Source organism: Candoia aspera, chromosome 2, assembly GCF_035149785.1.
Source record: "Candoia aspera isolate rCanAsp1 chromosome 2, rCanAsp1.hap2, whole genome shotgun sequence".
Lineage (NCBI taxonomy): Eukaryota > Metazoa > Chordata > Lepidosauria > Squamata > Boidae > Candoia > Candoia aspera.
This window is the reverse complement of record NC_086154.1, coordinates 60,399,885-61,361,656: the sequence shown is the minus strand read 5'-3', so window position 1 is coordinate 61,361,656 and position 961,772 is coordinate 60,399,885. Positions and strand designations below refer to the sequence as shown.

The following is a 961,772-nucleotide window of genomic DNA, read 5'->3' as shown; positions in this document are numbered from 1 at the left end:
ATACACTGAGCCACAAGTTAGCCAGCTTCAAGTTTCTACAAGAATCCAGCCTGTATATTTCATTTATGGTTCAGTATATCTTTTTTTTCCTTGGTGTTTTTTTTTTCTTTTTGGTGCTTTTGAGTCAGTCTTGACTCCTGGCAACTGCCTGGACAAGTTCTTGCTGTTTTGATGGCAAGATTTTGGAAGTGGTTTGCCATGGCCTCCTTCCCAGGGCTGAGAGAGAGTGACTGGCCCAAGGTCACTCATCTGGCTTCATGCCTAGAGTAGGACTAGAACTCATGGTCTCCTGGTTTCTGTTTTAACCAGTGCACCAAACTGGCTCTCTTCAGTATATCATACCTAGCCAGAAAGTGGGTTACCTGAGTAAACCATAGCTAAGTTAAACATGGATAGATGTTTTGTGTGGACACAGCCTAAGGGAGTGTTTGTTCTTATTATTGCCTTAAAATTCATCAATAGCAGTTAAGATGTTTTAAAGCATTCCTCAGAGTCAGATTATGGAAGTGAGCTGTAAGGCACAAAGTGCTACTTTTGCATTTGTCCACTATTCCCTCAAGATCATCCCTAATCATCTTGCAAAGGTAGCAGGGAGTAATCACAATTCACAAGATACTTGTAAGGATTGCTGACATAATGTAAGTGGTGTTGAAATTTGCTCTGTTAACATGGTGTCGTATATATTCCGAAGGATTATTTGAATCAGTAACTAAAGTATAAAGGCTGTTCTTTTTTGCCAAATTTTGCATTTCTGTGGAAAAAAAATCTTGGGGGACTACAGTCACAATTCAGAATTTGAATTTATGAGGCATTTCATTCCAGCCCCAGCAAATCTGGCTATCACAGTCTTGTTTCACAAGAGTGTTCCTCAACCTTGGCAACTTAAAGATGTGTGGACTTTAACTCCCAGAATTCCCCAGCCAGCAATTCTGGGAGTTGAAGTCCACACATCTTAAAGTTGCCATGGTTAAGAAACACTGGTCTAAAAACTCCCTTTGCCAGGCTTCGCCAACCTGGAACACTGCAGAAATGTTGAGGTAGAAACACTTGGAATGGTTTTGTTCTTGCTAGCTAGGCACCTTGGACTTCCTTTAGTTCTACAGTGCCAGTAGTTCTAGGGGCAGCAGGTTGGGGAAGGCTCTGCCTTTTAATTTAATTGTATCTTGCTCTGCCCAAAGAAGCACAGCATGGCTGTTTATGCCCAGCCTGTTTCTGCCTAAAAGTATATTCAGTGGGTACTTGTATATTTATCAGTCAAAATTCAGAACCCAAATTAGCAAAATATGTGTAGTCAGAAGGCACAAAATGACCCATCAAGCATCACCCGTCAAGTTGAGAAGAGGGTAAATGGATAGGCAGGGCCATAATTAATGCAGCCATTTCATTCTGAGCAAGAACTTTGCTCTTTTTCAAATAGCAAAGCCATACTTTGGGAAGAAACAGGCTACAACCCTTTGTTGCTTGACTGGGAAAGTTGCTAGTGGTGTTGAAAACTTCTAAACCAAGTATTGCTGCTCCCCACTGGGAAAGTTGCAGAGAATGTTAGAGCAGAGAGGTCCATTAGATGCCACAAAAATGGCTGCAAGGGGCCTGACCCAGCCTGTGCCTCTCCCTGATTCTAAAGCCCATCCAGAGAAGGGAGAACAAAGGACTCTCCCCTCCTCCTTTCCCTGAGAGCAAGCTCTAGGAGAGGCCTCCTCAAAAGCCTGACTCTTTCCACTTAATCAAAGGATCAGCTCCCAGTGGGAGGGGTGGCAGGGAATGAATGCATTTGAGTAAGGCTGCAAATCTCTTGAGATAAAGGCATTGCCACAGCCTGCTCACAATGGAGCTCTCAAAGGGGGTGGCTAGACTGGGAAGGAGCAGGGAGCTTGGTCCCACACAAAGGGACTGGGAAGCTTCCAAATCCCAGTCAATAAATCCTCCCAAGAGGTGGCAAAGATCTCTACATATCTTAGATTTAGAAAAGGCATAAAAAGTGATTTCCCATGTCTATTGTTTGACTGTAAACATTGCCCGTTCTTGTCTCTGATAAGGCCAGTATAAGCGTTATTCAGGGCCTTTGGGAGACAGGCTGAATTGTCCCCAAGGCTGACACAGAGAAGGTCCCATCAAAAGCATGGCTCAGTGTTTGAAAGGATCAGGCAGTTAGATAATTCTCTATCTCTTTTGGGGGGTATAATTTTTATTAAAAGTTGTAAGAACAATAATTACAACAAACTAAACTAGAACAGAGAAGGTGAAAAATAAATAAACAAACAAACAAACAGAAAAAGTTAAAAGTGCAATAAGAAAAGAAAAGAGAAAAAAAGAGAAAAAAAGAGCAAGATATAAAGAAAAATATAAAGACATAAAGAAGTGGTTCCCGATATTCTTCACAGCAGTTATAAGTACAATTATATTTTAACCTCTCTCTCTAAAGTTTCATCATGACTCTCTTCTTTCCATAATCTATCCTGTTTAATCATCAAAACTATAAATCACAAGTTCGTTTTTTTTTTTTTATGCAAAAAGTCCATAAGGGTTTCCAGGCAGCAATAAATGTAGATATTGTCAGGCAGTTAGATACTTCCTATTCAAGGCAGTTCAACTAATGTTGAAATATGATCCCAATACTTATTTTAGTAACTTGAATTTTTCCACATATTTTTGTTGACTGGACCATTGTCTTCCATAAACAAAACACAATGTGAAAAAAATTGACCTAGGATACAGAATTAAGAAAATATGAGTAGGGGGAAGAAAAAGAACATGCTTCCTTCTCAAGGGTCTTTAAAAGGTCCTGGACAGATTCCCTCAGCATAGAGCTCCACCCACCTTAAACTGGGCAGCCCAAGACATTTTAGTAGCTGTGGAGGAAAATCTGCTTACATACATTGTTGAGGGGAAAAAAACTGGCAACAGGTTGATCTGAAGTGGAAAAGAGAAGAGAAGATGTGATAGCTGTCTTCAAGTATTTGAAGGATTGTCATGTAGAAGATGAGGCAGAGTTGTTCAGTTTTGTTCCAGAAGATAGGAGGGAAAAAAAGGGTTTAAATTACTAAGAAGTAGAATTCAGTTGGACATCAGGAGAAATTTCCCAACAATAACATCTGCTCAACAATGGAACAGAATGTATTGGGACTTGGGGACTCTCCTTTGTCAGAAGTGTTTAAACAGACACTGGGTGGCCACCTATCAGTGATGCTTTAGTAGTAAATTCCTGCTCAGGGCAGGGGGTTGGGCTAGATGTTCTTCCAGGTCACTTCCAGCCCTTAGATTCTTTGATTCCAAATTGTGGCATCCAAACCAGACATCTCAGATGGCGCTCTTGGTACCAAAATAGAGGTGGAATTAATTTTATTTTTGCAACTAACATACAGATTTTTGAAAAAAAAATGCACACCACCAGCATAGGGCTGATCATTTTCAGAAGTTCAGCAGATAGAACAGAGAGTTTAATCCTTTCCTTACTCACTGTGCTCCTGATGAAAACCCTTTAGCTCCATCTAACACTTCGTTGATACATCGTGCCATTGAACTCAGTTGGGGTTGCAATGGAAATCAGTCAGGGATTCCTCCCAATACAAATAATTCCCTAAAGGAAGGAAAATCTCCACTCCACAATTCACATCTCAGTAATTAGCAATTCCACCCCTTCCCACACTTGAGTCTGCAAATGAAAGCAAATACATATTTGCCATGTTTTAGAGTGCTACAAGTCAAAGCCCTGATTCAATCTAGGGAATTAATTTGCATGGCTAGTCCCATGGCTGAATTTTGCTTGATTTTCATAAAAGACAATATTGTGACAACTTCACTAATGTCAGGAGTAGAGGCTGTACATTTGCACCGTCGGTTGAAGATGTGGCTGCTATTCATTTAAAAAAGTTTGGGCAGATGCACATTCCTCTTCAAGAGGTGAAGAAAGACAGTATAACCCCCAAAGAATGAAAGTAAAAGCCTTCAACAAAAGGGTCACGGAGTGGAAAGTGTGTCTGTGTGTGTGTGTGTGTTATAGCTTAGCTTTGCTGACCACATGAACATTCTGTTCTCAGGCAGCTGTTCAACGCACCCAGCCTCCAAAACTTCCAGACTGAAACACCAATGCCCCAATGGTATATGTGTGCTCATTGTGGCATACAGAAACAGCTCACACAACCAGCTAACAGTCTATAAATACACAATCTGAAGAAAAGACTGCATTTGTTTAATGGAAACATTGTGGAATAAATACTGGCTTAATGACAGTACAATATCCTTTCATGAGAAATTTAACTTTGGGGAAAGTGCTGTCTGTGAGCTATGTGCATGAAAAGAGTCCTTGACATTAAGCTCCATCCCTGGAGACTACAAGGACATTTTGGCCTCAGTATGGTAGTAGTTGGTCACTATCATCTCCAGTCAACTCTAAGATTTACTGATGGTTTTCAGCCCAGATATTAACCATGTCTGACCCTGCTTAGCTTTTTCAAAGATCAGCCAAGGTCAACTAGGTACTGCCGCCTGCAGAGCTACAGTATGTGCAAAAAGAAGAAAGCAATGTCCATTGTCCAACAACTGCTCTGATCATGTAGACAGGTTCCATGGATGCCCACAATCCCAAGGGACCCAAAGGCAGTTTCAACATAGTGGGTGCATGTATATAGATGCACACACACATACTTCAGAAGGTTTGGCATACCTTACAGAGCAAAGCTGCAGGAACACCCCTGTCTTCAATCCCCCAAAGCCCCACAGGAATTCACAAGATAACTTTTCTGAAATTTAGATTAATTAGGTCCTTGGCCAGTTTTAACACTTTCCCACAGCAGCTTTGCAAGGGAAATATAATGCTAAATGACAGTGTCCCTCCAATGCAGGGACATGATAGAAACTACAGCCCATGTTTTGTTATACTACCAGTTCTACAGAGACTCTAGTTTATAGTTGGTTTCCCCACTCCTTTCTAAATTCCCAGGGCATTCTAATTTATTTTACTTACATTTCTTATTATTTGTTTATTTATTTTTCAAATTTCTATCACCGCCCATCTCCCCCAAAAAGGGACTCTGGGCGGTTTACAATAAAATCAGAATTAAAACATATAAATTACAATATAATAAACCAATAAATAAAGATAAAATAAAGATAAAATCCAAGCAGTGAAGTCTTATTCGTTGGGGAGAGGACAAGAAAGACAATACTAGGTCCTTAAATGTTGCTACATTTTGTTATACTGTCTGAAAATTTCACCCTACTATGAACTGCAATTGGTAATAGTTATGTTTTGTTTTACTATCTTTTTTCCTTTTGATCTATGACCATAATAAGATTTATCTGTCCAAATGAACTCAAATGCACTCTAGGGAAAATGCTAGCCAACACTAGAAAGAGGTTACTTTGTGGCTGTGAGAATCCAGCCTGCCTCTGACTCAGAAATCGAAACTCCTTCTGAGTCAGAGGAGGAAACAGAAACTTACTGGGTTGAAACCAGGAAAGCGAAACCTGGGGATGAGTCAGCAGCGTAGGAAGAGTCAAAGGCGCTGATTGGCCAAGACTCGGGGGAGAATTTGAATCTGCCAATCAGCACACTCCAATGATGGGCAGAAAAGCGCATGAAGGAGAAGGCAGCCCACTTGGCTGCAGAAGGGTCCAGGCACACGAAGGATCAGCATAAAAGGCAGACGCACAAAGAGCAAGCTGCTGGAGACAACCGATTCTACAAGCCTGCAGCTTCTGCAGAAGAGTCCTTACCAGCGTCAGAGACAGTGTCTATTACCGAAGAGGAATCAGCGCCAGCGTTCTCCATGGAAGAGGAGTTAAGTCCTGCTTCTGCTGCTATCCAGGATCTTCTCCTTGCCGAACCCAGCAACCTCAGTCTCACATCCAGCTTCAGATCTTCACGTTCACCTTGTGCGCATTCCAGGCATGTTCCTCGCCCTGTTTCGAGATTTCAGCCATGTTCAGAGTCTCCAGTCCTGCCTTGTTGTGCCTCCAGCTCGCAATCTCACCCTGACCCTTCGGTGCAGCCTTGCAATGTTTCTAGACCACCACTTAACTCCAGGTCTCCTGTGCAGCTACAGTGTGCCTTCAACCTCCAGTCTCGCAGGGAATCTTCGGTCCAGTCCAGCCACGCTTTGGGTGCTCGACCTTGTTCCGGAGTTTCACACCTATCTAATTGTGAACCCGAATTGTTGCCTAGTCCAGGGCTTCCAGCCAAGTCCAGCCTTGCTCTGAGTCCACAGCCTTGCTCCGAGTTCCTAGTCCAGAGTATCCAGTCTAGTCCAGGGCTTCCAGCCAAGTCCAGCCTTGTTCCAAGTCTTCAGCCTTGCTCTGAGTTCCTAGTCCAGGGCTTCCAGCTGAGTCCAGCCTTGTTCCAAGTGCTCAGCCTTGCTTCAAGTCTTCAGTTCCCAGTATCCAGTCCAGCCCAAGTCATCAAATCCAGTCCAGCCTTAGATCCCAGAAGTGTCCAGTGTTCCAGTGCCAGCCTAATTCGAGTGGTGTTCTAGTTCAAGATCTTTCATCTTCGGCTTCAGTAGCGTCCCACACTTCAGCTTTTCCCAGCTTTCCAGTCTCCGTGAGAAAGCCCTGCTCTGCTGCCTTGCTGCCGTCTCCTCCTGCAATCTTACCGGTTTCCTTGTTGCTGCCCAGTTGGGCTTAATTGAAATCAATTCTTCTTGATTCTAAGGACTTATTAATTGTAAATAGTTATTTAATAAAGAGTATTTTTGATACTTAATCTGCCTGGCTGCCTCTAAGTCTGAACAGGACAGTAGCACACCTGAACTCTCCAGTAAATAAAAAATAAATTTTAAATTAAATTAAAAGCTGCAATGTCCAGCCATCCACCCATGCATTTACCAGTCTTTGATAGTCATTTGGTCAACAATAAGTAAAATAAAAAAGAATGGAATAATACAATGAAAATATAAATAAAGCACTGTTAAAACTGGATAATAACACAACATCCACTCAGCAAATCATTTTAAACAACAAAAACCTGCCTGAATAAAAGCAAAGGTGTGCTTGCCAATAGAAGATTAACAAAGAGTGGACATCTTTTGGTAGGCAGTTCCAAAGTCAAGGAGGGACCCCCTTCTTAGCAAATGTGCTTCTGTTGATCTGTCTCAGGGTCTGTCTCAAATATGTTAAGTTTGGTCAGACTCATAAGGTAAAATACAGTCTTTTTGATGGCTGCTCCCATGTAATATTATCTTTATATGTCACAACCAGCACTTTGGCTTGTTATTGGAAACTGATAATCAGTGGAATTGCTTTAACATGAGAGACCCATGTTATCTATTAACGGCTGATTTAATCATCTGATTGCAATGATATGAATGAGAAGTCTCAAAATATTTTTCAAAGGAAGCTTCACAAACAGCTTATTACAAGAGTCTAAGCATGATAAACTGTTGGAACTCTGCAGAAATTGTACAGCATGCTGGATAAGCATGCTCTGTGCCACCCTCCAGAGCTAGGGTTGAACTCAGGAACATGGCTAAACTTGAAACCAGAGCCTTCAGGGTGAGTGTAACCAATCCTGTCCAACAAAGATTGATTCTGTACATCTAGCTCTGCCTTTTGGATGACCAGCAGCAACTCTTTTCTCAAGATTAAGCTTCAGATTCTTTACCTGATAGAATCTTAGAGAATAGAGAGAGAGCCATTTAAGGCATCAAGTCCAACCCCCTGATTACCACAGCCTCTGCTTGTTTAGATACAGTGATGGGGAGTCCATCATTTCTGTGGAGTAGTTGGTTCCACAGTCAAGCTGCTCTTATTGTAGGAAGTTTCAATCACAATCTGCCTTCCTGTAACTCAAATCCATTATTTTGCATCCCTAATCCTGCCCTCTGGAACAGTGAAGCACACCATCTTTTACAGAAGTACTTACATAGTATGTAAGTACTATTAGCAAACCAGGTAATATACATCCTTCATGTGCATATGGAACTTGGCATCTGCCTCTGTAAAATGTCATTTTACATCCTATTTCTCAGTCCTATGAAGAAAAAAAGAAACAAGAACCAATGGCAAATCCAGCTAACCACAAGTACACACGATTCCAGCAGGAGCCCCAGTACCCTAACCCAAGGGCTGAGAGCACAGCCATGCTTTTAAGTATTTCCAGAATGCCAGTATGGTGGGAGCAATATCATCTTGAATTTTCTTTTTGACTTCTAGGATATTAGCTCTCCCATCTAACTTTATATCATCTGCTAATGTATTAAGTATTCCTTTCCTCTTCATCCAAGCCAATAATAAAAGTATTAAAAAGTCCAGGCTCCAGAGTAAACTTTGTGGCATCCCCATAACAGTTCACTCTAGTTGAGAAACCATAGATGAGTCCTCTCTGAGTATGATTTTTGAGTCACTGTATACCCAGTCCACACTTTGCTACTGAATGTCATGGGATTCATTGTCAAATGCTTCACCGAAATCAAGATACATTCCACAGCATTCCACAATATATTAAGGAAGTTACTCAATCAAAGATGAGAGAATGTTAATCTGGCATGATTTGTTCTGGACACATCCATGCTGAGTTGTGATCATTCTGAGATGGTTTCAGATCAATCTCATTATGATCTGTTGTGGAATCTTTCCAAGTACTGATGTCAGACTGACTGATCTGAAGTTCCCCCGAGCCTCCTTTTCTCTCCCTTGGAAGGCAGGAACAATACTTATTCTCCTCAGGTTGTCTGGAATGTTACCCGTTTTCCAGGATGTCTCACAAATAATACATAAAGGTTCAGTTAGGTCACCTGCAAGTTCCTTTAGAATACAATAACTCTAGGATCCACAATTGTCTGATGGAACACATATTCTATTCTTGGAGGAGACTGAGCCAAAATAAGAGTTGAATAGCTCTGGTCACCCCCCCCCCCCCCGCCCTTTGTTACTTGTTAGAATTTTGCCATCTTCACTGAGCAGCTGCTGAGGTGATTCTGTTCTCTTCCTTTTATTCAGAAGCCCTTGGCATTGTTCACCAACCTCAATTTATTCTGAGCTTTAGCTTTCCTGACATCCTCCCTATAGTTCTAGCCCACCCTTTTTTGTTTCAGGTCTTTACTAAGCTTTTTGTATAGCTATATTGTCTTCTTCTGGGGTCTGCCATTTTTTACCCTGAACTGGATTGTTTGCTCAGGTGCTCCTTTTGGAGGAACTCCTATCCACCTTGAGGTCCTATTTCCATTAGCTTTTCCTGCCCTGAAATTCTACTTAGCATTACTCCATGTTTATTACTATCTTTGAAAAAGCAAAGAAATGTTTTTGACTGCACTGATCTGTAGCTTCCCTTAAAAACTTCAGCATTACATGGTCACTTTCTTCCAGTGTTCTTCACTTCAGGGGCTTTTCCCTTTAGTGAGTTAGAATACTGATTATCCATCCTTGAGATGGCACAAAATGCTGCCATAAAATTTGCTGTCCCCATTGCCTATCCTATCCTGCCTCTGTTCTGTTCTGAATCACTGCGAGATGGGGTTGTCCTAATTGGTGAGTGTGCACCTCAGCCCAGGCAAGGTGATCATTCTTCCCCCCCAGGCTTTACTGCTCCCCTCCTTCAGAATGTCACTTGACAGCAGAGAAGACACCCACCAATCCGAGCACTGCATCAGCCTGACTTCAGGACTTTGCCATTCTTCTCTAGGTTGGTTTATCTGTGCCTCCTCCATTTGAGCATCTCTCAAGTTTAAAATAAGGTGAAATATTATTTCACATTATTTTAATGTGTCTGAGACTGAGAGTAATTTTGGAACAACCTGGGGAAGGCAGTAAGGAGAGGGCTGTCAAAGTTTTAACAGAATCTATGGAATGGGAAGAGGAAGCAGTGGGTACAGAAGTGGACAAGGTGCACAGAACCAACACAGAATATGTAAAGATAAAAAATGTTTCAAGAGATATACTTGTGCACCCTGTCAGGAAGATGACCAGAGATACAACAATACTTTAACACCAAGTTAATTTTTTCCAAAGAAACAAATATCAGAAGATTCCCTAAGAGGAAAGAATACAAAATAGACTTGTTTGATCAGGGGTAAAATAATAAGTACTTTCATAAAAGATTGAAAACCCTTTATGGACTTTTTGCTGAAAACAGTTAAAAATGAACTGGGTGATTTTTGCTTTCGTTAATTAAAAAGGGTTGAGTATGGGGAGAAGGGAAATATGTATGAAATTTTAAAGGGGGAGGAGAAGAAAAAAAGTGTGTAACTGCTATAAAGAAGATTGGAAGTCACTTCTTTTTTCCTAACATCTTTTTCTCTTTTTCTCTTTTCTTTCTTTTTCTTTCTTTTGTCTTAACTTTGTTTTATATTTTTTTCATGTTTCTTTTATTCATGTAATTTTTTTTTTCAATAAAAATTATCCTGAATGAATGAATGAATGAATGAAAATGACGTGAAATAAAGAAACACATGGGAAGACTCCAGGGCACATTTAATCCCAGAGAGAAGGAAGGCAGACCCTGCCATAACTCTGCAACCCCCTAGATGTTGTTGAGTGCGTGAACTGAAATTGATTAGCTGCTGAGGACCCACCTCCTCCTTCTAATAGAAAGTCCAGGGAAGTGCTTGAAACTGATAAATACAGGGAAAGTTGCAAATAGTACACAAATGTTTGACCCCTCTTCTCCAAAGAAAAAGTGAAGGTCTGCTTGCCTCCTCTCTACCTTGTTGGAAGCCTGGAGAGAAGGTGGTGTCAAAAACAAAATGGGTGAGTTGTGGTGAATCATAAGGAGAGCCAGTTTGGCGGTTAAGGCATCAGGCTAGAAACCGAGAGACCATAAATTCTACTCCTGCCTTAGGTATGAAGCCAGCTGGGTGACCTTAGGCAGTCACTCTCTCTCAGCCCTAGGAAGGAGGCAATGGCAAACTACTTCCGAAAAGCCTTGCTAAGAAAACTGCAGGGACTTGTCCAGGCAGTTGCCAGAAGTCAAAAACTGACTTGAAGCATAATATACAGTGAGTCATAAACTCAGGATGTAAAGTATTAGTAGACAGGGCAAAGGGTTCAATAGAGGGTCACAGTGATCACAATGGGAGAGGCCATACCACATTTCCCAACACTCCCCAAACATTCCTTTGATCACACCTACTACTCCTTATCTGACTCAGTCTCCAAAGAAATGGGTGGTGAAGAGCAACAGATTTTACACACCTTGGATGGTGCTGGAGTAAGAGAGAAAATATTACTTATATAACAGTACAGTTAATGACTGTGCTTCAGTCCAAGTGAGGAGAGGCCTACCTGTAAATCTTCCTTACTTATTAGTATCAAGTTAAGGATACATGAGAGTTTTGTGTTTCTTTCACCCTCTGAAGGAGAAAGTTGTTAGCAAGACAAAGTCAGGAATTTCCTGGAAAGCCCATGCTTGGCACAGTCTGTTTCCTAACAGATATCAGGATAAGGTTCCCCATCACTACCACTTCATGCTTCTTTGAAAGATGTGTAATTTGTTTTTTAAAGATATCATTCACCTCTTATTCTTGGTCAGGTATTTGATAGTAGGCTCCAAAAACAGTGTTACTTTTATTTATTCCCCTATTTATTTTAATTCAGATATTTTCTACATATTGCCAAGTTCATTTACTTAAAATTCTGAGCAAACGTGGATACTTTTGACATATACTGCAACATTTTCTCCCCTTTTCCTCCCATCCAATCTATTACTACACCAGACACTCATTTCACTTCAGTGAAAAGGAGACATAGCACTGAACTCCAAAATTCCAGACAGTCTTTCTCAGCAGTTTCACTTATGTGTTAAAGCACATGAGTGACAAAATGCCACCCTGAGAGAAGTACATGGCAACCACTGTTATCCTGAACTTTGTACCTTAGCATCGCCTTCTGAAATCAAGAGAGATTAAAGCCACTGTAAAACAGCACATCAGATCTCATCTCAGCCAGGAGGGGACTGTAGTTGACGGTATTGAAATCCACTGAGATGGTTAGAACAACCAATGACCATATACTCCTTTTGCTCAGTTTTCAGCTTAGATCAGTCATAACAGACAGCAAAGCATTCCTGGCCCAATAACTAGGGCTGAGAACAGATTGAAATGGATCCTGATAATCAAATTCATCACAATGGATTATTAAGTAGTCTAAATTTTCTTCTCATGGATTTTTCTTTGAAAAATCTGTTTGGATGCACCTCTGCAGAGACAATAATGGAGAAGAATGATTTCTTCACCTCTATTATTGCCATAGTGAAAGAGATCGAGACAATCTTGAGGCAAATGCAGTTGCTAGTGTCAAGATGGTCATGTTCATATAGTTTTCTTAGAAACAATATAAAACTGGTTGGTCATTTTTTTCCAGGACATTGTAGGAGGAGAGCCATGTTAGTCTGTAGTAGCCAAAAATCAGAAGTCAAATTTTTGGCTATCACAGCCCGACAACTTTTCAAACTAACAAACTTGATTAAAAGGCATCTGATAAAGTGAGCTGTAGCTCACAAAAACATGTGCCTTTTAATTAAATTTGGTAGCCTGAAGAGGTGCTACCAGACTTTCTGATTTTTCTCTAGGATTTTATTCTGACTCCCCAATCTAACCTACTGGGATTTTCTGGGGATTTCCCATCCAAGCCCTAGCCAGATCTGGCCCTGCTTAGCTTTTAAAAAAAATCAGCCAAGATTTATTTATTTATTTATTTTATTTATTCAATTTGTATACCCACCCATCTCAAACCAGTTACTCTGGGCAGCGAACAATCATAAAAAGAGTTAAAAGAGTTAAAACAGAATACAGAAAAGAAATTAAATACAAATAGCATCCAAGAGATATTATAATCCGTTGGTGTCAGTATAGCCAGGAAACAAACAGGGCCCTTCACACACTTGGGAAAGATAATAACCTTTCAAATGGGCGTATTATAGAATCACTCTGATATTTCCACCAATGCCACTTTGGGTGTCATTCTGGTCATTTAATTGCTGTAAGTTCCCTTGAAAAACCAGGAAGCTAATTTGGCTCAATCCAGCAGGAGAAGTTACTCACAAGGGACCCTGCCATGGACTGGTAAGAAGGGAGAGCTGGGAGAAGGGAGTGGATGCCTTGGGGAAAGAGTTTGAAGTGAGAAGGAATACCAAGGGTAAGGAAGGAAATGAGGGAGGAACAATGCTGGCGGAGAGGAAGGAGGCCTGTGAAGGAGGGAGCCCAGAAGGACAAGGAAAGGCATCTTGGTCATCGTTGGCAGCACCACTGCATTTGAAGGTGCTTTTAAGCGAACCCCTTTTGCTGGAGGCATTAGTACAGTTTATTGTCAATGCTGCTGTCAAGTCCACTCAGAGACCCCAATTTCTCATCTATCAATACCATCCATGTCACTTGAGCTGAGTGCAACAGGACTTCCAGCTTGAGCTTTCCAACCCCAAACTCCAAGCCTCCATCCAGTATGAAATAAAGTGCCTGTAAAATATTGTAGTCAAGGAGTAAGCTCAGCTAGCTAGAATATTTCTCCTCAACATCTAGTTTCCATGCCTCCAGACACACATCCAGCCCAGGACCTTTCAAAGTTGGCATCAAGTATTGCAAGCTTTCGCATACATCAGACCCCAACAGTTTTTATAATCCGCTTCCCAATGTGCTGTTGTCTAGCTGCAGGAAGCTTGGTGACTTTTCCACTTCAGATGTGCTGCTTCTTGTTGGGCGTGACCCATGTGTCAGCCCTGTGTGGCTGAGATCTGTAATAAAAGCCATCCTTCACTTTTCCTGTTAAAAGTGAAAAAAGGCACATCCTGTCATAGAGATAACACAGAGTCCCATCTGACTTCTCGACAGGGCAGGAAACCCATCGGCCGCCCAAGCTGAAGGAAACCCCTGATGAAATATAGGAAGCTGGTCTCATAACAGGAAATCTGAGAACACTTGCTGACATTCCAGAACAAGGAGTGCTCGGATGCCTGCCTAACTGCTAGAGTTGCTCTCTGGCCTGGGCCCATGGAGAAGTTCCTAATCATCCACACAAAATTCCCAATTGCCTCCCACTGGAAACATAGGCCACCTCTAAAGTTGCAGTGCATTTTTTAAAAAATCCTGATTACGATTTTGGGCTGTGGAGACACCCAAGATGAATGAAATAGTTTAAATTGCACACCCAGCCCAGCCCAGCCCAGCCCAGCCCAGCCCAGCCCAGCCTTCCCTAGCACTGCATCAGTTGTGTTGGGACTAGAATTCCTGGAATTGGCCACAATGGCTGGGGATTCTGGGAGATCTGCTTCCAATACATTTGGAGGGCTGTATACACAACACGGGGTTGATGACTGGTAATGTGACTCAGTGTAAGGGAGCACTCTGCCACCAAAAGCACATTTGCTATGCTTCTTGTGGCCCCACTCCTTTTAGCAAAACATGTGCATATGTGTGGTATTTGTTTGTTTTTGCTGCCCACTCCAGAAGACTCCACTCCAGTAGCAATGACTGAGAAATTAATCCTTCTGAATTCCATTGTAAATGGCACACCCTTTGGACTAATGGATAAATATGGAGCTTGTAGTTCCCAGATTTTTGTAGAGCAGCTCTTGGCAAAGAAAAATATTCCGAAGTGTGTATTTTAGGGTAAGATATGCTTACATAGGCATATTTTATAAGAAAATATTTAAATAAGATTTTGGGGTCTGCTTTTTAAGTGTAGATTAATGCAAAAAAACAGGATGGAATTGATGTACAAACTTGGACTAACAACAATGAGAAATAGACTGGTTCATGTATATCTATTTGTACTGTTCAGTTTGAATTGGAGACCTCCCTTAGCACATCCAAGTTCTAGTTCTACCCAGCTCATAAAACTGGTTTTGGGCTATACTACATCAGATAATAGATAAAGACTGACATGATTTAATACATTTCCTTGGAAAAAGTTACCCCCAAAAAATGCACATAGAAAAATTTGATTGAACTCACACATTGCATTAAGCTCTGGTTTGTTTAAATACTTCCAAATAGCTTATTGAATAAGCCATGATAACGAAATTAATGTATTGTGCTAAACCGTAAGTTAACTGTAAGTTTCAAATTACAATGACTGACTTCATGTGCTGGCCAGGGAATTCTGGGAGTTGAAGTCCACACGTTTTAAAGTTGCCAAGCTTGAGAAACACTGCCTTAAACCAAAACTGAGCAAACTATCTTAAGGTTTGGTGCGATGTGTGAACCTCTGTGCCAGACTGCTTTAAATCTAGCCTTCCTCCTAACATTACAGAAGAGTCCAGATGTTTAGCTGCCCACTTGATAGGCTTGGTTCTTCTACTCAGACATTTTGGATCCAGCAGCTTCATAAATCAAAAGTATCTGAAGATATATTAATAAATCTAAAGCACAAGCTGGAAATGTGGAAGTCTATATCCAGTAGTCATAAGATGTCACATTCAGCAAAGTCCTTCCAAGTTTGGAATTATTTTTTTCTCACAGCACCCCACCCTGCTGCCTGCTGCTGCTCAGAGCAAGAAGCGGCGTGAAACAGCGAGGATCACAGAAGGTCTGATTACAAGAAGGGCACGTCAGGCCCGGACAACTCTACCGATGGGGAGCAACTGAGATTTGTCCAGTCACAAAAGCTCTTTTTAATAGGAACAAGGCTGTCAAAGTGCAGGCTGAGTTAGATTCTTGCAAAAGAATTGTTAACCAATTGCTGAAAAACAGCCGTGCCATTGGGATTGAACCTGATGCTTTAAAGCAGAGGCTCCGAGTCTTCTTGAAGCAGCACTGGAGTATTATTCAGTGCTGGCCTGAATGCCCTGGTTGCTCTGGCTTGAGGATTTCTTTTCCAGTAACTGAATCAGTTACTGAAACCAGATGAATGTTCCACTTTTCACATGGAAAGGGGTTCAAGTTGATCGTTGTTGTTTATTCGTTTAGTCGCTTCCGACTCTTCGTGACTTCATAGACCAGCCCACGCCAGAGCTTCCTGTCGGTCGTCAACACCCCCAGCTCCCCCAGGGACGAGTCCGTCACCTCTAGAAAATCATCCATCCACCTTGCCCTTGGACGGCCCCTCTTCCTTTTGCCCTCCACTCTCCCTAGCATCAGCACCTTCTCCAGGGTGTCCTGTCTTCTCATTTTGTGGCCAAAGTATTTCAGTTTTGCCTTTAATATCATTCCCTCAAGTGAGCAGTCTGGCTTTATTTTCTGGAGGATGGACTGGTTTGATCTTCTGGCAGTCCAAGGCACTCTCAGAATTTTCCTCCAACACCACAGTTCAAAAGCATCTATCTTCCTTCTCTCAGCCTTCCTTATGATCCAGCTCTCGCAGCCATATGTTACTACGGGGAATACCATTGCTTTAACTATGCGGGCCTTTGTTGTCAGTGTGATGTCTCTGTTCTTAACTATTTTATCGAGATTGGTCATTGCTCTTCTCCCAAGGATTAAGCGCCTTCTGATTTCCTGACTGCAGTCAGCATCTGCAGTAATCTTCGCACCTAGAAATACAGAGTCTTTCACTGCTTCTACATTTTCTCCCTCTATTTGCCAGTTATCAATCAAGCTGGTTGCCATAATCTTGGTTTTTTTGAGGTTTAGCTGCAAGCCAGCTTTTGCATTTTCTTCTTTCACCTTCATCATAAGGCTCCTCAGTTCCTCTTCACTTTCAGCCATCAAAGTGGTATCATCTGCATATCTGAGATTGTTAATGTTTCTTCCAGCGATTTTAACTCCAGCCTTGGATTCCTCAAGCCCAGCATGTCGCATGATGTGTTCTGCATACAAGTTGAATAGGTAGGGTGAGAGTATACAGCCCTGCCGTACTCCTTTCCCAATCTTAAACCAGTCCATTGTTCCGTGGTCTGTTCTTACTGTTGCTACTTGGTCGTTATACAGATTCTTCAGGAGGCATACAAGATGACTTGGTATACCCATACCGCTAAGAACTTGCCACAATTTGTTATGGTCCACACAGTCAAAGGCTTTAGAATAGTCAATCAAACAGAAATAGATGTTTTTCTGAAACTCCCTGGCTTTTTCCATTATCCAGTGGATATTGGCAATTTGGTCCCTAGTTCCTCTGCCTTTTCTAAACCCAGCTTGTACATCTGGCAATTCTCGCTCCATGAATTGCTGAAGTCTACCTTGCAGGATCTTGAGCATTACCTTACTGGCATGTGAAATGAGTGCCACTGTTCGATAGTTTGAACATTCTTTAGTGTTTCCCTTTTTTGGTATGGGGATATAAGTTGATTTTTCCAATCTGATGGCCATTCTTGTGTTTTCCAAATTGGCTGGCATATAGCATGCATTACCTTGACAGCATCATCTTGCAAGATTTTGAACAGTTCAGCTGGGATGCCGTCATCTCCTGCTGCCTTGTTATTAGCAATGCTTCTTAAGGCCCATGCAACCTCACTCTTCAGGATGTCTGGCTCTAGCTCACTGACCACACCGTCAAAGCTATCCCCGATATTGTTATCCTTCCTATACAGCTCTTCTGTATATTCTTGCCACCTTTTCTTGATCTCTTCTTCTTCTGTTAGGTCCTTGCCATCTTTGTTTTTCATCATACCCATTTTGGCCTGGAATTTACCTCCGATGTTTCTAATTTTCTGGAAGAGGTCTCTTGTCCTTCCTATTCTATTGTCTTCTTCCACTTCCGCGCTTTGCTTGTTTAAAAATAATTCCTTATCTCTTCTGGCTAACCTCTGGAATTTTGCATTTAATTGGGCATTTCTCCCCCTATCACTGTTGCCTTTTTCTTTCCTTCTTTCTTGGGCTACTTCAAGGGTCTCAGCAGGCATCCATTTTGCCTTCTTAGTTTTCTCTTTCTTTGGGATGTATTTTGTTGCCGCCTCCTGAACAATGTTGCGAACTTCTGTCCATAGTTCTTCCGGGACCCTATCTGCTAAGTCCAGTCCCTTAAATCGATTCTTCACCTCCACTGCATATTCCAGGTGTCATTTGACTGCCCACCTTAGCATTCCAGTCTCCCGTGATGAAAATAACATCTCTTTTAGGTGTGTTATCCAGTAGGTGCTGCAGATCCTCACAGAACTGCTCGACTTCAGCTTCTTCAGCATCTGTGGTTGGGGTGTATATTTGGATCACTGTGATGTTAGATGGCTTGCCCTGAATTCGAATTGAGATCATTCTGTCATTTTTTGGATTGTATCCAAGCACTGCTTTAGCCACTTTACTATTAATTATGAAGGCTACTCCATTTCTTCTGTGGTCCTCTTGTCCACAGTCGTAGATCTGGTGGTCATTTGATGTGAAGTGGCCCATTCCAGTCCATTTCAGTTCACTGACACCCAAAATGTCTATCTTTAATCTTGACATCTCACCAATAACCACATCCAATTTGCCCTGGCTCATAGATCCTACATTCCAGGTTCCAATGGTGTGTTGATCCTTAGAACATCGGATTCGCCGTTCACCACCAGCACCGTCGGCCGCTAGCCATCCTTTCAGCTTTGAGCTAGCTGCGTCATCATGTCTGGGGCTAGTTGAATTCCTCCTCTGTTCCTCCCCAGTAGCATTTTGACCATCTTCCGACCTGGGGGTCTCATCTTCCAATGGTATACCGACATATCTCTGGTTGTACTGATCCATTTAGTTTTCACGACAAGAATACTGGGGTGGTTGCCATTACCTTCCCCAGGGATCGCATTTAGTCTGACCTCTCTGTCATGACCTTCCCGTCTTGGGTGGCCCTTCATGGTTTAGCTCATGGCATCACTGAGGTGCTCAAGCTCCAGCACCACGACAAGGTAACGATCCTTTGCTGAAGTCAAGTTGATAGGACTTTGAAATAATGAGCAATTTTGGCTACCAGGTGAATAACAATAACAACACTGTTGAGAGCTAAATGCAGATTCAGAACATGGAGAGAATCAAGGGTAGTCAATCCAAAAGTTGAAATGGGCCCCTTAAATCAGGGGGCAGAAGATGGATCAGGGAGCTAACAGATCAGAAGAGGAGAAGATCAGGATCCCATTATTCCCCCCCACCCACCCCGCCTGCCATCTCCTTACTGGTTGCGTCAGCCTTGGGGCAGCCATGCTGGCTATCTGTTGAGTGAAGCCTGCAAAATCAGTATGGCCAATGGTAAATGTAGAATTGCTATACACCGTAATGGCAACGTTTCCTTTCAGAACCGTTTTCAATTATTAAAAGCTGTCATGAGCACATAAGAGCCACCTTGCTGGATAAGGCCGACCATCCAGCATTCTGCAGGGGCCATCTGGTAATTTGGAGTAAAAAAAGATGGCAATAGCGCCTACCACATTCATGCTGTTGATCCCTGATCTGTTTTCAAAGCCATCAATTCCTGCCTCTAGAAGTGGAGATTCTATGTATTCGTCATTATGGCCACGGTGTTAGCCATAATGGATGTGAATGACGAGGATTCTAGTCCAAAACATCTAGAAGGCAGCAGATTGGGGGAAGTTCAAAATACTGTAGTAAAATAATAATTCAACTCAGGTTCTGAGAGGCCATCTGGGGAGTTCAAAGTAGAGTAATGGGTGGTAGGGTGTGGGTGGATATCAATATACCTGAATGAATTCCAACTTAGTAGAAGCAGAAAAATAGATAGTTCAGTGACACTGAGCAGCACAATCAGGAGTCACAGAATGCGGAAAACCTGCTGGGAATTAAAAGCAGGACATAGAAGGAAGTGCACAGCAGAGTAGAACCCTAAACAGAAGCATTCTAGTCTCCCCTGTGACTCTACTAGTTTCTGCTTGTCTGTACATTCGACTAGACAGTATGGCATGCTCTGGATCCCAACCATCTAATCATGCCACCTGGCAGGAAGTAGGCCTTCTCTGTTACAGCACCTGTCCTCTGGAATAGTAGAACAGCATTCCCCCAAAGATTCATATGGCTTCTACCCTGACCATGTTTTAAAAGTCTCTGAAAACCTGGCTTCCGCCAGGCCTTGAGTTAAAGTAGACGGCAAGTCTCTTATAAGATTTGGGGTGGGGGGGAGGATGTAGTTTGAATGTTTCCTCTTCTGGACATACATCATTCCTTTATGTTTTATTGGTTATGGCTGTTCTTAATGTGGTACAGTATGTTGCCCAGAATCTTTACAGAGTTAGGCAGCCTTTTAAATCTCACAAATAAAATAAATGTTGCTGCAGGCTCTTCTATGGTTACCAGATCTGGGCTGCAATAATCCAGATGACCATGAGATGGCAAGAATGGGCCAGGTATGATGTTCCCTTTGCTACTACCTATACTTTGCTACCTAGATTTTTGCAGCCCCTATCTGGTATACCTACTGAAGCCTTTCCTGAAGAATTGAAAACTGCTGTTAACTTCACTCCCCCATCTGAAATAATAGACATCACCATCGTCATCATCATACCAGATGATCCCAATTCCTAGCCTAAGCTGAAGCATGGAGATAGTTGCAATGGATTAAATTATGTGTTGATTATAAGGCACTATCAATCTTCCCACAAAAGGAGTGCCTCTTTCTCTTCCAACCTCCTTTTCCCTCCAGCTAGTTTATTTCTGCTCTTCTCATGATTTAAGATAATTTCCAATGCTTTAAAGAAATCCCATTTTCCTTACCTAAAAAGATCTCAGTTTAAAAATTCATGAAGCTCTGTTTTCTGCTTTTACCTGGCAATGGGAGGGAAGGAAGAAGAATGAGGAATGGGGACATGGGCCAAGCAGTTGTTCAGTCACTGCAATGCTTGATAAGTCCTTGATTTCTCCCTTGCCTTCAAGGAGCTGGAGCAGCTATCATTTTTATCAATCTGATGAGAGAGAGAGAAGAAATTAACAGTGGTCACATCTGCCAACAAAGGAACCACCCATCTATACCTCTCTCTTATGAGAGCAAGGAGTTTCAGAAAATTTCAGGGATTCCGCTCAGCTCCCTGTTTCAAGTTATTCATGGGTCACTGTTCATCCCAGATGACAACCCTGTAAATGCTTATAGCAGTGTTTTTCAGCCTTGGCAACTTTAAGACGTGTGGACTTCAACTCCCAGAATTCCCCACCCAGCTCAGCCAAAGGTTGAGAAACACTGGCTTATAGAAACATTTCTTGAGCATAAAAGAGGCCTGAGCTGAAGGACACAACCTTGCTTTTGCTAGGTAGCAGGGAATTCCTTTCCATTCCCTTCTGCTTCTAATTCACCCCTAGAAATGTAAACAAGCCAACAGATGAAGTGAGTCAAGGGACAGTTCTCCCAAAAATATTTGCAGCGTAAAATTTGATTCGATAAGTAGATCTATCTCCACATACTCGTGCACATGCTCCTCTCCTCCCCCCTTGTTAAGTCTATGTAGAGAATTAGAGTCTATGCAGAGAAACACAGTCTGCTTGCTGTTCTTGGGAATATCTGGACAGTACTTACTATTAACTTTGCCTTTTGGGTGATTTCAGTTTAGAGGTGAGAAGACATCTCAGGACCATGATAACAGGATTTCCTCCATTTGTCCAAGTGCTGATAATTGTGTCAGAACAATTGAGCCAACATTTATGCCTTTGTTTCTTCCTGCCCTCAGACACAGTGATTTTTCAGATCACAAGGAGACTCAACGGAAATGGAAGACTTCCAGATGTTAGGGCTTTGTTTCCTGAACATGGTTATCTCCTGGACCATAGACTCCCAAGTGTATCACCACAGGAATAATGATTCCTTGGTGCAATTAAATAGAAAATGGCAATGGAGGAAAGTGCAAAAGAAGAAAAGCAGAGAACTACTGAGAGAAGAGTATTTGGAATGGGGAGAGGGAATCCTAGTGAGAAAGATTTCCAGTTGCATTTGCTTGTGTCATATTAGAAAAATTATGATATAATTACTAATGTAATTACTAATGTACTGTATAGTATTGAATTGTACATGCATATTTGCATCCAGCCCTATGCCCTGTCTGTGAATTAGTCTCATGAGCAACTTCAACATGTTGTTTAAGAAGGATATTGAAAAATACTTTTTCAAATTAAACTAGAAGTAATAAACTAACAATTGTATTAAATAATAATTGGCTATTTAAACTTGGGAATTGCGGTGCTGGTTAAAGCCCCAATCATCACCAAACAGATGGAGTTGATAGAAGTTGTAGTTCAATACATCTCAGGGACATCAGAGTGGAGAACGTTATGTTACCCAGAAAGTTTTTCTAAGAATTATTTATTTATTTATTTATTTATTTATTTAATTTTATTTATTTTCTATCCTGCCTTTATTATTTTTATAAATAACTCAAGACGGGGAACATACCAAATACTCCTTCCTCCTCCTATTTTCCCCAAAGCAACAACCCTGTGAGGTGAGTTGGGCTGAGAGAGAGGGATCTGGCCCAAGGTCACCCAGCCGGCTCTCATGCCTAAGGCAGGACTAGAACTCAGTCTGTTTATTAATTGTAATATGAAAGAAATGTACAGTTGATGAGCTTTTATTTTGTTTTCCCTATATAATTGCTGGCTAAGAAACTGCAGTGGGCATTTCCCCCCCAAACTGTGGAAGTCCCCTGCCCCTTAACTTTTAGAATTGTTACACATTACAACAGACATGTAGGTTCCATGTTAATTTCTACATGGCAGTGCTTTCAGAATGGGTTCTTAGAGAATGTGCAAGAGGGCAGGGAAGAGTCAAAGAACATAATGTTGGAAGGGAGCATTAAGGCCTTGAAGTCCAATCTCCTGCTGTGTGCAGGAATCCAGATTAAAGCATTCATGACAGATGACTGCCCACCCTCTGTTTCAATATATCCAGTAATCGGTAATTAGTTCAACTGTCAAACTTTTCTTACTGTTAAGGAAGTATTCCCAAGAGTCAATCCGTAACTTAAATTCATGATTCCATGTCCCATCCTTACCCCATATTGATCTTCTCTTCTTAAGGCTAAATGTTTCCAGATTCTTCAATCTTCCTTCGTAAGAACTTTCTGGTGTCCTGATCATTTTCATTCTCCATACCTGTTCCTGTTTGTCTTGCTCATTCTTCAAGAGTGGTGCCCAGAACTGAACACAGACTCACAGTGGAGACTAACACAAAATAAAGTGAAATGATTATTTCTTGTGATTGAGAGACCGTTCTTCTGTTGAAGCAGCCTAAAATTGCCTTTGCTGTCTTTCTAGGCATATTAGAAAGAGAACAGTTGACTCATGTTCTCTTTATAATCAATTACTATGCCAAAATCAATTCTATTTTCAAAATCGATGAGCATTTCCTCTCTCTCCTCATCCAAGTCGTCAGTGAAAATGTTGATGAGTACAGGGTCCCAGGCTGAGCTTTGTGGCATCCATGGGATGCTTCCCTCTAGTAGTCAGATGAGAGACCATCGATAAACTCCCTTTGAGAATTATTTTTAAGCCAATGTATATCCATGTAACTGTCATGTCATCCAGCCCCCACTTACTGGTAAGTAGCTTGCTAATCAGAATATTATGTGGTTCTTCAGATACTTTGCTGAAATCAAGATAGACAGTATGTACAGCAAAACCACAATTCACTATCTAAGTTATTAAAAAATGAAATAAGATAGGGTGGCAAGACATATTTCTGACCAATATATGTGGATATCTGGCATTTACTGCATTGTTTTCAAGGTGCTTCCACATCAATCTCTTTATGATCTTTTCTAGGATATTTCCAAGTATTATTGTTAGTACTCTAGATCTTCCCCCACCCATATCCCATGCTTTTGAAGAAAAGGATGTTTGCCTTCCTCTAGACACCTGGCCCTTCATCCATTCTCTAGAAAGTTTGTTTGTTTGTTTATTTGTTTACATTTCAAGTTTGGTCACTGCCCATCTCATTCAAAGAGTGACTTTGACAAAGTTGTGCCTTCAATACTTAAATATGCTATATTTGCCCAGCTTATACTCATAAAAGGAACTCTGCCTTCTCATGTTAGTTCTAGAAGTATAATACTCATTAAACCTTTCTGGAAGCTCTAAATGAAACAGATGAAAAAACAGTATTTCCTTTTCAGTTTAATTTCATGGAAAATAGAAATTAATGTAAGAGAAGCTCCTTACTCATTCTGAATGGTACAAACCTATACTGAATACAAGAAGGGGTAGTTTCTAAAAAATGGAAATGTGAGACATTGTTTTCACATTTTACATTAAGTCCTGTTAATCCTCTATTGGCTGGATTCATACACCATGCTAAGTCATAAATCATGATTTATAAAACCACAATGGTTGGGTTCTCACAACATCCTAAACAACACTAAACTGTTAACATTAAATAAACCACACTTTGGCTTCATGAAGCATGAACCCAGCCAGAAAATTTTGACATTTCCTCTTAAAACTTGCAGTAATGAATTTCCTAGTTTAATTATATTTTAGGGATGTATACTTTGATAGGAGAAAAGTAAAGTATTATCTGGTGCTGGTGCTCAGAGTGCCAGAATAAGAGGAACAAGGAATAACATGAAGGAGAGCTTGTGGACATATGAGAGTCGCCTACCTCTGCCTCATAATTCGAACACTGATGTATCTTTTATCTTACATACATAAATGCTAAGGGGACCAGAAGGAAAGCTGGTCCCACAGTCATAGAGCCCTAAGGAGACTGGGCTTCAGATAGAAAGGGGAGAAGGAGAGAAAGTGGAGAAGGAACTGCCCCATGGGGAAACAGCAGGAAAAGAGAGGGAGAGGGCAGAAAAGGATGCAGAATTAGTTTCTAAGCCTTTTGACCATCCTAAATACCAGAGAATCTGAAGGGCAGAGTAGATATATATGGGAATGGAATGATAATCAGGAAAGAAATGGCCAGTGAGTCACTCCTCCAGAGGGTCCAAGACAAAATAGAAGAAACAGCTGTGCAAACTTAGCCTGGTGCCAAGTCTGTGGGTAATATGGGCAGCATATGCCAGAATAAGACAGAGCCAAGGAGGAGAGAAATTGCTGAGCCAGTATAACAACATCTGCAGGAGGAGCAATCAAATGTTAAAATGGAGGATACATTCCTTGAGTTACAGAAAACTTCAGGGTGGATGGAGAAATTATTACTTTAAAAGATAAAGATAGGGCAAATCAAGTATGTTTCAGATAAATCAGTGATTTAAAAATAGCAATGGAAGAGGTTCTTGAAGATAGTTTGGGGTAGGAATGAGCTTCAGTTCTTTGTAACTGGCAGAAAGCACACATATAGTGATTCCTTCCCTTCTCATCAGAAGCTGCAACTGCAGGCATCTTTCCACATTTGAGAACAATGATTGTGAATATAGTATAAAGTTTGATACCTCCCATAGTTATGAACAGAGCAGGCAAGAAAAGGCTCTAATGCAGGCAGAAGGGGGCAGACCTTAAAACCCCGTTCTAAGTGAACTGATGATGCAGGTCCTCTAGACTCCTTCCTTCTTCCACTTTTCAAATAATGAAAAATAGATTCCAGCACGTCATTAGGAAATGATGACTTTATCTTCACATCCTCACAGAGGACAGAACAAGACAGGATACAGAATTGTCAAGAAAACACCCTTCTCCTAGATAAATCCTTCCTTTCCCTCTCCATCCTCTCTGAGAAATGCAACAGGCAATTAGCAGATAATGCAGCCTGCAAAAAGTTTTCTACCTCAAACAATTTCAGTAATGGGTTACAGAAAAATTCTGATGTGGCCTGAAAATCATTTATTTGTTTTTCTCATCATAGGAAATTTTATAATCTCTGTACTGAAGATAAAATACTTTCTTTAAAAAATTGAAACCAGATCTGTGCATATGTGCATTTATTCATGTCATATTCTATGTTAAAAGGAGGCATCCAAATCATTTTATTGTTTCATTTTTAAAGTTCTAAAAGTAAAAGTGGAAGTCTGATTTTATATTAAGGTTAATGTGCAAAGCCAAATTTTAAATGCAATTGCATTGACACCACACAGTTATTGTTTTCCTAGTCTTGTTTAATTTGCAGATGAGTTCCTGCAAGGTATGAAGCTCTGCTCTTTAAAGTATGCAGTGCAAAGCGGAGTTGTTAAAAGAAAACAAATCATATTATAGCATTTTAAACAGATAGGAATGAATGTAAATTGGGAATGTGCAGAGAAGATTCAAAAGCTGTTGAGATGGAAATATCCTCATATTAATATGCTGTTGCTTGAAAGAGCTGAAACGGTCTGCTCTTCTCTTCAGTTGTGCTAAGTAGATACTTATGTCTTTTCTGACCTTGTCCCAACTCTAGAGTGCTCTCCATATTGAATATACGTTACTATTGTTCATCCTATTGTGTAGTATGCATGGAATCACCATCCCTGAGGCTGACAGATGATCTTTAATGCCTTCTTTTCTAGCTGTAAACCTTGTCTAGTAGCAGCAGCAGCAGCAGCAAATTCCATATTAGAAATTACATTGTGGTGATAAGAATAGTGTAATGTTGTTACGCATCTGGTCTTATGCATCTACGGACAGTTGCCAGTGGCCCTATTGAGGATGACTCATTCCTTGCTGAGGAGGGGTGAGCCACAGAATCTCCTTCAAGGGCTGTTGTGAGGATTATTCTCACTATCTGGCAGATTAAATTGCTCAAATCCACGTGGAGTTGGATTCTGATTGGGCAAGTTTTTTTTAGGGAAAGTGGTTGGGCTACAACTCCAGAGCGTCCTGGAGGAAACAGATGAGCTGGACCCATTTTAGTTGGATTTCAGACCAGGGCACAGCATAGAAGCATCACTGATTGCTCTTATTGATGACCTCTGGGAGAACCAGAATAGGGATGGTGTGTCATGCATCAGTTTGGGGTCTGGTACCATCAGTGCTGATGATACCCAATTGTACACCTTAGCTCTGGGCTCCCCAAGTATTCCTGTTGATGCCTTGTTCCAATGTATGGAGGCTCTAAGGGCCTGGATGAGGTGGAATAGACTCAGGCTCAATCCTAGCAAGACTGAGTGACTGTGGGTTTCCTCCCTTCCTGGAAATCTTCCATCTTTAGTTCTGGATGGGGAAGCCCTTCCCCATTTGGGATTGCTGCACACTCTGGAAGTTTTCTTGGACTCACAGCTCCTTCTCAAAGAACAGGCCAAGAAAACCTTTGCACAGATTTTGTGCAACAGTTGTGCCCATTCCTGGACTGGGTGCAGTTCAAGGTGCTGGTTATCACCTATAAAGCTCTTCATGGCATAAGGTCTGGTTCTTTGAGGGACTGCCTGTCTCCAGTTGTTTCTGCCCATGAGTGGATGTGCTCTAAGTCTTTTCAGTTAAACAGTGTCATCTGCTGGGACCCAGGAAGTGTGTCTTTTCTGTCTCATTGCCCACTCTCCGGAACAGCATCTCCCCAGACAGCTGCATGGCTCACACCCTGATGATGTTCCAAAGGTCTTTGAAAACCTGGCCTGGTTCCCCAGACCTTAGGTTAGGGTGGGTGTCAAGTCTCTTACAGGATTTCATATTTTTGAGGAATTGCATTTTCCAGATGCAAGTCGTTCTCTCTCTCTCTCTTTCTCTCTCTCTTTCTTTCAATGTTGTACATTGCCCAGACATTTATATAGTTGGGTGGCCCTCTAAATCCAATGCATATATACATATATAATCTTGGCACCAACACTGTATATTCAAGGCACAAGTTTAACACATTGGTATTTGCTGGACCATTTTCACATTCTAGCGTATTTTTTTGTGGACTAAATGTTTTTTGGAGGAATGTTTTTATATCGTTGCACACTGTTCTGGAATGAAACCACTGTTGTAGTTGAAGAAACATTATAAAGTCGATAAGTATATCATCTTCAAAATTATGCTGATATATAACTGAGGACAGAGACTAGAATCTATCATCTTTATGGATGGTATACATGGAATCTTGGATCATGTGAAATTCCCATGTTGGGACTTTTGCAAAACCTTCCACTGCAACCTCTTTTCCTCCTTTATGTAATGGTTGCCTAAAACACTATCAGACTCATGAGCAGGAATTCAAAGATATCTGATTTATTAAAGAACAGCATGCAGGATCACAAAGAAAGCTGAGAATCATAAAAGCGCGCCAAATGCAAACTAAAAACCCTTGGTGCAAATGAAATCCCTCCCCCCGTAGAATCCTCCCAGGCTCACAATCCCAGGTGCTCCTAACGGCTTCTGATGGTCTGCGGGAAAAGGCCTTGAACAGAGCACATAACCCAAACACATTCCATTGTAATGAACACAGATACAGAGCTTGGTACAAGGTTTCACAGCAGCTCCCTCTCAAACAGAAACGTGCGTCAGCGCCATGGCATGTGAAACGTTATGATGTATACTATACATTGAAACAGTGAACATGACACTTTAATTTATAAGAAGTTATCAGCTTTCTCCTGGGATTACAAGACAAACCCTTCAGGAATTTCCATAATTCAACATCAGTACTGTCTTGGACACAGCAGAGACGAGAGTTATGACTTAAATTCTGCAGTAAAAAGATATCCCATTAGTTCATGAACACATTGTACTCATGTGGTATAAACTTGGGAAGAGAATTTAATTCCAAACTAAATCAACATTCTCCCACCTGGTATCCTTCAGATGTGGAGATACAAAACTACACAGGTCCCATTAAGCAAATCTCATCAGGCCAGGGAAAAGCCTTTTCAAGTCAACTCTTGGCTTTCACAAGGGAAAGAACCTTGTGTTTGGAAACAGCCATTGTGTCATGGACGACATCATGGCTTTTCAAGAGACAGGCCACGTCATGATAGCTAACGCAGTCCTTCTTTGGCCCGAAATGAAGTAGCAGGAATTGCTGGGAAAGGAAGGAAATGAGCTTATACAAGATTGTGGGCGGGGGGGGGGGATGAGGAGCAGACAATTCAAAGCAGATGAGGAGAGGGAGCCCTGCAAGGGGAATCCCCACATGACTTCAACTCTTTACAGTTCAGTGCAGATGGAATAACCAGAAAGGGGGAAATAATATATTGCAAACAGTTTGGAGATCAGTTACAAACAGAGCCTCATCTAGTCTGATTCAGTCCTGCTTGCAGGTTTCCATTCCAAATTTGTAAAATCCTACTGCTCCTTTCCTCCTTTCTCTCTCTCTCTTTTTAAAAAAGGTCCTGCTGGCTTCCTGAGATACTCAAATAGAACAGGAGAAACAACAAGTAGTAACAACCCATCAAGGAATTTTTGTAATGGGTCAGCCCAACCAAAAGCACTTAGCATGTAAGCTAGTTATGGAGATAGGCTGACCTTCCCAAATAGCAATGTATTTGAATAATGATTTTGATACTTTGTTCAAATCTTTGATTTCACAAACAGCCATCCACTGAGGTTCCACCTATGATTAGTCCTGTTAAGCCTTTCCTAGCCTGGTACTTTGCAGGTGTATTGGTCACCTGTTGGCCACCAGCCAGAAGAAATATAAGCTACCGTACATAGTTATGGTAGCTGAGAATGGGAATAATTGTATGTTATTTTGTATGTTATCTTTTATGGTGCAATGAGGAATATGGATCTGACCAAAGTAGTTTGTCAAGAAAATGGAGTAAAGAATTGCAAGTTTCATTTATATGGTAAAAAACCAGAGCAAGTAGATGTTGCATTATTATCATTATCATTATATCATTATCATGGCTTGGGACTGGGCTACTTACAGGACCGTCTCTCTGTTTCTGCCTGTCCCACCTGGTCTGGCATGAGATGCATGCTTCAGATGCCATCGGCTAAGGAGTGATGGCTGGGGTGGCCCAGGAAGAGGGCCTTTTCCGCAGTGGCACCCGCCCTGTGGAACATTATTCCACCTGAAATTAGGCTAACTCCAACCTTGTTGGCCTTTGGCAAGGCCCTAAAAACTTGGTTTTGTGCCCAGGCCTGGGGCCCCAGATATGTGATAAAGCCCATCTCTTGGCTTTATTGATGCTTATTTTATGATGCTCAGCTGCTATGTGTTTTTCTTTTGTATTATGTGTTTTATTTGCTTTACCTATTTTATTGTAAGCCACCCAGAGTCACATATGTGAGATGGGTGATTATATAAACTGACTGAATCGATCGATCAATCAATCAATAAGTCAATCAATCAGTAAAAGATGGCAAGTGCGACAGGCCACTTGGAATGAAGCAAGCGGTCTAACCCTAACCCTAAGTGAAGTGCCAGGTCTTCACAACTCTTCTAAAGAATAGCAGAATAGGGGCCATCCAGATCTTGGATGTACTTAGTTTACTAAAGATAGAAAAATAGGTGGGGAAATTTTAAGAACTAGAATGGTAGTAGGTAGTTTGCAATCTGTTGCAAAGGATAAATGTTACTGAAAGAAGCCAAAAAATGACTGCATGTAAGAGTGCACTTCTGCCCATTTTGTCATATGAAATTGAGAATTAGCTATGTCAAAAGAAATACAAAAGTGAAGGAAGGAGCTACTTGAGAAGTTCATGCTGTAAATCAGAGCAGATAGGTTCAGGACGAAATGGATGCTTAATGAATGTGGACTGAACACAAAAGTATGTGATTGGTGTGAAAGAGTACTTTAAGAATGAATGAGAACTGAATAATAAAACAAAGGTATGAAAAAGTTGAAAAAAAAGTTGAGACAAAGGAGGAAGACCAAGCATGTCGTAGTTTGATAGAGTTGATGTGAGACCCCAGAAGGAGAGAGCTGATAAGTTTAAGGGCAAATCTACTCTCTCTGTTCGCCCAACCCCAATGGACCACCCACCACTTACTGAATGCAGAAGGGGTTGACCTGATCCCCCACCCACTTCCAGCCCATCACAAACAGTCCTATCCCTGGTTTAAAATGCTACTTCAAGACTGTTTTCTGTCCTGAACCATCTGAAGCCCTTCCTAGCAGATGGTCTGCGACACTTTCTTCAATCTAACGGCAGGCCCAGCTCAGACTGCCAACCACACTTGGCATACCCCATTCCCTCCAGCGGCTGTTCACTGCCTAGGCAACCCTTCCATCCTGAACTGCTGGGATCCTAGGTTCTCTGATGGTCAACAGTTGCCATTTTTAAAATTATCTTGCAGTTAAATCAATAATGGCCATTAAGTTAATGAATGTCCCTGTCCTGTCCCCCCACCTCCAAACTCATCACACCATTCAACTCTTAGATCTCCTGGTGGGCATCCTTTTGGTTTCTGCCCAAGCTAGGTGAAACATCCTTCCTTTGGTTTTCCACCCCTGCCCACATTTCTGCAAAGCTCCCTGTTCCTCCCCTTCCCCACACCAATTTTTATGTTGCAAAGTAAACCCACTTCGATGAAGCTACAGAGTTAGGATAAATGCTGTTTTGTTTCTCTGAAGTTGAACCATCAGTTCTTCCTTGCTACAACATTTCTATGCACCTGCATTGGAATGAGGGATGGAAGGAAGAACCTGTTCCTTTCCTTTAATCCTTATAGCCTCAAAACAATAAAGATATAATAAAAGGGGGGGGGGGCTTGCATTAGTGTCAGAGAACCTGGGAAGGCAGTGTGAAGGCACAGGGAGACCTGCCCACACAGACACCAGACAATGAGGCTTGCCTTCCCTGCACTGATGGGGAGAGGAATGACCAGTCAAGGTCTGTGGTGGCCATAGTCCAGATAGAGCACCAACCTGCCCCCATTACCAACCCACTGCTGTCCAGACTGGAATTTCTTAAGTTGGCTTCAGGAACATCCAGAAGAACAAAGCACCATGTATGACGTGGTGTATGGCTGTTGAGGAAACAAGGGTGATTGGCAAGAATAGAAAGAGATGGAAAACTAGAGTGAACAGTGTGGGTGTACATTAGTTTCCACAATGTTTCTTTTTCTTTTTCTTATTCCAGGCTTTTAATTTATTTGGCTTACTACTTATTTCTTCTCTGAGCTCTGCATAATGCTGCTTGCACCCAAAGGAAATAAGTATGGTAAGTGACATGTATGTATGTATGTATGTATGTATGTGTATGTGCGTTTTAGCCTAGCCTAGCATGTAGCATGAATCCATTTGTTCTGTAGTAAAAGGCAGCATAAACAAAGGAATCTTCAATAAACAACAGGACACACGGCTTTCTGAATCCCACCTCGGCAGACAATCCCTGAGAGAATGAATGGGTTTTCAAATCATGCCAAGGCAGAACTTGCTTAACTGTGGCTTTTTCAGTAAGGCACAATTGGCTGGGTTGGCATAACACATTAAGCCATAAAAACCAGATTTTACAAAACACAGTAGCTAGGTTCAAACAACACACTAAACCAAGCCAAAGAAACTGTTTTATGGCATAGTGCAATGTTTGAACTCAGGCACGGTGTATTTGGATTACATAAAGAACCCACACAGAGAAAATACTGGGATTAAGGACCTTACTCAGCTTTCAGTCACTTCACAGGTTTCAATAAACGAAAGTGGGCGGCAGTCTTAGACACTCCTGGCTCTAGGTGCTGCCATCCCCCACCCAAGGCACTGGCTACCCTAAGAATTGGAAGCCAGGAAAGCATCAGCATCAGGAGGAGAAGGTACGGAGGGCAAGTGATGTCATGCTTGTCATGGCATCATCCTGCAAATGACATGCATTGCATAACTTGGGTCATTATGACTGGTGCAACTTACCTAATTTGTGTCATTTGCATAACAATATCATGAAATGTGTGACATCTTCATGGTTTGGATGACCTACCTAGGCAGAACTGCTTCCAATCTTCATTAGAAAACAGTTAAATGCTTCCCTTGGGACACTGTTTCCATGGGAGCATATCTGCTCGCCAAGCAGCTTCAGTAGTGGCTGGGATCACACAGCACATTATGCACATTGGTTCTTTGAGTGAATGCCATGTGTGAACACAGCTACTGTAGTTTGTAAACTATTATTGATAGCTTAGCATGCAGTGAGAAACAAGGCATTATGGCTTGCTCAACAAACCCTGGTTAAAAGAAAGGGTTCAGGGATATGTGTGAACCCAGGTGCTGACTGCACTATGCCTTCATGCGGAGAGCATTCAGAGACACGTTTTACTTCCCCGGAAATCTGTACAACATACCGACTCTCCTTCTGGCCGTCTGTTGTGATGGATTTTACTGGTAGAGACAGTGATTTGTTGAGTCTTGCTGATCAGAAGTTGGTTTAATATCCTTGGCAGTGGCTTTGCCCATGCATTTGACCTCCCCGCATTATTACTCTAATAGCTCCTGTTTCATTCAGAAGTACATTTCTACTGTCATACATACCATAAAAGCTTTCATTCAGCTTATGCTACTCAAGAGAATGCTTGTGAACAGGAATGGGCACCACACTTGACTTTACAGTAATTACTCAGAAAAGCCACTCCTCAATTCTCTGCAAACAAATATAATTCAACAGGGAGCAGTTCTCTGAACCACCCCTAATGAAAGCTGGGAAGGAGGGCAGCATAAACCAGCTCTCCCCAGATACCTTGAGACTATGATTCCTACAAATCCCAGCCAGCATATTGAGGGAAGGAGGAGAACTGTAGTCTCATAGGGGTGTTTGCAAAGGAACCAATCCTCCGAGGCTCCGAAAGGAGCCTGGAAAGAATTTGAAGAGCAATCAGCGGTAACTAGTGTGATCGTGCAGGAACTATCTACGTTCTGGCAAATTATTCGAGCTGTGACCGAGGCTGAGTGGGGGTGAGAAAATGAGGTCCTGCACCCAAGTATCCTTGTAACCAGACATTTTGGACGGGCTCCAGGCAGGAGGATTAGCGCACAGAGAGACTGACTTAAAAGGCAAGAGGAAAGGAAGAAGTGTGCAGAAAGTGCCTGAATAATGAGTGCAGGGCTGGGAAGGGAGCAGGGTGTGTGAGTGTGTGTGTGTTTAGGAAGGAGGAGGAAGCTTGCCACATCCCAGGGCCTTCTGGGTGTAGCAGCAGCAGCCTGGTAGGGCGTGCAGGGAGGAACTGGAGGGTGCAACTTGGCATAATGCAGAGAGAGAAAAACAGAAGCTCACTCTCAGGAAGACCTGCTGGACAATAAAATGCCGGAGTCAAAGGAACCAAAACCACCCACAGGAAAAAGAGGGCGGAGGGGGGTGAGGGAGAGAAGGAGCCTTCCTGACTGAGGGCTGTTCACAGCTGTTGTAATGCTTTATAATACTGTAACGGCTTTGCAAGGCAAAGGAATCTTCAGCCACAGAATAAGAGGGAGGAACTGGAGAGTGAGCAAGAGGCTGGGCCCTCGCAAGTCACAATGCACCCCCCCGCCCTTCATTCAGTGTCCGGGACAGCCAAAGAGAAGGGAAACAGGCCCTGCTGCTGTGGGCTGGGGTAGGAGGAGGTGATTCAGCCTCAGTTTACCCCAGCAAACATCATGCTGGGCCATTCCCCCCTCTGGGTGTAGACGTTCTTTCCTCTGTGGTTCACCATGCTTCACCCCCCCCCACGCCTCCCCCCCCCCACCAGTGAGGCTAGAAGCAATAAGGGCCTTATCTCTGAAGAGCAGGCCCACGCTTGGCCTTGGTTAATCTGGCAGCTGCTTTGGGAAAGGATGCCCGGCAAGAGCGGGTTTTGGCTTTTTTTATTCTGGGCTTGGAATGCAAAGTGATTCTTATGTGCTCTATACAGCTTGCTTATCTTTTCTTGGAGTTTTATATTCCAGTGAGGACCTCATTTTCTACCTGGAAAAATGCAATGCTTTTTCCATTGAGGAAATGTATTCTCTTGATGACTATGTGGCCCATGATTGTTTGAGAACCACAGTAATAATATGATGAACATCATCTGCTGCTCCTAACGGTATAAAAATAAAACCTCAGAGATAGAAAAACAAGACGAAGAGGCAATGTACCCATAACATGCCTCTTGTTTTGATTTTCTATCTTACAGCACCTCTCTACTACATAAAACTGGAAAAAGCCTAATACCACCTACTTTTCATTTTTGTGGGGGACCATGTTGTTTTACATGTACCAGTTATCAACCTTGTGGAGATTTTGTTTCTTTTTGCTGAGGATGTAGCTTATAAGAGCTCCCTTAGTTTTTGTCTTGAAAGAATATCCATCTATCCAATTTATATTTGTGTGAACTTGGCTGATCCTCAAAAAACTAAGCAGAATCGGACCCAGTTATCTCTTGGATGGGGGACCACCAGGAAATCCTCAGGCTGTAAGCTAGGCTGGGAAGTGGAAAAATACTCTGGAAGAAGGCAGTAGTAAACTACTTCCATACTGCTGCCAAAAAAACCTAGATGGGCTTCTCCATTCAGTCACCAGGAACTGATTCAAGAAAGTTATTCCTTTTTTTATTTATACTCCTCTTTCCTTCACAGAACCCACGATGGCCCATCCAGGGGCTCACAGAGACTGGCCAGACCAGATAGTTTTAGTTTCATTCTGTGGCTGCCTACTGTTACTTCTATTATTATCACATTTATACTCCATCTTAGTTCTGAGAGGTGTATGGGGGGCCTTCTCTTCTTTTATCCCCACATCCCATCGGGTAGGTTGGTCTGGGGGCTCAGCACTGGCCCGGCTTCACCTGTGAGCTCCCGGGAAGGGTTGGGACTTGGTTGCCTTGCCACCCCCTCACACTGAATCTAGGGAGTTGAGTATACTAAGCGCTTTGTTACTTGAAATGCTTGTAGTTCTTCCTTTGGAAGCATATCAACACAGTGTGCAGCTTCTGTTTGGGGAATCTCAGATGGCCTGGAGAAGGGAAAACAAGGGCTGGGAGTGAATGGGCCAATTCTGCTTCAGGAACTTCAGTGAGTAGCGCCTGGTCCCTTTCCACTGGTCTTTGGGGGACTACTCTGAAGCCTAAAACCATCTGTACCATCTTTTCAGCAGTATCTTCCAAAGGATAGCTGATACTATTGAAGTCAGACTGACACTACTCTTCTCTTCCAGTGCTGACAACAGAGCCCTACGTTTCATACGGCAGCCTTTCTGTTTCTGACCTACTGTCCCTCACTGCTCAGACTTGTTTGCAGATGGGCCTGTGATCAAGGATGTTTTTCGGATCTGGTGCTGATACAACTCCAGGGGCAGCCTGAGATCATCTCCTCCCCCCAGGCTGAAAACGGTTTCTTTCTTTCTCTGCACCAGCAGCATCCCCCAATGGCCTATCAGCCGCTTCCTGCGATCTCCCTGCACAGCATGTGGTATCTGCTGTTTGGAAGTGAATCACCTTTTGTCACTCAGAGAGGCTGCAATTGCATAATCACCAAAGCCTCTTTAATGCTTCAGGCAGGAATTGCCAAATTAGTTCAGTCTCTCAAGGCCAGGAGAGATGGATTTGGAAATGTATTTGGTGACTCCTAGAAAGCCTTGCCTTTTCACCTCTCCAAGCCTTTTCAGCATTTGATGTCCCTGGAGAAAAAGATTTCAGAAATTTAAAGCCAAAGGGCCTTTGCTGAATTATTGGACTAGAAGGAGCATTTGGGAAGGGATGCTGAGCCCAGCCCCTAGATTTTCTTTCATATCTGAGGCAACTCAGTTTGGTTGATAGCAATAGCAGCATAATTACATCCTTTTCCCTCCATTTTTGGGAAGATCCTATCAGCTCTTTTAGCAGGAATGGAATTGTACTGGCACCTGGCGTGGCTGCCCTGTGTTCACCCAATGGGGTCATCGGCATCTGGTAAAAATCACACTAACAAAAAATGATAAAACATGCATTATGGCATCATGACACAAATCCTGACCTTTGTGCTTGCATCCTGATGTCAGATACAAGTACTTGAGTCACGTGATGTGTGCTGTGATGTAGCGCTGCATGTTGTATCACTTCCTCCCACCCTCAGAAACCTATGAACGGGGGTGGAAAAAAAACAGATTGAATCCTATCAAGCCAGAGTTGCTGTTTAGGCGGATGACTTCAGGTACCAAGGAGGTCCCATCTATAGTTCTTGATGGGGTTACACATCCCTTGAAGGAGCAGGTGCAAATCTAGGGGTTCTCCTGGTTTACAGCTCCTGCTACAACAGCTGGCACAGACCTTGGCCAGGAGAGCCTTCAAACAGTTTGGGCTGCTTTGCTGGTTGTGGCCTTTCCTGGACCAGGAAGTTCTGATACAGTGTCCCATGCCCTTGTCTTCTCCTGATTTGACTACTGTAATTTGCTTTACATGGAGTTGCCCTTAAGATGACCTGGAAACTACAGTTGACAGAAGACAGCTTCCTGCCTGAATGGTGGAGGCAGTTCAGCAGAGTAGGACCTATATTGTGGGAAATACACAGGTCACTGGTAGGATTCTTGGCCTTCTATGTGAAGCTTTTAATGGCTTGGGTCCTTGTTATATTCCAGCCCATCTGACCTGGGTAGAATCTGCCCTGACCAGGAGGTCACAGGGCAGGCCCCCAAAGAATGGCCTTCTCATTTGCAGCCCCCTCACTCTGGAAGAACTTGGCTCCTGAGGTTAGGATGGCCCCTGCCGTTAGCATTTAGGAAACGGTGCAGGGTGTTTGGAGAAGAGGTAAGCAGCAGTCTTAGGGGTGCCTGTTATTCTCAAGCAGTGTTGGTTATGTTTTTGTGTAATTTTAACTGTCAGGTTTGCGCATTCATAAGCCACCTAAAATCCACAGAGTGGGCTGCATACAAGTATTCGTATAAACAAGCAAACAAACTGCTGGGTTATGAGCCTTGGTGGTAACAAGTATGTCAAGTGCATCAGTGAGATGGGCCTCTTGAAGCACTCACAAATATGATGGAGCAGTCAGAGCACATTGATTGTCTGGAGCTTCTCTGTAAATGTTCCCTATAAGTCTGACAATGTGCAGTTCCCATCACGTGTGCTCTCTTGGTACATGTGCACAGACAGAAAACTTTTACTCACATAGTTATCCAGAAATACTGAAAAGATCCTCAGCTTTGCTCACCGATAGGATTTCTTTACAGAAGAGTAAATTCTATTTTATAGTCTCTTCATCAATGAATCTTACGTATGTTGTTATAAGGGCATCCTTAGGACTATCTAGTGCCTCGGTGAGGTTCCTCACTGTATCTACAATCTCCTGGGACAGAGTGCCAACAGGCAATGGGATATTTAAGAGTTAGTTAGAACTTGACTCCCCAGGCATAGCAGTGGCCATATTGATCCCTGCTGGAAGAACAAAGTAGGGGGGAGGTTTTAGATTGTGCAACTCTGTATGTAACTTGTTAAGCAGTCAAACAAGTTTTTGATGGAATCTGGCTATATTTGCCTGGCCTTGCTTTTTACTGCTTAATTCACCACGTTTTAATTTTTTAAAAAAATCAGGTCTTCTTAGATCATTTATGACTTGTTTCTTAATGGCGCTTCAATTTGTTGCATTTCATACACTCTGCAGAAAAAGGTCTGTGATAAATGATGGTTGCTTACATAAACTTACATAAACACTTGTGATGCCAAGAAATGAGTAACTTACATTTCCTTGTCTTTTCTGCACTTTGACTTGCATCTCCTGTGGCATGTTCAGCTTTGTTTTTCACACCTACAGGGCATTTTTCCCCATCCCCCAAGTCCTGCTGTGCTGCCTCTTGGTGTTCTTTGCTCATCCCTCCCAGGAACACCCCCTTGGAGTGTGGAAGGGGGTGTTCCTGGGAGGGATGAGCAAAGAACACCAAAAGTATATATTCCCTGTAGAGTCACCCAAGGCATGAAGATCATCCCAGCTGCCCAGCTAAAACAAGCAGGCACCTACAGTATACTGGACAGCAGAGATATAGGAAGAGATTGGTGTCTCCTTATTTATTCAATCTATATGCTGAATCTGCACTGAGGGAGGCTGAATCGGAAGAAAATGAGTGTAGTTTTAAAATTGGAGGAAGAAACATCAATAACGTGCATTATGCTGATGACACCACTCTGCTAGCTGAAAATGCAAATGATCTGCAAGCTCTAGTAATGAAAGTCAAGGAGCATAGTGGAAAAGTGGGATTAAGATATAATATAAAGAAGTGAAAATGAATGACAACGACAACCACCTTAAGAATTGAAAATGAAGATATTGGTGGATAGCTTCTACCTTTTAGGATTGACTATCAACAATAAAGGCACCAATAGTCCAGAAATACACCACAGACCAGCTCTTGGTACAGAAGCTATGAAGGCCCTGGAAAATACATACCTATACATACAAATATCAAGAATCATGCAGGGAGTAGTTTTCCTTGTGACACTCTATGGAAGTGAACGTTGGACTCTCAAGAAGTAGGAGTATGGACACATTTGAACTTTGGTGTTACAAAAGATTCTTGAGAATACCATGGTTGGCCAAGAAAACAAACGAATGAATCATAAAACCAATCAATTCAGAGTTCTCACTCGAGGCACAAATTGCCAGGCTCAAATTATATTTTGGACACATTATGCAAACAGCCAGATCCCTTGAGAAGTCCATAATGCTGGGGAAGGTAAAAGAAAAAAGAAGAAAAGAACAACTAGCAGCAAGGTAGATGGGTGGACCATTGGGAGACCTGAAGGGCCAGGGTGGGGACAGACCATCCAGAAGAAGATCTATCTATGTGGTTGCTAAAAGTCCGTGGCACATAATCAACCAATCATGCAGGGTACTTTCCTATTTTAGTCATCAGTACAGTTCTTGTGATGTTTGTAAAGTACATACTGTATGCTTTGCAGACTCCAACATAGAACAGAATTCTACTGTTGTGAGTGAAAACATATTTTTTTTAAAAAAGAGCTGAAACTCTGAAACACTGCAAAACACAAAATAGTGCTTCTGACAGAGAGCTACAATATTTTAAATGTTTTTAAAACATGATGATGTCATTGACACATCCTTTTTTGTCCATTGTAGTTGGAATGACTGAGAATGAGTTGGAATGAACGGGAATAGTTGGAAATAGTTCCAAATAGTTGGAATGAATGGGAATGGGATAGAGAAATCAGATTGATCTGTTAATACCCCACCCCCCACCCCCGTTCTTTACAGCATGCAATCATTTTCATCAAAGTCAGAAGGAAAATAAAAAAGGATGATTCCTTTGCGTGGGTGCTATAGGCACAGAGCAGAACAATGTGCTTTGCTTTGAGTCGGCTTCCCTTCAGCTGCTCTTAAAATACTGAAGTTGGCAAAATACTGTAAGTTGCTTTTGGTGCTCTCTCTTCGTGCAGCTCTACTGAGGTCTCTCCCTTCCAGCCTTGTGCATGAAAATCTCTTCCCACACATTTTAAATTCCCTCCCTTGCGGTAGCCTCATACTCCTCCCTTCCCTTCCCTTCCATCATAATTCCTGTCCCTTTGCCAAGTGAGCTGTCAGATGGTCAGAGCTTTGTATAGCAGTCCTCCAGCCCTTATTCCTCCTCTGAAGGGCAAATGCAGTGTGTTAAAAATATACTCAAATAATGTTCTGCAATTATTCTCTTGCTTTGCACTCTATAGACTTTTGCATCAAACTGGTAAGCTTGCAGCTGAAGGGCTGGCAAAAAGGCATTCTGTCATGACCCCACTGATTGCCTTGCAAACCCCATCTTGAGAAAAGCTGTGTTAAGGCATAATTTGTTTAACCATGGTTAATTGAGTGAACTTCAGTTGGTTGAATTTATAGAACATCTAAGTCTAAACCAAACAAGCCATATTAGTGCAATGTGTGGAACTGGCCACTGAATTAAATTGATCTCCAAGGTCATCTGGACATTGCCATCTCAGGAAACCCACAACAGCATCTATGAAAGGTGGCCACACAGCCACTGCTTAAACAACCAAGAATGTAGAATAGTTTGCATGACTGTCAAATACCGCATCACAACTAGTTTCTAAATATCTTAAATAGTTAGCATTTAAACCAAAATTGGATTCACCTTTTAGATTATTTTTAATAAATCAGTTGCATAAATGCTGCAAGTCAATAAAGAGATGCTGTTCAGTTTAGTCATAATGTGCTGAAGGTAGTCCAGAAGGTCAACGTGGTGGTTAAGGTGTTGGACTAGGAGTGGGGAGTCTTTTCTTATGCACTGAAGGCAGCTGGGTGCCCTTGAGCGGTGTCATTCCTCTCAGCCCTAATCAGCATCAGGCTGGCTGTAAAACAAAATCCCTGGTCACATCCTACTTTAATAGTTTTGCTATATGAATAGGCAGGCTCAGTACAAAACAAGCAGACCCTGCAACCAAATGGGACAAACACTAAGAACAGCAACAAACTGTTGAAGGATGTCCACGTAAACTGGAATTGGCACAAATACTATATTTTCAAAAAACAAATCCCTTCTGCTCGATAAACAGTCCAGGAACTCTTCAGCTTGGACATAACAGTTTATACACACACAGAAACACAGACATGAGGAGCACTTATTACTGTTGCTGTAATTTACTGGATTCGGTATGGCAACAGAAGCTTCTATCAACTCAGAAGGCCTGTTTATATGATAAAAGTGCTCCCCTGTTCTCAACTTTGTTTTGATCATGACTGTGTTCCGCTTCCAAGAAGTGAGATTCTCTAGTCCGGTGTTTCTCAACCTTGGCAACTTTAAGAGGTGTGGACTTCAACTCCCAGAATTCTGGGAGTTTGAGAAACACTGTCCCAGGCAGCAGCCAGAAACTGATGGCTTTGGGTCTTTTTTCACAATCCCAAAGAAACCTTTCAGCAGAGGGTGAAATATCACAGGACGGAGCAAAGTTGGAACAAATCACTCATTGTCTAAGCTCGATGGGCCAAACCGCACTCCTTCTCGTAATCATGAAATGAATCTGAAAAACTCTGTGAAATATGGAGGAAGGGCATGTTCAAAAGAGGCTAAAGTCTGCCATCGTGTGGACATGGAAAGAATCCTATCTTTTAGCACCACACAGACCCTTCTTCCCCAAAGAAACTGGGCAATTTGCACAATCTTCCCTCAGTGGATTTGCAAATGTAAATATACTGTAAAACAGAATGATGCCGCCTTGCAAGATGATACCGTGCATGAAAGTTACTTCCCTTTAAGGGAAGTTCATGGGGTATAAATGCACACATAATTATTTGTTATTTTTATTTTTGCAATAAAACAGAGAAGTGCATTTACCACACATGAGGAAGCAGCTCATAGGACCCAATTCATGTGTCTGCAGAATATTCCCATATTCCATGGGAGAGTGTCATTTGACAGTGGCTTACATCCACATTTTTTCTCAATTTGTAACCACCTAGTTGGATGAAACATTCTGGGAAAGTATGAATATACAATTTGCATACTATCTGGTATACCTTAAATTAGGCTAATAAAGATATGTTAATTTCTCCCCTTTCATGACCAGCACCCTTGCATTCACTCTATAAAAGATTGCCTTTTTTAATTTTTATTTTGAGCTCTCTTCCCTGTAGCTAATGTCTTACTTTTTTCATTTATTTTATCCTATCAGAACCAGAATGAATGATACCCAATCAGTGTATTGTGGTTTGCTATCGTTACTCAGTCAGATGCACATAAATAGATTCAATGCCACCCTCAGAACCTGAGCAGTTGAAGAGGCAGAACTGAGTGTGAAATTGCAATTATGGCAGGACTGTGAATAGTCACTGGGGATCTGCTTTGGCCATGTGAAAGTAACTGGAGTTCTCAAGGGTTATGGCAACCTTTGCTTTACATTTAAGAAAGCTGCTTGATCATAATCTCTAACTACATAGTTTTTCTAGCCTTTCAGAGTGATCTCTCTCTCTATACATATATATAGATATATACATCTAACATCACAGTGATCCAAACATACACCCCAACCACAGATGCTGAAGAAGCTGAAGTAGAGCAGTTCTATGAGGATCTGCAGCACCGACTGGACAACACGCCTAAAAGAGATGTTATTTTCATCACGGGAGACTGGAATGCTAAGGTGGGCAGTCAAATGACACCTGGAATTACAGGTAAGCATGGCCTGGGAGAACAAAACGAAGCAGGACATAGGCTGATAGAGTTTTGCCAAGACAACTTACTCTGCATAACAAACACTCTCTCCCAACAACCTAAGAGACAGCTTTATACATGGACTTCACCAGATGGACAACACCGAAATCAGATTGACTACATCCTTTGCAGCCAAAGGTGGCGGACATCTATACAGTCGGTAAAAACAAGACCTGGAGCTGACTGTAGTTCTGATCACGAACTTCTTCTTGCACAGTTTAGGATCAGACTAAAGAGATTAGGGAAGACCCACAGATCAGCTAGATATGAGCTCACTAATATTCCTAAGGAATATGCAGTGGAGGTGAAGAATGGATTTAAGGGACTGGACTTAGTAGATAGGTTCCTGGAAGAACTATGGACAGAAGTTCGTAACATTGTTCAGGAGGCGGCAACAAAATACATCCCAAAGAAAGAGAAAACCAAGAGGGCAAAATGGCTGTCTGCTGAGACCCTCGAAGTAGCCCAAGAAAGAAGGAAAGCAAAAGGCAACAGTGATAGGGGGAGATATGCCCAATTAAATGCAAAATTCCAGAGGTTAGCCAGAAGAGATAAGGAATTATTTTTAAACAAGCAATGCGCGGAAGTGGAAGAAGACAATAGAATAGGAAGGACAAGAGACCTCTTCCAGAAAATTAGAAGCATCGGAGGTAAATTCCAGGCCAAAATGGGTATGATGAAAAACAAAGATGGCAAGGATCTAACAGAAGAAGAAGAGATCAAGAAAAGGTGGCAAGAATATACAGAGGACCTGTATAGGAAGGATAACAATATCGGGGATAGCTTTGACGGTGTGGTCAGTGAGCTAGAGCCAGACATCCTGAAGAGTGAGGTTGAATGGGCTTAAGAAGCATTGCTAATAAGAAGGCAGCAGGAGACCACGGCATCCCAGCTGAACTGTTCAAAATCTTGCAAGATGATGCTGTCAAGGTAATGCATGCTATATACCAGCAAATTTGGAAAACACAAGAATGGCCATCAGACTGGAAAAAATCAACTTATATCCCCATACCAAAAAAGGGAAACACTAAAGAATGTTCAAACTATCGAACAGTGGCACTCATTTCACATGCCAGTAAGGTAAAGATCCTGCAAGGTAGACTTCAGCAATTCATGGAGCGAGAATTGCCAGATGTACAAGTTGGGTTTAGAAAAGGCAGAGGAACTAGGGACCAAATTGCCAATATCCACTGGATAATGGAAAAAGCCAGGGAGTTTCAGAAAAACATCTATTTCTGTTTGATTGACTATTCTAAAGCCTTTGACTGTGTGGACCATAACAAATTGTGGCAAGTTCTTAGTGGTATGGGGATACCAAGTCATCTTGTATGCCTCCTGAAGAATCTGTATCACGACCACGTAGCAACAGTAAGAACAGATCACGGAACAACGGACTGGTTTAAGATTGGGAAAGGAGTACGGCAGGGCTGTGTACTCTCACCCTACCTATTCAACTTGTACGCAGAACACATCATGCAACATGCTGGGCTTGAGGAATCCAAGCATGGATTCCTCAACCCCAAGGCTGGAGTTAAAATCTCTGGAAGAAACATTAACAATCTCAGATATGCAGATGATACCACTTTGATGGCTGAAAGCGAAGAGGAACTGAGGAGCCTTATGATGAAGGTGAAAGAAGAAAGTGCAAAAGCTGACTTGCAGCTAAACCTCAAAAAAACCAAGATTATGACAACCAGCTTGATTGATAACTGGCAAATAGAGGGAGAAAATGTGGTGTTGGAGGAAAATTCTGAGAGTGCCTTGGACTGCCAGAAGATCAAACCAGTCCGTACTCCAGGAAATAAAGCCAGACTGCCCACTTGAGGGAATGATATTAAGGGCAAAACTGAAATACTCTGGCCACATAATGAGAAGACAGGACACCCTGGAGAAGATGCTGATGCTAGGGAGAGTGGAGGGCAAAAGGAAGAGGGGCCGACCAAGGGCAAGGTGGATGGATGATATTGTAGAGGTGACGGACCCGTCCCTGGGGGAGCTGGGGATGTTGATGACCGACAGGAAGCTCTGGCATGGGCTGGTCCATGAAGTCACGAAGAGTCGGAAGCGACTAAATGAATAAACAACAACAAAGTAGATATACAAACAGAGTATATACAGTGTGTATGTGTGTATGTGTATATACACACACACACACGCTATGAAGCCTTTAGGAGCATGGCAGTATAAAAATATAGTAAATAAGTTGAAAATATTTAGATGTAGATACACATGGATAGCTAGATAAAAATATTGTGTATATAGAGACGTGTGCATGCATTCACATGCACATACTATATATACTGTATATACAAATGTGTCCTCCTATACAAAGGGAAAGGGAAATTAAGTGGATTTGTTACACGTGCCAGAGAAAGAGTTTGGCAGAACTCTGGCTGAAAGGTCCAAGCGTTGGCAATGAGCCAAAGTTGGAACGTGTGGTGTGGCTTTCAGCCAGGCCTGTGCTGAACAGATTTTGCTGTTCATCAGGTGACTGAGAATGTATGAACGTGAAAAATAAAATGGACTTGTGTTGATTCAGAGAAGGCATGTGATGAAGTGAATAGGCTTGAATTACAGAATGTTTTGTGCTAAGACGGAGGTTGATTGCTGAATGTGGTAAGAATGTGGTAAATATACAACATGAAGAAAAATATGACTGAGAATATATGGAATGCTTAGCAAATGCTTCAACACTGAGCAGAGAGTAAGTCAAGGATGTGTGATTTCCTTCTTTATTGAATGTGTTAATGGATAAATGTATATAAGGAATGCTTGAAGAGACATTAGAGGTGTTGGGAGCATGAATATATGTGAAGTTTTGTACGCACATGATGCTGTGTTCTTGGTGAGAACCAGAATGATTTGCAGTGAATATTAGATTGTATGATGCAATGGGGAGAACTATCAGAAAATTAGTGTTTCAAAGACCAAGTCTATGTTGTTTGATAGGAAAAAGTTGTGTTTTCATATTTGCATAAGTGGAAAAAACCTAGAACAAGGAGATGAATTATACAGTATTCCTTGACAGATGGGAAAATTAACGTGCAAATGCTGATAGGAAGTACTGGATAGGTGGTGGTCTCTTAGGAGGAACATTTGTTGGAAGAAGCAAATATGGCTGTGTATAACAGCATACTTAACCCCATTTATTATACGGAAGCATGAGTTGGGTATGTTAGGAAAAACATAAAAATCAGTTAAACACAAAAGAGACAGGAATCCAAAAGCCCGTGTGATAAAACAGGAAGAAGAAACAGGATCAAGAATGAAAATGGTGCTGGATAAATAAGGACTGATTACCACCAGTATTAAAGTATACTGAGCCAGTTTGGTCATACAGAGAGAATGAATGAATCACAAAACAAATATATTAAGAGCAAATGTATTAAGAGGAAGGGGAAGACTGAGGAAGTCCTGTTTGGATGGAGTTGATGAGGTCCTCAGAAGGACAGAGGTGAAAAGTTTAAAGAACAAAAAGCAATGTATGACTTCGTGTATGGATTTGGTGGAAGCAAGGATGGTTTGCAAGGAGTGAAAGTTAAGGAGAGGTGTAGTGAATTGGACTTAGCTTCTAGTTTCCTAGTCTTCCTCACTGCTGTTCCTGGAACCTCTTCCCTTTTCTTTTTAACCTTCTTTTGTGATGCCCAGAACTGGAGATAAGACTCAAGGTGGGGTCTGACCAAAGCAGCATAATGTTGACGTATGTGTGTGCAATCCTGAGCCATTAACTGATACTGGTAGCTCCAAGAGAAGGAACTGCTACCTTATGGTTCATTTATCAGAGAGACAGACAACAGCATTTCATTTTCATTATAACATCAGAGGGGACATACATAGTGAATGGTAATGTCACCAGAGTCAAGGTCAAAACAAACACACAAACAAATGCTGGGTTCATGCCTTAACACCACCACCCCAACTCCCCAAATGCTGAACATTTAGGTTCAACTAATCTAGGGTGTTCTGGAGAGCTGCAATAGAGGATTTGTGAACTACATGTAGCCGTCTAGATTATATCAATACTATTTATATTTATAAGTACATTCAACAACTATTTGCTCAATGGGATTTCTTCTTGTACTGCTCTAATATCTGCCTTCCAGAGTAGATTTATGGGAAGCATCAGAGGAACCGAGAAGGAAGTAGCCACTGCGCTGACAGTAACCACTGGATGCCATTCTGGAAAAGATATATTGTTCCATAAAAACATATGCTTGCCTTTATATTTCTAAGACAAGCAATTACCCATTCCAACAGAACTAGGTGGATATTTTCTTTGGAAGTCCATAGGAAGAACCATAATATTTATCATTGCAGCTTTTCATAATGGTGGGTCTTTGGTAGCAGTACAAAGACTCCACTCTCAATGAAATCCATGAATATTCACTCACGAGTGGGATAACCTTAATCAGACTTTTATTCATCCCATGACTTCTTGCAATGTATTTCAGTAGGAGGTTCCTCATGAAAAAAAACATGCAAGCTTTTAACAGCAAGAAAGCATAGCAGCTCTCCATTATTGGGTTTGTTTAGGACTGAGGATGAACATTAAGTATTTTATGTATTTTCCCCATAAGTCCAGTGCTGAGGACATAGACTCCCTAATCCAAGGAAGATTTGTTCAAGGACCTAGCATGATTTCAGAGAGGTGTTTGTCCTTGTTCCTCAAGGAAAACCCTCTTTCCCCCAACCTCCATGTTTTAGGTACTTGTCTAGTTGAGCATTCATGATCCATTCTCCTTAGTTCTAATCTCTCAAGCTCTCTACCCTTTCCCTTCTTCTAAAATATCACCAATCTTCTGCCTGTACTGCCTTCCTGTGTAGCCTGGGTGGGAGGCTTAAACGCCTGCTCCACTGCCCTCAGTGGAGCATGGAAAGACTTAAGTTTAGTTGATGGCCTGCTGATGAGCCCCTCATATAGTTTTTTGGTAACTGAAGTCTACTTTAAGTTTATAGGTCACTTTTTATTGCAGAAGGACATTTGTCCTAGTCACCTGGATTCCTGATTTACACAGGAAGCTTCAGCATAGATGTTTAAACCTTGCTTATCAAGGAAATATTTCTAAACACAAAAGAGAGCCATTTAGGTGTAGCGGTTAAGGGACTGGACTAGAAACCAGGAGATCAGGAGTTCTAGTCTCACCTTAGGTTCAAAGCCAGCTGGGTGATCTTGGGCCAGTCACTCTCAGGCCTAAGGAGGAGGCAATGGCAAATCACTTCTGAAATTTTGCCAAGAAAACTGCAGGGACTACTCCAGGCAGTTGCCAGGAGTCAACAATGACTCAAAGGCACAAAAAAAACAACAACCGCCCCACAACAGAGACTTGAACTTCAGCTCTCACTTCCTAATCCTTTATTGTCACCATTATAACATTAGTTCAATGTCTCTGAAGCTGTTGTTTTAACACAGACCCAACAACTCAAGGAAAACGGATGGTCAAAGTCTGCCAAGATTAGCAGGGTAATTAAAGGTGGCAGTGGTGGCATTACTGGTAGAGCTGTCCAAGGAAATTTAGATCTCAAATGGCCAACCAGTAATGAAAAAGCCCATTCCTGTGGCCAATGGAACACAAGGGACTAGAATACTAATACTGATAATGCAAATGGGATCTAACTAGAACTCAAAGAAGCAGCTACTGACAGACAGTCCTGATGAAATGATGTCTATCAGGTCACAAAGAGTCAGAAGTAACTAAATCTCTAAATAAACAGGGATTCTTGGATTTACAAATAATTTTATTGAAATTTAACAAAATTCAACAAATGCACTTCAAGGCAGAGGAGAAAGATATTATACACGTTTGCCTCCAGGATTCCTTTCTGTATGCTACAAGAACAGAAAGGGTAGTGCTAGTGGGTTCAGTTCTACACAACCACACACTTGCACAGAAGAATCATTAAAACGAAATAGAGCTTTTTGCTTATTCCAACCATAATGATATATATCAATATCAATATTTTTGTCTATATACCAACATCATCTGCTTTCACAGTATCAGCATCTCATATAAAGTAGTCTCCACAAGCCCTCCCCCTCATCACAGCTACCATGTGCAAGAGGGGCAGGGCTGCTAGAAAGCAAGATGAGTGGGGTGGTAGAATCCCAGCAGCATAACTGCACAGCTGGAGACACAGTGGGCAGGCAAGCCAGCCTTTGAGAGATGAAGAGATGGCAGCTGCCAGTATTCTCCTGGGAGTCTATTGCAGCTTAGGAAATGTCAAGCTTGGCAGAAATGAAACCTCCATTGAGTAGAGGCTCCATTTAGATGCCAGTCAGAAAGAGACTGGGAGCAAGCTGCTGCACAAGTCACAAGGAAATGAAATCCAATATAACACAGTATTTTTCTGATCACAGGACATTTGCTTGCTCAGAAACAAAATAACCACTGGAAGAACACAAACCAGGTATTTTAGAAAACGTAGATATGAGAAAGACTGTTACCAACAAGCCTTTCACTATCTCCCATGAATAAAATCCCATGTATTGAGGAGTAGAATATTTCATTCTGAAGATGCAGTATGACCCCAACGCTGAGCAAACTGCTTCTTCTGACCTAGTTTTGAGGTAAGCTTCTTGATAGGCAGCTTTCCCCTCAATTACTCAAGAAGTAGCATAGTTCAGCTCCTTGATGACAAGCTATGATTCATTATGGACCATCATGCCGAGATGGAGTATTGTTGGCCAAGCAAGTTTGCAAACTCATCTTGATCCGCAGGATGCTCTTGTTTCATTGCAATGAAATTTCCTTCCCTAATAAAGATCAGAAATGTCAGATTCTGATTATCACACTGTTGAAAGTGAATCAAAATACAGATTTCGCTATGCAAAGGAGGAAAGAACAAGACTCCTTCTTGGCTGATTATGCACTTTCTATTCACAGGTAACCGTGCAATTGTAAATTCATAACCTGAGGGCTGCCTGGCAAAGCAGCAGCAACTGAGGAAACAAATGGGAACAGCTACGCTCCAAGTATCGCTCCTAATATATAACACAGCCTTGCAGCTAAGAGGGGCAAAGATAAGAGAGTGAATAGGTAGACCTCTGTCAGCACTGCTGTACACATTCCGTGACTCTTCCACTTAGGCTTTTAGTGCTTAAAAATGGTTTCCTTGCATGGACAGAGATGAAAGGAGGTACGACATTAACTAATTAATATTGCTGATGCGACTGTGTACTAGTTGATTATACTGAACATTGAGGTAGCAATGCCTGGAGTGCTCAGAAAGGCAATGACATGCTCTGGAAAAGAAAATATGATGTGCAACGAACCCACCCACACTCCAGTTTTAAAGCTTGATACAAATTCTGATGGGTGGGTAAAGAAGGCAGGCAGGCAGGCAAGGATCTTTTGGCTGTACATTGCATATGAAAGCCTCTTCATAAGAGTGCCTTTAAGAGGGTTTGCCTGATCATCTCTCAGCAGCAGGTAGCTCTACCTCGTGAAAGCAAGAAGTCTAGGAGGAAGAGGTCGGCATACTACTTCAGTGCTTGCTCAGCTACCAGCAGCACAGCAAAATGCATCACATTCATACATCAGGGAGAAGGGTAAGGCCCTTCAAAAGAGAAAAGATATAACCTTCCTTTGAAGTGTGCTGCATTCTCCCCCATCAGACACTACTTGGTCCAACCCAAGGAGTCTGCCAAAGGAAGATCACAGGATTTTGTTGTTATTTTCTGGCAGAGGGAGATGAGGAGAAAAATACACAGCCACATTAGATGGCAAACATCTTGACCAATGTATTTTAGTAGTGACAATATAACCTAAGAAAGAGATGGAAACCTTTGGCTCTCCAGCAGTCCCAGAGAACATGCTGATAGTGGAGGATGCTTGAAACTGCAATTCAGCAACATATGCAGGACCACAGGTGGAGGCTCTCCATGTCTAATGTGGGGAGCCAGTAGGTGAGCAAGTAGTTCTACCACAAGAATGGAGGGAGAAGTCGGTTTTTCACTCGCTAGAGGAGGTCCTGGACTAGAAATCTCATCATGTCCAGTTAGCAAAATCACTGGCCCTGCAATCACTGTGGTCTAGCATTTATTGGAGGGTTCTAGGTTGGGGAAGGATGTTGTAGATTTACAATGCCCTCTTGAAAGATAAATGCTTCCTAAGATGTAATCTGGTTGGTGCTCTTTAACAGAAAAGCTTCATATCCAGATGCTACTTCAGACCTTTAGTCCATCCTGCAAAGTTGAAAAAGACAAAGCCTGCTAAGAAAGTAGTGCAACTCCCATGACCAGGGAGATAAAACAAAGGGAGGAAAGCCTACTTGTCGGTCTGTTTCCCATGACCACTTCAAGACTGATTCTGTTCTGAACACTCTATTAAGTGCAACATTACTCTCCCTGCCTCCACAAAGATATAGTACAGCATTAGTTTTTCAGCCTATGCTTATAAGGTAAGTGGGTGGGTGGATAAGGAAGCATAAGAAGTTTTCTGCTCACCTTTACTCATCTTGAAGAAATAAATTGAAATTTCACTGTCAACTTTTGTACAAGCTGACTGGGGTATTCACGAAGAACATCCGTTCCAAAAAAAGTGCAAGTTGGCTCTCTGGTGTCAAGACACTTGACATCTGCTGCCACCTAAGCATCAATTAGCAGCGAATAAAAACGGTTTTAGTTGACTCAGTGAAAGAAATTGTGAGCAGGCTTTTAATCAAGGTCTCATCTGACACAGGTCCCACTAATATACATCCTTAGACAATATTATGCCTGACAGTCAGAGGTATACCCAGTGCTGCATTTGCTGTCACCGCCTCCAAGCAGAGAAACATCAAAGCCTGCTGTCTGTCTGTGCTCCCGATTCATCCTCTGCAGGGATGTGTGGCTGCCTAGCATGGTTTACATGAGGTATAGTAAAATCAGGCAAATAAGATGTACTGACAGCACACAGTAACTTTCTCATGGCTCAGACCTCACAGATGATAACAGGGAAATCCACATGAATCCGAGGGTGCTCCAGTTTCACTGTGCCCTGGAACAAAAACAATATAATGGGAATGAAATGTCACCAAAACACTTTCAAGAAGCAGGTTACAATGATCTTCCCACCTAAGACGGGTAAATACAGATTGTGCTGAAAAAGTGTCTTGCTTATAATCTGAAAACCATAGGAAAGCAAGCAGGCTAACACATGCCATATTGTTGGACTGAAGATGACTTAAAAGTAGTCATTTATCTGCAGAAAGAGACTGAGGAACAGTACCAGAAAGTAACAAGACTTGAGATTTGCATCCAACAGCTTACTTCTACCATTAGAGGGAACAAACTGGTTGCAATCAAATTAGCACACAGAGAAATAGGAGGTTTAACCCTCCCCAATGTAACTTGCACTAAGTGAAGTTCACCCCTGGGCTATGTGACTAAAGAATATGGTTGCAGAGTAAACAAAAGGTATTGAGGATTAGGGAAGTGATTGATTATGTGCCATCAAGTCATTTTCAACTCCTGGTGACCACATAGAGGGAAGAGAGTAGGATTGAAAAAAAGTGTTATTAACAAGAGGATTAATCATTCTTATCAGGGCTTTGAGTAAAGTTAGTCCCCAATCCTCTGCAGCTGCATTTATTTTTTAAAAAACTGCATATGTTCCAATCTCTATAGTCCATGTCATTCTGTAATTCAGACCCAAAACAGATGCCCATGTTTTAAAAGAAAAGGTAAACCCACTTGAAAAAAGGAAGGCTAGTGAATAACTGAATGAATGTGAATGAACACAGCTAAATGAAAGTGCATTGGAACCTGTGTGCCAGATTCTCCAACATATTGACTAGCAGACATAGTATCTTCCAGCGCTGCCTCAGAAAATAGGCTGCATTTGAGAAGCTTGGTTCAGCACAGGGACCAAAACTATATTTATAGGATAAAACAGGTGAGTTTTATCCTATAAATATAAAGAGCCGAAGTACACCAAAAAAAAAAAAAAAAAATCATGCCATCACTATTTAAATGCTATTTTTAAACCATAAATGTTAAGTCTTTGAAGTCCAAAATATCAAAGTGCTATTCAAAGAACAAAACAGTTTTTCAAGATGCTTGGTTTGTATAGATAGTATCAAAAGGAAAGCATTCATAGTTTCTGGAGGAGAATGACTACTCTGATAGGCATTCAATGGCTCGATCGGACAATGGTTGCAGAGATGGCATTTCCAATTAAGTACGCATACTTCTGGGCATGCTAGCTAGAGACCAGGGGAAAAAAATAAATCTCTTGTATGTGCCACGGAGCAGCATAAAAAGAAGAGCTTGTCTTGGTGTCTTTGGTCATAGCAAAACCAAATCAAGTTACAAAAAAGAGACTATATTATCAAGGATTATGTAAAGGCACACTAGTATAATCATTACTTACTTAGTTACAGAACACCATTTATGTTATCTACTTTTAGCCTTTGGTATTTCATTTGGATTGTTTAAAATCCAGTCTGGAATACTAGACAACCCATGACCCGTTGGCTCATCCTTTCACTGGCGGGTGGGGGAGACTTACCCGAGCAACTTGCAGCCTTCCCTGCAAGATTCCCCTTGACTTTCTCCCTGCCAGCTACCCAGGCAGGAAGTTGCAAGTCCAAACCCGCCACTGTGCTGCTGTGATCAGCTGTGGTTATGTGATCCCCAGTGACTTTCTCCCTGAAAGCTTCCCAGGCTTCCCCATTGACTTGTGGGAAGCTGTCAGGGAATGTTAATGAGGATCACATGACTGTGGCAGCACGGCAGAGGCGCTGAAATGGCAACAACTTCCCCAAATTTCATTCCCATGGGAGTAATGGGTTCTGGCATTCTGTAAGTTGGCCCATCTGAGGTACCTTTGTTGAAAAAATTTTGCCCTATGATGCAGTATTTTGACCAACTGAAGGTTACAAAGTATCAAACCGACATGAAAGTTTTAGTAATATATAGATTTTAAACATCTGCTTAAGCTTAAGATAGTGTGATTTACCTTCAGAAATGAGGCATTTTTTCCTTCAAAGGAAACTGAGGGATCCACCCAAATTTATCAATGATATAAAAGTTACAATATTCATTCTGAATAAATATTTTAGATGTCAGATATATCAAAAATTCCTGATGAGGAAGCAGGCTGAAATAGACTCCAAGCGTTCCAACTGCAGCAATTTCAAAATTTTTGCTGCAGAATCAAACACTGTTTTCTCAGATTGAGGAAATCAATCTTAAAGGCTCTATTTTCTTACAATTAATCCAACAGTATCACCAATACAAAAACAGTTTACAGTCCAAAAAGTCTAGAAGCATAAACTAGTCTAGTTCTCGCTAATCTGGTGCAAGACTGGACCAGAGTCTGGGAGATGCAATTTGAAAAGTCTGGATCAAACTGTCATGTTTAGTGTTCTTGAATATTCGTTTGAATCTAAAACATAATAATAAACATTACCTGAGGTATCAGGTTCTTGTGAATTCTTTTGAGCTTGGCACGCTTCCTTCCATTCTTGGTGATTATTGTCTCCTCATAAAACTCATGGGCAAGGTCACCATCCTCATCATAATACATAGAGCTGCAAGGAAACAAGAACATTCAGAAGGAAGTATCAACCAAGAAGGACAACATGAAGCAGTGTACAGATCTTGCTGACTGTCATTAGCAGCCAGAGATCTGCTGCTGCCATCCATTTGTTCTGTCTCCATCTCTTCCACAAAGGGAGTTTGAGTTATTTAGAAAATCATTTGTATATTGGTTATGGAGCAGGATTCTTAAAAAAAAAAAAACTCTTGATTTTCTAAGCAGGACTGAAACTGTCATGAGCACTGATGGTGAGCAGGAGGGGGCCTCTATCCAGGGGGGAAAACGCATGCGTAGTAGTGAGGAGTTGAGCAGCCATTCAAAGAGACACAGAACAGACCCGCCTTGACTTTTGGGGTTTATCTGTCTGGGTTTTCTCACGCTTCTTCAGTTTGTTAGGATTTTCTGTCTTACGTAGCAGTAATAAGCACTAGAGACCTATTCTGTTAGGACAGAAACATACTTTTGAAATAAAAACTTTATATAGTGAGATTGATTTCAAATCACTAAAAGTGAAGTCTCAAATGGATTCTTCTGCAGGTAGGAAAAGCAACAAGAATAGCTGTATACCACTTTCATAATGACTTCTAATCATTTTTTAGTTCAATGAAACTTATGCAGATAATGAATTACCATTTTATATGACAGTCATTAACAGTTTACAAACAGGTCATATGGAAGAGGAGGCTTTTCCTGAGGCTCAGTTGATCACAGTTAAAATCCATGAGTATATATTTACAGAAATGTGAAATATCTCAAAGGTATCTAAATTACACACTTTCATGTTTGTTAAAAAAAACATAAAGAGAAAAAATAGTAAAACTGTTGAAGTTACAAGATGCCACAAGAAAAGTGTCATGCATTAATGTATCACGAATATCCTATACAATGGGATTATTGAATACAAATGGCTTCCTTATATTTCAGAGATGGGTTTGGATCATTTTTGACATACACACAAGTTACTTTTTCCAACAACTGATTGCTTCAAACTGTATTTTACTATATCTAAACAGTCTAATGTATTGCCAAATCTAATTACAGACATCCTTCACTAACAACCTTGAGTTCTGCAGTGAAACAATGTTCAGATAACTGAAGATTTTTGCATTTCTGGTTTTTTTCCCATACTTGCAACTATATATGAAAATCCACTTGTACTTTGCCTTAATAATTACTGGAAACAGAATAAAAGAGAATTGGAGGAAGAAATGGAAGGATAAGTCGGGAACAGACAAGCATATACAAATGAGAAGTAAAATGCTACAGTTAGTCTACCAGCAATGACATTTCATCTAGCAACTCTTAGTCAGCCACTCAGCAACAACACTGCCAGTCATTACTCAAGGAGTTGTGCATTTTGATGAGTTTAACTAATTTAATCAACAGGGTGCTCTGACATTTTCCAACACATAAACAAGCATTGTAGGATTATAGAATTGGAAAGGACCAGCAAATCCAACAGTCAACTCAATGCACAAATCCAAATTAAGCATCCCTGGTAGATGGCTGTCCAGTAAACACAATCAAGGAAAGGAAGTTACCAAATCTCTGGGTAAAATTCACTGTTAAAGCCAATTTAGCACCAGGAAGTTATTTGTAAAATTCAGCTCATGAACTTGCTTTTCTGTCATTTAAATCGCTTATTCTGCTCTTTGGGATGATGAAGCACAGGTCTTTCAATGCTAAATATTTCTGGATCTTCTCTCTCTGTTCATAAGATCTAATGCGTTGTCCTCTGATCATCTTCATTACCCTTTTGTGCACTTGATCCCAATTTCTCTGAATCTTTCTTGGAAGAAATCCTCCTATCCTGATAATTTCTGTGTTTGCTAACAGTTACAACTGATGTTGCTCTTGACAACCTAGCTAACCCTGGACTACAAAAGCTGCTGAATTATGAATGAATGTGTTCTTCAAGGATTTTACAGAATGGGTTGCAAAATACTTCAGATGCTGAATCAATGTCAGAATAAAAAGCTGTATCACAAGCAATCTGGGAGAAAACTATAAATTGAGACTTCTCACTCTCATCCAATAGAGCACAACTGACAATAGATTATCAAAGTTCTCAAGGAGATACACAGCAAACTATCATTATCTTGCAACAATATTCAAAATTTAAGTGCCCCTACGCACCCCTTTCTGCTCCACTGAACCTTCATGGGGGTGTTTTTTTACTATCCATATGTAGTGCATTATATACTTTACAGAAAATAAGCACCAAGACAGCAAGGCAAATTCTTCAGTTGTGTGTTTCCTGGCCCCAGAACAGTTCTGCCTTCAATATCACAGCAAAGTGAATTATTTATTTCTCCTGAGGCATTTCTAACAATGAGAGAGGCAGAGCACAGCTGCCACCAACACCTCTGGCTATGCTACCATTTAATTCTCGAGTAAGCAAAAATCTAGAAAGGGTCTAATGCTGGGAAAGATGGAAGGACAGAGAAGAAGAGGAAGACCAGCAGCAAGGTGGATGGACTCAGTTACAGTGGCGATGAGTGAGCCATTGGAAGATCTGAAAGACCAGGTTAGGGACAGATTGTCATGGAGAAAATCCGTCTATGTGGTGGCTAGGAGTCGAAAATGACTTGATGGCACACTATCATCATCATCGGCGACGGAGTGGTCCGCGAATGGGTGGCTCACGCCGTGCAAGATTTCCCAAAGTAGTATCTCAGAAGTAGCTCTGTCCAAAACCGAAGGCTTCCATGGTGTCTTTGGGGTCACCCCAAAGCCGGCGGCTGACGGAGGGAGAAGGCTGGAGATCGGGCAGCTTCAATCTCTTCTTCCCACCGCGAGGGGCCGGACGAGGAAAGGCATTTGGCGGGAAGCACCCGCCGCCCTGCTTGCGTTGGGTCCAAAGTTCAGGGTGAGCCGAGCCGAGCCGAGCCCAGCCAAGCCCGCCGACCGCACAGCCCGCTCCGTCCTCCCGTTACTGCCGAGGTCAACCCAGCTTCCCTCTTACCTGCGGCGGGTGAAGACGAAGGGGGTGGCCGAGCAGAGTCCCCGCGCTCGGGCCAGCGCCTGATCGCCGCTCGGCCTCTCGGAGCCCGCTGGCCCACCCGAGCCAAAGAGCCAGAGGCCTCGAGCTTTGGAGCCGCTGGCGCCCATGGCTCAGAGCGGCAGCATGACGGCGAAAGGAGGGACGAGCCACCCGACGCTCCCGGGAGGCCAGCAACGGGGCCTACCTCCCGCCGGAAATTCGCCTCTCCCACAATGTAACTTCCGGCACCGCCAATTCCGAAAGTCCACTCTCGAGGGGGAGGTGCCTTGCTACGAGAGGTTATCACATACTGTAATCGCAACTTCCGGTTTCCTCTGGAACTGAAAACATTGTCCTTAAGCGGGCTACGAATGGGAGGAAAGTACTGTAGAGAGTGAGTCGGATTAAAGGCTGCAGCCTTTTCCAGTGACAACGTCCCGCTATCCCCCGCCCGCCCCCAGGCGAATTACCTCTTGAAAGGCCGGATGCTGACTGTGAGGATTTGTGATAGTGGTGATCAGAATGCTGTACAGTATTTGTTCCTTAGCGGATACCGTATATTATTGCTATAGACAGCCTTGTCAGAGGACTGTATTTTCTAATGCTGTCCCAACCTATTAAAAAACAAGCAATGTATAGTTCAAAACACTTTTGAAAGTCATCCATGGTATCACGTGGCCTCTCGTATGCTTTTAATTTATGTTAGCTTGAATGGTATCTTATTTCATGCACTTTGGGTAAGATGAGACATCCCATGTTGGTCATGGCAGCCATTTGAGCCAAGCTAATAGGAATAGGAGAGATGGTTTATCAGGAATCCGTAATATATGTGCCCGATTATTTTTAATGTACACACTTCCTCTTTTCTAAGGAGCTCCAGACGGCATGGGCACCCCTTATTTTGTTGCCCTTGTATCCTAGTGAGATAGGTTGAGATGAGTTTGATCCATAATTGAATCATGAATATTACAATTGATTTAAACCTGGGTTGCCCCAGTCTACTAATTGTTACACCATCTAAGCAGTGCTACCTAGAGGGTAATTTTAGTAATTATTGATAATTTACTTGGTAACGTGGTGCATGTAATCTCACCAATATCTAACCAGGAAACACTGCATCTATCCATATACTACTAAAAGTCTCATGCCTGTTTGATCCTTTGTAAAATTTAACTGGGTGAAACAGTGCATTGTAGAGCAACAATTTTTGAACAAAGTTACCTCAAATGGGCTAACTTACAGACTGCACCCAAAATCCAAGATCCATGACTCCCATGGAATGGAAATTTACCAAATTTTATAAAACATTTTATGACATAATACAAAATGTCATAAAACATTTCCTCTGGTCAAATCCTGATGTTTGACTGTGTTATACAGTTCAACATTGGCTACTTTCAAGGCAGATACATCTTGGAATATCTCCCTGAATTTTTATGAATTTTTCCAATGAAGGCAGTTACATTAGCTCTGCCATTGAGGAATCTGGTAAGGAAATATCTCTGAAATGATGACCCAATGAGTCATGGGGTTGTCTAGTATTATGTAGTAAAGGTAAAGGTAAAGGTTTCCCTTGACGTAAAGTCCAGTCGTGTCCGACTCTAGGGGGCGGTGCTCATCTCCGTTTCAAAGCCTTGGAGCCGGCCTTGTCATAGACCACTTCCGGGTCATGTGGCCAGCATGACTCACGGAACGCCGTTACCTTCCCGCCGAAGCGGTACCAATTAATCTACTCACATTTGCATGTAGCACAGGCCAAAGAAACCCCGTTTGTCCAAACTTTCAAGAAGAATACATGGAATAAAAAGGAATTTTGTACACTGGAGCTGAACTAAAAAGTCCAAACTGCATTGAAATAAATTAAGAACTTCAGGCCATGTTTATTTGGTCTAAGCAGGATTAGTTTACATAAAATGATGGTGGGCATACAAGTAAGTTTGGTTTTATTCTTTGCTAAAGTGTGGCACCTAATGAATAATGATCAACTTACAGACTGATTCTTTCACATGGAAGACAGATGCTGGTCTCAGATCCCAACTGCTCTTCCTGTACCCATGATGCCATGGGGGTTCCAGACATCTTGGAAAGCTGAGCTGATTAACTCCACAAGATAAGCATCTCAGCTCCTTTTCCATAGTAAATATGGCAGTAAGGGTTTTCAATGGAAAGAACTACTGGTGGCTATGTAGAAGTGACCTATGTTGCATCAGTTCTGGTCTACATCAAGTTTTAATCCATTAAACAACACCTGAAAGTTACAAGGTTCAGAAAAAAGACCAACATTTTGACATCCTTGTCAATGATTTTCTTATGTACAATAATTAGATTTAAAGTGGATAAAATAATTTATGGTTTTGAACAATATAAGACCAAATTTGAAACAGAATTATGTACTAATGAAGAACATGTTATTGCTAAAATGTATAAACTTTTGTTGAAATATGAGACAGAAGAAGTGAAAGAACGTATGATAAAATGGGCTAAAAACTTTGGTTATAATATACAAATGGAACAATGGGAAAATATGTGGCTGAAAGGATTGAAATTTACATTATGTTCTAATTTTAAAGAGATTTTTTATGTAATGATATATTTGTCACCAGAGTAATTGTCTAGAATGTATGAAGGTGCTTCAGATCTTTGTTGGAAATGTGAACAACCTGAATGAACATTTTATCATGTTTGGTGGACATGTAAAAAAGCCCCCCCCAAAAAAGGATACAAATACATACATTAATTCAGAAGATTTTAAAGATTAAAGTACAACTATAGCCAGAGACTTTTCTTTTGGGACTGATGGACAGGCAACTAGAAAAAAGTCACGGAACTTCGTTTCTATATATTGGTAGTCCTTGCTTAATGACCATTCATTTAAATGATGGTCCGGAGATATGGGACTAAAAAGTTACTTACAACCCGTTCTCAAAGTTATGACCGTTGCACCACCCCCAGAGTCACATGATCCTGATTTGGGTGCTTGGCAACCAGCTCACATTTACGACCGGTCGCAGCGTCCTGAGGTTACGTGATCGCGATTTGCGACCTTCCAGTTGGCTTCTGACAAACCAAATCAATAGGGAACCATTGATTTGCTTAACAATGGCTGCAATTCACTTAACAACCACATGATCCACTTCACGACCCTGGTAATTCACTTAACGACTAAGGTAAAAATGGTAGTAGAATTGGGTCTGGTTACATGATGCCTTGCTTAATGACTGCATCTCATAGTGATCAAAATTCTGGTCCCAATTCTGGTCATTAAGCAAAGACTACCTGTACAATAACTGCAGCAAGACTATTATATGCTCAAAAATGGAAAAGTTCAATGCTACCCACAATGGAGGAATGGTTGGTGAAGATGATGGAGCTTGCAGAGAAGGCTAAACTAATTTCCCTGATTAGAGAAGATAGTATCTATATTTATGGCAGACTGGAAACCCATTATAGACTTTTTGCAAGAAATGGAAAAAACCGCACTTATGACTTGTGGTTTTGGTGATTAGAAAACAAAATGGATAATAAAAAAGGTGAGCTTTTTTTTTTTGTAAGAGTTAACTTGGTAATTGTACTTATAGTTGCTACAAAGGAAATCAGAAGCTTCTATTTCTTTTTATTCTGCCTTTCTGCCTTTTTGCTTCTTTCTTCTTTGTTTCTTTTACTCTTTATTAGTTTGTGTTAATTTTGTTTTTTGTAAATCTTTTAATAAAATTTATATAAAAAAGAAAAGACCAACATTTTAAGATCCACTGTGTAAGAGGGAGCTGGTATATCAATGCAGTAAGGCAGGACAGCATAACTATGATAGAGTAGCTGCCAAGTTTTATCCTAGCTGGAAAGAGGTAAAAGACAGGATTCATGTTGTCTCTCAGTAGTCCACAAAAGGTTCCAGCAATAATACTTCAGCCAGTATCCAAACCAAGTTTTCTAAATGGCTTATTCCAAGAGAAACAAACCTTGGTTTATACTATACAGTAAGTTATTGACAAATTCAGGTTTGCTTGCTGCACCTACTAAAATGTTTGGCTGAACATACTACTTGAATCCAGCCAACTTTTAATCAAATATAATCAAATTTCAATCAAACAATTACGGGATCAAGGATGGCAGGGGGTCAGGATTAAAATGCACACTATGAATAGGGTTTGTAGGAAGTAACAGATGTGACACAACATGCAGATGCCATTTCTGGGCATAGTTCTTCAAGCAAGAAACTAACTTTAAAACAGGCTATACACCAAATATTTCTCATCCCTGAATCATTTATTGATTGGTGTACAAGCAGTATCATTCATAACCTAACCAATCCCCCCAAATGTTTTATCCATTCTGTTTTCAAAACAATTAATGAACAATCCTAGTTAATCCATTCAGTTTTCAACATAGGAAACAATTATAAATAGGACTCTCCAGAAGTGACAGAGGCCTAGTTTTTTTTTTAAATATATTTTTCAGTGCTCTGGCAAATATACTTGACTATTAAATCCCAAAGAGACTTATTTTAGCAGTACCCATGATTTCCATAGCACACAAGTTTTCAGCTAATACCCAAAGAATTTCCTGCTAGGATCTGCCCAAAACAAAGATATTCCACAGCCATACATCAAGATCTCAGTCATGCATCTGCTCATATAAAGATGAGGACTCAGAGCTATGATTATCTACAGCAGAAGAGAAGCCTGTGTTCTGTGCTTTGTTAGGCAACTAGCTTCAATGCTTTTCGTAAGGGGAGCAAAATAAAGGAGGTATCTTGGCAGGAGTTTTTTACATTTTGTTTTTACAACCCATTACCAATGTTTCTGTCAACTGCTTTTCTGTAGTTCTACCTGAGAGAAGACAAACTTCATACTCCATTTCTCTGCATGATCCCAGTCTTAGCAATGGCTTTAGCTGAGAGGCAGCAGATTTGACTTAATCATTTTGACCATGAAGTTCATACCAAAGACTGGGTAAGACAGGGTTGAGTGGATTACACCAATCCCTCAAAAAGAATCTCACAGTTAGCAACCTTATAGAAAAATACAAAAAAATTATTTTGAAGGAAAGTGCCATGGATGCCTCTTCCTGGAATACTTCTGAATTCAAAGCCCCACTAGTTGTTTTTATTTATGTTAACCTCAAATCCTCTCTAGTTCCAATCCCAGAGAAACATAACTCGGCAAGTCTTGTACTATAAAAGTGGCACTAGCTTTTTGGCATTTCAGTGATAGTGCTATAGTAGAGCTCCTAAAATTCTCATCTTCAGACACACCCTGCAAACACCTTTTCATTTTCTTACCTGATCCCAATGTGCTATGCATGCAACATTTATTATCCACTCACTCCATGGGAGCACACACATGCATTGATCAAAGGCTCACAAAGAGATCCATACATCCCTGCTGTCCCTTCCCCACCGTCCCTTCCCCACCACCTCCAGAGATACATTCATCCCACAGACAGTCGAAGGATCACTTCCATTGCAGTCCACTTCGCTTCACTGCTTTTGGCAACTGCTTGTTGCTGGAGTGCTGGGTGTGGGATACAGCATTTTATCAACCTGGGGTGCGAGCAGCCAGAGCCTCTTGCATTTTTTGGCGACAATGGGCATATTTCTGCAGGATCTGCCGAGTATGTTCCTCTTCTTCACGCTGCAGGATACGCAGAAAGTTCTGCAATTCAGGCATGCTAAAGGCATCCCACTGCAAAGGGTGAAGAAATGGAAACAATTGTGACAATGTGTTTGTATCATAGTGATGAGCTTATGACCAAACAATAGAGATCTGTTTGATCACTTTTTGCCATTATTTATTCTAGAATCTAAAATAAAGCACTAGGCTTAATCCAAACAAAAGACCCTGGCATAGGAAAAGCAGGGGACTGTAACTTTATATATAACACAAAGGAAATCCATTTATTTTAGTGGCCCATGTTTAAAAGAAACACATAAAAATAGTACAAGGAGATGATATGAATCAAAGCAGAGGGCAAAATGTTAAAAGCCTTCCCTGTTCCTTGTGTGTGTCCAGATGTGGATCTCCTTATTCTATAGCTTAAAAAAAGCAGCTTTGAGCTATGGCTTTAAATGTCTAGTTTGCCCTTCTTTCCTAGTGCAGAAAGAAGAAATACTTAGTAAATGTAAATGCTTATGAACATCTCAGCAGGTGGCAGCACTTCAACAACTTTGTCTGGACTTGGAAACTAAATAGGATTGGGCCTGGATAGTATGTGGATAAGATTCCTTCAGGGAATATCAGGGCTGCCTGTAACAGGCTTCCTGGAAGAAAGCAAAAGCAAATCACTTCCACGCTGTTGCCATGAAAACTGTATGCCTGCACCCCTGAATTCAGCAGGAAATCAGCCTGACTCAAAGGAAACAGAATCGAAATACCTATTAGACAATGAATACCACCATATGATTCTACTATTGACCCTGGCTGGATTCCCTGGGCCATTTACAACTTGTCATCAAATACTTAATACAGATCTTTAAAAAAACCTGGTTAGGCTCTAAAATTACTTCATTGCGTGTTCAGAACTTAACCTACTGAAATAGGTCTAATAAATGAATATTAACGGTCAGAAACAGCAACAAAAGCACAGCTACTAAAGTAGTAAATTGTACCCAGCCAATTTAGTTCCTAATTATAAAGTACAGTAGTAATGTGGGGTTTTGTAGAACATTTTGAAACAGACATTTTTCTGGTTCCTAAAATTAGTCATATACAAACATTTTCAAATCTGACACGCCTAACTCCAGGCTCAAAATAGCTGTCTTAACCTTACTGGAAGTGTCCCAACCCATTTCAAGCTATGAAGATTTCTGGGAAAGGCAGAGCAGTTTTTTTGAGTCCAGAACATGGCATCTCAAATTCAAAATGTGGCCTTTTCTCATATCACTACTAAAAAATAACTCAGATTAATCAATTTATCTTTGAGTTCAAATTTTTCCAAAAGCAAGCAGCATTATGTAAATGTTGTATTCAAGCCAACGTAAAGATTTTCTTGAAAGTTTTCATTAGCATACTTGTAAACATTAAGATATATGAGCTCTGTGGCACAAAATTCCTTTAATCTTAATAAAATAAATAAAGTAACTGGTAACAGTATTACAATGTTCATACATACATGATTCCTAGCAGTAGTTACCTAAAGTAGGTTATTGCAACTGTTATACAATCCAGCTTATTCATTCTGTATTCACGATTATTTTTTGCCTGCTATACTTTCAAAAGTGGACAACTTGCAGAAAACATTACACTGCAACACTATATACATTGCACATGTATATAGTGCCCATTCCTGGACCAGGAGGCTCTACTCACCATCACTCATGCCCTTGTGACCTCCCGTCTGGATTACTGCAATGGCTCTACATGGGGCTGCCCTTGAAGAGCATTCGGAAGCTTCAGCTGGTACAGAATGCAGCTGCACGGGTAGTAAGTGGAGTCGGGTATTCGACACACGTAACACTGCTGCTACGGGAGCTGCACTGGTTGCTGGTGTGCTTCTGGGTGCACTTTTGTTGCTGGTTTTCACCTTTAAAGCCCTTCATGGCTTGGGACCGGGTTACCTAAGGGACCGCCTTCTCCCAGTTGTTTCTACCCGTCCAATTCGATCTGGTAGATTGGGCATGCTACGGATCCCGTCGGCCAAAGAATGTCAGTTGACGGGGACTAGAAGGCGTGGCTTTTCAGCCGTAGCGCCTGCCCTCTGGAATATTCTCCCCTCTGAGATCAGGATGTCCCCAACCCTGTTGGCCTTTCGTAAGGCCGTGAAGACCTGGTTATGTGCCCGGGCCTGGGCCCCCCGAGTGTGGTAATGGTCCCGTTTCTTGGTTGTATTGACATCTTACATTGTTTACTTGGCAGCCACGTATATTTATTTTTTATTGTAATTGTTTTAATTGTAATTGTTTTATTGTTTTATGGTTTTTATTGTTGTGAGCCACCCAGAGTCACTGGTTGAGATGGGCGGCTATAGAAATTGAATGAATAAATAAATAAATAAAAATGGTACTTGTTAAAAAACCATGCAACTGGAACTAGGAGATCAAGGCCCAGTGCCATTCTCTATCTGTTGAGGTCAAGGCAAAAGTTGCTAGAGAGGAAATAGCTATCGGGTTCATCCTACTGCCAGGTAACTCATTACTTAGTCACACGAGCTCAACAGGCACATCAGTATCCAAACTCACATTGACTTCACCAGTCTCATTTTCCTTCAGAACAAAGCTGAGTGTCTTTTCGCTAGGACCAGCAAGCAGTCGGAGACGCAGGGGTTGCTCCTCATCAGAAAGCTTACGGATATATACTGACACACAAAAATAAGAAATTGAATTATATGAATTATTCAATCTACCAGGTAGCACAGATTTAACTAAAATAGACAAATCAATCCATTCTCTTCTGGGAGGATGCTTTTAATACACCAGTTCCCTAGTTATGCATTTTCTAGTAGAGAATTCTGCAGAAGCAGAAGATTAAAGATTTCACTATTTTTCCTCCCAGCTGACTTTCAGTCCTGACATACAATTAGCAATAATAAGAACACTCTTAAAGAAACACTGTGTTTCTCTTCTGCATAGCAGATGTTTCACAAATGAAACTAGGACAATTCTTTGCTCATTTTATCTTGAAGACAACCTTGCCATCCTATCGTCAAAACATCCCAGCACTCTCAACCTGGCTGCCTGCTCAAAGAAAATAGCCTTAACGGCCTTGGGGAAGTCCAATAAGGAGGCTACTACCTTTACCTTGGTGGGGGGAAGCGTTCCAGAAAGTGGGGGCTGTAACAGAGAAGGATTACTTTTGGTTCCCTGGGCCCTTGGCTTCTTATGCATCCCCCCACCCCCTGCATGTGTATATAGGCCAGGCAAATAGTATTCTGAAATGGTTCCTAAGATGTATCAAAGGTGCAATAAGATACATGCTGGTTTTTCAAGGAATTCAAAAGGAAAGATCAAATACCTTGGTCATCTTTTTCTGTTCTCTCAAAGAGGGCAAACTTGCGGGGATTGTCAACAACCATGAATTTCTTGAGCAGGGCTTCAATGACTTCACTAGCCCGTGTACGAGAAATTATATGCAGGTGCTTGATTGTATCCTTGGGTAAGTAGAATGAAGTTCGGCGCTTTACAGCCTGGCTGCGCACAGAACTCTTCCTAGTGTCCTGGATTGAGGGTGCCTTCTTATTGGCAGGTACTGACACAGGCCGGATCAGCTTTAATTGTACCTTAATGAAGCCCGTATAGGAACCATCTTTATTCTGCAGGAGTAGAAGAACAGCAAGTTGGGCAGAGAAGCCAACAAAAATTACCTCTAAAAGAGCCATTGGTGCAGCATTGGAAAAGGAAGGATTTGGATGGAGTTTTCTTTTTGTTTGCTGAAACAGCTAGGAATTGTATCTGTGGAATGATTGCTATTTTAATATTTTAAATGACCGAGTTAGGGAATGAGGGAAGACACAGGCCTCTGATGCTCAGGTGCAGAGATATATTTGGGGCCTTGAGTTATAATTGTTCCGAAACTTACCAAGCTCATGAAGAGGTTACTGTTGATCTGGCTGTTATATTCTTTTATCTTTTGCTCAATCTCAGCTTGGGACAGAATGGGTTTCTCCCAGTCAACCTGTTCATCCTGCAGAAGAATCAATAAACTTAAATTAGTCTACACCTTAAGTCTCAGAAAAGATAAAACGCAAAAAAAATAAAATAAAATAAAATAAAATGCAAAGGAGGGAAAAAAAAGCTTTCTCGATAGGCCTTTCTCATCCCCTTTATTTTAGTAATATAATGCAACTGTTTTACTTGAGAATCACCATGGGACCCCAGAAATTTTCTTGCCTGTGTATCAATGGGGAGCATCCTTTTTCCCACAGGTAAAGACTCCACGCTCACAGCAAAAAACCTACTTCAACATTTCTTCTTGTTTCTTATATAACAGAGGCCTCTCCTCCAAGCAGAGGTTCCAATACTTTTCACAGTTGCTTTTGCCACCACCCATGCACAAAGAAGCTTTTTTCTCTACAGAGACGAAGACAGGTGTGCTTTCCCTCACACTGAGCTTGTGTATTTGGCAGCAGCAAGCCACTGCTTCCAACTACTATAGCAACCTGCACAAAGTCAAAAATCTTGTGTATGACCTTTGGAAGGGAGGGGGTATGGCTGCCAAAGCAAAGCTGAAATAGATAGAACCTTTCTATATATACATCCATATGTACTTCCTAGTGAGCATGCTATATGTCCTTTATCAATGCCTTCATTTAAAAAAGTCATGTAACTGCTTTTAATACTTAGTCTTATACAACCTTATTTCAGGCCTCCTTCCCACAGCTTCCCCTGTCTCATTTAACCAGGACAACCATTATACATGAAATCTAAAGGGGAATTTGCACCATTGATAAACATAGGTCTGGATCTCTAAGAAGCTGCTGTTGAACCTTGAAACTGTTCTCTCACACTCTCTGGATTCAAAATGTAGTTTAGATACTTGCTAATAATGCCATTTAGAGTCGAAATAGCATGTGAACCAAAGGCCCTGCCCTGTTAAAAACCCTTCTGGCAAACTCCCAGCTGCTCCTGGAATCCTAGAAATTTAAATGACAGTTTAGTAGTATGCATTCCCCTTTGGATAATATACCAATTAAGTACAATAATATAAATAGTGAGAGGTAGTATAATAAAATATATTGAGAACCAGTCCTTACCTAAAATGTAAGTCAGCCTCCCCCACCCTGCAAAAAAACCTGTAAACATCAGGTGAAGTCATTATTCTACATTTAACTCCACCCAATTCCTTTACCCACTCTGGGCATGAATGAGTTCACTGTGCCAAGCTGTAATTCTTGAACTAGCTCCACATTCCCAGCATCAGCTGTCAACAGCAGAGGACGAAATCCTTTGGTATCGTCATTGGGCGTAACAAGAGAAACTGAAATAATCACACACCACACCTTTGTTTGATGTTACACCAAACCCAATGACATGACAGTGAATTAGCCTTGTGATTAATATACAGTAGGCTGCTAATCAGAGTTCTGTTACCACAAGAAAACTAGAAAAGATACTTAAATTACTCTTGCAAATTACCGCATCTTGCTACCACTTGAATTTCCAGAAGCTACAAAACTGGCATTTAGTATAAGACAACCATGATGAGCAAAGGAGGCTTATTTCTACAGAATTTGTTGGGACTATATCAATGCAACAAATCATTTATGTTTTAATTACTATTTTACCACTATTTTTTCTTATTCCTCTAACACCTTAAAAGGGATGGGGAAAGGCATGCACTTTTAGGAGCATTACCTATAAACATTAAGTCTTGTTCTATGTTACTGATATGCATAGCAAGATATTGGGAAAACAATGTCTCTGAACACACACATTCACATCTTATTGTTATAAAAGAAGGTGTTTTGTTTTGTTTTGTTTTTAAAACAAGATACTTAATCTATAAGATTTTTCACAATGTTGCAACAATGGAGCGGGGAGCTATCACAAGGCATCAGAGGAGAGCAAAGTTCCAGATAGGGTGGCATGCAACATTCATTAAAGCTAACCAATTTGTGAAATAATTGCAGGATTTCTATTCAGAGAGAGGGAGAGAGGGAGGGAGGGAGGGAGGGAGAGGGGAGTCTCCCCCTTTACCCAAGTACAGATGGCCCTCATTTAACAACCACTCATTCAGTGACTGTTCAAACTTATGACAGTGCTGAACAAGTGGTAGTTATGACTGTCCTCATACTTACATTGGTTGCAGTGTCCCTGCGGTCACTTGATCACCATTTGCAACCTTCTTTGCCGGCTTCCGACAAGCAAAGTCAATGGGGAAGCTGGCAAGAGGTCGCAAATAGCAACCATGTGGAGTCCTTACTTAATGACCCACGGTGATCTGCTTAAGGATAGCAACTGGGAGTGCCAGAATTTCCATTGCTAAGTGGCACAGTCATGTGATGTTGCACTTTACGACTGTGTCACTTAGCGATGGAAATTCCAGTCCCAATTGCCATTGTTAAGTGAGGACTACTTGTACACAGAAACATAAACATATTCTTATGCAGAGGAACCATCTGCAAAAGGACCACCAGATCCAATCAGTCTGCCCATCCTTCAAGGACATCTAGAGAAAGCCCACTTAAGGCCCTGCATTGGCAGAAAATGGTAAGCGCATGGGTCAGAAAGTAGCTTTTCTTTATAGAAGTCCCTACTTATGGAACAGCTGCACTCAAGATGATGAAGACCTTTTTTTAGACAGGCTTTTGTTCTCTAAGTTGATGGGGACTGTCATGTAGTTAATTGTTGGGGATTTAATTGTATTTATGGAGATAATGCAATGTCTCATATATTGTTACTGACTATAGTTTTGGGATACAAGGATGGGTAGATGGATGGATAAATAAATCTGTGTCAATAATTGCGAGGTGCAGCTATTTGAGAAGCCCTTGTTATCACTATGATGTTTCTAACTAATATCTGGATACCTCTCTTTACCTTGTTTTGCTAATAACCGAACAATAGTTAATTCTAATGTTATAAGAAGAACATTACTCAGAAAAACAAAATTCAGTAGACCCGTTTTTAAACTTCTTTTTAAATTAAAGATTTAAGAACTAAGGAATCTCTACTCCATAAATTTAGTTGTAACAAGAATGCTTTGGGTTCCATACTAAAGTACAACTTCCCACCTAGAGAATTGTACACATAAAATGACAACTTCTACATGTGTAACAAAAACCCTACAGTTTCTCTTCCCCAGCTTTTCAGTTATTTGCTTCTGATTGCATCAGCCTCCTTTCCTGCTGACATTCTCTAGTGGAAGAAGGGAGACTATGGGGAATTCCAGATGAGATCATTAAAAACCAATCAGAAATCTCTAAGGATTACTGAAAATGGTTTCTTATCTCACCACAATAGTAAGCACATGAGTAAATGATTTATGTGATTGGCTCCCATTTCCTCAGGCAGAAAGAAGCCTTCAGAGACAAGACATACATGCATTTATGCTTAAATTGTATGTTACATGTATGCAGGAACTGTACAACAAAAAAACTTTAAGTAAGGATTTCTGTCTAATTAAATCAGTAGATACAGAAATTCAAATGCAAGGTTTGCATGTGGTAATCCTGAATTAAAATCCCTGTAGGTGGCTTTAGGCAAATCAGCATTACTCATCTAAGTTCACTGCACAGCTGTTGAGAGATAAAATTACGCAAAGCTCCTTGGAGGGAAGGTGGGATACAAAATTTTGCAAATAATGTAAACAAACTGAATTGCAGACAGAGCAGCCAAATAATTATAATTTCTTAGCGAGACACGTATCTCATGCATTTATTACCAAAACACTGACAATTTTAAAAATAAACTTTTATGCCATTTTTTTCCAATTGAAATTAGAGAGTTTTACAATGAATGATACATAATAAAAACAGTATTAATATAAATGAGCACAAACATCAGTAACACCAGTGGGGGAAAGCAGCGTAAAATAAGGTATTCCAGCCTCCTGAGAGGTCCATCTATTTAGAATTTCCAAATTGTTTAAAGGATAATCACCAATCCATCTATTGCCAATTCCCCTATGTTTTTGAAGTAAGGAAAGGAAGTGCCAAAACTATAATCTAAGAAGCTATTTGGGAGAGGCTCTATTAGTCTGGTCATTACTAAGGTAATCACAAAAAAACAGCCATACTAAATGGAATGAAAAGCATATAAAAAAACCCTATTTATCAAGATTGGTTATGCCTAAAAATAACTTTTGGCACCACAGATTACAGGATAATATTCTGCCATGCAAAGAGTTAAAACAGAAGCACCACTTCTGCAGAGAAGCCACCTGCATTTGGCACTCTCTTAGCTGGCATCTAAGAGCAACCGTTTTATCAACCTATCTGAACAGTTTTCATCCCAGGTGTCTATGTTTTTTTTTTTAATGTAAATCATTAAATCAAAAGCATGCAAGTATTTTAGAGGGTGAACATGGAGGATAGTCTTCATATGCTGCCCTGGAGTATTTTCTAGATAATAAGCAAGTTAATTAAAAAAAAAATTAAAAAGCACTTCCAAATCAAGATTTTCTTTTTATTATAGTAAATTTTATTAAGTTTCAAGAGAAGAATAAAAACTACAGAAAAACAAAAAACTGAAAAGAAAAAAAAAAAACGAAAAAGTGAAGAAACACAAGAGAAAAAATTTTCAAAATTACAAAAAGATGTGGCTTCTGACTTTTAACAGCAAGGATACACCAAAATTTTCCATAATCAATCTCTTACTCTATATTAAACCAAAACACTACATTATTTCTATAAATCATTCCACTCTAACACATAATAAAAATCACTAAGTACAGTTACTCCTCCCCCTTATATTAAAATAAAGAAAAAAAATCATATAAACCTCCTAAACATCTTTCTCCCCTCCAAAAGATAACACCTATTTAATTATTCCCTTCCTACCACTATTCTATACATTTCTGTCTAGTATAAGAATCAAATTAAAAAGCACATAAGTTGTCTATTATACTTAATAATACAATTTTAATAATCCCAATCTTAATAAACCCAAAAAACAAAGACAATTCAAAACAGTAAATCCAAATCTCTAAGAGCAAATATCATCAATCAAATCCTTAAAGCAAACCAGATGGACATTCAACCCTTATCCCACTTCAAAATAAACCAGAGCAGTTACATATCCTCACAATGTACACAGAGCTTTTCTCTTGAAAGAATCAAACAGCCCAACTGCCCCGCTCAAAGATTCCAGGTTCTTTTCATGGCATTCCACCAGAAAGTCAATTTTACTTATGGCTTGCAGATCACTCTCCCTCTTAGATTTCTCCAACTCCACTATCCAGTCTTCATCCAGCATCTCGATAAAAATCCCAAGCTCAGTCTTAAAATCCAGGCAAAAATGGGTATGATCAAAAACAAAGATGGCAACGACCTAACAGAAGAAGAAGAGATCAAGAAAAGGTGGCAAGAATATACAGAAGACCTGTATAGGAAGGATAACAATATCGGGGATAGCTTTGACGGTGTGGTCAGTGAGCTAGAGCCAGACATCCTGAAGAGTGAGGTCGAGTGGGCCTTAAGAAGCATTGCTAATAACAAGGCAGCAGGACACGACGGCATCCCAGCTGAACTGTTCAAAATCTTGCAAGATGATGCTGTCAAGGTAATGCGTGCTATATGCCAGCAAATTTGGAAAACACAAGAATGGCCATCAGACTGGAAAAAATCAACTTATATCCCCATACCAAAAAAGGGAAACACGAAAGAATGTTCAAACTATCGAACAGTGGCACTCATTTCACATGCCAGTAAGGTAATGCTCAAGATCCTGCAAGGTAGACTTCAGCAGTTCATGGAGCGAGAATTGCCAGATGTACAAGCTGGGTTTAGAAAAGGCAGAGGAACTAGAGACCAAATTGCCAATATCCGCTGGATAATGGAAAAAGCCAGGGAGTTTCAGAAAAACATCTATTTCTGTTTGATTGACTATTCTAAAGCCTTTGACTGTGTGGACCATAACAAATTGTGGCAAGTTCTTAGTGGTATGGGGATACCAAGTCATCTTGTATGCCTCCTGAGGAATCTGTATAACGACCAAGTAGCAACAGTAAGAACAGACCACGGAACAACGGACTGGTTTAAGATTGGGAAAGGAGTACAGCAGGGCTGTATACTCTCACCCTACCTATTCAACTTGTATGCAGAACACATCATGCGACATGCTGGCCTTGAGGAATCCAAGGCTGGAGTTAAAATCTCTGGAAGAAACATTAACAATCTCAGATATGCAGATGATACCACTTTGATGGCTGAAAGTGAAGAGGAACTGAGGAGCCTTATGATGAAGGTGAAAGAAGAAAGTGCAAAAGCTGGTTTGCAGCTAAACCTCAAAAAAACCAAGATTATGGCAACCAGCTTGATTGATAACTGGCAAATAGAGGGAGAAAAAGTAGAAGCAGTGAAAGACTTTGTATTCCTAGGTGCAAAGATTACTGCAGATGCTGACTGCAGTCAGGAAATCAGAAGACGCTTAATCCTTGGGAGAAGAGCAATGACAAATCTCGATAAAATAGTTAAGAGCAGAGACATCACACTGACAACAAAGGCCCGCATAGTTAAAGCAATGGTATTCCCTGTAGTAACATATGGCTGCGAGAGCTGGACCATAAGGAAGGCTGAGAGAAGATAGATGCTTTTGAACTGTGGTGTTGGAGGAAAATTCTGAGAGTGCCTTGGACTGCAAGAAGATCCAACCAGTCCATCCTCCAGGAAATAAAGCCAGACTGCTCACATGAGGGAATGATATTAAAGGCAAAACTGAAATACTTTGGCCATGTAATGAGAATACAGGACACCCTGGAGAAGATGCTGATGCTAGGGAGAGTGGAGGGCAAAAGGAAGAGGGGCCGACCAAGGGCAAGGTGGATGGATGATATTCTAGAGGTGACGGACTCATCCCTGGGGGAGCTGGGGGTGTTGACGACCGACAGGAAGCTCTGGCGTGGGCTGGTCCATGAAGTCACGAAGAGTCGGAAGCGACTAAACGAATAAACAACAAACAGTCTTAAAAAAACCCTTTCTATCGCTCTTAAATTCTTCAATTTCATCCACCACATCTCCAACCTGATGGCACATTTTAGATCTCATATTTTACACAACGTCCTGAATATCTTGCATAAAAGCTTGATAGAAGTCAGAAGAAATCTGTTTAAGGTCTTGGTGGAAGTCAAAGAATCTGTTTGAAATCCTCCATGTCTCACGCAGTAGACTATGGTGCCCCCTAGGAGCTTAGCCAGCAAAAGTCGAAGATCTGAAAGATTTCCGAAGTGTGTTTACATAAAGTAAAAGTGAGATAGCAGACAGTTCTTAAGCGAAACTGAAAACAGAAAGCTGAAGGTTCAAATCAGCCAATTCAATGTGTAGGAAAATGCTAATATCTTCAAATTTAATTCAAAAATAGTAACAGGAAGACAATTGTTTACTCTCAAACCTCCTTTATATTTGGAAGGAAAACGAAACCCAAAACTTAAAAAAAAATTAAAAAGTAATCCCCAAAATAACATTAAGCACCAAGAGAACCAGCTTCTCCCTGCTGGTTCTTTTCTACCTCTCTTGGGGTACATATGCTTAAAAAAATACAAATTGGTGATTTAAAAATGGGGTGGCCGGTCTTAGTGTCCCTTTAAGGCTACAGCGTGGCTTGGAAAATGATGAAATCCCTACTTCCCAGCTGGCTGTTACCAGTCAAATGCGAAATGCTGTTTGCGATCTTCTGGTTGCAAGCAGCCGTCCAGAGGACAGATGGGATGATTCCAGGTATTCTCCTTGATCCGGAGAATGTTTCTGAGCTTCAGGAAAACCTGCCTGAGCCCAAAAAAAGTTACTGCGCTGTCAGCTCTGTCCACTGAACCTGGGCACAGCCGTTCAATCCACTATTCCCACCGATCAACTGGAGCGCCAAATTTTGCAAGCTTCAGCCATTCTTACCTTTCCTGAAGGTAAAGGGGAAGCCAAACATGGGATTCCCAACTAAAGCACTAGCTCTTGCTAGTGAGAGGGAATGGCCTCTGAAATGTGCTTCAGATTGCATACAAATGGTAGACTGGAAGCTCCCCATCAATATATAAAATGTTCACTATATATTTAACCTATTTCATTTTGGCCCATGCCTTTAATGTGGAGTTCCGCTGCTACTAAAGCCTAGATAAAGTGTACAAGGGGCAGAGTAATATTCCAAAACAGTTATACCTCTCCTTTGTTTAAGGAAAATAATAAAGCGACACCTTTCAAGGATGACTCATAGTTTTCTACTGTCTTCCAAAGAACTGTGCAGGTGTGTGTACAGTGAATCTTACTGTTTTAATTTTCCACCTCAACACACTACCCATATAGCATTAATCATTTGCAAGAATTACACAACCTTCTTGCATTTCTTCACCCACCAAAATAACTTCTATTTAATAACTAAACTTTTTCTGTTAACCTATCTCTTTCTCTTACACATATAGTGATATTGTTTCAAATCAGAATCTGGAAAAATTCTATTTTAGTTCTCTTATGACTAAAGTAGATGTAACAAAAGGCATAAGAAAATAAAAACCCATTAAATAGAACTATCTTAAGACTTTTACAATGTCGTTACTCAGTGCCTGAGAGAATTCTGGCATTTGCCCCAGCCACTTTCCAGAAACTACAAGTTTCCTTGCAATTTGTTTTGTTAGCTCTTTTCTTTTTGCCTATTAATTAAACCAGTCTCAGGAATAGCAAATTGTGAATAATTAGTTTATTAATAAATATATAATTCACTATCCTGCAGAGGGTTATATGAAATATGAGAAATCCAGTAAAGCCTAACTACAACTGACTTGCAGGAAGCTGGGTGTATCAGGGCAAGGAGCATTTCCTAGGCACAATGATCTGATCTAATGAGCAAAATGGGAAGTTGTTGCGTCCTGTGGAAAAGAGCAAGAGGAAATCCATAAGGGTGGGACAATGAAGTGAATGATGGTCTGGATAGGATAGAGGATCCCACCCATCCACAAGAACAGCATGTCAGGGACATGGATATCCTGTTTACATGATACAGAACTGCCTCTAGGACCCAAGATGGAGAACTCTCTTAAGCATGCTGTTTTTTATGAAAACACTCACTGCCCATGTTAATATGACATAAATCAACTGCACCTACTTTGTTATTGTATTTAAGTAAATTTTGCCTAGCATATACAACCCTTGTATCTAGCTTGTTCAAACAGAGAGGTCAATGGCAAATCATACTTCTAGATTAGTACTAACGTTCACTATTCTCAAATATCACTGAATTTTTTATTGGAGCTACTAGATCAGCAGTTGTCAACCTTTTCTAACTGAAGTTCTACTAATCACCATCCAAGAATCTGAATGTTTTGTGAGAGAAACAAAAATGCCACTTTTTAAAGAAAAAAACATTTATGTTTTTACAGGTATTCTGTTACAAGATCATTATTATTTATTGTGTCCCACCTAAACTATTTCTGAGTCTCAACCGTGGCATGTGTACCACTGATGGACAACTACTAACCATACTACTGTTTCCAGTTCAAGAGAATTTGCCAGTTTTGGAACTGTTACGATGTGACCAATTCATTTTCAATTCCCTATTTCAAATCAAAGTGTTGCTGCTCAATTTCCTCAAGTAGGTTTTCCTGATGCTTCCGCAAGGTTTCTGTAGGTAATACATTATTATTATTATTATTATTATTATTATTATTTTGCAGTTCTTTTTAATTATCCTCTGGATCAGTAAAATAGTTATAATCTTAATATTCTGTTTTAAAAGTTTTAGATAATTTTCTATTGTTATCCAATCTAAGAATAATGAATTTAATATTAAACAAGAGCAGTCTACACTGTAACTGCTATATTATATAACTATAATATCATAGTTATTTTATCTCCACTCCCTATTTCTGAAAGTAGGAATTGTTATGTGAATCAAAAGTCTATTATGCAAGAATAAACTATAAAATAGATCTTAACATTTAAAATCACATCCATCTCCTCTTCCAAAAAACAAAGAATTCTTTGTAAAGTCCAGTCTAATATTTGTAACTGAAACTGTGTTTCCATGTTTTTAAAAACATTTTTAATGCAATATTTTTGAATATATCCTTCATAATTGTTAGAACTTAGTAATTATCAATTTCTAAAATACCGTAACAAGATCCGCCCTACCTGTAGGTTCGTATGCTAAATCAAAATCTGGACTTCTCCATACCAGCATGATTACATTCATATATACATACATACACTATTCCCTTTCAGGTAAGCAACATTATGAACAGAAAAGGAATAAGAAATGCTAAGCTAAAGGCATTATGGCCTAAAAAGAAAGAGAGCCAGTTTGGTCTAGTGGTTAAGGTGTGGGCTAGAAACCAGGAGTCTGTGCATTCTAGTCCCACCTTAGGCACAAAAGCTGGCTGGGTGACCTTGGGCCAGTCACTCTCTCTCAGCCCAACTTGGTGCAATGTAGACTAGCCTCCTCGTGGTGCACCCCGGGCAACGTGACTTGTCACGGCTAAATAGTCTACATATCTGGCTGCTGGACCTCACAAGGATTTCCCAGGAAGAAAAAAAGCAGCACGAACACCGAACTGCTATGCCATACAATTAATAATAGTAATAATAATAATTAAAATTAGTTTTCACCAACATTATTTGGAAAGCTTCTCCATACTTTTCTATGCATACAAACAATCTTGGCTTCAACCACATCCATACCCCACTTCAACCACTGCCTTTTGTTCTTTAAACTTCTCCCCTCTTTCTTTTTGAGGATAGAAAAAAATTCCACCAAACCACAATTGGATTGGCCTTCTCTCTCCTCCCAACCTATTTACACTTCCTTCATATATTTGTTTTGTACAGTAATCCTGTCCTGGTTTGTTATTGCTATATGACCAACCTATGTAAATATATGTTTTTGTACTTGTCACTCACATTTGTATTAAATCCATTCATTCAACACCCATATATTCTTGACCCTTTCTCTTCTGGTTTTACTATATATAGTACCAATATATTTTAAGTACCTCATTCATACTGCAGTTGACTTATGTTTTTCCCGACATATCCAATTCTTACTTCCATGTAACAAAATGGGAAGCATACTGTTAAAGACTACTATTTTTGTGTCTTTCAATAAACATTCTCAGCCAACAACACAGCATACACAAGAACCTATACATTCATGTCCCCAACCAACAAACCTCTAAGGTCATAACAACTATTCCTGATATAGTAGATGTATCCACAGATACATTAATCAACTATGGAGACATCATAAAACCTTGTCTTACTCCCTCAATAATGAACCACTTGCTAAGCATCCCATTTATTCTCATGCATGCTTTATTTTTATCATCACATTCAGCAATCAAACTTCCTCTTCATATTTACACAAGACTTGTTGAGATGGGCAGTTCCATAATTCAAGCCTATTCATTTTGTGACATACTTTCTCTAAATAAGCAACATAAAATAATTTTTAAAAAAAATTAAAAATCTCACATTTTTACATTAACCAGTGACTTGCTGAAGAGTCATAATCTGGTCTGCACATCCCCTCCCCCCAAAAATGTCATAAGGCATTTCCCAACTTTTGCTTATCTGTACATGTAGCCCTGCAATTTTTCAACGTTCTCATAACATTTATGAGTCTATCATTTTTCCTGGACATTAATGTCTGTAACATTAGTTTCAAATCTACTCTTCAACATGTCACTATCATTACTATACAAATCTCTAAAATACACATTCCCTCATTTCAGTTTCAAATATTTTATCATTTGTATTTTTAATTCCATCCACTCTACCAGAGGGTCCTTATTTGGGCTCTTTCACCCACTTCCAAAACAATATTTTATTTCTGTCAAAGCCTCTGTGTTTTCTCTCCCTTTTAATTTTAATTGGTCCCTGCTGTGTCTGGCTACATTTTTTGCAAATTTTCTCTTCTAAACTTTCAGTAACTTTTCATCACCTAATTTTTTTTTGCAACAATTGTTCTCTTATATGCATTTTTCCTTATCTGCATCCTCTTCCACCAATCATCCCTTTTTATACTTCCTATTAGAATAACACCAGACACTTGTTTTGTGCTCTGTAACAGAATTCTTTCCAGTTAGTTCCAAGAAGCTTCTGCATCCACTTTCCATTCATTCTGTTAGGAGCTTATCAATTCTTTAATAGTTTTCCACACAGTTTTCTACTTTTACTTCACAGTATTTTTTTTTCCTCCATGCTAATTTTCCCCAGGATCCACAATATCCTTCAGTAATTGTCCCAATCTATCATCACAAGCAATCAGATCAATCACTTTTAGATTTACATTCATTCCTTTCACATGTGTGTATGTATACACACACAGAGACATCCTTTAACATGTACATAACTGCCCAGAGTCATTGTTGAGATGGGCAGTGGAAAAATGCGATAGATAGATAAATAAATAAATAGACAGACAGACAGACAGACAGACAGAAAAGGTATTTATAACAAGCACCATTCTCTTTAGTTCTTGGGCTTTCAAATATCCAGTACCTTTTTCTGTACTTCCCATCCCATTCTCATCCATCCATTCATATGACCAAGCTAAATATATTTTACCTTTTAGAATGGTAATCAATTTCCCACAAATTAATTCCTGATTTTCATTACCATCACTCAGTGGAACATAACATGCCACTATCACCAACATACAGATTTCTTCTTTTATACATGCTCATGACCTAGACGATACCAGTTCAAACTTTCTGACATAAATTTTAGTCCTTTCTTTCATAATTATACCTACATCTTAACTTCCCCAATATGGATTCATCAGACCAATCAGATCACACCCTCCTCCTTTCTCTTTGTTTCTCAAATATGCAACCTAGTTATTCTTTCATAGATTAATTCATATTCTCTATTTACTTTTTGTACATTCCAAGTTACAATGTTTGTTACTTGATTAGCGATAAGTATTGATCTCTGCCACCCATCGTGGCCCTTGTCAATCAAGGATTTCACATAATGCTTTTTTAGTAAGACAGAGAAGGTACAGACTAGTGGCCAGCCACAGTTGTATTCATGTCATATGCAGAATTCCCCAAGTGACAATAAGGATATTAACAGTCATTTTGGCCTTTATTCCACTAGCACAACCAAAGCCTAGCTTTACAGACTCCTAATATTCTTTGCAAGCTAGAATCTGTAATATACAGCATACTAACATATGCTCAGGATTCCACTATGCTTGTTTTATACAAAAGCCAACCACCTGCCTTTGTAATATCCACAGGAAGATCATAATAGATCCAACAGTGTCCTCTATATTAATGAATGAATTACATACATGGTCCCTGAGGCACAGTGATTCAAAAAGCAAAATTTTAATTATTTATTAAACCAATATGCATGCTACCTACTCATTGAATCTAAATGGCTTATAATATTAAAAACATAAAATTTAATAAATAAAATCAAACAACAAAAATGTATGTTCCTGTGTTACTATCAGTTATTGAAGACCCCTTTCAAAGGCCCAGGTATTCATTTGCTTCCAAAATACCAAAAGGATGGGGGCCATCCTGATTTCAAGAGGCAGAGTGTTCAGAATTAAGGGAACTGCAACTGAGAAGGCCAGCTTGATCTCACAAATGCTCTCTCTCTCAGCTTTGGGTAATAGATTGTACTTGGAGCAAATAATCCTGAAGATAACAAGTGCCCAAGTCATATAGGCCTATATATGTAATCACCACCACCTTGAATTGGGCTCAAAAGCCTATCATCAACCAGTAAAGCTCCTGCAGAATAGGTGTCATTTAATTAAACATGCTTAATTAGTCCCTGTAGGAAGCAGGTAGCTGAATTTTGTACCAACTGTAGCTTCTAGATTATTTTCAATGACAGCCCTATGTAGAATGAATTGCAGTAGTCTAGCTATAGGATGACAAAGGCATAATGTTTTCAGTGCCTCTTAGTCCAGGAAAGGTCACAACTGGTGGATCAACTACAGCTGACTGAAGGTTCTCCTGACTGTGGCCTTTGCCTGCCAGTCTAGTTGGAGCTGCGAGTCCAAAACTTCAGGTTGTATAACTATTGCTTTACATGTAGTCTCATTCCATCAAGAGTAATATACAGAACATCTATGGATCCAGAAGGCCTCTGTACTAACTTCAACTTGGTCTTGCTGGAATTCAGTCTGTTCCACCCCATCCATTCCCCCATAGCCTCCAAGCATTAAATGCAACACTACATCTCCTGCTTGGCTCGGGGCAGAGAGGTAAGGCTAGGTATAATGTGTATATTGATGACAACATTTACTAATGCATGACCTCCCTCACTGGCTTCATGTAGAGGTTTAAAAGGATGGGGAGAGGGCTGAACTTTGAAATGCTCCACAATGGAATATGCAAGCAGTGACTTATGGTATCAAATCCTGTCGAGAAATTTAATATGACTAGAAAGAGTGTACTACACCTGTGCAGGTCCTGCTGCAGGCCATCCTCAAGAGTGTCTAATATAGTTTCAGCCTTAAGCCTGTGCCTGAGTCCCAATGGGAAAAGGATTCAGGCAACTGGTTTCTTTCAGGGCCCTCTGTAGTTGTACTTCTAACCAACCCTGCTTAAAAAAGGAAAGTTGGACACTGGTCAATAATTGCCTACGGCAGTCTGGTCATGTAATGGCTTTTTTGAGTGGAGGCATACCACTGCCTCCTCTAAGGCTGCCAACATCTCTCCTTCTCTTAAGGATGTGTTCATCACCTCTTTTGCCCATGCTGTTATCTTTTCCCAAGCTGCAGCCAAGAGAGGTATGAATCTAATTTACAGGTGGCTGAACTCATTCTATGTAGGACTGTCTACTCTACTAGGTATTACTGGCTTGAAAGAATTCCCAGTGATATTACAAGACTTTACTTGTGTCATCTCAGGAGATCCCAGCCATCCATTATTCAATTTAGAATGAATGTGAATTATTTTTTCCACAAAATACTGTAGCAACTCAAGCTCCCTCCACTGCAAGAACCAGATGAATTTGGAGTGAAGTAGGAGGGACCTGCTATCAGTAACAGCAATGGAATAGCAATTCCACATCCTTTTCCCTGTAAGGGAATCCCCAGCTGTTCTTGCCACTGGTAATGACATGGTAATTTCAAATTTCTCTGCATGAAAAGAACAAACCCATCTCTACCCAGCAAAGGGGGAGGAAACCTCTCCCTTTTCATCTCCACTGCACCAAAAAGCAATGTAAAGCATTTGTTTTACTTTGGAAATCAAAGTGTTCTGTGTTTAGGATTATAGAAACACTTTGGCAACTATTGAGTTTCATACAGGTGAAAGATCATTGTCAATATCTGCTATTTTCTTGCTCTTTTTACTCTAAATCATATAATCTCTGCCTTCTTGTAATTCATTCTTTCCCTCCAAGAAAAAACTCAAACCTTAGGAAAATGCTAATCATCTTGTCAATATTGTATAACAGGCAATACTGTAACACCGTTCTTGATAACTAAAATATAGCTTCCATCTCACAAAGATGAGCACCTTCTGCTTTCTTAAAGTTCCTTTCACGTTTTGAAAGACCAACACAGAATCAAACATTCCAGACATCTGGTAATTCAAGAGTTGAAACTGCTGATAGAATTATGAAGACCTTCACGCTGGGATAAACAGCCTTACGATCTCCAGATGCTTTGGACTACAACTCCCACAATTTGTGCCAAAAGCCATGTTTACTAGAGCTGATTAGATTGAAATTACTCAGCTTTATATAGTTTATAATAATCTCTATAATATGAACAAAGAACATATTCTTGCTCATCCCACACCAAATTGTGTATCACGCACATCCTACCACTTACTTTTATTTTACATGAAACCATTAACTATGGCCTTCAGTCAAATATAGCTTCCAACAGCACCTTATTATAAACAATAAACCCACCCATTCTCCAATATAATTGCTTCTCTTTCCAACTGTGAAGTTATTTATCTCCACATTAAATACCTGGATCACTTCTGGTAATTTTCAGAGTTAAGCAGAATTGTTCCTTCTTTTATGATCCAGGGTGGACTTTTACCGTATCTTCTCCCCTTTCATTAAAAACATATTTCTGTTACCCAGAAATCAACACTGAAACTATTTGCAAAATATCCATTGGACTCTATTTAGGAATACATGCTAAATGAAATAATACAGTAGGTCAAGGCCTATAGTTTATAACATTAGGAAACTGCCTTCTCACAGGAGATGGAAGAGACATCCAGAATTTAACATTTAACAGATACTAACGAAGCAGGTTAGGGCCAACTTCATCCAATTTTGTAGCAACTTCCACATCACAAATGAACAGGTACATTTTGGAGTGTCCCCCCCAAATATAATGAAAGCAGACTTGCCATAAATCATCAATTGTTAGCAAAGGAAATAATTGGGACTAAAAACAATTTTGGCCATTGGTTTTGTTGTTTTTGGTTTTTAATGTGTATATAGGCTTTTATTGGAGGGACGCGGTGGCGCTGCGGGTTAAACCGCTGAGCTGTCGATCGGAAGGTCGGCGGTTCGAAACCGCGCGGCGGGGTGAGCTCCCGTTGCTCGTCCCAGCTTCTGCACACCAAGCAGTTCGAAAACATGCAAATGTGAGTAGATTAATTGGTACCGCTTCGGCGGGAAGGTAACGGCGTTCCGTGAGTCATACTGGCCACATGACCCGGAAGTGTCTATGACAACGCCGGCTCCAAGGCTTTGAAACGGAGATGAGCACCGCCCCCTAGAGTCGGACACGACTGGACTTTACGTCAAGGGAAACCTTTACCTTTACCTAGGCTTTTATTCTTGATTGTTAGCTACCCAGAGTTTGGTTTAAGATGGACGGCTATACACGTTTCAAATAAATTAATTTCACTGGCTCTGGGATGCTAGGAGGAATATATATTATTTACACATCCATTATTTACTTAAAATTATTTGTATGCCGCCTCTTCTTGCAGCTCTAGGCAGCCTACAATAAATACTATAAAGAGACAATAAAAGATCCGTAAAATATATAGAAAAATAATAGGCAATTAAAGCCATTATAATAAAACTATTAATAAAAACTTGCTACCAATGGTCAAATACCTCCCTCTTTCCCGAAGATAACTTTCCATTTTGTGGAAAAATATCCAAGTTGGGACACATCTGGCCTTGGAGGCAAGCTGTTCCAGACGGAGAAGACTGCTACAGAAAATGTCATTCTCTGTACCCCAACTCCTTTGATTTCTTTCAGGATGGATACCCACAGTTCACTATTTGATCTCAGCAAAAAGTTTAATACTATATTATCTCCATACCCTGAAAAACACAGATGGGGCACTAATAAAAACCCCATTCATTCCTGCCCTTTGTCAGTCTATAGTTTTCAGACTCATTACAGAAACTTCTGATTTACTACCTCTATCCAGTACAGGTCAGACAAGATAGGCATGTTCTTTCTGGAAAGGAACAAGTCATACTGGAAGAGATTTACAAAATTAAACTTCATATAAGACATTAGATCATGTGAAAAACTTCACACTGGTTACAGATTCTTTACTGGTGGATTCAGAGTTGCTAATCCCACTTCTCAGGACTGACTTGCTACTAGATCTGGGAACTAAGAGATATTACATATTATATTCCCAACTTTTTCCCTCTTTACCTTCTTTTTGTCTAATGCAGGCAGACTGTATCACAACTCTGCTCTATCATATTTCCTTAATTATGATTATTGTCTCTCTTATCTTCCAATTAAATGTCTCTCAAAGGTGCACATTAACTCTATATCCATACTTAGTTTTATAATGAACAGTTAATTTTGCTGCCTGTTATTGCCAGTGCAAATAAATGAAAGGATCTGCTGAAAGCTAAGGCAGAATTAAATGGCTTTTTGCCTTCAGAAATAAATAGCATTATCTTCCCTTATATGGAAGGCTCCAGTTACTGTCATGCAAAAAGCTCAGACTAGTTTGATTCACATATTCTAAACCACAAGTCTGACTGGGCTAATACATCACACACTAAGTCATGCACAAGATGATCTTATCATGGGTTAGTGCAAGGTTAAAGACAAGCCATTGTCTTACAACATTCCTTAAATTCAGATGATCACACCTGCTTTCAATGGGTGTTTAGGTAAACTAGATATTTTGTTTTGTGGCCCAACAGTAAGGTGAAGGAAAATTATTTGGAAGCTATTATTCTGCAATATTCTCCTATCCGAGTCCAAAAAAATTATTCTCTATATTGTGATGCCCCCCTTAGCCTCAGTTAATGTCCATAAAGTGTAGCAAGACTATGTATTGTTTTATATTACATGTTTATGTGAACATACTGTATCCTATAAAAACATGCCCTAAAACTTCTAAATTCAACAAATTGCAATACTTCACAATCTGAAAGTATCTCCTACAAGCTTAAGCACAATAGCATACAGGACAGAGCTATGCAAACAGCAACTATAGACTACATATGGCAGTGTCAATAACCTCCATACCACTTTTATCTCTGAATATATGAAAGCCTATAGATCTTGTGAATTGCTTCTTATAAACTAGAAATAATCTAAAGGAATAATCTCTAGAATCTTCATTTGGTGGCATCACATAACCAAAGGTACCTTCATTCCAATCCTCCTCAACAAACTTAACCCATTAACAAAACATTTTACAACGAAGTGGTTGAGTTTTCAAACCATATGCCAACTAGTTTAACCTGCATAAACTGAACAAATGATCATTATGCCAGTACATTATAGCATCTACTCCTTAAATGAGTACTGTATTCACTTGCTATTGAATGAAGTTTATTAAAGCTGCATTATGATCAGATCTCCAAGACACTGACTCTTTTAAGGTATAATTCCTTATCTGTCATTACTTTGAGTTTCCTTTTTCCTATTTCTAATGACTTCTACTGATATCATGTGAAAGAGCAGAGTAATTGTATTAGGAGCACACAGAAGAAAAGCAAAAACATACAAACCAAACTAACATACAAACTAAGAAGCCTTCCTTAGTTTACTGCTGTGCATGTAACTTACAGGATGGGAAGCAAATATCATTATTTCTATTCTTATCAAAGAATAGAAAGTGATAATAGGTTCATCAACAGAAACTAGACAGCAGCAAATAAATATAAACATGCACTCTGTGGCTGTTATATATGCATATTATGACATGGTTTGTGAAACAAACCACAACTGATTGGATTCAAGCAACAAGCCATAAAATAAAATACCCCTAAAGAACCGTGGCTGGGTTCAGATACTGGTTATACAGAACAATTGTGGACTAATATACTGTACAGCAAAGAAGACTGAAGCTATATTGTGGGTTAACTAGAATAAGTGAACACAGGGGAGTGGGGGGGGGGGTATCAGGGTCGGTAAAGTTCATTTAACAAAACATACTACCACCCCTATTACACGTAAAGAATATAAACGAGCCAGTAAGGACGCGGTGGCGCTGCGGGTTAAACCGCTGAGCTGTCGATCGGAAGGTCGGCGGTTCGAAACCGCGCGGCGGGGTGAGCTCCCGTTGCTCGTCCCAGCTCCTGCACACCAAGCAGTTCGAAAACATGCAAATGTGAGTAGATTAATTGGTACCGCTTCGGCGGGAAGGTAACGGCGTTCCGTGAGTCATACTGGCCACATGACCCGGAAGTGTCCTATGGACAACGCCGGCTCCAAGGCTTAGAAACGGAGATGAGCACCGCCCCCTAGAGTCGGACACGACTGGACTTTACGTCAAGGGAAACCTTTACCTTTACCTTTAAGAAATGCAATAGATACCAGCCCTGCAAACGAAAACGAGACTCCCGTGTTGCTCGTTCTCTTCACAGTAAAATACAGACTGCAACGGATAGCAGCGCGACAAGTACTCTAACCACCACCCTTTTCGGAGGTTTCTGGGCGGGAGAAGAGCCGCGTTTGGGAACAGGGAGGGAAGGCTGTGTGCGCCCTTTACCTTTTCCTTGTGGGGCTTGCGGATAAACGAGGTTCGGGCCGTGAAGTACTGCTCCAGCTCCGAGTCGGAGTCTTCCTGGCTGCAGTAGCCGCTGCTCGTAGTGCTGCTCCAGGTCATCTCGAAGGATGGAGTGGCCGCCGCGTCGCTTTCCCTCATGCCCTACTTCGCCAGAGGAGGAGGAGCGGCAGCAGCGGGGGACGACCCGACAGGGAGCTTCCTCTCGCACTGCCGTTCCTCAGAGGATCCGACCCGATCTCACTCCCGGGCTCCTCTGTCCCACGCCCGCGGAGCTTCGGATCCACTCGCAAAACTCCCCCGCGCGACGAGCAATCAACGCTGATCCCGAGAACTCAAGCCGCGGGAATTCTCCCCACAGCCGCTCCTCCTCTTAGTACTGGGAAATTAGCGGCGCCCCTTCGAATCGACACCGCTAAGGAGACCGACCCTTCGGCTTCCGCTTCTACCCTCGCTGGCCGCCGGACAACCGAGCGCCCCAACTCTCCCTCTGCCAGGCGCGCGGCGAAAGCAGCAACAACCCCGGCTTTGGAGGAGGAGCCGACGGCGAACGAAGCACCGCCTCTTTTTGCATGCCCTCCGGCAGCCGTTGGAATTGAAACAGACAGAGGCCGCGCGCGCCTGCTGATTGGGTGACGGTGGGAGCCCTTCCGCCTCTTCCCGGCCCAGGAGCCCCGCCCGCTTCCTCCTCGTGGGGAGGTTACGGTGATTTCATCGTCCAAGTAGCCGCGCGCGAGGTGGCGTCACGCTTGCTGGCTTTGTCTTCAGCGCGCCTTTCCAGCCCTCCCGGAATAGCGGTCTTTTTCTTCCCTCCCCCTCCTCCGATGGTCGGCGGCTCTATTGAGGAATATAACGCTAAACTTATTTTCTTTAACCGAATTGATTTTCCTTTCTGATCGCTAGGAACAAGAATCAGGGCAACTTTTTTTTGTCTACCACTGTAGGATTCAGAAGGAAACTAGAAAAGAATCCCATTTCTAACGTAGCCATTTCTGCAGTCTGTAGAACGTTATGATACAGAATCTTTGGCTGATTTTCTGTGAGGAAGGTGAACTGGCACTATCGCTACAGCACATACATATGTAATAATTATGAATGGTATTGTAGCCCTACATCTCTTCCATCTTTTCCACTACGCAGTGGAAACTCAAGATTTTATTATTAGATTTTTATCCCGCCTTTTTCATATATAACTCGAGGTGGCAACCATACCTAATACTGCCTCCTATTTTCTCCCCCCCAACAACAACCCTGTGAGGTGGGTTGGGCTGAGAGAGTGACTGGCCCAAGTCACCCAGCTGGTTTTCATGCCTACAGGAGGCCTGGAACTTACAGCCTCTGGGTTTCTAGGTCAGCATCTCAACCACTGTGACAATATCAATCAAACCTTTATTGGCACTGTGACAATAAATAAGAGCCAATACCAGAAGGGCTGGTTGGACTACATACCACAGAACTGAGTAGTCTCAGGCTTAAGGCAAGAGAGAAGAGGGATCATCATCTCAGATTGCAGGCATTGATAGCACATCTGAATGCTCCTTACGTAAGAACTGTATAGTAGGAGCAAAATAGTACAAAAGGGACAAAAATCTAACCAACCTCTTGCCTGCTATGACAGAAAATTTTAAAACACTTCCAAACCTGCATTCTGAAATGGCAGTGTTCCCCAAGCAATTAAATCTAAGTAAAGCAGTGCTGCTTCCCTTGTTTAAAAGGGAAAGAGATAGCAAGCCAGCTGGGCTTTTAAGATATCTAGTAGCTTAAATTATATGACTATGCATAACAGACAGAAACAGAAGAGCATTGGATATATATTTCCGTTAACGGGCTCTAGATGATCTATTCTCTTGGAATAGCATATGAGTGATGTTGCTAAGTGATATGGTTCTACAGCTCCAATACATGACAAGGTTAATTGCGGTGAACCTTCCCAGCTGGTCTGATGGGGTCTTGCCTGTCTAGGTGCTTGCTCTTTTGTGAGTCCATGTCCCCAAGGTCATTTTGGGAGCATCAAGCTCCAGCTGTAGGGAGTGGCACTGCCATCACAGGATGAAACTGGATCTTCCAAAACCATACTGACACATTTATGATCCCTTCTGCCAAGCCTCAGATTGTACTGAAAACAGAAGAATAATATTGTGTATGTTGTGGGTAAAATAAACCTTTCCCCTCAGTTTTAGGAAAATTCTCTCAACCAGATAGAGGAACATTAGATTATTTATAGTAATGTGCCATGTAAATAATACCCCCCCCTTTTTTGTTGGAGTGTTATTACTAAGCTTGATACTGGGAATGTTTGCAAGTGCTTATAAACCAGGGGCAATCTGTGATGTTGCAAAACCCTGTGATGTTGCAAAACAGGACCAATGGTGAGGAGATGCTGGAGTCTATGCTCTAGTTATACATACTAGGGAGCACTTAGTGCAATATAGAGTCACTTTATTAAGTTGACCACTGACCCATTCAGTCTAGTGTTGACTCTTGGTTATTTTAGAAGCAACTCGCTTGCTACATGAAATCCTTTATCTAGATAATATTAAGGATTGGTTCTTGGATCTTTTGCCTTATTTTGGAATGTTCTTTGCCTTTCCAATATATCCATGCAAAAACCCCCTCATTGCATTACTATTCAAAACTGTTTCTTACCACATTGGTGTCTTTTTCTACTGTCTGCTCATTGCCTTCATTCTGTTCATTTTTATATCTGGGACCCCTGCAGTCGAGTCGGATTAGAGCACGGCATCGGTAATGACAGATGAACTTGCAATCTAAGGAAAATAAAAAGAGAAGGAAGACTGAAGAAGACAAAATAAGGTAGAAAAGAAATTTCACGTGTTTAGTCTGTGAAAATGAAATTAATTACTTGGGAGTTACTATCTGCTAGATCTGCAGTGTGTGAAAAAGGGTAGGTCAGTGTCTGTTACAGGAAGTTGGGAATATGTTCAAAGGACTTTGATATTTATCTAGTATTTCTTTTCATCTAACTTCGGGAAAAGACTGACTTCATATGATCTCTGAGGTATCTTATCCATTGACTTGCATCCATTTATTTTTAGAATAAATGTATGGATTCATTTCTTTATTTTATAATAAAATAAGCAATCAAGGCAGTTCATGTAACTTCAAAGTTATACTTGAATCATTTACTCATATTTTCACCCTGGAATTTTAATTAACATTTTCTTTTAACAATCTTTAGAATGTTCCCCTCAACTTTGATATTTTTGTGCCACGCAGGCCTAATCCTATTCACTGGTTTCAGATCGGCAGCTATATAAACTGAATTAATTAATCAATCAATCAATCTCCAGGGCACAGCCACTGACAATTATTGGCAGAAAGACAGCAGGCCAAAAAAGACTGAGATCTTCCATGCTTCAAATGAAAAGGCTCTGTATCCCAGTTCATTACCTTTCTTTGGCAGCTGCTCTGCTGCTTGTAAAGATAAAAGTCTTATTTTTTAAGAAGGAGACTGCTTATTGGGTTATAACTGCTGCATGGGAGATATCTTCATTTCAAAGGAATGTGTAATGCCAGTCACATGGTGCTAGGGCACAGTGCCATCCTCACCAGAGAAAATGACTTCCTTAGTCTGTGCTTGTATCTTGGACTGGCCAGAACAGAACTATAGTCAAGCATCAAAATGTGCTTGTTTAATTTCCCCCAATTTTCTTGTGCCCTCTGTAATATATGTATTGATGGTTTGCCATATCCTTTATAAGCTGACTGGTTCAGACTTGTTTACAGTTAACCTTGGGGTGGGGAGACAAGTGATATAATGTGCATCATGACAGAAAATCCATGATCAGACATTGGGATGCAAGCATATAAGGGCAGAATTTGCATCATGATGTCATTTTGATATAATCTCAGTTTTCTGCCTATGAACTTGTGAGATGTCTTCTGTTATGTGGAAATGTCAACACATTACTTTCAGAAAAGATACATTTGACAATACCTGTGAAAACAAACTCACACATAGGTGTTTTAGGAAGTCAGTCAATGAAACATGTTCACAAACATGTGAAAATCTATGTGCTTAAAAATTGATGTTTCTGACTTATTCTATTTCTAGTCTTTGGGCTCTTTAAAGATCATCTGTCCTAAACATGTTAGTATAACAGGCAGTAACGTAATATGAAGTTTTGCAGTATCTGCGGTTTAAATATGATTTGATTAATTAATATCCTATGTGCAAATTGGAATATGATTACAAGATTACTTGAGAGCCTTCCCAGATGTGAATTTCATGCAGGGACAGCATAGCTATTACGAGACAAATGAGCATAATCCAGATGGCATCTCTGTAGTAAAAACTGTTCTGACAATAGAATTGCTCTTTCCAGGACTCAGGTTGCTATGGAATTACAATTCTTCCTCAGAATACATTCATTAGAATTAAAAGCAGCGCCAAAGACAGTTCTACTCATATGCAATACAGTTCTCTCCACCAAATCAAATACCATTTTATCTTTGTTTTATAAATAATGCAGTATTTATCATTTTATCATGTTAATAAACTAAGCACAATTTGATGGCACATAAGCAAGCAAGTACTTTGCTACTGAATTCAACTGGGAAATCCATTTTGGCAAATCTAAAAACATTGTAGGTAGGAAGGTAGTTAACTTTATTATGGTTACGGATCAGCACTAAATACATTATATAAATTCTGCCGTGGGATATTTTGCATAGTTAATCAAAAGTTCCTTAACATTATTTTCCAAGTTACTACATTTTGTTTCTTCTTTTTCCATGAAGCATAACCAATTAACTGACCTTGAGTACATGCTTTGAAAGCATTCCGTACAAACACTATATTTGCAGGCATATTTATATTTTTAAAAAATCTCATTTTTTAAAAAGGTCATTGTGTTTCACCCTGATCATCTTGTCTCGTCTCTTCCTGTTTTTTCACTTTGAGTTTCAGAGCTGCCCAGTCATGAGGAACTTAGGCTCATGACTGGCCAATGATAGGCTATTTTTAAGACCTTTACTTAATTTTGTTTATTTATTTAAATAATTTATATGACCAGCCATGTCACAAAAGTGCCTCTGGACAGCATAGAGAGATTAAAACAAAAATCACAAATGAAAATCATAGTGCCCAAAGTTAAAATAATAAATCCCAATCACAAAAAGAAAACGCATCAACAACAGCAGACCTCTCCTAACTTCGTGGCCCAAAGGCCTGGGGAAACAGACAGATCTTCAGAGCCTTTTGTTCCATACAGCAGGTGCTGCCACCAAGAAGGCACAACTCTGGCGTCCAGCAAGATGACACTGTTTGAGGGAAGGGGCATGGAACATGCCCTCTCTATTAGATCTGGTAGGGTGAGCAGAAATAATGGGGGAGAAGTCCCACAAATAGTCTGGCCCTATGCCATGTAGGGCTTTATAGGTGACAACCAGCACCTTGAATCACACTTGGAAGCCTACTGGGTACCAGTACAGCATGCAGAGCAGTGGTGTTATATGAGCATAACAAGAAATTCCAAAAATTGCTGTACTGCTCCACTCTGCACCTAAATGCTCTTCAAAGGCAGCCCAAAATACAGCACATTACAGTAATCCAAACAGGAGGTGATTAAGGCATGAGTCACTATGAGCAAGCAAGGCCTTCTAGTCCAGGAATGGGTGCAGTTGGTGTACAAGATGAACCTATGCAAAGGCCTCCCTAACCATGGCTTCCACCTGCTCTTTGAGCAGGAGCTGTGAATCCAGAAGGACTCCCAAAATGCATACCAATTCTGGCTGGGAAGGGCACCCCATGCAGAATTGAAGATGGAAAACCTCCAGAACAAGGGGGCCTTAAAAACCACAGCTACTCAGTTTTCCTGTTCTTGAGTTGAAGCCTGTTGCCCCCGGTCCAGATCCTTACAGCCATTGTGTCATATTCACCGTTCCGATGTTTCTGCATCGTAACGGTTCGCTTGCCATGGTGCTGATACGTGTTCTAGCTGGGAGGGTGCTGCTGCGACCCTTGTACTGAAAACGTGTTGATCTGTGCCAGAAGGAATGTGTTTAGACTATCTCTGAAATGTCAAGGTCTCTTTGCCCGTTGAGCAGCAGAGTTCGTTAGGAGCACCTGGGAATGTGGGGTGAACTGCATGTGAGGGAGGGGTTGGGCTGCTGTTTGTAAGATGCTATTTAGTTTGAGTTTAGGCGCGCTTTTCTCATTCTCAGCTTTTTACCTGTTTGCACCCTTTTCTAAATAAACTCAGAACCTGAATTGTTTCTTTGAGTCTGAGTGTTATTGGAATTAAGGCAACTATCACACATTGCTACAGCCCAAGGTACAACTGGGTACCATCAGCACACTGATGATACCATACCCTATGCCACTGATAACCTCACCCAGTGGTTTCATGTAGATGTTAAATAGGAGCCAGGAGAGGCTAGAGTCCTGAGGCACCGCTCAAAGCAGGGGGCTCATGCTTGACCTCTCCCTAACCCAGCACCAGTTGGAACTGGTCCTGGAGAAAGGAGGAGAATCACCGTAATACAGTGCCTTCTACTTTCAATCTCCAAAACTGGCTCAGAAAGATGCCATGATCCACAATTTTCCATATGGATTGGAAAAAAATAATTGGAAAAAATGTGAAATTCTGCTATTTCTACAGAATGAATGTTTGCAGAATCCAGTGGTTTCTCACTACCAAGACATCCAAGCTCTTGGTCTGTCCCCTGGCTGTGTCACACTTACTGTAGCAGCCTGTTGGCTGGGTTACCAAGACTTTATTCCATCCTTTGATTCATGTCCAGAGTACTCCTGTTCTGGACCTTCCTTACTTTTTAAAATCACAATTGTTAAATTGGGACTTTGAGAAAGATAACCTAACAAACTGATGGTGTTGACCCACTGTTCCCTGCATATGGGTACACTGATTATTTGAAAGCCCTGCTGGTGGCTCTTGTACTGGTGGTGCCTGTGCACAGAGCCGCAACTAGGGTCTGTGTCACCTAGGCAAACATGGATTCCGCGCCCATTTTGGCGCCCCACCAGCGTGGCACCCGGGGCACATGCCCTGGTTGCCCCCCCCCCATTTGCGGCCCTGCCTGTGCATTTGTCCCTTGGTCATGCCGGGATCATCTGAGAATAGAATAGCCACGTTTACACTTAGAAGCTCTATTTCTCTCCAATAGATTCCTGCCAGGATTACACTTGGAATTTGATTACAGTAAAGTTGAAAAAAGCCTTAAATTGCTTCTTTTACATTGGCCCGTGAACTTGCTGTAAAATAAACAAATTCTTATTTGTCACTTTGAATGTGTATAGGTTAATAGTATTGTATGTCATTAATGTTTTAGAGGCTCCTTATTTTATTTATGTTACAATTGATTGTAACACATTATTGTATCAATTGCTGTTTTAATTTATCCCTGTATAACTAAGTGCATAATTAATAAAACTACTACTACTGCTAAAATAGCATTGTTTCCAGTTATATCCATCTGCTAGTATATTAAGTTCTTGTGTACAAAGGCTACCCTTAAAAAAAAAAAACTTGGGCTACTAGGCCCGGCAGTGTTACTGTATAGCAAGGTCAGCTAGGTGCTGCCACCTGCTGTGGTATTTCATATATCTAGATTATATTACTATTGAAGCCAGAAGCTTCTACTTTGCCTTTAATTGAAGTATCCAATATTACAAAATCAGTGGGCTCAGGTTTTAAAAAGTGTATGATTCTGATGATTTAAAAATTAGGTTAATCCAACAAAAATAATTTTAGGTCTAGTAGGATGTTCAGATGGTTTGGTCCTTATATTTATATCCTATCTGTCCTTCAGGAGTGACCATTTTGGAAAAAAGAGACTTTAATATCACCATTAAGCAAGAAACTGCTGAACTCACATACATCAAAAGGTTTCAGGATACCTCAAAAGGTCTTGGCAAATGCAATGGGTTTTAACACATTACAATTATTAACTGATAAGGTGCTTGTAATCTGCCTCAGAGAACCAGTTTGGTGTAGTGGTTAAGGCATCAGGCTAGAAACCGGGAGTTCTAGTCCCATCTTCGGCATAAAGCCAGCTGGGTGACCTTGGGCCAGTCACTCTCTCTCAGCCCTGGGAAGGAGGCAAGGGCAAATCAATTCTGAATCTTACCATGAAGACTACAGGGTCCTGTCCAGGCAATTGCCAGGAGTCAACACTGACTCGAAGGCATGAAAAGAAAAAAGAAAAAAAAAACCATCTTGCATGTAACTTGAATCTGCATACTGTACCTGATTTTCCCTCCCTTCCCCCCCACGTCATCCCAGTTTAAATCCTATATCAAGCCACTCATGCATCTGATGAAATGAACTGCAGCTTACGAAAGCTTATGCCTTTTAATACATTTTGTTAGTCGGACATGGTGCTGACTCCTGACTCCTGAAGAAACTGAAAGGAGCTAAGTATTTGGGTACACGTGGAACGAGAACCAGCCAGAGAAAATGCTGGGAGCAAGCGACAAGACGGGGAAAATAATAAAACTCTAAAACTAAGCATAGAGTAACAGTAGTAAAAGTAACAGGGTAAGGAGACAATAAGAGATAGATAATAGAACAGTATTGATAATGTAACAGGTAAAGTTCCCAGTATTCAGGTAGAAAAAGATGCCATTTAGCATAAAGAATAAAGAGGAAGGGTCAGAAACTAAAGCCTGATGACAAATAAAATAATAATAATGGAGAAAAGAAAATGAGAAAATAAGATATAGAAGTATAAAAATAGTGTGTTGTATTGTAACAAAAGATACAGATAAGAAATATGAAATATAGAAACTAAGCTTCTATGAGGTACGTTGTATTATGAAATACAGAGATACATACAAATTGCAGAAATGTAACTAATCATTAGTATCTTTGTGTAAACTTCCAAGTTTATTTTGTACTCATTTTGTAATAAAACAACCGATAATGTTGTGGTGATTAATCACGGCTGAATTAGAAGAATTTTTGTTTCTAAATTCTTCTAGTATTCTAGCTTAAAGGTAGTTGGATCAGCATTGTGCAGATTTCTTATTTAAATAATTCCTCAAAAAGGATGCGGCAGATACATTGTGAACCTTGTGTCTTTTCCAAATGTTTTTTTAACCCAAGAGAATACAACAACTGTAACTGTTAGCCAAGTTTAGCTGATTTTTCACATCACCTGCACTCTTTCACTGGGCCATGGCCAGCCACCATGAACTCATCTTTGGACTGACTCTCATTGGCTCTTTATGCAATAAACTTTTTTAGTAAAGCCAAAACTCAGGCTCTGAACAATAGCAGGTTTCATCACAAAAATCATAAAACCAAAGACTAATATGATTTTTTTTCCTTAACTGCGTGTTTTGCAAAAGACAAATACTTGTTTATTTGCAGGAAATCTTCTCACCAATACAGATTCTTATTGTAAGGCTGTCAATGTTTTTGGTTTTATATTATTATTCTGGGAAGGGGATCACAATTAAGCTTAGTTTTTTGATCTGTAGGATGGTGAAGAATCTAATAAAAAGAAATATGTAAATTCTAAAATCAGAAGATAGACATTATGGGGATGACCCAAGTTTGAAATCAAATTAGAAGCTCTGTTATTAGCTGGACAGAGATGGGCCAGAGAACAGGAAGCATATTGATGAATCTCAGGATTCAACAAGATTGTGACAAATGTGAAGACTGGTGCAACAAGAACAATTTCTTTGAAAGTTTCTACAGAATTGGGCTGACAGGATGATTTTCCAAGGAATTATTTGAAGCTCCTCAGCAGAATGAAGATCCAAATGTCTTTGGCAACTCTATTTTCATGGATAATGAAGCCCATTTCTAAACTATTAACTGCAAAAGATCTCTCAAATTTGCCAGTGCTCTGTTTCTTGCAAGGAAACACATTATGAAGACAAAATTATCAAGCCCATGGAAGGACAAGTCTTACAGAAAAAAGAATAAATTTAGCTCCTGCATAATAACATCTCAGTAGTCCAGTGATGCCTCAGCTGGTCTGCTGTAAGTTGTACTTTAACAAAATATGGAATGCTATGGGTTTTACACCCCTGCATTAATTTTTATTAATATTCTGAGAAAGTCGACAAAAATATGATTAGAGTGATCTGGTAGATCTAGCTGATTTGAAATGAATATATTACTATATTATTTAATTATATTAAAACTGAAATGGGTAAAACTTTCCATTCTGCAGAATGTAACAGCTGACAACTATTGATCATTGATACTTATTGGATAGTGGTAATTCACTAACACTGGAGAAGATGCTGATGCTAGGGACAGTGGAAGGCAAAAGGAAGAGGGGTCAACCAAGGACAAAATGGATGGATGATATTTTAGAGGTGACAGACTCGTCCCTAGGGGAGCTGGGGGTGTTGACGACCGACAGGAAGCTCGGGCGTGGGCTGGTCCATGAAGTCACGAAGAGTCGGAAGCAACTGAATGAATAAACAACAGCAATTTACTAACAACTGAAGGTTGGATTCAACATTTCTTGGAAATATTTACATGTCTCCAGCATTTCTGCTAGTGTGGCATAGAGCAATAGCCTGTCCATAATTTTTGGAGTATCTGTTAGTGCAGCTCAGTGCTTTTATGTTAAATGAATAGTCCCTCGAAATGGAAACATTTTGTGGAATGGTAAGAGAAGTGCAAGAGATTATTATTCTGACCCTTCTTTAAAAATAAGGTCATCTTCTGAATTTTGGACTAGTGTACAAAATGAGAACAAATAATTAAGAAGGCTATGAGCATAATGAATCCATCTGCAACATCCTACTTGTGCAAGTCATAGTTTCTGCAGTTGCTGTTATACAGAGCAAGGATAAATAAAAAATGTGAAATGAAAAATTAAGGAATTTTCAGGAATTATGCAAAAGTAAGCGAGCTCATCATTCCTATAAAAAACTTTCTAATTAGATTTTTTATCTATTCCCAATGAAACAATTTTGATTTATAAAGTTGTAACATCGTATCATTGTTTGTTTTATTTAATATACAGAGTAAATTTTAATTATAAAAAGAAGTGGCATATATATATTCCTTGCCCAGTCCTAATCCAAAGTAAATTAGTGGGCTTTAGAACTCCAAGTATGGAGGAAATATTAATACCACATCAGTCAAGACTTTCCATGCATCTGATGGAGCGAGCTGCAGCTCATGAAAGCTTATACCTTAAAATAAGCTTTCATACAATACATACTTACCTTCATCAAAAAGTGTAATGGGTACAAAGCTGGATAGCTACAAGAGACAATTAAACAAATTCATGAAGGATAAGACTATCAAAGGCTATCAGTCATGATGCCTGTATAATTATGTTAGTATCAGAGATAGTTTGACTCTGAATGTTAGTTGCTGAAAAACAGGAATGGTGTGAGAGGGTGATACTGTGATTGTAGCCTAGTTCCAGCATCTGGTTGGTCACTGTAGGAATAAAATATTGAATTCAATTAACTTGGGCCTGATTCGGCACGCTATCTTTTGAAACACTCTGATATCCCCTAGTGACTTATTAACATCTGCTGATTTTCATGCATAAGAAAATGCTCTTAGGTTAATATCTCCTTTACTTAGTTAGATGTATGAAAAACTTACATCACTTCCAAATGGATAGCTATATTGGTCTCTTGCAGCAAACACGACAAAGAGTCTGGTGGTACTGTATGTTCTCTGCCAGTGACACTACGTGACTTAATAACATCGTCCACCACATCAGAGGAACATACACACTTTTTTCAATGTGGTATATCTCATAATCTGTCAGCAATGCCCAGTACATTTTACACTGGACAACTGCCTAATAACTACACAAAAGAGGAAATGGGATAAAAATCTTGTATCAGAAATGGCTATATCAATGTAGAAGTGGGGAAACATACCGAGTCATCAGGGCACTTTATTCATGGTGTAAACATTGTGTTTGATTCCGCAGAAAAATATTAGCCAGGAGATTGGTGCACCAGAGATGGAAAGTGATTTCCCATATGACTTGGGAAGGAAGTCAGGAAAAAAACAACAAAATCAGGGCAAAGTTCAGAGTATACAAAGCAAGCATCCTGGAAAACGATAGGCTCAGAATAAAATTTCTGCTACTGAGTACAGATATATTTTAAACAAGATGGGATTACCTTTTACTTGGCTACTAGAACATGGAGGTCAATAAAGATAAATCAGCATCAGCCAATACTTACACATGTTGCAAATACAATTTAGAAGTGTGCATAAACCAGATTATACAGTTACATCAGAGTTAACCTTTTTTTTTTTTTTGGATTAGTGTCATGTTTGGAGGGTAAGTTATAGGCACTGGGACTATCAAGGACAGGGTTTGTCAATTCACAAAATGGCTGTTATGGGGGCATGGCCAGTTACAAAACAAAACAAAAGAACAAAACCTAGAGAATGCGAAGGAAGAGGTCATAGGCACATTGGGGACCTAGAGAGTATGTCCATATCCACACTTCCCTTGTACCAGATGTTTCTCAGACAATATGCTATTTTATTCTTAAGAGAGGTTTTATGTATTAACAATTCTGTTAGCTGAACTTTAAATAGCTCTGATGTAGACTTTTGGAAAGATCTGATTTTACACCAAGTCACATATTTATTTATTTTTATTTATTTATAAATTTATTCACCGCCCATCTCTCCCCTACATATTCAATGAAGTACAGAACTACAACAGAATTTAAACTTATTTCATCCCTTTGTAACAAGACATAGATCATAACTTCCTTCTATCCTGTGCCTGTCAAAAGAAAAAAAAATAGGAAAACAGCTATAAGCTGCCTTGCCACCCAAGCCCAATCTGTATGACTCAATGATAATGTAAAGGCATTTTTCCTGATATATGCCTGATTCTGATACAGAATTGAACACCAATGTACAGCACAGTCATATCCCATTTCAGCTTGGATAGAAACTAACTTAATTGGACTTAGCTATATCCTACTTCAGTTAATAGAATAAGCTAGTCATGATTCAACTGTCTAGATTGCACACCTTCTTGTTTCAAGATACTGTAATCTGAGACAAAATATGATACAGAAATAATGTAGGATTTTTTTTTTATCCATTCAATTGTGTCTGATTCTCAGAGTCTGCCAGGCCAAGTCCCTGCAGTTCTCTTGGCAAGGTTTTTCAGAAGTGGTTTGCTATTGCCTCCTTCCTAGGGCTGAGAGAGAGTGTCTGGCCCAAGGTCACCCAGCTGGCTTTGTACCTAAGACAAGACTAGAACTCACGGTCTCCCAATTTCTACGCTGGTGCCTTACCTACTACACCAAACTGGGTCTCCAATTTGTTCTTAATTAGCAGGAAACTAGTGATACCAACCATTTTCAAAGTCTGTATTGTTATAGTGACCACAGGTTGGTTGGTTTGTTTAAAAAAGATGAATCCTGCTTTTTCAGAACAAAGGGTTTCTAGCCCAGCAATGCATTTTTGCATTGGCCAACCAGATACCTATAAGGCCATAAGCAACACAGGAGTTCAAAAGTACTTTCCAGTTCATGTTCTAACAGTCAGCACACCTTTTCAAAGCACCAGTTGCCTCCTAGCATAAGAGGACTTAATGTTTAAATATGAACATTATATATTTAAATCATGTTTGCTACAACATAATTGATCTCATATGAGAATCCCGAATGTGTGAGTATACTGCATGTATTCTGTCTCTAAGCAGCACAGTCAAGTGATGTCATGCTTTATGACCGCGTTGCTTAGCAATGGAAACTCTGGTCCCAATTACAGTCGTTAACTGAGGACTCCTTGTACCTTTTAGTTGGTGGGATGTAGATATATTTAGTTGGTGGGATGTAGATATATTGATTTGCAAGGTAGTCTGTAGATTAGACCGCCTAGCTTGAATGGAATACTATAATTTGAGCAGGGGTAAAACTGGGTTTGATTGCTCTTGTGGAATATGAAATGTGAAATGTGTCCAAGCTGACCAGTATGATCATTACCATTAGCAGGGAATGCAGCATATGGCTACTAATCTAGTCTGCTCCTCTGTGTTACTAAAAAGCATTACATAAAAGCTTCATTGACCAAAGAGATGATAGGTGGCTGAGGTCAAAATTTATGGGTCACCTGGTGGCAACCATAGCATATGGAAGATTACAATTCCACATGCAGGAGGAATAAATGATAAAGAGCATTAATTAATTAATTAATTAATTAAAGGAGGGGAAGAAAAATAGGTATGTTTTGAATTTGTTAAACTAAGAGAAAGGGAAATGCTGTAATAATAGATTTGAATGAAGGTGGTCTTATCTTGTGGAGTGGGGAAGATGAATGATTATGTAGATTTAATTATGAATGAAAGGGAGAAAATGTATGTCAGAAAATATGAATTGGTGTGGTCTAGATTGTTGTAAGAACACATAAAAGCAGGAATTCATAATCTGATGATAGTTGCCTGTCCCACTCCAGTGAATGGTGACAAGGGAAGAATCAGAGATGAATTTTTGATGGACCTTGGGGGAAAAACAGACATGGAAGAAAAGGAAAGAAGTGAAAGAAACTAGAGTAAAAGTCGAACGCCTGCAGGAAGAGAAACTATGAGAAACTATGAATGCCTGTGTAAAGAAGTATTAAAAGAGTAATTAAAAGGATTAATGCAATATGGATACAAAGGAGAAAATGTGGAAGCTGTTTGGACCAGAGTGAAAATAATCATATTAAAGAGGAGCACTGAAGTGAGTGGAATTATGCTGATGGGAAATACAAAAAGGATGCTTGGTGAAAGAGGTTGTAGATGAGAAAAAACGTATATAATAGAATGGTTGCAGCAAAAAATGATGGGAGTTATTGTATAATGTGTATACAGAGAAAAAGATAGTTGCAAATAATGTATTTGAAGAATGCAGGGAACAGTTAAGCTCAAATGATCCAAGGAACTTGCAGAATGATTCTGATGGAAAGGAAAACATTTTGGAAGAGGATGAAAAGAACTAAAGAAGGCATCTCTAGCAGAATGAATGGAATCAAGAAGAAAAGCAATGAAATGGTTTGGGATGAACTGAAGTGAGGGAAGGAGTGTTTTAAAGATTTGTATACGAATGGAAGTGATAGAATTTAGTTTAAACCAGTGCCATCATTATTATTATGCAAGGGATAAATGCTAAAATGCTAAAAAACGGTAAAGCTGCACATATAGAAGATGTAACTGTAGGGATGTTAAATGTGGGTATGATTACATATGGAATGGCTGTGCAGTCTGTGTAATGTATGTGTGAAGACTGCACGTATGCCTGATATTTAAGCTGGGCAGGGGTTGTACAGACCAGATTTTTGCTCTTCAGCAGGTGACTGAGAAATTTATGACAGTGAGAAAGTTTAGGTATAGAAGGGATGCTCATAAAGTTTACAGATTATACCAAACTGGGGGATGGTATTGCTAACATCTCAGAAGACAGGTTCAAGGTTCAAAAGGATCTTGATGGGCTTGAACGCTGGACCCTATCCAACAAAATGCATTTCAGTGGGAAGGAATACAGGGTTCTTCACTCAGGTAGGAGAAAATAGATGCACAGGTACAAGATAGGTGGTACCTGGCTCAACAGCTTGTGAGAAAGATCTAGGATCCTGGTAGACCACAGATTAAGCATGAGCCAGCAGCATGCTGCAGCTGCCAAAAGAGCAAGTCTTAGGCTGCATCAATAGAGACAGAGTGTCAAGATCCTGGGAAATGATAGTTCTGTTTTATGCTGCCTGGTCAGACTGCACCTGAAATACTCTGTCCAATTCTGGTTCCTACAATTTAGGAAGGATGCTGAGGAACTTAAAAGAGTGCAGAGAAAAGTGATAAAGATGGTGGGGGCTTGGATGTTAAATCTTAGGAAGAACAGTTAAAAGAGCTAACTATATTTAGCCTAAAGAAGGAAAGGTGAAGGGGAGACATAATAGCAGCCATCCAATACTTGAAGGGATGTCACAGAGAAGAGGGTATGGATTTATTCTCCACAGCACCCAAGAGTAGGGCAAGAACCTTTGGGTGGAAGCTTTAGAGAGAGAGATTCAAACTCAAAATAAGGAGGAATTTCCTGGCCATGAGGACTATTAAGCAGGGGAACAGCCTGCCTCCTGGAGTCATGGGTACTCCATCATTGGAGATTTTCAAGCAAAGTTTGGACAGGCATTTGTCTGGGATGGCCTGAGGATTCCTGCTCTGGCCAGGGGCTGGATAAAGTATCTCCAAGATCCCTTCCAAACCTGTGATGCTGAGTTCCTCCTTTGCAACCCTGCAGATGGAAACACCTGAGCCTGCAATTGAGTTCACACATGCATGTTCATCACTAAAGTACATGCTACGCCAAAGTGACAAGATAATAGTCACTATAGACCAGTCACATTACATCCCCAAAACCAGTATTTTTTTAATATAACTAGTCCTTTAAATTATTTTATATTTGAGAAACGTGGATCTGATCAAATTATAGATATAAAACTGTTTGGGAAGCAAGTGATTGTGTAATTCTGGAAACTTTATATGTATTAGAAAAATACAGAGCTTACCACTGGACTTTTAAAACTTTTGTTTTGCTTTGGGCTATGCTGTGACCTATCTGCATTCTATTAATGTAAAATTTGGAGAATGAATCCCAAGAAAGAGTCATTCTTCTCACTGGAGCGTAATGAGAGGCTGTATCACCACTTTAATGTGTTCATGTGTTGGAGGAAAATTCTGAGAGTGCCTTGGACTGCAAGAAGATCCAACCAGTCCATCCTCCAGGAAATCAAGCCAGACTGCTCACTTGAGGGAATGGTATTAAAGGCAAAACTGAAATACTTTGGCCACACAATGAGAAGACAGGACACCCTGGAGAAGATGCTGATGCTAGGGAGAGTGGAGGGCAAAAGGAAGAGGGGCCGACCAAGGGCAAGGTGGATGGATGATATTCTAGAGGTGACGGACTCGTCCCTGGGGGAGCTGGGGGTGTTGACGACCGACAGGAAGCTCTGGGGGTGTTGACGACCGACAGGAAGCTCTGGCGTGGGCTGGTCCATGAAGTCACAAAGAGTCAGAAGCGACTGAACGAATAAACAACAACGAGCTATTACACTGTAACAGGTACCTGATTTCTCACTCAGTTGTTTTTATTGCCAATAAACTGAACTTTACTTGATAGTACAAAACAGCCCCAGTTCTGTTTAAGTTTGCAGAAATCAGTTTTCACGTTACAGACTGATTCAATTTTAAAAATCTAGTAAAAATATATTGCCACAAACTCTCAGACTTAGATACAGATTCCTATTTTATTAATTCACAGTCACTTCTAAACAGTCATTTGTAGTTGTGTTATAATGTCATATTTTTCACTCACATGCTTTGTACATAGCAAAAAAGACATTTTTATTCTTTCCAATGCAAGAAAACATTGGAAAGAAATTATCTAAGGAAACTCAGGACTATTTCTGTCCGTCCATCAACAAGATTATTCTCCAAACCCCAAACAAAACGACCAAATTTTGTATGAGAAACCTACAAAAGAAGGATTGAGTATGGAAATGGGCCAGATCTGGCCAGGAGTTGTGGCAAAACATTTCCCAGAAAGGAAACCGCTATGGGAGAAACAGCTGGGCAGCGGCTTGGAATGCTACTGACTGCTCTATTCTAAGCCCTCCTCTGGCTCTCTGGTCATGTGACTTCCAGCAGAGGGTATCCTGCCCATCCGTGCTTCCCAGTGCACAAATACACAAAAACACAAGGGGAGAGCAAAAACACCTCCACAGAGGCTGTATGCATGATGCCCCCCCATTAGACACAGACACACAAAGCGACACATCTGCACACCTTCTAATTAGTGGGGGGCGGGACTCTCACACACAGCACACAGGCAGCTTCTGTGGCCACTGTTGGTGAAGAGATTGAAAAGAAAAAGGTCTAATTGTATCACATGCCCATGTTCAATAGTCGCTCTGGGCACTGGTTCTTTTAGGAAATGCAAGTTTTCCCAAAACACACAGCTTTCAAGCAAACCTTGAACCAATGCAAGATACCACTTTCAGGGGGTCGGTCATCTTGTTTTTCTTGCACAGCTCTTATACTTTCAGTGCAAGAGGTTTCTTTCTTTTTTAACAGGGTAACCAGTTTTCCCCCTGCTGAATCTGCGCCTGCCTTACTCAGTTGTTACAAGAACTCAGCCGGAAATAAGGTAACAATCTGACGCGGTCTGCATGCAGTAGGAGCAACGGTACTAATATACCCCAAGCTGTTACGCCGCCAGTGGTGCCCTAACTGGCCACCTTATGCATCCTCCACTGGGCATTACCCGCCCTTCCGTTTCTCCCCGAAGCTTCTGCAAGCAGGCGCTTGGGAAAGGCCGCTCGCTCCGCCAGTAGTTACGCGCCGGTACTCACAGACGCAGCGGAGACGCTTTTTGTAGACGCCCCAGATGAACTCCCCGCACAGATCGCACCAGGTGGGTTGACTCTGAGTGCAGGATCTGAAGAGATGTCCCTCGCCGAGTTCCTCGGTCAACTTGGGGTCGGTCTGGCCGCCCAGAAGGCGGATCTGGCGAACGCGGGTCAAGATCTCGGGCACTTTTCCGGGAGAGATCCTCAAGGCGTTGGCGCGCTCTAAGCGGACGGGGCGGGCGGTCGTGCCTCGAGGGCCGCGAGTCAGGTCCAGCTGCTCCTCCAGTCCCAGGTTCTTGAGTTCAATCATCTCTTGGTCCGTGGAACGGTTCATGGCTATCTCCTGAGCTGAGGGCGGAAGAGAAGAAAGCGCTTGGGAACCCGCCTCGAGTCCCCATCAGGGCCCGAATCGCGTTCCCAACCTCACCCTCAGAGCTCGTTGGAATTCTTGGCTTTCGTGCAGGCTTCAGCTCTCCGCTTCCTCCCCCAGTTTTGAAGCAGTCCGAAAAATCACAGGGGATCTTTGTCAGAGCCCAGTCAGTGGAGCCTTTTCCCCGTCTCCCACCTCATTCTTCCCAACGGCCTTCTTCTGCGGATAGTCTTGGGAGGAAGGCGGCGACGGTTACGTTAGCTCGGGCTATGCCTTTAAAAGTGCTGCTCAAAAACTTTTTTGCGCACAAGCAAGCGGAGGGAAAGCCTCAGCTCGCCTCCTGTTTCATTCATGTCCCTCTTCCCCACCAGTGGGGTGGAGTGGAGGGAGGCGCGGGCGGTGCCTCGCTTAGGAAGCCTTGTGGCTGACGCTCCCCCTCCTCACTTCCCGCCTTAAGGCACCGCCGGAACAAAAAATGACTGCCCCGCATAGGAACCGGCCCCACGCAGGTTCGAGGAGAGCGGCAGTCCCAGCAGCGGGGCAACTCCCCCTTGACGAGGCAGGAGGGTGGGCTGGATGCGCGAAGGGAAGGAAGAAGAATGTAGAACACCGTGGCAACTTTTAGCGGAGGGGCGGGTGGCTTTGAAATTGAAAAAAAGTCTTCGAGAGAAAAAAAAAAACCGGTGCCGCTGGATCGCAGTTAGTCCATGAGCTGCATCCTCTTGAAAGCTAGTTGAAAGCTGCAGTTCCCCGCGCATCCCGCCCTGCCTGCCCTTTCTCTGCTGCTCACTAAGCTGGGCTTTGGCTCGCCCTCTGCAGTTCTGCTGTTGGGTGGAAGTTGGGAACCACAGCGGTGCTTCCAAGGGGTGGGGCCCGATGACAGCTCTGGGTAGAGGGAGCCAGCAGCAGGGCCCTGAGAGAAATAGGGATGGCAAAGTGCCCACCCACTGTCACAAGGCAGATTCTGTGAAAAACTCTGTTGATTTAGACTTAAGCCTAGACAGGAGCCACCTTTCTCCTAGGACTGGCACTCTAGGCTCCCAGTTGCTGGCTAGGCAGCCGCCATCCTTACTTTGTGTAGAACACCCAAGATCATCGGAGTAGATGAAATATTGCTCCATGTGTGCACTCCACTTCTTCCAGGTGCAAAGGCTCTTTGAACCAGCCTTCCCTAAACCGGGGTCTTCCAAATACTTGGGACTACAACTTTCATAATTGTCAGCTAGCCCAGTAATTGACTGCATAGCTGGAAACTCTGGAAGTTGTAGTTCCAGCATCTCTGGGGAGGTCCTGTGGATAGCAGCCTCTTGGGCAAAGTGATGAATCTCAGTGGATTACCTGCAATGTACATTTTAAGAGATGTCACCATCCAGAATCACAGTGGTTTGGCTGCTTGCTTTTTACTGAGGTAAGAGACCACAAGAAATCAACAATTTTACTCCTAGCCCCCAGCACTTCCTGTATATAAACAAAGGTTTGTCTTTGCTTAAAATAATTGCTCAAAAGTGTTTTCCTTTTGTGCAACCATAATTCTCCAGTCTTTTATGAAAGAGTCTCTGCTGTGTATACAGATAAGGTTTCCTTTTAACTTCCTTCCCATTCTCCATTAATGGTAAACTCTTCTTTGAATCTTAATGACTTCATAAAAACATCCATATAGTTTTCCTGGTAACAATGGTTTGCCATTGTCTTCTTCAGAGATGTTTTCTCAATTTTTCAGTCTAGGCCACAATCCTGAGATTTCCTGACCAGGTCTGATCCCACTGACTTTTTTGAGACCAGCCCGTTATAATAGCAGAAAACAAGATTAACAAGGACACAAGAGGTTTTGTTTCTGTTTTAGAATCAGATAAATTAATTCAACTTAAGGTAAAGGTTTCCCTTGACGTGAAGTCCAGTCATGTCCGACTCTAGGGGGCGGTGCTCATCTCCATTTCAAAGCTGAAGAGCCAGCATTTGTCCGTAGACACTCCCGTGGTCATGTGGCCGGCATGACTACACGGAACGCCGTTACCTGCCCGCCGAAGCGGTACCTATTAATCTACTCACATTTGCATGTTTTTGAACTGCTAGGTTGGTAAGAGCTGGGACTAGCAACGGGAACTCACCCCATCACGCGGATTCGAACCGCTGACCTTCCGATCGGCAAGCTCAGCAGCTCAGCAGTTTAACCCGCAGCGCCACCGCTTACCATTCAACTTACCATGCCATAAAATGGATTCTGTACTGTACTGTCTATTTTTAGGAAGCTCTTTCATTATTACAGTAAAAGCATGTTCCTGAACCCATATTTGCCATGATAAAAGTTAAGGAGGCAAAAAGGAATATTCAATCTTCTAAGTTCTCCAAAGCCACCCTTGTAAAAGACTCCTGATTTCAGAGTCCTTCAGTGGGAAAAGAAATATAATAACTTTTTGGACCACGTTTGCAGGGATGAATTAAAGCTCAAGAATCTTCTTTCTTTCCCATTCTCCTGTCAAACTCCACCAATTGCATTTGCTTTTTGAGGGAAAACACAGACCATCCCTTTTTTCTATATGAAAGCTATTGCCCTTTGTGTACTGAAGATGGAAGCCTTGTCATCCTTTCCCCTTCGTATGATGAGGTATTGGTATAACTGGAAAAATTGAGACAGAATTGAGATACTTGTATGACTGGAAAAATTGAGACAGAAGTAGTAATTTTAAGCCCCCTTCCCAAATTGGATCAGAATAATAAAAATGGGCACACAGAAGAAGCAAGGCCATGGTCATGATGAATGCCTACCGTGAGAAGCTGCAAGCAAATCCTCAGTATTGTATGTGAGGAGCCTTAAGCTCTTCTCCAGACTTCTTGCTTCTCATCAACACAAAAGACTGGAATGACTACAGAAGTGAGTCTTCCCATTTTAATCCCAAGCCTGGGAAAAAAGAATGGATCTGTCATTCTGTTTTAAGTATATAGTTTCGATTGGTTGCCTGGTGTAAATTATAGTACAGTTTGGCCTGTGTGACTTCTTGATAGATGAAATCACTCATGCTGATCTTACTCTACTAATTACAGCTCTTGACAGCATTCATGGCAAAAGTCTTGCTGAAGATCTTGGCTAAATCCTTAAGATTGTTGGTGGTGGTTACCACAGATTCATGTTACTGAGCTTACTCTTTTTCTAAAATTATCTCCAAATCAAAAGGAGAAAAAAGAATGAAGCTGGACTGAGTGTTGCAGGCCCTTCCGCTTGCTCCAGGGCACTGCATTTTGAACTCTTACAAGAAAAAGAATCCATCTGAACAAATCCAAAAATATTCTTGAAAAAGACTAGAAATTGTCCTATTTTTGCTGTTTCCTGGGAATAAGCATGTTAAATTTAGAGAGATTTCAGAATGTATTAATACTGCTGGCATTTATCTTTTTCCAGCCCGGAAACTTACATCTGCAGCTGTTTATAATCCCAGGATGCAGAGAGGATTCCTATGTCCTCCCTCCCAATCCTGCATCTTTCCCTATATCTAGCATTACAGCTTTTTAAATAGCTCAGCAGATACACTTATTATGATACTCCTTGTTTTTACTTTTAGAGCAGCCATAAGACGTATTTTAACTAGTCATTTATTTATTAACTTTACAGTAGTCTTAGTTTTAATTACTTTTAAACTTTTTCTCCCGAATTTTAATTTTCATTAGCTGCCTTGACTTCTCAATTTAGTAGGAAGGCAGGACATAAATAATGTAACACCAATATCGAATGTCTAGGAATGAAAATAGTTTGAACCTATGCACAACTGCAGTAAGCAACTTTTATTAATGAAAAAACAAATATGAATCTCTTATTCTCTGTCAGAGATGAGGTTGCCTCATCTTATGTTCTAAGTACAGCACTGCATCATGTGTCATGTGCTTACTATGAGAAGCAATTGCACTCTGAAAAACTTCTGCCACTGCAGTATTTTATACATGGGAGGAGCTTTGCAGGAATAAGTAATAAGGAAGGCTCTGTTGTGAAAGTTGCAGCATTTTAAAGTTCATTCTAAAGCCAGCTGGATTAACCATTTTTTCAACATAAATTTAGCTGCTGGAATATTTTCCCTCTGTGGGGCGTAGTTCATCTATTTTCTACCATTGCCAATTAGTTAAAAACCTATTAACGAGACAATACGTCTGATGTTTTGTTCCCAGCTTTCCTGGAATAAGGCATGTTATCAGAATATGTTATGGAAAAGTAAAAGGGAAATAATAAAGGAAAATATTTGTAACATGGGTTATCATGTGTATGACTTAAAGGATATTTCCTGAGAGAAAACAATAATTGTTACTCACATAGATTATATCATTTGAAGACCCTGAGTTGATTTATTATCAAACAATATATTGTTATCTCCGCTTTGTAATGTATAAAGCTGAGCATACAGAGTCACCCTGGAATAAGTCAAATTGCTTATTTAAACAATGCAGTAATTGTCTTTAATCAGAGTAGGAGGGATTGAGGAAGAAATAGCAGGGCTGTTTCAAGGGAATCCCTGCCCTCTTTCCTCAAAATCACTGAAATTTTAGATTTTTTTAAAAGGCATTTAAATCTTGGACTATATAATAGAGGCAGAGAGTGCATTGAAAATACACGGCATATACAGAGAAAATATAATTACAAAATACAAATTTAAGAGGATTTTGCATATTAAGATATAAAGTTGCCTTTCTCAAAATTACAACTTTGATTAGAAGAGAAAAGGTAGAGGATTGTGATTTTCAGAAAGAAACTAGAATTTGTTGGCTAAGATCTTGGAAATATTAAGAATAAATATTAAACATTCTCCATTTAGAATTGTATTCCATCTCCTAGGATTTCTTGCCTGAGGTTGTTAATTATACAGTACTACTAAAAATTCCTATATAGCAGATTATTAGTTATTCTTTTATTAACAAAGTGAGTACTAAATAAGAGCTTTCTCACTACGATGGAAAATGTCGTGTTATACTGTCAACTGTGAAACCATACAGCTCAGCAAACTGAAATTCTTAATTTACCACATCCTTTCCCCTTCTCTTCCCTCATGCTCAGTTGTTCTGACATGGGAAAAGATATAAACCAAATACTTGTGTAATTCTGAAACTCTGGTGCAGTTGATAAAGCTGCCTCTTCTCATCTCCACAACACAAGCATGTAAACTATTTTGATAGAGCATATGATTTGCAAATACCAAGGCCTGTTCAGAGAATATTATTTGTACTTAAGCTCTATTGATATAACTGGAATCAGTTAAGGCTAAACTATCTATTACCCACCAATGCACATAACTAATCCTTACAAATATTAATTTGAAGTTGCACAGGAGGAAATGCTGCATGAGTGGATGGTGATTTGAGAAGGGCAAGGATTAAGCATTCCTGCCCATCTTCTGGTTCTAATCCCCTCCAGCAATATATTTTTTTCTTTAAAAACACCTATTAGGCTACAATATGTCTGCTTATAACTCATACACAATGCATGCAAATCCAGTTAGTTTCAAGAAGACTAGGAATTTCCTAGATTGATTTCTAAAATATTAGGTCCTTAATATGTATTACTGGTATGTATGACCAGTAATTTCACAACTACATTTAAATGCTTCAGGCCAGATGTGTGTATCAATGTAATTTTACAGTGCTGAAAGTAGATTGAATCTGAAAAACTTCTCAGTATTTTGAAATACTTTTCCTAATGAAAAAATAGTACAACAAAATCTGATTTTGACAGCATCCAACAGTGCAGAAATAGATATGCAAACAGCTTAGAAGAGGAGACCTGTATCTTCTACGTTAGCAATATCACTGGACCAAAAAGGCCCTTTTATAATTAAGACATAGGCTTTGTTCTCAAAATGGTTGCAGACTATCTCTGTCCTTAAGAAGAAGGAAGAAGTCTTGCAAGTCAGTTTCAGTACCTATGATGTTATGCACTGCTGCAGAAATACTAGTTAAGTATATATGCTATGGGAATGGTACACAGTATAAGCAAAATGCAAAATAGGCCTCAGAAGCTGAAGAATCTTGGCTGACAAAGAACAATCTCCATTTATAGTAGAACGTATCTTCCGATTTCCTGGGAAATTCAGAAATCGACATTCATGTCTTTGGAAGCAGATTCTCAATCACCAGCGCTTGAGCATTCCAGAACACACTCATCTAAAGTCTAGGAGACATTAATGGCAGTGATATCCATAAGGGAGATAAATGACCCTAGAAATGGCTCACTACTAAGACTTGATCTCCTAGAATTAGAGAATCGTGTTCTTCTTTTCTAAGATGTATTTGGCTGAGATTTGTTAAATATTTTTTTAAAATCTTTCGGTGTATTTTATTAATTATTAACCTGGTGGCCTTTTTTACCCTGACATTCTGAATGTAGTATATTTGTCAAATGAGATATTTTTTTCTGACCATCAGAATTACTTAATGGATGTTGCCTGCATGTGTACATCTTCCTGTATTTTCTTCACCGTATCAGCAATCAAGTTGCAAGCTTGCTTGTGCTTTTGCCAGTGATGCACTTGACACTCTCTAAAATGGAGTAAAAGATGAAAAAAATATGATGATGACAATGACGATAACAACAACATTCAGAATTACATATATATATGTGTGTGTGTGTGTTTTCCTTGAGTTACTACTATCAATATCTGCATGACGGTCCAAGCACGTACTTCCTTTTTTCATAAAGTCCATTTCGTAAACAAGCCCATTTCATCCCGTGTACCTCCATCCCATCTGCCCAGCAGCTAGCCCGCCTTTTCATTGTACACGTGTACAAAATTCACGGATGCCCCGCCCGCTTGGTGACGGACAGAGGAACACAATTCACGTCCAGGTTTTGGCGGGAATTTATGAAATTACTGGGTACTAATCAAGCATTGTCAACTGCGTCGCATCCGGAGACTGACGGAAATACGGAGGCGGTCAATTCTACCCTTGAACAATATCTGCGTGCTTTTGTCAATTATCAGCAAGATGATTGGGTCGACCTCCTCCCATTCGCAGAAGTTGCCTACAACAATGCCGTTCATCAAAGCACTGGCCAGGTGCCATTCCATACCGTTTTTGGCCGTGACTTTGTCCCGATCCCAGAACTGCCTCAGCCAGCCTCCCCCCCGTCTTCACCTGCTGATTGGGCTACACGTCTGGCAGCTGCCTGGCCAACAATACAACAGGCGCTTGCTGATGCTAAAGCCACTTACAAACAACATGCAGATTCCAAACGATCCAACTCGCCACCTTTCCAAGTGGGTGATAAGGTGTATCCACCAAATTCATCAAGTCTACACAACCTTCAAAAAAACTGGCACCTAAGTTTATTGGTCCTTTTCCTATTGTTGCTCAAATTAACCCTGTTACTTTTGAATTAGATTTGCCTGCAAATCTTAAACGCTTACACCCTGTCTTTCATTGCAGCCTGCTTAAGTCTTTCCACGAATCAGCCCGTTGGCATCCACAGCCTCCAACCCCTGCACCTATTATGATTGATGGTCAACAACACTTTGAAGTCTGAGAAATCCTGGATTCCCGACGATGTCGTTCTGTCCTACAATACCTAGTTCGCTGGAAACATTTCCCTCATCCTGAGTGGGTTGCCGCCCATGATGTTCACTCCCCTATTCTAGTTACCCATTTCCACGCTGCTTATCCTGCTAAGCCTGCTCCGTGAGGTCATTTCCTTTACTGAAGGGGGGCGATATGTCATGTTCATCGTTCCAATGAGTTGCGTACATCGTAACGTTTCGCATGTCATGTCTCTGATCCGTGTCTATCACCTGCAGGGTGGGGAATTTCAGCTCTGCCAGGCTGTTATCTTTCTGTTGCACTGGAGGAATGTGTGTTTGGGTTATGACATGTATTCAAGGTTACTTTCCCAGGCAGATGTGTGACGCTTCCCAGGCCTGGGAGGGGGTGGTTGCGATGGTGGGGTGGGGGGGGGGCGGGATCGGCTTGGAGGCGAGGGTTTTTAGTTTGTATTTGGCGCGCTTTTGCTCATTCTCAGCTTTCTTCGTATTTGCATACTATCCTTTCAATAAATCAGTTTTATTCACTAAACTCTGGTGAGACTGACTTCGTTGGGATAAGGCAATCATTACATAAAGGTGATTTCATAAACAGTACAGTTGGGATTTGGATGTTAAGCCTATATAGGTAATACATATGTATATGTGTATACACAAACACACACACACACATCCCTATATATATATTATCCTCATATGATAAAATATAGTTATGCCTTTGTTATAAGAAGTAAATGGTTCAAATACAGAATATCACAGTCATGGATGTCAGTGATTGCAGTCTTCTGTCCCTCATGTATAATATCTTACACAGATAATATGGCTTACCTTACATTGGAAAAGATGATGGATATTAAATATTATGAAGTACTTTGGGCTCTTGAAAATAAGCATTAAAAATGACCAAACTTTACTGAAAAATAGGGCTGTGCATGCATTTGAAAGAGGCACTTTGCAAAGAATGCTAGAGGAAGGTTGCTTTGCTTGCACCAAGTACCGAAGTAGTATTGAAGATGCATCCCCTGGAAGGCTTATGTGGCCACTTCAAAAGCAACCCCCAGTCGTTTGTACTTATGTGCACAGACAACCCCTTCCACTGGAACTGCCACTTAAGTAAAGCTGTTGTGCACACCCACACACATGCAGACAACCACAAACAGCTTTTGAAGCAGCTGTGTGAGCCTTTCCAAACGCTTTAATACTTTGAGGATGGATGCTTCATTCAAATGCTTTGTATAATCTTATTCTGAATTGGAGACAACTGCAAGGAAAATAGATTCCAACTGCAATTAATGAGAAATAATTTGCTAAATCAGAACTATATTTGGCATCTAACTTTTTGAGAAATTAACTAAGCATTGTCAAGACAAATCTTACTGTTGCAAGGTAATACCCAGAAGACCATCTACTGACCCAGATAAGTGATGAAGGAGCAGATTGCAATACTGCTAGTTGATACAATTCCTTTTAAAGTGGACATGAATGGCATATATAGAAATCAAAGAATACACTTGAATATACACAATCACTTCTGTGGGACATGAGGCATAATTCAAGCCCCTTAGATGTCATTGTTTTGTTAATTAATGTCCTGTTGCAGAGCTCTTGGATGATAACCAAAGATAGAAAATAAATTGGGTCATGTTGGTAAATGAATCTCAATCATACTTCCTATAAGAGGCAGGATTAAAATGTGTGGTTTTTTCTACTGGAAGCTTAATACAGGTAGTCCTCACTTAACAACCACAATAGGGACTGGAAACTGGTTGTTAAGTGAGTCACCACACGGCTAGACTCGATTTTATGACCATTTTTACAACAACCATTAAGTGAATCACCATGATCATTAAGCGAATCCAGCTTCCCCAATGGACTTCCCCCCCCCCCCCCGGAAACTGGCAAAAAAGGTTGCAAATTTCAATCACGTGACCACAGGACACTGCAACTGGTTGTAAATGCGAGCTGGCTGCCAAGTGCCCGAATTGCAATTGCACGACTGTGGAGATGATGTGACATTTTGCGACAGTTGTAAGTGTGAGTGCAGGTTGTAAAGCACTTTTTCTGAGGTTGTTATAACTTCAGACCATCGTTAAATGAACGATCATTAAGCGAGGACTACCTGTAGTAACATGACTCTGTCTTACAGCAACCAGAAAGAATAACCCAGTTCTGGATAATCCCCACCATTAAGAGCGTCTATATTATACTGAAGAGAAAATGTTCTAAATATCCTAATTATTAGTGATAACATTAATTATGAACTATATTATGGAGAAAATGTAATTATGACTTCCTACACAAACAAAGCCAATGTAATAAAATATGGTTTTATTTTAAAGTGGGAAATAAGAATTATTTTAGATGTAATTTCTTAAAATGTTTATTTATTTAATTTTTATCCCGCCTTTACTATTTTTTATAAATAACTCAAGGTGGTGAACATAGCTTCCTCCTCCTAGTTTCCCCACAACAACCACACTGTGAGGTGAGTTAGGCTGAGAGAGAGTGACTGGCCCAAGGTTACCTAGCTGGCTTTCATGCCTAAGGTGGGACTAGAACTCACAGCCTCCTGGTTTCTAGCCCAGCACCTTAACCACTAGACCAAACTATACTGATACATACAGTATATGCATGTTTATTTAGAGAGCTCAAGCTAATGAGAAGCTTGTACAAGGTAAAGCTTATAGCAAATGAATCATGAAAGTAAGACTCTCTTAAATGAAAGCTAGCATTACAATCTTGCAGTGTTTAGAATATTTTTAATATTAGTATTATTTTTGTTTTCTAGATATCTCTGTTACCATAAGATTAGTGAAGGATTTAGGATAACATGAAAAACTACTGGTACAAACTTACCGTTTGCAATACCATTCATTCCTACAACGGGAGCAGCGTTTAGTGGCCTCAGAGCCACACATTCCACACTTGGGTTTATCTGGAATTAGGGCTTCCATTATATCCAGGTTATACGTCTTTGCCCATCTGATTTAAGAAAGAAAGCAGCCTTCAGAAACCAAAGATAGTTGCAACAATTGCTCAGTGGTATCTGCTATAGGAACACAACTCTCATGTTAATTTCAGATTTAGCAAAACATTATCAAATGTGAGGGAATTGATACCAATGAAATTGAGTTCAGTACTCTTTGAGGACAAAGATTTTGGAACATACTCCATTTTGACTTTTAAAAACAGCCATGAACCATTCATATTACTATAAAACAAAAATGTCACTAAAAAGGAAGAATTCTTTCAAAGAATTCTTTACATTTAGAATACTGAGCTAGGGTCAGTATGTTTACGGTACTCCTAGAAAAATAATAATTAGACATGGCTTCTGTCAGGATTTTGGAATGTTCACCCCTAAAGACCAAAGACTGGGCAAAACAAAATGAGCCATGCCCTGTTCAGGACAAGCAAATTTGTGACACAGAAGCAAATTCCTTTCTTGGAGAACTTTGTCATAAACCATTATGCCTAAATAATATTCCAAACATTCCATGTACCTGCCTGTTCTTGCCTGTATTTACCTGAATAATGTACAGGCTAAAATCCTGCTTGAATTCTCAAAAAGCCTGAGTTCAGGATTTGTAGCAAATTATAAGTTCCAATCGAAGCAAATATTTGTAGCTCAGGGTTGAACTGTGGAGTCCTTGGTCCTCTGCGCCTTGTTTTCTTGCAGATGTTTTACTGCCAGACTAGGCAACATCTTCAGTGCAAAGAGGGAGTGGGCCTTGCTCTCAGTTTATATACCATGGTTTGTCCAGCTTGTGTTGGTGGAGGTGTTGTTCTCTCCTTGGGAGTTCTTTGATTGGGCTGTTGTTTGTTGCTTGGTTGATTGCCTGAGTTAATAGTTCCTTGATTAGGGTGTATTGTGCTGCTTGATGGTTCATCTGGTGTTAATCCTAGTGTTAATCTTTGCATATCTGGGTGTTGACTGCTGGCAAGGGAGTGTACTGGTCTTTTGGCTTTTCTATTGTCTCTTTTGAATGGTATGTAAATGTTGTTTACCTCTGTGTGTCTGTTGATGGCTCCTTTGTCTGAGTGCCAGGCTTCCAGGAATTCTCTGGCGTTTTTGGATTTGGCTTGGTTTAGGATGCTCACAGTTTTCCAGTTGAAACTATGGTTGAGTCTGTCCATGTGTTGTGAGATTGAGGAGATCTCATCGTATCTTCTGACTGCTAGTTGGTGTTCGTGGATGTGCTCTGCTAGTCTTCTGCCTGTCTGTCCTGCATAGTGGCTGTTACAGTCTTTGCATTGTATGTTGTAAATAACTCGTTTTTTCTTCTTGGGCTATTGGGTCTTTTGGGTTGCTTAATATGTTTTGAAGAGTTTTAGTTGGTTTATGTGCTACGGTGATGCCATATGGTTGTAACAGTCTGTTGGTGGTTTCTGAGATGTTTCTGATGTATGGCAGTGTTATCCTTTTCATAGTTTCCATTGGTTGGGTCGTAGTGGGTTGGGTGGTGAGGCACTTTTTGATAAAGTTGAGCGGGTATCCATTTTGTTGGAAGATGCTGTGCAGATGTTCTTTTTCTTTTTTCTGGTGTTCTGGGTTGCTGCAGTGTGTAAGTGCTCGTCTGAATAATGTTCTTACACAGCTTCTCTTGTGGGAGGTTGGATTGTTACTTTGGTAGTGGAGCACTTGGCTGGTGTGGGTAGCTTTCCTGTAGACTTGCGTTTCTAACTTACCATCATTTCCTCTACTGATGAGGATGTCCAGGAATGGTAGTGAGTTGTTGTTTTCTTCCTCTCTTGTGAATTTTATTCCCTTAAAGATGTTATTGATGGTTTTGTGGGTTTCTTCCAGTTGTTTCTTTTGTACTATGACAAAAGTGTCATCTACATACTGGATCCATACTTTGGGTTGTATGTTTGGGAATGCTGTCCTTTCCAGACACTGCATTACGATCTCTGCTATAAGTCCTGAAATAGGTGATCCCATGGGTGTTCCTTTGATCTGTTGGTATATATCTCTTATAGCAGAGATTATAAATTCAACAGATTCCAAGAAAAATTTGATAAAAGCTTCTTTCTGCATGACATGATTCCTTTATAAATTATTCATAGTATGTGGACTAAGATTTTCTAATTTTACTATAGGATATTAAATTTAAACAACTGACTCCTAAAGATTGAATTAGGAAAATGGAATTTTCATTTTTCAAACTGTGAACGTTCAGGTTAGTTCTATGTACTATATCTTGACAACTGTAATGATTACAGCCTTTGATAGAGGAAGAAGCTGAATGTGAACGAGTCTTACCTGTAAGCCTGGCTTTTCAACTCCCCTTCTGAAGGGCTAAACATATTGTTTACCTGGTGCTTGGCAATTGCTTGCCATTTTCCAGAGTTTTTTCTGACAACTTGATCCCAGATTTCAGGAACCTGTTAGGACAATAAAAGAACAGAAGGCTTCTTTCTTTCAAACAAGGTACCAAAAGTATCTTGAAATTCTGGTGTTCATTAGAGCATTAAGACAAGAGGTAATAAACATTAAAAGAAAAAAATCCTCAGCTGTATGTATGTGGTCAAAAAACCCCTAGTGCCACTATAGAAACTTCCAGGGGAGGTACGGCGAACTGAAGACAGCTTTGTGGAAGCGGAGCCAATGACTCTGGCAAAGGCCAAGGAATTGGTGAGGAGGCCGGTTCCTTGGAACCTCTCTGGATAAGGAGAGGATGGGAGATCACAGACATGTGCTCTGGACAGCTGGTCCTCACGAGGAGACTGCAGGACAGCAGTTTTCTGTGGGTTTGAGTGCCAGGAGACAACAGAATTAGCCATCTTGTTTGTGGCAGAGACTTTTAAAGGACACTGAGATCACAAATCTCACTTTCTAATCACTTTTGGAAATTGCTCATTAACTATGTTTAAGCTATTAGAGACCTTGGAATGACAAGTTTGAAAATGCTACATGAGTCTGCTTTCAATCCTGAACAAAAGAAAATTTTAATCACAAGCTTAAGAATTTAAAGAATCTGAAATAAATATCAAAAAGCTAAATAAGGTTTCACCTTAGAAAGTTATAAACGGACTAAAGGTCCAGATAAAATTGGAATACTGAAACAATAAGATTTTGGAATTAATTATAAAGAACGAACAGCTTCTCATGGGAAGAAAATTCTGTTTTGGTTTTTACAAGACATAACAAAGATAAGCAATTTCATGATTTCAAAAACTGGACACTAGAAGGGACTAAAGGTTTTAGATAGAGGAAAGATTTACAAGCCTGTAAAATGTTGCAAAGCATTATAATAATAAAAATACTGAAGGAGACTTTTGAAGAATGGAATCAGAAAATACTAGCCACAATATCAACAATGTCAGTAATGATGTCTGCTTCTATGGATAGATTACAGGTAGTCCTCGACTTACGATGGCAATTGGGACCAGATTTTCCATCGCTAAGTGATGCAGTTGTAAAGGGCATAACCGGCATTAGTACGGTTGCCATTGTTAACTGAATCCCACAGTCGTCAGGCAAGACGACTTCCTGCTGGCTTCCCACAACCAAATAAGTGGGGAGGCTGGCAGGAAGTTGCAAGTCCCAGGCAGCTAGCAAGAAGGTTGTCAGGCAGGTAAGTGGCTGCTGCTGGGTGGGGGAGGGTGTGAGGGGGTGCGCGAGGGTGTGAGGGGGGTGCAGCAAGGGTCAGGGAGGGTGCACAGGGTGCATGAGGGAGGCACGGGGAGGATCAAGGAAGGTGAATGAGGGTGTGTTGGGGTGTACAAGGGAGGGTGCAAGGGAGGTATAGCAAGGCTTGGGGAGGGTGTGTGAGGGAGGCATGGTGAGGGTCAGGGAGGGTCTATAAGAGGTGCAGCAAGGCTCTGGGAGGGTGCGCAAGGGTTCGGGGAGGATGTGTGGAGGTGTGCGAGTGGCAGGGAGGTGCAGCGAGGCTTGGAGAGGGTGTGCAGGGGTGTGCGAGTGGCTCACGTGGCACTAGTGTAAAGAGGCTGGGGGAGGGTGCGCAGGCGGGGGAGAATTATCTCAGCAACTTGCAACCCTCCCTGCTGACTTCCCCATTGACTTTCTGGGGAAGGCAGCAGGGAAGGTTGCAAATGGTGATCACAGGGCGCTGCAACTGGTCATAAGTGCGAGATGTTTGCAAAGTGCCCAGATTGCAATCATGTGACCGCAGGGGTGCTGGGACAGCTGGAACTCCAAGGACCAGTCGTAACCACCGTTCAGTGCCATCGTAACTTTGAACAGTTGCTGAACGAATGGTTGTAAGATGAGGACTACCTGTATATCCAAAAGATGTTATTGAAGAAATGACAGATATAGAACAAATTTTATCTGACAAGATAGAGATGGTATCGAAAGTGGATTTACAACTGACAAGCCAAGAGAATGATTTAGAAAAGGATGTTTCACTATATCTACAAAAGAAACTGGCTGAGGTTTTAAAATCTCTTTCTTTATTATATTCTTACTTTTCTTTTTTTTTTCTTGCACATTTTATTCCTTTCTAGTCCCTTTTCTTTAAGTTTAGTTTGTATCAGATTTTACTACTATAATAAAAATTCATATACACACACGCACACACACACACAGTATATAAACTAATGCCATTATAAATCTGTAAGATGTCATAAAATCCCTTGTTATTTCTGAAAGGGTGATATCTCAAATTTTGAACAGCTTTATATAATAGAAGAATACAAAACTGATCTTACTATTTAAGATATCAGAATCTTTCTTTTCTTAGATGATCAAATATTTAATAGCCGAACAGCTTTTCTTTCTCTATTTTAAAAAAAACACACCTGTTTAATTATTATGAATCCTTGTTTCCCCATCAAAAATATGTATTAGCTTTATGTCAGAAAATTTGCCTGCATGTTATTTACAAAATGTAATACCATACTAGAGATTTTACCCTGGGGAAACTTTACCCTGAAGGAAAAAAAAAAGCAGGGACAAAACTAGGTTGAATGGGGATTTCATTTTTATAGAGAATTATCACTCCTTTCTTCTGCTAGCCTGTCTCAGATCTTTCTTCATCTCTCAACACTGGAGCGAAGTGTAATCTGGTCTAAGTCCATTTTAAATACTCGGTGCAAAATGTGTAGAAAGAGAGGAGATGCTGAAAGCATGGTGCTTTGTGATGGCTGTGATCGAGGCTATCACATCTATTGTATAAGACCAAAGCTTAAGGTAATTTGAAGTATTTTCTTAAAAAGATTAAAAATTATTTCTGATCTTATGTAGCAAGAACATTTCAGTAATGCATTTTGGCTCTGTGTTAGGCTGTTCGATGAATGTGACCTCTTCTCCACTTTAGCTTGCCATATTTGGTTCTAGAAAGTCATCCCCCAGTTTGGATGCAGAGTGATTAGGGAAGGAATAAGATTTCCTCTCCTTGTCTGAATGTTCATTTTTAGGTAAATGCAGAAGCATGTACCCAACTAGTTAGTAAGTAAGTACAATCTGTAAGTTCCACATATATGATTTGGCCTTTGGGGGATGTTGTACAACAGTCACCACACCTGGGGAAGGTGTTGATATGGGATACTGTTTGACTTCTGTTATTTATTTTTTGTATTTTTTGTCATAAATAAGACACTGGGTGCAACATTTGACTCCTCTTTCCCACAACTGAGCTGAGGTAGTTGATGAACAAAATTATAATACTTTTCTAGGTGTAGTGCTGAGGTCTCCTGGGGGGGAAAAATCAGAATGTGGACTGATGATTGATTCGAGGGCACTTCGTGTGCAACTGATTATCACCTGTATTTCCCAGAACATTGTATTATTATGTTCACAAATGGATTCATGTATAGAGTTCTGTAATCTTTCTGTATATTAATAGTGAGCTGATTTTCGGACGGCTGAGCCTTATATATAGACAAATAAGAACACATACATACATACATACATACATACATACATACATACATACATTTATTTCCCGCCTTTATTATTTTTATAAATAACTCAAGGCGGCGAGCGGCAAACACACCTGATACTTCTTCCTCCTCCTATTTTCCCCACAACAACAACCCTGTGGAGGTGAATTGGGCTGAGAGAGAGTGACTGGCCCAAGGTCACCCAGCCAGCTTTCATGCCTAAGGCGGGCCTAGAACTCACAGCCTCCTGGTTTCTAGCCCAGCACCTTAACCACTAGACCAAACATTAGCCACAGAATGCTAAATATGTATTACCTGGGAGAGGGAGGAATACAAAAACTAAAGAGAGGGAAATATTGAAATAGGCTGGCTGGCATACTGAATATAGGCATTTCACAATGCAGTATTTTGTTGAAATCCAACTTGTAATTATATTAACTAAATATAAACTTTCTGTAGCTCATTAGTTCTCTGAAAAAGGAGCAGCCAGTTGTGAGCTCTCCGATATGAGAGAAAATTCCAGGAAAGTGCAGCTGTTACCAAGTTCAATTTCCAGAGGAAAAGCTGCTGCTTCAAAAGGGCTAATGCCCTTACTGAATAAACAGCAGTACAGTAATGGAGAGTGAAGGTCTGTTCTGTAGGGAAGAGGAAAAAAAATGGAAAAAAGTATTTTCATAATGGTTTGGTATGATGCTATGGGTGAGTTTATGGCTGGCTGGGAAGCTTGTCTTGCTAGGTTATGCTCAGTGCAACTGTTGCTTTTTCCTGCAAATTCCATTGGAATGCTGACTCTCAGTAACAGGTACTAACAAAAAATAAGAGAATAAAAGATTTATACTGCCCAGTGTTTAGAAATTAAGACACATGCTACATTCAAACATTTTGAGGAGTATTAGTCCCACACTGAATTGCTTCCATGTGGCCAGAGTCTTCAACAGCTGTGACAGTTTCTGAATCTTTTCTAAGGCTTTCTCCCAGATCAGTTCTTACATGTTTGCCTACCTAGAATAATATTGCTACCTGAAGACTATAAATATACTTATTTAAAGTGGCTCTGCACTAAAGGAATATAATTCTGTTAGGAGTAAGTACACAACTGTCTTTGAAGTCTGAATGCTCTCAAATTAATTCAGAAGAAGCTTCAACTCAAAATCATTGAACTGTAGGCTGCTCTAACTTTCTCCTTCTTTTGCTCCTTGTGTTAATGCACTAAATCAATTTCCCTACTCCAAGTCAACTTTAGCATGATGCAAAGCAAAATTCCACATGCAAGGTAATGGTTAATGTGGCAGACTAAGAGCAGGGGGACCCAAGTTTTTGTCCATTCGCAGCCAGAGAAGCTCACTGGGAAACTTCTGGCCAATCTCTCGATCTACCTCACAAGGCTGTTATTGTGGGAGAAAATAGGAGGAGGGAGTGCTATGAATGCTGTCTATAATTAGAATCCTAGCCTGGCTTGGGAATAATATTATAAATGAAGAATATTTGCTTCATTAAGACTTAAACAGTAGGAAATTAACCAGAGAAAGTTTCACCATATACTTCCAATAAAACAGAAGATAAATAAAACAGAAGATAAGAGAGCCAGTTTGGTCTAGTGGTTAAGGCACCAAGCTAGAAACCAGGAGACTGTGAGTTCTTGTCCTGCCTTAGGCATTAAAGCCAGCTGGTTGACTTTGGGCCAGTCACTCTCTCTCAGCCCAACTCACCTCACAGAGTTGTTGTTGTGGAGAAAATAGGAGGAGGAAGGAATATTAGGTATGTTCCTCGCCTTAAGTTATTTATAAAAAATAATAAAGGCGGATAAAAAAACCTAAAAAAAAACCTATATACATTTTATATCATGAAACTGGGAAAACCATGAGGACTAGAGCCTTCTCTGATTTTTCAGATTTAATTGTCGTGGCTGTAATGTTAGTGAAAATCACATTAGTGATACGGTCCTATAATAATGGTGGTGATACAACATTCTGAAAAAAAATCCATTTCATCTTCTAATGATGAGAGAATGAAATATACATTTGCAAGTACATTTTTAAAATGATTAATACATCTAGAATCTATACAGAGTTTCCCATTACTACCCCAAATAGATAATACAGCATTTCAGCGGGTCATCTGTTCAAAATACATATGGGAAAGAATATTCAGAATATAGAGATATATAGATGGTATTTTCTGGGACTGTGGAAAATAAGAATAGGACAAAAGTTGTAGTGATGCACATACCTGCTCCAGTATGAGGTCCTTCTTGGGTGGAGCAGGATCTGTTATAGCAAGATGGCCCAGGAATTTCTGCATCTCCAAAAGATTGGGAAATTGGTCAACAAGAACGTCGGTCAGGAATGCACGAAGCTAAACAGAGGTGAGGACAAACTAAAATATAAAGCAGTATTAAATAACACACACACATTTTATATTTCAAAATTGATTGTTCAAATATTATGGGAACTTTAGCGATCTCTCCTGTGCCTGACCCATTTTTTTTCTCCCTACCCCCCCTCCCGACAGAGCAGAGAGATTGGAAAGGGAGGAATTACAAGAGAGTAAGCAGGTACACAGTGGGGAATACGCCGGCTGTTTGCGTGGCACGCTGGGGGCTGCTGACACCACCACATTCCTTTCAATGTGTATTCCCCACTGTGTGCTTGTTCATACTCTTGTAATCCTTCCTCTTCAATGAATGTAAATGCAAACATTAATTCCCTTCTTGCTAATCATCCCAGTGCTCAAACTAATACGAAAAACATGTAAAATAATAATGTTTAAAGTATCAAATTAAAAATATAAAATACAAATTCATCAGTTAGGAAGAAATCACTGCCCCTACTATACTAACCTACTTCAAAAGCATATCTGGTTAAGCACCAGAAGCCTCTCTGAATAAAAAATGTATTTAACTGCAAGCAAATTGATAATTTGCTAGTCTGACGGTAGTTCAGTACAAGCACCCACTAGTTGGGATGGGTTTAATTAAATTAATATCTATCTATCTATCTATCTATCTATCTATCAAATTTGTCACCGTGCATCTCCTCAGACCAGAGGGACTCTGGGCGGTTTACAACACAGAATAAATATACAATAAAAACTAAATTTTTTTTTATAAATAACCCAACATACCTAATACTCCTTCCTCCTCCTATTTTCCCCCCAACACCAACCCTGTGAGGTGAGTTGGGCTGGGAGAGAGTGACTGGCCCAAGGTCACCCAGCTGGCTTTCAGGCCTCAGGCGGGACGAGAACTCACGGCCTCCTGGTTTCCAGCCCAGCACCTTAACCACTAGACCAGACTGGTTATCATCTGATGAAATATTAAACATTACCATTCCTGTTCCCTGCTATACTATTTTACTAGAATAGAATATTAGGTCTAAAAATGAAAAGGAAAACATGCAGTACACATAAATGGTCTGCCCATTTTGCAATCCTGTACCTTGAGGAGCTGGCTTTTATTAAAGTTATTGAATTCGTACTTGCGCTGGCATTCTGGGCTAAGAAGCAGGTTATAAAAAGCAAGCCACACTTGCCCATCCAATTTAGTCATCTTCATACGGTCTTCATGGGCAACTTCATACCATGAACCATTCTCAAATTTCTTTAATTTTCCTAGGGAAAAATATAACATAAGAAAGAAATATATTCTTTCTTTGAGAATAAAAAAATTCTCAAATTTTTACTATTAAAAATTGTTTAACTTTGATACATATACAGGTAGTCCTCAGTTAATGACTGCCCTGTTTAGCAAATGTTCAAGCTTATGATGGTGCTGAAAAAGCAGTTTTATGAATGGTCTTTGAACTTACGATGGTCGCAGCATCCCTGCAGTCAAGTGATCCAATTTACGCACTTTGCAACCAGCATGCACTTATGAAAGTTGCAGCGTCCCTGCATTAATGTGATAGCGATTCAGGCACTTTGCAACAGTGCGCATTTACAAGAGTTACAGTGTCCTGCAGTCATGCGATTGCCATTTGCAACCTCCACAGCTGGCTTCCCACAAGCAAAGTCAATGAAAAAGTTGGCAATAAGCCGTAAGTTGCAGTCACATAATGTTGTGCTTAATGACCATGGGTGATTTGCTTAACAACTGCAGAGGAACTGATGTAAGTCTGGCTTGGTCACGTGATATTTCACTTAATGAACATATTGCTTAGCAACAGGGTTGCTGGTCCCATTTGTGGTTGTTAAGTGAGGACTATCTGTAATTATTTATATCATTTCTTGAAAGGTGAAGAAGGTACTATGTATAGAACAGAACAGAACAGAACAGAAGAATCCTTTCAGGAGGATGCATTACCAATACTTTAGGGTCTGTATTTTTTCCTTTTTCCAGCTTATTTTCTATCCCTTTATGAAGTCCTTGAAAGGCTGAATGATTAAAGGTTATATAACTGTTAAGAAAGTCAAACTTTCCTTACTGGGGCTCTTTTTTGCAGAACCAGTGGCCCAATATTATTTTTTAAAAACTGTGTGAATCTCTCACAAAGTAACAACCTCTTTCATCATACCTTTTGCTCCATTGTATTTGGAATCATATTTTCAAATTACAATTTTGAATAACTGAATTACCAATTACCATTTTGATTTTGCTAATTGATTCCATTAAAAATTCAGTTTAGGAGAGAGTGAATGTGAAACTATTCTGCAGGTTAAACCAGCATGTTTTAGCTGGTGATATTTTTCAGTTGCATAAAATAATAAAAACTGCATTAGTCAAATTGAAAATGTTGGAAATATATTTCAGCACAAGGCCCATGGGCAATAGGATGGAGAGTTACAGTCTGTTTAATAGATGGGGTTTTCTCCAGTAACTTTGTTTAGCCTAGTGTCGTCCAAATGTGCTCGGCCTACAACTCTTAGAATTCCCAATATGCAAGTCCAAACATATCCGGAGGATATAAATTGTAAAATTCTCCACTGAAATGAAATAACGTTTTCAGATATAACAATACAAATGATCTCTTGCTGAACCTTTAAAAAACGTAAACCCTCATTAAGTTGTTCTTGGCAATTGTATCAAAATAGTTTGCTGTTGTTTTTTTCTCGGATGTTTTTTCAAATCTGGCCAACGGCCCTGAAATTCAAGGTAGTCCTCCATCCACATACAGTATTAAGTAGGGCTGATCCCATTTACCTTCTGAGGTCAGCCACGATTGGGTAGATGCTGTTGTCATCTGCTGAGACTTGTTGAACCTTAGAGTTCATTTAAAATCAATGCCTCTCACAAATTTAAAATCAATGCCTCTCACAAATGCTCTTGATATCTATCTTGGACAAATACCCTTCTCAAACCCATGGGGTTCAGTTTGCTTGTAACATCAGACTAATGTATCAACTTGTAATTATATTATAGGAAAACGCATCAGTAGGCACCACAGCTGGTTGAATGGACTGTCATATTTGTTCCTCATTCTTCTGTTTATCTTTCCATGTAGGCATTCCAGAGGCAACCCCCCCCCCATCACAGGTATAAAGAAAAAGATAGCTAAAGATAAATACAAATAAACAAAGACAGAAACTATTGATATAGAGTTATCTGATAAAAAGAAACCTGTCATGTGCATGTACGAAGACCCATACACAAGCAGAATGCTAATTAGATTTACTGAAATGAACATGAAATGAAATGAAGCACAAGTTGCATCAACTGTAGTTCACAGTGTAATGAAAACAGTAGATGTTTGGCACAGCCTTCCAGAAATGATGGGAAATGATAGGGCAACACATTCTTTGAAAGAAGCCTTTCAGAATATGTTAGTTACCTCAGAAGCCTGTCTTTTTGAATAATTAAAGTAGCCATGTCTTTTTTCAGACTCATGCAGCTCCCAGCTGTTTGCATGTGTGTGCTATACATACACTTGCATACAGTGATAGCCAGGAACAGCTTCCAAAGGAGACAACTAAGCCTGTAAAAAGATGTGGCTGCGTTAATGTTTTGTATGTCCTCTCACATGTTCCAAAATATCTGCTTTGAAGGAGTTACAGAGCCTTAAAAATAACCCACAAAGGTATTTATTAGGCATACTGAGATATTATATGTGCTGACAGAAACAAGAATGACAAATGACATAAAAAACGTCTTGGGGTTTGAAAGAATTTCCTAATCTATCTCAACATCCCAAACTATATCCACAAACAACCAAGAATTTAATCAGTAGGAGCCTTGAAAATCTTCAGTCAATGGAAAAAGAGGTATCAACCAGAAAATGTCAAGATTTTTGAATCCATTCTTTCCTACTAAACAAAGAACATGGAAATGTTCACTACTTTACTTTGGTACAGAGAGAATTTTTAACACATAATACAGACCTCCTTCATGATAGGTCCATGGACAATGCTCTATCAGCTGCACCAAAAGGCATGGAAAATTGTGCGTATTCAGCATCCTTGTCACAGCACTTACTGGCAAACTGACAAAATATATGACAGAGAAAAAGGATATCGTGAAAATGTCTATTTCATGCAATATAGCAGTTAACATTCTTCCTCAAGTTTAATAATATCTTCATTAATATGCGATAATGTGATAAAACTATAAAGCCTAGTTACACTCATGTTTTACAACTTTTCAACAATTGAGAGAATGCACATGACAAAACATAAAGCTATGTTTTCATACTAAATGAAACAGGAATAGTATTTTCAACACTACAAGAACTGAATATCCCTAGTGTATACAAGGATTAATATCCCTAGTTTTCACTAACAACCTATATAGAAGCAGGATATCAGGCGAAGCAAAAAATGTCAGTTGCCTTTATAGATCTGAGTGCAGCATATGACACTGTGGAGACACTGATCGTTATATAAATTAATACACGTAATCCCATGTCAAAAAACTATTTGACTTATTGGTAATATGCTTGCTGGAAGAACTTTTTTTGTGGCAATGGGAGAGGATAGTAGTGTCCCTAAAATACTAAATAATGGCTTACCACAAGGCTCGGTTCTTGCACCCCTTTTGTTTAACCTATACATAGCTGACATACCCTATACAATGTCTAGGAAGTTTGGCTATGTGGATGGCTGGGCTATAGCCACCCAACATAAATCTTTTAGACAACTGAAGATGTTCTTACTACTGACTTAGAAATACTGGATAAATATTTCCATAAGTGGAGGTTACAGCCTAACCCAACCAAGACAGAAGCAACATGTTTCCATCTCTGTAATAGATCAGCAGGGAGAGAGCTTAATGTAAGATTTAAGGGAAATCGACTTAATCACAACATGCACCCCAAGTACCTCGGTGTTACTTTAGATAGGACGCTTTCCTATAAAGAGCATCTGATAAAGACGGCCACCGAACTGAAGCAGAAATTGCATCTTACATAAATTATGTGGAACTAGTTGGGGTTCGGCAGCAGACACACTGCGAGTGTCTGCACTCAGCTTGGTATACTCAGCAGCAGAGTATTGTGCCCCAGTGTGGCTTAACAGTCTGCACACAGGTAGGATTGATGCACAGCTGCATGAGTCAATGTGCATCGTCAGTGGGACAATACGATCTACTCCCACATACTGGCTGCCTATTCTGAGTCATATACCACCCCCAGATGTACGACGGAAAAATGCCATCCTTCAAGAATACAGAAAGATTATTGATAACCCCCAGATGACAATATTGAGTGACGTAACCTGCCTGCAACAAAATAGGCTGACTGAGTGCCAGAACAGAGCCTATAACGGAGATTTCACCAATTTCCTGGCTGTGACAAATGAAGCAAAAAATTATATTTGCAATCTAGACATATGTTTATAATTTTATATTCTATATTTTATATCTTGTACTTTATCTCCTGTGTTTTTATTCTATTGAACTGCAATGAGAATGTGCCATACAATAAATAAATAAGTATCCCATGTCAACTGACCCCTAAAAGGTCACCTTTACTTTGATAAGAATACCATCAAAACTTTTAAAGATGTTTTGTACCAATGTAAAGATATACCCATTCAGCCCTTGTCATATTAAACACTAAAAAACAAGTAAGAAATTATGCTCCCAGTTTTGGAAATGTTAAGGCACCTGTTCTCAAATGTTTATTTTTAGGAGCTACTTCAAAACTGTAGGATAATTTGGTGGATCATAGCATCTTTTTGTTCTACAAATTAAAGTATATACAGTATGTACATCATAATTCTGTAACACTTTTGGTCAATACCAGTACCACTGCCAAAACCAGAGTGTCAGGCTCCCCGATCAAATGTTCATAGAACATCTTATCAGACTCGCATCCATCTTCCAGCAACCCGTGTCAACTTGCGAGTCGACCAGGAGGGAGGGGAAGCACGGTTGGAGTGGGAATCATCTTGTTTGGGCTAGCTGCTTCTTGCACCAAGGTCATCTAAGAAGAACTGTTACAGCCAGATGCTGGCACGAGAAGGAGGGGGCACATACCTAAGGGGGCAGTGGGGGGGAATTTGAAGTTACTGTGGTTTTAAAATGTAGAAACACGTGGGAAATTCCATTTGCAACTTTTTCTCTGTACTGAACGCTACGCTTCATTAAATAGATTTATAAGCAAAAGCTTATGAGTCGTAATTGAGTAAATGCTCGAGTGTTCCAGTCATCACACAGAGCACTATTATAAAAAGTAAAGGTAAAGGTTTCCCCTGCACAGTTGTGTCTGACTCTAGGGGGCGGTGCTCATCTCCATTTCTCAGCTGAAGAGCCAGCGTTGTCTGAAGATGCTTCCGTGGTCATGTGGCCGGCATCACAGGCACGGAATGCTGTTACCATCCCACCGAAGTGGTATCTATTTATCTACTTGCATTTGCATGCTTTCAAATTGCTAGGCTGGCAAGAGCTGGGGCGAGTGCAGAAGCTCACTCCATCACAAGGGGCTAGGGTCTCGAACTGCCAAACTTGCAACCTTCCAATCCGCAAGCCTGGCGTCTTAACAACTGAGCCATCGCACCCCTTTATTACTATTTTAAAAGGAAACCGCTTATACAACATCTTCTGACAAAATGGATACCCACACAACTTTATCAAAAAGTGCCTGACCACTCAATCCACTACAGCACAACCAACACAAGCTATGAAAAAGATAACACTACCATACATCAACATCATCTCAGAAACAACCAACAGGCTATTACAACCACATAGCATTACCAAAGTACACAAACCAACTAAAGCCCTCCAAAACATCTTAAGTAAACCAAAAGACTGAGTAGCCCAGGAAGGAAAAAACAGGAGCCATCTACAACATACAGTGTAAGAACTGTAACAGCCACTATGTAGGACAGACAGGCAGAAGACTAGTAGAGCGCATCCATGAACATCAGCTAGCATCAGAAGACACAATGAAAACTCCTTAATCTCATAACACGTGGACAGACTCAACCACAATTTCAGCTGGGACACTGTGAGCATCCTGGACCAAGCCAAATCCAAAAAACACTAGGGAATTCCTGGAAGCTTGTTATTCAGACAAATCAGCCATCAGTAGACACACAGAAATAAGCCATATTTACAGCTCATTCAAAAGAGACAACAAAAACCTAAGAAGGAAACAAAAAGACCAGAACACATCTCCTCCAGCAGCAAACACCCAGGTAAGCAGGGATTAAAACCAGGCAAACAAGCAGAAAACCATACCCTAATCAAGGAACTACCAAGGACAAAACCACACACCCCACCAACACTGGCAGGGCAAGCTCTGTATATAAACAGGGAGCAAACCCCACACTCACCAGCACTGATGATGTTACCTAGCTGGGAAATGAAACATCTGCAAGCAAACAACCAAGCTCAGAGAGCACCAAGGACTCCGCAGTTCAACCCTGAGCTACATGTATTCTCTTCAACTGAAAAGGTTATCTTTCCCAAGTGCCTTATTTCTTCTATGGAAAGTTCACATACCTTTCTATCATATCAGTAATGAAACGGAACACTGAAAGAGCTCTCAGTGAGATCTCAAACTCCATCACTTCAGCCTGCTTCTTTAATTCCTGAAAAGAGTAAAAGTCATATAATACAATATACTAATAGGAAAATCTGAGGTTCCTAAAATTTTAAGAGATGGCTAGAAATTTGGAGGGCAGCCATGGCAGTGGCTCCTAATTCTAAAATGCTTTTCCTAGAAAGACTCATCTAGTGCCAATATTGTTAATATATATCAGTTTTGCTCCCAAAATCTAAGTATCCAAGAGGTTGCATGGTGGTAGGGTGATTGTTCTTTTCATGATTGTTAAAGAACCACATGGTCTGATCTTGTTTGAGTTTAGATGGCTCCAAGCATGTTCCTAGTTGTGAAAAGATGTGTTGCTAAGAGTTTAAGATCCATGCAGTCTGGAGTATGATAACCCTCAAGTGTGTTGCTAAAGTGAATAAGCATGTGTTGCTAAATGCCCTAAGTCCATGATAACTTTATAAGAATTTAAAGTGCTGGATAAGTTGTACAAAGGAATAAGTATTATTGCTGTTGATTGGCTATTTATGGCAAACAAACATACAATACTTACAACTGAGAAAAATGAGGAAGCAAGTGAAAGAAATGGAACAGTGACACTGTGCAAGGTCTTGTATGTGGGGTGTGACCCAAACATAAAGAACTTGGGATTCTCCATCTTTGGATTGAGGATGAGCCAGAAAATGCCAAAGAGCAAGAATATAATTGTGTATAAAGCTAAGAAACTGTGCAAACAGTTTGTGGATACATGAGGAAATAGGACCCTAGCAAATTTGAGGCAGGCCAACTTAAATTGGTGGGAGATAAGGCACAAGCAGATAATTATGCTGTCCAATTGATGGAAGAGAGAGCACAGTGTTACTCTCTCTTGTTAAGAGTGCTAACAGATTGTGAAATTTCTGTGCATCCACAGATCACCACAGAATAAAGAAGCTTGATTTAAACTTTCTTTCTCGGCTAGCCAACATTTTTAGATTGCAATTGTGTTCAATTATTATGATATCTTGAATCTTCCCTTTACCTAGAGTGGCTGCCTAGAAGCAAGAGATAATGTCCTTGCAACTCACCTGCATTGATGAAGGATTGGGAAGATCCTCGGGTTGAAGCTTTTGTTCAAATGGTATCTTCCCATTGGCACTTTGAGCTGCTAACAGGGTCAGTTTCTTATGGGTGTAATCTATTAAATCCAGAATGGTGTCCTCTGCTGATTCACAGATTTCCTATACAAAGAAGACAAGCTATATTTTGTGGAAACATCTTCCAAAATGAAGGCAAATGAGAGGATCACTTAAATTGTTTTAATTTCATCTCAGTTGATAAATTAGTCTACTCACTGGTATCCAGAAAAATGCTTCTCAGTTGAACAATCTTTATAAATTATAATTTTGTACCTTATGCTTGGGATAAGATGGGAAATTCCTTCCCCATCTAAAATAGCTTCCTACCTGACCAGGGATGTGAAATTTTGTATTCCCAAAGGCAAGCAAAATACTTTATCTGGTTTTATATTGCTAAGGAATGAACTGTGGATTTAGCCAAAAGCAGGGAAAAATGGAATTATATTGATACAAAGTTTAACAGCAATTATTTGAGAAAAATTTGTAGGGGTACAGAAAACAGCAAGAAGCTTGGCCAGAGATGAATCAAAAGTTTGGGGATGAATCTTGGTCCTTTCTTCTAGATTACCAAAAAGCAAAACATTTTTGTTTCATCTTTGCTTGCTCTCTTTATATGGTACAAATACAATAAACATTCACTCAATTTGTCAATTACATGATTTGAAATGTTAATGTAATTATGAAGTGAAGAGTTGAGATCAGCTGGTGAATTCTTAAAGGGAAGATCTGACTCTTTCTGGAAGTGGTGATCTTACTGTTTCTGCATAATTGGAATAGCACTAAGGGCTTTTTCTCACTGATGAGTTGAATGTTCTCCCTCCATTCCTGAGTGGATGTGAAATGAAAATTGCTGTCCCCATTGCCAATCCGTCCTTTCTCTAATGCTCTGTTTCCAAGTCACTGCAGTCATCCCCTGAAGGTAACAGATGATGCATTTTATACATGCTGAGGTTGCCTTTGCTATGTCAGAACCATGTGGAAAATATTATTTTAATACCAGTATAGTTTAAGGCACCTTAAGCCTGTCTCAGCCATGGGCTAGAGATGGAATTAAGGCAATAGCAGAAAAAATAAATGTCTAGGGTATGTTTATGTCATGGTTAGGTGCAAATGAGGAAAGGCGCTAAGTTTGGAATATGGTTTCCAAACAAATAAAGGTCAGGCAAGCAAGTACCAGAGAAGAATTAGCTTGCACATCAGATCAGTTCAGATCAAGATGATTCCAAAGGAGGCAAGTGTACATTTATTGTTTTCCTTGGGGTTTGGGGAGCACCAAGTTAAGGGAAAAAAAAGGCAGTGTTAGTAAAAAAATGAACAAGTTGCTCAGCTTTAATTGGTTCTCCTTTTTATTAGGTTTGTTTACAGTCGGTTTGGGTCTCCAGAATGAAGTGGTATAAAGTATAAATTTGTCCAGGCAATTGCATGTCTGAAACTAGCTTGTACAGGAATCCTTAGTCTATGAATTGTTTAGTAGAGGTTCTATATATTGTTTAATAATCTGAATATTAATATTAATAAAACACTAAATCTCAAAATACAAATAGTCATTTTAAAGTCATTCTAGATGAAAATAAAGTACTAGCAGATCAACTTATTACTAAAACTCTGTTTAAAATAAGGTGGAATGTAAGCTATATACGTATTATAAGTTCTTTTAGGCTTTCAAATTTTGTTTAGTTATAACTTCTAACTAAGGGAATAGAAGAAAATATATTTATTTATTACAATTTTATTGTAAACAGCCCAGAGTTGCTCTTTGAGTAAGATGGGCGGTGATGAAATTCGAAATACAAACAAATAAATAAATAAATTTATACCAGCATCTGTCTCTTAGATTGAAGTTCTAGTTCTTATTAAGAATTTAATCAGATAATTATGTTTCTTCTGGAATGCTCAAAATTATGAACTTTAATTTTTATTTCAAAATATTTGCCTTGCACAGTGAAAGTATTGCCTACCTTGTGAAAAAATACTGTCTCCAAGAGATTAATAATTGAAGCTTCATGGCGCAGCTGAATCAGAGAGAATGTAATAAAGCAGAAATTAATACAAATACTATCATTCTCAGAAAAGAAGGTAATGTGGAATCAGAAATTAAAAATAGCATATTTTTGTGCCCTCTTGATGATAAATGCTACCAGGAAGCATAGAGGTAAAAACAGTGAGAGAATTAGACCATCTCACAAATTACAGCTGAACATGATATAATAGAATTTCCACTTCCTCTCCTCTGTCACGGTGGGAGGAGGAATTCAGAACTGTTCCCTTGTTCTGAGCTTGTTGTGCTATCCAAACAGACTGCACTTAATGTTTTCTGCTTTGTCTAAAACAAACCAACCTGTATTATATATTGAAAGCCAAAGTGTAAACTAATTTTCTATTATCTGAAGAGAAGCTCTCCTTCCATTTCTCATAGCTCTTGTATGGACAACACTGTTATCTTTTACAGAAAATTACTGAAAATAATCTGCAACATAATGAAGAATTGCTGCTGTTTGTAAGATTTATATCCTTTTTGGTTTGAGGAGCCGAACATGAGTTACACAGTACTCCTTCCTATTTTTCACAGTAAAAATCGCATGGGATAGGTTGGACTGAGAAAGAAAGAGACAGGCCCGAAGTCACATGAACTTCCACAGCTAAGACTGGGTTTCCCTATTCTTAATCCAATACTTTAACCCCCATACCTCACTTCGTTGTTGATTCGTTTAGTCGCTTCCGACTCTTCGTGACTTCATGGACCAGCCCACGCCAGAGCTTCCTGTCGGTCGTCAACACCCTCAGCTCCCCCAGGGATGAGTCCGTCACCTCTAGAATATCATCCATCCACCTTGCCCTTGGTCGGCCCCTCTTCCTTTTGCCCTCCACTCTCCCTAGCATCAGCATCTTCTCCGGGGTGTCCTGTCTTCTCATTATGTGGCCAAAGTATTTCAGTTTTGCCTTTAATACCATTCCCTCAAGTGAGCAGTCTGGCTTTATTTCCTGGAGGATGGGCTGGTTTGATCTTCTGGCAGTCCAAGGCACTCTCAGAATTTTCCTCCAACACCACAGTTCAAAAGCATTGATCTTCCTTCTCTCAGTCTTCCTTATGGTCCAGCTCTCACAGCCATATGTTACTACAGGGAACACCACTGCTTTAACTATGCGGACCTTTGTTGTCAGTGCGATGTCTCTGCTCTTAACTATTTTATCGAGATTGGTCATTGCTCTTCTTCCAAGGATTAAACGTCTTCTGATTTCCTGACTGCAGTCAGCATCTGCAGTAATCTTTGCACCTAGGAATACAAAGTCTTTCACTGCTTCTATGTTTTCTCCCTCTATTTGCCAGTTATCAATCAAGCTGGTTGCCATAATCTTGGTTTTTTTGAGGTTTAGCTGCAAGCCAGCTTTCGCACTTTCTTCTTTCACCTTCATCATAAGGCTCTTCAGTTCCTCTTCACTTTCAGCCATCAAAGTGGTATCATCTGCATATCTGAGATTGTTAATGTTTCTTCCAGAGATTTTAACCCCAGCCTTGGATTCCTCAAGCCGAGCATGTTGCATGATGTGTTCTGCATACAAGTTGAATAGGTAGGGTGAGAGTATACAGCCCTGCCGTACTCCTTTCCCAACCTTAAACCAGTCCGTTGTTCCGTGGTCTGTTCTTACTGTTGCTACTTGGTCATTATACAGATTCTTCAGGAGGCATACAAGATGACTTGGTATCCCCATACCGCTAAGAACTTGCCACAATTTGTTATGGTCCACACAGTCAAAGGCTTTAGAATAGTCAATCAAACAGAAATAGATGTTTTTCTGAAACTCCCTGGCTTTTTCCATTATCCAGCGGATATTGGCAATTTGGTCCCTAGTTCCTCTGCCTTTTCTAAACCCAGCTTGTACATCTGGCAATTCTCACTCCATGAACTGAAGTCTACCTTGCAGGATATTGAGCATTACCTTACTGGCATGTGAAATGAGTGCCACTGTTCGATAGTTTGAACATTCTTTCGTGTTTCCCTTTTTTGGTATGGGGATATAAGTTGATTTTTTCCAGTCTGATGGCCATTCTTGTGTTTTCCAAATTTGCTGGCATATAGCATGCATTACCTTGACAGCATCATCTTGCAAGATTTTGAACAGTTCAGCTGGGATGCCGTCATCTCCTGCTGCCTTGTTATTAGCAATGCTTCTTAAGGCCCATTCAACCTCACTCTTCAGGATGTCTGGCTCTAGCTCACTGACCACACCGTCAAAGCTATCCCCGATACTGTTATCCTTCCTATACAGGTCTTCCGTATATTCTTCCCACCTTTTCTTGATCTCTTCTTCTTCTGTTAGGTCCCTGCCATCTTTGTTTTTGATCATACCCATTTTGGCCTGGAATTTACCTCCAATATTTCTAATTTTCTGGAAGAGGTCTCTTGTCCTTCCTATTCTATTGTCTTCTTCCACTTCCGCGCATTGCTTGTTTAAAAATAATTCCTTATCTCTTCTGGCTAACCTCTGGAATTTTGCGTTTAATTGGGCATATCTCCCCCTATCACTGTTGCCTTTTGCTTTCCTTCTTTCTTGGGCTACTTCTAGTGTCTCAGCAGACAGCCATTTTGCCTTCTTGGTTTTCTCTTTCTTTGGGATGTATTTTGTTGCCGCCTCTTGAACAATGTTGCGAACGTCTGTCCAGAGTTCTTCCAGGACCCTGTCTACTAAGTCCAGTCCCTTAAATCTATTCTTCACCTCCACTGCATATTCCTTAGGAATATTAGTGAGCTCATATCTAGCTGATCTGCGGGTCTTCCCTAATCTCTTGAGTCTGATCCTAAATTGTGCAAGAAGAAGTTCGTGATCTGAACTACAGTCAGCTCCAGGTCTTGTTTTTACCGACTGTACAGATGTCTGCCACCTTTGGCTGCAAAGGATGTAGTCAATCTGATTTCGGTGTTGTCCATCTGGTGAAGTCCATGTATAAAGCCGTCTCTTAGGTTGTTGGAATACCTCACTAGCTCTTAGAAAAACTAAGATATACAACAGATAAATATCTGAAGCATCCTTTGGTAAATAAATGTTACAGAAAGCTTTGAAATGTTCTAATAGCAAGTGTTATATGAGGGGTGAGTCAAAGCATCTTTCATACATACCACTAAATACAGAGGAAAGGTACTTTTTGGTCTGAAATCCTCCAGTTTGCACAGTATAGGGAAGATCTTTTGCTTCCAGATGGCCACAGTGATTAATTCTTCAATGAGAGTTGGGATCTATACAGAATGGATAGTTTAAATATACAGTCTGCAAGGTTGAAATCATAAATAACAGGAAACATGTCAGACTTGGGAAAGTTCTGTCTGATGGCTAGATTCATAGAGATAAATAAATTGCAAGCAGAAGGCTTTCTCATTTTACTTCCATTTCTATACCCAGGAAGACAAGAAATGTTATTTGCAACAATAATGGGAACATATTTTGCTATGTAAGGAATACATATCCATATTTCTCTTACACTCTGATCCTACGCATGCGGGTTAAACCGCTGAGCTGTCGATCGGAAGGTCGGCGGTTCGAAACCGCGCGGCGGGGTGAGCTCCCGTTGCTCGTCCCAGCTCCTGCTCACCTAGCAGTTCGAAAACATGCAAATGTGAGTAGATCAATAGGTACCGCTTCGGCGGGAAGGTAACAGCGTTCCGAGTCGTCATGCTGGCCACATGACCCGGAAGTGTCTATGACAACGCCGGCTCCAAGGCTTAGAAACGGAGATGAGCACCGCCCCCTAGAGTCGGATTCGACTGGACTTTACGTCAAGGGAAACCTTTACCTTTACCTAACAGTTTATCTGGAAAATAATTGTATAAAGCTATGCATTTCTAAATATAAATATTGCCAAGTACATAAACAATAAAGGGGAGATATTTTGAGCTGTCTCATGAAAGTGCCTAATCAAATTCGTATTTGTTCAAATTAACGTAGCCTTTGTCATAATCTAATGATTTTCTTGCAACTCAATATCTCAATTTATCTATCTATCTATCTATCAAATTTTATCACTGCCCATCTCCCCCCTGAGGAGGGACTCTGGGCGGTTTACAAAAAAACAAAATTTAAAATTCAGTACAATTATAAAATAATAAATATAAATATAAACAAACAATAAATATATAAAATGTGGTAAAATCCAGATGGCTGAAGATTCTGTATCAGTCCATGAGTATAAGGGCTGTTCTAAGGCACTAGCCATCCCTAGGAATAACTATTCCCCTTCCTGCTCCAGGCAAGCTGGCAAAACCAGGTTTTTAATTTTTTACAGAAGCCCAGGAGCGATGGGGCCAATCTCACCTCTGGGGGAAGAATGTTCCAGAGGGCGGGAGCTACTGCAGAGAAGGCCCGCTTCCTGGACCCCACCAGGTGGAATTCTTTTACAGATGGGGTCCATAACATGCCCTCTCTGCATGACTGGGTGGGACAGGTTGATGTGATGGGGACGAGACGGTCCCTCAGGTAACCTGGCCCCATGCCATGTGGGGCTTTAAAGGTGATAACCAACACCTTGAATTGGACCAGGAAGCAAACTGGAACCCAGTGCAGCTTGCATAGCAAAGGTGTTACATGTGCAGACCTTGGGGCACCTAAAATTATTATACCAATTCATTATACCTTGGCATTATTCACCAGAAGCTCAGTAAGGAGCTGCTCATGGCCAGCAGAAGCATTCAGTATGGCTTGCATGTTCAGCTTTTCAATGAACTCATGTTGCCGTACCCACCTAGGAAGTAGGGTAAAAGCAGTTAGCATTCAATTTCTATCTCTGACTGGTATGCCAATATTTCCCTACAACCACTATTGCAACCACAGTTGTACATAATTCAAGCCAATATCATCCTGGCTGGATGGTTTTTCCCTGCCAATTTAAAAAAAAAATCATCTATATTTTGAGATCTCAAAGACAATTCCTTGTCTTGCTAAGAGTCAGAGATCATATTTCCTTAGTGGAGAACTAACAGAGATAGCTCTTCACTCTCTTTGGAGGGTATTTTTCTGCTAATAAGCATACAATCATTGTTTCAGAGTCATTCAGTGATTTCTCTCTGCCAATGGAATGGGCACTAGTAATGGAATTGATCTATTTGCCCTCTGCTCTGTAAGACCTTTTGCTCTAAACCTCTTTCTGAAGCTGATGTGGAAAACGACGACTGTGCAGGAGAAGACTAGGAAAGAAAAATCTCACAGCAAGTAAAGGTCTGCTCATGTTAAAATGCCTTTCGGTCTCTTTCCTTATTTTGCCTAAGCATAGTCGGCGGCGGCGGTTCCGCGGGGATTAAGGAAAGGTGGTTCGGGGCCCCGGCCGGCATTTACTCCTGAGATAAAGCCGAAACCTGCCGCCGCGTGTTTCCCTCTGCGGCCCCTATGTCTCCCCTTCATCCACACACACCCCCCGCCCACCCCCCGTACCCATGGCTCCCAATATCTCGCAGCTGGAAACTCCTGAGAGACTCCACCAAGGCTTCGGCTTCGCCCGGCAACAAAACCGTGGGGAAAGGGTCCTCCATAACGCTTGCCGAGAGGCTCAAGGCCTGACGCCGTTGCCGTGACGACCGCGTGCTCCTGTCCTCCCTCTAGCGACAGCTCTCAGCACTGCGGCTTCCCGATGAGGGCTCGATGTAAGGGATTAAGAGCGCGTCCGCCTGCAGTTTCACAGGCTAGGTTCGCTCAACATGCTAACCCATGAACTCATAACACAGAGACATTGGGGAGGGGGAGGGGGAGGGGACTTGCGAATCAATCAATACACACACTAGCTGGTTTCTACAATACTCTGGTTTCCCGCTAGTCAAGCTAATGATCTCATGGACACATCTATGTCTAACCTTGCCTTCTTCAGGAATGTCTTTCGACTTCCCTGCCTCGCCTAGACCAGTGTTTCTCAAACTTGCCAACTTTAAGATGTGTGGACTTCAAATCCCAGAACTCCCCAGCTAGAGCCTAGGAAAGCCTAGTGGTCTCCATCCAAGCACTAACCAAGCCCAAATGTATTTAGGGTGGGGGGTTTTTAAGCTAAGTAAGGTGGATTACCTACACTTAACTGATGTTGTATAACAAAAGTAAACTACAGACTACTCTACCACATTCTAACCCAGCACATGAGGTCAATCTGACCAGAGTACTGACAGCTCCCTGGGTACAAACAAGGAGGAGCACTAATCTTGCTTTAGGTACCTCAGCAAGTAGAATGCTGGTCTGGGTTTAAGGAGAGACTATCCAAATCCCTCCATGAAATGTGTTTGATCTTTTGGAGCTATTTACTTGGTACCTAACTTGCCTTACAGGATTGTTGTGAACAACAACAATGCAGCAAGAGACAGGTCCTTAAAGGAAGATGAAAGTGTAAACATGAATATAGATGTAATCAGGACTAAATAGAAAGGTGTCAGGTTTCATCTAAACTAGGAGTTATACATCTTTAATGCCTGATGTACATAGTTGGTTGTCATTACTAGAATGCTAAAATACCCTTTTTATCCTCAAAGGCAGTTTTCAAAAATCAGAACACTCCCCTGGAAAGAAAAGGTTCTGTCTTCTTGAAATGATAACATACCAAGTCTTCCTTTAGGTGTTCAGATCCATTTACAGTACCACAAAAACATAAACCATCACATTGAGCTTTATCAAGCTGACATATCAGTAAAGCAGGGAAAAAAAGGTCAATTTGAGATACAATTTAGATCTAAAGCTCTTTTCCCTCTCCAAAATAAAAATGACAGATTCAGAGAATATGCTTTTAAAACAATAATTTCCATCAGCCAAGATGCAGTCAGGCAGAAAATCAATCTATGTGGCCACTAAGAGTTGAAACCAACTTGATGGCACATACTGTAATCAACCAATTAAGAACAATTTAACAGAATGTGGCAGTATTAGAACACCCCCTCCCAAAAAAAGACAGGTAAGTAGAGGTGGTAAAGTGTTTCTGGGAGGTGGGATAAACATCCCCAGTGTGGTTTCAAATTAATACAGGTAGTCCTTGCTTACTGAGTACTCCTTCAGTGACTGCTCAAAGTTACAACAGTGCTGAAAAAGGAAACCAAGTCCCTGCAGTCACATGACTGCAATTCCAGCACTTGGCAACCAGCGTGCATTTACAATGGTCGCAGTGTCCTGTGGTCACATGATCACCCTTTGAGACCTTCACAGCCAGCTTCCAACAAGTCAAGTCAATGGGGGAGCCTGAAGTTGTGGTCATGTGACATTGTGCTTCACGACTGAGGGTGATTTGCTTAACAACCACAGCTGGAACTGCTGTCATAAGCCAGCACGGTCACGTGATGTTTCACTTTACGACTGCATCACTTAGTGATGGAGTTGCTGGTCTTAATTGCAGTCGAGAAGTGAGGACTACCTGTAGGTTTTTGGCAGTGTTCATGTCTACCACAGCAGCCATTTTGTGAGAACACCCACATTTTATCAAAATTCCACACATATACATCAACTTCTTTTCAGATGGAAAAGCTTTGATCCATTTATAAGAGGAAGATATCAAGTAATGAATTAGAGATTCTACACAGTAAGAATCTTTTATTTTTATTATGTTTAGTTTCCCTTTCAATTGCTGTATTTGCATTACATTTCCATGGAAAAATGATTCTGATTTACATGAGCTTTATGAAATACAAGAGGCCCATTATTCTTTCTCACAACCAATAATCTATGGAAAGTATACAAGGTAAATAGGCTCAGCCCAATTATATTAAGTATAACTATGTTGCAGCTTTATTCCCACAATTTTACTGCAGTATTTTATCCAAGAAAAAGAATGTGCTTGCTTTTTATTAGTGTGATTATCCATGATTTATTACAGCAGATATTACAATCTGCAACTTTTTGTCAAAACTCTTAAAGGATTTCAAGTGCGTATGAAACATCCTGATCCCTTTTGTTAAAAAAGAAGGTATATTATGATAGAGAAGGATGTATTTATTAGTTATGGGGAAAAATAAGAATGAGATAGCAATAAGCAGAATAGATTTTTCTGTCTGCTGAGGAGTTACTATGCTGGAAGCTTCAGCTGAGGTGCAGCAGATTAAGGGGAGGATTTACTGTACAGCATTCCCTGCTAGACATTTTTCCACTCCAATTCTTCCCAAACTATTTTTCAACCCATGGGTTATCCATTACTCAACAACATAGCTTTCCAAAGCTTCTTTATACACTGGTGTATCTGTTAACCCCCTGTAGAAGAGGCCTTGTTCTGCATCTCTGCGAGGGATGCAGAGGGTCAATCCATTTACCACACTTTTTCAGGGACTACCACAGTTCAAGCCATGCTGCTTTTCAAGAGCCAGAAGAGTCCTGGGGCCACCACAATGTCTCATGCAGCCTGATTAAAAGTTATCAGGGCATAATAACCATCCCATTTCTCAAAGAGTCTCATTTCCAACAAACAATTATATTGGGATCATTCTCTAATCTTTCATCCAATTCCCGATAGCTCATTCCTAAGGAGAAATCACAAAATAATGATGAAAGAGCATTAATATAATTCTATCTTCAGTGCTTAGGCAAAATAAGGAAAGAGGCAGCCAGTTTCTCAACAAAGCTGAAAGAAGTGAGGAAACTAGACCAAGCTGAGCCATCTATCCTCATTTGGCTGTGCCATGCAACTCCATTTCTTTTAAACAGACTGCCTCCATTTTAATTAACCATTTACTTTATATATTTCTATACCAGAAATTATTTATTTATATTCTACCTTTCTGCCCATATGGCACTCATTTACCATTATGGCCCTGAAGGGACCTTATCCCTGCATGTTATTCCCCACAATCCTTATCCACATGATACAAAGTTCAAATGTATGGAGCTTGTTACCAGAGAATACCAGCTGTTGCATCTGTTTGTTTGCTATCATCTTGGTTCAGAATGTTTTAATTTTGTCTGAAAAACCAATATTCTAATAAATTAGGACAAAATGCAAATAAGTTTCTTCTGGAGTCCTGTACTGTAGTGGACAATGGGACCTCTGGAAACTCTTAATGCTCAATCTTTCTCTGGTTTCTAACCTGATCATACAGCATTTCTTGATTGATTATGGAGAACCAAGGATCTTTAAACTTCATCTAAAGCCTGTATTTTCTTTCTCCCAGAAAAAGATGGCGGGGGGGGGGCAGAGAGCATATAGTTGTGGATAAAGGTTATGTTCTTGATGTTAAGCTTCTCTCTGTGGGCATCTATTTTCTATGTTGTGTTTATATAACATTTCACTAGGTGTAAAAAGTCCCTTACAAGATCTGCACACAAAGATAATCTTAGAACATGTTCAGAAAGTTTAACCACAGAGCTCCTGGCTTAAAGTGTTAACAAGGGAAACTCCCAACTTATATTTGAAAGCCCCATGTTCTAAGTTAGGACACTACCTATAGCTGTTAGTTATGACAAAGATGCATAGGTGCTGTTGATAATATACGTATAAGTACACAAATAATTCTATTGCCATCCCTTTTCCTAGAATGTTATAATTTAATAATGGCTGATATAATTATTGTTGCAGTAATCTCCCGGCAAAAACAACTGATTTATATTTCCCAAGTAATCTAAAAATTGTGCTGGCTTTAGAATTGTTTAGTATTATGTTACTCCTATTTACTTTTAAAAATATTATTTTGTGTCTACAGGTAGTTCTCACTTAACGGCCGGTCACTTAATGACCGTTCAAAGTTACGACAGCCTTGGAAAGGATGCTTTACAGCCCACAAAGCACTTCTGGCCATCATGAAACGTCATCCAATCCCCCCGTGGTCCCATGACTGCATTTCAGATACTCGGCAACCAGCTCACATTTACAACCAGTTGCCAAGCGCCCTCTGATAATGTGATCGCCATTTGCGATATTCTCTGCCAGCTTCCGCAGAAAGTCAATGGAGAAGCCGGCAGGGAAGGCTGAAAGCGGAGGGGAGGGGAAACCCTTCAGCAGGCTGAAGGAATGGAGCTCAAATCCTGAAGATTTCTGCTTCGTTCTAGCAGCGCCACGAAGGATTTCCCCTCTGTGCCTGGAGGGGAGGGGAAACCCTTTGGCAGGCAGCTTTTGCTCTGTCCACTTAATGACCCGGGAGATCCCTTAACAATTGCAACCGGGAGAACTGGGATTGCGGTCGTTGAGCGAAGTAGTCATACAGGCATCTCACCTAACAACCAATTTGTTCAACAACTGAGATTCTGGTCCCAATTGTGGTCGTTAATCAAGGAATACCTGTACTTTGTAATCTATTAATAAGTTACTGTATAGGTTGTGAGTAGATGAATACAGGGAACATGATTCCTTACCTGTTTTACAACAAATCTCATCATAGCTATGGCAGCCAGTGTACAGTCGAGCTGGATGACTTCTTTCATCCCGAGCTATTTTTACAGGGTATTTCTGGAGTCGCCGAATAAGGCCCTTCATCAAACCAAACTGGATGAGCTTTCTAAACAAGAGAAGAATATGCTCAGAGAAAGGATGCAAAAACATTTAAGACAGCGTTTGGTGCTTCTTTTCCTGCTGTCCACCTAGATGGCTGCTAAAAGCAGTTTTGAGATCAGTAGGAATGGTATGATGTATGTTGCTGGTACAGAAACCTGTTTTGTAAAAGTAGTTCTCACTCCCTTGGATTGTCTTTGTCTGTAGCACAGACTGTTGTCATCAGTCCTTGTTCACACATGAATGGAAAACTTTAGATATGTATTGTCAAAATGGACCTGAGAATACAAGAATCTTTTCCATATAAGCCCTATGTTTAATGAGTAGAAATAATTACTCTATATTGGAGAGGAAATTGCTCAAGGGACCGTTTCAAATCAACCAACAGGCGCACATTTATCGAATTTCTATCTGCCCCAATTGGCAGACTCTGTGTGGCCACAGGAGACGGGCCCTGACACAAACAGATCCTGATAATTACTTTGGATGACTAGAACTAGCTTCTCTTTCCAGACATCCTCGACTGCTCTGTGCTGCATATTGCCGACTCATTGGTCTTCTGAAGGTGGGGGAAGCTTTCCTACCTTTCATCCACTCTCTGGAGTTGGAGGGTATAACGGCAGATGAGGTCTCGAACAGTCGTCCCAGGGCTCAGCCCACAATACAGCTGAAACACATCTCTCAAACTGGCTCGCTTGTGTCCTACAGAAAATAGTGATGGAATAAGATCAAGGAAATCGCACGGCTCAAGCTGTTTGATGATGATGATGCTTCCCATCAAAACAAGCAGCTAAACATTATGTAAGAACAGCATTCAAAACTACAATGTGGATTGCATTCAGCATAAATAAGGACTAGAAGTCACATTCCAAGCCATCAGGCTGGATGCAAATTAATCAGTACTACCAAATAGAGTTTACTGAACTGCTACCGTCAGTGTCAATGCCAGCAATTAAATTGTTATGAGATTTTTATTTTGGACTGGAAGTCAGCCAAGAGCAAATGAATTCATTTTATGTGCAATGTATTACTCACAGGGCAACCTCTGTCATGAAGTGATTGTTTTAGGGACATGCATGTTATAATAGCTTAGTAAATAGCTTCTTATATTAATAACCCTTGACTTTATGCAATCTCTCCCAAGCTAATTTAACAGGAAGAACACCAAAATGCTTGACAGAGATGAGGACAAGGACTAATTTTATACTAGTTCCTCTGGATTAGGCTGTAGTCAAATACACACTTTCCTGAAGGGAAGTCCAACTCAACTCCAAAGGACATCGTTTTGAACAGATACCAGCAGGACTGCCCTTTCAGTCATCCAGGCTTCCATACCTGGTTTTGTGACATATGAGAGACATTCATCTTGCAGGCATTTATCATCCACCAGATCCTGAACTTTAGGAGTGGTGCAATATACATTTGAGTACTGCAGGGAAAAAAGGAGATTTCAATCAACAGTGGCAGAATTGCAGCATGTTAGCTACTGCTGGAATTCATGCTAATGACTAATCAAAAGCATTCCAACAGTGGCATATGATCAGCATTAGAATTACATGAAATAATGGGATCAAGAACCAGTAAAGGATAGTGGCATCTCTTGTTCTTGAAGTTAGTGGTAGATTTAAAAAAAAATTATACCTGACTTCCACAAATTATTTTTCTTTGGGAAATTTTACCAATGACTCCTGCTAAAAACTTCCCTGAACACAAGCCAACAATAAGGCCTTCCTTACATCGTCTAGATTTATCCTTAGGGGGAAAAATGAAAGAGGGTTTAAAATAAGAACTGCTTGGCAATGCTGTCAAATTTAACACAGGATTTCACAAAAGGACACAAATCAACAATTCAATTTTGAAATGGTTCACAGGGAGTCCTTTCTTAATTAACATACTCTTGCTTTTAGGCTTCAGAAGTTTGACACTGAGATCACAGAGCTTCTGCCATATATGCAGTCTAAAAACTGGAACTACAAAATACACAGCTTTTTTGTGATGAAGGGGCAGAACAATCTGAGCTATTATTTGGGAGTTCTCTGCTATCATCATCTCCAACAGAACTTCAGCCTTGTCGAGCTCTTGCCAGCAGGACAAAAGAGGGGGAGGTGTGTTCTCCCCCTATCCCCACTCCAGTTAAAAAGCAACAGGATCCCCTCCACCTGAAAGTCATTAACTGATACCGAATGACAGTTGGGAAGGTTTGGGACTTTGAAATAAGGCATCCTCTTGCCCTTTTCTGACACTCGAGGGGCCTTGATGTAGGTGGAGGATGAGCAGCAAAGTCAGACTTCTCTTTCAAGATCAGAGTTATCTCCGTTCCCTGGGGGAGGTGGGGTAGAACAGTAAGTTCCTACAGCTTCTGAGACACCTTCCTTTGGACCACAGGATAGTAGCCTAACACTAGCATTTTTGGCAATGAAATAGCATACATATTCTTTCCATTTAAAGTTAAGTGCTGGTAACCATGCTTCACATTTTTCTAAGGTTTATATGTACTGATTTCAGATATCAGGAACTGCTCATTTCATTAATATCTATCAGGTTTTTAAGTCTCAAAAAGCATTGCTAAAATGTCCTGTATTACAATTAGGGTTCCCCTTTTTGTTTAAAACAGGGCTAGATAATCTCAATCTTTCTGTTTGGAGGTTTCACTAAAATCTAACTGGAACAGATGCAGAAGAAGACAGAGATCAGCACCCTTTCCTGTGATAAGGTTACGTTCATGTGCGTATGCATATCCTCTTATTTCTCACCAGATTATTATGAGCTGAAGATAGGAAGTGATTCTGTTGGAAAAACAATTGCTATATGAGCGTGTGGGTTCTATTCCTTAACTATATGTTGTTTGATAGTTAACCTGCATTTGCAAAGCACCATTTGATCCTGTACAATCATGTGATAATGAAAATATAAGAACTAGACATTTTGTCATTTCAGTTCATCATACCGAACTATATATACATTCTACTCACCTGGAGTATTGAAACTAGAGTGACCACACCATAGTACCTAAAAATAAAATAAATACCATTAGAAAGTAACAAACATAGTAAACTACATGCATGTTATAAGAAAAAGAAAGATCCAGGAGATAGTAATAAAGTGTAGCATTACCAGTATCAGAGATGACTGGATATGCCATATTTATTCAAAGATAACCTTTAAGTTAATATGACCCTCCCCCACTCCCAATGAATTGACAGAAACACATAAAAATACTGCGCAATGACTAGGTTCCCCAACTTGTTAACCTAGAATTGTCAAATCCATTGAGATGGATTGTTGTGGGACAGAAATTGGATCAACCAATTACATAAACTATTCCAGCTGAAACCAGATTCTACCCTGATCCCAATTAATAAATACATGCAATATGTGTATCAGCGTATGGGTATATATATTTATACACTTTCTAGCAGCTATTCTTCAAAAGAGGGGCTGGATTGGGAGAGACCAGGCAGGTATTAATCAAACTGTGTGTGTGTACCTTCAAGTCAGTGTTGACTCCTGGTGACTGCCTGGACAAGTCTCTGCAGTTTTCTTGAAAAGATTTCTGAAGTGGTTTGCCATTGCATCCTTCCTAGGGCTGAGAGTGAGTGACTGGCCGAGTCACCCAGCTGGCTTTGTGCCTTAGGTGGGACTAGAACTCATGGTCTCCCAGTTTCTAGCCTGGTGCCTTAACCACTACACCAACTGGCTCTCTATTAATCAAACTAATAAGCTCTAACTGAAAATTAACTGCCTATAAAATAAGATACCTTATTAACAAAATTAAATGATTCCCATTTGTACAATTATTCTAATTTATGCACAAACCTCTCACACAGAAATATACAAGTATATGCACAGATGTACTCATGTACAAATATACTTCCCTACCTCATTCTAGCAGAAAAAAGAAAAAGAAATGAGGTAAGATGCTGGAAAGAGAACAGAAAGAAGGGGGGACAAACAAGGGAAAGAGGTGGATTGCACAGGGGGAAAAAAATAAATAAAAGAGAGACAAGTCCTGTTTATACCTTACAAAAAAGGTAAAATTCGCCAGGTAAACAGCTGCAGCTGCTCAAAGTATCTTCATCCATGATTTGTAATGCAGGTTTGTAGCCATTTCTGCCTCTTGCTTAACTAATGAATGTCAGGTGACACTTCCTCTGCCCCAGTTTACAGTAGAGGGAGAAAAGCTATCAGTTAAATACAGTATCCTATAGTAATTTTGTTAGGAGGATTATCCAAGAAAGAAGCTTAATGTATGAATTTTTTCAGCGATGGTCAAAACAGTATCAGATGGACACACAAGAAGAATTCTGCAGCCCTCAAAAAATAATCAGAACCTAACGTAAAGAAGGATGCCAAAAAGAGTGTTTGATGGGAATATGCTGGGAGGTATGCTTTATCTACATTCAGAAAAGAGTGGATTTCTCTGGGGAATTGCTGGGAGAAAGGGAATTGCAATCCTTTCATCTTCAACCATCAAGACCACCATTGCCAAGCTGCGAATACACATTATGTTATATGTTATGTTACATTAGTCATGTCACGATACTGTAACGTAAAGCAGAGCCTCAGATAATGAGTGTTAAAACAAGTCTGACCCATTTCAAGGCAGGAGATATTTATTTTTGCCATAATTTATTGTACTTTTAAAATGCACTAAAAAGTGAGAGACTAGAAAAAACCTAAAAGAAATGGATCTTTTGTAAGTACTAAATGTATTTTCTCTCTATTTTCCTGAAATCGATCCCAGTAGCTTTTTCTTTTTCGCACCAGCACTTACAAGAGGTTTTGGACAGCAATTCGAACCAAATTGAGTTCCACATCTGCTTCAGCAGATATTTTCTGAACATGCCGAAACCCATCAATATATGGCAGGATCTAACGTGAGAGAGGATGTGTAAGATGAATGTAAGACTAAATAAAGATGCATACACTCAAATATAAACAATTTTTTCCCCACAAGCTAAACCAGGAAGACAAAGTAAGATAAGAAGATGTCTATATAAAAGACCAGAACAGCATTTGAATTCAGCTGAAGAGAGACTTAAGCCCTATCCAGACATTCACTTGCATGTGAACTACAGTTAAGTGGATGGCAGAGACAAGTAAGGCCTGCTGCCAACACTTCACTGATTGCTTAATTTGGTGGTGGGGGGGAGGGACTGCAGGCAAAGTCCTGCCACCATTGATGACCTTATTATGAAATACAAGGGTGGGACTCTATTTCAAGCTAAATTTCGGCACCAACCTGCTGAGTAGTGAGGTCCCACTGAGAATTTAGAAAGTCATCCTTATCTTGGGTGAAGACAGGGACATCATATTCCTGTACAATGGGGGGATCTGGACGTTGTTCAATCACTTTCAGGTGAATGGTGTTTGATTCATCTATAAAAAGAGGCAATGTTTAACTAATTGCAAGATTATACTATCACAACAGGTCTTTTGGGATTGAAATACACTGCACAACAATAATAGACCCTACTTTATAGGGCATAATTGGACTGGGTTGGCTATGGGAGCGCTCACATTACAACCACGTTCTTGATTAAGTTTTAATCCTGAGTGTTCAGCAATCTTCAAAACCAGAGGGTAATCAGATAACCCCAATGAATGATTGTCGAAGCCAAAAGGATATTACAGATAGTCCTTGACCTGGGACCGGAATTTCCATTTTAAGTTGTTGCAGTCGTAAGCTGAGTCACCAAGTGACCGGGCCTGATTTTACAACCATTTTTACAGTGGTCATTAAGCAAATCCAGCTTCCCCAATGGGTGTTTTTTTGCTGGAAAACAGCAAAAGAGCCACAAAATGTGATCATGTGACTGCGGAGTGGTAGTGGTGTGATGTTTGAAAGTGCTTTACAGACCATAAAGCACCCATTCCAAGGCCACTGTAACTTTGGACCGTTGTTAAATGAATGGTCATTAATTGAGCACTACCTGTACAGCCTATTCACCTTACTGTCTTATGATATGTTGCACTTAGTGCTAGAGAGAATATTCAAATTATGCAAAAATACCAGGACAATCAGTGTCTTTTCCTTACTCATGCCAATTTGTAAGAGCCAGAGTACAGGAAAAGAAAGGCTTTAATACTTTACTGAAGTACTGAAGCTTTTCTTTAATAAATAAAAAATATTTATTCTTAATAAATATTTCTAAAGAATAGCAAGAACTTGCTTTAAAGGACCAACATCCAACTTTTCTTGGTACTTTGCGGACTCTTGATCTAAACCAGTGTTTCTAAACCTTGGCCACTTGAAGACGTGTGGACTTCAACACCCAGAATTACCCAGCCAGCACGCTGGGTGGTTATGGCTGGAGATTTTGGAGCCAAACTGGAAGGCGTTAGGCCGGAGAAGGCTGTTTTGAGAACTGATGTCTCCCTTCCCTTCCCACCCAACAAGTCAACAGAAACTACAGTATATGCTCAAGAACATCAGAACAGGATTTCACTTCCTACTTCTTCCTGCTGTTGAGCAAAATCATATTCTTATACTACTTTACCTTTTTATATTGAGAGCTACAGGCAGCAACAAATAATAAATGTTCTTCTGTTCTAAATGTGCTGCATGGTCTCATCTCCCCAAGAATCATAAGCCTGCATTTTAATATGCTCCTTTCCAAAATATACTTTGCAATAATATGCTTGGTGAAAATACCAATAGGCAGAGTGCATTTGCCAGTAGCATTCAGTTCTTCAAGGAGGATGGTCATGATGGGTATCAATTTTTGCTTGCTCTCATCATTGGAAATGAAGCTACTTTCAAGCTAGGAAAGAGCAAAATTGATGATCAGTCACCATCAAACTGTCACCTCAGATATGCTATTACTAGCAGCAGTCACATGGGCTGGCTGTATGCCCCACTAAAAGAAAATACAACTTTTTCATTCCAATAAACACACCTGAACAAATTTTTCACAGCAATAATAAAATTGAACACAAAATAGAATTAAACTCTTAGGGCATCATGTGGAACATTGTTACAGGTATAGAGGGGGATGAATGAATAGGAATAAGAGATTCTGGTTTGTAGAGGAATGATTCTGAAATATGATAAAAAGCTGTTTCACTTTTACAGCACACAGGAAAAACAAACCCAGGAAAGTAGCATAAATGTTTAAAGAATATTTTTGGAATAGTACAACTTTGCTGCAGGAAATTCAGCAGCTGTGGGCTATTTCTTTCCAACCAGATGCAGAAAAGGAAACGCAGCTACACTTTACAACTCTTAATATATAATATATAATCTCCCCCCAAAACTTCCAGAGTGTGTTGGCAAAGGACTGGAAGCGAAATGCCTGTTGACAGCTGTGAATGCGGCAGCTAAAAGGTACCTATGACAGTCCATACTTGTCACACAAAAACCTTTCCAAGTTCATCAGATGCCACTCACAGACTTAAAGTCCTAAAAAAAATATATCAAGTTGGCCACTGACTAAGCATTAAAGACAAAAATGAAAGAGTGAAGACTAGGGTGCTTCCATGTTGCCTGCCTGCCTGGAACACCATATCCCATAGGTCAGATGGGCCCTGACCCTGCTGGTGTTTCGTAAAGCACTGGAGACCTGGATATGCCCCAGGGCCTGGGGCTGGGAGATTAGATTCTGTTGATGATTTTGTCTGGGTTTTCCATTGGTGACCACTGTAGGTTTTTTTTTATTGTATTGTATTTTATTTATCTAATTTGTCCCCACCCATCTCCTCCCGTTGGGGGACTCTGGGCGGTTTACAACGATTGATTAAAAACAATAACCATAAAGTAACATTTTTACCCATGTTAGTATTGTTTCTTGTTGTTTTTAATGTGCTATGAGCTGCCCAGAGTTGCATTTGTGAAATTTTTATATTTGTAAAATATAAATACAATAAAAATCTGTACATACTTCTGAGAGCTGAAACGAGGGATAGCATATTTAGGCTATTTCTAACCTCCAGAGTAGTAAGGTAACCTGCCAATTTCTTCACAATAGGTTCCAGTGCACAGGTCTTAGCTCTAGCATCACAAACGAAGCCAAGGTTGAAGTGCAAGGCATTCCGGGTGTATTTCTTATGTTCAATGCACACTGGGCAACCAATTAGTTTTTTTTCCATAGCTGTGCTGGTTTTTGTGGGGTGGGGAGGGGAGAGGAGAGAGAGAACATTTAATACATAACTTATTTGGCATTTACTAGCACCCAAAATACTGAGCAGTTGTATTTCTTTATCAAGCAAGAGTTTTCTTTCATTACTCCTGCATAATACTCACACTGTGATAAGCTTATTCTGGAGTTCAGGTTTGGTGATGATATATACCTGCACTGTATCAAACAGCTCTCGGGAAATAAAATCCTCTGGTACCTGCAGGAACAAGACAACTGCAAATAATTAATAGGCAAACAAATCAATAAATAATGATCTTAACTTTCAGGGAAGCCTATTTTCAAGCTACGGCAACATGTTTTTCAAACAAGGATGGAAAAACACTTTATCTACCACTGCAAAAATAAAATACACAATCAGAAATAAATATATACAAACAGCTGCAAAATCAGAAGCTCTGATACACTTGATGAATGACATCGCCCTAAGGGAGGGCCCATGTGAATGGCCGGCACTCTGTTTTCCATGCAGAAGGTCTCAGCTTCAACTCCAGTCAAGAATAGGAAGTAGCACCTCTTGCCTAAAATCCTGGACAACTGCTGCCAATCACAGCAGAAAATAACAAACCAGAAAGATATCTTTTGCACAACTGACCTGATATGTTATTTTAGGTCCCAGTGTTGGATGGAATTCACTGAAAAATATACATTCAATTCTGCTGCTGATTTCCATTGTGGAAACTGAAAAAGATCAAATACACAGAAATGAATGGAAAGGCTACATTTGGGGAAGAATTTTAAATGTTGAAGTATCACCTCTATTTTCTTTAATCCAATTTCAAGGCCATCTGACTCCCTGATAACTCTGAGTGGCTTACAAACAGAAAAGGAAAAAAGAAATTGTGGCCAACTGGAAGGACAAAACACTGAGCTGTAACCAAACATAAGTAAAGGGGACTCCAAAACCACCCTACCCCAAAGCCTGGGAGAACCACCTGGTTTTAAATAATTTGCTAAATATCATAAGGGTAGGAGTTGCATGAATCTCTGGGGGGACTGAACCAGGTATAGCGTGTGACCTCTGTTATGCGTCATGCCCAAGATGACTTGGGACAGGTCCATGGTTATCACTGTGGCCATAAACTCCTAAGCTGCCCCAGACTCAACATCACCAGGTGGTAAATTGAAGTCCTCAAGAACCAATAGCCTCAGGGCTTCAACCACCAGCCTAATAATGGAATACAGCAGCTCAGGCAGGGAAGAAGCTGTACAGCATAGAAGGTGGTACAACAGCAACTATCACATCTGTTGCCTGGAGGCCAGCTTCAATCAGAGAGTTTCACACCTGGTTATCTGCAGAGCTTCTAAAAGCCCATAATGACTTGCAGATGACAACTGCAACCCCATCTCTCATCCTCTGGAGTCATGGTTGATGCCAAACCTGAAACACAGGCAGGCACATTTCTTCATCCAGCCAAGTTTTGATAACAACCCAGATCAGCTGCCTCATCCACAATCAAATCATGGATGAGGACAGATTTATCACAGGTAGTCCTTGTTTAACAAGCACTCATTCAGTGATTGTTTGAAGTTATGATGGCTCTGAATGAGTGGTACTTATGATGGGTCCTCAAAGTTCTGACCATGCCAGCAGCCCTGCAGTCATGTGATCGCGATCTGGGAGCTTGGCAACCAGGTTGCCCTTACGATGGTTGCAGCATCCTGTAGTCAAGTGATCATCATTTGCAACTTTCCATGCCGGCTTCCCACAAGCAAAGTCAATGGGGCAGCCAGCAGGATAGGTTCTAAGTCGCTCATACTCTCCCCCACCCAGCAGCAGCCAGCCCCAGCCCTGTTGCACTCACACCACACCTTGCAGGCCACCCACGCACCCTCCCCTGCCCCACAGCACCACTTACCTGCCTGCCTGCTTGCATGCTGCCTGGGAGTTGCTTAACATACAGTAATCCTCGCTTAACAACAGCAACAGGGAGTGCCAGCATTGCCATTGCTAAGTGATGTGGTCACGTGACATTGTGCTTTATGACCACATTGCTTAGTGATGGACATTCCAGTCCCAATTACTGTTGTTAAATGAGGACTATGTGTACAGACTGACCTGGTATTCAACAGCAGCAGCTGAATAGGCATTAGCATTTATTTCTGGTAATATTACCTCCTGCACTGAAGTTGAATGTTTAACCTAAGTATTAAGCTTACATTCTTCATAATTTTAGCTTATTAGTGGAAGAGTAGCACAATTATCCATGCTGCTGTGATCACACCGACTGACTCCACTTGCCAGTGTGTGCAGCTAACAAACCAGGATGTGATTTGTCTGTGATTTATGTACAATCTTGTATGAACCAGGGATGATTTGTTCTTTGCAGGACAAAAAACACAGCTGTATTATTCTTGTTCATACAAGACTAAACAAATCACAGATCAAACTGTCAAGATCTAAGAGTCACCCACTGGCAGAAAGAGCCAGAGGGAGCAATCAGGGCAGCATTTTGTAAAATGCAACTCATTCAGTGCTCAGAAACTGTTTTGAACAACACAGAAGGCAGCCCCCAGCATTCTCACTCTTTGGTTCCCATCAACAGCAGAGGAATACTACACACAGCACCCACGAAAGCAACAGGTACCTGTCTGCCCACTCTATCCATCAGGCTTTGTACTTTTCAATCTTCTAAGTTGGCTGGAAACAATCAGGTCCCCTATCTTTCACTAGAAGTTCTCAGTCAACCTTCCCATTTAACCTTGCCATTTATGTGTGCACAATTCTGCAAACTGCAGTACTTCAAGATGAATCTACCTAGCACAGTCCTAGCACAGAAATTCTGGGAGTTGAAATCCACATATCTTAAAGTTGCCAAGTTTGAAAAACACTACTTTAATTCATTAATTACAAGCAAGAACAGTTTTTTAAAAAAATCTAAGCAATTCCAACTATTCTTTGCAGAGAGCATTTTTCTTTTTAAGAGCTGACTGAGAAGGCCTGGTGGAAGAAATCTTAACCTCTACAGATCTAAGAGTATTCTTGCCTGTAATCAATAATCAAACTGCCTACGAAGTCACAGGCTATTATTGCTCAGGGAAGGCCTGATTGATGCCCAGTCCCCTGAACTGAGAGAAAGCTATCTAGAATCGGCTCCTGGAATCCTCGCCAGATATTGCGCCAGTGGCGGGAAGCATCGGGAAGCCTTCACACGGTCTCCTCCTCTCAGCGGGCCACAGCCCAGCGCCCAGGCTCTACACCTACCTCCTACAAGAGCACGGCCGAAGTACGCATGTGCAAACCCAACTCCAACAGGGCGAGCGAAAGAGCTTGGGAAAAACAGCAATCTCAGGGCGCGTGCGTCTTGGTGGGCCCGGAGAAAACCTTCCTGCAGCTTTCCGCGCACAAACGTGCTCACCCATCCACGCACCCCCTCTCCCCGCCGGTAACAATACTGTACTGACGCTAAGACAAGACTGGAAGGTACGAACCTGCCCTGCTTGTCACGTGTCACAAAGTTGGTTGGGTTCGAGAGGGTTTCCCGGGTGATGGGCAGCGCGGCTCAGCCTCTCAGACGCAGGGACTGGCCGCCAGGGTAGGAGGAACACACGACGAACTGAATGGACTTGCCCAATCAAAAGGCGTCAGATACTTCCTTGGCTTCCAACGGAGTTGGTGCTCCTTTGCAATGCTGCAGTTCTCCGCGGAGGTGAGTTCCCGGGTATCTCCTTCAACGCGGTTGGATGGAGCCGGAAGAGGGATGCTTTTCTAAAAGCCTCGTGAGCTTCTGGGTGGTGGGCGGATTAGAACAGAGCTGCCGGAGTGGGTGGGGATCTGCTTGGGGATTCCAGGGCTTGGAATGCTTTTGTGAAGCAGGCAGCCCGGGAACTCACGCTTATGATCCTGGCAAAAAGAAACCTAGATATATTCCTCGATTAGTGGAGGCATCTTCCCCAGTTGAGGACCTTCCACATAAGTTGTACTACAAATCTCATCGCCTATGCCAGTTGGAATCGAAGATATGGGGTGGGCAAAGCTGGGATGGGGACGGCGGTTTTATCCGAGGAGAATGTGTCTCCTGGTGCTGTCAAATCAGGTTCCGTGGAAGAACTCCACATTCTCTACCTCTCCCCGTAATGATTCTCGAAACTGTGCATCATCGCTTTGGACGGAGCCCTAAGGTGTCTCTCTCTTTAGATAGCTTGGCTCCTCCTCCTGTTTCCTTCCTTGTATTTCGCGGCCACCTCCACTTTCAATTGTGCCCGTAAGATACACGGTGCCAAGTCGAAGCGCCCGCTGCCCTAGTCTTTCTTCTCTTTCAAAACGCTCAGAGGGAGAAACTGCCTTGCTACTGAAATAAAGGAGAGGAGGGCCATGACGTCTGTCCCTTTCCCTTAATACTGTATTACAGAGAACAGCCTAGGCTAAAAGGAAGTTGTGTTATTTGTGGTCCAGCATCTTATGGAACCCGGCCAATAGGCGATCACATTAAACGATAAGTTTTATTTGTTTAGGCATACCATGTGATATGAAAGCCTATTGTGTAGGGTTAACCTGCTTTGATGGATCAGACCCTTAGGTCAGCCAAACATTCCTTGGTTCTAGTCTCATTCCTTTTTTAATCCCATGGCTTTATTCAACTAAGATTGTATCTCTACAGTTTCCGCCATGGGAATGTGTAAGAAACACATGCATGTATGATCATATGTTTAAGGTGCCTGCCAATTCCTTCAGGAGAGAATATTTCATGGATGGATTTTGCAGTGTCAGAAGAGATGTTCACCTCATGATGATGCTCACTTGGTAGCCTTGGGCAAATTACCATCACTCAACAACAGCAAATATGAAACGAGGAAAGAATTGTACATCTTGTTTATATTGATACAATAATGACCAATAAAAAGCGGGTGAACAGATTGGCCATACAGCTTGCAGCCTGTATAGTGCATAAAAGTAAAATAAAAAATCATTGGCGTTTCCCATTGGTGCTTGTGACTGAACAATTGTTCAAGAGCATTGTCTCAAAATTTTGTTTTTCGGAGTTTCAAATATTTGCCATCTACTTCTGTGCTGCTCAGAGGCCTGCAGGTGGGCAGCATGATAGATGTGAATATGAGCCTTGCTGTGTGCTTTAATCTGACACATCTTCAAACATATTCATAGCATATGACTGAGATGCATTTCCATGGACACTTGTAGTAAAGTACAGCTTGAATGTAATTCTGCAGGCTCTTCTTCCAGAAATCATAATTTCCTAGTGTTCTAAAGTGAGAACAAAACAAAACAGTAATGTTTTAAAATGTATTATGCTTCTATAGGGAAGGCTTTGGTAGTGTGCTAGTGGTGAAATGTAAGTTATTGTGCTGGAAGTACAGGATGACTTTCTCTGACTTACCGGTCATAGAAAAGGGTGCTGCGCAACATTCCTTTTTAAAAGGCACTGATAACTCTAAAAATGAAGATCTGCAGTGCCTGCATGACTGCTGTGAGTTCAGCTTGAAGAGGTGGATACCTTGGTCTCCACACATGAAACAGAAGTTATTAATTGTTGTGTTCACATGACGCCCCCAACGAACCAGAGTAGCCATCTATATTGTAGCTTACCATGATGTGTTGACATTGGGTTAAATTAAACCATGGTTAAACTAATCACAAGGAAGCATGTTGGGCCTTACCTATGCCTGTGTATCAAACATGGCTATGTGTTTCCCTTCTTCTGCTTGTCTGCACTAGTTTGTGGTTTGGTATCAATCTCTGTCAGGGAAGTTTCCCATACTTCTGAATGTCAGCTGAAGTAGACAGCAGAAGAAAATGATTGCAGCAGCTTTGTTGTTGTTGCATATTGCAATACTGATACCATTTCCCCCTGAATCTAGACCAGTGTTTCTCAGCCTTTAAGATGTGTGGACTTCAATTCCCAGAATTCTCCAGCCAGTATGCTCCTAATGATTTCATGCACACATCCATGCCTTCCTCAAGGATGTCTTTTGACTTCCCTGCCTAGCCTGGGTCAGTGTTTCTCAAACTTGTCAATTGTAAGATGACTTCAATTCCCAAAATTCTGCAGCCAACCATGCTGGCTGGGGAATTCTGGGAGCCGAAGTCCACACATCTTAAAGTTGGCAAGGCTGAGAAACAGTGGTCTTGACCGTGGAGCTCGATCAGCATTAGCAGTGTATTTAGGCCTCCTTCAGCCATTCAGGTTTAGATCTGAGTGCTCTGCATTTAGTCAGTTTGATTCCTATAGGGAAGAGACCCCTCTTTTAATCTGAAGCCCACCGTATATCAAAAGTTCAGGAAACCTTGCCCCAACAGCAAAAAACTCCACCCCATCATGTAAAGTTAGGTATGCTTAATGGACATAATATAAGGAAAAGTGGGGAGAGGGAATGACATTACAGTAAGTAATTGGAACGGTAACACTTTATGGTATGACATTACATTAAAGGTACCAGAGTTGCAGTTGTACTGATGAAAGGGAAGCAAAAGAACTCTGTGTCTAAAAGTCAGTTTCCTTTCTGGCAGAATCCCAAGCCTTGATGGGAAATCTTTGTTGGAGATGGAGACTCTGCTTTGACAGCCTAGGTTTTTTGGTTACACTTGAGGAGTAAAACCTATTCTTGGGTTTTCTGCTGTTTCATGGATGCTTTCATTTCGCTTCTCCTTTTCTTACTATTATCTGCCCCCATCCCTCTCTACAGAATAATTGACAGAAGCATGAGAAGCCTGGCCCAGGATTTTTTTGTTCAAGGACAGTAGTGCTTGAGCTTTCCCTCGCTTTGAAGTTCTGGGGCATTTGAAAGGTGTCGCGCCCAACAGCAGAAGACCGATAATCAGCGGACAGTGGAAGGCCAGCATCTTATCATTCATCCTGGAGAAGACATGGCTCTGACAGTTGAAACAGAGTCTCAGATTTACCTCTCCCTCAGAACTGTCTTTGGTGCAGCCGCGCACCTTGTCTCTCTTGGATTCACTGTTGTCATGGCAGTGCTCACCAGACCTGGATCAAGTAAGGAAGGGGCAATGGGAGGACCGTGCAGGGATGTTTCCCCAGTAGCAGCTTGAAACAGGGACAGGGATGCCCAAGATATACTGTACAGTACACTTATCTCAAATTTTGTCCTGCATGTGGCTAAATTACCTTAGCCGCTTGTAGCCATTGAGATTATCCTTAGCCTTATCCAAGGCTGATTTAGTGGGTTTGGCCTTAGTTGTCTATAGGGCCAAGCTCTTAAGCTCTGTTTAACATTCCTGTTCTTAATAAAAAAAAAAGGTTGAGGTTAGAGTTGCATAGAAAGTCTCAGTCTAACAACAGAGACTTGTTCTATAGTGAAATGTATGTCGTATTATTGTTACATATTAAAAGAAAAAGCTAAGTCTCCTATGAGTTGAGATCTAATCCTGGTGACTTTATTGACATACAATTTACCATTATCTTCTCCTAGGATGTTTTCTGAGTCCCCAGTCCAGCCTACCCCCTGGTAGTCTCCCATCCGTATAGTAGTTTACCTTCTAAGCCAGGCCAAGCCGAGGCAGGACTGCCACTGCCTGCTATATCCTGACCTTAGCTAACAGGTCAAGGCTGAGCATGGGGGGTGGGGGTGGGAGGGAGGGAGAGGGCAGGTTCAAAGTCACCCAATAGTCTCTGTGGTTGAGTTGGGACTCGGACTTGGATCTTGCCAATTCCAGTCACCCATTTTGACCAACACTGCACTCTGGATCTTCCAACCTCAACCTACTGTGTATGTGTAATTAAGTAAAACAGTTAGTGGAGTGGAGAGGTTAAGGTTTTGTGCTTGGACTAGTTAGGCTCAAGGTTCAAGTCCCACTCAGTTATGAAGCTCTCTTGATAAATCTGGGCCAATCACTCCTTCAACCCCGCCTACCTTACAGGGTCACTGCTGTGGAGACAGTATTGGGAAAAACCCCATATATGCTCCATTGAGTTCTCAGAGAAAAATATTTTTTTAGATTTTTTATCGCTCCTTTACTTTTATAAATAGGGTGGGAAACATACCTAATACTCCTTCCTCCTCCTATTTTCCAGCAACCACAACCTTGTGAGGTGAGTTGGGCTGAGAGACAGAGACTGGCCCAAAGTCACCCAGCCAGCTTTCATGCCTAAGGCGGGACTAGAACTCACCGTCTCCTGGTTTCTAGCCTGGTGCCTTAACCACTAGACCAAACTGGCTCTCTACATAAGAACATTTGTGTGTGTGCCTTTGAGTCATTGTTGACTCCTGGTGACTGCCTGGACAGGTCTGTGTAGTTTGGTTGGCAAGATTTTTAGAAGTGGCTTTGCCTTCTTCCCAGGGCTGAGAGAGAGTGACTGGTAAAATGGTCACCCAGCTAGCTCCATGCCTAGGACTAGAATTCACGGTCTCCTGGTTTCTAGCCATAAGGATGTTTAATATATAATAATTATCTGTGACTATGACTAGACTGCATCTTTAGTATATTGCCTGGGCTGAGTTTGTCAGTATCTTTAGCATTAAAAATAGTTTACCATTTGTTTTTGTTTTATGGACTGCAGACTGTGAGCTACATCCCAGTAAGCTCATCCTTTCACTGCAGTGTCTCTTCCAATCCAGTTATAGTTCTTGATCCTCTGTGAGGAAAAGGTAACCCGTTTCTCTCAGTGAAAGTAATGCAACAGTGAAATAAGAGTCTTAGATGCAAACAAAAACTTAACATGGGTTAAGATCCATTTTCAGTGGTGACCAAAGGACATTGACAATATGCATCTTTTTGAAGGCTCACAGGAAACAAAAGTATGAATCAATATAATAATGTTTATATTACCAGTATCACATCCAATTCTGAGAATGTATACTGTGTCACCTTACTATGAATATTATGTAGTATAAGGGTTCATGAATTAGGACTTCAAAAGTTTACACTGTAATACATCTGGTTTTTGTTTTTTGTTTTAATTCCCCAAGCCAATCCTGCTACTCTTCTGGAATTTAAACAATTGGTTTTCAGTTTCACTAGGTTGTCACTTTTCAAAAATGTTTTATTTCTTCCTCAATCTCATGTAAGGAAGAATTGCAGAATTATTAGATTCAAATTTGAAAGAACCTCAGAAAACACTTATTTCCCCCAAAACTAGCAGGCTTCCAGTACTGGCATATTTAGCATTGTTCTGCTTGTAGTTTTCTCAGAGTCAACTTATTGATGCTATATGTCACAATCTGTGGGCATGCCAGTTCTTCTGCCTTGGGGACACAGCTTAGCTTCTTAGCTGCACAAACCTTTCTAGTAATACAAGGATGCAGGGGCAATAAATGTTTGTTGACCCCGTTTTGCTTAATTTGGGAGAGTTTAAGAATGTGAACGAAAGCCTTGTGCTTCTGTTTCTACCCTTAAAAGCATCCAAAACTGGATGAAAATTATCCCTAATTAGCTACCAGATTTTGGTGGCATTAGCTTTGGTGGCTCTAGGGGCTCCAAATGCAGTACCAGTATATTGCATGGGGCTCCTGAGAGGTACAGCCATAATATAAGCCTTGGGTCTGATTATGTCACACTAGGGCATTAAGACTTAAATGAATGTATTGAATGTAAGGAGCATACATTACCTTGTCAGCCACTGATTAGCCAGCAGAGATTGATTTTGCTCTTATTCCTTTCCAGGTGTGTTCTCCTGGCATCCTTTCTTAATGTCTCTTGCGGTAAGCCAGACAAATATATTATTTGACATCATTTCCCAAGTAACTATGACCTTAACTTTTATGACAAGTTGTTCAATTTGCTGGCTCTTCAGGCAGAAAGACAGAGTGCTTTGTTATACATAATAGAGGGCAGGAGCTGACTCTTTCCTATGGAAGTTGGGAAAAATAACACAGCACTTCTGCTTTCCTGTTTCAAGAAAGAGTTAATTATCTCCGATTTCTCTCTAAATCTGTATTTTCTCTTTTGCAGAATTTCATTTAAAAATTATGTATCTTCTTGAGAAGGACCCCCCCGTGGGCAATTTTTTTTTAATCTGTTCAATCTTGTCTGATTCTCGGAGACTGCCTGAACAAGTCCCTGTTTTCTTGGCAAGGTTTTTCAGAAGTGGTTTGCCATTGCCTCCTTCCTAGGACTGAGAGAAAGTGACTGGCCCAAGGTCACCCAGCTGGCTTTGGGCCTAAGGTGGGACTAGAACTCAGGGTCTCCCTGTTTCTAGCTTAGTGCCTTAACCACTACACCAAACTGGCTCTTGTTGACAAATTAGTATCTCACTTAATGTCTGATAGTTTACCAAATTTTCACATTAAATACTGTATTGCTAAATATTTTTGCAGCTAACCTTAACTTGGGAAATCCTTGTGCTATGTCTTTCTCTATCTTCCCTTCCCCCAGTTTTCCTTTCTGATGACAGAGGCCCTGCTGACCTTCTCTCCAGAGAGCTCCTTCCTCCGGTCCTTCTCCCGCAAGGCCAAGGTCCGCTTCCACTGGGCTTTACAGCTGCTTGCTCTCATCTGTGCGTTGCTGGGTTTGGCCATTATCAGCTATAACAAGTACCTCAATGGGAAAGAGCACTTTGTCACGTGGCACGGCCAGACTGGCTTGCTGACAGTGGTATATGCTAGCATGCAGTGCACGGGGGGCCTTGCCCTGCTCTATCCCAAGCTGATGAAGAACTGGACACTGAGCAAACTGAAGCTATACCATGCCACCTCAGGGCTGATTGGGTATCTACTTGGTTGTGCCAGTTTGATGCTAGGCATGTGTTCCTTGTGGTTTACTACAACTGTGACTGGAATCTCCTGGTATCTGATTGTACTGTGCCCTATTCTCACTAGTTTGGTTATCATGAACCAAGTGAGCAACGCCTACCTCTACCGTAAAAGAATCCAGCCTTGAAAACCATCTTAAAACAAGACATCCGTGTGGGATCCCTGAAGCATTTCTGTATTATCCGGAAGGAATCCATGTCTATGTACAAGAGTACTGGAGCTCAAGAATCTTTTTCTACCTGCCTCTAACTCTGTATGGATTTTTTTTTATTGCTGTCATTCTTCAGTTTTCCATAGCATAGGTGCCTATGCTGTCAAACCAAGTTTCCTGCAGTCCCATGTGGCATCCTGTGTGAATACTGCTGGAAGTATAACAAGTATTAGTGTTGTGTAAGAGCCCAACTGCAATCTGCTGGTGCTCTCCCTGCCCCGAAATCAGTGGACATATTCTGATTTAGATTATTCTTGATCTGGCCACCTACATATACAATTGTAAATCTAACTTGCTCTAACTTCCTTTTCAGATTCTTATTCAGTTCTAAGGCATGGGCATATTTAACATTCCTCTTTGAAGGAATGGCTTTTATCCAACGTAATAGCTTTTTGTTTGCAGTAACAGTCAATTCTCCCTATGTTTTTAAAGTCACATGTTATGTGAAGGTACAGTATCCCCAGCTATATTAGCTAAATCATATATGCTGATCAAGGCCTAATAATATATTTTACATTTTTAAAAAAAAGTAGAGTTGCTTTCTGCAGAAGGAAATTCTGAAGAAAACAACTTCAGAAAATGAATACTTCTTTTACCTGTTGTTTTCTGTCCTGCTCCCAAGGGCTTTTATAGCCGGCAGGATTTCAAATGCATGTTAGCATGTAACACAGAGGTAAGTCCTCAGCATAAAACACGTCACTTAAAACCAGCGTCCCTCCATTTTTCAGATACATTAAGATTACTGTAACTATATTCCCAACCAAAATTCTGATTTTCTGCTCTACAGCTGAAGGCTGCAAAGCTATAAAAATGCACTTTAATTTAAAGCAGCAAACAGGGACATACATTCCCTGCCAGAATTTAAGTTATAGTTCAGCCATTTCTGCAAGCTATAGGTTATTAGGCCTGATTTAATGGCACAATGGGAATGTTACCAGAGCGTAATGGTGAGTCGCTTATTTTGCTAAGCCTTTAATGAGTTTTCAAAAGACGTGTCCCCCAAAAGCACATGGTCTCCTTTTAGGAGCAAGTAACCCATGACAACCCAGATAACCACCTCCTAGTGCCACTAAAGTGGTTATAGACAAAAGGCAGAATTGGGATGGAATGGTCTAAGGTGGGGAGCTTTGGGCACAAACTGTTTTTAGACAGAGATGAGAAACTACAGGGTGAAGAACACAATTTTACCCTTATTGTTGTATCTAAAAAAAATGTTGAGGCCACTCAAGAGTCTGAATGACCGTCATAAGGCACATCTGACTCTCTCCCCTTCCATGACCAGATAGTCAAGAGGGAGTACCAAATCTCTCTTCTCTGCGTGGTGGCTCCTTCATACCACCTTAGAAATATCCTTTTGTATTTCTTCTCTACCCTCCCCTCAACTTTCTCTTCTGTGCTTCCTGCCTCACTATGTGCTACTAGTGAGGCTGAAAGCTGACTCTTACACATTTGTACTCAGAAGCAAATTCACTTGGTTTGTATATGCCTGTGAGCATCTAGTAAGGCTTATCCCACCTGCAGAGAAGAGGCATTGCAAAAACTTGAGGGGACATGCATCTAAAGAGATGTGCAGAGGGCTGGGATACAGCTAGATCTGTTTCTTTCAATCTCTCTCAACACTTTTTTTATGGTGCAGCTTCAGGAACAGTACTGTGTGAGATGAGGGTTTCCCTTTTGAATCTGTTCCTTGACAGTATGCACTGAATTCAGAAGTGATTGTCAGGCCACAGGTTTGGCAGCTATGAAGTTTCAGAGCACACTGGCTGGGTGAAAACTAAGTTTACAATGGGATTTGTTTGGTTTTTGACTTAGGGTTATGGTGTGCATACATTGTACACCATTATGGTGTATAAACCATGGTTCAGGGTTGACTATTTTTATCAGCCACGCCACAATAGTTTATTCAACAAGTCATGGTTAAAAGGAACCAAAGTTTAGCACAATGGCCGAACCCATCCCACAGCACTGAGCATAATGGCTGACATAGTGTGCTGCTTTAGGTCACTGATAATTCAATGATCATGTAATAATGAAGAATTTATTCCTTTTTAAGCCACAAAAGGCAAGAACCAAGTAACTCCCCTCTTGAGTTTCCACAGTACTTAACTCCTGATCTTCATTCTCATATTAAATAGTCTCCTGTTCCCTAAAATGGGGTCTTCTTATGGCAAATTGGTGATGATAGCTTAGAGTGATGGGAATTGCCAAAACTCAATGGAAACTTGGAGAAAGTCTGTCACAGGTGACTGTAAGCCTCATCTTTTAGACCTGTAAAGAAAAAAAGAGGCCTGTTATCCTCTGTTCAATAAATCAAGCAGAGTATCCATACTTGGTTTTTGACCTAAACTCTTCAATATCTGAGTAGTAAAGAACCACAGTTCTAATAGTGAGATCTTGCAATTACAGACAGAAATGCACAGTCCTGATTGGCAAAGAAATCCTCTCATTTCTTCAGACTTAAGAGTTGTTTTAAATTGCAAAGTTCTTTCACAAAAATGAGATATATCATGCAAGCAGAGCTTGAGAACAGGTTTGTATGTGATTAAGTTCATGAACATAATTGGCATTTTCATTCAACTTTAATTCTTACATGAAAATGTAACTTCACAAATGTTTCCTTCACAAGCATGCTACGGTTCTTAAAGAGCTTAGAAAAAGACAAGATTATGCTTTCTCCCTTGCTTTTCCAAGGTGGGGACCAACCCTAATTGCTTATTTTTTATCTTAGCTATCAGAAGAGGCAACAACTGACCCCCATACAGTAATGTGTTTTGTTTTGATTGCAACATGTTAAAACATTTTCAGTAACCATGGACCCTGAGGCTCTTGCTTATGTTACTTCTAGGAGCTCCTTAAGTAAATATGTCTTTATATTCTACTACTGAGAAGGGGTAACACCTGCTTTCCAAGGAGGAAGAAAAGTGGGCAAAGCAAAACTTATTTAATGGGAAATAGATTGTGTCACAGATGAACCGTTAGTACTGACATATTTAAAGTTATTCATGAGCAACTCATGTTGAAATCAGTGAAACAATGATAATTATTGTTAGTTCTATAGTTTTCAAAGACAGAAGGCCACAAGTAGCTTTAGTTACACTGCAGGCTTTGATTGCGTTCCACCCCTCCCCCCAATTAAATTAAATCCTGTTCTCTGAATATTACAAAGACAGGAACAAAGACTGATGATCTTGGAAGATCTTACCACGTAGCATTGTGCAGAGAGAGTGAGGGATACACTTTTCAAGCAGCACATAAATGTCTGTAGTTTCCAGTGGTACACAGTTTAGATATCTGTTGCTGCTCCTTTTGTTCCAACATATATTTTGACATACAGTGTTATAGTTAAAACGCACACACACACACACGGCTTAAAAAGGTTATATTTACACTGAGGGCATAGGGAAGATTAACCCCACCCTAGATAACTTATATGAACAATTTATAATTGGTTCTAAATAATTCCTTTTTGCCCAGCTTTTACGCATTAAACTGGTCAAGTAATGGTTGCTGCTTTGTTAAGAACTACCACAAGTAATATTTGTTATCTAAAACGAAATACGGTGGCACTAAACTGTGTAGCAGATGAATCCACCACTGAATCTTGGGGGGGGGGAAGAGTCTTGTACTTAATGGGTGCTGAAATAAAGATCGTTTTAAAATGTAGCAGCTGTGACATACTGCCATCGTGCTTGTTTTTGCTTGCTTCAGAGAGATTTTGCGTTGTTCATATAGCAATGTCATACCCACTGCTGGAATGATAGTTTCAGATTTTGTTAAAGCATAACAGCCTCTCAGATATTTTCATTAACGATATTTCCTTTAATTAAGAATTCTGCCTTCAATGTATTTTAGAGGAACATAGCCCATTATGGCTGCAATATTTTAAGAATAACTTTAGTCTTTTCAAGTCATCAAGCAATAGTTTAATACAGTAGTCAGATTAGCTATGACTAGAATTAGAAGCAGATGATACCACTTTGATGGCTGAAAGCGAAGAGGAACTGAGGAGCCTTATGATGAAGGTGAAAGAAGAAAGTGCAAAAGCTGGCTTGCAGCTAAACCTCAAAAAAACCAAGATTATGGCAACCAGCTTGATTGATAACTGGCAAATAAAGGGAGAAAATGTAGAAGCAGTGAAAAACTTTGTATTTCTAGGTGCGAAGATTACTGCAGATGCTGACTGCAGTCAGGAAATCAGAAGACGCTTAATCCTTGGGAGAAGAGCAATGACAAATCTCGATATAATAGTTAAGAGCAGAGACATCACACTGACAACAAAGGTCCGCATAGTCAAAGCAATGGTGTTCCCTGTAGTAATGTATGGCTGCGAGAGCTGGACCATAAGGAAGGCTGAGAGAAGGAAGATCGATGCTTTTGAACTGTGGTGTTGGAGGAAAATTCTGAGAGTGCCTTGGACTGCAAGAAGATCAAACCAGTCCATCCTCCAGGAAATAAAGCCAGACTGCTCACTTGAGGGAATGATATTAAAGGCAAAACTGAAATACTTTGGCCACGTAATGAGAAGACAGGACACCCTGGAGAAGATGCTGATGCTAGGGAGAGTGGAGGGCAAAAGGAAGAGGGGCCGACCAAGGGCAAGGTGGATGGATGATATTCTAGAGGTGACGGACTCGTCCCTGGGGGAGCTGGGGGTGTTGACGACCGACAGGAAGCTCTGGCGTGGGCTGGTCCATGAAGTCACGAAGAGTCGGAAGCGACTGAACGAATAAACAAAAAAAGAATTAGAATCTGTTTATCACAGCCTGTATATGAATTCACACATATCATCTCCTGATGTCATCTGAATTATAAGCAGAAGCAGAGATGCTAGCTATCAAGAATTTTCTATTTGACTTCAATATATATATATATATATACTGACTTCTTCAACCAGCAAAACTCTTTTACACCATGGCTGAATATTTTAAAAGCACAAAACTCACATTCCTAAGCAGAGCTTATGTTTGTTATCTGTATGCACTGCTGCTGTTGCTTGCTGATATTTTTGGAGTACTGTCTTCTCCTGCCTTGATTTCACATGTTTTGCTTTCATTAGCAATTTAAATAACTTGATAAACTAGAAGTTGCTGAGGTAAAATGGGATAGCGCAATGGGAATTAAAATAATGATGGTAATAGGTTATCAGACTAAGGTGAGAATAACAAAATACAGACGTTTAAGGAACACAAACCCCACAATCAAGGAAGTTCCCAACTAATTCCCAAAATGCAGCCAACGATGCATGTGACATAGCCCAGTTCTGTAGAGGTGATGTCAGCCTGAACTAAACTGGCAAGTAACAACATTGGCAAGATGGCGAAATATTAATGAGTGACATTTTTCCTTCCCCATTCTTCCATATGGAGAAATATGTGCAGACTTGTCAGAGAAGTATGATTGATAAAGGGCTGGGACTGCAATTCAAGACCAAGAAAGAACTGGTGACTAGCTTTCTTAATGAGCCCACACTTCAAAACCACCTTAAACTATCAAAGAAGCTGATAAAGCCTCTCAGAATTCCTATCTATTGTAAGCAACTTATCACACTAAAGGAAAATTAAGAGTGGGGTGCCAAAGGGTTTTTTTCCTTTCATAAGCCTGATATTTTAAACATTTATCAATTACTTGGATGAAAAATGGGAGGAAGGCTATTTCAAAACTGTAGATGACATAAATTAGAGCATTAAGACTTAAGATAGGAAAAACATTCAGAACATCAGATAGACTGGGAAGCTTAGGTGAAAGTAAATAAAATTAGACAATTTATTTGGACAAATATAAGCATAGATATATGAGAGATCAGGGTAGTGGTAATACATGTGAAAAGGACCATGATTCAACACAATTTAGCAATACAATGCAGAGTTTTTATTTCACACTAATCGGCCTTCATCTAGAATACTGTTTCCAGTTCAGAATGCAATGCTTTGGGCATGTAAATCAACTGAAATGGGGTTACAAGACATCAGAGATGTTCAGTGATATGGGAAAAAACCCTACCTAAATGAATGCTCACACACAAGGCAAATATTTTTTCTTTGATGCTCCAAAAATCCAACTGGATCTAACAGATCTATGAAGTCATAATTCCTTTCTGTTTTGTGTTGGTCAGACCTCATCTAGAATAGCGTTTCCAGTTTTGGGCATAACATTTTAAGGACATTCACAAACTAGAGCATGTCCAGAGGAGAGTAACCAGGATGATAAGAGGCTTGGAAGAAAACATGTATGTGGTATGGTTTGGGAAAGCTGGGCATGTTCAGCCTGGAGAAGGCAAGACTATGGAGAGACATGATACTGTCTTTAAGTATTTGAACAGCTGTCATGAAGAAGACAGGGCAGAATTGTTCAGAGTTGTTCCAGAAGACAGAACAATGGCCTTAAATTATGATGAAGTAGATTTCAAGTTGGACATCAGGAAAATTTCCCTAACTGTAGGAGCTGTTCACCATTGGAATAGACTTCCTTGAGAGGTGGCAGTCACTCTTCTGGAGGTGTCTAAACAGAGGCTGGATGCTATCTGTCAAGGATGCTGTAGCGGTAGGTTCCTGCACAGTGTAGGGGGTTAAACTAGGTAACTTCTAAAATCCCTTCCAACCCTTATGTTCTATGAATGTGTAAAGTTACAAAGGAATAGGTTTCAGCTGGGCATGAATTACAAACATGCATAGCAAAGTGATGAGCAACGTGATAGGGAAATCAGTTCCTGATGAATATTAGGCTCGCTTTTGCTGAAGGTTGGCTTTAATATCACATCTATGGAGATTACAAAAAAGTTGGATTGTTTTAAAAGGATATTAGATAAAATTCACAGAAAGTAAGGCAATCAATGGTGAATAGCTGAAATGATACGTTAGGGATATGCAATACTTTGGGATTCAATTTGATAGCAATATAGATCATCCTCAGTTAACGACCCCTAGTTCAGTGACTGTTTGAACTTGCAACGGTGCTGAACCAGTGATACAACCAGTCCTCAAAGTTCCAGCCATCATAGAATTCCCATGATTACATGATCATGTTCTGAGTGCTCAGCAACCGGCCTGGATTTCCAATGATTGCAGTGTCCTGCGGTCATGTGATCGTGATTTGCAACCTTCCCTGCTGGCTTCCCACAAGCAAAGTCAATGGGGAAGACAGCAGGAAGTTGTGGACTTGTGAGGTCCTCACTTAATGACCCACATGGTCCTTGCTTAACAACAGTAACCAGAAACTGCTGGAACTACCATCACTAAGTGGCGCAGTCACGTGATGATGTACTTTATAACCACATTGCTTAGCGTCAAGAAATTTCAGTCCCAATTACCATCGTTAAGTGAGGACTACATGTAGATAGTTCAGAACATTCATAGACTGATCATTTTACAGATCATGAACAGCACTTGCCTATTTTTCATTAAAACAGCTGCATCTGCTTCCATAATCACACAGTTGCTTTGGGAAGGTTTCCTTAGCTGCATGCCTGGAAAGAAACAGTTGCTTTAATGAGTCATAGACTGATGCTACATTCATGCTCCTACACATTCCAAGGTATATCTTCTGAAGTGAATCTGAAGCACTGCATAGCTGTAATATATCCTAACTCAAGGATTCAAAGTAGCATCCTCTTTATGCCATTTGCTAGGGAATAACAGTGGGATTTACAGAAAAATTGTCTACAGACTTTTGATTTAACTGAAAAGAGCCCCTCTTGCATTCCTATGATGCACAGACATTCTAGAATACTTCACTTAATCAAGAGGCTGGACAATGTAGCTTAGAAGCCTCGTCCTATTCCAATTTTATTAATACAATCACTGTCTTGTACTGGTAATTCTCATGTCCTTTATTAACAATAGATAGCACTGCAAGTCTAAGTGACAGAAATGATCAGAGTCCCCCGATGGGAGGAGATGGGCGGGGATAAATTAGATAGATAGATAGATAGATAGATAGATAGATAGATAGATAGATAGATAGATAGATAGATACCTGGAAGTCTCTCTTATAGGCAATATTCTCCAGTGTCTTCAGGGTGACCAAGTCATGCTCCCTCAAATGTGATATGGCTGAAAGTTGATGGTAAGCAATTATTGAAAGCATAGAAATTCTATTGCTGTTATTATAATGATGAGCTAATAGTAAAGCTCACTGCTAGTCAAATAAGCCCTTGAAAACTTCATTAAAGAAGAGATTAGGCTAACAAAGAAATGAACTGTAAATGGACACAGGCAGGTTAATGATACCTCCTAGTGCAAAAATCTTACTTCCTTTTATAGCAGCATAACAACTAAGTGACAAAATTGATATCTACTCAATTTACTAGATTTTCCCCTCAGTGGTTGTTACTACCAAAATGCCTTTCAAATCAGTAAGAGTACTTCTAATTTATTTTATTTATTTTCTATCCTTTTATTATTTTTACAAATACGTCAAGGCAGCTAACATACCTAATACTCCTTCCTCCTCCTATTTACCCCACAACAACCACCCTGTGAGGTGAGTTGGGCTGAGAGTGACTGGCCCAAGGTCACCCAGCCGGCTTTCATGCCTAAGGCGGGACTAGAACTCACAGACTCCTGGTTTCCAGCCTGTTGCCTTAACCACTGCACCAAACTGGGCTTCTACTTCTAGTTCATAGGAGTCAATATATCACCTGTAATCAAACACCTTTCTTTAAAGGACTTTAAAGAACTTTCTTTACATCCAGAACTACAGGATTGTAACTATCAGGAATGTGTAAACCATCCAAAAAGCGATTCAGACTTTTAAACTGATTCAGAAGATTAATTCATTTGGGACTTAGAACATGCAGAAAAGGCTGACAAATCACCAAATCAGATCTGAATCTTTTCAAATCAAAAGTCCAATATGAATAAATGGTTTGAAAACAGTAATTCAAACTGACTTGTCGAACTGCCTGTGAACTGAATTTCTTAATTTGGTTTTCAGACAGCCAACCCTAGCTTCTCACATAGTTTTGGCTTTTCTAATATATGAGAATTATCTTAAAAACTGTTTAGCTTTAATTCAGTACTGCTGACAGTATCTTCTCAGGGTTTCAGGATGAGGTTTTTCTAGGTCTATTTCCTTCCATATTTTTCAGCTGGAAATATCACATCCTGAACCTACAGAAATTCCAGAAGACTGCACTCCCCATACTCTAACCAAAGACCCTACCAGTACACAATACAACATGAACCAACACAAAAAAGCAAAACATTTGTCTGTTGGCAAAGTTTGAACACCTACTGAATATAGGAGGAATGCACCTTAACAGGATTAAACATTTTGCTAGCCTACTGGTGAATCCGTATCTTTGAGAACTGCCTACCCAACAAGAAGTTGGCAAATTTCTCCCTCATTATAAAATTAAGGGAGAATTAAGCTTAAAACAAGGCATCATCAAGCCAACATGGCACTGTGGCAATTACCCTGTCTTAATTAGCATCACTTTCAATACAGCTATTACAGGGAATGCATTGTACTAGATGAATTTCTTCCACAGAAATCATTCCATGCAGCTATTTTTTAAATTCAGTGGAAGGAAAACAAGGAAGTATTCCAAATTTGTAAGAATATAATTCTTCCTTTTCTCTATTTTATATTTTTAGGACAAGTACACAATGATGGCAACTTACCAGTGGGGTTTTCTTGTTGGTGCACATATGAAATTCATATTGGATGAAGAAGCATTAAGTTTAAGACCTAAGAAGTATGTATTCAATTCTGGAAAATTTAAAATAAGATTAGATAAGCCACCAATTAGAAGACAGCTGCAGTTAGAAGCACTGAACTTTGTCTAAGATATCATGGTTCAGTTTTTCACTCAAGCTTCCAGGTTCAAAATGGACAGTGATTATTATGCAGGGTTTCTGGAGAAGTGAAATGGGATGACGAAGTGAAATGGGACGTACGTCGTCTTGATCTCAGTTGGGCAATGGGATGACAAAGTGAAATGGGACGTACGTCATTTTGATCTGAGTTGGGCAATGGGATGACGAAGTGAAATGGGACGTACGTCATTTTGATCTGAGTTGGGCAATGGGATGACGAAGTGAAATGGGACGTACGTCATCTTGATCTGAGTTGGGCAATTCTGCAAAAGAAGCAAGACTCTAATATTCAGGCGTTTGTACATAAAGACTTCACAAACCACATTTGTTACTGCATTTTAACATCCCCCATTCTAACAACACTGACTGCAGTTAAAACGCTTTGTGAGTTCAATTCTAAATAGGCACTAACATAATCAAAAGATGGGAGGTTTAGAAAGCCAATCAAGAGGCACTCTTCGAAGTAACTGTTTATTGATACTAAAATCTGTGTTTTACTTCCTGGTTGACAAAAAAAAATCACGGTCCTTTAAAAAATTATCTTAACATTTTCACACATTCTCTTTCCATTCTTTTAAGTGCTACCTAACCCAGTTCTTCACCTTTAGGCGCTGGCTGTCAAGGCAAGAAATCTCAGAACTTGCTGCCCCACATAAAAAAACCCTCAGCCCAAAGGCAAGGAGGCTAATGATCTCACCAAACAGAAAAAGCAGGCATCAGAGGAATTGTCAGAGTCTCCTGCAAAACACACTTACAAAATAAAACGGGAGCAGTTATGTACCTGACTATGGCAAAAAATTCACCCCAGTAACATCTGAATGCACTGGTTCCCCACTGAAGACAAAAGCTGCTTTACTATTTGAGTAATTGTAAATGGAACTGAAGAAAAACCAAATCAAATTAATTTCCTTTCAGAGTCCTATGGAAAGTCTGAGACAATGTTCTCCTGTCCATGTGTTAACTGACAACCTAGAAGCGAGCTGCAGCCTGTATCCTTTCACCGTAAAAACTCAGTAATGGCATTACTATTATCAAAAGGCTTTAACTGCTGCCTCTACAAGAGGGAATCCAACAGTTTTATTTGGCAGGGCTTAAAATGATGAAACCCATGGATATGGGAAAGAAAAGTAACAAAGGGTTTTTTTAAAAGTACTTGCTCATTTAATCAATAACTAATTCTGAAAGGAAAAAAAAGCAGCCAAATAATTATTGACAACAATCACTGCCACCAAGTAAAACTGAAATCAGAGGAGTGCTGTATACTTGAAGTGGTTGTTCTGTGATATTTTGATGGGGTTTATGTGATAATTTAGCATTCAGAGCTCAAATAGGAGCAGATTCATCAGAATGGAGAATACAAGACTCCATTCAGGTTAACCAAAATCACCATTAAAGGAACTAGACACAAGCATTGTGTTAATAGCCACAATGGCAGCTATAGGCAGGGCAAATTTTGCAGGGCTTTTTAAGGAGATGCTCCTTATTGAGACGAAGACCTCCTTCCTCCCCTGCCAGTTCTGAGAAGTTCTCAATTTCAAAACCTTTTTGAAGAGATGAAACAAATTCCCAGGTCACTTTGACAATTAACAGTTTCCACCAAAAGAGTCCTAAGACTTGGTAAAACCCCAGGAGGCTCACAAATGCCGGAGGAAGGAGGTAGCCAGGAGGCATAGTGTTTTGTTCCTGCAAAACAGGGACCAGGATGAGGGAGGGCAGGTGAAGGGTTATTAGCAGCTCTGATATGCAGGGACAGGTAGAAGATGCAAATGCTTCATGGTCACAACTGAGAAGGGGCATCTTCAAAGGTAATGAGGCTGGATTCCTGGCTGGACGATTTCCCAACAGCGACAGAGTCCCGGCTCTTTTCAGGTAGCAATGGAGTATCGGCCTTAATATTTTCTTCATCTTCATCCTCCATGCTTGGCCAGGCTGACTGATCTTCCACACGCTTCAACCGTTCATTCAATGCTTTTAGAGCCAGCTGTCTACAGAACGAAAAAATGATACCAAGTTTGAACAGTCTACCATGTATTCCATGGAACAGGAATTTTCTAGTATTAAATCACCAGAAGAGACTAGAACCACTTTAAGGCTCTGGGGATCTAAATAGCTGCAAAACACCCTGAAAACAATTCTTCTTCCTGCACATCTCATCCATCTAGTGCAGACTATGAGTGTTTTTATCACATGCACTATAGATTCCTACACATTAATATCTACAATAGTATCTGTTTAACATATTATCTACTAATATCTTTAACACTTCATTTGTCCATTCACTGACAACTTTTAGTCAGGCCTCTAGTATTTATCATCATTCTTAACAAAATGTAAATAATAGGTTCTTTCTCTTTTATTATTTATAGAGTATTAACATTTAACACAGCCTTATTCAAGTTGGCACTGTCCAGATGTCTGAGATTGGACCTCTCTGTGAGAGCATAACCCCAGGTAAAGCTTTTTAATGCATCTATGTTACAAGAATGGAGTTACTAGTTTCAGATTGCAGTTCATGCATAGTGCTGCTTCAATGTGTTTAAAGAAAATGCTTATTAAATTACTAGGAAATATATGGTCCAATAACTCAAGAGAAAGAGTGTAGCAGTATAGCTCTTACTTTATTGATCTACTAAAGCAATCTAATTTATGGGGTGCACGTTTCATTATATACTATATAAATTTTCAATCTTTTTTTCTAGTTTATTTCTCAAATTTATATAGCTGTCCATCTCACAAAAAGCGACTCTGTGACTCTAGTCATATACTTTTGATGGAAGACGACTTGTTCTGGACATAAGGGTTCTACAGCTTTTGCCAGGTAAGCAACCACTCCCTGCTGACATTTTCCAAGGAAAAGACCAAGCAAGAGAAAGTTTGCACTGGTGGCCCTGGCATGCAATTTTAGGAAGCTGTATCTTGAGTTTCTCTCTTGAGGAAAGGCCAGAGAGTATGAAAAGCTTATAGTGATGTAGCAGCTTTTACCTTTTTTTGTTCTAAAACAGAAAAGGCAAGTAGGAGCAAGGTTCACCAGTTCAGCCCTGCATTTCTAATGTCCTTTGAGTATCTTTTCTGTGCGAGAGCTGGACCATAAGGAAGGCTGAGCGAAGGAAGATCGATGCTTTTGAACTGTGGTGTTGGAGGAAAACTCTGAGAGTGCCTTGGACTGCAAGGAGATCCAACCAGTCCATCCTCCAGGAAATAAAGCCAGACTGCCCACTTGAGGGAATGATATTAAAGGCAAAACTGAAATACTTTGGCCACATAATGAGAAGACAGGACCCCCTGGAGAAGATGCTGATGCTAGGGAGAGTGGAAGGCAAAAGGAAGAGGGGCCGACCAAGGGCAAGGTGGATGGATGATATTCTAGAGGTGACGGACTCGTCCCTGGGGGAGCTGGGGGTGTTGACGACCGACAGGAAGCTCTGGCGTGGGCTGGTCCATGAAGTCACGGAGAGTCGGAAGCGACTGAACGAATAAACAACATCTTTTCTGTGCAGTTGCCCAAACTCTGCTTTCTTTCAACAGTGAAGTTAGTTCAGAATATGGCAGGGACAACAGTGAACCAGTCTTAGATGTTGTTACTGACTGTGAGTCTACACGTGCTTTGCTAACTGCAATCTCTCGCAAGCAATCCAAAATAAAGTTTTTATAGAAAATACAGTGTTAAATATCTACAAATGTAATTTGATTGGGCTGGAGATCTACTTGTCTCTACCCCACAGTACTCTGAGGTTTCAACTGAAGAACATTCTTGACCAGCACATTTGTGCTAAGTGATCCCATTATCATCTCACAAAGTACATAAAATAATTCAAATGATAAATAAATGCTATATTTTGAATTATTTTGGTAATTGTCATTATCATAGTGATTCCCTTAATCACTAAAAATGAGTGACTAATTTGCTGGTCTCCCATTTGCAAATATTTGTTTGTGATTCATGAGTGCAGAATGTTTAGAAAACATTGTTTTATAAAATCACAATGGGCTAGAGAGGGAGAAAACAGGAAAAAAAACATTAGTTCACTGTGCAATGAGTACATCTGCTTTTAATTTAAATTTCTCTTTGAAAAATGAAGAATAGTTCTTTTTCCTTTCTGGCACAGAATCAAGCACTCAGCCCCTTTAACTGCTTATTCTGGATTTGCACTCAGACTACCCAGAAACCATAGTAGGAGCAGAAAGTATCTGTAGTACAGGCATAGGAGAATGTGAGCTGAAATCTATAAACTAGATCAAATAGTTATGCAAGACAGCTCAAGAGCTCCTGCACAGGCAACTCACTGAAGCACCCCCACAAATGACGGTTTTATAACTTTTTAAAACCAATATGATGATGATGATAATAGTTTAGTCCTATAAATAAAAACTTTTTAACACTGAGCATCACTCTATACAATTATATTCTTCAGCCAAGGTATGTAATATTTAATACTGTCAATACAATGAAACTATTAACTACCCCTCAGACTGATTCTATCCTCTATTTTCCTCCACTGTGTTCATATGAACTTCATAACAGAGTCGTTATCAGATTCTATAAGCAGACAATCAGAAGTCTTTGATGTAGGATTCACCAAATTTGAAAATAATTTAAAGTAAGGCTTTCTTTAATACAATTGACCTGCTGAGGTAGAAAACAGTATTAACAGTTACTTAAATTCCTGAATGAATCCTGAATTCATTCTGGATTTTAGACTCAAACTAATCAGAACTAATACAAAGTAAGGCATAGGTTTTTAAATGCTTAGATGTATACCAGAAGTCTAAAGTTTGTATTGTCAATTTCCAAATCTACAATTCTCTTTACAGACTACAAATTGTAAAATAATGTCTTTTTGTCTCTTTTTAGAAACTTTATTAGGTGAATGCCATGCCTAGACAAAAAAGCCTGCATTTGATATTTGGACTGTTCCAAGTTTAAACTCTAAACATTGCATATAGGACAAGTTTGGGTGTATCCACTTACCTGGGTGAAATCCCCAGTGAATTCAATGGGTCATTTTTTAAATGTTTAGACAATTTTTATGGAAAAAGCAAACCGTTTACAGGCAACTTCTTGATTTCATATGCATAATCACATGTGGTTTTCTTGGTAGCTGTCCTAACAGTCAGAAACCACACTGAGACGAGGAGTAGGTCTCTAGTGTTTATTACTGCTACATAAAACAGAATCCCAACAAACTGAAGCAGCGTGGGAAAACCCAGACAGATAAACCCCAAAAGTTAAGGCGGGTCTGATCTGTGTCTCTGAATGACTGCTCAACTCCTCAGTACTACGCATGCGTTTTCCCCCCTGGATAGGGGCCCCCTCCTGCTCACCATCAGTACTCATGACATCAGCATTACAGAAGTAGCTTACAATTGCCTTCTTCTGAAATGGTTTTATATTTTCAACCCTAGTCCAGAAATTCCCTGGTCTTCTATTCAAGTACTAAAATGAACATCTGGATAGCTAAAGTTTTTTTTTTTTTTAATGCAGACTCTGTGCATGAATTTCCTGGTAGCTTTTCTTCATCTGACTTTCCTAAATTAATGCATTTTCAGTATTGTTTCAAAGTTATTTCAATTGTGGAGGGAACTCACCAAGGAGCTTTGGCTTACCGTAGTCCCACAATCGATTCTTACACTTTTTTATATGGGTTAATCTGAAGCAATATGAAGATATTCTACCAGAAAAGCATTTGCAAGTTTAAACAGTACAATCAGTATTGTTAGTAAACTACAGCATTTTTAACTATAACATTGTAAAGAGTAACAATAGACTTACTGTACAGTATTCAATTCTGCTGACTACTGTGAGGTTACTTTTATATAAATATGTAAATCCATAAATATCTGGGTCAAGTAAATGGATATGCAAAGTCTGAAAAAAGAATGATTTAAATCTATGTTTAAAAACAAAGTTCCTTAACGCTCACTTTTCCTAATGTTGGAAATACTGACAATAGAAAGGCTAAAGAAGTAGGCTGGGGGCCTCATGAAAAGGATTGTGCTGGATTCAAAGTTCTCGTGACTCTCAACTATAGCTCCTTGTTCTGGTTTAAATATTTTCTCTCCCCTTTGCCGCAAAGAAAAGGAATTTTTAAAAGATGCATAGAAACAGGAGAGGTGTCTTTTTTCGCTCTTCTGCCCTGCATGCATCAGCTTGGAAGGGCATTGGAATCTTTGATGGAATACTCTGAGGACAGAGCTCTCAGTAGTAGCCAGAGAAACAAGAAAGCCCATCAATAAATCAAAGGTGTATTTTTTTCTCAAATACTTAAGAAGGCCCATAAGTATAAAACATCAATTTGAAAAGGACTATTTTCAACAGTTTTATCTTGGAAAAGAACTCCCAGTTCACTCAGTTCCTCCTTTGTTTTCTTTTACAACATAGATCAACCTAGGTATATCTCAAGGAAAATTACCTCCTTCGTTCAGCATCCTGAGGATCTGTTCCAGGCAAGCTGATGGTAATAGAAGAAGGGGCTCCAACATCATAACGCTTCACTGTTTTCCGACAGACTTTCACTTTCACCAAGATGCTGTGCACAAGGTTAGCCAGCAAACCAACCACAGGTTGTAGGATCTCAGGGAAGAATGTGGCAAATGCAAAGTGGTCTGACATATCACCACGCCCTCGGCTATGCCTCTGGTAAAAACGAAGATATATCCAACTGGAAAGGACCCCAAAACCATAAGAAGCCAAAATGTTGCTTTCAATAAGAGTGGTCAGTCTCAAAACTGAAAGGATGAGAAGCAAGAGCATCGGAACAACCTTCATTCGCACCTGAGGTATCTTCAAAACAGTACTGTCACCCATGGTTTGCTTGAGGGCCACTAAGACACCACCAAGGAAACCCAACATGCCATAAATGCGAACAGAAAATAAGTAAGACAGACTGAATGTTGCCATGTAAGTAAGAAGATAGGCAAAGGCCCCCAGAACCCCAACTGAAATATTCACCACTGCAAAGAAGATCAGAAGTTCCAGGGCACCCCACAGTGGCTCCAGCAACCTTCCTGCCACCACTATAGTGGCCAGGCTTACACCTACATCCCAAATATGCTTTTCCACCAGACTGTGGGTTGCCAGCGTCCATAACCAAAAGTTGGGTGGAAAGAGATATCCGGGTGTAACACCAAGTCCAAACACTGTGTCCACACCAAAAGAGAGAAGGTAGAGCAATATGACAATGGCACATATAGACTTCACTACTACACTGGTGCTGGCTAGCACAGCCAGGAAATGCTGTCGTGCTACTGGGAGGTATCTGTTCATGTTTCCACCTAAAATCACTGTCCCACAAGTCAGAGAACTTGATCCAGGAATCTGGGTTAGGGTGAGGATTCGGTGGCCAAGCAGCCTTTCCCTTTTCTTAGCGCAAACGTACTCTCAGTTCCATCTTCTTCTTCCACACAGCACCCTAACGGGGTTGGGAGTCTGGTTCGAAATGGGCAGCATCCGCTCCCCGGCGCCCCGCTTTCCCTCGCTTCTGGGCCACGGAGTCCCCCTCCGTAGCACCTCTACGGCCTTGTTCCACCGAAAGAGATTGGCACAGCCAAAGCGGTTGCTCGGGGAGAGGCTCGAGTTTTAGCGCCTAACAGACGACGAAGGCTGGACGGGGCCTTTTTGTAGGACAGGCGCTCGCAGCCCCATTCAGCCCGATGACAGGGGCAGAAGGCTGCCAAGGAAGGCCTCGCTTCGGCCTCTGTTCGCCGGAAGCAGAAATCTCCCCCACCTCCCAAGGCCCTCTGACGAAGCCGCCGCCCGGCAGCCCCGCCCCACGGGGGCAAGCCCGCTGTGCTCCTGCCGCCGCCTTTTCCTCCAGGCCGGGAGCCCGCTTCTGAGGGCCCGCACTCCAACGCAAACAAACGGCACGACTGCGCACGCGTGACTGGTCTGTGAGCTGTCCGGTGCACGACGGGAAATGGAAGCTCAGCTCTTGCGTAGAGCGAGAATGATCCCAGCATGCACTGGGACACAAACTCTCGCGCTAGGGTAGGGGGTGCAGAACGCGGAACAAGGGGCACATGGGAAGTGGATTTTTTTCCCTGGTTTTTCAGCAGGGTGGAAAGAGGGAGAGGTCAACCTATCAGGAAGAGCTCAGTAATGCAATCTTGTAAAAGAAGTCCTATTGAACTCCGAAAAGACTTGATCTCTATGAGAGGTTCTTGGGGAGAGTTTATGGTGGAATTAGGCAGCGCTGCGCTGGATGGGGCAGATTTGGGGAGTTCAAGCGCTCTATTTTGGAAAGCGTATGTCGGTGTTTCCCAACTTTGGCCATTTCCAGGAGTGTGGACTTCAACTCCCAGAAATCCACAACCAGCATGGCCATTGATGAGAATTCTGGGAATTGAAGTTCACACAGCTAGAAGTCAAGGTAGGGAAACCCTGGCACATATAAAGACACATAAAGAGCAATTTCAGCCAAGGGTTTTTCTGTTAAAATGATTGTTACCCATCAGTGTAGCTGGACATATCCTCTTCTTAGAATACCTGTAACTCTTAAGCTGAAGCCCTGTATGTGTTTACTTGGAAGTAAGCCTGACTAATTCAGAGGGAGTGCCACGCACAGTTGTGCTCGGTGCGTCAGGCTGAGAGAGAACGACTGGCCCAAAGTCACCAAGCAGTGAAGCAACTTTCTTGCCTAATGGAAGAAACAGTGTCCCAGTTTCTAGCCCAGCACCTCAGCCAACCAGTTTTCTCCATATTTAGAAATAACCTGACAGGATGCATGCCCTGGCTGCAGAGAGGAAGATCTGGCACAGTTTATCCCATTAGCGTAAGTGAACTCATTTTGGCTGGTGACAAAAAATGCATGAGAAATGCTTTTGCTCTCTCCCATGTTTAAACAGGCATGATTTGTATCATGTGTATTTAAGAGTCCCACATTCTTGGGGACAGAGCCAGGACAAGACATACATGGAGGCATGATGGCGACTGTTTCAGGGAGTGGCTGCAGCTGTGGGTGATTCCCAAGTAGGTTATGTTTAGAATCAACTCTCTGTTTCTCACCTGCACCCAGTATTTGTATTGTAAACTAACTGGAGAGGAACTGGATGTCAAGGACATCCTCCTTGATGTGATATAATGAAATTCTGTGATAAGAAATGTTGCAAACATTCTGGAAGTTGCTACAGCTTATACTTCAATTATCCCTGATAAATGATCACCCCTGCTGGTTGGCATAATGGCTATTGAAAAGTTGGGTGAGCACTGCAGAATGAAATATAGAGCTCTACATTTCTTAAATATGCTTACATTCTGTATCTTTAGGATGGAGATAGCATAATTATGGCCTTAACTTATCAAGTTGCTTATTAGAAAGATTCTGGCTTTGTGCTCATCAAAGAGGTGAAAAATTCCATTTCTGGATAGTTGTCAGAGAAAGTGTGAACATCCGAAAAATGAAGCCTGTTATTTATTTTCTCATAAACACAGAGCATTCCCTTTCTTACCCTCTAACCATTGCATTAATGTCCCCCAATAACTCTTTTTTCTACCTGAGATAGCAGCTTACAGTTGTCCTTAAGTGTTTCAGTGTTCACATAATGTTTTCTCTCTCCTGCTACATTTTTCCCTGTATGAACTGGCACACTTCGTTTTTTTTTTATAAGAATTTTATTAAGTTTCAAGCAAAGATAAAAGCTACAGAAAAACAAAAAACTACAAAGAAAAAAGAGAAAAAACTAAAAAAGGGTGGAAACACAAGAGAAAAAATTTTCAAAGTTACAAAAAGAGGTGACTTTCAACATTTAACAGCAAGGATATACAAACATTTCCATAGTCAATCCCTTACTCTATATTAAACCAAAATCACATTATTTCTATAAATAATTCCACTGGCACATTGAAAAAATCACTAAATACAGTTACTCCCTCCCCTTATATTAAAAGAAAAAAAAAGAAAAATTTATACAAACCTCTGAATCAACTTCCCCCCAAGACATTTATTTAATTATTTCCTTCCTACTACTATTCTATACATTTCTCTCTACTATGATAAAAAGCAAACTAAAAAAACATATAAATTGTCTGCCATTATACTTGATAATACACCATTTTAATAATCATATTAAACCCCAAACCATCCAAATAGACATTTATTATTTTTTATTATACCTTAATAATCTTAATCCAAAGCGTTAAAGATAAATGAAATCAGCCAAACCTTAAAAGCAATCCAGATAAATATCAATGTGGAAATTTTTTCAGGCTCAGGCAGGTTTTCCTGAAGCCCGGGAGTGTTTTCCAGAAAAAGGAAAACACCAGGAATCACCCCATCCTGGTGCTCGCAGCATTCGTGTTCGACTGGTAAGAGCTAGTTATGAGGCTGGGATGTCACCATTTTCCAAGCTGCGCTGTAGCCTTAAAGGGACACTAAGACCAGCCACCCCATTTCTAAATCACCCAATTTATATTTAAGTATGCATACTCTAAGAGAGGCTTTCTACAGCAAGGAGAAGCAGGCTCTCTTGGTGCTTATTGTTATTTTGAGGATTAATTTTTTTAAAAAAAAAATATTTTTAAGTTTTGGACTTTGTTTTCCATCCAAATATTAAGGAGGACTGAGAGTAAACAATTTTCTCCCTGTTATTATTTTTGTACTAAATTTGAAGATATTAGCATTTTCCTACACATTGAATTGGCTATTTTGAACCTTCAACTTTCTGCTTCTACTTTCCCTGGGGAACTGTCTGCATATCTGTAAGGAATGCCTAAGGCTAAATAAAAGACTCAGACTCTAAATCAAGTTTAGGCTCTGGCTTTTATTTAGAATAGAATGCACACCAGTAAAAAGCTGAGAGTGAGGGAAGCGTGCCAAAAGTTGAATTAAATAGTCTCGCGCCAAACAGCGCTCCACCCCCACACTCCCCGGGTGTGCCCCACGAGTTCCATGGAGTGACAGGTCATCCAGACTTGACAGGTGAGAGGTCGTCCAGCCCCATTCGCCCCGGGCATCGCTCCATTTATCTTCCTGCGATGTAATGGTACATTACCGGGCGATTAGCCTTCAATATTCCTCGAAAGCCCAGCCGCGCCCTTCCGAACCTTGCCCTGATTATTTCTTTGACAATGATGTCAATGGTCGATTACCGGGCGGTGAGACCTTGTTGTTCAATAGATATCCCAAACCCATTACCTTCTTTGTCCGGTTTATCGCCCGCACCTCTCCAGTCATTGACACGCATCTGTGCTTTGTCATGCGAGCCGTTACGATGTCGCAAACATCGCAACGGTGATCATGACAATATCTCACTTTCACTTATGTAAACATATTCCAGAATTTTTTCATATCTTCAACTTTCACTGGTAAAGCTCCTAGGGGGCGCCATAATCTACTGGTGTGAGACATGGAGGATTTTAAACAGATTTTCTCTGACTTCCACTAAGATTTTGAACAGATTTTGTCTGATTCTTTCCAAGTTTTTATGCAAGACATTCAAGACATTGTGGAAAATATGAGGTCTAAAATGTGTCATCTGGCTGGGGATGTCATGGATGAAACTGAGGAATTTAACAGCAACAGAAATGTCTCTTCTAAGAGTGAGATCGGGATTTCTGTTGAAATGCTGAAGATTGGATATTCGAGTTGGAGAAATTTAAGGGAGAAATCGAGTTGCAAGCCAAAAGTGAAATTGATCTTCTGGTGGAATGCCATGGAAAAGAAGGGGTTATTATGTATGGGAGGTTTCCTGAAGAGAAGTCGGAGTTTCTGAGGGGGGGCAGTTGGGCTGTTCGATTTTTTTAAGAAAAAAGCTCTGTGCACATTGTGGGGATGTGTAAATGCTGTGGTTTATTTTGAAGTGGGATAAGGGTTTAAGAATATTTATCTGGATTGCTTTTAGGGTTTGGCTGATTTCATTTATCTTTAACGATTTGGACAGTGAGATATGCAGACAGTTCGGCACAGCTATTCAGTCTGCCATGTCCCCACCGGAAGTTGGTGTCCTGTTCAGACTAAGCACCAGAGAGGTTCTCAAATAATATTCTTTATTAAATAACTATTTACAATAAGTAAGTCCTTGATATGCGAGACTGGGTTAAGCAAGCCCAAGTGGGCTGACTGGATCTGACTGGAACACGAAGGCTGGAGGCAACAGTTCTCGAAATGGAACAGTACTGGAACGACACTGACGCTGAATCACTGGATCTGGGATCAGGACTATGAACAACAGACAGGGGTGAACTGAAGACTTGGAGCAGGACTCAAACTCAGAGCAAGGTTAGACTCGGCTGGGGGTTCTAGACTAGGCTGGGTACTCTGAACTGAAGACTTGAAGACAAGGCCTGAAACTGGAGCAAGGCTGGACTCTGCTGGAATTCCCAAACTAGACTGGATTCTCTGGACTGAAGACTTGGAGCTAGGCTTGGAACTTGGAACTAGGCTGGACTCGGCTGGAAGTCCTGGACCAGGCTGGATTCTCTGGACTGGAGACTTGGAGCAAGGCTTGGAATCTGGAACTAGGCTGGACGTGGCTGGAAGCCCCAGACTAAGCTGGCAACCAGATCCTGAACACAATAGGTGTGAAATTCCTGAATGCAATGGAGCATGAGAAGCACGGGTGCGCAGGACTGAAGGCAAATGGCGCTGGAATGTCAAGGCTTGTTCATGCTGCTGTGGAGATCGCAGAGTTTCATGGCTGGAAGCAAGGCAAAGGCTGCTGGGCACGGCTGACGCTGTTTCCTAGCTGGCAGCAGATGCAGGATTCAATTCATCTTTGGAGTGGAGCTGGAACGCTGGTTCCTCTTCAGCCACAAACGCTGACTCCGATACCGGTAAGGACTCTTCTTCTGAAGCTGCAGGCTTAGAGGATCAGTTGTCTCCGGCAGCTCGCTGTCCGTGCAGCTGCCTTTTATCCTGATCTTTGGCGCGCCTGGAGTCTCCTGCAGCCGATCGGGTTGCCTTCTCCTTCACACACTTTTCAGCCCGTCTCTGGCACGCACTGATTGGTGTATTCAAATCCTCCTCCAGATCTCGCCCAATCAGTGTTGTAAGTTCTTCCCGCTCTGCTGAGTCGTGCTGGAGTTTCGTTTCTCCGATTCCAGCCTGGTAAGTTTCCAATTCCTCCTCTGACTCAGAACTAGTTTCACTTTCTGAGTCAGAGGCAAGCTTGGTTCTGACACTAGGCACACTTTGTTCTTTGATTGTTGGTGCAGTCAGGTTGGAACCTGCCAAGCTCCCACTGGCCTTTTAAAGTTGTTGTGGACAAGTCCCTCCGCTCCAGTCACAGTTCAGATGCATGGCCATTGACCTGGGCTGCAGAAGGGGCTAGATACCTGGCTTCCAGAGGAGACTCTTCCCATGTAATGTTTGAACAGTGCTTTCTGTAAGGCTTATCAAGGCTTAACAGGATCCGTATAATATGGGTTTAATGCTCTTTTGCAAGAGCGTTAGTCCTGTGCTGCACAGAAAGTGTATTTAAACTGGGAAAGAGAGCCAGGCTCCTTCAGTTGCATATTAGCTAATTCTGTTGCCACTGAGTGCATTATAGGTTTTTCATTGCTTCTGCTGACGAGAGTTTTTGCATGGCCATGTATTCTTATTTCTATTATGAAGAGCACTACAGCTATAGATCTGAGTGGGTAATACTATGAGGATGAGTCTCTGCAATTTCTATAGCCATTTGTGCAATGCTGCATGGTTATTTATATCCCCTTTGGTGGGTAGGCTGGGTGGGTGCCATTTTGCCCAGCCTGTTCTGGCATTGGCAATGGCATTGGCAATGATAATGACTGATGTTATTACATGTGGGTCAAACACAGTTGCATGAATCAGAGTCTGTTCTCTTGTGTGTGCTCTAGATGGCTGTCCATCAGCATCACCATTCTCTTGCAGCCCCAGTCAGGGACAATGCTTATCTGTTATTCATCACTCCCTTGCACTTTATCTGTACATACCCCCTCCCCTCACCACCTTTTACCTCTCAGCCAGGCTATTTCTGAATGTGGATTTTTGCAGTCTTTCAGAAGAGAACTACATCCATGTTTTGAAATAGCCTAAAAGGCAGGTGAAGAAGAGGGGCTGTGGGAGATTGGAGATTGGGAGATCTCCTTCTTGCTTCATCCCACAGCCCTCTTATTACCTGTCAGGCTATTTCTGAACCCAGATTTAGAGGACATTCAGAAGAGAGTTTTTTTATTGAGAAATAGCCTGACAGGCAGCAGATGCTGAGGAGGGTTTTAAGAGCATTGGGAAAGCTCCCTCCAGCTTAAAGCTGCTCCCACTTCAGCATATGCCACCTGTTGGTCAGGCAGTCTGAAAGGTGGCTAAGCCCACCGTTCTCAGCACCCATTCAAGCTTGCCCCACCCATGTTTGGGTAAGTGATTGGTACAGTAGTTGTTTTCCTGTCAGTTCACTATTGACTGGAGGGAAAGCAAAGCCAGGGGGCTCCATCATTAACTTGGTCTGCAATGAATAAGCAAAGAGAGCACCATTCACTGTCTTTGTTACTATAGCAGAATAGGAATCAACAATGAGGGCAGCAAATTTTCTGCTGGCAAATAGTATTTAGCTCAGCTGTAGCTGCTATAGTAAAAGTGAGTAATGACATGGTTGTTCAGGTTTTGGAAACACAATATAAGCAAAAATCAGCAGTTTTATAGTTCTGTAAAAATAGTGTTTTCCACCTATCTGCAAGCAGCAGAAAAAGTAAACCAGCACAGCGTTTGCTTCCTTGTTGCAAGTTCCAATTTATGTATTTGTTTATTTATCATTTTGATTTATAAGGCTGCCCCAACTCAAAGCCTACTCTGGCCAGTACAGTATCTAAAAAACAACAAAGAACAAGAAAGAACATCATGTATATGAGGAAAGACATATCACACACACAGAAAGATAAAAATAAAACTCACCATTAGGCACACTACAACCTATCCCAGGGCTTAGGGAAAAAGCCAGGTTTTTAAAGAACATCTAAAGGCTTGCAAGGCCAGAGTGGTTTGAACCTCTATAGCAGGGTTTCTCACCCAGGGTTCTGTGGAACCCTAGGGTTCAGTGAGAGGTTACTTGGGGTTCCCTGGGAGATCACAATTTATGTAAAAAATTATTTTGGGCAACTTCAGATTAAAGAGGTAAGCTACATTCTTTATCTTTAGTTTAAGAATACTGTTAATGCATATATACAGGCCTACACATGAAACAAAGATACTGACTTTGTAATCCTTAGCCTATATTTGAGCCTGAATGTGCAGGGGTTCCCTGAGGCCTGAAAAATATTTCAAGGGTTCCTCCAGGGTCAAAAGATTGAGAAAGGCTGCTCTAGAGGGACACTGTTCTGTATTTTATATTCTGATATGGCCTAATGACTAATCAATAAAGTATGATAATTATAGTATTAACTGATAGGCATGGGGGAGAGTAGCAGAGAAAAAGGCATCTCTTACACCCTTTTACGTAGCATGCAATCTCCCCTGACCCATATCATTGGTCAGCTGCTGCTGCTCAGGCTGACCAGAACTTGGAGCCTCTGATATCTTTTAACTGAAGAGTGCTCTTTTAGGGTATCCCTGTGGCCCTTAACAAAGGAAGTCTTTAGATCCCTGTTAGCTCCAGAGCTATGTGGTACAGAACCATCTGTTGTTCCAACTATCTCCGCATCAGAATACAATCCTGATTTAAAGTGGTATGTCATAGGTATAAGCAGTGGAGATCACAGGGGAAATGAGATTCTTTTAGCAAGTGGAATCAAAAAATAAAATTGCACTTCAGCACTAGCCATATACCATACATTTTGCTCTTAGCTTGGGCCTGACATTTTCTTAGGAATGGTTTGTTTGCAGGAGTGTTGTTTTTTTTCCCCACATTAGTGTTGCATAGGTTACTTAAGGAAGCTGAATTTTTGTATGAGCAGAGCAGGTAGTTGAATTTTTGAAGCCTAGCATCACTAACCGTTTGGGCTATTGGTTGTATTTGGCATTTTGATCAGGCCCAGTCCATGGCAATGTACTGAAGCTGGCTGGGGAATTCTGGGAGTTGAAGTCCACACATCGGAAAGTTGCCAAGGTTGAGAGACACTGCACTGCACTGAAGTAACAAATGTCTGCGTGCAAGCCACTGTAACCTCCACTCAGCCTGCTCTCATCATTTCTGGCTATCTTTGTCCTTTCCAGGCAGATGGGCTCCCTTCCAAAAAAAAAAAAAGCACTAGACTGTAGCCACTATTCTGTTCATTTTCTAAGAATGCTAATGGGACTCAATTGTGAGCCATGGTCATTCTGGGAAGTAAACACGAGGCTGATCCTTTGCCGACTTTCATTTTCCTATTTGAAAAAGACAAGCTTTTTTAAAGTCTGGGGAGCAGGCACACTGGGGGTACAATGACAGAGACTGTAAAACTAAGCACTACATTTTAGTTGCTAACTGCATCACAGTTTGTACTTGAAAAAAATGGCAGCCATACGTAGTAGCATAGCTTTTGCCACCTTTGTTATTAACAGATGAATAATCCCTTTTTTTCAAAAAAAAAAAGTGAACAGTAGACAACCTGTGAACCTGTGACCTAAGGGTACTTCCTTAACAGATTCCTCAGTGCCTTCAACAATGGCAGAGCTTCTAATGTACTGGGAAAGTTCTTTAAAATCCAGGGAGAGATGTATCTGCCTTGAAAGTAGCCAGTGCTGATCTGTATAGCATAGTCAAACATCAGGAGCTGACCACAGGAAATGTTTTATGACATTTTGTATTACATCATAAAATGTTTTTTAAAATTTCCCAAATTTCTATTCCACAGGAGTCATGGGTCCCAGATTTTGGATGCAAACTATAAGTTAGCCCATTTGAGGTATCTTGGTTCGAAGATTGTGGGCCTATGACACACTGTTTCGCCCAGTTGATGTCATGAGTAAGGATGGCGAGCAGGGGGCTCCCATCCAGACTGTTAAGCGCATGCGTAGCACTGAGGAATTGGGCAGCCATTCAAAGAGACACAGATCGGGCCCGCCTTAACCTTTGGGGTTTATATGTCTGGGTTTTTCCCACGCTTCTTCAGTTTGTTAGGATTCCTGTTATGTACAAGCAATGAAACATTAGAGACCAGTTCCTTGTCTCAGCGTGGTTCCTGGCTGTTAGGACAGTTGAAGCTTACAAAGTCTCAGACAGATATGAGAGTTTTAGTAGTATGTAGATAGATGGTCTTGCTGGAGTAACATGCGGTCACTGGAGTATTATTTACGCCATTATAGAACAGTTCTAAGGTGGAAGGCAGAACTGAAAAAAGATGTGTACGTATATGGTATATTCTTATGTTTATGCATTACTTTGCTTGCATTACTAGATCAGCTTTGAATGATCGACTTTCTCATTTTTTCCTATGATAATGTTTATCTCTCCTAGATCAGTTATGTATATTCATGATGTATTATTTTGTTGTGTAAATGGAAAAGTTGTTGTTAATGATCTAACAGAGGAGACTTCCTGCACAGTTTACCTTGAGCTCTGCTTGCACAGGAACATGACGATTTTACACTTGACAGATCCTCCAACAGGCCTAGACGAGGTGATGGTGTTATCTTTTTTGAGCCCCAAAGTTTTCAGTCTCTCCTTTATAGGAATTACTCTACCCTTATCCAAGGCCCAATGACCACCAAGCTTGCCTAGTGCCGAAGTCAGAGCATCTTATGTTGGGGCTTCTGCACAGCAGGGATTCTAAGTTGGTTGGAGTCTACAGTAATAGAGGTTTCTAGGAAATCCAGAAAGGTGGTAACACAGTTGAATCAAAAAAGCCCCGGCAAGCAGGGAGGGAGAGAGGTGGTAGGTATCTGTGAAGGGGTGTATCAGGTGCACTAGGTGGCCTTGGTGTCTTGTGTTTCCCACCCATCATTTGTTTCAGTTCATTACAATCTGTCAGCAAGAGAATCAGTGTAGACTTCAGAATTCTCATTTCTTCTTTTCTTATACTTAGTTTCAGGTATCTTATCTGTGTAAGGACAAAGGTGCTTCCAGCACTGCAGAGTCTGTGTTCTCTGTCAATTTTTAACAGACCCAACACCATAAAGGATGAAAGTACTTGTGTTTCCCATTTCTGTCTCTGTGTGACAACCAGACCAGGAAGTTGCGAAATGGATAATAACTGCCATCTCCATCATGCTGTCTCTGCCTTTTCAGGACATCGGTATGTTAGAAATAACAAACAAATTTGTTTAGACATATATATTAGTTAAACATTTTCACATGCATATCTGCAAAGCTGATGACAGCTTAATTCAAAGACTATAAAGTAGCCTTTCTTTTGGGATATGTCAAAATAATTAACTTCAGAGGATCTTTTTTTCTGAAAGTGTTTAATTATATGGTGTATTTACATTCTGAACCCATATCTTTCTGTATTCACCAACTGATATAATCAGCCATGCTTGGCAAATATGTATAAATGGAAATGTACATTAAAATTTTTTGCTTATAAACAAAAGGTACAGACTTGCAAATATTAACCTCTAGCATATGGCATAGTATCTGGAAAAGATAATTAGTGGGGTTTTGTTGTTATTTTGGAGAGGAATATCAAAAGAAAACAATTTGAAGTTGCTTAAAGGCAACTATTTCAGTGTTTTAAATTGTAGACTGATGGAGAATGGTTAGAAGACCATTACACAATTCTATTACCAATTTCTGTTTCTGCCTACATTGTTAGTAAGGAAAGAAAGTTGTAATTGCAAAGCTGGCTGATGGGAATAAGAAAAAAAGAGCTTTATAACTCTTTTTCAAATATGGAACTGAGGACCATGAATTAAGCCCCATTTCAGAAATCTGACTGCAATCTAGAATAGATTGCAAAACCATTGATTCTTAATTTTCTTTTTTCATTCAGTGAAATTATGACTTAAGAAACCAGGAACAGTAAATATCAAATTATTGTAAGAGAATTTTATCTGTCCATCTGTTTTTACAGATTTAATAATTTAATTTAGTAATCAAGGAAAAGAACCACTGCATTTGAAGTGAAAATATGAACATTATTTAATAACTGATCCTCTGTAATAAACAATTTGAAAATATTTTACAAGGAATCACACACACAATATTTTACAAAGATTTTAGTCTTTTTTTTTAAAATTTTCCAACTCTTCTGTACAAAAAAAAATTAAAGTAACAAAAAATGAATTATTGGAAGAAAGCTTTTTAAGTGAAGAATGATAGGAATAGGATTCAAGCAGCTATAAGAAGAGCAACTTGATGTTTTATTTTATTTCTTAACTTAAAATATAATATATATATTTATAGATATGTATATTTTTTCATTTTTTTCTCAGATGAGCAGCACCCAACTAGACTACAGATTTACATACACTCCTGGTAACACAGCCAGCCATCTGATCAAAGCACAGTTCCCATAGACATAACCAAACACACACTGAAAAAGCTACAAGCAAAATGACCTTTAACCTTGTCATTATCAGTGAATCACCTCCTTGTCCCTTGACTCTGGAGTCAAGTTTCCAAGATCTTGTCAGGATCATGGGTCTCCCCTTCCCTCTCTTCCCTCAGTACCCTACCACAAATTTTGTCCAAACTGATTTTAAAAGGAATTCCTCACGTTAGGTGGTTTGAAAAATGGCCACATCTCACCTTGTATGAAGAAATCAGCACATGGGGCCAAAGGAATTTATTTTCACAGTCCTTTACTTTTGCTAGAAAAAGTGTTTCTAACTGGGACTGACAAGGTCAGAATAATTTACTGGCTTTTACTGTCTTCAATCTTCCCTGTAGTAGCCAGGTCCCTTGCTCTCTAGAGTCTCTTTGCAAATTCATTTTCCCCAAAGCATTTTTCCTACTGCTCTGAGCTTATCAAGAGTCAAATTCATAACTTTTTGCATGGTCTAGTATTTACATGAGATTTTCTTTGCTGATGCCACCATGTCAACTGAATATTCCTTTTAATACCTCCCATATCATCACCTACTACTTTATTTTCAGAACTACATTTTTTTGCCTTCAGAGCTTTGGAAAATATTACCATTCTGTTTCTGGCATGGGTTTGTCTTCTACAACCTGTGAAACTTCTAATTTCCTCAGGAGATAGAAGAGAAGCAAAATGGTCATGCTCTTGGCTTCCCACCTCCCAACATATCTTCCCCTGTCAATACCAACTCCATCCATCATCAGTGGGAAAAAAAAAAGACTGGAGGAAGACTTAATGACAATATACAAGTGATTCTGACTGGGACATAGCACCAACCATTCAGACTCTAAGATAAGCTGCAGATAACACAAATTATGCAAATGGTTATTCCAGTTCCTGTTTACAGTCTAACAAGTATTTGGAAAGAGCTGGTTGTTGCCTAGCTCAGTCTCATATTTACATATACATCTGAAGAGCTCATTTTTAGAAGGCAAATTTTGCTACAATAGCAGGGAAAGAGCAAAGTATTTATTTCTGTCCAGACCTGCACATATTGCAATATGATTAACTCATGCACAAACATCAATCTTGCCCACCCCAAACCCCTCTCAAAAAATGGAATCATCTACTTGGATTGAAAACTGGGCCATAGTTTCACCTTCCAAATGCTGGTTTTTTTAACTCTGGAAAACTGGCCCTCAGAACTTTGCTTCCTTTTTGTACTAACTGTGAAAAATGTGAGAAAAGACTACCATTGAACGTATACGTAAATAACAGAAGAACCTTTCCTAACCAGTGTTCCCTTTGCTGTGGTTTTTGCATATATCACAAATGAAGTAATTGGAGGCAGGGCAGCATTTCTCTGACATGGTACTGAGTGATTCCCTGACTGATAAATGAAGAGGCTGAATCATATTTGATATGTAGTGATCAAGGCAATTTTTACAATATGCTTAGTCATGCCGGCCACATGACCACGGAAGTGTCTATGGACAAACGCCGGCTCTTCAGCTTTGAAACGGAGATGAGCACCGCCCCCTGGAGTCGGACACGACTGGACTTAATGTCAAGGGAAACCTTTACCTTTACCTATGTTACAGTATGTCCTCTACTGTGGGACTGTTTTTATGTTTTACTTCCAGTATTCTCTGCTCAGCACCTCCCTTCCCCTGAACCTGAGTCTAGAATCAACTAATGGTAAGGGAGTTATTTGGCTAGATATGCACCCAGAAATAAATAATAATAATAATAATAATAAACTGCTGAAACTTTTACCAAGGTGAAGGTGAATGCATTCCAGCTTAAGCTGAGCAAATGCCATAATTATTAGAAAGGATAGTATTGTTCCATAGGTGATTCCCTGCATTTATTTATTTATTTATTTTTCAGATGTGTTGTGAGGGACTCTTTTATCAGCATTGCTCAGTTTCCTCTCCAAGAGTTTTGCTCTCCTAGAGAGACTCTCGTTCTGAAAGCTGAGTGTCATTGTCTCACATGTGCACATTTCATCCATCCTGTGCACAGCAGTCATTGGCTAGAACCAGTGATGCTACTAAACCATCTTTCCCCTACTGCCTCCAGACTTCTTGACATTTCAGACTTAGAACATCTATTATTATTATTATTATTATTTTAAAGAGATGTATGAGTGGAGCTTTAAAAAATTGTTTTAAAGCAGGCAGATCTAAATTAGGATGAAAAAGAAGGAAGCCTGAGGACTGAATCAGTGCTTTCATCAGTGGCATAAATGTCCTCTTAAAACAAAGGTGTCTGGAAACCGACTAACCTGAAGGAAGGAAACACCATAGGAATTACAATATATACTTGCACCATTATAGATGTGAATCACTTAAGGAGGTTCTTTTTATCTGTCCTTGGCTATGACATAAACACATCTGTATGTATATATATGTAAACAGCAGAGTGTGCTTTATTGTAACTGCAATGTAAGATTTCATTGGGTATGTTGAAACAAAAAATAGCATCTCTGAGGGCACCAGCCAAAAGTCAAGGACCAAAAATCACCAGTTCAACCCCAGCAGACTTAACTTTTACCTTGAATAATTTGGTTATAGCAAAAACGAAGAGTCTTGTGGCCGACCAAGAAGTGTGTCATGGCCATCAGTACTTGTAATGTGGTAAGGTATTCAGAAGCAGGGAAAGGTCATGTTACCCGATCAGCTTCTTGTATGAGTGAGAAGCACTTCAGGGCCAATGCCATTTCCATGTATGCGCTCTGTGCTCCAAATTTTTCCATCTCTGAATATCTGTTACTGATGAATATATACTGGCTCCAGAGCACTAGCCAAACAGTAACAGACAACGTGGCATAAGGAAGACAAAGGTTTTACTCAGACTAATGTGGAATGAATCTGGGGTATTTCAGCCAAGCACACTACAGACAGTTGCCCACATCACAAAACAATCACACAATTTGGCACAATTTTTGTAGTCTCTGCTCAGAAGAGACAGGGAGATTCTGAGAGTGTATCTACAACCAGTACAACTGATTACCACTGGTAGTATACACAAGGAATAATGGTGCTATCTCTACTGTACATCAGAATTAGAGCTATGTATTTATAATCTCCCAGTTTACTTCTGTAGAAATCTATACAAAGCCAATGAAGCAGGACTACTATCCTTAGCACCAGTGCAATTGTTGTGTATATAAGCTGGCTGGAAAAAAGATGTAGGCTTGGGAGGAGAGGTCTTTTTACTTGCTTATTTGACACAAGGAGGATTCATTTAGGGGGGAGTTATATGTAGACAAAGGAGCTGGAATGAAGTTAGTTTTGAGAGATTAAGAGATTATTTCCTGGTCTCCAGAACAAAGTTTACTGAAAAGCAAGCAAGTGCACCACTGGTTCTACTTCCAGATTCGTCAAGTATTTTTTTCCTATAATAGTTCCAAGTACCACGAATTTGCACTGTGCAGCCATAATTATTACAGCACTAATATGCTTTCCATTGCTGCCTTCTTTAGATTATATCATGAGGACCACAGAAATCTATCTTCTGAGAACATCAGTAAATAATTTTGTCCAAGGATACACCTGCACTGTTGGCTTAGGAATGGTTTGCATTCAACAATTGTACACCATCCCAAGCTGCACTATGTTAGCAGTTAAACAACTGGTGGGACCCTTATAAGTGGCAGAGGCTGCATTAACATGTAAGTTGTAAGATCAGGAGGCTTTTCTCCAAAGTTCTGGTTTAATACTAAACCCGGAAACTAAGATCACAGAAAGTTCTAATTCAAACATACAGTATTCTGAAGTTGTTAATCCAACTGGATTGTCTTCCTTGTCTAGAAACCTTCAGATTCAAGTAATGACATTTTGCTTGCTTTCCAGATTTTCTTGTAACAAAGCAAATGAATTCGTAACACTTGAATAATTCATAACAAGTAGCATGTCAGAGTTTGGATTAAAAAGGGTTTTGATTAAAGAACTGAGCATATGAAATTGAAATGAGTGCATCATCGTGCACATTTTAGCAGGCTTCTATAACTGCAAATCATGCTTGTGCTACAGGGAAAAACCATGCAGTTCTTGGTGTTGCAACTAACTGCTTCTCACTGATGAAGTTGCGTCATACTGTTCTGCAGTTCCTCACATTGCCCAGAAGGTTCTGGGTCTCCTGTCACATTAAGCAGGAATTAAACAAAACAAAACAAGGATTCTTCTCACTTTGCTGGCTATTTCATGTGTAGAGGCAGTGCACTAGGGGATATTTGGCTGAAGGGAAGGCTATTCTGGAACTGTTGTGCCTGTTAACTAGTGCACATAATGTGTGGCAAGGTATATTTATTACCATATGTGCACTAGTTAACAGGCACAAAGTCTGGTAACCTGCTCAAGACAAGTCCTAAAAACAGGCATTTTTTAAGGACACCAGTTGACGAATTCTAGTATTACTTCCTTTTAAATCTTCAATAGATTATATGGTTGCAGCCACTTAAAATAATAATTCCAGACATGAAACGCATGCTTGCAGAGTCAGCAGAGGTGTTCTGTGGGCTTGAGCTGAGCGGCAGATGTTTTAACTGCCATCACTGTGAAGCACAGCATTTTCATATCCCCCAGCTCAAGTACGTAGACACTGAATTATCTCTCTGCAAAATATCTGCTTCTACGGGCCCAGTTGTGTCGCATTCATCACCACTGTATTTCCATACTGGGAGGAAGGAGGGCACTAAAAGGTGCAGTTAGGTTTCTGCACAAAGTCCAGGAAGAAAACCTTTGGCTATCAGCTTCATATGGGTTGGTTTGGTTTGGTTTGGCACAGAGTGCTGCTGCCACTATGATGGAAAATATTCTTTAGAGTTTAGAAGAAAAGGAACTGAAGTTCATCTTTGTCTTAGTCATCTCCATAATTGGCTTATCTTGAAGACTGGATACTGCAGAACTACCAACTGAAGACTTCATCTTGATTTGGGAAGGAGAACAGCTCCTAAAATAACTCATATGGTTTTCTCAATTGGTTCAAATAAGGAATGGGGGAAGCAGGAAAATAATCAAAGGGGACTGCTGGGTTTAAACCATAGTTGTTACCTGCGAGAATAATTCTATCTTGTTATTCATTTTATTAAAGATTGTCTTAGCTACTCTGTCCTCCAACCATACATGGATTACTGGAATGGTATACAAAAGGATCTTCACACACTTCTTTCTGCCCTGCTTGGTCTTCAAGTCCTCTTTACAGAATTAGTGGTTAAATAAATAATACTGACCTTAAAATTCAAGTGACATCCTTTGTGTTTGTGTGTGTGTTTCTTTCTTGCTGACAATAAATACTATAATCTCTCAGGCTAAATGCTTGGAAATCAGATGTTGAAAGATCTAGATTAAAGTGTTTAGGATAAAATAATAATTCATCATTGATTGGAAATGGGATCCACCTAATGAAAGGCAGAGATAACAATGGCCTTGGAAAGCACATAGTGAACTGGGTGGAATGGAGATGTGGGGGTGATATCCTAGGATTACTTTGAGTTTGACAAGCCATTGGAATTGGCTGGAAGGTTTGCTAGATTACACAATCAATTTGGCAACACTATTCTGTTTTTTTCTGTTCTAGTGATCTGTGTTGTTTCTGCAGTTTTCATTATTGGTATGGGAAAGTACATTATTTCAGATACAATAGCATTGTCAGTATTGTTGAATAAATGCTTTTAAGACTATAATAAAAATCCTTCAGATGAAAACTAACAAAGGTCTCCCAGAATTCCACAGATTCAATGGCAAAATAAAATTATGGGGCCACTGTTCATTGTATTTGGCCAACAGCTCAATGAGTGGAAAGGGGAACAATGAATAAAAGCTCAAGAATGTTCCCTGTGTGGAGAAGATCACGGTGGTCCATGCTTCCCCTAGTCATCTCAAAGCTCTCTTTAGCACAACCTGCTATGCAGAGACACTGGAAAGGCAAGGAGAGAATAGAGGAAAAGGAAAAACAATGGGAACAGCTTCTGGACTTCTGAGTGAAGAAAGCAACAATCCTCATGAGTGAATGCCAAGGTGCAGCCAGAATTGATGGGACTAGGCAGCAGTCGTCCTCTAGCAAGTCTGGAGGGGATGATGATGTGCATAAAATTAAAAGGATGAGTTAAGCTAAATGGGCGTTTCAAAGGCAAAATGCCAAGGGCAGCGGATGGTGACTTGCAGTCAAATAGAGAAGGAGTAACTGCAAGCATAACAAGATATTCAGGGAAGGTCTAAAGGAGGCCCCTCTGCCACAATCTGAGGTGTCTTCCTATAGAAACAAAAGAGAGAGAGAGAAGTTTCTTTAAGAACACTTACTTTTGCTGAAACTCATTACATATATTTGTTTCCTTGCTGAAACTCACTACATGTATTTTAAAATTTTGTAAAGTTAAACAAAATGATCATGCCAATAAATTCTTGCATTATCCAAGGCCTTGACTCCTCTATTCCTTGCGCTATTAGTACAGCATTGAAATGTCTGGGAATCTGGACTAATCTTAGTTTCACAGATTCATTAGAGGGGAAAGAAGAAATTGTTCTATTGTTTTCAGGATAAAGACTGAAGCAAAATGAAATTAAAAGGACATCCAGACCAATGTCTTGTTCAAACAGATGTTAAAATTCATACCATTAGAATATCTGTTTAGGAATTACTTTTCAGTGGTTCTTTCAGATGGCCTTTTCACATATCCATACAGTACTCTAACTCATCAAAATTGCATAGGGTGCTGACATTACCATACCTCTTGTAATCCACCTTTGTTTTCTCATCTAGTCAATATTTTTCTTTAGAAAAAGAAACAATTAACAAGGAGAAGAAAAAGAATAGCTGTATTAGTGGTTCTAGAATCCAATAACCTTGGTTCTGTCATTTAAAAGTGAAGATTTTCTAGAGAGAGACGGCAAAATATAAATGTATTTATAACTCCTGTCAAGAAGATCGGGAGCACCATCTTTATAAACTTTCTTTTTCTTTTTTCTTTTTTCTTTTTCTTTTTCTTTTTCTTTTTTTTTCTTTTTTCACTATTCACTATTTTTCTTTATTATTTTTATTTTTTGGTGGTTTTTATTCTGTTAAAAATTTCTTCAATAACAATTACTTTTTTAAAAAAGTGAATATTGTCCTAAAAAGTGGAAGAAAAATTTCTGCCTGTTATTTTTCAATTTCCTAGGATATTATCCCCCTAGAGTAAGGTCATTTCAGATTTATCTTTCCATACATATAGCCTTAGTTATCCTTCCTTTTACTTACAGTTGTATTGTAATCAAAACAGATGTGGGGACCTTTCCGGTAACGTGGCTTCTCTACTAGCTCACACTGATTGCGATCTCCTGGAGGAGCTTTACATCATCAAACAAATGAAGCAGAAGACAAAGAACATTAGGCAGATTAAAATGATTCGAATTAGAAGATTGCAAAATGCAATACAAATGCTAACCAATTAAATTATCTCCCACTAGTTACAGTAAGTGACGGTGCTCATTCAGTGTATTTCATGGTAACTTGAAAGTGGGGGCTGCAATGAAATGCAGTTCTCCTGATCCAGAAGCCAGCCAGCCATACCCTTTCCCCATACCGCATTCTTCCAACCTAATTTTCATGTTACACCTTCAAATATCAGACAGTCCTGTGTCTGTGCCTGGCTTTTGTCCTTCCTCACATCTCTTTTGTTTTTGTTTTTCTCTCCCTAAAATCTGTAATTGTATCAATGTAAAGGGTAGCTGGTTCCTATGGGAGAAAAAAACGTGCAAGTCCTACTTTTGTGAAAATTCTGTGGCCACTATATTTAAATGGGCTCCTACAGAAATACAATATTTCTAAACAAGGAGTAAATGGCTTGTACCCTAGATGGTCTCCTGTGTGACTCCCCAGCAGCTTGCCGCTTAGAGTAACATGATTAAAGTGGCACAGAAAGAATGGTAACGGATTAAAATGTGTTGGCCAGCTGATTGTTGGGTTGCCTTATCGCACAGGAACAGGACAGCCCTGGGATGTAGCTCTCTTCAGCAACTCACTGAACTTTGGAAAGGAAAGAAAAGAGGATGGACCAGGAAGCATCATCCCCTTCTTCTGAACAATACTGTTCCAAGGTGCTGTCCTTCAGTTGAGGTGATGTCTTTCAGTCATTACTAGATTTGTTTCTCCCCAGAAAGCTGCTTGAGAGGGAAGGAGGGAAACTGCCTCCCTTGCAGGAATCCTGATGCTGGAGATGCCTGTGGGGAGGAGGATGAGGGGAATACATGTGTGCGCACCAGGGTTTCTCAACCTGGGCCACTTTAAGATGTGTGGACTGCAGCTTCCAGAATTCCCCAGAATTGCTGGCTGGGGAATTCTAGGAGTTGAAGTTCACACCTCTTAAAGTGGCCCAGGTTGAGAAACCTTGGTGTGTACATATGTGTTTACATGAGAGTGTAGCTCCTGGCTTTTGATGCAGTTCTCTGGTTCTAAATGGTTAATCTTGCCTGGTCTAAACCATATTTCTAAACTATATACTCTGTGGTGTTAGAATTCTGCATGTGAGTCCTCCATGACATTGAGGTTCTGCAGGTTCCTTCTGCCCCCACCCGGCTCTCCCGAGCAGTTAATCATCAACTAGTCACGACAGCTATGGATTATTTCCACTATCTGATGTTACGTGTCTCTGAGTATCCAGTGGCTGGGGAAGATGAGTTGAGAATACTATTGTGCTTAGGGCCTGTGGTGAACTTCCCATAGACCTATTGCAGGTCTAGATTGTTGGACCAGATATAAAGTAGCTTGTCTTAAACTTCTACAAATTTCCCTTTCACATTTATCTTGTAGAATGACAGAAAAAACTATACACATAGTCTACATTATTGCAATGGATTTGAGGTCAGATTAATGTACATTTAAATTATTTGTGATAATCTGAACATCAAACTACTTGTGGGAAATGTATCTCAAGTAGTATTTATAAAAAATATAACAGAAAAAAAATCAGTCAATAATAGTCATACCAACTATTACATTGTAACTGATTTGCAACACAGCTGATTAGCAATACCTTTTATCTCTGCTTGGAGAAGTTTTGTGGATTCACACTGATTGCATATTGGCTTTTCTGCTACAACAAACAGAAGATTGGAGCCAGCAAGCCTTTGTGCATGGAACAGCCTGGAGAAAAGGGGAGAGAGGAAGATGAAATGCTGCTATCTTGCAGTTTTCCTAATTTATAGAGTTGCACTCTGCGAATTTTTGGAAAGAAGTGCTTTGGTCGTAGGACTTTTTCTTAGCAAACAGAAGTAGCTATGCATGCACACAAATGCAGAAACAGCCAGAAGCCGCTTCGGAAACAGCCGTCGTAGCTGTCCCATGCATTGCAAAGTACTAATTCTGAAGGATTTGCACAGCCACACTAATTTGCTTCTATCCCATATTGTTGCTACTCTGTTCCAACCAGCACAGGTATAGTTATTTCTGACTTATACACCTGCCCAAGTATACATCTGTAAGTATGCACACCTGCCCAGACTTCATCCCATACTGAAAAATGTATATGGATGTTGCATTCCGCTTCTAAAGATATACAACTAATGGGGATTAATGATTTTGAACTGCTTTTATTGCGTACTTGGAAAGAAACATGAGAAATAATTCATACATTTGCAATATATATGTACTCAGGATTATATCCACTTTTTATGTCTCTGGGAATTATCTACAATAAAGATTTGAAGCTGAAGTATCATTGCATTTATAGTGTGAGGCAGACATACAGACAAGGACATGTATGTGCATGTGCAGAGATAGATAATATGGGGGGGATCAGGATGGAGGAGGTCATTAACCATTTTCTCCCCTACTGTAGTTAGTCCCAACAAACATTATCTTCCCCCACCCCAGCTATAATTTGCATTCAAAATTAACGGAAGCATAAAAAGCAGCTTTAAGATTATAGTGCCAGTTTTATTGCTATATACACTCCCCAGGGCATTCTAGGAAATGCAAGGAAAACTCAAGTTTTTATGCAAGACATTCAGGACATCGTGAAAAATATGAGGTCTAAAATGTGTCATCTGGCTGGGGATGTCATGGATGAAACTGAGGAATGTAACAGCGACAGAAATGTCTCTTCTAAGAGTGAGATCGGGACTTCTGTTGAAATGCTGGATGAAGATCGGATAGTCAAGTTGGAGAAATTTAAGGGAGAAATCGAGTTGCAAGCCACAAGTGAAATTGATCTTCTGGTGGAACACCATGGAAAAGAAGGGATTGTTATATATGGCAGGTCTTCTGAAGAGAAATCAGAGTTTCTGAGGGGGACGGTTGGGCTGTTTGATTTTTTTAAGAAAAAAGCTCTGTGTGCATTGTGGGGATGTGTAAATGCTGTGGTTTATTTTGAAGTGGGATAAGGGTATAAGAATATTTATCTGGATTGCTTTTAGGGTTTGGCTGATTTCATTTATCTTTAACGATTTGGATTAAGATTATTAAGGTATAATAAAAAATAATAAATGTCTATTTGGATGATTTTGGGTTTAATATGATTAAGATTATTAAAATTGTTGTATCATCAAGTATAATGGCAGACAATTTGTATGTTTTTTAGTTTGATCTTTATCATAGTAGAGAGAAACGTATAGAATAGTAGTAGGAAGGAAATAATTAAATAAATGTTATCTTTGGAGGGGGAGTTGATTAGGAGGTTTATATACATTTTTCTTTTTCTTTCTTCTTTTAATATAAGGGGAGGGAGTAACTGTATTTAGTGATTTTTACAATGTGCCAATGGAATGATTTATAGAAATAATGTGATTTTGGTAAGGGATTGACTATGGAAATTTTTGTATATCCTTATTGTTAAAAGTTGGAAGTCACCTCTTTTTATAACTTTGAAAAAATTTTCTCTTGTGTTTTCACCCTTTTTTAGTTTTTTCTCTTTTTTTTCTTTGTAGTTTTTTTTGTTTTTCTGTAGCTTTTATCTTTGCTTGAAACTTAATAAAATTCTTATTAAAAACAACAACAACAGGGAGTCTTTCTACTAACCTAGAGCAATTTCCACAGTCAATGATGGTGTTATAAGTATAGTTAACAGAGCTAAAATAGTATTGGGTTTGCTTCATGATGCAGCTGGTCTCCTTGGATTCCATGCTGTCTGCTGAGACATCCTCTGTTAGGACACACAACACACATAATGGGTTGTAAACTGAAGCATGAAACTTTTTTTGTAATCCTCCCTACCTCATCTAAAAAGCAATTCATCTGTCTGGACTGAACTGGCCTTTTCTAAAGCTGTGCTTGAGCCAAATCCTATTGATAATGGCGCAAGAATGTATGGCAAAAAATAATGATTTAACATCTGTATTTCTTTTTTGCCTTACTGTTGATGTTTCTTCTCATCTGTACAAACATGTATTCTTTATTGAAGAAGTAAAAACATTTCTCTGATCAGTCCAGAGAGACTTTTTTCTATCATCCTTGTTATTGCTTTTCATTCTGCTTTCCTCCACTAATCTATATTGAAGCTTGATGTGTTCCCCTGCCCAACTAATTCACCTTCTAAAATTGACTTGCATCTGCTATTTTTTCCATTGCAGAAGCTCAATTCAGCAACTTCCTTATTGATGGGTCCACTTCTTCCTTTTGGCATGATAGGTGAGATTTATTGGAGTATGCTTTAGTGAAGATTTGTGTGTGCAGATTTTATACCCTAAAGCCTCAGAATAACTAGGACATAATCTGCTTCTCAAGAATAAAGACACAAAGATGGCAGATGTTCTTCAGAGACCTGAACTATTCAGTTGTAGTAATACTGCAAACAACTTCAGTAGTATATTCAATCTCATGGTAATGGAGGAGCAGCTGATAGTCAAATAACATTTAGTTTTATTTTCACTTCCTATATTAATCCAAGTACAGTTAATTTATAGTGCTTCCTCCTGCCATCTCATCTTTTGGGAGCTGAAAGAAATAAACAAATAGGGATTGTTACCTGTTTGAAACCAGCTGTTATAGGCTAATCCATACAAGAACTGCTGAAATAGAGACCTTGTGGAAAGAAATAGCAGAGCTATTAGGTGTCTGTAAAAGAAAACTACTGCACATCACAACTCAAAACAGGTTCCTTGAGTTAAAAAAACTAAATAGATACATTTTGCTTTTGACATCTCCAAGTCAAAAACAAAACAACAAAACAAAACAAAAACAAAAATGAATTTGTAAACTTCTAGGGAAGTTTAAAAAACAATGAAATAGCAATTTCAAATAATTCCACTAATATTTCTGTAACAGATTCTGAGATCTATCCCAGACTGATTCCCTTTTTTGTTACATCTAAGCTTCTGCAACTTATCAACTGCAAAAACAAAACAAAACAGACTCACCATGCAGCTGCTGAGGTCCACCAAGCCAGGTTCAAGAAATCTGCCATGGTTGGCTAAATATAAAGGAACAAAGGAAACATGCTTTTAAACGGAACTGGCAAGCTTTAAACTACTGGCAAGTGAATATAGTACTTGGGAAACCCAAGCTGAGTGTACTGCTGTTTCTCATGTGTTAATGGTCTAAATATAAATCCCGCTGCCTACCGCAAGTTTGAATTCCCTTGAGTGATCAAAATGGCCAATCCTAGTAGATGGGTGCTCATTTCAAGGAGACAACTACAGAACCCAACTGGTATCCATGGGGTACCATCAGAGCTGCCCTTTCCTAACTACTATCAGTGTTTCATCATTTACACATTCACATTTGTGGATTCTGCCCCTCAAATGATGCTAGATGGTTTGGTGTATCTCTTCTGCAGCGTATCTCTTTGCCACCTGTCCTATTTAGATTCTTGCAGGGTTGTCAAATGCTTAACTAGCAAGCCTGTAGATAATAGTGCTATTTCAGCTATCAACAATGTTACTACCTGTTTTAATGGTGGCCAGTCTTGAAGGGCACCACTGATTATCAGGATGACACTTGAGGTAATACCACACTGTCTGTGTCCAGAAGGGCACTGTTGTGAAGCAGCATAAATCTCTCTTTAAAACAATAATTATATAGAAGAATAGAGGAGCAGTAGCAACAAGATCACTTGTGAACGGTCTCATACAATCAAAATCAATAGCAAAATTTACTATTGCCAAAAGAAAGCTGGTCCTTCTGCCTAAAAAATGTGGGCCAGGCAGTTTGGTTTGATCTACTAAGCTAATAAGTCTATCGAAAAAGATAGGTTAGTCTGGCAGCATTTGTTTGTGACAACTGTCCTTCTTTTAACACAGAGGGGAGGTGATAAGGTTAGTCTGGCAGCATTTGTTTGTGACAACTGTCCTTCTTTTAACACAGAGGGGAGGTAGCCTGCATTGCCAGTTGATTTTGGTTTTCTGGAAAGGCTTTGTCATTCACAGGGATTTTAGAGGTCTCCCTCTCTCAACTTATAATATCCTCCTCTGTCAAATGGAGTGGCTTCCAATTTCTATTTTGGGGGTTCTTTGCCTTCTTTACACCTTATTCTTCCCCTTTCATTGGCTACTTTGTAACTTTAATTACTTGCTATTCAGTGATGTGAAACATATTTACACCTGTAAACACAATGCTTCAACCAGGTAAGATCTCATAACTTGGGAATTATGACTCACCACATAGACCCCACGTGGTGCACTTCCTGTGTTGCTTGGAGCTTCTGGCGCACAGACAGATTGAAAGTCATATGATTCTTTCTGTGTGAAGAATGAATTGTTGTAGAGAGCAGACATCAAGTGGGCATCCACTTCACTGAAGAACTTTCCGACCTGAATATGAAACAGAAGAACATTCATCAATAGTATCTACATCATGTTGTTGTTATTTGTAAGAATGCTATCAGACATCAATTTTCATATGTAAATATGAGAAAGCAATAAGCAGTGAATGAACTGCACTAAATAAACAGGCAACTGTATTAGAATATTGAAAACTGTAAGTTTGGTAATCAGATAAATATCACTGTGAAATGAAGCAAGTATGCTTAATTTTTTTAAAGAAAAAGAAAAACTCACCTGCAACTTGTAGTCTTCTTGGTTGGAGATCACCAGAAATCCACCATCATCAATAAGCACACAAAGCAGATCCTGCAACATGGGAAGAGGGAGTGGGCAGCTGCAATGACATGGAGTGTTGCTGCTACAGGTAGTCCTCGAGTTACGACCATTCGTTCAGCGTTCAAAGTTACAATGGCGCTGAATGAAGGGACTTACGACTGGTTCTCAAACTTCTGGCCATTGCGGTGCCCTTGTGGTCACGTGAACAAAATTTGAGCTCTTGGCAACCAGCTCACACTTACAAATGGTTGCAGCATCCTGCAGTCACATGATTGCCATTTGTGACCTTCCCTGCAGGCTTCCCACAAGCAAAGTCAATGGGGAAGTCAGCAGTGAAGGTCACAAGTTGATCGGGTAAGTCTCCCCCAGTCTTTCTTCACTTGCATGCATCATGCCCTCCTTCCCCCCTTTGTGCACACGCACCCTGCGCCCTCTATACATTTTCAGGTCCATAAACTCAAGGTTTCTTCTTCCAACCCTTTTAAATCAAGGGGTACATGGCACAGCACTTGGTGGCCTTGAAGCTGAGCAATCATTTCTGAATGGTTACATCATTGCCATCTCTGGCCTGGGAATCACCAGTTCCTGTCCTACTGGAATCCGTATATAGACCATCTCAGTGCACCAGCAAGTCTATTCATGGAAGTAATTTTTTAAAGATATATATTAAAAATCTATGTGATAGAGACAGAAAGTGCAAATCAATCCCTTATTATGTTATTTTCCTAAGGTTTCAATAAAATGTGGTTCCAAATAATTATTGTTAGCACCTGTTGCCAACCACTGACACTTGGGAACATATGTTTGCTTGCTTCAGTTTACTTTTCTGTGTATTGTGATTTAATCAGAAGAATGCTAGTGTGATTCAGAAGTGTGCAACTTGTTCTGACTTCCTTGGTGCCATACATTAGTGAAGTAAGGGGATAAATAGTGTGATCAAAATACGACAATCCGTGCAGCTGAAACCTAACCCTAGTGATGGTGCAGAAAGATTTTCAAATCTAACTATTTCAAATGCCAAGCAATTCACTTTGAGTTTGAAACAGTTACTTTAAGCTGAAAACAGGCTGGATTGATCATCAAAAATTGTTCTGTTTTGGGTTCAAACCATTCAATTTAAAGATTGAAACACTTCCAGAATGATCGAAGCAGCCCATTTCAAATGCGGAACAGCTGTTTTCAACTCAAAACAATGTTTTGAGGTTAAGATGGAACATTTCAAGTTTGAAATGTTTTGCACATCCCTACCGGTCATATATACACACCTGCACTACTATCTCTCACATACCTTTAAACCTACATTTAAAATAAATTGTTCCCAAACCACATTTAAAATCCATTTGATTTCCTCTTCTAATCCATCAAAAAAATTAATGGTTCCCCAATATAACTTTAAAGTTGAAGGATTCCCCCCACTCCTTTCCTATAATCCACCTTTAAAATAAATGGTTCTCTCCTCCCTCCTTTCATTTATTTTTATTGGTTAGCTGGCTGGCTGGCTGGCTGAATGATGGCTGAGTTCTTCTACGGTGAAAGCAAGAGTGTTTGTTGTACAAGGCACAAGTTCAGGAAGAAGTATGTTTGAGAGCAGGAAGAAAGAAGGTTATACGTCTCAGAGGCTGCCAAAGGAATAAGTTACAATGGGGAACATTTTTAAAAGGCAGGCTAATGGTGGGGGCATGAAGTCTGGAAGCTCTGCAAAGCATAGCCGGGCATAAGATTTGCACACTCTATTCTAGTTGATGATTGGTTTTAAATTGGTGAATCAACTGGTGCTTATTGAGGCAGGGGTGGGTAAATGTGGGCAGACAGCACTGCCATTACCCTCTAGGTCAGTGTTTCTCCACCTTGGCAACTAAGATGTATGGACCTCAACTCCCAGAATTCCCCAGCCAGCATGGCTGGCTGGGGAATTCTGGGAGTTGAAGTCCACACATCTTAAAGTTGCTAAGGTTGAGAAACACTGCTCTAGGTTTTGCAGACATCCGTCACTGCCTGCCCTTCTCCAGAAGAGTATTCTCTTGATATCAGATGGGCTCTGATCCTCTTAGTTTTCCATAAAGCCATCAAGGCCTGATTGTTCTCAGTAGGACTTTGGGGTCTGAGTGGTTGCTGTTGTCTCTCTGGGTGTGTATGTGCGTGTGATTGTGGATATGGGTTCCCAGTGTTCCTTGGCACTGGGACATTTTCTTGCTATACTGTAAAGCTTCTGTTTTCAATTATTACTATTTTGGAGGAATAGAAGCCTTTCAGAGCCAGACATGATTGCAGCACCACAGAAGCCTAGCGAACAAACAAACAAACAAACAAACAAACAAGCAAGCTTATTACAAGGTTACAGATGGCCTTTTTACTGAGCAAAGGCAACATCCTTCCTGCAACAGGAGAAATAACTCACTGAATGCACAATCCAAATCACAAACTCTTACACTGCCAATTTGAAAAAAAAAAAGAATCTCGGGTACAACTTGCGATGTTTGGATGTTGGCATTAGTTGCTCTAGGCAGCAGGTAGATTAGTAGCTTACTTCTTGGGGGGGCGGGTGGAGGCATTGTCCTTCATATCATAATGTACTGTTACTTTTGCAGTCCTACTCAGTATTTCCAAAAAACCAACTTTAAATGGCTTACTTTCTGAACTTTAAAAATCAAGTGGATTTTTAAATAGTCTCCTGGGTCAGAAGGATCCATCCGGTTGTGTTGCACCTATTTACCTTGTCATTAGTATCACAGTCCATCTCACAGCTTGTGGAGAGGTCACACTGCAAACAAACAAAAGAAGGCAATGAAATCAAGGGCATTCTAGACAAATCTTAGAATTGGTTTATTTAAATCCAGATTGTCTACAAATCTTTCAGAATCAGTGTCTAACAGTTCTACAGGCTGATAAGAACTGTAAGAAAGGAAAGAGTTCCAAGAGAATTTCAGTGGTTATTCATATTCTATAACAGCAATGATGTACTAAGATAGCTAGATAGCTAGGTAGATAGATATAAGGCATATTTCAACACTATTCAGAAACGTAAACTTTTTCAGGTTGCGTTTGCCACTTTTAAGCTGTGATTTGCTACATAAAACACACCTTACAAGTGTTGAAAGATCTTTACTGGTTCTAGTTAATGTGTGCCAAAATCCAGTTTTTGTCTGACTTTAAATGAAGACATTTGAAAGACTTCTTTGTTCCATATGAATCTGGGAAAAGAGATAATAGTATGAAGTAGGATAACACGTTCTGCCTTCCAAGAATAATAAGATGGAAGAGAGAAATTGACAAGTCCAAGATAACTCTCATGCTGCAGTGATTCAAGAACTCTGAGGGCTTAGCATGGAATTCTCAGTACCTTCAACATTCTGTGATAGAATGCATTGTACTTTCTATAGGTAAAGGTAAAGGTTTCCCTTGACGTAAAGTCCAGTCGTGTCCGACTCTAGGGGGCGGTGCTCATCTCCGTTTCAAAGCCTTGGAGCCGGCGTTGTCCATAGGACCCGTCCGTGGTCATGTGGCCGGCATGACTGCACGGAACGCTGTTACCTTCCCGCCGAAGCGGTACCAATTAATCTACTCACATTTGCATGTGAGTGCAAATTCAACATTCTGTGATAGAATGCATTGTACTTTCTACAGAAGTGGAATATTCAGATCTGAAGTAGGCAAAGGTGCCCCAAGTCTGGCATGGGCATTCTCTGTGTACCCACTGACAGCTGCTTAAAGGAGCCATGCTTCTCCTGGGCTCATACGATAGTCACGTAGGCTCAGGAAAATATGAGCTGTAGTCAAGGGAGCATTAAGGAGTTGAGGACCAGAAAAAGACACAGCTCCTTTAAGGAGCTGCCAACAGGTTGCTCATGCCAGACCTGAAACTTTGGATCTTAATACACTACACCTCTAAAGGTGTGAAAAACATTCCATCACATAATGTTCTGATCCTCAAATTCACTGTTTCAATTTTGGAACAGGATGTATGTCAGAATGAATGAATTGTTGTCATCTAGGTTGCTGTGAGTGCCTATGAAAATAGGAATCCATTGATTGGTGATACTTGCATGTGACTAAATTTGAGAAATAAATAAATAAATAAATAAATAAATAAATAAATAAATAAATAAATAAATGCATGCATGCATGCATGCATGCATGCATGCATGCATGCATGCATGCTCCAGTGAAAGCTGATAATGGAAGAACCAGGGATAAATTTGGGGGAAAAGTGCAAAATTCTGATCAAATGCAAACTGCAGGAAAAGGTTAGTCTTTTAGGTGACATGAATGGCTGAGTATAAACAAGACAAAAGAGTACAGAAAAAGTGATCGTGCCATTTGGAGACTCACAAATGAATGAGAATACTGACACTTTGGTGAGTATCTGTTTAGAAAAAGGTCTGTTTCAGATATGTGGTTTATGTGTAAGACCATTCATACATACACATGGCAAACAAATATAAATCTAAAAGCATGATTTGACATTGGCTTGCTTATGGAGTGCCTGTACAACTTGTTTAACTTGTGTGAAGTCAGCATCTGTGCTTTCATGAATGCTATTATTGTTCCCTTATAGAAAGAGATAGATAACAAGACCAAATGCAAAAACTAAGATTCTGAGAAGGCGTTCAGTGGGATTCCAGTTGAAAGGATATGGCAAGTGACAAGGCAAAATTTGGGAAGCATACTGTAGTTTTATGTGTAGCAGAATGTGCATGGACCAATTTGTACTCTTCAGCAGGTCACTGAGAAATGCATGAATGTGAGCAGGAAAGTAAATTGTATTTCTATTGATTTAGAGGAAGCATGTGAGAAAGTGAATATTCTGAATTATGGAATATTATTGTAGTGGGGAGCACCTGACCTTTAAGGAAGCAGCCAACCTTATGTGCAAGAGGTAGTCACCTGACCCGAGGCCAATAAAGGAAAAGAAGAGGGCTCTCTTAGGAAGAGTTTGGGGTCTTGTGGAGAGAGTTGGCTGGAGTCCTGGATGAGGGGATGACTTCAGGCAAGATTGAAAACTGAGTGGTTTAGTTCTAGTTAGAATTGCATCAGGCGTATCTTTTTAAACTGTGTGTTGTATGGGGAACCTTATCTTCTTTTTGGCATCTTTAATAATGTTGATTTTTGTTTAAACCATGGTGTTGACCGTTTGCCTACTAGCACCTGCTTCAGCTTGGCTGAGCTATTAACTCCCCAAAGTTTTTGGTTGGTTTCCCTTTCTGTAGTTAGCCAGACCCGGGGTGGAGTGAGGATTTTCCCTTCAACTGTTCTTCTGTTTTGTGATGCTTTGTGTTTTTGTATTGTTCTTTCTTTTAAAATGTTTTTAACAATTGTAAACCATCCAGAGTTTCTGGGAGTTGAGTGGCATATAAATTTAATAAATTATTCATTTTTAATCATGGTTTCTCAGGGGGCTGGTGTGTACTTCTTCAGGATCAGAGACAAAGAACAAATAGCAAAAGATATGAACAAATGGAGGATGAAAGGGCTGCATGTCTCCAGAGTGACAACAAAAGCCACAGAATGAGGGCACAAGAAGAGACGCAGGAGGAAAGGGAAGATCAACTTAGGAATATGTGGCAAACAGTAATTATTGTGAGAGTTCCTCAACACGACAATACCTGCCTTTGATGACAAGACCTCAACAGAGAAAGAGCAAGGGAAAATGCATGACTCGCATGGCACAGTATTTCTGCGGATGTTGGTGCAATGGCCAAAGTCTGCCCTCACTGTCGTGCCTGCCTGTTCCCTGGAGAAACTCCCAATTTCTGCTCATGAAGGGAAAGGTTAGGATAGGCAATTTGCAACCTCTACCTAACGAACTCCTCAATTTATACAATAATGATGAAACTATTGCAAATGAGTTCAGGAAGAACATCAGACAATACTCCAAATGATGTCCTTTGGTGCCAAAGTAGTCCTTCCAACAAGGAGCAGATGGAATCCTTCTGTGATTATTCAAGGGCATATCCATCATTACAATGGACATTTAATGCCTAGACCCCAACCAGCAAGCCAAATTCCTTCAGATTTACTTCATGGATCCTCAAGACAGTGTGGAATTGAGAATGGGTATACTCCACAATAACAGAATTCAACCTGAGATTGTTGAATTATTGGAGAAACTACTATGACAATGAAACCCGTACACGGCATCCCTTCAGCTTGCAAAATAACAAATTCAAGACATGCCAGAAGTGTTTATTGTCATTGATCCTGACCAGAGACCAGAATTTGAACATGAGAGAAGATTTAATGCACAAATTGCCAACGAAGTCACCGTCATTATACCAAACAACACCAAACCTGAAGCAAGATCATGCCACATTATGTTGAAAGAATGAGGAGTTGGTTTGCAAATAATTTTAGAGTCCTATCGCTCCTATGACAGCTTTCAATACTTATTTTTCTTTTCACTTGGAGACAATGGCTGGCATCATCAGCTCCAAACGATGAACAACAAGAGACTAATGACAATATGTTACTTTGTGTATCAAATAATGGACCATGAGAATGAGTTTGATAACCTTCTCAGAGGAGGAAGTCTATTCCAACAATACTTGGTTGACATGGCTGCTAAGATTGAAAGCAAGAGGCTGAGTTACATCCAAATTAATGAAGCAATTTTGAGATCAACAACATACAGCGACCTGACTGATGCAGTTAATTATGATGATTTTAGAAACATTGGAAGGCCCAGCATTTTCTCTTCAACATTTGTTGGTGGGCTGAGATATATGACGGAATGATGTCAAGACACCATGATGTAAATACAGAAGTATAGCAATGCTTCATTTTTCATTATGATGACATGCAATCCAAACTGGCCAGAAATCTGACAGCATCTTTTTTTGAATCAGCAGTCAGATGACTTGGCTGGATGTAATCACAAGAGGATTCAATTGCTAGTGTATTTAATTGCAAGAGTATTTAATCACAAGAGTATTTATTCACAACTTAATCCAGATTCAATTGCAGGGGTATTCAGCTTGAAGAGAAAGTTGTTCATGAAGCACCTCATTGGAACACATGGTCTCTTTGGTAGGTGTATTGCTTATATGCTAAGTGTGGAATACCAAAAGCAGGGTCTGCCTCGTTTGCAGTTCCTGATACAGTCATGCTTTGCTCTCACTATACATAAAGTGCAAGGACAAACCATGGAGAATGTGCTGATTTGTCTGGAGAAACCAGTATTCCAGCACGGTCAGCTATACGTTGCTTTAAGCTGGGGAAAATAGAGCAAGTAAATGAATTTGATTGAATATTTATAAAGATGGGAAAATGGATAGAGAAATTTATTATTATTGGCTTACAATTTCTTACTCCCTTTCTACACTATAAATAACATTGCTTACCCTAAAAGGGAAGAACATGGATATATTTATTTATTTATCGAATTTTTATCACCGCCCATCTCCCCCAACAGACTTATTGAATTAGTCTCATCTTAGGAACATAAGAAACGTAGTTAATATTCATATATTCATATATATGAATATTAAGTATGTTTCGTATGATCCTAAGCTGAGACTAATTCAATAAAATACTTTTTTCATGTTTCCTAATCCCCTAAAGTGAATGATTAAAAAAGAGTTGGTTGTCAGCTTAATTATTTTGGAAGTGTAGGATGGGTGAATGACAGTTATATAATTTAGGATCATCCCACTAGTGTGCTGTTTGGTTTAATATCCATTAGTCTGTTAATGCAGTTTTACAAAATTCATTAAGTTTTAAATGAGTGAATACACTTTTGTTTTATATACCAAAAACTTGTAAATTTATCACACTATGAAGAATTATGGATTTATCAACATGGGGGCTGGAAAAAACAAACTATTTTTCACTGTTGGAATGACACAGTAATCCCACATTTACTATCTTGAATAATTAATGCATATTTGCTTTCTTTTTATGAATTGATTCTCTAGCAATATAATGAAAAGATTGATTAATATTGTACACAGTAAGTGTTTAATGATGTGTTTAAAATTAAGCTGAATGATTTTTTGTATGTATTATTAATTATTTACTTATTAGCAAGATTTATAAGGCCACCCAACTCAAACAGTATGGCCGTGGGTAGCATTCAGCATAAAAATCAAACAATAAATAACCCCTCTCAAACCATATGACATTAAAACATATACAATATACAAATATAAAATACAAAATATAAAAGAGCAACCAAGCAACGTAACTTATTAGGTTGTAACATGTAACATAATATGTTTTTGTTGTTTCCTTTTTTTCCTTTTATTGCCTAATATATTTTTATTTTCTTTCCTTTTTTTGCTTTTCCTTTTATTGTATATTAAAGCAATATTTATTTATTTATTTGTTTATTTTAAAAACAGAAAATTCCATAGCTTCAATCACATTCTTTTCAAATATCAAGATCCTAGTATCACTCCTAGGAACACACACACATATGTTTTCATTACTTACTCGTCGTGTTTTCTGCTGATCCGTTTGATTGCTAGCAAGGACTTTAAATTTTTGTGTCCAGGCCTCCAAGTCAAGTTTTACTCCAACCACTGGGGGGAACAGAATTTGTTTTGTTTTTTTATTTGAAGATAGAAACTTTGATTTGAGGAATATGAATGCAAGGACATTTGTGGGAGGATAATTTGCTGTTCCTTTCTCCTGCAGCTTCTTGAGTTCCCCTGAAATGTCTCTTTGGAAGATCAAGACAACTTCTTAAATACATGAGGAATGGGGGTGGTCACTGGGAAACAGGGAAAATCCCCCAGATCAGCTGCAGGGACCGCAGGCAAGAATCCAACCTAATTTCTCCCATAAAACACAAGTTCTGATTTCTCTATCTACACAATTTTTATATTTTTCTCAGATATAACCCACATGTATATAGTATTTGTGCCCACTCAAAAGCAACAAATGAGCAACCTAGTGACAATGTGACTTTCAAAACATTGATATTATTGAGTTTTAAAATCAGTTTGTACATTTAAATAATCATATGCCTTAGATCAAGAATCCATTTATTGAGCCACATGGACTTTGTCTCTAGGCTATCTTGAAAATCTCTTCTGTTATTCTTACATAGGATAATTCTGTAAGAACATGAAGAGTTACACTCTAATGATTATAGCCCAATGGGGTTTGTTCACATAACTTTCCAACATAATTGCACTGATGCTCACAGGCCCACAACTAGGGTCTGTGTCACCTGGGGCAAACATGGATTCCATGCCCATTTTGGTGCCCTCCCAGCATGGCGCCTGGGGCACGTGCCCTGCTTGCCCCCTCCAGTTGTGGCCTTGGTCGCTCAAGTCTCAGAGGAGGTGGAATGTACGTCTAGAGAAATATGGAATGGTTACAGAGTCCAGGAAGCCTATGATGAACTAAGGCAGATTAAGAGATCAGGACAGAAGAACTCTGGGACAAAATTATAGACAAACACTGCAACACTCTTACCTGCTGGCTTCAGATGCCTTTCTCCTAAGTTGAGTTCTACAGCTGTGCTAACCAGGATCCCAACTGCACTGCTGTCCAGGTCTGATCCTCTGTAGTTGGCTATTTAGAGAGAAGAGGAAAAAGGATATGACATTTTCTGGTGGATAACACTGACAGCAGGACTGCTACAGGAAACTCTCTGGGCTAGATGAAACAATCTGATAATGCTCTATTTTTATGGTTTCATGAAAAGCTGTCTTCCTGCCAATGGTTACTTCCCAATTCACCTTGACAACAAAATGAAAGGCTGCCTCTTCCATCCTGCTATCTAGTAATTAAGGTCTTAAGCTATGCCCATTGCTCCTGGGCAACCAATGTGAATGGTAATCCTGTCTGTCTGTCTATCTATCTAACATCTAACTTGCCCAATTCTAACAGACTCTGGCAACAAATAACATGACAAAAATTAAATATGCACCATAAAATATAAACAGACCAGACCAAAGTAATTTATTTCCTATGATATCCTATGACTGAGTGCCCCATCCCTACGCAGCATAGATTTGCATATCAGAGGTCCCTAATAAAGTATAGGAAGAGTGTCCCTATAGGGAAGTGTTTCTTAACCTTAGCAACTTTCGGATATGTGGACTTCAAGGCGCAGAATTCCCAAGCCAGCATGCAAGCCAGCTATGACCAAGAGTTTGTTGCTATCTCTTGGAGCTTCATACTTGTAAAGACTATACAACTGAAAATATAGCAAAACTGCCCAGAGATGCTACTTACGATCTCGGTAAGGTGGCTTGAAGATGTAGCCTTTATTATCTAGGCTCCTCCGATAAAAGCTGGCATTGAAGGGCTCCCGGTCTTCTTCCCAATCTTCTGCAGCTCTTTCATAGAAATCACACCCATAGAATGTTACCAATTTCATTTTTCACGGACGTAGGTCCCCAAATCAAGTATATTCATAAAAGTTAGCATGTAATCTAGATTTTTTAAAGAGGCAGTCTGCTCTTGAGACTGCAAAAATCCAGATGTTCATCAAACACGTTTCCTATAAATTTTTCAATATGTAATCAAACAGATGTTTAATCCATGAGATTATAAAATGGCAATAGAGACAGGTCTTAATGTCATTTGATGAAGATTACAGTATTGCCTTTTAAAAATTAGAACTGAGTTATATTATTTGTTTCAGAAGATTGCAGAAATCCACTAGAGTAAATCCTACCAACTTTTTTTTACTTGGGCCATAAAATAATATTCATTTTGCATAGAGCTGAGTGCTTGACAAATCTATTATTTTTGTTTTTCCAAGAATATGAAATATCAGGATATTTATGTAGTTCCTAGAAGGCTGCACTTGGTTTGGGGAGTGTCAAGTAATATTACTGTCTGCCACTTAGGCATTCAAGGCAATGTCTAAAATCACAAAGAATAGATTAAAAAAACGTGGTTAAACCTAACAATTGTTTTGCACGTGAAGAGCGTCTTTCCTTTGAACCCATGCAAAATTTAGCTATATTAAATAACTGAATTTAACTATTGCAAATCAGTAAGAATACTCCTCTGAAGATGGTAGTTAGCCATGCAAATTGTTTTCCCCTGCAGGATATGAGTTGCAGTAATCCCATCATTTAGGACAGTTCTTCAATATCATATCACATTCAGATGTCCTTGAGGTTTTTTTTAAGACACCCACTCTCAACATTCTTGTAGAAACAAAAAAGGCTTGTTCACATCTTTAAAAGACATACAGAGGAAATAAAAATGCCTGGCCTCATTAGATACCAAAGATCAGAGTTAGGAAACTTTTTTCACTGCTGTCTTTCTTCAGTGGTAATCAGCCTGGGGCTGCTGCTGGTGAATGGGGCCACCGATTTTCTCTCCCCTTTGGCCTACTCAGAAGAATCTGGGAAGAGGCTTTGGCTATCAGGCAGTCACAAGATAGACCGTACATGTAATTCTATTATGATTTCCAAGGGACCAGCTTGGATTGCACAGACCAAAGAAAAGAAAGTTGATTAATCTATTTATCTGTATACAGATGCTTATGGATCACAGTGCCATAATGACAACAACAACTTACTTGTTAGGGAAAACACGGGTGATGCCACCATCTGTGGCAACAAATACAGCTAGGAGGCTATATCTGCAGTAAGACAGAAATAAAAGAAGTTAGAATTTAGGGATAAGGTAGCTCCAAATGTCCCTCCTTCCTGACATATCATTGTAATAAGATTACATGTTAGTAAATTAGTCTGTCTTTTCTCTTTCTTTCTTTCTCTGCAAGAGATCACCAGATATCGCTCTAGAAACTTTAACATATGAGCAGTCATTATAATGATCGTATATTTAGTGGGTTTCCAATGTGCAGAGTCTTGGCTCATACACAGCACAAAACCTTCCCAACAGTCATTCAACTGTACCTATTCCTATTCCTATGTATAGATGGTTAATTTATACTGTTACTGAACAGGAAGTAAAAAGTTACCATGGCTACATCAAAACTGAAAAAACAAAAACCACCCTGAATCTGAGAAATATTGTAAATATTGTAAAATGGTAATCTCCTATCAAGTTTTCGGCTGCACATTGCATTGCTGAGTGTCAAAAGCAGCAAGACTGCAGGGGGCTCGAGGGTTTGCACCAAAGGCAGCAATCCATGAATTACCTACTCCTTGATGAAGAAAACCTTCATACCAACACCTTCCTGAACACTCAAGCCCAACATTAGGGCTGTGCAAATAGGCACAATACAATGACCTGGAGATCCAGATGAAAATGAATGGAGAAAAGTCTGTGCCAAAAGAAGAAGTGCTTTGCACTGTACAAGAGGGTATATGAAATACCACTCTTAAAGCAGCTGAACCTTTTCCCCAGGTTCTGCACATGCTTCATAAGGTGCTTCCAGCTGCTTCCATACTCTTCACAATATAGCTGAGCTTGCACACATATGTGGAGACAGTCAGAAGCAGCTTATACAGCAGCGGTGTAAGCCTGGATAAAGGTGCAGCTGCTTTAAGAATTAAGAGAGACATGTTCCATATGTGCTTTTGCAACATGTGAACCACCTCTTTCAAAGGATTTGCACAGCCTCACCCACCATTAATTTTCAACATGGTCTCCAGGCCATTTAATTTAGCCTATATTAACAAGGCTGCCACGGAAAGACCACCTTACAAAAAGGTGCAATTAATTTGCTCCCAACTGAATAATGTTCTCACAGGGAGAGCCAAAATATCACTAGCATGTTTCAGATGTTTTATTTACGTGCTTAAATCTTGATTCTTCCATACTGTTTCCACCAGCTGTTGCGTGATTCCAGTGTCGAGGATAAGGTTGTGAAGAAGGAAGTTGTCACCTTAAGAGAAAACAACAGATGTTCAAAAACCGGAAGTTTGCTTATATGAAGAGCCACGAGAATCATTCTGCTCACCACTTTATTTGCAAAGAGACAGATGAAGGCAATACCAAATTTCTGCATTCATTATTCACTAACCTGGAGTTAGGATGCCCTGGTGTAGATATTTAGCAGTATTTCATCACTTTATTTTTTTTAAGTTATAGATATTTTTCTCAATGTTTTCAGAAACCCTTCTCAGTACTGGAAGTCAGTCAGCTCAGGTCTGTGGCTTTTCTTGCTGTTTCAGTTTGGAGGTGGTAAGTAATGTGTTTCTGTACCGTATGCACCCAGAGACAGATTCATAGGGTGCTTTCGTTGTTTGGGGCACACAAAGTGTAACGAAGAAACAAACATGCTAGAATGACACTTCTATACTTGACAGAGATGGAAGGGGATTGACTGAACTACTTCCCATGGAAGCATACTTTTAACATCTGAAGGCTACCTGATCAAAGCCCGTCCCTAAAGGAATGGAATCCCATGGCTCCCGTGTCTCATTTGCACAGCTGAACTACGGGCTGGCTACATGCTGCAGGGGATGTTTTAATGAGGTACGTCTTGTAGTCATAAGATCAGAGAGCTCTAGCCTCTTACGAAATGTGACCTGATTCAAGCCAGGTCAAGCCTGAAGTAGTCCACATGCCTGTGGTCAAACGTGAGATTGGCAAGCAATGTTACCAAATGGCTGCACACTTCTCTGAAGGTAAGTCCCATTGATCCCATTTGGGCTAGCTAACTAGACATGACATTTGGGCTGCATTTTAAATCTTAACTGTGGTGGCTAATCATTTATATCAGCCTTTCAGAACTGGTCCTAGTGGTTGGGAATTCTGGGAGCTGTAGTCCAGTACACCTCAGGGCTGCTACACTGGGAAAGGCTGATTTATAGCCTTGTCTTATGAAATCCATCTAATCTTAAGGTAACAATTCCCAGATACAAAATAGACACACCATCTTAACACTTTATTCAGACATAAACATACAACTTCGTTTCAATAACCTAGTTTTGGCAAACCTTCCCCATGCGTGTCTTTGCAAGTAGATCAATCCATTACTGCTTACTAATGGATTTCCCTGGGTTCTCTCACTCACAGAACGCCGAGCCTTCCTTGAGATGAGGCTTGGTGTCCACCACAGGCCTTTGGGGTACTTACATTGTTTGGAGTCAGGCGTCACCTTTTCCATGAGGGCAATAAAGTTTTCCAGGAATTCAGTGTTGTTATCCGACAGGTTGAGGTCTTTGCAATATTCTCTGGGTTACGAGGAAAAGATTTGTCGATTGGAAGGATGAAAAAGTTACGGTTAGTTTCTTTTCTCTCAGAATTGGCCTAATCATGTGCTCAGCACGGGTAAAGCAGCTACTCAGATTTATTGTTGGGTATGGTTAAGACAAGGGAGGTGGGAAATATGTGGAGTTATTTAATGAGTCATATCCTCACCCCCACTACCTCTGCTCAGAAACATGGTTCAGGGTTATGTCAAGTATAATGAATTATCAATACTTAAGGCTACTTGGCCTTTATTTTTACAGATGTCTTAAATCTGTGTATGGGTAGGGAAAGAAATATGTGTAAGAATCTGAAATACTGTATTTCAAATCTAGTATCTGTATAATATATACTAGTGTGTCTTTGAGGATGGGGGAGAGTGTATGAATGGGTTTCATGCTATGGCTCACAGTCTGCATAGAAAAGCTGTTATTCAGCCTTTTCAGACTGGTGTTACAGCACCTCTCAAGAGTAACCAGAAGGCTATAAAATAATACAAAGTCAATTTATGAAAGAGCAGTAGGGAGCCTTTGGGAATTTATTGGCCACATAAAAATCTGTGGCATACACTCTTTTCTGTTATTCACTGATATCATAAAACACCATCTGAATGGCTTCTTAATACCACCTAAACCACAGCACAGAGTACTGGGTGGAACTATGCATCACTGCCTTTTCAGATTTCTGCAATAATTGTGTACTATATTCCTCCAAGAACTTAGTGGCTTATTTTAATTCCTTCAGGGTCTGCAGCTTAATTAAACTCTTGATCTGCTTTTGTGAATTTCTTTACAGACATCAGTCTTTACTGTGATTTTCAATAAGGTCCTTATATAGAAGTGTGACCATGCTAGTTATAAAATTTAGCTTTGATTGTAGCTTTCACAATGATGTTGGGGGCGGGGGGGAAGCAACACTTTAAAAAGGTGGATCCATTAGATAAGCAATGGGATCCCTCAGTGAGATGTTAAGGATGCAGATTTGGTATTACTGACCTTAAGGTAGCCAGTCTCTCTAGAGCAGCAATAGGGAGCTTGTGGGTATCCAGATGTTGTTGAACTAGAATTCCCAGAACATGAACCAGGATGGTCAGTTGTAAAGAATGCCAGCAATGGAGGTTCATCAATATCTGGACCTCAGAGAGCTTCATGCTGCCCACCACTTCTCTAGAGGGAGCAGCAGACCTTCTAGCTGTGAATATTATTTTGTTTTATTCTGGTAATGTTATTTGATGGCAGGGAACAGGTAAAATTCTTTACTGGAACTACCTCTTGCCTACTTCAGTTAAATTGTTTTTGAAGATTGTATGTACAGTAGCCCCAAATAAACCATATTGAAAGGCATGAAGATAAGCCATAGCCACCTCCAGGTAAAAGAGGTATATGCAGTGCCAGTTACTGATATACTGCGTCAGTTTATGCAGCCCTAAATCTTACTAAAACCATTCAAGTTATCTTTCTAGGATCACTTTCAGCATCTTTTTTCAAGGTTCTTTTCTTGCAAGTTTCTGATATAGGACTTTACTGTTTATTTGCAATTCAGAAAGAACTGCCTGCTTATTTATTTATTTATTTTCGATCCCACCTTTATTATTTTTATAAATAACTCAAGGCAGTGAACACACCAAATACTCCTTCCTCCTCCTATTTTCCCCACAACAACCACCCTGTGAGGTGAGTTGGGCTGAGAGAGAGTGACTGGCCCAGGGTCACCCAGCTGGCTTCATGCCTAAGGCGGGACTAGAACTCACAGCCTCCCAGTTTCTGGCCCATTGCCTTAACCACTACACCAAACTGGCTCTCAGTGCTTCAGCAATGGCACTATTTATCACTTTTCATATCTACACACAATTGTTTTCTAATTCTAACCCTAAAGGTTAGTCTAAGATGACATAACAGATATTGATAAATCTTCTAAAAATAAGGTAATATCAGTTTTTAAAACCCTCTGAAGATCCTTCTAGTGTTAAGTGGGTAACAGGTGAAACTATAAGTTAACTTGGCAAATCCTATTTTTCCAAATATGGATTGACTATATCATGGTAATACAAAACAATATTGCTAATGAAGATGTGTTGATTCCATATTCCATATTGCTTCCAGATGTGTTGTAAATTTCCATAATTTTCAGTCAGTAGAGGATTCCAATTTTGGAATGGTTGGCCAAGGAGAACTGACAGCAAGGAAACAGAAATGTTAGTACTTCCTTTGCCCCCTAATTCAGTCCACAACCATTCTCTTCTCTTCACTGTATATATTTATGACTAGAAAAAAATTAGTGGAAGTTGGAGTAAGACTTGTTAAATCGGTAGAGTGAAGATGGATTAATTTAGCATCTTTTCCCCCACTTAACTGATTATTGCAGCATTATGAAATGTATTCAGGATGGGAAATTTCTTTCTTTCTTAATACTGTATGTAGTCTACCCAAAAGGTTGCTTGAGTTAAGCAGGTATAACTTAAATGGAACACACTATATTCTAATACGATGGTTGACTTCATAAATGGCAACAACTGCAGTCCAAATCACATGCAGGTGTTTGTATGTGACTGTTTACATACATACTGTACATGCAGCACCTATCTGTCTGTCTATTTGTCAAGGGATGCTACCCAATTCAACTGTAGTCAGGAACATTGGTGAATGAAGTAGGACAAGATCCCAGGAAAAACAGCAAGTCAAGCATTTGGTGACTGGAGCCTGAGATACTATCTTGAGAGGTGCTGAACTTGGAGGCACAACTGCACTGTTTCTTGCTTTCCCCATTGGTCTTGGTATGGGATTTTGTAAATGAGGGATAAAGATACTTACCTCTCTCTTAATGGAAAGAGGAGAGATGTAGATTCAATAATTTGTGAAAAGAGTAGAAGATTCTCTTATCTATAATGCTTTGTTTTGATACAGAATTTGTTTTCCCTCAAAAGATGCTAGAGCAAAGTTTGCAAACTCTAGCAAATTCATGTCTGTTTTATCACCTAGTGCTCAACTTACCATATGCTCTCATCAGATATGATCTCTTCGTTTACTCTGATCATAGTCCAACCCAATAATTAAAATTAGTGTCACTACTCTTTTGTTTCTGTTTTTTGGGGGGTGGGGTGAGGGAACACACTGATAAATCAGCCATCTTCAATTGATTTTATATTAACTATGCAAAATGTTTCTTCCCTAAAACTCCACTCTTTGAGAAAGTGGGGGACAGGATAGGAAAGAGTGGAAAAGGGACAAATGAGAGAAAACACTAAAGTTCTGTTTTATTTGTGGAACAAAACAAGATTCCACAATGCACAGAGATTTTTGGGACAGTCACAGTGAACTGCTCTTCGCCATAGCAATAGAAAACAGGATGGCCAGCCATGCGTTACTCCAGGATTATGCACTGAAATACTTCTACAGACACACATACAAACTATAGACATATCTGTACCCTTCATTTAGACAGATAGGTGCTGGTGTTTGCTTGCAGAAGGATATGCACATTCAATACTGAGCTTCATATATTAAAAATGTATTTTTAATGAAGTTCTTTAATGGGTTGACTTGTGTGCAAGATTGTACCTTGCCATGTGTCTACGCCTCTGCATACTGTATATAGATAATTGTGAATTGTAAAGATATATAACAGAAATACGCTTGTTCCTATCCCTGTTTGCCACTACCTTTGGAAGCTTTCATTCAGCTGCAGCTACAAAGTTTGCATGATCTAGCTTTCAACTGCCAGTAACCAAGGTCTGGGATGGGGAATGGAAGATAAAGAATGTATTTGTATTTGGTCCTGTTTTTTTATAGCTTCCAGAATTAAATATAAAGGGATCAATCATTTAGAGCAGGAGAAAGGGTATTGGTGCCCTCCAGATGTTTCAGATAACACCTCCTCTTACCCTTTGTCATTGGGCATCCTGGCTGCAGATTCTGGAGTTGTAATCCAAAGGATTTGGAGGCAACCAACCAGGTTGCCTGCCTGTAATTTAGAGACTGACTTTTCTGGGTTCATGGCAATGTCACACTGGACATCCCAGCAGGTGGCCAGTTGTAAAAGATGATAGGTTCCTGCATATTTTAACAGCTGTGTAGCTGAGGGGATACCAGTGGGTGTAATTTGCTTAAGGCATCTGTCACAGTGTATTCAAAGCAAAGTCCTGCCCATGTATAAGTGGAGTACATTCTATAAGTAAAACTACTTTGCTATGTTGCACAGGCATCTTTGGCACAAAATCAGTAAGTCTCTTAAAACTTCAGTTCAAATATAGAGAGTTAATGAGTTTGAACCAAGTAACAGGTCCAGTATGCATCTCACTTGTTAGATCCAACAAAATGAATGTGTATGAAAACAGAAGCAATTAAAATATATTCTGTAGAGCAGTTGGGTAAGATTTGACATTCACCAGTGTCTAACAACTTTTTCACAGAAGTAAGATACAAGTTTATTTTGCATTAGTAACCTTTTGAATTTCCATCACTGTATGTTAATACAACATAAAATCCTGGCTGTCCAGTTTATTTTGCTTCTTGAAGAGTTCTCTCTATACACAATATTCCATCCACCTATATATCTACACAAACATGTACAGATATATGTGCTTGCACACCCACAAGTAGATTATTAGTGATATATGGTTTCTGAAAATTACCATGGACTATTGGCCATATTAGTAATGATGAGTTATCATATAGTCTCCACAGCATGTTGCAAAGTGTTATTGGGGCTGAAAGGCTAATAAACAGTGTAGCTGGAATTAAAGAAATGTCACCAGTAATCACTATGAATGAATGCTTGATAGAACAGAAGCCTGCTTGTTCTGATATAATGATAAATCTGCATTACTTAACCTCTGGTAGCTTCCAGATGAGTTACATGACACCTCTTAGAATTTGACTATATGGCTGTCAGTCATCTTGGCTGGGACTTGGGGGAGTTGTAGTCTAACAAATATAAAAGGAATCAGGCTGGGAAAGGTTGCAATTGATAGACCTAATTAGATATTGGATTGCAAAGAATGTTTTCAAGAGAATAAGAAGTCTTTCCCTCTTTATTTTATGACTATACCCTATATCTATATATCTGTACAAAAAAGTACACTTTCTAAAAAAAATCTTAAATCTAAAAATAACTGAAAATTTGAAATTGATATCCATGATTTATAAGATGCCCCATGGAAATCATGTATTTTTATGGTGGACAGTGTTTACTGCAGAAAAACATAGCCATTAGTAATGATAATAGGGCTACCAGGACTGGGGTGCAAAAATCCAGATAACCACTAAATGATGACAGCAAAGAGACATAGAAGACTGTAGATGCAGAAGCCCTCTGGATTGTTGCACCCCAGATTTGGTAGCCCTCAATGATAATGACTACTAATTTTACAGCTCCCCTCATGTACTCTCCACCTCAAATGTAAAGCACTGAATGAAACAAATGTCAGTGAACCCCATTTTCAGAAGCGTCTAAACTAGAATCCACAGAACTTAAGAAAAAAAAATGTACTTCCTCATGGGCATTCAGCAACCTGCAAAGTAAACTTTGCAACTCTCTGACTGAAGAACCAAAACTGAGGAAGGAACTTTGTTTTTTGCAAAGCACTGGGACCCTCTTTGGAAATCAGTTTTTCTTTTGGTTATTTGTTCCCTCTTATCCTGAATGGAATGTTTAACAGAGATGAAGAACCCATGTCCCTCTGGATGTTGTTGAATGACAGTTCTAAGCAGCCCTGCCCAATATGACCAATAGTAAAAGATGTTGTCTGTGTTGGTTCAGCATTATCTGGAGGGACAGTTTCCTCATGCCAATGTTAAAAAAAAATCCTTGTATGAGACTCACACATTTTAAGACTGCAATCCTATCAATACTTACCTGGAAATAAAGTCCACGGAGTTCAGTAAGGATTACAGTACTCTAAGTATTTATGTATAGGATTGCTCTGTAGGATTAACAAATCTCATAGCTGTTTAAAGAAATATTAGAACTTCACCTATCCACTGTATTCTGCCTTATATAAAGCTGACTTTGTGAAAGGCTATTAAAACTGCATTTCCTCCATCATCTTCTCGTATATTAAGGGTAGAGGGTCAACTCAGGCCCAGAAGAGGCTTGGATTAGTGCATCTTTAAACATTCTGGGTAGAAGGGGTGATTTCAGGCAGTATGACATGCTCATGTGAGACTCTTTCTGGCTTTCCCTCTTCTAAAGAACTATTAAAGATGTAAGAGCCTTCATTTGTATTTGAATCCCCATGGTTGGAGAAACCAAATGTGTTTCACCATTGCAAATGACCATCTCAAACAGTGATCATTGTAATTTCATCTGGATGCCAAATATATCATCAGCTTATGAGACGTGGGCTGATATTGTGTTGCCCATAAATCTAACAAGATTTATTTATTTATGGAATATGGAATTCTACTTCTCCCCCCACACCCCTGCAATCCCCAAATCTCAGATAGCATATATGGTTCTCTCCCTCTCCAGTTTTATCTCCAAACTGTTCTGTGAATTTGAGCCTCCCTTAGCCTAGTGTAAATTCTGCCTACTACACTGGACTGGATAACAAATGTTCTACTCCACAGATTTGAAATAATTAAAGTGGAAAGAGTTGAAAAAATTAAATTTGATAGAGTAAGGCTTACAAAGTGCAGCGTTTTGTGATTTTTATGTACAGTATTACAATATAATAGTAATATGTGTGTAGAGGGCAGAGGAAATGGCCTTGAAGGACAGGAGGAAGAGCTGCTACCAAGGCAACAGTCAGATAAGAGGGGCTTGAGCCCAGACAAAGAAAATAACATGAGAAAACGTCTCAGACAAGCCCTTCCCTAGTTCACACAAAGATAAAGTGAGGAAGAGTTCACATTCAGACTTGCAAGATTCTGCTCCTAGAGCTATTGCAATAAAAGTAGTTGTGACCTATAAGATCTCTTAGTCTGGTCTAATTTAGAGAAGCTTTGGGGGACTTTTGCTTCCATGATGTCATGATCTCAATAGGATTGAAACATGGCTGTCTATTGTTTTGTGAGGATTTTCAGAAACTATACCTATATATGTATGTTACATATGTATCTCATATGCAGCCATACATATATATTTATTCTTCTTATGTAGGTGAGTGAACAGAAGGTGGGACAGCTATGCTGCCGGCCGCCAATGGGAGCACAACGTGGTGTAGGTGGCGGCAATCATAGTCCCCCAGACTGGCACACAGGCAGACGACAGACACACAAAAAAGGAAGAAATGATCAAGACGTTGGCACAATGAGGAGGTAAATATATCAGTTCCAAAGGGGTCAGGAGTGATGGAGTAGAATATCTGAAGGTGTGGCAGGGACAGAAAAGGGGTTGGGGAAGGGGAGCTGAACCACTCCCGGGATCAGTGGTTGAATGGACACCTCAGCAAGCTCACACACAAAGCTACCTTGGAGCAATGAATACATGTCCCTCGGACTCAAAGCTGTTTGGCAGCAGGTATTCAAAATCTGCAACAGAAAGGTAACATTATGCGGCGGGGAGTTGCAATGGGGGAAGAAGGCAGCTTTAGTTTCAGAAGGGGACAGAGGCAGAGCGAGAGAAGGTGGGGCTGGTGGAGGGAGAAAGAGAAAAGAGACAGGAATAAACAGAAGAGGCAAAACCACCGGCTCATTTTAACAAGAGAGAAAGGAGAGAATACGCTTTGGGAGCTCGAGTCATATCAGAAGAAAGTCATAGCCAATAGGTTGCCGACATTGGGTGGATTTTGTGAGTTAATAATATACAATTAAAATTCCGCAATCTGTAATTAAATGTATTTGGTAGATTGTATATATATATTAAAAATATATTGCTTTGGGACTATATATAATTACACCTACACACACATATATCCTCATACTTATATATATATATATATATACACACATATATGTATGTTTAGTAGGTCATGTAGGTATCTCTCTCTTATTATGAAATTACAAAGAAAAGAAATCACATGCTCTGCTCATACAAAAAGAGAGTTACTAAAACAATATTTTCTAAGAAAAAATATTTTTCAGGCATCAACATGGCCAAACCAGGGTCCTTTATGAAGACAGTCCAACCAAAGACTTACCCACAGGTAGAGGTAAAACGCAATGCATTGTAGAGGGTGCAGCAGCTGTCTCTTCTGGCAGACAGGGGTCTCAGAGCATTGCAACAGCCATCCCTCCTTGGCCAGAATGTAAAACAGCCTTCCAAATGTCATAGGAGTAACTGTTATGTAATCAGAGCAACTGTGGAGCATTGCACATGGTCAATGCTCGGACCTGTCTACAATCTTCTGAGATATATTGTACATTTTTATTTATCGGTAAATGTTTATTTATTAAAATGAGGAGCAGGTATTCTTACTTCTTTTTCTAAGGTGTTATATTAGAAGCAGAGAAGCCCAGGTTGAAGTCCACCCTCAGGCATGGAAGCTCACTATGTGACTTTGGGCACCTCACAGGGTTTTCCTCAGGAAAAACAGGAAGAGGGAGACCTATATGAGCTACCTTGAGCTCCTCAAGAAAGGTGAGATATAAATTGAGTGATGAGTGAATGACTGAATCAATCAATCAATCAATCAATCACTAGAGGATTCTATTAAAGCATAACACTGGGAGAGCAAAATAGGATAAAAGATAGATTTAACACACCCAGCACAAGCATGTGCAAGTGGTACTCACTAGTAGTGGTGCAGATGTAAAATGAACATGATCCACAGTTTTCCAGAAAAGCAAATAATGCCTATACTGTAATCTGTTATTACAAATGTCTTTCATTCTGTTATTTGATTTTTCTATTGAGCTGGTTTCAATAAATCTTTGGAATGCTGCAGAGCATCTCCTTAAAGAAATATTTGCAAATATATTAGTAACATTTGCCAAATGTTATCATGTTCTGAAAGTATGATTCTGCTTCCTTAAACTTAATTCTAACTATCCAAGAAAGTAAGAATTCTTGTGGCATGAAACAGAGATAGAAGAATCCCAATGTCCTGAATTCCTGTTGTCATAGGGAAAAGGGAAAAAAGGGCATAAAAGACAGGCTGTACTAATGTTATTTTACTGGAATTCTGTGTTTTATAATACAATCCTACATATGTCTACCCAGAAAAATCTCAGGTAAGTGGGATTATACGGCTAATTTAGATGTGCTTCGGCAGCCCTTCCAAAACATGTTTTAAAATAAAAATAAAATAGAATATATGGTTTTATCATTGCTTCTGCCCAGATGATCTTGCTAAAAGGGGTGAGTCCCCCAACAAATTTGTTTTTATGGGAAACAACTAGTTTCTTTCAACAAGAACTGACATGCCCTCTATACATTATGAGGCATCTTTCCAATGGCATTGCCATTTTGCATTGAATTATGTTTAATCTTCATCTGTTCCATTCCTGACTTCTAGGAATAATTTATGGAAGCCTGTGCCACAAACGATTTGGTGAGAAAAGAGAACTGAGTGCAATCATCACAACCCTGATACTGTGCTTCAAATCCTTAAATTACACTTTCATGTAATTCTTAGCAAGCATGGTAAGCAAAATGGAATCCTGTGGGATCTCCTTGGCCAATTTTCACAGAAAATGATTGCCAGGACCATTTCTGAAGCCAGCTTGTGAGATAGGAAAAGAAGCAATGCATGGCAATTTATTTCACTTTTAATCTAGGAAAGTGATTCAGAACTATACCACTGTTACTGCTGTCAGTGGCTATTGCTGGAGAATCAACAGTGTCAGCGCTCCCTGATCCTCTCTTGCTTCTATCCGGGACTCAGACTGAAATAAATCCAGAAAATCTGATCCAATCAAAATAGCCAACCAGATTTGCTACTTGGTCAGATTTACTGATAACTGCAACCTTGACACTTATCTATAATTCTGCAGTATCATACAAGAAAGGTTCTTTCAAAGAATAATCTTAGAGCAATAGCTCTCTTGAAATCTTGACACAATGAAAATTTAATAATTTCAACCCAGGCATGATTTAGTTGACCGTTCTCTGGATAGCTCTTTATATAACCCAAATTTAAGAAGGAATCAAATAGGCATGTGTTGGGTTTCAATAATATTTCAAATAATAACATTTAAAAGTTCATAACTGGAATTTATCTGGTAAAATATGAAGAGAGATCTCTAAATGCTTGCCTTACATGCTGCAATCTTGAAGGAAAGCTTGTTAGAATGTATCCAGGCAATAGACACTGGATGGAGAAGGAAAATTTCACAGCTGCCATCAGTCTGTGATATACAGTAGTATAGGTTTCACATGGGCCTTAAGTTACATTTTGTCAAATTCTTGGTGAGTTTTGTTTCACTTCTCTTCTGATAATTGTCCTGATCAGGATACAAGAAAGCTGCCAGGAGTCAAGGGAGGTGTCTTGGCTTGTAGCCACATACAAAGGGCATCTAGGAGCAATTGCATCAACACCAAAACTCCCTAAGGCATAATCAGGACTGCCATTGGAGATGTCCTGATCCATCCCTAAGCTCTCCAAGAACAGGTGGACCCCATTAGCTATTGGGGATGGACCATCTTTACTGGTTTTCATGCTTAAAATGATTTTGGTACTGTAAACCCAACCAATAATAGTTACAAGTTATCCATGATAAAGAAGACAATAATGAGCTATCTCCTAATCTGGTATAGAATATAGAGCCAATGTGTGGTTATGTCTTCTTGGGTTTAACCTACTCAGTGCCAGACCTACTGGCATGGCACATAGTACTGTAGGTCTTAAGTAGATCATGGGATGAAGGCTGAAAGAAAGAAAAACCTGTGATTTCTTAGCACTATGTCTTAAAGAGTTAGATATTCCTAGGTCACTTCTATATGACAAATTCTGCACTAGTATGGAAGAAGTTCTGGATTCATGTCTGTGTTCCCACAGCTTCAGCAGTACTGGAGTATTAGTTGATTTATCTTTGGCTCGCTCAAGTATTAGTTGATTTATCTTTGGCTCGCTGTGAGGTGCAGTTGAAAAGCAATAGTTTCATTTTCCTGTTGGAGGGGACCATGGCTGTACCCTTCTTTCTGGCTCCTGTGCTTCAGGATCCTATGTGGGAAACACCATCCTGAGGGCTTTGCAGCTCCTCTTCTTTAGCCCAGAGCAGGGATGAAACTGAGAAGAGTTTTGTCATGTACCTTCTTTTTATCAAGAGTATAGCCTACCTGCCAAGCAACAGGCTATTGGGCTTTCTTTGATTTGAGCAGGGAGTGAGGAGATTGTTGTTGCTGCAAGACCTGAGAAGCTCAGGGCAAGGCAGGGATTTTCACTCGTTGTTTTCAGTGTTTCCAACCAGCAGAAGAAAAGACATCATTCCCAATCTACTTCTAACAGGTTGGAAAGTGAAAACAGTGGTGTTATGGAAGTGTCCCTAAAACCCTTACTCTCCTGGTTTATTTATTTTTAAAAAAATATTCATGGCACTCTTTAAAAGTAGTGCAAAATAAGTATCTAACAAGTATTTAGCAAAGAAACATGATTATTTTGGATCACGTTTCTCTTTTCAGTGACTCTACATTGCTCCAAAACTCAGTATTCCACTACAAACTATTTAAATGAAATAGGATTCACTGTCTCCTTTACTGAAAGTTACAGGATGCATATCAGTCCCATCTATTCACTAATCATATGGTGGGTGATACTTTATTCTGGATTATTTTGGTACTAAACAACAACAACAACAACAACAATGGAGTGAAGATCAAAACTAAGGAATTTGTCCATCTCTTCAATTCCTAACAGATCCCACCACTATCTTCCCCTCTACCCAGTCCAGTCTGCAAACATCAACCTCTGCTAGGCACATTGGAGCTCTAATCACAATCCCCCCAGTGCAGCAGTACCTAGCAATAATTAACACTCAAGACTTGGCAGCAAGACCACAAACATATATAATTGACAGCACACAAGAATTTATTCTAAATTAATGGCTTAGCTAAAAAATGAAAACAAAAAAACAAATTTTCTAGGGTTATAAAATTATGCCAAGCAATGAGTAAAAAAAAGTAGCAGGGACTGGTCATAACCACAAAGGAAGAGCAAGAACTTGCTCTGATCAGAATGGAAACAACTGTGTTATTTCCAACATGAAATATAGACCACTTCACTAAAAAAAGAAAATACTGTATATTTGCAGTCATTTGTAATTTAAAAATTTTCTGCTTACAACAATCATCGGTAAGTTTGCATAAGTCACTAAGCACAAGACTCAAATGAATAAGCACACACATGCTGCCATCTTACTTTCTGTTGCACACAGCTCTTTAACTACAATTTGGGGGTTGGGTCTTGTGGGTCTAAAAATGGCTACCAGCTCTGACTTGAGGAGAGTAATGAATATGACTTTGACAGAGGCAAGCAAGATCTGTTACTGAAATGACAAAGGAAAAAAATGTATCTTAAGTCCACAACAAGCAGAAAATATGTGGAAGAAGCTCAGACAGACACCTTCCTAATTCACATTAATATAAGAAGGGGAGGAAGTACAGCACAATCAAACTTGCAAAATTCTGTTGTCATAGCCACTATCAATAAAAGTAGTATGAGCCTCCTGTGGAATTGATTCCTGGTCTGGTCTATCTGGTGGGGCTGATAACAATCTGGCAAATCTCATTGTGCTGTACCCCCTCCCCTTATACTCATGCAAATTAGGGAGGTGTCTGCCTGAGCCTCTTCCACATATTTTCTGCTTGTTATGGACTGAAGATGTCAGGAGTATTGATGGTGAGCAGGAGGGGGCCCATATCCAGGGGGGAAAACGCATGCGTAGTTTAGAGGCTTTGAACTTCCTTCAAAGAAACTCAGAGCAGACCCACCTTGAGTTTTGGGTTTATCTGTGTGGGTTTCTCACACTCTTTCAGTTCAGCAGGATTTTCTATCTACTAGAGCATTCAATAAACACTAGAGACCAACTCACTGTCTCAGGGTGGTACTTTGCTCTAAGTTAGGACAGAAGATATATTTTTCCCCTGGTAATGGTAATGGATCTCACCTATCTCCATTAAGGTCATCTTCCTTATTCTCAACAGGTCTTTCTTCACCAGACTGAATGATAGCCAGTTAACTGTCTGTACTGCATGAAAACTACTGAATGGTTTTGTACCATTTTCATTCAGGGGCAGGAAAAGAACACAGGCTGAGGCTTCTGGTGGAATCGCTGCTCTCTTCAGAGTCAAACATGGAATTACAGCCAATTCCCTGGAGACCCTGCCACAATTCAGAATGATCCTGTGCTGATGTTACCTGAGCATGGCTACTTACATCCTTCATACTTATATACCACTACATAGAGCCAGTAGTGGAATGTGTGATCCAGTTTTTTTTAACTGGGATAAAAATCATGTTAACTCTGTAATAAAATCTGACTTTTCTCTTTTTTAAATTAATATTTATATCAGGGCTAAAAGATAAAGCCTCCACAGTTTTTGTGGTGATGCCTATAGAGACATTGCATAGATGAATTTCTCAGTTTTTGCTGAGGTCCTTTTGCCAGTAGGGGCTTTGAAGAAGTGAATAAAACTTTCTGATCCACTGCTCTGAAGACTGGAGAAGAAGGAAGCCTTAACAACTCAGCAACATTTTCTCCTGTGATGCAGATAAAGACAGGTTACCTTAAATATATTCATAGGCTTTTTACATAATTCTGGGTGAGGAATTGTACCCAAATATAACTGTATATTTTCACATCTAACTCCTAGAGGATAGTGTAGTATTTTAAGTCTCCATTCAGCTTCTAAACCTCTCTTGGTCTGGCATGGTGAAAGAAAGAAAGAAAGAAAGAAAGAAAGAAAGAAAGAAAGAAAGAAAGAAAGAAAGAAAGAAAGAAAGAAAGAAAGAAAGAAAGAAAGAAAGAAAGAGGTGGGGAGGGATAGCTGTTGCAGGCTTTCTTCTGAAGGATATCCACTCACTTTTCATATTGGTTCAATCAAACTCACCAGACTTGTATTTTTCTATTAGCTGCAGACTGTGCTTCAAAATGCATCAATATAAACAGATGGACTGTGAGACCCATAAGGCCCCTCTCCTTCCCCTCAATGTCTCCCACAATGCATTGCAAGACGTATGTGGCCCTTTGTGAGGGCAGCACAGCCATAGGTTGGACTGTTGTTTTCGAACAGGACTATAAGGCAGGGTCTGGAAACAAGCCAATGAAAGGAGGAAGAGGAAAGGATACAAAACACTAAGTAATTATTTCATCAGCATTGCCAATACAGGGTCAGGAGCAGGCAGCTCAGTGCTGATAGAACAGGGCTGAGGCCTCGTCTGCTTAAGATCCAGTCACTGATAATGACTCAGTGTTGCAGTGTATCAACTGTGCATTTTGACTGGGGTCTCTTCCTTTCTCAGTGCCTGCATACCCTCCAAATCTTTTCCTATCTATCTGTACCATCCCCTCTGCCAAGGGCTTAAGCTGGCCTTCCCAAACTGAGAACCATCCAGCTTTGTTGGGGACTACAACTCCCAGAATTCCCAGCCAGTGTGGCTGAACTTTTATGGATGTAGACTTGGGGAAGCCTTGCTTAATCTCATGAAATTCTGCAAAGCTCTAAGCACAGATCCTAGGGAATTTCGCTCACAAATTCAGAGATACAGTATGCCTGTGTCAGGGAGGCTTGAGTGAAATGAGGGCCGTATATTTATTGCAAGGCACTTCAGCTTTACTGTATGTCTTTTTGTGTGGAACAGATCACAGTCTAATAAGAAGCCTCCCTCTGGGGCCTTCTTGCATTTTGTGTTAATTAAATGCCATTTCAAGCCATACACTGTCAGTTTTATATGGGTACTGACCCTGGAGATCTTGAATTATGGAACTAACCAAGAGTGTACAGTATTTGATTCCTTTTGCTTCTTTGTATTGACAGGATAAATGTTCCATTGCTTGTTTTCATATGAAGTAGATTGTTAAACACTGCTATGCTCCCCACCTCATGTTTTTGCTTTTGCTACTGAATGGGCTTTAAAATCTCACTCCTGTTTCTCCTCATGTCACAGCTGGTGCTACAGCTACAAATTCCTGAACGTAGTCTTTTAATAACACAGGCTCTTAATATATAAAGTATATTATTTAAAGTACTTGTTAGATAAAGTATAATCACATGCTTGTTTTCCTTAAATACATGTATATACAGTACTGTATGCACCCTCTATTCTGTATTTAAACTGAGGTGCTGTTGTAATATTTGATATGCAAGAAAAAGAGGAGGCAAGTGAAATCTATAAAGATCAACCCTATCGTGTTATTTCAGCTTTGTATAGAGGACGGAAAGTTTTAGCCTTGCTCCTCCCGTTAATTGAGTTTTGAAACCATTGGATCAAGTTATAAATGAGTGGGAGAAGTGAGCAGACTGAATGCTCACTACATGATCCTTGGGCTGTGCCCCATCTCTGACTGGAAAGTTTGAGACAGTGAGCGGCCAGAAAACCCTTGTGAAGACTTCTGCTAATAGTGAGGAGACCCACTGTGGGGATTATGGCACTTTGGCTTCAACAACTCTGGCCCGTGAGTAACATGGATTGTCTTGAGGTGTTCTGCTTCTCCTCCTCTCCCATTGGAGGAGCCTAAATGTTTTCTTGAGAAAGTGATATTGGTTTCTGTTTCCAAACATTTCTGAGCCTGGAGGTCTCTGCACAGCCCTGTCCCATTCAGGTTGAGTTGTCTTGAAGAGGAAGGTAAGCACAGGAACGAGGACAGGGAAAGAAAATTTGTAGGAAAGGTGTGAGGCAGGGGAGGAAAAAAGCAGAAAGGGTGGAAGAGGTATTTTTGCAGGGAGGAAGAAGAGCAGGATATTAAACTAGCTACGAAAACCTTAATTGAATTCAAACATAACAGTTCCATATGAAATTGGCTCATCTTTAACGATACTGGAGTGAGTCTCTGAGCAATGTACAGGGTAGGAATAGGGAGATCAGTAGTGGTGAAGCTCTTATGAACATAACAAGACATGTTGCTTCCAAATAAGGAGTGAAAGAGTATCAGGAGAAGGGGGGATGGGGAGAGGAGACGGGGAGAGTTTGGTGGTGGTTCGCAAGGTTAGGCGTGGCAAACGGGCAAGGAAATGGGCAAGCAGGCCGGGTGGTGGTGGTAAGGGGGAGTGGTGAAGGTTTGGAGTGAGGGGTGGGAGATACTGGACACAGGTGAGGAGAAGGGGGTGGTGGAAGGGTAGTGGTCTAAGACTGAAAATACTTGCCCTTCAATTTGCTTGGTACTGTGTGAATCCATCAGAGAGAGAAAGCAAGAAAAAACAAACAAAAAACAGAAAACAAAAAAGGGGGTTGGGTGGAAAGGGGGAAGGGGGTACAAACAATATTTTATTCAATTGCTGTTTGAATAAAAATATTGTGTATCATAATCATACCAAAAGGAAACCTCTTGCAAAAAACGACATGAAAAAGAAATAAGCCAAATAATAATAATAAGAGTAATAAAAGTACCAATCAAAAGGCCACAGTAATAAAATAATAAGAATGTATAGATATAACTTGATCTATAGATATATATTATATAACCAACATAAAAATGGAATTCAGTAGCAAACAGTTTGCAACAGTCTTGATTTAGAAATGTTCTTACTGAGTTAGCAGACCATGCAAAATTCAAGATTAACAAAAGACACACACAGAGATCAAGACGGGAGGAGAGGAAATGAAGGGAGAGAAATTCAGGGTAGTGGACCAAGCCTGAGCTCATCTGACCAATGGGCAAGATAGGGCCATCCTCAGTGAGAGGCTAAGATGGGACAGGAGCTTGGAATTAGCCCTATGTGGCAGGAAAGCTTTCTTTTTTTAAAGAAATCCACGTTTTCTTTTGCAAAGGAAGCAAGAAATCAGTCTTTACCATGCCTGACATTATAGTGCATAGGGGAAATCATATAGTTTATGAAACATGACTAATTTTAAAAAAGAAAAACCTGCCAAAAAGACACATGTAACTTTCTGATGAGAGAACGTAGTCCCAATGGTGACAGCAATGGTAGAAGAGAAATATCTGAGCATTAAATTGAAGATAAAATTTAGGAGAAAGCTTGCAGCTTTATAGCAGATAGCACATACTCAATATGCAAAAGATACCAGGTACAATCCCCAGGCAGGCTTGTAAACAGCTCCTGCCTGAAATTTGGCAGAGCTTTTGCCAGTCACTATAATGATAATATTAAGTTAGATAGACCTTAAATACAGTATCTACTGTTAGAAGCAGGGTGATTGAGGATCAAATCCAGGCTGTGTTATTTCAGGCTGGATTATGCTACTTGGTTGGTTTTGAGTTGGAAAAGGAACCTGGGAAGTATAAATCCTGCCATCCTGGTCTGGTGAGAGTAATCAGAGAGCTCTTCCTCTAGTTTCATGACTGAATTTGAACCACTTATTTGTTGGTTTCAGAAACTGAAGTCCAGGGTCTACTATGGTGCCACTTAGGGTGCCAGTTCAAAAGCAAGTACCCAAGAGGTGTACCCAAATATTTTGTATAGCAACCTATGGCCTCATCTGAGAGAGAGCGCGTAAAGTCAGAGATGGCTACCAGAGCAGGATCCTTAAGGAGCACAGAGAGACTCTGTTCTAGGAGTTAAGGACAGATGCTGGTTCACAGAGGATGCTCTGTGGAAAATGTCATCTCTTGGCCTGAGACATACCTGAAGCCTCATCTGATTCTTATTGGCATTTGCTGCTTTAATCCTTTCAAGAACTTGTATCACTGCTCAGACATGTACAAGAGAGTTACCTATTTGAAAACACTTCCCATATCAAAAACATATCTGTACGAAGTGTCCATGCTAGGGGAAAGGCTTTGCTATAATTCTTCTGTTTTATAACGTAACTTTTCCTCTGCTGGAATGTATGGGATGGCATTTTTTTTCAAAGCAAGTATTCGTGAAGACTGCACCATATGCTCCTACAAAACACTGAAATTAGCTGAGACCCCAGTCTTTAACTTTAAAGCTTAAAACTGGATGATCTTTATTTAATTCTTTTTTTCCAGAGAGGAGCGATCCCTTAAATAGCAGGAGAAAGATGACTCACATTATTTCTTCCTAGTGTCAAAACAGCTTTTTCTAAAGAAATTCTAACTGAAAGGATTTCCTATATTCCCAGGTAAATTGGAATAGGGCTGCAGCTGTATTTTCTTTATGTAGTGAGGTTAAAATGAATTTAACTAAAAGTCAGCAAGTTGGGGGCAAGGTCTGGGCTAGAGATAGGCACAATCACCCATCCTTCCACTACTTCTAGAAATACTTGGGGTGGGCCTGATTAATATTGTACCATGTCCAGAACACTTGGAATGATTTGTTCTGGGGCTGGAACAGCCCAGTTAGGGGTAAGACCACTCTGTAATTGATGGTTCTGTGCAGTCTTGGTCAGGAAAACTTACGTATTTTGGAAACTATTTGCATAAGTGAAGCTTCAAGATGTCATACTTCAGCATACATTCTGATGACTAAAATTACTTTAAAGATGAGAAACTTCCCTGAATGAGAACATTTTTAGTAGCTATAAGTAACATAGAATGGGCACAAAAGGTGAGAGGAAGGAGAGAGAGATGAGAAAGTAGAGGATTACAGAGACAGAGGGACAGACACAGATAGAAAAAGGCAGAATCACTCAGAGCAGGATGCTAAAAACTCCCTTGGAAGCTCCTCACACCCTTTGATGAGAGAGCAGAGCCCAGGATCACACACAAGGGGAAGCAAACACACAAGTACACAGATTAACCATAAATTAGTGAGGAAACAAGCAAACAAATTCAAACTTTAAATAAAAATAAGAATGGCTTAAAACAAATATAAAACAAAAGAGAAAGAAACATGCAAAATTTCCCAGTTTTCAAGTTAACCAGCTGCTATAGAGTTATAATCTACCACATAAAAAGCATATAAAGCAACAACTTAACCTCATCTCCCCTGGATGTTTTTAAGAGTTCAATGCAAAATTTCTGGTAAATCTTTTTATCCCTGGGAAGCCTGCATTATTCTTTCATGAATAAAATGAAACTTCCTTTTCTTCTATGGATAGGGTATTTTTTTAATTTGATAAACTTTTAAAATGTTAATAATTAGGCATTTTGTTTTCTCTTGTAAATCATCCTTAGGCTAGCTGGTGGGTTTAGGGTCAAAGGGCATGTGAAAGGACAGGAGGAAAAGAAAAACATGTACTTACACTTCACCTGGAGAATCTGGTCACTTAGATTAGCTTGGATGTATGACCTGCTGTAATTCGGCAAAACCAGACCTAGGCTGGAAAAGGAAAAGGGGGAAAACACAGTGTTACCAAAGTAGCTGTTGAAAACAGTCTGAGTAGATGACAGTAACTGAAGATTTAAGGCAGCAAATTGACTTGGGAGATCATAGGAGTTGAAGACTAACACATCTGGAATGCAGTGGATTGGAGAAGCTTGCCTTAAGACTTGAGTGAAAGTAATAGAGGGGATGTAGCAAATTGTCCAAGGAATCTGCCACTTTAATGAACTGATGTTGTAAAAGAGTGAATCTCAGAATGGCCTTTGTTTGTCAGGAATGAAATACAGCTAAGAATAAAACCAGCATCTTAAAAGAACACTTGTTGGAAAAAAGATGGAGCACAATTAGAAACAAAGATTTGAGGAAGTGAGCACAGAAGCTAAAGCTCTCAGTACCTTCCCTAGGAGGGTCCATTTGCCCAATGTATCTTGAAACACAAATTCATGGTAGACATAAGGTATTTCTTATTCTATGCATGGTTCTCAGATAGCTTGATTAGAAAGAACTGGGTATTTATTGAGCTACCAGGTGACAAATTGGTTTTCCTAGAAAATCTCAGAGGAATATGTGTATTTGCAATAAACAACAATACACTAGATGGCAGCCTCACTTAGCAGTTTCAGGTTTCAGACTTCAAACATGGAATAGTCTTGATATTATTAAAATAGGTAACTCCCCCATATATATTACAGGGGGAAGAAATAAGAGTATGCATTGGAAAAGGACTGTGCGTTAAAAAAAATCAATGGATCCTTCTTCCCAGTTATAGTTCTACCCCTGAAGACTTAAGTGTATGGATAATAATATAAATGAATAGTCCCACAAAGAACATCTGGCATTGTATATTTCAGCACCAGCCATTCATAGCATCAACCAGCTATTGCTGTGCTGCCATAGCATTAATGAAGATAGGCTTCTTATTTCCACAGTGATAGCCGGGTGACGCTATCATCTCTAGAGCAGAAGTGCCAAAAAATGTCAAGGGGTCAGCTGAACTCTCCTCCTAAGCACTACTCAATAACCACCACTGACTACATTGTTGAGGTTTTTTCCTATTAGATTAAGCTGCTATTGTGCCTAGTCATTTTTGGCCGGGTGAAAAAGGTTGCAAGTGATTGTCTCCTCTCACGTGCTTCATGCAAATCACCTGGGGGGGGGGGAGGAAACCTGCCCGGACTTGTTCTCACTTCTTTCTTTTCTCTCTGCCGGCAATGTAGGCAAGCAAGGCTTGCTCCAAAGGGAGCTAAGTCCTTTAAATGTTTTGCTTTTGTTTTTGCTTTCTGTAAATAAATTATTTTTATAGAAATGCTTGGTGTGTGACTTTTTTGACCTCTCCTGGGCTAAAGGCTTTCCCAGCATCTGCCAACATGCATTTGTTACACTGGTGCTGAATGGCTGTTGCACTGGAGTTGCTCATAGCGTGCTATGTTCTACCTAGGCATCAAAGGAATGGTCTGAAAAATACTCCAAGAGCTTTACCACTGAATCCCAATCCCGTTCTTCAGTGAAAAATATAGAATTTGGGAACAACTTTTCAGAATAGTTTAAAAGATCATGTTACTATGTTATAATCACTTTGGCTGATATTTGTTACCAACCTCAGTAAAGCTGCCTTCAAGTTAGATTGACTCCTTGTGGCTTACATGGACACATCTGTGCAGTTTTCTTAACAACAATGTAAGTGCAGTTGGCCATTGTTTTTTTCCTGGGATTTTTTTTAAACTTCCCAATTTAGCTTAAGCACTGGTCTTCTAAGGTGGTCTCCCACCCAAGTACTAACCAGGACCTGCCCTGCTTAGTTTTCTAAACTAACCAAGGCTGGCCAGATGCCGCCACCTGCTAAAAGGTCACCTGCTTAAATCAAGGCATTATAGCCAATCACTGAACCTTTAGCACATTAGATAGAATTCTGAAGAACAGAATTCTTCCAGTTAAATATACATTTCTGGTGCCCTTTCTCATCCAGTAGAGAATTGCATTATCTTCTAAAGAAGTCTCTTAGGAGTATTATTCCTTAGCATTCTTTTGATCACCATTTATGGAGGAGGTGTAATTAAACAGAAGAAGACATTATTCTGGGCTTCTCCTGCCTACTTCCTTACCTGTAGTTTGTGCTTTTGATAGGTGCCCAAGTGTAGGTTCTATGAACTTTATCAATGTATCTCTGTAGAGTCAAAATGGAATGAATGACTAAATGTTCATTACATTTATGAAAAACATTAATTAGTCGATTTCAAAGATTTTTGGCCACATTTCATTCTTCATAAAATAAATGGTAAATAAACCAATATACACCACAATTAACATTAAAGAATTGGTGATGCTAGGAGCATATATTCCAGATAAACTAATCAGTCCCATCTACTAGCCTAGTTCTTGCATTCTAATATATTGTAAATTTCCATGAAGTCTTTTGAGATGCTCCTACTTGCAATGCATTTAATTGTTAAGGCCGCCGAAATCCAAACAGACTCTGGGCAGCTTACAATACGTCTAATACATAAGTTAAAAAATTACATGACTATCTGGACTAAAACAGCACTCCCAACATTCATAAAAGACTTGACAGGGTCTCCACAGATACCCTAACCCAGGAACAGAGCGGGTCTAAAGAGACTTGTGGAACCCTTGGAATGTGGAAACTATGTGTATCTCCGCAGGGACACTGTTTCACAGGGCAGAGGCTGCAACAGAGAAAGCATGCCTCCTTGGTTCCAAAGATGACAACGTTTAATTGAAGGGACCTGGAGCACACCCATTCTGCCTGAACACACTGGATGGCAGAAACAACTGGAGACAGGCGGTCCCTCAAATAACCAGACTGTATACCATGAAGGGCTTTATAGATGATGACTAGCACTTTAAATTGTACTTGGAAGTCAACTGGTAACTAATGCAGCTTGTGTAGCAGTGGTGAGACATGGGCATAACATGCACAGAGCATAACATGGGTCCATTACTGCCTGTGCTGCTGCATTTTGACCCAGCTGTAGCTTCCTCCAAGGGCAGTCCCATGTAGATAACTATACAGGATAAAGGGGTCCAGTGACAGCCTCTTGAAAAGGGACTACCCCCTCCCTCAAAGAGGCCAATAGCATTGCACGGACCCACTGCTTTAACAACCCAAGAGGGGCCTGTGTCTAACAGACAGGTGGCCAAACTTACAGTACAGAGGATCCTGTCCACTTCATCAGGAGTCACAGAATCAAACTCAGTCCAGATAACATCAAAAGACTGTGCCCCGGGAAACTCACTTGGATCTACCCAGCCAGAGTCCAATTCTGAGTGAATCCAAGCAACTTTATCCTTCAAATAGCATGAATACTCCTCCTCATGGCCCTGTAAATAGTCCTGTAGCCTGTCCCTCACAAGCAAGGGATGTCACCCTAAACAGGACTTCAGGGTGGCTATCATAGGGTGCAATATAAGCAGAGAAATAACAATATTTTGCTTCCCTATTGCCATGATGTAAGCCTGAATATGGGCTCTTATTAGTGTGCAGTTAGATTCACTTTTTTCCTCCAGTGGTGCTCCAGGCATTGTTCCTGATGCTTTATCTCCTGGAGCTCCTCAGAAAACTAGAGTGCACCCTGGGATCAGTGCACAAAGACAGGCCACATAGGAGCGATCTGGTCCAAAGCCTCAGTCACCCACCTGTTCCAGGCTGCAACCAAGACCTCAGTTGAACTGCCCATCAGATCCTCAGGGAAAACCCCAAACTCCCTCTGGAACCCAGCAAGGTCCATCGGTCTATCTCCCTGTTGCAGTGGGTGGCACCAGTGAGTTGAAGGAGAGCCAGAGAGTTATTTGTCCATGACAATGGATTGATGGTAATATCCTTCAACACCAGATCACATCAGAACTGCCCTGAGGCAAAAATCAGATCTAATGTGCAACCCCACCCCCACTCCCAGGTATGAATTGTGCCCTCTATTACTTGGGACAGTTTCATGGTTGCCATGGAAGCCACGAACTTCTGAGCTACCCCAGACTCAATGACCCCAGGAGGCAGGTTAAAGTCCTTGAAAACCAGTTGCCTTGGGACTCCACTGCCAATTCAGCAACGGAATCCAGCAGCTCAAGCAGGGATGATGCTGCACAGCAAGGAGGAAGGTACAGCAGCAACAATCCCAACTGTTCCTACAGGCCCAAATTCAACCAGAGGGTCTCACATCCAGTTATCTGCAGAGCAGAGGCTCTAAGAGCCTTCAATGACTCATGGATAACAATACCTAAACCACCCCCCTCCCCCAGGGTCTTGGCTGATGTATAACTTAAAACCCAAGGGAGTATATTTCCAAGAGTGGAGAACCCCCTCTGGGCCCATCCAGGTCTTGGTGATGCATGCCAGGTTGGCATCCTCCTCCACAGTCATGTCATGGATGAGGGCACCCTTATTATATACCAACCTGGTATTCAGCAGCAACAGCCAGAACTCAGGACCATAAAAAATCAGGTCCAGAGGGTAAATACTGAGGGCAACATGTCAGGATCACTCTCAAACAGCACCCCTGGTATCCCCGAGTGTGGCCCACCTTCAGATTTCCACTATATCTGCTTTTGCCTGTGACAGTTCCAATAAGCCACTTGCCCCCTCTTCTCTCCCCATCCCCCCATCTGTTGTTCTGCTGTTCCCAGCACTGCATTGTGGTAGTCTAGACTTTTGCGTTTTGAACAAGGTTTTGCTTCTGTGCCATTTTTACCACCACTCAATATACTCAACGAAGAGCTCACAGTAAATTTTTGAACACCAGAGTTCCAACCAGCTGTCCAATTGGTTAGCGACTCTGAAAGGAGCAGATGAAGCTCTAGTAAACAGAAGAGGGTAATCAAAAGCAATCATGCCAACCATCTGAACCATCTCCCTGTCCCCCTGGCCACATGCAGCACCCTAACTCTATCCATGTGGCTTCAGAGCATCCCAAGATGATGCTCCTTTCTAGCCCTGCTATATAGCTCAGAGTCAGAAGACAAATACAAAGATCCCAATTTGAATCACTATATCTTCAGGTAAAAGAATCTGCCATACTATGAGAAAGGCCTCTATTCATGATCTTATAAAATCATTCATAAGAAGGACAGAAAAAAAATACTGGGCCAAATGAAATAATGACATAACTCCGTAGAAGGCATTTTCATATACTTTCATGAAATGTTTTTCATATCCTAGCTACCACCACCTGTTCCAATAACGGGTCACTCTTTTTAAAATCTGGCAACTCAGACTCAAAGTCCAACATATTTACCTCATCAAGGGATTTTATCAGAGTCCTAATATATTGTTGATCTTTATTTCCATCTATCATGCTTCGGCGAATCTAAAGAGTGAGAGAACAGAAAAGGATATGAAATGGGGTTGGGGGAGCATATCAGTGGTAGCATATGAGAACTGGACTTACAGTTACCCTTTTTAACTCTTCCATTCAAATCTCAAGAAATCCTGTTAACAGGATAGGATTTGTACTCATGCATGATTCATATTATGGTATAAATGCACATATATGCAATTTACTGTACAGATGTCTAAGAAATTAATTATGCAGGTATACATGAAGAAATTATGCCAAGTTGCCATCACCATTACTGCAAAAATCCTGCTTTGACAGCATAGCACCAAGTTTGCCAAAGAAGAAAGTCTGATGCCCAAGATCAGATCATTTGTCAAAGTAAGCATGGTAGAAGCTTACTTTTCTGCAGTGAGAAAAGACTGCTACGATGCCACTAGAATCTTTTCTGTTTGTTTTTTTTAAAAATCATTTTATCATAGTTTATTGTTGCTTTTGGAGCATTTATATTTTTACTTTTGGATTTTTGGGCTGTTGTAGGCTACTTTGTTGGCTCCTTAGCAGAAAGACTATATAAACATGAATAAAAATTAAATATATATATATAATTATTGCATGCACTTATTTGCTTCAGATAAAGTAGGGTAGATTATCACTTACCCTTTCTTTGTTCTCATCCTCTAGTTCAGCATCAAGGAAATCCAGGGTTACAGGTTCTTGAAAATTGATGATCTGAAAGAACAACCCAAAAGCGGTGTGTGTGTGTGAATTAGATGAGAATCCAAAACTATTGTCCTGGTTGCAGTAAGCATATCAAAACAATCCTTGTTCTATGCCTTGTCAGATTATTATTATTATTATTTTATTTTGTCTTTGAGTCAGTGTTGACTCCTGGCAACTGCCTGGACAAGTCCCTGCAGTTTTCTTGGCAAGGTTTTTTGGAAGTGGGTTGCCATTGCATTCTTCTTCCTAGGGCTGAAAGGGAGTTACTGGCCCAAGGTCACCCAGCTGGCTTCGTGCCTAAGGTGGGACTAGAGTATAGGTAATATAAAAGCTGTTATAGATTATGATGTTCAGTAATTAGAGATGCTGGCAGTTCCAAACTGAAACATTTTGTACAAAATGAAAATATATTCTGTTGGAGCAAACAGAATCCTTACATATACAGACACACACAAGGATCTTAGTGTTAGATGTAAGGGGAGCTGTAACTGGAAGGAATGCTTTAATTGTAAAATTAACTATTTTGCTGTAAAGTACTTAGAACCCCTTCAGACATAAGGCAAGCTGTACCTACTTTAATACAATATATCAACAATATAACCTAACCTAAATCTCTCCTTGTCTATGTTGGATCATATATTCCTAATAGTCTGACTATCGTCTGTTGATTTGCCAGGGTAGAAATGATGTGAATGGATGACTAAATGCATGGTGTCTTGTGAGGACCAGGTCAGAAGCACCCAGCTTAAGATCAGTCTGTTTCATTATAGTAACAATGCACAGATGTTAATGGCTCTCCCCAGCCAAAGATATGAGGCTCTCAGCCCATCATGCCACACTGGCACACAAAAAAGGCACAAAAATTGAACCTTGCTTCTACTATAAATAGGGCTTCTAGCTCACGCTTGACAGTTGCCAGATTTCTTCTTTACCACATTTCTAGGTTTTACAGTCAACACACTTATCAAGAGCTACATCAATGAATCACTGTGAGACTTCTAGAAGCCTGGCATGCATGTTCTTTACCAAGTGGTTCACTGAATAACTGGTGATACGTTAACAAGAAACTTTGTCTCAAGACCTCTGTGGCAGGGAGCAACACTCCAAGTACTTGACACCTCTCTGTATATCTTGATCAATCTGGAATGCAACAGAAAGCTACAGACTCTGAATCTGAAACTGTTTCTCGGCCTACCACAACATACTGTATGGCAGGGATGGGGAGGAGGGTCAATGATTGTTTCATGAGAATCCGCTTAGAAAGAGGTCTGTGTCAGCCCCAGCAGATGGACCCAACCAGGAAACCAAATCCATAGGAAGGCTAAAACTACTTTTAATGAGATTGGCTACAATAACACAATCTTGCAAGTCTGCTGTATCAACTCCTTGTTAAACTCCAGCGAATTAGGGAGACATCTGCCTGAGCCACTTCTGAACGTTATTTCACCGTTCTGGACTTTAGAAAGGTGCTTCAGCCCCGCTTGCCTAGGTAATGGTCCCTGCATATTTCCATCAAGGTCATCTTCCTTACTCTCTACAGCCTGTCTGTTTTGAACGTGTGGTATAGGTGTAAGTCTGCTGATTAATACGCATACCTAAAGAATCTAAAACTGTGATTGATTTGAGTGTTGGTAATGAAAGCTTGAGGGAAATAGTGAAGGATGCAAGAGCAATACAGTTCTTGATGTAGACCTCATCATTTTTTAGTTGTGTCCAAAGCGAATCTTGTGGGGAAGAGCCATGAAAGAAAAGGAAAGAAGTAAAAACTAGAAGTAGAATTATCACAGGAAGATTTGTATGGCAATGATAATATGTCAGAGTGGAACTGAAGTGAATGCTAATAGTGTCCAAGAAAACATGATGAAAAGGAAATCATAAATGTGGGAATATTGAAAGATGGCAAGATTGCAAGTGTAAGTGGCATTAATTGAAAAATGCTAAAATATAGATGTGGTTTCCTTACAGAGTGGCTGCACAATTCATTTAATGTGCATATGAAGTCTGCATCTGTGCTTGCAAGAATACCATTATTGTTCCTTTATAGAAAGGGAAAGGTAAAAAGACAGAAAGAAAAAAAACCCAACAGTTTCTGGGAAGGCGTTCAGTGGAATTCCAACTGAAAGGATATGACAGGTGACAAGACAAAATTTGGGAAGCACAGTAAGGCTCTAGGGTGTGTGCAGAACCAATTTTACTCTTCAGCAGGTCACTAAGAAATGCATGGATCTGAGCAAGAAATTATATTGTACTTTTATTGATTTATAGAGAGTATATGATAAAGTGAATAAATTGATGTATGGAATGTTACAGTATATACAAGCTGGGAGTTGAAAGTTGTTTGTTGAATATGCCAGAAGTAATGTGGTGGAAGTAAAACACACAAGAATCATCAGAGAGCAGAGAGTAAGAGAAGGATATACTGTGTAATTTCTCTTTGGGTAATGTATTTATGGACAAATGTATAAGGAATGCTTGCACTGATATTGGAAGTGTGTTGGCTGGAGATGTGAATGCATGTGAACATTTGTATAAAGATGATGTTGTATTGTTGGTTGAATACTTCAATTATTTACCGGGAACATTAGACAGATTGTACGATGTCACACGAAACATGGATCTGAAAATAATTGTGTAGTTATGTTACTGGGGAAAATGGAGTGAATGATTGTAAGTTATACACACATCATGAAAACCTAGAGCAAGTAGATGAATTTACATACTATGGTAGAATATTTAATGACAGGAAAATGGAGAAATGTTAAGACATGAGAATGCTGCTGGACAGTATATGCTTTTGCCCAGTTCATTATATGAAAATGAGAACTGGTATGTCCAGAGAAGCATACAAGTAAGTTGAATGTAATGGGAAGGGCTTATTAAGAAGTATGTACAGTAAAATAAGAAGAAATAAGGTCAAGAATGGATTGGTGTTATGTTCTGAGGCTAAAGAACAGCGTTTCTCAACCTTGGCAACTTTAAAATAGCTGTGCTGGCTGGGGAATTCTGGGAGTTGAAGTCCACCTATCTTAAAGTTGCCACGGTTGAGAAATGCTGCTAAAGAAGTAGGCTAAATGGACGGTCAACCTGGGGAGCTGGCAGACATTCAAGCATCTGAAGTAGCTCCCAGAGACAATAAAAAAGCAGGTTGGGCTAACCCAGATTGTGAAGTGCCTGAGCATGATAGGGTGTCAAGTCCAAGAACAGGCTGGCAGCTATGAGGGGCACAGCAGATGCAGACAACTCCTCTCCTCAAGAGGACAGGACAGCAGCTCTCCTAATTAAGGCATGCCAGCAACTGGGACTTGTTCTTTGTTGGAAACAACCCCCTTGCTTCAGACCTATGTTCTGTAGCATCCTGCTCCAAGTTCCTCAAGCTTCTGGTCAGGCATCTGAATCCCTGGGCCAACTGTTGGACTGGTTTGCAAAACTCTCTGGCTCTCTGAGAAGTTTAAGGAGCAAAAGAAAATGTATGAAGTGGTGCACAGGCATGATAGAAACAAGGATGGTTTGCAAGGTTAAAAGGATATGGAAAATATATGGTGAGTGGTGTTGGTATATGCTAGATTTAGTCAGATTTCTTTCTTTTTCTCTTGTCTGCTGTCTTCAATTTATTTTGCTTTCTACTTATCCTGAAAGGGAATAACATGCTGAATATGTACACATGCTCATGTCTTGTAAGCTGGAAAGCAGAAGCAGATAATCTTAAAATAAAAAGAAAACTTCTGAGTTTTTCAGAAAGAATATACAGTATATGGCTAAGGAAAGCTTGGCTAGAATCTTCTTAATTTTATACATAGCTAACTGGTTTGTTGTAATCCAAGATATTAAGACAGCACTTTATAGGATGTGTTATACCAAGATGTCAAAGAAAAGACTGCTTTTATCAGAACATGGCTTGAAAGTTCCAAACCAAGTTTTGGTGTATCAAACATTCTTCAGAAATAATTTTAGTCTGATTTCTAAGTAGGAAAAAAATACAAAAACGAAACAGGGCATTTATGGTGTGAAATCAGGATAGAATTCTACCACATCACCAGGATAAAATTTTACCAGTCACTTTTCAATCTTTACTCCATCAAATGTAAGTCTTGATGCCATTTGGATCAATTAATTAATTGATGAAATTAATGAAGAAAACAAGAGCTTGTCACTGTTATTCAGAAGCCTTCAAAACCAGTTAAATCTACAACTGTCCAGAAAGATATATTCTATTCATATGCCAAATAATGTCTCCTATCTAGAGTTGAAAGAGAACAAGGCTACTTCTTAAACAGAGGCACTTCTATGAAAGTTGGATGGATTCAGGACAGACACAAAAAATACAGGGAATTATGGATGTTCCTTGGGTAATTTTACAGTGCTGAGTAATTTAAACTGTTATTGATCAGAGTTGCAGTGAAGTAACTAAATAAATTGTTGTGGTTTCTGTCCATCTCTGCCACATTGTCTGCCTATTAATAAGGCTGATGAACTGAGCTGGAAATTTCTGCCAGTGAAATGTATCTCATTCTGATCAATGCCATTTTTCAATTCTATAATTTCTGGCTGCCCTTTTAATGACAGATTTATCTGACTAGTATCTGAGCTAGAAGCCTGTTCTCTTTGCTCCATCCTGATGAATGCAGAACTTCTCCTGAGATAAATTAGCCTAGGGTTTTCATCCACTCCTTTTCTTTTGGTTAATATCCTCGGCAAGTAATACTTCATAAAGGAATCCAGCTATTTCTTTCCTATGTCTGCCAAGAAAGAAAGAGAAATACATGTATCATATTGTCAAAATGTGCCTATTAGTGCTTTGTGACTTTCAGGAACATCATTTTCTCTTCTACATTAAACACGTGAGCACATTTGCCCACAGCAAATGAGTCCCACCACTGAAGCCCCAAACAATTATTCAAATCCCAAATGTCTGAGTTTCACGCTGCCCAGCGTCCTCATGTCATCATCAATGCCACTATGTTAGAACAACCATTTCTATAAAGACAAAGGGAATGACTAATTGAAGTTTCAGTTATGATCAACTGGCTATTGTCATTTATACACAATGTGCATATTGTCAGGTACCATGGAACTTGAACTGGAGACCCTGCAATCAGAGATGGCTCCTATGCTTCCTAAGCCAGTGAAACACTATAATTCTGCTATGGGAACAGCTGAGCCAGTTATTCTGCTGTTCCTTCCTAATGTATCGGATCTGCTATATTTTCTCAATTTGTTGCTGAGGGATTTGACCAGGTCCTCCCTGTCTGTTCACTTGCAACGTGTGAGGTAGTCACCTCTTCAAGGAGCACCATGTTTAGCATATGCTGTGGTGGCTGAGTCGTATCTGACACTCATGAGCAAGTGTGTTCATGGGACAACTAGCTGATGGAGACACTACTCTTATCATGCAGTCTTATGCATATCGCCACATTTAACCCAGCTACAGTAAGTTAAATTGAGCTCAGTCCCTGGGAAGTCTCTCTAAGATTATAGCCTCAAAATTTTTCTTTCTGAAAAAGGGATGAATTACATATTTTGATGTTAATATCATTAGCTAAATCTTTAGCTGAAAGCTTAATTTAAACATTGAACATCTTTTATCAGTTATAATTTTCATAGGCATTACAATGCATTTTGCACTTAATAGTTAAATCTTTTTTCAGCCAATGACACCATACTTGGGCTTTGTGCAGAGGGTTCCATGCCAAAAGCTGATTGGGCAAAGATCCCAAGGAGGGCAGGGCTAAATCAAAAGAGTGATGAGGGCCAAGGCAAACATTTTAAATACAACCCTCTCCCTCTACCCGCCCCCCTCCCAAAAGTAGCTAAGCAATAAACCAAGAAAGCCCACAAACTTTAAAGTGCTGAAAATGTTAAGCCTTGTAAAAGGCTTAAAAGTGTGAAAGCAAGAGTTAGTCACCATTTTTTTTCTTTTTGCAGCAAACTGTGCTGCCAGATTTGGTGACAATGATGTGTGACTTCAAGGCTGCATGAAAACCACCCTGAGGGTTGCAAATGCACCCTGTGAGTGATTGTTGCCATCTTTGTTTAGAGACAGGATTTGCACATCTGTTCTACTGCTGTGGACATGGGGAAAGATAAATTTGGTGGAAGAAAAGCTTGCGCACCTGACTAGATTAGAGAAAAAAGTGCTGCAGGAAGGCTGAAACCTAAGGGTCTAGGGATGTAAAGGAATGGACATCAAGGGGGCAGAGAACCAAAGAGATAGATTGGAAGGGCTGAGTGGAGAGTTCACAAAGTCTCAGAGAAGGGAAAGACTATTATGTTTAATTCATTAAAAAGCATGGGGCCAGAGAATTTATGAGTACTACATTTCAAATAACCATAATAAACAATTATGCCAAGCTTTGACTATTAGTCAATAATAAGTATATACAATTATACATTCTACAGAACAGGAGTACTGATACTTTCACTTGTCAAGTTCACTTTCCGGTTAGATGGTGGCATATGGTGATCAATCTGTGACTCAGTGGTGGCTAATATGTGAATGGTGCACTTGTTTGTGACAGCTGTTTGCATACGCTTTCAGTCTAATGGCAAATTGCCACCATTAACATTTCCACCCAACTCATTAATTCCTATCCAGGCAGCATGAGATAGCCACCTTTAGACAGACATATTCAGTAGCCAATAATAGCAAGAACATCTTTCCAGGAAAAATAAAAGAGGGCAGGCTTATTGCAGTAAGTCTGAAAAGAAATGGAAGTGTACATCATGATAAAAAATGGCGACAGAGCAAAAATTGCCTTTCTAACACTGTCTATTTTGTGGTGGTTGCTAACATGATCAAATAAAAGATTACATTTTTTGGTGATGATTTGAATGCACATCCATATGCACAAAATTGTCCTTACCGGAGGTCGCAGGTTTGGATGGAGCAATACATATCCATTCAGGTCAATAGCGAACACATAGCCATTAGCCCCCAACTGGATGGAAAGACAAAAAAGAAAGGAAAATCCTCCTGAAGAGAAACAGATTACATCTCAAAAGGAGAGAACAGAGTTGCATCAAAGCTCCTCTGCCACAATACTTGGTGCTACCTCCTGCTTCTCTAATACCCAACCCAAGCAGAGAATAAAGGTCCATCACCTTTTCTGAATTAAAGGAGAGGATTTCAGTTCTCCTCAGCGACCATCACCAAAAAGATGAAAGGTGGTTTGGAGCTGGAGTAGGAAAAGTTAGGGAGGACAGTCCTCAGAAAACTAACATCCCTCTTCCTACCTTGCTTGCTCTTTTAAATGACTGAGCCTGAGGAAAATAACATCTTCCCTACTCACATTGTATCGTGGTGTCAGCTTCTTGATATCATTTACAGCAACATCAATCCCCACAACACCCAGGATGAGCTGGTTCTGGAAATACATAAATAACAAAGACAGTTTCATTCATTTGAAATGGTGCAAGTCAGGAGCAATACACTAGTGATGCAGAGTGTATTGATTTCCACTGTTCTTTCTAAGGCAGTCCTCACCACTCTTTGAGACAGTGTTTCTCCACCTCGGCAACTTTAAGATGTGTGGACTTCAACTCCCAGAATTCTCCAGCCAGCCATGAAATTCCAGGAGTTTTAATCCAACACATCTGGAGGTCACTGAGATGGAAAAGACTGGTAGTCTAAAGAAGATAGGGTATGTCATGTCTACTCCCTTCACAGAATGTATTGGTATAGTTGGTATATATGTATACTTCTACATTAAATTGCTTAAAAACTGGAGGTGGAAAATACATAGTTATACATGAGAAATAAAGTTGATTTTTGCTCTAGTATGTAGGGTGAGATGTGTCAATTTCCTGAAGGGGGCTGGATGCAAGGTGAGCTGTGAGCTGTCAAGGGATAGGTTTCCAAAACCCCCTTCTTATAGGAAGGGAAAATGTAAAACAACACAAATGGAGTGTCTGTCAGTTTTAATGCTGAATAGAGAGTTGGAGGACCCCGCAGCAACATGAAACCTAGGATATCTCAGCCATGAATGTGCTTTGTCAAACTGGTGCTTGCAGGAGCCTCATGACCCGACTTGGCTTGGCAGCCCAGCTCAGAATAAGGGCATGGCTCCCTTTAGAGAAATCCAAGTATGATGGGCCACTCCAAGTTTACACCAATGTTCCAATACACATCTGTATTGTATGTTCTTCTCAATTGCATGAACATTATGTCATAGCATTTTACTGTCTGCATAAGCATTTCTAAGTATATTAATTTAAACATGTCACCTGAATCTATGTCATAATTTTTCTGTATATCAGTTATTATTGGCATCCCAGAATTCTCTGGGAGTCAGATTTTTCTTCTAATATTCCAGCAGTTCTAAAAGACTGTACATATACTTAAACAATATCCAATGAAAGGAAACGGGTGGAGCAGAATATTAGTGCTTGTAGCAACACTCCCTGCCCCCACGTCTCTATGAAGGGCACACGTACTGTACTTTTGGTCAGCGTCAAATACATACCAAAACAAGGAAATCCATTGCCTTGTGTGTTACGGTCAAACTGAACAAATTGTGTAGTTTGGCCCTTGGCAGCAGCGCTGTGGGTTACACCCCTTCCATTCCATTCAGGATAACATAGGGTGGTGGTTGCAGATAGGCCCACACAACTACTGTTGCTCTGTAGTGTGCTGAACTCTCTCTTGGACTGTGTACATAAGCTGACTTACTTTTCTAACACTAGCAGTGAAGAGGCTGTTCTCCAAGTAACTGATTTAGGAGTTGTCAGCTGTTGATTGGGACCTTTCCTTTGTTACTATGTATGCTGATTATATCAAATTCTTGAGGATTGAATACAATATTAGACTAAAATCTCCATTGTGTGTATGATGTGAAAAAGGAGATAGATTCTTTTTAAAATTATTTTTTATTGAAGTAATTTTTTACAGTATAAAAACAATACAAATTTAAAGAAAAGGGAAAGTAAAAGTAAAAAGAGACAGAAAAAGAAAAAAGAGACAGAAAAGAAAGAAAAGAAAGAGAAATGAAACAAAATGAAAAGAAAAGAAAAGAAAAGAAAAGAAAAAAGGTATAGAGAAGTGGCTTCTAATCTTCTTTACAGCAGTTATAAATGCACTTATAGTTCTTCCTCTCTCTTTAAGGTTACCTTGTGGAAAAAGGAGATAGATCTTGACTTTTAAGAATACCAGATGCCTGAAGAAGCTGGGGAAAATTGTTGCACCCCCTACCTATATGAACAGTGATGGAAATACGTAATTGAACCTACCAATATCAATATCCATCAGTAATATTCCTCCAGACACTTGCATGGCAGAGCCAGAGCAAACTGCAGGCTGGAAGTTAATTCCTTACCTGCTCTGTTCAACCACTAAGTGATACAAGTAGCCAGGCTTGGCATGGTTTAAAGAACAACTTATAAATCAAGTTCAGAAGGGAGATCTGATTTTCAGCACTGTGCTTCAAGAGGACTGTACATCTTGTACCAAGGTTTTCTGAGCTATGGCATAAAACAAGCTAATCTTGGGAGCCATTCAATAGTATTGGGGAAACCAGGGCCTTTCCAATGACTGATGACTACATATAGCCAGCCTTTATTGGGTTCTTTTAAAGAGAAGTACATTTTTTCTTAAAAAGACACCTGCAAGAAGCCATGATATCAACGACTAAATGGAGCAGCATGGGATGATCATTGCAATGGAGCTGCCATGCTGCTTTATGAGGCTATAACCAGGCTCCCTGGAGAATAAATGGCTTGGTCTTTGGCCTTGCCACTTACCTAGTTGGGAAACAGATCATTGCCTGCTTAAAAGCAAGCTGACACAGAATGCCATGGCAGGTCTATTGCTGCCAATAAATCTAAACAAGTATGGATGTAGGAGCATAAGGCAGATGAGACAGATTGTTGCAGACACACTGTGAATCTAACCACTGGGGAAAAAAAGAAATGTGTGATCTACTTAGTATTTGTTTGTCTTGCCATATAGGGTGAGAAAATATATGAAGATATAGCCACTACATTTGTTGCTGCAGTTGTTATTAATAAAATTAGCAATAATATTATTTATTTCAGGACATTGATGGGAACTGAGATGGGACTACACTGACCTCCTATTCAAATGATAAGGAATTCCATGTCCTCCACAGTTTTTATTTAATTTATTTATTTCCCGCCTTTATTATTTTTTATAAATAACTCAAAGCAGGCAACATACCTACTATTCCTTCTTCCTCCTATTTTTCCCCCAACAACAACCCTGTGAGGTGAGTTGGGCTGAGAGAGAGCGACTGGCTCAAAGTCACCCAGCCGGCTTTCATGCCTAAGGTGGGACTAGAACTCTCGGTCTCCTGGTTTCTAGCCTGGTGCCTTCACCACTAGACCAGCATCTCAAATGATATACACTGGGGCAGAAGAGGTCAAAACGCGGCCTTCTAAAAATTATTGACACCAACTTCCATTTGTCCTACCCTGGATATCCAATGATAAGAGATGACAGGAGTTGCAGTCTGATAACCTAGACAGCCACATGTTGATCATCCCTGCCCTTACATATCTCATAATTAATTTGGGTCCAGATGTATTTTTAATACATCATTAAGTACCCTGTGTAATATTGGCACAGCTTTCTGAAGAGAGCCTGCACTGGATGCCACAGCAGAGGAGATCCAATACAATAGACATGAATCATCACTCGTGAATAATATCCTAAAAATGTATAACCACAATTCTTTATTTCAATAATTCACTGTAAGTCTGATGTACTTAAGGCATCTCTCCTATTTCAATGATAAATAATGATGGCTTTCCTCTCAATAAACAAAATGTATCTCATGCCAAGCATATTCTAAGGAGCATCTCAAACAGTTCAATTTCAATTCAGTACGAATTCAATAAATATGATTAAACTCTCCTATTTAAATAAACACTTCAGCTTATGTTAGTGGTCAAATAAACATAACTCTGTTCAGTACGTTGCTTGTATTCTAACACTATGTTTATCAAATGTATGGAATCGTTGAGATATTTGTCAGAATAGGTTTTGGTGTGAAAGAATAATTTAGTTTACCGGCGATGTAAGCTGAAGTTACGTATGAATGAAATAGGAGAGTTTTGTCTTACTGGGTTGTAGTAATACTCCTTCACATGTTTGCTGTTGCGGACATTTTTAACATCACTTATAAGCTCACATACTTTTACATTCCCTCCTCATACTTGCCCCAAAACTATGGTTATAAATGTTTAGGACAACTTCTTGATGTATTATTTTTGCCTGTTGTATTTTACTTGTTTGCTTCCTGTCTGGGGCACCAGTTCATGCATTGCATATAGGGGAGTGCCCTCCATTACTTGCTGAAATGTGATATAGCTTTAAAATGATATTATAGGATATCCCTGATTTTAGATATGTTTAGAAAACAAACACTATTGTATACAGTTTTGTTATACAGAGAACATTTGAGAACCTAACTGCATTCTTTATAGTGTGAAAAAACAATGAGCATAGGAAAAGATCATGGCTGGTTAGTTGGTTGCTAGCTTACTGTAGGTGGAGTCCCAGGAAAACTGGCAGTGTCTCTAGCTCAGTCTTCCCCAGTATGGTGCCCTGCATGTGTACTGAACTATGATCCCCATAATTCTCAGTTATATTTGGTGGGCACCTCATTGGGAAAGGCTGTTGTATCTATTTAGCAACTTATCCTTTGTCCGTCCATCCGCCCATCCATCTCCCAAAATAAATCAGGAAGATCTGATAACAATTTAGAACCAATTTTAGGAAAAGATCCCTTTCTGTTGAGGATGCTATCTGACTGAAAATCAAGGAATAAATCAAGGAATACTGTGGATTCTCTGCTGAGCAGTTGTACAAAGCAAAAAGTGGGGCAACCACAACCAGCCAATATGATTTATGGTGTCAGCTTCCTGCAACGTGAGAACACACCTTCCATTCACTGCTCCCGTGAGACTGACCATCTTCAGTGAGGTTAAATACGGGCAGAGTGCCTGTTACCACCAAACCCAGGCCCTAAAAAAGTAAAAAAACAAAAAAGTATAATTAAAATAAGGCATTATCTCTAAGACACTAACTGACCAATTCAGAATTATAATAGCATCTCTAATTCATAATATTGAAGAGTGGAGCAGTTAGACTTCGATCCTGAAGAAAAAGGTGGAGAAGAAACCATCCTGAGATTGATAGATTTGGGAATTTGAAGGGATATGGGACACTAAATACTTTTATCTAATTTGAACCATGTTACAATGTATGAACCACAACAGCAAAAGAAAACAAAAAGGCTGGTTGCAAGATTTCATAAAGCTGTTTTTCTTACCAAAGCATCCTGATAGACATTGGTCCACTGAACCTGCTTTGCTTTGTTCCCTGCCAAGACCATGGGCCTTCCTAGGACATTGAGGTATTCCTGCAGGAAACAGAAGGAGACTAAAACAAGAACACATAACATGCATTCATCCAGAAACATGAAATACAGCAATCGGAACACTGGTCTCTGTGTGGAAATAATATGGGCTTTTCTACTGAAAATAAAAGCTGGGGAATGATATGGAATATAGAATGCTAACATCAGCAAAACATTAACAACTGCAATACAAATAGTGCTATATATAGATGAGGTTGGACCTTATTAATTCATCTTTTTACTGCTGAGAGGCTGAAAGGAAATACGTCTTTGGTATCACATGTGCTAGGATTACCCCAAAATCTTGGACCAAAATATCCAGAATTACCTCAGACATAATAACCTAACTGATATAGTGAATTCTCTATTTGTACTATTATCCATTTTTTACCAAATAATGAGCCACGGTTTGCCCAAAACATTTTTTTTCCAGTTCTAGGCCATTCTTTGGGAAGAGCTTTGTGCAGAATCTTCATGCTCTCCTGGCATAATTACTCCCGCTTTGAGAGGCAAACACAGCAGTAACGTTAAGAAAGTAGAAAGAACACAGACGCTTCATACAGGGCTCCAGAACTGTCACCCTGCTTTGCACTTAGCATGTTTTTGCATCAAATTGGTAGGCCTGTTTGGAAACATTTGTATGGAAGGAATTCTTGAGCAACTGTTAATTCATTGTCTCACAACCATAATTTTGGGAAATGATGACTTACATATATATCGCTTGGATTTTTTATTCTTTATTTTTTATTTCTATTTATAGTATTTTTACTGTATTTTATTTTTTGTATTATTCTGATGATTTTAATCACTTGTTGTAAACCGCCCAGAGGCCTCTGACGGGAGGGGATGGGCGGGGATAAATGAAATAAATAAATAAATAAAAGTAATAATAGAGGCATGCAGCAATACATACTACCATCAACAGCCTTTTTGGAAAAACTTTAAGAGGGAGAGTTATATCATGGAGAAAAGATTGTTCTCGTTACCTTTTTTAAAAAAGTGTTTTTAGTCTAGAGGTCCAGCTGCCTTAGGTCCATGATACCATTTCTGCTATTTTAATAAGCTGAGCAGATAAACTATATCTTGGTGGAATGGTGCCTTAATGTTTTTGCACCCAACCCTGATTGCAAAAGCTCAGATAATTCAAGCACCAAACAAAATACATGACGGACAAGGGGACGGAACACTGGTTGGATGCATTTTTATACCTGACTGGTCAATGTACTCTCTAGCTGACCAATGATTTTGAAGTCAGCCATGATGACGACTATGGGTTGGTGTGAATTTGTTTTGGATAATTTTTTTTTTGGTGGCTTTGAGTCAGTTTTTGACTCCTGACAACTGCCTGGACTAGTCCCTGCAGTTTTCTTGGCAAGGTTTTTCAGAGGTGGTTTGCCATTGCCTTCTTCCCAGGGCTGAGAGAGAGAGAATGACTGGCCCAAGGTCAACCAGCTGGCTTTGTGTCTAAGGTGGGGCTAGAACTCACAGTCTCCTGGTTTCTAGCCCATTGCCTTAACCACTACACCAAACTGGCTCTCTTTTGGAGATGGGGAGTGATAATGGTGGTGATATGGAAAAGACCTAAGTGAATTCTCTGACGTTAATACATATTTTCTAGACATGTTCTTTCTTTCCTTCTTCCTTTCTTTTTTTTACTTTCCCCTTTATTTGAAAGGAGGAAGATCTTGATATAGCAAAAATAATACTAATTGTGTCCCTGTGTAGAGTACAAAGAAACCAACAGAGAAAAACATCACTAATACTAGAAAAAGGAGGCTGCATGAGGCCAAACACTGACTTAATATGTCTGTGTTGCAAAATCTGTTTTATACATAGCCAAGTATATTGTTCACTGCTGTTTATTGGACCTATTTTTCTCTAATCAGGGCTAGACATGGATGGTAAGTGGCAATCTTTTCAGCATCAGAAGGGATTTTATGGAGGACAATTCATGAAAAGGTAATCCAATAGAAGAAAGGTCAGGTTAGTGACTTCTGGGAATGGTATGGTGAACAGAAGATGTCTCCATAAAAACGGAGCTGATGACCGCAGCAAAGACCAAGGAACTGGTGAGTAGACAGGTTCCTTGGAACCTCTCAAGATAAGGAGAGGATGGGAGATCACCCACATGTGTTCCAGATGGCTCTTCCTCATGAGGAGACTGCAAGACAGCAGTTTTCCATGAGTTGAGCACTGGGAGACAAAGGGATTAGCCATCTTGCTTGCAACTAAATTCACAAATCCCACTTTCTAATCACTTTTGGAAATTGCCTATTAACCATCTTAAAGCTATTAGAAACCTTCAGAAAATCAAGTTTGAAAAGTCATTGGGACTTCCAGTGGGCACATGGCAGACTAAGTAGCTATGCCTGCGGGCTCCACGAGCAGAACTGACAACGCAGCAATTTTGGGGGGGGCTCAGGCAGGTTTTTCTGAAGCCCAGGAGTGTTCTCTGGGTAAAGGAAAACACCAGGAATCACCTCATCTGCCCTCCAGATGGCTGCTTGCAGCCAGAAGATCGCAAACAGCGTTTGCGTTCGACTGGTAAGAGCTAGCTGGGAGGCAGGGATGTCACCATTTTCCAAGCCATGCTGCAGCCTTAAAGGGACACTAAGACCAGACACCCCATTTCTAAATCACCCAATGTATGTATAGATTTTTAGTATGCGTACTCTAAGAGGGGCTTTCTACAGCAAGGAGAAGCGGGCTCTCTTGGTGCTTATCATTATTTTGAGGATTACTTTTTTAAAAATTGTTTTTTTAAGTTTTGGAATTCGTTTTCCTTCCAAATAGAAAGGAGGACTGAGAGTAAATAATTGTCTTCCTGTTATTATTTTGGTATTAAATTTGAAGATATTAGCATTTTCCTACACATTGAATCAGTTGATTTAAACATTCAGCTTTCTGTTTCTACTTTCCCTTGGGAACTGTCTGTTTATCTCACTTTCACTTCATGTAAACATACTTCCGAATGTTTTCCTTATCTTCAATTTTCGCTGGTTAAGCTCCTGGGGGTGCCATAATCTACTGCGTGAGACATGGAGGATTTTAAACAGATTTTTTATGACTTCCATCAAGATTTTAAACAGATCTTTTCTGACTCCTATCAAGTTTTTATACAAGACATTCAGGACATTGTGGAAAATATGAGTTCTAAAATGTGTCATCTGGTTGGGGATGTAGTGGATGAAACTGAGAAATTCAACAGTGATAGAAATGTTTCTTCTAAGAATGAGCTTGGGATTTCTGTTGAGATGCTGGATGAAGATTGGATAGTGGAGTTGGAGAAATTCAACAGAGAGAGGGATTTGCAAGCAATAAGTAAAATTGACTTTTTGGTGAAATGTCATTAAAAAGAAGGGGTCATTATGTGTGGGAGGTTTTCTGAAGAGAAGATGGAATTTTTGAGGGGGGCACTTGGGCTGTTTGATTTTTTTGAAGAGAAAAGCTCTGTGCACATTGTGGGGATATGTAACTGCTTTGGTTTATTTTGAAGTGGGATAAGAGTTAAAGAATGTTTATCTGGATCACTTTTAGGGTTTGACTGATATTTCTTTTTAAGGATATGGATTAAGATTATTAGGGTATAAAAATGTTTATTTGGATGGTTTTAAGAATTTGATTTAAGGTCATTGTTTCAAATTGCTTTTCTTTTTTGGGTTTATTAAGATTATTAAAACTGTTGCATTATTTAGTATAATGGCAGACAATTTATGTGGTTTTTAGTTTGACTTTTATTATAGTAGACAGAAATGTATAGAATAGTAGTAGGAAGGGAATAATTAAATAAGTGTTATTTTTTGAGGACGCGGTGGCGCTGCGGGTTAAACCGCTGAGCTGTCGATCGGAAGGTCGGCGGTTCGAAACCGCGCGGCGGGGTGAGCTCCCGTTGCTTGTCCCAGCTTCTGCACACCAAGCAGTTCGAAAACATGCAAATGTGAGTAGATTAATTGGTACCGCTTCGGCGGGAAGGTAACGGCGTTCCGTGAGTCATGCTGGCCACATGACCCGGAAGTGTCTATGACAACGCCGGCTCCAAGGCTTTGAAACGGAGATGAGCACCGCCCCCTAGAGTCGGACACGACTGGACTTTACGTCAAGGGAAACCTTTACCTTTACCTATTTTTTGAGGGGGGAGTTGTTTAGGAGGTTTATATGATTTTTTTTCTTTATTTTAATATAAGGGGAGGGAGTAACTGTACTTAGTGATTTTTATAATGTGCTAATGGGGAATGATTTATCGAAATAATGTGATTTTGGTTTAATATAGAGTAAGAGATTGATTATGGAAAATTTTTGTATATCCTTGCTGTTAACAGTTGTAAGTCACATATTTCTGTAATGCTGTAAAAAATTTTTTTGTTTTCACACCTTTTTTGTTTTTCTTCTCTTTTTTTGGAGTTTTTTTTTTGTTTTTTGAAGCTTTTATCTTTCTCTTCAAATTCAATACAATTTATAATAAAAAAAAGTTTGAAAAGTCATTGGGTGAGTTTATCTTCAACTCTGAACAAAATAAAAAAAATTATAAGCTTAAGAAATTAAAGAATTTGAAATAAACAGCAAAAAGCTAAGTAAGATTTTTATCTAAGAAGGTTATAAATAGATTAAGGATCCAGATGAATTTGGAATATTGACTTTTAGCAAAAGATTTTGGAATTAACTATAAAAAATAAATAGTTTCTTGTGGGAAACAGACTTATTTTGGCTATTGTGGCTATTGTAAGCCATAACAAAGATAAGTTACTTTATGATCTTAGAAACTTGACACTAGAGGGGACTAAAGTTTCTAAGTAGAAGGGAAAAAACAAAACAAAACACAAGCCTATTCTTGATATCAGTTAATAATGGGACTTACAAAATGAAACAAAACATTGTACCTTTGGAAACATTAAAGGGGATCTTCGAAGAATGGAGCCAGAAATTAGTAACTACAATATCAACAGGGTCAGTCATGATCTCTGCCTCTGTGGACAGACTATGGCCAAAAGATGTTAATGAGGGAATGACAAATGTGGAGCAAATTTTGTCTGACAAGACAGAGAAATTACCGAAAGTGGAACTACAAATGATAGGCCAAGAGAATGATTTGGACAGGATGCTTTACAGTATATACAACTGGCTGGAGTTTTAAAAGTTAAAAGGGAAATGCAAATGATAAACCAAGAGACTGACCTGGAAAATGTTTTCTTATTGGATTTACAAAAGAGGATTGTTAAAACAGAAGAAATCTGTGCAATGGGATGGAGAAGAATTGAAGAAAAATCAAATCCTACGACAATATTTGATTGAATTAAAGATTAAGATGGTTGGAAGTAAAAGGAAGGAATATAAAGTTGGTTTATTTGAACAAGGTTAATATAAGACAATTTTTGCAAAGTTCTGACAATGCTTTATGGATTTTTTGCTGACACCAGGATTGAAAAGTTGATGTTTTATGGATTTGCTTATACATAAGGGATGAGATATGGGATGAAGAGATATCTGTTTATAACCTTATAGGGGGTAAGAGTTACTAAATTTGTTTATACTTGTTGTGATGAAGGTTGGAAGTAACTTCTTTATATATTTCTTTTCTTTTTATTATATTCTTTCTTTTCTTTCTTCTTTCCTTCTTTTTCTATTTACCTGTACTTTTTATTCTTTTTTTCTCTTCTCTTCTCTTTCTCTAAGTTCAGTTTGTATTAGTTTTTATTATTGTAATCAAAATTCTTAATAAAAATTATATTTAAAAAAAAGAAGAAGAAAGGACAGGTTAGTAAAAGGCTTAGGACACAGGTCCACAGGAAAGAGCTTTGCACAAAAGGCACACACTCTCATACACCAGTTTAGGTCAGCTTTCAAAGAAGGACTTTGTTTTGGTCATTTTTTTATTCTGAGCTTGGAGATGCTAAAAGGATTTTATTGGACCACCTGTACTGTCTGAACTGGGCCCTCTGCCCACCTGCAATACCTCTAGAGGAACTGCTGTTGTACATATTGAAACAAAAAAACAGTCTTGTTAAAAATGACTGTCCATTCTACACATTTATTGTATTTTCCCCAACCCAATCTAGCTACCGTGTGCCCAAATTTACAAGTTTCTTATAGACAGACCACATCTGATATAAACTACCCCAGGTCAATCCAATCCAATCCAATCTATAATTGTAACACAGCTGGAAAAGAGTCAAATTCCTTTTCTGCATAGCAGATAATTCATTGAAGTAAGCTGCCTCAAATAAGACTGTGGCATCTTGATGCTTTTCTAGAAAACCAGCCAAGGAGATGACTCACCCCTCCTGCATTTCTACACAATGAAATTCTCTCCTGGCTATTGAAGGGAGATAAAAATAAAAACTTCTAGTTTCTAGAGCTTAATGTGTCTGATTGTTGTTGTTTATTTGTTTAGTCGGTTCCGACTCTTTGTGATTTCATGGACCAGCCCACGCCAGAGCTTCCTGTCAGTCGTCAACACCCCCAGCTCCCCCAGGGATGAGTCCATCACCTCTAGAATATCATCCATCCACCTTGCCCTTGGTCGGCCCCTCTTCCCTTTGCCTTCCACTCTCCCTAGCATCAGCATCTTCTCCAGGGTGTCCTGTCTTCTCATTATGTGGCCAAAGTATTTCAGTTTTGCCTTTAATATCATTCCCTCAAGTGAGCACTCTGGCTTTATTTCCTGCAGTATGGACTGGTTTGATCTTCTTGCAGTCCAAGGCACACTCAGAATTTTCCTCCAGCACCACAGTTCAAAAGCATCTATCTTCCTTCTCTCAGCCTTCCTTATGGTCCAGCTCTCGCAGCCATATGTTACTACGGGGAACACCATTGCTTTAACTATGCGGACCTTTGTTGTCAGTGTGATGTCTCTGCTCTTAACTATTTTATCGAGATTGGTCATTGCTCTTCTCCCAAGGATTAAGCGTCTTCTGATTTCCTGACTGCAGTCAGCATCCGCAGTAATCTTCGCACCTAGAAATACAAAGTCTTTCACTGCTTCTACATTTTCTCCCTCTATTTGCCAGTTATCAATCAAGCTGGTTGCCATAATCTTGGTTTTTTTGAGGTTTAGCTGCAAGCCAGCTTTTGCACTTCCTTCTTTCATCTACATCATAAGGCTCCTCACTTCCTCTTCACTTTCAGCATCAAAGTGGTATCATCTGCATATCTGAGATTGTTAATGTTTCTTCCAGCGATTTTAACTCCAGCCTTGGATTCCTCAAGCCCAGCATGTCGCATGATGTGTTCTGTGTACAAATTGAATAGGTAGGGTGAGAGTATACAGCCCTGCCGTACTCCTTTCCCAATCTTAAACCAGTCCCTTGTTCCGTGGTCTGTTCTTACTGTTGCTACTTGGTCGTTATACAGATTCTTCAGGAGGCATACAAGATGACTTGGTATCCCCATACCACTAAGAACTTGCCACAATTTGTTATGGTCCACACAGTCAAAGGCTTTAGAATAGTCAATAAAACAGAAATAGATGTTTTTCTGAAACTCCCTGGCTTTTTCCATTATCCAGCGGATATTGGCAATTTGATCCCTAGTTCCTCTGCCTTTTCTAAACCCAGCTTGTACATCTGGCAATTCTCGCTCCATGAATTGTTGAAGTCTACCTTGCAGGATCTTGAGCATTACCTTACTGGCATGTGAAATAAGTGCCACTGTTCGATAGTTTGAACATTCTTTAGTGTTTCCCTTTTTTGGTATGGGGATATAAGTTGATTTTTTCCAGTCTGATGGCCATTCTTGTATTTTCCAAATTTGCTGGCATATAGCATGCATTACCTTGACAGCATCATCTTGCAAGATTTTGAACAGTTCAGCTGGGATGCCGTCGTCTCCTGCTGCCTTGTTATTAGCAATGCTTCTTAAGGCCCATTCAACCTCACTCTTCAGGATGTCTGGCTCTAGCTCACTGACCACACCGTCAAAGCTATCCCCAATATTGTTATCCTTCCTATACAGGTCCTCTGTATATTCTTGCCACCTTTTCTTGATCTCTTCTTCTTCTTCTGTTAGGTCCTTGCCATCTTTGTTTTTGATCATACCCATTTTTGCCTGGAATTTACCTCCGATGTTTCTAATTTTCCGGAAGAGGTCTCTTGTCCTTCCTATTCTATTGTCTTCTTCCACTTCTGCGCATTGCTTGTTTAAAAATAATTCCTTATCTCTTCTGGCTAACCTCTGGAATTTTGCATTTAATTGGGCATATCTTCCCCTATCACTGTTGCCTTTTGCTTTCCTTCTTTCTTGGGCTACTTTGAGGATCTCAGCAGACAGCCATTTTGCCTTCTTGGTTTTCTCTTTCTTTGGGATGTATTTTGTTGCTGCCTCCTGAACAATGTTGCAAACTTCTGTCCATAGTTCTTCCGGGACCCTATCTACTAAGTTCAGTCCCTTAAATCTATTCTTCACCTCCACTGCATATTCCTTAGGAATATTAGTGAGCTCATATCTAGCTGATCTGTGGGTCTTCCCTAATCTCTTTAGTCTGATCCTAAATTGTGCAAGAAGAAGTTCGTGATCTGAACTACAGTCAGCTCCAGGTCTTGTTTTTACCGATTGTACAGATGTCCGCCACCTTTGGCTGCAAAGGATGTAGTCAATCTGATTTCGGTGTTGTCCATCTGGTGAAGTCCATGTATAAAGCCATCTCTTAGGTTGATGGAAGACAGTGTTTGTTATGCAGAGTGAGTTGTCTTGACAAAATTCTATCAGCCTATGTCCTGCTTCGTTTTGTTCTCCCACGCCATGCTTATCTGTAATTTCAGGTGTCATTTGACTGCCCACCTTAGCATTCCAGTCTCCTGTGATGAAAATAACATCTCTTTTAGGCATGTTGTCCAGTAGGTGCTGCAAATCATCATAGAACTGCTCTACTTCAGCTTCTTCAGCATCTGTGATTGGGGCGTATATTTGGATCACTGTGATGTTAGATGGCTTGCCCTGAATTCGAATTGAGATCATTCTATCGTTTTTTGGATTGTATCCAAGCACTGCTTTAGCCACTTTACTATTAATTATGAAGGCTACTCCATTTCTTCTGTGGTCCTCTTGTCCACAGTCGTAGATCTGGTGGTCACTTGATGTGAAGTGGCCCATTCCAGTCCATTTCAGTTCACTGATGCCCAAAATGTCTATCTTTAATCTTGACATCTCACCAATAACCACATCCAATTTGCCCTGGCTCATAGATCTTACATTCCAGGTTCCAATGGTGTGTTGATCCTTAGAACATTGGATTCGCCGTTCACCACCAGCACTGTCGGCCACTAGCCGTCCTTTCGGCTTTGAGCTAGCTGCGTCATCACATCTGGGGCTAGTTGAACTCATTCTCTGTTCCTCCCCAGTAGCATTTTGACCATCTTCCGACCTGGAGGTCTCATCTTCCGATGCTATACCGACATATCTCTGGTTGTACTGATCCATTTAGTTTTCATGGCAAGAATACTGGGGTGGGTTGCCATTACCTTCCTCAGGGATCGCATTTAGTCTGACCTCTCTGTCATGACCTTCCCGTCTTAGGTGGCCCTTCATGGTTTAGCTCATGGCATCATTGAGGTGCTCAAGCTTCAGCACCATGACAAGGTAACGATCCTTTGCTGAAGAATGTGTCTGATTAGTAGGAGTCTAAAAGAACCTACAACGTTGGTGGTAGAGGTGGGATTGCCACAATTCATGGGGTATTTATGCGCAACAAAAGAATTGGCTCTGGAAAACTCAAGTATTTGTTTTTTTCAGCAGTTCTTCCTGCAAACTACCAGACAAATGCACAGAAATGTGAACACTGAAAAGTAGGGATGAGAAAGGGACATTAGCAATTTATTTTATTTCCTTTTTTTGTGGAGAGTACCATATGTGAGCAGGTATTTGTTACTTCACAGTGGGTGATTGCAGAACCATGATAGGATGACATTCTTTGATCTCTCCTATTGGTTAGCTGGAGGGTGAGCATAAATTGGCTCACGATGTTCTTCTCTGCATTTTGAAGTTGAAAAAGGTGAAGTAAGTTACAGATCAGATTCTAATTCTTTTATGATGAATTGGGGATGGAAACACTGGTCTCACAAAGATGTCTTGAGTTGGCAGTGTAAAAACAGAATTATTGAAAGACGGTGTAGAGAGAAGAGATGAAGAAAATGGAAACCTTGCTCATATATTCAATAAACACAGTATTTAATGGGGGCATCTCTGACTCTGAATATTAAATTTAATTTTATCATTTCCACACAGGACTTAAGGATTTCTGCACAAGCAATTTCTACCACTAGGGGGACCTGAATCTGGTCTAATACACAATAATAGTAATGAAACATACAAACAAAAGTGGGAGTAGAAAGAACTAATGTATGCTTCTGGAAAATAAAAGATGATATAACCCTCAAGTCATGGATCCCTCTTGTGGTACCATGGAAAACCAAAATCCCAGAAAGAATCAGAGATCAGCTTTGTCACGTGCACAGGCTTGCACAGCAGCATTTCATCATGTGCCTCATAGAAAACACGAAACAGTGAATATTTCTAACATAACTGCGGCCCTCTTGGCTATGTTAGACTGAGCTTAGACTAGATAACAAGATGTACAGTTTCAGATGGGCAATTAAAACAACTTTCTTTGTCTCCATCTATTTGAACTGCTGAAAATAACCACACTCGTTGCAAAAATGCCACCACGGTAAGTGTATCTGTGCAGGAATCATGTGGGACTTGTACATGCATGAATTTCATTGTGTATTCACATGCTGGGAAGTACCTGGGACTTCTCAATATATGTACACATAAAGAAATAGACATCTGTGCATCTCTTACCTAACGATAATCTGTATGCAGGCCGCAGCTTAATTCTACAGTAACAGCAGAAATCATAATTTCCCTTCATACTCTGCATTTCCAATGCGACCCCAATGTAAGCAAGGGAGGAAGAGTAATGATGAGGCTCCTTCAGCTTCATTTCCTAACTTCTTCAGCTTATAGAGAAAGGCTGAATCTATTATGTATATTAGGGCTGAAAACCAGAAAGCTACCAGAAGGGAAGGAAAAAGAGGCAGGAAGTTGAACCTTCTACCAACATGCCCTGGATTCTGCCTTTTTGTGGATTCTGCAGGAGCAAGGAGTGAGCAATGGGGGTGGGGTGAGGAAATGGGGGGGGGGGAATGGCATCAGCAATTCCATATGCTGAAAGCCACACTGCCTGCCTGCCTGTCTTTTGTAAGCGCAATACTGAAAGCGGCAGCACGTTCCAGTCAGTCGTCACTGTCAGCATGAAGGAAACACACACTTTCCCCAAATCAATTAACCCTCCCTGCAGGTTGCCATGGAGAAGTGTGGCAGGCAAGAGTTTCAGCCCTGAAGCATCAGAAGAATGTATGTATTATTTCCGGATGATGTAGTACAAGGGAGGGAGAAAGAGACGGAAAGGCAAAATGGGGTGGAGGTGATGATGAGGGACAGGCAGAGAGAGAGAGAGAGAAGAAAGAAAAACAGGGATAGAAACAGAATTACCGAAAGACACTCCGGAGAAGAGTGGCAATAAATAGAAATCTGCGCTACAAATTCAGTGAAGGTCATATACTTGTAGTCTTAATTCATTATTATGGCAGGAAGGTTATCTTCCCACCCTCCCATTGCTGTGCACTCAATCATGGGAAGCATTTATCTGCTGCTGTTCTTCAAGGACCGGTCACCATACTTTGGACTCCATATGGTCATCACCATGGCTGGCCTCTTGGCAGAAGTCCTTCTAAAGTCATAGAGAAGTCTTTCTGCCTAAGCATGGGCAGAATGTGCAAATGTCTCAATTTTGATTCCATTTTCCGGGACCAAGCCAATAGGCAGGGATACACTCCACATTTCAGTTATTTCTTAAATTTATTTATTTCTAAGCTTATTCCAAGAGATATGGAATTCAGGGTGGTATTATGATATATATGGTTATACTCCCATTTTAGAAAGCTTATAATGTAAGTTAAGCTGAAATGGGAAAGTGCCCCAAGATTTCCCAGTAAGTTTGATAACTTCAATGGGCAGCTCACATCCAAGTTATCATTATTTCCTTTGAATGATGCTGTACTGGTAACACTTCTAAGTGATTCCTGAATTTCCAGTTGAAAGTGGAAACAAATGCATATATTTCATGGCTCTGGAGACCACAAATAAAGTGTGTGTGTGTGTGTGTGTGTGTGTGTGTGTGTGTGAGTGAGAGAGAGAGAGAGAGAGAGAGAGAGAGAGAGAGAGAGAGAGAGAGAGAGAGAGAGAGAGATGAAGACCCTGGAGCAAGAATCACTTATTCCTGCTTACTCTTTTTTATTTGCAGGCTACCTTCAGGCTTTGTTGTTGTTGTTCAGTCGTTAAGTCATGTCCAACTCTTTGTGACCCCATGGACCATACCACGCCAGGCCTTCCTGTCCATCACTGTCTCCCGTAGTTTACTCAAATTCATGTTCATTGCATCGGTGATACTTTCTAACCATCTCATCCTCTGCCATCCCCTTCTACTTTTGCCTTCAGTCTTTCCCAGCATCAGGGTCTTTTCCAGTGAGTCCTCTCTTCACATTAGGTGGCCAGAGTATTTGAACTTCAGCTTCAGTACCTGTCCTTCCAATGAACAGTCAGGGTTGATTTCCTGTAGAACCTCCTTGCAGTCCAAATCAGTCAGTCCTAAAGGAAATCAACCCTGACTGTTCATTGGAAGGACAAATACTGAAGCTGAAGCTCAAATACTTTGGCCACCTAATGTGAAGAGAGATCCAACTGGAATGGTAGCGAACACTTGGTGGAGAGGCTAGTTCAGATTATGATTAGCCGAACCCAGAGTGGCAGCCATTTTGTGAATGTACCCACCAAATGCTCTCATAATTCCAAATGTTTCCCCTCTCCCCCAAATTGCCTACTGCTGAATTATTTCACAGTATAAATGTGCAGCTGCTGTAGCAGAGGTAAGTAGGAATGAAGTCCTGTCTCCCTTTCGTATCCTACAAATGCCACTTGTGAATTATAGTTATTTTCAATGAATGAAAAATTGGAAAATCTATCTATTCTGTATCATTTACATCAGTTATTTATGAGGGGAGGACAAACGTGCTTCCTTCCTTTCTTGGCTGCTTTAAAACAGCAAGAAGGGAAATGGGGTTGAATGATTGATTCAACCCTATTGATTGTTTGATTTATATCCCATCTTTCTGCCAGGAGCAAAAGGTGGAGTGCTTAGCATTCAAATGATTCCCCTCTCTCTCCATTTGATTTTCCTGAACTTTCATGAGAAAGATCCTCCCCATGCTTGGAAAAATTTGGAAAAAAAAAATGGTTTTCAAGGTGAGATGTGGGGATCTTGCCATCACATCACTAGCCTGAACAACACAAGTGAACACAAGCTAAGCTGCTGGAAATTCACCAACTCTCTCACACTTTTGCTTTTAAATTGGCAACTAATTAGGTTCTGGGGTTATGCTGAGCGTTTGAAAGGAGCACTTGCGAAGTGCATTGGTGTGAGTGAAGTGCCTCTCCTTGAAGCTCTGGTGCAGCCTCATCACAGCTGCTTTGAGGGATTTCTCAGTCTGTCTGTGCATGAACAGCCCATCAAGTTATATTAAAAACCAAATCCTGTGGACAAAATTATTTAAGGGTTATAGAAACAAATGTTCAAGGATTCTCAAGTAAAACTGTCTCTTTCTTGTCCATATAAACACCTAATTGTGTAACGTGCCTGTGAGGTTTATGGCTGTGGTTTCATTTTTGCACTGTTGATTATTCCAGACAGACAAATATGTAGCTTTTAAAAACATATTTAATAGCAAGCACAACTGAGGCCCATAACTTAACATCTGGCACTGCTGCACGGCAGCCTCACTTTAGTACCCTAATTTCTGCACAGTAGCAAATGCTCAAATACTTTAAATCTGGGATATAAATGGCTCTATTACTTTGCTGATCTGCTTCTCTCTGAGACTTCAGGCAGATGAAATCTGACATTTGTGATGACAGGCAGTTTAATCATAGACTCCCATAATTGGACTCAAAACTTAAGGCAGCTGAGAGTCCAGTTAAGTGTGATTATTTGATAGGCATGCTTGTTGTCTCTTTCGTGCTTCAGTAAAATGAACACAAAGCCTCTTTGCTGATGCAAGGCTCTTTGGAGAGACAGATTAGATGTTGTCAGTGTTTATCCCTGCCATGGTATATATTTGAGCAAATTCTTCTGAATATGTGTTATGGTGGTAGAAATTAAACAACTAATATTTGTGCAATAAAATGGTTACAAGCAGAATTTTCCAAAATGGTGAAAAACTACTTCTCTTGTTCTTTTTAAAATTAACAAAATACGTTTTTGTGGATATACTTGTGGATACACCTTAAATGGATATTATCTTTTTTATCTATCACTATTTGTCTCCAAAACAGATTAATTTTTGCAGGTGTGCTGAGAAATGTTATTTCCACGGTGGAAAGGAAAAGTGGCAGTCTTGTGTATAGTTGCCTGAAATAAAGCTTCCTAAATACAGTAAATGAGGAAGGTACAAATAAGTGAGCTATAGAAGAATTCTATCAGGATGAAACTGTCTTGAGCAATACAGAACTTCTGACCGTAAACATCACTTGTCCTTCATAATGACATATCCTGGGGTGGCTACCGGGATCTCTAATTTCATAAAACCCTCTGCAAGCAATTAGTTTAGAACACTAATAAGAGAGAGGTGACGAGAGAACAGCTTCAGAAAGATAGAAGGTTCAACTCTAGTCTCACCCATCACTGGTTTCAGTTCTGCTCATGGCTGGCATAGGTCTCAGGTAGAGAATTAAGCAAGTGGGTGGTCACCTTAAAGAGCAGATACCAGCAGAGAACAACAAAGTTTGAGAGGACAGAGTTGTCCATTGTACTCAGCTTGTTCTATAGCTCCTAAGCTAGTCTGCCACTCTCAAATATTGTGGAGAAAGCTGGCTGCCACCAGTTCTGAAACAAGGTTCAGCTTGTCCATCCTGGAAGTGACATCATATTGCCTTTATTGATGGAATGTCTTGGGACACGTGTGCTGTATTCACAGGATATCATCGCATTTCACATTTAGGAAAAGGCATACAAGTGCTAATGTTTCAACTAGCGGTATTCACTGGCTTTATTTTTTTCAACCATTTCATTCATTTTGTTAATTATTGAAGATACTAATGCCACACTTTATCTCAAGTAGTACTTTATATGTGTTTATTTTAAGAAAAAGGAGAACAGCTGGATGGAGGAAGGGGAACATTCAAAAGTGAAATAAGAACTCGATGTTGCATGTTTAACTCTGATCCATTTTGAAGAATCACGGATTCCTCTCCTCTACATTTTATCAGGAAAGGCTTCATACTGTATGCTTGGCACTTAAATATGCTGTTAAATGAAAGAGGGCAACATGCCAGAAAGGACAATAGGGAATCAGCCAATCAATCTGTTGCTAGTTCCACTGGAGCCTCAGAAGGAAGAAGGGAGGATGTGCATGTTGGTCCAATGCCTTGTCTATCACTAGTCCCTAGCTGGTGCTCCCACTGAGGGGCAGCAGATGTTCTGTGCAGAATGAAGTGTTCATTAGAACAAGCTCCATCCTGCAGCTCACCTTACTTTTTTTCCTCCTAAGGGTGTTCTGCTCTTTAAACAGAACAGTGCACAACCAGGAAAGACTTGAGGGTAGTGACAGTTTAAGGTGTGTGCTGCTCTTAGCAATTTGCAGATTAACTGAAAGAAATACATATTTATCTGTTGACTTAGAAAGGACTGGGAAGTCTGCACAGGTCTGTGGCTGAAATCAATGCAGACTATGAACAGTCCTTTTGTGTATGCATATTTATATCAATCCAGCATGAGAGGTGGCTTCATAAAGGAAAGCATATGTTTGTGTTTATTAAAATATTTTAAATTGAAAAAAGTCACTTATAAAATAATAGATGAACACCCATATAAATATTATGTTAAATATTCACTATTGGGGGTCTTCACTAAAGATTATAGATATGTACTTGCACTAATGCCAAGACATTTAAGCAATCATGGTGTTGCTTACAATTGACATCCTGCAGCCACCTAAAGCAGAATCCATATCAGTACTGACAGACATCATCCAAACATATGTATTATTGCACTATATCTGTCAAGATAAAAATAGAACAATTATTTCCTTAATTTATATGGTATGCTCTCATGTGCCGTCTACAGAGAATCAGGAACCTGATACTTACCTATTGCAAAAGTGAGGAAGTTTACTTGCCCTGCTTATCATTTGACAAATGCAATATCAAATAATGACTTGCATATATGAAGCAGCCATCAAAGCCAAATGGCAAAGAAAACAGTATTATCTTCTAGCACCACTTTTCAGTATTTCTTTTCAGCCAAGACATCAACATATTCAGCTGCTGGGTCATCTGACAACAAGTCTTTAGATGACAAGTTATCACATGATACATTTATCTATCTATCTATCTATCTATCTATCTATCTATCTATCTATCTATCTATCTATCTATCTTTCTATCTATCTATCTATCTATCTATCTATCTATCTATCTATCTATCTATCTATCTATCTATCTATCTATCAAATTTATACTACCGCCCATCTCCTCCCAAAGAGGGACTCTGAGATACATACGCACTAGATTAAACAAAGACTCACTTAACTGCTGGGTCTAAAGGGAAGAATGTTCAAGAGACAGATGAAAAGTCAGGCTACAAACTCACAAAAAATAGGACAAGTTTTGTTATATTTTTTCTGCCCCCTCCAACCTTCTCATGATTTAAATAAGTATGGATAACTAACATATCCACACATCTGCTAGGTTATATTCTTCAATAAACAGTAAGTAGAGCCGAACATCTGGCATGTCATACTAAAAGTGTAAAACAAAAACCAAGAGGATTTAGACTGAAGTTCATATTCGGGCACGGAAACACTCTGGATGACCGTCTCTGCCCAACTTACTTCACAGGACTGTTATTGGAATATGACTGAAAGATGTACTGTGTGTGCAACCTTGAGGAGGAAAGGCAGGATATAAATCAAATAATTAATAAATAAATATTGCTAGGGTATATAGATGGCTGTAGAAGCAGTGAAAGACTTTGTATTTCTAGTTGCGAAGATTACTGCAGATGCTGACTGCAGTCGGAAAATCAGAAGACGCTTAATCCTTGGGAGAAGAGCAACGACAAATCTCGATAAAATAGTTAAGAGCAGAGACATCACACTGACAACAAAGGTCCGCATAGTTAAAGCAATGGTGTTCCCCGTAGTAACATATGGCTGCGAGAGCTGGACCATAAGGAAGGCTGAGAGAAGGAAGATAGATGCTCTGGAACTGTGGTGTTGGAGGAAAATTCTGAGAGTGCCTTGGACTGCAAGAAGATCCAACCAGTCCATCCTCCAGGAAATAAAGCCAGACTGCTCACTGGAGGGAATGATATTAAAGGCAAAACTGAAATACTTTGGCCACATAATGAGAAGACAGGACACCCTGGAGAAGATGCTGATGCTAGGGAGAGTGGAGGGCAAAAGGAAGAGGGGCCGACCAAGGGCAAGCTGGATGGATGATATTCTAGAGGTGACGGACTCGTCCCTGGGGGAGCTGGGGGTGTTGACGACCGACAGGAAGCTCTGGCGTGGGCTGGTCCATGAAGTCACGAAGAGTCGGAAGCGACTAAAGGAATAAACAACATATAGATGGCATTGGTCCTGAGCCAACAGGGGATGGCAGAACTATCATGGCTGAGCAGTATGTATGACTTATGTCTCCCAATTCTGACAAAACAAGGATATGCTCCATTTTCATTTCTCCATGGGCCTTGTGAAGCCAAGGGAGATGAAACTTCTTTCTCCAAAACAACTAAGTTTGGGAGTGGAGAGAAAGCTTGGCTCAAGAGAAAATATGCCCCTTAGCAGGCTGTCCCAAAGACACAAAATATACCTCTAAACCCCTTTCTCACTGATTCAGAAATGGAAGAGATTAGCCTCCCCTTGATGTGATAGTGGAGGGGGTGCAGGGTTGGACCACTTGATTTTGCATTTCTTTAGCATATTGTCTCTGAGCCTCCCTCTTCTTCTAGGAAGGCACTCAATCTTCTATATTCAAAAGTACTATGGAAGGGGGAGTTGCCTTCCTTTAATAGAGCTATCAAGAAGCAATTCATCAGGAAGTAAAGGAATAGGGCAAAAAGAAAATGAAAAATAAGCAAAAGATGCATTGTCCTTTTCTCTCCCCCCTGAAGTTCTTGATTAATCTCCACTAGTATTTTCAGTACCCCAGTTCCCAGGCTTGTCAGATTCTAGTGCCAGACCTAAAAAACAAGAAACTCAGGTTTAAGGGATTCCCCTTATATTCTGTGAAACAAAGGAAAAGAGATATAATCTGGAATATATTTTAAAGTCAAAAGCTGATTTCATTCCCAGTTTCTAGCCCTCTTGGGATTGGAAACAGAGGAAAAGATTTGTTCATTGATAAAACTCATTCTAGCCCAGGAGGATAAGACTCAAGCACCATTCTCTGAACACCACATGTAACTTATGCCCAGCCTCCCAATCTGCCAGATACTATATTTTAGATTACACATCCCATCATTTTCTGATATTAAGGTTGGGTTGAAAGATGTAGTCCAAAATCAATGGATGGCACTAGCTTTGTGGAATCTGGTGTAGGGCACACACTACTGATCCAATGAGGCAATAGGCTTTGGATAGGTATTTATGATATGACTTTACTAATAATAATTTAAAAAACTAGATTTTTCTTTCTAGTATTTGAATATTAGACAACATTTGTTCAAATTGTCATAGCATCTGATGAAATACTCATAAATTATAGGAAGGAGACAGACTACCAGCCGAAAATCAAAATGTTGATTCTGCAGAAAAAACATGCAAAACATTTTAGGATTGCTTCAGGCATCCATTTTATTTAATCTTTGTCTTAAATATGCAAAGAAAGAAGAGAGAAAGAAATGGCAAGAGGGTGGGAAGCCATTCTTTGAAGGACCCAGTCAAAATGTCAGTAAGATTGCCAGAATTCTTGTATGGAGGTAGGAGTGTATTCAGATTAGAGCTGTAGAAAAAGAGCAATCATCTCTTTGAAAAAAAAGTGAGGACTAAGCTACATGTTATAGGCTTGCACCTTATCATTTTTTTTTTTTGATGCTGACGAGCAACAAATGTGAGTGGAGTTTGCAGCATGACAGGATTGTGTAACGTGTTCACCACCAGAGCATTAGAGCAGGATTCCCCAAGAGCTCATTTTGCTTGGAGAGTTTAGGAGAAATACCGTCTTTTGGCATTTCCTTACTGTTTGGCCCAACCTTGAGTCAGAAGTTAGCAGTGCCAGGATAAAATTTGCTGTCTCTTGCCAAACTTTATCCTGCTCTATTGTCTCTGTTTCAAGCCACTGCAGTGACCTGACTTACTTGAAACTAATAGGTGATAAACAGATTTGACACACTTGGAGGCCACTGTGGTATGGTCCTGGAATGAAAACACTATTTTAATGCCAGTGTGTCTAAGCCTGTCTCACTCATGGTACGTCATATGCGAATGATCCCCTACAGACTACCAATCAGCCAGAAAAGATAGGTGAAGTTTATTAAAATTAGTAACTAAAGCCTCAAAACCATGAAATGATTATAATGGGAGATTTCAATTACCCAAACATCTTTGGAAGACCAACTGCCAAACACAAGAGGTCAGATAAATTCTTGACTGATATTGACAATCATTTTCTCTTTCAGGTGGGGACTAGGGAATTTGCTCCTATAGATTTGGTCCTCACTAAGAGGTAGGAGTTGATTTAAGGTATTAAAGTGGTGGGAATTTGAATGCTAGTGTTAGAGTTCTTGATTTTAACCCTCCCCCCCCCTAAAATGGTAAGAAACAGTCAAGAAACAGTCAAGTACAAATCATGAATTTTAGAAAGGCAGATTATAATCAATGAAGAGAAATAGTGCAGAAGATGCCATGACAAGAAAACCTTAAAGGCAAAGGTGTTGTAGCCAACTGGGACTTCTTAAAAAAAAATTAAGGATGACCCAGCCTCAAGCAATACATTGAGGAAGAAAGCCAGGAGATGTCTGAAGGATCCAATGTGGTTTAATAGGCAGCTTGTGAAGGGGCTGAGGCTAAAGAAGGATATGTATTAAAATGGAAGGAATGGCTAATAGCCAAGGAAATTTACAAAGCCTCCACTCACGAATACAGGCATGAAGTCAGGGAGGCAAAGGTACAAAGCAAGCTAATTCTAGCATGAGAGGCGAAACTATCCAGAAGAATCTCCTCAAATATATCATGAGCAAGAGGGAGACAAAAGAGGCAGTGGGCTTACTGCTTAGTCTAAATGGAGAAATCTTCACAGGCGCCCAAGAGAAAATACAGAATTCAACTCCTGTATTGCCTCTGTCTTTATACAGAAGGGAAATAATAATTTGAGTGGCACAGACAGGGAACAAATGTAACAGGCTGCAGATCAGTAAGAATGTAGTAAAGGATCTTCTAGCTTGGCCCCAAGGCCCTGATGAAATATGCCCTGGAATACAGAAGGAGCTGATTGAATAGCTGTCAGGAACTCTGTCAATGATCTTAAGGAGTCCTGGGGATGTGACAGAGGACTGAAGAGCAAGTGTAGTCCTTCTCTTTGAGGAACAGGTGGGAGATCCCAGTAAATATTGACCAGTAAGCCTAATATCTGAAAAGATATTAGAGCAAATAATAAAGCAGGGCATTTATAAGCGCCTCATGATTGTTAAGAGTCAGCATGGGTTTGTCAAAAAGAGGTCATGTCAGAGCTTGTCTCCTTGTCTATAAAATAGAGGTTGTGGGTTCACCATCTCTGGAGATTTTAAAGAAGAGACTGGATAGCCACCTCTAAAGGATGGTTTAATTCAGGGGTAGGCAACCTTTTTCTGTAAAGGGCCAGATCCTGCTTTTTACAGAAGGGCTGTATGGCATGGCTGGCAGGTCTGCAGGCCAAGGAGGGTGGCAACCATTGGATGGCACCAGCCCTCCAGTGAGGAGGTCACCCTGCCTCTACCCCTTGGCCCCTTCCCTCAGCCCAGGAGCTTGGCTGAAGCTTGGACCTGGCAATCTGCCATCTGCCTGCCCATCTATTCTTAGCTAATGGGCCGTACAAAAACAGGCGGTGGGCCAGATTGTGGGATTAGTGTGCTGACCCCTGATGTAATTGATTTTCCTGCATATTACTGAGGGTTGGATTAGATGATCCTTGTGATCCCTTCCAACTCCACAATTCTTTGATTTGATGACAAGATGAAGGCAATGTCATGGGGACCCAGCAGAGAAAAGATATTGGCAGGCAGGCTTGTACCATAGTTTGATGCAAAGTGGGAAAAAGCCTTAAGATACCTAGAACACAGCGGGAGGAATAATGTATTTAAACTAAGAATGGGGGCAGGGGGGAAGCTTTATAATCCCTCCACCTTTTCTGCCAGTGAAGGAACAAAGCATGAGGAGACTAGAGCATCAAGAGAAGGAGAAAGAATTAAGCAGTCCCTCTCCTCATCTCATTATCCCTTTGCTTTAATTGGCACCTCTCTCTTCCCGGTCCATGGGGAAATGACAAGACTCTCAAGGTGACATTAGGGATTTTTGTGAGATAAAGGGCTATAATACTGGGACATGTCCACCAGATGGCATGCTTACACCGTTGTATATTGTCTTCTCAGCACACAGTGAAGAATGAATTGGCAACCCAGAGGGGAAGCTCCTGTCAAAATCTGGACTCGCGTCACCAGAAATAAATATTCAGTAATGAGCTATTAACCTTTATGGTTCCCTAAGGGGGAGTGGACATGCTAAATACTTTGCTGTAAAACTGTATAGGATCCTGCTGAGCTACACAGAAATACATTTTGCCAGGATGCTTCTAATCAGCAGAGATTCCAACAAGAAATGCCAATCTCGACCTGGAAAAGTAGTGGTTAGAATTGGACAATATCAATTTTTGAGAAATGGGTCAGGAGGAATATGGTAAGCCTTGCTCAGTATGGATGCCTGGCTGCTTCTGATGAGCTGACGATTTCCATTCAGTCTATGGCTTAGAGTTCTGGAAGATGGCGAGTCTGGTCCACCACCAGGGGAAGAGCCAAGTCCTTTGAGAGGACATTTATTGTCCAGGAGGTGTAGAGAGCCATGGAGAAGGCCTTAAGGAAATATGCAGAAGCCACTATGAAAACAAAAGGGGCAGAAGCACACCTTGAGCCCTGGGAAAGGACAGTATTAGGAAGAGACTCAGGATGGCTCCTCCCTGACTCCCTAGGGTATAAGAGGGAGGGGAGGAAAAACACAATCAGACTTGCAAGATTCTGTTAATATAGCTTATCTCAATAAAGTATAGTTTAGTCCTGTATCCTGATCTGGAAAATTTTGAAGGGAGGACAGAATGACAGAGTTCAGTTCTTGTCCCCACCATCCTCCTTTCCTTTGCAATAATGTTAGCTTCCTGACAACCTCTTGTTTATACTCTAGCACCTCAGGAGCCCCAGATTTTGGAAAGCACCCTAATGACAACCAATTTAATCCCCTCACACCGTACAGCAGCACCATCTGTACAGCAGCTGCTTGCCTATCATCCCTGAATCGCACGCTCCTTTTCACTCTGTGCTAAGAGGAACAATCTAGTGTCACACTTTATACCACACAAACTAAGATCAGTTTGAAGTGTTTGCTTTGAGGGAAAATTATCAAGCATGATGCTGCTTGTTCACAACTGTGTCAGGGAGATGTGCTTTCTGTGGAGAGATGTGCTTTTTGTGGCATTAAACTGCTTCTGATCTGCCCACAATGCTATGACTTTATTTTGCATTTGCTAATAACAGGACTTCAATATCAGATAGGCCAGAGTCTTGGAAGTTTCTGCAGAAAACAGAATGGGCCCTCTTAAGGTTAGACTTCCCCCTTCAAGGGCAGACCCTTGGAGGGAGAAGATCTCAGCTATCCTCTAGTTTCTGGGATTCCCTTGAAGAGATCAGAGGATTGCAGTTTTCATTTCTTCACAATACTGCTGTTTTGTTCAACCTATATCCCATCTTCTATAACAGGAGATTAGTTTTTAATCTTCACCACAATTAACACAGGTAAGACAGAGCAACTGTGGTTAAAACCACCCTGTGAGTTTTTGAACTAACCAGGGATGTGTAGCTCTCAATCTAACCGCGACAAGCCAGCAGTCAACTATGCTTTGGCGGCTGACCATGGATGCACACCTCTGTGTGAACTGTGGGGTAGGTGTTGGGAGGATGGAGAGTACCCCAAGAAACTCTCTTCTTTAAGCTTTGGGATTTGCTGATAAGGAGCTGGGAATAAGATAGTTTAACTTCTCATAGGACAAACTGTTCACAAGAGAAGTGGGGAGTTCATATGTAGTTGGCATCAGTCTTAAAACTTCCAGGAGAATCCATCAAGATCAGAGAGAATTCTGGGGAGAAGAAGCTGAGCAGTAAAGTAGCTAAAATGGACTACACACCTTTAGTAGCTGTTGAAGTTAGGCTACATACTGTTGTTTTCTATCCAGAGTAAGGTTGGCTAGTAAATCTAAAAATGGACTGAGCAGTTGACACTGATTAGGATTTATGAGGCACTGGATGAGACTGGGAGAAGGCTCTCTGAAGTGTTTCCAGCAACTCTGGAAAGAAGAGTGTTGAAGAGAACACATGGCCAGAAGACCCCAAGGTTTGACTGGGGTTGAAAGTGACAGAAAATAACAAGATTTATTTGTTATTCTCTGGCAAGCAAACCTGTCATAGGTCTGCTTGCCAGAGAAATAACCAGCCATCACCTGTCATCTCTTCCACCTGAGAGTGGATGGTAAATGCCAATTAATTAACTAAGCCCTTTCCTTAGACCTAGAGGGGCAAACAGAAGCAGTGCTAGGAATTAGGAACTGGAGGGCAGGGAGCATATATGTTAGGAACCAACATATTTTAGGCTCATGTTATATAGTGTTAAGATTTATTTAGTTAGAATGCTTTTGAGAACAAATGCAAGTCTACAGAAAAAAAATAATGCATTATGTCAGGCTACAGGTTGGGAGGTGGGAAATGGCTCGCTCAAGAATGCAAACAAATAGCAATTTTGAAATGGTAAAAAGTGAAATTACTTATGTATTCTCAAACGTCCTGGCTTATATCCCAACTGCTTATTTCTGTCTTTGTTTTGAGAAAAGAGAAAAAGAGAAAAACTGGAAACTGTGTGGCCCTGATTCTATCAGATCTTGAACCTCTATCTGTGCAATCCCAGGTCACTAACCCTCTAACCACTGAACTGAATTGATTCTTCAAGTTTCATATTATTATAACATTGCAGAATTGTGTGTTGTAAATCAGCCAGGCAGGCATGCTCTCTTTGGGTTCCACTCCATTTCATTCCACCAACAATCAGCCAGCATTCATGCCTTGATCTCCGGTAGGATGATTTTATTTTATTTATTTATTATTTTAGTGCTTCTACAAACCTTAGAGTTTTTCTAAGATTGCTAATAACCTCCCTCTTGTGTATGGGTGGCACCATATGGATGCACACTGGGAGACTGAGTTTGCTATTACCACACAGCATGATTATATTCCAAGTCGTGGTTTGTGCAAAGCAATTCTGACTTGGTATCATTGTCTTCACTTCATTCCTCCAATACATCAGACTCTCATTTTATGCCACGAGGGACAGGAAGGAAGCCCCCTCTTTTTAGGATAGATGATCTTGGCTTACATTAATTCTTCTACCTATCCCTTCTGCTGACTTTTATTGAAATGATGCACGCATCAGTTGGCATATCTAACAGCTGGAAAAAAAGCAGATAGTGGCTATCACAGGGGCAAAAATGCTCATTAGTTTTTAAGTGCTAAAAGAAATAAATTTTCAAAGTGCTACTGAAGCTAAATAGCTGGGTTATCCATCTAGATACCATCAAGTTTGTGTATTTTCTTCCTGGGTTTTGAAAATCAGGAGGCTCGGTGAGGCAACTATTCCAAAAATGGGCTCTTGGAAGAAGTTCAGACAAAAACTATGGATTGTGTATGTATTGGAAGAATTGCCCAGGTAAGTTCTTCCACAGCATCTATACATGCACACAGACATACAAACTTAACTTTTTCTTTCTTCATGTTCCCCCCTTCTTATTTCTGCCACTCTCTGCCTCATTCTTCTCTACTCTCCCCATTTTCTCCTTGGTTTTGGACTGAAGATTTAGGCATCATTTGAATGGAAAGCTATTAGCTCTGCCTCGTCACCCCATTTCCAGGGCACTAATAACTCATCCCATGCGCCTTCTCTCACATGCTGCCTGTCGGCTTTAATAGCTTGATAGATCGGGTGGTTTGGCTTGTTCCTCTGCATGCCGATTCAGGCACAAAGTTTTAATAATTAGCCACATAAATATAAGTCCCTGTAACAAGCACACAAGCATTTCCTTCATGAGCAAGTCTCTGCTGGAGCAGCAGATTTGGATATTAATGGAGCTTTGTATGAATATGATCAAAATAGGAGGAACATGAGGCTGTTACAAAGGGGGAACTAATATACTTCTGTGAGCCAAGAAAATGGCAGGGCAGGAGTATTGAGTAAATAATTAAGACAGCTTGCAAAGTTACATGCACATTACATGAATCCATTGCAATAGAGCGGATTTCTACCATACAGTATTATGAAATACAAGAAGTATAGAAGATATTCCTCTTAAAGAAGTGGCCATGGCTTCATTAAGCTATGGTGCTTTGCATGCAGAACAAGGCAGGCTCAGTCCCTGGCATCACCAGGTAAAAAGCTCTGGTAGCAGGACTGGAGACTTTTGCTGGAACTTCAAATACTGCTGCCAGAAGACAGGGATGGTTTAGACAGACTGAAACTGCCTAAGGATACAGTATCTTCTTATTCACTCAAAGTCAGTTTGTGTTGCTATGGGGCCGCTGATCCTTTCCTGTGCTATGGCTTGTCAGGGATATGCTCAGCATTCACATTTCACTATATGATGGTTGCCAGATTCAGGAGTGAACTTAAATAAAACCCTGAACATTTTTGAAATGGACAGGAGGATGGAGACATTAGGACTACTGCTGTGACAACATTATCAGCTTTTTCTCAAAAGCTAAGTTTTAAACAGTACTGTATATAACTTTCTCTAAGCAGCTCTACAATTAGGTTTTGCATCAATACCATTTCTCTCAAGAACCAAGAAAAATGTGGACGTTTCTTACTTAACAACTATGCAGGTTTACAGTAAGTTACTTCCCATTGAAATGAGTTACTCTGGACCAAGACATACACACAAACATGTACCTGAATTGATTTGTAGTAACCTCTATCTATGAATGAGAGCTAGTTTGGTATAGCAATTAAAGGCCCTGTAGAAGCCAGGAGACAGTGAGTGCTGGCTGGCTGGCTGGCTGGCTTTGGGCCAGTTACCCTCTCTCAGGTCTACACTGGGAAATTGAAAAACTTCTGTCTATCATCCTACACTGAACCAGCGTGGTAGAGTCCCGTCCATAACTTACAGGCCTTCATTTTGGGGTAGATTTAGACTGATAACAAACAAATCCACCTCGCATTTCTCTAATGAGTGAGGTGGCTTACAAATTGATCTCTCTTTCACATTCCCAGACATATGGGACTGAACTCAAAATCTGTACTCAACAGAGTTCTACTGAAGTTGAAGAAAAAGGGTGGGTGGCAATTTCTCCTAATTTCCACTGCAGGCCTCAGTGCTGCCTCCCATGCAGTTGTGAGAAAAAAAGAAATCCCAAATTCTAGCTCTACAGAATGGCCTCCTAATCCCCTTCACAAATGAAACTGAACTGAACAGAACCTTCTGGACTGAACTCACCCTCTGTCTTTTCTTACCTGAGTGTTGATTCGGATAGCGCCAATGGAAGGAATTTCAAAATAATAGCCTTAAAAAAAAACATACACACAAACACAATGTTAGAAAACATTTTGGCATGATACTTTTGAATTGATTTTCAGGACAAGGCCCTCTGTTTAATCCAAGCATTTTTGGCACGCCTGGTGCAGGCTATGATGCAGCAACGAATTAAGTGAGCTCACTAAATCTTGATGGCATCATTCCCGAACAGTTTCCTATCTGAGGTTCAGAAAGTCTATTGAGGTAAGCCCAATTTATGTCATGTTTGAGGAGGGCCTTGAGCCACATTAATTTGGCTGGACTCAACTCAGCTGACCTGCTCTGGCACCATCACCTACTTTTTTAACTTTATAAAGGTGGTGGGTAAAATCTTCTTCTCCTCTTCCTCCTCACCACTGGCTGCCCACAGTCACTGGTTTGCTTCTGTCAGGCACCTGACCGGGTGGCTAAATTCACTGGATATGATCTACCACCCAGGCAGATGCATAATCCAGGCTACACAGAGCAAGCAGACAAGGTGGACCCATCAAAATAGAGGCAACACCATTCCCAGCAATCAACTAATTAACATCTCCAAGTTAACCTCCAATGTCCAACCGACTCCCCAAGCTCAGATCTTTCACAGACTGCATAGCAGCCACCCCTCCTGCTGAGGAAGATTTGCTGGGACATGGGTGAAACATCTGCAACCCTCCCCCTGATCAATACTTTAGTATTGATCTCCCAAAGCCTGTAAAACTTGAATACGAATTTACACAGTGTTCATGGTAGATGTACACACATGGGGGGTTCATAGAAAGACACATATGAAAAAAGGTATGGAAACTGAATTCCCATATCATTCAAGAAAAGATTCACTTCCAAGACAGCTAAAGCAGCTGGAGGCACAGAGTCCATTTTTAAACATTTCTATTTCTGTTTCAGTTATGTGAATAAACATACAGTGATCAACCACATCCTTCTCGTATCTGGAACAAATCATTCTTCGATGCTTTAAATTCTCTGTCTCTCTTTTCATCTATCTGTAAACACAAGAAAAACTGATCCCTGCTCTTAGAATTTTAAATCTGAATTCCAGCAGTGCAGAAACTACAAAGGGAGACATTGCAGGAAGAGAGCTGTATGGTGGCAAAAACCAGGAATCTTGCAGCCCCTTTTCTGACTAACAGATATTGTTGGAAGATGTAAGCTTTTGTGAGCTTCAGCTTTCTTCATAAGATGCATAGAGTGACCAGACTAACGTAGGATTTAAATTGGGATAAGGTGGGGCGGGGAGAGATGGGAAGACAGGTTGTTTATATAGATGCAAGTATAACATGAGACAAATTACAAATGCCTTATCAACTAACAATTTTATTACAACACATAACAACACATACAACAATTACAACAAATAACAGTCAACAGCTAGAGAGCTTCCTTCTTCTCACTATGAATTCTTAGGTTTTTTTTTTAAATGACCAGGCAAAAACATTGAAATTGTACTGAGAACATGGAGTGAGACTATTAGCAATTGATTTAATTTCTTTTTTTTGGGGGGGGGGTGTTGAAGAGGAGGCGAGGGACCTTGTGCTACTCCAGGAGAGATAGTGGTCTGGGCACCAGGACATTTAGAGCTGATCTTGGGGATGAGGAAGCTATTAACGGACAGGAAAGCTGTTAAGGGGGAAGGAAGGGGTGAGCAATTTAAGAGGGATTTGGAAAAGAGATTACAGAGTTTAGGGACGGAGGGAAGCATAAGAAAGAAACTCAAACAAATCCTGCCTTGCTTTTGGGATAAAGAGAAACTTGCACAAGCTTTGAAGATTCTGTTAATATACTCTATAGCAGTGTTTCTCAACCTCAGCAGCTTTAAGGTATGTGGACTTCCTTCATGGCTGGCTGGGGAATTCTGGGAGTTGAAGTCCACACGTCTTAAAGTTGCTGAGGTCGAGAAACACTGCTCTACAGTTTCTTCTTTGTTCTTTAGCTATCTTTTCATGCTTTTCTATATTTTTATATTGTATTGTAACTATATATATATATATATATATATATATATATATATAGAAATTGAATAAAGTTCTTAATAATAATAATTAAAAAGTAATAAAGTAGCATTCCTGGAGTCCCTGCAATGTCTGTTTCTTGACCTGGCCTAGCTCAAAGACCTGATGGGTGCTGACTGAATGAAGGTTTAGGCAGGCTCTGAGTGGTCATTTGGAGGGAGAGCATTGATTGACTCTCTGTCTTTTCACTTTGAGATCAGCAGAAGTGAAGGGCATCAGCAGGTCTGCTTCAACCAGTTTTGGAGGGACTTGGGAATGGAAATGGTGTTGTGTGGAAATGCCCTCCCTTCTTTTTAAAGTAAGTTTGGTTACTGAGGAAAAAACAACCATTCTATCTATGATTTCCTTTTTTGTACCCCAAAGTGCCTTTCCAGGAAGGCTGTTAACGATGTAGCTGGGAACAGCAACAGCAATAATTATAGTATGGGGTAGTGTAAGGTGTTGAATACAATAATGGAGACCCAGTTCAAAGTCTACCCTCAGCCATGGGGGTTTACTGGGTGACTTTGGGTCAGCCATTCTCTCACCCCACTCTACCTCATAGGATTCTGGTTGTGGGGAAGAATTGGAGAAGGAACACTATAGATGCTACCTTGAGTTCCTAAAGCAAAGGTGGGATATATGTCTGACAAACAATTCCAGTCTATGCACATCCATGAGCCAGTTTGGTTTAGTGGTTAAGGCATCAGGCTAGAAACCAGGAGACTGCGAGTTCTAGTTCTACCTTAGACACAAAGCCAGCTGGGTGACCTTGGGCCAGTCACTCTCTCTCAGCCCTAGGAAGGGCAAAACACTTCCAAAATCTTGCCAAGAAAACTGTAGGGACTAGTCCAAGCAATCACCAGGAGTCAAGACTGATTTGAAGGGACCAGAAAAAAAAGCACATCTGGTGGCCTCAAAGCCATGCCTGCTTCTCTCGCCACCAGTCCATCCATCATGCCCATTTGCTCTGATCTCTTCCCAGTCCAACTCTTGGCATCTGTGAACCTCACTGCCTACAGTACTTTCGATCTCTCTGTAGCATCTGCCTCTTCAGTTACCATGTCTGTTTAGCAGTCCCCCTATGAACATTACAGTTACGTGTGACATTTTATCTGTTTCTCTCTGACTATCTTCATTTACAGCAAATTCATCAGCAATAAATGACTTGGTGTGCTGTTATGTTTCTTCAATTTTGTAAACAGGGAAGCCAAGATATTTACAGTCACCAAGAGCTAAATGTCGAAGGGCTGATCTATAAAGATGCAATAATTTATTTCCCACCATTTTGATTCAGGTGGCAGATTTAATTAGCAATTCTGGGGGAAAAAGCAGACCTCTTCAAGAAACCAAGTGGACTTCGTTGCTACATCCTTGAGATCTACTGTGGACTGAAAGCTGCTTAAGCTGCATGGTTTTAGCCTTTACTGTACTGCTGGGGCTATACAGAGACTACTTTAAGGGTGGGAGTGGCAGTTGTCCAGACTTAGAAGTGGTTACATGATAATGTCATAGAATATTAAAGCTGAATTGCGTCCAAAAATTCTCCAAATTGCTGTATGACTGAATATTAATGTGGTGCAAATCATGTATTCAGCACTGAATAATCTTGTAATCAAGGTAACACGGAGAAATAAAAGAATGGGGGACAAACTACAAACTGATACACCTATCTCAGATGACTTTGGGTTGACAAAGCAAGACAATGTTATGTAGGAAATAAACATGGTTGTAGTGGTGCATCCCATTCTACTTTGATAATATCTGAAAGCTGAAATTGTGTGAAACAGGTTGACCAGGAGAGGACTAACCATGCCAACCTCAACTGCTGGATAGAATGAGGAATTAAGGTATGGGTTGGGGTGTGCAATCTGAGATTCCAACAGCAAATTTGGCACCCAATTACTGATTTTGGGTGATACTTTTTTTCTTTTCAAAATTAAGGGTGGCAACAATGCAGAAGGTCTCTGAGTGGCAAACTGTTTCCATTCCCACTCATAAACCCCAAGCAATGAAAAATATCCCAAATTGCTCTGAAAATCTGCAGCATAATTTTTTCCTAAAACAGGAAGCAGGGTGGGAAGGGAATACAAAACAACAACAGGAAGAACCCAACAGTCCCACATTAAAAGTTTGGACCTGGCTTTGCTGGTGATGTGGTGTTCTTGAAGGTCAGAAGCCAGAGTTGGAATCCTCTATGCCTCAAACAGTTCTCACACCATGCCAATATCTATTCTCTATCCTACATGACTGCAATTTCTAAATGTTTCTGGAATGACCTGAATCCAGCCATGGGACTGTATGCAACTTCAGAGAAATGTCCTGATGAGAAAGCCATATCAAGTTACTCTCTCTCTAGACTTTTCTACATTTGACAGCTTGCTTACCGGTAGTGGCAATTAGCTGCTATATTTGGCCTCCTCCTTCCTGCAAGATGGCTGAAGATAAGTAATGGTTTGCCAGTTTGTAGCCAGCAAGAGAAATAAAAACATGTATCTTAATAGCAAGGAAGAGCATAAGGGGCAGTTCACAGGCTGATGGGGATTCAAAAGATGGTTTGAAAACAGTTACCCCCAAACTCATCTGTTATCAGTGAAAAGACATGGCTCCTTGCCATTAGAAAGAAATTATGAAACACTCTACCCTAATGGCTTAAGAGATAAACTGGTTCCAAATGAGAAATAGTTCAGTCTGAAATCCATGTACAACTGTCCTTTTCATTTTGATAATCCTGCCAAAGATGACTCCCTGTCACCTGTGCTTACTTTCGGTTTGAGGTGACCACCAAGGAGCCCAGTGCTTAGGGGGATTGGCTGTAAGGTAAGCTGCTGTTTCTCCTGAGGTCCTGGCACTCTTTTCACAAACCAGCTCTAGTCACAAAGGTTTTTATCAGTTACAACAGTCCATCCTTGTTTAATCTGCATGCACCCCTTTTGTTACAGGTTTTCTCTCCTGTAACTGAAAGCAGGAAGTATTATGACAGCTTTCTCCAACCCAATGCTCCAGATGTGCTGGCTATGTATTATAATAATGGGACATGTTGTTGTTTATTCGTTTAGTCGCTTCCGACTCTTCGTGACTTCATGGACCAGCCCACGCCAGAGCTTCCTGTCGGTCGTCAACACCCCCAGCTCCCCCAGGGACGAGTCCGTCACCTCTAGAATGTCATCCATCCACCTTGCCCTTGGTCGGCCCCTCTTCCTTTTGCCCTCCACTCTCCCTAGCATTAGCATCTTCTCCAGGGTGTCCTGCCTTCTCATTATGTGGCCAAAGTATTTCAGTTTTGCCTTTAATATCATTCCCTCAAGTGAGCAGTCTGGCTTTATTTCCTGGAGGATGGACTGGTTGGATCTTCTTGCAGTCCAAGGCACTCTCAGAATTTTCCTCCAACACCACAGTTCAAAAGCATCGATCTTCCTTCTCTCAGCCTTCCTTATGGTCCAGCTCTCGCAGCCATATGTTACTACAGGGAACATATACAGTATTTTACAGAAAACTTTTCTTTCTCAAGGCTCTTGTCCCTTGCTCTTGTCCGCTCAGTCATCTTGCACCTCATGCAGCTTCTGCCTTGCAACAATGTAGCCATGAGCTTTTCCTTCATGGCATTTGGAAATGAGATGGCTCTTTGTATTCTTCTTGAGAAAGTTATGGTGGTAGCCAGCTATCAGTAACAATAGGACATTCCTCTTGTTCTAATTACCTACATCTTCTCTCTCCTTCAAAAGTTCCTGCTGTTTTCAGTGGAGCCTTTCCTAAGTATGATGTCACTGTTGCTATCCAAATATCTTTGATGTCAAAAACCAAGACCTGGGGGATCAGCAGCAGGAGATTACAAAACTCTCAGAAAACAAAGGCTCTCCTCCTGCTTCACATGTCCTTCAGAACAAAGACTGCAAGGAGAACAAAGCTGCATGCAGAACCTTCAGTCAGAAATGGGCAGGTTTTAAAGAGAATATGGAAAGAGGCAAAAGGATGCTGAAGGGTTCACATATCTACAAGTCATTAAAATAAGGAAGCCAAGAAACAAAAAAACCTTTGGGGCTTAAAGAATTGTCAAAATCTTTCTCTTTTCTAAAATTAAGCTCTCAGGGGGAAGCCAGATGTTACAGTACATGAGGTTCTTATTAATATTCTTTTTGAGAGACAGTGAATGAGCACCAGGTATTTACATGAATAAACAGTATGTAAATATCAGGAATTCCGGAGGCCAGAAGGAGGTGGGGGGGGGGGAAGTTGAAGGTAAAAGTGTTGGTAGGATAAAGGTTAGGGAACTGTATTCCCAAATCCTCTGCCTCAAATATGTGATTTGTAGGTTCCTGTTCAATAAACATCTTCACATCAGTTGCACACATCTGATCTGCTGGCATCTAATTTAACTTGTCCATAGTACTCCACAGTGCTTTAATTTCCAAAATGATTTATAAAATGCAGTATGTTTCCATTTGTGTCTTATAAGATATCACATTGCCTAATCTAAAGGTCCACTCAACAAATGCCTGTTGGGGCAAATAAGTGTGTTTAGTGTAGCCACAATAGCTGGGGATTTTGAGCGTTACTTTCCCAACTCATTGGGAGGTCATTGGGTTGAAGAAGCCTGGTTTGGTATTAATTAGTGATAAGGATGCTTCAAACTTGCTCAAAGAGATGTATCTTGGTTGGGTAACCTTGTTTGGTTTATTGAGACTTCAGTGGCACCTTGGAGCACAGCAGCAAATTGATTGTGGAACAAACTTTCACTCTCCCCTTCCTCTGCTTTTCCTTCAAATGACCTGGAGTTGTAGTGACATCAGTTTCTAGGTTAACTCTGGTAAACTTTATTCTGTACAAATTTATTAATTCATTGAAGCAGGTGAGGCAGGAGATAGCTGTTTTTCTTCAAGCTTGATTTTTAAAAAGTTGAAAGCAGATCTTGGCAATTGATTCCGATACTGCATTACTTGATGATGTGGAAAAAAAAGTGAAAAGGATTGGCCAGAAAATGGCAGCAGCTAATATAAATTGAGCAAAGCTCTGAGAAGTTTCTTTTCACCACCCTTCTCTACTTGGATGCAGTGGCAATCAAAACACTTGCACGCATACAATGATGCATGATGATGGCTGCTAGGAGGAAGCAGTACTTAAGCCTAAAAGGGAGAGTAACATTTGAATTACAATGAGAATTAGTTGCTACATGTACTGCTGATCTGAGATGGAAAAGGACAAGAAAGCGAAGTGGATAAAAGAGAGAAGTGGACATTTGGCCATTCTGTCTAGAGGTATTTCCACAGGGCAGAACAATGGGAAGATGGATTACTGCCAGCCCAAAGGTGCACAGACTTCCACCACCTGCTGAAAGATACAGACGGTGTGAACAGGAAGCCAGCCCTGGGGAACAAAAGGGCACATAAGGCAATTTCAGATAAATGGGAGACAGTGAGAAGGCTTCTGCTATGGAGGAAGGTGAGCGAGATTAAAGATTGTCTGAATGTGACAAGCTGGCAGGGAGCTGGGTGGGGCGGGGTGGGGTGGGGAGCAGCTTCAGAGACCTTATAAAGGGATCTGTGGCCACATTAGTCTCAGACAGCAAGAGAGAAAATAGGCCAAGTGATATTGTCAACCGATCCTCTAACAGGATACAGGTTTTTGTATTACCCAGCCTTCCATTTGTGGAACTCACACCCCTGACATTTTTTTACACAAACTGAGAGTTCTATTACCTCTACCTACCTACCTACCTACCTACCTACCTACCTACCTACCTACCTATATCTATCTCCTGGTAATGACATCTTCCACTTATGGCTCTCCTGGATTTTCCCTGTATTCCTTCTATTTTTTTCCCTTTCCTCATAACAAACAAGCCAGAGCTGACCCCCGCCCCCCACAAACCAATTAAGGAGCAAAAGATGGAACTGCTGAACCTTGTCCTTTGAATGGCAGCACCTTTGTCTGGAAGCACCTTTCATCTACCTCCTCTCCCACCTCCCCCCCCCCACCACAAAGAAAAGTATATGCACTTCCCAATTACTAGCATGCTTGCTTATTTATTTATTTGTCATATTTTTCCACCACCCAACTAGTACTTCGACGACTCTGGGTGGTTTACAGACAATTAAAAATAGAAGAATAAAATGTCATTAAAACAATATAATATAAATATAAATATATATATAAAAATATAAAATGTAATAGAGAATAAATAACATAAAATTCAAGATGGGAAATAGTGATGTTATCGTTGGCCCCATGAGGGACCCAACCACCCCCATGTGGTGGCTGTCCCCCCTCCCACTCCAGGCAAGGTGGCATAACCAGGATTTAACCCCCTTCTAGAAGGCTGGGAGAGTGGGGGCCTACCTTACCTCTGAAGGTAGCTTATTCCAAAGTGTGGGGGCCATGGGACCCTGCCAATTGGCAATCCCTCGTAGACAGGGTCCATAACATGCCCTCTCTGCCTGACCAGGTGGGATGGGTCGATATAATGGGGGTGAGGTGGTCCCTCAGGTAACCTGGACAGATGCCATGTAGGGCTTTAAAGGTGATAACCAACACCTTGAATTGGATCTGGAAGCAAACCAGCACCCAATGTAGCTCACGCAGCAATGGTGTTAGATGTGCCCTTCTTGGGGCTCTGAGAACTGCTCATGCGGCTGCATTCTGGACCAGCTGAAGCTTCCAGTTACTCTTCAAGGGTAGCCCCATGCAGAGCGCATTGCAGTGGTATATACAGGAGATGATCAGGGCCTGAGTGACTGACCGGAGGGACTCCCAATCCAGGAAGGGGCGTAACTGGTGCACAACATGGAGCTGTGCAAAGTCTCCCCTGGCCACGGCTGCCACCTGTTCTTTGAACAGGAGTTGTGAGTCCAGGAGAACCCCCAGGTTCTGCACCAGAACTGTCTGGGGCAGTGCAACCCCATCCAGAGCCAAAGATGGCAAATTCCCAGATACCCGGGAGCCCCCAACCCACAGCCACTCCATCTTACCAGGGTTCAGCCGAAGCCTGTTGTTCCCCATCCAGACCCCCACAGCCTCCAGGCACAGAGAAAGGGTGGTCACAGCTTCACTTAAGTCATCTGGGATTGAGATGTATAATTGGGTATCATCAGCATACTGATGATACCTCATCCCATGGCAACGGACGATCTCACCCAGCGGTTTCATGTAGATGTTAAAAAGGAGAGGAGAGAGAACCGAACCCTGTGGCACCCCACAAAGGAGGGGTTGCGGGTTGGATCTCTTGCTCCCTATCAACACCAATTGGGACCAGCCCTGGAGGAAGGAGGTGAACCAGTGCAAAATCATGCCACCCACCCCCAACTCCCTGAGCCGACCCAAAAGGATGGTTGATGGTATCGAAGGCCACGAGAGGACAAGAAGAGCAAGGATGGATGCATTGCCTCCATCCTGCTCCTACCAGGGATCATCCAAAAGTGCGACGAAAGCTGTTTCCATCACATATCCGGGCCTGAATCCCAGCTGAAAAGGGTCCAGCTAATCCATTTCATCCAGGACCCTCTGGAGCTGCAGTGTCACCACTTTCTCAACTACCTTCCCTAAAAAGGGGAGGTGGGAGACTGGATGAAAATTGTCCAAAATGGTGGGATCCAGTGACGACTTCTTGAGGAGGGGGTGCACCAGTGCCTCTTTAGAGGCAGCTGGAAACACTCCCTCCCCCAAGGATGAGTTCACCATTGCCTGGACCCGCCCACACGTCATCTCCTGAGCTGCCTTCATCAGCCAGGAGGGACAAGGATCTAACTGACAAGTGGTGGCATTTACAGACTGGAGAACTCTGTCCACTTCCTTGGGCCCGATAGGATCAAACCGCTCCCAGGTAACCAGGTAAGTACATTCCCCAGGCATCTCCCCAGACCCTGCTGCATGCTTGGTGTCCAACTTGGAACAAATCTGAGCAATTTTATCCTCCTGATGTCTCGAAAACTCCTCAGCACGGCCCTGAAACCCACCTTCCCCAAAAGGGATCGGGTGATCTTGAACAGGGCCTACCTTGCCACAAGGTAGGCCTTAATACGTAGGTGAAGAACTATTTTCCATGGACACAGAAACCAGAAATAATGGTCCTAGTTTAATAAAACATAGAAATAATACCTGAGGAACCCCGGCCTCCTCAGCACGGCCAGAAACCCACCTTCCCCAAAAGGGATCGGGTGATCTTGAACAGGGCCTACCTTGCCACAAGGTAGGCCTTAATACGTAGGTGAAGAACTATTTTCCATGGACACAGAAACCAGAAATAATGGTCCTAGTTTAATAAAACATAGAAATAATACCTAGATTTCATCTAAATATTAGGAATATTAAAAAAAATTCTAATCTGTACCTATGGAGGTTGTGAATTGCATGGAGGTTTTGAAGAAAAGGCTGGAGAGGCACTTCTCATGGAAAGTTTAATTGATCTTCCTATATAGTGCAGAGGGTTGGGCTATATGATCATTATGGCCCCTTTCAACTCAACAATGTTATGATTCTCCTAGGTAAATTCATCTGGTAAAAAGATAAGCAGCAGCGCATTAATCATTTGATCTTTCATGTCAGATGAGGAAGCTACCTCGAGCCCCACACGGCATGCCCCTTCTGCCAATCTAGAGCTAATTCATACCAGCTTTTCCCTCCAGATGCTGCCCAGATATATTGGGAATTCAGCTCCCATCACCAACAGCCCATCACCAAAACAAAGAATGCTATCTGTGACCCTAGTGAAAAGGGGCAAGTTGCCCACTCCAATCTCTGGAAAGCAAGCTAACCTTTGGTCAGCAGAGGATATGTCCCACTCCCCCACTTTATATAGTACAGTAAGAGGAGGCAATTTTGCCTTTGAGCACTTCACCCTACCTTTGTTAGCACAAGCCATCCACTGCAGGGGAGTGACATCATAGTTATGCTGTCCAACAGAAAAGGTGAATACCCGTACCTGGAACAAACCAACAAACCAACAAAGAGCATTTATGTCTACCAAAGGGAGAGGAACATGGAACATTCAACACTGAGTGTATCATTCCTTTACTCTATCACATACTTCAATGGCTTCATTGTAGACACTTGGAAAAGAAATCTATCAAAATGCCCATTCAAATACTAGCAGAAACTCTTACTACTTGAATAGCAGTTATCTCAGACCTGTTTGTATGACCACTAGCCAGCTTCTTTCCTAAGTATATATAAAGACCTGCCATGCATCCAAAAGTTATCCTTGGAGCATTTCCTAAAAATGTGGATAAGCCTGATATTAAGAGATGCTGAGAGTGCTGCTGGAGGTCAACAAGGAATAAACCTAATTGAGCATGAACTAGAGCCCCTGTTAAGGCCCAACCCATGGCAGTAAGAGTGGTAAAAGATCAAGACTTCTCCAACCTTATTATGTGTGCAGAGAGCTGCCCTGTGGCCCTGTGCTGACTGACCCAGTCCCTTCTCAGGAGACTCATTTACAGAGTGACTGTGAAGAATACTTTAGGCAGCTGTTGGATAATGTCACTCAGATCTGCTCTAAGCTGGATTCTGGCTTTAAAGCAGGTCCTAGGGAGTTCACCAAAGCTCATCCTTGTGATGTTATATGGGTTCTTGGGGCCATGAGCTCAGCCACTTGTGTGTTAGGTCCAGGCCTCTCCTGGTTAGAAAGGCTTCCCAGGAAGGAATGTGTGGGTGGTCTCTGGTAGTAGTGAATGCATCCTTAAGGCAGGGGATGGTCCTGCTGATGCTTAAGGAGGCAGTGGTTTGTCCCTTCCTAAAGAAACCAAAACTAGAAGTCCACCTGGTCTCTAATCAGGCTGTTGTGAAGATTGTTGTGCTGCAGCTTCAGAGAAGACTGGAGAAAATGTATTATCTGGATCCCTTTCAGTAGTGTTTCAGGCCCAGACATGGGACCAAAACAGCACTGACTGAGTTTGTGAATAGTGCATTCATCCTTGCTCTTCTTGACCTTTTACCAGCTTTCAATATCATCAATCATGATATCCTTCTGGACCAGCTCTGGGTGGTCTAGGGAAAACAGTTTTGTATGGGTTCTCCTCTTTCCTCCAGGATCAGTTTCCGTAAGTGACAGGGGAGAGGTTGAGCTCATGCCCACTGTGCTGTGAGATGCTTCAGGGCTTGGTACTCTCCCCACTCCTATTTAATTTACATAAAATCACTGGATGAGGTCATTCAGTGGCACAGAGTACCATGCTAATTATACTCAGTAGTACATCTCTGCTCTAGGCTGACCAGGTGTTGCTTGGAAATTGTGTCTCAGTGTTTGGAGGCAGCTAGGGTCTGGATGGGGAAGAACCAGCTTCAGTTCTACCCTAGCAAGATGGAGTGGCTTTGTGTTTTAGGACTTCCTGGATCCAGTGATTTTCCACCTTTAGTTCAGATGGGGTTGCTCTACTAGGACAGACCCAGTGCACAATTTGGAGGTCCTCCTGAACTCATGGTGTTTGTCCAAGGCGTAGGTGGCAGCTGTGGCCAGGAGTGTTTTTGAATAACTTTGGGTTGTGTGCCAGTTGTGCCCCTTTCTGGATCAGGGGCACTGTGCACAGTCACTCATGCTTTGGTCATCTCCCATGGATTACTGCAATGCACTCTACATGGGGTTGCCCTTGAAGAACATCTGGAAACTGCAGTCCAGAATGTAACAGCATGAGTGAATATGGGCATGCCTTTGTATACCCATGTTACACCATTGCTCTGTGTGCTGCACTGGTTCCCAAAAGGCTTCCAGGTGCAATTCAAGATGCTGGTTGTCACTTATATAACTTTCATGGCATGGGGCTGGGATATTTGAGGGATCACCTTTCTCCAGTTGCCTCTACCCATCCCCTCAGGTCTGGCATGAGGGACATGCTCTGGGTCCCATCCCTTAAAGAGTGTCATCTAATGGGACCCAGGAAGTAGGCCTTTTCTTTCACTGTGCCTGCTCCTTAGAATACCATCCCACCCAAGATTAGACTGGCCCCACCCCTGCTAGTTTTTCAGAAAGCCCTTAAGTCCTGGCTGTCTCCCAGGCATAGGGGTCAGAAGTTAGTCAAACCTGTAGAGTTATTATTAATTTACTGTTGATGAGTTACCCTCAAATCACTTTTTTTTTGCTCTTTTGCACTGGTCTCTCTCTCTCTCTCTCTCTTGCTTTATAGTGAGGTTTTTAACTGTTTATTCAATTATTTATTTATTTTTCAAATTTTTATCACTGCCCATCTCCCCCAAAAGGGGGACTCTGGGCGGTTCGCCTCCTACAGTTGCCTTGGTGAGATGGGCAGCCATATAAATTGAAATAAATAAAGAAATAATTTTGGACATGTGTCTCTAGCCAGGTATGCTGAGGAAGTCAACAAATGCCAGAATTTTCAACAGACTACTATACATTTCATATTGCTTTGCCAAACCTCTTATGAGATAATAGTACTTGACAGTAGTATAGTTTGAGGAACCCTGATTCAGTGTATAACCCCTCTGCTCAGGAGCTTATTTTTTGCCAATTTGTACACATGCCATTTAATTTGTAAAATAGAAATGTTGCATCCATATGTGTGTATCCCACTTTTTTTAAAATGCCCAAGATGACTCATAACACCTGTCACAATTTTGAGCTGTTGATGTACTGAACCAAAGGTCAGTTCCCACAACTGGGGTAGTTGTAGGAAAAAAGGCCTGAAAATGCAGGAGCATATTGATTTGTTTCTGCTGCTCACTAATTGATCTTTCTGGCAGTTTTGTGGCAAAACTAAACCATATGCATGATGGCAATTGGCCATGCATTTTCAAGCAGCTGTTATATACCCATATGGATTGATCCAATGAAGTGAGTACTATTTTATTCACTTTGGATCATATTTATGAAGAAACCAAATGATTCTAGGCATTGTTGCTCTGTGCTGTTATTTAACAGCACTGATGCTCAGTTTCACATCAAAGAAAGAATTAATTTGCTTGGTTGTCTTAATCAGGGCTCGCATGCTTCCACGTTTCCTAAGAGGAAATGCCTGGTTGTCAAGAAAAGTAAATTTGATACATTATGGAAGGAGCACCCCACTTTATTTAAGGGGGAAAAAAATCATAAGCCCCATAATAATACATGAAGTACTCTTGAAAAACTGTGCATAAATAGGAACCTAAGAGGAATTACAAGAGAGGAGGAGAGAAGGAAAGGAAATTCTGCTCTCTAGCTTCTCTGCTCTTATTTCCAATTTCTTCCTCCTTCCCTTGGAAGGGATGAGACAGAGGAGATAGTTCTGCAGCTACGTTGGATGTGCCAACATCTTTCTTTGGCAGTATCACTCATGACTTCATCATCCCTAGACTAGGCTACTACAAGGTGCTTCAGACAGGGCTGCCTTTCAAGATTACTCAGAAACTGCAATGGGTACAAAATGCAGCAGCCTGCATGCTGATGAGTGATGCCAACTGCATCCACCCAGTGCCTGTACTGTGGCCACAGTAGGTTTTGGGGTATGGTTCAAAGGGCTGGTTTTCACCTATGAAGTTCTACGTGGCTTGGCTCCTGGGTATCTTCAGGCCTGCCGTCACCAATCGGAACCAGCTCATTCCAGGTGGGGGTGGCCAGTGTACCCAAATCAGTGAGGTGGGAGGGGCAAAGTCTGTTTTTCTGTGGTGACCCCCATCTTTTGGAACAGCTTTCCTCTGACAGATTCAGTTGGCACCTCCCCTGGCGTTGTTTCAAGAGGCTGTTATGGAACTTTCCCATAGAGCCTTAGAGTACGCTGCAGTGATTAGACAGAGATCGGCATCCACAATTGCTCTTATTCTTTTTACCTTTGTTTTTATTCTTGTATTGTTATGATTATTATACTTTTATTGTTGTTTACTTGGGGAGTATTTTATTAGGATGTTATGTTGATGTATATTTGCCATCAGCTGTATATAAGTATAGCACACAGATAAACTTCTTTTTCTCTCTTCATCCAATCATTACATGTCTCCTATAGAATTTTCTCCTATAGAAATTGCAAAGGTAAAGGCAAGTCTCTTGTACTTCCTCCCTCTTCTTCGCCTGATGGGAATTATGGATAGAATATTGTCTGGAGGGAATCTCTGTAATTCAGACTTTCAAAATGTGAGGCCTTTCTAATCACATTAGATTACAACTTCTATGATCTTCACCTTGCAGAATTTGAGTTCTATAAATTGAACCCTTTCCCTGGAGCCATCTCACACTCCCAATCAATTAAGCAAGCTGAATTGGCTTCTGCTTCTGAACCTATTGAAATATTAGAGTCTTCATTCTCTTGCCCTCTCTAAAATGTTTCAGGGGATGTCAAATTAATCCTCACTTTCACCTTTCCTATCAATAGGTCCTCACTGTCAATTTCCATCTTCAGTTGTATACACGCACTGAAATTAAATTCAGGTATTAAAAAAGGATGGGTTTTTAAGGTATTGTGGCAATTGTCCTACTTCTGATGCCCACTAGGTGTTAGTTACATTGACAAGACATATATAAGCTGGAAAGTACTCTTCCTTGCTTTATCGTGGCACAGAAGTGGCTGGAGACTGCTGGTATTTGTAGTCAACAACATCTGGAGGGTTATAGGTTTCCCACTAATCATGCTGAGTAAGAGTATCCTCTGCCAAAAATGCAAAAGAAACATAACCATCTCCTTTATTTCTTTGTATGAAGAGGGAGAAAGGATGTGAATGTGAGGAATAAAAAAGTTATGCTACTTTGAACCTAAGCCATTTGACTTGAACTTCCACTAGCAGGCTGACATTTCCACATACAGTTGGTTTTGATGGAACATCTCCAAAATCCAGTAGTATTAACACAAGGTACTCGTTTTCTTGTAGCAACAGCCTATACAAACTTTCAAAGGAAGTTCTGTCCACCTTTCCTTCTGGCACTTCAAGGTCAGTGCAAGCAATAAACCCAGTGCCAGCATGTTAGACGCCCCATTAAAGGGGCAGTGGCTCAGTGCAGGAGCAGACAGGGCAATAAACCCAGTGCCAGCATGTTAGACGCCCCATTAAAGGGGCAGTGGCTCAGTGCAGGAGCAGACAGGCAGGAAGATCAACTGTCTAAATAGCTGGCATCAAATGAGGCGGATAAAACCTGAGTTAGCCGCTGCTGCCTGTCCCCATGACTGAATTGAAGCAAGTCAGACAGCTGGGTCTTCAATTATCTGGTCGTGTTTCTTGATTCAAGTATTATATCCTACATTCAAAAATCTGGTTATGTTGGCGTTATCACTGACTCATGCAGAAATCCTGAGAAAGATTATCACCATGTATGCAGTTGAACAAGAGCGATGCATTATGACTTTATCTGTCTTCTCTCCTCACAAAAGTCAAGCTTCCACATGAGGCATTCAGAAGAAGGGTATTTAGCTTAGCCACTGCATAGCCATTTTTTTTAACATAGACTCATCAGAGTCAAAGGATGAACATTCAGAACAAGACAAACTATTCCACAGAACAAGGAGAGGAAGGTGTTCATAAGTTGTTGTTGGATGATTATTATTATTATTACTTTGTGTATCCCTTCATTTGGCTGGGTATTTCCTGGTAGACAGCTGAAAATCTGTGAATTTCACCTAATTCATTTTTCTGGCTCCCAGACAGAACTGAATTTACTAGCTTAATCATATTTGTTGAATCTGAAATGTAACTAAGTGCAATTGTCATGGTAGAAGAGTAAAACAAATCCTGACTCATTATGTCTCTAATGGAGACTTCCCCAATCAGCTCTGCTGAAGCACAGGTGAAATCAAGAACTTCTTTTCTAAAAAAAATTCAGGAGACCAGATGGTTAGGAACTTTGGGGGCTCTATACTCATTTAGAGGCTATGCAGAAGAGATTGTTTTCCTTTTTACTGATTGAAAGCTAATAAATGTCCCAACACGAGGTCTTTTTCTGTCTAATAAGCTGACTCAGCATTTTCTTGTAAACATATAAATAGCATTTTTATACGTTTAGTGAAGAAAGAATGCCATTTGTATGTCTGTGTGTACTTTATGTTGTATTCTATTACTCACTGTTTAGATTCTTGATATTCAAAAGCTCATATGCCTGATACATAAAGCTGCAGCTGGCAACAATTTGAGGGGCCAACATACAATTTCTGGCCCCTGAGAGTGGTTAAGTAGTATTGCAGTGGCATCACCAGAGAGGATAAGACTGGAACTGCACCATGGTTTGGATGTGGATTGTGGAAGGGGAAAGGAACTGATGCTGACATTTTGATACTATTGGAAGACCTTCACTGATGGTTCCTTATATTTTTACAGTGCACGTAGAATGTTCCTTTGGGACCCCTTTGGGAAGTGTGGTCCCATCTGGATAGGAGAGACAATACAGCCTTGTCACAAGGGCAAGTTCAGATGCAGGCTGAACACTCACCGTCTTGTTGGGTCCGTTATACTTCTCAAAAACATCTTGCACTCGATCTTCTCCTCCATCAGTAAACATCATGATCATCTTATTGCAATTGGCTCTTGTGATGTTGGACTATAAATAAGAAATGCACATTTCAGCAAATATAGGACACAGAGCCAAGTATATTGTTTTTTTCTGGGAAAGATACAACCTAATATAAGTACTGTATCTTTAGTGACATTTGATTAAAATAAATGATTGGTGTCAAACATCAGTATTGTGACTGTATTATACAGAAAAATGACTTGTTTGACATGAGCAGAGAAGTATTATAGTGGAAGGAAGGAAAGTGTGGTTGGATATAGATCTATAGATGTTTAATTCTATGGGGATGGACAAAACATTTTTGTTCACTACCTCATTTTCATGAGTATAAATTTGTTTGGTTGATTTATGCAAGGGGACGAAAAGAATGTACATGAACATTAGTATATTTTTTATATGCCATTTTCTTACTATACCCATGTTTGATTTCCCTTTTCCTGGTATTTAACCTGTACCATATAGCTTCTTCAAGCAATTTTATTGTAACCTAATGTGGTTTTGTGCGTGCTTCTTCCTAATAAACGGTTTTGTATATTTTCTTAAATATGTACATTTTTGTATATATTTTTTTGAGTTACAAATCTTATAGATTTTTAAAAACCACAGATTTCAGTGCAGAATCTGAACTATGTAAGACTGTATAAATTCTAGACCCCATGAATATTACCTATCTGAGACTTAGGACTACAGTAATACTTTTCCTACCTGAAGGAAGTAAAGAACACACATGCATACAAGTTCCTGACTATAGAAAGACATGCACGCATCAGTACATGGTACATTAGTACATATGTTTTTCCTATACAGAAATTCAATTCAATTCAATGTAGGTATATTCTTCAGACCTCTGGATAAGCCAGTGAAAGGAAGCGTGTGGCTGCAATCTTAGGGGAAGCAGTGAAAGGATGTGTATTTGCTTATATGTGTACATATGTGTTCCTAGGAGGATACTTTCTTATAGAGGACAACAGCAGGATACTTGTATATGCGCATGAGCAGAAGACAGTAGGTGTCAAGGCTACCATTTCTGCTGCTTTCCCCTCCCGGTTTCTGTCATATAAGACACTGGCTGTGAGGCATCTGTTTTCTTTAGCTGTTCTCCAGAGGTGAAGGTGGTACAGATGAACAGGGAGCGGGAGTTGCTGTCGGGACAGAAATTATGCTGTGGCTATTACCGCTCAGCATTTAATAGAGCTATTCATCTTTATTTCGTCCAACGTCACTATAACCCTTCTGATCCAGCCTTCTCAGATGGGTCCTGCTAACTTTATAATGAAATGGAAGAGGCAGCTGTTTCCAATGAAATTTAAGTACCAGCTGCTGGAGTTTTCCATTTATCTAGGGGGAAGCATGCAGTACTGAAACTTTATCCCTGCTCTCAGCCCCACACATGGTCAGGAAAAAGACTGCCGAAGCTCCCAGCTCTGTTGGTTGTGTTGCCTCTTCAGAATCAAATGTTTCAGGGAAAGATTGCAGTGAAGGCATCTCCAGAGATGGTATGCTGTTGGATGGGTGAATATCCTTCAGTTCTAGCATATCAGAAGACAGAGCTAACGTGCGGAAGTTGGATTCAGACCTGAATTTTTAAAATTCATTGGCAGGAATGGCAAGCAGAAAAAAAGCTCTGCCTATGATGTATTTAGTGTTACATGCAGACCTGGATTTCTGATTTTTTTCCCCCTTTCCTTAGAAGCCAGAATCTGAAGCTGTGATTTCTATCTTGTTTCCTATCTTGTGACAAGGCTGAGAGCCTTGCTTGCACATAAGTTGATACAATTCAGAGGTCTTTCAGGCTAATTAGCTACTTTTGCTGGTGGCAGGATTGAAATAGCAGTATTCAAGCAGTGCCTGCTAGCATTGTTGCTTGTGAATGGTGTGTGTCTAGTAGCCCTATTGCTTGGCCTGTGCATGAATGCAGCTTATAGTCAGAGAAACCTCTCTCAATCAAGAAGCAGATTTAGTGACTTCGTGTCAGTCCCTGTTCTGAAAAGGTTCCTGAGAGGCAGGCATTCTGGAACTTGCAACTATAAGGGGAGATCATTGTGGGTTTAAATGACAGTTAACATGGTCCTTCACAGTCCTTTAATATTTGTATCAGAAAGACTTCTGTGCTGGGCTGGTGTTTATCTGTATGCCAAGGCAACAGTAGAACAGAATATAGCAAAGGAAGACAATGTTCAGGGAACGTTGTGCTAGGCTGGGTTCTCAAGGTAATGGAAGCTGTAGTAAATCTCAAGCAGAGCTGCAGCTGGCAGCCTAGAACGGTGTTTCTAGCCTTGGCAACTTTAAGTTGTATGGACTTCAACTCCCAGAATTCCCCAGCCAGCTTTGCAGGATGGTGAATTCTGGGAGTTGAAGTCCACACATCTTAAAGTTGCCAAGGCTGAGAAACACTGGACTAGAAGGTTGCATCTACCTAGGGAGACAAAACAAAGGAAGGAAATTGTGGCTGTCATCAAACATTTGACTGCGTGAGAGAATGGGCCACACTGAGTGATGTAATTTGCTGTAGTTATAAAAGCTGAAGGAAAAAGCCATGGCAAACTTACTGTTAGATTAAAAAATGACAAGCAAATGTGATAAGAGGCATGTGTAAGCCAAAATTTAGTGCTCTGTGGAGACTTCTAGAAGTTTCCAGACAGAATGGACACTCAGACTTGAAATTACGGGTATACACGATGGATTTCTTTTTTTCCTTGTGGCATATGCTAATATCTCAGAGTATTACTTCGTTTCTGTTCTCTTGGTCCAAAGCCGCATACGTGATTTCTTTCCTCATTTTATCATGGCAACAACCCAAGGCCACCAGTGGTTTTTTCGGTTGAGTGAGGGCTGGAGCTCAATTTTCTCAGATAATTGCCCAATATATATTTACTTAGTGCCTCATCAATGAAAATTGGACCAGCAGAGAAGCTTTTTAGGATACTCTCCTCTACTTTTAACACAGTAAGGATATTAAGAGAGTCTGAGACACAAACATGACATTCCAGGAAGCCGCCTGTTGCTTAGACTTGTCAGGGTCAAGCTAAAATTACCAATATATAAATAGATTTCCAATGTTTTTCCCTTTGACAGCAGCTGCTGGGGATAGAATGGAAGGCTCCTGTACTCAATGACTTTGGTCTTTCAGCAAACAGAACATTAGAAACTCACCCATGTCTTCATATCTAATTTGGCCCTCACTTCTACAGCTCCATATTCCTTTGCATCCATCTTATTTGAAATCTAGATTGATAACTCTTAGCTTTCCACCCTCCCAAGTTTAAACTCTGGCCTTACATTTTGCAGTTGCTCAAAGGCATATTCAAAGCCAGCCTTATAATCAGTGGTCCCTTGAGCCTCCATTCCTTCTACGTCCTCTTTGAAGACCTTCTTGTTGCGGATATTAGCTTGGACTAAATGTTTGAAGCAAGATACAGGTTGTGCCTTTTGGTTAAACTGAAAGACAGAAAATTGTAATCCATTAGACTAGATAAGGAGACCATGCAACAGCTGTGAGCTTGATCAGCTACCACCAATTGTGTTTAGTGAATAACATAGCCATAAATGTTTTGAGTAATACCAAGCCATGATAACACACCCAAGTCAGCTGAGACAATCAATTGGGGAGTCAAGGCCAGAAGAAAATTACTACTACTTTCAGAGATCCACTGTCCTTTAAAATATGATTACCTCCTAGTTCAAGATATTGGAACTTTCCAATTGATAAAGTTTCTGCAGCTGTGCTGATCAAGACAGCAGTCCAAGATCTATCACTACTTTTTGCATGATTAGGCATATAAATACTAAGATTTAAACTGATTGTAACCTAGGAATAATGAGAATTGTTCTTTTTTAAGGGGAAGCAACACAGTGACCTCAAACAGATAGTTCTCATTATCACTGCAACCTGCAATTCACAGGATTCTCTAGGAGAAAGCATGCCAATTAAAGTGCATAACAAGTGCACAGCAGATATGTCCACTGGGGAAGATATTTTATGGTCCTCCCACCCTCTTGTGAAAGGAAGACTTGCAGTTTATAACTCCAAACACACAAGACAAGGGAAGGCCCTCTTTGGAAAAAGGATATGTTGAAGACATGCAGAAAGGGGTGAATGAAATAAACAAGCTTTCCCCTTCTGCTGAGGGTTAGAACCCTTTTACTGATAGGATCAGATTCTGTACTCAGGTTTCTGTGGGAATAGATTGTGACATTAATAAAATGACGAGACTTCCCCTTCCCCTACCATGTGTGACTGAGAACTGAATGAATCTGTGGACGGCATAACTGGGATTACCCAAACACCTCCAGGCTTTTTTTCTGCAGGACATTTCAGTGCCTTATTACAAGGTCACAGGCCCAGTGAAGTGGGTGCCCTATGCTAAGCTGTTGCTGGGAGAGGGCAGGCTTCTCTCGCGAAGAGTTTGGCCAGGCAGGTGAAGCGAGAAAACACTCATTTTTGCTTATGTCTTAGTTTGTTGGAAATACAGAACATAAATTTAGAAGGCAGTGATCCAGCAAGAGTAACGAGGCTAGACTCGTTAATTAGCCCAGCCATGTTTCTTGCCAGTCAGCAGGCACATGATAGGGTTACAGAGAATGATGGAGCTCTTCATTTCTTTCATGACGTGCCTTAATTTCAACTTATAAAAAGAGCCAATTTACAGGCCTTTATTGAGGGGGGGAGTAGTACAGGCTTAATTTGAGTTAAATTAAATATTAATACAGGAAGTTAGTCCTAAAATGCATAGTATGGAACTGAAAAGGTCTTAGCAGGCAATTCTTCAGGCTTTCTCCCTGTCTCTTGCTCCCAATATCAGGTTTTGGGGTAAAAACAGCACACTTGCCAACTGTTCTTGATGTGGCTGGGATTGTCACCATTGTAGATTCATCCCGTCTGAAAATCTTACTTGGAAAATTCTAGTTTTTCAGAGGGGATGCAGCTGAGCAGCACAGAGACACCAATATTAAGGAGACCTTCAGTAGATACCCATTAATAACCAAGAACACTTCTGGAATGACGCCTCCTTCTAGCACTGCCAGTGAAAAGACACTGCCCTCGTGCAAGTTTACCAGCTGTAAAAAAACAAAGAAGTAGTAATAAACCAGTAACTCATGGCAGATGGAAGAACTGGCATGCCAACTAATTACAGTTTAGGGCTGCCTCTTGGACTTTCTTATTGGCTCAACAGAAATTTAGGTCTGGATGGACTAATTTTAAAATCATGGCACCATGACAATCTTGAATGGCACCATGACAATCTAGTGCCTTCCAGTTATGTGGGGGTGTCTTAATTGTGCTTTTCAAGTTTTAAAACTTGATTTAAAGCAATCCACCAGGCCCAGCAGATATAAATAAAAAGTTTTCATTGATATTTTAGGTTTTTGTTTTGGTTTGGGCACATGAAAGATTGCTCCCACAGTGCCAAGGACACTGATTGTCAGCTTCACTTCCAGTGACATACACACACACACACACACACGTAGGATCTGTCCTTTTAAGGCTTGAGAGGCAATAAAAATGCTGAGGGGTGGAACAATAAATAAAACATTAATGTCTGTGCTATGCATAGGAAGTGTACTGTACAAACCATGCCCCTATTCCCTTTCTGATATGCTACAGACATGAGACTAAAGAACTATTCTTAGAAAGTGGGATTTTCATCACTGAAGATGAATACTTCCTCAGCTGTGCTGGGACCAGTTTAGCTTAAGGACAGGAAGTACTAGTCAACCAGCAAGGGCAAAAAGCACCAAGCTATGTCTTTCCTTATGCTGTTCTACAAGCAGCATCTGCTTTCTCCACCTCCAAGTCACTTACCCCCCTCCCCGCACTGAGGGCTTTTCTTGCAAATATAAGGCCTGCCTGCCTGCCTGCCTTCCAAAGCTGGTATAAGAGGGACCAGCAGCCTTCAGGCTAGTGAGAACTATTATGACAACACATTCTAGCTGTGACCTTGAAAAAAACAGCCAAATGTTCATTAACTTGGGAAGGAGGGAGGAAAAAGCCTAGAATTTAAAGTCTGGAGCAAATATACATACATGCACACGTAGATAGGCTGTGACTGTTGTATAACACAGTAGGCTACTGTGTTACTGACAAGCCAATTCTAGAATAAGGGATTGAGAGTTGGAGAGCCTACAGGTCTGCCAGCCCTCATCCTTATTCAAACAGGTAAGGACGGATAAGACTGCCCAACCTCCCTCAAACAAAACGGAGCACTTGGAGGAGAGGCAAGTTTGCTCTCACTTGAGCTGAATAATAGTAGTAGTAGTAGTAATAATAATAATAATAATGCCTTTCACTTTGAATGACTGAAGCCTCTTCCTCTCCTATAATGCTCCACGTGCTTGTCGGAGAGCTCCGTCTCACTCATATAGATATTTAAGGAACGTTAAAATCCAAGAAGATTTAGGTTGTTGCTTACTTTCTCCAAGCCATAACAGACATGAGAGAACATCTCGCCTTTTCCAGAAGTTTTGCACTTGCCAGGGAACTAGAAGAGTGGGGAGTAACAGGCAACAAGGACCCTCTATCTTAGATAAGGGGCAGGGATGTGATAGGTAGGAAGAGGCTGTTGATGCTGAATAAGTTGCACCAATCCTCAGCTGTTGCTTTCCACTGATCCATCCAGCTGAAGGCGGCAGGTTGGGAAGACAGCTCTAAATGGATTTCAGCTTTGCTGATGTCTATAATTCCATTCTGGATCTTCTGCATCCATAAAGCACAATAAGTTCCTGCCTGTAAACTAGCCTTAATTCAACCCAGGTCCAGGAAGGAGCCCAGCCTCTCTCACGAGCACCTGCCTCTTGGTCGAAGCTTTCCTCTTCCGCATCCTTGTCATACTTGCTGACTACCCTCCCCACAACTCTCTCCACAAAGAACCACCTTGTGCAAACAGAACTGCTTGTCAAAGCTGGCACAGTGGAAATGGCAGTGGAGGATGCAGTTTATTTCTTGCAGGTGCATTTTGTCGTTTGTAATCGATCAAAAGGAAAGAAAAGTCAGGAGTGGGAAAAGGAAAGGTGACAGAAATGGTAAATTGGGCTGCAGGAGCTGCATGAGGCAGAGGCCAGGGCCTCTGATGGGCGTCTCCCTCTTTTTTTCCATTATACAGGGAAACAAATCCAGCAAATAAAGAGCATGCTTGTTTTCACAGGGCTGATGTGGCATTTTGGTTTGAGATGCTTTCAGAACTCCTTTCCTAGAGAAGCTATCCTTTAAGGCCTAGAGGCTGCTAAGTGCAAGAACAGGCATTAAATGCGCCATATCAAATCCAGGATAACAGCTTTGATCATTAAGTTCTGTTCCTGCTAGAGAAAGACCTATCTTGCTCCTGAGTGGTTGGTTCTTTCACCTTCACTTGCCTGTCCCCAGCACTATCATTCCTACCACTGATACAGTCTGATTTATATAAGCCCTGAGCAAATGCCACATAGATTGACTTCAGTATGAATTGTGAATGATCATCTTCTCCAAAATCGTGCTATTTTCTAAAAGGAATGAGAATTAATTGATGAAAGCAATTATTTATAGTGGTAATCGATTCTCAAGGATTTACAGCATTTGTGTTGTAGTTGTTATTCCAATGTAAATCATTATATATTATTGTATATTTATCACTATTACACTATTTGATGCTCTTTCAGTCAAATGTTCTGGATGAGGACGAGGAATGACTGGATTGTAGGAAAAATTTGGAACTGTACTGCAAAATCTGGAGAAGTGCAGAACCTAAGCAAAAAACAACAACACAAAACACAAAACACAAAACCCAACATTCCAATTTGTCTAATGGTCTGGATAGTGAAAGTTGTCAGTCTACTTAAACTCAGATAAATGAAGCTTTCCAACATTCCTAGAGAGCAAAGATTTCCCACAAGCTTGCTTTCTTCACTATATTTAGGTATGTATGAATTGCGGTGGTGCTGTGGGTTAAACCGCTGAGCTGCTGGGCTTGCCGATTGGAAGGTTGGCAGTTCGAATCCGCATGACGGGGTGAGCTCCCATTGCTAGTCCCAGCTCCTGCCAACCTAGCAGTTCGAAAACATGCAAATGTGAGTAGATTAATAGGTACCGCTTCGGCGGGCAGGTAACGGCGTTCCGTGTAGTCATGCCGGCCACATGACCACGGAAGTGTCTACAGACAAACGCCGGCTATTCGGCTTTGAGATGGAGATGAGCACCGCCCCCTAGAGTCGGACACAACTGGACTTAATGTCAAGGGAAACCTTTACCTTTACTATGAATTGCTACAATACACCTGATAGTTCCTTATGGTTAATGTATAAACCTGCAGACTGTGGACATGCTCACTTGTCCTATGTGCACCCTCCCTGTTTTCTCTTGCATGGTTGGCAGCATATCTCACAAATCTGAATGTAGCCATTGACTCAAAAACGGTCACACTACATGGTCACACTACAATAAAAGGGAAGGAAGACATTACAGTGCATTGATATTACCATGTAAAGACGCTTAACAGATCTGTACACAGAGCTCTCCTCTCAGTTACACCCTTAGTTAGTGACCAAATGACCCACTATCACTCAGAAGAGAGGAGTGCTGATGTGAATTCCCTATGCTAAATATCTACACAACAATTATAATGCACTGGTTACCAATAAGTTGTAGTACAATTTAGTGCTAATCAATCTGCTTCTTTCCTAAATGTGAGCATGTATATTTTTGTAAGAAAGGATAGATATTTGTATGTATGTGTATATGCCTATATCTACAATATAATTAAGAGAATCTATACATAATAGAGAAATTCTTCAATTGTTGCTATGGATAATACTACAATGAAGAAAATATTAGATTCTGCATCCTGCTTTCTTACTTTGTGTGCACAGCACAAATCTCCATATACTTTCTTGGTCTGCTTTCCATTTTTTAAAAAATCTGGACTGAGGAAGAAAGGTATTACTGAAGATATAGAAGCAAATATAGCCAAGTTATTGGTTTATAACAAATCCAGTGTTTTAGATGCTATGGGCCATTACAGATCCCACAATGCATATTAGCTTTTATGCTGATGCCAATCTAGCTGATGCCAAGTTTTTTTTTAGATTTTTTATCCTGCCTTTATTATTTTTATAAATAACTGAACATACCAAATACTCCTTCCTCCCATTTTCCCCACAACAAGAACTCTGTGAGGTGAGTTGGGCTGAGAGAGAGTGACCGGCCCAAAGTCCCCCAGCCGGCTTTCATTCCTAAGGTGGGACTAGAACTCTCAGTCAAGCTGCCTCTGTCTTTGCCCCTTGATTTCCTACCACAGGCTGGCTACTCACAGAAGCAACATTAACGTAGTCATCATCTGAGAGTGTGTCCAACATGTCATAGACTGAGGTCTTCATCAGCTTCAGTGTCAGGCCACTGACGCTGCCACTCCTGTAACAGAAGAGAAGGAAGAGCTCATTTTGCATCTCTTTCATGAAGGGTTTCATGACTCAGCAACATATTTTCTATGCTGTGACCTCATGAGGTTGTCCTCATCTTGACCCTAACACATATCTGAGGCAGTTTAAAGTTGTTCTTAGCTGTTCTCCTTTCAAAATGCTATAGTGCTTTCCACCTTCAGCAGGCAACAAACTGTAGGAGCCTAGCCATGAGTACCATCTGATGTAAGTCAATGCGCATCCTGCCAATGGCACTGTCAGGTCATCATACGTTGGGATCAGCCCCCCAGCACCATGGTCCACTTCAGACTGGTGTGGGCACGCTCTCCCCTCAGGTTTCAGACTCTTGGTTTCACCTCTGTCCTGGCTTGTTTCTTTCAAATAAAAGCCATTCTTTTGCTTCAGTAAGCTCCCAGCAACAACAGGTGATAAGTTGTCATTCATTGCAAGCTTGACTGGAATCCACCTCAGATTTAAGCCTTTTTTAAAAAAAAAATTCACCTGTAGGCCATAGTTTAAAAACTAGTTGATTAGGCAGCAAATACCACTAAATGTATTTGGAACTTCTGAGTAAATAAGTGTAGGATCAAAGAATTAAATGCGAATGATTCTTCCACCTCTGACCTGCCCAGGGCACCTCTGTCCTAGCCTTGAGAATTAATCCTTTGGCTGGAAGAGGTGTAAAGTAAAAGGGGAGATTCCTGGGATCAGCAAATCAATATGGATAGACTTGTGGCTTTAAAAGCTTTCCAGTCTTATTGCTGTCTATTCAGAAATACATTATGCCAAATTAAATAGGATTGATTTTCCAGCAAAATGGGTTTTAGCATATGCACTGATTGCATCTAATCCCCCTCTTTTACACATATCTGTGCCTCCAAAAAGCTGAAGCAGTATGTCCCAGCTCCTCATTTCAGCCAAGCTGCTGTATAAGACTGCAGCCCGCTGCCCACTAAATTCCCAAAAGGAATTTAGGGCCGACTTTGGGAAGGTATGAAAGAGCCATTAAGGAGGGACTTGGACAAGGGATTATGTAGTCCAGAGATTGCAGCAATAATGAAGAAGAAATTTAAAATAACCCTGTCTTGTTTTTGTTTAGTATAAGATGGGGCAGACAGAAACCTGGACAGGCCCACATTCCTCCCAAAGCACTTTGAACCCACCTGGGCACTAGAAACAGGATACAGATTGGTAAGGGAAACAGCAAGTTTTAGGCTGGTCTAGTTTACTGTTGACTGAAAGCAGCAAGAAAAGCCCTCTAAACTATATACCCTTGATGAAAGAATGGCCCAGTTCTGTCTGTCCACCAGGTGCAGAGCTTCAGCAGGGGTGTACGTTGGGTGGTGAGGGAGGAAGGGGTCACCTGCTTTGTCAGCCAGATCAGCCAAATCAACCCTGGTGACTAAGTGATGAGAGCTGTTGCAGTCAGATCACCTCTCATCCAAAGCACTATGCATGTAGCAAGCCCCTTCCATCATTATCTTATGCTGTGGAGTTGACCCCTTCTCCCAGGCCTCCAAATTCATTTCAAGAATTTTAGCATCTCTGCTACAGTCCAAACAATGAGATATGGTCTAAAAATATGACAACAAATGGCAAATTGTAGGGAAAAACACTCACACGTCCACAATGATCACCATGTCCTTTGGAGATGAGGCCCCCTGAATGTACCTGCATTAAGCAAACAGATAGATAAAACGAGAATTTGCATTCAGTAGCCTTTGTGTTCTGACAGAACAGCAGAAGGTATCACTATAGGGCCTGCTTCACTATTTGGCAGGCTGAGGAAGCTCCCTCGAGGGGGAGGTTTTGGGGTGCTATTACAAAGAAGTCAACCATTAATAATTTCTTTATTAAGAGAATGGGAGCATTTGAGTGCTCTTTTCAAGACTCCAAAGTGTCTTGGGCTGAGCTGGTTCTGCTAAAGAGATAGACAAAGAAAAATATGGCTGTTGGCATAATAAATAGGTATCAGTGCATACAAGCTGCATCTATATTTATGTTCAGTAAGGCTGAAATGTGACTAGACAGTCTTTTAGTTGAGAAATCAGAGGAGCTTAACAGAGCAAATGAAAAAAAGAAGCTTGTATACATTTGCTAGTTTATTTTATTTATTTATTTATTTAATTTGTATCCCACCTTTTATTATTTTTATAAATCACTCAAGGCAGCGAACATACCTAATACTCCTTCCTCCTATTTTCCCTACAACAACAACCCTGTGAGGTGAGTTGGGCTGAGAGAGAGACCGGCCCAAGGTCACCCAGCCGGCTTTCATGCCTAAGGCAGGACTAGAACTCACAGCCTCCTTGTTTCTAGCCCGTTGCCTTAACCACTAGACCAAACTGGCTCTCCATAAATAAAATAAAATAATAAAATAAAATAAAATAAAATAAAATAAAATAAAATAAAATAAAATAAAATAAAATAAAATAAAATAATACTTTGATCTACTACCATTTGTACACCTTCTGGGCTCATTTCTAGCAATTTCTGTGTGATCAAGAAATTTATAAAACAATTTTTAAGAAGGAATACAGACTAATTTTAAATCACTTTGGATTCACTTTTACTTTAATTTTCAAAGTAAAAAGGAAAATCCCCCCTGAGTTGAGCTCAACTCCTAGTGACTATCCAGATGCATTTGTGTTATTTGGGGGGCAGCAGTGGTTTCCTATTGCTATTTTGTTTTTTGATGCACCAGTCTAATCTACAATCCGGAGATTTCCTGATAGTTGCCTATCCAAGTGCAAACCAGGACTAATTCTGCTTACCTTTCCAAGATCAGCCAAGCAAGGCCTGCCAGCTGTTGTGGACATTTTAAAAGACTGGCAATGCAACTGCAAAGGTTGCAAGCATGTGCCCTCTTTAAACATAAGTCTGTTAAACTGTGGCTGTTTCATTGCCTTTAAATGAAAAAGTATTACACTGAGCACTTAAAGTCATTTCCTACTACTGCAGATGAGCCCAAGTATAAGAACAGCTAATTGATCGCCAAAATATACCTTTCTTGGCATGCAATCAAGTATTCTGTAGATTCCAATTCCCCCCAAATGAAATGTTCTTTTATGAAATAAGCCTCAATGTGTGTGCTTTTTGGGGGTGTAAACACACACACACACACACAAAAATGAGATTCCCTAAGAAACTTACTTAATTTTGTTGCTGTATATTACCTTCTGAACAATTTGTAAATTCTCCCTTTACTAAGCAACCTTTAAAATTATTTTTGATTAAAATAGTTTAGTCATGCCATATGAAAACTTAATTTCAATGTATTTTCTATTTGTGACTAAAGAATTAGGTATTTTTTTTGTTAATAGTAATCAACCAATCAAATTGGAAGATACATTTTCTTTATTATCCATGAAGTCAATATATTGGCTATTTTTTGCTCTAAAGATTTATAAACAGAAAAACCTACACCTATAAAACAGCACTGTGAAATCAAAGTTATACATAAAGTATTCATTTGTTTATAAACTTAAAGGCTTTGTATGCCATCATAAAATATTTTAACACTGTGAAATGTCAGAACAGGATGGGCTTTTGAACAATATGCAGTATTACTGTAAAAGAGGGAAATGCAGATCGTTATAGTATGTTAGAATTCTTGTATAGATTTCCATTGTTTTTTTCTTAATACAATAAGTGTATTTTAATGAGTGGGATTCTGATTTGTGACTGAGAAATACAAACATATATGCAATCTTTTACGCTATAAAACTCTTCAGTATGTTTACCCTGTCCAAGCTTTATACTGATTTCTATACTATGGTAAGCTTTTTGACATTTATTCTGCAGTATAGTTCTTGCTGGGTTTGGTGGTTTTAGCACATACAATACTAAACCAGTGGTGTGGCTTCTGTACCACCCTACACCATAATAAGTAGCTTTGCTCAGCCTGCTAAACAGTAAACAAAAGAAATTATTTTCTGAACTAGGCTTATATCCCTTCAGGCTGCAAATGAGGGCATCAGATATCTGGAGGTATCTTCCCATGAAAATAACAATCCTAGCATAGAGAAGCTGGCATGTGAAAGGTGAAAGGTCCCCTGTGCAAGCACCAAGTCATGTCTGACCCTTTGGGGGGAAGCCGCTTTCGCGACGCTTTTTTGGCAGACTAGAATGGGGTGGTTTGCCATTGCCTTCCCCAGTCGTCACCTTCCCCAGCAAGCTGGGTACTCATTTTACCGACCTCGGAAGGATGGAAGGCTGAGTCGACCTGAGCCAGTTACCTGAGAATCCAGCTTCCGCTGGGATTGAACTCGGGTCGTGGGGAGAGTTTCGGTTGCAATACTGCTGCCTACCACTCTGCACCACATGAGGCTCTTAGGGAGAAGGTCTGCTGGATATTTTTCCCAGGTTATGCTAGTTTTGTTTACATCTTAGCAGCAGCAAATGCTTGGAGAAAGTAGAGGGAAATGATGGTGGTATTATGGGATACTTTCTGCTTCATATATTGCAAACCATGGTTTGCTGAGCAAGCCACAGTTACTGGATTCATACAGGATAAGTCTTAAACTATGGCTTAAATGCACAACAGTTTGGTTGACGCATTGAGGTAAGTTAGAATCAAACTAGTTCCCCTGTAATCCCATATAAAATGCCTTCAGATGTGGAACCATCTTCAATTTAATCTGAGATACTAGAAAGGCACTTTTGCATACATACATACCTAACATGCTATTCCCTTTTTGAGGCGAGCAATATTATGCAAAGTGCAGAAGAAGAGTGTGAAATAGTAGGACAAAAAAAAGGGCAAAAGATAAGGAAAGCACATTCTTACACACAGCCGTTTTTTTGCTTCTTTTAACAAATAGTCATTCCTCAAAATAGGTTATTGCACATTTTGAAATTTCTCTATTTTCCCATTTTTTCATAAACATTCCACCAAGGTATAGAGATTCATTTATGTTTTAGTTTTTTTTACCATCTTTGTGTAACTTACAGTGGTTCCTCCTATTTTGCCTTTCAAAAAGACCTACCTGGTCTTTGATTCATTAATTTTCACATTCCAACATTTGCTGCAAATAGTTTGGATTCTCAGCCAGCAACATGGTATCATCTGCATAAAAAAGTGCACACACATTCCCATCCCCAACCAAATTACTTCTAATATTGCTACTGGCATTCCTTATACATTTACCCATAAATGCATTTACCAGAAGGAAATTAAACATGCTGGCCTTATGTCATGCTTAGTGTTGAACCATCTCCTAAGCATTCCATTTATTCTCACACATGCTTCATTTCCATTATATACCAAAGTTATTGTAGTCAGCAACCAATCTTTAACACAAAACTTTCCTTAATTCAAGCCTATTGGCTTTGTCATACGCTTTCTCTAAATCCAAACATTCATTAATTTCTCAGTGACTTGCTGCACAGCAAAAATCTGGGCTGCACATCCCCTGCCCAGCAAAAAACCACATGGCTTTGCAAATTTTTCCCACTTTCACTACATGTAGCCTTTTGAGCTGAAGTTGGCCAAGCACTTCTCCAGGCACACTTAATAAACTAATTCCCCTGTCGTTTTTATATAGAGTCAATTCTGGTTATTCATGGGAATTATGTTCTATAAAGTTGTTGCAAACACTGAATTAGCAAATACTGAAACCTCAGCTGGGAACATGTGCATCAGGCAACTCAAATTTTTCACCAGTCTGCATGTTCGTGAATGACTGCGAAAGTGCCACATTGATTTTGTGGTTATAAATAAATTTTAGTGAGTAGATGAATTCACAAATATGTGAATCAACTGTATACTCTTGTTTTAATTGTCAGAAACAGATGCTGTTCTCACACATATGGTAAGCAATGCACAGGCAATGTATAAACAAACCACATCCATATTTTAACATTTCTCCAGGTCTACCATGGACATCTGCAGCAATACTATTTTCCAATAATTTCAGAGCATTTATGACTTATTTTTCATCAGTTTTTTCCTTGGACACTAAGATTTCTAACATTCATTTCAATTCTTTGATGTATCACTATGATTCCCACCCAAATCTCTAGAATACTCCTTCCAGCATCCATTCCTTTCAGCTCTATCTCAAATTATTTCATAACTTTTATTTTTAGTTCCATTCATTCTGCTGAAGGGCTCTTGCTTAGGCCTTTTCAGCTATTACCAAAACAATTTTTTATTTCCATCAAAATTGCTTTGTATTTTCTCTGCCTTTGCTAATATTAACCATTCCTTGCTCTCTTTGGTTACATTATTTGCAACTTAAAAAAAAATCTACAGACTTTATACAGTGTCTTTCATCCTCGTTTTTGCAGCAGTCATTCTCTTGCATGCATTTTTTCTCCTCCACAGCCCCTTCTACTTCATCAAGCATTCTTTTTCATGCTCCCCATTAGCATAAGTTCACACTCTTCTGTGAGATTTCTGCAACATAATTCTTTTTGCTCTGTCCAGGCAGCTTCCACAGCCTCTTTCCGTACAATCATTTCCCATTCATTCCGGCAAAAGATAAATATAACTTCTAATACTTTTTCATACAGGATTAATTCTTCTGCTTCCTATAATTGTTCTATTTTCATTCTATTTTCTTTCATTTCTTTTGTTTCATCCCTGCCCATTTCCTGCAAGATCCACCCATGCCCAAATAATAGTTGGTTCTTCACTCTCATTAATTAATATGGCTCAGGTCTTCAAAATAACCAATCAAATAAATCATGCCTTTTGATTCATTCTTTTTCCATATAATATATGTGTGAATAGATTTATAAAAAGACCACATACTCAGAAAAAGTACACTTTATCTAAGCAGATGCTCACCAACCAACTTTTTCATTCATTCTGGGATCTTTAGAATCAATCACTTCCTCTGCTGTCTTGCCTTGTCCCCTCCCACCCAATCATGTCATCTAAAATAATCTCTTTGTCTCCCCTACCCCCGGGCCACATTCTTTCAGAATGTTGCACAATTTTCCCCAAAAGACATCTCTGGTTCCTCCATTATTACCATTCACTGGTGTATAACATGCAACTAACACCAACCTATGGAATCCTACTTTTAGACATATCTGCAACCAGTAGCATCTGTTTTGTCAGAGCAATGAAAGCAGCACTGCAGTGTCACACCATAAGCATTGCCCCTTTGATACCCATGGAAAAGGGGCAGGGCTTGTGTTGCAACCTCACAATGCTGCTTGTATCAGTCTGCCCCCTTTGTACCCTGCAGGTGCTGCTACCCACAACATCCTAGAAGACACTAAAATTTTCTGATGCATATTTCAGCCCTTTCATTCATAACAAAGGACTAAAAATACGATAAATAAAATCTCCTTTTACTTTCGTTCATGTTTTCATTTGCTCCATTCCAATCTATTACACTCTCTTCCTTTCTCTTAGCTTCACAGCCTTACAATGTAATTGTTTCTCTTTCACTTAATTCATTTGTTAATTCATGCGGTTTACCGTGAATTACTCCTTACATTCCTTTTTTAAAATCAATTTTTATTAAATGGTTTTACATAACTAAAAGACAAATACAGAAATACAGTATATAAAGAAAAGAAAGAAAAAAGAAAGAAAAAAGAGAAAATACAGTTAAAGAAAAAAAGAGAAAAATATAGAGAAGCGATTTCCACCCTCCTTTACAGCAGTTACAAGCAAACTCATTATCCCCCTTCCCTCCTTTACATTACAATAATCCCCTCAATGCCTTATTCAATCATTTTTCAATCATCAAATCCAGAAATCACCATTCACTTTTTTCCATTTTCAGCAAAAAGTCCATAAAAGGTTTCCAGTCTTTTATGAAAGTACTTATTTGGTCTTGTCCCTGACCAAACAGGTCAGTTTTGCCATCTCTGCCAATTCTGCCATCTTCACAATCCATCCTCTACTGTGGGTATTCCAGTATTTCTCCATCTTTGTGCATATAATAATCTGGCTGCAGTTACCATAATAAAATCAATCTTCCAGGAGTCTTTTCTAACTTACTGTCCTAACAGCCAGGAACCACGCTGAGACAAGGAATAGGTCTCTAGTGTTTTATTACTGCTACATAACAGAAAATCCTAACAAACTGAAGAAGCGTGGGAAAAACCCAGACATATAAACCCCAAAGGCTAAGGCGGGCCCGATCTGTGTCTCTTTGAATGGCTACCTAATTCCTCAGTACTACGCATGCGCTTTACAGCCTGGATGGGAGCCCCCTGCTCGCCATCCTTACTCATGACACTTACTATCCATAAGTCCCAATAAAAAGTGTTGTGGTTTCATCTCAATATTAACCTTCAAAATTCTCTGCTCTTACATTCCAATCTTCAAAATCCTGTAGTTGTTACCAGGTGGGCCCATATACGGCACTGACCACCATAACTCTGGTCAAGTGAGACTTTCACATAACTCTTTTTAGTAAGTTAGAGAAGGTGCAGGTCAGGTTAAATTATTTAATTATGCCTGTGCCACATGCAATATTCCCTGCTAACAGCAAGGATGGTATTGGGCACATTTTGGGCAGTATTCCAGAAGCATACCCAAAGTCCTAGGATCTTTAAGCTGGGGACTACCTTGCAAGCCAACATATTGTGGCCTGCATCTCACCAACTAGAAGGCGTGTGCCCTGTTCTGACACATATGCAAGATGTGTGTCTCCCTTGTAGGGGAAACTTCCCCATGGCCCAGTTGATGAATGGAGACCATGCAATCTGCTTGAGTCAAGTATATTAAACTACCCAGGGAACAGTCCACAAGGTTCTGTCCACTGAAGGAGGGTATAAACAACCATTATATGGTTGTACAATAAATGCTGATTATTAATCATCTTAATATTTTAATAGCAAGTGTTAGATTTATGCTTACAGTGTAAAATATACAATTAGCAAAATGGATATCTTCAAAAGCCAGCTTTTGTGGTTAGTTACATCTCATTTCCCCACCTAAAAATACTAATGTTGCAATAACATGTGAGCTACCAGCTGCAAATTTCTGTAAATGTCCAGGCGAGCTAAGCTAACAGAGAGGCTAACCTGAGTTTAGGGGCCTTGGTAGGTTACAGGTTTTGGTTCAGTTGTTGGCATTGAGTTTACTCCTTCAGCCTCCATAAGCAGACATACAGTACATCATATGTGAGCAAATTATCCAGACAAGGAACAATGCCATGCTAGTATCTTCTGCATGATTATGATGAAGGGATACATGATCCTCTTCTTTCTTGTGAAATAAGAGCAGCTGACAGAACCCACTTTCAGAGACAAGAAAGGAAGATTAGAAGGAAGAGGAAGAGGAAGAACTGTTCTTCATCATCATTTGATGCCAGAGACCGTGAAGAAACTGTGCTAACTTGCAGTGGTTCCAGAGATACAAATTTGCCAAATAGCATAAAGCATGGATTGTTGCACCTCTTGTTTAAGAACTCTCATACAAGAGAATACAATTTTTAATGAGTGTGTGTGTGTGTGTACACATACACATACACAGAGAGGCACATGCACACATTCAGGAATGCAGAATGCATACTGCATCTTCCAACTATTAACTCATTATCAAGATCAAACAAGCCATGCAGGGTAAGCCAATTAGCAATGCTAGATGGCCTCAAGGATGGGGAATGCATTGCAAGCTCATGGTGATCTGCTGCTGTGCTTCCTATCAGCTTAATAAGCCCTAAATGCTAAATTCTATCATAATTTTTAGTAGTAATGATTGTACTGACACACATGTATATATTAAGATACCTCAACCCCCAAACCCATCTCATATTAGTGGTTTCAAAGGCCAAACCTGATTATTTTTTTAAAAATGGTAAGAAGACAACCACTTCTCTCTTTGTAAACAATAATGAACACTTTTTAAAATTCCTCTCATTTTAAAAGAATACATATTAAACCCCATTAAATATTATGTTTTTCTCTGTAAAGCTCACTAAATAACCTTGGCCCTCTCTCTCTCTCTCTCTCTCAGCTGATTTACAGAGTTAAATCAGAATAAATGAAGGGTGGGGAGCCATGGATATACCCCTGTTTTATTTGAGAGACATGATATAGTGGGCCAAACTACTATTCATGCTGTCCAATTTTTAAAAACCATAATGGATTGGCTCTTCATGTAATCAAAAAGAAGTTCTAGTTTGGGTGATGGCAGGAACATCTTCAGCATTAATGTGCTGAAGCACCTCTACATCTGCAAGCAGTATACTATAAAAAAGTCTGTGGGCTCCAGCATCCTGTTTCTCATAAGCCAACTTCACTCATAACACTAAGCCATAATGTGGTTGATTCTTTTGGGCTCAGCGCACAGGCCCGCAACTAGGGTCTCTGTCACCCGGGGCAAACATGGATTCTGTGCCCATTTTGGCACCCCCCAGCATGGCGCCCGGGGCACATGCCCCGCTTGCCCCCCCCCAGTTGCGGCTCTGTTAGCATGATATGCGATACCATCCGTTACAGCTTAATGTTAAGTCTGAACCATACTGGCATGGTTTGTTCAGAAAAATGTGTTGTTAGTGCTATGTGTAAATGCAGCTATTGTCTTGTTGGCAGATTGCTAGGAAAGCCTTTGGCCCAGGAAAGATCAGAAAAGTCACACACCAGGCATTTCTATAAAAATAATTTTATTTACAGAAAGCAAACATATTTACAGGCTCTCAGTGAGAGCTGCTTAACTCTCTACATGCCTACACAGAAGGGAAACTGAAACTAAAACAAGTCCAGGCAAGTTCTTCCCTTAGGCAATGCAACCATTAACATGTGAAAAGGGGACAATTAAATTCAACCTCTTCACCTGGCCAAAATGATTAGTTACCATAGTAACCTTAATCTGTAGTAGAAAACATATTAACAGGTCTCCATGAAATTCACAAACAGGAAATCAAGATGAGGGATTTTTCCTGTTGTGGCTCACCATCAATTGTTAGTCAAAGTGACATGTTTTCTCATCAGAAAGCAGCTTGCAGCCATCCTGACTGAAGCCCTTGACACAGGAGTCCAGCAGAAGCCATGATGATATCAGAATGTTTGTATCATGATGTTATGATTCATATCACTTGGCCCCATTTGCCCCCAACTCTCTGAATACCCTGATTCTCCCATGAAACTGTTAAACCCCCTTTAAAACTGTCTAAGCTAGAGTTATTACCTTAGTATGCAGACTATGTTTCATAGATATTTGCACAGCATGACTACCTATGATTATCAACCATAGTTTACTCCAGCCTTTCCCAACCTTTTGACCCTGGAGGAACTCTTGAAATATTTTCAGGCCTTGGGGACCCCTGCACATTCAGGCTCAGATATAGGCCAGAAGTTAAAAAATTATGTGTAGGCCTGTATATATGCATTAACAGTGTCCTTAAACTGAAAAATAAAGAATGAAACTTACTACTTTAATGTGAAGCTGCCTGAATTCGAAATAATTTTTTAAATAAATTGTGATCTCTCAGGGAATTCCTAGTGACCTCTTGTGGAACCCTGGGGTTCTACAGAACCCTGGTTGAGAAACCCTCATTTACTCAATTAACCCAATTTTCTTGGTGTGCATGATATACCGAACCTTCAACCCCAAATAGGTTTGTGTAACACTCTAGGCTAAAATGTAATTGGCTAGTTTGTGGTCACAGGTTGTGCAAACATAGTCATGATTTGACTAGGAACAATGCTTTCCTTTGGAGTTAGAATTTTTTTCACACAATATTTAAAAATGCACATTGTCCTGTTTCCATTTCAGTGTCTTTTTGAGACTGTTCTTGATCCTTTTGATGGTCCAGGATAATTTAACTTCTGCAAACCGGACCTCTTTGCTGCTCCGCTATAATGCCAGATCATCTATGAACAAGTTAGAAAGCTGCACACCCAGTTCAGGGCTATCGGGAAATTCACTATTTACATCCTTCAGTGAAAAACCTGTCCATTTGTTCCTGCAGAACTTCTTTTTCTAAATAATCTCTGATTCCTAGAAATGCTAGTCCTCTTATCCTAAGACTGCTTGTATTAAGAAAGTGAAGAGAGTGGATGGTATTGGGAAAATTAATAGGTCTCCTGCTAAAGAAAATTCATAACCGTAATGATCCATTAGTGCCAGTATCCACAAGCTGTTATGATGTAGCCTGACTTTGTCTCTGAAAAACAGCTCTACTGAGCCCCATTTAAAGGGGCTCCAATCTGAACGTGTTCATGTGTGTGCGCATGCGCACACACAACGTGCAGTCTCCCTGCCTTCCCGTAGTTTTTCTTTCTGCTCCGTTCTGTACCATCTTCCCAAATTAAACCCCTCCTCTGGGCAATAAGGGGAGAGTGCATCTGCATGCAGTAGAGTGGGGTGACCATCAGGAACATTGGCTCTAGGGCACACATTTTTCCTTTTGATGTTTGCAAGAAACTGACAACTCAAGAATGGATTTTTGAGCTCTTTCACACTCTCTGGTTCACTCAGCTCATCCCTCTTTTTACAGCTTCCTCATTTTTATGTGACAGGAGACACCCTCTGGAAAGTTGCTCATGGACCGAGAAGCAGACTGCTTGCCTGCCAAGCTGAGTTATTCCCCACTAGAGTGCAAAAATGCACTGAGAAGCATTAAAAAAAAAAAAGTTGCTTCTGCAGAAACAACACACCTAGAAACCTTCTATCACCTCTCTCACTCTCTCATCTATCTACAGTATCTATCTATCTATCTATCTATCTATCTATCTATCTATCTATCTATCTATCTATCATCTATCTATCTATCTCAGTATGTATACAATCTCAAAATGTGTAATATCCCCCATAAACCATTTTTTTCCCAGACCTTTCCCCCCACAGCTTGGTATAATGCACTACAGCTTCTATCATCCCCCAGTTGATGCGATGCTTATTTCTGAAAAATAAATAAATAAATAAATACCCCCCCCACCACCTGGCCAAATCATAGAAGTTGGATTTCCTTGATTGCATAATTTGGAATGTCAGTGAAGTATTTCAAGAAAACTCATAGGCCAGAAGAACCCAGCCAGTATTCCCTCTGCACGTAAGAACTGTATTATTTGCTCCTAAGGCATGACTTTGGACTACCCTGTATGAAGTATGTATCAGAAATAGAAGAGCTATGATTCTTCAAACAGATACACGGAATCATAAAAGCTGACCCAAATCAGTCTGATGTCTTCATATTACTGCTTCGTCGATCATTGTCAATTGAGCCAGAGGGTGCCAAAGGATGGTCACCTTTGAACAATTGAGAAAATTAAACCTACTTTTGCATAGGTGGTGTATCAGTACAAAAACCTTTGAAGGCAACAGAGATCATGAACAACTTCAGGGAGCCATCTGTCTACCTGTGTTTATGTGTTGGACACAAGAAAGGGAAATCATTTGCGGAGAAAGAAGGGCTCTACCCTCCCAAAGCTACCTGCAGGTTATGTACTGTTTGGGAGCTATGCTTAGTTTATGTTTAGATAGATGACTAAGTGTGGGCAAGAAGAAAATTGTGACACAGAAAGTGCCACTTAGCTCTCCTAAAAATTCATCACGATGTTAAAACTGTAAATAAAGCTAATGTTTCCTCCTATGTCTACACAGAGTCTGATCCTTCCGTCAAAGAAGCCAGAGGGAGATTTGATGGCACAAGCTGGCTCAAACAGGATCAGTCCCAGCATGAATTAATTAGTGCTTAATTACTATCAATTATTCAGCATTACTGGGAATTGCTTGTAAATGGACAGCTTTTGATTGCTAATCCCAATTACTAATGTTATCTAATTGGAAGTGATTATATTTTCTTTGGGGGTGATTCTGAGCTTTATGTCTCATGTGCAGCAAGGAAACATGCTGCCTTCTTCTCATGCATTGTGGTATATGCTTTGCAGTGGGAAGGAGATGGCGCCACTGCATTTTCTCTGCCTTGCCTTTTCTTCTAGGACAGTGTTTCTCAACCTTGGCAGCTTTAAGAGGTGGGGACTTCAACTCCCAGAATTGCTGGCTGGGGAAGTTGAAGTCCCCACTTCTCAAAGTTGCCAAGGTTGAGAAACACTGTCCTAGGACCAGAATGTAGTCTCACAGGCCTCTTGGAAGTTCAAGCCCATTGGACTTGAAGGGCCCTTCACTGTAAACCATCCTGAGTCTTTGGAAGTAGGGGATATAAACACCTCTATAAATTAAATGAACAAACAAATGGCAGCAACCTCAGAACTGAACAAGCTTTGAAGATTTTAGGTATCTCCAAACTGAAGCACAGCTCTAGTGCATGTTACCTGGAATATCCGCAACGTGGAGGAGCAGTAACCTACCCCATCTCAGTTATCACACAAAGTAAAGTACAAGCCAAGCCATCCATGCAAATGTCCATTGACTGGGTTCACACATTACGTTAAGCTATGTTTTGTTTTAGCTATAGTTTGCTAAACATGTCAGAAACAAGCTAAAGTTAGTACTGCAGAAGAGTCATGAAATCCTGCTTGTTAAGCAAATTTCTGGTTTGTTTGCCTTCAGTTTTAGCTGTGCTTGTCACACAGTTCTGTAGTTTGGTTAAAGGTTTGAGTGAGCCACAAACTTACCAGGGATAGGTCAGAAATGAACTTCAATGGCTTACCGCTAGGGCTAGTTCAGGACTCCCAGGTCCTAGTCCAACATTTTAACTATTACCCTGCACTGGGATGTTATGTAGCAGATGGCAGCAAATAGTTGTTTTTATCTCTTTGCTCCCACCTAGTGGTGATCTGGACATCTGCACCTCAGATATGGTGCCTTAATATTATGGTTTATACTTTCAGACTTGCAAGACTGATGTTGGCCTTGTTGGGTAACCCAGACAGGAATCACAACCAGATGAGCTAATTCTACTTTATTGTAAAGTTACATTGACAGAATCTTGCAAGTCTGAAAGTACAATCCTCCCCCTGTTTCCTTTACAGCCCAAGAAACTAGGAAGGTTCTCTTCTGAACCTCTTGTTCCACCCTTATTCAGTTGCGGTCTACGCTGTCTCTTATCTGACCATTACCTTGGCAGCATCTCTTTGCCTGGTCTCCCAAGGTCTTTCCCACATATCATTACATCTACCCATACATTACCTCATGGGTGGGCACCACGTGGGCTTCAGCCTAATGAAGAGAGGGGAGAGCAAGCACTATCAGAAAGAAGGTAGCTGATTGGCTCCTCACAGAAAAAAGCTTTCCTGCTTTCTGCATTGCATATGGGGATGGAGATCCAATAAGGAATCATGATGACTCCTCCCCATACAAAGACCAGATGACACTATAGCTGAAGACTTGCTAAATCATGAAATTTTAATCTTCCTGTTTTTTAATCAATTAGGAAACAAGCATTACATTTCAGTGAATACCATTGCCCCAGGGGGTTGGTTTCCTTTCTGGTGCTTAACCATCCGGGCTCTAACTAGAGGAAAGTTCCAGCTTGCCCACCTGTTCGCCTGCTGTAGCGCTGAGCTGGCTGGGTTAGGCAAGGCAGTCCAAATGCGGCAATCCTTATATGCCAGCATCAGTGGTGTTGAAGAGGATGGTAGCATGCCACTACGGCAAGCAGAGGCATAAGTGAGAGGCACATATTTATTTTATTTTACTCCCTAAGTAAAATAAATCCAGGACAGAAGGGAGGAGTGCAGCAATCAGTTACTGGCTGGCAACTGAGAACCCAATTGGCTCTCAGTTCTTTGTGCTTAGCTGTTGATCATAAACAGCTTGTGCTGATTTTTTGGCAGCTTTCTGCAAAAAAAAAAAAAGCTTTATCTTCTTAGCATCCCAATTTCCAAAAAGATCTAAAATGGTTAGAACAGCCTGGAGCAATACTGAGTGGGCTGTAAATTGAAGTCAAAAGGATCTGGTGGTGGAAAAGCTGGTTGTCTGAAAGTCCCCTTTACTTGCTCCATATATTTTAACTGGGAGCCATTGTAATGGTCATCTGAACCCTCAGTAAGAGGAACCAGCTCTTCTCTGATGCCTGGGGAAGATAAAAACAGATTAAAAAAACCAATTTCATCAGAAGCAGCAAACTTTATTATGTTTCCTTGTGTGGGTACTATGCATCAGGGAAAAGGAAGCTACTTCTAAATTATTTATTGCAGAGAAAGCTGTGTTAAACCAAACCAAACCAAACCTCACGAAACTGATCTGACTGAATTCAGCTTGTTCACATTAGCTCAGCCCTTAAATCAGTTTAATCTACCTGAATTGGCCCCAGTTCAGTTCAAACAATCATCTTGCATTATTCCCTTCTCATGATTTTTGCTAAATAGCTTTTCCTTCTGGTCATCTCAACCATGGTAATGTGAGAGCCTTTATAAAGCCCCCAGAACCACTGCTGCTTCAAACACCCAACTAGTAATCCTCACTAGAATGCATTCAAATTGCTGATTGCCAGTCTGAGTTGGTCTTAACCACCTTAGAGGTAAGCTCCTTCCCTGAAAATATTAAATTGACAGAAAGAAAAGACAGGTCCTGATGAAGGATAAACAAACCAGATCTCATCCTATGCCCAGAGGGAAGAATGAGGCTCAAGCATATGAGGGAAGAGAGAGATTGGTTCAGTGTACTATGCAACATATTATAGAGAAATGCTCGTTTGCAAGAAAGTGAAAGCAGTGGAAACTGTTGGAAGGTGATGCGGTCTTTTTTAGACCCCTTCCTCCTCCCCTAAGCCTCCACTTTGAACAAAATGCCCCATTCGGGAGACAACTGGTCCATACAATAGTGGAGCTAGTCTTCAATGGCATGTTATTTCTAGTCTCAGGTGTGCAAAAAAAAAAGCACAAATACTATCCATTCTTTGTTCTTTTCTTGAAAAAAAGGTTATTGGAGTGAAGGAGAGAAAGAGGGAGAGAAGGAGAGAAAGAGGGAGACAGTGGCGGTGAGGGGAATTTTCTAATAAAGGAAGAGTGAAGGCTATTGGTTTATTCCACAATGGGAATGGAATGGGCAGTGGCATTCCAGGTGCCATCCCAGGATTCAGCTGTATGCTATAACAGTTGCTTCCTTCAGGAAAGAGAAGATGCTCCCTTGCTGGCCACCAGTTCCCTCATTTAGCAAACCCTCTGCAAAAAGCCTAATATTACTTTTCTCTCTACCCCATCCCTTACAATCCACAAGTGAGGAAAGTTAATAACGATTATGCAGCAATTGTCAACAATTAACTGGAATGGTGCGGTCATTAATTTTTTGCCAAAGAAAATCCAATCACCCTGAGGGCACACTGCCACCCACCATTCAGTCCTATTTGTCAAGAGGTGACACAGCACAGTTGAAGGTCTAATTGTCCATCTGGCCAGCTAATATTTGAGGAGGAAAACCCCCCACAAGTGAATGGTCAGGAAACCCATCAACACTGCGGATTAGTTTTCTGTGTTGGTGTCTCTTATTGTTTCAAACATATGACTCATGCCTCTCCTGTGCCTAGACCTAGATAAAATGTTTACATGTTAGTCAAACTATCCATACATTCTCTCAGTCTTACTCATACAGCACTCATATATCCTATTTGCACACTCAAGGAGATATGGTTGATCTTTTTATGATGGTATTTCCTCTAATGCAGATAAAAAGGTAGAAATATTTAGATACGATTAATTTTTAGTTAGGGCTGATAATAACATTTCCTCAGTACACAATTTCTAGGTCTATGTTGTTGATCCCCTTCTTTAAATCAGGGTGTTCTTGAGCTGGAAAATGAGATCAGGGAGGTACACAAACAGGATGTGTGAAGTTCAACCAACTTTACATAGATGCAATAAAGTCTGTTTCAGTCACAATAAAGAGGTTATTTTTTTTAATGCTCTAAATAAATGTGCTGGTGAAGTAGACTCACTCCAGGTCAGTACAGTAGTGAGACAAGTCTGTATACCCTTCCCTTAATTATTTAATATATATGCTGAATATATATTGAGGGAGGCTGAATTGGAAGAAAATTAGCATGAGATTTTTAAATGGTTTTAAAAATAGATGAAGAAACATCAATAATCTGCACTATACTGATGACATTATTCTGATATCAAATGATCTGGAAGCTCTAGAAATGAAAGTCAAGGAGCATGGTGAAAAATGGGACTAAGATTAAATATAAAGAAGACCGAACTAATAACAACAGGTCCAGCAATCAGCCTTCATATTGCTAATTAAGTTACTGAAGTGGTGGAGATCTTTTGCCTTTTAGGATCAACTATCAACAGTAACCAGCAGTCAAAAATATGTCACAGACTAGCCCTTGGTAGAGTAGCAATGAAGGCCTTGGAAAAGACATTCAGATGCGGTGGTATGTCCATACCTACAAAGTTCAGAATCATGTAAGCAATGGTTTTCCCTATAATACTGTTTGGAAGTAAAAGCTGGACTCTGAAGAAGTAGGATAGAAAGAGTACTGATGTTTTTGAACTTTGGTGTTGGAGAAGACTCCTGAGAATATTAAAGATAGCTGAGAAAACAAACAAATGGATCATCGAACAAATAAGCCCAGAATTCTCCCTCAAGGCATAAATGACCAGTCACAAATTTCCTAGTTCAGACACATTATGCAAAGACCAATCTCTCTGGAGAAGGCTCTAATGCTAGGAAAGGTAAAAGGAAAGAGAAAAGGACAACCAGCAGCATGGTGGATGGACTCAATTACAGAGGCAATAGGTACTCTGTTGCCAGGACCAGGTTGGGGACAGATCATCCTAGAGAAAATCGATCTGTGCGGTCATTAAGAATCAACACCAACTTGATAACACATAATCATCAAATAAACACACTTTAAAATAATTGCTTATCAAACTGGCCAGGGAAGAGGTGACCCTGGATTTATTCCTAAGCAGAGCCTAGCATGCTTCTCATTATCAACTGGTAGAGAGCATAAAATCCTGGGAACCTGCTCTTGACTTAGATTGTATATGTTGGCCTTCCAGAGGAATTTATTGACTCCTTTCTCTAATCAAAGAAGTCAGTTTGTCCATCTCAGCAAGTTCTGTCAGTTTCACCAACCATTCCTCCATGGGTAGGTGGGTAATGTTGAAACTTTCCATCTTATTTCTTGCCACTTCCTTATGTAGAATCTCTAAGGGAGACTTCTGCCCATTATGGATTGTTGTGGCCAATCTAGATTTGCAATGCTAGGATAAATGCATTGCCTATCTGTAACTGTCTCTGAAAGGGTCAATTTATAAATTGGATTAAACAGAATTTGTTTCTTTTGTGATACTTTGGACATCTGACCCTGGGTAGCTGAAGGTGTTATGAGTTTAGATGCTTAAAGATGTTATATAGTTTACTAACTTAATTCAAAATGATGACTTGACTGGAAGCCTCTTTGTTCATATTTAGGTAATTTCAGGTTGGGATTTTTGGAAGGTAGACTGGATATGAACCCATTAAGGACTATTCTGGGATTAAAATGGAAAGAGGCCAAGTTGTTGGGAAAATCTCCCTCTGTCCAGCCATTCAAAAAACATCTCACTGCTGGTATAGAGGAGACTCTTCTTGGTCAGCCCTTGTGACTGGTCAGCCCTTGTGATTGGTCAGCCCTTGGTGGCTGATGGACTCTGATGGGTTTCAGAGAGAGCTGTGTGCTGTTCCTGCTGGTCTGCTGCATGGCCCATCTGGGGCCCTGGTGGCCACTTGGAATAAGAGGGCTGCCGAGGCCTTGGATTGGATCACGCCTACATGACCACTCCCCTCTTATGGATCCCATTTCCCATGGTTTACGGAGGAACTGAGGGAAATGAAACAGAGAAGAGACGTCACTGGTGCTCGATGAGGGACAAACTTGACCGAACATGTGTTACAGCTGCTCTTATGGCCTACCTCATGGCAATAAGGGGGTGAAGTGACAATACTTCTCTGACCTTATTGCATCTGCAGATAGCTGTCATGTGGCCTTGTTTCAGGTGACGTGTGCCCTCTTGGGTAGAGAGGGTTCAGAGACCCCCTTACAGGGCTGTGCTGAAGAATTTGTACAGCATCTGTCAAAGTCACTCAAATTTGTTCTCAGTTCGATGCTGGCTTTTTTGCAAGTCCTAGGGAGATGCCTGGGGCAAAGTCTTGCCCTGTTATCTGGGAACCGTTGAGCCTGCTGGGCCTGAGGAAGTAGACAGGGTTCTTATCACTGTGAGCTCGGCCACCTGCTCTCTAGATCCATGCCTCTCCTGGCTAACTAAAACTGCTAGGGAGGTATCATGTGGGTGGGCTCTAGCAGTGGTGAATTATTCCCTGAGTGAGGGGATTGTTCCTCTGCCCCTTAAGGAGGCACTGGTCTGCCCCTTCCTTAAGAAACATTGCTGGATCCCACCATACTGGACAATTTTTGTGCAGTATCTATCCTCCCCTTTATGGGGAAGGTAATTGAGAAGGTGGTCAGGCAGCAGCTTCAGAGGACTCTGGATGAAGCAAATTATCTGGACCCCTTTCAGTTGGGATTCAGGCCTGGATATGGGATGGAAATGGCATTGGTCGCACTTTCGGACGATCACTGGTGGGAGGCGGTGGAGGTTGTGCATCCATCCTCACACTGCTTGATCTCTCAGTGGCCTTCAATACCATCGACCATGGTATTCTTCTGGATCAGCTCCGGGGATTGGGGATGGGCAGCACTGTATTGTGCTGGTTCTCCTCCTTTCTCTGGGGTCATTTCCAATCGGTGGTGATTGAAGAGAAGAGATCCCACCCTTGGTCCCTACACTGTGGGGTTCCACAGGGTTCAGTGCTCTCCCCTCTCCTACTTAACATCTACATGAAGCTGTTGGATGAGATCGTCCATCACCATGGGGTGATTATACCTTTCTGCCCCTGGTGACTTAAGCAATGCCACTGATATCCTGTCCCGGTGCCTGGAGGCTGTGGGTGCCTACATGGGGGACAACAGGCTTCAGCTGAACCCTGTCAAGACTGAATGGCTCTGGGTTTTAGGGCCCTCCGGCTCAGGGATCATGCCATCTTTGATACTGGATGGGGTTGCACTGCCCCAAATAGACCCAGTGCACAACTTGGGGGTCCTCCTAGACTCATGACTCTTACTTGAAGAGCAGGTAGCAATCAGGGCTAGGAGGGCTTTTGCACAGCTTTGCGTTATGTTTCAGTTGCACCCATTCCTGGACTGAGAGGCTCTGCTCACAGTCACTCATGCCCTGCTCACCTCCCAAATGGACTACTGTAATTGTCTCTACATGGGGCTGCCCTTGAAGAGCATCCAGAAGCTTCAGCTGGTGCAAAATGCAGCAGTGTGGGCAGTTATGTGTGCCCCTAGAATGGCACATGTTACAGCTCTGCTCTGCAAGTTGCTTTGGTTGCCAGTTTGCTTCATGGTCTAATTCAAGGTGCTGGTTTTGATGTTAAAGCCCTTCATGGCATGGGGCCAGGTTATTTGAGGGACCGCCTCCACCCAATTACATCTGCCCATTCTGCCAGGTCCGGCAGAAGAGGAGTGCTGTGGGTCCCATCTGCAAAAAGGTTTCATCTGGTGGGACCCAGGAGGCGGGGCTTTTTTGCCATGGCACCCGCCCTGTGGAACACTGTTCCCCCCTGAGGTGAGATTGGCCCCATCCTTGACATCCGTCTGAAAGTCCCTTAAAACACGTCTATGTCAGAAGGCCTGCCTGGGCATCTCAAGACAATGGTGAGTTGATGAGATGGCTGCATTGTTTTTTTAACATCAATTATTGCTGGTGTTTTTTTAGTTGTAGTTTTTAACATTTGGATTTTTAAATTGTTTTTATTGTAAGCTGCCTAGAGTCACTTTATTGTAAGATGGGCAGTTATATAAATGTGTGTGTGTGAGAGAGAGAGAGAGAGAGAGAGAGAGAGAGAGAGAGAGTCGTCTACTTTTCTTTCTTTTTGCTACCTAGCCAGGACTTCCTGCTCAAGATGCCTTTCCCCTTTCTATTTTTGCAGGCTACTAATGCTTGTTTGAACAAGAAACGTAGCCTCTCGGGTGAGAGAAAAAGCAGATAGTACAAAGAACACCAATCACCTCTTGTGGGAAAAGACAAACAGACTTTTTTAGGCACGGGCAAAATCAAGTGTTGAAAAGAAGGCTGTTTACCTTCCATCTACAAGGCAAAGGCACTATAATTTCCTTTCTATGTCTGTGTACGTACTATGTCTGTAGGAAGTCAGTCCTCTTCCCTCAATTTACAAAAGCTCCAAAATAGAGAGAGGAAAATTAAATCCAAAGACTCTGCACTTGCCCAGGCATAATTAGTATTGCCAAACCAGCGCCTTTACCTGGGCTAATCCTAACTGTTTCAATCACACTTAACTTGCTGTGTGGCTAAATTGATGATTGCAGCTTTCACTGAAATGCAATCTGTCACCACGCGCTGTATTTATCTCTTCGTCCTCCTAGCTCTGGTCTCAGAGAAGCATTTGTTTTTCTGTTTTTCTCTCTCTGCCACCCCCTAAAGTGAAAGCCCAACCCAAGCTGCCTGCAAAATAAAACAAAATTTACAATTGCAACTTCGGTGAGAAGGGCGGAGGAATCCTGCCTCCTTTATCTGTATCTAAGGTTATAATCTATCTATCTCTCCTGCCTTGGCTCCCTCTTTTCTCCAGAGACACAATGGGAGGGAGGGGAAGAAGCTGAAGCAGATGAGAGCTGCAGCTTGGATGCCCCTGCCTGTGTTATTGTATCCATTTTCCAATGGCAACGATGTGTGAAATGAAAATTGGACAGAGCTGGCTGCTCACAGACCTGGAATTTCATACAGACTAGTGGAGGGAAGGAAGGAGCAGAGAGACAGAGAAGATATCAAGGAGAGGGGAGAGTCTGCTGGATGGCTGCACGCACCCGTGGCCTGAGTAAGTCCCACTTCAGTTTAATAGACCCTTGGAGTGGAAGTGCTGGGCTCATTTACATTTCATTACTCCAAATGCTCTGCTAGCTCTAGATATTTGAGAGAATTTACAGAAGCAGAAAAGTTGAACAGAAACCCAGAAGTGTTTTGGAGTCCCTCCCTCCTCTGATTCCTTTTGCTACATTCCAGCAGCCCGTCTGCCATTTTATAAGCATCTCAGTATAGGAAATGCTGCTCTTCGTGCCACAGATTCTCTCTCATGGGTGATATATTCCCTGCCATCTTTCCTTCTTGACTGTCACAAAGACTCTTCTTCTTGAAAAGAGTGGGGTAGAACATAGGGTGTGTGTGTGTGTGTGTGACATTGCAACAATGCTTCTGTTGTTCTTCCCACTTTTTCTCTTCTCTGTTACCAAACCCCCAAAAGAAATGAGCTGGAAAACATACTCTGATCAGAATCTCTTGGCTGCTCCTGCTATTGATCTGCAAAAGTATTACTAAATATTCTTTTACTAGTCTGTAAAATATGCTAAGTCAGAAATATTAATTTAAGAAATCAGACAACTTGGGACATATAGCAACTTTAAAGCTGGTTTATCATCATGGAGTGTTTAGGCATACTGAAACTTAATCCTGAGTCTGGACAAAATATGGAGGTGTTCCTGCCTGGTTTGCTCACCTGGTTGTAAAGGAGAAGTGAAGCTGGATTTACTAGCATAGTACTTGATGACATTGTGGCATATTAGATTAGGATTTCTGACTAAATCTAACATCCAAAGATGACCAAGGACTCCTGATGATATCACATGGTTTCTTTACAACTGTGCTTGGGGGTACTGAATGAAAGAAACAAGTGAAACACTCAAGAGATCAACTTGAATCAAAATTGTAGTGTATGTCTGGTATTCAGAAACACAAACAATGAGATAGTGGAGATACTATCTACTCTTTTTTTGAAACAGAGCAAAGACAGAATAACAGGAGAGGTTGTCCCTGAGAGATCTTGTACAATTATTTTCTTTGGAACTTTGGTATTCATGGGAAGATGTCAAAAGAGGGCAGGTGTGATGCAAAGTCAAAGAACATACAAAAGAGCTGGAGCTTGTACTGCAACACTGCATCCTCCACCTTGCCTTTTTTTTAACCTCCCTCCCATGGATATAATTCGTTAACATATTGCTTTAAGAATCCATTCACACAATCATTTGTTTGCCCAGTGAATACATGCATGTGTATTGTTCATTTGATGTAGAGGATCCAGACCTACAAGCAGCCTTTTATTATGAGGTGAATATTGCATCTTTCTAGTAAGCAAACTGCAGTATATTGTTAAGGGAAAAGCACAACCCAAGTCCCTCAGTCTAATACTTTTAATTCTAATGTAACAGTTAATGCAGTTAAAGAAAGTTGCCAGAAAGATGAACTGCATGTTTCTTCAAAAGTATAGGGAAGCTACAGCATTTTAAAAAATTCTGAACTAAGCATAGGGACTCAATATAATTCAGGATCTTAATTTGTGTGGGGGAGAGGTAGTTTTATCTTCCCCATGCCTACAATTTAAATTCACCCAGAAGTGATTCATTCAAAGAAACATTTGAGTCATCTCTGGCAGTGGAACTTTCAAGCAACCCTCCTCCTGATCTAGATCAGGACTATTATGGGGGATAATATATTAAACCACCACAATCCGCTCGGCTACTGGGACCTCTACTGGTTTGGGTCACCTACAGTCATTGCTAATATCTGTTTGATGTAATATAATTCCTCCACTTCTGCAATACATGTGCTCCATTTAGTGACCTTTCCCCTTTCTGTTCTTTGCTGTTTTAAGTGTATCTCCAGTATATCAGCAAGGGTGTACTGATCTGCTGATTGGAGAGGGAAAAATAGAATAGCAAATCACACAGACAGTCTATAGGCCCTGAATATGGATAATCTTAATATCAAACTATACTATATTACTACCATTAGGGGATAGCAGCTGATTGATCATCTCAATAAAACTTGAAACTGCATATTGTTCGACTTAGATGTTTGGAAAAAAAACCCATAATATTATTGCTAAATCTAGGCATGTCTCAACTCCATCTGTGCGATGCCAGAGAAAGATATTTCCTGAAGACTGAGATAAGGGACTCTTATTTTCTCCAAGGAAGATTAGGGTATAACAGTAATAAATAAGTTCAATTAAAATCTGAGTAGGCCCACTGCTCTCAACTCTGATGCGAAGGTGTTTTGTTCTCTGAAGTATTTGATGTAGTGACCGCCCACTTCACTATGCTCTCAGACTTACCAAGGCCTTCTTCGGACATCATACAGGTCAATCTTATTGGGGGCTCTCCATGGGGAAGCTGCAATGAGAAGAATCAGTGAAAACTATAATGATTTTTGAAGTACCAAACATGTTGATATGAGGGAACTCAAGCAATGAAAGGGAGAGAGCAAAGCTGACATATAAAGATTTCTCTGCCAGGAGTGCTATTAAGCAACAAGAACACAGACCACTGAAAAAAATGAAACTGGGAGAAGCAGCTGTAACTGTTTTATTCAAATACCCATTATTGTCACAACGCACTGGCCCTGAAAGGAATGGGTCTAAGGTCCACATTAATCTGAAGGTTTTTTATTCAAGTTTTGTTTTTTGGAACACTTCAAACACTGTCCTTTGTTCTGAAACATATTGTGAATTAGAAAGCAGTTAACCATGTTTCAGTCAAACAAACCTCTTGGCTTCTCCCTCCTTTGAAAATACACATTTTGCTATTTTGATAAATGATTATCAAAATGATTTTATATATATAGGTAGTGGGGGACATAAGTCTGCATAAAACTTGGCTTCTCAGTTTAACCAGCAGCTGGACCTTGCCCCAGAGTTCTTTGAAGATTCACATGAATGATATGTTTATTGCCATTTATACTTTTTTATTTCTCTCAGAAGTTCAAAGTAGCAGAGAAAGTATGACTTTATCACAGCCAGTGGGTCTGGGGAGGGCAGCCAGCAGCCTCAGGGCTTCATACAGGCTTGTACTCCAATTTTTTATGGCCTGCAAAATACTTGGGGCTGTGCTACTGAAAATCAGTAGCATGAATGATGCAAATGGATAGTGTGATTTCTCACCATTCTGGGGTGGATACTGTAGTGTAATTCTTACAGAAGGATTAGCATGGTTTTTCACATTCCTCTTCAAAACTCAGATCAGAGTCATTGGGAGTCAGCTAGCATTCAAATTTAATAAGAAATAAATAAAAATGAACCTTGATCTTCTCTCCAAATCAAGGCAGGCAAACTTAGGAAACAAGAACCACTGGGATTTCTGCAAAGAACTTTATTTCTAGTTCAGCAAAATCCAGGCTCTTACAAGCCCGTTACAGCACTTCTCCAGATCATCCTACACCTCAAAATTAAGGTAGGTTGCTTTGGGCCTCTTTCTCATGCTCCCCACTCCCCTGGGCTGAAGTGATTCTTCGGCAGTGGTCCCATTTCCTTTCCCTTCTTCCCAGGGCCTGCTAAACATTCCATTCCTCAAATCCAATCTATCCCCTACAGACATCACCTCTTTGTCCAGCATGGCCCTTGGCCCTGGCCAAGAATGTTAAGTGCTTCCAAAAGGGTCATGGGCAATGTTCCTGACTGGCAGATTTAAAGCAGTAACGTGAGCAGCAGTGGCAGGAGGGTTCAAATGTGCTTAGGAGATGTCTGGGTTCAGGAGAGACTGCATTTTAATTTGCATAACATCCCTAATGTAGTCCAGGCCACTGCAGAAATTAAAATAGCAGTTGGTCAATGTATAAAAGTCGCAGATATTTTGTGAAAAGGCAGGCAAATAAAAGGACTTAGAGCTGTTAGGCAAGCATCTGTGGAGGGCCTTGCTAATTTCCTAAAAGTTGTCCATGGATGTTAGAAGTTACCTCTTAGAATCATTCAAATGTTTGGTGGATGGCAGAGCAGAAGAGGACCAGTCAGCCTCTTTCTCCAGCATCACAACCATGTGTAAAGAGTAAGGAAGATGACCTTGATGGAAATAAGCAAAAATTGCTACCTAGGCAAAAGGGATTAAAACATATTTTAATGAAATAACATTAGGAAGTGGCTCAGGCAGATACCTCCCTAATTCACTGGAATATAAGGAGGAGGAGATACAGTACAATCATACTTGCAAGATTCTGGTATTGTAGCCAATCTCAATAAAAGTACTTCTAGCCTTTCTGTGAAGTTGATTTCATGGTCTGGTTTACTTAGGGGGGCTGACATCAAGCCATCCCTTGATATCCAGAATAGAAAGGAAGGGCAGGGAAAGAAGCTCTACTCCATCCTGTTAGGAGGAACAGTAACAATGGTCCTTCCCTAACAATGGCATAGGATGACTGGGAAAGTCGTGCATTTTACTTCTTCTAGTGTGAAAGCCAGGACTGAGCTGCTACTCCCACTGTAACAACTCTATGTTAAAATCCCAACTATTTAAACGCAATGCCACTGTTCAAATTACATTTTCACTCTGTCACTTGCGAATGGTACAAACCTGGATAGAAGCGGGTTACACCTGTAGCACTGCCAAAGACTTGCCACAGCAGAGATGGGTCTTCTTTTCGATTTTCCACAAATACGTCCTCCAAGGCTTCTGTCCAATTCAGTTCATTGAGGATGACAGTGGCTGCAAAAGAGGGAACAAGTTTAGTGTGCTTAAGGTCTAGAGATCCCTTTGACGGATGTGATTGCTCTCTGCCAAGGAGACAATGTGAGTTGCCTTTGTGAAAGGATATATACCCTCCATTAGCAGGATATATGCACTCCATTAGGAGAGCTGTGAAGAGTGACATCAGCTGAAGAATTGTCCCTGGCAATGCCCAACATCTTTTGTGGAGCTGATTATCATCAGTTTATCACAAGAATGAGCTGCATGCAGACTATCTCTCTTCAGTGTGACCATTCCTTGACCTCTTGTTTATATTGTTTATTTGCAGACCATCTTTCTATCAGAGATGCTTGAAGTGCCTAGTAGTGAGAAGGAACTGAAACCATCTAAAAATCAAATAGGAGCATACCCAAAAAGAGGCCCCTTAAAACATCAGTAAATTAAAATACAGTTTAAAATTCAGAGCAGCAGAGAAAACAAATCAGCTCTATAAGCCAAACACCTGTTTAAAGGTAAATGTTTTTGTCTGCTGGCAGAAGGCCAGCTATGAAGGACACTATCAGTGCTATTACCAAGGTAATGATTTCATGAAAATACCATGCATAAATGGATTTATATAATCAAACATCAACTGAAGTATTTATTTAGAGCAGTGATAATCAATTGACTATGTCTGAGACGTAGTCCAAAGAGACATAGGTGGTATGAATGATTTAACTCATCAGATTCAATAACTACATTGAAAAACATTCTACACAGAGCCATATGAGATGCGCTTAGATTAGAGTAAGATGAAACTGAGAGCTTTTGTTTGTTTGTTGTTTTTAAAGGAAATAACCATAAAATATGGATCCATTTGAATAGTGTGCACAGTAAAGATTTATTTATTTATTTTATTTTATTTTTATCTCGCCTTTATTATTTTTATAAATAACCCAAGGCGGCGAACATACCTATTACTCCTTCCTCCTCCTATTTTCCCCACAACAATCACCCTGTGAGGTGAGTTGAGCTGAGAGAGAGGGACTGGCCCAAGGTCACCCAGCCAGCTTTCATGCCTAAGGCGGGACTAGAACTCACAGACTCCTGGTTTCTAGCCCAGCACCTTAACCACTAGACCAAACTGGCTATTAAAGACATATATTTATGTCTTTGAGTCAATCTTGACTCCTGGCGACTGCCTAGACAAGTCCCTGCAGTTATCTTGGCAAGGTTTTTGGGAAGTGGTTTCCCTTGCCTCCTCCCTAGGGCTGAGAGAGAGTGACTGGCCCAAGGTCACCCAGCTGGCTTTGTGTCTAAGGGGGAACTAGACCTCATGGTCTCCCGTTTTTAGCCTGGTGCCTTGATCACTACACTAAACTCTCTCTCTCTCTCTCTCTCTCTCTCTCTCTCTCCCCTTCCCTCTCTCCATACTCTCTCTCTCTCTCTCTCCTTGCTTTTTTTTTTTTAAAAGATGCTAAGAAAAGCCCTGCTGGACAAAGATTTATTTGACCTAACTATGCCAGCATCCTGTTTCGAACCATGCCCGGCAACCCTTAAGGACAAAAGCTCTCTTCTATTACTGTTCCTCGATAATTGATATTCATAATAACGCTCTTCAGTTAACAAGAATTCTTCAATTATCCAGTCCTCTATCTTGTATATAAGATTATTATTATTCATTTATTTTCTATCCCACCTTTATTATTTTTATAAATACCTCAAGGCGGCTAACATACCTAATACTCCTTCCTCCTCCTATTTTCCCCGCAACAGCAACCCTGTGAGGTGAGTTGGTCTGAGAGAGAGAGGGACTGGCCCAAGGTCACCCAGCCAGCTTTCATGCCTAAGGCAGGACTAGAACTCACAACCTCCTGGTTTCTAGTCCAGCACCTTAAGCACCAGACTAAATTAGTCCTCTGGCATAGTATAATTTGTGATGAGTCTCATATAATGTAACATGACATAAGCATAACATAACATAACAACATAACTCTATCTTGGATTTTATATTTATATTTTTATTTAAGAATATTGTTTTTATTGTATTTTAATCTTTATTTATTCCTGTTCTATTGTGAACCACCCAGAGTCGTCTTTGAGTGAGATGGGCAGTGACAAAATTTGAAATATAAATAAATAAATAAGAGAGACAGAGACAGAGACAGAGACAAAAGAGAGACTTCCTACATAGTATCTATAAACTATCATGAATTTGAATTCAGCCCTACCACCAGAAGTCACAATTAATTTTTAGGGCTGTGTGATGTCCAGCTCAGACCCAGAAGAGAATGGGGAATGCTGGCTGGTAACTCAACCCACATCATCTCCATGCATATTGGTAGAGTCCAATCTGAGAAGGTAATGGCATTGTAGTGTGGAAGTCAAGTGTGTGCCTCCTCCCTCATGGTGCTCTCACTACCAACATTTGGTAGTGTAGGTTTTAGGCTTAGTGAAATGGTTTGCAACACTTTTAAAACATCAACAGGGTACCTAAGGCAGGGGATTTTTTTGTTTGCATTTTGAGGATTTAAAGCATTTTTCAAAATATGATCTTACCACTTTTTAGTCCTGGTGATCCCACCTACTGCATCCCTCAGCATGCTATACTCACGGTTCAGAGATAAGGAAGCTAGTGTTATTAGTCATGCTGATGGGGGTTGTTGGAAGCTGGAATCCAAAACAACTGAAGAAGTCTACTTTACCCACCTTCACTCCATAGTGATAAGATAGCATGTCTTGCTCTCATCATGTCAAACTGTTCCTAGTTCCCCAGCCCCTGCCCAGCACTCCCCATTATAGGCAGACATTTTTGATTGAGTGACAATTTTATGCCCATCTTAAAGCCTTCCCAAGAATAGGAATCAATGTATCATGACAGGCATTTGTCCCCTTGGTTCCCCATAGCAGATGGGAAATATACTGTCTTCAGCCAGGCTTATCCCCCATAAGCCAGTTCAGAAGAGATACTGAATGAGAGAAATAAAGGGACCCTACTGGGGTTATTCCCATTCTGCATTCATGTTGGCTCTTGTGTCTAATGCAAAAGCAATTAAGACGCTGACAAACAGAGGCTTTAAATTATTCAGCTATTAAGGGAAGTGATAAGCTCAAAGCAGCCTGACTGTATGATTAATCAGCTGGGGCTGGGGTTTAAGCAATGTGTGGAAGAAGAGGCATTTGGTACTTGTCACTGCCAGCCTGTTCCTTTTCTCTTTTCAAGGAATCCTCCACTCCCACGAAGATGCCAAGAACAGTACTCAGGGGAGAGAAATTCCTCGAAAGCTGCAGCCTGAGCAGGGTTGGCAGCAGGACTGGGGAGAGAGATGGATTTTGAGCACAGGCTGGCAAGATGAGCAAGAGACATCTGCCCCACAGATCATCATTGTTCTACTCAACCTCTCAAACGCATTTTACGTGTTACTCTTCCCTGACAGAGGATATCAGAGCAAAAAACAATCAAGAAATATTTTGTAAGAGAACAGCAGGTGAATTTTCATGGGTTCAAGGTATTACAAAATATGCTAGCAAACCCTGGAGTCATGCCCACGAGGATGGATATAGGAGAGTACAGTACTCCACACATTTGTCAGCTCACATGAACATCCCTTCACCTCTCATCTGTCTCCTGTTGCAACTCCTCTGGGAAATGCTCAAGTGTATTATGTATGAATTCTGGGCCAATTTCCTACACATTGTCTTGAATATATCAATTGTCCCCTTTGACTTCCCCAGCAGCTATACTGATTATTATACAAATATATTCCCAACACTATAAAGACACCACGCTTCCACATTCACCCATGAGATCACGTTTCCTCTAGCAGATAGAAAAGACCAGACCTTCTTCCTTCACAGTTTGGAATGTGGTCCAGAAGAAATTTCTCATTCACAACCATGTCAGAATGCTAAAATAAAATTGGAGACTCTCCTTTCATTAAGTAATATCATAGAGTTTATATCCAGTTTTCAAGTTATCCCAAGTTCTCCAATTCAGAATGGTTGCGAATGTTAATGTTTACATTATATTGAGCCTTGTAAGATGTTATGGAGACGTTGTCCCCAACTATCTGGGGCTGATGGGCTCATCTGGAATTCCGAAAACATGCAGGCTGGGCTCTTTTGTAAGCTGCCTGCTGAAGGAACATCACGAGCATTCTTCTCTTCACAGCAGAGAATCCTCAGGAAAGATCCAAAAGCAATGGGAGGTTCTATGTATTCTCATACCTTCTGGAGCCCACTGTTCCTTTGGCTCTGGGTTGTGACAATTCTGACAAATATCAAGGACCTTTGAGGATTAGGCATTTCTGCTGGCTAGATTCCAAGCGGTACTGCTCACAGATAATTATTTAGGGTTGGCTTCTTGCTCGTTCCAATTCTTTTTGGAATGAAATAAAAAGAAAGCTGGTAAAAGCACTTTCAGCTCAATGTTTGGAATACGTGTCTCTCGATGTTCCAGTTTAATGGGTTGTGGAAGCTCTACTCTAATGCAGCACAATACCGATCATAAACCTGTTTATATATTGCTAGACACAAACCAGAGGGTACATTCTGGTTTTGAATCAATATGACTTTTTAATATGATTTTTTTTCTACTAAGTTAGCAGTTATTACAGCTAAATGGCCCCACAGGTGCTGGAATCCAAGATGGAACTCAAGCAAATGTAAAGGAGGTCAAAAGTCAGAGGACCGGTCTGAAACTAGAGCAAAGGGAACCCTGTGGGACAAGCAAGCAGCTCTGATCAGAGGGTAATATAGTATCTGAAGCAACCAGGAAATTGATACAGAAACTGCAGTTTATCAGAGTATGGGGCCCCCTTCCTCAGGTTGGTGCCAACTAGAACTGTTGGAGTCCAGAATTACCAATCAGAATGCCAAACCAGCTGACAGTTTAGAGAATATCTGATTGGGAATGGCTGTTTTGGGGAATTTCATATTCTAGTAATGGTAGAGTGAGAAAAATCCAACTGTTCTGTTGACCTTACATCTTGATTAAAAGCTGCAAATATCTCTGACACAGCTGGAAAACAAGAAGCTATAGCCCCACAAATATCTATAAGTAAAATCCATATATATATGAATTTTTAAATAACTTGTTCTGCTGAAATAGGGGTAGACGTGCAACTGAATTGATCATGCTGGACTACTGTAGCAAAACACCGATTATTTGACACCTTTTTTTAGAGCATATGAGACAAAATCTCATGGGAACTTGTTCTGTTCAAGTTTCTTTTAAATGATCTAGAGTTGCAACAGAACTCATCCAAATGTTTAGTGCTTTTTTTGCCTGGAGGATACAGGGTACCCCAAGCAGCAATTGAAGTCTAAAAGCTTTAGCAAGGCTCCAGAATCTCTGCAATGAGCCTTATTGCTTCTATTGCTGCATTTTCAAATATTAGAGTCCATTTGTGCCTCATTTTCTTTAATAACTGTAATGTTCTGCCTGGTAGGCAGGATTTGATGATAAACCTGTTAGTATTAGGTTATCAGTCACAGCACTGTCATGGACCTTTTACAACTCTTACAGATAAATAAAGGGAGCCCTTAACATTTAAACAAGACCATCGGAACAGTTCTTCCATCTTGGGAGAATGATTATTATTTCATTGAATTTTGTTCAGGCAGACAAAACACAAATACATTTCCTTTCCTCTCCCTTCCTTTTTCACATACCCAGGACCTATGGGGTGAGGAGAAAATAGTTTTACCTCTTCAAGCAACTGATGTTCTTTAGTACCTAATTTTTAAAGGATTCATAACTTGCATAATCTTCATATGGTTAATATGATGTGCAAATGGGAACACATGGTTTATTTGTGGCTTCTTAATGGTGTGGCCTGCTTAAGTTGTTAAAGAGTCCAGAGGCTACAGCAGCTAAAGAGGAGGAGGAGGAGGAGGAGGAGGAGGAACAGCAGCTAAGCAGAAACATGCATACTTTACATATCTTCAAGACTGACTCTGTTTCTGATTTGCTGAACAGAACAGATCATGATTAAAACAAACAAGCCTTAGTGCAATAATGCAAAAAAGACAAAGAAAAAAGAGGCCCATGCAGCTCTGCAGTTAGTTGGCTTTCAGAGCCTTCTCATCTTTTCGTGTTTCTCAACCCCTTCCTGTCCCTCTAAGACTTTTCTTCTTAATGTTCTCAGTATCTCATTTTAAGAATTTTTAGTCTCCTGATCATCCTTATTGCCATTCTGTTTCAGTTTCTCTGAATCCTTCTTAAAATGTGTTGCAAATGTGATATGCATTCCATCCACCAAGCCATCAAAATAATTAATAAAAATGTTGGAGTTGTACTGACTTCACCATTTGTAGGGGAAGCTGTATGTGGCATGGGTACTACTAAGGGTGATAACATAGTCTACACTTCATCTTGCTAAAAAGCATTATTGGAAAGACCTGACTGACCAAAACACTGATGGGTGATCAAAGTCATGGTCCCACCTGGTGACAACCATGGCATATGGAAGACCATGACTGTCATGTTCACCGTTCCAATGTTACCGTTACATCGTAACATTTCGCATGTCATTTGGCTAATGCGTGTTTCATCTGGGAGGGGAGGAGGATTCCATCTCGTGGGATTGTTGTATGTTAGCAGCTGGATTGGAATGTGTTTGGGTTATCTTGTGTGTTCAAGGTTCCTTTCCCAGGACATCAGCAGAAACGGTTACCAGCACCTGGGGGGGGGGGGGGAGTTTGCAATGGCAGGGTGAGGGGAGGGATTACATTTGAGCCGAGGGTTTTTAGTTTGTATTTGGCGCGCTTTTGCTCATTCTCAGCTTTCTCTGTATTTGCATACTATTCTTTAATAAATCAGATATCATTAAGTTCCTGCTTGTGAGTCTGAGTCTATTAGAGTAGGCAATCCTTACATAAAGCTGAGAATCTCAAAAAATTTTCCGTTAGCCCCTTTCCAGATTTATCTTGTGAGGGAGAAGTGCTAGCAATGAGCAAACCAAATCCCCAAACTGCGGAAAGCGAGGAATCGAGCGAGGGGGAACCCGACTCCATGGTGATAAGAACAGAGAGGGTCCCTACTCGGGAGCTCTCAGAAATTTGGGGGGTGTCGAGCTCCAGCCTGGGAGAAGAGGAAGTTGGAGGTAAAAGAGCCCCTGAATCGACCGGCGAGTCGCCAGGCGAACTGGTCACCTGGGATGAAACACAGGGACCCCTACCAGGGACGTCCAAAACGTCTTGGAAGCAGCGATACCCGATGTCCCCAACCGTGGTGAGGCAGGAGGGAAAGGAGGATTCCCAAACCCCTGACCATATAAGACTGGTGGAGGCCAAATTGGAGTCACTAGAATTTATGTTTCAGAAAATGTCAATGGACTGGGGTCCCTGGGAGAGGAGGAGAGAGGAGTCTAGTAATAGGCATTCGTCTCCTTCTTTGCCCCCACCTTCTTTGGAGGAAAGGAGTAGGACCCGGCGCAGAGAGGAGGCAAGGGCGCCGAGGGTGAGAATTTCAAGGTCCCCTCCTCAAGAGCAGAGATCCCTGGGAGCTAAAAGAAAGTCCGACCGCCCAGCTGTGGTGAAAGGACTGCCCGGAGTGGGGGTTAAGGACTTTATCGTTAAATTTGATGGAGATCCAACTAAGCTATCGTTCTTCCTTACCAATGCAAGGAGTTATATGGATGAATGGGAACCATATTTTCATTCAGAAAGAGCCAAGATTAATGCCATTGCCACTAAGCTCAAGGGGCGGGCTGCCAATTGGTATGTGCAGTTATGTCAATTGGATGCCTCTGAGCTGGAGGAGTTCGAAGAATTCCTGTGGGCGTTGAAGCTACACTTTGAAGACCCGTTAGCTAAAGAAAGGGCAAAACGGGCACTGAGGGAGCTTAGCCAGGGGCCACGATCGGTAGCAGACTATGCTCTGAAATTTAAGGCTCTGGCTGGGAAGGTTGAGGATTGGTCCCAATCTACCTTAACAGAACTTTCTAAGGACGGTCTGAACATGGAGGTCCTGAGGTGGTCGCTCAGTAGGGACGACCCAGATACCCTGTATGAATGGATACAGTTGGCAGGGAAGGCTGAGCATGCCCATGAAACCTTCACTCACAGGAAGGTGATGAGATATTCCGGGCTCAGCAAGGGTTCCTGCCCTGCTGCACCTACTGGAAAGTCTGGTCAACGTGCCTGGGAGGAGGAGAGGGAGTGCCGCTATGCGAAAGGGTAGTGCCTCCGATGTGGAAAGGAAGGTCACCGAGTGGTGGCGTGCCTGAAGGGCAAGACCGATGATTGTTCAGGGAAGCCGACGGGGAAATCTCCCTCCCTACCCAGGAAAATGAAGGCAGCCATGGCTGAAACTGTAGTGGAGGAGGTTCCTTACTTCAGGGGCGAGGGGGAGCCCGATCTACACCAGCCGGCAGGAAACGCCAGCCACCTGCTCTAAGGAGCGCCTGTGGGCAGGTGGTGGAGGATGGGCGCGAACATGTTTCGGTGAGTGCCAACTATCCCACACTGAATGTGAAAGTGAAGTTAGGCTCCCACACAAGAACCGTTGAAGTTTGGGCATTGATCGATTCGGGGTGTTCGCGTTGCTTGATGCACCCTGACGTGGTGGCTGCTTTGGAGTTACCCAGCTTTCCACTGCAACGACCAATGATTTTCACCCAGCTGGATGGTTCTACGGCGGGGGGGAAACTGGTCACCCATTACACGGGCATGGTGGCGTTGCAAATGGGTAGCCACTGTGAGGGGCTGCCATTTGTGGTGGCACCTGTGGGGCATCCCTTAGTCATTCTGGGAATTCCTTGGTTGGTCCAACAAAACCCCTATATAAATTGGGTACACAGGACTTTGACTTTTGGGGACGGTTTCTATCAAGCCCCTGGGGAGGACAACGCTCCGGAGGCTGCAGTGGGGAGGGCGGCGGCAGCAACCCCGCATTTCACTGTCACACCACTGGAGGGCTTGCCGGAGCAATACCAAGGCTTTGCGGATGTGTTTGGTGAGAAAGAAGCAGACCAACTCCCACCCCATCGAAAAACTGACTGTGCGATAGAGTTGGTCCCCGACGCTCAACTGCCCAAACCAAAAATTTATGCCATGACTCAAAAGGAACTGGCGGCATTGAGGGAGTTTGTGGACAAAAACTTGGCCAGGGGTTTTATTGAACCAGCAAATTTGCCAGTGGGCGCCCCCATCTTGTTTCGAGCGAAGAAGGATGGGACATTGAGACTTCGTACAGATTACCGCGGATTAAATGCAGTCTCGATATTAAACAAATATCCTCTGCCGTTAATAAAAGACATGTTAGCACATCTGGCTAAGGGGAAAATCTTCTCTAAGCTGGATTTGCGGGAAGCCTATTTCTGCATCCGCATACGGGAGGGGGATGAATGGAAGACTGCTTTCAATTGTCCACTGGGTTCTTTTCAGTATAAAGTTTTGCCTTTTGGGTTGGCGGGGGCACCAGGGGTGTTCATGCAATTGATCAATGAAGTGTTACATGAACATTTGTTCAAGGGTGTACTGGTCTATTTGGATGATGTTTTGATTTATACTGAAACGGAAGAGGAACATGAGCGCTTGGTGAAACAGGTGCTTAGCAAACTGAGAAAGGCTGAGCTCTATGCTAAGCTTTCTAAGTGTGAATTTCATCAGACTCAGCTTGACTACCTGGGGTACAGGATCTCTGACAAGGGCATTGAGATGGATCCTGCGAAGATTCAAGCTATTTTGGGGTGGGAGTGCCCGTGCACCCGCAGGCAGCTCCAAAGTTTTCTTGGGTTTTCCAACTATTACTGCCAATTCATCCAGGGGTTCACCGAAATTGCGTTGCCTCTCACTGACTTGTTATGTACGAAGGGGTTGGGAGACACACGCAAGGTAAAGAACCTTGCTTAATTGGACACCTGACTGCCAGTTGGCTTTCGACAAACTCAAAAGCCTGTTCACTGCTGAACCCATTCTTCAACACCCTGATCCCACTAAACCCTTTGTGGTTCAAGTGGATGCTTCCGATTTCTCAATTGGAGTGCTCTTGCTGCAAGCAGATGCTGACAACCGCCTGAAGCCCTGTGCGTATCTGTCCCGGAAATTTTCCGAGACGGAAAGGCAGTGGCATGTTTGGGAGAAAGAAGCTTTTGCAGTCAAGGCTGCTTTGGAGGCATGGCGCCACCTATTAGAGGGGGCTAAACGTCCTTTTGAGGTTTGGACTGACCATAAAAATTTGGAAGCGCTCAGCACGCCCCGTAAGCTCAGTCCTAAGCAGATCCGCTAGGCTCAATTTTTCAGTTGCTTTGACTTTAAGTTGAAATTCATTCCGGGCAAGAAAAACTTCCTGGCTGATGTGCTTTCCCGCCTGCCCCAGGATTTGGTCAAGGCACCTGATGTTGTGGGTACACTGCGGACAGAACCCCAATTGGGTTTGCAAGCTGTCACACACAGTCAAACATCTGCGTAGCTGCCCTCAGCTTCAGTTTCACCGGCTGGGGGAAGGACGCCAATTCCTTTGCAATTGCAACAACAGTTTCTCCTAGAGGTGAAATCTGATACTTGGTTGCAAGCGAATAGAGACAATGTTACATTTGACAGAGGCTTAGCTTGGAAGCAAAACTGCCTCTATGTCCCTGACAGTCTGCGAAGGGAAATTTTGATTAGGTCTCATGATGATAAAGTGGCTGGTCATTTTGGGTTTGTCAAAACCTTGCATCTGGTACGCTGCCAATTTTGGTGGCCCACATTGACACGTGATGTAAAAAGTTATGTTGCCTGTCCTGTCTGTGCCATGTCAAAACGTAAGGGGGGTAAGCCGCACGGGGTGCTGCAGCCGGTGGCCAGCCCCTCCCATCCTTGGGAGGAGGTTTCTATGGACTTCATTGTGGATTTGCCTCCTAGTCAGAGAAAGACTGTGATTTGGGTGGTAAAAGACTACTTTTCCAAGCAAGCCCATTTCATTCCATGTGCTTCTATTCTGCCTGCTCAGCAATTGGCCTGCCTTTTTCTAATCCACATCTACTGGATTCACGGTAGCCCCTCCCGCTTGGTCACGGACCGTGGGACACAGTTCACTTCCCAATTTTGGAAGGCATTTTTGAAGCTGGTGGGCACCAAGCAGGCATTGTCCACTGCGTCGCATCCAGAGACTGACGGATCTACGGAGGTTCTTAATACCACCCTGGAACAATTTTTGAGGGCATTTGTCAACTATCAGCAGGATAATTGGGTTGATCTGCTACCTTTTGCTGAGGTGGCTTATAACAACGCCATCCATCAGAGCACAGGGCACACCCCTTTCCATATTGTTTTTGGACAGGATTTTGTTCCCATTCCTGAGTTGCCTCAACCCCCCACGCAGCCCTGCTCTGCTTCTGATTGGGCTGCTCAACTGGCAGATTCGTGGCCAGTGATTCAGCAGGCGTTGGCTGATGCCCAATCTGCCTATAAACTGCATGCTGATAAGCGACGAGCCCTTCAACCTGCTTTTAAAGTTGGTGATAAGGTCTGCCTTTCCACCAAGTTCATTAAGTCCCCTCAGCCCTTGAAGAAGTTGGCTCCTAAGTTTGTTGGTCCTTTTCCCATTGTGGGAGTTGTGAACCCGGTCACGTTTAAACTGGATTTGCCACACAATCTGAAACGTTTACATCCTGTTTTTCATTGCAGTTTGCTCAAGCCTGTCAACCACTCCGATCATTGGCATCCGCAACCCCCTTACAATGACTTGGAATGGGTCAGAAGTAACTGGCAAAGATGATTACATAATAAATAAAGAAATAAAGAAAAATAGATGTGCTGTCATTTCGGAAACTAAGAGGAAGGGGAAGGATGTAATAGATCTGAATGAAAGTGTCCTGATTTTGTGGTATAGAGTTGAGGAATATGTGCAAAGAAGCAAAGGGGTAGACTTAATTATGAATGAAGAGCCCAAAATGTATATCCTTAAGTATGGTATCATCTATACTTGGGGATGCATATTTATTTACTGCAACATGACCAGCATGTCAAGTATTGACTCCAGGCGGCTTGCAATAAATGAAACATAATAAAAATTAATAGTAGAAAAGGTACACCTATGGGAAAAGATAACTATTATTAATCTGTATCCATAAAATTTCCAGTTGCAATAGTACCATCATTTGACTTTCTAGCATCATAAAAATCAACTGCAAAATTATTCCCTCCATGAAACCTCTTTAAAAAACGAATGTTTTGACAACCTAAAATCATCAAGCCATCCTAACCTCAGGGGGCAAGCTTTTCTAAAGGTGGGGAGCCTCTAAATCTTCAACCCCCCTTGTCCTATTTCCCCAACATTTAGGATTCAAAACAGACCTATTCTACTAGATCTTATCGGATGGGTAGATTCTACCCAGAGTACGCATATGAAAACAGGAATTCATAGATAAAGTATATTTGCCTCCTATGCTCCAGTGAATGGTGATAATGAAAGAACAAGGGATGAGAAAAAATGTGGAACATTCTGAATGAATGCGATTTAGCACTGAGCAATGCGTAAGCAAGCATGTGTGATACCCTTTGATTGCTTAATGTACTTCTGGATAAATATATATGGAATGCTTTTAATGTTGTTGGAGGTATGTTGTTGGGGATGTGAATATACACATAGATGATGCCACATTGTTGGCAGGGAACCCAAATGATTTACAACAAATGTTAGACTGCATGATGCCACAAATAGTAATGATCTCATCACTGATCTATCAAAGACTATGGTAGATGTGTGAGATGGAGAAAACGGAGTGAATAATTAAAAGTGATACAAATGGCAAAAAACTACAGCCAATAGATGCATTTGGGAGAATGTTTACTAGAGATGGAAAAACATGGAGAAATTTTAAGATATTGTGTGTAAGTGCTGGCAGAAAGGTGGTATTGTCTGTTATGAAGAATGAATGTTTGTTGAAAGTAATGAAAATTGCTGTTTAGAGGAGACTGCTTCTGCTCACTTTGTTACATGGAAGTGAGAGCTGAGTCTTATGCGAAACACAGAAGAAAGCTGGATGCAGTGAGAATGGGATACTTAGTAACTGTGTATGGTAATACAAGAAGAGGCAGGGTCAGGAAAGAATGGGGGCTGAAATAATTTGGCTTGAATACAAAGAGGAGAGATGTGGCCAAATAAAGCACACAAGAGAATTAGTGAAGATCAGACTGCAGGGAACTTAAACTTGGAGAATACACAGCAATGGCAAAAAAATCAGTATACTTACGTAATAAACATTTAGCTAAATTTAAGCAAAAATGGTTCCCATATATACAACACATCGTGGAGCATGGTAAATATAACCACTTACAGTCTGGCTTTTAAGAGGGCCTGAAATGCTTACAAATATTGCTTACCAATGTGTAAAAAGGGGGGAGTCAGAAATCAATAGGTTTTTTTTTCTATTATTATCATTTCCTTTTTTCTTGTTAGGTATTTTCTTTTTAGGTATTTTAATTTGCTTCGTCTGTCTTGCTTCATCTATTTAATTTGCTTTGTCTATCTTCTATTTCCTTTTTATCAACATGCACACACACAAACACAAAATAACAATACAAAGGAGATTTTAATATTAAGTGATTAGCTTGAGACTGCCATTATTATCATGTAACTAATACTTTGATGAAGTTTGCAGTGGTTGTTTTTTAATGTTATACTCAACTTTGGATGAACAGTCAAATAATGTTATGCTTGTAATATTGGCATCCCAAATTGTAATTAATACTGATAAAATTTTTATTTTTCTCTTTCTCTTTTCAATACTTTAAGCTTTCTAAATAATAGAATGTTAATAGTTTATAATTATATTATACAAATATGATTGCATTGAAATCTGCATTGAAATAATACAATCTATCAAGATTTGTAACATTATAATAAAAGGAAAAAAGATCAAACCGCAAAACAAATATATGCAGGAAGAATGAATGTGTTGAACAGAAGGGGAAGACTGAGAAAGTTGTGGTTGGACAGAACTGAAGAAAGAAGTAAGTAACCCAAAAGAAAGAAGTAAAGTATGTATTATATTAAGTGGCGTATGGATGTGGTAGAATGAAAGGTATGGAGTGAACTGATTCACTGACTACCATCAAATCGTTTTTGACTCCTAGCGACCACATAAATAGACAGATTTTCTCCATGGAGGGAATGGTGTTGGCTTAAAGTAGTTTTAGCCAGGATTTGTTTCCTTTCCTTTTTCTTATATCATAAACATCTTTGACAACTAGTTCTTACTCTTTTCTGCACTTTACCCCAAAATGGAACAGCATGATGAGTAGGTAGGTATGTTAAAAATACATTGAAAAAGAGAGAGTATCCAATCAATCTGAACCCATTTCATTTGGAAATAAATAAATGAACAAACAGCTTCAGCAATAAATGTCTGCCTGAATAACAATATATTTGTCTGCAGACAGAAGGATAACAGATGGAGATATAGCCTAATGTTTTCTGACAGGAAGTTTTAAAGCCTGAAAGCAGTCACCAGGAAATTCAACTTTTGCATTCCTCCTCTAATGGCAGATCTTTAAAATGAACCTTTCTTGAATATCTTAAAAAGCCAGGGACACTCATAAAAGACAATGTGTCTTTCAAATAGCCTGATTACAAAGCACAGGTCTTTATCAGGCCTATGAATTGTATCAAGAATGAGTTACAGAGTTTATGGAATTGTTTTAACAAGTGGCTCAGAAGTTTGGAATAATCAGCCTTGAATGATAGCCCAGCTGAAATCACTAACCTCTTTTCAAAGACAGCCTCACATTGACCATATTAAAGCAGCTCATGCAGGACATATCTAAGCATATGTCACTATGGCTAGATCTGACATCTCTAGAAACTTGTGTAGCTGGTACTGAATATCTTGATGACTCCCTTGCACTTGGATCAAGAATCAGATTTGTGTGTCAGCAATATATCACAGGACATTTAATCTCATTTCATGTATACATTTTCATGTACATGTTAATGAGGACAAAATGGAAACCAGAAACGCCCAGGCCATGGTACTGAGCAGGAGACTCCCAGCAATACTTTCAAAAATTTTCCCCCATTCACTATCAACTTGAAATGGTGTAGTCTTGGCACACACTTAAGGAGTGAGTGTCAAAAACAGGGGGTATTCCTTACAATGATATGATGCCACTTGCAAGCTGTGGATAATGCACATCCCTTGGCTGAAAAGAGCCAATTCCTCAAAACCCTGAAGAATGAAGTTTTCAGTCCTGGTAAGAGCGTGTGTCATGAGTACTGCTAGACATGGTTGGGCAGGGGGTGCACATTTAGCTGCTCTACACATACTGCAGCTTGCAGAGTGGAGAAAAGGGAGGCAACTGCAGGGTAACAGGCCCTCTTCCTTCCCCAGAAGGTCTGAGGAGCAACCCAGTTGTCCAGGGCAAGATGCCCCATTGGGCAGTGATCGTACTGCTGGTTTTTGGAAGTTGAATCCAGTAAACACAAATTGGAGGAAAACTTGTGGGACTAGTGTAGGTTAGTGGATTTGGTCGCACAGTCAGTTGTCATGAGACAAGTGTGTCTATATCCTATCCCAGCCAGGTTTTTAAATCTAATCTTAGAATTGCTGGGTTTTGCTAGGGTTTTCTGTTGTCTAAAGTTAAATCCTGATCCTTCCACAGATATATTTTTCAGTTCCTTTGGAAGTCTCTGTACATTATTAAAGAGGTGTTCCCTAGTGTGAGTATCTAGACCAGTGTTTCTCAACTTTAGCAACTTTAAGGTGTGTGGACTTCAACTCCCAGAACTGCCTAGCCAGCCCTGGGGGAATTCTGGGAGTTGAAGTTCACACACCTTAAAGTTGCTAAGGTTGAGAATCACTGATCCAGACCTTCCTGCCTTTTCTGTAATATCAAAATAATATTAATAGTGACATAGAGATGTGTCAGTAAGCAGGAATTAAATTCAGTTCCCTGCATGTCATGACATAGTGTGAAACCACATTGTTTTGGTATTTGCCATGAAGCAAAATGTTATGAAATGAGCCATCTTGCCTTACACAGCGTAAGATAGAGTAAGGCAAGAAATCGTACTAAGTATATTTGATAACTCTGCCAAGTGTATGTATTTCACACAAAAACAGATTGTGAGATAGCAGCACAATAAAGTACATATGTCAGCCAAAAGACAGTATCTGTTCCCCAATTTCTGCATGAGTAGTGAAAAAGACAACCCTGGGCTAGACTTGAAAAAGAAGAGAACAGAATATGCAAAGTCACATCAACATCTCTCTAAGATTCATTTATACCTCAGAATAAAAATATGAGGGCTGTTCGATAAAAACAGCAAACAGCAAAAAACACAAAAGCAGCCAACACTACCTCAATCACATTTCTAAAGCTATAGGAAAAGTGATATATGAGATGTGCAATGTAGAATGTGAAATGCTCTTGAGGCCGCCTATCAGCTGCCTCATTCATCACATGTGTATTCACAATGATAATTCTATTAAAGCCCCTTCATAGAAAGGCTTCTTCTTTCATGCAGACAGAACTACAGTATCTCCTTAGTGGGAAGGACTGGGGAAACTGTGTGGGAGAGGTGAACTTCTAAACTGTATCAGAGTTTCTTCTGAAACAGCAAATGATCCCTGAATCAGGAATGTTCTGGTGTTCTGCAGCTGAAAACCTGAGCTATCATACAGAATATTTTGTGTACCAGTCGCATCTGTTCCTGGGTTGGGAGACCCGGGTCATGGACACTCACACCTCAGTTACACTTGGAGTACTGCAATGAACACCACATGAGACTATCTTTGAATATGATTCAGAAATTATGGTTGGTCAAAAAAGCAGTGACACAAATAGTTATGAGTGTACCTCAGTATGCACTTGTAAAACTGCTACAATGTGAGCTCCACTGGTTGCCAGTGGGCTTATGGGTGCAATTCAAGGAGCTGATGGTCACTTCTAAAGCTCATCATGGCACAGGACCTGAATATTTGCTGGACCATCTGTCTCCAATTATCTCTGCTTGTCCAATAAGATCTGACAGGGTTGGCATGCTCCAGATCCCATCAATTTAAACAGTGTCATCTTCTGTGATCCAGGAGGCATGCCTTCTTTGTTGTAGCACCTGCCCTATGGAATAACTTTCCCCCAAATTTGGATGGTCTTGATATTGCCAGCCTTTAGAGAAAAGCCTTGAAGACCTGGTTCTTCCAGGCCAGAAAGTTATGTGATACTATTTTAAATGTGAGTTGCCTCTGATGCAATGTATTTTAATTATTTCTGTTGTATTTTTTAAATGTTTTTGAATCCTCTTATTAGCCACCCAGAGTTGCATGATTTGTGGGCAGCTATACAGACTGAAATAATAAATAAAATAAAATAAATAAATCTTCCTATAGTTTTCAGTTTTCCACTTTCTTTAAAATAAAGAATCAAGTTTCAATTCTTTGGGTGTATGAAAGAATATTTGAAACTGCACAGATGGTGCTGTTGGAAGCTTAGAAATCACAGTGAAGAATAATTTGGCAAAAAATTGCTGATGGATGAGACTCCCTGATCATTAAATGCTGTTTGAGAATATGTGTGTTCAGTCTGCAGGAAAAGTAAGAAAGCAGATTTTGTAATCGGATTATGTTGGTATCTGGGTTATATGAAGAATACAAACTGTAAGAGCAGCCAGCAAAATTAGATAAATTATACTAAATCTGAAACAATCTGGACTCAAGCTCTCAGGGCTACATCAGCCAGAATCCACGATTCTGTGATCGAAATGACTTCAGGCATCCTACTGAAATGACACATAAATAATATGTAAATATCCCCTCATCCTCTGACAGGAGAACATTGGTGTAGTTTGTTTGTGGGCCACAGTTTATATATTCAGATGAATGGATTATTATGTATGGCTGTAACTCAAAAAAGTAAAAAACAGTGAGATCAGGAGCAAATGAACATAGAAGGGGTAGACTTCTATCTGTTTGAAAGGCCAATAACAAGAGATTGTGGTGTTGTAGCTCAACACATAATAGAAAGTACCATGTTAACCTGATGTGGATAGTGATAATTATCTTCTTGACAGGCCATTCACAAAAGGGTTGTTAGGTTTAACACAGACATTCCTGCATCGGGAGCTGTTTTTCAAAGGTAGTACATTATATATATGTTGAAACTGAATACAGTTTTCATTTAAATTTAAAAAAAACCCTTGGTTTAACCTACAGGAAATAGATTTGAACTTACTCATGAATGATAGGTCATGTGAAATAGGCTACAGAATTTTATTCAAATTTCAGAACAGAATTTTCCTTTCTAAAAAGCTGTAAGAAGCATGTTTTATGTACCTCTGTATGTTTTTTTCTGGATAAGGAACAGGCACATGCTGCTGACAAGCTTTCATGGTCTTACAAGGGCTGTTTCAGTCACAGATATAAAGACTGCTCTAAACTGTGTCCAGAATAGCCTCTTTTTTCCCACATGGAAAGTGCTTGCGGAAGCCTCTAACTTCAGCCGTCTCCTTCGTGTAATCACAAAACTTCAGACCACTAGGCCTGCAATAGAACAAATTGTGTGGTCTACCTGCTGAGGTGCTTTTTGTATGAAGACAGTTGCCATGGTGAACAAGTGGAAGCAGCCTCCCCTTGGTGGCAGGTACATATTCTCTACCCTTGAGAATTACTGCATACTTCATTTGGCCCACAGTGAACCAAGTTTGATGCTTCGACCAATGTATTTCAATGTTATTTGATAAAGAATATCAAATAATATCAAATATTTCTTCTTGCACTGAAAATGGAGTTTAGTATGGAATTCCTGCGAGATGCCCAAATCTTCCTAATAACAGGACCATGTTGTATTTGGCTCACTTGCGACCAAGCTGCAGGAGGCCTTTTATGGAACCAGTCAGACACTGGGGACAATGTCATGGGGGGGGGGGGGTTGCTATCCAAATACATTGGGCCTATGGGGGGAAAGGAGACAACTAGCATAGCTACAAGGTTCCTCCCATAAGGCCACTAGAATCTGCACAAAGTCAGTGTTAAAGTACCAAGTTTGTTGTCCATTCAAATCAGATGTAAGAAGAGAAGCTTTTGGAGAAATTAAGAAATTAATATTTTGTTTTCTTTTGTTCAGCCTTAGGTACAATTATTATAATGTGAGTTCTAGTCCCGCCTTCGGCATGAAAGCCGGCTGGGTGACTTTGGGCACTCTCTCTTGGCCCACAACATCAGGCTCAGGTGACAAGCCAGTCAGTCAATTCCTGTTGCAACCAATGGATCAACATTCAGTTGATCCAAAAAGAGGACCCTGCACCTGTGGGAAAACGCTAGGAAGAAAAAAAAATAGAGAGAGAGAGATTTTCAGGACATGTAACATTTTCCTCAGCCTGAGCAATGCAAAATATGTTAGATTGATTTGATATTGATTGCCAATAAGAAAGTCATAAAAGAGATAAGAAAAGGCATCTGTAATGGTATGTGGGAATGACCTTGGGAGACAGGAGGAACAGCCACAGTGGTCATTCACTAGTCATTGGTCTGATAAATTAAATCTGAGTCTGAAGGAGGGGCAGGGCTAGAGAAATCATCTCAGAAGGGACCCTCCCCAGTTGTTGGGAGAGTAAAAGTTAGGCAAGGGAGAGGTACTTTCAGACTTGCAAGATTCTGCTACTGTAACATTACAATTTATTTATCTATTTAAAACATTTATATAGTTGCCCATCTTGTACCAAACTCTGGGCGGGCCACAACCAAGCGATAAAACCACATATATGTATAATAAAAATATTAAAACCAGATATTAAAACCAAAAATATTAATACCAAAAATACTATAACCAAAAAAACCTGGCACCATAATTAAACTTTGCTCACCTATCCTAGCACTTGGGGGAAGAGCCAAGTCCTGAGTGCTTTTCAGAAGGTTAAAAGGGCAGGGGGCTGTCGAATTCCAAGGGGAAGGGTGTTCTATAGGGCAGGGGCTGCCCCAGAAAAGGCACGCTTCTTTTTTATACCTTTATGCTTTTATACCTATACCTTTTCATGCAGGATTCATACTTTCTCTTCTTGTGGTCATTCTAGCTTCACTGTGGTTGCTTTCACTTCTTTCCTTTTCTTTCATGTCCATTTCTCATTCTTGACACTAACAGAAAAAATCTGACCTGGATTCAGAACCTCTCATTGCTCTTATATCCTTCACTAACTTTCTCAATCATACTTTTAGTTTTAGTTTCATTCCTTTGTCATGTGTATATACAGTATGAATAGACTTATACTTAAAACGTGTATTCGAACCAGGGATTACTGTGAGCAGATACTCAAAAATAGTGGCCATTCTCATTCATTTTTGGGTCTCTGAACTGCCCAATCACTTTTTCTGCATTCTCTCATCTCATTCCCACCCATCCATTCAGGTTGCCTAGCAGGATAATTTTCTCCCCTGGATTGCATTTATTCAGAATGTTGCACAATTTTTCACAAAACTCATCTCCGGTTCTTGCATTATCCCCACTCAGTGGAGCATAATACGCAGCTACCTACTGTACGAATTCTTAGTTTTGTACACATTCATAGCAATTGTGGCTGTATGCATGTAATCCATTCAGTGTTAACTTTGAACTGGCTTTTGTAAGGACAAACCACAATATTAGACTTCGAACAGAATTACGTTTTCAAAACTCTCACTGCAGTGTTATGAAGCCCATTTCAAAATCTTCCTAATATTATCCCTTGATTCCCCATTATGGATGGTAAACAGCAGCAGTGGATTTTGCAAGAAACACAAGCACAAGTTGTAATGGGACTGAAACAAGCAAACTGTTCCTCTTGATTTACAAAGCTGGAATTTCCGTGCTACCTTCCCAGTACTCCACCCTCATCTAAGAATTTCAGCAGTGAAGCAGTGGAGGGGCACTATCACTAGCTGGTATGCTAATTAAAACATTTATATAACACTCTCCATAGTCACCCGTCACTACACACACTAATTGCATTTTAATATATTTTTTAATTTACCATGCTAGTTTTAATTAAATCTGTAATCATTTGCCAAAGAGGGGCGGGAAGAAGGTGTGGCCTGGATTCTTGCTCTTCTTGGCTGGGTGAGAGGATTGCTTTGAGCTTTCTCAGTTAGGCTGATAGTGGATTCCTCTATAAAGGAAGAAGCCCAAAAAGGATGAAAGAGGGAACATAAATTGGGGACTTCTGCAAAAGGGTAAAAACCTGGTTTTGCCATCATGGCTGGAGCAGGATGGGGAACAGCCATTCGTGGGGATGGCTAGCACCCTAGGACGATCTGTTATACTCACAGACTGAACACAAATTCTAGCCATCTGGATTTTATTATATTTTATTATGTTTGATATTTTTATTGTCTATTATTGTATTTATATTGATATTGAATTTTAAATTTTATTTCTGTAAACCACACAGAGTCCCTCCTTTGGGGAGAAGATGGCGGTAATAAAATTTGACAAACAAACAAACAAACAAATAAATAAATAAAGGCACAAAAAGAGAAGTGATAAAGAGGAACCTGTCCATGAGGGAGGAGGTCTGAATGGGGAAAAACCTGTGAGAAACCAAGGTTTAGTCAAAACTTTAGAGAATCATCTTATCAAGCAGAATGATTTATTATCTTAGTATTTTAATATGTTTTCATTAAAATCAGACATGAGGCAACAGATGATACAGAGATCAGAAACCTCTCTGAACATGACAATCCATATGAAACTCTTTTTACTTTTAAGTATGACTTTCCATCACTGGGAGGTTTCAAAGACTGCATGGCTCCCCGTACCATACTCCTCCCCGTACCATACTCCTTATCCACTAGATTCTAGCTAATATGAATGAAATCCTTATCATAGCATTAGCAGTTTGCATGACTGCATTGCCAGGGGGAGATATAATGCATGATAGTTTACGTAACACTTATTCATTAAACGCTTTCTCTCTTTAAATCTTTATTTTTGAATTTATATCCCACCTTTTCAACTCCCCTTCATGGAGCTCAAGGCACCTAACAGTAAAAATGAAGGTAACAACAGATTCATGACTAAAAGAGCTTCAGGGATTAAAAGCATGGGTAAATACAGAATTAAAATATAACTTAAAACACATGCATACTGAGTATCTATCAGTATACTGCATGCATCTCCCAGGGGGTGTGATGCAAGCCACAGTATACTGGCTTGCAAGTTAACCTCTAGAGACCCTGGCTTGCATAGAAAAGCATGAGCATGCTTGAAGTAAAATTGGCTTTGACTGTGCTTGTGACCTACTGTCCAAAATGTGCCGAAACTATCTGGGATTGACCTTACTATTAATGGAGAGTGCTGGATATGGCAGTGGCTTGTAACTAAGCATAAATCTTCTCTGTGTTACTAAAAAGTCAAGTCAAGTATATTTATTACAGGTTACAGACCCAGACAACACAAAAACATAGTATTATACACTTGATAAAAAAGATCTGTGATTATTCTTAGCCTACTTTACTATTAGCAAAGCATTAATTCTATAGGTTACATTACAAACCCACCACAACAAAAGTTATTTTAGGATCTCTATCCACCAAAAAAAGCTTTACGTAGCATTTTTCTGCCCATCAAATAATATTGCTAAAAAGTGTTATGGAAAAGTCTCAGCTGACCAAAGCCTTGAGGCAGAGGTCAGTAGTTATGACGGTATCTGATTATGACAATGGTATATGGAAGATTATGATTTGAAAGCAAGAGGAGTAAAATCACATGAAACAAAGAAAAACAGATGCAACGTATCTGAATGAAGGTTGTCTGATTTTGTGGAATGGAGCTGATGAATACCTGCAGGGAAGTGAAAGTTCAGGCTCAATTATGAAAGAAAGGCTACAATGTATGTCAGAAAATATTAATTACTGTCATTTAGTTTGTTGTGTGTGTGTTTGAAATTAGGAATTCATAGGTTGGTTATTGTTGTATTTTACACTCCAGTGAAGGGTGATGATGGAAGAAACAGGCATAAGGTTTTGGAAAAAAATAGCAACTGAATGAATGTGATTGGAGGGGGGAAATATGTTGAATGAGTGGGAACAAGATGAGAGTGAGCCCATTAAAAGTGACTGGGCAATTTGTGGACCCATAAATGAATGAAAATGGTGACTATTTGCTGAGCATCTGCTTTAAAAAGTCCATTTCAAGTATGTGCTTATCTCTCATCTTCCTTTTCTGCATTGCAAGATAATGATTGCTGCAAAAAATGATGAAAGTTATTGTATAATCTGCAGGCAGATTAAAAAGATGATTGGAAAGAATGTAGTCAAACAGAAGAAGGAATGGTTAAGACTGAAAGAGGCAAAGAAAATGCAGGCTGGTTTTGTTGTAAATAAAAAAAGTGTTTTAGTAGTGAGTGAAGAGGGCTAAACAAAAAGACCCGAGCAGAGAGATTGGAATGAAATATAAAAGTGATCAAATATTTTGGGATGAAATTGAAGTAAGGGAATTTTTGAGAGAAAATGGAATCAAGGATTGCAAGTTACACATACTTAACCAAAAACTAGAGTAATTAGATGAATTAATGTACCTTTGTATAAAGTTTACTAAAAATGGGAAAATGGAGTGAGAAATGTTAAGCTATACAAATGTTGGTAGAAAGACACTGGGTGACATGTAATCTGTATATAAGGATTGTTTATAAGAGCATGCCTATTTTGTTTTATATGAAAAGGAGGATTGGGTAAGTCAGGAGAGACATATAAGTAAGCTGAATGCAGCAGGAGTGGGTTGCAATAAAGCAGGAAGAGTTGGGGTCAAGAATGAGTTGATGCCAAGGATTGTGTAAAAAAGAGTGACTATCATGAAAGAAGTATGTTGAAGTGGCTTGGACATACAGAGAAAATAAATGTGGATCAAAACAACCCTATGAAGAGCAGATGAGTCAAGAAGAGGAAAACTGAGAAAATTGTGGTTGGATGCAGTTAATGAAATCCTGAAAGGGAGAAGTGAGAAGTTTAAAGAACAAAACTATCCTGAGAAGTAATGCATAGACCTGGTTGAAGCAAGGATGGTTTGCAAGGACAAAGAAGGTTTGGAAAAATACAGTGAATGATTTTGGTGTAAATTTTACCAATGTATGTATGTATGTATGTATGTATGTATGTATTTATTAAACAAATTTATATGGCTACCCAACTCACACACAGTGACTCTGGGCAGGTTACAAAATTAAGTTTTCTTTTCCTTTTCTTATCTCACAAATAGCATGATAAAATGTCTTAACATTTAAATAACTTATTTATTAAAGTTCAACTTTTAGTTGCAGTCTAACACAGCCAATTTTCAATGAGTATGTATTATGGAAATGATATGAAAAAGTATTTTGTTTTTCTTACTGATCATGAGCCAACTTGAGATAGAAACTACTACAGGACAAAGAGTGTTTCTCTAGTGATATTCTATAAGCAGTCCAAGGGGACACTTAGTGGATACAGAATAGTAAGATATGTGGACAAGATGTGGTAGAAAGAAAGATCCTTCCCAACTTTACTGTATATATGTGAAAACCAAGCCCCTCCCCCCCAGCAAACCCAATTGTGTCAAAAGTAGGAGCAGTGAATAGAATATTTTGTTCCTAATCAACTAGTTCTAATATTACATACTGCAAAGGCATGATACCTTACAGCATAAAGAAGGTATTGTGTGAATGAAAAATCTTAAGGTAATGGGACTTTAATCCTTTTTTATGGAGGATGTTTTCAAAGTCTGTCATCAGTGATGTGGCTGAACACAAGAGACAGCAAAGTAGAAGAACTAAAGCTTCTGCTGAATTCAGCCACTAGATTAAATGGCACTCCTCTCACTAATTTTTGAGAAAGAATAGCCCAAATTTGCAAAGAAGTTGAAAAAGAGCAAGTAAAACTAGGGGACTGTCCTTGGTGCTGAAAAGAGGCCAGCCCAGCCCATCCTTCTAGGAAAACCCTTCATTCTGGAAAAAGATGAATTTTAATGAGGAAGGGCTCCATTTATTACACAGAATTTCTCTGCAAACAAATGCTGACTACAGTCCATAGGAACTTAATGTTGTCAGGCTAGTGACCCATTTCTCAAGCAGCTTTCAGGTTGTCTGTGGAAGGCAACAGGTTACCTCAATGTGAGTGAGAGAAGAGCAGAATATGTCTACGGGAAACCAAATTGGAAGGAGCATTTGTTGTGCTTTTTACAAGGGACAATTTTTATGAGGAGTGGTTTAGAGGTTGCTACAGACCTTTGCAGAGGACTCCCCACTTGCTAATGCACCAAAGTTAAGGCTCCCTGCTTTGCTGTGATATTCTGCAAATTTGGGCAATAGATGTCATGCACAACAGCCAGCATGAACTGTGGATCCAGTTATCTTAACCATGGGAAAATTTCCCTTCACCACCTCCAAGAAAAAGAAAGGTAAAAAGTTTGGCTCCATTTACCCTCAGTGACAGTGTCAGGGCACTAAACTCGCATGATGCTGTAAGGTCACCGCATTTAGTACAAACCACTTGGGAAACAAGAATCCCAGGGAGAGGCAAACGGAGAACAAAAAGCAGTAATGGAAAGAGCTCTAAATTGCTGCAGGCTGAAGCTAATAGGCTGCTATTCAGCCGGTTGGAAAGGAAAATTTGCTTCCCCTAGGAAATTCAACACTGCCCTAAATACATGCCAGTGACCATTCTGAAATACAATAATTTATATATGCAGTTCTCAATAATGGGTGTTAATCAAATTCTGTACTTTTCAATTTCACCCAAAACAAGAAAAGAAAAAAGGCTGTTCCCTATAAGCCATACTGTTCAAAATGTCTTGCCTTCAAAATGTATAAATTTCACATTATTATTCAGGCATGATAGCACCAGAATAATTAAGGTTGCATCAAGAATATAATAGGGGCTAAAACATTTAATATCTCCAAAAGTACACGATCAATCTTAATGAAACTTTCTAGGGGGTTAGTTCCAAGGACTTTTCAATTTTCTAAACAGTTATGGTTTACAGTGCTTGAATGTTAAGGGGTAAGAGCTGGGTTTTGAAAGACAAGCAGTGTGGTCCCACTCCCTTTGAAATGTATTTCTGGCAAAATACTTACAGAAAATTCATACCAGAGATTTTGTAGCTTCAGTAGTTTAACTTAGACAATGCTTTTGGAAATATAAGCATTTATTTTCCCTGTTGAAAACAATGGAGCAAGTTCTCCAATGTTTCGGGTGAATCATTTCTTTGGAATGGAAAATAATGATATACTATCAAAAGAATGATATACTATACACTTCAAATCTGCACTAAGCCAAGATCTTATTTAATTGGGTTTGCCTTAGCATGCTAGATGAATGCAGCCATTATGGTTTGTCAAACATGGCTTATGGCAGACACAACCAATTGTGACTTATTCAGTTTGCAAAACATTGCTTAGCGCAATGTGCAAACTTAGCCACAGGAATGTACATTTTTGCTTGTAAGCAAGTACCTACAGTAGCTTGGTGGAGATCCTTTTAAAAATTATTTTCAATTTTTCATGTACAGTATAATATTGTTACTAGGTCCTGAGTCAGTTCGTACTTGAAAGACAGACTTTGGTGCCCTCCAAGTATGTGAGATTACAATTCTCCATGCCTGTGCTAGCCAATGCTAAATGGATAGAGATGCTCCAAGCACTCCCTCCTACAATCCAATAAAGCTAGCTATTCTAGAACCTGCAGGGCTTAAGCTTGCATCTCCATCCTCTTCTTTCTTGGTTTAGCCTGATAAATAAACAAAGCTTGGTGCAATGGTAAAGATCTTTCTGGAGACCCTCACTCTGTTCTGACCTGGATTCCCTAGACCACACTTTGCATTTTGTTGGAAACAAGTCCATTGAGCTTCTGAGCTGGCCAGGCCTTCAGAATAGGATGCCTTATTATGTGGATGGGCACGTGCAGAGTCCTTTTCATTACAATTCCATGGCTAGGTATGGATTGAGTGGTGCACTTGCCTGGAATAGAAGTGTAGCATTTTTTGTGGGGGGAAGGTAGCAATGAGAAATACTTAGCTCTGGCTACTGGGAGCATATTTCCATGAACCAAGAGATCTACCATTCATTTTCTGTGCTTGCAATCAGTGGCTGAATCACGACCTTAGTGCTTTTTTCAGCTCCATCTAGAGTTCAGTGTTTTCCTCAAAATGCCAAGCATTTTAAAACCTCATTTTTTCAGAGCTAGATTGAAACCTCTCTTCTTTAAACGGTTTAGTGATTTTATTGCTTATAGTATTCCTTTGATTGGAGGCATTTTGGCCCTAATGTATTAGTTCTATGTTATTATGCTACTATTTTTCAATTGTGGATTTTGTATTTCATATATCATTCTGGTACTGTTAGGTGATTTGAAAATATTAAGGTTGATTTTCATAATCTAGACAATATATCAGTACTTTTCACAATGTGAATAGGTTTCACACCTATATAAGGAATGGTATACTAACAATAACATTTAACCTTCATACTGGGGTAAATGATGTAAATTCTGTGTAAAGCAGAAACTGCTGATTGAGAACAATTAAGAACATTTTTTGATAGAAAGATGGCTGCCTCTACCTTTTATTCCTATCTCATACTATGTGCAACTGAGACTCCCCCCCCCCCCCTGATTTATTACATAGTACAATTTTAAGGCTAGCAGTTCTCAAGTACAACAATCCAGATTGCCACTTTATGGAAGCAAAAGCTTAATGCTTTCTGTGCCTCTCTGATGTTATCTGGTGAACCTCTGGATTTTTGTCTTCACATCTGGCATTCCTAATCTTAGTAAGACCTAAAAGTTAGGTTTCATTTGGACTTACTCCCGGGTAAAGTAGTGATATAAAACTGTAGCATTAGTTGCTATGTGCTGACTTAGTTGTAGAAGCTAAGATCTATTTCCTGTAGAGCTGATTTGCCCTTGCATGCACATTTATTGGTCAGTGGCAACTGAGCATATGAACTGCCTTGATTTATGTACTGGTTCTTGATAAAATACTCCACAGTGCCTGTTCTGTGATAACTCTTTCACTTTTCTAAGTTGATTATGAAATAAAGAACATCCATGTGTACACTTACTGTGCCTATCTCTCTTATATGCATACATAAACATAAATATGAATAAATAAATACCTTTGCAACAGATGGATGCAAAGGTAATTATTTATTCATATTTATTTATTGACTATATCTTTAGACCACCATCTCTACAAGATCACAAAATATGCGTAAAGTAGCCTTTCATGGATGATGATTTTTCCCATTACTTCTCATCAAGTCACTGCACCATGTTGTAATGCCCTCCTAAAATTACAAAATACTTTGCTATGATTGCTAACTTTTATTTTTACTTTAACTCATTGTCTTTTGAAAAATACTTGATCGTATAATTTGGTTGCCTTGGAATACAGATAATAATAATTGCTTATGCTTTTTACAAGCACTGTAGCTTTTCATTTTTGAAAAAAAAAAATAGCAAATTACTCACATTTTCCTCTTCCTCTTAAATGCACTTGTCAGATATATCAGGAGTGAGAGATAAACTCCGACAAAATATTTGTCATTCTTCTACTCATTGGCAAATCCTTACCTGCTGCTTAAAACTCTTGCCAGAACCAAGCCGCACCATGAGCCCTGTCTAAATGCTTAACTGCAGTCGACTGAGTTCCACGGAATCAGTAGGGCCCACTTTCTGGGCATAAACTGAGAGTCACAGATCACATTGGTAAACCCTGCTTATGAATTCCAAACCATAATAAAATGAAATGAGATCTAGGAATAGGCAACATCAACGTTTATTCAATGAAGATAGGATATATTCCTAGATGTCCTTGGCAGAGTCACTTATACCTGTATGGGTAAACTAGCAGGGATAATGATTTGTGGGATTTCATACATATTCATAACATTTTCCTCATGTCCTGAAAAGAGTATCCTTCCTGAGTTAAAGGTCTGGTTGGCATACATTTGCACCCATGCCTGTCAGTAGAGAGACCCCCAAAGTTTTTCTGTGCATGTGGAGGCTAACTTCCCACCTAGTGTAGCCATTGGCAGCTATCCTCTATCACGGTCCTCAGAGCTACTCTGACTTGATAGCTATGCTAAGGGATTCAGAGGGTCTTCAAACTCTTCTTGTCCTAACAAACTCCTGTGTTTCTATCTTGCTTTTATTTATGTATTTTAGTTACACGGTCAACAATTGTCCTCTCTTCTGGGGGTGGCTTACAAAGCAGAATAAAAGCTGTATCAAGAAACAATACAATAATTAGCATATAAGAAAAACTCTAAAACTGGAGAGCCAGTTTGGTGTAGTGGTTAAGGCAACGGGCTAGAAACCAGGAGACTGAGAGTTCTAGTCCCACCTTAGGCACGAAAGCCGGCTGGGTGACCTTGAGCCAGTTGCTCTCTCTCAGCCGAACTCACCTCACAGGATTGTTGTTGTGGGGAAAAGAGGAGGAGGAAGGAGTATCAGGTATGTTTACCACCTTGATTTATTTATAAAAATAATAAAGCTGGGATAGAAAATAATACAATGTAGCTTTATGAATGAATGTTTTGCTACAGCATCCCAGTCTCCCATCCTGATGGTTCTTGGTTTTGCTTATGAAACAAAGCATGGAAACTTGTTTCTGCAATCCTTGCCTCCCGCATAGGAAAAAAAAAATGCTGCAGGCATGGCTTGTTGTGCTTTTAGGCAAGAAAATCCACAAAGCACACCCATAGCAAGTGACCTCCTCAGAGGCTTAGCTGTTCAGGTAATTATTTAAAAAACTGTGAACTTCCTCACTTCAAAACACATTCTCTTGTTTGATTTCTTTTTTAAATGAAGTACATGCACCCTCCCATTACAAGATTATTTTCTCTTCCCCCAAAAGGCATCCTTTGACATTACCCAGATATGCCCTAAAACTGTTGTAAGCTGTGATATTCTCCATTTGTCTTATCACAGGCAAGTTTCCTGTTTGTACACAGAGCACGCCTTGAAATTATGACAGTGAGTAAATAAAAGTGAGTTCTGGGTTATTATTCAGGAATAGGAGGGGAAAAGCACAAAATGGAATCTAATTCTTCTCTGACTTCCTCAATTATATTTTCTAACTTAATTTTCCTGTTCATTTCCTAAGTTTATATTCCAGGATTCCCCAGTGCATTGGCTGTGTGCTTCTCAGAACCAGCATTATTGTGATCAGTTTCTTATGAAGCACAGTGTATTTTTATGCATGGGAAACTGCTATTATTACAAATATATTGGTGGGACCTTGAGATCCAGAGTAGGAAAACAGGGCACCAACAATTAATTCTTGCGGATGCTGTGATTCCTCTGGTAATTCCTTACTGTGAGAAGGACTGAGAGAGTCAGGTGCAGCACTAGTAACAGTAACATTTCTTCTTTAGAGCAATGGCTCTCAGTCTTTTCTATTCTGCATCCCATCCACCAGTCCATGAAAGAATCTGGATCTCACTAGAAACCCAAAAGCATGAAAACAAAGAGATGAATAAAGGTTCACATGCTGATGGGCAGCTTTTAAGGATAAACCGGCAATGTTGGGAAAATAATAATGGATAAGGCAGAAGTTCAACCAGTGTTGCTTCTTTCCTTCCAAGTTCTCAAGCTCACTCCCCAGTTGAGGAAAACTGTTGAATTTTTACCTGGCAGGCAATGGCTAAGGCCAACTAGGAAAAGAGTGTTCCATGTCAGTGCTCAAGGCTATCTTGCAGGAAGGGAGAATGCATCTAGGTTACTGGTCTTCGTTATGCTTTCCTGGCTGAGCTGAGATCAGGGACAATGCCAAGGTTGACTTCCACACAGATTTCAAAGAGACCAGGGTGTGATAGTCTGCCAAGTAGCACCTCTCACCACTTTTAGTGGTAGCTGCTACTGCCGAAGGGTAGTGGGAACAGTCAGACCTGGGCCCCACACCATCATTGGGGCTTACTACAGCCCAAATGGACAGCGGCATTATGGGTTCTGAGAGACAGCAAACAGGGCTGGGCTGGGCTGGGCTGGGCATGGCACGGCCAGGGTGAGCATAGTCAGGCAGGAGAGCCAGCTCTGCCATTCCTTCTCAGAATTAAGCTTTAAGGAGGTACTCTTCATTCCTCCTTAATCACTTTTGCATGCACTGGTGGTACATTTACCACTGGTTAAGAACTTTTGGTTTACAGAACTATAGATATACATTTGTAGAACATATATGACCAATGATATTTGCAGGTTCCACTGAAAGTGCAATGGGGCCAACAGAGACCATCAGTACTAGCACTTGTAAACACCTAAAGCAAAAGGGGTGTATGCCTGTGAGTGGACTCTTTACCATGATTGTTTTCTTTGTGCACAACTGTCCCTGACCCCTTTGGGGGTCCAGACTTTTTCCCACTCAAATAATCTCAGCTATAAGAACTACACGAGAACTACACAGAGAATACAATAACCTTCTGGCATCCTGAAGTCTGGCAGACTTGGCTTTGTAACACCTGGAAAGGCAAATGAGTAGAATGGCAGGGTGTGAAGTACATGGAGTCCACTTGCAGACCAACTGCATCCCTCGCTGGACTCAGTTCATTAGCAATAGCAATCCAAATATTTTTGTAGCTATCAAGCTCTCTAATTTATGAAAAGAGGGGGGGAATTGTGGGTGGGTGGGTACAACTGCACAAGTGTTTATGAAATGTAAGTTCCTCTTTCAGCTCAGGCCTACTAAGTATTTCAGTTGGCAGGTTATGGAAATTGACATGCATTTATGCTTCTCTCACACGTGCCTACTTCTATTGAGCAAAAGACAACCCAACCAATTCATTTCTTTCTTCTCTTAACCATGACTAAAGAATACTTTCATCAAGATGAACATTTGCACATACATTGATGAGGTAACTTGCACTCTCACAGGTAACTCAGCAGAAGAGTAATAGGATACCAGTTACAATAGAATATGATGACCAACTGTGAGATTTTTTTAATCTATAAGTGCATGTTTTGCCAGGAAACACCCCAGGATAACAGGATGCATAAAGATAATTTGGTGAATATGTGGCATGATAAAGCACATGATACAAATTATCAAGAGAACAAACCTAGAATTAATTCAGCCTGGCCTAATGTTAGTAGCATCACAAGGTAGGCAAGGACCTGAGGAATGATCTCAGAGCTATGCCAAACCTTATATAAGTAACAACGCTTGTTGGGATCATTTGTAGCTGATACTGATACAATAACATGCATCAGTAGCAAACATGTTCATTAGCAAACCTGTTAAATTATGCTCTGAATCAGAGCTAGCCACAATTGGGAGTACCTAAAAATACTAATAATGATGAAGAAGCAATACAGGGGACACAGGATGCATCAGGGCAAACATCTCACCGGTCACTGAACTCTGCAAAAACTAATGAAACATCTACTGCTATAGTCTATGTCAAGACTGCCTTAGAAAAATAGCATCATTAGTACAGATTAGGCCAAAATGCACCGTGAATATAGAAGATGGCCCCAAACTCTTAGTCCAACAGGTTGCTAGGAAATTCTGGAATAGATAGTTCTAATATTTCTGGAAGTCATTAGGTTGGAGAACATTGCTTATCTCTAAATGAATTCCTTCATCTTATGACGGTCTTTCTTGTATTATGTCTTTTGATATACTGAAATGTTGCCTTGAGCCCCTTAAACAATCCAGTTCTGTTTGCTTCCAAGACCTTAGATCTCCTTCCTAAACGTTTTTGTCCAAATCCTGCAAGATGTTTTTAAACATCTAATAAAGCTATAAGCAGATTGACTTTTGAGATCCACATCAACTGTTGGAATTATCCAAACTGGTCTCCACTGTGATAGATATCCAATATGTCTAATATGTCTCTCAACAATTGCTAAAGTCTAGATATAATGTGGCCCCAAATAACTGTTGTAAATCTGCTTTATGATTTTTAAATGTTTATTATATCCTACAATTCTGGGCACTTTTCTGTTCACAGGGCACTCCCAACAGCTAATACCAATACAGTCAATTAAAAAAGGAAAAAAGAATAAGGGTGTGCAAAATGTTCTGAATTTGAAACTTGTCAAGTTCAAAATAGATTGCTCTGACCTTTTTGAAAGTGTCCCAGGGCTGTTCTGGTCATTCTGGAAATGTTTCAAATTTAAAACATCTCTGTCTCAAGCTTGAAACAGGTTTTTCTGAGCTCAGACTGGAGCCATTTTGAGTACAGAACAGTTGTGGAATAGTCAGGATAGTTGTTTTGAATCTAGAACAGAGCATTTTCTGCTTAAAACATTTTGAACATTTTACATATTTCTAAACAACAGCAATAGTAACTTTCTTTCTCCAAGCGTCTGGTTGAAAATAGTCATCAGGATAGAAAGAAGGAAACCCCAAACCAACCTATTTTCCAAAAACGTGCTTTCAAATTCTCTCCAGTGGCACCCTTTGTGTCACATATTTTCCAGATGTTCTCTAATTTCCAAAATATTTTGGTTAGCTTATGGGTATTATCTATTTGTATTGGATACTCCAAAATATTTTGGAGTATCTGATGTGTGAGTTGATATAACTGGAAAAAGGTACATAAAATAATTGTCAAAATATGGTGACAAATTTTCATTTAAAAGTATTTCAAAATAATTGTTTCCAATCAGTGACATACCTTCTTCAAAAGGCACCCACAACCCTCACTATCCACACCATATTGTGATGATGGCCACAGTGGTGACTGGGGGCATAAACCACAAATCCCCAAGTCACTGAGATTAGCAAGTGAATCTCCTGGTCTGAATTTTCTGTTTATGTGGCTTTGGCAAGGCATCAACACTTGTTATGCATTAGGAAATAGAGACTGAAAATCGTGAGTATTTCAGCTTGCTTCCTACCCTGAGCTCTCTCTCCCCCACCCCAAATCTTCATTAGCAGCTTGGTCTGAACAAAGATGGTAATAAAACTAATCACCACTTTTAATCCACTGGTGCCAACGCAATGAAATCATTCCATGGATACAGTTTTCCTTTTATGCCTGTAACAAGCCTCTGCAGGTGTATCTTAGGAAGTGCCATTAAAAAGGATAATATTAGGTGGTATTGAGTCAACCATTCTGACAATTCAGCAGATGGATTCCAAGAAGCATGTGTGTGTATGTATACTATATGTGTGCATATGCATGAATACTGCCTGCTTGCATTACTTGTTTCAGGAGGTCAGCAAATGTCAGGGAATTAGTCTAAAAGGGGTAGCATCATTTTTAAGTGAAAAACACCAAAAACAGCCTTTCCTCAACCTGCTGCTTTCCAAATGTGACTGAAAACATCCTCCATAATTTCAAGTTAGCATGCTGTTTGATTTGCCATCCCCAGACACTTAACATGCCAACAGGGAATTATGGGAGTTCTAATCCAGGACCTGAGGATGAGCATCCCTGTATTAGGTGACAGTTCAAGGTCTCATACATATTATGAGTCTAGGCCACTTATTGAACTAGCTAGGCAAGGTTAGTGCCTCGTCTCTTCCAATTGCCCTTATGCTGGGCAGAATTAGCCTCTCTACACAATGATATTAACTTGAGTTTAAAAGAAAATCTGCCTTTCTAAGCTTACAGTCTGGCTGAAAGGCAGTAAAAGTTAAGCTTCTGTGTCACTTTTGATTACATTCCTAAGTGATTTAATAGAGAATTTTAAAAACCTTATTAAGGTCTTAAAGCTTGCAGGTGCCAGAGATTTAACAATCTTGATCCTCCAAGTTGCCACTAAAGGGAGGCCAAGAGTTATATTTCTAGCACGTGGTATATTCTCCCCCTCTCTGTAGTTGGAAATAGCAAGAAAGGAAGGCACAGTGGGCATTAGTATATAGAAAACCTTTTGTGTCCCACATGGTGGGAAGCCTATATTAGCCTGCTAATACTTTGTGCACAATGATCTCCTGCTGTTGCTTGCTCCACTTACCTGTGCTATGGCTGAATGTGAAGATGGGCAGCACAGACCCATAATCAGCAAACTGTGCTGATGGAGAAGCCGAGGGCCGTGGGAAGGGGCCACAGACCCTTGACTGTAGGATGCTCCACATAGGTAAACAGCAGCACAGAGGGGCCGCTTACCCAACAGTAGGATAAGAAGGACACCACTCCTCTACAGGCTGCAGGACTGCTTGCATTCCTCACTAATACCACTGGCTTCTTGATCCATATCTGGAATTGGGAAACAATTTTCCCTTAACCTTTTGTTTACAGGAATAAATAAATGGGTATATTGTGGGGGAGAGAAAAAAGGGTTTGCGCTGCTTTCATGGCCATGTCCTTTTCCAACTGCATTGTGCAGAATGAACATTAGGAAATGTAAGCAATGCAATGGACAAACTCTGCCCATTTCAGGACACGTTAGGAAGCACCTTTTTCTCTGCTGATATGAAGACAAAAAAAGCCTTCATGAGCTCCCAGTTACTATCCAGTGCAGGAAAGCTAAGTCTCAAGAATAATTGTTCCATCCTACCTTCCTACAGCAAAAGAGAAATAATACCTTTGTGGGTGACAACAAATTTATTTTCTCAGAAAAGATCCTCAGCTTGGCTATGGCTATTCCGGAGCTGATGAGAAGGAATAAGGTCTCTACCCACCGATAAGCCGTGCAGGGGCTGGATACGAATTGGGCTGCAAGCAGGCAGCCATGGCAAGAGCTTTGGAAGCATGCAGAGGTTAATCCCACAAGATTGCAGATCTGTTGGAAGTGTTTACACCATGAAGTTTTCCTGGGGCAAAGAGCCCTTCAGGATTAGCAAGGTTGGATGAAAGTTTTTTTTCACTTCTGTTGCTGGTGCAGGGATTTGAGATCAGATCTCTTTTTCATATTTATCCATTGGCAGATGAGCCTGGGACATGAATGCATCCACAATTTCCCCGAGTTGCTAGAAACCAGGGAGGGAGAATCGCATCATTTCAATGAGGCATATGCCGCTATTCTTCCTCCCTATGTATTATTACTGCGTACATTAAAAATGCCTCTGGACTGGAATTGCGTGCACAGGAAGTTGCAATTCCTGTTGGTAGAATTTGTCATGATTTTCCCCTTTCCTTTGTTGATTCATCTGATTCAGGAACTGTGGTTTATCCGTTCTGCTGTGGTAAGCCAATTACTTCACAATTACCCTACACAAATACACTCATGTGTAATAGCAGTGGACAGAAATACAATACAAGCAATGCACAAACCAATAGTGCGCCAAATAGAAATTAGATAGCCTGTAGTGCAAATTATGCATATAGCCAACTATTCTGTGACTGAGCATTTACAAACTTCCTGTCTTTCATTTCATGAAAAGAAGCAAAATTCAGAGGGAGTGAGACACAAGGGCAAAGTTGCCTGAGACACAGAGTAACAAAATGATGGGGACATGCATTGCAACCGCCCATCAGATTCAGTTCTCTGACTCACAGGAGAAGCATTTTCAATATGGTACTCAAGAAAATGGTTGTGCCCCTCTTAATTAGCATGGCAATTCCACTTTCAAACAGCCAGAAGTCATCATTCGGAAAGCTGCCCAGGTGAAAGCCATTCTTTGCTACGTGCAATGAGAAGGTTCAGCACAGCAGTGGCACTTTCCAGGCAGATCAGTCCCAACTCTCAAAGAGGATCAGGCAGCAGATCTGGCCAAAGGGCACACAGTTGCAGCCCATCACAAAGAGATGTAGGTGACAGTACCATTAAAAAAAAAATCAGCAGGTGGTTTTGGTGCAGGGCAGCTAACAATCTAACACAGATCCCACTCTGGGTTACTGAATTTTGAGAAGTGGATCTTCAGTGAACCTTTAATATTTCCCATTTAACCTGTGGTCATGTTTGTAGTGTGGTAATGTCTGATGCTCCAGAAATTGTTGAACTACAACTCTAGATTCCTTAACCAATGGCTGTGCTTCTTAAAGTAGGTTGTTGCCTATCTTGGCACTAAATGTTTCTCTCTTGGAAATGCAGAGTCCTGAAAGACTCTCCAGAGACTATGAGGCTTTGGGTAGGAGGGTGAAGGAGCTGGAAGTGCAGGTAGATTTTTCATCAGTGCTTCCAGTTGAGGGTCATGGCACAAGAAGGGACAACAGAATCCTGGAAGTCAGCAGCTGGATATGCAGTTGGGGTCACTGAGAATGAGTAAGATTCAACAGCAATGTCCTATGATACCTTCATGAAAACTCCTGGAAGGACACAGAATATATATCACAAAAACCAGGAAGGAAGTGTTTGGCAAGAGGGTGTTAAACTAAAACAGAAGTAAGAGGGTGGCACAGACCTAGAACTGAATATGTAGTCAAGACTAGGGCCAAGAAGGCAGAACACAAAGGTGAAACAGGAGGCCAAATTGGGAATTGAGAAATTTAGAGGAAACTATTGTGGAGGCTGTAAGTGGTACCATTCAATATTTCGAATGTTTCTACCCTAATACAGAGCCAGGGAAACAAACAGGGAAAATGAGGGATCCTAACTCAGGAAGACAAATAAGATGGGTAGGTATTATTGAAACTTGGTGGGATGATACTCATTAGTGGCACACAGCACTGGAAGGCTACAACTTATTTAGAAGGAACAGAACTAACATGTAAAGCAAATGTATGTTTATATAGGAGTTCAGGAATCAGAGTACAGAAATCCTGTTGAAAGTATATTAGTAAGAAAAAAAGGAGAGAGAAACAAAAGTGATACCATCAGAGTTTATTACAGGCCACCCAGGCAGAAAAAAGATAAAGATGAGGCCTTTCTGTATCAGATGACCAGTCTCTCAAAGAGGTATGCAATAGTGATAATGGGGGACTTCAATTATCCTGACAGCTGCTGGAAACCTCTGCCAAAAATCAAAGGTCCAACAAATTCTTGTCCTCTTTTGCTGACAAATACATTTGTCAGAAGGTGGGAGAAAGAACAAGAGAGTCTTTCTCCTGAACCTAATCCCCACCAACAAGGAGGAATTGGTTGAAACAGCTGGCATCCTGGGAGAAAGTAATTAGGTTATCCTTGAATTCATGATACCCAGAGGAAAAAGAATGAAGAGTCAGACCTGGGTACTAGATTTCAGAAGAGTGGCTTTTGATGAACTGTGAGGAGAGGTCTGATCTAATGGCTTAAAACGGAGAACAGTGTCCAGAAAGGATGGGAAGTCCTACAAAATGTTATACTGAAAGCACAATCACAAACAATTCCCATGAGAAGGAAAAAACAGGAGAAATCTAAAGAGGCCAGCATACAGCATATACATGCAGAACTTTCTTAAACGCTGAAGAGAAAAAGGGATATGTACAGGAAATGGAACAGGGAAACCTAATCAAAGAATAGTATACAGTTGTCTCCTTAAATGTAGAACTCTGCTGGAAAGGGCAAAACTCAGAAGACTTGTGAGAGATACCAACAATAACAACAAAAGGGGGTTCCTGAGGTGCATGAAAAATATAAGGAAAGCCAAAGAATGTGAGGTCTACTTGAGGAAAAAAGTAGTGAATTGGTCATGATGCTGGTGAAAAGGCAGAACTTTTTAACTTCCCACAAATAACCCAGTCATATGCCATGTAGGGCTTTATAGCTGATAATTAGCACCTTGAACTTTACCTGGAAGCTTATTGGGAGCCAGTGCAGCTTGCATAGTAGAGGTGTCATGTGGGAATAGCAAGAGATGCCCATAACTTTCCATGCTGCAGCATTCAGGACCAACTGAAACTTCTGGATGGTTTTCAAAGGCAGTCCCACATAGAGTACATTGCCATAATCCAATCAATCCACCAATGATGAAGGTGTGAGTCCAGGAATGGGAGCAATTGGCACACAAGATGAAGTCGTGCAAAGGCCTCCCTGGCCACAGCTGCCATCTGCTCTTCCAGCAGGACCTGTGAATCTCTGAGGAACCCCAGATTGCTCACTGAATCTGAGCAGGGCAGTGCAACCCCACTCAGAGTCAAGAATGAAATCTCTCCAGCTTGAGGACCTGTGGGTCTTGGTAGGATTGAATTGAAGCCTGTTCTTTCCCATCCAGATCACTCACAGCTTCCAGATACTGTAAAGGTTCTGGATATACTTGTCAAGCACAAGTTTACCAGCCATCAGCGTGATGCAGCTGCAAAAAATAGCAAATGCTATCCTGGGATGCTTTGATAGAAGCATAGAATCCAGATCATAGGAAGTAATTGTCCCACTCTGTTCTGCCTGGTCATATCCCACTTGAAATGCTGTGTCCAAGTCTGGGCAACTGTGAGCATCAGCATATGGGGACAAAGATGGTTATTACTTTCCCTACATATTTAACCACTGGTGCTATAGAAATTTCATTCCACTTTTTCCATCTAGATTTTTAACCTGAGGGCGACTCCACTTCTATGTCTTTAGTTCATAAACATTAGGCAAAACTCCAAATAGTTTTTATAATTCACAGGGTTCTTGAGATATTCATCTACAGTTTTTCCATAGTACTTGAGACCACAGTACAGTTCAGCTTTCCTCAATTTTTAGACACACTTGACTCTGTTTCTGTCACCAGACAGGAAACACGACCAGATAAGCTAATTCTACTTTATTGTAAGGCTATGTTAACAGAATCTTGCAAGTCTGAAAGTACAATTCTCCCGCCATCTCCTTTACAGCCCAGGAAACTAGAGAGGGTCCCTTCTGAGCTTCTTGCCCTTCCCACTATCCAGCTGCAGGCTATGCCGTCTCTTATCTGACAATTCCCCAGGCAGCATCTCTTTGCCCCATCTCCCAAGGTCTTTCCCATATACCATTACAGTTTCTCACAATCCCAGACTACCTGATGTGTTAGAATTGTCCTCTAGCACATTAGAAAAACACCAGCTTAGGAGAGGCTAATATAATACCTTCCTGTGAGGAAGCAACAGCCACTTTCTCGTAGACCAAATTATATACTCAGGTAATGGAGTACCCACATGCAGCTAACTGTCATCAGAAAGTTGATGGAGTTTTTAAATGTTAATAAAAGAACTCCAAGCAGCTAACAGCAGTCTTGCAGAGTAGAAGTGTGGACCAAAAAAGAGAACTTGCACATCAAGCTTAATTCTGTTCAGAAATGAGTTCAGTCTTCACACAGCAGTTAGAAGAAGAAAAGTAGAGGTAGATTACTTTATTCAGCAGATCTGGATACAGGTAGGTTCATAGTAGAAAGGCACTTCATCACTGGTTCTTTGTAGACACTTTTTATGTGGAATAGAAAGTTTGTGTGCAAGCAAGATGTTAGAAGACAAGGCCTGCATTATGCAGTCCTCCTGCCTGCATGTCTGCCGATGAGGTAAAGATGGAGACTGTTAAATCTCCCAGACTCAAGGAGGAGGAGGAAGAGGAAATCAGGTGACCCATGTGACTTCCCACAAGCACAATAGAGACACACCTACCAGATAAGCCCTCTTATTATGCTTGTGAGACAATGCTGAGTTGACCCCTGATAATTCCAACAAAGGTAGCAAAGAATTGGCCAAGAATCAGTCCCAGAAAACGCAAGCACAGAACAAGTAGATATTTTGGTTTGTTTCTTAGTAATCTTTCCATAAGGATCCATAAATGCAAGGGGAAATTAATCCAATTCTCTTCTTTATGTCATAGAAGAAATTTAAAAAATGAACACATATGACACTTTTTCTGGTCTTAATATGAAGAGTTCTATGATAAGGGAGAACTTACAGCCTTTGTAGATGTCTGTAGGTATCTGTACAGCAGCATACGAGTAGTTAACTTTGGTTTTAAAGTTGTCGTCTTCTGTGAATTCCAGCTTCAAGGAATTGGATTTCTCTCTTTCAATCTCTTCCCCCTCTGGGTCATCCTAGGGAAAGAAAAGAAGCCATATCATAGGAGCTCAAGTCAGGAAAACAGTGATGGTGCCCAGAAGATGGTGTAGCAGAAAGTAGGTTTTTGCCTTTGGGCAGACCCCAAGAAAGAGGAACCACTATGTTCTTACTTTCAAAATGGACTCAGTGGGCTTTGGCAGTTCCAAACAGGAGGCCAGCTTGGGGCACCTCCACAATCTGAGATACAACTACAAACGATGCTGCTATCCATGCTTGCACTGTGCCAACCTAACAATTGTATGTACAGTATATGCGTGTGTGTGTTCATACACACACTCACATACACTGATAATAGAATTTAACCCTTGGGTTAACATTTTTGGGTTATAGTCTTATAAACAGGTGTGTGTCATATCCAAAGTTTGAGTTTTTCCTAACAAAATATCACTGGTTCATCAGAAAGTTGATGGAGTTGTTAAATAAAAAGATAGATCTTTTTATGATCTATTAAATTCATTAAGAGATCATTTTCTAGATTAGGCAGAAATTAGTATAATTTTTTAATCCCAATCTATAATTTATAATTTGAGTCATGCTGGTTATAATTGTGATATTGTATAATAATCCAGTTTTAATATTGATTGACTTCAGTACTGATTTAAACCTTCACGTTTATATAAGACATTTTAAATTGCAGTTTTATATGATCGTGACTTTAAAATTTTGTACCAAATTTTATGATCCTTGTAGAATTTTTTTTAAATGCATCTTTCTGTTCAGAATGAAAGCCTCTTCCTCCCATTTTATTGTTTTCTTGAAACAATCCTGCAAAATGGGCTCCAAATATTATTTCAGCCTGAGATTCAGGCTGGCAAGTAATGCACCTTGCAGACTTTTCTTTTGAAATGGAGGCATCCACCTCAAAGCTCCCATTTTTAACAGTTACAATGCACCACTAGTGACAGCATCTCCTATCCAATGATCTACCCATTCCAGTGTGTGTGTGTGTGTGTGTGTGTTGCTAGGAAACTCAGATGTTTATACCCCTCAGCACTCCTGAATAAACTCCATGGCAACAGCTACCTGGGAATGGCATACCGTAGCTGCTAAGACGCTCTGTCAGGCGGAGGTGGCTTATGAAGAAAACTGAGAAGATGTCTGGATTCCTAACTCCTTCCCTGGCTGTTTTCCTTGCCTTTCAGTTTTCAGTAGCGTGACAGGTATTAAATCAGACAAGCCAGCCCCGCCCCCTGAAAATCAATTAGCAGCAAAAGGCAACTATCAAAGAACAAATTAAAACACAGTGGAGCTTACTGCTCTGTCAATAAGCAATGCAAACAATATTTAATTATGGCACAGAAATGGGGAGAGAGAGAGATGGCAGCCTTCTCTGCTGATGAGGCTGGAAGGGGCCTCTGTGCTTTCTCCCTCCCTTCCTGAGAGAGATCTCTGAAAGAAGCCTTGGTTTACTCTTTAAACGGAGATTTAGCCTTTTTTTGGGAGAAACCCAAAAAATGTTTGCTTGTTTGTTTTCCCTTGGAGTTTCAGAACTGAGAAACCTTCATCCTGTTGGTTGAAGAGCAGTGCCTGGAACAGATTTTTCTAAGGAATCCACCTGCATGGACCAAATCCTGCAGGTCAAAAAAGAAGTGGTGTGTGGGGAGTTGCTAACATTTAAAAACAGACATAACAGGGCCAAACCTTCCTTCCTTGCTAGCATTTTATTAACAAGAAATGCACAGTGAAACAGCTAAAACTAAGAGGTAACAAACAGCACAATGAAATGAATTAAACCAACCCACCTTTATTTTTGTTTAAGAAAATTGTTTAAAAATTATTAAAATGATTAGAGCATTATGTGCCTGGGCCTAGGGTCCCAAGTGTGTCAAGGGCTCCATTTCCTGGTTATGTTAATATCCATGGATTATAATTTTCTTGGCTGCTGCAAATATTTAATTTTCTTTTGTATTGTGTTTGTGATTTGGTTGTATTTGATTTTATGATTGTTTGCCACGCAGAGTCATTTGTTTGAAATGGGCGGCCATATAAATGGAATAAATAAATAAATAGCCACTACATAGCAGTGTAGATAGATAACTGGAAAAAGACACTAAGTAGTCACTAACTACACCTATACATGAGTGAGGCAATTAGAATAAATATGAGAACTATCCTTTCAGATACTGTGCTCGCTACCCATTTTTCAGCTGAAATACCCATTCCTGAAATGGCTTTCTTGTTCTAGAAGGTTTTGAAATTAGATGTGGGATTTTTTTTCATGTTGGACCACATGTTGGCTTTTTTAGAAAAGAAATTCCATGCATAAGATGGTAAATACTTAAATGCAAGGCAAGGAGAAGCTTCCAACACCTTATCCCAATTATCATCAGAAGGAAGGCAATGATTTAGCTGAAGTTGTTGGAATCAAGAGAGAGAACATAGGAGAAAATGAGGCAAAGAGGGGGAAAATACACCAGCCTTCTGCAACTTGGTGACCACCAGATCAGTTGGAATTCAAAATCCCCACAGGATATATTAGCCATGTCAGCCAGAAATTATGACAGTTGAAATCAGGAGTTCACCACAGCTACCTCTTCTTTGATAACTTTGTCTCACTTTCTACCTCTGATATGTACATTTAAACAACTGGAGAACCACACTAGCTTCTTCTGTCATCCTCCTTTTTTTAAAACATCATTGGATTTTTTTAAAATAATCTTTTAGCATCTCCTTTTTTATAACTCTCACCCAGATGAAGCAACTTTTCTGAATAATTTCTTCTGCTCTGAGATCCTGCTTATTCTTGCTTGAGTTTATTAAAATCTTATTTGAAGTTCATACACTCAGTTATGGTTTCCCTTAAAATCAGGAATTTCAGCATGGCATGGTCACTTTCTCCCCATATTCCTGTTGTTTCCACTTCAACTAAGGGTTTCCTATTGGTTAGTAACAAATCAAGCATGCCTGATCCTCTTGTGCCTTTCTACCTTTCTGAAAAAGAAATGTCCTCTAAAAAGATCTGCAAGATCATCCTAGCCTGTTATGGAGATACAACTCGAGCACCTAGAAGAGGAAAGGTGCTGTGGAAATTGAACAGACTGATGAGTAACAAATTACCTGGCCGATTTAATGTTATCTCCATTGATGCACTTATTTATACATACATACACACACACATACAGGCACACACACTCATTCCACTTCTCTACTCTAATGAGTAGTCAATGCAGCTAGGCATGGAATCGTTACGTCAAAGGTACTGAAGCAAGATTTAGCCCAATGAACAATGGCTAAGCAGCTTTCAAACAAGAATCTTTTCTTGACAGACAACATGTCAGAGCTCCTTTTCTGTTCTGTGTCAGAATGAAGGGATGACTAAAACAGAGAGGCTGGGCTAGGACTGGGGTAGGCAACATAATGCCCTTAGCACCTGCCAGATCCTTTGCCCTCCTGACTTTAATTGGTTATAAAACAAAGTCTCATCTGGTTTGTTTTTAAAAGCTTTCGCTTTTCTTCCAACTGCTGAATCTTCCTAAAGCTAGGTATACCAACAGAGTATTAAAATATAAGTTCTCCAACTATATTTTATATCTGATGACTCTTTTCTAATTGCAGCTGCAACAACTGGATGCAACTGGAACAAATGAAGCAGGTCTGTGATTGTGTTTTTGTGAGAAGATAAGAAATGCTTTGTTTGATGTCCTTCTGGGAAGATACCACTGAGATATACATGAGAGAAAGAGATATGACCAAAAAGCTGAAGGACCTGCAAAATACAAAAAGACAAGTACCATAATACTTGCTCCATTTTGTTAATGGTAGTCTTCCAATGCAAGACAGAAGAGACAAACTAAATTGATTTGTATGGTATTGTTGTGAAGCTATCATGCAGAGTAAGATGCAGAGTTGAATGAGCCACTAAGGGCACTTCCACACAGTCGTCATCTTCATTCCCAAATTCAGAAGCATTTTTCCCCACTTTCTGAGTGACTTCACTGTGATTGTCCTTGCAATGCTTAGTAGTTTCCATGAACCAACCAATCTGTTATCCTTCAGTCTTTGAACTGGCAGAAAAGTATGCCAGCATAAATGGTGCTGCTGAAACCTGTTCTTCCTCTGTAATTAATGGCGCTGTTTTTAAAACTTTAATGTGGAACAAGTTAAGCAAAATGATTTCCCCAGCTTTGTTTCCCATCCTACCAAATGTCACCTGCCAGAAGGGAAGGTGCACTTGTGCGGTTGTCGGTGGGGCTATTTTTGACTGGAATGCCCTAGTTATTTGCACTGACAGGAATGTGACTATGTAACTGAATGTGTCACTGAATATCTGTACTTATTCTGTGGTTTGCTGAAAGTAAATGGTGGTGCTTGGAGAAACTGACCAATCATCTAGTCCTGAACTCAATGCTGGAAGCATCTGGAGATAGCCCATGGAGTACACAAAATGGTGTAAGAGTAGACAGAATGGCATACTCCCCTAAAATAGTAAAAATAGTTAAAAGTATGGTGACATGAAACTCCTTGTCAGCAGAAGCAGCTGAAAACCTGTACTACACTCACTGGGATAGAACGAGCAACCAGAACCTGGCTTTCTTTTCCAAGTTAAATTGACAACACAGAATCGAGCACCAGTCCTTTTTAAAAAAGCATGTTTAGACATATGTGTATAACATATATAATAAGGAGCCTGTGGATCTCCTTAACCCCATTCACACACATATGAATAAAGAGATACCAGTGCAAAGATAGTAATAGCAGAATTCTGAATGTCTAATGGAAAACAAAAATGAAAAATGAAAAAATACTGTATATTAGGATACTTGTAACAAACAACTAATAAAAACAGGAGATTTTGATGCCTGCAGAGGAATGATCATATAAACTCAGCTTAGGGAGAAAAAAAAAGAAATAGTTCATCTAGATCTGAATCAAAAAGAGGGTTATTAACTACCCTTCTTGGATCAAGTGATCACTTGCCAGATCTTCTCTTGATAATATTATTGTAGACAATATTTAGGCAAGAGTTTAGAAGAATCACAGCATTGTGGATTTGGAAGGGACCATAGGAGTCATCCAGAGCAGTGTTTCTCAACCTTGGCAACTTTAAGATGATGATCTAGAGTATAGCAAAGAGGGCTTTTGTCTCAGATATGGACGATGTATGTATTTATTTAGTAGACTTTACCAACAGCTGTTGAAGTTCCTCAGAAAATGAATAAGAGAATGGAGACATTGCTTTTGCAGAGAAATTGCATTTGTATTGTCAAGTGCCATTTAGCAAAAGGACATTTTGAGAGTAAAATGCATAACCGTAGCTGCTAAGCTAAATAAAACAAAATTAAATTAGTAGGAAGGAAAGAGTACAGATTCTTCTTCAAGCATCACATCTAGTAAAATATTTATAATAGTGATATCTTTTACCGAACCGTAAATGGAGTTTCAAAATTTAATTATCCCTTTCGACTCAATATAAGATTGTAAATTCTGTGCAGTATTAAGACTGATGTACAAGAAATAAAAAACTGTACTACAGAAGTTTCAATGTTTATTTTAAAAATATTAAAAGTATGTATTTAAATATACAAGCTATATACAGTACTGTATGTTAAATATATGTTCCTTTAAAATGAAATGAATATTTATTATGGTCAGCGACCAGTATATTTCTTCTAAACAATGCTACTGAACAATTATCCTGGAATGTAGAATACTTCCCTCTCTATATCTGCTTGCAATTTGTAATGAATCCAACTATTTTCATGTATGTAATGTCTTAAATATTTTATATTTAAAATTCCAAATCCATATTACTCTGGGTGGCTTTCACTTAAAAAGCAAGAAACAATAAAAATGAAGATATAGATCATATGCATCCAAAGGACAAAGGCTATGTAATAAATAAAACATCCTAAATACATTGCAAAACAGATAAATACACTACAAGCATTCTTTATCAGGAACAGTAATAAATATCACCTCTGGCACTCCATTGTAAATCATATGGACTCACTCTTGTATGATGATGGAGTCTCTCTGATCCATGATGATGCTACAAAATGAGTCCAAAACAATATTGCCTCTGATCTGAACATATGGTTAAAGACCCAGCCCAAAGCATTTTGTCAGGGCTTTTAACTTGTTATGCTAGTGTAACATCATGTGATAATAGTAGCCATGTACTGATCCAGTTATTGATAACTTCTTAGGATCAAATGTGCTATATGTAATTATATGTAATTTTCTTATGTAATTTGTTTTGTTTGGGGGATTTTTATTATTTGTATATTTGGTTGTTTTTAATGCTAGCTACTCAGAATCACTTGGAATGTGGGCAGCCATCTAAATTGAACAAACAAATGAATAAAATCAAATGTCAGAATTTCCAGGTAAGGCTTGGAATTATCCTAAATTTTGCAAGGCTATTACCTGTCACTGGAAATAAAACAAAACTAGATGAACCAATGGTTAATTTATGATAAGATCGTGATTTATATCCTATCTCATCCAAAACATAAACCACCATTAAACTAATTGGCTGGCTGGCTGGCTGGCTGGCTGACTGATTATGTGCCATTAACTTAGTGTTGATTCTTAGTGACCACATAGACAAATCTTCTCCAGGATGATCTGCCCTCAACCTGGTCCTTCAGTTCTTCCAACAGTGCTGTAGTGAAGTCCACCCACCTTGCTTGTTCTATCCTTTCCTTTCCTTCAACCATTATAGATTTCTCAAGAGTTAGGTTTTTATATAATGTGTCCAAAATACAATAATATGAGTGTGGTCATTTATGTCTCAAGTGACAATTCTGAACTGATTTGTTCTATGATCCTTATGTTTATTCTGTTGGTTATCCATGGTAGTTCCAGGAATATTTTCCATCACCAACGTTCAAAAGCATCAGTGCTCTTTCCATCCTGTTTCTTCAAAGACCAACTTTTGCTTCCCTGGAGTGCCACAGTGAAAATCATTTCCTACACCAGGCCTGCACAACATACAGCCCACCCAGCAGCCTCATGAGACCTGCCAGTGTTTTTGTAAAGTCAATAAATTCACCACCTCAGCTGCCACCCCAAAAAATGCACTGCTGAGCACCTCAGCAACTCCATGCCTCACTGCCACCTCCAGCTCCAGTGCTGCTGCCCTTCCACTAGCCACCAAATGGCTCATCAGCACACTGGATATTCCTTTGCACCCCGTGATGATTTTTTAATTTATCAATGTGACTCTTTCCCCTCTACAAGTTGTGTAGGTCTGGCCTACACAGTTCTGATCTTTGTAGGTACAGACACATCATGGCATCTTAATATCTTTTCCAAGACTTCGTTGTTATTTATCAAGTGCTAGTCTCTTGACTGTTGATTCCTTTACTGTTGATATACAATCCAAAAAGGCAGAGACTATCCAGACCTTCAGTGTCTTCATTTTAAATTCTAAGGCTGGTTGGTGTACCTGATGTCATTCGTTTGGTCTTTATAATTAATCTTAGTCCCCTATTTACACTGTGCTCCTTGTCTTCCATTACTAGAGTTTGCAGATCATTTGCATTTTCAGCTATCAGAATAACCATCAAATTACAACTCCCCAATTTAAAATGTTTCTGTGTACTTATGTTAAATAGTAAGCATGCATGCAAAAGTGTCAGTGAAGTATATCATCTCCTTTCAAAAGAAGCTTTAAAATCTGCAATAGATGCCATAAAATATTACCAATATAAAGATTCAGATTTTACTGGAAAGTACTGTGAATTTCATAATAATAATAATAATAATAATAATAATAATAATAATAATAATAATAATAATAAGTTAAATTTATATGCTGCCTGATTCCCAGCGACTCTGGGCTTGAAATCCCCTTTTTGATAATCTATACCAGCCTTTCTCAACCTTTTGACCCTGGAGGAACCCTTGAAACATTTTTCAGGCCTCGGGGAGCCCCTGCACATTCAGCTCAAATATAGGCCAGAAGTTACAAAATTATTTGTTTCATGGGTAGGCCTGTATACATGAATTGACAGTGTTCTTAAACTAAAAATGAAAATGAAACTTACCTCTTTAACATGAAGTTGCCTGAATTTGAATTTTTTTTTAAAATAATTTGTGATCTCCCAGGGAACCCCTACTGACCTCTCGTGGAACCCTGGTTGAGAAACCCTGATCTATACAATGTTATATTCTAAAATACCAATTTCCATCATGGAAGCTTGAGGATATCATTGCCTGGAACCTGCTACAGTTTTACCAAAATTGGGACATCCCATCCTAACCTGGTTTGAGTCAACAGAATGAAACAAAGAGTAGCTGCTACCTACCACTTTTGTGACCTGCTCTGGACTACTACCAATCTCCATGGTTGGGAATGGAAAGCGGAAGAGCCAGATGGACTGAGGAAGGACTGGATAGTGATGGAGGCCTGGAGGCCTTTGTGTAAGGAACTGGAGTGGACAACTATTAAGTATACAGAAGGTAGAGCTGGCAGAGAGAGTGGTAGAAAGTAGTGGAGTGTGGAAAGAAGAAGGTGGAGGTGGAAGAGAAGGAAGAAAGAATAAGGATGGGAAATCAAATGAAAGAAAACATTAAAAGCAAGAAGGACAGAGTGGCAGTATACAGAAGAGAAACTGTGAGAGTATCTGAGGAGAGAGTTATACAGCTGAAGAAGATTCAAATGGACACTTTTTCTACTAGACTGAAGACGGCTGAAGGCAATGGTGGAGAAAGCATAAATTGGACAAGTAGAATAAGCGAATCTATGGAAAGCAGTGATTTCCTCCATCCCTGCCATTGCTGGGTGAAAGAAGAAAGTGCAAAAGCTGGTTTGCAGCTAAACCTCAAAAAAACCAAGATTATGGCAACCAGCTTGATTGATAACTGGCAAATAGAGGGAGAAAATGTAGAAGCAGTGAAAGACTTTGTATTCCTAGGTGCAAAGATTACTGCAGATGCTGACTGCAGTCAGGAAATCAGAAGGCGCTTAATCCTTGGGAGAAGAGCAATGACAAATCTCGATAAAATAGTTAAGAGCAGAGACATCACACTGACAACAAAGGCCCGCATAGTTAAAGCAATGGTGTTCCCTGTAGTAACATATGGCTGCGAGAGCTGGACCATAAGGAAGGCTGAGCGAAGGAAGATCGATGCTTTTGAACTGTGGTGTTGGAGGAAAATTCTGAGAGTGCCTTGGACTGCAAGAAGATCCAACCAGTCCATCCTCCAGGAAATAAAGCCAGACTGCTCACTTGAGGGAATGATATTAAAGGCAAAACTGAAGTACTTTGGCCACATAATGAGAAGACAGGACACCCTGGAGAAGATGCTGATGCTAGGGAGAGTGGAGGGCAAAAGGAAGAGGGGCCGACCAAGGGCAAGGTGGATGGATGATATTCTAGAGGTGACAGACTCGTCCCTGGGGGAGCTGGGGGTGTTGACGACCGACAGGAAGCTCTGGCGTGGGCTGGTCCATGAAGTCACGAAGAGTCGGAAGCGACTAAACGAATAAACAACAAAACTGCCATTGCTGAGCAAGGAAGGGATGGAGCTGAAGAAGGAAAGAAGGCTGACACTGTCAATAATAGAGACAATTTGGACTCTAGCAATGCTATCTGGGAGCTACTGTTGCCATCCCTGCCAGCAATTTACTATACAACAGCTGCTGTGGGAGGTGGAGTGGGGTGTGTGAGAACCCAGGTAGGCTGAATGGTGGAACCCACTCCTGAATGCTGGCTCTGTTCACTGAGGAATGGGTGAGATAGTACCTGCAGGCTGTCCAGATGATTATGTGGATAAATCACTCTTACCTAGTGTGTTTTGGATACCAGGTCCAAGTGAGGTAAATTGGGCAATGTCTTGTTTTGCAATTTGGGATTCTTCTGACCCTGTGGAACCCAAGAAAATGGACAGGGTTCTCTATAATACGAGTTCTGCTAGTCTAGGTTTGATCTATCTCCCTCATGGATCCTTTGGTGGCTAATGCTTCTTCAAGGTAGGGTTGTTAGGCTACTGCCTTTGAAAAGAGTGGTAGTTTACCTTCTCCTGATGAAGCACAGCTGGCTCCAACTCTATTAGAATGTCCCTGAAGACTCTTATTCCAACAGGACTTCAGTCCATTATGTGATTATTTATTGTACTGATTAATTTATGTCATGTTCTAGGTGTTACTTCTTTTCTGTTTTTGCTTATTGTGCACCACATAAAGTCTTACTAATTGGGGCAGTATAGAAAACCTACTAAACAAATAAACAAGCAACCAAACACATCCACTTAAGCCAAATTTCTTCTTGAGAATTACAATTTAAGAACATTTTTGGGGAAGAAATATGTTGTGAATTCTAATTATTCATAAACATCATGTTGTACAAACTCAAAAACTGACTGATCAACTAGTGCAATTACTGCATCCTCTTGGATTTCTGCTTTTGGGTTTTATAAATAAAATGCTTCTTATTCCATATGCGCAAAAAAGCTGAAAACAGTTCTGTTTGAAACACAAGCAGAGATTAATGAGGTGGATTAGAATTGAACTGATAACAGCATGGCTTGGAGATGAGAGATGATGATGTAGAGATGCAGGCATAGCTCACTTTCACCCAGTTTTTTCCTTCCAGTGGCTAACATGCACATAAAAGCCTTGGTAAATGCAAACTCCAGGATCTGGACGATGATCATGAGTGCAAGCCTGTTTGGATCCAGAGCTAATGCACTCCCTTTTTGAAAGCTACCTATTTATAGCAGACAATATTTGCTTTAGTAAAAAGGTTGTCACTTACACCAGAGGGAGCGAGAGCATTATGCGTCTAAAGTCAGCCCCTGCCCTCCTTGCAATGCCATGCCTGCCCTTGACAGGTGCCAATTATGGCACTGCACCACTCTAGAAATGCAGAGGAGCAAACCTCCCACTCTGCAGTTCATTGCAGATGACAAAGTCAAACAATGTGATTGGAGCAATGTTGAGGAGGAAAATAAGATGTAGCAATTTAATCCTGCAGGTGTGTAGCCTTGTGCATTCTTTCTGCATCTCAGACAACAGAGAAATGGGAGGTCTCTTTATAACCCATGACAATTCTGAAAGAAGCCCAGCCAGTCATGACTACAAAAAGGCAATATGAGCCTCTATTCTCAGTTAGGTGAACTTCCCTGGTATAGTTTCACTCTCCCCAAAGATCACTCAGCTTCTGGAAATCAGACTATTGATGCAATCCAAAATGGTTTTGGGAAAGAGTGAAGCTGCAGATCTTCTGGTTCACCCCAAGCCCAGCTGGAAAACACAGAGCCAGAAGACAAAGTGTGGGTGCCTGTGGGCATCTGGAGCTGTGTGCTGGTTGGCTATCCATTGGATTAAACTCTTGTTTCACTCTGCCTCTTGGCTTCAGGGATTTTCCACCTCTCTTTGCCAACACCTACCTGCCCTCCATAGTCGCTCCATATATAAAGTTTTGCTTTATATAGCAGCTGCTGTCTTTTGTTTTGTCTTTTGTTTTAATTTTCTCTTGAAGCCAAAAACAGATATCGTGTGAGAAGAATAAGGGTGGAAGTGGAGAACTGAAAAGCTGTCATTGGTGGCATCTTCTCCCCATTGGCTAGTTGAAAGGACACTTTTGCTTACCTTGGCAGAAGAATTTCCAGAAATCCTTTTCAACAAATAAAATTGAACTCATCCCCTGTTTTGATGCAAATGAAAGAAATAGATAGTCTACAATTCTTTAAGTATTTGGGGTAAGATAAAAGTGATTATGATGAGTTTAATTCCAAGGCTGATTTTCATTTTGAGAGGACTTCCCACCATTTTTTTTTAATGGACATTGAACAGATCACTTCGGCAAGGACATCTTATGAGATTTTCATTGTGTAAATTACAATTACTGTACCTACTGAGAAAATATAATACGGAACTTCAGAATTCAACTCCACTTTAGGTATACCTTGAGAGTTATTACTGGACCCTACTGAAATCTGTCAAGTGCTGAGATCCCTGGTTGTGCAGGAATCAATTCAATACTTGCACTTAAATCTGCAAGATATACTGTACATGGAAAATATTGGGTCATAGATATATTTTGGCCCATTTACCATGAAAAGCCTACGTGATAGGACAACCACAGTTTAAAAATAACATTTAAATCCTAGAACATTATGGCTTTGGATCAACTCTGTTCCAAGCAACTTTTGCAAAATTAAACCAATAGCTTTATGCTGGTCTATGACCATAATAAAGATTTGATAGCATTAGCTTGATTTATTTCAGGATGCTTTTTGACAGTTTGTTTGGCATCAGTAACTCAGTATATTTGCTACTTCAGTATATTTACTCCTAGTATTATTGCTACTTTCGAAATTCTGTAGTTAGGGGTTTTGGAGGAATTAACTAAACCAGTAACGCTTTGTACTGGAAATTGATGAAACTGATGTCAATTATTTATTCAGTCGCAGGAATAACAAGTTTGAATGGTCTGCCTTGATAAACCAATGGAGGGTTGCTTTAAACAACGTGCTACAGTATTAGTTCCTATGGTTTTTAATCTGAGGTTACTATAACAACAAGTGTTTTGGGCAGAACAGACACTTAAGAGTTGCTTATAATTGCTTTGCTGTTGGAGATGCAGTTCAGGAGGTAGAAAATTAAATCATATGGTTTGGTCTTGTTCTATTATCACATTTTGGGCTGACAGCGATTGGGTAGTGAATGTGTATGTGGTTCAATTGCTACATGTCAAAGATAAATATATTAGTCGTCCGCATAGTTAAAGCAATGGTATATCCAGTAGTAACATATGGCTGCAAGAGTTGGACCATAAGGAAGGCTGAGCGAAGGAAGGTAGATGCTTTGGAACTGTGGTGTTGGAGGAAAATTCTGAGAGTGCCTTGGACTGCAAGAAGATCCAACCAGTCCATCCTCCAGGAAATAAAGCCAGACTGCTCACTTGAGGGAATGATATTAAAGGCAAAACTGAAATACTTTGGCCACATAATGAGAAGACAGGACACCCTGGAGAAGATGCTGATGCTAGGGAGAGTGGAGGGCAAAAGGAAGAGGGGCCGACCAAGGGCAAGGTGGATGGATGATATTCTAGAGGTGACAGACTCGTCCCTGGGGGAGCTGGGGGTGTTGACAACCGACAGGAAGCTCTGGCGTGGGCTGGTCCATGAAGTCACGAAGAGTCGGAAGTGATTGAACGAATAAACAACATGTATCTTTGTGTATTTTTTGTTTTTTCCTTTTCTGGTTGTTATTTTAAAAAGCAACAATTTTTAAAAAAAAGATATAAAAACTGGATTTTTTGGACATGGGTGTTGGCTAAAAAATCATACACTACTTGAAGGAAAAAAATTTATTTAATCTGAAGCAATGGGTTGTTTATCTGGCTACTTGTCAACATTTTTTTTTCTTTAAGGGTGCAAGGAAGAAGACTTTTAAGCATTATAGTCAAAGTTTTTGGGGATTGTTTTATGTATTGTTATTATTTATTTATTAAATTTGTCCCCATCCATCTCCTCCCACTGGAGGGACTCTGGGTAATTGTTCAGAGTTCACCAGGCTCCTGTATTTTCTTTTTTAAAAACAGCATAATCACTTTCAAAATTGCATTATTCCATTAATTTTGTTGTGTGCACTATACCGTATTTTTCTTTTGTTAATTAGTTTAGTTCTATAACATTTATTTTTAAAATGGGACAACAGAGAGCCAGCAGTGAAAATACTTGTGTATTGACGTGAAACTGCAGAAAAGGTTATGCAGGGCAAGGGTGAGTGGCTGTGTGGAAGTGGCCATAAGTGCCAGCTATTTTCAGCATTATAATTAAGAATCTACAAACCTTTGACTCTCCAGTCATAAAATCAGTCTTGCCAATTGGGAAGACTAATTGGAAGGAACTGAGAAAAGGGTGTATTTTTAGCTTGCACATATGTTCTCCAGTATCAGAACATTACTCCCAGGCCTTGGTGATACTCCTTTCTCTGGAACATGCCCCTCTCATGGGAATTGAAGCACACCATTGAAATAGATAAGGTGTCTTACTGCAGATACAAGAAACCTTAGTAGGATGATTAGCAGCTTCTAATCGGCTAAGAATCTGGTGATTGAGATTATCTATCTATCTATCTATCTATCTATCTATCTATCTATCTATCTATCTATCTATCTATCTATCTGTCTGTCTGTCTGTCTATCTATCTATCTATCATCTATCATCTATCACCTATCTTATCTGTCATCTATCTCTATTTTCTATCTCTCTAACTCTTGAAGGTTTAAATCTTGAACTTCTTTCTCCCACCTTTTTGTAATAAACTGCTTGTAGTCTGTTTCTGATTATCTGGCCTATATTTTCAAAAATGGTTCTGCTAACCCCAGGCTCTTTGTCCCTACCTTGCCAGTTTCATCCCTCACATACAAACATGGAGGTATATCTAAATTCCGAAGTTGCTGTTCTTGGGTACCTTCACACTTGGCTTCTTACCACTCCAAAATCTACTTGGCACTCATGTGATCCTTCACTGTCATCTGGATTCAGCAACTGAGTGAACTTATTTCTGCCTCAGATGTGAAGCTTCCAAAATAGCAAAATGGGGACTTTTCAATTAGAAACAGAGAGGTCCCACAGAGCTTGGAAGCAGACAACTTTTCCACTGGAAGGCACTCTGGCCTCATCCATGCTCCTGGCTCCAAGCCAGGTTCTTTCCCCCTCTGATAGAGGATCAGCCACTATATTTTGAAAAACTTTTAAATGCATCTGTGGGATCATTCCTTGGTGGCTTTGTAGTTTCCCCTTGTTGTAACTGCTTAGATTGTTTGGAAACCACCAGAGAAATGAACACAAGATAAACTGACAACAAGGATAGGAGGTAGAGTGCTGACTGAATGCCATTCTTTGCACCCGTCTCATGGTCAACTGGAATGGCAGTTTTGGTGTTCTAAGTGTGTTTAAAGTTGGTTTTAGTCAAGATAGGCTTGTGCAGCTTTTGAAGGACTAGAAGTAGAAATGGTGATAGTATGGGGTGTGTGTGCCCTTAATGCTATTACATTTATCAGTTTCTTATGATCAGACTGCCATTTTCTCCATCAATACTGGCTCTTATTGAAACAGTCGTGTTTTTCTCCTTCATTTCATGGAATAATCTAAACAGAAGAGCCCATTTAAACTATCAAAGCTAACCCCTGCTCAGTACAAAGTGATCATTGCTTTTCCATGATTGCTGAATATTTGTACACTGCCCAGAGTCGCCTTGTGTGTGATGGGTGGCTATATAAATGTGAGCAATAAATAAATAAATTTCCTGTTTCTCATATTTTTATATTGTGCGTCAATGAAACTAAAGCCAGAAATATAGAGAACAGAATCTACACATGCAACATTTGAGATATGCTTGGGAATTGATCTCAGTTGCTGGAATAACCACATTTGATCTATGAATATGAAGAACTCTTGAAGAAAATAACATTGCTCTTATTTATAGGAAATGGTTTTTTTTTCAGGATTTTTAAAAAAAATACAGTCTATCACATTAGAAATAGGAAGCAAATCTTTTGAGAAGGCAAAAAAAAAAAAAAAGAATTCTTCCCACTGTACCTGACACTGCTAGCTTCATCTGAACAAAAGAAGCCAATCAACCAATCTTAACGTCTCTTAAACATATTAAATATTAAAATGTATGTGAATATGAATAAATGTTCTCCTGCACTCAGATTATTCCTTTGAATGAATGCCTCTTTTGGCTTCTTGCTTTCAACAGGAAGGAAATTCTTTGCAACACCATTCTTCAATCGGGTGGTGTGCTACTGCTGACTGTAATGTTGACTAATCTGCTTGGTCATTTTGAAAAACAACGGGCCTCTTTGGGTTAATGGGCTGAACAGCACAAGATCTCAAAGCAAGATCTCAACAGCACAAGATCTCAAAGCAGATGTTGCAGTAGGCAGTTTGTGAGGCGCTATCAGATCATTGATTCACAAAAGTAACAAACCCAGGATGTCAGCAATTCAATATTCTCTAGGTCAGCGATTCTCAGCTACTGTTTTGTGGCCAGTGGCCAGTTCACAGAAAAAAACTTGGCTTGGCACAGTCCTATTTGCTTCAACAACATGGCCTCTTCAAGCTTCTCCACTGGCACTCTTTCACCTAGTATGAAGACCAGAGATGGACATAGAAATTATCATAAATGGAGGAAGGTACCCTGCATTTCACCTGTCTGAAATGTAGTGGATTTTCCATTTTCTCAGTCTCTTTGTTTCACCAGCTCTTTGCACTATTAAGTTGCTTCAATGCTATATACAGTACAGTAGATGATATTTATTTATGTACATATGCAGTTTACCTACTACCTCAATCCAAAAAGGACTCTAGGCAGTTCACAGGTATTAATAATACATACAACATCAACGATATATTTATATATGTATAATTGTACATGCATAATGCACAAAAATACATAATTTATCTAAACTGGATAATAAACTAACCAAGGGACCAAAGGCTTCACAAGTATTCCTTTAAGGCTCCTGGAAACGCTGATTTTTTACCAGCCTGAGGAAGGCCATGAGGGTGGGAATCATCCTCAAGTGGGGGGGTATACTGTTCCATAGGAGGGGAACTCCTACAAAGAATTTCCATCATCACGGCCCCTCCCTCTTCAACTCTTGGGGTACAAGGAGAACTTCATTCTCTGGGGTTCTCTAACCACCCAAACTGGGCAGGCAGAATCTACCTGGGAAAGAAAATCTCTTCTTTTCATACCCAGGCCCTGAACCGTCTCAGAAACTAGTAACCAGTGCAGCTCCCAAAGTGATGATGTCATGTGACAGTATCATGACTGGCCAATAAATATATGGGCCACTGAAACCTGGTGTTTTTCAAAGGCAGCCCCATGTAGAGAAAATTATTGTAATCTAACTGAGAAATGACAAGGGCATGAGTGAGGTTCCTCAAGGCACCCTGTTCTCAATCAGGATGCATCTGTGACTCCGGCTGGACCTGGGCACAGGTCCCTCTAGCTACAGATTCCAGGTACTCTTTGAGCAGGAGCTATGAATCCAGGAGAACCCCTAGACTGTGAGCCTGCTGTCCCTGGGGAAGCACAGCCCCATTGAGAGTCAAGGTTAGTGCAGTCAGCTCCTAATTTAAGAGCTTCTCTGTCAGTTTGGAATATGATTGATAGATTATCCCATCTGATTGTGTAAGAATGCTGCTAAGGAAGAAAGAGCAACTGAAAGCAATAGCAATTTCAATAAATGTCTTGTTTAAGCTGAAAAACTATCAAAGAAGCGTGTTAACCCCACCCCTGACCCCCATTATGAAAAGAAAATGTGATTGGTTTTGGTCCAATCTTGGAAGAGAAAATGGTTAGTTTTTTGGAGTTGACCCAAGTTATACTAACATCCACAAACCCTCTTATTTTATTTTTGTTTTAAAGACCTTTGGGTGAGAAGAGCCTTGTGCATATTGAGTTACACAGACTTCAGTCAATAAACATGATCAAGTGTTGCTTGCTCCATTACAGGTCAATGGGGCCACGAAATCATCATTAGGGGGCCGGTACTTTCATTAATCATATGTATATTTTGGGTCTCCTGGCTCCTTTGAAGGCTGCTTGCCTATTTCATTTCAGATGAGCAGCCTTTCATACCTCTCGGAATCACCTTCCGATCATTTCTGTTCCCAGTGGAGGAAAGAAGAGCAAATAGAAACTATGTCTTACATTACAGTCTGCACAGGAAAAGGGCAGATGATAGTTCCTCCAATATTACAAGTAGAGAACAATTTTATCCACAGCAAGGGAGAGTAATAGATTAGATATGCAATGTTTATTTTTTAATTCCAGCAGATGTACTCAGTGTAAATGCATCATATACAAGGGTTTTAATAGAGCAACTCAAGTGGTTTGCAAAGATTCAGAGCCCAATTATGTTTCCAGGAGCTTCTACTAGTATACAACACAGGAAATGGCTGCAGTTCCCCTGAAGGGGCAACTCAAATCTAACAATGTCATAACACAGAACTGAATCCTCATCTTTGCTGTATTACTGAACTTTATGTTTAGAGAACAAATTGAGATTTTTATGAGCAAAGGACTCCCCCTAGGTTAACTAATTTGCCTTGTCAATACCAGAGGTTACACTATTGTACTATGTCATTTCCAACCTGAATTGCTCCATTTTAATAAGATGCCATATAAATCAAGGAGAGGATAGAAAAAATCAGAGAGAACCAACTAGTATCTGAGGGAAGTACAAACATCATGCCCATGAAGACAAAGAAATGCTTACAAGCTTTCAACTTTCCAATGATTTTATAAAATAGAATCCGTAAAAGAGAACATTATGTACTTCATAATGGATCTGGAAGGATATTATATTATTGGACCATTTATATGATTTTCCTTCTTGGAAAAAACACACTGTCTTATGATAGACGGATGTTTTGAATTTCAGTGTCACAGCGACATAATTATTTATTCAATAACTTGATTAAAAAGGACTGCTTTTCTGCGATTTAATTTATTTCTGTCCTTTCCGTACTGTAGATTGTACCTCTGTTGAGAGCAGTTATAGGCAGTATAAAATACACCAATTTTTACTTTAAAGGCTTCAAAATCTGAGAATACAAGTGGACATAGAAGTAGTTCTTATTCATATTCTAGAACAAAAATGTTCCTCTTTTCAATGCTTCTTTGCTAGATTTTCATTTATGAACTGTAATTTGTTAAATAACATAGGGCAAGTTGTGTGCCAATTTAAAATAATAACAGAGTTCACAGATTAGCCTTAGAGCAGTTGAGGCAAACATTATATTGCACTGTAGGATTGTCTTTTACCTGTCTGTTAATTTATTTAATCCTGCTTCTCTTTTGCAAGAAACTGTTCAAGCTTTCTTTCTTTATTACAACAAGATATAAAATTCAGGAGCTTTATTTGATAGCACTAATATAAATGCGATCAATCTTTCTGACAAGGGAGCAATAAACAGAAAGCATGAGAAAGAATCTCTCTACGATGATGCATGGTGTGTGTGTGTGTGTGTGTGTGTAGTTAGTGCTGGGAAGAGAAATTCTCTTGCATTTTTTTCTACCAGTTTTCATTCAGCTAGATGAAAAAGAATTGGCTTAGAATGGTTTTTCTCAGAAGAGAATTTCAAAGAAACTCCCAGGGGTAGACTATGGTACTATTACATTTACCTAATTATAAGTTGGAGAAGGGTTGTGTAGTATGTTGATGTGTAATCACCTCTCCAGTGGGCTGTACCCTCCCTGGTTACCCCAGCTTCAATTAAATGCCAGAGGAAGGTTTCCTAAGCAAATTTCTCCCACTGGGTCTTTGAGGTTACTGTCAATGCGAAGGATGAGTCCTGCCCACACATTTGATGGAGACTGTTGAAGGGCTATTTGTGGCTGTCAATATATGTAGCACCCCATAGCTTGAATTTTGCTTTGTGAATGTGAATTGAGAAAAAGGTTGTGGTAAACTGTAGAAGACACAGGCTTTGATTCTGTGCTACAGCTAGATAAACAGGCATTCCCTAATCTGGTGTTCTTGATGTTGCTTGGAAATTATGGATGAGTTCCAATACCTTTGGAAAGCTCCAGGTGAGTAGGGCTGGAATAAGGCAAACCTCTCCAATCTAAGAGTCACTTGCTGCCCTACTGCTTATGTCACATCTCCATTTTCCTTTTTTTAAAAAAAAAACATACTTTCTTAAAAACTCACCAACCTATCATGCCCGTTCTATACCTAAATATGTTCTTATCATCACTGTTCTCTATTTTTTTTCAATAGTATCATTTTTATTTGGTACAGTATTTCAAAAGTGCCAGAGCTACTAACCATAACAATTTTTTACTGTCCTGTTTCTGTTCAAAAGCTTAATTTTATGTCTTCAGCTAATTTCATTTCTATGCACATATATATTGGAATTTCTTTGTTTTTGCCCAGACAAGCCATTAAGGTTACCATGATAATTGAGTACTTCCTTAAGTATCGGCAGGGTGAAGAGGTCGAATTTAATTGTCCTCAGTTTGGGTGTTAATAGCAGCATTGTCTGGGAGAGGGCAGCTTGCTTGTTAGTTGTTTAGTTTCGCTTCTGCAGCCGAGTAAGCAGCCCAGTCTCTCCAAGCGTGTGTGAATGCACAAGCCTGTAAATATGTTTTTGTGCTTTCTGTAAATAAATTTATTTTTATAGAAATGCCTGGTGTGTGATTTGTCTGATCTCTCTGGGCCAAATGCTTCCTAGCACTCTGACAGGTTATGGGCCCAGGGAAACCCCAGAGAAAGCAGAGAGATCAGCTCCACACCTCATGCACAATTTAAAGGCAGGTAGCAAAGACCTGTGAAGATTTTCCTTGGAGCCGCCTGGAGATTTTCCAGCCACTGCCAGTCTACAGGACAAAGAAGCCAGCTGAGGTGACTTGCAAAAGAAGGAAGAAGCCATGGCTGCCTCCCAGCCCTCAGCGATGCCTCTGGAGCACCTATCAGAGACCAACTACTTGAATTGGGCCCTGAAGATGGAAATGTATCTTCGCAGAGAGAATCTTTGGCTGCCAATTGGTGAGCAAACCCCCCAAAATCCCAGTGCTGAATGGCTGAGACAGGATGAACGGGCTAGAGCCACCATTATCCTGGGAGTTGAGGATAATCATCTAGTCCACATGCGAGGTATACAGTCTGCCAAGCAACTTTGGGACACTTTGAGAGACTTGTATGTAAAGGCAACAGCAGGGAGTAAAGTTACCCTGACAAAAAAGCTGTACAAAGCCTACCTTGCAGAAAGAGATAGCCTTCCTGAGCACCTGCATTATATTCAGCAGCTATTTGTTGAGTTGCAGGAGAGAGGAATGGAATTTACACCTCTCACAAAATCCTATATCCTCCTGTCCTCACTGAATGAAACGTGGGACACACTGATTTGTACCCTGGAGGCTATGCCTGAAGCAGACCTCACCCCATCGTATGTTACACAGCGCTTACTCGCTGAATGGGAGAAGAGAGAGGAAAGATCCCCCCCATCTCTTCTGGAAAGCTGCAGTACCAGAAAACAAGGGAAAAGAAGGGAACGGAAGCTGAGGATACAGCGCTAGCCAGCCAGCGATGCTTCAGTTGTGGTTCAGCTGGACATTTGCAAAAAGACTGTGCCTTGAGACCCAAGAGTAGAAAGACAGAGAAGAAGAACACAAGGGCAACACAGAAGAAGGCTCTTCAGACAAGCCAAATTGCACAGGTTGCTGAGAAGGGTAATTCTGATGTATGGGTGTTAGATTCTGGGGCCAATTGTCATTTATGTAATTGTAAAAGCTCTTTTGTGTCACTCTAAAACAAACAGATGAAGTGTGTCTTTGGCTGATGGGTCTGTGACCAAAATTATGGGACAAGGTGACTTGTATTTATCCTCCTTGGGAGAAACTGTGAAAGGTGTGTTGTATGTGCCAAATTTACAATCAAACCTTTTATCTGTGGCACAATTGGCTGCAACAGGGTATATCATAACATTTAAGAAAAATGGTTGTGAGATACGTAAAAATGGGAAATTGTGTGCTACTGGTATGTTAAAAGACTCTTTGTACGTTGTACAATATGCAAGGAAGCCAAGCTGCAAAGCTGCAGTTGGCAACATGCCATATCATGACCAATGTGTACACCTGATGCACAGGAGATTTGGTCATGCCAATTTCAAGTATATAGCACAAATGCCACAGCTGTGTGCTGACCTAAAGATAAAACCCTGTGATAAATACTTAGACTGTGTAGTTTGCAAAGAGTGCAAAACACTAAACGCTCCTGTGTGTAAGCACAGTGACAGAATTACAACTAGACCTTTGGAAATTGTACACTCTGACAGTATTGGTCCTTTTGCTCCAAGTCTTGGACAAGCAAGGTATGCAATGACCATCATTGATGATTTCTCAAGATACACATTTATCTACATCTTAAAACATGAAGATGAGGCATTTGAGAAATTTAAAAGTTTTGTGACATGGGCAAATGGAAAATTCCCAAGGCCTGTTTCTGCACTCCAATGTGATAGAGGAGGAGAGTACCTTTCTCACAAATTTAAATGCTTCCTAGTGGAAAAGGGGATAGAACAAATTCTTTCTAACCCTTACACCCCTCAGCAAAATGGTGCTGCTGAAAGAAAGGGCAGAACTTTGCACAATGGAATGTTATGCATGCTTAAAGATTTGAATTTATCGTTGAAATATTGGGCAGAGGTGATGTCCACTGCCTGTTATGTGCAAAACAGACTGTATAACTCTGTGATTCAGGACACTCCATTCCATTTGTTTTATGGTGTGAAACCAAAGCTAAACCATCTTAGAGGGTTTGGTAGCACTGCATGGGTTCATATACCAAAACAGCAGAGAAGGAAAGGAGGCCCCACAACAAAGAAAGCCATCTTTGTTGGCTATGAACAAAGCCAAAGGAGCTACAGGTTCATAGTGGGAGAGAAATTAATAATTAGCAAAAGCGCTTCTTTTGCTGAACAAAATTGGGAGAGATTAAATTCTAGCTCTCCAGTTGATTTAACTACAAGAGAACAGCAAGGACTTGCTGATAGTGATCTTTTGCCTAGTGAGGACATTAAACCAGAAAAGCAAATTGAAGATCTGTTTGTTGAGACAGATGGTTCTCAAAGTGATAGGAGTCAAAATTTAAGCCCTGTATTACCTCGCAGATCTCAGAGAAGTAATAAAGGTGTTCCTCCATCATGTTTTCAGGCTGAAACAGTAAAGGCTTTTCACATATTCACAGAACCTGAGTCCTTAGAGCAAGTGAATGCTTTACCACCTGAGATTGCACAAAATTGGCATTCAGCCATGCAACAGGAGTTAGCATCCTTGAAAGAAAATAAAACATGGAAACTGGTAAATCTACCTCCCAATGAATGCTGTCTAGGTTGTAGGTGGGTTTTCAAACTGAAAAGGGATGCTGATGGCAAAATCCAAAAATATAAAGCAAGGCTGGGTGCAAAAGGCTTCACTCAAAGGAAAGATTTAGACTTTGACAAGACTTTTGCACCAGTTACTAAAGGTGAATCAATTAGATTACTGCTAAAAATTGCTGTACTCAAAGGAATGTTGGTTCATCACTATGACATTCAAACTGCATTTCTCTATGGTGATTTAAACCACAAATTATACATGCAGCAACCCCCTGGCTATGAAAAAGGGGAGAATCTGGTCTGTGAACTGCAGAAGTCAATCTATGGGTTAAAACAGGCTGCTAGATCCTGGAACCAAAAATTAGATGAAAAACTGCAGAATTTTGGTTTTGAAAAGGAAAAGCAGATCCATGTGTATATGTGAAGAAAGACAAACAAGGCTGTATGTATCTGTGCATTTATGTTGATGATTTGCTGCTGTTCACATCAGAAAAACAAAGGCTTGATTTTGAAGCCTGCATGAAAAGCCATTTCATATTAAAAAGCCTTGGAATTGTGACAAATTACCTAGGTTTGGAAATACACAGGGAGAAGGATGGTAGCTTTCTGTTAAGCCAAAGTAGTAAAATTCAAAAGCTCCTGGAGGATTTTAACATGCAAGACTGTAAACCAGTCTCTACTCCTATGATAGCAGATTTTCAGAAAGATATAGGAGAAACTCAATTAACTGAGGCAGAGAAATATAGATCTGCAATTGGAAGTTTATTGTACATGGCAAATCACTCTCACTCAGATATCTCAAATTCTGTGGCCATTTTAAGTAAACAGGTAGAGAAGCCTACATCTACTGGAAAAGCAGCATTGAAGAGGTTAATCAGGTATTTGCAAGGAACAAAGAATTATTGCCTGAAGCTAAATGCCTGTGGAACAGAGAAATTGCAGGCTTTTGCTGATTCTGACTGGGGAGCAGATGTCAGTGACAGGAAATCCACTTCTGGGATTTTAATTCAATTTGCTGGGTCAAGCTTAGGCTGGCATTCTAGAAAGCAAATATTTGTTGCTCTTTCCACTACAGAAGCAGACTTTTATTCTTTAGCACAAACCTGTAATGAGGTTGTATGGTTTAAACAGTTGTTAAAAGACATAGGCATGGAAGTGAACCAGCCTATAACTGGTTATGAGGATAATCAAGCTTGCATTGCAATGGCAAAATCTGAAGCCTGCAAGAATAGAACAAAACATATTGATATTAGATATCAATATACCAAAGACATGATAGCCAAAGGGGAAATAATGTTAAAATATTGTGAATCAAAAGATATAATGGCTGATATTTTAACCAAACCTCTTGCTCTACCAAGACATACAGAGTTGACAAAGAAAATTGGTTTGTATCTTGCTCCTTAGCAAAGGGGAGTGTTGGAATTTCTTTGATTTGCCCAGACAAGCCATTAAGGTTACCATGATAATTGAGTACTTCCTTAAGTATTGGCAGGGTGAAAAGGTCAAATTTAATTGTCCTCAGTTTGGGTGTTAATATCTGCATTGCCTGGGAGAGGGCAGCTTGCTTGTTAGTTGTTTAGTTTCGCTTTTGCAGTGGAGTAAGCAGCCCAGTCTCTCCAAGTGTGTGTGAATGCACAAGCCTTTAAATATGTTTTTGTGCTTTCTGTAAATAAATTTATTTTTATAGAAATGCCTGGTGATTTTTCTGATCTCTCTGGGTCAAATGCTTCCTAGCACTCTCACAATATATACATACATATACATATACATATACATATACATATACATATAGATGTATATAGGGAAATATTGCAGCTAAAATGAAGTTTTGACAAGCTTGACATTCAGCTGGAATAACTGTAATCTGTGAAAGAGGAAGCATCCATTCAAATTCCCTTCTTATCTAGATTGCTCCTCCTTTCTGAGACTCACATACAGTACCTGCAAGCTGAAATGACACAGTTCAAGGAAAGGTAGCCCACATCAATTCTCATCCTGCCTACAGCAGGTCTTATTAGTTTTAATGAGGCATTTAGTGCAGCTGGTGGGTAAAGCAAGATGACACACTGCAGGCTCAAACTGACTCTATAATAGGGACCACACATCTCAGTCCCAGCACATCTTCTCTCCATCTCTCCCACACTACTTTGGAAAATGCCTTAATTACTCAGGGTGATAATAGTACAGAAATATGACATATAATCATTGTTATAGCATACACTTTGAACAGCAAACAGGAAAAGGAAGACTAGTAAGTCAAACTATCTGGTTTGTTACTTCTTCCTAGAATCAAGGGACCGTTTTGGCCATTGAATTTGGTCAGTACAGGTATCTGAATTAAAGAATCTGTTTTAGATGGCTGCCCAGTGTCTCTTGAATACATCCAGGGAAAGGTGCTGGACACTCCCCTCTGCTACCAAACTGTTTCTAGTTCTACTTGTTGTTTCCACTGTCAAACTACTTTTACAATTAGGCAAGATTGCAGAAGTGGTCTGCCATTGCCTTCTTCCTAGGGATGAGAGAAAGTGACTGGCCCAAGGTCACCCAGCTGGCTTTGTAACTAAGGCAAGACTAGAACTCTCGGTCTCCCAGTTTCTAGCCTGGTGCCTTAACCACTACACCAGACTGGCTGTCTTCCTGTGACTAGTTTTATTATTTTGTCTCCCATACTGTGGGTTGATAGAGAACAGAGGTCTGCCTTCCCATCAATATCTAGGGTTTATAAAATGATACTTCCTGGTGAAGTTTTACCTTCTCATACTGAAAATACATCACATTTCATGCAATTGAATGGGTTCATTCCCTTTTCTTCCTCTTCCTTTTTTGTGTCTTCTGTTATCAAACTCTAAACTCTAAACTCTGTGGGGTATAAATTGGCCTTTGCATGAGCTTATGTTATAGTGTAATATAAACAATGCTCACAGATGCTTGCTGGTGGCACATCTTACACCTATTTTGTGGGTCCTGCACTGCCTTCCTATAGTCTTATGGGTGCAATTTCAAGTGCTGGTTTTAACCTATAAAGATCTTTATGCCTGGATGCTAGATTATCTTCAGGACTACATCTTTCTACTGGAATTGGCCTGACCTCTTTGATATTGTCAGCCTTACCAGGTGGACCAGATAAGAAACACGACCAGATGAGCTAATTCTACTTTTTTGTAAGGCTACATTAACAGAATCCTGCAAGTCTGAAAGTACAATTGTCCCCCCCCCCCCCAACTCCTTTACAGCCCAAGAAACTAGGAAGGATCCCTTCTGAGCCTCTTGCCCTTCCCACTATCCAGCTGTGGGCTATGCTGTCTCTTATCTGACCATTCCCTAGGCAGCATCTCTGGGCCCAGTCTCCCAAGGTCATTCCCACATACCATTACAGATATTCTGGGAGAAGGCTATGGAATGTGTCTCTGAAGTGGGAGATGATGTGGTGGATTTCAGTAATGCTGCTGGTTCTCAGGGAGGAGGAAGCACATTCCAAGGAGGAGGGCAAGATAAAAGGAGACACAGTCCGGGATTGGAATGTGGGAAAACTAAGAGGTTCAGAATAGCCCTGCCCTAGAGCCTTCTCAGGTTATTTCCCCCTAGGTTAGGTAGAGTAGTTTTAGTCTGGCAAGATTCTGTCTATTTGGTATAAGCAAATAAAGAACTGAAGTTTGGCTGAACTGATTCTCTGAAATTCTTGGGCTGGGCCTGACAGAGAAGCAGCTGGTTGTCCTCCATTTTGGGGAGGTTGGAGGGCTGAGGTCCAGAGGTATGGTCTTTCTGTCATCATGCTGGCCCTCTAGAATTGCCTCTTTCAAGAAGTGCTCTTGGCCCTAATCTAGTCACCTTCCGGAAGTTCTGAAATGGAGCTTTTCCTAAGGGCCTTTGGGAGCTGATGCCAGATGCTATCTGGGATGCATGCTACTGCATTTTTGACTGTAGTTTTTTGTATTTTGTTTCTTTTTTTTCATGTTGTGAGCTGCTAAGAATCTGCATACGATTGTGGTGGGATATAAATGTGATAAATAAATAAGCACTAAATATATAAGTATCCTAAATGCCAGAATCTAATGCTATGAAATAACAATTTTTGCTCCCTGAATGGAAGCTGTTTTTATTGCTAGAGTAATTTAGTATTTATTAATGTTTAATTTTATCAAGCTCCTCAGAAACATTTGGAATGGGGCTCCCTATACACAGTGAATATACTCAGAATGTGACTTAGAAGAATGGTAAGTAATGATAACATTTTATCTTTCTGAACCTAAGTATCCATTATTCTTAACAAAAACAATTTTTTAAAAAAATTGCTGCAGGAACACTGTTTCTTAAAACCAGGAGGTTTAAAGTAAAATATCAATACTCATCAGAACTACTAACCAGATTCTATCTAGCCTAATTAGGCTGCTGGCATTCAGTTAGCTGTTAGCAGTGCCATTTAAGAGTTGTATTTCTCTGATGCTATTGCCAACTACCTGGCCTCTGTCATATATAGATTTTCTTCTAAGTGATGAGAAGGCTCTCCACTAATGAATTAAACCAGATCTTAAAAGGACTCTAATCTACCTTGATGGTACCTTTGATTTTGACATCAGAACAGGTTTTACAGAAATAACTGGTATCTATCACAACTGTTTTGCCTACTATTTATTTGGGGAAATGTTACTTACCCTCCCCCCCTGCTCACAGTACCCCCAACCCCAATTGGCACCGGGAGAAATTTGGCCAAGTATCTTTTGTGATTTAGAACTCTAAGCCCAGAAATACCAAACACCGGACAACCTATTAGGAGCAGGAAAGTTTTCTTCTCAGGTGAGATTTTAAAAAATGGAGAGGATTGGCCCCATTTTACTTTTGCCTTTCGTTTCTGTAGGAGTACAACTAGCTAAATGCTAAATTAAGAGAAAATATCAATCAATGAAATCTGGGTGGGAGAGTAGGGAATTACATACAGTCTAGGGGCTAGTGAATGCAAGATGTGGATTGGAATTTTGTTTTATTTTATGGAATGTGAGTTGAGCTGCAGTGATTTGTTTTTTGCTTGTGTGTGAGCAACATGTGTTAGGTAACGGCTGACTGAATTCAGCCTCCTCGGTTCTTTCTTTTCTCCTTTTGTTCCTTGCATAATAAAGACTTCAGTTCTTAGTTAATCAATGACTTTCATTCTGGCAAGGTATCTAGACTTAAAACATGCCTCCCATCCAGTTAAGGTACTGATGAAAAGGCAGGAGGATGGTGACTTGCTTCCTCCTGAATAAATCAGTGCAGTGAGGGATTTCTCTGAAGTAAAATGCTTGGTAGCAGCAATACCAAATAGACTCTCCCTGGTACAGTTGATTGCAGGTGGGAGGCTTAAGACCATTCTTCATGGGAGCCAGAGGGCCAAATCCACTGTATCCCATGTCATGCTCTGTCCCCTACTCAATGAGATTGGATTCCTCTTTGTCCCCTGCTTACGTCTCCTTCTCTGTCCTTCTAGGCCCAAATATGTTTTCCCTGATGCTACATAGCCTGTCCTTGATTCATACAGCTTCCCATTATTAGCACTCGGATCAGCAAATGGAGTACCCAGCCAGAGAGGAGTTTAGCATTAAATGTTCTCATACAAAACAGGATGCTGTCATGCTCTTAGCGAGGTGTTTTGGAAACAGGCTAACAGCATGACTGTATCCTTTTTTGCTGCTATTTGGGGAATTAGCTGGAATTGGGGAAATAATTCATGGGGGCGGGGCCCTTAGGTTCTCTTGAACAGACAAGACAACAAATAACCAAGAAAACAATGGGTATCTTAAATTGCAAGATGGACACAGTTTGGTTCCCTTGAAGTATGCAGCCTTGAACACTCTTTTACAGAAGCAGCTCTGTTTTAAAAATTCAAAAAATAACTAAGACCTCCTTCTAGGATTAAGAAATATGCCACCCAATTAAAGCTGCAACCCATATTGACCTCAATGCACTTTGCTTCAGAATAGCACACGGCAGAGAATCGTAACACGTTGTAGAAGAGTCTTGTCCTTTATTGCCATTCAGGTTATAAATAAGAATCAGTCTCTCTTGCTTGTTTGCTTCTTTAAAAAAAGGAAAAAAAAAAACCCAGAAACAAAGAAAGTTGCCAAAGGTACTGTTGAGAGATCTTTCTAGACCATTTATTTTTAAATTACCAGCCAGAGGAGAGAAGAAAGGGGGATTGCAGACCAATTGCTTATCAGATGAAATCCAAATGTCACATTAGTTGAGAAAGTTAGGAGATTAAATTTTCCAATGCCCTTCATCTGCTGCTGACATTTTGGGAGCTTTGTTCCCCCTCCCTCTTGTTCCAGCTTTCTTTTCTTTAACAACTTAAAACACAAACATGTGCACATGCAACCCAGGCAAACCATGTAAAGGGAGATGATTCCACAGACTGAGCTGCCACATCATTTCTTAGGGAAAAAAAATTCTTTTTCAGTGTTAGCTTTGCATGCAGAATCAGTCAGTTGTAGGCTTCATATTAACGAGAGTGTTTGCTTTTTTAAAGCCATTATTCTAAGCAGGTCAACTGTTATTATAATTTAATGAGTGCTTACTAGCTTATGGCCTGCAGTTATTTCCTTTCAACATGTTTCCATCCATCTGCTGAAGACCCACAGCACAGCTGAACACAGCATCTACAAAGCCCATCTCCATCCTGTGCCTTGTTGGAATTTGTAAAAAAATCAGGTTGATTTCAAATAGTAACAGTCCAGGAAGAAAAACAATATTTGACCCTGCTTTTGCTTTTCTGTTTCAGATGAAAGCTTTACTCTCAGTCAAAAAGGACGAGAGATAATTTGCAAAGGAACCCTAGCATTCTTCTGCCCCTTTGGGATTCTAAGCACTGCCTTGCTTAAGACCAACCAAAAACCTTCATCCACAATCCATCTTTCTGCCAAATTGGAGTAACCAACAGAACAACCCGATAAAAGGGCAAGATCACTTTGCCCTATTTTCTGCCAATTCAGTACAGTAAACTAAAAATGATTGTTAACTCCCTTCATGACAAAATCTGACACCCTCGATTTTGCGAGAGCAGATTTTTATGGTAATTTCCTTACTTTGCTTGGCTCCAGATGCCTCAATGCATTGCGCTTGAAATCCAGTTTTAGTCTTTCACAGTGAGCAGGAACTTGCTGACAAAGCTAAAACAAAAAACCCAACACCCTCTAAAATAATTGGACCCTAATGTCCAGTGATACTTTAAGTGCACTGTGAAAAACAGACCATTCTCTTGCATTTGCTAAAGCCAAGGCTAGAGATCCACATGGGTCAGTCTTAATTTTCCACTCCCCCCACCTTTCCTCTTGCCTTGGTTTGAATAGAGAAAGGGGAGAAGAGAAAATAGATCTCACTAGTCCCAGATTGGCACAGGAGGGGGCTCCAGTGACTGAAAAGTCTTTTTACCAGTGGATAGAACGGTGTCAGGGTGAAGCAATCCAGAAGCAATAGTCTCGATGTCACACCTGAGCATGGGTTAAGTAGTACTAGAGAAGTAGAGTTTAGACACGTGTATAGATTAATGCTTGAAGTTTGGAGCACTGAAGAACAAAGGAGGGGGGAGGAGGAATGCATTCCATTCTCTGCCATTAGAAAATGTTTAGAGAAAGACTGTATCTCAAAGTCGCGCCTGATACTGTTTGGAACAAAGAGATGCCTGAAAATGAAAGGAAATTTCACTAGACAGTTAATTGCAGAAAAAAGGAGGGGGAAGTAGCAGAGTGACTGGAATGTTTTTAAGGAAAGCTTTGAAATTCATTCAGGGCAATGAAAGAGCTTGGAATCACATCCTAATAATAACTTTTCATATATCCTTTATGGCGTGAATTGAGAGTTAATGCTATTAGGATTGTAAGGACCAGGAACCTCACAAACGGTGCCTCAGTCCCACCACTGCCCCATTTAAGGTTATGCCTGTGGAGCTTTATAAATTACAGTGGCACCTTTAGTAGAAAGACACGTTTGTCCTATCCAGCCCTCTCCTCTTCAGATACGTATTTTAAGAAACCGGATTGCACTACTGAGCACTCAAAAATACGAGATGACTGAAAACAGAAGAGTAAAATTATAGATTATGAGGATTTGTCCTGTTTCTATTTTCTTCAACTTTGTTGCCTTCTCTTCATTGTCTGTTCAATAAGATGTGGTGGTTTTCTGCTCACGTTTTCATAGTGCCACTGAACTTGCATCTTTTTATAAGACAGCAAAAATGCATTCCTGTTAAGTACAGAATTTAAATGAACATAGCATTCCTGTGCTCGCATATTATATACCACTGCTTCTGAGCTTTTGGACTGGAGCACACCCCTGGCATAAACCACACAAACTACCTTCTCTGGATGACTATCCCGTAATTAGCTAATGGTGTGTCAATTTATGGAGATGACAAGGAAGCACTTGGCAGATGATGGTTGCTTTCATTCAGGATCTTGTCAAATTCAGCACTGATCAAGGAGCACTGCCCCACGCCACACATACACCTGGCATTGCAGTGAGAGGCAGATGAACACTTCTGCTTGCTCTCTCCACATCACAAATTATTACTAGCTCTGGGAGCAGTACACTCCTCCTAAGGAAAATCTGCTTAGAACTTCCTACCGATCATTCTGCTCCATCTCTCCTCCATGTTAGAGAACTGTGTGCCATTCAAAGCCACTTGGAGGATGCAGCAAGAAAAAGGAAAGCATTATGGATATGCTGTGATGGAAGCCACCTGTAGGGAATATTTATTTATCTATTGTGCCCTCAAGTCAGTGTTGACTCTCAGTGCCTCCATGGACAAGTCCCTGCAGTTTTCTTGGCAACATTTTCAGCATGGTTTCCACTGTCTTTTTCCTAAGCTGAGTGAGAGTGTCTGGCCAAAACCCCCAACTGGCTTTGTGCCTAAGGCAGGACTAGAACTCAGGTTTCCCTGCTCCTTGTCCAGTGTCTTAACTGCTAGACCAAACTGAACATACCATTCCATTATTAAAACAGGGTTGTATTGCTATTCAGTTCAAAAGGGTGCTGATATTCCTTTTTTAGTACTGTGTCCAACTCTGAGCACCACATTTTAATTTTCTTTTAAATGGACTGGGTTCAAAGAAAGGCAACAAAGGTGACCAGGAACAGGAAACAAAGCTTTACAAGGAGGCAGGGAGATAACTGGTTAAGTTTAACCTGGAGAAAGAAGAACCCAGTGAGATGTGATTAAACTCCTGAAATACTTGAAGGACTGCTACACGGAAGACAACCAACACTTGTTCTCTCTCATGCCAGTGCAACACAGGGAATAATGGACTTCTTCCTGGGTTAAATATTAAGAAAAACCTCCTAACAGTAAGAGCAGTTTAGAATCAGTAGAATCAGTTGCCTAGGAAAGTGGTGGGCTCCCCTTCGCTAGAAGTGTTGGAACGGCATTTGTTGGGGATGCTTTAATGTAATTAATGGGGATTCTGCACTGAGCAAGGGGCATGGACTTGATGCCCTACATGGCCCTTCCAAAGGCTGATCTCTATGACCAGCACACCCCAGCACTGACCATTTCACCAAGTCAGGAATGCATGACTCTCTCCCTATCCTATCCTATCCTATCCTATCCTATCCTATCCTATCCTATCCTATCCTATCCTATCTATCCTATCCTATCCTATCCTATCCTATCCTATCCTATCCTATCCTATCCTATCCTATCCTATCCTATCCTTATCCATCTTCTATATAAATATATTTAAAAACTAAGGGGACATCATACATCCTTGTCTTTACTTCCTGCTTAGTGTTCAACTATTACCTAAGCATTCCATTTATTCTCACACATGCTTTACTTCTACCCCATATCATTCTTACCACATTCACAGTAAACAACTTTCAATTCCACATTGATGCAAAATATTCCATAAATCAAGCACATTCATTTTATCATACACTTTCTCTAAATCAAGAATTGTACAATAAACTTTCTCATATATACATGTTTCTTAATGACCTTCTGTAGAGCAAAAAACTGTTGTTCTGAAAAGCAAAAACAAACAAAAACTCTGCTTGGCATAAAGCCACACTGGACTTCCCAAATTTTTCTCATTGTCATCTCTTGCATTCTTTCCAGGCACACAATCCCCCGACCCAGCTTTTGCCTTCACACTTGCTATCTTTACTTTTGTGTGGGAATAATAACGGTACTTTTCCAATCATCAGATGCAGACTTCACTCACAAATGTCAAACAAGTCACACAGTCACACCATGCAGAAACTACATCCATATTTTAGCATTTCTCAAGTTACACCATCTATGCCTGCAGTCTTAGCACTTTGCAATATTCTCACAGCATTTATGACTTACTTTTCATCATTTTTTTCTTGAATGCTAACATTTTTAGCATTAGTTACAAAATCCACTTTTCAAGATATCACTATCATTACCATACAAAGCTCTAAGATACTTCTTCCAGCATCGACTCACTTCAGTTTCACCCCAAATCCTTTCATAACTTTTATTTTAATTCCAGTGACTCCTTTGGATACTCCTTGCTTAGGCCTTTTCACCTACATCAGAACCATTTTTATTTCCATCAAAATCACTCTGCCTCTTTTAATCTTAATGGTCTGTTGCTCTCTTTGATACATTCTGTGCATCTATCCTTTTCTCTCTATGTAGTTTATACAGTTTCTTTCTCTCACCCTCATCTTTTGCAGCTATCATTCCCTTAGCTGCATTTTTTTCATTCCACAGCCTCCATCAGTTCCTTTGTTTTCATACTTCCCATTAACAGAATTCTATACTTCTGTGGCACATCTGTAACATAATTCTTTTCACTCAGTGAAAAATTTTCCACAGCCTCCTTCCTTATGTCTACTTTCCATCTGGGAGTTGAATTTATCTTCTATTGTTTTTCATACAGGACTCACACTTGTTCTTGCTGCAGTCATTCTACTTTCATTCTACTTACTTTCTTTTACTTTTATTTTTTTCTATATCCATTTCCCACCAATACCCAATCTTAGCCGCAGTAAAAAATTATCTTTTCCACATCCAGAATCTCCTATCACTCCTACATCCTTTACTAATTCTCTCAATCTTTCATCACAATTGGATTAAAAGTTTTTAGATCCTTTGCTATGAGTATGTTTACACTTAAACCATATATTTGAAATAAGCAGACCATTTTCCAAGGAAAATACTCAATGAAGTGTCAACATCTGATTAATTCCTGGATCTACAAATGGCTCAATCACTTTTTTTACCCTCTCTCTCAGTTTCACCCATCCATTTATATCCCTTAACAGAATAATTTTTCTCTTGGATCATATTCATTCAGATTATGGCACAATTTTCCTGAGAAGTCATTTCTATTTCTTTTATTATCACCTTTCTCTGAAGTATAACCTGCAGCTATCAACAGCTTATGAACTCCGATTTTCATAGACACCTTTAAGAACCTAGATGATACAAATTCATACTTTCTGAAATACATTTTGCCCTTTCATTCATAATTAAATCTACCCTTTCTCTTCTATGCATGTATTAATCAACTCACTATACACAACAGGACCATTTTCATTCAGATCTATTGCATGCTTCCCCTTTCTTTTAATTGCACATAGAAAAAACATGCTTATTTTTTTCCTTCATTTGATTGGTTAATTCATGCTCTTTACCATTTATTCCTCTTATATTTCAAGTGTCACGCTCACTGATCAAATGTTCCCCAGAACACCTTATCGGAAGCACATCCATCTTCTGAAGACCCGTGTCAGCCTGCGAGTCGCCAGGCGGGAGGGGGAAATGGACTGCAGTGTGAATTGTATTGTTTGGATTAGAGGATCATTGCCACAAGGTCATCAAAAGAGAAACCGTTCTGGCCATCTGTTGGCACGGAAGGAGGAGGGGTGCATTCCTAGGTGAGCAATGGGGAGGAAGATGGGAAACTGACAATTTTAAGCTGTAGAATGCGCGGGAACCGCCATTTGCAACTTTTATCTTGTACTGGGTACTTCACTCATTAAACAGATTTATAAGTAGCCCTTATGAGTTGTGACTGAATGAAGCTTGAGTAGCCAGTCACTGACATAAAGTTGCGAATCTTCCAATGACGACTCTACCTGGAGACAGTTGTACTCAGTTGAGAGCCGAAGGACATGTCCAACATGCCAACCCGTAACCCAACAGAGCCTTCGCCATTGGCGGACATGGAGGAGACCATCCAATATGCACAAGACTCAGAAGCGGCGAGGCAATCCGACGAGAGTCTGGACGGCGAGACCACTGAAGGGTCGGGTGGCCTGAAAGGCTATCTAGCCGAACTACAAACCAAGCTCATCACCCTGGACGTAACTCAAGATTCCAAAAGCACCGGCCACTGGCTGCCAGTCTCGGAGAGGGGGGATTCCAGTGAATCGGACAAGGCACCACGCAGAGATCTGGGCCAAGGAACCACCCGGGGTGGAGGGGTGGAACAACGGCCTCCTGTACCCATCAATGCTCAAGTTCAGGTGCAGCAGTCCAGCTCACAGGGGACTGAGAGCAAGAAGGGAGAAACCCGACAAAAAGTTTGGGGTCTAGAGGCTCGGATGGATGCTATGGAAGAGGTAATGGAGCACATATCTGATGCCTTGGACTACCTAGTGAACCAACAAGATGATGTCTCCCTGATGTACTTGCGGAGATCTTTGCCTGACTGAGGAGGAGGGCCCCAACAGGTGGCAGCACCCCGGCTGGTAACCCCACCACCGTGCCCAGAAGGAGCAGGAGACAATCCGTCTCCTGGAAAGACCCGGCAGCAGTAAGAGCAAGCCAAGCCCCGGCCAGGGGAGCACCTAGGGAACTCCAAGTCAAGTTCAATGGGGACCCCCAGCAACTATTGTTTTTCTTGACAAACATGTCCACACACATGCACGAGCTTGGGGACGCTTTCCTGAATGACTGTGTGAAGATAAGCATAGTGGGGGCCAAACTGAAGGGGAGCACAGCCGACTGGTATGTGCAACTCCACGATGCCCTGGCACCAGAGTTAGTTAACTTCCGAGATTTCATGAGGGCATTAAGAGACAGGTTTGAGGACCCCCTTGACAAACTATGGGCAAAGACAGCTTTGCAACAGCTGTGGCAATGAGACAAAATGGTTGCTGAGTATGTCATGGAGTTCAAAGAACTCCGGCTGCACTGGACATCAGAATGCCAAAACACTTTAAATAGCTTAAAAGCCCTGTTCACTGCTGAACCTATCCTCAGACACCCTGATCCAGACAGAGCCTTTCTAATCCAGGCTGATGCAAGCGACCAAGCCATGGGGGATGTCCTGCTCCAAAAAGATGACAATCAACTTCCCCACTTGTGTGCCTATTTATCCCGTAAATTCACAGATGCAGAGCAGCGCTGGCATGTCTGGGAAAAGGAAGCATTTGAAGTAAAAACAGCCTTACTCACATGGCAGCATCTCCTCAAAGGTGCCAAGCACCCATTCAAGGTCTGGATGGATCATAAGAACCTCCAAGCCTTGCACACACCCAGAAAATTGAATGGCAAGGAGTTACGATGGGCTCAGTTCTTCAGCCATTTCAATTTTACCCTGAATTTCTTCCTCGGAAGAAAAAAATTTCTAGCTGATGCTCTTTCTTGTCTACCACAGCATGACAGCCAACAGGCTGAAGTAATTGACATGGTATTCTCCCCCAAGCAGCTAGGAATGGCTTGCGTAACACGCAAACAAGCAGCGGCTGCAAAAGTGAAAATGCAATCTCATTCCTCCTCATGCCATGGATGTCCTGACTAAGCAAGAACCACACCGAGACGAGGAGGAAGTGTCTAGTGCTTTATTAATGCTATAGTAGACAGAAAATCCTACCAAACTGAAGAAGTGTGGGAAAACCCAGACAGAAAACCCCCCAAAAGTCAAGGCGGGTCTGTTCTGTGTCTCTTTGAATGACAGCCCAAACTCTCTAAACTACGCGTGCGTTTTTGCCCCTGGATAGTGGCCCCCTCCTGCTCACCATCAGTACTCATAACAATGGGTCTCACCAGGGGCCCCCACAGATATTGATCTCTGGTGCCCATTATGGCTTTAGTTAATCAAAGATTTCACTTTTTAAAAATTAAGATAGAAAAGTTGTAGACTAAATAATCAGCCTTAGTCATATCCATGCAACATGTAGCATTCCCTGCTAAAAGAATTGAACAGTTCTGACATATTTTGGTTGGTATGCTACAAGGACAACCAAAGCTTCATGCATGCTCATTCTATTCTAGGATTTGTAATATAGAGAGTATTTTGGAAGTCAACATGCTATTGCCCATGTCACCCCAACGTGGAGATATATACAGTGTAATGACACACAGGGATGTGTGAACAGACAAAACAGTCTGAATCATTTAAAAGAAGTGGATATTCTGGTGCCTGTCTGTGATGTTTAGGACTTTTCTCTCCCCCTCCCTCACTCCATCCTCTATGACCCATGCAGCTATGGTTAGAGAAATCCACCTCTATGTAATAAAGCCAATATGGTGTCATAATGACTACAGATGCTTTTAAATGTACCATGACAATAGTGGTAAGCTGGTTGGATGTTTGTTCATTTCTCCCCACTCCCCAGAAAGCTATGTTCTTTCTCTCTCTCCCCCCCACCAGCAAACTATGGTTTTCTATCGTATTAACACTTGTGGGGATTAGCAGTTTTTTAAAATTCCTTTTTCAGAAGAGTGGGAAAGGAAGGATTTTTGTTTCTCCATGACCCCCAGCAGCTCAGAGGATAGGATACTGATCAAATGACATTTCCTTAGCTTTCCTCTTGGTCAGTTGGAGGGAGCACTGATGGACTCATATTGATCTCATGTTCCCTGCACTGTGGCTGATAGCAGTGAAGTCAGTTGCAGGTCAGTTTCAGAGTACTTAGGAGGGTTTAGGGAATAAAAATGGTGGTGGTATAAAAATGCCCATTGTTTCTTTTTTCTAGTTGGAGGGCTCTAGTATACTACAAATCAGTAGATACTATGCAGCATCTTTTCCTCCTTAGCATATTTTCTCTAGTGATGACATTTTAGTTGAACATAAAATAGAGCAATGTGGTACCTTCTTACTCCTCAAAAAGAAACAAAGTGGTTGCTGCATTTTGGAAAACTGCATGATGAAGTTTCCTGTATGACTGAAAGCAGTCTGAACCACAACTTCACCAGCTCCCCCAAAGCAAAACAGGGGGCATATTGGCATGATTAAAGAAGCCATTCCCAAGTGTCAAGCAGCGCATGACCAAGGAAGCAAGATTCACATTTCTTTAAGCAGGTTTGATGCAGGAAATACAGGGTCAAGTTACAGAGTCTTGGAAAATGAATAAGCACACCTCTCGCCCTCATTTATGGGCGAATTCATTAAGACAGGGTCTCAGTCAGTTCCTCGATCGCCTTTTTCCCAGGACATGAAACCAAAGAACTAACTGCCCTTTTCCTAGTTAAGCCTAGGATTGCAAAATCCATCTGCTTTTCATTAGTGATGTCTTTGAACCCTTCACTTATCCTTTCTTCATTCCTTCCTTTGCTCCTTCCTTTGTTCTTTCCTTGATGCATACACACTTGAGGATTTGCTGACTGAGGCAGGCTGCTTCAAGTTACTCTCTGGCAATGAGGGCCCTTCACGGATCTTCCTTTTTCCTTCTAAAATATGCTTTGATCTTCATTAATAGGCCTGGAGTTGTTTATGTCCCTTCTGTAGCATACTAGACTGACTGTAACTCACTTACCAACACAGGAACTACTTATATTCTGACTGGGGTGTCTGCACGTGATATGTCATTAGCAGCATAACCAAATGTTATGATTTATTGGGAAAGTGTATGTGTGTATACATACGTACACATAAGCATATGTATGTGCACAGACGCACACACACACACACACATGTGATGTCCAGACACATCAGCCAAGATACATAAATACTTCAAATGTATATGTGTGTATTTCTCACTGGTCTCGTATAAATACCAGATATAATAATTACCCTGACAACATCAGTTCGTAACTCTGGGGAGACTATCTGGGTGTCATGGAGTTGATCACATTTATGAACTCCATCTGCAAATAGGCACTGGCAGCTCCAGTGGCTCCTACTCCCTGGAGTCCTCAGCAGTGCAGTTCATAAACTCCTGAAGACTGCATGAAAGACCATCCATTTGCATTGCTTAGCACACCCATGGCCTCCAATGCATCAATCACAGTCCATGTGCTTTGCATTTCAAACTCCTTTATAAGAAATGAAATGGAGGGGAAGAGCCATATAGTAACACCCATTTGCTCAATTTCCTAACAATTTCTCTTTTTCCAGGTAAGCATGCGTAAGCCTGCAGCAGCTTTCTGGCTGTAACAAAATGGGCGATTACTGTATATAATTGTTTAAGGATGCAGTATGGAGGCTGATTCTGGATAAAGAGGCTTCTAAATCCTTTTCCCCAGTACTTTCTTGCTGAATATAAGCCCCCAGACAATGTCTTTTATTCCTTGGGAGAACATAGCCCTATCTTATTCATATCCTCCTATCGTTCTTGCAGGGTCAACAGAAAAGAAATGAAAAAGATAAAGCCCTTTTCTTCCTCTACCAGTTTTCCATTTCAGATTTCAACCTCAGTAGTTGCAACATGTACAAGACAAAAACAACACACAAATTGTATAATGACATGCAACATAAAAATGCTGACATCTTGGGGAAGAAACTCCAGATTTACAAGGTTTTTATTTGAATGAAAAGATCAGTCTGGCTTTAGTTAGACCTTTCCTTCCCAAGGTGCATTTTTTCCTCCCAGGAAGACAGAAACAACTAGGAAAAATAGAAAGAAGATCTTTCTGATTTCAGAAGAATTTCAAAAGCCCCTAGTTGTTACTTTCAAGTTTAGCAACTGGTGGGTAAGGGTCAAAGCTTCCAGGTTTTGCCTGTTTAATTCCTTGTAACAGCTAAGCATTTGTACCAACAGAAGAGGCTACCCCAAATGGCATAAAAATGAATTAATCACACACTCGTTTATGGTTCATTAGAAAGCAGAACTGGGATGCTCTGTGGCTTAAAAGGATCAGACTCTTAAGAATGATAAATGCAAAGGTGACTTCTATTCATACTACAGAATGCATTAGAATTGCATCTGTCCAACCACAAAAGGTTCAGCTGAGAAAAAAGTGCTAGCTTGCTACTTTTTAAGGTCCTGGGAAGTTAATTACTTCTCACTGATTAGATACAGAAAATGAAGGAGACTGTTTATGATGTCCAGGAAATCAATGTAGTTTAAGTATCATCAATGGAAGAGGGCAGATTAATTTTGTCCCAGGGGATTTTTGCCTTTTTCATGATTTAAACACCATCTTACAACCCTAAAATAATAATAAGGATTTTGGGGAAAAGAACTCTAATTTTCTCCCCTTCTTTCAGCGGAATCCAGAAGAGAATGTCACTTAATTTGAACACTTCTTTGTGAATAAACACTGAACTTCTCTCTATTGGATGAATGATTTTTAAAACAAATATAAAATATGTGAGTTCTCATGTACAAATAATCAAACTCCTTATCACTTTTTAAAAATTAATCTTTTTAAGAAGTTGATAATCAGAATGGCAATGGAGTGAAAAACCAGTCCAGTGAATAGGAATCTCATTTCTATTTCTCTCCATATTTATATCTCATACTAGCTTCTGGAATAAAATCAGCTTTACTGAATAAACATTGTCTCTCTGAACTAACTTCATTTGATGGCAATCATGCTCTATTTAAATTGTAAAATGGATGCAAACAAAAATGGAAGAGCTGGGTCGTTTATATTTAGTTCCGGTGAACACCATTCAGTATCTTTCTAATTGTATCATCAGTGTCATCCTCATCTTCATCTTTTCTTTACTTGCTGGATTATGTTGGAATAAGATTAGTTGCCATCATAAATAAATAAAAAATAAATTAAAAATGTACTGGAATCTCTTCTAGCTGAAACTGATTTGCTCTTTCCCTTTATTTTGTGGTGGATTTCGGCATTGCAGCTGATTCCCAGGAAGGAAAAATCACATTCCATCACAATTTAGAGTTTATTATTCATGGATAGTCAGAGGTCTGATTAATTTTAAAGGTTTAGGGAGTTCATCCTTTTGCATTCATAAGAGTCACTGTCCTCTGCTGCAAGTGAGGCCAAGGGCCTGCCAATGCAGTCTCCTTGAGGAAAGTCCACAGTGATTTCTGGATTATGCAATAAAGACCTTCTGCTCTGCCAAACTCATTCTGTGCTGCGGTTCTTGTGTTTCTCCCACTGCAACCCAGGGTGGCTTAGAGCAGGTTAGGAAACATGGCTGTTTACTATTTGGTCTCCATCAATATTATCCTTCCAGCTATAATTTAGAGGAGGGGCACATAAGCTTCCCAAATGAGTGTTGCTTTAAGGGAAAATAGTTGGAAATGAACTCTCTCAGCCAAGCTCATAGAAGACTAGCAGGGAAATCTGTTTTTTTTCCTCCCTGTGCCATTGCTCAGCAGGAAATATACCAGTCCCTACTTAGCACTGATAGAGGAGTTGATGGGAGAGAATTAATTTGTAAATAGAAATACTAATAGAAGTTCAAATGCAGACTGATGCTAGCTATAGAGAGTACAGTAGCTACTGTTATAGAGGAAATAAGCCTACATTATATCAATAATCCTGTCTGACCTTAGAAATCTATTTATTATTAAACCAATCAACTGCAAGCAGTGTTTCTCTAGGAACAGCAATGGAACAGACATGCCAAAGATAGAGATTTATTGCCATGTGCTCTAAACTACTCACTTGCACATCTTTGTGCAAAAACATAGATGGAGGATGAGAGGGACAGAGGAAGCAAATTAGAGTAACAGGCGTAGTAGCAGGAGTAGTAATTCTGTTCTGGCATGCTACAGCTTCTGCATCCAAAGGCAAAGTCATTGGCTGAGGAATTCAAGCAAGGCTGAACACAAATGAGAAAAAAAATACTTCCATAATGATAAAGAAAGTAGATGAGAACAGAAAAAAAGGATTAGATTGTTTTCAGAGGAAGGAGGTGTCTGACTTAGAACACATTGTTAGATTCCCATGCACAGCTGAGTTTTCAATAAGAGGAATGGTAAAAATTGGGAGGAAGAGGCTTTGGTGGTTAAATTTTAAGAACTGAATAGAGGAATTCAGATAAAAGATTGCCTTGTCTCTTCCCCACCCTTTCACACGCGTATCCTCATGTTTAGTCCCCACCTCCCTATATTTCCCTCTGTGTGTTTGTGTGTGTGTGTGTGTCAAAGAAACCTAGTAATTAACTTCTTTAGGCATCACCTGTGAATCAGTTTTTGAGACAACATCCAACACCAGTATGAAACTTACTCTGTTTGACCCATAATAGTAGCTTTAATATTAACTTTCTATATTGCTGCAAATATCAATTCCCTACAACTGTTGACTCTGGTACATATGAATCTATTTTACAGCCTTCTAGCCTATTGTGTTCCTAAGAAAATTGGCTGACCATTCAAATTCCAGTCTGTGTTTGGGTTGGTGTTCAAAACTGTTCTTTGTCTATAATTACCAAATGGGACAACTAGAATGTTGGTCACTTTTCTCTTGCTATAATGTTCCTCTGGTTATAGGATAATGTCAGATTTTTGCTACTTTATTTCCTTTAAACTTTCCTTCACTGTCTAGGACTCCACATTTTCAGTTGGCTATCATTCATGAAAACACGAATGAAACAAGTCTTGGAAGGAATCCATTCTACATGAAGAATTGGCACCAACTCTATCCTGATAGACATGTAACTTGGTGAACAGTGTTACTTCTATAGTCCAGTCATGCAAACTATGTAGGAATCCCGTTTGTTGTTGTTTATTCGTTTAGTCGCTTCCGACTCTTCGTGACTTCATGGACCAGCCCACGCCAGAGCTTCCTGTCGGTCGTCAACACCCCCAGCTCCCTCAGGGACGATTCTGTCACCTCTAGAATATCAAGGAATCCCGTTAGTCTTCCACTAATATTATGAAACTTCAGGGATAGCAGCTTTCTCAAATGAAGCTATCAGTGATTTGCACCTTCTCACCAAGCTGGCAAAGGACAACCTCTGTTCCTGCTCTTGCATACAAGTTCTTTTTCTCTACCCAGAAAGATCTGAACTATTCCAAAAACACTCTACAGCCAATAAAATGCAGACAGTTCTGGAGTGAGTTAAGCCAGGAGTGGATGCTTGGGAGTAATTCTGAGCAGCCTTCTCTCCAAGTGTTCATATTGCATATAGTAACTAGCAAAGGCCTATTTCCTTGGGGAACAGAAGCTCTCTAGTTTATACTTAACGTTCTGATTGCCAGAATTACAGGATGGCTGTGCCGGGAGGAGGGTAGAGAATTAGATTCTGTCTCTAATTAGATGTTTGCTCTTCATTTGAATTTCAGATGCTAGCTTTAATTTTAGAAACTTACCCAGGAAGCAAAATGACTTTCTCTAGCAAGGTGCACCTGGCTCCTTCAGTCTTTATCTGATAGCTTGTCAATGTCGTGAAGTAAGCATGGAGTGGGGCCAGCCCATTGTCTCCGTCCTCCAGAACCAAACTTTTTAGAGCCACCTCTCAATTTTTAGGGCAGTCTTCCAACTGAGTACCCTCTAGATACATGGAATTCAGTTTCCAGGATTCCCCAGTTAGCTTGGCTATTGCTGAAAATTCTTGGTTGAAGTTTGCAAATCTAAAAAGTGCCCAGACTGGGAATGCTGTTTTAGAATCTCCATGCAAATAAAGGATATCCATCCAAACTATCAAGAACCCCTGCCAACCTAGCAGTTCGAAAACATGCAAATGTGAGTAGATAAATAGGTACCGCTTTGGCGGGCAGGTAACAGCGTTCCGTTTAGTCATGCCGGCCACATGACCACGGAAGTGTCTACGGACAAACGCCGGCTTTGAAACGGAGATGAGCGCTGCCCCCTAGAGTCGGATATGACTGGACTTAATGTCAAGGGAAACCTTTACCTTTACCTTTATAGTGGTTAAGGCGTCAGGCTAGAAACCAGGAGACTGTGAGTTCTATTCTTGTCCCAGGCACAAAACCATCTGGGTGACCTTGAGCTGGTCACTCTCTCTCAGCCCTAGGAAGAAGGCAATGGCAAACCACTTCCACAAATCTTGCCAAGAAAATTGCACAGACTCAAAGGCACAAAAACAAAAATAAAAAACCCCACCAGAATCCAAAAACTGCTTGTAATATATCGCTGAGGCTTCACTGTATCCCAATAAATGTAATCTGGCATATGCTTTGTGAAAAGATCTAATTAATCAACCATGTCTGACCTGCATAAAGATCCATCTCTTCTTGATATATCAGTTTTGGGTAGCTTAATCAGACAAGAGAGGGTAGATGAGAGAATCATATGACAAACACTTGCAGGAGACCAAATATATTGCTGAGGTATCTCTTTGGCACTCAAGGAGATAGAAAACATATCTACCTAGCTTATAATAATGAATGGACAGGACTATACAAGCTTCTAAAATTATATTTAATTACAAGGAAAGAGGGGTGGGGTTTTTTTGCTAACTGCTTCATCTGACAGTTTTATATACATGACTTCATATTAATTTTTTAATTTTGGAGATTCATAGTATGACTCTATGCTTTTATTCTCAGAAACAAGTCCCTTTAGGTACCACCAGATTTACCCCCGGATGCACATGCACAAGACTGTAACTTCAGTTGAATTCAGTATTTGCTGTAAGTAACAATGACAGTGTATCTTTCCAAGCAAATAATAATGATAGATGGTTTTGCTTCAGCACTTAAAACTTGTTTTCTCACTCTGCACTGCTTGTTCTTGTAAGGTTTTACTGTGATATTCCATGCTTAAATCTGTCTTACTTCAGCATTCCTTATCCTGGAAAATAAATTTCTTAAGTTACGATTTTTGATTACATGGGAAGATTTCAGCACTTCTGAGCTGAACACCGGTAAAAAAAAAGAGAGAGAGAGAGATTAAAAAACAACAAGAATAACCCTCAACTAATCAAGCAAGGAAGCAATGAGAATTTAAACCATGAAATAAAACCGTGAATCCATTTCAAAATGTAACGAACTTACAAATATATATTCTTGTTCTCTTCTCCAACACACCTACCCCAAATCACCAAGACCGATCAGCAATTTTTTCTCCTACTTCCGTTCCTTGAAGTTTCTCCTTGTTGAAATGCAGTTAAATGTTTACAATTTCCTTTCCATTAGCAATAGATGAAGAAATGCTGCAGGTTTGCAGCTCCATAACATACTTTTTACCACCTTAAGCGTAATTTTACTTTGCAGCCCATTAAATGGATGTAAGCTTTGAACAACTGTAGCAAGAAAACCCTACAGAAACTAATGTGGAATCCATTTATGGTGTAAAACAAAAGTAGTGGTAACTGGTAGATACTTACATATTCTGTATCAGCCTTGGAGTCATAGTATTCAATATCTTCCTCCTGTAGATTAAAAGAAAAAGGTGTGATAAATAGAGTGCAGGGTCCTGGAAGATTTTTCACTATGATTATCCAATGGGATTCCTAAATATTACTTGGACCCATAGGACCATGGGTCCCTGGGGAAAAATCAGAGAGATTTGGAGACTCTTTTGAGGCTGGCTGATAGTGGGCTGAGTTTGTGCTTGGATTTTACTGATATGCTGAAGGAACCAGGTTGTAAAGCACTTTTTCCAAGGCCATGTATGTGTGACAGGAGATTCCCCAGAGGCAGCTGCAACTCCACCACTTTTCCTTCTGGCCTTTGCTGTAAGCCATAGTCTGTTGAATAGCTCATCATGCTAAGCCAGGGATGCCCCGTGTTTCTTTCGGCCAGTATCATGTATACATTTAATTTGAAAACGTATCAGTAGAAACAGCAGAGGTTTTGAGAGCACACTTGCCATGAAACTTGCCCATTCACAAAATAGCTTCCTGGGCAGTATGATCAATTCCAACAGAAAAATGTTTGGTGGTGGTGCATCGAGAGAGGTGGGCACTCTAGGGCTGAAGGGCACTATTCTGTAGGCCAGAAAGGCCATTCTGTGTTTATAAAATGACCGAATGGGCATTTTGTTTTAACCTACTACTTTTAAATGAAAATCTACCTTTTAAGTGTAAACTATCTCAAGATTTCTTTTAAACGAAAGCAACATAGAAAATGTTTAAACACATAAATGATTTACAAACCATAATGGCTGGATACACAAAACATGCTATGATAGAAATAAACCTCATTATGGCGGTTTGTGCTCATGTGAACTCAGGATGTTTCTTGGCTCAACGAAACCCATAGAACAGAGGCAAATTACTAAATAACTGGCATACAGAATAACTGGCATACCACAGCTAAATTCAAAGACATACCATTGTTAACCCATGTGTATGATCTACATAGTTAAAGTAAAAAAAAAATGCATGCATTGTTTCAAATAAAAAGAACCCGTTTTGTCTTTACTCCTGAAAGGCTAGCTTTCACGCATCATTTGCCCTTTTTATACTACAGCAAGAATGAGAGCAGATTGCGATGGGACTAGTTTAAAATCAAAATCAATAGCCTCTTTTCTGAGCCTGAACAATAGTGATAAAAATGCTATTAATAATCCTTTGCCCTCTTTGGCGAGCTGTCCTATGAAGGGATGACTCTCTACTTCCACTTCATGCCGTCTCTGTGGGGTTTTTTTCATCATTCTGCTCCATTATGTTTCCACATCAGTCATATACCTTTTTGAAAGATATCCTCTTCAGAATTCATATTGAAATATATATTTTAACAGGTATTCAATATACATTTAAATGATTGTATTTCAAAGTGTATTTCAATGTATACTCTCATAACATTTAAACTGAGAGAGAACTGTGCCAACACTCAAAGATTTGCAAAAGTCTGTGGCTCACTAAGTTTATTTTATTTATTGTATTTGTATACAGGTAGTCCTCACTTAACAACCACAATAGGGACTGGAAAACTGGTTATTAAGCGGTGTGGTCATTAAGTGAGTCACCACATGACCGGACCCAATTCTATGACTATTTTTATGACAGCCTTTAAGTGAATCACTGTGGTCGTTAAGCGAATCCAGCTTCCCAAATGGAAGTTTTCTTGCTGGAAACCAGCAAAAAAGATTGCAAATCACAATCACGTGACTGCAGGATGCTGCAACTGGTCATAAATGTGAGCCAGCTGTTAAGTGCCTGAATTGCAATCATGTGACTGTGGGAGTGGTGTGATGTTTTGCGATGGTTGTAATTCTGAGTGCAGGTTGTAAAGCACATTTTCCGAGGCCATTGTAACTTTGGACCGTTGTTAAACGAGCAGTCGTTAAGCAAGGACTACCTGTGGTTTATAAGCAGATGCAACCAAATACACTAAAATTACAAAGATAAAAATAATAACAATAAACCAATAACCAATAAACCAATATGGGCATCTTGAAGGCCTTTTGAAAAAGTTCTGTTTTGGTGGCCTTCTGGTGAATGCCAACTGGTGGCCTCTGAGGAGAAGCAGTTCCACAAGGTGGGGGCAGGCAAGGAAAAACACTACTGTGATTCTCCACCCCCCTACCCTCACATTTATTGGGAAAAGTTCCTCACTGGGTACGAGAGAGATGAATGGGTTGGCCCAGTCTACCACATATATTAAAATCAGTATTTTGAATTGTACCTAAAAGCCTGTTGGAAACTGATGCAGTGCCTACCATACTGGATGTAGTTGTTTTCACCCACCAGTGCAATTTCCAAATAGTGTTGCAGTGGTCTAGTCTAGCTGTGATGAGGGCACATCACCATCATCAGGGTCTCCTGATCCAGCCAGGGCCACAAGTGGCAAAGCAGCTGAAGCTGGGCAAAATGACCCTTGGCCACGGCCTTCACCTGCAAATCTAGCAGGAGTTGTAACTCCAGGAGGACTCCCAAATCTTTCACTAGCTCACTACAAATATGCTGAATTCAAGCACTATATTTCCAAAGGTCACATGGGTAGCATATAATATTCCTCCTCCCAACTTTGATTCTCTGAATCCATGAGAAGCGTGAAAGATATTATCAGTCCCTAAAGAGGAATGTATACTGACACTGGAGATCTTAGACATCACCCCTCCTCCTACCCAGAACCTCTAAACAGGCAATGAAAAATTAGGGACTGAATTCATAATTGCAAAGAAGAACTGCATGCCATTAAATATGCAGTATTTAGAAACTATTTACATAGAACGCTCTGTTCCAATTTCTCTTCTATGCTAGGATACCCAGCAGCTGATAAAATTCATAAAGGGACCAGCAATTCAGAGAGCAGTAATGCTGTCAAAATATAATGCTCTATTCTATCAAAAGGGGTAATTAAAGGGCACTCAGAGCCTGGATTCTGCAGGCAAGAATGGAGTGAGACTGAAGCGGCAGTAGCAGTGTGCTCTCCTTTGCAGCACACTCAGCACCACCGTGGCTCCATTCACCGGCACAAGGGCGTCCTTCAGTGGCCCTGAAAGTCTCACTGTCCTATTAGAAAAGTGATATTCTTCTGCATCTGGTCATGTTGCAAGATTTGCAACACGCTTTAAAATTGTATTTTAAAAATGCCAAGAACCACGTTCTTCAGCCTATTTAAATCCTTGGGGAGTATGGGCCACACACATACGGTGTGAATGTCGGCTGCAGAGAAATGAGTTAGAGTTAATAGAAACAATCAGTCTGATACATTTTTCTTCTCCTGGAAACAAACGCAGGAAAGGCAATGGGCTGCTAAGAACATCTCCTCCAAGCCATTTCTTCCCAGCACTGTCTTTATGCTGCAAAGGGGTGGGTTCCTTGGAAACTTTAAGGGTTACACTGACAAAGAACTGAGAAGGATTGCTCTTTTCTACTTAAAGAATTACACGAGTTGGGATTACACTTCGGAGGGAATGCATCTCATTCCACAGAAAGCAACACAATCTGGAAAAAGCATGCACATTCAGCTATGTGTCCCCTTATAGATCATGGCCATGTTCATGGAGCCATCTTCAGTTCTACTGTGATAGGAAACAATCTCTTTCCAAAAGTACAGCACAGACAAGATGCTTCCTATGTGGAGACTGCTTTCTATCCTTTTCCTGGTTTTATACCCATGACATCACTGTTCTTGTCTCTAACAGTTTGCCCTGCATGGCTGCAGATTCTGCTTGCTTTTACACTGCACTTGCTTAGTTCTTACAGTGAAGCTATCAATGCACGATGCACAAGGGATTTTGTTTATCAGCCGGCTTGTTGCAGGGCCTAAAGATGATTAGGATTGAGAGAGAGTGACTGGCCCAAGGTCACAAAGCTGACTTCCATGCCCAAGGGAGGACTAAAACCATCTCCCTGCTCCTTGTCCAACACTTTAACTACTATACTATGTATACTATATAAGAGAGTATACTACTACACTCTCTTACCTAGACATCATTGTAAGGCCTACAATTTGGCTGACTGTGAGACAACTCAATTCACAGCTGTGAAGACAGCTTGAACAAGCCAAAAGGAGTTAGGGACATATTTCTGGATGCTCTATTCCAGGTGGATTAATCTGGCAGCAGATGGGGTGTTGCAAGGCATGCCCCCCCGCCCCGCATGTCAATTTTAATCAGAGAGAAAAACAGAGAGTTCCTTATAAGCATGTATTGGTGGTAAATATGTAAAAAAGGCTTGTTTAGGTATTCTCAATAATTTTAGTGACATTTGCAAGGGTACCTTAGCAAATCCCATGCAGAGTAGCAACAACTGGTGGAAATACTTGTAATAATAATAATAATAATAATAATAATAATACAGTAATAGCAACAATAATACTAATGGCAATTATTTGTATATAAATAATTTGTATACAATTCATATATCCTACTTTAAATAATACAGATAATAGACTTCGTTTGCACTGTTGCAGAAATCAGTGTAAGAGTCCTATAACATAGGTCAATATTAGCACCACATAAAAGACTCATAATGGAGTCAGGCTCCTCAAGAAGTAGCCTCATGTCATCCATCTCTTGAAACAAGATTTTAGATGATAAATCTGAGTTCTCCATTATATCAGAATTCATCAAAATACTACAGTTCATTTGACCAGAGTTTTCTTTAGACAAGAGTTCATAAAGCAAAAGCTCCCTGCCTCCTACCTTGCATGTGCTGACACACAATCAGAAATCCCAATTGTGTACATCTCATGGTATGGAAGTCAACTCAATAGACTTCCCCTATGCAAGTTTCCATTCTTAATACCTCAGTATCAAAGGACAAGAGCTGTGCAACATTGTTAGCAGTGCAACCTTGCTGCCATTTCTGTAGAAAGAATCCCCAACATGCAAATGATACAATAAAATGGTTAACAAGCAACCAAATGAGAATTTCATAATCTGGATGCAGTGTTCTGCTACACTGTTTCAGCCAGCACTTGGAAGAGATATAATTTTACACTGAAAGGGGCACCTTCTGCATATATCTTCAGTTCATTAAGCACTAATGAGGCCAATTTGATCATAGGTTAGCTTGGCCTCTACAGCCAGCAGAGTCCTTTCAGTGGTAGCCCCAGATCTAGGGAACTCATACAATAGCTTGGTTTACTTAACTGAGAGAAAGATAAGCGAAGACTCTCACATCGACCGGCAAAAATATATTAGAAGTAATGGCATCTTTTAAGTGACTCTTCTGTTCATGTCCTGTTCATGCTCTATGTTTCTGCTTCTTGTTTGCGGTTTTTTTAAATGTTTATTTCCATTGCCTTTTAATATTTTTAAATGATTAATAATTAACTACTTTAGATCTATTTATTATTCTAGTAGGTTGTATCTCCTTTAAATATTGACCCAAAATCCTGACTGGCTTCTATTACCAACCAGAACTTTAATTTCTATGTATTCTTACATCCATACACTGCTGTATACTCTCCACTAGAACACCATGCATTACAGAATTACCAACTTTATCATGCTGAAGAATTTCTATAAACAGCTGAGAGAGACTAATTGCTCTTTGGCACTATCACAAGGACAAAAACCTGTTTAGCTAACTAATTTCCTCTTTCTTCTCCAGAATGCTAAAGGTAGCAAAAATGTTTTGATTTAAAGAGACCTCTACAATTAGCAGCAAGATGTTTGTTATCTGGATACAAAAAGCTAGGTATTAGCTGATCTTTAACATTAAGTAGGAAATCTAACTTTCATAAAAGAGTTCATAATGTTTTCAGACTGTTATATTTTATGTGTCTCTCTCTCTTTCATGACAGTTCCTGAATGTATACACTTAGTACTTCATTACATTTTGGAAAGCAGATTATTAGCATCAAGATCAAACTGACCCCCCCAACCCCCCATACAACTAAGCTGTGAGGGATTGATTTTATGTAGATGAGGCTAAATTAATGGTTCCAGATGAGATGTAGGTGAAAAGAATGGCTGGTAGTCTTACGGAACTGAAAAACAAAAATATTTATATCTTCTAATATAAAGACTATCATGTTTCTCTTTACTATTGCAAGAATAGGCAAGAAGCTCACCCCAGGCAGGAAGCAGAACGGAAAGGCAGCTGAGCTGTGTATTTTCAGATCTTGAAGAAGGCTTCAGCCCAGCTGCTTTATCTCCAAATGTAGCTGTTGTCTGATATGTGCAACATCTACTGGTCTCAAATGTTCATTTGAAATACGAGACTGTGGGAACTTCCATATCGTCATTATTTTGGCTATTTTTTTAAAAAGAAGACTATACCGCCTAGAGTCCCCCTTTTTGGGGGGAGATGGGAGGTAATAGAAATTTGAATAATAAATAAATAAATATTTATTTATTTCCATTTCAATTACACTGCAACTGAGCCAGAAATAAATTGCTCAGCTTTCAAACACAACCAGTGAGGGAAGCTCATAGAGATCCAGAAGTGGCACAGTAACCTTGTGTGGAGGTGCCCTGCCTTTAAGCTGTAAACCTCATGGCCATAATACCGGGCCTCATTTTGGACTTTTTGCTTGTTCCCTCTCTCCCAATTTTTTTGTATCAGTGAAAAGCTTGCACAGACATTTTGGCCACTCCTGATGAAGATGTTCAGTTACCAGACTGATGGTTCTTCAGCCACAGCTCTGTCCTCTTAAAAGGGAGTAGGGGGACTTTTGGGGGGATCAGTTCTCAAGGCCACCCTGGACAATATTGTTTTTATTACTTAATATTCAGCTAAAAATTGTCATCCTTGATATGCTGCTTCTACTGATCAGTATTAATACTCATACATATATTCTCTAATTCTCCACATCGGTGTAAGAATATGCCTTGTTTCTTCTTACATGAAAGATAGAAAAATGATTAGGATATATACTGAAAATAGCTAGGATATCCATTTGAAGGATAAACCTTCTAAAGAGGAAGCAGGTATAGGTGGTCCCTTGCAAAATTCTGATCTGTACTCTAAAATATTAACATTACAGTCTAATGAATGGCTGAACACAAGATAGATCTAGTTTATAGGTGGGCCACTGTCCAATTTCTTTTTGTATATTTAAAAATATTCAAGTCTATTGTTTCAGGGTGGGCCACCCAGCTGACTTTGTGCCCAAGGCACGACTAGAACTCACCGTCTCCCAATTTCTAAGCTGGTGGTTTAACCACTACACCAAACTGGCTCTCTAAAACTAAACTAAGCTAAGAAGCTGAGGCACACCACTTTCAAATGGGTACTTACATGCGCTATTTAACCCCATTTTGTACCACACTTTGGAATTATTATTTCTATAATGAAAAGCAGGTGATACATTTTATAAACAGATAAACTGTGAGACATTTAGCATAAAGGAAGTATGAAGCCGTGGTGGGGTTTTTTTTGGTAAAATATATGTTATATGATTAAATTCATGCATCTTTCCAATGTTCTAGATCGTATGTTCTTGCTCTTCGACATAATTTCATGTAAGATTTAAATGTGCTGTTTTCACATTTCTTCTTCAAAAGCAGCATAAAATCCCTGGTTTGTGATGGCAGCATGCCAAGGACCCCTCACAGTTCAAGCTCTTCCTCTCCTCAAGTGGACTTCAATATTTCCTGGTTGTATGGTACCTGATAAATCTGTTTTGGCTGCTTCTGTGTCGTTGTGTTGTACTAATCTCTCTGTGACAGAAAGTTGTGCAATGTAGTCTTGCTGTGAGATCAGAGGTGAAGGAGCCAGGAAGAAAATATATATATATATATATATCAAAATCAAACACCTGCATTGGGTAGAAATGTAAGGAGATTTCACGTCCGAAGTGAAATTCTTCCTCCAGCTTTTCTATCAATGCAAGAGGTATAGCCTGACTCCCATATAATCACACGTTCACCCTACGGAAACAAATCTCTAGCAGGAAAAAGCAAGAAATGTTTTCTGAAACAGAAACAGATTGGGTTTTTCTAGAGTACCTCATGTATGAAACCATCAGAAATCTTACTGCATCTCTTTTACTGCCAGTCACAAGTTTTGTGGCATTGTCTATTTCAGTGCAGTGAAATATTTCATTTGGGGTATGGCTCTAGGCCATCCAGAGTACAACAATTATCACATCTTTATATATTTCTTTTCTTTTCTTTTCTTTTTCTTTCTTTCTTTCTTTTTTCTTTCTCTTTCTTTTTTCTTTCTTCTCTGCACTTTTTCTTTTCATTCTTCTATTTTTCAGTTTGTATTAGTTTTTACTGTTGTAATTATAATCTTTAATAAAATTACTATATAAAAAAGACACAAGTTACACAATCAATTCTACCCATTTGCATGTGTTATTATGCTTACTTCAAAATATCAAAATGTCTGAGGAATAACGTGAGATTTTGTTGCAATCAATACACAAACAAACAACAGTATGAAAAACCCAGGAAACTCTGGTGTTTTCCCGCTTTGTGAGGATTTATCCCCCTGCAAATAGCATCTCTACCACTTTCCTGACTGCCCTCTGAACCCAACAGTATTCTGTTTAGCATTCTGTTAAATAAGATAGATAGAGTCTATCTTAATAAATAAGATAGATTCACCACTGCAAGGCCTTAATCTATCCCATGTTTAGGGCACAGACAATATGTAGATCATATCAAGCTTCTTGTTCTCTCAAATAATCTCTTTGCAAATCCCTGTTCAGCATGAGCAATACTGAAAGAAAACACTCTAGGTCTCAAAATTTGGCAGCTGCCGGTTGGGCAAGCTAGTGGATGGAAGGGAACAACATCAGAAAGGGTTAATCTGTGAGCCATGACAATATTTTTGATATATGAAGAAAATCTCTGGCATTGCACTCAGTTCTATATAGCTCTCCTCTTCCATCTGATGACCTACTAAGATAGGGGGTTCTATCCAGATTAGGACTTGCAAGGGAAGTTATGAAGGCTTTGCTGCCAGCAGCAACTACTTTTATGGAATGAAATACCATCATAGTAGTAAATATCTAGACCTTTTGCTCCAGCCAAAATGATTTCACCATTAGCTCCTACACAAAAAGAGTGTGGAATGTCCAACCTGTGTTATCTCTGGATTTAATACACAAGATTTCTCCAAGGAAAAGTAGGAAGGAAGAGAAGGCCTTCCATTGGGGAGGAAAGTTTTTATAAGAAAATATACAGATTTCTCACCTACTCCTGGGTGAGAAATTCAGGAAGATAATGTGGAAAAAAAAAGTGGTTAGGAATACCTACATGAGATACCGGAAAAGGGGTAGAAGGAAAAGTTATGGTATGTGGGAATGACCTTGGGAGAAAGGAGGAAGAGCCGCAGATGAAACAACCTTCATTCCAAAGGTATCAGCCAACAGAAGGAAAAAGGGTGTGGAAAGCATCTCGGAAGGGACCCTCCCTAGTTTTCTGGACAGTAAACATAAAGGAGGGGAGAAGGGCTTTCATACTTGCAAGATTCTGTTACTGTAACCTTATAATAAAGATAGTGTTAGTACTCATGGCTTGCGCTTCTTGTCTGGACTACCTCGAAGGGCTAACAGCATCTAGAAGGATACACTGGGTGGATGGCATCTGAGATCTAGGAGAATTGAAGGGATCAGGGGATATCTGGTTGAGCTGATTATTTATTTATGTATTTATTCATCCATCATATTTATACAGCTTCCCATCTCACAGTCAAGTGACTCTGGGTGGCGTACAACAAAGATATTATATATATCTTTGTATATATATGTATATACATGTAGACACACACACACACACCTTTCAATAAAATAGTGCTTATTTCTGCAGGGATCTCTCTAGCCACCTTTCATTATGTTGTCCTTTTACCTTTGAGATCATGTCAATGTAAGCTGAAGCTCAGAAGCTCAGAAATGAGAGAACATTTTCCACCTATTTCAAATGGAGCAGGTGGGAACTTTAAGGAGCTTGCAGTATATTATTAATTTACCCATGAGGGACTTGCCTGTCATGTTCTGATGGAACAAAATAACAACTGACAACTTTACTGCTAAGTGGGATGCCTGCTTCTGATAACATGTGTTGTGGGACCACACCCTGAGCTGTGAAGGATGCCAGTGAGGCACAAGGGAGTCCTTGCAAGAAGAAGCACCTCTTGCAAGTGGTCATTGGACTTCCCTTTCCCCAACACTCCTTACCTAATGCATACAGAGAAACCTATCCAAGTGCCATGGACATTGTCTTGGCAGACATGGAACCCTATTATAGTATTCCAGCTGCTGGAATGAGCCTGGGGTGAACTCCTCTGTAACATTAGTCATTTCTTTGAAGCTATGTTTCTGAATTGCCTTTTGCCTTGCAGTTACATATAAAAAAAAATAAACTTCAATTTTTAAAACAAGTGATGAACTTTTAAAGCACTGTGCACAACAAAATGAAGAGGAGAAAACATTTCAAGAACAGCGTGCAGGTAACACAATCACTCAGTACCCAAGTGGAAGCAAAAGCAGGCTAACTAAACCTGACTGAAGGAGGAGGGGCCAATTTAAACCCCCTCAGACAGAGTATTCTGTAGTCAAAATGCCAGCATAGAGAAGGCTCTCACCATGTTCCACGCACCTTATCCCTCGTGGTGGTTGGATACACAGGGAATTTGCTGAAGCAGATCTTAATCTCAGTGGAGGATAAATGACCTGCTGACAGTGTCCCTGCTCTTTTTCCTTTGCTAAAATCTAGCAAGTGACTCACTGTGCCTGCAGTGCTGATTCCTAATTCCCCCCTTCCCCACTTCTCAGCTTTCATTGATATTGGCAGTGGAGGGCCTGGAACTAGCAGGCGCTTGTGGGCATGCCTGCCTGATTTCTGATTCCTCTTGCTTCCTTAGCTAAGAGATGTTGCCTTCATTCTCATGAATTCTAAGTAGGAGGGAGAGCATCCAGGAGGAGGAGGATTCCAGGGTTCCAGTTCTGGCCCTGACTAATTTCCCTAAAATCACAAATACTTCTTTTGGAAAATGACAGCCCTTAGACATGCCCAAAGCCAGAGAGAACCTGGAGGGAAGGTAGGTTCTATCATTTATTTTGCCAATGCTTTGTCTCTGTCTCTACATCAGATACAACCTTCAGTCCTCCATAATGTTGCCTTCTAGACATATTGATTTACAAGTCTCATCAATTAGCTCCTGTTACCAGGACCAATAGTCCAGGATAATGAAAAGGAGCAATTTAAAAAAAAAGTGGGAAATTTAGAGGGGACTGTGGAACACCATGGGATTATGTTTTGCAATTATATTCATTTCCCCAGTTTATTATCTCTCCCTTTCTCCTTCCACTCCCTCCCTCCCTCTCTTTCCTTCCTTCCTTTATTTGATTTACATCCCACCTTATACATAACACTCCCTTCTCCTGTTTTCCATACAATATCCCTGTGAGGCAGGTTAGGCTGAGAGAAAGTATCTAGTCCAAAGTCACCCTGTGAGCTTCCATGGCTAAGAGTAGACTAGAACCTCCTGCTTTTAGTCCCACCCTGTCATGTTCACTGTTTCAATGTGCACTGTACATCATAACGTTTCACATGCCATGGTGCTGACGCGCGTTTCTGTTTGGGAGGGAGCTGCTGTGAAACCTTGTGCCAAGCTCTGTATCTATGTTCATTTCAATGGAATGTGTTTGGGTTATGTGTTCTGTTCAAGGACTTTTCCCACGGACCAGCAGAACCCGTTAGGAGCACCTGGGATTGTGAGCTTGGGAAGATTCTACGGGGGGAGGGATCTCGTTTGTACCGAGGGTTTTTAGTTTGCAATTGGTGCGCTTTTATCATTCTCAGCTTTCTTTGTGATCCTGCATACTATTCTTTAATAAATCAGCTATCTTTGTGATCCTGTTCATGAGTCTGATGGTGTTTTAGAATAGGCAACCATTACATACCCCTGCCCCAATACACAATGCTGGCTCTTTGGTGATCGCATTGCTTTGGGGATTGTTGTAGCCCATTTTAGGTCAAGATGGATGCTCACGATCCTGCCTACCCAGCTGAACACAACATTATCTGTCATGTGAAGAAACTCCTGTCCCTGCACCCACCACCAGGGTGTGGGGAGCCTTCTCTTTTGTTGTGATGCAGTAGGCATCCCAAGAGAGCTGGAAGATGAGAAAAGGAAGTGCTGGCTTCTGGCATCATGCCATATGATGGGTCTGGCTTTTCCAGCAGCCAGAGAGAGGCTCCAATTTGCCTGATAATGAAAAGCTAAAAGAGGGGAGGGAGGATGAACTGGTGCTGCATCTCCCAATTTCTGCAATTTAACAAGCCTAATTATTAAAGGAAGGGTACTTATAATTATCTGTAATTTGGTGTGAAATACTTCAGGGTTAGAACGAAAATGAAAATAAAGATAAACCCATATACATTTCCTCCCCTTCCTTGGTCCACTGTTGGCCATCTCACAATTCCACATCCAGCTCTGTCCCCTTTTCCAGAGGTGCCATTTCCCCAGGTTTTGGCAATCTGCATTAATAATTTAAGGCACCTCAGGGGACCTGTAACACAAACGACTTAATTTCATGTTTAATGATCTTTAATCAGAAGCGAGCGTGACTAACAACAGTCATCCAGAAGGTGGCTGGTTACTCATTTTATCTTCCACCATTCCTCCCAAACCCCTAAATTTGACTTTCACATGTGATGGCCCAGTTCTTAGCAAAGCACAAAACAAAGCCACTAGCAATCCAGCTATGAAAGAAAAAGATGGAAGGGATGAGCAGTGCCAAGCGGGCTGAAAATATCCAACAGGCTGGGTAAAAATCCAGCTCTTGCTTCTTCTAATGCGTTTTCAGGTCACAGAATTACTTTGCAAGGCAGGCCTATGCCATCTGAATTTCTATGAAGTTGCCTCATATTGCCAGACTGTTGATTTACCCTGCCTGAGACCTGGAGAGCGGCTGTCAGAGATTTGAACGCAGATGTTATGTGCTCTTCGAAAGTTCCCTACATTTCCTTTTATATTAGCATTCAAAATAGCAAAATAGGAAACTCAATAAGAACAAGGCTGCCAGTATGGTTGCTAGTATGCTTCTGTGTGATTCAAGGAGCTTTATCACCTATCAAGTCCTACATGGCATGGAGCCCAGTTATCTGAGGGATGGCCTGTCTCCTGTGGTGTCTGCCTAGGCAGTAAGAGCTGACTGAGTGGGTGTGCTCTGGGTCCCCTTAATCAAACAGTGCCATCTTTCAGGACCAGGAAATGTGCCTTCTGTATTGTAGCACCTGGAATGAGGTCCCGCCTGAGACCTGGATGGCTCCCACCTTATTGGTATTCTGGAAAACCTTAAAGACTTGGCTGTTCTCCCAGGCTTTGGGGTAGGGTGGATGGAACTCCCTTGTCAGATATGTTTGTAATATATTATAAAGGTTCCAATGTAGTTCTCCAGATTTGCCATTTTGCTTATTTGCTTTACTTACTTATTTATTCTTCAGCAAAGCATCGTTACCTTGTCGTGGTGCTGGAGCTTGAGCACCTCAATGATGCCATGAGCTAAACTGTGAAGGGGCACCCAAGACGGAAAGGTCATGACAGAGAGATCAGACTAAATGCGATCCCTGGGGAAGGTAATGGCAACCCACCCCAGTATTCTTGCCGTGAAAACTAAATGGATCAGTACAACCAGAGATATGTCGGTATACCATCGGAAGATGAGACCTCCAAGTCAGAAGATGGTCAAAATGCTACTGAGGAGGAACAGAGGATGAGCTCAACTAGCCTCAGATGTGATGACGCAGCTAGCTCAAAGCCGAAAGGATGGCTAGCGACCGACGGTGCTGGTGGTGAACGGCGAATCTGATGTTCTAAGGATCAACACACCATCGGAACCTGGAATGTAAGATCTATGAGCCAGGGCAAATTGGATGTGGTTATTGGTGAGATGTCAAGATTAAAGATAGACATTTTGGGCATCAGTGAACTGAAATGGACTGGAATGGGCCACTTCACAACAGATAACCACCAGATCTACGACTGTGGACAAGAGGACCACAGAAGAAATGGAGTAGCCTTCATAATTAATAGTAAAGTGGCTAAAGCAGTGCTTGGATACAATCCAAAAACCGATAGAATGATATCAATTCGAATTCAGGGCAAGCCATCTAACATCACAGTGATCCAAATATACGCCCCAACCACAGATGCTGAAGAAGCTGAAGTAGAGCAGTTCTATGAGGATCTGCAGCACCTACTGGACAACACACCTAAAAGATATGTTATTTTCATCACAGGAGACTGGAATGCTAAGGTGGGCAGTCAAATGACACCTGGAAGTACAGGTAAGCATGGCCTGGGAGAACAAAATGAAGCAGGACATAGGCTGATAGAATTTTGCCAAGACAACTCACTCTGCATAACAAACACTCTCTTCCAACAACCTAAGAGACGGCTTTATACGTGGACTTCACCAGATGGACAATACCAAAATCAGATTTACTACATCCTTTGCAGCCAAAGGTGGCGGACATCTATACAGTCGGTAAAAACAAGACCCGGAGCTGACTGTAGTTCTGATCACGAACTTCTTATTGCACAATTTAGGATCAGACTAAAGAGATTAGGGAAGACCCAGAGATCAGCTAGATATGAGCTCACTAATATTCCTAAGGAATATGCAGTGGAGGTGAAGAATAGATTTAAGGGACTGGACTTAGTAGATAGGGTCCCGGAAGAACTCTGGACAGAAGTGCGCAACATTGTTCAGGAGGCGGCAACAAAACACATCCCAAAGAAAGAGAAAACCAAGAAGGCAAAATGGCTGTCTGCTGAGACCCTCGAAGTAGCCCAAGAAAGAAGGAAAGCAAAAGGCAACAGTGATAGGGGGAGATATGCCCAATTAAATGCAAAATTCCAGAGGTTAGCCAGAAGAGATAAGGAATTATTTGTAAACAAGCAATGAGCGGAAGTGGAAGAAGACAATAGAATAGGAAGGACAAGAGACCTCTTCCAGAAAATTAGAAACATTGGAGGTAAATTCCAGGCCAAAATGGGTATGATCAAAAACAAAGATGGCAAGGACCTAACAGAAGAAGAAGAGATCAAGAAAAGGTGGCAAGAATATACGGAAGACCTGTATAGGAAGGATAACAATATCGGGGATAGCTTTGACGGTGTGGTCAGTGAGCTAGAGCCAGACATTCTGAAGAGTGAGGTTGAGTGGGCCTTAAGAAGCATTGCTAATAACAAGGCAGCAGGAGACGACGGCATCCCAGCTGAACTGTTCAAAATCTTGCAAGATGATGCTGTCAAGGTAATGCATGCTATATGCCAGCAAATTTGGAAAACACAAGAATGGCCATCAGATTGGAAAAAATCAACTTATATCCCCATACCAAAACAGGGAAACACTAAAGAATGTTCAAACTATCAAATAGTGGCACTCATTTCACATGCCAGTAAGGTAATGCTCAAGATCCTGCAAGGTAGACTTCAACAATTCATGGAGCGAGAATTGCCAGATGTACAAGCTGGGTTTAGAAAAGGCAGAGGAACTAGGGACTAAATTGCCAATATCTGCTGGATAATGGAAAAAGCCAGGGAGTTTCAGAAAAACATCCATTTCTGTTTTATTGACTATTCTAAAGCCTTTGACTGTGTGGACCATAACAAATTGTGGCAAGTTCTTAGTGGTATGGGGATACCAAGTCATCTTGTCTGCCTCCTGAGGAATCTGTATAACGACCAAGTAGCAACAGTAAGAACAGACCACAGAACAACGGACTGGTTTAAGATTGGGAAAGGAGTATGGCAGGGCTGTATACTCTCACCCTACCTATTCAACTTGTATGCAGAACACATCATGCGACATGCTGGGCTTGAGGAATCCAAGGCTGGAGTTAAAATCGCTGGAGGAAACATTAACAATCTCAGATATGCAGATGATACCACTTTGATGGCTGAAAGCGAAGAGGAACTGAGGAGCCTTATGATGAAAGTGAAAGAAGAAAGTGCAAAAGCTGCCTTGCAGTTAAACCTCAAAAAAACCAAGATTATGGCAACCAGCTTGATTGATAACTGGCAAATAGAGGGAGAAAATGTAGAAGCGGTGAAAGACTTTGTATTTCTAGGTGCGAAGATTACTGCAGATGCTGACTGCAGTCAGGAAATCAGAAGACGCTTAATCCTTGGGAGAAGAGCAATGACCAATCTCGATAAAATAGTTAAGAGCAGAGACATCACACTGACAACAAAGGCCCGCATAGTTAAACAATGGTGTTCCCCGTAGTAACGTATGGCTGCGAGAGCTGGACCATAAGGAAGGCTGAGAGAAGGAAGATCGATGCTTTGGAACTGTGGTGTTGGAGGAAAATTCTGAGAGTGCCTTGGACTGCAAGAAGATCAAACCAGTCCATCCTCCAGGAAATAAAGCCAGACTGCTCACTTGAGGGAATGATATTAAAGGCAAAACTGAAATACTTTGGCCACATAATGAGAAGACAGGACACCCTGGAGAAGATGCTGTTGCTAGGGAGAGTGGAGGGCAAAAGGAAGAGGGGCCGACCAAGGGCAAGCTGGATGGATGATATTCTAGAGGTGACGGACTCGTCCCTGGGGGAGCTGGGGGTGTTGACGACCGACAGGAAGCTCTGGCGTGGGCTGGTCCATGAAGTCACGAAGAGTCGGAAACGACTAAATGAATAAACAACAACAACTTATTTATTGCGTGGTATTTGTGTTGTTTTTATATCGTGAGTCACCCAGAGTTGGCCTGGAGTTGGGTGGCCTGGAAGTTGAAGTAACTAAATAAATAAGCCAGGCCATAGTATATATCTAGTGGGCTGCATTCAGCTTGGTGGATCACAAGCTGTATATGTGGAACTATTGTGCTACTTTAAGTTAGCCATACAAGATGGTCCAAGCTCAAAAGAATGTCAATCCATTCAGTACATGAATCAGGCATGCTTAGGTAAGTAATTTTGCATCTGGACTTATAGTATATTTTTAAAAGGTGCAGGGGGATTGAGTCAGGGAATATGGACAATAGGTCTTAAACAGTCTGCACTACTGGCACACTTCACTTAGAAAAGGGTTGACTGACTGAAACTTTGCTGTTCAGCAGCCAGTAAGCCAAGAGAAATTGAGAAAAAATAAACTTCCTGCTGGTCTTATTTCAAGACATGCTTCTCCTAAATAGCTGCTTGAAAGTAGTTTGACAGTGGATCAAGCTGAACAAGCTGAAGCTTAATTAAACAAGTTAGAAGCATTTTGGATAGAGTGATTTGCTTATCTGGATTAACAAATTCAACTGTTGTTGGATGGAGCTGCACTCTTCCAAACAGTCAAGTTCATACCTGGTCTTTGGAAGTTGATTATTTTTTATATCAGTTCTGTACCTCCTGGGCTCGTTGTCAGCAGAATTCTTTGCTCAACTCAAATATCCTGAATGGCTTGGTCCAAAGAATGGTCCCTTTATGAACTTGCCCATGTCAGAAGGTTCATAGCCTCATTTGCAGGTTCACCATTAAAAGACGAGAGATTGTTAGGCAGTAACAACAGTTCTCTGATTTGGTCTTGCCCCGTGGAATTCATTTCCAAGAGGTATACATCTGGCTTAAGCTGCTAGGTAAAGGTAAAGGTTTCCCTTGACATTAAGTCCAGTCGTGTCCGACTCTAGGGGGCGGTGCTCATCTCCATTTCAAAGCCAAAGAGCCGGCATTTGTCCGTAGACAGTTCCGTGGTCATGTGGCCGGCATGACTAAACAGAACGCCGTTACCTTCCCGCCGAAGCGGTACTTATTAATCTACTCACATTTGCATGTTTTCGAACTGCTAGGTTGGCAGGAGCTGGGACTAGCAACAGGAGCTCACCCCGTCAGGTGGATTTGAACCGCCGACCTTCCGATCAGCAAGCTCAGCAGCTCAGCGGTTTAACCCGCAGCGCCACCGTGTCCCCACAGGCTTAAGCTGCTAATCGTGTGTATTTTAAGTGGATTTTTAAAGTACTATCGATTAAAATAATGTTGGCTTTTACTACAAATGCTATTTTTGTATTTGTTGCAGATTTGGCTTGTTTTACATTTCTTTAAAACCAAGAAGTGTTTTCATGAATTCATTATATTAATATTAAAATTTTGTTTTATATCATAGAATACTTCTCCATCAAATTTCCCCAGTTGTGTCTGCTCTCAGATTCCATTTTCCTTTTCCATAAAGTCTGTTGGATTATGTACGAACAGGGATAGAGTGGGTGGTTCAACAAATCATGGTTAAAACAAACCATGGCTTACCATAATGCATGAAACCAGCTAAGCAGTCAGATCCACAAGAGAGGTATATAGTGCAATACATTCCACTGGGCGAATACAAACCCCAAACAAGTTCTTCAGATTCTACCTTAAAATATGTCAATCACAAACTTTTCACTTGTATACTGAAGACAGAAGGCCATCCTCTGACAATGTGTGGCCATGATCAGTTTCAGCATATGGCTTTCTGTAGAAAGCACAAGATTAAATTTAAACTACTCTCAACTTTTCTCTACTACTGTTTTACTGAAAACAGTTATTATAATGCATTGAACTGAAGATACAAACACAAAGAAAACAAAGGACAAGCAGGCTACTATTGATTCCACTGCAGACTCTTCCCGCTTCCTACGCCTCTTCCCATGCAGCAGGACAAAGAAATTGTTGTGTTCCTCCATCACAGCCTGCCGATCTGTAATGGCATCTACTTGAGTAGTGCTTCTTGCCTGGGGGCACAGGAATGAGTCTCAGGATGACAGGAAGCCAATGCAGTCATCTTTAACCTGTTTCTATCTGCAACCATGGATGACAAAAGCAAGGACGGTCACCATCCTGTCTTGCTTCAGCTGGATGCTGAATGCAGTACAATTGCTTTTTGCCAGTTCAAGGAGTAAAGCAAAGAGAACCTGGACAGAATGAAGTTTGACCAATAAGCTCCAAGTCCTAAACTGTGAGGGTGGCTTGACATTCAGGCAAGATTTATGGAACCAACAAAACCATGTCGAATTTCAGGACTTCATTTATTTTTGGTAATAATTTTTCTTAAAGATTATGTTATACAGATAATACTAATAGAATCTACATAGTAAAAAAAATTAAATTAAAAGTGCAGAAAAAGAAGAAAAACGAAAAGAAAAGAAAGAAGAAATGTCCCTTCATCCCCAGCAGCTATAATCAACATTAACAGCCTATCACCATCTCTTAAAATAAAACCAACCACCTCTTCATCCCATATCCCACCTCATTCTCTATACACCAATCTTTAAAACCTCATCATTCCATCTTAATCAGCAAAAGTCCATTAAGGGTTATCAAAAATAACAACATAACAATTACAAACTGTATCTAATAAACCCAGTTTGAATCCCCCCTGTCTCCTCTCTTCAGGTAAACAAAACCTTTAAACATCATCATCTGGTCCTAGCCAACATAAATCCATTAAACATTACCAAAGATAGCAACCTATTTATTTTAGCCCTGATCAAATAAACCGAGTTTATATTCTTTCCTCTTTCTCCTAACAATCTTTAGCCCCCTCAAACAATGTCCTAACATCTGCCCTCTTTTCATACTCTCTTTGTCTCTTCTCCCAGAATCGTTACCTTTAACAAGCCCCTTTTGTAATTCCAGTATAAAAAAGTTATCCACATCACTGTTCATATTCTCACTGTCTCTTCTCACGAAATCATTGACAACTTCAACGTCCCTTTTGTAAATCCAATGTAAAGAGGTTATCCACATCACTCTTCTGATTTAATATTTGTTATGTCTGTTTTAATTGTTAAATTTAATTGTTAAATCATCAACCGGTTTCATTTGTAAATCCAATATTTCATCTTTTCATATATTCACTATTTCATCTTTTTCCATCTCTTTCTTATAGGCTGTCATTTTAAAATCTACATTCAAATTGATTTCAGTTTTATTCAGTGGAACTTGAAAGACTTCCCGTGAGGAAATGGCAAACTGACACCCCATGGACAGTATGACATTATGGCTGAAAATGGCAGCTGGATGCTAGATCTGGACTGCTGAAATCTCTCTGGAGAAAGGAGAGATCTTGAGATCGCCCATACATACTCTGGACAGCTGTTTTTTGGTGCGTAGATGGCAGAAATGAATGTTTTTGCACTGGTTTGCAAACAGCTGGGAGTTGCGGGATTCCACTGAGCACACAGCCATCAGTGTATCCTTTATGGACTCAAAGTTTGACCAAACCTCACTTCTTAATCACTTTGGATTTTACATTTTTTCCCTACTGCTTTTTAAAGATTGAGAAACCTTCAGAACCACAAGTTTGATCATATTCACTGGGTGAGTTTTTCTTCAATTCTTTAAGAAAGAAGTTTTAATTACAAGTTTAAGGTTTTGCAAAAAAAAATTTTTTTTGGAATATACAGCAAAAGAATGATTACAGTGCTGATTTCAGAAAGTTTTAAACAGATTAAGAGTCCAGATGGACTTGAATTAGAATTTTGAAATTAACTGTAAGAATCCGTCCCATGGGAAACTTTCTATGTTTATATATGGAACTGATTAAGATGACTTTGAAGGTGGTCACTAGAGGGCACCAGAAGGAAATAAATACTTAAATTTCTCTTAAAGTGGGTTAAGAGAAATCTATGACAATTGGCCTCAGAAAATTATTTTAAAGTTATCTGCTATTATAGAAAAACTAGATGGTGTTACTGAAGTGGACTTTCAGGACTTCATGTGGGAATGGGAATGGCTCCATAGACTCTACAGGCTATTGATGATATTGAGTGACCCACTTCATCCTTGCCATGAATGGAACAGCATGAAAGAGAGGGACATGGTAAGGTTTTCTCACTCTTTTTCAGGGCTCAGGATATTAAGAATGAAAGACAAGAAAGAAAGACTAGAAAAATAGGTGTCTTGAGTTGCAAGAGATAGCACAATAAAAAGATCAACTTAGTATTAAATTGCTGTGAAATTTCATGTTGGAGAGAATTAGGAAAGAAACTGAAAATAAAATCGCCAACCCTAGTATGTTTATACAGATCTATATATGAATATAGATTGCATTTGTATGATCACACTTGGAATGCTGACCACCATATCAAAAGCTGAAGAGAGTACAAAAGGCAAACAAATTGAACAAGGAGTTAGAGAAAAGAGAAGAGGTTACGGTCTTTGATGCTTTTAGCGTAGAGCAGTGTTTCTCAGTCTTAGCAACTCTAAGATGTGTGGGCTTCAACTCACAGAATTCACCAGCCAGCATTTATTTATTTATTTATCAAATTTCTCTGCCGCCCATCTTGCACATGACGACTCTGGGTGGCTGGGGGATTCTGGGAGTTGAAGTCCACACATCTTGGAGATGCCAAGGTTGAGAAATGCTGGCTTAGAGGAAAGCAGGGAGGACTTGTAGTGATATATAATCATATGCATGATGTAGAGAAATAAATTAGTTTACTCTCTCTCTCTCCCTCCCCCCTCCCGATATTTTTCTCTTAATACAATGGAGATCCAGGACAAAGGAAGGCCATCTTCACACTGCACATATTTAAACTATGGACTTTAACCTGGCCAAGTCCTGGGTGTCAGTGAGAGGCAATGACTGCACGCTTGTGCTTGCAGCAAAGTAATGAGCCGTGAGAAAAGCAAGCAGCAGTGGCCAGAGAGTTGTCCTGTGCTAAATACCACCACCATCCATTTGCAGCTGTTTATCAGAAGACTTGGCAGACAGTGACACTCCCTGCCAGTTATCTCCCCAGCAGCAGCGGCTTGTTCTTTGACACATCCTCTGTCTCTCTCTTTTTCCTGTCTCTCGATGCATCCAGACACAGAGACCAGGAAGAGGAGCCGAGATGAACAGAAGGGACTAAGGGAAGGCAGAAAGGGCCTCCTGCCTTTCAAAGCTGCGGCAAGCAACCACTGCTCATCATCTACTTTTGGCTCAATACTCAGTTTATAAAGAAATCGCTCATGCTTTCCTTGAAAAGAGCAAGGAAGGAAACAAAAGAAGGCCCCTCTCCTGTTGCACACGTCCTGAAATAATCACAGTTTACGGACACAGCAGGAGATGGAGACCCAGGAATGCCTGCAATTCTCGCTGTGTGAAGCTGTCAAGAGCCCCACCTACCCCTAGGCCAGAAAGGTGCCCCAGCAGACTGCCTTCCAAAAGCAATTTTTCTTTTTATATCATAATCATCCCACTGCCATATTAAGCCTTAATGTACTGTACCTCTGAGAAACAAAGAAAAATCAGTGGCATTAACATTCCTAGGTGGGGGGAAAATGGTTAAAACTTAAAATATTAAATCTAAACACCTTACGGACACAACATTTTGACATGATGAACTGAAAGGCTGTATTTTGTATTTGCTTTTGGAGACAGGGCACTTCAACTGGACTGACAAGTTGAAAATAATTTTTTTAAAAATGACAGTTGCAAAGAAAAATAGCTTTTTCTCATCTTGTTTTAAAAATACTTTAAAAAAAATTTTTTTTTTGAAGACTCAGTGTATACATAAGATCCTGAAAAATAATTTGATAGCAAACTTTCTTTTCTTACAACTCAGTCCTACTTTCTTACAACAAAGCCCTACTTTGTTTGTTGGTCTGCTGTCTGTCTGTATACATTGTATTTATAAGGCTGCCCAATTAAAAAACAACTCTAGGTGGCATAAAATATTAAAAACAGATAAAAACAATTAACAAAAATACCTCCACATAGGCAGGTGAACTCTAAAGGCCGTTGCCTTCCAAGTTAGTCCTGAGCCTGGGAGAAAAATTAGGTTTTAAGGGCTTTTTTAAAAAAATCAGACAAAGTGGGGGGTGGCATATGATCACAGGGGAAATGTTTCAGTGGCCAGGACAGCAACAGAGAAGGCCCACTTCCTGGCTACCATCAGATAACACCGTTTTAACAATGGGATCTGGAGCATGCCAAGTTTATCAGATTGAACAGGGTGTGCAGACATTATGGGACAGGGTTTCTCAACCAGGGTTCCATGGAACCCTTGGGTACCGCAAGAGGTCACTAGGGGTTCCCTGGGAGATCACAATTTATTTAAAAAAATATTTCAAATTTGGGCAACTTCACATTAAGAGGCAACTTTCTTTATTTTTAGTTTAAGAACATGGTTAATGCATATACAGACCTATACATGAAACAAATACAATAATTTTGTAACTTCTGGACTGTATTTGAGCCTGAATGTGCAGGGGTTTCCCGAGGCCTGAAAAATGTTTCAAGGGTTCCTCCAGGGTCAAAAGGTTGAGAAAGGTTGTTATGGGAGATAAATGGTCCTTCAAATAGCTAAGCCTGATGCAATGAAGGGCTTTAAAAGTTATAACCAGCACCTTCAGTTGTACCCAAAACCCTACTGGTAACCTGTCCACCCCCAAAGCAGAGGGGTTACATGCGCATACCCAGGCATGCCCATGCAGCCTCAGCCACTGCAGCTCCTGAGTGCTCTTCAGGGGCAGCCTCACGTATAGTGTGTTGCAATAGTCTGCCTGCAAGTTGACCAAAGTGTGAGTGACTGTCCAAAGCTTATCTAATCCTATCTACAGTCTAAAAATGACTGTAAAATGATCAATCCATTGTCTTAACTCTTCTCCTAGTGACACACACACACAGTATTATTCCATTTGTATTTTATTAAATATATGAGGGTCAAAGAATGTTAAATGTTCTCACCATTTCCTCCAGACACCAGCTGCAGCAGAATCCTCTGGCACATTCCAGCAGTTGGGTCCAAACAGCAAAAAAGCTGTTCACTACTGCATCATGCAGTCGAGGCCAATGTGAAATAGATCAAGAAGACACAGAAACATGATTCCTCTGCCACTGAGGCAAAAGCACTTCCTCCCTTGCCAGGAAGTCTGATATATCAGGGGAAGTGCTCAGGATGGAAGGTAAAGTCTGTTCAAAGCTGACCACCCATCAGCCAAAGAGGTTTAGGCCTAGAGCATTCCAGCAATCCAGGAATGACAGGAGAGATCAGGAGGAAGAAAGGACTAGGGAGACTGAGAATAGAAAAGAAGCTACTGGGGAGAGAGGGAAATCAACTTACAGTATATATTTGACCCAAAGGAGAGAGCTTATGGCCAAACTTTTCAAGTGAATGAATGAGACAAATCTCAGTCAGACTGATGGGATTTCAGAAATGTATCATGGATACTGTCACAAAATGGCTGCCATGGGATTGGTAATTCAGAAAATGGTAGTACAGTATTTGGATAGTACAGGACTAATCATGTGCCCAGAAAAGTATAGCAACAAGCAACCTGTCTAGAATCTTAAGAAGAAATTAACCAAAGAAACAGCTTGGCCTAACAAAATGGCTTCAGATATACTTAATGTTTAGTAAAATGCTTCAAAACACAAGTTACAAGTAGCTTATTAAGAGTCTGAAAATGCAAACTCAGAGACTAGTTACTGGAAAAGAGGAAGTTGACCCCTAACTGTTACTCAAGCCTTGCTGACTAAACAGAATAAAGGCTAAGATGCAGGGTTGCTATAAGGGTGGGTTTTGTTGCCAAGGGAGGCTTACTGTCTGTTACATGTAAGCAAGATCACTATATATGTTTTTGCCTTGCCCACAATCAGTGGGCAGAGCCTTGTATTCTGTCCTCTGCACAGCTCAATAAACCTGACTCAAACAGATTGCATGGTCTCCAGTCATCAACTGGGTCGGGGGATTTTCCCCTTCAAATCTAAATCAATGCAAAAAAGGGATCTGAGCCTCAGAACACATAAACCAACTGGAACAGTCAGTTCATAGATGGGTAAGATTCAGGGGATGGTTCTGTAAATAGGCATCTGCAAGCTCTCCATTAGCAGGGGAAGGAACCATCTTCTTCCTGATACACAAAAAAGCCATTTCAGATAATCTGAAAAAGTCTCTGCCCCAATGTATTGAGGGATAAATTCGTTCTATGTTGGAAACAGTCTCCCTCTCACATACAACAGCCATATAAAACACACACACACACATCACTTTCCCATTGTTGCCTTCATCAGGTTCCCTTGTTCTCATTCACTGCCGATTCTAGATTTGGTTGCCCAGATTCCTCCTCCTGACTTGATGGGAAGATGGATTGCTATGAAGATGAGGATTGAAGCCTGATTTGTACCTTTATACCTATGCAAAATGGCAGATTCATTTAATGGTTTTTAGGTAGGGAGGTAAAAATGTTTCTAAAAAATAAAAGAAGGGACATTATACCCCAAAGTTTGGGAATCCTTGGTCCAGTTTATGGCGCCAACTGAGCCAATGAAGCTAGAGAAATTATTTTCCGAAATGGACCTAGTAGGCTACAATCCTATCCCCTCCCTCCATAACTTGGAAGAGTTAACTCCATTTCAAGTGCTGTTTTTATCTATCTATCTATCTATCTATCTATCTATCTATCTATCTATCTATCTATCTATCTATCTATCTATCTATCTATCTATCTAATTTATCCCCGCCCATCTCTTCCTGTCGGAGGACTCTGGGTGGTTTACAACAATCGATTAAAACCATCACAATAATACAAAAAGTAAAATACAGTAAAAATAATATAAATATAAATAAAAAATAAAGAATAAAAAATCCAAGTGGTCAAGCATCTAAAACAGTCCAAGTGTGGGAGGAGTGGTCTATAACAACCATCCCCATGTAGCTCTATTCCCCTCTCCACCCCAAGCAAGGAGGCAGAACCAGGTCTTCAGACTCCGCCGAAAGGCCAGGAGCGATGGGGCCAATCTCACCTCTGGGGGCAGCATGTTCCACAGGGCGGGAGCTACTGCGGAGAAGGCCTGCTTCCTGGACCCTGCCAGATGAAATTCTTTTACAGACGGGATCTGTAGCATGCCCCCTCTGCATGATCGGGTGGGACGGGTTGATGTAATGGAGAAGAGGCGGTCCCTCAGGTAACCTGGCCCCATGCCATGTAGGGCTTTAAAGGTGATAACCAACACCTTGAATTGGACCCGGAAGCAAACTGGTACCCAATGCAGCTCGCGCAGCAGTGGTGTTACATGTGCCCTTCTGGGGGCACCAAAAACAGCTCACGCAGCTGCATTCTGGACCAGCTGAAGCTTCTGGATACTTTTCAAGGGCAGCCCCATGTAGAGCGCATTGCAATAGTCTATCTGAGAGATAACAAGGGCACGAGTGACTGTTCGAAGGGCCTCCTTGTCCAGGAAGGGGCGTAACTGGTGCACAGCACATAGCTGCACAAAGGCTCTCCTGGCCACGGCTGCCACCTGCTCCAGGAGGACCCCCAAGTTACGCACCGGGTCTGTCTGGGGCAGTGCAACCCCATCCAGAACCAAAGATGTTAATGTCCCAGATACAGAAGAACCATTAACCCACAGCCACTCGGTCTTACCAGGGTTCAGTTGAAGCCTGTTGTTCCCCATCCAGGCCCCCACAGCCACCAGACACTCGGAGAGGGTGGTCACGGCATCACTTATGTCACCTGGGATGGAGATATACAATTGAGTATCATCAGCATACTGATGATACCTCATCCCATGGTGACGGATGATCTCACCCAGCGGTTTCATGCAGATGTTAAAAAGGAGAGGGGAGAGTACTGATCCCTGTGGCACCCCACAAAGAAGGGGCCGTGGGGCCGATCTCTCCTCCCCTATCAACACCGACTGGGATTTGCCCTGGAGGAAGGAGGTGAACCAGCGTAAGACTACTCCGCCCACCCCCAACTCCCTGAACCACCCCAAAAGGATACCATGGTCGGTATCGAAGGCCGCTGAGAGATCAAGGAGAGCGAGGATGGATGCACTGCCTCCATCCCGCTCCCACTCATCCATAAGTGCGACCAATGCCGTTTCCGTCCCATAACAGGGCCTGAAACCTGACTGAAAGGGGTCTAGATAATCTGTTTCCTCCAGGACCCTCTGGAGCTGCAAAGCCACCACTTTCTCAACCATCTTCCCCAGAAAGGGGAGGTGGGAGACTGGACGAAAATTGTCCAGGACAGTAGGGTCCAGCGATGGCTTCTTGAGGAGGGGGTGTACCAACGCCTCTTCAAAGGCCACCAGAAACACCCCCTCTCCCAAGGATGTATTAACCATCGCATGGACCCAACCACATGTGACCTCTCAGCCTGCTTTTACTAGCCAGGAGGGACATGGGTCTAGATGGCATGTGGTGGCATTTACTGTCCGTAGGATCCTGTCCACTTCCTCAGGTCCAACAGGATCAAACTGCTCCCAGATAACTGGGTAAGCCTGTTCCCCTGGTATCTCTCCAGACCACGCCTCATGCCTGGAGTCCAACTTGGAGTGGATCCGAGCGATTTTGTCCTGCAGATGCTCAGCAGATTCCTCTGCACGGCCCTGTAGGTGGGTCACTGAACCCACCTTCCCCAAAAGGGATCGAGTGATCTTAAACAGGGCCATCAGGCGGCATTCTGCAGATGCAGTAAGAGTGGAGAAGTATTGACGTTTCGCCGCTTTTATCACCACAAGGTAGGCCTTAATGGCGGCTTTTACCTGTGTTCGGTCGAATTCAGTCTTTGTCTTCCTCCAGCGGTGCTCTAGGTGTCTCTTAGCCCTCTTTTTAATTGATTATGTGTCATCTAGTCATTTACAACTCCTAGCAACCACATAGATAGATTTTCTCCATGATGATCTCTCCCTAACCTGGTCTTTTAGATCTACCAACAGCGCATTTATAGCCACTGTAACAGAGTCTATATACCTTCCCAGCATTAGAGCCTTCTCCAGAGGGCTAGGTCTTCACATGTGTCCAAAGTAGGATAGTTTGAGCCCGGTCATTTGTGCAAGTGAGAACTCTGGGTTGATTTCTTTGATGATCCATTGGTTTGTTTTCTTGGCTGGCCATGGTATTCTCAGGAGTCTTCTCCAACACCAAAGTTCAGAAGCATCAATACACTTCCTATCCTGCTTCTTCAAAGTGTCACAGGGAATAGCATGGTTTGCATGATTCTGATCATTGTTGGTATAGAGACATCATGGCATTTGAATATCTTTTCCAAGGCCTTCATGGCTGCTCTACCGAGTGCTAGTCTGCGGCATATTTTTTGACTGCTTGTTCCTTTACTGCTGATGGTTGATCCTGAAAGGCAGAAGCTGTCTACCACTCTGATATCTTCACTGCCAGTTCTAAGTCTGGTTGTTCTACCTGTTGTCATCAGTTTGATCTTCTTTATATTTAATTGTAGTCCCATTTTTTTCACAGTACTCCTTGACATTTATTACTAGAGCTTGCACATCCTTTGCATTTTCAGCTATCAGGGTACTGTCCTCAGCATAGCGCAGGTTATTGACATTTCTTCCTCCAATTTTAAACCTATGTTCATCTTCTTCCAATTCAGCTTCCCTTAATATATACTCAGCATAAAGGTTGAAGAAAAAAGGGAAGAGTATACAGCCTTGTCGCACTCCTTTGCCAACCTGGAGCCAGTCTGTTTCATACATTCTGTCCATACTATGGCTTCCTGACCTGGATATAAGTTTCTCATGAAGACAATGAGATGCCTTCAGATCATTCTTGACTCCTAGTAACTATCTGGACAAGTCCCTGAAGTTTGTTTGTGACTGCTTTTTTCCTAGGGTTCAGAGAGAGTGACTGGCCCAAAGTTATTTAGCTGGCTTTGTGCCTAAGGTGGGACTAGAACTCACAGACTTTCAATTTCTAGCCTGGTGCCTTAACTGCTACATCAAACTGGCTCTCACTCCTGACTTTAATGAGTTAAAAATAAAAGAGGGGAGAGGAAAAGTTTTAAGATTCATATATCCTTCAAAAAGTTAGGGAGCACAGTGAAAAAAATGGGACTAAAATTAAATGTAAAGAAGACCAAACTAATGACAACAGGCCACCAGCCTTAGAACTGACAATGAAGATATCAAAGTGGTAGACAGCTTCTACCTTTTAGGATCAACCATTAACAGTAAAGGAACAAGCAGACAAGAAATATACTGCAGATTAACACTTGGTAGGACAGTACTTTTTTGAACAATTATGGTAGGAAAACTATTCCAGAATTGTAGCTCATTTTACAATGTAGCTCATTTTAAAACTTTATGCAACCTTACAGTAATAAACAAGAGTACTGCAGTACACTCTAAATAATACCAGCTGACAGGAGTTAAAGTCAAATGCCTCAAATCTATCTCCTATACTTGAATGGATGCTAAAAACATAATGTGTTAATGCTCTGTGATATTTTGTAACATTAGGTGCTGTTTCTGACCAAAAATTATTCATTGGCAGGTATATTCTAAAGCTGGAGTGCTACAGACACTTTCCTACAAGAAAAAAGCCAAATAACAAATTGTGAATTACTCTCAGTAAATATGAACAGGGATGTATAAGGGGGTAGTTTGGTTCCTGCGTGATACAGAAGGTCAGCCAAAAATACAGTATAAGCCATTGACCACAGACTAAGAAAAAGGAAAAAAATCACACTGAATGGTGTAAAAGTTATTTTCTTAAAAAAACAAACTCAAAAAGTCTAATTCTTAACATCTTTTAAAAGTTCCATCAGTACTGGGATAATTAATTTCGGGAGTTTACGTATATAATAGTGGCTTATAACATATTAAATATATCCAATAGCTTTTCATCTTCAGTTCTCTGTATGTTACCTAACCTATACCTGAAATGTTTATCTATATGTGTGTTTTTATTCTGATTTGTCATTTATTGCAAGAGCTACAGTGCTCTCTCATATAGCCTAGATGCCTAAACCCTTTAACACCACAAAGCCTCAACCTGGGAGAGAGCATCTGGCCACATCCCTCTAAACTAAAACTTCTGGCTAGGAATATTTACTTATTTATTATTACATTTATATAGCCGTCCCTCTCACATATGTGAGGTGGCACACATTGGGTGGCACACACAATTAAAATAACAAAAACCAAAACAATCAAAACAATCAAAAACAAAACCCCTAAAACACAATTAAAACAATTAAAAACTATAAATAAAACAAAAAACACAGGAGAGTACTTTCTAAATCTTACATGTAATACCACCATTTTGCGGGCTCCATCCTTCCCCAGGCCGGATGACAAAACCAGGTTTTCAGGGGCTCCTGGGAGGTCAGTAGGGTAGGGGCCAATCTCACCTATTCTATCCGAAAAGTTCCACACCTGCCACATGAAGGGATATACCCTCTTTGAAAGTATGATTTATTAGTATGATTAACTATAAATATTGGGTTATACAAGCCAGGCTAAATCTATTTGATGCTTTAAAAATTACATCTGTACATACTGTATGTGCATTTAAATACATCTAAAGGGAGCAAGGAAGAGATTGACATTTGACTAGATAACTGAAGAAGCCAGAAATGTTTTGCTTTTAAATGTTCATAATTATATTTTATTAGTATGATTAAGTATAAATATTGGGTTACATAAACCATGATAAATCTCTTTGATGCTTTAAAAATCACAACTGTACATACTGTATGCATTCATATACATCTAAAGAGAGCAAGGAAGAGATTGATGCTTGACTAGATAACGATGACATGAACAAAATCTCTCCATTATTATTTATTTGCTATCTCTATTTTCCCCTCTTGATCTCTCTTTAATCCAACTTTCTCTTAGTCTCAGTTGCATGCTCAGCTCCTCATAAGCAAAGCAATCCAATTAATGTCCATCTGTTGACATGTGTGTGCATGCTATTTCCCCTCTGAGGAGAAAGGCGAGAGGGCTGTGGTTAAGTACACAATAAAGCCGCCGTCTGATAATTAGAGCCACTCTCACATGGGCTGCCTGAGATGCTTGAACAGTAGAAGCTGCAGCCACCCCTGCAGGGCCCACTGACTGCAGCCAACCACCCCGACTGCTTAGCCAAGATTTCCAGGAAGCAGCAGCTGCCACCACCAGCAGAATTAATGGAAGCAGTTAGACACTGTGACCCTTCCTGGTTCCAGGCTACAGATGGCGAGAAATAATAGGCCGGAGATTTCACTTCTTTACAGAGGAAACAGGGAGTAGCGAGTTTTTAAGAAGACCACCTCCAAAAGGGACTTGGGGGCAGATATAAAAGAAAGGATGCATTGCCTGATGCTATCTAATAAATTTACTGGCTCCCTGAAATAGGCATAACTGAGTCCTAAGGCAAATCGCTCCCTCCCTCCCTCATTCAGATTTATGATCAGGGTAGGAAAAGTCACAACATGAGATAGGATTCAGTTTAATGAAAGCAAAGGAAAGGCTATGGCTTTGGAGGCATTATTCAAAATGTGGGCCTTATACAGCTCTAGGGGGTCCACTAATAGATGACATCAAATACATAACACATGCATTTTTGTTACTTATTAATGCACTCATTCACTTCCTTTGCCATCATAGAGGTTTAGTGGATAGTTGGGCTTATTGGCAAAAGAAAGAGGACAAGCTGCTTTCAGATCAGTCTGGAATCATGCTCAAGTAATATCTTCACATGGAGATCAAAAGCTGCCTTACTACAACAAGCTGAAATGGTATCATCCCAGAAGATCAGGTCGTTCATGGATAGGGCATGATTATCTGCACCAGAAAGCCTTTCCATATACCTGAGAATGGAGGATTCCAACTCATGTAGAAGCCTTCTTGTTTACACAAAGGGTCTCCCCTACAATCAAACTATATGCATGGATGATCAACTATTTACTAACATCCATCATAGTATAACTTAGAGGGGGAATATGGTGTTTGATCTAAACTTGAAGATATCACCTGAACTTGGCTGAGATTAAATTTAGATGTGATGCAGGTTATGAGTTTTTGTCTGCTAACCAGTAATTAATATGCTGTGATTTACAGAAGCATAGAATCATAGACTTGGAAGGGGCTGTTTACCTCTGTGAGTCAAGGGGGTCTGCAGGGGTAGGGCAAATGATCAAGATATCATGATATAAAACCCATGACTTACAGTTTGTGCTTGCATCAAATAACAGCAGGATTTGTGTCACTCTGTGCATATCATCACACTGATGTAATCTTGGTTTGCTGCAAATGCCCACACACCAAGTTCAATCTCCTTCTCCATGCTGGAACTCAAATTAAAGCATCTCTGAAAGGAGCCCACCATCTCTCTGGGCAATGTGTTCTACTATCAAACTGCTCTTAGTGTTAGGACTTTCCCCCCCGCTAACAATTCATTGGAATCTGACTAATTATTACTTGAGAGCCAGTTTGGTGTAGTGGTTAAAAACATGAGGATTGAAACTGGGAGACTGTGAGTTCTAGTTCTACCTTAGGCATGAAGCCAGATGGGTGACCTTGGGCCAGTTCCTCTCAGCTCTAGGAAGGAGGCAATGGCAAACCACTTCCAAAAATCTTGCCAAGAAAACTGCAGGGACTTCCCCAGGCAGTCATCAGGATTTAAGACTGACTAAAGACAAAAAAAAAAAAAAGTGATTACTTAAATCTTTTACTCTTGAGTTCTGCACTCTAGGATAATAGAAAACAGGCGCTGCTCTTTTCCTTTGAAGAATGACAGTAGATTCCTCCTCCCCCCTCCCCTCCTCCTCTCTTTCTTCACAGGCCTTGGTTTCTAGTCCCTTGATCATATTCACTGATCTCCTTTCTCTGAACCTGTTCCAACTTCTCTTAATTCTTCCTAAAGCCAAGAATGGGACACAACACTTGAGGGTAAAGTATTACTTCCCTGATTTGGAGATTATACTTCTGTTAATTCAGCCTAAAATTATAGTTGCCTTTGCAGCCACACCCCACTTCTGATTCATATTCAGTTTGTAATCAACTCTTATTCCATGATTTTTTCCCCCATAAATACCACTGCCAAGCTCGATATCCTCCATCCAGTACCTGTGTATTTTTCTGTTTCCTAAATGAAAAAATTGTCTCTGTTAAATTTCACTCTGTTACTTTCGGTCCATTTCTCTAAACTGTCAAGACGATTTTGAATTTTATTTCTGTCCTAAGCGTTAGCTATCCCATCCAGTTTTGTGTCATCTGCCTCCACTTCTTTATCCAGGTCATTAAGAAAAATATTGTTTCAGGTTTCAGTGGCCAAGGCAGCTGTATGCTGAGGGAGTACTGGGCTGTTTTTGAAATCAAAGTTACTAAACAGACCCTAAGGGTTCATGAGCCAGTGGGTTCATGCACATTTGCTGAAGAATTTCAAAGCCTTTTGATAAAGTGATGGTGGTGGTGGGAAGCAACAACAACATTAACCACAGCCCAGAACCATGAGATTGGCTGCAGATGGAGCAGGGTGGTAAGGCAGCTTCTTTCCTATTTATTTCCAGTGTCTTTGATATATGTATGCATAAAGAGGCTCTTAAGCCACTGCAATACTTTTTCTTCTACTTTTCAATTTCTGCCCTGTGCTGACCTTCACAACAGATGCTAAAGCACTAATAGGCAATTAATTAAAAAGAAATGAGAGTGCTTTCTGCAAACTGCCGTGCCACCCGTCTCTTTCTGTTGTTCAGGTGAGGCTCATATTCCAGTCATTTCAGTTTCGTGGAAGAGATGTTTTGACTGAGCTTGGCAGAAGCTGTTAAGACTCTTTAAGCCAGTCTTCCCCAGACTGAAGTGTTGGCTTGGCATGCCTTGTGAATGCATTCACGGCAGTCATTTTGCTCTGAAGGGCAGCGAAGACCCACTGTCATACAGAATGATGCAAAACAGTGGGGCAACCACAGCTCCGATGTCACAGGGTGGTTTGTTCCCCACTTAGTTCGGAAGTCAATATAAAATTAAAATGTGATAAGATGTGATAACAGATCTTTTCTGTTGCAAAGGTCTTCTGTGTGGGTTAAAGGATGCAAAATGTTAAGACCCCAAGAACCGTTCATAGAAATTGCAGAATTGGAAGGGACTGCAGAATTCATCTGGTCCAAGCCGTGTTTGGTGCAGGATCTGTCAAAACATTCTAGACAGATGGATATTGAGCCTCTGTTTTAAAACCTCTAATGAAGGGAAATGTAGCACTACACGGGGCAACATATTCCACTTAGCATCAGGAAATTCGCCATCTTGGATTTTATATTTTATATTTATATTTTTTATGAAGAATTTTGCTTTTATTGTATTTTCATCTGTAGTTATTTTAATTGTACATGGCCCAGAGTTGCTCTTAATGAGATGGGCAGTGACGAAATATGAAATAAATAAATAAATATATATATATATATATATATATATAAATAAATTTCCCCACTACCTAACTGAATCTACTTCCCTGTAGTTTCAACCCACTAGTCGTGGTTCTTTCCTCTGGCCTTTCTCTGAACTTTCCAGTTAGTCAATATCTGGACTGCAGTGGCTAGAACGGGACACAGTATTTCAAGTGGGTCCTGAGCAAGCGGGGGAATTTCTTCCCATGGACTCTGTGCCTCTTAGTGCATCCCCAGACAGCATTTCTCTTTTTAGCAGTTGGCTCATGTTCAACTTGTGGTCTACTAGAATACCAGACCTTTTCACATATACTACTGTCAAGCCAATGTTTCCCCTTCTATACCGGTGCTTTTCACTTTTTCTCCCCAGATGCAAGAATTGACATTCCTCCCTGTTCATTTTGGCTCACTGTTCAAGCCCATTTAGATATCTCTTTTAAAGTGCTCTCTGAGTGTCACCATTCAGCCAGTTATGAATCCATCCTAGAACTGAATCATCTAGCTCATATTTTACCACTCTATTAATGAGGATATCATGAGATACTGTTTTGCTGAAATTAAGGTTAAACCTCTGAGCTGCTGAGCTTGCCAATCGGAAGGTTGGCGGTTTGAATCCGTGTGATGGGGTGAGCTCCCGTTGCTAGTCCCAGCTCCTGCCAACCTAGCAGTTCAAAAACATGCCAATGTGAGTAGATTAATAGATATTGCTTCGGCGGGCAGGTAATGGCATTTCATTTAGTCACACCAGCCACATGACCACGGAGGAAGTGTCTACGGACAAACGCCGGCTCTTCGGCTTTGAAACGGAGATGAGCACCGCCCCCTAGAGTCAGACACGACTGGACTTAATGTCAAGGGAAACTACTATGTGGCATTTCCCCAACCTATTAAGCTAGTAACACAGTCGAAAAAGAAGATAAGCTAAATAAGTTATTACTTGTCTGTGACAAACCCATGCTGGCTTGAGTTGATTGTTGTAAACTTATCTGAGCATTCCCATGTATCCTATTTAAAAACCTGCTTGAGGACGTTGGTCTGTATAGATAAAAAGCTGACAGGTCTGTAATTTCCTGGTCTTCCTTCTTCCCTTTCTTGAAGATAGGGACACCATTTGCTCTCCTCCAGTCTTCTGGGACCTTGCCAATTCTTCAGGAGTTCTCAGTGATTACAGTTCATAATGTCTTGAAGAGGAAGCACAGAATCATTGTTCTGCATATATGTTTGTCCCAGACCTTCATGGCAAAGCTTTATAGGGATGACAGTTTATATGTATTTGAACACCACTGTCTCTTTGCTGACTGAGATTCAGAGTTTTTATCTGATCTTCTGAGAGATGAGTCAAACTCAATAATCTTCTGCTTTGAGTCAATATTTATTATTATTTATTTATTATTCAAATTTAATTACTGCCCATCTTCCCCAAGAGAGGGACTCTAGATAACTTCTGTGGAGCCCTCCCTAAACCCTGCAAGGGTCATCCAGCTAAGGAAGCAAGTGATATTGATGATTCTACTAATTCGTTCAGTGTTGTATTGACTTCGGTCTGCCTCAGAATTTCCAGTGGATTCCATTCACTGAAGTGACACGGCTCTTAGCCTTTTTGAAGATTTAATTAGCTTGCAAAGATAGCTTTAATTTTCTTTTCTTTTTATCCTGTTTAGAAGGAAAGTATAATGCTGGTGGCTACAGCTAAACTCAAGACTCAAATAGCTAATCCCCCTCATGCTCTCTGCACTTTTATTACAATTTGGAAGTTGTGCAGCTTAATTTTGCTTGAACCAGGACATGGGAAGCTGTGGCTGTGGCAGTGCCAATGGGTGGGCAGGGAATGAGCACCTCCCAGACATCTTATGCCTCGACTGCCTAGCTCTCAGCCCTATTAGATAATCCTAGGCAAGGATGAGGTTATACGAAGGGCCAGCATTCTACCCCATCATGCTACCTAAGCAAAAACTGAGCTTTATACCAGCATTTCATACATCCAGTCAGAAAGCACCTCAAAGAAGTTCTGATGTCATGAAAGTCCAGGGAGTCTCTTCAGAAAGGTCCAATGAAACGAATGGTTTTTTGCGCGGGGGGGGGGAGTACGAATTATTCTCTTCTAGTAAGTGTGACATTTATGAGGATGAAAGGGAATGATCTGGGGGCTTCATATGCTGGTTTATTGTTCAAGGTATGTGTACTTATTTATATAACTAAGCTACCTGGACCAAATGACTTTACAGGTCAAAGTGAGAAAGTCCTTTACATGCAGTGTTAAAATATTTCCCACCAGCAAAATCTGGCAGATCATGATGTCTTTTCAGCCTAGCCTGGTACAAACTGTACCCATGGTTGGAATAAAGGCTCTGGAAAATCCTGTGTTTGCTTGGCTTGGTGTCATTTCACTGGACCCTTTTCAGTCTGGGTTCAGGTCAGGGTACAGTACTGAGATTGCATTGGTTGTGCTTGCAGATGACCTTTGGAGGGTTTGGGATGAGCATTGTGCAACTGTCCTGGCTCTCCTGGACCTCTCAGTGGCTTTTGATACCATCAACCATGGTATCTTTCTGGGCTGGCTCTGGGGTTGGGAGTGGGAGGCACTGTTTTGCAGTGGTTCTCTCTGTGTGGCTTATTCCATTCGGTGTTGGAGGACAGAGGGAGGATGGGTGAAAGGTTGAACCTGGGGGTTGAACCTGGGGGTGCCTCAGGACTTGGGTCTCTTGCCTCTCTTCCTTAACATTTACATGAGGTCATTCAATGGCATGGGATGCGGTATCATCAGTACAGTATAATCAGTCTTTGCACAGATTTATTTTATGCACCAATTGTGCTCATTCCTGAACCAGGAGGCCCTGCTCACAATCATTCATGCCTTGGTCACTTCCCATCTGGACTACTGCAATGCACTCTATATAGGGCTGCCCTTGAAAACCACCCGGAAGGTACAACTGGTCTGGAATGCAACAGTAGACACAGTATTGGGTGCCCCTAGGTTTGCCCATGTTAACACCCCTGTTGCGTGAGCTGAACCAGCTCCCAGTTTCCTTCTGGATGCAATTCAAGGTGCTGGTTATCACCTGTAGAGTTCTACATGGCATGGGGCCAGGTTATTTGCAGAACCGCCTCTCCCTCAGAGAGGGAGATCTGCCTTTCCCACCAGACTGGATAGAGTAGGCATGCTCCAGGTCCCTGAAATGCTGCCATCTAGTGGGACCTTGGAAGAGTGCCTTTCCATAGCTGCCCCTACCTTGTGGAATACCCTCCCCCACCCCAGTGATCTGGCAGGCCCCCACCCTTTTAGCCTTCCAGAGGCCATCAAGACCTGGCTCTTTACCCAGGCACTGGGGTAGACTGATCGTTGATTATGGATGGCTGTTGGGGCATCCTAGGAGATAATTGCATGTGTATGTGTGTGTGTGTCTGTGCGCGTGCCAGTTTTTGACTCCTGGCGACTGCCTGGAGATGTCCCTGCAGTTTTCCTGACAAGGTTTTTCAGAAGTGGTTTGCCATGGCCTCCTCCCTAGGGCTGAGAGAGAGTATGTCTGGCCCAGAGCCACCCAGCTGGCTTTGTGCCCAAGGTAGGACTAGAACTCATGGCCTCCTGGTTTGTGGCCTGGTGCCTTAACCACTACACCACACTGGCTCTCAGGAGATGATTGAGGTTCCAGTATCTTTAGTTTGGTTTTTATGCTTTTGTTCTTACAGTTTGTAGTTTTATTATTTTTGTGAGCCACCCATAGTTGTGCTCTTAGATGGGTGGCCATGCAAATCTTTTATATAAAATAAATAAATAAAAAAATGCAGCTAGATGGAAAAAGGTACTGAGAATGATTAAGGTCTGAGGCTGAATAATGGAAGTGTGGTCCACAAAGAATGTATGGTAGATTGGGAAAATTACAAACATAGGCAAGGGAGGCTCAGTTTTAACCCAATGTAAGTTATTCTCATAAAGAACTTATACAAGAAAATAGACAAGATGTGGCTGCTGTGGCAGACGTTTTTTTGTTCACCTCTAAACAAATAATTGCTTAGCCTGGCCCTGAGAAATGAGAGACAGCAAAGGAATTTCCTTGTACCCTTGTAGCTATCTGCAAAGTGCTATCCAGAATTCAGTGTAGTATAGACACTGATCTTGCAGCGCAAAGTATATGCATCATTCGATTCAAGGTGAATTTTTAAGTATCACGAGCAGAACAGCTTTAACACCAATCGTCTGTGTGCATTTGTGCATGTGCACTGCTTGTTAATGAAACAAAGGATATACATTAGTAGGAACAATTTCTGTGGTCCACTGCTGCAGAGGCAATATATTTTCATACGTGTCATTCACTGGATTCTACTTCACTAACGAGTTAAATAAAGAACAGTTTGGTCTGCTGTGGCACAGATATAAAACCTGCACACCACAAACCTAAGATGCTGCCAGTGTAATGAGTTAAGCACTAAATGGTCTACAAACACCACTTCTGAAAGAGGTACCACAAGCTACCTATGTTCATTGTTATGACCCTAGCTTGAAGTTGACAATGGTTGATGTCTGTAAAAACAGAGATCTTGCCAATCTCCTTACTCTTCTTCTACAACCATATGGGTTTGTAGCATGTTCCCCTGTGTTTTCACATTTCGTTGAATTGCAGAAAGAAAATGGGAGTGGAATTACTGAATTGAAGAAACTGTCAGACACTCAATAGGTTATGTCAGATTATATCATGGCTCAACTCTCTCAGTAATTTTATTGCTTTTGAATACAATCAGCAGTGGACTGAATTCTGCAATAAGTAGGGAGGCATGTGGTATTGTAAACCAGATAGACATTTACTTTGTGTTTTCTCTGACACTTTTTTAGCAAAGCGTTTCTAGAACTTAAAGCAGTATCAGATTACTTGCAGAAGTCAGATTGTCATGTGGCTCAGGCTTGTTTCCTTATTATCTCTTTGATAAACTGCAAAACCTGATACCACCAGAGGACTCCAAACAGAGGGTGCATGATAATCTCCCAGAGATATTCTAATGTGGCATGGAGCAGGGGATTGGACTAGATGACCTCTGAGATCCCTTCTAACTCCAAGATCTTATTATTCTATGAGGACAATTCCAACAACATTATGAGAATGTAAAGATTATTGCAGAAGAAAATTCCACTGAAATGCACCTAAAGAGAAAAGAATTTGCTGTATCACTCCCAAATTTCAAAGTTATCAACTCAACCCAGCAGAAAGTACACTGCAAAAACACACAATGACTTGAAAGGTTTCCTTCTCATATATGTTTGTAGTATCAGTGATACTTTACAGTACAGTACAGGATAATTTACAGACAAGTCCCAAGTTTTATATATGGTCAGCACATTCACCCTACAGTGGCATTACTTTCTTGTTTCAGAGAAATTCAGACCATCCGCAAGATATTACAACAGTGGTATGGATGAATCTGATGTATAACTGAGGCTATTTCCAGAAGGTCTAGGGAGGTATGAATGTACTGCCACAATTAACTAAGTGCTTAATCTACTGGAAGAACTGAAAATGTCTTTCAATGAACTCTATTGTGTTTTCTTGCCCCTGCCATACTTCTATCAAAAGCAGGCTCTTATTGGGCATTTTTTAACATATGGGCATGCTAATGTTGATATTCATGTTGCATGGACTGCAAGATGGAGGCACTTTGGTTCAGGCCATGCTAGGCAGCTTCTGCCTTTGCAGTGTGTCAGGATATTGTGTAGGGCTATGTTCTATGTAGCTTGTTTACTGCAAGAACAGTTTTGATCTACCACATAAAAGCAGCAGATGGACCAGAGGGCAAGTGGACCAGTCTAATCAGGCAGCTGGACCTGTCAAGCTAATCACTGATGAATAGCTGCTGTAAAAAACAGTGTTCTCCAGAGTATCATCAATAGTGATATGGATGGATTTGAAGCAGAACTGAGGCTATTTCCAAAGTTCGCGAGAGGTATTAACATGTTTTCACAGTGAACCAAGTGCTTGATCTACTGGAAGAATGGAAAATATTCTTCGGTGAACTATTGATTGTGTGCCACTGCCATCGCCAGACCTCCATCATATGCATGATATGGACATTTTCATGTCTGGGTCAAATTAAGATGGGTGAGGAACCCTTTTGGGCAGGTCACTCTCTCTCAGCCCAACTCACCTCACAGGGAAAATAGGAGGAGGAAGGAGTATTAGATGTGTTTGCTGCCTTGAGTTTTTTGTGAAAATAATAAAGTGGGATTAAAAATCTAAAAAAAAAAAGTAACACTGCTGTACTGGCAATACAAAAGACGCTTTCCAAAGCCCCTGACTTTGAAGCAGTGGTTAGCTGTTTTGCAAAAGTACATGATAGATTTAAACTCTATAGATATTTACATGTGTTTTTGGCTCCATTTTCTCCATTGCCGCTCACTGACTTCCTGTGTGATCAAATTGATCAACCAATTTATCCAGTCAGACCTTGGATAAACAAGAGGATCCTCTGGCTTTCATATTTGGCCAGAGGTTGTCTTGTCTCAGTTTGCTCTGCTTTCACTCACTGACATGTAGTGTATTGCTTGACTTGCCTGTACTACTACTAGCTCAGAAGTAAGCAAGTATATTTTTGAAAGAACTCTGTGCCTTCTGTGGTTTTGTTCTCCCTAATTTGTTCTTAACTTTTGGTTTAAAACAAATTTATTTGGGAACTGTTTCCCTGCTGTAAATTGGAATTTGGTTGGTAAAAGCTGACTTGCAGTATAATGAGCAGACTATTCGGTCACCTAACTTCACTGGAATAAACTTCAAATGAAATTCAGTCAGCTTTACTTCAGAGAACATCAGCTGAGGATAAGCGCTTGTCTGCCTTGAAATTCACAATGCCCCTTCTACACCTCCTTCTTGCAAAAATGTTGGGGAGCATTGGGAACCCAGCTAGATAGATTAGTCAGCTTGCAAAGGAAAGATCCCTTCCCTTTTGATATCTTTATAGTAGATTTACAATATGTAGGGGGGGGGTTGGAATGAATTGTTATAAATGGAAGCTTGTGTTTTGTTTCATAACATAGCTTGTAGTTACTATGGATTAAACATTATTTTGTTAACTTAGTATCTGTCTTAAGTAGTTTATTGTTAGGCCTAAGAGAGAATGATGAGAGGATTATACTGTTTTCTGATTGTAATAAGGTACTGCATTTGAACAGATGTTTTGATGCACACATTGCAAAATTGAGATTCATTATTTATCAGATTTAACTCAGCTTTATTTTGAACAACTCAAGGCTGCATGCACAATGCTCCTTTCTCCAATTTTTCCAACAACAACAACGACAACAACTCTATGAGATAGGTTGGGCTGAGGGAGAATGAACCAGAGTCAACCAAAGTTATCCAGCCAGCTTCTGTACTTAAGGGAGGTCTAGAATTCATAGTCTCCTGCTTTCTAGTCCAACACCTTAACCACTACACCAAAATGACTATTAATAGATAGTCCTGGAATGGTGCTGTTGTAATTTATGATTCGTTATGAGTTTATAAATGGGATAGTGAACAGGATTTGACCCAATGGCTGGATTCATCCTCTACTCATCTCATATGAACCGAACGGCATTTTGGGGACAAGGCCAAAACTCAGCTCCCCCAGTGAAGTCATCTGGCTCCAGAGAAGGCACCATTTCAAAGCATCAGGAGCACTTGGAAGTGGTCTTCCCTGTCACACCTATACTTTGCAGATGCTCCAGCTGTGATGCCTGCAAGAACAGCTCTTGTTAACCTTTGCCATTCCACAATTTTAGGAAGTACAGGGCAGGTGAAAAAGGGTTCTACTTGCTGGCATTCCATATGGAGGAGGACTTGCTAGAATTACATGGGCTTCACTTGTGGCCACAGAACCAATGGGCAACTTGGTGGGCCTAATCAGTTGTCTGGACCAGAGATTCCCCCCCCTCCTCCTCAGCAATGGCCTCATGCTTCTAACATGCTTTACCCTGTAAATGTGACATAGAAATCAAGTGATAATGGTCAAATATTGCTTGGTAGGCTAACTTGTATGTCCAAACCTATTGCCTGTAGTGGCTTCCTTTTCTGGAAACATATATTCATATTATTGAAAGATGTTTCCTTTTTCTAAATAGGAACTTGCAAATTTCTTGTAGAATTTCATATTAAGTGAAGCTCGGGAACTATTTAAAGATGCCTTGCCACTGGGTTTCCTCAGGATTCTTCCAATGTTTATATAAAAGAAGTCAAGCAAACTGGTAATGAACTGAATTATAGAAGTCACTCAAGTTTTATTTACAAACCTATTTTTTTAGTATGCATGAAAATATTTGAACATATGCCTGAAAAATATTTAAAAAGCAACATACTGCAGAAATTGTAATTCATTTCAAACTTAAACTTGCTGCCTGAAGCTTCATAAACAATCAGCTATTTTATTTACCTACTTCTGCTTCCTTGGGAACATTCAGTACTTCTACTCCAAGGCCAAAAAGGCTCAGCTCTTATAATCTTACCCCTGTTGAAAGCCAATGAGCCAACTGAGAGGTGTTGCTTTATTCAGGGGACTATACTAATTTTCTGGTTTAATCAGAGATTAGTAGAAAAAATGCACTGCAAAGCAAAAGACTGCAGTACAATATCCACTTGCAAAATAAGTGTAAGAATTCATTATGAGGCCAACATAGATCTACTGGCACAAAACTAGTTTAACCTCCAGTCTCCTGCAAAGGGAAGCCATTATTTAACACTCATTCCCCATAAAGTTTAGTGAAAGGATACATTAAGACTTGCTAAAACATTTCTTTAATATTAATTTCTCCAAATGCTTTGGGTTATAACTTTCTTTTGTCCCAGCTAATACGACTCTCGATCAGAATGATGATGGTTGTTTTTGTACAAAGGTAAGTGAAGGGGCCCAGATTAGAGAAAGTGTTTCAAAAAAACCATCTCAGGTTCTAAGGAGTGGCTAAATAAAACTTGATATATAATGCAAAATGAGTAAGTTGTCTAAATTTCAGAATCTCTGGGATAGTGCATTTTCTTTTTAAGAAAACCCTGGAGGCATTTATATCTGAAATCTGGCAGATTTCCACCAGAACATCTCCAGTGCTTCCAAGTCTATGTTTTGGTTTTGTGTGTTCTGAGCTTTAGCAAATATTGATTTTTATGTATTTACAACAACCGAGCTAAAGCTACATGAGACTGTCCGAATAAGCCTAACAGCCAATATGTATCTATTCAACTGTAAACCTTATGGAATTCACAGTGGGTCCTAATTCCAGGTTCCTGTAAGTAGGTCCTAGATAGCAGCCTTGCTCCACTGAAATCAATGGAGAAAAAAAAGTAAGCAATCTTGCCGTTTTCACTGGGTACTCAGTGCAGGACACTGTAAAAGAAACTGAATCCCATTCAGAAGAATGAGCAAGTCTTGTCCCACAAGATGTCATGCTCCCCGTAATAGAGCGTTGCAGTCATCACACAAGAAACTGAATGGCTTACCACATTTGAAGGCAAAAGCCACTAACCTCAGAAACGCACATTCATTAATTGCACCATTACTATTTTCATTGGTTTCCTTGACTTTCTTGACATGGCTTGGCACCAAGGTACTTACAAGACTGCCTTCTCTACCTGGAAGCTGCTTGCCCAACTAGCTCAGTGCCACACTCGTCAACATATTTTAATGGTCTCCCAGTTAGGTGAAGGGGGCCAGGGCTCACAGGCAATGTTTTTGGTTGTGGCCCCCATATTATGGAAGAGTCTGTCTTGGAGGATTAGGCTAGCACCCTCACTGTTGGCCTTTGAGAAGCTATTAAAGATTGGGCTGTTCCGGAAGCCCTTGTTCACTGTTACTCGAATTGATAATGAAAAAGGTAAATATGATGTGTTTGCCTAATTGTTATGCTTCCCTGGGGACTAAGTAAAGTGCAGGGTACAATTTAGCTTGTGGTAGCACATTTTCCTCTGCACAATGCTTTGTAAAATTATGTATTGCATAGTGAAATACTGCGTGGGCAAACAGTGCAGCTATTATTTGTACAGCTGTAACTCTCCTATTGCCTCCAGCAATAAAAGCTTTACAAATAAAAAAGCAGAAGAGGGTGGGGGAAAGAGAAAGGAAGGCCCCAAAGCATTGGTTAAAGTGACATGTAGCATTTCTGTGAAAAAGTAACTGATTCATCTCAGCAAAGGGTGAAAGCAGTAACCAGAAGGCCTTTGGGAAACGAGGGCTGCTCCATAGTCTTTGCTCAAATGCCAAGAGATGCTTCTGTCCTCTCTCACACACAATATCTTAGTTATCTTTGTGCTGATGGTCTTCAATATTCAGATCTGAGTGGTATGAGTACAGTTTAATTTAGTTTAATCAGTTTAATTTACAGCCATTCTGTGGGGGAAAAAAAGGGCACCTGCTATCTAGAGTTTCCAAAGGAGGAAAATGGAAGCATAGGCATATGAAAGTCTCAGCTGTATATCAGTATCATGTTTAGCCAGTGTTCTGTTACTCAGTACCCAACCATGTACCAACAACCATCAGGCTGTTCAGGAATTCTAGGAGTTGTAGTTCAAGGCAACTGGAGGACATCAGGTTGGGAAAAGCTATCTTAGGTGCAGTATTATTAAAGAAACCAATGACTGGCATCCAGGCACATATCTGCTAGAGAAATAGTTTTAAATCCTTCCATGGATCATTTTTGGTAGTTGCTTATTTTATAGTTGTCTCACAGTTACACATAACTTCAGGAAACCTATGCTCACTTTCAAATGTCCACACTTCACATGGGTGAAATGTTTCAAGTAACTGTTCCCATTTCTTGTAGCCTACAAAGATTATACACGCCCTGCTGTTTCTGTAGTTATTAGTACTGTAAGACCAAAGCATAGGAGAATTTTCAGAAATCTTTGGAAAGAGCTTCTTGTCATGTTAGTAGCTTTGCATTACATAGGCCCGCTCTTCAAAAACATGGAAACAGTATCTATTGAATGCCTTTTGGTGCACAATATTCCCAATCAGCTAAAGGTTCCCCTTTTTAGTTCACAAAATTCTGTTTTCCAAAATTAGCTGATTATTGGATTCATTCCTCCTCCCCCTTGTGTTTAGTTGTATACAACTTTATTTTCTAACAATTAAATTACTTTGGATCATTATCTCTTTGTGGGTTTTATCAGATGATGCAGGTTTGTTGCTGAGCTCTGTGAACTACGATGCTTTTTCTTCAAATATGTATCTTGAGAGTGTTAATTTATTGTCATCAGCATTTGCTTGCTATAAAGGTATCAATTCCATTTAATGCTCTGTTTCATGTATTACAGTTCACAAGATCCATTTCACAGATTTGTTTTGCAAATTTATAAAGTTCTTAATGGTTATATTGGTATGTACCTTTGTTTTGACTTAAAATGGCTTTCTCATGCTAGTCTGTGCTTTCAATCACCAATGGTTATTTTCCTTAGACATTATGTTAACCACTGCAAGCAAACTCAGTTTTTCCTTTGACTGCTGTGCAAAAGTATGTGAGATCCAGGGTTTATTTTATATTCTTTCTTTTGGAAGATCAGCTGATGATTTGCTCAACAGGCAAAAAGGAGTATTCCACCGTTGGGAAGCTGTAAGGATCAGAGCATGGTTTTGATTACCTTGACTCCCCCCACCCCCAAATCATCACGGTGGATCTCTGGTTGAACTCTAAGAATTAAATTATATTCTAAGGTATGCACTTGCACCAGGCATCCAATACCATGTAATATATATTTGTCCCTGGTGGAAGATGATAGATTTTAATATCTATATATCTGTTGCCTGACTGTCATGAGGCTTTACACTAATGGAGAACTGAGGTTTGAATCAGGCCTTCTCTTCCCTTTCTACTCTGTTTAACAAGAAATGCAAAATACATTACTACACAGAGGTGGAAAAAACTGGCAGAATCTCCTGTGTCATCTCTTTTTTAAGAAAGCAATTTTCTTTTTCTGCCTCTCTGACAGAGCTAGAAAAATATTTAAGTGACCTATCAGTAGCCTTTTTCTTCCATTACATTTTAATTGATCTGACAATCTTTTGTTTTGAGTTTCTCTCTCTTCCTCCTATCAGCTTAAGATTTCCTGAAGTGAAATCTGGACAATTATCTGCATTATAGGAAGCATCTTGCCAGTGCTGCCTACTAATAAAGCACAGAGCTTCCTCTGCAGCCAGTCCTAATTTGAGTGGGTTCACCGCATTACAGAACGAAGCTGGCAATCTCCACTGTACAACACGAAGGGCCAACCATCTGCAGGCAGCAGCAACTAGAACTGGTTATACCAAGATTTCTCAAACGGAGGGTTGCAACTAGCTGGTGGTCACAAGCAACTCAGGGGTGAGGGCAGCACTTTTTCTTCTTCAAGTGATTGGGCTTACGCCAGCAGAGAAGAATGCTGACAAAACTTGCTTCTTGCTTTGTATGGGCAAGCCGGCAGCAAAGTGAGCATCAAGTTCTGGAGCATCCATGGTTTCATCTTGGCTGTTAACTTAGCTTTAGTAATGGGAGGTGTTTGCACAGATTCATTTTCATTTTAGGGGGCTGCCGTAGTGTGGAGTTTGAGAAACCCTGGGGTATGTCCGTTCTGAAAATTTATCATCGCAAGCCAATACGTTTCTAAGAAGTGAAATATCCATTTTAAGAAGGTGCACGAAAGGAAGGCAAAGAATGTAGCTTCTGTTTATTTGGTACTGCGTAGGTATTGCAAAGTAAATAAAATAAAGCGACGAGAAGAACGTGTGTAACATGGGCCTTTTGAAGGGAGTCTTGTTCTACAAAACACTTGGCCTAAAACTAACCCCAAGGAGCTCCTTTGCCTGCGGGCCAAGCAAAACCTTAGGTAGCTCACACCGGAGTCAGCTACACTCGCTTTATGCCCTTCTCCTTTCAGAAACTTACAAGTTAGGCAAAATGCCAAACAACAAGAACTTGAAGTACTCCTTGAAAGATGAAGGAGAGAGGAAATCTCAAGAATTTGTGCTTTGATATGCTTCTTGAGGGGCTGGCAGAGCTCAGGAAGGGGGCAGTTCAAAGAAAAAGGCTGGGCTTCACTTGAAAGGCATGAGGACTGGACTGAGGTTTGATGGACTGGATTAGGCTTGCAGGCCAGATCTTTCCCATCCCTGGAATAAATTAATCTTGGAACTCCTAAATATATAGGATAATCTAAAGCTTGAAACACCCACAGATGTGCACATACCCATATACACACAAACACACACACAAGAAAAATTACCCTTTTCAGAAACAGTCCAAATCTGAGGAGACAAAATTGTTGGACAGACATACGGTTGGATAAATGTGTGCTGAATCTAAACACTTCTAACCTCAAAAACTTGCTGGGTTTTTGTTTTTCAATTCCCATTGGATTCATTGTGTTGGAGATTAGTCAGGGTGATCTTCAGCATAACTTAGTTTGTGCCAACACGGTGAACATTTTCCTAACCTATCTGGAGTCTGAATTCAACTCTTCCCTGCTTCTCCTCATTTTTCGGCTTAACTTGTGGCACATACAGCACATGTGTTCTGGCGGGGCAGCAGATTTCTTTACTAGTGGATCTCAGAGGAAGTAGCAGGTAAGATGTTTAACTGAATGTGAGCTGGCAGAAAAGACTTGTGCTTGATCCCAATCCCCTCTGCTTGGCACATTTGTAGTTCTGATTGCATGCTCAGAAAATATATATAAAATGAATATATTATAAGAAAAAACTTCCAGAAGTATGCATGAATATGCCTATGAACATGTATACTTGCTGCACTGAGTTTGCAAATAGCTGAACTGAATGGAATCTGCACGCAGTCAAATTAGAACATTGACATTTTTTTAAAAAAATACAGAATTGTCTATCCTTGTGCCTTTCCAATCTTATTACCATGCCAGGGACATAAAAAACATCTTCTGTCTCAAAAGGAGGGAAAACCCCCTTGTCCCTGATGAATTTCATTTTTTTTTTAAAAAAGTGGAAAGTTCTGTGCATTTTCTCCTGAATGATTTTCTTGTTTTACTTCTACTCAGAATGACTCTACAGCAAGGTTGGTGCTTTAACACAGGAATTTGCTGCATGCCCTTATGGCGTAATGAAAGCTGACATTATATCAAACACAATAAAGGGTCTCAGCTGATGAAGATCATTGCTGAACACACAAACCTATTAAATGGAAGGAAAAAAAATATATCAATTCTACACACTTGCCAGCCAAAAGAAAATGTGATTTGTTATCTAAAAGGGAGTTATAAACACAGCTTTAGTGCACTTTCTGTGCTGTAATGAAAACTGGGTTTGAAATGGAACGATGATTGCAAATTAGAGCATTTGGTTTTATTTTTTAGGTTTTATTTTTTAGGTAAACCTTCCACAAGGGCAAGTGGAAGGTTAAAGAGACAATCTCTCTGTTCTCTGCTGATAAGTGGGCTCTGTAATTAAGGGAGAATAAAAAATGAAATGGGGTGCTGAGCTGCCTTTGCCCTTCTTAACATGCTCGGAACACAAAGACAGACTTCAGTAATACAGTGCTGGAAATAAAATGATAGATATAATTTGTACATATAAGTTAGTATATATGTTCTCTGTGCTTTATATAGTTTACATGTTTTCTATACAGTTTAGACATTATTCTTATAACTATACCATTAAAATTATCGACCCTTATAATTATAAGTTCACATGGAAGCTAAACACTGAACAGAAGAATTGGTACAAAAGAAAAGCATTATCTGAAAATATCTGTTGAATCTGATCTGTATAATATTCCCTATGGCTGAACTAAAACAGCATCATAAAGTTACGTACTCTAGAGTCAAGGGAGTAAATCTTGAAGATTTTCATACATTAGAGGGCTGAAGTTTCTACCTTTCATTCCTGGAAAATTGGGGACATAAGGGACAAGACCAAAGCTTGTTAAGTTCAAACTACATTCTGATATAGAACAGACTGTGAAAAGAGATACTGCTTATTGTTCTTGTGGACAGTGCCAGTGATAATATTTTAAAGCAAGAGAATTCGGTTGAAGGCCATATGTACCCTCAGACTGGCTTTCCATCTAAACCCAGCAGTGCATCCATATGTGAAATATTAAGAATAGTGTTACTGACTGCAACCCACATGGAACAGGTAGATTCCACCTGGAGTAAATGGTCAATAAGACATATCAGAACTAAGCTAGTTTTATAAGTCAAAACCCACATTTTGAATTGGGTCCAGAAGCCTACTGGCAATCCATGCAGCTCTTCAGAATCAGTGTTATTCTGCAGAACTAGCTAGCACCAGTCAGCAAGTGAGCAGCCATATTCTGTGCAGCTGTAACTTCTGGGTCAGCCTCGTGGAGAATGAATTATAGCAGTCTAAGTAAGAAATGACAAAGGCATGAATCACTGTGTTCAGCATCTCCTGATCTAGGTATGGGTGCAATTCACTGAAGCTGGCAAAATGCCAAAGGCTCTCCTGGCCACAGCTTTCACTTGCTGCTCCATGAGCCATGAGTCCGGGAGAACTTCCTGATTGCACACTGGCTCTTTCTGGGGAACTATAATCTCATCTAGAGCAATACATGTAAATTCCATGGAACCAGAGGGTTTCTGTACAACAGTAACTTCACCCTGCTGGGATTCACCTGGAGTTTGTTTACCCCATCTAGTTCCTTACAACCTCCAAGCACTGGATCATGAGTTCTACCACATCTCCTGTTCAGCCTGGGGTCAAGATGTAAATCTGGATATCATCAGCATATTTATGATAGAGGACCATAAACTGACAGATGACCTCTCCCACCAGTTTCATGTCAATGTTAAATAAGATGGGAGGGAAGGCCAACCCCTGGGGCATCCCATATTGGAGTGCCCAAGGATTTGTCCTCTCCTTCCCCAATATCATTGAGTGGAATAACTCACCAAGGACTGGGATATCTCTGCAGGCCCTAGCAGACTCTGGTGTACCAGGAACGTCATCAAATCCTCCATCACATACTCTCCCCATTGAGCTTCTCAATCTCCCATGATGAGATGAAACCACTGATGACCTGCTCTTACGCTCAGGACCCATCTCTGAGTACATAAACATCTCCTATGCACCATCAACAATGATCAGGAATTCCTGCAATTTTATTTAGCATTCCCATTATATTATTTTATAATCCTGGGAATAGACTGGCTTCAGGGTCACACTCCATTCACTGGGACTGGGAGGACTTAACCTGTGATTCCCTAGCATGGAAAGCCTCAAGCCCCTCCCCACTACTTACCATCCCACATCGGGAACTTCCTCCCATTTTGCCTGCTACATATGCAGACTACGCTGATGTGTTTGGAAAGAGAGAAGCACAGATTCTGTTCCCTCCATCTATTTTGTTTCTATACTGTCAGCCTTGTTCCTGGAGCTCAGATTTCTGCAAAACACTATTATCTAATGAAGTAAATAGAACTGCCCTGCTTAAAAGATTTTCGATGAGAATTTACAGAAAGGATTAATCTACCCATCATTCTACACTACTAATGGTGCTATCTTTTTTGTTAAAAAAGAAGGATGGGTCCTTGGATATAGCCCATCTGTCATCAGTCCTATCCTGTAAGACTCTTACTTCTTGAAGAGGGACTCCTTTTCTAAGTCTCATCACCAGCCGGACCCATCGTAGGCTCAGATAGATGACCTTGTCTTTCCCCTGCCTAACAGGGAGAAGAGCATAACAATGACCTTCAATGTTTCCTCCTTCCTTGAGGGAAGACCTTTTGCAGCTCTGCCACAACAGCCGGCCAGTTGGACATTTTGGATTATTTAAAAAAAAACATATTCAGCATTGTGCTCAGGCTAATACTTTGCTTTAGTCATGTACAGTCATGTAAGATTTTCCAGCAGCCTCTTCTCCTGTCCTGGTAAAATTCCTGTTTAGCTAACTAGTTAATTTGGCTAACTGCTGTTCTTGTTTTCCACCAGGATCTGGAACACACATCTTGGTGCACCTCTGCACTGCCACCTCCTCATCTCTGTGGGAGGACAGGAAGAATTGGGTGGAATTTATTTTGAACTCCTAGCACACGAGGGGCAATCGGGAACCCTCGAGTCACTGGAAGAGCTACCTAGAAATGGAGTGATCCTTGGAACCATCAGGGGCTGTATGTGTCCCTCGCCTCCTCTGGGAGTGCCATTTGCAATTCCCTCCCACTGACATAGCTCAGGACTTCTGGTGCTGCCAGATGCAGAACTTCTTTGTATGCATGTTTATTCTCTGCAATCGATTTACTTATCTCACCTTTTATGTCTGCTTCAGGAATGTGGAGCTGAAAGATTTTTTGCTGTTTGGTTGGGCTTAATGACCAAACATGTACAAGATTAAAATGTAAACATATTTGAAATATAAACTTGATGTTTCCTTCTACATAGAGGCACCTTGTGTTTTGAGGGCCAAACAAACAAGCTGATTTGTTCAGATGGTCACCCTAGATTTGCAATAATGCAAGTCACTGAAATTTGGCTGATATAAAACCTGCAAATCCTGCAAATATGTAACTCTGCTATGGTGACCTTTTTAAAATGTAGAATATGGGTTTTCTACAAACGAATGGAGAAAATTATCCCTGTTATACCAAAGGCATTAGAATTATGCATGCTTTAAAAATGATTTGGGAGAAGAGCTTCAGACCTCATGTGAATGCAGTGCCTCTCTGCTATTTAATGAAGAGGACTGACTTTTTGAGGCTTCTTTGTGAGCCTGAAAAAAAGAGGGTGACATTGGAGCCTAAATAAATCTTTGGTCTACTTTAATGAATAGCAGAGAGGTGCTATGCTTGTTTGATGTCCGAAGCACTTCTTCTGAATCATTTTTGAAAAGTGCACAGCCGTAAAAGACACACATACTACACAATACTGCAGGAGGTGGAAAACAGTGCAAATAATGAACAATTTCCAATGCATTAATGCATAGAGCATTCTAACCAGTAGTACCAGCTCTGCATTTTTCATGAACACCAGACAATGAGTACCCTCAATGTCTCTTCGAGAAATGTGTATGTTGCTCTGTCTTGCATGATTCCATTACCTTCCCACCCTAAATTTCCTCTAAAGGAAGAGTCATGTTAGTGAAAACTACTCATCAGGATATCAGGTAAGTAAGCTAGGTTTCAAGAGCATGTTACTTTGCTCTACATAAAGCATTCACTCAATATTTTTTTCATGGATATGATATTGGACAAGGAAGAGTAAAAGGAGAAGACAACTGGAAAGATGGAGCCAGAAAATAAAGAAGAAGAACAAAACCAAGGGAGAAAAACAGTAATAAATATTTTATGAAGCAGAAAATGGCTTATAAAGAAGTCAACTTTTAAAGGCAATTGATATAATCCTGCCAAGCGCACATAAACAAGGAAATAACTCTCTCTGCAACCACTAAGCATTTCTTTAAAAGGGACAGATAGCTTCAGCAAAACCAGCCTCAGATGCCCAAGCAGATTAACAAAAAGTACGACTGATAATGATAGGCTGCCCACTTTTGGCATGCCAAAACAGAAAGCCAAAAGCATTCACAAAAAGTATATGAGAAAATTTATCTATTTTTTCCTCTTCCTATGTTTCATGCTGGGCAACAAAAGACAGAGAGTACTGGCCGGTATGGGCAAAGAGGCAGACCATGTAGCTGATGCCTTTTTATTAAGGCGATAACTGCAACTGTTTTCTAATACTAACCCTCTGGGCGGCTTAAAGAAACACTTCTGTCTTAGGGCCTTTTCCCACAACTGAGTTTAAGTGCTAACCATCTATCCCACATCAGACAAAAACAATACTGGCATGTAATTCGCTGTCCCCACCACCAAAGCCTATCATGCCTCAGTTGTCTTGGTTTCCAGACACTGCAAGTCCTAGACTTGCTTCCCTTCAGGGTATGAATGAAAAAGCCTGTACATTCCTTAAGGCTGTTCTTGGATGGTGTCAGGATAGGCAGGAAAATTCTACCTTAGCACTAGTGCAGCTAAGGACAACTGAAATCTGTCTCCCTCCTGAGCTGGGGACTGGATAAAGGCCGTGTCAAAAGGGCCAAAAAGTGATGCCAGGGCATGGCTAAATCCAAGTAAAGAATGCCTTAGGATCAAGGAGCGGAGATATTCTTGATTAAGATTTGCCACATAAAGCAACGACACACCCTCTACAGCTCTTCAGAAATAAATCTGAATAAATCTGACTCTTTTTTTTTTTACTATATGAGGTTTAAGACCCTTTAGCATTTAACTTGGTGTTTTTAAGCTATTTGTTTAGCTCTTCAAAATGTAAATGATAAAAAATTATTTCACAGCTTTTATTTAATGTTACATGTATGTGTCGGTGTTTTGTGTGTATGCGTCTGAACGACGTAGCCCTGAAAGCCTATCAGGGCCTCCAGTCACAGGTTTTAAGGGTTTTCTTAAGCCATCCAAATAGGGTTTAATTTTTTTTCCCCCAAAGAAAGAACTGGAGTTCTTCAATTAAAAAGTCAGCATATAGCCTTCAGCAGGGAAGACATATGTTTATCTCAGAGTATAATGAATTTCCTTACTTTAACAGAGGAGGGACCAGCTCACTTTGAAGTAAATGAAGTAAACCTTTGATTTTTCATTTGAATTTGGTTTCAGAGTTGCCCTCTGTTGATAAAGAGTGCACATTGATTTTAATAAAAAAGACCTGACAACAATAGAGTCTAGTAAAGAAAGACTGCAGAATCATCTTTCTTTGAGTTTTCTAAGATACATCTGTAGAAAATGGTTTAGCCATAGGACCTCCTCAAGGAACGTGTTGAGTCTTAATGGTAGAGTCTATATTCTATATTTTGCATAGAAAAAGTCCCCAAGTTTAATACTTGCCATTCCCAGGAAATGATGGGAATAATCTGTTTGAAATACTGGAGAACTACTACTTACCTGTGTAGACCAGGGATAGGCAACCTTTTTCAGCACTCTCATACCAGGAAGGGACTTACTGTATTTACTTATCAAATGCTTGCAGTGGAGGGTCTCACCAGAGTTATGAGTCATGTTCATGCATTCTAGTTTTTATTTAGAAGTAGTACAGTGAACGGATAGAATTGCAACTTCAGTGATATCTTTAAAAATATTAATGGATTTTTGAACGGAAGCTAAATGGACAAATAGTCGGCATTGGTATACAAAGCAACTTCTTATGTTCCATGCCCACACAAATTCAATTAGGGCTACCACACACACATATACAGAAACACATACAGCGGCAGACAAGGGTTCAGTTGAATTACTAGAGGAATCCCAGACCGAAAGACTCTGGCCCCACCAGTCAGTTCAGAAAAGAAATGAAGACTATTCCGTCACGGGTCTTTTAGCTTCAGTGAGGTCCATTTCAACCCATCTCATTTCCCACATCTCACTGGTCCCACTCCCCACCACCACCACCACCAAAGTTCAAGTCCTACCTACAAACATACTAGCTTCAGCTGCTCTGTTACAGTCTTGCTAGCCTGGTGTAGAACAATTTACTTCCTATACCCCTTCAATAAAAAGTGCATGCAGGCAGTCCTGATTTAGCGACTGACTTGTTTAGCGATGGTCCAGTTACAATGATGATGAAAAATTACATTGTGACCAGTCCTTGCATTTATGACCTTCGCAGCTCTGTAAAGCAAAGAAAAACTGAAGTAAGATCATAAGCACGGTTGCAGTTTCACTTAGCGACCAAGCTGCCAGTCCCGGTTGTGGTTGCTAAACAAGGACTACCAGTACAGTAACTGAATGTCTCTCATGTGGAAACCAGGCACTTGGGGAACAGAGAAGTCCAGAAAAACATATAAGGGGGCACAAGTATGAATCTCTACATGCTGGTACATACATGTGGAGAAAAACTGTATCCAAGGAGATGGCTTCAGGGAACAGAATACATCAGAAGGGACAATGATGTGTAATATACAGGTAGGTATTTGCCTCACATGGCCATTCTAATAAGTCCAGTTGTAATAAAGAACAAATAAACTTATTACCAGTTTACCCTTAATCTGCAGGTGCTGGTTTGAAATCATCCAAAAGAAATGTAGTAACTCCTTAGCTCTACTGTATTTTTTCTTCAGCAAGGCACACACAAAGAAAAATTTCAGAGAGTGAAAGAGAGAGACCAGTCTCCTTCTGTAGTTTTTATAGGTACATTTTGCACCTGTTTCTCATCTGAAAGAAGTACAAATCAGATGATGAAATCTGCCGAGCAACATGGTTTATATTCATTCCAAATCGAAGTGTCCAGTCTACCAGCTGTCTAGGCATACCCAAAAGGAGCAGGGAATGCTCGGGTGGCCTCTTATTCTTCCCTGTCTCAGAGTGCTCTGCAGCTACCGAATGAGTCTGCAGAACTAGAATGCTGCCAATGTGCAGCAACTGCACTGGCTGGGTTTAAGAAAGGGTACCAGTGCCAAGCTACAATTGAACATCACAGGTCTTCCAAGGGAGGGATTTTCTGCTTCTCAAATATTTAGTGAAACTATATATATAAAGAGGCAAAATCTCAAAACAGGTAATGGATAGATGGTGGAAACGCCAGCACATACAAATTCATAAAATGCCTGGACTTGATTCTTCTCTGGTCCACGTATCCTCTGATTCCAGGTGACATGGAGCTTGAGTCTTACGTATTAGCTGGCAAGAAGAGTGACTGGGGGATGGCCACAGAATGCTTCTCCCAAGGACAGAAGTACCTCTGATGATTTTCCCATTCAATTCACCTATTTCTCCTGGCAAGGGTGGAAGCCCCAGCTTTATATAGGTAACAGATTCCTACATCCATTTGGCCATCAGATGATTCCTAGGCTGGAACAAGATCATATGGAATATATAAAAGGCAATCATAAACAGAGGCTGCTGGTTTTGGTCACGCCTTTTTTCTTTCTTCCTAGGAATGGAGTTCTGGATACAATGCAATATCAATTACTTCTACCACTAACAAATATACTCAGTGTATAAACACTACAGGTAGTCCTTGCTTAACGACCACATTTGGGACCAGAATTTTGGTTGCTAAGTCAAGCGGCCATTAAGCAGATCTGACCCTATTTTACCACCTTTTTTTGTGCTGGCTGTTAAGTCAATCACCGTGGGTGTTAAGCAAACCATGTGGTCATTAAGTGAATAATGCAGTTCCCCATTGATTTTGCTTGCCAGACGCTGCCCGGGAAGGTCGAAAATGGCAATTGTGTGACCATGGGATGCTGCAACGGTCACAAATGCAAACTGATTGCCAAGCGCCCAAATTGTGATCATGTGACTGTGGGGATGCTGCAACAGTGACAAGCGTGAGGACCAGTCCTAAGTTGTTTTTTCCAGGACCATCGTAAGTTTGAACCATCACTAAATGAATGGTTGCTACGTGAGGACTACCTGTATCTTGAAACACAGGGTCTTTCTGCTATGCCAGAATCTGCCTACTGGTTCATGGACTTCATTAGAAAGCTCTTCTAATATATCTTTCAAAAATGATATCAGATTTCCTACCCCCTCCTCAAATTGTACTCCAGTTGTGTGACCCCCAATCAAGTCATAAGGCCCTCATTCCTGGGGTGAAACTAGTACCCATACATGCTAGAAGTCAAGCTAGTATGTCTGGCTGACAAAGGAGCCTATAATGCCTATCATATTTGGTCCTGACAGAATTGGCAGTGTGGGAGCCCAAGTTCCTTACAAGGGGAAAGGGGGCTTCATAGCTTTGCAACTCCTCATAGGAAATTCCCTGATTTTTTAAAATGATTATTTTTGCATGGGATCAGACAAATGCATACAATGTACTTGTGCATTGGGCATAACCAGATTTGGGGATGGTAATGCAAGTATTTTTTTTTCCTTTTCATGTGAAGTAGGGATGAGAGGACTACTTGGGTGACTTCCCTGTCATCTACAAACTGCTTCGGAGGAATTGGGCAGCGGAAAATATGATGGTATGGAAGTGTCTTCAATCTGGGCTCAAGATCTAATGGCAGTAACTTCTAGCTATTTTGAAGACTTTCTTACTTTTTTCCCTCTCCTTGCTTGTAACATCCTGTTTGATGAAGAGTTCTGGAAAACTCAAAAAGTACACCATTTGTGTCATTTTAGTTGATCCTAATAAAGGCATTACCCAGCTATGAAGGATATTGTGGCTGTGGCTAAAAATAGGAGCATCAGGACATACTGTATGCTCTCCTCACACTGAGAACATCTAGGAATTCAAAATGCATGATGAGAATTTATAATAAGGTTTGCTTATTCCTGAAAACTACTGGCCAAAACAAACTAACAAACAAGCAGAACTGAGAGAAGTCTGAAGCAGAGTATCTGTGTTTGATATTGCTGGATGCTATGTGGATTGTTCACACTGAAGGTAAGGGGAAAGTCTATTCCTGCTTTTCCACTAATAGAGTACTCAACTTCAGAACACTTTTGCTGTATAAAATTTTTTCCCAACATGGTACCCATCAGATATATTGGATTTCAACTCTCATAATCTCCCAGCCATTTCAGCTAGAGGAACTATCCAAACTGAAGGATAATGTATCTGGAAGACACCAAGCTGGGAAAGGCTTCTATAGATACAGCACTTCTTAAGAACTTGACTTTTGGACTGTGAAATATTTTACTGTCCTTTAGGAACAAAGGAGAATAGAAACATGTAACTTAGTGTTGAGGCTCTGTATAGCTATATAACCAAGTGCAGAGAATGCTCTTCGCTTTTCTCAACAGACACCTGAAAGTCACCTCTTAAAATCATATTTTTCATATATATCAAAAAGGAAGGGAAGGGAAGGGAAGGGAAGGGAAGGGAAGGGAAGGGAAAGGATCACAGTTCTGACTGTTTGCCCAGCTGATGATTGCTGGAAACAGCCTACCAGTCACTTTCATTCCCGCTCTTGTTTCATTTCCCCCTGAACTTCCATAGCAACCCATCTGCAGTGAGTGACTCTAATGTTTAATGGTCCTGCCATTAGCACTAATGCATTCCAAACACTCAGCATCTGCTGTTGCGCATTCATATGGAAACACAAAAATAACCACATTCAGTGCAATCTGTCATAAATTCCAGCTTGAGGTTATATAATGACACACTAAGAGAGAGAAAGAGAGAAATGGCCAAAATGAATGATACACTTGGTTAAAAAACAAAAGGAAGGATAAAAAATACAGGGAAGTAAATACCCAATAAATAAATAAGGAAGATGTTCAAGGTATAAAAAAAAATCAGGAGAAGAATAGTGTTAATGCTCACCCAGAACCATCCACAGAAAAAGCAAGGAAATGTAGATTTCTGAGGAATTATTTTTACAATGAAGCAAGCAATACATAAATAAAATAAAATAATTTATGTATTTATTGGACAATAAATAAATTGTCCAATAAATAAATAAATAGCCCTGTATGTTAAATGCGAACAAAACATGGAATACAAACAACAGGCACAATAATTGGGGGAATAAACACTGTGGGATAGGTTCTGATGGAGTATGTCAGTAGACGCAAATAAACAAACAAATAACTATTCTGATGTGCTCACTTCTTCTAAAATACTTGAACACTAAGATGTTATCCTAACATCAGAACGAAGTTGAATGCAGAATTAAGCAATCATCTTTACCAAGTTCATAAATGATTGCCAGTACAGAGAAAGAGAATATATGGTTTTATATCCTAGTAGAAGAAAAACACTGTATTAACCAAACATGATTTGGTTAATACATGAGGGCACATACAAAAGATACCAGGCTCCATTCTTGGGGGAGGTTTTTTAAAGAGCAAAATCACACAGAATAGCTGTTAGTACCTAAGAGCTGCAATATCCTACATTCCCTCCCAGGAAAAGCCATTCTGCCCTTCCTTCTTTGCTTTTTTTCCAACAGAGATTATAACCACAGAATGGGAGGGAATAACAGGATCATCGATAATCTTTTATTATGTGACAGGGTTCTTCCAGATCATGTCCACAGTAAGAGTGAGAGGGTTTAAAGGTATGCATATGTATTAGATTTACATACTAACGATAAAAACGATTTGCACATACTAGAAAGCCTTAATCAAAACAGAATGAGGCAGAATTATGAGACTGGAGGACTGTTTTTTGCTTTTAATCAAATATTACTGGTTATTTTATGGTTGACCTACATGACCCATATTAAAGATGCTTCCCTACAATGATATTGCAGTTGTAGAACGCTTGCCCCCCCAAAGAAAGCAGTTGGCCATAACAAAAAGCCCAAAATCTGTAATCGGTCAGTTCAAAAGATCAGAAAAAAATCGCAAGATTGCTAGAGCTCTTCATTGGGAAAGTTGTTACATAAAATAATGGGAAGAGACAAAAGAAGGCTGGCTTGAAAGCGAAGCCACAAGGTTAGTAAAGTTATCCTGAGATAGAATTTTTGAGAAGCCAACATTCAAATTAGACTGTACCTGGTATGTTATTTTGTTGTCTCTAAGTGTTTCCTTTCTAAAACATTTACATTATTTAAAAAATCCTTTCATTAGTTCAAGGAACAGAATGGAAATTGCTTATATTATGGAAGAAGAATTTCTGTCTCCTAATTCACAAGAAATGGATTATAACAAACCAGAATGCATTTGTTTGGAGTCACTTCCAAACAGGACCTTACTTTAGGAACTTCACTAATATTCCAATAGTACAGTTTCTCACTTCTCTTTATGGGATTAAAAACATTTTAGGCCACAACCTTAAGAATTCTTACTGGAGAGTATACAGTGAACTTACTTTTGAGAACGTATTCCCAGGTTTAAGATGTAAAATTATGTAATTAACAGTAGCTGTATAAATTGACAATTGAGATTTTGTGAAACATAAACATATAAATATTTATTCAGAAGCAGATCCAATTGTTTTCAGTTAGATGTGGTCCCAGATAAAGATGTCTATAGCAGGAGTTAGCAAACTTTTTGAGCTCAGGGTCAAAATTAAGATTTAGTAAATCAAATAAATGGCTAAATTCTGTCTCTGAAGCAGTGGCCAATCAAAAAAAGAGCAACATACTTTCAGGTACATTTTATCACCACTGCCCATTCTTCTCCTTCAAACCAAACTGTTCTAGTAGTTTGTGTGCATGTGTCTATATCTATACTAATTTCAAATAAAATTAGATATGTGCATCTAATACTGTCAAGGTAGACATCTGAAAAAGTGAAAGAAATGCAATTTCAACACTGAATAGGTTCATTCCAGTGAACAGTTGCTCCCAACATTTGACAATAAAGTGCAACACCAATGGTTTTCAGTGGCAAATGAGCAGGTAGTTTCATGGGCCACACCAAAACTTCCAGGAGGGAGGGGAGCATATGTATTTATATGGTTATGCAAATACATAAATATGTATGTGTTACAGAATTCCACCTCCCCTTGGATGGGCATAATAAAGAAGCCATCAGCTTTTGCTCTGCTGAGCTGCCAATCATTGCAGAGTACCAGTGGGAGAGGGGCTGGCTTCTGTGGAGTGGGAGGCATGCTGTGAAGAGTATCCCAGGTAGGCAGAAGAGCAGCTCTGGGCTCTCCTGATAAAGCAGCCCTGCGTTCTGCAGAGAAGTGTCAGAGCATATCGGATTTGGGTGGCTTGTTCCTAATTACCTGCATCCTGATTAACTGGTATGATTCGTACCATTAAAATATTTTCCTGAGAATTTCTGAACAGTTTGCAGCATAAAATAAGCTAGCAGCCCACAGGCATGAAAAATCATTTTAAAGAAGATAATTAACCTCTTTATGCCCCTCATAGGCATTGAATCAGATACGGTTGATGCTGGCAATGACCAAATACCCCTTTCCATCAGCATAATGCTTAGTGGTCTGTGTGGAATGAGACTGTGGCTATTGCTGGAGCAAAGAAGAGTTCCTAGCATATTACATATCCCTCTTTCTTGAGTCTGATCCACAGGAAAAAGCGCACTGGATAAAAATAAGGTATAACACTGATCTCTCTTCAGTGTAAGACATCACAGTTTCTGCTCTCCCAAGAATTACACAGACTTGACAGCTAATCCACAAAGCCAGAAACCATGCAAATTGTTTCAGAAGGAAGTTTGGGTGAATTCCTATGGAAGCAAACACCAGCAACTGATCTATATCTAAGAGTTCTGGGCAAAGACCTAGAGTAACAGGGATTTTCTCCCCATTGTTTAAACTGCGGGTTCAGGAAAGAATCTTCTGCGGCCATCTTAATTCCTTTTTATTCTTTCCAACCCAATAATTCTGAAAACTGATTAGAATGGGACCAGATTTGGTGAGGGGAAGAATAATTCCAGAAAGCATTCTCTGCATACTTTCTCTGTTACATAGAGGACAGACACAAACTCTTAGTAATGATCTCCATTGCTGATAGCAGATTCAACTGAGTTGCAGGCAAGCACAGAGGGCAGCTGTAGAACTTGGTTTCCAGGCTTTTGAAGATAACTACTGGCAAGCCTCTCAGAAGACTTTCTTTTCTAGTTAGCCACTGGGAGAAATGGGGATGGGCAGCGGGGGGACATCCTAGATCAGAAGTAAGACACTCCAATACAGAGGGAAGCCAGACGGACATGTCAAGTTATATAGCTTCAAGGGCAGAAGGTATCATATGGAAAAGACATGGTTTGCCGGGGTCGGTCACACTCTTCCATTGGAGTGATTAGTGCACAATCCTACCAACGCAAGTCCAATGCCAAAAACAACCGTATCTATTTCCAGACCTATGGCATGGTTTTCTTCTAGAATCCTGGGATTGTTCTCAAAGCTGGCATGGCTTATGAGGCCCATGCAGTATGTCTAACGTGCAGTGCAACAAACTCATTTGCCAGTTCCTCACATCACATTCACCAAAGAAGATGACATTTGTGCCTGGGTTGGGACCTGGAGAGTACAGTCTTAGAAAGTGCATTAGATTCAAACACTGCATGTTCCTTTCCCACCATCATTCTCTGCAGCTTGTCTTTGTGAGACTTCACTATTGGCTGACTAATTTAAAAGATTACCAGAGAGACCTAGGTAATCAAAGCCAGAAGTACCAAAGTAAAGAATTTGATGAAAATGCTAACATCAATGGAGCATTGGGGAAGAAAAGGAGAAAAGTGATAACCCAACAAATGAAACAGCAGGAAATGTGTGTTTTTCAGGGCAGCATGATAAACATTGATTTTTTGCTGAGGCCATTGCTGCTCTTCTTCATTGGGAAGCAGCTTCAAGAATGTAGACATAAAAGCAAACCTTTTCTTCCACCAGGAATATAACAGCTGTCATCAGCCCAGGGGAGAATCCTGGGGTCCAGCTGAGAAAAGGCAATGATGGTGGATCCATCTTCAAAAACACCTTGTCAATAGCTCTACATTAACAGAACATGTCCTACTATCATAAATGTAGGGCTTCCAGTAGGAATGGCGGACGGAGTGGCTGTGCCCACTGGTTCAGCGGGCGGAGCTGACAATGCAGTAACTTTTTTCAGGCTCAGGCAGGTTTTCCTGAAGCCCAGAGACATTCTCCGGATCAAGGAGAATACCTGGAATCATCCCATCTGTCCTCCGGGTGGCTGCTTGCAGCCAGAAGATCGCAAACAGCGTTTCGCATTCAACTGGTAAGAGCCAGGCAGGGACATCATCACTTTCCAAGCCACGCTGTAGCCTTAAAGGGACACTAAGACTGGCCACCCCATTTCTAAGTCACCAATTTGTATTTTTTTTAAAGTATATATACCCCAAGAGAGGCTTTCTACAGAGAGGAGAAACTGATCCTCTTGGTGCTTAAGGTTATTTTTGGGATTACTTTTTAAAAAAAAAATCTTTTAAGTTTTGGATTTTGTTTCCCTTCAAAAGGAAATTCCAAAGATTGAGAGTAAATAATTGTCTCCCTGTTATTATTTTTGTATTAAATTTGAAGATATTAGCATTTTCCTACATGCTGAATTGGCTGATTTGAACCTTCAGCTTTCTGTTTTCACTTTCCCTTGGGATCTGTCTGCCTATCTCACTTTCATTTTGTGTAAATACACTCTGGAACTTTCTAACATAGCTTCGACTTTCGCTGGTTCAACTCCCAGGGGGCGCAATAATCTACTGTGTGCTACATGGAGCATTTCAAACAGATTCTTTCTGACTTTCACCAGGATTTTAAAACAGATTTCTTCTGACTTCTCTGCAAGATATCCAGGACATTGTGGAAAATATGAGATCTAAAATGTGCCATCAGGTTGGCGGTGTGGTGGAAGAAATTGAGGAATTTAAGAGCGATAGAAAGGGTTTTTTAAAGACTGAGCTTGGGATTTTTATCGAGATGCTGGATAGTGGAGTTGGAGAAATCTAAGGGAGAATGATCTGCAAGCCATAAGTAAAATTGATCTCCTGGTGGAATGCCACGAAAAGAACCTGGAGCCTTTGAGGCGGGGGGGGGGGCAGTTGGGCTGTTTGATTCTTTCAAGGGGAAAGCTCTCTGCACATTGTGGGGATATGTAACTGCTTTGGTTTATTTTGAAGTGGGATAAGGGTTGAAGAATGTCCATCTGGTTTGCTTTAAGGATTTGATTGATGCTATTTGCCTTTAAAGATTTGGATTTACTGTTTTGAATTGGCTTTGTTTTTTGGTTTATTAAGAGTGGAATTATTAAAACTGTTGCATTAGGGTTAAAGAATATTTATCTGGTTTGCTTTAAGGATTTGATTGATGTTATTCTCTTTTAAAGATATGGAATTACTGTTGTCTTTGTTTTTTGGGTTTATTAAGATTGGGATTTTTAAAATTGTTGTACTATTAAGTATAAGAGCAGGCAACTTACGTGCTTTTTAAGTTGATTCTTATTATAGTAGACAGAAATGTATAGATAGTGGTAGGAAGGGAATAATTAAATATGTTTTATCTTTTGGAAGGGAGAAATATATGAACCCTTTTTTCCTTTATTTTAACGTAAGGGGGAGGAGTAACTGTACTTAGTGATTTTTATTATGTGTTAAAGTAGAATGACTTACAGAAATAATGTGGTGTTTTGGTTTAATATAGAGTAAGAGATTGATTATGGAAATTTTTGTATATCCTTGCTAAAAGTCGGAAACCACATCTTTCTGTAAATTTGAAAAAAAAAATCTTGTGTTTCCGCACTTTTTAAAGTTTTTTTCCCTTTCTTTGTAGTTTTTTGTTTTTTTGTAGCTTTTATTCTTCTCTTGAAACTTAGTAAAATTTACTAAATAAAAATAAATAAATTTAGCTGCACACGGTATTTACACTGAAGTGAAATGCTATGAACTCCAGCTTGGGGAAAACATTTTTTTCTGTTTTGTAGCCAACCCTGTATGTGCATCAGGGAAGAACCAGTTAGATGCACGGTGTCTGAAATACGTATTTCAGACTATACTGTGCTAAATAAAATGCTATGTTTTAGCAGCTTCCTTAGGAAGCAGATGCAAGACTCTTACAGAGGTTTCCCAAACAAAATTTACTGAGCTGAAAAGGATAGGTTACAGGAATTTTGAGCAACTGAATTATTACTCATATGGCCTTACTCCATTTATTTCTAAGTGACTTTTCTGTGAAATGGAAAGGAGGTGGACCTCTTGGCTGATAATCAAAAATCTTGTAACTGCCTGTTTACCAAACCATCTCTTGAGTCTTGATTAGTCTGTGAACTAACCATTACGTAAAATCAAGTCTCAGCCCTTCAAGTTGAGCTTGATGGTTGGTGATTTCATGGATATGCCCACGTAGTTTTCTAGACAGCAATCCAGAGGTGATGCAGCCCACAGTCCAGGGATTCCCTGGATGTCTCCTGTTCAAATACTAACCAGCCTCAGCTCCTGAGCCCAGACAAGCTGCCACTTGCTGAGACATACTGTGGGTATGCATCGATTTCTTAGTATGATAAGCATAAAAGCCTTTGTTCATTTAACCTTTTCTTTTTATATTTATATTCATAAAACCCGTGAGGTGTTCAGATACTGCAGAAAACAAAGCTGCATTTATTTTTCTCACTGTATATATAATGTATCCCCACAGACCATTACAGTTAACTTTAGCTATTTATATTGTCTCATGCATCAGCTCCTTTCTATATCATTACTATCACACACACACTCATTACAAACACAAATACCTTCACCCCCAGGATTTTGAGTGAATAGAACTGAATCTCACTGAGTTCCATACAGATATCCCGCAACTAAGAAAGAGAGACTTTTTTTCTTTTTTTTATAAAATGTATAAAGCAACTTTCTATCCAAAAATGGCACTCGTGGTACCTAAAAGGAAAGGAAATACTCAGATAAATAATCAAAAGTCTATTAAAATAATACATAAAAGATGCACCACCATTAAAGTAGCATTAAAATGATTTAAAAAGCTAATTTGAAAAGGTGTATCTTTGTTCCCTTTCTGAAAGGAGAAAGGGTAAGGACAAATCACAATTCTAGAAGAAGAATTGGGGAATAATATAGAAGGAATGATTTCTTTCCTACTTATTTGACAAATGGGAGTCATGAGAGGAATAGAAACCCTCTTTGCATCTTGTTCTTTGGGCTAGTTCAGTGACAGCAGCACATCCATCTATATTAGCCTTCCCCAACCGGGTGCCCTGCAGATGTACTGGTCACATAGCTTAGAGAACATCCAGCCACTGTTGCCAAAGGATTCGAGGAGCTCCAGTCCCAACACTGGGAAGGGCTATTTTATGTGTATTTTGAAAAAAGGGCTCTCAGTGTAAGCACTGAGTAGCACAGTATTTAGACTGGTTCCAGAGGTTAAGAGTAAACTCAGCCATTTTGGGCCTATTTCTTTTTCAAAGTATGGGGAGGATTGAAACCAAAGATTGAACCCAGAAGGAGAAGCAAACAACTTATTTCCATGTCACTCATTTTTCATGATGTTGTAGTGTTCCTTGGAGCCACTTTGGTCCTTCTTTTTCAAGTGGACAGTAGCAGGCCACTTGTGTAATTGCATGAAAGAAAAGTATAAAAGATAGGGGACAGTAGCCACCTCAGATATTAGAACATGCTTATCCAGCAAATGCATTCTGTTCTCAGATTCTTAACAGCAACTTCTTTGGGGAAAAGGGCTCAATAAGGTGCCTGTATTTTGGTCAGGAAAGAGGCCTTATATGAGGTACACCATTAGGAGCCAATACAGAGTAGTCACACACTTCACAGATGGAAGTTAACACATTTCCAAAGACTCTTTTCTGCTAGCTTCAGTTGTATTCTTTCTGCAATTGTCAGGTCTGCACTGGTTTCTGAAGTAGCTGTGATAATTAAAGGGTGCTTCCATATCCTGCTGTTTCCCATCTCCAGTGCCTTAGAAAGTAGCCAGAAATTAAGTTGCAATTGTCTTCATTTTTGCAGACCCCTATGTATTTATTTAGCCAGCTAGCTATGTTTAGATACCTCTCCAACTGTTACTGACTGAGTGGCTTAAATAACCCTCCTCCATAAACAGGGTTAAAACAATAAGAATAATAAACAATTACAAAACAGTAATCTAATAGTAACATCCTCTTCATGCCCCAAAGAATAGTGAAAAGGCAATTAAAACAGACCTCCCACTGCAGAACAGATCCATCTCAAAAGAAACACCTCCTGTTTCTTATACTTTAACCTTTTGGTTCTAGTCTTGCTCTCTGGGGAAATCAAGAATAAATCCATCTGTGCAACAACCCTTCAGATATTCATTTAATCTATTTCTTCTAAAGCTCTCCATACCTGCAGACCCACAACTCCATCACCTTTCCCAGAAACGCAGCTTTGGAAATTGGCTAGTAGTTGTCCAAAATTGTCAGGCTGAGTGATAGATTTTTGAGGGTGGGGATACCAGCACCTCCTTCAAGATAGATGGCACTAACCCTCTCCCAAGGATGCATTCTCTACTGCTCTGACCCAGCTTCCTGTCACCTCCTTGGAGGCTTTTAACAACCAGGAAAGGTAACAATCCAGGCTACAGGTGTTGATGTCACTGAGAACCCTATCCAATTCCTCATGACCAACAGATTCAAACTGCAAGATTTGCTCCCGTCACCTCAACAGAACTTGCCAAGATGATATCCAATTTTGAACAGATCTGACCAGTTTTATCCTGCTTATCTGGTAAATTCCCCAAAGCAGCATTCTAAGTGCTGTTCTAGCCCATCGTTCTCTAATAGGGTCTAGATTACTTTAAATAGGATCATGAGGCAGCAATAAGAGTAGAGAAATACTGAGGTTTTGCTACTCTTATTGTCACAGTGTAGTTTTGAACCTGAGCTCTTATCCATGTTTGGTCAGATTTGCCAGGCTGACTCTAGGTGTCTCCTCTGCCACTTCATCTCCCAAAGCTCCTCGGTACAAATTCCCCTGGATCAGTAGGCAGGGAGAGACTACTCAGGCACTATGTTGTTTAGGACTACAGACATCTTGGCAGAACTGGCCATTATAGCCTCAGGAAATTCCTCAAGTGTCTTTTGGAAAACCAAGTGAATCTATCGGAAGCCAGGGCAGATCAATTAAATAGATCCACATTTCTTGCAGAGGTTGGAGGCATCAGTCAATTCTATAGTAATCAGAGTATGATCCAACCATGAAAAGGGACAGATGTTAATATTCTCCATCCTTAGATCACAACTGCTCACCTGTTTTATGTCCTCAGTGATTTGGGCAGATCAATAGTAGTCATGGCAGCCATGGTTTCTCAGGCTATCTCTGATCCCTCTCCACAGAAGACGTCCCCCCCCCCCCCAGCATCATAAGCTTGGGGAACCCCTTTGCTAACCTGGCAACGAGGTCCAACAATCCAGCTAGAAACACTGCTATACAGTGGGGGAGACATTACAGCAGTAGCTGTCCCAACTTCACAAACAAGGCATCTCATCTAGTTATCTCCAGAACCTTTGATCACCAGCAGAGTTTCCCAAAATAAAATTCCTGCCTGTTGCAGGGTTACAGCTGATGCCAAACCTGAAAAGTGGATGGGTACATTCCAGAGTGGAGATCACTCCCATCCTTATCCATACAGGCCTTGATACTGTAAGTCAGGCCTGCCCTCTCATCCATGGAGAAGGAGGAAATTGTTAAAGGTAGACCTGGCATTCAACAGCAGCTGAAGACCAGAGGGTCTGTGGATCCAGTAACCTGGTTCCCAAGCAGAAGATAGGAGCTGGAAGTGGGCATTAGTCACAGATACCCAATCTCAGTTTGGGAATCTGCCCATATGAAATATTGTGTGTGTGTGTGATATGAAATATCACACAGTTTGGGAATCCCCCCATGTGAAAGGTACGTGTGTGTGTGTGTGTGTGTGTGTGTGTGATATGCTTTCCACTTTTTGCTCCATTCCATTTTTCTCCATTCACAACGTGCCCCAGATATTCAGATGGCAACTTTGTTATTGGCCTTTAGGAAAGCAGTCAAAATGGAATTATTCTAGCGAGGAGTTCATTTATATTGTTGCTGGAATAGGATGCTAAGGGTAGAGTACTGTTTACAGTTTTCAATGAAGGGTTTCAGGTTTACGTTTTATAGATATAGGTAAACTGCTCGAAGTCCGCTTGGAATCAGAGGAATACAAATATTGTAATGCCAGGTCTATGCTGCCCATTAGGAAAGCGCAAAAAACACTATCCAATTAGTGTCTCACTCAGTTCACTATCACCAATGAAGATCTCATCTCCATCACACACAGGAAGAAAATGAAACAAACTGACAGTGCCTTAAGAAGCCACAACTTATAAAAAGGTGCAGATTTCAAACGGTCACAGTGGCATTACTCTGCTTACATATTGCACAGGAAAAAAGTAGGATCTAAGCCACCGAGAATGGAAGGAAGAGCAAGGACATTGGGAGGGATAAGAGCAAAGCTATGGTGAGAAGAGGATACATGAAAAAGCGTTGTAGGAAAGAGTTATTTCTCTCTTCCCCCCTATCTCCCCATCTGCTTGAGAAACCAAGGACACCCTCTTCAAGGTTCTTCGCTGTGTCACAGAGGACCCGTGAGCACGCTTAGCAGTGCCTCCCCTCAACATCTTGTGATTTCCTCTTGTCACTCAGAATCTAAGTTTTGCAACATATTTCTCCTAACAATCTCCAGTGATATTTAGTGACGGCTATTCTTGCATTTTTAACAGATGGCTTCATTTTCCAGTGCTGACCCAAGCTCCTTTGTAACCAATTTTGGTATTTCCTTGTTTATGACTTTTCCTGTAAACCATCTTGACATTTAAAGAACAGAGCTGGATTAAAAAATGTTTGTACGCGACAAAAACCACTCTTGCTTGGGTGTGATTGCTGATGGTTTCGATGAAACGCCTGCTTATTGATCTGCATGGTCTAAAAATACCAGCAACCCTTTGCCATAGGCGGGTATGATAGGAATCTGCCCTACAACGAGAAAAGCCAGACAGCGTCTCCTCTCTGGGCTGGAGGAAATGTTCTTTTGCTGCTGTTCACCGACTCGGTGCTATCTCCTGCTAATCGGGACAGACAGCTGCTACGACACACTTAGCACACCCAAGCAAGCGAACTACAGAATATGTTAATAGAGAGCAACGTAGCAGCAGCAGCAGCCGCCGCCACAGTAAGAGGATTTTAAAATCATTGAGGCTTTTTCTTTGGACATGCATGTGGAATGCATTCAGGGAGAAAGAAGACTGAAAATTAAAAAGGTTGGGCTTGTGGGAGACAAGCAGAGGCTAGAAAACCTCTCTTGCCTGGACCTCCCTTCTTTTTTGTCCCAATGCTCCTTCTGCTTTTATTTGTTCGAGGATTGAAATAAATGGCATGCATCCCAGTCTGCCCCGTGATGACTTTGCTGGCAATAGGTTTGGGCATAATTACCACACTGATGCCTGAAGAGGCCCAATTACCCCCTCAGTAGCTGGGCTACTGTGATGAAAGGATGGCAGGAACCCAGAGCATCCTAATGCTGAGAAGGGGGAAAGACCACATGGCGGAAACAGAGGGATCCCCCTTCACTGCCCCTGATAGATCTTTCAGGCTGGAGAAATGGCCCTTCTTTCAACTATTTTCCAGAATTAATCCAAAGCTGTTGGTAGCCCGGAAGGGTGGGAAGGAAAGGGTTGAAAAAATGTTTTCATCCTTATTTCCAGTCTTCAAAGGAAAATGGACTCTTTTCATTCCTTTTTCCTTGCCTCATATGGATCAAAGTTATCTTCCTGGCACCGCAGCGCTACCCATAATAATCTAAACTCCCAATGATTTGCAGGAAGAATAGGGAATGGAAAGTTGAAAACCTGTTTTCAGAAGAGAGACAAAAGTGCGAGAAAAAGGAGCATATCAGAGATGATGAAGGGAGCAGGAAAGAAATCATTAAGCTCTTCTTTATTCTGGGGTGGCTGAATGTCTGCGATAACAGAGATGAAAGATGATTTGCTTATATTTACATGATGGCACAGTGGCCCGTGGGTCACAAATAATAGACAAAGCAGCGATTTTGGCTGAAGTGGTAAAGGAAGTCGCATGAAGAGCCCTTTGCACTGTTGACTGAGGTCACTGTCACCATCCAAGGAGGATGCTTACAGACCTTCCAGTGGCAGGCAACAACAGCCAACGTGGCATCACTCTCGGGGGGTGCTTTTCAAAAAAACCTTCGCTCCCATAAGAGGCCTCTTCCCTTCTTCGCAGCAGCAAGAGCAGCCCGAGCCATTTCTATCAGAGTCTGCTGGGCACCAGCAAAGAGAGGAAATGGAGTGAGACCTAAAGACATTAATCTGCCAGGTGCATAAACTAGCTTCCAAGCCATCAAACATGTTATTATGGGTTGGAGATTTAAAGATTTGTGGAGAAAACTTAGAATCATCTAGCCTAACTTGCTTAATGCCAAGAAATTCATGAAGTGTCTCTTGGTAAGTCATACATTTTAATAGAAATGTTAAGTCCTGAATCATTTATTGATCTGCTTTTCTGAGCAGGCTGCTGGAACTCTTAATCACTGTCACTGTTTACAATTCTAAATCATATTTCTATCACAAATCTGTTAAGAGTCAAGTTCCATGCCTTGAGTCTAGCTTTCCTTGTTTAAACAACCATGATAAGCCCTTAATTGCTTCTTTAGGAAATGGTTATATCTGCTAAATATATGTGCAGCTCAGGCAGGACCAGGATGACAATGCATCATTTTTAAAGGAGCTCTTCTTCTAAAAACATCAAACAAATTCTTGTGCCATTTTTGACTGTCTATATGTAGCTTTGGATGAGACAATGCAGCCAAGTGCTGCCCCTTAGGTGGTTTGGGGAAGGTGATTGTGAACCCATAACGGACCATCATTTTATACACTTGGACCCAGTGTACATACTAAGTTTCAGAGTCAAAATTCGGCAGTAAATGGTTGTGTGACAATTCCACTGTAAGATACATTAACTTAGTTTCAGACTAGCTTAGTGTCCAGGATAATTATACCGCTGGCACTGTAAAGTTAGAAGCAAAAGTTTGTCTTGCAGTGCATACTGTCTATCTTCCTTTTGAAAGCGGAACGTTATTTCACAAGGTTTGCCCTTATTTCTACCACTAAACGGCCAACCCAGGTACTGCGTGACTCTCACGTTTGACCTCTGAATAGCAGCCCTCTTCTTCCTTTTACTCCATGGGAGTACGCCAGCTGACTATGAAAACTGATTACTTAAATGTTTGATATGACCAGTGTGAGACTAGGCTGAAGCTGCCATAACCTAAAGATGAAGCAGGCACGTAAGCAGAGAGGACAAAGCCAGGAATCTTGTCGAAAAGATCCCTTCTGGGAGGTAGACAGGAAGGAAGCAAGTTGCTAAGGAAAAAAAAGCCACCTGAACCAGACAAAGGAAGTTGGGCCTGAGCACATGGAAACTCCCACCCCAATCCCATCAACAACTACTTGTGAATCCACAAAGCAAGGACTTTAGGGGATAAAAGGGGTCCCAAAGCCCATCCACTCCTTGAGTCGTCTTTGGATCCAGACTTGGCAGCTTCCGTCTCTCTAGTGAGTGCCTGGCAGTCTAGTTGGGAAGGATGTGGGTAAGTGTGGATGAGCGTGTGCGCGTGTGAGAAAGAGCAAGTGTACCTTGCAACCAGTAAAGTTTTGCTGTTACTTTAAATTCACTGGGTCTCCGTGTCTTTCAAAGAACCTGTTGTGCCTCGGTGTTCGGTTGAAAGTCATTTGTGTGTGCCCCTAATTACTTCCCGGCTGTTGACCAGGGCTGTGTGTCTTGTCTGCTCAAGCCGCACCTCTCTGGAAAACCCAGGTAGAAAGCAGGGGGGCCGACAAGATCTGAGTGCCTCAACAGGCCATGAGTGCGTGAGTGACTGACCATAAGCCGAACCTGGGAGCAGCGTGTGTAACACCAGAAACTAGAGGTTTGTTGTACAAACCTGTACATTCGGTATCAAATTTTCCCAGCCAAGGCACACTTGAAATAGGTTGGGACTGCGACTCCCAGAATCAATCAGTATGCTGTCTAGAAATGCTGAAAGCTGCAATCCAAACCCATTTGAAGGACATCCAATTCAGAAAGATTATTCTATATAAACTTATATAGAAGACCTTAAGAACCTCTGTTTCTCACGTTATGATCCTGATTCTGACTGAGCAGTTCCTCCATCTAGATCGATGCTAACCTTCAGTTACCAGCTTAGACTGGTGGCCCTGAGAACCCAAATCTGTAGCAGTGGTCATTGTCCATTCAAGTGAAATTTTGTATATTACTAATACAGAATATTCATTGGGTTACTATCTCTACAAAACATCCGGTAGGTTAGGCTGATAGGTAAACACCAAGAGTAAAATATAGACAGAATAAATATAAAACTTAATTGCTACTATATATTGTTACTCAGGCTCAAATAATTTCATTTGAATTGCCTGGTGCCCATCGTGGACAGCCAGAGACTCTTGTCAGATGCACTGATGCTGTTCAGCTGAGTAAGCACAGAGGCAGCCATACCAAGGGACAGGGCAAGGTGGAAGACACAACCCCCTGTACTATAAGGCTTGGGGAGCAATATTATTTGCTGTTCACTTCATGCCTACTTATTTGAGTGGATATGCAGAAAAATGTTGTGGCTGCCCTCTGCCCCCCTGCGCTTATGCTTTCATGATATTAATAGTATCTGGAAGGGAGTGGAGCTGCTCCTGTGGGAAACAGGGCTCCAAACTAGAAATTTGGAGTTGTCAGCAAGGCAGTTTTGGAGATGTCACTTGTCTTCAAGGAGAAAACAGATGTCTGCAGGCATTTCTCATGTATATTGAGATAACAAAACTCTGCATGCTTTTGGCTTTGGGTTATGGAAATGAAAGCCAGAAATATGAAAGTCAGACCTAAGTGGAAGGGATTGTCCTCTATTCTTGCCACAGGCAAGAGAAGCACAAAGCTGTCATTGTTCCTGCACATTGCTATTATATGCACACCTTTAGGAAAGGGATAATGTGCAGGCTCTCAGATCTCTGGATTTGTTGGGAGACTAGTTGAATTTGCAAGGGTATAAATAGATCTGCATATTAAATGGGAGTTCAGCAATCCCCTCTGTTCTCTCAAAAGCTGAGCTCCAATACAGTAATATGATAGCCCAGTGAAAAGCACAGCACTGTTAAGCTTTAGTAATGGAGTGAAGAACCTATTTCTTCCCAGAGGCCAAACTCGTTCTAGGAAAATGCACCAAAGGAAATGTCATGAACCAGCTGCCTGGAAGGCTAAAGCCCCAAGTACAGCAGAGCCCAATACTGCAGCCCCAAAAACACTTGCTTAGAATCTCCCAAGGACCCTCCCCTTCAGAAATTATGCTTTAATTTCATGCAGCATGTCTCCATTTAGATCCTACAAGAGCAGCAAATGGAAACCCAGTAACATTGTTTGGAAACTATAGTTTACTCTGACTCATAAGGGAACAAGACAACTATACTGACTTAATTAAATCTGTCTCATTCACAGTTGATGCTGGGAGATATTATTCCATCTCCTTGTCTCCTCCCAGCCCCCAATACAATGAAGACTACGGGATGCCATGGAGGTGTGACAGGAGTAAAGAGTTCAGCAAGGCTTACGTTTTTGACACAGGAACAACAAGGTTACACAGAGTTAAATAAATTAAACTGACTCCATTCTGAACAGTGTACCAAATTTCTTACCTCAGAGCTATGACAAATCTTTAATCACCAGAAATAGAATGATACCTCAATGGAAAAGTTAATTTCACACCTGTTCTTCACAGGAACCCACTTCCTTCTTCAAATAAGTGGGCATATTCCAAATATTCTGCATTGTCAACCCTGGCTTTGCTTTTAAAAGCTATCACCACCAATATCATTTAAGAACAGGGGAAGACAGAATGGCCAGGGTGTTTCCTTGAAGGGCCAAATTTACCTTTTTAAAGCTTGAAATGTGAAAGTCAACACTGCTTAGCTTCTCTCTTTAATAGAGCGTTTTTGAGAAGACCACCGCAATGCCAGCCTTCCCCATGTTATTATATATCTGGAGGTCAGCAGCCTGGGAAAAGCTGTTCTAAAGAACACCCTCGTGTCCCCTGGGGCTTCTTTGGGTCCCGCTCTTGTCTTCATTTCTTTATCTATGCTCTGCTTTTTTTCAATCCATCACAGATTCTCCCCCTTTCTTGCTCTCCCTCTTTCTGTCACAGAAATTTCCACTGCGGCATTTGAATCCTCCATGGGGTACCCATTGCCATTCAGCATGTGTTTCACTCCTTTGTCTTTTCACAAATGATACTCTAGTGGAGTCTTAGGTCTCAAACTCACTCAGGTGTAAAGTTATAACAACAGCCTTTAGCAGCACTCAGTTCTTGCCCTTAGATCCTTGAAAGAAGTAAACGGAATGTCAAGTTAACTCCCTTTAAAGAAAGAAATGTGTCTTAGTGAAGAAAGTGGAAAGGCAGGCAGTGCAGAATGCCTAGTGCAATGGCAGAAGAGCGATGGGGGAACATTTTTCTCCCCATAAGATTTTGTTTTAGTGACCTTCAGTTGTTGCTCCCTCCAATCATTCATTCCTATCTATACACCTCTCTATTTCTATCTCCATATCTCTACATGAAATAACCCCATCCCCCAAACAACCAAATAAAAACAAAGACTAAAAGGCAAGAAACATGCCCCAAGCATGTTAATGGCCCCATTTCTTGGCTATATTAACATCCATGCATTCCTTACCTTGGTGGCCATGTATATTTATTTTGTATTTTAAATTGTTTTAATTATTTCAACTGTTTTATAATTTTTATGATTGTAAGCCACCCACAGTCACTTGTTGAGATGGGCGGCCATAGAAAACAAACAAACAAACAAATAAATTCATTTAATCTTTACGAGAACAGTCTTTGATTCTGCTTTTAAATGCATTCCATAGTATTAGAAGAAAGCTATCTAGGTTAGAAGAGATTTCAAACATAAAATCCATCCTCTGGCCATAAGGGTGTCCTATGGTCTATCCCATTCAGGGCTAACTTGAGATATTTCACAGCCTGATGTAGATTTGCAAATAGTGCCCCACCTAAATTTACACTCCAGAGTAGATTATTTTCTTTTCAAACCCTATTCACCTTCCGCAAAACTCTTGTATCTAAGATATTAATTGCTCTGCTTTTTCTGGAATGCCAAACCCTATTCTTTTAGAATTGTTACTTCAACACCCAAAGATCCCACAGGAAAATATTGTGGGAACAGTTCTCCAGAATGGGTGAGCAAACCTATGTAAACAAAGGAAAAACAAACCAACCAACTCCAATGCACATTTGTAAACAAAACTGCCATAGCCTCTGAGACACAGATGGTACATCCACATGCTTCCTGCATCAGATATATGGGAGAAATTACCACTTGAATCCAATGGATATTAAAGTCAGCTTATGCTTTATCCATGCAACAGAATTTAGTGTCAGAAGCTAGTTGCTGTTGTGTTCAATCTGTTGCAGTGGAAACAGTCTCTGAGTACCCTTAAAGACCAGCTAATTCATTAAGGCACAAGATTTTGTGGACTGCATGAAATAGTATCTTTGAATTTCAAGCATGTAGGTAGCCATGACTGAAGATTATAAACAGAGCAACTCCTTCCAGCTCCATCCACCTCTCTCATCCTCTGGTCCCACTGGGTTTATTCAGCAGCAGAGAACAGCCAGCTATGCTTCTAATTCCCACTGGTAAGTGACGAGCCCATCTTCCATTTCTCTATCTGCAGCATAATCCAAATGGTCTAGACTGCAGTGAAAGGGAGACAAACGACTTTTGAAGCTATAATTAGAAAACCAGTCCAGTCCTAAAGTCTAATTTAGTAAAGTTTGTTAAAGTAAAAGGCAGTGAAGAAAACAGTGAAATAAAAAAAAATTAACAATAAAAACAAAGCTTATACTAGAAGAGTACTGTAGTGTATCTCTAACAGAGAAAGCCAACAGAATGACCGGTTGGGGAATTCTGGGAGTTGAAGTCCACACATCTTAAAGTGGCCAAGGTTGAGAAACATTGCATTAGAGTCCCTCAAGCATTTCAAGATGTGTTTGGGGCTTGTCGAAAGTGGATAAGGAGGGAGAACTTGTGGTTGGATATTTTGCCATATTCATGCAGGATGGCTAATCATAAGCAGAGCTTCACATATTCAGGAGTACCCAAGGAAAAGGCCTGATAATGGTGGGATTTATCTAGGGAAGGTGACAGTTAGTAAAGTTGTGGCTAAACCTTTCATCAAGGAATTTTATCTTAAGTGTCTGAAAGGGATGCTGGTAGGGGTGTGATTGAATAGGTGCAGAGAATTGCACTGCAGTTTTTAAAAAAATCCTGCACTGGGATATAGATTTAGAATTATTATCTAAACCATTTCAACACAATGCAGAAGTTGATTACTAGTTCACAGTTCCTTACACGTGCAGATTCTAAAATAAAGCTAACTAAAAAACAGTAACAAAATAAGGACTTAACAATTACGCACCCCTCAATTCAATACAGGTTCTTGGCTTCCCAGCCCATATATCTCACTGCAAAAATTATCAGTTTAAATGCACAATCATTATCTCCCATCAGAATGGTCGTTTTGTGCGATGCACATTCATGTATCGCAGTATCAGGTGAGAATTGCAAATGACATTTAATTATGTATCTCCTAGTAATCTTTAAGCTACTTCCAATCAGGCACCCACATGGCCAGGAAAGCATACAACAGCACTGAATTAAGTGGAAAAGCATATGAAACTAGGGTCTGCATCCCAGAATATTTACTTGTCTGGGAGACTATCTTTTATGACAGGGGTTCCTAAACTTTTTACCCTCACACCTCCCTTTAGTGTAGTCTTAATGTACACGCCTCCCCTAAAAATCCAAACACTTAAATGAACGCAAGTGAACAATGCAAACAATACAATGAAACTTTGGGAAAGGTGGTTTTATTGTAACAATGTAACTAAAGGGTCTTCACACCTCCCCTAGACTCTTGTCTGCACCTCCCCAAGGGAGGTACACCTCACAGTCTGGGAAACCCTGCTTTTTGAGATGACACTCAATCATGTGGGTCCTAATTTTTTCTTTGGGGTGGCGAGATGCAGGACACTGCAAAACATGGTGGCTTAATGTCAGTAACACCCAAAATCCTGATAAGAAGACTTGCCTTTTGGGTATACCCTTCCTTTCTTATGTGACAACAAGCTTATCAGGGGAAGGGCCCAGAATCCTCAGCATCTTTATTGTCCACACAAGCACCTGCTAGTAATAAGAATAGAGTGGAAACCCCTGGAATAGAAAGACTGTTGGAAGACCCCAATAAAACTCTTGTATAGGCCTTTTCAAAAGTATTAACTTTTAAAGTTTTAAACAGCTTCAGGTACCTGGAAGAATAACCCCTCCTCTATATAGCAACATGGACTCTAAGGCCATTTTCTGAGGTCCCTTTCCAAGTACCTCTGCCAAGTGATTTTTTTTTTTAAATCTGTGATGCTACCTGGATTATAGAATGCCCTTCCCTTCTTGGAAAAGTTGGAAAAGTTCAGATGAGGCTTACACTTTGGCCCACAGTGGGCCAGGTGGAGACATTTTTATTCTCCCAGGCTCCTTGGTCTTTTAATATTTCAGTTTAAACATATATTAGCACCGTTTGGATTCTTTCATTCCTATTGGCCTCCCCTAGCTGTTTATTTTGGGTTTATTCTGAGACTGCTTTATTTGTTTAATGTTTTACATTAAGTTTTATTATATTTGTATATTTTATGGTCTCCACCATTAATTTCTGAAGTGCCCAGAGAGCTTTGGCTATTGGATGGTGAAGAAATTCAACAAATAAATAAATACATTCAGAGAATACCATGGGCAAAGTTTTAAAATATGAATAAAATCGGCTTGAGTCAAGAAACATTCCTTCCCCTCGCACCCCCATAACAGATGATTAGCAAACATGGATTGACTGGCTTGAAATTATTTGCCCTAATCATCTTCCTGAAAGGAAAAGACCAATCTCTTTTCTTGGGTCTCATTTGACTGCATTTCCTCTTGCAGAGGTGCCATAATTACAAACTCAAATGCAATCATTAAAGCAGCAACATTTGCTTGACACCAATTCCAATTGCTCTTCCCTCCTCCAAAGCCTACCTCGACTGGAATGAAACTGCCTCAAATCCTATAGAGAGGCAAATGCGAAGAAAAATACCCGGCTCCTGCTGCCCCTTTTGATTCAAGAATCATCTCTCTGGACACTCCTTGCAGGGCTACCTACACAATCCCCCTCAGACTGCTGAGATGGCGAGATGGCAAGCTTTCCAAGGAGTTCTCCGGGGCAACCTGAAACCAAGTCTTTAACCATTACCTTGACCTTCACCTTTGGTCTTCTGAATGCTCTAATTATATGCACATGTGGGCAGAGGTAATACTAAAAATTCAAAATTACATTGTTCACTTTCATTACAGCTGACAGGCACTGAGAGACTAAAAGATAAGAAAGGGGCATCAGCATATGAACTTGGGAAGATGGAGTTTGCTTTAGAAAACAGAGTGCTAGAAAGTTAGGGAAGTAGGAGACAAAGACAGAGAGGAAAGGAAAAGGAGAGGTAATGGAAAACAATGTGCAAAGAAATGTGAGGCATGAGAAATCTCTTAATGCGCAGCTGTGGTGGAGCAATTTTAAAAGTGTGGATCCTGTAAAACATTCTTCTAATTTTTAGTGTAACTTAAGGCACAATGATAGATCACCTCCATATTTGGAGTCAGGTGCAAATATGATACAGGATCTACAGTAAGTATAATCTTATGTCACATCAGTAGCAGCTCTTGTGCATAGATTTAATAGGAAATGAGTTAGATCTGCACATTATGGCCTAACATACCTGGCTATATTTGTGAGAAGGATTATTGATAAATACACATTAGACCAGATTTTCTAGACTTAATACCTTACTGGTGTCCTGGGTCTGCAATTCCCAGAATTCTTAGCCAGCATGGAAATTTTAGCTCAATATATGCCAGTTTAGTGAAAATCATGTTAAACCAAAATAATAGGAAAAGGGAGCCTATGATAGGGAGACCAGAGGAGGCCACTAAAAGGAGAACTGCAGACGTACCTTAATATTGTCTTGCCATCGATGGGCTTTTTGAAACTTCTCTGCTGCATCAGCCAGTCTCTGAAATTAAAGAGAAGAAATAGTATGAGTCCATAAAGTGATAGTATGAACTGCAGTAATGACCAAGGACTCATTTTAACTCAGCTCTTTCACATGGGAAACCAGCTATATCATTCTCACAGCTTATTAAGTAGCAAAACATTTTCAGCACCCCTACTTGGCAGCTCTGCTGTGAAAAAACATTAATTAAAAATTTATGATTTCCGTAAGCATCTTCTATATGCAACTCTGATCTTTCTTAATTAAATGCTCAAACTATTGGAAAACCTTGCCTTTCATTACTTTTATGGGATCTTTTTACTTCTGTGTCAGAGTAGTGGGCTTCCACTGACATGTGCAAGTGAAAGTAAATGAATTACAAGCAGTGACATACTGAGTGTGATGAGGGAGCCACTCTTCAGAAATCCCATATTCAAAGTCCAAACCTTGGGGCCAAGTCAGTTAGTTGATGACGTTTGAAGCCTGCTAACATCCTATTTTTATTTTTGAGTTAAGATTGCCTTGATAGGTTTAATGCCACTCCTTGCAGTGTCCTAACAATATGTATATTGGATAAGAAAGAAAATTATCAAATGGTCTTTGTATCCTCCAGTCAGCCTGGAGTTGGGTAGCAACAAACAAACAAACAAACAAACAAGCTACTGAGCCATGCACATTTTTCCCAAATTGGCTTCCTGAAGTAACTATTTGGTAATAGTTACAAGGGCATAAACTAGTATGATTCCAGCCTAAGTAGGAAACAAGAAGGCCTTTGCCTGGCTGCAGCCTAAGAGGTGTGTGTGTGTGGGGGGGGGGGGGGGGCTGGGGAATTCTGGGAGTTGAAGTCCACCCATCTTACAGTTGCTAAGGTTGAGAAACACTGATTTATAAGCTAATCACAGTCATGTTAGGAAAAATGTTTTTCTCTGGCAAAGTGTTGCAATTTTATTCTCTGCCTCTTAATTTCTCTTGTACTACTCATTATTTAACATCAGATTATTTTTCAAGGAGAATTTTGATACTTCTTGGCCCTTTCCTTGATTCTCATTTGGTGTGAGAATCTGGGTTTGGATTAAATCTGGAGCAGAGAACTATGGAGCTAGAGACAAGAAGCAGGGCATTAATATATTTATGGGATATGGAAACAAGAAGAAGATATCACTGAGCTCATGATAGCTAGAACAGATAATTGGGTATTTGAACTTTAAGAAAGTTAGATATAGGCAGCAGGACATTAAGAGGTCCATAGAAGCAGGAGTTAAAGAACACAATCTTCCACTCCTTCCATGTAGATCATCCTGAAAAGCTATCTCTACCTAGCTCTCTGAAATACAAATAGGAGCAAGGCCAACTTTACCTTGGAGGCAAAGTGTTCCATCAAAAAATGGGACCATCATGGAGAAGCCTTTTTCCCAGGCTCCATACTGTTGACTTTCCCTTGGTGTAGGGGCCTGCTGCAAGACCTCCCTCTCCCTGTGCAAGATTGCCTACCTTGTGTGGAATCTGCCTGCTCAGTGAGACAGATGCAACATAAAATAGGTACTCTCACAGACACCATGAACCTGTTATGAGGAGCTTTAAAGGTGACAACCAGCATTTTGAACTGTACCTGGAAGCTGACTGGCGGCTAGTGCAAGTCCCATTGTTGAGATGTTATATGGCTGTCATGAGAGTCTTGGACTTACAAGCTGCCCTAGACCCTGTCCCCAGGAGGCAAGACTGAAATTCCCCAGAACCAGAGGTCCGGGCAAATCAATCTCCAACCCACCAGTGAGATCCAGCAGCTCATTCTTCCCCAACCTAGAAAGTGCTGACCAGTAATTCTGGGAATCAAAGTTACCACACATTTGGAAAGCATCAGGAATGTTAACCTTCAGTTTGGGTCAGGATTTTTTTTTCAGGAAGTGATGTTGTTAAAGATATCACAGCAGGTCAAACACTTTATTAAATAAAAATAAACTAATACATAGTATCACAGGGATGTCTGGGCCTGTGGCAGTTTGCATGTAGGAAGCATAACTTCCTTCTCTACTGTTCAGCAAAATGTCTTCCCTCTTTCCTTCCTTCCTCTTTTCCTTTTCCATCTGCTGAAGACAGTTGTATGAATTTTGGCTCAGATACATCCACTTTAGCACTCATCTGCTGACAACTTGTTTCAGTTCTTTCCAAATATTGCCATTTCATTGTCTCTTATTAAGCTTAATAGAAATGTATATGGAAGCATTTCAGAAACATCTCATGGCAGGCAGAAAAGCTTCCCATAATCCCACGGACTGCAGTGTAACAAAGAGAAGTGGGAGAGGTGGTAAAGAAATAAAAGTGCAGAGAATTGATTTGTGTAACACATTTGCTCAGAAATAGCAGTGCTTGTTCTTTATTTTTAATTAAGCTAAAAGGTATGAATATACTGAGGCCATGGACTTCCAAAGGGATCAATCTTGCCTCAGGAAGTAAATTAAAAACAGAAAGCACAATAAATGACATCCTACTTCTAGTATCGGTCAGTTTCTACCTTGGTTCAGAGAGGAGTATATTGTCAGAATCGCTTCAATAAAGCTAGTTGGGCCACTGGCTCTTGGGATCCTACCTTGCCCTCTGCATTTGTGTCACAAAGAGGTTGCCAGGATGCAGCCACTTGAGACTAAAGTTTAGGCACCTCTGAAAGCAAACACAAGCTCACGGTTGTCCCTTTTCCCACAGAGCACGCCCATCCTTGGCTTCTTTCCACAAGGGAAATTGTATTCAAACATAATAATAGAGCCTTACATGGCAAAGTAAAAGAATAATTAAAACTGCCATGAATTAACAATTAACAGTAGAAACCAAGGGTAGAGATAAAATTACAGTTGCATTAGTAATGGATAGATTTAATAAGCAAAATATTCTGCATTCAGCTGAAAACAGTCATTGGTTTGATTTGTGTTCTTGTGTGTGGTGGTAGAGTAACTATTTCAAGATCACCATTTCCTTGTTTTGTTTTTCCCTAGCATTTCAGTCTCAGTCTTCAAAATACATTCAGATTTTTCGCTTCTAATTTCTAGTACTCGTGATGACTATATGAATCTTTAGAGCCCAAGGCAGAAAGCCTGACAATACCAACGGATGTAAAACATGAGCAAGGTCCTGTTTTGCTTGTGGCTTCCTGTGGACTTGTGACTGGCCACAGTCAGAAGAAACTAGATGAGATTTTGATAGGAACATAAGAAGAGCTGTTTTACTTCTTGACTGCTAGTTGGTGAGCGCATCCATGAACACCAACTAGCAGTCAGAAGACATGATGAAAGCAGTCAAAAGACATGATAAAAACTCCTTAATCTCACAACTCATGGACAGACTTAACCATACTTTCAACTGGGAAACTGTGAGCATCCTAAACCAAGCCAAATCCAAAAACACTAGAGAATTCCTGGAAGCTTGGGACTTAGACAAAGCAGCCATCAACAGACACATAGAGGTAAACAACATTTACATACCATTCAGAAGAGACAATAGAAAAGCCAAAAGACCAGAATACCTCCCCGCCAGATATGCAAAGATTAACACTAGGATTAACACCAGATGAACAATCAAACAGCACAATACACCCTAATCAAGGAACTATTAACTCAGTCAATCAACCAAGCAGCAAACAGCAGCCCAATCAAAGAACTCCCAAGGAGAGAACAACACCCCCACCAACGCAAGCTGGATCAACCACGGTATATAAACAGAGAGCAAGGCCCGCTCCCTCTTTGCACTGAAGGTGTTGCCTAGTCTGGCAATGAAATGTCTGCAAGAAAACAACAAGGCTCAGAGAGCACCAAGGACTCCACCATTCAACCCTGAGCTACAAATACTCACTTCAGTTAGAAACATTATTTCTGTGGATGGGTGTATTTGCATAAATCTTGCAAGGTCTCATAAGGGAATACAGATCCTGCAAGCTTTGGCTAGCTTGTGAGATTTAATTTAATTTTAAAAATTGATAGTTAAAAAAATGGAGGTCAGTGGTTGACATCAAGAAGTATCATGGACACTGTAACACCCACAGACATTGTGCTGTTGGCCACTGCACTAATGTAAACTAGCAGCCATAACAAGAAGCTTTTGCTACAATGTACAGGTCATACGTGGGGGACGCAGTGGTGCTGTGGGTTAAACCACTGAGCTGCCGATCGGAAGGTCGGCGGTTCGAAACCGCGCGGCGGGGTGAGTAGATCGCTCATCCCAGCTCCTGCTCACCTAGCAGTTCGAAAACATGCAAATGTGAGTAGATCAATAGGTACCGCTTCGGCGGGAAGGTAACGGCATTCCGTGTCGTCATGCTGGCCACATGACCCGGAAAAATGTCTACGGACAACGCCGGCTCCAAGGCTTAGAAACGGAGATGAGCACCGCCCCCTAGAGTCGGACACGACTGGACTTTACGTCAAGGGAAACCTTTACCTTTACCTTTACAGGTCATACAGTAGTTGAATTTGTTCCTATTACATTTTGAACATGAATCTAAAGATCTATTTTGACTCTGCTATTTATAATGATTAAACACAGCTGTTTCCAAAGGGTTTCTTCTCCAGAATGCTCCAGAGCTCTCCAGAAAACAGACACTTTCTTGTACTTTTTTTTTGTGCATGTATCTCTTCAAAATAAACACTCATGTGTTTTTAACGTTAAAAAACAAAACAAATTAAATCATAGACATCAGCCCTATACTAATGGGATAAACCCTCTATACATTCGTAGGTACAGCTGAATATTTGTAAGAGACATGGCATGTTCATAAAGAGAATGGACACCAAGATCATGGAACAACTATGGGTGGTGTCTGCTACAGATCTAGGATAATTCATCCATGCTTCCTTCTAAAGCCAGTTCAATCATTACAAAGGTATATTGCTACATTGATAAAAATCCTTCCCAAGTAGAAGATCAAGGGCCACAAAGTAGATGAAAGCTCTGGGTGGAATTGGTACATTATGGTGGCTTCTTTAAAACAACTATATTTGACATTACTGGCCCTTTATGTCTATGCTATCTTTAGACCAGTGTTTCTCAACCTTGGCAACTTTAAGCTGTGTGGACTTCAACTCTCAGAATTCCCCAGCCAGCAATGCTTTCACATGGTGACTGGAAGATGGAAAGTGCTTCTAAATCTATGCAACTGAGCCTAATTTATTTTGTATACTACTAGGAGTCCACTACTTTTTCTGGAACTTGCAGGTGCTCTGTAAATCCAATCAGTTTATTCAGCCTGAAATACATTTTGCATATCTATTTCCTTTTGGTTACCAATCTCCAAACCTCAATCTTACAGGTACTGAACTGGCAAGAACTAAAACTACAGGTGTTCAGAAATTATTTAAACATTTACTTCTGATTAACCAGTGTAGTGTCTAAAAATAAACAGATAAGGTTTTTTTAGTCACTCCCTTAAGATACAGATAAAAAGACACTTAGAATTCCTTGTGTTCAGGAACAAATGTACTGTATACAGTATGTAGTAAAATTGCACCTGCTGTTAAAATAAAATAAAATAAAATAATAAAATAAAATAAAATAAAATCTCTAACAAAAGGCTATATACCTAAAGATTTAGGTGACTAGGTGGCCTTCCAAATCCGTAAGTACATTTCGATTATGGTTCATATCATCTCAAAGAATATGCTTAACCGGATACATAACGTACACATTTTCTTTTGGAGAGGCACTAGGGAAACTGGATATAGTAGTTATGTTGGAGTTTGAAATGGGGATACCAGGAACATTTCATTAGGAAAAGCATTCACAGAAATGGACAGGATTGAGATGCACTGGACTAAGCTTGAATGTTTGTATGCAGAATCAAAGAAAGCTCCTGCAGCTATCACCACAGCCTTCGTCACCATACTGGGCCCTCATGGAAGAGGATGCTCCTCCCCCCCCCCCCCCCAGTCAGCTCTTCTAAGAAGAATGCAGTGGTAAATGTTCCTCAAGCTTTGGGATAATGTCTTCTCTCACAGGAGCAAAACTGGAACATCATTTTTAGAAATCCTAGTGGGAAACTTGCATTATTTCTATCAAGGAGGAGGAGATTTATCCAATCTGGCACCCAGCATGGGGCTTTCTAGATGTGTTGAGCATGATGACTGAGTATTTTAGAGGCTGTAGTCTGTTGTATATGGAGGGTGCCAGACTGAGTATGGCTGCTTCATGAGGAACTCAATGGGAAATGCCAATATGATTCAATCTGGCAGGGTTGGTGTGCTCCCGGTTCCTTCAATTAAATAATGCCATCTAGCGAGACTTCAGAAGTGCACCTTCTCTGTAGCAGTGCCTGAGTGAATGAGGTTCGCCCTGAGATCCAGGTAGCCTCCACCTTAATGGTGTTTCAAAGGGCCTTGAAGACCTAGCTCTTTGCCCAGGTCTTTGGTGATGGTGAGCGAAGCCTCTGAGTTGTGTGTATTTCTCTTTCGTTCCTGTCCAATTATTTTCAACCTTGCCATCTTTTCATATTTTATTTTTGTCTCTTATTGTGTTTTTTTCCTTGATTTTAATGTTTTTACTGGTGAACAGCCAGGGTTGTTGGGAGTCAGGTGGTACACAAATTTAGTAAATGAATAAAGAAAGAAACAATTGTGTATTTCTTGCATTTCTAGTTTTCACTCAGCTGTTAAAGTCATAAACTGGAAAAAATGCAGAACTGCTGACTGTTGATTCCTGCCCATGCTGCTTAAGTGCAAGGGACAGGTCTCTTCCCGTAAAGAAGCAGCAGAGCAGAAGTTTATTTTAATATATTACTTGTTTATAATATCTGGGGTGGCTTCCAGATGGAGAGGGCTCAGCAGAATCAGACAAATGACACTGAGCAACTACTCACATGGTGAGCCCTTCTTCTTTTTAAAATGTTTTTATTATTATTAAGTAACAACAACACAAGCAAAAACAAAGAAAAGGGAAAGGAATACATACATAAAATCAGCTTTACACATGAGTGGAGGTTTAAATGAAAATATAATAAAAAATAGTTAAAAGAAGGATGGAGGGAGGGAGGAAAGGGCAGTATAGGAAAAAGCATTCTAGTAGACCCCCTCTCTTTTTTCTCTTTTCCCCAACTACTTAAGTAGTTTGTACTAAGCTTTGGAAATCTACAATTATTGCTCCACATTGCACTTCTTAAGATTTTTCAATTCAAAGGAACAAAATAAATTCTATGAAGAGGCTAGGGACTTGTTCATAAAACCCAACATTGTCTGGATCCTCCATAGAATTCTATGAAGAAGCTCTCCAATTCAAATACTGTAGAATACTACAATCCATTTCTAATTATAAATCAGTGCTCACTCATTCACTGGGGCAAACCCTAACCTCAACCTTCCCATGTGCTATCTGCTAGTGGAACCTTGATAACACTATTTTTTAAAGCAAATTTTGCCAATATGGCTGTAAAAACTGGTGGTCACTTAAAAACCTAGAATAAGACAATCCATTTCAGCCAAAGCCATTACCACCAGCTGCTACACTTTTTATTTAAGCTAGGAAATGGCATTTAATAAATGAATAGGCTATTATTAAACACAGCCATGTTAATTCCAAATGAGTTCATCATAAATAATCTTATGACAATCAGTATAGCCGAAGATTTTTTTTTTAAGCTTTAGCAGTGATTACACAGTTTTTTTTAATATGGCAGAACAATCTCAAGGTATGCCGAACCTTCAAGATATGCTGAAGCCTATCGGAAAAGCTCAGGGGAGACAGCAAGAGAGAGAGAGAGGACAGCTATCTGGCTTCCTGAACAGCTGATGGCAAAGAGAAAGGAAGTAGAAGATCGTGCTGCTACTTCTCCTTCAGTGCAGCTACTCTGAAGAAAGGAGTGGCAGTGCAAGATCAAAAGATGCTGCAGAATTAAATAAAAGTGCCTCTGGTATTTTCCCTCTGGGAAAGCATATAGGAAGGCTGCTTCTGGAGAACGTGCCGGAATCTAGTGATCTGCACCCCTGTCCTATATGGGAAAACTAAAGCACCCAGCACGTGGATCTAGGCTGGTTCATAGGACAGTACCTCCTTATTTAGTATCAGCCATTCACCAGGTGCTTCATGGAACAGAGAGGAGGAGACAACACCGTCAGCACAGGCACCCATTTTCAGGAGCAGACTGCATCTCAAATGCATGCCTTTTCCATTTCTGTTGCAAGGATAATGTATTCTAAAGGCATGGGAATCCAGATTTTTTTCATCTTGGGGAAGTTAACATATCTTACTTTTGGGCACATCATGAAAAAAATCATCCCTAATAACCATATGGCTCTGAATATAAACAGAGCCAGCATGTGCGAGGAGAAAGCAAACGCACTGACAAAATATTTGTATGTAGACGCCAACACATTTACACGCACATGATGCACATGATAAACACCACCATTTCAAACTTTGGTATGAATCAACACAGCACACGGTAACTACTAAGCAATTTGTAGGCGATAGGCCGATGTAAGAAATATTATTTTCCTCTCTTCTCTCCTTCCAAATGAAAAGATGATTGCTTTGAGTACTAGAAATATATTCTCTTTAGGAACTGAAACTCCTACTATAGAGCAAGGCAAACCTTTTAGTATTGGAAGCTAATATTTATGCTGCTTAATTTTATTATTTTATGCTATTTTATTTTTGTTTGTCTTTTCATATTTTTGTAGGCCCTCCTGTATTCACAAGTAGAGAATTCATATATATAAAATCCTTAAATTAAAACAAAACTAATCTGGCATCAGAGTTGCTGGGTCTTGGGTGGCATATAAATGTAATTATTAATAACAATAATTAGAGAAGCTGAAAAAAATAACTCAATTTTTTCTTTTATTGTGGACTAGTAGTGGTTTTCTTTTTAATCCATTTAATCATGTCTGATTCTCAGAGACTGCCTGGACAAGTCCCTGCAGTTTTCTTGGCAAGGTTTTTCAGAGGTGGTTTGCCACTGCCTCCTTCCTAGGGCTGAGAGAGAGTGACTGGTCCAAGGTCACCCAGCTGGCTTTGTGCTAAGGTGGGGCTAGAACTCCTGGTCTCCCGGTTTCTAGCCTGGTGCCTTAATCACTACACCAAACTTGCTCTCTCAGTAATAGGGTTAGGGAAAGAGAAAAAAAGTTTATGTAGATCTGGTTTAGCAGATTTTCAGGCCCTGTGTATCCTTGTGCAATTTTGGGGAAAGGAATGTACATGCAAGCATGCACAAAGTCAAATTTTCACAACATTTGGGAGTTGTGAACATTTGACTTAGTGCATGATTGCAATGATCAAATGAAAACAAAGGTGCTATTAGAAACTTTAAGGAAGGGAAAACATCACAGCAAAGTGCCTGCCAATTCAGCCAAATGGAAACACTAAATCTATAGCATGCTAATGTCCAATATGTACATTCCATGACCTCCCTACAGAATTATTATGTCAAGTATGCCAATAAGGTATAAGAAGAGGTTTAGAGAGCAAAAATAACGAATATATGATCCAGCAGATCAGAAAAGGCCATTAAAGGTTTATTGAGTGGGGGCACATCCAGTGCTCCCAAGCCAGCAGTCAGCTTGCAGGAACTTAATTTTATACTAGGTAGGTAGGTAGGTGAAAAGTATTATTATTCTGCATTTGTATGGTTTAATATTTTTCTCACAGATTCTCATCTTAATTCTTCATTCTCCACCTGGGAAAATCCACTCTGAGCATTCTGTTCTAGAGTCCCAAATCTAGGCTTAAGGAGGATCAGAGCTAATACCACCCGGAATCAGCTGGAGTTGGGCAGCATCAGAATTGAATTAATTAAAAAAAATGGTTCAGAATTCACAGGCAGTTAACTAAAAAAAAAACCTTAACTTTCACGAACACTCAAATATATAGAATATAATCTATATGATTGTCCTTGAACTTTTAGGTCATAAAGCAAGGAAATGGAGCCAGTAAGCTACGTTGTCATAACTACTTCATAAAAATGAAGGCATGGTATATTTATCAGAGTAAAACTGCAACATCTGTATTGGAAATAAATCCCTCTAGATTGCCATGGTAACCTAAATCTGCTGCCATCCCCTCTTCTGCTTTTCTTTGTCATTCGTTCAACGAAGTACAATATACCTTCCTTTTGTTTGCAGCTATGCCACCGACATCACAACTTGATGAATTATAATGCAATTGGAGCAGCATAGAAGCTGAAACACTAAATAAATAAATACATAATTTTTAAAAAAAATGTAGGTCAAAGAAAGGAGGTTAAAAAATACAGCGACTGATCTACAAATCTGTCCTTTTCAAATGAACATCACAGGCGCCTCTGTTCTTACTTACATTTCTACCAGTACAAGTCAGCAAGGTGAACTTAGAGATATCTAAAAGAGATGGCAAAGGCTTGTTTTAAACTAAAGGTTGAATCATAGCGTGGCCACTGGCATTGTCTGACGTTCTTTATGCTTCTTCAGTTCTAAAAAACTGGACTCTCACAGAGGCATGTAGCATCTTCCGCTGTGTGGAAAAAGAGAATCCCTTCTATAACCCAAAACTCAGATGTGCAATGAAGCCCTTATGCAAGTTCTACCAAGCATAAAGTTACATAGCAAAATTTGAATAACTGTGATTTTTACAAATGCACATGTCTTTATGGATCTGACCATTACGTTCAACATAGGACATCACACTTACTCTAACAGAAACATGGATTGGCTTCACGTAAAATAGTAACACCAATTACACTGACGTGCCCTTTGTTCTTTCTAAGAGAAGGGGACAGCGATGGTTTGTATCTCTTCTTACCTTTTCTGAGAAAGTAGCAGGGAAGACAATTAAACATCTGACTTAGTAATTGATTGGTGCTTTAATGAGATAAAGCTTTGTGTTCCTGGTAAGGAAGCGAGTCCCTCTTTTAATTAAACAGCCAAGCTGATTTTTTCATATGGAACAAGAGAAACTGTTTCAATGTACGAGATCATTAAGGAGTGATTTTGGACTTTTCTGGAAAAATGCCTAAGATCCTCAAGAGATGTTACAAAAGGAATGTCACAAATAATGTGCTATTGGCATCATTTGCTACTCTGCTCTGTAACCTACACATTAAGCTTTGTTTGAGATGACTGGGAAATTTTGCCAAGAAATGGTACCATTCCTGAGAAACCACATTCTGAAAATACAGATTTTATTATTTTAAATCTTATGAAGCACAGAAGAAAAGTAGCATAGAATTTTGAGATGGATATCTGTGCCCCAAACCATCTAATTCACCATGGAAAATATTAATGTACTCCATATTAAGAAAAGGCATACCCTTAAAAATGACATGGAAATAGTTAGCAGGAGGCAACTGCCTCAGTCAACAGTGATTCCGTGGCCATGAGTCTCTTATGATGAATCTACAATCATACAGCTATGCCCCATTAGAAAAGGAAAAAGGTGATATTCTTAAAATACCTGTAAGACGTCAGATAGACATGGCACTAAACGTTAACAAAAACTCAGCCCCACATTTAGCAATGAGATTAACAGCAGAAATTTCAAGGACTTGATATTGCTGAATAGGTTGCTTTATTGCAGACAAAAAAGAAGTCACAGAACACAGAAACCAGGCCGTGTGTGTGTGCAAGTGTGTGTGTGTTCATGCATGCATATCAGCCCTAGGATTTAAAACTTAAGCCTTTCCGGCACTCCTTTGGCTCCAAGTACCCTTGCCCATTCTTTCCCTAGCCCTGAGACTGGATTGTACCAGCCTAATTTTTACATAATGGTTCTCTTAGGTCTGAGACATGCTGGTTCTCTCCTTGCAAGCTCACACTGTCTCTCCCCCTAGATCTTGAGGTGCCAAATGCACCTCCCTCTTCCTTGTTCTGGTCATGTGATAGCTGTGCCCCTCCATTAATTTCCATTTCTTTATTGGCCAAAGCTGCCAGACTCCACCACCTTCAGACTTTTTTTACCCTACCTTCATCCTGCCTGGGATCTCAAAAAAAGGAGGATTTTGAAAAATGATGTTACCTTTTAAGCAATGGCAAAAAGATATATCCAGATTTATATGGCAGGGTAAGAGACCAAGGGTTAAATACAAAATTCTTCAAGATGCAAAAGAAAGAGGAGGACTAGGATTACCTGATTTTAAATTGTATTTTGCAGTCTGCTATTTGGTTTGGATAAAAGAATGGTGTTGCTGAGAAATAAAAGAATGTTAGAACTAGAACAACATAACCTGAGATTTGGTTGGCATGTATTTTTAGGGTATGATAGAGTTACAGTTAATGTAGATTTTAAAAATCATTATGTGAGAAGTGCCATATTAAGATTACAGAATAAATACAGGTTGTGCCTGAAAATACGTTTATTGGTCTCAGCACAGGAAATATTTTATAGAAAAGAAACATCAGGCAAAGAGAAATGGTTAACGTATCAAGGTTTGTTAATACAGGAAGATGAAGAACTGAAGATGGCATGCGCCCAGGTTACCTGAGGAACCATCCCATCCCAATCACATTGACCTGTCCCACTTGGTCCAGCAGGAAGGGCATATTACGGACCCCGTTGGCTAAAGAATTTTGACTGACAGGGTCAAGGAGGAGAGCCATTTCTGCTGTTGCCCCCACACTGTGGAACATCTTGCCCCCTGAGGTGAGGTTGGCTCTGCTCTTCTAGCCTTCAAAGGAGAGTCAAGACCTGGCTCTGCCACCTAGCTTGGTGATCTAAGAGTGATAAGCAGCCCCGGGGATGGTTGGTGGCTTAAGATGCTCTCTTGCCTTTTAGTTTCCCTCTTTTATCTTCTATTTTTTGTACTTTCTATTTTTATAATGGTTTTTATGACTTTTTTATTTGTAAGCTGCCCAGAGTCACTTCTACAAATAAATAAAGAACTGAAGATGAAGCCAAGAGAACAATTCTCTGCAGAGGGATTTAGTTTTCAATGGTTTTCGTACGCACAATTAAGAGAAAGATTTAATACAGTATAGATAAAAAGACTTCTGGAATTGAACAACATAAGATGGAATTTGAAACTGAATTATGTACAAATGATGAACATGTAATAGCAAAAATGTATAAACTTTTGTTATGATTTGAAACAGAAGAGGAACAAGTTAAGGACTGTATGATAAAATGGGCTATGAATTTTGGTTATAATATACAGATGGATAAATGGGAGACAATGTAGGTAAATTGGATGAAATTCACATTGTGTTATAATTTAAGAAAGAATTTTTATAAAATGATGTATCATTGGTATATTCCACCAGAGAAATTATCAAATATATTTCAATATAAATATTGAAAATATAAAGATACTTCAAGCCAATGTTGGAAATGTGAAAAACATAAAGGGATATTTTCCCATGCATGGTGGACTTGTGAAAAAGCTACAGCATTTTGGATACATATACATGCAACGATACAAAGAAGTTTAAAGATTAATATTGAGAAAAAGCCAGAAGTCTTCTTATTGGGACTTATGGACAGCCAATTAGAAAAGACTCATGAAAGATTGATTTTATATATGGTGACTGCAGCAAGACTATTACATACACAATGATGGAGGAATATCGAAATTCTCACACTGGAGGAATGGATTGTGAAGATGACAGAATTGACAGGAAATGGCAAAACTGACCTGTTTGGCTAGGGATAAGACAATAAGTACTTTCATAAAAGACTGGAAAGGTTTTATGGACTTTTTGCTGAAAAGGCAAAAAAGTAAAGTGATAATTTATGGATTTGACGATTGAAAAAGAATTAAACAAGAGGCTGAGGGCATTTTTGTAGTATCAAAGAGGTAGGAGGGATGATGAATTTGTTCATAACTGTTGAAAAGAAGGTTGGAAGTTACTTATTTTTTCTGATTCTTGTTTCTTTAACTATCTTTTCTTTCTTTGTTTTGCTCTTGCATTTCCTTCCTTCCTTCCTTCTTTCATTTGTCTTTTACTTATGTGAAAATTCTTAATAAAAATTACACACACACACAGTTCTTGTTAACATAGGGAAGGGACTATCTAGGTGACACACTCAAGATTACTTGGCATGAATTAGTTACCATTAGCATACTGTAATGAATATTCCTTTTTGTTTTTTTAAAAGGTTATTGAAAAGTATTAAGAGGTGGATAATTGTAATAGTGTGGAATAGTAGAATGCTGGTGGCATCAAGGATATGGAGCAGGGCAATGACATTTTCTGCTATTTTTTTCTTATAGGTGTGTCAAATCAAATAACATGTTCTAGTCCAATTGGAATATTACCTGCCTGGTCAGTTGCTAGAACGGCAGGAAGGGTAAAGCTGCTGCACTTTTTGTTGTTTTACTGCTTTCTTTATGATTTACTATAATGTATCTTATCTAAAATAAAATTATGCACATTCATGAAAAAAGGAATATTTTCTATTTCTTTTTCAGCTGAGGTCAGTGAGGATTCTCCCCTTTCAGACGCCCCTTCTTCCTCAGCTTCAGACACCCACCAACACCATCACCAAGTCCACCTTCTGGCTGAAAGTGTGTCTGAGGCAAATACAAACCAACCAAATTAATGCAAATCTTGAACAGAAGTAAGAAGGAAGTATGTTTTCAAATGCTGATATGGAACACACCAAAATATTCTTCCTAAGCCCTACTGGCCAGTGATTCTGCTGAACATGTTAAAAAGAGTAATTTGGGATTGCCTCTCAGGGAAATACAAGAGATCCTTTATAGGTTCTTGAAAAAGTCTGGCTTTTCAAGTTAATCCTTTGGTTGGTTCTGATTGGCTTTAATTTCCAAAATGGATAAAAGCTCTTTGGCATGTTTTCCTTTCCCACAATACAGAGGCTGAAGCAACTCATGATAGAAGGGAGATCAGTATGATGCAATTTCCACCATGCTTTTTCTGCCTAAATCACTGGAACAAAGAATAATTATGTACCCCTAGAATTCATTCCATCTCTTGGGCACCTAGGTGCATTTTTATTTGTCCAATGGACCTTTTTCTTGTTCCATGCTTTTGGCAGGATTTGCATAACAGAAAATGGATGCAGAAATCCAATAATTAATGATATAGAAAATAAAAGAGAATTCTTTCTGATGTATCAACCAGCAACAACAGAAGACAGCCTTTGTTATATTCTATGGAATATGTCTTCAGTAAATACTGTAAAGCAACCAATGATCTTATCCTGTTATAATCTCTGTGGCAGGTGATCCCATGGCTCTTGTTAGTCATGCATCCCTCATCTGAAATTTGCTAGCCAGCTGGTTAAGCCACAACTCAGTATCGATCAAGGAAGCAACCTCACAAAATGCTATTTTTCAGAGTACTAACTTCTTTGTCAATAACTGTCTCTTCTGTATAATAAAGGTTTAGTTAGTGAGAAGATTGTGAGTTTTGGATAAGAATGGGGAGGAAGAGACTTATGTTCAATCCTGTCAAGACTGAGTGGCTGTGAATAGTTGGGCCCCCCAATCCTGGGGACCTTCCATCTTCAGTCCTGGATGTGGTTATACTTCCCCACTCCAGACTGATATGCAATCTGGGGGTCATCTTTGACTTGCAGCTCCTGCCTGAAGAGGCTTGAAGAGACTACAGGTGGCAACTGTAGTCAAGAGGGCCTTCGCATAGATTAATCAAGAGTGTCAGTTGTGCCTCATCCTAGATTGGAGTCACTTATGCCTTAATCACCTCAAGAATGGGCTGCTGTAATGCGCTCTACATGGAGGCCACTTGGAAGATACAGCTGGTCTAGAATGCAGCCATATGGGCAGGGTTGGGCATGCTTAGATGTAAAGCTGGTTGTACAGTCATACCCAATTAATATATGGCAATGGCTCCATGCCAAGTTGAAAGGAGATATTAAGTGGTGTAGCACAGGGCTGTATTATAGGCCCTGCATTGTACAACACAAAAATCAACAGAAACCATTGTTCCTCTCTATTTTGCACTGGTCAGATCACCACTAGAATATTGTGTCCAGTTTAGGGCACTGCATTTTAGGAAGAACACAGACAAACTAGGGCATATCCAGAGGTCAGTAGTCTAGATAATAGGCTTGTTAATGGCTTCCTACTTTCTTCAATGAATATTACTTACAGTATTTATAGTCCCCCAATTGCTTTTGAGCTTGCTTGGGTAGTTCATTCCTGCCTGTGAAATCTGAGACTTTGGGTATGAGAAGCAATTATTATCCTACTGGTGTTCAGACTGATGGAAATGGGGATGTATATCATATAGCAGCCTTCACATTGGCCTATTGGCCATGGGTTAACAGGGAAAATCCATACTATAGGGATGGACAGCTTTCTGGTTGACAAGGGCCACAAAGGTAGATGTTGGTGCTGTTTTAGGTGGGGCAATGTTACCAAGCGGATACACAGGGCCGCAACTAGGGTCTGTGTCACCCGGGGCAAACATGGATTCCGCGCCCATTTTGGCGCCCCCCCAACACTCATTTTGGCGCCTCACCAGTGCGGCGCCCGGGGCACATGCCCTGGTTGCCCCCCCTTAGTTGCGGCCCTGCGGATACAGTCATGTCAGATACATAGGTGGGGCTAGAACTTGAGGTTTTGGAGAGTTTGGGAGGATAGTTTGTTTCTTCCCAACTGCATTAAGCTTACTTTTATGGCTTATATGCTATATGTTCATGTGCATCCTTCTTCAGAGTGGCAGGAAATTGTGCCATCAGTTTTCAGCCATATTGATCAAGGAGGGCTCCTGAGGCCATATGTTATCCCTTGTCCGCAGTGGTGTTTTTCTCTTTGAGTGATCCTGACTACAACCCTCCATGGGAAAATAGATCCACATCACTCTGATGGTTTTGTTGCTACTGTTTTTATGTTTTTGTTTTAATGCCAGAAATGGGTTGGAGTTCTTAAATGTATTGCTGGTATAAGTAAGATATAAACAAGGAGCTTGTACCTACATGCACCTGTGAGCAAGAGAAGGTCTCAAACTTGAAATCTTCTAAAAATAAGTGTTGTGAATTTCAATTTAAAAATGGTAGATCATTTGGAATAGAAACATGTTTCATACAGGTAGTCCTCATTTAGTGTCAACAATTGGAACTGGCAACTTGGTTGTTAAGTGAAGCAGTTGCTAAGTAAAACTGTGACTGTGCTTACAATCTTATTTCAGCATTCCTTTGCTTTACACACCTGCAAAGGTCATAAATTTGAGGATTGGTTACAAAGTTAGTTTTTCATCACTGTCAAAACCATGAATGGTTGCTAAATGAGGCAGTTGCTAAACTAGGACTACCTTTACATGACTGTACATGTGCAAATCCAGAGAACCTGACTCCAAACATGGATAAAGAATGACATCTTGAATTCTAAAAATGTCTGTTTTCTAGAATGGACCATAAGCTAAAACAATGTCTAATAGGATATCTTGATCCAACAAACACATTTCAGGCTTCTGAGACTATTTCTTGTCTCATCATTTTCCTTAAGAGAATAGTGAAACATTTATGATCTCATGAGGTGTTCCCATCAGTTACCATCTTTGGAAGAACAGAACGCAACTCTGAGATTTGGTACTTAATTTGTAAAAGCAAAAGTAGGGCATGTGAGAGGGGAGAGAGACCTACTCTGTGGATCTGAGGACATCTTTTGATCTTCACTGACTCATTTTTCAGAGTTCTCATGTATTTGAGATAGATTTGGGAGATTTTGTTCAGTTATCAATTGCAGAATTATGGAAAACGTTCAGAGTAAAAGCTGATTACCAATGGTCACCATCTGTTTTATGGGTCAAAAATCTCATCAAGCTAATGTGCCCTAGTTCATTTTCCAGTTAAGCAATTAAGAGCAAGCTCTTTCTCATAATTGCTTGTGCTCTGTATAACCCGTGTACATTGAAGGTTGAAGGTGGCGGAAGGGGACTAGGATGTCAAGCCTCATTCTGCGTGCATTCAATATATGTTCTCCACAGAGTACACAGAGAAGTTCTGTATGCAAAGGGGAAAAACAAGGTCCCCCATTGCTCTGACAAGCCCATGTGTCTATAATTTACTAGGGACTGGTTAATCAAATCCATTCTATATCTACAGTAAGTCGCTTACACAAATATTTTACCTATAAATCAATTCTGTCCTGGTTTCTCATCAATCTGCAAAGATATGCGTGGGTTTTCAACATCCACACATAGAGTATATTTGCATTTAAATATGTACTTGCATGAATATTTTTAAAATGTATTTCCTTGCAGAACACACATTTCTAAATGTATGCTGATACCTTTTATGAGTGAGGAATTGCAATAGAACATATGCAAACATCAGTAAATGTTTATTTTATTTTGCAACACTTTAGCAAGCTTTTTCAAGCAAACAGACTCTCTCTCTCTCAGCTGTTAACTCCAAACGTAACTCCATTCTCTGAGTCATTCCCATTCTCCCTCACCCCATGTTATACCTCCCTCCCTCTCTTCACTGTACTTATATAACTTCATGCTTTCTGAGCACTTTCATTGTGAAAGGTAAAGGCCGAAAGCTTTGGCATCTGTTAAGGAATCTTAAAGCAGTCACTGACAAAAGACTCTTATTCCACCCCTCTCCATTCCACTGAGAAAGATAAAGAGCAGTATCATGAGAAGGCCCTCTAAAACAGCAGTGCAAGGGAACATCTTCTTCTGAAGTGTTAGCAATTCCCCCCAGCTTTGTGTCATCTGCAAATTTGACAAGTGCCCCTTCAGTTCCCTAGATGAGGGGACTGAAGGGGTGATCATCAGATTTGGGGAAGACACAAAGCTGGGGGGAATTGCTAACACTTTGGAAGATAGATTCAAGATTCAGAAGGATCTTGACAGACTTGAGCTTTGGGCCCTATCCAACAAGATGAAGTTCAATGGCGAGAAATGTAAGGTCCTGCACTTGGGCAGGAAAAAACAGATGCACAGGTATAGGATAGGCAGCACCCGGCTCAACAGTAGTGCCTATGAGAGGGATCTAGGTGTCCTGGTGGACCACCACTTAAGTTTGCTGCAGCTACCAAAAAAGCCAACACAGTCCTGGGCTGCAGCGACAGAGGCAGATCATGGGAAGTAATAGTACTGTTCTATACCGCACTGGTGAGGACACCATTGGAATACTGCATCCAGTTCTGGTCACCACAATACAAAAAATATGCTGAGGCCCTAGAAAGAGTGCAGAGATGAGCAACAAAGATGATAAGGGGTCTGGAGGCTAAATTCTATGAAGAATGGCTAAAGGAACTAGGTATGTTTAGCTTAATGAAAAGAAGACTGAGGGGAGACATGATAGAAGTCTTCCAATACTTGAAGGGCTGCCACAGGGAAGAGAGTTTTGACTTAATTCTCCAGAGCACCTGAGGGTAGGGCAAGAAGCAATGGGTGGGAGCTCGTCAGAGGGAGATCCAACCTGGAAATAAAGAGGAATTTCCTGACAGTAAGAACTATTAAGCTGTGGAACAGCTTGCCTTCTGGAATTGTGGGTGCTCCATTGCTGGAGGTTTTCAAGAAAAGATTGGACAACCATTTGTCCAAGATAGTATAAGGATTCCTGCCTTGGGCTTAGGCAAGGGGTTGAACTAAAAGACCTCCAAGGTCCCGTCCAACCCTATGATTCTATGATCTTCTCTTGGGAACCTCACATGGCTTGAAACAGCAGCTCCCAATGAAAGTGTCAAAAGCTCCTAGCAGGTTGGGCAGGGTGGATTTTCAAAGGAGGGCTTCAGCTGGATTGGACCGTGTTGTCCCTTGACATCTCCCCTGCCTCCTACAGAACCTAGCCTGTTGACTGAATGACTATACCTTGGTGGCACAGGAATTAGATGCTGAAGAACCTGAATGCTGGAGAACCTGGTCAGAGATGCTTCTTGAATTACCTAATTAAGAGTGAATATATACTGTATATATATGTAAGAAGTGGGACATACAATTCCAATTATATGTACATTATACAGATTGACTGTCAGGGAAATTATGTCATCACAAATGGAAACATATCACAATAGAGACATTAGAGGATTTAAAATCCTGTGCTTTCATGCTCCTTCAGCAATGAAACAGTATATGCTTTGCTTTGTTTAGTGTTGGCTCCTCTGTATCAGAATAGTAAATCTAAATTCAATCATCACAACTGAGAGCAACATCTGGATGCATACTTTACAACAGTGCTGAACAGAATTTATTTTCATATGTCTATACAGTGGAAGTCAGTAATGTGATGATAGATGCACAAAGTTGCAGTAAATATATTGGTATATACTTGGTAGGTTGTGTTATCAATAATAATTTTTGTTTTTACTTGCATTTGTAGATGTGCTACTTTCTTCTTTATGTTAGTTTTATATGGATATCCAGTATGAATAGAAAGAAAAGATTTGATTTTTTAAAAATCAATCATGTTAGCTGGGCTGTTGTTTGTCTTGCCCTGTATGATCTCTTCCAACTGGCTGAAGCTATCCAAGGTATTTTCCAGCTTTGCTATCCACAAATCTCTTAATTAAGCCATGCAATATATATGTTTTACAGGTGACTATGACACAACCTTGTCCCTTTTTGAAGTTTATGGTATAGCATAGAACAGTAAGATTGAGTACTTTGGTATACCTGGCTTCTCTGAAGGTGAGTCCCTAATGTTAAGTAAAGGTATTGATTCATTTTAAACATTTCTAAAATTCTCTTCATCTCAACAGCTTCCAGAGAAGTACACAATAACAACAGTAACAACAAAAACCCACAATCAATATAATAAAACAATATAATCACCAAAACCTTAGAAGCAATGAAATGTAACACTGAAAACAGAGGCAATAAAAACAATTTAAAATGTCTGGAGCTATGAGACATCTTGATTTGGTATTAAAAAACCTCACAGTGTTCACGAGGAGTAGCTCTCTGGAGTACAAATGGGCTATCTCACAATCTCTCCTTTATCCAGAGATTTCACCAGCCAGTGTCCGCCCTCTGGCTGCCTTTCCTGGCCGTAATGCCATTCCCCACTCCTTTGGAGATGTCTAGTCCACCATAATCCTCACCAGAAGCTGGAAACTAGTCCTGCCTTAAGCGCAAAGCCAGCTGGGTGAACTCAGGCCAGTCACTCTCTCTCAGCACTAGGAAGGAAGTACTGGCAAACCACTTCTGAAAAACCTTGTCAAGAAAATTGCAGGGAATAATCCAGGATGTTGTGTGCGCACACACACACAGACACATACACACACAGGCAAGGTCCTTTTTGGTCTCCTTACACAGCACCCTATGAATCTATATCTACTTCTATTACTCTGAGATGCTGACCTTCCTGCATCTTTGCTGCCAAATGCTAGGCATCCTGCCTGCAGCATCACAAAATGCAAAGAGTTCAGGGAAAGTCAATCTGTGTAATTGCCAGCTGTGTCTCACTATGTTTTGTCTGGAGCTATGGGTAGTTCCAGAGAAACTTATATCTTGGCGACTCCGAACAGAAACTGAACAATTACTACCTGTCCTTCCTCTACAAAGGAATGGGAAACTAGTGGGAGTAGCAATTCAGTTGGGCAGGAAAAACACACTGATCAGAGCCAGAAAATTTGAATTTGTTGGGCCTGAAGCACAAAAGGACTGCTTTTCAGGAAGGGAGTAGCCTGGGGCAAATCAGGATCAGAATATTAGGCACCTTTCCGGAGATAAACAGCACGATCTGGAAATAACATGGTAAATGTTGTATTACCAGGGGTCTTTTGTAATCCACTCAAGTAGAAAGAACCAGCAATTCCAACTTCAAGATATTTTATTTGCTAGCCTTTTCTCCAGTTGAGTTTCCAGCAAGTTAATTGGACAAGATTTGTGAGATGGGCAAAAAAGTATAAAAAGGGACAAAATTAAACACCACCCTTATCTTGCTATTAGATTAAAAAGAAGACAGATAATGCTAGAATTCTCACATTCTAGAATGTATCTGGTACAGGGATAAAGTCCAGGGGAAGGTGGAAAAGACCTAGACCTAGATGCTGCATTTGCATCTATTTGCGGCTCCCATTCCATCCCTCTTCCGCCATGGAGGAAGCCAGGACATAGCAGATCTTTAATATCTGCACTTAGCATCAATAGATTTTGAAAGCACACCCAGTGCATGATGAAACCAAATATTATAATCTCAAATGGTTCTCATTTCTTTATCTCACTATACTCCGCCTTATAGATTGCTTCAATATGTTCTTTACAGCTGTCTGATTCCTACAAATAATATACGCAGCTTCATCTGTTGATTACATGGCATTTTTAGTGTGTATAATGCTAGCCACTTGGCTCTACATGAAGGTATATATAGAACAATATGGAGCAGACTGTGAGATATATATAGACAAACTGCATGGTAGTATTTCAGGAAGCAATATCTAAATATATATCCATTAAAAAACCATATGTGAAGCTAAGCCTCCAGATGTGAGCTTAAAAAAGAAAACAACTAAGTTTTGAATTTGGACACTTCCAAGGTTATGCTTGAACACACACACACACACACTTTGACTCATTTTTACAAAAATCAATGGGAATAATACAGTGGAAATCAATGGGAGTCACTTGCTTTGTCTAAATCATACACATTTTTAAAAGAAAAAAAAATCTGGTACCCATTCCTATCTGCATTATGGGAAGAAGCAAGCTACCATCCATGTTTTGAAGGGATTTATGCCTGCTGGATTTTCTCATCATGTAATCACAGATAACCCTTCACTGTTTATTCAGATTCTAAATGGAGGCAGTGGCATCAGGCACATCTCCGGAAACTGATGAGTTGTGAATCTTGGTCACTGGGGACCTTATATTGTTGACCAGGCAGTATGATTATTACAACATTTAGTATAGTGCTGTGTGGAAAGACCAAGTGCCTTGACTCAACAAGGCTAGAATATGAGACCCTGGAGAAGATAAGCAATAACCCATTCCTCTTAGACATTTCTAAAATAGATCTTCTGTCATTCATAATGTTTCCATGTTTAGATACAAAGTCTGCCAGGGCTAGAAATAAATATACCAGCCCATCAGAAGTGAGCAATTTGCAACACAGATGATGCTCTGAATCAATATAAAAGGGTTTTTTTAATGGACTGGGGCTAAGGATACTTTCGGATGGAGGAAACTATTCCATCATTTCCCCCTTAATGGTCTGTTGGTGGTATTGGACAGCAGTGTTATGCAGCGGAGAGAGAATCTGGGCATGATACACTAAAGGGAGGAATGTGACTTTAAAAAAAGATTATTCTTGAGACTGGGGCTTGCATCAAAGAAAACCAAGGTTTTAGTTATGAAATCAGGTGATGATAGGAACTCTAAGTTACCCAGCCTTTCTACAGCAAAGAATCTGGCATGTGCTCTTCTCCATTTTGGAGAGAGAGCCGGTCAGATCAGAACCTGAACCTGAACCTGCACCTGCACCTGCACCTGCACCACACCGGTCAGGATCAGAAGGAAAAGAGAGCTGAACTGAGACGGAAGAAAAAGCGACGAAAGCTCTGAGAATGCTAGCCTACCGAACACGGTGCTTGTTACACAGGGACATGCAAAGTCTTCATACTTCATACAAGGGAAGGAAGCACAAGAGCAGGACCCCTCTGCCGACTATCCTTACATTTATTGCTTCAGTGGCCAATAGGTACATGCAAGGTTGGATTCTAACATCTGGTAAGTTAAAAAAAGGGAACAAGCACCAGGAAAAAACAAAGTGAACAACAGGCCTTGAGAAAGACTCTTGAAAAACCCTTTGGATTAATTATGCCAGACTGATTGCCTAGGAAAAGTCTCACCTGAAAGCAACTCATCCCTGCATTTCACTTGTCATTAACAGACAATATTGCTGTCTTCAGAAAGGTTGCATTCCCTTTGGAATGGGACGCCAAACCTGAGAATATGGATTCCGTATCAGTTTTCCTTCTTCCAGAAGTACAGTACCAGAACCGTGGAACAGATGGTGGAAAACACACCCTTTTATCCCAGTCAGTAGAAGTGTACTTGCACTCATTTGTCTGTCCCTCTCAACTGGTGTGCTGTGGAAACATGTTTAAAATGCTGTAGGCTCTGGCATCTGCACAGATGGGGAAAGATTTAGGACATGTCTGTCTGGATAAGGATTACCGCAGAAGTCCACGTGTGCTGCCAGAGATCTCAGAAAGCTGTTATCAATCACTAACATGTAATGGGACCAAAAGGGCAAATTATTAAGTATGTGAACTGGGAATAATATTAACTATAGATAATTTAAATTAAATGTAATTGTAAGTAATTTTGTTTTTGCCCTGGCCTCACCAACTACTCTTTGGAGTGCATCCTCCAGCAGGCCACTCAAAAGCCAAACACAGTCCTCAGCTTGGAAAAATGTATATAAGCCCAACATAAAGCCTGTTTGAAAGTCTATCACTTAGTGGTGTTGGAAGAGATGAAATCTTCATAAATGCTCATTCTTCAAATGATCCTTACCAGAGAGGAACAACTGGAACATCAGTAGCCTATTGTTTTTGCAGCACCTCAGTTCTGGAGTACCCTGTTGACTTCCCTCCTGTTACATTTTCAGAAGCATGTCAAGCCTGTGGTTTCTTGGTGGTGCCTTTCAAAATATGGTTTCCTGAGTAGCTATGGTAGTTGTTTTATGACCTGGTTATTCTCACCAAAAATATTTGTGTACTCCTCTGGGAATAAATTAAAGCAGCTCAATCAATAAATGGTAATTAGTTCAGAGGAACAATAAGAGGATCTCAAGAAATTGCCTAAACTTTCTAGGCAGTGTGCGTAGCTCTTGCAGAGCCCTGACACAAAAGGTTTGAGTTGGCTTGGCAAGAAGGATGAAGTTGAATAGTGCAAATAACATTCTGAGCTTCTATCCTGCCATCCTACTCACCATGCCCCTATGGCTGGAAGCCTGCCTTCTAATGACAGCCCAATCAACGTAGTACATGGGAGCTGGCTGTGAGCTAAAAGCTTAAGGATGGCCCTTGCGCCTAAGCTCTCATTACAGAATCCTTAAGAGGGTAAGAATGTGCTTTGTAGTTTGGAACACTGCATCTTACTCTTGGGTTCTGACACCCTACAGAGAAGGAGAATGGGATGTCCAGAGGAGCCCTTTATTCAGGCTAATTTGCTGACTGGCAGCTTCTCTTGTTGGCAGGTGCTAATCTTCCTCTCCAGTGCTCCTGACCACATTTGCTCCTTTGTTTATTACAGTTATTATCCTTGCTTAAAGAGGGGAGGGGGCTTAGTGCATGCATGGTGCCATTCATGTGCCAGCTGCCACACCTTGCATATTTCCTGCTCTCGGTCTCCCTCTTTTCAGCAATTGTTCTTCATACATTTCATTTGTTAATGGGTGGGCTGGCACTGCAATAGGATGTGATTATTTCTGGGTTATGTTTCATAAATTATTCTACTTTTTGGAAAGAGGTTGCCAGAGAGTTTGGAGAACTTCTACAATTTAATAAAACAGCCACCCTCCACTCATTTCTTCAGAAGTCATCCGTTCTGGGGCAAAGGAACATATATCAAGCAATTCTGCTTTCCCTGCCAGTTTATTGCATTCACCTTTGCTCAGCCTGAATAAACAGGAAGCTCATATTCAGATGGTGAAGAACTTCCCTTTGCTGAATTGTGGATGGAGAGAGAAGGCATGTTTTATGCAGCAAAGCTGTGATGCAAATATTTCAAGTGATGCCGCATCAAGCCGATTGCTGTTGAAGCACAACACTGTTCTGCTCCATGGCCACTTTCTCCTCTCAGCTACGGTGGAGGAACACTAATTTCGGCTAAGGAATTGCCTTAGCAGCAACGGCAAGGCCTGAGAACCAAGGGACCTAGCTTGTCTGTGAGTTAACAGACAGAAAAGACTGAGCGTTATAAAATGACAGCCAAATCCTGTATGTAGTGTTATAAGTGTTAGGCCCACAGAAATCAAAAGGCTAATTTCTACATTCACACTATTGGCACCCACAGATACTTACCCCTACTCAGTATTGTAACCAAGATCCAAAGAACTCCTTATGGGCTCATAAGGAGTTATTTGGAACTTGGCTGCAGTAGTGACTAGAGATAAGTATCTGTGGGTGCTGATTGTGTGAATGTAGAATTAGACTCATGTCTTGCTTAGGGAACCAACTATTCCTAAATATTGATAAATCCTTTGATATTGATATTATTAATATCATTATTATTAATATTATCAATAGTATTATTGATATTATTATTATTATTATATTATATATTTATATTATATTAATATTATTATTATATTATTAATATTTAATATGGATAAATTCTTTGATTCTCTTTGCAATGCCTCTTAATTTGCTTTTTAGACCTGACCTTGAGTTTCTTTCTCAATCCTGGCTCTGGATTTATAATCGCATCTTCAATTAGCCTTTGGTCCAGATCACGGCTTTTCATCCCATCAGGTGGCTACTCACAAGCAAATTGTGGTATGGATTCGATTGCTTTGATTATTATTACTGTGTAGAAATAGAAAGTTTAGGATTCTCAAGTAGCCCAGTGGCTTATCTTGGATCTTCTCTTATCCCGGGTATCACATATTCTCCAATCAGAAGAGGTGGGAAGAGCAAACATAATTTTTGTCACATGTGTTTTCAAAGCTTCTCAGTAACAGTACCTCTTAGGGAAGCGTGGTACGCCTTCACTGGAATATGAGAGGCAGCTGTTACACCCGAACAAAGTTTGTGGATTCCAAAAAAATTCCAAAATGCTTTAGAGTCACATTTCTTCTTCTTTTAAACTAACTCTAAAGAAATAATGCTTACTTACATCTGAATTCTTCTGAGGAGCATCAGGGCACTTTCAACCGCTACATAAGGTGCATCAACGTGTTTGTTGCCCTTCTTTTAGCACACTTTGTAAAGGAGGTTACAGGCCCTCCTAACGTATTAAAACAATTGGTATACAAATTAAAATTCCAGAATTCAGATTACCCAGTTGATTCCTGCTCCTTATTCCCAGTTTTCCCTTATATCTGTCCAACTATCAGCATCTGAAATGTCACGAATCAAGAAGTGAGAAAGCAAAGCATATTTTACCTGCCAGGGAGGTTAATAGAGTTCATTCAGAGAAAGAAAGGATTGGGGTATTAAGCCAGCAAAGCCTTCATGACCTGTTGGAGGTGAAGGGTAGAAACGGTATAGATTGAGCAAGCAAGCATTTTGTCCATTTCTCCAGAGTCGGGGGGGAAAAACCCTCATCATAAATAAATGTGAATTATTCATTCCACCAGGATTTCCTAGATCATATTAAAATAATATGTAGTGTTCCCATTATGAACATCAGGTAGGACTTGTTCAAAATCCATTACAATAACCACAAGGTTATTATAATGGTTTATATATCTTATAACTGCAATTATAAGAAATATTGTCATTTAAAAATAATTTCTATTTAGTGATCATGGAAACAGTTAATTGAACAGGAATGCATATAGTCTGCCTTTCTGGCAAGAAGACACAAAATAATCTGGGGTGTAAATTAAGTAGATCTTGCATTGGGTTAGGTTAAGATATGGGCTCTGGGAAAATAAATCATTCCCCCCTTTTAAAAATAATGTAATTTCTGTCTAAATCTACATAGAAGTGTTTTTCCTTTAAGAAACACCCCCCCCTGAAATTAGACATTTATCAGTAAAGAACATGAATGTCATGTGCCTGAAATGTCAAACTAGATTACCCGTTCATTGATTTTCTGGCCTGCATTTTTCATGGATGATTTGCCATTTGCATGTGTGACTCAAACTGGCAATTCTTGGTAAAACATGGAAGTATCATTTATCTTCTGTGGACTTTGAATAAGATCATTTGACCTAACAACCTGTTATTACCAACAAGTTTTAGAAGAGTGTATTTGCTAAAAAACAACTAGGAATGAACAATTAGATGATAGGTTTGAAAGCAGTCATATATCTATTGCCTTCTCAGATCTTACTCATACATTTTCCCTGAATACTATAGAAGAATCAAAGACTTAGGTCAGTGAACTAATCTATATTCTCCTAAAACTCTGTGTTCATCTGTTTGTACCCTCAAGTTAGCCCAAATGGTGTATTATACCACAATAATTTTTGAATCAAGGTACCTAAAATCCTCTAACTTAAAGAATGCGTAAAAAATCCGGGACCCATTACTCCTGTGGAATTGAAACTTCCACAATGTTCAGACAAGTTTTATTTACAAAGTTGTGGCCATTGCAGTGTCCCCGCGGTCATGTGATCGTGATTTCCAACGCTCCCGGGCAGCTTTCCACAAGCAAAGTCAATGGGGAAGCCAGCAGGAAGTTGGAAGTTGCTACCGCTCCCACTGCTTTTTTGCCTGCCCATAGTCATTCTGTTTATCTGTTTAGGTAAGTAAATGTTGACTGTTATTGAAGTTTTTTTGCCACTAAAATTATTATTTTATTTATGATATATATTCGTCTTAGATGATCACGGAACTGTCTAGCGTCCAGGTAAAAAAAAATATGGTCAGCCTAAAATTTAATGTTCATTCTGGTCACATCAGACTGTACTACTTTTTTCTCAAAGGATGACCCAATGGGTCACAGGGTTGTCTAGTAGAAACTATTTTCTTTGGGTAGAGTTGGCGATCTCTACATCACAAAAGGAGCTAGAATTCTACTGTGGCTAAGTTACTTGTTTCTAAAAATTGATATTTTTTTTTGCTATCAGTATGCATCTATTTAAGTAGGAGGGCTTCATATCTAAAATTTAAAACACCTGGATTGCACAACTGGTCTTTGATCATTCCAGGTATAATTTTATTATGGAAAACAATGAACACTTCATGAGAAATAGGTGTTAAAATTACATTCTGGCATTCACAAGGAGGAAAAAGAGATTTTTATAGCTTAAGAAATAAGACTACAACATTTAATCAATTACAATTAATTGCTTGACAACATTTAAGCCAATTAATTAGACACATCAGAGAATATTGTTAATTCATGTGCTTGTAAAAAGTAGAAATTGTAAGCATTTAAAAAGAGGCATTCTTTTTCCCTTCCAGGACAAGAGAATGCCTCTTATTGTGCTTTTTATCACACACAGACACACATCAACTTAAAACACATGATTTTTGCTGTAACTTTTGTTTATAAGAACATTTAACTTGTCAATCAACGAAAATCCAGAAATTACTTGAATAATGTTTACATGGATAGGAAACTACCAGAAAACACCAGTGCTATAAACTAGGCTAGGAAGTAAAATCTCCAAGAACAAGCAAGTGGGAAGCCATTTTTATTGTTTGCAAGCTTGCTACATGGATGTATCCATGAAGTCACCAGCAGTTAAGCTCAACTGAAATAAAGCTTTACTTTTTCATGCTTTTTTAATCTGCTAAATTTAATCTGCTATATTTTAATAATATATGTTTTCTGTATAATATAAACTTCTATAACATAATAATTCACTTATTATAGAAATTTCTGTAAGTCACTAGCTACATAAATCTTACAATAAGGATGTCATTATTTATAGGTTTCCAAAAATTTGCTCTTACACGGTGAGCAGATTTAGCAATCTGGAGAACAGGAAAATTGGTACAAGGTAGATCCCAACCCAAGTGATCCGATTTTCAGTGGACACAGTGACATCTGCTGCATTATGGTGCCACACTGGGGTACGTATGCAATATTGAGATGTACATAGAAAATGGGCGGGGCTTGTGTTGCTATGGCACTGCCATGGCATTGCTATCATCAGTCTGACTGTTCTTGTCTCTGTCTTTCTCTGTCTCACACACACACACAACATGGCCACTACTGTCCATAAACGAGATGAAGTTGCATTTCTCCCAAGATATATATGTCTGCCAGATGCCTCAAGGGAGGAAGGGACTGATCCTGTAGACTGTTAGGGTATTGGGTAAGGATCTTTTTATTTTACTTACTCTGTAAACTGAAAATCTTGCTGTAGCATTTTTTCCCCCTAACTTTCTGGTTTATGATTTTTTAATGACTATTATCTGCTCTGGGAGTAAGGATATTGAAATATAGGATATATAATAAAATTATTTCAGCAATATTTCTCTTTCTCAAAATACTAAAAAAATCCTTTCTATCTATAGCTATAAGTGACCTATTGGACAACTAATCCATCAAGCTTTCCCCCAAATAACACTTTCTTAGAACTTTGTAATAATCGTCCTATTCAATATGCCATCTTTGTTTCTAGCTAACAGAAAGGTGAACATTTATTTGAAAGGAAACCAAATCAGAGGGAAAATTCCCTTCTGAATTAAGTACAGTGTTAAAATATGAACATTTAAAACAAACCTAACCAATGTAGTTACTTTGGTTCAACATAACAATGCAGTAAACTTCTGATACTTAATGAAGTAAATGATTTCCTTCATATTTCTTGGGATTAAAACTCCATTCTCCCTATTTGGAAGAGTATGGGCAAGAAACCATTGTCCCAGTATTTCTGGATAGGTTAGGGAAAGCTACATCCAACAGATAAATTGAGTAATACATGCATATATCTTCCTGCCAGCACTATTTAATTGCTAGTTATCCTACATGCACTCCTCAAAGTGAATAGCAACTGCCAATGCTGATTCCAGGTTTTAGAAGGCTGTCGAGCAAGGTGTCACCAATGGTCCTACTCACCGCCAGTGCTGCCCATATTTACCTTCCTCCTTGGGGACCATTTGCATGTCTTACTCATAGTCTTCTTGTTGCTTCTTCTCCTTGTTCCCAGTGCCATTTGTCCCCTGGAATCTACCCACAAGAAGATGGAGAGGCAATAGCAAAGGCAAAAGGGTAGGAACCTTAGAAGGTGACCAATGCTACTTCTGACACTAAACCTGGTACTTGTAGTTCCCCTTTATTTCAGCAGCTTATGCCAGAGAATATCTGGGTGAAGTGTGCCCTGTGTGAGTAGGAAATTGTATATGCTGGTCTCTAAACAGAATCTGTATTGAAATCTCCTTTCTGAATATATTTCTTTTCAAGCTAAGTTTGCAGAATGGGAAAGGAGGAAGGGAAATAAAACGATTGTCTCCCAAAAAGATTTTTGCACTAAATTCAGCAACAAAATGCGCCTCTACCGTATGGAACCATGGGGCTCAGTTCCACAACCACACAAAGCAGCCTTAGACAGAGAACTGATGTTCATGTACTGCACAGCATACATATAGCAGCACAAGCATCATCTAATTGCTGTTTATAGAATCAATTTGAGAGACCCAGCTAGGGTTCCTTCTACATGTCCACCTCTTGAAGCAGACAACCTGAGGAAGCTCCAGATTAGAGGTGGTGAGGGAAGTGGGTGGCAAAATCATTGTTTAAAAACCAAAACCAGAATGAAGCAGTCAAATGACTGGAAACAAGGAGAAAAATTAGAGCCAAATGTTATAAAAACTGTACACAGCAGCAGATTTCAAGTGGGAGATTCATGAATACATTGAGACTGCAGAAATGGAAGAAGTATATCCTATCCATCAAGCGCAATTGTCCAGGAAAAAAAAACAGGGAACATGCTTTGCTAGTATGATGGTTTCAGTCTGCATACTGGAAGGAATGTGAGATCAGCTATGCAGTGGCATGATCCATGTCATAGATATTCAGATATTAGCTGCCCAAATTCCCCCCATAGGGGAGAGATGGGCGGTGAATAAAGCCCCATTGAGGAGCAGAGATACATCCCCACTTATCTGACTCTGCCAGAATGTCATGGCAAATCATTATGACTGAGATACTGTATACATAAAATAATTATTCATTATTCATAGAACTGAATTGTTATGGGGAAGATAAAACTCTCACAATATTTAAATGCACTGTGGGTAAAATTCCTTCCTGGTCCCTAATCTCTGCTTCTTATCTCTGCCCATGGTGTGTTGAGGATTGGCAGATGTCAACGGAAGATGAATGAGAGCAATGCTAAAGCCTGGACTGGACAGTTCTGTCCACTCATGACTTCCATCAACTGGTAAAGAAGACTGAACTGCATTCCAGCTGGATGGTAACTCACCCAGACTATTATCTAGCTACCTTTGCGAACATCTTGTATTCTCCTTGCTCTCTTCTCAGTGAGCCGGGAATCACTAAAAGAGGCAAGCTGTTTCAGAGGAGAGAATCCTGACAGTGAATGTAGTTTCCAAGCCCACCCCTTCCAGGTTTTCCCAGGAGGTGTGGACTCTCAATACACCTTCTCTGCTACAACATATTGGGCAGGCAGCTTCTATTTGGTTTATTTGGGCACTCAAAAGTGCCCAGGCCCCAATTTTACATGGCTTTATAGGGAATGACCAGCTCCTCAAATTGCACCTGAAAACAGACCAGAAGCCAGTGCAATCAACCAAAATTTTATTAATGTCATTGATCAGAAATGCCAGTGCAATTTCTGTAGTAGAGGTGTTACCTGACAGCAGTGAGTTTGAGCCATTAATAAATAGATAGCCGCATGGAGAGTTAAGCTTTTCAGGTGGTCTACCAAATACAGGAAGGTCAATGTTTCTGGTATGGATTGAACCTAGAACATTTTGAATGCAAAACCTGTGAGTTATCACTGAGTTATGGACCCTCTGTTACATGGATGAAAGGGAAAACTTTATCACGAATTAATTTCTGGAGATATTTACATACTTCATTTTTCTGAGATAAAAGTTGTTGTTTTAATGTGGGAAATTGTTGGGGGTACAGAGTTTCCCAGAAAAGGGACATGGAGAATGTTAACAAGCAACTGCTACTTAGAGCTGAGTGTGTGAAACGTAATGCTGGTTACCTGTTACTTCATGAAAATGTGGAAGGAGAAGGAGTTGAATATAAATCCAAGAGTATAAAAGGTTGGGAACCAACCTTAATTGCCAGAGGCATCAACTCTAATTAAGGGCTTTAACCACAGTATTTCAATAAAATGTCAGTTTTAGCTGGGCTATACAAGGTTCTGGGAGGTTTGACTCTGCTTTAGGGGGCCTGGAAAAAATGGAGCTATGGAAATAGTTAAGAATACTTTATCTGCCTATGCAGGCCAAATGGCTATAAGTTTTAAGTGGTATAAATCAGCATTTCCTTCTAATTTCTTGATTATGATTTTCACATCTCTCTTCAAGATTGTTCCAATGGCTGGAAAAGGCTGGACTAAAAGACAGCACCGAGGCACTGATCTTAGCAGCAGAAGAACACCTAAGCACCAGATCCATAGAAGCAAGGGTCTACCACACTAGGCAGGACCCAAGGTGCAGACTGTGCAGAGAGGCCTCAGAGACAGTCCAACACATAGTGGCAGGGTGTAAGATGTAGGCAGGAACAGCATATACTGAACGGCACAACCAAGCAGCTGGCATTGTGTACAGGAACATCTGCACAGTGTATGGTCTAGACCCTCCCAAATCCAGATGGGAGATTCCACAGAAGGTTGTGGACAATAACAGGGCTAAAATCTTGTGGGACTTTCAGATCCAGATGGACAGGCAGGTACTGCCCAATCAACCAGACATCATGGTAGTAGACAAGGACAAAAGACAGCAGTGGTGATAGATATAGCAGTACCAAATGACAGCAACATCAGGAAGGAGTATAAGAAGCTGGAGAAATACCAGGGCCTGAAGGAGGAATTAGAGAGGATGTGGAAAGTGAAGGCCAAAGTGGTCCCAAAGTTGGTAGGAGCATTTGAGGCTGTGACCCCCAAGCTGGGAGAGTGGCTCCTACAGATCCCAGGAACAACATCAGAGCTCTCTGTCCAGACGAGTGTAGTGCTAGGAACAGCCAAGAGACTGTGCAGAACCCTCAAACTCTCAGGCCTCTGGTAGAGGACCTGAGGTTGAGGAAGACACACACCACCCATAGGGGTGAGAATTTTTTTTATACACACACACATATATACCCTCCTATTTTGTTGAAAATTCAGTGTGCTTTATAAGGAATAGCCTTATCCTGTAGGTAAGATTTTGACAGTGACAAAGGAGCCCTAATGAAAATTCAGATATTCTACCATTACTTTTTTGCATTGTACCCATTTTTGAAGTGAAGAGAAATGGACTTTTTCATGTGTGTGTACTTTTCTTGTATAAAGGCCATCATAGGCATATTTCCCAGAAGAAGTCCTTAAAGGAAGACAGCAAATTCCAGGGCTGCCTTAGGTTTGGCCTCAAAGCAGGATTTGGAGTGGTGCTCTCATTCACAAATGGAAATCTGATCTTTCTGACTTCCTTAATCTGGACAGTGACCCGTGCACAGGAAAGCTGCCTCTAGTTAGCCCAGATAATTATTGGAACTTGAGACAAAACAGTTTAGGAGTGGAATTGTTCTGGTGTGTAGCTCATCTGTGGAATTAGCTCATCTGTTGGGCTGGTTTCTTCCCCCCTCCTTCCAGAGAGGCACAAGTTGAAGTAAGTTTTTTCTCTTACTAGTTTATAGGTTGTTGCCTATAAAGGGATTAGAAGCAGTTTCTGGCTCTAGATCTGTGGTTCCTTTATAGCATTTGAACTTAAAGAGGCCATTTTGGGCGGCTGGCTAGACAGACAGATAGAACCTTTGTTTTCAAGTTCAATTTCTTTGTTACACTACAATGTATTCAAGTATGTTGGCTCCGACTGAATTCTACCTATAAAATTCAGTAAATGCTGCTTCCAATTCCCATTTTCTTTCTATTTGCTTTTGCATAAAGAAAGGGAATGGAACCAGCTGCCTCAAAAATCAAGTTTCCCAGGCCTCTTTTTTCACTCACAGTATTGATATTAACATAGGAAAAATCAAGCACCGATTGACACATGCATTTTATTTTAAAAGAAGGGATAAATGAGAGGAGTGAAAGAGAATTTCCCTCAGGGAAATGCCGTCAAGTGAAACAAGATTTCTACAGTTACACATTCCCTGACCTTTTCCACAGTCATATCTTTAATGTTGCACTGGCAAAGTTGATAAAAAGAAAAAAATAAAATAGATTTCATTTTTTTAAAAAGGTCAGGACACGTGTTTCAGGGGAAAACTCATTTTGGTTTCTACCTTCCACTTCTCAAAGGGAGAAGTTCTGTTCCCCTCCTTCCCAAGAGACCTTTTCCAGCCTGTGGATTGAGTCACTGATTTTTGTTTTGTTTGTTTCCAGCATACTCAGCGCCTAAGCAAGCTTTTTTTTAAAAACCACCCAAATGGTTTTTAAATAATCGGTAGTAATCATTTAGAGAGGGAGTGAATAAATCATGGGGTTCACTATGTAACTTGTGAAATGTAGCTGATATACCCAGGATAGCAACAGCAGTGGATGCTGAGAAGAAATCATGATGATGGTCCAGCCACTTTTCACCCACAGCTGGATACCTGCTCTCTTCAAGCATGTGGCAGCTGTAGAGAAAAGTATTAGAAAAGCAGACATACACTGGGACCCTGTCCATCCCCCCTGACTTCAGCAGGAAACCCACTGGAATAATTGGTTCAACGTACTTGTTGAAAAACACTTTGGGAGCAGAGTAATCCAAGCTATACACTAAACCAATGTTTAATTGTGCCTTCTGTAAAATAGGTGGCCTATGAAGCATAGCCCAGGGAGCAAGACAGCTTGCCTTCCTATAATGAACATATTTAAAATTACGTATCTTACATTAGAGACCCTCCACCCATTCACAATTGTAAGTGTCCTGATTACCAGGAAACACACTGAGACAATGACTTGGTCTCTAATATTTATTAGTAGTACTTAACAAGAATCCTAACAAACTGAGGAAGCGTGGGAAAAATCCAGCCATATAAACCCCAAGGGTTAAGGCGGTCCCGATCTGTGTCTCTTTGAATGGCTGAACAGTTCCTCAGTGCTACGCATGCGCTTGACAGTCTGGGTGGGAGCCCCCTGCTCGCCATCCTTACTCATGACAGTAAGGCCTAGTAAGAGGCATTACATAGATTTACCATTCTACCTAAACTTTACCTAAATTTGGTTAGAGCTTGATTAGATAAGCTCAACAACTCTACAGTTCTACAAAGCAGCTCTTGCAAGGCCCGTATACTCTTTGAGTAATAATGAAGACCTGGGATTTGAATGAAAACAGGAAAAGGAGTTTAATTTTCAAAAAAATTGAGAAAAGTAGACTTTTATTGAACACTCACATTTCAGTGTAGCCCTAATGAATACTGTAAGTTATTTCATATGTTCTGGAGAAGGAGCTTTGTATCCATAAAATATAGTAGACCTCTTGCTGCACATGAAAAAGGGAAGATCATAGTTTACCAGGACTTACCAGGTAGACCAGACAGGAAACATGACCAGATGAGCTAATTCTACTTTATTGTAAGGCTACATTAACAGAATCATGCAAGTCTGAAAGTACAACTCTCCCCCTGTCTCCTTTACCCCCAAGAAATTAGAGAGGGTCTCTTCTGAGCCTCTTGCCCTGCCCACTCTCCAGCTGTGGACTATGCTGTCTCTTATCTGACCATTCCCTAGGCAGGGTGTCTGGGCCCAGTCTCCCAAGGTCATTCCCAGATACCATTACAATGGCCTCCTGGATGGCCATGGAGTTTTCTACCACCATGACTGTTCCCCTGGTGGTAGAGATAAACATGGGCAATTTGAACTGCGGTGGGGAGTGGGATGGCTGAGATGTTTCATGATAGATATGCAGATCTCAAATCTAACCTAGACAAAGAGACTTCAATAAATTTTCTCCTAGTGAAGGCAAATAAGGCAAATAAACAAGTTCTACCACATTTTTGCTCTAATTATTGTAAGATGATTTTGCTTAGGAAATGGTGGGTCCTTTATTTTTGAGCCCCTGTTTTTTTTCCTACTGAGTTGGATCAATGAAAAAGGGCTGATAGCCAATTCTCACGTGATATACAAATCATGTAATAGATAGTACTTACCATATATTTGCAGTGTAAACTGAAATGTGTATTTATTTATTTGATTTCTATAGCTACCCATCTCAAGAAGTGACTCTGGGTGGCGTACAAACATAAAAAACACAAAACAATTAAAACAAAACAATACAAAATAAATTTATATGGTCGCCAAGTAAACAATTGCCATAGATGTTAATATAGCCAAGAAATGGGGCCCTTAACACACTCAGGGCCTCAGGCCTGGGCACATAATCAGGTCTTCATGGCCTTAGGGAAGGCCAACAGGGTCAGGGTCATCCTGTTCTCTGGAGGGAGAATGTCAGAATGTCCAGAGGGCAGGTGCTACGGCAGAGAAGGCATGCCTCCTAGTCCCCACCAGCCGACATTTCTGTCATAGCATGCCCAAGCTGCCGGACCAAATGTTAGATTTCAGTCACTATTACTCAGCCCAACTTACCTCACAGACTCCCACCTGTGATATATCTAACTTCAAGAAGAAAGGAAACTACCTAGTTAAAAATTTATTTGCATTTTTTATGTTTTTAATCTGCCCTCTAACCAACACTCCACATGTTTTTTGAGCAAATAATGTATCTATTAACTGTAGAGAATACAATATTTGCATGTATTCAGTATGTTATCAAACTATATTTAGGATATATATATATACACTGCATTACAGACTACTTTATTTACCCTTAGCCATTTTATTTCAGTTTTTTATTTTGACTATGTAGAATTTCCTTAACTGAAAAGGATAATTTCCTGGAGATTTTGAGAGGCTCTTGAAATTATGTCACCAATCCAATAGACAAAAAGAATCTCTTGTACTGAAAAATTGTTCTTAAAAGTTTATTCTGTCAATCTTCACAGGGATAAGAAGCAGTGAAACTAATTTTATTATGTTAAATTTACTTTTTCTCAACAGGCACACCAGCAAAACATATTTGGAAGCTTAAAAACACACGTGCACTGAAATTGGTTTCAGAAAAACTGAAAATATATCAGACAGGTTCATTATAATTTTAGACAAGGATTAGCTTCTCAGATTATTTTTTTTAAATGCTTCATAAATAATCAAAGCTTTAGAATATGTTGTCAGACACATTGGTGGGCAAGATTTACCTGATCCTTTTAAAAATCTATATTCTGATTTTTTATTGAATTACAACAAAATGCAATTCATTGATGTTAGTCAAAACTTACCCAGATAACTTCTTGCCATGTTATTAAATAGCAGTGAGAGGGAAAGAGAAATTACAGTACATCATCTATTATACTGCACAGCCATCAAGATGAATCAAAGTGATAGCACACAATGAATGGAAAGAGCTCATTAATGTGAACATGAGTGTAACAGAATACAATACCTGCCATTCAAACAGTGTAGTTATTGCTATACTTCACAGAGTTGACTAGAGAGATATAAGGCAAGGATTAGAAAAAAGGGGGAAGGGAGCATGGTGGTGCAGTGCCATTAAGAAAGGTGAATCTATTTCTGTTACTGTTGCTTTCTATAGTTATTTGCATGCACCAAGAACGCCAGAATATCCATGTCCTGAAATTACATTTGTAATTTAATGATATGAGAGCCAGTTTGGTGTAGTGGTTAGCAGGGACACGATGGCGCTGCGGGTTAAACCGCTGAGCTGCCGATCGGAAGGTCGGCGGTTCGAAACCGCACAGTGGGGTGAGCTCCCGTTGCTCGTCCCAGCTCCTGCTCACCTAGCAGTTCGAAAACATGCAAATGTGAGTAGATCAATAGGTACCGCTTCGGCGGGAAGGTAACGGCGTTCCGAGTCGTCATGCTGGCCACATGACCCGGAAGTGTCTATGACAACGCCGGCTCCAAGGCTTAGAAACGGAGATGAGCACCGCCCCCTAGAGTCGGACACGACTGGACTTTACGTCAAGGGAAACCTTTACCTTTACCTTGGTGTAGTGGTTAAGGCACCAGGCTAGAAACTGGGAAACTGTGAGTTCTGCTCCCACCTTAGGCATGGAGCAAACTGGATGATCTTGTGCCAGTCACTGTCTCTCAGTCCTAGGAAGCATCTACCTGGCCCATCAGAGCAGGGAGGCAGGATATGCTGCGGGTTGCTTCAATCAGGGAAGTACATCTGGCAGGACCAAGAAAAAGGGCCTTCTCCATTGTGGCTCCCTCCCTATGGAATATCATTCCCCCAGAGATAAGATTGGCCCCCTCCTTGCTCCTTTTCTGGAAGGCATGGTTTTGTCAGTGGATCTGGTGACCCAGGTTGCTACAGAGCTGATCAAGTGGTTAATTTGAGTGTGTTTGTTGCCACCATGGAGTGTGTGTTTTGTTTTATGGATTTTAATTTTGTAAGCTGCCCGGAGTCACTGTATGAGTTGGGCAGCCATATAAATTTGTTTCATAAATAAATGAAGCAGGCAATGGCAAACCACTTCTGAAATCTTGCCAAGTATGTGCAGGGACTTGTCCAGGCAGCCACCAGGAGTCAAAACTGACTTGAAGAGAACACCCAATTTTTTTTAATGATATAGGGGGAGTTATTTAAACTCTTGAGATGCATTCAAAGTATTTTTTACTGGGTTCTTGCTCATCAGCCCCAGTATTCAGTAACATTTTCAATTAATAATTATATTTCTGGGAGCTGGGAGTAACAATCTGTATTGTAAGACTGTTAAGAAAATTGGAGAATCTGCCCCACTGTCATCTCCCACCACATCAGTCTTATTCATGCATCAATCTAGCACCTAAACAAGCATGTAGGCCATTTTAGTCTCAGCAGGTGGCAGCTCCTCTGGACAATATGAGGACTATAGGCTAGACCAGGGAGTCAGCAATGGGGTACTGGCAAACCTACTTCTGTGCTGCTGCCAAGAAAAGAATGTAGCTAAGTCACGTGAAGCTGAGCTCTATTTGGAGGCGACTATACATTTAGGTTCACCTTTACACTTTATTAACTCAATATCTTGCACATAGAAATGTGGAGCATACATCAGAATAACATATAAAAGAAAGATGACCCTAAATTTAGAATCATCCCCTGAAAAAGGAAGTGTAGGGGTGTGTGGGCTTCTCTCTCTCTCTCTCTCTCTCTCTCTCCCGACAGATTCTTGTGGAATGCTCAACTTATCACCTATTGTAAGGGCAGCCATGACCAGTCGAAGCCAATCCTAGGAGGCAACCCTCCCCATGAATGAGAGCGTGTGACACATTTGGAGGCATGTGTATATATAACTGCCAGAAACCACACTAAAAAAAACACAGGGTCAGGACACTCGCACTGTCTCTCCCTATAAAGAATTAGTAATTAAAATTAAGTGCCTGTAAAATAAGATATCCCATTTACAAAATTAACAGATTCCCTCCTCCGCATATCCCAGCCAGTCTTTCCTACCTGCAAAAACACAAGTAGACACACACACACACACACACAAACACAGAGAGAGTCCCTCTCTACTTCCAGCAGAAACAGGAAAAAAGAAGGGCCTTTTCCCCCCAGGATACAGTAGGAACAAGCTACATTGGGAAAGGAAAGGAAAGGAAAGGAAAGGAAAGGAAAGGAAAGGAAAGGAAAGGGGAACAAAACTGTTTGGAGGTGAAGGGAAGGGAAGAGTTTACTAGACAGGATAGGAAACAAAAGAGAGAGAAGTATTTTATTCTTTTCAGCAAATATGAGAAGACATTTCTCCCATACCCCAAATCCATAGATAATTATTTGAGGGAAGAAAAAAACTCACCTCACCTTGACAGCATGATAAGCTGTACACATTAGCTGCACTGTGATTATCTCTATATTCAGCATCTCTGGTTACAAGGATAGGACCAATTACGTATCTAATATAACCCAATGCCTATTGACTTATTTATATTGTTGACCTGCTTCATTCTATGAAGGGAGCAACTAAATATGAGATCCAAGACAAAATCTCCTGAATCAGAACTCTGGCCCTGGGTAAAGAGGGTAACCCTTTCATTTTCCTGACTTTCTTCTCCCTCAGGTATTCCTTTGCAGAAAAAAACTCAAATGCCACATCTATGTTTCTCCTTGTATGACAAACAGCATCTTGAGTGAGGCTGACTTGATTTTAACTGTAATCCATTGCAGCACTCAGCCTTTTCCAAGTTACAGAGGCTAGTTTAATCAACTTCTTAAAAAACAGAATGGAACAGTGTAAATCCTAAGTGTCCAAATTGCATCACAGGTAGTTTATCCCCCAGAGTGACATTATTATTACTATATATAGTAAAATTGGATGCTATATTGACACAGCTATCTAAACAGCCAAAATAAGGCTACTAGAAAACAAGACAACTGAAAAATATCATGCTGGGGAGAATCTTCCAATAGAAACAAAAACTTGAAGAAGAAAGAGCTAAAGGCAGACAAAGGCTCCTGCAAAAAAGCAAGACTGAACATGCCCAGCGGTCACACAGCGTCACAGATCTATAGTTGGATGTGTATAGAAGAGATGGAAACCCAAACAGACTAGAACATCCTGAAAGAAAGCCTGGCTGGCAAGGGAAACAATGAAGAGAAACAATTTGCACTGAAATGTTTTGTTGAAGATATCATTCCCTCCTTCTCAAATCCTGCTATGTTGCCTCATTGTGGTGGCAGGTGTGTGTGTGTGTTCCTAGAAAACATGAGTGAAGAATGCCAGGAGTATGCCAAGATGGTATATTCCCAACAGGCTCACCCAAGGCATGAAGGTCATTCCAGCTGCCCAGCTAAAGCAAGCAGGCACCTAAGTTGGGGCAACAGTCATATAGGAAGATGTGGGAGGTGGAAGGTCACTTCAGTGAGAATGGGAAAGGCATTTCATGCCAAGCAGAAGAAGGCAGTGGTAAACCACTCCAATACTTTGCCAAGAAAATCACATGGATAGTGCCAAATGATAGGCCCCTCAGGTCAGATGGCACTCAATGTATTACTGAGGAAGAGCTATGGAGTTTTCAGAGGATTAATGGTGTTCACGACATGGCTATATTAAAGCCTTTGGAATATCTAGTTGCTAATATTGCCTTGAAGAAAAATGAAAATCTGAAGCTGCAAAGACAGAATTACAGTGGGAACATGGAATATAATAAACATGAACACGGGAAAGCTCAACACAGTGAAAAATGAAATGAATTGACAAAACATAGACATCTTATGCATCAGTGAATTGAGATGGAATGAAATTGGACATTTTCCATCAGAAGATCACTGTTTCCTATTCAGGAGATAAGAAACAAAGAAGGAACAATGCTGCTTTCATAGTTAGGAAGGGTATAGCAAGATCAGTACTTGGCTGCAATGCAATCAATGACCAAATAATATAAATTAGACTTCATGGGCAATCCTTTAATGTGATCATTATCAAAGTTTATGCTCTTACCACTGATGCAGAAGAGGAGGTTGATGAGTTTTATGATCAAGCTTAATTTGAAATTGACAGAACATGCAGCAAGAGGTGCTACTTAGATTGGAGACTGGAATGCCAAAGGTGGAATTATTAAGGAGGAAAATGTCGCTGGGCTGTATAGCCTAGGAAACCAAAATGAAGCAGAATAATTTATCAACTTCTGCCAATCCAATGATTTCTTCATTGCTAACACAGTCTTCAAATAACTGAAATGACACTTTTATACATGGACATCACCAGAGGGAGTATACCAATATACATTATTGGTAGAAGGACATGGAACAATTCAGTTGCAACAGCAAAGAAATGGACAGGGGTGAGTGGAACAGATTACAAATTGCTCATATGCTAGTTTCAAGTTAAGCTAAAGTGGAAGAAAAATGCCAACCAGTTTCCAGTATATGATCTTGAGCACACACATACATTTCCAAGGAAAGTATCAGGAACAACTTTAAAGTCCTGAATCTCATTGACTGGAAACTAAAAGAAGTGTGGAATGAACTTAAATAGGTTGTTAAGAATGAATGTGAAAAGTGATTGCCAAAGATCAAGAAACACAAGAAAGTTAACTGGATATTAGAAACTGCCAAGACAAGAAGAGAAGCCAAAGGCAAGAAAGACAAAGATTTCAGGAAGGAACTCAACAAAGAATTTCTGACAGCTTTAAGAAGAGATAAGAAGCAGTATTACCACAACATCTGTAAAGAACCTGAAGATGGAAATAGACAGGGAAAGAGAGGAAAGTCTTCCAAAAGATCTCTGAACTGAGGAAGAGGTTCCAACCTTGAAGTGGTATGCCAAAGGACACCAATGCACACACAGTAACTGATTCAAATAAGGTCAGAGGAAGTTGGAAGGAGTATACTGAAATACCATAAAACAGAAATGTCACCATCTAGGAAACCTTAGACAATATTCCCTACTTACAAGAACCTCTTGTACTAGAAGATGAAATTAAATCAGCACTCTAATCATTACCAAGTTGGAATGCTACAGAAATTGATGGGATGTCTACAGAAATATAGCAAGCAACAGAAGAAATAAAGGTTTGAACCAAGCTATGTCAGCAAGTCTGGAGAATGACACAGTGGCCAACAGATTGGAAGAGATCAAGGTACTTTTCAACTCCAAAGAAAGGAGACAGAATGTGCAAAATGTGTAGCACAATGCTCTTAGTTTTACATGCTAGCAACATAATGCTTAGGGTCATCCAACACAGATTAGAGCCTTACATGGAAAGGAGGATGTCAGATGTTCATACAGGCTTTAGAAAGGGATGAGGAACATGAGACATTATTGCTGATTCCCCCCTGAGAAAGCCGAAGAATATCCCAAATAAGTCAGTATGTGCTTCATTACTATAGATGGTTGTCAGAGATGCTATGGCACAATGGGTTTGCTTCATACCTACAGATGTCTTAGGGAAGCTTTGGAGCCTCAAAGCAAGCAGTGTGGCTTTTTAGGAGCTGACTGGCAGGTGAAAGACAGGAATGCTGCAATAATCCAGGAACTTCAAGGGGGAAAAGAATTAAAAATAACTACAACTGAAAGTATTTTCAATGTAACTTGCATATAGTACCATGATTGGTTATGTCATGTTCCATATCACATGAGCAGGTAAGAATATATATATAATTGACCAATATAAATGATTAAAAAATAACCTGTTTAAGATGAACAAAATAAGCAGCTTATAAAATAGTCTCCCGCCCCCCGCCCCCCTGCAAAGCAAGCTAAAGTTCCTCAGTTCTGTTATAACGAAATAAGCAGCTAAGATAACTCTCCTACTGTATTCTGAATTCATTCTACCATTTTGCTGCTGCAAGAGACAATGCCAACATGTGTATTGATCCACTTAAAATAACTTGGTTTGGCCAGGTGGTTGGATTCAATGGGATTGTACTCCCATTTCAACAAAGCAGCATTAATCAACACAGCATTCAGATTTTTTGATCAGGGTGCCAGCCTAGGTCTGTTGAGAAGACTCCTGGGGAATTATTAAACAGCGCAATACATTTGTTACATACAGTATATAAACGTTCTCTGTACGTATCAATCCACAAAATTTTCATTTTTATATTTAAATATTAGGTTGTTCTCACCAATGTAGATGATTGGAGACTTAGAGCAATCAGCTGGTAGCCTCATGCAAACTTTAATGATCAGGAATTCTAACATGGAAATGTAGCAAAGCTCAACTTCTCAGGCGCATGCACATACATATACCCCAAATTGTTAGCAGGTGTCAGGAAAACTGGCAAGAACCATGCTGAGTGGGAGTTGCACTCTAGTTTCCTTATTATTCCTACCAGATACAGAATCTTGCCAGACTAAAGATACCCTAACTGATCTAAGGGAAAAATACTCCCAGGACCCTACGGTGGGGCCAGACTAACTTTCTTTGTAGGCCTCCCAATGCTCTCACCACTGTGCGAACGTTTATCTCCCTGGAATGTGCTCTCTCCTCCTTCAGCTCCGAGATCTATAGCATCACCCCCCTCCTCAGGGTCACATAAACTCACCTTTCGTGTAACCAAACAATACAAAAAGCAAGAGTTCTTAGCTTGCCCAGCACTTCCACCTAGTAGACTTACTGCTATACTGTCAAGATTCAAAAGAAGCTGTGACCTTACCTTCTAGGATGGGTCTGCTATGAATGAGAAGGCCATGATGGATGCTAGCCTAATAGGATATGCTTCTGCTGAATGTCCACAATGCAGGAGAAGCAAATGACCGGCAGGGGCAGAACCATGAATAGGAGATGGAACCATTTAAACCCTCCACTGCCTGATAATGCACTTCCCTAGCAGCCCCTTCCACATTTAGTGCACCTGCAGGATTTGCCCCCCCCCCCCAAAAGAAATCCACTGGGAGAAGGGGAGATGAAAAATGATAAGAAGGAATTACACATTTCTTGGATTTCCCCTCCCTTTTGTTATGTCAGTTTTAGTTGGTCTGATAAGATTTAAACCCAAACAAGACATACATGCCTCTTTCTCCCTAGATTAAACTATGATCACGAAATGCCAACTCTTAGTAGGAAGTTGCACTCCTAGGCAAAATTTGTTTTATCCTGAGATAGGCAGGATATGCACCCTGCACAATTTTTCCATAGATGGAGTAATGAATTAATAGTTGGCTACCATACATGCCTGATCTTGCTGCATGTTACTGAAATGAAGGCCTTTAATAAATATATACAGTACCTATACCTATACCTATCTACATCTACATCTATATCTACACACACACATGCACATACACTGTATGTATGTATGTGTGTGTATGTGTATATATACACACACACACACACACACATACTGTGTGTGTGAGTGTATAGAGAGGGAGAGAGTCTACTGAGCATTTACAGAAGTGGACTACAAATGGAATGCACTTAATGGTCTCCTATGTTACCACTGTAATTATCCTAATTATTTTTGGCTCTTAACTATTAACTTTGTAAAAGAAAAAGGTAGGATTGCTAATTAACTATATATTTTACAACCTCTATGTCAATTATTTTTTCTACACAGTTCTTGGTTTTTTAACTTCTAGGAAAATAAACAGTAACAAGTAGAGCATAAACTATTTATACATCAGCCAACCACCAACATTAATTCTGAAAGGGCAAATATACAACAGTCTCCTCTTAACTCATTCAACGTGTCTGCAACCACCAACAATTAACTCTATATTTACTACTATTACCATTAATAATATCTGATGACAGTTCAAATGCTTGCAATTTCCACTCATGCCTGAAAAATTAAGGAAATGGCTATTTAAAATAGTCATTTTAACTTCCTTGCCATAAAAGCTATGAACAGTTCGGTCTCATATGTATGGTGACTTTACAAGTCCGAGACTATGTGTCCACAAGTTTCCTGTCTTTCAGGTCAACTTGGAGCTGGAGAAGATATATTCAGACAGACCATCAAACAGGTGCTGTTTTCCCTATTCACTTGATAAGAGATGGCCCCTGATAAATGTATGCCTGATACCTCTCGACAGATCAACATCTTTTCCACAGTAAGTGTGGTGGCCAAAATCAGACTGGTCCACAGTCTATCCACAACCACTTCCTACACATAAATCAGATGGATTTCTGCTGGAACATATTGATATACAGTATTCAATCTCCCTTAAATGAGAGAACATACAAGAATCAGTATATATGAGCCCATGGCTGAAGGGGAAGAGAATAAATGAATGAATGAATGAATGAATGAATGAATGAATGAATGAATGAATGAATGAATGAATGAATGAACCACGTTCTAGCTTCATATGCCCACACAGGTTTTCCATATGGCATCAGTCATGACTCTAGGACAGGGGTAGCTATTGTCATCCAGGAGACTCTTGTGGTTTTCAGAGGGGCTGCTCCACAGAGGATGGGATGTGAGACCCTGTTTGTAAAGTTGGACTGTAGTGAACAGATGGGACTGCTGATACTGTACCAGCCTCCCTGCTGGGTAGCAGCTTCCCTGCCCAAGCTTCTTGATGCTGTGGCTACGTTGGTGGTGGAATGTCCTAGACTCATGCTTCTGGGAGACCTCAACCTGCCTTCCCTGGATGTAGGGTCTGAAGCAACTCAAGAGTTTATGATCTGCAACCAAGGGCCCAACTTAATTGAGAGTCTGATACATAGTGGGGTCCTATATTAGATCTAGGTTTTGTCTCAGTACAATGGTGACTAATCTGGAGAATATTACTCTTTGATTTTCATCATGGACAGATCACTCTTTGATTGGCCTGGAGTTTTCCACACCTACTCACCAATGCGGAGAGGTAGGACCCATTTGATTGTTCTACCCCAAACACCTAATGGGATTCAGAGGATGCTTGAAAGGACCCAACTTAATTGAGGGTTAAGTATATCTGGTGCACAATCTGACTGAGAACTTTAGTCATGTCTTGGAATGAGAGGGTGGTGGTGGCCCCCCAATCTCATTGTGCCTGTGCAGCCTCTCTCCACATGTGGATCCCAAAGGGTCCCTGATCCTCAGAGGAACTTTGGGAGATGAAGCAGCAGAGGAGGCATCTAGAGCATCATGGTAGAAAGACAAAGAGTGAATCTGACTAAACAGAAAAGAGCCTTTATTATGTATTACACCATGGTGATAAAAGCTGCCAAACACAGTTATTTTTCCACTCATATTGCATCTGCAGATTGCATCTACAGATTAAATGGGATTGCCTAAGCTCTCCCTCTTAGGGAGGAATGGTCAGAAGAAACTCATATGTGTAATGTCTACTATTAAGACAACTTTTGCTACTCCAGTCAGCCTCCTGATATTATATTGCTAGAGATTATTTTGAGACAACCCCTTGGTTAGCGATCCCCCCGCCCCCCAAAATGCAAGTGTTCATTTTGCATGGAATGCTTAATCAAAGGTATGGTAAATGAAGTGAAATGGCATGTTCTCACTTTCACTTTCAGGTTTTACACATCTCCAGCTCCTATATGCTGTGCCTGTGGGTGAAGGCTCCATCTGCTGGCTCAGCTTGCCCCAAATGTCTCATTATAACTGTAGAAGCATTCTGGGAAGGATGAACGATGGAAGCATTCTGAAAATCAGTCCAAACTTTCTCCAGCAGGGCTTGCAGATATTTTCTTCCACACACATATTATGCATTCGTTTCAGCGAGCACTGCCACTTTTCTAATTCTGGAAGGGAGGTCACAGGAGGATCAATTCCCCTATTATTGGCAAGATTTGCATTCAGCCAGGAAGAAGGTTGGAATGACCTTTTCTTTTGCTTTCTTAATACTTTCCCAGCTTGGTATAGTTTTATATGTGCTTGATTGTAACCTCCATTACATAAACCAAGAGGGAGAACAGATCATGGATAATGGACATCATAGCCCAACTTATATAGAGGACAGTTTTAGATTAACACAGTGACACTAGCAGTGCAGGGCAGAAGCTAAAGGTACACAAAATCAATAATTGGGAAGTGGAAGTAAGAGAATGAAAAGAGTTCAGTTTGTTGTCTTTACTATTCTTTTTATTTTAAATGGTATTAAATTAAAAGAAAGCATCATGCTTGTGTGGTCACTACAGTAGTAGGTGCCTCAATAGTGGTGTGCCAATATTATCCCCTCTCCTGAAATTGGTCAACCCCTTGTTTAGCAATCCTCTACATCTCTGACTTCAGCAGTTCCTTGATAAAGATCCCCCAATCCCTTTTTCTATCTCTTATCTTGGATCAGTGAGCATTGCTAATGTTGCTTATTTTAATCCAATAGAAAATATGTCTTTTATTTTAAAAAGTAAGACAAACTGATATTAAATAAGAATCCTAACTGAAGCAATGGAGCTTTGAAAAGCGAATGTTAGGAACATTGCAGAGGGGATAGGGGATGGCCTTGAAGGACAGGAGGAAGAGCCACTACCAAGGCAATGGTCAGATAAGTGGGGCTTGAGCCTGGGCCAAGAAAATAACTTGAGAAGGAAACTCAGACAAGCCCCTCCCCGGCTCACATGAAGATAACGTAAGGGAGCAGGAGGCACATCCAGACTTGCAAAATTCTGTTACCATAGTGGTTACAATAAAAGTAATCCTGGCATATATGGCATTGATTTCTTAGTCTGGTCTACTTTGTAGGTCTGACAACAACTAGGAAGAGATAATGGTTGCCAATAGTAACACAAGGCATGTGGGCTACTTGTAAATATCTCAGTGGCCAGTGCTTGTAAGTACATGAAGGATTACACGGACTCTGGATCTGCCTAGGAGAAGCACTTTCACGTTTTGGGCTACTATATCTGGGCAGGAAAAAGCCAGATGACCTCTGAATAGCAGCAAATACAGAAAGTTCTAATTCATTACTGACATCTTATTATATATTTATTTATATTTCAAATTTTGTCACTGCCCATCTCGCACGAAGCAACTCTGGGAGGTTTACAAAAAACTAAAAATAAAATTAAAATACACTAAAGAACCATACTACTTAAATACAGATATAGACATAGGTATAAGTCTTATAAAATCCAAGATGTATAAAGTATAAAATCCAAGATGGTTCTTAATTTCAATTTGTAAATTCATAAAATCATGGAGCCTCTTTAGGGCGCTAACCACGCCAGGACTGGCTCCCCCACTTCCCGCCTCAAGCGAGATGGCAGAGCCAGGTTTTTAACCCCTTTCTGGAAGACCAGGAGAGTGGGGGCCTGCATCACCTCTGGGGGAAGAGTTCATCTTGCAGTTGTCTCAATTTTCCCAGCCCAGATACGGTAGCTCTACCTACATCCCCATCTTAATTGGAATTCATGCTGTTAAAATGTCTGGAAGATAAATAGGTATATGCTTTTATAACAAGCCTCCAACCTTTTGGGATGGATGGGCTCATTTGGAATGTTGAGGACATGCAGATACTTTTGCAAAACTGCTTCCATGGGCATGCTTGCCCATGTCACCAAAGATATGGTGGGTGTGGCCAGTCATTTACCAGGAGGCAAACAGGTGAAGCTGTACCTTACCATCCAGGTTCCTCGGGATACTGACAATTTCTCTCTGTTTCACAAGGAACTGGTTATTCCATTGCTGCTCAGATGTTTACTATGCAGCATTCATGTCTTAGCAACATTTTCCCTTGAAAGAAGAAACTATCCACCACGTGCTCATGTCACTCTGTTGTTGCCCCATGATCTCAACATCAACAATGTACTGCTTCACTAGCAAGAAACATGCCTCATGCTAACTAGTAAAGTGCTTATCTCAGAATTGACCACGTGCAAAGTTTACCCCTAGATTAGCAAGCTGTGGTACTCTCCTCTGACCCTGCTTTTACAAGGCCACAGGTGTCCCGTTAAGTCTTAGAGTTTTCTTCTTTCACCTTCTGGAAACATTATTTTTACATTCTTTTTAAAATACAACTCTAAGAGAGGCTTCTTGACTATATTAACATTAGGAATCTAATCAGCAATCAGGCAGCTCATAATTTTCTGATTAGCTCTGATTATCTTCAATCTTTGGAAAGAAAAAAAAAAGAGAAGAAGAAAGAGAAGAAAGAGAAAAGACACACACACAGACACACTCCCTACACTTTTCAACATTTTAATCCCATCTCAAGGGGACTGATCAGAGCAGAAACATAAGCACAGTTCACCTGCTATACAAATATATGCTATGAGTCTTCATAAACTGCTTGCTCTATAACAGTTGGCATAAAAATACTTGGCTCATGTGAAAGCCTTAATGGGAGATATTGCATTTTCCCTGCTCCTCATTTGCATTTCTGCTGCAACTTCCTTTGGAAAAAAAGCTTCTTAATTCTTATCATGGGGATTCAGGAATCAACCAGCAGATTCTTCCACTGCTTACCTCGTCAGAAATCTTGTTTCCAGTCAATTTATATCACATCATTGGCCCAGATCAGTCTACACAGTGCCTCTAGCTTCAGTGACTAATATGGCAGCTGATGTTCCAGAGAAAGGATATGATAATAATAAAGCTATTCTAAGGATAATATACTTATTAATCAATAAAGCCATATATAGCAGATTCATTTCCAGCTGAAGCAAGCAATGCTTCTGTATTGAAGCATGAGATTTGATTATTCATATCTATACAAAGCCTGAAGAAATATAGGAACTGATAATGGTCCTCAAGTTGTATAGCTGGCTTGGATGATAGTGACTTTTGTACTTTCCCTCAGCAGCAACTTTGACAGGATAAATGGGGCACCAAGATAAAGAATCAATATTGCTAGCATGATCTAATAACTGATCAAGTAATTACCTATATTCTTATAAAATATACCTTAAAAAGCAAACACTGCTGTGGGTTCCTAAAAGTTTAGGATCTGTTTTCACTAGAAATTATTTGGCAAAGCTGAGCTTGATCAAAATCTTGCTGTACTTGGATAAATAGTTGGTATCTTTCAGGTTATCATAAATGGTTCCTCTCCCAATGAAGTTGGGGCTCCTAATTCTAGGAATATTTGATTGCTATGGATGACAATTAAAATCTCCATCAAGTCTAGCTCAACTCCTGGTGATTTAAGATTCCATACTTAGGTTTTTGAGATCTTAAAACCCTGATTTCCAAAGAACAGGAATAATTTATACTTTTATACAAACCAAAGGTCTGAAAGCTTTTGTATAATTATGGGCATTTTCTGAAGTTAACATTCATTTCAAATGGAATCTTCATATATTACCACACTGTAGCTTTCCAGTATCACCTGGAATCCAATTTAACATCATGATGTAGACTTTCTAAATTCAACAAGGCAAGCTTTCTGAAATACTTAGTTTCTTCAAGGATCATAGTCAAAAGGTCTTGCAAAGGTCCACAAACCTAGATTTCTTTTTTTTTTTTAAATACCATAGCATGTCACCATTATACTGGAATGCCAAATCTATCTGAAGGCCAATAGTAGGAATCTTGCTAGTTGCCCACTTGTAGATTTCATGTCTCAGTATTTTACATTTCATTTTTCAGAGGCACTTTTGACAGGCATCACATGCTGGAGGAGGGCTTGGGGCAAATGGAAATAAAAGTGGGCTTCAAATGCCAGAAGAAAACATTGGAGTGATTAGTTGTTGGATGATCCTTGCATATCAGAGTAAAAGAGATTCATTTCAACTTGGCTACATTAAATTCCAGCATAAAATTGCTCCCAGCTGGAAACTGGAATTTGGCACCAGGCAAATATATGATTAGTGGATGGACTCTTTTGTTTATTTTCAGCAGGGCCTGAACTCTGTGCACTGCTGTGCTTGTTGCACTCGACATAAGCTCCATGTTTGGAAGCCTGTATAAACAGAACCACATGCAAGACTCCTACAATTAAAGCACCGAAATTTATGCATTAAAAGCTAGCCAAGTTCACATGGCTAGTGGCCTTTCCCCCTCCCTCTTCAGTACTAGGAAACCTCCCGGTTGCACTTCAAACCATGTAATCACATCCACAGAGCCTCTTTTGTAAAGCAGCACTGGGGATGTGATTAGTTTGAGGTGACCTCTGAAAGAAAAAAGTTCAAGTTTAAAAAGAAAATATCTCTGGTTAATACTATGCAAATTACCAGAGAGGCAATCAGGCTGACTTTTTAAAAGCTAGCCCTGCCACAAGCACTTGCAATACAGTTTATTGTCTCTTTCTCAATTTGCATCTCATTACCCACAATCCTCTGCACTTTAGATATCACCTTTTGGGGGTGCACACTACAGGAGAGTGGCAGTTTGATATAATATGGTTACAGGAGTTGACAAGGATTTAACATAGAGAAACACACAAAAGGACCTGTTTCCAGAATCCCCAGGTAAGGTAGTTATCCTTTTCAACCTGCTCTACAGATGCCAAAAGCAAACAATGGCCTTTTTCAACCTAGTGTTTACTAGATGTGTTAGGCCTGTGACACCCTGATTTTCCAGCCAGCAGGACCTTTTTGGAGCCACAGCCTCAACAGACCTCTAAGGACTGTACTGTGTTGGAGAAGGCTTGTTTACGGACAGACATCACAGCTGCCAATGCCTGGATCCTGCTCCCCAAATAATTTACCATGTCAATCCTGAAAAGGGCCTCCTGCTTTAGTCCATTATTTTTGGCTATTGTGGGTCTCCTCAATGTGCATAACTCACCTGCCTTAAAACCTCTTGAAACTTACATTGAAGCCTTCGCCCTTAAGCCCTTGATATCAGTTGCAGCCAAGGTAAGAGGCATTTGTAACCAACTTGGTCTGATCTGGAGATATTTGAATTGTAGGTAGTGAAGGAGTAAGTATAGCAGGAATAAAATAAGATTCTCAAAGTATAACAGTTTGACATTAGTTAGCCAAAGATTTATCATCATGTCCTCTGCATCCAGATCACCTAGCAACCGTTCTAAAAATGAGATCCAAGTGTGACCATTAGTCAGGCCCAAGAATTATTTGGACACACCCATGGTTACCAGGGAGGCCACACAAATGTGACCCCTGCCAGACCTCACTCACAAGCCATGGAAATTCAAATCCCTCAGCCCTAGTAATTATGGAGACTCCAACACCAGCACAACAACAATGTCCAGCAGCTCAAGAAGGGATTCTGCAGGGCAGATGATGTACAAGTAGAATCCTCATCTTGTCTCTACAGCTCAAGCGAGCACATAACTTTTTGCTCCCTGTCATCTGCAGAAGGAAACCCTGGTCACAGATAAGTTGTCATGGAAGATCTTTGCCCCTTGCCCTTCCTTGATACTGAGGCTGGTCACACATTTAACTTATGTAAAGTTGGATCCCACCCTCAGTCTGTATGTTGCTAGAAACAGTTGCTGTATCTTATATTTTCTGCTATTTTAGAGAAGTTCTAAATATATATATATATATTTAGAGTTCTGTATCATAATATTCTAGTAACTTGGAACAATATTATTTCAGAGGATCTGTGAGACTATAGTGAGAACTGAGTAAAATATGGAAAATCTTCTCCATTCAATCTGACCCAGTTATTGAATTTCACATCTGGGGAAAAATTGGAAACTAGAAGCCTCCCACGTGGTTGCCACCATGTCAGGACATTTCTTAAAGAATCCTTTAAGTATGTACTAGTTGCTGACCCTATTCCAATACTGTATATTGTATCATAGCATAATTAAGTGAAATTAATTATTCAAGTTAGATAGAGGAAAAGTAATACGTATGAGAATCCATCCAGCACCCAAACCAATTTAATTTAGACACTCGGCAGAATAGATTATTCCCCATGCATACTATGTACGCTTTATGATCAGGTTTAATTCGAAATTGACAGAATATGCAAGCAAGATGTGCTGCTTGTGATTGGACACTGGAATGCCAAAGTTAGAAACATGAAAGAGGAAAATGTAGCTTAGGAGACCGAAATGGAGCAGGAGACCGACTTATCAATTTCTGCCTTCCAGTGATTTCTTCATAGCTAACACTGTCTTCAAACAACCAAAACGACACCTCTATACATGTATATGGCCAGATGGAGTAAACAGAAATCAAATTGATTATATTATTGCTAAAAGGAGGTGGAGGAGCTCAATTATAGCATCAAAGACATGGCCAGGTGCTGATTGTGAAACAGATCATGAACTGCTCATGTGCAAGCTCCAAGTTGAACTAAAGAAGAAGAAAGCCAGTCATGATCTTGAACACATACCCACCATTTTCAAGGAGAACATCACGAATTGCTTTGAAGTCCTGAACAACACTGATAGAGAACCAGAGGAATTATGGAATGGACTTAAAGAGGTCATTAACGATGAATGTGAAAAGAGAGTCCCAAAAATGAAGAAAGAGAAGAAAGCAAACTGGATGTTAGAACGAACTGTGGGAATTGCCAAGAAGAGAAGCCAAACCCAAGAAAGATAAAAATTGCAGAAAGGAACTTAACATGGAGTTTCAGAGAGCTGTTAGAACAGACAAGAAGAAGTATTGCAACATCTATAAAGACACTGAAGATGGAAACAAACATGGAAAAATAAGGAACGTCTTTCAAAAGATCTCTGAACTCAGAAGGAGGTTCCAACCTCAAACTGGTATGCTAAATGACGTCAATGGACAGATAGTAACTGATTCAAAGGAGATCAAAGGAAGATGGAAGGAGTATACTGAAACACTATACAGTAGAGATGTCAACATCCAAGATACCTTAGAGGATACTCCTTACTTACAAGAACTTCTAGTACTAGAAGATGAAGTTAGATCAGCACTCCAATCTTTACTAAGTCAGAAAGCTACAGGAACTGATGGAATACCCACTGAAATATGGCAAGCAACAGAAGAAAAATTAGTCAGTGTTAAGCAGGCTATGCCAGAAAATCTGGAGAATGACACAGTAGCCAACTAATTGAATCTACATTGCAGTACCCAAAAAAGGAGAACTTAACAGAGTGTGTAAACTATCATACAATTTCCTTAATTTCACATGCTAGCAAAATAATGCTTAGGACCATCCAATGCAGATTAGAGCTCTACATGGAAAAAGAGATGCCATATGTTCAAGTTGGCTTTTGAAAAGGCCGAGGAATATGAGACATTATTGCCGATGCATGCTGGATAAAGAAAAAGCCAAAGAATACAAAAAATAAGTCAGTATGTGGATGGCAGCTTGAAGTCATCCATTAGGTGGCTCAGAAATATTCTGTGCAATAGCCAGCAGCTCAGAGGATGAGGAAGAGGAGATAGAGAGCACAGCAACTCGGGGAGACATTTTGCCTATCTCTGAGAGGGTGTTGGCATCCAAGACAGAATTTCATGGTGTCAGACTCCTCGACCGAACGTTAACACAACTTCTGATCAAACTCGCTTCCATTTTGAAGAAATCCAGAAACCCGTGTCAGCTGACTGCGAGTCACCAGCAGGGAGGGGGAGCCAGATTGGAGTGTGAATTATATTGTATGGGTTAGATGCCCTCACCAAGGTCAACGGGCAGAAACCGTTTGAGCCATCTGCTGGTACCAGGGAGGGGGTGCATGCCTATGCGGGGGCGGGGGGGATTGGAATTTTTTGTCATTTTTAAACTGTAGAACATGCGGGAACTGCCATTCGCAACTTTGCCTTGTATCGGATGCTTCGCTTCATTAAACAGTTAACTGAGCACAAAGTCTCTGGACTGTCTTTCGGTGAATGCTCAAGCGTTCAGGTCATTACATGAAGTTGCGAATGTTTACCTAGAGACTCTACCTGGAATATAAATACCCAATTGAGAGTTGAGGAAAATGTTCAAGAAACTGAGACTGAGGGCCAAGGAGTTCTCACCTTCAGAAGACACTGACAAAACCATCCTGTACGCGAAAGCCATGGAGGATATGGAGGAGCTAATAGAAGGTGCTGAGAGCGATGGGGCTGAAGAGAGCGAAGGGGCCGCAACAGACTATGTGGCCGAGCTAGACAGTGCACTCATCACCCTGGATCTGGTCCAAGAACCCCAGACGCTGGACACAAAGGGGCCATGCCCAGAGCTGGGACCAGCTACGGCGGTTGTCAGAGGGGAGCATCAGGGATTCCCCAGCCCATTGAAGCCCAGGTGAGGGTCCTGAGTCCCAGTTCCCAAGGGTCCATAAGCGAGAAGGGGGCTACTCCCCAGAAGGTTTGGGGCTTGAAGGCCAGAATGTCTGCTATGGAAGAGATGATGCAGCACATGTCGAAGGCGATCGATTACCTAGTGACCCCACAAGATGAGGAGTCGGCCACACACTCCAGGAAAACCTTGCTGGATCACAGCGGAGGGCACTGGCCCACGACACCACCCAGACTACCCCCCTCACCACCTAGGGGCCGCAGAAGCAGAGGCCCATTGGTGACCTGGGACCATCTGGGAGCCGACTCCGGAGCTCAAGCCCCTGCAAGGAACATGCCTCAAGATCCCCAAGTTAAGTTTAACAGGGATCCTCAGCAACTGTCATTTTTCATGACAAATGTGTTGATCTATATGAGGGAGTGTGGAGGTTTCTTCCAGACTGAGTACACCAAGGTGAGCCAAGTGGGGGCTAAACTGAGGGGTGCTACGGTGGATTGGTTTGTGCAACTCCATGGAGTCATGGCCCCTGAGCTGCACAGTCTAAACGAATTTATGAGAATAATGGGAGAGAGGTTCGAGGACCGGTTAGAGAAGCTCAGAGCCAAGACGGCACTGCAACAGCTGAGGTAGAGGGAGAAATGTATAGCAGAGTACGCCATGGAGTTTAAGGCTATGGCAGGCAAAATACTGGACTGGTCCGAAGCCACAAATGTGGATTATTTTAAAGTGGGGCTGCAACCCGAAATCCTAAGATGGGCCCTCTGCCAAGGCTATCCACCCACACTAAGAGAGTGGATCTGTTTGGCAGGAGAGGTGGAAAATACCCAGTATCAGTTCCGCAGGCAGCTGCGAGCCCAGGCTCCTGGCAGAAACACTGTGTGAAAGACCCAGACCCTAGGAAGAAGTGAACCTCAGCCATGTATCTTTGCAGGAATGAGCTCAAAGAATGATAGTGCCATTGTGTGGTTATGCAATATGCTGAGCAACAAAATAGCAAGACACTACAGAATCAGAGAAATCAACTGACCCAAGTGCCAGATGCACTATAGCTAGAGATTAATTAAAACCATCTAAACTGGGGTGGGGTGGGGAGCTCTCAAGAAGTTTACCTAATTCCTGCACAGGTTGTGGGGACCAGTGTTCAACCTATTTGTTTTGAACCTTGCCCCTTGCCCTCCCTTGTCTCAAAAGACCTGATCTTTGGATCATGATATGACTGGATACATCTCTCACCCACATGGTCTCTGGCTTCATCACCTCCATGACCCTCTTGTTGGACAGACATTCATGCTCTGAACTTGATTCATGTGAAAAGATCCCCTGAAATGGATCAGTCTAATGATTTGCTGTAGTGAAAACAGTGGTGATGCCTAAGATTCTCTCCAAATACTAGTATTTCCAGAAGTATCCAAGTGCAGCTTCAAAGCTCTCTCCTAATGAAGATGGCACAAAGGTGCCCTATATAAGCAGCAGTTTTACCATTTTTTTAAAATGCTGTAAATTTATTCTCTTAGGAAAACATATTATAGACATGTTTAAAGAAGACTATAATTAATCAATCACAGCTGAGTACACTGGATATTGTTGAAATGACAGATGTCAAGAAACAGGAACAACCCATACCTGTTTCCAGAAGCAGTGGAGATATATGCCAAATTGAGTTTAGACTATGAGCCGCTGTATTCAAAGATTTCCTAAACATATTTACCTAGAATTAAGACTCTATGAACTCAGTAGGGCAGAGGCTTGCACCAACTATAGTATTTTATTGAGTTGTGCATGGGATCCTCCTTTCACAATTTCTCTCCCACATTTTCTGTTGTGTCCAGTATCAGAATCAAAACCCTTCTAGTTTTCCAAAGTTATAAAAATCAGCTAATAACAGGTCAGTCCCTTTTTCATATACAGATATATTTTTCTAATTTTTTCCCAGTCAGTAATTAGAAACTTTAGTGAAAAATAAATATTTATTCTTTGTTTTAGTTGGGTTTTTAAATATCTTTTAATGTATTTATTGATTGTTTTTAGCTCTTTGTACACCACCCAGAGCTGCTTGTTTGCAAGATGGGCAGCTATATAAATTTGAAAAATAAATAAATAAAATAAAAATAAATCCTAAAGGTGTGGTTTTCCCTATGTTTTGTTTCCTATGAGATGCCCATAAAGCATCTTTCTTCTTAGCCTCTTGCTCAAGCGGTGTAGAACTTCAGCATTGCTAAGCACTTCCCGCAGCCAATCCGAAGATGCCACATCAGCCGTCCAGGCTAGAGGTGCCAAGACTATGAAGCGATTTTTAATAGGCAAGAAAGCACCATTGTGATGAATAAAATGGGATCATTTAAAAACCCTTCTGAGTAATGAGGCCACCTCCCTGCTGCTCAAATCAGCTACTGCATTTGGTTATTATGATAACTAAATATGGTTGATTTTAACAGCTGGAAACACAGCAACAATATTTAAAAGAGTTTTTTTTCCTAATGTCAAGATTGCATTCAACAACTATAATGGGCTATTTAAAATACATTGTTTTGGTTCTGCTGCTATTTTCACATCATGCTAGTAGGAGCTGTGAAGCCACCACTTGCCTGGAGGTGGCAGGCACTTAACGCCAGCCTGATGAAAAGCAAATGCACATTTTGGCAATGACAAACATGCATTGCTCCTTCTTTGCTTCTTTATTTCCTTGCCTGATTTTGCCTACAGGCTACAGGAAATTAGAAATGACTGCAAAGTATGCCAGATTACATAGCCACTGTTATCTTATCAGGAAGTAAGGCTTGACCTAAATCCTTTGGAAGTTCAGTGTCAAGCAAATAGACTGTTTCAAATCATCCTTAAAAAAGAAACAGTTTTTAGAGGTGCAGCTACATATGTTTGTTGATTTTACTGCAAAGTGAGAGCCTTGTGGAAGCCTGAAGACTAAGAAATGCATTATGAAATAAGCTTTTGGATTCTATTCCATATTCTTAAAGATCATAATAAGTATCAAATTTCTAAGACACTGTAATGTAGTTGTTAAAATAGTATTACTCTACAAGCATCATCATTTTCAGGATGGATGATACCATTTATGATGGAACATTGAATTCCAGAGTTAATACCAACCCAAGAAGAAAAAGGACAATTTGAATCATAGTTGCTTCCTACAACTAAAAAAAAGAAAAGATGATTGTGTCATGACTGAGTAATACAGGAAGGAAAAAAAAAATACAAGCAATTCTTAACTGTTGCTTTTGAGATTTTTGCCAAGAAAACAATTTAAAATGTACAATTGTTGAACATACAGTCTGTAGTTTTAAGCTAAATGGGTAATAAATAGCATGAACATTCTTGATTTGATCTTGATTTATCTTCATGTTCTCATTGTGTAACCTAATCTGGCTACATGACAACTTTATATTGGAGAGAACAGACTTAAACTGAACCCTAGTAAGACAGAGATACATTGGGGTTTCTTGATACATTGCTGGTCCACCACTTGGGGAGTCCTCCCAGTGGAAGCTGTGGTCAAGGGATCTTTGCCCAGTTTCCACTTGCTGGCTTACTTGAGATGTGAGGACCTAACTACAGTACAGTGACTCATGCCCTCATCACCACCTGATTACAGTACTGCAACATGGGTTTACTACATGGGGCGGCCTTTAAAGACTATCTGGAAGCTTCCATTGGTGCAAAATGCAGTAGCCCAGATGCTCATGGATATTTGCTGGTGGGCACATGTTACCCATGTCTTGCAGACTCTACACTGGCTTCATATTAGCTTCTGGGTACAATTTAAAGTGCTGGTCTTAACCTATATACTGTATCCCTTATAGCTTGGCACCAGGCTATCTGCATGATTGCATTTCCACACTAGACTTGGCCCGACCACTTTGATTGAGCTGGGAGGAACAACTGGTTGTCTCCCCTCTTTGAGAGTTTTTTTTGGGGGGGGTTGAAAACCAGAAGCATTTTTCCGTAATGGATCTGGCCCTCTGGAATGGCCTCCTGTTGGAGATCTGTTTATCCCCAACATTATCTGCCTTCTAAAGAAGTTGAAAACAGAGCTTTCTGGAGGGCATTTGAGGTGTGGCACTAAGTACTATATTGTTAGATTTTTAATAAACATTTTCTTATATATTTTTGGTATCTATTATTGTGACCCTCCAAGAGTCTATGATTGCAGTGGGATATCAGTTTGATAAATAAGTATCATCCAGCATACATGATCCTTGATTGGTATGTGTCTGAGAGATACAAGACGTATGCATACATACTCTATGTAATGAATTTACAGCTCATGGGAAACTGTAAAAAACAATTTGAAAACATATACATACTGTATGTTAAAAAAACTGGAGGACTTGTTTTTTTAGACTGCACAATCTGAAAAATGTAGCACGAAGTATTTTTTGAAAGGTATTCGTTTCCTGTATTTCCTGCATAAAGGTGTTAAATGAAGCAACCATTGGGAACTTGACAAGCTTTATGCATGCATAAAATATTTACGCCGCGTTCAGTTTAAGAAGTAGCAAATGTACACATCCATGTATAAGTAGAACCACAACTACAAATATACAATTGCCTTATAATATACACTTATACTGCATATTTTCATTAGTACTGTCCTGACAGCCAGGAAACACACTGAGACAGGGAACTGTTCTCTAATGTTTATTGCTAATACATAACAGTAATCCTAACAAACTGAAGAAGCGTGGGAAAAACCCAGACATATAAACCCCAAAGGGTTAAGGCGGTCCCGATCTGTGTCTCTTTGAATGGCTGCCCAATTCCTCAGTGCTACGCGTGCGCTTAACAGTCTGGATGGGAGCCCCCTGCTCGCCATCCTTACTCATGACAAGTACTATGATATGAATTAATTAGCTGAGTAACCCCATACATGAGCTCACTCCCAGGAAAGTGGGTATCAGATTGCAGCCTAAATGCTACATTTGTATTCTACTATTCTTCCGTCATAGCTCTCAGAATAGTGCACTTAAGAGTTTCCAGTTGGTTTTTCATCTAAGTACTAACCAGATCCAACTAGCCAAGCTTCAGCATAGTTACGGCATATCATCAGTATCTTTAAATTACAGCATTTTAGAAATATTTTTCCTAGAATGCTAAAAAAAGATGAATTCAGATTTTAACTCATACCTATTTTATCAAGCAGCATTTAGAGAGAGAAAGGAAGATAAGTGATGGCATCTCAGGAGCCTGTTTCAGTGGACTTCCTCATCACAGGGCCATCATCGTCAACTGCCCTCCGAAAAGCAGCCCAGTTATTTTCATGGTTGTTGTTTAAATATTATTTATTGCATTTGTGTAACTGCTGCCTGTAATCTGTTTTGGTCAGATTTGCATTCTGAAAAGCAGAATATAAATATCCGTAATAAATAAGTAAACACATTTGTACCAACGCAGGTCGCATTATAAAATATGAGGCGCAATCAGCTCCTCTAAGATTCCTTGAGATGGGCTGTCTTGGGAAGGTTTATGTCATTCCAAACTGCTCTTCGAAAATAATAAGACCTAGTAAGTATTTAAAAAGATTACACATTCTAGTGTTTCCATTCGTGAATTTTAAACAGGGGTACTGTTTTACTTTGTTCATAGACAAACATTTCAGAGGTCATTACTCCTATCAGTTTTACAGGAGTAACAGGTACACCTGTTTTTGTACCTGTTACTAGTGAACAGAAACTCTGAATTATGATTATATCACCTTGACCTCTCAAAGCCACCACATTGCCGTATTTCCATGCTCTGTGGAAGTTTGGAGTCTGGCAAGAGTTTCATTCAACTTTTGAAAATGTACTGAAGGCACTCATATACCAACTTGACCACTTAAATATTAACATTATGACACCACTTAAACTTTGTTAGATCTTTTAAAAACAAGGAGATTGAGGAGAAAAACATAGTGGTGACAAGAAGTTTATTTATAGCGACACTTAGAAGGGCAAAATAGCAGGCAACTAAATAGCTCTCGAATATCTATAATTAACTTCCTCTGTTAGGAAATAGATAAATGTTAAAAATGCCATGTGCTACTCATCTGTACAGTTCATCTTCGTATCTTTCATGTGGACCAAGTATTCAGAACTTTGCAAATACATGATGTAACACAACGATGCAGACAGAGGCAGTATGTCTGGTTGTGCAGCTTCTATACTGAGATGGCATCACTGACAACTTTGATGTCTCAAGAAAACAGCTTTCAAATGAATGGCTAGCATACAGTTCACTAACCATATTTAGGAGACTAATGGAACAGTAATTAGGCAACTTAGCTTTCTGGGAAAAAAAAGAATTGTTATTGACTAGGATCAGCCCTCAAGGATCTGGCCAGTGTGCTCAAAATGAATAAATAAGAAGGTCAAAACATGGGTCCACTAGTCAAGATTTATCTTTAAATAGTTTCATCTGAATCAAGTCCCTCACTGTCACTTTATCCAATGGGTTAGTTCAGGGATATGGAAGGTTAATCTGGGAGGTCATTTAAAGACAACTCAAGAAAAAATGAGATTAGCTCATCACTGCATAATACATGGAAATGTTCAGCCCTAACCTCATGTGGAACTGATATTGCAGGACCAAATAAGTCTACCAAGTGCCCCCCAAATTAGGAATCCTTATTCTTGACCACTTGGGCTATGCCAGTTATCTAACTGGGCCTCTCTCTGTGTCTTTAGCATGGATTTATAAGATTTTTTTAAGCCAAGAGCTAATTTCTACAGATGATGATCATCACTTCATTCACTCCATGAGCCCTACAAACTTTGACTAATTCAGTTTTAGTTATGGCACAATCACAATCATACCAGGGTTTGACGCTGGACTAAAATCTGGAACTTTTCACTGGTATATTTACTACTAACATCTCCTGAGATCTAGCAAGTAGTTGTTGAAAGATATGTAATACTGTTGGAGCATCCTTCCCAGAGCAGATGGCCTGATGCAACTGGGCAGCTGTAGAAGAGTTGAAAGATTGTGAAACTATTCTTTCCAGCTGTCTAGACTATCTGATTGAATAGTCCTTAAACATTAACGTTTGGGGCAAACAAAACCTGAGCATTGTCAGCTAATTTCACAAATACCAGGAATACCCACTATTGAAATGGATATGAATTTTAAGAGCAGCAATTCTGCCAATTAAGAACACTCTATGCAGACGGTACTGGTTCCACATCTACCCCAGATTGTATATTCTGCATTAGAGTATCTATCCACTGACCCCATCAAAATAAGTAAGTCAGGTTTGAAGACTATTTGTACCGCTCCTCATAATTTATTCCTTTGCCATTTTGGAAGTGGGTCAGACCATTAAATGGAGGACATTCACTCTTTAATATACACTGCTAATTACATTAATGGCATCTCCCCTGATGACCTCTTCCTTTTGTGGGGTAAGATATAGAATATCTATCTAAGGACTGATAAAATTTGCTTGGTTAAAATTCATTCAACTATGCACTGAGGATGCTTTAAGGTGGATTCCTCCACAGAGCAGGGGTCGATGGTCTAAATGTTTCCTTCCAATTCTATGATTCTACATTATGTGATTTAAATTAACTACTAATAACCATGAACACATAACATTTAAGTTAAAAAGAGAGCCAGTTTGGTGTAGTGGTAAAGCATGAGACTAGAAACCAGAAGACCATGAGTTCTAGTCATATCTTAGGCATGAAGCCAGCTGGGTGACCTTGGACCAGTCACTCTCTCTCAGCCCTAGGAAGAAGAATGCAATGGCAAACCACTTCTGAAAACTTGCCAAGAAAACTGCAGGGACTAGTCCAGGCAGTCATCGGGAGTCAATACTGACTTGAATGCGTACACATACACACACACACAAATAAAAAGAGGAAAGCAAAAGTCAAACTACAAGGAAATATTTTATTTATTTATTTATTTATTTATTAAAGTTGTCACTGCCCATCTCCTGCCACCGGAGGGACTCTGGGAGGTTTACAATGGAAATAATCAATTAAAACAATAAATATAAAATACAAACACAATGTATAAAAACATAAATACCAGTAATAAATATCTATAAAAATAGGAGTGAAAAATAAAATCCAAGTGGCAAGATCTAACACAGGCCACGTACGTGAGGAGCACTCTAGGGTGCTAGCCATCCCCAAGCGGAGCTACTCCCTTCTCCACCCCAAGCAAGACGGCAGAACCAAGTCTTCAGATTTCTCTGGAAGGCCAGGAGCGATGGGGCCAACCTCACCTCTGGGGGCAGTGTTCCACAGGGTGGGAGCTACTACAGAGAAGGCCTGCCTCCTGGACCCTGCCAAATGGAATTCTCTTGTAGATGGGGTCTGCAGCATGCCCTCCCTGCATGACTGGGTGGGATGGGTTGATGTAATGGGGAAGAGGCTCCCTCAGGTAACATGGCCCCATGCCATGTAGGGCTGTAAAAGTGATAACCAACACCTTGAATTGGACCCGGAAGCAGACTGGTACCCAGTGCAGCTTGCATAGTAGAGGTATTATGTGTGCCGATCTAGGGGCACCATAAATAACCTGCGTGGCTGCATTCTGGACCAGCTGTAGCTTCTGGATACTCTTCAAGGGTAGCCCCATGTAGAGCACATTGCAATAGTCTATGTGGGAGATAACAAGGGCATGAGTGACTGTTCAAAGGGCCTCCTGATCCAGGAAAGTGTGTAACTGGCACACAATGCGAAGCTGTGCAAAGGCCCTCCTGGTCACAGCTGCCACCTGCTCTTTGAGCAGGAGCTGTGAGTCCAGGAGGACCCCCAGATTACGCACTGGGTCTGTCTGGGGAGTGCAACCCCATCCAGAACCAAAGATGACAAAGTCCCAGATACGGAAGAACCATCAACCCACAGCCACTCCGTCTTACCAGGGTTCAGCTGAAGCCGGTTGTTCCCCATCCAGACCCCTACAGCCCACAGGCACCGAGAGAGGGCAGCCAATATATAATCAGAGATGAAATAACACAAGGAAATTGGATGAAATTGTTTGAAAATCTTTTTTCCTTGAATCTCTATCAAAAGAGAATTCAAATACTGATAAGTAACATATATCAGCAATTACTGATCCTACAAATCACATGTAATGTCCAGTCATTCTTTTGGCTACCAATCATGTGCAAAGAGTCCTTCTATCAATATTTTTGCAAACCCTGCTCACAGTCATTCACACCTTATTCATGTCCTGATTGGATTACTGCCATGTGTAATACATGGGGCTGCCCTTGAAGAGTATTTGGAAGCTTCAGCTGGTGCAAAACTCAGCTGTGTAGGTAGTTATGGGTGCTGGTTGTTTGGCTGTATTGGCTAGTGGGTGCAATTCAAGGTGCTGGTGGTCACCTTTAAAGCCCTTCATGGCTTGGGGCTGGGTTACTTACAGGACTGTCTCTCCTCAGTGGTGTCTATGCATCCTGTTAAATTCACCAGGAGAGGCATGCTCTGAGTCCTGACTGTGAGAGAGTATCATTTGGTGGGACCCAGGAAGAGGGCCTTTTCTGATGTGGTGCCTGCTCTTTGGAACATCATCCCCCCTGAGATCAGACTTGCCCCAACCCCACTGGCCTTTTGCAAGGCATTAAAAACTAGGTTCTGCCATCAAGCCTGGGGCCCTGATAGTGTGGGTGAGCCCGTTTCTTGGTTATGAATGAATGAATGAATGAATGAATGAATGAATGAATTAATTAATTAATTAATGTCAAGAAGTGGTGTCTTTACTGTTACTTGTCAGATTTTGCTCTGAAAAGCAAAAGCAAAGAGAACAGATATTTCAAAAGAGGATATTTTGAAAAGGCCTCTATAAAAGCCCTGTGTTTACCATGAAAAATGGTACAAATGTTTTTTTTCTTCCCACTATGGAAAGTCCACCTCAATTTTTGAGAATGAAAGCTCTAGTCTGACAAAGTGATGCAGTTCTTTGGGATATTACCTTCTTTCAGAGAGGGCAGGATACCCATCTCTTTTCAGAAATATCTTAATGTTTAGGCTGACTAAACTCTCTTTTTCCTATAGATATAAATATCTGAATGTCATTCATTTCATTCATGCAAATGACAGGAAAAACAAGAAAGGTCAGGAGACTAAAAGATTTAAGGATATTCCTTGGTGCATTTGAAGGAGAGAGGGCAGGAATGAGACTATCCAAGAGATAGGAAGATGTAGCAAGGACAAAGAAAGGGAGGGGGACTTTTTTTCAGGCAGTGACCCAGGAGAAAAGGGTTGTTTCAATGTGCTCATTCACAGGCATTGGTGGCCTTCACCTTGATGTCCATTTAATGTTGTCCTATTCAGCAAGGGTTCATATGATCTGGTAATTATCTTTCACTTATAGAAGAGCATCTCTGTGTTACAAACACTTTCCTCACCAGTTCTGCTATAGATCAATATCTCCTTAAGGCCCTGTGCTATTGTTTGGGAGAATGATATTGATTTCTCCAAGGAACAAGGGACGACGTCTGCATGGGGTGGGGGGAAGCAATGCTACAGATGTCTCTCTACCAAATTCTGGTTAAAAGATGTGCTACAGTCAAGAAATAAATTGTATTCCTTGGCATCTCAAATGATGGTGTCACATATTGTATTTTTATGCTCACTGTCCATTTCTGCAAAATGAAAGGGAGAATTCAGTCCCTATGATTTAAAAGCCAGTTTATTTACAAGGAGTTATAGGAAGCTTCTATTTGCTAAGATTTCTGCAGATTAAAGCTAATTAAGCATAAATTTAATCTTTGTGCAAAAAAATACAATTTTTCATCTACTTGTGAAAAATGGTTGATTTGGGAGGGATGAGGGCCATTTGTCACCTGCATGATCCTGCAGTAATTAGTAGTAATAAAATCACTAAGAAGGACAAAGACACTGTGAAAAGGAGCCCATCCAAAATTCTCCCTCCCTGTTGCCTTGCTTCCACACTAGACTACACCCTAACTGGTCCTGCTTCCCATCATATACAAGAAGGGGAAAAAAAGCTTTCCATATGTCTGCTTTTGTCTTCATACTCATAGGAATATCAACAGTAATAACTCTAGCAAATGGATATGTTTTGGCCATGGCATCCATCTGAAAGGGTTATCTCCATTTATCCTGGCAATAGAGGGGATGGCACCTAGCTTCTTTCCCAGATCCAAAAAGCAAATGCCAAATATTTATGCTGGAACATTTCTGTCGCACTTCATGAGATGAACAACTTAAAGTCCAGCTTCTTTTGACCAATTCTGTAACATATTGAGAGGAAATTGTCCAACAAGAGAGGAAGGAAAACTGGGTTTTTCTGGGTAGCCCGAGAGATTGAGGACAAACGAAGAGGAGCATAATGCAACTCCAGAGAAACCAACTAACTGTGTTTCTCTCTACTGCAGAAGATGTAGGCATGATACATATAACTGAACTGAGGAAAATAATAGTAACTAAAAATAGATTGCCGATTCATTAAGAACAAACAAATCATGGCTTCCGGTGGGAATGGCGGCTTGAACAGCATCTCTTTGTGAATTGGCTTCGCAAGTAGACCTGGCAGCACAGTGTTTTAGGGCTCAGGCAGGATTCCCTGGAGCCCAGAAGTGTTCCCTGGACAAAGGAGAACCCCAGGAATTACCCCCTGTGTCCTCCGGATGGCTGGAAGCAGCCAGAAGATCGTAAGCAGAGTTTATAGATCGAAAGGTGAGTGATCAGCTGGAAGGCACGAGAGTCATCCTTTCCTAAGCCGCGCTGCAGCCATTTAAACTGACCACACCATTTCTTAATGCACCAATTTATTTCCCTTTTCTTTATTTAAAAGAGGCTTTTGCCAACACAGAGATGAGTTTTCTCTTGGTAACTTTTACATTATTTTTCAAACTTACTGTTGCGCATTTGAACTTGAACTTTATGTTTTGGGCAAAAAGAACCGAAAGCTGAACTGTGGATTTATTTTATAGCATCAAAGGACTATATATTTTTTTATTTAATTGGCAGTATTTTTAATGTTTCCTTTTGGGATTTAACGAATCTGTCCTGTTGGAATCGGAACTTTCATGGCTATTGTGAGAAAGTGAGTGTTGTTGCTTTTTCCTTAATGAGTTAACTGGATACTTCCCATAAACACCTCTAGTGGCAAGACTTTCACCTTTGAACAATCTCAGTCTCTCGTATTTTTCCACTGACTTTAAGATTTGGCAGTATTGGCTAAGTTTAACCACCAGAGGGAGCTAATCATGGCTTCTAGGAGACCACCTCGCTGTGGTTCTGATGATGGGGAGATGATGAGAAATACGATTGATGAAATTACTAATACCTTTAAACAGTCTTTTGATGCCTTTGGGAAAAAAGTGGAAAATAGATATTCCGACTTTGAGAAAACGATGGAAAGAAAATATTCTGACTTTTGAGAAAAAGATTGAACATCAAATGGAAAAAACTGCTGGAGAGGTGAAACAAGTAACAAGATTGAGTGGAGGTGCTAGAAACTAAGATGGACAATGCTGAGCAAGAGAGAGAAAAAGAGCTTGATAAAATGGCTCTGTTAGGATTTGGGGACATGGATTTTTGTCTGAGACTGAGAGGAGTTCCTGAGGTGAAAGGGGAGAAAATTGTTGAAAAAAACCTATGGGCTTTGGCAAAATTAGTGGATTGGGAGGAAGACAGAAGGGAGGAGGAATTAGATAAAGTTTTTTGCATCAACTCAAGATATGCAGCTGTAAATAATAAACCAAGAGATGTTTTGGTTCATTTTGCTAGAAGGAAAATATGAATATGTTAAAGATCGTATGATTAATTGGGCTAAGAATTTTGGATATAATATTGAACAATGGGAGAATATGTAGAACAAAGGTGTGAAATTTACTTTGAATTATAATTTGAAAGAGAATTTTTATAAAAAGATGTACCATTGGTATTTAACTCCTGATAAGCTGTCCAAAATGTATAATAGGGTATCAAAAGTTTGTTGGAAATGTTTACAGGGTGAAGGAACTTCCTATCATTTAGGGTGGACTTGTCAAAATGCTAAGAAATTCTGGAATCAAATATTTATTATTATTCAAAAGATTCTCAAAGTGGACTTACAATTGAAACCGGAGCTGTTTCTCTTTGGTCTGATGGACCAACAGCTTGAGAAGCAACATGGAACTCTGTTCTTATTCATGATAACAGCAGCAAGACTCTTATACGCTCAAAGATGGAAGGATGCACAAATTCCCTTAATGGAGGACTGAATGATTAAGTTAATGGAACGGTCGCAGATGGCTAAACTGACAGCATTAAAAAAATATTGTAACTGGATTTGTTTCTGTTTGGAAGCCGCTTTTGGACTATTTGCTTGTAACGGAAAAAAATGAAATTCTGATTTTGGCTTTTGATGATTAAATGGTTTGATTTTAGAGAAATGATGTTACTGAATGCTTAATTAATAGCAAAATATTAACTTTTATGTACTTTTATATCTGTGTTGGATAAGGTCAGAAGTCACCAGTCTTTATGTTTTCCTGTCTGTTCTTGCCCCGTTTTAGTTTTTCTTGTTTCTTTTTTAGACTTGTATTCTATCTGTTCTATATTCTGTATTTTGTTTTTTAATTATATTCTGAAAAATTATAAAGCTTTATGGAAAACATGCCCTAAATTACAGCAAAGCAAAAAAAAAAAAAAGAACAAACATCCAGACTTCTGGGGAAGAAATGGTAAACTGAAGACAGCTCCGTTGAAAGCAGAGCTGATGCCCATGGCAGAATGAAGAGCCCGCGAGGGGACCGGCTCTTTGTAATTCCTCTCTGGACAAGGAGAGGACTTGAGATCACCCACAAGACAGACAGTTGCTCCTCATGAGGAGACCGCAAGACAGTGGTCTTCTGCAGGTTTAGAGCTCTGGGAGATGAGGGAATAGCCATTATGCTCAAACCACAGTCAGTACCTTCAAAAGGACACTGGGTTCGCATACTTCCTTTTCTAATCATTTTTGGAAATTGCTTGTTAACTGCTTCTCAGCTACTAGGAACCTTTGGATCAACAAGTTTGAAAACACTGAGGGAGTGTCCTTCAATCCTTAGCAAAAGAAGTTTAAATACAAGTTTAATTACTTAATTTGGGGGGGGGGGAGAGAGAAATAGCAGCAAAAGGGTGATTAGAACTTTGATTTTGGAAAGTTTCAAATGGATTAAGGGTCCAGATGGATTTGAAATATAATTTTGGAATTAATTATAAGAATCCTTCTCATGGGAAAATGCTTTTGTTTTGATTTTTTTTAAAAAAACATGATAGGATGGGACTTTGAAGGTTGGACACAAGAGGAAACTAGAAGGAACCAAATATTACAATTAAAGGAGAAGAACACTTAAATTTGACTTACTAAAACAGAATGGAGCAAAATATTTTAACATTGGACATATTGAAGGATATTTCAATATGGCCAGGAGGGCCTTTGCACATCTTCGGGTAGTGCGCCAGCTATGCCCATTCCTGGATCGAGATGCCCTCCGAACAGTCACTTATGCCCTTGTCATCTCCCATATAGACTATTGCAATGCAGTCTACATGGGGCTACCCTTGAAGAGTATCTGGAAGCTTCAGCTGGTCCAGAATGCAGCTGCGCAGACAGTTATTGGTGCTGTAAATACAGCACATGTGACACCGCTGTTACGCAAGCTGCATGGGATACCAGTTTGCTTCTGGGTCCAATTCAGGGTGTTGGTTATTACCTTTACAGCCCTACATGGCATGGGGCCAGGTTACATGAGGGACCGTCTCATCCCCATAACATCAACCCGCCCCACCCGGTTGGGCAGAGAGGGCATGCTACGGACCCCACCAGCAAAGGAATTCCATCTAGTGGGGTCCAGGAGGTGTGCCTTCTCTGCAATGGCACCCGCCCTTTGGAACACCTTGCCTCCAGAATTGAGACAGGTTTCCTGTCCAGACTGATTGGGATTCCATCTCCTCTTGGGTTTTATATCTATATATTTTATTTATATTTCTAGATTGTAATTTTAGGTTTATATGTTTTTATTATATTTTATTGTAAACCGCCCAGAGTCCCTCGTTGGGGGAGATGGGTGGTGATATAAATTAAACAAACAAACAAACAAATAAATAAATTTTTTTGAACAATGAACCCAGAAGTTAATTTTAATGTCTGCCTCTACAGACAGACTATGTTTAGAAGGTGTTATGAAAGAGGAACAAATTTTATTGGACAAGACTGAGACTTATCTGAAAGTGGATCTAAAAATGACAGGCTATAAAAACGATATGGAAAAAGATGCTACATTGGACATACAAAAGAAACCAGCTGATATGTTAATAATTAAAAGTGATATATAAATAACAAACCAAGAGAGTGACCTGGATAATTTTCCTTTTATGGATCTGCAAAAGAGGCTTGTTAAAGCTTTGAAGAATTTTGTGAGAAGGGAAAAAGAAAAGATGAAATCGAGTTCTAGGGCATTATTTGAAAGGACTAAAGATCAAAATTTAGAGGCAGTTTGGTCTAGTGGTTAAGGCAACAGGCTAGAAATCAGGAAACTGTGAGTTCTAGTCCCGCCTTAGGCATGAAAACCAGCTGGGTGACCTTGGGCCAGTCTCTCTCTCTCAGCCCAGCTCACCTCACAGGGTTGTTGTTGTGAGGAAAATAGGAGGAAGAAGTAATAGGTATGTTCCCTGTCTTGAGTTATTTATAAAAATAATGAAGGTTGGATAGAAAATAAATAAATAAAATAAAAAATAAAAAAGGTTAAAAGTAAAAGGAAGGAATATAAAATTGGTTTATTTGATCAAGGTTAAAATAGATATGCTGTTATCTCTGGTAACTCTTAATGGACTTTTGCTGATCAGGACTGAAATGATGAAGTTTTAAGGATTTGTTTATAGATAAAAGATGGGATGTAAGAAGAAAAGATCAATTGTTGAATTTTAGGAGAAGGTTAGATTTTACTAAAGTTGTTTATACTTGTGATGAAGGGGGAACTCTTTATATATTTCTTTCCTTTTTTCTTTATTATATTCTTATTTTTTCTTTCTTTTCCATTCTTTTCTTTTCTGCATCTTCTATATTTTTTCTTTTTATTCTTTTTTTAGTTTGTATAAGTTTTTTTATTGTTGTGATTGTAATTTTTAACAAAATTACTATTAAAAATGAATTAAAAGGTTTGGATCTCCCCTTTTTATAGAAAGAGGACTTTTACAGATGGAATTCAAATATGACTTTGTAAAGTAAATTCCTGAAGAACAGCATTCTTCCCAGCATTTCATCAGTGTATAGGCTGGGAACAATCTGCTATTATTTCTAATGATATTGTTAGGCAAGAGTGTTAAGAGCAATCAATTAGCCAATCAATTCTTTATTTTGGTCAAAGACTAGCATAAAATATTAAGATAACTTTTTGACCAGTTTAAAATGTTGCTGTCACAAGCATCCTAAACATTAAGCAGTAAATAGATATTAGAAACCCTATATTACAATCAGTAATATAGACCTAATCAGTATTAGTTTTCTTTATGAAAAATGTTTCACGACTGACCCTGATGTATGAGGCAAGAAAGAGCAAAGCAGGGTCTAGGGACATGAGGATTCTTCTTAAGCAAAATTGGGTTGGACGAACCTGTGACGTACCTGACTCCATTACTGCACAGCTAGATTGCATGTCTCTCACGTAGCCTCAGGGCATGACTTGTATTTCCCTATTCTCTTTGTACTCACTCCCCCGCCCTGATAGAACTGCTGAATAAAAGGAGGTGGGGGCGTGGCACCAGGAGGCAGTACCAGCAACCTCCTGAGATGTAGCGTCACTCACCACACACAAAAGAATCCTGTGCCTACCGTTGTTTTTTCGACCTCACCCTTGCGAGGGAATCGTTGGCTCATTCCCCCCCAGGGAATCCCATAGACCGAAGGGCGAAGGACTGGTCGCGTGACGCGACAACTGGGGGCTCGTCCGGGATCCCTTCGGTCTCACGGTGTGATCTCTGTCTAGAGGTGCACTGCCTTCACTCTCGTTACTACGCACCTGGAAAAGGCTCTGCAATCGTAAGTAATGGGCTCCCCACTCTCCAAAGTTTCGTCAGTTCATAGGGACGAACTTTATGATTTAGTGAAGAAGGCTAACTCTTGTCAAAAGGCTAACGGTACGACCATCTTTCCCATTTCAAAAAAATCGGTGACTCAACTCCTACTGTACATGGACAGACACTGCCCTGTCTATCCTTCAGAGGGGTCGCTCAAAGCATCCACTTGGGAAAGGATAGGAAAATATTTTCATGATACCCCACGAGCACCCGTGCCTATTCTGACTGCCTGGAAGGCTGTTATGGCGGCCATCAACACTCTTTACCCTCCCCCGTCTTCCCCGGAAACTTGCCCTTCTCCTCCCGGCCCAAAAACCCCACCCCCTCTTGCCGCCCATCTCGATGCTGCCTCACCACCACCCCCTCCATACCCAGCCGTTCCTCCTCCCCCTTCAGCTCCAACCCCCGGATCCCCTCAACACCACCCCCTAGGAGGCGCCATCACTGAACTCCTCTCCTCCCCCCTCTCATTGGAAATGGAGAGTCCCTCTGCCTTTCCCATGACCATCGGCCTAGGGGCGGCGGGAGGAAATTTGTATAACAATATTGAACTTAAGGTTTTGAAACAAATCAAAGATGCTGTAACCACCTACGGCTTGCACTCTCCTTTTACTAGGGGAGTTTTAGACTCTTTAGTTACTGCTAACACTGTTATGTTATTGTATGATTGGAAAATGCTTTTTTCTATGCTTATGACCCCGGCGCAATACGTTGTGTGGCAATCTGAATACGACAAAGGCTGAATTACCCATCACCAGCTTCCCTGTGGAGTTGGCAGAGGATCTTTTGTATGACGATCCGGGGGCTGTCCTTTCCCTTCCTCTTGTTGTCACGCTGCATAAACCCCTCCCTCCTCTTACCCCTGCTTTGCTTATTCCCAACTCCTCGCTCACGCTTGAGGGGATGGTTGCTGCTCCCTATTTGTATGATTCATCAGATTTGACACAAATTGCTCTGGCAGGAGTGGGAGATAGGTGCTTTTCCTTAAATAAAGGAACAATTGTCGCCACGCTCATACTTCTCCCTTCTCCTGATATGCCATCATTGTTTGCCTTGCAGCAACCAGTCCAAACCTCTAAACCCACCCTCCTTGTCACACTAAATGGTCGCTCTTTCGAAGGCTTGATTGACACCGGCGCCGACGTCTCTGTCATTCGTTCCGCTGAATGGCCCTCCTCCTGGCCTATCGCTGAAGCCTCCTCGGTGCAAGGAGTAGGCGGAGCACAGGCCGCTAAGGTCAGCTCTCATTGGCTTTCTGCTGTGACTGCTCATTCTCATATTACAGCGTATCTAAAGCCTTATATCTTGCCTTTGCACTGTAACCTATGGGGCCGTGACTTGCTTTCACAGTTCCACGCTTTTATTCAACTTCCCTAATGGCTTTACAGGACCCTTCAGGGTCTCTCTCTCTCTCTCTCAAAACCTCTGTGCCGGTATGGGTTGATCAATGGCCACTCACCAAAGAGAAACTGGACGCCTTACATATCTTGGTCCAACAGCAGTTAATTGAAGGCCATATCGAAACCTCCACCAGCCCATACAATACTCCGGTATTTGTCATCAAAAAGAAGTCTGGCAAATGGCGCCTCCTACAGGATCTTAGGGCTATCAACACCATCCTTCAGCCCATGGGACCTTTGCAGTGTGGACTTCCCAACCCCAACTTGATTCCGGAAGGACACGACCTTATTGTAATAGACCTCAAGGATTGTTTTTTTTCCATACCTTTGGCACAAAAGGACAGAATTATTTTCGCATTTACGGTACCGGAACTTAACAATTCAAAGCCTACTGCTCGGTACCAGTGGAAGGTCCTCCCACAAGGCATGTTGAACTCACCCACAATGTGCCAATTTTTTGTCGATAAAGCATTGCAACCCTATAGATCCCAATTTCCGCATTTTCTTGTGTATCATTATATGGATGACATTTTAGTCGCTGCTGAGGGCCCGAAAGGGACAGTTCAAAAAACTTTTCCTATTCTTTTAGCCACCCTAGCAACGGCAGGGTTGCACGTTGCACCAGAAAAGGTCCAGTCTCGTTATCCAATGCAATATCTAGGCCACAAAGTTTTAGCCTCCACTGCTGCCCCACTTCTACCTATGCTCACGCTTCCCCAGCCGACCACCTTGGTCCAATTACAACAATGTCTGGGGGTCATTAACTGGGCCCGCGCATACCTTGCTTTAACTACACCCATGTTATCACCTTTATTCCAAGCGTTAGTGGGTTTGACAAACCCAGCTGACAAGGTATACCTTACAGAACAACAATTGCACGCCCTACAACAGGTCAATGCCGTCCTTACGACCCAATGGGTGGACCGTGCGCTCACTGACAAACCACCCTCTCTTGCCATTCTTTCAACACATCAATTATTAACTGCCATCATCGTCCAAACGTCTGATAACAAACATCTACATATTTTAGAATGGCTACACTTGCCACACACACCTAAGACATCCATCATCACCAGAGCAGCACAAATGGCCTCTCTTGTTGAGAAAGGCCGGAAGAGGATTAGAGCCCTAATGGGACTGGATGTTTCCACCCTGTACATTCCCCTTAAGGTTACTCAATGGGAACCCCTCCTACAAAACTCCACTGCACTGCAGGATGCCTTGGAGGACTGGTGTGGCCAGGTGTCATGCCATCTTCCCCCTGATCCTCGATTGCAACTGTTGCGAACAGTACCCTTCACACTAACCTCGCCGTTCGTTCAGCAGCCACTCAAGGAAGCCCTCACTGTTTTTACAGACGGCTCCAAAACCATAGGGGCTTGTACATGGCAAAATAATTGCAAATGGCATAAACGCCTAACAGGCCCACAAGCATCTGCCCAACAGGCTGAGTTAGCCGCCTTTTTGCTAGCCTTGTCTCTTTTCCCAGAACAGCCTTTGAATGTTATATTAGATAGTATGTATGTCACTCAAATGGCTGTGGCCATGTTTGATGCATATATTTCCCCTGTTACCCCCCCCTCTCTCATGACGCTTTTTTTGCAGCTTCAAACTCTCCTGAAGGACAGAACATCCCCTTTGTTTGTAGCGCATATTAGAAGCCACCAACAGCTACCCGGTTTCCTGTCCGAAGGCAACCACATGGCAGATGAGGCTTGCAAAATTATGGCCTCTTCCCCTCTTCCTCCGCCGCTTTCAGCAGGGGACAGCCATGCTTATTTCCATCAAAATAAAAAAGCCTTGGTGCGCCAATTTGGCATTACATATCAAGAAGCTACCGCCATTCTTCAACAATGTCCAACCTGCAGTTTGCAGGCAAAGTGCATCCCTGAGGGAGTTAATCCCAGGGGTGTCCATGCTTGTGACACATGGCAGATGGATGTCACTCATTATCCCTCTTTTGCACCTTGGAAGTATATCCATGTATCTGTGGATACTTATTCGGGATTCATCCTGGCAACTTTGCAAAGAGGAGAAGCCACGAAAAACGTAATCAATCATTGTATTCGCACTTTCGTCACATCGGGATGTCCCAAAACTTTGAAAACTGACAATGGCCCCGCTTACGTCAGCACTCCCTTTGCTGAGTTTTGCCGTAAGTGGTCCATTACCCACAGATTCGGTATACCATTCAACAGCCAAGGTCAGGCTATTGTGGAAAGGGCTAACCAGACCCTAAAGAATGCCCTTGATCGGCAAACGGGGAAAAAGGCCTTAGGCCCCCCAAGCCTCCCGATGTTACAAAATATCCTTAATCTCACCTTGTTTACCTTGAATTTCCTTAATCTTACCGGTACCCCCCCTGCTACGGCTGCATCTCGACACTTTTCCAAGCCAGTAGTTCCCTCTTCCCGTCCCCTTGTTTATTTTAGGCAACTGCCCAGCCCTGAGTGGAAAGGCCCTGCGCAACTCGTCACCTGGGGAAAAGGCTACGCTGCTGTGCAACTACCTGATCGAGTGCTCTGGGTTCCTGCTCGCTGCATCCGGCCATATCATGGGCAGCCTCCTGACAAGCACCTTCTTGACCCTCCTTCTCTGTCATCTCTCTTCCATCTCTGCTCCCCTCACAACGAACCCTAAAACAACCTCTCTCATTCGAACCCATCGTTTACGCTACCCTGCCACCATTGGCCGCAGCTCAGCATCCAACGCCATGGAATGTCTTCAACGCTCTCCCATCAAAAGAAAAGGCACCTTCTGGCGCTGGTTTCGCAACAACACCCTTCTCCAAGATGGCGATTCCTACTCCATCACTTATCACTTTCGCCAAACTACCCTTGCTATCACCAACGTACAGTTGACCGATCTAGGACAATATCACTGTGAAATAACAAAATTAATTAAGGGGTTCGCCACCTCATCTCGCCTTACGCTCACCTTATTTTTACTCTCCCTTCCTGAGCCCGCCCGTTGGCAGGGACGACGCCTACTGGCATTTGACGCCCAGGGATCGCATCGCCCTTACAATATCACCTGGACAATCCGCGATGCCTTGGGACAGATCCTGAATACCTCCTTTTGTTATAGCCCAATTATATCTTGTTTCCCTAACCTGTATTTTGACTTTTCAGAAATGCTTTTAGGAGTGACAGCCTACAGGAGGCTGGACGGCTTCCCAGAGCCCAGCCACTCCACCGTTAAAAGGTATCCCCTGTATGTGTGCCCAGGACATGACACCAGCCCTGATCACGTGCACGACTGCGGAGGCATAGCAGATTACTTTTGCAAATCTTGGTCCTGCGTTTCCACTGGCTACATCTACTGGACCCCTCCATATAAGACTGATTACATCACCCTCACTCGGTTGAGAAAGGACATTAGATGCACCGCAACCAAAAAGAATGCGGCAGGACAGGGGGGTTGGAATAGATGTAATCCGGTTATTGTACAATTCACTGCTGCAGGAAAAGCTCAGGGGAATGCCTGGGACTCAGGTGTAAAATGGGGAGGTCGTATATATGCCGGATGGCCCGGGTATCATTACGGCAACATATTCTACATTCAACGACAGGTCACTCTCCCTCAGTCCCCACCTGTTGGGCCCAATGCCGACGACATTCACTCCACCTTTCTTAAACCCCTCACCAAACAAAAAAACCCCCTTGTCTCTCTTCTTAACTCCTCCTTTTCCCTTGTTCACACCGCTTCTAACACATCTCGATGTTGGCTTTGTTTGTCTTCCTCTCCACCATTCTATGAAGCAGTCGGTTCTCCTGACCCTATCCGAAACTCTACCTCAGCCTCCTCCTGCCGCTGGCAAAACACCACGTTGACTATCACCTCTATAATAGGGCAGGGCTGCTGCCTTGGCCGTGTTCCTGCTAACTATATTCAATATTGCCTTAATTCTTCTCATGATCACTGTGCCCTCTATCTTCCAAAAAATCGCTTGAACATCAACGGTCACACCGGCCATGGTGGCTACGGTGTACTCTACACTACCTCTGGTAATATCTCTGCCCGATTGACAGGGCAATACTTTATCCCTGGGAACAACTCTGTTTGGGCATGTTCTTCTGGCCTCACCGCATGTGTATATGGTGATACCTTGTTACAAACTAACGCCTTTTGTATTCAGGTGCTCCTACTCCCCAAGATTTCTATCTATTCCCCTGACGAACTTCTCTCCATTTTAGAGCCCCCTCATTATCCCCTCAAGGCTAAGCGCGAAGTAGTGACTGCTGTAACTTTATCAGTCCTACTGGGCTTAGGTGCGGCCGGAGCCGCCACTGGTGTGTCAGCCCTTGTTGTCAATGATCAGAACCTGCGTCACCTTAGCGTTATCATTGACACTGACCTTCGCGCCATCGAACAATCTATTGTGGCGCTACAAGATTCCCTTACCTCTCTATCCGAAGTGGTTTTGCAAAATCGTAGGGGTCTCGACCTTCTGTTCCTCAAACAAGGGGGACTGTGTGTTGCTCTAAAGGAAGACTGCTGTTTTTATGCCGACAACTCAGGAGTAGTATTGGACTCTATGAAAGAGCTCAATTCCCGTTTAAAAACAAGGGAATTGGAGCGCCAACAATCCATGTCATGGTATCAAAATATGTTTAGCATTTCTCCATGGCTAACCACACTGTTGTCCGCTCTGTTGGGGCCCCTCCTGTTATTGATTCTCGTATGCACCATAGGCCCCTGTGTGCTGGGTCGCGTTCTCCGCTTCTTAAAGCAGAGACTTCATACATTGGACTCAGAGGTATCCGAGACAAAGCTTGCTGTTCAACACCTGGTCACTGCTGTAGGTATGGAGAAAACACCACTCTTGGAATGGTCCTCCGATAGTGAATCGGAAGTGGACAAGGACCCCCGGTCACACTACCCCCCGAGAGAGGACGCTGGGATGGGTCTCCTTGGACTGAAGAGTCCCTGGCTCCCCGACTCAGACCCTCTGGGGGAGGAACAAAATTAAATAAAAAAGGTGGAATTGTGACGTACCTGACTCCATTACTGCACAGCTAGATTGCATGTCTCTCACGTAGCCTCAGGGCATGACTTGTATTTCCCTATTCTCTTTGTACTCACTCCCCCGCCCTGATAGAACTGCTGAATAAAAGGAGGTGGGGGCGTGGCACCAGGAGGCAGTACCAGCAACCTCCTGAGATGTAGCGTCACTCACCACACACAAAAGAATCCTGTGCCTACCGTTGTTTTTTCGACCTCACCCTTGCGAGGGAATCGTTGGCTCATTCCCCCCCAGGGAATCCCATAGACCGAAGGGCGAAGGACTGGTCGCGTGACGCGACACGAACCAGCCCTCTGTTCCTGCACCTGCAGGAGCGATGCCGTTCTAGTCTTACCTTGGATAATAAAACATTGTATTTTCTTGGGTTGCTGAACAGCACATCACCAGAACCTTTAAAAAAGCCATATGCCTTGGGCAATCAATACTGTGAAAAGAATACATTGCTGGCTGAAATCTTTTAAGTGTATCTCTGTGTTTGTGTATTTTTAAAGCACTTGCAGGCAGAATGTGAAGTTGATCTGTGCTTTATTTATTACTCCCTATTCAGAGGTTTTCAACCATCAAGTTTTCTCCTGCAGCAACTAGAGAAAATTAAAGAGAGGACAAGAATGCAGAGAGCTGTGCTAAACCATATGATTTCTCCATTTCTAGCTCTGTGGCTTTATGTCATGAGTTCTTAGCTGACACCTAATATATTCTCAGATCCAGGTAAGAAGAATGGAACTGTTGCCTGGGACAGCTCTGGGTTTATATTTATTTATTTTGGCAGTGCTTTAAGATGTTCCATAAACTTAATGCATCAGGGATGGCAAAAGCCCAAAGAAACACATTACTGAACAAAAGAAAGCTGGGGGTAGGCAGAAAAAAGTAGTTTTTGAGAACTACTTTCTTTTTTGGCCACTGTTTTCAGTAATGTTCAACCTTCTGGAATATTTAATCAATGTTGACTCATTTGCCATTTAAAACTGAATAAAGAATGTAAAAAGATATCCTGTTTTACACCCTTCTTTTCTAACAAGTGAATAATCTTTGTCTCTTGAGACGTCTTTAAGATAAGCCTTTGTTTTACAAGTATAGTCCTACTTGATTCTTTGGAGTATATTGTTAATAGGAACAATACAAAATGAAGTTATAAAGAATATAGGAAGATACCTCATATCCAATCAATCACGCTGTCTACTATTGTCCTGTGATATGAAGGAGTGTTTCCTTCTGTAACATCCTGCCTCCTTTAAACCCTCAGTTGAGCCCCTTCTCTCAATTGCAATGGTTGAAAAGAAATGCTCCTTTTATCTTTCCTTTTTACTGCTGCGATGGGCAAATAGTTCTAATGAAACTGGTTGGCAGCAACTTCTTTAGAAGTTAAGCTAGGCGTCTTTCCCAGACCTATTTGGATTTCTACGTGCAAAGTTTGCCATGAGAAAGGGAAACCAAACGATGAAAAGTTAGGCCAGCAATGTGGATATAAAAATTCCCATTTTATTGAGAGTCTTCAAAATAAAAATATTTGCGTATTTTATTTGCTGTTGCAAAAGTAACAAGCAAATCAGCAGTGTGTATTAAAGATGAATTAATATCAATTGCTCCATAACTGTTTTTTTCCAGTTTTAAATTCATTCCATCCTGTTCCCACACTAGTCTAAGAATCTTTGAAAATCTGCATGAAATTAATATTCAATATTGTTCACATTTTTCCTAAGATACATACTTTTAATGCAAATCTTATCCAGTAGCCTTCTTTGTAGGCGATTCCCCCTTTGTATATAAATTAGCTGATTCAGAAGAGAAAGAGAATACTTTGCCTTCTAGCTACAGCCTCAGCTAATAGTGCAGGAAGCACCCTGGAGCCCTTTTCATGTAGAAGTCATTGCAGTGGCAACATTTGATTCATAGCCAGCCATTCTACTCTGGCAAGCTCTCAAAGTGGTGAACGATCTTTAAAAACAACACACAAAGTTAAAAGCACAGATTAAATTGAACAATAATAAAATAACCAAAATCATTTAACTGGAAAAGGACTCACATCTTTACAGCGTTTCTAAAAACAGACATTACGGGGGCCAAATCCCACTACTAAGGGAGTGAGAACCACAGAGTTTCCAGAATGCAAGAGGCCAGCGGCGTGTCTGCAGTGTGTCCAATGTGAGTATGATGAACACAACTTTTACTGCAAGGGATGATGCATTGGTGAGGCACAGGAACTGTCCTGTTATGGCCTCATATTTTTTAATTAACACTGGGAAGAGAGGCTGATTAGATAAGTTAGCTCCTCCTATTTATACTTCCGAGCTGTAAGATAAAGAACTTCCTGCTCTAACCCGTTAGATCATTATTTCCAACTTTTGTCTTAAGTAGGTGCCCAGTACTTGCCAGACCCTTAATAATGTAGCTAATCCTCACTAATATGCAACCTTCTCTTGCTGATGCCCAACTAAGCAACTCCCAGGGTGGGATGGGGGCCAGGGAGACAGAGGTTGAAGGGCTATAAAGCGTGCCCAATGAAAGCAACCCTTTTGTGAGTCAATTCCATGGAACTTCCTCCTTGCCACTACTTTGGCTCACCACAAACTTTTATTAATGATAATTATCCTGCCATCCTCCCCTGTGTACACCCTCTTCAGTATCCAACATGAAAATGTTAAAGCTGACAACAGGAACAATAAATAAACCTGCAGAATGCTGCCTGCACTCACTGACATGTTTGCATGTTTTCAGTCCATCATTCAATTTTCATTTCTTTGCTCTGGCCCGTTTGAAGTAGGTCCTTTTTTAAAGCAATCAGTGCAAAAAATGAATCCTTTCTTGCCCATCAAGCAAAGATCAGGGGAAAAAAACCCCTCTCCTTCTTATTGACATCTCAGTTGCCCATCTTTTAGAAATATGAAACCCAATAGAATTTAATCTAGTCAGGTTTATAATTTGTTCTAGTCATTTTGTATTGCCAACAGAAGACTCCCCAACTTAATTCTTTTTGCTTATATAATTGTCCCCGAAGTATTGTAACTTGGAAGTATGCTGGATGCATGGAAGTCCTCAACTGCCCTAAAGGTGAATCAGCAGTCAGAGAAAAAGCTGATTTAGAGGGAAAATAAATAGTGATGGAGCACATGTTCAGCATTCATTGGTGAGGAGCCATCTCACTGATGGACGATAAGGCTTGTGAAGATATGTCTGAGTAACTGTCTTCCCTGCCTATCTGTGAATCTTTCAAGAAAGGCATTCTACCACTTACCTACTGATCAAGCTATACATTATGTTAATTAATTAAATACCATGGAGCTGGTCATTTTAAAATCTAAAGTAACTTCCTAGATTCCAAAGTGGATCAGATCCATTATGCAGAGAGGGGGAGGATTCAAAATTTCTTCTATGAAATCCCCTTCCCACTCCAAACAGTGCAGAAATTTTTAAAAAGGCAAAAAAAAAAAAAAAAAAAAAGGCAACGAACAGACAAAAAATCTCTGGTGCCAAGAGAGGAAATGATAATATTTTAATCCTGTGTACAATCCAACAGTGGGGAGAAGAGGGGAGGGAGGGAGGGAGGCACTGTCTACAAAATCTTTTCAGTTACCTTAATTCTTAAACAGAAATAACATTTCAGGGTTCATAATGTCTTCCTGCAGTATCCCTCTCTTCCCGTCATTTAGATGGCGATAAAGTTGCAGAATCTGTTGTACAAAGCAGGTGTTACATTAACTGACCCAGTTAATGATTCTCCTTCCACCAATCCATCTTGCTCAATGTACGCATATCCACGGATGGGAAAAATGCTACCAATCAGTTTTTTAAATGAAAAAATGAATGACAAAAATGAATGGCAAATGCTCAACAAACTTTTTTGTCTTCTTCGCTTTCATTTACTGTTGGCAACAGTATATGTATGAACACACATACTTGGTCTCCTGTCACTTCTGGACATCATATCCTGTTATCTAAGATGAAATAGACCTCACTCCACCAATGAACATCCATTAAATATGCATTTGACGGCAAAGGGAAAAAAGCATCCAGTTACTGTACAACTGTTTATGTTAAATAAGTGTAGGTATGTGCATTTTAACACTATTAGTCAAGAATGAGGCAGAATTAAAAATACAAACCATCCATGTAATAAATATAAATGTGAGATTTTGGGACATGTTTTGAAAAGGCACAGTGTAGAGCTACTTTGATGCATAATCATTTTAAACATATTATCTGCTTGCAGAATATATCATCCATAGTATTTTCTATGCTAATTCCACATTTTTTAGATTCTTTCTGTAGTGCTAATAACATCACCATAGCTGTGTATTCACTGAGGCTAGGAAATTAATATTTTTCTTACAGTGGAACCAACTGTGTGAACGAAGAAACTGCACTTTATTTTGCCCCTCAATTCTTTCTGAACCTCAATTTTTTCCCCCAATTTCCATAAGCATTCCTTACCCCACTCATTCGAATATTTGTAAGGGTAAATATTTTGAAAATCTTCCTATACTCTAATTCCTTGTGTTAATTCTCTATGTAAATAGCAAATTAAAATATGCAGTGGCATGAATGTAAGGCTAATGTATCTTTATCCAGAAACTGTTGTTTGGGGATGTCAAAATATTAATTTTTCTGCTACATAAAATTTATGTAGCATGACATCACAGTTGGTTACAGAATTTCATATCTGGCTTTAAAGAGAAGACCTACTGTAATTTCTGTAAAGAATTCCTGAATTTCCAAAATTAATTTTGGTGGTATGGAAATTGTCCCATGCATTCTTTGCATGTACAGTATCTTTCCTCCAGAGAATGTAGGGTAGATAACCATTCCTGAATTAGCTTTTCAGGAGGGGATTGGTGGAACTGAAGGAAATATAGGTAACAAGATATGAAATTATTAGTAAGTAAATCACTGGATGCAGGTAATATCCACCTGAGGATTTTTAAAATATCCAAAACATAAAATAATTAGAGAAAGAAGAACCAAGTCCTGCCAAAAAAAGAACACATATGCTGAAACATTGTTTTTCTTCTTAACTCCACATGTGAAATTGATGAGGCATGAGCAAGCTCTGACTGACCACAAAATGAATCCTGCAACTGTGGTAAATAGCTTGTTGAAAATATTGACCAAGAGTAAGGAACTATAATAAAACTGTTAATATATTAATTTACTTAAAAATGTCACTGAAGAATTGAATTGTTTATGTACTAATAAGTGAAAAAGTAAATAAATTAGGGACTATTAAACCACTCAGTGAAAAATCAGGAAGAAAATTGACTCATATTGCTCATCACCACTGTTACTCAGAGTATGAAAATCTAAAAAAAAAATGAGCTAGAATATTATAGGAGGCAAATAGGATTTAATAGGCATATATAATGTGTTGATTCTCATGATTGGAATACAGCAATTGAAGGATACAATTTGTTCAAGGGGAACAGACGCAGCATTTTGGAAAAAGGAACTGCACTGTATGTTAAAAATATCATCCACAGCTGCACAAACAGCGAAGGCAATGATCTTGTGAACTGCTGAGGGAACGTAGGTTAAAATAAATAGGAGGAGGAATGAATACAGTACCACTGTTGGTATCCATTACCATTCACCCAAGTAGAAGATGTGGACGAACCTTTCCAAAGCCAAATTGCGGCTCTTTCAAAATTTCATGAAATAGTAGTAATGAAGGACTTTTTAACCTGACAGGTACTGGGATAGAAATTCTGCCAAATATAATCTTCCAGGAAATTCCTGACCAATCTGAATAACACATCTCTCCTTCAAAGGGGAGAAGGGAGCACTTGAAGGCCTGTTGCCCTTCACTTGATCCTAATGAATGGGAAAGACTTAGTTGAGGAAATTGAAATAAAGGGGAAATGAATATGTCATGCTCGAGTTCTTGATTTTAAAGGGAAGCTAAAGCTGAGTGTGGTCAAACACAGACTTTGAAGTACAAGAAAACAGATTTAATAAACAATGATAACCATGGCAAAAGAATTAGTAGTAGTAGATATATATAGTTATATATTCCAGGGATATGGAACACAATATTTAAAGCTCTCCAGCTGTAAAATAGAGGTCACCTATGACATCAGGCTTGAGTGTATATCATGGACTTTGTAGTCTATTATGCAAGCCACTCCAGAAGCCAATTTTTTGACACTTATGTAAGGTTAACTTTAAGGTTAACACTGGCTCATGTGTTGACTGATTTTCTTACTTCCCAGTATAGTATAATTTCAAGAACAAAAAGGCCTTCAGTTTCCCTTGGGATCTGTCTGCCTATCTCACTTTCATTTTGTGTAAATACACTCTGGAACTTTCTAACATAGCTTCGACTTTTGCTGGTTCAACTCCCAGGGGGCGCAATAATCTACTGTGTCTGACATGGGTAAGAGATCCTAGGCTGTATACAATTGGTTGTGGCTCAGGCTCTTTGGTTGTGCTTCTGGCATAAAAGGAATGCTACAAGTGGCAGAAATATGACTAAGCCTGGTAACCTAGTGTACATATTTTCTTATTAAAAAGCAGCAGAGATCAGTATCCATGGGCCCATCTAGTCACCACAGCATACGGAAGATTGCACTTAGAATATTAGAGTAATAAATGGCTATGAATTAACAAACAAAATGAATGAAAAAAAACCATTGATATTTTGTGTGTCTGTGAAATTAAGAGAAAGCAAGAGTATAATAGATCTTCTTGAATGAAGTCAGTGAATACATGCCAGGAAATGAAGACATAGATATAATTATGAATGAAAGAGCAAAAAAAATATGTCCAAGGAATTCATAGATTGGTGACAGATGAATGTTACATTTCACTGGAAAAGAACCAGAGCTGACCCAAAAGTATGTGGAGTTATACTAGTGGAAGCATGAAAAGGAAGGCTTAGTAGAATGATGAAGTGAAAGTGGATGTGGATGAGGAAAAATGCACATAAAAGAATGATTACTGCAAAAAAGAGGATAAAAGAAAAATGTATGATATTTAGTGAAAAAAATGTTGCATAAAAGATAGCTGAAGAGTACAAAGAACAGTTAAAAGAGGCAGAGAAAATGCAGAGCTATTTTCTTGGGAATAGCCACTATTTTGGAAGAGGGGTAAACAATGAGGCTCCAGCACAGTGAATAAAAAGAAAAATAAAAGTGATAAAATTTGAGATGAAACGAGTGAGGGAATGTTGGGATGCATATTTTAGAGATGTATATGGGAATGACAGTGGTATGTTTATCTATAAAACATTCCACTGTCCAAGAAAAACTGATGAAAAAGAAGTCATAAGGGCTGTGGGAATATTGAAAAATGGAAAAGCTGCAGGTGCGAGTGGTATAACAACAAAAACATTAACTTGTTTACGGAATGGCTATGCAACTTCTTTAACATGCATATGAAGGCTGAATCTGTGCTGGGTATATGAGAAGACAAAAAGCAATGTATGAAGCTGTGAATGAATGTGGCGAAAGCAAGAGCTAATAAAGAGATAGGGAATACAGTGAACTACCATAATTGTTTTTAAAGGTCTGGTTTCCTTATTTGTTACCCTAACAGTCCTTTTGCAGAGCATAATAGTGGCAGAGCTCTTTGCTCAGGCAGCCAATTTTGTATAGGCACAAGATAACAATTCTCTAAAAAGCTTGCTAGAAAGATGAGCCATCAGTAAATCTCCCTACATATGTGAGGTCTGAAAGAAGCCACTGGCTTTAGTTTACAAAGAGGAAGGAAACCAAAATAAACTAGCATTGAGATCTAGCATACAAATGGCACCATTTGCAAACTTAAAATGGAAACTCCAGCTCCAGCAGCTTCTGTCAAAAGAGGGAAGATGGCAGAAGCAGCATTGTGATCCAATCCCCACCCCTTTTGTACATGTCTGTGTCACACACACATGTACAAAAGGAATGAGCTAGGATCATAACACCACATCTGCCTTTATTTAAACAATTTACTGTATATGGCTGTCTGTTTCAGAGCAGTGTGCTGCAGAGATTCTCCTCCTTTCTCAGTGATCATTTCTAGTCAGTGTTGACAGAAGGGAAGCGATTGTGCCCATGGCCCCTCACTTGTGGGTGCCTCAGGGCTCAACACTCTCCTCCCTCCTGTTCAACATGTACATGAAATTATTGGGTGAGGTCATCCATTGGTTCGGGATTCGGTATCAGCTGTACACTGATAATACCCAGCTTTACATCTTGGCCCTGGGCAGTGTGGTGAAGCTGTCAATGTACTCACCCAGTGTCTGGAGGCTGTTCGAGTCTGGGTGGGAGGAATAGACTTTGGCTCAATTCTGACAAGTCCCCCGTCCTTCCCTGGAACAGTGATGTTTTCACTATTGGACTTGGATGGGGTTGCACTTTCCCATTCAAGTCTGGGAAACTGATCCAGAATGTGGCAGGTGTGCAACTTGGGGGCCCTTTTGGACCTGAAGCTCCTGCTTGAGGACAAGTGGCAGCTATGGCCATGGGCCCTTTGCACAGCTTCATCTGCTTTGCCAGTTGGGCTCTTTCCTCAACTGGGAGGCTTTTCAGACAGTCACTCATGCCTTGGTCACCACATGATTGGACAATTGTAATGTTCTCTATAGGGGGCTGCCCTTGAAAACCATTTGGAAGCTACAGCTGATTCAAAATGCAGTGGCACGAGCGGTAATGGCACTTCGCATTATGCTCACATGTCACCGCTGCTACACAAGCTGCCATAGTTGCTAGTTGACTTCCGGGTGCAACTCAAGGTGCTGGTTGTTACCTCTCAAGTTAGTTTATGTTGCAGTCTTCTTGGCTTCTGGTGGGAATAGCAGACTGAATGGCTGTGCCCACTGGTTCAGCAGGCGGAGCTGACAATGCAGTAACTTTTTTCTGGCTCAGGCAGGTTTTCCTGAAGCCCAGAGACATTCTCCGGATCAAGGAGAATACCTGGAATCATCCCATCTGTCCTCCGGGTGGCTGCTTGCAGCCAGAAGATCGCAAACAGCATTTCGCATTCAACTGGTAAGAGCCAGGCAGGGACATCATCACTTTCCAAGCCATGCTGTAGCCTTAAAGGGACACTAAGACTGGCCACCCCATTTCTAAGTCATCAATCTGTATTTTTTTTTTTTAATATATATACCCCAAGAGAGGCTTTCTACAGAGAGGAGAAACTGATCCTCTTGGTGCTTAAGGTTATTTTTGGGATTACTTTTTTTTAAAAAAAACCTTTTAAGTTTTGGATTTTGTTTCCCTTCAAAAGGAAATTCCAAAGATTGAGAGTAAATAATTGTCTCCCTGTTATTATTTTTGTATTAAGTTTGAAGATATTAGCATTTTCCTACATGCTGAATTGGCTGATTTGAACCTTCAGCTTTCTGTTTTCACTTTCCCTTGGGATCTGTCTGCCTATCTCACTTTCATTTTGTGTAAATACACTCTGGAACTTTCTAACATAGCTTCGACTTTCGCTGGTTCAACTCCCAGGGGGCGCAATAATCTACTGTGTGCTACATGGAGCATTTCAAACAGATTCTTTCTGACTTTCACCAGGATTTTTAAACAGATTTCTTCTGACGTCTCTGCAAGATATCCAGGACACTGTGGAAAATATGAGATCTCAAATGTGCCATCAGGTTGGCGGTGTGGTGGAAGAAATTGAGGAATTTAAGAGCGATAGAAAGGGTTTTTTTAAGACTGAGCTTGGGATTTTTATCGAGATGCTGGATAGTGGAGTTGGAGAAATCTAAGGGAGAATGATCTGCAAGCCATAAGTAAAATTGATCTCCTGGTGGAATGCCACGAAAAGAACCTGGAGCCTTTGAGGCGGGGGGGGGGGCAGTTGGGCTGTTTGATTCTTTCAAGGGGAAAGCTCTCTGCACATTGTGGGGATATGTAACTGCTTTGGTTTATTTTGAAGTGGGATAAGGGTTGAAGAATGTCCATCTGGTTTGCTTTAAGGATTTGATTGATGCTATTTGCCTTTAAAGATTTGGATTTACTGTTTTGAATTGGCTTTGTTTTTTGGTTTATTAAGATTGGGATTATTAAAACTGTTGCATTAGGGTTAAAGAATATTTATCTGGTTTGCTTTAAGGATTTGATTGATGTTATTCTCTTTTAAAGATATGGAATTACTGTTGTCTTTGTTTTTTGGGTTTATTAAGATTGGGATTTTTAAAATTGTTGTACTATTAAGTATAAGAGCAGGCAACTTACGTGCTTTTTAAGTTGATTCTTATTATAGTAGACAGAAATGTATAGATAGTGATAGGAAGGGAATAATTAAATATGTTTTATCTTTTGGAAGGGAGAAAGATGTTTAGGAGGTTTATATGAACTTGTTTTCCTTTATTTTAATATAAGGGGGAGGAGTAACTGTACTTAGTAATTTTTATTATGTATTAAAGTGGAATGACTTATAGAACTAATGTGGTATTTTGGTTTAATATAGAGTAAGAGATTGATTATGGAAATTTTTGTATATCCTTGCTGTTAAAAGTCAGAAGCAACATCTTTTTGTAAATTTGAAAAAAAAATTATCTTGTTTCTGCACATTTTAGTTTTTTTTCTTTGTATTTCTTTGTAGTTTTTATTCTTCTTTTGAAATCTAATAAAATTTACTGTAAAAAATGTTGCAGTCTTTTCCTCCTCCACCCAAAAGGAGTCCATCTTGCAAGGAAAAAAAATGTTTATTTAATGATCCTTTTACATGTTTCATGTTCTTTTTTTTTCAAGTTCCATGAAGCTGTCACTGCAAAATGAGAGGGTTTTTAGTACTCTTTGAAATAAGGATGTGATGTGGGATCAATTTTCTAAGGCAGTAAAGTAAAAGGAAATTGGAGCGATTTTCTCTTTTGAACATGCCCTATTTAATGAAATTGATGTCACAGTAAAGCTTTATTCTAGGAAGATGCAGGAAGAGCCACAAAATGATACTGTGGTCAAAGACTTCCACTCTATATATTTCCTTGTTCCCTCTTCATTTTTTTGTAGCTACTTTCATGGATAGTAGTCACTATTCTACCTCCACAATGTCCCACCCCACCCCTTCTTCTCTGTGCTTTACCTAAACAAATAAATAAAATGGATATGCCTGGTTTTTCTGTGCTAGACACAACTTTTTTAAAAATCAAACTTTGTCCACACTTTGTTTTCCATTCAGTACTATCTGCATAAACTAAAACTAATATAAAATTTGTTCCAGATTTGATTCAGATCTGAAGGAAAATTTGCCAGCATCCAATTATTTTGAGTACAATGACAACTATAGAAGATGAGATCCACCATGGTCTTAGTGATCAGTATATCCCTTAAGTGGGAGTGGGTAATTGTAAAAATTAAAACATATGAAAATTTCAAGGATTTACTTCTCCATGGATGGCACATTTTTCATGGTATTTTAGTTTAAAATTCGAGGGTCAGCTTATTCATGGATGGGCTTGTATGTTAAAGTTGCCCATAGGAAAATGTTTTTATAGGAAAGGGAAGGGCTGTTGAGCTGGAGGTGGAGTCTTAAGAATACCAGAGAGGACTCTAGGAAAAAGAACTGGAAGGACAACTTTGATAGAGGAGATGTAACGGCTGATACCATCTAAGTAGGACGTAGACAGCAGTGGCTGTTAAAAATTTGTGACTGGTTTCAGTAAAGAACTATGTTGGCTGATAATCCAAAAATGGATTGGCAGTGTTATGCTGCTAAAGATTTGTTGTTGTTCCTGGGATGCTGAAAGACACTGGAAGCAGAGGAGGCATGATCAGGAGAAGAGTGCCAAATTGAACAGAAAGATGTATTTTGGGACCTTGTCTGCTCTTCACAGAAGATCTCTCAAAGATTGAAGACAGCCAGAAAATAAGGGGTTTTACTAACCAGAAGGAAGCCTGAGAGAAAGAGTAACACCTGTATATTCAGTCCCTCCTTGTCGCTGTAAGATCTTAGTAGGATAATTAGAAATAGCCAAATGTACATTAGTTCAACATTATAGCCTGAAATATATGCAGTTAGAGCAAACGTAGATTGCAACCTTGAATACAGAAAAGAAAAAAGTTATGTTGCAATGCATTATTAATCGCAAGCCTCTATAGGCTGGAGAGGTAGGAGGAACAGAGATGACCTTGCCTCCTCTAGTAGTAAATAATCCTTGCTGACTCTTGCTAAAGAATGTGGTAAATTTTAAGCAGCTTGCTTACTTTGATATGTTTTCTTAATAAGATTTTTTAAAAAGATCTAAAAAGAGATTATTTTGCACTGTGCCTTTCATTGAATCCTACAAACCCAGGAGAAGCCCCTGTGACAGACCTAAAAAATGTAAGGCATACCTTAACTTTAAAGAGAGAAGCATACTGTACAGCTATAATGTGTTTCGAATACCCATCAAAGGAAGGGTGGATGCTCATCAGTAAGAAAGAATTCTTAATAGTGGCACACCGGTTGTGCAGCAACCTTCCCGATAGGGGAGCGGTTAGTGCAGTTTCCTTTGATATTATGTTGCATGTATTCTCATTTTACTCTGTCCTAATTTGTTTGTGAATCAGCGACAAAAACCTCTAGTTCCTATTGAATGGATCTTGGAAGAATCTATCTTAATGTATGTTTTTCTATGCAACTTATGTCAGCTGCTGTCATGAGTAAGGATGGCGAGCAGGGGGCTCCCATCCAGGCTGTAAAGTGCATGCATAGTACTGAGGAATTAGGTAGCCATTCAAAGAGACACAGATCGGGCCCGCCTTAGCCTTTGGGGTTTATCTGTCTGGGTTTTTCCCACGCTTCTTCAGTTTGTTAGGATTTTCTGTTATGTAGCAGTAATAAAACACTAGAGACCTATTCCTTGTCTCAGCGTAGTTCCTGGCTGTTAGGACAGCTGCATAGTATACATTTTTCAACTTGGTACCTGGTGCAACTTCCACTGATAAACATAAATTCTTATAGAACTTCCCAAATACATGCTTTTAAAGATCACCTTTCCTAAATATCAACTGATTGAATAAATGTTTGTAACTGAGAGTGACATCTGGCATCCTTCTGAGTGAGAGGTGGCTCTTTGTCACATACACAAACTCACAGACAGATTATCCTAGTCCGTTCATCAATTGTATATAGTAAAACTTTGGTTTTTTAAAAAACAAAACAAAACAAAACAGAGGGTGAAATCAGTGGAGAAAGGCTGGTAAAGGATTGAGCTTCCATGATCCATACCAGCCTCTTATTAATATTTTGAATCTCCAAGAAGCTGGAGAAATCCAGAAAATTAAAGCAGAGGACCATTTCCTTCAGAAAGCCTTCTATTTCTATAGAAATAAGTAAATGTGTGCCCAGGAATTTCTGCTACATTTTTATTTCTCTTTTGCTAAGTCTCATTTTCTTTATCTCTTTGTACTATTGTACTAGGGCTTCTGAGAAAGGAAGTCTGGGACTTCCAGCATTCCATCCTGCTGGTCTCAGCATCACTACAAAAACATGTTAAGATAAAACAAATCTCAGACAAGATGTTTACTTGACAATCTGCTTATGTTCTCTTTGGTTCCAAATGAAGACCTTTGAATTCATCCAGACCTTTTAAAATACTGTAAAGACCAGATTTCACATTAATGTGGGTTTTATGCTGAACACGCAAAGAACCTCTGTTATGAAGTGGTAAAGAAGGAAGGAAGGAAATATATTAAGAAACTATTTATTTATACATACTGTCAAATTGCTATTACATATAGGCCTGGTTCACACATATGAGTTGGCTACAAATGTTTGTTTCTTTTTGGCTTAGTGTACTATAGCTTAATAGCTTACTTTTATGCGTTATCTAGACCACTATGACTTTTTCAGCAAGCCTTGACTGAAAAAAAATCCTGCTTTAGTGTTATGTGTGAATCAGTCTATAGTATTTTATTATGTGCAAGCTAGCCTGAATCAAAGGCATAAAAATTAGCCCTGGGGAGATGGGCAGGCAAATAGATTATGCATCATGTTGGGTAAAGACTTACTGTAGTTCAAAACATAGTTCAAAATAAGGATTGCTCATATTCAGAATATCATTATGATAGGAAAAAGAGTCAAGTGGGTCAGCTATGAGTCCACCTGCCAACACTGGATTGCCCCTATACCAGGAGTCAAGTATTACTGTAGAAAACCAAATCTAATACTGTTATACTTACTCAACTCGTACATCGTGTCTCTTTCAATCATAAGTGTGTGCCCTTTAACTCCCATCTGCAGCTGAACGTACCAGGAATTTACCAGACTATCTAATATCTAAGAAATATCTAATTTATTCATACCCTAGTATCATTCTCTAAAGGGAGAGAAGAAGAAGAGGAAGAGGAAGAGGAAGAGGAAGAGGAAGAGGAAGAGGAAGAGGAAGAAGAAGAGGAAGAAGAGGAAGAAGAAGAAGAAGAAGAAGAAGAAGAAGAAGAAGAAGAAGAAGAAGAAGAAGAAGAAGAAGAAGAAGAAGAAGAAGAAGAAGAAGAAGAAAGGTGATTGGAAGGGGATGCTGATGCAGGAGATTCTGTGGGGCCAAGTTAAAGCCCCTAATCCAAATACATTTTCCCAGCAAAGCATAGGGTCAGCTATATAGTCTCAAATTGGGCAAGTATCCCGTTGCTAAAACTCTTTCCCAAAAAAACTTAGCCACAGAACATTCAGAAGGCCAAAGACTGGTGATTAAGCTGGGAAAAGATATAGGGAGCCAACCAGAGCTCTGGGATACCTAGTTGCTCAATCTAATCACATGTATATTCTAACTGTGTAAGTCTATAAAGTAGGACTGAAGTCCCACCCCTCTTTAGACCTGTCTTTGCCTTCAGCACTATCAATAAACCAATTTGTGCTTCAGTATAACCTGTCCTACTCTCCAGCTCAAACGTACCACTAAAATATTCTACTACACTGACACTGAACCAATTCAGATTGAATCCCTAGTGCCAAGGGGAGAAGGAGGCATACAGACCTATTGTACTTGTATCTGAAACATGTGGGTGGACGTGGGGTGCTTGAGTACACGGTACAATGAAGGAGCAAAAACTCTGCACCAGGAATCTTAGTGGGCCTTGAAAAGGCCCTGTTAAGTTCAAGCTGAGGAAAAGTATAGGAGGCTCGAGCTGGTGAATAATGCAGCAATCTATTTTAGGAAATAAATTGGTTTTATTTATTTATCAAACTTTATCACTGCCCATCTCCCTCCCAAGGAGGGACTCTGGGAGGTTTACAATAAAATAGAATTAAAACCAGAACAGTTATAAATACAAAAAATACAATAAAAATAAAAATGTGATGGAATCTAGACGGCCAAGAGTTCTTTATCAGACCGTGAGCATAATAGGTCCATCAGAAGTCACTCCAGGGCACTAGCCATCCCCAGGTATGGCTATTCCCCCTCCCATTCCAAGCCTGCTGGCAAAACCAGGTCTTTAATCTTTTTTGAAAGTCCAGGAGAGAGGGGGCCTGTCTCACCTCTGAGGAAAGGATGTTCCAAAGGGCGGGAGCCACTGCAGAGAAGGCACGCTTCTGAGGCCCTGCCAGGTGGAATTCTTTTACAGATGGGGTCCATAACATGCCCTCCCTGCATGACCAGGAGGGGTGGATCAGTGTAATAGAGACGAGACACTCTCTCAGATATCCTGGTCCCATGCCATGTAGGGCTTTAAAGGTAATAACCAACACCTTGAACTGGACCCGGGAGCAGACTGGGACCCAGTGCAGCTCACGCAACAAAGGTGTTACATGTACAAACCTTGGAACACCCAAGATTGCCCACGTGGCTGCATTCTGGACCAGTTGTAGCTTCCAGATACTCTTCAAGGGTAGCCCCATGTAAAGTGCGTTACAGTAGTCTATATGGGAGATGACCAGGGCATGAATGACTGTCTGAAGGGCCTCTTGGTCCAGGAAAGGGCGCATAGTGTTCTCTAATCATTGTCCCTCAGGTTGTCTCTAATTACTTCATCCCCAACTATTGGCAATGCACGAGAAGGCTGATGAGAGTCACAATCCCAAAATACTTTTGGAGAGCCTGGTTGAGGAAAGTTCACATAGCTTTGGTGGATTAGTGTGGACCATTTGGTTTATAAATGAGAAAACAAAACCCACTTCACTTTGGAAAAAGCCCTGCCAAGACAATAGCCATTAACAGCTCTGGAATCTCCAATCAAACAGAAGGAAAGAGTGTATTGAGCACTCGAGTATGAATTAGCCAAAATATCCTTATGTACACAAGCTAGGAGAGCCCACATGTGCAGCAGGCACTGGAGAAAAAAACAAACAGATAAGATCAGAAACACTATCTGGCAGCAGACCCAACCCACTCTTCATTCATCGCTCGGCTTTTGAAATAATTAGCAATTTTGAACTACAAAACACTGCCCCAGTGGAATAATAAACTCTAACATCTGTCAGAAAAGCAAGTGCCTATCAGATTGCCAAGAGAAACATTTTTCTTCTCATTCAATTCACATCTAAATTGAAAACAACCCCGGAAAGTATCCAGTGGCACCAAATCACTGTATGTTTCTGAGGGGATGCAAGCTGTTCACCATCACAGACAAAGCGCCACAGCCAGATAGCAATCACTCACCCAAATTAACAAATCATTTAATTTAGATAGAAAAAGAATTTGTAATTGACCGATGACGTGGCCCCATATGGCACTGTAAATTGGAGAAGTTTTAAAAACTGGGCACAGCCATCCCTATCAGGTCATACCGGTTGCCTGAAGAAGTTGAAGATGGCAGCAAAAGATATGAAGGGTAAACAACCTCTGGATATATTATAGGAGAAATTGGGTGAGCCTAGTCTCTTTCCTTTGTGTCAGCATTTACCCCACTAGAAAATAATTTGGTAACTGAAAGGAACAATTGGTCTTTAGCAAGACATAGCATAGGTCAGAAATATCAGGAGATACTGGGAGAGAGAAAAGATGGCCGACTGAACAGACTGCCCGTGAGCTCAGCAGGCAGACCTGGCAGCGTGGGACTCTTTTGGGGGGCACAGGCAGGCTTTTCCTGTTGCCCTAGAGTGCTTTCACAGATAGAAAACACTTGGAATCACCCCATTTGCACTCTGGAACATCACCTCGTAGCCTGAGGATTGTCAACAGTGTTGGCACTAATCTGGTAAGAAGAGATGGGAGTCAGGGGTACCACCATTTTCCAGACCACACTGAAGCCCCTTTGGGACACTAGGTTGAGCCTTTCTCATTCCTAAACCACCCAATTTATATATTTTAAAGATTTGTACCTCAAGAGAAAATCTCCACAGCAAGAAGAAATGAAGCTCTTGCTGTTAAATGTTGATGTTGCTGGATTACTCTTAAAATCTTCCTTTAACTGCTGGATTACTTCCCATTTAAAATTTAAAGTGGACTGAGGGAAAAATAAGCACCTCTCCGTTCCTATTTTTGTATCTAACTTGAAGGATGTAACTTTCTCCTCCACACTTAATTTGATGCTTTGAGTTTTCAGCTTCCTGCTCACTTTCCTTGGATGCTGTATCTGCTGGTTTGCATACTCTTTGTTTTGTCAATATCATTCAATAGCTTCTGGAAGTCCACCACAGAGAGCTAGATTTTACTTACTGAGGTATGGAAGACCTTAAGTGGACCGCTTCAGAACTGTGTGCTGAGCTGCATGCTGACTTCAAACAAATTCTCCGTGAAACTGCTCAAGCTATTTTGCAAGATGTTAGGGATATTACCTTTAAATGTATCAATTGGCTGAGGGCTTTCTGAAAGGAGTAGAAAAGATAGATCAAGAAGGAGGCATTTTTCCCGATCATAAGAATCCAGAATGCGAAGGCATGCTAACTGAAGGATATGTGCTGCTCGGGAAGGAGCTGCAATTCGACTTGCAAGATAATGACTGGTGTTTGTTTTGAGAATGGGATAGCTCTGGTATGGGGGAAGTTCTTTGCACACTTTCTAAGGGGGGCATTTCGGCTCCTTGATTATAAAAAATGTCCTGTGTACAATGTGGAGACAAATAAATGTTCTGGTTTACTATGAGATGGGATAAGAAATTAAAAGTAAGTATGTGGGTTGATTTCAAGGCTGTATGATTCTATTTTCCCATAATGATTCAAAGTTGGTTTGATTTTTTAAGGTATAATAGAGGCAAAGAAGAGGAATATGTTAAAGACTGTATGATTAAATGGGTTAAGAATTCTGGGTACAATATTATGATAGAACAATGGGACAACATGTGGAACAAAGGTCTGAAATTCACTTGGAACTATAAATGGAAAGAGAATTTTTGTAAAATGCTGTACCGTTGGTATTAAACTTCTGATAAGCTGCCTAAAATGTATAATGGGATATCAAATGTCAGTTGGAAATGCTCACAGGGGGAAGGAACTTTCTATGATTTATGGTGGACTTGTGGAAAAACTAAGGAATTCTGGAACCAAATATGTATTATTATTATTCAAAAGATTCTCAAAGTGGACTTACAATTGAAACCGGAGCTGTTTCTCTTGGGTTTGATGGACCAACAGCTTGAGAAGCAACATGGAACTCTGTTCTTATTCATGATAACAGCAGCAAGACTCTTATACGCTCAAAGATGGAAGGATGCACAAATTCCCTCAATGGAGGACTGGATGATTAAGTTAATGGAACTGGCGCAGATGGCTAAACTGACAGCATTGATTGATTAATTAATTAATTAAGGAGAGCCAGTTTGGTCTAGTGGTTAAGGCACCAGGCTAGAAACCAGGAAACTGTGAGTTCTAGGCCCGCCTTAGGCATGAAAGCCGGCTGGGTGACCTCGGGCCAGTCTCTCTCTCTCAGCCCAACTCACCTCACAGGGTTGTTGTTGTGAGGAAAATAGGAGGAGGAAGGGGTATGTTTGCCGCCTTGAGTTATTTGTAAAAATAATAAAGGTGGGATAGAAATTAAATTAAATTAAATTAATAAAATACTGTAACTGGATGTGTTTCTATTTGGAAGCCACTTTTGGACTGTTAATGGAACTGGCGCAGATGGCTAAACTGACAGCACTGATAAGAGAGAACACTGTAACTAGATTTGTTTTCATCTGGAAGCCGCTCTTGGACTATTCGTTTGTAACGCAAAAGAATCAAGTCTTGATTTTAGGTTTTGATGATTGAATGGTTCGATTTTAGAGATACAATGTCACTAAATGTTTAATTAATAGTAAGAGATTAACTTTTAAGTACTTTTATACCTGTGCTTGAAAAGGTCAGGAGCCACTGGTCTGATATGCTTTTTTGCTGATTCCTGCACCGTTTTAGCTTTTCTTGTTTCTTTTTTAGACTTGTATTCTATCAGTCTTATATTCTGCATTATGTGCCTTAATTGTATCTTGAACAATTAATAATAAAAATATTAAAAAAAAGAAATATCAGGAGGTACTGACTCTTTGGATATCCACAATATTTGCCACTTATAAATCTACTGTAAACAAAACATTGTCTATCTATCTATCTATCTATCTATCATCTATCTATCTATCTATCTATCTATCTATCTATCTATCTATCTACCTACCTACCTACCTACCTACCTAACACACCAATAACCCAGAAGCAGCTCAGCATACCATGCTAGCAAATTATAGTAGTTATTCCAGATACAAATTTGGCCACAGAACCAAATCATATGCCCCTAAACTGGAGATATATTAAATGAGTACTTCCTCCAACTCTCTTCTGACTTTTTCCTTTTTTTAAAATTTAATTGAACAAAACATTAAAAATAAAAGGATAGGTAGAGGAAAGGAAAGAAAAGAAGTAGGAGAGAAGTCACAATTTGGAAGTATACATAATTGCAGCTGGATTTTCTTAAGGGAAAAAAAATCAGTTCTTAAATGTTCTCTGGTTAGTATGGAGTAACAAGAGGGAAAGTTTGTTTCAAAAATATTTTTTTCTCAAATCGTAATACCATTATTGGAAATGTTTTTATCTTGGAATGTTATAAAGTTATTTACATGGTTTCAGAAGCCTTCAAGGGGCAAAGTCTGCCCACAGACTAATAGGGAGGAGGGATGCATAATCTAGACCTGATACATTTCCTGTTACATATCCACTTATAAGTAATTCTTACAAATTTCAGGAAATATCATTTTCATTTTTTAAATTTGCAAGAAAATGCTATCATTTTTTTTCCTGCAGACTTCCCTAATATATATACTTTGGAGTACAATTTTTAAAGTGTGAAACCTGAAGCATAACTGTATTCAACTGCACAGCAACAGGGAAAATGCAAATTAGGTCAGTTCACTTAAAAATTCCCCCCCAAACATCTCTAGGTAATGCCAATCTATTAATAATCTCTCTCAATTTCCAGTTTATCTTTTAGCCAACAATTACCAAGGCAAGTTATAAACATTGCTAATGACATAATTTAAACTGTATTAATATAACTTATGTCTGTGAACAGCTCAAAAATGATTTCAACAGGAACAAAAAGGACTGCCAGTAAAGAAATGTAGAATTGATTTTAGGGAAGAAAGGAAAGAACCAATCAGGGGGTGGGGGGATAGGCACAAGAGATTACCCATTCCTAAAGAAGGGGGATGTATGAGAAAGAAACTCAAAATAACCCCACCTTGATTTTCTTTAGTACAAGATAGGACAGAAACTTGGACAGGCTTTCAAGATTCTGCTATTCTTCATCACTACAATCAGGGTGCTTTTTTAAGTTTCTTTCTCATTCTTCCCTTTTTCATGGCTGGGTGATACCTTCTGCCAGCCGCCCCCCCGCCCCCAATGATTCACTCCTAACAGTGGTAGAAGAGATTAGGCAGGGTAATATTGATATTACTGATGCTATATGTAGGTTATGTGGTATTATTTTGTTTTTACGTTACTGTTTTTACCCTGATTTACAGTGCTTGTGATGTCATTCATCCCGAAGTCATTCATGCTAGGAGTGGACTCCACATCCAATCAATCAAGCAATAAATAAATAAATCATTTCCACATTATTATTTTTAACACATTGCATCACGCACAGGACCTTGCCTACACCTCCAATTCTTATAAATTTAAAAAGCATTAGATAGCACCTTTATAGCAAAAACTTCCACTCCGACATCTCACTGGATGGCATCATCCCTGGAAAAGATGGAGATTTTTATGCAATTGCCAAAGTGTATAAACTCTTGTTGAAATTTGAAATGGAGGACAAACAAGTGAAAGAGTGCATGACAAAATGGGCTAGGAATTTTGGACATAATATTGTTATCAGCACTGATTATTAGTTTTGAAGTCAATAAGAGAAATATCTCAATCTAGGCTTTATTTTGACTTGTTTAAAATAAAAATCTCCTTCCTTTTGATAAACAGGTTGATGGAATCACAACATGAATATAAATTGTTTTGATTATTGCTATTGCATTGAACAACTTTTCACAGGTTGGTTAATTTAAAAAAAAGACACTGCAGTGCTTAACTTCTGATTAATGAGCTGCTTCTGTACTTCAGTTAAATGAAAGGTGGTTAAGACAAAAGAGAGTATAGGGCCTATATGATTTTTGAACAGAGGAACTGAAGTAACCCAACAGCCTTATCCATTCTATTTTTATGCTGTTAAGCTCCCAAAGCAGTTGTGGCATAGGAGACCAAGACCAAAGAGACCAAGAATACTGTTGGGAATTTCCATTGCCCAAATCGTAAATTTCTAAATATGGTGAATATTGAAAAAAAAAAAAACTTTATGGATAGAAATGTTTCCAACAATTACCACTGTTGGTTTTCTGAGGTCTTGAACTACAAACATTTACCAGCCATATGACGTCTATTGCAAAATACTTAGGTTACAAGGGATGGCTCCAGGAATAAAGATTTGAGGGGGTATTTTATCTCACATCTATAGCATGAGGATGGTTGCTATGAAATGGAGAAGAGTATCTAATTTAAAAACAAGCAAACAAAACGAGCCAAGAAATTAAAGGATATTTTTCACAGGCAGACTGCATGTCAGTATCAGAAATAAGTAATGAAGCAATCACTCACCTTCATTCTGTCAGCTATATTTCTGCCAACCATGGACAATGCTGGACAGCATTTTTCTCCTTGACCAAAATGTCAAAACTGTTATGACTGTATGACTGGAAGCCTTTCATTAGCAAAGAAAAACTCTTTCCATTATCTGTCAGTGGATGAGCCCCAGGACTCCTGTGAAGAGCACCTCTTGGCCTGACAATATGTCTATCACTCAATAAAGACAATACAGAATGGAAGGCGTATTTGGATCTTCCTTCTGATCCATTAAAAAAAATATTAAAATGTGGTTTAACAAAATGAAAGCCTGTGCTGAGAACTAGCTGGGGGCATGGAGAACAAAGCTGTCTTATGCGTGGGGGGGGGGAGTGGGAGTGGGCTTGCTGGATTCCTGCAACCATCTATCCACACTTTGGACTGATACTCCCTGTTCCAAGCAATCAGCCTCTGCCAAATTTTATTACATACAAGTAGCATCACTCCAGGGGGGATTTTCTGATGTGGCCTAGGCCTCGCCTGAGGTCTTTTCTCAACCCAGTGGGATGTAGTGAGCATGGGGATGGGTGATGAAAAAGAGAAAGAGTGGGGGCGGGGGAGAGATTATCTGGTCCACAACTCCAATTTTTTAGTTTGCTCTGAGTGTTCTTTTGCTCAGTTAATCAGTCAGTAACAGAACAAGGGTTTGGTGCATGTAAAGAGAGATCAGAGAAAGACATGAAAAATGGTTTCCTCATTACCTTCAGTTCCAGCAATGGATTTCAAGAAAATTAAATAGAAATAGCTAGAGATGACATGTTGAAAGGCTTATAGGAAAGGGACATTGTCAAAACTAAGGTATGACATCACACTTATATGAATCTCTAAGCAGCATAACTTGGAGAGAATGAGCAAGCTAGTATATTAAATGAGAGAATAACTATGGAGAATCTGTTTGAAAATATAGGAGAAAAGTTATAGATGGTTGCAATGAGGATATTGTCAACTGTTAAGCTACTCATTAAAATCTCACAAAACATTTAAATTAGAATTGAATAGCTACTCGACACTGAACGCTAACCTAACCTGTTCAGAATATGGACACTATAAAGGAGCTTTGAAAGATATACAAATACCGATAAACAACCTGTTTGCAGTAATTTGGTATAAGATCAAGAAAATAACAAATACTTCCATTACTAAGAACTATTTTTTTCCAGGTATTGAAGCCACCTAGAATTGTGATTGTGGCAGCTTACAAACAAAAAAAGAAACAAGCGGTAATTTGAACTAAGATTTCTGTCTGCTGCTGATGGCAGTGAAGTTGTACTGTATGTGAAAAATCACCTGTTCTGACATAAACTTGTTCTGAATGCCATCACTAAGAAAGACAAGTCTGGTTTTTTCAGTGGCAGCATCCTACTTGTGGAATTTTTTTCTACAGACTGGGTGGATACTATTTGATTGCACTGAAGCATACATTCATGTGACATACATTGGATGATGCCTTAGAAAGCAAAGGTTTTGCTTGCAGAAAGTTTCAGATCAATCCTCAGCATCTCTAGTAGAAAAAGTTGTGCCTGAATTCCTCAAGAACCTGCTCACTATCAGTACAGACAGTATTGAGTTAGACAGACTAATGATTACATTCCGCTTCAGACAATGTCCTTTGTACTTAAGTTTTCCCCACCCCCCAAATCTATACAATCATGGTATTTTGCTGAAGGGAGATGGTCTATGTTCACCTGAATCCTAAAGATCTCCATGGCTAGACAATAGGGCAGGGTAGGGATCTCAGAACATACATAAAAAATCGGAATATGAGCTGAATAAGCTTGCAGCAACTGATGCAGCAAATTTGCTTTGCCCTTCCCAAGCCAGCCCTCATAATGCACACTTCAGATTGGTACTCAAGTGTGAAGGCTGCATCTTCCGAATAGCTGCTGTCTTCAATCTTAGAGATTAATGACCAAAAGAATGTGTCTGTCTGAGAGATGAAAGAGTTTTGTTAAAAGCATGACAGTAATTATGTTCACATTAGTCTCAAAACACTGAACACTCCTAGAGATTTCAGATGGGTGCGGAGCTAACTCTATTTTTTCTTCTTTTTGCCACACTAATTTGTTCAAAGTGCTAATGAAGTTGAGATGAGCATAGCTTTTGTGCCCATGGCTCTGGATTCATCCAAATTCAGCATAACTGGTGAAAAGACTAACCAGGGGACAAGGCTGGAAACATCGTTTATTTCCTATGCATACAGAGGAATGGGGGCCAGGAGGATCTTTGCACAAATCCATCTTGTGAGCAAGTTGTGCCCATTCTGAGATTGGGAAACACTGCTCATGGTCACTCACACCTTAGTTACTTCACTGGACTACTGAAATGTATTGTACGTGGGGCTGTCCTTGAAAAGCATCCAGAAGCTTCAGCTGGTCCAAAATGTGGTGGCATGTATGGCATGGCATGGGGCCAGATTACATGCAGGACTGCCTGCTTCTAGTGCTCCAGGTTCCCTCTGTAAAGCAATGTCACTTGGCTGGACTCAGGAGATATGTCGGTTACATGTTGTGGCACCTGCCCTATGGAACAATTCCAACAATTTTTCCTTGATACCTTTTATAAATAATTTTTATTAAGGATTTTGATTAGTAAAACTAGTTAGTAGAAACTAACACAAACTAAACTTAAAGAAAAAAAGAATAATAGGAAAGAATTAAAAGTGCAAGAAAAAAGAAAAGAATAAGATGAAGAAAAAGAAAAGAAATATATAAAGAAGTGACTTCCATTCTTCATTACAACAAGTACAGGCCAATTCAGTAACTCTTCACCCTCTGTAAGGTTAAAAACATCTCTTATAATAGTAGAGAGTATAAAGATCTCTTCATTCCATATCTCATCCCTTATCTATAAGCAAATCCATAAAACATCAACTTTTCAGTCCTGGTGTCAGCAAAAAGTCCCTAAGGGAAAAAAAAAAGCCTCATTTTAACCTAGATTGAATAAACCAACTTTATATTCTTTCCTTTTACTTCTAACAGTCTTAATCTTTAGTTCATTCAAATATTGTCGTAGGATTTGATATCTTTTCAATTCTTCTTTATCCCATTGCACAGACATCTTCAAGGATTTAACAAGCCTCTTTTGTAGATCCAAGAAGACGACATTTTCCATTATCTTGGTTTATCATTTGTATTTCCCCTTTCATTTTTAAAATTTCAGCCAGTTTCTTTTGTATGTTTGTGTGTTTGTTTGTTTTCTATCATGACTTTATTTTTTTTTATAAATAACTCAAGGCGGTGAACGTACCTAATATTTCTTCCTCCTCCTATTTTCCCCACAACAACTCTGTGAGGTGAGTTGGGCTGAGAGAGAGTGACTGGCCCAAGGTCACCCAGCCGGCTTTATTCCTGGTCTCCTGGTTTCTAGCCTGGTGCCTTAACCACTAGACCTTTTCCAAATCATTCTCTTGGCCTGTCATTTGTAGTTCCACTTTCGGTACTTTCTCTGTCTTGTCAGACAAAATTTGCTCCACTTCTGTCATTCCCTCATTAATATCTTTTGGACATAATCTATCCATAAAATCAGACATCATTACTGACACTGTTGATATTGTAGCTACTAATTTCTGGCTCCATTCTTCAAAGATCTCCTTTAATAATTCCAGTGTTATGATGTTTTGTATCATTCTGTAAGTCCCAGTTAACAGACACCAAAAGCAGGCTTGTATTTTTTTCCCCTTCTACTTAGAATCTTTAGTCCCCTCTGGTGTCTAGTTTCTAAAATCATAAAGTCCCTTATCTTTGTTATGAGCCAAGATAGCCAAAATAATTCTGGTTCCCACAAGAAGCTATTTTTTATAGTTAATTCCAAAATCTTATAGTAAAAGTCAATATCCAAATTTATCTGGACCCTTAATCTGTTTGTAACTTTCTCAGATCAAAATCTTATTTAGCTTTTTGCTGTTTATTTCAAATTCATTAAGTTCTTAAGCTTGTAATTAATTTTTCTTTTGTTCAGAGTTGAAGCTAAACTCACCCGGCAACTTTTCAGATTTGTTGTTCTGAAGGTCTCTAATAGCTTTAAGATGGTTAGTAGGCAATTTCTGAAAGTGATTAGAAAGTGAGGCTTGGGGTCCTTTAAAAGGCTCCACTGCACTTGTGAGCAAGTTGGCCGATTCCTTCATCTCCTGGTGCACAAACCTGTGGAAAACCACTGTCCTGTGGCCTCATGAGGAGCAGATGTCCAGAGACATGTGGGCAATCTCCCATCCTCTCATCTGGAGAGTTTCTGAAGAACTGGTCTACTCACTGGTTCTTCAGTCTTTTGCGGAGACGTCTTCAGCTTGCCATGCCTCCCCAGAAGAACAATTTTCCCCTGAGACCTGTAGTTGGCTGGATCTGATCCTGCTGCCCTTCCAAAAGGCCTTGAGATCTGGCTTTTCCCCCAGGTGTTGGGGCCAGGATGTTAATGGAGTCTGGTAGGTATGTTCTGTTTTATGATGCTAATGAAATTTTAAGGGTGCATCAGCTATGCTTTTTCAATTGGTTGCTTTGTCTTTGTTTTTTTCTGTTTCTGTTAGCCACCCAGAGTTGTATTGGTTAAGATGAGCATCCACATACATTTGCTAATATGTATGTTTGTGAGTGTGAGAGTCCCTTCCCTGCTGTGCTGCCTCTTTGTGGTGATGGGGTCAGTCTTGCAAGGTAGCCCAGACAAGAAGCAGACCCAGGAGTACTAGCTCTATATTTATTGTAAGGTTACTTTAGCAGAAGCTTGCAAGTCCAAAAGTACCCCTCCCATCCCTCACTTTTACTTTCCTGAAAATTATGGAGGGTCCCTTCTGAGATGCTTTCGCTACCCACTCCTTTGGACTCAAATTTCATTATCAGACCGTTATCTAGGCTGTGGCTCTTCTTCCTGTCTCCCAAGGTCATTCCCACATACCATTACATAGGGTTTTCCTGGGTGGGATGAGTGAAGAATGCCAGAAGTGTATGCCAAGAGTATGTGATCCCCACAGGGTCACCTGTGATAGAGTTTTCACTTAGTTGTTAACCCTGCCCCCCAACAGCAACTGAGCATCATGTTACCACTACACTTACAGGGAAAAAATGTTGCCCATTTTTAATAATAAATCATATATTTAGCCCCAAGGAATGTCAGTAGCTTCAACAGGAGACTTCCAAAACATGAAATAAGGAAGAGAGATTTTCTCAGGATTCCATCACTTTCATTATCATGGTATCCAGAAACCCTCTTTCTCCTAATCTCCCTCTACTATTTCCTGAGTTCTATCTTCCCTGTTTCTCCGTTAGTGATTTCCCTCCTTTAGAAAGTGTGTCATAGTCAGTGGTACAGCTATGAGATGTCAGAGACTGGGCTTAATGGTTTTATGAAGCCACCTCCTTTTGGATAGCTGTAATGTCCAGAAGACTACAGTGGTGAATAAGCTAAGCTCCTAAGGCTGCAGATAATGTTCAAAAGCCTTGGGGTAGCTCTCAAAGGTTTCTCAAAGAGGTAATCAAATTGTGCTTTTTAATAAGGCTATGTAGATCCTCAAGGAGACCTTTTGATTTTTTACTTGAAGTGCCTCAACAAAGTGATGCTGAACAGAAACTATTACTTATGAGCAGTCTGGATGGAGGTAGGTTGGCCCAATGTACCTCTGTGAGGAGTTTCACCTCAAGGCAATGCAATGCACCTTCACCGAGCAAAGGGTACCCTAGAGGCAGAACAGCCACACACACATCCAATTTTCATTTTAAGGAGAAAATGATTAAATGCATGGTGAAGAATAATCGTATGAACTATATTTATTGTTAATAAAATTGAAATGAAGTCAAATCAAACACTGATTATCCTGGCCCCTCTTCCTACTGTTTGGAATTGACTGGATCACCCCACTGCTGAGGTTAGAAAACTGACATGTAAAAGGCACATGTGGTTCCTTCTAAGGACTTCTAAATACCCCTCTCCCAGACAAGCCATCTTAGAATGAACCTCCCACTCCCACCTCCCACTCTTATTTTGATCTTTCCAGCTACTTGTGCTCACTGAAATCTGACTTGTTGGCAGAGTGCTAGGAAAGCATTTGGCCCAGGAGAGATCAGAAAAGTCACACACCAGGCATTTCTATAAAAATAATTTTATTTACAGAAAGCAAACATATTTAAAAGCTTCTGCATTCTTACAGGCTCTCAGTGAGAGCTGCTTAACTCTCTACATGCCTACACAGAAGGGAAACTGAAACTAAAACAAGTCCAGGCAAGTTCCTCCTTTAGGCAATGCAACCATTAACACGTGAAAAGGGGACAATTAAATTCAACCTCTTCACCCGGCCAAAATGATTAGTTACCATAGTAACCTTAATCTGTAGTAGAAAACAATATATTAACATGACTTTCCCTGACACTATCTGTATTGCTACTGTCCTCTCCTTTTTCCCTACTCATCCTAGAATTACAGTGATCTTGATCTATTTCTTTGAAACCACCATTTTCCACCACCATCATCTCTTTCTTCCATATAATGAATTCCTGCCCCCCCTTTTCCACTGCACTGAAATAAGCTGTGACCTCTCCTATTTTTGAAAAAAAAATTGCCAACATCTTGACCCATCTTCTTTCTGCAAAGAAACCCTCTCAATTTTTATGTTATACTTCGTGTTCAAACTCCTGCATTGTGCATATTATTCCTGGTATCTTAATTTCCTCTCCCTAGACTTCCTTTTGCCCTCTTTTGATTGGTTACTGAGCCCTACGTGCCACTCCAATTGCTCTCATGGATATCACTGACAATCTCCTCACTGCAAAACTGAAACACCTCATTCTTCTTGAGAGTCCATTGCTTTTTATTCATTTTCTCAGTTTCTTTCTCTCTCACCTCCCCCCTCCCAATTTTTTCAGTAATCTGAAAGCATAGCTTTCCTTCCTAGGCACTACATAAAACAGGAAGGAGGTGGTTGACTTTATTTCTCTTTTGCATGGAGAAGGGTTGAGATGATTTTTGTTTCTTCAGGATTGACACTGGTGGCAGCTTGGACTGGAGTGATTAAATGAAGTTTTTAAATTTTGCCATGAAGTTGACAAAGTGAAGATGATTACCTGCTTAATTAAACTGCTTCTGAAGGACTGAGCAATAGAAACTAGCATAGAAATACCCTAACTCTCACCTAGTGCAAACTTAGTTTCTTAGCATTTATTGAGCATACCGTTGTCCCAAATTACAGTCTTCTATAATACTCTGATGATAGGATACACTTCCTTAAATCCATACAGTACTTTCTTGTCCACTCCTGGTCCACTATGAGCTTCTAATCCTTATCTTCAAATTGCTCCATTATATTTCTCTCCCCATTTTTTGTTTGTTTTATCTGTATATATTGCTGTCTTGGATCTTCATTCCACTACTTCCCTGTCTGAAGTCCAATGCGTACTTTATTTCTTCTGCTTATAAAAATGTTATGTTCAGTTATCATTGTTGGTTTGGTTACTAAAAAATGAGAATATACTAAAACAAAAATGGAATACAATCAATTTAAATTTAAGGGTGACTATAAACAGAAATCATGTCAAAAGAATGTACGATTAGAGCATCTGCAAAACTTATCCAATCTTACTACTTTTACTCACTGACATTTTGTAGGAACGCAATGAATAATTTCTGCGTATGATCCCCATGCCCATAAAAAAGTTTCACACATCCCAGTAATATAAGCTATATAAGTTCTCTGCAATTAATTTAGATTCCACTAATAGTAATGGAACAGGGACGCGGTGGCGCTGCGGGTTAAACCGCTGAGCTGTCGATCGGAAGGTCGGCGGTTCGAAACCGCGCGGCGGGGTGAGCTCCCGTTGCTCGTCCCAGCTTCTGCACACCAAGCAGTTCGAAAACATGCAAATGTGAGTAGATTAATTGGTACCGCTTCGGCGGGAAGGTAACGGCGTTCCGAGTCGTCATGCTGGCCACATGACCCGGAAGTGTCTATGACAACGCCGGCTCCAAGGCTTAGAAACGGAGATGAGCACCGCCCCCTAGAATCGGACACGACTGGACTTTACGTCAAGGGAAACCTTTACCTTTACTTAATAGTAATGGAAGGCGGAGTGATTTTTCACTAGATCATGATTACTACTTTATTTATATATACTACATTTATTTTACACAACACTATTAAAATTAATTTATAGCTTATTAGTTTTGGTTTGGATTGATTCCTATTTTATATAGAATAAAATCTACTTTCTTTGCAGGAATTGCTGCTCTGTGAGCTGTACTGGTTACCAGTAAGCTTCCTAGTGCAATTCAAGGTGTTGGTTATCAGCTATAAAGTCCATTACGGCATAAGGCTACCTTCCTCTAACATTTCTGCCTCCTGTTTAATCCAGCAGAGTTGACATGCTCCAGGTCCTCTTGATTAAATAGCGCCATTTGGTGGTACCCAGTCTCTGTCACAGTGACCTCCCTTTGAAACTTTAGAGCATCCCCCCAGAAATTCATATTGTCCCTCCCCTGGCCTCATTCACACAGACTCTTAAAACATGACTGCTCCCCCAAGCCTTGGGCTAAGTTGGGTGGTGGCCCCTGATGGGTATTCTGTATGTTTGAGAAGATGTTGGTTTTATTTTTTCCAGATGTCCACTATTTTCTTTTTTTCATTGTGCTTGTACATTTCTTTTTAATATTGTACTCTGCCCAGAGTTACCCAGAGTTGTCTGGCCTTACAAATTTGATAAATAAATTGCCAATAAACCATAAACTGGTAGTATTTTTGTTTCAAATCCAAACATTAATTCACGTAGCAAATTCTCATGATAAGAAAATGTTCTTGACCTATATGTTCTTAACCCACAGTACAGGTAGTCCTTGCTTACTAACTGCCTCATTTAGCCACTGTTTGAAGTTATGATGGCAAAAAAGTTTTGTGACCAATTTATGATCATCGCAGCATCCCGCGGTCATGTGATTGCCATTTGAGTGCTTCGCAACTGGTACGCATATATGACCATTGCAGAGTTCCACAGTCATGTGATCACCATTCATGTATTTGCGACAAGCAGAGTTAATAGAGACAGTGGAAGTAAAATCATGTCATGGTCATGTGATGTTTCACTTAATGACTGTGATGATTCGCTTAACAACCAAAGGGGAAGTGAGGCTGTAAGCCCATCACAATCACATGATTTCCTGCTTAGTGACTGTGGCGCCTAGCAACAGAGTTGCCGATCCCAATTGTGGTTGTTAAGTAATATACAGTGCATGAGGCATCACTTTAAGGGTTCAATTTTTCTTGTAGCATTGGCTTAAGTAAAACACCCCTTCTTGAAACCCTGGGCCAGCTGTGTGTTCTGGAAGGCTCAGTGCAGCTGCTTTATCGGCTCATGCATAAAGACTGCTTGTTTGCACTGGCTAACGTTTATACCAGCTAATTGATGGGGGAGTGCCAAAAACACAAGGCAGCTGAAATAAGAAAAAAGAATTTTGGCAAATGCGTACTTAAAAAAAAAAAGGGACAGAATGAAGACGATGGAAACTGAAAATTGAAAGAAAGGTAAGGATGATCAAGGAACTAGTAACTATCACTGCCCTCCTCAGCCTTCTCTTCTCAAGGCTAAATATTCCCAGTTCCTTCAGTCTCTCATAATAGGTCTATTATGAGAGATTGGAGGAAATGGGAATATTTAGCCTTGAGAAGAGAAGGCTGAGGAGGGCAGTGACAGCAGTCTTCTAATACTAGAAAGGTAAAATATTCTGTTATCACCTCATAGTATAGAACACCGAATAGTTGATTTTAGTTACTGGAAAGCAGATTCTGTTTGAAGGTTATGAAAAAACTCTTAATGATAAGAAGCCGTCTGACAGTAGTAACAATTATCCAGAGAGATGGGGGTCCCCCCTTCCAAGGGGTGCTCACGCAGAAGCAAGACAGTGATTTATTGGGGATGCTTTGATTCCTGTACTGAGCAGGGAATTGGACTCAATGGCTCCTTCCTTCCAATTCTATGGATTCTGTGATTCTTGAAACTAGCTACTGGCAGGGAGGCAAAACTGTTCCCTGGTTTGACAGGGAAGGATAGAGGTGAAGAGGTGAAGGACCACCATGTGTTGGATACTAAAGGAAGGGAGGATTCCAAAGACAGGATAAGACAAGAGTTCCATTACAACTGTGAAGCAGTTTCCCCCAAAACAGGAATGCCCCTCTGGAGAAAAAAGGCACACAGGCCCTTTCGGTCTTTTGTATTCTTGACCATGGATTACGTATACAGATGAATGTTTGTAGAGAAAAAGAAACCACTGTTTGGGCCAGACACTGAAGGAAGTCAAAGGGAAACTGATTTGGGGTTCTCTAAGATTCTGGAGTGCCTCCATTCTCTGGAGACCTGATGTTGGTGCAATGTTGACATTATTCAAGCCATGAGTCATCTCAGTCGGTGTATTTATAAATAAATATGGATTGAAAGTACTAATCATCCTCCAGAGACTTCCTTTTAAAGAAAACTAAATCTATAGAAGCGTTGTGTCTTTATCTGAAGAACTGGGATGAATATATCTATAGGTGTCCAAAGCTCAAAATATCACAGAAGAAAAGATTGTGGTGTTTTAGAATGCTCCAATGAGTAAAAGTCAGCTCATTCTCTATTTAGTAATTGCCAAAAGCAAGTAATGATCTTTATAAGTGATTAAAATACCATCATTTTGTAAACAATACTTGGTAATATACAATACTGAGAGGACTATGTCAAAATATGAATCATCTTATTCATTAGTGAAAAGGCACTTTCTTCTCCCCTATACGCCCCACTTTTCTTATTTCCCTTTTAAACAACTAACAGGGACAGAAAAAGCAGCCCAAATTGCTGTTCCTTAGGAGACCTTTTTCATGCCATTCCCAGCCACGAGCTTCATGCAGCATAAAGAAATTGGCAATTTACCTGACCCAATTGGCAGCGCTGAAGCATAACTTGATAGGGCATGAATTGTTCCTTAAGTGCAATTATTGCTCCATCTCCCCTTTTTGTTATCTCACCCTGCCTTGATTTCTCAGAGAAGGGGAAGGGAGGGGAGGGAGATGACAGATGCAATATTTTGCAAAATGAGATAATTATATAGGAAGCCACATGGTGAGATTAGATTAGTAAGAGATTTCAACACAAGGATATTTAATGAGACACAGGTACATGAAAACCCAGACAATGGAAAGGTCATCATCATCACCATCTTCTTGAGATTATGAAACAAAATGCTTATGACCTACATAGCCCTCAGTACTGGCTGCAATAATTCTACTCTTATTGCAAACACAAATAATAGTGTTACTTTTATACAGATGTATAGTTTTCCTTTCTGTTACATGATTTTCCAGCCCTTTCTCCCCGAAGCACAACTATGGTAATTCAGCTGTGTTAAAGCATTCAAAAAACATTTGCTGTTCCATAGTCCATTTTGCTGAAGGACATGAAAGATTCAGCAAGGACCTGATTCACAAACAGGTGTTTTTTTTTTTTTTAATACTGATGGAAACATCACATAATAAGAAAAACTTTTATTACTATGATTGCTTTAAGACAACTTCTGGTTACTTTTTCATATCTCACTAGTAAGGCACTGTTATCTATACAAGGCAAAGAGCTTCCTAAAGAAAGGACTGAATGTCATATTCTTAGTATAGTGAATGGCTGAATGTTTTTTTAAAAAAAATGGGGACATATTGGCCCAGAAAAGTTGCTTGGAAGAGAGAAGAGAGGCAGAAAGAAACAAGCGCAGACAAACTCTGTACATATGTGTGCATCTCGTATATATTTCTCCAATATCCTAACTTTTGGTAGTCTCATTTTCACATTTTTGATAACATTATTCACCACATAGCTTCTTAAAAGAAGATGGCATACCAGTTCTTTGGTTTGAGGAATCTGAACAAAGCAATAGTTCAAGAACAGTCACATTCCAAAGTTCCTTGGAACCCTAGATATAGTTCAATAAGGCCCACAACCTTTAGAACATTTAGAAGTTAAGATTTTACAAGTTATAACTCCTGAAAACTTTCTTCATAGACATTCTTTTAGATTAGTATTTGTTCAGAAAAGCTTAACCATATGCAACAGTTGTGTGATTAACCTAGAAGCAGTTGGGGTGGGGGGGTCCAATGGGTCAGAAAGATGAAAGCAGTATTGTACTGTCATGATGCAAGCCTTGCCCCTTTTACACATACTGTATGATGTGACATTACGTGCATGCCCAATGGGGAATAGCTTGCTGCATGATGCTGCTTTTGTCATTTGCACAAGCCAGCAGGAGCCTGTGGATGCCCAGGCTTAGAAATGATCAAAATTCTTCAGGGGAAAAAAAAGAATAGAAAAAGAGCTGATCCTTCTTCTGAGCGAATCTAAACAAAGTAACCATTAAAGCCTGTGTGATATACAGATATAACAAGCAAAGGTGGGTGAAACCTCACTATCATGAAGGACCTTCTGGTTCCATGGATCTGCTACAGCGTTCTAAGGATCTTCTGCAGTAGATGGGCTTTCCCACATCTTCAGCTCATGCTCTTGTGGTCTCTGTCACCCTCTTTATCCACCTAATGAAGCTACAGGCTGTGGGGGTAAAATTGGATAAATATTGTCCTTTGTAGAACAGGTCTTGTAGAGGACATGGAAGTCCTCTCCCCCATCTCAATTTTTGCCATTCTAATCTTGGAAACCTCTGCAAGGATGCAGTTGTTACTTCGGCATCCAAATATTATATGTCCTGCTGCCAGTCACTCAGTTCTTTCTCTTCAGTTTCTGGTTGACATAGGCGTTCTCCCAAGGTTGTGGAAAGCATTTGTCAGCCAGGAAAGATACAAATTTTTCTCAAGCTGACATTATGATCCAACATGGAAAAGAAGTTCAGGGTGTTTAAAGTGTGTTCCTGCTTTGTGGAAGGACTTCTTTTTTTTTTTTTTACAAACCAGTGAATTTCATTGTCCAGCTCACCTTGGGAGAACTTCAGTAAAGACATGCCACAGCTTGCTTGCTATATAAAGTGTCCTCTGAATTAATCCTTTGCAGTGTCACAGATCTCACAATACATGAACCTAGGAATTAGCTAGCAGGATCCAGAAATTGATATCATCTCCTTCTGAACAGTAGCTTACCTTGATAGAAATCTCTGCAAGATGCTATTTTGATAGCTCAATAAAATAATGGGAAGGACTGTGTCAAACAGGGTGCATGCAGTTAATGATTTTTATACTTCCTTCAACTCTACCTTTGCCTGTAGGTTCTCCAGAGATAAATCTATTTCCCCCACAAAAGTTCTAGAATCCCAGGGACTAAATGTCTCTAAGTATGCATTTTGTTTGTGAAAAGAATGAGAGGTTTCTTATTTTTCCAGAGATCTGCCCACCTCCTTAGAAGGCCAGTGTTACTGGCATTGTTCCAGCAGAGAGAGAGTCCCAGGAGAAGGTAATAGTGGGTCATTTGACTAAAAGAGACTCTTGTTTTAACCAAGGGTATGTGGTGGGATGGGTAGAAGATGTTCTTGTATGAAGTGACACAAAATTAAAATGGAAAGTGTCATAACTTTACAGGAGTTATGACTAATCCATACTGTGATGCAAGCCACGCAGATGTACAGGCACCTTGTTATCTACGTATCTGCAGTTGTGCAAAAGTACTGTGATTGATTTTTTGGGGGCCTTACTCCAATCATGGTTAATGTCCAAGTCAAGCACGCTCCATATGAATCTAGAGAAACCTGGCAATTCTAATGATGCCTATTCTGTATGAAAAATTTACTACTGAATAACTAACATTCACACAAGTATTCAAGGTATAATCTTCCTTCAGCATTTTGATTCTGATTCCCCGTTTTATGGCCTTGCTTCCTGACTAGCAGTAGTTTAAATATCATATAGGGGTTTTTTAGTATTCTTTACAGCTACAAAGATGGTGATGAAATGAGATTCGTCAAAGGAGTAGTGCATATTTTACATGCTACCATGGAGTGCATCCTCAGGGGAATAAATTTGTTCAGACATATTTGGCACAAGCCCCTGTTCTCTGGTCTGCAGTGCACATTTCATATGCACACAGCAGGTTTTTCAAATATAGTTCTCCCTCCAAGGATCTCGAAGTGCTTTACATACATTAATAAATGAAGCCTCAGCATACTGAAAAATGGAAAATATAGGGGATAAGAAATCCATTTCAGCAGAGATCATGTGATTTGTTATCTGCTCACAAAATTTTGTAGCTGATTCAAAATGAAAACTCAGGCATCCAACAAAGTGGCCTTTCATCAGAGCTTCAGTATGTATTTTACTTGTAAACCACCCAGAGTTGCTGGAAGTCGGATGGTATATACTGTAAATGTAATAAATAATACTTCAAATCTGCAGATATCTATAATCCATTGCACTATGATTTTTAACCAATGCCACTGTTGGTATTTCACCTACACAAGACCTTCTTTGGGGTGGGATACTCCAAAAAGCAATATGGGAAATACTATGGAAAGCTGCAGTACGGGCTTGTTGACAACTATTCTAATTATCTGCAGTACCATGTCTTATTTATAGTGAATTAACATAGCCACAAATACTTCCTTTGCCTCTATCACAATGAAATAATAAATGGAACTTTAACACACTGAAACTGGAAAGTGTAATGGAAGTAGGCAATCTGCCTGAAGTAGGAAAATAGTACAGTATGTAGTAGCAGAATTTTTGTAAAGATTAATAGCATTCTGAATTAATCTACTCACTATGATTCTGCCATTGGGTTTTGGAGATGATAAAAAAAAAACTTTCAGACTTGCAAGATTCTGTTAATGTAACCTTACAATAAAGTAGAATTAGCTCATCTGTTTGTGCTTCCTGTCTGGTCTACCTTGTAAGGCTGACACCAATCTTGCTCATACGACAGTACTTCTCTCTCCCTGTTCCCTTTACAGCTCAAAAACTAGGGAGGGTCTCTTCTGAGCCTCTTGCCTTTCCCACATTCCTGCTATGGGCTAAGCTGCCTTTTATCTGTTTCCTTGGTTGTGTCTCATTGTCCTGTCTCCCAAGGTCATTCCCACATGCCAATACAAAATGTGAATCTGGATCCCTCTGGTCCTAGTCTAACATGTTTTGCACTACACTGCCTTGCTATCCTAATACTCTTGGAAATTAATTAGGGATTAAACAAAATCAAGTCTGATCTCTTCTGCAGGGAAGACAAATGGATAGAACTTCAGACGATGGAACTCAAGAAATCATGTCTTCACTTTTTATAAAAATCGTTGCTGAATTAGTTTTTGAGATTAAACTCTAAGACCTATTTTCTGCAAATCTCTTCTAGGTAGCTTGTTCTCCCTTTGGGCACCATTATCCCCTTGACATCTTATCTTTAACGTATCTTTGCATCAATGTTCAGAAGTCACAATAAGAAACATTCAGTTGTTGGTTTCAAGGTTAATTTTGAAAAAAGGAAAGAAACAAATCTAAATCTGCAAAAACAATGAAAAACTCCATTTATTAGACTGTTGCTTTGTAATTAGTTTGTAACTGTAATAAACAAGTGAATGTGCACATATTCTAATAGTTTGAATCATCAGTGTAAAGTCATGATTCATGTAACAAGGCAAAATGCTTGTGATACAATATTTCAAATACTTTTCCCATTAAAAAATATTTTGATACTATTACCAGATGAATGTTAACCAATGAAATGATTAAAAATGCTAAGGCTAGCAAAATATCTAAAGCTTTGAAGAGAATGGATTCTACTATTCTGAAGACAGCCTTAGGCTTTGCAAATCAATTTCTTCCTACAATTGTGTTGAAGTGCTAGTTTATCTCCCTTGTTAAGTAACTTGTATCATAACTATCTGCAGAATATATTTGAAGTTTCTGCTGACCCAATTCAAAATAATAATGCAAAATTATTTTGCTGGGACATGGATTTGGGGAAAAGTAGATGCCGTATCTGGACTGGATTTTGTATAAGTATTTTAATTTAAATTAAAGTTTTTGATTGATATGAACTGTTGTTATTTTAATGTATTGTAAGCCACCCAGAGTCGTGTTTGAGATGGGTGGTGGAAAAATGTATTAAATAAATAAATAAAACAAACACACTCTGGTTAAGATGAGGAGCTTGAAATCAGTGAAAACAAGAGCTGATGTTACTCCTATAGTGTATCATCTTTTCCCCATCCCTATCGTATGTGAGAACACAATTCTGCATAGTTCACTTGGTCTCAGTTTTATCAACCCCAAAATAATAAATGTGGCCAAAAGAGTACAAGCAATCTTGATTTGCCAAAGGAAGCAGGAAAACTAAGATTGTGACCTAGCAAGTAAGCTCTGTGGCCAGAGGGGGGAAAAAAACTCTACTCCTTGTACAAAGTAATTGATGAGCTGTACATTAAGTAATTAAGAACAAAAAAGATGGGAAATGAGGTAGTTATAATAAAGGAGCAAAAGGTAACCAAGGTAACCTTGGTAAACAAGAAATGAATGATAAAACTGTCTAACTCTACTAAGGATGAGAAATGTGCACCACATACTCTGGAGCTGGGGCACATCCTGGACATGGTCCCTTATACCAATGGTTGTAATCAGTGTTTGACAGAGCCAAAAGTGACTCCATTGTGGGCTGTTAGTTGCAGTGTTTAGCTCTATCCCTACAGGAGCATCAGCCCAGTTTTGAGGGGCTGGGGAAATTCCAGAATCTGCTGGTGGGTAAGTTCACTGATGTGCTGAACCTCTTGGTCAAGCCTTTGATGACTAATTTGAATTCCCAGTTTTCCCAATGCTCTTGATTGTTTGGCTGCTGAGCAACCTCTGCCAGTCTGCAGATTCCACCAGTGTCCTTGGTTTTTGAGGAAATGAGGGCAATGAAACTGTCCTAACTGCCAGGAAACACACTGAGACAAGGAACTGGTCTCTAATGTTTTATTGCTTGTACATAACAGGAATCCTAACAAACTGAAGAAGCGTGGGAAAAACCTAGCCATATAAACCCCAAAGGTTAAGGCGGTCCCGATCTGTGTCTCTTTGAATAGCTACCTAATTCCTCAGTGCTACGCATGCGCTTAACAGTCTGGATGGGAGCCCCCTGCTCGCCATCCTTACTCATGACAGAAACAAGCTGGTAGACATCTAGAGAGATGGTGGCATAAATCTAAGAGCAAGTGTGATTGAGCATTATATTTGTTTCTGATCAAATTCACTCTGTTATTTTCACTCCATTTCTCTTACCGAGATTATCTGAATTTTATTTCTAGGTTATTAACTCTCCTGTGGTATTTTGTGTCATCTATAAATCTTCAGCAAAGGATCGTTACCTTGTCGTGGTGCTGGAGCTTGAGCACCTCAATGATGCCATGAGCTAAACCGTGAAGGGCCACCCAAGACGGGAAGGTCGTAACAGAGAGGTCAGACTAAATGCGATCCCTGGGGAAGGTAATGGCAACCCACCCCAGTATTCTTGCCGTGAAAACTAAAGGGATCAGTACAACCAGAGATATGTCGGTATACCATCGGAAGATGAGACCCCCAGGTCGGAAGATGGTCAAAATGCTACTGGGGATGAACAGAGGATGAGTTCAACTAGCCCCAGACGTGATGACGCAGCTAGCTCAAAGCCGAAAGGACGGCTAGCGCCCGACGGTGCTGGTGGTAAACGGCGAATCCGATGTTCTAAGATCAACACACCATTGGAACCTGGAATGTAAGATCTATGAGCCAGGGCAAATTGGATGTGGTTATTGATGAGATGTTGTCATGAGTGAGGATGGCGAGCAGGGGGCTCCCATCCAGGCTGTAAAGTGCATGCATAGTACTGAGGAATTAGGTGGCCCTTCAAAGAGACACAGATCGGGCCCGCCTTAGTCTTTGGGGTTTATATGTCTGGGTTTTCCCACGCTTCTTCAGTTTGTTAGGATTCTTTGTTATGTAGCAGTAATAAAACACTAGAGACCTACTCCTTGTCTCAGCATGGTTCCTGGCTGTTAGGACATCTGTCAAGATTAAAGATAGACATTTTGGGCATCAGTGAACTGAAATGGACTGGAATGGGCCACTTCACATCAGATGACCACCAGATCTACTACTGTGGACAAGAGGACCACAGAAGAAATGGAGTAGCCTTCATAATTAATAGTAAAGTGGCTAAAGCAGTGCTTGGATACAATCCAAAAAACGATAGAATGATCTCAGTTCGAATTCAGGGCAAGCCATCTAACATCACAGTGATCCAAATATACGCCCCAACCACAGATGCTGAAGAAGCTGAAGTAGAGCGGTTCTATGAGGATCTACAGCACCTACTGGACAACATGCCTAAAAGAGATGTTATTTTCATCACAAGAGACTGGAATGCTAAGGTGGGCAGTCAAATGACACCTGGAATTACAGGTAAGCATGACCTGGGAGAACAAAACGAAGCAGGACATAGGCTGATAGAATTTTGCCAAGACAATTCACTCTGCATAACAAACACTCTCTTCCAACAACAACCTAAGAGACGGCTTTATACATGGATTCCCCAGATGGACAACACCAAAATCAGATTGACTACATCCTTTGCAGCCAAAGGTGGCGGACATCTGTACAGTCGGTAAAAACAAGGCCTGGAGCTGACTGTAGTTCAGATCACGAACTTCTTCTTGCACAATTTAAAAAGGTAAAGGTTTCCCTTGACGTAAAGACCAGTCGAATCCGACTCTAGGGGGCGGTGCTCATCTCCGTTTCTAAGCCTTGGAGCCGGCGTTGTCATAGACACTTCCGGGTCATGTGGCCAGCATGACGACTCGAAACGCCGTTACCTTCCCGCCGAAGCGGTACCTATTGATCTTCTCACATTTGCATGTTTTCGAACTGCTAGGTGAGCAGGAGCTGGGATTAACAACGGGAGCTCACCCCGCCGCGCGGTTTCGAACCGCCGACCTTCCGATCGACAGCTCAGCGGTTTAACCCGCAGCGCCACCACGTCCCCACCCTTGCACAATTTAGGATCAGACTAAAGAGATTAGGGAAGACCCACAGATCAGCTAGATATGAGCTCACTAATATTCCTAAGGAATATGCAGTGGAGGTGAAGAATAGATTTAAGGGACTGGACTTAGTAGATAGGGTCCCAGAAGAACTATGGACAGAAGTTCGCAACATTGTTCAGGAGGCGGCAACAAAATATATCCCAAAGAAAGAGAAAACCAAGAAGGCAAAATGGCTGTCTGCTGAGACACTAGAAGTAGCCCAAGAAAGAAGGAAAGCAAAAGGCAACAGTGATAGGGGGAGATATGCCCAATTAAATGCAAAGTTCCAGAGGTTAGCCAGAAGAGATAAGGAATTATTTTTAAACAAGCAATGAGCGGAAGTGGAGGAAGACAATAGAATAGGAAGGACAAGAGACCTCTTCCAGAAAATTAGAAACATCAGAGGTAAATTCCAGGCAAAAATGGGTATGATCAAAAACAAAGATGGCAAGGACCTAACAGAAGAAGAAGAGATAAGAAATGATGGCAAGAATATACAGAAGACCTGTATAGGAAGGATAACAATATCGGGGATAGCTCTGACGGTGTGGTCAGTGAGCTAGAGCCAGACATCCTGAAGAGTGAGGTTGACTGGGCCTTAAGAAGCATTGCTAATAACAAGGCAGCAGGAGACGACGGCATCCCAGCTGAACTGTTCAAAATCTTGCAAGATGATGCTGTCAAGGTAATGCATGCTATATGCCAGCAAATTTGGAAAACACAAGAATGGCGATCAGATTGGAAAAAATCAACTTATATCCCCATACCAAAAAAGGGAAACACTAAAGAATGTTCAAACTATCAAACAGTGGCACTCATTTCACATGCCAGTAAGGTAATGCTCAAGATCCTGCAAGGTAGACTTCAACAATTCATGGAGCGAGAATTGCCAGATGTACAAGCTGGATTTAGAAAAGGCAGAGAAACTAGGGACCAAATTGCCAATATCCGCTGGATAATGGAAAAAGCCAGGGAGTTTCAGAAAAACATCTATTTCTGTTTTATTGACTATTCTAAAGCCTTTGACTGTGTGGACCATAACAAATTGTGGCAAGTTCTTAGTGGTATGGGGATACCAAGTCATCTTGTCTGCCTCCTGAAGAATCTGTATAACGACCAAGTAGCAACAGTAAGAACAGACCACGGAACAACGGACTGGTTTAAGGTTGGGAAAGGAGTACGGCAGGGCTGTATACTCTCACCCGACCTATTCAACTTGTACGCAGAACACATCATGCGACATGCTGGGCTTGAGGAATCCAAGGTTGGAGTTAAAATCCCTGGAAGAAACATTAACAATCTCAGATATGCAGATGATACCACTTTGATGGCTGAAAGCGAAGAGGAACTGAGGAGCCTTATGATGAAGGTGAAAGAAGAAAGTGCAAAAAGCTGGCTTGCATCTAAACCTCAAAAAACCCAAGATTATGGCAACCAGCTTGATTGATAACTGGCAAATAGAGGGAGAAAATGTAGAAGCAGTGAAAGACTTTGTATTCCTAGGTGTAAAGATTACTGCAGATGCTGACTGCAGTCAGGAAATCAGAAGACGCTTAATCCTTGGGAGAAGAGCAATGACAAATCTCGATAAAATAGTTAAGAGCAGAGACATCACACTGACAACAAAGGTCCGCATAGTTAAAGCAATGGTGTTCCCCGTAGTAACATATGGCTGCGAGAGCTGGACCATAAGGAAGGCTGAGCAAAGGAAGATCGATGCTTTTGAACTGTGGTGTTGGAGGAAAATTCTGAGAGTGCCTTGGACTGCAAGAAGATCAAACCAGTCCATCCTCCAGGAAATAAAGCCAGACTGCTCACTTGAGGGAATGATATCAAAGGCAAAACTGAAATACTTTGGCCACATAATGAGAAGACAGGACACCCTGGAGAAGACGCTGATGCTAGGGAGAGTGGAGGGCAAAAGGAAGAGGGGCCGACCAAGGGCAAGGTGGATGGATGATATTCTAGAGGTGACGGACTCGTCCCTGGGGGAGCTGGGGGTGTTGACAACCGACAGGAAGCTCTGGGGGTGTTGACGACCGACAGGAAGCTCTGGCGTGGGCTGGTCCATGAAGTCACGAAGAGTCAGAAGCGACTAAACGAATAAACAACAACATAAATCTTTATCTAAATTATTACAGGGCTCAGGACTGCTCCCATAAGGAAACATTCTAGCGATTTCACCAAACAAAATACTGGTAGTCTGAACACTCCATCTTATGTGGTCCTCTATCTCTTGCAGCCCAGGGTAAGGTTTTTAAAATACTGCACAAAAATTCAAAGCAATCAACCAATGCAATTCCCTATCTGTACCAGGCTGGGAGGCGGCATTCTGTGGGGCGGTCTCCTAGGCTCCAGTTGGGGGCTTCTTTGAAGAATGACTAAGTTTCTACAATTCTTGTCTTTGAAGGTCAGTGAGCAACTGGGAAATATAATTTTCATCTTCAAAGGCAGACAGCTAACCATATGAGGCCACTATGACTCTTTGAAGGCACAAACTGTGCCAGCTGATAACTTTTGAACCTTGAAACCATTTCTGGAGGACTGATGTTCTAGTGGACTATCAAAGAGTCTCCAGTTCATTGGGGGTGCAAGTTGTCTTTGGTTTGGCCATCATTAGTATACATGAGAGTTGAGCAATTTATGCATTAATGACATCACAACAATAAATAAATCCAGTCCAAGCCAGAAATTTATGCTACTGAGTATGGTGAGGGGAATGACTACAATTTTCAAAACTGGAACAGTGAAACAGTTGGGAACCAACTCTCTCTAAAATAAGAGCAATCTTATCATCTTGTTTTCTAAAGACTGTCTTCAGTGTGATTGTGGATAGCGAGTATCGTATATTATTATTCTCCAAGTAATGGAGTGCTTTGATCTGGAATGATATACATCCCGAGTTTCGAGAGATCACATTTTGGATAATGTTTCTTTTAAAAAGCTGCAATAATGATCTGAACTACCTCCCTCCGCCCCTCAATCTCATAGAGGTTGCTGCCAGAAATGAACAGTAGTAACAAGTAATGAAAAACGTCTAACTGCAATAGCCGTAGGCAGGAGACAAACCTGTCTTTGTCCTATATTCTGTGAAAGATGAGAGAAAACTAAGCAGCTGTTAAAAATTCAGTGGTGTTAATCATATTCAGCTCTCAGAAGTTTTTCTTCATCTAGCCTTTTCAAAGCGCCTATATTAAAAAGAAGCAAAATCCTCATCCTTAAACAGAGTAAGGGGAGTAAGTGTAGAATTACAGATAGAGAGACAAAGCTAAGTCTCAACTTACAGTCAGGAGAAGCTTGCTATTCCTGAGTCATAGATAAGAGACCACAAGTTATCCCCTCTCCCCTACCTAATTGTATCTCCTTTTTGTTTTTATTGCAAAAGGAACCTTTCAATTCACTGATAACCTATGAACCAGGCAGCTGCAGGAACCTCCCTCCCATCCTTCTTTGGGAACAGAAAAGGTCTCTAAACATTTGAAGTTTAGTAGCTCAAGATTCCCCACAATTTTCTTTGCCCAGCACCTGGGCAAGGCAGTTCTTTTTTACCAAACAGAAGGTTTTTGAAAACCTGCCATATCTTAATTGCTTATTCAAAACTGAGCTGTCCCCAAATACTTTCTATTACAGCTATAAAGGTAAAAGACACCCCCATCGATTGTGTACTGGAGCCACAAGCACAGAAAGAACAGGGGAGCCTGTGGGAGCAAAAATGCTGTTATATGCTCCCCCGCCACTACACAACTGTGTCTGTAACTCACTAATATGGTGTAACTGACACATCTCGGCATAGGAGCTGTAGTCCTTGCTCACTACAAGGAAGTCTATTTATTTCAATATTCCTTTTATCTTTCCTTTTTTAAAGAAACTATCACAGGTGCTCCTCATTAAAAAAAGAACATATTGTTTCATGTTCTCCGGCCTTGAAAAGTTTAAAAAACTGGTATATATTATAACGTCAAGTACTGTATTGGGTAATGGTGGGGGGGGGGGGAGCCAGGTTTTTTGTGGTCCTCTTATGGGGGAAAGAAAGCTAGAAGAGATGGCAATGGCAGAAGATAACACTCTTCAAATGTTCAAAATGAACAACACTTATCCCTACAGAGAGATGGATCAAATTAGCACCTTTCTCTCTATATGCACCGTATGCACAGTATACTACAGAATCAAAGCAATGCAAGATGCTAGCTAACTATGTGACAATTCTGTTCATGGTTTAATGTAAAACCAAAACAAAACTGTTAAGTTACCAAAGTGTTACACTCTGGAGTATTTCCACATATACTGGACTAAATCTATTCTTACTGCTAAGGAAACTGGAGATATATTTCAACTTGTCTTCCTGCTTGGCACCCTTTGCCTACAGCTAGCCCTGGTTGGAGAAAATGGGAGTGATACTGCCAGGCTGAGGGTGGGCAAATGAAACACTGACCATGGGAACAATGAACCTGTGGCCTTCCTGACCACAGTGCCTCCTATCCCTTTTGACCCTTGCCTGCACTGGCTGACACTGATGGGAGCAGGAATCCAACAGCATCCAGGGGACCCATAGGCTCACAGCCTTAACATTTCCCCATACAAAGAAACTCTCTCCAAATACATATTGGGTGAAAGAAATGGCTGTTGGAAACAAAATGCAGGAAAATTCAGGAAAACCACAGCTTCTACAGAAAGTAACCTATGAAGCCCTAATCAATGATACTATGTAGTCTGCCTGTAGGAAGAAGAGAAGAGAGGAAAGGAGGGGAGAAGGATCTGGCTTTGAGTAATGTACACTTTTGCAATGACTTGCAGAAGGAAAAAAAAATGATGACAACTGAGATTCAACAGCTTTCAATTGAAGGCAACTAAAAAGAGCCAGAAATGATATCCCAACCACTGCATTTCCAGGATGGCTAGCTAAGCCTCCGGGGAAGCAGGGGTCCTGGTAACATAAATCCTTCACTCCTCAGGGACAAAACTCATTGCTCCCAAGTCATCACATTACCGTAGATTGACCCAGCCTGATTTAAGAGCAAGTCCTGTCTCACATAAATTTGAGAAACTTGGTATCGTGTGCAGAATTGGCTTTGTGTTTACAGTTACAGTCCACCTTATTTTGTAAGCTACCCAGAGTCATAACAGGCTGGATTAATTCTTAATAAAACATCATCCAGCAATAATATTCACAGCATTTAATTGGCTAATGCTGCTGGAATGGGCCTAGAAGTCATCAAATACAAATGCTATTCTAAAAAGAAAAGTTCTTGCATACTAAATGTAATTTTTCTGATCAGCAATTACCCCATATCTTCCAGAGGATCAGAGACAGATGCAGAGAAGGCACACCAAGATCTAAGAGAAGAGTGGATGTAAGGAGACAGATGATGCAAAATGATTTGCCTCAAATGATATACCAAATCTGGAACTAAGCTGAGAATAAAACACTTAGTTTTATGGCCTCTGGTAAGTACATGTACTAAAATTCTCTCTAGCATCATTGTCTTAGGTATTAAAATATAATGTTTTCACTAAAACATATTAGGCAAATTTATTTAAGTATTAATTTTTATAATATTTATGTACCACTTCAAATGACTCTGAGCTGCATTATAAAAATCCATAAATCAAAATCAACTATCTCCCCCCAAAACCTCCAATCAATCCCCTAAAAGAACAATAACTTTTATTATAAACCACCCAGAGTCCCCCTTTTGGGGGAAAATGGGCAGTGACAGAAATTTGAAAAATAAATAAAAACTCCTCCATAAAGTGACAATAGAGTCTAGCATAGCCCACCATAACATTAAGAAAATGGCACAACTGGTGGTGTTTAGATTAATACCCCATGGAACCACACCATCTTAACTGCCTTCCTAAAACTACAGAGTATGCGGGCTACCTGAATCTCAGTGGAAGGCTGTTACAAAGGGAAAAGGGAGCCACTGACCCCAAGTTCCCAGTCCCCCAACTTGGAGAAGGAGAGAGCACAATCAATCACTATACAGGACAAGTAGACAATTCAAAGGAGATGGTCCCTAAGATAATGGGCAGCGGAGCCATGCAGAATGTCATAGGTTTAAAACTAGCACTTTGAATTGCACTTACAAACCTTTTGGAAACCAATATAGCATTCACGATACTGGTGTTACGCTGCTAAAGTCGTTCTTGCCTGCCAGCAGGCAAGCTGCTGCATTCTGGATTAACTGCAGTTTCTGGATCAACTGCAGTTTCTGGGTAGTTTTCAAAGGCAGCCCCAAGTAAAGAACATTGCAGTAACTAATAACTAGGTGATGTGGACACGAGTCACTGTCCCTAAGGCCTCCTCCTCCAGAAAAGGACACAATTGGAGCATCAACTGAAATTGTGCAAAGTCTCCCCTGGCTGCTGACTCTACCTGAGGTCAAGGAGGAACTGTGAACATAGGAGAACCTTCAAGTAGTGCAACCCTGATCAGAGGCAATCTAGGAACAACTAAAGAGCCATGTGTACAGAGTAAGGAAGATGACCTTGTGGAAATATGCAGGAACCACTGCCTAGGAAAAAGGGGCTGAAACATTTTTTAAAAAATCCAGGATGAATTAACATTCAGAAGCAGCTCAAGCAGAGACCTCCCTAATCACTGAACTATAATCAGACTTGTGAGATTCTGATATTATAGCCAATATCAATAGAAGTTGTTTTAACCTTTCTGTAGAGTTGAGTCCCTGGTCTGGTCTGCTTTGGTCTAGTGGGGCTGATGACTTTTGAATGAATAGTATCTTCATCTTGCTAAGACTCAGTTTAAACTTATTTTGTACCATCTAATCCTACACAGCCTCCAGTGAGAATTTCCATGGCATCCCTGGCATCCCAGACATGAGTCCAGACTCAGGCTAATACGAACAGCTTCATCTGCTAAATATCTGAGAAATGCCACAGTGGCCTGCAGGAAGATTCCTATTGAATGACATTCCACCAATACAGTATTAATTATATTAGTTCAATTGCCTTTACTTATTTATAATCATGAGAGATCAGGTAGATTAGAGGGGGAAAGGGACCATATTATAAGATTCTCTTGGAAGTTTAGTCCGGATTTCATTCCTGCCCCAAATCCTGACATTTCTGTCTCAACTGAAATAAGTAAGATTATGACAGATAAGACTGGAAAAGCTGTTTTACAGCTGAATATAGGCAGGACATTTTTCCTACATGGGTCAGAAAATTTGTTAGGTCCAATATTATCATCTGAAACTGGCAGCAGTTCTCTGGGATCTGGGTCAGTGATATTTCAAAAGTACCAGACTACAGTAACTGAACAATAGGACTTTGTGAATTGAAGTAGGACTCCTGATGCCATCTGGGTGATTTGAGGCCAGTCACTATCTTTCAGCCCTAGGAAGAAGGCAATGGCAAACTCCTTCTGAAAAGGTTGCCAAGAAAACTACATGGATTCATTCTGGCAGTTGTCAGGAGCCAAGACTGACTTGAAGGTGCATGTGCGTGCACATAAGCGCACACAGACAAGGCATGTGTTTTACCACTGAGCTATGATCCCATCTAAAGGGACTAAGAACACTGACTAGCAGTTGAAATTACAAACATAACATAAATTGAAATTCTGCAGATTAAAGGGCTGAACTGTGAAAAAACAAGTATGCAAATGTTTTTCTTCCTTTTTTTAGAAACTACAACTTTCATTTAATCATTTATTGTGACTTTTCTTGATCAATAATTTTGACACAGATAAGCAGGTTTTCTAAAACTTATTTGGCTAAAATGCAAACAGCAATGTGGTGGAGAAATGGTAACCCTGTCCTCCACTCCCCGTTTGACCTAGAGTCAAACAAGGATTATTTTAGGCATAGAACTTCAATACTAAAAAGGCCTATGCAAACTAAGAAGCTGAACCCCAAACTGATAAAAAGCCCTAAGTAGTCAAGTACTCCAGTACAGAAAACAACTAGCAAATAGTTATTCAAGAGAGGATGGATAAGTTCAGTGCATGCTATGTCCTTGTTTCACCCCAAATAATCCATCACTCCCTTTTATCAGTTTCAATGTGAAATTATAACAGGGGTGTAAATATTATTAAACCAACATCTTCTTACCTTAATATCTGATTATCACCCTCTTTGAATGAACATCAGCACTTTTAACTGGAAGAATAAGAGATATTTTTCTCCACTGAAAGCCCTGAATGCTGGAATGCCTTGTGTGGATAAGTGAGAGTGCATTCCCATGTAGGCATTACTAAATTAAACATAGCCTGGATTTTGGTCCTTTATATCTAGTGTAAGGCCTGAAGCACCAACAGGCATATTGAGCTGAACCGAGTGCAGGTTGCATGGTGTCTGTATTTAAGCTCTGAAGTTTCATTTTAAGGGGAAGAGAGAAGGAGTTTGTGGAGACTTAATTGTTGCTGTAAAATGATTATTACCAGGGATGATCTGGAAAGAAGGCTGCTACCAAAGAGACTATTGCCCAGCCCCCATTTTCTAAAGAAGTGGATCTGTCCAGGGAAAAACCAACTTGAGTATATTAAAAAACAGAAATACTCACAAGTGTTCTTCTGCATCAAGAACTTGGTTGTTTTGATTCCCATAACAGGGCAGGAATGGGCTCTGAATTAGCTGATGGAGAAGGTTTTTAAAATTTAGCAGTGGAAAATTCAATTCAATTCAAATCAAATCTTTATTACGGTCAAAAACCAGCATAAGGAGGATGGGGTACAGTCAGTTAAAAGCACAGAAAATACATTAAAACCTAAATAATAATTTAAAAGCTAAAGTATATATACAAAACACAAAAGTCTAAAAAAGAAGAAAAAAATCTAAAAGGAGGGGTAGGAGTATTAGATGTGTGTAGGGCAGCATAAAGGTTAGTATGTCTATCAATACATAACATTCTAGTGTGATGAATTAGATGCGCATTGAAACTAGTTTATGGCACCTAATTTTAAGCACTGCTGCGCAGAACCTGACCACATTGTATGTTGTAGCAGGGTTGGAATCTGACAGCAGTGGGGAGGTGTAAAATTGTCCTGAGCACCCTGGGTATTTATACAATAATAGTAAGATGAAGCTAGTACAAAGGAAAATTAAATTGTTTAAAAGGCCAATTAAAACACTCAAATTCGTTAGAAGAACAATATATACAGACATCCTGAGAACATTTAGGATTCTTTAGAAAAGTGCCTGTCCTAACAAACAAACAGACAAATAAGAAACGGGGATGTCAGTAGTGATTCTAAAGTTCGGGTCATATGGGAATCCTGATGTTCAGTAGCTGTTTCATGACTTTTGACAGATCTTTGAACAGATCTTCTGGTTTTGACAGATCTTCTGTTATCTGTGTTTGGCAGCAACATCAGGTTGTGCTGTGACTTGAAATCAATTTTCTCATAACAAGTGAACAAAAAACAGTAACAAGGCAGAGATCTATAATATTCAAGGAGGCCTTTTCACAATAACCAGATGTTTGCAAAACAGAAAAGGAAAAAAAATCATCTTCATCCATTTTACAATTGTCTTATAAATATTATAAGGTATCTATTTGCAATTGCTATCAAAAAAACAAAACAGGCTTGTTAACATTAACATACTAGCAGAAAGGCCTGTCCATTTTGGCATTTATATCCCCCATAATGAATGGTCTCCTTAATGGCCCAAATCTAGCACTACAAACTTAAGGAATTAGGGCTGAGCACATTTGCTGACAGCACCGAATATTTTATGGTGGTTGAAGCAAAAGGGATGGGCAAAGGTTCTAGAAGATTCTGTAAAATGAAAAAATGAGCAGTAAAATACCAAACATTACTTGTTTCAGAGTAAGCAAACATAAAACAATGCACATGGTGGCAAAACTTCTAATTCATATAAACACAGATGGGACCTCACTTGGCTGTGATTGACCAAGAAAGGGATCTTGAAACTGTGATGGACAGATTGATAAACCCTTGGGTGAAGCTGCTGTGAAATATGCAAAACCATGCTGTGAATCAATAAGAATGGAATAAAAAATAACACTGCCAACATTTATCTTCTAGTAGATAAATCTAAGTGACCACACTTAGAAGACTGTGAATAGTTCTGACCACCATACCTTAAAAAGGATGCTACAGAACCAGTTCCCTCAAGACCTGGCTATGTCATCAGGCCTGGGGCTCCGAGGGGACTGGTGACAGTTTAAGATGGTTCCATCACTGTAGTTAATATTCACTCTCTCCTGTGCCTTTGGTTTTTTATATTTTAATAATGATTGTTTTATATTTTTAATAATGACTGTTTTTTATATATATTTATTGCTTTACTTAATCGTTGTACCCTGCCCAGAGTCACTTTTTTGTGAGACGGGCAGCTATATAAATTTGATAAATAACTAAACAAACTAGAAAAGTTGCACAAGACTACATAAAATCAAACACTCAAGGAGCTGGTACAACTGACCTATAACATTTGTGGCTTTTTACCTTAAAAATCATAAGCATGTTTTACTTCCTCACTCATAATGTTAGAACATGGATCTATTAAAAAATTGAGTAATGTAATATTTAAAGAGAGTGAATGTGTATGTAAAGAAATGCATGCATACACACACAAACCATACACACTATTTCTTTAAACACTACATGATTAAACTGCAGAATTTGTCACCCCAAGATATAGTCAACCTGAATGGCTTTAGAAAGGGAGTAGGTTGCCTCATGTTGTTGCATGCTTCCTGTAAACAGTTGGCTCACCAGTTTAGAAATATCGTATCTCTGTCATGCTAGATGGATTTGAGGTGGTCCTTCTGCTAAATAGATTTCAAGTGTAAGGGTTCCTAATAGGTAATATTCAGATTCAGATTCTTGTTACAGAAACCTTAAATCTGTCCTGATAGATGACATTGTTTAACCAAAGGAACCCTGGGAGCGCCAACCCAAGAAGATTGAATAGGCTGGGCAGATACTATGGGAGGCAGGCATGCCCATCACTGCTTGCACCACTGCATTCTGGATTTCAGGTGGTCTTCAAGGGCAACCCATGTAGATCAGCACCTGCCCTGTAGAATGAGGTCCCCCCACCTGGATCTGGATGGATCCCACTCTGATGTTGTTTAGAAGAGCTGCGAAGACTGGGCTCTGTAAAATGCACAGAACTAGATTACACATTTCTGGCACTTTTGAACTTGTGCCTGAGCAGAGGATGCCCAGAAAGCCACCACATTTATCATTCTTAATAACAGTATGTTGGCAAATCAACAGCAGAAACATTCCTTGAGGCTAAATAGTTCTTGGAAGCCCTAACAAAGATAGGAATGGCAATTGCTGGGCCATCAATAGTTAATGGAAAATAATCATTTATCCGACTCAATTGTTTTGCAGCTAAAAGAAAAGCACTTGCTGGTTTAATGATATACATAGTGACTTATTTTCAGATTAGATATACATTCTAAACAGGGGTATGGAAACCTCGGCAATTATCAGAAATTACTTCAAGAAGCCTGCAAAGGCAAGTGACTGCCAGAGCAATCCACTGGGCAGCAGAAGGAGCAGGCAATGCAGCTGGATTTCTTCTCTGGTTCATATATTAGAAAATATTCCGCTCTACTGTTGCACTCATGTTATGCTCATTGAGACACTCACAACTCAGTACACTAGAAGAGTTCACTAGCAGCCAGTCTCTGCAAGTCCAGCAGTGGGATGACTCTACCTACCAGTAATGCTAGTGGGAGCACCCTGTGGAGTCAAATGAGTTCTAAATGCCATGTGAGCCAGAGACGCACATGGGACTTCCATTGTATTCCTCAGAGACAACTCCCCAGAAAGAGGGGAAGTGTATACCTGAGTATATATTCATGTCATTTCTTTAAATGAAATCTGGGTCAGAAACCCACGATAAAGTTTGAGACTTCCTCCCTACAACAGTGTAAAAGCTAAAGCAATATAAAAAAGTAAATAGCCTTCCAATGATTCCTCTGTGTTGCATCATAGTACTTTGTGAACACACATCACCAGTCTGTTTTGAGGTAATAAGTTCTAGAAGAGAAGGGAAATGCAGACTGATGCAATGTAAGTTCAGATCCCAGCTCGGACATGCACCGGTGCTTGCTTTCTCTACTTCTTACCACACAGGGTTGTTGGGAGGGTAAAAGGCAAGAAAGCATTATATACTGTCCTGAGCCCCTTGGAAGGCTGCGATCATGCAGGTAGAGAACCTTATTAGATATTAACTTATTTAGCTTACAGATGCATGCCTCCAGAACTGATCAGGCCTTTTGGTGGCTTTATGCTCTGGAATAATTTTCAGACCTCACATTCAGACCCAAAGCTGTGATGTTCCCTGACCATTCGTTATATACCTCAACTATGTATATGTGATGCTTCCCAGGCTTCAAGGGTTAATATGTGTATCTAAAAAGAGAGAACCATTTACAGGACTGGTTCCTGGGAAAGACTCCCATTCCTGTAACAAAAGAACAAATGGACCAAGACTTAGGATTTCCTACACTGTAGCCTCAAGCTAGTGGACTTTCATGCATGAGCTGCAAGGAAGACAGCTTAAGAATCCCTTTCTGGTTTCAGATCTTGTTTACTATGGCCCCTGATTGGTGGATTCCACCCCTCCTGGACCTGTAATTCTGTCACTTGGGCTAGAAGGGGAAAGTGGCAAAAGTCTTGTCAATTTCACCTGGTCAAATGAAGGTCCATCTTTTTACTGTTCCCTGGCTGAATTTATTAAAAGAACTCAGGTCCCCTATTCATCAGAGAATAAGGAAAACTAGACAGCTTCACCATTTCACTGTTTCATCAGTGAACTTGTAAAAACAAAAAACAAAAAGGACAGGTCTATCATTTTAGTAGTCCATTAGTGCACTTATTAAAAAAAAAAAAAAAAGCTTTACACTGTTCTACCAATGAGCTTGTAAAGGGAGAGGAAAAAAAAACATTTTTCACTATTCCGGTCATAAACTTAAAAAAAAAAAACAGCCACGAAGGGCAATGCCCAGAGGGGAGAGGAGGAAGCATTCCTGCTGCAATGTGTGGTAATGTACTGGAGTTGATGTCTTTGCCTACAATGAAATGAAGAACCTCTCAAGTAGTACCTCTTCAGCTGGCACAAAGTAGAAGACACCACTTTTGATGTGTAAGAAAAAAAGATGGGTAGAGGCTGCTTTCCTGGTGGGCTGGGGATAGGTAGAGGACAACGTCATGTGTTCATGGCCTCAAGGAATGGCCAGTGGCCTTCACTGAAGCTGGTCAGGCACACAAAAGTGGAGAACCTTTCAGTGATGCAAAGTCCATCATATTTAAGGAACTCCAGATACCAGCAGGTCTGTAGCTGCCAAATACTTCTGAATCAGGAATGGGTTGGTAAAGTGGGGAAGTGGGGGGGGGGGGGAGATGGAAGAAAATTCTTCCTAATTATGAGCAGCAGGCTGTCTCAAGAATTTACACAAGCTTGTCACATCTGCCAGAAATGATCTGCTCAGAGGAGAGGAGAATGAAAAAGAAGTAACAATGTAAATAAACCACTTACAATAATGGTGAAATAAATAAAAAGAGTTTAAATAAACCTTAACAAAGTGCTTGACGTGAAACACTCTTGTAAAGGCAACCAGCAGCAGTCTGGAGTAGCCTCCGGGGTGGGGGATGGGGGAGCTCCATTTGGTCCTCAGAGGTTGACAAGATCATTCCAGCCAAAGAGACCAAGCAGGGAGGGCAGACCTGTAGGAGGCAGAGGCATCTTTCCTCCTCTCTGTGTGGTGATTCTCCTGTCAGTGCTAATTATCTTTGCAGTTGTAGACACAAAGAAGGAATCAGATCAGATGAACTTTTCACCATATAAACAGCAGGAGAGGAACGGCAAGAGGGGGGAAGCAGGGAAGAAGCTTTATGGGCTGGAGCTCCTGCAAACATTGAAGATTAAGCCACACAGAAAGGTAGATATGGGGAATCCATTTTAAGAAAAATTACACCCACTCCCTAACTGGCAGAGAAAGGCAATCGAAAGCAATTATATGGGCCCCTCAAAGTTTCCACAGGGGGTGCTGGATGAATGATATGCCAATCAGAACAGACTGGATTCATCAGGACAACAAGGAGCTTCAAACAATGGTTGCCCACCAAAGAGAGAGGGAGAGTGAGATGAAAGAATCCAAATGGATCCAAACAAGAAAGCCCGCAGAGCCCAGCCAAACAAACAAACAAACAAACGACATTGTTTGTGCAGTGGGCTGGAATAACAACATTTGATACCAGAGACATACTTGCTGCACTTTAACTATTGTGCCACTGAGAAGCTGCTGCTATACAAGAAAGGAGGCTGCTGTTGCAATTCGGGAAGCAGGATGCCATTCAAAGCCCATAAAATCCAACAAATTGGGGTGATTTTGTAGTTTTATTACACTTTTACAAACAATTCCATTTGGTATTGCAAAACATATTGAAAACCACATGTGAAGGAAGTCAGTCATTCAACTGCTTATTTATTATTGGAGACTCATCTACAAGGAGGGAATGACAAATGTAATCTTCTGAATAGTTCCCTTGAGCCAACATAAGGGATCCTGTAGATAGTGTTTAAATAATCAGATCATTATGCATGGATACAATAGTTATTCAATCTCACCTAGTATGGACTGAAATACAATTGAGATCTAGTACCAACATTAACAGAGTTGCTAAGTCACCAATCTAAGAATCCACAGATAATGTTAAACATTCAGTGGCAGCACAGACATGACATAAAATTATCTCTGACAATAAAATTGATGAGAGAGAAAGAGCGAGAGAGACGCAAAATAAACTGAATATGTGAAAATAAACTTATATATACAAAGAAACTTACAGACAGACAGAAACTCATCTGTGTGTGGTGTCTGTAAGAAAGCAAGCAAGAGAGATGGGTCCTGAACACAAACTGTATCACTAACCCTTCTGTCCTCCTGACTGTTTTCTGCCTCATAACTGAGCACAATAGGATGACACAGAGTCTGCTTGCTATGGAGGGAACAAATCATTCACACACCCCCTGCAAATCGTTTAGCCACATAGAAGTGAATATAAAAGGAGACAGTAAAGAATAAAGCTGCTTGGCAAAGTCATCAGAGGAAAAGTACTAACTGGAAAAGACGAAAAACGGAAAATGTCAGTAGGAAAACACTACCAGTAGCACTCATCCATAATGCATCAAGGAACGACCTAACATCAATTCAATCCTGTAAAATAAAAGTGCCTCAGAAGGGAAAACTTATCATTTTAGAAAGCTCTGATTTTTTTAAAAATCTAGATTCCCTTTTTAGTTGCAAGTAAATGTTCTCCCATCTAATGCAAATGAGCCAGTACTTTATTCATAACGGAGCCATGTATTTTTTATTTATTTATTTATTTAATTTTCTATCCCGCCTTTATTATTTTTATAAACAACTCAAGACGGCAAACATACCTAACACTGCTTCCTCCTCCTATTTTCCCCACAACCACCCTGTGAGGTGAGTTGGGCTGAGAGAGAGGGACTGGCCCAAGGTCACCCAGCCGGCTCTTCCTCTCTCTACTGCCACACATGTCTCTGAAAGATGATAATAATGATGAAAACAATTGGGGTTTTGTTATAACAAATTAATTTAGTTTGCACCTGAAGTAAAGAGATACTACTGTATCTACAGTACGTCCACCTAACAGTCTGAGGGAAAGAATCTATTCAGGAACATCAGTGTTCAGGAGAGAATTATTTTCCATTGCATATTTCCCCAAGTTGATCATCTGTATTTATATAAGCCAGTTCTATGCATTTTGCCCCATTGTCTTGTGTTCCAAGTATGATGAAGACAGCCTGGACAGAGTTGTAGCTTTCAGGGTTTCTGTGCTGGCACTGAAGCTGTTTTATGCCAAACCACACTGTTTGCTCATCTTGCTAAATGATGCCTAGCTCCAGGGTACCCAACATGGTGCTGCCCAGGGCCACAAACATTTCCTGTGGTGTCCACCAGATTTCCTGCTCAGCTGACTGTTTTAGAGTACAAAAATATTTTAATTTAAAAAGTAGGAAATTGACATATTTCAAAAAGGGCTCAAAAAAAGGGCCAGGATAAATATGGGTGATAGGGAGTAGGTAGCAATATTCCAGCAAGTGAGGCCTTTGTAACTGGTCATGCATCTCATGGCAGTTATTTCTTGAACAGGCAAAGTTCCTCAGCATGCACCAGCATTGGAGGCTACCATGTCGCTACAGCAACTACATCTGGAAAGGTGGCACATACTGTTTCCTATTACTAGTGACAAAAATTCCTCCTGGATGAAGGAAGAGAGTGGCCAAATACGTTTTTGTGAAAACTCTACCATCTTTCTCCATGCTAAAAGTACCTTAATTACTCCCATTATTATTTAGCTGTTCTTTTTTCTCTTATTCTCTGCCTTTATTTGATCTCTTTCTTTGCTTTACAGTATTTTACTTTTAAGGACAGGAACTAAAACTGTATAGACCAGTGAAGTTCACACATCTTAAACTTGCCAAGGTTGAGAAACATTGGTATAGACTATTCTAAATAATCAAATTAAGAACCCTCTATGGCCTTGTGCAGAATTCTCAAAAATCTTCTGTCGTGTAAACATTGCTTTACATAGTTCAAATACTGCAACTTAAAAGCATTTTCAAAGTTTAGTACAGGTGTAGTCCTTGAATGCTAGATTCATTTCTATTCTACCATAGCCTTAATGTGTGACCTTTCAATTCAATCAGAAGTAGATGTTTTGAAACTACAAAGGGCCCCTGGGCATCCAATTTTCATGAAAATTTGCTAGAGCTATGGGATTATACATACCCTTTTAACCTTCAAAAAAACTTTTCCTTAATCTTGGTGCCCTTTATTTCCCTGGACACAAAAACCAAAAAAACCCAAAAAGTGTGTGGCAGAGGGGGGGATTTATTTTAGCTCTCCCACTGAAGGCTGTAGGGACAAAGAACATGGTATTCAAACACATAAAGTAACAAGGTTTAGATAATGCCCTAGCCTAGTCGGTAAATTTGAGTTTATTTATTTTCTATCCCTTTATTATTTTTATAAATAACTCAAGGCAGCGAACATACCTAATACTCCTTCTTCCTCCTCTTTTCCCCACAACCACCACCCTGTGAGGTGAGTTGGGCTGAGAGAGAGTGACTGGCCCAAGGTCACCAGCCGGTTTTCACGCCTAAGGTGGGACTAGAACTCTCAGTCTCCTAGTTTCCAGCCTGTCACCTTAATCAGTAGACCAAACTGGCTCTCTTAAGTATAAGTTGCACTTATACTTAAAAATATTCTGTACTTTCCACCACTGCACAGAGAACAGGTTAGTTCAAGGGCTCAAAACAACTTACTCTTATGTAAATGTGCTTAGGACTGCAGCCTAAGGATACAAGCCTCTAAGGACAAACGCCGGCTCTTCAGCTTTGAAACGGAGATGAGCACCGCCCCCTAGAGTCGGACACGACTGGACTTAATGTCAAGGGAAACCTTTACCTAATATGGTGGTGGCCAAGAGTACAGCAGGTAGAACTGTGATACAGCCACATAAGTAAAAAGGTGGGATGTTCCCCCTTCCCCAAATTGGAATTTTCTAGGGTAAAGGCTTGTACTCCATTTAGTAGTTATTTTCAACACCAAAACAGCAACACATTTGTACTTCTTTTTCTTAGCACTTTGCTGCCGAACTCAAGCAATATGACTGCCAGCTCTTTGAGTGTTCAGGGACCAGGCACAGTCCTCAATCACAGACTGTCTATCTCTGCAATATATATTCTGACACTAAGGCGCCTTGAACTTAAAAGGACTTACTTCTGAGTTGACACACCTCAGAATAATTTGGCAAACACCTTCAACTATTGCACCAATAAAGTTTTTTTTTTAAAAAAATAGTATAGTTAACTATAACAAATATCTTAAGTCTGAAGGCTAAGTGTAAAGTGTATTTCTCAGTGTTTACAATTATCTTCCTCATGTGATGAGTATTTGTCATATAATTTACAACTAAAGATGACAATCTAAATGCACTAAATGAGCAAAAGGGGAAAATAAATAGAAGTTTGGCAGTGGAGTTCTTCAGGAGGAAGAGAAAGTACAAAGGAAAATGACAAGAGAAGCTGTGGGTTTTGAAGAAATGTATGGGGTGAAACTGAATGTGGTGAAATATCTTCTCCTGAATTGCAAAATGTATATCCTGAGAGTTGATGATTCCCCATTGTGGGGGGTTCAGTGATTCCCTCATATTGAGTAAGCAGCTGCTATAAAGACTATAGAAGGAATATAAGGTAGCCAGTTTGCAGGGAGGAAGCTCATTAAGTGATCAAATGCTAACTGCTAACTGGAGTTTGGCAGAGGAGTTTCCTCACAATTTTTGACAGACCATAGCTGCGTAAGGTCTGTCAAAGGTTCAGAAGGGAACAATAAGAAATAGAACTCTTTCTGTTGGTGGTGCCACTGTAAGAAATAAATCAATGCTTGAGGATTTCTCCCAAAATCTTCTAGATTATTTCTGGAATTCAGAAAAAAAATGAAAGCATTTGATAGGATTGCCCCTGTGTATTGTGGCCTCTCTCTGTATATTGATCTAGGCTGCTCCCTGATTCAGTAAAATGCTTCAGGGGATGAAACTTCAGAAGAGACACCTAGAGTAACGCTGGCAAAATAGAAGGACTGATTATGATGGAGTTCTAGTTTGGATCTACACTGTGGTGGTGAGGGTAATGAAGTGTCAATACTTCTCTATCCTTACTGTATCTATGGACTATGGGTTTTTTTTTTATGATTAGTCACTCCCTGCTGGAGAATGGTAGATTGGAACAGCTTCCCTCAGCTGCTTATGATCTTTTTGCTAGGCACTTTGCAAACTAAATCACATGTACTAAATTGGAATTGGACATCAGCTGGGCAGAATCTGATGAGATGACAGTCTTGTGAGGTCCTCTGACATTCATTTAAATCTTTGATATGGGAAGAATTGGACAGGGTTCTAAGTGACATGAGCTCTGCCACCTGTGGCTTTGATCTCTGCCCCTCCTGGGTGGCTAGGAGGGGGACGCCAGACTGGGTTCAGGCTGTTGTGAATGCCTCTTGGAAAGAAGCAGGAGATGTCACATGCCTTGAGAGAGGTATTGCATGTCTCCTCGTCAAGAACTGTTTTAGAAGAAAATTGTTAAGAAGGTGATACAGCAGAAAATTACAGAGAGTGCAGCATCTAGACCCTTTCCAAACTAGGCATGGGACTGAAACTGCATTAGCTGCTCTGGTAGAAGATATTTAAGGTGGAGTGTACTCTTTCTAGCCCTGGTCATCCTGCTTGTTCAAAAATGGTTTTTGATGACATTGACCACTGTATTTTGGGGGGCCACTTTTGGGAGTCTGGAACACCATTTTACAATCTCTTGCTCCTTCCTGCATGGGTAGTTTCAGCTGATACAGGTGGGGGAGGAGTGCTCAATTCCTTAGGCACTCCAATTGAGGATGCCCCAAGGCTTTGCCCATTCTCTCATTCTTGTTACCATCAACAACAGGGGGATGCAATCCACTGGTTCAGAGTTGGACATCATCAGCATGCTGATGGTGTCCAGCTGCGTATCTCTACCCTCAGCCAAGAAGGAGATGAAGTGGAAACTAGTCCTTGGAGATTGTGATGGACTGGATAAGACAGGACAGGCTTAGCATGAATCTCAGATAGAAGTACTGTTGGTTCAGAAACTCTAAAGTCTAGGGTTGTTCTATCTTCAGCTCTGGATAGTATAAAGTGGCACTGACCCTGAAGTAAAATGCAATCTGTGGGTCCACCTGGAGTTATGGCTACTGCTACAACAGCAGGTGGAACCCATGGCCAGGAGGTTTTGGCCACTTCAGATAGGATGCTCCCTTATATTGATTGAAATTTTGTAGGAGGCTCCAGCAATAGTAATTCATGTCTTTATCATCTCACAGCCAATTGACTGCAATTTGCTTTATAAGGGGCTACCCATGCAGATGATTTGGAAGCTACAACTGGTGCCAAATGTCACTGCTTGCCTCCTCATCAATGAGAGTCAATACAGCAGAATAATGCCAACAGTGTGAGAGCTGCATTGGTTGCCAGTAGGCTTCTGGGTCCATTTTAAGATGCTGGTTGTCACCTATAAAGCCCTTTATGGCTCAGGTCTTTTGGGAACAACTACTCCTCACAGAATCTGCCCATCTGATATGTGCAGGCTGAGAGAATATGTAGCAGATTTCCCTCTACAACATGTAAAGGGAGCAGGAGCCCAAAAGAATGGCTTCCTCCTTCTTTATTAATATTTTCCTACTGAAGGAAGATCGATGCTTTTGAACTGTGGTGTTGGAGGAAAATTCTGAGAGTACCTTGGACTGCAAGAAGATCCAACCAGTCCATCCTCCAGGAAATAAAGCCAGACTGCTCACTTGAGGGAATGATATTAAAGGCCAAACTGAAATACTTTGGCCACATAATGAGAAGACAGGACACCCTGGAGAAGATGCTGATGCTAGGGAGAGTGGAAGGCAAAAGGAAGAGGGGCCGACCAAGGGCAAGGTGGATGGATGATATTCTAGAGGTGACGGACTCATCCCTGGGGGAGCTGGGGGTGTTGACGACCGACAGGAAGCTTTGGCGTGGGCTGGTCCATGAAGTCACGAAGAGTCGGAAGCGACTAAACGAATAAACAACAACACTGAGTGTTTAGAATGGAGGATGCAAGATGATAGGAGGCAATTGCTCAGGTGGGGATTGTTCTGTGGCTTGATATATTTCATGCATTAATGCTTTTACTATTTTACACTTTCACTATACATTTTATGAATTTATGAGATGTAAGCCACCTAGAACTGATAGATGAGGTGCATACAATTAATTATATAAATAAAATAAAATATAAAGTGAAGATAGAAGATTATGGCTCTACAACTGTGACTTGCAATCCTGGTAGCAAACTTGTGTGCCTGCCTTAAAAACAACTTGACATATCTGTAGCAAGTGGCACCATTTAATGTGCCTGCAGAAAAAAAGAAGAGGACGGGAGTACCAAATGACTCTGTTGCGGCTTACAAGAGAGGAGGAAGGTTTATTACAGCAGTGGATAACAGTGGCAATCAGGGAAGAGGTGCAGAAAATATTGTGCAGCATTGGAACTCAGAAACAGCCATCAGGTCATTGTACAAGAAAGTGCCTCTAGTCTCAAGGGAAGGAAGAAGGGACTATATTGAACAAAAGAATGGAGGTCTGAATCACAAACAGGATAAGTTGCTTCCTGTATGAGGACAAAGAGGAGAACTACAGTAGTCTGTGATGCCCTACTATGAGAAGCAGAAATTAATGTGAGCTAGATGGACTTGTTGATTCATGAATGGAAGATGAGGAAAGGGTGTGACAGAGCAACTGTGACTCAACAAGCCACTGACAGATATTCCTTCTGTTTACCTACCTGAGTACAAATGATCCTGCCAAGAGCAATTAAAACTATTTTGAAGCTCTAGGAAGGAAACAGAAGACTCTTTGGGTCAGACACTATTCTTGTTCATTTTTCCAATCTAAGGAAGACCTGAAAAGGACAAGAAGATTACTGCAGGTGAATCACTGATTACAGAAATAGTGTTGATGGGGAAAAAAGGATCTCTGGAACAATATCCTTCATTAGCTGAAAGAGGGACTGCTTGCACAAGATGGATGATACTTCACAAATAGCATAGCAAAGCTGGTCAAGGGGCTTTACATCAAATGCTGTGGTGGTTAGAGACATCAGCTAAAGTCTTGCAGGAATTAAGTGAGAGAGTAACTAAACTGGGTCCTCTTAAACCAGCCGATGGAAAATCAGGTAGAACACTGACTCAGAGTTCACAATCTTCATGGTCTACTTTCTAATGTTCAGAGTAAAGGAAATAAACAAGATGAGCTTGACCTAACTATGATTTTAATTTTAGCTCTTAAATATAGTTAATAAATAAATATATTAGATAAGAATGTATATTTTATTCTTATATATGATTTAATAAGTATAATGGGCAGCTGGTAGGATTATTTTCATCACTGAATTACAAAAACTGAATATGCAATTTGTTAAAAAAAAGGGAGGAAGAGTTGTATTATATGTTTAAAATATCCACACCTTCATGAAATTCAAAGGAATGTCCTTAATGGTACTGTTGACAGCACCTGGATTAAAATAAATGGAAGCAGCAGAACCAGTGGGTATACTATCCAGCCCAAAAAAAAAAAAGACATGAATGATGCTTTCCAAAAGCAAATGGCAGATACATATTTTTTTAAAAAATAATAGAGATGATGTGACTTCTAATTACTGCAGTGTTTATTGTTTATTGGGTGTCTCCTGCAGTGTAGATCTTCCAGGAAATTCTAACTTTCTTCTTTGAAGGGTGGAGGAAAGCACAAAAGGATCAGCTATCTTGACTTGATCCTAACAATAGGGGAAGTTTAGTAGATAAAGCGGAAGCACTGGGAAATTTTGGGCAAAGTGAGTATGTATTGCTGGAATTCTTGATGTAATGGGAAACTAAAGCTGAGTTTCACACCTTGAACTAAAGGAAAACAGATTTTAATAAACTCAAGAGAAACTGTTAGTAGTGTTGGCTTTGAGAGCCAGAATTTCTCAGGGAAGAGATGTCACCTCTGTTAATAACCAATAGCAGATTCAAGGCTGAGAAGTGCAGAGCAAAACAGTCAGTTCTTTTGCCCTTCCCTTTTATTGTTGAACAATCAGAATTAAACTATAGTAAGTATAAAAAGAGAAGTCCACCTTTATGTTAACAATGGGCAATCAATTCTTTTTGTATCAAATGGGAAAAGGGATTCAAGATGTGTGGGACTTACTAAGGGTTTACCCCAAGAAGATACTAAAGGTCCAATAGTAAATTATTCCAGCAAGGAATAAAAAATGGAAAACAGCTGAATGAGCTCATGTAGCTGCCCTAAAGCTTAATGAAAATCTGAAAATCAAAAACAACAGGATAAAGAAAACCAGGCAGCTTCACCATTTCACTGTTTCATCAGTGAACTTGTAAAAAAATAAAATAAAAGGACAAGTCTATTACACTCCATTAGTGTACTAATCTAAAAAAAAAAAGCTTTACGGTGTGCTTGTAGAAACAGTGTCATGAAAGCTGAGGCTTAAAACAAACTGAGGTTGGTAAATTATGCAACACACAATAACATCTTTCAGAAAGCTTCAAACTAAAACAAAAGAGAATATTGGTTTTTCAGGAAAAACTGCAAAAGAGTAATGGATAATAAGAGGGGGAGTCAAGGGCTCTTGATCAAATCACACCAGAACAGCCTCTCCCCACCCAGGGATCCCAGAACTCTCTCTAGTTTTATTTCTCTTTTTACAGAAAAGTTGAGGGGGATGAAGAGGGTGAAGAGATGCCTGGAGTGCTGCTGGAGTGCCGTAACGTGAATCTCATCAAACACGAGTTAGAGCCACTATTAAGGCCTATCTTGTGGCGGTAAGAGCAGCAAATATTTCCCAGCCCTTACTGCATCTGCAGATAGTCACCCAGTGCCTTGTTTTGGGTGACCCAAGGCCTCCTGGGAGAGAGTGGCTCAGAAGTTTACCTACAGGGCCATGCTGAGGAATTTACAAGGCCTCTGCTGGATAAAGTTCATTGGATTCATGCTATGTTGGACTCTGGCCTTGATACAGGTCCTACGCAGGTGACTGGGGCAAGGTCTGGCTTGGTTACATTGGAGTTTGTTTGTGTTGGGCCGAGGAAGTGGACAGGGTTCTGACAGCTGTTAGCTCAGCCACCTCTGAATTAGATCAATGACCCTCCTGGTTGGCTAAGGCCTCCTGGGAGATGGTGCATGGTTGAGTCTTGGGAATGGTTAATTCCTCTTTGAGGGGGGGATAGTTCCACTGTCTCTTAAGGAGGTAGTGGTCTGCCCACTCCTCAAGAGGCCTATTCAGGGCTGTTCCAGAGTGTGAACAGTGTTTTGATTAGATAAAATCATCCCACGTATCTTTAGTAACCAAATATACATGAACTCTTCATACCAGACAAAGGATGTTTTAATACAGCCTCATTTCATTCAAGTCATACTGTACTCTTTATTAAATAGCATAAGTACACTTTCCTCTTGTAGTTTTCTATCCAGAACCACCAAAAACAGAACTGCGGATATAAGTGATCATCTGCATGACAAAGAGAGACAGCTCACTTGTAAGAATGCTACAATAACATGATAAAATACAAGAGTGACCAAAAAAAAGCTTGAGCTGTTTTCGTAAGATTTTGTTTGCCACAGTTATAGTTGACATAAAATTAAGAACCCCAGCATGTATTTTCTTGAAGTTCATTTCAGAATGTGAAGCAACCGGCATAGCATATTCGACCATTCGAAAGACCATTTTAGAAATTTCATTTCTGCAAGATGCAGGTTGGATGCCATAAAGCAAGAGAGTGTCCCCTGTGTTTAAACACATGTGAAAATGTCTATGATGGATTTAATTATCAAGAGTATGAAATGTTCCTCTACAGAATGCACTCTTTGCATGTCAGAGTTGAAATTAAGATTTGAATTTATTCATGGTTTTGTCAGTAAGCTTGGATCAAAAGCACTTCACCATCTACCTTACAAACTAAAGGATTGTGCTTTTAATAAAAGCACTCCCTGCTCCCAAATCAAAGTTCTGATTTGCCCCGCATCATATCAGCTCGAAGTTGTAAGCACCTGCCATTACCAAAAGCAAGGGTTTTCTTTTATACAGCCTTTTGCATACTTCTCTTCAACTTGGTCAGCATCCTCTGAATGGAGAGAAAGGCATCACAGTAAGTGGCAGCTCCTAGCAACTTTGGCTGGTATCTAAAGCAACTAAACTGGATTCAACCGGTTATTCCGGGTTGGGAGACCATCAGGAAATCCCAAGGCTGTAAATTCAAATGGGAAGGAAAACATAATAATCCTGGAAGAAGTCAATGGAAAAGCATTTCCACTGTGTTGCCAAGAAAACAACATGGACACAAATGTGTCCTCAGGAGTTAAGCTCCATGCGTGGGAGACTCCAAACAATAGACTGAATCCCAAAGCAGATGCAACAGTCCTTTCCCCCAAAGTGAAAGTATCTGAGGTGGGACTGGGGTCACATTCCTTATTCCTTCCTTTTGCACATTTAGATTAAAGCTTATCCTTCTACATCAAAGGTAAACCTGCTCTCCCCTCTGTCCTTTCTTTGAAAGTGTGTGTATCAGGTGACTAACCCTGGGGCAGGCAAAAGTCATCCAAAAGTAAATGGAAGCTGCTAAGCAGAAAGTTGCGAACCAGAGAAACAGGTAGGTACAGAGGCCACAGTCTGATGGCTGTTTGACCTTCTTGCTCAGGTTGTGGAGAAGCTAGCTAGAAACCTGCCTGAAGCTGAGAAAACCAGATATCCCAGTGACACAAGTTCCCACACTGCCTTCTGACCACCTGTGGCCTCAGCACATGAGAGCAGAGTACCCTTATCTAGCAAGCTACTGCAATAATGCAAAGAGTCAAGCAGTGGGTCAGGATATGAGAGCCCCCAGCTGAAAAGCCTGCTATCTTACCTTGCACCTTAAATAATGTGACAATACTGCTCCTGGCTGCTGCTGCCAATTCATGTATACAGAGGGATTCAAACTTACAGAGTCAGACAGCGGCATAAATTCAGACTTATATGTGGGGAAAAAAACTTTTGCAACTACTTTCAACTTTCCCTTCCTTTCTTCCAATTTATTTATCGTGCAATGCCTTTTCATTCTGCAAATTGAACCATTAAGAGAAACTAGTCTACAATCTGCTTGAAGAACCTAATGGAAATGAAAGGGGAAAAAAGTAAAATCAAGTTGTTTCCAGACTGCTGTTAGAAAAGCAAATACGAGATGTTTCTGGAAAGCTGAAGAAGAAAATATACTTAAAGGCTTTGAAAAATAATGCTGCCAGAAAAACACATAGCACTGAAAGAATTTTAAGCATTTATGACATTCATTTTTGGGATTGCTTAGTATATTCTGTGGCATGACAAACATAAAATGTTCACTTAAATTGAAAATGGTCCTACGTGTTATTGTTCTTCAGTTCTGGGAATGTAGCAACATATAAGTGTTCCTGCAAGATCCAAATACTGAACTTTGGCTCCCTTGAGTGACAAGGGGATGGGCGTTTTCATAATGCCAGAGACTTTCACCTCGATCTCAAATCTATAGGAATTTAACATGTTATGTCATATCAACACTACTTTTGTAAAGAACACTGAATAGTCTTAATTTCAACAAGTTTACTCACAACTCTCCCATGGCTCATGCTCCTCTCTGGATTTCTTCCCCTTTGGGGCTTTATCTTCATGCTACTCTTGTCTTCAATACACCACAATTCCTATTCCAGGTTACAAAAAGTATAAACTTTCTTTAGACTAGGAGCCATCTGACTGATAATTTTCTTCTCCCCATAAAATTACTATTCTAAATGTCAGTGAATTCTTGTGGAAGTGCTAAATCTTCCAGCCAAATTTTCTTGGCTCATTTTTCTCCCTCAGTATGTTCTGCACAATGACCAAGAGTGAATTCCCTAATCTTCATCATCAACTCATAAACGTGTTCCATCCTAACCCAATGTCTGTAGAGGGAGCTAATGAGACAAATAGAATGAGGGTATGGATTAAACAGGTATCTACCCTTGACCTCCCTATGAGGTAGTATAAGAAGGTTGGAGTTTTAAAACTAAGATAAGCTGCCATCATCCCCTTTCTTCTGATCGTAGAGTAGGGAAGTATCCAACACTATCAGATATTTAGGTGCTTGTGGTTGTGGAGTACAGTAATTCTACCTGCTTCCATTCACTTCTCCAAGGCAAAACTAGGTAAACCCAATTAACATTTCTAAAGTGTTTGAGCACAGAGAAAGATACATCTCTTAATGGTACAGTGAAATCCATATTAGTCCACAATCCAAGTATAACATTTATAAAAGAATTTTTTAAAAAAGATATAAGAGTCAGATGCATGGCTACAAAAGTAAATAAAATCCTATATAAGAAAGTTGGTCTACCTAGGTAGCTTACCAATCAACCTATTGACAGCTTAGAATCGTGGTGCGTTATTCTAGCTCAATTGACTTGGGTTTCTGACTGAACAGCATCTTCTGCAATGGCCTGAATTGGTTAGGAATGTCAGGAATATGCATGAACTTTAAGAAACAACCAGGAAGCAAGGAAAAAGGTTAATCTGTTAGGTTTCGTGCTGTTACTTGGATGACTTTGACAACTCACTCTGGTCAATGAGACAAGGAAGATCCTTCAGTGTCATTAGTTTACAAAACAGATAAATATGGTGAAGAATTGGCAACTTTTCTATCCGATAATTTGATAAATTTGCAAATCAGCTGGTTAAGTTGGCCCTTAGTATTTGTTGTTATTTATTCGTTCAGTCACTTCCGACTCTTCATGACTTCATGGACCAGCCCACGCCAGAGCTTCCTGTCGGTCATCACCACCCCCAGCTCCCCCAGGGATGAGTCCGTCACCTCTAGAATATCATCCATCCACCTTGCCCTTGGTCGGCCCCTCTTCCTTTTGCCTTCCACTCTCCCTAGCATCAGCATCTTCTCCAGGGTGTCCTGTCTTCTCATTATGTGGCCAAAGTATTTCAGTTTTGCCTTTAATATCATTCCCTCCAGTGAGCAGTCTGGCTTTATTTCCTGGAGGATGGACTGGTTTGATCTTCTTGCAGTCCAAGGCACTCTCAGAATTTTCCTCCAACACCACAGTTCCAAAGCATCTATCTTCCTTCTCTCAGCCTTCCTTATGGGGTCCTTAGTATACAAATTTATTTTTTTGTAAACGAATTTTATTAGATTTAAAGCAAAGATAAAAAAAATACAAAAAAGAAAAAAAATACAAGAAAAAGAAAAAACTAAAAAGGTGTGAAAACACAAGAAGAATTTTTTTAAAGATTACCTAAAGAGGTAACTTCCGACTTTTGACAGCAAGAATATACAGCAATTTCCATAATCAATCCCTTATTCTATAGCAAACCAAACTCATATTATTTCTATAAATCATTCCATTAGCATATATTAGAAATCACTAAATACAATTGCTCCCTCCCCTTATATTAAAAGAAAAGAAAATATATAAACCTCCTGATCAACTCCCCCCCACCCCCAGGCATTCCTACCACTATTCTATACATTTCTGTCCACTATAATAAAGATCAAGCTAAAAAGTATATAAATTGTCTGCTCTTATAATTAATAATACTACAATTGTAACAATCTTAATCCTATTAAACCTAAAACTAAGCATTTATTATTATACCTTATTAATCCAAATCCTTAAAAAGAAATGAGGTCAAACAAGCCTTGAAAACAATCCAGATAAACATTCTTCAATCCTTACCCCACTTCAAAGTAAACCAAAGCATTTACATATCTCCACAGTACACACAAGGCATTTCTCATAAAAAATTCAGACAGCCCAACTGCCCCCAGTATACAAATTTATTAAATTAAAATCTACAAAAATCAGTTGCAACTGTGGTATGCTCTTTTCTCCAACTGATTAAATCTTTCAGTGCAACCAGAAGCATGATGTTTTTACTTGCTTGTCTAATAATACTTTCGTAGATTCATCCAGAGTTACTCTGTTGAACATCTTTTAAAGATTCCTCCATTTTGAGTCATCTGCCAAATATATACCAGAAATTACTATAATGTGAAACACTGGTGCTCTGGAACTGTAGTTTCTAAACTAAATGCATTTTCAGACTGATACTTTTTCCACTACCATGTTACTGACTTCATTTGTAAAAACTGTTAACTTAGTTGCCCATCATACCCATACCTAAAATAGCATAAATGCAAACAATAACAGAAGTAAAAAACTGGATCCTATGTATAAATAAATAGGAAATAAACAGATTATAAAAGCAATGCTATATATAAAGCTGAAGTCTTGTGTGGCGCAGAGTGGTAGGCGGCAGTATTGCAACTAAAAACTCTCCCCATGACCCAAGTTCAATCCCAGCAGAAGCCAGATTCTCAGGTAGCCAGCTCAGGTCAACTCAGCCTTCCATCCTTCCGAGGTAAAATGAGCACCCAGCTTGCTGGGGAGGGTGACTGTCCTAACAGACAGGAACTATGCTGAGACAAGGAATAGGTCTCTAGTGTTTTATTACTGCTACATTAGACAGAAAATCCTAACAAACTGAAGAAGCGTGGGAAAAACCCAGACAGATAAACGCTGAAAGACAAGGCGGGTCTGATCTGTGTCTCTTTGAATGGCTGCTCAACTCCTCAGTACTACGCATGCGTTATCCCCCCTGGATAGGGGCCCCCTCCTGCTCACCATCAGTACTCATGACAGTGACAGCTGGGGAAGGCAATGGCAAACCACCCCACTATAGTCTGCCAAGAAAATATCGCGAAAGTGGCATCCCCCCAAAGGGTCAGACATTACTTGGTGCTTGCACAGGGGACCTTTCACCTTTCACATATATAAAGCTAATTATAATTTCCAAAGCATGCCTTGGTTTTAGTAACATAAAGAATTTCCAAAGTCAAGTCAGAGGGCTGTATTCAATAGTGTCATCTGAATAGTAAAATGGTATCATAAGCAGAACAGATTTCTCCTCCTTATAAGTCCCCCCCAGAGGTGCAGGGAATCTTCTGCAGCAAATTAACGAGGTACATGGTAGGAAAAAAAAAAAGAATGAAGTTCCACTGGCGTAACAATGAACATCATCCACAGGCTTTATATTTTTGGCTTGAGCTGCTTATATGACAAATGGATCCCTATAAACAAAGTTCTACCTAAGCTACCTTTACGGTTAGTACATAATCTCTGCAATGAGGAAATACTACATTTTGGGAAATTTTGCTGGAAATCCAAACTTCATTTTATAGAGTTACGAAACACACCTACCACACACAGTTCCAATGTGTTCTCCAAGTTCTGACACTAACAATTCTCAAGTCAATTTGTTAACACTTAGAGGAAGATGTGACAATAAACTGGTCCTTCCTTCCTCCCTCCCTCCCTCCCTTCCATCCATCCATCCATCCATCCATGAAGGGCAGAAAGAAAGGTCTGGAGCATGGCAATGAGTACTGCTGCCAGTTTACTTACTACTGGCACAGAGAGAGATCTCATGTGCCAAAATGGTAATTTATCGTCTGATATGTCATGAACAATTCACCATTTCCTTATCATATAATTTCTCTCTGACACAGCAAATCAGAAAAGACTAGCCATCTTATGCCCTCACTTACCCCATTCACAAGGTGTATCACCACTGCAATGTAGATATAGAGCTCCTGAGCATGTCAGAGATTTTCCCGTTACAGCAGTGAAGAGAAGAGCTCTATTTACAAACTTGAGTTTTTCTTTCCACTGAATGTAAAGAAGCGAACTTCTGCAGTTTGGAATCTTCTATTGTAGACTGCACCTCCCTTGCCAATAAGGCACCTTCAGGATATCCATTTATTATTTATTAAATGCATATCCATACTTTCTACTAAAAAATAGGTCAAGACAGTTGGATAAGGCTTGTCTAAGGTTTAACAGAGCCAGCTTGGTGTAGTGGTCAAGGCACTGGGCTGTGAAAACCATCTCTGCTGGCAATAGCAAAGACATGTAAAATTTAAGCTCACTCCTTTTCTTGACCAATAGTACTAGTGTAATTCAGGCTAGCTACAGCCTAACAGTAGAGCCAGTTTGGTGTAGTGGTTACGGCACTGGGCTAGAAACTGGGAGACTGGGAGTTCTAGTCCTGCCTTAGGCACAAAGCCAGCTGGGAGGCCTTGGGCCAGTCACTCTCTCTCAGCCCTAGGAAGGAGGCAACGGCAAACCACTTCCGAAAAACCTTGCCAAGAAAACTGCAGGGACTTCTCCAGGCAGTCTCCAAGAATTGTACATGATTGAACGGATTAAAAAAAAAGTTTAGCAACTATCACCGAAAATTGCTATCTTAGAGCCTAGAGTAAAAACCAGAAAAAGGGAATTTTTTTCATTAGCAAATATTGCAGGGAAAAAAAATCTAATCAGAATAATGAAATTATCAAATCCCTATTTTTATTTTTTTTAATTTCAAAGCTATGATTACAGAATCTGTGCCAAGTGTTTAACTAAATCACATATGCAAATTCAGATTAAAAGAAAAATGTTAAAGGCAACAAAAATTCCATGTTATCACAAAATAAAACATGTTTATCTCTGAAAATCCTTTGAATAAGATAAAAAAGTTGTTTCCTATGTTAGTAGCTGATGCTAAAATTATGCATGAATTTCACTTAATCCAAAATAAATGAAATGCATATGCAGCCCAAACAAAGCATTTAACCTTAAACTATCTGCTTTGCAAAACCTATTGCTCAGGATGAATATATTGCCATCACCATACTGCAGATTGCCGAGGAAGAAACGTGGGTTGTTATAATGAATTGAATCAAAACAAACCCACACAGAGTACTGATTTTATGCAGGTTTACTTAGCACTTTTATTTCAAAAAGAAAATTCCTGTTGTCCCAGTTCAGACATGAGTGGTTTTTTTTACTTTTTATGAAAATGTGAGCTTTTAAAAAGTGTATAACTCATAGGGGAAATAAAACTTGTATTAAAATCAGTTTCAAGATGAAAATCACTCACTTCAAAGCAAGCAGGATGATAAAAAGACATGGAATACCACTGAAAGTTATTTTTTAATGTGATTTTGTTAAGGAAAAAAAAACCCAGGAGACTAGAATTCTAGTGACTAGAATTGCAATTCCATTGTATATTTTTCTGGGTATAAACCTCAATAAACTCAGAAGGTCTATGGTGAACAGCGTGTTACACACACAAGCAAGTGTCAGTGCAATAGGACTAACACTCTAAATGTGGATAGAATCATAGCTTTACTGAAAAATCTGAATTGTTAAAGTCACAACCAAAACATTTAGATCCCCATCCATCAAGGTATTACTGTTGTTGTTGTTTAATTAAATATGATGTACAGTAGCTGCCCACTCCAGTGGACTCTGGGCAGCTTACAAAATATAATACTAGATTAAAACAATAAAAAACATTGAAAAAGACAGCCCTGACTAAAAATAACTATTAAAACAAAGCACAATAGCCCCCCACACACACACACATTAGACATGTATATATGTATATATAATTCATACTGAAGTCTATGAGGATCTCCTTATCCACACAAAAGACTTGATATATAAAAAAAGTTGCTGAGTGCATCCTATTCATCTTTTATGCTTCTTGATGGTAAACTAAACTTTATAGTACCTAAAAGACTAGTATAATATATTTAGTGTTAATGATGAAGTGGATCGTGGTCCTTAAAATGTTATATGCAAATAGATGTGCAGGTTTTAAGATGCTACAAGACTCTTTCCTCTACCTGCTGCAAACTACCTCTCTGAAAACTTAAATGATGTACTTTTGGTTTTATGCATTTGCTGTCATAACTTCCTTCGGCAGAATTCATTAGTGAAAGATGGATTACAATTCATAAAATAAATTGTAATGTTCAGAATACTAATTATTATAATGAATTTGTCTTATGTCAGTGAGAGGGAAAAGATACCCTGAAAAAGTTTCAGTGATTTCAAGGGAGGAATAGGGCAACTGGAAGGAAGTGGGGCATCTCTCTTGAAGTTTGTGCACAGAATACTTTTCTTCCATATTATATGTTGTTATGAAGGCTAACCATGAACAGTAAGAGAGATCTGTCATTAATTTAAAAAAGTTCTAAAGGATCAAATAAGTCCTTGGACACCTCCTGTTCTAACATGCCATTCAAGCCTTAGAAGACTACTGATATGAGTGATTAGTAGCCTTCCTAGCATCATTCACTTTGCTAATTAGGGCTGATGCCCCTTTAGCTATGGGAAATGGTTGACACTCAGCCATATAGTTACTCCATTCACTGGCAGTACAAACGGTGATTTGCAATCCACTGTCCATTTGGATAACTAGACTATCTCCTGTCTTGCCTCCTTAAAATAACACTAGAAGAGCATGTTACATTCTAATCATAAGTTTGTGATAGAAACACTGTTTTGTTTTCAAGCATTCAAAAGAATGGGGATGGCGGGAGTTGGTGAAAAATGGATTTTTTTTACACGGTTCCAGCCTGCGGTGAGTCTAGGAGACAATTTGCTATTTAAACAACTATAAGATAACCTTGCTTAGATTAAAGATGGTGGCTTTACTCCATTCATGCAGTTCAATGCACCATAATTCAAACTTCTGCAGGAGGTATCAAAGGACTGTTAAGGTCTTATTGTGATGAAAACTTTAAAACTGTAACACTCCCAATTCACTGCTGTATTTGTGTGGTATTTCTCCCTGCTCTTCACAAAAGTATATTGTGAGACACACACACACACACACACTGTATATATGAATGAATGAAAACATCAAGGTAAGAGTTTAAATCACTACAGTGGGGAGTATGGGGAGAATTCAAAGCTGTAGGTGTCATTTCAGGTGCCTTGAGGTTTGGGAGTTGTTTGGGATCTTGAATAAGTGTGTGATTGTGCATATTCATATAATCCCAATATCATAAGATAAAGGCTAACCTTATATTTGCTTTCTCAGGTATATATGATTGGATGAAATATAGTAAAAAAAACATAGTAAGACTATAGTGCCTACCTTTAAAAAAGAGCATGCTGTGAAAGTCTATGTACCTTCTGAGAATAGAGGACAGCAGCCCAAACACTTCCACAAACTCACTCTCATTTATCATTTACTTTTCCAAAGAAAACTGTTTCAAGGAGTAAGCTGGATTCTCTTACAGAAGGTCAGCAGCCATTTATATCATGAGAAGGTTAAGAAAGGAATTGCCCCACAATACCGTTTTAGGTCTGCCATAATATTTATTTATTTATTTATTATTCAAATTTCAATCACCGCCCATCTCCCCCCAGAAAGGGGGACTCTGGGCAGTTTACAATAAAACTGACCATTTAAAACCATCAACGTATAAATTATAAAGCAAACAACCGACATAATAAAAATAAATAAATATAAGTGGCAAACATTACATTTGGTAGGGAGGACTCTATGACACCAGCCACCCCCAGGAAGAGCTATTGCCCTTCCCATCCCAGGCAAGGTGACAGAACCAGGTCTTCAAATCCTTCCAGAAGGCCAGAACAATTTGAACATTTGAACAATTCACAGATCTGAATACTTTTCATAATACCAAATGAAGAATTTTAACTGCTATAAGTATTGAGGATTGTGGGATGTTAATTTCCCTTGAAAATTGGAAAGAGGATTTGGCTCTGAGTACAATAATAGATATTGTACAAACGATGTTAACAGGTAATGGCCAGCATTCAAATATTTATAACCCTATGATCGCAGGGACATCAATTGTTAGGCTGTGTGGGTGTGTGTGCATGTACCTTCAAATCAGTTTTTTGACTCCTGGCGACTGCCTGGACAAGTCCCTGCAATTTTCCTGGCAAGCTTTCGAAAGTGTTTGCCATTGCCTCCTTCCTAGGGCTGAGAGAGAGTGACTGGCCCAAGGCCTCCCAGCTGGCTTTGTGCCTAAGGTGGGACTAGAACTCCCAGTCTCCCAGTTTCTAGCCCAGTGCCGTAACCACTACACCAAACTGGCTCTACTGTTAGGCTGTAGCTAGCCTGAATTACACTAGTACTATTGGTCAAGAAAAGGAGTGAGCTTAAATTTTACATGTCTTTGCTATTGCCAGCAGAGATGGTTTTCACAGGAAAACTCACAAATTCTGTATTTTAAGAACCTTCTATGCATCTGATCTAATATGCCCCCAAAAGCTGATGTCCCTACTCAACATAAGCCATTTTAAAAACTGTTTTCAGAGCACTTGTTCTGTATCTCCAGAAAATTGCTATATATCTTGAAATAAATTCTTCTTCAATTTTTTCCAAAAATTAGTAGAGGAAGAAGTAGTGACTGCAGCAAAATGTCAGTAAGATGTGGGGAAAACAGTCAATTCAAGTCAAAAGTAGACATCTTTCAAATCTATGTTATGTTTTGAGGACATAGTAAGAAGATATATGGTTTCTAGTCTTTATGGAAGGCGGCAATGAATAAAGATTGCCTTCAGTTTTTAAGAGATTTAGAAGGTGCCCTTTTCTGCATGGCAATGCCTCAGATCAGAAATTACTACACTATGCAGAGTACTCTGTGATGTTTGGCTGATTCAAGCATAATCAGACTTAAATGCAAGCAATCAGAAAGAAAATGTCTTCACAGGCACCTAATTTCCTGTACTAATTGGCACAATGTATTACGTTTTCTTCCAGGGGAAGAAAACAGGTTAAGATCTTTAGATGCACATTAAAGGACAAAATGCACATTCAGAAAACTGTCTTTAATTTCAAAGAGAAAAGATGAAATATGAAAGTTAGGAAAGGGGGAAATGTCTAAAATTCAAGTACAGCAACTATTTAAAAATTCATTTCTTGGAATGCATTCTGCTTTTAGCATTATTCTCCAGAATTCTACTCCACAGAAGAATGAAACAGATCTAGGTTTCGAAGTTACTCACGGTAAAGAGTAAAATTCACAGCATGATCTGGGGACATATGATGCAACGTCTTTGATGAAGATAAGCTGGTTGCACTGGGAAGTCACAGGAAAATGTTGTACCTTCCTTTCTGAGTTTCATGACACAAGTACCAGACTCAAGGACTTTATTTATTTAAAAATACTTATAGAACACCCACTCAAAATTGTTTGCCATCTGTCAAGGCCACACACACATTGGCTTCTTAATCCAAGCTGGTGTCACTTTTTCATTTGATTTGAAAACACACGCCCACACTCTTATTCTATTTTAACTTTTGCAAATCATCCTGAAAATTGCAGATAGAATGATAATATAAAGAGCTGATGAATAAATACAAATTGCTCCCTTGCAGTGCTATATCCTTATGCTGGAAAAGAACTCTCAAAGCAGAGCAATATTGTCCAATACAGAGATGCATAATCTGTGGCCCCAAAGCCTTGCATGAGGTCTCTGAAGACTCTTCCAAAAATTCATGTATTCTAATTTTTTAATATGAAAGGAAAAAAAACAATAAGTGCATGGAGGACAATCTTATTAACTGCATTTAAGACATCTGTGCCAGAGTTGCAATTGTGAGATCTGTAAATTGATATAATAAATAAATATTTGAAATTAAATCACACTACATTTCACCTTCTTAGCCCTAACTGTGCCCAATTTTTGGAGGGCGGCCTTCAGCCAGGAAAAGTTTCACTAACCGTTCTAATAAAAATATGATAATATAGATTATGGATAAGTACATAGGTAAGCACATAGGCAGGTAAGGCATAGTTCCAGCATGTTAATTGATTTTCTCTTACTACATTGTATATTGTGACATTGGAATAATTACACTAAATCAGCCAAGATGCTGGTTTATATATAATTTATATAATTTCTATATAATTTCTATATAAATTATATATATATATATATATATATATATATATATATATATATATCTCCATCCATCCATCCATCCATCCCAAATTGCAAATATCAATAGTGCTAATTGCAAGGTTTCATTTTTCACTTTCACCTGCGACTGGACAACACAGTTCAAGGCCATCCTTGGCCACAGAAGCTCATTGGACTATTTTTCAGTTGCTCCAGTTGTGGTAGGGATAAAAGAAAGGGAGCTTTCTAGGTACTTGGAAAAAAGGCAGGATATAAATCCAATACTGTATATGAATAAATATGAATTTCATGCTGATTTAAGACAGTTTCCTTTCATCAGCTTAAAAAATACTACCTTTTATGTGATGAAGGCAAAGAGACATGAAGAATCAGCACCATTGCAAATGAAGTTCATAAACTCTCCAATCTGCTTTCCAACAGAAAGTTAAAAAAAAAAGAACAGTTTGAGAGAATCAGATAAAGTATAAAATCCAGGAAAACAGTGGATCAGGCATTAAAGGGATGGAAATTTTAAAAAGCTAATTACATTTTTAAAGTAACACACAAATGACACTCCAAAAAAATAATATGTTTGAAAAGGAAATTGGTCCATCTTTTTAAAGATGCAATTATAATGGCACTGATAATGAAAGAAAACTGGCTGCAAATCATAATAAAACTCTACCAAATTTTTCTCCACGTTGTTCAGGGATACCAAACCCTCTTTGTTGTTTATTCGTTCAGTCGCTTCCAACTCTTCGTGACTTCATGGACCAGCCCACACCAGAGCTTCCTGTCGGTCGTCAACACCCCCAGCTCCCCCAGGGATGAATCCATCACCTCTAGAATATCATCCATCCATCTTGCCCTTGGTCAGCCCCTTTTCCTTTTGCCTTCCACTCTCCCTAGCATCAACATCTTCTCCAGGGTGTCCTGTCTTCTCATTATGTGGCCAAAGTATTTCAGTTTTGCCTTTGATATCATTCCCTCAAGTGAGCAGTCTGGCTTTATTTCCTGGAGGATGGACTGGTTTGATCTTCTTGCAGTCCAAGGCACTCTCAGAATTTTCCTCCAACACCACAGTTCAAAAGCATCTATCTTCCTTCACTCAGCCTTCCCTATGGTCCAGCTCTTGCAGCAATATGTTACTACGGGGAACACCATTGCTTTAACTATGTGGACCTTTTTCTTGTCAGTGTGATGCCTCTGCTCTTAACTATTTTATCGAGATTTGTCATTGCTCTTCTCCCAAGGATTAAGCGTCTTCTGATTTCCTGACTGCAGTCAGCATCTGCAGTAATCTTCGCACCTAGGAATACAAAGTCTTTCACTGCTTCTACATTTGCTCCCTCTATTTGCCAGTTATCAATCAAGCTGGTTGCCATAATCCTGTTTTTTTTTTTTTGAGGTTTAGCTGCAAGGCAGCTTTTGCACTTCCTTCTTTCACCTTCATCATAAGGCTCCTCAGTTCCTCTTCACTTTCAGCCATCAAAGTGGTATCATCTGCATATCTGAGATTGTTAATGTTTCCTCCAGCGATTTTAACTCCAGCCTTGGATTCCCCAAGCCCAGCATGTCGCATGATGTGTTCTGCATACAAGTTGAATAGGTAGGGTGACCAAACCCTCTAGAACTGAGTAATTAGAAAAACCTGATACTGGGCCACAGGAGTGAAAAAAAAACCTGAATTCTCAAAACACAAATGATCTACCCACGTTCAGAATCACTGATTTGAAACAAGCAGATCATGAGAAGTGGAGTGGAACTAACTCAGCTTTTCCTAAACTGATGCCCTATGGATGCATTGGACAAAAATCCACATCATCCTCAGCAAGGAAGTATAAAAATATTCCAACCACATAGTCCAGGTGTGGGAAACAAGTACAGTGACAAATCTAGGGCTTCAAAGACAAAAGAACATGGACATAAAACTCCCAGGTCACAAAGGAAATGGCAGCTGAAGGGGTGGGGAGAGTCTGCCTCTGGAGGAGCCATTCTGGCAAGAGCCAGGTAGGAACAGAAAACATCATCATTCCAGCTGGACCTTCCTCATTTGTGAAGAGGTTGTATACAGATCTATTGAAATGTAAATGGTCAAGGAAGATTGCATTTTAATCTGAACTTTTTTTTCCCAACAGGAATAATCATACATAATGTTAGCAAAAATGGACTTAATGCCATAACAAATATGAATCTGTGATCTAACCTCTTCTTTGAGGAATCACTTTTTTTAACATAACAGAATGCAAAGCTAGAAGATTCAGATTTAGGTAGGAAACTGTGTTTGAATGGGGGCACATTTGGAATTTTGAGAGAGTCCTGCAGGTGTGACCTCACAAAATAGTTGCCACAGGAAAGGCTTACCCATTTGCAAAATTGCTGATGCTGAAAGGCAACCTGGTGAGAGGGTTGGCCATCACTCTAGACTGGCAGGGGGTTCCCAACCATTTCCTGCTTGCCTTTGGCAGATGGGCATACAGGTAGTTCTCGGTTTACGACCACAGTTGGGACTGGAATTTCCATCGTAAGTCATTGTGGTCATAAGTTGAGTCACCGCGTGACCAGACCTGATTTCATGACCATTTTTATGATGGTCGTTAAGTGAATCCAGCTTCCCCAATGGGTGTTTTTTTGCTGGAAAACAGCAAAAAAACATTGCAAAATGCAATCACGTGACCACAGGATACTGCAACCGGTCGTAAAATGGGAGCCAGTTGCCAAGCACCAAAAATGCGATCATGTGATCACGAGGGGTGGTGTGCGATGTTTTGCAACACTCAGACTGTAAAGCACCCATTCCAAGGCTGTTGTAATGTCAGACTGTCATTAAATGAACGGTTGTAAGTTGAGGGTTACCTGCCAAACAAAGAGCCAGGCTTCAAATGCCTTCCACTTTGTTTTCTGAAAAGGCATCAGAGGCTGCTTATGTTGGGCCTAGAGGCATTCCTGGAAAGGAAAATTAAGCTGGAAATTGGCATGTTGTGCTCTTCAAGTCCCAGAAATTGCTGCCAAGACAGACTGCTGAGAATGCTGGTGTATCTGAGGCCACCTGGGTTGGGAAGGCTGATTTCCATCTCCCTTAAAAAAAATCTGTACAAATTAATAAAATCACTGGGGTAAAGAGCCTGGCAGAGAGGAAGGTATAAGTCTATGGTAACTCTGTTGTCTATAGGCCTCAGTAGGCATTCCTGGAATGAAAGTCTCTTCTAGGTTTGTCCAAAGTTAATAAGATCAGACAGAATTGCAGAGTTCAAGAGCAGCCTCCACTTTAAATAAATTGAAAGACTTACATCAAGCAACAGCTGCAGCAACATTCCCACAAAATACTTCCTGAGCTTCCTGGTTGTTTTACTATTCTTATGCTTATTTATTGAGGTTGTACACTGTGTAATTCCCAGTGACTTTGATTAAGGAAGAGCTGTGTGTTCCGTATCCCTTAAGCTAGCCTGGTCTGTCAGGTGTGGTGCTAGATGTCCTGTCAGCAATGTTAACCAAGACTTCAGCAGCTGGTCCTCTTGGCATCTGCATGTGGAACAAATGGATTCTATCAGTTCTTTCAGCTCAGGCAGTTTATGCCTAGTGCTAGCTTGGGCACAGTCTACTAGCTACTATAAAGCTATGACAGATACCTGCATGCTTGTATGGTAAGAGAATGGAACACAATTTATTTATTTATATTTCAAATTTATATGGCTGCCCATCTCACAAAAAGTGACTCTGGGTGGCTTACAACAAGGATATAAAACAATAAATGTATCAAAACCCAGTCATTATTTAAAAGTTTTTAAAAAATTAAAAAAATTGGGAGCAGGTGACAGAAATAGATACCTTTGGGCATACTTAAAATAATGTGGTTTAATTGATTTAGCTTCCATATTAATGCCCCTGATTTATAGCTAAACTAGGTCAAAACTGTGACTCAACTCACTTCCATATCGATTACACTGAAGACAATGTTGTAACCCAGTCTTTAGGTTTCCTATACCTGATAGACAGAACATTGTCACTGAGATAAGAAAACACTGTTTAAAAAAACATAGAAATCATTACTAGCTTTTAAAGCAGCCATCCCTACCCCAATGCTTTTCAAAACTGTGGCATTACAACATCCCCAGCATCCTGGTTGGGAATTCTGGGAGGTGCAGTTGCAACACATCCGGTTCAAAAGACTGGTTGAAAGGGGGAAGTGTAACCTTATCCAGAATATGGCCTAAGACACTCATTTAATTGAATATATTATCTCAGAAAGCCAAGACGAAGCATCTGGGAAGAAAATCAGCTTCCTTCGCAACTTTGCTTTCTAGTGAATCTGACCTGCTTTTATACACACTCTTAAGCTTTGCATTCATTTAACTATTTTTCTCAATTTGACCTGGTCATTATGACCTTCACAATACTTCAAAATAACACTTAAGCTGTATGTCCATTCTATTTGGTGATAATCAAAGAACATCTCTAAACCGTTTTCTTTATCCCACAGAGTGGAACGCTGCAAAACCTCTTTCTTCCTACATAAAATGTTTCCCAGGTTGCTTCAATCCTATCAGAACATTCCTGCTCTTGCAATTCTTCTAGTAATTAATATTTCTTTTAGTGATCCTGGCTTTGTAAAAGTGCTCCAGATGCTCCAATTTAGTTTTTATGCCTGCTTTCCAAACCCAGTTTTTCTACAGAAAGTTCAGTCTAGCAAAGTGCAGCTTCACCAGGCTTTCACTAGCTTTCCCAGTAATAATAAGACAAATACTGAATAATTTAATGAACCTATTTTCATGGGGCCTTGACGCTGTCTTTTTTTCCTGTGGTAATGGATTTTGATAACTGTATTTGCATTTTTATTCTGCTTTGCTGCCTAGAGTTAACTGTGGTGGATGGGTGGCCTTCTATATTTGCTAAATAAGTAAGTGAGGTGGGCAGTTGGGGAGGGGTACAGGATGAATGGAAATCAAGCTTTAGAAAAATCAAATTTGCCTCTACTTCTCATGTGCATTCACCCACTTGTGCTAGCAATATAAATTGCAGCTGCAGAAAAAGCACTCTAGAGTTTCCTCTGTGCTGGGGATTAAGGAAATTAGTGAGCTGCCTTCTGTAATAATGCATTCAATCAATGCTTTTGCTTTAGCCTCATCAGCAGCAGCCATCAAGATGTCATACGGTACATGCTGGATCAAACTAAAAGAACGTAGATACCTATTAAACCTGTTTAGGAAAAAAGCCCCCTGAAAGTATCACCAGATGATTAATGTGGCAACTTTACCAAAAGTAATCTCCAAAACAGAAGGATAGGAGTCTGCCTATATGTCAGATTCTGGTTGAGTAATGCTACATACACTGTATACAAGGAAATTCTTCCTAGTCTCCACCTAATTGCAGTAAAACCATTAATTGCAACAAATTGCTCTGTATTTCAAAACATATTTTTTGTGCGTGCATGCTAGTTCGAAAATTTCATGTTTCTTTCAGATGCTGCCAGATACAATAAATAGCTACAGGACTACACTATGTGAAATCAATAGAATCAGAGGTATTTCTGTTATCTGCTGCCTTGAAAAATGTTAGTAGCCATGAATATGTTTACAAACCTTTGTCAGAGTGCCAAAGAAGTATCATCTATGCAGAGATATCCAGACCAAAGCTTTGTTTGGGTATAGAACATGACAATCACCAAAAGCTTGTGCAGATGCATAATAGGGAATAGCAGGTCTGATCTCATGTATTTGCCCCCATCTCCTAACCAATCACACCTGTTGCTCCTGCCAGGCTCTCTGCCCCACCTGATTTATTTTAGATTATTTTAATTCTTTAAAAATAAAGAAGCTAGTGTGATGCAAAGCAAAACATAATTTGTATTTCCAATAATACCTATAGTTCCCATATAAATACCAAAAGTAGTTAGAAAATACACTGTTAGTTGTCGCTTTAGAAGTATGCCCATCCACCCATAAAAAAGAAAAAGATAAGCAGAAATAGTAAGAAATATCATGGAGGTGAGAGGGAATGGGGGGAAAGAACCTCACTAATTTACCTTCTGGTAAATTGGTCACTTGTGATCAGGGAAACCAATCAAGACAACTATTTTGTAAGAAGGCTCACAACATGCTCTCCAAATTCCAAATGTGCCCACCAGCCAAAGGATTACAAACAGTACTCTACAGTGACAGTATTATATGTTTCATTAATCATGTAGAAAAACTAGGCAACTCTAGGATATAGCTTGTGAGTTACAACAGAGGAATTGGCACTAATGGAACCAGGAAGTCAATGCCATGCTTCATATTTTTTACAGTCTACCTTCCCTTCTATAGTTCCCCATTCCAGCAACCTCTCAGATACAGGTAGACCTCGACCTACAACCATTCATTTAGCAACCATTCAAAGTTATGATGGCGCTGAAAAAAGTGACTTATGATCAGTCCTCGCACTTACGACCATCACAGCGTCCCTCCAGTCACATGATCAAAATTCAGGTGCTTGGCAACCAGCATGTATTTATGATGGTTGCAGCATCCCAGGGTCATATGATTACCATTTGTGACCTTCCCAGCTGGCTTCTGACAAGCAAAATCAATTGGGAAGCTGGATTCACTTAACGACCATGTGATTCACTTAACTACCATGGTGATTCACTTAACAACCACAGTAAAAAGGTCATAAAATTGGGCATGGTCATGTGATGCCTCACTTAATGTCCGCTTCACTTAGCCACAGATGTTCTGGTCCCAGTTGTGGTTGGAAGCTGACCTGTAATACAAAAATTGCAAAACATAGAGCTGGAGGCAGTGGAGTTCTAACGATTCATTTTATTTTTCTTTTGCCCAAGGGATCTGTGTTACTCCAAAACAGGGGGTTAAACAATGGTTGGATGACTTTCTTTCCACTCTCCTGTCAATTAGCTAAGGGAAAAGGTAAACACTGGCTAACTAATAGTGTTTTCTGTGTTTCAAGGTTGGGGAAAATGAAGACAAATGTAGAATTGGTTTATTAAGTAAGCAGTTTGTCAGCATTTAAAAAAGAATACATTGCTTGGTGAAAGCCAGCATAGTTTAATCAAGGATCTCCTTTTTTGACAGTGACCAGTTTACTGACTGCAAGAATGCTGTGGGCATATTATGCTTAGACCAGTGGTTCTCAACCTTGGCAATTTTACCATGTGTGGACTTCAACTCCCAGAATTCCCCAGCCAGCAAGAATTCTGGGTGTTGAAGTCCACACATGGTAAAATTGCCAAGGTTGAGAAACACTGACTTAGACTCTACCAAGCATTCAACAAAGTCTCCCATGATATTCTAATAGATAAAATTATGAAATGTATGCTACCTTTAGATGGATATAGAGATGGCTGAACAATCATACCCAACTCGTGTATGGCAAGGGTTTGCATCAAGCCAGAAAAAAAGTGGTGAATGGCATACTGCAGGACTCCACTTTAGGCTTCGTGCTATTCATGATATTTATAAATACTTGAAAGACGTATTAGAAACTGTGGCTATCAGATCTGAAGATGATGCAAAGACAGGAAGGATGGCAAACTCTTTAGAAGACAGCATTAATTTTCAAAAGAATCTGGACAAGCTGGAACAATAGAGAGAAACCAGGAAGATCAATTTCAACAGGGAGAAATGCAAAATCCTGCATCTGGATGGGAAACATCTAGGACATGAGTACAAGTTGGGGAAAATACTGGGCAACGGAACATGTGAAAAAGAACTGGGTGACTTGATGGCCCACAAGCCAAACATGGCCCAGAAGTATGATGCAGCTGCAAAAAAAAAAAATTAACTCTTACATTGTATGGTTTCAAACTGCTTTGTGGGATATAGGGAGAATGGAAGTGGTGGTATAAAAGTACCCTTTTCCTTGAATTAGGGTTAGGAAGGAGTAAGTAGATCATGACTACTACAGAACTTTTTTCTCATAACCTGCCACTTCTGTGCTTTTCCACTTTTTGGTATTCAGTTCTGCTCCTTCAGCACTCCTGTAAGCTCAGAGGCTGCTCCAAAGAATCTGGACTGAAGTCTGAGCAAGAATGGCACAAAGTCCCGTGGGAGCTGGCTTTTCCCAGTGCTCAGTGGATTCAGCAGCTTCTGACACTATTCATGCTTCATCCTCCTCCTGCAAGGGCAAGCTTCTGAGGGAGTCATGACACAGTCCTTCTATGGGGCCACCCGCACTTGGCAGGTGCTTCTCATCTCAGCAATGCTTCTGCTTAGGACACAGCGGCTACTTCCTCTTCTTATCTGGTCTCCAACCCAAAGACAGGGGGTAGTGGCTGGGATCATTCTTCCTTCTCAAAGAAGGGCGTGTGTGCATACGAAGGACGAAGCAGTGCTGCCTCTTGCTGTCTTATGCTCCCCACCCAAGGAGGTGACGTTTTGGGCTGCCCAAAGAAACCAAGCTCTATTATTGTCATTGTCAAGAAGGAAGTGAACAGAGCAAAACAGCCCAACCGTAGCCTGAAACATTTTAGGACAGGGCAATGGTAAATCAGCACTCTTGAACTGATCAAAGAAACCTTGTTGTTGAAGCTTCTTGGGCTGACAATGTAATAAAATAAATAAATTGGCGTTCTAAATATTACTAAATATTAATATTAAATATTAATAAACCCTTTCATTTGAGAAAATTAGCACTCATCTGGACAAGGACTGAAATGCTGTTACTTGGGAGGGGAGAATTCAAGGATCTGAGTACAATTTAAATAATTATCAGATTTCTGCTCTTAAAATGTTCCTGAAATTACAGGGAGATTCAGTGCAATCTGACCATAAGTGCCTTTTGTCTGCATATAATTTATTGATCTCATTTCAATCAGTCAAGCCCATTAATTTCGCTGCCTGCACTTTCCCACATAGTAACCAAAGATGGGTTTTATAACCATGAATAGAAAAATCAATACCTTGGCTATTGTTATGGATTTAGAACCAATAACTGATAAACTAGCAGCTAACAGTCTTTGCACTGATTAAATCTTATGTCAGATATAATCCTTTTGGCTTTATGTTTAGCTAATTGTTTCCCTAAGTTTTAGACTCCACTGAATATTATTAGTGAACACATCCTACGCTATTATTATATTGCATCAAATCTACAATCAATCTCTTTCAAAGGACAAACTGACATACCTACAATCAAAAAGAATTTGCAGCAATTTGGCATCCTGGACTCACAAAGTAAAACATATTGCAATATGGGCCAGGCACCAATTAGCTCATCACTATCATCAGCCTCTTAAATATGTCTGCTGAAAATGAATGAACCCAGTGAGAAACACTAACACTTCTGGTCAACACCCTCCCATATGTCCAGTTATGAATGCTTGGTAATTAATAGAAACAATTGAGCATAATATTCTTACCTATTCCAGGTCTTAGCCATCTGGAATAATTACAAATGAAGGCTGAATATCATAATCAAGTTGAAAACCAAATTGGCTTGTGTTTGAAAGATGTGCCATCAAAATGTGCTGAAAATTAAGTGACCAAGTAGAGACTATTAAGAAACCAATATCAAGAGGTTGGTAAAACCCCAACTCAGAAAAATATGCCCACATTGCTCTAAATCAGTGTTTCTCAACCTTGACAACTTTAAGGTGGGTGGACTTTCCCAGTATGCTGGCTGGGGAATTCTGGGAATTGAAGTCCACCCATCTTAAGTTGCCACGGTTGAGAAACACTGCTCTAAGTAATGAAAGATAAACCATAGCAACCAGCTGTTACAGAACTTTTCAGCTGTATGCCTGCAGTCAAGATAGGAATGGATCCAACCAACAATTTATCATCCTTTTCAGGCACCAATGTTAACACCCAAGCAACTCCCTCTACTTCAGTCCAGTTAACTGATTCATACACCGAATACTGTGAGCTCAGCTACAGTTGTTGAACTTTCACAGTCGTCCAACATTTGTGCAAGTAGTTGGGGCATACATTTTGTAACTAAATAAAATGTCAAGCTCAATGTTTCTTTCCCTTGTAAAATGAATAAGAAACTTGCCACCGATGAAAGAACATGCTTTTTAGTTGTACTTTAAGGTGCACTTGTTCCATTTATGAGAGATTCATCCTCTGCTTTCAGCTAGGGTTTCCTTTACTTTAAAGTTTCTACCTTCTGCATGAGAATGATGTGGAGAAAGTCAGAGAATTGCAAGTTAACTATTGAACTCTTCCTACTACATGCATAGTGAACCATGCACCCAAGGAAAGGAAAGATCAAGAACTGATCAAACAGGAAGAAGAATCTCTTTCTCTTCATACATAAACTGAGATCCATTCAGTTAAACAAGCAAGAATCCCTGAAGGGAGAATTCCATAAGTCACAAAGATTCATCAAATAGGTTCTCATCAGAACAGGACCATGCCCTCAGCTCAGGTTTAATGGAAGTGGCGAAGAAGCTGTTTCATTCTAAGTTTCTGGTGACTATGGTGATGCCTGTGGCTAGTAATAATACAAAGAAATAAATCTGAACTGATACAATTAGCACGGACAGTATTATGGCCCAGGTTTGACAGCTGCTGAGTGCACAGATAGAATAAAGACTACTCAGAAACAGTTTAGCTGTTAAGTGTTGAGTGCAAAAAGAATTGGATTTGTATCTATGTATACATTTTAACATTCAAAGGATGGTTCGGAGTACACATATCCAAGCGTGGCATTTCTTATAAATTTTCCCTTTCTCAATCCCCATTGTTCTTGAATTGAACTGATACCTCTGTCTAGACCAATATAGGTAACCTTCACAATCAGATTTAAGACTACTGCTTTGATGTACTGGATTCAGCCACCTCCTGCTCAGTTGTGCTGGTAAACTTTCTTTTCAAAATGGCTACTTTGAGATGTGTAATGGAGTGTCCAACTCATATACATCAAAAGGTTTCAAGCTATCTCAACAAGACAATTGGTTTGTTAATTGATAAGGTACTTGTAAAATGACTTGCATGTAACCTGCATCTGCAAACTATCCTGTTTTTTCCTCCTTTCCTCCCACCTCATTCCAATTTAAATCCTACATCAGTTTAGCCACTCCATGCAGGTGATGAAGTGAGCTTTGGCTCATAAAACCTTATGTCTTTAGTTAAGCTGAAAAGGTGCTACCAAAGCCTGATTTTTAGCAGAAAGAATGGGATTCAGAATGCAAACTAGGTTTTTAAATTTAAAAAGTCAAGGCAATAGGATTGGGAACATCGGAGCACTGGAGATATCACAAGGGCAGAAACTGGTGAAGTGGGAACCAACCATTTTCAGGCCAGACAGAACCTTTATGTAAACAGGAAATAGATGTCTCCAGCTCTCAGGGCTGGGAAAAGAACAGCCAAAATTCCATTGCCTCTAAAGGGTGAGAGGCCTAGTATTTAAAACATGGGGCTTGTATACACAAACACACCCACCTTTGTATTCTGCAGTAAGCAGGTCTTCTGCATATATATTTATTTATTGTATTTATAAGGCTGCTTAACTCTCTTTCTCTCAACTTTGCTAGCCATGTCAAGTCTGTGATGTTTCTGCTGTTGCTGAAGTGTAAGGTTGAATTTCTGGTAACCAAATATTTATTGCTCTGCCTAGGATGAATTCTGATAGGTGGAATATAATATTCCCCTCTTATACCATCCCACTGACAGGAACTGCCCACCCCGCAGCTACCACTGTCTTTCACTGGGAAGGAAAGAGAAAAGCCAGTATGTACCACTGTTTTCTCCAATCAGTTGAGTTTCAGGAAGCATTTCAGTTTCCAAAATTGTAAGACAGCATAACTAACCACCACTTCACAAATGTGTTATGCTGTCAGCCATTCAAGGTACAGCAGACTAGGAAACCAAAATCATGTAAACCAATGCTACTTTTATTGTAAAATTATAGTAACAGAATCCTGAAAGTCTGAGTGCGGCTCCCCCTTCCCTCCCTTTATCTTGGTGTGAACTAGGGAGGGGCCTGTCAACCTTTGCGTATGTTACAGTTCTACTCCGGACTCAGGTTTCTTTTATCTGACTGTTGCCTTGGCAGCGGCTCTTCCTCCAGGCCCTCAAGGCCATTCCTTCTACCTTATTTATTTATCAAATTTTATCATCACCCATCTCCCTCCCGTACATATGCCAGGTAGACAAACACCCACAGAGACATCCATTCCTAACCACATTCATGGCAAAATGACAAAGCCTGCATCGTGACCCAAGTGTTTTGCCCTTTCATATTTGCATCCAGACATCATATATAAGAACATAAGGGGCAGAACTTGTGTTGCCATTTCACAGTGTGCATTTTATCACTCTCCCTCTGTCCCCAGGTGCCTAGGCACACAGAGATACTTTAAATAATAAACAACAACCGAAAAATAGGGCAACTGATCACAACCCTTCAGCACTACCTGTATTTCAGTCCTACTAATTATGGATCCATGGTAAGGAAAGTAATTTACAGGGCTCAGTTTAAGGAACTATTGTGGTCAAAAGTGGCTTCCCAAAATGAACATTCCAAAGGCTGAGATCCTAAGATACTAATCTGTGTTGCCTGTCTGTTTAAAACTGTGTTTTAATTATATTTTGTTAAGCACCCAAAAGTCTAGAGGCTCAAGCAACCAGAAAATAAAGAGAAAAAATACAGTATTGTGATTACGGTAGGCAAACTGGTTTTTCACTAATCCCTTGCAAGCAAGAACTGTTTTGAACTAGGAGCTCAGGATTTACAGAGGGTTTGTGCAGCAACCTCGGGCAATTTAAATACCGTTTGCTGGCTAACAAGGATTGCTGTTAAAGATCACAGAGTTTGGTGTTAAACTTGCATTAAACTGATACGATCTCTATTGTTATCTGCAGCTTTTGATCACACTTGTATGTGCCATTTACATACTTGTCAGTTCTGGATTTATTTAAGATATACTCAATTCAGATTTCATACATTGTTCCAATGTCACTTAAAACTGAGTAAACATCAAGTGCTGATGGAGGACAGAAAAGCTCTTCTGAGGGACATGAATAATTATAGCCCCGTGTTCAAGAAAAAGTGTGTTTATGGGTCACAAAGTAGTTGTCTCTGTTTTATGATAAATGGATGCTGAAATATGTGTATGAGAGAAAACGAGCGGGTGGGTGAGGGTCTTAGTTTCCTTAGCAGAGGCTCTAGTGGCAGATGATGGAAATGGCAGATGTCAGAGGGTCATCACTGCTTTCTGGAACTTTATTTATTTGCTTTCATTTCTATCCTGTCTTTCATTCAGAAACTCAAGGCAGCTTGCATAGGGCTCCTTCCTGCTGTTTTTCCTTACAATGAAAACCCTGCAAGGTTGGTTGGGCAGAGAGAGAATGACTGGCCCAAAATCATCCAGTGAGCTTCTGTGGCTGAGGGTCAACTAGAGCCCAGCTCTCCCTCATCCTGGTCCAGCACATTAACCACTATACCACGTAAGATAAAGGCAAAAATAAATGAACTTAAGAAAAATCTTTTTTTTTTCCCTTAAGGATATTATTATTTTCTCTTCTTTAGTTATAGTGTGGTTTAGTTGTCAAAGGAAAAGAAGCTATGTGTCTTCATTTTTCCTTAGGTCTTATGCTAGCTATGTCTCAATATGTCCCCAAAAAACCAGAAAAGAGGCCAACGAAGAGTTACCCTTGGCTAACCAAAAATATGATCAAGAGAACAGCATCACCCTGTTTTATACCTGACATTATGTCACAATATGGTTTTGTTTTTCATTTACATTTATCTGTAATGCTGGCTGGGGAATTCTGAGAGCTGAAGTCCACACCTCTTAAAGTTGCCAAGGTTGAAAAACCTTGACAACTTTAAGCTGTCTAGAGGAAGATGTACATCATTAATTTTGTTATTGTTACAGCTTTACTGTTTTAATTGTATTGTTATTCTGCATTGTGTTTTGATTTTTTATACTATGTAGACCAGCTATAGTGAGGCCATTTCTAAATCAAATCAAGGTGAAAAATAATGCTTCTGCTATTGTTTGGTGACATTATGCTGGAAACCTAGCCACCACTTTGTTCCACTGCAGCTCAGATCTGACGACATCCCGGGACACTGGGAAAGGTGATGTCAGCTGCCATAAAATGCTAGAGAACATTCAGAGAAATGTTCCCAAAATGATCCCACCCCCCATGCTGGAAAAATGAAACGAACAAAATCAAGGGGAAATCTCAGCAATTTTTCCAAAATGATGTCCTCTGAAAAAAATCCAACTCTATTTAGTTTAGGGCATCAAGGCTACTGCTTAGTTATGAGAAGCCTGACAATTCCAGATTTGATGATCCAACTAATTTGGTGTTATGGTGCTGGCAGCTTGTGATAATTGGATAGGAATATACATGCTGAGGACAGCAAAACAAGTTGTTCATCACTATTTTTAACAGCTACAAATGGTTCTACTTGCCACTGCATAAGGAGATGACAGCTATTTCTGTAAAATCTATGTGAGCAATGAAAAAAGATGGACCATAAATGAAATCAAGTCCCTACTTGAAACAAAATGTAGTTGAGGCTCTAACGTGTCTTTAAGCTAATAAAAACTTATAGATTACAACATGTCTAGTATCACTCAAGCAGTGGCAAATTACTGATACACGGTGGTCAAAAAATACATTTGCAATATGTATCAAGATCCTTCAGGAGAGGAGAAAGAGATGAACCATAAAGATGGTCTTGAATAAGAACAACACGCAAAGGAAGTGTAGTTAGATCGATAGGGTGGAATAACTAACCTGGAATACCGAAAGACGGGAACCACAAAGGAACACAGAAATAAGCTAGAATTACTGTTTATCCAATTTTGCATCCTTGCTAAGCGAGCAATTAACATAATAGGCTGGAGAAAGCATAAACAAGAATCATAATAGAAAAATATAAAAATGTCAGCTACAGGGTTAGTGAAAATGTTTCATTTTAGTAGTTGTGTTATGATGAGCAGCTGGGATGTGCAATTTCTACTAGTTTGAGGGCATAGCCTGCATAGGTAGGAACAAGTTCAAAATGGGCCCAAGTTTGGAGGGAGGGGGAGTTAAGGGATAAAATGAATGCCTTAAGCTCTTAAGGTCTCAAACCCCCCGTCTTTTGGAGCGGGGGGCTCTGCCTGCTCTGGGGGCATCAAAAAAGTACCATACTTTAGAGAAGCTCAAGATATCCTTCAGATATTCTAATGTTAGTACCTTGAACTGTTATATAAACAGACAACCAGTATAAATGGCATATAATTTGTGTAACATGATCCTAAAGTGGACACCCAGAAGCACTCAGCCCACTGCATTTTCAAGAGCAGCTTCATAGGAGTCATGAGAAAAAGTGTTCTACTAAAAAGTGCAATAAATGAATGAATATTGAAAGTATGCAGCAATACAAACTAGAGACGCTTTCCCCTTCTCCCAGAAGAGACATTTAAGAACACCATTCAGTGGTAAACTTGGCCCATCGGATGGAGGCTGCCTTTCCTCTCCTTGCTGAGTCTGTCTACTGATTGCCACATCATTAAGGCTCAGGTTCTTAGTCCCCCATTCAGCTCATCCCTGCTTCCAGATAAAGGTTTGTGTTATCCACAGCCTCCTTGATTCCAACCAGAAAGAAATGACAAAATTGGATAACATCAGCATATAGATGACACCCACCTCTCAAACTTTTGATGAGGCTAGAATAGACATGGGCAGACTTCTCTTTTCTCTCATTATTAGCCATTTGTTTCATTTTCCCTAACAGCTCCTTTTAATCTATTCAAAGTATTGCTGAGTGGGAATTTCAACTGAAAACATTTTAGGGAGGAGTTCTGAAATTAGACCAAGGCTTCATGAAATTAGTCAGCAGCCTTTATTGACTCTGATATCTTTCCCATAAAAGATAAATTAGAAAAAAAAAAATCCAGGATGAGGGCCATGTAAATGTAGGACTTTTCATCACTTCTTTCTCTATTACAGGAATACATTTAAGCAACCTCCACTAGCAGGTTCCTGTCTAGCAAATTTAATCAGCCACAGTGGAGATGGATCAAGCGAGGAGGTAGTTACTGTTGCAGAGTGCTGGAAAGCCTTCGGCCCAGAAAGATCAGAAAAATCACACACCAGGCATTTCTATAAAAATAAATTTATTTACAGAAAGCACAAAAACATACTTACAGGCTTGTGCATTCACACACGTTCAGAGAGCAGGAAGAGAGGCTGCTTACTCAGCTGCAAGGCTAAAAAACTAAACAAAAGTCCTGCAAGCTGCCTTCCCCTCAGGCAATGCAACTATTAACACTTAAACTGAGGACAATTAAATTCGACCTCTTCACCCGGCCAGAATGATTTGTTACCATAGTAACCTTAATTTCTGTAGCAGAAAACAATATACTAATAGTTACAGCTCAATCTTCCAAGCAGGTTGTCCCCATACTCCCATGGAACAATTTGATGACTCTCCAGCAAACTCAAATGAAAGCTGCCTAAAGTTATCAGGTAAACCATGAAATTGTGAGCAGTGACACATGAGGTCTAGATGCAGGAGTTAACACAATGCCTGCCTCTAGGAACAGTTACTCTGGAGAAAACCCATACCGCCTTTACTCAGGCAAAAAAATCATTATGCAACAGAATGGATGATATATGGAAAGACTTCCAATAATTTCTTGGTAATGACAAATTACCACCAGATACACACACTCAAAACTAAGGGGTGATAAGTAGATGGATACACGGCAAGGAACAGAAAATACATCTCTTCATTTGTTGGCTCTCATTTACTACTCCACTTAAAAATCTGGATTGCATTATTTGGTCAAACTGATCTCCCTTTCCTCCTCCAGTTAGGCTTCTTTCACACATGCAGGCAGATCATAAGAGAACCACAATTTCCTCAAGCCACAGAGCTTTATTCTAACTCCTAAACACAGTCTGGAGCATAAACAAATACCATTTTAAGATATGCAGACAATGGGCAGCAATTTTAAGACTGCTTGTGGCACACACTCTAGCTACTCTTCATTTGCTTATTCATTCTCCAACAGTCTCTCTTTAGTTGGGAATGCCTTGGGGCTCACAGTCAAACGTACAAACATAGAGGCAACATGCATCCCCTTAGGTGGTTAATGCCTCGAGGTCTGCTCTTCAAGGCCAAAGCTGAAAAGCATCCTGGGTGACCTAGAAAACACTCATCCACAAATGTCCTAACTGCAGGGGTCTCTGCTCAGCAAGCACTTCAAACCCCTTAAATAGATGCCTATCTACATGCTTTGGTCCACTGAGTCTAAGGACTATGCATAAAACAAACAGTTTTTGGACTACAGAGAGAAACCTAAAAGTTATATTCTGAGGACTGTTTAGGTGTCAAGAGCCACCCTGAAACAACAGGAATGACAGGCTAGAGGCTGATGTTGAGTTAAGCCCGTTATTTAAGAGAAAACCCTGCAGGTAAAGTTCAGGTGTTTTATCCTCAGCTGCACCTCCTCCAGAAACATTCATTTCCCAAAGGAAGTAGAAAATAAAAGGGCTACATCTGCACCTAATACCAGGGCAAATTTTGTTTCATCCATGATTAAACAAACCAGAAAAAATCTAGAATTAGCACTACAGATGTGCAAAGTATGCTTGTGATACTCAATTAGACATCTCTACCCTATGCCGGGCAAGAAATGCTGTTCAGGTGCTAGCTTGGTGCGTGGAGACTGTAAGAGCCTGGATGGGGAGAAACCAGCTATGACTCAGTCCTAGCAAGATGGAGTGGCTGTGGGTCTTTGGTCCCCCAGGGTCAGGAGAGTTGACTTCTCTAACTCTGAATGGGTTAGCACTCCCCTGAGAGATTCGGTGCACAACTTGGGAGTCCTCTTGGACACACAGCTCCTGCTAGAAGAGTAGGTGGTAGCCACGGGCAGGGGGCCATTTGCACAAATCCATCTTGTGTGCCAACTGCACCCATTCCTGCATCAGGAAGCCTTGCTCATGGTCATTCATGCCTTAGTCACCCCCCAATTAGAATATTGCAATGCACTCTGCATGGGGCTGCCCTTAAAGATCATCCAGAAGCTGCAACTGGTCCAGACCCACAGTTCTGGGTGACCCATGGTTCATCCAAGTTACACAAATGCTGCACTGGGTCCCAGTTGCTTTCCAGGTGCAATTCAAGATGCCGGTTATCACCTTTAAATCCCTACATGGCACAGGGCCAGGTTATTTGTGGGTCCACCTCTCCCCAAGGGTATCTGCCTGTCCCACTATGTCAGATAGGGTGGGTATACTCCAGATCTCTTAAATGGTGTCATCTGATGGAACCTTGGAGATGTACCTTCTCAGTAGTCACCCCAACCATTTGGAAGAGCTTCCCACCTCAGATTTGAGGGGTCCTTATCCTTTTAGCTTTCTGGAAGACTGTGAAGACTGGGCCCTTCCCCCACGTGTTGGGCTAGGCTTGGAGTTGAGTCAGGAGGCTGATTGCTATAGTGCCTGGTGGGAATGGTGGTCATGTTTTTACTTGTTGTGAGCCACCTAGGATCATTATATGAGATAGGTGGCCATATAAGTTATTTAAATAAATAAACAAACAAATTATTCTCTGGGTTATTTTCTTCATTTTTTTCCAATCAGGATTTAAAAGAAACAAATTGGGACTCTGGGTTCAAAAAGAAGCACAAATTTTAGTTAAAATAAGCCAGCATCTGTAAACCAACTACAGTCCATATTTTAAATTGCAACTTGTTGCCAAAAGTTAATTTCTAATTTTATTTCTTGATATGGGTTCCTATTAAAAAAACAAATGGTGGAAAGTTAGTGGAAGTGTGCCAAATCATCTGCTTGGCTTGCAATATACTCCCAGATTTATGCAATTGTTCTCAGCTTAATCCTGAGACATTTGAGAATGCTGTAGATGGGGAAGCCAGAAACTATCTGTAGTACAGCTGCATGAAAAGTCAATGCACCCATATAGTGGGAAAAGATGACATTAGCAATGTAATTAGAATACTTCAGATCGAAGATGGAATGTGTAGTAGGACTTCCTTTTCAGCAGTCTGCCTTTTTAGGTAATTACCGAGGAGGGCCCAGTTTCACAGAAACTGCATATTCTTCCACCCCTCCCAACAAGACTATCTAGAGCATCCGTGCAAGGAAATTATGCTTTTGCTTCACACAGCCCCGTAATCATGATTACTGCAATTTGCACCCCCCATTTCCAGGTGATCGAATATCCAGTCTTTAAAGTTGCAGCATGTCCAAGGAGGTGGGTACCCAATTTCTAAGGCTTGTGGGTTGCATTACTTGTTCCTCCAAAGTTAATTTCAAATCAGGCATTTGACTTAGTGCTATGAAAATGATGAAAGCACGATGTCAGAAACCACAGCCCTGAGGGGTGGGGGGGAATACAGAGAGACTGCAGAACCCATGCCATCTGAGGACTCAGCAGAAATCTAATCCTCTAACATATGGATAATCCTCTGCAGAACATGAAGTTGCTTATGGAGTTTCAAAAAGCAAAGTGGGCTATGCTGCTGCCAAGCATGTCCTGCGAAAGAAAGGAAAACATGCAAGCTAATCTGTATGAAAAGACATGAAACTCTAAATCGCTTTAGCATTATTAGAAGGCCGGGTACACTGTTTAGCAAAAAGGTCCAACGCAGCTTTCATAGACTTGTTACAGACATCTGATTGCCCCTGATTAGATTAGACAATAAATTCCTATCCTGGTGTTCGCATTGTTCAACTCCCACACCGCAATCTGTAAATTAGAATTTCAGACCTCAGAGACTGGATTCAAATTGGATTAGTGGATCTAGTCCAGGATGTGGTGGGAGGGAAACAATTGAGGGAAAGCCAGAGGGAAGCATGCAACAATCCACACACTCTTGTGAGCACATATGCTAACAAAATAATTAAATAAACACAGAGAGACAACAAGCCACAATTTGGTTAGGAGTAAATTAAAAATATAATTAAAACAAAAACAACAAAACAGCAATTAAAGAAGAAGTGGAGAAAGGAATGAATTGTCACTATTAATTAACAAAGCAGGGAGATTATACCTTTAAATGTTGTTTTTCTCCAGCTTAGGCTGTGTGGGTTTTTAATGCATGGGCTCAGCAGAAGAGACCAATTTCCATTTCTATTGTTGGGTGGGTTTATGCGTAGCGGGCTGGGAACTGCATATATGTACACTGAGTCAACGGAAGATCTTTCTGTAAGATTCAGAATACTGAGAAGAAAAATATTGCTTTCTCTTCTATCTGAATGAGGAAGACCTAACTCATGCATAACCTACATTCAGTGCTGAAACCCAGGCAGCCAGCGTTCTCACCTAAGGTGGCTTACCACTGTAGCCCTCTCTAATGCGGGAAAAGTCACACTACCTTGAAGTGCCTCTCCTTCAACCATCCACTTCTATTTGACTTACATAGATGTACTCTACTGCCTATGACATTGTAATGTGTAACATTAGTTGGCTTTCAAAGAGTAGCTGAAAAACTGAGTCAGTTCACTTAGTGGCAAAATGTGGACCGATTAAAATCCTCAAGCAACTGTAAGTCAGAGGGGTACCAATATGACACAATCTGCATAACCCACTTTTCTGAAACAAATCAGAATTTCAACAAGTTAGATGTGGTAAGCACAGGACAGGAAAAAAGGCAGTTTCTTGTTGCAGGGACTAAACTACATTCTCTAGTCTGGAGCACCTTTTCACACCATACTCAGCAGCATGACTATCTGCTTACAATACACTCTTACATCACACAAGGCTCATTCTGTCACTGTGCTTACACTCTGGATCATTTTTCATTCAGGAATACTAATAAAGACTCCATTTAACTGTACTGGGTTTTTTTCAGAGAGAAGTGTTTCCAGAGTTACTTGATTATGTGCCATCAAGTTGTTTTCGACTTCTAGCAAACATGTAACTAGGTTTTCTCCATGACACTCTACCCCTAACCTGGTCTTTCAAGTCTCCCAGTGCTGCACTCATCACCACTGTAACTGAGTCTGTCTACCCTGCTGCTGGCCATCCTCTTCTTCTCTTTTCTTCCACCTTTCCCAGCATTAGAGCTTTTTCCAGAGAGCTGTGTCTTCACATAATGTGTACAAAGTAGGCTAGTTTGAGCCTGGTCATTTGTGCCTCAAGTGAGAACTCTGGGTTGATTTGTTCGATGGTCCATCAGTTTGTTTTCTTGGCTGTCCATGGTATTCTCAGGAGTCTCCTCCAACACCAAAATTCAAAGGCATTAGTACTCTTCCTATCCTGCTTCTTTAAATCCAATTTTTGCTTCCATAGAATGTCACAGGGAATACCAGGGCTTGCACAATTCTAATCTGTGTAGATGTAGACACATCATGTCATTTGAATATCTTTTCCAAGGTCTTCATGGCTGCTCTACCAAGTGCTAGTCTGTAGTGTATTTCTTGACTGGTTGTTCCTTTTTTGTTGGTGACTGATCCAAAAAGGCAGAAACTATCTACTATTTTGATATCTTCATTGTATAGGCTGGTTGTTCTACCTGTTGTCATTAGTTTGGCTTTCTTACATTTAATTTTAGTCCCATTGTTTCACTGTACTCTTTCACTTTTAGTACTAGGGCTTACAGATCCTTTGCATTTAGAGTTGTTAATATATACTGTATCTGCCCATTCAAGTTGAAACAGCATGCAAGATTATTTCTTCTTCTTTTTCTTTTATGCATGCCTTTTCTTCAGGCACTCAAAGAGCATTAGATGGGGATCTCCCTTCTCTTTTTCTCCAGAACATATGACAACCAAGGATACACACAGAGCACTTCCAGATAACTAGCTTTTCTGACATCCAAATCTTCTGATTTCACATTTGAATTGCAACAGGGGCTTGAGTGGGCTGTTCTGACAATTAAAATTACCAGGATGCTTTTGGCACCTATAAACCAGGAGTCACTACCATTTGCAGAAAACCAACAGACATTCAGAATGTGCCCTTTCAGCCCCCCCCCCCCCCAAAGTCAGCAGAGAAGTCTCCACCAATCCACTCAGTTTTGGCCAGTAATTTGTCATCTCCTCAATTTCACTTAAGAAAGAAATCTCTCCCTTCCCTCCACATGAAATACATACTGCAGGCTAGGATATGGGAGGGTGCCAGATATTCCCTCCAACAGTCACAGAGGGAATTAGCCACAATGTTGTATTAAAGTAATACAATATGGTAATAGAATAGAATAGAATACAACAATATAATGCAGCAACAGAAATTTGAAAAATAAACAAACAAACATTGTAGCTCCTGTAGCAACAATCTGTGCTTGCAAACTGAAATTCTCTACTTATAAAAAGCCTTTTGACTGAAGTAGTGGGATCTGGATTCAAGCATAAGAGGGAATGGTCAGCGGTGGTGCCAATTGTTCAGCACATAAATCAGGTGTAACAGGTGCAAATGCCCATTGCAAACACTAAAGAGCTCTAGCTAGAATTAGACCATAAACATTTTTCAGACGTATCGCAAGGTGTTTTTGTTGGCTTGGTTTCTCGTAAGAGGCTTTCAATTCATTGATTTCATTTAAAATAAATACCAGCCATTTGGTGTTCCCTATTGTAGACAACCAATGTACATAATTAGCAGGATCAAACAATTAATCTTGGGGTGAGTGGATTGTATTATTTCAGACAAGTTGGTTGCATATCTAATTTTCTCCTCCTATTTTTCTTTGTGCAGCAAGTTTTTTTCTTCAGGGGACACTCAGACACAGAAATCCTCCACTTCAAGCAGTATTGTTAATGTGTCTCTGTATAAAAGAGGTTAAGCTCTTGCACTTTCCTAGTCATGTAGAAGAGGGAATTTTAATAAATGCAGCTTGTTTATTATATCAATTTATATAGCCACCCAATCAATGTGCATCTTGGGGGGCATACAGAGTTAAAAACAACAGATAGCAATAAAAACATTAAATATAATAAACCCTATTATGTCAGAGGCAGCTTCAAACAATGAGAAACAAACAGTCAAGATGGGCATAATGCCACCACCACCACCTCCAGCCAGTGTCTGGGGGGAAAAAACAGGCCTTTGGGACCTTAAGGCAGACAGGGTGGTGGCCCTCTGGATCTCAATGGAAATGGTATTCCATAGGGCAGCAGAGTAACAAAGAAGACATGTCTCCTAGGTCCCACCAGATCACACTGTCTAAGTGATAAGACCTGGACCATGCCCACCCTGTCTGGTCTTATCAAATGGCCAGAAGTAACTGGAGAAAGGCAGTCCCACAAATAACCAAACCTTATGTCATGAAAGGCTTTATACAACCAGCACCTGAATTGAACTTGGAAGCCTACTGGTAACCAGTGCAGCTAGCAAAGCAACAGTGTTACATGAGCGCACCATGGTGTTCCCATAACTATTCATGCTACTGCATTTGGATCAGCTACAGCTTCCAAGTGGTCTTCAAGGGCAGCCTCATGTAGAGCACATAACAGGAGTTCTGAGAATTATTTTTGCTCCATCCCTCCTCCTACGCAATTTTAAAAGATGCACAAGCCTTGCCTTATTTTGCATCCGGTCATTGAAATATCACCACTTGATTCTAACAATCATAAAATCTGGCATTGCTTGATTCTAATGACTGCAAACCTGGCCCAGTGTCAACCATTTGGGATTGGTGAGCTAGAAACAGAGGGAGAACAATTTAACATTCAAGAAACCTTCAGTCTGCCCAAGAGATACTCCTGTCCAATCAAAAGCAGTGGTATTGGTGCTTTATATTACTGCTGTTCTCCCCATTCTTCTCTGTCTGATAAGCTAAATTACTATTGCCAACACAATTGTATTATGTTAAGGCACAACACAATTAAATAAGCAGGCCAGCATCAAAGTCAGTACAAATATATAATGCAAAAGAAAAAAAAAACAATTTCTTTCCCACATAATTCCCCAAATATAGCCTCACACATTTCTGCATTTTAAAACAGAGCAAGTGTACTTTTAGACAACACATTTACCTCTTGGTGAAGTGTGAAATTGCCTCTCAAAGTGCTCCAGTTACAGCATCCATTTTGATGGGATAACAATTCATGTACTTTAATATGGGTATTTTGCCATAACATCAGTTCTGGGTTGGTAACGTACAGAGTTTCTGGACTAAATAGTATCTCCTAAATATTCCACACCTGTGCTCAAGGCATACAGAAATTAGCTGCATGCTATACATTTTGGAAGTTTTAGCAATTCAATAAGATTTGGCAGAATAACCACAGGTGTTACTAATTAATTATATGAAATCCAGAAACTATTTTCCAAGACAGCTCTTCTGTTTTTGAAATATCACTTTTTCCAGCATTCAACAATAACATTTTGCTACTGGAAAAGGGGGGAGTAATGAGTTCTCCCTTCAATAAGCACAGAAGTTGAAAGAAAAAGGAGCCAAACTCAAAAAGCTTGTTCAGGGTGGTGTTGCACTAACCCTTAAGAATCAGGTTCGCCATTCCACCACTGAAGCTGGAAAGCTGTGGATCAGCTGGAGTGAGCAGGGACTTCAATCAACCTTAGCTGATAAAGCAGATGAGTGTCTTCCTGCAAGGAGAGACCTGGCTTTGGTGAGTCATGTGTTGCTAACCTGACCATCAGACTATTGCCATTCATTCTTGGTGAGGCAGCCCTTCAAAACAATTCAGTATCAGCAGCTGGCTCAGGATGCAGCAACATGAATGGTAAGTGAGGTCTCTTCAAGGTTCTGCATTACCCTCAATATTGAAATAATTTCAATGCTTGTGGCTGCCTTCTGAATCCACCTTCAGCATTTAGGTTATCAATGCAATACCTTGTGAGTCCCATCATGAATATGCTTGGCATCAACAATTAAGTCTGTTTTCTCTGTGTCAGGGCTTGTTCTATGGTACAAATTGCCAACTGGAGTTGAAATACTCCCCCTTATTACAGTTCAGAAAAGTGCTCTACATTTATTTTCTCTGGCCTTTTAACTTCTTTTAATGTTTTCAGTATTTTACATTTTCTTGTTTTGACAGTGTTTTTATTATGATTGTCTGTGCTGTTTATTTCAGTAGACTAGATCTGTTGATGGAGCAGGTGGCTTCTACTGTAAATGTACTAAACAAATAAATATAGTTCCTCTACTATAAGATGAGAAGAGACAGACCAGACTGAATCTTATGAACTCAGCTGTCCAGGTGGATTTGGGACAAAAGGGGAGTCTTGATCAGAGCAGCAAACAATTCTTTTTATTCCCCCTTTTCATACTCTCCTACAAAGTCCTGTGCACAGGTGGGTGTTTCTGAGAGGGATGAGAGAAGAACACCCGTTTATGTCAAGAGTATATATTCCCAGCAGGGTCACCCAAGGCAGGAAAGTCATCCCAGCTGCCCAGCTAAAGCAAGCAGGCACCTATATTAGGGCAGCAGTCATATAGGAAGATGCTGGAGGCAGATGATCACTTTAATGATAATGCCAAAGGCATCAATTCATACTGCATGGGAGAAGGCAGTGGTAAGCCACTCCTTTATTTTTACCAAGAAAACCACATGTATAGAAAATATAAAATGATTGACAATATAGTTCAGACGGTGGGCCCCTCAGGTCGGATGGCACTCAACATGCTACTGAAGAAGACCTGAGGATCATCACTGATAGCTCATAATCAATCAAGTTCATACTTCCCAACTGCTGTATTATTGGACAAGAGGAGTTGCAAACTACAAACATAAACTTAAGGCAATTATCTTGATTGAGGTTTCCACAGACAAATTACATACTTCAAGCTGTAACTTCAGTAGACTGTGGAACATGCAGCATTCATATGGCAAAGAAAATAGTCCCAGAATAACATGCACAAATACTAATAAGCCATTGGAGACAGGCTATATTGATATCAGTGTATACTTATCTCAGAATATCCACTCTCCATCCAATTTCTTTTTGTGCAACTAATTTCCAACCCACGGAATACAATCCTATAACCGAGTCAGAAGCTGCACTGAACAAACTAGGCCTTCATTCTGAGCAAATATGCAAGGATTATGCAATCACCCTAGATTCTTCCAGGCACAGCCAAAACCACTTAAGTCTTGGTCAGTCAATATTTGTTTTGTTTTTTCAGGAGAGCTAAGAGATAGTACATATTAATAACATTCTCATGATACAGCTCACTGATATTTAATTTGCATGTGTTGATGTTTTGCTCTGAAAAAGCAGATATGGATAAATGAAACCTTAAATCAACATGAATCTATCTCTTATTTTGGTCACTGCTGACTCAATATAAAACTCTCTTCAGTAAAATAATCCTCCAGTACTTACAGCAACATCACAAGGAGGAAAAGTCGGGCTGTCTAGATTAAGTGCAGTGAAATATATTGGCATCATGACTGCTGTGCTCATATAACTGATTTCCATTAACTCATTCTCATCATCCCAATAATATGTATGTATGCATGTATGTAAAAGAAATCACAACTCACAAGTTGTGATTTCTTTTACATACATACAACTCACAAGTTGTGATTTAAAGGAAAAGACCCTGGATGACTCAACTACAAAGAAGAAAAAATAAATTGGAGGTCTGCATATATATCCTACTGTAAATACATCTTACTTTGGGAGATATTAAAAAATTACAAAAAAAACCCCCAAGCCAATTATACTAGACAGTCTGCTGTGCAGTGAAACGAAGGATTTCAGATAGAATCAAGGGTTAATAGAAAGCGCCATAGACCTACAGAGTAACAGCACTGCACCCTTAACATGATCCTGTCCCATGCTGATGCCAGCTGGACTCTAAACTGCATTAAGAAAATTCTGTCTGGATTGGGGGCTTTGGTAACAATTTGCCAGATGTTCAGTCCAGACTGCCAGCTAGCATGCCCCCAACTGGGCAATTCCCCAGTTACTATACCCTCCCAACTTTCCTCATATGAAAACCAACTGCCAATCATTTCCCTTTCTATGGGCAAGTCTTACTGGAGATACATTTTTCTGTATATTCACATATCAAAATATATGCATACAAAGTTGAATTATACCCCTCCCCAACACACAGAGGAACCTCTCAGTAGGACAGTGGTTATAATATTTGCTTGATGCGCAGAACATCACTTGTTTGAAATCCAGCAGAACTTTTTTCAATTTACTATTTTTCTTTTTCTGAGATACCCACTTTACTACAGTACTTTCTTGGAGGAGGAGGAGGAGGAGGAGGAGGAAGGAGAAAGCCTCTGCACCATTTCATTTTTTTCCAGGCACTTGTGGTAGTAAAGTGTAACTGCAGTACTTATTCATCTGGTCTGTCTGAGAGCTGGAGTGAGATCTTTCTTCCTCAAGTAACTGGAACAACAGATGAAATGGCGTACCAGTGGACTTATTAAAAAATAAAAAATCAACAAATAAATCAGTAGCTCTGCTGGGTTTTGAACCCTCTATATATCAAGCAGGTGTTATAACCACTGTGCTACTGGAACACCATGGTAATAGTAGCTGCAGCCAAGATTAGAATGCTACAGAGTGGTGAGCACTGACCCAGATGAGGGGGTGTTCCTGCTTCTGCACTCTACCAAATCAGAGCACAGCATATGGAGAAAGTGCAGCAGGCAAACTAGACAGCAACACTTGAACGCTAGAAAACACTACTTTCAGCTCAGAGCAAAAACATGGGAGGAGGCCACATTCATGGTGGGATGGGGATAAGTAGAGTTCAAGCCATGGCCCAAGCCTTGTGAGGCATGCCAAGGGCTGCACTCTAAAAGTAGTAGGACCAGGATCCATCTGGGGAGGGACTAAGCCGTGAAAAGGGCTTAGTCCCTTAACTCCTGTTTCAAAATATCTAAGGCAAGGGGGGGAGCTAAACATTTTGACCATAGGGTAGATGCTGCAAAACAAATGCTGGAGGGCCATGCCCTTTATGTACTGCTACTGTATGGGATGGTATTGGCTCTGGTATTGTACAATGTCAAGTCTATTGTGCAAACTACATAAATATGAGTAAAAGTTTGATTAGGATTAATAGTAACATTGCCTTTCTTTGAAATATACTTATGAAGTAACATGTGGCTACAAAGAAAAAACTGAGTAAAATGTGTGAGACAAATCCACTGATATGGGGCAAATGAACACATCCTTCTTGTCCTGGCATGAGGATGGCTCATTAACTGTCTCCCAAGTCTGCATGCCTCCACCTGCGGCTGAGTTGGTCCAGGGACACCTTAAGGTGCTACAGCACACTCTGAAGGTGGTGTTTTCCCTAATATCCTGCCACAAGGCACCGTGTGCAGACAATGCATATTAATATGCATCAGGGAGGCAGCCTGAAACAACATGTTCCATACCAGCAATCTTGTACTCCAACTGGTTTCTTGTGGATTCAGTCTCTTCAGTCTGGTCCCTGATTTCTTTACCTACCCCTCAGTCTTCTTTTGGCTGCAAAGGAACCTGGAACTTTGCAGCTCCCTTTTCTTTCTTTTATAAAGGTGTGGATCACCTGTTGGATTTAGAGGGTATAAAACCTTGAGAATGTCCATCTCATGCATGACTTAACATGTGTAGTAGAAATGTAACTGAAAAAACTGGGCTCTTGCACTGCTGTAGCCTGTGCAATTAGGAATTCCCTTCCCAGCAGCTGCTGCTCCCAAGGAAGCACAGGGAAGGCTTCCTCTCTTCACATTATGTTCTTAGGGTTTACAATTCCCACACTAATCCTCACAGCTGACCCTCTTTCTCAAATTCCAATTCTTCAGTAGTAGGTATCTGCATCTCAGCTGCACAAATCTGGATGACCACTAGATGGCAGCCAAGAGGCACAAAGCTCTAACCTGCTGCTGCTGCCTAGTGGTCATTAGGTCAAACAGTTAGTCAATCCACAGATTCAAGGATATTTTTAAAAAGTTTAATTGGTTGACAGTACAGTGGGAAATAAAGAAGAAAAACATTAAAGTTCATGGAGTAACCAGAGAGTTTTGCATGCTGGAGCCTTCTTGTGTGGATTGACATTGAGCAGAGCTGGATTTTCAGCTGAGAGAACCACCGATCAAGGCCCTTAGAATGTGTTGCACTAAAGATGGACAAGTAGTGTGGTGCACATCCGTTCCAGGTGCATGGTGTGGGGGTTGCAAGATTTGGGGCATCACGCTTTACTCCTAGCTCTGGGATGGGTAGGATCAGATGGGAGTACATAATCTCTCTCCATCCCTCATGTTGATTCAGCAACTGGCCTTGAACAGAGATGATGTGTGAGGATACCAGGAGTAGCTAAGACTGTCAAGGTATGGCCCATGCACGTTTACTGAGAAATCGAGTCCCACTGAGTTTCACAGGTCTTATTCTCAAAGGAAGCTTGTGTAGGGTTGTCTCTTTAAAATACTTGGGAAAGAAAGTATTGTGTCAATCCACACAAGAAGGCTCCAGCATGCAAAACTCTCTGGTTACTCCATGAACTTTAATGTTTTTCTTTCAAAGCATGTGGAAAGACTGACCTAGTTAAAAGAGAGGAGGGAGTGATGCGACCTGAACTACTGCTGAGCTTTGAAAATTCCAATTGCCAAGATGACTGAAGCTGATTGCATTTTTGCATAATTGTACTTTAATCTTTATGCACTTTATTGTATTGTTTTTGCTTATTTTACTGAAGGATCTGACTGATTTTAATCTATATTCTGGAGCTGTCACTGCCGTGCACTGTTCTGCTACTTTTTTTAGAGTTTTGGTTTTATGGATTGAAAAGTTGATGTCCTATTGAAATAAATGTGGGTTCACTGAAATACTTATTAAAAAGCTGATGCTTTGCTATGTATTATTATTGCTATTCTTTTTTTTTTAGCCTTATGAACTACTTTGGGCACAAGGTTTCTGGGAAATCACAAACAAGTCATAATAATAAACAATTTAATAATATCTGATGACTTTGAGGCAATTAAACTATGCAAAAACACACACATATAAAAGCCATTTACCAACTGAAAGTCCTCAGTGTGATTTCTAAGCAGAAAAGATAAAACAGAAAATGTAGATATTGAACGTTTTCACAGGAAATCTCAGGTCCACCTAATATTACAGCTGAAACATGCTGATCTGCTCTGGCACTATATAACAAGGAAGGAAATGATATAAAATGAAAAGTTAAGTTGAAAATGTACTTGAAAGCCCAGATTTAACTGCTGACAACTCCCATTATTCTCTGTTTCGTTCCACCATTATACGCTCATATTTTGCAAAATATCCTCCCAAAGGAGCAGAAAAGGCCACTCATCTGAAGAGCCCAAAGTAGGGTGGAGCCTGAGAGAGTTTAGATCGGTCAGAAGGGAAAGGGCTATGGGCACTTTTCAAACCATCTTTAATTGTAGACTTGTACATGACTGAGATGCAAAGGAAAAAATACTTGAAAGAACATCTGTGTAAGGACTTTGTTTCTAAGAAATGGGTAATGTTAAACACTCTGTGAAACACTGTGATAAAGTATCCATCAGCAAACCCTGGGGACTACAGGATGCAGGTATCAGGGCATCATCACACATACCAATTCCATCCCCATGCCCTGCCTGGTCCATCAGATACACTAAAACCAAGGAGCTGCTTTACCTTTAAAGCTTGGACTTTCTTGGCCAGGAGACTCTCAATGTCCCCCGCCACTTTTTCCACAATTTTCTCAGGGATGTTGTCTCTTACTTCAAATAAATTCTTCTTCTCATCATAGATCTGTTGAAAGAGATTAACAAAGAAAGAAACTGGAGTACTGACAAATACAAACAAACCTTCTACAGAATACTTTTGGAAAAGAAAAAGAAACCACCAAGAATAGACTACAGTACATTTTCAGGGTAGGAACTCCCATGTCAGTCCCTCAATCCATAATAAAATTCTTAAGCCAGAGAATATGCCTATGGACAGCCTTTTTCACTCATACACATTTTTCTCATACACCCAACACCTTAGCCTTCCTTGCAGGGGCCTTCTGCAATTTCTCTTGTAAAAAAGCAACCTGCATTTCACAGATTATACATCTAATTTTATATTTACCTAAACCTCAATATCTACACTTATACTTGCATAGCAGTGAGATAATTTGTATGTGTAACTGTAGTATGAGAAAAGAGAAGACATTAAAGACAGGTTCACAATATGCAGACAATTAATGTCAAAGGTGCAGAGGATGTAAAAAAAAAAAAGGTATATAAACACAAGGTTGTATCTGAGTGCCTGGCCAGTTATTTAACTTCTGAGATTTTTACTTTTTCAGAACAGCCTTCCGCTCTTGCAAACTGAGCATGTCATGTGGTCAGAAGCCTTTGAAATTGAGATTCTCTTTTTCTCAGGATATTTACAGAGTGCCCCCAAGCCTTAATCAGAAAAGTACTCTGTGAAATCCCACTTATGCCCAATTCAGTGGTTGAAAACAAGCATACTGCCCTCATCTCTCCCACTGTGCATATAATTCAGTGGGTATTGAGACTAGCAGCAGATGGTACATAGCTGAAGGTGGTGGCAGAGCCAGTGAAGCTCAAAACAGACACTGAAACACACTAATATGATTAAAAGTCTGTAAGAAGAAAAGAGGGGAAATATTTAGAGTAAATAAATGGAAACCATGCAAAAGCAAGCTGTCTTGATTTTTAGAATATCTACAGACTACTGCTAGCACACCACCTGATGTGCTAGTGGCAATGGAATTGTATTTTGCATGAGAAAAACCAATTAGTTCAGCAAGGTGATGGTCTCCACCTACATTCTTATCATGAACTCTTGGAATAAGTTTCTCTTCACTTATGTCTGTGCATAGACAAAAATATGCACATGCAATTTACAAAAACAACCTGGTGCATCCCACATGTTCCTGTAATTCCTGTAATTTCCAATTAGTATTTATCGAATAATTATCTATCCAATTATCCCAAGAAATCATTTAATTCCCAATTAGTGCAACCACGAACCAAGTCCCTGGGAGTTATGGAATTTGTGGTCCAACAGATACAGAGAGCAGCCAATTGGCAAAAGCTGATACAGAAGATGATAACTAAGAGAACTCCAAGGTTGTAAAACAGTCTGAGCTCACACATTGCACTAATCCAAGAGAGTCTGTGACTTACTCAGCAGACCATAGTGAAAACAAACTATGGCTTTGAATGATCTGCAGACCCGGCTATAGTAGGCAGCAAGACTGAACCCATGCTCAGAATGACCTCGTTTCTGTTCACTGGCCATAATTTGTAACCTGCTGTCTATGCCAGACAGAAATGGATGTGTATTAAAAAAAAATCTGGAGGGCACCAAGCTGAGAAACATTGCTGTAGATTAACAACATGTATCAAGGACATATGTTACCATTCAATGTGCAGATACCAGTCTTGCTATGGCAGGTAAATACAGATAAAGCAGACAAGCATAACTATTTCTGCATTGAATATGTCATTCCACAGGCTTTATGCAATGCACAAATAATAATATTGTTTCAAAATAAAGGCAAGCTTTGTGAAGCGGTTTCAGATATTTATTTTTGAACACTGTAGCCTAAGTAGCTTATGGAAGGATACAAATGCCCAACATTGAATATTTATCCAGTGTTGTTTCTGGCAGTGGGCCCCTTCCATGCCTTTCTAAAAACTGCCTTTGACCTGCTGTGTGGAAAGGCTGTTCAACAAATAGCAAACTCTTTCCTGATAATTTAAAGGCAGCTGGAGGTGAATTGATGTCCCTGAATACCAATCTTAGACCTTCCCCCTTGTCAAACAGCAAGCTATACATGCCAGAGGATGGAAAAATACTTTACAAAACCATTTAATATCAAAGAACATGGTATAATGGATTCTTATGGTTTCTCTTCCCTTCTTTTATTTTTCTTTGGGTAACAGCATAACAAAGTAATGTCTTTTGAAGGCACAGCAGCTCCAACTGAGCAGCAACAGCAATTTGGGAAGCAAAAGAAAAGGAACAGGCTTCAAGGAGAAAACCGTGGAAGCAGAGGGCATCCTGACACCAGCATTTTCCTGTTATGAAATGCCAAATCTCTTCACAACTCTGTGCAACAGTTGCTGATTTTGTCCAGAAAAAAATCAGCTAGACTGCACTGTGCCCCATTAGGCCCTCATGCTTTCAGTCTTCAGGAGCAATTCTGTCTATGCTTTTTGAAACATTACGAAGTGACAGTAACCAAGTAAGATGCTGTCTTTTATAGATGAAACATTTAGCTACTATAGTCTTTCTATACATGTATCCTTCTGGCCAGGAATTATGGGAGCTAGCTAGGAATGATGACAACCACTGTATGGAAATATATATGGTTACTATTGCAGAACAGATGGACTTTATACTCCTGTTATCTGCGGCTGTTTCAGTGAGCATGTCATTATTACTAGTTACCTTGTTGTCTACAAATAAAACTTGAACGAAGACCTAGGCAACACTGTACTTTGGGCTTTATTTCTTAACAAAGGCCTCTAGGTAAATAAACTACATGAAATTAAAGAGCAGGAAGCAGATACAAGAATTGTATGAGATCAGTGTTTTTAACAAGTGGAGCAGGCAGGGAGCCTGCTCCCTCTAGATGTTGCTGAGCGACAACTTCTAGAATACCTAATGGTGCAATATGTAGAAAACTGTAGTTCAGCAACATGGCTAGAAACATGGGTTGGCCACCCTTAATCTAAAGTTAGGTATAGGTAGTGAATTGGCCATGTTTGCTGATCAGACCAAATTATGCAAAGCAGTAAAAATAAACAGATTGCAAAGTGCTCCAGAAGGGCTTTCTCCAAGCTGGATAAATAGCAACAACATGGCAAATGATGTTTATATATTAAACACAAAATGATGCTCATGGGAAAAAAAAAACTATATCCATACAATGACAGGGTCTGAGCTACAGATCTTGGGGCCATGGTAGGTAAATTTAATGAAAATGTCAATCTGGTGTAATCAGCTGTGAAAAACACAAAAAAGGATAAAAAATAAACTGTCAGTGTCATAATACTTTTACAGTTATCAATTTCTGTAAGAAGGCTGCAGACATACTAGAAATACTCTGTGGGACAGTTGCTGTATCTCAGAAAGTATACTGTAGAATTGGAAAAAGTAAAGAACTGATAGGGAGTTGGATCAACTCTCCTGCAAGATAAGGTTACAACAACTGAGCCTTTTTAAATTCAGGGAAAAAAGATTAGTCAGCAAAAGTACATGTTCATAAAATTATGAACTGCATGGAGAAAACAGATAAGGGTTTTTTCTTATTCTTTCATATTTTAGAGCCTGGAGGCCTTACAATAAAGCTGAATATTGGGAATTTCAAGACAAGTAAAAGGATATACATTTTGCAAAATTAAACTATGGAATTTGCTAACACATATGGTGGTAAGGCCCCTAACTTAAAAGCAGATTACGTTCTAAAAGCAGATCAAGCAAACTAATCAAGTCTTCAGTGGTGGCTTGCTTTAACAGCTATGAGCTTTCCCCTCAGAGACAGCCAAGTCTTTCATTGTCAACTGCTGAGTGATAAGAGTAGGTAAATACTGGCTGTTGAACTGGATATGTCTTTGGCAAAACCAGTACGGATGATGAGAAAAAGTAGAGTTTTATGATCTAAGAAGCAGGAAAGGAGAAATCAGGGAAACTCAAAACGTCAAAATTTGGAAAGCCAAAATGTATAAGTGACAAGAAGTAATAGAGAAGAAGTCTCCAGCAAATCATTTCAAGCAGCTGAAGTGAGAATATAATGCACTGAGTGAAATGTCTATTACTTCCAAATATTTCTACGACTTCTGCAGAGCTTGAACGTTTTCAATAGGTTTTTTCTGTTATGCAAAGTTGTAAATCTCAGCCTCTAAAAGCCCAAACTGCTGTGCATTCTGCAATCATTTCTGAGAAAAAGCTTTCAAACTGTTTCTCCAACTGTGTTCTACAAGAACTTTTTCAATTTTTCTAACTTAAAAAAGGATAAAAGAAAAACAGCCAAATTTGCAATATTGTTAGCAAGGTTATTTCTGGAGGACTTTAAAAAAAATATCCAGCTGATCTTCACAGAACTTGTTTCCTTACTATGAGAATTAAAAAGATAGTCAGTTCAAATCTGTGCATATTTATTCAAAAGTGCATTTCACTGACTTCAATTTACCACTGTATTAAACACCATTGGGCTTTTGACTCTTAGTGGTATTCAGGCAACCATCATAAGCAGTTTATTATGCTAATATTATTGATTGATTTAATGTTACAGGCAACCTGTCAATCAATCAATCAATCAGCAAGCAAACCAGATCAAGGTTACATTGGGGTTTAACAATCCCAACTGATTAACCATCTCTATGTGACCAATCAGAAGAAAGTAAAATTTCCAATGCAGAAAATTGTTTTCTTCTATTTTTTCCAATTCATTCACAGAATAACAGAGAGAAATGGTACATGCAAACGTTGAGGCAAATTGCTTTCAAATAAGTTTTATTGTAAAGACAATATTGATTAATTATGTGCCATCAAGTCGGTGTTGACTCTTAGTGACCACATAAATTTTATCCACAATGATCTGTCTTTAACCTGGTCCTTCAGTTCTTCTAACAGTAAACACATTGTAATATCAAAATGCTGTATTTTTTCAAGGCCTTCCTGGCTTTCTTATCTAATGTTACAGGATGATTGATTATATGCCATCAAGTCAGTTTCAACTCATAGTAATAACATGAATAGGCCTTCTCCAGGATGAACTGTCTCCAATCTGGACCTTCGTGTCTCACATTTATGTACCCATTACTGCTATAATCAAGTCCATCCACCTTGCTACTGGTTATCATCATCTTCTCTCTCCTTCCACCTTTCCCAACATTATGGACTTCTCAAGGGTGCTGTATCTTTGCCTAATCCATCAAAAATATGGTAATTTGAGCCTAGTCATTTGTGCCTCAACTGAAAACTGGATTAATTTGTTCTGTGCTCTTTTTATTTATTTTCTTGGCTATCCATGGTATTGTCAGAAGCCTTCTCCAAAACAAAAGCTCAAAAGCATCAATACTCTTTCTATCCTGCTTCTTCAAAGTCCAACTTTTATATCCTTAGAGTGTCACAGAAAAAACATTACTTGCACAATTCTGATTTTTGTAAGTATAGGCATATCACAGCATCTAAATATTGCTTCTCCAGAGGTACTCCAGTCTGAGGCATGTTCTTGACTTGTGGTTTCTCTGCTGTTGACAGTTGATTCAAAAAGGCATAAACTATCAACCACTTCAATGTCTTAAGTGCAAATTTTAAGGCTGGTTATTGTACCTGTTGTTATTAATTTGGTCTCCTCTATATTTAATATTAGTCCCATTTTTTTCACTGTACTTGATTTTCATTACTAGAGCTTTCAGATCATTTGCATGTTCACCTATTAGAATTGCATCATCAGTAAAGCATATATTATTGATGTTTCTTCCTCCAGCTTTAAAATCATGCTCATCTTCTTTCAATCCAGCCTCTCTATATGTATTCAGCATATAGTTACAGGATGAGATGGACGGATTTTCTTGAGTTGAGTCTGACCCAGTATTCCGTAAAGGACTTTCATAACAATTTGTAGCCACTCTTACAACCATTATTGTTGTAACTAATAAGCGATGAGGGCAGTAAGACGGAGTGGCTGGGGGGGGGGGGGCTCCTTGGTGTCCAGGAATCTGACATCCTTAGTGCTGGGTGGGGTTGCACTGCCCCAGACAGACCCGGTGCATAATCTGGGAGTCCTCCTGGACTCACTGCTCCTGCTCAAAGAACAGGTGGCAGTTGTGCCCATGAGGAACTTTGCGCAACTTCGTGTTGTACATCAGTTATGCCCTTTCCTGGACTGGGAGACCCTTTGCATGGTCACTTATGCCCTGGTCATCTCCTGCATAGACTACTGCAATGCACTCTACATAGGGCTATCCTTGAAGAACATCCGGAAGCTACAGCTGGTCCAAAATGCAGCTGCGTTGGCAATTCTTGATGCCCCTAGATTGGCACATTTACACCGTTGCTTCAGGAGCTGCATTGGGTACCAGTCTGCTTCCAGGTGCAATTCAAGGTGTTGGTTATCACCTTTAAAGCCCTTCATGGCATGGGTCCAGGATACCTGAGGGACCGTCTCATCTCCATTACATCTGCCCGTCCCCCCCAGTCAGGCAGAGAAGGCATGTTACGGACCCCATCAGTAAGAGAATTCCATCTGGCAGGGTCCAGGAAATGGGCCTTCTCTGCAGTGGCGCCTGCCCTCTGGAACATCCTTCCCCCAGAGATAAGACAGATTCCATCCCTGGTGGCTTTTTGAAAACAACTAAAGACCTGGTTCTGCCATCTTGCCCGGGGGGGGGGGGAGGTAATCACTCTTGGAGATGGCTGGTGCCCTAAAATGGCCCTTTAGGTATACATGAGCAGTTTTATATCTATTATCGTCATCTGGATTTTATACTATATTTATGTCTTATATTATATTGTTATACTGTATTGGATATGTATTTATGTTTATTTTATTTAATGTTTTTATTGTTTCGGTAAACCGCCCAGAGTCCCTCCTCTGGGGGAAGATGGACAGTGGCAAAATTTAATAAATAAATAACTTAACTATTACCAATATATTTTGTGAAATCTTTCTGCACTGAGTGGACATCTGTGGAGGTAATAAGGCAGATTGAGATCTCCTGGTACATTTCACTTTCTCCTACTTTTTTTAACCCAGGATAGGGAAATTCCACAATGTTTACCTGTTTCTAGTTCAAGCTATTAACATATCCTTACACCTCTTTCTAAAGTTAGGAGGAATGAAATGGAAGTCCTCTCCTCCCTCCAACTAGCTCCTTGCTGAGTAGTATACTTGAATACTGGATTTCTGCTTTCAGTTGAGAATCCTGTAGGAGAACCAGCAACAAGGCAATCAAATATACACAACATATTTAGAAGAAAAAAAGTGCTCTCGTTTTTTAATTTAAAATATGCATAGGCACCCTCCACTGTCCACCAAGTAAATGTTGGCAATATACAGTATAGAAAATGGTTCAAATTTTCAAATAAGCAATTTAGCAAAGCTTCCAATTAGCAGAAACATGTTGAAGAAAAGGACTTTCCAAAGAAAGAACAAAACTAGAACAAGTATAGTTAAATATCTCTCCTACAATCCTGGTGAAAATATCACTTTCACCAACAAGCCCCAAAGACTGGGATTGGTTGGGGAATGCTTTTACAGGGACTTCATGATCCAGAGACTGAGACAGTTTAAATTGTAGATTAGGTTGAGAATGTCTTGACAACATGCTTCCCTGTATCTTTGTTTTCAGTGGATTGTACAAATCTTCATATGGCTGCGAGAACTGGACCATGAGGAAGGCTGAGAGAAGGAAGATAGATGCTCTGGAACTGTGGTGTTGGAGGAAAATTCTGAGAGTGCCTTGGACTGCAAGAAGATCAAACCAGTCCATACTCCAGGAAATAAAGCCAGACTGCTCACATGAGGGAATGATATTAAAGGCAAAACTGAAATACTTTGGCCACGTAATGAGAAGACAGGACACCCTGGAGAAGATGCTGATGCTACGGAGAGTGGAAGGCAAAAGGAAGAGGGGCCGATCAAGGGCAAGTTGGATGGATGATATTGTAGAGGTGACAGACTCGTCCTTGGGGGAGCTGGGGGTGGCGACGACTAACAGGAAGCTCTGGTGTGGGCTGGTCCATGAAGTCACGAAGAGTCAGAAGCGACTGAACAAATAAACAACAACACAAATCTTGTCAAATTTGCTGTAGCCAATCTGTAGCAGGGTTATAGTAATGGAGCATAATAACCAATATTCTGAATTGCTGCTCTACAACATCTCTGGATTAGAGAAAAGTGCTTGTAGAAATAAACTAGGATTAATAAATTGAGAGACTGAGAACCTGCATGTATGATCTGCTCTCTCAAGAATAATCAAAGTAGTTCTACATTCTAGAGAGGAAGGAAACCTGCAAAGGTGCATATGGGATAGGCTCATATCTGTATGGAAGAAAGGCCAGAATCCAAATTTATCATGATGACACTAGCTTCAATGTATTTAGAAACTTTAGTCAGTTTTATCGAAGAGGAAGGCATCATTTAGATGAACTTGCTGATTCCTGGAATAATCAATGGATCTGAATAAGCCAGAGCCCGGGTTCTTCTCCCCCATTACATTGTACTTCATGAATCACTTTTAGTACCTGGAATCAAAACAAAAGGAGATGAGTGTCTAGACGGTTTGCAGAAGGCTGCCGGAGAGGCAAGATTCAGTGTTTCTCAAAATCCAGAAGAAACACTGTGCTGCACTTGTTTCCCAGCCTCACCTGCTTATCTTAAATGTCATTGTCTGATGCCTATATTTCATACTGTAGTGTTTTTGTAATCATAGTGCTGTCTCTATTACATTAACAAGATGTCAACTTCTGTGCAGCATCAAGGATATTCAAACAGGCAGGGACAGGAGTCACATCTGATTTCACTATTAAAATCCTGAACAATCACCACAGTGGCATTAAATTGGAAGCTGGAAAAAAACTCTACAAAAAGGATGGACACAGATCATGGTGGCAGAAACTATGCATGGTAGGAAGACAATGGGCAATAGGAAAGGGGAATAAATAAGCACATGTTTTTGGAAGAATGCTGAGCAAGGACAAAACAGTAAGAGTTTGAGAGTGCTCCAGTACAACCAGTTTAATGCAAGACAGGAATCAGCACAATTTCATTGTCACCTATGACATCAGCCAAATTGCAGAAGCATTGCAAGTCTTCCAGTAGTCACAGTCATGCTGATCCAAGATGCTTGTTGTTCTCAGAGGGAGGCAAATAAGCCGATTTTAAACAGGATGCACATGTTGCTGACTCAGAGCTAAGTATTGGCAGGCAAGAGAAAAAAATCTACAGCTGCTCTCCCCATCTTCTATCTCTAGCATCCCCCAAATAGGACTATGAGGGCAGAATGTATGTAAGAGATAAAAACGGGGTGGGGGTTGCCATAAAAAACTTGTCTTCTATGTACTCTGCACTCTTTAGCAGTTTTTTCCAACATGTAAACAATAATAAGCCAACTATCCTAGCAATTATTTATGAAAAAGGAGTAACAAATTGATTTGTGTATTTATGTGGACAGCTACCTATAATGAAGCAAACAAACCCAAACGCACAAAAAAGTTCTGCTGATTAATTAAATAATAGTTTCAGGTGCATAAAGGGAGCATAGTAAGTAGAAGGTGCTAGAATTAACCTAACATTAAAATAATAAACAAATAATAACGCTTTTCATATATAACCCATGTTCAGTATTTTCCCTCTCCCCAAATTCTTGCCCAGAGGACTGCACATATCAAGTTTCTTAATTGTCATTTCTCTTCCTGGACTGAAGAGGGAAGGGACAAAGTTTATTTGCATACATATTTAAATATGCACAAAACAGACTTTGCCTACCAGAAGGTTGACCTAAAAGCCCCAGCTAATAGGCTAACTTAAAAGGTCACCAAGTATCCTATGGTAAATGAACATCACCTGTGCATATGAAAGGGACCACCACCGTTATCTGAATTACTTAGCAGGAATAATAATTCTAGGAAATATTTGTTCTTCACTAACAGTGGTCCTAATGTCAGAGTGGACCCAAGAGTGTTGCTGTTCTAGCCATGTGGCTAGGTGACCTTTCAATATAAAGTCATGGAATATAAAATACAAAAATACAAGGAGTCATTAGGGTGGGAGGGACTTTTAGAGAGGAAGGAAATGGAAAACCAGTATTGGAAATCTGGTTTTGGTAGCAAAGAAAGGATTCTGTAAAAAATCCAGGATTTTGAACAAGAAGATGGTCTCATAAAGAATGAGACTCTTGCCCTATACAGAAATATATGGAATAGTTCTACTGTGTCTGGCACCTTTGGAATGTCGTAGATTACAACTTTCTGGTTTCCTATCATTATGACTACCTTTGCTGGGGATGATGATGCAATGTAATCCAACATACCTAGAGAGTGCTGGATTGTGAGAGATCTATAATGAATGTTGGAAATACAAAAAATAGACCCCCAAAGCACAGTCATTTGGGCCAAGAAAAAGGAATGTCATTATCTACAAGTTAAAGATACTGTTGAGATGCTAACAGTTGAGATTCTAAAAGTAAAATAAATCCATATACACACCCTCTCTACCATTCATTTTCTTGGTAACCTAGAGAGTAAGAGAGAGATATCTGCTCAGGCAGGTTGTGTGGGCTCCACTTGTAAATTGGTTCCTGCACACACCAGCAAGGGGGAGAGGAGAGTGATGATACCTGTCCCCACAGCCAAGGAGGGCTGTGTGTTCTCAGGGGTCAATAAATGGTGCCTGACTGGAAAGACAGAAAGGCAGGGAGGAGGAGGCACAGCACAAAGAATTATGAAAAACAGCTCTTCACACTGTATTTATTTAAATAATTATTCTAGGGATAAATGAGCAGCTGCCTAATGCATTCACCTTTTAAAAAATAAAAGATTTTTTTCTTAAACCTCTTTCTTAGACATAATTATTTTTCAGTGCTGAGAAACGACAACTTGTATAAGCTGGTGTAAGTCTGCAGTATTGTAGATGTCTTGTAAACAGACCTGTCTCATGGGAGACTTCACAAATTTTTGCCCTCCAAACAACTTGGAAGATATTCATAGAGCGCATATGTTGATTCTGCTAGTTACTCAAAACAGGGCATAAATAAACCATGAGTATCCGCTCACTCGTGTGGCCCATCATGGGCAATTGCTAAACTTATCTCTAGACAGCTGCTCAATAGTCAGAGCCACCATCTTCTAAATGTCAGGGATATCCATGAGCTTGTCCGCTTGCAAAATTCTAAGTGCCAAACTCTAAAGGCCATCTGCCACCTAGAACAGGAGCATTAGTTCTCTCTCTTTCAGCTGTTTATGCCTAACTCTATAGCCTAGTTGACAAACTATTATATGTATCAGGCAACTACAAGGGTGTAAACAGAAAGACAATGACCTGAAAGTTTCTGATGGCTGTATCAGACTATTCTGTCATCCTATGCTGTTATATCTATGATTTTGTACTATTTGTAAAGTTTTGTCTCTTCAGTTTCTTTTTTGCCACTGTCCTGAACCATTATGAGAATTTGTACTTTCCCTGTGTTCCTTAGCTGTAGATTTTTCCTTAGTTTACTTTTACCCTTCATCTTTATCCTCCAAAGGCTTACCAGCTTTTCTGTTACTCTTAATATTGACCAGAAATCTGGCTCTAGGTGGTTCTAGGGAACAAATTTTGCCAGTTCTGAAACTTTCACTGAGAGCTATTCTACTTCTAAATACAATTGATCATGCCTACTAAATCCCTAATCTCCTTCTTTTGTATGTATTTTCTTAAGTATTAAAAGAATCACTGGAAATTCTTCCCTGACCTCCTGTTGCTATTGAGAAGCACAGCCATGGTGGCTTTAATTTATATATGTGTTCTTACCTGCATAATTCTAGCTTGTCTAGCATGCACTGTATTTCTGAGAAAGGCTGCAAGAGCAGGAGCCAAAAGGGAGTGTTGAGATACAGCTTCATTTTTGTGGAATATAGAATCCATGAGCTGGGTATCCTCCGATACAACTTTAAAAAATACACTTTAACAAGACAAGGTAAAGGCTGATGCCTGTAATAACCAAATCACCATCACAGCCAGTCTATTAAGGACATTTTTTTTTCAACTGCCTATCTAGAGTGAGAAACATGATCCAATCCAGATGCATCCTGTTTTAAGGTCTCCAACTAAATGGTACTTCCTCTAATGTCTCCTTCGTTCTAAGTACTTCTAAGTCAGTGTTTCTCAACTTTGGCAACTTTAAGATGTTCCAGAATTCCCCAGCCAGCCTTGCTGAAGTCTACCCATCTTAAAGTTGCAGGTTGAGAAACACTGCTCTAAGTCTCTTTCAGAAATATGGCTTTCCCAGGGTTTGGAACAATTTGTAAGAACTGTAGCAGCCACTATGTAGGACAGAAAGGCAGAAGACTAGCAGAGCGCATCCACAAACACCAACTAGCAGTCAGAAGACATGATGAGAACTCCTTAATCTCACAACACATGGACAGACTCAACCATAGTTTCAACTGGGAAACTGTGAGCATCCTAAACCAAGCCAAATCCAAAAACGCCAGAGAATTCCTGGAAGCTTGGCACTCAGAGAAAGCAGCCATCAACAGACACATAGAGGTAAACAACATTTACATACCATTCAAAAGAGACAATAGAAAAGCCAAAAGACCAGTACACTCCCTTGCCAGCAATCAACACCCAGATATGCAAAAATCAACACTAGGATTAACACCAGATGAACAATCAAACAGCACAATATACCCTCATCAAGGAACTATTAACTCAGTCAATCAACCAAGCAGCAAACAACAGCCCAATCAAGGAACTCCCAGGGAAAGAACAACACCTCCACCAATGCAAGCTGGACAAACCATGGTATATAAACAGAGAGCAAGGCCCACTCCCCCTTTGCACTGAAGATGTTGCCTAGTCTGGCAGTGAAATGTCTGCAGGAAAACAACAGAGCTCAGAGAGCACCAAGGACTCCACAGTTCAACCCTGAGCTACAAATATTGACTTTGATTGATATACTGCTGTAAATATGAATCTGCCACAGAACAGGTTCTTTTCATTTCATGAAAAAACATCAAGAGATCTTACTATGATTAGCTCTTTTCATTACTCCCATTATTAAATTATTACCTTTCAATCAAGAACTGCCAAGGCAATCTATAATGGAATAATACTGTAGAAACCTGGTATCAACATACAGTAAAAGTAAAGATTTTTCTTTGGTATTAAAAAAAAAAAGAACAGTAAAATAAATTCTGGGCAAAATAAAAAACAACCCTCTTTTGGTAAAAAAAATTCATAAGCCATGGATCAGCAACATGGTACCTGTAAATGGCAGAAGGGTTCATAATCTCCCTAGATGCATTTGCTGAGCTCCAATATTCAGAAAGAGAGAGAGAGAAGGTTTGTTAATGTGCAATTCATTACTTCTTGAGCAAGTAGGAAAGTATGCTGGCATAACACCTGCTGGCCAGAATGCTGAACCTATTCTGCCTCAAAATAGGGTGATGCTGTTCTTGCAGTGTTAATGCAGAACATGTTAAGGAAAGCAATTCTTGGATTCCCTAGCTTTGTTTCCCATTCCACTAAGTGTCATCTTGTGGCAGGAAGAGCAACCACCAAGTCCTGTAACATGGGGTGTGGTTGGAAATGGGGAAAGAAGACTGACAGATGGCTAGACCCATGGGTTTACCCATCGGTCAAAATGTGGTGATGTAGAAAGTACAGAGGATGGCCTTGAAGGACAGAGGGAAGATCTGCTATCAAGGAAACAATCAGATAAATGAAACTTGAGTCCAGGCCAAGAAAGTTGTTTGTGAAAACACTTCAGGCAATTCCCATGAAGATAAAAGAGGGAAGAAAGGAAGCACATCCAGACTTGCAAGATTCTGTTCTTATAACTGTTCTAGTAAAATAGTTTTGGGTCTGTTTCCTAGTCTGGTCGACTTTATACAGCTTGCAGGTACTGAGACAGCTGATCTGCAAGGTAAATAGGGGTCACCCCATGAAAGAGGAGAAGCTTGCCTGCTTCTGAACTGCTCTTCCATACCCTGTACATTGGGACTTGTAGGTGATCTGTGGGCTGGCAGACAATGCTCTCTTGCTTCACTCACGTTCCACAGGGTGGCAAGCCATGCATAAAAATATTCAAAAAAAACAGAAGACAGGTGACACAGGGACGGTATAGTGGGACAGACGAGATCTTGCTTCACCACATCCCACCCATGCGCTCCCATGCTGGTTCACTGTTTTTCAGACTGCTGTTTTTGAATAAGAGTTTATCACTTTTTAAAAAAAAATGATAAATCCATGTTTACAGGTAGTCCAACTGATAGTGAGGAGACAGTTGCTCAGTGCAACTGAGCTTCTTCCCATTTTACCACCCAACTGCCACACACTCAAACTCTCCAGACTTGTCAGCCGGTATGTTTCAAGCTCTTTTTAAACTCTGGTTAAGTGCTTTTCTGAAGAGTTCAAAAAGAGCTTGTAGACCCTGCGCCTGATCTGAAAGGTGGGGACAGGCATGCCCAGTGAGGCACAGCAAAACCCGTGTCAGCAGAAGAGGGAAAACTCTATTTAGAAATGGTACAGATTTTAAGTTGCTGTGGCTAAAGACGAGACAAAGATAACATCATGAGGACCTGTCATATAAAATAGGTACTGGAACAGGTGCTGTTTGTTTCTGTGCTGTTATTAGGGAGAAGTGAGGTTGAGCTCAGAGACAAAGGAGGAGACAGCACAAAAAAATCCTATAAAAGGACCATACAACATGACACTTCAGTATTCTCACACCAGAATGCTTGAGGGGATTACCCCGTTCCTGGAATAGTTGCTAACTCTGACATAAACGTAGCGTTAATCTCCTCACCAAAAGAACCCTCCACCTACTACACCACAGGAGGTGAGTAGACAGAAAGCCTTTAAAGTTCTCCTTAACATATAGGCAGGCTGATGTGGGAGAAGGTCAGACAGGCATTGTGTGCTCTCATTTCTGAATCCCAAGTAAAATAGTGCAGCGTCTTCAAAAAGTGACATTTCAGTTTGAAGAATGTTCCAAGCCAAGGAAGCAACCAAGATTCCAGCACTTGAGATGATCCAACCAGCTGGTTTCATGTTGACTATGGGTAGACAATACGTAGTACTTCAGATTTTGTTGAACCACAGCTCCCAGGTCCACCAGCCAGGATAACCAAGAGTGGGAAATGCTGGGAGTAACCTCTGATGTGGAGGCTAAAAAGCATGGGGCTGCAATAAATTGCATAGGTTTAAACATAGCTCCCCAGCAGTGCTTTTGGAAATAAGCCTTCTAGATAGCAGTAGAATCAAGAACCCACTCACACAGCCCATTCTGAGAATATTACATTTTATTGTATTAAAGGTAGTAAGATACAACTGACTTAAGACCAATTAATTTTCTTGATGATGATTTCTTCTTACGCTTTTTCTCCTCAATTATTAAAACAAAAATGAAAGATATGCATCACAGTGGTTATCACATATACTGTTAAATGCAAGTCCTAGTCCTCATTTCTGCACCATGTCTTTTCTGTTGGTCAAAGACAAATTGAACCCACATTGTATGCATCTGTTCCTGCACTGTTTGGACAGATGTTTGGGTTTTAACAGTGCAGACATAGGTTTAATGTGCTGGAAACTGTACCAGTTTGAGAGGGTGCTAATTTCCCAAGGCAATTTACCATGCTTCATAAATTGTGGATGGAAAACTCATAAATGGCACATTTATTAATATTATTATTACATCTAAAATTATGTCAGGCACAACACTGTCATCAGTGAGCAGTGCTGGTCATTTCCTCATTATTTCCAGTAGATCCTTCTATCTTTCTCTACTCCCTGTGATTCAAACGATGAGGCTGCTATTTTATTTTTCTTTACAGTCATGTGAGTGCTAGATGAGCCTAATAGACTCTCATGTGAAATGCCACTGGAAATACAAAACCTGTTACTTAACAGGAAGCACCATTTTGGAAGTTTGGATGAATAGTTTTTGAGTGCTTTGTGAAAGGGATTTACCTAGATCTCACATTAAAAACAAACGTAGTGCAAATATTTCCAGGTAGGTGGGAGATGCAAGAAGCATTTTTTACAACATAGATACTGTTGCAAGTAATGAAAACCCTTTGTTCAACAAACAGAAATAAAGCAACTCTTCCACCTAGAGATGTCTTTGGTTTCTACTTCGCACTGAGGCCACAGGTGATAAACTAAGTGCTGGGTTAGTTTCATTTCAAACCTTGCTGAGAAATATTCCCAAATTACCCAATGCATCCAAAGCATCCAACATGAGCATTGAATTCCATGCACCTGACTGATTTGCAAAATAATGTCTGTCAAAATGTGATAAATGCATTTTTGCATATTAGTTTGCATTAAGTACTGTTTACTTACTTAATTTGCTTTGTTTGGGATGCTGATGACCAGTAATTTATTACAGTATTTGATAAAGTGACTAAGACACATTACTGTAATCCATGCTGTAAAGTAAATTATTAGAACACAGCTAAAATGTATGAAGGAAATGAAGTTTGCATACTTGTCATGCAGTGGAAAAGAAATACATGAACTTAAAAACGCAATTTCATTTCATTTGAGCTACAGATCATACAAATAGTACAGGCCTCCTGAGCTTGTAACAGTTGCAACTAGTATCAGTAACACCAGCTAAGCAATACGAAGCATTCTGGTATAAAAGGGAAGTCACAGACCTTATGCAAGAAGCCCTACATTTCCAGAGCTGGAATAACATGGTATTAAAATATTTAAATGGACTGCAAGTGAGGTGACTGAGGCAACATGTTGATTAGAGAACAGGAGACTCAAAAGTCTCAAGTGCTGCTATCATCACAGGAACATCCAGAGTTGCCTCACACACTTAGAACATTAGGCTAAATGAATGTTAATTCAAAATAGATATATATTCTCAGAGACCTTCTCAAGCAAATACCTGCCAGGTATTTTGAAAACAATTTACAGGATACTGAGAACACTTTTGTGGGATGGACAGACCCCCAGGTTTTATCTAAATTATGATTTCCCTTTGAAGATGGAGAATCTGAGTTTCCCAAGTTTCAGCTCTATCACTGAGCTTATATTTTGACCTTTATTTCCTTGTGGACTTTAAGTGATTCCTCCCAAAGATCTTTCCAGGTACAACTAGAAAGTTTCTCTTTTGCCCTGTTGATACTTTGGCAGAGGGGTCTCTCAGTTTTAGCCTATTTTAATGCACATGCTGCTAAAGCAGCTTTTCGGTGCAGTGCCGGTATAGCGCCACAGCTTAATCCTCTGCAGCATAACAAGAGTATTACCTTAAAAAAACCAAAAAACCAAGTATAGTAGAAACCTCCTAATAGAATATGAAAATCCGGCATACCCTTTCAGCAGGTACATACTGTATCCCAATGAGGTTTTCCTTACACAGAAAATTTCCTTTGTATGAAAGCTGATTCTTGTTTCTACAAGACAACGGGAAAAGAGACTTGACAGGTTTAGAGAGAGATCATCCAACACATCTCTGTAAGCGTTAATGTGAACCCAGGTAATATCAGTCCTGGAAGAGTTACAATCTGGATACTATATAGCTATATGGCCATTATCTCCCTTACATGTTTCCAGTATTCAGCATACCTGAATCTCCAACCAGCAGACCTCAGGGCACAGGAAAGGAAGCTCCACCCCAGCCTCGCCTGGCCCTTTCTCAGCTTGCAGAGCTCAACACTGCCACCTCCAGAGCTTAAAGGAAGGTGAACAGTAAACCGGAGATCCTTCTGATAGATTTTATACATCCCTTCTTCCAACCACTGAGCACCAGGACTAATGTGCTTGTTGTTGTTTATTTGTTCAGTCGCTTCCGACTCTTCGTGACTTCATGGACCAGCCCATGCCAGAGCCCCCTGTTGGTCATCAACACCCGCAGCTCCCCCAGGGACGAGTCCGTCACCTCCACTCTCCCTAGCATCAGCATCTTCTCCAGGGGGTCCTGTCTTCTCATTATGTGGCCAACGTATTTCAGTTTTGCCTTTAATATTGTTCCCTCAAGTGGGCAGTCTGGCTTTATTTCCTGGAGTATGGACTGGTTTGATCTTCTGGCAGTCCAAGGCACTCTCAGAATTTTCCTCCAACACCACAGTTCAAAAGCATCGATCTTCCTTCTCTCAGCCTTCTTTATGGTCCAGCTCTCGCAGCCGTATCTTACTACGGGGAACACCATTGCTTTAACTATGCGGACCTTTGTTCTCAGTGTGATGTCTCTGCTCTTAACTATTTGATCGAGATTTGTCATTGCTCTTCTCCCAAGGATTAAGCGTCTTCTGATTTCCTGACTGCAGTCAGCATCTGCAGTAATCTTCGCACCTAGAAATACAAAGTCTTTCACTGCCTCTACGTATTCTCCCTCTATTTGCCAGTTATCAATCAAGCTGGTTGCCATAATCTTGGTTTTTTTGAGGTTTAGCTGCAAGGCAGCTTTTGAACTTTCTTCTTTCACCTTCATCATAAGGCTCCTCAGTTCCTCTTCGCTTTCAGCCATCAAAGTGGTATCATCTGCATATCTGAGATTGTTAATGTTTAAATCTTTTACTTTTATTATAAACCATCCAGAGTCCCTCCTCTGGGGGGAGATGGGCGGTGGCAAAATTTGATGAACAAATAAATAAATAAACAAACTAGATGAAGAGAGTTAGATCTGTAATGCTGCCTGCTAGCACATTAACAACTCAGAAGGTGGCAGTATCCCAGTGCCCTTATCTGGGCTTGGAAGCTAAGCAGGCTGAGGCCAGGTTAGAACCTGGATGGGAAACCATAAAGAAATACAAGGGCTATAGGCTAGACTGTGAACTCAAAAAACATCCAAGAAGACAGTGGCAAACCAGTTGTGTCTTACTGCCAAGAAACCTGTATGGATGAGTCTTGGAATCAGGCTTGACACGAGGGCATTACTATCTTCATCATATTAGGATGCTCTTGTATGTTAGAGCTCTGCCAATTATTTTTACACTGACATATGGTAAATTCTACATCAGGTCTGCACCTCTGCTGACCCCTGAATTCCTATTGTAACATTCTGGTATCACTACCCTTAATTTGAATAAATAAATGTAACTATAAATAACATACATACAACACTCCAAATGTTAGTGGCTTTGTGACATGTGCCAGGGAGCATGGAATTCTAAATTATTATTTCTGAGCTTCTTGCTACTCTTTGCCAAAACATGATCTATATGTAGGTCAACTTCCTCATTTTAGAAATAAGCATAGCATGCTTATCCTTCCCAAAGTGTAGAGTTTTATCCACTTCACTTCCAAAAAAGCTATCATTCTGCAAACCTAAGGACCTTTAGTTGTTCAGTCCTTTGCACAATTCCTTATAACAAGCTCAATAAGAATACTATGTGCCATGCTTCTGAGTATGGTATATAGGAAGACAATGTTCTACCCACTGTGGAGGTAGAAAAGTGAGCAACCTCACTGGAGGTTTTCAAACAAAAGTTGTACAACCAATTGTCTGACATTCTGAAGATTCCTGCCCTGGGCAGAGAGATGGACTAGAAGACCCCAAAGTTCCTTCCTTCAAGTGCTGAACCTGGTGAATGAAAATCCTGGTACCTCATCATCTCCTTTCCATACAGTTCCCACTATCACTTCCTAGTGTATTTCAGGAGGTGGACAGTCAGTTGCCAGGAAAGAAGGGGCTACTATATCTTTAGCAATTGTGATACAGAATGGATTTTAGCACAAGTTATAAGAAATTATATTATACTGGTGGAAACTCTTCCTTTATCTAAATTCTCTCTTCTTCACAACTAAGCACATACCTCAGTCGCCTGATCTTCCATCTTATCCTGCAGAATCTTACTAACTCATGACAGGGAACTCAGGACAGCCATATCTCTTTTCTTGTTGTCCTACAAAAATTTATATAGGCCAGGGTTTACCAAGACAAAGCTTTTATTAAAATATATTAGCATATTCATTAAAAAAAAACAAACCTCTATCCTCCTCTGTAATCAAATCCAACAAATCATATGAAAAGGTTGGCAGCATGACCATACCAGAGAAATAAACCAACAGTAACGTAAATTGTGCCTCAACCAGAACTCCATAGCCTACACTGCCTAGGCTCTAGAGCTGAATAAATCTCATAAGCTGTCACATCAAACTCGGCTACTGAAATTTGGAATTAAGGAGATGATTTCTGTTCTATTTTTAAAAACTTACAAGGAAAGTGGAAAGATGAAAGAAAATTCAACCTTGCCACCTGGTAACATGAATGAGAGGAATTCTAGATGTTATCTGTTCATTATTTGACTAAAATGTTTATAACTGTCTCATAGCTAACCCTGGACTTGGATTACAAGCCAAGTGCTTGATGTATTACTCCACAGCAATCCATGTCAGTGTGGTGCTTTCTGGATGTGTTGACCATACTGGGAGCGTACTCACACAGAAAGATAATCCTCCCCTACATAAAAGGCATCCCAGAGTCCATTAATAGGCTACTCCAATCATTCGGAATAACCATGGTCGACAAACAACAAAGTCCTTACAAAACATACAAGGCAAGCCCAAAGACCTGGTACCAAAGGAACACAAAACAGCAGTCTTCTTCGAAGCTAATGTTGAGGTTTTCCTACTAACGATTAGGACTGCTGTTGTACCTAATCATTTTGGCCAGGTGAAGAGGTTGTATTTGATTGTCTCCTTTCACGTGCTTCATGCAAATCGCCTGGGGGGAGGAGGACCTGCCCGGACTTGTTTCTTACTTCCTCTTTTTCTCTCTGCCGATATGTAGCAAGCCAGGAGAGCTAAGTCCTTTAAATATGTTTTGCTTTTTGTAAATAAATTATTTTTATAGATATGCCTGGTGTGTGTGACTTTTCTGATCTCTCCTGGGCTAAAGGCTTTCCCAGCATTCTGCCAACAGCTAATGCAAGGACTCTGAGCACCACTGCTTAGGACAGATAGGCAGAAAACTGGCAGAATGTATCCGTGAACACCAACCACCTACCAAAAGATACAGCACAAGGTCACTAGTCTTCCATCACACAGACTACCTCGGACAAAACTGGGAAACAGTGGAAATCTTAGAACAAGCCAGAAAAAAAAGTACAAGAGAATTATTAAAAGCATGGCACTCTGACCAGGCAGCAGTCAAACAAGCATATAGACTTAAATCTTAATTATGGATCTATCGAAAGACATAACCACAGACCCAGCATCAGCACATTTCTATACATAATATCCCCTCCTACACACACACTGCTGTACTTTGAAGAAGGAGAATAGAAAGAGTATCAACACTTTGCAATTTGGTGTTTCAACCTAGAGTTCTCACTAGAGGCACAAATGACCAGGCTCAAATCAACATACTTTGGATACATTATGTGAAGACCTAACTCTCTGGAGAAAGCTCTAATGCTAGGAAAGATAGAAGGAAAAGAAGAAGAGAAAGACCAATAGCAAGGTGGACCAACAGCAAAGTTACACTGGTGTTGGGTGCACCATTGAAAGACCTGAAGGACCAGATTAGGACCAGATTGTTTTGGAGAAAATCTATCTATGGGATCATCAAAAGTCAACACCAACTTTAGGGCACATAATCAATCAATCAATCATCACTCTGTAATCAACCAACAGCTAGATAAACTAGAGTTATCTCCTTATCAACCTAATAATCAAAAGCCAACTATAGTGAAAAAATCTCAGGAAAGGAACAATACCCTCCCAACAAGCCATCCAATCCTGCAACTATCAATGCAACAGGAAGCAACCAACAGGGAGGTAAGACTTATTCACCAAATGTACCAACAACAAGAAATAAATCACTTGCAAAACCAAATCTCTGCACAGGAGGACCCCATCCAGGCACATCCAAAATGGGCAAGATGGAAGGATATATAATCCATGCCAATCACTGAATCTCACTTCTCCAAAACTCCTGCATAAATTACCTCGTAATGAAATGTCTTCAACTCCAAAACCATAACTGAAGAACTTAAAAATGCAGTGCTATAGTCTCAACACATCTGGAAGACATCACGTTACATGGAATACCTCAAATAAAGTGAGCAGCAGAGTGGATAATTTCTGATACTCAAATATGAAAGGAGAGGCAAAGCAATTACGCATGTATGTTATGTATTTATGCTTATATTCTGCCTCAATCCTGTTGGACTCTGTTCAGCAAAAATCAAATTGGCAAGCAAATATCAAAAGAACACAAAATGAGGAAGAAGATGATATGATAAAATAATCAATATATTCCTATGATGGATGACCAAAGCAATCAACTCTGGCTTGATGTAGATTAGATTTTACCAGTTTGCAAAATGCAAGGAGGGTAAGAGCTTCATGCATCTTTGGGGGAAAGTGGGGATTACTATGGAGAAACGAGGTACAGGTAAATGCAATTCAGAAATAATATAATTAAGAGCAAATATTTCCTCTAAATCACACTTGCTCAAAACGATACAGAAACGGTGGTTCTTTTCATGCTATAAAGCACAGTGGATAACATGTACCCAATTTGGAGAAAGGGCCAGGAGCTGTGCTGAAAAAGGGAGACCATAATTTAGGCAGTTGGACTGAAAATGTGTTTTGGTGTTTAATGCTGTCCAGCAAAACAGTTTACCAAAGCAAAGATAATGCAGCCAAATTCCAGCATTGTAATCTGTCTCCTCTAAAGCATGATATGCATACATCAGCTGCATTCCCAGCAAGAATTCCATGAGCTTTTTTGCTGTTCTCTTTGATGCTGAAAGGAAATAGCATCAAAGGGAGCATTATTTAAATGAAATAACGTAGAAGGGTAGTCAGAAATTAAAATACTTAAGGACCACTAGAGGAAATGAAATTTGCTTCTTTCTAGCTTATAATGGCAAATGAATGCTCATATTCATATTCATATTGGCAGAGACAGACAGACAGACAGACAGCATCAGGGGTTCCTAAACCTTTTGCCATCACACCTCCCTTTAGTGTAATCTTAATGTACACTCCTCCCCTAAAAATCCAAACATCAAAATGAACACAAATGAACAATGAAACAGGGCAATAAAACTTTGGGAAAGGTGGATTTATTGGAACATTGTAGCTCAAAAGGTTCTTCACACCACCCCTTGGCTTTGTCTGCACCTCCCCAAGAGAGGTACACCTCACAGTTTGGGAAACATTGTCCTAAATCAATCCACTGCAGGACGAAGGATTCCCTATTGAAGATTAGGGGCCATAATCCTACACACTGGTCTACAGCAGGGTGGTAGTAGATGTTTTTCAGCCCCCAATTCAGGGTTGAGAGAGTGTGACTGGCCTAAAGTAATCCAACCAGCTTCCAGTCTCTGTGCCTGAGGACTAGAACCTGGGTCTCCCTGTTCCTAATCTAGCACCTTAACCACTATACTACACTGGCTCTCTTCTATCACAACACATCACATCACATTTTCTTCATCACTGTCCTTGGCACCTGTAGTATATATACAGTTATATCAACTCAACTTTGAAGAATTTTAATGTCATTGAAGGATTATCTTTCCCACATTTCCTTCTATTTGGCCTCTACTGATATAAACCAAATCATTTGCCTCTTGGTTCTTGCTTGTTTTACTTAGGCCAACATTACTTTCCAAAAAGAAATAGTGAGATTGATTTAATGTAGAGATGAGTTTACAGCCAAATCAGGCTTTTTCTCTCAGTGACTGTGATTATAACACTGACTCTAGTTTCCACAAATTAAAAATGCTCTCAGCAGAGCTGTCCATTTTTTTCTCCTATAGTCTTTATAGCTGTACTAATGAACTAACCCAGCATAATGCCAGATAATTCCCAACAGAGACTGATCATAAAGCTGATGAGAATTTTATAGTTTAGAGTTGGAAAAGAATAGTTCTCTTCCAATTGCCACCCGGCATAGACTTTTTTCAATATGAAAATCTTACTGAAGACATACAAAACCAACCAATAACACATACTACCCAATTCTCCCCCTCCCAACTTAAAAAACAAAAACAAAAGCCAGAATAAGCTCTCCAGGCAGGAAATGCCTTTGCTAGACATGTTCATTATTGCCTCTGCATGGTTTCTAGTTATGTGAGCACTGCCAGGAAAAGGATCTTAAAAATGTCCCAATTCAAGTCAGCTTATATGTAGGTCTGAGATGCCTCTGAACATTTGGAATTAAATGAGCCAGAAACCATTTAAGTTATTAAGTGTTTATTAACTCAAAGACGAAGTCACATAAAAAAAATAAATTAAACCAAAAATGTGAGTAAATCACTTTAAAAAAAATAAATTAGAAATTTCTCTAAGTAGTAGAGAATTTTACTTAAAGGAAACTATTTCAACATTGATTGTCTTTCTATCACATTTTTGAAGTACTCCAGATATATTTGTATATACACTTCATGCCTACTCTAAAGATTTCTCAGATAAGCTCTTTTGCAATATGCTGTTCTCTTCCAAAAAAGGCCCTGGTACAAACAGAACAGTCCAACACATCCACGGGGCACCAGTCTGCTCTAGTTTCCTGTTCCCATTTCTACCCTTAACCCCTCCTCCCCACCAACAAATGGGACAAAAATGCTGCCTGTGCCCTACTGGTGATGTTGCTATGGTTCCTCAAAACGCTGGCTGGCTAAGCTGCATCCCCAATCCATCAGAAATTACCCACTCATGTTCTTCAACATAGCCTTGATAGAGGTGGCAATTCTGAACCAAAATAGATTTATTCCTCAAGTCATAACAGCTCAACACAATACATGTTTTTCAAATTAGAAAAATAAAGTTTGTTTTAGCGATGACACTACTTTGTATTTGTCTGTAAAGGAATTATACCGTGGTTTTATTCAACCTTTCAACCTTGCTAACCTGTGAGGTTTATATCCCATTTAAAAGCCAGGGATCCTATGAGGCTGGAACACCACATCAACACAGTTCCTAAGCTTCTGAACAGTATACTGTGCTGCTCTCATAGATGCTCATTCCATAATGAAAATGGGTGAAAGAGGCAATAACTCATGTTGGTTTAATTCAATGCAATTTTTCTCTTCAAAGAACACTAAAAAAAACCCGCTCTAAACTAAAAGCCAGTCAGAGTACAGTACTACTAGCACACCTTCAGAAATGTTAAAAAGGCAGATGGGAATTAGAGTGATAAAAAGATAGAAATCTAAAATGCATTTCTAGACTTGTTGAAATGCCAGCATTTGCTTTCTATTCCCTTCAGAGTTTCCACAACAAAATGGTTAAGTTGTTTTTTTAAAATAACTGTAACACTAAATGATGTAATGCACATAGTATAATTATGTTTAAGTGCTTTCCATGTTAAATGTCATTTCAGTTATCACTTTTTAAATGCATTTTTATTAAGTGCACAATAATAGTTGTGCTGGTGTATGAACAACTTACAAGAAAAGGGAGCAATGCTGGACTGGGGAGATCTAACACACTATCATGAAATGTACTGGATACACAAAGATTCTGTCTCTGAAAGCTTTAAATAATAAAAAAGAGAGTCCAAAATTACTAGGCTGCCAATTTTAATAAATTACAGCCTCTACCAAAGCAGATAATGGAAACTGAAAGGGTAAAGGAGGGGAAATGGGATAGAAATCTGCATAATTTACCATTGCTGGTCCATGATGGATGTTCAGCATGGCAAATACTGTGATATTTTAATAGTAAAATCATCACAATGCCCACAAGCCAATCAAGCCAGGAGGTTCATGTTAATTCTGTTTCCTCGTTCATCTGGAAGCTCTGCATGGCTTTTGCTCTGTGTTAGAGGAAGACCTCTTCAGGCTGAATGAATGAACCAGATTCAAAGAACAAGATGTGGCTTAAGAGGCTCTTAAGTTTTACTTTCCAAACATGGCATTTTCATTCTGTTCTTCCAAAGCATCCAGGACAGAAAACAGGAAGCCATCTCAGGATATCCCCACAGCACCCAGCAAAATTAGGCTGAGAAATACTAGCTGTTTAGTTAACTAACTGACTAAGCCAGGCCTCAAACTGTGCTATTGTTGTGTCCAACCAGAAACTAGGAGTATATTCACACATTGCCTTTTCTCTCCACTCACACCACTCTTTGTGGTTCCATATTAGGGCTTACTCAGACCTCCCAATACTTAGAACATCCTTCACAAGTCTTCTCACCGGTTCTTCACTCAACTTCTCCAAATAGGAGATCATCCCCCTTGTCCTTCTTTTTCTATCACTTCAACCTGTGCAAGAGGTCTCCCAGCAACTGGTTGTGTTCAGGTACTGTCTGTCTACTTCAATGTCTTGTATCCATTTTCTTGCATCTACTGTCTGTGGTTCACTACTAGCTTCCTGTTTCAGTGTCTGGTATTAACCTCAATATCAATATCAAAAAGAAGGTATGGGTCACATAAATAGGTCAAGCATCCCTAAGTACTTTTGCAAAATTATATCAAAGCAAAGCAAGAATCAGTGTTCTTCACATGGCTTCTTTTATTGCACATATCATTGTCCCTAGTTTAAATCCAGTTCCTGTCCCACCACAGCATGCTGCTCTGTGAAATTCTGTAATACATAAACGTTATTTTAAAATGTTATCTGGAAATGGTAGACATTCACGAAAACTGAACTCAGCCCTGTAGCAGAATGCTCCTACGAGTTCTATCTGGATGTTGGAGCATCCTTGTGGATAAGAGTTCTGTGAAATGGGTACTCTGAAGAAACAAGAACATTCAGAACAAGAGCCAAGCAATGGCCCCTGATGAAAAGGAAAACAGCTCTGATAGCCCTTGGGTAGAGCAGTGTAGCTTACTTAACACAGGGAAAGTTAGGAGGAAATACCTGTTGTACTTTTATTCAGTTTCATCAGCAGCTCAAGCAAACCAATCCAAAGTGCCATTCTAAAGGGTAAAACTTAGTGGAGATGTCAGGATAATTGTGACAGTCTTGTAGAACTGCCTTTGCTCAGGTTATCCAGATTACATATAAATTGTGTAAAACATGCTTGTGAAAATGTGTTCTCCACTCATTGCTTGTACTTGCTAGCATGCAGTCATACAAAAGAGTCCCTCTTTTGAGGGAGATGGGCGGTGATGAAATTTGATAAATAAATAAAAATAAATAAAAATACTTTATAGATAGAGAAAAGTATAATGTAGAAGGGCTCTAAAATTAATTGTATTAAATCTGCCCTGCAATTTGGTTTGGCAGATCCCTGAAAACTGATTTGCCAGATGTTACTGTCTAACCAAATTAACTGGGTCCTGTTAAGGCTCATGACCTTTCCTAAATGGCTTCTAAAAATCCACAGATTTCAAATGGCTTGAAACATTTATGCCTGAGGTGCTTAGGATCACTGATATACAGAGAAAATACACCTGCCCAATTTGTCATGAGGGTATAACAAGTTCCAAGCAAGAGATGACATTAAGAGATTCTGCAGGCCAAATACTGTGCTAGTTTTTATTTTAAACAGGCAGGTAGCCTCCCAGATGAGGTTTTGGTAACAGCAGTGTCTGCTCTCTTTACTCCCTGAGGGTCCTCAGTTCATGTGCCATTGCACAGGTTGCAAATCAGGACACAGAAAGATCAGGACAGGCAGAAGTTCGTCTCCAGCATTTTGTTCCCAGCAGGAGCTAAATGCCTGGATTAGAAAGAAATAGCTACACTGTTCTACTTGAGTTCAGAAAAGAGGCTTCCAAGGTTTCCAAGGAAGGAAGATGAAAGAAGTTGTTTCCAAGTAGAGAGAACTGTTTCAGGTGTCCTTGCATTCCATGTTCCCAAGGCCATACTCATCTCTTGGACTCAGAACTGAATTGCACCAGTTCCCAATGTTTCTTTCTTTGCAGCACAACCAGAAACCAATTCTCTTCTTCAGCACAGAAGAGAATCGTCTTTCAACCTACTGCATTCCAGCCCTGACCTGAGTACTGTAAATTCATGTCTTCTAACGTCCAGCACAATTCTGACATACTTAATACTCGGGGATCTTGAGCCTCCTTCTGTCTCTCTTCATAAAATGAATTTTATGCTGTGCCTCCTCCCACCTCCTCACATGTCATGCTCCCAGCTGATGTCTGCTAACAAGAGCAGAGTGTACCCCTTGAGCATCTTAAGCTCATTAGCTATGTTATGCCAAGTGGAACATGGAATCATTGAACTTTTATGTGTACACCCTAGAGGTGCTGATGGCATGGCCAGGTCACTCCAACAGACAGACTCTTCTGCATGTTCCAGCAGCCGTGAGGCTAACTGGTTTAGCCTCCTCAGATGCAGTGGTACCAATTTGCATTTTGGTGACAGGGAGCTGACTGACAGACTTCCACAAGGCAAACAAGGCATCAAAGCATAGAGACGATGGTTACTTATAAGCCTGTACATGCTGTCCTCCACTACTGTCCCCTTTCTCAAGCTCTCTTACCCTGCTCCTAACCCAGGCAAGTTCAGACCCTCCAACATTTGCACACTAGTTCTTGCATTACTAATTCTCTCTGTGCATATCTGAAAAGAAACACATATTTCCTGTACTTAGTCAAGTGAAACATAAACTCGTTCACTATATTCCAGAATGCATTGTGCTATTTCTCTATTGAACAGCAAATAGTTATCTACTGTAATTTCTAGATACACAGAATGTAATCACAGCAATTGCAAAAAATAATTTCCTTCCTTCTAGATTCCCATTCTCCAAACTAGTATGCTATGCTAAATATAATATAGCCTTAACTCACCATTAAAAACTAGCTATTCCTCATTTAATACAACAGGCTGTAGTTTTAATGCATGTTTTCCAGAGAGTCTCCTCTAATTTTAATGATTATATCATTATGTGAACCATGCATGTTATTTTGCCTCTACAATCCAGTTGCTGTAAGAAATTTGCAGTTCATGGGAAGCAGTCTAATGAATAACACCCCAAGTACTGAAAGAACAATGGTTTTACAACAGTTTTCTCCACTGCAGTCTTATATATATTATCTAGATATACTTAAACTGAAACTTCTAGAAGTCCCATCCAATCAGCTGGAACTTCCACACTAGTTGGGAATTCTGGAAGTTGCAGTTACCATAGATCTGAAGAACAGCCAACTGTAAAATGCTGTTCTATGGCTTTTGTGCTTATATCCTGCGTTCCTCCAAGGAATTCAAGGCAATGTATATAGTACCCGTATCATTTTATTCCCCCTGAAAATTCTGTGGGGCAGTGACTGCTCTGTTAGTCAGTGCCTCTTCATGGCAGAGTGGTGATTTGAACCCGAATCTTCTCTGTCCTAGCATAACACTATAACATTTAATCCAGTCTTAATCCTTCACCAAAATCAATATTGGATCTTGTATGATCTCCTCTGCCTGACTGCATCTTTTGCTTGTTTCTATTATCAGTATCCTTATCTTACTCTCTTGTGAATGTTATATTTTTATCTACCTCTCAGCTAGATTCTTTTTTAGTTATCATAATGGCCAACAAAACACAATGGCCATTGGGAAAGTACCTGTGAACTAATACTGGTTCCTTCATTAGTTCTTTGCCTCCTACCATTAGTACAGTGATGATATTGATCAGGATTAGCAAACTTTCCCAAGAAAATAAAGTGTAATCAATGAGGTATCGTTGGACACCTGAGATAATACAACCCAATCAAATAGGTATAGGGAAAATCATCTTATAGGCCATAAAACAATCCAACTTATTCCCATTCATAACTACTAAGCTGCTATTTCTGCAGCACCCTTAAACTTTTTTTAAATCTCCTTTCTCCCTCTACTTGTAGTCCTCCCACTTGAATGCTTCAGCACTGGCAGCTACTAATCATTCAGATTTGACCTCTTCCTCATCAGTGTTGTGCTAAACAAAAAGTTATTACTTCCAATTCAATCCTGGAGGTTCAATCCATTCGAACAGGGAATGGATGACACTATGGGCAAGCAAACAAGAATATTTTTTCCGTATTTAAAAAGAAAGCTTGTCAAGCCAATGAAAAACAATTTATAATTGCCCTAGCTAATGGGAGAAGTGGTAATGAAGGGGGGGGGGAACATGAATGAATATAGAAAACTACTCTATTTCAGAATTCCTGAAATTCTTCTAATAATATACCATGATCAAATCCTCAAAGTGTCTGAGAAAGTGTCTGACTTCTCCACCTCTTAATGTTCACCTTGCCTTCCTTATCTGTTTCAGGGAGTCTGAAAACTTCCTGAGGAGATTTTGGAGAGGCACAACAGACCATGGATGGAAGGTAGAATCTGCACTAGCAGCGGTGTCTGTTCCCTTGGCAATCTATTCTCATTTATACAATCACCAACTGGAGAACAATCAGTTCCTGAAAATGATGAAATGCTGGTATTTTAAGAAGCTGAAGATAATCCATTGGGGAAAAACACCCCAATGCAAGAAAATCCAATCATTTTGCAATGTTTCTTACTGGGTTTGATTATTTAAACAGTTGGGAGGAATGCAGAGAATGCATGTAGGAAATGAATGGATCAATGAATGAATCAACAGAAACTATTTTGATCATTCCTAGAAATTGTAAAATGTCTTGTGTGCACAAATCAATATAACTCTCCCCAAACAGTTGAATGGGACTCATTTAGGTTTTCTCTTTGTTCTGGAGTTGAAAAGGTAACAGACTTGTTAGCAATTTGGCAAAAGGCAGAGTTCTGGCATAAGGAAAGGAGGAATTGACCCAATCCTGAAACTGAAATAAAATTGTTTCGTGAATATTTAAGAAATTGATAATTTCCTCATAAAGACAATTTTATGCACAGAGACTACACACACACACACACACAGTATGTATGTATGTATGTATATGTATATGTGTGTGTGTGTGTAAGAGTGTGTGTGTGTGTGTGTAAGAGTGTGTGTGTGTGTGTGTGTATGAGAAAAAAACTTCTATAGAAGGTCATGAATATACTTAGAACCCAAAGGGAATTTGCAGGCATCAATAAGAAGACTAGAAATACAAAACAATATATCAGAGGATGTGGCTAGTTAATCCTTTCCAACATTTAGAAAAAGGACATTCCCACTAATTCGGAGATAAAGATTAATGTTTGATCACATGATGTGCAAAAAGTATTCAATCATCTAGCATCTAATGGTTGACTGTGGTGTCAAAACCTTATGTCATAAGTACTGATGGCGAGCAGGAGGGGGCCTCTATCCAGGGGGGAAAACGCATGCACAGTACTGAGGAATTAAGCAGCCATTCAAAGAGACACAGATCAGACCCGCCTTAACTTTTGGGGTTTATCTGTCTGGGTTTTCCCACGCTTCTTCAGTTTGTTAGAAATTTCTGTCTTATGTAGCAGTAATAAACACTAGAGACCTATTCCTCATCTCAGCGTGATTCCTGACTGTTAGGACATCAATCCTAACAAACTCTTACTCCCATTGAAAGAGGGAGGAACAAAGAAAAATAAGGGAGAGACATTTGGAAAATGTCTTCGGAAAACCAGGAAATTTGGCAAGCCATCCAACAATTGGCAGCAGCCCTGCAACAACACCAACAAGAAGTAGATCTCCAGATCAACACCTTACAAGCAGCCATGCTACAGCAGGTACAACAACCAGCTCCAGTTAACCCACAACCGGTGCCAGCAGCAGCAGCAGCAGCTCCGCCAGTAGTCTTGAGATCCCAGGGCAGTCTACCAGAGAAGTTTGGAGGAGAAGCAGGACAGTTGAGAACCTTTCTCACACAGTGCACAATGTTTTTTGACAGCAGACCGGGAGAGTTTCCCACAGACAGAACCAGAGTCACCTTCATTTTAAGTCTGCTAAAGGGCCCAGCAGCCAAATGGGCTATTCCCATGGTGGAGAACAACGACCCAATTCTCAAGGACTACTAGAATTTTCTGGCAGGGTTCCAAGCACACTTTGACGATCTGATCAGAGAGGTCACTGCCAGCTGGGAAATTCGGAAGCTCAAGCAAGGCAAGAGGGTGGGAATTTACATTGCTGATTTCAAGCTGTTAGCAGGAGATTTGGACTGGAATGAGAGTGCATTAAAAGACCAATTCAAACAGGGGCTGGATGAAGAAATTAAAAATGAATTAGTGCGCCAGGGAACACCAGCTACCCCAGAAGGTTTATATCAACTGTCTGTGGTCATAGACACCAGGCTAGAAGAGCTCAGACAGATGCAGCCGGGGAGAGGCAGGGGCCTCAGAGCGCTTCCAGGATTTCCAGCTCTCTCCGCAGCATCTCTCTACTCAGGACCAGAGGAGCTGATGCAGATCAGGGCGAGCAGGAGGCTTACTTCTGAGGCTGAGAGACAGAGAAGGGGAGAGAGAGAGCCCTCTGTTTCTACTGAGGACTCCCGGGGCATATGGTGAGAGCTTGCCCAGCAAAAAGCCAAGCAAATTCCGTTAAGAGCCCCAGGGCAAGCAGCAGAACCAAGAGCCACCTCCACCTCGACTTCCAACCAGGGAAACTCCGTCAGTCTCCCTCCACAGAGCTCAGCAGGGAGACCATCAATCAGTTAAGAAGGGCTCATTCCGAGGATTCCAGGCAATCCTTTTACTACTTACCAGTCATAATGCATGTAAACCCAGAGTACCAGGTCAAGCTAGAGGCCCTCGTGGATTCTGGAGCTTCCACCAATTTTATTGATGTACAGACTGTACAAGACCTGAACATCCCGACCATGGAATTGCCATGTCCCATAGAAGTTGAGACCGTTGATGGCCAGCCCCTCAAGGCAGGGCCGATTAGAAGGTTCACAGAACCTTTGCAACTAACAATGGGAGACCACACTGAGTGGATCCAACTTTATGTTACGGCATCACTTAATGTGCCTATAGTCCTGGGCACACCTTGGCTGAAGATCCACAACCCACTGTTGAACTGGACTACAGGAGCAACCTCCTTCCCAGCTAAGGAATGCCAGCACCACAAGATTCAAGCCGCTCTCCTCTCTCCAGCAACCAACGCAGTCACAGAAGCAGGGGGGGTCCAGTTGCCAGCCAAGTATGCAGATTTCGCAGACATTTTCAGCAAACAAGAGGCCACAGCACTACCCCCCCATAGGGACTGTGATTGCACCATTGAGTTGATACCAGGAGCCAAGATTCCAGCAAGGAAACAATATCCCATGTCCCCCAAGGAACTAGCCACCTTAAAGGATTACTTGGATTCTAATCTCCAAAAGGGTTTCATCCAACCATCTATTTCCCCAGAGTCTGCTCCTATCTTCTTCGTACCAAAGAAGCCTGACCTGTTGGCACCGGCAAACCAGGAGGCACCCATGAGAGTGGTCCATGATTTCAGTTCCCTCAATAAACTCAAGGTAAAAGAAAATTATCCCTTGCCGCTAATATCTGATCTGCTGGATCGCTTACAGAAAGCACACATTTTTACTAGGTTGGACCTCAGGAATGCGTACAATCTGATCCGGATGAAAGAGGGGCATGAATATCTGACTGCCTTCGATACCAGGTTTGGTAAATCTGAGTACCTTGTTTTGCCCTTTGGCTTGTCTAATGCAGGAGCCATATTTTCCTGATTTATGAATCAAAGTTTCTCTGATTTACTAGATAAGTATCTGGTCATTTATCTAGATGACATATTAATATTCTCTGAGGATGCTACAGCTCATGTAACCCATGTACGTAATGTCTTACAAAGACTGAGAGAGAACAAGCTGTTCGCCAAGCTAGAGAAGTGTGCCTTCGATTTAACTGAATTACATTTCCTGGGCTATAAAATATCAACAGAAGGCATATCCATGGATCCTTCAAAGGTCCAGGCAATTCTCTCTTGGCAACCCCCCCGAAATGTGAAAGAGGTACAAAAATTTCTAGAATTCTGCAATTTTTTACAGGAGATTCATAAATAAATTTAGTGACAGGGCTAAACCCCTCACACAGCTTTTGAAGAAAGGATCAAAATTCATTTGAGGGGAGAGAGAGCAAGCAGCCTTCCAAGAATTTAAGCAACTCTTTGCATCCCAGCTGCTGTTAAAGCACCCTGATCCCACGAAGCAATTCATAATGCATTCAGATGCTTCCGATATTGCCACTGGGGCGGTGTTATTGCAATATACAAACAAAACCGAGAATACATTGGTTCCGTGTGCCTTTTTTTTCACGCATGCTCTCACCAGCAGAGAGAAACGATATTTTTAACAAGGAGTTGCTAGCAATTAAAGCAGCGTTTCAAGAGTGGAGGCACTGGCTAGAAGGTGCAACCTTTCCTGTGAAAGTTTGCACTGATCACAAGAATTTACGGCGTCTACAAAACACCAGATCCCTCACCCCACGCCAAATCAGATGGAGCCAGTTTTTCTCCCGTTTCAATTTTGTTATTTCTTATGTTCCCGGGGTGCAGAACTGTTTGGCAGATGCCCTGTCTCGATCCATTCAGGCAACCCCCGCTACTCACCAGGGGGTACAGGCTACCATATTACAACCTCACAACTTTCAGCAGTCTATGAGGCGGAACCAGACAGAGATTTTAGCAGCAGGCAGACAAGCAGAGGACCTATTTACAAGAGTCAGAGCTCAGCAGCAACAGGACCTGTATGCCAGGGCCAGGATGGATGACCTCCAGTGTGGCCTGCAAGACACTGCCTCCCCATTTAATGTGGAGGCAGGAATCCTCTGGCATAGCAGGCGATTATACATTCCCCCCTCATTGAGGGAAGAAGTACTGAGACTTTGCCATGACCATCAAATGGCAGGCCACGGAGGTGTTTTCAAAACTCTCCATAGAGCTCTGAGAGACTACTGGTGGCCTAAGATGACTGCAGACATAAAGGGTTACGTTGCTTCTTGTCATACCTGTAGACGAGCCAAGCCTCTCCCAGGGAAGCCCACAGGACTCTTGCAACCCCTACCCACCCCCAGTAGGCCTTGGGATACTATCTCCATGGATTTCATCACTGATTTACCCCCGGTCCAGGGGCTGACTTCCATACTAGTGGTGGTGGACCTTTTCACTAAAATGGCGCATTTTATTCCTTGCAAGGAATAGCTTATCCAGCTAGTAACAAGCTGAGAAAATTAACCAATGGTTACAGCAGTATCTCAGGTGTTACACCACTTATCAGCAAGACAATTGGCCAGCCCTGCTCCCCGTGGCAGAATTTATTTATAACAACTCTGTGCAATCCTCGACCAAGATGTCTCCTTTCCAAGCACTCTACGGGGTTAACCCTCGGGTGTTGCCCACCTCCTCCCAGCAGGGAGTTGTTCCAGCTGTGGCTGATTTTCTTAAAGAGCAACAAGCCACACAGGAGTTGTTAAAGGAGCAGCTGAACAGGGCAAAGAGTGCTTACAAGAGAGCTGCAGATGCTCACAGACAAGAGGGGCCAGCGATTGCAGTAGGAGACAAAGTGTGGCTCTCTACCAAGTTTTTGACCTCTACCAGGCCCTCCAAGAAGTTGGACTCTAAGTCTGTGGGCCCTTTCACTGTGGTACAGCAGATAAATCCAGTGGCTTATCGCTTAAAGCTGCCAGCATCCATGAAAATTCATCCAGTCTTTCACAGAGCCTTGCTAGCCAAAGACCCTCCCCCAAGTACCTTGCGATTGCAAATGCCCCCCCCACCTCCAGTAATTGTGGAGGGGGAGGAGGAATACGAAGTCGAGGAAATTCTGGACTCTAGGAGGAGGGGAAGGGGCATCCAATATTTCATACACTGGAAAGGGTACCCTGAGGAAGAGCGCACGTGGGAGAATGCCAGAGATGTACATGCACCAATCGATTCCATCAGCTTTTCCCTCACAAACCCAAGCCTCGCACTCTACCAGAGATTCCTCACTTGACTGAGCAAGCAGAGGAATCCCAAGCAGAGGAGTTCGTAAGTTGGCAACCTCCACCCCCGCCTGAAGCCTTGACACCAGCAACAGAGGAGGGGGGAGAGCTGCAGCCCTCCACCTCAGGCTTGCATTTCCCAGGGGGGAGGGGGGATGACTCTTCTAATTATCTAGCTATTTTCCAGCAGCAGCCACCTGGGCCAGAAGCGTTATCAGGCCTGGAGAGAAGCACTGATTCGTCCTTGGAGGAGTTTTCCTTTGAAGAATTTCCATCGTTGCCCAGTTCCCATGGGAGCTTAGAAGGAGACATGGACTCTTTTCAAACCTCTGGAAGGGAAGGGGCTGAAATGGAATGTGAATCTGGAGAGGAGGGTGATGTCATGAGTACTGATGGCGAGCTGGAAGGGGCCTCTATCCAGGGGGGAAAACACATGCGTAGTACTGAGAAATTAAACAGCCATTCAAAGAGACACAGATCAGACCCGCCTGAACTTTTGGGGTTTATCTGTCTGGGTTTTCCCACTCTTCTTCAGTTTGTTAGGATTTTCGGTCTTATGTAGCAGTAATAAACACTAGAGACCTACTCCTCGTCTCAGCGTGATTCCTGACTGTTAGGACACCTTATGGGACAATACATTTATTAATCTCTAAGGAGCCAAAAGGAGCCTTTTTCATTTCATTTCATTTTTGCAATAGACTAATGCAGTACCCTTTGTAAATTATTTGTAAATCCATGTATGATCTCCACTTGCATCAGTCATGATTACATTTAAAATAAACTTACAGCCTGATTATAGATGTACAACAATTACATAGCAAATCATCCTACTTTCAAAACTCAAGATTTTGTAAGTTTTCACTCTGTTAAAATGTGTACTATATTTTAGCTGGTCACTTTTACAGCCTATTCAAAACCATCAACTAGGCTCGCAGAACAAACCCATTAACCTAGACAATACTCGGACAGAAGAGTACAGTTTTAGTCAAAGTGTAAGTGAAATTACCATTCCCCATCCGCTGTGTTGTACAAATCCAAAAAGCCAGTGTATGTTAGGGAATGTCTAAATCCAGTCAGTCCTTTTATGATAAGAAATGGAATATAAATTCCAATATAAAGGGCATTGTTGAGACCTGACAGTTATAGGACGTGTCTACAGCATATCCATTACTGTCTGTCTAGCCAATGGGAAGATGCCATTTCTACAATAAAGCCTGACCAAAACTAACCGGATTAAGCACGTTGCATGAACACAACCACTCTTCTGTGGAATCCCCTCAAAGTAGGGGCAGACGATTTAGTATTCTCCAAATGTTTGGGACTACAGATCTCATAAATCCTATCCAGCATGATCAACTAAGATTCCACAAATCAACTATATCTTGTGTGAAGAAGCACTTCTTTTTATTCATGCTGCATCTCTGCACGTTTAATTTGCTTGGTGACTTTTGTTAGGCAGAAAGGGCCAAACATAAATCTATTATTTCATCCTTTGTCACCTCACCTGTAAATTATTGTTCTGTACTACAAGCTATGTACTGAGTCGGTATGCAAGCAGTGATGCACCAATTACTACATCCTCACTGGCAATACTGTATATGGTATTTGACTTCTAATGAATGCACAACCACATCCATTATGGAGGGGATGCCTGGACACTGGGATGGGCCAATCTGCCATGCATGATGGCAGGGGCTATTCAGAAGAGCTTCTCTTGTTGAATCCGCATGACAGAAAGGCTCTATTTAGCTGCAAGCCAGGATGTTTGTATTTAAAGCCTCTGATTGTTTTGAACCGCCCTTCAGAAAATATATCAATTATTCATTAGGTTCACACATCACACTAACCAATGGCTTGTTTAACTATGCTCTATTGAATAAACCATCATTGACAGGGTTAACACAACTATGCCATAAAACGCAAACTGCAAACCCATTCAAGCAAACCTAATAAAATCGAGAAAGTAAAGTCGATCAATATTAATTACAGTATTCAATTGGTCATATTCAAAAGAGAAAAGGGGTCTGAAAAAACCACCAGATTTCAAATAACTACACTGAGCAAATCAAATTATGACTGTAATCAATCTGTGAACCTAGACATACAATGCGGGGGGATCTATTTAGTATGGATATTATTTTAACTGGTTCTTTTTCTTGGTAATTTATCCTGTTGCCAAACTACTACAAATTAAAAATCTGATTGGTTCTTTATTGGGGGGAGGGGCAGGAGAGAACCAAAGCATAGTTTCTTCTCCAATCCCTTCTTTTTTATTGATAACATTTTAATGACTTCAGAGCTTAGTTCTACCAGGAATAGCTGAACTTCTATACAATTGATATATAAAATTGGACAGTATATTATTTGGGCTATAATTATAGATTTATATATTGAATTTACAAGCTTTGGAATACAGCATGTCTTCATTTTTATCTCTTTGAGAGAAGTAGGCAAACAAAAGTTGAAAACAGAAGAACCTATCAAAATCACCCATTCGTGAGTAAAATTCGTGAGTAAGATCTCTGTGTTTATACATGAGATTTTATAAAATATTGGGTTATTATCATCATCTTTATCATCATTATCTTATTTTTCAGTTTTGATTTTTGTATTTTGGCAACTAGGATATAAGTGAATTTGCATGATACCACCTTAAAATACCACCTTAAAGGGCGCCTCAACCCGGTAGTACATAGATATACCAGAATCCTCTTGAATTTTTTAATGAATTACTTTAATTATAATTGACTTAACCCTCTTCTCCCATCACTCAACATTTCTGTAAACACAAAGTCATACTCCTACACACAAATATACTAGGAGAAATGGATAACAACACTGGGTTGCTCTGCAGGGTTATCGTATTTCATCTCTCCTCCTTTAGTAGCATAACAATAACTTGCTCATTGGGCTTATAGACTGCTTCAGTCATAAAAGACTGAGTGGTGTACATACCAAATACAGCAACCATGAGTCTAGGAAGACCTCAAGTTGTGAACCTGCTCTTTTCCCATCCAGACCCTAGCTCCCAAGTACTGGGACAAGACTTCAACAACATCTTCAGTTGGGTCCTGGATGGCAGTATAAAGTTAAGTATCAGCAGCATATTGATGTATCATGCCCCAAATCATTCCCAATAGCTTCATATAGTTATTAAGCATGGGGGGAAAGACCCACATCTATGGGCCAACCTCTCCTCCCCTACCACCAGTGATTAATATTACCACAAAGGTAAAAACAAGACCACTGCAAGATAGTGTCCACAATCCTCAATTCTTGTAGGTGGTCTAGAGAGCTATCATGGTCAATGGCATCAAAAGCTATAGAGAAGTTGGTAGGACCATGAGGGGGATACTTCCCTCATCAAGCTCCAAACAATGGTATCCTAAGGTAACTTGGTGCACCTCCTCAATAAGCCATCACTCATCTCAGTAAGTCTGGATAACTATCTGCTGATTTCCAATTTTCCTCTTCTGGAGAAGGTTGTTGTGACCATGGTCTACTAAGAGAAACTTAGGCACATGCCAAGGATGATACATTGGGTGGGGACAGAATGGGAGGCTGAAGTGGGCTATGGGAAAGCTTGTTATCCAGCCTCAGTTTGTATTGTGTAGGATGACCACTAGATGACAGCAAAAAGATACAAAAAGCTCTAATTTTTTGCTGCTACCTAGTGGTGATCCAGATAGCTGCAGGCCAGATCTAGTAGTCCTAGTATTGATGCAATATATTAGCCCTGCTTCATCTCTGAGAGAACAGTTTAAGCCACCATTATTGTTATGCCCCCAAAGTGGCAAACCCTAGGCACCAGAATACTAGTCTTCCTCTTAACAATACATATGTGTCATGAGTGCCGTTGAGCTGAAGTCATCAGCGCAATGGCACACATGACAATAGCAAGGAAATAGGTGAAGGGGCTCAAGATAAGTAGCCATCAACCCACAACGACTAACGGCCAACAAACAATAACTAAACGGATCACGGAGCACACCCAAGCCATCAGCGCCAATACAACGGAGATCGCCCAGCTGACAGCAATCACCAGAGGAATAGAAAACCTGATGATGGGCGATCCCGGAACCCCTCACCCACCGGCAGGGCAACGTATTGGACAAAGGGGGGTGACGTGACCGCGAGTGAGGGGGCGCTGACCGGCGCGGGGTATTTAAACCCCGCACCAGCGCGCTCCTGTCACTCTCAGCTTTTTCCTTCCGACGCTGTAACTGCGCTGTGAATAAATCAGAGCCTGATCCACGAACCAGTGTCTGAGTATTATTCAGAGGCAGGCAGCGCATGACAATATGTCACTAAACTACTAGCACTGCTTTTTCACTGCTGAAATAATAACATATTTTACCTTCAAGAATGTCTACAGGGTATCTCTTTTTTAAGAGGAAAAGTGGGAATCCAGATGTCCAAGGCAACTGTCAATCTTGCCCCTCCTTGGGGATGTCCATGCCTGCATTCCCATGATAGGTCTCTTAGCCAGATGTTGGAGGAAGGCAGCCAGAAGACTAAAGAAGCAGATGATACCTCTACTATCAGAAATTAACAAGCCATATTTAGTAATTTTCCTAAGTAAGAAGGCATACCCAGAAAGTGCCTTAATACACTTAAATCTGGCCTTTGCAGCTTGTAACGCAGTCACAATAAAGGAACTGAGCCTTCTCCAATCTGCTGAACTCCTGATATTTTGGGCTTCAACTTGCATAAACCTTAGCCAGCAGTACCTATAGCTGAACTAATCAGTCAATTAGTCCTCTTGTTAATTGTCTATGGTCAAATTCAGCCAGTTATACCTTGAATACGTGATGCTAATGATTACTCTGAGAATTGGCCTGCTGCCTACTCAGCACAGCTTTTAAAGAAAACTTTTTTATGGCTGCTGCTATTTTTTATTAACCACATTAAAAAAAATAGACCGAACCCAGCGTTCCAAGATAAATATCAAATAGGAGAACTGTTTAATGGATGGCTCATTTAATCTTATTTTGAGGTGATAAAACTTATAATAGTTCATTACATTTTTAAATAGGTTACTTTATCAATTTCTTTCAGCTGTAGCAGTATAAACGTCTAATAAATAATTAATTTAGGCAATAATTACATTTATTTAATTTATTTAGAGAGTTTATATGGCTGCCTGATTTACTTTGTTTTAATATAAAATGAGGTATTAAAGTAACCATAATACAATAACTGAGGCATCATAATAGGCTCACAAGACAACTACACCTATATTGTTCTCAGCTAACATCCTGGCCCTGTGCCTGGGGGAAAAGCCAGATCTTCATGGCCTTCCAGAAGGCCAGGAGAGTTGGGTCCCTCCAGATCCCTGAGGGAGGTTGTTCTATAGGGCAGGTGTGAGATGGAAGCTGTCCCTGAAGAGGGGGGTGGTATGATGGAGCTCGGGGAGGAGGGAGTGGAAAGTGCATTCCAAGCTGATAAACATTCCCATAGCTTGCATAGTTTAGAGAGTGGGGAGGGGCCGGGGAAGAAAGTTAGGCTGGCACTGCCCTAGATTTCCCAAGAGTATTTTTCCCTTTAACTCAGTTAGGAACCTTAGTCTGGCAAGCTTCTGTATATGGTAGAAACAACGAAGTGAACTAGAGTTGCATTTCCGACTCAGCATGGTTTCTTTGCCAGTTCCCCTGACAAGGTGCCACAACAGGAAGGCATGTAGCGTGTTTGGTAATTAGCGTAAAGTATCCACTACAGAATATTTTGATGGTACCAATGAAGTGAATGATTAAACATCATTGGACAATTTGTCATTGCTGGACTAGTCAAGTGTCCAAATGTTTGATCAATGAAGTACCTAGTCCTAAACTAATTCTAAAACTAGCCATTGTCAGTTTAGAGGAACTACAGTACAGATTACTTCAAACACTTTTTCTTTAATCATAAGCTTCTTGCTCATAATAGTTCTGAAGAACACATATTTTTAGAAATCAATAAGCATCTTAGTTTATAGTTACTGCCTGATAAGCTAATATATTTCTAATTAGGATTCAGATTCTTGTCTGAATTAAGATATCTATATGAATAGATATTTCCACTTCAATCCTCAACAGTTAGTTGTCTAAACCAAATAACATTAAAAACTAAATTCATGTTGCAACATTTTTTTCCCAATCTAGAGTATTTGGGATACAACTCCTGTAATGCCATAATCCCTAGTCAAAAAGAACTGTTGTTGATGCTGGCTGGGAAATTTGGGGGTTCTTGGAAGGATTTTCATAATGGCAGCTTTTTGCAAAATCCTTTGACCCAGTTATTTCAGAAATACAAAATCCTTTCCACATCATAATTCAAATTTTGGCCAACAGAAAAAGAGGTCATATGAATCAATTGTGGGGAAAAGGAGGTAAACCATTTGCAGCCTAGATATCAGGGCTTGGGGAAAAGTTCAATTCCTAGCACCATGTCTACCTCCAAAACAGGACACTGAAGGTTATAGTCCCTAAGCAACTTAACAACACTAGGACTTCATATTGCAACATAACTTCTCACCAGTCAATCACTATACAAGGCAGGCACACAAGACATTCCCCAGTTAAAGCTGTTTTCTCATCAAAACGAGCAAGGATGCATGATCTAACTTCATTCTACAATCACTTTAAATCTTTCTATTGTTTAAGAAAGGGTAATATATAGGAAAAACGAACCAGCCTTAGTGATATAAAAGGCCTCAATTACGGGCCTGCTGTAATTAAATTAAATAGTCTGCTTGGAAATTTCCAAGATGTCCAGGCAGACTTTTTACCTGCTTGAATAAAACATTGTCACACATCTATGGTATCCTTTGGACTCCTGTTGAGGATCAGGATAGTACTATGTCCTTCACATGGAAAACAGTTGTAGGTAATTAAATATGATCCCTAGTACTATTCATAAGCAATTCCAATGGCTCAGAGGTTGCTAAATGTGCTGTTCAGCAGAAACCACATCAAGATTAGCTGCATTTATGGGATTGGTTTTTTTGCTGGGTTTTTTTTTTTGAATTTATATACTGCTTTGCACTTGGTTTATTCTGATCTGCACTAGCAATCCCTAGCTCTTGAATTTTTCTAACTCCCCTTAAGCAGTAATCATATGACTTATTCTATTGATCCAGTAGCCCTTATTAAGAGGAGCTCATAATACAGAGTTTTCTAAAACAAAAAATCTGAGCTACTCTTATTTGATTTAGGCATTCAAGATTTACTGTTCTCCTCAATGGAATGGACTGCATCAATTCTTTAGCTATAAGCAGTTTTATCCCGTACTTATATTCAGCATTACAAAAATAGCTAATACATATTCTGTGTGCCCTTATATTGCTTGTGCTTTGTTTACTATTGGCCCAAATGTGCAGAATATAAAAAAGTATCATGGACACTCACAAATACTTTCTACAAGCTGCCCTTTCCCCCCTCTATTTCACATGTAAGCCGTGGTTGCATAATTTCTTTGGTTCACTACTTGTCTTCTAGAAAACAAGTAAAGTAAAAGGAAATTAATGAAACTCATTCAGTTCATATATGTTTATAGTGAAAATAAATGAGAATTAAAGTGTGTAGAAGAAATATTTCTTGTTTTGCATTGGCAGTACATTGGAACTGTCTTGTCAGTTCACAGAAAGTTTACAAGGGGGAGATTAAAAAAAGAGACTGGGCCCTATAAAATGGGACCTTTTCTGTTACCTGAATTTTCAAAACTGATTCCAACTGGTGGTTGGGTACTAAAATGCCTAGAAATCTTTGGCAGTAGAATACTAGCCTTGTCATGTGAATAACCCTTGACTTTCCCACTGAAATCAATGCAAAAAAATAGAGGAAAAATCCTTTTTTTCTTTAATTGCACAATAGGAGCACCTGTTGCCTGAATGTCTGAAAGCTGAAATGTCTGATTTCCTGAGGAGTAGCAGATTTTTCAGGTGCATAGAAAGAAAAATACTACAGTTATCAGTAGCATTCAACAACAATGCAATGGCAGGAAGGAAAGCTGTGTCCTTCTCTTGGAATCCACAGAACCCTTCCCCTCTCCAAAACACTGCACAGCAAGCGAACAGTCCCCCTGAAGGGATTAGACTGAGGAGCAGAGGCAGATTCCCACAGGCACTCCAACTGGTGAGTTTTAAGGTGGAATAAGACTCTGTCAGTTTTGGTGCAAACACTAATGCAACTACATCTCTGAAAATTGTTCCAAAGGAAAGCACTAGATGTAGCTGTGTGGAATGGAAAACTTGCCTGAGTACATACAGATATAATTGTCCAAATGAAAGGCAAACATTACGATATCGGTCCTAAGGGGTTGAAGCTGAAAAAGTCTATTAAACTCTGTGTCAATAAAAGATGTTGCTATGTTCTCTAGAAAATACTGTTGAATCAGCGTTCGTTATGGCAAATGAAATAAGCTCAGGAATGAACTTTCAAATTCGAAACTGCAGTATGGAACCATCCACATTGTCCAACACCTAGTACAAATTCTCCACAACAATTTAAATCCAAACAATCTAGTTTAATCAAATCTTTCTATTTAAAAAACACAAAGTACCAAGTAGCCTGTTATATTTGTTGCTTCTCTAAAGAAGAAGAATTCCAAACTTTCTAAAATCTCATGTATGTCCCCTGGCCACAACACACTTCACCTGGCCACAAACTGAAAACACTGCTCTTTTCCACATGTGTGTATGTGTGGGTGTGTACCGAGCTACTTTGCTTTGTTGAGAAAAATGTGAAGCAAAAGGTCTGGGCACACACACACACACACACATATCAGGAGACAGCCAGCAACAGCCCTCAAACCAGCTATGGGAGCCTGGAATACGAAGCAGCCGCTTTGACCATTCTAAAAGATATCTTTGGCACACACCCCGGCACATTACAAAACACCTCTTCTGAAGAAATTTCCCAGCTCTAATGCCTACCAGGCAGCTCCAGATACTATATAGCTTTAGGTGTTCATTCTGTCATTCTCAGAACACGTACACCAGTTTTCCAAGCTCCCCGTGAGATACCACCAACTCCAATATCATGGATGTTGAAACCCTTGCACTTACATCTCACACATAGATCACAACCTTTCAGGAACACTGTCGCTGCAGCATATTTAACCACTAAATTCTGTTAGGTAAAGGTAAAGGTTTCCCTTGACGTAAAGTCCAGTCGTGTCCGACTCTAGGGGGCGGTGCTCATCTCCGTTTCTAAGCCTTAGAGCCGGCATTGTCCGTAGACACTTCCGGGTCATGTGGCCAGCATGACGACTCGGAACGCCGTTACCTTCCCGCCGAAGCGGTACCTATTGATCTACTCACATTTGCATGTTTTCAAACTGCTAGGTGAGCAGGAGCTGGGATTAACAACGGGAGCTCACCCCGCCGCGCGGTTTCGAACCACCGACCTCCCGATCGGCAGCTCAGCGGTTTAACCCGCAGCGCCACCGCGTCCCTGTTAAATTCTGTTACATCTTATATTTATCATAATTATTTCACCCATTGAGGGGAACCTCTGCCACTCTATCACCATTTTCGTGCCAACTTAAAAGCCAGGTTTCCATAGCTCTTATCTCTAAATATGTTTGCTCTCTCTAAAATATACAGAAGATATCTTTATTATTTTTGCCTTCAGGAGCACAGGCTATGGTTGGCATGGATATTTATGGTACAACATTAAAATTAATGTGGATTTTAAAAATCATTTTATTAGACATGCCATACTGAGAATATGGAATAGATATAAACCCAGGTTGTGCCCCAAAACACCTTTGTGGATCTCAGCTCAAGAAGCATATAATGGAAGAGAAACAGCAGGCAAAGACAAATGGTTGACATACCAGGAATGATTGGAAAACCATCAAGGGGAATTTAAGATTAAATAAAGAGAGCAACTAATAGCAGAAGGATATAGTCATCAATGGTTTTCCCATTTACAGTTATCAGAAAGATTCAAAATGGACAAAACGATTTATGATATGGAACAAAGTAAGGCAGGATTTGAAGTACAATTGTGCACTGATGATGAACATGTAATTGTGGAGTCCTTGGTGCTCTCTGAGCCTTGTTGTTTTCTTGCAGACATTTCATTGCCAAACTGGCACTGAAGATGTTGCCTAGTCTGGTAATGAAACGTCTGCAAGAAAACAAAAACACTCAGAGAGCACCAAGGACTCCACAGGTCAACCCTGAGCTACAAATATTCGCTTTGATTGGAACATGTAATTGCTAAAAGGCATAAATTTTTGTTGAAATTTGAAACAGAGGAACAACAGGTTAAAGAATGTAGGATAAAATGGGCTAAGGATTTTGGTTATAACATACAGATGGATCAATGGGAAAATATGTCATTGAAAGTGTAATATATATTATGATCTTAAAGAGATTTTTTTATAAAAGATGTCTCGTTGGTACATGACATCAGAGAAATTATCTAGAATGTATAAAGGCACTTCAAATGTATGTTGGAAATGTAAACAACATGAAGGGACATTCTATCATGCTTGGTAAAAAAGCTAAAAAAATTTGGGTTCAAATACATACATTGATATAGAGGATTTTAAAGATTAATATTCAATTGAAGCCAGAACTTTTCCTTTTAAGAATGACAGATACACAGTTAGAAAAAAGTCATGGAAGGTTATTTCAATATAGTATTACTGTGGCGAGATTATTTGCACAAAGATGGAAAGATTTGACACTATCCACTATGGAGGAATGGTTGATGAAATTGACAGATCTTGCTGAGGTGGATAAACTAACTTTTTGATTACAGAAAAGCCAGTATCTACATTTATTGGTGACTGGAAACCCCTTATGGACTTCTTGTGTAAAAATGAAAAAAATGAACTTGTGATTTATGGCTTTGATGATTAGACAGGATAGCTTATAAAAAGAAGAGAATCATGCTGTAGCTTTAGAGAGAGAGGTTAAAATATAATTGTATTTATAACTACTGTAAAGAATATAGAAGCCACTTCTTTGTATCTTTTTTTCTTTCTTTTCTATTCTTTTTTTTCCCTCTTTTCTTGCACTTTTAGCTTTTTCTTTGATTTCTTTGTTTTTCTTTTTTCTTCCTTATTTTATATTATTTTGTATTAGTTTTTATTTTGACTGCAACTTTAATTTAAATCTAGGTGAATCCCCACAGCAGTTGTACTTTCTGGTCATTGAAACCACACAATGGAGACGTAAGTATCAACTTACAGAAGAAACTGTGTATATCACTGTGTATACAATTTCCAGGTTCTATCAGAACACACTACAAAATGCACTATCCATGTAATTGAACTCTATAGAGCCTTGAGAAAAATAGTACAGCCCTTACTGTCACTTAGTTTCCAATTTTTTTTAAAAAAAGTATCTTCTACAGCCTGTTCTAAACAAGCCATTGATCATGATGGTTTGTTTACAAAAAAAAACTGCAGCCAGCCCATCACTCGTTCAATTGCTCTTTTGTAACATTCAAACAAGGTTTTTATAAAATTAACAATCCAAATTTCACCAGAATGGAAATTAGGCATGCCAGACTGTAGCCGGACTCCTATCTGCCTCACTACATTACACAAGAACACCCCTGAGTAACATAAATGTAATATAGGAAGCAGCTCTTCATGTAAGCTGAGGAGCACTTGAGTTAAACAGCAGTTTGTGTCATGAGTACTGATGGCGAGCAGGAGGGGGCCTCTATCCAGGGGGGAAAAGGCATGCGTAGTACTGAGGATTAAGCAGCCATTCAAAGAGACACAGATCAGACCCGCCTTAACTTTTGGGGTTTATCTGTCTGGGTTTTTCCCACGCTTCTTCAGTTTGTTAGGATTCTGTTTAATGTAGCAGTAATAAACACTAGAGACCTACTCCTCGTCTCAGTGTGATTTCTGACTGTTAGGACAGTTTGGTTAACTCTGTTCTCTGTGTGTGTCATGGTTTGGCAGCCATGATACTTTACCACAATACAGTGTAGTAAACAGAATGGAAAACAAACTAGGATTCTGTTTTTCTCACAAGGGAGAAAGTTTAAAGGATAAAACTTTATAAGGAGAATAATCTTAAGAAATATGCCAAGAAATAGTCATATTATGTATCAATGAAGAATCCAGATAAGTTAAGTTGTCACAGGCATGGAAATGAGGTGAGACTTTATTCCATCAGTCAGTCGCATCCTATCTCTGTACAGAAGACAACTTTGTTAAAGAAAAACCTCAGTGCGACATCAGAAGGCAAATAATTGTATTAAAAATGCTGAGATGTTTCAAAGAAGTTGACCATTAACCTAGATCCTTACTCTCAAGATACACTAAAGTCTGCATATCTGTAAGCACACTGATCAATGATGAAGTATTTTTCAAATATTTAGACCACTGACAAACCATTAACTGTTTTAGTAAATGCATACGAAGGTCGTGTTCTCAACACTAAACATCATCTGCACGTTAATGGATCAAACAACTGCATTCTCCTTTAATCTCTTATCATTAGATCTCTCCAGTTTCACCCTCATAGCCTCTTATTTGTGCAGGAGAAGCAATTTAATATTCCTTTTTTTTTTTTTTGCTAGTACCTTCCGGCCATGTCAGATTGGTAGAAGTAGTACCAATATAGCTGCTATGCTAGAAGTGTCTACATTTGGAAATGGAAAAGGGGGTCCAACAAGATTCAGCATTCCACAGAGGCATCACTGAGTGTCCCATCTTATCCCCCCTGCAAATTAATTAGCAATTCATCCCATAATTTGCTTCTCTCTCTCCTACACTTACAGTATATACATACATGCCCAGGAAATGTGACCCTGTGGACATTTGAGGATACAGCAATGTGTCCCCCATCTCGAAGATCAGTTGTACATATTGAGAGAGGAGAGGAGAAGGTGGTTTAATTATGCAATGTGTAATCTACAAGTCTCCTTTCAATATTTAACACTGAATTCTTCCCCCAATTAGACAATCTATAATTTGCTCTAAAAATGCAGAAACAGACTTTGCTCATCTGCAGGAGCAGAATTATGTATAAGCATTTGTAAATAATCTATAAATGTTATAACCCCTTTTGGAAGCTCAAGTTATCTTCAGGTCCATAAAGCATCAACCGGACTTTCCCAGAATGGCCTCAGTGATGCCTATTGCACAATGCATCCTTTTCCAAACTGATACCCTTCAGGAACAGTAGAACTGAAGGTTCAGTGTGTGGCTGGTTCTTACACTGTACTAAGTCCTACACCATAGTTTACAAACAAAATGGTTCCATTTACATGCTAAGAAAACTGTGGATACATTTCAACAGACAGGCCACTATAGCTGCCAGCTCATTTTTTGTGCACTACTTCCTTTTACAAAAGAACATATAGAACAATACACTACGGTAAGCCTCCAGTGAGCTTCACAAACATTTTACTTAGCCCTAAGTGTGAATCCCAACCTGATTCCCCCTGGTGATGTCATTCTATCACCCTGACCCCTGCAAACCTCATCTGCTAGAGCAATAGAATTCTATTTTACCTCTATTTAATCTATGAATTAGATTTATAAGATATCCCTTGCTTGCTAAAAGGTTGCTTGCTTCTGGCCTAGAGAGACATTTTGTTCCTTTCATTGTCAGTTTGATCTCAGAGTGCCAACTGGTATGTCCTACATGGAGATTAGAAGGTGAGGATGAAATTCTGCCTTACAGAATCAACCTGAATTTCAAGACTGCAACCACCCTGAAGAGTAAACTTGGAGGTTGCTATCAAGAGGACTATGGCCAAAGGACAGGGCTACTGAAAAAATGGTGAGTGTGACAGGGAAAAGGTGCCAGCACACTTTGTAGAAACTTAAGTTGGCAGAATCCAAACTCTAATCAAGAATTACCAGATGAGTACTGAGGATGCTTAATGGCTATAACATACTGAAGATGTATTGGTAGGAGAATCAACACTGAGAAGGGGACATGGGATGGCCTATTCTTGAAGAGGGAGAAGCTTGCTGGCAGGCAGAAAAACAGGGATACTCAGTACTGAAACATTTTGTAGCAGATCCTATTGCCTATGATATTATCATGAAGGTGAGATCAAGAGCTGAGCAGGCAACAGGAAACTTGTTATATGTTCATCACCTTGATCACCTTGATTGACCAGACTGTCACCGGACGGAATCCTGCTGGTCACAACTCGCTTTCCATTCATCTCGAATCCTGGCTTTTCTTCTCCAGGTTTGGCCAAAGTCCTTGACTATTGGATCTTCCCATCTCTTTGGAGGTCAGCAGATAGGGTTTTTTTACTTCTCTTGGATACCATTGGGCAACTGCTGTTGTCCAACAGCCATCCGACATGCGCATGACATGTCCTGCCCAGCATAGCTTCCATTTTTGATATTCAACAATGACATCATTTATTCCACTTTGTGTTCCAATCTGGCTGCTTGGGATGTGGTCTCGGAGAGAATCTTTCATCATTTTAATTTTTTTCTATTATCTTGTGCATTGCAAGTATAAAGGTTGCCAAACTACACAAATAATCTAAGCCATTTTCCATTTTTTCCTCCTTCCCCAGAATATTATTTCATTTTTAATTTGGTGGCATAAAAATACCCTTTGTTTGTAACAATTTTCAGCTATTCATTGTTTGCAGCTGACAAAAGTGGAAGCCGTGCCATCTGTTCTAGAAGCCCTTAATCCTTCCAGAGAATGTGCATTGGGAGGAGGGATCGATTAAGCTTGGAAAAGACCACCTTTGTGCACTTTCTTCCTTGGAAGTATTCAAATACATTGGGGGGGGGGGTGCGGCAGTGGTCGTGGTTGCTTATCTATGTACAATAAACCAAGTCTATGAAAAAAATTGGTGGGCAGAACCTAATAACCTTTGAAACACAAAACCATACCAAGATACAAGATAATTTTTACATTATAGTCTTTGCATACATTTGTACCAATACAGGTTGCTTTCCAGTGACTTTGACTGATTTATTTCAAAGTATTTCTTTCTGCTCATTCATAACATGTTCTAATCAGATCCTGCCTCCTCCCCATTGTTCCACCACACACCTACGCTTATATAAAAGGAGATTAGCACATTTTAACCCATAAAACACATACTCAAGAAAACACTAAAAATGAGGCAATCAAGAAATTAAAAAAGAAAGCGTCTGGTTCCCAGGAGATAATTAGGAAAAGAATTGTGTGCCTGCACTTGTTTAATCCCTGGACTTTTTCAATAATTGTCCAAACAGGATTTTCTTGGTGTTGGGGGGGGGGGGGGAGAGTGGGTTTGTCTGATTGTTTTATTTACCTGATGTTTTCAGCCCAGCATGCTGGTTGGGAAGGAAGGAAGCTAAGTCTTAACATAATGTTTGGTGCTTTTATATGTACAAAGGTGGAAAGATTTGACATTACCTACAATGGAAGAATGGATGGTGAAGTTGATGGAGTTGGCTGAGATGGCAAAACTGACAGCTCTGATTAGAGAAAAGACATTGAGTAATTTTAATGCTACTTGGAAGCCCCTTTTGGACGTTTTGCATGAAACAGAAAAAAATGAAATCATGATATATGGATTTGATGATTAGAAATAATAATAGACAATAGAAATAATGAAAGCTATGTTGTAAACTTAGAGTAAGAGCTCAGTATGAATGTATACTTATATCTCTTGCAAAAAAAAGTCAGGAGTCTTTTTTTTTCTGTATTTCCTTTTCTTTCTTTTTCTTTTTCTGCATTTTTGACTTGGTTCTTTCTCTTTTTCCCCATGTTGTTGTTCTTCTTTACTTTCTACCTTAATCATCACTTTTTGTTTGCTTTTATATTTTTATCTTGAAAATTTAGTAAAGTTTAATTAACATAACATTTGGTCATTCATTTGGGTGGCTGTTTTATGCTCACCTTCAGCGGCATAAGTTCTGTGGAACACAGTAAGGTGACTTCTGAGTTGGTATGTCTGCAACAGCTGTGGTTTATGTGTAACCTGTGTTTGTATAACTTAATGAATCATATAACAACAGCTAAATTTTAGCCTAACAAATTGTGAATCATATGTTTAGGTAATGTGTCATATGAATGTAATACAGTATACCACAGTTAAGGGAAACATGCAAAAGCATATCATAAAAACACAGTCATTATAGTTTAGTACCTGATACTAGCCCCATTCAGATGCCTGTACTAAAATATCACATTTCTTCCACAACACTCTGCTGTGTTGCTCTGATTTGGTCTGCAGAATTCAGTGGTACTTGTGTGGGCTTCAACATGAGACAGACACCACTTTATCCAGGCCTACCTGAAAGCCAATGTATGTACAATTGTGCGCATGAAGGCTTTCCTAATATCACTGGAGTGACATTGGCAGACATGCTCTAGAAAATACAGCAGCTCAATGGGGCTAGTACTCTTCTGAGACCAAGAGCCCACTCGTTTGCAACGCTGTTTACTCATGGTGTATAACTTCATCTTTTCTCCAAGAGCTCAGGGCAGGATACTGTTATGGAAATTTTTTATTCCTGTATCTTTTGCTCTGTTACAGTTGGTTACATTTATGCTAAAGCCTCTTCTCATTTCCCCCTTTTTTCCTCATGGCCATGTTAGGTTTTAGAAAAGGACAAGCCTGTCTCTACATTTCCTTCCTTCTGGTTCCCCTACCCTTGAAATTCCCTCCCTGTGTGCTTATTCTGAAAAGGGATGCCAAGGGCCCCCATGGCACAGGGTCCTGGAGACAGACCATCTTGGTGGAGGCTGCCATGTTATGGAGATCCAGGGCTTTTTGCATTCTATAAGACTTTTGTGGAATGACTATTACTGGTGGATCATGGTTCTATTTTTTTCTATTTCTACTGGTATGCAAATCACCCCAAGTCTTCTGAAGTGTGCAGTGTAAATGTGCATGTAAATATATAAATAAATACGGGCATTCGGTATGTGATGATGTAGCTTTCTTATCAGCCACTCACTAAGACAAGACAGAAGGGGTTTGCTAAATGGTGCCAAGAAGGAAAAACCAAACTAACCACATAGCCGCAGGTGCCCGTCTGCAGGCACAACCTCTGCCAAATTAAAATGCAGAGGGATGGCGCATTAGGAATATACTAATATTCCTAGTATTAGTAGGAGCAAGCTTATGCATCACAAGAATCACATACATGGTGAAGAGGGAATGCGTATAGATCTAATACAGTTTAAATGTGGCAGGTGAGAAGTAAACAGAAGCAGCTGCTTGCTAGTCAGTATCTCCCAGTGCATGCTTGGAGAAGAGATAAATCTGTCCACCCTGAAGGTCAGTTGATGGCTGTCCCAGAGGAAAGGATCCCAACCTGATGATTCATTGTCACCTTCAGCAGAAGAATCACATTAAGTAGGAAGATAAGAGAAGATCACAGGTTATTAAGGACCATTACATGGACTCTGATTCAACATATCATGAAAACAAATCAAAGAACTCAGAGGCTCAAGGGGGTGAGGGAAACATTTCACAGCTGCATTCTTAAATTTTTTTTGTATGACTAAACTATTTTCAGAACATCAAAAGAAAAACAAACATGAAAACTACAGGCTCCCTTAATTAAAAAATAATGACTAAAAGATGTTAGTATATTTTATCCTCTTAGAAATACAGGATTAATCTCTTTCCATTCTTTCTCTCTCTCTTTTTAGTGAATTTTTATTCTGCTTAATTACATCTGGGTATATTTTTTACTGTGTTAAGAAGTTTGACTATTTTTATTCATATCTTCATATGCTGTCCTGGAATCCTTTCAGTGAAGGAAGGGAAGTTAAAAAATATTTAAAACATTTTCAATTAAATCTTCTAGTTATTTTTCTATAAGTTCAACTTTCAGAAATTCTCTCTGCACAGAGATTTACAATTACTGATGTATAGGAAATCAGTAAAAATATTATTAGTAGCTCTTAATTCTGTTGCAGCTTAATAATGATTTTAAGTCTTATTTGTTGTCAGAGCTTCACCCAAGACATAGCAGTAAATCTCTCTTTAAAAGCTCAACCAGCACTCAGTAGCTAACAGACAAGAACAAAGCTTGGACAAATATGTTGCTTTACTTTGGTTACAGTTTACTTTCTAATAATGAAGATGATCAGCTAGTGCAGAATCAAGCAATCAAGCTCTCTATTTATAGTAGCCTCAATCTTGCTTCTCTTCCTCCTGCCCTTACATGGTAACAAACTTCTTGCTCCTCATTTCTTGGCCTGGGATAGGGATGGCATCTCCACTGTGTTTTGATAATCCTGTCTGGTCTCCAGTTATTTGCTTCTGGCCTTGCCAGCTTCATCCCTTACATCTGTAGTTAATCAATTCTATGCATTGCTCCATTGATATATACGTGTGAGTGAATGCATGTTTACACACACACACACACACACACACACAGCAACTCGAAATAATATTTTAAGAGCTATGATTTCTGGTCAGATGCCGGCTTATATATATATAGGTTCCTCATAAACTGCAAGGTGCGTGAGGAGGTCATCATCCAACTGAGCATTGAGATTTCAGGGCTAGAGGATACGATTAGATGAGATTAAGTTATCACATTTATCTAAGATGACATTATAGGACTCCAGTCCTTCCTCTGTACATATGAATGTGTGATTTATTTATCAAGATTCTTTTTTAACAGCAGCTTCAATAACAGACATTTTGGCAAGGCACAAACAGCTGTAGGAAATTCTAGTGCACAGAAGGAGCTGTGCACAACTTGCAAATCTAAACTGGTAATGACGTATTACAGCTAGGAATCTGAAAGTACAATTTATTTAGTTAGTAAATTTTTATCTTAGCTTTTTTATGTAACCTCTGCTGTTTTATATACAAAACAGCCCTGTGAAGATAGGCTGGCTGAAAGAGAGTGACTGGCCCAAGACCACTAGCACTTTGGCCTTTTTGGTCCAGGTCCAGCACCTTAAGAGATCCAGTTTGCTATAGTGGTTAAGACACCAGGCTAGAAACCAGGAGACTGTGAGTTCTAGTCCCCACTTTGGTACAAAGCCAGCTGGGTGACCCTGGGCCATTCTCTCTCTTTCTCTGCCTTAGGAAGAAGCAATGGCAAACCACTTCTGAAAATCTTGCCAAGAAAACCGCAGGGACTTGTTCAGGCAGTTTCCAGGAGTCAATGCTTGCTTGAAAGCATACAAAAAACCCCCAGCACCTTAACCATGGACTACATTGATTATATAGGATACACCATAGCTTTGATGCTGCATAAAAATGTTGGTTAGCATCATAGGTTCTCTAATCTAATTCACCACTCTTTTTCAGGTTTGCCAACATCTGCCACAAGGACATGCTTCCTTGGAGGCTTCCAAAGAAGTGGAACCAATATGAATTAAGCAATTGTAGATTGGGATTACTGTAATTGGAATTTTCATACAGAAACATCTGATGAATAAGTGATCATTTAAATAATCTTGGCTAATCTATGAACACTGTAACAAAACTCTTATCCAAATACAGAAATCTAGCCAGTGACTTCAATGGCAAATTGAAGATGTTTTCACGAAAGCAGAGCTGATGATTGCAGCAAAGACCTAGGAAGCAGTGACTAGGCTGGCTCCTCAGAACCTCCCTGGATATAAGGAGAGGACATAAGATCACCCACATGTTCTCCAGATAGCTGCTCCTCATGAGGAGACCGCAGGACAGCAGTTTTCCACAGGTTTGAATGTCAGGAGACAAAGGGATCAGCCATCTTGCTCGCAACTGCAGTGGAGCCTTTTAAACACTAAGTTCCCAAGCGTCATGTTCTATTCACTTTCAGAAATTGTCTATTAACTATCTTAAAGCTATTAGAGACCTTCAGAAAAACAAGTCTGAAAAGCCATTCGGTAAGTTTATCCTCAACTCTGAACAAAAGAAAAATTAATTATAAGCTTAAGAATTTGAAATAAACAGCAAAAAACTAAATAAGATTTTGATCTAAGAAAGTTGTAAATCATTTAAGGGTCCAGAAAAATTTGGAATATTGACTTTTACTCTAAGATTTTGGAATTAACTATAAAAAAATACCTTCTTGTGGGAAACAGATCTATTCTGGCTATCGTGGCTATAACATAACAAAGATAAGTTATTTTATGATTTTAGAAACTGGACACTAGAGGGGACTAAAGATTCTAAGTAGAAGGGGAAAAAAATCAAACAAATACAAGCCTGTTCTTGATGTCAGTGAACACTGGGATTTACCAAATGACACAAAACATTTTAACATTGGAAACATACAGGAGATCTTTGAAGAATGGAGCCAGAAATTAGTAACTACAGTATCAACAGGGTCAGTCATGATCTCTGCCTCTGTGGACAGACTATGTCTAAAAGATGTTAATGAAGGAATGACAGATGTGGAACAAATTTTGTCTGACAAGACAGAGAAAGTAGCAAATGTGAAACTACAAATGATAGGCCAAGAAAATGACTTGGAAAAGGACACTTTATTGGATATACAAAAGAAGCTGGCTGAAGTTTTAAAAATTAAAAGGGAAATACTGTCATGAGTACTGATGGTGAGCAGGAGGGGGCCCCTATCCAGGGGGGAAAACGCATGCGTATTCCCCCCTGGATAGGGGCCCCCTCCTGCTCACCATCAGTACTCATGACAAATACAAATGATAAGCCAAGGGAATGGAAAATGTTTTCTTATTGGATCTACAAAGGAGGCTTGTTAAAGCCTTGAAGAAATCTGTGTGATGGGATAAAGATAGATTGGAGAGAAATCAAAACCTATGACAATATTTGATTGGATTAAATATTAAAACTGTTAGAAGTAAAAGGAAGGAATATAAAGTTGGTTATTTGATCAAGGTTAAAAAAAGATGCGTTGTTACCCTTTTTGGACTTTTTGCTGACACCAGGATTGAAAAGTTAATGTTTTATGCATTTGCTTATAGATAAGGGATGGGATATGGGAGGAAGAGATATCTGTTTGTAACCTTATAGGGTGTGAAGAGTTACTAAATTTGTTTATACTTATAATGAAGGTTGGAACTAACTTCTTTATATATTTTTCTTTTTCTTTATCATATTCTTCCTTTTCTTTTTCTTCTTTTTCTTTTTTCCTGCACTTTTTATTCTTTTTTCTATTATCTTCTCTTTCTCTAAGTTTAGTTTGTATTAGTTTTTACTATTACAATAAAAACAATTCTTAATAAAAATTATGTTCAAAAAAGAAAAAAAATAAACAAAAGAACAAGTACAGAAATCTAGTCAGAAAATGTGTTTTTATAACAAGGACAGCATAATAGCCGCTGAGGGAGTACCATTCATTACATCTTGCTAATACATAGCAGGTTATGGGCTTGCTTCTATAAACACATACAGTGCACAGCAATAGGAAGAAAAAGCATTATGATGGTTAAAGATATAAGAGGAACTAGTATAGCCTGAATAACTAAAGATTCCTATTGATTTTCCTTCTTCATATCTCTTGATAGAGATGAAGAGTCTGCCTTGCACCCAAGTGCCATCATAAACCTTCCTAGCCACTGTCCTTCTTTTATTATAGCTTATCATCTGATCAGGAAACTCATTTGTCATGGAAATGTTTTTTTTCTACTTAACAGCTTCAAACTCATTTTGAGTGTTTCACTCATCAGGTTAACTTTATTCTCTGAAGGTCTGCAACACAATGCACAAGTGAGAAGGGTTCAACCAGCTCTGTCTTCAGCCATAATGCAAAACCCATATTATTTGCCTGCTAGTTCATTTTACTAGGTTCGGTACTTAAAATCAGCTTATTAGCATGCAACCTCAACCTGTGAGTAAGTTCAGTGGCAGTTTACTCAGATGCTGCATTGAATCAAATTTCCAGCCTAGATGAGAGGATGATTAAAAAATTAGTCTGGTAATTAGAGAAACTGGAAAAAGATTTGAATTCATCCAGAACAAAATGAACTAATGCATTAATTCTAAGAGAGGAAGAAGATAATACTCTTCACATTACTGTGAGTTGGTGCTCCAGTGAACTCAATTAGTCGTACTTCTGAGCAGATGTTTATAAGACTGTACTGTACATATTATTAATATCTTGTCCACTGCACATGAAAAAGAAGAAAAAGTCCCTCTAACTTTAATAGAACCTCTCTTTTTCTTTGGATCAAAGAACAATTAAATGCCTCATACAAGGAAAAACTGTCAGCCATGTTTTAAACAACCAGTGCCTAGTATCATGTGTGAACCAAGTTCATGTATATCCGTAGAAGAAGAAATCTGGTGCCCTCCATATGTTTTGGATTACAATTCCATAATTATGGACTATTGGTCATGCTAGTTGGAACTCATGGCACAAAACATACTTAACGTTACAGGGTACGTTTGTTCAACACTTTTAGAAACCACTTGGCAGTTCTACACTGACATCTGTGAGACCTGAAGAGAAACATTAGTTTGGTCCAGAACACTGATCCAAGGAGAAATTGAAAAGTATCTCTGGAGAAGCCTAATTGTGTCCCTCTGACCCCGATGCCTGCTATTGATTTCACGATTGAATGTATTTAGGCTCAGGATGCCCATTTGACTCATGCAGACAAGATTATGTCTGCTGCCTACCAGGGCAAGGTAACTAAAATCTGGTTCATTTTTATTCAACTCTTTAAAAAGGTTTCATACTAAATCTTTATAGACATATATCTATATCTATCCATCCATCCATCCATCCATCCACACACACACACACACACCTTATTCCAGATAGTAGCCGTAAGAGCTTCAGTCTATCAGTTACGATTTCTTGCCAATGAAGTTTGTAATGCTCTAGTAGTTCCAATGCCCCCTCCCCCATTTAAATTCTTACAATATAGATTTCAGCAGCCACTGGCTGCTACAAGGACAATGGATCTTTCACTTTCTAGCAACCTCACAAAATTAGTTACAGAACAAGCCAGTTCCTCTCTAATTGGTTTATAAACCAGCAGGTCCTTTTATTTCTAAATGGGTGATTAATTACCAACTTGTACTTTAAATAGCTTGTCTCTTGCTAGCTATTTAACAAAGTGGGCTAAGGGCCTCAAGTGTAACTGAGAAGGTCAGAAAAACTTATTTAACTACAGCTCTCCCGATTCTTCTATACCAACCTGTGGCATTTTCAGATATCTTCCTATGAGATAGATTAGTTTGTTAATGACATTTTAAGAAAATACATTATGCAATAGTTGACAAAGAAATAGAAACTGTGTGATTTAAACAATGCGGTTCTATCAAACTAAAGCCCTGGCTATTAAAACCAATTACTTCCTTCACAATCTTTCAACATACCAATCAACTGGGGTGGTGGGGTATGGACACACACACATGCACACACGGATTTTTATCAAGTAAACGCTGTTTTTCATGCCACTTCGTTCTTACTCTGTTTATTTACAGTCCTTTTTAGGCTGCTGAGTCTTAAACTGTTCTTGAATTCCTGTGACTGTATACAGAAACTATCACCCACTTGACCTGTCCTGAGTAATAGCCTGTGGCTTTTCCAGGGAGATGTTAGCCAATGTTTTATCTTGGCCATCCACTGTCTCCCACTTCTTTTACTTTCCTTACCCTTGCCCAGTATAGTCCATTTTTCTAGTTCATAATCCATTTATATCAGATGCCCAAAATGACTGAGTTTCTGATATCTGAAAAGAGTAGTAAGCCTTTATTTAGGACTCATTGAACAGTTCTTCCTTTACTTCATTATACTTTTAGTACTGATTGCCAAACAATATCTATCTTCTTTCTTTTGCTCTTTCTCAGTGTTTAGCGTTTGTTACTGCCTTCCTTCCAAAGACATTTCCCCCCCCAAAATAACGTCCATCCTTATCTATTCTTGAGCCCAAGAAAATAAACTCTTCACTTCTTTACCAGCATCTGTATATTCAGCATGGGTTTTTCTTCTCTCTTTCCATAATTTCTCACATTTACTTTCACAAATGTTTTGCACATTAACTGCTCCTCATATTTATCTTATACTCTGATGGCATATCCTCCAGGTCATATGTTGCTGGCATAGCTAGTCTCTTTCCATGTTTTATCTGTATAAGTAACATGAATATCTCTAGATTTGTTCCATATAGATTGCAGTTCTCCATCTTCTACACAAGGTGATGTGCATATGTAGACTCTGCATTTATGATGCTTGAAGCTGGTATTAGCAACAAAGAATTTTGTTTCCAAAACTACTAACCTTTAACCAGTCCAAATGTGCCCGTGATTCCAAGTTTCCCCACTTTTCTAACTTTTGTATTCCAATCACTTAAGCCCGTTTTTGATACTGCATGTAGCTCCTCTTGAATTTGCCACTGAAATCTTCTGTCTTCCTCCACTGCATTTGTAATAGTGGCTGTGCATATTGATATTTACTGGATAATTCTAACTGGTATGATCCTGTAATTTATTAAATTAAAGCCAAGCATATACCTAGCAATTGTAATGGTTGCCTATCCTAAACACACTCAGACTCACAAGCAAGGGCTTGAATCAAATCTGGTTTATTTAAGAATAGTGTGCAAGTACAAAGAAAACTGAGAATGAGCAGAAGCGCGCCAAATACAAACTAAAAACCCTCGGTGCGAATGTAAGCCCTCCCCCGTACAGCCGTTTCAAGTTCCCCATCCCAGGTGCCCCTAACGAGTTCTGTTAATCACCGGGTAAAAAGACCTTGAACACCATCGATGACCCAAACACATTCCATCCCCAAGAAAACAGATGGACAGCCTGGTACAAGGTCTCCCAGCAGCTCCCTCCCAACTGGAACTCGCGTCAGCACCATGGCATGCGAAACGTTACGATGTAAACCAAACACTGAAACGGCGAACGTGACAGCAATGTCCTTTTAAAATATCATTGGCTCTCCATTTTTTCATAGTGATTCATATTATATTAATATTAAACTTTATTAATAAAAATAAGGTATGCTTCCACTGTGCAAACTTTTCCCCTATTTTTATATTGCAGATGCCCAGTGGGGAGCAGTTGATTTATTCAACTAAAGTAGCAGTGGCTGTTCAGCTGATCTGTCAGCTGAGAAAATCTAGGGAGCACTGCAAAGCAAGAAATTCCAAATAATTCTAAACTGTGAAAGGAGGCTGCAGCACTAATTCCAGAAGACACAAGGGAACTGAATTAATGTTCAGAGAACAGAAGCAAAAGCAGCACTGCTTTAAAAGAGAATATCCTGTAGAAAGAAAATGCAAAATATTGTCATTGTGGAGAGACTCTGAAGCAAATTTTGTAAATGTAAAAACAATTATACTAAAGACCAAAATTAAATCAACTTTTTTTGATAATGTGCTGATTATGAGGTTGTTTAAATCTGAATGAATTATAGAGGCACCAGTGAAGCGTATCTGCAATAGTCCTTGCCTCTTCATCTCATTCTTCTTAAATATTGACACTTTTCAACCTATGTTTATCTCAAGAGTTAATGCAGCTCACCCAAACTCTGTCCTACAACTTTCCACAGTGTACTCATTTGATCTTCTTTGGCTCCAATTTGATGTGAATTCACTGGGCAGAGTTTAACTCCTGCTCTTATTTTTAAATAGGTAAACTGTCTCTTAAGTCAAGCTTGACTCCTGGGGGCAACATGGACATGTTTACATAACACCCTATAGGAAGTTATTTGCCACTGCCTTCTTCCAGGATGTTTTCTCAATTTCACAGTCTAGCTCATTTTTTTTTGTAGTCTTCCATCCAAGAACTAACCACTCCTAACCCTGCTTAGCCTTTTCAACATCAACCAAGGTTTGCTAAATGCTGCCATTTGTAGGATATATTTCTTTGTTTTCTAAGGCTGCCTAAGTCTGCAATGACCCTGGGGGGTGTAAAATGTTTTGAAAACTTTATAAACAGCTGAAAAGAACAATAGATGTCCAGACAGATCAATAAAACTACATTCTCCAACATTATATATTCTCCAAAGGGGCCCATCACCCTCCCTAGCCCAGAGCTTGGGGAAAGAGCCAGGTTTTCAGGGCTCGCTTACACAAAGGCAGAAGTAGGGAACATCCAAATCTCTGGAGAGATACTGTTCCAGAGGGCAGGCACTGCAACTGAAAAAGCCCACTTCTAGGATCCCATCAGGTGATACTGTTTAATTGATGGGACCTGAAGCATGTCAACTTTGTACAATCGTACAGGACAAGCAGAGACCACAGGAGATAGATGGTTCTTCAAAAAAAAAACAGGCACTATATCATGAAAGGCTTTATAGATGATAACCACCACCTTGAAATATATATTTATGTTATTGTGTAGTGGATGAAATGTATATTTATATATTGTACGTGTAGTGGATGAGGAACAGACACTATCAAAATCTTAGAGGAGATACTAGAGAGAGAGAGTTTCAAATATTATTAAGGATCACAAGAAGTTTCAAATGAAAAATTATGCTTTTTATTAACAAACCTGAGATTTGAATGTAAGGCTGTTATATCCAATTTAAATATCTTGTAGAGAGAGACAGAGAAAATTAAGGATTAACAGCACACAGAAAACAGACATCAATACTCTATTGCAAATCCCTGGCTAGATGTGTTACCTAGTTTTACAGAAATAGATGGCTCCTAAAGCAAATGCTCTCTTTCCTACATTTCCTAGACTTCTCTGGATTCCTTAGATATTCCAAATTTTAACATTCTCCAGCGTCTTCCCACAATACCGTCCCTTGTGTTCAGCAAACCATAGAAACATAGAGTTGGAAGGTACCTTGGAGGTCTTCGAGTCCAATTCCCTGGCCAGGACAGGAATCCTCAGACTATTTCAGACAAATGGCTGTCCAACCTTGTTTGAAAACTTTCAGTGACAGACCCCCTAGACTCCAAGAGTAACTGTCAGGAAACCTCCTTATCTCAAGTTCAGATCTCCCCCTGTAAAGCTTCCTGTCTTGCCCTTGGTGCTATGGAGAATCAATCCATATTCTCTTCCCTGTGACAGTCCTTCAAATATTGAAAGACTGTTATTATGTCTCCCCTTAGCTATCTCTTCTTCAGATGAAACCTATGCAGTTTTTTTAAACTGTTCCTCATAGGATTTAGCCTCCAAGCTCCTCACTATCTTTATTGATCCTCTCTCGGAAGGAGGAGGGGCTGAGGCATTTGATTGTATGTGACAGAGAACATATTTGGAACTGTGTAATGACAGTCTGGCCTGGGAGGCTGCTTTCTCTCATGGGAATTGACAATCAGACATGAAGGACTAGCAGGCAGCCCACATTCATAATATATTCATATGCTTGCAACTGCAAAACTACCAATGTCACTCCAAAAACCATATGTACAGTGAGTAGTATGAAAACTATACACACTCCTCAGTAATCTAACTGAAAAAAAAAAGTTGCCCTGCACAGAAGCATCTGTAGTAACCTATACAATGGTCAGTTCTATTCCTGTTACAATAGGTTGTGAAAGCATGGATTACTCTAAGCCAGTGTTTCTCATCCTTGGCAACTCTAAGATGTGTGGACTTCAACTCCCAGAATTCCCCAGCATGCTGGCTAGGGAATTCTGGGAGTTGAAGTCCACATATCTTAGAGTTGCCAAGGTTGAGAAGCACTACTGTAAACTTTAAAATCTTAGAGAATCACAGCAAGTTTTCTATGTGTAAACTGGTTAGACTCCATCAATGTAGGAGCAGCTCCCACAGCCTCAGACCTCTGGAATACGCATAAGCCTGCCACATTCTCAAAGCATCTGGATACGTTCCTGTTAATTGGGCAAAGGAACAATGTCAAACAACTGATCTGATGCCTTGCAGGTAGGAGAAGATACAATCCTATCCTGAACTGTCCAAAGAGAGTTATTTATTTTAGATTTTTTTATTCTTTATTATTTTTATAAATAACTCAAGGCAGCGAACAGACCTTCCTCCTCCTATTTCCCCCAGAACAAGAACCCTGTGAGGTAAGTTGGGCTGAGAGGGAGTGACTGGCCCAAGGTCACCCAGCCAGCTTTTATGCCTAAGGCAGAACTCTCAGTCTCCTAGTTTCTAGCCTGTTGCCTTAACCGCTAGATAAGATATCCATTCTGAAGCGTTTGCATTAAAGCAGTGTGTCTCAACCTTGGCACCTATAAGACGTGTGGACTTCAACTCCCAGAATTCCACAGCCAGCATGCTGGGAGTTGAAGTCCATGCATCTTCAAATTGCCAATTGAGAAACACTGCATTCAAGTTAACACATTTTGTAAGTTGCTCTGAGAACCTTTGGGCTGAATACACAGAATAAAAATGGCTATATATGTGCACAGAGACACAAGAATTATTAAACAAAATGATAGAAAACAAGATCTCACAGTGACAGCAGTATTCACATAGCCCATAGTATAATTCTTACCTAGGATTTCAGAGCTCTGCAGCCAGAAGCCTTTTACCCTGCTCTCTTCCCCTCTATCCTTCCAGGCTTCCCTTTATCCACTGTTAGACAACAGCATCTACATTAAATGTCTCCGAATCACCCTTTTGCTAGAATCATGGTTTAGAGGCCTAGGAAACAGCGGAAATGACAGAATTAGAACTGACAGCTCCACAGCACAAAGTCCAGCAGGGCATCTGCCTCCCTGTTTTCTCTTTCTCTTTTCTTAATATGTACTTCCAGGCCAGAATGTAGGAAAAGACAGCATACGTATAAATATATGCCAAGTCTGGACTATACAGTGGATGGGGTAAAACAGTGGGATCCAACTTCCAAATTGCCTCTTGGGTGGTTCATGAAGTATTAGGCCTAGTGTTGTCATACTGGAGCAAAATTTCCTTTTTTTTTTTTAAAGAATTTTATTAAGATTCAAGATAAGGATAAAAGCTACAAAAAAAACAAAAAACTACAAAAAAAGAAAAAAGAACTTTAAAGGTGTGAAAACACAAGAGAAAATGTTTTTCCAAGATTACAGAAAGATGTGACTTCTGACTTTTAACAGCAAGGATATACAAAAATTTCCATAATCAATCTCTTACTCTATATTAAACCAAAACCATATTATTTCTATAAATCATTTCACTTGAGCACATTATAAAAATCACTAAGTACAGTTACTCCCTCCCCTTGTATTAAAATAAAGAAAAAAAATTCATATAGACCTCTTAAACAACTCCCCCCAAAAAGGTAACATATAATTACTCCCTTCCTACTACTATGCTATAGATATCTGTCTACTATAATAAGAATCAAACTAAAAAACGCATGGAGCAAAACTTCCTTCTTGTGCTTCCAAACTCTGCGTAATCATTGCTTCAAAATTTGAAGTATTGCAGTCTAGTGCTCTTGGCTGATATGGTACCAAGCTCAAGGAAATCCACATGAATAATGCCATCTGCATCCCCCACAAAAACAATAAGCATGAGGTTTCCTGACAAAGCCTAGGGTTTTTTTTGAGGGGGAGGGGGTCCATAGGTGAAGCTTTGTGATGATATTCTATGAAATAACCCATTTCTGGGTCATAATGATGAGCCCATGTTTCACTGGCTGTCACAATGCTGTAAAGAAATCCCCCTACCTCTTCTCAGGAAAACAATTGCTGGCAAATTTTAACTCATCTCTGCTATCAGCAGGCAAGGACTCCGCCTTTCACAAACCTTTTAATGTGATATATGTAACTCTTTACAACTAATTAATGGTATATTAGAAAGCTATATCCTCCATGACATTTTTAAACTCCTAGTTTATTCATTTCTATGGTATTCTTCTTTCATGTTCTTTCATGTACTTGTTTATATGCTTTCTTTAAGGTGTTTAATTAAAAAAATAAGAAAAAAAAACAAAGTGAAAAAACAGACATTAAAGAACATGTCAGAGTTACTAATGCATCAGTACTACCATCTGTTGACAATTTATTACATAGGAGGCACTACTTTTCAAGTTACGTCCAGTGAGCCATTATGGCGAACTGACGTTCCTCTAGAATAGACGAACACATTGCAGCCGAAAACGGCACCTGATTGCAGGATTCAGGCGGCTGAAAACTCTCTGGAGTAAAGAGAGAGCACAAGATTACCCTCATGTACTCTGTACAGATGTTTTTTTGAGAGCAGACAGCAGGAGCTGCTTTTTTGTGGTCGGCTTGCGATCAGCTAGGAGTCATAGGATTCTCTTGTGCTTATAGTCACTAATGTCACCTATATGGACTTTAAGTTCAAGTGAGGCTCATCTCTTTGGACTTAAATTTTTTTTGGCTTTTTAAAAAAAAAAGATTGAGAACCTTCAGATTGACAAGCTTTACTGAAATCATTGGGTGAGTCTCCTTCAATCCATTAAAAAAAGTTTAACTATAACTTTAAAGATTTGTACTTTTTGGAATATATAGCAAATGGATGATTATTGTTGGCTTTAGAAAGTTTTAAACAGATTAAGGGCTCAGATGGACTTGATTTAAGGCTTTGAAGTTAATTGAAAGGATCCTGTCTTGTGGGAAAAATTTTTTGTTTACACTCTGAAACTGATAAGACAATTTTGAAGGTTGGATACCAGAGGGCATCAGATGGCTACTTTAAAAAAATTGTTTGATCTATGGGTCCAGGAAGTTTTTGAACTACTTAACTCTATAGTAGAATCAGAAGTCGTTACTGAAGAGGAACAAGCCCCACCGAATAAAACTGATACTGACTTACAGGTGGATTTAAAAATTACAGCCTACAAGAAAGAAATGAAAGTAATGGATTTACAAATGAAATTGGATGATGACTTAAAAATTATAAAAGATATACAAATAATAAATCAGAACAGAGATGTGAATTGTTTTGTTATACTGGACTTATAAAACAGTTAGGGTTAGGGTAAGGGTTAGGGTCGCTACACTGGAATTACAAAGAGGGCTTGAAAAATATGACAAGAAGAATTTTGAAAGAAGAGAGGAAGAGAGTATGAGAAGTCAGACATTAGAACATTCTTTGAGGAATTTAAAGATCGTTGGGAAAAAGGAGGAGGAATACAGAACTGGTTTATCTGATCAAAGCTGAAACAACGGGTTGCTATTTCTGGTGGTGTTTAACGGCTTCTTGATTGGGACTGGATAATGATGGTTATTTCTGGTAATGTTTAATTATTTTTTGATTGGGACTAGACTTTGATTATTTGAAGAGAGGAAATAGTGGGGATCTGTTTAAGTGGAAAGGAAGGATTCAGATTGGGTGTAATAGATATAATGTATAGCACTTACGTTGTTATTTCCAACAACCCTTACTGGACTTTTGCTGATTAATATGGAGAGATGAGGTTTTAGAGACGGGCTTATAGAGAGTGGGGTGAGGTATGTATGGAATGAAAAGGTGCTTGGTTGTATTTTAAGAGATAGTGATAAGTTGTTAAAGGTGATTATATTTGCTGGGGATGAAGGGGGAGGTTTTTTTTTCTATTTTTCTTCCTTTCCCTTTTTCCTTTTTCTGCACTTTTTAATTTTTTCAAAAAAATTAATGTACTTCTGTATTATGTAGTTGTATTAGTTTTATCTGTACGATATAATCTATAATAAATTTATTGGGGAAAAATAGAAGCACTACTTTTCATTTAACCCTTGTATAATATATTGCAGAAATCCAAAAATGACTGATGCTTTTTTTTTTTTAAAAAAAGCAAACTCCTGAGTATGAGGCATGCTCTTAATCTTTTTAATTTCTCCAATAAGCTGAGCTAGTAAATTGATTGCTGTGTTTATAGTTCTACTTCCAGTAAATTATCTAGATCATCTTGCAGTCAACTCCAACCACTTCAGTTGCCAATATTGCTGGATGAAGGAATATAGAGAAATTAAGATTTTTTTTAATCACCATGGTGCTGTCTGTCTTTCCATGGAAATTAATTCCATAGAATTGTTTACTTCCATATTAATTTATTCAGGTACCACAGTTATATCCAGCATGCAGAACTGCATTCCAAACAAGATAAATTCTATTAATACAATTTAGGAAGAATCCAAATGCTAAAGTCCCAGTCTAACTCATTTCTTATTGCTGGAGTTGCAGATACTTGAATTTATCTAATGAAAAGTTGTTAAACATAAACAGTAACTCAAGTGCTTAAGAAAGGACACCTGTTTTTCTATATAGCGGAACCAATCAAGGCAGGAGAACTTCCCTTATGCTTTACATTCGAGCCATTGCATTGGTTTGATGATATTTCAACCCTGTTTTCAAGTTGCCTGCCATTGGTTTCAAAGTTTTTTTTAATGCTCACAGGGCTGAATTCCATTGGGTTTTAAAACAAACAACAAATATATTGTTATGATCCCAAACTAAGAATCATGTTCTAAAACTATTTTACATCAAGGTTAGCAACCTACTCAAGCCTGGGGCACCAGCAAATAGTCTTTTGCAATGGTCCTGCCCCATTCCAATGGCTGAAATCTTGTGAGACATTTGCAACTTCATGAGGGCACCAAATTATCACAAGTTTTTTAAGAGTTATAAAAATACAAAGGGGATGGAACCACCTCTTGGTGAACTGGTAGGAAACATGATATTGCATGCCAAATCCTAGTTTACATAGCCCCCTTTCCCAAGCATAGATATCTCACGAGGTACTGCGCATCTTCTACACCACCCCAGTGCTGCATCATTCTACTATCCAGCTCTTCTTCATTTTCTTCCTACTACCTCCTTCCCATTATCTTCTCCCCCTGTTACTTCACTGCAGGCAGCCTGGGAATTACATCTGTAAGCATTTAATGGTTCCTAAAGCATCCCACATATTAGAGATTCTCAGTCTTGACAGGACTCATGTTAGGGATTCTCAGTCTTGATGGTTTGCAAATGAATCAAACATGGAGATACCAAATTAATAGCAACACAATAAAAAAATTCTTTTGAAAGATGTTTTGGGTTGCCACAACTTTGCTCTCTACCATAAACATTCTACCAAGGCTGCCTGGAAATGAAACTAAATACTGGGGGATCTGTGTTTTGTTGCTAAATGTTTAAAAAAGGATCATATGCATGAAACTATTGAGTCATACAAGTCTATAATTGGAATGCTATGCTACCTGACCCTTGAAATTAATGGTTTCTTTTCTACAGCTGGTTTGAGAGATAGGGAAGAGCACTAAAAATAAGAACCAGACTTACATTTTTCCTCTACTGTTACTTATGAATAACCATAAGGAGGTCTCTGCTTATTTTAAACAATGACATAACCTGAACCTTCCTCCATCTGAACATGTTGTCAAGGAAAGATGGCAACTGTGGTTCAAGATACCCAAAGAACCCCAGATTGGGAAATGATTGCATAACTTCACTGAAACAGCTGTACCATTATCTGTTACAGTTTATAGCCCCCTATCTCCTGCTCTCCTATCCTTCACTTGCTGTGCAAGAACAGCTCTTAAAACGACAGATAAGCTTTCAGGAAAAAAATGTCTTCCCACAGGGCACAATATCCCCAGTTGCTTCATAGCAAGCCAAGGGGTCACACTGAGAATCCTATTCTGAACTTCTGTGTTTATATGTGCACCCTTTTAGCTTTTCAAATTAAGCATACTGTAAGAGGTCTGATACGCTGTGCTCCTGGTAGCCCCCACTTTAGAGTTCGTGATTAAAAAAAAAAAGAACAAACAAATGGCTGCCTTGCTGCTGATTGTGGCATTCTGTTCTCTGATCTTGATAAAAGTGAGCAAATAAGTATGGTGTTTCATGGAAATTTAACTAGGAGATAATAGACAAATACAATAAATAGTACATAAAATCTATTTAATCCTTTCCTATCCTTCTATGCGCATGCAGAAGCTGGCAAAAGTGATCCCCCCCCCCACACCCCAATTTTCTATCTGGAATGAGGAGCCTTCAGTTCAAGAGGGCTAATGGGTTTATAAGTTCAAATATTCACAAACGAATGAACGCTGCCCATTAAGATGCCCACCTTAATTTCTACACTAAGTAAGTAATAAATATTTTACCTCTACATTTTGACGTATTATTCTCATTTATAACTTAAGGCACTCACATCAATTTTGGACTGGCTCTGCACCTTACTGATTACGCAATGTCAGCTGAGTTCAATTTATTTGTGGCTGGGCACTTGCAACAAAGCTAGAGTTTATTTTTCCTGATGATTCTCTGACGAGTTTGTGGGTGGCCCATCTCCCCACTGGTGTGAACTATTGCCTCACCTGCCTCCTTGGTTCACACCAGCCATTTATTCTCCACAAATAAAATTCAGTGTCTAATTGCAGAGCTTTATAGAACTTAGCTTCCCCTCTTCAGCTGTGAAAAAGCACCTGGTTGCAAAATTATTAATATGCCTTCACAACTCACAGGGAGATTTAAATCCAATGAAGGAATGATGGCTTGGTGGCCAGAAAACCCTTATGGGATTTCAGTACTTTTCTTTATATTTGTTACAATCATTCAATCTTCTTCATGCAAGGCAAATATACTAAACTGTGATGGGATAGCCAACAGAGCCTGGAAACATGGAAGGCAGAGCAAAACTGTTACAGGAGAAATTAGAAGAAAGTCTTGACTTCAAGGGAGAAGGGAAACATGAGAAAAGACTCAGAGTAACTCCACCTTAATTACATTTGGTATAAATTGAGCTGGAGAATTGCTTTGGCAGGCTTTCAGGATTTGGTTATGTTGCTCTAGCAGTAAAGATCTTTCCAGAAATCCAAGTGGTTCTTGTTTTCTTCATTTGCCTTTCTCAAAGGACCTGACATCATTGTTGAAAGCTTCAGAACTCTCTCATCAGAGAGGCATCAGACCTACATTTTGGACCTGGATGATCACTATGGATCCTCAAGGCATACTTTGCTAGCAAAGCAAGTTGTGATGCCATTACTGTAGCACAGACAGCAGGCAGATGCATACTGTAGTTCACAACCTTGCACAATACTGTGATCCAGATAGCACAACATTTGAGTCAAGGTTTGCCTCAACCTGCAGTGGCTCCACAGGCTGCTCCATCACTGGTGATTCTACATTACCCTGGAAGTCTGCTGGAGAAGTTTGGGGTGAGGAGTTTGAATCAAATCCTAACCCAGTGTGAGCTGTTCATGGAAAGCATGCCAGCAGAGTTCCCAAGAGATCATACAAACGTGGCATTCATTCTTAGTGTTTTGAAAGAGCAAGGGGCCAGATAGGTAGTTCTGCTCATTGAAAAGGCTGCTGCTGTTCTGGACAACTATCAAGATTTTATGCAGATGTTTAGGGATGCCTTTGATGATTCTGCTAGAAGAACAACTACTAATCAGGAGATAGTTGCAGGAAGGTACATGCTGGATGACCCTAAAAAGATCACTCTTCCGTGGTGAAAGATGGTGTAACCGCAGATTTACAATTTCAGATTAATGACATTTGTTCACGTTCTCTTTATGAACTGGCTCTTTACTGATATAATGGAAAGCTGATCAGTTTTATTCTGTGAAGTCAAATTTAATGATGTGTTTAAAAACTGGGCTCTTTGTTTCTGTTTCACAAAAAGTGAACCTTTTTGATAACTCATTTTAAGTTATTTAATTTTTAAAAACTCAAATGGTTCCTTGGTTCCAAGGTTAATCAAGTGTCACTGCTAGCCTATCTTCCTCATGTTCCATCCAGGTTCATTACCCTAGAGCAGCATTTCTCAACCTTGGCAACTTGAAGATGTGTGGACTCCAACTCCCAGAATTCTGGGAGTTGAATAGGGAATTCTGGGAGTTGAAGTCCACTCATCTTAAAGTTGCCAAGGTTGAGAAACACAGCCTTAGCAACTTAAAGAGTTTCCATACATTCAAAGGGTTTTAGTAGTAGCCAGCAGAACAAAGGATAATAAAGGAAAAGACCCACACACACAACGATGAGGCTGTGTAAAAACAATAGACTGCAGTAGATTCAGATTGCTTTAATGAAGAACTGGGGGCGGGAGCAGAAATGGTGATAGTATAGAAGTAACCTTAGCCTCTATATGCCTACAATTTCCTTTACTTTTTCTCACTAACACTTTTTTCTATTTCTGAAAAAAAAATGCCTTTCATGTGCAAGCTGTTCTACATAGAAACTGCCCCTCAACATTTCTAGTCAATGTGGGTATAATGAGTGTCTACATGTCTGTGTGCGAGAGAGAATGACTGCATCACAACTTCGTTAGTTTTCCCCACCTCCAGTGAAAAGGAATGATCCATGTGGCCAGATCACCAGTGCGATTACAGAACTCAGGGGTGTCTGCAGGATCTGGTCAAAAAAGTCAGGATGGCAGCCATGACAGTGTGATCAAAACTCCACCTGTTTTTTATGTGTGACACCCATGAAAAATGGGTGGAGTCTTACTTTGGTCACGCTTTTGTGCCTATCTTGACTTTTTTGACCATACCCTTTGGACAGCCCTGATAGAACTCATGTATCCCGCAGGTGAGGACAATAACAACGCAGCAAAATAGCTTCCATATAGCTGCATGCTTGAGAGTAGAAAGACTCTTTTCTTGATCAAACACCTTGCAGCTAGGTCCATGACAACTGAGAAAGACCAGCAGCTTCAGGTACTTTTGGTTTATTCCCAGACCTCACATTGCCATCAAGGAGAGTTTGCAAAAGAGCAATTAAACAGTAAAGAACCCATGTTAGTTCTCAGGACAGCTGGGTTACAATTCCAGGTCAACTGCATTTTTTCTCTCTCTCTCCTGTGCTTGGTTTATCTATTTTATATGTGTCATTATTTTCTCCTTTCACTAATTGTTCTCTAGAACAATGGAAAACTCATTCTCTGAGAAGCTAAACGATGTAAATTATTTTTAAGGAATGAGGATGGGGGAGAATCGCTCATTACATTTCTCACAGCACTTACATCCAGGCAACAACAGCACTGTGAAAGAGCACTCATGTATATTGGCATCAGGGCAGGCATGGCTTGATATTATGACTAACTGCCACTATAATAAAATGATGCCAATTTTCTTTTTCTTCCTTTAAGACTGGCACACTAAATAGCAAGTTTTATTGCCAAGGTATTTCATAAATACTTAAAGAGGAAGGGGGAGGGGGAGGAAGCTATCACCGATTTGGATTTAATGATGGATTGGACATGAGACTGGAACAGGGAGAGCTCAGTGCCATACTGCTGATACTCTTTCAGCTTGCATCTGAGATTAAAACTTTCCTTCGCCAACTCTGAAATACAATTCCAGTGAAGTGGTGGAACCAATGGCTTCTTACTGTCAGTATTTTTAATCACCATTTTCAGACACAGCATAACTGCCAGTTCCCCAATTCTGCAAGGAGAAAAAAAAATGAATACAAAAAATTCTCACAGACATTAGTTTCTGTGTGAGAAACTTCAATTGCCCAAGGACCTAGACTAAATATATAGGCTTTGGGCCTACAAATGTCCATAATTTATCCACTGATCCTTTAATTGCAAATAATTACATGCATAACAAAGAATGGGGTCAAGAGTCCTGCAAAATATGGCTACTTGACTAAATTTGTGGTTGTAGTTGTAAAAATTAGCAAAAACTTAAAGGATTAGAAATCCACTAAAAAGCAGTGATAAATGAGTGCCTAGCAATCAAACCAGTCCATACTACAGGAAATCAAGCCAGACTGCTCACTTGAGGAAATGATATTAAAGGCAAAACTGAAATACTTTGGCCACATAATGAGAAGACAGGACCCCCTGGAGAAGATGCTGATGAGAGTGGAAGGCAAAAGGAAGAGGGGCCGACCAAGGGCAAGATGGATGGATGATATTCTAGAGGTGACGGACTCGTCCCTGGGGGAGCTGGGGGTGGTGACGACCGACAGGAAGCTCTGGCGTGGGCTGGTCCATGAAGTCACGAAGAATCGGAAGTGACTAAACGAATAAACAAGAAAAAGCAATACAGTATATTCAGGACTAGGCAGCTGTCTTGAACAGGCAAAGACAAAGAAGATATTTTTAAGGAAAGCAGCTATATCAGAAAGTCTAAAAAAGGAACTTCGAGCTCAAGTCATCAGATTGGATTTAATATTTTACCCTACACAAATCTGATGTGGAACACTAGGAGCCCATAGAGAGAAGCAACTCTGGCTGATTATCTATATTGTTACTGTCAGAATTTTTGAAGTAAGGAACATTTTCACTAGACTTGTTATGGCTATAATGTTCAAACAGCAGAACAAATTAATAAAGAAGCTCTGCTCTATTAAGAAGACTGTGTCTTTGTCTCTTAGTTAAAAAAAGTGTAAGTTGAAGAGTTTCCTCCTCTGCAAGTAATTCTCGTAACAGCCGAAGGTCTATTTTAGCACAAACTGCAACCTCTAAAATGTTAACAGCCTGATGGAACCACATCACCTCATGGCTTTCATAATTTTACTTCCCTTGTCAATCTGAACTGTCTTTCATTTCCTTTTGAAAGTACCAAGGACTTAAACTCTTAGCCAAGGCTAACAATTATCTTCCTACCCAGTTACTAAATCAAGTTGGATCCACTTCTGATATCTGCATCAACTATGGCCTTCTGATACCCACAACTCCTTGAATGAACAGAGATCTATTCTGTAACAGCACTGAAACTAAGAGTTAAGAGAATGTGCCTCCTGCTCCCAGTTATGAAATTTTCCAAGAATTCATAAGGACCTTTTATTAACTTCCATCCATCTCTGAATATCACAAATAATGATAACAGACATGTAATCATAAAAGCAAGCATTAAAATATATTGCAAGAAAATGGGAGTCTACTCATAGTCTGATTGAGGCATCTGAAATAGCAGTTATTTAATATAAATCTGATGTGCACATGTATAGTAATAGGACTGGGCCTGTGGGGTAAACCCTGGAGGTTTCATACCTCCTCTCACAGAAGGCCACTGGGTCTATACATACATCCTGGCCCCACTTCCTGCCCTTGTGGTTCTGCTTGATAGTTACTGCTATTCCTGTCTACCTTCCAGGGACATCTCAGATGGCATCCTCCTTGTAACTCCCATCTGTGAGAGAGACAGGGCTCCCACAATCTGTACTACCTTTTAGCAAGTTAAAGTAAAATATATAAAGAAATGAAAAATTCTATACAGTAATGCACTTTCTGACCTTGTAGCATAAAGGAATATGACTAGTAGCTTAATCCTTTCAATCTTTCAAGAGATAAACAAAATCAAGTTTTATTTTAAAAAATAACTTAGAAGTCACAATATACAAAGCCTGATTTACAAACATACATGCATACTCATAGCAGATCACAAGAGGATGCTGGTCTGCTATAATTAGTGATTTTGGGAGACTGAACATTTTCAAGTTATATAACTATATCAGCAATCAAGAAATTAATAGAGAGAAAAATAAATCTTGAACTCAATCCTAAATTACATAGAATGTTCTAACTATGCAAAGAAATAAGAATAAGCCAGAATAAAGCTTCTAACATAGACACAGGCAAAACAAATTAAAATTTAACATGTCTAACTAGAACATTTATCTATTCTTCAGAGATAACCTACTGTAAATCCAAAAACAAAATCCTCTGCTTCATTGTCCCTGGACTTCCTCTAGCTTCCTGAGGTAATTCCAGACATTTATTAAAGCTATTGAGGAGATTTTCGAGCTCAGGCAAGAAACATTTTACTCTGTGTGTCCAGAGTTCTGCCTTTGTAACATAACTTTTTCTCTATCTAGGAGGGGAGAGGATGAGGCAATCTCTTGAGCATATGCATTAAAGGACATGCTTGAGAGAAGTTATGTATTCAAACTCAGGTGCTGTCTGGCATTTAGACTGGCCTGGAAGCTCTAGAATTGTGTCTTAGATTTATCAACAATGTGGAATTAATAAGTAAATAAACCATCACAGTCTAGGTTTTATACACTATTCTTAGTGGCAAATTATACTTACAAATTGTAACAGCAAGACTCATGCAACTCCCCAACCTATATGGAGCAATCCTATGGCTTAGCACAGCCTTCCCCAGCCTAGTTTCCTCTCAGATGCTCAGATTTCAACTTCCAAAATTCTCCAAGCAGCATGATCATTGGATGAAACCCAGGTTGGGAAAGGCTATCTTACTTTAATGTGTGAACTCAGTCATTCTTCGCTATGTAATTTCCTTTCTTTACAAACTTTGGTCCTGTAGGCTTCTCCTAAGTGGAATAGATCAACCACTATATTCAAGCCCAAGATGACTGAATTTTTAAAGTGTATCTTATACTATGTTTGATCTGTTGCTACAATTGTCACTTGCCTTCCCACAATGGAAAAAAAAAGAACTGTTAAACATAAAGTGCCCATCATGTTGTATGGGTCACCAAACACCCATTCCTCACTACCATCTCACAATTGACTAGAATAGATTTGCAATGAATGACACAGAGATGTGAAGAACATATTCATATTCTTTCATTTCTCTTAAGCTATGAGTAAAAAGTAAGGTTGTCACCTGATTAAAAAACTTTGGTTGATTATCAGTTGTTCTGAAGGGACAAGCATATTTCATTTTCAAATCATCAACGTCCTCATCACAATTAGCACTCAGAAAAAGAACTGCTATTTGTACTGAATTATTTTTATTAAAGCTAGTATTTTGCCTGATTCTTTAGAAGAATTTCTTCAGATATTTTTATTCAGTTAACATAACCAACAATTGGCTATATCTTATCACTCTAGGACACAGCTCCTGAAGTTAGGTGCCTGAAAACTTAATATTAATATTACATTTTGGACTGCTATTATCTTTTTTCCTTCAATAGATATAGTCACTCAGGGCTTGGAAATCCCACATAGAAAACAGCCACTGGGAATATGGCACCTGAGTATTATGGCTGTGCAGACTCTTGGCTGTGCAGCACTTCTGCTTCGAAGGCAAAAAGGTACTTTGTAGCGCCCAGGGGCATATGTACAATGCATGTCTGGAACTCTGTAAACCAAACAATGTTTTCTGGGGTGGCATGACAGCAGCCTCAAGATCCTAGGAGAAAACACAGGTGCTTTAAACCAATCTCTTGGATATGATACTGTCACAAATGCAATCTGAATATTGTTAGTTCTCTTAACTTTTTAATTGAATCAAGTTTATCAGGCCCCAGGAAAGCCATGCGGCTTTTGACAAAGAGCAGCTGTAGTAGGCAGCTAAGGCACAAAGAGACTATAAAGGCTATGCAGGTCAAAATCAGGCTGAAACCACAGGCCTACTTTGGAAAAAAAATAATTAATACTGAAAAATTGAACACCTGACAACAGGAAGACCTGGTCCAGGTGTTGTCACAATTCTGCCCCAGTTCCCTTCATGTCACTAATATTACAATGCCAACTTCAATTGATTCATTTTTAGACTTCATTCCATATGCATTAGAATAAAATATAAAACATTCATTTTTCTAAGCTGAAGTTCATGTAAGCTTTTTGTGCCACCTCAAATCAAGAAGCACCGGCATCTGGAGATTCTAGTCTCCTCCAAATAAATATGTAATTTTCATCAGTCATCTCTCTCAGATAAATGGGCAAATTTCTAGGGAAAAAATTGAATGAGCACTGGAAATCTTTTTTTTTCTATTTATGTATTTTCTTATAGAAAGCTAAGCTTGATAGAAGGGAAATGCATATGGATGCATAAGACAGGACACCACTACACATATTGAAAGTGTTGGTTCATTTATTAGCACTTCAAATGCATTATTATTTTTATTATTATTATTTACCAAGATGTGATGCCTTATATAAAATAAGACATTGGCCCTACTCTCAGGGTTACAAGCTACATAAACCAAGATAGGCAAGGGAAAGGACACAGGAGAAAATGCAGCTTTATCAAGCATTTTAATATACTTGCAGAGATAAATAATCAGTAACAAGGGAGAAGTGGAGAATGAAAAAAGTAATCCTGGGGTGCCCACCATGCTTCCTGCCTCATCTAATGTTTTTTAAAAAATATTTTTTAAAAAAGAGAGAAATAGCATGTTATAAGGCAAATCACTACTGTCTAGCATCATCTTTATTTCTTCATTTCCATAAATGTCCCATACAGTAAACATTCTTTAAAAAAAAAATCAGTGAATGCATCCAGCCTGGTGCTTTGAAGGATAAAACAGGTTTCAGCGGTAAGAAGCGGGGTGGGGGTGGGGGGTGGAATTAGAAAGTAGCAAAGTGCATCCTTGTTTTTCTTTTTTTCTTTAGTCAAACTTCTAGGCCATCTCAATCACAACAGTAATTCTAAATGGTTTACACAGTATAAAAGATTGAAATAACAACAACTTACTGTAATAACTAAGAATTATCAGGCACCTGCATCAGGATAAACAACAAAACCAATTACAGAATTGTGGAAAACATATATTAAGCAGTGGGATCACAACCCCTCCTGCCCTAAAGCCTGCTGAAATGGCCTGGTCTTCAAAACTGCAGAAACACAACAGGGTTAGGGTTGTATGGATCGCAGGGAAACGGTGCCCCATATGGCAGGCACAGCCCCAGGAGGATTCCCAAATTGGATCCACCCCCTATTCAGAGACAAATTTACCATTGCCTGAATCCAGCTGCTAGTCACCTTACAGGCAGCCTTGAGGGACAAGGTTTTAACAACAGCTCTACAGACAGAACTGTTAACACCTAAGAGGAGCCTATCTACTTTCTGCATACTCACAGGTTAAAACTCCTCCCAGATAATAGAGAAACACCCTGCCTTGATCAACTCCAAATGACCTGACCAAGCACAGTACAATTCCAAACTGATTCAAGCAACTTCTTCAGATGCCTAGAATGCTCCCCACAGAAGCCTTTCAGATGATCCTCATCCCCTCCTTCTCTAAAAGAATCCGAGTTACCTTAGAAAGAGTCACCAGTAGACATTCTATACATGTGATAAGAGTGGAAAAATAATTATGTTTTGCCATCTTATCACCACAGTGTAGACCCTGACATGGGCTTGTACAGAATCACTCTTTGTCTTCCTCCAGCAGCATTTTAGGCATCTCTTCTGTTGGTTCATCTCTGAGATTGATTAATTATGTGCCTTCCAGTCAGTGTTGACTTTTAGCATAGATAGACTTTTTCCAGAATTACTTGTCCCCAGCCTTCTCAAGAGAATTTTATCTTTGCATAATGTGTCCAAAATAGGATAATTTGAGCCTCGTCATTTGTGCCTCCAGGGAGAACTCTAGATTGACTTGTTTGATGATCCATTTGTTTGTTTTCTTGGTTATCAGTGGTATTCTCAGGAGTCTCCTCCAACACTATAGTTCAAAAATGTCAGTAATTTCTGTACCCTGTTTCTTCAAAATCCAACTTTTGCTTCCACAGGGAAAACAACTGCTTTCATGATTTTGATTTGTGTAGGTTCAAAGACATGCCACAACATCTCTATAACTTTTCCTACCAACCACTTCACTGTCAATTCAGAGGCTGGCTGCAGTACCTGTTTTCATGAGTTTGGTCTTTATATTTAATATTAATCTTATTTTTTCACTGTGCTAATTGACTTTCATTACTACAGCTTGCAGATCATTTGGATTTACAGCTATCAAAGTGGTAACATCAGCATAGTGAGGTTATTGACATTTCTTCATCCAATTCTAAAACCATGTAAACCTTCTTCCAATCCAGTTTTTCCCTTTATATATTCAGCATCTTCAGCAAAGGATCGTTACCTTGTCGTGGTGCTGGAGCTTGAGCACCTCAATGATGCCATGAGCTAAACCGTGAAGGGCCACCCAAGACGGGAAGGTCATGACAGAGAGGTCAGACTAAATGCGATCCCTGGGGAAGGTAATGGCAACCCACCCCAGTATTCTTGCCGTGAAAACTAAATGGATCAGTACAACCAGAGATATGTCGGTATACCATCGGAAGGTGAGACCCCCAGGTCGGAAGATGGTCAAAATGCTACTGGGGAGGAACAGAGGATGAGTTCAACTAGCCCCAGATGTTCACCCAGACTCTTAAAACATGACTGCTCCCCCAAGCCTTGGGAGAAGAGCAATGATAAACCTCGATAAAATAAGGGCAGAGATATCACACTGACAACAAAGGTCCGCATAGTTAAAGCAATGGTGTTCCCCGTAGTAACATATGGCTGCAAGAGCTGGACCATAAGGAAGGCTGAGAGAAGGAAGATAGATGCTTTGGAACTGTGGTGTTGGAGGAAAATTCTGAGAGTGCCTTGGACTGCCAGAAGATCAAACCAGTCCATACTCCAGGAAATAAAGCCAGACTGCTCACTGGAGGGAATGATATTAAAGGCAAAACTGAAATACTTTGGCCACATAATGAGAAGACAGGACACCCTGGAGAAGATGCTGATGCTAGGGAGAGTGGAAGGCAAAAGGAAGAGGGGCTGACCAAGGGCAAGATGGATGGATGATATTCTAGAGGTGATGGACTCGTCCCTGGGGGAGCTAGGGGTGTTGACGACCGACAGGAAGCTCTGGCGTGGGCTGGTCCATGAAGTCACGAAGAGTCGGAAGTGACTGAACGAATAAACAACAATATTCAGCATATATAAAGGGAGAGTATACAGCCTTGGTCTCATTCCTTTGTCAAACTAGAGCCATGTGTCCAGGCTTTAGTTTCTGATCCTGTATATAAGTTTCACGTGTGGACAAAAAGATATTCTGGGATTCCCATTTTGCTAAGCATATTCCGAAGATTGACATGGTTGATACAGTCAAAGTCCTTCCTGTCATCAATGAAACACATATTGACTTTTAAAAAATATTCTTCGCTTTCTCAATTATCCAGTGTGCATCAACAACAATATTTTTTGTTCCTCAGCCTTTTCTAAAACCAGATTGAATATCTGGTGTCTTCCTTTCCATTCAGGGGTCTAAGTTGAATGATCCTAAGTATTACTTTGCTAGGATGTGAAATTAAGGATGACAGTCTATACACTGTTAAGTCTCCTTCCTTCGGAATTGAAATGTAAATTGATCTCTTCCAATCTGTTGGCCACTGCGTCATTCTCCAGATTTACTGCCATATTTGGTTTAAACCTTTACTGATTCTTCTTCTGTTGTTTGCCATATTTCTACAGATATTCCATCAACCTCTGTAGCATTCTAACTTGGTAATGATCAGAGTGCTGATCTTATTTCATTGTCTAATACTAGAGGTTGTTGTAAAGAGGGAATATCTTCTACAGTTGACATCAGTACTGTACATAATTTCAGTAATGTCCTTTCATCTTTATTTAATCATCTTTGAATCAGTTACTATCTGTCCATTGGCATCCTTTAATATACCAATTTGAGATTTGAACCTTTTTCTGAGTTTGAAGAGCTTCTGGAAAAATTGCCTTGTTTTTCTATCTATCTCTCTTCAATATCTTTACAGGGATGGTTTAATACTGCTTCTTGTCTCCTCTAGCAGCTGTCTGAAATTCTTTGTTGAGTTCCTTTTTGAAATATTTGCCCTTTTTGGCTTTGTCTTTTCCTCTCTTTTGGGCAATTTCTACTGTTCATTCAGACATCCAGTTTGCTTTCTTCTGTTTCCCTGGTCTTTGGCAGTCTGTTTTCACATTTACAATATCCTTAACAGCTTCTCTGATTTCATTTGACAGTTCCCCTGTTTCCTTGTCAAAGTGATTCCCAAAGTTCTCCTTGAAAATGGTGAGGATATGTTCAAGATCATACTTTGGACACTGGTTAGCATTGTCCTTCTGCTTTAATTTAACCTGGAAATCACACATGAATAGTTTGTGATATTTTCCACAGTTAGCCCTGGCCATGTCTTTGCTGTTAAAATGAGCTCTTCCACTTCCTTCTACCAATAATATAGTCAATTTGATTTCTGTGTACTCCATCTGGTGATGTTCATGTATATAATCATGGTTGTTTGTTTGAGGACTGTGTTAGCAATGAAGAAATAATTACGTTGGAAGTGATCTATAAGGTGGTCTCCTACTTCATTTGTTTCCTAGGCTATACAGTCCAACTACAAGAAGCACATCTTGTTTGTACGTTCTGTCAATTTTAGATTGAACTTGACTATAAAATTCATCAATGCTACATTGTCCACTGTACCACCCATGATGTCTGCCACTCATAAACCCGATTATCAGAAAGTTTAATTGTCTTTCTGATTAAAAAATTACAGTTTTCCTTCTGTAACTTGGACAACTACTGCAAAGATTTACCAAGTTTCTTGCAATAGTTATAGCTTGCAGAAGCTGGGTGATATCCTCTTCTCATTATTAATCGTTTCAGGTTTGTGGGGGGTTTCCCCTGTATTTTAAATTTTATATTGGTGTTTCTATATTTTAAACTATTTGTGTTTTTAAAACTCATCAACTTCTTCTTTTGCATCAGTGGTTGCAAAAGATCATATTACATGATTGTCTGCAAGGTCTGATTGATATTATTTGGTCACTGACTGCATTGTACTGTACTCAAATACTATATTTGCTGTATCCTTCCTGATTGTGAAAGCAATGCTGTCATTCTTTATTTTTCATGTCCTGAACAGTAAACAATATGATCATCTGACTGAAAGCATCCAACTCTATTTCATTTCAATTCACTGACAGCTAAGATCTCAATGTGCACTTGATTCATTTCACCTTTCCTGTATTGAACTTTCCCATGATCACGCTTCTTACATTCCATGTTCCGACTCTAATTGTCTTTGCAGCTTCACATTTTCTTTCCTTGCTTCAGCAACAAGATACCCCAAAGTCTTTAATCTACCAGCATCATAAACACCACAGTACTCCAAAATTTCCTCAGTTCTTCTTCACTAGCATGTTGAATGCCATCTGACCTGATGAATCCACCATCCAGCACTGAATAGCTATTACTTTACCTGTATATCCATATGGTTTTCTTGATAAAATGAAGGAGTGGTTTACCATTGCCTTCTCTTGCACAAGTGTGAAAGATGCTTTTGCCATTGTCCCTAAATGGTCATTCACCTCCAGCATCTTCCTATATTGCTACTCGTTGATACAGATCCTGCTTGCTTTAGCCAGGATCTGGGATGACTTTCACACTCCAGATAATGCTGGTGGGAGTATATATTCTTGACATACATTCCCATAGTTCTTCACTCATCCCTGCCAGTAACACCCCCCACCACAAAGAGGCAGCATATCAGAATTTGAGCAGATCATCTTCCAGAACTCCTCAGAGAACTGTCCCCCCTCCCAGTGGCATGCAGAGAGAGAGACAGAAAGAGAACTGCCACCACTCCCTCTGGAACCAAGTAGATCCAGTAAGTTCCTGGTATGGACCAATAAAATAGACACCACCACAATGTGACAGAAACAGCACTGGAAAGCTCCAAAGCAAACAGAGAGTGATCATTATCATTATCAAGTTTATTACAGCCCTAAGGGCAGATAACAGAGAGTGATCTGATCCCAACAAGGATCAAATGTTAATATTCCCCACTTGTGTTTGCCTTCTGATTACAGCTGTTTTGAGAAAGCAACCACAACATACTCTCAATATTCCAAAAAGCCCAATCAACCCAGAGGCACTAAATATTGGATACATTTATGCTGCAATGCATTTGACAAAGTGGAACACCAGAGAGGAAATGAGAACGTGAAGTGGAAGCAAGAGAATTAAGACATTTTAATGTTTAAATTTAATCCACATACCAGTCAATGTAAAACAAAACCAAAAGAATTTGTAATAAAATTCTTTGTTTTAATTTATAAACAAAGGTCTCCTTTTGAAATAAAAATGTGAAAAACTGTTGCATCAAAGCAGAAAGAAGAACAAATGTTTTAAAGATAAAAGTATTGAGAGAAGAAAAAGGAACTATAACACAATATTTAGGTTTTAATACTGGTGGGAACAACAGAATTATAGAGAAAAGAGAAAATATGGATGGTGAGAAGCAGAAAACAGAACTGGCAATCACTTCCAGGAACCAATAACAGAGTTAAACAAAAAACTGCAAGTTTGAAAAACCAGTGACACTAGGACAGAACAGACAAGGGAAGAATATGATGGATAGTGTTAAAAATGGGAGGGAGAAAGTAGGGGGAAAAGAAAAATAATCCATGAGATTGGAATGAAAATAGCAGTAGAACTTCATTAAAGAATGTTTACATGAATGAGTAAATCTAAATCTAGGCTGATAGGAATCAAGAAGGGAATTATCAGAGAAAATATTTAAGAGCTTGATAATGACCTCCAGATAAAAGAAAGTAAAGAAACAGGATGCTAGTAGAAACAGAGAGAGGTGTCAATGGAATGTGTGCATATCTTAAGAAAAGGAGAAACAAAAACATAATAACAGGCACAAAAAGGATCAGAGGATATTTTCACTACACAGCTTGAATGTAAGACAGCAAGAGTTATTCACCAGATAACATCCAAATTGCATTCCTTGAGGCACCCTCACTTCATTTAAGAATGCAACTGGTAAGAGAATAATGCCAACATCAAGCAAAACTCCTCTCCCCTTGTTTTCTCTGTTTATAACCACACTGTAAGAAGAAAGCTTTCAATAAATCCAAAAAGTGCAACCATTATAAAATCTTGCTCAACTTTATGAAAAGATTGCTAAATGATCAAAATAAATCTCTGCTGGTAGGGTAAGTGTAGGAAGGAAACAGGTCAACAGGTCACTGGCAGAATGAGAAAACAAAAAGAAGAGTTATAAGAAAAGAGTTAAAGACCAGGAAAGCTTTCAGAAATAATGGAATGGAGTAAAGTGGGGATATTATTTATTTATTTATTTGTTGCATTTTTCCACCGCTCACCTCAAACAATAACTCTGGGCAGTTATTTTCTTTATTAAGGAAGAAAATCTGAAATACCTGAAAGAACAGAAAAACTGGGGAAAATGAGGGGAATGGGAGAACAGAAGGTAGATTAATAAAATAAAAGAGATGAGGAAAATGAGAGAATTACAAGAACAAAATTCTGTAGTGAAGCTAGGAGAAGAATCAGGTTCAAGTACATGTTTCTCATTAATGTAAGCACTGTACTTATATTTGGATTTAACTTCTCAAGTCTAAAAGTCCAAAAGAGATTTGAGAAAAACATTTAATTAAAAAGATAATTATTAAGGAGAATTGGTGATTAGGGAAGGCCAGCATTAAATGATAATGTTTTTAAGCATTAACACTGAGATCTAGTCTACTGCACAGGGGATACTTTTCCTCCATATTAATTCCTATAGCAGAAAAGACTGGACTCTTCAAGTGGCAATTTGCAAGTCAAAGAATGCAGCAGGATCCTGCCTGAAAGTCATAAACATGGAAGGACAATGTATTTGAGATAATATTGTACCTTTCCCTGCAACATAGTAATTCATTGCTTAGGCCAAACTTCTAAAAGTGGATCAGAACTCTTGAATGGTCAGATAAAATTAGGAGAACTTAAAAATGATGAAAGATATACAAGTGACAGTCAGTTTGATGTAGTGGTTAAAGACACTGGGCTATAAACTGGGAGATCATGAGTTCTCCTTCTGCTTTAGGCACAAAGCCAGTTGGGTGACTTTGGGCCAGTGTAATGGAATGTGAGAATGACCTTGGAAGATGGGGAAGAGATGCTGCCTAGGGAATGATCAGATAAAAGGGGGAGGAGCCCACAACTAAGTAACAGACAGAGAAGGAAACCTAAAAAGAATCCACCCTAACTTGGCAGATGGTAAAAAGGGACAGTGGGAGATTCGTACTTTTGGACTTGCAAGATTCCATTAATGTAGCCTAACAATAAAGTAGAAGTTGCTCATCTGGTCGTGTTTCCTGTTTGGTTTACCTGGGAGGGCTGACAGCCAGTCACTCTTTCTCAACCCTAGGAAGAAGGCAATGAAAAACCACTTTTGAAAATACTGCCAAGAAAACTGCAAAAAAGTATTGAAGTCCTTGGTGCTCTCTAAGCCTTGTTGTTTTCTTGCAGACATTTCACTGCCAAACTAGGCAACACCTTCAGTGCAAAGAGGGAGTGGGCGTTGCTCTCTGTTTATATACCATTGTTTGTCCAGCTTGCGTTGGTGGAGGTGTTGTTCTCTTCTTGGGAGTTCCTTGATTGGGCTGCTGTTTGCTGCTTGGTTGATTGACTGAGTTAATAGTTCCTTGATGAGGGTGTCTTGTGCTGCTTGATTGTCCATCTGGTGTTAATCCTAGTGTTAATCTTTGCATATCTGGGTGTTGATTGCTGGTGGGGAGGTGTTCTGGTCTTTTGGCTTTTCTATTGTCTCTTCTGAATGGTATGTAAATGTTGTTTACCTCTATGTGTCTGTTGATGGCTGCTTTGTCTAAGTGCCAAGCTTCCAGTAATTCTCTAGTATTTCTGGATTTGGCTTGGTTTAGGATGCTCACAGTTTCCCAGTTGAAAGTATGGTTAAGTTTGATTAACGTCTGCAAGAAAACAACAAGGCTCAGAGAGCACCAATGACTCCACAGTTCAACCCTGAGCTACAAATATTGCTTTGATTAGTATTGAAGTCATCTCCACAAGTCAAGACTGACTTAAAAGCATGAAAAAAAAATCCAAGTACATACACAGAAAGTAATACTGTAGACAGATTCATAGACTTATTAAAACACTGATCTCAACTACACTAATGAAAGTTTGAGAAGCAAGATTCTCAAATGTAATTATGATAAAATTAAAAGCAGAATGACCAACAAAGGTCCAAGAAGGGAATCTTTGCATTAGAATCTCCTTAAAAATTCATAGTTTCCTCATACCTCATTTTAAACAGTACCCGTTTTACAGACAATAGGTCAACCTGCACTAAAGCAGGCTCATTTAAAAAAGAAACCAAATGCAATGATACTCATCTCATATAACTTTTGACCAATCATTATAATTTCACAACAATCAATAACCTCATTTCCTACACAGGCAACACAATTAATTCAGCATTCTCTGTATGATGAATTTTCTATCTATTGAAATCAAAGTTATTTCAGCAAAAGGGTATAATGGCAGTGGACATAAAGGATCAAAGTATCTATTTCTCTTCAGCAAGATATGGTTACTAAGATTTATAACATGGAAAGAAAGAATTTAGCTACAATAAACAGGTACGTAACAAAGAGATTCTTTGAATAGCCTGTTTTGCTGAATGAAGAAGTCTGTCTACTTGTTTAGGAGTATATTTCTGAACTGGTTGAATCAGGTTTGCATTTGGAGTCAGTCAACAGACAGAGAATTGAGAGCTGGTGTATATGCCTAACAGTGAATCTGCAGTATAAATGTCATCTTTGCTATTATTTCCCAAACTCATCTCCATTCTGCAATGTGGGGGTAATAATTCTGATATACCTTGTCTTACCTTTTCCAGTTTGGCTAGGTTGTAACAGGGTAATGTACATGAAATGCTTCAAATACTCCCAAATAGGGTCACATGCCTTTTGCCAAGTTGATATCTGGCAAATATCTCACCTGGCCTTGGAATGGCATACAAAATCAAAATCCCTAGGACAAAAAACTGGAAGAGATTCCATTCCATTTACATTTAATTAAATTTTAAAATTACAGCATGGTAACAAAGAGCCAGTTCAGTTTAGTGGTTAAGACATCAGGCTAGAAACCGGGAGACTGTGAGTTCTAGTCCTGCCACCTTGGGCCAGTCACTATTTCTCAGCCCTAGGAAGGAAGCAAACCACTTCTGAAAAACCTTGCCAAGAAAACTGCAGGGACTTGTCTAGGCAGTCTCTGAGAATCGGACATGATTGAACAGATTAAAAAAAAAAGGCTTTGAGGGCCTTGTTCCTATTCAGAGCTTCCAGGGGTGGTGTGTAGTCTTTGGACCTCAGAGTGTACACTTCTGCCCTAAAAGCACTGGATTAATAGTAAGCATGGCTACAGACACAAATTTCAAAAGAAACCAGCCTAGTTAGAGAGATACGGAATGACTGTAATAACTGTTACCACTTATTACTTTATGGCCTGGGACATCTTGTTTTCTGTGATTAAACCTGTTTTGTCCTCTGTTTCTTTCATATTCACTGACAAATTCCTCCTACCTATCCAAGCCTAATATGCTGTTCTGTTGCAAACCACTGCTTCCATCCAGATTCCAAGCATTCAAATCTCCCTATTTGCAACTCCAAAATAGCACAGAATCTGGAATAAATCTCAGAGTATACAATTCATTCTCCAGTGATTTGTTACATGTTTTCAGAATTATATTGTCCTTTATAAACAGCTATTTATCTGCAGCAAGGTTGCTAGTAAATATCTATTAACTAAAGAAAACAACTGTAACTTATACATTTGCATAAACATATTGAGAAAAGAACACTGTTCCTTAATATCAAAAGGGGCAGCATATGGTTCATCTCTTCTCAGCCATATGTACAACAGTGAATATAATGAAAAAGTAACACAAATGGTATGCAAGTATGAACTTTAAGTGAATGCAAAACAGGACTCTAGAGTGCTCAGCCATAAAAATTAATTCAGATTAGAAATTTTCTGAAATCTGCCCAAGTTCTCAGTTAATGCAAATTTCTATCAAAGATCCAATCTAATTTGGAAACATGCACGTTGCAAAAATACAAGGTCCTAATCCCAGTGCAGTTCCTTGTGGCTTTTCATATTGTAGCTTTTCATGCAGAGATTACTTCATGTACCTACAAATTATCTGCACAGACATTATCAAGAGCCCAGGCATTCAATATCTGGTCTCCAAATAAAATGAGTAGAATATTTTTATAAGCAGTTCTGACAAAAAGCAGAGTTGTCATCATGGAATCACTTTGCAAATAATAGTAAAGCTTTCTCTCCAGCAGAAGTACCAAGCAAATACATCTCCAATCAGTCTAATGAAACACTGTCAATCTATAACTGAGAAAACACAATACAGCAAAAGCTAATTTAACAGTTCTACTCTGAGGAGTCCTCTTTGTCCCAGCATTCCTCAACCAGGGAGATTAGAGAAATTATTTTAACATTCATCATAAAACTCTCAAATTCAGTGAGCTAAAAAAGAGCTGATTGGTAGAGTATCAATTTATGAGAGGCAAAAAGGGTTCAAATAATCTGTAAGCAAAGGGAGTACAATCTCCTGGATAATATTTGATTTTACTCTTTTTCAAGAACCTTTGGAGGATTATCCTGCAAATATCTGTGAGATCTGCAAGTTTTGCTTTGCTTTTAATCAATTTTCTACTGTATAATGATTAGCACATCACGCTCCTTAAGAGAATATTTAAATTAAAAGGCATTTAAGGCTAGCAAATGTACAACAACTTGCCAACATTACATCTACAGCTCATAGTGCTGAACACTTCCTGAACCAGAAAGGAAAACCTCAAGACAATTCCCAGCTCTTTTACATTTATTTTTGTAATTATATTTCTTGGAGGCTAGAACCAAGGAAGGAGCATCAACGATCTCTGCAAGCTGTTGCCTTAAATAACTATTTCACCCTGGTTCATTGAAAAGCTGGTCCTCTAGGAACTAGAAAGACAGGGGAGCATTAGGAACATGTTAAGAGGATATAAAAAAACTAGTTTCCAAATCAAGGACACCACACAGTCTTGAAACTGAGGGTACCTCTACCTCTCTGATCAGGCAGATGAATGCCATGATGCTAACTTCATTAAAGGTACAAAGGCCATCAAAATCTTCCATCAAAAGAGTTGGATCTCCAATAAATACTGTATGTGATTATGCAAATAAAACTAAACTAGTAGACACAGCATATGGCATATACAGTTATATTTTCAGTTAGTAGGAAAATCGGAGAAATGGCTTCTATGGGAGTTTACTGTCCTTGTTTATCTTAATGTTATGCATAGCCTATAAACAGCGTAATGTCTTTGGTTTTCTTGGATGCCACCAGCCCCTGAAAACCCTAATGGCAAGGAAATGTATTTACAGGGAAATATCAAACAGCCCAAGACAAGTCAGAATAACATGTTTGTACCGGGAATGAATGCTCTTATTTCATTTCTCTAGTCTGGCCTTAAAACCGATCACAGTGCACAGAGATAAATATTTTAAATAATAATACTTCAGAAATGCATGGGTATGCTAGACAAGGAATAATTGGAAAATAAATTACTTTTTAAAAAAACAGCACAAATTACTAACAAATGTCGAATAAATCAGATTACTAACAAACTCCTGTCCCTAAGCAGGGATTCTGTCTGCGCTCAGGGGTTCTTAAACAAATTGGATCTCGGGTAAAAATATATTAGAGAAAGCTAGGAAAACACAAATAATGCAGCTCCAGGAAAGTGCTCAAAATCTGCCCAGCAACTTTCATAAATCTAAAAGATGTAACATTTCTGCTGGCTCCACACCAATAGTTTGGTCTAAAAATAGCTTAATCTCCTTGAGAGCAAAAAGAGCAATCAACAAAACAGTCACAGGCTCTTAGCAGCACTCACAAATGCTGGCAGTAACCACACAATCACTCTTTCTCTCAAATACACACATGATTCCATCACTACCATCCCAATGTTAATGTCTTGCCCCAGATCTGTGGTTTCAGAGTCCAAGATATTTTGGTCCAAGTTATTTACATTCCAACAAGTAACAAACATAACTTTTATGGCACTTTGCATGGGGTCACATGGCACACTATTGCCGTATTAACCCACTGCAATTGCTGTGCTTATGTAACTTGCTATATTCAAATAAAGAAACCATATGATGGTTTTATATGAGAGCCTGGTTTACAAAGAATGCAGAGAAAAAGCATAGATTCCCACAACACGTTGAACCATTCATCCCATTACAGATGAGTGTGTTGTGCAAACCCAACCCAAATGACTGTAAGGGTAAACTCTGCCCATTCATCATCCCAGCCTGGGAAGGCTAAGGGTGTTGGAAGCTTGTTCCCATTCATACTGTGCCTCCAAGAGGCCCAGAAAACAGTGGGATCTTACATGGCTTCTCTTCAAAGGCTCAACATGAGAATAATTCAGGCTCTGCTCACAGTCACTCATTCCCTAGTCAGCTCCAGATCAGACTACTGTCATGGGGCTCCCCTTGAAGAGTATTCAGAAGCTTCAGCTGGTGCAGAACACAGTGGCACTGGCAGTTAAGTGTGCCCCTAGGATAGCACATATTATACCTCTGCTCCGCGAGCTGCATTGGTTGCCAGTTTGTTCTAGTTCCAATTCAAGGTGCTGGTTTTAACTTTTAAGGTCCTTCATGGCATAGGACCGGGTTATCTGAGGGACCGCCTCTCCCCAATCATCAGCCCGGCCCATTAGATCCAGCAGAGAGGGCATGCTGCAGATACCATCCACCAGGGGCCTACATTTGGTGGGTCCCAGATGGTGGGCATCCCTTTTGATGTTTCAGAGGTCCCTCAAGACCTGGCTATGCCACCAGGCCTGAGGGTCCCAGGGAACTAGAGTTCTGTTGAGATGGCTCCACTCTTGAGGTGGATGTACTCATTCTCTCTCTGCCTGGAGTTTGTATATATTTCTGTTTTAATTAATTTCTAGTGGTTTTTTATACTTTTAAATGCTTGTCTATATACATATACTGTTTTTATTTTATTATTGTACACCACCCAGTGTCAAGCCTGGTCTCTCGAGCTTTCACTCAATCACGACCCATAAGCGAATGTTTATAAATCTATTTAATGAAGTGAAGCGTCCAGTACAGATGAAAGTTGCGAATGGCATTTCCCACGCGTTCTACAGTTTAAAATCACAGAAGCCTCTAATTCCCCCCCACTACCCCCATAGGTATGCACCCCTCCTCCTCGTGCTAGCAGATGGCTTGAACAGTTTTCTGCCCATTGACCTTGGGGCAAGGAGCATCTAGCCCAAACAAAATAATTCACACTCCAGTCCAGCTCCCCCTCCCTGCTGGCAACTCGCAGTTTGACACAGGTTGCTTGAAGATGGACACGAGTTCGATAAGATGTTCTGGGAACATTTGATCGGGGAGCCTGACACCCAGAGTCACTTCCCGTGAGATGGGCAGCTATCTAAATTTGACTAATAAATAAATAAATTTGTAAACTTCTGCAAAACCATTTCCCCAAAGCCACCCAGCTTTGCTAATATATGAAAGTATTAAATGGGCCTTCTGTTACTGGAACTCTAATTTCCAGACCTCCCAACCAGCATGGAAGTTCCCATGTGATTCCCATCTCCTTTTCATGTGACTGCCATTTCATATCCTACCCGAGTATCCCAGAATGGGTAACAGTGTCTACATAATGCAGGTCAGGCTTTTCTTTACTCCTCTTGATTTAAAAAACTACAAAACAGATCTATCCAATCAGGGTCCTGCAATAAATGGCCTGACATTACAGCACAACAGAGCTATCAGTTTGGGCTATGCAGTTATCTCACTGTGAGCAAGAAAAGGTAATTGAGAATGAGGGTGAGGAGAATGAATAAGAAAACAGTTTCACAGGGTAGGAAAAATTACTAGAAGAGGAAGTATTTCAACACTGTTTGTGATAAACTGTGGTTCTTCTCTAAACTGAAGTAAAATGCAAAAGTGAAAGGAAATTGGAAAAATCCATCTCTATGGGGCTGCACCTAGAACGTAACTCAAATATATTTTAATTGTTGCCTGGAGAAAATAAGGAAATTATGTTCACAGAAAAGCTTTATTATATCAAAATGCAGGAATTCAGAATGACTACGAAATTCATCTACCTTCTGGTTACTTCTAATGGGTCAGAATGAGAGATTGTGTCAATTCTGGCTTCAGATGAATGAGAGACAGGGTATGAGAAGCAATAGCCCTAAAAAGGCAATGGGAAGTCACCAATATTAGAGTTCCTATATTGTAATGGTGGGTGAATGGGTTGACATGGAGCGGTTTACCCACTCTAGTCTAAGATTGTGAAGAGATATAGTACCTTTGCTAATACAGCAGAACTCCCTTCAGATCCTTACTTATGGTCTCATTACAGCCACACCACACCCTTTGGGGCCAAATGGTTTTAACAAGGTAGAGGTATCATCTGGCCATCATCAGAAGATATACATGCCCAGAAGGCCTTGGCAGGGCTTTGAAGTATCCACGCCAAACTTTCAAGCTTCTGCCTTATACAGAAAATCCAGATGAGCTCATGAAATTATTTGCATAAACCTAGCGCTCAAAATTGTATAATTATTCCTCAGCAGCAAATCTCAATTATATAGAAGTTGTCAGTGCAAAGAATCAAAAGGAATTATATCACAAATTATTCTGAGGAAAGCAAAAAAAAAAAGTTGATAGCAAAGGATATATTCAGAAGGGTGCTATAGAAGCAAAGAGCAAGCAAGTTAACAATAATGGGGTATCTGCCAAAAACTTGAGGAGTGTTTAACCAGCATGACAAGCATTCAGCAAACAAACCCAACAGTGACTTTTTCTAAAATAGTTACAAATAAATCTACACCAAGGAAATGTTACAACCTATGGAGACCTTGATGCTCTCTGAGCTTAGTTGTTTGCAGACGTTTCATTACCCAACTAGGTAGCACCATCAGTGCAAGTGGGTGTGGGGTTTGCTCCCTGATTATATACAGTAGCTTGCCCTGCCAGTGTTGGTGGGGGTGTGGTTTTCTCCTTGGTAGTTCCTAGATTAGGGTATTGTTTTCTGCTTGATTATTTGCCTGGTGTTAATCCCTGTTTACGTAGGCTGCTGGAGAGGATGCATTCTGGTCTTTTTGTTTCTTTCTTAGCTTGTTTTTTATTGTCTCTTGTGAATTATGTATAAATATGGTTTATCTCTATGTGTCTATTGATGGCTGATTTGTCTGAATGCCAAGCTTCCAGGAATTCCCTAGCATTTTTTGGATTTAACTAAGTCTAGGATGCTCACAGTTTCCTAGTTGAAACTGTGGTTGAGCCTGTTCATGTGTTGTGAGATTAAGGAGTTTTCATCATGTCTTTTGACTGCTAGTTGGAGTTCATGGATGCCCTCTGCTAATCTTCTGCCTGTCTGTGTGTCCTAATATTCTCCATGCCTTTTAAAACTAACATTCTTCCAAAAACAGAAGTTTGTCCTAATTTTCATCCTGGTATTCATGTTTTCCTAAAGTAGAGGTAACACATAAGAATTAGAAGTCCAATCTGTGCCCTGTGTGTATGTATGGTCATATATATGATTGGTGTAGTAAATGGTACAGAAATAACCATTTAAAATAGAGAAAGCCGATTAACTCTCAAAAGTAATAGCTCATCCTCAATAGCAGGATATCCTATTTATATATCCTATTTATACACACAAACACACACACACACACACACACATACACACACACACCGTCATTTACATACTATTCAAGAATTATTTGTCAAGGTACCTACAAGTTTACCTTGTAGGGAAATTTGATCCCATAGTCAAGGGGAGTAAATAGTAATGAAAAAAGGAAGAAAAGGATTAGTAGGTGCCATTGAGTGATATAGGCCCCATGGAGGGGTCTGGGCCTGAATAGTTCTCACTGATATATTTTTCAGATGGTGATCCTGCAATTCAGTGTCCCTGTCCTGATGAGCTCATCAGGAAATTGTCCCTTTTGAACCTCCATGGGATAGTGAAATTACATGGAGGTACAACAGAAACCTAACAGAGAAAAAGGTATATTGCAAATGAGTTGTGCACACTTCATGAGATTATACTTAATTTATTTGAAGGTATTTAGTAATCCATTTTAGGAGTCAGTTGTTGAAATGAAGCATGGTTGACATCAAAAATTCAGACTTACAAATAGTATAATAGCCACTGGAAAAAAAACTCGTACTGTACTGAAGTACAAATATAGAGGATCTACAGTACCAGCTTTGAGAATACATTAAAAATTACTGACAAAATAATTGCTTTTTGTATAAACGTTCCTTTTTTTATTAAATAGTTTTGCCCAGCATGGAAGTCTCTCTTTTAAAAGGAATAAATTTACTGCATGCCAATTTATTCACAGCTTGTAGATTCATCATAATGAAATCCTCCAAAGGTAAATATCTGATAAAAAGAGCAAATAGGTAGCACTTGAACCCAGGAGTTGCATTTTCTTGACATGGTGCTCTAATGCAAAACAGCAGGAACTTCTGTTGGCATATGGAGTCAAGAAATAAATCATTTGGTGAGGGGGGGAGCTCTGTTTCTAGGAGGCTTGGTGGCAAGAGTTACAGCAGATGGTATCAGACCAAGAGATCAAAGGGAAGCATAACTGATTTCTTTCTTGGACTTGTAATGGTCCTTGCAGCTAAAGTGCTCTGCCTCTTGCATCAAATCAGATAGCTTCTACATATAGAAATACCAGGAATGTTCTATGGAAGGGGGATGGACACCGTCATCCTTATTCTACAAAGTAGCATATATTAATCTATTCTCACTCGTTAACTGAAGTAGGAATACATTGGTCCAAAATATGGTTGGACTACCAATAGTGAATAAAACATCTGGCTTGTGCTAGCATTCAAGGCAGAAAATCTTACTTCATCAGGGACCATTAACAAGTGTCCTCTCTGAAAACAAAAGAAAGCAGGATGTTTGCTAAGTATGATCACTTAACTTTTACACAGATTTCTATGCAGGACATTGATTGATGACTCTTAAGGGATCCAATTCATGAATCCTTAAAAGTACACATTTTTTTCAGAAGGTGCAGAATTTAGCATCTGCAGTGCCTGAATTTGTCTGTATGGGATAAGGGAAAGTTTGGCTCTCTCCACATGAATGTTTAAGTCCCATACCCTCAATTTAAGTTCTACCAGGGTTTTTTTCTAAGCCTAAAGCAAGTAGGGCTGGTATTGACAGTCCACATTGTCTCAGATCTTGATTTGTTTTTGTAGGGTAGATTGAATGAGATGTATCAATGAGGTTACCCACATGATTTGTTTCACCCAGAATCTTAGACAACGTAATCTTGCTTGGGCCTTGAATGAGATGCAACCTAGTTCTAATCTTGTGATGGCGTTAGAAGTTGAGTATGGGATGTGCACTATTGATTTTAAGAATTTTGTTTTTAACTATTCTGCAGTACCTAGGGTTATGCCTTCACTATATTGGTTAAGTGCCATCAAGTCAGTGTCAACTCTTAGTGACCACACAGATAGGTTCTTTTCAAGTTTGTTTGTTTATTTATATTTCAAATTTCCATCACTGCCCATCTCCCCTGAAAAGGGGACTCTGGGCGGTTTACAATCAAAATTAAAACACATAAATTACAATATAAATAACTTTATAAAAATAAAATAAAATAAATATAGAATATAAAATATAAAATCCAGCAGCACGGATCTTGTTTGTTGGGGAGAGATCTATAATAGCCACCCCCAAGATGAACTGGTGCCCCTCCCACCCCAAGCGAGGTGGCAGAACCAGGTTTTTAGGTTCTTCCAGAAGTCCGGGAGCAAATGGGCCTGTCTCACCTCCAGGGGCAGATTTGTCCTCAACTTGGCCTTTTAAGGTCTCTCTGTGATGCTTTCATTGCTATTATAATCAAGTTGCTGTTGGCCATCCTCTTTTTCTCTTTCCTTCAACTTTTCCCAGCATTTTGGACTTCAAAGGAGGTGATTATAATGTATCCTTTGGAGAGCTCATATCCATATATAGGACATCTGCTTAAAAAGCAATGCAACTCAAAGTGCTCTTATACCATATTAATCAGCCCTGTGTTCTGCAAGTATAGATTAATATGCTGCTGTTATAAAAATAAAAAAATCCTCATTTTTCAATTAGAAAATTGGTGTAGCATATGGAAAGTGAAAGTCCTATGTATATGTGGCTCATCCCATTTTTACCAACTATACTTTTAAATGACACAGCAAATTACCTTTTTTACTTCTCAAGACTGACATTGTACTCCAGTCTTGGCTCTCTCTGTCCCTGTGTGTTGGCCTCATCTTATCTTCATAGATACAGTGTTCTACTGGTTGTGGAAGTACCCATACAAAGCAATATTCATTTTGGTAAATTAGTAACCACATAATATCTTTATGCCTATATATTCCTGAATACTAAGAAAATACACTTAAACTCATATGTGCTACTACATAAACAATGCCACACTTCACAGGATCACAGCTCCTGCTTCACCAGCATAGTTTGCAAACTTATGGTTAAACAAGAGACGCACGACTTACAGGAATCCAACATTAATTTTTCATAGGTTTCAGGGGTAAATGTGACTGTTCAACACTGTTGTGGAATCCCTCCTCTAGCAAAACAAACAAACAAACAAGCAAGCAAAATGCTGCATTCTTTATTGCTTATAAATTGCAGTGGGACATATGTGCCAACCTTCATGTACCAAAAAAGTTGCCAGTGACAAGTAAAAAAGATGGAAAGTATATTATTTCAGTTCTATTTGCCTCTGCATTAGACTATACCCAGGTAGTCTACAAAGTAATATTTGTATTCTGGTTTCTCTTCAGATCATAATATTTATCCTGTATTGTGCTAGTTGGGGTGCCTTTATAATGATTATTGGCACAGAGATTGAGACTTTGTGGTACCTTTACTTACTTACTTACTTAAGTAGTCTTCTTACAGTCCTGTGATACAGAGATGTCAATATCTATTGTTCTTTTCTACTTAGTGCTTCTAATATAGCTTACTCTACCAAAATATCCAGTCCAGGTAAGCCCTTTTCTAAGAACTCTTTTCATATTTTCAGACCTTTTTTAAGATCTGCCAGCCTAATACTATTAAGACCAGGAGGAAATCCATTATTTACCTCTGCCATTTCCTCCTTTATCAAGGTTAGCAAAAATATCAATCTGCTTCCAAATGAAAATATGCAGTGACTGAAGACTGAAGGGGAAATAAAATCTCCTCCTTCAAAGACCATTTTTGTCTCCACACTGACATTCAAGGTCTACTGGGAATAAACTACTCTGCTTTCTTAATTAGTTTGCAAGCCACCTTGCCTAGAATGCAATAAAATAACCTGCCTAATCTTTCTATCAAGGATTGTCTAGATCAACTTTCATTAACCTAGTATCCTCCAGATATAGTAGGAGTAAAATACTCTGAATTTTGAAGGGTTCCAGTTTGGGTAAGGATGGTCTAGATATAGGCTTGCTTTGTTGATTTTGAAACTGGAATCTATAAATAAAATTAATTATTCTACATTAATCCAGCCTAAAGTTGTCTTTCACAAAGTAAGGCTAATTATAACTGGAATCCTCTGAACAAATACTGGAAAATAACTTCCAATGACATGTCGAAATTCAATTAAAAAACAACAAGATCAATCAATTTAATTTTGTTTCACTCTGTTCATCATAAAGTTAAATTAACTTGGATAGCAATGAAAGAGGAGGGGATTACAACTTATCACCCACACCCACCACAAACATATTAGTATCATAAGGAAACTTCCAATCATAAATTCTAGTTATCATATACATCTACATCATGATCAGAAAAAAAATGCCTGGTATTATAGATATAGCCATTCAGCCCATTGGTCCAACCCATTGCCTCAGCAAGGAATCAAATATCCCTGAAAGATGGGAACTCATTGCTTCTTTCAGTAGTTGGTCCCCTGCCAAACTACTCTCTTAGGAATTTTTTTCTAACATTCAGTCAAATCTGCATTCCTGTAACTTTCATCCATAATTTTCTGTCCTGTACTCTAGAACAACAGGGAACAGATATTGACTTTCTTTTGTGGAACAACATTTTACGTGTTTGAAAAGTGCTATCACAGAATTAGAAACCAAAACAATGGCACAAATCCAACGTAATGCCACAAAATATATCATCTCACTCATCCATCACTCCCCAAACACCCTTCAGAAGATCTTAGTCTACATCAATTGCTGAAAGGCCATCAGGGTGGGCGCTAATCTGGACTTGAGGGGAAGGCTATTCCAAAGTATAGGGGTTAACTGTAAGACCCAACCATCTTCACCTCTCAGTAATAGATGCTGTGGGGAGCATGCATTTGGATGGGTCAACTCTACATGGAGAAAGCAGTGCTCCAGGTACCCAGGAACCCAGCCGTATAGGACTTTATATATTAAATCAGCGCTTGGAATTACAGCCAGAAACCTACTGGCAACTAGTGTAGGTCTTACAATGCCAATGGATAAGGCTGGCAAATTTCATGTGTCAGCACATGAGCTGCTACATTTTGGATCAATTGTAGTTTTGTAGTGGTCTTCAAAGGTAGCCCCACATACAGCACACTGCAACAGACCAATTGTAATGATAACAGTATGAATCACTGTTAACCTTCTTTGAATCTCTTCCAGTTTCTCTTAATTCTATTACTTCCTAAAAAGGGATTCCCAGTACTAGACACAGCACCTCAAAGGAAGGTGTGACCAAAGCATAACGAAGTAGGGCAATTATTTCCCAGGATTCGGAAACTGTATTTCTGTTGATGCAGCTTAAAACTGCATTTGACTATTTTGCAACCACATCACTGCTGATTTATTCTGTTTGTAATAAACCAAACTTTTATTCCAATATCTTCTTTGTAAGTACCATTAACAAGTGAAATATCCCTATCCTATACCTATGCACGTAACGTTCCTTAAATGAAGAACTTTGCACCTGTGTGGACAAAGACTCTGATCACTGGGTAAATAGAACTTACTACATACTATTTTGTTTTTAATGAGCTATTGGGATGGCAACCAGACTCAATCCATCAACAACTAGCTTAATTTCAGCTGCACAACTATCTGCCGAGTCAGGAAAAATGGAGGAAGGATTGGCACTGAGAACCCTCCAAATCAAACCTGGCTGATTTTATGGAAGAATTTTTTTTCCAGATTTTTTTGCAAACAGACCTTCCAGTCACGAGCAACATGTGCTTAAAATTCCTTTAATGACAAGGAAGACTGGAACTAGTTCTAATATCATTATTGTGCAATTCCTTTGTGCTACTACAAGATATGAGATTTTATGTATATTTCGCCAGGAATCAGTAAAGTCTCCGCTGAAGTGGGGTTCCAGCCAAAGTAAGATACCAATCTATCCTGATTTTACTAAAGAAGTCTCCAAAAAGAGAAGGCTTTTCACAAAAGGACAAAGTCTTGCCAAGTCAGCACAACTTCAATATTTCATGCACTTCTCTGACACATTCTGCATTAATCACCAAGAACAGACTCGCAGATTTGATAATCCTTCGAATGCCGAGGCCTTTATCTTATCTTTGAAATCTGCTGATGGACAAGCCTGATTGTGTCTTACTCTATGGAATTTGCTGAGGGAGAAGTTTGAATTTGCTTAAAGACGTGCTGGAAAACCTCAGTTTAAAAGGCTTTACGTTTTCATTTTTTTTAAATTTCTGTATTCTCGTTTTTGTATTGATAACTTCATGATAAAACGTCTGGGCATATTGCCAACTTTAGCTTCCATCTTTAAATACAATATATCTACCTGAAGAAAAAAAAATTGAAACTGTTCTGTATATTCCATCTACAAGAAGAGAGACAAAGTTTGGTCCAGTGGTTAAGGTGCTGGGCTAGAAACCAGGAGGCTGTGAGTTCTAGGCCCGCCTTAGGCATGAAAGCCGGCTGGGTGACCTTGGGCCAGTCCCTCTCTCTCAGCCCAACTCACCTCACAGGGTGGTTGTTGTGGGGAAAAGAGGAGGAGGAAGGAGTATTAGGTATGTTCGCCGCCTTGAGTTATTTATCAGAATAATAAAGGCGGGATAAAAATTAAATAAATAAATGAAACCACAGTGCTATCTCATATGGGAAGTCATGAATTTCCTTCTCTGCTTTTAGGTTCTTTTTAGTTTCTTTAATAATGTTACTTACTTGCTGTTTTATTTTTATTTTTTTGCACGTAACCACATTTTTCTTTTTCTTAAATTTATTTACTGTATGGGAAATACACACACACACACACATATACACACATATACGTATACTGTACATATACATATACATAAAATAAAATAAAATGGTATTTAAAATGGTATTTATTAAAGAAGGATTGGGTGGGACCGGTTTACCTCATAGATACTTCAGCAAAAGCTATGTTGGTTCAAAAAGCATTGTCTACTGATGTACAACAGGTTATTACTGATGTACATGGGTGTTACTTAATTCTGTGTGTTAAAATAGCAGAGACTGCAATAGCTAGGGTTAATATTTAAGGACCTAACTTAGATCCTCATTTTATGTTTTATGAATGTTTTCAACACTTGAATGAGTATATGATAAAGTGGGAATAGGAGATGTTAAAGAAATATTGGATCCTGATAGACATACACTGCCATGAAAAAAACAATTATTAGTGAGTGAAACAATTAAAACATACATGGAAGAACTGAATTTAATAGACCCCTGGTGCTTGATGTATCCAACTAAAAGAGAATATTCATTTTATTCAAGTGTGCACCAGAATTTTTTTAAGTCTGATTATTTTTTAATATCATCAACTTTATATCACCAAATTCAAGAATGTAATATTGATGTTTGTTATGTATCAGACCGTAGCACAATGATTGTGAAACATGCATTTCAGAAAACGGTCAAGGTATCGAGAAATTTATATTTCAATGTCTTTTTATTGAATGATAAAGACTTTGTACAACAAATGTGGGTAGAGACCTTACAATACTTTGATTTGAATTCAGAAACATCAAGTCCCCGGATTTTTGAATGGGAAGCATATAAAACAAATATCCAAGGTCGAATTATTGCTTATGCGTCATACAAAAATAAGGTCAAAAATAAAAGGGAAAATACTTTGAAAGATGAACTGAAGCATTTACGGGCACAGATGGTTAGATGCCCATCTACTACTTTGTACAGAGAAATACAGAAAAAGAAATATGAAATAAGTACTATAATATCACAGCAGACAGAATCCATGTTAACATGTCTACGACATATTGGGAGAATGGTGAAAGACCTGGCAAGATTTTGGCTAATCACTTAAAGCAAAAAAAAAAAAAAAAAAGATAGGGCAATGATTCCAACAACTAGAACAGATGAAATATATAAAACTTCAATGGATATTTGATAGTTTTTAAATTCTATTCAAAATTATATAGCAAACCAGAGAACTGAATGAAAATATAGAGGCCTTTCTAAATAAAATTAACCTATCACAATTAGATGATACACAAAAACAACTTTTATTTGCTCCACTATCTGAGGTAGAGATTAAACAACAACAACAACAATAAAAATTAAAATGGCAAGTGGTAAAACACCAGGATTAGATGGATTCCCTAAAGAGGGGTATGAAACATTTATAGACCTTTTGGTGCCAAATCTTTGTCAATTGTTTGATGAGATATTTGATAATGGAATTTTATTAACAGCCTTCAATTTGGCTTATATTACAGTTATACCAAAAGCAGGTAAAGATCACACTCTGTGTGCTAATTATCATCCAATCTCATTGATTAATGTTGATACAGAGATCTTAACAGCAGTGTTAGCAAATAGATTGCAGCAAGTGATATTGTTCATTATTAAGAATGATCAACCAGGGTTTATAAAAACTAGACAAGCAGCAGACAACATTAGGTTAGTTGTAGATTTAATTGATCTAAATAAAAACAAAGATCAATTTGTAATTTTATTATTAGATGCTGAAAAGCCTTTAATAAAATATATAAACACTACATGTTTGCCATACTAAGCAGGCTTGGATTTCCTTTGGAATTCATAAAATGGATCAAGATATTATATGAGTAGCTCACATCCAAAGTAAAGGTTAATGGTATATTCCCCGGTACTTTCCCACTATTTAGAGGAACTATACGAGGATGACCACTTTCATGCTTGCTTTTTAATCTCTGCGTGGAACCCTTGGCTTGTACTATTAGACAACATAGTGAGATCTACAGAGTATTGCATAACTCAGCTAAACATAAGTTGATTTTATTTGAAGACAACATTCTTTTATTTCTAAACCTCACACTACTATTCCAGTGTTGATGCAAGTGATAGATGCCTTTGGTAAAATTGCAGGATACTCTATTAATTGGTCCAAATCAGAATTGATGCCAATAGGTAAAAAATGTTACCAATAGGTAAAAATGGATTCCATCCATTTAAGGAATATCAGCTACATATTTGTACCAAATCCATTAAATATCTAGGTAGGTGCATACCAAAAGATATACCTAAGTCAGTACCATGTAATATGGATAAAATATAGAGAGAGGTTTCTTCAGATATCGATAGATAGGAGTCATTAAACCTCACCCTTTGGGGAAAGGTGAATGCTCTCAAAATGAATATTATTCCCAGATTAATTTATTTTCTGAGAGGAATTCTACATTATGTAACTGGAAAATATTTTCAGAAAATAAATTGTTTAGAAAATTTCTACGGTGTTCTTCGATTCCGAGAATATCTTTACAGAAAATGCAATTACCAATTAATAAGGGAGGATTTGGTTTACCAAATCTGGAGCTATATCATCATGCTTACCTACTGTCAAGTATTAAATACTGGAAGCCAATAATTGGTGTTAGTTTTCCAATTTGGGCAACTTTGGAATATACATATTGTATATAGTACCTTTGGTTGGATGGACAGTATTAGAATCAAAATACACTAGAACTGTAGTATCTTTGGAAATAACTATATCTATTAGATAGTTATGGAATTTAATGTCTAATAAAAGAAGATTTGACCCCTTTTTCCATGCTAAAATGACTTTATGGGGAAACCCAATTTTAAAAAATGGGAAAAAGATGGTAATATGGAAAAATTGGATGGAAGCAGGGATATTGACTTTGGACCAACTGATAAATGATGAAGATGAATTTTTAACATATGCTGTGTTAAGAGATAAATGTAATCTATCAGATGTAACCCAATGGCAATATTTACAGCTAAGACATTTGTTAACAACATTGTTTGGACCAGCAGCATTTTCAGCTTCTGAGACACCTGAGATACTAGAACAACTTGTTAAATCCTTTAAAACTAAAAAAACAACTAATAGTTTTTATAGATACTTGTTATCAATAAACCAATTTGATATGCAGATGCTAAGAAATGAGTGGAATAAAGAATTAGAGATTACTATATTGCCTAGACAACGGGAGAGTGTCTTAACTTGCCACCTATGAACTGATTGCCTATGGACATAGACTTGTATGGATGAAATATGGAGCTCATTTACACAAAATACAGTAGATTAAAAAAGAACGTTATACAAGTATATTAGAAATAAATATGTATGCACTTCAATAATATTTACATTGGTGTAATATTTACATTGGTGTAATATTTACATTGGTGAAAGGTGAAAGGTCCCCTGTGCAAGCACCGAGTCACCTCTGACCCTTTGGGGGACACCGCTTTCATGACGTTTTCTTGGCAGACTATAGTTGGGCGGTTTGCCATTGCTTCCCCAGCTGTCACCTTCCCCAGCAAGCTGGGTGCTCATTTTACCAACCTCGAAAGGATGGAAGGCTGAGTTGACCTGAGCCGGCTACCCAAGAATCCAGCTTCCACTGGGATCGATCTTGGGTCATGGGGAGAGTTTTGGGTGTAGTACTACCACCTACCACTCTGCACCACACGAGGCTCTTATTTACATTAGATAAGTATATATAGAATTGTAATTGTTAACTGTAATGCCAAAGTTGGAAATAGTATGGAAGAAAATGTAATTGGGCTATATGGCCTAGGAAATAGAAATGAAGCAGAAGAACAACCTGTCAGTTTCTGCCAATCTAATGATTTTTTTTCATTGCTAACACAATCTTCAAACAACCAAAACAAAGTATATATGTATGATGCAGATGCTGTACACAAAAATCAAATTAGCTATATTATTGTTACAAGGAGGTAGAAGAGATCAGTTATAACAGTAAAACTGTGGCCAGGGTTGATTGTGGAACAGATCATTAACTGCTTATGTGCAAGTTTCAAGCCAAGCTAAAGCATAAAAAACAGGCAACCAGTGACCAAGACACTGAGCATATCCTCACCATTTTCAAGGAGAACATCAGAAAACATCAGAAATCTCTTTGAAGTCTTGAACCTCATAGATAGAGAACCAGAGTAACTATGGAATGAAATCAAAGAAGTTGTTAAGGATGAATGTGAAAAGAGACTATCAAAGACAAAGAGATGGAATAGGTAGAAAGTAACCGATTAAAAGAAGATCAAAGATAGAAGGAATATACTAAAAATTATGTACAGTATTGTCCAAGATACCTTAGAAGATACTCCCTATTTATAAGAACCACTAGTACCAGAAGCTGAAGTTAGAATAAAACTCCACTCATTACAAAGTGTCGGCCCTACAATGTACTCCAGCCTAAGAAACCAATGCCATGTTATTGTAACAGCTATAGTAACAGACACTTGCAAGTCTAAGTGTTCTTCCCTCTCCCTCCCACTCTCCATGTTAACGAGGGGCTTGTCTGAGACTTTTTCTCAAGTTATTTTTTTACCCTTAATTGACATAAATCAGCCCAGGTAATCAGTGACTTCTGGATGCTACCAGATTTGCAAGAGCACCATTTTTTCAATCATATTACCTTGTGATTTCCCAGCTCTCCTAAGTTAATCAGCCTAACCAGCCAATCTAATTTAAGTCATGGCTAGCATTTACAGCAAAGACTCAAATGATGGCCTCAATATAAAATGAAATTTGTATGAGCAAAAGTTATCACTGGAGAACCAGAATATGCATTCAATAACTCAGGAATAAATTAAGATAAAAGTACATGGATGTTCAAAAAAAGAAGTTACTCAAGTCCTTGGGACTGAGGTAAAATATCAACTTCATAAATAAATTATAATAAGTAAACCAACTTTGCTACAAAATTAAGGGGAAGCTACATGCAAGATATTGTTATGTACCTATCTGGCTACAAACTGGTATTCCAAGTCTACCATCATGGGTTCATTAATCTCACATCTGAGTACAGAAATTATTTTTGCAAAGAATAACCAAATTTTCAAGCTAAAATAGTGTACTCAAAAGATTTTCTTTTTCTTTCATATTTGCCCATTTTTCTAGATTCTGCTTAAGATGACAGATACCTTATACTTTACCTGGCTTGCTTTTCCTCTAACAGGCAAATTTCAGTTTAAAATTGATTAAAAACCTTTCCCCCCCCCCCTAATTTATACTGGAAGGGCCCTGAAACTTCCTAGAAGGATCAGGATAATGACTGTAATCAAACAGGAACAAAAAAATCAGAAGAGCAAACCAAGCTGGCAAGACAGGTGAACATGAAAGAGGAAGAATAAAACCAAGGAACTGCTGTTGTGCAAGGTTATTTGTGGGACCACCTCTCCTTGAGGGTATCTTTCCATTCCACCAGGCTGGATAGGGTGGGCATGCTCCAGGTTCCTTCCCTTAAATATTGGTGGCGCTGCGGGTTAAACTGCTGAGCTGCTGAGCTTGCCGATCAGAATCCGCGTGGCGGGGTGAGCTCCCATTGCTAGTCCCAGCTCCTGCCAACCTAGCAGTTCAAAAACATGCAAATGTGAGTAGATTAATAGGTACCACTTCGGCGGGCAGGTAACAGCGTTCCGTGTAGTCATGCCGGCCACATGACCACGGAAGTGTCTACGGACAAACGCCGGCTCTTTGGCTTTGAAACAGAGATGAGCACCGCCCCCTAGAGTCGGACATGACTGGACTTAATGTCAAGGGAAACCTTTACCTTTACCTTTTAATGGGACCTAGAAAGTGTGCCTTTTCCATAGCAGTCCCTGCCCTGTAGAACACCCCCTGGGATCCAGCAGGGCCCCACCCTTTTAGTCTTCCAGAAAGCCGTAAAGGGCCGGCTCTTCCCCCAAGGGCTGGGACAGGGTGATGTTGGAGCATGGGGATGGTTTTGTTGGATGGATCAGAGGGGATGGCTGAGGCGTAGATTTTGGTTTTATTGTTTTTCAGCTTTTAATGTTGTTGTGAGCTACCCAACGTTGTGTTTCTTAAGATGAATGGCCATATAAGTCTTTTAAATACATAAATAAATGGGGGAAAGTAAGAGTGGAATATGAACCAAAATATGTGAAGTATGCATTTATGTATATATGTATGTATGTGCGTATGTACAGTATGTGTTGTACAAGCTTTATCCTTGCTGCAATTGAGGAAACTCTCAACAGTTTACAACATCCATCAATATAAAATCATAAAATGACTATTGTATAATATATAAAATGCCTATTGTATAATTGTCTATTGTATAATAATAGAATATACAATATAATAGCTGAAATCTAACAAACACAGTGCTGTTAACAGGTGGGAGCAATTCATATATGATGAATGTTGATGTTTATTATTGGATCAATGGCCCCCATTTTGTTTTTTTTATTTTTACTAATAATCTATTAGATTTATTTTAGTTTTTGTTAGTTTTGCACACTGCCCAGAGTCCACTGACTGGAGTTGGGCAATAAAAAAAATATAAATATATCTCAAAAGCTTTGCCATATCCCAATGCCTGTGATCTCCCTCTCTCTCACTTAACAGAAATGGGAGACCACTCAGGACGTACATGTTGGGCAGATTGTCCAGCAAGTACATATGGATGCATTTTTCTGCTACAGAGGAGTTGGAGAGAAGAAAGAGAGAGGGAGGGAGGGAGGGAGGGAGGGAAGGGAAGGAAGGATACATATATGTCCTGCTGAGTTGAATTAAAGTATTTGTGCAATCCTGCATCCTGATCTCCTGTTTTTTCCTGATTTCAGGAAACCCATAAACATATGGGTATTGTCATATTCCCTTTGAATGCAAAGATCCTACCTGTTACAAATAACAACCACTGATTATCTGCTCCTCCGTGAATTTATGTAATCCTTTTTAAAGCTATTTAAGATAGTGACTATCAGCTTCTTCTTTAAAAGAAGATATAATTTGATTATGTGCAGGGGAAAAAGAAACCTGTCCTGATTATATTTCTGATCAATTTCACTGAAAATTCCTGAATTCTAGCATTCTGAGAGATGGACAAAAAAATCATCACCTCAGTCCACTTTCTCCAAATTGTGTGCAATTTTTGAAGTGCACTCCCACACACACTTTAGCCTTTTCTCACACACAAAAATTATTTTAACTCAATTACTATTTTGCTTGCTTTTTCCTATACCATTTCAGCATTATAAGAGTGAACTAAACTGCTGAGAGTATTTAAAACATGCCTGATTCAGAAATTATACAAAGACATTCTCTTAGCGTTTTTAGTTCCAATAGGTTTCCTATAATTTGGTGCCATAAAACAGTTTTTCAAACAGTTGCTACACAATACAACCACATTGCTCAGTAGAGAGATCCATCACACTGTACTATATGCCATTCTGTATAGCAGCCTTTCTCAACTTCTTTACCCCAGAGGAACCCCGTGAAATATTTTTCAGGTCTTGGGGAATCCCTGCACATTCAGGCTCAAAGATAGGCCAGAAGTTACAAAATTATTATATTTGTTTCATGTGTAGGCCTGTATATATGCATTAACAATGTTCTTACACTAAAAATAAACAATGAAACTTACCTCTTTAATATGAAGTAGCCCGAATTTGAAATAATTTTTTAAATAAATTGTGATCTCCCAGAGAACCCCTAGTGACCTCTTGCAGAACCCAAGGGTTCCACAGAACCCTGGTTGAGAAACCCTGCTGTATAGTGTGCGCATTCTGAAAAGGAATTAGAAAAAATGCAAAATAGAGCAACCAAAATCAACATTCATTTGCTCTTCCTTTATTTACTTCAAAGAATAGGCCAGAGTAAGTATGTTCTGTAAGTTCTGATATAAATTCTTACTCTGGAGCACAGCTCTAGATCACCAACAATTTCAGCAAGTGCAGTGTTAAACCATGTCAGGTGCATCTTCAATCTATGCAGGAATCTTGGAGACTCACCAGGAGACAATGGATAAAAAAACTACCTGCTAAGATTTCTCAACAAGGCCCAAGAAATGTTTCATGTTAATAAATCAGAACATCAGATGTATCATCTTTTTCTTTTCTTTCTTTACTATTAAAGAAATATTCATGCATAGGGCTTTCTGTGCAGTAGCACCCCAGGAGTCCTAGACTTCTAGACTAGAAACATGGTAAATCTTCAATATACTCTCATTAAGAAATACATAATAAAGCATAAACCAACTGATTTGCCCAATAAACCTTCCCATGCTGGACACAGTGTAACTTCTTCTCAATAGCCTTAGAAATTGTTGACAATTAGCCAACTAACAAGTAGCCTATATTTTGCAACTTCAGAGAATGGAATAGTGTCTCCCATTTTGAGACCAGTCTTTTTACACTTGAAAAAATGAACTTTGCCAAAAGAAATAAAAGGCCAATTTCTTCCAAATAGCATTCTGATCTATGGGAGGAAAAGATAAGTCATAATCATACTGGAGTTTTAAGTTTTTTATTTTACTTATTCTGATTCCCTAGCCAATGACAAAGCTACCTTTTCATTTACCAGCATACCTCACAGGGATCTTCATCCCAAGCTCCCACAGTGAGTTCAATTCCCACAGTGAGTTCAAAGGAAAAGAACCATAGGAAGAATAACACAATTAAATATGCATTAAATAATAATATATTTGTGTTGTTAAGGAGGCAGGTTTTACTCATGGCACAGTATGTTGGCTTTTAAGGAACTGGATTAAGAGTAGAAATGCATCCTTTTGAAGAGCAGCTTGGGGTGCTACATGTAACTCCCGATATGAATCCTGTTGAAGGAAAAAGAATTTTTCTGAAGCAGCGTGAAACAATGTGGAGCAGTCGTTTCAGACATGTCATTTTCTTCAGTTCTCTGCCCCACTTTAATTTCTCTGTATTTAAAATTAACAGTAAGTATGCTCCACAATGAAGCATGCCTGTCACAAGTGGGGACAAAAGAAGAAAGTTTATGTGTAGGGTGGAAGTGATACTGATTTTTCTCTGACATACTCAAGGGATTATAGTAGGCAACTGATGTCTTATGAACCTGGAAACAAATCCAGAAACATAACAGTTCAGGAACACCATACTTTCTATACCTTTTCCAAGGGTGCTATTGGTCTAAAATCATAAATAATAATAAATTACCTATTTGCCATTGATCAATGGAGCTCAAACAATTTATAAATGAACCAAATATCTCAATTTTCATTCATTGTACATGAGGATCTTGAATGTATTGTCACAGAAATATTTAGCTTTGTGTATCCTCATTCCATGAAGCTTGAATCTTTAAACACTAAAGATGAAAAAAGCAATAGTCCTAGATGGAATAGTAATTTCCTCCATGTCTAAAAATATTATTGTTGTATCAGAAAATATGTAGTAAAGGGAAACTAACATGAACAAAGGACAGGAATATATTTTCTATTTAAAAAAATAGCTAAAGGACTTGGAGGGAGGGGCATAGAATGAGAGGGATGATATCAAAAAATACAAATGTAAAAAGTTGGTAAGAGATTATTTTTTTCCTATTCTTATAATAGAATTTGAGATGAAGCTGTTTACCTTGAATCCAGTATCAGAAAAAAAAATCTCTCTTTAAGTTGTGAATTTGCCATCTTAGACATGGGGTTGACCACTAGACAAATTACTTTAAAATGGAAGCAGTGGAATTCATGAAGAAAGTAAGTTGAAAGGAGAGCCAATTGTGAGAAAAGCACTCTCAGCAGGACATCCTGCCCAGTTGGTAAACTTTCAAGTGGCATCTGAACCAGAACCGAAACTGTGCAACGATGGGACACTGGTCCCCATAATTACTCCTGATCCACTGAGTAAGAAAAAAGCCATCAACTATAGCAGTGTTTCTTCAGAGTACATTATGACACCCCCAGCCCCCATGGATGGGGGTCACCAGAGAGTGCCTTTTCAAGCTGGCTTAACAATTTGATACAAAATATGCCAAATGTAAAGAAAGTTGATGGTTCCAGAGCCCTGGGTGAAGCCTGAGGGTTCTTTTTTAAAGTGCGCGCGCACACACACACAAATACAAACACAGTGTTTGCCTTTCAAATTCCCTGCAGAGGGAATTACGATGAAGGGGAAAGGAGGCGGGGCAGACAGTGGACAGCCAATCTGCTGCAAGTGTGGGCAGGGAGGAGGGATGTAGAGGCTTTAGGCAGGAAAGACAGAGAAGGTGGGTTTAACCGTTACCGCAGTGTGGCTGCGCTATGCTGGGTGTGGCTGCGCTATGCTGGGTCAAAAGCAATTTCAATCTTGCCAGTGTTTCACAAGCTGCCATATTTTAAGAAGAGTTTAAAATAAGTTGATTTAAGGCAAGGAAGTACCCTTTTCTTATTTCCTAGCTTCGGTGAATGAGAGTGTCTACCTTCAAAATTAAGGCCAGATTTCATGCAAAAGTAAGCCAGTTTATCCTCTCAATTAAAACTAAGTTTTCAAATATTATAAGGGTTTTTTGTTTGTTTCCAATTAAATGTTTTATTTTTATAAAGTGACAAGATTCTATGATTACTTTGATATATAGATTGAAATAAAATTATTAAAAGTGATGTGTTTATTTCTTGCCCATCTCTAACCCAATTAAATCATTAGTTTTATTTATATGAGGAAGTTGCATAAATTCATTTTATGGCTCACAGTATCACGGTTTTTGAGATCACCTGCAAGACAACTCAAAGAGAGGGTCATGTTTCTACATCGCTTTTTGTAAGTCATAATAGTACAATTAATAGACTTGATGCATAAAAAACAATAATGTGGTGTTAAATGCAAGATATTTTCTGGATTTCCAAATCACAAAGGTCATCATGTGATTGATTGTGGTTTAGTGTGAAGTTTGTAAATTATGATTTATATCTTAGCATTATGTACGAGAGAGCCAGTTTGGTATAGTGGTTAGGCTAGAAACTGGGAGACCGGGAGTTCTAGTCCCACCTTAGGCACAAAGCCAGCTGGGGGACCTTGGGCCAGTCACTCTCTCTCAGCCCTAGGAAGGAGGCAGTGGCAAACCATTTCTGGAAAAAAAAAAAACCTTGCCAAGAAAACTGCAGGGACTTGTCCAGGAGGTCTCTGAGAATTGGATATGACTGAATGGGTTAAAAAAATATATGTATGAACCCAGATTAATCTTTATCAAAAAACTAAGATTAAAATAAACATAATGCAATGTCTGAACCCAGCTATTTAGTCTTTCTTTTGATCCTTGTGCTAATGGCATAAAATCACTAAAACTGTTATCTCCTGATTCCAGAAGAACGCAGCATTTTCCCCCCAGAAGAAGCCTATTAAATGCTACACAAGCTGGCATGTATAACCTTCTTTTCTCTGGCAACTATTACAAAGTACAAGATCTGCATTTCCAACTTGTGAGAACTGAAGAAGGGACACACAACAAATCTTTCCATGCAGATATTTTTTTAATGTATTATGTATATGCACTATTTTACTATGCAAACATAATCAACACTGGGGCATATGCTTTCCTGGCATTTCTTAAGGTGGATGACAGTACAAATCTAAGTGAAAGAAAAGACCACAAGAGGAAAAAGTGAGAATTTTCCCACAGTTTTTCACAGTCTAGTACAACAACAATAAATGTATTAAATTTTAATTTATTAAATTTATATGCTGCCTGACTCCAGTGATTCTTGGTGGTTTACAATTGTTCAAACATTTAAAAACAAAGAACAATAGAAAATAGCACAAAAACAGCACAAAAGAACAATGATGGCAAGGAAAATAAACCCAGAGGGGAACAGAAAGGAAGAATGAGGCATCAGTCATCTTCACCAAAGGCCTGGGCAAAGAGCCAGGTCTTTAAGGCCCTTCAAAATACCAGTAGGGTGGGAGCCGTTCGAATTTTGGAGAGAACCTCATCCCAGGGGGCAGGTGCTGCTACAGAGAAGGCACGCTTCCAGTGTCCTGATAGGTGATATTGTTTAATTGATGGAACCCAGAGCACGCCAATCCTGCCAGATCAAACCAGTCGAGTAGACACTATGGGAGACAGGCAGTCCCAACCAGGCACCATGCAATTTATCATGGATGCTTTCCTTCTTTTAATTAAGAAGGAAAAGGCAAATAAACAAACATGTAATAATTAGGAGAGCCTAATTATTTAGCCTGGACACTGAAACACAAACAGAAAGGGAAAATGGAAAGATCATATATCTGCATCATATGGATTATCTAGACCCCTTTCACTCATGTTTCAGGCCCGGTCATGGGATGGAAACAGCATTGGTCACACTTATGGATGATCTTTGGCAGAAGCGGGATGGGGGCAGTGCATCCATCCTTGCTCTCCTTGACCTCTCAGTGGCTTTTGATACCATCGACCATGGTATCCTTTTGGGGCGACTCAGGGAGTTGGGGGTGGGCAGCGTAATTCTATGGTGGTTCACCTCCTTCCTCCAGGGATGGTCCCAATCAGAGTTGATAGGGAGCAAGAGATCCAGCCCACGGCCCCTACTTTGTGGGGTGCCACAGGGCTCGGTACTCCCTTCACTCCTTTTTAACATCTTCATGAAACCACTGGGCAAGATCATCTGTCACCATGGGATGAAGTATCATCAGTATACTGATGATATTCAATTATACATCTCCATCCCGGGTGAAGCAAGTGATGCCTTGACCACGCTCTCCAGGTTCCTGGGGACTGTGGGGACCTGGATGGGGAACAACAGGTTTCAGCTGAACCCTAGTAAGATGGAGCGGCTGTGGATTAATGGCTCCTCAGTGTCTGGGAAATTGTCATCTTTGGTTCTGGATGGGGTTGCACCGCCCCAGACAGACCCAGTGCATAACTTGGGCATCCTCCTGGACTCACAACTCCTGCTTGAACAGCAGGTGGCAGTTGTGGCCAGGAGGGCCTTTGCTCAACTTCATGTTGTGCACCAGCTATGCCCTTTCCTGGATCGAGAGGCCCTTTGAATGTCACTCATGCCCTGGCCATCTTCCATATGGACTACTGTAATGAGCTATACATGGGGCTACCCTTGAAGAATATCCAGAAGCTACAACTAGTCCAGAAGGCAGCCTTGTAGGCAATTTTGGGTGCCCCAAGGTCGGCACATGTAACACCTTTGCTACGTGAGCTGCATTGGCTCCCAGGTTGCTTCTGGGTCCAATTCAAGGTGTTGGCTATCACCTTTAAAGCCCCACATGGCATGGGGCCAGGTTACCTGATGGACCATCTCATCCCCATCACATTGACCCATCCCACAGAGGGCATGTTACAGACCCCACCTGTAAAAGAATTCCATCTGGCAGGGTCCAGGAAGTGGGCCTTCTCTGCAGTAGCTCCCACCCTCTGGAACATTCTTCCCCCAGAAGTGAGACAAGCCCCCTCTCTCCTGGACTTCTGTAAAAAACTAAAAACCTGGTTTTGTCAGCATGCCTGGAGCAGGAAGGGGAATAGTCATTCGTGGGGATGGCTAGCAACCTAAAATGGCCCTTTATACTCACGGACTGAGATACGATCTTTAGCCATCTGGATTTTATCACATTTTATATTTTTATTGTCTATTTATATTTATTGTTTTTATAATGGTATTGAATTTTAAAATTGGTGCTGTTTGTAAACTGCCCAGAGTCCCTCCTTTGAGGGAGAGATGGGTGGTGATAAAATTTGATAGATAGATAGATAGATAGATAGATAGATAGATAGATAGATAGATAGATAGATAAATATTGTATCAAAGCAGAGAATATAGGCCGAATGAAGGCTGAGAAATCTGGAAATCTGAGAATTCAACACAAATCAGAAGCACGAGGTTGCAGAAGGCTAATATAAGTGAAGAAGGTAAATCCCACTCCAGCGCTAAAATGTGGAAAGGAAAATAATCTGCTGCTGTTTGCAACCTCTTACAGTGACATATATGCTGTCATTTAAGGAGCTCAATGCCTGCTACCTTCTCATGGAATCATACAACATGGTAATGTTTATTGTGAGCAGATTAGTGGCCAATAAGATAATCAAACAACTTTGACAGTGAATAACTCTCTGTATATAAAGGAACTTTGTATCCCATTTCTTGCATTTTTTTCTAGCCAATCTAAATATCTTTGCCTGCCTTTCTTCCTCCCTCCCTCCCTCCCTCCACACACATATAAAAGTTACAATGTTTCTGCATTCTTTTGCATTCTTTCCCACAGAGGTAAATTAAATGCCCCTTCTCAGTTCCTAATATATGTTATCCTAAAATTCATAATTTCTGACGAATGTTTTCTCCTTCCCTTTTTTCCTGACAGATGATACGCTACAACTTTACTCATCGTTTCTCTGCCTGATAAAAGTGGAACAGAAAACCACTGAGTGGATGACATCATACCCTGTGCCTGCTTTAACTAAGGTGTGGACGGGTTATGGAATAACAGCAATACCATGCTTCTGGGATTATTAAGTAATTGGCCCTTAGAAAGGGAAAGCAGATTAAACTGAGGGTGGATTTGGACCTTCTGGGCTACATGAGTTATATATCTGCATGTCTGCATATTCTCCATTAAATATCAAAATGATTATCCTGTATCACCACCACTAAAAAACTGAGTGCTGGTTTTCCCCTTCAAAAGCAACTTTATCACATAAAAAAGGTATTCCTGGTTTTTTTAATCAATATTTTTACAGGAGTTCTAGTGACACTGGGCTAATGCACTTGATTCTCTGCTCTCAAAAACAAAATTTTAATATTCAGTTCAGTGACAAAATGTAAACTTTCCAAAATCCATCATCAATTTTATCACTTTCCTGTTTAAAGCATCACCTCAAGAAATATTCAGAAAGAATGAAGAAGAAATTAGTTAACTAAATTAAGATTAATCTACATTGGCACATTATTGTGCTTGGTAAGAATTTGACCCACTACCTGGCATCAGGTGTGTCTGTCTCATTCTGCAGTTCTGGTCTAAATGGCTTTATCGAACTCAGGGCTAGCACTGCTTACTGGGCTGAATCAATATTCCAGTTATGTCTGCCAACATCCTTAGTGAGGCCAGTTAAAGACCTAGTAGCTAGGTTCACGCAACATATTAAACTCAGGCTAACAAAACACAATTGCTGTGTTCACATAATGTGCTATGTTCAAACAGTTATACCATACAATGGTTTGACATAATGACCTGGATGACAGCAATGGCTGGTTTTCTACACCAAACCACAAACTGCCAACCTCATTTTACCTTAGCCTAGCATGTTGCACAAATGCAAACAGTGTGTCACCCAAATTCAATAATCCACTCATTCCCAGGTAGTGATCATGGTGACCCCACACAAACATATATGCCTATAATACCCAAGGTTAACTGTAATTAACTTACCTCAATGAGACTGTTGTGTGTCATCCAAAAGAGAAGTTTTAACCTCATAGTAACTCTGAGTTACTATGAGGTTAAAACTTCTCTTTTGGTCTCAAGACACAGAGGAACAGAATCAAATACTGTAGCTGAGCTAGAGTTGTCTGCTAGCGAATCACTGAATATGTTATTTAGCTAGGAATATTAACAGATGTAGCAATAAATCTAATCTAATCTAATCTAATCTAATCTAATCTAATCTAATCTAATCTAATCTAATCTAATCTAATCTAATCTAATCTAATCTAATCTATTGGATTTTGAGGCTTCCCAACTCCAAAATATTCTGGGTGATTTACAATATTTAAAATGCATAATTTAAAAAACATGATTGCCTGGACAAAACCACATCAATAATATTCAAACAGACTGGGCAGAGGCTCCACAAACACCCTAACCCCAGTCCTGGGAACAGAGCCCGGATTTAATGAACTTCTGGAACACTTGGAGAGTGGGAGCCATATGTATTTCTAGGGGGATGCTGTTCCAGAGGGCAGGGGCAAGTTATGCTTCCTTGGTCCCACAAAATGACAAAGCTTAATGGAGGGAACATGGAGCATATCCACTCTGCCTGAGCATACTGGGTGGGGAACAACTATAAACAGTCAGTCTCTCAAATAACCAGGCCCTATGCCATGAAGGGCTTTATGTATTCACAGATGCTCCCTCTAGAAATCAGCCCTGAAATGAAGGGGAAGGAGCCAGGATATTGATAAGGCCAGGATATTGATAAAACTGAGATTAAAATGGCTGGTGAAGCTCTAAGTCAAGAAAGAGCCTGCGACATGCATGCATGGTTCTTGAACCTTGGACAATGCTTTCAGCCTTCCATTTTCACCCATGCACCCTAACAGAAATTCAGATCTAAAATGTATGGCCAGAAGACATATCGAACTTTTGGCATGAGTTAATTGGCTGAAGCACAGAGACCACAGCACTGAATATAACTACAGATGCAGTGAACATTTGTGAAACATCACTTAAGAGAGACACAATATCAAGTCAAAATATCAAAATACCAAAAGGTCTTTCAGTTTCTCCCTTCCTCACCAAGATGGAATAGAAATGACCTTTTTATAAGGTCTCCTTCCAAATGGGACCAAAGCTGTTGCCCCTCTCTTGAGAAAAGAGAGGCACTCCTGCCAACTACCTTTTCTCCCTGCTCCCTCTGTGTGCTCAACTTTCAAATGCAACAACACCTGTTGAGGAGGCTCAAATGTCGATCAGCCTTAAGCTGGCCAGCTGTTGAGCCCTGCCAACAAGCTAAGTGCCACTCCTGAAAAATGTACAGGCCATCTGGACTTTTTTTATGAACAGGGCATCTTCCTCAACACAGTATAGTTGAAGAGGCCAACCTTCTTCATCTCTTAGCAAACCAACACTGGACTATAAAGATACAGGAGTGAGGCAAAAAAACACCACTGATTCAGATACCACAAGTGACAGGAAAAAAAAAAAGGAGACATCAGGCCTACTAATTTCTATAAAGGACAGGTAAATATGCATTTTCTACCAAGGAAGGGAGAAGTCTTTATAGTTCATTCTGACAAACTCATATTAACATGAAATGTTACACACATTAAGATCACTATGGAAATAATTAAGAAAATTGGGAATATTCTGCCGCTGTCCTCCTAACTTGGTTTAGAATGGATTAGACCTCTACTGCAGGATCTAATATCTTTCTTCTCCTTACCGTTTCGCTTAACTGGAAGAGGAGTAGCATTAAGGAATCACATTAATTGGGGGAATATGAAAAAGAGCAATTAAAATCAGGGCTCTTGTTCCTTTTTTGCCCACTGCTAGTGTTAAAATCTCACTGCAAAGAGTTTTTGCCCACCACTGAATTTAATCAACTGGTGCAATATCCTTGTTGTGATTACAGCATAGGTACATATATTTGCAGAGGTAACTGTCAATCATCAATCAATAACCCTAACTTTAACATGTTTGGTGGGGGGAAAAGCATGAGTCAGACAAACCAGCAGACTTAATTGATTGGTGTGCAAAACCCACTGGCACACAAAAACATTTTGGTGAGTAAAAAAGGAAGAAGAGCCAGAATCAGAGTTGGATTGTGGAATGCCCTCAGTCTATAACTACTGGTGCATCCATAGGCAAATAGGTAGCCTCCAGTCTCCATATTCTCCTGATTTTATTTTTTAGTATTTTATTTTTTAAATGTTAAATGAAAAGCAACTGTGGGCAAGCCAAAGCATCAGCCTCAAGAACCTTTATTCAAAAATTTTCTGTCCATGCCCCATAGAAAACCATCTGGGAAACTAAAAATGTTAAAAGGGGGTGGTGGTGGTGGTTCAGTTCAGTTTTATGTATTTATTTAATAATTTATATGGCTGCCCATCTCTTATTTATAACTCTGGACAGCTAAGAATTAAAACAGCATAAAAACAGCATAAAAACCCAACCAATAATTAAAAACATAAATAACGTAACACAGCATAAAATAGCAGCCAGGAATAATCGCAACACCTCACAATCAATATAACCAAAAAGCGGGCTCACCCACACTATCAGGACTCCAGGCGTGACAGCAAAGCCAAGCCTTTCATGCCTTGTGAAAGGCCAGCAGAGCTGGGGCAAGTCTGATATGGGGGAGGATGATGTTCTGAAGGGCAAGGGCCGTGGCAGCAAAGTCTCTCCTCCTGGATCTCACCAGATGGCACTCTTTTGAGAATGGGACTGAAAGCATGCCTCTCCTGCCAGACCTAACAGGATGGGTAGACACCACTGGGGAATGATGGTCCCATAACTAACCCAGTCCCAAGCAATGAAGGACTTTAAAGGTAACCACCAGCACCTTGAACTGTACCCAGAAGCATACTGGCTGCCACTGCAGCTCATGGAGCAGAGGTGTCACATGTGCCAAGTGACTGGCACCCATGCTGCTGAATTTTGCACCAGCTGCCCCTACCACCACAAGGTAGGCCCTAATAGTGACTTAACTCATGTTCAGTCAGATTTGCACCATGTTGCTCTCCTGCAGCACCCCAGGCATCTCTTCGCCTATTTAATCTCCCTCAACTCCTCTATAAACCAAGAAGAGTTCTGGGATCCCCAGATGGGGAGAGGCTGCTCGGGTGTGATCTGATCAAGAGCCCTCACTGCCCTCTCATTCCAGGCAGCCACTAGGGACTTGACTGGATTGAGCAGCAGACAGTCAGGAACGACCCCAAGCTCCATCTGGAACCCAATCTGGTCCATCAGTCGCCTGGGATGGACTGATAGGTCCTGTCTCCCTGTGGTGGAGGGCAGCACCAGAGAACTTCAGGGCCATCAGAAAGTGATCTGACCATCATGAGGAGAAAGAGAAACCTCCTCCAATTCCATATCATGCTGCCACTACTCCGACACAAAATCCAGGTCAGGCAAATGACCACTTAGGGCCCTAGATGCTTAGGGCCCTGGATCACCTGGGCAGGCCCATGGCTGTCATAGTGGCCATGAACTTCTAAGCTACCTCCAACCCCACACTGAAGGAAGGCAAGTTAAAGTCCCCCAAGACCATAAGCCTGGGGAACTCCACTGCCAACCCAGCCACAGAGTCAAGGAGCTCAGGCAGGGATGTTGCTATGCAGCAGGGAGGCTGGTACAATAGCAACAATCCCAACTGATCTCTAGAACCCAATTGAACAAATAGGGACTTGCAGCCGGCAATCTGTGAAGCAGCACCTCTGAAGGCCACCCAAGTATCTTGGATGACAATCACTATACCTCCACCCCTATCCTGGAGTCTTGGCTGACTGCATAGAAACAGACCCTTCTGCCAGGAAAAAAGTCAAAGATATTAGTGAGTATGGCAGAAGGCTAATGGAAATGGTGGTGAAAGTATCATTTCTTTGCCTTCCAGTAAACTGTTTTGTGATGAGCCACCTACATTTGATGGCAATTCTTATAGTATACTCTCAACATTCCAAACGTGTCAACCAGTCGCCAAAGTTGGGCAACTTCTGATTTAGCTCCAGTTTTGTTGGATACAGAAGTAGAAGGCAGACAGTAGATATTCAGAATCAGAAAACTGTTATTTACTAAGGATTCTGTCTTGATATGGCATTTGGTTGGCTGTGAAAAGCAAGTTGTGACAATGAGAAATAAAAGAACAATTTCCATTCCATTTTGGTATCTCTATTTTCAATTAGCATTTCAATGAATACTGAGAATCACTTCAGTCAGTTTGAAAAGACAGGTAAAGAATAGCCTGGAGAGTTTAATATGACACTGACACTTGGGAGGTAGGAATAATCCTGCTTACATCATTGATCAACTTTTTTGATCTTGACCCTCAGTTCCCTCTTTGTACATGACTTTGTACTTGATTGTAAATCACGATGAGATACTACTATCTTTAAAGAGTTCTGAGGATAGTAAAGTCTACATGCTCAGTTTTCCAACAAAATGTGTTAACATCACAGTCTTTGATAGCTTATTTTGAATCCCACGACAGCAGGTGTCAGTTGCAACAACTAATTTATGTTACAGAATAAGTAACATAATAAAAGGCTCTTCATGATGCAGTTTCTATTCTGGCTTCATACATTTCATTAATGTATTTGCTGGGTTTCTAGCTGCTGCAGTCTGTAAACCAAAACTGTAGCTGCTGCAGTCTATAAACCAAAATTTATGTCTTAGTGTGACATAATACTCTGATACTGTAATATGCATATCTGGAATCTTTTTAAAATTTCCAGGAAATATATAAAATTCTGAGTATCCTGTTCTTCAAAACAATTTGTATAACTTAATAATGTTTTGCTTTTCAAATATGTATCCTTACAACTGAATACATTTTTCAACTACTTCTATCCATGAAGAGTGAATGATTCAGAACATTACGTTCTTATTACTAAGAACCCTACATACAATTTTCTAATATCAGCCAGCTTGTTCAATGCTATTTATCCTAGTATTTCAAAATGTATTAAAGTAAAGTTTACTGGCATGTGTCAATGAAATAGCCTTTCACCCTACAGACTTCACAGGTCTTTAACAGATGCTCTTTCTATGGAATTGGATTTAACTAGCCTGGAACTGAGTACATCTGCTCTATTTTTCTTACTGCCATCAGAATTGGAGGCTTACAAAAATAAATCAACAAACCATGTTCAGAAGAAAATGTTGGCAAGCGTTGTTTATGATTCTTGGAATCACAAACAATTCCCAGGTAACCAGCAACATTTCCTGCTTCTGGAAATGACTCAAGTATTAAAGAAAATTCTTTGCACCAGCAGTCATAGAAAGCACTCTGCACCGTTACATTTTCTGGAGCCATATTTCTGACAATAAATTTTAGGTCTTCGTAGCAAAACAGTTGGGAAATTTTAGTGAATAACCAAAGAGTGGCCCCAGATCGACAACAGGCACACAATGAGAAACATTTAGAAACAACCCCCACACACACACAAAAAGGGCAAGAAGTATTATTATTGTCTGGTGTCTCCTCAATGTGTAATTAGACCTGAATTAAAAAGAGGCAGCTCGCCTTCTCAGATGATGCTTGTTTGTTTCCCTCTCGCACATACACACACATACAGACCAATAAAGCATAAGAAACACAAATTGCAAATGATGCTGTGGAACCGATCTGTAAGTCTTAGACCTCTACCTCCTCTGACATATGTAGTGCTATTTTTAATCCCCAGGATATAGAAGACTGAATCACAACAGAATTGAGTCCTAGAGCACCAAAGCAGGTATCATGTCTCTGACTGTGTTAAAGACATCCTTACTGGGGCTTTGCCTGGGGACTATTATTAGTCTAAGATTTCTAATACAGATACTTCTGTTTGAATTAGTTGTCCTTGATGCTAAGTGTATGTGTGTGTGTCTCTCTGTGTGAATATATGCGCTATAACGAAGACTTCAGAAGAACATTCACCAATTTGTTGACAGTATTGAAGCGACCCTGATGGTTTGTTCTTACAAACCACAATACAAACAAAACAAAATTATTTGGGTTCAGATGTCATGAAGAACTCTGCTCAGTGATCTGGACTTGGAGGAGGACAAGGTGATTTTGTGCTTGTGAGAGCATTGCACCTGTTGGCACCTCCTTCAATCAAATATGTCTTTTTCTGGAATCTCAAGATCACTGCACAGCCCTAATTGAGGGCTATATCTGGGCTCCAAGAACCTAGACAGCAACAACAAAATACAGAAAACTTTACCTCTTTGTTGCTATCTAATGGACATCTGGAGTTTTGCAGCCCAGATATGTAGCCCTAGCTTTAAAATTATAAGTGAAGTTTACACTGTCTTTCTTGTGGGTTCAAAACAGAAGGTGAAAACAGGGAAAGGGAAGCATATGAGCTGAGAATAATGAGGAATTCTTAATGAGAGATCACCATTTCCCCCTAGTTCTGAAATATACTATTGTGTAACATAGAGAAGCTAAAAGATTTCTCTGAAACTACAGTGTGAATTACATATAACACTAAGGAATAACGTAATGTGTTTGCTTTTGGCTTGGCATAATATGCAAACCTAAACATTAAAGCTTAACATTATCTGAAAACTATAACACTATGGTTTGTTCAGCAAACCATGGATAACAAACCTTGGCACAGCTTAATGTGAATATAGTTTTAACTGAACAAGAAAACATGACACTGCTGCCAAAACATATATTATTCAAACTTCTTAAAAAATAAGCACAATTTTAAAAAAATCAGATAGCAATAGGACATCAAATCAAAATTCACTGTAAAAGTATTGTCCTGATAATCAAAAATGTCAAATATTATCACTAACGAATGCCCAGTATTTTTCTGGAGGTGTACAGTTTTATCCCTTCAGCAAAGGATCGTTACCTTGTCATGGTGCTGGAGCTTGAGCACCTCAATGATGCCATGAGCTAAACCGTGAAGGGCCACCCAAGACGGGAAGGTCATGACAGAGAGGTCAGACTAAATGCGATCCCTGGGGAAGGTAATGGCAACCCACCCCAGTATTCTTGCCGTGAAAACTAAATGGATCAGTACAACCAGAGATATGTCGGTATACCATCGGAAGATGAGACCCCCAGGTCGAAAGATGGTCAAAATGCTACTGGGGAGGAACAGAGGATGAGCTCAATTAGCCCCAGACGTGATGACGCAGCTAGCTCAAAGCCGAAAGGACGGCTAGCGGCCGACGGTGCTGGTGGTGAACGGCGAATCCGATGTTCTAAGGATCAACACACCATTGGAACCTGGAACGTAAGATCTATGAGCCAGGGCAAATTGGATGTGGTTATTGGTGAGATGTCAAGATTAAAGATAGACATTCTGGGCGTCAGTGAACTGAAATGGACTGGAATGGGCCACTTCACATCAAATGACCACCAGATCTACGACTGTGGACAAGAGGACCACAGAAGAAATGGAGTAGCCTTCATAATTAATAGTAAAGTGGCTAAAGCAGTGCTTGGATACAACCCAAAAAACGACAGAATGATCTCAATTCGAATTCAGGGCAAGCCATCGAACATCACAGTGATCCAAATATACGCCCCAACCACAAATGCTGAAGAAGCTGAAGTAGAGCAGTTCTATGAGGATCTGCAGCACCTACTGGACAACACGCCTAAAAGAGATGTTATTTTCATCACAGGAGACTGGAATGCTAAGGTGGGCAGTCAAATGACACCTCGAATTACAGGTAAGTATGGCCTGGGAGAACAAAACGAAGCAGGACATAGGCTGATAGAATTTTGCCAAGACAATTCACTCTGCATAACAAACACTCTCTTCCAACAACCTAAGAGACGGCTTTATACATGGACTTCACCAGATGGACAACACCGAAATCAGATTGATTACATCCTTTGCAGCCAAAGGTGGCGGACATCTGTACAGTCGGTAAAAACAAGGCCTGGAGCTGACTGTAGTTCAGATCACGAACTTCTTCTTGCACAATTTAGGATCAGACTAAAGAGATTAGGGAAGACCCACAGATCAGCTAGATATGAGCTCACTAATATTCCTAAGGAATATGCAGTGGAGGTGAAGAATAGATTTAAGGGACTGGACTTAGTAGATAGGGTCCCGGAAGAACTCTGGACAGAAGTTGGCAGCATTGTTCAGGAGGCGGCAACAAAATACATCCCAAAGAAAGAGAAAACCAAGAAGGCAAAATGGCTGTCTGCTGAGACACTAGAAGTAGCCCAAGAAAGAAGGAAAGCAAAAGGCAACAGTGATAGGGGGAGATATGCCCAATTAAATGCAAAATTCCAGAGGTTAGCCAGAAGAGATAAGGAATTATTTTTAAACAAGCAATGCGCGGAAGTGGAAGAAGACAATAGAATAGGAAGGACAAGAGACCTCTTCCAGAAAATTAGAAACATTGGAGGTAAATTCCAGGCCAAAATGGGTATGATCAAAAACAAAGATGGCAAGGACCTAACAGAAGAAGAAGAGATCAAGAAAAGGTGGCAAGAATATAGGGAAGACCTGTATAGGAAGGATAACAATATCGGGGATAGCTTTGACAGTGTGGTCAGTGAGCTAGAGCCAGACATCCTGAAGAGTGAGGTTGAGTGGGCCTTAAGAAGCATTGCTAATAACAAGGCAGCAGGAGACGACGGCATCCCAGCTGAACTGTTCAAAATCGTGCAAGATGATGCTGTCAAGGTAATGCATGCTATATGCCAGCAAATTTGGAAAACACAAGAATGGCCATCAGATTGGAAAAAATCAACTTATATCCCCATACCAAAAAAGGGAAACACTAAAGAATGTTCAAACTATCAAACAGTGGCACTCATTTCACATGCCAGTAAGGTAATGCTCAAGATCCTGCAAGGTAGACTTCAGCAATTCATGGAGCGAGAATTGCCAGATGTACAAGCTGGGTTTAGAAAAGGCAGAGGAACTAGGGACCAAATTGCCAATATCCGATGGATAATGGAAAAAGCCAGGGAGTTTCAGAAAAACATCTATTTCTGTTTTATTGACTATTCTAAAGCCTTTGACTGTGTGGACCATAACAAATTGTGGCAAGTTCTTAGTGGTATGGGGATACCAAGTCATCTTGTATGCCTCCTGAAGAATCTGTATAATGACCAAGTAGCAACAGTAAGAACAGACCACGGAACAACAGACTGGTTTAAGATTGGGAAAGGAGTACGGCAGGGCTGTATACTCTCACCCTACCTATTCAACTTGTATGCAGAACACATCATGCGACAAGCTGGGCTTGAGGAATCCAAGGCTGGAGTTAAAATCTCTGGAAGAAACATTAACAATCTCAGATATGCAGATGATACCACTTTGATGGCTGAAAGTGAAGAGGAACTGAGGAGCCTTATGATGAAGGTGAAAGAAGAAAGTGCAAAAGCTGGTTTGCAGCTAAACCCCAAAAAAACCAAGATTATGGCAACCAGCTAGATTGATAACTGGCAAATAGAGGGAGAAAATGTAGAAGCAGTGAAAGACTTTGTATTGCTAGGTGCAAAGATTACTGCAGATGCTGACTGCAGTCAGGAAATCAGAAGACGCTTAATCCTTGGGAGAAGAGCAATGACAAATCTCGATAAAATAGTTAAGAGCAGAGACATCACACTGACAACAAAGGCCCGCATAGTTAAAGCAATGGTGTTCCCTGTAGTAACATATGGCTGCGAGAGCTGGACCATAAGGAAGGCTGAGTGAAGGAAGATCAATGCTTTTGAACTGTGGTGTTGGAGGAAAATTCTGAGAGTGCCTTGGACTGCAAGAAGATCCAACCAGTCCATCCTCCAGGAAATAAAGCCAGACTGCTCACTTGAGGGAATGATATTAAAGGCAAAACTGAAATACTTTGGCCACATAATGAGAAGACAGGACACCCTGGAGAAGATGCTGATGCTAGGGAGAGTGGAAGGCAAAAGGAAGAGGGGCCGACCAAGGGCAAGATGGATGGATGATATTCTAGAGGTGACGGACTCGTCCCTGGGGGAGCTGGGGGTGTTGACGACCGACAGGAAGCTCTGGCGTGGGCTGGTCCATGAAGTCACGAAGAGTCGGAAGCGACTAAATGAATAAACAACAACAACAACAGTTTTATCCAAATGCTGTCATAAAGAAAGTAAACCTAATGCAAGAAAAAAGCAAATCTTACCTGTCTGAGCTGCTTAACATCACCAAATATCTTCATCACTCCATCAATCTCACGCTCTAGCCTTTGAGCCCAATTCTGCATTCTGCAAAAGAAAGTTTAGAAGGTAGAATCAGTGAAGTTGGCACATAAAAGAATATGGTTAAAGGTCAGCACTGACAGCTTAGCCAATATCGTTTGCTCTTATATGAAGATCTAGCATGCCTGTCTCCCATGCAATACAATTGCAGGTTCAATTGTATCAAGGTCCAATACTAGTTATACCATAAATATACATAGAGAGAACAAAAAATATAAATCAAAATAGTTACGATTGGACTACCATTTCAGCTAAGAAAATATTGTAGAACTGGGGGGCCAGCTATTCCAATTCTTTTCAATGAAGATACCTCTTACAGTATAGTGCTGATATCATTCACTCCAATTAAAAAAAATAGATGCCTATATCAATTTTTTTTAAAAGGGAAATGGAGGATATGGGAAGACTTGGGGACTTGCTCAACCTTCTAAAATGTTAAAAGTAAGAGACATAAAGGATGAATGCATGCTACAGGGTTAAAATAGCATATTTCTGTTTTATAGAATTGAAGTGCTGTAGTTTAGCTCTAGCAACTGATTAAGAAGCTTCAGCTGGTAGAGAATGCAGCTGCCTGGGTTGTAAATAGTGTCAGCTATTCTGCACATGTAACACCTCTGCTTCAGGAGCTGCATTGGTTGCCAGTGTGTTTCCGGGTGCAATTCAAGGTGCTGGTTGTCACCTTCAAAGCCCGTCATGGCTTGGGGCCAGGTTACCTGAGGCACTATCTTTTCCCAGTTGTCTCTTCCCGTCCAATTGGGTCCGGCAGGATGGGCATGCTCCGGGTCCCATCAGCCAAGGAATGTCAGCTGGTGGGGACCAGGAGATGTGCCTTTTCTGTCGTGGTGCCTGCCCTCTGGAACATCTCCCTCCTGAAAATAGGATGGCCCCAACACTTTTGGCTTTTTGGAAGTCCTTGAAGACCTGGCTTTCTGCCCAGACCTGGGGCCTCAAGTGTGCGAAGGGCCCCGTTTCATGGTTGTGCTGACACCAAAGGATTTTAATATCTCTTGGCTGTATTTATATTTAATTTTCTGTTTTAATTATTTGACTATTTTTTATTGTTAGCCACCCAGAGTCACTGTTCTGATATGGGCAGCAATATAGATTGATTGATTGATTGATTGAATGAATGAATGAAATCCTCTATCATACCACAAGTGAAGGCCCTGAAAGTGAAAAAAGAGTAGAAATCTTTTTTTTTCCTTTTTCAGTCCTGAATGTTCCTATCTGAATCTGCAGAGGTTGAAGCCATGAACAAGAACATTCCTCCTAATGGATGAGAATACCTTGTAATATTTTGCACATATTTGTACATAATTAACACGGGCTTATTATTTATGCAAATTATGCAGTGCCTTGTGTTCTTAATAAAAGTATACCTGTGAAGGTTGCAACAACCAGTTCTACCCCCAGGTAGGACATTCTGGTCCCACATCCTCTCATTTCAATTTTTTTTTTTCTGTTTCATTTATAATTCTAGTAACTAGGCTTGCTCACTTCAGGCAATACAAAAGTTCCATTAGGCCTCTTTTGTTTTTGTTTTTGTTTTTTTAAGTCCGTATCCCTGCAAACCTTGGAGTTCCCCTGAGCCTGAAGATACTACCTTCTCAATTTAGCAGCCATGATTTGACTCCACTTCTGTTGGCAGTTATAAACTGAGTTTATTGTTAGAGGGAATTATATTACTTGAGACCAGGAATGAGTCTGGAGTTCATTAGAATGTAGGAAGCCAAAGGACTGGCTTGGTAAAAATAAGTTTGAAACTTTCAAACAAACTGTGACATACTCTAAGGAAACTCTCCTGTTCAGCATTCTGATTGCAATTTCTTAAACACAGTGCAATCTCCTGTATATTTCAACTTTCCCCCCTCTTTTTCAAGCATGGTTTGATGCCAGAAACTTTCTTAAGTCTATTTTAAACAAGAGGGAGATTTGTTGGAAGCTAGAGTTTCTCAGAGCAAAAATGCTGGAATATCAGTAACCAGCTGTCACCTAGCACTAAGCATGGGAAGGGCAAAACAGGTTTTCCATTAAGCTATGAAAAGAATGGAAGGAAAGGAAGTTCAAAGAAGAAGGGGAAGCAACAGCATTTTGTCAAAGGGCAATCAATTGTCTGAAGTAAATTCAGTCTTAACGTATAATACACATTCCCTATAGAAAGGGCTACATCTAGCAGCTGGAGCCCCTCAACCAGCTAAAGGAGGGAGCCTGACAGTCATGATCTACCTGTCTATAAACAGGGTTCTGCTAGAGAGGTCTTGCACGAGTTCCTTGTTGGATTTCAGGAGATATCTGAGCCCCCTGCTCATGCAGACAAAGCTTCTGGTTGTCCTGCAGGGATAATGTCCCATGTGACCAATCTCCCCCCTCAGAAACGCCTGCCTAGCATAGCAGCATGAAGAACATATTCCCTCTCTGCCCCTCTGCCTTTCCTCCTGTTCTCATACCCAAGCTCGGCAAGAAAGAGCCAAAGGCAACTTGAGTATTGGGGCCAAGCTGCCAGGCTGCCAGAGCAAGGAGTGGGGAAGCCAAAAGCATTCTCAGCTTCCATGCCATGCACATGAGGGTTTGTATGGGAGCAGTCTGGAGGGGAGCTGAGGGCAAGGCTGTTGCTCCCCCTGCCTCTGGTGATCCTTTAGTTCAATGTTTTTCAACATGGTGACTTTAAGAGGGATGGAGAGTTGAAGTCCACCCCTCTTAAAGTTGCCAAGGTTAAGAAACACTGCTTTAGTTTGTGTGTGTGTGTGGGGGGGGGGGGTTGTTGAGCAGAAACTGGGGCTGCAGGATACTGAAATTAACAGCCCCCACAAGATGTCTCTGTAGAGAACAACCAAGATCCATTCAGCTACCGGTGAGAGATATGGAGAGACATATGGGGATTTAGTTGAGGAAGGACAATTGCAGCTTCTATTCCACCCTAAATCACGTAATTCTTCCTGGTGAAACAGCAGAGCCCCCAACTTCCCATGTAAAGAATAGAGAATTATATATCAGTTATGCTCTATCATTGCAGGTTGCCTTCATTCTCACTTGTTTAGATACTACTTCTCAGGTCCTTTCCTGGTACCATTATCTCAAGCTTAAACTAGCCATTCCTCTAAAGGAACAACACTAAGAAGTGACAAAGAAGATGGGAAGATAATGTATGGCCCTGGGCACCAGTTTGCCCTAACCACGTCTTTTGGTGCCTACAAACTTTTTGTCCCAGCTATTTTTTAAAATCAATGTGAATCTGACATCCTTCAACAAAGGGACAGCCTCCAGCATGATTCTGCCACCACAAAAGCCACATCAGTATTTTGAGCCAGTGAACATGATGAGAGGCTGAAGCCAAGTGGTTCATTTGTCCATCTAAACTGAAGAAGACAAATGTAAGCTACCTGCTATCCTGGAGGGATAGCAGGTAGCAATTGCATCAGCTTCTGGTAAATAGGTGTATATGATGGGCAGCACCCATCGTGGCAAGCATCTTGTGAACATGAAAGCCCTCTGCCATGGTAGCCATTTCGTGAGCACATCCATGATATGCTGTAAAAATTTCAAATGTGTCCTTAAGTCTAAAATGGTTTTTATGCTTGATATTGGTTGAGCTTTTTTTCAGGTTGATACCTTTTCTTAAAGAAGTATCATTCATATGTTTCAGTTTCATATATTTACATTTCAGTGTAAAAATGTAGGCTAGTCATTTTTGTATATGTCTGAGAACTGATTATCTTGAATGACAAGCAGGGAAAGCAGAATATTATTGTCTTCTCTAAAGTCACTCCTGAAACAGAATGGGTATTTCTATAATTCAGAAATATACATTCATACAACCCATAAACTATTCTCAAGTACAGAAGAAAAATGAAAGGATTTTTTTTTTTGGATAACAATGTAAGATCTAAAAACCATTTTTTAAAAAGCAAAAGAAAATAAATTGAAAATATGCTCTGATTTTTTTATTGTGTAAAAATTTACCTATCTCAACCTCAATTCAACACTGCAGCACAAGCAAGTAACTATTGCTAAAGTAACATATGTTCGTGCAAAGGAACAATGGCCTGTTAAAGTTTTGTGCTTTCCTATAACAACATTTAATAATACATAACATCTGTCTTGGCTGCTATCTGCAAAATCATATAGAAAAATGTATTTAAAAAGTGCCACAGCTAGTCCTTATACCTGCTTTATACACAAACACATTTGAAAGTATGTATTAATATGTTCATTTTTGGCTGTTAGGTGAGGAAGGAAGATAGAAATGAGTAAGAAAGGAAAAATCCACAGCTTCCCTAAGATGTGAAGAAAAAAGACCTCACGATTCTGGGGAAGAAATGGTGAACTGAAGATGGCTCCATGAAAAGTGGAGCAGACAACTGCAGTGGAATGAAGAGCTGGTGAGCAGACCGGCTCTTTGGTAATTCCTCTCCGGACAAGGAGAGGACTTGAGATCACCCACAAGTGCTTGAGACAGCTGCTCCTCACGAGGAGACCGCAAGATAGTGCGGGTGCTCTGGGAGACAAGGGAATAGCCATCTTGCTCAAACCACAGTCAGCACCTTTGAAAGGATGCTAAGTTTGTATACTTCCTTTTCTAATCACTTTCAGAAATTGCTTGTTAACTGCTTTTCAGCTATTAGGAACCTTTGGATCGACAAGATTTTACAGCACTGGGAGAGCTTCACTCTTTAGCAAAGGAAGTTTTAAATACATTTTTTTTAAGGATTAAAAAAATGAGGGGAATAAACAGCAAAAGGGTGATTAAAACTTTGATTTTAGAAAGTTACAAATGGACTAAGGGTACAGATAAATTTGAAATAAGATTTTGGAATTAATTATAAAGAATCCTTCCCATGGGAAAAAAAATTATTTGTTTAATTTCTCCACTGCCCATCTCATGCAATGACGACTCTTTCAAATGCTTTTGTTTGAATTCTTTAAAAAATATTAAGATAAGACTTAAAAATTGGACAGTAGAGGGAACTAGAGAGAACTAAAGATTATAATTAAAGAAGAACCCTCAAACTCAACTCAGAATTACAGAATGAAGCAAAATATTTTAACATTGGACATATTGAAGGGTATTTTTGAACAATGGACCCAGAAGTTAATTTTAAGAGTGTCTGCCTCTATGAATAGACTAGGTTTAAAAGATGTTATGGAAGAGGAACAAGTTTTACCTGACAAGATTGAAACTGATTTGAAAGTGGATTTAAAAGATGACAGGCTACAAGAATGACATGGAAAAAGATGTTAGGCTAGACATACAAAAGAAACTGGCTGATGTCTTAATTAAAAAGGATGTACAAATAACAAATCAAGAGAGTGACCTGGATAATTTTCCTATATTGGATCTACAAAAGAGGCTTATTAAATCTTTGAAGAATTTTGTGAGAAGGAACAAAATAAAAATGAAAAGAAATCAAGCTCTATGACATTATTTGAAGGGACGAAAGATCAAGATTGTTAGAAGTAAAATGAAGGAACATAAAGTTGGTTTATTTGATCAAGGTTAAAATAGATTATGTTGTTATCTCTGGTAACCCTTAATGGACCTTTGCTGACATCAGGACTGAAATGGCAATGCCTTATGGATTTCTCTATAGATAAGAGATGGGATACGGAAGTAGAGATCATTTGTTGTATTTTAAGAGGAGGTGATAAGTTACTAAAATTGTTTATACTTGTTGTGATGAAGAGGGAAGTCACTTCTTTATATATTTCTTTCCTTTTTCTTTACTATATTCTTACTTTTCTTTCTTTTCTATTTTTTCCTTTTCTGCACCTTCTATTTTTTCTTTTTATTCTTGTTTTAAGTTTGTATTAGTTTTTATTGTTGTAATTGTAATCATTAATAAAATTACTATAAAAAAAGAAAAAAGACCTCACAAATGAGCATTGTAACAGATTTCAGAATGCCTGTGGCAGGATGAAACAGCTGGTAGTTTCCATTGAGATCTATCCACTAAGAAAACTTGTGTACAGACCAACATCTGTCTACCACTTTCCTTTTAAGAACACAGATTTTCATGCCTGATTAGCTCAGTGGTTCATCTACTCCAGTATCCACTTATCCTTGAAAAATCACTTCTAGTACACAGGATTTCATTGACTTTTTATTATATAGAAGAGAGAGAGACAGACAAAAACAGCCTTATTCAAAGATTAAGATTATTACTTCAAATCATAAGAGCAATTAAAACTCTTTTCAAGATGATTTAAACCTATTATTTTGGAAAACAGTCAATAATTTAGGGAAGAGGTACGTATTAAATTCCATATTAAAATATGACAAGCAGCAGGTGGGTCTTTAAAATCCACCCAAATGACAGCTCCAAGGAACAAGACTAGAAAGTATGCTATAAATGTTAATCAAAATGCCATCTGACTGAGAAAAAGGAGAAAATAAACATTTTTCATTGTTATAGATTTTTTTAAAAAACTGTTTGGGATTCATTAATTACTGCACCAGGGGGTATTCTACACTATCACTGAATCAAATAAACATTATTTTTATACTGCTTCTCTGATACTATTGTGTGAATAATTAAAATTAGTAAGATTATATTGTAACAAAACAGTATTCATCATACATTAAAATATTTAAAATATTAAGTTAAAAAAATATGTCATGCATAGATATTCACAATAGCATCCTGGTTTCATCAAAACAGTGACAGCAATGCCATATCATCATGCTGCAAGTTCCACCCCTTTTAGGGTGTACATGCAACATCATAACATATGTACAAAAAGTTTGCATTGCAACAGAACAGAGCTTGAGTCACAATGGCATAACACTGCTTTTCTCATTCTGGTCCCCCTGCCCCTCCCTTTCTGAAAACAGAAGGAGTGGGACCAATTGGAGCACCAAACATTTCCAGAGTTTAGGACAGTTTGATGCACTTCAGGCCAGTGTTTACAAATCCAACCACTTCCTGGCTAAGTGATGCCTTCCTAGAAGCTGAACTAGTATTGACCATATACTAGTGAGACAGACTTTCAAGCTGGATGGTCCACCTTTTCTGTATCTGTGTCATCCTTCTTTAGAATAGCAACTGGAAAGAAGAGGGCATTAGCCAGCCTTCTCTTCAACATCAGAGTGGTATCCTCTACCATACTCTCTTTGCAACTAATTACTGGACCTGCTGCTCCAAATCCCTTTCATTTTCTCCAGGACATACTGTATGACTTAGAAGATTGTGAATGCCATGACCGGGCATCTGACATGACCCCTTTCTTTATCAATGTCAGCTATGATAGCATGTATTACTGTTTCAATCTCTTTTCTGTTCATTCACAATTGATCTGTCAACTCACTGCAGAACTATTTATTATACTTTACATTTTATTGGAAGTGAATAAAAACAAGAAAAAGAGGATGACAGAAGAAACAGGTACAGCATTATGTACATGAAGTTTCATTTTGAAACAACTCAGTATGGAAGTAGTAAATTATAAGGCATGATTTTGATTGCCTTTGGGGGTATTATGGCATACTACAGTGGTACTGTAGGGCTGAAGGCACAATCATTCCTTGAAATTTCTTACAACTCTGCAAAATCTCATGTATAAATAATACATAAAGAAATAGCCAAGCAAGATCAGGATAAGCCATCCACAGAGATAGAGTTTCAGTTTTCATCTTATTATATTCCATTTTCATAGCTTTGGGCTGCTGAAGATACAAAAAAACAAATGGCATAAAACAAAGAATTCCAATGGGAACTGAGAATCAGTGTAAAAGGTTTATTTCTTTCTGCTTTACTAAACCACTTTAAGTTTAAACAGAACTGGCCCCTGGAATTTAACCAAGATGGTGACTACTAATCTCAAATTATAATACATCATCTACTTTTAATTTATGTAACACAACAGAGGGAGAAGTATAGCCGGGAAGGTGTCATTTTTGGTAATATATGCATGTGTTTTTCAGTGTTTCATACAGTCTTAAAAAACAAAGTATATTCTAAGTTATAATGAATTTACTCTTTATGCATTTAACACCTATAAATGATTCCTGCTGATGGCCATGTCATCAGATGAGAATGCTCTCCAAAGCCACCAAAATGTTTGCAAGTTCCATGCCTGTTCTTTGCTTGCCACTCTACCACAAATTTAATTTCCTTTTACAAAATTTCTTAAGAAAAGAGTAATTCCTTTCCAGGAAAATACTGACCCTTTCAAGGAACTTTTGAGTACTCTGATGAACTCCAGAAAAATTTAATCCACTGTAAATCTTGTTGAAATCTTAACCTGTTGAAATTTTAACCAAGATTTCTATATTACAAGAGGTCTAAAATTCAGCCTTGGGAGGAGAATAAGCATACTTCTAGTACCACCTAACCAACCTTGCTAATCTCAAAAAAGTTAATCAGGGTTGGGCCTGATTAGTTCTTGGATGAGAAAGCAACAAGACACACCAGGGTTGTAGACTACATTGAGTTGAAAAAAACTTTCCAAAACAAGTAAATAGCAAATCACTTCTGTGCTGTTGCCAAGAAAATGACATGGTGTGACCAGAAGTCAAGCTCCTCAAGGAGACCTTATTGTTACTAAAAACACCATCTTGTGTACCTCTACTCTTCCTTTTGTTATTGTTGTTGGTCTATAAAAAGAAAAAAGAAAAAAAAAGGAGGAACGTTATAGGAAATCATGGAACATCTCCCAAGGATAAATAATAATGTCTGGACTCATACAAAAATCTGTGAATAAGGCAAGATAATGGTATAGTAAAAACTGGAAATACACTCAATTAATTGCATATTAATTCTAATGAACAATTGGATAAGCTAGTGATGGCTAACTTAATTTTTATTTATGAACTGGTCTTCAGTTTAAAGAATATTCCAGCTCCTTATCTGTATCTTGAAGTAATATCCTTATCCTTTTTTTCTGTCTGTTTCTTCTGGTATGATTGATTTGATTGACTCTTAATGATCACATAGATAATTTTTCCAGGAAGAGCTGTCCCCAGCCTGGTCCTTCTGGGTCTCCAATGGTGCACCTATCATCACTGTAACTGAGTCCATCCACCTTCTGCTGGTCATCCTCTCCTCTTTCCTTCCAACTTTTCCAACATTACAGCCTTCTCCAGAGTATTAGGTCTTTGCATAATATATCTGAAGTAGGATAATTTGAGCCTAGTCATGTGTGTCTTGAGTGAGAACTCTGCGTTGATTTGTTCAATGATCCATTTGTTTGTTTCCCTAGCTACCCATGGTATTCTCAGGAGTCTTCTCCAACACCAACGTTCAAAAGAATCAATACTCTTTCTATCCTGTTTCTTTCTTTTTTAATTTTTGTAATACTTCTGTTAAAGTTTACAGCTATAAAGATAAAAAACTAATGCAAACTAAGGAAAATGTAAAAGAAAAAAAGTGCAGAGAAACTAAAAAGAAAAAGAAAAGAAAAATAAAGAAATAGTAAATAGTAAAAAAAGGAAAAAGAAAAGAGATAAAGAAATGACTTCCCACTTCATCAAGACAGGTACAATTTCAGAACTTGTCACCTTCTCTCATATTATAACAAAAGATTTCTTCCCATATCTCATCTCTTATCTATAAACAAATCTTTAAATGCTTGTCATTCAGTCCTAGTCAAGAAAAATCCATTACAAGCTACTAGGAACATATATATTTTAACCTTGATCAAATAAGCCAACTTTATATTCCTTCCTTTTGCTTTTAAAAATCTTGATCTTTAATTCCTTTAAACAGTGTCCCAAAAGTTTGTTTCTTTTCATTTTCTCTTTGTCTTTTCTCAGGAACTCCTTCATTAGTTTAACACGTCTGTTCTGTAAGTCCAAGATAAGAAAGATGTCCAAGTCACTCTTCTGATTTATTATTTGTGTGTCCCTTTTACTTATTAAGAGATCAGCCAGTTTCCTTTGTAAATCCAGTGAAACATCTTTTTCTATGATTCTTGTAAGTCGTCATTTTTAAATCCACATTCAACACAGCCTCAGTCTAATCCTCTTCTATTGCCTCTTTTAAACCCATTTTTATGGTAGCAGACAATCTTAAGAGAAATTTCTGAGTGCACTGTTCTCAAATATCCTTGAATTCTTCCAAAGTTAAAATATTTTTCTCCATTCTGTATTAGTGACTCTCTTCTCCTTTAATTATAATCTTTAGCTGTTTCTGGTTCCTTTAGTGTCCAGCCTTGAAAGTCTCCTTTTATCATGTTTTTCTCTAATCCACATTTTCTCACAGGAAGATTTCATACACTTAGTTTCAAAATCTTCATATATTTTTAATAGAATTTTAAACAACCCACAGGAAGGATTCTTATAATTAATTTCAAAATCTTATTTTAAATCCATCTGGTCCCTTAATCTGTTTCTAACTTTCAAAAATCAATGTTCTAATCACCCTTTTGCTGTTTTGTTTTTTTTAAAATTAAGTCCTTAAACTCACATGAAACTTCTTTCCCTAAGGATTGAAGGACAATCACCCGGTGTAATGAAACTTGTCGTTCTGAAGGTTAATATCCAAAAAGCAGTTAGCAAGCAATTTCCAGAAGTGATTAAGAAAGGAAGTACGTGAACTCAGCATCCTTCTGAAGGCTCTGAACTGCAGCTTGGGCAAAGCTGACTTTCCCTTGGCTCACAAAAACCCAATGGAGACCTCTGTCTTATGGTCTCCTTGCGGGAAGCCTCTGTAAAGAGTGCTTGTGGGCGATCCCTGGTCCTCCTCTTTATCTGGAGAGGAAGACCAAGGAGCTGATCCATTCGCTGGTTCCTCATTCCACCACAGTCATTGGCTCCACTAAGAATGGAGCCATTTTCAGTCTGCCTTCACTTCCCTGGAAGGCCCTCTATTTTGGATCTTCAAAGTCCAACTTTCATTTCCATAGAGTGTTACCTTTGCTTGCATTATTCTGATCTTTGTAGGTATAGATGCATCCTGGGATCTGAGTATCTTTTCCAAGGCCTTCATGGCTGGTCTACCAAGTGCTAATCTGTAGTACATTATTTGATTGATAGTTCATTTACTGTTGATGGTTGATCTTAAAAGGCAGACACAGTTCAACATCTTCCTTGTCAATTCTGGTATGAGGGAGGTTGATAGGTTGATCATTATTATGAACTAATTATTAGGACTAATATTTAATAACAGAACTACTTTGTTTTCTCCTTTTATTTTTTTGACCTCCGCCTGTATCTAAATCCAGAATTACATTCACTCATTCTGTTATTCTGGGAGTATAAGTTGCTGAAATATGATTTCCAGCAGCTCCAGGCAGCATGCCCAAAGATGACAGATGAACTGTAGTTTGGAGGACCACAGGTTCTCCACCTCTGTCTTACACTAATTGTGACTGGAGTGAAAATTGTGAGTTTGGGCCCAAATTGTGACCAAATTGTACCTGTTATTCTTAATGTTACTGATATTAACAGGATGTGAACTGCTGTACACTGCCCAGAGTTGCCTTGTATGAGATGGGCAGACATATAAATAATAAATAAATAAATAAAGTTAAAAGTGCAATGGGGCAGAAAATATGTACTGTAGCAACCAAGTGAAGATGTCCAGGATCCCATCTACTGAGTGATATGGGACCAGTTTTAGTACATGCATCTTGAGGGTATGGATAAAGTGCACAAAGGAGCAAGATCAACCACATAGGTGGGAAATTGCTTGAATGGGCCCAACAGGGAGCTAATGTCTCCTTATTCAGACGGTCTTGAAAGAAATAGTTGTATATTCACTTCTTAATAAACTCTCTTTTGAAAAGGGATTTTAAAACCATTGCCCAATCATTCTTTCGTAGAGCAAGTTTTTTAAGGTGATGATGACAGTTCAGAGACTTTTGGAGAAAATAGATTTTATCATCTCTTTCAATCAGCCTTTAGGCCAAAGTTTATATAAGAAAACAGTCTTAGTCACGCTGATGGATGCCTTCTCTAAGGAGATAAAGGAGGAATGGCAATCTCCTTGAGTTCTCTGTGGTTTTTGATATTATCAGCCATGATGTCTTACTAGAGTGGCTATGCAGGTTCAGTGGCAGAACCACAGTGATGTATTGGTTCTGTTCCTATCTGAAGAATCAGTTTTACAAAGCAACTAATGGGGTTTTGTTGACCTCCACAGAAAATGAACACCAGGATTCAGCACCTTATTACTCATGCTCTTTAACATCTATATGAAGCTACTGGAATAGTTCATTGGACAATCTGGAATTAGATGTCATGTCAGTATACATGGCGTAGGGCCTGGTCACCATATATACTAGCGTATAAGCCCATATGTGGATAAGCAGACCAAAATACCATAAAAATGTGCCACCTGTGGATAAGCCAACCCACATTTTTCATGGTATTTTGATTAGAAATTCAAGAATCTGCTTATCCACAATGGGCTTAGTCACAAGTATACATGGGAAATATGGGCACTTTTAAGAAGTATCACCATATATACTCACTGATAAGCCCATCTGCAGATAAGCCAAACCTGACTTTTTGGGTGTATTTTGGCACCTAAAACTCTCAGCTTATCCACAAGTATATACTGTAAGGTACTTGAGGGACTGCCTGTCTCCCATAACTTCTGCCCAGACAATTTGATCCTGCAGAGTTGGCACACTCCAGGTTCCTTCAATCAAACAATGTCATCTATCAGGACCCCAGAAGCATGCCTTCTCTGTTGCAGTGCCTGCCCTATGGAATGAAGTTCCCCCCAAGATCTGAACAGCCTTCACTCTGTGTTGTTTTGGTGACCTCTGCTTCATCATGCATGCCATTTTTAATCTTTTATTGATTTCATTGTAATTGTAATTTCTTTGTTGTGAGCTTTCCAAAGTCATTGAGAGTTGGGCAGCATACAGGTTTAATAAATAATAATAATAATAATAATTATTATTATTATTATTGCTTGATTGGTGGGGAGAAATCAATAGTCATCAACCAAAACAATATCTGAATTTGATAATGGGATGAATGAGAATTAAACCTGGATCTGACAAGAAGGGGGGACGCATAGGCAGATGGTTCTCTATTCCAGAAATTGCATTACAGAAGTTTCTGTGTATAGCTTTGATTACTTCTTGATCCAGTTTCATCACTCCATTCACAAATGGCTTCACAGGCTTGGAATGCCTTTACTGCAATGGTTTCCAGACTGATATTGTTTGACCACAGTAGTTCAATGTGATGAACGCCTACCCAAGTTTCCAACCAGACTCACACAAGAAGCTTATGGATATCTGATTTATTACTGGGTAGTATGCAAGTTCAAGAGCAAAGCTGAGAATGGCAAAAGCACAGGTCTTTCAAACAATGAAAGCTTAGACAGTTCCAATCCCTCCCCCCAGAGTCAGAAAAAGTCCACTCCCCGCAGCCTGCAGGTGTTCCTAATGGTTCCTGCCGGTCTTCAGGAAAATGTCCTTGAATAGGCGAGATAACCCAGATAGACATTCCAAAGTCTCTACATCAGTGCCTGGTACAAAAGAACAAGAGCAGCGCCCTCCCGAACAGTAACACGTGTCAGCACCAGCATGGCATGGGAACTGCTTACGATGTTCAGAGGAACATTGGAACAGGAACCATGACATTCAACAACAAAGAGCCCCACCTGTTGTAACATCTCAGGTATTTGACTTGCATCAAAATTGCAACTGTTTTGATAGTGGTTTAAAATCTTGTTTGGGCAAGCATTCCTGTTCTGTTGTACCTGCTTTCTTTGTTGGATTATATTTCATAATGTTTTATTGCATTCTGTACAATTTTAATCATATTCTACGTACTGGCCTGGTGACTATAACAAAGAACAACGGCTTAAAAATATTCCAGTAAAGAATGAATACATAATGAATACATAAAACTTGTACCAAAATATCCTTTAACCTCAACTATTTATGTCTTCATTATCGGGGCCTACATTTGACAAGATTGGAGTTGGATGAAAAATGAATTAAATATTATAGCAAAATGCAGCTGAAAATGTGTCACTATGTGAAGTTATATGCTTGCAAGATGGGAACTGGGCTTTGATTTATCACTGACTTTGCTGGCTGACTGCATGATCTTAAGCAACTTCTTTGCTTTCTATACATGCACTAAATATTCTATATGACCCATTTGTATTCATGTATTGAACATAAATCTCTGGAAGACAAAGTACTTACTGAGTAGTTTGCAATAAATAACTTGCAAAGCAGCAGCAATACCGGCTATGAGCCTCTACTGCCATTGCCGTCATTGTCGTTGTCGTTGTTGTTGTTGTTGTTATTATTATTATTATCTTTGAAAAACAATCACATGGCTGGCTCTCCAAATCTGGGCAAATACTCTTTCATATTCTGCAATAAAGCCACTTCAGCCATGTTCAACCTCATTTACATTTGTTTACCACAAATATGCTAAACATTCTGACAGATACAGTTTTAGGAAAGCAAGGGAAGAAATTTATGGAAAACACATTTAAATCTTCAAAACTAGTGATTTTGCTCAGATTTGTATGCAGCTAATCAAGGACCAGAAATATCATGTTAAATGGAAGCTTTACATGATATTTTCCATGATTCAAAAATAAATAAATAAATCTAGTACCAAATACACAATTTACAACACAGGCAAGCTTCTCAATATAAGAAAGATCTCATCTGGATCCCATCAAAGTCTTATTCTAGTTCAGTTTTCCGTATCCTACAGTAGCCATACAGATGTCTTTGGGGATCCACAGGCAGAACAGTCCAGAATCCAGTGGTTTTGTCAGAATGATGAAATGAGCATTGCAATATCACACCCCAAGTTCCACCGCTTCTGTATATGCATGTGACAGCATGATACACATACAAAGGAGATGGAACTAGTATCATGACATCATGATGCTCATTTCATCATTTCCCTTCCCTTCCCACACCATGTACTTCAACTAAAAGTTCTCCAGTTAACCCTAATTCTGTTAGTAACACACAATCATCCTCTAGACTGTGTACGTAATCCATTTTAAAGCTGTCTATATTGGTAAAAATTGCTATATTTTGTGATAAAGAATTCTATAATCTAACCATGCATTGCATAGATAAATACCTTCTTTTTATACCCTGAATGTGCTGTCAAAGGTTTTTGGCATGAAGTGCCAGCAATTCCATTCCATTTCACTGCGACTAACACCTGGCTACACAGAGCTACATCTTATTCCAAAATGAAACTCTTCTCAATCCTGCCATGAAATGCATGCACTGAGACTCCTCTACCAGAAACTGCACATGCTCGTGAATATGGCTCCCCTATTTGACTTGAATAACAACTCTGGACAGAATCTCACTAAAGACTCAAAAGGTTCTGAATGTGCAGATTATTGGTACATAACTCAAGAGTGACCCAGGAAACTGAGAGAGGTCTCCAACCAGGATTAGTCTGTTGAGAGGCATACTAAATCTACCCATACAGAGGAAGCACAATTAATCAGCCTGTCTGAATCAATATCTCAGCTGCAAACATACTCCAGAAATAGGCACCCTTCAGCACCAGGAAAGGAATAACTAGCCAAAATCAACCTCTTCCTAAAATTTCCTAAAGTTCATTATACAAAATGCATTTTTTTTCTAAGGGGTTTTTAAACTTATCTGCCCAATACTGCCACACAATTGATAGGACTGTCTCTCCAAATCTGCTCTGTTATGATCCTATCTTTTTTTTATGAAAGGGTTAACTGCCTTTCATTCCAACCTGTTTTTGTCAAAGTCTTCTCTAATCATCATTTGGCTTACATTCATAGTGCCTACCAAGGTGAGGCTGACACAAGGCCTCCCTTAAACTCTTTAACTTTTTCTCCAGGTTGTCCAAAAGGAAGATCAATCCAGAAAGTGCTGCCACAGGCAGAGAAACTGTATTCCAGGGAAAATATGCTAGCCTGCCTCCAACTATGGCAGCTGCCCTTGAGTCCCACAGCTCTCCTCTTGAATGCTCTTGTTACTGACTTTTCCTCGGCTGTTCAATATAGGATCTAAAGGTAAGGCTTGTAAGAACACTTTGGCAAATGTTAACAGAGTCCCCAGACACTCCACCTTAGGGTTCAAGAAAAGTATTCCTTCCTGCACATGGCTCTTGTTTAGTTTACAATTTTACCGTAATTTTCGGATCCATACTCCTCACTGCATCATACAATATTTACTGCAAATTATCCAGGTTTCAGACAACAACATGGCATAATCTGCATAATGAAGTAAATTTGCGTTCATTTCTCAGCAAACACACCTCTAATGCCACCTCTAGCGTTCCTTATACATTGATCTATAAATATATTAAACAACCAAGGGGGAATCAGATATCCTTGTTTTATCTTAATACTGAAGAATTTGCTAATCACTGAGTTTATTCCTAAATGTTTTATATCCTATACTGCTTTTATTGAATTTAGCAACCAACTTTCAACTCCAGACTTGTGTAAAAACAATCCATAATTGAAGCTTATTCACTTTATCATATGTTTGCAATAAATCACTTGCTCTTAACCTTTTTTCTCTCAGGAACCCTTCCCACTTTTAAAAATTATGGAGGACCCCAAAAGAGCTTTTGTTTGTATGGGTTTTATTTATCAATATTTACCATACTAAAAATTAAAATTGATGCATTTAATACCACTACCACTTCTCACGACTGTTTGATGGGATTTTAATATTGTATTATTTTACAACAGAGGCTGGCAAATAATTTTGATTTCACAGACCCCTGAAAGGGTCTCGGGGGACCTCCAGGGGTCCTAGGACCACATTTTAACACTGTTCTAAATCAACAAATGTATAATAAACCTCCTCACATGTATATATTTCTCAGTGATCTGCTAAAGAGTGAAAATCCAGTCTGTACTGGCATAAAAGCATAGTTCCCAAATTTTACTCATTATCATTTCTCATCCACTTTTGATCAGAATTCTGCGAAGAACTTTCCCAGACACATTTATTTCACCTACAGTTTTTGCATTCACTCTTGCCAGCTTTATGCAATATTTATATATCCATTATTCAAGCTGCACAGCCACTCCCTCCAGAAGCAAACCACATAATATTCTTCCAGTTATATCATCTACTCTTGTAGCCTTGCTATTTTTCAACATTCTCACAGTATTTATGGCTTCCCTTTCATCATTTTTTTCTTGGGCAGGAACATTTCTAGCATTTATTTACATTCCATTCTCCCACACAAATCTTTCAAATATTTCCAGCATTCCCTCACTTCAGTTACATCACAAATAATTTTATTGTTTTCTATTTTTCCCATTCCATTCACTTTGGTGGAGGCTCCTTGTTTAACCCTTTTCACTTCCAAAATGTTATTTTCATTTCCATCAAAATTGCTCTCCAAAATATCTAATAACAGTAGTAATATATCCTTCTATATATGTATAAAACAGAAAAACAATAAGGATGATAAGATCTAAAAATTAAAATGGAAATACTAAAATAAAATAAAATAAAATACTACTTTAATAAATGTTAAACCTAAGTAATGGTGTGGCGTATCATATGAATGGTAGCACAGAACTGGGCAACTTGGAGGATATTTTTGAGTCCTTGTCCAAAAGTAGCAGCATTAAATAGAAATCACACATTCTACATTCTTTACAACTATCTTTCTCTCTCTATGCACATTACATAGTTTTATTTTCTTATCTTCATATTTTGCAGCAATCATTCTCTTATTAGTTTATTTTACACCACTTCTAAGCTGACCGACTCTGGCCAGAAAAGTCTGATGCAAAAAGAATACAGTTAAAACAGACCTCAACTAATGCAATAATGTTCTTATTAAAAACAACCACAGTGCCCCCAGTCAGGTTTGGGGCAGAAGGACAATGCAGTAACATGCATTTTTTTCTCTATCCACAGGCTCTTTCACCTCATAATTCCACTAAACATCCTTTTTCATACTTCCTATTAACATAACTCCACACTTCTGTAACATAACTCTTTTCACTTTGTTCTAAACAGCTGCTAGGTCCTCTTTCCTCACACCCAGTTTCTATTTATTCTGTCAGAAGATTCTAATACTTTTCATACAGAACTAATATTTTCTCTCCCTGCAAGCATTCTACTTTCACTATAGGTTTTTTTACATATTTTTCTCTTATCCATTTTCTACAAGATTTACTCTCAATACTTTCAAATAATGGTCTGTGTCACATTCAAAACCTTTAACCTTTATCCTCTGCTAATTCTCTATCCTAAACAATAAAACCCAGTATCCTTTTTTAATTATTTCTTTTCCATGTGCATAAAAGAATAGACTTATGCTTAAACCACATTCAGGTCAGGCAGACCATTTTTCAGGCATATGATTACCATTCTCATTACTGTTAGGTTTTCAAATGGCCCAATCATTTTTCTACAGTCTCTTGTCTTGTTTCCACCCATTCGTTGATGTCACATAACTTATATGAATAATTTTTCCTGTAGATCAGCTTATGTGATTTCCCCACAAACTTATCTGAATTTCTTCCATTACCACTATTGGCTGGAATACTGTATCTATCATCAGCCTATGAATTTCTACTTTCATACACATGTACAACCAGATGACAGAAATTCACACTTTCTGCCACACATTTAGCTCCTTCATTTGTAATTAAATTTATACCTTCACTTCCCTGCGTGTGGTATTCAACTCCATAAGACCAGGCTACCTTTATTCATAAGTAGTACACCTTTCACCTTTCTGTTTGTTTAACAGAATGCACTATTTAATATTTTTATTTCCTTCATTTCATTTGTTAATTTACACTCTTTATTATTTGCTTCCCTTACATTCCAAGTTGCAGTCTTCCATGTGCCACGGTTATTACGTCTGGTCTATAGATATTAACCTCCATCACCTATTACACTTTTGGTCAATTGAGGTTTTCAAATAATGAGGGTTTTTGTAAGACAGAGAAAATGTAAGTTAGGTTGTACCTGAGCCACATGCAGAATTCCCTGATAATCTTTTTTTAAAGTTATTATATAATTATAATAATTATATATTTTGAAAGAATATAAGAAATTGGTGATACAGATTAGAAAATCAGGTACAGATAGAGAAATATGGATGGATAAGCAACAGATCTGAAATACCATAAAACTAATCATTATTAGAAGCTCCTTATAATGTTACAGATGTTCCAGTCAGTTTTGGCATGTCCTGGCCAGTATGTCACACATGCAACAAAAGCCCAGTTTTATCCCAAGCATGTTTATGCTCTTCTATGCAAGTTAGGATTTGTAAACTAGAGATTATCTTGCAAACCAACATCCCGTTGCTGGCCTTCCAGCAATGAGGATGTCCAGGAAGCCTAATGAGACACATTCAGGATACATGTGTTACTATCAATTTTACAGTATTTTTTAACATACATGCACCACAATGTGAGCTAGGTTCAGTCTGATGTCAGGTGAACAGTTGTAGTAGTATCACTAACCTCTATCTATCCAGCTCATAGCAACTTAAATTTTGCTTCCAGTACTACAAAACTATGCTTCTCATTCTCACTTAGCAACCATAATTGGGACTGGCAACTCTGTCACTAACTGCCACAGTCACTATGTGGAAAATCATGTGACCATGACAGGCTTATGACCTCACTTCCCCTTTGGCTGTTAAGCAAAACACGTGACCACAACTTATAATTTTACTTCCGCCTTCTCTATTAACTCTGCTTGTCACAAGCCAGTTGTGAACCACAAAGACCGCAGGATGCTGCGATGGTCATAAATGCGAGGATTGGTCACAAAGCTTTTTTTTTACACAGTTGTAACTTCAAACTGTCACTAAACAAGGTATTCGGCAAGCGAGGACTACCTTTATAGTATAGATGTTTCTTAGGAGAATAGATGTTTGCCACCTATTCTCCTAAGACTTTCATACCAGCGTACCTATCTGAAACTGGGCAATTCATAACTTTATACTGAGCACATGCATCTTCTACATGCTCTTTGCATTTCAAAGATGAACACTCAAAAGCCTTATATTACCCATGACTTTCTCTCATTATTGACAAATCATAGAACAATACAATTTGCTACCATGTTTAAGTCTTTGTTTACTAACCTTTCTTATTTTCATCTTGAACAGACTTACTAAATTATTATCATATATTTAGAGTCAATATATACAAACATGTTAGGCTGATTATTTATCTAGATTTTCCATTTTTAGGATTAGATTCTTTGGGCTCTCATTTAATAGGGTTTTTAAAATTATTACTAAGTCAGCATAACAGGATTATCTTTGTTAAGACAGTGAGTCCCTTATAATCACATGATTACACAAATTGTAATTTAAAGAGAAAGGGCAATTGATATAGCTGCCACACAAGAATAACAACTACAAATTCTGTTAAGCACTTAGTACAGCATTTTATGCTTCTCATGTCTCACAAGCTTATAAATAATTGATCATGGTCAATGAAGGCTTTTCAGCTTTCCTGCCTAGAAGTTCTAAACATTAATTATGATTAAGTTCTGTTAAACTGACAGGAATGGAAAAAACATATTCCTTCGATTGGTATCCTGATATCCTATCACTAGAAGGATAGGCCAGTTCTTCTGCTTTATTTACTTATTTATTTGTAAAATTTATAAGGCCACCAAACTCCATAAAGACTCTGGGTGACAGACAACATTAAAAACAGCAGAAAACAACAAAATAAAAGAACAATATGTGTTCAGAAGAGGAAAACAGACTAATATATAAGATCATATAAGAGGTTTGCCATGGATTCAACCTATGGGCTAAGGAAAAAAACAGGTTTGTGAAAACCTTTTAAATATGGCCATGGTAGGGGCTGTATAGATCTCCTATATTTCAAGGAAGCAATATAGCTTGAATTATTCTTCTTTCACCAAGTTTAAATCAGTATGTGGTGATTGGCTCTATCAATAATTTCACATGCGTGATGTTTTTCCACAATGAGGAAGGTAGGTGGAGAGTAGAAATTTTCATTTAGTCTTCAAACTCCTTTTTTAAGGGAAAAGTGGTAGGCTTACAGCTCCAAAAGGCCCTGGAGGAAACACATTATCCAAACCAGTGCTTCTCACCCTTGGCAGCTTGCAGATCTGGGGACTTCAAATTCCCAGAATTCCCCAGCCAGCTAATCCAGACCATTCCCAGATGGGTTTCAGTTATAGTACTGACACAACATTGATCATGCTGTTTCAGTCCAGATCACGGAAAGTAATTATCCCGCTTTACTCTGCCTTGGTCAGGCCTCATTGGGAAAATTGTGTTCACTTCTGCACATGTTATGGCCCTGCTGGACTTGTCTTCTGATGAGGAGGAAGAGGAAGTAGAGTCAGGAGCTTCTAGGGATAATAGTCCTGAAGGGGTTGATTCTAGCAGTGTTGAAGCTAATAACTCCACTCTGGCTGAGGTAGATACAGCAAGCATCCAGGACTTCCTTCCTGTACTGACAGACAGATGTGTGACTTAAAGATCTATCTTGTGAACCAGTTGTGCCCATTCCTGGATCAAGAGGTTCTGCTGACAGTAACTCATGTCTTAGTCACTTCCCATTTGGACTATTATAATGTACTCTACATGGGCCTACCCTTGAAAAGCATTTGGAAGCTACAGCTGGTTCAGAATGTAGTAGTGTGTACAACTTTGGGCACAGCACAATATGGCCATATAACATCACTGCTGCATGAGCTGCACTAGTTCACAGTAAGGTTCCAGCTATAATTCAAGGTGTTGGTTGTCACCTTTAAAGCTCTATATTTGTAAACCGTCCAGAATTGCTGGAAGTTGGGTGGCATATACATTTACAAAATAATAATAGTCTATATGGCACAGGGCCAGGTTACCTGCAGGACCACCTGTCTTCAGTGCTTTAAGCCTGTCCCACCAGGTATAGCAGGTGGGCATGCTCTGTGTCCCTTCTGCAGAACAATGTCAACTTGTGGGACACAGAAGGCTCTATTGTGGCACCTACACTTTGGGGTAGACTCCCACTTGAGATCTAGATGACCCTAATCTTGTTGGCTTTCCAGAAGGCCATGAAGACCTGGCTTTTTCCTCAGCCACTGGGGCTAGGATGTTAGCAGAGCCCAATGTGTGTGTGTGTTCTGTGTTGTGAGAGTTTCATGAGGGGCCTCAGTTATTTTTAATTATGTGTTATCTTACTCCTTTTACAATGCTTCAAACGTGAAGCAAATTATCATGACTAATCCACCCCCAAGTTTCTGCCAAAAAAGAAATATACATTTTTCCTCATTATTATCCACATTTCTTCTTCATTTTCACCTTTTTCATGCAAACTCCAACCCCCTATCTACATCTTCTACCCATTTATGTGTCTCTTGCAATGCTGTTCTGTGAGTATCAGACCTGAAGTTGGATTATGTTTTCCCAGTAGAGCACCAAAGGGAATTCTCCTTTTTCATTATATATGCAATGTTAAGTAAAACACAACTAAGAGAAAGGATTTTCCAGTGCAGGCTTAAGGTTAAGGTCAATCATGATGCAAACTGTACTTGCAAGCTTATGTAACATCTGAAGGGGATTCATGTATTCTTGATTACTATCTTTCTGCTTTTGCTGAAATGTTTTTATTATTTCCAGAATCTAAGCAAATGAAGGATAAATCAAGCTGGCAGCACTGATTTTTTTCCCCCTCCACAATCAAATCAAATAATAGGAATGTATTACACAGGTACGGACAGCATCCCACTATCACTAAAAACCTATTTGGAATTAGAGTATATAGTTGGATTCTGACAAGGAATTGTCATGATACAACTTTATAATTTATTATTACTATGTTTTAATGTTGCCAAAAGTATTCAGATAAGGAAGTAACACCTAGCAGTCATGGAGGCCAACACTCAAAATAGCTTGTTGGCCTCCAGAGCTGTTGGACTGCAACCCGCAGAATTTCCAGCCCAGGCACATTAATCACAGTTCAGTCCTAGATGCAAATATCCCTTTACATTTCAGAAGGCATGCATAAGCAGACCTTTTATTTAATTATACCTACACATATTCACACAATTGTATTCTGTTTCAGCAAAGCAAATAAAAATCCTCTTTTCTCCGCATGATATTTAGGTAGTAAATTCAGAGATGATGTTCGGTCCTGCTTTAATAACACAATTATCACTGTTCCTTTCGTTAGTAAAGGTAAAGGTTTCCCTTGACGTTAAGTCCAGTCGAGTCCGACTCTAGGGGGCGGTGCTCATCTCCGTTTCTAAGCCTTGGAGCCGGCGTTGTCCATAGGACCCGTCCATGGTCATGTGGCCGGCATGACTGCATGGAACGCCGTTACCTTCCCGCCGAAGCGGTACCTATTAATCTACTCACATTTGCATGTTTTCGAACTGCTAGGTGTGCAGGAGCTGGGACTAGCAACGGAAGCTCACCCCGCCGCACGGATTCGAACCGCCGACCTTTCGATCGGCAAGCTCTGCAGCTCAGCGGTTTAACCCGCAGCGCCACCGCGTCCCTTTCATTAACATCCCAAAAAACACACACATCATGATCAAAAAGGATTCTATGACCTAAGTAGTATACTGTATAGAAACACTCAGTGTAACTTATGATGCTATGCCACGCTACATATTAATATAGCACATTATCTCTAAAACTCCAAAGGCGTAATGAGATAATATGTATATGCAAAGGACTATCAGCATGTCTATGGAAACTTAAATAGAATAGAATAGAAATCTCTTTTTCCTAATAGTTTAGGAAATTAGTGCAGTGTATACAGACCACAAACAAGGCAGTCCATCCATTACTAAACAGAAGGAACAAATTATTACTGGGCTAGTGTTCTCTTCAATTGACATTCAGCTGCAATCTGATTGACATTCTGCATGCCTCCACTGAGTGCCAATGACAAATGTTCATTTAAAATCCTTCTTCTGTTTTTTACTGCCCTCCTTACAACTGTCAAGGGGATGGTTGAGCTGAAAAAAATACCATCTCCTCTGAACTCTAAAATGAAACTGAGATGTCTCAGAAAGCCTATCTAATGGCAGCTTAGCCAGAAGCTTGAATTGTTAAGGTATATTCTAGTGTGATGGTAGACACACTGGCCTGTTTTTTTCTGTAGATGATAGTATCTCTCTTGAAAGGTACAGGAGGAACAAAAAGGTCATCACACAGCATGAGAAAACTAAGCAGTGCAGCAGAACAATCCGGTTTGCACGGAGGTAGAGCATAGGAAACTCTTGGCTCAGGCAAGATGGGATAACGCTAATAGAACTGACAAGAGCTAAGAATCATGACAATGCTTGGCAGAAGATTCTACTTTCATAATTGTTCTGCTGGTCAGCAATTCTGCCCATCTATAATGATATTGGTAATGATAGAAACCGAAAATTAAATTGTGATGCAACAATTGGTCATTAAAGAAAGCCAGGTCAAGTCTCTTCCCACTGGGAGTTCTATAGTTTTTAATCCACTATATTATTTTACAGTGGATTTAATCTGAGCAGTATAATTAGAACAGATAGATACATAGATAGAGATATATAATTTGGTTTATCTAATCTCTCTCTCTCTCTCTCTCTCTCTCTCTCTCACACACACACACACACACACACACACACAGTACTTAGGTACGAAGAACAGCAACGACTCAGCAAATTATTTTCAATGGTCTGATTTACCCCCTAATGCTAGTCTGTGGTTTGTTTGCAATTTGTGCACTTTGTGAAACCTCCCATTACAGTTTAATGCTATCTGTCAATCAGGTCACTATGACTTGTTTAAAAAACCATGTTAAAATAATCTTGGCTTAGTATATTGAAGGTATTGAACTCAGCCACTGGATTTAAGTACCGTTAACAAGAAGATGCTTCATATGTTGCATATATGCATGTATGAAAATAATCAAGTGGACTATGCCTTCCTATAATAAAACTCCATTATTCTTTGCCTGGTCCTTTGAGATAACAGAGAACAGGTCAAGGTTTTCTTCTTCTTGACATCTTTTCAGGTACCTGAGGAGGGCTATCCACCTCAGTCTTCTCTTCTCAAGGCTTAATATTCCCAGTAGGCCTGTGCATGCACAAAAACCTCTTCCAACTCTTGGGAATTTCTGAGTCCCCAGGAGAGATCTTCTGAAGGAATACAGATGCTTCATATTTAAACATGAGGGGACCATGATGTTTTGTGAAGCAGGCTCTAGTAACTGCCTGACACAACCCTTCATGAAAGTTAAAGCTCCGATCTCTTTCATAGGACTAATGAAGTGAGCTGCAGCTGACAGAAGCATATGCCTTCTAATAAAATTTGTTAGTCAGAAAAGGTGCTACTAGATGTCTCCTGAATTTTTGCCACCAGTGTTTAACACGGCTCTCCTCTTACAACTTTACAGGACTTAGTATCCAAGCCCCCTAATCATTCTCGCTGCACGTCTCTGAACTGGTTCTAGTTTGTCTGTGTCCTCCTTTAGGTGTGATGCCCAGAACTAGATACAGTATTCAAGATAAGAGTTTGAACAATGCCAATTAAAGAGGATCTATTATTTACCATGATGTAATTAAATTATTCTTATGAATTTTTCTTACCATAAGAATATAGTTTGTGATTATCAATTCCTTGGCCTTCTATGGAATATTCCACAAATGTCCCAAAAGGCTCTATGCTGTTCTGAATGTGGTAGATGATATCACCTGTTGCTTGATGTGATACTCCCAAATGCTAGTTACAATTTATCTAAAACTATATATAATTCATTTAATCTAAACTGGCAAATACTGAATTTGCCAAATTTCAAACTCTTCATTTGGTTATACTCAGGGCCTTATTGGAGGCAGACTCTCAAGGGAGAAGACTGTCTCAAGTGATCCCCTGAGTCCTCCACACTAGTTCAGTAGGGCAGCCAAAATCAGTCCCATGCTCTGAATCACCAATGTAGCCTTCTAGCTGAAATTAACAAATGGCAAGCCTGGATTGAGCATCAGAGCTGAAGTCCTTGCTTGCAAGAGAAAGCACCTTGGGAATTAATAACTGCTCACCAATAGCCTAGAACGCCTGGGCAACTTGGCAGTGGATGCAGGCTTAATGAACATTAGCTGAGTAAGAGTGGAATAGTCACAGTCTCTAACACAAAGTTCTCTGCATAGCTCACTGTTGGAAGCAACATCTACTGCTTGTGAAGCTTGTTACCAGTAACCACTTGTAGCTTGAACTCAGACTATTGCATAGATCTGCTAACCTGATTCTTCATTGTCTGGACTATGACAATTTTCTTGTTTTCTGCCCTCTGGAACCTCAGCTAGAACTTAGGCTGTCTTGGCTTTTGATTTTTGGACAAATTACTGAGTATTCTTATCTGCCTGTATGTGTCTCTGACTAGGAATAACCCTTTTTGGAATTAGCCCTTTCACCATGTACCTACTCTTTTGCTGCTAACCCCAGAACAGGACAGCTATGGGGAATTCAGTGAATCAGTACTTATCATCCAGACTGTGTGGTTTCAGCATGAATTTGTACAACTGCTTAAGTTCATTGTATATAGGAAACAGCTGGCCCTTTTAGTCCACATAAGGGAGTACCTAGCTTTCTTCACCATGTCTCCATACACTGTATCTGGACAACTGCTTAAGAGAAGAAAGCACTATGAATTGTTCCACAGTTACATCAATTCCTTGCCAAAACTATTGGCAAGGACTGTGAGATTTTTATATTCAGTCTGCATTTTATGAGGAGTATAGAAGATTGTGATTTCAATGACGCATGCTATTTTTAGCCATTCTATTTGTATTTACTTTAACAAGGTAAATTTGGACCATAGATAAAATCCATCAAGAGTATGCTCCAGATTTTTTTTTGTTTTAATGACTTGTAGAACATACAATAAATACAGCCTAGAAACTTCTTTCTTGAAGCAGATCAGGTTAACACCTTCCATGTGAATCATTTCTCACTTCAAGATTCCTATCACTGAAAAGAAATCTAACTCAGTTACGAGGAATCATGCAAATTTATTTACAGAAGTAAATCTACGGCCAGCTTTCATCTTTATGGTTACTTTATGGTATGAGAATACGTACACTGATGTCATAGACCCACGTACAACTAAATATATGGCATCCGAAACTGTTATTGAAACTTTAAACTCCCTGCCTCCTCTAAAAATCAAAAGATGCTAATGAATCCACATTTCCAAGCCAATGTCACTTGTTCAGGTTCATGGTCTGCGCAGTTTGTTGGCTAGAAAAATAGACTTTAGAAGTTCCCAACAGCATTGGCTGCTGTGCTTGTATGCTTTTTCACCCCTCTCTATTGTACATATTACACTTTCCTTGAACTCTGAAGACTAACCTGCTCAATATGTCCTTTGTTAATCTACCAATCCTGTTCCCTACCACTGCTGCCCTGGAAAAAGTCCCTGGCTCCTAAGAGCATCATCATTAAGAGAGGGTGGCATAATCATAGTTATTATAAAGCACTTAGCAATGTTCACTCAGTTCTTTCAATAGCCAAGCATGCAAAACCCTGTCATTTTACATATAGGATACTTTGTTCACAGGAGACAACTGAAGGCTTGTTATTCTTAAGGGATCTGAACAGAGGGAAAATGAAGACAAAATAAGTTACAAAATATTTTGCTGTTATATTAGCACCACTATATTTCACGAATATGGTATATTTGTGTCACATAAGATAGAAATTAACTGCAGTTTAGAGAAACAAGTTCCTACCACCCCAGCATCCTCCAATATGGCAAACATATTGAAAAAAACTAGATGATTTTGCTAGAAAACAGAAAAGGACAGTACAACTTTTGATTCTTTCAGTACCATCAGTCATGGCATCATTCTGGAATGATTTACATGAGGTGTGGGCACAGCAGCCTTAAGGTGCTTCTGTTCATACCTGGATGGCCAGCTCCAGGTGGTGATGCTGGGAGATTTCTGCTTGACCACACAGGTTTTAGGTGATAAGGTTGTGCAAGGTTTCATTTTATATCCCATGATGTCCGAGACCTGTATGAAACCACTGAGTGAGTTCATTCAGAGATTTAGAATAAAAGGACATCAGGATGCTGATGACACCCAGCAAAACCTCTCCTTTTCATCTGATCCAGGTGAGGCAACGGAACAGCTGAATCAGTCTCTCACTACAGTAAAGGACTGGATGATGTTCAGTCCAGATTAAAGAGGGGTGTTGTTTGGTGAATGGTTTATATGTCCAGGTGAGTCAAGTTCACATTTTCTGGATGGGGTTATACTTCTTCTAAAGGATCATAACTTGATTGGTGCTTTTGGATCTAGTCTTGTCATGAGAAGAACAAGTGGAACAAGTGGCCTCTGTGGTGCAAAGCACTTTTCAACATTTAGGGCCCTGCTACAATCATCCATGGCCTTATAACTTCTCATTTAGATTACTGCAATGACTTCTATGTGGGGCTGCCATTGAAGACAGTTCAAAATCTTCAATTAGTACAAAATCTGTGGCAACAGTATGGACAGGAACTGGGCCCTATGAATACACACACAAGTTCTTTGCGATCTTCACTGGTTTCCAGTTCATTTCCAGAACCATTTCAAGGTGTTGGTTTTAACTTATAAAGCCCTCCATGACTCTGGACAGCAGAATCTGAAGGAATGCCTCTTCCTGTAGATTCCTGCTCCTAAACCTAAGGTCATCTTTAGAGGGCCAGCTCTGGGTACCCTTCCATGCTGAGGGGCAGAAAGTAGGTACCCAAGAGCAGATATCCCCCCAAATCTGGAATGCCTCCTGAGAGAGATATGCTTGCACCATCTTTGTCTTTCCAGCGCCAGGAAAAAGACATTTTTATTTTTCCAGGCCTTTAATAATGTGTTAATTTTGCTGCCTTGTTTAACCTTTTCATTGTTGCTTTTATTTTATTATTGTTTTAATGTTTTTCTTGTAGGTTATGTGTTATATTTTACATTGTATTTTTATAAAATGATTTAATGTATATTTTTTAATTTATTGTTTTAATTGTAAGCATAATTTTAATTGTAAACTGCTTTAAAAATTCTTTTAATGGTAAACAGTATATAAAAGCTTTAAATAAAGAAAAGGCAGCTTGTTCTCCATGATGGTAGATTTCAAACCTGACAGGTAGAAGCTACAACTAGGAGAACCTTTGCCCAGCTTAACTGGTCTGCCAGTTGTGACCCTTCCTGGAACAGGAACGTGTTGATGGTGGTCACTCATGCCCTTGTCATCTCCCAGCTAGATTAATGTAATGCACTCTACATGGGATTGCCTTTGAAGACCACCTGGAACTTCTGCTCATCCAGAATACAGTGCCCTCCATGCTTATGAGCCAGTCATGGTACTGCCACATTATACATAGCAGAAGGAGCTGCACTGGTTGCTATTGTATTGCTAATTCAAGATATTGGTTGCTATCTTTAAAGTCCTAAATGTCTAGGGCCCTGACCACCTGTCCCAAACAGATTCTGCCTGCCTGATCTAGAATGCCAAAGAACCCGTTCTAAGGGTCCCCACCTACTAGGTTGTGTGCAGGAAGGGAGCCTGGCAGTGGACACTCTCTGTGGGAATTCCCCTCCAAGGCAAGGACAGCCTCTACTCTCAAAGCTTTCCAGAGGCTGGTAAAAGCCTGGATTTTCTAGAATGCCTTCAGGGACTGACTGTGGAAATTTTATTAGGTTACCAGATTTAATGAATTAATTTAATTCTCATTATTTACTGCTTCTTTTTTATGTATTTATATCTACCTAGAGTCCACACATAAATAAATCGAAGTGGCACATGCCACACACTACAGTAGATGAATGAATGCCATTCACTTAAATTTTATAAGGATTAATAGCCTTGAGACATGTTTCTTTATTTTGTGACACAAGTACAGTGCTGTGCAAGCATAGCTTCAGTACCATCTGGGTGCAAATAGCAATTTCCAGGATTCATTCAGTATATAAATGTAAGTGGCTGCTATGCTTTATTATGCGCAAAATCAATGCTGAGAATGTATGTTCCCCAAACTGGAAGAACACTATGATTCTTTGAAAACTGATTAATTGTGGCATTAATACTAGATCCTCTTTATCAGGTGCATGAATTAGGCAGGTACTTGCAGGCACAGATAAATATAGGATAAAATAAGAAAAAGTCATCAAGGTGGGAACAAAAGAAATAATACAGCCAGAAACTAAGCACTGAAGTATAAACTCTCTCTCAGGGAGAAAATCAAGAATTCTGCACAATTGCCATAGTTCTACATGGAACACAATTTTTTTTTGTACTAATTGACTCATAATCCTAATTCAAACTCTGTAAGGAACATTGCCACTAAATATAATTAAGCCAAATATTCTGGGGACTGTCAAGGTGTATATGTCCATTCATTCTTGATATCACACTAAACTGGCTATAATGGTTAACTGATTCATTATAACCAAGAACAGTCTAAAGGGTCAGTGTTACTGCTACAGATCTTGGTCCACTTCCAGTGAAACTGCTTACATGAATCTGATCTGGCATGGCTCTTTTAATGTTCTTAAAGTGTTCCCCACTGTTCTTAAGGTGTCTTCACTTCAAAACTTCTGAAGTTTTACAGAGTGTTGCCATCTTCACAGAAAATGTCAAGCACTACTAACCATCCTTCACATTATTTATTTAATAATATTACATGCCACTCACTCTTTTAGCAACACTAGCTAGTTTACAAAATGGTATAAAAATAAACATAATCTTACAATTATTGTTAAAACAATAAAACAAAACCCTAAAACGTTAGAATACTAAAAGGTATCAATAAATATGTCCTGATTACAGTTCAGAAGAAGGCCTGCTTCAACTCCAGTTAAATTGACTGTTGATCTCAAATACAGTATATTCATCAACAGCTGCCCTGTGTTGGGTGGTCTGTATGGCAGTAGGTCAACCTATAAGCAGCTTGAGCCTAAGCCTTGTTGGCTCTCATGACTCACAAGGTTCCATTCCAATATAAAAATCAAAGGCAATGAAACAATGTACTGTGTAACAAAATCTTCCACCTACTGGAGCTGGGAAGAGGTGGGGGAATCCTGAATCTGCAGTCATCCTCTTCCTACCATAAAGATGTCCTTCCTCTTCATCTCTCAGAGGTCATCTGCACAATGTATTTGCTTCTCTTTCTCCTCAGACATGGAAAATCTCAGTGGGCCAGTCCACTTGCAAGATTTCCCATGGATTGTAGCTCTTTGCCTCAGTCACTAGTGCTGTGGTTGGAGGCTTTAGAGGAAGAACGGCTATCCCCACCAGAAGCACCAGGGGGTCACTGGAGTTGTGGAAGCTAGTTTTCACACAATGAAAAGTAAAGAACCTGATACTAGATCAGCCTGTTACCAAAGCAGGAGACACAGAAATTGTATTCCACCCCACTCCCTGAAAGAGAACCACTTTTATACCTTTACATACAGCAGGCAGCAGAAAGAACTTCGAACACTACTTACCGTATATAAACAGAGCTTGCGGCCTGGAGCCACTGGAACCCTTCTACAATAGCTTCTTACCTTTTTAATAATAAAATTCCTTGATGCTTGTATGCCTTGAGATTGCCAGCAAATGAGTCACTGAACCTGTATGTTTTTCCTCCAGATAGAAATGCTCCTGATCTATCAGTCACTGCTGATAAAAATCCTCCTTGCCACACATGTTATGTGGTTCTCCAGTATCAGCACTGGATCCAGGACCCCCAGACTGCAAAACTGATTAAGGAGATGTGCAACACCATCTCCTGAATCCTGAAGTCCATATCCCCTCCAAATCCTCTTTTCTTCAATAGGCTTCAGATATAATGTCCCTCCTCCAGTCCTTTGCAGCCTGGAGGTCTATGGATGCTTCCAAGACATCCAATGCCAAGTTTGCAGAAAAGGAGCAGTATAGCTGTACATCTTAAGGATACCAACGACAGGCTGCTCCAGTGGCTTCCTGCAAGCATTGTTTTCTTAAAAAGTGGCATCTTCTAGGACAATTTTCAAGATTTGAGATGAAGCATCCAGAATAAGAATTGAATCAAAGCCAAGGGGTATCTCCAACCCTACCTCCTCTAAGCATTTCAATGAGATCCCACAGTCAAGGCTATCTAAAACTGCCAAGAGATCCTAGAGCAACAGGGCCACACTTACCGATCTCTCTCCTTTATCATCTATCCAAGTGATCAATACCATCTCAGTGCCAAATTTGGATTTTAAAAGCCCAGACTAGAAAGGATTGAGATAAACTATTTCATCTAAGAGCTCCTAGAAAAGTGTCATGGCTGTCTCCAACAACTAATTGAGAGTTATTAAAATCAGTCAAGTCTAAAAATGGTTTCTTGATTTATAGCCTCAGCACCATCTCCTTTAAGAAGTAGAGAACTGAGATGTTATTTGCCAAACAGAATCTTTGGAGGTCCTTCAAAGCCAAGGAAAAACTAACAGGCAAGTAGTGGTTCACACAGACCCAATAACATTATCCATTTCCTCAGGAGAGAAACAATGAGATTAATGTTATTATATGGTACACTGGACAACCTAGTTATATTTTTTCTGTTCCCTGACTACTGCAGCACAAGCATATGCTGCCTCCATGCTGGATTTGTCCTGAATTGCACTTAAACTGCCTGTCCTCAACATTTCATGACCCAGAAGTGCCCGGCATAGTATAAAGGACAAAGGGCAGAGAAGCTTAGAAACCACCTTATCAAGAACCAGTATACTTAATTATCCCAAGTTTGAACCAAATCACTAACAGGACAGTCAGCAAAGTTCAAGAAAGCATCCCTCATATATGTCTGGAATCCCACAGGATGTGTCATTCTCTGGGATAGATCAGTTTAATGTGGTCTCACTCCTGCAGACAGCAACATTTTGCAGCAATTCAGCCTTCATCACTGGCAAGGGCATAATTTCTGAGGCCCACATATATGGACCCCCAAGGAGCCAGAAGACCTTGACTTGCATCCATCAATGCCCTCATGAATGTTACAGACCCCCAAGATCAAAGACTTGAAGTCTCCCATACCACCTCCAAGATCACCCTTGGCAGTTCAGTCTGGACAGTCTGCTAAGCAGTTGGCTGGACTGTATATCGCTTAAAGAATCTCTGTCTTTATCCAGAACAAAACGCATGTCCTCCAACCTCGTAGAACAAGATACGTACATGTACTCAGAACTTTGTAAAATCCCAGCTTACTCTGCAAGTAAGCCATTGGGAGTTAAGTAGACACCTCGAGTTGTTTTGCCCACAGTGTACTGGACTAGAAAACTTTCCATTCCACCAAACGTTCTTATAATTAACCTCTCCCATCCATAGTTGCTAGCATCTTTCCAAATTGCCATCCACAGCTTTTTTGCTACAATAAATCTCAGACCACATTCATGTTTTTCAAAAGTTCTCTAAAGCTCTTTGTCATGTTACTGGCTTATATGTTCTTTCTCCTTGTTATAACTCTGTTGTAGTTCTTCCTGCTTTTTTCCTCAAGTGCATTATTTAATTTTGCAAGGGAATCAGTTGGAAAATTGCTGCAGACCACACACACACAAAAAAGGCCCAGTCATAAAAATATTATTTTTTTAAAAATCATAATCAGTGTGCTTTTATCTCCAGAATTGTATTATTTTCTTAATTCATATCACTAGCAATGGAGTAAGTTCTATAATGCCTCAGAATTTAGAGCCATCATAAACTAACATTTACTTAAATTTGTCACTCTCACTCCCTTCACTTCCATTTCATTTTTCTACATAAATAAAGCTTTGTCAGATTCTCAATAATATTGTGATTGCTTAAAACTGGGAGCTCACCTGGTATCACTGTTCTGAATGTCAGTTCAGTCTGGAATCATTAGCTTTTATTGGCATTAGTTGTTCTGCAATTGACTGTAATACAAATAGGATGACCAATGCTTCTTTAATGTGAAAAGAGAACAGGGCTTTGTGGGAGGGAGAGAACTTCTATCCCTTTGTCATGTTCACTGTTTCGATGTGCACTGTACATCGTAACGTTTCACATGCCATGGCGCTGACGCACGTTTCTGTTTGAGAGGGAGCTGCTGTGAAACCTTGTACCAAGCTCTGTATCTGTGTTCATTACAACGGAATGTGTTTGGGTTATGTGCTCTGCTCAAGGACTTTTCCCGCAGACCATCAGAAACTGTTAGGAGCACCTGGGATTGTGAGCTTGGGAAGATTCTACGGGGGGAGGGATCTCATTTGTACCGAGGGTTTTTAGTTTGCATTTGGCGCACTTTTATCATTCTCAGCTTTCTCTGTGATCCTGCATACTATTCTTTAATAAATCAGATATCTTTGAATTCCTGCTCATGAGTCTGAGAGCGTTTTAGAATAGGCAACCATTATACCCTTCCCCCTTCTTCACTGCAGCCAACAGTGACTCAGACTCCTCCCCCCCCCAAGCTAGTGATTCAGACTCCTCCCTCCTCCAACTTCTTCCATTCCAGCCAACTGCAATTAGCTGCAATCAAGGACTAGGAAAGTGGGAGGTAGAAAGGAATAATCAGCTGTGTTGCATCTCTTGTGTTCAGATTCCTTAAAAGCAATCAATAGTAAGATTATCAGGAATAGAACCTGTGACAAAATGTGAAAACCCAAAATTGAATTATGCAATGACATAAAATCAGATAAAATGAAACTTGAGAACAAGCAAATTTAGTCCATGACAGAAGAATGCCACTGGAGTTGAAAGTGGCATCCAAATTAAAAATCTAAACTTTTGCCAATATGGACTGTTAGTTAGGGCTACCAGATCTATGTTTTGATGTGACCTACTGCCCAAATCTGGTGGCCCTAATTAATTCTGCTGCATATTAATTCAGGGTCTCAATAGATGAAAGCCACCAAGCTGATCTTATTGACCTTGAAAATGCTAAGCAGAGTCAGATCAGATTAGTATTTAGAGGGGAGAACTCAGGATATTAGACTTGGAAGTAAAAATAAAATTTCAAAAGAAGACCATGATAAGCCCATCTTTCTTCACCAAATAGTATTTTGGATACTACTTCTTCACATAATGTGTCCAAAGTAGGATAATTTCAGCCTGGTCATTTGTGCCTCAAGTGAGAACTCTGGGTTGATTTGTCGGATGATCCATTTGTTTTCTTGGCTATCCATGTTATTCTCAGGAGTCTCCAACAACACCAAAGTTCAAAAACGTCAATACTCTTTCTATCCTGCTTCTTCGAAGTCCAACTTTCACTTCTATAGAGCATCACAGGGAAACTTACACACACGAACACACAAACGCACGCGCATGCGCACACACACACTTTCTCAAAGCTATTCAGACACTCAACATAGCACGGCTAAATAAGAATTTTTGTTGTTCATCCATTGTCGTCAATGAAGACCTCAACACCATTAGTCACGCTAAAACTAAATGTGGTATGTCTGAAGAGGACTGGTCAGGCCAATTTGGACACAGAATGTCTTGCCACATGTTGGGCAAACATGTGTAGACACTTCAGTTATTGCATTGATGGCTTCTGCAATGTGCCTTACTCCAGAAGTTTGACAGCCCTTATGGATGAGGCCACGCCAGGTAGAACGATTTTGTGCCATCATTTCCCAGGTGGTCGTGTCTATGTCAAGTGACATCAGGAGGCCTTTAATGTAATAATGATGTTGAGACTAGTGCATAACTTGTATTCAAGTGAGGGATTGTTGCACAGCATCAGCCTCATTCTCTCTTCCAAATTCCCATCTGAGTCCAGTGGCAAGCTTTACTGCATACTAGAAAGAAGCCACTTTAAGCACAGATGGCCCTCTATTAACGTTACAATACAATCCCCTCTTATATTTATTGCCATTTAAACCTGGTGCTTCTTTTTCCCACCATTCCCATGGCTTAAAAAACACCTTGCTTTGCATTTCTCAGATCAAGAGCTATGTGGCTGTTGACTGTTGACATTACCAGCATTCCAGCTCTAGAAAACTTTTCAGTGTACACAGAAGTCAAACCTGTAACCTAGATCCAGTTCCTGACAGATCTCTTTTCTCCCATGCCTCCAGCCCCATCCACTGAACAATTCAAGGATCCTGGGCACATGGCTGAATATTGAATGGATCCTATAAAAATATACTAGGTGAGAAAGACTTGCATGTAAGAGATCTTGAGCATTCCCTGGCTGATTCTCATGAAAAAGAGCTGTAAAGGATGCACGAACCTACTCACCAAGCGATGACACATAAACATTAGTCTCTCTCAAGTAAATGTGTCATATTTGTTGTGTGATGTTTTGCATTCCAGCCTGGATCTCTCCATTGTCGTCAAATGAAATTATTTATACAAGTTTTTTTCAGCATTAAGATTATATTGGGGGAGAAGGGGGGCTAATTCTTTAAAAAGCACCAAATATGACAAAACCTAACCATGACTAATTTTTCACCTTGCAACAGCAGTATTCTATAGGCATAAGAGTTTCTCTAGCAGCAAGTACTAATGAGATATTATTATTGCTATATTGGTGTTTTGGACCGCTGTTCCTGCAAAGGAAATCAACCTTGCTATGGGGGAAGTTGGGGATGGGTCTACATCCTGAAATAGGTGCAAGAGTTATGTGGAAGAGAAAGCAACTAATAAGTGTGGTTATCCGAGAACAGTCCCTAAATGTCTGTTTATTCTGCAAATTTATTCAGACCTCTGGGTTTAATATATTTATGGTACAGAGTGATAGTCTCTGAAGATAAATGATTAAAGGCTTTTTTTTTTCAATCTTCAATTATCTTAGCAAATTATCCATGCATACTGAGAAACACCAGGGAATATTTATACTTCTGGTTTTAGCACCAACACTTTCTTTGAATTTAAAAAAAAAATCTTAATTTTTAAGCAGCAAACTTGTTAAGATAATATTCTGGGGTTTTCCCTTCTTTCAACAGCTTTTTAATGTGGTTCTTCAGGGTGGTTCTTATGACATCATCAACCCTTTCTGTTTAGAATAACGACTTCTTCTACAAGCCAAGAGGTTTGAAATTACCTGTGAAATATATTTCCCTAGGCACAGGCTGAAGAAGCATGTAAATTACCCAATGTAATGGCCTCTGGATTTTCTCTTTTTCAGTCACACATACTCCCACAAATAAGGTAAGTTCCAAACAGTTCATAGGAACTATGCTATGAGAGCGCTGAGTTTTGATGAGTGGTAACAGTGTTGCTGGACTTTCCCAGGATGATTCTAATTGTTACAACTGATCCTTGAAGTTATGGCCATCCCAGCATCCCTGCAGTCACATGATAGCTATGTGGGTACGTGACAACCGGCTCACACTTACGATGGTTGCAGCATCCTGCAGTCATGTGATCATGATTTGCAACCTTCCTTGCCGTCTTCCCACAAGCAAAGTCAATGGGGAAGGTGGCAGGGAAGGTCACAAGTTGCTCAGTTAAGTCTCCCCCACTGGTGCACCCTCTCTGAGCCTTGCTATGCTCACACTACGCCTCCTTGACCACTTGCACACCCTCCCCCACATGGCAGCAGTCACCCCAAGCCCTGCTGCACCTCCCCGGCCACCTGAACACCCTCTTGCTCCCTCTCCCACCTGGCAGCAGCCACTTACCTGCCTGCTTGCAAGCTGCCTGGGACTTGCAACTTCCTGCTGGCTTCTCTACTGACTTTGGTTGTTGAAAGCCAACAGGAAGTTGTGAGGAGGTGCTTGCTTAACAACCTATGATCCTCATTTAATGACAGCAACAGGGACTGCAGGAATTGCCATTGCTAAATGATGCAGCCACGTGATGTCACGCTTTAAGACTGCATCACTTAGCAAAGGAAATTCCAGTCCCAATTGCCGTCATAAATCGAGAATTACCTGTACTGCAAACAGACTCAGAATCAATATTACACACTGTTTTCCCTTCAAGCACTGGGGAGAGGGGGGAGATCTCCTGCCATGTGTGCTCTCTTCCAGATTGCTTCTCCTAGCTGAAAAGACTATGACATTTTCAATACAGAGTTGCTTATGATAAAAGCAGTGTCCTAGCAATGGAGGTATTTTGTAGATGGACCATTCCATCCAGTATAGGTACACAGATCACAAGAAATTCTGCAAAAGACATAATCTTTCACATCTCATTAGATCAGTGGGGCACATTTTCTCCTGTTTCAAATATTACCTGACTGACTCACAAATACACTATCATGTAAACCTGAATATGATCTTCCATAATCATCCCTACCATAATTCTGCAGCCAAGCAACTTTGTCCTTCTCTCAGAGAACAGACCCTCCAAAAAGACTGGAGGACAGGGAGACAGTTTGTAAATCTGATAGACTGAATTAGACTGTAATAACCTCAGGACACATATGTCAGGGTTCAGGTGCATGATCTCATGGAGCCCCACAGACCAATTCTTCACCTTTCTCTATGAATAATGAGCAATTGTTTCACAATGACTGTTTATATATGCCCTTTCATTTAAGGGAAAAGCGACTGCAACTGCTGGACATGGGGAGTGTTTAAAATTCTGCATCAATAATTAATGACATCCAGTTCTATTTCTTTGTGACACCTTAATTAGGAAAGACCAAGTGTAAGTCAATAAGCTGAAACTGAATTCCAGTCAGTAAATGTCAGCCCTTTGAGGTAGTCCAAACAAGCAGCACAATTCATGACTAACACTACCTTTGTTGTAACGTTACAGGAACAAAAGCTTGCAAGTCCGAAAGCTCTTCTCCCCTCCTTTCCTTTTACTCTCCAGAAAACTAGGGAGGGTCCCTTCCGAGATGTCAATGAAGATTCTCAGTCATCCAGGTGGAATTGTCTGTAGGTTGAGTCATGGTAACTGGATTTCTTTCTTTTTGGTAGAAACATTTTGCTGCTTGTCCAAGCAGCTTCTTCAGCTCAACCTTCTTCAGCTGCTTGGACAAGCAGCGAAACGCTTCTACCAAAGAGAAAGAAATCCAGTTGCCATGACTCAACCTACAGACAGTCCCTTCTGAGATGCTTCCCATGCCCCTTTTGCTTCTGTGGACTGAGATACCTTTTGCATGATGGTTGTCTAGTCTGTGGCTCTCCCTCCTGTCTCCCAAAGTCAGTCCCAAATAGCATTACAGTAAAGCACTGTGGGTAAGTGATTATCCCAGTGAGTATGGGGAAGTACTCATGGATTTATCGTTGTTGGTGGATTCCAGATAACTAATTTGGCTTGGAGTGCCTTTAGGATGTCATGTGCACCTATTCCTGGAAAGAGATACTTGGCGGAGAGACCATGACCATTATATGGATTAACATAATGTGTGCTAAATGGTTCTGACCTTGGGAATGATCAAAAAGCTATAACTAGTGTAACATGCAGCAACTTTATTTATTTATTTAATTATTTGATTTGTCCCCGCCCATCTCCTCCCACCGGGGGACTCTTGATTATTGACTGGTATGCTTTACATTCACATTGCACTTGTGCTACAAAGCGTGTACCTGCTGTTACGAAGCCAGTTTCAAGAAGTATTAAGGAACTGTGGAGCAAAATTTATCTAATTTTAGCAGCCTCTCAGGCACTAACAAGCTTCAGGGGAAAACCCATTCTCCATTCCAAGTCTTGCAGATGGCTATGTAGTACTACTGACAGAGTGGAGCTTCCTTACAGCGGCACTATCCTACGGAATGATCTTCCCTTTGCAGTATGCTAGACTTCACCACTGATGTACTGCAGGGATCTTTTAAAAATCCATCTTACGTTGGCCTTCTTCAGCCATTAACTCATCCTAAGATCTATCTTTTTAGCAGATTGTTTTAGCCTGTTTCACGTAAACCTGAATATGATCTTCCATAATCATCTCTACCATAATCCTGTTTCATGATTACAGCAAACAGCTTTAAGTCTGCTGTTAATAAGCATATATAAATCCTATTACGATTCATAATAACATACAAATAAAGTTGTTGAAAACATTAAGTGTGATTTTTGTGGAAGACAAATTAAAGAAATATAAAATCACAAATACAAGGAAAAAGCTCTTCCCCAGAACATGAAAATTTAAGAGCAATTCATTATTCCTCTGAAGCTAAACCCTGAAACAAATTCTACAATACAAAGCCATACAAGACTGTCTGTGAAAAAAGAAGATTTACAAACATCATCTCCAACTTTACTTCAAGACTCATATTTTGTACTACCAGTTTCTAAACTGCTACCTCGAAATAGGGTAGTACTGACAGTAGAAGTAAATAGATGAATTTCTTCACATGGTTATTTGACTGCAGGAGTATCTTCCGCTCATCTGCAATTCTGAGGACATAGTATTCCCACAAAAAGACTGTATGTCTAACTTTCTCAAGAGCTGCTCAAAAGAATACTGAAGAACTAGCCCTATTGAGAAATCGAACTTATCTACAGCCTAAACCGGCAGAGAATTAAGTTAAGGTTTCCACTTCGAAGGGAAGGGAAGGGAAATATCCTCCTTCTCAGTCTGCTGTTACCTCCCACCCAAAGGTAACTCCTTTGCATCCTTATCCCACGCTAGATAAAGTCACATCTTCCAAAAGAAATGAAACACAAATAAGGATGTTATGATGGCATAACACAAGATTCTGCAGAGCCAAGAGAGGAATAAAACATTCATCCAAACAGGAATTGTGATCATATCCAGATTTTCTGTCAACATAATTTGGCTATTCAATATACTATTTTGCTGCTTCTTATGAAAGAGTATCGCTCTCATTAATGCAATATGATGAAATCACCAGGATGGCTGACACCAAGTAAAATTATGTCTGTTAAGGGAAGAAAATACTCCAGAAAATTTCAATTACATCCATAAGAATATTATACAAATTAGGGAAAAGATGGAAAAAGAGCTATGTATAGCACCAAAACCATATCTCTGGACATACTAATCCATCTCATTCATAGGATTTCATCTGGCTCTGCTCACATTCAAGAATCCTGTGATTCTAATGTCTGCAAATTTCAAATTCTGCACTAATGTAATGAAAATTTGGTGGCTTCACAATATACAGATCATATATTTAAATACCTCTTATACGTCATCCCAGCAAGAGAAAAAATAATCAATACTTATGCTTCCCCGAACCGTTATATCTCCACATATAAAGTGGATTTTATTTTCATTTATGAAACTAAATCAAGAATCATACTGTCCAACCCTTAATGGAGAGATTCTCCTTGGAGTATTAGCATTTTTAGATGAAAACAGCTGATGGGTACCATTAAGTAATACTTGAAGGAGAGTTAATGAGATTTTAAGCCCCCAAATATAGACAAGAAATGTACATTGTAGAAAAATGCATGATATCTGCGATATTCTTATATACATTCAAAACAGACAATACAATATTCAGCACAGAAACAAATTCATCAAGACGTACAGGAATCATAGTTATAAATTAAATTAATATTATATACTAAGGTATAAGGTACTAAGCTACTGAAAAATTGGACATGATTGGAATGAGACATAAGAGGAAGGAAGGAAGGAAGGAAGGAAGGAAGGAAGGAAGGAAGGAAGGAAGGAAGGAAGGAAGGAAGGAAGAGGGGGAGACAAGTTCTCTGCTTCAATCCCCCATTTCAGAAGTGGTGGCTGAACTGCAAGGAAGACTGACTCTCAGCATATTGTCTTCTATGCATATTCATCCATGTGTAAGCAAAAATAGAAAAATATGTTGAGTTCATGTTGATTCACTCCATCCTTCAGGGTTTATGATTACTGCTGTTCATTGGAAAGAAATATATTATCATGCATTTGTTTACCATTATATATAGAATTACTAAAACAAAAGCAGCACTGTAAAGCTCTAGAATCTTCTAGAGTGTGGAAAAATAAGTCAATCCCCATCTTCCCAAGGAAAACATTGGGACAGAACTCTACATTGCCTCCATGAGGATAAATACAGTATTTATACCAAGCAACCAGGATACATTACTGTTTTGTGACTGCACTGCATTTTTCAGCCACACAGTTAATTCCAGAAATACAGCTGTATAGATTATGTTTTTATCTATACACATCAGCTTTTACACACACAAGAAAAATAAGTCATTCAGCCTGGTCGTGCATTGATACACTGACATTTCTAAAACACCTTGATTTTCAAGTGTTCTTACAGAAAAATGAGGCCCAGCAAAATGAAACATGTACATTGTTAGAGCAGTACATGCCTATTTCTTCATGTGATACAAAATCATATATTCACCTGGCTTTTCAGCCAGTTTACAAGAGGGATTTGTTTAAGTTTGAGAAGTGATGAAACTCCATAATTATAGCCAAAAAATCAGTGTTAGATATAGTTATGAGTTGTTCAAGTGCTTTATTTTAAGGCAGAAAAACAAGATAAAAATGAATGAATGAAGAATGAATATATTATTATAGGCAAGAGGGAAGAATGCTATCTCAAACAATCAGATTAAAAGAGATAATCAAATACAAACCTGTGCATCTAGATCAGTGTTTCTCAACTTTGGCAACTTTAAGATGTGTGGACTTCAACTCCCAGAATTCCCCAGCCAACATGGCTGGCTGGGGAATTCTGGGAGTTGAAGTCCACACATCTTAAAGTTGCCAAAGTTGAGAAACACTGATTTAGGTAGTGGGTAAAGACCAGCAAAGTCTGGCAAGCTCAAACTGAGCAACCAATCAGGAGCAGAATGGCCTCTCTCTCTCTCATCTGAAAGGACAAAAAAACCCTCAATTTTGTCATACTCCCATCTTGAGAAGGGAGGGCATCTCTTCTCAAACTGATTCCTAGGAGGTTAAAAAAAAAGTGCTACAACCTAAAGGAAGAATATAAAAACAGAAGGAAATAGCCATCTCAAGAAAATGTGGAGCTAGATATCAATTAGTATTATGGATTAATCTGAACTGTTTCTTTGTAACCTTCCCCCTATTTTTCCCTGTACTGTGTGCGTATTTATGCCTGGAAGATAACTGAGTTAATACCTGCAGGATTCAGGGTACAGTATTTTCCTTTTCTCTTTCTCCCGTTGTCTTCAACCCTAAATTAATTCTTTAACCTTAATCTATATCATGAACGGCTTGTATCTTTTCTGAAATCAGTAATCTCATTCTGACAGGAAGCTTAGCCTACCACACTTCCAAGCCACTCTGCTGACTACAGAAAGGCAAAAAAGCAGAGAGCAGAGTATTTTTCCATTCTCCTCCTCTTGAATAAAGGTTCTTTATTCAAGAGGAGGCATTTTTCTCTGAAAATGCAGATGGTGGCAGTGAGTGAGCAGCTCTCCCCAAGACTGGGGGGGCGTGCAAAAATAAAGTTTGGAGGAAGGGCTGAAGACGACTTGCCTGAGAGGGCCAGAACGGCTGGCCTACCACTTCCCTGTGCACGCATCCCTAACCGATACAGTACTTCATTGCATCAATACAACTGTAAACACTGGATACACATGATTATAGCAAAAAGTGACTTTTTTGGAAAGAAAAGGCTCCCCCAGCCCCCAGGGAACAAATGTATGATTATAGTCTAATGTACTAGAATGGGAGTAAGTGGTATTAATGATTCAATTAACATTCTTGCTGTGTAATGATGTTTAGGAAATACTGATGACATATCAAGATCATAAAATGCTTTTCTTCTGGTTTATATTTACTCCAGATTCTTGGATTGTTTGTACTTCAGTAAAACCAATATGAATATCCAAGAGCGCATCACATAAGAAAAACAAATTGTCGAACTTAATATAAAGCTATGGACAGCCAGTTTGGTCTAGTAGTTAAAGCACCGGGCTAGAACCCAGGAGACCGTGAGTTCTAGTCCCGCCTTAGGCACCAAGCCAGCTGGGTGACCTTGGGCCAGTCACTCTCTCTCAGCCCTGGGAAGAAGGCAATGGCAAACCAGTTCTGAAATCTTGCCAAGAAAGCTGCAGGGACTAGTTCGGGCAGTTGCCAGGAGTCAGCAATGACTTGAAGACACAGAAAACGGTTAGGGTCTAGCTCCTCCTGAGTTCCAAAGTATGTATACTTCCAGGGTATTTGTATTTAACCCAACACACCTACAGGTGCAGAATTGTTTATGTAAGCAAGAATTCAGCCTCTAGCAAAGTTCCATACACCAAAAAGAAAATGTCCAGTGCTTTGTTCTGCTTTTTACATAATGCAAGAAGAGCACACTCTTCATTAGTAAAAAGTGCTGAGATAACAAAACTATTATTTTCCCATGGCCCAAATGGTGTTATCAGTGTTTGATACATTATAACATGATAGGAGATTTTATATGTAATTTGTGAAAAAGTATGAAGGCAGAACTTGGAAACTCAGAAGCCCTGTGCCTTAAATTAATAAAACCATGATACTTCATGAGTTAAAAATGCATATAAAATACAAATTAATCTAGGTAGTCATATACTAAAGTTTGTTATTTTATTAAGTGTAGCTTATATGTATTATATATGAAGGACCTAATGATTTCATGACATATATTGGCTCTTTCTTAAAAATTAGTAATTTTACGCTATGAAAAATATCCTTTAAAATAATTTAATCCACTCAGTATGTTTCTTTCATAGAACTACATTTTAAAAGAAAACACAGTATTCCTTACTTAGGGAAAAACCTTGCCAGTTTACAAGAAGAAGTGGTTTTTTGGATACTCAAATGTTATATAACGTTTAATACAACAAACTGTAGTATCATTCAGCTGATGTGAAATCCTACTTAGATGTTTTTAAACTCTCAAGACCATTCAAGGTACCATACTGAGTTTGGTTTGTCATTAAAATGTTCAAAAAATGAATGGACCGTTAAGCAAATAAGCAGCTAGAACAAACGGGTGATAGCTTGTATTCAACCTGTTAGATCACAAAATTATGCAATTCTATCTTTAAACCATCAGAATTTTTTTTTCCTACCATAGCAAAGATACTTGTATTTCACATAATGTTACTGAATACCTGACCAGCCAAGAGCAAACTGTCCTCACCTGCTCAACTATTCCATCACTACCTAACAAATAACAGAGATAGAGAAAAATTATGTTACTGTAACATGAAGATATCATGTTACTGCACTTTTATTAACTTAAGTGCAATGACTGTTTTCCAATACAAAGGGCAGCAAGACCAACAACTAAAGGCAAGCATAGCAGATTAGGTAACTGAAACTGTTGGGTATAGATGACCAGTTCATAATCTGAAGACTCTCTGGGCATGGAGGATCATATCACAATGGACAATCAGATCAGTCTGGCACAGCTTTTAATTAGCATCTTATAGACAACTTTTCTGGAAAGGCTATTTGTGCTTTCCATGTTCACGCTTTCAGTGTTACATCTCTCTTTAGCATGTCACTTTCTTTTACATTTTTAGTGCCCATCACTACAGCAGCTAGAATAAACGGTTGAGTGAGCAGCAAAGAGGAGACCTTTGCTCCTTTCAGGAGCTTACACTCTTCGTAGGATGTATTTATTCCAACTGTGCAGATGTGGCTATGAGTTCCTGGGTGAAGTGATATGCCTCAAAAATTTGGTTGCAGCCACAGGCCCGTACACATATTCAAATAAATAATTGCCAAACCCATGCAACAATCCCATAGATCAGTGCTTCTCAACCTTGACAACTTTAAGATGCGTGGACTTCAACTCCTATGCTGGCTAGGGAATTCTGGGAGTTGAATTTATAGATCAATGAGTTGTACAAATAAAAACTCAGTCATTTTCTGTTTTGCTTTTACAGACATGTGATCAAACACACAGTAAGATTTTTTTTCTTTACAGACTGAAAAATATCACTGTGACTAGAGTAGACAAGAGTATACAAGGCATCATTCTATAAAATTCTTTTTCATCTGTATCAATTCTCAAACCAAAAGAGAGATTATGGCACTAGATGCAAAAACACTATCTATATTTCCATGCACGCACACACACATACACGACATACATACATACATACAAAATCCACTAACAAGAATCCTGTATTTGTCTTATATGTCTACAGTATACAGGTATATTTCTGGATTCCAGATCAAGTTTATAGGGAAAATCAACTCAAAACTAAAAAAAAAAAAATCTTTCCATGACAATTTTGCCAATCATATCGATAGGTGTTGAAACTAAGGATTTGCCAAGAACTAAACTGAGGATTTGCCAAGAATGTACATGAATAAAGTTGATATCATTAAAATTTACATTTTATCAGTACCTTCATTAATCAAAAACAGTCTATGCATTGAAATTGTAAGAAATATTTTAATTTATCTTAATTTCTGAAAGCCATATCTAAACAAGCCCAGATTAAAGTGAAAGGAAAGATTAGATTTCTTTTTTTAAAAAGGTGAAATACTGCAAACCAATTTTACTCTCTATCTTCTTTCAATTTAGATCCCATCACTGCCAAGCTTTTCAACAAACAGATGATGATGATAAAGATTACATCTTTTCTGGTTTTCACAAAATTCTCCCTGAGGCAGAGCCAAGGTTCTCATAGATAACGCTTGCAAAAGTCTCAGAACGCTGCAGGAAGGTCATGCCTTTATTAAATTCAAGGTCCTCCCAAATGTTCTTGAATTATAGGGTAGAAACATATAGTGCACTGGACATTCAGCTGTGAAAGAGATCATACCAGTTATGAATATCGCTCCAATAGTTCAAACCATCTAAGGTGGTGGTGCTGACCATGGTGCTGCAGCTTCCCCATAAAAGTCTCCTTTGAGTCAATCGTGATTCCTGGTAACTTCAGGAATACATAAATGTAATTTTCATGGGAACAGTATGGATACTTTGCTGACAACACATATGAAATACAGAATGTGACATGGACATGAGCTATCTAACACTGAGGTATTATAAAATATTCTTCCTTCCTCCAACTCTGGTAGGTAGGTGAGTACTGTGTCACACTTCTTGATTGTGGAAATCAGCAAAGACAGACATTCCACTGCATACTTCAAAGAACCACCCACAGTTCATTTGGTTCTAATCCATTCCATGGGATCTAACATTTTTCTTGTCTCATTCTATTAACTTTTCCAAAGCCAAAGCTCTTCATTTTTCTTACCTAAATTAACTCACTGTTTTGTTTCCATTATCGGACTTATTGTCCTGTAGAACTTCATCTCTCGTGAAACATTCATTGAGGCTTTTAACCAGCTTCTATTCTATGGAACAGCTAGTCACAATGAATTCAGTCTAGTTCCTTCTGACAACACCAGTTGTCCATCCTAGATATACAACCATAGTCTTGGGACAGCTGACCTTTAATGGGTCTTTCAAGAGTTATAGGAGAAGAACCAGCAATGAAGCGCCGCACTGCTTAGGAGTTGCTGACTCTAAATGTAGTGGTCATTTATTTTTTTATCAATTACAATTGTACAATTGATTACAATCAATTATAACCACATAGCCCTGGCAAAACCAATCCACAGTTTACAATACAAATCCGGAAGTATCAACAATAATTTTGTTGTAATAACAACAAAATCTATTAAAATACCGAAGTAGAGCATTAAACCTATAAATAACAGCAACAATCAATTTAATACACATATCTTCACACTATAAGTAGAAATGTAAGAGTAATAAAAACAGATTCCTCTGAAAGCAAGTTTTTAACATATTCTTAGAATAAGCCAGGAAATTTCTAGGAAGGGAGAATTTCATAAAGCTGGTCCTGCCACAGAGAAGGACCTTATCCAAATTAATTCCAGCCAGGCCTCACTCTGGACTGGCACTTGCAGTAGACCTTTCAAGAATGACTGGAGCACCTAGTTTGTAAGATACTGTATGGGGAAAACCACTCCTCAGGTGCCCAAGGGACTGGCATTGTGGTGCACTTTTTCAGGATCTTAAAACATACATGAGAACATATACCAGTAATTTCAGCTCACGTCCCTGTCTTCTTCTCCTTTCCTTCTTTTCATATTTATCATTTGTCATTTTCTTCATGGAGTAAAATCATTTTTAGTTCTCCATTCCATATTCTAGTTTTGCAACAAAACTGGATTTGGCTCTGGAGCTCTTCATGACAGCAAAGCTATCAGTCATCCTGTCCTTTTCTTTGACTTAAAGCCCCAACCAGTGTTGAAATATATCCAATGTTGAAATATATGGTGTACATTATATATATACAAACTGTGTGTGTGTATATGTATATATACACACACACGTACACACAGTACATACACATACACAGTGTGTGTGTGTACACATACATATATACATATGTAACATACATACACCCACACGCGGGGTGAGCTCCCGTTGCTAGTCCCAGCTCCTGCTCACCTAGCAGTTCGAAAACATGCAAATGTGAGTAGATCAATAGGTACCGCTTCGGCAGGAAGGTAACGGCGTTCCGTGTCGTCATGCTGGCCACATGACCCGGAAAATGTCTACGGACAACGCCGGCTCTAAGGCTTAGAAACTGTCCTAACAACCAGGAAACACACTGAGACAATGAACTGGTCTCTAATATTTATTACTAGTACTTAACAAGAATCCTAACAAACTGAAGAAGCGTGGGAAAAACCCAGACATATAACCCCCAAGGGTTAAGGCAGTCCCGATCTGTGTCTCTTTGAATGGCTGAACAGTTCCTCAGTGCTACGCATGCGCTTGACAGTCTGGATGGGAGCCCCCTGCTCGCCTTCCTTACTCATGACAGAAACGGAGATGAGCACCGCCCCCTAGAGTCAGACACGACTGGACTTTACGTCAAGGGAAACCTTTACCTTTACGTTTGCCTAGAGAGCTAGAGTATTCATCCAAATAAAATCATCATGAAAAGCCTGCAAATCAAAAGATAGCTTGACTACTCTAAGTAACCATGATCAACCAATGATCACGGAAGTGAGATTGTTTGAATTCCTCTTACTCTAAAAAAAGTACACATATCTGTTCTATTTCTCTGTTTTGCTCCTAAACTTGCTCTAGCAAAACAATCCAATGTTCCTACTTGAAGTTGCTCCAAGCGCAGAGGCTCCAGAGAATCCAGTGTCCTGGCAGGAAGGAAATGAGAGTAAGAAGACATGTACATATTTGACCCTTTTGTGAACTGTGCTCCTCGTTCTTTCTCTGTCCTGTGCTAGTGATGATAAATATGTTGCCAGAGTTTGGGGGCACTGCAAAGGGCCAGGGGGCTGCCACCATGCCACTATTTCAGCCTCCTCAATGTCAGAGTTTCCAATGTCATAAAAATCCAGCCTTGGATTCTAGCAGTAATGGCAAAACAGGATTCTCACAATTCAGATTAAAGGCCTCTCGCCAACCTTAGTGGAGGAATTTTCATGCATCCTATGGATTGCAACATAAAATGATCTATTTTGCCTAAGAGAAGTCCTGAAGAAGCTCCTCTGTAAATAGTTTCCCAAGTCCAGCCTCACAGTTTTCTTGACCTCCTTGTTCCATACTTGGCTGACTTGTAATTCTTCACTTCTATTCTTCCTCATCTCTAGAGACAGATGATAGATTGCTGGCAGACTAGTACATTAATAACTTTTCTGTAAATGTTTATGACAAAATATAGTTCTGTATAATCTTTGTCAGTTCATTTCTTTGTTCCAATGGAACAGACTGCATGGTTTGTTATGCATGCACTCTCTGCAAATAACCGTCTCCTTACATCAGGTATCCATGCACATTAGTACTTGCACGGACTGGGAAATTCAGAAAAGCAGGATTACCTTGGGGACTGCTTGCTCCCATATAGTTTTACTCAGGGACGATAATCTGTGAAAGAGACCTAATTCTTGGTACAATATCAGGTGATTCAGTGAGCATGAATGAAAAGCTTTTCCTGGAGCAGAGCCTATGGCACCAAATGATAATTGTCAGGCTCCCTCTTGGTGCCCGATATTGTAATGGGTTCTTAACACCTAATACGACTGTTGCCAGTTTTGATGATTGACATGTTTTACCTGTGTTACTGTTAGTTATTTGGTTATATTTTGTATAAGCCTTTGGATTTTTTCTTGACCTTGAATTTTTATTGATTAGAATTATATGGTTTTATGACTCTATATTGTACATTGCTCTGGATACCTTTAGTGAAAGACTGGAATATAAATAATTCATATCAAAATAGATATTGTGAGTTTTGTAAAACATACAGAACATCATTCTTATTGGTTTATTCATTTGTATATGGGATTTGCCTGTTGCTCAAAACCAGAAGGACTGAGATAAGGAGCCAAAACCCCAAATTTAGACCAACTCTAAATTTTATTTGGGGGCAGGGAATGACCAGTGCCATACAATATGTGAGGTTTCATCGAACATCCAAAGACATCAAATTTGGGTGCCTAATTTTACAGCCCATTACAAATGCAAATACAATACTGAGGAACTGAAGTAGGTAATAAACCATTCATATTGCCAGCAACGTGATTAGTTTATCAGAATTTACATTTATGAATAACAGTACCAAATATATTCTACTCCATAAATGGAAAAAAAATTCTCCAGGCTTTAGAAACAATTTTCCTTGTAAGTTAGATTCAGGTTTGTTCTATCATTTTGTATTTGTGGGATGTGATGAAGACAAATAAGCCTTACTTCTAAACAAATTTATTACTCTTTAACAAGACTTGTAATTGCTTTGGCCATTAGCAAGCTACAATTGTGGATATATTTAGGGTTTGTTTTATAGTGGTTAGACATATTTTAATTCTTATAAACATCTCATAGACATAATATGTAGGTACAGGTTGCAGAACAGCTATCATACATGATCTTTTTTCACTCTACCAGTATACATGGAAAGAGCCAGAGGTTGCTGTCATACCTCCAAAAGACTCTGCTTCTGCTTAGCATCAGTTAGCCAATGGTGGTAGAAACTATTTAAAAGAAGAGTCTACCTCAAAAAGTAAAGCTTTTAATCCCAATTGCATACACAGGAATACCATTCATCAAAAGCAACATGCCTATCAGATGGATATAACTCAGCGTGCTTAACTAAATAGGCCTGTTCCAATCTTGGATTTTCTTTTTTAAACCTCAGTGAGAAATTCCACACTGAACAGCAGAGTGAGCCAAACCTTTCTTAACTCAGCGTAAGACGGATAAAAAACTCTCATAACATGAACACAACAGAGACGTTCTAGGAAAGAGAACTAGGAACTGGCATGCGCTGCAGCTGTTTAAATAGTATCTGAATTTCACTACTCAAAGACTAAATACTCCAATCCTGCTGCAGCCAAGACAAACTGCTCTAACACAAGGCAGCTTTAGGACTATATATATGAAGACAAAGTGCTTATTCTTGAGGGTTAGTGTTGCACGTACAGAGAGTAAGCAATTTAGTGGGAACAAGCTCTAAGTTGGCAATTTCTAATATCATTCCATTGCCCAGCATCATTCAATTGGTCCAAAAGCCTCCAATATTCCTTCAAATCTTTTTTGTAAGACTTTCAGTTTAATCCTTTAAGTTTAAGCTTAAGTAAACATAATTGCATTTTCCTACATCTACCATTTGCCTCTTTTCTCTCTCTCTTCCTTGACTCCACTGTTTTCTATTTTAGTTTATGAGCTTTTGGGGACATTTCCCTGTAAAATCCTATAATGGGCAATTATTATATAAATAATTATATGGGTATTATATAAATACATAAACAGAATAGTAAGCTTTGAATGAAGTAATGAAATGAATATACTTGGAAGACAAAAATACAATTTTATTAAAGAAATGTAATTATTTAAACAGTAATTCTGCAAAATATGACTTGCTTTTAGTAATTCAGCTACTTTTAATCACTGGTCACTTAACTAAAGCTGTTAAAGGAAAAGCATTCCATGGGGACTATGACAGCTTTTTTTTTTCTTCCCTTCCCCTAGCATTTGAGCTTTTAAGCATTTGGATGACAGTGATGGGAGCTCTGAAGAGCTGTAGCTCACATTATAGCCCACATGTTAAAGGGCATTAGGAAGCAGTGATACATCAACATCAACTAACCATTCATGTCCCTCATTTATTTCCCCAACTGGTTTGGAGAAATCAAGGCAAAAAGAGACCAAAAAAATGATGTTTGTTTTCACAGTACTCAAGAAATACACAGATGCATAGGTTAATCTATGTATTATGTGTAGTTGGACTGAAATGTAGCACACAATAACTGCTGGCTTCTACAGGTGTTTTAAGAGCTTTGGAAATGTAGAATCTGGACTTTGTGGTATTACTAGGAACAGTACTATAGGACAGCTGATTAAAAAAAATACATTTTATACAACTCAGTTACATGAATCAACATTTACAAATACTTCCTAAAGGGATTTATTTCCTGGTAAGAGTTTATTGAACTAAACCACCAATGCTATTTCAAAAATTTAATGTATCAGGATTTATATTTAAACCTGGTCCAATCAATCTTACCATATAATGGCTTAAAAGTAATTTATATAACTATATAAAGCTCACATACTCTTCAGCTGTAGTTCTTGTTTGTGATAACTACAGCCAAGTGTTCTTTTTTTAATTAAAATTCAGTTTCTAAAAAGAATCTAATACAGTACAATACAATTTAATGGTCGGGACTGTTATATCATCTTTTGCTAGAAAGCAATAAAGTGATTATTTCTAGAGGGACTGCTTGCATGAGTGAGGATCACTCATGCACACAGGGAGGCTGCAAGATGAAACCATGAACATCTAGTACTGAGCAAGTGTTAGCATTTGGTTTCCTACCCAGGTAAAAATCTCTTTGAACTTAAATCCCAGTGAAATTTGTAAGTCTGTCTGACAGGCAGATGGAAATCTAGCAGCCAAGACTCAGATGCCAGTAGTGTGTGGTGCACTGAAGGACTAAAGCAGTATTACCAGAAACTCCTGGGGAGAAAGAATATACGTTCTGTAGCTAAATAAATACAGGGAACTTTTATTGGGATTGGGAAGGGTCAGCAGTGGGAACTGCACCCAATCAGAGTACACCACAACATTTCAAAAGGCCTAAAAAGTGTATTTGGGGAAAAAAACCCCATTTTCTCAGTATAAGTTCAAACTATGCATTCAGTGGCTGGCATGCCCTTCGGCAGGTCATAGCATTTAAAATCATTGGACCAGTTACACTATTAAAATATTTGTCATATTATGAAGACTTCAGTGGGGCTTTAACTAAAACAAACTACAAATGCCAGTGGCTATATAAGATCAACCTTGCTGTTATTGATTTGGGTCATCAAACCTATCTTCACTTAAAGAAGAAGATGACAAGTGAGCACACGGACAACCTTCATAACAAACCCCAGAAACAGGACAGGTTTGTGTCCTGAATGTACTGTGTGCAATTATAAAAATATATCAGAACAGTTAATGCTGATATATGCTTTGAATGAGAGTGTTCATAACGGCAAACTATCCACTAGCAAAAGGCATTTCACATGAGGCTTCTTCCTCCCAGTGCCATAGGATAGTATCCAACCTTCTGTGGAGGAGGAGGAGGATTAAAGCTTTAAATAGCTGCATTGCCACCAGTAATCAATTGCTTTGAACTCTTATCAGGAATTCCTGGATTGTGGACATAGCGTGGGTACATTTGTAAGCCATAAAAGCCAATTCTACTTCTTCTACAACTGATACTCACACTAGTTTTAAAAATCAAGAACTTCAACAACCTTCTTTTCTATTTCTAAAAACATTATGTTAAGTCTTTTTATACACTGTAAAGAGGGAAGGGAGGAAGAATGCAGAAAGTGACAGGGGAAAGGGGAGCTTAAAAATAGAAACTTGCTGCTGCCAATATTTACGATGAAGTCTTGGTTATTTCTAACACAAGTCTAGTTGAACAGGATGGAACATAAACACCTTCGTTACTACTCCATTGCAATATTTTCAAACTTTTGCTTGTCTTAAGAGTTCGTCAATGAATTGACAGTGAAACTACGGTCTTTCTTTTGTTTGCTGCACTAGTTTACTGAAACTGTTCGGCCACAACAGTTACAGAAAGCGATTCCTACGTGCACCTTTGCTTTTAAAATCAGGTGAGGACATCTTGCTCTGCCATCCTCACTTTCCGCGAGAAGCTGAGTTGATAAGGATCCGATTCTGCATTTGATCGTACCTACCGGGGAAAGGGGAGTCGGAAGACAGGACCTTCGCCCGCCCCTCTCGAACCCTCCCCAAAGACTCATCTGAAAAACCTGCAAACCAGGCGCACTTTTAAACTCATATATCGATTAAGGCCATACGAAACGACAGCGTCGGTGGTCCTTTGGGGCGGGACAGGCGCAAAGGCGCGCGCCAGCACAGGCGATCCGGACCGACCTGCGCCACCAGCACCCGGCGGGGAGCCCGAGGCAGCACTTCCCCGAGGCGGCCGGCTGCCCTGGCCGCCCAGGTGGGAGAGGAGCTCTCACTTACGTGTACTGCTGGGGAAAGCTGTAGCCGTTCGCGGCGGGAGCCCAGAGGACGAGGCACAGAAGGATTTGGCCGTACGCAGCCCGGACGAGGCAAGATGTGCCGCAGGTCTGAGCCGAGATCGCCATTTTTCCATTAAAAATTCAGCGGCGGCACCAATTCTCTCCCCTCTCTCCCGCCCGGCGGCGGCGGCGGCGGCGCTTGGCTGCCGAGACGCGCTGGCAATCTGCTCGGGTCTTCGCGGAGACAGTAGGCAGGCGCCCTGGGTCCTCCCCCCCTCCCGGTTATTCCAGAAAAGCGAGCGGCAGCTCAGCAACCCCCTTTGCTTTCTCCCGCAACGAAAAGCCACCAGCGAGGCAGTTAGCAGGGACGGGTTTGCACGGCGAGCTCAGCTCCGCTGAGGCAACCACTGAGCGAATGCAAACTGCTACTTTCCCTCACAGAGCGACCAACCTGCCCAGCCTCCTCCCCTCACTTCCCTCCCCCTCTCTCGGATCGGAACGCTCTCCATCCTCGGTAACCATCACGGCGCATGCTCTCTAGGTAATTGGCTGATAAACGAGCGCTCTCGCTCTCTGGACCTTTCGTCAGGCCCAGGCAGTCCGTGTTACGCGCGCTCTCCGACGAGTGGCGCAGTCAACCTTACTTTCTTTCAGGAGCTGGCCTGCGCTATTTTTTTTCCCACCCTAGCACGTGGCATCGTCGGGCCTATTTCTAAGGCCGCTGGTGCGGGCCATGTGAGTGGTCGTTCTAAGTTTCGCTCCTTAGACCCTTGGCGGACGACCGCTCACATATGCGTACCCCACGTCGGACCGTTTCTCTCTGGGTTTATCGTCTGATGCAGCCTGCTTGAAACTGTATCTGTAGTGGTCTCTTTTTAAATTCTATGGCACACGACCCCAAGACTACTCCTGATCATCTTTTCTGGGCCTCATTGAGCTACCACCTGCAGATCAAATCGATCCCTCAGCTGCAAGCTATTCTGGGGAAGCGATGCTTTATATAGCTTTTCAGAGAGAAATTTCTACTTGAAGGGCTCCGCAGCGTCCTCACCTGTCAGGAACCCCTTGGAGCGCTATTATTACCTGGAGATTACACACACCTTAAGGTTTCTCATGTGCAGACCATACATTGACGACATTAGTGGCATCTGGGGATTTAAGCTTCCAAAATTATTTGAAATTGAATGTTACACCCAACATAGGAAGCTCAGTATTCCATGGAGCCCAGAAATGAGAACTATTCTGGCAATAACATCACTAATCTCAAATATGGTGCTAAATAGAGCAAACAGTAAGCAAATGGATTAGTTACTGCAGTTTTAATTTTCTGGGGTTCAAAGATTGATTCTTAGAATAGCATATGTGTACCCTGCCTGCAGATCTAAAAGACATGACACTGGACAAAAAAAGGAGTCGTGAAGTGAGAGGGGGGAAAAGGAAGCAACTTGTATGAATTCTTGATGTGAATTACTGGATCTCGACCAGTGAGATAAAAATTAGAAAAAGTTTGATGCAGCTGTTCTGTCAGCAAAGCCAGTGCCTGGCTATTTCCCTCTGCTACAGCTGAATAACATTCTTGATCTCGGTGACAATTAAGAAAAATATATAAATGTATGTATGTAGTAGGTTTTTAAGCTGCCTGAGTCCAAACAGACTCTATTTATTTGGCTGATCTTGAAAAGCTAGACAGGATCAGACATGATTAATATTGGGATGATGGACCATCAGAAAATTCCAGGGATATAAGATTTTTTTTTTTTAAATATCCGTGGAGACTACAGTGGCAAACTACTTCCACATTGTTTTCAAAATAACTACCAGGAGCTGAATTTGACAAAAGGAGAGAGACTTCATCTTTTTAACCAAAAGGAAGTTACATCTGAATTTAAGATGACTATCTACCACAAATTTTAGTAGGTATATACAATAATTATATACATATTCCACCTATTAATCTTTTTTAATGTGTTTTTAGTGCTCTTGTCTCATGTTTTACATTTTACACCTTTTGATCAGTTCCCTTATTGTCATTGTCTTAATTATTTTCCTCACTTTAATTGTCTTCAGAGTTCAGCTTTCTCTTTTAGTGTAAACAAACAATCTTTGGTTCTACTTGTGGACTGGAATTAGAAATTCAGCATTTCTTAAATGCCAATTCACAAATTACTTATATGTGCACTCATGCCTCCCTTCCATTCTCTGCATGAAACTAAGATGATGCTCCCATTTAAGAAATACATTTATATTTCCAGGTAAATACAGTAGTTTACCTGCTTCTATTGCCTTGGATGGCATAGATCTCCAAATAATGTTTAGGCATTTTAACTGTGAGGAATATGTTTCATTTCACCTAGAATCTATTTTTGGGAAACGTAAGTCTGATTTTTTAATTGTACAACATTAAAAATGTCATTAAAAAATCCAGACTATTATTATGAGAATTATAATAGGCAGGAAAGGTTTTGTTTTGGAATGCAGATTTATAAACTAAGGTAAAAGATAAATGTTCCTTCCCATTGAGCTTGACTGCTGGTGACATCATAGACACACCCATGCAGAAGGGTTTTGGCACAAATATGGATGGGATTTGCCATTGTCTTCTTCCAGGATAACTTTTCCACTTCCTGTCTAATCTACAGGCCATAGCTTCTGTAGTGGTCTCCCATCCAAGTATCATCCAAACTCAACCCTACTTAGCTTCCAGTCACTAGCATCTATTAGTGCATTTCAAACATTTTTAACATGGTTGATCAAAAGCCTACAACAGGGGGCAAGCTCCATTTATATAGAAGTAAATCCCACTGATTTTAGTGATTTCAGCAGGGCTTGCCCTTTGTTGCACACAGCTGCAACTATAAACATTCATGCAGCTGCCCTCTTGATAAGGAGTAATCCCACAGAACTCCAGCAGACACTGTATGGTTGTAACTTTGGCTACAGTCCTTTCCATGCTTATCTGACAGTAAGTCACATTGAACTTTGTGTCGGTTACTTCCAAATTGATTCATACCACATCGGGCTACATATGATGCTACATATTATTTTTCTCCCCCAAGGCCCAAGTAGTGAAACGGCTTCATAATTTATGAATATTCTAATTGAGAATTGCTACATTTTGTACCAGTATTTCCTTTGATAACTATCCGAGCCAAGATTGTAAGATTAAACTGGTCTAATGGAGGTTGGGGAGGAATGTGAAGGATACTTTTTTCCCCCCTGTAAGCCATAGGTAATAGGGCTATCAGATCAGCTCTGCAGAAATCCAGACAACCATTAGATGGCCACATAAAAATACAGAAAACTCTAATTCTTTACTGCCCTCTATCTGTTCTTTTCAATGAAGATCTGGTAATGCTAATAGATAGTGACATCATTTAGCACTCGTTTAACAATGAACAAATGTAACATCTTCAGGTCTAGTAGCATTCCCAACACTAAGGCAGAGAAGTTCAGCATCAATGAATCACACAGTAAGGAAGACAAGGCATATACCTATTTCATAGGTAAAAATGCAGAAATGACCTCACCCTAGCCTACCAAACAAATCTATTGCTCCAAGGGCTTTTCTTTTAATGGTGCCATCTCAAGAGCTGTCCTATTTATTGCAAGAATCAAGTGTTGCCTCTGGAAATAGAAGCATGCTTTTCACTTGCCTTGCTGGAGCCCAGCTATAAGAGCAGGAGGATGGCACTGTTTTAGCATTCCCTCCGCAAATTAATCCTGCCTATGTCAGTTAACAAAGTGAGTGACAAACGTATTAAGTTGAACAGCTATTTAAAGATATCCTCCTCCAAGCTTGCAAGCATCTCTTTGATCTGTTTAGGTTTACTTTTTTCTTGGTGTGGCAAAGAAAGAAACAGCAAGATCCCCTGAATATAACCTAAGACACTGTAATTAGAAATCTTCCACTAAAAGTACCTATCTACCTGAATAGGAATATATTAAGAATCTTTTACACTCAGACCAATTTGACTTACAAAAGGGGAGGATATTTATTTATTTAAGAAATTCATGCAGCCACCAACTATATAGTGACTCTGCATGGTGTACAATAAAAACAATCATACGATATAATTTGTTTTTTTTAAAAAATCACCCAAATGCCAGAAGAAAAATCATTAGAAGCAAATCAGATATGCAGGGCCTACCACAGAGAAAGAGACAGGTTTTCAGAGTTCTTTTGAGCATGGCCAGGGTGGAGGCCAGATTATTTTAGGGGGGGATTAACATTCCAGAAGGCAGGTGCTGCATCAGAGAAGGCATGCTTCCTAGGTCCCTTCAGATGACCCTGCTTAATGAATGGGACTTGGAGCATGCCAATTCAGCCCAAATGTACAGGTCAGGCAGAAGTCACAGAGGAATGGTCTTTTAAATAACCAGGTCCTAGCCATGAAGGGTACTACAGATAATAACCAGTGTCTTGAATTGCACCTAAAGCCTACTGGTAACAAGTACAGCTTATGGAGCAAAGTGGTGTTACATGGACACCACAAAATGTACCCGTATTTGCCCATGCCACTACATTCTGAAACAGCTGCAGCTTCCAAGTAGTTTTAAGGGTGCCCCCAATGTAAAGTGTATTGCAGTAGTCATGTGCAGTAGTCCATGTGACTAAACCATGCTTGACTGTCTGACCCAGTGACTGCAAAATTGGTGGCATACTACCTTTTAACCATAACATTAAGAGGCTTTAAAAAAAAAAAAAGGGAATCATGATTTGGTGTCTTTGCAGCTACCCCTCTTTTGGTAATTACCTAGATTATTTTCCAAATGTTCCATTATGTAGATAATGAAGTAGCACTAGCAATTTTTAATTTTTCTATTTTGCATGGAAGCATCTTCCATCCTTCTGAGGTCGATAAAATGAGTACCCAGCTGGCTGGGGAAGGTGACAACTGGGGCAGGCAATGGCAAACCACCCCACTCTATAGTCTGCCAAGAAAATGTCGCAAAAGCAGCCTCCCCCAAAAGGGTCAGACATGACTCGGTGCTTGCACAGGGGACCTTTCACCTTCACATTTTGCAGAGTGAAAAGTGGGGATATTTTGGTTGCTCCAGGACCTGCAGTAATTGAGAATGGACCACTGGCTGAATAATGTTGTTTTCGTTCTTGTACTGGTCAGGCGGAACACTGATTTGGCATACAGTATGTGTTTCAGGGTTGGTAGGAGAAAAGATGGTTGGCTTGATATTGGTTAGTAAGGATTGGGAAACAGAATAGTATGGTGTGAGGTATATTATGGGGACAGTTGTATTTCCTAAAACTGCCACATGGAAATCTTCCGCAGGGCCTCCAGATGTAATCTCAAGCTTATTTTTCCTCAGGTTCAGCTTTCCACAGCTTGGATGCCCTCCAAATACATCCAGGCTTCAACTCTGAATTTTTCAGCAATATCTATGTTGTCCGGAGTATTCCAGGAACTGAAATCTATGCATTGGGGCAGCATGTAAGTCGGGAAAGACTACTCAATATAATTATGCATGAACTTTCCCAGTTCCTTGATGTAGTACAGCCTTCCGCTATTTAGCACCTTCCAGATGTGTTGGGATTGCAGTTCTCAAAATGCCAGACCTGTATGGTCATGCTGGCTGGACACTCTGCAAGTTGCAATCCTCCCACATCAGGCTGGGAAAATGCTAGGGTAATGGCTCTTACTTTGAAGGACTGAAATATAGGCAGACCTTCCTCTCTTGTTTTTCCCATCAGCATCTTCAGACACTTTTAGCCAAACTCTTAAATATTTGTTTTGGCCAGGCAAAACAGCAATTCCAGGCTAACACAATAGCGTTATGCAATGGATTCTTCTTTGCACATATTGTTCCTTTTCTCCACTGCTTCTGATCCTCCTTCACTTTTGTTTTACTTCTTTGTCTGCTTTTCTTTGCTTACTTTCCCTTTTTCCTTTTCTCTCTCTCTCCCCCTCCCTCAACGTCCTCTCCCCAACATTGCAGCCAGTTCCTAGGTAAAATGTATAAATAAGGCATGCCTCATGACAGGGTATATGTAACACAAAGCCACCAGTTTCATATGCTGATGTTTATCTCAGTACATCACATTACACAAGGAGGTGATTTATATGAGGCAATTGGACCATCCTTTACAGCAAAGTTAACATTATCTCACATGCCTAATAGAAACGGCCCTGTTTCCAAACAATCGTACAGCTACTATCCCATTTACTCAGGTCTGTTGGGTTAAAAAAGGGTGAAGCTTCTGTAGAAAAAGAAAGACAACTAAATTTTCATAGGTGCAAATTAATGTTAGCTTTCTTGGCCACTTCTTAGTTGCTTTTAGAAAAGCCTTGTTCTTCTCTCAGTTCTCCAAGTTTCTGTGCCATGCTAGTAGTAAGACTGAGCATCTTAATATACACACAAATAAAACTGCCCAAAATTCTGTAGTTATGTTTTTCTAACATGCAAGAGTTTGAGTTTTAAGTCCTAATTTATGTATGTTACTTTGGACTGTCCCACTCTACAGTATGTTTCACTGAAATTAATGGGACTTAGTTACAGACTTCTGTGCTTTTCTATGGTAAGAGCTACTGAAAATAGCGTGAAGTATTTTCAGGTAAATTAAGATAGGAAGTAACTGTTAACGCCTGCTTCTTGTCCTAAAAATATGAAATTTGAAATTGGGAGGGAGAAAATAGGAAATTTGAAATTGGGAGGGAGAAAATAGGAAATTTGAAATTGGGAGGGAGATAGGCGGTGATAAAGTTTGATAAATAAAATAAAATAAATATACAACCTTGGTGATAGAAGGGAGAGGAAGGTTGTTCTAACAATCCCATGGTCCAATTCTACCATGTATCACAAAGGTACCATAAGCAGATCTAAACTGCAGAAAACTTCACAGATCACTGTGAAGGTGAAAGGTCCCCTGTGCAAGCACCGAGTCATGCGTGACCCTTTGGGGGGACGCTGCTTTCGCAACGTTTTCTTGGCAGACTATAGAGCGGGGTGGTTTGCCATTGCCTTCCCCAGTCATCACCTTCCCCAGCCAGCTGGGTACTCGTTTTACCGATCTCAGAAGGATGGAAGGCTGAGTCGACCTGAGCTGGCTACCCGAGAATCCAGCTTCCACTGGGATCGAGTTCAGGTCATGGGGAGGGTTTTGGGTGCAACACTGCTGCCTGCCACTCTGCGCCACATGAGGCTCACGTGATCACTAAGTGGCAGGAAAAAGCAAGACTTTTAGGTCCTTTGGTGTTGGTCTGGAGCTTTGCAGCCCAGAAGACGCCTTACCAAAAGAACTAAAAACCTAAAAACTAGATCACTGTGGGTAGCTTCTACAAATTCATGCAAAAAAGTTAGAACCAAGTTACTATTTACTGTCAAAGGACATGGAACAATTAATATAAAAATAGTGATAACGACAGAATACAAGTACAAAGTATACCACTAGAAGTTTGTTTATTTTTATACTGTATCTATATACCACCATAATAAAATAAAAAAGCCCATTTTTTAACAATAGTTCTGCCTAAGAGTAATACTGAAGTTATGTGCATCTATCAAAATATTCCTACTATTACTGTCTGTATTTGCTTGGAGCTCCTATATCAGTTTTTTTTTTCTTTGAAAACAAACAAAACGATCAGATTTGGAAGGCTGCTGTTAAAAGTCTTGCTATATATATTTCATTTGTGTATCTGAGTTTTCCTCATGTTGGATCCCTCCAGCTCAATTAATTAGACAGCCTTTTACACTTGCTGTTGTAAATACTACTAACTCTGTAATACTTTGCCTGCTCCTATATTGGCAGTTTCAAAATAATCAGACTGCAGGGAAAAAAGATGTGAAAATCATCATAAATATATTTGGTGTGAAGAGTGGGAGATGAAGAGATTAATTAGAACATGTGACAGAGAACATGCTGGGTTTACACCTACTTGTTTCTAGATTAGCCTTGACACATTACATATAGCCGCAATCCATTGTCCAGCTGCAAACATGGATTAGTGTATCAGAGGGTTTAATAAACTATTATAATCCTTACACAGGTGGCTATATAACTCAGAGACTTTGGACGTTTCTAACAAATCCGGGCAATTACTGGAAAAACCACTATTACCTGCGTAAAAGCTGTTCAAAGTGTGGGTGTCCAATATTTCTGGCATATTTTTTTTCAAACCTGGGTTGCTCTGGCATGGGGTAAGAAAATAGTGGAATTCATCGTGCATCTCTTCTCCACATGTACTTTAAGAAGTTTTTGGTTAACATAGCATGCGGGAGGACTGAAAACATTGGCAGGGTTTAGGCAAGTCATTTAAGATATCATGTGGCTTGTTTGGTTTCAACTTAGCATGTTATGTGAAACACTGGTTCAGTCAGAAAACCATGATTAAGCAAACAGTAACACAGCACAATGTGTGAAACTGGGGTTGCTTTATTGCCTAGGTCCTCTATTTGTGTGGGCATTCCAATTGCTTTATTGCCTCTGTTTCAGCCTTCCACCTGAAATGCAAGGGTTCCCTACCCTTTTAGCCTTCCAGAAGGCTGTGAAGACCTGGCTCTTCCCCCAAGCACTGGGCTTGGATAGGGATTGAGCTGCAAGGATGATTGGTCTGGCACCTGGGTGGAAATGTACTTTTGTTTTTAACTATGTTTCTTATGGATTGTTGTGAGCCACCTAGAGTCGTAATATAAGTCCAATAAACAAACAAACAATAAAGCATAGCAACTTTATAGAAACAACTACCACAAGGTATAATGATGGTCACTAAGTTACGTAATTAGGTATATTCATGCCTTTCAACAGGAAAGAGTTATGTGGGGCATGTATTACCTCCAAGATTAGAGGAAGTAAAAACAGCTAGATAATGATATTGAGAGAGGCACTTGTCTTCATAGTTTACTTTTGGGCTTTCCCAAAAGTTCTAGTTTACTGTGATAGAAACATTTATTAGACTAGATAGGTCTTTCAGCAGACCCAGGAAGGCTGTCTTCTTGTGTAGCTATGAATTGTTGAATGCCAGAGATTAATGTTTCACAGGGAAGAATATGGAGAAAGAAGGCACTTTTTAAAATTAGAAACATGAGAATTTGTTACTACACCCAAAGTTCATTTATGCTATATCTGAAGATAAAATAGTAGCCTTTTGTATGGTTCAGAACTCACCCTCATTCTGGGTTCAGGTTAACAAAATGCAAGAGAAAAAATGGAAAAGAGTGCTGAGAAAGTAACAAGTGCAAGCTTCACGATTGTGGCCTAAATATTATGCCATGAAAATCAGAAGGATACTTGTACGTAGTACCAATAGCATCCCAAGACTTTGAAGTTCCCCATTTTAAAAAGGATGATCTCTTGAAAAAAATAAATTGCAAGATTTGCTGGGTAAACAGTAACAGAGTATTCAATATGGTGTCTATTTGAGAGAGAGAGAGAGAGAGAGAGAGAGAGAGAATTCAGTAACTCAACCAGAATTTGCAGATACTTTTTAACCATCATATTCAACAGCCTCCTCCAGATTGAACCTGTAGGCTTGGACTAATCACTTAATAAATGAAGCTTCACATGACTATAGTATAACTGTGATTTAGCTCTAAGGACTGAACTGGATCTGAGTAGATCAAAAGAGAAGCCACAGAAACAGCTAAGAGAAAAACACACTCAGGAGATAGGTTTGGCATAAACACCTGATCCACAGAATCATGTGTTCCGGAACTGAAGGTTCAATGTAATCTAGTGTTTGCATGCATAGAGAGTTTTGCAAGGTTGATACCAGACTGGCCCCAACAGCCCCCAAGGGTTGCCACCTATGGGCAGTAGAGCCAGCAAACCATACTACCTAGTTACTAGACTCAAGGTGGTTTACAAATAACCAAAAACAATATATAAAACCAAGTAGCATTCAATATCTAATACCTATATACAGGCAGCCCGCACACCATTAGCATCTAAATGCTCTGTAAAATAGCCAAGTCTTAAGTGATTTCCTAAAGGCAAGGATGGGTGCATGATGGAGGAAGCGTGCTTTCCTATCCCAATTCCACTTCACCTCAACAGGGGAACCCTCAGCAGGCCCTCCCTACAAGAATATACAGAACAGGCCAAATATTGTTGGAAAAGATAGTTTCACAAGTAGCAAGAAGCCAAGCCATGTAGAGTAATACATGGTATTTGCATGTATTAAATACATTGAACTGTATTAACCAGCACTTTGAGTTGGAATAACAGAAGTAAATTGGCACCTGCAACATTAGTATTATACCACTGGATCTGCTACTACCAGTTAGCAGACAGGCTGCTGCACTTTGTGCCAAATGAAGCTTCCTAGATGTGTTCAGAGGCAGTCCCATGTAGAGTATGTTGTAGCCATCTAAGCATGAGCTTCTTTATTTATTTATTACATTTTAACCCAACTGCAATCCAATTAAGGACTCTCACCATGCCTCCTCTCTCACCATAGCACTGAATTTGCTGGAATACCTGGAAACACAACAGGCACAGTTCAGACACAATTACATTCTTACCTTCACCCAACTAGTCTCTGTGCTGCAAACCATATTTACAAGTACATCCCTGTATCATATTATTGAGGACATAAACTACAGTACATTTAATAGCACTTGGAGCAAGCCCACCCTATCAAATCTAGTGGGATGGGTAGATGTCCTCAGAGAGAGGCTGACCCTCAGATAACATGGCCGCAGGCCATACAGGGCTTTCAAGCACCTTGAATTGGGAAAAAACTGGGAGCAAGGGCAGTAGCAGTATGACACTGGCAAGCCACAGGTCGCCCAAAACAGTGTGTGCCATTGTATTCTGTACCTGTTGAAGTTTCCGGGTGGTCTTCCCGGGCAGCCCCATGTACAGTGCATTGCAGTAGTCTGATGCAAACATGATAGTTGTAACCTTTGCATGATGATGTCATCCTGCATGTGACATCATCCCCCCCCCCCCGCTTCCATATGGGCATCCATGGCCATGGGTATCCAGATCAGGGGCAAGGGAAGCAAGAAACAAAATGTGCATCATGACCCAAATTCTGGTCCTTATGCATTTCCATGCGATACCACAGTGCAAATACAAAAGGATGTGGTTGCACTGTGATTTTACAGTGTATGTTTCATCATTTTGGCATCACCATGACTAGATGTAGATACCTATTGCACAGATCAGAACCCATCACTGTATATGGGAAGTTAGGGTTTGTTTCCTCAATGTGCATCACGTTGTTGTTACCAAATTTATTATAGCTACCCACTCCAGTGGACTCTGGGCAGCTTACAAAATATAATACTAAATTAAAACTATTTAAAACATAGACAAAACAAAACTAGACAGCCCAGACTAAAAAAAAAAACATTAAAACAAAGTACAGCCCCCCCCCCCCCCCCGAAACACATTAACCATAGGCCTGGGACCAAAGCCAGGTCTTAAGGGCTTTACCCTTTACACTTAAATTGAATTGCATTTGCCATTTGATTGACTCAATATGAACAGACCTCCTGGAGTTCTTCACTTCTGGTTTTTACCTCCCTGAATAGTTTAGTATCATCAGCATATTTAGCCAGCTCATTGTTCACCCTTAAGTCAAAATTATTTACAAACAAATTAAAAGGAACTTATTTTAGCACAGATCCTTGAGGGATGCCTCTTTTTATTTCTCTGCATTAAGAAAATTGTCCACTTATTCCTCCTCATTGTTTTCTGTTTCTTAACAGTCATCAATCCATAAAAGTACAGGTCCTCTGCTACATAAACTGGCAAGTTTACTTAAGAGTCTTTGATGAGGAACTTTGCAGAGGCTTTTTGAGAATTCAAGTATACAATATTGATAGGATCCCACTCCTAAATAACTTTGAAAGGCTGATGAAGCAGGATGTATCTTTGCAGAATTCATGCTGATTTTCTTTCAGCACAATTTGTTTTTCTACGTGCCTAGTTATTTGGTTAGAACAGACATTAAATCATCCAGCCTATAATTTCCCAGATCTCCCTGGATTTCTTTTAAAAAATGGCATCACGTTGGCTATCTTCTGAGAATACCTATTTTATTATTATTAGTGGTGGTGGTGATGGTATTTAGCTATAGAAGCCACTTGTCTCCAGAACGACCGGACAGCTTAAAGTTTAAAAATAGAAAAACAATATAGAGAGAACCTGAATCATCCAGACAACCATACCCCATATATCCCCACACCCAAACCCCCACCACTAACAGGACTCCACAAACACTCAGCCCCAAGGCCTGGGAGAATAGCCAAGTTTTCAAAGACTTCTGGAACATCATTAGGGTGGGAGCTACACAGATCTCAGGGGGGATATTATTCCAGAGGGCAGGCACTGCAACAGAGAAAACCCACTTCCTGGGTCCCAATAGATGGCATTGGGGAGCCGAAGTGCATCAACTTGGCCCAATCTTACTGGATGGGCAGAAAACATGGGATAAGATGGTCCCTCAAATTACCTTCCCCTTAGCCACAAAGGGTTTTATAGGTGATAAACAAACCTTGCATTGCACCCAGAAGCTCACAGGCAACCACTACAGGTGGTGAAGTAGTGGTGTCACATGGGCATACCAAAGCATTCTCATAACTGCCTGGGCTGCTGCACTCAGTTGTTGCCTCTGAGTGGCCTTCAAGCGCAGCCCCGTGTAGAGTGCATTAAAATAATCCAACCCTAGTTGGATTGGTAGTAACCTTAGCTTCATTTCAAAAGGCTGTCAAGATGGGCTTATTCCACAGAGCTTTTGAAAGCTGATACTGCCTTATGTTGGCTGGTGCTATTTTACAGTTGAAAGGAAGGCTGTAGCCAATTTGCATTTTCATTGTATTTTTATCATGTTTTCTACCTCTATTCTTGTAGTATATAAGTCTGATGAATAAACAAACTAAAAATGCTAGCAGCTGAGGGTTTGCCATAAGATTAGGCCGTTTGAACAAGATGCTGTCTTTTTAAATCACTGACCCCTTTCACTAAAATTCCCATTATAAGTTCCCCTTTGTGTGTTCAATTTATAAGATAAAAATGAAACAGCACTATGCCTCAAGCCGTATCATCTGAGTATAGGATTCCACATCCCTAGATAGAAATGTACAGTACATCGCTGCATTTGTGCTTTGACTAGCAGTGGAATCAGGCATCTTTTGTCATGGTTGTATAGGTGTATGTATGTAGGCAGTATGAGCAGTAGGCTTGGGTTCTCCCTTGAATTCAGTGGAAATATTGTAACTGTGGCATGTTTTTTGTCTCCATAGAATTAGGCTATTTGTGTGGAGATAGAATCAAGATTTGAAGGAGCTCCATGTGCTAGTGAAGTCATACCCTTTCTACAACATATTCTTTGCTTTGACCTTTTGGTCCCCTACCAGCCTCATGCCAACACTGGGATTGCATTAGCAAAGCTTGCAACATCCCTAGAGCAGAGATCAAATGCACTCCTGCTGGTATAATCAGGCCTGAATTATTTACCAGGAAATATATTGGTTAAATAATTATTATAAAGGAATGGATTTCAAATAGCCAGCCAACCATAATCAGACAGAAGGAGAAGAGCCATGTAAATCTAATTTTAAAAAGCGATTTGACAGTATGACACCATCTACATAGAACAATGTTACTGAAATGCAGTAAAAGGAATCTATTCTATACTGTCAATGTTTTCTCTTTACTTTCATCTCAGAACTTTCTGATATTCTCTTTACTCCACCAAAGAAAAGAAATGGCAAAAGAGCAAAATGATTCAAAGGTCTAGGATTCTGCCAGGGAAAAAGAGGGCATTTTTCTGACTCAATTCTCCATGAAATCACTGAAGCTAGTTCTGTCCTGAGGGATAACAGAATAGTTCATTAGGTGTCTTGGAAAGTCCATGCTAGATTTTGAAGCTACCCTAAAAGTTGAAATATCAGCATTTTAAATAAATGCATTTTTAAAAATCTAGAAGTGTCTTGAAAACTGTAGGAAGTGAAGATGAAAAGAACCCCTTAACAAACAAATGTCATTCTCTCCTTAGAAATACCCAAGGAAAAGAAGTTCTGAAAATTACTCCCCTCTACCTCTGGTGATTTAATCACATATGATAACTGTATAAATCAAATCTTCATTTCTCTGAAGTATGAAATAGCTCATAATTAGGCCATGGGACAAGTTTCCAACTAAAATGAAATGTGTCTTATTAATAGGTTGGCATATCTATTGTGAATATTAAGGTTAAGTCATCTATCTTATGCAAATGCATCAGGGAGTCTATTTTAATCTCATTCTCATTGGGTTGACCCTAGTAACTTCTGTGTCATTCTTCTGCTTCCAACAAATACAGGTCAGCTGAGGCCCAGTTCACCAGCCTTCACATTCTCAGTAGGTCAAAGAATGCCTCTGAGAATTCCATCAAATTTCAGTTTTGATTCCCAGCAGTGCAGCTTAGTATTATAAAATGTTTCCTGTGATAAATAGCATAATGACTACTAGATCTTCATCTGCTCACCATGCACCCATGGTCATCTTGAGATGCTGGAAATGGCCCAGCATTTCTTTTTCTGTTACATAAATAGACACCAACACAAACCTTTTTCTTCTATTTTTTTTAATAGAAGTAACATGTAGAAGCACATAGATGAAATCTTACTCTGCCAATTTCTTAATTAATAAATCAGGTTAGACAAGCTTCTGGTGATCTGTGATTACCCCTGAGGGCTGAGTTTGTTTGTTTACATTATTTATATGGCTGCCCCTCTCAACCCATGACTCTGGGAGTATGCCAATAAATGACACAAAAGTAAAAACACTAACTTAAGTATCTATAACAATATAATGGAACTGAGGCTTCAAGTAACACATTTGGAAAAGAAAAACACCTAACCAACCTTACACACTTTCAACTAATATACTGGCCCAGTGCTTGAGGAAAAAGCCAGGGCTTCAAGGCCCAGTGAAAGGCTAATAGGGTTGGGGCCATCTGAATTATGAAAAGATGCTGTTTCATAGGACAGATGTCACAACAAAGAAAGCATGTCTCCTAAGCCCTACTTGAAGTGATCTGGAGTGTGCCTACCCTGCAGATCTGTTGGGACAGGCAGAAACTATTGGAGACAGGCAGTCCCACAAATAACCTGGACCTGTGCTGTATAGGGTTTTATACAGTAGGTGATAACCAGCACCTTGAATTGCACCCAGAAGCCTCCTGGGAGCCAGTCAGCTCATAAGTATCAGGTTGGCCCTTACATCCATTGTTAAATCATGGATGAGGCAGTCCTTATGTAAACCAATCTTGCATTAAGTAGCAGCAGCTAGAAACAAGGAACACAGAGACTCCAAAGTCCAAATATTGGGACAGCACACTGGGGACTGGAATGTGTATCAGTGCCAAACACTGAGACTGCCTTCTGCAAGGGCAACCCACCCCCTTGCCCATCACCACTATGATTTCCTGTCCTCTTCCCCCTTGACACACCAGCCCTCGCCAAGTGTTGCCCTCCCTGTCCCAAATCAAAGGGCCCTATTACATAACCAGATAACATAAACCTCCAAATAGCTGACCAGTCCAGACATCTAGGATGCTTCTGCCCAGCACTCAGCAATTCTAAGTCTGGTCAGGCATCCTAATAACTATCCTCAACTATAAATACCCCACACAAACCCACCTCCCGCCCATGTTCTCACCTGGGTAGCTGTAGGAAAAAACCACTCACGCACACACACACCCGCACACGCACACACAGACACACACACCAGCTACAGCAGACCAGGTACACCCTTGCCCCTCCCCACACCAGCCCCTTCTGGCACTTTCCACCAAAAGCTTTCCAAACCAAGAATGAAAAGTCCATGTCCTTCTGTCCACCAGTCCTTTGAAAAAAATAGATATAACATCTTGGAACCACCACAGGCTGAAGCAAACAAGGCAAACTTGGGCCATAGCTCTGAGTCTCATAGCCGATCATAAGGGATGATGTCAGCATTTCAAGGTGGCCAGGTCAGGAAACAGACTCTAGAAGAACTATTTGAACTCTACTTTATGGTTGCAGGATATAATAACAGAAGCCTGAAAGCCTGACAGAGTTTCTCTTCCCTCTTCTGTTGTGCAGTTCATCTGTGGACACAGAGGTGGCTCTGCAGTCCCAGTCTGGAAGCACAGAGTCTAGCACAATGGAGCCACTGGAAGTCCATTGTTATAATATAGATAGATACAGATGCAGATACAGATACAAATTTACCAGAAATAAAAATAATACAACAGTGATGATGCAACAACAAGTATACTGTATATAATAGTAAAAAATAAATTAAAACTTTAAAAACCCATATCTTCACAGTATGGATATACAACTAAGTCTTTTAATGTATTATTAAATCTAGACCATACAGAAACATACTGCTCCATTTTTCATTCATATAATATAAATATATTTAAAAAATAAGCCAATAATGCATTTCTTAAATAAATTATTTGTCAACTGAAGTTTTTAAATATTATTTTGATTTTGTGGTATTGTTTTATTTAATAAAACAGAAAAGGAATAAAACAGTAACAATTCTTTCCATTTTTATAGGATGATTCTCCCAGCTGAACCTCAGGCTTGGTAGAGCCAGAATTCTTCATAAAATGTGAAATTTCCTATGTTTGGAGTGTAATTCAGCATCACATTTACATTCTTAACAATTATTTTTTCCCCAAAGTTGAAATTAACACATGTAATCACTTGAAAACCTAAAGGAGCCATAAAGGAACACAACCAAATCATCAAAGGGCTCTTAAATTTCTTAGAGCAGCAACACGAAAAGAATCTAATCACTTTTTTTTTTTTTAATTTATTTATTTAAAAGATTTATATGGCCTCCCATCTTAAGCAACAACTCTGGGCAACTCACAACAACAGTAAAACCAATAAATAAAACAATCATAAAACAGTAAAAACAGTGAAACAATAAAACAAAACCCTGAGCCATAATTGTCCCCTTGGGATGCCCCACAGCAGGCTCAGCCACCCTCCGTCCATACTATCTGCCTATGCAATCCTATCCCAGTGCCTCAGAAAAAAGCCAGGACTTAACGGCCTTCCGAAAGGCTAAAAGGGTGGGGGCCTGTTGAATCGCCTGTGGGAGGGTGTTCTACAAGGTAGGGGCAGCCATGGAAAAGGCATGCTTCTGAGGTCCCACTAGATGGCAAGATTTCAGGGAGGGGACCTAGATCCCACCGTACCTGATCTAGTGGGATGGGCAGATATTCTTAGCAAGAGGCAGTCTCGCAAATAACCAGGTCCCATGCCATGTAGGGCTTTAAAGGTGATAACCAGAATCTTGAATTGCACTTGGAAGGAAATTGGGAGTCAGTGCAGCTCGTGCAATAAAGGTGTAACATGAGCAAACCTATGGGCACCCAATACTGTGTGCGCCGCTGCATTCTGGACTAGTTATAACTTCCAAGTGGTCTTCAAGGGCAGCCCCATGTAAAGCGCATTGCAATAACCCATCCTTAGGGATTCTTCATCCCTAAATCTTAAGAAGCAGATAGGACCAGTAGCACCAATGCAGACTTTCTGTGGTTGCAGATCTCATAGATAGACACAGAGAGAGAGAGAGAGAGAGAGAGAGAGAGAAAGAGATGGTGTTTTAGATAACAGTTTCAGGAGAGATGAAGCAACCCAACAGACGCCCAGAGCACCGTTGGTGAAAGACGAAGAGCAAAGCCAACTGAGCACAGGTGAGAGCCTTTTGTGGTAAGGGTGGCAAAGTGAACTTACTTTTCTGCTCTTATTGCATCTGCAGATAGCCAGGTGGCAGCCGTGTTTTGGGCGACCAGTTTCTCCTAGCTGGCCCTCCTGGATCTCTCAGCAGCTTTCAATACCATCAACTATGGTATCCTTCTGGACTGGCTTCATGGACTGGGAGTAGGAGGCACTGGTTTTCACTGGTTTCATCTACATGAAACTGCTGGATGAGATTATTCAATGACACTGGATGCAGTATCATCAATATGCTGATGATACCCAGTTTTTCATTTCCAACCTTGGCCAGGCAGGGGATACTATTTTGGTGCTGACCCAGTGCTTGGTGGCTGTGTGGATCTGGATGAGAAGGAACTGACTCTGACTCAACCTTAGCAAGATGGAGTGGCTTTGAGGTTTTGGCCCCCTGGGTCTGGTGATGTGCTATATTTGACTCTCAGTGGGGTAACGCTTCCCCAGACAGAGCTAGTGCAAAATTTGGGAGTCTTCCTGGACTTGTGGCTCCTGCTCAAGGAGCAGGTAGCAGCTGTGGCTTGTTCCTGGACTAAGAGGCCTTGTTCATGGTCATTCCCACCCTGGTCACTTCCCAACTGACTACTGCAATGTGCTGTACATGGGGCTGCCTTGGAAAACCACCCAGAATGCAGTGGTTGTGCACATTGCTGGGTGCCCCTAGTTTGCTCATTCCATACAACTGCTGTATGAGCTGCACTGGCTTCCAGTTTCTTTCCAGGTCCAATTCAATGTGCTGGTTATCGTCTTTAAAGCCCTATATGGCATGGGACCAGGTTATTTGCATCTCGGTGGGTATGTGCCCACTCTACCAAGCTAGATAGAATGTGTGCACTTCCCTTAAATGTTGCCATCTAGTGGGACTAGGATTGTATTGTTTAATGGACTGGAGATTGTGGATTGGGCACCTTTTTATTTATTTATTTTTTTGCTGCCATTGTATTTGGTTTTTATAATTGTTGTGAGCCACCCAGAGTTGTGTTTTACAAGATGGGCAACCATATTAAGTCCTTTAAATAAAATAAACATTAAATAAAATTCTTAAAACTTAGGCCCACTGATTTTCCAAGACTGGATGTTTTAATTCCATATTCCACAAATCATATATAATGCCAATAGCAATCTTCATAATTTTAGTTCATATAGAATTCAATTGTTGATTTTAATTCAAATACAGCATCTCTTAAAAATCCAACAATTTCAGATGCTTTTGAAGCTGCCAAAGCATCTGAATCATGTAGTTCAATCAATATATATTTTGATTGTATATATTGCCCATCAAATGATTCAGATAAATTATGTTCAGAATGTAACCTCTCCATAACTAATCAGTTGATTCAAAATGTTAATCCCTAGTTCAGCCCAGTAAAACATTGCTTGCCCTCCCCCCCATCTAAAAGTTAGGATAACTCCACAGCATGAGTTTCATTACAAAAATCCAGATTAAAGACTCAAGTGTCACTCAGTGAATATCCTGGCTAAGTGGTGCTTCAATTCTCTTTATCTCAAACTCAAATCTCCACAAGGATGAAAAAAGTGGCTCTATCCTAGTTGAGTCTTAGACTACAGTTAATGTAGTCCACAGCATGAGGAGTTATCCTAACTTTTAGATGGGGGGGAGGGCAAGCAATGTTTTACTGGGCTGAACTAGGGATTAACATTTTGAATCAACTGATTAGTTATGGAGAGGTTACATTCTGAACATAATTTATCTGAATCATTTGATGGGCAATATATACAATCAAAATATATATTGATTGAACTACATGATTCAGATGCTTTGGCAGCTTCAAAAGCATCTGAAATTGTTGGATTTTTAAGAGATGCTGTATTTGAATTAAAATCAACAATTGAATTCTATATGAACTAAAATGTTCCCCTGATGGAGCTGTCTAAACATTTTTTAAAGATGCTTTTCTTCTCGTTCTAGAGTCTTGTAAAACAGTACAACTTTACACTTTTAAAAAGTAGCTGCTCAATAAATATGAAGTTTAAATAAAAAGGAATTCTGGTAAACAACCAAAAAACATTTCAGAATATATGTCATGACTTTCTCCCTTTTAAGTGCATGGAGGCACAAATCCTTTAGAGAAAGAATATACATACAATTATTGTTCTCACAAAATTTACTCAATTTTTAACAAACTTATTGATGTAGAAGTTCTTACTTATGCAGATCATAATCCAATAATTGTAAGCCTACTTAGAGGAACCTCTAGACTGAAAAGGTACAGACTGAATGGTCTATTATTATCACAAGAAGATATTAAATCAAAGTGTCAACATGAATTAAAGAACTTTTTCCAAACCAATTTAACTCCTGACATTTCTTTTTCTACGGTATAGGATTCTAGTCAAGCATTCATCAGAGGACTGTTTATTTCTTTAGCACTGAATGGAAAGAAAAGCATACAAAAACAAAACATCATACTAATGAATGAATGGAAGAAATTAGAATCATGACATAAAGCAGAGCCCTGTTTTGGATTTAGAGCAAAAGATTAAGGTGATTTGTAATCAACTGGACCTGAAGAAAGTAAACAAAACTTAAAAGAATATGAATTTTGTTAAACAGAAATATTTTGAAGAAGACAATAAACCAGGCAAGAGCCAGTTTTGTGTAGTGGTTAAAGACAATGGACTAGAAACCAGGAGACTGTGAGTTCTAGTCCTGCCTTAGGCATGAAGCCAGCTGGGTGACCCTGGGCCAGTCACTCTCTCTCAGCCCTAGGAAGCAGGCAGTGGCAAACCACTTCCAAAAAACCTTGCCAAGAAAACTGCAGGGACTTTTCCATGTACTGTCGTCATCAGGAGTCAACACTAACATGAAGGCACAAAATAACTAAACAAACAAACAAACCAATCAGACAAACTGTTAGTGTCCTAAGAGCCAGGAACCATGCTGAGACAAGGAATAGGTCTCTAGTGTTTTATTACTGCTACATTAGACAGAAAATCCTAACTGTCCTAACTGCCAGGAAACACGCTGAGACAAGGAACTGGTCTCTAATGTTATATTGCTTGTACATAACAGGAATCCTAACAAACTGAAGAAGCGTGGGAAAAACCCAGCCATATAAACCCCAAAGGTTAAGGCGGTCCCGATCTGTGTCTCTTTGAATGGCTACCTAATTTCTCAGTGCTACGCATGCGCTTAACAGTCTGGATGGGAGCCCCCTGCTCGCCATCCTTACTCATGACACTAACGAACTGAAGAAGCGTGGGAAAAACCCAGACAGATAAACCCCACAGTCAAGGTGGGTCTGATCTGTGTCTCTTTGAATGGCTGCTTAACTCCTCCCTACTATGCATGCGTTTTCCCCCTGGATAGGGGCCCCCTCCTGCTCACCAGTGCTCATGACATCACCCTCCCCTCCAGATTTACATTCCATTTCAGCCCCCTCCCTTCCAGAGTTCCTTCCTCCCTCCAGGGTCTCATGAGAGTCCATCTCCCCCTCCAAGCTCCCATGGGAACTGGACAACGATGGAAATTCTTCAAAGGAAAACTCCTCCAAGGACAAATCACTGCTGCTCTCCAGGTCTGATAATGCTTCTGGCCCAGGTGGCTGCTGCTGGAAAATAGCTAGATAATTAGAAGAGTCGTCCCCCCTCCCCCTTGGGAAATGCAAAGCAGAGGTGGAGGGCTGCAGCTCCCCCTCCTCCTCTCGCTCTGGCCTCAGAGCCTCTGGCAGGGGTGGAGGTTGCCAACTTACGAACTCCTCTGCTTGGGATTCCTCTGCTTGCTCAGTCAAGTGAGGAATCTCTGGTAGAGTGCAAGGCTTGGGTTTGTGAGGGAAAAGCTGATGGAATCGTTGAACCAGCACATCTCTGGCATTTTCCCACGTGCGCTCTTCCTCAGGGTACCCTTTACAGTGTATTAAATATTGGATGCCCCTTCCCCTCCTCCTAGAGTCCAGAATTTCCTCGACTTCATATTCCTCCTCCCCCTCCACAATTACTGGAGGTGGGGGGGGGGGGCATTTGCGATCGCAAGGTACTTGGGGGAGGGTCTTTGGCTAGCAAGGCTCTGTGAAAGACTGGATGAATTTTCATGGATGCTGGCAGCTTTAAGCGATAAGCCACTGGATTTATCTGCTGTACCACAGTGAAAGGGCCCACAGACTTAGAGTCCAACTTCTTGGAGGGCCTGGTAGAGGTCAAAAACTTGGTAGAGAGCCACACTTTGTCTCCTACCGCAATTGCTGGCCCCTCTTGTCTGTGAGCATCTGCAGCTCTCTTGTAAGCACTCTTTGCCCTGTTCAGCTCTCCTTTAACAACTCCTGTGCGGCTTGTTGCTCTTTAAGAAAATTCAGCCGCGGCTGGAACAGTTCCCTGCTGGGAGGAGGTGGGCAACACCCGAGGGTTAACCCCGTAAAGTGCTTGGAAAGGAGACATCTTGGTCGAGGATTGCACAGAGTTGTTATAAATAAATTCTGCCACGGGGAGCAGGGCTGGCCAATTGTCTTGCTGATAAGTGGTGTAACACCTGAGATGCTGTTGTAACCATTGGTTAATTTTCTCAGCTTGCCCGTTACTAGCTGGATAATACAATGGTGATAGGTGGATCTGGACCCCTAATGACTGGAAAAGCGCCCTCCAGAACCTGGAAGTGAATTGAGGGCCTCTGTCACTCACCAAGTGATTTATCATGCCTCTATACCGAAAAACATGGTCCATGAACAACTGCGCTGTGGCTTGTGCAGATGGGAGGCCCTTGCAAGGAATAAAATGTGCCATTTTAGTGAAAAGGTCCACCACCACTAGTATGGAAGTCAGCCCCTGGACCGGGGGTAAATCAGTGATGAAATCCATGGAGATAGTATCCCAAGGCCTACTGGGGGTGGGTAGGGGTTGCAAGAGTCCTGTGGGCTTCCCTGAGAGAGGCTTGGCTCGTCTACAGGTATGACAAGAAGCCACATAACCCTTTATGTCTGCAGTCATCTTAGGCCACCAGTAGTCTCTCAGAGCTCTATGGAGAGTTCTGAAAACACCTCCGTGGCCTGCCGTTTGATGGTCATGGAAAAATCAATGAGGGGGGAATGTATAATCGCCTGCTATGCCAGAGGATTCCTGCCTCCACATTAAATGGGGAGGCAGTGTCTTACAGGCCACTCTGGAGGTCATCCATCCTGGCCCTGGCATACGGGCCCTGTTGCTGCTGAGCTCTGACTCTTGTAAATAGGTCCTCTGCTTGTCTGCCTGCTGCTAAAATCTCTGTCTGCTTCCCCCTCATAGACTGCTGAAAGTTGTGAGGTTGTAATATGGTAGCCTGTACCTCCTGGTGAGTAGCGGGGGTTGCCTGAATGGATCGAGACAGGGCATTTGCCAAACAGTTCTGCGCCCCGGGAACATAAGAAATAACAAAATTGAAACGGGAGAAAAACTGGCTCCATCTGATTTGGCGCGGGGTGAGGGATCTGTTGTTTTGTAGAAGCCGTAAATTCTTGTGATCGGTGCAAACTTTCACAGGAAAGGTTGCACCTTCTAGCCAGTGCCTCCACTCTTGAAATGCTGCTTTAATTGCCAGCAACTCCTTGTTAAAAACATCATAGTTTCTCTCTGCTGGTGAGAGCGTGCAGGAGAAAAATGCACAAGGGAGCAATGTATTCTCTGTTTTGTTGGTATATTGCAATAAAATAGCCACGATAGCAAAATCTGAAGCATCTGAATGTATTATGAATTGCTTCATGGGATCAGGGTGCTTTAAAAGCAGCTGGGATGCAAAGAGTTGCTTAAATTCTTGGAAGGCTGCTTGCTCCCTCTCCCCCCAAATGAATTTTGATCCTTTCTTCAAAAGCTGTGTGAGGGGTTTAGCCCTGTCACTAAATTTATTTATGAATCTCCTGTAAAAATTGCAGAATTCTAGAAATTTTTGTACCTCTTTCACATTTCGGGGGGGGGGGGTTGCCAAGAGAGAATTGCCTGGACCTTAGAAGGATCCATGGATATGCCTTCTGTTGATATTTTATAGCCCAGGAAATGTAATTCAGTTAAATCGAAGGCACACTTCTCTAGCTTGGCAAACAGCTTGTTCTCTCTCAGGCTTTGTAAGACATTATGTACATGGGTTACATGAGCTGTAGCATCCTCAGAAAATATTAATATGTCATCTAGATAAATGACCAGATACTTATCTAGTAAATCAGAGGAAATTTGATTCATAAATCGTGAAAATATGGCTCCTGCATTAGACAAGCCAAAGGGCAAAACAAGGTGCTCAAATCTACCAAACCTGGTATCGAAGGCAGTCATATATTCATGCCCTTCTTTCATCCGGATCAGATTGTACACATTCCTGAGGTCCAACCTAGTAAAAATGCGTGCTTTCTGTAAGCGATCCAGCAGATCAGATATTAGTGGGAGTGGGTAATTTTCCTTGACCGTGACTTTATTGAGGGAAGTGAAATCAAACCTCCTGGTTTGCCGGTGCCAATGGGTCAGGCTTCTTTGGTACGAAGAAGGTAGATGGTCAGATGAAACCCTTTTGGAGATTAGAATCCAAGTAATCCTTTGAGGTGGCTAGTTCCTTGGGGGACGTGGGATATTGTTTCCTTGCTGGAATCTTGGCTCCTGGTATCAACTCAATGGTGCAATCACAGTCCCTATGGTGGGGGGGGGGGTAGTGCTGTGGCCTCTTGTTCGCTGAAAATGTCTGCGAAATCTGCATACTTGGCTGGCAACTGGACCCCCCCTGCTTCCATGACTGCGTTGGTTGCTGGAGAGAGGAGAGTGGCTTGAATCTTGTGGTGCTGGCATTCCTTAGCTGGGAAGGAGACTGCTCCCGTAGTCCAGTCCAACAATGGGTTGTGGATCTTCAGCCAAGGTGTGCCCAGGACTATAGGAACAATAAGTGATGCTGTAACATAAAGTTGGATCCACTCAGTGTGGTCTCCCGTTGTTAGTTGCAAAAGTTCTGTGAACCTTCTAATCGGCCCTGCCTTGAGAGGCTGGCCGTCAATGGTCTCAACTTCTATGGGACGTGGCAATTCTATGGTTGGGATGTTGAGGTCTTGTACAGTCTGTACATCCATAAAATTGGTGGAAGCTCCGGAATCCACGAGGGCCTCTAGCTTGACCTGGTGCTCTGGCTTTATGTGCATTATGACTGGTAAGTAGTAAAAGGATTGCCTGGAATCCTTGGAATGAGCCCTTCTTAATTGATTGATGGTCTCCCTGCTGATGTCATGAGTAAGGATGGCGAGCAGGGGGCTCACATCCAGGCTGTAAAGCACATGCGTAGTACTGAGGAATTAAGCAGCCATTCAAAGAGACACAGATCAGGCCTGCCTTAGCCTTTGGGGTTTATATGTCTGGGTTTTTCCCACGCTTATTCAGTTTGTTAGGATTCTGTTTATATAGCAGTAATAAACACTAGAGACCTATTCCTCATCTCAGCGTGTGTCTCACTGTTAGGACAGCTGAGCTCTGTGGAGGGAGACCGATGGAGTTTCCCTGGTTGGAAGTCGAGGTGGAGGTGGCTCTTGGTTCAGCTGCTTGCCCTGGGGCTCTTACGGAATTTGCTTGGCTTCTCACTGGGCAAGCTCTCACTATGTTCCCCTGGACTCCGCAGTTGAAACAGAGGGCGGTCTCTCTCCCCTTTTCTGTCTCTCAGCCTCAGAAGTAAGCCTCCTGCTCACCCCAATCTGCATCGGCTCCTCTGGTCCTACAAGAGATGCTGCGGAGAGAGCTGGAAATCCTGGAAGCGCTCTGAGGCCCCTGTTTCTCCCTGGCTGCATCTGTCTGAGCTCTTCTAGCCTGGTGTCTATGACCACAGACAGTTGATACAAACCTTCTAGGGTAGCTGGTGTTCCCTGGCGCACTAATTCATTTTTAATTTCTTCATCCAGCCCCTGTTTGAATTGGTCTTTCAAGGCACTCTCATTCCAGTCCAGATCTCCTGCTAACAGCTTGAAATCAGCAATGTAAATTCCCACCCTCTTGTTGCCTTGCTTGAGCTTCCGAATTTCCCAGCTGGCAGTGACCTCTCTGATCGGGTCATCAAAGTGTGCTTGGAACCCTGCCAGAAAATTCTAGTAGTCCTTGAGAATTGGGTCGTTGTTCTCCACCATGGGAATAGCCCATCTGGCTGCTGGGCCCTTTAGCAGACTTAAAATGAAGGTGACTCTGGTTCTGTCTCTGGGAAACTCTCCCGGTCTGCTGTCAAAAAACATTGTGCACTGTGTGAGAAAGGTTCTCAACTGTCCTGCTTCTCCTCCAGACTTCTCTGGTAGACTGCCCTGGGATCTCAAGACTACTGGCGGAGCAGCTGGCACTGGTTGTGGGTTAATTGGAGCTGGTTGTTGTAACTGCTGTAGCATGGCTGCTTGTAATGTGTTGATCTGGAGATCTACTTGCTGTTGATGTTGTTGCAATGCTGCTGCCAGTTGTTGGATGGCTTGCCGAATTTCCTGGTTTTCCGAAGACATTTTCCCAAATGTCTCTTCCTTTTTTTTTTTTGTTCCTCCCTCTTTCCATGGGAGTAGCTGAGTTTGTTAGGACTGATGTCCTAGCAGTCAGGAACCACACTGAGACAAGGAATAGGTCTCTAGTGTTTTATTACTGCTACATTAGACAGAAAATCCTAAAAAACTGAAGAAGCGTGGGAAAAACCCAGACAGATAAACCCCAAAGTCAAGGTGGGTCTGATCTGTGTCTCTTTGAATGGCTGCTTAACTCCTCCCTACTATGCATGCGTTTTCCCCCTGGATAGGGGCCCCCTCCTGCTCACCATCAGTGCTCATGACAGTTAGCTTATCAATTGCAAAAGGAGAAGGAATTGTTACCTATATTCGAGTTGGAAAGGTATGTGTCAACAACAGAGGAGGTGATGAATCAATTTTTAAATATTATGCTATACAGTAAATAGACATTAAAGCCAGAAAACATGAAAAGTACTTAAATACAACATGAAATGTACAGATCAACAAAATGAGACCCTCAATAAATCAATTACAGAGTGAAACAAAAGAAGCATACAGAATTTGAAATTGAGATCTCTAGAACTAGTTCATTTTTCTGCAGTATATTATTAGATCTCCTAGGAAATTTTGATTAAATGCGAATGAACTCGAATAATGAATAAGATACAACAGCATAAAGTACATTCTCTTCTGTGGCAAGAGGCTTTTATTTCTTTGATTTACAAAGATCCGATTTGTCCAGACTTGTCCAGACCTATCTCTTTATTGAATGTAGATTACAAGCTTTTTATGGTGGTACTTGCAGAGTGATTAAAGGCCTTTTAAATGATGTAATACATCCTGCTTCAGCAAAGGATCGTTACCTTGTTGTGGTGCTGGAGCTTGAGCACCTCAATGATGCCATGAGCTAAACCGTGAAGGGCCACCCAAGACGGGAAGGTCATGACAGAGAGGTCAGACTAAATGCGATCCCTGGGGAAGGTAATGGCAACCCACCTCAGTATTCTTGCCGTGAAAACTAAATGGATCAGTACAACCAGAGATATGTCGGTATACCATCGGAAGATGAGACCCCCAGGTCGGAAGATGGTCAAAATGCTACTGGGGAGGAACAGAGGATGAGCTCAACTAGCCCCAGACGTGATGACGCAGCTAGCTCAAAGCCGAAAGGACGGCTAGTGGCCGACGGTGCTGGTGGTGAACGGCGAATCCGATGTTCTAAGGATCAACACACCATCGGAACCTGGAATGTAAGATCTATGAGCCAGGGCAAATTGGATGTGGTTATTGGTGAGATGTCAAGATTAAAGATAGACATTCTGGGCGTCAGTGAACTGAAATGGACTGGAATGGGCCACTTCACATCAAATGACCACCAGATCTACTACTGCGGACAAGAGGACCACAGAAGAAATGGAGTAGCCTTCATAATTAATAGTAAAGTGGCTAAAGCAGTGCTTGGATACAACCCAAAAAACGATAGAATGATCTCAATTCGAATTCAGGGCAAGCCATCTAACATCACAGTGATCCAAATATACGCCCCAACCACAAATGCTGAAGAAGCTGAAGTAGAGCAGTTCTATGAGGATCTGCAGCACCTACTGGACAACACGCCTAAAAGAGATGTTATTTTCATCACAGGAGACTGGAATGCTAAGGTGGGCAGTCAAATGACACCTCGAATTACAGGTAAGTATGGCCTGGGAGAACAAAACGAAGCAGGACACAGGCTGATAGAATTTTGCCAAGACAATTCACTCTGCATAACAAACACTCTCTTCCAACAACCTAAGAGACGGCTTTATACATGGACTTCACCAGATGGACAACACCGAAATCAGATTGACTACATCCTTTGCAGCCAAAGGTGGCGGACATCTGTACAGTCGGTAAAAACAAGGCCTGGAGCTGACTGTAGTTCAGATCACGAACTTCTTCTTGCACAATTTAGGATCAGACTAAAGAGATTAGGGAAGACCCACAGATCAGCTAGATATGAGCTCACTAATATTCCTAAGGAATATGCAGTGGAGGTGAAGAATAGATTTAAGGGACTGGACTTAGTAGATAGGGTCCCGGAAGAACTCTGGACAGAAGTTGGCAGCATTGTTCAGGAGGCGGCAACAAAATACATCCCAAAGAAAGAGAAAACCAAGAAGGCAAAATGGCTGTCTGCTGAGACACTAGAAGTAGCCCAAGAAAGAAGGAAAGCAAAAGGCAACAGTGATAGGGGGAGATATGCCCAATTAAATGCAAAATTCCAGAGGTTAGCCAGAAGAGATAAGGAATTATTTTTAAACAAGCAATGCGCGGAAGTGGAAGAAGACAATAGAATAGGAAGGACAAGAGACCTCTTCCAGAAAATTAGAAACATTGGAGGTAAATTCCAGGCCAAAATGGGTATGATCAAAAACAAAGATGGCAAGGACCTAACAGAAGAAGAAGAGATCAAGAAAAGGTGGCATGAATATACAGAAAACCTGTATAGGAAGGATAACAATATCGGGGATAGCTTTGACAGTGTGGTCAGTGAGCTAGAGCCAGACATCCTGAAGAGTGAGGTTGAGTGGGCCTTAAGAAGCATTGCTAATAACAAGGCAACAGGAGACGACGGCATCCCAGCTGAACTGTTCAAAATCTTGCAAGATGATGCTGTCAAGGTAATGCATGCTATATGCCAGCAAATTTGGAAAACACAAGAATGGCCATCAGACTGGAAAAAATCAACTTATATCCCCATACCAAAAAAGGGAAACACTAAAGAATGTTCAAACTATCGAACAGTGGCACTCATTTCACATGCCAGTAAGGTAATGCTCAAGATCCTGCAAGGTAGACTTCAGCAGTTCATGGAGCGAGAATTGCCAGACAAGCTGGGTTTAGAAAAGGCAGAGGAACTAGAGACCAAATTGCCAATATCCGCTGGATAATGGAAAAAGCCAGGGAGTTTCAGAAAAACATCTATTTCTGTTTTATTGATTATTCTAAAGCCTTTGACTGTGTGGACCATAACAAATTGTGGCAAATTCTTAGTAGTATGGGGATACCAAGTCATCTTGTATGCCTCCTGAAGAATCTGTATAACGACCAAGTAGCAACAGTAAGAACAGACCATGGAACAACAGACTGGTTCAAGATTGGGAAAGGAGTACGGCAGGGCTGTATACTCTCACCCTACCTATTCAACTTGTATGCAGAACACATCATGCGACAAGCTGGGCTTGAGGAATCCAAGGCTGGAGTTAAAATCTCTGGAAGAAACATTAACAATCTCAGATATGCAGATGATACCACTTTGATGGCTGAAAGTGAAGAGGAACTGAGGAGCCTTATGATGAAGGTGAAAGAAGAAAGTGCAAAAGCTGGTTTGCAGCTAAACCTCAAAAAAACCAAGATTATGGCAACCAGTTTGATTGATAACTGGCAAATAGAGGGAGAAAATGTAGAAGCAGTGAAAGACTTTGTATTCCTAGGTGCAAAGATTACTGCAGATGCTGACTGCAGTCAGGAAATCAGAAGACGCTTAATCCTTGGAAGAAGAGCAATGACAAATCTCGATAAAATAGTTAAGAGCAGAGACATCACACTGACAACAAAGGCCCGCATAGTTAAAGCAATGGTGTTCCCTGTAGTAACATATGGCTGCGAGAGCTGGACCATAAGGAAGGCTGAGCGAAGGAAGATCGATGCTTTTGAACTGTGGTGTTGGAGGAAAATTCTGAGAGTGCCTTGGACTGCAAGAAGATCCAACCAGTCCATCCTCCAGGAAATCAAGCCAGACTGCTCACTTGAGGGAATGATATTAAAGGCAAAACTGAAATACTTTGGCCACATCATGAGAAGACAGGACACCCTGGAGAAGATGCTGATGCTAGGGAGAGTGGAGGGCAAAAGGAAGAGGGGCCGACCAAGGGCAAGATGGATGGATGATATTCTAGAGGTGACGGACTCGTCCCTGGGGGAGCTGGGGGTGTTGACGACCGACAGGAAGCTCTGGCGTAGGCTGGTCCATGAAGTCACGAAGAGTCGGAAGCGACTAAACGAATAAACAACAAACAATACATCCTGATCAGCCTGGACTTATTCCAAAGAGATAAAGGAGGGATAATATAGGGTGCATTTTGAATGCTACTGATGATATAAATAAGAAAAACAAGAAAGCAACTGTTGGGAAAATCAGGTTTCAACTATGCATCGTCTCACAAACATAAAGGGGAGGGATTCTTCTTTTGAAACGTGACTTTTATTATGAAGTGTGTCTCTGCTGTGTTCGTGGGGAATGCCAGTTGCCTGACTTCCTGTTTCCTCCTTCTCTCTGGGCCCCTTGTGGCCAGTTGTCCATTTTGTTTCCTCCTGAGCAGACATGCATGCAGCAGAGCCACATGGCAATGTGGCTCTAGTCCAAAAGTACCTTGCACACATGCACTGGAGTTCTTTTCTTCCTTCAGTGTTAATCTATCTCTGTTTGTAACCAAGATCTACAAAATAAAATGTAAGCAACCTTTACTTTGTTTTTTACACTAACCAATGTGTAAAGACTGTTTTATTTTTTCTGAATGCTAATCAAGCTTTTCCTGTGCAAGTGCTTTTTTCTGGGATGCTTCTACTCTGCTACAATTGCTAAAAACGCTGCCTGGAGTTCTGTTACTCACATTCCAGACTCCAACAGCAACTACAGTCTTTCTTGATGCAGAAAAGGCCTTTGATAATTTGGAGTGGCCTTTTACACGTATGACTCTCAAGAAGATGAACTGTGGTTTGAATTTTCTTACATGAATACAGAGCATTTATAGAAAGTCAAAATAATGCCAAATGGAGTTTTAGCACCAAAAAAAGTATTATAAAGAAGGGGAGAAGACAAGACTGTCCCCTTCTCCTTTTTTATGTCTATTGGCATCTTTCGTCAGTAGAATATAAAATAAGCAACTTCCATTGGCAAGGAAGATACAACAAGAAAATAAAATTTCAGAAATTAAACTGGCAAATAAAGAATATAAACTAAAATTATATGCATATGATATTCTACTTATAGTTATTCATCCAAGGGACTCCCCTGAATTGATAATGGAACGTATATAGCAGTATGGCTTGCTATCAGGATAGCAGATTAATAAGAACAAGACTGAAATAATTACAAACAAGTACATGGAATTTACCTGAAGAAGAAAAGCAATACTTTCAGCAAATAACAGAGTTCAATACTCTTCTTAAAAATATTAGGTACTTAAGAATTTATTTAACAGATAAAAAGAAAGTTTTATTTAAGAATAATTATCCATAGACCTGTAAAAATACAATGGCAGACATTTTAAGATGGAGAAGGCTGAAGCTGTCCTGGCTAGAAAGAATGACATCAGTAAAATGAACCTTTTACCAAGGGTTAACTTCCCATTTCAAATATTTCCAGTAAGAATTAAAAACAAAGTATTAAATGAGTGATGGAGATAAATAACTAACTGAAAGGCCAAGAATTAAACTTAAAATTTTACAAGACCTGAAAACTGAAGTGGATTGGTAGTACCAAATTTCAAACTGTATTATCAAGATAGCTATCTACCTTGGACTACCAACTGGATTATATGATTTTATGGCTGGGTTTGGGAGCCAGTTTGGTGTAGTGGTTAAGGCATCAGGCTAGAAACTGGGAGACTGTGAGTTCTAGTCCCACCTTAGGCACGAAGCCAGCTGGGTGGCCTTGGGCCAGTCACTCTCTTTCAGCCCAAGGAAGCAGGCAATGGCAAACCACTTCTGAAATTTTGCCAAGAAAACTGCAGGGACTAGTCCAGGCAGTCATCAGGAATCAAAACTGACTTGAGGGCACAAAAAACAAAAAACAATGGCTGGGTTGCTTCAAGTGAGTGAGTAGGATTCTTAAATGGTTTGCATAAATATCTTTAGCCTGATAGAAATAGAAATGCACAATGCACAAGAAATGCACTATAAGAGATTATTCAGTCACAAGAAGTGTATTAAAAGTATGGGATAAATACAGTAAAAGAATTAACCCAGAGTTACTGCTCCTTCCTTCCATATAATTTATTTTCACAAAGGTGAATGTACCGAAAAAAATTACCAGTGGAGAAATATAATTTGTAATTATAACTAGGACTGCAAGACCTAATTATTAACAAAACAAAGATGAAACCTTTTGAGATTCTTTCTTTAGAACGGTCAGAATCACCTTACTGGTAAAATACCTCCAAAGAAATAGTATAAAAAGAATTACAAAAACAAGGATTAAATTTGAAAAACTTATAACACAAGATTCAGAACACCTATTAGGGTGGATTTACAACTTATTAGTGAAATACTACTCAGAAACCAACCAAGTTAAGGACTGTGTGATTAACTAGATGCAGAATTTAAACAGGCAGGACATTCCCACTGCAACAATGGGAATATCAATGAAAGACAAACATTAAAGTTACTGTGAATATCATACTTTCAGAAAACTAGGAGAAGATGTTTTACTGTTATCTTATCTTATATTATACATTACTGATATTGATGATTGCCGAAATAGATACCTCCCTTTCTGACAATCATTGGAAGTGCAGTAATCAGGTCACATTATTCTTTCACATTTGGTGACAATTGTTGGTAACAAGTCCAACAGTTCTGGAAGATTATCTTTTTTATAGAATGAGACAAATTTTAAATGTTGAATTCTGTTTATGTGCTGCTATTGTTTTTTTTTTTTTTTTGTTAAGCATTACCAAACCTTATATTGCCACAAAGTATACTGAGTTGACTTGGTATAAGATAACAGCTGCTAGGACACGTTATGCCTTTTATTGGAAATCCTCTACAGAAGAACGGCAAACTAAGCTATAGGACAATGTAAAAAATTACTTCGTATTTGAAAAGCAAGTCTCATACAGAATTTAATTCAACTTGGAAATCATTTATGGATTACAGTTCTACATACAGACTTTTACTGCATCTGAAGTTTGGGTTTCTCTTAACATAAGGTTTTAAGGTATTAGTTATTGTTTGATGTGTTAAATAAGGATAGAGTTCTTAGATTAGACAGAAATCTTTGTTAATTCTTTATTGTGACTTCTGATTTACAGTATGTTATACATATTATTCTTTTTAATTATTGAATATTGACTTGCCTTTAATGATGTTCTGAAGTCTTAATTGATACCAGATACTTTAATATGCAGTACTAATCTGTTACTTTGACATTTTATTTTATCTTACATTGCTTTTCTTTTTTCTCTCTTTTTGTTGTTTTTACTTTTTTAATTTTCTTCTTGCAGTGCATCCCATGGAATAGAGGTGTAACATGCGCCCCACAAGGAACACCCATAACTGCCCACGCAGCTGCATTTGCACCAGTTGCAGCTTCTGGGTGCTCTTCTAGGGCTGCTCCATATAGAGCACATACTAGTAGTCCATGCAGGAGGTGACCAAGGCATGAGTGACAGTGAGAAGAGCCTCCTGGTCCAGCAATGGGTGCAACTTTTGCAGAACATGAAGCTGTGCAAAGGCTCACCTGGCCATGGCTGCCACCTGCTCCTTGAACAGGAGCCATGAATCCAGGAGGACCACCAAGTGGCACACAGGTTCTGTTTGGGGTAGTGCAGCCTCATCCAAAACAAAGGATGGTAAGTCCCCATAACTAGGGAGCCCCAAAACCCAAAGTCACTCAGTCTTGCTAGGGTTGAGCTGAGGTCTCTAGTTCCCCATCCAAACCCCCACACCCCACAAACACCAAGACAGGACTCCACACCATCACTTAATTGGAATGGGGCAAAGATATAGAGCTGGATATCATCAGCATATGGATGATACCTCACCCCATGCCATTGAACGACCTCACCCAGCAGCTTAATGTAAACGTTAAACAGGAATGCAGAGAATACTGAACCCTGCAGAACCCCACAAAGCAGGGGTTGAGGGTGGGATCTCTCACCCCCAATCAACACTGACTGGAACTTGCCCCAAAGGAAGGAAGAGAACCAGCACAATACAGTGCCACCCACTCCCAACTTCCAAAGCAGATCCAGAAGGATACCATGGCTGATGGTACTGAAAGCTGCTGAAAGGTCAAGAGTAAGGATGGATGCACTACCTCCATCCCACTCCCAGCAGAGGTAATCCAAAAGCCACCAATACCTGGGCCTGAAACCTGACTGAAAAGGGTCCAAATAATTTATTTATAGTAACTAATAATAAAAACAAATGATCATAAATAATTGTCAATCCAGAATTTGAAAACAAGTTGCAGGATCTGGATTTTAGCTTGTACTTCTGTAGTTTAGCAATGATTTCATTATCCATGTCCTTTTTTAAAAAATGGCAGTTATGACATTCCTTTGGAATCCTGGAATCGGCATTATTCTAATCTCAGCATTAATGGAAATGTACTAAAAGATATTGAAGTTAATTGGAAGATGTTCCATGTAGGAAGCATTTCAAACTATGTGTTCACCTTATAAGATTGCTAAATTTGGGTACTCTGGATTTCTGAGCTCCCTTCCCTTTCCAAAGCATTTGTTTCCTTACAAAATTCTCTGTATGAAATGCACTACACATTTTAATTTACCCAAAGGGCCTCCCATTCTTCAGCCCCATTGCTCAAACTTATTATCAAAAATCAAATACAATATCAGAAGCATTCCTTCTTTCATCCTAATGGTAGGGTTCACACCCTGCAGTTGCATACCAATGTGCATAGCAATTATATTTTCTTCTACCAGTAAGATTGGATGCAAGAATTTAGGAAAACCTGGAATAATGGTGGAATTGTCAGGGACATCTAGCAACAACTACTACTACATACATTGTTACTACTCTGCTACTAATTCCATTGTCCTCAAGATACCACTACCATGATATAAGGACTACTGCATTAGATTCCCACCCTTGGTAAAACTGTTATCTCAGGTAAACATGGGTTGATAAGATGGGAAGAAGGGTATTGTTCAGAGACAGCAGTAAAAATCATTTCCTTGTTTGTATGCAGCCCCCTGAGCACATATTGGAAGACAGCCCCATCCTTGAATATTCTAGTTCACTAGGTTCTCTGGATTCATATCGGGGGGTTTCTGTAATTTCACATCCCCTTTTTTCTTCTTCTGTTAAACTTGAGTTAATGACCAATCATTTCATTTACGCCAAGTTCATTTTAATTTTACAGGAGGCTGGAAAAAAGAATACTTGCAAGTACTTTAGTTGTTGAATGTTGTATGTTAGACATATCTAATGGCTTGGAGGTGAAATATCTCCCATCCTTTCCCCAAATTGGTGATTAGTTTTTATTAAAGAAAGGCATAAAATCTTCCTTGGGATCTCTCTCTTTCTCTCTTCTATAGTGAATTTTAAAAGAAGGAGGTCCTAATAAGTGCTGTGCACGCTCTGGGGAACTTCTGTACAATTGGACTTTTTTATCTCTTTCACTTGCTGCCTAGCCTTCAAGCCTATTATTAGCCCATTGATCTTACTAAACTTCCCAAATCCTTTATACCCCACTTAAGCATTGCTATCAGCTGCTACCACCAAGTCCTCGAAACAGGCTGCCATCTGTACTTTGCAGCTAGCAGTTTTCTGGGATCATAAAACCAAAGCCAAGGTAGCATATTAGAGTAGCTCCATGTTGCGGTCTCATTTAGCCTTATCATTTTTATATACAGTCTCATCCACTGCATCCAGTCATCCTGATTTTCAAAATTAAGGCAGTATGCTCTATGTAGTTCTTTTAGAACCAGCCAGTAGCACCAAGTGTATATTTACTACTCAGATTTGCCCATGATCCTGGGCTAGCATTATTGGCTGAAAAATCAGTGCAGCCACAAGAACTCTGAAGAATTCTTTCAAAATGTTTTATTCAGGTTTAGTCTCTATTTTTTTAGTCTGATCAATTAATTCCTAATAGATTTCTTCTTGTGCAGAAATACTGAATATGAATCTTCACAATTTAAAACCTCTCCTTAAAATTGCAAATGTATTTATACATACTGTCACATTACATAGGTTTTCCTGTCGATTTTGTGCAATTTCTGGTTTGGTTTTACTTTGTTTGGCTTGTTAATTCATTTTTATCTTGTTTTTTGTTTACAATGTTTTCTTATCAACATTATGTTTGACAGACAGAGTGGTCACTGCCTATTGCTTGCTGAAGTCAATATAGCAACACAATTTGAAATTATTTCAACATATATGTACAATCTGAGAAGCATAGTATAGTTAATTAAAAACAAAAGACTATGATATAAAAAATCCTGGTTCCAGATTCCAAATTATAGACTAGATATAGTCTAGATATAAATTATAGACTAGTCTTTACTAGGGGCATCTCTGGCTAAAAAATTTAAGAAGGCAGACACAATTGCACAATCAAAGCCTGGCTTCTTTTTATCACGCCTTGCATGCATCACATGCTCATAAAAAAGAGGCTTCAATCAGTCACATCCACCACCTTGACCTTTTTGACCTCCCCTGCAGACCATCACAGCATCCTTGCAGTCATGTGATCATGATTTGGGCACTTGGAAACCAGTTTGCATTTATGACCATTGCAGCTGGTCACATGATCGCATTTTCTACCTTCCCAGCTGGCTTCTGGCAAGCAAAATCAATGGGGAACCATGTGATTCACTTAACAACCACATGGTTAGCTTAAAAACCACAGTGGTTCACTTAATGACCACTGCAAAAAAAGTTCGTAAAATCAGGTCAGGTTTGCTTAATGACTGCTTCGCTTATCAACCAAAATTCCAGCCTCAGTTGTGGCTGTTAAGTGAGGACTGTCTGTACTGCTGATCACCTAACTGAAGTGTTTTGGACTAGTAGGTGGAAAGATCAAGGAGTGGAGAGGGCTCATTCATATGGCTTTGCCTCACTGTTGCCAGTTTCTCCTGAGTGATTCTGCAATGCTTATTTCTAAACAGCAGTAACTAGTTGATTTTGCCAAGTAATTGGCTTATTTTATGGAACAGATTTGTGAGGAAATCCTTTCTAATGTCACCATAACCCTGGCAACTGGCAATGCTGCATTTAGAAAGCGTTGCTGTCATTCCTTTCAGACACTCCTCTTTCCTTTAACACAGAATGCTTCAGCCTCTCAGTCTGAAATTTGCACAGGTGTTCCCCATTGGAGGAACTATATCTGGGAAAGTTTCAGTATATTCTGCCTCCTAATTACAAAGTTACAGTTTTAATAGAGCGTAATTTGAAACCTTCTGCACCAGTACTTGTTTAATTTGACACACTTCATCCTGTCATATATCTCTAGCTTGCCAACAATTCTCATTCAGTTCTTTTGGGGGGAAAAAGGGTTACAGTCACTTGTGTGTTTCTCAGGATGATGGAAGGGACCTTTGTTTTTCAGAATTACACTGCAGATGCAGACATCAAGTCAGACTGGATTACTTTTAGCATGATCAGTTCTGGAATTCTTGATTAGGTTCCCAGAACAAATCAAGTACTCATTAAAACTGTACTATGTATATTATGAATACGTTTTAAATATCAGGTGAAAAGTAAGTCCTGTCTAAAATCAATTAGATTGACCTGGCAAAATAATAGGGAAAAAAACAAGTTTTCACCATACTGTCTAAAAACTAAAAATGTTGGTGCCAGAGGTTATTAAAAGACAGAAGAAAAGAAAAGAAAAAACAGCCTGCTTGCATGTGGATATCTGCTCTAGGAATCCAAGCCAAGTAAGGTTCACCCAGATGTTTGGATGATCAGAAGGCGATTAATACCAATTTATCACAGGACAGTTACTCTGCTGAAGAACTGGCACTTATGAAAATTGTCTTTTTAATTATTTTATTACAAGATGTATGTGTGTATGTATTTATTTACTATAATTTATATGCCACTCTGATTCAAACAAGACTGACAAGTTTGCAATATAATAAAAATACTAGAATAAAATCAATGACAAAATAAACAGCAAAGCAAAACAAAAATACCACAAGGAACAACTGAGATTATTGACGTCCATAACAAAAAGGTCCCCCTCATCGCAGATCTACAGTTTTCATGGCTTTCTGAAAAAATCAATAAGGTAACTATGTGCTCCATTTACTGTATTTGTTATTGTTCAGAAAGACATTATAGCTGTAATCCATGCACTGATAGCTCCCAATCAGTGCAAACAAATCCTAGCCCCAAATAAACCATAAACAATCAAGCCTGGTTCACATAATAGCACCATAATGAGCATACTTGCATATTTTAATTTCTATCTATCTGCTCTGCTCCTTTGGGACAGAGGGCAGACTTTCTCCCTCCAGGAGCCAAAGCAAATGTTTAGGGCCTTCCATTGCCTTGTCCTGCACTTCTGGGAAAGGGGAGGCACCTCATCCCCAGCTGTGCTAGTTCTGCTTTTGATCATAGTGTATTCCTTGATCCTGCTGCAACCATCTTCTGTCACCATCTTCTGTGGGGTCAGTTGTTGCTTGGTATAGTTGTCAATCTGGTTGGAGCCGTCTTTTGCTGGTGTGTGTGCTTGTGTATGTGTGCTTTTTTCTCAGTATTCCTATCCTTTGAATCGAGTAAATGGAGCATCTTTGTCAGGAAACCAGGCTAGGAACCACGCTGAGCTGGTAATCCAACTCTAGTTCTTTATTGCTCTTACCTTACAGACAGAATCTTGCCAGACTAAGGCTAATCACTAACCTAAGGGAAAATAACCCAGAAAGGGCTCTAGGGGGGAGCTACCTTGAACCTCTTAACCTTCCCATCAACAGAGTCCGGGCTGCGAAGTCTCTTATCAGTCTGGAATGCGTTATCTCCCTGGGAACCAGCGGCAGCACCGAAAGCCACCACATCACCCCCTTCTTCTGCAACACATTCCATCACAATCTTGCCTGTATTGCAATAATACTGAAGGACATCTAAATGCAACTTAAAGACTTGATTTGCAGTGGATCCCTGTAGGGCATATTGCTCAAGTGGAGGAATAGACATGTGCACTTTAATCAAACCTCACAAGAATTTGCAAGAAGTAGGACTTCCAGTGGGGCCATGGCGATCTGAACAGCTGTGCATGCGGGCTCCGTGGGCAGAACTAACAACGCGGCAATTTTTTCGGGCTCAGGCAGGTTTTTCCTGAAGCCCAGGAGCATTTTTCCAGAGAAAGGAAAACACTCAGAATCACCCCATCTATCCTTCGGATGGCTGCTTGCAGCCAGAAGATTGCAAACAGTGTTTGTGCTTGACTGGTAAGAGCTAGCCAGGAGGCTGTGATATCACCATTCCCAAGCCACGCTGTAGCCTTAAAGGGACATTAAGACCAGCCACCCCATTTCTAAATCACCCAATTTATTTTTCTTTTAAGTATGTGTACCCTAAGAGAGACTTTCTACAGCAAGGAGAAACCGGTTCTCTTGGTACTTATAGTTATTTTTGTGATTAATTAATTTTTATTTTTTTTTAAGTTTTGGACTTTGCTTTCCATCCAAATACTAAGGAGGGTTGAGAGTATGTAATCGTCTCCCTGTTATTATTTTTGTACTAAATTTGAAGATATTAGCATTTCCCTACACGTTGAATTGTCTGTTTTTAACTTTCAGCTTTCAGCTGCTACTTTCCCTGGGGAACTGTCTGTTATCTTACTCTCACTTGTGTAAACACATTCTGGAATTTTTCTATTATCTTTCACTTTTGCTGGTTAAGTACCTAGGGGGTGCCATAACCTACTGCATGAGACATGGAGGATTTCGATCAGACTTTTTCTGACTTCCATCAAAACTTTAAACAGATGCTTTCTGATTCCTGCCAAGCTCTTATGCAAGCATTCAGGATATTGTGGAAAAAATGATGTTTAAAATGTGTCATCTGGTTGGGGATGTCATAGATGAAATTGAAGAATTTAACAGCGATAGAAATGTTTCTTCTAACAGTGAGATCGGGGCTTCTGTTGAAATGCTGGATGAAGATTGGGCAGTCAAGTTGGAGAATTTAAGGGAGTGATCGAGTTGCAAGCCACAAGTGAAATTGTCTTTTTGATGGAAAGAAGGGGTCATTATGTATGGGAGGTTTTCTGAAGAGTAGTTGGAGTTTTTGAGGGGGGCAGTTGGGTTGTTCGATTTCTTTATGAAAAAAGCTCTGTGTGCATTGTGGGATATGTAAATGCTCTGGTTTATTTTGAAGTGGGGTAAGGGTTTAAGACTATTTATCTGGATTGCTTTTATGGGCTGGTTGATTTCATTTATCTTTAATGATTTGGATTAAGATTATTAAGGTATAAAAAAAGAAATAATAAATGTTTGGTTTTGGGTTTAACACAATTAAGGTCATTATAATTGCTGTATTATCAAGTACAATGGCAGACAATTTATATGTTTTTTTTAGTTTGATCTTTATTATAGTAGACAGGAATGTATAGATTAGTAGTGGGAAGGAAATAATTAAATAAATGTTATCCGGGGGTGGGGGGAGTTGATTAGCAGGCAGGGAGGTGGGTAGGCATGTATGCGTTGTTGTTTATTCGTTCAGTCGCTTCCGACTCTTCGTGACTTCATGGACCAGCCCACGCCAGAGCTTCCTGTCGGTCGTCAACACCCCCAGCTCCCCCAGGGACGAATCCATCACCTCTAGAATATCATCCATCCACCTTGCCCTTGGTCGGCCCCTCTTCCTTTTGCCCTCCACTCAGGCATGTACGTATGTATGTATATTCTTCTTTTAACATAAGGGGAGGGAGCAATTGTATTTAGTGATTTTTATACTGTGCCAATGGAATGATTTATAGAAATAATGTGATTTTGGTTTAATATAGAGTAAGGGATTGATTGTGGAAGATTGTTGTATATCCTTGCTGCTAAAAGTCGGAAGTCACTTCTTTTTGTAATTTTTGTTTTTAAATTCCCTTGTGTTTCCACACTTTTTAGTTTTTTTTTTCTCTTTGTAGCTTTTTGTTTTTCTGTAGTTTTTATCTTTGTCTGAAATCTCATAAAATTCTTATTAAAAAAAAAGGAATTGCAAGAAGTATAAGTGTGTAGGCATTTTCTGTGTGTGAGGAAGCCCTATGCGTGACTCAAACTATTAATAACATGTCTACTCTAAATCAAGTTTCTGAATTCTGCTATTAATCTAACAACCTGTTCTAATATGACCCTTCTATGTTCTGGGAGGATACCTGAAGATGGCTCAACCTGTTCTTCTAACTTACATAGATCTTCAGAGTTACATATGTCATGCCCCATTCTAAGGCATGCATGCCTCACAATGTGATCATGCCTTCCTGTTGGAAGGGAGGGCCAGGAAGCATGCATAGGCTTATCCCCTCAAGAACAGATTGCACGGGTGGCTCGCCCAAGGCCGGGCGGCCATCAACATAATCAGCCACTCCAAAGGGCCCCGGGGTATTCACCTGGGACGCACACAGAAGGAGGAGAATGGCAGTCGGACGGCACCCGTCCGAATCACCCATCAAGGCTATTGTCTCACCAGGATCACCCATCAAGAGGGCCGGGAATGGACACACGGACAGGAGGGGGGGGGGCGGAAAGGGGCAAGGCTGACGCACGTGTATATAAAGGGAAGGAGCACAACACGTGCTCATTCCCGTCTTTCTCTAGTGACCGTATCCTTCTCAATAAACCAGCTTTCCTTAGCCATTCTAAGTTTGAGTCTGTGCCTTATTGGGGAGAAGCTACACATCACATAAAGACGGGAATCAAAAAATTTTTTTCTCGCTAGCACCTTTCCAGGTACTCCTGTGAGGGAAGAATGCAGCGATGACCCATCTCCTGACGCGACGTGGCGGAGCCCCAAGAACCAGCGTCGGCACCCCAACCTTCGCAGAAAGGGCCAGCGGACGCCAGGCAGGGGAGGAACTGAGCCACAACATCACCTTGACGCCCACCGGTGAGACGCTGCCAGAATGGGTCACCCTCGACGTCACGGGGGATTCCCTGCCCATGATCCTCGGGGCGGCATGGGAGCCGTTGCACGCGACCTCAGCCAGCGGCAGGGATTGGCGGTGGAGCAATCAAGCCATGGGAGGCCTCCCGGAGGACGCAAACTACGGGGCCACAGAAGCGCGCCTGGCGAGGATCGAGCGGCTACTCCACGACCTGGTGCGGGAACGCGGAGGCAGTGAACGGGGCACCAGCAGCGCATCCCCACCCCCACGCGATTCCGCAGCATGGCGGCGGCAGTGGCAGGAGGACGCCGACGCTTACCACGCGGAGCTGCCGGGGAAGGAGTTCCCCCCCCCTTTCGCAGGGCGTCAGCTGGGAAGAGGCCTATGACGAGTCGAGGGCAGCGAACGGGGTGAGTATGAATGGGGCAATGGAAGCGCGTCCCCGCCCCCGCTCGTCCCCAAAACATGACGGCTGCGGCGGCAGGAGGAAGCCGATGGCGCCGGCGCACACAGCGCAGGGCTACCGGGGAAGGGTTCCCCCCCTCTTTTGCAGCTCGTCAGCTGGGGAGAGGCTGGAGACGAGCGGAGGCGGAGCCAGCGCCACCTGGAGCCTGGTTGAGGGAATCCCCACGCCGGAACCACAGCGGCCTACCGGAAGTGGGGATGGCAGCGCGCCCGGTGGGGGAATCCCCGCCCAAAATCTTCGGTGCGGCGTGGGAGCCACCCCACGCGCCCACAGGCAGCGGCAGAGGCCGGCGACGGAGCGAGCAAGCAATGGGACGTGGCCCAGAGGACGCGTGCTGCGGAGCCGAGGAAGCGCGCCTGGCGAAGATCGAGAGGCTGCTCCAGGACCTAGTGCTGGAACGTGGAGGCAGCGAAGGGGGTGAGTGTGACTGGGATGCCAGAAACCCGCCCCCACCCCTGCCCGACCCCGAAGCATGGCAGCCAGAGCAACAGGGTGTAGCGCGGCAGGAGGAGGCAGAGGACGTCTGCACACACCGCACAGGGTTGCCGGGGAGGGTTTCCCCCCCCCCACTCTTCTGCAGCGCATCAGCTGGGGAGCAGCTGGGGACAAGGGGAGCCGAAGCCGGAGCCACCTGGAACCTTGCTGGGGGGACCCCCACATCGGAACCACAGCTTCACACCGGAGGGGGGAGTGAACACGCATCTGGAGGTACCCTGGGGTCCACCAACGATGGCAGTGAGAGACCTCGCAGCGAGATTCAATGGCGACCTGGCCACGCTGTCATTCTTTTTGATCAACGTGAAGAACTACATGGCAGAATACGGACCCTGCTTCCGAACGGAAAGGGGAAAGATCAATGCTATCGCAGATAGACTCAGAGGGAGGGCGGCTGACTGGTACGTTCACCTATGCCAGGCAGACGCTCCAGAACTCAAACACGTGGATGCATTTCGCAGTGCCCTGGACTGCCATTTCCAAGACCCCCTCGAGGCCGAGATGGTGAAGAGAGCTCTACGGGGAATCCGGCAAGGGCAACGCTCCGTGGCTGACTACGCCAGTGAATTTCAAGCGCTTGCGGGCAAAGTGCGGGATGGTCACAATCCACCCTCACTGAAAAATTCAAGGAGGGACTCAACCTAACCATTTTAAGGTGGGCACTGAACCGGGATGACCCCGCCACCCTCCGCGAATGGATTGGACTCGCGGGAAGGGCGGAGAACGCCCAGGAGACCTTTCGGCACGTCCAGAGGTCCCTGCAACCTGCAGCAACGGCGAGAGGACCCTGACCCAGTGGCGCTCCAGCAAGACCGACACCCCGACCCTGGGGGGGAGGAACGAGAACGCCGGTTTGCCCAGGGACAGTGCTTCCTGTGTGGCAAAACGGGCCACAAGGCGGCAACCTGCCCAAACGCAAAGCCACCAGATCGGCAGAGACGAGCAGCGAACAAACCGGCCATGACAGGAAAAAAGACCGCAGCAGCCAGTGGAGTAGTAGGCGTAAAAGCCCTACATTACTCCACCGAAGAAGACAGCGAGGACGGCGAGCCGGCGGGAAATGCCAACCGCCTGCTTTAGGAAGCGCCATGAAGCAGGTGAAGCCGAACAGCGGGTGCAGCAGAAGCTGGGTGAGCGACAACTTCCCCACTTTCTACGTAAAAGTCAACCTGCGGAGTGAGGCCAACTCGGTTAACGCATGGGCCCTCGTTGACTCTGGCTGCTCGCGGTGCCTCATGCACTCGAGCCTGGCTACTGACTTAAAGCTCTGCCGCCACTCGCTACCGCAAAGCCTTACATTCACCCAGCTGGATGGCTCAGCCGCGGGGGGGGGGGGCGGTCACCCACTGCACCGAAAAGGTGACTCTGCAGCTCGGCAGCCACCGAGAAAGACTGCAATTTGTGGTGGCACCAGTCGGCCACCCCCTAATAATTCTCGGGATCCCGTGGCTGGTGCGAAGGAACCTGCACATAGACTGGGCGACCAGAACCATTATGCTTCCCGATGGCAGCTACACAGCACCCACAGGTGAGCAGGTCCCCCGTGCAGCAGTGGGGAGGGCAACCTCCACAACGGTACACCCAGTCTCAGAGCTCCTGGAAGGCCTACCCCCCCAGTACGCAGATTTCGCAGACGTCTTCTGGGTCAAGGAGGCGGACAAGCTCCCACCCCACAGAAAAACGGACTGCTCCATACAACTGATCCCGGACGCACCCCTACCTAAACCGAGGATCTACCCGATGTCCCAGAGAGAGCTGTCGACATTGCGGGAGTTCATCGATACAAACCTGGCGCGGGGTTTTATTGAACCCGCAAACTTGCCCGTTGGGGCCCCGGTCCTCTTCAGGGAGAAAAAGGACGGCACCCTGAGGCTATGTATGGATTACCGGGGCCTCAACACAGCGTCCATTTCTAACAAATATCCCATGCCAATCATAAAAGATATCCTCTCCCATTTGGCCAAGGGCAGGATTTTCACAAAACTGGACCTGCGCGAAGCATACTATCACATCAGAATAAAGGAGGGGGACAAGTGGAAGACGGCGTTCAACTGCCCGTTGGGAGCATTCCAGTTCAAAGTCTTACCCTTTGGGTTGGCAGGTGCACCTGGGGTCTTCATGCAGTTGATCAATGAAGTCCTGCACGAACACTTATACAAAGGTGTCCTCGTCTATTTAGACGACATATTAATCTACAGAGAATCAGAGGAGGAGCATGAGCGCCTAGTGAAACAGGTACTCAGGAAACTCCGCAAGGCCGGACTCTTTGCCAAACTCTCCAAATGCGGGTTTCATCAATCCCAGATCGACTACCTGGGGTACAGAATTTCAGAAAGAGGCGTCGAGATGGACCTGGACAAAGTCCAAGCCATCCTGGCGTGGGAACGCCCACGCACAAGAAGACAATTACAAAGTTTCCTGGGTTTCACGAACTTCTATCGGGCGTTCATACCGGGCCTATCAGAAATCGTCCTGCCCCTCACCAACTTGTTACGCACCAAGCGTTTAGCGGACACGCGCAAGTCATGCAACCCAGGAGCGCTCCTCAACTGGACTCCGGCTTGCCAGATGGCCTTTGAGCGCCTCCAAAAACTCTTCACCACTGAACTGGTCCTCCTTCACCCCAACCCTACGAAGCCCTTCATGGTTCAGGTCAATGCCTCCGACTTCTCGATCGGGGCAATACTCCTGCAGAAGGATCCCAACGACCAGCTATGGCCCTGCGCGTACCTCTCCCGCAAGTTTTCTGAAACGGAACGGAGATGGCACGTGTGGGAGAAGGAGGCCTTCGCCGTCAAGGCCACCCTGGAGGCATGGCGACATCTATTGGAGGGAGCTGCCTGCCCCTTCGAGGTCTGGATGGACCACAAAAACTTGGAAGCTCTCAGTACCCCAAAACGGCTTAGCCCCAAACAAGTCCGATGGGCGCAGTTCTTTAGTCGTTTCGATTTCAAACTAAAATTCATACCGGGGAAAAAGAACTTCCTAGTGGATACCCTCTCCCGTCGGCCACAAGATGCCAGCCAGGCATCCGACATCGTCGGAACCGTATGGACTAACTCGCAACTGGGCTGCCCAGTGATCACACGCAACCATACGGAAACGCAACGCACCAAAGCGCAACCACCAGCGAGGGCGGGGAGAGGCCCACACATCCCCTCCGATATACAACAACAGTTTGCCCAGGCACTAGACACGGACACCTGGATGCAAGCAAACCGCTCCAACGTTACCGTCAAAAACAGTCTGGCATGGCGGCACGACAAGCTATACATCCCGGAACAACTGAGGCCCGAGATCCTGCGGCAATCACATGATGACAAAACGGCGGGCCACTTCGGATTTGTCAAGACACTGCACCTCGTTCGACAACAATTCTGGTGGCCTCTACTGCGGAAAGACGTAAAAGACTATGTCGCAGCTTGCCCCACATGCGCCAGGGTCAAGCGCAAACCGGGGAAACCTCAGGGTCTCCTACAACCAGTGTCAAAACCCTCACGCCCATGGGAGGAAATATCCATGGACTTCATAGTCGACCTACCACCCAGCCAGCGAAAAACCGTCATATGGGGGGTAAAGGACTACTTCTCGAAGCAGGCGCACTTTGTACCTTGTGCCTCCACCCCCTCCGCACAACAGCTAGCATGCCTCTTCCTGACCCACGTATACAGATTACACGGGACCCCCTCCAGAGTGGTCACAGACAGAGGGACACAATTCACTTCCAGGTTCTGGAAGGAATTCCTAAAGTTACTCGGCACCAAGCAAGCACTGTCCACTGCTTGGCATCCCCACACGGATGGGTCGGCGGAAATTCTGAACTCCACCCTGGAGCAGTTCTTACGCGCCTTTGTAAGCTACCAACAGGGCGATTGGGTAGACCTAATCCCCTTTGCAGAGGTAGCGTACAACAATGCCGTGCACCAAAGCACGGGCCACACCCCCTTCCGGGTGGTATATGGCAGGGAGTTTGTCCCCATTCCAGAACTCCCACAGGCAGACACTCTGCCCTGCTCCCCCAACGACTGGGCGACGCAGCTGGCCAATGTTTGGCCAGTCATCCAACTGGCCCTCTCCGAGGCCCAGGCAACATACAAGCGCTTTGCGGATAACCACCGAGCAACACAACCAGAATTCAAAGTGGGAGATCAGGTCTACCTCTCCACGAAATTCATCAAATCCCCGCAGCCCTCAAGGAAACTGGGGGCCAAGTTCATCGGCCCATTCCCGATCCTGGAGCGACTCAACCCAGTGACGTATAAGCTAGACTTGCCACATAACCTGCGACGTATACACCCGGTTTTTCACTGTGCTCTGTTGAAACAGGTCGTCCCGTCCAAATGGCACAGCGACCCCCCCCCCGCCTCCTCCCATCATGATCGATGGACACCAACACTTCGAGGTGAGGGAAGTGTTAGACTCCCACAAGCTCCACGGTACCCTCCAATACCTGGTCCGCTGGAAACACTTTCCCCATCCAGAGTGGGTACAGTCCCGACACGTCGCAGCGCAAAGACTCGTAAACTGTTTCCACGCAACCCACCCGGACAAGCCAAAACCATAGACTTCCTTGGGGAGGCAGTATGTCATGCCCCGTTCTAAGGCATGCATGCCTCACAACGTGATCATGCCTTCCTGTTGGAAGGGAGGGCCAGGAAGCATGCATAGGCTTATCCCCTCAAGAACAGATTGCACGGGTGGCTCGCCCAAGGCCGGGAGGCCATCAACATAATCACCGGCCACTCCAAAGGGCCCCGGGGTATTCACCTGGGACGCACACAGAAGGAGGAGAATGGCAGTCGGACGGCACCCGTCCAAATCACCCATCAAGGCTATTGTCTCACCAGGATCACCCATCAAGAGGGCCGGGAACGGACACACAGACGGGGGGGGGGGTGGAAAGGGGCAAGGCCGACACACGTGTATATAAAGGGAAGGAGCACAACACGTGCTCATTCCCGTCTTTCTCTAGTGACCGTATCCTTCTCAATAAACCAGCTTTCCTTAGCCAGTCTAAGTTCGAGTCTGCGCCTTATTGGGGAGAAGCTACGCATCACACATAGATCTTCGGTGATAATACAGTGTTGTCACAATTGCCTTAAGTGATTAGAGACCAGTTGGAGGACTTTCATTTTTCACACATTCAGCTTGTGGGGAAATACATGAAAACACTGCAGATTAAACAAGACTTGGAATCTTTGAAGAAGCACCACATCAAAAGAAGAAACAAGGACTCAAGCCATGTCTAATGTCATTACTTTTTTTTTTTTACTTTCCTTATAGTGTATTTTTGCACAATAGTAGGAATTTGCCTTCTGAAAAAATCCTACACCTAATAGTCATAGAGCTTCTAAGAGGAATAACTTCTGAACTGTCAAATGTAATTCAGAAAAACCATTCTATTTAATAAAAAAGGAGACAGGTTCAATTAGTAAGAAATATTCCACATAAATGAGATTATTTTAAAAGTACTTGCAATGTTATAAAATATTTCAGTAAATGAACAGCTGTTAGATAGCAGCACTTGTATTTTACTTCCTCTCTGTTTTAAAAATCCTGTTTTATACCTAGTCACCTATTTTGCATGTGCCATAATCAACTGCAAACATTAATTCATAATTGTTCATTTAGATAGGAATATACCTGACTGAAGAGAGCCAGTCTGGTGTAGTGATTAAAGCACTAGGCTAGAAACTGGGAGACTGTGAGTTCTAGTCCCACCTGAGGCATGAAGCCAGCTGGGTGACCTTGGGCCAGTCTCTCTCAGCCCTAGGAAGGAGGCAATGGCAAACCACTTCGAAAAACCTTGCCAAGAAAACTGCAGGGACTTGTCCAGGCAGTCTCCAAGAATCGGACATGATTGAATGGATTAAAAAAAAAAACTTGACTGTGTTTGTGTTTGCCTGGGGTCTGCCCTCATGCCACAGTTAAATTTTACTTCCAGGCCTTTTTTTAAATTCCTTATTTATGGGTTAATATCTGCTTGGACTTAATATAACATCAAGAATCACTTGAAGTATGTAATAGAGATGGGAAACCCAGGTCAGTCCAGCTTCAGACACAGAGCATGCATGCTCCTTTTTTGGCACATCAATTGCCTTGAGTAGAAGTGTTGATCTTCCACTTCCACCTTACCAACAGAACTTTCCACCGTTGTCTCTCATAACAACTTGAGCTGAGAATTTAGAAAAGGCAGCTTCAACACTGTTCACAACTTAGTGTTTAAGTGCCCACTGCAACATATTCCACATCAAAGGTTCACGTACCTGTTGAAGAAAAATAGATTTGAATTGTTCTTTATTCAATACATTGCCAACTCTTTTTATATGATCTGTAGTCTTCATATATTATATAATGCTTACTTAGAGATGCTTCCAACACAAGATAATGTAAAATAAACTACCGGTAAATTTAAGGTCTATGATTATGTGATATTTTTCAGGACATCTGCTTATATCCATGCCCATGCAATAAATGTCAAAGCCACTAAGATAACAAAAAAGGTCATAGTTGATACAGAACAACAGTAATGCTGTCAAGGCCAGTTCTGACTCAGAGGAGTTGGACACAGAGGAGCTTGTTCTGAAAGAGTTGGGTGTGTTTCAGCCTGAGGAAGCTTCCAGCACTCAATCACCTGAAGTGGATCCATCTAGCAATCACCAGCTGCATCCACTGTTGGAGGATGAGGAACTGGAGCTAGAAAAACCACCGAGCCCCAGAATGCACCATGTGCAATGGATAGCAGAGCAACTGCATTCAGTGCATCTCCTTGCATGCCAGGGGCATTCCCAGCCTTGATTAAGTTCACCCACTTGGGTTCTCTTTAAGACCAGCTGTTAGCCTGACTTCTCTTGTTGGGAACAATGCACTGCTACTCAGAACTCTATCTGTCTGCCACCTGAGCTCTTGTCTATGGAAACTCTGTTCATTTGGGCCCAGACCAGCTGATGACCTACCCACAATGCTGAGGCCTTTGGACCATGCCCTGACAATGCTTCTGCCCACTGCTTTGAACTCTGGTTACTGGAAACTCTTTACAAACAAGTTTCCAAGGGATTTGAGGACTGCTGAAAACTGTGTGTGATTGCACACAAATCCTTCCTGCCGCTGCTTGTATTTGCACCATTTAAAGTAAAGCCTTGCAGCCGTGTGTGTGTGTGCATGCACGCGAATGCATCGGATCTGGGACAGGACAAGAGTTACCACATCTGGGCTGAAAATGTCTATATGACCACTAGATGGCATCAAAGATTTAAAAAAAAAACCCTAACTCTTTGCTGCCATCTAGTAGTCATCCTAAATTTAGGAGTCCTGATACGGTAATCCTAAAGAACAATCCTTGCCTTCTCTGCTGTCTGGGCATGATATGTAGCTCCACATATCGGAAGAACTCCAGGCTGGTGAAGGCTACAGTAGAAGCTATAGAACTGAAGCAAATCTTATCTAGCAAAAACATAATTCCATAATTAAGCCTCGTTTTATTCCATCCTTGAACCTATGAAAATGATGATAGATTTACTTGAGCATTTGTAGTCAGAAATGAGGATTCCTGCCTTGAGCAAGGGGCTGGACTAAAAGACCTTCAGGACTTTCTCACCCTGTAATTCTACAAATCAGACAAGTAAGAACATAAGCAGAGGGGGGAAAAAAAGACTCGAAGCAGGTAGATTAGTCTGCAGGTCCCTGCCCCATACCATCCAACGAACAGATGATCTACGAAGTACAAATGATAAAACATAGATTAACCATTTTATACATGAGCTATCATATACAAAGAGGCAGAATAACATTTTCAGAGCCTCTTTAGGTGAGAATCAAAATCACTGTTGGGCAAAAAAAAAATCACCCACATTAATCATCTCACCCCAAAGTGACTGTCAAGTTCTCATCTAAGGCTGAGTGAACCAGACATTTTGTTATCACTGCTTCCATTGTATCTTAATGTAGTGGGATTCATGCTAACGATAGCTCCTTCGCTTTCTGCTTTTAACTTTCACTGCAAGCTGGAACCCTTTCAGCGAGATTCTTCTTCATTGCAGACTATTTACTATCATACTGTCTATCAGGAGCTGATTCCAGATCCAGAACCAAATCCACAACATCTGGGAGGCTGTTCCCTTGCAAGTAGTAGGCAGTTTGAATAGGAAATCTACAAATACTTCCAACCTGTGTTTTGGAGAGTATGAATTACAGGGTCAAGGAGCATCTCTAGGAGGACTTCTTCAAGGAATATGTTCATAATGCTTACATTCAGCATTCATTCCTGGACTGTTAATTTGAGGACACTTCAGATCTAATCTCATATTTGAAATTCAGAAAATAATAACTATTTCATAAATTTTATTACTGAGGTATTTAGCCTCACTTTCATTTCAGTATTTATTTAACATTATTTACATGCCAACCATGTTTGCATCAAAATCTTCTAAGAATAAACTCAAAATAAAACATAAAACCTCATAGTCACCTAAGACCTAAAAGCATAATGCCATAACCCCTAGGGACAAAATAACAGCTAGCATTCTTTCATCATGTCTTCCAATGACTTGATAGATGAGGATGGTCTTTGTCTCCTTCCAGATGCTCTTAAGAAAGGAGGCAGTCTAACATTCAGTATTGGATGAGGTGCTGCAACAGTTACTTCATTATCCATCTTGCTGGAACAGGGGCCAAAGGCTTCAAGCACTGGACGTTCCAAAATCCATTGCAGTCCCACCTAAATGTTCACATTTCAAATAACAGCGGAGAAGAGGGGTAATCCTAGACAGCTATCATATCTAGTAACCACTTCACATGAACTTTGATAGAAATTGAACTCACCACCTGCTACTATAATGATTTCTTTCTTTGATTTAAACTTTACCTTTCTATTCTGAAGAGCATTCAAAGCAGCTAACGACATTTAAAACAAAAACAGAATCCGAAAAGTACAGATGAAAATTTGTCAAGCCTGCCCCAGTCACCCAAAAGACAACTATCTTTGAGCTGATGCTGCAAATGCTTTAAGTTCAGGTTTGTTGAAGTGCCAAGCTGCCTGTGAGAAGGATCTCTCTCGTTCTGGCTAGGAAAACTCAACCCTTATTAGAAAAGGAGCATCTGGAATAGACGATTGCCAAAGCAAATAACCAAAGGTTACTAGACACCTGATTTCACATTCATCAGAACTAAATGCAATATACATTGGTCCCATTTTGCCATCCTTGCCACTTTTTAAAGCCTTTTGTGGAGCTAGACTGTTAGGAAGCCTGCTTTAAATACAAGGGATAAGTTTCCCACAATATTCTGCAAATAGTGCATTTCAAAAGTAATGGGGGTGATTCCATAGACAATATTTTGCAACCAGAGACTTAGTGTGTAGCAAAGGCTGACCTCAGATTCAGCATTTCTCGTCTAATATTGATCGTCAGTTTAAGAATGAGACTTGTACTGATACAGTATGTTCCTTGCTTGGCCTTGCTACTCTCATTTGGGCCTCCTTGATATATCTGGTTTTAGACATATCCTGGCCTGTTGAACCATGATTTGATGCAAAATCCAGGAAATTTGTTTAAAACCTCCTCCATGCCCAAAGTCATATCAGATATTGTAAACATCCTAGTTTGCAAACATCATAGTCTGAATGAATGGGTTCCCATTTGACACGTACAGGGAACAGTGCTTAATGAGCCAGGATATCAACCCAGCAGCCAAGCATAGGTGGGAAGGAGACTTGCAAGGCGTAAAGCTAATTGTCACCATTATTATTCTGGAATGGGGCGTTTTTTCCAGAGAGATTTGTGAGCAACTGGTTGCTGTATCCTGTTCCTCAGTTTAAGGTTACCAATTATTCTACAGAATAGTTCCACATGTAGTGATATTTTGAAAAGTAAATCTATGAGTGCAAACAATGAAAGAGGCCTTCCCAAAATCACAGTAGGCTGCAAAAAACCTTTCATCTTTTAGACCTGTCTTCCCCCATTTTCCTCCCCGCCTCCATTTTTTGTTACTTTGTTTCATGACAGAAAAGGCAGATGCCATCAGCATTGCATCCCCAAATCAGCATTTCTGATCCATTTTCCCATTAAATGAACACTGCACACTTATCATTAACCAGCTTTACTATTATACTATTATTATTATTTTCTTTATATAACTCAGAAGGCCTGTGGGGAGAAATCTTTTGTTATCAATGAATACAAGGCACAAAGCAACCTGCACTTATCTTATTAATTAATTCAACAGCTTCCCAAATCTGATCACTTGGCGTGTTATTGATCAGTTACTACAGCTGAAGCTGCGTGCTGACTTGATTCTGTCCACAAAACTATAGCTTTTACAACTGCTGAATTTGCCATGGCACAAGGCAGCCTCCCACTAGCTTTGAGCCTGGGGCATATCAAGCAGGAAGGCCGAAGAGGAAATCAGCATACAGGAATATGGCCTGAGGAAGATGTTACATCAGACTTGTGGGAAGCATATTTTGAAACATGCTGTGTGCTGAAGACATCACAACTGGTCATCTATCAGATTAAAACCTTCCTCTCAAACATGCTATGTCTCCTTCTTATTTGCAGTTTCTCACAGAGGACCATTCAGATCAGGGGCCTCCCACTCATAATCTGCATGACTGCAATTCACGCTTTCAGGGTTCAGACCCTTCTTTCTCTGAATGTGTCAACACAGATTCAGGCCAGAGCTAAACACAGAGCAAGCTTGAAAACTACTAAAATGCCACCATAGATTGTCCAATTTCATTCTGTTTGGGATTCATTTCATTTCTCAGTGGCAGCTTGGTTACAAGTGGAGTGAACCAAGCCAAACTCTTGCACTAAAATGAAAGGAGAGGAAATTAAATGATTTAGGCAACCTTCTGGCAACCAGTAGCCATACCTACTAACATTTATGGGTACCCAAGGACTGCATTGGGTAGGATAATGATGCTGCAAAAAAAATTGATTGGTAACCTACTAGTAGGTGAGTGTGGTATCTGCATTATTTTCTACACTTGCATACCCAGTAATGATAGTGCTGAAATGTAAACACTTTATAAAACCAAAATAATGAAGATAATATTTCTTCCTTTCTATTGGGGATCTTTTCAGTCCATTATATTTCTTCTTAATTCCTATTCAGTAACCTGGAAGGTTGTCTCCTTCACTTTTTCCAGACAGAAACATCACAAATACCAGTGATTTAAAACTATAAAATAACTTCTCAACATACAATAAATTTGCAAGATAGGCTTTTTTGCCCCAGCTGGAACAGCTGAAACAGGTTTATTTTCCTAGCGTATAAGTAGAAATTCTTGCACTCATGAATTAAGAACCTTGTGAATACAATCCACCATCTTTTAAAGTAGTCCTTTTATAGTAAACTTTCCTTGAAATCACTGGAAAATCATTTTTAATAGAAGCCCTTTCAAGAATGATCCAAACTCCTTATTTATTTATTATCTGCGAATAGGGTATTATTAGAAATTAATAGCATTACTAAAGACTGACAAATTAATTCATAACGTGCTCTTCAAGAATTGTTATTTTCAGATAACCTAGATTAGATTAGCTATACAACACCCAAGTAAATCAGATAAAATTTGAATTTAATGCATTTTTGAAATGTTTTTAATGATTATTTGAGGAACCTTATTTTGTCTGTCTAATGATATTGCATTTCTTCTCCATAAAATATTCTTCACTGCTTGATAAAGCGAAGTGATATCCCCAACTGCCAAAAAATAAATCACCCCACTAGATAGGAGAAAAGATCATTTGCCTTGGTTCCTTATTCCAGTGACTGAAACCCAGAGTGAACTGGAGTGGTATTAAATAGCTCTGGGTCTGGCATAGATATATCTGGCAAAGAGCAGGTTCATACTGGATATGTCACTCTGAAAGAATGTCAGGAACTGATGGAGAGAAAGGAGTAATAATGATGGAGGTAGGAGGCCGTGGTATAAAAGTGATCTCACACTTACATTTGCTTCCCCAGCAAATCGTCCAGATGTTTCTGCAAGTTTATCTCCTAAAATGCAGATTCCTATTCCCCCAAAGAGCTCCTCTCACAGTCTGCTTGGGTTGAAAAAAAGCAAGAGGGGAGTTACTGACAAGTGACAGAAGGGTTAAACCAAGATTGTCATATTTGGGCTGTGAACAGCCAGACAAATCATGTTTGTTGTCTGGATTTTTGTAGCCCAGATGGAGTAGCTTTAGTTAAATAGATCCTCCTGCATGCTGATTCCCTCCACTAACCCGATGAGACAAACAAATGATAAACCAGGCTTTTGAAATGATTTACTGCACTGGGTATCATTCTGCTGAACTCATTTTCAATTATCTTTCAAGGGCTGTACAGAGACAGGACTCACAAGAAGCAGAAACAGAGTTGGTATCATAACAAGGAAGTGACTCTGGGCAGCTTACAAAGATAAAGCACAACAATTTAACCATTTTTGAGAAGAGGGGTCTTTCAGAAGTTAACATCTGAACCCACTTTGGAGGATTAGCACAGCAGCAAGCGCCAAACAAAGGAACAACTTCAGGAAGCATGGAGCGTGGCTTGAAGCCCCCTGCGCCACTGGATTTCAATGATCCCAACCTTGCTCAGGCTTGGCAGCATTGGAAAGAGTTTGCACTGTATCGGGACCTTGCCTTTACAGACGAAGACGAGAGGGAGGTAAAACTCCTACGTTATTTGGCGAAAAAGGGTGGGAAACCTGCAGCTTGCTCGGGTTTGGTCCTACTACCACGTTGCAGCAGCTCTTACAGGGTCTGGAGGACTACTGCGTACCCAAACAAAATGAAACAATGGAATGCTATCAGTTCTTTATGAGACAGCAGGGTACTGAGGAAAGGCTAGATGCCTATGTTACTGCACTAAGGACTCTGGCGGCAACCTGTAATTTTGGGGCAATCAGAGACTCCCTCATCAGAGATAGAATTGTCTGTGGGACTATGGATTTGCACCTCCAGGAAAGATTGTTGCGGGAGCCTGATCTGACATAGGTTTGGTGTTTGGAACTGGGGAGAGCAGCAGAAGTGATGGAGTTTTTAAAGGTTAATAAAAGAATTCCAAGCAGCTAACAACAATCTTGCAAAGTAGAAGCGTGAACCAAAAAGAAACTTGCACATTAAGCTTAACTACATTCAGAAAAGAATTCAGTCTTCACACAGTAGTTAGATGAAGAGAAAATAGAGATAGCTTACTTTTATTCAGTAGATCTGGATACAAGTAGATTCATAGTAGAAAGTACTTCATCATCACTGGTTCTTTGTAGACATTTTCTATGGAAACGAAACTGTCTGCGTGCAAGTGAGATGGAAGGATGAGAGCTGCATTCTGCAGCACCTCCTGCTTGCAGGTGTGCCAAAAGGTAAAATGGAGATTGTTAATCCCCAAACCCAAGGAGGAGGAGGAAGTGGAAATCAGGTGACCCATATGACATCCGACAAGCACAATAGAGATGCATTTAATAGAAAGACCCACATATGCTTATGAGACAATGCTGAGTTGACCCCTGATAATTCCAACAAGCAGCAGCAAAGGACAGGCTCAGGACACTAGAAGGCACACAGAAGGCGCAAGTGCATGTGGTTCACCACCAGTCCAGGCCCTCCAAGGAGCAGGACAGTCAACATCGGGGCCAATTACCAAGGATGCAATGCATATACTGTGGAAAATGCCATGAAAAGAAAAAAGAATGATGCCCAGTATATGGACAGAAATGCAGGGGATGTGGCAAATATAATCACTTCCAAAGCCAGTGCAAGAGGGTGAAGAGACCATATAGACTGGTGGTAAGAACAATTCAGGATGATGGGGTTGAGTCAGAGGACTATGAGGATGTCCAAACCCTCAGTTTAGGACCCGTGGAACAGGATGTCCACATGGTGGGGGATATTGGGACAAAAGGAACATACCCCACTGCCTTGTTTGCCACAATGCTGTTGGGCAGAAACCCTGTTCATTTTCAACTGGACTGTGGGGCCACCTGCAATGTGTTGCCACTAGCCATGGTGGATAGTAAGATGGACATCGAACCATGTGGCCAATCACTTATTATAACCCTGAAGCCAGTGGGAAATGTAGGCTAAAGATCTGCAATCCAAAAAATGAACTACTTCCAGGGCCAAAGGCCATACTTCCCAGCAGAGGGTGTACTTCCTCAATCTCAGTCCTTCCTCTGTATACCAACTTTGTCCTCCTGACTCTACCACTTAGTTCCACCTATAGATACAGGGTCTGAGATATTTCTGCTTATTAGGGGCTGGAGTCAGCAATGTGATATCTGCAGAGACCTTCTGTGGCACTTGTCAAGCTTCCTATCCCAGCTGAGTATTCCTTTAAATTAAGTGGACAGGAAGCAGGCATGCTGAAAAGCAGAAGGGTAGCTTCCTAGTTTCGAGGAATGCTACTGGGCTTCCCATAGGCATTGCCAGAAAATATCATCTGTAGGTGTCTGCATCTCAGAGCATTGTTTGGAAATCTGCCCACCCATCTTGAAGAAAATGACCAGTGTGCTGAGAGTGTGGTGAGTAGTCTGGGAAGGCTAGAAGTGATGAGTAAGATTGAGCTCACCTAGTAAATGGGTGCTTCATGACCTCCCACAACTATCATAGCGGCCATTTTCTGAGAGTGCTCCTGTCATGCTATCAAAATTTCAGATGCATCTTGAGCCCAAACAGTCTGCCTACCCATTTAAAACAATGCTATGATGGTCCTGGAAAGCTGCTCTTTCTTTGAATTTGGAGAATGGGTCTAAGGTAAGCTCTGACCTCACTGGGTTACTATGAAGATACATTGCTTGAACAACAGGGCAATTAACTTACGTAGCATACTTAAATCTTTGAATATGTTACCAGCAATTAAGAATATAGTGGTGTTTCTGAAAGGAAGGAATGCAACAGATTCCTGCTGCAACACCAAAAGAATAAAAGTAATGTTTAACATGTGACACTATAGTTTACTTTTACAAAACTGTGAGAGGATTATGTCAAATGAAGTGTTCTATTTTGTAGTTGCTGTATGGAAGCAAATTTGGGATGGGTGACCTTTCAGTGGCTGGGATCCCATTTAACAGCTTTTAAGGAGGCCACAGTGGCTGAAGTAAGGCTACAAAGAAGAAGCCAAGGTGTTCTATTTTTTGACAGGAGGAGTTTGGGATGGTCTTTCTTAAAATTATATTAGGCCTGTCCTAGAGCTTACCTTATCGTTTTGAGTTTCCCACACAACAAATGGCGGCACACTGTAACTGACAGTCAGCAGTTGAAATTGGAATTGCTTTGAGGTGTGCCAGAAAAGGTTGGGGGTAGCGTGAAGCTTTAACATCATAGAATAGCCATTGCTCCAGTAAATTCTGAGTTGTGCCATTTTCTCCCCACATAACTGTAGTACCCACAGAATAAGATACTGTCTCTTGTGTTATCAAATGTGCTCATTTACATACATGCAGGTGTATTTCTTCTTCTTCTTTTAATCCATTCAATTGTGTCTGATTCTCGGTGACTGCCTGGACAAGTCCCTGCAGTTTTCTTGGCAAGGTTTTTCAGAAATGGTTTGCCATTGCATTCTTCTTCCTAGGGCTGAGAGGGAGTGACTGGCCTAAGGTCACCTAGCTGGCTTTGTGCCTAAGGTGGGACCAGAACTTACAGTCTCCTGGTTTCTAGCCCAGTGCCTTAACTACTACACCACACCAGCTCTCATATTTCATACACATAAATTGAATATGCATATCAAGAATCTTGTGACATTGAATCATGGATGCTTAAGGAAAATCTGATATCTTTAGGATATAAGAAGATTCTTCAGCCTAAAGATCACTGAGGGACCAGATCTCTCAAAGATCATCCTGAACAATGAGGGCTTGTTGGATTTGGCAACATCAGCAGAACATGACAAACCTGAACACGGGAACTGCAGATTATTCCCATGTTCCAGGATTTAGTCTGTGCATATATCTATGCCTTCCCTTTTGGTTTAAATAGGAAAGTTTAAATCAGCATAGATATCACTAGGTGGCTACTTCTGTGGTTCTTACTCTCAGGCAGGTGTTTGTAATTTTACAAGTATTAACAGAAGGGTGGAAGCATTAAAGAAGAACAATGGGGGCTTGCAGAAGCTCACTACATTGCTGGTGATGTTTTTTGCCCAAGTTTGCTTCTCCTGTGCCTTTTCCAAGCCAGAATGGAGCCTTTCCTTTCAAATGAAGGTTGCATTTAACAAAATATGTGTGGGAGCTTCCCAGCATTAGTAAACTCTCCTCCAAAATTTAGAAAGTGTTTGAATGGTGTCTGTAATCTTGCGACAGCCTTCAGGACTATCAAAACCTATCCCCCATCTTCCCTGGTGACAGCCATTATTATTTATTTTTCATTTATTTAATATAGTGTTATACAGGGCATTCCATCAAAAATTCTCAGGCCATTTGACATGTAAATGAAACTGTTCCAATATTCATAACAACTAAAGAAATGTAGGTCAGAAAGCTCTTGAAAACCTGGTAAAATCAATCAACAGAATTATGAATCCTGTCTCCAATGTTCTGGTATTAATGCTGCACATATAAGGGAACATAACTAAAAATTGGCTTTGAAGTTTGGACATCCCATAACAAAAAAGGATATTCTTTACAATCATAGGTTTCAGAGGAGCTTTTTTGGGGGGGGGTTCCCCAGTACTTTTTCACAATTGCATTTCTACAGGTTGTGGCACACTTGCTGTATTTCCTGAGATTGTAACCACTTTAGTTGAAATAGCCATTCAAATGCCACCTCAATGCATTGGGGAAGGAATCACACAACTATATTTATCTCTGAACATGTCCACAAGCACTTCTCAGAGTCAAACTCTTATCAAGGTCACAAGGTCACCTGGGAGACTGTACAGGTGGATGACAAACTACTCAAGAATGAACAGGGAGTCGGTGCGAAACAGACACATGAAAGTAAAAATAATGTGCAGCTTCATCAGCTTCCAGCTTATCCTCGATTCTGATTTTTCCTTTTTCCCTTAAAGTTGAAATATACACCTTATGAAAACATGGCTCCTTATCAAAATTTCAAACCTAGCTCCTGCATACCAAACAAATCATGTATAAGGAATGGCGTATTCAGATGAGAGAAGGCAGCACTAAAGCTATGCATAAACTGTTTTGTCTGCATGTGTATTCCTAAGGATTGGAGGAAAGTTTGTGATTTTCAGAAGGATCCATTTATACACACACACACACACACACACACAGGTGACAGGTGGATTTTTCCTTTTTTCTTCTGTTTTTAATTTTCAGCAAAGCCAACACATCACTTCAGGTCATAATTTGGTTGAACGTGGCAGCCCAAATATCTAGAGCTTAGCATAAATACTTACAGAAGGCTCTGGGAATGAATTTGTTGTATCACATCTATATTGGTAGATCTTGAAAAACTAAGCAGGATCAGACCTTGCTTAAGAGACTACCCAGGAAATACCTAAGGCACCCTCACTGGATTTTCAAAGTGTTTCTTTAAAAAAAAAAAAGACCATCCACCCATCTTTTCTAAATCCTACACAGTAAAATCTCCTTGTCCAGCTGAATGGTGGCATTTCCTCCTATTCCTCAGAAGAAATTTCTCCATCTTCAAATATACCAGTGTTCCTCCCTGCTTGGAGTGTGGGTGCTAAAAGGAACGACAATATCTAATGGAGGGGAGGAAGGGCAGCTAAAATAGGCAGTCAGGAAGGTACTAGAAGGAACTTTAGCAAAGAGAGATTGTTGCATTTTGTAATTTGACTCACATCATGTGAATTACTTAGGGCTGTGCAAATTATAAGAAGAGGTGCTTCAGAACATATAAGCACTTCTTTTTGAATAATTAAAGTAGCCACATCTTTTCCCAAGCTCACATGGGAGCTTTGAAAACTGCTTCCAGCTACCTCTGACCACAATGCAAAGTGGCTGTTCTCACACATATAAGTGGAAACAGTGCAGAGCAACTTCCAGAGTGACTGCATGGGCTTGGTGGGAAAAGATATGGCTGATTTAACAATTCAAAAAGGGATATTTCAGATTCACTCTTCTGCATTCTGAGGCACCTCTTTTCAAGGATTTGCACAGCATATTGCTTATTTCATTAATAGGTATTTTTCTACAATTTCCCATTCAACCCACATTTCCAATTATTTTCATCACCAAAATAAATCCTGCCTCTTGTCCTATACTATTTTCTAATCAAAATATAATCAGATAGGGTAGGAACATGAATAACTTCGTGAGAATATTTTTCACAGATACAATTTCCTGAGATTTTTAAAAATTCATATCAAATATTATCAATAACTTTGTAGACCAGTTTCTGGGATAAGAAAGTTATACAGATAAGACAAATATATAAGAATTGGACTTTTTAAAAAAAATTATTATGCCCTTCGATAAAGATCTGCTTCTTCATTGTTCTTACAAATTGTATCAGTCAGTGAAAACTGCATTGTACCATCTTAGTCGTAATCTTTCACAGCTCTTAATACCTGAACATATGTTACAGTAATGTAATCTACCTGACAGGCCAAACAGCCAAAATAGTTCTTCTTTGTGCCATTTGTCATAAACATTGTGCTAGATTTTTTTTCAATTATGTAATCTCAGCTGCTTGTGGTTGAGCCAGAACCAAGAGTGTGACAGCATGCATTCACCCATGGCTCTCTGCTATCTTGTGATATATACACCCAGGCAAACATCTTGTTCTTTCTTGGTGGTAGCAGACCCTGAGAATAGAGAGAGAAAACATTGGTTTTTATAACTTTCTCATAGAAAGGGAGGGGGGCTATTGCTGAGCTGACAAAAGGAAGAACTGGACAAGAGGTAAAAGGGCCAACAAATTATTATTATTATTATTATTATTATTATTATTATTATTATTATTATTAATTAGAATATAGATTCTAGGTAGTGTTTATTGTCTCCAGAAGAGCCTGGGGCAAGAACATTAATTTTGAGTCAGGAAGAGGTCTGAAGTCCTATTGAAAGAAGGAAAGGACCACCACTTGTCAAATCTATACAACACAGATGTCTTCTACCAGAGAGAATGGGAGACTATACCTGGCCAGAAAGAGAAAAAAACTGACAGTCCAAGGAAGAGAATGTCATCTAATGTACAGGTAGTCCTCGACTTATGACCACAATTGGGACCAGAACTCCTATAACTAAGCAAGGTGGTCATTAAGTGAGTCATTCCCGATTTTACAACCTTTTTTTGCGGCGGCTGTTAAGCAAATCACTGTGGTCATTATGTGAATCTGGCTTCCCCTATTGACTTTGCTTGTCGGAAGCTGGCTGGGAAGGTCGCAAATGGCGATCACATGACCCTGGGATACTGCAACTGTTGTAAATACATGCTGGTTGCCAAGTGCCTGAATTTTGATCATGTGACAGTAGAGATGCGGTGATGGTCGTAAGTGCAAGGACCAGTCATAAGTCACTTTTTTCAACACCATCATAACTTTGAACGGTTGCTAAACAAATGGTTGTAAGTTGAGGACTACATGTAATTAACCTTCTTACTTCTCTTTAAGCAGGAAACGAATATACAAGTAGCAGTGATCATATTTAGCCCATACTCTAACATACATAACAATGTAGAAGTGGGAAGTTTTATCTTGCTAGTAAAAATGCCAGGCAGCTATATATTTGTCATAGTTCTGGTGATTTAACTTTGCTTTATGGACTTACTGCTATTTCTCAGCTACTTATCAATAAGGAAGGTTGGAGAACAGGGAGAATGGAATTTGGCTTCTTTAGCAAAGCTGCTGTACTAAAACACTACCTGAAATCAAAACTTGCTCTGCTGTGTTGGGTTAATAAAAGGGAAAGAAAGAGAGAAAATTCACCAGAGGTGTTTTGGGTGCTGGATCTTGGATCAAATTCCATGAATCCTCAAGCTGTTATGAGAGATCTTTTTACTTCCTTTAAAACCTGCAATGATGTATCTATTCCACATATCAGGATTGCAAAAAGTGTGGCTGGGCCCATGTATGGTCTACCAGCATTCCTTTGGCAGCCCCCAGAGTTTCCGCAGAATGGGTGGGCCCATTATTATTACATTTTGGGGCATATTTGTGAGGGGAGCTTAAGGGGTAAATGAGCGTCTTGAGACTTGCTTAGGGTATCCATTCCATATATATCCATTAGGGTATCCATATATATATATATCTGTTAGGGTATCCATTCCATCCCTTAAAATTTTCCAATGGTTCAGCCTTTTTTGGGTGCAGTTCTCAACATCCTGTACAGCGCCCATTCTGGCCATCAGCCCACCACTAGTTGTGCACTTGCCAAATTCTAAGGGTGCATAACTGCCAGTGAATTATAATTTAACATGACATAAATGATATATTTTTGTCCCTTTTTTTCCCAATGTGGTGCCTAAAGTGCCACTTAATGGCCAAGTGGATCTCTTGACCTATAACATTTACACAGTGATGCTAAAGGCACTGAGTGGAAAAAATATATACCTGAGCCAGGAAAGAAAATTTTCTTGAATGTATGGCCCTAAATTTGAGCCAGGATCTACAAAAGACTTTGATTTAAGGACTTCGTAAACTAGAGAAATCAAATGTCACCACCACTAGCAGTTGGTTTTCTCATGAAACAATATTCATAAGTCACATGTATGCCAATCATTCCCTTCACAGAGGATCTGTCTGCACTCTACAAACAGGAGTAAATTAAAACTCACACCCTTGCTGATAAGCAAACAAGTAATAATGTCCCTGCTTTCAGATAAGAAAAGCAAGGCACTGAAAGGTGAATTGATTTGCTCATACTCATAGTTTGAATGCCAGAGTAAATAATATAGACAAATTTCTGGTGTTAATTCAGTCAGAATTAAGTATCACCATGTAAACATATCCCAGGTGCCATATTATACAGCTTTTTTTGTAGGCTGCTGGCCACTAGATCCAAAGTGCTAGCGATACTAGATACAAAGAACTAGTGTTTCTCAACCTTGGCAACTTTAAGATGTGTGGACTGATTCCCCATTCCCCAGCTTGTATAGCTTCTGAAGTCAACTTTGCTTTATGGTCTTAAGGAGGATTAAACATTTCTGATAGTCAGCATGCAGCTCAACCTGCCCTATTCTCAAGCATGCCACTTAGTGCCAGGGAATGGCATTTTCCTGAGGCAGATTTCAGGAAGATTGTATCTCTCGTTAATATGTAATATAGACAGAAAGCACAACACATGCTCTTAAAATATACTGAGCTCTTCCACTTGAATAATGGATATATTCATAAGCAGGCTTTTGAACTTTGCAGTGCATTTTGTTTTATTTATGTTTTCTTGCTCCCTTTCCCCATTTTGAAATCTTTCTGGCTTTTCTCCCCTCACCACTGAAACTTGAAGTTGTGCCTCTGGTATTTCTACTCAAAAACTGAATGGTGACTATTTTCTCTGCAAGTACAAGAGATATATAATTCCTACAGGGATTTTCTGCTTTTCTGATTCAATAAAATAACTTTGGAAAACCAGCAGCTGAACCTATTCCAGAGGGGATCGGCTGAAACAGTAGCTACCATCTACCAGAGCACTTGTCAGAAATAAAGTTTTCCTGGGAACTGTACAAAGCAGCAAAGCAAAATCTAAATATATCCATCTACTTAGGGAAAAACAGTGAAGAGAAACGTAACAGCCATTACAATTTGCATGGCAATCCCATACTTTTCCTTCAGGCCTAAGGATGGAAGGCATGAGCCCCAGCTTTACATCTTGCCCTAGATAGGAGGTGGGACATAGCAAGTGCAAGCTGGTTTTGGATGGCCTATTACTATCGACTCCATGGTCCCACTGGCCATCTGAATGTCTCTTGTCATCTACTTATTACCCTGCCTGGGGAGTTTCCTGACAGTCTGGTAGGTGAATCTGTTGAAGGCCTAGTTTGCTGCTGGCATCATGAATGTCATGAGCACTGATGGTGAGCAGGAGGGGGCCTCTATCCAGGGGGGAAAATGCATGCGTAGTAGCGAGAATTTGAGCTGTCATTCAAAGAGACACAGAACAGACCCGCCTTGACTTTTGGGGTTTATCTGTATGGGTTTTTTCACGCTTCTTCAGTTTGTTAGGATTTTCTGTCTAATGTAGCAGTAATAAAACACTAGAGACCTATTCCTTGTCTCGGCATGGTTCCTGCTTGTTAGGACAATGAGATGACCCAGGACCTTGACAAAATCACCCTCAAGCACTCTCTCTCTCTTGGCCAATTCTGGATGGCTCCTTGTTTACCAAGAGCCTGCCAGAAGCAACATCTAAAGCTCTGGTGGAAAAAGTCAGTATGTGAATCTGACTGAGTATAAGTGCCCACATTTGAGCTTAATTTATAGCAATAAGAGATGCAAACCAACGTAATTTTTTCTCTTGTGCTCTGTCAGCAAGTTGCCATCCTGCAACTGTTTTTTAGATGGTCAATTCTGTGTTAGAAATGTACCAGCATCAAGAGCATCAACTAGTCATTGTGATCAATTAGCACAACATTTGACTGATAGTCACCCAGATTCAGTTAAGTCTTGACTCCATGTATACAGGGTCCAGAATGATGACTGAGACATTGTTTTGCTTAATTATCTTTTGACCTGTGACCTCTGATGAAATGGATAGAGTCCTCTGCCATTAATAGGCTGGACCCCTGCCCTTCCTGGCTTCTTCTGGTAGCTAAAGAGGAGGTAATTTCATGGATCAAGGAGAGTGCTAATGTCTCCTTGAGAGAGGACATTACTGGTAGCCTTGAAGGAAATTGTGATGCAACTGTCCTTAAGAGACCCTCCCTAAATCTGAAGGTATTGGACAACTATACCCAGTTTCCAACTTTCCTTTGTTAGGAAAGGTTACTGAGATAGTGGTGAGGAATCAACTACAGAGCACCCTAGAGGAAACAGATTACCTGGACTCTACAATCAGAGTTCAGGCCCAGACATGGAACAAAGATCACATTGGTTGGACTTATGGATGACCTTTATTGGGATTTAGATGGAGGAAGTGTGTCTATCCTGGTCATTTTTTACCTCTCCTTTTACAGCAACCTCTAATGGCTCAACCATGGTATCCTTTTAAACACCCTGAGGGTTTGGGGGGGGCATTGGATTGCCATGGTTCTGTTCCTTTGTTGATGAATGGTTCCATACAGGAGACAGAAGAGACTGACCTGATGGCTACTCCCTTAAGGGGTGCCACAATTCAGTTCTCCCCCCACCTGCCTCCATTAGCATTTACATGAGGCTACTGGAAGAGGTCATCTGAAGTTTTGTAGTTCAGTATCATTAATATGCTGATGATATTCAGCTCTATATCACTACCCCAAGCCAGACTGGTGGTGCTGTTGAAGTTCTTCCCCATTGACTGGAGGCTATGAGGGTCTGGATAGAAGAGAACAAGGTTAAACTGAATCCTAGTAACACAGAGTTATTGTTTGTCCATTGGGGTTCTCTGTCTGCTCCAGTGGTATCTCTTCATGGAGTGGCACTACCCTCAAAGGACCAGGTTCATGACAATGGTTTTTCTGGACTTAAGACTCCTGCTAAAACAGCAGGTGGAAGCCATGCCCAGGTGGACCTATTCACAGCTTCAGCTGCTGCACCAGTTGCAACTGTACCTGGAGGAGGATCTTGCTACACTGACTTCATGCCCTTGTCACCACCTGCTTAGATTACTGAAATGCATCCAACGTGGGCTGCTTTTGAGGATCACTCAGAAGCTGCAGTTGGTTCAGAGTACAGCAGCCTGTGTGCTGACCAGCATTCACCAGTGGGAGCATCATGGCTGTGGGCCCTGCCTGGGTTGCAAACAGGCTTTTGGGTGCAATTTAAAATGCTGGTACTAAACTATAAGGTCTTACATGGCTTGGCACCTAGTTATCTGCAGGGCTGCATTCTCCCCCTGGAATTGGCCTGACTGGTTCAATCTATCTGGAAAAAAGTGGTTTTTTAGGGAGATGGTGAAGTTTGATGGCACTGCTTTTCAGTGGCTGGGTCAATTCTTTGTAATGGCCTCCCAACAGACATCCAGTTGGCTCTACCTAACTGCCTTCCAGAAGCTGCTGAAAGCAGAGCATTTCCAGGGGGCAGTTGGGTCTTGACCCCCATCTTGGTTTGGTTATAATTTGGTTTGGTTTGGTTTAATTTAACATTGGTTTATGTTTTTCATTAGTATTTATATACTTTGTTGTTTACTGTATATTACTTCTTTTTTAATGTACTCTCCATTGCTTCCCCTGAGGGTCAAAGTAATACTATTAATTTATTAGATCTTGTGATTATAATCTTGGGACCCCTTGGGGGGAAAAGATGAAAGCCATACTATTTTTGGTGGGCATATGGAGGCACCAAGAAATGAAACATAATTCTGAAACTGGGCTATGAGAAAAAGGTGCCCTTTGTGGCTCATTCTGGGACCAAGGACTATAACGGAAAAGGATCTCCTGTAGCACCAGAAAGCACGGCTTCTGATCTCAAGACCAAGTCATGTTCGCGTTTATCCCTTTAGTAAAGGGATGAGGTGTTGGCTTCCTCCTTTTAAAAAAGATGTGCAAAATTAAATCCAAAGGTTGTGAAGGTAATGTAATTGCAATCCAGTTGAACATGGTGATAAACGTTTCCCCTCTTTCCTGAAATTCGACTTTCTTCATGGTAAAAAGAAACAAGGAATTGCATATCAATACTAAGTAGCAAGGCTTCTTGCCAAGGGCAGCCCCGTCATCTTTCCAGTTTGTATCAACTTTTCCAGCAATCAGTAGGGTGAGGTAAGACTTCCATTGTATACAAAGCCCTCAACCTGTTTGTCTGGATTTGGTTGGGTTATTGCGACAGGAGGGACAGTTCCCCAAACAGCAAAGTTACAAGCACTTTTCGGTAAGTCGCCTACCCAGATTGTAATGGAGTACGTTTGGAAGGGTTCAACTTCACAGAATAACAGCAAATCACCCTGTGGGGTGGGAGGAACCTAAACTGAAGACTGATGACTTCAAACCCCTTGATTGTTTCTATGGAAGTGAGTGTAGAGGTCTTCGTTTCTTCAGAACTGTCTACTGTGCTTGCACATTTCATCTTTTCCTATTGAAAAGTTAAAAAGTCACACCCATCTGTGTTTTTCCCATGCTAATCATGGGGAAGTACAGATTGTAGCACAGATTGGACTTGCATCAAAATGGGCAGCCTTTGATTTAGGTCATTATCTGAAGTGCCAAATCAGACCTGAACTGAATCGTACAGTTTGAGCACACCCCTCTTTTACTTGAACTTTCATATTTAGAGGTATGCTCCTGAATACCAATGGCTGGGGAACCAACAAGGGAAGAGTGCTGTGGCTTACATGCTCTAGTTGGGAGCCTCCTGACTAATGAGAGTTGGAAAAGAGGATGCTGAACTAAATGCATGCTTGTTCTGATCCCCCAGAGCTCTTCTTATGCTCTAACATTCATTTGCTGCATATCACAGAAAGAGGCTGGCTTTGTCAAACATACCCTTGCCCCAGAAGAAAGTTTATTTAACATGAGATATATGACTAGATATGGTGTCATTAGGCTTAGAATGAAGTTGCCAGTTCAAGAAGTAAAACCTACTTTCATCTCTATCCTTTCCAGATAAAGAAGTGGGATGATATCAGTAACATTTTTAGCTACACGCCAAACACATTGTGATGAATTATTGCAGTTCCTAACTAAAATGAGTTTAGAAGTAATTTTAAAGGCCTGAGTAGTTGCCTGGTATTGTAACACTGATGCATAGAAAATGATATAATAACAAGCTTCAGGAGTTTTCTCTGGCATTATCCAATGCTCCATTCTGGGCCCTGTTCTGCAAAATGTATTTATAAACCTTGAATGATAGACTAGAAAATCTAATTATCAAAGATAGACGAGATAGCAGACACCTTAGAGAAGGGTCATGAGATTCAAAAGGATCTTTGCAAGCTGGAATAATACTTAGCCTGCATAAGAGAAGACTGTGTCTTCAAGGTAACTTAATGGCCAGCATGTAAAAGACAGCACAGAATTGTTCAGAGGTGTTGCAGAAGGCAAGAAACAATGGGGTTGAATAACAAGAAAGCAGATTTCAGCTATATGTTATGAAGATTTTCGTAAAGGCAAGAGCTTTTCAACAAGGGAACAGGATTCCTTGGGACTCTCCCTCACTAGAGGTATTTAGGCAGAGGCTGCATGGCCATCCTTCAGGATAGTGTAGTACTGCAGTGGGTTCCTGTGCTGGGTAGAGGGTTGGATTAAATGATCTCCAAGGATCCTTCCAACCCAATTCTATTGTAAGTACTGGAAGATCTTAAAAAGTCCATTTGATTAGACCACAATGACAGTAGACAGTGCATAAAGATAACCATTTCAAAAGCAATAGAATTTAGTGGAGTAGAACAGCACATACGTAAAATATAAGCCAAAGCATTTTGACATTTCAAAAGATGAATGCTTGATCTCTTAAATTTCAAAGACTATAAAAGACAACATATCAAGTAGGAGATGTGTCAATTATGTCTACAGTCATGTTACAGTGTCCTAAAGCTATTATAGTTAGGGCAGAGTTTAAAATAAATGGTGAAATAAATGGTGATGGAATGATATTAGTGCTGTACTGCATCATCAGTGGTCTTGGTTTTCCTTTTGCTCATATTAGGTATATCTGGATTTATTTGATGCAGATGAGCTCAAACTCAAGTACACCGTTTAATAAGGTTTCCACTTCAATTTGGTTCCTTCTCCACAAGGGTTTTGCTGCTTAGACAAATAGCTTCCTTTGGGGCTTGTGCTATTTCCAAATATAGCATTTACTGTGGAATTTTGCAAATACTTTGTACCAGGAGATTCTGGGTGCTAAATGGTAGTTTTCTGTCTGGTTCCCACATAGTAGTTACTGGCTAATTGTCATGGTCATGTAGGTAGAGCCATCAAATCCAAAATTCCAAAATGGAGATGACCGTTAAGCAACATGCCTGGGATCAGGCAGATTCCTGAATATAGAATACATTCATGTGATTACATTCATGTAATATGTACAATTGTCTATGAGATCTTAATTCCAGAGGTTTGCTTTCTGAGGGACAGGGGTGTTGAGATGGAAATGATGAAAGAAATCACTGTGTCTGAGCCAAAAATGCATGAATGACAAAAGGCCTGGGAGCAATATGATAAAAGGTTGGATTAAATTAACATTTGGAGGCTGAGAGAATGGCACAAGTGGAGCAGACACAGAAAATCAAGGATTTTGTAAGTTTCTGTGGAGGGTATAGATAATGAGATGGTGATACAATGAAAAGCAGAAGGGCTTTGCTCTGAAAGAAGATATTTGTAGGCATTTAACATCTCACATCGACTACTAGATTTATTAGTACAAGAAAAACAATAATTTACATTTGCTCAGCGATATCTTCTTTATTACTAATTTACATGCTCCAGAATTGATCTATCATCCCCCAGATAGTCTAATGAGCTTAAAAAACTATCACTAAGCCACCTTTCAGTGTAAATCATTTCACAAATAATAATACAGTACAATATAATAATAAACAACTAAGTCACTGCTTTTGTAAAAATATTAACGTTTTCAGTTAGCCTTTTGAATTGTTTTATATGACTGCTGTTTATTATTTATATCTATAATTCTTGTGTTAATTATGTTTTATTTGTGGTTTAATTAATTTGTTTTGTATTTTGTTTAATTGTCAGCTGTCTTCAGCATAGCTCTTTAGCATAAAGGTGTGATATACTGTAGATCCAATAACACATGAATAAATAATCAACAATTCCTCAGCAGATAAAAGCTACTGTTGTTAAAGCACAAGGTTTAACATTTCCAAAGCAAGCGTTATTACAAGGCCACTACAGAAAATCAGATTCCAATAGATGCTCAAGCCCATTTAAAATATGGGACAAAGTGGCCAGACCCAAATCCCTGGGGTTGGAAATGCACAGAAACTCATGCAACTGGTATTCTGTAGGATTATATTTTATGATTTTATGATTCCAATCACATGTGAACAGCATGTTCTGTATCAGCTAGAGTTTCCACAGCATATTTAAAGGCAACTTTAAATAAATTACATTACAATAGTGTAGTCTGGATATCTCTAGGGCATAAGGAACTTAGGCAAGATCTACCTTAACTGGATTGGCTCATTCAGTGGCAAGATCCACTTTAACTGGATCGACGCTCATGACAGTGTCATTCATATATGTATTTATTTTATTCCTTTATGTACTGTATGCTCTGATGGTTATCTGTAGAACAAAGTAATAATTAAAGCTAAAATTTTTTAAAAATACAAAAATTACAACCATCACAGTATTGTCTAAAATCAAAATAAGCAACAGAAGCTTGCAATATCAGAACAATAAATCAAAGGGGAAAATAATACAATTCAATATATATAAAATACAAAACGCTGAAAGTTAAAATCAGAGAGCAAAAGAGGCATGACTACTGTAGGGGAAAAGCTAGCCAAAGTATGTTTGAAGGTTATTTTAAAACTATAATGAAGAAGAAGTAGAGTGAACTGGGGGGCAGGGAGAATTCCAGAGTGTTGGTGCCACCCTAGTTAATTCCAAGTGAGCATCTTTCTGGAGCTTCATCTGTAGAAGACCTTTATTGCAGAACGTAACTTCTAGCTTGGACTGCCAAATGATGAACTTGACCTTTCAAAAACGATGGGTTTATCTATCCACAGCATTTCCATCTTATTCTGAGTATGTTTCAAGTTTATTTGACCTCATCCATCCTAGTCTTGCTGAACAGAAAAAGTGGCAGTGGTCTCAATAATGTCACACAGTAACCAAGCAAATGCATCCACAAGCAGGACATGAGAGAAATAATCTTCTTCCACTGTTTCCTCTAGGTAGCTAAGGCAGATTGTCTTTGATTCTGGAAGTAACATGCTGCTATCAAGACATTTCAACAGAAAACAAGGGATTTTGGGGAGAGAAAGGTTCTTGTCTCTGGTCTTCATGTGATTATTGGCTCCATTCACCCTAACCTCTGTGCATTCAGCCAAAAGTATCAGCAGGCTTTGTGTGTAGCACAGGGTCCGTAAACATTATAGAACTTTAACATGGTCGAATTGTGGGTCTTAGGGCTGTACAAAGAGTCACTGGCAGTCAGGCAGCATATAAATTTAATAAATAAGTCTTCCAACCCTCCAGGTAGCCCCTCAAAACACTGATCAGGGGCATCAAAGTCACACTCTCGCATACGGGCAAGTCAGGGCTCATACTTCTGAATCTAGAAAAGAGTAAGCTTTGCCAATGTGCCCTGCCCAGCTTGATACTCCATTGAAGCCAGTAAGGAGGGGCCCTCTCAAGAAGGGTCATGGTTGTCAACTAGAAATGCTGACCCTTCCTGGCACCTCACAAAGGCCAATGATCAGAGGTAGCACAATCCATCAATCTACAAGTGCAATCAGTAACCATTCTTTATGGTCATGCCAAGAGTGGCACCCCAGGAAAGGAAGTGAAAAAGTCACCCCTGGCTTTTTAAACACATCTTTATTATTTTTACGCTGGTATTAGGGCACTTTCTGGATTGTTCAGCATAACTCAAGGCTGTTTGTACTGTATTTTCCTCATTCCTGCTAGCTCTGCCTTAAAAGAGGTGAAGGAAGAATTATTTCAAAACATTATCATGTTGAAATCCTTGATGTTATCCAACTGGCACAGTTAATCCCCTCTAAAGGTCTACTATCCCTGCTATTTTCATTCCATTCTGCCAAAATTGAATTGAAGCTGCTTCCTCCATTATAACCTATGAATAAATCTTTTTTAAAATTGAATTTCAAAGTGGCTTGAATACATTTGCTTTCAAATCTTGGCTCACAAACGCAAATTAAATCATATCTTCTTTGAGTCTCAGATTGCCAAAGTGAATTAAATCAAGGTTGATTCACACATTCTCATGTGAAGCCAAATATGCAGGGCTACCATATGAACAGGGACACAACTGGGGGGCGGCAACCGGGGCATGTGCCCTGGGTGCCACGCTGGTGGGGTGCCAAAATGAGCGTTGTGGGGGTGCCAAAATGGGCGCAGAATCCATGTTTGCCCCGGGTGACACAGACCCTAGTTGCAGCCCTGCACATGAAGACAGGATAGGGAAAAACCAGTAACCGTAATCCAATATTCCCCTCCATTCAGACTACCCATGAAAATTAAGTGAAAACAAATTTCAGATTATTGTCTAAAATGCAGTTCTATACGTATGGACTATACCATCTATCCTATCTAAATTGAATTCCTGGTTCATAAGATCTGGGGAAGCATGCGTGGCTAAATATTTAAGCCATATAAAACCAGTGAATCTAATTTGTCCAACCAATATTTATATGCATATATGTTAAAGCTACATTTAGAGCACAACCATGCATTTCTGCAAAAAGAGATGGAATTTTGGATCACAATGACATCAAAACCTTCATGGGTCTGCACTGAAGAAATTAATGAAGATGAAGTATGTCACCAGCTATATAGCATTCCTATTATTCCCTTTAGTTCCACAAAAGAAGCAAAAGTGTCTGTACCCTGCATGCCTTCTAGCTCTCAGGATTAATTTTGTTTCCATAATGAGGCTCTTTTGTCCCATCTATGGGCATGCAACTGTTTCCAATGTGGTGACATTTGTTTAACATTGCATAATGGCTCTGGGTATCACAGAGGAATAAGCTTAATCATTCAGAGAGCCAAATGGGAAGGTTTCACTATGTAGGCAAAATACCCAGGACAAAGCTTCATTGCTGGGCCAAATGCTTATAAAACCTTTCACTCTTCTTTCCCTCTTTTGTTTTTTCTTCTGGATACTATAGTAGTCCATGTGATGAACTTGGCTCAAATGCAGTAGAGAGTGGGCAGAATCTGCTGGGAAATGTTGCTACAGAGCACTGCCCTTGTGAAGCTCCAATTCCTTTATAATCAATGGGGCCTGTAGAGGGGAACTTCATGACACATTGGGATCGACAGAAAAAGCCAGGAAGCTGACGCATATCCTGAAAGACAGCTTTAAAGCAATTGCTGCTTTGTGATTATGTTGTGTTGGTTTAAAAAACATAAAAATATAAATGCTTAATTAGGTCAAAGGCATACAAAGGCATCAGCATACCAACTGAATAAATGTGTATGACCATACAAATTGAATAAATAAATAAGTCATGCTTTGCACAATTGCCAACCTATGGCAAATGCATGATTAGGATATGAGAGCAATAGCCCACTGATGTTCTCCAGCACCTGGTCCTCAGATCTATGCTTCTGATTGCCTTATAGAAACCATTATTGATGGCCTCTTCCTTCATGAAATTTTCTGATACAAATTTTGGCTGTAAAAACCAAGTCCTGGGTAGCCACAAAGGCCAGCTCACCACCTCCTAAATAAATGCTGATGAAAATAAGACTTGGTTGCAGTGGAAAGAGCAGGATTTTAAACGGTAGTCTGCTTTTTTATTAGATGCAACTGGAACTGAAAAAGGCACTGAGCTGCACTTTTAGAAAAAGTTCCATGCATGTGCTATATTTGCAAAGAGTCACCCAGAAGCCTAAGATATGATTCCCCCTCAACACACACACACACACACACAGTTTCTGATTTTGCTCTTTTCTAGTAAGCATTCATTATTTCCCATGTCTTTTAAATGAATCTGGAATTAGCTTGGTTATTTTTGTTTAACAACAATGAACCCCATGTATATGCTGCTTTTATCCAAGGGGAAAAAAAAACAGATTTGTTTGCTCTCTGGCATAAGTAATGATGTCAGAAAATCTCCCGGAAGAGTGGCTATTGTCAACTAATTGCTGATTGCTTTATAGCCAACAAGAGTTGGAAAAAAGAAAAACCAAAAACCTGATATTCTTTTGGGAGCATTTAAAAAATACTCTTAAATAGATTCCATGCCTTAAAAATCTTGCCTTATTACAGGATGTTATGGTCAGGCCAGAATGGTTTTACTGGAGCTCCATTCATTTCAGTGAGTGCTGGATGGCTAAGCAATTTTGCACTTTCTGTTTTCAGTTTTTGTATGATGGGTGGAGAGAGGTATCTCTCATGAAGTGTATATTTTGCATGATTCCTCCACAGAAAATCCCACTCCAATGGTCAAAGAGCCATGTCAAGAGCCACAGTTGCCCACAACAGAGTCTGCTCATCAGACATACTGCTGATGCAGGCACTCCTATATCAGTCATTAAAGGAAAGCCCTAGTTGGGATGCCTCTTGTTCTTCTCCTGCTGCTCTTGAAGTGTGAATTCTTCCCACCATTACCAGATGAATGGATTTGCAGGGATTGTAAACAGCATCCTTTACTGAAGTCAAGAATTTAGAGTATGGCAATATGTTGTTGAAGATCTCAGCTCCATTTCAGAATAAAACAAATAATTAAATAACCTGGAGGTCTGGGCCAGTTGACTAGCATCAACTTTTCAGAGCAAAGTTGAGGAGTATTCTAAAATCTACATGGATGACATTGCAGCAAAGCCAGTTTATGTCCAAGAGACCATGAGATCACTGCTTTCTATCAGTCGAATAGGTTATCTAGCAGGAGAGAAACACGTAAGATTGGGAACATTATAGTAGATAAAATGGTTCAGCAGACACACCAATAAAATGGGTAGTTTGTCTGTTAACAGTTCGGTCAACATTTACAAATCAAAGAGAATTATTATTATTTATATTATTATTATTATTTATAAATTTATATGTCCCCTGACCCCCAATGACTCTGGGTGATTTACAAACAGGAAAACAAGACAAGAAACAGACAAACAAACAAAAAGGGTAGAAATGGCAGAATAACAAACTGGGTAGAAAGAAAAGAAGATAACCTAGGTTAAAAGAAGTTTTCAGTCATCCTCACCAAAGGCTGGGTGAAGAGCCAGGTCTTCAGGCCTCTTTGAAACACCAGCAGGGTGAGGGCCATTCCAATCTCGGGGGGAACCTCATTCCATAGGGCAGGGGCTGTGACAGAAAAGGCACACTTCTAGGTTCCCTATAGTTGGCAATACTTAATTGAAGGTACCCAGAGCACCCCAACTCTGCCAGACTGAATCAGTTGGTAGTCACTATGGGGTATAGGCAGTTCATCAAGTAACCAGGTCCTATGCCATATTGGGCTTTATTGGTAACAACAAGCACCTTGAATTGCACCTGGAAGCAAACTGGCAACTCACAAAGCAGAGGTGTTACATGGGCATACTGAGGCATGCCCATCACTGCTTGTGCCACTGCATTCTGGACCAGCTGAAGCTTCCAAGTAGTCTTAAATGGCAGCCCCATGTTGAGTGCATTGCAATAGTCAAGCCATTAGGTGACCAGTGCATAAGAGACAGTTTGAAGGACCCACTGATCTGGGAAAGGGTACAGCTGGTACACCAGATGGAACTGTGCAAAGGCCTTCCTAGCCACAGCTGCCACAAGTTCACTGAGCAGGAACTATGAGTCCAGGAAGACCCTCAAGTTGCACACCACTCTTGAATGGGAAGTACCACCCCAACCAAGGTCAGAGAGGAAATATTCCCAGATCTGGGTGGCCCAAATACTTACAGACACCCAGTCTTGGTAGGACTGAGTCGGAGACAGCTCCTCCCCATCCAAATCCACACAGCCTCCAGGCACTAGGACAGAACACTCAACAGCCTCACTTGGCTGGCCAGAGTTGAAATATATAATTGGGTATAATCAGCATACTGATGATACTGAACCCAAGCCAGTGGATGACCTCACCTAGCAGTTTCATGTAGATGTTGACAAGGAGGGTAGAGAGAATAGAACCCTGCAGCACCCCATACAGGAGGAGCCTAGGGAGTGATCTCTCTTTCCCTCAACCAACACCAACTGGAACTGGCCCTGGAGAAAGGAAGAGAACCACTGTAAAATGGTGCCCCCAATCCCCAACCCATGGATACCAGAAGGATACTACAGTATGGTTGATGGTATCGAAAGCTGCCGAGAGATCAAGGAGCACAAGGATGGATACCATCGCCATCCTAGCTCCACCACAGGTCATCTACAAACATGTCTCAGTACTAAATCCCAGCCTGAACCCAACTGAAATGGTCTGGAATGCTTCTTAAGGCTGTCAACCACACGGTTTTACCTGAAGTGTGGTATCCACAAGTGGCTAGCTTAGAACATCGTTAGATTAAATGACAAAAAAAGTTCAAAATCTAAAAGTGTAAGAAAGAAGACTTGTTCCTGCATTGATTTGGAGAACTACATGTTGTATTCTAAATCTATGATCTTCTCATTTGCCCCAAAGACTGTGGTTTGAAGTCATGCTTCTTACATCTACTCATCTACCCACTGGAAGAAGAACCTTACCAGTTAAAAGATCAGTAACAAATCCTCAAGTGGAGTCTGTTATATGAAAATCGACTTAAGTATGTGATTGCTTACCCAAAGCTGACAGTATTTAAAGAATGTCAGCAGGGCACAGGACATAACCTGAACCCTCATATATTAAGAGTTCCATACTGAATAACATCTGAATGGGATTTATGATGAGGATAGTTTGATTTTTGATTTTGTTCTAATGATTCCCAAAATGCACTTTGCTCTTTTCTTGTCTTGCACTGGATTATTGCTTTCATCTAGCTACCTATACCATGTCCTCTGCAGGTCAGTTATTATGGCTATGTAAAGGAACTGAAGTATGCAAAGGACATACTTCACTTCGATGCTTCAAAATTGTTTCATTGTGGCCTACCGTAAACATCTGCAGCAGGGGTCAAAAAGATACTGGTTTCAGCAGCATGATTGAAGCCCTGACCTGTCTATATGTATGTTGATGCCACATGCATGTACAGGTGAGTGGGGCTTTGATTACACTGCTGCAGCTCACCGCTTCGTACAGTGTGGCTGTCCCCTTGGCTCAGTTTCTGTTGCTTCAGATGCTACTTCTGGCATTTTGAGGTATTGGAGAGACTTCTGTGTGTACCAAAAGAGGAGGTCCCAAAGCAATGTGAAGTATCCTGATGAGAGCAATGGCATATTCACTGAGACTTCACTGAGACTCAACAAAATGTTGCTTCCACTCTGCCAAATGCCTTGCCAAGGTGAAGTGCTTCACACTTACCAACAGCTTAGATCACATCAAAATATTCATGAAGTTAAAATTGTTTGCCCCAGTGTGCAATTTCAATGCCTATTTCTCCAGCTTGGAGAGATCTTTTCATAAGTCTGTGTATAAATCTGCTTAGTATTTTCTTCTTCTTCTAGTTGCTTCTGCACCGCAGCCCCACAGATGCTTCTTCTTTCTGGAGGTAAATGATATAATCAGTCAGGGCCAAATATTGTGCATAGGATAATATTACGATACTATATAACAACACAATAAATACTAATGAAGGGAAATGAAGGCAATTGACAGGAAGGATCATAGCCAATCAAGGATAATAAACTGATGGGTTTGAGATCATAGGGTCAGACACATGAGACCCTATAGTTGACCATGTATCTTTAGGAACAAATAAAGTGAGAATGATCAATAAATCATTCTCACTTTATTTTATCAGTTTTAATTCTTTATTTTATAGTCTTAATTCTGTTCTTTTCTATCTTGATCTATTGATACAGAGAGAGTTCAATATTCCTTCAAATGAACAAATAATGTCTTTATTCCAGGAATATAGAATAGAAAGTGAGCATATTCTTAGGGCAGGGAAACTAAAGTCTTGCTAAATCAGAAAGCCTTCCAGGATATTTTTGTTTCTACAAGTCTGATTGCACTGGCTTCATCATGCATGATAAGAACTGAATACAAATCATAGCCCTTGGGAAACATTACAGATAGCTGAAGATTAGAAGGAAGTATGTTTCATAATACTGTGCTAGCAGGACCATCACACTAGGTCACATAGCGAGCTCTCAGCCGCTCGGACCTTATTTGAAGCATTTGTCTCTGCAGACAAACGGGGATAGGAGCCATGATGTCACCAGAAGTGTGCTCCAAGGGGTTAAGCCCATGCTTCTTTGATGGAATCTGCATGTAGGTTTCCAGCAGAGAGAAAGAAGGCAGGTTTTTCCCTTCCAGGCTTTCATTATGTTGCAGTTTTCATGATTTTTGAAAGCTGCCGGTTCATGAAAATTAATGCAGTTCTGCCAGACTGTTTTCTCTGCATCTGATGTGCCCTGATGCATTATGAAAACTCTTTAAAAAGACTGAAATTTCCTGTCTGCTGAGTGCAGATCATCAGAGATTAATTTACACGGATCCAGGATCCTTATCTCTGACCTAAGCGTGATGCTAAGTGGCCAGCTGAATAAAATGGAAGGGTCTACTGTAAGCCAGAGTGCTTGTGCAAATGCTTGTTCAAGTTGATGGCATCAGCTCATTTGCCCCATAGCACTGTGCCGAGTCAACAGACAGATTTCAGAAAATATGTCAGTGCTGTAAAGGGTCCAAAGTATTTGCTATCTGTTTCCTGGCAAGCAGATTCTAGATAGGAAATGTTTGCCCCACAGAAGCTGTGTGAGAGGCCATCACCAAAAATGGCGGTGCAGTAAGCCAACCTAAAAGGCATTTTTTTCTTTTGTTTGCTAGGGTCTTACAGAGTGTTGTTCTAACTTCAGTTGGAGAAGTTACAGTCAGTTAGAGTAGTGTGTGACTTTTGCTTAGATATCAACAATATAGCTTGGTTTACCCAGTATAAGAGCTGATTGTCCTAAAAAGCAATCAAATGCTAACCTAATTTATGACAAAAATAAATGAGATGTAGTTGAATATATTTATTTAACTTTGATAAATTTGTACTGCTGTGACTAGTCAGATTCTTCTGTTATTAGGATTTTGATCCAAAGAAGGAGTACGTTAGTGATAACTTCATTCCACTTCAGGTTCTGCAACTCATGCTGATCGCAAAAAAATCTTTGACCAGCAAACATGCAAAGCAGATGTTTCAAAGTTAAACAGCACTTGGCAGATATAATAATGTGCAGTGGACCAAGTGAAGAAATGGGCATGGACTCTTATTCTGTCTCCTTATATATATTTACAATGATGAGAAGGGAAATAATTCCTTTCAAAGCTATATTCTTGGAAGACGCAGAAGTGACTGAGATTCCAAGAGACAATTAGGCTGGAAAGTATCATTGCTAATCTTCTTCTGGCATTGCATCTTGAGGGAGTAGCTTCTCAAAAACCTCAAAAACAGGGTACCTTTTCTTTTTCCTTTTAATTCATTAAATCATTTACTGCCAACTCACCAAGGCAGACTATTTGCCCAAATGCCAGAAGTCCAAATAGAATGAAATTGCTGGAAAACTACCTGAGGACTCAAGGCCTGCATCTCTAAAAGGGCAATTTGCAAGGAGAAAATCCAGAGCTAAAAATCAAAAGGCGAACTCATCGTTCTAGAAATGTTGTCTCAGAAGTGTTCTACAGGGGGTCTGTTTTGAATCAGGGTTGGAAGAACCATTTCTCTGGTAATAATCACCTGGTACTGCTGAACCATCTGTTTTAGTAATGCATTCCCATACATAAGCAAGATCTTGAATTCCATTGACCTAGATTGAAACACCTATGGCAGAATGCCTCTGAGCAACCCTCCAAAATGCACATAGGTGTGCAAAGGCTGTGTCAGAGAAGCCCCTGTCTCATCCAGTAGGAGATCATTTACTCTTTCTGCTGAGGGATCATGTGCCCAATGCTTGTCCACTATCTCATTGGCTGATTATCATGATTCACCCATATATATGTGGGAACAGCAAGTGAGGGGTAGTATATGTGCCCAGATAATGGGAATATCAGAAAACTCTTGGCAGAGTTATTTCCAACAAAAGAGAGGTATATATTTTATCTGGTCCCTGAGAAGAGAACGGAAACAAAGAAGAAACAATGGCTATCTCAAGCAGTGTTAGTCCTACTGTAGAATCAGTGCTGATCCCCACATGTATCAAAGTTGGAAGATAAACATCTCATTTTTGCTAGGCTGTGGTTCCCCAAAAATACACATATGATTTCTGTCCTAGAACTTTCCCACTTCATAGATTTGTCCTACAAAGCAAAATGCCTGCTTCAGTTGTACTGCCAGGTTACTTGCCCATTAATAATCAGGTCCAATCCTGAAGTGTTAGACCCTGAAAGTGATGAATTAATTTTTCTCTAAGCATCCCAAATCTAGTCTGACGTTTACTTTTGCGCACTTCTCTTTCTATATTACATTTTCTATCAATATCTGAATCTACATGTTACCCTGAATTAGTCATAAAGGCTAGTAAAGATTCAGCTAAAATAATGAATGGTATGCATTCCCAATTAATTTCAGGCAGATGACTACTTTCTGGCTTTTCTTCCAGTCACTTCACATGTATTCTCATGTGATAGTTGCATGATATCGGTGTGCACTGTATGATTTGTTGTTTATTCGTTTAGTCGCTTCCAACTCTTCGTGACTTCATGGACCAGCCCGCGCCAGAGCTTCCTGTCGGTCGTCAACACCCCCAGCTCCCCCAGGGACGGGTCCGTCACCTCTAGAATATCATCCATCCACCTTGCCCTTGGTCGGCCCCTCTTCCTTTTGCCTTCCACTCTCCCTAGCATCAGCATCTTCTCCAGGGGGTCCTGTCTTCTCATTATGTGGCCAAAGTATTTCAGTTTTGCCTTTAATATCATTCCCTCAAGTGAGCAGTCTGGCTTTATTTCCTGGAGTATGGACTGGTTTGATCTTCCTGCAGTCCAAGGCACTCTCAGAATTTTCCTCCAACACCACAGTTCCAGAGCATCTATCTTCCTTCTCTCAGCCTTCCTTATGGTCCAGCTCTCGCAGCCATATGTTACTACGGGGAACACCACTGCTTTAACTATGCAGACCTCTGTTATCAGTGTGATGTCTCTGCTCTTAACTATTTTATCGAGATTTGTCATTGCTCTTCTCCCAAGGATTAAGCGTCTTCTGATTTCCTGACTGCAGTCAGCATCCGCAGTAATCTTTGCACCTAGGAATACAAAGTCTTTCACTGCTTCTACATTTTCTCCATCTATTTGCCAGTTATCAATCAAGCTGGTTGCCATAATCTTGGTTTTTTTTGAGGTTTAGCTGCAAACCAGCTTTTGCACTTTCTTCTTTCACCTTCATCATAAGGCTCCTCAGTTCCTCTTTGCTTTCAGCCATCAAAGTGGTATCATCTGCATATCTGAGATTGTTAATGTTTCCTCCAGCGATTTTAACTCCAGCCTTGGATTCCTCAAGCCCAGCATGTCGCATGATGTGCTCTGCATACAAGTTGAATAGGTAGGGTAGCCCTGCCGTACTCCTTTCCCAATCTTAAACCAGTCCGTTGTTCCGTGGTCTGTTCTTACTGTTGCTACTTGGTCATTATACAGATTCTTCAGGAGGCAGACAAGATGACTTGGTATCCCCATGCCACTAAGAACTTGCCACAATTTGTTATGGTCCACACAGTGAAAGGCTTTAGAATAGTCAATAAAACAGAAATAGATGTTTTTCTGAAACTCCCTGGCTTTTTCCGTTATCCAGCGGATATTGGCAATTTGGTCCCTAGTTCCTCTGCCTTTTCTAAACCCAGCTTGTACATCTGGCAATTCTTGCTCCATGAATTGCTCAAGTCTACCTTGCAGGATCTTGAGCATTACCTTACTGGCATGTGAAATGAGTGCCACTGTTCGATAGTTTGAACATTCTTTAGTGTTTCCCTTTTTTGGTATGGGGATATAAGTTGATTTTTTTCCAATCTGATGGCCATTCTTGTGTTTTCCAAATTTGCTGGCATATAGCATGCATTACCTTGACAGCAGCATCTTGCAAGATTTTGAACAGTTCAGCTGGGATGCCGTCATCTCCTGCTGCCTTGTTATTAGCGATGCTTCTTAAGGCCCATTCAACCTCACTCTTCAGGATGTCTGGCTCTAGTTCACTGACCACATCGTCAAAGCTATCCCTGATATTGTTATCCTTCCTATACAGGTCTTCCCTATATTCTTGCCACCTTTTCTTGATCTCTTCTTCTTCTGTTAGGTCCTTGCCATCTTTGTTTTTGATCATACCCATTTTGGCCTGGAATTTACCTCCAATGTTTCTAATTTTCTGGAAGAGGTCTCTTGTCCTTCCTATTCTATTGTCTTCTTCCACTTCTGTGCATTGCTTGTTTACAAATAATTCCTTATCTCTTCTGGCTAACCTCTGGAATTTTGCATTTAATTGGGCATATCTCCCCCTATCACTGTTGCCTTTTGCTTTCCTTCTTTCTTGGGCTACTTCTAGTGTCTCAGCAGACAGCCATTTTGCCTGCTTGGTTTTCTCTTTCTTTGGGATGTATTTTGTTGCCGCCTCCTGAACAATGTTGCGAACTTCTGTCCAGAGTTCTTCCGGGACCCTATCTACTAAGTGCAGTCCCTTAAATCTATTCTTCACCTCCACTGCATATTCCTTAGGAATATTAGTGAGCTCATATCTAGCTGATCTGTGGGTCTTCCCTAATCTCTTTAGTCTGATCCTAAATTGTGCAAGAAGAAGTTCGTGATCTGAACTACAGTCAGCTCCAGGTCTTGTTTTTACCGACTGTATAGATGTCCGCCACCTTTGGCTGCAAAGGATGTAGTCAATCTGATTTTGGTGTTGTCGATTTGGTGAAGTCCATGTACAAAGCCGTCTCTTAGGTTGTTGGAAGAGAGTGTTTGTTATGCAGAGTGAGTTGTCTTGGCAAAATTCTATCAGCCTATGTCCTGCTTCATTTTGTTCTCCCAGGCCATGCTTACCTGTAATTCCAGGTGTCATTTGGCTGCCCACCTTAGCATTCCAGTCTCCTGTGATGAAAATAACATCTCTTTTAGGCGTGTTGTCCAGTAGGTGCTGCAGATCCTCATAGAACTGCTCTACTTCAGCTTCTTCAGCATCTGTGGTTGGGGCATATATTTGGATCACTGTGATGTTAGATGGCTTGCCCTGAATTCGAATTGAGATCGTTCTGTCGTTTTTTGGATTGTATCCAAGCACTGCTTTAGCCACTTTACTATTAATTATGAAGGCTACTCCATTTCTTCTGTGGTCCTCTTGTCCACAGTCGTAGATCTGGTGGTCATTTGATGTGAAGTGGCCCATTCCAGTCCATTTCAGTTCACTGACGCCCAGAATGTCTATCTTTAATCTTGACATCTCACCAATAACCACATCCAATTTGCCCTGGCTCATAGATCTTACGTTCCAGGTTCCAATGGTGTGTTGATCCTTAGAACATCGGATTCGCCGTTCACCACCAGCACCGTCGGCCGCTAGCCGTCCTTTCGGCTTTGAGCTAGCTGCGTCATCACGTCTGGGGCTAATTGAGCTCATCCTCTGTTCCTCCCCAGTAGCATTTTGACCATCTTTCGACCTGGGGGTCTCATCTTCCGATGGTATACCGACATATCTCTGGTTGTACTGATCCATTTAGTTTTCACGGCAAGAATACTGGGGTGGGTTGCCATTACCTTCCCCAGGGATCGCATTTAGTCTGACCTCTCTGTCATGACCTTCCCGTCTTGGGTGGCCCTTCACGGTTTAGCTCATGGCATCATTGAGGTGCTCAAGCTCCAGCACCACGACAAGGTAACGATCGTTTGGCACTGTATGATACTCTGTTATAATTTAAATGGCTTAGAGGGCAGAAAGTTCAGGCAGGCAGTTGCATAGAACTTCGTAAATCTGAACAAGAACTAGAAACCAGAAAGTCTTAAGAAGGTAGTAGTCATCTCAGTAGATATTAAATCCATTTTACATAAGGAGGTAAAGAGAGAGGTAGATAAGTGAGAGGAAAGGTCAAATGAAAGCTTGAATCCTGGTTGTCTTACAGGCTATCTCCTCCCAGGTAGAATCTCCCCATTCTACACAACTGAATAGCAGGGTATGCTGCATGTTCCCATGCCATGTGACACTAAAGGACCAGGGATCAGGAAATATGCCTTGTCTTGTGAAATAGTCTGCCCTCTGAGATAAGGATGGCCCCTGCCCTGTTGAAATTTATGAGTGGATTTGAAATACTGTAACTCTCTTTCACCAGAGCTTTGAGGTGGGGGTGCTACTACTCAGGTTATTCACTGTTTGTTGTATTACGATTTTATTTGTTTTTAATTCTTGTAAGGTCTGCCGAGTTGTGTGATTGGGGCAGCATAGAAATAGCAACAAATAAATAAATACAAAATAGAACAAAATAGGTTAATGATTCAGAGTATATGACCCAAGTTCGATCCCGGCAGAAGTGGAGTCTCGGGTAGCCGGCTCAGGTCGACTCAGCCTTCCATCGTTCCGAGTTTGGGAAAATGAGCACCCAGCTTGCTGGGGAAGGTGACAGCTGGGGAAGGCAATGGCAAACCACCCCACTCTATAGTCTGCCAAGAAAACATCACGAAAGCGGCATCACCCCAAAGAGTCAGACATGACTTGGTGCTTGCACAGGGGACCTTTCACCTTTTTTTTTCATATGAATGTTTAACTTATTTGTCATATTTATATTTTAAGCTACTGTCATTAGCCTTCCTCAACTGGATATCTTCCAGATGCATTGGAATTCATTTCCCAGAACCTTCTCCCAGAATTCCCAAATGCTGGCTAGGAATAGAACTCCTATATGCCTGGCAAGTAGCAGGTTGGGAAAGGCTGAGCTATAGAAAAGCTCACTACCATAGAAAAAGGAATTAAGAAAATTAATATGAGATCATATCCAAGTTTTATTTTAAATCCCAAAGCACAGATTATCAGAACTGTTAATGAAATCCTTCTATTTCAATGATTTACACTCTCATTGCGACTCAGAGTGCTGATGCATATTAGTTGATACTAAATTAAATTTGTTACCAAAACTGAATCTTGGCACTGGTTATAATCCAGGTAGTGGGAATGCTCTTTTTATTTTGGAAATACCTAAACCCCTATTCTAATGCATCAGGCATCCCAACTGTGTTGAGACAACAACATGCTATTGCAGCATTAAGCCACTGGAACTTTATTATGAATCAAATTATAGAAATATCCCATTCAATTGGGTGAAGATCTCAAGATTCAATAAATCATTACCTCCCCAGCTGGAAACTGTTAGAAATGTAAGTGACTAAAGCATCTCTGCTGCATACAGTACAGTTATTCTTATACTGCAACCCCATAAATTCCAGTTGGAAGTAAGCCAAATTCGATCCACTGACCTAGGATTTCAGCAATACATTTCATGGTATATCATCTTATTTCTTATGGGCACCTTCTCAATTGCTTCCTGATAACACTTTTCTGTGTGAAGGTTTCTTTTGTATATTGAACATATGATACTTCAAAACTTTTGTGTATCACGCTGAACAAACATAAGGATTTATATGCTGTTTGGTAACAGAGAGCTACAGTATAATTCATGGAAACAGCTTGTGAAGTTTCGTGACTGAGTATGAACCCAGAAATCCTACATCCAAACTTCAGTTAAATTAATCTCTGTGTTAAGCAAGAAAATGGTATTATTTAAGACTCAGTAACTTCCCTTCCCTCTCTAATCTATAACAGGAGAACAGTGACAGATGGACCAACTCTCTTCCGTAGCCTATCTTGAATTGATCCAAGAATAATCCAAATTCTTTCCAAAAAGATCAGTTCATTCCTCAAACCTATTTTACCAACCCTGCCAGCCTTCCTACCTTTCTCCCAGCATCCCCCTTTCTTTTACCTGCCTGTATCAGAATAAAAGCAGGGATGACGAGTACAGGGTACACCTACAACAATCAACAGTCTTACGGAGGCTCTCTTCTCAGAATGCAAAACAGATAAGCCAGGCTTGCTGCTTTGGGGAAACTCCTGATCTTGGCCCCAAAGTTCAGCTCTGAAGACACCATTAAATGGAAGAGTGGAGGGCAGAGATCTAGGCCTTTTGCTCTTCTAGTACGACCCACTGCATAGCAACTCTAGGAGGAAGTGCAGCAATTCCTGGGAAGATTCTAATTCTTTTTTTTCTGGAAGAACTTTGCTAGCATCTTGAACAATTCGACTTAACTTTGCTAGCATCTCTACCAGTAATGGCCTAAATTACCAGACTGCTGTGTGGATTACTCCTTGTTTCACTGCTGTCACCCCTATGCTGCAGGCGTGGCCAGTTCTCTCTCCAGAAGTATGTTGTGCTTTAAGCCTGAGCACAATCTTGCTTAAAATAATCACTAATCCCTTCTCAGTCCTATCTGCTTACTTGTTCTCACTGGGTATTGCTCAGCAAAATCAATGAGAAATCATTAGGAAGCAGCACAAGGACTTCTTGATGAAACTTTTCCCCCATGTGCCATTAATTGGCTTGTTTGTAGCCAGTGAGGATTAGCTCTGCTCTGCTGCCCCCATTGCTAAGAAAGCAGGAGGAAGAGTAAAAGGCTGTAGAAATGATAAATCATGCAGAGATGCAGACAGAGTTGTAATGATCAATAAAACAAACAATTATCCTGTCATTATCTGGTGCAGCATAGCAAAGGCTTGAAGATCTAGCTTGGGAATATAAATAATAATCATAAAGAGGAGGGAATTAAAATTTATGAAATTCTGATCTTGGTGAAGGAGCTTTTGTAATGAAGGAACCTATGTAGTACCAGCAATAAAACTTTATATCATTCATTTAATATGGAAGCAGAGTTCTTGGGAACTGCAATATACTGGGTAGAGCAAACTCATGGCTTATTTTGCTCAGCTTACTTTTGCTCAAGCTGATATTTCCCTCACTTGAGAGAAAACTCTGACAAATCATTTCCTGAGGAAAGCCTGAAGCATTTACTTTGATGTGATTCTGTAACAAGCAGTAATAATATTCCACCAATGTTATTACTGTTGTCACAATAGTAAACCAAATGAGTATGTGCCTGTTTTCTCAGGGCAAGTATCTCCCCTCTAGTTGGTATATCTGAGTCCTGAAACTGATCCTATGTATGATTAACAACAACAGTAGCAACAGCAAGATTTACATTCACACCAAATACAACTCTTGGTGGTTTACAAAAAATATGGAAGATATAGAAAATAACTAAAATGTTCATGATTAAACCTAATTAAAATGTCTAAAATTGAGAGGAGAGGCATGCTCCAGGTCCCATCTGCAAGATAGAGCCATCTGTTGGGACCCTGGAAGAGAGCCTTTTCTGCTGTGGGTGCCCGCCCTCTGGGATCTCATCCCCCCTGAGATGAGGCTTGCCCCAGTCCTGCTGGCCTTTTGTAAGGCATTAAAAACTTGACATTGCTGCATAGTACTGGCAGTATGGGCAAGTCCATTTCATGGCTAATTTGAATGTGGATATTGTGAATGTCCTTGGCAGCTATATTTATCCTATTGTTTTAAAATGTTGGCTCTTCTGTCCTGTTTTTATTTTAATTGTTAGCTGCCCAGAGTTATGTATATGAGATAGGTGGACATATAAATTAAATCAATAAATCAAATCAATAAATAAAGCCAATAAAACCACAAAACCTACAAACATAATGGACCAATAGACCATCATGTTGAATAGGGTTTCCCTGAAAACGGTGGGCCATACCCAGTGGCACTTTTTTAAAAATTTGCTTTAATATAGAGAAATTAAACAAACAAACAAAAAAACCCAGAAGAATGTAGAAGAAGAAAATATATTAAAAAGAGAAAAATATAGTAATGCATACAGAAAACAATTCTGTTTTTAAACATTTATTTGAATGCATGGACTAATACTGACCTCCTAGCATGTTTGTAACTAATGTGGAAGATTCGCTTCTCTATTATTCTCATGGATATATACGTAAAAAAGCATTTGACCGGCATCCACTGCTTAGGGATGAAGTCATGGGACTTGCATTGGAGAATGAAAAAGAGCTTAACTGATCCTGAAAACTAACCAATTAGCAACCAGCTGAGAGTAATTCAGGGCAGAGCTCTATACCTTAGAAAAGAACAATTCCTTCCTGACTTGCGTGGAGGCTGTCTGGCCTCTGCTTTTTCTCACTTGTCTCAATCTCTTTCTGACCTCAGATTCTTCTCCTCCATAGTCAGTCTGAAGGCTGCTGCCATGAATGTCTCGTCCATTGAGTAAGGCACGCCATTACTGAACCTAACTTATAAACCTGAAATAATTTGCAGATCAAAGAAGAAGAAAAAATAGGGCAACTAGCAGATTAAGAATTCTGCAGTTTGCTAATCATTCTTGTATTGCTTAATTATATTCCTAATCAAAATTAATTATGATTAATTATATGCTGAATCAGAAAGATAGATTTAGGGATTACATATTTAAATTGGAGATGCACACCAATCACAAGATTGAGTTGAGACCCAATTCTGTGATTTACAAATCTCTTTTGTCAGTGTTGGTTTTTGTTTGGCTTTAACACAATGTGATGGTAAATCCATCTGAAGAGAAGAGAACTGCCAATCTTTTTTTTTTTTAATGGGACTAAGACTTTTGGAGCAAAGTGCCTTTATTTATTTTTTTTCATTAAAAAAAGGAGAAAAAACAATATTTTTTGTTTTGTTTTTGGTCAAAATAAGATTATATTACAGTCCTTGTAGCTAATACAATGTAAACATTTTCCCAAATGGTAGGCATAGTGCTTGCTCTGCAAAATTCATTT

The 961,772-nt window shown here is 40.2% G+C and overlaps 7 protein-coding genes and 3 long non-coding RNA genes across 20 annotated transcripts; 3 read left to right on the top strand and 7 right to left on the bottom strand.

Annotated features, from left to right (window-relative positions):
* Positions 1-48,302: 48,302 nt before the first annotated feature.
* TUSC2 (tumor suppressor 2, mitochondrial calcium regulator) lies at positions 48,303-57,329 on the bottom strand. Of its 6 annotated transcripts, XR_010067110.1 has the most exons (5): positions 57,072-57,329; positions 53,978-54,098; positions 51,031-51,562; positions 50,165-50,225; positions 48,303-49,338 (listed from the first exon to the last, which is right to left on the bottom strand). XR_010067110.1 is itself a non-coding variant. In XM_063291961.1 (3 exons), exons 1-3 carry the CDS (start codon positions 57,215-57,217, stop codon positions 51,497-51,499), a joined length of 333 nt encoding a protein of 110 aa, XP_063148031.1. In that variant the 5' UTR covers positions 57,218-57,329; the 3' UTR covers positions 48,303-51,496. The 6 variants fall into 6 exon arrangements, 1 of the variants encoding a protein (XP_063148031.1); XR_010067109.1 differs by having other exon boundaries at positions 50,165-51,562; XR_010067106.1 differs by having other exon boundaries at positions 48,303-50,769.
* A 4,004-nt stretch (positions 57,330-61,333) lies between these two features.
* On the bottom strand, positions 61,334-105,502 carry RASSF1 (Ras association domain family member 1). 3 transcript variants are annotated; one of them, XM_063291962.1, is made up of 6 exons: positions 104,935-105,502; positions 89,243-89,364; positions 66,599-66,703; positions 66,035-66,332; positions 65,263-65,378; positions 61,334-62,770 (listed from the first exon to the last, which is right to left on the bottom strand). In XM_063291962.1, the coding sequence occupies exons 1-6, from the start codon at positions 105,263-105,265 to the stop codon at positions 62,624-62,626; spliced, it is 1,119 nt and encodes a 372-aa protein (XP_063148032.1). In that variant the 5' UTR covers positions 105,266-105,502; the 3' UTR covers positions 61,334-62,623. The 3 variants fall into 3 exon arrangements, with proteins under 3 accessions (XP_063148032.1, XP_063148033.1, XP_063148034.1); XM_063291963.1 differs by lacking the exons at positions 89,243-89,364; positions 104,935-105,502 and adding an exon at positions 86,582-87,115; XM_063291964.1 differs by lacking the exons at positions 89,243-89,364; positions 104,935-105,502 and adding an exon at positions 85,403-85,469.
* A 6,085-nt stretch (positions 105,503-111,587) lies between these two features.
* ZMYND10 (zinc finger MYND-type containing 10) lies at positions 111,588-141,402 on the bottom strand. 2 transcript variants are annotated; one of them, XM_063291960.1, is made up of 12 exons: positions 140,882-141,402; positions 139,322-139,430; positions 137,815-137,931; positions 134,656-134,709; positions 132,647-132,799; positions 131,531-131,619; positions 127,969-128,069; positions 125,093-125,265; positions 123,886-124,011; positions 118,073-118,194; positions 115,666-115,791; positions 111,588-111,814 (listed from the first exon to the last, which is right to left on the bottom strand). In XM_063291960.1, the coding sequence occupies exons 2-12, from the start codon at positions 139,391-139,393 to the stop codon at positions 111,703-111,705; spliced, it is 1,245 nt and encodes a 414-aa protein (XP_063148030.1). In that variant the 5' UTR covers positions 139,394-139,430; positions 140,882-141,402; the 3' UTR covers positions 111,588-111,702. The 2 variants fall into 2 exon arrangements, with proteins under 2 accessions (XP_063148030.1, XP_063148029.1); XM_063291959.1 differs by lacking the exon at positions 140,882-141,402 and adding an exon at positions 140,117-140,274.
* Positions 141,403-142,217: 815 nt separating this feature from the next.
* NPRL2 (NPR2 like, GATOR1 complex subunit) lies at positions 142,218-154,556 on the bottom strand. 3 transcript variants are annotated; one of them, XM_063291956.1, is made up of 11 exons: positions 153,849-154,556; positions 153,361-153,452; positions 153,045-153,213; positions 151,774-151,882; positions 150,361-150,497; positions 149,893-149,990; positions 148,091-148,127; positions 146,454-146,547; positions 145,703-145,820; positions 144,983-145,125; positions 142,218-143,157 (listed from the first exon to the last, which is right to left on the bottom strand). In XM_063291956.1, exons 1-11 carry the CDS (start codon positions 153,924-153,926, stop codon positions 143,090-143,092), a joined length of 1,143 nt encoding a protein of 380 aa, XP_063148026.1. In that variant the 5' UTR covers positions 153,927-154,556; the 3' UTR covers positions 142,218-143,089. The 3 variants fall into 3 exon arrangements, with proteins under 3 accessions (XP_063148026.1, XP_063148027.1, XP_063148028.1); XM_063291957.1 differs by lacking the exon at positions 153,849-154,556 and having other exon boundaries at positions 153,408-153,448; XM_063291958.1 differs by lacking the exon at positions 153,849-154,556 and having other exon boundaries at positions 153,045-153,208; positions 153,361-153,426.
* A 2,280-nt stretch (positions 154,557-156,836) lies between these two features.
* LOC134489335 (transmembrane reductase CYB561D2) lies at positions 156,837-164,716 on the top strand. The gene is made up of 4 exons (XM_063291955.1): positions 156,837-156,903; positions 159,896-160,203; positions 162,831-162,868; positions 163,542-164,716. The coding sequence occupies exons 2-4, from the start codon at positions 160,077-160,079 to the stop codon at positions 164,043-164,045; spliced, it is 669 nt and encodes a 222-aa protein (XP_063148025.1). The 5' UTR covers positions 156,837-156,903; positions 159,896-160,076; the 3' UTR covers positions 164,046-164,716.
* Positions 164,717-174,401: 9,685 nt separating this feature from the next.
* Positions 174,402-181,727, bottom strand: TMEM115 (transmembrane protein 115). Its single transcript, XM_063291954.1, has 2 exons — positions 180,355-181,727; positions 174,402-175,929 (listed from the first exon to the last, which is right to left on the bottom strand). The coding sequence occupies exons 1-2, from the start codon at positions 181,206-181,208 to the stop codon at positions 175,722-175,724; spliced, it is 1,062 nt and encodes a 353-aa protein (XP_063148024.1). The 5' UTR covers positions 181,209-181,727; the 3' UTR covers positions 174,402-175,721.
* A 12,185-nt stretch (positions 181,728-193,912) lies between these two features.
* On the bottom strand, positions 193,913-194,985 carry LOC134489332 (uncharacterized). Its single transcript, XR_010067102.1, has 2 exons — positions 194,862-194,985; positions 193,913-194,724 (listed from the first exon to the last, which is right to left on the bottom strand). It is a non-coding gene; the product is annotated as an uncharacterized LOC134489332 (long non-coding RNA).
* A 2,581-nt stretch (positions 194,986-197,566) lies between these two features.
* Positions 197,567-872,671, bottom strand: CACNA2D2 (calcium voltage-gated channel auxiliary subunit alpha2delta 2). Its single transcript, XM_063291953.1, has 39 exons — positions 872,362-872,671; positions 818,138-818,219; positions 692,492-692,608; positions 505,270-505,329; positions 425,834-425,878; positions 380,491-380,629; positions 339,863-339,994; positions 337,636-337,693; positions 314,256-314,306; positions 312,528-312,627; positions 306,528-306,686; positions 303,168-303,275; positions 296,675-296,753; positions 285,791-285,840; positions 258,870-258,959; positions 258,479-258,562; positions 253,872-253,946; positions 253,446-253,520; positions 246,523-246,594; positions 245,824-245,895; positions 242,680-242,741; positions 240,498-240,574; positions 237,536-237,553; positions 228,765-228,825; positions 221,243-221,340; positions 219,956-220,046; positions 218,772-218,834; positions 217,469-217,572; positions 216,704-216,802; positions 215,714-215,802; positions 210,000-210,047; positions 207,245-207,316; positions 206,846-206,998; positions 205,607-205,659; positions 205,216-205,271; positions 204,270-204,393; positions 202,288-202,397; positions 200,514-200,602; positions 197,567-199,529 (listed from the first exon to the last, which is right to left on the bottom strand). Exons 1-39 carry the CDS (start codon positions 872,484-872,486, stop codon positions 199,401-199,403), a joined length of 3,369 nt encoding a protein of 1,122 aa, XP_063148023.1. The 5' UTR covers positions 872,487-872,671; the 3' UTR covers positions 197,567-199,400.
* Positions 228,375-231,324, top strand: LOC134489333 (uncharacterized). Its single transcript, XR_010067103.1, has 2 exons — positions 228,375-228,612; positions 230,751-231,324. It is a non-coding gene; the product is annotated as an uncharacterized LOC134489333 (long non-coding RNA).
* A 57,114-nt stretch (positions 872,672-929,785) lies between the features above and the next one.
* On the top strand, positions 929,786-961,555 carry LOC134492261 (uncharacterized). Its single transcript, XR_010067414.1, has 3 exons — positions 929,786-929,996; positions 930,252-930,339; positions 961,174-961,555. It is a non-coding gene; the product is annotated as an uncharacterized LOC134492261 (long non-coding RNA).
* Positions 961,556-961,772: the final 217 nt, after the last annotated feature.

Coding starts and splice junctions, on each gene's coding strand:
- TUSC2 (XM_063291961.1), bottom strand. CDS start 57,217: ATGGGCGCCAGCGGCTCCAAAGCTCGAGGCCTCTGGCTCTTTGGCTCG. Junction 54,099..57,071: donor TTCGTCTTCACCCGCCGCAG/GTAAGAGGGAAG, acceptor GTTTCCTTGCAG/CTCTATGTATTATGATGAGG. Junction 51,563..53,977: donor ACAAGAACCTGATACCTCAG/GTAATGTTTATT, acceptor TTTTTGTTCCAG/GGCACAGTGAAACTGGAGCA.
- RASSF1 (XM_063291962.1), bottom strand. CDS start 105,265: ATGAACCGTTCCACGGACCAAGAGATGATTGAACTCAAGAACCTGGGA. Junction 89,365..104,934: donor AAAGCGTCTCCGCTGCGTCT/GTGAGTACCGGC, acceptor TATTTTCCTTAG/ATTGCAAGTTCATCTGTCAT. Junction 66,333..66,598: donor GTAACCTCTTCATGAGCTTG/GTAAGTTTCGGA, acceptor CTACTCCTGCAG/AATAAAGATGGTTCCTATAC.
- ZMYND10 (XM_063291959.1), bottom strand. CDS start 140,214: ATGGAGGACCCTTTCCCCACGGTTTTGTTGCCGGGCGAAGCCGAAGCC. Junction 134,710..137,814: donor CCTTTCCTCTGTATTTAGTG/GTATGTATGAAA, acceptor TCTCTGATTCAG/CTGCGCCATGAAGCTTCAAT. Junction 131,620..132,646: donor CCAATCCTTCATCAATGCAG/GTGAGTTGCAAG, acceptor TACTCTTTTCAG/GAATTAAAGAAGCAGGCTGA.
- NPRL2 (XM_063291956.1), bottom strand. CDS start 153,926: ATGGAAATCAGCAGCAGAATTGAATGTATATTTTTCAGTGAATTCCAT. Junction 153,214..153,360: donor CAGAATAAGCTTATCACAGT/GTGAGTATTATG, acceptor CACAAAAACCAG/CACAGCTATGGAAAAAAAAC. Junction 143,158..144,982: donor TGAGATTTGTTGTAAAACAG/GTAAGGAATCAT, acceptor ATTTCTCCTTAG/GAATGAGCTATCGGGAATTG.
- LOC134489335 (XM_063291955.1), top strand. CDS start 160,077: ATGGCTCTGACAGTTGAAACAGAGTCTCAGATTTACCTCTCCCTCAGA. Junction 160,204..162,830: donor GCTCACCAGACCTGGATCAA/GTAAGGAAGGGG, acceptor ATTCCTTTCCAG/GTGTGTTCTCCTGGCATCCT. Junction 162,869..163,541: donor CTTTCTTAATGTCTCTTGCG/GTAAGCCAGACA, acceptor CCCTTCCCCCAG/TTTTCCTTTCTGATGACAGA.
- TMEM115 (XM_063291954.1), bottom strand. CDS start 181,208: ATGAACAGATACCTCCCAGTAGCACGACAGCATTTCCTGGCTGTGCTA. Junction 175,930..180,354: donor CAGGATGCTGAACGAAGGAG/GTAATTTTCCTT, acceptor TTCGTTCTGTAG/ACAGCTGGCTCTAAAAGCAT.
- CACNA2D2 (XM_063291953.1), bottom strand. CDS start 872,486: ATGGCGATCTCGGCTCAGACCTGCGGCACATCTTGCCTCGTCCGGGCT. Junction 206,999..207,244: donor AAGAAGACTACAAGTTGCAG/GTGAGTTTTTCT, acceptor TTTCATATTCAG/GTCGGAAAGTTCTTCAGTGA. Junction 199,530..200,513: donor GTTTTGATTACAATACAACT/GTAAGTAAAAGG, acceptor TTGTTTCTATAG/GAAGACACCTCAGATTGTGG.